This window comes from Balaenoptera ricei, chromosome 2 (assembly GCF_028023285.1).
Source record: "Balaenoptera ricei isolate mBalRic1 chromosome 2, mBalRic1.hap2, whole genome shotgun sequence".
Lineage (NCBI taxonomy): Eukaryota > Metazoa > Chordata > Mammalia > Artiodactyla > Balaenopteridae > Balaenoptera > Balaenoptera ricei.
In genome coordinates, this window is record NC_082640.1 from 81,063,527 (window position 1) to 82,216,959 (window position 1,153,433).

General features: G+C 36.8%; 4 protein-coding genes, 1 long non-coding RNA gene and 1 pseudogene across 14 annotated transcripts; 3 read left to right on the plus strand and 3 right to left on the minus strand.

Annotated features, from left to right (window-relative positions):
• Positions 1-109,796: 109,796 nt before the first annotated feature.
• UNC13C (unc-13 homolog C) lies at positions 109,797-706,605 on the minus strand. 2 transcript variants are annotated; one of them, XM_059915534.1, is made up of 32 exons: positions 703,614-706,605; positions 573,234-573,256; positions 572,589-572,653; positions 502,236-502,314; positions 501,197-501,202; positions 499,977-500,048; positions 486,485-486,704; positions 474,700-474,927; positions 473,599-473,740; positions 441,147-441,316; positions 438,274-438,389; positions 436,196-436,359; positions 404,958-405,114; positions 395,811-395,879; positions 394,039-394,128; positions 388,326-388,454; positions 334,974-335,107; positions 301,863-301,948; positions 234,225-234,351; positions 224,846-224,942; positions 224,050-224,193; positions 215,794-215,871; positions 210,848-210,925; positions 189,919-190,007; positions 180,552-180,701; positions 175,989-176,112; positions 173,453-173,509; positions 167,069-167,149; positions 158,778-158,925; positions 115,028-115,120; positions 113,339-113,498; positions 109,797-110,175 (listed from the first exon to the last, which is right to left on the minus strand). In XM_059915534.1, the coding sequence occupies exons 1-32, from the start codon at positions 706,600-706,602 to the stop codon at positions 109,890-109,892; spliced, it is 6,651 nt and encodes a 2,216-aa protein (XP_059771517.1). In that variant the 5' UTR covers positions 706,603-706,605; the 3' UTR covers positions 109,797-109,889. The 2 variants fall into 2 exon arrangements, with proteins under 2 accessions (XP_059771517.1, XP_059771516.1); XM_059915533.1 differs by lacking the exon at positions 501,197-501,202 and having other exon boundaries at positions 703,614-706,602.
• Positions 253,554-262,813, plus strand: LOC132360810 (protein phosphatase 1 regulatory subunit 14B-like). Its single transcript, XM_059915897.1, has 2 exons — positions 253,554-253,696; positions 262,287-262,813. Exons 1-2 carry the CDS (start codon positions 253,554-253,556, stop codon positions 262,783-262,785), a joined length of 642 nt encoding a protein of 213 aa, XP_059771880.1. The 3' UTR covers positions 262,786-262,813.
• A 129,559-nt stretch (positions 706,606-836,164) lies between the features above and the next one.
• LOC132360453 (tyrosine-protein phosphatase non-receptor type 12-like) lies at positions 836,165-839,309 on the minus strand. 2 transcript variants are annotated; one of them, XM_059915532.1, is made up of 2 exons: positions 839,180-839,309; positions 836,165-839,148 (listed from the first exon to the last, which is right to left on the minus strand). In XM_059915532.1, the coding sequence occupies exons 1-2, from the start codon at positions 839,276-839,278 to the stop codon at positions 836,890-836,892; spliced, it is 2,358 nt and encodes a 785-aa protein (XP_059771515.1). In that variant the 5' UTR covers positions 839,279-839,309; the 3' UTR covers positions 836,165-836,889. The 2 variants fall into 2 exon arrangements, with proteins under 2 accessions (XP_059771515.1, XP_059771514.1); XM_059915531.1 differs by having other exon boundaries at positions 836,165-839,288.
• A 10,729-nt stretch (positions 839,310-850,038) lies between these two features.
• Positions 850,039-878,384, plus strand: LOC132360811 (small ubiquitin-related modifier 2-like; annotated as a pseudogene).
• A 57,497-nt stretch (positions 878,385-935,881) lies between these two features.
• LOC132360455 (uncharacterized) lies at positions 935,882-942,098 on the minus strand. Its single transcript, XR_009501107.1, has 3 exons — positions 941,941-942,098; positions 937,058-937,087; positions 935,882-935,955 (listed from the first exon to the last, which is right to left on the minus strand). It is a non-coding gene; the product is annotated as an uncharacterized LOC132360455 (long non-coding RNA).
• A 282-nt stretch (positions 942,099-942,380) lies between these two features.
• On the plus strand, positions 942,381-1,146,463 carry WDR72 (WD repeat domain 72). 8 transcript variants are annotated; one of them, XM_059913261.1, is made up of 21 exons: positions 953,589-953,601; positions 954,104-954,146; positions 956,607-956,771; positions 962,334-962,440; positions 968,217-968,295; positions 969,416-969,590; positions 970,255-970,331; positions 971,369-971,488; positions 972,490-972,635; positions 973,016-973,112; positions 979,191-979,332; positions 979,961-980,206; positions 981,837-982,057; positions 984,556-984,751; positions 1,015,578-1,015,780; positions 1,058,513-1,059,330; positions 1,062,026-1,062,117; positions 1,065,980-1,066,059; positions 1,071,649-1,071,844; positions 1,138,752-1,138,856; positions 1,144,711-1,146,463. In XM_059913261.1, exons 2-21 carry the CDS (start codon positions 954,144-954,146, stop codon positions 1,144,764-1,144,766), a joined length of 3,324 nt encoding a protein of 1,107 aa, XP_059769244.1. In that variant the 5' UTR covers positions 953,589-953,601; positions 954,104-954,143; the 3' UTR covers positions 1,144,767-1,146,463. The 8 variants fall into 8 exon arrangements, with proteins under 8 accessions (XP_059769246.1, XP_059769251.1, XP_059769247.1 ...); XM_059913266.1 differs by having other exon boundaries at positions 979,961-980,188; XM_059913262.1 differs by having other exon boundaries at positions 970,258-970,331.
• The last annotated feature ends 6,970 nt before the right edge of the window (positions 1,146,464-1,153,433 follow it).

The following is a 1,153,433-nucleotide window of genomic DNA, read 5'->3' on the forward strand; positions in this document are numbered from 1 at the left end:
CAAGTTCAAGTGCCTCATTTTACAGATGAAATGGAAGCTCAGAGAAGGAAGGTGATTTACCCCCAAATATTGATCTATTTAGAAGCAAGCTGAAGCTGTAACTTTGGCTTTCTGCACCTTTCTACATGTGTCATTTTTGTTCCATTTGAGACTGGGGTGATTGTAATGATGAGGGATCACAGGATTGATTATACACCTTGTATAGCTGTCTATTAGAACTATAAACCTGAATATATGTTTCCTACAATACTTAACCATGTAATAGAAGGAGATAATGTGATTTCCTGTCTTGTAAATTATGAAAAAATACCTCCTGTATCTTCTTTTATTAATGTTTGGCATATTGTTAGTCTTAGAGATAAAAAAATTGCCACAGTGTAATTGGGCATAAATTCTGCCTGTTTGTTCCTCCCTTTTAGTAGATGCTGCCACAAAGCAATAAATAGTTACATTGCATTAGGAGAATAAAAATTTATAAGAATATAACTTGCCAATAAGTTTAATGATGGTGATTTTTTTTTCCTACTCAGTGGAAAACACTGTTTGGCTTTTGTGTCAAACAATTTTTAGTTTATTTTTCTTTTGTGGCTGGGTTTATTTTAGTCATGCAGCAACCAGGTGGTATGAGAACACAAAAAACTGCAGGAAATCAAAATTTAGCAGATAAATTTGAAAACCATGTTCACTTAGCAAACAAATGCCTTTCACAATTTCCCAACTTTTAATAAAAAAAGTAGTGCAATAAGGATACATATACCCTTTACCTATGCCCAGTAATTACTAACATTTTCTGTCATTTGCTTCTTTTTATCTTTTCCTCTCTCCACACACACACATGTTTTGGAGAGCTGCATTACTTGAAAGTAAGTTGCAGACATCAAGACACTTCACCCCGAAGTACTTCAGGTCTTTTTCCTAAGAACAAAGACATTTTCCTATGTAACTACAACAACAATCCCAGAAAAGACATTTGCCACTGATAATTGGTATTATGTAATGTACAGTCTAAAGTAAACGTCTCTGTTTGTTCCTAAATATTCTTTATATCAATTGGGGATCCCTTGTAGGACATTTGAACCTGTCCCAGACATCTGTTGGGACATTTGGTCCATGCCAAATAGTCCTTTGTATTTGGTCCTGTCCAAAATGTTCTCTATTATATCTGCTGATGGGGCTCAGGGCAGGCCACCCCCTAATATACCAAGGTGGCATATTGATTATTTTGAATTAAAGTTACTTGAGAAACAGCTGGCACAAGAACACTCATACCCTCCTTTGTTTCCCTGGAAGTGGAAAACAAAGCTTTCATGGGAAGGTATCCTTCCTGTGCCAGGAGGATGAAAGGCTGGAGATAGGGAGTTTGAGGCTGAGGAAACTATATAAACAAACGTTGTTACTCTTCATTAAGTTGCTACCCCAAGCAAAAACTCCTTTGTCGTGCCAAATCTTCACAAATAATTGATTTTGTCTAAAAGGGTAGGTGAACAGCATGCTTCAGTCACTTCTTAGGTCCCATAGCTAAGGGGCCTCTGTATGTACAAAATTAAATTTGATTTTCCCTTGTTTATCGATCTTGTGTCAATTTGATTATTAGGCCAAACAAAAGGACCTATAAGGGTAGAAGAAAATTTTTCCTCCGAAGAGTTAATGTAGAGATTTAATTCCCATACAAATGCAAGTACTTCATTCTATATGTATCTACATGTGGTTCTAGTCTTTTCATTGTTAATGTATAAATCAACGGTGTAGTGTAACCCAATACGACACTGTGGCCAGTAAGTAACTGAGTGAACTGTGTTGGTGCTGGCTTGAAGGTGCCATCCCTGAAAAATCTGTTTATGTCAATGTGTTCATTGCCTGTTTTACATAGAGGCTTGACCAAACTCCTCCTTTCAAACTCCACCCTTATTGAATGTCTCCCCCACATCCAACCAAATGCTCAGTCACACATTAATGCACCATGCCTCATGAGATTCCATCCTTCTCTAACTGTAGGACTCTTCCTTGGAAGGCTTAGTTAATATAAATTCCATTCTTTTGCAAGATTTGAAGCCTGACCCATCTACCTAACTCCATGTGCTAGTCTACTGAGGCAAGAAGGGTTACTTTGGCCTTAAAGCCACAACACAATGGGATATATTTGAACCCAGTGACATTTTCTAAGCATGGAAAATTTTGACAGGACCAAATATCAAGGGTCATTGGACATGGACCAAATATGCTCATGGACATTTTTGATAGGACCAAATTTCAAGGACCTTTTGGCGTAGAGCAAATGTCTAAATGGGCATTTTGGACAGGACCAAATGTCTGTAATCTCAGGGATCACATATTGGATTTTCTTGCCATGTGTCTAATCCCTTTAATCTAGAATATAGCTCATACTCTGCCTTTTTTTTTTCTTTGTCTTCTAAAACATTGACAGTTTTGATAATACTAGATCAACTGTCTGTATGGTGGAATGTTCTTCAAACTGGATTTGTCTAATCGTTTCCTTTGGATCAGGTTGTGGTTAAAATGTTTTGGAAAAATTTGCCATTTTTATATATTTGCCATTTTATCACACCAGGAACTTCATGTCAGTTTGTCCTAATAATGGTGAAGCTATTCGTTTTAATGTAGGTTTCTACTTTGTAATTAAATCTGATGAATAATAATTGGAGAATCTATGAGTATCCTTTTTTGTTGTTTTGTCTTTAGCAAACTTTAGCCTATGGTTTTAGGATTAATTTCTTTCCTGCATCTTGCATTACATTGATGGTTGCAAAATGGTGATTATTTAATTCAATCATTCTTCTAGATCAGAGGTGTATGCATTTTTTTTTCAGTAAAGAGCCATACAGTAAATATTTCAGGCTTTGTGGGTCACATATGTTCTCTGTGGCATATTATTTTTTTCTTTTTTTTAATGGAAAAAATATTCTTAGCTCATGGTCTGCACAAAAACAGCCTAGAGCAGGATATAGGCCATGGGAGGCAATTTGATGACCTCTGTTGTAGATGATGCTGAAGAGCTTTCCCTTCCCTTGTAGAATGTGTGTGTGTGTGTGTGTGTGTCATTGTAGCACATGGACTCTTTTTTTATTTAGTGTGAAATAATCCATTATGATAATTATTCCTTTTGATACTCAGATTGTCCTGATTTGTCCAATAGGAGCAACAGCTTCTGTGATTTTGACAGGTCTCCTTTAGTCTTTGACCACCTCCTTACTTTTTGGGTAATACTTTGTTCTTTTCTTTCTTTTCTCAGACCTGGAAAAAAAAATTTCTCCAAGGAGCCCACTTTTCTTTTAGTAATGAATGGTATTTAGAAAACCAGCTCTAGTAGCTACAAGTCCTCATTTGTGTCGAAGTATCTTTGCTTCTGCGTACTTTCAGTGAACAGAGCTAGGAAGTGTTTGTGTGTGTGTGTGTGTGTATACATAATTTCTCATCTTTGCTCATTTAATATTTTCTTCTTCCATATTGAAAATCTTGCTTCTCAGCATCAACATATTTGCTGTGTCCTAAAGTACATGCAAAATAGTTCCAAAATTATTATCTCCTGGGACAACAAAACTTACTAAGTAAAGTTCAAGATTTCTTTATAGCTCTTTTCTTATTAAATACCTTACTTAGATTGTACAATCAGAGTACTATGTTATTTGAACTATTTTTGTGTAGTTGTCAAACTAATATATAGCAAGCTTAAAGTTTTTTTCTGTTTCTATATCATTTTAGTGTTAGTTTTACTTCATTAGTTTTTACCTAATTTTATTTTTGATATGAAAACTACATAGCTCAAAATCAAAACAGTAAAAACAGTATACTCGGAGGTCTTATTCTTATTGCTTTCCCTTTTATTTATTTGTCCACTCTGTTGGTAACCATTTTCATTACATTTTTACTTATCATTCCTGTTTTTTTTTTTTGCAAAAATCACTAAAATGCATGCATGTGTATATGAATGCATGCATACCTACAGACATATATATTTTTATTTTCATTTTCCATGTATAATAGCATTATACATATGTATTTATATATGTACATGCTCCTTTACACCTTACATTTCCATTTAACCCTATATCTTAAAAATGACCCATATCAATTTTTAAAGATCTTCCTCCTCCTTTTTGATGGCTGTGTTATTCTCCATTATGTTAATATAGCAGAATATTCACACGGTCTTCTGTGGGTGGGCATTTAGGATTTTTAATATTTTGTTATTACAGATAAAAACATTATGTGTAACTATATGCAAATGTTTCATAATTGTGGAGCTAGATTTACAGGGTAAAATTCTTAGAAATGGAATCATGAGTCAATGGTAAGCATATAGATTTGTTAGGTTTGCCAAATATCCTCCATAGTGGATGGACCACTTTGAATGCCCATTAGAAATGTATAAGATTATCTCTTTTCCATGGTGTCATCAGTAAGTTGTTTACTGTCATTTATTTATTTTTGAACATATGATTGGTAAGAAGTTTATTTTGATGAAATTTTAATTTGCATTTCTTTTGTTATGAGTAAAGTTGAACATTTTTCCACTTTAAGAGGCATTCATACATTTTTTTTCTTGTGACTTGTCTATTCATAGCTTTTACCCTTTTTCTATTTTTTTGCTCAATTTCTAACAGGTCTTTATATATTAAAGGGATGAGTCTTTTGTCTCTGCATATTGCAAATACTTTCTCATAGTTTATTGCTTGTCTCTTTAATTTTTAATTTTTGTGGTCATAATAAAGATATTCTTTTTTTATTGAGGCATAATTGACATATAACATCATATTAGTTTCAGGTGTATAACATAATGGCTCTATATTTATATATAGAATGGACCCTTGAACAAAATCAGTTTGAACTGCATAGGTCCACTTATGTGGATTTTTTTCAATAAATACTACAGTTGTACACCATCTGAGATTGGTTGAATTCGAGGATGCAGTGTCATGGGTGTGGAGGCTCAACTCTAAAGTTGTACATGGATTTTCAATTGCACATGATGCGGGAAGGTGTTGGTTGGCCCCAGCAACAACAACAACCCATACGTTGTTCAAGGGTCAACTCTATTTTGAAATGATCACCACAGTAAATCTAGTTCACATCTGACACCATAGTCAAAACATTTTTTTTCTTGTGATGAGGATTTTTAAGATCTACTGTCTTAGAAACTTTCAAATAATGCAGCATCCATTAATAATAAAAGCTCTCAATAAACTGTGTACACAGGGAACACACCTCAGTATAATGCTGTATATGACAAGTCCACAGTTAACCTCATGCTCTATGGTGAAAGATTGAAAGCTTTTCCTTTAAGATCAGGAAGAAGACATGGGTGCTCACTCTTACAACTCTTATTCAGCATAGTCCTGGAAATCTTAGCTAGTACGATCAGGCAAGAAAAAGGAATAAAAGGCATCCAAATTAGAAAGAGGAAAGTAAAATTGTCTTTATTTGCAGACTATGTGATATTATGTGTAGAAAACACTAAAGACTAAACCAAAACACTGTTGGAACTAATCAATGAATTCAGTAAAGTTGCAGGGTATGAAATCAATTTACAGTAATTAGTTGCATTTTTATACACTAACAACAGAATATCTGGAAAAGAAAGGAAAGAATTCCATTCACAATAGCATCAAAAACAATAAAAATACTTAGGAATAAATTTAACCAAGGAGGTGAAAGTTCTGTACAATGAAAACTACAAGACTCTGATGAAAAAAATGAAGGCATAACTAAATGGAAAGAGATCCCATGTTCTTGAATAGGGAGAATGAATATTGTTAAAATACCCATACTACCCAAAGCAATGTAGAGATTCAGTGTTATCCCTATCAAAATTCCAATGTCATTTTTCACAGAAATAGAAAAAATAATCCTAAAATTTGTATGAAACCACAAAAGACCCCAGTTACCTCAAACAATCCTGAGAAAGAATAACAAAGCACTTCCTGATTCAAACTATACTCAGTGGGGAAAGAGTAGTCTCTTCAACAAATGGTAATGGGAAAACTGGGTATCCACAAGAAGAAGAATGCAATTGGACCCATTATTTTACACAACTCACTAAAATTAACTTAGAATGGATTAAAGACTTAAATATAAGATATGAAACAATAAAACTCCTGGAAGAAAACATAGGGAAAGAGCTTCTTGACATAAGTTTTGGCAACAAGTTTTTGGATATGACACCAAAAGTACAAGCAACAAAGACAAAAATAAGTGAGACAACATTGAACTTAAAAAGCTTCTGAACAGCAAAAGAAATCATCAACAAAATGAAAAGGTAACCTATTAAATGGGAGAAAATATTTGCAAACCACTTATAGGATAGGGGATTAATATCCAAGATATTTTAAGACCTCATACAAATCATTAACAAACAATTCAAATAATTAATGGGCAGAGGACCTGTATAGATATGTTTCCAAAGAAGAAATCAAAATAGCCTGCCGGTACATGAAAAGGTGCTCAACATCACTAATCATCAGGGAAATGCAACTCAAAACCACAATGAGGACCACTGGCTTCAAGATGGCGGAAAAGTAAGATGCGCAGATCACCCTCCTCTCCACAAGTACATCAGAAATACATCTACATGTGGAACAACTCCTATAGAACACCTACTGAACGCTGGCAGAAGACCTCAGACCTCCCAAAAGGCAAGAAACTCCCCACATACCTGGGTAGCACAAAAGAAAAAAGAAAAAACAGAGAGAAAAGAATAGGGACAGGACCTGCACCAGTGGGAGGGAGCTGTGAAGGAGGAAAGGTTTCCACACACTAGGAAGGCCCTTCGCAGGTGGAGACTGTGGGTGGCAGAAGGGGGAGCTTTGGAGCCATGGAGGAGAGCGCAGCAACGGGTGCAGAGGGCAAAGTGGAGAGATTCCTGCCCAGAGAATTGGTGCCGACCAGTACTCACCTCTCCCAGCAGCCTCAGGAGCAGCGGATTAAACCTCCACAATCAACTTGCTGTACCCTGCACCTGTGGAATACCTGAATAGACAGCGAATCATCCCAAATTGAGGAGGTGGACTTTGGGAGCAAAGATATATATTTTTTTCCCTTTTTCTTTTTTTGTGAGTGTGTATGTGTATGCTACTGTGTGTGATTTTGTCTGTATAGCTTTGCTTTTACCATTTGTCCTAGGGTTCTGTCTGTCCGTTTTTTCTTTTTTCTTTTTAATATTTTTCTTAATAATTATTTTTTATTTTAATAACTTTATTTTATTTTACTATATTTTATTTTATTTTATCTTCTTTTTTTCTTTCTATTTTTTCTCCCTTTTATTCTGAGCCATGTGGATGAAAGGCTCTTGGTGCTCCAGCCAGGTGTCAGGGCTGTGCCTCTGAGGTGGGAGAGTCAACTTCAGGACACTGGTCCACAAGAGACCTCCCAGCTCGACGTAATATCAAATTGCAAAAATCTCCCAGAGATCTCCATCTCAATGCCAAGACCCAGCTTCACTCAACAACCAGCAGGCTACAGTACTGGACACCCTATGCCAAACAACTAGCAAGACAGGAACACAAGCCCATCCATTAGCAAAGAGGCTGCCTAAAATCATAATAAGGCCACAGACACCCCCAAACACACCACCAGACGTGAACCTGCCCACCAGAAACACAAGATCCAGCCTTATCCACCAGAACACAGGCACTAGTCCCCTCCACCAGGAAGCCTACACAACCTTCTGAACCAACCTTAGCCACTGGGGACAGACACAGAAAACAACAGGAACTACGAACCTGCAACATTGGAAAAGGAGACCCCAAGCACAGTAAGATAAGCAAAATGAGAAGACAGAAAAACACACAGCAGATAAAGGAGCAAGGTAAAAATCCACCAGACCTAACAAATGAAGAGGAAATAGGCAGTCTACCTGAAAAAGAATTTAGAATAATGATAGTAAAGATGATCCAAAACCTTGGAAATAGAATGAAGAAAATATAAGAAACGTTTAACAAGGACCTAGAAGAACTAAAGAGCAAACAAACAATGATGAACACAATAAATGAAATTAAAAACTCTCTAGAAGGAATCAGTAGCAGAATAACTGAGGCAGAAGAACGGATAAGTGACCTGGAAGATAAAATAGTGGAAATAACTACTGCAGAGCAGAATAAAGAAAAAAGAATGAAAAGAACTGAGGACAGTCTCAGAGACATCTGGGACAACATTAAAGGCACCAACATTCGAATTGTAGGGGTCCCAGAAGAAGGAGAGAAAAAGAAAGGGACTGAGAAAATATTTGAAGAGATTATAGTTGAGAATTTCCCTAATATGGGAAAGGAAATATTTAATCAAGTCCAGGAAGAACAGAGAGTCCCATACAGGATAAATCCAAGGACAAATACACCAAGACACATATTAATCAAACTATCAAAAATTCAATACAAAGAACAAATATTAAAAGCAGCAAGGGAAAAACAACAAATAACACATAAGGGAATCCCCATAAGGTTAACAGCTGATCTTTCAGCAGAAACTGTGCAAGCCAGAAGGGAGTGGCAGGACATATTTAAAGTGATGAAGGAGAAAAACCTACAACCAAGATTACTCTACCCAGCAAGGATCTCATTCAGATTTGATGGAGAAATTAAAACCTTTATAGACAAGCAAAAGTTAAGAGATTTCAGCACCACTAAACCAGCTTTACAACAATGCTAAAGAAACTTCTCTAGGAAGGAAACACAAGAGAGGGAAAAGACCTACAAAAATAAACCCAAACAGTTAAGAAAATGGTAATAGGAACATACATATCAATAATTATCTTAAATGTAAACGGATTAAATGCTCCAACCAAAAGACATAGATTGGTTGAATGCATACAAAAACAAGACCTGTATATATGCTGTCTACAAGAGACCCACTTCAGACCTAGGGACACATACAGACTGAAAGTGAGGGGATGGAAAAAGATATTCCATGCAAATGGAAATCAAAAGAAAGCTGGAGTAGCAATTCTCATATCAGACAAAATAGACTTTAAAATAAAGACTATTACAAGAGACAAAGAAGGACACTATATAATAATCAAGGGATCGATCCAAGAAGAAGGTATAACAATTGTAAATATTTATGCACCCAAAATAGGAGCACCTCAATACATAAGGCAAATACTAACAGCCATAAAAGGGGAAGTCGACAGTAACACAATCATAGTAGGGGACTTTAACACCCCACTTTCACCAATGGACAGGTCATCCGAAATGAAAGTAAATAAGGAAACACAAGCTTTAAATGATACATTAAACAATATGGACTTAACTGATATTTATAGGACATTCCACCCAAAAACAACAAAATACACATTCTTCTCAAGTGCTCATGGAACATTCTCCAGGATAGATCATATCTTGGGTCACAAATCAAGCCTTGGTAAATTTAAGAAAAATTGAAATCATATCAAGTATATTTTCTGAACACAACGCTATGAGACCAGATATCAATTACAGGGAAAACTCTGTAAGAAATACAAACACATGGAGGCTAAACAATATGCTACTAAATAACCAAGAGATCACTGGAGAAATCAAAGAGGAAATCAAAAAATACCCAGAAACAAATGACAATGAAAACGCGACGACCAAAAACCTATGGGATGCAGCAAAAGCAGGTCTAAGAGGGAAGTTTATAGCAATACAATCCTACCTTAAGAAACAAGAAACATCTCAAACAACCTAAACATGCACCTAAAGCAATTAGAGAAAGAAGAACAAAAATCCCCCAAAGTGAGCAGAAGGAAAGAAATCATAAACATCAGATCAGAAATAAATGAAAAAGAAATGAAGGAAATGAAAGCAAAGATCAATAAAACTAAAAGCTGGTTCTTGGAGAAGATAAACAAAATTGATAAACCATTAGCCAGACTCATCAAAAAAAAAAGGGAGAAGACTCAAATCAATAGAATTAGAAATGAAAAAGGAGAAGTAACCACTGACACTGCAGAAATACAAAAGATCATGAGAGATTACTATAAGCAACTCTATGCCAATAAAATGGACAACCTGGAAGAAATGGACAGATTCTTAGAAATGCACAATGTGCTGAGACTGAACCAGGAAGAAATAGAAAATATGAACAGGCCAATGATAAGCACTGAAATTGAAACTGTGATTAAACATCTTCTAACAAACAAAAGCCCAGGACCAGATGGCTTCACAGGCGAATTCTATCAAACATTTAGAGAAGAGCTAACACCTATCCTTCTCAAACTCTTCAAAATATAGCAGAGGGAGGAACACTCCCAAAACTCATGCTACGAGACCACCATCACCCTGATACCAAAACCAGACAAAGATGTCACAAAGAAAGAAAACTACAGGCCAATATCACTGATGAACATAGATGCAAAAATCCTCAACAAAATTCTAGCAGACAGATCCAACAGCACATTAAAAGGATCATACACCATGATCAAGTGGGGTTTATCCCAGGAATGCAAGGATTCTTCAATATACGCAAATCAATCAATGTGATACACCATATTAACAAATTGAAGGAGAAAAACCATATGATCACCTCAATCGATGCAGAGAAAGCTTTTGACAAAATTCAGCACCGAGTTATGATAAAAACTCTCCAGAAAGTAGGCATAGAAGGAACTTTCCCAACATAATAAAGGCCATATATGACAAACCCACAGCCAACATTGTCCTCAGTGGTGAAAAACTGAAACCATTTCCACTAAGATCAGGAACAAGACAAGGTTGCCCACTCTCACCAATATTATTCAACATAGTTTTGGAATTTTTAGCCACAGCAATCAGAGAAGAAAAAGAAATAAAAGGAATCCAAATCGGAAAAGAAGTAAAGCTGTCACTGTTTACAGATGACATGATACTATACATAGAGAATCCTAAAGATGCTACCAGAAAACTACTAGAGCTAATCAATGAATTTGGTAAAGTAGCAGGATACAAAATTAACACACAGAAATCTCTAGCATTCCTATACACTAATGATGAAAAATCTGAAAGTGAAATTAAGAAAACACTCCCATTTACCATTGCAACAAAAAGAATAAAATATCTAGGAATAAACTTACCTAAGGAGACAAAAGATCTGTATGCAGAAAATTATAAGACACTGATGAAAGAAATTAAAAATGATACAAATAGATGGAGAGATATACCATGTTCTTGGATTGGAAGAATCAACATTGTGAAAATGACTCTACTACCCAAAGCAATCTACAGATTCAATGCAATCCTTATCAAACTACCACTGGCATTTTTCACAGAACTAGAACAAAAAATTTCACAATTCCTATGGAAACGCAAAGGACCCCAAATGGCCAAAGCAATCTTGAGAAAGAAAAACGGAGCTGGAGGAATCAGGCTCCCTGACTTCAGTCTATTCTACAAAGCTACAGTAATCAAAACAGTATGGTACTGGCACAAAAACAGAAATATAGATCAATGGAACAGGATAGAAAGCCCAGAGATAAACCCAAACACATATGGTCACCTTATCTTTGATAAAGGAGGCAAGAATATACCGTGGAGAAAAGACATCCTCTTCAATAAGTGGTGCTGGGAGAACAGGACAGGTACATATAAAAGTATGAAATTAGAACACTCCTGAACACCATACACAAAAATAAACTCAAAATGGATTAAAGACCTAAATGTAAGGCCAGACACTATCAAAGTCTTAGAGGAAAACATAGGCAGAACACTATGAGATAAATCACAGCAAGATCCTTTTTGACCCACCTCCTAGAGAAATGGAAATAAAAACAAAACTAAACAAATGGGACCTAATGAAACTTAAAGGCTTTTGCACAGCAAAGGAAACCATAAACAAGACCAAAAGACCGCCCTCAGAATGGGAGAAAGTATTTTCAAATGAAGCAACTGACAAAGGATTAATCTCCAAAATTTACAAGCAGCTCATGCAGCTCAATATCAAAAACACAAACAACCCAATCCAAAAATGGGCAGAAGACCTAAATAGACATTTCTCCAAAGAAGATATACAGATTGCCAAGAAACACATGAAAGAATGCTCAACATCATTAATCATTAGAGAAATGGAAATCAAAACTACAATGAGATATCATCTCACACCGGTCAGAACGGCCATCATCAAAAAATCTGCAAACAATAAATGCTGGAGAGGGTGTGGAGAAAAGGGAACACTCTTGCATTGTTGGTGGGTATGTAAATTGATACAGCTACTCTGGAGAACAGTATGGAGGTTTCCTAAAAAGCTAAAAGTAGAACTACCATATGACCCAGCAATCCCACTACTGGGCATATACCCTGAGAAAACCATAATTCAAAAAGAGAGTCATGTACCACAATGTTCATTGCACCTCTGTTTACAATAGTTAGAACATGGAAGCAACCTAAGTGTCCATTGACAGATGAGTAGATAAAGAAGATGTGGCACATATATACAATGGAATATTACTCATCCATAAGAAGAAACAAAATTGAGTTATTTGTAGTGAGGTGGATAGACCTAGAGTCTGTCATGCAGAGTGAAGTAAGTCAGAAAGAGAAAAACATATACCGTATGCTAACACATATATATGGAATCTAAAAAAAAAGAAAAGAAGATTCTGAAGAACCTAGGGGCAGGACAGGGATAAAGACACAGACGTAGAGAATGGACTTAAGGCCACAGGGAGGGGGAAGGGTAAGCTGGGACAAAGTGAGAGAGTGGCATGGACATATATACACTACCCAGTGTAAAATAGACAGCTAGTGGGAAGCAGCTGCATAGTACATGAAGATCAGCTCGGTGCTTTGTGACCACCTAGAGGGGTGGGATAGGGAGGTGGGAGGGAGATGCAAGAGCGAGGAGATATGGGGATATATGTATATGTATGGTTGATTCACTTTGTTATAAAGCAGAAACTAACACATCATTGTAGAGCAGTTATACTCTAATATTGATGTTAAAAATAAATAAATTAATTAATTAAATCAAAAAAAATTTCTTTTGTTTTATTGGCAAGTTTGAATTTTTGTTCTTGTTCCTTTATAGTAATCTTTTTAATTGTAGTTTTTGTACTCTTTTCCTTATTTGAACTTTGATTTCGGTTTGGATTCTTTAGTTTGTCAGCTTCAAAAGAATATATTTTGATTCCCACTTCATACCTATTGATGGGGGCGGGGGGGGAAAGCACAACTTAAAGGTGGTGAGTTATGTTTAATTCAGGACCTTACAGAGGACTGTACCTTGAGAGACCGCTTCTCAGGTAGGTCTGATGTACTGTTCTGAAGAGGCCAGGATACCCAAGAGTTTTTGCTGAAAAAACAAACAAACAAACATGTGGTCAAACATCAAAAAATTACTGCTATTCACAAGTCCCACCCCCCAACATCTCAAGTTAATGATTTTAGTACTTTTCTATGCATGGGAAGATGCAAGAGTCTGGACTCATTAAAATTAATCCTTAGATGTGCATCTTAACTATGGCCAGTATCCTGTTCTTCTCCATCCTGATTCCTTTCAGAGCACATTATCATGGGCGGCTTCAGCGGCTGATGGCTTAATAGTGGGCAATATTTGTTGTTTACTGGAAAAGCAGGAAACATTCTTTATTTACTGAAATGTCAGGTGACATTCTTTGCCCACATTCCAGTGGGCAGTCCTTGTGCTTATTCAACTTTCCTTGTTCTCTTTTCCCTCTCCTCTCCTGTTTTAGTGTTATTTACATGTGTTTTCCAGCCCTGTCTGTACCATTGTTTTAGATTAGATTTACTTTAAATGTATTGAACACAAACCCATCCTTTTGTCAGTCATCTCTTGATGGCATGAAGCTAGCTCTGCAGTAGATTTTACCAGGAGATTTTGTGAATACAGTATTCCATGAGGTCTTTGATATTTAAACTATTTTCTAAATCTTGATGCTTGATGGACAACTTGGTTAGATTGAAAAATCTTCAGTTTATACTTTCTTTCCCTGAGTTGCTTGAAAGTGCTGCTGCACCCTGGTCTTGCTCTCTGTTGTTATTGAGATATTTGATGCCAATTTTATTTTTTTTCCCTTTGTAAATCACCTAATCCTTTTGCCTGGAGGCCCAAAGGATCATATTTTTCATCTTTAAAGGTCCTTTTGGTATATAGATTTAGATTTTCTATTATTTCTGCAAAGTTTCTTGGATCATGTTTTTAAATATTCTGTTTCATTATGTTTTCTTCAGTGACTCCAATAATTTTTTAGAGCTTCGCTTACTTACCATATTTATCACCATCCCTATAATCTTTTTTTTTTAACTCCTCCCTTTACCTTATTTTCATTTTCTTGGATATTTTCATATTTCTTTTTAATTCTCCTTATTATATTTTAAGTTGTACTTATTGTCTTGCAAAAAGCTTAAATTTTGCCTTGATTTTAGAGATGAATTTTTTGTTTTTCTTCAATTTCCTGAGTTCAATTATCATTCCATAGCTTCCCTTTTTGTCCATTAACATTCAGAGATTTAAATATTTAATTCAAAACCTTTTAAAATATTTGCAAATGCTTCTTTAAAGATATTTAATTCAGCTTGGGATATTGCGTTTCAAACTTTTGGTGCTTTGTGTTTACATATTTGATGGAGATTTTTATCAGCTAAAATGTTTTCATTTATTTTTTTTTCTTAGAATAGCTTTGTATGGATGGTTTCTGCCATTTTTCATTTATTTTAAATGTCTTACATTTTCTGGGATTAGCAGTAACAGATGATTCTGCCTGTTACTCTGAACTTTTGGTGGTTTCCTACATGCCTTAGTTAAGAGTACCCTATTCTTTTGATGCTGTAAAATCTTTAGTAGATTTTTTCCAAGGGGAGGGGTGAGGAAAGAAGGGGATGATATGTCTTTTAATTTTGTGATTTTTTTCCCCATAGGAGCCATATTTCCACTGCTTACTTCTTCACAAGCCTTAAGAAATGAGTCCCACACAGTGGGGCTAGAACTCTGATCCTCAAAGTCTCAGACTTGTTCTTATGGTTTCCCTTATTCAATATGTGACTCCCTCTGGGGTTGGTTTTATCTGTATTCCACCAGGGCTAGGGTCTCACTGTCCTCTCCTCTATTCTGTACAGTCTCTACCTGACTGTCTACTCTTGAGTGGAGTTCAAAGCTGAGCGCTAGTTTCAGATATTTGCTTTACTTACATGTGTATTGAATTATACTGTATTCTTTGTCTCCCAGTTTGTGCTTTGACATAGTTTATGGGCAGTTTTATTTGTTTGTTTCTCTCTGTGGTAGTTGTATGATGGGTAAAGACATTAGATTTAGGAAGTTGCCATTATTCCATAGGAACCCTGTATTCTTTCAAATGAATATGTTCATTGCCTTTACTTAAAATACTGAGCACAAATCTGAGTGCTCACTTGAAGGGGGTGTAACCATTATGTTGTTAGGGAGAGGTTTGCAGACTTGAGCTGGGGTGAGAGAACTGGGTTGATATCTCAAACGTTAGATCATTTGAATAACTACCTTGTAAATGGTGTTTTTACACAATTTCAGTGCCTGCATTTGTATTTTAGTTTACAAATGCTCTGGTGTCAGGAGAAGATCAAATGACCTGGGAGCACAGTATTTGGAATGGAGAATTGTGTCAGTGAAGGAAATAATTCATCCATTAAGTACCCGCACTCAGGCAGTCAGGACAATATCTAAAAATGGTAAACATATGTCACCTTTATAAGTATTATCCTAAAACTGTTTGTTAGCTGTAAGCATAGTAAGTACACAATGAAGACATTTTCTTTAATTATTTTTGATATTGTATTTTTAAGTGCACTTGTGCAAAATTCAGTATTAAAAATAATGATTGGTAGTTAGAAATGAGTCTATCGTTAGAAAGGAAAAATGATAATGATGGCAACTTAAGTGACAGTCTTATGTTCAAAGTAAAAAAGATTTACAAAAATTAAACATATTACACAAAACTATATTACTTTACTATTAAATTTTTTATAAATGAATCGGTTTTAACAAGTATCACTTTTAAATACTGTTGATACTGGAATTTTTTTGATCTTATAGTTGTTGCTAATTTTAAAATTTTAGATGGTTTTCTAGTTATATAAGAGCTATAAGTATAGAGTTTATTCTCATTTTTATGTTTGTACATATTTAAATAAAATAATTTCAATATATGCTAGGAGTCCATGAGAATTGTTTCCCTTTAAATTGTGTCTGCATTACTCAAGTTTGAGAAACACTGTTATGGTATATTATAATTTACATGGTTATGGTGTGATATGACACATTAAATAGAACTGAATTCAGTTCACCACCCTGTCACTTATAAGCTTTCTAAGCTTCAAATTCCTTACATCTAAAATGTGGAAAATGATTTCAATATCATAAAGTTGTTTAAACGAAAAGAGATAATATATGTGCAGTGATAGTAGATGTTTACAATATTGTAGCAATTATTGTTATAGTTGTGATTTACAGGCAGTTAAGTACTGCTGTGAGAATCACTAACTGTTGAAATTCTACCATAATTTTGAAATGGGCTCTCTCTCTCTACTCTCCACATGAACTCTTTCATAGTGCCTCTTTCTCCTCAAACTCCTACTCTGAGTTACTGCTATATTTGCCTCAACTTCAGTGGGAACATAGGAGCCACTAGAAAAGAACTCTCTCTTTTATATCACATCTAGAATATACCAGTATCCACACTTAATTTTTAAATTTCTTCCCATTACAAGGATGATAAGTTCCTGCTCTTTTCAAAGACCATTCTCTCCAAATGTGTTCTATTCCACCCTGCCTTTTAAGGACTTCTCTTTCTTGAATATCTCTTCTTTCTCTTACATTATCAAACTTTTTTCCTATTGAATTACTCCTACCAGAATTCAGACAAGCTCCTTCCCTTGATTCTAGATTGCTATCTAGTGACATATTTCTCTGTTCCCCCTTTTCACTAAAACTCTCAAAGGACTTTATATCTTCACACCCTCTTGTCTCACTCACTCTTCAGTCCACTTCAGTCTGATTGCAGCCCTGCTACTCCCTTTAACCTGCTTTTGCCTTATTCACCAATGACTTCTATATTACCAAATGGATCTGGGTAAATCTTTTTTTGACAAATAACACTATATATATTTAAGGCACACAACTTGATGTGTTGATACATGTATAGTATACATTATGAAATCATCTCCACAACCATGCTAATTAACTTATCCATCACTTCATATAGTTACCTTTTTTTTTTTCCTCCTGGTGAGAACATTTAAGATCTACACTTTTAGCAAATTTCAAGTATATATTGATAGTACAGCATTGTTAAATATAGGCACATTGCTGTACATTAGATCTCCAGAACTTATTCTTTTTGCATAACTAACACTTTGCATCCCTTTCCCAATGTCTCTCAATTTTCTCCTACCCCAGCCCCTGGCAACCACCATTCTACTCTCTGCTTCTATGAGTTTGACTATTTTAGATAGTACTGATAAGAGAAATAGATATGAGAAATCATGCTGCATTGTCTTTCTGTGTCTGTCTTATTTCACTTAGCATACTGTCCTCCAGAAACCCTCCATTCAGAATTTCTTTCTTTGTTAAGGCTGAATAATAATATATTGTGTGTGCGTGTCTGTGTGTGTCTGTCTGTCTTTATCCATCATCCATTAACAACATTTAGGTTGTTTCCATGTCTTGGCTATTGTGAATAATGTTGCAATAAACATGGGAGTGCAGATATTTCTTTGAGATTCTGATTTCGTTTAATTTGAATATATACCCAGAAGCAGCATTACTAGCTTATAACGTGGTTCTGTTTTTAATTTTTTGAGAAGGATCTGCACTGTTTTCCATAATGGCTGTACCAAATTACATTCTCACCAACACTGTACTATGATTTCCTTTTTCTGTACATATTCACCAATACTTATCTTTGACTCTTTGATAGCAATTCTAACAGGTATTAGGTGATATCTGTTGTGATTTTCATTTCCCTGGTGATTAGTGATGTTGAGCACATTTTCATATATCTGTTGTCTTCTTTTGAGAAATGTGCATTCAAGCCCTTTAACCATTTTTGGATTTAGATTTCTGTTGGATTATTTGGGTTTTTGTTTGTTTTTGCTATTGAGTTGTATAGGTTCCTTATATATTTTGGATATTAACCCCTTAACAAATATATAGTTTGTAAATATTTTTTCCCATTGCATAGGTTACTGTTTCATCTTGTTGATGGCTTTCTTTGCTGTGCAGAAGCTTTTTAGTTTGCTGCAATCCCACTTTTCTATTTCTGCTTTCGTTGCTGGTGTTTTGGTGTCATATTTAAAAAAAAATTACTGTGCAGACCAATGTCAAGAATTTTCTGTTTTCTTCTTATAGTTTTCCAGTTTTACATCTTATGTTTAAGTCTTTGATCCAGTTTTTGTGTACCATGTGAGATAAGGGTCACAGTTTATTCTTCTTTATTTAAGTATCCAGTTTTCTCAGCACCATTTATTGAAGACATTATCCTTCCCCCATTTTGTGTTCTTGACACCTTGTCATAGATTAGTTGACTCTATCTGTGTGGGTTTATTTCTGGCCTCTCTGTTGTGTTTCGTTGGCAATATGCCTGGTTTTATGCCAGTGCTATACTGTTTTGATTATGTTACTTTTGTAATATATTTTTTAATCAAGATGTATGATGGCTCCAGGTTTATTCTTCTTTCTCAAGATGGCTTTGGCTGTTCGGGGTCTTTGTGGCTACCTAGGAATTTTAGGATTGCTTTTACTCTTTCTGTAAAGAATGCCATTGGATATTTTACAGGAATTGCATTGAATCTGTAGATCACTTTGGATAGGATGGACATTTTAACAACACTAATCCTTCCCATCCATGAATATTGTATGTCTTTATATTTATCTGTGTCTACTTTAATTTCCTTCATCAGTGTTTTATAACTTTTGATGTACAAGTCTTTCATCTCTTTGGTTAAGTTGATTCCTAAACTTATGCCTCCTTCAAATATACTGAATTAGTTTATTCTAACACATTTTTTTGTTGAATCTTTAGCATTTTTTACATATATAATGTCATCTGCAAACAGAGACAACTTTACTTTTTTTTTGGATGCTTTTTATTTTCTGAGTGGACATTATTGCTTTGTTGCTGATCTTAGAGGAAAAGGTTTCAGCTCTTTCCCATTGATCCTGATGTTATCTGTGGGCTTTTCATATATGGTCTGCATTGTGTTCAGTTCCTTCTTTACCTATTTTGTTGAGAGCTTTTATCATGAATGGTGGGTGAATTTTGTCAAATGCTTTTTATACATCTATTGAGATGATCATATGATTTTTTCTTTCATTTTCGTTAATGTGGTGTTTCATGTTGATTTGTATCAATATATGCCGAACCATCCTTGCATCCCAGGAATAAATTACACTTGGTAATGGTGTTTGATCCTTTTAATGTGCTGTTAGATTTGGTTATCTAGTATTGTATTGAGCATTTTAACATCTATGATCATCAGAGATATTGCCCTTAGTTTTCTTTTCTTGTGGTGTTCTTGTCTGGTTTTCATATCAGGGTGATGTTGGCCTCATAAAATGAGTCTGGAAATGTTCCCTCATCTATTTTTTGGAAGAATTTATGAAGGATTGGAGTTTATTGTTCTTTGAATGTTTGGTAGAATTCACCCATGAAGTCATTTGGTCATGGGATTGTCTGTTGGGAGGTTTTTGATTACAGATTAAATCTCCTTATTTGTTATTAGTCTCTTCAGGCTTTCTATTTCTTCTTGATTCAGTTTTGATAGGTTGTATGCTTCTAGGAATTTATCCATTTTTTTCTATGTTGTCTTATTTATTGCCATATAATTGTTTATAATACTCTCTTAAGATTTTTTAATTTCTGAGGTAACCGCTGCTATATCTCCTCTTTAATTTCTGATTTTGAGTCTTCTCTCTCTCGTTGAGCTAAAGATTTGCCAGTTTTGTGTATCTTTTCAAAAAACCAAGTATCAGTTTTATTAATTTTTTTCTATAGTTTTTCTGGCCTCCATTTTTGACTTATTTCTGCTCTAATCTTTATTATTTCCTTCCTTATGCTAACTTTCAACTTAGTTTGTTCTTTTTCTAGCTCCTTGAGATGTATAGTTACATTTATTTGAGATCTTTCTTATTTTTTAATGTAGGCATTTATCAGCAACATTCCCTCTTAGAACTGCTTTTGCTTCATCTTTTAAGTTTTAATACATTATATTTTCATTTTTGTTTGTTTCAAGATACTTTTAAAGTTCCCTTTTGATTTCCTCTTTCACTCAATTGTTCTTCAAGAGTCTGATGTTTATTTCTCACATATTTGTGAGTTTTCCCTTTTTATTATTGTTACAGATTTTTTGGTTCATTCCATTGTGGTTGGAAAAGATGCTTGAAATGATTTTGATATTTTTAAATTTGTAAGGACTTGTTTTGTGAACTAGCGTGATCTTATCTGGAGATGTTTTGCTAGTGCTTGAGAAGAATGTGTATTATTCTGTTGGGTGGAAAGTTCTGTATATGTCTGTTGAGGTCTATTTGTGCTATGTGTTGTTCAAGTCAGCCATTTTTTGGTTCGCCTTCTGTCTAGATTTGTATCCATTATTGAAAGTTGGTGTTGAAGTCCCTCCTATTATTGTATTGTTAGTATTGTCCTTCAGATCTATCAGTATTTGTTTTATATATTTAGGTGCTCTGATGTTGGGTGCCCATATATTAATAATTATTTTACCTTCCTGTTGAATTAAGCCCTTTATCATTATCTAATGATATTTTTTGTCTCTGAAGACAGTTTTTGACTTTAAGTCTATTTTGCCTGATGTAAATATAGCCATTCCAGCTTTCTTTTATTACTGTTTGCATGGAATATATTTTTTATCTTTTCACTTTCCACCTATGTGTTTTGAAAACTAAAATTAGACTCTTGTAGATAGTATGTTGCTGTTTTTTTCTTTAAATCTATTCAGCCACTCTATTCTTTTTGTTTGGGACATTTAATTCATTTACAATCAAAGTGATTATTGATAGGTGAGGACTTATCACAATTTTGTTAATGGTTCTCTGTTGTGCATTCCTTTTGTTTCTCTCTTCCTCTATTGCTGTCTTCCTTCATTATTTTATGACTTTTTAATGATTTACTTTGATTGTTTTCTTTTTTTTCCTTTGCTGTACTTATTACAGGCTTTTTCTTTCTGATTAGCTTGAGGTTTGCATAAAATATCTTTCAGTTATAACCGTATATTTAAGTTGATATCAGCCTAACTTCAACCACATACAAAATCTCTGCACTTTTACTCCCACTTTTTGTGCCAGCATTTTGTATTCTTCTTTTTATATTGTGTGTCCATTAACACATTATTATCTTTTAACTTTTATGATAGGGTTAAAAGTAATTTTTTGTCCTATTCTTTTCTTTGGGCTCTAGATTCTGCAGTTTACTGGTTTTCCTCTTACCTGTCAAAATATTTCTCAGCTTTTCCTGGTGGATCAGTACTGCACCTCATTGCTAGGCCCTATTTTCTTTTCTCTTTAACATTTCTGTCTGCCTTAGTTAACCTATGTCAGTGTCTTTAAATGCTATTTATATACTGTTCTGATCACCTTCTTTTCACCTTGTTGGTGAATGAGGGATCCAGTCCTAAATAGTGTAAGATGGCTGAACACGTGACGCCCCACACTTGGCAGAAGAGATTGGAAACAGTTTTTTAGATGCATATATTCACACCCTGGTAGGAGGACATGGAGACCATGTGAAGTACTGCAACATGGGGGTTGCACAAGGGAATAGAATGGACAAGCAAGGGCTGTAGGAAGCAGGCTTTGTAGTAACAGGATGGTGGTGTACCCCACCTGGGTGGATGTGGTTGGCTTGTTTGAATAATTCTGCAGGCTGTCAGGTGAAATTCTTAGGCTAAGGACTGGGTTAGGTAGAGCTGTTCCAGGTGATATGGGAACCAGCTGCCTGGGGAGAATTTCCTGCTGGGTGGAGGACCATATCTGGGGAGATCAGGAAAGGCCTCTGGGACCTTGTGAGCCTCAAAGACTCACAAATCTTAAGTCTTAATACTCAAGTGTTAAGGGAGCACTTGAAATTTGAGGTCCTACAATATACATACCAATGGTTCCTAAATGTATATTTCATTCCAAATCTTATGTCTGTGCTCTATACATTTTTTATCATACTGCCTCCTTACATTTTTCCACTGACATATCTCACAAGCAAGTTAAACCTAATATGTCTGCAGTGCCACCCTCCCCCCATCACCCCACCTTAGTTTGCCTGGTTCTCTGCAAGCTTTTAGTGATTTTCCCATGGATTCACTGACTTTCCCATTCTATCTCTGTTGGTTTTCTTTGATTAATGTCTTCTTTCAGTACAATAAATTTACTTATTAAACAACACTGCCCTTGCAACACGGGTTGTGCCACCTCACTGTTTCAAATTCGTTAAGAACTTCCAACTGCATATTGAATAAAATATAAAGTTCTTATCATGAATCTATGATGGCTTGTAAGACATAGCTTGTGCCTCAGTTTCCAATGTCTTCCTTTCCAGTCTCTCCTTTGCTTGTTATACACTAGCCCCCTGTCAATACTTCACTTCTCTGAGTTCCTCAAGCTCTTTCCTACCCTAAGATCTTAAAGACATTCTGTTTCCTCTGTCAGGTCTCCTTTTTCTCATTTATTTTATGGTGATTCCTCCTTATCCTTCTGTACAATCTTCCTAATCTATATTTCCCTCAATTCATTATTCTACCTAAAAGCATCCTATTCTTTTTCTTTAAAAGATATATCAAAGTTTACAATACATATGGACTATGTGTTGACTATTTATTGTTTTATACCTCCAATATGAGTAAGGACTATTCTTTTAGTCATCACTGTGTATCTATTTTTTGACACTGTTTTGCACACAGTAGGGCTCAAGAAATATTTATTGAATGAAGAATTTAAGAATGAATACATTAAGAACTTAATTGAAGCACAGGAATTTGTGGGTCAGGTTTTATTTTAGTTTAGCCCAGCAGTTCTCAAAATTTTGTTCTGAAGCTCCCTTTACACTCTTAAAAATTATTGAGGACCCCAAAGGGCTTATTAAAATGCCAGTTATATCTATTGCTATTTATTTTATTAAAATTAAATTAATACATTTTAGAAATGTTTATTACTTCATTTAGAAGCAATGAAAACATCATTATATGTTAACATAATTTCATGAAAATTTCAAAAGCAAAAACAATTTAGGTCAAATGGTTGACATTTTTTACATTTTTACAAATCTCTAGGGACAACTTAATAGAGGACGGCTGGATTTTCCTATCTGATTCTGCATTCAGTCTATTGCCACATCATACATCATATAGCCCCTGGAAAACTTCACTGTACACTCAGGAGTGGATGAAAGTGAAAAAGGCTAATAACATCCTAGTGTTTGACCTCATGGACCCACTGAAAGAGTGACCCTGAACTGTTTGAAAATTATGGTCTAGATCATCAACTATTTGTTGAGTGGGAGTGGCATGTACTCTTCCTAGACACATTCAGAAGTTTAGGTGAGAATTGGGCCAGAGTCAGAGAAGTAACAATCAACAGAACCGGTTTCTAAATCAGGTCTTAAACACAACACTGTAGCATTAGATATGCCTATTTGCTTAACTTCTATGGGGATTAGTTTCTTCCTCTATAAAATAGAGATAATTGTACCTTTGTTAATTCCTCTACAGTGATGATACATGTGATATGGCAGATATAAAGTGGCTAAAAGAAAAATTAGCAGAGGCAGACAAATGCACAAAGTTACTTGGTTTTCACCACCCTTGCTTTACAAAATGAATAATAGATGCAGGATTTTCTCTCCACGAGGCTTCTTTCCCGGTAGATTTAGTTTTTCATTGTGCCCTCAGGGCTAGAGGAAAAGTATTGGACTGATTAATGATTTTGTGATGGGTCTCTATTTTGAGTGGAAAGTGTGGAAATAGGTGAGAGAAATCTTGCTACGATTTTGTGAAAATCTATTGTCCATGAAATTCATTGATTTATGTAATGCAAAAAAGTCAGTTGTGATCTATTTCATGTTGATTCTCTATTCACTGAAAAAGAAGAGATTAAGTGGCTGTCTCAGCAGTTTAGCTGCCCTTAGCAACAGCTCTGTGGCAGCAAGAACATCTTTTCTAACAAGGTGTTTCCTATACAGAATCAGAGAAGAAAGTCATGACAGTTTTCTTGTCTTAAGCCCCACAACGTAACTGTCCTGTTTTGCAAAGTCTTGTTTCTGGTAAAATTCAGACTCATATGCAGTACATCTCTAAAAGTCATCAGATTTTGTAGTGCAAATGAGAATTTAATGTTTCAAAGAGTAAGTTACTGTTTCTTCATGTAGTTAATAGACTAGAAAATAAGGGCAACATTTGTGCTGTTGTTCAAATCCTCAAAATGGCCAAATTGTAAACTAGATGTGTTTCCAAATTGTTGGATTGTCACAACTTCAATAAATCCTGAAGTTAATGATAATCCTGAGGCTTTACAAGGGAGGGAGATTAGCTAGTACTACATTCCTACCCCACCTACTCAAACTCACCCAGTGAGACACACACACACACACACACACACACACAGAGTCATGTGAGACAGAATTTAAACAGCCTAAAATGACAGGTAGTTATCCTGTCCTTTATTATGCTCTTGATAATCTGATACTTCATTCCTATTTACTTTAGAACAGGGTTTCTCATACTTCCATGTGCATCAGAATCACCTGGAAGCCTTACTAAAATACAGATTCCTGGACACCACCCCCAGAATTTCTGATTCAGTAAGTTTGGGGTGGGGTTCTAGGATTTGCATTTCTTACAATTTGACAGGTCCAAGTTCTGCACTTTGAGAAATACTACAGAAGCCTGATAGAGATCTTGTTTTCAGATAGTGCTCTCAGCTCAGACACACCATCCTTCAAGTATTTACTCACTGTATGACCGAGGACAGTTTTGTTTTTCTATGCCTGAATTTCTTCCTCTGAAAAGTGGGCATAACACATCACAAGTCTGTTGCAAGTGTCATATGAGATAAAGAGTTTAAGTCTGGTACCTGGATAGGTGAGTGTTCTATAGTTCTTAATGTTTTTTTTAAGAATTAGCTTCAATTCAAAGTTGGATTCTCTGCATGTTTGCAGTGTGAATATTTTATGTTGATGATTGAAAACACATTTCTTGATATCAAGAAAGCCAAGTGAAAAAATATATTAAAGGAAAATAAAGTGATCAAGTGATCAAATAACACTGATAAATTAGGTAAAACAAAGACTAGGAATTGACCATTGGATCTAACAACATAGTACTAACTTTCAAGACTTCTGTAGAGCAGTAGACATAAGGTCTGATTCAAGTGAATTCAAACAAGAATGGAGAGGCTGCTCTTGCCTCTGAGATGGCCCACACTCTGTCTGTGGAGTGTGATTTTCTCTAAATAAATGCACTTCTTACCTATCAAAAACAAAAACAAAAACAAGAATGGGGAAAAGGAGACTATACATATTGAGACAGCAAGTACCAACCCACAGGTGGAGAGTACCTGTAGGTACCCAACCCACAGGTGGAGAGTCTAACAATGAAACAAAAATTGAGACTGGTTTATTTTCTCAATTCCAGGGAGGGAAAAATACCTTTTGTAATTTTTTATTTTTCAACCAAAATTTTAATTCTAGATTTTCCACAGACCCTACGATATTTTGGCCGAAACCGAACTGCATACATGCCTTAGCTCTTATTGGATAGGTCATAATTTTTCTGTATATGTGTTTTAGATGATCTCATCATATATGGTTTCTTCTCTAGCTTTCACACCATTATCTGTAGGAGTGAAGTGTGGATCCCAGGTCTTTAAATATTCTTGCTAAGAACCACCCCCCTTCCTCACCAACACTCACTGCCTCTCTGTTGAATCCTGCTCAAGGATCCAGAACTAATCAGATTGTGCCCTTCATTCTTCTATCAATTATTCTGTGAACCCCGATATTTCCAAGTCACCCCCCATCATCCATATTCATCCCTTACTCCAATAAGTCTCTACTTTTTATGAAATCTCTCTCCTTTCTTTCTCCCCAAACCTTCCAATGAATACTCTGGGACTATGTCTATTATTAACACAACCCTCTGAATTTTTAACCAATTTACCAAACATTTGTTCACCTCCTTGCTCTCTGACACTTAACCCTCTCTAAAGAAACTGTTTCCCATGAAACCTCTGAAGGAAGGGGTGTTTTTTCCCTCTGTTCTTTTCTGCCACTGGGCCTGGAGATAGTTAGATACTCTCTTGATACCTTTCAGACCATTCTCCTTAAAAATACTCAGATTTGAGGTTCAAGCTATCAGATTATGCTGTTCATTACTCCACCTTGCTACAAGCCTCCATAGACCTCCAGGTCTCTTTCTCTCCCACATTCCTTCAAACTTCTACTATCTGTCAAATTTATTCACATTCACTTTCTCTCTCTTTCTCTCCAGTGTGTATATATATACACACACACATACTGGAATGTATATGCGTGTGTAATTTTATTTATATATATATATATTTTATACATGTACAGAGAGAATGAATTTGCTATATACTAAATGGTTTAATTATCCACATATCTGCCATCTCAGTTCTTTGACTGTGATCCAGTGGTCACATCCTTAACCTTAACCCTATCTCAGGCATTCACTTCTATGTTCATAACATAGATGTTGCCATTACCAGTGATTGCACTCCTCCAAAATCTTCATTTTAAACATCATACTCTTCAAACACTATTCCTCTTTTTCCAACTCACTCTCTCTAGTGTCCAGACCCCCCAAATTCTTAAGCCCAACTAGGATCTACAATCCATTGATTTTAGTACTGTTGCAGTATTTCCACACATCACATGTCCTCACTTCCACTTTCTTATAGAGTTTATAATCTATTATCATAATCACCACTTTGCAAATGCCTTCATGGCCTCTTTCTTCCTATAATGTATGCTTCCAGAAAATTCTGAAAACTGGCTAAATCCTATTCTCTTCCTACTCCCCAGAACTGAAACAATGTTGACTGCTTTTGTATATGTATATGTTTTTTTTTTGTTATTGGTCAATTGTGTGTGCCTCTATTGAAGGTCAACCCTTTACATTTACTCTGGATCCCATCCCCTCTCAAAGGTATGACTCAAGTGGTTGTCCTGCCTGTCTCTTTTGCATCACCGATCTCCTCCTTTTACTGGTTTATTCAAATGGGCAATAATATTCTCAATTAAGAATAAAACTTGCTTAACCTCACATCCCTTCTCTGTCCTTGCTCTATTTCTCTAAGCTTCTTTCAGCAAAATACTCAAAATAGTAGCCTATACTTGCTGTCTCAATATGTATAGTCTCCTTTTCCCCGTTCTTGTTTTTATTTTTGTTTTTGTTTTTGATAGGTAAGAAGTGCATTTATTTAGAGAAAAACACACTCCACAGACAGAGTGTGGGCCATCTCAGAAGGCAAGAGCGGCCTCTCCATTCTTGTTTGAATTCGCTTAAATCAGACTTTATGTCTACTGCTCTACAGAAGTCTTGAAAGTTAGTACTATGTTGTTAGCTCCAATGGTCAATTCCTAGTCTTTGTTTTACCTAATTTATCAGTGTTATTTGATCACTTGATCACTTTATTTTCCTTTAATATCTTTTTTACTTTGCTTTCTTGATATCAACATCTGGTTTTCCTACTCCACTGGCACTTATTCTTCAGTTTGATTTTTCTCATTTTCAAAACCTCTGAATATTGGAATATTCCAATGTTCAGTTATCAGACCTCTACTATTTTGTTTTCATACTCCCTAATGAGGTGATCTCACCCAACTGTAAAGACTTTAAATCAGCTGTTGACTTCCAAATTTATATCTTTGCCTCTCCTAGAATACAGATTCATATATTTTACGACATGCTCAACATCACCCTGCAGATGTCTAATAGCTATTAAAATTTATCATTTCTAGAAATGAACGCAGCTACACCATGCCTTGTCTTTCACATCTCAGTTGATAATATTTTCATCCTTCTTTCTTGCCTAAGCCCAAAACTGTGAATTTATCTGTCATCTCCATGTTCCTTTTGTCAGCAAAAGCTGTCAGATCTATCTTCAGAAATAATTTAGGATCTGACCACATCTTGCCATTATTATGTCAACACTCCAATTCAAGCACCATCATTTCTTAGCTGGGCTATTGCAGTAGCCTCAAAGCTGGTCCCCTGGTTTTCTTCTGCCCCACACCCTGCCTTTTACTTTCAACATGGAAATCTGAGTAATCTTTTAACAGTGTAAGTCAGATCATGTCACTTACCCGATTAAAACTTCTCAGTGGCTTCCTATATTTCAGAGTAAAAATCCAAGTCTTTATAATAACCTCTAAGGCCCTAAACATTATAGCTGCACTCTTTCCATTCTAACCTCATTTAGAGCACATGTATTCTGGTTTACATGCTGTTCCCTGAATGTACCAGGCATGCTTCTACTTCAGGACTTTTGCAGTTGTTTTTTTCTCTGCCTTGAGTGCTCTTCCCTCAGATATCTGCATTGTTCACTTTCTCAATCCCTTCAGGTCTTTTTATAGTGTCACTCTATCATCTGGACAATAAAACAGCATCTCTCCTCACCCAGTCCTCTGAATTCCTTTTACCTTATTTTTCTCTGTAGCCTTGGTCATCATCTGATAAAATGTGTTTTGTATTTACCTTTGTGTTTATTCATTGCCTGTCTCTCTTAACAAGAATGTAAATTCCATGAGGGCTGAAACTTTGAGTTCAACACTGTATCCTCAGTACATCGAACTGTGCTTGGCACATAGTAGGTGCCTAACAAGTATTTGTTGAATGAATTGAATGAAACAAATTAACTTCATATTAGCACTTAAAGACAATAACTTGGGTGCTAAATTAAATGGACCATGTAAGCTACAATTAGCTTTTATTTTGTGTCTGATGATTTGTAAAATAGATTTTGCTTATAGAATCTTAATTGCCAGATTGTGGTTATGTATTTAAAATTCTCTGTATCGATGGTAATGATGAATGTAATTATGATAATGACTTAAGCAATGATAATGATAACACAATCTCTTCCCTTTTAAAGATTTTAATTCAGTTAAGTAGAGGGAAAAACATGAAAAAATTAAGCAAAACTTTTCTGTGTCCTTGATGATTTTTTTCTCTGTTTAAGTGAAAAAGTTAAAAAACCTTTGAATTATGAAACTGAAATTACTTTTGATTTTTTAAATTAATTTTTTTTTTTAAATTTTATTTATTTATTTATGGCTGTGTTGGGTCTTCGTTTCTGTGCGAGGGCATCCTCTAGTTGTGGCAAGCGGGGGCCACTCTTCATCGCGGTGCGCGGGCCTCTCACTGTCACGGCCTCTCTTGTTGCGGAGCACAGGCTCCAGACGCGCAGGCTCAGTAATTGTGGCTCACAGGCCTAGCTGCTCTGCGGCATGTGGGATCTTCCCAGACCAGGGCTCGAACCCGTGTCCCCTGCATTGGCAGGCAGATTCTCAACCACTGCGCCACCAGAGAAGCCCTAAATTAATTTTTATTGGAGTATGGTTGCTTTACAATGCTGTGTTAGCCTCCACTGCACAACAAAATGAATCAGCCATACACGTACAGATACCCCCTCCCTTTTGGACTTCCCTCCTATTTAGGTTACCACAGTGCATTAGGTAGAGTTCCCTGTGTTATAAAGTATGTTCCCATCAGTTGTCTATTTTATACACAGTATCAATATATAACATTTAAAGTAGAAAATGTGCATATTGCTAACTGGTTCTTATTCTTAGTACATTGTAGTGAAAAAGTTTCAGAATCTTACCTCTCACACTTCTTATGAGTAGTAGGTTCATAATCTGCTATTTTCTGTGGCATGCAAAGTAAATATTAAGAATTATTAGATTTATATATAACTACTCTTATAGATATTTGCTTTAGGGAGTAGAGGTTGGAGATTGCTTAGACATAGAGGTTGTTTGATAAATGTGGTCCTAGTGGGAACCAGAAATGATTTATTACTTTTCTGAGAAAAATTCAGCAAATGATAGAGAAGACATGGTGGAGATAAATCCAGAGAGGAAACAATATTAGTTTTAGGGCTTGACAAGGGATGGTCTCTGGCAAACATCCCAGACTCCTAGAATTTCAAAATGCTATATCATAGGAATAATAGTGAACCAGTAATAGTTCAGTCTTCACAAGACCGAAGCCTAGCTTTACATCCTTTCAATTTGTAATTGGATTAATATCATCTTGGATTATGATGTCTCTAACAAAAGTAAGTCCTCTCTGTAAGAAAACATTTTATACTATGTTGAGTCTTAGATTATCTTTCCTATATATCCTCATTTATAGTGTGTAAGACTCAATAAAGAATAATCAGATATAACAGAAGACAAGATATTTTTGAAACCCATAGGATATAATAGGTAACTGAAACAGACTCCATATAATGGAGTTTTAAGACACAAATTTGAATATGATTTTGATTAATATGTTCAAGAAATTAAAAGATTAAATTAAGAGTTTAGGAGGAGAATTTGTACAAAAATGAAATAAATGATGAAGACAAAATTCTAGAACTGAAAATATAACTGAAGCTAATAATTCTATGAATGGGTTATACTGTAGGTTAAATACAACTGAAGAGAGAATTAGTGAAATAAAAGATAAAATAAAAATAAATCCATAGATATTTCATGCAAATATACAAAATGCAAAAAATTATATGAGACATATATAATATAATTAAAAGGTATAATATATATAAAATTAAAGTATCAGAAAGAGAAAAGAAGAATAGCTCAGAAGTAATACATGAAGAAAAATAAGGTAGAATTAGGTAAACCTAGGTAAAGACATGAGACCACAGATTCAAGCCCCAAGTATATTAAATAAAAATAAAATATAGTTGTGGCATATTATAGTAATATCTCTTTTCTGAAAAAGATAAAATATCTCTAAAGTGGCTAGAGAAACAGAAAAAAATAACCAGAAAGGAGCAGCAATAAGAATGGTAGTAGATTTCTGAACAGATGGAAGCCATAGGAAAATGACATATCTTGAAATCATTGAGTGAGCATAACTGCCAACCTAGAGTTCCAATACAATTCAATGTTCATTTCATTTTAAAAAATGACAAGAAAGTAAATATTATTAGACAAAAACAGAGAAGTTTTAATAGAGCCACACTAAAATATATACAAATGAATGTTATTCAGGCAGAAGAAAAATGAGAAGAGATTAAAGTTCTAAGATACAAGAAATAATAAAGAGAAATGATAAAAAGTAAATATGCATGTTAATTTAATGGAAAGGTGACTAAAAATAATGAAAGAATTATATTAAATGCTTAAAAATATAGAGAATTAAAATACGTGACAATAATCACTAGTAACCCAGGGAGGAATAAATGGGGTTAAAGCGTACTTAAACCAAGGATATTATTTGTGAACCAAGATGTTCTTCAAAGAAACAAAACTACGGAAATTTGATTGTGCCAGAACTCAGGAAATACTGTGCACATGTGCCTTCCAGAAGAATATACTAGGGGCTTAGCTTCATCCAAACAGAAAAACTTTGGCAAAAAGACTGACAGTATTTCATATATTTAATTGTAGAGCTAAAGGTAGGGTTGCAGATTGAAGAATATTACATAAACATTGCATGTTATAGCATGAGAGAACAGAGAAAAATGAGGAAATAATAAGATCACTGAATGTCTTATAGATAACAGGTGGAGTCATATGATACCTTCTGTAACTGACATATCAGTTAGCAAAAAGGTAAGGAAAAATGTGCTAAATAAGGTAATAAGAATAATAAAAATAGAATCTTTTCTAAGTAACAAAGTAAGTTTTTAAAAAGCAGAGAGCACAACAAATAGAGACAAAATGCAGTAAACACTACACAATACAGTAATTACAGCATATGATAATATGATAGAACAGACACCAATTGTAAAAGTTAGAGTTAATGGGTTTAACTTGCCAATTAAAAATGAATTTTCAAATTTGTTCATTAGGAAAAACTTAACTCTATATCAGATATGAGATACACCTAAAGAGCAGTGATTCATAAAGGCCATTCAATTATATGAATGGACAAAGATTTACCAGGTAAATGGAAAAAATAAAAAAACTGGTCTTGCAATCCTGACCTGAGAAAAAGTGAAATACAAGCCAAAGCACTTAATATGACATACAAAAATAAAATTTAATAGCTATGAATATCTATGCATAAAATAATGCACAAAAACCTACACAAAACAGAACTACAAAAGATTCAGGGAGAAATATGGAGAAAAATATTAATAGTAGATACTAACATCACTTTGAGTAAAACAGGTCAAGTAGACAAATATGTAAGGCTATAAAACACCTCAGTAACATAAGATTTACTGGATATGGATTGAACCCAAATACTAGAAAATATTATTTCTTTTCTAACATATAGAACTTTCACAAAAATTGATCATACTGAGGCACAAAGAAATATTACTGGGTTACATAAAATAGAAATATGTATTAACTAGAAATATTACAAATAACAGTCTCAGTTCAAAATCCAGTGAAAGTAGAAATTAAATATAGACCTGTAAACAAAAAGGCCTTTTTATATAGAGATAAAAAATACATATCTTTTAAAACTGGAGGAGCAACAAACCGAAAATCTAAGAGAAAAATGGGTGAAAGATATGAATAGACAATTCATAGACAATTGTCTATGACAAAAAGAAATTGTCTATGACAATTGTCTATGTCATAGACAAAAAGAGAAAAATTGATCTCTAAGCATATAAAAAGATAGTCAATTTCACTTTCACTAAGAGAAATGATAAATCTAGGGAGACCTTTTGATGGGAGGCAGCATATTTGTTTACTCTTAAAGTGTCCCCCCACAAAGAATGCTTATTTGTCCCAAGAGAAAAGTAGTGATTATACCATGGTGAATTTGGCCAACCCCTTGATTAGGTGATCAAAAATTAATTATCACTAATAAAGGGCAGATGGACATACTGAGCCTCCAGTTGTAATACTTTGAGGATGCATCACCTATGTAGTGTTCTGAGTTTGAGTGCCTAATATGAATGTAATCATGGAGAAACATGAGCCAAACCAATAGTTAGGAAATTTCCGTTAAAAGAAAAAGGTACTGTATTATATTAAAACGTTAATATTGTAAAAGACAATACAACAGCAACAACAAAAGCTGTGGGAATATTTCAAATTAATGGAGGTTAACTGAGACAGGAAAACTAAATGCAATACCTGACCCTAGACTGCATCCTGTACTGGAGGGGAAAAAAGGAGTCAGTGGACAAAATTGGAATTTGAATGGTAAATTATCCTATCAATATTATATTTACTCGAGTTGATGACTGTGCTATGGCCATTTAATATCTCTATTCTTAGGAAATACATTTTAAACTATTTATGGGTACAAAAGCCATGATACATGTAGTTTACCACCAAGTGGTTCAGAAAAAAAATGCATACCTAGAGTGCTGAGCTCTAGGCAGTGGAGATACTGTAATGAAAAGAAGCAATATGGTCATTGTCCTATGGGAAAATGCATGGTGGGAAGCAGACATTAAACAAATAATAACGGTAAGAACTGTATACATCAAATGGGATAACTGCTATAAAGGATTAACAGATACACACTACTAAATATACAATAGGTAAACAACAAGGACCTACTGTATAGCACAGGGAACTATATTCCATGTCTTGTAGTAACCTATAATGGAAAAGAATCTGAAAAAGAATACACACACACACACACACACACACACACACGTATAACTTAATCATTTTACTGTATACCTGAAACTAACACAGCATTGTAAATTAACTATACTTCAATTTTTTAAAAGTGCAGGATGTTAAAAGAACATTCTTGAGTCACTCTTTAGTGATTTAACCTCTTGGTCATAACTGGTTGAATGGAAAGGAAGGAACCCAATCCAGGTAGATCACTTAGACTGTACGCTGGTCATTCTTATTTTGCCTCTCCCCAATCTCTTATCTCCTTATCTCCTGCAATTCTGTTCCTTTTTTAACCTTCTCTGCCCTGCTCCGTGCCCATGAGGTTGGCCACTATCAACTTACTGGGAGTCCCTTGCCCTCTGGCTTCCAGAGGGTCTGGAATATGGAGCATAGTGGACTGGATGTTACCTTGCTCTCTTTCTGCCTCATCACTATGGTTTTTACAGTGGATGCATCTGTCTTTTAACTACAGCTCTTTTGAGGATACCTCCTCCTCCAGTGCTCCTTCTTCTTGTTCCCTCAGACCTAATGGTGATAAAAACCTCCTTCTGTTGCTAGATCTTGGGTGCCTTAATCTCCATTATTGGTTCTTTAAATTTTTCCTCCGTTGCTGTAGATACGTTGCTTAATTAAATTCTGCTGAAAAACAACAGCCAAGTAAGCCTTCTGTTTTCTGTTGGGACTCTGATTAATACAGAGTGCTTCTCTTTTAATTTGCAATTAGAACTAAGATCTAAGCCTTAGTTCCAGATTTGGTTTCTTAAATAGAGGTTATGAGAAAAGTTCATTGTTATGGAGTCACCTTACACCATGTGAATGAACCTAGAAAGAGAAAAAGCTGGTGTTTAAAATAGAGAAATGAAGCAGATGTGCAGAGACTAGAGAGTGCAAGTGAAGACTACCTGGATTCTTACTACTTTCCAGCTGCTGATTCCATCCTGAGGGCCAGCGGCATTCCTGCATTTGTGTCCAATGAGACACCAGTATTATTTTTATAAATTACTCCATTATTTTCCAAGGACAGACCAAACTGGTTTTATCTTTGGCACTATGAAATTTTCTTTTGTGCTTGAATTTTTGCTTCCTCTTCAAAACCTGTCAAAACTGTGTTGATAGAGTTCTCAACATTTTCCTACTATAATAGAGAAGTAAAATCATGTAAAGTAACTTAAAAAAATACTCTGGGAGGATATATAACAAATTTTCACTTTTTTTTTTCTCTGTGTATAGGATTTATTTTTCTCTGTATTGTCTTTATTGATAAGAATCACATAGTAGCACATAGAATTAATATATTTTCACTTGAAAATTTATTCAGATAATCTATAAGTGTATGAAAAATACTTTCAAATTTGTTCTTGGATGATTGGGAAAGTGATATTAGGCATAATTTTACTTGATTCATTCAATTTACAGATGAGAAAAAATGAGCAGACTTGAGCATAAGTAATGAATATATTTTATATTTCAAAATGAATAAAACATGTACAGTGATCCATTATATTATGTTTTAATATGATATATAAAATACTATATTCCCTCTCACTTGAAACTCTCCCATGGATTCAGTATTGATGGGAATTTCTTATTGTTATTGATGTGCTTTAAAACATTTTCTACCTAACTGGTGAGCCCACAACAAGCCTCATGAATCATAACTTAAAACAGCCAGGGAGGAAGTTTCATCTATTGTAATTATGGAAAGAGACTCAAGCACATGTATTTCTAAAATTATGCACACTTATGGAAAATCTTAATGGGCTGTTATAAATCTGCAGATAAGTAGCTGTAAATACTTCCTAGAAGTGAGTGTGGTGAAGGGAGACACTGCACTAAAATCAGAGAACTGGCTTCTCTTTGTGCATTTGCTGTCGGCTTATGGCTTCAGTTTCTCCATCAATGTATTTGGGAATATAACTCCATTAATGACTCCCCTGCCTATTTCATCCAGTAATTTTGAGACTCTTTGCAGTTAGGTGACGTGTAAGTACATTAATGTGTAAAGTTTCCTGCAGCCAAGTTGTTGTAATTTTAATTGTTATGTTTAGATTACGATGCAAAAACAGTCAACCAGGGATGTTTAGTTTTATGTAGTGTATTAACATCTCAATTTACATGAGCTCTACATGCTCCAGGTGCTTTCATATACATGATTTTATTTGATTTTTGCAAAAGTTCTGGGAACTGGGTGCAGAAGGAATCATTTCCTCCCCTTTTTTTCAACATGGTGAAACTGAGGTTCAGGGGTTTTTATTACTATTGCAGTAATAATACAAATAGGTGGTGTTTTTGAGTACTTACCAAGTGCTGGGCATTGTAGTATGGTTAGATGATGTGCCAGCAGTCGTGCAGTCATCCAATGGTGATGAGTGGATGTGTAACAGGATCTTTTGACAATTCTCCTGTGTTTTCCACTATGCCATTGTAGATTTCAGATTTACACTCTGATAATTTGTTAGATTGATTTATCTGAGTACATTCAGATTCATACTTGAGTGTAATATGAGTTTCTTTCTTAAATGCTTTCAGTCTTTGAGAAAGACTGAAGAAAGAATTGAGAAAGAATGATGTCTGCTGTGGGTTTGTCATATATGGCCTTTGTTATGTTGAGGTAGGTTCCCTCTATGAGCATTTTCTGGAGAGTTTTTATCATAAATGGGTGTTGGATTTTGTCAAAAGCTTTTTCTGCATCTATTGAGATGATCATATGGTTTTTATTCTTCAATTTGTTAATATGGTGTATCACATTGATTGATTTGTGTATATTGAAGAATCCTTGCATCCCTGGGATAAATCCCACTTGATCATGGTGTACTATCGTTTTAATGTGTTGCTGGATTTTGTTTGCCAGTATTTTGTTGAGGATTTTTGAGTCTATGTTCATCAGTGATATTGGTCTATAATTGTCTTTTTTTGTGATATCTTTGTCTGTTTTTGGTATCAGGGTGATGGTGGCCTCGTAGAATGAATTTGGGAGTGTTCTTCCTTCTGCAATTTTCTGGAAGAGTTTGAGAAGGATAGGTTTAGCTCTTCTCTAAATGTTTGATAAGAATTAACCTGTGAAGCCATCTGGTCCTGGACTTTTGCTTGTTGGAAGATTTTTAATTACAATTTCAATTTCATTACTTATAATAGGTCTGTTTATATTTTCTAATTCTTCCTGGTTCAGTCTTGGAAAATTGTACCTTCTCAAGAATTTGTCCATTTCTTCGAGGTTGTCCATTTTTTTGGCATATAGTTGTTTGTAGTAGTCTCTTATAATCCTTTGTATTTCTGCGGTATCAGCTGTGATTTCTCCTTTTTCATTTCTAATTTTCTTGATTTGCCTCCTCTCTCTTTTTTTCTTGATGTGTCTGCCTAGAGGTTTATCAGTTTTGTTTATCTTCTCAAAGAACAAACTTTTAGTTGTATCGATCTTTGCTATTGTTTTCTTTGTTTCTACTTCATTTATTTCTGTTCTGATCTTTATGATTTCTTTCCTTCTACTGACTTTGGGTTCTCTTTCTTCTTCTTTCTCTAGTTGCTTAGGTGTAAGGTTAGATTGTTTATGTGAGATTTTTCTTCTTTTCTGAGGTGACATTTAATTGCTATAAACTTCCCTCTTTGAACTGCTTTTGCTACTTCCCATAAGTTTTGGGTCATCGTGTTTTCATTGTCATTTGTTCACATGTATTTTTTTTCCTCTTTGATTTCTTCAGTGATGTCTTGGTTATTTAGCGCACTGTTTAGCCTCCTTGTATTTGTGTTTTCTATAGTTTTTCTCCTCTAATTGATTTATAATCTCATAGCACTGTGGTTGGAAAAGATGCTTGATATGATTTCAATTTTCTTAAATTTTCTGAGGCTTGATTTGTGACTCAAGATGTGATCTATCCTGGAGAATGTTCCATGTGCACTTGAGAAGAAAGTGTATTCTGCCACTTTTGAGTGGAATGTACTATAAATATCATCAGTTAAATCTCTCTGGTCTGTTGTGTCATTTAAAGCTTGTGTTTCCTTATTTATTTTCTGTTTGGATGATCTGTCCATTGGTGTAAGTGGGGTCTTAAAGTCCCCCACTATTATTGCGTTACTGTTGATTTCCCCTTTCATGGTTGTTAGCATTTGCCTTATGTACTGAGGTGCTCCTTTGTTGGGTGCATAAGCATTTATAATTGTTATATCTTCTTCTTGGATTGATCCCTTGATCATTATGTAGTGTCCTTCCTTATCTCTTATAATAGTCTTTATTTTAAAGTCTATTTTATCTGATATGAGAATTGCTATTCCAGCTTTCTTTTGATTTCCATTTGCATGGAATATCTTTTTCCATCCCCTCACTTTCAGTCTGTATGTGTCCCTAGGTCTGAAGTGGGTCTATTGTAGACAGCATATATATGGGTCTTCTTTTTGTATCCATTCAGCCAGTCTGTGTCTTTTGGTTGGAGCATTTAATCCATTCACATTCAAGGTAATTATTGATATGTAAGTTCCTATTACCGTTTTCTTAATAGTTTTGGGTTTGTTTTTGTGGGTCTTTTTCTTCTCTTGTGTTTCCCGCCTAGAGAAGTTTCTTTAGCATTTGTTGTAAAGCTTGTTTGGTGGTGCTGAATTCTCTTAGCTTTTGCTTGTCTGTAAAGCTTTTGATTTCTCCATCAAATCTAAATTAGGTCCTTGCTGGGTAGACTCACCTTGGTTGTAGGTTTTTCTCTTTTATCCCTTTACATATATCCTGCCACTCCCTTCTGGCCTGCAGAGTTGCTGCTGAAAAATCAGCTGATAAGCTTATGGGGAATACCCTTGTAAGTTATTTTTTGCTTTTCCTTTGCTGCTTTTAATATATTTTCTTTGAATTTAATTTTTGTTAGTTTGATTAATATGTGTCTTGGTGTGTTTCTCCTAGTGTTTATCCTGTATGGGACTCTGTGCTTCCTGCACTTGAGTGGCTATCTCCTTTCCCATGTTAGGGAAGTTTTCGACTATAATCTCCTCAAATATTTTCTCAGACTTGTTCTTTTTCTCTTCTTCTTCTGAGATCCCTGTAACTCAAATGTTGTTGCATTTAGTGTTGTCCCAGAGGTTTCTGAGATTGTCTTTAATTCTTTTCATTCTTTTTTCTTTATTCTGCTCCTTGGCAGTTATTTCCACCACTCTGTCTTCCAGCTCTCTTACTCGTTCTTTTCCCTCAGTTATTCTGTTATTGATTCCTTCTAGTGTATTTTTCATTTCAGTTATTGTGTGTTCATCTCTGTTTGTTTGTTCTTTAGTTCTTCTAGGTCTTGCTAAACATTTCTTGTATGTTCTTGATCCGTGCCTCCATCCTACTTCCGAGATTCTGGATCATCTTTTCTATTATTACTCTGAATTCTTTTTCAGGTAGGTTGCCTATTTCCTATGCATTTATTTAGTCTAGTAGGTTTTTACCTTGCTCCTTCATCTGTAACATTGTTTTATCATCTCTCTTTTTTTGTTTGATGGGTTGGATTGTGTTCCTGTCTTACTGGTTGTTTAGCCTGAGGCTTCCTGCACTGGAGTTTGTAGGCTGTTGGGTAGAGCCGGGTCTTGGTAACGAGATGAGGACCTCACAGAGACCTCACTCCGATGAATATTCCCTGGGGTCTGAGGTTCTTTGTTAGTCCAGTGGTTCAGACGTAAAGTTCCCACCATAGGACCTCAGTCCAGACCCCTGGCTCATGAACCAAGATCCCGCAAGTCTCGCGGGGTGGAAAAAAAAAAGAAAAAGAGTATCAGAACAATAACAAAGAGTAACAAATAACATAAGATTAGAAAACTAATGGATATGTTAGAAAAAATAAAAATATAAACGAAACACCAACCAGAAGGTAAAACAGAACCACAATAGCAAAAAAGAGGAAAAAAGAGAAGGAAAGAAAAAAAAGCCGAAAAGGCCTTGGCTGTGGGTGGCGGGGCTCAGGCAGGGGTGGGGTTTAGGCAACGGGTGTTTCTAGGCTTAGGACCCATGCAGTTGGAAAAGGCCCTGGGAGGGCGGGGCTTAGGCTCACTGCAGCCGGAGGGGTCCAGGATTGCCTCTGGCCTGGGAGTGTGGAGCCCCACGTTCAGGACCCCAGCAGGCTCCCTGGGCCCGATTGGGTGGGGGAAATGCTAGGCATGTTCCCAGTGATCTTCTGATCACAGATCCCAGAGGGCCCCTCTTCATCTGCCTCTCCTCCTTTTCCCCCTTCCTCCCTCCCTCCTACGCCCCAAGGACCTATGCACCTGGAGGGGGCTCTGGAAGGCAGAGGACCTGGCTGGGAGCCCAGCAGGCTTCCCCGGGGCCCGATTGGGCAGGGGACACACTAGCCACGCTCTCCTGTGATTCTCCACGCCCGGGAGGGTCCCTCCAGGTGTGGGAACCCCTGCCCTCTCCCTGTCACCCCCCAGGGGCTTGAGTCTTATACAGCCTCCACTCTCATCACCCCCCACTCCCCCCCATGTCCTACCCAGTCAACTCAGGGGTTCCTCCCATCTCCTTGGATGTCGAGGACCCCCACCAGCATCTGGTAGGTGCCCTGGTTGTGGGGAGATGCGAACTCCGCATCCTCCAACTCCGCCATCTTGACTCCGCCCCCTAAGAATACATTTACTGTTGAGAATGTGTGCATGTGTGTAATCTTTTATTAGATGTTAGAAACATCTGTTCTTTCATCCAACAAACTCCCATACTTATGTAATTTATTCTAATACTTGTGTCTTCAGAATTTCAGCAATGTATCTATTCATTTTCTGAAAGCATTATCTGTCTGAAAGTCATTTTAATCACTCTACCATATTCAGTATGTAATTTCAGCCATGTTTAAGGCTTCAGGTAGATCAAGTGCTGGTCCCAAAGCCATGACCTTTTTTTGGCTTGCACTGTGAAATAAATCCCAAAAGAGGTTTTTTCATTTTTTAAATTATATTTTATGAAATATGTCATATCTGGGTTTAAGAATAACATGATTTGCTACAAAATTGTAGAGATTTGTCTTCAGATTCTAGATGACTAATTTTTCAGGGTGGTGATACATTGTTAGCTACTATCTCAAGTCACAGTGTATCCTTAGGATGAGGTTCTCTGGTAACAATAGTGCATTTAGATGTAGATCTATATTTAAAATAATCTTGACAAATCCAAGTTTTTGTAGCCTACTTCTTGTCAGACGTAATTAGACTGTCATATTTTTAATCTCAAAGCTGACAAAGGGCTTGTACTTAGAGTAGGAATAGCATTGGCTCTGCTTTTTTTTGTTGCCTGCTTCTGCTTTCCTATTAGTATTGTATCCAAACTGATTTTTTTTTTCAAACTGATTTTTTTTTTGCAGAAATTTTAAAGTGTGTGTGTGTTTTTTTAAAATGAGGGTTAATTTGGTCAAATACAGACAATACAAACTGAAAATCCATTTAATCAGTTGTGCATATAATGAAATATGTTGCAGTATATTAAAAGCAAGCATGTAAGAAGAGGTGCCACTGTCATCAACTCTGTGTGGGGAAACTTCCCCACCTACTTTAGGGTGGCGCAGTACTGGGAATGGAGCTGACACAGAAATAGAGTATTGATTCATATAGTAAATGAGATTGAGTTTTGTGTTCATTTCTATACATGTATAACTGTAAAATAAAAATTGGGATGTTTTCTTATCATGCTGCAGTGGATCATCTTGTCGAACCCCTAGGATATGAGATAGCCCACTTTTGGACATGCCTGGTCTAGGCAAGTTGGTGTGGGAAAAAACAGTGGCAAATGCTTTGAACTCCAATGAGTCTGGTTCTGAATCTTGACACTCCTAAGGCTGTTTGGTTTTTATTTTTTTAGGTAATAAAATTCTTTTTTTCCCTCAGTTTTACTGAGATATAATTGACATATAACCTATGTTATATAAGTTTAAGATGCACAGCATAATGCTATGATACATACATATATTGTGAAATGATCACCACAATAAGTTTAGTAAACATCCATCTGCTCACATATTTACACTTATTTTTTCCTTGTGATGAGAACTTTCAAGATTTATTTTCTTAGCAGCTTTCAAATATAAAATACAGCATTGTTAACTATAGTCAACACGTTGTACATTACACTCCCAGAATTTATTTATCTTATAGTTGTAAGTTTGTACATTTTGACCACCTTCACCCCATTCCCCCACTCCCCACCTTCTACACGTGGTAACTACCAATTCGTTCTCTGCTTCTATGGGTTCCTTTTTTTTTTTTTGATTCCACATATAAGTGATATCATGCAGTCTTATAATATACAGCTACATGTTCCTCAAGGCACAGAGACTCCAGAAGACAGATAATATACTTGTTACCAGTTATTAATATTCTCTGATGGGGTGGGGGGCGGATTTATGCTTTGTAGGAAATCCCTTGCCCCAAAATCTATCTTTCTGGCTTCAGTTTTATAGCAGATTCACTCTTTTGCATCAGCAGGAGGCATGTATCTTCAGTGCTATAGAATCATACTTTTACTCAAAAACAACCTTACTTTACTAACGTTATTCTGTTATTGATATTCATGTGTGGATATTTTCTATATTTTATGTTTCCTATGTCAGACCAGATAAAATATAAAAATGAAGCTGTCTATAACTAATATAAAACCATATACTTCCTGGTTGGGTCTGCTTAATCAGCATTAGATTGATTTTCTTTCAAAAAATTCTGGTAACCTCCAGAAAATAAAGCATCATAACCACTTCCTAAGCATAGTCATTTTTGGTACTTTCTGGTTTCTTAGCTTTAAGGGTGACTACTCTTCCATCACACTGATGCCCTTCAAAGGCAAAACTATCAAAGCCTGAAGTAGTTGCTTCTATCTGCCAGCCAAAGTTGTCTCTGCTCATGGTCCAGAGAGTTGATGTCTGAAATGAGGGCACTGAAACTGTACATTCTCATTGCAAAGGGCACTGTTACTGCAGCTCTTTCCACCTGTTGGTATCATCACTGAGGCTACAAAAGTTGGTGAAGACAGGCTGGTGAGATCTTCATGTGAAGTAGTTTTGTATTTCACTTTGCCTGAGGACTGTAGCAGCCCTGTGTTGAACTCAAGTAGGTGCTAATATAATAATATTTATTGAGGAAAGAAAAGAATCTTATGGCATGAAGTTACATATTACATTAATGACCCCATACTACCATTTGCAGAATTCATCAAAATTATAATTAATTGGATTTGTCTGTAATTGTTTATTTACCCCCTAGTTCTAAAACTATCCCCCTACCAAGTAAGCATCATGAATCTAGAGCCCAAATCATGTTTAATTGCATCATTCTGTTTGCTTCTTGGAAGATCATAGTTAAAGAGTAGGATAACCAGAATCTTTCTTCCCAACCTGGTATACTGTAGTTGATCAAACTTTTGTGCCTCAGCTTCTGATTCTTAGGATGGAATTTTCCCTATGATGCTGCTTTGTCCTTTAGGGATATAAACTCTTAAAAAGCTTCTCTCAAATCTCTCCGTACTTGCCTAGGCACCCTACATCCATGACCTGGATATGAACTACAAATGTGAAAGCACAGACTTCTATGTTTACTGATGAGGCAGTAGAAGAATATAGGAGACAATTTATCTTGTACCACTCTGAATATAGAAGAGTGAGACTTGCAAAGCCCCTTTCTAAGTGCTAGGTGACATGTGAGAGCTGGAAGGTTTGAGAAATTTTAGATTTAAACTTTTCCATAAATTGTTACTAGTAATGATGTTGTAATTTTTGTTACTCTTTGCATTTTCATATTTATTGATTTGAGTAGACCTAGGCAGTTCAATAAGAAGAAAAGGACAAGACAAATGTGCTTTGTGAGCAACAAAGTGACAAAACATTAGTGGCCAAAATGAGAATATATGGGAGAGCCAAGGGCAAAATTAATATAATGGAAAAATACAGAGTACTTGGGATTTGTGCTGATAATTTTATTCTCTGAAATTTGAATTGTGTGGTATAGCTTTCTAACTTATATGAATTACTGGCTTGTACCGGCCTATTAGAAGTATCTCCTGAAGTCATATGGATTGAATTTGACCAATGGGACCTTATTGCAAAATACAAAAGGTAGCGTAATAAATTCCAGTTGGATTGGGTAAGTGAAAAACTTAGTCATGAAGCAGCAGAGAAAGGCGTGATCAACAGAAACTGGGAATTTAGACAAGGAGAAAAACTAGCTTGCAAAAAATGTCCGTCACTCACTGCCTGAAAATTAAAGTAGCCTCACTTAGACTGAGTGATCCAAGGTACAATGAAATTTTAAAATGCCTTAGAATTGCCCCATACAAGAGCTGTGTTTTTCAGTGTATCAGTTTTTGTGTGTGCTTTGAGCGTATATTCAACAGATGGTGGAAACTTTTGGGCTTTTTGGGAGAAATGGCCAATCTCCCAGTAGAGGTATCTGGGGGCAGGATATCCTCTTTAGGCCCAGGAGAAAAGGACTGAGCTATTTTCTAAGCAGGCATAAGTCTATTTGGCAGTGATCGGCAGGAACTGAGGTACACTCTCATTGTAAGAGCTGTGTTTGCCACAATATCACTAATCAGAAGGGAGTTCCTCTAATTGATAAATAATATGTAGTTTCTTTGGGAAATCGTAGCATTATGCCATGACTGGTGCACTTAAACAAGCACTAAGAGAAGTAAAAGGTGGATACATAATAAGACATTGGTGATTCCCAGGACCTGAACTCAAAGAACCAGGGACAGGACCTGAAACTAAGAATTATGACTCAAAAGAGGATATATAATAGTTGAGGAACATTAAACTTTTTTTGTTTCTTTGTTTTTGTATTAGCCTATTGGGTTAATGTAGTTCCTTGAAGGTAAATCTAGGCTTACTTTCTTGCAAAATTTCAGTGAATGACTTTCACTCAGGCTACCAGGCTATCTAGAAGATGGATCAAGCCAGAAGACACATGGCCTTTTTGAAAGACCTGCTGCTTTCTTAAGACTATAAAATCTTTATCAAAAAGATTAACTTGCAAGTGAAAGCACCATTTTTTAAATGTGTTTTGTGTCTACTATGTGTCACTGTGGGCTGTAAGAAACAGAAAAATTTATTGGTACTGGTGGTAGGAGATTCAAGGGGACAGTTTTCATTCAGGGTCTGCCAGTGATCCAAAATGGATGGTCGATTTTTAGCTAATAAAAGCTAGAAAGAGATTTAAAAAAAAAAAAAAGGATAGGAGAATAGAAGAAGAAAGGAAAAAAAAAAAAAGAAAAAAGAAAGGAAGGAAGGAAAAGAAGAGAACACAGAAAAAAATGAAAATTAAAGTGAAAGGGGGTAGGACAGGAAAATATCATGTGTTCCCTTTGACCCTCATTTCCCTGCCTTGGTATTTTCCAGATGTATCAAAATTTTTAATTTATTTTTTTACTATGAAGGGCAATTTTTAGTGTTTCTCACTGTATAGGTCTGTGCTAAGAAAGTTTTTGTGTACTGAGTACAAACTATAATTTATGTGACACTATTTCTGTTACGCTTATTAAAATACTGACCATAGGTTTATTACCGTCGTTTCCACTCTCAGAAACTCTAGATTGGGACCATTACTCCTAACTTCTGTGTTAATTTAGGGAAATTAATCCTGTTAACTTTGGTACCAGAGTGTAGAATATAGAACTGCTCAAGAGTTCTCTAGATCTGCCAGAGTGGGCTGTTGGCCATTGGGCACTGCCTCACCCTGTTGCTCATACGCATTTGCTGATTTGTCTTGTGCCAATACCCTCTGGTCCCCTTCTACAAAGAGTTCTCAGGCTGCAATTTTTCCTTCTTTCTACTCTTTGATTCCCTGAGAGCCTAAATATACTCTCTCTGGCTCTTAGAAGTTCTTTTCTTAGCATTCAGCTTTGTGAAAGTAGAAATTAAACTATTTAAAATAAGTAGCTATATTATTATATTTTAAGTAATTAATTTTGGTAAGCCATCAAAGAAATATGGATATTTGACTCTTTTTAAAAAAATAAGTTTATTTATTTATTTTTGGCTGCATTGAGTCTTCATTGCTGCACACGGGCTTTCTCTAGTTGTGGCTCGTGGGCTCTAGAGCACAGGCTTAGTAGTTGTAGCACATGGGCTTAGTTGCTCCGTGGCATGTGGGATCTTCCCAGACCAGGGCTCAAACCCGTGTCCCCTGCATTGGCAGGTGGACTCCCAACCACTGCGCCACCAGGGAAATCCAGATATTTGACTCTTAAAACCATGTTCTGAAAATTTATAGTCTCTGGAAAACATGACCTCTTCTAATTTATATAGTCTTATCATTGTGTCTATGAAATTATTCAGCACACTGATAAGGTCCTGTGTGGGGTGTAAATTGGATGCTACTGCATTGTATCGTAGGTCCCATTAACTAAGAGGAAAATGGTCTGAAATAAATTTCTTCTGTAAATCCATGAACCCTCTTCTCACTTTCAACTTATTTGATTCTACTAATTTCTAAGAATGTATTCTTTTCTTCTAGGTTGCCCAATTTGTTGGCATGTAATTGCTCATAGTCGTATTTTATGAGCCTTTGTATTTCTGTGGTATCGGTTGGAACTTCTCTTTCATTTCTGATTTTTTTCTTGGTGAGTCTAGCTAAAGGATTGTCAATTTTGTTTATCTTTTCAAAGAACCAGCTCTTAGTTTTTTTAATCTTTTCAATTGTCTTTTTAGTCTTTATTACATTTATTTCTGCTCATCCTTATTATTTTTTTCCTTCTACTAACTTTGTGATTCATTTGTTCCTTTTCTAATTCTTTTAGGTCTAAAGTTAAATTGTTTATTTGAGATTTACCTTCTTTTTTCTTAGACTTTTACATCTTTAAAAATTTTTTTGTATTCTTCAAAATTTTTTTTTATTTTTAATACAACTTTTAAAGGTTACTTTCCTTTTGCAGTATTAAAAAATATTGGCTCTATTCCCCATGTTGTGCAATACATCCTTGAGCCTATCTTACACCCAGTAGTTTGTATCTCCCCACTCTGTCACGCCTATAATGCCTCTTCTGGCCTCACCCCACTGGTAACCATTAGCGTTTTCTCTGTATCTGTGCGTCTGCTTCTTTCTTGCTATATTCACTGGTTTGTTGTATTTTGTTTCTTGAGGTAAGCCTATATAGCTGTGAACCTCCCTCTTAGGACAGCTTTCGCGGTATTGCATTTTGGTATGTTGTATTTGTTTTCAGTTGTTTCTAGGTAGTTTTTGATTTCTCTTTTGACTTTTTCGATGTCTCAGTAGTTGTTCAGTAGTTGTTCAGTAACATGTTTATTTTCTTCTTGTGATTGATTTCTGGTTTCATACCATTGTGGTCAGAAAAGATGCCTGATATGATTTACATTTTCTGGAATTTATTAGAAATTATTTTGTGGCCTAACATATGATCTATCTTTGAGGAGGTTTCATGTGCACTTGAGAAGAATGTGTATTTTGCTGCTTTTTAGATGTTACTTTTCACTTTTAAAAATTTTATATATCTTTTAACTAATTACTGTAGCTTTAGTTAATTTTACTACTTCTGTCTTTTAACCTTCTTAGTAGCTTTATAAGTGATTACTTGACTATGTTTACTATTTATTTACCTTTTCCAGTGAGATTTTTACCTTTGTATGTTGTCTTGTTTTTAAATAGTGTCATTTCTTTTCAGCTTTCCTGTAATATTTCTTGTTAGACCTGTTTAGTAGTGATGAGCTATTTTAGCTTTTGCTTGTTTGAAAAACTCCTTATCTCTCCTTCAAATCTGAACGATAATGTTGCTGAATAGAGTATTATTGGTTGGAAGTGTTTTCCTTTTATCACTTTGCATATGTCATGTGACTCCCTTCTGTCCTACAAAGTTTCTGCTTAGAAATCTGCTGATGGCTTTATGGAGTTTCCTTGTATGTAGTAATTTGTTTTTCTCTTGCTGTTTTTAAGATTCTCTCTTTAAATTTTGATGTTTTAATTATAATGTGCCTTGGTGTGGATATCTTTGGGTTCAGCTTATTTGGAACTTTTTGGTCTTCCTGGACCTGGATCTCTGTTTTCGTCTCTAGGTTAGGGAAGTTTCCAGCCATTTTTTCCTTCCCTTCCCTTCCCTCCCCTCCCCCTCCCCCTCCCCCCTTCTCTCTCCTCCCCTCTCCTCTCCTGTCCTTTTTTGCCATTATTTCTTCAAATAAGATTTCTGCCCCTTCTCTCTCTCTCTCCTCCTTCTAGGACCCCAATAATGTGAATGTTATTATGCTTGATATTGTCTAAGAGGTTCCTTAAGTTATCTTCATGTGTTAAATTCTTTTTTCCTTTTTGCGGCTTTGTGCGGGTGAGTTCCATTGCTTTCTCTTCCAGCTTGCTGAAACATTCTTCTGCTTTATCTAGTCTGCTGTTGAACCCCTCTAGTGTATTTATCAGTTCAGTTATTGTATTACTCAGCTCTGTGACTTCTGATTGGTACTTTATGTTTTCTGTCTCTTTGTTGAAGTTCTCACTGTGTTCACCCATCCTTCTCCCTAGTTCAGTGAGCATCTTGATGATCTTTATTTCAAATTATTTATTAGGGCACTTACCTGTCTCTGTATCACTAAAGTCTTTTTCTGAGGTTTTGTTTTATTTTGTTTGGAACATATTTCTCTATTTCCTCATTTTGCTTGATTCTCTGTGTTTGTTTCTGTGTATTTGGTGAAACAGCTACCTCTCTCAGTCTTGAAGAAGTGACCTTGTGTACATGATAACTCTCCTTGTTTAACTTTGTCCTTGGTTGTCTCCAAACCATCGTGATGGTCTAAACTGCCTGATTTATTCTTAATAAATAAGAATACCCCCATTGTTGAGGGTGTCCCAAGATCTGTCAGTGTTTCAACTCGAAGTGTTTCAACTAGTTTCAGGCTGATTGGATGCCAAAATCTCAGGTAGCAGCTTTTTTTAAAAAAATTAATTAATTAATTAATTTTTGGTTGCATTGGGTCTTCGTTGCTGTGCGTGGGCTTTCTCTAGTTGCAGGGAGCAGGGGCTAATCTTCGTTGCTGTGCTCAGGCTTCTCATTGCGGTGGCTTCTCTTGCTGTGGAGCATGGGCTCTAGGCATGCGGGCTTCAGTAGTTGTGGCACGTGGGCTCAGTAGTTGTGGCTTGTGGTCTCTGGAGCACAGGCTCAGTAGTTGTGGCGCATGGGCTTGGTTGCTCTGCGGCATGTGAGATCTTCCCAGACCAGGGCTCAAACCCATGTCCCCTGCATTGGCAGGCAGATTCTCAACCACTGTGCCACGAGGGAAGCCCAGCAGCAGCTTTTAAAGTTTATAAAAATATGCAGTCCTGTGGGGCCACAATCCCTGCAGGTCTCCAGGCCAAAAGATCTGGAGATGACCCTGGGAGACAGTTGTGAAAATTGGGGCTCTAGAAGAGTGTATAAGCTCATTTCTGGGAAATTTCATTGAGCCATAACAAGGCCAAGGGGATATGCAAGGATGGTGCATATCACCGTCCTTGCATCTCCTTAGCCTCTAGATGGCTGGGAAACCGGAAGTCTGTGCCTCAGGCTGATGCTTTGGGTTATGTAAATAGCCCTTTTTCACAGGAAGAATGGGGTTGTGTTTCAGTCTGTTGTCTGCAGTGCCCAGGGAGTGGTGGCCTGGCAAGAACTGTCTTTCCAGTTGTTCTAATCCCATGGAACTCAGGAACATCAGCCCCCTTGACCACCAGGACCAAGTGATCAAGTCCTGTCCCTTGTGTGGATTGTGCAAGGCAGCTGGAGAGTAGAGGCAAGACATGCTTGCTGGCTTTAGAAAGGCAGTGGGGAAAATGTCTTGATTGTGCATGACTTAAGGTTTCAGTAATGCAAGGGAGAGTGCCTTGTCTGTGCACATGCACTGGCTTCAGACTGGGAGCTAGTGAATGCCAGATTGCTCCAGCCCCAGCTTGGGGCAGGGGAGTTCCACAACCACCTGTGGTTCACAGGCTTTAGCTAGGCGGCGGTATAATGCTGCAACCATTCCCATGTGCCCGCCCCAGCCAGAGAGTAAGAGAGTGCTGAAACTGCCTGCCGTCTCTGGCTTTAGCAGGGCAGTGGGATACTACCAGGACCGCTTTCCCCCATGTCTTAGAAAGGTGGTGGGAGGGTGCCATGGCTGAGCTCACCTGCCTGTTCCAACACATTAGGTTGAGGATGTTATGGCATCTGCCAGCACCTCTGTCTCTGGGGAGAATTTTGACTGTCTCCTGCCCCTCCAGACAACATTTTTAGTTAGCAAATGAATCTCCTTCATGTATAGCTTAGGCACTTTCCAAACCGATATTGTTTCATTGGGTTTCATGGTAAGCCCTTGAAAAGGGGAATCTCAGTTTCCTATAGCACTTTGGGTCCCTTGGACTTCAGCTCTGTTGGTTTTCTAAGCCAGACATTTTGGGAGCTTGTCTCTCCAGTGAAGATTCCAGGGGTTGGGGGTACCTAATGTGGGGCACCAACCCCTCACTTCTCCGAGAGAGGCACCTGTCTGGTGACATGCTTCCCTGTCGTGTGTTGCTACACTGGGGGGTGGGTATTTTTTATGTGTGACTGTGTCTCTGCCCCTTCTCCCTTCTCAATGTGGTCCTTTGATCCTTTGTTGTGGAAAACAGTTTATCTAGTTCCCAAATCTTTTTCAAAAGGAAATGATCCATATGGAGGTGTAGATTTGCTGTGTCCATGGGAGGAGGAGAGTTAAGAATCTTCCTGTGTTGTTGTCTTGGACTCCTCTTCAACTTACTTGATCTTGAAATGAATATACCTTGACCCTCTTTTCCACAGTACAAAATAGTTTGTTGTATTTAAAATGTCATTAGTGCTGATAATTGTCTTGAAGTAAGAGGCAGTTTTATCACCTTATTTTAATACCAAATTGTTTTCCTTGGTGAAATAGAGCTTACATTTGAGTAAAATACAAACCTTTTAGCTAAAATCCAGGTATTTCCAAGTATTTTGATGTTCATCTTATAGAAAAAAAGTCTGTGTCATATAAATGATTTTTAACCTTTCTTATAATACTACTTTTTCTATAACTATTTTGAAATCCAGAGGGATGCTAGTTCAGCCATAATGATGAAGTTTTAAAAAGAACTAAATATTCTGACACCAATCCTCTTTGGAATATTTTGCTTACAATATTTTCTAGCCTAGCAAGCCTTCTTGATGGCAACAACAAATGTTTTGTGTTAGTTTAATGTGTGATTTATATCAGTTTCATTAATCTTCCCACATGTAGTTCAAGAATAAAGCCAGATGATGCAGAAACATTTTGTTTAAAGTACAAAGAAAAGTTTTAACAGGTGAAAATCTTTAGTGGAGATTCAGGGGTATATTAGGTGGTGATTGGTTAATGACCATAGTTCTTTATATCATTTTATAAAGATTAAAATAAAAATTCACATCACAAAAATAACACAGAATAAGTAGAACTAGAACTCTGAGCATGAAAGATAGAAGCCAAATTAATACAGTTACTTATCATTTGATAAAATGAGTGTACGTGAACCCCAGATGCTTGCATAGATGTATTATTTTTTACTCGTTCATTCACAGATAGATGTCCTGTTTATGCTATATATCAACTCATGGTAGGAATAATAAAGATTTTATTTGATTTACAAAGAAAAATAAACTCCTTAATATTATACAAAGTCACAATTTAAGGATTCCCGTAGGATTGAAATTGTAGAGTTTTAGAATTTCAAGATACATTAGGGAGATTATTTGGCTTGGTCATTTTACATTTGAGGAAACCAGGATCCAGAAGCCTGATGTGACTCTTCTGATTATATTGCCATGGATCAAGGAGAATTTGGTTCTTATTCTCATGACAAACATCCCTTGCTTCAGGTATAGAGGACCATGTGCTCTACAGACAACAGCTCAACTTTCCCCCCATCTTCAAGTGTATGAGAACTACTATGAACACAAGCACAAATTTATAGTAATCATAGCTACCATTTATTGGGTGTCTTCTATATAGTATCCACTTGACAATATTATTTATTATTCTGACAACTTGTGAGCTGGTAATTAAGGTTTTTAAAAAATTAATGAATTCATTTATTTTTGGCTGCGTTGCATCTTCGTTGTTGCGAGCAGGCTTTCTCTAGTTGTGGCAAAAGGGGGCTGCTCTTTGTTGCGGTGCACGGGCTTCTCATTGTGGTGGCTTCTCTTTGTTGTGGAGCATGAGCTCTAGGCACGTGGGCTTCAGTAGTTGTGGCTCACAGGCTCTAGAGCACAGGCTCAGTAGTTGTGGCACATGGGCTTAGCTGCTCTGTGGCATGTGGGATCTTCCTGGACTGGGGCTCGAACCCGTCCCCTGCATTTGCAGGTGGATTCTTTTTTTTTTTTTAATTTTATAGCTACTTTATTTATTTATTTATTATTTATTTTTGGCTGTGTTGGGTCTTCGGTTCGTGCGAGGGCTTTCCCTAGTTGCGGCAAGCGGGGACCACTCTTCATCGCGGTGCGGGGACTGCTCTTCATCGCGGTGCGCGGGCCTTTCGCCATCGCGGCCCCTCCCGTTGTGGGGCACAGGCTCCAGACGCGCAGGCTCAGCAGCTGTGGCTCACGGGCCCAGCTGCTCCGCGGCATGTGGGATCTTCCCAGACCAGGGCTCGAACCCCTGTCCCCTGCATTAGCAGGCAGATTCTCAACCACTGCGCCACCAGGGAAGCCCTGCAGGTGGATTCTTAACTACTGCACCACCAGGGAAGCCCTTTCTTCTTTCTTTAAATATTTATTTATTATTTATTTATTTTAAATTTATTTTTGGCTGTGTTGGGTCTTAGTTGTGGCACGCAGGATACTTGTTGAGGCATGTGAACTCTTTCATTGCCATGCGTGGGCGTCTCCATGGGGGATCTAATTGAGACGTGCAAGTTCAGTAATAGTGGCACACATGCTCAATTGCTCCACGGCATGTGGGATCTTCCTGGACCAGGGATTGAACCTGCATCCCTTGCATTGGAAGACAGATTCTTTACCACTGGACCACCAGGGAAGTCTAAGTTTCTTATTATACTGATGAGGAACTAAAAACTCAGAAAGGCAAATTACCTTTTTCAAATCCATGTACAAAGTAAGTAGCTGAGCCAAGACCTGGTCTGACTGTTTCTAGCAGTTTCAGGAGAAGGAGTTGGGAGGAAGAGGAGATGTGAGTTTTTCCATAAGTGTATAAAATATTCCCAGGGTGAGTCCACATAATGGGAGACTTGGAGGGACTTGAACTTCTGGTGGTGACTAGATAATCAGCAATATTAGACATGAATGCTTTGGTTTTTAAGAGTTGGTTAAGTCTAAATTTAGGAGATGACATCTTTATAATTAAAGATATGTAAAAACTAAAGTATACATTTATAGCATTAGAATTTTCTGTTTGCCAAAGAAAATTTAAAAGTGATATGTATTACAGGTGTAGAATCTATTCACATTTCCAGCATTCCATTTTACTCTTTCTTCATAGGCTTTATCTCTTTGATGAGATTTCCCATTTGTTCATGCATATTACAATCCTTTCCACTAGATCATTCAATATATTAATCATAGATATTTTTAAGTCATTGTCTGAAAGTTCCAACACCTGGTCATCTCTGGGTCTAGTTCTATATATAGGCTGCTTTTTCACTTGACAATGGGTGGTTTTTATTTTAACCTTTTTATATGTCATATTTTTCAATTAAATACCAAGCATTGTATAGAAGAAGGGTAGAAACTGAGGTTAAATAATACTTGTGCCTGGAAATGGACCCACCTCTTCCTCTGTCAAATCAAGTCTGGGGAGTTGAGTGAACCAAGTCAGTAGTTGAGCTGGGTTTGAGTTTTGTTGCAGTAGTTGCATTCAGTGTACCATAACCTTTAAATACTTCTAGCAGTGGGCTGCTGCTACCTTGGGCTTGGGGTGCCACAAAGTCTTTCTCAATGTTCATATTCCACTTTCATAACCACTTTGCATATATGGGTCACAATGTGGATCTCTATCTGCACTCAGCAGCAGACAACTTTTGCTACTATCCTCCCTGGCCACTAGGGACAGTAGTATTTCCTAAACCTGGTGTATGGCTTAAGGATTTTGTTTCACATAATGGTTCAGAGAATGGACACATTTTGTGCCTGTGCACCACCAAAGGGGCTCATTTGGACATCCTGCTCTGATTCCATTCTTTCTTGTGAGCACCTGGTGGAGGCTTATGAAAAAGAGTTGATGAATGAATATAGATACCCCTTGTGTCTGTGCTTCCAGGGATTATAGACTGTCACGGTAATCCACAGTCAGCCTTTAAGGATTATTTATTTTTCTGATTTCTTCTTTTCCTTTCTTGGCAGGTTGCCTCTTTCTCTTTGTGTTTTGTCAAAAGTGAAACCGTTCTGGTGTCCCATCTTTCCTTTGGAACTCAGTTCACTTGATTTTTCTGAAACCTCAGCTCTTGGTAGGCTTAAGAAAATACATGATTCTGTAGATTTTCCACTTTTTTCTGGTTGTTAGGATGAGAGTTACATTTTTTTTTAAAAATTTATTTATTTTATTTATGGCTGTGTTGGGTCTTCGTTTCTGTGCGAGGGCTTTCTCCAGTTGTGGCAAGCGGGGGCCACTCTTCATAGCGGTGCGCGGGCCTCTCACTACCGCGGCCTCTCCTGTCGCGGAGCACAGGCTCCAGACGCGCAGGCTCAGTAGTTGTGGCTCACGGGCCCAGTTGCTCCGCGGCATGTGGGATCCTCCCAGACCAGGGCTCGAACCCGTGTCCCCTGCATTGGCAGGCAGACTCTCAACCACTGCGCCACCAGGGAAGCCCGAGAGTTACATTTTTTGTAGCTTTCCATTAATAGCAGTAGAACTCCCTTGGCAATTTATATTAAAAAGATGTGATTATAGCTATCTATCTTTTCTTATTCTTGACTCAACCTCAGTTTGGGTACTTTTTAGCATATTTCCTTGTCATATAAAAAATATGAGTCAGGGCTTGCAATGAGGCTGGGTGTTTCAGTGAACCTAGAAGCTTGTGCTTATAGCCAGACAATACTAGGTGGAAATCACTAAATGCCACTTTGAACAATAGCTTATTACTCTGTAACATAATAAAAAATGGCATCATTTTCATACTATTGTTGTGAAGATTAGAATATACTTGTTCATCCAACAAACCTTTTTTTGAGTATCTACATTATACCAGACACCACTGAAGGTGCTACAAACACAGGGATTACAAGAGAGAAGCAATACTTTGCCTTTACAAAGCTTGCATTCTACTGGGAAGAGACAGATTCTAAATGCAAAAAAATAAATATTCAGGTAGTAATAAGTGCCTTGAAGAAAAATCAAGCAGGGAGAGAAGAGAGAGTGAAGGGGTCAAGTGTTAGCTGTTGATTTGGGTGGTCAGCATATGTGAGTAGGTGACTTTTGACTAGAAAGTGAATGGAAGGAAAGAAAAATCAGCCCTGTGAAGGCAAAGAGAAGAGAAGATCACTCTAGGCACAGGAAACAGCAAGTGTGAGGCCCCAAGGTAGAATGAGCTTAGTGTACTTGAGCAACAGGAAAGTCATTTTTTTTTTTTTTTTTTTAGGAAAGTCATTTTGACCACTGCAGAGTGGGAGAGAGGACAAGTGGAACAGGGTAGTTTGGAAAGAGGCAGAAGCCAGATTATGTAGGGTTTATCAGGCCAGGTTAAAAAAATTGTATATATGCATGACTCTAACCCCCAAATTGACAAATAGTGGGTATTTAAGAAATGTTAATTCCTTTGTCATTTTTGGTTACTCATCTCCATGGATGAATCTATTTATCCCACCCTGAATGAATGAAGGGCATAAAAGGGATGGTGATACACTGCTCTGGAACCATGAATTTGGATAAATTAGTCTAACACTACTACATATAAAATAGATAAACAATAAGGACCTATTGTGTAGCAGAAGAAACTATATTCAATATCTTGTAATAACCTATAATGGAAAAGAATCTGAAAAAGAATATATATATATATATATACGTGTGTGTATATATATACAAGTGTATATATATATGTATATAAGTGAATCAGTTTGCTGTACACTAGAAACTAACACAGCATTGTAAATCAACTATACTTCAATTTAAAAAAAAAGATAAATAAATCTAAACTGAGAAGACTGTGTGGAATTTAGGAATCTAGGATTTTTGTCCTCCAAATTGGTCCTAATATCAATACTCAAATATGTGCTGGCTGCAACTAGAATTCTAGGCAAAATCTCAGAGTGGTCAGAGTTTGTGTTCTCACTCACTTAATTACTATTTTTCTTCAAATGCTCTTCTGCCCTATATATTGCAAATATCTTCATATCACCCCATGAAAGCTCTTATTCCTTAAGCCAGTATGTGAATTAGGAATTGAAATAAAACTTAGAGACCGATGACTAATAGGTTTGTTTTTTTTTTATTGGAATATAGTTGCTTTACAATGTTGTGTTGGTTTCTGCTGTACCATGAAGTGAATCAGCTATATGTATACATATATCCCCTCCCTCTTGGACCTCCCCTCCCACCGCCCGCCATCCCACCCATCTAGGTCATCACAGAGCACCGAGCTGAGCTCCCTCTGTTATATGGCAGGTTTCCACTAGCTATCTGTTTTACACATGGTAGTGTATATATGTCAAACCTATAAACTCCTAAACCCTGTCCATGTAAACACTCTCCTACAGGGATATATGCATTTCCGACAAAAGTTGCTGATAAACATGAGAAAAGGTATTTTTGAGCAAAGGCATCTTGTGTATTCAAACTTATTATCCTCAATCCATGTGACTCTGGAAACACAATACATTCAACACTGTTTATTAACGTGCAGACACCTTATCTACTCTTCCTTCGTTTTCTTTAAAAAGTCTTTTCATTAAAACAACAAGCAAACAGTTACTTTCATTTCATATCGAAATTGGCTCAGCATGCCACAGAGACAGGTTTCAAATCTACTTTCTCATATAATCCTTTTGTTTCCTATTTTAACAGAAAAGAGCGTACTTAGATTTAAGAATAGAAACTTAGAGCGAAGGCTGAAAGGCAGCGTAGAGGTGTCTTGTCCCACCACCCCCCAAAGCTTTTGCTCCTCTGTAGCCCTGCTGTAGCATCTCACTGGCTCACCAATGGTTGGACAAACTCCACTGGTCACTCTAGAGGACCCAGTGTCTCAAGAGGAGGCCCACTGAATCTTGGGTTATTTATTTTAAAGTTCTTTATGTTAGTAGATATACACACACACATCTCATCATTCTCTCATCCTAAACTATTCATAAACATTGCATGTTGGATTCTGAGAGACTCAATGTTCTCAAAATGCTGATGTTTTTTTCTTCAATTATTTTATCTTCCTCTTTTGGGTAATGTCTCTTACCCTCATGGTTGCTTCTCTGGTACCTTTTACATACTTATATCCTTCTGCATTTCTATTGTCAACTTGTCAACATTTTAATTTTTTTGGTAAAAGAGCATAACTTTTTATTACTAGCACTATCACAAGAAATGATAAGTTTGCTTGTTGATTCATTAAATAAATAGTTATTCAGAGCAAGGCATTCATCTAGGCCCTGAAGGTACACCAGTGAACAAAACGAAATTTTGTAAGTTAGATGTTGTAACACCTGACCACACGTGTTCATCTATTTACTTTTTTATCCCCCCAAACTTTACACAGGTCCTTTATATACATATACATGTATAATTCCCTTGGATGTCAAGAGTGAGAAATTGTGGAAATTCTCTAATTTATGGGATTTAAATTATTCTTATATCATAAATATCAGTGAGACTAAAGTAAGAACCTCGCCATAGGCCTTTTTTTTTTTTTAGAAATTCAACTCCCAAAAGTCAGGGTTTTTTTTGTTTTTTTGTGTCTTTTTTTAAAAAAATTTAATTAATTAATTTATTTTTGGCTGTGTTGGGTCTTCGTTTCTGTGCGAGGGCTTTCTCTAGTTGTGGCAAGTGGAGGCCACTCTTCATCGCGGTGCGCGGGCCTCTCACTGTTGTGGCTTCTCTTGTTGCGGAGCACAGGCTCCAGACGCGCAGGCTCGGTAGTTGTGGCTCACGGGCCTAGTTGCTCCGTGGCATGTGGGATCTTCCCAGACCAGGGCTCGAACCCGTGTCCCCTGCATTGGCAGGCAGATTCTCAACCACTGCGCCACCAGGGAAGCCCTCCATAGGCCTTTTATTATTGCTGAGAATTGGGTACTTCCCCCCCCTCCTGTAGTCTCAGTGGATTCATCCTTACTCTGGTGCCTTCAGAGCCTCAGTGCTTTGGGACTCTGCCTTCTCAGTGGAGTTCTCTTGACGGTGCTCTCTCTTCCTGTCTCTGAAACTCAGAACTTTGGTTTGAACTGGGCTTTTCAAAGCAGTATACTCCAGGTGACATTCCTGCTCTGAGCTACCTCTTAAATTTTCTTTAGTTCCTAAGAAAATTATAATAAATATCTATTTTATGAGTTGAAAGTCTCATATTGAAAACCTCCTTTGAGATTTCTTTGTATACTCTTTTGCTCTCTCTCTTTTTAAATCCTCAGGCTGTATTCTCAACCATGCCATTTTTTTCACTCTTGTGTGTTGCCTTGTGTTTATGTGAAAAATATTTCCGTTTTGGTGAAAAATCTTTCTACTAGCCTTTCAAAACTGGCAAGTACAATCTGGACTGAAATCTACGGTTGTTATCCTCTGTTGTTGTTTTTTTTCATGCAGAAACCCTGAACTCCTCTGCAGTGGTTTTGATCAGCCTGCCTTTTCTCTTGTTACAGATTCATGACCCACCTTTCAGTCAAGTGTTTTGCCACATAGCCTGTTTTTCCATAGGGCAATAAGGGACCCTGTTGGTAGGAGCTGTCCACAACTAGTGTACAAGAGAGAAAGGGGCACCAGAACCATATTATCCTTTTCTATCAGCCAGTAAATTCCCCACGAATATATTTCCCTTTTTACTTCTTCTTTTCCAATTTGTATTCCTTTTATTTCTTTTGTTTCTCTGATTGCCATGGCTAGGACTTCCAAAACTATGTTGAATAATAGTGGTGAGAGTGGACATCCTTGTCTTGTTCCTGATCTTCGTGGAAATGTTTTCAGTTTTTCATCATTGAGTATGATGTTTGTTGTGGGTTTGTCATATATGGCCTTTATTATGTTGACGTAGGTTCCGTCTCTGCCCATTTTCTGGAGCGTTTTTATCATAAATTGGTGTTGAATTTTGTCAAAAGATTTTCTGCATCTATTGAGATGATTATATGGTTTTTATTTCTTAATTTGTTAATATGGTGTATCACATTGATTTATTTGCATACATTGAAGAATCTTTGCATCCCTGAGATAAATGCACAATGCCACTTGATCATGGTGTATGATCCTTTTAATATGTTGCTGGATTCTGTTTGCTAGTATTATGTTCAGGTTTTTTACATCTATGTTCATCAGTGATATTGGTCTATAATTTTCTTTTTTGTGATGTCTTTTTCTGGTTTTGGTATCAGAGTGATGGTGGCTTTGTAGAATGAATTTGGGAGTGTTCCTCTCTCTGCAATTTTTGGAAGAGTTTGAGAAGGATTGATGTTAGTTCTTCTCTAAATGTTTGATAGAATTCGTTGGTGAAGCCATGTGGTCCTGGACTTTTTTTTGCTGGAATATTTTTAATTACAGTTTCAATTTCTTTCCTTGTGATAGGTATGTTTATATTTTCTAATTCTTCCTTGTTCAGTCGTGGAAAATTGTACCTTTCCAGGATTTGTCCATTTCTTCAAGGTTGTCCATTTTGTTGGCATATAGTTGTTTGTAGTAGTCTCTTATAATCCTTTTTATTTCTGCAGTGTCAGTTGTAATTTCTCCTTTTTCATTTCTAATTTCATTGATTTGCATCCTTTCCCTTTTTTTTTTTTTGATGAGTCTAGCTCAGGGTTTATCAATTTTGTTTATCTTCTCAAAGAACAAACTTTTAGTTGTATTGATCTTTGCTATTGTTTTCTTCGTTTCTATTTCAATTATTTCTACTCTGATCTTTATGATTTCTTTCCTTCTACTGACTTTCGGTTTTCTTTGTTCTTCTTTCTCTATTTGCTTTAGGTGTCGGGTTAGATTGTTTATTTGAGATTTTTCTTGTTTTTTGAGGTGAGATTGAATTGCTAGAAAGTTCTCTCTTAGATATGCTTTTGCTGCATCCCATAGGTTTTGGGTCGTTGTGTTTTCGTTGTCATTTGTTTCTACGTATATTTGAATTTCCTCTTTGATTTCTTCAGTGATCTCTTGGTTATTTAGAAGCACACTGTATAGCCTCCATGTATTTGACTTTTACTTTTTTTTCTAATTGATTTTGTAATTGATTTCCAATCTCATAGCGTTGTTGTCATAAAAGATGCTTGATACGATTTCAGTTTTCTTAAATTTTCAGAGGCTTGATTTGTGACCCATAATGTGATCTATATGGGAGAATTTTCCATGTGCACTTGAGAAGAAAGTGTATTCTGCCACTTTCAGGTGGAATGTTCTATAAATATCAATTAAATTATCTGGTCTGTTGTGTCATTTTAAGCTGTGTTTCCTTATTTACTTTCTATTTGGATGATCTATCCACTGGTGTAAGTGGGGTGTTAAAGTCCTCCACTATTATTGTGTTACTGTCGATTTCCCGTTTCATGGTTGTTAGCATTTGCCTTATGTATTGAGGTGCTCCTATGTTAGGTGTGTAAGCATTTATAATTGTTATATCTTCTTCTTGGATTGATCCCTTGATCATTATGTAGTGTCCATCCTTGTCTCTTGTAACATTCTTTATTTTAAAGTCTATTTTATCTGATATGAGTATTGCTACTCCAGCTTTCTTTTGATTTCCATTTGCATGGAATATCTTTTTCCATCCCCTCACTTTCAGTCTGTATGTGTCCCTAGGTCTGAAGTGGGTCTATTGTAGACAGCATATATATGGGTCTTCTTTTTGTATCCATTCAGCCAGTCTGTGTCTTTTGGTTGGAGCATTTAATCCATTCACATTAAAGGTAATTATTGATATGTAAGTTCCTATTACCGTTTTCTTAATAGTTTTGGGTTTGTTTTTGTGGTTCTTTTTCTTCTCTTGTGTTTCCGATCTAGAGAAGTTTCTTTAACATTTTTTGCAAAACTGGTTTGGTGGTGCTGAATTCTCTTAGCTTTTGCTTGTCTGAAAAGCTTTTAATTTCTCCATCGAATCTGAATGAGATCCTTGTTGGGTAGAGTAATCTTGGTTTTAGGTTTTTCTCTTTCATCATTTTAAGTATATCTTGCCACTCCCTTCTGGCCTGCAGGGTTTCCGCTGAAACATCAGCTGATACCCCTATGGGGATTCCTTTGTATGCTATTTTTTGTTTTTCCCTTGGTGCTTTTAATATTTTTTCTTTGAATTTAAGTTTTTTAGTTTGATTAGTATGTGTCTTGGTATTTTTCTCCTAGGGTTTATTCTTTATGGGACTCTCTGTGAATCCTGGACTTGAGTGGCTATTTCCTTCCCCATGTTAGGGAAGTTTTCCACTATAATCCCTTCAAATATTTTCTCAGACCCTTTCTTTTTCTCTTCTTCTTCTGTGACCCCTATAATTCAAATGGTGGTGCGTTTAGTGTTGTCCCAGAAGTCTCTGAGATTGTTCTCAATACTTTTTATTCTTTTTTCTTTATTCTGCTCCTCAGCAGTTATTTCCACCGTTTTGTCTTCCAGGTCACTTGTTTGTTCTTCTGCCTCACTTCTTCTGTTATTGATTCCTTCTAGTGTATTTTTCACTTCAGTTATTGTGTTGTTCATTTCTGTTTGTTTGTTCTTTAGTTCTTCTAGATCTTTGTTAAACATTTCTTGTATTTTCTTGATCCATGCCTCCATTTTATTTCTGAGATTCTGGATCATTTTTAGTATCATTACTCTGAATTCTTTTCCAGGTAAATTGCCTATTTCCTCTTCATTTATTTGGTCTTGTAGGTTTTTACCTTGCTCCTTCATCTGTGACATATTTTTTTTGCCATCTCATTTATTTTTTCCTTTTTTTTAATGAGTGGGATTTTGTTCCTGTTTTACTGTTTGTTTGGCCTGAGACTTCCAACACTGGAGTTTTAAGCTGTTGGTTAGAGCTGGGTCTTGGTGCTCACATGAGGACCTCCATGAGACCTCACTTCGATGGATATTCCCTGGGGTCTGAGGTTCTCTGTCGGTCCAGGGGTTTGGACTTGTAACTCCCACTGCAGGAGGTTTGGCCTGACCCCTGGCTCGTGAACCTAGATCCTGCAAGCTGCATGGGGTGGCAGAAAAGAAAGAAAAAAGAGAAGAATAACAAAGTGAAGAATAAAATTAGGAAACTAACAGATATTTTAGAAAAAATATAAAAATAAAAAGTAGATGAAATAACAACCAGAGGGTAAAACAGGACCACAAGAGTAAAAAAGAGGAGGAGAAAAAAAAAAAAAAAAGGTGGAAAAGGCCTTGGCTTTGGAGGGCAGGGCTTAAGCAGGGGCAAGGTTTGGGTGGTAGGTGCAGCCTATGCTTAGGGCTCATAGGGCTGGAAAGGCCCTGGGGGGTGTGGGGGGATGTGTTTTAGGCTCAACAGAACAGAAGGGGCCCAGGTGTGCCTCCTGCCTCTGGTCTCAGAGGGCGGGGGACCAGCCTGGGAGGTCAGCAGGCTCCCTGGGCCCGAGTGGGTGGGGCAGACACCCTCTGCTCCTCCCCTGCTCTTCCAGTCCCAGAAGACCCCCTCCCACCTGCCTCTCCTGTTCTCTCTTGGCATTCCTCTTACGTCCCTGGGACCAACCCAATCCGGAGGGGACCTCTGAGGGCATAGGACCTGGACCCAGCCTAAGAGCTGGGCAGACTTCCCCAGCTGATTGGGCAGGGGAAACGCTGGGCATGCTTCCCTCTGATCCGAGCCCCTGAGGGTCCCTCCAGGTGTGGGAACCCTTCCCCTCTCTCAGCCACCCCTCAGGGGTGCCGGTCCTGTCTGACCTCTGCTTCTCCTCCCCTCTCAGTCCCCCCACCCTGTCCTTCCAGTTTGCTTCGGGATTCTTCCCACCAGTGTCTGGCAGGCACCTTAGTTGTGGGGGGACATGAACTCCGTGTCCTCCCACACTGCCATCTTGACTCTGCCCCCAGAAGTTATTTTTAAGTCGGTTTTGTCACCATAGAGATGTCTACAGATTTCACTGCACACACACTACAAATTTGCAGTATCTTTAAAATTTTTTTGCCAGTTTATCCATTCACTGTTTTTGCTTTCTTTTGTTTTCCTTTCCTCCCAGTTCTTATTTTGTATTTCTTTGTGAAACAGCATGTAATTAAAATTTAATCCACAACTGGTTGTAACAGAAGATAACTAAACCAAGGAATCATTTCTGTCACTGTTTCTCAGGATTTCTCAGGGGGTACTAGCCTTGTTGCTATGTATTTTTTACAATAGAAACCTTTTTACTCAGAAAGGAATAAATTTTTGCATCCAGCTTGCCACCTGCTTGTAGGAGATTCCCAGCAGGCACACACACACCCTGGGTCAATGATTCTCATCTTATTTCATGTGTATAGTGAATTGCTGTTAGGTGTAATTTTGGGGTATGAGTGAATTTCAGCTGTCATCTCTAGGGCAGCTTACCTAGAATTAGATCCTGTCATTTCAAATGCTATTTGTCTTCATTAATCTTCATTCTTGCTCCATTTGTCCTGAACAGTTAACGTGACCTGAATAGCTTAATGGTGCCTGTTTGCTGGCAGGCTGGCTAAGACTGAAACACAGTCATATCCTCCAGACACTGTTACCTGTAAATCTAAGTAATATTAAATCTATTCTTTTTGTAGATTTGTTGTAATTGTTTTTCATTTAGCTTTTCTTTTTATTTTATTTATTTATTTATTTATTTATGGCTGTGTTGGGTCTTTGTTTCTGTGCTAGGGCTTTCTCTAGTTGTGGCAAGTGGGGGCCACTCTTCATCGCGGTGCTTGGGCCTCTCATTATCGCGGCCTCTCTTCTTGCAGAGCACAGGCTCCAGACGCGCAGGCTCAGTAATTGTGGCTCACAGGCCCAGCTGCTCTACAACATGTGGGATCTTCCCAGACCAGGGCTCGAACCCATGTCCCCTGCATTGGCAGGCAGATTCTCAACCACGACGCCACCAGGGAAGCCCAGCTTTTCTTTTAGTATTATCTTTTTGGTAATTTCGTATCAAGACTGCTGCTGTCCTCCTATTTTATTTTTATAGAACAAGAAGTATGTGTGATAAAGAACCACCAGACAGACTCTTGAAATCTAAACCAGTCTGAAAATTTCTGTTTAAGTCAACAAGGATTTAATGAGTTACAACTATATTCTGGGTAGTTGTTTTATTAGATTAAAAGTTCTTTAAGGTCAGGAGGGATGTCTTAATCTCCTTCATTCTTCACCTCTAACACAGTGATTAATATGTAGTAGGCCCTAGAGTAGGTAAAGTTTAATGATAAACTTATAACTGGAGAATACAAAAGAAGTACAGTAAAGGTTAATTGTCCTTAAGGACTATAACAATCTTTTTGCAGAGAAGATAACTCCCTGAACAGGAAGCTTTACATATGTCATATATTTTAATGCTCTTAACATCACTGTGAGGTAGGTGATATTATCTTCATCTAGAGATAGATAACAAGGCTCAGAGAGGTGAAGAAAGTTACACAGGTCACAGAATGTATTAGTGGAAGAAGTTTTTCAAATCTGAACTACAGTTCATACAGAAAGGCAGGGTCAACGTTTGATTCTTTCCTTTAACTTTCCAGCTTTTGGATTAATAGGTTGATGTCCTGGCAACCTCCAAAGGGCACTAATAGTTTTAGTTTTTAAAATAACACTATTAATTCATAAATTTTAACAAATATATTTGCTCTGTCAATCAATAGCAGTCATTATTCTTTTTGATGCTTATTTTTCTACTTTTAACCACTCTATTTCTTCAAGGTGGCCCCAGTATACTTTAGACACTAGCCTAGTAAATACTCTGACATTTTTCTTTCTTTCTTGCACAAAAGTATGCACCAGGTTCCTTTTGTAAATTTCCTTATCAAGATCTGGAATTAGCTATTTCTCCAAGGAACTTTGGCTCTAGTGAATTGGTTTTTAGAGACCATAATTTGGGCAATTGTGATATTCATTGCTACTAGGTTTTCATTACTTCTAGGCTATTTCCATGGACAGAGCTAGAAAATACATTTTTTAGAGAAAGAAATTATGAGTTAATATTGATATTTATAATTCAGGACTAAAAATGCAGGTTTTTAAAACTTAATTACGATATGTTTATATTTGTCTCTTTAAACTGAATATCTTAGTTCTGAATAATGTTAGCATAATTATTTATTTTCCTTATTCTACATTGTATATATAATTGCAAAATAACAATATTATTACTAACATAAGGCAGCCATTCTTACACCTTATTTTTCACTGATAAATATTCTGAAGATCAACTGTATATAGAGAGATTCCTCATTAGTTTTTTCATAATTTATTTTGAAATCTTTTCAAACTTACATTAAAGTTGTGATAACAGTAAAAGAAAAACAAAACAAAAAAACCTCCTATATTCCCATATTCCCTTCACACAAATGCCCCAATTGTTACTTTAGCACATATGCTTCATCAACCATAGCCTCTTTCTTCCTCCTAACCTCCTTCCCTCTCCCTCTCCTTCTCTTCCTCCCTCCCTTTCTTTCTCATAAATACATGGGAGAGAATAACTTAAAAAGAGGTGGATTAGAGCTCTGGTTTATATTACATCTTCAATCAAGGACAGTAAATTTATAGAGAAGTGAAAAGAAGAGAGAGAAAGAGGGAATAACCAGGGATGACACTTGAGATTTGGTGGCCAGGGAAGGCTCCAGTGAGTGGCATTTCAGTTAAGAGCCAAAAATCTGCTAGGGGATCTCTGAAACATGAGGATGACTGCAGGAGAGAAAGCAGTTGGGCACATGGAGAGGAGTCATTCCAACAGCCTGAACCCTGTAGCCTATGAACAGAATGTCATTTGTGGGTGCTCTGCTGGCCCATCACCTACCCCATGGTTAGTGATATGCTCAGCTTGGCACCAGATAAATTGGGAGGAAAAACAAAGTAGGAAACATGCTCTTCGACCTCAAGAAACTTACCACCTGGCTGGAGAGGTGAAAATAATCTGTGAAACAATCAGAGACTTTTAGAGAGTTGGGGGATTGAGGAAGAAGGAACTAGGGATGGAACTGGGTGTGGTTTGTTCAGTGGGTGGAGAAATGGTGAAGGCCTGATGGGCCAAGAATTGAGGTGGGTGGATCTGTTTTGGAGAGAGGCAGAGCACGGTCCTGGGGTCAGGAGCTATTCTGAATCCCGGCTCCTCCATGTACCAGCTGGGTGACATCGGAAAGTTTTTTTCTCTCCGACCCTCAGTTTCCTAATCTGGAAATCACATCTTATTTTTTTTTTTTTTTTTTTACCCTTTATGTTGTTGTGAATATAAATGAAGTAAGATATATTCAGGACTTTGGAGAGTGAAACGCCCATGCTTCACAGTCATGTAGGTAGACCCTCTCCCACTGGTAGCACTTGGCAAATTTCCAGTGTCTGCTGCAGCCACCAGCTCAGCCTCCTAGTTAATAACTGGGGGCCTTTGCTAGCAGTCCAAGTCTGTGCTCCCTAATTAACAGTCTTGACTAAATGATAGGTGGAGTTTGTGGAAACCACAATCTGGGTTTGTAAAGGAAAATCAATCTCTCTCCCCCACCCTCCCTCCCTTTCTTATTTCTTTCCTTTCTCTCTTTCTTTCTTATTGAAGTATAGTTACTGTACGATATTATATGTTTCAGGTGTATAGTAGAGTGATTCACAATTTTTAAAAGTTATACTCATTTATGGTTATTATAAAATAATGGCTATATTCCCAGTGTTGCACAATATATCCTTGTTGCTTAGTTTATACTTAATAGTTTGTACCTCCTACTCCCCTACCCATTTATTGCCCATCCTCCTTTCCCTCTCCCTACTGGTAACCAATAGTTTGTTCTCTATATCTGTGAGTCTGTTTCTTTTTTGTAAAGTTCACTAGTTTGTTGTTTTTTTTAAATTCTACTTATAAGTGATATCATACAGTATTTGTCTTTGTTTGACTTATTTCGCTTAGCATAATGCCCTCCAAGTCCATCCATGTTGCTGCAAGTGGCAAAATTTCCTTCTTTTTTATGGCTGAGAAGTATTCCATTGTGTGTGTGTGTATATATATATATATCACATCTTCTTTATCTGTTCATCGGTTGATGGACACATAGGTTGCTTTCATATCTTGGTAATTGTAAATAATGCTGCTGTGAACATTGGGGTGTGTGTGTTTATCTTTTTGAATTAGTGGGATTTGTTTGTTTGTTTGTTTGTTTTTGGGTATATAGCCAGGAGTGGAATTGCTGGGTCATATGTAGATCTATTTTTAGGTTTTGAGAAACCTCCATACTCTTTTCCACAGTGGCTGTATCAATTTACATTACCACCTATAGTGTACAAGTGTTCCCTTTTCTCCACATCCTCACCAACATTTGTTATTTGTGTTCTTTTTGATGATAGCAATTTGACAGGTGTGAGGTGATATCTCATTGTGGTTTTGATTTGCATTTCCCTGATGATTAGTGATGTTGAGCATCTTTTCATGGCCATCTGCATGTCCTCTTTGGAAAAATGTCTATTCAGTTCTTCTGCCCATTTTTAAATCTAGTTGTTTGTTTCTTTGATGTTGAGTTGTGTTAGCTATTTATATATGTTGGGTGTTAACCCCTTATCAGTCATATCGTTTGCAAATACTTTCTCCCATTCAATTGGTTGTCTTTTTGTTTTGTTGATGGTTTCCTTTGCTCTGCAAAAGCTTTTAAGTTTAATTAGGTCCCATTTGTTTATTTTTGCTTTTATTTCCTTTACTTCAGGGGACAAATCCAAAAAAATACTGCTGTGATTTATGTCAAAGAGTGTTCTGCCTATGTCTTCCTCTAGGAGTTTTATAGTATCCAGTCTTACATTTAGGTATTTAATACCTTTTGAGTTTATTTTTGTGTATGGTGTTAAAGCATGTTCTAGTATCATTCTTTTACACATAGTTGTCCAGTTTTCCCAGCACCACTTATTGAAGAGACTGTCTTTTCTCCATTGTATATTCTTGCCTCCTCTGTCATAGATTGATTGACCAGAAGTGTGTGTGTTTACAGAAATACGTTGTTTATATTGATCTTATATTGATAAACTTTCTAAGTTTTCTTACTATTTTGAATAATATTCTTATACATTCTGTTTTCTTCCCTTTGTTGGTAATCATATAATCTGTGAATAAATATGGTGTTATTTTCTGCCTTTTCTATCTTTATAACTTTCTAATTATTTGTACCTTCTTTTTTTTAGTGTTTCTTGTAGGGTTTACTATATATACATATGGTAGAGATATGTTGATATACACTTGTATATATGTTATGCGTACACATATATAATTGTATCACTATCACTAATTTTTCACAGTCTAACTTAAAATAATCTACCATTTCACATATGGTTTAAGAACCACAAAAGTACACTTCTATTTCTTTCTTCCTATCCTTTATGTTATTTTTCCCTTAATTTTACTTACACATATGTTGTACACCTGAGAATACACGTTTACTACATTTTGCTTTAGGCAGTTATATTTATTAACAAAATATTTTGAAATTTTAGACTTACAGAAAGTTGCAAGAGGAGTACAGAGATTTCCTTTATACCCTTTACATTATTTAAGGGTGGCATCTGTAAAAACACCTGGCTCAAAGACCAAAATCAGGAAATTAACATTGATTTAGTACTATTTATTCCTTTAAGACCTCAATCAAATTTTGTCAACTTTTTTGCTCATGTACTTTTTCTGGTCCAGGAAGTTATTCAGGATCCCACATATGATATAGCTGTCATGTTCCCTTAGTCACCTACAATCTGTGACAGTCCCTCAGTCTGTCTTGGTCTATCATGACATTGACACAATTGAGTTACTATGAATAGATGATTCTTGCTTGCCACAATCATTGCTGTGGTGGTTGCCTATTGGATTTTTTTTTTTTTTTTTTTTTTTTGGCTTCGTTGAGTCTTCGCTGCTGTGCGCGAGGTTTCTCTAGTTGTGGTGAGCGGGGGCTATTCTTCGTTGTGGTGCATGGGCTTCTCATTGTGGTGGCTTTTCTTGTTGCAGAGCAGAGTCTCTAGGTGCGTGGGCTTCAGTAGTTGTGGCATGTGTGTGCAGTAGTTGTGGTGAGCAGGTTCAGTAGTTGTGGTGCATGGGCTTAGTTGCTCCGCGGCATGTGGGAGCTTCCCAGACCAGGGCTTGAACCTGTGTCCCCTGCATTGGCAGGTGGATTCTTAACCACTGCACCACCAGGGAAGTCCACCTATTGGATATTTTCTATTTCCCTCATTATTTATACATTTATCATTTGAAATTCTACTATAAGGAAGAACAGTTTTTCTTTATCTACCTGTCTGTTTACTCAGTTATTTATATCAGAATGAATTTATGGATATTTATTCTATGGATTATAATTCATTACTGTCATCACTTATTTTGTTACTCAATTTGTCCCCACTTTGGCCATTTGAAGTCCTTCAAGGTCCATTTTTAATCCTTTTATTGCAAATTGTCTGGTCATGTCTTTTGTCCATTTTTCTATAAGATTTTTATTTCTGTCTCAATTTTTAGGAATTCTTTACATATTAGAGATATTAACCCTTTGTCTTTGGTATATGCTGTAAATATTTTCTTTCCTTTTATTAGTTGTTTTTGAGTTTCTGGGGGTTTTTTTCCTATGAAAACTTTAGAGATTTCTATGTGGTCATTTTTTTGAATTTTTTCTTTCATTTTTTTTTTCTGGATTTTTTTTTTTTTTTAATAAATAGGTATTTTTTATAGTGGGTAATGTGAAGACTTCAGATGAAATAGATTGAGAAACTGATTGGAAATTGAATGCAAACTAAGACCACTTGACTGTTACTGAAATGAATAGCCCAGTTTGCTTTTTTTTAAAGAAATTCACGTTCTTTTATTTATTTATTTATTTATTTATGACTGTGTTGAGTCTTCGTTTCTGTGCGAGGGCTTTCTCTAGTTGCGGCAAGTGGGGACCACTCTTCATTGCGGTGCACGGGCCTCTCACCATCACGGCCTCTCTTGTTGCGGAGCACAGGCTCCAGACGCGCAGGCTCAGTAATTGTGGCTCACGGGCCCAGTTGCTCCGTGGCATGTGGGATCTTCCCAGACCAGGCTTCGAACCCGTGTCCCTTGCATTGGCAGGCAGATTCTCAACCACTGCGCCACCAGGGAAGCCCTTTTCTGGATTTTTGAGTCATAGTTCAAAAGTCTTTCCTTACACAGAGGTGTTAGATAAATTAATCCATGTTTTCTTCTAGTACTTGTAAGGTTTATTTTTATATTGAAATCGCTGGTCCATTTGGAGTTTGTTCTTATATATGGTGTAAACTGTGAATCTAATCGTAGTTTTTCCCAATACTACCTAGTTGCCCCAGCTTCATTTATTAAAATTCCCACCTTTGCTCCAGTGGTTTGAGATGCCACCTTTATTATATTATTATAATATTTATAATATAAAATATAATAATATAAAATAATTATATAATTTTATCACATACTATTATGTATGAAAATCACATGTGTTTGTTGAAACTATATGAATTGTTACCTGGTCGGTCTTTTATATATTTCTTAGATGACTCAGAGGAAACTATATTCTCAAAGTTTTGAGTGCATGTTTCTATTTGGGCCCATGAGAGCTAATTTATTGATTGTGTTGCTAAAATTTTCTATTGCTTGACCTATCATTCACTAATAAATAGATGTTAAAATCACCCACTATGCTAGTATTTTCATATGTCCTTGTAATTCTGTCTCATTTTCTTTTAACTAGTAGTATTAAGGGAAAATAACTTTAGAATTATTAAATTTTTCTGGTTTGTTGAAGCTTTTTATTAGTATGTAAGGAACCTTTTTATTGCTAATAATGCCTTTTGCTTTAAATCATGTGTGGTGTGATATTAGTATAGATTTCTAAGCTTGTTTTCTTAGTATTTGGCTGGTGCACTTTTATTCATACTTTTATTTTCATTCTTTTATATACTTGTAATTTAGGTTTGTGGCTAAGTGGCTTTTTAAAATCCAGCCTGGTAATTATTGTCTTTTAAAGGAAAATTTTAAACCCATTTGTTTTTATTGTGATTACTAATACATTTGGATTCTTCCCTACCAAATGCCAAGGAATGCTATCAACTCAGGACTACCTTAAATTAAGTTCTCAAGAGTAAGAACATTTATAAGGTAGAAATATGATAGAATATTTTTGTTTTATTTTTGTTTTGTTTTACTGTGTAGGTGATAGACATTTGTCTAAACTTGTGTGAGGGTTTGCCTTTGGTAGCAAATATTCTTGGGAGTCTTTTTCTCTTCTCTACTCAGAGCCCAGACCTAGACAGACCATTTCTCTGGTATCTTCCTTTGTTGTAGAGTTTGTCCCCCTGTCTTCCCTACTACTGAGTGTATATCCCGTTTGGGATTCTGTATTTTTGTTTTTAATTTATTTTATTGAAGTATAATTGGTTTACAGTGTTGTGTTGGGATTTTGTATTTTTGAAAGGATCTCTATTCAAATGTTGGCAAGACCTAAGGCTTCTCTTTATCACCTGTGTAGTCAATAAAACTCAAGATCCTGTGTAATTGGCAGCATAAAAACTTGAGATGAGATTTTCTTCTGAACATCCCATTCACATAGTGAATTACCTAGTTATTGTTTCCCCTGGAATATTTCACAAATACATGAAATCAAATGTTTCTTTAACTGGACATTTGCTTTCCCTTCCACATTGGATCTTCCTCAGTCTTCCCAATCTCCATTCAGTCACTGACACCACTGTCTGTCCACTTATTCACACTGCAAACTGAGAATTAATCTTGCCTTCCTCCATTTCCATTTCTGTGTACAAACCATCAGCCAGGTGTATCTCAAATCTAATTCTCTGCATCAATCTAGACAAGAGTCGTCATGATTTCTGTAGCCTCCTAACTGGTCTTCTGCTCTAGAGCCCCTTTAGTCTATCTATGCCACGTACGCCACACACTGAGAGATATTTTAAAAAATATATTTGGGGCTTCCCTGGTGGCGCAGTGGTTGAGAATCTGCCTGCCAGTGCAGGAGACACGGGTTCGAGCCCTGGTCTGGGAAGATCCCACATGCCGCGGAGCAACTAGGCCCGTGAGCCACCATTACTGAGCCTGCGCGTCTGGAGCCTGTGCTCCGCAATGAGAGAGGCCGCGATAGTGAGAGGCCCGCGCACCGCGATGAAGAGTGGCCCCCGCTTGCCACAACTAGAGAAAGCCCTCACACAGAAACGAAGACCCAACACAGCCAAAAATAAATAAATAAATAAATAAATAATTAAAAAAAATATATATTTGATCATGTTACTCCTTTATAATGATTTATCATCATGCTTAAAATAAAATCTAATTTCTATATTATTTCCTACATAGCCCTATGTTATTAGGCTCCTCTATTTTTGTGCAACCTAAACTCCTTCTCCTACAAACTCTGACAAAACAGACTTTCCCCGGGGCTGTCCTGAGTGTTCTACTCCTTGCTCTTTTCATTAGAGAAAAATACTTCAAACAGCTGTGCTAAGAAGCTTATTTATTATTTGCATTTCCATTTACATGTCATAACTATAGAGATTTCTTCTCTGACCACCTTATCTAAATTATATCTAGGTCTCTCCTTCTGGTCTTGCTGTTCTTTTTCATTAAATACTGTTGGGGTTTTTTGTTTTGTTTTTTTGGTAGCACTTACCATAGTTTGAAGTTATATGTTGTTTGGGTGGTTTGTTTTTAATTTAAAAATTATTTTAAATTGTCTTATTCTTCATTAGGGTGTTAGAATGATGAGCATAGGGTTTGTGCATCTATGAACTCTTGTATTCCCAGCATCACACATAGTAGATGTTCACTAAATATTTCTTACTTTATTGGTCTTGGCTACAAAATTAATTTCCCTAAATATTACTAGATCTCTCTTTGGAAAGATATACCTTGTGAATTTGATTCAGAATCCAATGTTAAGGATTTGAGTTTTGTTTCTGCCACTGGCAGCATATCACTTCATTTCTCTGATTCCCAACTTCATCTGTAAATAATAGGTTTGTGTTCTCCATGTATTAGGATAATTCTCCCGTTAACCAACTACCCTAGGGTTTTGGGGTACCATAACATTGGGAAAAAAGTTAAAGTATCTGTGTTTTTTTTTTTTTTTTTCCCCCTACATGACTCCCACGATGTAGTGTGAATCAGACTGTCTTGGTCTAAGCTTGTCTTAGAAAGAAGAGAAAGCACATGATTGTTTATAAGTTCAGTAATATATTTGTTTCTCAATTGGGTCACTTTTCCATTTCCATTTTAACCCATATAGCAAAGGGTGGGAGAAGAAGATCCTGATGCCTGTTTTTCCTTACAGCTTTATCTCCTTTGATATTTCATGATTTATGACTTAACTAAATAGATCATGAAGAGACTATTGTGCATTTATGCCAAGAATCAAAAATCCCAACTTCTTTATATTTTACATATCATATAGGGCATTGTTCTATCTATATCTCTTTCACAGAGGGCTGTAATTGGCCCCAGGAAAGGCTGGGTCACCATGGTATTCTGTAGCAATTAACAGGCACTGCTGACAAACTTTCAGCAAATATATGCCCTTTCAACTCTATAATGCTCTGAGAATATAAAATCAGACACCAAGTGTAGAATAGGCTAAGGGTCAAATGCAAAGTTTTTCTGTTTGAGTGCAGTTCAATTTTATTTTAGTACTTGAATTCATAATTAATATTTGGACTTTGCAGTAAGAGGGTTTTGAAATTTTAAATTGCTGAAACATCTCTAACTTCTAAAGATGTGCCTTCAGACCTAATATTCTTTTATTTTACTGTAAAATATACCTATCAATTTTTTGATAAAGTTGAGTTTTTGTAATTCTTTAGAATATAAATTAGGCAATAAAATAATTTGTAATTATATGATGACATGCAGTTAAATTATTTAGAAACAAGTCAAATTAATGGCTTGTTAAGACATAGAACAATGCAAGGAATTGTGTTCTAGGTAAGAGTGAATCAATATATATTTATACTGTGTTTTTGTGGACAATAAGACAAACATACATTTGAATTCCATTTCTGTAATTTAATAATTAAGTGACCTTGAGATACCTAAGTGATACATTGCCTCCTGCAACCAAATTGCTAGAGATTTTCCTATTTTATTTTTTAGTGAAAATGATAAGTACCACTTTTAGTTCAGGATTAACAACCCTTATAGCCATATGCTTACGGGTTAATGAACAGGTTTGTGTCATTCCTTTTATTGTTTAAATGACTCTAAATACTTCTGTTAATTTGGAGGAATGGCTCCCAAATGTATATTGAATATATTAGATTTCCATTCATTTCCACAAATTGCCTTTCTTAAAAGTGTTAAGAATGGGAACAGGGATAGAAAACTCAAACTTATACTGAACACATGTGTTTTTAGTAAAACCTATAATGATTTGCTTTTACTTAGTGGAAGCAGCAGAGTATAATGCTTGATAGCTTAGACTTTGGAGTCAGACCGACTGGTGTGAATTCTAGCTCTGCCATTTGTTGGTTTACTTATTTGTTTAGGATGAGTGGCTTGACCCAATATGTGGGAAATGGGCTGAGAGAGGTTAAGTTCTTGTCTGAAATCACAGAGCTCTTACTGTAATTAGTCCAGGAGAGGATCTAAGCAGTCTGTCCCCCAGTCTATTCTTTAAAAAAAAAAAAAAAAAAAAAAAGTAATGTATTTACCTCTATATGACCTTAAATGTTAATCACAGAATCTCACTGAAGGCATTTTATGCATTATAATAATTCAGTACTGGTAACCGGATGCCGTTGCTGTCAGTCCTGTGTCCTGGGCCCTCTCTGATCCCTGTTTCTTGGTTATCATACACACAGACAGCCTTGTGTGGTGTCAAGGTCCATGTGAGGCATATTTTGCTCTAATGTTTGTCTTAAGGGAGACTTACTATTATTGGCATCTTTAGTGGCATCTGAGAGCTGGCCATAGAACATTCTTTTACGGGATTCTAACTTATTCAAGAAGTGTGTCACTGGCAGGGAAAATAGACATGGTATGAAGGATGCTTTCCTAAAGGAATTTCTGAAGCAGTAGAAATTAGTCTGGCTTTTCGAGTGTACCTTTTGTGCACTTTAACTGAAATGACGGATTTGCCATTCTCTCCTCTCTGCTACCTCTTGATCTAGTCAGCACTGGATCTGAGATGAACTCTAGAGCTTTCTAACACAGAGATTTCTGGAAAGCTTTTGGCTTCCAGGATATTTCTGTAACATTCAAATGTCACATAAGGTCCAGAATGACTTTTTATTATTTTAAACTGTTGTTCAGAAAATAATCCAATATTATATTCTTTTACCTATGTAGCATGATATCACTATACAGTCTATAAATTTACATGACCTCTATTGTCAGTGACTGTTATAGTAGTTTGCTCACATATTTGGTCCAGAGATCCCTGAGGATCCCCAGTGCTAATTAACAGTAGAGTTTCTCACTATCATTGTAAATAGCCTTGACCTTAAATTATTATTTCACTTTGACTCCATTTGGAACCTCCATGCTTGTTCTATAAGGTTTGGTCAGTCACCTAGAAGCCGACTTTTCTTATATGTCCCTATTTCTTCCTAAAAGGACATATTGAGAGAAACATGCTTTGGCATCGTCTCTCTGCACTGTTAACAGCCCCCTGCTGTCCTTTCCTAGGTAAGTGGCTGCCAAATGCTTTGGGACATCCATGGTGAGGATGCATTGTCCCCAGACTGGCCAAAGAAAACCCAAGTGATCCCTCAAAAACAGACATGAAAAATTCAAATCCCACTGTGAGCTCGCAACTCTTTTGGAATTCAAGAATCATGAAAAGTTAATTAAGGCTTTGTCATAAAGAGAGACTAGCAATACCTAATGTGTAACTGGTGGGTTACCATCTGCATACACAGTTACATTCCCTTTGCACAGCTAATCCGGTCCTGCCAGGCTAAGAAATAGGCGCTCTGCCAGATGTTTTGTTAGGTGGACAAATAACACAGCAGGTGGGAATATGGGTATCAGAATCAGACTAACTCATGTTCTCCTCCCATAAACCTCTCCCACTTACTGGGTGTGTGACCTTGGACAAGTTACATAATCTTGCTAAATCTTAGTCTCACCTGATGAAGGGTGATAATGCTATTTATTTCATGCATCTGTCATGAGAATTAATAATATAAAATACCTAAAAACTTAACACAGTTTCTGGCATATGGTATGTGCTTTTTAAACAGGAACAATTATTATTAAGGAAAGAAAACAACTCAGTTGTCTAAAAGGTTTCCCAGGTTCTGTGTTTCTAAGTAGCCTGCAAATTAATCACACACTATCTTTCCATCCCAGCAAATGATGCTGATAGCTATAAAGAAAATATTTTCTAAATTCCACATGTTTATTTTTTTCAAAAATTGCTAAAGCCAGTGGGAGTAGTAAAATGAAATTGTGCCATTTGCAGAGTTGTGGATGGACCTAGAGACTGTCACACAGAGTGAAGTAAATCAGAGAGAAAAACAAATATATAATGTCGCTTATATGTGGAATCCAGAAAAATGATACAAATGAACTTATTTGCAAAGCAGTAATAGAGACGTAGACATAGAGAACAAATGTATGGACAACAAGGTGGGTAGGGTGGGATGAATTGGGAGATTGGGATTGGCATATATACACTACTATGCATAAAATAGATAACTAATGAGAACCTACTGTATTGCACAGGGAACTCTACTTAGTGCTCCGTGGTGACCTAAAAAGGATGGAAATTCAAAAAGGAGGGGATATATGCATACGTATAGCTGATTCACTTTGCTGTAAAGCAGAAACTAACACAGCATTGTAAAATAACTATACTCCAATAAAAATTAATTAAAAAAATTTGAAAAGGGACTACCAAATATTTGAAAGAATATTTGAAAAGGGACTACCTCAAGATATAGGTGGATACTCCGGGTGGTCAATTAATACTTATCCATCTTAAACAAACAAACAAACAAAAAACAAGTTTGATCAACACCCGTTACTGGAAAAACTTGATTTATAGCAGTTACAAATAGACCTCGTCTAATTGCACAATTACCCAGTGTTCCTGGAAAAGAATGTAAATGGTGTAGTTGGATTGGATTAGACATAATACTAGACTAACCACTGGTCAGATGATCCGATTCTAAAGGAAGTGCCAGGACAGGCCACGGACAAGTTTGTGCTGGGTGTGCGCTGGCAGCTGCCTGATAACTCTAAATTTTAAACATTAAAAAAGCCATAGTAGGGCTTCCCTGGTGGCGCAGTGGTTGAGAATCTGCCTGCCAATGCAGGGGACACAGGTTCGAGCCCTGGTCTGGGAAGATCCCACATGCCGCAGAGCAACTGGGCCCGTGAGCCACAATTACTGAGCCTGCGTGTCTGGAGCCTGTGCTCCGCAACAAGAGAGGCCGCGATAGTGAGAGGCCCGCGCACCGCGATGAAGAGTGGCCCCCGCTTGCCACAACTAGAGAAAGCCCTCGCACAGAAACGAAGACCCAACACAGCCAAAGATAAATAAATAAGTTAATTAAAAAAAAAAAAAAAAAAAACATAGTAAAGGCCAAATGCCCACTGACATATTCAATCAAGGTTTCCTGACGTCCTGAAAAACACCTGGATATAGTTATCCAACTGTTTCTGGGAGTTTGGCTATCCTTGTCTGGCATTTTTTCTGTAGTGAGCACACAGTGAACAAATAGTCCCACAGACTGGCGCTAAGCAGCTTTTAAAGCAAGAGTAAATGTCACTTAGGATTACATTTCAGATCCCTGTGTCAATCAGCTGGGCTTAACAGGACCCTGAGAACAAAGTCAAGCGGGGGCGGAAAAATAGATGTCATTAGTGCTAGGGGAAACAAAATATCCTTTGTTCGTACATTTCATCTATGAGAGCAATCTCATGATCTCATTCTGTTCTTTCAGAGCTGGTGATTTCAGTAATAAAGGTTGCAACTTGATGTGTAGAAATTCATAGCATGCTGTATTTGCTGAATATTCTGAATCTGCCTCTCAGGCTTCACTCTCCAGCTTTCTCTTATCCTGTTTAGGTGGTTGACCTCCAGGGATGTTGTAAACCAGGCTCTTTTTCCTTTCAGCTATTGGTTGAGATGCCCAATGGGAGGACCCAAAAGGAGATTGGTGCACGGGAAGAAAAAGAGGCTGGAGTGTTTATTTCTTTAGTCCCCTCTCTGTGCCTCTCTGCTTGAGGTCACAACTCCTGTTGGATGGCCCTTTCTTGGAACTTTCAGTGATTGTCAGTAACCATTCTGGCTACTTGCTTCCTGTCGTTGCTTACCCCAGGATGCCTCATCATCCTTTGTGGTTTCCCTTAATTCCATCTTTTGTGAATAGTCCCTTTATTCAACTCTGTGCCTTCATCCTTTTGAGTGGGCTATTTCCTGTTGTGACATTGTTTCCAAAGGAGCCTAAAGGAGCTGAAGAAAGAGTGGCTCAGTGTGATCATGGATTTCTATCAGTTTTCCTTACATGCCTGTTAGGAATTAGAAAATTTAGTAACTTGGGTGTCTGTATATATTCCTGACTGTTAGCTCACAGCCTGAGGGGGAATTGAGCACTTGAGTACTTGGTGGTATGGTGAAGTGAGCACAATGTAGACTTGAGAAAAATAATACATATTTGGAAATTAATGTATTTTTAAATAACCCATGGGGCAATAAAGATTTCATGCGGGAAATTGGAAATATTTTGAGCTGAATTAAAATGAAAACAAAACATAAAAATTATGATGTTAACTTTTTTCAGGATGCATGCAATTCTAACATATTAAAAAATCAATTATATTTCTACAGTCCAGCAAAGAACAGTTAGAAAATAAAATTTAAAAAATTACCATTTAAAGTGGCTTTGGAGAACAAGAAATAATTAGGGATCGTTGGCTGGAAAAAAAATGCCCGACATGAGAGTTGTGAGTTAAGATTTAGTTGGGGCAAAATGAGGACTATAGCCCAGGAGACGGCATATCAGTTGGCTCTGAGAAACTGCTACAGAGAGGTCGAGGGAAGGTCAGTATATATGTGATTTTGGTGAAGGGGGAGTACATGCAGTCAAGCACATATTTTTTGCAGAAGGTTTCTGCTAGTCTTGAGAAGGTTACTGCTAGTCGCGAGGAGGAGACATCACCATAAAGGATTTTAGTGCTTTTCTAGATATGAGAAGATGCAAGGCTTGAGGTCATAAAATTGTCTCCTGAAAATATCTAACTATCTGAAGACCTGTTCTGCCAGTTTTTTCCAGAGCACAGAGTGCCTCATTTCTGATCTTCACGCTGAACTCCTTTCAGGGGATGTTGAAGGTCAGCAGCTGCAGTGGCTCATAATTTAATCATTGTAGAGGTAGTTGGCAAGTGCCATTTGTAGGTGATAGGATACATTTAACAAAATATGTGCTTGACCTATATCCTGAAAACTACAAAACATTGCTGAGAGAAATTAACATAAGTGTTCATGGGTCAGAAGATTCAATACTATTCAGATGTCAGTTCCCCTCAAAATGCTCTGCAGATTCACTGAAATGCCAGTTAGAACACTTGTAGTCTTTTTTTTTTTTTTTTTTGGTAGAAATTGAGCTGCTTCTAAAATTTACATGAAAATGTAAGAAAAAAGAGAAAATACAGGGGAATTAGAATATCCTAAATAATTTCTAAAAAGAAAAAGTTGGATGATAGACTGATTTAAAGGATTTCCATAGTTATAGCAATCAAGATAGTGTGGTATTAGTATAAGAAAAAAAATAGATCAACTAAATGCAACAAAAACAGAGTAGAAAGTCCAGAAATAGACATACATATTGTGTGTGTATGTGTACATAAGTTGAGAATATATGTATTTTATTTTTATTTTATTATAATTTTTTAAAAGTACTTGAAACTTTACCTTATGCTATACGCAAACATAAATTCAAAATGTATCAAAGACGTAAAAGTTAAAACTAAAAAACTTATCAAAGAAAGCATAGGATAAAAAGGGTAAAACTTCTTGACCTTGGTGTAGAAGATCTGTTAGGACACAAAAAACATGATTCACAAAGAAAAATGTTGATAATTGGACTAAACTGAAATTTAAACTTTCTCATAAAAAAATACCCTTGAGAAAATGAATAGGCATGAAGCAGAAGACTAAGATGAAATTGTATGTATGTGTGTATGTATGTGTGTGTGTATTCAACTTATTTATAAGACTAATTAAAAATGGGCGAAAGATTTAACAGATCTTTCACATATGGGGGTATGTAAATGGCTTATACCTACATGTGAATATGCTTTCTATCACTTACCATTAGGGAAATGAAAAGTAAATCTTCAGCAATATATGACTGCACACCCACTAGAATGACTGAAATTTAAAATGTTGATAATAATGTGTTGGCAAGGTTATAGAGCAACTGGAACTTTCCTATATTGTTTTAAAAATGCCAAATCATAACAACCACTTTGGGAAACATTGTGGAAATTTTTATACAATTAAATAAATATACATTTACCATAAACACCAGTAATTCTACTTTTAGGGATTAAGTCAAAAGAAAAGGAAACTTGTATCTATACATAGTGTAGACTCTAATATTTGTAGCAGCAAGACTTACAGTAGCCAAAACTGTGAACAACTTAAGTGTCTATCAGCAAGTATAAGGATAAATAAGTTCCATTCAGTGGAATGCTACTCAATAATAAAAATGAGCAATGTACTGATACATTCAACAATGTGCATTAGTTTCAAAAATATTAAGTTGAATAAAAGAAGTCAACACAAAAGTTATGTATTGTATATTACACTTATGTAAAATTCTAGAAAAGACAAATCTAATTTATAGTTACATAGAGCTTATAAATGGATTTGGAATTAGGAGCAGGAATGGCAGGATTGACTAAGGAAGGGGGGTCAAGGGAACTTTTTAGGGTGAGGCAAGTGCTTGTTGTCTTGATTGTGGTGTTGGTTACATGAGTGTATACATGGGTCCAAACTCATCAAACTGTACCCTTAAAATGGATGCATTTTATTGAATGTATATTATACCTTAATAAAGTTGATTAAAAATAAAATTAAGAATATACAAGTATTTCTATTGTTTATATTATGTTACCAAAGAGTAACAAAAGAAACATTGTAATGAGTTTATCAGTTTCAGAGAATAAGCCACACAGTGGTTGAAAAACACATTTTTCTTTTAAACTGAAAAACAATTTACTGTCCAAGAAAAATAAAAACTCCTTGCGATCATGATGGATTTTACTAATTAATTGAGTTTACCTTAAATTTTAGTTTTAGTGTAGTTTTTTATTCCCCAGGGGGGAGGTTACTGAAGAGAAATACAAGGGCATATGTTCATGATGTGAAGAGATACCAATAACTTGAAACTAGGTGGAATTCCTCCATAAGATTTCTATAGGCATTACAAACCAGTTATCTAGCTTTCTTTTTTCATATCTTCCTGATGTCTGAATTCTTTTTTTTTTTTTAAAGATTGATTGATTGATTGATTGATTGCTATGTTGTGTCTTCGTTTCTGTGCTAGGGCTTTCTCCAGTTGCGGCAAGCAGGGGCCACTCTTCATCGCGGTGCGCGGACCTCTCACTATCGTGGCCTCTCTTGTTGCGGAGCACGGGCTCCAGACGCGCAGGCTCAGTAGTTGTGGCTCACGGGCCCAGTTGCTCTGCGGCATGTGGGATCTTCCCAGACCAGGGCTCGAACCCGTGTCCCCTGCATTAGCAGGCAGATTCTCAACCACTGCACCACCAGGGAAGCCCCTGATGTCTGAATTCTTTTTGTTAGCATTTGTGCCTCTCACCTGTGATCCAAGACCTCCTCTATATTTAATTATCCGCGTCACTCAGAAATTACCCTCCTACTAAAGCATCATTTTCCTATGGAATCATTGTTTTTGCATCTACATTTTAAGAATTTCTCTTTGTAAAACCATTTTTTATCTGCTTTTATTATAAAAATGATGTGTGCTTATTATTACAATTAAAAATAAGAAAGCATATGAATTAAAAATGAGAGTTTTCCCCGTCCTCTTTTCATTGATGAAGTAAACACGGTTAAAGGTTTGCTGTGTATGCTTTTCTATGTCTATAGAAACATAAATATAGGTGTAAGTTGTATATATAGCAGGCTAATAGGTAATCATACTTTATATAGTATTCTGCAACTTGCTTTTTTATTTAACAGTATAAAGTGAACATCTTTCTAATGTGTGTGTGTATAATTGTTTCTCATGGCTGCAGAGTATTTTATAGCATGCATGAACCACAGTTTATTCAACCATTTGTCCATTAATAAACATTGGGTTTGTTTTGGTCTTTTCCTCTTTTCTATTATAAGCAGTGCTGCTCTAAACATTTCTCTACATATATCTCATATAGTTAGGTTTTTGTTTCTTTGCAATAGAAATCTAGACAGATCTGAGCAGGACCCTAAACACCTTCAGTTGTTTGCTCATAACTTTCAAAAATCTGTGTATAAGGAAATAGAGGTTCTTTTTAAAAAGTGCAAACTCTGGCTTACCTACCTCCTACCTCCAATGATTCTGAGATGGAACCCAAGACTTTCTACCTTTAAACAAACATCCTCAGTGTCTTTAAAACAGACATTCTTAGAGCCACATTTTAGGAAACACTTCAAATCTTAATTATCTTGGGCAAGTTGCATAGCGTTTTTGAGTTTCACTTTCCTCATTCTCCCACACTAGAATGTAAAATCCACCAAGGTGAGTAGTGTTTATCTGTTTAGTTAACTGATGTAGAGCCTAGAACCATGTCTGGCACATTGAAAACACATAAGTATTTGATAAGTAAAAGAATAAATAAACTAATGAATAAATCTGTGAAATGGAATTAATACCTACTGGTTAGGATTGCTTTTAGGTTTCAGTATAATAACGCATCTAACACCAAACTGTAAACAGTAAGTATTAACTCATTTTTTTCCCTTAAATTTTCAAAATGCCAGCTACAACTCAATGGATAGTGTTAAAACAACAAGTATAATAAAAGAAGGAAAATGAGCTGGCCAGTTCAATGACGCAAACATGATATGCTGTATTTTTTTAATGGAAGGGTTATATAGGTCATTCTATACCCTACCGTTTTTTTACCAAAAAATCCATCAAGATGGGAATATTAACTTATTTCAGTAGCTTTGTGGAATGTGAAAAATATGTCATAGAGCACTAATGTTGCTTGCTATCATAAATCAAGCTGAGTGTTTGTAGAAGCAGAGGGATATTTCTGAGGATAATGGGAGATCTATTTAGTTTTTAGAATTATCTTGACTAGTCAAAATTTAAGGACAAAACAGATTCTTCCAGATACAGTGAAATATATTATTTATCCAGATCCTAACTGACATTATTTTTGTCTGGGCTATTTCCCTTTCCATTGTTAACAAAGGAAATGCATTGGTCTAAGAGGTAGACAAAGCTTTGCAAAGTTTTAGGTTTACAAAGTTATGATGGAAAACTTCATCTTCTCATTCATATTAACTTATTGTTTAATTGGTCATTTAACTTCATACTCTGGGAGCTTCTGTGAAACAGTATAGTCATTCACGTAGTTGTAAATACAGTTGTATTGCTGGAAAATTACTGGAATGATGAGTTCCCAAAATAGAAAGTTAAGATTTAGCCTTAAGAGCTTTAGAGACAAGATAAACATAGAATTTCAGTACAACAAATAGGTAGTATTGTACTGGAACGAGTAAAAGAAACTCATAAGGCATTTTTTTTTGTGGGTGGAGGTCAAGTTAATTAGTATGCTTTATCATAAAAAAAATGAAAGCACTTTCAAAATATCAGCTATTTCTCATAAAAAATTAGACAAGGAAGACATTTTACAAGTGAACATAACGTTAAGATCATATCTTTTTTTTTCTTTTTTTTGAAATTTAGATCAATTTATTTTTGTGTATTTCACAAGTATAATTTTGGAAGGGCTATTTGACAAATTTCAGCATTAACTGCCAACTCTATAGACATGTTCAACAAAAAAAGCATTTACTCTTGGCCCTTTTAATACAGGCAAGTGTCCTACTGCATCACAAATAAAAGATGCAGTAACAGATTTGAGGGTGTATTAAAGAAATTAGATTTTTCTTTCAAATGCTGTTTAGTTGGTAAATAACAAAATACAAACATAATTAATGGCTGTCATGACCATCAGTGATTTCCAGAATAAAACCCATAGGCCTACCTACTTTAAAAGGCAGAAACTAGTAAAACAGTATTAAAATCAGTGTTTTTATCCTTAGATTAACAATCCCAGAATGAGACTTCTTTGATCCCAATTTTACAAGGTGTGGTGTGATGTCAGGGGGAGAAGGGATATGGGGGAACACTAGCACTGCATGCTGAATTGCAGAGTTGGGACGGTGGCTCAAACTTGTCATTATCCAGATGAAAACAGTGCTTTAGAAAATTTTAAATGGGTCCTTAATTGTGTTATACTGGGAAGGGTATTAAAGGATTGATCATTCATCAGTCCTAAATACCATTTAATAGATGCCATCAGGAGGCTTAAGAAATAAGCAGGGATGGGAGGGGGGAGAAATGAAGTAAAATGAGGTGAAAAAGGAAAATGAAAAATGGAAGAAATGTGTCTGAATGTTGGGGAATGTAAAAAGGCCACCACAGAAACTGCTTAAGTTGCCACTCAGACATGCTCTTCCTATTGGATACCTGCCCCTGGATCACCAAACACCAAGTTTAGAGCACAATTCAAGTAGAGATATTTCAGCCCTGATAAGATCATATCTTTATAGTGAGTTAAAGTGGAATATTATGGAACATCTAGATGAGGCAGACTAGTTTATTTTGTCAGTTATTCTGAGTAATTGAGGGAGGCTTGGGAAGTTAACATATAGGTAGATTCCATTATGACTTATGATTGGATGTGATTTCATAGAACTGATGTTTGTTAATATAACAATCTAAGAAAAAAAGGAAGGAGCAGTGTTTTTGCCCCAAAGGGGAATATTTCCTATTACCACATGTTTCATCTCAGAGGTGAAAGTAAAACTGATGCAGAGAGAAGGTAAATAACTTGCTCAAGGTATATAGCTACTAAGAAGCACAACCAGAACAAAAAATGTCATTGACATAATAAAGAAATAAAATCCTTGAAATTTCTGACTCATATTAGGTTTATAAATTAAACTGGTTGCCAAATAATCTTCTACCATTTCTTTGGTGGAGAATATTACATTAGTCAGCTGCATGTTGTTTCCTAGACACCTTTTCATGAGGAAGGTGGGCTTATCTGGACTTCATCTGACCCCATAGATGGTGATGGCTAGTTCATACAAGCAGGGCTGCCTTGTACATTTCTGGTATCCAGGTGCCCTAACCACATTGCCTCTTCTGAAACCTATTTTTATCAGGCTAAATATCTAGATTTGTATTTGTTTTAGACATTGAGTATTTTGCTCTTTGGCAGGAATTGTGACTGTTAGCAATTTCAAACTCTATGTTGTAGTTTCACCTACGTGAGAAAGAAAGTTTGGCTTCTTTGGTTGCTTAAGTGAATTCCCACATCCGTGATAGGCAAGCCTAGCTGTGTTCTTTGTGCAGACAGAATGTCCCCTGGGTCCTGTTGCAGATTCTCAGAATGTTCTAACTCCTGGTTACCACCACTATGGTATCTGTCTATTCAGTTTGAACGTGGCTGGAGCAGGTTGCGCCAAGTGGGCGGGAACTTGATCCAGGTAAATAAACAGGATTAGATGGTGTTACCAGCTGAGTCGGCACTTTGAACAAAGGCTCAGAGGTGGGACTAAGTGTCATATAAATCATGGGTGGTGGGAAGTGAGTGGGGAGTACAATGAGGAGATCAGCCTGGTTAAAGCAAACAGTAAATATACGGAAAGTGACTTATGCCCGGAGTGGTGCCAGATTTCTGCCTGTGTTGAATTCTAGGCAAGGAGTTGTAGGTAGTCCCTCAGGATGGATTCAAAATGAAACACATTATATGGAGAGCAGTGTAGAACTCTTATCATATTCCAGGCCAGAAGCAATGAGAATGTGACTTGAGAAGAAAAAACACATTTCAAAGCCATTATTAACAAAAATAACAAAGAATTAGTAGTTCATATATCACCAAACTCATAATCAATATTTACTATGTACCTCATTATATTCATTGGATCAAGTTTGCCCATCAGTAAGATAGTTATTATTGTGATTTGGAGATTAAAACCAACTTGATAAATAAGCTGTCACTAGGGAAGTAGCTAGTCTGTGGTGGATGTATTAGTATACCTAATGCAGAACAGACAGGACAGCCTACATGGAACTTTGAAAAAAAGAAAGGCAAGTGGGCAAGTTTTTCTTTCTCTTCCACCTCACCCCTTCACCCCAGCTGGACTTCAGATGCCAGAGGCCTCCTTAACTCTCAGACTTCTCTTCCTGGTGAGAGAGAGTCATTCTGAAGCACTATAGATCACACACACTTGGAATCAAAGTGTTACTTCATTGGCAGCTGGGGATCTGAATGACCTAGACTTGTCCAAAGAACCATGGAAATCATCAAGAGATACAACTCTTGAGACATATGACTCATATTAGAGTTTTATATTACTGGCTGCCAAATAGTGAGTCTTAGGACATCTCTGAGAAGACATTTGTCAGGTCACCTCTGGATATTATACTTAGATGTGGGAAGTGGGAATCTCTGGGGCTTTCTTAGTCTTGTCCTCTGTGCAGCTGCATCTAAGGGGAGATTCTGGCTTGTCCATTTGATATTTGTTTGCTGTACATTCAAGAAACTTTGAGCTTCCAAACACTCAGGATACAAAAATAAAGGTTTAATGATGGAAGTAGATAAGTAAACATGTGCATAGGATAGGAAAGGGACATCTGTGTGTGTATGTGTTGGGAAGGGATACTGAGGTTTCCTACAAAAATATGACTTCTGAACTTGAGTTAAAGACAGACTTCTAGGAGCTAACCAGATGAGAGAGGGTGAAGGCAAGGGCATTCTAGGCTGAGGGCAGAGTTTGAAGTCAACTCCTACTGGACATTTCGTTTTATCAGTTTAGAAAGATGTTTACAATATCATGAGGGCATTTGAAAGGCATTTATTCTCTGAAAGCTTTCTTTTTCCTTCATTCAAAAATAAGTGAGTTGTGTTTTGCATACAGGTTGACAGTGGCAGAAACTCTGAAGGAGAAGAACTCCTTGAAATACTCAATGTGACGGGTCATAGGACCATGCCCTCCAGGAAAATGGAGGAACTGGTGAATCTGTAGTGTCGATGGGTTCGTTTTAATAATGATGGGAGACTTTCTTGAAGGGGGTGGGGCTTAATCTGCCTTCTGTAGATTTCTGAAATCAGCCTGGTTTAACTGTTTCAAAGGAACCGGGGTTTATTTGGTAAGGAACTGTGGAATTCCTTATCCATCAGGGAGGCTTGAACGTGGATAAGGAGCTAGCTGTCCAGTGGGAAATACATACAATTTTATGGTTAAAATAATGTGTTCACTGAGCAACCATAGAGTCAGAAAAAATAATCTTTGATAAAAAAGACATCCATCTCCAGACTACAGATTCTCTTCCTTGCATAGTAGCAGATTTCAGTGCAACTTCTTCTCTAAATAATTAATACATATGAAAGATCCATCAGAGGCACACACTGACTGAATGCATTAGGAGCCATTAAAAAAAATCAACAAAAAGGACTTAATATTTCCAGTATGAGGAAATAGGTATGCTTGTATTTGTTCAATGAATAAGTTAATTAATTGTTAAAAGTTTGTTAGATGTTTGTTCATCATGTTTGTCCATGTTTCGACGGCAGTAAAAGACAGAGTAAAACTCCAGCAACTATCTTCATGATATAAATGAAAAGCTATCCTCAAAGTGCTGGGTGATATTTTTCTCTGTGATGACCTTTAGCAAGTGTCATGCTCTGTTCTCTAGAAGTTGTTAACTCTCATTACATACTTCACACACCCTCAACATCAAGCTTCCTACATTATTTGTGACACGTCTCCAATCACAGAATGTTCTGTAAATAATGCTCCCAACGTTTCAATCTTGCCATCTCTCATGAGAGTTTGGCCCAAGCAAACATTTTTTCATAAAACAACAAACAGAAATTTATTTAAATCTGTATTTAAAAAACCTCATAAAATCTTTTATTTAAATGCTATTCAGAATGTAATGCAGTTTTCTGAAAAAGGGGGAAGGGAGCTAGTATTCACTGAGTGCCTGCTTTGTGCCAGGGGCATGTCATGTTTTTTCCTAATCAATTCTCAAAACAAATTCAAGAGGTGCGTATTAGGCTCTATTTACAAAAGAGGAAATTGAAAGTCAGAGGTAAAAACGCTTGTTCAAGGTCACATAGTTAGCTAATACTGAGCAAAGATTTGAGCTTGAGTCTGCAAGACACCAAACCTCTTCCTCGTTCTCTTACACTCTTGTGAGTCAGAGGGAATTATCAAACTTTAGGGTGCCATGGACTCTACAGCTGCAAAGAGAAGTGTTAAAATATACTTATGTTCAGGAAACAACTAACTTAGTACCTAGCATCTCAAAACAACTGAAATCAAACAACAACACAAAACAAACAACACCACCAAAAACCCCAGCCTAATGAAAGTGTTCATATCTTCTGCCAGAGGAGATTTGAGATGTTTTGTCCAGACAGTTTTAAAATACCAACAAGAAGTGTTCAACTATCTAATTTCAGAAACAAAAATATAAATTCATTAAAATAAATAATGTTCACTCCCACACAATATCCAAAGAAAGGAGAGATTTATTTGAATCATTTAGTTTTCTCTGCCAGGATTCATGTAATTATTTAGCATTTTGATAACATTTTCAGTAACTTATATTCTGTTTAATAACAATCACACAGGCTGAAAATCCTCAAAGTAACTATGGACACATAAGAAAAGTAAGCACTCTTGTGGGATGTTTTTTTTTCTTAAATGGATGATAATTAAATATTGTGCTAATAAGTATGCGAAACGCGTTTACCGAGTACCTGAGTTAGATGCTTTTTATGTCAAGACCACACTGCAGTTAGTAAAAGGGACAAGGATTAGAACAGAAAAGCAAAGGTCAAAATCAGCAACAAAACTTTACCGCATAAGCCCCATATATGAAAAAAGAACAAGCTATTTGACATTAAATACAAAAGAAACAAACAAGTTCCCTGGGGAAGGGTTAATTAAAGGGGCATTTTAAACTGTGTGTATTCAGACAGGATCTCAATCTCACTAAGCAGTGTGTTGAAGATTTACATGGTTCTATTTCTGAAGGAGTCCATTTTCTCTTCTTTTTTCTTTTTATGATGATGGTAGATAAAGATGCACTTCCGGAACATGTGCAGATACTGGAGGTTTTGCTTGAGAGTAATTAGAATTCTCTATTTCCAGTTCAAGGCCAGGCTAACAGATGTTTATTTTCTCAGGAAAAATAAGTTTTTGTGGACTTTTCTGGGCACTCAGTTTTTCTATGTATGCTTTTAGCCTTTGCAAAGGCCACTGCTATCAAGAAATAAGAGATACTGTCATTGGTTCAATGAAGACTTTTACCTACCTGACAGAACTCAATTGTCTGTTTTTCAAGATTTAAAAAAAAAAGTATCTTTAAAAATTATTATTAATGCTATAGAGATTGAATTAATCAAATTCCTAGGTTAATGATGCACTGTTATTGGTACATTTAAAACTTTGCTCTTGTTCAACTTTACCCGTTCATTTCATCTGGCTACTTCCTTTCCTGTTCTTCCAAAAGTAACCAATTTAATTTGATCTATGCAAATGTGCATATGTGCATTTTTAGTACAAAGGGAATATTTCCTCAAACATAAATTTGGGTGGTATTTTTTGGAATGTGAAATATTTACTGCTGTTTTAAAATTTCTCCAAATTTGTAAATAAACTTATTTAATATAAAAAATAATAAAAATTACTCTTAATGCTAATTGTATGAAATATGAAACAGAGAGGAGTAAAATAAGGAAAATGTAATCCATGACCCTATCACTCATTATTAATATTTTAGGATATTTATATATTCATTCATTTATTATGTCCGTTTAATCTCTCTCCACATGTACACCTTTTTCAGTACCTATTTTGTGCCAAGTACTGCACAGGAATGCAATAATGAGCAAAATAGATACAATCCATGCTCTCAGAGCATCCAGTGTGTGTTTTGGGAGAGGGCACAGGTAAATATCAACCAAATAATCACACAAATATGTAAATTGCCACTGTGATTTAGTGCTATGAAGAGAAATATTATGACACAATGAAAGATATTAAGAGGGAATATCAGATAACTAGGAAGAAATAAACATATATGATAATGAGATATTGAGGAAAGTGTATCTTATCAGATAAGTTCCTCAATGAAGAAGATTTGAGACAAGATTAAGGCTGAGTGGAAAATAAGAAATAGAAAGTGTGGAGTAAAGAAAGAAGAGAGGAAAAGAACTTCCAGGCAAAGGGAACAACCTATGTCAAGACTCCAAAGGGAAATGCAGGAGGTGCATTTGATGAACATAAAGAAGGTCGGAGAACCTGGAGCACAGAATACAATGATGAAGAGTTACCAGACACCACACCATAGTTTTTCTTTTAGGTTGTTATCAATTTTGATCTTTATCGTAAAGGCAATGGAAAATCATTGTACTGTTTTAAGCAAAGGACTTGTATAATGAGATCGGCTTTTTAAAACGTCACGCTGCTTGCAAAGCTGCAGAGGAAATTGGAGGAGAGGCCAAAGTGGATTCAAGTAGAAAGAATGGTAGGTTTTGATAGTAGTACATAAGAGCTATGACAGTTGTGTAGATCCGGCTGCTAGTGGAGAGAAAGAAAATGTGGGCAAATTTGAGAGATACCTAGAAGCTTAGACAGATAATACTGGTCACGGATTCGGTGTGGGAGGTTAGGGAGATTGCCTTACATTGACCCCTAAGTTGTTGGCTGACCTAACTCAAAAGAAGATAAGTGCTGTGACAGGAAAGAGTTAAGGTAGATGGGTTTGAGGGAAGTTTCTGAATTTAGCTTTGGGCATGCTGAGTTTACTGCTTCAGACTTTTACGAGGTATCAGTAAGCAATTGCGTGTGGATGTTTAGGGTTCACGCAAGTGGTCTATGCTGCTAAGATGTATTTGGGGTTCCTGGGGCAAGATGGTAATTGAAGCTATAGGTATGGCTGGCTGTGCACAGCTGGGTTTTTTTTTTTTTTTTCCTTTTTCTTTTTAAGCCAATTCCTCACTTAAAGTGATAGTGCAAAACAGATAAAATCCATGCTCTCAGAGCATCCAGTGTGTGTTTTGGGAGAGGGCACAGGTAAATATCAACCAAATAATCACACCAAAGAATAATGTCTAATAAGCTTGTGATCAGATGTGACTTAATTTTTTCCCATAGGAAAAAGGAACTATAACTCTTCCTTATACACTAAAGTTTGGGTACAGGATGAAAACAATTAAGGTTGTTTTAAATATTTAAAAATATTTTCGTCCTGTTCTTACACTGAAATTTGATTACCTCATTTATACTGTAGAGGAAATAGCACATGCCAGCTAGCACATACAAGCTACAGCACATACTCTATATAATAGTGACTTGAGCACACAAGGAATTATTTTTCTTCATGTAAATGAAGTCTAGAAATTGCTCTCTGGGGTCAGTATATTGGCTCCACAGTCATCAGGGTTCTAGGTTTAGAACATGACTTAGGACCTTAAGGTTGCCTTATGATCCAAGGTGGTTGCTACACCTCCAGCCATCACACCTGCAATCCTGGAAGCAAATATAAAGCAGAAGAGAAAGGTACTGTCTACCCACAGCTACAAGGGAAGTTGAGAAATACCATCTTTTAAAAGGACACTTTGCCATCTGAAATAATGTCTATTCTCCTCTTCTGTTAGTGAGGAAGAGGGGGACAAGGAATATGGGTAGGCAAATAGATCTTTCTGTCACAGAACATGTGGAGATTGGGTTTAATTCCAGGTCCTGCTGTTAATGGGCTTTATTACCTTTAAAAAGCCCTCTGTGAAGAATAAATGGCATACTATATGTGAAAATGTTGTTTAGTAAATGATATACAATCTTAGCCATTGTTATTATTTCCAAAATGACTAGCTGTGTAGGCACTTGAAAAGTAGTTCAATTTTTGTTATAAATGTTGAAAGACTACTTGGATTTCAAAATTACTGCTCTAGAAATAAAAGTTATTCTTTTAAATGTATGACTATTGCTTTTCCATAGCTATAATAAATATAATTTTGTATCTTGCTTTCCTGTTTAATATTACATTCTAGGCATTGCCCATTTTCGCATAATGCCCATAGCCATCAATTTTAGTGGCTGTATAAAACAACAAAATCAGTATTTTGTAAATTTGCTGTTATATCAGTAATTTTCATGAGTGAACTGAAGAGCCCACTTCTTTTTTCTTTGATTCATGCATTACTGCATTCTTTTAATATTCCAGAAAAGAAACTTTTATGGAGTATAATCTATTAACATTTTGAATCACTATGTTGTACACTTGAAACTAATATAATATTGTAAATCAACTGTATCTCAATAAAACAATAAAAAGACAAACGAAAAAAATTTCAGAAAAGTATTAAATACTGTAGAAAGTAGGAAATTTTGTCTTTTTCCTCATTTTAAAGGAGTCATTTCTTGTGGTGAGAGTTATTGATTTACTCCTATTTTCTCTAAACTGTTATCTAGCATATTTGTTACATTTCACAGTTTGTAGCTTCTAATGAGAGAATCATTTAAATTTTATATATCAATGTGATATATTTTATTAATGGACTTCCTAATGTTAGATCTTTGTATTAGGAGAAATTTACTCTCATAGATAATTTTCTTGCAATGCTATTGAATAGTTAGAAATAATTTTAATTATTAAAAAAAATTAGTTTACTAGTCTATTAGTTACTTGTGGCATGTAATAATAATAGGAACATATGTTTTTTACCATGTGCCATTTATTATTTCAGCATTTTATGTAATTCATTTAATCCTCTCGATAATTCCAGCACTGGGAATATTGTTATCCCCACTTTGCCGATGAGGCAGCTGAGGCACTATTTCTATCACAGTGGAAATCAGTGTTAAATTAACTTCATAAAATACATTGTGTAGTTCCCTATTTTTTAGTACTCTGACATTTCATAGGGTATAGAGACGAGCTACTTCTTGAACATTTGAATGAACTCACCAGTAAGACCAAATTCCCCCACAACCTTTGGGGAGGAGATTCTTTTAAATTATTTCCATGTCTTTCATAGTTATAGCTCAGCCAAGTTTGCTGCTTCATCATGAGTCGCTATTGATATGGCAGAAAGTGGCTACGTGTTCGGTAACTCTGGGTTTCTCTCAGGGAACACGGGATGCCAGCTTTGTTCAGCCTCCCTTGCAGCCAGTGGCCTTCCAGTTAGGCCAGCGGAATGTGGATGGAAATGATGTATGCTACTTCCATGACAGCCTTAAAATGGTCCATGTGACTGACTTCCATGGTTATCTTCTCTCTTGTCTAGATGGCTGTAAGTGGAGGAAGGAAAGTCACTGCTTAAAGAAAAGCTGCCCAGGAGTCAACCAACTCACAGTTTGCCGTGAGTAAGAAATAAACCTTTATTGTTTTGAGCCACTGAGACACATTGCTTGTTACAGAAGCTAACGTTATTTACCCTAATATAGTTGGTAAATAAAAGTTTGCCAGGAAAGTGGACATTTTATCCATGCTTTCAAATTTATTAGCATGGGGTTACAAATTTCTTAAAATTTTAAGCCTTTGTGCTGTTATTTTTCTTTTTTAAAAAGTTATACTTTTCTCAATCCCAATTTTGTCTATCATTTTGCTTATATTTTCATCTTTTCACTTTTCGAAAGAAGAGTTAATTTTATAGTTTACTTTATTAGCTTTTAGTGTGAGGCTAGTATGGCCTGTATGCTTTCTCTCTTCTCCCTTCCTTCCTACATATTTAATGATATTTCCTTTGTGGCAGAATATTTGATTCATATTTTTTAGATATTCCATATAGGCTTGAGAGAATATGTGTATTGTTTATAATATTTGCAGATTTCAGGAGTGACTTAATTCTTTCTAATTTAAGTGTATTATTCAAATGTTATGTATTTTCCATTATATTTCAGCATGTCAGTATCTTTTAAAATTTCAACCAGTGTTTTAGTCCTTACTCCTGTGTCCTGGATTTACTAAATTTATTCTTTTATTTTTTAATTTTTTTAACATGTTTATTGGAGTATAATTGCTTTACAATGTTGTGTTAGTTTCTGCTGTATAACAAAGTGAATCAGCTATATGTATACATATATCCCCATATCCCCTCCCTCTTGCGTCTCCTTCCCACCCTCCCTATCCCACCTCTCTAGGTGGTCACAAAGCACAGAGCTGATCTCCCTGTGCGATGCAGCTGCTTCCCACTAGCTGTCTATTTTACATTTAGTAGTGTATATATGTCAGTGCTACTCTTTCACTTCCTCCCACCTTATCCTTACCCATCCCCTGTCCTCAAGTCCATTCTCTAGTAGGTCTGTGTCTTTATTCCTGTCCTGCTCCTAGGTTCATCAGAACCATTTTTTCTTTTTTTTTTTTTTTAGATTCCATATGGTATCTTCACACATACTTCACTCTGTATGACAGACTCTAGGTCCATCCACCTCACTACAAATAACTCAATTTCATTTCTTTTTATGGCTGAGTAATATTCCATTGTATATATGTGCCACATCTTCTTTATCCATTCATCTGATGATGGACACTTAGGTTGCTTCCATGTCCTGGCTATTGTAAATAGTGCTGCAGTGAACATTGTGGTACATGACTCTTTTTGAATTATGGTTTTCTCAGGGTATATGCCCAGGAGTGGGATTGCTGGGTCATATGGTAGTTCTTTTTTAGTTTATTAAGGAACCTCCATACTGTTCTCCATAGTGGCTGTATCAATTTACATTCCCACCAACAGTGCAAGAGACATATAACATTGTGTAAGTTTAAGGTATGCAAAATGTTGATTTGATACATTTATAATTTGCAGTATGATTGCAACTGTAGTGTTAGCTAGCACCTTTATCACATCACGTAATTATCATTTCTTTCTTGTGGTGGGAATAATTAAGATCTAGTCTCTTAACAAGTCTGAAGAGTATAACACAATATTGTTGTCTATAATCACTTCCCTATGCATTAGATCTTCTGGACTTACTTATCTACTAGCTGCAACTTTGTACCCTCCTATATCTCTCCTATTCCCCCACTGGGGAATCATTTTACTCTCTGGTAAACATCATTTTACTCTCGGTTTTTAATGAGTTTGGCATTTTTTAGATTCCACATATAGCAATATCATACAGTATTGGTCTTCCTATGTCTGACTTATCTCACTTAGCATAATGTCCTCAAGGTCCATCCATGTTGTTGCAAATGGCAAAGATTCCCTCCTTCTCATGGTTGAATAATATTTCATTGTGTGTGTGCATATCATATCTTCTTTATCCATTCAGCCTTTGAGGGACATGTAGGTTGTTTCTGTATCTCAGCTGTTGTGAATAATGTTGCAGTAAACATGGGAATGTATATCTTTCTTTGTTATCCTGTTTTCATTTCCTTTGGACATATACCCAGTAGTGGAATTGCTGGACCATATCGTAGTTCTAGTAATTTTTTTAGGAACCTTCATATTGTTTTCCATAGGGCTGTACCGATTTATATTTCCACCAACAGTACCCAAGTTTTTCCTTTTCTCTACATCCTTGTCAACATTTGTTATCTCTTCTTGATGATAGCCATTTTCACAGGTATGCCATGATATCTCATTGTGGTTTTGATTTGTGTTTTCCTGGTGGTTAGTGATATTGAGCACCTTTTTATGCAACTGCTGATAATTTGGATGTCTCATTCAGACAAATTTCTATTTAGTCCCTCTGCCAATTTTTTTTCCTATAGTATAGTTGATTTACAATATCATACTGCTTTTGGGTATACAACATAGTGATTCAATATTTTTATAGATTATACTCCATTTAAAGTTATTAAAAAAATAATGGCTGTATTTCCCTGTGCTGTACAATATATCCTTGATACTTACTATTTTATACATAGTAGTTTGTGTCTCTTAATCCCATACCCCTATCTTTCCCCTTTCCCCACTGGTAACCACTAGTTTGTTGTCTATATCTGTGAGTCTGTTTCTGTTTTGTTATATATATTTGTTTGTTTTATTTTTTAGGTTCTACATGGAAGTGATAACATACAGTATTTATTTTTCTCAGTATGACTTATTTCACTAAGCATAATACCCTCCAGGTCCATCCACATTGTTGCATATGGCAGAATTTCATTTTTTTAATGGCTGAGTAGTATTCCATTTTGTGTGTGTGTGTGTGTGTGTGTGTGTTTGTGTGTGTTTGTGTATAGCACATCTTCTTTATCAATTCATCTGTTGATAGGCACTTAGGTTGCTTCCATATCTTGGCTATTGTAGGTAATGCTGCTATGAACATTGGGTTGCATATATCTTTTTGAATTAGTGTTTTAGTTTTTTGAGGAACCTCCATACTGTTTTCCATAGTGGTTGAAACCAATTTACAATCCTGACAACAATGTACTAGGGTTTCCTTTTCTCTACATCCTTGCCAATATTTGTTATTTGTAGACTTTTTGATGATAACCATTTTGATGGGTGTGAGTGGATATCTCATTGTGGTTTTAATTTGCATTTCTCTGATGACTAGTGATGTTGAGCATCTTTTTCATGTGCCTGTTGGCCATCTATATGTCCTCTTTGGGAAAATGTCTATTCAGGACTTCTGCCCATTTTTAATCTGATTGGTTGTTTCTTTTGATGCTGAATTGTATGATCTGTTTATATGTTTTGAAATGTTAACCCCTTATCAGATAATGGTTTGCAAATATTTTCTTCCCTTCAGTAGGTTGCTTTTTCATTTTGTTGATTGTTTCTTTTGCAGTGGAGAAGTTTTTATGTTTGATGTAGTCTCATTTGTTGATTTTTTACTTTTGTTGTTTTGTGCTCTTGGTTTTATATCCAAAAAATCATCACTGAGACCAATATCAAAGAGCTGCTTCCCTATGTTTCATCTAGGAGTTTTAAGGTATCATGTTTTATGTTTAAGACTTTGATCCATTTCAAGTTAATTTTTGTGAGTCGTGTAAAATTGAGGTTCAATTTCATTTTTCTGCATGTGTTTATCTAGTGTCCTCAGTACCATTTGTTGAAGACACTATCCTTTTCCCATTGAGTATTCTTGGCTTCCTTTTCAGATATTAATTGTCCACATATGTGGAGCTTTAATTCTGGGCTCTCTGTTGTTCCATTGATTTGTGTGTTTATTTTTATATCAGTAGCATACTGTTTTAATTACTATAGCTTTGTAGTATAGTTTGAAAACAGTAAGAGTAGTGTCTCTAGCTTTCTACTTCTTTATTCTTATAGTTTCTTTGTCTAAGCCCAAAGTTGGCAGAAGGAATGAATTAAAGATCAGGGTGGAAATAGAGAACAGAAAAACAATAGAAAAGATCATAGAAATTAAGAGTTGATTTTCTCAAAAAGATAAACAAAATTGACAAACCTGTAGCTAGACTTTCTCAAAAAGATAAACAAAATTGACAAAACTGTAGCTAGACTAAGAGAAAAAGAGAGAAGACTCAAATAGATAAAATCAGATATGAAAGATAACACAACTAATAGTATAGACATATGTAGGATCATAAGAGACTACAGTGAACAATTGTATGCCAATAAATTAGATAATCTAGAAGAAATGGATAAATTCCTAGAAACATACAACCTGCCAAGACTGAATCAGGAAGAAATAGAAAATCTGAACACACCAATAATGAGTAACGAGATTGAATCAGTAATTAAAATACTTCCAACACAAAATAACACTAGGACCAGATAGCTTCACTCGTGAAATCTACCAAAAATTTAAAGAAGAGTTAATGCCAATCCTTCTCACACTCTTCCAAAAAATTGAAGAGGCGGGAACATGGGAACCCTTCCAAACTCACTCTATGAGGCTAGTATTACCCTAATATCACAGCAAGATAAGGAGACTACAAGAAAACTTAGACCCATATCCCTGATTAATATAGATGCAAAAATTTTCAACAAAGTATTAGCAAGCTGAATTCAGGAACACATTAAAAGGATTATACACCATGACCAAGTGGGCTTCATCCCTGGGGTGCAGGAATGATTCAATGTATTTAAAGCTCTATCCTTGTGCTGCATGTTCATGTAGTCTGTCTCACACATTTGGACCTGAGTGAGAGGTTCTTTGGGATATAAAGCCTTTAAGTGGAACTTGTAAGTATTGCCATATTGCTTTCCCAATTGGCTGTTCAAGTTTACACACTCACTAGCATTTTTGGAAGGTGAATTTCTTAATAAATTTTCCAATTAAAAAAAGCATTTTAGAGTTTATTTGAGGTTCTATACATGTTTTGGCCAGTTTTGGCATTTTATATTTTTCTACACATTTATCCACCTCATCTGTTTTATAAGTAGTTTTATTCATTATTCCCTTATTATTATTATATTTCTTTTGGGTCCATAGTTCCCCTTTTCATTCTGTATTTTATGCAGTAGTATCTTCTCTACTATTTTTCTTCACTAGTCTTGCCAAAGGTTTATCTATCTTATAAATCTTTTCAGGGAATTAGGTTTTGGTTTTGCTAAACTTGTACATGGATTTTCTTTTGTAAGGAATATCCAGGTGTCTGATTTGTTTTCTTAACCATAACTGTATACCTTTCTTCTTTGTTGTTTCTTTGGCCTGTTTTCTTGATTGTCTTCCAACTTCTTGAGTTGGATACTTCACTTATATTTTTAATAATTTCTTGTTTTTAAAACAAATATATTAAAGGCTATAGAATTACTTCTGTGTATTGCTTTCACATATAAATTTTGACATGTAGTGTTTTTTTTGTTTGTTTTTTTCCCAAACTTTACTTTATTTATTTATTTATTATTTATTTTTGGCTGTGTTGGGTCTTCGGTTCGTGCGAGGGCTTTCTCTAGTTGCGGCAAGCGGGGGCCACTCTTCATCGCGGTGCGGGGACCGCTCTTCATCGCGGTGCGCGGGCCTTTCACTATCGCGGCCCCTCCCATTGCGGGGCACAGGCTCCAGACGCGCAGGCTCAGTAGTTGTGGCTCACGGGCCCAGCTGCTCCGTGGCATGTGGGATCTTCCCAGACCAGGGCTCGAACCCGTGTCCCCTGCATTAACAGGCAGATTCTCAACCACTGTGCCACCAGGGAAGCCCAACATGTAGTGTTTTTATCACAAGTCAGCTTCAAGTATTTCTTTCTTCCTTCCTTCCTTTATTTATTTATTTCTTCCATAAGACAAAGAGTATTTGGTAAGATGCTAATTTTCAAACATATGTAATTTTTAGCTTTCATTTTGTTATTCATATTTTTCTTTTATAATACTGAGACATCATTTGCCTTTTTTTTTTTTTTAATTTTATTTATTTATTTATTTATTTATGGCTGTGTTGTGTCTTCGTTTCTGTGCGAGGGCTTTCTCTAGTTGTGGCAAGCGGGGGCCACTCTTCATTGCAATGCGCAGGTCTCTCACTATCGCGGCCTATCTTGTTGCAGAGCACAGGCTCCAGACACGCAGGCTCAGTAGTTGTGGCTCATGGGCCCAGTTTCTCCGTGGCATGTGGGATCTTCCCAGACCAGGGCTCGAACCCGTGTGCCCTGCATTGGCAGGCAGATTCTCAACCACTGCGCCACCAGGGAAGCCCCTAATTCATATTTTTATTGCATTTTGTCAGAACACATTCAATGTGTTCTTGATCCTTTGGAATGTTTTGAGTTTGCCTTTGTAGCCTACTAGCTATTTTTCTAACTGTTCTGCTGCTGCTCAAAAGCAAATCATATTCCTTGTTTGTAGGATATAGAATTCTCTGTATGTATTTCATACCTAAGATTTAGTAATTGTATTGTTGAGACCATTGATGTCTAAGACTATTTTAGAGGGCTTTATAAATTTTTGAGATGGGCATAATATTAAATTCTCCAAGTATATTTTCTGGTTTCATTCTTTTTAATCCTCTAGGTTTATAGGTTGTTGCTTAAATACATTTTGATATAGGCTGTATTGTTAAGTGAATGTTTGTTTATAATAGCTATATCATTGTCCCTCTTTTTTTTCCCCTTGAATTTAAAATTGGAATTAGACTATCCCAGTTTAGATCTTGATTTCCTTAACAGCTTCATGACATTAGGCAATCTACTTAACCATTCTAAGCCACAATTTTCTTATCTTTACAATGGTTATTATAATACCAACATCATAATGGTATTGTGAAGATTAAATACGTTGATACATCTAAAGCATTTAGAATAGTGACTGGCATATTCTAGTTCTTAGTTAATGGTAGTAATTAGTTATTAAGCATTAAGGCCGATAAAGCATAAAGGACAACTGAATAAAAGAACTAACCGCTCAAGGGAGAAATATTGATAAAGTAAATATAAGTAATTTATTAAAATATTACAATAACAAATATAAAATAAAAATATCTTTATGTTGAAAGTTTTCATATTTAAATGAGTTCACTTCAGGAAAAAAACAAACACACACACAACTGGAAGTCTAAGAAAGGCCAGGAAGCTGAAAAACAAAACAAAACAAAAAATCCCAAATCCCCAAGAAATAAGTGTGTTAAATTTCTTGACTGGTAAGTGTGAGATAAAAGTTATTATGTGTGTTTATGATAATAATGACTATAAATAACTATTTGTGAAAAAACTATAAATCATTAGTAGAATTTTAAATGGAGTATCTTTCTTGCAAATTACTGTAGAAGAAAAACTTAAACAAAACATAGTCAATTCCCCCCAATTTGTTGAAGAAGGGAGAGATGAGCCCCAGCATAGAGTCTTTGGCACTGCAGAGTCACTGTTACCAACTTCTATTTGGTGCTGCATCACTAGGAAACATCTAGTTGTCAGAGGTTTTTCTCTAAACTCTAAAAAAGAAGGAACACTGGAGGGACACTGTCTCCTTAGGTAGTAATTTTTTAGCCTTGGGAGTTTAGAAGGGAGAGCAACAGAGGAGAGGATCATCATGCAGCCAACCTGTTTACACCTGGTTTAACAGTGCTTTCATAGTGCTGGGTGGTTCATGCCCATTTCTAAGGTGAAGGCCATGATTACCTTGACCCAGGGTAGAGGCCAGCTATACTGCCAAACATCCTATAGTGCACAGGACAGCTCCCCACGACAAAGGATTATCTGCTCCAAATGTAATATTTTCTCTCATTATTTACTTCTCTATGCTCATTTTTAAAGCACTTTATTTTGGCTTTCATTCTTATAGTTCATAGACGCAATGTCTTCTTGGATCTTGTTAATGACATTGATGAGGGATTGTTCAAAATATTATGTTGATTCTTGAATCAACTTTTTCACGTTTCTGCTGATTTGAGTGAGATATATTTTGCATTTTTATTATTTCTATTGAGAATAAGCATCTCTAAATATATTTATTGTCATTGGTGTTTCTCTTTTGCGGATTGCTCATTGATTTTTCTATTGAATTTTTAAGTAATTTTTAAGAGTTTGTGCCACAGTGTAGTTGAGTTCATTATTAATTAAGCATATTAAAATATTTTTTGTTTGGCTGTTCATCTAACTTTGTTCCTTTTGTCACTGAAAAGTTTTAAATTTTAGTATGTGCAAATTTATCAATTTATTTCTCTCTTTTCTTTTATGCTTTAAAATTCCTGTTTAAAAAATTGTTCCTAATTTCTACATGGTGAAGATAAGTTTTTCTTCTAAAACATTACTGTTTGACTATTAATTATTAGGTGTGCAATTCATCTGGATTTCGTTTTATTTTTGTTTTGCATTGTGATCTAGTTTTATCTACTTCTATATAGATATAGAATATATATATTCATTAAATGTATATTAATGTATACATTTATTAAAAGTCTACCCTACCCAACATGATATCAAATTCTCACATATTCATAGATCTATTTCTAGGGAATCTATTGTATTTCATTGTCTATTTATGTATCTCTATGCAAAACCTACACTATTTACTACAGCATTATGACAAATCATGAAATCTGTTAGAGGTGTGCAGCTGGGGGGGGATACTTGATCATTCTTCAAAATTGCCTTGACTTTTCTTTTGCTTCCATATGAATTTTTAAATTAGCTTGTAATCTATTAGAAAAATATGTTGTTTTTTAAATTAAAATGTAATGAAACTTGTAGATTAATTTGGAAGCAATTACCGTCTTTATAATATCGAGTCTTGTCATTCATAAAGAGACCTATGTTTTCTTTTGTTTGTATTATCGTCTATGCCCTTTAATAGAGTTAGAATTTCCTTATACAAGTCTTTATGCATTGTTTGTTAGATTTCTTCCTAGGTACCTTAAAATTTCTGTTGCCATTGTGAATGGAATTTTTTTCTTTTTTCTTAATATATTTTATAATTGGTTATGAATGTGTCCATATATCTATATGAGCATAAATAAGTAAGAATGTGTATGAATCTCGCCAAGTCATTTAAACTCTTCAAGGTTTGGTTTCCTCATACATAAAATTGAGATTAAAAACATATTCACAGGATACGATTCATTAGAATTAAATCAATTCTTCTAGGTATACGAACAAAAAAGATGACTAGCGTTTGTTAATGTTTTTAACCTCCCTTTTCTATAATGCTACATTTTAAAGAAAGAATACTCAAGCATCTAATATCATCACTAAAAAATATGTGAGAATTAGCTGGCTAATTTAGATACCACTTTTGGGATAAAAATCACAACTTGGCCTAAATTTATCCCTTTGATTTCTGGAGGCAGCCCTAGAGGACTGATTTTAGAGTATTTAGAAGTGCCCCAGACAAGGTACTGGTGTGGGGGAGAGAAGATAGCTTTAGGAAAATTAGCTCATCTGGAGTCCAGTTTCCTATTATGCTATTAACTAGTTGATATTAGGCTAGATATTATATACCTCTGAGGCTTAGTTTCTTCTCTCGAGTGAAGAATTTTGATTATCTGTATGATTACTTTCAGCTCTTAAATTTTATAATTCTGTCATATCTTTTTCAAGAAGTACCAGTGTAGATGCTTACAACTTGGGCCTATATTAACTTTTCAAACTTGTGGCCTAAATGACTTTCTATAAAGAAGACAAAAGACCAATGTATTATGAGTCTTTTTATTTCAGCTATCTCAGATCAGAATTTTGGCAATTTAAAAAATCTAATTAATTAGCTTTGTAAAATGGTCAAAGTGTACAATGTAAATAAAGATTGTCAAGTTAGATTTAAAAAAAAAGACCCATATATGCCACATAGATGCTGTCTACAATTATCATACTTTAAATATAGTGATACAGATAGTTTAGAAGGAAAACAATGGGAAAAGGTACACAACTTAAACCCTAATTTAAAGAAAGCTACACTACTATCAGTTATTGCAGACTTTAGAACAAAGAAAATTATCAGGATGAAAGAGGAACATCACATAATTATAAGAGTTAACTCACTGAGAAGATAATCATAATCCTAAATGTATATGTACCTAACAACAGAGTTTCAAAATAAACAAAACAAACAGAAGAAATGGAAAGATAAATAGAAAGATTCATAATTATATTTGGCAATTTCAACACTCTTCTCAAAGTAGCTGGTAAAACAAAAAAGAAAATCAGTAAAATATTGATGATCAGAAGAACACTACCAATCAACTTGACTTTGATTGTTAGATTTCTTCATAGGTGCCTTAAAATTATAACTTCTAATGTAAAATTATAAAATTATAACAACAAAATAGACTCTTTTCTGGTGCATATGGGACATTTACCATGCATATCTTGGGTCATAAAACAAATCTTATAAAATTTAAAAGAATTGATATCATACAAAGTATACTCTCTAACTTGTAATGAAATGAAACTAGAAATAAGTAAGAGACAATATTTGGAAATTTAACAAGACACATAATTTGTAACTTATGGGTCAAAGAAGTCATAATGGAAACTGGAAAATATTTTTAACTGCACAAAGACAAAATACAGCATACCAAAATTTGTGGAACGAAGCTAAAGCAGTGTTTAGAAGATTTGTGGCATTAAGTGCTTATATTTTAGAAGACAAAAGGTACCAAATCAATAATCTAAGGCTCCACTTTAATAAATTGGAAGAGAAAATTAAACCTATGTCAAACAGATGGAAGAAAATAATAAAGATAAGAACTGAAGACATTGAAATTCAAAGCAGAAAAAAATAGAGAAAATGAAATCAAAGCTAGTTCTTTTTAAAAGATTAATAAAATAGATAAATAGAAATGGAGGAAACAGTTCCAAAATCTTTAGGAGGCCGTAAATACCCTGATAACAAGACACAAACATTATAAGAAAAGAAAAATATAGATCAATAGGATTCGTGAATATAGATATAAAAATACAACAAAATATTACCCAATTGAATTCAGCAATACACAAAAAGACAATACATCATGACCAACTGGGGTTCATCTCAGAAATGCAAGGCTGCTTCAACAATCAAAAAATCAGTCCATGTAGTTTACCACATTCACGGACTATAGAAGACAAATTACATGATTATCTGAATTGATGCAGAAAAAGCATTAGATAAAATTCAAAAGTCATTCTTGATAAAACTGTCAGCAAAGTAGGAGTAGGAGGGAACTTCTTTAAGCTGATAAAAGAAAACCTATAACTAACATCATATTTAATGGTGAAGGACTGAATGCTTTCTCCCTAAGACTGAGAACAAGCCAAGCTTACCACTCCTATTAAAGATTGTACTCAGTTGTAATATTGTATGCCATGAGAATAGGTTAAAATATGAAGTCAGTGTGTTAACAAATGGATAAAACTAATGTAAAAAATAAGAACTGTGCCTCTTCTTCCTGCTTTATATTATATACTGTGGTGTGAATACATTATGGAGGGAATTCAGCTACACTAAATAGTTTGAGACCACTGAAGCCAAATTCTTTCTAGGGTCATTTTCAGTGCTACAAGTTGTAGTTGTATATGATATGATTAAATCTACATAAAGAAAGAAAAGCGATAATATGCACACACATGAAAAGAAACAAAAATGCCTCTCTTTGACATGATTGTCAATGTAGAAAATCCCAAGGAATCCACAAAAAAGATCCTACAAATAATAAGGAAGATTAGCGAGGTCGTGGGGTACCATGCTAATATACAAGAATCAATTTTTATACTAAAATGAACAATTGAAATTTGAATTTTATTCTCAAATTACTGCTTACACTATCATACATGCACATACAGAAGAAATATTTGGTAGGATTTTTATGCTGAAAACTAACATTGATGAAAGAAATTAATGAAGACCTAAATAAACAGAGACAAGGTACTGTGTTCATAGATTGATGACTCAATATTGTTAAGATGTCAGTTGTCCCCAAAATGATTTGTAGATTCAATAAAATCCCAGTCAAAATTCCAGTAGTGTTTTAATTTTTTTAAGAATGCAAAATTACTAGAACAGCCCACAACAATCTTAAGAAAAAGAACAACATGGAAAACTCACACTGCCTAAGTTCAAGACAATACAAAGCTACAGTCATTAAGACAGTGCCACACTGGTGTTAAGGGATTTCAGAAATAGAGATTTTAAAAATAGACCCACACACATTTGGTCAATGGATTTATGACAAACGTGCAAAGGTAATTCATAGGAGAAAGTGTAGTCTTTTCAATAAATGGTGTGTGGTACTGGAACAATTTGACTTCCCCATGCAAATTAATTAGTAGATTAAAAATAATGAAATAAACAGACAGATAAACCTCAACCCAAACCTCACATCCTATAATTAAAATAAATAACCTCAAAATGGATCATGGATCACAGACCAAATAGTAAAATCTAAAACTATACAACTCCTTTAATAAAACATGGGAGAAAATCTTTATGACTCTGAGTGAGGCAAAGAATTTTTAAATATAACAGCAAAGCCATGATCCATAAAAGAAAAATATGATAAATTACTTTTTCAAAATTTAAAACTTTTGCTCTCTGAAAGACACTCTTATGAGAATGAAACGAGTAGCCACAGACTGGGATGAAATATCTGCAAATCTCATATCTGACAAAGGATTTCTATACCCAGTATGCAAAGATGTCTCCAAATGCAACAATAGTAAAACAAAAAACTAGTTGAATAAATGGACAAAAGATTTGCAGACACTTCACCGAAGATAATATATGGATGAGAAACAAGCAAATGTAGAGATAATCAACATCATCAATCATCAGGGGACTGCAAACTAAAATAGAAAACTAAAATAGAAGAAGGACTGACAATACCAAGTGCTTCAAGGATTTGGAGCAATTGGAACTCTTACCCATTGCTGCTGGGAATGTAAAATGATACAACACTTTGGTAAAAGTTTGACAGTTTTTTATAAAGTTAAATATATAATATGACCCAGAAATCCCACTAGTTTGTATTCACTTAAGAGAAATAAGCACTTATGGTGACACAAAATCCTGTACACAAATGTTTATAACAGCTTTGTTCATAATCTTACAAAAACCAACAACACCCAGATGTCTTTGAACTGCTGAATGAACAGATGCTCTTTTATATGCCCATACAATGGGATACTACTCAGCAATGAAAACAGTTGATACATGCCACAACATGGATGACTCTTAAATGAATAATGCCTAGTGAAAGAAGTTAGGTTCAGAAGGATACCTACTATCATGATTCCTTTCCATGGCATTCTGGAAAACATAAAACCAGGGGGACTGAAAATAGATCAGTGCTGCCAGGAGTTGAAAGTAGAGAGTTTGTTTACAAAGTAGTAGGGTAATGGAATTTTGGAGGATGATGGAACTGTCCTATATTTTGCTTGTTGTGCCTGATACATGATTCTATGAATTTGTCAAAACAGAAACGTTTACCAACAGAGTTAATTTTAGTATATGCAAATTAAAATATATGATTCTTTAAAAAGATACCTAACCATTACTTTCTTTCTCTACATTTGTTTCTAAGAAGTCATTCATTGCAAGATGAACCATTATTTACTACTAAAAAAGGAAAAAAAGCACCCATTAATCTATAGCTTGACAATAATTATAAAATGTATCCTGATTTCAAAATCATCATGTGAAAAAAGTATATTTTAAAATATGTATAATATGATATTTACAAATTGGAGCTTAGTCTCAGACTTCTATCCAGGGATATTTTCTGAGTCCTGCATAAATCTGATTATTTTTCATTATTTGAGTATGAAGATTGAAACTACTATGTTAGTCCATAAAAGTGCTAGTATAGTCATCTTTATATAAGAGAAATTAAAAGGAGAAAATAAACCTCACTTCAAACATTTTTTTTAAAAGGCCAAATGCAAAACATTAAGCTAGGATTGTCATTTATAAATGTACCTCATTTAAGGGAAATTCAATATATAAATTATCCTAGAAATAGATGAATTAGAGCAGGTTGTGATGAGGACATCTGATTACTTATCTTAAATAATAATTCATCAGAGCTCCTTTAAATAATAAGTGTTCCACTGTGGTTTTAAACACCTCATTTTAGCCAAATTTGATTTTCATGTGTTTCTTTGAGAACTTCTAATGTGAGTTTCATCTGTAGATGAAAAACAGAGCTTTGTCTTTGTGCATTTTATCTAAAATATGATAAATAAATTGCTTCACACTTTAATGGAGTCTATAGTTGACAGAGATTGCTGTGAACTTCAGAGTGGTTACTAATTTGGGTATGTAAACACAACAGGCTTTGTTCTGGAGACAACAAATACTTGTATCTTGGGAGAAACAACAAAGGCTGCAGAATTCATAATTATTTCAAAATTAGGACTGATACTTTATGATATTAATAAATAGACTCAATTCATACCATCACCATTAGTGTTTGATATATATTGTGCACACACACAAAGATGGAATGAATAGATCCAATTAAACAAATACTGGAAAAAATACTTAGCTCATAAGTTTTTAAGTGATCAATGCAAACGCAAACTGCCATTTATTCAAGGGTGTGCTGCTTTATGACATTAATGTGCTCCTAAAGAGCTCAAGTCAATGTTCTGTAAAATTGTTATAAATCTTGAATGAATCTTGCAATAAAATAATGAAACCTTTTGTCATGTAAGTTTTTATTTAACTGTGTTGCTTGTCTATATGTTGAATGTTGAATTTTCTTCATGGCTTAACAGTATTCAGAGACGTACAGACAGGTAGATACATCAGCTTTTTTCTTATTTGCAGGGTCATTATTCTGTAATATGTGGCTTTTTCCATGGATACAACTCCTGGAAAAATTTTTTTTCAAATTCTAATGAGATACTAGAACCAAACGTTGTGAAGAGTGTTCTATCCAGTAAAAAGAGCCTGGATTTTTTATTCTTAAATAGTGGAATGATGTTGCATACATGAAATAAAAAGGCAGAAGATACAATGAAGTATTGCATGTGCTCAATATACATCCATTTATTAATGCATATGCCAGAGGATTGCATTGTACTATGCATTTGGAGACGTCATTAACAAAGCACTTGCTTATCAATTTAACATGAATTAGTGGATCTTACCGTCTTTGATTTCTGTTCTTAACATATCAGACCAGCTTGTTCACAAAGCACAGTCACTCTAACAGGATCTTGTTCCTGCATGTGTATGTTGCCCACTAACAGTTATGACCATAAGTTACAACTACAAAGTACTCTTCTACAGCCAAGTACTTAGGTACAGATTCTAAAAAGTCAAACCATAAAAACAGAGAAAATGCAAATATTCATAAACTATTTCATATTCAAACTCTAACCTAGTTATATTTTTATCTACCGAGCTGTAATAAGTTGTTTTCCTATTGCGTTGTATGCATCTTGGGCTTATAAATAACATAAATTACAAAATTGTAAGCAATTTCTTCAGACTTCATTTTACATTTTTCACTAAAGAGTTGAAGACATGACTTTTTGCTCCAGTGCAATATATAGTAATGCTGCATTCAGTACAAATTGTTGAATATTTCTAAAAAGAGAAAAGCATTTAACTGATTATAGCACTCAGTAAATAAGGAGTTAGTCATAACTGTCAGAAGGAAAACACTAACAGTATAATTACTTATCGTAGGTAATTTAAGAAACAAACCTTCCATCATACTCCTAAACCATTAGTCATATGACTTTCTAAAGAATGAAATTTAGTAAAGCCAAGACATAATGCTAGATGGCAAATGCTTCAACTTACCTTTTTTTTTTTTTTTTTTTTTTTTACAAATGTGATGTGACCTTGGCAGTTTTAAAGAACAAAGTTCTGTTGATATATCAAACACTGTTAACAAACTATTTAGCATTACTTTTTATAAGTTTGCTTTAAGAGCATTTCTTCACAGTGATTTCAGAAAGGTTGGAAACTGGTTGGCATAAAATATTTCCCACATTTTCTATTTTAATATGTATGCAAAAATCATCACAATATATCTGCAACTATAAAATTACAAATGCTTTCTAGAAGTAACTGCATTTCTAGTCATGATAGAAAAGGGTATTTGTAAGACATCTATAATGAGGTAAGCCTAAATAAAATAGAATTTGAGTAACAAATGCTTTCATACCTACTGGCCATATACACCAATGTAACAAGGACAACTAATGGACCAACTTAAGAGGCTGTTTTTTAGTATGTTTAATGGATGAGAAAGTGGTAATGAAATAAACATTTTAAAAGATACTCTGGATATTTCACTTTACATCATAATTTTGGTACTTCATGGAACATTTATTTCTCAAAGACCAGAAATGGTATAAAAGTTTCACAGGTTTTCCACATACCTTGTAGACACTGTTCTTGAGTACTGGCAAACACTGAAACGTAGTGAAATAAACATTCCCGTGTATTTGCACATGCATGCAGTAGTCAAACAGTTACAGTTTATGAATTCTCAAAGATGCTATCTTGCAGTATTTGTTTCAAGCACTCTCTTCAGCAGATCTTGCTTCAGATTTAAGTCTTACAAATTCTTTAGCCACATCGTCACTGGTCCTCTGCGAGAGGATTCTAAGGATAGTCAAACCAGTTTCATCCATAGAGACGTTTTTCAATAGGGGATACCATGCCCCGTGGCTTCCCTTTTCTGCTATGTTCTGGAGCTGAATTACTGTCATTCCGATAATTCGATCTTCTCTGGCAAAGCAGTAATCTTTAACTGAAAGGTGAAGTTCATAGGCCCCTGGGCGGTTTTCTTTACTCAGAATGCTGTGTGGATTAAAAATACGGATTTTGAGCATTTTCAAATAGGGATCAATATGGTTCTAATAGACTGTTGAAAATTTTATACATTGCTCAGAATATTATATTGGCAAATAGAGTATCATTGTCTTTGAACTCTGATGCAAATATCCTTTAAATTTTACTTAGATTGTATTTACATAGCTATTACTCTGCAATCGAACTTAAAAACTCCTTCTTTCCCTAGATAGAAATAGGAAATCAATCTAAAAATGCTTTACTGCCCTGATGTTAAGGATATTAATAGAAACTGGAATTAAAATATTATGTTGTAATTAATCATTGGAGGCAAGGTCTCCCCAGTGATATAGGGGTAGGAGGCGTTACTAGGGGTCATGGAAGCTAGGCCAAGGGGGACGGGTACCTTTTGGAACAATTTCTGTGCCATTTCAACATCCGTTATTACAATTTCCTTTCTTTACCTCAGACTCCTGGATATGCTATTATATCTAGGAGCCTTTTCTCAGGGGAATACACTGGACAGATTGTCAAGCACTATTCACAAGATGCTAAATTGCATAGAAATCTCCAGAGTAAATCAGTTCCAGCAGAGTCTGGTGCTTCAATGCCAGCTCTTTCCTATGGCAACAGTTAGACCTGTCAAGATTGGGACTGAGGATGGCCTCTCCTAATAACAACCCAAGACAACTTAGTGCAGAACTGAACCTAATGAAGAAGGCTGAGTGGAGAAACTCTGAGGATAATCCTTCCCTGCCCCTTATTTTAATTCGTCCTCAGATAGTCCTGACTTTTTAATGAATGCACATCTATTCCTCAGCAGTACAAGCTTCCAAATTCCTTCCTTTTCTAAGTCATTTTTTCTGATCAAACATTTTGCCGAGTCAGACTTTTGTTTCCAGGTGACATTGACAACTAAACTGTGTACTTATTTTAAGAGACAATCTGAAATAACATACAAGAAGATGGAATCCTGGGGGGTAAGAATAGAATGGCAAAATATGATGGGATCTGGGTCTTCTTGTGAACTAAAATGAGTCAAAATGCCACCTTTTCCCAGAATTGTGGTCTTGGTAGCTCACAGCGTTGTATCTGAATTTTGCATTATCCAAGTAGTCCTAGAACCTTTTGGAAGACTTTTCAATTGGATCAAAGTTTTTGTGCAGTTTGGAGGAGCAGATAGGTGGAATCTTGTGAGCTGGTTTATTAGCAGGCATTATTAGTGGGATTAATCTGTTAGAACCCTTTTAATTGATGTGGTAGGATAGTTAGGTTTTAATGAGTGGTAAGAGAGTGAAATATTCAGAGAACGGAGTGCTGCAAGGTCTCTGGGAAATCGAGAATGCAAAATAACAATCGAGAATGCAAAATAACAAAGAATCAAACCAGTAAGGGACGGTTTGGTAAGTGTGCATGCGTGTGCGTGTGTATGAAAGCCCCTAGTGCTTGGTCCTGTGTCCCTGCTCTCTGTCTCTGGGTCAGCTCATGTAGATTTGTAGAATTAATTACATCTATATGCAGATAATTCTCAAGTTATATCTAACTATGTATTTAATATCTCCTCTTGGATGGACTGTAGGCATCTCCAAATTAATAGATTTAAAACAAAATCTTTGATCTCCTCATCGCCTGTCCCTATTTCCCCATCTCAGTAAATCAACATCTACCCAATTGCTTATGCCAAAAACTAGGAGTCATCCTTGATTTTATTCAGTGCCAGATAGCTTCCGTTTGCTCCAACTGGATCTATTCTCCACCCTTCTTCTTGTACTTTGCAATACAGTGCTGACCTGTAAGGACCACACACATTGAGTTTCTCCGTGCTCTGGCTTCCAGTTGGGTTTGGCCAAAAGGGAGCGTCATTAGAAAATCAGAAAAAATGATGAGAGTGAGGTCAGAGTTTATTTCTCTGGCTTCTTGCATGTGAGGTTCCCTCAAGTAGGCTGTTTCCCTCCATGGAAGGTCACTCTCCTAATAAGGTGAATGACTACAAATGAAGTTTCACAGTCCCGATTTTAGTAACTGCTCTTCCTCTCCCCTAGGCACAGAAGGGGTAATAACCTGGCTATTACTAGCCCCAGGTTACACCTCTATTGCTCATAGCCCCTCTATTCTCACATCTTTGTACATTCCTTTGTAAATATATGTCTTGAATTAATCTCAATTGAATGTTCTTGGGAGCCTAATTCATATACTCTTTCTTTCATATTCTATCTCCAATCCACTGTAAATTCTATAGGATCTCTTAGAATTCCAAAACATATCCAAAATATTTCCACTTTTTTACATCTCTTGACTACTTCCTTCCTCCCTAAGACTATCTGATCAGTCACTATTATCTCTTACCTAGACTACTGCAATAGCCTTCTAACTTATTTCTACATGTTTGGTCTTGCCTTCCCTATAGTTACTTCTCTATACAGCAAACACCATAATCATTAATGATGTAAATCAGATTGTTCAAACCCTCATATGAAAATCCTTCAACGTCTCCTATTGAACTTAGAATGTGACCCAGGCTCCTTTACCACTGACTTCAAAGCCCTGTGTGATGTAGTACCTGACCACCTCTTCAAATTCATTTTATCTCACTCCCTTGCCCACTATATACTGTTTCTTAAATATGCCAGGCATGCTCCTGCTTAGAATCCTTGCACTCGCAATTTTCCTTGTCCTAAAATGCTCTCAACTCTCTTCCCTACATGACTGGTTCTTTATTTTCTCAGGTTCCTATTTAAAAGGCACATGCTCAGACAGGCTTCCCTGAACACCCCGTCTAAGCAGCCAACCGATCACTCTATTACATCACCCTGTTTTAATGCTCTGCTTAGTACTATCATACGATAACTTTATTTATTTATGATGTTGTTTATCATACGTTCTTTATCTCTAGAGAGTAACTTCCACGAGAGCAAAGTCCTCCTTCTACATATATCCAATGCCTATACTATTGCCTGATACATGGTAGGCACTGGACAAATATTAAACAAATGGAAGAGAACTAAAAACTTCTTCATTTGCCTTGGATCAATGATGAACAGGAATCTTTAAACCCATAGGTTTTGCTTTCCTTAGCAAAGCCCAGTGCCATTCCTACCCTGTGAGTCACTCATAAGTGTAGCTCTACAATGCCTATTGCCTGGTTGAATAAAGGATTCAGGTCATAACTTACAACTGAAATGTTTCGTTATATTTTGGTGACCATGTGTTGCTTTTTGTCTTTGTGCCTTGTTTTCTCTTCTTGTCTCCGAGGTTGGGTCCCAGCATACAAACTTCCACAAAGGGGCGGAACATTGCAGTGGTCTGCCAGTGTAAGTCATTAATAGCAATCACTAAAAACCAAAAGGAAAGAGACAGGAATATAAAGTATTAACAAACCAATGTGTGGAATCCTAGACTCTCCCTTTGATCCTTAGAGTGAATTTTTATTTTTAAAAATGATGTATGAAGTTGTAACTTGCATTTGATAGCACCCTAACCCCACTGATGAGGAAAAACAATTTACTCTCTGGACTGCACGCTTGTTGGCGCTTTCAGCTCTAAGCCATGTGGCATTGGGATGGTAAATGTTAGCTGTAATTGAAATGACAATCATTAATACTGAAAAGTTATGATTCTTGTTTAGGTGAAAAAATGATGCTTTTCATATTTAAATTATATGTTCATCATGAAATATTTAGAAAATATACAGAAAATAGATTTTAAAAATCTATAATTTTATCACTCAGAAGAAATGACTGTTAATATTTTGGTATGATGTTTTCAATCTTTATATATAGAATGGGATCATAATGTATTGCAGTCTTATAAGTAGCTTTATTTTTTAAGCCCATCACGGGTAGCATTCTAATTTATTATATATTTTCCAACAGCAAATATTTCATTATATGTACATTTCATTCTATATTTACCCAGTCACTTGTTTTTGCATATTATGGCGGTTTCCTAATTTCAGGCATCATAAATAATACTTAAATGAACATTCTCATACAGGTTTGCTCATCCTTTGATGATGATATCCTTAAGGAATTGTCTTACAATTAAATTTGCTAATGCAAAAGGTTGATAAAACTTTTACCATTTGATATGCATTGTCAAAATATTTTTCAAATATATTTAGTGACACTGGAATATATAGTCATGCCCACTTTTCTGTATGATTACCAGTACTGTATATAATCTATTATAACCCATAGCAGTGTTACTTTTATAATACAAAGATACATTAGGTAATGCAATTTTAAAATGTTAGAAGGCCATGGTTTTGATTAAAGTAGATATTATTTAAAGTGACTAAGTCTATAATAATATAAAAATAGAACATGGTTCTATTGAGCAAAGTATTAATCATTAAATTACATCTTTGAAATGACCCCTATTTTCAGATTGTGCTTTTATAATATAAAACCAATGGATTCAACCACCCATTTAAAAAAAATCAAACAGTTGTTGGAAATCACATAGAAGAAGTAGGTAGATTATGTGGATAGTAAGAACATGCTGACTTAACATCTAAAATGTCATTGGCAAGTTGGAGCCAACCACAGCACCAATGTTCAATGTATATCATAGCCTCAACCATAGAGAACACGTTCAATGTATACAGTTTTGAAATGTAATCACCAATGTATTTAAACCATTTAGATATTTCAAGTAACATAGGTTAAATACCTGTGCCATTCATTTTTTTCAGTTTTAAATCAAAAGTTGTAGATTCGTGAAGAAATTCTGAGCATGCCCTGAAATCATTTAATATAGATTTTAAAAGAGAGATTCAAGAAAAAACAACATTTTTGATATACTTCTTTCCAGAGGTTTAAAGTCTCATAGGCTGTTTTATCTACCTGGACCCGAAATATACCTTTTATAGTGACTTTATGCTCTCCTGTTCCTGGGGTGGCGGTGATGTCCACATGAACAGATATCTGACCCACTGAATCTCTGGAGGAGGGACCTGCAAATCAGCAAAAGTTTACTGGCCTGACCTTTCAGACCACTTAATAACGGACATCGGCATTCTGTGCACAAGGGACTGTAAAGTGTGATCATAGAAATAAATGGTTCTTTTCGTTAACAGCACATAATACATTTTGATAAATGTTCACTAAATTAAATTTGCTATGCAGGTTTGAGGCTTGGGTATAACCATATTTAGTCCATTTAGCTAAACTTTCATATAGTACTCAGATACCTTAAGGCACACTCTTAGTATTACTATCGTTAAAAAAAAAAAAAAAAAGGCAGTTGCCTTACTAGGCACTTAATAAAGCTCTCCTCGTTGTTGCTTATGTACAAAGATGTATCATGCCTTTCATTCCTTTGTGAAGTGCTTTTCTTCAGTGTACCACACCAGAGCACCCGGGATACAAAGATGGCTCTACAGAGCACCTGCCCTCACGAGGCCCACACTAGACCAGGGGAGAGCAACATATATACATATTGCTGCATATAGTGTGATACATTCTAAGATAGCTACATTTACAAGGTCGACTGATGGTATAAAAAGGAGTAGTCAATTCTACCCTGATAAAGGATAGTCAAAGGTTAAGCATGTTGTATTGGAAAGTGCCTGTGATTTGGGGTCAGATAAGCTTGAATTCAAATCATAGTTATGCTGCAACTGGTTCTGTGATTGGAATTTGCTATGTTCTCAAGTCTTGCTTTTCTCATTTGTAAAACAGGGATAACTACATCAACCTCATACACACACACACACACTTATCTATTAACATATCACCTATAAGCACGTGTATTTTTTTCACAAATAAAAGCACATACTCTAATTATCATTTACCTTGCCTTTGTCTTTTCACCTAAAAATATATTAAGAAGATCATTCCATTTCAGTATACATAAAGCTATGCCCCATTCTTTAAGATAGTCTGTAATATCACTGCATTAACTACAAAGTCAGTGTTCCCTGAGTACTTGCTTAAAAATGAATCACTAATCTGCTTACCAAATAATGAAAACATTAAAATATTTAAAATAATGTTTAGCCTTTATTCCATTATATGAACATACCATTATTTATTTAACTACACTTTGGTTGTTTCTAATCTCTTGCTCTTATGAGCAAAATGTAACAAATAATTATTTTTCATATTTACAAGTTTATCTATAGTATAATTTCTAGAAATGGTATTTATTTGTCAAAGGTAGGTGGAATTCTAATTTTGTCCCATAGAGATTTTAACCATTTACAATATATATGAGAGTAATAAGAATCTTATTTTTGTAAAATAAATGGCTAATGACCAAGCTGAAAATGAAAGGTTTTAAGAGACTTCCAATTTCTAACTTCATAAAATCACTGGATTTCAGCCAGAACCTCTTAACAGGACCTGCTGAGAAGAGCTGGTTCACCACAAGCAGCCCTCTCACCCACACCCCACCCCAGCCATTTGATAATAAAAGAACTGAAAGATAGAAAGCGATCACTTTGGGCATTAGCCAAGGGACTGTTCATTGTTCTGTGGGAAGGGAAGAGCGGAAATGTTTCCTTTTCCTGAGGTGAAGGAAAGAAAACTCCAAGTAGAAGTCCTCCTAGACTCCAGAAGTGCCAGCAAGATGAGCATTTCATTTTTTAATTGGCTGCCTACTTAGCAGACCTGAGCATGGCCAGGTGAGGTACAGCAAGCCACAGAGTATGCCAGGACCTTCCCCTCTGCTTAAAGTCATGGTTGCTGAGAAATATGGGAGATGGCTCCTGAATGGGCTTGAAGTGCCAGAGTTGGGGACAAGAGGGAAAATGTGATTGTAGGCTCTTGTTTTATCAGGGATTGTCACAGATGTGGTAAAGAGGCAGGCCTCTCAAAGGAATGTGCTATGCCCAGGTGAGGTGCAGCAGGAAAAAGTGTCCAGGTCTTGAGTCTTGGAAGAGTTCGTCAATGCCCTGGGGAACTATTTGGAAATAAGTTTCACACCAGCCAGTTCTATCAATCAAGCTTGTACTTCCCCTAAGAGAAGGGGCTGGAAAAGCTCTACCACTAACTGAATAGACAATGACCTTTAAATAGATAATGACCACTAATGGCCACCATTGAAGTTTATTTTTTAATTTAATTTTATTTATTTATTTATTATTATTTTTGGCTGCATCGGGTCTTAGTTGCGGCATGCGGGATCTTTGCTGAGGCATGCGGGATCTTTCATTGCAGCATACAGGCTCTTTGCTGCGGCTCGTGGGCTTCTCTCTAGTTGTGGCCTGCATGTTTTCTCTCTCTGGTTGTGGCGTGTGGGCTCTCTAGTTGAGGTGCACGAGCTCAGTAGTTGTGGCGCATGGGCTTAGTGCCCCTGGGCATGTGGGATCTTAGTTCCCCGACCAGGGATCGAACCCGCGTCCCCTGGGTTGGAAGGTGAATTCTTTACCACTGGACCACCAGGGAAGTCCCCAACCGTTGAAGTTTTAAATAAAGAGTCATCTTTCTCTTTTCTCTCTTTCCTTCCTCCTCAGTATCAGGGAAACTACGTCCAGGAGAAAGAGGAAAGGTACACATTACAGAAGCCCTTGTCTTCCTCCACCTCCTGCTTCTACTACTAGAGTCACCATTTCCCCCTGCTTGTGTAGAAAGAAGGAGAGCTTTGAATCCAATAAGTGATTAAAACTTTAATGTGAGCAGAACAAGGTCTTAGAACCTGAATAACGTTCTAATAGTGCAAGTAATTAACATGGTATGTACCTGGGTGTTGATATCAGTGAGGGAGGTGTCCATGCAGTAGAAAGTAGGGCTCATAAGAGGAGGTGATAACACTTTTTGGAAAAATAAAATAGTTAGATATCATTCCTAAACTGGTGACATCCTTCTGGTATGAAGAATAGAATATATCTTCCCATTATTCAAGTCTCCTTTTGTGTATTTCAATTATGTTTTACATTTTTCTTTATGTGAATATTGAACATTTTAAAAGCTTATTCCTAGTTATGGTATCTCATCCTATTTTAAATGGGACCGTTTATTCCATTATATTGTATAACAGGAAGGCTAGTGACTTTTGTATATTTTTTTATTCAGCCAACTGAATTTTTAATGAAAGATTTACATTTACCCCTTTTGAGTGAATGAAATACAATCATATTATTTTCAGTGAATGACACTTCTCCTTTCCAGTTTTTATACCTCATATTGTTTGCCTTGGCTAATTTTATTAGCTTATGTTTCTAATACTAGATTCCATGACAGTGTTAGAAGTGGACATGCTTGTGATCTTCCATTTGGCTCTCCAAATTCATTTTCCACCCTTCTCCACTCTGCCCTTAGATGGACAATTCAATGGTCTCCTCTATACTGTACTGCCGCCGAGAAGTCCTGGCAAGGTAGGGGAAGGAGGGAGTAGAGTCGGGTCAGGTATTTATTTCTTTAGTCTCCTTCCTGTGGGGTCACCTTTTGCTGGCTGAATCCTGCAACCAAAAATCAAAATTCCCCTCACCAGCCCTCAATAGGCGACAGTCTCTTTCCTGGTTTTAGGAGCTTCTTCCTCCCTTGTTATTTTTGTTGCAGGGAGGTTAGTTTACTATTTTTTCTGGTCTCTTTATATCCAGCACGTACCTTTGTCCATAGTTTCTCCATTAAATCCTTCTCAAATAATCTTAATTGGGTGTGCCATCTGATTCCTACTGCAACCTTGGCTAATGGAGTTAACATCTTTGATTCGCTCATAACTTTAATGGAAATGCCTCTAGTATTTTCACAATATTCTTAGGTCTTGAGGAACATTGAGACAATTTTTTTTTTGTGGGGGAGACAGGACATAAAATATGGATCCTCACTACTTAACTGTTATCATGATGGATTTTACAGGGGAGACAATGCTTAAGGAGGCTCTTGAAGGTTGAGTTGAAATTCATTTGTTTTAGACAAAGGAGCAGGAAATAGCATGTGCCCACATGTGGATGCATAAAACAGAATGGTGTGTCCTGGAAATTGCAAGGAGTTCACTGTGGATGGAGCAAGCATAGATGTAGTAACAAGAGGAAATGTTAAAATGTTGGTCCTTTGAATGCCACTTAAAAGTTGTTAGACAAAAAAATAAAATAAATAAATAAATAAAAGTTGTTAGACACTATCTTGGAGATACAGAGAAGTCTTTTAAGGTTTTGGCCATGGGGGGCATAGTCAGACCTAGATTTTGAAAGAATTTGTCTCATCTGTGTAAAAGATAGATCATTTCTATCACCCTATTCCCTTCTGGAAAACCTCCCACTTGCATCTTATTATACCATGAATCAAATCCTAAAACCCAGCCCTTTGCAAGGATGCTTCTGATGACCTTTCCTTCATCTGTACTTCTGGTCCATGCTGTTGTCTTTGGCTTAATTCTTCAAAACTTTCTTCATGTTTTCATCAACTCAAACCACATGTTTGGAACATCTTCCCTCTATTATCTTATGAAGCTCTGTCCAAACACCTCTACTGTAAAATACTTTCATTTTTTATTATTCTATAAATAATCTGTAGTTATATTCCTGATTTCCTCAAATACTATAACATAGTATAAAAAAACTGGGCAATGAAATCAGATTTCCCTGATCATGAATCTGGTCTGTCACTCATTAACAGTTTAAAACTCTATAAACTTGCATTTCCTTATTGGTAAATTGGGGATAAACCCACCTACCTGGCAACATTATGGTGAGGCTAAAAAGGGAAAATTTTGAAAAATATGTAGGATATTATGTGCCTTGCACATAACAGCTATCTGGTAAATGGATCCAAGTTTATGATGATAATAATTCTTAATAAGAGTATTTCAAAGTTATTAAATACCTCAAAGATTCATAGAAAAATTATGGAGAAAAATCCATTGATGCTATAGTTATCTAAATCAAATACTGCAGTAAGACAACATGAGTGACTGGAGTTTTCCCGAACAACTTTGGAATTCTTACTTTCTTCAGTAAGATTTTCTGGGTTGAGTACACTAGAGAGGGAAGGTTTTTAAGAGCCCTCATGTTGAATGTCTATTAGGGAATATTGTTCCCACTATGATGTATCAGTAAAACCCTTGATTAATCAAGAATTCAGTGAAGTGAGTTTTCTTGATTACTAAAGGTTTTTTGTTTGTTTGTTTAACTATTGTTGAAATCAGAGTAAATGAGAGATGGTTTCTCAGCAACACTGAAAATGCATCCAGATTGTGTATTTGTCTCTGTTGTTACACCAAGGATCAGAGCCTGCTCAGTACCTGGGTTTGTGGTTAAGACTTTTATGTGTGGTCTTATATGTATTACTATAAGCAGCAATGTAGCAATGGCTGGTTTCTGCCCAGAGTAAACATCTAGAAATTATGGAAAGTTAATTGATTTAACAGATTTGTAAATGAGAAAAAGCCTTCCATCAGAGCACTCACCAGGATGTACCATTTCTTCATCTGAGTTTCTAACCGGAAACTTTTCCAAGGTAATTTAAAGCCTTTAACTGTGTTGTTACAGAATTTGACTTTTATTGGAGAATATATAAAACTTGAATTAGGAAAATATGTGAGTTTCTGTTTAGTGCTCTTATAGAAGAGGAATTTTATGCTGTTTGAAAACAACTAACAGCTAAAGAAATGTGCCTAAAGCTTTTTAAAAGGTACTCTAAATGCATAGATAGGTTTTTCCCTTTTCCAAACTGCTGCTCTCTAGTCCTCCACTTGTATATCCTAACTCTGTGCTTGTGTGTGTGTTTTCTAAAAAGATTTGGAGGGTTGCATTGGTGGGGAAAAGCATGTTAAAAATCAAACTTATGGGGCTTCCGTGGTGGTGCAGTGGTTGAGAATCTGCCTGCCAATGCAGGGGACACGGGTTCGAGCCCTGGTCTGGGAGGATCCCACATGCCGCGGAGCAGCTGGGCCCGTGAGCCACAATTACTGAGCCTGCGCGTCTGGAGCCTGTGCTCCGCAACAAGAGAGGCCACGATAGTGAGAGGCCCGCGTACCGCGATGAAGAGTGGCCCCCGCTTGCCGCAACTAGAGAAAGCCCTCGCACAGAAACGAAGACCCAACACAGCCAAAAATAAATAAATAAATTAATTAAAAAAAAAAAAAATCACACTTATGTACTCAGCAGTCCCTGAACAATTTTGTGGAACCTCTTGTGTGGAAACATAGACTAGAAAATACACATTTCCTTTTCTAACATAAAATGTGAAATTTACTGCTCAACCAAGTCAAACATAGTCTTGAGAGCTGCCTGCTTAATATGGTACAACCCTAAAAAAGTGGAATTAGGAATGTGACCGTCTTCTGACAATTTTGAGTAGATGCAACTAGTGTAAAAGGTTTTATCATTATTGCAATTATTGCTTAATAGTCATGCTATTCATAATTGTCTCCTGAGAACTCCAGGTTTGTGTTTCCATGGCACAGTGTTTATACCACTCCTAGCACCTATGTTATGCCTAGTATTGTAGTTACTTATGCAGATTTTTTCTTCCTAACTATATTCCATAATGGCAGGAAGCCTCTATTCATATGAATAATCCATACTTATCTCTAATTCATACAATAAACATAATATTCTTTTGATACATATTAAATGGCCAGTTTGTATTTACTCATTGATTAAACATGCGAGCAGTTCTCACTTTGTACGAGTTTTCATGTTCCATGATATGCCTGGATTTCAGTGCCCACAGTTTAGTTAAATAACACCCATTTCCCAATGACACATTCAAATTTCAGTTATCATGGCCTATTAAACGTGTATCATTGCCTAAAGTACAAACTTTGCTGCTAGTTTCTTAGTCCACAAATCATCATATAAGTAACAGATAGGTATTATCATCAGCAACCAATGAAATCACTTCTTTTAAAGTCTGTTGGTGATTGGTCACTGTGCCCCTGTTCAGTTCACACATAGCAAAGTGTGTAGTTGTGTTGCTGCCTTGTTTTCCAGTGATAAAAACATGGATAATCAAAAGAGGGAATGAGCCAGAAAAGAAGAAAGTGCAACTAAGGAACAAAGAGTGATAACACTGGAGTGAAATTTGTATAGAATGTAAATGGATTAATAGAAAAAAAGTACTGACCTTGTGAATGTTGACAGTACTGCCCTTGCAGGGCTCTAGAGAAGCAGACAAGGAACTTAATGAAAAGTGACCTTATTGACATAAATGAGAAAGAAGATGAAGATGTCCTAGTGGAGGTGACACTGGAGAAAAACTTCACATTAAAGGAACCCTGAGATACGTTACCGCATCGAAAGCAGGAAGGATAAACTGTTGGCGACTGATCCAAACTTTGGAATGACAATTCAACAAGGCACAGAAAAGATGCTTGCACCTTATAGTTATGTGATGAGAAGAAAAAGGCAAGTACTGTTCAAACTACACCCGCTAAGATTTTAAAAAGAATCGAAGTGCTTTAATTCTCCATGTTTCTAATGCTTCCAATTACAGCGTATTAAATAGATGTTTTCTCTTTTTTCATTTCCCTATACATTTATAGCTGACAGCAAAAGATTTTGTTTCTTTTGACAGAATGTTTTCAAAAGTCTTGGTAGAATTATAATTTTCCCCATTAATTAGCACGATTGCTTTGAACAGTTTCAGTTTGCACAGTCATTTTTATGATTGTACATATTTGAGTTGATTCATTTAATACCTTTGCAGTTGCTGAAACAATACTTTTGTAGTTGCTGAAACTATGGAAGCTGCTTAATTCAGTCAGATGTGATTTACATCTGTGTTGCACTGTGCAATAGAGTTTTCTTCCCATTTGGTGGGGTTGGTTTGCTATAACCTTGATCTGATCCATCTAACATCTGCATGGTGAAATCTGTTGATTGCCTATCCCTGAATAAAAATGGTATTGAATAGAAGCATCTTCATGTTGAAGAAGGTATATATCAATCAAGCATTTATTTTCCAAAAAGAGAAAAAAAGGTAACATATAAGAGATTTCCATTTGTGACGGAATGAAATATGAGAATAATCTAATATGGAGATTGTTGTTCATCTATTTAACAATTTTTATGAGCATTTAATGAAGATTTAATCAGAGGCTATGCCTGTTACATCATCTTGTCTATTCTAAATCCATAGAAATTAGGCTATTGTGCCTCAAATCAACTTCTGGGCCCCTAGAATGTGTCCTTTGTCACCAACATTATTGGATCATGAATACCAAACTCTCTATTCAGGAATGAGTAATGCTCATGTGAGTAAACATTGGCAAAGGGCAGGAGGATGAAAGAACTGATTGTTTTATTTGAAGTTCTCTTTAGAAGAGCAGCTTTTGATAAAAAGCTTTTTGATAATAGATCCTGATTACTATCAGATTATGATATAGCATTATATAAGCACCCCTAATAGAGTTAGTCTCTCACCCAACATAATTTGAGTACATTCTGTGAATGAATGAATAATTTAAAAAACATTTAGTAATGATTATTCATGTTATGTTTTAAATAATTACCTCCAAGTCTCAATTAGCATCCTGTAAAATACTAGATGAAAAATATCACAGCTGCTCAAGTCATTTGTACAAGTTTACCAAACTGCTTAAGCCCCTGACAAAGGGGTTTGAATCAGTCCTCATGGGACTTTGCTGGGCCCCTCAAAGGAAAGGTGTGGTGAATTCATGAGGGATGACCACTCTGGCAATGTCATAGTTCAGTAACAGCTGACCTAACCTACTTCTCCTCCCACCTTCAAGTCTAGGACTCCAGGTGGGAGTAACTTACCTCCATTCAGGTTTCTAGGTCATTAGACATCATCAGAGGTGCTAGGAGTAGAATAAACCGGGAAGTGGCTTGACTTAAGCCCCATTCCTTCTCTTATGCTTTTTGTGCTTTCCTCATGTTCCCTCCTTGTCCTTTGCTCATTATCTCCATGTTATTTAATATTTATATTTGAAGTAATTCATGGTAATGATAACAATCATGGGTACAATTTTTGACTACTTGTGTGTGCCAGGCATTGTGCTGAATGCTTTAAGGATAAGATCTTGCTCTGATATCAGATAAAGGTATTGTGTACATTTTACAGATGGTGCAATTGGGCATGGATGTTAGTTACCTGTCAAAGTCAGTAAATGGAAAACTGAAATTTGACCTCAGATCTCTGACATGCTGTGATGTTCATTGAATAGCTTCTCTTCTACTCTTTTCCCCTCCCCCTTCCTTTTTTCACATCAAAGAGGAGAAAGCAAACTGTCTTGGTGGTTTTATTTTTTTTTTTGTTAATGGCATTTAAAGTCTTGGTGAACTAAAAGGCAGAAGAAGATGTGAAATCTAAGACAAAGAACATACTGCATAGACAGAAAGCATCGATATATCTTAAGGTTATTTTTGTGTGTGTGATAATATTTAGTTTTCATTTGCAGCTTTTTATATTAAGCCCCATGGTAATCATTCAAATGTATATTTAAATTAATTTTGTGTTCTGGGATGCTTATGGTCTCATAGCTCTCTGTGTTTTATCCTTAAACCTACTATTGATTGAAACATCTTATATTGTTACTTTCTGTCAGTGAGTTTCCATGGCTATAGCATGCTTAAATGTGTTGCTGAAAAATTAATCAGTGATTACTAAGATTTGAAATGTGTCAAATCCTGGAAGTGAGTCACTATGCTAGTTGGGTATCCTTTTAGAATTGTTTTGGAAAGTTTAGTTATCCTAACCTGAAATATTTTAGTATTGAAAAATATATAGTTTTAATGTTAGAACTAGAGTGGGCCTTGGAAACTATTTGATTCGATATCTTTGTTTTAGAGGTAAGGAAGTTGAGGCTAAGTGTCTTGTACAAATTTCCATAGCTTGGCAGTATCAGTGGTGGGTCTTGTTATTTTCAGTGAAGGTCTCTTTCCACTGACAAACTAGCTTGCCTCTAAAAAGGTCTTCTGGAATTCACACAATGGGGCAGACTTTCAAAGAACAGTAGAATTTGGGAAGTAGGTAGGATGTGGATATAGACAGTCACTGCTGTTTTTTCCTACTGGAAACTCAGAAGTGGCAAAAATCAGAAAATTAAACTTTCAATTCTGACTAGTGCCTAAGAATTATATCTAATCATTATCTATTTCACCTGATCTGTTAGCATCTCTCTTTTAAGATCTTTTCATTAGCACCATGACTACTAGCAAACACTACTACCTGGAGGAGAATGAGATAAGAAAGATTACTCTCATAAGGCAGTATGTATTCACACCATGTAAATCATTGTTGGTAGGAGGAGACTAGAGTAGGATACGTTTTGAGGGATGAGAGCTTTAGGACATGTCTTTTCTTCTTGGTAGTCACTGACGATGTCAATAAATGTAGTAGTAGAAACTGAGCTAGTTTAGATAAGTGAAGTCAGGCTAGGGGCTATGCACCCCACAGCTTCAAATGGTTGGAACTATCAGTAACCAAGGATTTTTGAGATGTGGCTAAGGGTAATCCAGTTTACCTGAATGTATGATCTGAATAGATCTTCTTATTTGAGGATAAATATACATATAAAACTCAGGGGCTTCTGAAAAATAATTCTACGGCACAAGGAAAAGGTAACAATATCTCAAGGACTCAGGCAAAAGCTTATTGCTGGAAATGATGCTCCTGAAGAAACCATAATGAAAAATGGAGTCATAATCAAATGCATAAGAAAAGCAAATTTCTTGAGCTTAAAAAAAGCCCTCAACTTTTAAAGAATTCAATTTGTTTTAGAAAAATCAAAAAGCACAGACTATACCCATGTATATCCAGGTGAAAAGGAGAAGAAGAGAAGGAGAAGGAGGAGAAAAAGAAGAGGAGGAGGAAGAAAGGAGGAACAGGAGGAAGAAGACATGTATCCAAGAAGAAAAGGGAAAGCATTTCAGCTGGCCTATAGTTTTCCTCACAAAATAAAAATCAGAAGGAAATGAGCCATGCCTACAAAGTTATGAGGGAGAGAGTCTATGATCATAGAATTTTAAATCTAGGAAAGTTGTTTCTCATGTATGAATGAAACAAAATGTAATTCAAGAGCCAAGAAAATTTATTTTACACACACACACACACACACACACACACACACACACACACAGAGTTTCCCCAGAGACTATGACTTGGAGACATATTTCAGCCAAAAGAACCTCAGACTGGGGAAGTTGTGTTGTAGAAAGTATGTCAGTAAGCAATAGCATGATTTAGATAAACTATCAGGCGGATATCAAATGGATATACCTTCCTTATTAGATTTGAATTTATTAGGGCAAGCGTAGTCTTATTTAGTTTTATATTCCCAGTGTCTGTCTCTGTGCATGGCACAGTGAAGGAGCTCCATAAGAGGAGAATGAACAGAAATTTGGATGACGTGTGGATTGAACAGGAAGGCAAGTGTTAGGAAGGGATGAACTCTTTTTTAAAAATTTTTATTTGTTTATGGCTGTGTTGGGTCTTCGTTTCTGTGCGAGGGCTTTCTCTAGTTGCGGCGAGCGGGGGCCACTCTTCATCGCGGTGCGCGGGCCTCTCACTATCGCGGCCTCTCTTGTTGCGGAGCACAGGCTCCACACGCGCAGGCTCAGTAGTTGTGGCTCACGGGCCCAGTTGCTCCGCGGCATGTGGGATCTTCCCAGACCAGGGCTCGAACCCGTGTCCCCTGCATTGGCAGGCAGACTCCCAACCACTGCGCCACCAGGGAAGCCCAGGAAGGGATGAACTCTTTAATGGGAAAGTAACTTTGAAAAGTTTGTTCTCTTCGTTTTAGTGTTTTAGTGTTGTGTAAGTGAATCAGTGGTAAAATAATGAAATTATAGGCGTGCTTAAAGCAGATTTTCCTCGTCAAATAAATGGGTATTGATCTATGTCTGGCTTCCATCACACAGAAGTATTCTCTCTTTCAGTACAACAGCTACAGAGGCAAGTTACCATCTTTGCAGGAAAAATGTGCAAATAAAAACAATTCATGTGAATAGATGACTATGGAGTTTAAATTTGCTTTGTAGCAGCTTAGAGATGCTCATGGCAATCCCTTCATTATAGAGGTTCTGGGAGTTTGGGGTTGTGGGTATTAGCTATGGAGCAAGTCTTACCTTGAGTAAAATTTCAAATAATTTTAGAGATTTTATACATATTTTGCTAAATTTATTTGTAAGTATTCTTTTATTCCTATTTTAAATAGGATTCTTTTTTATTTCACATTCTAATTAGCTATTAGTTTTGTAAAGTTATGCTGTTGAGTTTGTATATTGATTGTGTAGTGAACGATTTCATGGAAAAGTCTTATTAGTTCCAATAGTTTCCCTATAGAATTGCTTATGCTTTCTATGTAAATAATTATGTTGTATGCTTATAAGGACTTTTTTTTTCTTTTTCAATTCTCTTGTTTTTGTGTAGAGAACAAGATGATAATCTCCCTAATTAATTTTATATATATATAACATTGAGACAAAAACTTAATATGGAGAATATAAAAAGAAGACCTAGCTAAACTAATTTATATATATATAACTACAAAAATTCAAAATAAAATATTGATAAAATGCAACCCTATCACCGAGTAGGGTTTATCTTAACAAGAAATGGTTGTTTTAAACTATTATCCTAATAAATATCACTAGAAACTTTTCTCATAAATTCTGAAAAAGCATTTGATAAATTTCAGTGCACATTCATGATAAAATCTCTTAGTTATTCAGGTTTGAAGGATGGTTCCTAACCGTGATAAAGAACGTTTCTTTTAAAACAACTGACATCATACCCACATGTGAATCATTAGAAATTCCCTTTCAAAATTGGGAACAAAATAAGACTATGCAAAATAAGAATAAATACAGGGTCTGAAAGTTTATGTGGAGCTAATGATTAAAAATGGAAAAGTCAGTATGGGTCCTGGAAATAGTGACATTATTTTTTTTGCAATAACTAAAACAACAATTGAAAAATTATTGAACAAGAGTGTTTCTTGAATTAATTTGATAAGAGATTAAAACATAATAAACAAATAGTTACATGATTCTGGATGACAGTATATCATTCTCAAAGCAGCCAGAAAAAAAAAACAACCCTGAAATAAAGTTAATTAAAAATGTGTTAAAACAATGAAATTTCATATAGGCATAAAATAATAATTACACGAAACATATCCCTAAACTTTACAGTTAAGGCAAAATGTCTTAAGGATGTCACTTATTTGCATATTTAGTTATAGATTTACTGCAATTTTAACCAGAATCCCAAAGACTTCAATATTTTTTTTTGTTTTTACAGAATCCAAAGCTCATTTGAAAAGCAGGGACAATAGAAACTAAGAACTTATTAAAAATAGAACTTATTAAAAGTAAGAATTTTTAAAAACACTAATTGAATAGTAACTAAGAACTTTCCTTAAAAAGAGAGAAATAAAAATATATTATTCTTATAAAATATTAAAATACTTTATTAAGCAACAATAATTAAATTAGTCCAATCTTGGGCTATAAATGGTCAGACAGAATAGGATAAAAGGTCCAGAAACAGAATTCCAATATATTTAAGGTATCAATGGCAAAGGTATAATCAGTGGGACAGGGCAGAATTATTCAATAATTCGTAGGAGAATAGGTTATTATTTGGAGAAAAACTTTATATCCTCACTGTATATCATATACCAAAAACAAATTCTGATATATTAAGTTAAAATTGAAAAATACAACTGAAAAAGGAAGAAAACATAGATGAATTTTATTTGATATTTGCATGTGGAAAGGCTCCTTGGGCTTAAAATTAAGGAAATAAATCACAAAGGCAAACATTTGAAAATATTTGTGTGTCAAAAGACATACTATGCAAGTAATCAACTGAGTGAGAAAATGTTTGCAACAAGTGTTATAGAGGGTTACTATCCTTAATGTATAAAGAAATCACACAAATTGATAAACTCAAAGGCACCATTAAAAAATGAATAAAGGTCATAGACAATTCACAAAAAGAAATATTCAACTAGTTAAAAAATATTGAAAATGTTTATTCTTTTGTAATCAAATTAATGTATATTACCTATTACATTAACAAATATTTTAAACAAATATAACCACCTAGAACTAGAGATTTTTGTGGAAAAATCTAATATTCTAATCAACTTTTGATTGGAACAAATTTATAGTTGGAAAGCTAATTGGGTATTACATGCCTTCTAGATATTCAGAACTTTGGATTCAGTAATTCCATTTATGGAATTCTATTCAAAACATAATTCTAAATACAGAAAAAATTTGCCTGGAAAATTTTTAGTAAATGTAATTTAAAATATTGAATGAAAATGAGAAATAAACTTAAGTATTTTGTAATTGGGGAATACATAAATTATGAATCATCTATGTGATTGGATTATAAGCATGACACATTGACAAGGAGTTTTAAAATACTTATGTTGGAATGCTGTATGAAAGGGATACATAATTTCCTGTAAAGCTTCTGAAGTATTTAAAACAAACATAAGATGAAATTGCAAGAAAATATATCAAAAGGTGAATAATTTGTGAATAACCTTTTCCTTTTTAATACTGTTCTGAATTTTCTATTTTCCAATATGTATATATTACCTTTATAATCAAAATACAAGAAACCTAGTTAAAACAATGTTTTAAAACTTGTGTCAAGAAACTTTGGGGCTTCCCTGGTGGTACAGTGGTTAAGAATCTGCCTGCCAATGCAGGGGATACGGGTTCCAGCCCTGGCCCGGGAAGATCCCACATGCCACGGAGCAACTAAGCCTGTGCGCCACAACTATTGAGCCTGCGCTCTAGAGCCCGCGAGCCACAACTACTGAGCCCGCATTGCCACAACTAGTGAAGCCCATGCGCCTAGAGCCCGTGCTAAGAGAAGCCAAGGCAATGAGAAGCCTGAGCACTGCAACAAAGAGGAGCCCCCGCTTGCCGCAACTAGAGAAAGCCCGCGCAGCAGCGAAGACCCAACGCAGCCAAAAATAAATAATAATAAATAAAATAAATATTTAAAAAATCTTTTCTATAAAAAAAGAAACTTCGATTTCATACTGGCTAAAACACAAAATTTATCAATAAATAGGAATTTTTAACTCCTGATTATAGAGTTTTGAAACAGCATATCCATATATTTTTGCAGAAGAGTTTGATAAGGAGATTAAAAATAGCTTAACCTTTCAGGATCCTACAAGTTCCCCCAGAGATTAATTCAGATATACTTTTTAAAAAACTCAACCAGCCTATGCATGGACCTTCTGACTTATTTAGATGTTATCTTATCCCTCATATTTAATCATCAAATTTCTTGAATGTACCTTCTACATTTGCTCACTTATGTCCAAGCAAGTTTTAAGTCACCTCTTGTGATCGTATAGCATAACTCTACTGGAAATTTTGAGAATCCCCAATGATCTCTTTTTAAACTATATAAAAATATATTTTTTCCAGTTCCTTGCTATTTTCCATGTCCTTGGCTTTGACATATTTGAATACCTCCTTGTAGTCTTATCCCTCTTGACTTCCTTCACTGTCTACTTTCTTGATTCACTGTTTACTTCTCTGGTTTACTCCTTTTCTGCCATCTTTGTAGCCACTTTCTTCTTTCAGCTTTTCATTATGTGCCATTCCCCGATATCAGTCCTCGGCTCTCTCCTCTCTTTTCTCAGTACTCCTTTCCATAGTGTTATAGTTTCAACTTTCATCTTTATTAAGTTAAAAAAATATATTTCTAGTCCTTATCCTCATCTTCCAAATGAACTCCATTTCTAATTGTCTAATAGATACCCTTGCTGGATGTTTTCCCTCTTAGTTTAATCTCATCAAGTCCAAAAATTGACCTATGGTGTTCCCAAACCTACTCCAGTTCTCAGCTTCCCCATTTCCAACCAGATGACACTATTCTTTCTGCTATCCAAGCTCAAATCACTGAAAACCTCATGGAACTTTTCCTTTCTGCTTTATTGCTGATCCTAACCAGTAAGTAAATCTTGCCCATTATTCTTTACAGAGTTTATTTGATTCAATCTCTACTTCAACATTCTACTCTCTTAGTTTGTGACCTCATCACCAAATCTGGATATCTCTGTCACCTTCCAAGAAGTCATTTTGCTTTCATACATTTCTATTATATTTTATATCACTTAGCAGGACTAAACTTTCCAAGATACAAATTTCTTCCTATTACTCTTCTTCTCCTAGAACCAAGGGTTCCTGTTGTTTTGAGGGGAAATTCCACATTCCCTAAGTAACTCTTGGCTTTAGAAATTCTGCCTCCATCAATTATGATCAAATTCATCCCTCACTACACTCAACAGTAGCCCTTTCTGCAAGCCTTCCTTCCATATATTTAAGTACTACCCCCATCTGAACTCTGCCATCTGTTTATGGCTTTCCAGTCACTCCAGCCTATATGGTTGACTGTCACTTGCATCCACTTCTCTGTTCTTATCCATACCACCCATTTTCGTACTTAATATTCTGCCTCATTGTGTACTCCTGTGTCTGTTCTACTGATTGAACTTTATAGCATCATGAAGTTACACCAAGATTAAAATTGTTTCAATGTTAAATTAAAAAAAACTGTAATTATCTAAATTTTAAAATAATATCCATTATTGGCAAAACTGGTGGGATAACTGATATAAAAAATTAATTGGAAAGCAAGTTTTGGAGGCAGTGTGCATAGCAAGTCTCTGGGCCATACGCCTTAGATTTGAATTCAGGCTTCACCACATATTAGCTGGGTAACCTTGGGTAAGTTGTTGAATCTCTTTATATTTCAATTCCCTCATCTGTGAAATAATAATAGTAGTACCTGCCTCCTTCAATTGTTGTAAAGATTAAATGTTATCACCTGTAAAGAACTTACAAAAGCACCTGGCATATAGAAAGTCCTCTGTATTATTGTTGTGGTTGTTTATTAGAATATTAAATCATTCCCTTTGACCTAGCAATTTCTTTCCTATGAACCTGTCATACAGAAATATTTGCATAAATACACAAAGAATTGTATGACTAAAGATTTCATGGCAACATTTTTATAATGACTAAAAAATTTAGATACAACCTATATGTTTATAAGTAGTAAAATAGTGAGTACATCATCATATATCTTATTATGAGATATTATGAACCCACTCTAAAGGGGGTAAATCCGTATATAAGACATGAAAAGGTGTGTATGAAAAATCAAATAGCACAATAGTATGCATTGTGCTACTATTAAATGAGAGATCATTTAATATCATAGACTTCATTGCAGGTCAAAAGGCTAAAGAACTAGAGGCTAGTGTTCTAATAGGAAAATGTAACTCTCCCCATCACTTTGAGGCAGTTACTCTGCAGGAGGTGGGCATACATACACAAATGAACTCCTCTGCAGAAACGCACCAGGGCTTGGTAATGTATTGCTCTGAACTTTTTATCAAGAATTGGTCTAATCTAATGTAATTCAGTGAAGACAGCATAACAAGACAGAAGGAATTGTAATGGACAGAATGAATAACATTTGTCAGAAAAGAAATAGAGAATAGATATGGTTCCACTTCCCAGCAGGTACAGTGAACATAGTTAGAGAACTTCATGCAAGAAACCCTCTATGTTTCCTTTTCTTCTTTCCTTTTCTTTACCTTCTTTAGTCTGTTTTGCTTACTGATCATTATACAGTACTGAATAAGACTTTGGAATCTGGATATATAAAAATTGAGTTACTGTACAGAGTTTAAAAATAAACGAATTAAACATGGTTTCTTCATTTGGTTACTAATATATTAAGCCTGCCACTTGGCTAGGTTTTGTGGGGGCAAAACCCCGTGAAATGAGTGCACTGCATTTCCTCCTTATACAGCAGTGGAATAAAATAGATACATAAATAACCCTACTTGAAGATTTTTGTAATTTTAAATGTGAATTTGTAATCTGAAAGATCTGGGTTTGAATCCTGGCTCCGTTGTTTATTAGCTTTGGCCTTGGGTGATTAGTTTAACATCTCTGACACTCGGTTTATCTGTGGAACTGAAATAATCACATCTTCATAAGATGAAAAGGACAAAATGAGGTAACATTGGCTGAACTCTCTGTCTAACATATATCAGGTGCTTATAAATGTTAATTCCTTTATGTTTTTTCACTTTAATTTGGAAAGATCTATTTTATTTTTGTTTAAAAAACACATTTTATATTTATAGCAAATACTAATATGCCTTGTTTTAAAGGAAAGTATCTTGAATATACTGATTAGATTTTAGCTTTGCTCTAGGCCTTAGATTTGATTAAGAAGAAAAATTTTAATATCTACTCTTCAGTAATGCTTATTTTCTTCAAAAAACCTTGAGCCTCTGAAAAAAATTTGAACCTCAGAAAAGTGAAGAGAAATTGGCTTTCTTTTTGCCCCTAGAGAATACATACTTTTTTTTTTTTTAATTGGGATATAGTTGCTTTATAGTGTTGTGTTAGTTTCTGCTGTACAGTGAAGTGAATCAGCTATATGTATACATACATCCCCTACCTCTTGGACTTCTCTCCCACTCCCCTCATCCCACCCCCCCATCCCACCCATCTAGGTCACCACAGAGCAACGAGCTGAGCTCCCTGCTCTATATGAAGTAAGTCAGAAAGAGAAAAACAAATATTGTATATTAACGCATATACGTGGAATCTAGAGAATACATACTTTTGAGGAGACTTTATGTTTTGAAGTAAACACACATAAAAATACAAAATCAACTATTTGTCTGAAGCCATCAGGAAAAAAGCCAAAGACCTTAGAAATAATTCCCAGTGATTGTGTTCTTTATAACTGCCATCACTCTAAAAACTTCATAAGTTCAAACAATGCTGAGGAACTCCATTGTAGGGTAGAGCATTACAAATTATTTTTGTTTTTAAAGAAAAGTTTGGATCTGACTCTGAAAAAGGTCAAACATGCATGGAGAAATACAGATAAGGACAGAGTTTTGAAGGAATTTAAATACTAGCTTCCAGTAATTTCCCTGGTCCAATACATCCCTGCAACCTCTGGCTCAGTTCTAACTTGAGAGTTGCTAGCATTTTTACAATTCATTTCCCTCTTTGTTTAAACTATTTAGAATTAGACCTCAGTCAGAGCCTACAACTGGTTGCATTCATGATGCAGAATGTGCCTTAGAACTGAGTATCACTGCCCTAAAATAAGAAGTCAATTTCAATGTATTATCTTTTCAAGTAAAAAATAAATAAATAAATACAGGATGTGAGGCTGAGGTCAAAGACCATTTCCTACAGGAAGCCCTCCTTGACCTCTCCACCAGAAAATAATCTCTCCTTTGATACAACTTCATTTATTATCTGTTTAAAGCTTTAGTATTTTCTACTTTGATTATAGTTATTTGTATACAAAATGCATATACTTCCAATTCAGTAAACTGTAAACTTCCTAAGGATGGGGGTTTTGATAGATTCCTCCATGTGACCACCATGCTTACCCCAGCACTACGAAGTCAAGATGGCCTCAGTAGTGGGGCACAGCAGAGGGCATGGGAACAGGCTCTGGAGGATCTAGTAATAACCTATAACAGAAAATAATCTGAAAAAATATATATATATACAAAACTGAATCACTTTGTTGTGCTCCTGAAACTAACACAATATTATAAACCAACTATACTTCAATAAAAAAAAAAAAAAAGATTTAGAACTAGAGCTTATTCTGGGGGAATCAGGGAGACAGAAGAAGGAGAACCCCTTATGGATAAAGACATCAGTGATCCCCCAAAACTTCTACCACCCCAGTCAAAACAAAGTGTCAACAGCAAATATCCACCTAAACTCAGAGATGTTGTAGCTGTTACTTTTTTCTGGTATAAGAGTACCTGCAATTTCAAATTCTTAGTTGTTTTCCTTAATTGAAAATAACCTACAAGAGTTAGATGCATGGTTCAGCACAGTTTAGGCATGGTAGGAAATTATGCATTATTTAAAACTCGTACTTTCCAAGATTTTTAAATGACATGTGAAGGTGTTATATAATATTGGGAAAAGCAGGCCATCTGATGCTATACAATGTGGTGTTTACAAGGTCAGGGCATGAATGAAAATGGGGCCAGCCAATCCAGTGTAGGACTAAGAAAAGGCCAGCTCCATGAAGAGATGGGCAGGGGTCCAGGTCTCAGACCAATAAACTGAGGGTTAATGCAGCAGAAGCAAATCAAAGGTCTGGAAATCTCGGTATCAGGCATCTGTGGCCTGAGGAGATCAAAGGACCTATGAATAAGTGGGAACAAACACTTGGAACTTGGTAATGAAGACTATGGAAACACTATATTTAGGAAGTCAGGTAAAAAAAATAAATCATGCTCAGGAGTGAGGTTTCAACAAGGTGTATTTGAACAGAGACGTTCCTTGTGTTTTTACTATTCGTGTGTGAAGGGGTTTGGGGTGAGAATGGTTATAGGTCTGGTTTGGAATATTAGCAAGAGAAGTGATTTTCTGAGTATGGCTAAGAAAGAGTTCAGTGCTACAAATAGGGTTCTGGTAGCAAATTAACTGTGGATTGATAAACAACCAGATAAGAATCTCTCAATATACAGAATAAGCAGGTTTTCCCAAAGTTGCCAGTAAACTGATTTTATGAATATCAAGTATTTTTCTCATTAAATATACAAGAATCTATTCCTTCAAAAATACATTCCATATGATAAAAAATCATACTAGAATTCTGAGAAGATGACTCAAGACAGCGTCAGCCTAATTTTTGGATCTTCCTAAATCCATAAAAAGACACACAGAGCAACTACTTGGTGAAACTACAAACCCGAGGGAAACATTTACCGTGTAACCGGTGCCAAGGGAGCCCATGAATCCCTAATCGTGAGAATGCAGGAGCCACCACCAACAGCCACTAGGCTTTTGTGTAACTGATGGCTATTTGGAAGAGAAGCATGGGGACATCTGACAGATTTGAGAACCAGAGCGCCCCAAAATAGCCAACAGGTACTCACCAGATGGTCCCGGGGGCCAATTTGAGATAGCAGCTGGAACTTGGAGGGGAATTGCCCAGTGCACGAACGGGAGAGGGCACAGAGAACAGAGTGAACACTGCAGGGGCAGGAACACCCCAGCTTCTATACACTCGCTACACTAATCCCACCTATTGCTTTACCTAAGGGATGGAACTTGAGTCTAGTCAAGCCTCTGGACCCAGTAGCTAATTCGTAGGAACACAGAAGGATATGCTGAATCACACTCTAAATCTTCAGTCAGGAAAATCCAGACTATGGGAGACTCATAAATCAAGCAACCCATGTTCTCCAAAAGGTAAATTGTAAAGAAAAAAGGTGGAGGAGGAACTTACAAATTAAAGGGACTTAACAGGTATCCAATAAAAAAGAGTGTGCAAGGTGAAACGCTCGAGTCTAAATAAACTCTCTTGGGTATAAAACTACGAAGAGATGCTAAGAATTGATTACTGTAAAAGTCAAGACAGTGGTTACGTTTGGAGGAAGGCTGAGGGTGTGATTGGGTCAGGGAACATGGAGACGCTTCTGGGGTGGTTGGCAAAGTTCTCTTCGTTGACCTCTGTGGTTCTTACATTTGTTTTATGTGGTTCTCTTTACTTATTTTACAATAAAAAAAAAAAAACCTTAAAAAATAAAACCTATTGATACTATAACCTCAAAGTAAAAATATTAAAATATGCTACCTACTTGATGGCGGAACGGTGGTGGCCACTTAAAGGATATTCCTGTGCCTCATTTCTATGAGGTTGGCTGTGGGTGGGAGGATTTTCTTCCTACTCTCAGCTTGCTTTAACCCTGTCTCCCTTTCAGCCCAGTGAATCTAATCTATTGTTCTCAGTGAAAGCTAGAAACAATCGTGTTTATTACTCCGAGTAGTGTGTTAAAGAGCTATTATGGTAGTTAAGGTGCTTCAGAAATAAAGTTATCCCCTCCAACTCCAGGCTGCACAGCTCCATGGAAACCACCAATGGCTTTGCTTCCTTTGGATGCTTTCTCGGTCCTCAGAGGCCAGTAAGGAGCTAATCTGTTCTCCATAGCTGTTAACTGATGGAGAAAGAATTGCCTGTTGAGTGTAAGCCAGGCTAAACCAGACAAGAAGAGGGCTAGTGAGGAGGGCAGGAGTAAGACCGGGGAGCTGGCTGTGGGATCACAGAAGAGAAGTAGGGCGAGGGTGTGAGTCAGCCCTCCCACTGATGGGGCAGTGTGTGGGGAGGACTGGAAATCACTACAATAGACTGCAAAGACCAGGCCCGCCTCATCCTCACTCTTTCCTCGCCTTTTCCTGCTTCCACGTCTCCATTTTGAGGGGGAACAGGACCTTAAATGGTTGGCAGTAGCCCTAGAATGACACCTGGATGATTTTATTATTGGCCAAAAAGTTTGTTCGGTTTAAAGTTAAAAAAAAAAAATTTCATTTTCACCAAGAACTTTATTGAACAACGTATTCATTAGCTGAACAAACTTTTCGGCCAACCCGGGATTTCCTTCTGCCTGCTGTTAAATTAATTGAACAGCTCTGACAGAACTCTTTTAAGGTGGGGCTAGGGAGGAAGGCAGATGTCTGGACCGTTCTTCCATACCCTCAAAATGAAAGAGCAAAGTGGTAATGATCAGGGAAGTCTGGTACTCTGTGATTACCAAAACTTTACTACTTTTTCCTGCTGACAGAGTCGGTGAAAGACAAGGTTAATTTTTATTAGCTGCCTATAGAAGGCAGTGATACAAATAAGGCTAGTGCTACACCACTCTGCCCAATGTTTATGTCTTTCTTTTATTCTCTGCTTGTTGATGACTATACAAATCCTACTCATCCTTCAATGTCAAGCTAGGTCTTTGTCTCTCCAGTGTCTCCTCAGCCCATTCCTGCCATCAAATGCTCTCTCCCTCCTCTAAACCCATAGCACTGCCCTGTAATGCTCTGATAGGCTTGCCTTGGATTATTAAGTAATTTTGTTTGTGGCCTATTCCCCCAGGAGGTTTTCTTCCCCTTGATATTAGAAACCCTATTACATTGTCCTCTGGATTCCCTGTAGCATCTAGCAGAATTCCTGGCATATAGATTATCAAAATATGTTTGTTGTTTATTTGATTTATTTTACTCATACCCATTGCATGACATGCCAACCATTCCCTGGAACTAAAGAATTAATTGCTAGGAAGAATGCAGTAGTTCACTCTAATCTAACCTAATCCATTAGACTGTAGATGACCTGAGAGTAGAGGCTGAAGTATTCGGTGTTGTGTCGCTAACATCTAGAATAGTGCGCGGTCCATGATAAACACTTAGCTAACATTAGTCCCGTGAATGAATAAATGATCAATCTATGGAGTTCTCTTAAGGTATAAAAGAGATGAGTGTTTTTCTTTTTTTCCCAAAGAGAGAGGAAAAAAAAAAAAACTTGTATAAGAAAAAAAAAACAAAACAAAAACTGATTAGGTGAGAAGGATGTTCCAAATTCAGAAATGTTGTTTATCAATAAAACGCCTAAAAAAATAAGGCACCAAAAAGTGAATTGTAGTGAGTATTCAGGTGTTACAGTTACTATGTATTCAGAAATATGAAAGTTCTATATGGACAAAGAAGTCTAAGAGGCACTTTATAATCTAATTTAATCTACCTGAGCTCATCCTGTTCTCAAACTAGACCTTCTGTTCCTGACCTTCTGGCCTGTGCCCCCCATATCCTGAACCCAGCCTAACTCTTTGCCTTTGATGATTTGATATTGTGTTCATAGAAAATCCTTGCTTCTCTAAAGCATATGCCTCTATCGAGATCCATCTCTAGACTTCTCTCTTTCACACAATGCTCCTTGGATAACAACTCTATCCTTCTGGGATTTATAGAGGCCTCGCTCTAATGAGATGAAGGAGCAGTCCACGCTAATAAGTGCTGCTTTGAAATGACCCTCTAACGGTCCCATGCTTACCTGTTAGCTCTGGTAAATTAGACCAAGACTTACTCTGGTAGGAATGGCATCCATTATTCTCCATGGCTCAAAGCATTTAATAGAATAAGAGGTTAATAAATGATTATATGTCTGCTATGTTACACCTATGAAACCTCTTCCTAAAAACAAACAGAAATAATCAAAACACTCAACCACTTTAAAAGCAAGAGAGGAAATTAATCGTTTCAAGGTCTCTAACTTAAATAGTATAGATAGTTAATGTGCTCTTCAAGTTTACTTGCAGTGGTTGGGGAGAGACAAGAGAGCAAGAAGAATGAGAGGTCCATTTTTTCTTTAGGGTATAAGTAATCTCAGGAAGAAAAGAAACAGATATCCTTCATTTCTATTCAGGACAGAAACATAGATAAAATAAGCTTAACACATACCCAGGGAAAATGTGTCTAAATGTGAGGAAGAATTTTTCACTGTACAAGGGATTGAAAACGAATTGGGCCACCTAAAGGAGATTCTTAAAAACAGTGTAGACCAAAAGTGTTTCGGTGGTTTAAGCATTTGATTACTGTAGGAACAATTGCTCTCTTGAGATTCTCCCAGGGCCCTGGATCCATAATGATCTAATATTACTGGAGAACCTTATTTTTCAAAACTTGGACAGTTTTACCAGAGTTAGAGAAAAAGTTCTTACCTGTTATACTGTTGTAGATAAAAACAGTAACAATGATTGCAAGGAGATACTGAAGAAATAGAAATTACATTGGAGATTTATAAAAGATACAATGTCAAAGTGAAAGCAGGAGGAGTCCAATGCAGAAGAAATTGCTTAGCTTTTCTCTTCTTGATCTGAACCTCTGAGGCTGGCATAAGTGCTCATGGGTAGTAAAGAATGTACTGGATGTGGAAACTCGAAGCAGGGATTTGTGTCTTAATCATTAGTGATGGGACTTTGCTTGAGTCTTTTCACCTCTCAGAGCCTCAATTTTTTCATTGATAAGATAGGAATGACAATATTTCTCTACCTATGTTTTTGTGAGGATCAAGTAAGATCATGAACACAGATATATTTAACAAACTCTAAAATCTGCTATTACTGTAAGGTCTGATTATTCTGAGAGGGGTTAAGCGGGAAGAAAGGATTTGGTGAGAAGAATAACAGAATGGACTGTTTTATTTTTTTTCGCACTAGCATGATTGCTGATTTTTCATTCAATAAATATTGAGCACCAGGCACCAGGGGTACAGCAATGAACAGAACAAATACCCTGCCGTCATTTTTGAAAGAAAACAAACTTTAAAAATTCATGAGTACGTGTGTATGCGTGTGTTTTAGTTTAATCAATATTTATACATGGCGTTATGAGTCATTTATACCAAATGAGCTTTGTAAATATAAGAGATGTCTATGAACAAATATATGTGGAAATATTGCACACTATGTCCTCTTCTCAATGCATATTAGCAAATTAAAAATGAGGGAAAACTCCTTAACTTTTAGTTTTAAGACAGAGGTCACAAAACTAATTTGACCGCATAACCTATTTTTTCTTGTTTCTGGATTTTTTTCCCCTCATATCTTCTATCATCATCCTAAGGAACAATTAGAAAACACTAAAGTATTCTTTATCTGGTAGCTCTTAAATAGAATAACTCAAGTGGCCATTTTTTTTTTAAGCCTAACAACCCAACGACCCATCCTCTCAAAGGCTAGCCTCACTGCAACACAGCAAACATCTACTGTGTGTCTGCTCGGTAATAAATTTCATGAATGACATATGCAAGCAGCCAAATCCTTCTAAAGATAGAAGGAAAAATTTAGGAAATTTAGTGGAAATTATAACACCAAATTGAATTTTACAATACTTGAGCTAAATCAGGATACATTTCCTAAGTTCTTTTAGGAAAACTTTAATAAACCTTTCCTAGTGCTGCTTCCTTTAGCTTGATTCCACAGAACTTCAGTCCACCCAAATCATACACAGAATGCACGGAAATGTCTCTGGAGAATATAAAACTGTAGGACTGTATTCAGATAGCTTTTTACTCTGAATTTCTAAAATCCTCAAGCAATCTTACAGAATCTTAGAATTAAAAAGGACCTTAGAGGTTAAAATCTTCCATTCATTGCAGCAGTCCTTTCTACAATATGCCTGGAAAGTCCTGACCAGTCTTAGCTTGGCTATTTTCTATCATGCAGAGATAACTACATAAGAAGGCATCCCATTCCTTTACTGGATAGTGCCAATGGTTAGTACATTTTTCCTAATATCAAGCCAAACTCTGCCTTGCAGGAATACATCTAATACCTCAACTTAAAAAAAATCATTATTTTGCTCCATGAAAATTAGATATAATTGAAAAATGGCTTATATTACTGGCTAGACATAATAGTATTTTTATACAGTCAGAATAAGAATTTTATATAATGTATCTGCTTTTCTAACGTTTAGAATCATCATTAATGTAAGCAGTTTCCTGTGATATTTCTGATGTAATGTATTAACACATCATTCTGTAATTTACGCAAATAACATGTGGAGTTCTTTTTATGTGTTAGGCAATAGATTGCCAGTTCATGAGAAGATCAAAATCCAATTCTTTTTTTAAAAAATTATTACCTTTCCCACAGCTTGGGCACTCTTGCCCCCTTCTGCAATGCCTCAGGATGTGACGATTCTCCATGCCTAGCAATTCTCCCTCTCCTTCCATACATCTTCCCCCAGACATATCTGTGGGGTTCATAAACAGAGAGCCCCAAACCCTGGGCTAAGATGAACCCCTTGTGTGTGGAGGGCCTGAAGCAACAGAAACTCTGGTCTGGAGGTGCTGTGGATGCCTTTCTACCAGAGGATGCTGGGTCTCAAACGGTTTGTCCTCCAGCCGTTGTCTCCTAGTGAACCTGGTAGGATTCCTCTGGCTCTTGCCTTTCTCTGGGCACCCAGTTCTGTGTAATGTCTCACACGTGATCTCACTACTTGTCCCTAGAGACCTTTCTTGCTTGGCCTCTTGAGTTGTTGTTGTGCTTGTGTCTGCACACGTGCATAGCAGAGGGTAGCTCCTCAGGGTCAGTCTGGACCTAAAGTCATTTGACATATTTTTATTTAAATTCCCATTCATAGATGAAAAAAAATCCACAAAACTAAAAACACTATAATTGGCTGGCCTCTGTAGTCAGCTTTCTATGGGGACAAATTATCTAAAATTCACAGGGAGGCATGTTTGGCATGTGTTACAGGAAAGATTCTTTTAAATGTAACATTTGTAGGAGAAAGAATGCCCACAGTTGTATTAACTATATTTATATGCCACGAAAAGGCAACATTTTGGTAAATATAATCTCTAAAATGGAACTTACACATATTTCTGGTTTGAACTTTCACACTAAGTAGCTCAACCCCAGTCCAATTCAGCGAGACTCAGTCATATTGGATGTTTGACCAAAACTGCCAGTTAGTTCAGTCAAAACACTAAAACACTCAATAGACAACTATAATTGCTACTGAAGATGCTTTTTTTCATTGAAAGTTCTTAAAGCCATTTTTATATTTAATATTTGTTATGCTGTGAGAAAATCTGTTAGCCACCTAATCATTTTTCAAGAGATGAAGTGAATAATAAAAGGAATAGAAGATTATCTTTCAATTATTTGGCTACATTTCTATACAATATCAAGTACAGATCATTCAAAAATTGAGTCTGTTCAAATGAGCCAAAGAATGAAACAAATAGAAGCTGTCCAAGAACTTTAAATTATTTCTGGAGAAAAATGTTATACACTTAAGTGATGTATTTGCATCACTAAAACCACTCTTAGCATAAGGGCTAGGAAATAGATTTCCATAGAGTTTTCTTGGCAAAATAAGAGACGAAAACACAATTGCCTTAATTTAAACAAAAAGAACAAAATATCACTAGTTCTGTAATTGAGAATCCAATTGTAAAGTACTTATTAAGTATTAGGCATTGTTTTAAGAGCTTTATATATATTAATTCATTTAATCTTCTCACCAACCACACTGGGGGTACTATTCTTATCCTCATTTTACAGATAATGGAATTGAGGCAAAGAGAAATGAATAACTTACCCAATGTTACATAGTTAATAAATGGCAGAGCCAAGTTTTGAAGAAATAGATAATATGACCATATGCGCAGAGGAAATTTCAATTTACTTGAGAAAATAAATTTAAAATATATTAGCATTTCCTTTGTATTTGAGCAGATAATGCTTTGGGTTCTAGGGCTAATTGCTGAACCATCTTATCTAGGGATTTCAAATCTCTACAACTTTGATTCTGCCTGATCCAAGAATTAGACAAAATCCATCTTCCTGAGACTACAGTGTTTCACCTATGGTCAGTGCCCAGGACCAATTTTATTATCTTTTGAAACTTGGTATAACAAATACCCTCCCTAGAAATTTGGCTGTCTGGGGAAGGGGGCAGAGTGACATATGCCTACTGGGATGAACCCCATCCTAACAGAAATGTCTATAAATTGAGAAGTAGGGGGAGGGTACAGAGGCCTTAAAACCAATGCCAAACTTCTTTGTTGTCAGTTATTTAAACACGGAAGTTATAAAACTACATAATCTTTTAAAATATTGCAAATCCACACTCTGTCCAAATTGCCTTTTACACCAGCCATTTTGAGTAAGTTGTATTAATTGCTTGCTGGTTGTTTTTAAGAACTGGGAAGGAGTGTAGAAAACTCTGTTTCCCACAGTAGACTCTGGGCACATAGGAAACTTCAGGCCATATAAATATTTCATGGGTTTTCTGAATGGCACTGGTAGAAGGAGATTCTGCCATCTGATATTCTGTCATGTCACTTCATAGGTATCGTATCAAATCAACATGACACAAAAGTCAGAAGCTGAAATCTAAGTTTGAATCCCAATCAATAGACTTACACAATTTACAATAGTAATAAATGATTGCTGGAAGGAAACAAATTATCTGGGTAGCGTCTAGCCATATGGTGTATAAAATGAATCTATGAATGGTTAAATGTTGAGTGAATGAACAAGGGAACTGATGAAAAGTGGCTGTGCTGCTGGTAAATTAATATTGACTGATGGCTTTCACAGTCTGTCCAACCTAATTATATCCCTCAGTAGGTGATTCTTCTGTACATTCACCTTTCTAGTTCCTGTCTTCTCAAAGATTGGGAGGAAAAACTATTTTTTAACTATACTTCCCAAACACTCCCCAGTGCCAGGGAAAAGATTTAGGCACTATATAAACGTCTGTTGAATTAATGTCTATAGTTACCCATCTCGGTTACTGTTGCATGCACACGAATAATAAGAGGTTCTATTAGACTTTATTACATCTTAATTCTGCTGCTCATATAGATTACTAATGGTAGGCTAATGACAAGGAGTAATGACTATGGGCCAAAATTGGTTTTACTCATATGTCCAGAGCATTACTCTAAATGTTAGAAAAATCAGCTTTCCGATAAAAGCTTTGGTTAGTGGGCTGGTTAGTGAAAAATGTCCTGTGTTTACAGTTTGAAAAATTTGGATTTGAGCCCAGTTCTACTACTTAATATTGATGTGACTCTTACAAGTCACCCAATCTCACCCTGAAGATCTGTCTTCTCATCGGAGAATGCGTATAGTCTCCTGTTCTTTATAGGATCACTGAGAGGATCAAGTAGGATACACAGGTATGCTTTGTATAATGGACATTTGGACCCTGTTTGTCTAGGATTCACTAGCCTTGCCATCTAAATAACTGTAACTTTTTACCTGCTAATTTCCAAACTGGCCTACTCCAAAGGAAAAGAAAAATTGACATTCTTCATTTGCATTTCCAGTACATCCGTCTGTTCATCTATTCTTTTGAGTTTCTTCATAGTGGCCTTCCTGCCTTTCAGCACCATTTTCTTTCCTTTCTTGAATGATGTAGGACATGATGCCTATAGTTTTGCTCTGCTTAGTTTGAGTCTACCTTGAGGGTTATTATTGCTAAGGGGGATGCTCTATCAAGTTACCTTGTCTTTTCAGTTAAAGAGAATTCAAGGTGTTTATAAACCAAGGGAATGAAATGACTTCCAGTGGAAAATGAAATGAGGCATAACCACACATAAGACAGCCATACAATTTAGAGCTAGAGGATCTAATGTATTCTAAACCAATCACAAAATTTTACATTATAAACACATACGTAAACGGCCAAGTTTTCCCATAGAAATTGGCCTTTCAATCACATCATATTGTTCATGAATAAAAACTGAACTGAAAATAATTGAAAATAACCCCTTTTGTATGGAATCACAGGCAGGAGTCAAGTTTCTAGGTTCTTCTACTATACTAAAAAGGCAATGTCATTTGAAGTGAAAGCTAAAATATGAGGAGAATGAGAGGAAAATATGCAGGCCTGAATGTCAACTTTGGCCAAGAAGAAAGTGCTTTTGTTTTCTTTCATAAAGACTTTTCTGTATTTTACCTTTTAGGATGTGTGTGTGTGTGTGTGTGTGGAGTCTACATGAGGCTCTTCCTTTGAGGCTGTAAAGCACATACTTTCATTTGGAAAAAAAACATTTTTATTGACTCCATACTTTCTTCTTATGCTTCTCCAGTGCTCTGATCTAGAGGTTTCAGCCTGGAAACACTAAAAAAAATTGCCTGAAATGATTGTTTGCAGCCAATGCCTTGAATGAGCTACAGGTGACGTCATTATAGGGCGTGCCTCTGTGTAAGGCTTAACAACAGTTCTCAAAGTGTGGTCCCCGGACCAGGAGCAACAGCAACTCCCGAGAACCTGTTACAAATGCAAATTCTCAGACCCAACGAGTCAGAAATTGTAAGAGTGAGGCCCAGTAGTCCGTGTTTTAACGAGCCCTGCAGGTGATTCTCATGTGCACTAAAGTTTGAGAACCACACATTTATTGTTACAGAAACCCAAAATGAAGTAATTAATGCATTTCTTAAGTACATATAAATGGTCAGCACCCTTAGGTCTTTCTGATGGTACTGAAGGCCATCACCCGGTTTAACAGTAGGCTAATAGCAATGATGCTCATAATTCCTATTTTTCCTAGTTGGCCCTTGTCACGAGCATGATGATTTACCCGCAGGACTCACAGGGAGCTATAAACTTGTCCCTTCTGAAGTGCTCAGACTCAGAGACCTTTTAAGGCGCTAGTAGCAAAAGTGCTTAAATGGCACTGATATTTACCCTGCCCTGATCTTCACCTTCTGTTTCCTGGCCACAGCTTTCCCTCTGAATGGTGGCTTGCTCCGTGATTTCGCTTATCCTCCCTTGCTCTGTGCCCTTCCTCAGAGCTTGCACCCTCTCCCCAGGATTCAGGAATCACCTCCTGAATGTAGTTGAAGAACCAACCACTCTCTCCACTCCCTTTCCCATCTGCCCAGTGGACATAGTCCCTTGTATGTCCTGCTATTAACACTGACGTAAATAAAATTGAATTTATCACTTGCATCAAAACAGCTCCCCCATCAACACTTCTACATTTTGCTCAGCGGTAGGTTTCACTGATCTACAGGTTACCTAAGTTTACCACTCTTTCTCCTTTGCTTGCTTTATTTTGTAATGACCTGTAGTTTCTTCCTTCATGATGTTTCTCATATTCATCCCTTCTTGTCTGTTCCTGCTATTACTACATTTAGACTGTAAATATTTAAACTGCAAAACTGTTTACCAAGAGGTTTCCTTCCCTTCCCTTCCCTTCCCTTCCCTATTCCTTCTCCCTTTCTCCCTCCTTCCCTTCCTCTCTCCATCCCTCCCTTCTTTTCTGCATTCTTTCCTTCCTTTCTTCCTTCCCTCCTATGCAAAAGTAGATGGCATAGCATGAGTCCTTTAGGTTAACCTGTTGACCTCCCCTTTCTTCTGGGCCTCACATTGACTGCAGGTCAATCTCTACACTCCTGGGCCTGACATTCAAAGCTCTCCAAGTTCTGATCATAACCTATTTCTTCCATCACCCCTCCATTCACTCCTCCCTACAGACCCTTTACTCCAGTGGTTCTCAAACTCAGTTACCTGGAGGGCTGGTGAAAACACAGACTTTTGGGCCTTAAACCTGGAGTCTCTAACTCAGCACTGGGGGTGAGGCTTAAGATTCTGCAATCCTAGCAAGTTCTCAGGTGTTAATGGACCAAATGCTTGTGTCCTTTCAAAATCCATATATTGAAGCTCTAACTTCTAATGTGACTGTATTTCAAGACAGGGCCTCTGAGAAAGTAATTAAGGTTAAAAGAGGTCATAAGAGTGGGGGGGCCCTGACGCAACAGGATTAGGGTCTCTATATGAAGAGACACCAAGAGAGTGTGCTCTCTCCACCATGTGAGGACACCAGGAGATGAGAGCTACCTCCAAGCCAGGAAGAGGGCTCTCACCAGAAACTGAATCTGCTGGTACCTTCAGCCTCCAGGACTATAAGAAAATACAATTCTTTGGTTTAAGCAACCCAGTCTGTGGCATTCTGTTACTGTGGTCTGAGCTGACTGACGCACCGGGAGACCCTGACACTGCTACTCCTGGGACTCCACTTTGAGAAGTACTTCTTCCTGTAGATGTGGACTCTGTGCCTTGCAGACGTGCCCTCCTTTTCTCCTCTTACCTGAACCTCAGACATTTGTCAAAGCCCACCTTGAGCCACACTTCTCTGAATCCTCCCAACTCTCCTGCCCACAGTCATTTCTCCCTCCTTGAAAGCCCTTAGTACTTGGTCTTTAGATTCACCTGGTATTTAGCGTAAGCTACCTTGTGTGATGCTTTTTCCCTTTCATGTAGTTGTTTTTAGCTTCATTGTAAGCTCCTTGGAGCAGAGAATTTTCCCCCTGTGTCTCCTACCAGCATAGCACTTTGTGCATATACCAAGTGTTCAAAAAATATACAATTATTTGACAACCACGGCGTGTATGGAGAAGAAGTTCATAGAAACTGCAGGTGTGAATCCTTCATGTGTCAGTGTGGTAGGTTTCTCAGTCACTCTGAGAGCCCCTTGGTAACGAGGTACAGCTCACAGAGGAGCATGTGATTGACTATCAGCTTCCTTGCTCAGAGAGCTGCATCCTAAGACAGTTCCTCTCTGTTCATGTTTGTAAAAGAAAGAGGTACTTTTTAGACAGTGTGCCCAATATCAGTGATGCACTAAAAATTAACATTTATTGAGAGATTGTTGTGCACTAAGCACTTCACATGTATTACCATTGTGATCCTCCCAGGACCCAGTGGACTTTGGAATTGCTATGTTATCCATTTTACAGATGGGAAAATTGAGGCTTAGAGAAGTTAAGTGACTTGTCTCAAGGTCAGATAGCCAAGCAGAGGTAGAGCAGATGCTTGGGCCATGACTGCATGGTTCCCCCATTTCCCTGTTTTAACCAACATACCAATTTCTTGCCCCTTCTTCTCCATAAATAAGCAGAGACCTTTATGCTAGAGGTTTATACAAGCTTGACTTTCAACCTTTAAAGATTGAGATTTACTATTTCCATTTTACTTAACACAGTTCTTATTTCTTTTTCTAAGATAAATTAAACACTGAATAGCAAGGGTTAACTTCTAGTGCCACGGGATAACCGAAGGAGAAAACAGTTATAAAGGGCACATGGAGGTTGTAAAGCAATAGTCTGCAATTTTCAATTAATGCTACTGAACCCACTGGTCACAGAAACCTGTTCTCAGTGAATAAAAACAGATGTTATGGCTCAGAGGATCCAGAGAAATTGTTTTGTGTTTTGCTTTCTTGACTCAGTGATTTGAAGAATGTTTTTCTGACATCTCAGTTTGTCAGCATTTCCATAAAATTCCCAACAACTGATTCTAACCTCTGTTTCACTTTCTAATCAGTCCTAAAACAAAAATAACAACAACAACAAAAACATTGAAGAATATCATAATTACCCATAATAAGAAAGTGTTAGATAATTTTAAGAATACCTGTTTTATCACTGATTTAGCATTTGCTTAATTTTAATCAATGCATTACACAATTACTCTGGTCATTTTCTTCATAAAATAAGATTTATAAATAATTAAATTACATATACACATATAGCATATATATGTTTGTAAGTATAACACGTATGTGTAGTTCATACTCTTAAATTCTCCTACCAACAGAGCAATTTTGACATCCTTTGAATCGTAAGGAGAAGGTTTAATTGGGCTGTTAATTTCATCCCACAGATTTAAATCCAAGGTCCTGAAAGACATTAAAACCTACCACCTTGAACTGATTATACCTTGGTATTCAATGAAACTAATTTACTTTGCAGATCAAAGTGTGTTCTCCACATATTTCTTTTAAAATTATGATTCAACAGAAATGCCTGGACTTTCTTTGATAATTTGAAAGTGCAGAAAATTATAAGCAGGCAGAAAAAAAAACATAATTTCACCACACAGAAGTAAATATTGCTTTATTTTAATACCCTATAAAAGAAATTTATTATCCTAAATTTCTATTAATTTGACAAGATTTATTTCACCAGCTCATGCCTATTAGAGTGCTGAACGACATCTTGAACCTGCTCGCATGTCTACATAGTTATTCGCACAGCCTAGCCTCCAACCTGGCTGCCTTCTTTTGTCTTGTCTCCCTTCAGTCTTTTTCTGCACACTGTACCCTTGCTCAAATCACTTCAATGGCAACTACAGCTCTTGGGTGAAATGACCATCTCAAAAGAGCACCCAGAGGCAGTGTGGAATATCAGACCAATAATCCAAAGACCTCTGTCTGACTTTGCAGGGCTGTTCTCAGACGCAGGTGAGAAAAAGGTATTTGAAGATGCCTATAAACTATAGTAAACTCCAAGTGTGAGTGGTTATTCATTAGATCTTTGAATGTAATGCCAATGTCAAGTGCTTTTTGTTGTTGTTTGTTTTGTTTTAGAAACAATAATTTTTATTTAATTTTTTGGTTTAATTTTAGAAAAATATGCACATTACTCATTATCAGAATTGTTTAAATCCAACTTAGCCTTTAAGATGCAACTAACAGAGAGTACTTTAAGTGAGAAAGCAGTGTTCTAATACCATGATATTCTGCATAGTCTTGGAATGAGATCTAGTTCTCACCCAATTGAGAAATGAAAAGATACCTTTCCCTTACACACAGTTGTATGGGTAGTGTTATGGAAAAATTAATCTTTCAACTATTTATGCTAAAAAAATGAATGAAGCAATAATGAAAGTACCCTTTTTCTGACCTAGAAATATGCATACTTAGATGAGCGCACGAAGAATGATAATTTCCCCATTACATGACATACAATAAACACCTGCTTAGTCTGTGCTATGAGGGCTCTTAAACTTTGCAAATTTCACCAGTGGCTCCCAGTTGTCTCAATCTGACTTCCAGTTTTCAGAGATGAAACTGAGCAAGATAAACTGCATTATGAGAAAGTGGGAGCTGGGATTTTGATGACTTGGCCAGAGTATAACAAATATTCTTGTGAGTGAAAAGCTAATATACTCTTCAGTTCATTCTGGGTAGCTCAGTCATCAAAATGCAATGTTTTTTGTTTCTCATTCCAAAGATAATTATTCTGATGCTTGATTTGTTTATTTTAAAATGTAATCTTTGATGACCTGAGTGAAAGAGTTGGCATGGAAGAAAAACCTAGCAAAGCCATGAAGATTTGCCTTTGTATGCGTCGGGGTATCATTAGCAAACAGATGGAAACTCAAATTAGGGTAATTTTGGATGGTTTAAGAAAGAGACTGTTTGTGAAGGTTTAGGTGGTGGGTTAGGGAAAACACGAGGGATAGTGGGGCTGTTAATATCCATAATCCCTAAAGCCTGAGGGGCGGAAGTCGCTACTGTGGTCCACAAGGAGAGTCTTCTAGGCAAGGCAACTTTGAGAGGCTTAGAGTCAAAGGACAAAGTCAGCTTGAATGAATGGATCATGCCCAGAGGGAGCGGACAGAATGAATACCTTACCTCACTCTTGCCTCCCCCACAGCTTTGCAGGGGCTCCCTACTGGCTGAACCCAATGGGAAACAAGGAGTAAGAGAGTCTATTGTTGTAATCAATACGCCCCAGCCCCAGGGAGAAAGTAGGGTGGATTCCAAGGGGCAAATGGAAGATATTCAGCACAGCCTTTCATTGTAGTTTTAACTAGCATCTAACACAAAGGCTGGCACATGGCAAATGCTCCTAAAAATGAGTCAAATGAAAGGGTATATGAATGTATCTGTGACCTAAACTGAACACAGTAGTGTATTTCATTTTTTCCTGGTTATGTTTAAGTTCATGTAACAGATTGAATAACACATGGTGATTTCAAGAGTTTAATACAAATGCGTGATCTTATTCTCTCCATCTAACTTTATATAGCCCTTTGTATTTCTCCAGTGGCACTTACTATCTTCTACCTTGTACAGAAACTACTGAACACTATCAGCCATCAAACTGTAAACTTCTCTCTCTCTCTCTCTCTCTTTCCCCCCTCTTCTCTCTCCCTCTCTTTTGGGCTGTAAATATACTTGCTTTCAATAAAGATTTGTAATGGCATCAATTCAAATACGAGGACTATGTCATATCACACAATTTAAAATTTTCTGCATTTAATTTCCCAGCATTTATTTTTTCTAAAATTCACTAACGCACCTACTTTGTATCCAGCATGATACTGAGCACTTAGATTAGAGGGATGAGTAAGCAAGGCCCTGTCTTCTAGGATTTACATTGGGAGAAGAGAGAAATGTAGATTAGCACTCATGATATGAGTCTATGTGCAAGGGGAGTGGTACAAAATGATCTTTCTGCTGGTGGGGGACAAGGGTGAGAAGAGTAGAAAAGAGAAGAAAGACCAAAGCAGCAATAGCCTACACACACACACACACACACACAGTAGACTCTAGAGGAGTGAAATCAGCCTATGTTAGAAAGGGTTTTTGGAAAGCAGGATGCATTTTTCTTATTCTCAACTTAGGTTCCTACAGTACAATTACTTCCAATTAACATTCAAAAGATGCCCTGGCCACTAAGTCTGCCCAGTAACTGGGCCCAGAATGAGAAGAAACTGGGAAGCAAGGAAGACATTCGGGGATAGAGAGTTTGTTGCTGATGTGAAAAAGATACCAACTGAAAGATTATCTCCTGAACAGAAGGGAGCTTTAGTCTTACCAAAATGAGAAGTAAGAAGTATGAAGTGTAACCCCAATTATTCACAACTATGGAGAAGAAAGCGCGGGGTGTAGGAAGTAATAATACATTCTGCTTTTTGCTGATTAAAATAAGTGTGAAATAGTGGGAAGGGTGTTGTCTCTGCCACTTATCTATATGAGTTTAGCAAGTTTCTTAATCTATTTGTGACTCACTTCTTAACCTGAACAAGCATGGATGGAGTTACTCACCTCGCAGGACTGGCTGGGAATACTGGCACAGTGGTGGACAACTTGCTTTCAGTGCCCAGTATTGCTCAGCATTACTGTAACCTTATCTAACACATCTCTACCTTGGGAAAGGATTCAGTGTGCTCAGGCCGTATCACATCACCACTCCTACTAAAGTTATTTGTGTACAGCTTTTTGACTGCACTGAAGAGCCTCACCCAGCGTTGAATGTCGTCAGACCAACTGCAAAATTTGAAGAGCCAAATCGCATAAATTCTCAATTTTTCCACTGCATAAGAAATGCTAACCTCTTGTCTTAGAAGGCAGTGCTAGCTAGTGGAATCCCACTGTCCCAGGGATAAGACAGGGGCATAGACGTGTTGGAGGGGATTCTGGTGATCTCTGAAAGGCTTATTAGCTAAAATGAGAGACCACTTCTGACTGTGCTTTCAAATCAGTATTAAGTTGAAGATGGCTAAATGAACTTTATTTAGCCTGAAGACATTCCTCAGCATTTTCTCCCATAGGTGGCATCAAGGTGAAGTTTCCGCTGTGGCCCTTGGCCTAAAGGCTAATCTCTTTATTTTGATGCCAGCTCTTCTGCCAACTAAATATTATTAATGTTAAGTTCTACATTTCTGATAAGAAGAGACCTTTTCTACAGTGAACCACTTCACAAAGGGTTTCTTTTCTTCTTATGGACATATCTTTTGTAATTTGAAGAACATAATTAGAGATAATTAATGCTTTATACATAATGAATGTATTGAAGCATATTCGTAGATTCAAAATGTGAGTCAGTAGCTATCTGATTTACATTTCAGATTAAAATATATTATACTCTACTTTAGCAGGAAACAAGTTATTATAATGGCCAAAACGATCTGATTTAAATTTTAAGAAATTTCAAATAAGCAAGGACTCAAAGATATTGCTCATAAAAAGTTAAAAAGAGGACAGATTATAGAATAAAGACATTTCACTTCATATATTTTAATATATACAGTCATTTTTTTTTTGTTTTTGCTTTATGAGCCATTTGTAACTTAGACATAAAAAATTCCCTTTGTCTTTAAAGCTTTTTAGATTTAGGTTCCTCAAGCTGTAATAAATGCTCAGGTAAGGAAACAGAATATGACACAGGATAGGTCAGCAATTAATCATTCTATGCCTCATTCCAAATTGTGTTATCCATTGAAAAGAATTCTACTTAATATGTTAAAGTTTTATACATTTTTCACTGTCTGCTACTGCATGAAATATTCAAAGAGCCCTTGGTATAATGAAATAGCTGTTACAGAAGCTTTTTTTAAAATGATGATGAATATTGTAATTAAGATTCAAGAAATGAATTTTGTACCAGCTTCTAAAACTGTAAGTAACACATTTTTGAGAAACCACAATAAAAAAGTATAAATTTTCAAGCTAACTACCCAATTTAAGCCATAGGGCCAACTCCAAGAGAAGAACATGGTAATTACTTTAAATACTAAAATAATTTCTACTAATGTTACACAAAATAGTTAACAGTGCAAGGAACTCTAAGGTACTTTTTAACCCTATCTATTAGTGGTGATATGGTGAATTTTGCTTTAAAAGCAAAATAAACACTTTTTCCTCATAAAAATATACTGTGGATATGCTTGACATGTTGGGATTTTAAAATTAAGAATGCAAGGATATTCTTTCCTGGACAGTTTCTGAATCCAGAATGCCTTCCTCTTTCTACCTCCTCATGACTCAGTTTTCCCACTGACTGTTCTGCCTTTCCGCTCTTCCCAAGGCAAATTTTTCCCTCTTCTAACATGACATGTTACATCACTTCTCATGTTGTTTCAGTCTAGTATTAGAGCAGGGTGTCCCAACCTCAGCACTACTGCCACCTGGAGACTTTAGGTAACTTCTTGTTGTGGACTGTCCTGTGCACCGTAAGACGTTTAACAGCCTCCCTGCTCTCCCCCCACTAGATACCAGTAACATGACCACCACTCCCAGATGAGACAAGCAGAGCTCTTCAGATATTTGTAAATTAATTGCCCTGGGGGGACAAATTCACGTCTGCTTGAGAACCACCATATTAGAGCACCTGGTGTACATAACACTATGTTCAGCTTTGAATATATGCCCCGTGGTGTGGGACTTTATTCAGAGGTGATGCTCAGTAAATATTTGTTAAGTGAATGCAGCATAATATGGTGTTTTCTTACTGCAGTACCTTGCTAGGCTAATAAACATGACACTCTTATGAATCGAACTCTCAGTTTCACTTGAGGACTTAAGAATACTTCTCTATCCATTTGGCATTTGTTTATTTTCCAATATTTGGAATAGAAAGAGGAGAGAAGACAGTGTTTTTTTCCAAACTGATGGATTTCATTTGAACTCTGGGCTCATAAATTTCGAATGAAACTCTATCCCTTTTTTTTTTTTTTTTTTTTTTTACTGGAGAAAGAGGACATCTAAATCTATTCTAAAAAGAGATCAAAGAAAGAGGAAAGGAAGGTGAAAATGGAGAGAATGGAGCAAGGGAAAAAAAGAGGAATAAAATAAAGAATAAGTGAGCAATATACAGCAAGTTTTTCTATACTCACACGCCCATTTGTGTAAAAACTGAATTAAAAATATTTTTAAAGAAAGTATGTCTTTCAGTTTGAAGACAGTGAAAAAATAATTCATTAATATTCATTGTTTTTTTTCCCCATATATTTAATGTTACAATTAATTTGCTAACACAGATCAGGAAAAAACAGAAAGGAGAAAGAGATGTGAAAGAACATTTTAACAAGAGAGAGGGAAAGAAGAAAACGGAGTAGGGGAAGATTTTATGAGAATACGAGAACAAAATATGGATGCTTTAAAAAGCACAGTTAAATTTCTAAAGGATTCCAAGTTCTTTTACACAACATGTTGATTAAGTAACACTTGAATGATGATTCATTAATACTTGTAGAGTATGAGTTAGAAATGAAGGAGACAAAAAATCAGTTTGTGTTTTGTCAGTCATAAAGTAAATGAAATATGTAAAATTTGTTTCCAAATGATGTTCACTACTTTATAAGTTGAGTTTCTCTAATTAGTTCTATATTCCTAACTTAAGAAATCATGAGAGAAAAAGCTCAAGTAATGGGGAAAAATTCATTCAGGGCATTTGGCCTTTATAATTTAATTAGCATCGAGAAGATGCAGGCATAATGGTTAAGAGCCCAGGATTTAGATCTAGAGGAGCTGACCTGGAATCTGGATCCTCACTTTCCAGCAGTGTGACCCTGGATTTGGGTTCCCCAGGGAGCAGAAAGTTGCGACAAGCATTCCATGGTAAATGGTCCATCTGGGAAGGCATCCTCCCTGAAGGGATGAAGCTTCATCTTACAGGGGAACTCTGCAGTTTGCGTAGAATTCATTTTAGAGTTGTCTGAACTGAGGAAGCTGACGTTTTGTCTGTTTTTTAATCTGCCAGCTTCCTATCTTTCACTGGTTGAGGGCTGCTTCCTGGGGATTAACTGTCTGACAGCCCAGCTTACCCTGAATGGGGCTCCTCAGGCAGAGGGTAGCAGGGGTTTGCAGTGTGCAGCACTAGCTCCCATTTCAAATTTTATATTTGAAAGATACCATAACACCAGTATGGTCTTTCTAAATTGTATTAACAAAATATAAATTAGATTAACAAAAATTAAACATAATAAATATTCGCGGGTATTTGGTACTGAGCCAAGTTCTAGAAAATTATTCGAATAATTGCAACAATATTTACACTGGAAACTGAGACTTCATTTGGTCATTTTGGACTCTTCCTGATACTAGGATAGCAGGTACAAAAAAGGGAGAGTTGATTCTACTATTAATTGTAAATGAGCATCTGCAGGGAGGATACCAAAGGAATCCAAGGGGTGGCACCCAAGTTCCTCTCTTTCAACACACCCCATGTCAAATGTTCATAGAAGAGTAGAGCAGCCCATGTAAATAAGACCCTCGAGAATTCAACTTTTCTATGTTTCTCTGTCAGTTAAAGAACCCTAGAAGCTGAGGTTCCTTAGAAGCCAAAGGAAATATGTGCTGGCCCCGGGCATTTGGAAGTCATATATACAACCCATGATAGGGACTGTTATAGAAATGGGGATTGCATCCTTTAATATGTTCTATTTTGGGGTATGTCATACAGAATTCTAACATTCAGTGAATTTTCCTCTATCTCTCCTTTCCCTATTTTATAAGGGATATGGTGCAGTTGCTAACTTTATTATTCAGTCTACGGTAATGAGTATTGCGATAGGATTGTGATAGAATTGGAAGAAAGGAACTGGATAAAAACTCAGAAACACTGCATCCATTAATTGATGAGACTTGGCTCGCCTCTGTTTTTGATTGAACAATGGTTATGTTCTATTAGGCAGCAGTGTTTCTCTCTTCCTCCTCCCCTTCCCCCAGTTTGAAAGTATAAGCAAGTATTTGAGCAGGTAGAAAGGAGAATTGTAGAGAGAGGGCAGGTGATTGATAGTGGAGAAGTCCCCATTATCACCAAAGACGTGGAAAGCATATATGAGCTGCGGTGGGCCCCACTGGAGGAAGCTGGGCGGCAACCTTCTGGCTGGGACCCCATTCCAGAGGGCTGGACACTAGGAGCAGACACTCAAGGAGCAGGAAGCCACAGTAGGTGCTGCAGGAGGCAAGAACTGAGGACTCCCTGAAGGGAGCTGAGCAGATAGGAGGATCCCTAGCACGGGGCCCTCAGGAAGCAGGTACTGGACGCAGCTGTACAGGGGGCATTAAAGACATCTCCCTCCTCCCCTTCAGTTTCTGCCCCCAAAACCCTGAAGCAGAGAGGGATCTAGAAGATGATGGGGACGGGGGAGCAAAGGGCACTTCAAGTCCCCTTCACACCTCAGGTCCTTTGGGCCTGATCATGCTGGGCTGGGGGGCAGTTGGAGGGATGACAAGGGAGTGAGGGAGGAGATGGAAATAGTTTCCTCTTGGCATGGTTGAAGGTAACTATCAGAGAAAAGGCAACCCATTTCATATCCATAGCCTACCAATTTCAATTATGCAAAAAAAAAAAAAAAAAAATTGTGTACTTAGAAAAAGCCAGAAAAGGGGAGTAAAAAAAGAAAAAAGAAAGACCAAGATGAAAATAAGTTATGTTGTCAGGGATTATTAGGATTATGAATCCTCTTATTCCCTGCCGCTATTTATTTTTGATGTTGCCAAACAATTCATACAAAAGAAAATCAACACGTGTGCCAAATTCCATACACCAAAACTGATATACATATGTAGGTTTTTTGGTGTAACATCTATGTTGAAACATGGGTTGTGTGTATATACACATAATGTATACCTATAAAAGCAGAGCTAAGTTTTTATACACTCACATTCTTTGGGAATAAAGCAACGACACTATTCTGATAAGATGTATTAGAATTGCATTCATATTTACACAGTTTAGAAAACCTTGAGGGATCATGGGTTCAAGGAGTAATGTATATCTTGACAAGGCTTTATGACTCAACTCTTTTCTCCTTTCTGGAACCATCCTAAAATGTAAGCTGGGTTTGAAGATCACATTAAGAGGAGTATTTATAGCATTTAGTCGGATACTATCAGAAAGCACAAAGTATGATGTTAAAGACAGGTCAAGCACCTACCTAGCACCTACCTACCTTGGCATTATCTTCCATGTAATTTGAAAAACGAAAATATCCATGATGAAACATAGACAAGTCTGGAGCATTTTCATCAGAGGAAAAAGATCCGTATGCTTCCTTTGAAGGAGCTCTCATGAATGAAGATAGTGTCCTCTTATTTCTTTTTATTATATCTGGGAGGCAATTTATTATGTTCTAGAGTTTGAGCCTGCATTTGGCTTTTTTTTTTTTTTGACTCAGAGGGACATTTTCAATAATCTCTCAGAAATGCCAGATCTTAAATACATGGAATTACCAAAATATAATAAATCACAAAGCAACTTGAAAGAAAGGTTAACAGTAATATCCTAGAAGCTTACGAGGTGGGAACTTTGCCACATGAAACAGATCTGAGTTTCCAATAAAATACTTGGCTCTTGGCTCATTTCAAAGTAAGTTAGAATTTTTCTCATATAAAATTAGGATTAAATGATGTTGCCCTCCTGAAAACCCGATAGCAGGAGATTTTTGCATTTGAAGGCAGGATTTGGGGAATTATGCTCTTACTTTGGAAGTTACCAAGACCAACAAACACTAACTCTTTTGTTCTAAATTGAGAATATCACAGTTATGGATATTCAAAACTAGGGTTTACTAAATTTTATGAAATTAGAATCAACAGCAAATGTCAACCACTCTATATAGTTTTAGTATTGAGCATATCCCAGTGTTATTGAAATTATAAAATAATTTGCTAAAGATTGGGCAATTTTCTATGAATAATAATTACCCATTCTTCTTGCTGCTTTAATTTATTATAGTCAAATTAGAGATATTATTTATAATGATTTCTATGTTGAAGTTTAGTTGTGTTCAGTTTACTTATTCTCACATCCAATGTGTTACTTACTCTGTGAGGTTTGAGTGTCTATGAATTTCTTTATCAAGGCATCAGTTGTTTGGGTATAAAGACTGAGAGCGTATCTCAGAGACTGAAGATCTGGGCTTTTCTCCAAGAAATTCTTTTTCAGGCCATTTCCTCCTGCATGAAAGTATTGCTAAAAAGAAAAAAATAATGTAAGCAGAGGCATTTAGAAAGAAGTATTAGATGAAGGATTTTATTGCCATAATCGTGAGGCTCAAATGGAATAATACAGTATGATCAACATGAGGTAGATACAAAGAAATAGCACCAGATGGCCATTGCCAAGTCATCACCATGTAGTTCAGGTTCCCTCAGTATCTCTGAAGTGTTGCTCTGCATCACAGACATCAGATCCTCGCAGCTTAAGACTTTTCCTCTCATTCAACACTTAAGTTAAAGAAATGGGATCATGAAGATGCAGTGGTCAACATGCTTACAGAATGCCAGGTTTAGATACTGTGTCAACTTGGTTGTTGACTTCTGTTTCCAGAACATGAGAAAAACATCTAAGGTTGTCAAATTTCATAAAGAAGGTATCTCCTGGTCATGTATTTTCCAGATACTAGTTTGCAATTCTAGGACAGGTGCCCACTGCTCTCATCTTCCCCATGATCTAATCACACAGTGGTGCACACATAGGCCAACCTGAGGATGCAGAGTGGTCCTTGGAAATCCAACATCTCCTTAACCTTGTGTCTGAGAAATGCAATGAAACACAGAGCTTCTTTCTTCTTCATTTTTTGCTCTTGTCATCCAGCAAACTCAAAGCATTGCAATGTTTATAGGTAAGATAATAGAGAACATATATATTTGACAATAAATGAGGTGATTGAGGGATATGAGCATTTCTAATGCTGCAGGTATTAAGCACAGACATCACTTTGGAGGGCTCACTAGAGATATGTGATAGGATTAAGGATGTTATTTCCCAACCGTTTATAGATGATAATGTGTTTATAGTATTCTAGTAATGTTAGATAAATGGTTCTCTCTCTCTCCCTGTACCAACAATGCTAAACTACACCCTCATTGCAACCTGCCTCATACAATCTAGGATTCTTACAGAATGGCATGTTTTGGAAAAGCTCAACAAATGATTCTGATACACTCTCCTAAATGGATATATGTTATCCCTCTATCCCACTTCTTAAAAATTTCTGAGGTGAAACATGTCAGTGAACTGAAAATTCATAATTGTCTTAGTTTTCTTCCCTAAGTAGAAACACATTTTGAGCATTTGTAGGCATCTGAGTGTAATTTCAGAGACCGTAATGTAGAGAAAACTAAGGGCACAGGCCTGAGGAAGTAGGCAATGGTGATATGATCTGAAGAAAGTTGGCTACAACTGCAGACACCCTCCTCCCAAAGAAAAACCCATGGCCACTTACATTTCCATTCCACTCCAGCTGGGTGCACTGTGAAAACACAAGCTGCACCTAAAGCTACCTATGGTTATGAAGAGGGGGCACAGCAAAATGGGAAGAGCCTTTTCTTATTTTTGAAGAGTCGACAAAGCTGTAATATTTAAACTTGTTCTGTACCTTGATCTTCTTATATAAATGTTAAAATATTTTCACATGTAGAAAGTATTTATTGAAGACTGAGAGTCTAGAATCGTTTCAGGTGCCTTGGTGGATGAAAAAAAAATATCAGAGTTCCTTTCTTTAGGAAAGGTGATATGATACTTAAAGTGGAAAAATATTAAATGAGTGTATTGAGAGTGGAAGGTTTCACTTGGATTTGTTTTTCCTGGAGGAGTGGTGGGGTGAGCTCTGGAGCTCTGTTTACGTAATGACCCAGGGAAGTATCATATGAAATAACATACCCTAACTGTAAAGAGTAGTGGGATAAACTGAACCAGGACTAGGTAGCATCTGTGGAGGGGAAGGCATTCTCCCTCTCAATGTTTCCCAGACAAACTTCAGTTTTATCAAACCTGAGCATAAGTGCTGGAGAATTAGTGAAGTACAGGAAGAATAACGAGCAGCAGCTACAATGATGTTTCACGATCTCTTGGCAACTGAGAGTTGTCAGAAATGCAAATTAATTATTTCTGGTGGGATGCAACTGATGACTGTTTTGTGGCTAGATCTGTTTTGCCTCTATCTGTAAATTTATTTCAGCTTTCCTCATTGCTTATCTTTATGTGTGGTTCTTGGAAATCTTCTTTGAGCCAGTTATAAGATCTTACTGGTTCCCTCATTAATTGATGAGTTAAATAATATTTTGGACAAGTTTTATAACTGCATGAATGTCACAGTTATACTCTAATTTTTTAAATTAATTTTTATTGGAGTATAGTTTATTTACAATGTTATGTTAGTTTCTGCTGTACAACAAAGTGAATCAGTTATACATATACATATATCTACTCTTTTTTTATATTCTATTCCAATATAGGTCATTACAGAGTACTGAGTGGAGTTCCCTGTGCTATACAGCAGGTTCTTATTAGTTAACTATTTTATATATAGCAGTGGGTATATGTCAATCCCGAACTCCCAATTTATCCCTCCCCCCCTTCCCCCTTAGTAACCATAAGTTTGTTTTCTACATCTGTGACTCTGTTTTGTAAATAGGTTCATTTGTACCATTTATTTTTAAAGATTTCACATACAAGCAATATCATATGATATTTGTCTTTCTCTGTCTTACTTCACTCAGTATGACAATCTCTAAGTCCATCCATGTTGCTGCAAATGGCACTATTTCATTCTTTTTTATGGCTGAGTAACATTCCATTGTATATATGTGCCACATCTTCTTTATCCATTCATCTGTCGATGGACGTTTAGGTTGTTCCCATGTCCTGGCTATTGTAAATAGTGCTGCAATGAACATTGGAATACATGTATCTTTTCGAATTATGGTTTTCTTTGGATATATGCCCAGGAGTGGGATTGCTGGATCATATGGTGGTTCTACTTTTAGTTTTTTAAGGAACCTCCATACTGTTCTCCATAGTGGCTGCATCAATTTACATTCCCACCAACAGTGTAGGAGGGTTCCCTTTTCTGTGTTTTTTAATCACAGTTTCAATTTCAGTACTTGTGATTGGTCTGTTCATATTTTCTAATTCTTCCTGGTTCAGTCTTAGAAGGTTGCATCTTTCTAAGAATTTGTCCATTACTTCTAGGTTGACTATTTTATTGGCATATAGCTGCTTATAGTAGTCTCTTATGATCCTTTGTATTTCTGTGGTGTCAGTTTTAACGTCTCCTTTTTCATTTCTAATTTTATTGATTTGAGTCCTCTCCGTCTTTTTCTTGATGAATCTGGCTAATGGTTTATCAATTTTGTCTTCTCAAAGAACCAGCTTTTAGTTTTACTGATCTTTGCTATTGTTTTCTTTGTTTCTATTTCATTTATTTCTGCTCTGATCTTTATGATTTCTTTCATTCTGCTAACTTTGGGTTTTGTTTGTTCTTCTTTCTCTAGTTCCTTTAGGTATAACGTTAGGTTGTTTATTTGAGATTTTTCTTGTTTCTTGAGGTAGGATTATATTGCTATGAATTCCCTCTTAGAACTGCTTTTGCTGCATCCCAGAGGTTTTGGATCATCGTGTTTTCATTGTCATTTGTCTCTAGGTATTTTTTAATTTCCTCTTTGATTTCTTCATTAATCTCTTGGTTATTTAGTAACATATTGTTTAGCCTCCATGTGTTTGGGTTTTTTATGTTTTTTTCCTTGTAATTGATTTCTAATCTCATGGTGTTGTGGTCGGAAAAGATGCTCGATGGGATTTCAATTTTCTTAAATTTACTGAGGCTTGATTTGTGACCCAAGGTGTGATCTATCCTGGAGAATGTTCCATGTGCACTTGAGAAGAAAGTGTAATCTGCTGTTTTTGGATGGAATGTCCTGTAAATATCAATTAAATCTATCTGGTCTATTGTGTCATTTAAAGCTTGTGTTTCCTTATTAATTTTCTGTCTGGATGATCTGTCCATTGGTGTAAGTGAGGTGTTAAAGTCCCCCATTATTATTGTGTTACTGTCGATTTCCTCTTTTATAACTGATAGCATTTGCCTTATGTATTGAGGAGCTCCTATGTTGGGTGCATATATATTTATAATTGTTATATCTTCTTGGATTGATCCCTTGATCATTATGTAGTCTCCTTCCTGGTTTCTTGTAACATTCTTTTAAAGTCTATTTTAGCTGATATGAGTATTGCTACTCCAGCTTTCTTTTGGTTTCCATTTTCATGGAATATTTTTTTCCATCCCCTCACTTTCAGTCTGTATGTGTCCCTAGGTCTGAAGTGGGTCTCTTGTAGACAGCATATATATGGGTCTTGCTTTTATAGCCATTCAGCTAGCCTGTGTCTTTTGGTTGGAGCATTTAATCCATTCACGTTTAAGGTAATTATTGATATGTATGCTCCTATTACCATTTTCTTAATTGTTATGGGTTTGTTTTTGTAGGTCCTTTTCTTCTCTTGTGTTTCCCACTTAAAGAAGTTCCTTTAGCATTTGTTGTAAAGCTGGTTTGATGGTGCTGAATTCTCTTAGCTTTTTCTTGTCTGTAAAGCTTTTGATTTCTCCATTGAATCTGAATGAGATCCTTGCCCGGTAGAGTAATCTTGGTTGTAGGTTCTTCCCTTTCATCACTTTAAGTATATCATGCCACTCCCTTCTGGCTTGTAGAGTTTCTGCTGAGAAATCAGCTGTTAACCTTATGGGAGTTCCCTTGTATGTTATTTGTCATTTTTCCCTTGCTGCTTTTAATAATTTTTCTTTGTCTTTAATTTTTGTCAATTTGATTACTATGTGTCTCAGCATGTTTCTCCTTGGGTTTATCTTGCCTGGGACTCTGTGCCTCCTGGACTTTGGTGGCTATTTCCTTTCCCATATTAGGAAAGTTTTTGACTATAATCTCTTCAAATATTTGCTTGGGTCCTTTATCTCTCTCTTCTCCTTCTTGGAACCCTATAATGTGAAAGTTGTTGCATTTAATGTTGTCCCAGAGGTCTCTTAGGCTGTCTTCATTTCTTTTCATTCTTCTTTCTTTATTCTGTTCCACAGCAGTGATTTCCAGCATTCTGTCTTCCAGGTCACTTATCCATTCTTCTGCCTCAGTTATTTTGCTACTGATTCCTTCTAGTGTATTCTTCATTTCAGTTACGTATTTTTCATTTCTGTTTGTTCTTTAATTCTTCTAGGTCTTTGTTAAACATTTCTTGCGTCTTCTCAATCTTTGCCTCCATTCTTTTTTCAAGGTCCTGGATCATCTTCACTATCAATCATTATTCTGAATTCTTTTTCTGGCAGGTTGCCTATCTCCACTTCATTTAGTTGTTTTTCTGGGGTTTTATCTTGTTCCTTCATCTGGTACATAGTCCTCTGCCTTTTCATTTTGTCTAAGTTTCTGAGAATATGTGTTTTGGTCCACAGGATGCAGGATTGTAGCTCTTCCTCAAAAGCTCAACTTTAAATAGGGTTTCTCCATTGGCCTCTGTAGCAGCTTGCACATACTGATTAAGCTGTTAGCTGTCTGTTTCAGAGCTGTTGCCTTTCTCCTTTTATTTTCAAATACTGTTGATTTGGCTTAGTGTTGGCAGGTAAATGTTATGTCTCTAAGGCCAACCACGCCAGCTGCGGCAGATCATTGTAATTCTGTTTCTTGTGCCATGTTCTATCCTTTTAACTTACAATTGAAACTACCTGCAACTGGTATGACTAATCCAGTCCAATTAGAATTTTAGTATTTAAGAAAGTTAATATTTTCATTGGTACTTGTGTAGAGGTTGAAGGATTTCACATTATTTTAAATATTTAAAAAATAAACTAAATAATTGAAATACAGTATTTTAATTTAAAAAGAACTAATCTCTCTGTAGGAATATTACCTGTTTTGGCTTGCTGCATTTTCCTACACCTTGTTAACATTTAGTGAAATAATGAAACATAGAAGCAAGGACACTGATTTTAGAGTTTGGAATCTTTTCTCAGCTCTGCCAATTACAAGCAACTCTGTGGCTTTAGGCAAACAAGTTAAACCTGCTTAGCCTCTGCTTTTTCATCTGTAAAATGTGAATGATCATTCTTGATGTACTTAACACCCAGGATGTTTACAAGGATCAGGAGAGATAATTTACGTATACGAAAGATGATTGAAATAATGCACAACACTATTTCAGTCTATAGTCTACAAATTCCATAGCATTCTCTTCCTTCAGTTCTCACTTTCTCATGTCCAGCTTATTGCTTAAATTCAGCTAAAGAGGAATTAAGGATCATGTCTTTGGCAGCCTGGGTAGCATCTACTGCTTCAGTATAAGAATATCTTTCTCATGAAGCCTCTGCCTTACAGTGTTCCCTTTGCTGGGCTCCCAGCAGATATTGAATCACTAGCTCTTGTGGCTACAATTCTTTTAAGTAGTACTCCTCTTTCTCCTGAATTCCTTTGCAGTCAACATTACAGTTAGTGCCTTGTAGTATAGTCAGGGCGAATCTCAGAATCAGAAAAGATAAAAGGGTCTCAAAGCAGGTAAAGCAGGTGTAGCATGGGGACCTCAGAGAAAAAGTTGGCATCACAGAAGTTGGGAAATAAGGAGACTGAAGACCTGACCTCAGACTCTGAGGTTCAGAAGGACCAGGGTCAGACTCTGGTCCTGGAGAACAAGATAATGACATGGATCCATTTGCTGGATCTTGGACACCAGGCAGTAGTTTTTTTCCTAAAGAGCAAGGCAAGTGTCTGGTGGCTGAGGCTGAACTAAAATATCATTGGATGACCTGGGAAGGAAGATGGGATAGTTGAGCTGTCAACATGTAGATCAGGGGGATCTGCTTGGGGATCAGGATTGTCCCAGAGTTTGGGCAGAACTAGTCCTGTGGGAGGTGGTCATTTGTCCCCACCAAGAAGAATTAGAGAAATGCTGGGGTTAGGAACAGGAGCCAGGTCTGTCAGTACATTGAATGCCATTCTCTATTTTCACAGAACATATTTTTCTTGTGCTCTCTCTCAGAGTCATCCATTGACCTTATAAAATCCATGAAGGGCTGAATTCTGATTTTAAAAATCTTACTTTTTTTTTTTTTTTTTTTTTACTGTTCATGGTGTGCCTCGGAGTTATTTTTTCTACTAGCACTTCCTTATTTGTAGCCATTAGTGCTGCTATAACTCCATAGGGTCAGTCATTTCTTATTCATATTTTTGAAAATTATTTTCAAAAAGAACAGGTTTTTTTATCTTTTCCTTTGTCTTCATGTTTACCATTTTAAAAAATGATTTTGCAAAATGTTTATACTTCCAGCCCATACTCTGGCTGCATCTTTAGAAACTCCATCACTGTCATCTCACTGCTGAAATTCACACTCGCCACTTTCCACCAGGTGTCACAAAATAGTCACCTCACAAATTTCATTTTGCAGTTTTTGACACTGAAGCAGCAAAAGATGTCCTCTTATTAAATGCTGAAACTACAAAAGTCATGGAGTAATAGTTTTTGAAGGTGTCCAATTGTTAAACAAATAGAACTCTGTTTTAATGACTACCATTGCAGTGTCTGTTTCCATCCAGTGAGATTATTCTGTGCTCGGAAAATGGCTCGTGGTAGCTCACAGTTCTTTGCTACACTATTCACACATCTTTGATAATAGATGCTTCCCCAAGTGAAGTATTGAGACATTGGACACAGTCCAAATTTAGGAGATGAATTAATTTTTCACTCTTTAATAAACTTTCACATATAAATATAAAATGTATGTATATAAATCTATAAAGAATCATATGAAAACAAAGAACTTCTAAGTTATGTTTTGAGATCTGCCTATATTTAGCCCACAATACAATAACTTTTGATCAACCTTTGGCTATGAAAAATTGATGCACACAATGCAATGCCTTTGCGTTTTCAGCAGAAAACTAAATTATTGTCCTTACTAAGAGAGAAGAGAAAATTGATCTTTCCAAAACCATTTCAGCAAACATAGAAAACACAAACGGAAATTCTGTTAATCCTAAATCCCCTGAAGTATCTATTTAACTGGGCTTTGGGGGTACATGTCTTTCTTTGAAAACACCTGTTAAACATAAATTTCATACACATTTTCTAAAGGTAGACAAAGGAAGCAACTCTAAGGGCAGAGCAATATGGATGTAATAATGACATAGTATGGCCTAAGTCTGCCACACTCCCAGAATGTATGTGTACAACTGTCTACTGTGTCTATGGATGGCACAGCTCTACAGACATGCATCTGGGGGTACCTTTCTCTGAGGGTACACAGAGAACTCTGGATCCATATCCAGGGACACTATAACCTTACCTTGATGGTAGCCAGGACCACCTCCATTATAGCACACTGTCTCCGTGTCAGACCCTTGGAATCCTCTCGAATCATGTGCTCCTGGAAAACAAACAAGTGAAAAACTGCTTATAAAATTACCAGTTCATTTATTTAACAACTGTTTTCAAACAAAATCTGTATATAATCCCTGTATGCAGATATTTCCCATTTGAGATATCTTTTTCATATGAACACATTTTAGAGGATGATTTTGTCAGATATTTAATAAGAATCCATTTTGCCAAAAGAAGAAATGCTTTTGAATGTTTTAATTTTAAAATGCTTTTAAATGTTTACTTAAAAAGCAGTGCTTTGATTCATAGGTGGCTTTATTTTTCACCTGCAAGCTAATGGTAGGGGAAAAAAAAAAGAGATAACCCTGGAAAATGTGTGTCCAAGCTATTCCACCTTAATTCCTACTTTCTGTTCTGTCACACAGAGGAAGGTCCATCATGTAAGGGATTTAGGAGGTAAATTTTAGCCTCATTCAATTATCACTGATAAAACCTACTTTAAGTATAATGCTCCCACTTTATTTTCTTTCTAGGATATCCTTAATACTTAGTCATTACCAGGAAAATTCCTAAAGAATTAACTGATTTCGGCTCTGGAGATTTTCTATATTTTAAAGTCATTTTTCAATATTTTGGAACTGATTTCCATATTAACAATGCATTTTCCTCATTGTTCACTATGAACTCTCTCTTTATTTAAAACTATTTTAGGGAAATGATGATAGAAAGTTGAAGACAACAATAAAGGAACTTTGTGTAAAAGAAAAATTTAGAAATTCCTGACCCCCATATTGATATAATCTCCCCAGGGCGTCCACTATTCTATGTCAACAACATTCAACAAATATTTATTGAGTGCTTATTATGTGCCAGCACTGTTCTAGGTGACAGATATATTGTTTCATAAAAGAAAGACTTTTGTCCTCCTGGAGCTTAAATTCTAACTTATGTAAGTGTCTCTTTGTGAATTAGAAGGAAAGCCGATGTAGCTCTGAGAATGCATGACTTGGTCAAGGGATCAGTGCTTTTGGTCAGTAATAAAAGGTGCTTCTTTTTCTACGGGGCACAGCTGCACATCAATACATGTGGCTTAGCAAGTGTTGCATGGGCCCTAACTCGGCCGTCATTCACTCCCTTAGTGGGACAGTTTTGTGCAATGTGCAAATTATACAGTCACAGCCAGTGGCTCATCCTTCTATTCTAGCCTTTGTCTTACTCTGTCATTTAGTAGATGCCATGACTTTCTGAAGATAATCTATATGTTTTACTCACTTCTGCAGACTTTCAGTGCCTATCTCTCTTGGCAATTATCACCTGCTAGGCCCTCAATATGTTTTTGGTAATTGAATTGTACTTCTTCAGCATATCCTAAATGATTCAATATGCTTGAATGGAATCACACTCCTCTGAATATTGTTGAAAACATGGTATAATGCTGGATCCATGATATACACTTCTGCATCTCACTGCCTCTTTCTCTGATACAGGGATTTCAACACAAACATGAGTCCATTTAATATTTTAAAAATATTAAAAAAACGGGTAGTTAGAATATTAACTACCCAGATACAGGGATTTCAACACAAACATGAGTCCATTTAATATTTTAAAAATATTAAAAAAACGGGTAGTTAGAATATTAACTACCCATTGAGACCCAAAAAAATGACGGAAAATTTTTGCCAAATTATAGAGAGAAATGCTTTACTTTATATTAAATAAATCTCTCTGACTTCATCAATCTTGACTGGCTTTTTGATGTGGTCAGATAATTTTTTAATAGATGCTAATACATAATATATGTTAATGCTATAGAAAAATACAATTCTTGCAAGAAATGATTTTCTGGGATTTAGCCATAGCTCATTGAAATAAGGTAGTCTCTGAAAAAGTCTTGTAATGAGTTACTCCTTGCTTGCAGTAAATTCATAGTCTCAGATGTATTTTTACTAACTGGTTTTGATATTGTATCACCTGTCCATAAAGATGTATTCATTTTTAAAAAAATGTTATGCCAAATAAATCTGATCCCATAAAATAGTGATAAGTTGGGCATACTTAATATTGCATACATGATAAAGTTCCAGAGGATGAAGTAATATAGAATATGTCAAAATCTGAATAAATGTTTGCTTAATGAATTAATCCTAAATCATAATCACATGCAGAAAAGCAATTAGTTTCTCTCATTGTTCTATTTTCCTTGTTTCTGTGTTCTTTTAAGTAAGGTAGTCATTTGTTAATATTTCTATATAGGATTTCTGAATTTACTCATCAATACAATTATTTCAAATGATGCTTTTCCTGTGGATCAAATCTGCTTTCAAATTAATACATGAAAATGAAAAGACCCATGATTTAAAATGAAAACAAAAACATTGAAAGTGACATTCTAGTAAAATATGGGAAAACAGCTTTATAAAATTTGCAGTTCTGCCTAGAAGAGAACATAGGCAAAACATTCTGACATAAATTGTACCAATGTTTTCTTAGGTCAGTCTTCCAAGGCCAGAAAAATAAAAGGAAAAACCAAGAAATGGGACCTAATCAAATGTACAAGCTTTTCAGCCAAATAGCACAGGGAGATCAGCTTGGTGCATTGTGACCACCTAGAGGGGTGGGATAGGGAGGATGGGATGGAGACGCAAGAGGGAGGAGATATGGGGATATATGTATACGTATAGCTGAGTCACTTTGTTATAAAGCACAAACTAACACACCATTGTAAAGCAATTATACTCCAATAAAGATGTTAAAAATAATAATAATTAATAAACAAACAAACAAAAAATGTACAACCTTTTGCACAGAAAAGGAAACCATAAACAAAATGAAAAGACAACCTATAGACTGGGAGAAAATATTTGCAAGTGATGTGACTGAGAAGGGTTAATTTCCAAAATATACAAACAGCTCATACAACTCAACAATAAAAAACCAAACAACCCAATCAAAAAATGGGCAGAAGAACTAAATAGACATTTCTCCAAAGAAGGCATACAGATGGCCACAGGCACATGAAAGGATGCTCAACATTACTAATTTTTAGAGGAATGCAAATCAAAATTACAATCAGGAATCACCTCACACGGATCAGAATGGCCATCATTAAAACTCTACAAATAACAAATGCTGGAGAGGGTGTGGAGAAAAGGAACCCTCCTACACTGTTGGTGGGAATGTAAGTTGGTGCAGCCACCATGGAAAACAATATGGAGGTTCCTCAAAAAACTAAAACTAGAGTTGCCATACAATCCAGCAATCCTACTCCTGGGCATATATCTGGACAAAACTACAATTCAAAAAGATACATGCACCCTTATGTTCATTGCAGCACTATTCACAATAGCCAAGACATGGAAACAACTTAAATGTCATTGACAGATGAATGCATAAAGAAGATGTGGTACATATATACAATGGAATACTACTCAGCCATAAAAAAGAATGAAATAATGCCACTTGCAGCAAAACATGGATGGAACTAGAGGTTATCATACTAAGTGAAGTAAGTCAGAATGAGAAAGACAAATACCATGATATCGCTTATATGTGAAATCTAAAATATGACACAAATGAAGCTATCTACAAAACAGAAACAGACTCACAGACATAGAGAACAGACTTGTTGCCAAGCGGGGGCTGGGGGAGGAATGGACTGGGAGTTTGGGGTTAGCAAATGCAAACCGCTATAATATATAGAATGGATAAACAACAAGGTCTTACTGTATAACACAGGGAACTATATCCAATCTCCTGTGGTAAACCACAATGGTAAAGAATTTGTATATATATGTATAACTGAATCACTTTACTGTATAGCAGAAATTAACACAACACACTAAATCAACTTCAGTTAAAAAATTTGCAATTCTGTGTTTTGGTTAGAGTTTTAATTTTTTAGATAACAATGTAGAAGGCTTATTGCTCTGTAATTCAAATAATAACAACTAAATGGACCAAAAATTTAAAAATCAAGGGACAATAATAGGAAAACATGATTTAAAACGAAGTTATTTTTCCATCACCTATGGATAACACGATTCTATTTTTAGTCCTTCAGATTATTTCAGTCTTAATGAATTAACTCTTTTAGGACATTTTATTCATAATTTGCTTTTAGTTCATTATAATCAAGAGAGAATTCACTGAATTGAGGGAATTTTGAGGCCACGAAGGGACCTAAAGTGTGATGTTTTCTGTGGACTCTGATTTTTCCCAGGTAGCGTGCATATGTCCACTGAGGATCCAGTCTCTCCCATTTAGTGTTCGTAAGATTTGAAGGGGGCTGCCTGTACCCCCAGCTCAGGGGTGGGTAAGTGAATTAAGCCAAATAGCAATATGCCATTCCCCAGGCCAGAGTGGTTGGCTTGGGAGTGGTGATAATATGCTATTAGAGTTGATGATGTGCCAGTGGACTTTGCTGGAATTCTTTGCACCAAGGGGGGGGGGGGTTTTGTTTGTTTGTTTGTTTTTTACAAGATTTCAAGTTCAAAAATGTTAGATATAAGCAGAGAACCATCTTACAAACAGGAAAGGAGGTTTGTTAAGGCAGTAAGTCAAACAAGGAAAGAGCAGAGTTGAGAGACAGTGAGTAACTGGGTTCTGTAACATTGTTTGACTTCCTAATCAGGCAGTGATGGAAACCAGAGTTATCCCAGGACTATAAAGTTTCATGGAGCAATGAATTCCTTCTTGCTTTTGTTAGTCTGGCTTTCCATCACTTGAAACTGAAATAGTTATAGCTGATATAACAAACATTCAGTTCAGAAAACTGAAGCTGGGGGAGATGGATTATGTTTCCCGATGTCACACAGAATGCTAGACACATAGCCAGGGCTATTTCTTTTGTAATAAGACACTGTGATGTTTCACTTTCACGGTTTCCTATGAGAAACTTCAACACTGTATAAATGCATTTTTCAAAGTAGGGACTAGAAATGTCAGGGAGGTAATAAGAGGGATCCAAGATCCAAAACGATAGCTTGACAGTGACATCTACCTTTTACTTTCCCTCTGAACCACCAACATCACTGAATACCTGTGAGAAACAATTTTATATCATGGTTATGTCTTCTAAATGGATTACTGGCTTTTCATTTTTTTCTGACAAAGGGGATAATGAAGGTGATATAATAAAGTACTGACGTTATAGGGCACCTATTTTATCTCAGTAAGTAATTATACAGTCAAATGGATTATCCTTCGCCTGTGTTGTACGCACAAAACAGTGCCAGTGATACCTAACCCTGAGCTGCCAGCTGGGGGAGGAAGCAAGATAACCTCTGTGAGTGGGAGATGGCATACTCTTGACAGTTACCATGCAAAGATAATGCATGCATTATCTCATTTATCCTCACAACAATTCTCTGAACCAAGTGTTAACATTGTCTGGATTTTACAAATGCCAAATCTGAAAATTAGAAAGGTTAAATACTTTGGGCACTGTCACATATTTGGAAGCAGCTGAGGTAGAATTTGAGCCAAGGTGGTCGGTATCTGGAACCCACCCCCATGCTATACTATATTCTAATAGGTAGTAATGGAACAGGAACAAATATTTCAACTACAGGCACAATGTTGGCCTGTATGTGGTCCACTGATACATGAATGGATAAAAAACGTGGTATATACTTACAATAGAATATTATTCAGCCTTTAAAAGGAAGGAAATCCTGCCACATACTACAACATGGAGGAACCTACAGGACATTATGCTAAGTGAAAAAAGCCTGTCACAGAACCGCAATATGTATTTTAACCAATCGAATTCCTATTCTACAGGGGAAAGAAACCTGAGGTTCCCTGCACAACTGCAAAGTCTTGTGAGTCTCCAGCGATAATAAAAGGTAAGGTTATTTATACAGCAAATCCTTGTTATAATGGGGTTGATTATGTCGACGAGTTCAATGTCTGCTTTGATGAGTTTATTTTCCCGCATTAGGTTTCTTGCGTTAAGAGTTCTCTAGACTTTGCTGGATTTCTATGAAGCATTCTTTGCCTTTATTCATACAAAGTCAGTTTACTATAGAGAAGAAAATATGCTCTCTAAGTTAGTCTAATTTAAAGCAGTAATGCTTCATGCTTCAACACAAAGTCAAAAATTCCCAGTTGCTCTACGAATTGGAAAATATGAGAAATATGGAGTGTGGGGAGAAGAAGACAGTACAACTCAGTCCCTAAAGTTTGATCTGATTCATCCTTAAAGCAGATTGTGAGATCCCAGATACACATCCTCCCTAGTCCTGCCATATTAAATACCATTACTAATAGGAGGTTGGTTTCTCACAGAGTTGTAGTCAGCTCATTACTTGTCATAGACAACTAGTAATTTCTTTATTCTTATTACCTTCAGTTTGGATAGTTGTCCCAGATCTTTAGCTGCAATGAAAATCATCTGGGGTCCCTAGAGACACACACATAGAAAAGGAGAGAAGAGGACTCAGTCATAATAACTTCAGTAACAGTCCAAGTAGAAATGTAGTCAATAGACAAGGTACTCTATTTTTCTTATTATATTTGTGACTTTAATGCCATAAGCCCTTAACTGGTCTATTTTACAACTTGGATCAAAGATATCTAGTACTGCTGGCAATACAAGTATTACTGCTAGTGTATCCAGTTTAGTGTAGTTTATGTATTACCTCAGTGAGCTTTACCTTTTATTTCTTTATTTGTAGCAGAGGCAACTACTTCACTCCACTCCCCACCCCCCAAAGTAAATCTATGCAAAATGTCAAGATCCAGAGCTGAAGAAGGCAGAGTGGTCCCCCTGACATGCCATTCAATCTATCAGAGCCCTGCCCTCGTAACTCCTCCCTCAGCCAGAGGTTTTCCCTAGCACCCCAAGGCCCTGGGGAGAGCTTGAAAAACATCAGAAGCACTACTAGAATACTCAACAGTAGCCTAGAATGTTTTCACAATAAGGAAAACCAGCTATTCTGAAGTAGTAGTCTCCATGTTTTTATTGGAGCCTGTATATTCATTGAGAAATCCATACTTGGAGATCTTGATGCTCGAGAAAATTGAGGTGATGGTTAGCTTTCCTAGGGAAGATCTTATATCAAAAAATGAAATGTCATATACAGCACTTCTGCTATTATAGCATGATAGGTGTAGTCTTGAAAAAAACTCATATTCTGTAAAATTGTGCATTAGAAATAGTAGGGCTTTTGGGGAAAATAGGAGGGGGCAGTGCAAAGTCCATGCAATTTTGTTACCAAAGAACTAGCAAAAACGATAAATGCCACTTTGGGAGACAGCATGAACAGCGCAAAGGGAGCTCAGTGAAGCTGGTGGCTACCTCGAGGGATATTAAAAATGTAAAAAAAAAAAAAACCCAAACAAACAGCAGCACAATAGAGTATAACGTGGGCTGAGACAATGCCTGTAGAAGTGGAGCTCTGAGCACAGGGACGGGGCAGCCTGCCGCGTGTGAGAGGCTAGGTGCACGTACCTGGATACAGACCCATGTGCAAGAATGCCCCCTTCCGCTTTTTTATCTTTTTAGAAACAGGATGAAAGGGCTCCTGCCTATGTAGCAGCCAAGCTGAGTGCTCCTTCCTTTTCTGCTGAAGTTTATAACTCTTCTGTTATATTCCCAAGCCTCTCACCTAGAAACATTTACTTATAAAGCAACCCCACTTGCAGATTGCACCGACATCATTCCTCTATTGGCAAATTAAGTGACAGGTAACTGGTGTTACAGAAATGCATTACGTGTTATAGCAGAATAAGGGGTGTGTGAGAATGTGGGGTGTGGGGTGTGTGTTTCTGTATGTGATTTGGCTACCCACGTTGTGTAGGCTATAATGATTATACCATACACTCATGGCATGAAGCAAAACTCAAAGTGATTTATATTTAACACTCACTGGCCGTAAATCAACACAAACATGAATCTTTGCACCTTGGAGCACTTTACAAGCAAACATTTTCTATATAATCTCACTGGATAAATATGGACTGAGTGTGCATGATTAATGGTGTCAATATATATTTTAGTTTAGTTTATAATTACTCATTATTTGCATCAACTTATCGTCCTCAGTCACAGAAAAAAAATTATTCCATAGCAGGTGCTTGTTAGGGTTCTTTCTTTCCTCGCTTGGCTCAGGATATGCTGAGTTAGCTGGACGGGGTATCCACTTGACCACTGTCTGACTTTTGCTGCCAACTGATCTTTCTGGTTCTTTTTGATTTCACTGTGTATGATACAATCACATACTTCAAATCCAGTAAAAGATGTCTCCTGTATTAATCACCAAGTGCGAAGGTGATAGATAAAAGCGAAAGGGAAAAGTAAAAAAAAATTCCAGATAGCAGTGTTGGCTTTATCTTCTTAAACTGTAAAATTGCAGAAAGAAACACAGCAGGCATATTCTATCAAAAATCTATTTCCCTGGGGTGGGGGGGGGTCATAATAAATAAAAATTACATGTGTAGACCAGATAACCCTACAAGTTGAGCTTTGATACATTTGTTTTTCAAGAGATAACGTTTGAAATGTCAAGCCAGTGTGAAGTATGACTGCTATTGCCACTATTTAAAATTGATTTGTGGTGGGGGTGCAGGAGGATTGCATTGGGAGTTTGGGATTAGCAGATGCAAACTATTATATATAGAATGGATAAACAACAAGATCGTGTTGTTTAACACTGGGAACTGTATTCAGTATCTTGTAATAAGCCATAATGGAAAAGAAAAAAATTGATTTGTATAAGGTGATGTCATTGGAATGATCATTGCTAAGACACCGTATACCACAACCTTTGTCCCCAAATGAATTTAATTACTATTTCATCTGGATCAAAACCATTCATTGAAACAAAAAACAATTAGGTGGGCTATTGAAAATATAATCAAATGTTAGTTTGAATACTTACTGTTTGATCTGTCAGAGGAGGGAGGACAATTTGTTTTTCTATTTTGTTGAGAACTAGCTTCCATAGTTCTTTCAATATTCGCTTCAGGACTGTTTTCTCACAGATTTTTGCTGAGAGACTTAATCTGAAACGAAATAAAACACACCATCACTTATAAGTCTCTTACTGAGGTATCATTTTATTGATCAGAAATTCACATTTTTCAGCACTGACATTCAAATACCTGAATAGGTCTTTATAATTTTCAAATGCTAAATTTCATTTACTGAAAAAAATACATAATATCAAAAATCTGTTTCATCATATTATACATTAGGTAATTCACTGTTCGGTAGAAAATGAATTCAGCGTATTTCCTTTCTTAAATTGCATCCTAAACTGACATCAAGGCTCCCAAAGTACACAATTTTTACCTGCATTCCAGACTTATATTTACTACATGCTCCATGTTCATGGTACAGGCCAAAAACACCAAAGAAGGACATTTTCATCACTATCTGGCACTGGACCAACATAACAACATGGCAAACATGCATATGATTTCACTCAAGAGCAAAACTTTACCAACTTTATTTTCCAGATTTATTGAGATACGATTGATATATAACATTGTGTACGTTTAGGGCGCACAAGATAATGGTTTGATCTGTGTACATACTGTGAAACAATCACCACCATAAATTTAGTTAACATTCATCACCTGACGTAGTCATTTTGTTTTGGCTTGTGATAAAAACTTTTAAGATTTACTCTTAGCAATTTTCAAATATATAATTTAGTATAGTTTCCTAGAGTTACTATACTATATATATGCTGTGCATTACATCCTCAGGACTTATTTATCTTATAACTGGAAGTTTGTACCCTTTGACTCCCTTTACCTATTTCCAGCCAGCACAAATGTGTTCTCTCTCTGAGTTCAGATTTTCTAGATTCCCAATTTACCAACTTTAATAGGCTTAAGGTATTTCTTACAAATTCTTCTCATGGTGAGATAATGATGGTAACATCATCTAGCATTTATATAACACTTTAGTTTAGAAAACTCTTCTGCAGATTTCTCACTTATTATATGAATATCTAGTATATCCATTTTAGAAATCAAAAACCAGCTCAGAGACGTTGGGGAACTTGTCTAAGGAAGTGAGGCTAGTAAGTGAGGGCCAGTACATTGACCAATGCCCCATGCTACCCTTGGTAAATGTACTTGTGTGTGAAGGCCCAGCAACACATGAAGACACAGTGCTGCATAAAGATTTACGGCATGTACCCTAATATGACACTGAACTCTTCGAGACTCCTTTAATAAGAGTTAGTCAAACCTGTTGCACAGAGGGCCAAAGGGGGGCATCATATATTTCAGGGTAGCCTCATGGACTTTCTATAGTGCTACTAAGTACTCTGTACTTTTGGACTCAGAAATTATAAACTGGGTTCTTCTGATAGAGACAGAATTGACTTTTAAATATTTAAATATATAATTAATATTTAAAGGCATGTGATGTGTGAGAGGCAAAGGGAGAGACTTCCCAAACACATTTTCATGTAGAAGTATTTCTCCTAACACTGCTGTGTGTAGATACCTAATATATAAAAATACATGAAAGTGACCTCCTCTGGTTTAAGAGGAGGGTTGGGGGCCCCTGAGGCATAGCTATGGAACTCTGTAGCCCCACTGGTTTGGAAACCATTGTTCAAAGGTGGTAGTTCTAGCTTGCTGGTAGATAGGTATTCACTATATGGACATAGGGTGGAAACCAGATGATATGTCATGGAAGAACAGCAGAACCTATCCTCAGAAAAATTCCTAGGATGATTTGAGACGCAACAAACCTGCCCATTTTACAGCAGGTGTGTCATTGCCATTTCCAAAAGGTCTGAGTTTAAAAATGGATCTTGTTTTTATGGTCAGCTGATGTACTTGGCATGCTAACTAACCCTGTTTAAACTGGAACTGAACCAATAGGAATAAAATTGTTGACATGTTTGCAGCTCTGCATGGGATTTCTGTTAGCTGGAAATGGCCCTTATACCTTGTTTTATAGAGTGGTGAGGTCTTGATGGAGAAAATGGAGCATAAAGAAATATGATGTTTTATATAAGGAGGCTGCACAAAGAGAGTCTATATATTTATAATATAAAAATTTTTAAGGGGATTGTCTCAAAACCACCTTGAAGACTTACTTTGGCCCTTAATCATTCATTTTAAATAACAAAAAACAGAGGGGAAATCTAGCAACTGCTTCCTTGATTTAGTCAGAGTTAACCAACTTGGTAATGCAAGCTGAACACATATATTTTGGAACCTGAGCTATCTATTTTGGCTGACCACAGAACCAATTAACCAGACAATTTTCAAATGCCATGTAGACTAGCTGCTAATATGATTTCCTGTCACACAGTTGATCATATTCCCATGAAAACATATCCAGCTGTTTTTCCTACCCCCTGGAACGCCCATCCCCTATTTCCATACATCTGAACCCTAACTGCTTTTAAAGAAGACCCAACCCCAGTGGAATTTCTACTGACCATCTGAACAGGAGATGATTACTTTACACTTTATTGCATTTATTCTACTTTTCTTATTTTTTCTTTCTAAACTCTTAGCTCCTTGAGAACAGAATTAATATCTAACTTTTAAAAAAGTCCTCTAACAAGTGGCTTTATGGCTGTACATTCTGTATTAGCCCAGAAAATTTCCACAACTCTCCATGCCTCATATAATATCTCTTTCCAAAATTTTAAAATCTTTTACAATATTTTAAAGCTAATTGATGTTTTTCTATTTTTATATACTGTCTCTTTTTACTAAGAATTAGAGGACATTACATACATGATGATATAATTAGAAAGAGAAAATGAGACTGAGGAAAATAAGAATCTAAATATCCTGAAAAGAAGAGCCAACCCACTTTATGTATTAGCTCTGTTTTATAGATGATGAAATGGATTCAAGGTCCCTCAACTAGTAGATAACAGTATTAGGATAACTTCAAACTTTTTGTATGTTCCACAACTTTGCTTATAACATATGCAAAAATAAATAGTTTTGTCAATGATAAATGATGTCTCTCCAAACTGCTGCCTGGAATTCCAAAAACAGAAGGCATTCCAGTAGGAGTTTTAAGAAGATCAGGATTGCTTTGTCCTGCCCTCCACTCACCATCACATTCACAACTAAATGGTAGTTTCTGTGATTCAATTAAGTCTTGTCCATAGAAAAGAGCCATATAAGATGACACAAATTTCAAGGGATTATATAGGAAATGAGGTGATAAAAGTGTCTATTAGGAAACTAAAGATATGAAGACACCTTTCTCTCTTTCTTCCTCTTCTCTCTCTTTTCTTCCTCCCTTTCTTCTACTTTTTTCTTCTACACCACTTGCCTACCTACTTCCTGCTAAGCTACCTAATTACCTATTCACCTATCTTCTAGATATTTCCCCATAGCAGACAGAAAATAAGACTTAATTTTTCTACCAAATACTAAAATTAAAGTGATAAGAACATTAGTTTTACTTATGCAGTAAGGTTATAAGCAAATGGAATGGAAATGGAATTAAAGTAGAAGTCATAAATATATAGAAGAGGTTCTCCTTACTAATTCCTTCTTTGTTGTCCTTATCTGTAAGGAAAGGTACTGTATTCCTCTTATTTATCTTGGTCTCTTTGGCATTAATTAATTTTCCACAACAATATTAAATGAGGTAATATATGTAAACTAGTAGGTATAATACCGGTCCCATGGTAGGCATTCAAAATTATTTTTTGCTTTTCTACCTTCAGTTCTGGTTTTAAGTATCACCATTTAAGAAATCATACCTCTTGTTGCTTTCAAGCAATGGTTCCCAATTGTGAACACATTTTAAAATGTAGGTGTCTGGACCCTACTCCAAACTTACAAAATTAGAACTTTGAAGAGGAGGGATGGAACAGAAGCAAAATAAACCAACCTTTTTGGTTCAGAACACGGTCTTAGTCGGTCATGAAGACCTTCATTCCCACCCACTCCCACCACTACTGGACTCGAATCTCCATGGAGTCAAGGACCTTGACTCTCCCTCATCACTGTCCAGTGCCTAGATTAGAGTTTGAAACAGGTGGACGCTCAGTAAATAGTTATTGAAGGTGGGGGTGAGGCAGCAATCTACTTGCCTCTGAGCTGAATTAACTGTAGTCACATTTGTGCTATTCTCTTCTTCAGCAGGTTTCTGACATGAAATCAGATATTCTGGAGTCAACTCAGTCTTTCTCCATGTCCAAGAAGTTGCAGAACAATATGTTATCTGAGAAGCATGAAATCCTACATCTCTCTATGCCTCAGAGCAGCAACCTCCTTAGTTACCCATACTTATTTCCTCTCCATTTTTCCTTTTCTGTACATAGTCATTCCCATCTAGTAATGAATTAAGAGTTTTTCTTTTTTAACGAATTGATCTATTTCTGTAGAAGCCCTTTTAAAGCTGTCCTACATAGAGGAAAATATATTTTTTTTCTCTCAAATCCATATCAGCCAAATTGAGGGCAGCGAATAAAAAGAAAACTGGGTAGAACACTTACATTTTGTCCAAGAAGTCCATGAGAGGTCTTAATACAACCTCTGCATCCATGGCTGTACTGTTCTTATTAGATGCGGTATTTCCAGTTGCTCTCATTTGATTTAGTTCAAAACTCATCTGTTTTACGCACTCTTCAATGATAAGCTGGAAACTGAAAATAAAGAATATAAATTCTGGAATAAGAGCAAACATTTATGCCTTCCTTTGCCTGTGTCTGTTAAATTCACCCCAAGAAGTTTGACCTGTTTGCAATGGTGTGATAGCCCTTGCTCATTAGTTTTCAAACTTATTGTTTAGCTGCAAAAAATTGTGTTGCAATGAAAGCTTACTTAGAACCCTTATATGTAAAGTAGGTAAGAATGATGCTTTTCAGGTCGAATTAACTTGAGTGAGAGATCATTCGGCCCCCGTCACTCACAGTAATAGCTGAGATGTCCCTCTGAGCATTTTTTTGAAAAATGACTGTGAATGACTCTTGGCATCTGGGTACACCTTCTTCACTTAGCCTCTGGGACTTCACACCCTCTTAGCTTTCCTCCAACCTCACTAGCTGCTCCTTCTCCATCGTCTGACCTCTAACTATTGTAATAAGGTAGCCAGACTTAGCATATTAAAACACAGAATGCCTAGGTAATTTTAATTTCAGATAGATAGTGAATAATTTTAGTGTAAGTATGCCCCATGTGATACTTGGGACATATTTACACTAAAGATTGTCCATTTTTATATGAAGTTCAAATTTAATTGGGCATATGCTGTATTTTATCTGGCAACCCTACATTGGCAATCCCGCCTCTAAGCTCAGTCCTTGGACCACACCATTTCTCCATCAAAAATCACTTCCGTGGGGCTCCCCTGGTGGCAAAGTGGTTAAGAATCTGCTTACCAATGCAGGGGACACGGGTTCGAGCCCTGGTCCGGGAGGATCCCACATGCCACGGAGCAACTAAGCCCGTGAGCCACAATTACTGAGCCTGCGCTCTAGAGCCTGCAAGCCACAACTACTGAGCCTGTGTGCCACACCTACTGAAGCCTACACGCCTAGAGACTGTGCTCCGCAACACGAGAAGCCACCACAATGAGAAGCCTGCGCACCGCAGTGAAGGGCAGCCCCCGCTCGCTGCAACTAGACAAAGCCCGTGTGCAGCAACGAAGACCCAATGCAGCCAAACATACATAAATAATAAAATAAAATAAATTTATTTAAAAAAATCACTTCCTTGGCAATCATATCTAGTCTCATGATTTTCTTACCGTCTGTATACTGGTGATTGCCAAATATACATCTATAGATATGACTTCTACTCTAAAATACAAACCATTATTAAACTGCCTATGTAGCCTTTTTACTTAGATAAAAGTCTAATGAATTTTTCTCATCCAATCTAATGAAATTTTCAACATCCAATTCGTCAGCAAATCTTTATAAAGTATATTAAATCTGAGGATCTATTATTACTTCCACAAAGCTACTGCAGACCAAGCCACCATTATCTTTCACCTGAAATTGTGTAATAATTTCCTACATTATCTCTCTGTTCAACCCTCTACAGGTATCTTTTAAAATAGAAACCAGATCATGTTCCTCTCTTGCTAAAAACCTTCAATGGCTTCCAGATCCACTGAAAAAAAAAAAAAGAAAAGCCTCGAATGTATTTCATGGAGTTAATTAAATCCCAACATATTCTGGCCCTGGAAACCTCCCTGATGTCATTTCTTGCCACTATTCCCTCTGCTTCGTTGCAGTCCCGCCACAGTAGTCTCCCTGGTGTCCTTAGAATTCTCTGAGGACACTTATCTCATGGCCACTGTTATGTTCCCTCCCCCATGCAACTTCTCATAGGTCTGTTAGTCCTTCACTTATTACAGGCATAAGCCAAATGTCACCTCCTCGGAAAAGTCTTTCATAAATACTCCACCTGAAATGAAATTCCTATCATTCTCCATTTCCTTACAGTTCTTTATTGCATTCTCCATTATTTGACACATTACATAGTTTTTATCTATTTGTCGTCTATTGCTCCAAATAGAACATAAGCTCCATGAGGGCAGGACCGTTTTTTTCAGTGTTATATACCCACACCGTGAGTTCCTCAAGAAATATTGGCTGAATGTATCAATGGACCATCCTCCTTCCACCCACCCCTATTAAATGTGTTGAACAGATAAATGACCCTCCCCCACTTAAACCCTATGCTCTACGTGCCTATAATACCCCACCAACCCCCCAAAACAAGACAGAAGTATATAAATACATAGAATTTAATTAATCTATCCAACAGCATGAACATCTCAGTGCTCAAAGTAAGATAGACCTAGAAAATAAACCCTAATCGTACCAATGAATAACTTAGATATATACCATTTATATAGACAGACATCTCCCTAGATCTATCAGCCATTTTCATTAAAATTTTAATACTAAATCTAACATAAATTATACAGGATAACTATATACATGTTACATCATTATATAAACACAACTTGTTAATGTAGCTTAAATTCTAAAGCAAGTCACTGAAAATGCCTAGATGAGTTTACTAACTCCATAGGTTTGTTCCCAGCCTTTCTATTAGTTTTTAATAAAATTACACATGCAAGCATCTGCACCCCAGTGAGAATGCTCTCTAAATCATTACTATTAAATGGAGCAGGTATCAAGCACACTAATAGTAGTAGCTCATAACACCTTGCTTAACCACACCCCCATGGGAAACAGCAGTGATAAAAATTAAGCCATAAATGAAAGTTCGACTAAGTTACATTATCTAGGGTTGGTAAACTTCGTGCCAGCCGCCTTGGTCATACGATTAATCCAAATTAATAGAAAACTGGCGTAAACCCTGTTAAAGAGTAATAAAAAATAAAGTTAAATTCTAACTAAACCCTAAAAAGCCATAGCTAAAATAAACTATGAAAGTGACCTTAATATTTCCTGATTACACGACAGCTAAGACCCAAACTGGGATTAGATACCCCACTATGCTTAGCCCTAAACCCTAATTATAATAACAAAATTATTCACCAGAGTACTACTGGCAGCAGCTTAAAACTCAAAGGACTTGGCGATGCTTCACACCCCTCTAGAGGAGCCTATTCTATAATCGATAAACCCCGATAAACCTCACCAAGCTTTGCTAATTCAGTCTATACACCGCCATCTTCAGCAAACCCTAAGAAGGAATAAAAGTAAGCATAAATATTATACATAAAAAGTTAGGTCAAGGTGTAACCTATGGGATAGGAAGAAATGGGCTACATTTTCTGTTTCGAGAATGTACTTCTCACACACGAAAGTTTTTATGAAAACTAAAAACCAAAGGAGGATTTAGTAGTAATTTAAGAATAGAGTGCTTAGTTGAACAAGGCCATGAAGCACACACACACCGCCCGTCACCATCCTCAAGTATTATAACAACTTTCTATAACCTATTAACAAACACCAACTATATGAGAGGAGACAAGTTGTAACAGGGTAAGCATACTGGAAAGTGTGCTTGGATCAATCAAAGCATAGCTTAAATAAAAGCACCTCGTTTACACCTAGGGGATTTCATAATCTATGAATACTTTGAACAACTCTAGCCGAAACCTCCACAAATTTTACTAACACAAGCAAATTAAATAAATCGTTCACTCAGCATTTAAAGTACAGGAGATAGAAATTTAAAACAACCTTTGGCGCTATAGAGAAAGCACCGTAAGGGAATGATGAAAGAAGCATTACAAGTAATAAAAAGCAAAGTTTACCCCTTTTACATTTTGCATAATGATTTAACTAGGAAACATTTAACAAAGAGAACTTAGCTAAATACCCCGAAACCAGATAAGCTACTTATGAAGAGTTTGTAGAACAAACTCATTTATGTAGCAAAATAGTGAGAAGGTTTATAAGCAGAGGTGACGAGCCTAATGAGCCTGGTGACAGCTGGTTGTCCAAGAAAAAAATCTAGTTTAAATAACTTTAAAAATTACCCCAAAATTAGAAATTTTACTGTATTTTTAAATGTTAATCTAAAAAGGTATAGCTTTTTAGAAATGGATACAACCTTATCTAGAGAGCAAATAAACAACACCATAGTTGGCTTAAAAGCTCCACCAATTAGGAAAGCATTCAAGCTCAACAATACCTTTATCTTAATATCAACAATAAGCAAATCAACCCCTAGTTTTACATTGGACCAATCTATTAACCAATAGAAGCAATAAGGTTAATATGAGTAATAAGAAATATTTCTCCTTGCATAAGCTTACATCAGTAACTGATATTATACTGACAGTTAACAGCAAATAAACACAATCCAACATTAAATTATTTATTAAGTACACTGTTAACCCAACACAGGCAAGCACTCAAGGAAAGATTAGAAAAAAGATTAACTAAGTCTGTGAAGAGTAAGCCTTAGAATTACTGTTTTCATTTTTTACATCCTCTACACCAATTTTGGTGGTTCCTACCTAAGCAGCAGCAAATAGTAAGAGATTTCAATAGTGGAGACCTTCAGCATATCCACCATTCCTCTATGTTGTCTGTTACTTTCATACCTCCAACAATAGGAGTAATTATAATACACATTCAGGCAGGCAAGAAAAAAGCCAGTTAGGATAATGGGGGTAAATAAAAGTCCCGGGAATGGTGATGAGAAGGAGGGAGTTGATTTTAGTATTGAAATCAAGTCAGTCCCATTCCTCTTTCTCCACACACAATGATTACACAGTTCATGTTATTTAAGAAGGATCCAAATGCATCAATTCCTCACATTTTATATAGAAGTTTAGGAAGTTTCACTATATAATGCTGTCATTATTCATTAAATAGAAAGAATATAAATATTTATTAATGTATGTATGCATTCTACAAATGTTTAATTAATACTTACTGTGTGCCAGTCTCAGTTACTAGGATACATCAATGAACAAAACAGATAAAATTCCTTATTCTTATGGCACATATTTGACCCTTTATTTTTGAATTTACATTATAAAAATATTATAGTTAGTCTGTTGTTAAATATTTCATTTTTCTAGTTTTTGGTTTTGCTACCTAATATGGGAAATCTTTGATGTATTTTAAATTATCACAACTTGGGCATTTTTCTTGCTCCTGATATAGCAGGTTTATAAATATTGGTCCATATTTTTGAGCATGTAGTCAAGGCCTGATTCTACTTCTACCATTGTGTTTTGGCTGTTTCCATCTTTGGCTCCTGACTTCTCTGTGACTTTCTTTACTAGTGACATCACCATTTTTGTTCCTCTGCATTTGGTTCTTTGATCCTTGGATCTCAGTTTGCCTCTGTGGATGTGGCTCATTTCTTGGCTCTCTGTGTATTTATCTCATTCAATGGAATATGCTGTTTCAGGTTTAGGTCCAAAGGAAGCTGAATGCCTGACCATTTGGCGTTTTTCTGGCTGGACCTGCCTTTGGACTTTTGTCAGGTAGTGGTTGTGGGGGAGGGTGGCATTGGGGGTAGTGAAGAAGGTGAGAAGGGGGTGATGGTGGTGGGTGTATTTAGTGAAGGGTAGTGGTGGTAGATACTTGGGCCAAGAGAAAGGAAAGGTAAATAATGTTGGAAAACTTGACCTAGTTGATTTACTACTGGGCATCAGTGATCCTGCTGACTGTAGTAATAATCACCTTTGAAATAGCTACTTTCTTTTGAACTTATTCTCAAATCAGTATACTGGGGTGGAGGATAGACTGAGCAGAAGGTATGATACTCATGATCCAAAAATGTACAGACAGGTTCCTACAACAGATCCATATGGTAAACACCCACCAGAAGCCAGCTCTGTGTAGGGGGATGAGGCAGATGGAGGGAGGATTACCAGAGAATAAAAGAGAATGGCATTCTACCTTAGCATGAATCCAGGGTGAATCAACACCTGCATTTGACCTGAAAATCTTTTGTCTCTATCAATTTTTGGTAAATTCACCTAAAGAGTCTTTTTTTTTTTTCTATCCATTTTATAGTTGAAAAGTTTTTATTAATCAGCAGTACCAGGTAATAATGACAGACTCTGTGAGCACTCAAGATGCCAAACACACAGAAGAAATCTTACGAAATATTCCTAAATTTTTAATCTACTTAATCCAGCCAGCCACTGGCATCAAAGATATCATTAAAAGAAATGTAATAAATCAAAAAACCAAGCTGCAAAATGTGTGTAAGCAGAAACCTAAGTGGCACAGGTTTTGAAAACATTAAGAACATCCTTAAGATATCATTGAAGTCCTATTGCTTAGTCTCAGTTCCCAGGCGGGAGCCCTGTGCATGTTATCAGGAACCTGGGGACCTGGGCTTCAGATGTTTGCTTTGGCTCTGTCCTGACTTTCCTGAAAAATCACCCTACCAGCTACATAGGGTAGAATAATTTAATTGTGGGTTTTAATAACAGCAGATGAAATGGATTTGGGGCAATTAATTATGCACTTAACTTTAAAACTCTAGACCACTAATTTAGACTGTAAGAAGGGTGGATTCAGTTTAACTTCACAGCATGAAGTCCAGCATGAAATTATCCAGTTTGACTTCACAGCATGATCACACTGATCATTATGGACTTCCCACCCACCCTGAGTGTGTGATGCAGACCTGGTTGGCAGTATTGGAAATAAATCTATGGCAACAAAGATATAATAATTATTCTTTTTATAAGGAAAGCATGACATGTAGGCTGTTTATTTCAATAATCCTAGCTCTCTTAGAGCTATATTTAAAAAATAATGAAGAAGTACAAACAGGGTAACAAAGAGTTTCAATATCTAGGTTAAAATAGCTGACTTCATATGACTAAAGTACTTCAAGTGCCCTCCTAAGGGCATCTCTCCTTATTTCATAACAGAAGTTTGCTAAGTTTTTCCAATCATAATACACATTACAGCCTTTGTAACCTGAATATTCCCCAATCTTAAACAAAACAGAATAAAAAGTACTTGTTCAGAGGATGATTTGGATACATTACAGAAAATAATTTGAATATCCTTTTTTTATTTAATTATAGTTTCTATTCTGTTTAGTCATCTTATTTCCCATAAGGTTCTGAACTCCTCTACCTATTCCTGACCCCTTTTTCTCCCCTTAACTTTGCTAAATAATCTCTATTTTTGCCTTTGTAGCTGAAGGCAACAGTCCTTCTGCTAATCACATATCAATTTACAACTAGAATAAAGAGAGGTAAGCCTCTAAGTGTCACCCCAAGTCAGAGCCAATGAGCCCCCAAATGTCTGGGACAATGTCTGCCTCTCCAACTCCTTGTAAGCAGAAACTTCAAATTGCTTATTAACATTTAGGCCAAGTATGCAGGATCATCCAGGTCAGCTATCAACACAAAGCAGAAGGCAGAGCTATGACCCTAAAAGCTCAATACATCAAGACTGCATCTGGCCCAGCACTTAAACTATGAGAGGGGGCTCCATGAAAATAATGAACACACCTCTGATACCGAAGAGAAGTCCAAGCATAGGATTTTTCTTTACTTTGCCTCATTTCTACATTTGAGAAAAAATATGATACTTTCAGTATCTTTTTTGTTTTAGTCTTTCGGATTTAAGAGTGGCAAAACTAATCAATGAATGTGTGTTAAGCATGTATCTTTCCAAAACACACTAATAAGTGATGACTGGGATTCAAAGAGATAACTAGCCCTCTCCATAAGAGTAAATTTCAGTCTTATTTGAGAACTGAAGACATAGCTTCAAATAATAAGTCAACATTTATTGAACTAATATCTAAAGCAAATTCTGTATGAAATTAATGAACCTCATCAAAAATGTGTTTGATTTACCACTGCATTAAAAACAAAAACAAAAAAACCCACATAGGAATAAACCTACCTAAGGAGGCAAAATTCCTATACTCCAAAAACTATAAGATGCTGAAAGAAATCAAAGACCACACAAACAGGTGGAAAGATACTGTGTTCTTGGATTGCAAGAATCAATATTGTTAAAATGACCATACTACCCAAGGCAATCTTCAGATTCAATGCAAACCCTATCAAATTACCAATGGCATTTTTCATACAACTGAAACAAAAAATTTAAAAATTTTTATGGAAACACAAAAGACTGTGAATAGCCAAAGCAATCTTGAGAAAGAGCAGAGCTGGAGGAATCATGCTCCCAGACTTCAGACTATGCTACAGACTATACTACAAAGCTACAGTAATTAGTACAGTATGGTACTGGCATGAAAACAGACACATAGATCAATGGAAAAGGACAGAAAGGCCAGAAATAAACCCATGCACTTATGGCCAATTAGTCTATGACAAAGGAGGCAAGAGTACACAATAGAGAAAAGAGAGTCTCTTCAATAAGTGGTGCTGGGAAAACTGGACAGCTACATGTAAAAGAATGAAATTAGAACATTCTCTAACACCATATACAAAAATAAACTCAAAATGGATTAAAGACCTAAATATAAGACTGGATACAATAAAACTCTTAGAGGAAAACATAGGCAGAACACTCTTTGACATAAATCACAGCAATATTTTTTGGATCTGTCTCCTGAAGTAAAGGAAATAAAAGCAAAAATAAACAAATGGGACCTCATTAAACTTAAAAACTTTTGCACAGCAGAGGAAACCATCAACAAAATGAAAAGACAACCTACTGAATGGGAGAAAATATTTGCAAATGATATGACCGATAAGGGATTAATTCTAATCTATTTTAACATTTGCTGATGAGATGATGGCTTTTTCCTATAGGTCCAAAATGAAGTTTATCTAGGATGAACTTCTCATTCTTTAGAACCACACCATAGGCAAGCAAAGTTAATTAAAAAAAAAAAAAAAGACAAAACATAGATATGTCAGTAGTTTCCCATGAACTAATTGCATTAACATTTCTAAAGCCTAAAACAAATCATCCTGACTTAATTCAGTTATGGGGTTAAGAGTTCAGTTCTTTGGAAGTGAAACCACACTGATATGTATGGCATGAACACAACTCATACTTGTTATACATGTGAGGATTTTCTCCCTGCCTTCCTTCCTCCCTCTATTCTTTCAACAGCCAATTGCTAAGCTCTAAACACTAGAATTGCAAATGAGAATGAGATGTTAAGAAACATACAATAAAGAGAGGGAAAGAGGAAAGTTAACCAGAACTTAGAGCATAGTGTTGTAAGTGCTACTCAACTGCAGGATACTGGGGAGCAGGAGTTCTGGGGAGCAAGCAGCAAGACATCACTATAAAATCGCAGGGTCATGGAAGATTTTCCAGAGGAGGTGATGCTTAGATTGAGTCTTGAAGTTAAACGGATTTAGACAGTCAGAGGAGAGAGACAGTGCTGAAGGCATGACTATCATTAAATGAAACCTAATACATTTGGATAGTAATTACTTAGGCCACTTACCTTTCACCATAAGTGACACTGAGCTCATCCAGAACCCCACTGAGTTTAACCTGAAGTTCTTTTAGAATAGTACTAGCTTCAGGATCTAGCTGCAAAGAGACCATAAACAATATTACTTTGGAGTTCTGGGAGAGCACACCTTTTATCTCTTAGAACATTTTGCTTATTACAAGGTAAACTTCAAACAATATAGCATACATATACTGTTTTCTTTCCTTTCCTTTTTTTAACCTTTGAAATCAAATGCAAAATTTAGATAATTCTAATGAAACCAGTAGAGTTTTTACATTTGAAAAAATTGATTGAAATGCATAGCGTGCATACAAAAAAGAGCTAGAGAGCAAAGCCTTTGTTGGTTACAGCAGTAGGATGCAAGGCATGACAAAATATCCTACAGAACTTGATAACTTCATAACTTAGAAAACTGGTTATACACTAGTTGAACATATGTGTTGCTTGAAAATATATTTTCATTTTTAATATCCCTGTAAATAAATAGGCCCATTGAAAACTTTAAAAATGGCTAAAAATTAATTTTTGCATGTTGTGTTGTGCCTTATTTTTCCAAGTATGGAATTAAAAGTAATAAACAATTATCCTATTGCTCCAGTGTGTTTCTCTGGAGGTGACAGGGCTAACTTTTCTTCCTGGATGCCAATTGGTAACTCAGAGTTCAAGATTCAAAGTTTCCCATTTTATTTATTTATTTTTAAATTTTTCTTTTGGGGGGGGGGGCAAAAGAAAAATAGTTAAATCAAGAGGACATTTTATGCTTACTCTTACAATGTAAAAGCCAATTATTCTTTTTAACTGATTTCAGTGCTAAAATAATATCAATCAATATTAGAAAATAACATACTATAAATGAACACAAACAAATAAAACATCAAACTATTAACGTGGCAGTATTTTTTTATAATTAAAGTAAAGGATGAACACAAACTTTACCAGCATTTAGAAAATTTTATCCTGTTTGTTAATTTAATTTTTGCAAACTAGTTGTCAAAATAGAATGACTTACAATAGATGTACTGTATCTAGCTGATAGAAATTCATGTAAAGGGAAACCTAGAATATTCTCTGAAATGTAAGCCAATCTTCCTTTGAGTCTTCAGAAATTCAATTTCCTACCATTAGTACCTATAGTTCTTGCCCAAGCTGAACTATTGTTGAAGAGAGGGGCATAGGATGAAGACAACTTTAGGGAGTAGAGAAAATTAAAGGAGGACTTGGTATAAACAAGAGAACCTAAGAACACCAAATACATATATGACCCAAATCAGTTTAAACTCCTGGGAGGCAACCCAGGACCAAAAAATGTCCCTAATAGAATACACTGGTCATAAATAGTATAATCCTCCAAGAACATTTTCTAATACTAAGAAACTATTAGGAAGAAGTATTATTTACACACCTCAGCATCTGTGTAGCTCTATGTTATGCTAACTTGATTAAAAACATTGGAGTAGAAACCAAAGATTGCATTTGACACCTGATACTTTACTGGTTATGTCAAACCAATCCTTAATGTCAATTTTCACTCAAATCTAGGTGATTTCAGGATTCGTTAGTTTCTGCCCCTTTATCAGAGCCAATGTGATTCTTCTGGACTAATTTTTTTCTGTCTCTGTCATAAGAGATTACCCACACATGCACAGGCCACCTTAACAGATGCAGACTTCTCTAGCAGTTGGAAACTTACAATATCCCTAAGTCTCATATTTTGAGAGTTCCGTTCAGCTATAACCAGTTGCAAGGCAGTGATTCAGAAAAAACAATTAGATATTACCTATTTTTAAATAGCCCTGACACTGATGTGCATTTAAACATAATTAGCCTAATAAAACATATCTCCTCAACCCTTAACCAAGAAAACATATGTGAACTGCCCACCCCAATCCTAGGGAACCTTGTAAGCCGAATGTTTTTTATCACATGTTCTTGCTATTATCCTAATACCAATTTTAGACCAACTTCACTTGGATAAAAATGTTTGGGAACAGAAAATGAGAGAAGACCTCCCATAGAATTTTCTTCATGCCCCACTCCGTGCTAAACCATGATAGGTGGTTGTTCCCCACCCACATATCTGCCACCTCCAAGGAATGGCTCTGACAGTAGGGTTTTCTTCAGGAAATTGGGTTGCTTCTTATTTAAAGTATGTATTTTGTTTCCATATTAGTTTGATACGCAGATTGAGTTTGTTCACCTGTTAAGACAATGACTTTAAAGTCATACAAAAATGGTTAGGTAGGTCAGTTGGATGAAATTATGCTCTTTTCTTATGAATCATTTTAGTCTGCCTTAGGTATTTTGTGAATGGAAATTTCCTATCAAATAATTGGTTATTACTTGAAAATCTGAAACTGTCAAAATACAGCGATTTAAATATTGGATGACAGTTTTCATTTCCTGAGAGAAGCATGAGTTTCTAAGCAGGTACAGACAGAATGCCTCTGTCATATAAACAGGAAAAAAAAAAAAAAAAAATACAACCCCAGAAAAGCTTTAGTTTCAGTTAGGTATTTGATATTTATCTGATCCAAATCATATGATTAAACCATTAAAATAGGAATAGTAATTTTGAGGCCAATATGTAAATTGCAGGTCTTTTGTAATAATGGGCATAAATAGCATACCCATCTAATTATAAAACAATCTCTTTGGCCAGCAAATTTACCAATTCTTGAGTTCTTCTGCGTTTCTTTATGTGTCCAAATTGAGAAAAATTTCCTTACTCCTACAGACTCCCTAAAGTTTGTAAGAAATAATAATTTGGCATTGAGAATTTATTGCCTAAATTACCAATAGCATATTTTACAAATTATTGGCTACCTTGGAAAGGTAAAAAGCTACCTAATTTTTTTCACAAATGTTTAAAACTTAGCTTAGTTCTGTAAGGAATATGACATCAAACATCAAGAGTAACTTGCGCCTTTTCTTGTATTTTAGACATTAAAAGGAAAAAGAGAAACAAAGAGAAAAAAGAAAAAAGATAATATTTCAAGCATCCAAAAGTCAAGGTTAATAAATTTATTTTAAATTAGAAACTGTATTAGCAAGTGTACCTGAACAACTTGGCTGGCAAAGTTATTTACACCACTGAGATATTTTACACTATTGAGCTGTGGTAATATGAATGACTTCTGGAAGAGATAGCTAGAAGGCAAAATATCTTTGCAGATTTTTGTCCTCAAGGCTCACTCCTACTTTTCCTTTAAAAGACAATTTACTTATCACCTCCTTTTACAAATCTGACCCCAGATGTCACTCACCCCAGGCAGTCAGTGGCTCTAGTTTCTGTACTAACTCTGCTGTACACTCTTACTGCCTATACAGCCCTCTCTTTTAACTGTTCTCCTATGAATCTATCTCTCCCACTAAACTCTATCTTACTTAACTTTCTCTCCTGAGTGTCTGTCCCTGCAAGCCTAGGCATTCACCAAATATTTGAGGAAGGAGGTGAGAGCAGCAAGAAGCATGAAATGCTTCCCTCAAAGGGAATCTTGAAATCCAGAGTGCTCCTTCTCCTTAGACTGATACTTTGCATTGACTATTAATAGAATACTTTTGCATTTGAAATCTTTCATTCCTTAGCAACCACATATTCTGGAACTACCAAGTTAGTCCTAATTTCAAGTTTTTGTGTCATTGCCAGACCATGTCGGATTATGTCCTGATATTTGTTTGGTTCTAAAAATATGGTTACCATACCCCCACTGAATTTTTTTTTTCCTAGCATAAATTCTTTCCCTAATGGACCTATAGAGAGTATATGTTTTTTCAACCTCTTATAACAGTCATTGTTAAACCAACTGTCAAGCTCTTGACAAAGATATAACTATTGAGTTGGAAAGTGGTACTTAAACATTTTAGATAGCACAATACAAACTACTGAAAAATAAAAACTTCCTATGGAAGAAGTTCAGGGCCTTTTGTGTGAATTGTATTCCTTTTCCACAGTCTTCATTACTATCTCATTTCCTTTCTCTTTTCTACAGGCTACTAGGCTGCCTTTCCTCATGTTCACCTCATCAGTGTTAGGGTTCTATTATTTGCTCATCTAAAGAAGTGTAGATTAGGAAGGTCTATCACTCCCCTGGCCCTTACCTTTACAGCATCCAAAATTTGGTCATTAGTCTGGTGGGTTTCACATCTTCTTCAAGATTTTTCCAGAAAATGCAAACTTCACCACTATTTCTATATATATAAAAAAAAGAAAGCCTTGTTTCCAAGTAAAATGTTCAACTTGAGCTCTTAGTTTCTTCTTTTGGATTTTGTTCCATCAAATATCCCTATCTTCATTCTTCCATTGTTATTTCTATTACCCCATCCTATAAATCATACTCAAATAGCATTTATGTTAACATAAAAAGTAAGCAAATAATAAAAGAAAAAGCCAACTTATTTGTAACTACCTTCTTATTGACATCTAGCTAATATTTTTTCTTCTCTTGACCTTTAAACTGCTCACAACGTAAGTGTAAAATTTGTTGCCTTCTTATCTCTTACATATTCACTAATCCTTTGTCATGTGGTTTCTTCTCTGAATACTCCACTTAATTGTTCACATATATGTCACCAATGATCTCTTAATTGCTAAGTCCAATGACTTTATCCTACTCAGACTGCTTTCATACTGTTGTTTACTCTCTTTCTCAAGCTCTTTATTTCCTTGCTTCTCTAGAGACTACCTTCTCTAGGTCTCCTATTTTTCTGCCTATGATTTGTCTATCTCTTTGGTTGACTTCCCTTCCTCTGTATACTCCTTAGACATTAATGCCCTGCAATTTTCCCTTTCTAGTCCTCTTTCTTTTTCACTCTATATTCCGTTCTTGAGCAATCACATTTATGTCTATGACTTCAGCTTCCACCTCTATGCTAATGACCTCTGAATCATCACCTACAGCTTTAACAGGATGCTTGAGCACCAGGTCTATATTCCCATTTGCCTATTATCCTTTTCCACTTTGACAACCTCAAGCTCAACCTATCAAAAAGTGACCTTGTTATCTGTCCATCCTTAGTTTATTTCTCTTCTTATTGTCTCTGATTTGATTGATAGCATGCAGTCGTTTAAGGCAGAACTATGAAAGTCATCTTTGACTCCTCTCTGCCTTCTTCCTTCCATATTCACTTGGATACCAAATATGATTGATAATATTTAGGAAATGTTTTCTCCATCTCTGCTATCCTCTTCATTTTCTGATGTGGAATTTTTCTCATCCAGACTATATTGCAATCTCCTGGTTGTGTTCTTCTTTGCTATTTTCCCACTTCTATTCCATCCTCCTAACTCTTCCTAGAGTGTTTTAATAAAGCCCAAATCTGATCATGGCATCTGCTGACCCCTCTAGCTGACTTTCAACCAGGGAAGTGCTTCAAGCAATTTCTTCTGGTCTCATCTGGGCTCTTGCTATTTCTTTTATTTTGAAAAGATCACTTCTCTCCAACCCTTCTATTTGACCAGAATTTATCCATCCTAAAGTACCTAGCTCAACTTACAATAGATGACTGAGAAATCAGTGAAAATTCCCTAGTGAATCCAGCAGGAAGTTACTCTCCTTGAAATGCCCTAAATCACTTTGTAGAGCTACAGCATTCAGCATGGATACTATGGTATGTTGTCAGAAATAGAAGAACACATGGTCCTCTCTACTGCAAACAATATGCCCCAGATCTACCAATGCAACTCTGTCTTTAGTTTCTTTATTTTTTATTCGTCTTATGAGAGAACCTCCCCAAGAACTTATAAGATCATTTTTGGAGATAGACTATGACATTTTTGTGCCATTAAGATGTGAATGAATTGTTATGCTAGAAGTAACAGTTATATAAATTCATGCTCCTAACTTCTTGGTTTCGAAAAGTGGAAGAACATCAGTAGCTGTCTCTCATCCTAATTAAACAGCGTATGCAGTAAATCCAGCTGTCATTGTACTTCAAATCAACTAAATGTCTTTGAGATATGTTAAGTTAGGTTCTTCAGACTAGACAACTGAAGGGAAAAAATGCCTCATCTTTTATAATTCACTCAATGTAGTTTTGAGTTAGTAAATATATGGCAAATTATGAATTTTTCTATTTCTATTTCTCTGAACTTTTGTAAAAAAGCCTTTAAGCCTTATATGAGTGACACATTCTTTGCTCTCAAACATTTTTTTTTCCTTTTCACCTACAATACATACATTAATCTTATACTCTATGGATTGATAACAAGGTTCTTGTCCTTACAACCACAGATTTTTAGACTAGACTGAACTTCAGAAATCCTATAGTTCATTTCTTTCTTTCTTTCTTACAGGTGGGGAAAATCAAGGCCTAGATGATGTGTCATGTCACATGACACACTGGGGAGGCCACATGAGAATTGAAAAGCAATGATCTAAGAAACTATATTCTTTTAAGAAATTCTCTTCTGAAAATGGTCATAAAAAATCAAGTTCAGTAACTTGACTGTGAAGGAATTTTGGGCTTATAGTCGGCTGACCAATTAAGAAACTGGACAGAGTAGGGATAACTCAGGAATAGAAGAAATGAGACACAAAGTTTATGTTCAGAATTTATTCTGTAAAAACTGCCTTTTTGCCCTGTCTCACTCTGTCTTTGTCTTTCAGCTGTTCACATTACTGAATCTCACCACTGCTCAGTACTGTGAATACACTCTGCTCAATCAACCGAATTGAGGACCTGTTAATCGTCAAGTGATGGGCACAGAATGCCTTCAGTGAGCCATCTGCATGAGGTGCCTGAAGGCCAGTCTGCCAAGTAGGAGAAAAGGGAGGCTTGGTTGGATTAAAGGAGTAAGTTTTACTACCTTCTGCATTGATCTATGGTTTGTTAAGGCAGGCATAAACAATTGTAGGGGGTTCACAACAAGACAATAAAATAGGTCTATTCTAGAAAATGCTTCTCTGCCCTCTGGCTGTAGCTCACATCCTCTCTCCTGAAGTTTTCTTAAGGTTCAGAGGAAGGTTAGTTTAAAAAGATGCTTGGAGAGACCTTCAAGATAGTGGAGCAGTAAGACGTGGAAATCACCTTCCTCCCCACAAATACATCAGAAATACATCCACATGTGGAACAACTCCTACAGAACACCTACTGAACACTGGCAGAAGACCTCAGACCGCCCAAAAGGCAAGAAGCTCCCCATATACCTGGGTAGGGCAAAAGAAAAAAGAAAAAGCAGAGACAAAAGAATAGGGACGGGACCTGCATCTCTGGGATGGCACTGTGAAGGAGGAAAAGTTTTCCCTTCACTGGTGGAGACGGTGGGGGTGGGGCGGCCGGGGGGGCACGGGGGGAAGCTTTGAAACCACAGAGGAGAGCGCAACAACAGGGGTGCAGAGGGCAAAGCGGAGAGATTCCTGCAAAGAGGATCGGTGCCGACCAGCACTCACCAGCCCGAGAGGCTTGTCTGCTCACCCGCCGGGGCGGGTGGGAGCTGGGAGCTGAGGCTCGGGCTTTGGAGGTCAGATCCCAGGGCTAGTGCACCACAGCTAGCCAGGAGGGAGTCCGGGGAAAAGTCTGGACCTCCCTAAGTGGCAAGAGACCATTGTTTCAGGGTGCACGAGCAGAGGGGATTAAGAGCGCCGCTTAAAGGAGCTCCAGAGATGGGCGTGAGCCGCGGCTATCAGCACGGACCCCAGAGACGGGCATGAGACGCTAAGGCTGCTGCTGCCGCCACCAAGAAGCCTGTGTGTGAGCACAGGTCACTCTCCACACCTCCCCTCCTGGGAGCCTGTGCAGCCCGCCACTGCCAGCGTCCCATGATCCAGGGACAACTTCCCCGGGAGAACACACGGCGTGTCTCAGGCTGTTGCAACGTCACGCCAGCCTCTGCCGCCGCAGGCTCGCCCCACATCCATACCCCTCCCTCCCCCCCGGCCTGAGCGAGCCAGAGCCTCCGAATCAGCTGTTCCTTTAACCCCGTCCTGTGTGAGCGAAGAACAGACAAGCTCAGGGGACCTACACACAGAGGCGGGGCCAAATCCAAAGCTGAACCCCGGGAGCTGTGCGAACAAAGAAGAAAAAGGGAAATCTCTCCCAGCAGCCTCAGGAGCAGTGGATTAAATCTCCACAATCAACTTGATGTACCCTGAATCTCTGGAATACCTGAATAGACAACAAATCATCCCAAAATTGAGGTGGTGTACATTGGGGTTTGCTGTACGCAACTGACTAGTTTCTGGTTTTATGTTTATCTTAGTTTAGTATTTAGAGTGTATTATCATTGGTAGATTTGTTTATTGATTTGGTTGCTCTCTTCCTTTTTTTTAAATATATAGATATATATATTTTTTCCTTTATCTCATTTTGTGAGTGTGTATGTGTATGCTTCTTTGTGTGATTTTGTCTGTATAGCTTTGCTTCTACCATTTGTCCCAGGGTTCTGTCTGTGCGGTTTTTTTTTCTTCTTGTTTTTAGTATAGTTTTTAGCACTTGTTATCATTGGTGGATTTGTTTTATGGTTTGGCTGCTCTCTTCTACCTTTCTTTCTTCTTTTTTTAAAATTACTTTTTAATTTTTAAATTTTTACTAATATTTTTATTTTTTATTTTAATAACTTTATTTCTTTTTATTTTCTTCCTTCCTTCCTTCCGTCCTTCCTCCCTCCCTCTCTTTCTTTTTCTTTCTCTCTCTCTTTCTCCCTTTCTCCCTTTTCTTCTGAGCCATGTGGCTGACAGGGTATTGGTGCTCCAGCTGGGTGTCAGGTCTGTGCCTCTGAGGTGCGACAGCCAAGTTCAGGACATTGGTCCAGCAGAGACCTCCAAGCTCCACGTAATATCAAATGGCAAAAGCGCTCCCAGAGACCTCGAACTCAAGCTAAGACCCAGCTCCACTCAATGACCAGCAAGCTACAGTGCTGGACACCCTATGCTAAACAACTAGCAAGACAGGAACACAAACCCACCCATTAGAAGAGAGGCGGCCTAAAATCATAATAAGGTCACAGACACCCCAAAACACACTACCGGACGCAGTCCTGCCCCCCAGAAAGACAAGATCCAGCCTCATCCACCAGAACACAGGCACTAGTACCCTCCACCAGGAAGCCTATACAACCCACTAAACCAACCTTAGCCACTGGGGGCAGACACAAAAAACAATGGGAACTACGAACCTGCAGCCTGCGAAAAGGAGACCCCAAACACAGTAAGTTAAGCAAAATGAGAAGACGGAGAAACACACAGCAGATAAAGGAGCAAGGTAAAAACCCACCAGAGCAGACAAATGAAGAGGAAATAGGCAGCCTACCTGAAAAAGAATTCACAGTAATGATAGTAAAGATGTTCCAAAATCTTGGAAATACAATGGAGAAAATGCAAGAAACGTTTAACAAGGAGCTAGAAGACCGAAAGAGCAAACAAACAATGATGGACTCAAGAAAATGAAATTAAAAATTCTCTAGAAGAAATCAATATCAGAATAACTGAGGCAGAAGAATGGATAAGAAACCTGGAAGAGAAAATAGTGGAAATAACTACTGTAGAGCAGAATAAAGAAAAAAGAATGAAAAGAATTGAGGACAGTCTCAGAGACCTCTGGGACAACATTAAACGCACCAACATTCTAATTATTGGGGTCCCAGAAGAAGAAGAGATAAAGAAAGGGACTGAGAAAATATTTGAAGAGATTATAGTTGACAACTTCCCTTATATGGGAAAGGAAGTAGTCAATCAAGTCCAGGAAGTACAGAGAGCCCCATGCAGGATAAAACCAAGGACAAACATGCCAAGACACATATTAATCAAACTATCAAAAATTATATACAAAGAAAAAATATTAAAAGCAGAAAGGGAAAAACAACAAATAACATACAAGGGAATCCCCATAAGGTTAACAGCTGATCTTTCAGCAGAAACTCTGCAAGCCAGAAGGGAGTGGCAGGACATATTTAAAGTGATGAAAGGGAAAAACCTACAACCAAGATTACTCTACCCAGCAAGGATCTCATTCAGATTTGATGGAGAAATTAAAACCTTTACAGACAGGCAAAAGCTGAGACAATTCAGCACCATCAAACCAGCTTTACAACAAATGCTAAAGGAACTTCTCTAGGCAGGAAACGCAAGAGAAGGAAAAGACGTACAATAACAAACCCCAAACAATTAAGAAAATGGTAATAGGAACATACATATCGATAATTACCTTAAATGTAAATGGATTAAATGCTTCCACCAAAGACATAGACCGGCGGAATGGATACAAAAACAAGACCCGTGGGGGCTTCCCTGGTGGCGCAGTGGTTGAGAATCTGCCTGCTGATGCAGGGGACACGGGTTCGAGCCCTGGTCTGGGAAGATCCCACATGCTGCGGAGCAACTAGGCCCGTGAGCCACAATTACTGAGCCTGCACGTCTGGAGCCTGTGCTCCGCAACAAGAGAGGCCACGATAATAAGAGGCCCGCGCACCGCGATGAAGAGTGGCCCCCACTTGCCGCAACTAGAGAAAGCCCTCGCACAGAAATGAAGACTCAGCACAGCCATAAATAAATAAATAAATAAACCCAAAGTTTAAAAAAAAAACAAGACCCGTATATATGCTGTCTACAAGAGACCCACTTCAGACCCAGGGACACATACAGACTGAAAGTGAGGGGATGGAAAAAGATATTCCATGCAAATGGAGATCAAAAGAAAGCAGGAGTAGCAATTCTCATATCAGACAAAATAGACTTTAAAATAAAGACGATTACAAGAGACAAAGAAGTATACTACATAATGATCAAGGGATCAATCCAAGAAGAAGATATAATAATTGTAAATATTTATGCACTCAAGATAGGAGCACCTCACTACATAAGGCAAATGCTAACAGCCATAAAAGGGGAAATCAACAGTAACACAATCATAGTAGGAGACTTTAACACCCCACTTTCACCAATGGACAGATCATGCAAAAGGAAAATAAATAAGGAAACACAAGCTTTAAATGATACATAAAACAAGATGGACTTAATTGATATTTATAGGACATTCCATCCAAAAACAACAGAATACACTTTCTCCTCAGGTGCTCATGGAACATTCTCCAGGATAGATCATATCCTGGGTGACAAATGAAGCCTTGGTAAATTTAAGAAAATTGAAGTGGTATCAAGTATCTTTTCCAAACACAATGTTATGAGACTAGATATCAATTACAGGAAAAAATCTGTAAAAAATACAAACACATGAGGCTAAATATTACACTACTTAATAACCAAGAGATCACTGAAGAAATCAAAGAGGAAATCAAAAAATACCAAGAAACAATTGACAATGAAAACATGATGACCCAAAACCTATGGGATGCAGCAAAAGCATTTCTAAGATGGAAGGTTATAGTAATACAATCCTACCTCAAGAAACAAGAAACATCTCAAAGAAACAACCTAACCTCACACCTAAAGCAATTAGAGAAAGAAGAACAACAACAACAACAACAAAAAAACCCCGAAGTTAGCAGAAGGAAAGAAATCATAAAGATCAGATCAGAAATAATTGAAAAAGAAATGAAGGAGACAATAGCAAAGATCAATAAAACTGAAAACTGGTTCTTTGAGAAGATAAACAAAATTGATAAACCATTAGCCAGACTCATCAGGAAAAAAAGGGAGAAGACTCAAATCAATAGAATTAGAAATAAAAAAGGAGAAGTAACAACTGACACTTCAGAAATACAAAGGATCATGAGAGATTACTACAAACAACTCTATGCCAATAAAATGGACAACCTGGAAGAAATGGACAAATTCTTAGAAATGCACAACCTTCTGAACCTGAACCAGGAAGAAACAGAAGATATAAAAGACCAATCACAAGCACTGAAATTGGGACTGTGATTAAAAATCTTCCAACAGACAAAAGCCCAGGAACAGATTGCTTCACAGGCGAATTCTATCAAACATTTAGAGAAGAGCTAACACCTATCCTTCTCAAACTCTTCCAAAGTACAGCAGAGGGAGGAACACTCCGAAACTCATTCTACGAGGCCACCGTCACCCTGATATCAAAACCAAAGATGTCACAAAGAAAGAAAACAAAAGGCCAATATCCCTGATGAACATAGATGCAATAATCGTCAACAAAATACTAGCAAACAAAATCGAACAGCACATTAAAAGGATCATACACCATGATCAAGTGGGGTTTATCCCAGGATTGTGAGGATTCTTCAATATACGCAAATCAATCAATGTGATACACCATATTAACAAATTAAAGGAGAAAACCCAAATGAGCATCTCAATAGATGCAGAAAAAGCTTTCGACAAAATTCAACACCTTTTTTATGATACAAACCCTGCAGAAAGTAGGCATAGATGGAACTTACCTCAAAATAATAAAGGCCATATATAACAAACCCACAGCCAACATCGTTCTCAATGGTGAAAAACTGAAAACATTTTCTCTGAGATCAGCAATAAGACAAGGTTGTCCACTCTCCCCACTATTATTCAACATAGTTTTGGAAGTTTTAGCCACAGCAATCAGAGAAGAAAAAGAAATAAAAGGAATCCAAGTTGGCAAAGAAGAAGTATCAGGATAGAAAATTAATGCACAGAAATCTATATTCCTATACACTAATGATGAAAAATCTGAAAGAGAAATTAAGGAAACACTTCCATTTACCACTGCAACAAAAAGATTAAATATCTAGGAATAAACCTACCTAAGGAGACAAAAGAACTGTGTGCAGGAAATTATAAGACACTGATGAAAGAAATTAAAGATGATACAAACAGATGGAGAGATATACCATGTTCTTGGATTGGAAGAATCAACATTGTGAAAATGACTATACTACCCAAAGCAATCTACAGATTCAATGCAATCCCTATCAAATGACCAATGACATTTTTCACAGAACTAGAACAAAAAATTTCACAATTTGTATGGAAACACAGAAGAGCCTGAATAGCAAAGCAATCTTGAGAAAGAAAAACGGAGCTGGAAGAATCAGGCTCCTGGACTTCAGACTATACTCCAAAGCTACAGTAATCAAAACAGTATAGTACTGGCAAAAAACCAGAAACATAGATCATTGGAACAGGATAGAAAGCCCAGAGATAAACCCACGCACATATGGTCACCTTATATTTGATACAGGAAGCAAGAATATACAGTGGAGAAAAGACAGCCTCTTCAATAAGTGGTGCTGGGAAAACTGGACAGCTGTATGTAAAAGAATGAAATTAGAACATTCTCTAACATCATACACAAAAATAAACTCAAAATGGATTAAAGACCTAAATGTAAGGACAGACAGTATTAAACTCTTACAGGAAAACATAGGCAGAACACTCTATGAGAAAAATCACAGCAAGATCCTTTTTGACTCACCTCCTAGAGAAATGGAAATAAAAACAAAAATAAACAAATGAGACCTAATGAAACTTAAAAACTTTTGCACAGCAAAGGAAACCATAAACAAGATGAAAAGACAACCCTCAGAATGGGAGATAATATTTGCAAATGAAGCAACTGACAAAGGATTGATCTCCAAAATTTATAAGCAGGTCATGCAGCTCAATATCAAAAAAAAAAAAACAAACAACCCAAGCAAAAAAAGGGCAGAAGCCCTAAACAGACATTTCTCCAAAGAAGACATACAGATTGCCAACAAACACATGAAAGGATGCTCAACATCCCTAATCTTTAGAGTAACGCAAATCAAAACTTAAATGAGGTATCACCTTACACCAGTCAGAATGGCCATCATCAAAAAATCTACAAATAATAAATGCTGGAGAGGGTGTGGAGAAAAGGGAACACTCTTGCACTGTTGGTGGGAATGTAAATTGATACAGCCACTATTGAGAACAGTATGGAGGTTTCTTAAAAAACTAAAAATAGAACTACCATACGACCCAGCAATCCCACTACTGGGCATATACCCTGAGAAAACTATAATTCAAAAAGAGTCAGGTACTACAGTGTTCATTGCAGCACTATTTACAATAGCCAGGACATGGAAGCAACCTAAGTGTCCAGTGACAGATGAATGGATAAAGAAGATGTGGCATATATATACAATGGAATATTACTCAGCCATAAAAAAAATGAAATTGAGTTATCTGTAGTGAGGTGGATGGACCTAGAGTCTGTCATACAGAGTGAAGTAAGTCAGAAAGAGAAAAACAAATACCATATGCTAACACATATATATGGAATCTAAAAAAAATGGTTCTGAAGAACCTAGGGGCAGGACAGGAATAAACACGCAGATGTAGAGAATGGACTTGAGGACATGGGGAGGGGGAAGGGTAAGCTAGGACGAAGTGAGAGAGTGGCATGGACTTATATATACTACCAAATATAAAACAGCTAGTGTGAAGCAGCCGCATAGCACAGGGAGATCAGCTCGGTGTTTTGTGACCACCTAGCTGGGTGGGAGGGAGACACAAGAAAAAGGAGATATGGGGATATATGTATATGTATAGCTGATTCACTTTGTTATAAACAGAGACTAGCACACCATTGTAAAGCAATTATACTCCAATAAAGATGTTAAAAAATAAATTAATTAATTAATTTTAAAAAAAGATGCTTGGTAGTATGGGAGTGACCCTATGATCTCTGGGGAATGCTCTGGGGAATGACGTTAACAAGCAGCACCTCCCTGGGTTTGAATTTCATTTTGACATGCATCAGCCGCCCAGAAACCTCTCAGCCTCCAAGGGAGCACCTTTTCTTAATATCACCATCTTAGCAGTTAGCTGAACTTTATGTGGTAGTAGTGCTAGATCCTTAATCATATTTATTAAATCGCCTCAATGCGATTTGCCCTTTTGGTCCTCATTATTCCCTTAATTTTTGATTAAGTCCAACTTATTAACTCTAGTTGCAGAGATGGTTAGGAGGAAAAAGAAATCAGGCAGTATCTTCATGCTGCCAAAATAGAGGGCCAGCACTTAAAATTTCAAGCATTCAGTCCTCTTTGTTATGTGCTGCCATGAAACTAGAAATAACTGCTTACTTTTACTGAGTTCAGCCAAATACATCTCACCTTTGGGCTTTATTTACACAATAAGAGGCTAGAGGTTTGAGCTGATTCTTTGAATTATTGCGGGATAAGATATAACAATTACAACTCTCATTTGAAAGGTATTGTGAAGTTTAGAAATTGTCATGGGGGGGATTGTCACAACAAACCTTACCTCTTTAATTGTTCTGACTTCCCTCATACATTCAAAGTTCTTTGAGGGTGGGGTCTGCATGCTAGTAATCATTGTAACTCTGGTGTCTAGTAAAATTTACAGCTCATCATAGGTGCTCAGCAAATCAATAATTTGTTGAATGAATTAAGGAAGGAGTAAATTCTGTCTTCATGTGCAGCAAGCTCTAGTCTCTGTTTTTCTTGGGGTAGTCAGCACCGAGGGCAAGAGGTGTGTAAAGTTGTCCAGGCAGGACAGGGAGCATTTGGCTTCTAAATATCTCTTTCACAGGGCCCAAAAGGGAACTCTGCTCTAACTGTTATTTTATAAGGCCTCCTTACTCCTTCTTATTAGCTCCTTGAGGACTAGAGCATTCATTAAAATTTTTTTCTATTCCCTGTATCAACACCTGCCCCCCAATAGAAAATATAAGTAGGCACCAGTAGACACTTCAATTAAATGGGAAGAATTTTGCAAATTGCTTTAGGAAATATTTTATAACTAAAAGGAAGACATACTATGACTAGTTAAAAGTCTACTATCTAATGACATCTAATACCTACTTTAATTATTTTATTTTGTAATTCATTTTGTATTTCTGAAAAAGAGATAGAAATCACAGATGGCTTCTCATTAATGTATTAACTAGTGAGTTATATCTCTATTTACATTGAGAAAAGTTGAGACAGATCAGAAACCTGAACATAAAGCTTTTAGCTTCTTTACAACTATTACACCTCTTTTAATAAGATTATAGATAAAAATGCAAGTATAAAATTCCAGAGTTTTAAAAATGCTGGATATTTGTATAAGACTGCAAATTAGCCACCTATATTTTGGGATTATTATATTCTTTAATCCAAATGCTTCCCTGTCTATTGCATGCTGTCTCAAGGTCCATTCAAACACATTAAATCCGATGTGCTCTCAAGATTCAAAACACATTAAGTAGGTGGATTAGGAGTCAAGCACAGGTAAGGCAAAGGGGTATTCTGGGCCATTTCCCAATTACCTGGTTGCTATCCTAAAAGCAAAGAACAATAATTCTCACAACATCATCTCCTGACCAGTAGCATCAGTACCACATGGGAATTTGTTAGAAACGCAACTCATGCGGCCCAACCTCAGACCTACTGAGCTGAATAGTCCAGGATGGAGTTCAGCAATGTGTGTCGTAATCAGCTCTCCAGGTGGTTCTCATACCTGCTAAAGTTCAGAAACTACCGGCATGAAGTATTAATACCCTTAAAGCAGGGATCTTCAACCCTTGTAGCCCAGAAATTATAATGTTGAAAGCGTATTGCTAAGTAAAATATGACAGAAGTTAATTTCTGTCCTCTCTGGTCAGAGGTTGCTTAGCTGAAGACCGAGCCTGTATGGCTAGTAAGTTTTACAGTGAATTTCAATCAGCTACATGCATGCACTTTTGGGCAGTCAGATTCAGTTTCTAATTGACACATCAAATTCATCATTAAAAAATAAAAAGCAATATACTATGCATCTCTGAAACAAAAGATAATTAAGTTGCTCATTAAAATATGTACATTTTTAGGATAGGTAGGGTTATGTTCCTGATTCCCGACCCTGTTCAGGAAAGTTTACAAGGTGCAATGAGTCAAGAGATTCAATCCTTCTGGGACATATCAATAAAAATAACGTTACTATTATACCTGCTTCGTCTGTTTTGTGGTCAGCAGAATGAGAAATTTTAGCTAAGAAAATATCCCCCCTTCCCATTTCCCCCAAATGTCTTAATAATGGCTAACCTCTAGAATTTGAAGCACAGTCAGTAGAATAGCGGGCCTATGGATAACTATAGATTCTACCATTCAAGATGATTTTACCATCCCAATATTGTGAAGGAGCAGTGCATCCTCTGCTTACACAGCACAGTCATAATTCTTCTAAATCAATCACTACAATGCAAGTTCATAACCAATATCTTATGACTTTCTGAAAAGAAAGTACATTTTGGATTATCTGATTTTCTTTTTCATGTACTTGTAAAAATTAGATTGCAGATCAAGCAACTACAACAAAGTCCCTTCTGTAGACTGTAGCAATGTTTTTATGAAAAAATGAATATAGACTAAGTATTTATTTACAGTTGATATGTGCTGAGTTATACTCATGAAATAATCAAGCTATTAAAATGATATAAACCAAAATATATCTGTTTTACTTTTGAGCTATTATAGGATGATAAAACAATCATTAACCAATACATGAAAATTATTACCTAGCATTCTGATGATTGTTTTGCTGTTACTATGTTACAGAGGGACAAGTAATACCATCTGGGAACTGTGGTATAAATAATTTAACTTCTAGCTCAAGTCAGTCCATAGCACAGTTTGGTTATTTTTTCTGTTTTACTATAGTGATTCCTAAAACTGTATGAACATAAAAAATCACCAGGATGCTCTTTAAAAAACAGACCCTGGACCTCATTCCTAAAGGCTACTTTTGCTTCATAGTTTGTGACTTTTTTTTAACTCTTATTTTCTAGAATAATCAGAGACTTAAGCTAAAACATGCTCTTAATTTGTACGCAGGGAAATGTGTTGGAAAGAGACTATAGGAGAAGAAATATAGTGGTTTGCTTTTCTCTTTTGATTCTTTTTTCTAAATAGGGCATTGGTAAAGAATGTGCCTACAGGGCCCACAGGCTACCGTGTGTGCATTTAACAGGGACTACTCAAGTGGCTGTTTTTGGAGCTACTGTCAACGGCATCACCCCCAAGGCTGTCACAGCATTAGGCAATGTTTCCATCTTGGACTCCACACAGAGAGTGAATAAAAAAAGGTTTTAAACACTTTTTCTGTTTCCAGAGGGAAAAGAGATTGATCCTGCAGAGAAAGAGCAGCTGCCCCAACAGTGGTTGGGTCAAAGCAGCAGAGAGCTGCAGCATCATGCAACCAGGCCTGCAAGCGGCCAGCACTTTGCAGATGGTCTGAGAGGCCAGCCACATTATTGTTATATTGTTAGAGGCCATCTAATGGACACATGGCAAAAAAAAGAAAAAATGATAAAGGAGTTAAAGAGAGGGAGAAATCACTACTATTTTGGAAAATCAGTAAGGTTTCCTAAAAGATGTAAAGAATAAATTTTAATTGATCAAAAAAAAAAAAAAGCTATTTTGAGCATATGCACAAGCAATCATTAGCTTTTTAGGTTTCTGTAGCAAGAAGTGCACATCCTAGCACTGATGGCGGGGCACAAACTAGTAAGAAACTACTAAAAGAAGGATCAAATCTAGTTTAGAAAATTTTCCTTAGCAATAGCAGTCAAGGTTTTATAACTAGTTCCACTGTGAGGAAACAACTGGGAATTGGTAATAGTACAAACACATTGTATTATCATTAAAGACCACTGAACATGTTCATACTAAGTTCTGTATATACTTTTCCTATCAACGAGTGAATTTGTCTTTCTCAGTAAAATCCTTTTTCATCTTTATGAAAGGCCCAAGTTAAGGAACCCATTTAAATACTGCCATATAGATAACTACAATGGATGGGCTTTGCCTATTATATTGAGATTCTGGAGGCTGAGTGTAGCAATCAGCAGCTCTAACATCATTCTGTATTAATAAAGATTATTTCTGTTTGGGAGGCTGCCTGTTACACTCAGACTTGGGTTTAAGTCAAGCTCCTTCCTGACATTTCTTCAATCCCTATGTAGTACTGACAGGGCCTGCCTAAAGCTTTTTCTTAGCTACAAAAGACAAGATGAAAATGGAAAAGAATAAGAGAAAAGAAACAGCATAGAAAGGGAGACAGGAGAACATAAAAAGAGGGTAAAGAGAGGGAGGGGAGGAAAAAAAATATTTAAATGTAGGAAAAGAAAGGAGCTAGGGTCAATGCTGTCCCTCTAACAAATTCCATCTTGAGAAGCTAGACATTCGTTTCATTTGTTTAATTGATTTTCCCTTGAAATTATGTATGAGGAGTTTAAATTAGCAATTGGCATGGAAAGAGTTATAAAGGGAGAAGGCATCCAGCTCAGCACATCTTCCATCATTTTCTCCAGTAAAGAAGAGTTCTGTGATGTAGCCATAGGTTTGCAGCTCAATTTATCATGAGAAAACCTGTACATTTCAAACTGGCAATTTTATCTGAAACAAGCAGTCAATTTTGGTTGGTGAACAAACCACCCCATAGCTTTTTTGGTTAGCAGGTGGCTTGGCCCACACAGTTTCCTTTAAATACAGGCATAATTTAGTTAACACTCAACTCAGCGATATATCACTCACATTAGAGTTCAACCACAAAATCATAATGACATAGTAGTAGCATTAGGAGACATTTCTGGAAATGTGGCATTTCAAATACAACTCTATCTTCAAATGGTTTGTGGTCTTTAAAGTTCACTAAAAGGAGATAGAATTTCCCACAAGAAATCAGTAATTTCTTCACTACTTTTCAAGACAGTAAGTGGCCTTAAAGTCTGAATATAAAACATCACTAAAATTAAAAAGGGAATCTCCAGTTATGATCTCCAATTGCTTGTGCTTACCTAATTCAGCAAAAGAATTCTAAAAATGAGATCGACGCCCTCAAACTGTGCAAAACCCATTAATGCAGTTTGGGGAATGAAGCCTTATTTCATACAAACTAGACGGAGACAGCAACAGCAGCACAGTTCAGAAAAGTTCATTTTTGAAGTTTTGCACCTTCACCCATGTATCCTGGTGCTTCTCATTTGTAGGATGCTAAATAGCAAGTTCATTTTTCAAAAGACTGAGACTTGAGAATAATAAAAACGACATCGGGGGGAAAATGTATAAATGTCTCTTGGGTTAAAAGAACCATCATGTGTGAAGAGGTCCCATCTTAAAAGAAGCGTTTTCAGCCTTCTCAGTTTAGAAATGAATGGGATCTTGGCTTTGAAATCGAACCTAGCTTTACATACGTCTTGCGTACTTACCACAATAATTAGGAACAGTGTAAATAAAACCTTAAACAGAAATATCCCTTCAGCCTAGCCACCCTTGGGATTGTTTTACGGAGGGGGTGGCGGTGGGAGAATGACAGCTGCATGACCTTCCCTTGCAGCACTGTCTCCAGTCCTCAATTCCCCAGATGCGCATGTCAGTTTGTGAAATACTGCGGCAGCTCAAGGCAGGTGCCCAGTTAGTATTTCACAGTCTTCCTGATCCAAACAAGCAAATGAGAACAAGTAGGAAGTGCAATCGTCTTTGAGTTTGGAGGGGAAACAGTCATAAGACGCTTACTATCACAAACCTCATAAAAGAATCTTTCTCTTTCCTTTTTCTGCTCATGAATTGCAGGTCAGAGATGTTAGACAAGGACACAACACATTACAGACACTACACAACACAGTTTTGACAGATTTTTGAGATGTGAAAAATAAACCAGCGATACATCAAGAACCAGTAGTGCCACAAAGCACACTGCAGAAGAAAATTGATATCAAGTCGACATTGTGCAGTATGGTAAAAGACATCTGCAACTGTGAAACTTTACATATCATTAGCATATACAAAAATATATGTAATAGTGTATATATGACTATATATACACATTACAAAAGGCTATTGACCATCTCCCTCCTCCTATTCACACTTCTGATGTATTTACTGAAGTATTCTGTTGCGGAGTAATGATCACCTTAGCTGTTAATGGTATTTTAGATTGTTAGCATTTCCTGTTCTTTAGCTAAGCCATGTAAAAACTTGATTATGTCACTCTCCATAGCAAAGAGATACGCTGCTAATGATCTCTGAGATATTTGGCAAATGCAGGCATAAAAACATACCCACCTCTTTTCCTCCCATGGACTCAAACATTTTTTCCAGCTGAACCCGCAATTGTTGAATATTGTTCATCAATATACAGGGCTTTAAATAAAGCAAACAAAACAAAAAATACATTAAATTATTGAGTGAGTTTACCTTCAGTGTGATAGTATACAACTATCACCTAAGTTCAATTCTATTTGGCAAATAGAATAATTATGCTATTTTAAGATTATACTTTTTAACAGTTAACAATAGAAGAGAGAAAATATGACCACTTTGGGGAATGAAATTTAATAATATACTTAGACAATAAACCGTTGGAGACCTATTACTAGAGTTTATTTTATTCTTAGCATTGTGGCATTTTGTACTTCAAAAATAACCAAATTCAGTTTAGTGTTTTAAAGATTTACTTTAAGAAAAACAAACTAGTTTAAACTATTCTATTATTTCACTGTTTCAAAAGCTAAAACACGATCTGAATTTCAGAAATGCAAAAAAAAAAAAAAAAAATACCCCAAAAAATGTTAATAAATTCTGGCTATCGATAAAGGCCACCCCTTGGTATTCAAGGCCCTTAGTTATACAGCTCCAAACCATGCTTTTCTTCTCCTCTCCCTCTGCTGTATTATGATGAACTCTCAACTCCAAGAGGCTTGCTTCCCACCTCCCCAACACCTGTGCTTTCCAGACTCTGTGGCTCGGCTGAGCATGTAGGCCCTTCACTTGAACTTCTTCACCTATTTCAGTCATATCCATCATTCAGGTTAGGGCCTTTGTTTTCCCAGATTGTATCTTTTTTGTCACTCACTTGACATTTGTTTTATTTAACTTCACGTTTGAGTTGCTTTTGACTGTCTTGCCAGCTGACCTTAAATGCACTGTATGTGCCTCTGTGTCTTTTTCTGCTTTTTCTTACAGAGTACTGCACAGAGCCTTACACATAATACATGCTTTAAAAATGTTCCTTGAGTTGTTTCCAAGGAGGCAGAAATATAACAATCACATAAAGATGTAAAGCTTTCTGACAGGACTAGATGTGTCCTCAGCATAGTAGAAATTAATTTATAATGGAATTGAGAATAGTTATGGAATAATTTAATATTTGCTACATACTGATTCTGAAAAGCCAGCACATCAAGGGAAGAAAAGAGTGAAAGAAAGGAAAATGGATATGCCTTCCAAGGTGCTGGGAAATGAGCCAATAATGAATCAGAGAGAGAGGCCTGCAAAGGACTTCCAGGACATCAGAGAGGTGTGAGTGCCCATCAGTGGAAAGATTTTATTATTATTTTAACCGCATTACTGACCTTTGAAAAACTTTCTATTTGACTCTTAAAGTGACCACATCCTAACTTCAATTTACAAAAACAATTTAGAACTTCTACTCTCTTAATTCCAGGCACTTAAATATTTTCTTTTTTTTAAACACAGAGATTTATCTCCTATAGATTCTGTTCAGTAAGCTGAACCACAATGTTCTACAAATGATTCAGATTGCCAGCTGTGATGGAGAACCACTGGATCCAGGCCCAATCCTTTCCGTGGCATGTATGACCAGATTTTCAGGGTTTCCGCATCTTGACCCAATGTCAACAAACTGAACCAACAGAGCTTTTTCCATGAGGGTATAGGGCCATTGGGGTTTTTTCTTTTTCATTGCAGAGGGAAAAGAACTAAGGAAGAGCATGACTCAATGAGAAGCAGGAAGACTACATGGGTAAAGGTGTTATCACCCTGCTTTTCATGGGTCTAAGTTAGCTGGGTAGTCTCTTTTATTTACGATTATTTGATATTAGCATTCAAGCTTATCTCTTTCGACACATGTAATAGTACTTTAGTTCCAGCTTTACAAATTAAACCAACCTCCAAGCCTTCTTAATATAATAATTTCCGATGGAAAAGAGCTACTAAGAAGCCAAAGGAACAAAGACACTTGGGCTCACTTGGCATGGATTGCCACTGACCTAGGTAAGGCTACATATAAAAAAAGAGATGCAGTTATCCAGAGGGAGATAAAAATAAATATGAGACTTTCCTCTTTGATTAAGCTTCCCCTGACCTTGACATGTTCAAATTTCAATTTTATTGAATCAATTTATCAAATCAGTACTGAGAATTGAATTACACAACTCTACCTTAAACCTTATCGGGGAACAGCTTTTACTTTAAAGACTTCAGTAGTAAATGAAAAACAAACAAGCAGAGACAACTAAAAATACCCACAGTAAAGGGAACATTAATCTAATTTAGAAGCATCATTTGTTGATGAGTTTAGTTAGATAAAAATAACCTATGTTTGAAGTTAATTTTTAATCTTTGTATATTTTGGCTTTTCCCCTAAATATGTCATAATGCATTGCATTTGCTCTAAACCTGGAACAAAGTTAGGAACCTAAAGTACAATGAATATAAAAGTTAGATTTGTTCAGCCTATGGCCATTTCTACATGACCCAAATATATTTTTTTTACCAAAGTATAGTTGATGGACAATATAAGTTACAGATGTACAGTATAGTGATTCCCAATTTTAAAAGGTTATTCTCTATTATAGTTATTATAAAATATTGGCTACATTCCCCATGTTGTACAATATATCCTGTAGCTTATTTTATACATAATAGTTTGTAACTCTTAATTCCCTACCCCTATATTGCCCCTTCTCCCTTCCCTCTCCCCACTCATAACCACTAGTTTGTTTTCTATATCTGTGAGTTGGCTTCGTTTTGGTTATATTCACTAGTTTGTTGTATTTTTTTAGATTCCACCAAATTATGTTTTTGAGTTGAAAAAGATTTAAAAAATAAATCAAGCATTTCTGATTTAGATAATGTTGCTTTGCTATAATGTGGAGTGTGGAAGAATGGATTGAAAACTTGTGACCTGGCTTCCCTGGTGGCGCAGTGGTTGAGAATCTGCCTGCCAACGCAGGGGACACGGGTTCGAGCCCTGGTCTGGGAAGATCCCACATGCCGCGGAGCAACTAGGCCTGTGAGCCACAACTACTGAGCCTGTGCATCTGGAGCCTGTGCTCTGCAGCAAGAGAGGCCGCGATAGTGAGAGGCCTGCGCACCGCGATGAAGAGTGGCCCCCGCTTGCCGCAACTAGAGAAAGCCCTTGCACAGAAACGAAGACCCAACACAGCCAAAAAAAAAAAAAAAAAAATTGTTTAAACAAAACAAAAAACAAACTTGTGACCCATTCCAAATTTAAAATGTCACAGAAGAAAAAAAAAATTCTGTCACAGATATTTTAACTGTCATCTATAATTCTGACCCTTGGGAAAGCAAGTGTTATGGTCGTCTCTTAGAAGATGTCTCTCTTTAAAAGTTTCTAGTGCAATTTGCAGATGAAATAGGAATATTGTCATATATATACAGAGAAAATAAAAAAACAATAATGTTTCAATGTTCTTGATATTTAAAGCAATCTGTAACAACAGTGATATGTACACACACAAATGTACAAAAGCACTTCTTCAATTTATCTCAGCTGAAAGCTTAAACTAGGCAGCTAACTGATATCCTTTCATGGAAAAGCTAAAATGATACTTGGCATTTGAATGAGAGTCTAAGACTGGTCAAGACATCAGTAATTAGGAAAGAAAAGCATTGAGAAAGGAAAAGTAAGTTCTTGTGCTATAATATTTCAATGACTTTTTTAAAATTTGATTTTGAAAAGTATAAAATATAAAGGAAAAATACAGAGAATAATACAATAAATGCTGATTTATAATTTTTCTCCTTTAAAAAATAAAATATACTATAAATGTTAAAACATAAAGTAGAAGTTTGCAGGGGCCTTTTAAGGCTACTTTTCCTTTCTGAATGACAGGAATTAGCCTTGATAATTCATAGCCACCTTTCAAAATCTTCAGTTTGGTTGTCCTAGTAAATCAGAATCTTTTCTGAAATTATCTGTCACTGTCTTGATTTTCAATATAATACTTTTCAAATGTATTATAAATTTAATTGTAGCTATATGCTTTCAATAAATAAATATTCTATCTTGCCTATTACAGTATTTATAATCAATGGCAATTAGAAATCACTGCTGAGATAACTGGGAGTTTCAGTAAAATTTCTGGGTAGCATTTTCCTTTAAGGAAAAGAAGCATCTTCTGGGACCCTCAAGAACCATTAGGACTGACTTATCTTAATGAGCTGTCAGCAAGAGGTCAAGGAGGTTTCAGCAAGAATTCTCTTTAAGACTTGCCTGATAGTGGGAACTGATTTTTTGAGGGAGAAAAAAACACCCTGATTTTTGTCTTGAAAAATCTAGTACTGACTTTTAAAATATTTTTTCAGTGCTTAAAAAAAAAATCCTATAATGTTACCGACAGATTTCTCCTAAAATTATATATGGTGAATAGAAAGATTTTACCCTCTACCATAAAATAACACTGATTATATTCTAAATTAGTTTATCTTACTTCTCTTTCTTCCTTTTGTTAAGCTGCAATACTGGCTTCGATTTTATCAATGTTTTCTCAATCATCCAAAAAATAAAAGGCTAAGTTAATAATTCAGAGTATAAATTAGCATCACTCCTTACACTAACCATCCTTTTCAATTTATTTGAAAACTGAAAGGCTAAATTATACTCATTTTGGTATTGGTGCCAAAACTACACTAGTTGGTATTAACAATAAACCACTTTTTAACTCCTAGGTCCCAGCTCCAGTGTTTACAATGATGAGGGTTTTCAGCTCTTTATATGAGTCTTATTCCTTATCATCATGGAAAACCACAAGCTGGCTGGCATTGAGATGCTCTCAACCTTCCTTTGAATTCTATTTTGTACCAGTTCAGGACTACTAGGAAATTTTCGAACAATTTCTTGAGATCCCTATTTCCTATCATCCTGTATGAAAACAGAAAGAAAACAACTTCCTTTGCTTACTTATTAGTTTGAAGAAGTGGTTCTCAACTGAGGAATACTTGAAAGTAGAGACATTTTTACTTACCACATTTTCCTTATCACAGTATGAACTGAAATCACTCAATACAATTGCAGCATACTGAAGCAAAACTTTATTGATGGTCTAGGAAAAAAAATTGTGAAATGTATCCAGGTAAGTAGAGACCTATATGTATGTATATACAGATATATGTATCTATCTACACACACACACACACACACACACAATCCAGGTTATGTTAACTGGGAAAACTTTTCAAATGTCATTTTCAGCTGAACAAAGGCCATAAGTAGTGATTAAATCTACACCCTTGCCAAAAGAAGGATCTCAATTAAACTATTATATTTAGATGACAATTTGTAATATTTCTGAGTACATTTGGAAGATATTTCACATGAATCCATTCCATTTTAATACAACCAGCTCAATCACAAAATTCTTTATTTCTAACTTATCTAAATACTCAGAAGGTATACTGTTTGGTGGTAACCTCCTCTATGCTTGGATACTTATTACCTAATGCCCCCTAATGATTTTTCTTTTCCTGAATGAATAACACTTCATGCTTTCATCATCTCTCATGGTTTCTAGTTCCCATCCTCTCCCCCTCCACCCCTAACACACACACACACACACACACACACACACACCCCTACCATGATAAAATTCCTTGTGGTGGTTATTTTTTCAACTTTCTGCAATGTTCTTAAATAACTCATTATGAGAGGGGGGTCAGAACATTCCCATATATGTCACTTAGCAATGAATATTTTCAGTAATTTTCTATGATAAGGAGCCTTACTAATAACAAAGACCACCTCTTAAGACCTAAACTTCAGCTTTTGTTGCATCACACTATCTCAATACATTTACCTTTAATTAGTAAGTTATTTATTGGTGCAATATTTGCTAAAAATATTGCCTAATCCTCCCCCTCTTTCTGTCTTTTTCATCTTAATTCCAAATTTTCCTTCTCCATCTAATAACTCTTTCTGAGCCTAAGGATGCCCTCTGCTTCCATTAACTATGCAAAATAAGGGAAAATGAACAAACGTTGTTACATTTTATTTCAACTACTTAAAGAGATATTGATGAGTTTGCACCCTACTGCTGTTACTTACAGAGCTTGAATTATCATAAGTCCAATGTGGACATGATTTTCTTAGAAGAGAGAACGCAACAAGAGCAGTAGATACAGACCATCTCTTTCCATAGAAAAGCAAAGACAAAAAAGATTTTCTTTTTTGTGTAACTTATTTGTCTGAAGTTTCTTTGTGGCTCAAAATCAACTTGGGGAGACAGTCCAAGGACTTAAGCTAAAGGAGAGATGTTTAATTTACAAAGCTGAATTCACCAAATGTGACTATGAACTCGTTTTATAGACTTTAAAAATCACAACGAAAACCTGAAACTGGAAATTAGGGATAACAGAAAATCCATAGTTTGTGGAAGTACAAGGTAAAGTGATAATATGCATCAATTTAAATGGAAGACTGGCCTTGGAAAATATAACATCTTATCAAGCAGCAGACCAATAAATCTAGGAAAATAGGTGGTGGATCAGCCTAAAGTATCTTCCAAATGCACCTGTTCAAAACTTATTTTAGATGTAATGTTGAAAATTACTTTGGGACTTACCTAATGAGTGCTGATTTACTCATACATGTGAACACTACTCTCAATTTACAGGTTCTTATGACAGTGTAAACTGCAGGAATCATTTCACTATATTGCAAGAACAAAAACCAACAGAAGCCTGACTTTAGGAGCTTGTTGTAACTCAGACTATCACTTGTTCAAGATTTAGTTTGGGCAGGGGAATCCAGACATCCATTTCTGATTATTCTTAAGGTCTTCCCATGGTCTAATTCTTGCCTCTACTTCATAGGAAAAACCTAGTCCCTTGAATTCCTGCTGGGAGGAAACTGATCCCACGATCTCGCATCCACTAGCCTACAAATGCCAGTGGTTAGCAAGTCAGGATAGGGTGCATTGAAGGAAAAGGGCTCAGCCATGTAGGATGTAGTTTAAGGCCTTCTGCCCATAAGAGTTGTGAGTACACTGGCTATAACAACATCCATTTCTTTGTGAGTTATACAAAGTACACCTGAATGAAAGTGTTCATGTACATTTCAGGGGCAACCTTGATTTCATTCTAATTTATTCAACAAAGTAAAATCACTACTAGATATTAGTTCTTTAATTAATACTAGTGAGTACAGTTGAACCTTGAACAAGCAAGGGGTTAGGGGCACTGACCTTCCGCACAGTGGAAAATCTACTTATAACTTATAGTCAGCCTTCCATATCTGTAGTTCTTTCATATCTCCGAATTCAACCAACCACAAATCATGTAGGACTGTAGTATTCACTATTTAAAAACTGTGGACCCCCATAGTTGAAACCCATGTTGTTCAAGGGTCATCTGTAGTTAGTTAAGACATGTCTACTTTAGGCATGTCTCCAACAGTATCATAACCATCACCTGGGAACTTGGCGGAAATCTAAATTCCCTGATCCAGTCCCAGATCTACTGAGGCAGCAATTCTGGGGTTGGGTCCCAGCAATTTATGTTTTAACAAGCCTCCAGGTGGTAGTGGTGCAAGCTGAAGTTTGAGAACCATTGTCCTACCTAATGTACAGCAGGGTGGAGATAACTCTTCAGAGAGAAACAGTTGATGGAAGGGGTACCTAGGAAGGCCTGGAAGGTAGGATTTCTGAGTGTGTGAACTTAGGTCATGATTTTCTTTTTGGTGGACTGTTGGGCTTCAGCAGTGGGGACAGTATAGAGAGAAAGAGAGAGGCAACAGATAGCCTAGTAGGGGAAGTTTGCATCATGTTCTATGGTAAAATACAGTTTTTATGAAGAGATAGTCATGAGATGTAGATAATACTTTTAAGAATACAGCAAAGGAACTACCATTGAAAAAGCCCCCAATTAAATAAGATGAAATTCTAATAGGATTGTGGCAGTGAAGCAAGGGATTCTGCTGTATTTAAAGAATCAGATAGGATGACTAAAGTATCTCCCAGCTTCAATCTGCTCTGATTTGACCTGCAGCTTCTGGTACTATTGAGCTGGGATGGCCATCAATTACTCAAACAAAGCCATTATGGTCTCCCTTAAGCTAATGCCACACTAGTAGAAGTAGGCTAAATATCCTGTCAGTACTACTGGTCGGTACATCTAGGGGTATTACTCTTACAATCAGGAAGACAAGAACCCTGGTCCAAATCCATCTTTGCAGTCACATTTTATGCATGGAGCTTTACAGTATTAGAGCAACACAGAGGACAAGAAGACTGCAGTATTTGTTAAGTGACATTAGTAATGTTACTTCAGTGCTTTATACGCTGTATTTTAACACATCCAACATAAGATAGAATCCCCTACAGATGCCTAGGTTTGGTCTAAAGAGTAAAAATAAATGGTGAGATTCTGCTCTCCAAGTTACTAATTGATTTCTGATGACACTGGAATGTGAAGGTAGTATAGCTTGGTGGTTGAAAGCATTCCATTCATACCATTTCTAGTCTTGTTTGAATTATATAAAGTTTCTGAGCTTGTTTTGTCATTTGAAAAATAAGGAAAAATAATTGTATCTATCTCTTAAGAGGTGAGATATGTATATATATCTTATATATATAAAATGATTAGCACATAGTGGTACTCAATGAATTATAATTATTATTTTTAAAAATTAGGATTATGTTCCCAGAGAACAAAGAGTATGTGGGTCTCATTCACCATAGTACGGCCAACTTGGAGCCAGAAGTCAATATTTGTTGATTTGTTTTTAAGTAGTACTGAAGATACCATTACTTCATATTTCTCGGTTTTAAATTAAACTACCCATACTTGTCAAGAGTAGCCATACAGCCATAGGAATTTTCACTGCTCATGTGCCCATTTTACCACTCATCACGGCTCCTAAATGTACCAGCTATGAAATTTGAAGCATTTGTTTGAGATCTTATTCAGTCTTACGTAGTAAGAGTGAATCATCTTACTTTAAGATCCATTAAAAAAAAAGTGAATCATCCCTTTAAGATCCATTTCACAATGCTAGCTAAAGTGTCCTCTAAAGTGCTGGCAGATGTCATTAATGTGTCTTCTCTCCAGGGGATGGTTTAAATCAGTCTAAGTCCCAGAAGGATAATATGATTTCAGTATCTTTTGATACAAGGATCCCAATCCTAAGAAGGATAGGGTTTTCAAGACTGATGGTCACATCTGATGAAATAAAACAAACTCCAGTAATCTAAAGTTACTGTGAAATAGCTAATTATATTAACTACAAAGGCCTATTTTTATTTTTATGATTTTCAATTCTAATAACATAGAATTTATTTTTCAATGAAGGTTGCCCATTTCTACTTTCTCAGAAAATGTTTTTCATTCCTTGTGATAATTCATCTCCTTGAGATAATACCTGATTAGTATTGAATGCCCATGGATTAAAAATGCTTTACTTCACTGAAGTTATTGTACTGTGCCAATAAAAGCTCACATTTCCTCAGTGACACATGGAACCTAATTATTTTCTTCTTGCTTCAGAGAGTCCCAGTTCGGCTTTCCTGCTACTCCTACTCAGTGCTTCCGTGTCTCCACCTTACATAACCTGCTACCTGACTACTCTGAGGGTGAATTCTAGTTACTTTTGCAATATGTGCAATTATGACAGTATGTTACTAAATATATTAACTCTGAGATTCTGAAATTCTCATCTGAATCTGCTTCTACTACAGAGTTCCAGGAATAGCATGTAACACAGTTTTAAAAACACTATCCCTAATGACCCTGTTTCATTCTTTTCTTGTCAGTCACCCAAAACACAGCTGCTAGTCAAGAAAAGACTTTGGGCATTTTTTAGAATAAGTCTGCAGAATTCACTGCAGATTTCCCCATTACAGGAAATTGGAATCAGCTGCTACCAAGAAAGTCTCAATAAATGATTTTTAGCTATTATTACCCTCTTTAAAAGTGCGAGGTTACTTTAGTCTTCCTAGTAAACAGATATAAAGACTGGAGTTCAAAATATCTCATGGCAGATAAATATTTTAATACAGTTTAGGCTGACAGCTTGTCTGCCTAAAAGCCTTCACTGGCTCCTCATTTTCTACTAAAGAAGTTCAGCCACTTTGCCAGTTCTTTACGACTCTTTACAATGCGGGTCTAACTTTCCAACTGCAGTTGCACAGCACTCTACGAATCCTATGCTCTTTCTTCAGTGGGACCTCTCAGGCTAGAACTCCTGAGTCACAGAATGGTGAAGGACAACAAAGATTCTCTCTTGACCAAACTCTACCCAGGTTCTTCCGAGTCCTCTCCCCTACTAGGCCTCAACCTTGGCCTATAAAGACTTGAACAAAACAGTAGCATAGTTTCTAACAGCTCAAGGCCACACCCCTGGGATGATTCTCAATGCCCTGAAAGTGCCTGCCTGAGAAAACGCAAGGCTGCCAAAAGATTTGCCACTTGTTCCAGCCAACACCCCTGTCTCCCAGCCTCTGGGGGAGGGTAGGAGGCTAACTTCGATAAGCACCAGTTAGCAAACCCAGATGGGCTTCCCATGGACCAACCCCCCTCTTCCTGCTTTTTGAGCCCCTGCTTGTGCCCTCCCTGTTCCTACACTCTGCCTCTAAAACAGCCAGTGACGCCTGTACAAATCAAAATTGACTCTCGTTCAGTCTGGACTCTTCCCCACTGCACTCACTTATTGCTAATTAAAATCTGTCCTTACAACTTTAACTAGTATCTGGCTTTGTTTATTTTTGACAAAGGCTCCCCCATAGGGTTGCCCAACCAGTATCTGATGTGGGATGAGCAGGAAGTAAATCTTTGTTGTGTTAAATCATACAGTTTCTTGGTTTCCTTGTTACCTCAGCAAAACTATCTTACTACAGTTAATAAAGATGCTGCCTCCTACGAGAAGCCCTTTCCTAATCCACCTGTCAGTGAACCAGGCTTAAACTTTTCTAAGAGCCAGAGCCAGTGACAGGGTCAGGCTCAAGCCTCCCATTCATAAAGGATCTCAAATTTAGACTTTTTGTGATAACGCAAATGAAGTAATCTACTCTTGTGTTGGTGTCTGTGGTTGAAAGCAGTGGCATGTTAAATGTATACATCCTTTAGGGGCTGAATTTTGTCCCTCAAAATTTATATGTTGAAACCCTAACTCCAAATATCTCAGAATATGACTGTATTTGGAGACAGGGCCTTTCAAAAAGTGAGTTAGTTAAAATAAGGCCATTAGTGAGAGCCCTAATCCAATATGACTGGTGTCTTTATAAGAAGAGAAAATTTAGACACACATAGAAACACTAGGGGTGTAGGTACACAGAGGAAAGACTGTGTGAGGACACAGTAAGAAGATACTCATCTGCAAGAAGCCCTGAGAGCCCTCAGAAGAAAACAAACCTGCTGACACCTTGATCTTGGATTTATAGTTTCCAGAACTGTGAGAAAATTAATTTTTACTGTTTAGGCCACCATTCTGTGGTATTTTATTTATGGCAGTCCTAGCAAATTAATACGTCTTAAATATTATACAATTTCACTGAGTTTTGGCATGTCTTTATTTTTTAACATGATCTATAACTATCTCTCTCTCTCTCTCTCTCTATCTATATAGATAGAAAGATATAGATATACACTAGGCATTTTTCAACCTCTGAGACACTCTGATTATAGCATTTGACTTTTTCATAGTTGTTTATAGGTTTGGCCATCTCATTATAGGTTTTTTGAGGTTGGAGATCGTGCTTATTCATGACTACATCTCTTAAAGTGGCTAGTAAATTGTGCAAGTGAGGCAAAGAGTAAGCCCTTGTCAAATAAACAGCCAGCTGAAACCTCTGCCATCATCTAACCCATGAAGCCAGGCTTATCCTTAGGGCCGTCAGGCATAGGAGTGTGTAGGTCATTGCCCTACAATCCCTACATTTGTCGTATCACTACCGTGATTCAAACTCTCCAAATATTCACTGTTTCTTAAATTGTTCAAAAGATTAAGTATAAACTTCTCAACCTGGGAAGCAGAGCTCTTCAAGATCTGGACCCATCCTCACTCTCCTAACATTCCCCACTACTTCTCCCAGAACAGATTTTCTTTTTCCTTTTCTTTTCCTTTTTGCTTCTTTTTTGCCAGAGGATTGTTTCTCCCTGCTCTTCACGTCACGCTCAGCTTTTACTTTCCCTTTGTTCCTGCTGTTCCCGTGGCTTAAAATACTTTTCTAACTTCACCTTTTTAGGCTGAATGAGCCCTGTTTTCCCAGGGAAACTGTATTTCAGCTCTCATTAGTTTTCCTTCCGCTCAACTTACTGTGCACTCTACTGTGCTTGAGATTGAATTGTGTCCCTCCTCATGCCATCTTCCAATTAGTTCATGCCATGTGGTCTTACTATATATATATATATATATATATATATATATATATATATATATATATATATATTTTTTTTTTTTTTTAAGATTTGAAGGGCAGAGACAGCATTTTTTATTTCTTATATTTCCCCAGAAACTTTTGCAAAGTAGTAAAGTAGTTTGCAAGCCTTCTTAGACAATAAGAGGAGGAAGAGGTCTTCAGAGGAATCTGGTTGCTCAAAATCAACTTGCCAACTAAGAAAACTAAACTCATAAAAATCAAGGGACTTTGCGACCTTGATTGTGACCACCTAGAGGGGTGGGATAGGGAGGGTGGGAGGGAGAAGCAAGAGGGAGAGGATATGGGGATATATGTATACGTATAGCTAATTTACTTTGTTATACAGCAGAAACTAACATAACATTGCAAAGCAATTATACTCCAATAAAGATGTTAAAAAAAAAAATCAAGGGAACTGCTCAGACTCACACTACAGTTATTGGCTGATTTGAAGTTAGAACTCAGTTTTCATTACTCCAAGTTCAAATACTTTTTATCGTACTCCTGATTAAAAAAAAATACTTGTGATTTGAATATGAAATTCCAAGATCTATTTTCAGCTACAAAGCTGAAATAGAAATTAATTTGGCCACCTACGGTAGTCTCATCAATTACAAATGACTGAGTCATTCATGTGAATAATAAATAGGTTTTTTAAGATGATAAATCCATACTTAGGAAACAGGAAGGGTAAAAAGAGAGTCAGATGACAAACCTGAAACAGCCTATTTTTACTGGAATTAGAAAATTAAATTGGGGTAGTAGTCAGACAAGACTAATGTTACAAAACAACAGCATTTTTCAAATTCTGTGCAGGAAAATAACAACATGCCATAGTCCCAGTGAAGAAAGGATTCATTCCATTTAACCTACCTTTGCAAATCTTCTCATTAAGTGAGATAATGCTTCAGGATTGGGGCATTCCAGTTTCTTAATAATCTCAAAGCTCTGATTAAGCTGAGCAAAGACATCAACCACAGAGGAAGAAAACAGCGCGTGATCAGATGTCTGCTGGAACTGAGGGGAGAGAAGGTGAAACCATCCTCATAAGCATACTTTAGAGGGACTGTGGAAGGAATCTTCATTATTTCACAAAAACAGCTCAATCTCCTATATCATGTACTTTCATTTCCCAGTAATAAAATGCTTGCTCATTTTAAAATCATCCATCTCCTTTTCTGGAAAGTGTAGTAAAACTAATATCATGGGGCAGGTTGCTATTAATTGGTTTCTCCATTACTGAATTGAGGGACTGGTTCTTTCAATTTCTCATTCCCCACAGGCATTAGGATGGTTTAGCAAGCCGATTGTGGCTCAAGACATTTGATTTGCTCCAGAGGGATTGGGAGGGTGTCTGTTCCTAATCCTGGAATCCTGGAAAGGTTCCAGAACAACAGGGGAGCTTTGTATAAGCCCACTGAACTTGTAGATTCAGACCAATTCAAGGAGTAAAGAATCTTGGGGCAAAAGCGTGATTGATTTTTTTTTAAAAGCGATTCCCTAGGGTTCTTATCAGCATTTAAAATTGTGTTTTAATTATATTTTGGTAATGAGAGGATTAAAATTAAACTTAATTGATAGCAATAAGCCTAACAATTTCCGTTAGCTTAAAAGTGAGCAGTGTAAATGCATCTTGACAATAAGCAACCTGAAAGTCATTTAAACTCACTCCATCTTTTTTGTCTCTTCCCAGGGCTCCATGAAGGAACTCCACTGACACGTCTTCATTTTCATCTAGCCACTGCATGACAAAAGGTTCAAACCACCTGAAAAAAAATCAGTAGTATTGCATACCATAAACGATGTCATTTGCACATGATTAACAGTGAATACTGCTCTTTTCTTATCTGAGAGTAATTCAGGACCAAAAATCTCTTTTCTTTCTCTTTTTCTAGTTCTGCTACCTTGAAGACCTTTAGTTTCACTTCTCAAACATATCCCCTTCCCAAAATTCCTTGGCAGTCCAGTGGTTAGGAGTCCAAGTGAGCTCCCACTACATGGGGTACAGGTTCATGGGTTCAATCCCTGATCGGGGAACTAAGGTCCTGCATGCTGTCCAGTGTACCATATACATGTGTGTGTGTGTATATATATATATACACACACACACACATATACACACACACACACATATATACACACACACACATATATACACACACACACATATATATGTGTATATATATATATGTTTGTGTGTATGTGTATATATATATATATATATATATATATATATATATATATATTATATATATCCCCTTCTCTTTTACCTTCAATCTCTACCTTTCTCTTGGCCCTTCCAATGCTGCCTCAAATATGCTTAGTTCCCAATTCCCACTCTACAATTCCCTTTACAATTCAAAATCCTGTAAAATGTAGATCTTGTGTGCTATGTCCCCCACTGTGCCATTCTCTCATTTCTTAGGGCTTTACCATCTGGCTTTCATCTACACCGACTCACCTCCTGTAACTGATCCTGGGTGCTCACCTTTAACTTTTAGTGATCTGCAATCCACCAGTAGGTGGGTTTTGTGAATGGTCTAAGTTTCAAAGTTCTTTTTTCCGTATGAATGTACACTTGTCTAGCACCATTTATTTAGAAGGTCATCCTTTCCCCCACTGCTTTGAGTTGGCATCTTTCATGCAAATCAGGTAACGGCAATGTGTGGATTTGTCTCTGGACTATTTTGTTTCATTGGTCTATTTGTCATACACAGCACCATACAATTAATAATTAACTTTTGAATAAGTCTTGATGACTGATAGTGCAGTTCTCCAACTTTTTTACTTCCTCTTCAAGATCGCTATGGCTAGTCTTAGCCCTTTGCATTTCTATGTATTACATATTTTTGGATGAACTTGTCAATCTGCACAAAAATAGCTGCGGGACTCCTTATGGGATTGCTTTGAATCCGTATGTCAATGTGGGGAGAACTACCTCCTTTACAAGAATGCATCTTTTTAGGAATATTGTATATTTTTATTTCGTTCATCTTAAGTAATCCTCTCAGTAATATTTTATAGTTGCCTGAATAGAGGGCACGCACATCTTTCATCACATGTGTTTATCACAGTTTTAATGCCATTCAAACGGTATTGTTTATATGTAATTTTCTAACTGTGGCTATCACACAGAAATACAATGAACTTACTACATTCACTTTTTAGATTCTATTAGTTTTCCTATACTTTCTTTTGAATTCTCTAGGTGTATAAATATGTCATATACACATATGGATAGCATCATTATATGCTTTTACAACCATTATACTTTTCTCTTTCTTGTCTTATTGTACTGTCTAGGACTTCTAGCACAATGTTAAATAAAAATGATGTTATCAGCTATCGGTCTCGTTCTTTTTTTAAAAATTTATTTTACTGAAGTATAGTTGATTTACAATGTTGTGTTAATTTCTACTGTATAGCAAAGTGATTCAGTTATACATATATATAATCAGTCATTCTTGATCTCAGGGGAAGTTTTCAAAATTTTATCCATGAGAAGGTTTGTACAGTTTTTTTCGAAGGGTGGGTCTTTTATTAGATTAAGAGAGTTCCCTTCTATTCCTAACTTGATAAGAGATTTTTATAACAAATTGATGTTCTATTTTATCTAATTATTGTTATATATTTAGTGTAATGATTGTAGCGATTTTCTCCTTCATAATTTAAATGTGGTGATTTACATTCATTGCTTTTAAAATGTTTAACTAATCTCATATTCCAGGAATAAATTCCCCATGGTCATGTGATATTACTGTTTTTATAGACCACTGAATTCTATTGGCTAATATTTCATTTATTTTTTTAAACTATGGTCAGAGAGAAATTGGCCTGTAATTACTCTTACTTGTCAGGTTCTCAATAGGTTTTAGTAGTGAGGATATGCTGACCTCAAAAAGGATTTGAGAAGTATTCCTGCCTTCTCTGGAACAGTTTGTGTAACATTGCTGATATTCTTTCTTAAACAGTTGGAAGAATTCCATTTGGAGCCATCTGGGCCTGCAGTTTTAATTGTGACATGATTTTTATTTAAGGATTCAAATTTTAAAATAGTTAGAGACCCGCTCAGATTTTATCTTTTTTCCTACGCTAGCTTGATAAGTGTTCTTTTTAAAGGAATTTGTACATTTTGTCTAACTTTTAAATGTGCTACCATAAATACTCTCTTAATAATTTCTTATCTTTGTAGCATCTTTAGGGACATCTTTTCCTGATAATGGTAATTTGTGACATATCTTTTTTCACTGGCCTTACTAAGGTTTTTTTGATTTTTAGAGTCTTCTCAAAAGCACACTTGGCTTTTTAATTTCTCCTTAAATTTTCTACTTTATTTTGATTCCAGGTCATGTTGATTATTTTTTCTACTTTCTCTTGACTTGACTGGCTTTTAACCATTTCTTCTGATAACTTATATTACTGATTTCATAGCCTTTTTTCCTTTCTCTTTATAGAACTAGAGCTATAAATCTTCCTCTGTTTACTGTTTTAGCTGTAATCCACAAGTTTTGACATGCCATATTTTATCACTTAGTTAAAAATATCATGTAATCTACACTGTGATTTGTTTTTTGACTTATGAATGATCTAGAGTATCTGCTTAATTTCCCTATCTGGTGACTTTCTAGTTATCTTCTTGGAGTAGATTTTTGGCTTAATTCCACAGTGGTCCAAGAACATACAGTATATGCTTCAATCTTTTAAAATTCATCATACTTGCTATCAGATAGTCTATTTTGGTAAATGCACCATGTACATCTGATAACAATGTGTATTTTCTCATTGGTGGTTATAATTGTAGATAGGTAGTGCGTGTGTGTGTGTGTGTATGTGTGTAAATAATATCTATGAAAATTTGTGGAAACTCTGGGTGACCAGAAATAGATGGACAGATATCATGTTGTTGAAATGTCTTTTTTCTTAATAACGTTTTTTGTCTGATTCTTCAATCAGTTTCTGAAAGATGTATAATTTCCAAATAGAATTGTAGATTTGATTTTTCATTTTACTTCTGACAATTTTTGCTTTATATATTTTGCTGACATGTCATTTGATACATACAAATTTAGAAATGAAATATATTTTTAAATTTTATTTTTGAAATATTTTAATTGAAGTATAGTTGATTTACAATGCTGTGTTAGTTCCTGGTGTATAGCAAAGTGAGTCAGTTATGTATGTTATGGTTTCATATATATATATATATATATATATATATATATATATATATATATATATATATATTCTATTTCATATTCTTTCCCATTATGGTTTGTTACAGGGTACTGAATATAGTTCCCTGTGCTACACAGTAGGACCTTGTTGTTTATCTATTTTATACATAGTAGTTTGTATCTACTAATCCCAGACTCCTAATTTATCCCTCCCTCCCCCTTCCCCTTTGGTAACCATAAGTTTGCTTTGTGTCTATGAGTGTTTGTTTTGTAAATAAGTTCATTTGTATCATATTTTAGATTCTACATATAAGTGACATCATATGATATTTTTCTTTCTCTGTCTGACTTCACTTAGTATGATAACCTCTAGGTCCATCCATGTTGCTGCAAATGGCAATATTTCATTCTTTTTATGGCTGAGTAGTATTCCACTGTATATATGTACCACATTTTCTTTATCCATTCATCTATCAATGGACATTTAGGCTTCTTCTATGACTTGCCTATTGTAAATAGTGTTGCTATGAACTTTGGGGTGCATGTATCTTTTCAAGTTAGAGTTTTCTCCGGATATATGCCCAGGAGTGGGATTGCTGGATCATATGGCAACTCTATTTTTAGCTTTATAAGGAACTCCCATATTGTTTTCCATAGTGGCTGCACCAATTTACATTCCCACCAACAGTGAAGGAGGGTTCCCTTTTCTCCACACCCTCTCCAGCATTTGTTATTTATAGAATTTTTGATGGTGGCCATTCTGACCAGTGTGAGGTGGTACCTCTTTGTCATTTTGGTTTGCATTTCTCTAATAATTAGCAATGTTGAGCATTTTTTCATGTGCCTGTTGGCCATCTGTATGTCTTCTTTGGGGAATTGTCTATTTAGGTCTTCTGCCTATTTATTTTTGAAGTTTGAACAAAAAGAAAAATGATATTTATTTATTTGTTCTGCCCATTTTTTGATTGGGTGGTTTGGTTTTTTTTACTGAGTTGTATAAACTGTTTTTATATTTTGGAATTTAACCCCTTGTTGGTCACATCATTTGCAAATATTTTCTTCCATCCCATAGGTTGTCTTTACATTTTGTTTATGGCTTCATTTGCTGTGCAAAAGCTTGTAAGTTTGAGTAGGTCCCATTTGTTTACTTTTGCTTTTATTTCTATTGCCTTGGGAGACTGACCTAAGAAAATGTTGCTATGATTTATGTCAGAGAATATTTTGCCTATGTTCTCCTCTAGGAGTGTTATGGTGTCATGTTTTATATTTAAGTCTTTAAGTCATTTTGAGTTTATTTTTGTGTATGGTGTGAGGGAGTGTTCTAACTTCATTGATTTACATGTAGCTGTCCAGCTTTCCCAACATCACTTCCTGAAGAGACTGTCTTTTCTCCATTGTATATATTCTTGCCTCCTTTGTCAAAGATTAATTGAGCGTAGATGTGTGGGTTTATTTCTGGACTCTCTATTCTGTTCCATTGATCCACATGTCTGTTTTTGTGCCAATACCATGATGTTTTGATTGCTGTAGATTTGTAGTATTGTCCGAAGTCTAGGAGGGTTATGCCTCCAGCTTTGTTCTTTTTCCTCAGGATTGCTTTGGCAATTCACGGGTCCTTCATGGTTCCATGTAAATTTTAGGGTAATAATTAGTTTTGTGAAAAATGTCATGGGTAATTTGATAGAGATCAAATTAAATCTGTAGGTTGCTTTGGGTAGTATGGCCATTTAACAATATTAATTCTTCCAATCCAAGAGCATGGGATATCTTTCCATTAGATATCTTTCCCATCTTTTTGTCGAATTGCTCCTTTAATCATCATGAAAAATTTCTCTCTCTCAAAGTATTTATCTTAAAATCTATTTTGTCTAATATTAGGATAGCTGTGTAATTTTCCTTTCAATTATTTTTTTCATCTTTTCACTTAACATTTCTAGACTCATGTTTTAGACGAATAAACTGTAAGCAAGATATTTTGGGTTTTGCTATTTTATCTAGTAGGACAATACTTGTTGGCTAGAGTATTAATATATTTGCATTTAATGATTACACTTAATTTTCTGATACATTAAATTTTAAATCTATCATCTTGCTTCCCCCACCCTCAATTTTCTACTTGCTCTTCCCTCTTTTCACTCTCGTTTCTTGATTTTTACATAATTTTGTTTTATCCTCCTCCCCTTCCCCATTATCTTATTGATGCATAGTATTATATTATACCTTAAGGGGTTACACTATAAATTATAATACACATCCACGACATAGTCAAAGCTTTTTAAAATGAGTATTTTACACTTTTCAAACAAGTCAAGGATCTTGTATTTACTCAGTGAATCACTCTTCTACCTTTTCATGCTATTGCTGTCTTCTATTTTAAATTTATTTGTTTATTTATTATTTATTTTTGGCTGCATTGGGTGTTCATTGCTGTGCGCGGGCTTTCTCTAGTGGTGGTGAGTGGGGGCTACTCTTCATTGTGGTGCATGGGCTTCTCATTGCGGTGGCTTCTCTTGTTACAGAGCACAGGCTCTAGGCGCACAGGCTTCAGTAGTGGCTCATGGGCTCTAGAGCAGAGGCTCAGTATTTGTGGCGCACGGGCTTAGTTGCTCCGCAGCACACAGGATCTTCCCAGACCAGGGATTGAACCTGTGTCGCCTGTATTGGCAGGCAGATTCTTAACCACTGCATCACCAGGGAAGTCCTAATCCTATGTATATTTTATTCTACAGATTTTTAAAATTTTATATAGTTAATGTGTTTATTTTTTAATTTTTATTTTTTTAATGTGTTTTAAATGTACTCATTTGTTCACCTTCTTTAATGATTTTAATTCTTTACTATATTACTGTATTTTTATCTTGAGTCATTTTCCTTGTCTGAAGGCTTAGAGTATATTTTTGGTGAGAGTCTGCTGGAAATAAGTTCTCTCAACTTCTCAGTTATATAAATGTTTTTATTTTCCTTTATTTTTGAAGGCTATGTTTGACACTTGTAGAATTCTAAATTGTTGTTTTCTTTCAGCACTTAAAAGGTATCATTGAATTGTATTCAGGTTTCAGTCACTTCTATTGAATAATCAGCCAACTGTTTTACTGCAGCTCTTTTGAAGGTAAAGTGTCTTCCCTTTCTTGACCCAGTACATTTAAAGATTTCTTCTTCTTTTTGATTTTAAGCAGTTTTCTATGATGTACCTACAGGTAGTTTTCCTTGCATTTACCCTTCTTAGGATTTATAGAAATTCTTGAACTGTGGCTTCATGTTTTTCATCAGTTTTGCAAAATCCACATCTAGTGACTCTTCACACACTGCTCTAGTACTGTTTCTCTCTTCTCCTTTTCTGGAACTCAGGTCTTTGTACATTAGACCTTTTTATAATTTGTCCCATATATCTCTGTTCTATTTTTTCTATATTTTGTATTTTTTGTTTCTATGTTTTTATATGAATATATTCTTCAAAAATATGTTCCAGTTATTTTAAACCCTCTTCTGCTATGTATATTCTGCCATTAGGTCCATCTATCACATTCCTAATTTCATCCTATTTCAGTTCTACAATGTCCATTTTATTCTTCTTATAGGTTCCATTTTTCTGTTGAAATTCTCCCATAAGTTGAAGTACACATCAAACTCTATGTCTGATAAGACTAATATCTCTTTTTCTCTTGGATTCTAGTCATTTGGTCCTGTTGCCTGGCAGTCTTTAATCTTTTGTTAAATATTGTGCATTGTCTATGAAAAATTATGGAACATTTGGTTGATCATTTCCTCCAAAGTGGATCTGAATTTCTTCTTGTAGACAGAATGTAGGGAGCTCACCACAATCTAGGAAAGACTGGGTTTTAGACTGGGCTACTTCCAGTTTGCCCTTATTTTTAGGACAGAGTCCTTCAGGGATCTCACCTGAAAACCTGGGATGTTTATAATGCGTCTTCTTTCTTAGGAAGCCTTGCTTTCTAATTTTTATCTCCCCAGCATTGTGAGACTGCTGAAGTCTCTGCTTGGTTTTTAATCTCTTAGTGCCTGCTTTCTACTTGTTTATTTCTGCCTTACTCTCCACACATGGGCAGATTAAGAATCAGAGAATACCTCAAGGAGAAACTGCATGCAACATGCTATACTTACTTCTCTGTAGTTCCCTTTATTCTAGGATGTTGGTCCCACAAGACAAAGCAGCCTTCAGAGTCTTGAACACCAATGTTTGTTTCTCTAGCCCAGGGAGATCACTATAAACTCGGGGTTACTGTTTTCTATTTGACCACCATGACTTATATGGCAAATTGGTAAATGCGTGTAGATGGAGAGGACTGGAGAGAAACTGCAGCAAATACAGGGTTCACCTCAATGCAATTCTTTTCTCAGGGACCATAGCTTCTCAATCCCTGGTTGCCTCAATTGCTGTCTGATACTGTTTAATTTTATTTTGCTTTTATACTTGGTCTTCAGTGAGCATGTTAGTCTGATTTAAGTTAGTGTAGTTTAGTTAGTCTACACAGAGCCAGAAGCAGAATTCTCTTGGCAAATAGCTCCCTTTTTCATTTCCCTATTCCCAGTCAATGATACTACCAACACTTAGGCACATGTACTCCATGTTTAACTCTTCCTTCTTTCTTTTATCCTCATGTGTCTTTAGTTGACAAATTCTGTAAATTCTATCTTTGAAATTTCTCTCCCATACATCTTCATCCTTTACATTTTTACTACAATCACTCTAGTATGTGTATAAAATTTTTACTTCTCCCAGTATACAATTCTATCTTATAAGCTTCTATGAGAAAAGTTAAGTAAATGGGCAGTTCTAATCTCATCACTACGTTACTCACTAACTTCTAAATCCCTTCCCTACCTCCCTCCATTCTCTACCTTTTCCAACCCCCACAATGCCTAATGAAAGTGGTAAAAGCTTCACAGTATTTATATAATCTAGTTCAAAACCACATTTCCTACATTACTTTCTACTAATTTTGTAAAGATACCCTGTACTCCACTGAAATGAAACTATTTCCCATGGACCATAGCCCATGTATTCCTTCCTCCATAATTATGCTCATAACTTTCCTTTCGTTTTCTTGCCATAGCCAGAACAACATTTCAAAGTCTGTATCAAATGCTACCCCATCCATAAATACTGTGTAGAGTCATTGAAATGGGGTAATATCTCTCTTCTGTGAGACCCCATTGCACTTTGCTCATATTACTTGAATTAGTAATTATCTCAATTTGCCTTGCTTTAGCAGGATTTTTGTTCTTACACTATCTCCTTGAGTATAAGCTCCTTTCAAGGTGAGGCCTTTATTTTATTCACTATTGTCCTACAATACTTGGCATAGTGCCTAGAATTTGGAAGCCCTCCCTCAACAGAATAAAACAGAATTCTGACAAATATAAAATGCAGAGTATTACAAATCTGTGTGATTACAGTTGTATCTGATAGATTCATGTTTCTGAAAATGTTACCTGTTTAATAATGACTTCTATTTTAGAAATATAAATATCTAAGACATTTTTAGGTTTGAAATAAAGAGTAATTTAGATTATATAGATCAATACACAAGCACCCCTCATTTTCCCAACAAAATTTGAGTTCAAGCACTTTTACAAGAAATAATTTCATCATGTGAGCCATTGTGTATTATGTATTATGTATTTCTTTCTCTTTGAGTTGAATATCCAAGTAAGTCATACTTGAAAAATGCAACACAATTCAATTAAATATGGTTCCCAAAAGTATGCAAATCATTTAATGTTAATTTTATGACAGAAATGTCAGCATTCAAATGAAGATTATGTGAAGAGATTTTACGGCTGCATAATTCAGGTTTAATTTTACAGGACTATGAATTGAGAATAAACTTGGAGGTGAAAATCACTACTTACAAGGAATATTCAGGAACGGCATCCTTGAAGGCAGGAAGTTCTCGCACATATTCATTATAAAACCATTTCACTTTGAAATGCAAATTCATATAATCTGTGCTCTTGCATAACCGCTGCTTTTCATGTTCTGTAACGGATAAAGTCAAATATTTAATAAAGTTTGGTTTGCCAACAATGCTGTGTTCCAATCTACTTTTATTATTCGTATTTCAAAAAGGAAAAAAATAACATATCTGAGGTTAAAGCAAATTGAATTGCTAAAGACAGACCTGAAAGTTTACAAAATGCAAAAATCATCTGTTAGGTCCTATGTAGAATAGCTCAGGCAGTAATGAGAAATGACTGAAATGCTCTAATATGCCTTCCTGAAAAAGGTGAGAATTCTGGTGAGTTAAAGAGTGATAATGTATCACCATTTTTCTATATATCTGCAAGCTTTCACATTTTGACTACTTTTAGCATGATGCAAAGTGCCAGAAAGAATGAAAACGTGTAAGCATGAATAAAACATGAATCAAACTAGGAGGCATAATCCCTGATTAATACTGGAGATGTGAATGAGTAGACTGCATTTTTGGCCTGGATATTTAATACTTAGAGAATTAAGGAGAAGAAATATATTTAACTTCTAAGCCAGCTGATTTCTTCTTCACCTTTTAAGTTCAGCAAAAATTATTTTGTACACTGTGACTTTTTGACATTTATTTAGCAAGATTTTCTTTTTTTTTAATTTTTATTGGAGTATAGTTGATTTACAATGTTGTGTTAGCTTCAGGTGTACAGCAAAATGAATCAGATATATATATATATATATATATATATATATATATATATATATATCCACTCTTTTAGATTCTTTTCCCATATAGCAGGATTTTCTAATATGTGACTTTTTCTCTCTCTCTTGCTCAAAAAGTATAGCTTAAAACTGTTACTTTGATCTGAACATATAGTACTGGGGAATAGAGACAAAAATAATGTTACTGAACACATTTATCTCTGCTCAATATTAATATGTTGGCCAATTCTGGCTCTAAGTATAGACACAACCAAACCCCAAATATCCCTAACTATATGTAGGTTGAAAGTGTCCTCTGAGAAGTTCTGGTTGAGGTCTGTGAATCTCCTTCAAGCTAAGGGCTTTAATTTATAATAGGAATGCCCTTTACTTAATATTCCAGGCTGAAAACACTAACTGAAGCAATTAGATTGTTATAAGGTAACTGAGGTCATCCCTGCTTTTCAAAACCTGACTATAAAGAGACTTAAATCCCAATAATAAACACAAGAGGTAACACAACCCCAAATCGAACATTTTCAAATTATCTAAGCAATGATTAATTCAAGACAATTTGTAGGACCAAGAAAGAGGCAGAGACAGAGAGAAAACACATCTATACACAGAAACAAGAGTAATATACTAGTACCTATAGACCAGACACCCAGACAAAATTATGAACTAGGTGACTGGCAGCCGCTGTGCAAGGATGGGCCTGGCAACCAACCGGACTGGGAGCCAGCCATGCCTACCAGACTGCCCCCAGTAGTCTACCCTCCACAACAGAAAGATCCACACACATAGGGGCACCCCTAGAGCATACAGCTCTGGTGACCAGTGGGGAGTGGGCTGCTGAGACCCATAGGACATCTCCTACAAAAGGCCACTTCTCCAAGGTCAGGAAACATAATCAACCTACCAGATACATAGAAATAAAAACAGCAAATTAGACAAAATGAGGTGACAGAGAAAGATGGTCCAAACAAAGGAACAAGATAAAACCCCGGAAAAAGAATTAAGTGAAATGGAGATAGGCAGTCTATCTGAGAAAGAGTTCAAGGTAATGATTGTAAAGATGATCAAAGAACTCAAGAGAAGAATGGAAGAACAGAGTTATTAGTATGTAAATATTATCATTATTACTATGATTTATGTCATAGAATGTTCTACCTATGTTTTCTTCTAGTTTTATGCTTTCCAGTCTTACATTTAGGTCTTTAATCCAGAAGTTAAAATAGTTTAACAGAGATGAAGAATACAATAACTAAATGAAAAATACACTGCTAGGACCCGATAGTAGGTTAAATGATACAGAGGAACGGATCAGTGAGTTGGAAGATAGAGCAGTGGAAATCACCAAAGCTGAACAGATAAAAGAAAAAAAGAAAAAAAAAAGAAATGAGGAAAGTTTAATAAATCTCTGGAATAACATCAAATATTCTAACACTCACATTACAGAGGTCCCAGAAGGAGAAGAGAGAGAAAGGGGCAGAGAACATATGTGAAGATATAATAGCTGAAAACTTCCCTAACCTAGAAAATGAAGCAGACCTCAAAGTGCAGGAAACACAGAGAGTCCCAAACAGTATCTACCCAAAGAGGACCACCCCAAGACACATTGTAATTAAAATGGCAAAAATTGAATATAAGAGAGGATATTAAAAGCAGCAAGGGAAAAGAAACCAGGGAACTCCCATAAGGCTATCAGCTGACTTTTAAGCAGAAACTAAAGTGATGACAGAGAAAAAACTACAACCAAGGATACTCTATCAGGCAAGGCTTTCATTTAGATTTGATGGAGAAGTCAAAAGTTTAACAGGCAAGCAAAAGCTAAAAGAGTTCAGCACCACCAAACCAGCTGTACAAGAAATGTTAAAGGAACTTCTATAAGTGAAAAAGAAAAGGCCACAACAAAAAACATGAAAATTACAGAAAGAAAAATCTCCTCGGTAAAGGCAAGTATCCAGTAAAGGTAGTAAATCAACCATGTACAAAGCTAGTAGGAAGGTTAAAAAACAAAAGTAGTAAAATCATCTATATCCACAATAATCAGTAAAGGGAAAACTAGACAGCTACATGTAAAAGAATGAAATTAGAACATTTTCTCACACTATATATAAAAATAAACTCAAAATGGATTAAAGACCTAAATGTAAGACTGGAAAGCATAAAACTAGAAGAAAACATAGGTAGAACATTCTATGACATAAATCATAGTAATAATTTTTTTGAATCTGTCTTGCAGCCAAAGGAAACAAAAGCAAAAATTTAAAAATGAGACCTGATTAAACTTAAAAGCTTTTGCACAGCAAAGGAAACCATCAACAAAAATGCTAAAACCTACTGAATGGGAGAAAATATTTGCAAATTGTATGACTGATAAGGGGTTAATATCCAAAATATATAAACAACTCATACAACTCAACATCAAAAAACCCCCAAACAATTTGATTTAAAAAATTGGGCAGAAGACGTGAATAGACAGTTTTCCAAAGAAGACAGACATGGCAACAGGCACAGGAAAAGATGCTCAACATCATTAATCATAAGATAAATGCAAATCAAAACCACAATGATGTATCACCTCACACCTGTCAAAAGGGCTATGTTCAAAAAGGTCATAAATAACAAATGTTGTCAAGGATGTGGAGTAAAGGGAAACCTAGTACATTGTTTGTGGTAATGTAAATTGGTGGAGCTACTGTGGAAACAGAATGGAGTTTCCTCAAAAAACTACAAATCAAACTACCATATGATCCAGCAATTCCACTCCTGGGTATACATTCAAAGAAAATGAAAACAGTAATTTGAAAAGATACATGCAGACCAGTGTTCACAACAGCATTATTTACAATTGCCAAGATATGCCAACAACCTAAGTGCTCATCAACAGACGAATGGATAATAAAGATGTGGTGTATACACACACACACACACACACACACACACATGCACAGTGGAATATTACTCAGCCATAAAAAGAATGAAATCTTGTCATTTGCAAGAACACGGACCTGGAACATATTACGCTTAGGGAAATAAGTCTGAAGGAGAAAGACAAATACCATATGTTATCACTTATAGGTGAAATTTAAACAATAAAACAAATGAATGAATACAACAAAGAAGCAACAGACTCACAGGAAGAGCAAACTAGTGGTTAAGATGGTGAGATGGAAGGTGGAGGGGCAAGATAGGGGTAGGGGATTAAGAAGTACAAACTACTATATATAAAATTAATAAGCCACAGGATGTATTATATAGCACAGGGAATATAGCCAATATTTTATAAAAACTATAAATGGAATATAATCTATACAAATTTTGAATCACTATGTTGTACACCTGAGACTAATATAATACTGTAAATCAACTATATCTCAATTTAAAAAAAAGAGTGCATATAAACTGAGATTGGATAGAAAACATGTAACCTCAGAGAAGAAAAAAAAGGCTGAAAAGAAATTTTTAAAAGTTCAAAGATATGCTTAAATATTTTAAAACAGGAAAAAATTAAAGACAACAGACATCATGTGGCTTTGGAAATGTATTATTTGGTGCCACTGTAAATAGAACACAAAATATGTGAAATATTTTATTATAATGGCATAATTAGTCATTTTGCTGAAATAAAGGTGAAAATATACATTTCTGAAAGAAAAATATAATTTATGACTTATTTGTATCTTCACTGGAAAACACAAACATTGCCTCTTAGGACACCAAAATATGCATATTGATAATTCAATTGCTATCTTTGATATTTTGCCAACTTTCAGCATATTAAAAAATAACTGGTCCAAATTTTTTTATTGTATCAATATAAAAGTAAGTTTATTTTTTTTCTTTTTAAAAAAAATTTTTTTAATTTTATTTTTGGCTGCGTTGGGTCTTCATTGCTGCATGCAGGCTTTCTCTAGTTGTGGCGAGTGGGGGCTACTCTTCATTGTGGTGCGCGGGCTTCTCATTGCAGTGGCTTCTCTTGTTGCAGGGCACGGCCTCTAGGCATGCAGACTCAGTAGTTGTGGCTCTCGGGTTCTAGAATGCAGGCTCAGTAGTTGTGGTGCACAGGCTTAGCTGCTCCGCGGCATGTGGGATCTTCCCAGAACAGGGCTCGAACCCATGTCCCCTACATTGGCAGGAGGATTCTTAACCACTGCACCACCAGGGAAGGCCAAAAGTAAGTTGACTTTTTGAGGTAAGACGATAGAACACATTTCATTTAAAAGTTTATTAGCTTGATTTAGAAATGATAAATATTTAGGTCTATGCTATGTGGACCTCCATTTATGCTCTTGTCTTTGCAAGTGTTAGAGGTGAGAGCCTGGAAATCTATTACCTCTCCTAAGAGTTTTTGCACATTATCAGAATCCTGAGGGAAGGGTAACCCAGTTCCATCTAATAACAAAAATGTTTACTGAGTGTGTAGCTTGTGCCAGGTCACATGGGAGGCCCTAGAGAGATAAAGATGAAGGACCCATATGCACAGAGCTTAGGGAAGAAGGGTGACATGTAACAGGGAATTTAATATAGTATGGCAAGTGCCGTGATTTGATATGTACAGGAGGATGTGGTCTCTTGGAGGAGATGAATTTAGCCCAATTTTACGTTTTAGGTGAACAATTAAATACAGAAATTATTTGCTGTTAGTGGTTCAGTGCACAAAGAGGAATTTGAGCCAGATGATACGTATTATATAAAACAAAACTTCATATAAGAAATGCTATTTAATATCGATGTGTCTCCTTTGCAAAATTTTATAACTATGGTTCCAATTAAGGTTTTGGGTTTTTTCCTCTTTCTACTCATGTTCTGGTAGCAAGTTTGGGTGAACCCTATGTTGTGTCATAAAAGGAAAAGGTTTGCCAATCTCTGCCCCTTACAATGAAGTCGCCTCTGTACTTTGGAGAGTAGGTAAAAGCAGCTGTGGGCAGTCCCCAGTCAGATTTCTAGACAAGACCTGCAGTTTATTTGCTTAACCATTTACACTTCACTTCTCCATAAATGCAGCAGTCTTGCCTTCTTCCCTATTTGGGCACTCTGCTCAGAGCTTACAGCCCTCCCCAAACCCACTCTCCTGGACTCTGCAAGGTCTCTGCCCTCCTACATTCCCCTCATTCCTGCTGTTCCCACATTTCCAGGAAAGGAACACTTCTATTTGTCTAATGTTCTGTAGCCACACTGTAGGTAGGCCCCCCAACTCTTCTTCCCCACCTACCACGTCCCTCCTACTGAGGATAAACACAAGAAAGGAGAAAAGAAGGAGACCAATTATCTTTTAAAAAGATGAAATCTTGTTTTGCTCTAGTCTGGAGACCATCTTTTCTAGTTCCTAAGAATGTATGTGATATGATAACTCAAATTATCAGGGTTTTAGTACCCCCCTCTGCTAAAAAACAAACAAACAAAAAACAAACCTTATAAGAATTACTAATAGTTTTCTCCTTAAAGAATTGCTTTCGAGGGGAAGACCTTCAAGATGGCGGAAGAGTAAGATGTGGAGATCACCTTCCTCCTGACAAATACATCAGAAATACATCTACATGTGGAACAACTCCTACAGAACACCTACTGAATGCTGGCCAAAGACGTCAGACTTCCCAAAAGGCAATGAAACTCCCCATGAACCTGGGTAGGGCAAAAGAAAAAAGAAAAAACAGAGACAAAAGAATACGGACAGGACCTGTATCTCTGGGAGGGAGCTGTGAAGGAGGAAAGGTTTCCAAACACTAGGAAGCCCCTTTGCGGGCGGAGACTGCGGGTGACAGAGGGCGGGAAGCTTCGGAGCCATGGAGGAGAGCGCAGCCACAGGGGTGCGGAGGGCAAAGCGGAGAGGCTCCCACACAGAGGATCGGTGCCGACCAGCACTCACCAGCCTGAGAGACTTCTCTGCTCACCCACCTGGGCGGGTGGGGGCTGGGAGCTGAGGCTCAGGCTTCTTCGGAGGTCAGATCCCAGGGAGAGGACTGGGGTTGGCTGCGTGAACACAGCCTGAAGGGGGCTAGTGCGCCACAGCTAGCCGGGAGGGAATCCGGGAAAAAGTCTGGACCTGCCTAAGAGGCAAGAGGCCATTGTTTCAGGGTGCACGAGGAGGGGGGATTCAGGGCACCCCCTAAACGAGCTCCAGAGACAGGTGTGAGCGGCAGCTATCAGCACAGACACCAGAGACGGGCATGAGACACTAAGGCTGCTGCTGCAGCCACCAAGAAGCCTGTGTGCAAGCACAGGTCACTCTCCACACCGCCCCTCCCAGGAGCCTGTGCAGCCTGCCACTGCCAGGGTCCCGTGATCCAAGGAAAACTTCCCCGGGGGGAACAGACAGCGTGCCTCAGGCGGTTGCAACTTCACACCAGCCTCTGTCGTGGCAGTCTCTCTCCGCATTCCATACCTCTCCCTCCCCCCGGCACTCCCCCACTACCCTGGCCTGAGTGAGCCAGCGCCCCCTAATCAGCTGCTACTTTAAATCTGTCCTGTCTGAGCAAAGCACAGATGCCCTCAGGCAACCTACACCCAGAGGCGGGGCCAAATCCAAAACAGAACCCCAGGAACAGTGCAAACAAAGAAGAGAAAGGGAAATTTCTCCCAGCAGCCTCAGGCACAGTGGATTAAATCTCCAAAATCAACTTGATATACCTTGCATCTTGGAATACCTGAATACACAACTAATCATCCCAAAATTGAGGTGGTGCACTTTGGAAGCAATGATATGTATATATATTTTTTCTTTTTCTCTTTTTGTGAGTGTGTATATGTATGCTTCTTTCTGTGATTTTGTCTGTATAGCTTTGCTTTTACCATTTGGCTTAGGGTTCTGTCGGTTTTTTTTTTTTTTTTTTTACTATAGTTTTTAGCACTTGTTATCATTGGTGGATTTGTTTTGTGGTTTGGTTGCTCTCTTCTGTCTTTCTTCCTTTTTTTTCTGTTTTTATTACTTTTTAATTTTTAATAATTATTTTTTATTTTAATAAATTTACTTTATTTTATTTTATTTTTTTCTTTCTTTTTTTCTCCCCTTTCATCTGAGCCGTGTGGCTGACAGGGTCTTGGAGCTCAGGCTGGGTGTCAGGACATGTGCCTCTGAGGTGGGAGAGGCAAGTTCAGGACACTGATCCACTAGAGACCTCCTGGCTCCATGTAATATCAAATGGTAAAAGCTCTCCCAGAGATCTCCATCTCAACGCTAAGACCCAGCTCCACTCAACGACCAGCAAGCTACAGTGTGGACACCATATGCAAAACAACTAGCAAGACAGGAACACAACCCCACCCATTAGCAGAGAGGCTGCCTAAAATCATAATAAGGTCACAGACACCCCAAGACAGACCACCGGACACAGACCTGCCCACCAGAAAGACAAGATCCAGCCTCATTCACCAGAACACAGGCACCAGTCCTCTCCATCAGGAAGCCTACACAACCCACTGAAACAACCTTAGATACTGGGGGCAGACACCAAAAAGAATGGGAACTACGTACCTGCAGCCTGTGAAAAGGAGACCCCAAACACAGTAAGTTAAGCAAAATGAGAAGACAGAGAAACCCACAGCAGATGAAGGAGCAAGGTAAAAACCCACCAGACCAAACAAATGAAGATGAAATAGGCAGTCTGTCTGAAAAAGAATTCAGAGCAATGATAGTAAACATGATCCAAATCTTGGAAATAGAATGGAGGAAATTCAAAAAACGTTTAACAAGAACTTAGGAGAACTAAAGAGCAAACAAAAAAAGATAAACAACACAATAAATGAAATGAAAAATTCTCTAGAAGGAATCAATAGCAGAATAACAGGCAGAAGAGCAGATAAGTGACCTGAAAGACAGAAGAGAGGAAATAACTACTGCAGAGCAGAATAAAGAAAAAAGAATGAAAAGAATTGAGGACAGTCTTAAAGACTTCCGGGACAACGTTAAACGCAGGAACATCAGAATTATAGGGGTCCCAGAGGAAGAAGAGAGAAAGGAAGGGACTGAGAAAATATTTGAAGAGATTATAGTTGAAAACTTCCCTAATATGGGAAAGGAAATAGTCAATCAAGTACAGGAAGTGCAGAGAGTCCCATAAAGGATAAATCCAAGGAGAAACACACCAAGACACATATTAAACAAACTATCAAAAATTAAGTAGAAAGAAAAAATATTAAAAGCAGCAAGGGAAAAACAACAAACAACATACAAGAGAATCTCCATAAGGTTAACAGCTGATCTTTCAGCAGAAACTCTGCAAGGCAGAAGGGAGTGGCAGGACATATTTAAAGTGATGAAAGGGAAAAACCTACAACCAAGATTACTCTACCCAGCAAGGATCTCATTCAGATTTGATGGAGAAATTAGAACCTTTACAGACAAGCAAATGCTAAGACAATTCAGCACCACCAAACCAGCTTTACAACAAATGCTAAAGGAACTTCTCTAGGCAGGAAATACAAGAGAAGGAAATGACCTACAATAACAAACCCAAAACAATTAAGGAAATAGAAATAGGAACATACATATTGATAATTACCTTAAATGTAAATGGATTAAATGCTAAAACCCAAAGACATAGACTGGCTGAATGGATACAAAAACAAGACCCATATATATGCAGTCTAAAGACACACACTTCAGACCTAGGGACACATACAGACTGAAAGTGAGGGGGTGGAAAAAGATATTCTATGCAAATGGAAATCAAAAGAAAGCTGGACTAGCAATTCTCATATCAGACAAAATAGACTTTAAAATAAAGACTATTAGAAGAGACAAAGAAGGACACTACATAATGATCAAGGGAGCAATCCAAGAAGAAGACATAACAATTGTAAATATTTATGCACACCACATAGGAGCACCTCAATACATAAGGCAAACGCTAACAGCCATAAAAGGGGAAATTGACATAACAGAATCACAGTAGGGGATTTTAACATCCCACTTTCACCAATGGACAGATAATGCAAAATGAAAATAAAAAAGGAAACACAAGCTTTAAATGATACATTAAACAAGATGGACTTAATTGATATTTATAAGACATTCCATCCAAAAACAACAGAGTATGGGCTTCCCTGGTGGCGCAGTGGTTAAGAATCCGCCTGCCAATGCAGGGGACATGGGTGCGAGCCCTGGTCCAGGAAGATCCAACATGCCATAGAGCAACTAAGCCTGTGCACCACAACTACTGAAGCCTGCATACTTAAAGTCTGTGCTCTGCAATAAGAGAAGCCACCACAATGAGAAGCCTGCACATCGCAATGAAGAGTAGCCCCCACTAGCCGCAACAAAAGAAAGCCTGTGCGCAGCAATGAAGACCCAACACAGCCAAAAACAAAAACAAAAACAAAAACAAAAAACAAACAAAACAACAGAACACACTTACTTCTCAAGTGCTCATGGAACATTCTCCAGGACAGAACATATCTTGGGTCACAAATCAAGCCTCGGTAAATTTAAGAAAACTGAAATCGTATCAAGTATCTTTTCTGGCCACAATGCTATGAGACTAGATATCAATTACAGGAAAAAATCTGTAAAAAATACAAACACATGGAGGCTAAACAATACACTACTGAATAACAAAGAGATCACTGAAGAAATGGAAGAGGAAGTCAAAAAATACCTAGAAACAAACGACAATGAAAATACGAAGACTGAAAGCCTATGGGATGTAGCAAAAGCAGTTCTAAGAGAGAAGTTTATAGCAATACAATCCTACCTCAAGAAACAAGAAACATCTCAAATAAACAACCTAATCTTACACCTAAAGCAAGCAGAGAAAGAAGAACAGAAAAACCACAAAGTTAGCAGAAGGAAAGAAATTACAAAGATCAGAGAAGAAATAAATGAGAAAGAAATAAAGGAAACAATAGCAAAGATCAATAAAACTAAAAGCTGGTTCTTTGAGATGGTAAACCATTAGCCAGACTCATCAAGAAAAAAATGGAGACGACTCAAATCAATAGAACTAGAAATGAAATAGGAGAGGTAACAACTGACACTTCAGAAATACAAAGGATCATGAGAGATTACTACAAGCAACTATATGCCAATAAAATGGACAACCTGGAAAAAATGGACAAATTCTTAGAAAAGCACAACCTTCTGAGACTGAACCAGGAAGAAATAGAAAATTTAAACAGGCCAATCACAAGCACTGAAATTGAGACTGTTATTAAAAATCTTCCAACAAACAAAAGCCCAGGACCAGATGGCTTCACAGGCGAATTCTATCAAACATTTAGAGAACAGCTAACACGTATCCTTCTCAAACTCTTCTAAAATATAGCAGATGGAGGAACACTCCCAAACTCATTCTATGAGGCCACCATCACCCTAATACCAAAACCAGAAAAATATGTCACACAGAAAGAAAACTGCCAGCCAATATCACTGATGAGTATAGATGCAAAAATCCTCAACAAAATACTAGCAAACAGAATCCAACAGCACATTAAAAGGATCATATACTGTGATCAAGTGGGGTTTATCCCAGGAATGCAAGGATTCTTCAATATACGCAAATCAGTCAATGTGATATACCATGTTAACAAACTGAAGGATAAAAACTGTATGATCATCTCAATATGTTCAGAAAAAGCTTTTGACAAAATTCAACACCCATTTATGATAAAAACCCTCCAGAAAGGAGGCATAGAGGGAACTTACCTCAACATAATAAAGGCTATATATGACAAACCCACAGCCAAGATCGTCCTCAAAGGTGAAAAATGGAAACCATTTCCACTAAGATCAGGAACAAGACAAGGTTGCCCACTCTCACCACTATTAGTCAACATAGTTCTGGAAGTTTTATTCACAGCAATCAGAGAAGAAAAAGAAATAAAAGGAATTCAAATTGGAAAAGAAGAGGTAAAACTGTCACTGTTTGCAGATGACATGATACTACACATAGAAAATACTAAAGACTCTACCAGAAAACTACTAGAGCTAATCAATGAATTTGGTAAAGCAGCAGGAAACAAAATTAATGCACACAAATCTCTTGCATTCCTATACACTAATGATGAAAAATCTGAAAGACAAATTAAGGAAACACTCCCCTTTACCATTGCAAGAAAAAGAATAAAATACCTAGGAATAAACCTACCCAAGGAGACAAAAGACCTGTATGTAGAAAACTATAAGACACTGATGAAAGAAATTAAAGATGATACAAACAGATGGAGAGATATACCATGTCCCTGGATTGGAAGGATCAACACTGCGAAAATGACTATACAACCCAAAGCCATTTACAGATTCAATGCAATACCATTCAAATTACCAATGGCATTTTTCACAGAACTAGACCAAAAAATTTTTACAGTTTGTATGGAAACACAAAAGACCCCGAATAGCCAAAGCAATCTTGAGAAAGAAAAACGGGGCTGGAAGAATCAGGCTCCCTCACTTCAGACTATACTACAAAGCTACAGTATTCAAGACAGTATGGTACTGGCAAAAAACAGAAATATAGATCAATGGAACAGGATAGAAAGCCCAGAGATAAGCCCATGCACATATGGTCAGCTTATCTTTGATAACGGAGGCAAGAATATACAATCGAGAAAAGACAGCCTCTTCAATAAGTGGTGCTGAAAAAACTGGAGAGCTACAATGTAAAAGAATGAAATTAGAACACTTCCTAACAGCGTACACGAAAATAAACTCAAAATGGATTAAAGACCTAAATGTAAGGCCAGAGAGTATAAAATTCTTAGAGGAAAACAGAGGCAGAACACTCTATGACATAAATCACAGCAAGATCCTTTTTGACCCACCTCCTAGAGAAATGGAAATAAAAACAAAAATAAACAAATAGGACCTAATGAAACTTAAAAGCTTTTGCACAGCAGAGGAAACCATAAACAAGACGAAAAGACAGCCCTCAGAATGGGAGAAAATATTTGCAAAACAGGAAACTGACAAAGGATTAATGTCCAAATTTACAAGCAGCTTATGCAGCTCAATATCAAAAAACAGACAACCGAATCCAAAAATGGGTAGAAGACTTAAATAGACATTTCTCCAGAGAAGATGTACAGATTGCCAACAAACAGATGAAAGGATGCTCAACATCACTAATCATTAGAGAAATGCAAATCAAAACTACAATGAGGTATCCTCTCACACCAGTCAGAATGGCCATCATCAAAAAATCTACAAAAAGTAAACGATGGAGAGGGTGTGGAGAAAAGGGAACACTCTTGCACTGTTGGTGGGAATGTAAATTGATACAGCCACTATGGAGATCAGTATGGAGGTTCCTTGAAAAACTAAAAATAGAACTACCATACAACCCAGCAATCCCACTACTGGGCATATACCCTGAGAAAACCATAATTCAAAAAGAGTCATGTACCACAATGTTCACTGCAGCTCTACTTACAATAGCCAGGACATGGAAGCACCCTAAGTGTCCATTGACAGAGGAATGGATAAAGAAGATGTGGCACATATATACAATAGAATATTACTCAGCCGTAAAAAGAAACGAAATTGAGTTATTTGTAGTGAGGTGGATGGACCTCAAATCTGTCATACAGAGTGAAGTAAGTCAGAAAGAGAAAAACAGATTCCGTATGCTAACACATACATATGGAATGTAAAAAAAAAAAAAAAAAGTCATGAAGAACCTAGGGGCAGGACAGGAATAAAGATGCAGATGTAGAGAATGGACCTGAGGACATGGGGAGGGGGAAGTGTAAGCTGGGACGAAGTGAGGGAGTTGCATGAGCTTATTTACAGTACCAAATGTAAAACAGATAGCTTGTGGGATGCAGCCGTATAGCACAGGGAGATCAGCTCAGTGTTTTGTGACCACCTAGAGGGGTGGGATAGGGAGGGTGGGAGAGAGACGCAAGAGGGAGGAGATATGGTGATATATGTATATGTATAGCTGATTCACTCTGTTATAAAGCAGAAACTAATACACCATTGTAAAGCAATTATACTCCAATAAAGATGTTTAAAAAAAAAAGAATTGCTTTCACACTCATAGGAATTAGTTTCTATTCTTTTACGTTGCATGTCTCTCGTGCACCATCAGCTAATATTTACAGCTCTGTGGACAGGAACGAGAGACCAGTACCAACTGTTGTCACATTTTGCCAGTTCAACCAGAGTAATTGACATCTTTGCATGCACTGTGCACTTCAGCTGACATAGCAAGAGGTTTTCAGCTTACTGAGTTAGTTTGTGAGGTAGGTTTGATCTGAAGAAAAATGCAATTGATAATGGAAATGGTACCCGCCTATATAATAAGGTGCACCTGTTTTGTCCTTAAGTAGAAAATATTAAGTAGAGTTTAACTTTTTTCAGCAGTGACTTGTGGTGATCATCAAGAACCCCAGTATCTGTGGCAAGTTTAACTAATTAGATGGTTATCGCACTAAGTCCTTTTCCTCCCAGGCATACAACCAGACTACATTTCCCAACCTTCCTTGCAATAGGTTGGCCTATGACTGACTTGTGGGCCAAAGTAATATATGCTATTTTCAGCCTTGCCCTAAAACAACTCCTGTGAAATCTGCTGTGCTTGCCTTTCCCTCATTTGTGGCCAGATGCAGAAGATCCAGCCAAGGATTCCAAGGTTCTAGGGGATCACAGAGCCGCTAGACGGTTGAAATCTGGGTCCTTGAGCCACTTTTCAGAGGAGAGCCACCCAATCAGAAATACCTTCTTTGACTTGTACAGGTTAAGAAATAAATAAGCTGGCACTGTGTTAAATCATTCGTTATGGAGTTTGGTTACGTGGGGTTATGTTCTGTTGCATCACACAAAGGTTTCTGAAAGGTTAAGATGCGCTTATTAATTAACCTCCAAACTATTTTGCTTTCTAATTTCCTGTTTCACACACACACACACCCACACACACGCCCTCCCACACACATATGTAGTCAGGCTGTCCCCTTGCTTTATGGAACTGTATCAATGTAAGAACCTTTAGCAGACCCCACTGTGAATTGATCCACCATCACGTAGGAAATCAGTGAATCAGACTTCTTAAGAACTTAAGAAGTTCCATGTTAAGAAAATAGTATATAGGCTCTGAGAGTGGAATTATCATAGAAGTAATACATTTTGCAGGGAGACTAATATTACAGTTAATCTTCCTGTCAGCCTCGTTTCATACTTGTAGTCTCTCAGCTATATGCTGAGTAGTTATCACCACTTGGATGATTTTATATAAAGTGAGCTGTTATTTTCCAAAATCTATATGCCTGTTTTCCTCATGTCTTCATGTATTCCTCCCATAATGTGTAATGATATATTATAAGGAGATATTTCAAATAAACTACAATTATATCTTAACTACCACATGCCAAATATTGATTTAAGATATTATAATATCAAATTCAAAGATATACTTCAAATTATCTTTAATTCTCCCAAAGTATTTTCTGCTTAGTTGTAGACCAGTCACAAAACTGCATTTATCTCATATGATGTGAACAACCAAATTTATTTAGCCATCAGTTCACCTACATCTTTAATTTTGGCAATAAATATTTAACTTGCTCATTACATTTACAAGATAAAACATTTAATTAATTTTCTGAACTGCGGTATAATAATTTTCTACAAAATTTAATATTTGGTGAAAGAAAACTCTCAGAATGGGAGAAAATATTTGCAAATGAATCCTGACAAAGGATTAATTTCTAAAATATACAAGCAGCTCATGCAGCTCAATATCAAAAAAACAAACAACCCAATCCAAAAATGGGCAGAAGACCTAAATAGACATCTCTCCAAAGAAGATATACAGATGGCCAACAAACACATGAAAGAATGCTCAACATCACTAATCATTAGAGAAATGCAAATCAATACTACAATGAGGTATCACCTCACACCAGTCAGAATTGCTATCATCAAAAAATCTACAAAAAATAAATGTTGGAGAGGGTGTGGAGAAAAGGTAACCCTTTTGCACTGTTGGTGGGAATGTAAATTGATACAGCTACTATGGAGATCAGTATGGCGGTTCCTTAAAAAACTAAAAATAGAATTACCATATGACCCAGCAATCCCACTACTGGGCATATACCCTGAGAAAACCATAATTCAAAAAGAGTCATGCACCACAATGTTCGTTGCAGCACTATTTACAATAGCCAGGACATGGAAGCAACCTAAATGTCCATCAACAGATGAATGGATAAAGAAGATGTGGCACATATATACGATGGAATATTACTCAGCCATAAAAAGGAACAAAACTGAGTTATTTGTAATGAGATGAATGGACCTAGAGACTGTCATACAGAGTGAAGTAAATCAGAAAGAGAAAAACAAATACCGTATGCTAACGTACATATATGGAATCTTAAAAAACGGTAATGATGAACCTAGTGGTAGGGCAGGAATAAAGATGCAGACATAGGGAACAGACTTGAACACACAGGTTGAAGGGGAAGCTGGGACGAAGTGATAGAGTATCATTGACATATATACACTACGAAATGTAAAACAGATGGCTAGTGGGAAGCTGCTGCATAGCATAGGGAGATCAGCTCAATGCTTTGTGATGACCTAGAGGGGTGGGATAGGGAGTGTAGGAGGGAGGCTCAAGAGGGAGGAGATATGGGGATATATGTATACATATAGCTGATTCACTTTGTTGTACAGCAGAAATTAATGCATCATTGTAAAGCAATTATACTCCAATAAAGATATTAAATAATTAATCTTTGAATTTCAATGAGAAGAATATTTTATTACCAGAATAAAAATCCTTCATTAAAATTGTACAAGGAAAAAGCTTGGCAACTTAGAAGACTATTCCTGTTTGCCTTTAGATGGTGTTTACCAGCATTTACTTTTAAATAATATATCTTCTTCTGAAAGTTAGTGTATGCATGGGATTTTATGGACAATTATGTATCGATTTACAGGATGGGGTGACATACACTCAATCCATTCTCATGCCAAAAGCAAATTTGCTGCCATCAATCATCACAGTGTCACTTTCCAGTTCTTAATCTATGACATCATTTTATTGCATAAACACTCTGTGTTGTCCTAGAGTTGGTGGTTCAATTCTGTAGGGCTCTCTTAAACATCCCTCTAAGTGTTTGACAGGCTGCTCTATCTCTAAGAGGTGATGATATGGAAGGTTTGGAAGGAACACCAAATAAAGAGTCAGCATTAGGGGGTCAATGCACATGATGGTTTGTAAGATAGTATGTGCTCACAAACCCCAAACCTTAGCACTCAGAAACTGTGATTGTAAAAATAAATATGTATCAGACTTTTACAGATAATACACACATATAAACATCTATCAAAGGTAAGCATAAATGCATATTAACAATATACAGATGGAGATCATGGGCTCTTTTTCATATACTGAGAATGCCAATCCATGTAACTAGAAGCAAAAAGAGAAAGGCAGAGAGAGAGGGGGAGGGGAGAAGAGAGAGAGAGGGAGAGAGAGAAAATAAGAATTACAATTTTCCATTTTAGAGCAGCTCTATAAAGGTTTTGTAATATCAGCACATCTTTGGAGGTGAGATATCATGTAAAATTCTGGCTGCCAAAGTAAGGTATTGTACTTACAAGGTAATAAAGCTTGGAGTAATAAAATAAAAATGAAAAAATAATGGACTATACATAATAATATGTTAGCAAAAAGTAATTTGGACCAATGTGAATCTTCCAGAGAAGGAAATCAGCAAACAAGAGAAAAGATTAGCCATAATAATCAATTATTGTAGTCAACTTTCTTAAGATTCAATGACAATGAAGGAAAAAATATCATTAACTTTTGTAGGGTAAGAAAGAAGATACAGAAGTGTCTTTCATGAAACATTTCTGGTAACTAAGCCTTAGCAAAACACTAGGAAAAAAAAGCCAAGCAAAATTAGTAAAATATTGCCTTACTCCATGACCACTGAAACTGATGCTAGAAGCAGCTTTATACTTATAGTTGGCAGTCCAACTCAAAATTAAAACAAGTATCTCAGCAGAATCCCAGAATGAAGCAAGGCTCCCTGGTAAACTAAACCAGAAGTGATGTGAGGTCAGACATACTTCACAGCCATACACTCTGATATATCTGCTTAGAATTCTGGTGTAGATCTACAACCCACAAATCTAGACTGGTGGGTTTCGCATAAGACTGGCTATTTCCACTGGAGCCAAAACCCCTTGAACCCCTTTCAGCATCATCCAAAACTTGAACTTCCTCTATTTCTGGATAAGAAACCTGTTCACAAATGAGCTGTGCAATTCAATCACCCTTTTGACTTCAAATGTTTCTTTGCCAAAATTAAACAGTACAACACCAACATTTCCTCTATAATCTTCATCTACGACACAGACTGCTACATCTGTGAAGTGTTTTACAGGCAAGCCAGGGTGTGAAGCTGCTCTTCCATAATACTCAGAAGGAAGAGCATACCATTTTATATTAGACTTGGAAGAATTCTGCATGATTTGTCTGAGTCATAGACCTTTAAAATTCAGGAAGTGGTATGAAGTCAGGACCACATAATCTGGTGCTAGGAAACTAGAGATGGATAGTTATAAGGAAAAAAATGGGATGAGATAGACTTCAGACTATACTACAAAGCTACAGTAATCAAGACAGTATGGTACTGGCACAAAAACAGAAATATAGATCAATGGAACAGGATAGAAAGCCCAGAGATAAACCCACGCATGTACGGTCACCTTATTTTTGATAAAGGAGGCAAGAATATACAATCGAGAAAAGACAGCCTCTTCAATAAGTGGTGCTGGGAAAACTGGACAGTTACATGTAAAAGAATGAAATTAGAACACTCCCTAACACCATACACAAAAATCAACTCAAAATGGATTAAAGACCTAAATGTAAGGCCAGACACTATCAAACTCTTAGAGGAAAATATAGGCAGAACACTCTATGACATAAATCACATCAAGATCCTTTTTGACCCACCTCCTAGAGAAATGGAAATAAAAACAAAAATAAACAAATGGGACCTAATGAAACTTAAAAGCTTTTCCACAGCAAAGGAAATTACACTCCAAAAACGATGTTTAAAAAATAATAATACAAAAATAACGGGATGAGATGTGAAATTATTTTTAAAAAGAGAGCTGGCCAACAGGCTGAAACGTAATGGTAAAATACAGGCACCCAAAGAAGCTATTGGCATTAATTGACAAGCCATGGAGCAAGGGTATAAAAAATAAACAAAAACAAGCTTCACTTACATTGTACTTTTATACATAGGCCTAGCAGTCCTAGCAATAGAGGTAGTACAGAGTATTTCCATGAAAGTTAGTACTTAGGACCAAAATGTGGATTTCATTCACTTGTGCAACGTATCTACTAATTATCTACTATGAACCAGGTACTATGCTGCATACTGAAAGTACAGCAAAGAAGAAAACAGAGCATTCCTGCAATTTTGGAATTTATAATATAATGAGGAGAGGCAGACAATAAAAACCACTCAATATAATGCGAAGTAGTGTAAGTGTTCTGGAAAAATAAAATGCAGGGTAAGGGAGCAGATGAGCTGAGCATACATTTTTTTTCAATAGGCCACTAAGGGAAGATCTCTAATGAGGCGACATGAAAGCAGAACTGAATGAAGTCAGAGAGCAAACCATGCAGCCTTCTTCTGGAAGAGCATTTCAGGTAGAAAACAGAGCAAGTGAAGTGGCCCTGGAGCCAAAGAGCGTCCTTGACAAGTTCAAGGAGATGCAAGGAAGCCAGTGTGGCTAAAGCAGAGTGAGTGATTGAAAGTGGTGCAAGCTGATTTCAGAGAGAAGCCAGGGTCAGGTCACAAAGGATCTTGAATCCTATGATAAGGACCTCTCCTCCTAAGAGTTATGGAATAATGCTGGAGGTTTTTGGTCTTATTTTACATTTGCAAAACATCACTTTGGCTGCTGTCTGGAGAACAGATTACAGGGATCTAAAAGTGGAAGCAGCAGTATATAGAGGAGCCACTGCAGTAGAATGAACAATGGACAGACTTGGCAGTTTGGACTTGGGTGGTAACAGTGATGACTGTGGTAGATGTGGTGCAGCATAAAGTCTAATCCTGGTTCTGTGTCTTTCCATCATATAACCTTGCCTCTTACCTCTTCTCTACCTAGATAAGCTTTCTAAGAACAGATAACACAACAGATAAGATAAGTGTTTGATTCCTCACACCACCTTGTCTGCTCAGACAAGGATAAGATAAATGGATAGATGGATGGATAAAAGAATGTAAAGGTTGTATCCAGTTCTTTCGCCATCTCTATTCCTTCATTTTCTCCTCAGTTTGGCTGAGAATAGACCGGGTCATCAATCAAACTGATAGAGGACATGTTTAACATTGGACATTGTCTAAAAGTTTGCTGGTGTACAGCTTCCCATGGGGAAAAGCCACTGCTGTGTCTTAAAAGACCTAATTTTCTGCATTAAAATAAAAAGCCCTGTGTAGATCAATAAATTTTTTATTAAGAATTGTCTATAAAATATAAACAATTTTATCCCATATACATAGCTCATAAAAAACACTCATAAATAATCAGTTTCATGTATTTCTCAGGTTATAACTTATATATTGCAAAATCATTGCTTATAGCTTTTTCTTAAAAGACTTAAATCTTTATGGGTTTCATTTCTTTTAGTTTCCTGTACATTTTCTCATTACTTATTTAAATGTAACCTGTAGTTGAGATTCTTCCCTTAGTGGCCTATTGAAAAAAATGTATGCTCAGCTCATCTGCTCCCTTACCCTGCATTTTATTTTTCCAGAACACTTACACTACTTCGCATTATATTGAGTGGTTTTTATTGTCTGCCTCTCCTCACTATATTATAAATTCCAAAATTGCAGGAATGTTCTGTTTTCTTCTTTGCTGTACTTTCAGTATGCAGCATAGTACCTGGTTCATAGTAGATAATCAGTAGATATGTTGCACAAGTGAATGAAATCCACATTTTGGTCCTAAGGGAAGATCTCTAATGAGGCGACATGAAAGCAGAACTGAATGAAGTCAGAGAGCAAACCATGCAGCCTTCTTCTGGAAGAGCATTTCAGGTAGAAAACATAGCAAGTGAAGTGGCACTGGAGCCAAAGAGTGTCCTTGACAAGTTCAAGGAGATGCAAGGAAGCCAGTGTGGCTAAAGCAGAGTGAGTGATTGAGAGTGGTGAGAGCTGATTTCAGAGAGAAGCCAGGGTCGGGTCACATAGGATCTTGATCTCTACGACTAGAGAGGAGAGATCCAACATAAGGAGAAAAAAAAAAAGTCAAACAAATGGAACAGAATCAATAATAAGATACATAATTAAAGAGAACAATTTTTAGTCAGAGAGAGAGGAAAGCAAGTATGAAGTTAAGAAATTCTCTACTAGTGAAGAGTTACTCACATCTAGGTACTAATGAATAGACACATCTGCCAAAATGTTTGAAAGACAAAATAAAGGAAAAAAATCTTTTAGGCTTATAAACAGAAAAGCAAGTATATAAAATTATTTAAAGCAGGCTGACCTGTGATCCTTCCATTCCCTAGAGGCTATGGGATAACTAAACAACATCTACAGAGTTGTGAGAGGAAAATTTGCAGTGGACCAAAGAAATTTATATACAGATTTGTTTTTGACATGAAGGCAAAGAACATACAGCTGAACTGGCTCTACTAATCAACATGCAAAGATATGGAGGGATTGGTTCCTTCTTTCATAAAGCATGTAGATAAACCATAAAAGTGATACATCTTATCATGAATCATTTTTCGTTACAGAAATAAATCTATTTACTGGACACAAGGAGTTCTTTTGTTCTAGCCTCTCTCCCCCTCAGGCCAGACTTGTACCAGATTCAGAAATCTAATTAAATAGGAAGTACAATTTTTATTAAAGGATAAAACAGCCACCATCTATGCCAAGAAAAATGACTGAATGAAAAGATCCAAAAGGTTATTATGGGTACCTCTGGATAACTCTTCTCCCCTATGTACTTGTATTTAAATAAGAATGATTTTTCATGTTTATTCTGGAAATGAAGATACATACTCACTGAAAAAAATTCAAACAATACAGAAAAGTTCAAAGAAAAATACCGATTACCATAAATCCCATGATTCACAGATATGTTGTTAAACTATGCCAGATTACCCTTCAGGATATCACTGTATGAATTTATGTATCTAAAATATATGTGTGCTTCAGGATATCACTGTATGAATTTATGTATCTAAAATATATGTGTGCATACAATTTGTATAAATGTTTTATGTTCTATAACCCACTCCTTTCACTCAACAGTTTTCCATGCCAATAAAATTAATGTCATCATTTAGTATGGTTTTTAAAAACTATGCTTTGTGTATTCTTGGGCATACACTTCTACATATTTCTGTTATATTCTCCAGATCTGTCTGAGCTTAGAGAATAAAAGATCTTTTTATTACATCATATGACTTCATCAAGGGGGTTGATACACAAAAAAATGAGTTTCAGATGGATTGTAGGTCTAAGATAGAAAGGTAAACAACAAAGCTTTTAGAAGAAAACATAAGAGATTATTTTCATAATCTTGGGTAGGCAAAGATTAATTAAAGAGGACAAAAACAGTACTACTAATAAAGGAGGTTATTGATAAATCGCACTGTTTAAATTTAGAACCTCTATTTTTCAAAAGAAATCATTAAATGGCATGTTAAAATGGCCATACTACCCAAAGCAATCTACAGGTTTAATACAATCCCTATCAAAATACCATGACATTTTCCACAGAACTAGAACAAATAATCCTAAATTCATATGAAAACACAAAAGACTCAGAATAGCCAAAGCAATCTTGAGAAAAAAAGAACAAAGCTGGACGTATCACACTTTCAGACTTCAGAAGATACTACAAAACTACAGTAATCTAAACAGCCTGGTACTGGCACAAAAACAGACACACAGATCAGTGGAACAGGATACAAAGCCCAGAAATAAGCCCACACACCTATGGTCAATTAATCTACAACAAAGGAGGCAAGAATATATTATGGAGAAAGGACAGTCTCTTTAACAAGTGGTGCTGGGAAAACTGGACAGCTACGTGTAAAACAGTGAGATTAGAACATTTCCTCACACCATAAAGAAAAATAAACTCAAAATGGATTTTAAAAATTAAAAAATAAAAACAAGCAAAAGGCAAACAAACAAAAATAAAGAAAATAAGTAGAATATTTCTATAAAAAGAAGACGAGAAACCATAAAGCTCCTAGAAGAGAACATAGGCAGAACACACTTTGACATAAATTGTAGCAATATTTTATTGGCTCTGTCTTCTAAGGCAAAAGAAATAAAAGCAAAGATACATAAATGGGACCTAAGTAAACTTAAAGCTTTTGCACAGCAAGGGGAACCACTGACAAAAATGAAAAAAATCTACTGAATGGGAGAAAATATTTGCTAATGATATGACTAACAAGGGGTTGATATACAAAATATATAAAAAGCTCATACAACTCAACATCAAAACAAAACAACAAAAAAACACCAAACAACACAATCAAAAAATGGGTAGAAGACCTGAATAGACATTTTTCAAAGGAGACATAACAACACAATCAAAAAATGGGTAGAAGACCTGAATAGACATTTTTCAAAGGAGACATACAGATAGCCAACAGGCACATGAAAACCTGCTCAACTATGCTAATTATTATAGAAATGCAAATAAAAACAAGGTACCACGTCACAGCTGTCAGAATGGCTATCATCAAAAAGTCTACAAATAAAAAATGTTGGTGAGGATGTCGAGAAAAGGGAACCCTTGTACATTGTTGGTGGGAATGTAAATTAGTGCAGCCACTATGGAAAACAGTATGAAGGTTCCTCAAAAAACTAAAAGTAGAACTACCATATGATCCAGCAATCCCACTCCTGGGCACATATTCAGAAAAGATGAAAACTCTAATTCAGAAAGATACATGCACCCCATGTTCTTAGCAGCATTTTTACAATAGCCAAGACATAGAAGCAACCCAAGTGTCCATCAAAAGACAAACAGATAAAGAAGATGTGGTATATATATACAATATAATATTTCTCAGCTATAAAAAGAATGGAATTCTGCTACTTGCAGCAACATAGATGAACCTAGAAAATACTATGCTTAGTAAAATAAGTCACATACACGTGGAATCTAAAAAAATAACACAAGTGAATGTATATGCAAAACAGAAAAAGACTCACAAATTTAGAAAACAAACTAGTGGTTACCCAAAGGAAGAGGGAAGGGGGGAGAGGCATATCAGAGGTATGGGATTAAGAGATACAAGCTACTATAAAATAGATAAGCAACAAGGATATATTGTATAGCACAGGGAATTATAGCCATTATCTTGTAATAACTTTTAATGAAGTATAATCCGTGAAAATACTGAATCACTAAGCTGTACACCTGAAACTAACATAATATTGTAAATCAACTATACATCAATAAAGAAAAGACATTATTAAGAGAGTAAAAAAGCAAGTCATAGACTGAGAAAATATTTGCAATACAAATATTCAACAAAAGGCTAATATCTACAATATATAAAGAGCTTAAGATTTTTAAGAAAATGTCAGAAAGCTCAATTTAAAAAATGGACAAAAGATTGAAAAGGTGGTTCACAAAAGAAATAGCCAAATGGCCAAAAACCTTATGAAAAAGTATTTCACTGTCTTAGTCATCGGGAAAGCAGAAATTAAACTACAATTTTAATTATCATTACACGCCTATCAAAATGGCTAGAATGAAAAAGACAGGCAATAGCAAGTTGGTAGAGATGTGGAGCAATTGGAACTTGTATACACTGTTGATGGGCGAGGTAACTGGTATAATCACTTTGGAAAACTAGTTTGTAATATCTACTAAACTGAACATATGCATCTCTATGACTTAGTAAGTCCACTCCTTGGGTATATCCATGACAGATATGTGTACATATATATCCACTGAAACGTGTATAAGAACATTCATAGCACCACTTTAATAGTCTAAAATTGGAAACTACCCAAATATACAATAGTAAAATGAATAAATGAATAGTGGCATATTTGTACATTGGAACATAATACTGTAATGAGAATGAACAGACCATGTGGGTAATATCTCAAAAAAATAATGTTCAATGAAAGAAACCCAGCACAAAATAGAATGTATTCTATGGTTTGATGTAAATGAAGCTCCACAACAGGCAAAAGTATTGTATCGTGTTAGAAGTCAAAATAGTGAGTAACTTTATCAGAGGGATTAGGTAGTGACTGGAAAGGAACATGATGGGGACTTCTGAGGTTCTGTTAACAGGTAAGTGCACTGTGTAAAAATCTATCCAGCTGGACACCTATTATTTGCACAATTTCTCTATGCATGCTATAGTTCAATAAAATGTGTATTCAGGAAAAATATACCTCATCCTTTAGGCAATGGTCATCGATTGAAGGTACTTCATGTACTAGAGGATTTATGAACATATAAATTACATGATGTCAACTGCACTATATCTAGGCCAACACTTTTCAGAATAGACAGAGTATGAAAAATACAGCATTGGTATTTTTCCCCCTCTTTATTGAACTTACCATCAATAAAATTCCCACCTGAAAGTTAAAAATACTAGTCAAATATTTTGTTTACATTTGCAATACTACCTTTATATAATCAATCGCTCATAGTCATTTACCTAAATTTTTCATTGCGTCAGCTAACAAATTTTACTCTTTATGTGAAAATTAAGACAAAGAGAATCAATATATGTAGGGAACTATTTAAGCACAGACTTATTCTTTTCTCTTTCCCTTTTTATTTATTCATACTACATTGTAACTTAACTCAATTCAACAAGTATTATTGATTGTTTGTGATGTGCAAGTTACATATTGTGCTATGGAAATACAAAAGAAGCCTAGGATATAATCCCCACATTTAAGCAAAAGTACAGAAAAACTCATGTCTTTGGGGTTAGATGGATGCAGTGGAGGAAAGATTTGAGACAGCAAGGGAAACAGAGACATGAATCTTTGTCTTGAATCCATCACTCACTGCCCTTGTCAACTTGGGCAAACCATTTTACTCCTAGAAGGCTCAGTTTCCTCTTGTGTAAAATGGGATTGTAACTCTATCCCCCTTTCAGGTTGTTTTGTGAAAAATCAGTGAGATAACACTGTATAAATGTGCCATCACTGAAATATACTTTATAAATGGCAGTAATTGTAACAATTAATTGTAGTTGTAACAAGAACTACCATATTAAAAGACTATTACAGTAACTTGGTTAAAAAGGATTAGACACAGAAAATGACATTGTTTAGCCAATTTTTCATCTCTATTATTCAGAAATAGTGAATTGTACAATATGTTATTTTGATATAATGTAAAAAATAACAGAAGGTGGGCTTCCCCGGTGGCGCGGTGGTTAAGAATCCGCCTGCCAATGCAGGAGACACAGGTTCGAGCCCTGGTCTGGGAAGATCCCACATGCCGTGGAGCGGCTAAGCCCGTGTGCCACAACTGCTGAGCCTGTGCTCTGGAGCCCGTGGGCCACAACTAATGAGCCTGCGTGCCTGGAGCCCGTGCTCTGCAGCAAGAGAAGCCACCGCAATAAGCCCACGCACCACAATGAAGAGTGGCCCCTGCTCGCCACAGCTAGAGAAACCCCACACACAGCAACGAAGACCCAATTCAGCCAAAAATACAAAACAAATAAATTTTTTAAATTACAGAAAGTTGCAAGACTAGTACAATGATCTCCCATATATTCTTTATGCAGACTCAACAATGGTCAATATTTTGCCAAATTTGCATTATGTCTCTATTTCATATAAATTTAATATATATACACATACATATCTAGATGTATAAAAATATATAATTATTTTTATGAAATATGGTAAGGAAATATCCATTGATTTCTATGTTCTTGAATGTTTATATGTATTGAATTTTGTCAAATGCTTTTTCAGCATCCATGGAGACTTATCATCTGCTTTTTCTTCTTATGCCTATTAATATGTTATATGATATTAGTGGATTTCCCAATAATAAACTAGCCTTTTGTCTTAGTCTGTTTGGGCTGCTATAACCAAATGCCATAGACTAGGTGGCTTATAAGCAACAAACATTTATTTCTCACAGTTGTACATCTAGGAAGTCCAAGGTCAAGCCTCCAGCATGGTCATGTTCTGGTGGAGGCCCTTTCGGTCTTGCAGAATGTGACTTCTTTTATCTTCACAGTGTGGAAGGGGCTTGGGAGTTTTCTGCGGCTTTTTAAAAAAAGGTCCTAATCACTTTATGACTAGAGACCCTGAAGATATCTCCGTTATCTTTAAGATCCAATAATTTTACCAGGATCTGTTTCAAAGTTGACAATTCCAAGTTGATTTTCTAGTATTAAGTCGGCCTTGTCAATTTGTACCTGGAAGTCTTTTATTTCTATAAAATTTTCTTTTATTACAGTTTTAAACATAAATTCTATTGCTTTCTTTTTTTTTTTTCCTTCTCCAGGGACTCTACTTCCACATACTAGATTTTCTTTACCTATCTTCCTTCCATTTCAACAACTGTCTCTGACTCTCTTTACTTCTTTGGAAACTCCAATGACACATATAAGAAGTTATCACTTGCTAGTATGAATCCATGCTGACCTCTCACTCAGCTCGGGAGTCATACTAATGATTCCTTGTATTTTCTTATTAACTCTTACTCTAATCAAGCTATAATGCTGAGACTCCCCCCTTTTTTTTATCATGTTAACCCTAGTGTTTATATCAGTGTTTGAAAAAAGTAGGAGCTCAAAAAACTTTGAATAAATGAATTGGAATTAATCATTCAAGGGCTAAAAGGATTGGCTAAATAACTATGGAGACCACTACATATAAATAATTATCTTCTGATGTATTCTTGGTGACTGAATATGTATATATATAGGATAATTTGAGGATGAGTGGAGTCAAGACATAGTACAGTTTATTTGAAATCTGGGAATTTACCCTGTTTTCTTCACTGTCTCATTAGTTATCATTCATTTTTTTGGTTCATTTATTGCTTCTTTCAAGCTGAAGTACCTCACAGACTTATTCCAAAAGCAGATAACAATAGCATCAATACATATTGCATGACACTGAATGCTGCTACCAGATAAGTATTATCAATTTAATATACAGAAAAATTCTAGGGATTGGCGGGGAGGGGGCGGGGTGTGGCCAGACCAGGTCTGGGGGCTCCACATGCTGCATCTGCCCCCAGGCGTGCCCGCCGCCGCTGCCCTTGCTGTGGAGCCATGAGGAGCCCTGTGGAGCCGAGCTCACGAGCTAACCCGAGCCAGTGGCTTGGAGCCAGCCAACAGGCATCCCAGAGGCAGCAGCGCAGGGAGGGGCCTGACACACATACTTGGCCCCGCAGGGGGTGCGGCGTTGGTGGCTCCGGCCCTTGGACGAGGGACTGGTGGCCCAGGACCCCGTGTCTACTTTCAGAGCCGCCCTGGGGCTGCAGGTGAGGGCCCAGGTGGCACAGACGATGAGGGACCAGTGAGGCGCCAAGGGAAGGTCACAGTCAAGTACAACCTCAAGGAGCTACAGAAGCGCCTCAACCTGGAGAAGTGGATCCTGGAGCAGCTCACTCACCTCTACAACTGCCAGGAAGAGGAGATCCTGGAGCTGGAGATTGATGTGGATGAACTCCTGGACATGGAGAGTGATGACACCCAAGCTGCCAGGGTCAAGGAGCTGCTGGTTGACTGTTACAAACCCACTGAGGCCTTCATCTCTGGCCTGCTGAGCAAGATCTGGGGCATGCAGAAGCTGAGCACACCCCAGAAGAAGTAAGGGTCCTCAACCCAGGTGAACGATGGCTCCCACAGGACAATTGCTGACCCCCAACCTTGTAGCAACAGCAATACCAGGGGAGCCCTGTGGCCAGGCCTGGTGCCATGAGCAGGGCTCCCCATGCCCCTGGCCCAGGGCTCTCTTCCTTGCTCCCTCAGTTTTCCATTTTGGGGGTTTTATTATTATTAAACTGATGGGACTTTTTGTGCTTTTATATTGACTGTGGTGAAGGCCCTTTAACAGAGCTAGGATATGCCTTTGGTGCAGTTAAAAAAAAATTCTACTGTATATATAGCAAATCAGCTTCCATTATCCTTGGAGTTAGACAATAAATGAAAATTTTAGTGAAGCATGTTATTAGAGAAGTTTTAAGATATAGAGAAAATCAATGTGTGAAGACCTCTGAAATTGTTTATCCTTTAAAAGCACTCCATTTGTGAGTTTTTAATACCTTTTCAACAGTCAGGAAAATAGTGAATAAAGTTGCATTTCTCTTAGTGTTACATTAATTTAACTCTCATTTTCTACCAAAAAATCCAACAAATTTATCTGAAGCAGTACTGCCTATGTATGTGTGGAGTTGCTGTTGAGAACCTAAGCTATTCAAATTAAGTCAAATAAAAGGTTTTTAAACTTAAGATCTGTCTTTTTCCTTGTACTAACTACAGCCACTATAAAGTTTAAAAAATATTTAACTCATATACAATACATTTTGGTCCTTTAGAAGAATCAATTAAATCCAAATAAACAATATATCAATCTGATGCTTTATCTACACAGTCAATTGATTACTAAATATATACTAATTGTAATGTTTATTTTTAAGAATGGGAAGATTTATTAATACTTCACTAAAATATCAATATAAAATAATTGGACCTGCCTCTGCAGCAGACCCTCCAACACTAACACAAGACAGGTCTTTGTTTCCCCTGGCTGCTTTCACTAAGGCATGACCCACAGGAGTCTCCTCTGAATGTCCAGAGATAGCCTCATCCACCAGAGGGCAGACAGCAGAAGCAAAAAGAACTACAATCCTGCAGCCTGTGGAAAGAAAACCACATTCACAGAAAGACAGACAAAATGAAAAGGCAGAGGACTATGTACCAGATGAAGGGACAAGATAAAACACCAGAAAAACAACTAAATGAAATGGAGATAGGTAACCTTCCAGAAAGAGAATTCAGAATAATGATAGTGAAGATGATCCAGGACCTTGGAAAAAAAAACGGAGGCAAAGATCAAGAAGATGCAAGAAATGTTTAACAAAGACCTAGAAGAATTAAAGAACAAACAAACAGAGATGAACAATAAAATAACTGAAATGGAAAATACACTAGAAGGAATCAATAGCAGAATAACTGAGGCAGAAGAACGGATAAGTGACCTGGAAGACAGAATGGTGGAAATCACTAGCAGAGAACAGAATAAAGAAAAAAGAATGAAAGAAATGAGGACACCCTAAGAGACCTCTGGGACAACATTAAACGAACCAACATTTGCATCATAGGGGTCCCAGAAGGAGAACAGGGAAAGGACCTGATAAAATATTTGAAGAGATTATAGTCGAAAACTTCCCTAACATGGGAAAGTAAACAGCCACCCAAGTCAAGGAAGGGCAGAGTCCCAGCCAGGATAAACCCAAGGAGAAACATGCCGAGACACACAGTAATCAAATTGACAAGAATTAAAGACAAAGTAAAATTATTAAAAGCGAAAAGCGAACAACAACAAACAAAATACAAGGGAACTCCCATAAGTTAACAGCTGATTTCTCAGCAGAAACTCTACAAGCCAGAAGGGAGTGGCATGATATACTTAAAGTGATGAAAGGGAAGAATCTACAACCAAGATTACTCTACCCAGCAAGGATCTCATTCAGATTCAATGGAGAAGTCAAAAGCTTTACAGACAAGCAAAGCTAAGAGATTTCAGCACCACCAAACCAGCTTTACAACAAATGCTAAAGGAACTTCTCTAAATGGGAAACACAAGAGAACAAAAGGACCTAAAAAAACAACCCAAAACAATTAAGAAAATGGTAATAGGAACATACATATTGATAATTAAATGTGAATGGACTAAATGCTCCAACCAAAAGACACAGGCTCACTGAATGGATACAAAAACAAGACCCATACATATGCTGTCTACAAGAGACCCACTTCAGACCTATGGGCACATACAGACTGAAAGTGAGGGGATGGAAAAAGATATTCCATGAAAACGGAAAGCAAAAGTAAGCTGGAGTAGCAATACTCATTATCAGATAAAATAGACCTTAAAATAAAGAATGTTACAAGAGACAAGGAAGAACACTCCATAATGATCAAGGGATTAATCCATAAAGAAGATACAATAATTATAAATATATATGCACCCAACATAGGAGCACCTCAATACATAAGGCAACTGCTAACAGCTATAAAAGAGGAAATCGACAGTAACACAATAATAGTGGGGGATTTTAACACCTCACTTACACCAATGGACAGATCATCCAGACAGAGAATTAATAAGGAAACACAAGCTTTAAATGACACAATAGACCAGATAGATTTAATTGATATTTATAGGACATTCCATCCGAAAACAGCAGATTACACTTTCTTCTCAAGTGAACACGGAACAGTCTCCAGGACAGATCACATATTGGGTCACAAATCAAGCCTCGGTAAATTTAAGAAAACTGAAATCATATCAAGCATCTTTTCTGACCACAACTCTATGAGATTAGAAATGTATTACAGGGAAAAGAAAACGTGAAAAACATAAACACATACAGGCTAAACAATATGTTACTAAATAACTAAGAGATCACTGACGAAATCACAGAGGAAATCAAAAAATACCTAGAAACAAATGACAATGAAAACATGATGATCCAAAACCTATGGGATGCAGCAAAAGCAGTTCTAAGAGGGAAGTTTATAGCAATACAATCCTACCTCAAGAAACAAGAAAAATCTCAAATAAGCAATCTAACCTTACACCTAAAGGAGCTAGAGAAAGAAGAACAAACAAAACGCAAAGTTAGAAGAAGGAAAGAAATCATAAAGATCAGAGCAGAAATAAATGAAATAGAAACAAAGAAAACAATAGCAAAGATCAATAAAATTAAAAGCTGCTTCTTTGAGAAGATAAACAAAATTGATAAACCTTTAGCCAGACTCATCAAGAAAAAGAGGCAGAGGACTCAAAGCAATAAAATTAGGAATGAAAAAGGAGAAGTTACAACGGACACTGCAGTAAAAAGCATCATAAGAGACTACTACAAGCAACTCTATGCCAATAAAATAGACAACCTGGAAGAAACGGAGAAATTCATAAAAAGGTACAACCTTCCAAGACTGAACCAAGAAGAAATAGAAAATATGAACAGATCAATCACAAGTAATGAAATAGAAACTGTGATTTAAAATCTTCCAACAAACAAAAGTCCAGGACCAGATGGCTTCACAGGTGAATTCTATCAAACATTTAGAGAAGAGCTAACACCCATCCTTCTCAAACTTTTCCAAAAAATTGCAGAGGAAGGAACACTCCCAAACTCATTCTATGAGGCCACCAGACACCAAAACCAGACAAAGATACTACAAAAAAAGAAAATTACAGACCACTATCACTGGTAAATATAGATGCAAAAATCCTCAACAAAATACTAGCAAACAGAATCTAACAAACATTAAAAGGATCATACACCATGATCAAGTGGGATTTATCCAAGGGATGCAAGGATTCTTCAGTATATGCAAATCAATCAATGTGATAATCCATATTAACAAACTGAAGAATAAATCCATATGATCATCTCAATAGATGCAGAAAAGACTTTTGACAAAATTCAACACCCATTTATGATGAAAACTCTCCAGAAAATGGGCATAGAGGGAAACTACTTAAAATAATAAAGTCCATATATGACAAACCCACAGCAAACATCATTCTCAATGGTTAAAAACTGAAGGCATTCCTCTAAGATCAGGAACAAGACAAGGATGTCCACTCTCACCACTATTACTCCACATAGTTTTGGAAGTCCTAGACACAGCAATCAGAGAAGAAATAGAAATAAAAGGAATACAAATTGTAAAAGAAGAGGTAAAACTGTCACTGCTTGCAGATGACATGACAGTATACATAGAGAATCCTAAAGACGCTACCAGAAAACTACTAGAGCTAATCAATGAATTTGGTAAAGTAGCAGGAAACAAAATTAATGCACAGAACTCTCCTGTATTCCTATACACTAATGATGAAAAATCTGAAAGAGAAATTAAGGAAACACTCCCATTTACCATTGCAACAAAAAGAATAAAATACCTAAGAATAAACCTACTAAGGAGACAAAAGACCTGTATGCAGAAAACTATAAGACACTGATGAAAGAAATTAAAGATGATACAAACACATGGAGAGATATACCATGTTCTTGGATTGGAAGACTCAACATTGTGAAAATGACTATAGTACCCAAAGCAATCTACAGATTCAATGCAATCCCTATCAAATGATCAATGACATTTTTTACGGAACTAGAACAAATTCATCTTAAAATTTGTATGGAGACACAAAAGAGCCCGAATAGCAAAAGCAATCTTGAGAAAGAAAAACAGAGCTGGAGGAATCAGGCTCCCTGACTTCGACTATACTACAAAGCTACAGTAATCAAGACAGTATGGTACTGGCACAAAAACAGAAATATAGATCAATGGAACAGCATAGAAAGCCCAGAGATAAACCCACGCATGTACGGTCACCTTATCTTTGATAAAGGAGGCAAGGATAAACAATGGAGAAAAGACTGCCTCTTCTATATGTGGTGCTGGGAAAACTGGACAGTTACATGTAAAAGAGTGAAATAGAACACTCCCTAATACCATACACAAAAATAGACTCAAAGTGGATTAAACACCTAAATGTAAGGCCAGACACTATAAAACTCTTAGAGGAAAACATAGGAAGAACACTCTTTGACATAAATCACAGCAAGATCTTTTTTGACCCACCTCCTAGAGAAATGGAAATAAAAACAAAATTAAACAAATGGGACCTAATGAAACTTAAAAGCTTTTGTACAGCAAAGGAAACTATAAACAAGACGAAAAGACAACCCTCAGAATGGGAGAAAATATTTGCAAATGAATCAACAGACAAAGGATTAATCTCCAAAATATATAAGCAGCTCATGCAGCTTAATATTAAAAAAACAAACAACCCAATCAAAAAATGGGCAGGAGACCTAAATGGACATTTCTCCTACGAAGACATACAAATGGCCAAGAGGCACATTAAATACAAGTCAAAACTACAATGAGGTATCACCTCACACCAGTTATAATTGGCCTGATTAGAAAATCTACAACAACAAATGCTGGAGAGGGCATGGAGAAAAGGGAACCCTCTTGCACTGTTGGTGGGAATGTAAATTGATACAGCCACTATGGAGAACAGTATGGAGGTTCCTTAAAAAACTAAAAATAGAACTACCATATGACCCAGCAATCCCACTGATGGGCATATACCCAGAGAAAACCATAATTCAAAAAGACACATTCACCCCAATGTTCATTCCAGCACTATTTACAATAGTCAGGTCATGGAAGCTACCTAAATGCTCATCGAGAGATGAATGGATAAAGATGTGGTAAAAATATACAATGGAATATTACTTAGCCATAAAAAGGAATGAAATTGGGTCATTTGTACAGATGTGGATGGACCTAGAGACTGTCATACAAAGTGAAGTCAGAGGGAGAAAAACAAATGTCCAAATATCGTGTATTAACGCATACATGTGGAATCTAGAAAAATGGTACAGATGAACCAGTTTGCAAGGCAGAAATAGAGACAGAGATGCAGAGAACAAACATATGGACAGCAAGGGGGGAAAGCCGGGGTCGGGGGGTGTAGTGGGATGAATTGGGAGATTGGGATTGACATATATACACTAATCTTTATAAAATAGATAACTAATAAAAAAAATATTTGGAAAGCACTTGCAAGGCAGTTTATATCTCAGAGGGAATTTCTCTATTCCAGGAAGATTTCTTTCAAGTAGCTAATAAAAGGTGAACACATCAGCAGAAAAATGGTCAAACTCGTGAATGGAAAAGGAAATACAAATGACTAGACAGGAAAAGATGATCAACTGTACTTGTTGTTAGAAAAGGAAAATCCAATCCCAAGATAATTTCACCCAGGAGATTGATAACAATTAAGCATATTGATAATACCTGGTATTGGCAAGATATGGAGAAGCAGACACTTTCAAAACCATTAACAGAAATCTTTAATGATACAACCTTACTGGAAATTACTATCAATACTGGATTTACATTTCTTAGCCCACTGCTTTTTTCTCTTCACAATCACTACTGTCTTCATTTTTTGTGACCTTGATAACTATGTAGATGACCTAGTTAGTGTCTTGGTTCTCAGCTCTGAGCTCCACTCTCCCTTGGGTTTGTCCTCCCTCCCACAACAGCCATCCCTTTCTATGGTCTGACCTTAGATCATGTCAGTACCAACAAGGGCACTCCCTCCAAATCTCAATTTTAAGCATTCTGCTCTTTGAAAGGCATCGTGCTCTTTGACTACTACCTTACCTCGCTCCCTCTTATATCCACTGAGACCTATATTTTCTCTCTAAATGACCTCATTCATAACTTTACTTTCTCTTTAACTACCTGAGAGTCTACGGTCCATGACTGTAATCTCTTTTTTTATATACACCCTCAAATACTTGGCCTGTCTCTTTGTCATGCTCTCCTGGCCAAGGACAAAACTGTGTAAATCCAATTCCTTATCTCTTCTGTGCCTGTATCCTAGTGTCTCAACAGGACTGGAAAAAACATCACCATGCTGGCTGTTGTTATCTAAAATAATGGCCACAAATGTCAAAAGGGCCCTCCATATGGACAGCCGTCTCCACAGTTCACTAAGCACTTGGTCCCTATGCTCTGAGAGTATTATTTTATATTCCTGTTCTTCTCTTTCCACAAACATCCAAGAACCCTTGTCCTCTCTCCACTCTTAGCGGATCACTGAGATTCCACTACCACATTTACCATTCTGCCTCCTAAAGCCATGTAATTTTCCTCTCCTCTTGCTACTATGACTGAACTACCTCTACTACTACCTAAAGCTAAGTAGTTCACTTGTGTACTGAATAATAACCAACTTCTCCCACTCAAAGACTTGGCTGTTGCAATCATGTACTATCTCTTCTGCATCATAAATTTTTCCTCTGTGCAACTGAATTATTCCCATAACCACAAAAACATATGACATATTTCTATTATAAAATGGATTTTTAACACTAAAATGAAGACCAAAGGTATCAAAGAATTAACATACATACAGAAATCAAATTAGAAACTAACAACATATTTTGCTGGATAACACTGAAACTAAAAGAAACCATAAAGATAGATCATATGATATAAAAACCCCTTATAACAAAAATAATGCAATTTAAATGGAAACCATCCTGAAAAAAATATATGCAGCAATAGTTTTAAAAATTAAAAGCTATACTGTATAAAGAAGCCATAGAGATTAAAAATTAAAATAGTATTCATTGAATTAAAGACCAATATTTAAAGGGCAGGGACATGAATAAAAAAATAACACAAGTAAAATTAGTCAACAAACATACGAAAAAATGTTCAATTCCTTAGTTATGAAAGAAATTCAAAGTATAAACACATAACGAGGTACCACTTTATTAAAACAGCAAGCTTAAAGTCTTTCCAATATTCTATTCTGTCGAAGGTGGGCTGAAACAAGCGTACCCATCCCCTGGCGACAGTGCACGCTGTTGAAAACTTCAGTACATGATTTGGTAACACATTTCAAGAAATATACACGGTATTAATCATAGTGTTGATATTCAATGATTCTACTGGAAATTTGCCCCAAGGATGTAAACAAAATGAGGAAAAAGCATAATACAAGAACATTTTCATTGTAGCATTATTCATTGTAATTTAAAGAATGCTATTAACCTGATTATCCAAAAATAGAGGGTTGGTTAAAAAGCTGAGGTTTACGGATGTGGTGAAATATTATGTAACTACTGAAAATATTCTGAAACTCTATCAATATGCCAAAATTCATAAAACATTAAAAAATACAGAAGTGCATTTATGCTATTATTACAATTATACAAAGTTCTGTGTGCATATGTAGCAGTAGAAAATGGAGAAGAAGGATCATGGCTAACTTAAAAATCTATTTCTGTTATGATTACTGAACAATAAAACATAAGTTAAATAAATTCAAAATTATCAACAAAGGAACCATTTTTCTTGCATCGTGAAGCAGAGAATTATTGTTTCTATTTTATATTTTAATTCAAGCTTTAGATTACCCAGTTTAATGAAAACTGGTAAAGGCACTGGCTTCTGACTGCTCCTTTTGGAATAGTAATATACGTACACATAAATGGCATTCATGAAGAATTGAGCAGCTATTCAATGCAAAGACATTGGACATAATATTGTTATTAATGGAATCTTACCAACATGTTTTATATTTAGAACAATTCCATGTAGAAGAGAGGGAGAGGGAGAGAGGAAGGATGAGAGAGGGAGGGAAGAAGAGACAGAGGGGGAGAGAGGGAGAGAGAATTTTAGAGAGACCTTATGCAGCAGGAGAGAGGCAATTTGAGAAGCTTGGCATCTAGGAAGGAATCCATAGGGAAAATGATCTTGTCTTGTACTAGTGAAGTTGTGAGTGGGTTTGAGAAGAAGGGAGAAAAGAGGAGGACACTTAAAAGTGAGAACTGTTGGAGCTCTGACCCTGCAGAGGAGGAGTAAGGAAGAGTGGAGCGCTTAGTCTGATCTGAGGATGTGAGTAGGGTTCCTGGGCTCAGAGTGAGGCTGTCAAGTACAGTAGAGGAAGAACAGTTTTGGAAAAACGATGAATTCTTGATTTGACTTTGGGATTCTAGAGATATTTCTCCACCACCAACCCTCTAGAGAGGCTAATTGTAAGTCACAGATGCATAGATCAAAACAGTTCAAAAGACAGAGAAATTGTACCTAAATACAATTGTGGATCGTGGATCCACGTGGATCGTGGATCCACGTGGATCATGTGCCTTTAAGGCAAGGGTATATGCATTAAGATATATTCTACTTAGCATTTTAGAATTGAGAAGATTCTGAGTATATGAATCCAGGAATTCACTCAGAAAGAGGATGCCTCATGTTGACTAGGGAAGAGGGGTGAGCCATACTTAAATCTACTTTTAAAAAATGTGCATGCTTATAATCGGTGAGCACAAAGCCTTGGAAAAAAGGAAACTGAAGGTTTAAAATACAACTCTTTTGTAGACACAGCATTTTCTACTAGAAGAAAAGCCAGCAGATGGGCATCTTTATATTGTGATCCCCTTTCCATCCATATTTTAGTAGAAAAATCAGGGGCATTAGGAGACACTCATAGGAAAATCAATTGAATTTGTAAGGATTTAATCACAAACTTGATGTAGCTTAGAATTTACTGTAGGATCATAGCTGCTGGTTCAGTAATCTGACCTGAAAATCTCACCTGGTCTGGGCCAAAAATGTGGCCCTTTTTCTTCTTTTTGCTGAGAAAACATATAGGCTTTCCTTACGTGTAAACCCCATCATATACTTTGTTTAGGGACTAAGCTGATGATTGCTTGGGATCTATTTACCTTATTTCTACTTATAAACACACTCACCCCTGCTAACTAGACAAATTTCTGAGTTTTAGATAGTCAAAGAACATAAAATAAAAGATGTAAGGACACAGGAGTAATTACTTTCATTGTATAGTCAAAGAACATAAGATAAAAGATGTAAGGACATAGGAGTAGTTACTTTCATTGTATACCCAAATTGTAGCAATACTTAAACGTAGTCAAAAACCATTTTTAATTTCATGGGTTTCAAGTGATGATTTTAATCATTATCCTATAAATGTATAGTACAAACTATACTGGACAGATTCTGGAGAAGGTGGTTTACACACCTCAGCTGTGTCCTAACCACCTGTGTGACCTTGAGCAATCATTTGATGTTCCTTGTTACCAGTGTTCTTGTTTACAACTGGACAGAGTTGGACTAACTGACCTCCCTCTGATAGGTCTTAAATTCCAACTCACCTGATTCTCTTCATAAAAGATTCCCTATCATTCAACTTCCTCCATGGCCTGACTTCTGGGAAAATGGCCCAACTCTGAAGACGTAACATATGGGAGCCCAGAAAATAAACAAACTATATGGATCTGGAGAAGGGAAGGGCTGTAACGTGAACAATCAAATCAATCATAAATGAGACTCAGATTTTTATGATAAAAATATCAAATGTTTGAGTATTAAAACTTTTATAAATTTTGGAGCATCTGTTGACTGAGTTTCTTTGCAGCTTATGTAATAGATGCAGCAACAATATTTAGCTGCTGTTGAATATGTATGTCAAGCTTGCCAGCTGGAAATTATTTCGTGACTAAAATATCACACATAGAATCAAAGAGCTAAAGATGGACATGCATTTCCTCTTTTGGAACCTTCTGGGGACTTGCCAACATAGAAAATAGTTGAGGCTCAGTGGTAACTATTGAGAGCAATTATTCAAAAAGAAACTCATCTTACCATGGGGAAGAAGCATGTTTGTTACCATACACACCAAACTGGTGAACACATCCACACATAAGCCAAATACTCTCACTGCAGGCAGCCAACAGAGAAATGTAAATTCTAAATTTCACAAGCTATAGACTTATAGGGTTAATAATGATATTTAAAATCAGTAGTTGAAAAGATTTTGCAATACATTTACTGGTTTTAAAATTTTTCATTATAACAGGCCTTTCCATCCCTTTTCAACTGGTTAACTCCTGCCTGTTCTTGAGATGTCAGCTGGAAAATAACTTCCTTAGGGAATACTTTTCTGAATTGCCTGACAAAATAAAATGTTCCTCTCAGCTGTTCTAATAGCACAATATACTTATCTTTTACAGCCGATACCACAGTTACTTTTACCTAAATAAGCATGAATATTTGATCAATACCTGTCTTCTTGACAAGACTCGCGCTCCATAAGGGCAGAGATTCTCTCTTTTTGGTCCCAAGTACCTACCAGAGTGCCTGACACAGAATAGACATTTAAATATTAGCTCACTAATAAGGATGTATTGTACAACACAAGGAATAGAGCCAGTATTATGTAGTAACTATTAATGGAATATAACCTTTAAAATTTGTGAATCACTATGTTGTATACCTGTAACTTGTATAATACTGTACATCAACTATACTTCAATTAAAAAATAAATTAATATTAGCTTATTTAGTGCTCAAATAAATGAGTAACTTTTTTTGTGGATGTAAGGAATGCATTTAAATAAAAATTATAGGTCAATTCACATCTTAAAAATATTTTTGCAGTAGCCTTCCTTTAATGATCTTACCAAATGACTATTTCATACTTCCTGGGATTATAGATATGGAGTCCACATAATCTGGATTCTCTAAGACTGTTCCAGTTTCAAATATGTTGTTCCACTTTATATGGAAATACTCTCTTACTTGTCAGACTACGTGTCCTGTTATTTTGTTAAGAAGAAATTGTAAATGTAACTACAGGATATTCTGAATTCCAGAAAATGCTACTTTACTAGAGAAAGTAATTTGCATAATATAAAACCAAGTCTTCAAAACTACTTTCTCAGCTGAAATCAATTCATATTATATAGATTGCAGCACATATTTTAAATAGATCTGTTTTACAGAATGTGGATCGTACAAGAATGGTGAGACAATAAAAATTCATTTCATCAAACTTTGAAGTTTAAATAAAAGAGTTTAAAATAAATAAAACCAGACGGATGTATATTAGTGGCACATCCTGACAAAATATGATAATGCATACTTGACACTCTATTAGATATTCTAAATATTCAAATATTATAGAAAGAGGAAGTAGTTCTAGGTAAATTCTGAGAACCCGTATAAAGAGAGAGGACAAATATTGGAAAAGTATTGTGATTCAGAGAAGTAAAATTGGTAGAGGTAGCCTTTCAATACAGTTATACAATATTCAAGGAGATCTGAAATTTTAAAATTTTAATTGTGTATTCTGGAAAATTTGCTCATGTTATAAAGCTGAATGGAATCAGCTTTACACATTACTTTTCTTGAATATGTGATTTAACGAAACCACACAGTCACCAAAATAAATCCCCAAATCTGATACTCTCTTTGCAATAATTACTCCTCCCTGAGTAGTGGGTTAAGAAATCACTTTGTTTGCAAGGGCAATGAGAAGCAAAAAAATATTGCTGTTATTGCTTTGGGTGTTATCATCTCCTGTCCAGATTTTCTCTAAAGAGAGTTTGCAGCATGCTTCATGCTATGTGAAACTCCCCATGGAAAGACCTGGATCACTAAGTAGGCAAAATCTGTCCAAACCCACGCACCAACTGTTCTCTCAGTTACACTAGCTATTGAATATAGCTGCCAAGTTCCAGAATCTCTCTGTGGAATAAGCAAATGAAAGACCTCCATTACCCTGCAGGCTCATTCTGCTTCTTGAAATTCCTGAGATAGTATTTAGTGTAGTTATCAATCTCACGGGCTCAGTCTTCCATGGAGTGCAAAGAAAATGTGATTTCAATTCCCATACAAACAGTTGTATTCAGTTAGTGCAAATTTAAGCAAGATAACCGCTTCAAAACGAATGGCATATGAAATATGACTTGACAAGTCATTTAACCTCTGTGTACCTCAATTTCTATTAGTATTTAACACTGATTTACCTCATAGTATACTGACAAGCTTAATAGGCTAATGATCAAGTAGCACATTTAAAAATGTTTAAACTTATACATGAAAGGCAGAATTCAATATGAAATGAGCATGCAAAGAGTAATAAATACAATTTTAAGATTTCTATATATTTTATCCCAACTCATCTAAAAACTTTGAAAGATTATTCCATTTGGGTTTGGCTACCAAGAACTAACCAAAATATTTAAGATATCATAATTTGAAGAGTTTAGAACTAAATGTAATAATTCTTTATCACCCTAAGTGGAATAAGAGTTGGTAAATCATAACTTTATAGGGTAGAGTGCACACAGGTTATTTTTCCTTATTCACAAAAAAAGTGAATATAGAATCTGAGACTACCACTCATCAAATATGTCAACTCACTATTAAAGACTGTTTTATGGTTAAATTAAAGATATGCTTGAGTATGAAGCTCTGAAAAAATGAAATGATAGTCAATTATACACTTGTTCATAGGTTGATACCCTCAAATTGCCTAATTATTTTTGGTAATAAAGTATTTTGGTGACAAGTGTGCATTTCAGTATATCATATGCCTTCGTTTAACTGTAAAAGATAAAATACCATTAAAATTCAATTTTTATTATCTAAATAAAATCTCTTACATTTTATCCACAACTATATTACTCTTCAGTTTCTGATACTTACTTTTAAGTGACATGACATATTTCTCCTTAGGCCAATAGAAGCAGATTAAAGGAATAGCAAAATGGCAATGCTACCATTACACTGACTTCAAAGTTTCAATATCAATTTCCCATACAGATAAAGAATAAGAATTAGTAGATGAGGGCTTCCCTGGTGGCGCAGTGGTTAAGAATCCGCCTGCCAACACAGGGGACACGGGTTTGTGCCCTGGTCCGGGAAGATCCCACATGCGGCCGAGCAACTAAGCCCGTGCACCACAACTACTGAGCCTGCGCTCTAGAGCCCATGAGCCACAGTTACTGAGCCCACGTGCCACAACTACTGAAGCCCGAATGCCTAGAGCCTGTGCTCCGCAACAAGAGAAGCCACCGCAGTGAGAAGCCTGCGCACTGCAACGAAGACCCAACGCAGCCAAAAATAAATAAATAAATAAAATAAATTTTAAAAATAATTAGTAGATGATAAAATCGGAAATTAGTGAACGTGCGTAGAATTCAACTAAGGGAAAAACTAATTAAAATTACAAGTACATAAATATTCATAAATCATATTGGTACCTATTCAGAATGGAAATTACCTGTCTGCGCATCTACATGAAAGAATTTGACAAAGACAAATGATGCAGATATCTCTAGTTACAGTTAATATATTAAGCCTACATGTAACTTTATGTTTCCATATTTACTTACATGAAACCATATTTTATGGTTCATGAGAAATAACTTATAATTTGAGAAAAATAATGGACAATGTGTTAAAGTTATAAACCTTTGCATTTTTTAAAAGGTAAAAAGATGGACCATATGGGAAGTTCATAAAAGAATAATCCTTTAACATGTTAGCCTCGAGGTGTCTCTAATTTTTTTTCAGCCTAAAAAAATGAAAACATCTATATGACATTCCTGCTTATAAATCACTTTTTAAAAGAACATTATTGAGATACAATTTACATAGCACAAAGTTCATCTGTTTAATGTATACAATTCAAAGAGGGTGGGCAGACAGGGTGGGCACCCCTGCTATGGGGTGCAAGTTTTCTTTTTGTGATTATGAAATGGTCTAAATTTAGATTATGATGATGGTTGCACAACCTTGTAAATATATCAAAGCACTTTGAGCACCATCTCATTTCATGCTTACAAAAGCCTTTAAGAGCCAAGACTCCAGGGAAGGATGGCATTCGTATGTAAGAAAGTTTAAGAAATTATATAAGACTTGGGAAACATGGGACACAGCAAAAGGAAGGAGGCATAGGAGGGAACAACCGGTAAACAGCAAGGCAGCAACCCACCAGGACTTGATTAACGACGGTTTTATAGTTGCTGGTGGTACTGCAGCCTACAAAACAGAAAGGCCTTGCTTTTATGGAGCTTATATTCTATAGGGGAAATGGACAAATAAGCATGCCTGTGGGTGATAGATTGGGGGTGGATCGATTTTCCTATTTTATAAGGTGGCAAGGCTTTCCTTCCTAGAGACCTGAAGTGGATACTACAAGCAGAGGGGATAGCACATGCAGAGAACCTGAGGGAGAGATGTGTTTGATATGATTAGCGAAGGGCAAGGAGGTCAGAGTGGTTGACTCGAAGTGAAGGGCTCAGAGTGCTGAGTTCAGAGAAAGCCACCAGCTACTGTGTAGGGCCTTGTGGTCCAGGGTAGGGACTCTGGATTTCATTCTGAGTGTGATGAGGGTTATGAGCAAAAGAGTGACATGATTTGATTTTTGTCAGTTCAAAGCAAAGAAACAATAAAGAGATGTTTTCAGAATTGGAGAAATATCTGAGTAAAGATGTTTTAAAGACCCATTGAGTACCAGGCAGAATTAACAATGGAAAAAAACCCTTCCACATATTTTCAACATTAGAAATTTCAAGTTAAAAATATCTAGTAAGCACCAGGCTGAAGCAAAACAGAACAGATTGTGTGCAAAGAAAAAAGTAAAAGTTATTCTGGTCTTATATTCCTTTGTTATAACCCTGAACACCACAAGGCAATAGAGAAATGTTAACAGAGTTCTGAAAGAAAACAAGTATGACCCACAAATTATATACTTAGCCACTTAGTCATTCAAGTGCAACAGAGAGATATTTTCAGACATGCAGGGGCTTAGAATATAAAACCATGTATACTTTCTAGTAAGACTTACAAATATATGCTAGAAAAAAACCCAAATCAAGATCGGGGATGACATTTAAAAAAAAATACAAGAACAAAGCAAAAGTAGGATAAAATGCAATACCATATTTTCACATAAAAAGTATTTTGGTTAATTATAATGTAAAAACTTAAAAGTATAAAAGTATTTGTATGTCAAATTTGAGAAAAACATTTATTCATTCATTCATTCATTCTTTTTTGTGCTTCTCTGTAACTTTCAAATTTCCCATAATTGATTTTTTCAATCATAAAAATAATATTACAAATTTTTAATAGACAAGAAACCATCCTGTCATATCCTCTGGTGTCTAATAAAATGTTATGTTCCACATTTTCTATATATTCTAAGAGGTAAAAAAAATAGAGTTTTTAGATCATAAAGTACATAGATCTTTAATTTAGATCTAACTAGTTCAATAGTTTTCAACTCATGTTTCAGCATTGAGTACTCCATTCAATGTTAATATTCATGGGGCACTTATTCATAGGTGCCAGGCAATCTTCTAACCATCTTGTTTGTAGCACCTCATTTAATCCTCACAATAATATAATTTATCAGACAATGAAATTGAGGCACAGAGTTGATACAAAAATTGCTGGATGTCACATGGATGGTAAGCAGTGGAGATGGATTTTGTACTCATCCTGTGTGATTAAAGCCAGCGTTCTCTGTTACTTAGCACTCTGTGGAAGATATCCTCTGAAATAATACCAACTGATCCCCGCCTTCAGGTATTCACACCCTTGAGTAATTCCCTCCGCTTGAGGGTACATTGGACCTAACGAATGACTTCTAATGCATAGAATACAACAGAAATTAGGAGATAACACTTTTGTGGTTGGGTTATAAGAGACTGTGAATTCCACTTGCTATAGACTCACTCACTATTGCTTTTTTGGCTTGAACACTTTGATTAAATAAGATGTCATGTTAGAGAGGTCCCCCTGGCAAGCAACTGCAAGGGAAGAAGTGAGGCCATCAATCTAACAGCTTTTGAGAAACTGAATTATGCCAACTACCACGTGAGAGAGCTTGGAAGAAGATGCTTCATCAGTCGAGCCTTCAGATGAGACCACAGTTTTGAATGACACCTTGATTTCAGCCTTGTAAAAGACCCTAAAACAGAGGTCACAGTTGAACCATGCCCAGACTACTGACTGTGGTAGGCAAAATAATGCACCCCTCAAAATGTTCATTTGGAATTAAGTTTGCTAATAAGATGACCTTAAGATAGGGAAACGATCTTGGATTTCTAGATAGGCGCAACACAATCACTAGGGTACTTAAAGGTAAAAGAGGGAGGCAGAAGGGTCAGTGTCAGAGTGATGTAGTGTAAGACAGACTTGAATAAATATTGCTGGCTTTGAAGATGGAAAGTGGCCACAAGCCAAGAAATGTGGGAAGCCTCTAGAAGCTATAAAAGTAAGGAAATGGATCCTACCCTAGAGCCTCCAGAAAGAAAGGCAGCCCAGTCAACACTTTGATTTATCCCAGAAAGACCCACATCACACTTGACCTACAGAATTGCCTGAAGTAATCATTGTTTGAAACACTAATTCTGGGAATATTTTGTTACAGAGCAACAGATATCTAATAAACACACTCTGTCACACAGAAGAAGAATCAGCTGCTTTGTAGTCTTTCTCTCTGAACACCCCATGTGCCACCAAAGTAGTCACTAAAGTTTTGACCTAGAGTGTTCCATAGAGCACAATAGCTAGAGCAAGTGAGCTAGACTAACTTCGCAGGAGATGGAGAAATTCCTCTGAACAGTATCACTATGAGGGACTACAAATACTGAGAAAAGAATAACCCAATATTATAGGCCTTGTTTGTCTTTGGGTCTCTTAATGTGATCTCTCATGCCAGGTAGTACTTGTAAGATTTTCTTATGTTGGGTAAGAGATGATTTTTTTTTGGAGAAGTCAAATTTTTTAAAAAATTGAAGTATAGTTGATTTACAATATTATATTAGTTTCATGTGGACAACATAGTGATTCAGTATTCTTATACTACATTTAAAGTTATTATAAAATATTGGCTATATTCCCTGTGCTGTACAATATATCTTTGTTGCTTATTTATTTTATACAGAGTAGTTTGTTAATCCCTTACCCTCATCTTGTCCCCCCTCCTCCTTCTCCCCAATGGTAACCACTAGTGTGTTTTATCTGTGAGTCTGTTTCTGTTTTGTTATATTCATTCTTTGTTTATTTTTTAGATTCCACATATAAGTGCTAACATACAGTATTTGTCTTTCTCTGTCTGACTTATTTCACTAAGCATAATACCCTCCAGGTCCACCCATGTTGTTGCAAATGCTAGAATTTCATTCTTTTTAATGTTTGAGTAATATTTCATGTGGTATATATACCACATCTTCTTATCCATTCATCTGTAGATGGACACTTGGGTTGCTTCCATATCTTGGTTATTGTAAATAATGCTACTATGAACACTGGAATGCATGTGTTTTTTCAAATTACTGTTTTCATTTTCTTTGGATATATATCCAGGAGTGGAATTGCTGGATCATATGATAGTTCTATTTTTAGTTTTCCGAGAAACCTCCATTCTGTTTTCCATAGAGCTACACCAATTTACATTCCTACAAACGATGTACTAGGGTTCCCTTTTCTCTACATCCTTGATAACATTTGTTATTTGTGTTCTTTTTGATGATAGCCACTTTGATAGGTGTGAGATGATATCTCATCGTGGTTTTGATTTGCATTTCTCTGATGATTAGCAATGATGAACATCTTTCCATGTGCCTGTTGGCCATCTGTACGTTTTCTTTATAAAGTGTCTATTCACGTCTTCTGCCCATTTTTTAATTCAGTTGTTTATTTTTTGATATTAAGTTGTATGAGCTGTTTATATATTTTGGATATTAACCCCTTGTTGGTAATATCATTTGCAAATATTGTCTCTCATTCCATAGGTTGTCCCTTTGTTTTATGGTTTCCTTTGCTGTGCAAAACTTTTAATTAGGTCCCGTTTGTTTATTTTTGCTTTTGTTTCCTTTGCCTTAGGAAACAGATCCAAAAAAAAGATTGCTACTATTTATGTCAAAGAGGGTTATGCCTATATTTTCTTCTAGGAGTTACAGAACTATATACAACTGTAAAGTTCCAGGTCTTACATTTAGGTCGTTAATCCATGTTGAGTTTATCTTTGTATATAATGTGAGGAAATCAAACCTCTGGTTTTATGGTTTCTTTAGGGGCATGCTTGTGTTCCTTTCTCCCTAGATTTTGTGTATTTAATGTAGGTTTATGATTTGTGATTACTATGGAGTTCATATATGTTGACCTATAACTATATCTACTTATTTTAAACTAGTCACTTAGGTTAAAACACATTCTAAAAGATCTATATTTTTTTACTCCCCTCTCCCAAGTTTTGTGTTTTTGATGTCATAATTTACGTCTTCATGTTTATCTCTTAAGTGTTTATTGTAATTATAGTTAATTTTATGATTTGTTTTTTTTTGTCTTTTCATGTTTGTACTAGCTTACTTAAGTGGTTAATCCACAGCCTTGACTATATATTTGCCTCTACTAGTGGGATTTTTCCCTTCTTATAAATTTTTGCTTTTGTTGTTTAATTTTCTTTTCCACTTAGAGAAGAACCTTTAACATTTCTTCTAGGATTGGTTTAATATTGATGAACTCTTTTACATTTTGCTTGTCTAAGATGTTCTTTATCCCTCCTTCAATTCTGAATGATAATCTTGCTGGGTAGAGTATCCTAGATTGCACATTTTTCCTTTTTAGCACTTTAAAAATATCATGCCACCCCCTTCTGGCTTGCAAAGTTTCTGCAGAAAAATCAGCAGATAATCTTACAGGGGTTCCCCTGTATGTGATCCTTTATTTTTCTCTTTCTCTTGCTGCCTTTAGAATTCTCTTTAACTTTTACATTTTAATTATATGTCTTGGTGTGGGTCTCTTTGGATTCATGTTGTTTGGGATTCTCTGTACATCCTGTACCTAGATTCCTTCTTCAGGCTTGGGAAGTTTTCTATCATAATTTCATCAAATACATTTTGGCCCTTCTTTCTCTCTCTCTTTTCCTTCTGGAATCCCTGTGATGTGAAAGTTATTACACTTGATGTTGTCTCAGAGGTCCCTTAAACTGTCCTATTTTTAATTTGTTTTCCTTTTGCTATTCTGACTGGGTGATTTCCATTATTCTATCTTCCAGATCACTTATGCGTTCTTCTGTACCACCTAGTCTGCTCTTAATTCCTTCTAGTGTGTTTTTCATTTCAATTATTGTATTCTTCAGCTCTGAATGGTTCTTTTTTTATATTTACTAGTTCTTTTTAAAAATTATCACTGTGTTCATCTATTCTTTTCCCTAGTTCAGTTAACATTATTACTATTTCTTTGAAACCCTTTATCTGGTAAATTATTTATCTGTTTCATTAGGTTTTTTTCAGGGTTTGTTTTTGTTGTTGTTGTTATTGCTGTTATTGTTCTTCCATTTAAAACAGATTCCTCTGTCTTCCCATTTTTCCTTGACTTTCTCTGTCTCTATGAAATTAGGTTAAGCAATTACCTATCCCAGTCTTGAAGGAGTGTCCTTGTGTAGGAGTGTTCCTTTGCAGTCTGTGTGTGCCCAGTGGCTTTGGTGGGAGAACTGGACCTGAAATGAGTATGAGTCACATCTTCCCCCAGGGTGTGCTAGCAGCTATCACCTTGGTGGGAGGTGGGGCTGGAGATGGAGGGGTTAGAGCTAGAGCCAGGTGTAAGTCAGGGCTTCTCCTATGCTCAGTGGCCAAAACAGCCTTATCAGGGGTATAGGCAGGTCCCAAGGTGCAGGAACAGAAGCCCTGAGGTTTGGGTTCAAGCTGGTTCTGTTCCCTGTAAGTGTGCTCTCCTCCCTCCCAGCATCAGCACCTTTGCCCCAGAAGGGAGCAACGCTGAAGCAAGAGGGGGCAGAGTAGGTTCTTGGCATGGGTTGGGACCCATGCTTTGGCAGTCCCTGCAGACCAGAGTTCAAGACTGCTTCCAATCTGCCACCTGCATGAGTGCCTTCACCCTGTTCAGATGCAGTGCTGGGTCAGAGCCAGCTCTATCCCCCATACTTGCACACTTTCCTTGGCAACAACAGTCTTTGCCCTAGTGGGGAGCTGCGCTCTGGAGCAATGGGGGCTGGAAAGGTCCTCAGCGTGGTCAAGGGTGCATGCTGGGGCAGGTTCCGGAAACTGGCCAGGGTCCCAGGCAGTCTCAATCTTCTTCCTCCACCATGCTTCGGGAGCAAGCAAGTGTGTGCATACTCTTCATGGGTGGAACCCAAGTTTCTCACAGCCCCCGTCCCCCCCCCCCGCCCCCACTGCCAATCTCACTGATCTTCAAAACCAGCCAAGAGGACTCATCTTCCCAGTGTCAGACCTCACAGCTGGGGTGCCCAGTAAGTGGTTCAAACTGCTCACTCCCCAGGGAGGATCTCCAAGCCTGTGTAATCATCCCCCTTCTTTGTCCCTTCCTAGCGGTGCAGGTCCTGACCTGATCACTTTTTTTCCCTTCCAACCTGACTCCGTGTGGATCTTTCTTTCCAGCGTTTGTTGTATAAGAGTCTTTCTGCCAGTCTCCAGTTTGTCTTCAGTGAGAACTGCTCCACATGTACGTGAATTTTTGATGTGTTCATGGTGGCGAGGTGAGCTCAGTGTCTTCCTACTCCTCCATCTTGATCTCTTCTGGGATGGTACTTCTTCAGCCTCATATGTGAGTGGTGACTCTCCTGTGCTTGTAGTTTTCCTGTTTGCAAATGACTTACCACTGGTTGCTTCTCTTTGCCTCTGAAGTATCTTCACACATACCTCCACCCCATAACCTTGTGCCCAGCTTTCATTCATTTTGCTTTCTGCCTTTGTGTTTCTCTAAGCCCAAGAAGTGGTTCTTGGTCATTATTTTGTGGCACCCTTCCATCTATGCAGTGATTTATGAGGTATGACGCAATGAAGATTTTATTCATCATAATGATGCTACTAAAGTTTATAGATAAGTTACTTCACTCTTTTAAAAGAAGAAACTATTATTTTAGGTCATGTATTATTATTATAATATTATAATAAATAGTATTTTATTTTAAAATATATTAAAATAATTTCACTCATACTCTCTTAATGCTAAAGTTGTTCCTACTGGGAGAGAAATGGCTGGAGTTTCCTGCAGCACATGCCATTTGTGTAGCTTGTCAGCCTTGGTTCTAGTTGGACCTATTTTGAAGTCAGGATTATCATTTTGGAGCACTCCAATGACAAGCAGTGTACAGTGCACTGAAGTCTCTTGGGGACTTGGAGAAGAGGGTTCCCAACACAGACCACAGCACAGTGGATTCACCTTCTCCAGTACACATCTCTGTTCTGTCTCCAAAGTGCCTCTCATACTCCAACCTGCTCTCTCCAGCATCAGACTGTCACCAGGTATAATCTCTGTCTTCCTCTCCCAATAAGCTTCTAGAAATGCCCTCTTCTTGCCCCTTTTCAGCTCTTTTGCCATCTTGAATAACCCATTGTTATGAGATTGATATAAGTCTGAGGTTACACCACCACAAGCCACTCACAGGTAGTTTCTTAATAGGGTGAAAACTATGTGCATCTTGTTTCTATTATGCTTTCAAGGTCTGCTCTAAAGCACAAAGCGACTTTAGACAGGGCCTTTTCCCTTCTTCTCAAGTTATAACCAGGCATCATATATAGTCTATAACTGGCAATCATCCCAAGAGAACCAACAGGAGGTCATTCGTTCAGAGCTTTCCCTGGAATGTCTCCAAATAAAAAAACATGGCAAGAGCATGGTTTCTGGGCTCCTTATCAGGAGAAAGTTTCTGGAAAGCTGGTTTATACCAATTGCCATCCCCTTCCTGGGTTTTCATTGTTGTCAAAACATTTTCACTTGCTGGGTATTGTGAATCTCCAAACAAAGACAAAGTTTCTTGATCAAAATATTAACCCAGAAGCTACAGATATTTGTATTCTTTGATTCCATCTGTATATCTGCAGGCACTGTTGCACCTGTGATTGATTTGATTTGATTTAATGAGAGTAAATTTACAAGTTCCACAAGTAAAGTCAAGTAGTTTAGATAATGTTCATGTGTTGCTAAATCATCTTGTCTTCTTTAATACCTACCAGGGGCTGCAAGGCAGCAATAAGGATCTTACGGCCAAGATATTTAAATATTTATATTTCCCTTTTAAATTGAGTTTTTCTAAACTAATTTTAACAATTACTTTCAATTTGTTATTACTAATTTTTTTTTTAACTAAAACTGCTAATAGGGAAGAAAACTCTAACTGAGGTTTTGTTAGTTTTTCTTTACTTTTCTTTTTATTTTCCCCCTATCTTTTCCCAGATGAGACGTGGCTAAAAGATTAATAGCAGGAAAACAATAGAGGGGAAAATGAAGAGTAAAACACATAGTTTTCATATAAGTGGTAATTTACTATGTTATGCTATTGACATATGCAAACCCATTTCTTTGCTTTCAGCAACTGCCAACTTTATTTTCTTAATTGCACTCTTACTACATTTTCCTCCTGGCAATTATGACCTACTATAGATTTCACATTCAAATGCTCCATTCAAATACCTTGCCCAAGGGATGTGATAATTGGCCAGGAATATCTTAATTAGTTTTAAGAGAAAAAATTGTTATGCTTAAATATAACATTCTCATTATAGGTATTTAAAAATAAAGAGTTAGGTACACAAAAACAGGATCAAAATTGTGTCAAATTCCCAATTATTATTGGGGAAATTATGTCTATACTCTATTGGTATTTGAAAATTCATGAATATGGAAATAAGTCTGGATGTTCTTCTGTGGGATTTAAGTCTTACTGCTGTGTAGTTTTAAATGATTCAAAATTTTTTATTTGATTACCTATCATGTTCTAGGAGTGAGGATTCAACTACAAATGGGATTATAAAGTTTCTGACTCCATGAAGCTTGTTTTTAAGTTTAAGAGCAGTGTTTTTAAACTGCTGGCCCAACTCAACAATGGGTCATAAAATCAATTTAGAGCACTATAACTAAAATTAAAAAAATATATATATATAATTTTAGTTAGTATATTTACATATATATATACACACATATAAATTGAAAAACAGAATAAGGAATAAAGTTTGAGGGCTTACATTACCTCTACACTTGTCAAGACTCCATGTGTCATGAAACTTTTGTTTTGGTTGTGTGTGTATCTGTGTGTGTATATATACTGTGTTATTGTAAAAATGTAGTTTTTGCTTTGGATTGTGACCCAAACGCTTACAAATAGTTCCATAAAAGAAAGAGAAAAAATTAGCAAATAAGTGAATAAATAACTAGGCTAAATAAAATGATTCAGATACAGTAAGTGTTTGAAAGAAAAAGGGGGGTGGATTTTGTGGGAGTGGAGTGAGGGATGGGATGGTCAGGGTAGGTTATGAAAAGGAATGAAATGTGAACTAAGACCTGCAGGGTGGGAAAGAGCCTGCTATACAGAGAGCAGGGAAGAGCTTTATAGGTGGAAGGAAGAGCCAGTGTGAATGCCCTGCTGTAGAAGCAAATCTGGCCCAGATGAGGAATAGGCATGAGGGCGGTGTGGTTACAGATAAACGAGAGGGAAAGGGAATGAGATGCACTTGGAGGGTGAATAGATTCAGTCTACACAGCATGTCATAAGCCATGGTTTTAAAAATAATGGGTTTTGGTTGACTGAAAGGGGAAGATTTTGGAAGCTTTTATATGCCAGAGAATGTCTTGATCTAATTTAAATTTGTGTGGGTTAGTCTGGATGTTATGAGCACAATGGATTAAAGGAAAGCAAGAGTGGAAATGTGCAAAATATTTAGGGGGCTATTACAGCTGTCAAAGCAAAGGAGGTCTGTGGCTAGAACTAGTTGGAGGTAGTGGAGATGAAGAGAAGGGTACAGAGCTAGGTATGTTTTGGAGGTAGAACAAGTATCGTTTGCTTATGGATATCTGTGTGTTATGTGTCTGTGGATGGTGGTAGACGGAGAGAAATAAAGGAATCAAAGATAATGGCTAAACACTATACAAATGGTGGCATCTTTTGCTGGAATGGCAAAGGCCAAGACAGGAATAGAATTTGGGTGGGGAGGTTTTAATTCTAGAGGTTCATTTTTAACAGGTAATTTTGAGATCTAATAGACACAGTTTTCGTCCACAGCACTGATTCAATTTTATAATTATACATTTATTCGTGTAATTATTTGCTCATTATAGAGTAAAAAGTTCCTCGAGGCAGGAGTCATGACTGTTTTGTTTATTTTGTGTGTTGTATTGATCCGTGCTTTCCCAGCATAGAGCAAGCATGCAGGGAATATCTACTGACCTAATGACATATAGGTGTTGTTATTAAAGAACACTTTTATGAACGTCAGTGATGGACTTTCCTTTGGTGATCATTTTTTTCCAAAGAAATCAAGTTTTAACAGAAGAAAAATTCTACCTGCCTAATGGTGAGGCAAGAACAATGAGATGTCTTTACAGAACCATGAAGCTAGGGTCGTTGACCAGTTAATCACTTGCTTCTACACACCAGCCTTCTAGAACAGTTGTTTCTCACACTTTAGCACACATGAGATTCATTTGGAAGTCTTGTTAAAATAGGGAACGCTGAACCTTAGGCTCAGAGTTTCTTATTCAGTAGGTCTGGGGTAGGGTCTGGGGATTTGCATTTCTAACCACTTCCCAGGGGATACTGGTGATGCTGGTCCGGGGGAAATCAGTGCTCTAGCAAGAAAAGGTTCTTAATCTGGGGTTCACAGATCCCTGAAAAAAGTCTGCAAAAGCACTGTGGGGGATTTACACACACATCCCTGAAAAGAGATATACACATTTTTCATGTATATGCTATGTGCATCTTTCTGGTGATAGACCCAGCATATTTCATGAGGTACTCAAAGGCCTTCAACACTTAATTAAGAGTAGTGCTACTCAATCTTGGATATATAACAGAACTCCCTGAAGTCTCGGCTCTTCTATTCAATTGCTGTGTGATTTTGGGCAAAATACTTAACCTCTCTGTGCCTCAAGTTCTTCATGTATAAAATGGAGCTAATATAACAGTACTTACCTTATGGGCTTGTTATGAAGTTCAAATAAGTTAATATTTGCATATCATTTAGAGAAGTACTTAATAAGTGCTAAATAGGTGATTGCTAAATAGGATTATAAACCTTAGAGTATTCTTTTTTTTAAAGTCTAGGATCCACGCCTGGTGATTCTAATGCACAGCCAAGGATGACAACCACTGCTCTGTAATGAAAAGAGAGCAAGAGATAGATGAGTGCCTTTCTTGAGAATGTGGTGTTAATTTCCTCTCAGCGTAGCAGACTTCCCTTCCCAGAGGAGCTTTGCTAGGAAACTAGAGAGGGCTAGCAAGAGCCCTAGCATCTTGGAAATGAATTTTCTTCTTAAAACCTCAAGAGCTGGTTCATGCTGACCTTTTTTCTTGTGGTAGGGGGAGGGGCTGAGGCAAAGCAGCAGAAGGAAGAAAATTGGTTTTATCCAAGCTATTTCTTTTGTTTAAAATCAACGCAAACAATAAAAGCCTGTCCTAATATAAGAAAATACTAACATTATAAAGAAATGATCAGAGAGGTAAATACTAACTGTGTGAGCAAACTAACCTTTGAAATGACACCAGCGACCCTTGCCTCCTGTAGTTCATGTCCTTGTGTGCTCCCTCCTACACTGAATGTAGCTGAACTGTGTGATTAATAAGATATCACAGAAGGGACAAAGTCTAACTTCCCAGGCTAGGTTGGAAAAGACATTGCAGGTTTCCCATCCTGTGTCTTGCGTTGTTCACTCTGGGAGAAGCTAGCTGTCACACAGAGAGAACAGTCAAGCAGTTTGTGGAGAGGGCCACAAAGAACTGAGGCCTCCCACCAACAGTCCATAGTGGCTTGACAGCCATGTGAGTGAGCTACGTGGGAGAGCCACGTGGGAAGTGACTCTTCCAGCCCATCAAGCTTTCAGCAACTGCAGCCCTGGTTCCTATCTTAACTGTAACCTCACAAGAGACCCCAACCCCAAACCTCCTATTCTGCAGAAACCATGAGAGATACTACATTACTGATTTATGTTTTAATTCACAAAGTTTTGGGATAATTTGTTACACAGTGATACATAACTGATGAACTAAACTTAAACTTTTATTTTTTAGATGCCTGAGCTGAGAGTTTCCCTTTGGCTATTTTGGTGCCACTGCAGGTGATCTGCTCATTTTATTTTTCCTAACCCTTTAAGCCCATGTAAGATACAAGGAAATGGTTAGCTAGTAAAATAGGCATACTCTACGGGGGAGAGAAAGAGAACTCAGTCTCCTGCTTTGTGTTTTCCTGAGGCCTCACATCCAGAGAGAAAAAAAGTAACAAGATTCTTGAGCTGTACCAAGCTCAACAGTTAGGGGTCAGCTATGCAGGACCCTGAATTGAGTCGACAAAGTCTAATACTATCTTAAAAGAAAAATGCAAGAAAGCTCAACGTTTCTTAGGAGCACAGATGGCCAGGTTGCCAATCTAAACCCCCCTGAACTGTTGGTGTCCAGTACTGTTCTTTATTTCAAAACCAAATAAACCAAAGAATAATGTGAGAAACGAGTAGATTTTTCCTGGTTAAGACTGAGTTTGGGCTGAGAGAAAATGACCATGAAGACCTTTAAGTGCTATTTATATACTGGTCATATAACAATTTGAAATAGCTGAATAGGTGACGCTCCATCACTTGGTTCTAATAAACCAGGTTACTTGGCTTTTGGAAAATAATTTCCGTTTACCTGAGATTTTGCTGAAGTTCATCACCGTGGGGAGACAGACTTAAAAACTGTGGCACTGAACCTGAGAACATACATGGGGTGTGTCTGACCAAAATATGTGCATATGCAGCCAGAGAGATCACACCCATAGCCTAAATTAACTTAGACCTGTTCTTGCTGTGTGATTACCTTCTGAGTTGGAGATGTGGGGACCCAGAAAAAGTGGTTGACCAGTTAATTACATCCTACTCTGATATGCTCATTTCTATCCAGGGAACACAATATAGTACTCAGATCAGCACATTTTAATTAATTTTTACCAAAATCAATTATAAGGCGAGTTGGTAGGTGATTACAGGGTGAGATTAATGACAGCATTACAAACACTCCTGAACACTTATTTTTTTCTTTCCTGTTATCTAGAAGCCAAATATTGTAGTCAGCATGTTCTAGATTCATTATACACACAGCTCATCCTCTCTGTCTATTCCAGAAATTCAAAACAAGTAGTTTCAACTTAATCATGGGGGGCAGGGAAGAGGAATTGCCAGAGAGGAAGCAACTGCGAAATGCATTTACTCTTAAGTGTGAGCAGGGCTCGGGGCTCCCCAGTTGAGGTCATTTGAATGAACACTGATGCTTTCCTTTAGAGTAAAGATGAAACGAGGCAAGAAAGCCCTAACTGTCTGAGAAATAACATGTTTAGAAGGTGAAAAGCAGAGTCAAATAAGCTTCATGTCTAGTTTCCATTTTATTTCCTTTTAAGTGTGTGCCCACTTCCAGCTCACCAGGGTAAGCAGGATTTAGTTTGCCATCCCCACTCCTCCCAGTTTTTAATTTTAATGCTTTTTCTCCTTATTCTGATTTCAGGTCTTTTGGAAGGGCTAAGCAAGATGTCCCAAACACCTCAGTGTGTTCAATCTGCTGGAAAGTCCTGAGTGCACCAGGTGTTCGAGAGGATAATAAAGAAGGGGTGAGGGACTGGTGGGGAGTAAGAGGAAAACATAAGACAAGTGGAGGAAGGCGGGGCTGAAACCTATCTGTCTACCTTGGTCTTGCCTTGGCTTTTTAACATTTACTTTCACTGATTTTTATTTCCCTATTAAATTCCAGGGGGGTTGGCATTTAAAGGTTTTAGACTTTAGATTATATAATTTGACAGCTAATTTTTATTAACCAGCCTGTGACATCTGTTTGATGGCTAAAATTTGGCTCTATCTCATAGAAGTAGAATTTTACCATATGTTTTGTATGCTGTGCTTGCTAATGTGAAATAGTTTGTCATATGTTGGGAAGCCTTTGGCTAAGGATTGAATCTCAAAGGCTTATGTGATGAAAGACATCTTGTTGAACTGAAGCTTTAATATGCTGTTTCCCAAATATCAATATGGACAATTCGAGTGATGAATAATGTACTTTAATATAGAATGTACTGGAAATATATAGAAAGTTTTAACAATGTGCATTCCTGGGCTCTAATATAGATGAAAATCACTCTGAATCATGTAGTTAACCTACACACACATTCATATACACACTGTTTTAATGCACCTTGGATTTTCATTGAATGATTATTTATTGAGCCCCTATATGTGCCAGGCATCTGTTAAGGACTGAATATGGTCAATGTGGTCCCTTCCCTCAAAGAGGTCAAAACTTCATATAATTGAGAATGTCACTAGTAAGAACCACCTATGCTACTTAATAAAAATTTTCTGTAAAATATATATGAAGCATGCTGGACAGTTAACTGTGGAAAATACTGTTATGCAAAGCCTTACCAATATCCCCAGTTAAAGTCACACTGAAAAGAAGAATAAAACATAAATAGATGGCAAAGCTAGTTATCTCCTTTCTATAACATTTAGCTTTTACAGCATTATGGTTCAAAAAAAGCATTAAATGTTTCAAAATACATTGAGTTTTGCTCTATTCAAAATAATAAAGATTTAAAGAAAGATGTAAACATTATAGGAAATTTATTTGCCTTTGTTGTAATTTGACTCCAAGACAAAAAAATGAAAAATTACTTGACATGAATGGTGTATGAGCTTCTGTTTTTCCTTTGAAAAGGAGATAAAACAAAATAAGCAACTTTTTCATTCTTTTCTAATGAAGGGTCACTTTCCTCTAAGTTACTGAATACACCATGGACTTTTCTTAACCTAAGAATTGTATGCCTACTTGGCTGAGTCATCAATATCTTTCTTGTCATTTTTCTCCCATTGAGTTTCATGCTAATGGACTTGGCCCAGTCCATTCCCTTCCTCCCTTTATTTTCTTGAAAATTACTTTTTAATTCTCTTCTCCTTTTAAAAATTATTATTTTAATTCTTCTTTTCTATTTACTTACAAACTTTTAAAAATTGATATTTACAAATGGGTCTGCTCCTTGAACTTGTTTTTCTTTCCTAATTTGTTCTTACATAGTTGATGCATCCATACCATTCCTCCACTTTAACTTTTCATTATAAGGGACATTTTTCTGACTTACTTAAATATCTTCAAAAATCATTGTGCATTCACTGGTCAGAATGGCCACCATGAAAAAGTCTACAAATAACAAATACTGGAGAGGGTGTGGAGAAAAGGGAGCCCTCCAACACTGTTGGTGGGAATGTAAATTGGTGCAGCCACCATGGAGAAGAGTATGGAGGTTCCTTCAAAAACTAAAAATAGAACTACCATACGACACAGCAATCCCACTACTGGGCATATACCCAGAAAAGATGAAAACTCTAATTTGAAAAGATACATGCACTCCAGTATTCATTGCAGCACTATTTACAATAGCCAAGACATGGAAGCAACCTAAGTGTCCATCAACAGATAAATGGATAAAGAAGATAGTGTGTGTGTATACACACACACACACACACACACACACACACACAATGGAATATTACTCAGCCATAAAAAAGAATGAAATAATTCCATTTGCAGCAACATGGATGAACCTAGAGATTATCATACTAAGTGAAGTAAGTCAGACAAAGACAAATATTATATGATATCACTTATATGTAGAATCTAAGAAAATGATGCAAATGAACTTACTCACAAGACAGAAACAGACTCACATAGATAACAAACTTGTGGATACCAAAAGGGAAAGAGAAGGGGGAGGGACAAACTAGGAGGTTGGGATTAGCAGATACACATTACTATATATAAAATAGATAAACAACAAGGACCTACTGTATAGCACAGGGAACTATATTCAATATCTTGTAATAACCTATATTGGAAAAGAATCTGAATATATACATTTAACTGAATCACTTTGCTGTATACCTGAAGCTAACACAACATTGTAAACCAACTATATTCTAATTAAAAAAAAAATCATGTGTGTTCAGCTCAACAATGGAAGAAGGCACTATGTTGATTATATATTCCCTAGATTACTAGTTCTTAAATCTTAGTATGCATCAGAATCACTTGGAGATCTTATTTAAAAAAAAAATCAAAAACAGATTGCTGGGCCTCAATCTGAAACAGTAGATGTGGGGGTGGGACCCAAGAATTTGCATTTCTAACATCTTCCCAGGTGATGCTGATGCTTGCTGGTCTGGGAACCACACTTTGAGAACTACTGGCCCAGTGAACCAGGAAAACTTAAGAAGTACCAGTGTACTGGTACAAATACACTTTGTTCTTTTTTTTATTTGGGGGTGTGGGGCAAATATAACACAGGATCCCTCAAATAAGCTGCCACATATGAACTGATACATCAATCCAGAAGTCATGTTTCGGTTCATGGTTTGACTCATGTGACCTGCAATTTAAATGAATAGAACTGGTCTTATAATGAACACTGAGAGTTAGTAACCATTTACTTTTGTTTTGTTTTCATTTTTTGCCCATTAATCTAGACTTGGAATTCTGTGTGAAGATATGTCAAAACAAATTCGTGGGTTGCTGTAGAAAAGCAGGTGGGGACTGATGAACAGAGTGTGACTGGAAGAGGTATTTCACAATTTGTTAAGAAAGCAAAGCATTATAATGCTACCGTCTTCTCTTACCACATACAAATGCATGAGCAACACACACACATACACACACACACACACAGTTTCTGTGGGTAAATCAAAGGTATTTAGGTGTTGTTTTTTTCCACATCTGTGATTATTAAAACCTTCCTAGAACTGCTACAACCACAACATGTGGTAAAAGTAATTATCGGGACTACATACTTAGAAAACATTTCTCCTTTATATGAATGATTGTAACTGGTTTGTGTGATTTGTGCCAAATTGTGACCGGAAATTTGAGTTTGGGAATGGAACGTATATCTTTGCTTTTGTCTGTTTGTAGACATAGGCTTATATTCATGCATGCATTCATTGATTCATAACATTTTTTATTAAGGGTCAGAGAAAGGGAGAGTAGGAAGATTCATACAAAGATGAATGAGAGCTCAGGGCACGGTGGATGTTGTATCTGTGAAGTATAACACAAGCATAAATGGTACAATAGGAAGTATTCAATATTAAGGGAGAATAGGGAAGAAGTAGGTATTTCTCAGGGAAAACTTGACAGAAGAAACATTTGAATTGGACTTTGAAGAACGCATGAGTCTTTGCTGGGGATGGCAAGTAGGAGAAAGCCTGGGCGGGGGTGAGGGACATCATGCACACCTCCTGGGGAATAAACTTGTATAAGGATTTCAGGGAAATTTTAAACAGGTGGACGTAGGTAGAGCATATAGTATGTGTATGGAGCAAAGTATTAAGCACTAGGGCTGAAATCAGGTACAGAAAGGAGAGGAGGGAGCTGGTGTAATCTAGGCTAAGGAATTTGGACCTTATCCAGTGGTCCAGGAGGTGTCTACAAAGGAAGAACCATATCAGTGAAGGTAGAAGCAGGAAAGATAATGTGTCTGAACAAGAACAGCAGTAAGAATCATAGAAAGGAAAGTTACTGAAGAGAATTTCATATATAGAGCTTTCAGTATAGATGTGCTAATAGGACGCAGAGAAGAGAAGAAGTCAACCATGATTTCCCAATTTTTAGTTGAAGCAACTGTACTGTTTATGATGCTATTTTATAATATCAGGAATGTAGAAGTGTCTTAAAGTTGTGTTGAACTGTCTCTGTGGCATTCTGGCAGCCATTGCCAAAGTACCTAAGTCTTAGCAAAAAAGCTTTCAGAACAGGAAAATGACTTATTAGTCATATGAAATATAGGATAGAATTTGTTCAGGTATAAGACATTATCCACTAAAAGCTAATATTTTATCAGTAAGTATTGTATTATTTCTTTGAGTCATTCAACAGTTGTTTCCGGACAAGAGTAATATTGAAGATTCTCAACAGGATGAGGGAAAGCCACCTGTCATCTCTCCTTGGTTGAGAAATACCAACATCTCTGTTATTTATGGGAATTTCTGTACCTCTGAGGAGTGTTGCAACAGGGAAGGACAAACAGGTTGAGAACCACTACTGTATGAAAAGGAGGCCAGAGAGACCCTTTACAAAGTGCTCCCAATCTTGGCTCCAACCACAGTCTTTGAAGAATACAGAGGCATAGCTTTAATCTCTGTCATTCCAATAAGGTTAAGAAAGATTGAGAAGAGGAAACAGGAGACGAAAGAAATCAGTTGTTTCCAGGGAGGTTTTACTGATTGCAGAAATTAGTCGGAAGCCAATCTTTTCTACCAAAATGTGAGGATCAAGATAAATTGACAACCAGTGATTTGTGAGAGTAAACTTAAAAATCAGCAGAAAATTACTGATAGGAAGACAAGAAAGGTGACAAGTATCAAATAATAGTTTGAGGTAGACCAGGTATGAGCTAGACCAGAAAGATGTTAAGGACAAGAATATTCTAAGGGAGGCTAGAGAAGTTCATGGGCCAATAGGTCAGTTCTTTCCGTATAGCCAAAGTGGTCAGCGAGATCAGGAGAGATGTGACCATGACTTTGTGTTCTCATTGTTTTTGTGCCTACAAGGTCAAGGGCAATGTTCTTAAATGCACAGAGTGGCCTGAGACCTGTATGTGGGTGAAGGGCAATAAAAAAATTATACTTCTTTGAGAGAAGGCCTCCAAAAATAAATGTAAGAGAATAAGATATTCTAAAGATATTCAATATGCAAATACTCAAATTCATACATCAAGAGAAGATAGTGCATGGAAACGGTGAGAGCAGAGTTAACGGCAACAGTTGTGCTTATTAGGATGATGAGATAGAGAAAGATTACAAAGGCAGTCTAACAATTTTCACCTATTGATGAGGACCAACATGATAACTAAGCAGCAGACCAGAAAGATTGGTGATGAAAAGATAGAATGTCCAGTGTTAAAGCCTTGCTGCTACTCAGTGTGTGGTGCACTAACCAGATGCCTGGGCATCATCTCAGATTTTGTTAGAAATGGGGAGAACCAACTACCCTGCCCCCAAAAAGGTCTACTCAACCAGAATCTGCATTTTAACAAGATTCCCGGGGACTATTGTGCACATTAAAGTTTGAGGAGCTCTGATCTGGGAGACTTTAAATAAGGCCAGGTGAAAGATGATTGTATTTTGCATATCATAATTAATTCCATCTCTGCCTAAGTTAATTAAGTAAAACAGTCATTTTTAACTCATCTATTTTCAATGATTTTTAATTATTTTTCTATTCAAAGATTCATCTGAGAATTTGGCAAATGCCTTAGATACTCTTCTCCCATCCCATCCATCCTTACAAGTGGATGCAATTTCAGAATATAACTTAAAGCCCAGCCACAAATTCCATTTTAAGAAGCAGTATTTAAAGAATCCCAAGCACTCTTCTACAGAATTATTAATTAGAAACCACCTGAATGCTTGTGGACCCAATCCACCAACTGGCTGCTATCTTGGGGCCTAGCAGGGTTTGCTTTTAATAGAGACTTTGAAGACACCCACATATGTTACACAATCAGGGCCCTGAACAGGACTGCCTTGATTGCCAGGCAACCAAGTTCTATGGATACCAAGATGACATATACAACGTGTGCAGTCAGCTGCAATTGCCAAGTAAAACTTTCAGTCAGTTACAGGCATCTAGACATTTGGGTGGTATTATAAATCATCTGCAAGTTTTTGTTTACTAAATTGTAATCCTCAAGATTGTGATAATGGCTAATGTTTGAGTATTTATTATGCAGTAGGAAACTATCTGCTCCTCACCCCCGTATCTATCTCTCTTTCTTCCTTTCTCCTTAAAATAACCTTGTAAAGTAGGTATTTTTGTCCCTAATTTTAAAATATGGAAACTGAGACTTACTTTAATAAACTGTCCCAAATCATAGCTAACAAGTAAATGGAAAGTAGCGGAGCCTGAACTCACACATAGATCTAACTTACTGCAAAACCTGTATTTTTACCAGCCAGGCTAAAGACTATAAAAGTCTTTAGAATAAGTGCTTTAGAAAAAATTCTGCAAAACCAACTCTATTTCACTATAAAATGAAATATTTCATCAGAGACTTTTTCTTCCTACACTACCTTTTCCACAGAAAGTACATCTTTTTTGTAAAATCTGTAAAATAATTTATTCTGGTTCATTCAGCAAGTTATCACCAAAGTTTGATACTGCTTATCAAAGTTGTAAGGTGATTATTGTCAAATATGAAAACAAAATAAGATGGCTCATATAGACTGAGTAAAGTTGGGGGAAAAGTTATTTTATTTTTAAATTAAATTATTCTTTTCATAGCAGCTGATGAGTTCATGAAGTAAAGCAAAAAGCTGCATCAAAAAGCCTTAAGTCCATAAATTCTAACTCCCTTCTCTGTTGACCTGACTTCATCAGAGGTTACTTACAACTTGGGCTCAGATGCTTTAATCATAAGACAAACTATGTAGCCCAAATTATATAACAACACAGAGTCTTTCTAGGCCAATAGCCTGAAGCAGTCCTCCACAGTCAATTAATTTTAACAACATTCTATAAGGCAAATAGGGAGAGTAAGAACATTACTATCACATGCAAAAGAGCCTGCCAGAAGAATGTTTTTAAGTATATGCCCTCTATTCTGTAAGGTAGTCCTGGTCCTCATTTTCTTTAACAATTATGATTCATCTCACATTTTAAAAAATGTCAGAGTATGAAGCCATATATTACATTGAAATGGTGAAAGGGAAGGAGGGAGAGATAGGGAACAAATGAACATGGATTTGTAAACACTCTCCTAGGAGTTTTAGACCTTAAATGATCCCTAAAGGAGACTGTTTTGAGACTTTCACAGATCTTTCTCCATTTATATAATAATAATGCTCTCCTCCCATTAGCACCGTGATTTCGAAGTACAGTATATTTGAGGTATCATGTAATCCTCACACCAACCTGTGAACTCTTATCACCTTTTTATTGAAAGGAAGACTAATGTTTGGAGACGTTATACATTAATTGCTCAAGCTGGTGCAGCTCATAAGTGAGAAAGCTTTCTGAAACTGGGTTTTTCCCAGACTCAGATCTCTTGCTGCCTCCCAACTAGCAATACTACAAATGTTTAGTTTGAACGTAAGTATCTGGCTTTGTCTGCGAGGCTCTTTGTATAAGGTTGTCCCATTTGTAACTTGATTCAAGTAAACTAACACATACTAAGCTTCTATTAAGGTTCAGTGAATACAGAAATGACAAATACAATCTTTACACTCAAAAGCCTTCTCAGCTGGTGTAGAAGAAGATACATAAACCAGGAACTGCAATCTAAATTACTCCCTTACTATACTCATCATGCCTTCCTGAAAATGGGTGTGAATGTGCAAACTAGTGAACTGGACACTTTAGGTGAATTGTATGGGATGTGAATTATATCTCAATACAGCTGCTATTAAAAAAATAAAATAATAAATTAAAAAAACATAAAAAAATTTGTGTTAAGGAAAGGATTCTTGTCTCCAGAAAACCTAAGATAATCACAAAATAATTACTTATCCTTGATCTTGGACCTGACTTTTAATAATACAATCTCAGCATTTTGGGATACTGCTTTTGTACAAAATTATTAACCTCTAATCAATAAACATCCAACCAAAGTTATGGTGCTTTACGTGTAGCATTTCTAATTTCATTGTTGTTTCAAACAAACATTATATTTTTTGAGATTTACGTGTCCTAACATAAATATTATACTTAGTTGTCTAAAATTACTACTTATTTTTTAAAGCAAAGGTAACATAAAATAAAACATCCAATAGTTGCACAAATGTTATATAAATAAAGATAGAGGCCCTGTCCAAACGAAATGTGCACTGGTGGGCAGTGCCACTGTGGAACGGTCCCAAAGAGTCAAGTTCCTCTGAAATACGGGCAGGAGCGGCTCCTTGCCCACTGCCCAGCCCTCTGAACCAGTGTGAACTTTTCATTTTACAGGTGAGGACAATGAAACACAAAGGTGTTGACCTCTTAAAATGTTCCCAAGATCACATAGAAAAAGATCACAAACAGAAGTCTCTACTGCTTTTTCTACTACTCCATTGAGTTGGGATTAACTGGTAAAGTCTTCACTGATGCAACACATAGATATTAAGTAGTTTCTATTTTCTAGGCTTCATTCTAGGCAATATAGATATGTTGATAAAAATCACAGGCAAAAAATTTACACTGTGGCAAGGAAGACAGATAAGAAGCCAGCCCGAGTAAACAAGTAAATAAAGGATAGTAATTAGTTGCTATGCAGAGGATTAAGATAAGGTTATTCATGGAGGTGACTTTAGCTCCTGAGCCCTACATGGCTGCTTGTGAAGAGTGGTGGGAAGAAAAATCCAGGCAGTAAACGAGCTGATGAAAAAGCCCGAAGGCAGGAATGTGCTTCAAGTGTGCTGAGGAAAGTAAAGGAATCCGCGATAATCCTATGTGTTTGATTTAAGTAACTGGTCGAATGCTGGTGCCAGTAATTGCAATAGAGATGTGGGGAAAAGAAGCAGGTTTTGACAGGGGAGATTAAGAATTCTATATTGATCCTAAAAAAGTTTGAGATGACTGATAGGCAGTCAAGGAGGGTAGGGGTGTGTCGGGGATAGGACTAGGGGAGTAAAATGCTATCTGAAGAAACTGGTTCCTGTCTGACTTATACATTCTGGATCCCAAAGACACAACTGAAGCAGAGTGGTATAAAAGGATGTGGTTGGTAGGAGGCAGAGGTAGAGAAAGCAGGATTGATCAGTACAATGGAGAAGGAACGCTTCACTGCAGAGTAAGGAGTTTGCATCTCTGAGCAAGTTCTGGTATAATTTTAAGGATAAATCCTAATTTATCTAATTAGGTGGTAGACCCAGACTTTACCAGAAAATCAGGTATTAAAATCTATTGTGTACCTTCTTTTTCAAATCAGGAAAAGTACTGTATGTTTCCTCTGTGTGCCCTAGCAACAAGCTTACATTTTAGCAACACTAAGAAAAAAACAGTGGCACAATGAGCACAAACTCTATCAGTCATCTTCCACTCTGCGGTCCCAATGCCTGTTCTAAGCTGCCAATCTGAATAGGACATGTCCCTCCTGAAATCCCGTTATGGTCTGTCGTTTCTCTTCGCAGAGAGTCAAACTCCTCATCATGGCCCACAAGGCAGCACATGCTGGTCCCCGTCAATTTCTCCAGCCTCATTTCCTGCTACCTCTTCCTCACAGGACCAGCTGAGTTCTCTTCTCAAATGAACCTTGGGCTCACTCTACTTGTTAATGCTTTGTCCTTGACCAGGACAAGACAGAGATGCTTCTTGCTCATCTCTTCCCAAAGTGAACTCCTACTTATACTTCAGGTCTTTGTCAAGATAACACTTCCTCAGAGGAAGCTCCTCTAGAAAACCTGCCTTGCCCCCTTGTCCTAAGTCTGACTTAGGAGCTTCACCTCCAGATATTCCATCATCTTTAGCACTGACCACCCCCACGTTGCGAGGGTCTACATATTTGCAGTTGTCCTGCATAATCTTGTTGAGGGCAGGGACCATAGCTGTCCTGTTCATTGTTGTATCTTCCATACTGAGTGCAGTCTGGGCATTTAGCATCTAGGGGCTTAAGATATAGTGAATAAGTGCAAAGAAAACTTTCTACTAGATTTTAAATTCCTAGAGAGCAGGAACCTTAGGCTGGTTAAACATACTACCTCCAACTCTAAACACAAGGTGAGAAAAATAAAATAAAATAAAATAAACACAAGGTGAGTGCTCAAAGAAATTTATAGTTTTTCAACTGAGAGCTGCATTTCCCATGCTTTACATTCTATGATTTGAGTATATTGAAAGTGGAGTTTCTGGTGAAGAGCTCTGCCATTGTCCTTGCACCAGCTTTGGCTATATTTTAACCTGCCCAGCCATTGGATACCATTTCTAAGTCTAGGTAGACAAATATCTGAACTAATATTACTCATCTACCCTCTCAATATGGTCTGATTTATGCCATAAGTATTTATGCCATAAAGTATTCCTGCATCTAAACTTTGTCCTACAAATGAAATACTCACTATTATCCTGCAACTTAGACCATTTGATTTAAAATGCATTTCTTCAGGGCTTTTAAATACTTTGCTATCTTTATCTTTCCACAATGTGGAAATAACTTTTAGAACTAAACTGATCACAGTGATCGATGTTTTGATGCAACAGTTCCTTACATTTAAAATCAAGAACACAGAATCAGAATTTAACTAAAACGTATACTCTTAATAAGTTTAAATATTTGTAATTACCTTCTAGTGCCTCTTTCATATCCTGAGCAAAAAGGGTCCACATAATTTCAGCACTTATTTTTCCCATGTTCAGTTCTTGAGGAAACCTAAAACCAAACACATATATTAGTAGATCAAAAAGAAAAATGTGCCTGAAAAAACAATACACTTCACATTCCATAGACACCACAGTAATTATTACATAGTTTATAAATACTATTACTTGTGAGATTTCTCTTTATAAATTTTCAGGGGTAGGGAAAAAAAGCTAAACACCAGAGTGTGGCGATAAAGACAATTATTGGGTGAAAGGAAAATAGACTTCATTACATCAGTGCCAATGTAATGGTGCCCAGGGCTCCTGATGGGTGTCTTATGCTGTGTGTTTGCTTGTGTCTAAAGAGTTCCTTTAGTTTTATCAAACACTTCGTCTTCATATGTCTCAACTTGAGGATAGGCCAGAGGAATCTGAGGAGCAGATGCCATATAACAGCAAAACCCACACCTCGCATTCATCTGTCAGCCATTTTTCTCGAAGCAAACTTGAGTGCTTCCCTTCTCTATTTGCTTAAAGCAAATTATTTCAAGAAAGATTCCTCATTCCTATGGTAAAATGGCCCATGGTGGACCCATTAATCAGGACTCCAGAACTACGAGGCAGGCTGTGTATTTTAGATCAAACAAGCTTAAGCCAAAGACAAGATTCCTACTGTTGCTGGATATGTATTCTGTTTGTATATGTTTTCAATCTCATGTAAGCCCAGTGAAAATAATTTCATTCATTTCATTTCACTGTAAACACTCAGCCCATGCCAACATGCAAAACTGAAAGTATTTTCTGTTCTAACAAATATATATTATATATTTTATGCATTGAATATATTATTTATAAAGTGCATGCATATAAATGTTTATATACATATATACAAGCTAACATATTAAGAAAAAATATATATATACATATACATGTAAAGTAACAAGAATAACTCTCACATTCATTTATTTTTTTTTTTTAAGATTTTTTTGAAGTGGACCATTTTTTTTTTTAAAGTCTTTATTGAAAGTTAAGACTGTCTTCCTATGCAGGGGGTGCGGGTTCAATCCCTGGTCGAGGAACTAAGATCCCACATACCTCACAGCCGAAAAACCAAAACATAAAACAGAAGCAATATTGTAACAAATTCAATAAGGACTTCACATTCATTTATATCTTTGAGTCCAAATCAAAAAAAGAGAAAAGAGTAATATAACCCTGAATGGGATAGAAAGGGTTACTTAAGTAAATATGACCTCAGTATAACCTCAACAAAGAAAAGACCACATATCCTGCATACTATTTCACCAAAGCACAGCGTGTTTCATCAAATGTCCCTTACCAATTTCCATCTATCAATTTACCTAATAATGTCAACTGATACTTTAAAACTTAAATGCGGATGCATTATTATTAAGTATTAAAACAGAACACTTCCTATGATCAAAAAATAAATATAACCTAGATATATACAAAATTAGTTTTCAACAATAAATTTTACCCCCTTTATATAAAAATAACCTTTGGCAAGTAATGTTTCATTTGTGGATAGCTACGGATATCCCATATATGTAGTATATTAATTTTTATGTAATAGATACACAGCAACAAAATTGTAAGTGATATAATTACAGTGATTTAAGCTTATAAAATGAGGAAATCTATTATTTTAATTTTTTGAATCCAGAATAAAGAATGTATTAATTCAGTTTATGGTGCCCTGATATAAAAAACAAAGACATTGGGAGACCTTCAAGATGGTGGAAGAATAAGACATAGAGATCACCTTCCCCCCCAACAAATACATCAGAAATACATCTACATGTGGAGCAGCTCCTATAGAACTCCTACTGAACGCTGGCAGAGGACCTCAGACATCCCAAAAGGAAAGAAACTTCCCACGTACCTGGGTAGGGCAAAAGAAAAAAACAAAAAACAGAGACAAAAGAATAGGGATGGGACCTGCACCTCTGGGAGGGAGCTGTGAAGGAGGAAAGGTTTCTAAACACTAGGAAGGCCCTTCGCGGGCAGAGATTGCGGGTGGCAGAGCGGGGAAGCTTCGGAGCCACGGAGGAGAGCGCAGCCACAGGGGTGCGGAGGGCAAAGCGGAGAGATTCCCACACAGAGGAGCGGTGCCGACCAGCACTCACCAGCCCGAGAGGCTTGTCTGCTCCCCCGCGGGGGCGGGCAGGGGCTGGGAGCTGAGGCTCGGGCTTTGGAGGTCGGATCGCAGGGAGAGGACTGGGGTTGGTGTGTGAACACAGCCTGGAGGGGGCTAGTGTGCCACGGCTAGCCGGGAGGGAGTCCGGGAAAAGGTCTGGAGCTGCCGAACAGGCAAGAGACTTTTTCTTGCCTCTTTGTTTCACGGCACGCGAGGAGCGGGGATTCAGAGCACCGCCTAAACGAGCTCCAGTGACGGGTGCAAGCTGCGACTATTAGCGCGGACCCCAGAGACAGGCATGAGATGCTAAGGCTGCTGCTGCAGCTGCCAAGAAGCCTGTGTGCGAGCACAGGTCACTCTCCACACCGCCCCTCCCGGGAGCCTGTGCAGCCCGCCACTGCCAGGCTCCCGTGATCCAGGGACAACTTCCCCGGGAGAACGCACGGCGAGCACCGCGAGCCTCAGGCTGGTGCAACGTCACACCGGCGTCTGCCACCGCCTGCCACCGCAGGCTCGCCCTGCATCCGTACCCCTCCCTCCCCTCGGCCTGAGTGAGCCAGAGCCCCCGAATCAGCTGCTCCTTTAACCTCGTCCTGTGTGAGCGAAGAACAGACGCCCTCAGGCCACCTACACGCAGAGGCGGGGCCAAATCCAAAGCTGAACCCCAGAAGCTGAGCGAACAAAGAAGAGAAAGGGAAATCTCTCCCAGCAGCCTAAGGAGCAGCGGATTAAATCTCCACAATCAACTTGATGTACCCTGTATCTGTGGAATACCTGAATAGATAATGAATCATCCCAAAATTGAAGCGGTAGAATTTGGGAGCAACGGTATATATATATTGTTCCTTTTTCTCTTAGTGAGTATGTATGTGTATGCTTCTTTGTGTGATTTTGTCTGCATAGCTTTGTTTTTACCATTTGTCCTAGGGCTCAGTCTGTCCTTTTTTTTTTTCTTTTTTCTTTTAGTATAGTTTTTAGCACTTCTTATCATTGGTGGATTTGTTTTTTGGTCTGGATGCCCACTTCTTTCTGTCATTCTTTATTTCTTTTTTCTTTTTTTTATTACTTTTGAATTTTTAAATTTTTAATAATTTATTTTTTATATCAATAACTTTATTTTATATTATTTTATTACTTTTCATAATTTCTTTCTTTTTTTTTTTTCTCCCTTTTCTTCTGAGCCGTGTGGCAGACAGGGTCTTGGTGCACCGGCCAGGTGTCAGGCCTCTGCCTCTGAGGTGAGAGAGCCAAGTTCAGGACACTGGTCCACCAGAGACCTCCCGGCTCCGTGTAATATCAAATGGTGAAAGCTCTCCCAGAGATCTCCATCTCAACGCGAAGACACAGCTCCACTCAACAACCAGCAAGCTACACTGCTGGACACCCTATGCCAAACAACCAGCAAGACAGGAACACAACCCCACCCATTAGCAGACAGGCTGCCTAAAATCATAATAAGGCCCCACACACCCCAAAACACACCACTGGACGTGGTCCTGCCCACCAGAAAGACAAGATCCAGCCTCGTCCACCAGAACACAGGCACAAGTCCCCTCCACCAGGAAGCCTACACAACCCACTGAACCAACCTTAGCCACTAGGGGCACAAATCAAAAACAACGGGAACTACGAACCTGCAGCCTGCGAAAAGAAGACCCCCAAAACAGTAAGTGAAGCAGAATGAGAAGACAGAGAAACACACAGCAGATGAAGGAGCAAGGTAAAAACCCACCACCAAACAAATGAAGAGAAAATAGGCAGTCTACCTGAAAAAGAATTCAGAGTAATGATAGTAAAGATGTTCCAAAATCTTGGAAATACAGTAGAGAAAATACAAGAAACGTTTAACAAGGACCTAGAATAATCAAAGAGCAAACAAACAGTGATGAACAACACAATAAATGAAATTAAAACTTCTCTAGAAGGAATCAATAGCAGAATAACTGAGGCAGAAGAATGGATAAGTGACCTGGAAGATAAAATAGTGGAAATAATTACTGCAGAGCTGAATAAAGAAAAAAAAGAATGAAAAGAATTGAGGACAGTCTCAGAGACCACTGGGACACATTAAACACACCAATATTCTAATTATAGGGGTCCCAGAAGAAGAAGAGTAAAAGAAAGGCACTGAGAAAATATTTCAAGAGATTATGGTTGAAAACTTCCCTAATATGGGAAAGGAAATAGTAAATCAAGTCGAGGAAGTGCAGAGAGTCCCATACAGGATAAATCCAAGGAGAAACACGCCAAGACATATATTAATCAAACTATCAAAAATTAAATACAAAGAACAAATATTAAAAGCAGCAAGGGAAAAAAAAAATAACATACAAGGGAATCCCCATAAGGTTAACAGCTGACCTTTTAGCAGAAACTCTGCAAGCCAAAAGGGAGTGGCAGGACATATTTAAAGTGATGAAAGGGAAAAACCTACAACCAAGATTACTCTACGCAGCAAGGATTTCATTCAGGTTTTAAGGAGAAATTAAAACCTTTACAGACAAGGAAAAGCTAAGAGAATTCAGCACCACCAAACCAGCTTTACAACAAATGCTAAAGAAACTTCTCTAGGCAGGAACCACAAGAGAAGAAAAAGACTTACAATAACAAACCCCAAACAATTAAGAAAATGGTAATAGGAACATACATATCAATAATTATCTTAAATGTAAATGGATTAAATGCTCCAACCAAAAGATATAGACTGGCTGAATGGATACAAAAACAAGACCCGTATATATGCTGTCTACAAGAGACCCACTTCAGACCTAGGGAAACATACAGACTGAAAGTGAGGGGATGGAAAAAGATATTCTATGCAAATGGAAATCAAAAGAAAGCTGGAGTAGCAATTCTCATATCAGAAAAAATAGAATTTAAAATAAAGACTATTACAAGAGACAAAGAAGCATACTACATAATGATCAAGGGATCGATCCAAGAAGAAGATATAACAATTGTAAATATTTATGCATCCAAAATAGGAGGACCTCAATACATAAGGCAAATGCTGACAGCCATAAAAGGGGAAATTGGCAGTAACAAAATCATAGTAGGGGACTTGAAGACCCCACTATCACCAATGGACAGATCATCCAAAATGAAAATAAAAAAGGAAACACAAGCTTTAAATGGTACATTAAACAAGATGGACTTAATTGATATTTATAGGACATTCAATCCAAAAACAACAGAATACACTTTCTTCTCAAGTGCTCATGGAACATTCTCCAGGATAGATCATATCTTGGGTCACAAATCAAGTCTTGGTAAATTTAAGAAAAGTGAAATTCTATCACGTATCCTTTCCGACCACAACACTATGAGACTAGATACCTACTGCAGGAAAAAATCTGTAAAAATTACAAACACATGGGGGCTAAACAATATACTAATTAATAACCAAGAGATCACTGAAGAAATCAAAGGGGAAATCAAAAAATACCTAGACACAAATGACAATGAAAACACAATGACCCAAAACTTATGGGATGCAGCAAAAGCAGTTGTAAGAGGGAACTTTATAGCAATAGAATCCTACCTCAAGAAACAAGAAACATGTCAAATGAACAACCTTACCTTACACCTAAAGCGATTAGAGAAAGAAGAACAAAAAAACCCCCAAAGTAAGCAGAAGGAAAAAAGCCATAAAGATCAGATCAGAAATAAATGAAAAGGAAATGAAGGAAACAACGCCAAATATCAAAAAAAACCTAAAAGCTGGTTCTTTGAGAAGATAAACAAAATGGACAAACCATTAGCCAGATTCATCAAGAAAAAAAGGGAGAAGACTCAAATCATTAGAATTAGAAATGAAAAAGAAGTAACAACTGACACTGCAGAAACACAAAGGATCATGAGAGATTACTACAAACAACAATATGCCAATAAAATGAACAACCTGGAAGAAAAGGACAAATTATTAGAAAAGCACAATCTTCTGAGACTGAATCAGGAAGAAACAGAAAATATAAACAGACCAATCGCAAGCACTGAAATTGAGACTGTGATTTAAAATCTTCCAACAAACAAAAGCCCAGGACCAGATGTCTTCCCAGGCAAATTCTATCATTTAGAGAAGAGCTAACACCTATCCTTCTCAAACTCTTCCAAAATATAGTAGAGGGAGGAACACTCCCCAACTCATTCTACGAGGCCACCATCACCCTGATAAGAAAACCACACAAAGATGTCACAAAGAAAGAAAACTACAGGCCAATATCAGTGATGAACACAGATGCAAAAATCCTCAACAAAATATTAGCAAAAACAGAATCCAACAGCACATTAAAAGGATCATACATCATGATCAAGTGGGGTTTATCCCAGGATTGCAAGGATTCTTCAATATATGCAAATCAATCAATGTGATACAGCCTATTAACAAAATGAAGGAGAAAAACCATATGATCATCTCAATAGATGCAGAAAAAGCTTTTGACACAATTCAACACCAATTTATGATAAAAAACCTCCAGAAAGGAGGCATAGAGGGAACTTCCCTCAACATAATAAAGGCCATATATGACAAACCCACAGCCAACATCGTTCTCAATGGTGAAAAACTGAAACCATTTCCACTCAGATCAGGAAGAAGACAAGGTTGCCCACTCTCACCACTATTACTCAACATAGTTTTGGAAGCTTTAGCCACATTAATCAGAGAAGAAAAAGCAATAAAAGGAATCCAAATCGGAAAAGAAGAAGTAAAGCTGTCTCTGTTTGCAAATGACATGATACTATACATAGAGAATCCTAAAGATGTCACCAGAAAACTACTAGAGCTAATCAATGAATTTGGTAAAGTAGCAGGAGACAAATTAATGCACAGAAATCTCTTGCAGTCCTATACACTAATGATGAAAAATCTGAAAGAGAAATTAAAGAAACACTCCCATTTACCATTGCAACAAAAAGAATAAAAAACCTAGGAATAAACTTACCTAAGGAGACAAAAGACCTGTATGCAGAAAACTATTAGACACTGATGAAAGAAATTAAAGATGATAAACAGATGGAGAGATATAGCATGTTCTTGGATTGGAAGAATCAACATTGTGAAAAAGACTATACTACCCAAAGCAATCCACAGAGTCAATGCAATCCCTATCAAACTACCAATGGCATTTTTCACAGAACTAGAACAAAAAATTTCACAATTCATATGGAAACACAAAAGACCCCGAATAGTCAAAGCAATCTTGAGAAAGAAAAATGGAGCTGAAGGAATCAGGCTCCTGGACTTCAGACTATAGTACAAAGCTACAGTAATCAAGACAGTATGGGACTGGCACAAAAACAGATATATAGATCAGTGGATCAGTATAGAAAGCGCAGAGATAAACCCACGCACATATGGTCACCTTATCCTTGATGAAGGAGGCAAGAATATACAATGGAGAAAAGACAGCCTCTTCAATAAGTGGTGGTGGGAAAACTGGACAGCTACATGTAAAAGAATGAAATTAGAACATTCCCTAACACCATACACAATAATAAACTCAAAATGGATTAAAGACCTAAATGTAAGGCCAGACATTATAAAACTCTTAGAGGAAAACCTAGGCAGACACTCTATGACATAAATCACAGCAAGATTCTTTTTGACCCACCTCCTAGAGAAATGAAATAAAAACAAAAATAAAAAATTGGTACCTATTGAAACTTAAAAGCTTTTGCACAGCAAAGGAAACCATAAACAAGACGAAAGACAACCCTCAGAATGGGAGAAAATATTTGCCAATGAAGCAACTGACAAAGGATTAATTTCTAAAATTTACAAGCAGCTCATGCAGCTCAATATCAAAAAAACAAACAACCGAATGCAAAAAAGGGCAGAGGACCTAAGCAGACATTTCTCCAAAGACGATATACAGATTATCAACAAACACATTAAAGAATGCTCAATATCACTAATCATTAGAGAAATGCAAATCAAAACTACAATGAGGTATCCCCTCACACCAGTCAGAATGGCCATCATCAAAAAATCTACAAACAATAAATTCTGGAGAGGGTGTGGAGAAAAGGGAACCCTCTTGTACTGTTGGTGGAAATGTAAATTGATACAGCCACTATGGGGAATATTATGGAGGTTCCTTAAAAAACTAAAAATAGAACTACCATACAACCCAGCAATCCCACTACTGGGCATATACCCTGAGAATATCATAATTCAAAAAAGTCATGTACCACAATGTTCATTGCAGCTCTATTTACAATAGCCAGGGCATGGAAGTAACGTAAGTGTCCATCAACAGATGAATGGATAAAGAAGATGTGGCATATATATATACAATGGACTATTACTCCACCATAAAGTGAAACGAAACTGAGTTATTTGTAGTGAGGTGGATGGAACTAGTGTCTGTCATACAGCGTGAAGTCAGTCAGAAAGAGAAAAACAAATACCGTATGCTAACACATATATATGGAATCTAAAAAAGAAAAAAAGAAAAAATGGTTCTGATGAACCTAGGGGCAGGACAGGAATAATGATGCAGACCTACTAGAGAATGGACTTGAGGACGGGGAGGGGGAAGGGTAAGATGGGATGAAGTGAGAGAGTGGCATGGACATGTATACACTACCAAATGTAAAATAGATAGCTAGTGGGAAGCAGCCACATAGCACAGGGAGATCAGCTTGGTGCTTTGTGTCCACATAGAGGGGTGGGATAGGGAGGGTGGGAGGGAGATGCAAGAGGGAGGAGATATGGGGATATATGTATATGTATAGCTGATTCACTTTGTTATAAAGCAGAAACTAACACAGCATTGTAAAGCAATTATACTCCAATAAAGGTGTTAAAAAATACATTATACAAAAAGTAAACTAAAGAGCATTATCTCTCATAAAATTGATGCAGAAGTCCTCAACAAAAAATGACAAATTCAATCCTTAAATATATACAAAGGATAATACATCATGACCAAGAGACTTATCCCAGAAATGCAGCATAGGTTCAACATTCAAAAATGAATCAATGTGATTCACCATATTTACAGACTAAGGAGAAAATTTTTATCATCTCAATAGATGCATAGAACGTATCTGACGAACTTCAACATTTGTTCATGCTAAAAAGAAAACAAAACAAATCAAAACCAAAAACAAATGTCCTAAAACTAGGAAATTAAAGGGAACAAGGGAACTTCCTTAACCTTATAAAGAGTATCTGCAAAAACCTACAGCTAACATCATACTAAGATAAGGATCAAGGTAATGGTATTTACTCTCACTATTCCTATTAAACACTGTACTGGAGTTCCTAAAGATTGTAAACAGGCAAGAAAAAGAGATAATGTCAGAGGCATATAGAAATAAAACTCTCTATTTGCAGACAACATGATCATCTACATAGAAGATCTCCAAAAAACTAAAAATAAGCTAGTAAATAAGTTCAGCAAGGTCACAGAATATGAAGTCAAGACACACAATCATTGTATTTCTATATTCTAGCAATTAACCATTGGAAACTGAAATTAAAACAGCAATATATTTATAATAGCAGCAAAAGATGAAATACTTAGGCATAAATGTAAGAATATATGTACAAGATTTATATGAGGAAACCTTCAAAGTACTGAGTAGAAACATGAAGTAAAGCTTAAATAAATGGAGAAATATGTTGTATTCATGAATTGGTATATTTAATGTCAGTAGAATGTTAATTTTTCCCAAATTGATTTACAGATTCAGTGCAATCTCACCCAGAATTCCAGCAGAACTTTTTTTGCACAAACTGACAAATTCATTCTAAAATTTACATGGTGAAGCAAAAGAACTAGAAGAGCAAAAATGGTATTTATTAAAATAGCTGAAGGATTTACAACACCTGTCTTCACAGCTTACTATGAAACTATAGTAATTAAACAGTGTATCTTCAAGGTAAATTAATTTTCAATAAGACGTTACATTAATTCAATGGAGAAAAGATACACTTTTCAATACGTCTGCTAGACTAGTTGGGTATCCACATGCAAAAAATTTTAAAAAAATCGTAAACCTGGACCCAAACTTCACAACATATAAAAAAAAACTCAAAATGATCACAGACCTAAACACAAAACCTAAACTATAAATCTTCTAAAAGAAAACATAGAAAATCTTATGATCTTGCATCACGCGATAGTTACTTAGATCTGTCACAAGAAGTGCAAACCATAAAATAAAATACTGATAAATTGGACATTATGAAAATTAAAATCTGCTTTTAAAAAGAAACTGTTTAGAAAATGAAAAGAAGAGCAATTGAGTAGGAGAAAACAATTTGCAGAATGCATATCTGATAAAGGACTTATATCTGGACTATCCAAAATACTCTCAAATCTCAATAATAAGAAAAAAATTGCCCACTAAAAAAATGGGCAATTGATCTGAATGACACTTTAGCAAAGAAAATAATTAGATAGAAAATAAGCACATGAAAATATGTATGGGTGGTGATGTGATGAATTGGGAGATTGGGATTGACATATATATACTAATATGTATAAAATGGATAACTAATAAGAACCTGCTGTATAAAAAAATAAATAAAATAAAATTCAAAAATTCAAAAAAAAAGAAAATATGTCAACATCATTAGTCATTAGGTACTTTCAAATAAAAATTATTGATATAATGTGATACCACTACATGTCTACTAAAATCGCTTCAAAACAAAACAAAACAAAACAAAACAAAATGACATCTGACAATACCAAGGGCTGGGAAACGTGTAAAGATACAGAGAAGCTGGAATTCTGATACATTGCTGCTGAGAATGCAAAATATGACAGTCACTTTGGAAAGTAGTTTGGCAATCAAGTTAAATATATTTAACTTGATTTAAATATTTATCAGCAGTCCCACTCCAGGTATTTATCCAAGAGAAATGAACCTTATATTTATACAAAAACTATGTATGTGGCTTAATTTTCAATCAGCAAAAATTGCAAATAGCCAATGTCTTTCAGCTGATGAATGGATAAATAAATTGAGATAGGTTCATAAAATGCAATCTACTAAGTAATAAAAAGGAATAAACAATTGATACATGTTAACAGTGTGGATGAGTATCAAATGAATTATGCTAAATGAAAGAAACTGGACTCAAAAAAACCTATATAAATGTATGATTCCATCTAAAGTATATTATTGAAAAGGCAAAAGTATAAGGACAGAAAACATATCAGTGGTTGGCAGCGGCCTGGGATAATATTTTTATCACCCTTTGTTGGGTGATAAAAATATTCTGTATCTTGGTTTTGATAGTAGTTATATGACCATATGTTTGTTTTCTATTTCATCGATTTCTGCTCTTCATTATTTTTTACCTTCTACACTTTGGGGGTTTAATATGTTGTTCCTTTACTATTTTCTTAAGAAAGATACTTAGATAATTAATTTTGGGGCTTTGTTCCTTTCTAACATGTATATTTAAGGTATAAATTTCTTGTAGGAGCTGCATTTAGCAGTATCTTCAATATTTTGCAATTTGTTGAGACGATTTACATCCAGCATATAGTTAATTTTCCTAAGTCTTTATTTTTCATCTACTGTCTCCTTGAACTTCCTTCTGGATATTTTCTTCTGGACTATCTTCATATTTACTAATTCTCTCTTCAGCTGTGTCTAACAACCAGTAAATCCATATGTTCAGTTATTAATTTCATTTGTTGTAGATTTCAGTTCTAGAATTTCCATTTGATCCTTTCATTAGTTTTAAATTCACTACTGTTTCTCCATTTTGTTACTTAATTTCTTAAATATATTAATTATAGTTACTATAACATCGTATTTCTAGATTCTATTACATTAATCTCTTAAAATGCCTACTTTTTTTTTTTTTTTTTTGGGCTGCACCACATGGCATGCAGAATCTTAGTTCCCTGACCAGGAATGGAACCCAAGCTCCCTGCAGTGGAAGCAGGGAGTCTTAACCACTGGACCATCAGGGAAGTTCAATGTCTACTTATTTCTGATTGAAAGAAGTGTGTGTGTGTGTGTGTGTGTGTAAATTTGAGTCTCTGGGTGATATTGGTATTCTTTCAGAAAGAATTTATTTTTCTTCTGGCAGTAGTGTTTTAAAGTTGGGAGAGATGACCTTAATCCAATTAGGTACTGAGCTTATTCAAAGCATGTCAATATTTTATTCATACTGTCTCCTAGGACATATCCCTTCATACCAGAACTGTATGCTTGGGGGGTTTCACCAGGACCCACTACTTTGTAGGGCCTTATTTCCTATTATTCTACTGATCCCATGCTCAGCTTTCTCAGTTTTTCAACTGGTACTTTCTCAGGCTCTCAGCCTCTGCCTCTAGGCAGATCAGTTGATGTCTCTAGGGGAGAGGGTCGGCATATACCTGACACACTTTTCTAGTAAATACATGCATATATCATGAAGATATAAAGAAATTTATGGGGATAAAAAGATCAAATCTATTCTAATAGGTTTGGGCAAGTAGTAAAGGGAATTGAATTCAGGGAGGCATATATACACATGTCTTCAATCCAATTTGCAATGTTTTGTTTATTTTAGAAAAAAACTAAAAAGTTTATAATTTTACAAGCAGTAAAATAAGAGGTAATATAATACAAATGAGTGCTAACACATTTAGCATTTAATAAGTAATATTTGTTAATAAGTCGCTATTAATTGAAGGCCTAGCATGTGCTATGCACTGTGCTAAGGGCTAAATAAAACACACACAGTCCTTGCCCCTCAGAAGTTTACAACCTAGTAGAAATGGCAGTAAAAAAAAAAAAAAAAAAAAAAAATATATATATATATATATATATATATATAACATATCATATGATATATATTTGATAAGTCTCACAAAGAAAGCTAGAGGGTGAAACAATAGAGCTGGCTGTGAAAACAGTGGTTTTAGAAAATCAAGGGTTTGGAGAAACAACTCCTCCTCTTTACTGGTTCTTAGGGGCTGTGACAGCAGCTTATTTTCAATGGAGGGTCACTCCTGTAGCCTGTACAGAGATGGGAAGCAGCAGCACGAACAAGTTTGGCAAGAGAAGATTCAGAACTTCTGGCATCAAGGACCAACAGTGACAGGAACCTTGGTGTATGCTGTAAATGATGGTGACTGCCATGATATCAAAGGGGAACAGGAGAAGAGCAACATGGGGAATGGGAACATGGATAATAAATAGAAAAGGAGACTGCAGAACATCAGCTGTAGGTGAGAAAATACAGAGGAGCTAGACCAAGGAGCAAGGGCAAAAAGAGCCAAAGATATCCTGAGTGGCTGCTGTTTTTCTATTCTTGGGTCTACACTTGAGTGATGTGACTTCAAGAAACATGGGTCACTACTATATATAAAATAGATAAACAAGGACCTACTGTATAACACAGGGAACTATATTCAATATCTTGTAATAACCTATAATGGAAAAGAATCTGAAAAAGAATAGATAAATGTATGTATAACCAAATCACTTTGCTGTACACCAGAAACTAACACAATATTATAAATTAATTATATTTCAATTAAAAAAAAGAAACATGCGTCATAATGGAAAGGGACATTTTAATTTGCACTAAGTACAAATTACTAAACACAATAAAGCTAAGAGTATATGATGCAGAAGAATATACTGGTGCAGTCATTCACAGAAGTTACTTGAAGAAAGTTAAGATGTGTATATACTTTTGGAGGAGGATAAAGATTAATTGGTGGAAGGGATAAGCTATGCACCCCAGTTAATGGTTGTAATTACCATAAGAAAAGCCTCTCAAAGTGACTTTTAAAATATTTTTCCTTTAATCTAGACTGTTCAAATAACTTCAAAACAGGGAATCTAAAAATAAGCTATTAGTGTCAGGATTTTCTCAGTTGCATAAGCAATGTCAAGTTTGATTTTCATTCTTGAAAAACTAAGGCTTAAGGGTTCTCATTATTACTGTTGAGGATTTAACAAAATCTTAAACCAAAACCAAACTACTATTTAAAATAAAAACAACACACAAGAAAAATAGACACTAGATATATAAAAGGCAAAGGGTTAATACTATTAATACAAGAAGAATTGTTACAAATCTGAGGAAAAAGAGGGATATTAGAAAAAAATGGCTGAGATGAATGGACAATCTAAAAATTAAACAACACAAAAACCTAGTAAATATAGAAAAGGGATGCTCACTTCTCTAATATTCAAAGAAATTTCAATTAAAATAATAGTAAAAATTTTTTACTAAGGACATTTCAGGCTAGAAAACAAGCAGAAAATATTAATGAAAATTCAGGACCTGTCTGAACCTGATTTCCAAAAGCTATTTAATGACTCTCTACAGGCTTTCAGTTTTTATGTTATTCCGATACCTGCATTATTTCCACTCCCTGCTCTCCTGTGTCCCAGGAGTCCCCTCCATGGACTGCATCATCATGGTGTTATATGAAACTAGAGAATAATATGCATCTATTAAAAAGAGCAAGATAGGTCTGCCTATATTGACATGAAAAGATGTCTGTGAAGCAGTTTTAAGTGAACAAAGCAAATTACAGATTAGTGTACATATCCTATATTTTGTAAAAAAAAAAAAGTAAAAATAAATACTATTGGGGCTTCCCTGGTGGCGCAGTGGTTGAGAATCTGCCTGCCAATGCAGAGCACACGGGTTCGAGCCCTGGTCTGGGAAGATCCCACATGCCGCGGAGCAGCTGGGCCCGTGAGCCACAACTACTGAGCCTGCGCGTCTGGAGCCTGTGCTCCGCAACAAGAGAGGCCGCGATAGTGAGAGGCCCGCGCACCGCGATGAAGAGTGGCCCCCGCTTGCCACAACTAGAGAAAGCCCTCGCACAGAAACGAAGACCCAACACAGCCATAAATAAATAAATAAATTTAAAAATAAATAAATAAATAAATAAATAAATAAATAAATATTATTAAATGAATTTCTATACTTATACGTGCACAAAATAATAGTTGGAAAAAATACACCCAACTACTGAAAATTTGTAAGGTGTGGGTAAAGGAGTCTTATTTTTGGTTTTTATTTATTTTCTTCATAAAAATGATACATAAACATTAGAACTTTCACTTTCTACTTCAAATAGGCCTATGAAGTTGAATATGAATATTTTAATAAACACAAAAGTTTAAATAAATTCTGAAATAAACATCAAAGGGCATTTTACTAAATACTATGTAATTATTTTAAAAAAGCTAAATAACATTCATTTATTTCTCACAAAATTCCCATTTGACTGCTGTCATTCTCATTTTTCAAATGAGGCATTGGTGGTCAGAATTAGAGCCTTGAGCTGTTTTTCCAAAGCTCATGATCTCTCCAATAAAGAAGCAGCAAATATTCAATTTTTTTGATACTTAGAAGAGACATAAAGATAACTTTGACTACACTCATTTTAGACTTAGGAACGTTAGAGATTTAGAAACATGTCCTAAAACATGAAACACGTCAGTGACAGAATCAGTAATAGAGCTTATGCTTCTTGACCATATTTCTTTTTCATTCTTTTTCTTATGACAATAACAGAAATTCCCAAGCATTGAAAATGTCTTCACAGCTAATTCTTTTGTTTTGTTTAAGCCTATTGATTTTGCCTTAAAATATTTACAGTTCAAATCATTAGCTTCATATTTTATGTAATAGTCTATCTTTAAATTTAAATCTCAAGATTTACTTCTTGCCAAGCTCTGCTTCCATACAGAAGATAATCTTTGGGGTCTGAGACATTATTCTGATATCTGTTTTACAAGTTTTGCTTATTGTGTATTATGACAGGCTAGCTTCAAATTTGGTTTTCTTACTATTACCTATGGAAATAATAGATATCCTTGTGCTAGAAAAAAATAACTCAAAGATCCTTTGTTTACCTAATCGTTACATAGGTTCTTCTGAAGTCTATATTTTTATTTTACTTTACTACTTCTCTGTGGTATTTTTGGTGCATTTGGAAGTACTTCTCTGGCTCTGTCCTACATAAATCCCAGTTAAATAAAAAACCTCACTAGTCAGCCCTGAATCCAGATAGCACACTTGGTCATCCACCTCTTCCACAATCCACAGAATCTTCTCCTTTCTGCTCTCCTGTGGATTCTTCCTTTGACATACCTGTAGAATTTGTCCCTGCCCTGCTCCTACCATCACATCTCCAGTTCAAGTCTTTACCCTCCCTTGCCTCAAGAGCTGAACTAACCTGTTAGTTTATCTATTTGCCTCCATTTCTTCCTCTTCAAATTCATCCTCTATACTACCACCTAATTTACCTTTTAAGAACATAGGCTGTAATATTTCAAACAACTATTTTAAAACCATCAATTGCTTGCCACACATTCATTAGCACAGAGAAGTTTCAACTCATTAAGATGACTTGCCTGGCCAATGACAGTCTGACCCCCACTTCAACTCTGTCTCTACTCTCCAACACTTTCCATGCTCTAGCCACCCAGACTACTTATAATTTCTTAACATATCTGATGTCCCATGTCTTCTGATCATTTTCCCCTAACTGTTCTCTCTCTTCCTCAATTTCCATTTGATCATAAATACTCTCTTTGTTCCTTCAAAGCATAGCTCCTCCCACTAAAGTCTTTTGTTGTAATGAAGGCAGAATTAGCAGTGATTAATTAGCTGTGAGGGAAAAGGGTAAAGGAAAGTTTACAGTGACTATAAACTGAATCATAGCACACTAAATATTAACAGTTAGTGATAGCATTGGTGCTTTGTACTGTGTAAATTCCATAATTTTACTGTTGCCACAAGATTTAGCTTATCTAGTCTAATTTTATTGACATTTGCTTTATAGTTCAGAACTGATGAAATAATATGAATTTTTTTTCTCTTTAATCAGTTTTGGCTAGCATTAGAAAACAATTCTCCATCTAGTATCTCTTCACTAACAAGTAATATTAATTGTGCTTATATAATCTTCTTAATGTATATACACATATATATATTTTTATATATGCATTTATTTATTTATTTATTTGTATGTATGTATGTATGTATGTATATTTCCTCTCCATGCAATTTAAACAGAAACCAGAATATAACCTGGTGACAACATCTGCAAAGCTAACAGTTTCCAAAACAACTTCTTTATTCCTACCTACTCAGTGAAAAAGGGGAGAAAAATTCACAACTATATACAACAAATAAGAGAAGGAAATCAGAGCTTGGAATGAGAGGAGAGACACCTAGTATTTCTCATAACAGATTTTTATCAAGTTCTGAGTAACTACTAGCTAGATTCTACGTTTCCATTTTTAAGGGGCAACAAAATAATCATATTCCCATAAGAGTGTATTTTTGCACTGTGCTCAAATTTCCTTTGTAGATATGCAAATATATAATCTCACTCTGGCATCAAATTTTATATGCTATGTCTATGTGGTCTCCTCAGTATCAAATAATGATTCAAATGACAGAGTTGTTTTCTTCCAACACATTCCACAGTTGAATATTTCTGCCTTTTCTTTGGGCTGGCTAAGAAGTCTACGCCATTTGCATATTTGCTAGAGGCTTATTTTCTGTAATTTAAGGCAGTTCTGGCTATTTCCTGTGCACAATTCACAGAAGTGTAATGTAGTGGTTAAGCCTCAATGTAATCCAAAAGACAGAGATTTGATTTCTCCTCTGCTACTTAACTAATTGACCCAGTGGAGCACTGAGTAATCTCTTTAAAACTCAATTTCCTCATCTGTCAAATGGGGATGATAATAATTGCAATTTGGGCCTTTCTAGGGCTGTTATGAGGATCAAATGAGATTTTACATGTAAATAACTTGTACAGCCACTGGCCCATAGTGAGCACTCAATAAATGCTTGCTGCTGATGATAATGAAATTTTAACTGTAAATAAGACATAAGACATACAAGAAAATATTATTTAGATTCCACTGATTTCTAATGTGAAAAAAATTATCACAGAATATGAATGGAAGTTTACATTTGTGTTGCTAGTTATTAGTCTCCAGAAAAAAAAATTGCTAATAAAATTAATAGCAATAAACTTGGTTGCAGAGGGAAATTATTATATACTAACAGGAGTAAACTGGTTTCATAAACTTCAGAAATCTCTAACCATATACTAACAATTTATATGCTAATTATAAATGAATTCTAAACTATGATACAAGCAGGACTAAAAGAGTTTTTAACTTTCCATGACCATTTCCTAACCTCGTAGGAATTAGTATATATATTTAAAAGTTAAAACAAGTACACATATAATATGGTACATTAAATACTCATATTTCATTATTCATATTTTAAAAACAAAATTGGTCCTCTTCATCCTGGTCCAAGTTAATGTACACAAATTGAATTCTAGAATGTATAGCTCCACCTCTTTTTCATTTTCCATGTAGTTATAGCTTAACTTAGTCTATCATTTATAAAAAGAGGTTTAATGAAATAACTGATCCATTCCAACATTATTTGAATGTCTCCTGTTTTTAATTTGCAGCAGTTAATACAAAGCATAAATGTTTTAAACCTTGACTCCTATGAGACACAACAATTTAATAACCCAATTTATTATCTTGAAAATGTCTCAGTGAAATAAGGAAAACACAATCTTCCACTGCCAAATTTGATAATACTGATTCATTAGTCACAACAGATAAAATTAGAATCCATTAAATGTGAAGTATTGTTTTCATATGCAAAGTTTGCCTTTGAAGATAAGTGTATTCATTGTTACAAGTGAGTAAGCAATGGCTCTGATATTATGTGTCATGTATGCAACTGAAGCTTCATTGTCACAGTCAGAAGTCAAGACATTTAGTTTGCTCTGCTCTTTTAACATTGTTATCTTTTTTTAAATCAGCTTTTGTTAACATGTTCTCCATTTAAGAGAACTAGACTTGCCTTAGTGCAATTAACTGCCATTACCATGGAGAGAGAGAACTGCCAAGAATGAACTTTATCAAGTAGGGTTACAAACTAGCCTTACAAGTTAAAGCTATATTAAAGGGCAACTAAAACATATCATAACATAGCAGCTCAGGGTGAAAGTTAGTTTAAGCATTTGGAGTGTGAACTCAACAACTGGACATTTCCTGTGGTGATCATCTTTCCTTTTGTACTTAAGTTCTCTTGTATTAAAAAGCAAGTAGGTCACTAATGCCATTTAAACCCAACTACCCTTTTATCTTTTTGTTTCTCTTTATTTACATCTACAACCTAAGGTATTATTTTAATAAACTTGGATCTTTAAATACATATTTAATTTAAATATGAAAAATAAAATTTGGGATGGATCTAGATTAACTACTGAAATCAGCATTTTGTAAGACAGTGAAGATGTCACCTGGCAGTGGCAAAGGAGGTGGAGATGGCAGAAACAGCTTTAAAAAATGTGGGTAATGTGCCTGGGGTGAAGAGTAAGTGGAATTTACTGATCTCAGGTCACGTTTCTCAAGCTACTCCAGTGCTTCCAGATTACAGACCTGGGGAAAGCAAGTCCTCATTTTCATGTTGGAGGCAGGGAGCTTGAGGCACTGAACGCCGAGAGATGGGAGTTAACATCTGATGAGCATCTAGTCAATGCCAAGCACTGGGATAGGTGCTTTTAAGCATTATCTCCTCGAATCCTCATAATGGTCCTCTGTGTTTTAACTCCCAAATTTTTCAGATTGAGCTCCCAATTTTTCCAGTTTTAACTCCCAATCTTTCACAGGTGGAAAACAGTCTGAAAAATGTTGCAAAACTTTTCTAAGGTCTCATGGCTCAGTCTCTCTCATGCAAAAATATTAGATCACTAAGCCACTCAAGCCACCTTGATCTTTGCGTACTTAAAACATAGTCCTCTTTCTTTCTTTATTTTTACTTATTACTGAAGTATTCATCTCATTAAAAAATACTAAGATGGCTTACAAAATATAATAAGATGAGATTTGTCTTCAAAGTAGAGACCTTAATGTCTGTTGGATGACTGACCAACAAACATCTTGCCTGCCCGAGCAGCAATGGAGGGAGACCCTTCCGTCTAAAAGTTGTTTCCCAAGTGTAATGTATAATTATGAATGGATCTCAAGGACACTGCATTGTTACAAAGATTGCTTAGAACTAGTTCCCTTAAATCCTTTCCCTATGGCCCGCATTCACTTTTATCTGTCTGCATTCATTGAAAAAGCACATGTAGTATCTGATTGTTCCTGTCTGGTGCCAATAAAATTAATCTCAAATTTCTGCTAAGAGTTTCCCACAGTAAGCTTTTAGCAGGCCATTTATGGTAAAGGGCTTGGATGTGATTTTACTAAACCAAAGTAACCATCTATTGGTCTGTCTCAATTACATGTTAGGAAGGGAGAAGGGAGTATCACTGAGAAAAATCTGTAACTGGCCTTAGACAAAGGCAGAGGCAGGATAAGTATGGAAGTGGCAAATTTTATACACTCAATAAACATGAGTTTGGGGCCCAGCAGAACCCTGCAGGCCCCCCCTCCGCCCACCCCCAAGTACTAGAGAGTTGTTTTACACATACTAAAACTGCCACCAGAGGTAAAAAAGCTAACTGCACGATGACCAGACTGTAGCCATGACATAAACTGCTCCAGCTTGAGCAGTATTGAATCTATGGCTAGCACAATTCCAAGAACTGGCCTCAAAAGAATGGGATTAACATTATTGCTCATAATAATCTATATCTTTGTGGGCATCAAAATAATTGTAGCTTGCCCTGCCCATATATGTAAGTGACAACTAAAATTGCCAACAAAGAGATGCTACAGACCCACGTTGACAATTTCCACTCTGAGAATACAGCATCCTATGTCAGCATGAAGAAGGTACAGAAGACAGACCTTCGCCCCTAATCCCACAGAAATGGAACGACGTTCTGACAAGTGAGAATCTGTCAGCAGCTCTTTGCAGGAAACCACCCTCAGCAGGAAGCCCCTGTTCCTGTCACTTTAGCAAAGCTATATTGTAACTAACTTTTAAACCAGGCGCCCCCATGCTCTACTTATCTCTGGCCCAAGTGCACCTTTCAAATCTTTTAATCAATACCTTGCCTAACTTGTCAGTTCTTTCCATTGATCAAAGAAGTAGAAATGAAGAATAAGCAATGAAATGTAGAAATGAAGATGACCAGATCTCTCCCCTAGCCTCCCCTTCAGTCATCTCCCGAACAAACTGTGTGACCAAACTGTGTGAATGAGATAACATCTAGAGGAAGATCACAAGAAGTCAACGAGCCTGCACGCAGTGGGGGGATGGTGACAACTGTGACCCCCCTATCTCAATGATTAACTGAGATTACTTCCCTCCTTTCCCTTAAAAGTTTCACGGTCAAGCAGAATCTTTGGAGGTGTTTTTTGGGGGATGTTGAGTCCATCATCTCCCCAGACTACGGACATTCTGATTAAAGGCGCCTGTCGTTTGCTGCCAACATTTGTGAGTGTGTAATTGATTTTGTAAGTGGGAGCAGCGGGACCCCCATTCGATAACAAGTGGAACATCATCTCTTCATCGGACACTATGCTAAGGTGGTAAAAATAAAAAGATGAAAAGACATGGTCTTTTCCTTCAAAAACTTTTTAGCATAGCAGAAGAAACAGATTTATATACATATACTCATAGTACCATACTATAAATGCAATGATAGAATGTAAATTCATGGATGAACCACAATGTGGTACCTATACATCCTGGATGCATTAGGGAAGACTAGCTGGAAGAGGTAATGCTTCAGTTAAGTCTTAAATCTTAAGGGTAAAGGAAAGTGTGGAGGGAACTTGGAGTTAGATAGTAGAAAGTCCATTAAGGGTTTTGTAAAACTACCTTTGCTGAAGAAAAAAAATAACTAGAAAAAAAACAACAACAAAAAAAAACCAACCAAACAAGAAACTTGACTAACCAAATTACTACTTCTCATTCTCTCTAACCTAAGGAAATACTGGCCACATACCAGGTGACAGCAACTGAAATATGGACATGAAAGCAAAGTGTTGCAGTCTGTTTGCCTTGCCGTCTATGGGAATGTGCAGCTCCATCCAATAAATAAAGGAGCCACTTTTATGGCATCAACTCTTCCTACTGTTTCTCCCACTGATTAAGCCCCAATCACATGGCCTTTCTTGCTGCTACTCCAACATGCCAGGCTTCAGCTCTGAAACTTTGTACTTGCTATTGATTCTCCTGTTTACAGTTACCAAAGCTTTGTTTATGTTTGCCTTCCTCTGATCCAGGCTTCAATTCAAATGTCACTTTCTCCAAGAGTCCTTTTGTAGCCATTGAAATTGACATATTAGCACTGATCTTCACTTCTGCCAAGTCACTGTTTTCAGTATTGTCTTGCTTTATCTTCTCCATAGCATTAGTCAATACCTGAAACATTGTATTATCTGTTTATTTTTAGGTACCTTGCTATCTAACTCCTCTCCCCTCCCAGGAAAAGTAATAAAGAACTTCTTTTGGCTTGTTTATTGCTGAATCTCCAGTTTGTAACATATTGTCCAGTAATCAACATAAGTTAAATGAATGAAACCTTCTAAACCAACGGTAGCCATCACTATCTCCAAATAACAGCTCTGCAACAGACCTAGAGAACAACCAGTTTAGAATCCAGCAGGAGGACACAGGGGGCCTCCAGGGAGAAAATATGTTTAAAAAAAAAAAAAGAGAGAAGAAAAATGAAGATATAAAAATAAAATGATATTAGACATAGAAATGTAGAAAGGTATGAAGTTAGATTCTATAGAGTTATTAAATGTGGGCCTCCTTGGTTCTGACATTTGTTGCACCTAATCCACAAGGGAAAACATCATTTTTGTGTATCGCAAATGCTTGGGAAGCAAAGTTTTTAACACAGAGAATTCTAGAAAAAAAAAATTCTTTCATGGTTTCTCTTGAGGGTGCCAGTGAGTACACACTACACATTTATATTTTTCTTACAGTAAATTACAAATTGTATGCATTTTGTCTATTGGTTTATATACAACTACAACTGGTGCCATCATATGGCATATCTTGCACTTTAAACTTTTGTAATTATTGTTTCAGGTTTATCATGACCAGATTCAGATTAATCATTGAGACATCAGAAATGTTTGGATGGAGCTAAAGGATTAATGCCCTTACTTATGGGATTTTTCCCTACAATTAATCATTTTGTTAATGCAGAGGGTTGCTTAGATTCTAATTCTGCCACTTACCAACTGTGCTTCAGTTTCATCGTCTGCACTTTGGGGATGTTAACAGCATTGATTCTATTACAATTACATTTAGGATTCAATTAAACATTAAACTGTAAAAAATGCTTAGTACAGTGTCTGGCTCCAATGAATTTCCCATGGTTCCCTATACGATGGTTGTAATATTTATATGGTTGTAATATTTATAACATAGATATCTAGTTGTACATAAATCATCTGGCAAGCATAATAAACTGAAAATCCAAGATGAACCTTTTGTTTTCTCTACGATGTGCAGTCAGGGAGGCAGAAAATTGAAATCTTCAGAAGTGACTGAATTAGTACAATTCTTAGTTAGCAATCTTACAACAGTACTCTTATGCTCTTATAAAAATATTCTTATTCTTTGCAGATAATATATTATTGTTTTGGGAATTTGCAGAGAAACACCTTATCTATTTTAAAATTTAAGTTGGCTGTAATTAACATTAGTAAAAGCTTTCAAAATGACTTCTTTTTTTTGTGTGTGTGCTTTTATTCAGGTAGTTTTAGCCCAGGTTTTCAGATTTTCTGGCTATCCATTCTCCCCAATGTAAACCCTAGCTCTGCAGAACTGTTTACTCATAGGAAATATATTGTTTGCTTATATCCCAGCAATCGAAATTGAAGCATTCCTTTACACTTCAACAGCAACCTAACTGCAGCTCTATATAGTGGAATACACATGTTGCTCCATGTAATATCATAATGGTTTAGTTATGCTACTTTGGCTATAAGGATCACAGACTCAAGGAACTGCAAATAACTAAAAGGTAATTTTGATAAGTATACTTTGCATAATGGAGAAACAAGACTAAACTGCCTTGCCACATTGTACTGGAACCCAAGGAAAGCTGAACTTGGTTTAACAGATGGAGCAAACACCAGTAGTCAGTCTCCTGGCACCAGGAACAAAAAGCTCCTTCCGAGGTGAAGGCATTAGGGGAGCGCAGTGAGCGACCACAGCCAGGATCCTCACTTAAGACGTCCACCAATACCAAGACTCTGCTATTCTCATCGTTTCTGATTTTCCTTGCAAGCATCCTTTCCCTTCTTTTACTGAAAACTGCCTTCTTCTCCTTCAACCATGTTTATCTCCTGGCTTCTATTTACACATCATTTTGATTTATTCTTAATTTTGGATCACTTACTATAGCCATCTCCAAACTCATAACCTTTCAATGTCTATTCTTGTCAACTATCTCAATCTCTGGATTTCTTAATCTAATTCCAAATCTAGTTTTTCTCATTAGGTTACCTTAACAAGGGACTAAGGTGAGGAATTTGATCTCAGAATGACTTGTGATTGTGGCAGGCACAGTTTAAGGTTCATGTTTGATTTTGTATACCTCTTTCCCGATTAAATCTTTGTGGCCCCAGCTTTGCATAGTACCTGGCAACTATCAAATATTCAATACATATTTATTTAAATGAGAATTTTAATGAAAAATAATAAAAGTAAATAGAGCAGAAAAAAAGAATGAAATAAAAATCTTTAAAAGAAAGAATTGAATATGTGCCCTATCTTTCCTATACTTGTTCTATTTCAGGGTAATGATACAAGAAATTTTCACATACTGCGATATGGGGAAGTCATTCTGGCTTATATATGAGTTAACTTGAATTTTATGTTAACTACAACAGCCTGTTTGTGGCCTATCAAACATAAATTGTGCTTGTGCTTTAATTATTAAAAAAACAGGGTGTACTGAGCAGAAGTAAAGAAAGACCATGTTAAAACTAAAGATTAGATGCCTCCCTTCCTGGGGCACCAATGCTGGTACTCCTTCGATGATAAGACTCCCTTCCCAGGTGCCAAGGCTAGACTGACTCACTGTGTACGTGCTGATTTGTTTTTTTTGAAACCTTGAAGGAATGTATCCCTGGCTTGTTTCATGTTCTTTGTTCTGACAAGATATAAAACTGTGCTTATAACCATGCTTCTACGGAGCAGTTCCTCGGAGTTTTCTGGGAGGCTGTTTTCTAGGCTAGAGTTCTCAGTTTGACTCAAATAAAATTCTTTTCTATTCCTAATATAGGTTGTGTATTGATTATTTTCATCAACAATAACCAGATAAGCAGCCCTAGTTGATGAAGGCAAGTCCTTCTTCACAGAAAAATTCTAACTAAATAAATGTTGAACAAATAACATTATAAAATCACAATTTTGCCATCCCTAATTGAATAACTTATTCTGAAATGATTATAAGTAAATGAAAGCATTAGAGGAGAGGTCAACAGAAACACTGAAATGGAAGGATCAGGCTGGCAGCACTGATCAATCTTGGCATGACCACAGGGGGAACAAGCAGACTTAATGTGACCGTGGATGTGATGGGAGTATGAAGTACACAGAGTCACCTGTGAGTTATTCGTGAAAAAAAAAAAAAAAGGATCTGAAAGATAGCCTTTAAGCTAATGCTCAGCTATGGGGAGTACAGAATATGGTGGAACAAATTAAATAAAAGAAAGGGACAAGCAGAATGATCCAGAAAGTAGAACATTCTAAAGGACAATGAACATGGCTTCTTTAAGAAAGCAGTGGTATGGATAAAAGAGAAGTTAAGGGAGAGGAATTATGATGAAAGAGACTTATGACACAAAATAACCAAAATGTAGTATGTGGACCTCATCTGAATCCTGACTAAAACAAAACAAATGTAAAAAGGGATTTTTAAAGAAACACAGCAGCATTTGATTATGGGAAGGGGTACACAAGACTAATGCATTACTGTTAGTGTTATTAGTCGTGAGAATGACATTGTCATATGTAAGAAAATAACCATAATTTTTAGGGATGAAATGATATATATCTGAGATTTGTTTAAAAGAATTCAGCAAAGGGGAAAAAAAGAATAATAAAGCTCAGTGTATAGGTGAAGAAAATATGACAAAATCTTAGTAATTGTTGAGTTTGAGTTATGGATATACAGCTCCATTGTATACTCTCTCTACTTTTTAGCATAATGAACAGTTTTGTAACAAAGTTTTAAATAGAAAAATAATTTAGGGAAGCCACAGTGCAAGCAAAGACATCAACAGCTTTAATACTTTGAAGAGCATTAGTTCCAAAACAGAAAGAAGATGTAAATCCTTGATCAAAGTAGCTGAAACCCAATTTTCTCACTGCAGCAAATGAAGTATACTATCTTTTAAAACATAAAATTTGAAAATAATGTTATGGCTCATTCCACAGCCTTGACAAAATGAAAGCAGCATACCTCATCTTCACAAATGAAACAGCAGATTTTTGAAAACTGTTCCATTTTCTATTCAACACATTGGAGCCTCTCTGATATACACTCTTAATGCAGAGAGAAAATAAATTGAGCCTTCACTGTATGTATACTTTGGAAAGATGCTAAAAGAAATTACAGACAATAATAAAATACATGCAAATACACAGGACCGTAGAATGGATGAAACATATTTTTGCTTACATTTTGGTCAGCATTACAAAAACAAAGTAATGTTAAGTCACAATAATTTAAATAATCGGAGAGTATAATTACATGAATATTTTAAAAGATATGAGATTTCTTACTTTCAAGCATATTTAGTGAACCTCCCCTACATTATACATTTAGTTGTTGTCAGTCTAAAGGAATTTCACAGCTAAGTATACAATTGCCTACTGCATATGATTCATGGAAGTCGTACAGATAGCCAAATCTCTATATATCCAAATATAACTCACTGTATACTTCTTTCTTTTAACTATGTACTTCCTTAAACTGAAACTTCCTCCTGAATTTATTATCTCAATTAATGGTGCTCCCATAAATACAGCGTGTTCATTGTCTCCATCTTCTTTCCTAACCTTCCACTCAATGTAGTTAGTCAAAAAGATCTCTTGATTTATCTCCTAAATATTTCTCAGATCTGATCCTACCTCTCCATCTTCTTATCCAAAGTCCTCATATTTTCTCACTGGATTACTGCTGGAGCCACTTAACAGTTATCTACACTTACAAAAGAAAAAACATAATAAGAAATAGAGAAGACACCAATTTACTTTAAAACCAAAAATAATATTGAGATTTAATGAAACCAAAATCTGTTTCTTTTTTTTTTTCCAGAAGACTAATAAAATTCATAAATGTCTAGCCAGTTAGACAGGAAAACAGAGAGAAGATACAAAATGTCAATATTAAGAATGAGAGAAGAGAAATGACTTAGGATTTTATAGACATTAAAGGCATAATAGAGAAATGTCATGAGCAACTATACAACAGCAAATTGCCACTTAGACTAAATAGAAAAATTCCTTGAAAGACAAATAACAAAAACACAGTCAAGAACAAGTAGTTTTGGGAGGAACCAAGATGGCAACATAGGAGTCTCCTGAACTTCCCTCCACCCACAGATGCAATGAATGTACAACTACACATGGAGAAATTCCCACTGAGAGAAATCCAGTGGCTCACAGGACTATGGCAAATAAAGAAGCATTTGTCAGTGGGTGCACATCACTCCCTGTGGCTGTCTCCTCAAGGCTCAGCCCAGAAAGAGCAGGCAAAAATGCCCATCTCCCAGTCTTGCCTTGGAGGGGTTTGACTGCATACTTTACAAGTTGATGCCTGAGGGTCTGGCTTCTAATTTAGCATGCATCTAGAGGCTGGCTGAGATCTTTCCTAGAGCCCAGAGGAGCTGGTGGGCACTTCCCCTGCATTCTCCCTCTTGCTTGATCCAACAATGAAACCAAACCACCAGTACTTCCCTGGAAGGAGCTTGTCCACATATTTAATGCATCAACTTTTATGGCTGCAAGCTGAGGGATGGGTTCCCAAATCACGTAGCTCTGATAGCCAGTGGGTCTTTCATTCACAAGTCCCACAGGACTACAGCAAACAAAACAAGCAGCTTTTCAACAGGTGCAGAAGCACCCCGCTTGTCCCTCCCCCACTGTCATGGCTATCCACCTGGGCTCAGTGCAGAGAAAGCAGGCAATAATGCCCATCTTCCAATTTCTCCTTCTAAGGGGCTTAACTATATCTTTCCCCATCTATTGCCTGAGGGTACAGCTTTTAGTGAGCCTGCATCTAGGTGCTGACTTTTATCCTTTTCCTTGAAACATTGACCGGTCTTGGCACACCCTCAATTAGGGAGCCGCTAAGAACAAAGATGGCAGCTTGGACAACCATAAAGGTTTGAGAGACAACCAGGAGCTTGGGCTGCGCTGATTGATGAGACAGTCTGTCCAGACTGGGAGAGGTGGTTGTCTAATCTAATGTGCAGAAACCAAAGTAGAGTCAAGGAAAATGAAAAAAAAAAATAATAAGGAAATATGCTCCAAACAAAAGAACAAGATAAATCACCTGTAACTGACCTTAATAAAATAGAGATAAGTGATTTACCCAATAGAGAGTTCAAAATAATGGTCATAAAGATGCTCACTGAGGTCAGAGAACAATGCATGAACAAAGTGAGGATTTCAGCAAAGAGAAAATATAAAAGACAAAGAGAGAATCCTAAAAGCAGCAAGATAAAAGAAGTTTGTTACATTGAAGGGGATCCCCATAAGACTATCAGTGAATTTTTCAGCAGAAACTTTGCAAGCCAGGAGGGAGTGGAATGATTTTTCAGAATGCTGAAAGAGAAAACCCGCCAACCAATAATATTCTACTTGGCAAAGTTGTCCTTCAGAATTGAAGGAGAGACAAAGAGTTTTCCAGACAAAAGCTGAAGTTAATCACTACTAGACCCATAGATATACGGATCAATAGAACAGAGAGTACGGAATTGGACTCACACATATAATTAATTGATTTTTGACAAAGTTACCAAAGCAATTAGATGGGGATAGGATAATTTTTCTAACAAATAGAGCTGAAAAGATTAAACATATGAAAAAAATCCCAAATAATCTTAAACTCTATATCATACCGTATACAAAAAATAACTGGAGATGAACTATAGATCTCAATGTAAGATATCTAGAAGAAAACTACAGTATTGCAACTTGACTGTGGGTGTTGCAACGATTTCTTAAATAGGACACAGAAAGCCCAAATGATAAAAGAAAATAATCAACAAATTGGACTACTCTATCAATTATTTTCTTAAAAACAGCTCTCCAAAAGAAACTAGTAATAAATGGAAAAGAAAGTCACAAACTAGGAGAAAATATTGCAACATTTACGTAACAGTAGACCTTTATTTAGTATAATTAAAGAGCCATTACAACTCATTAATAAGAAGATAAACATCCCAATTTGGAAATGGCAAAAAGATTTGAACAGACATTTCACCAAAGAAGATATATGTATTGCAAATAAGCAGATGAAAAGATGGTCAATATCAGTATTTAGGAAAGTGCAAATTAAAACCGCAAGGAGCTATCACTACACTTATTTGAATGGCTAAAAGTAAAAAGTCTAATTGTACTAAGTGTTGGAAATGTACAAATACTTTGGAAAGTGGTTTGGCAGTTTTAAGAAATATTAAACATGTACATATTACATGACCCAAGGAAAATAAAAGAATATGTCTACACAAAATCTTGCAAACAAATATTCACAGAAACCTAATCTTGAAAAAAAATCCAAATTTACCCCCTAACCTTAACCCTAATCCTAACAGATGAATGGATAAACATTTTGTGGTGTATCTATATAGTAGAATATTACTTAGAAATAAAAGGAGATGAAGTATTGATACCCACAACCACCTGGATGAATCTCAAAATAGTTGTAATTAGTGAAAGAAATTAGACAAAGAAATGTACATAATATACTATTCCTTTATACAAAAGGATAAAAATTTCTAACTAATTTGTAGTATTAGAAAGCAGACCATTGGTTGCCTGGGGTGGGTTACATAAGGCACACAGAAACTTATGGGGGTTATGGATATCTTTATTATCTTGATTGTGGTGATGGTTTCATGGTTAGATGCATATGTCAAAACTAATTAAATTTTTAACTGTATTCAGTTATACCTCAATACATCTATTTAAAAGGGAGAGAGAGAGAGATCCACATTGAAAGATCTGAAAATACTGTGCTTAACAGTTTTCAGTTTCAATGAAATAGAAACACCTGGAAAGCCACTTCATAAAATTAATCTTTAAAATGTGAAGACATATCACTCAAAGAAATACTCTAGTACATCAGTTAATCAATGGAGTAGGAACAGAGAGAACAGATACCAATTACACATATGGATTTACTTTAATGTATTCATTAATTCAACCAATATATATGCCTGGATACATACTAGTGTACAAAATAAAACAAATCCTTCCCCTCATGTTTACTTTCTGCATTTATTATAAATTGTTATCAAACTTGAATAAGCAAATGCTTGCAATATTTGTTTAGTCAAAATAACCATGAATACTTCATTCAATTATTTATATCAATAATCTTAGATATAAAAAATAAGAAAGATATAAAAATAAGACCTATATTTTTAAATCATCCGTTCTCTTGCCATTACCTTCAAAATAAAACCAAAATTTGTTTTATCTGGACATGTCCTTCACAAACTGACCTGTGCCTTCATACTCTGGTGTATAAAAACCACACAAGGGATACTTTATTAATAATGCAGACTTCTGTGCCAAATTCAGATTTTAACTCCGTAGATTTGGGATGGAGCTCAGAATCTGCATTTGCAACCATCAGCCTATTTGATCCTAATAGTCTAAATACCCAGTGAGATAATTAATGATGCCTAAATGTGATGACACATTGCACAAATAAAGAAACATGCATGAATGGAAATCTCATCAAATTACACAAATGCAACATTGGCCACTAAGAGCACACCTTGCTATCTAGGTGAGTTCACTTAAAATAGAGATTTAATTAAATGAGAAACAAAATGCAATGATCCTTAGTAAGCAAAAAATCTTTAGAACATCTTCAAAATCTGAGCAAATACAATCATAAAGCATAGATTCCCAACAGAGGGAAAGCATTCAGCTTTATTAGAACTAGGTTTTCATTGGAACAAAAGTGACTCCAAACTCTGACACTATAAACAAAAATAAAAAGCAAGACAAAGACATATCTCTTCTTTCCTGGTGTCCTTGCTCATTTTTATACTTAGTAGACTTAATTTAGCTCATAATTTAACATTTATTTTTGCCATAAGTAAATGCATTCCCTCCACTTCCTTTAACACAGTCACAAAAAAGTAACTAAAATCTTTGTATATCTTTCATGGTATATGATTAAGGATGATTCTGGGGAACTTTGATTCCATGATTTTATAATGTATCTTTTAATAGTCATATCCTGAATATTTGATAAATGTAAAGAATTCATTTGATTAAAAATAAAATCCTTTCAAATAACTTTTAATTAGCATTTCTCAGCAGATGTTTGTTTTCATTCCATTCTCATTAATCAACTGACCTACCCCAGCCCAAGAGCACAGTCTTAAAACAAGTTACTGATGTCCCTACCTTTAGGAAATCTACTGTATCTTCAAGAAAGATCCAAAGAATGAATGAGAAAACATATCTAACCCACAAAGCTGTCCAGGAGGAACTGAGGACATGCCATATATTAAAAGAGAGGATCTAGTCTTGAGCTATCAGAAGAGAATAAGAGAAAATCTCTACAGATGGTCATCATGATACACTCTAGCATCAGGCAGAAAAGGTGGATATAAGGAGAAAAGGAAGAAGAAAGTGTAAAGGTAAACCTAACGATGCTGTCATTGCCTATCAAAGAGAGGAATACTTTCTCCACATTTAGAAGAAATTCAGGGCAGGTGAAAATGGGTGGTGAAGAAACAGGAAAGGATAAAAATTGGAATACTTACATGTATTTCTTCTATAATTGGAATTTCAATTGTATTCCACACAAGCTTTTTGACCCTAACTGTCTTGACCAGTACAAAATATTAGAAATAATAAAACCAGTTCTCCATATTAAGCCTGAATGTACTTCATGGTTTGTCTATTTCTGCTATTCCTGCTGCCCACAGGTTTTCAGGTATGACCAATATGTCAGGATACTCTCTCCATTACCAGATTGCAAATGCCCTGCGGGCAGAGTCAGCTGTTATTTTGGTTATATAGCTCTCGACGTGTGGGTGTGAAATAAATCCTAAATGTGCAACATTAAAGGTGGACTGGATCTTGGAAATTATCTGGTAATATATCCTTATTTTATACATGAGGAAACTGAGACCCAGGGAAATTAGATAATTTGCCCAAGGTCTCATAGCTAGTGTTAAGTTGATAAGTTGATGATTTCAGAGTCTTCTAGAACAGCCATGAATTTTAATTCATATGCCTTGCCAACCTGCTCATAATTTATAAATTCTATGCATGGAGGCATAGGCTTAGGTTATTTGAGAAAATGGACTTGTTCTCTTAAATACTGCATTAAATTTGTTACATCTAGCATACACAACTATTTTGAAAGCAAGTTTTTTTGAAAAAGCCTTACTATTAATAAAGTCACAGTGGAATATGTTTAATACTAACTCTTTAACATTCTTTTTAGTTTTGGGGGATTGCATTTTTTTTTCTTTTAAGACAATGAAAGAAACCAGTGGAAAGAAGAAATTTTTCTACATCAAATAAAAATAAATTTGTGGGAAATATTTGTCTCCATATCCAAATAATCACTCTGTATGGGGCTGAAACTAAAAATCCATAATATCACTGAATTAATATTTACTGATAAAAGTAAAAATATACTGCTTTCTATAGCTTGATTTTGGAAAAGTTTGTCATTGTCATGAGAGTATAAGCCATACTTCAAATATTTTGTTTTCTTAACTTTAGTGGAATAAAATCCATTTATTGCCAAAACAGTGTACTTACTGATTCAGGACAGGAGTGTAGGCAGTTTTATCCTCATCAATAATCGTGACCATCAGTGTAATAAGTTGGGGCCAAAAATCCAAATTTTTGGTGGTTGGTCCCTGATCTTCCCGAGGAATGTCCCGTTTCTTACTCTGCTCACAAGGTCACGCACATGCAAAAGAAAAGGTTAAATGGTATGACTTTAGTTAGATGTCATTGTCAAACAGGAGGATCAGAGAAAAGGGGTAATGGAACAACTCTCAGATCATGCCAGCCAAAGCTATTAAATTCAGGTTTCCTCTCTTCATTGAATGCATCCTGTAGGGTAAAGTCACAATGGCCAGGCTTGAATTCCTAAGTACTTTGGTTCTGGAATGGAGGTTTCTCTTCCTCTATTGCAGTTCATGACCTTAGAAATTATTATTGTAGAAATTATCCCTTTAATGTGGCTTCTTCCAAGGCAAAAGGTTGAATTCTGTTTGTACAATGATGTGTGTGTGTGTGTTGTGTATAAAATTTGTCCTGCCTAAATATTTTGTCCATAGTCACACTGGTAGTAAAGTGGGCTGAACTCAAGCAAGGTTGCCTGGTTACAAAGCCAGTACTGTTAAATAGGACAGCATATACAAGTTGCATGAATGGTCTGGAACTCTCTCATTCCACTCACAAATGTATCTTGTTAACAAAAACTTCGTAAGTCTGTCTTTCTTTTTTGTGCATGTATGTGTATTTAAATCATATTGGAATCCTTCTTGATTTACCATACTGAATGAATTCTCCCCTCTCACCTCTAGAAAGAGTGTTGCCTCGATGATCTAAATTTACAGTGAGATTAACAGGGTATAATAACAATTTTGAATGTTTAACATATAAACTTCATACTCAACAAACACAATTCCTTTGAACACACAAATAAATTATTCTGGTCACTTTGTCTGGTGGGCATTCTTCTTATAACACTTCTTTCACATTTACTTTTTTAAATTAGGCAAAAAATATAAAGACGAGACAATTTTCCCTCAAGTATATGACTCAGTGGGAAGCATATCGTTTCCTTGACTGTTTTTGCTGAATTATTTATAACCTCATACATCCAGGATATCTGAAAACTCCAATGTGTAGCTCAGGAAATTTATGGGCTCTCATACAAAAGGAGGATTAGATTTTACTTGATCCAATCTTTTGCCCTATCCAACTACCATGTCTTTTCCAAAGAACATCCACCCTCTGCTGAATGGTTGTATGCCTATCGTCTAATGCTGCCCAAGACATGTAACCAGATTTGGATGAGTCATCACACTATTATTATTCTCACTTAAGTTAAAATATAAACCTGTATTAAATCCACTTACTGTTAGAGACCTCATACACAGACTATAATGCACCTTTAGGGACTTAAATTTTCCTAGGGTGCTTCCAAATGCTGTTGATTTACCTTTAAGCTCAAAATTTAACAGATACTAAAAGTTGAAGAGCTAAAATAGTCAAAAAATTAGTGGCTAGGACAAATTACTTCAAATTGCCAGAATGAACTATAAGCAGTCTCCAAAGGATCTTAAGAATCTTATATATCTGGTCCCTGAGAACCACTTGAAACTCTGGCAGCCTTCCTCTTTTAATTCCTTAGGTACACCAAGGCACATCAGAAGATCTTTAGTAAAAAAAAAGGCTTACAAATGTCTGACTTTGCCTATTATTAAGTTACATTTTCTATTGAAATTTATCTTTCTTTTATGAACAGGAATTTATTATGGTCACAATAACATAATTATTTATTCATTACATTAAGCTCAATAGATTTCCTTCTCTATGATGTAGTTAGAAAGCCAGAGAACCTGGTGAGTTGTGAAGATTGTAAGTAAAATTAGTTCTGATGACCACGGTGGACTATATGTGAATACTATCATTAATCATCATGATGTGTATATAGCCGAACTATATGCCTAACATTTCAAGTAATGTGATTAAATAAAAATAAATGACTACAGATGACATGTCTAACACCAGAGTCACTTATCATCATTCTGCAAAGAGTGATCTGGGAAAGGGGAGAGACCAAAGTAGTTGAATATACATTCATTCCAAAGTCCCTTAGCTGTCACAGATTACTTTTTTATGACATCAGAGGATTACAGTTGGTAATGTTTTTGCATAAAATTCTGTATGTTGCATCAGAATAAACCAAACTTGATGCTGAGTCATGAAGTTTTTACGTACCACATATCAGTATCATAAATCATGCTTTATGTATTTTACTAGTGCATTTGAATAAACTGCATGTTTGAAACATGTAGTACAACCATTATATAAGGATACTCACTTGACTGCTTAGGAACTCAGTTTTTCTAAGTAACACTTTATGAATACTTAAGAAGTCAACTGGGGCATTTGAAATTGTGGTTGGAAAAATTAAGATAATGGCAGTAGAAATTCTGAAAACTAGTAATAAGTGTATTAATATTTACTAAAACCCCTATGAATTAATATGTATCACAAGAAAAATTTAATAAAATATATTTATATTATATAAAAGTATAATATATAATATTAACCTCATTAATAATAAAATACAATAGGTTTATAAAGCTATGACTTAGTATGCCAATCTTAATATGGTCATTGGTATTATAGTGTCTAAAAATTATTTTGTTAATAGATAATTGAGGAAAGAGATATGAAAGAAAGACTGTGAAAGTATAATGGGGAGAGAATTTTTTAAAAGTAGAAAGTTACCAGGGTGTAGGATCAGCTGAAAAAACTTCTAGTCATCATATTTATAAAGGATATTTCAATACAAAAAGCTTGTACAGACAAGCTGATAAGATGTACATTATACTTTCACAATATCAAAGAAGAAGATATGAAGATACTCCATTAAGAAGAGATCAATATACAGAGAGAACCATTATATGCAAAAATGTGTTGAAATAGCAGATTATATCTTCATGGTAGTAGGACTTAGCAACACTTCTAAGGTTGCTACAACATATTTCTGTTCCATTCCATGTATTTGTTCAATAAGCATATAATTTTGAAATACCTCCTCTAAGGAGTTGGCCAGACAGGGGTTGGGGGGAGATATTTAGTAGAGTAAGACAGTGGGATGTTTAAATGCAAAAGCACATGATATTGATTGGGGAATTACTAGCAATGTGAGGCTTCAGGCTTTTGACAAGTTTCTCTAACATTAGTTCTACTGGATATTAGTGAGTATCACACACACACACACACACACGGTCCATGCTCAAATTGAGGAAATCTTGCTTAAACGAAGTTAAATAGGTTATTTCCAGCCTTCTTGTTGTAAGATGCTAATGTACATTGTGATTCTCTAACATGGTGGTTCTCAAACTTTAGCGTTTCTCAGCATCACTGGGCAGGCTTGCTGAAACACAGATCGGTAGGCTCTACCAACAGAGTTCCTGATTCAGTAGGTCTAGGGTGAAGCTTGAGAATTCGCATATATAATAAAGTCTCAAGTAATTCTGGTGCTGTTGGTCCCAGGGCCAATTTGAGAGTCTTCTACTCCCCTCCTATTCCCCACATCCCATCTTGTAAAACATTCCACAGAAAAAGTGTTCCTCTGAGTATACTTTGGGAAACAAGAGGCTAGAGAGATGCAGGGGTCAAATACTGAAGGACCTTTTGTGTTATATGAAGGGATTTGCATTTAAACTAAATTTGATGAGGACTATTGTATGATTTTAAACACGGGAATACTTAATTACAGTTGTGTTTTTAAAAAATGATTTGGCAGTAGCAGGAAGTTTAATAAATGAAAACTTATGAAATAGTCAATAAATAAAATTGATAGGTTTATGAAAATACTTATGAAGTAGTTAGGTAAAATTAATAGAACTCATTATGTAAATGGTGAGAAAGAAGAGAGAGAGGGAGAAGTCAATGGAACTATCCAGAAGGTAATTAGGTAAACCAGCCTGGAGTTCAGAAAGCACTCTGGACTACTGATATAGCTTGAAGAATTCCAGGATGTATGTGGTAGCTGAAATTACGGAGTAAACAAGTTTACTCAAAGAGAGAGAGAGAAGACTACAGGGCTAGAGGCAAAACCTTGGGGAGAAAGTCTAAAAGAGAATAACATTTTATGAAAGAGGGGCATAGATGGGGGAGTGAGGCCCCTGTTGAAATGGGAGAAAATGGGATCCAGAGTAAATGTGGGAGGATTAGCCTTGAATGTAAATGAAGAGCAAGGCTTCCTCTGAGTCAGGCAATAAAGAATCTTGCAGATAAGTCTTGTTGATGGTGAGAAAGGACAGCTAGAAGTTTCTATCCTGAGAGAAGAGGAAGAGTAAATAGTAAAAGTTTGAAACAACCTCTGCAAGGAATGAAAGTGGGCCTTGAGTTGGACCCAGAGTGGCCCTGCCAGGGAGCTGGGGAGCGCTGTTGAGGGTGGGTCCCTGCACTTACAAGGGTGCTACTCTGGACCATCGTGAGTTTCCTCCAGGACTGGATTCAGAAGTCAAGGAAACAGAGTGTTAGATTTACTACTGGAGGGCAATGAAGTAGGAAAAGGATTTATGTGTTTGACCAGAATGGTTGGAGTGCTGGAACAAATATATTTTATGGTCCAGAGGAAGGAAGAAGAGAAATGGGAGGGACGAGGGAGGAGTAGATCTAGAAAAAGGAGGGAGGAGAAAGGAAGGACAGCAGATTGTTGGAGGAGGATGTGTGTTTAGGCATTCAGACCACGGCGGGGCAGGAATAGAGATCAAGTAAAGGGCTCTAGGGTGGAGGTCGAGGAGAGCTGAGGAAAATGATACCTCAGGTAAGATAAGGAAGCTGTGGTAACTCTGAAAAGAGCTCACAGAATTTGTGTGCGTGTGAGCAGGTGACTGCTGCAGCGTACATAGAAAGATGGTCTTCTTTCAAGGTAAGTGATGGCTGAAAGTTTTGGCAACAAGGCTTATAGATGGTAGGAATTTGGAAAATCAGGACAGCGTGAATATAAAGACACAAAAGAAAATGAAATAGAGGTGAACCTGAGTATTAAAAAAGAAATAAGCTTTAAATTATAACAAAAAGGCTAGCAAAGTAAACTAATATTAAAATATGAACTAGATAGCTCTTTTATAATAAGTTTGCAACTTCCTCTGACTCTGAGTTGGCTGTATGTCTTCTCATACTTCGGAGATAAGGACATCTTAGCCCTAGCAGTTCACAGGTTAGAAAAATTGGAACTCTGTTACTGGTTTTGGAAGCAGAACATAAAGTTTCAAATGCTCAGGGGATTTGAGGTCTTTATGAAGAGCAACATGGACAGTTTATCAGCCAGGAGAAAGGAGGACATTTATACTGGCCTTCCCTTAGGCAGGATTAGAAACAGTTTCTCTAGGTACCCTTCCCTCAGCAGGTGGAACATTTCTTACATCAGTGGAGACACGCTTCTTGCTTCTCTCTCCAAAATATTATTGCCTTTCCTTTATCGTCTAATAATACTTCCACCATCTCCAAAAACACCAACAGAGGCATCTTTTTTTAAACTCATTCCATGGTCAGTTCTGACAACAAACTTGCAGCCTTGGAGACTGAATATACAAATGAACAATGGCCAGACCACATATGACAGAAATCTGACCCACAATCTCCAGAACAACCAGTTTGGGAAACCAACCCAAAATCTCTGCAACAGTCAGCCCAGATTGATCAGAACTTGGTCAATGGCTGCCAGTTTCCTTATATTTTACCCTGACTTCTAACTCAGGACCAAGCATTGAAAGCCAAATATGTCCCCCAAATCATGCACACAAGATGCCTTCTTCTAGCTAGGTGACCCCTCGTTTCCCCAGGCCAACGAGCTCTGATCATATTAGACCTGAAACCTTCCCTGCTGTTTTCACTACAAAGCTTTTCCACTTCCCTGTCTGCTGTTGAGTCTCGGCCAAATAAAAGTGATGTTGGCCGCCTTCCCTGTTTGAGCAAGATCTGAATAAATAGCCTCTGTCTGTTCTCATTTGGGTGGTCTTCACTGATTTTCAAATATCAAAGCCAAACATTAAAATCCTGATTTCAGAGATGAAGAAACTGAGGGTTACCTTATTTCTGACCGCTTCTTCTTCACTGAAAACAGAACACGTAGACCACATTAAAAAACGTATAGCTTTGGTTTTCTCTTTATATCCTCAACTCCAAGCCCTGGTTACATAGTTTGTAGACACAGGTGACAACCATGACCTCCCACTAATAATAATGGGCTGATTTTTATCCTGAGTTATATATCTTGAATGAGAAGGAATGCTTTCAGAAAATAAACTTATGGATGCTTATGTGAAATCCCTGCACAGGTCCTGCATTCTTGAGACTCTCACAACTGCTCAGCATTCATCTGCAGTTTGAGAGTTACAGGCACAAGGAGGGTTTGGTTCTAAGTTAATTGCCAGTTGTTCCCCCCCCCCCCCAGTTTTAGAGCTTTCTTTTTTTTTTCAACCATTTTTTGAAGTATATTTAATTTACAATGTTGTGTTAGTTTCAGGTGTACAACAAAGTGATTCGGTTATATGTATATATACGTGTAACTTTATAACTTGTAATAACCTATAAAGGAAACTTTAGTAAGAACTTTTGGGACATTGGATACTGATGAATGATGAAAGAGTATTAATTAACAAAGCTCCATAAATTAGGAGTTTGGGATTAACATTAAAAAATAGATATAGATATGGATATGGATATCTATGCTTTTTCACTTTTTTTTCCATTACAGTTTATTACAAGATATTGAATATAGCTCTCTGTGCTATACCGTAGGTCCTTGTTTATCTACGTTATATATAGCAGTGTGTATATATTAATTCCAAACTCCTAATTTATAGAGCTTTCTTAATTGATACTGCTTTATAATCAGTATCGAATGTCCCAAAAGTTCTTACTAAAGTTACTAGTTAATCCTTACAGTTTATACAGTGGCAGTCATTTTATCTGCTTCTCCCAATTAGTGTTGGTTTAATTCCATTCAACTTTGGGCAGGATGGGCAACCAGACATGGACATAATAGGAGACCCAGAGAGTGAAGTTCCAACACTTCATAGACTCCCACTCTACTTGCCCAAATATAGGAAACCATCAAAATGACACTATAGTGTCCAGAATGACTTCACTAAAATTGCTTATCTTGGTAATTCCAGACAGCTAAATCCTTGTTTGACTGACTACACTTAGGGAAAATGATGTGAGTCTCTGATCAAGGTGTGAAGGGGTAGATAGGAAATTTAAAAAGCAGGATGTGAAAATATTTCAGGGAGGCTTGTACCTAGAAGAGGAAGAAAATAAACGAGGAGAAAGATTGTTAAGATGTATTAACTGTATGTGAGAAACTTGGTCACCACACTGAAGAATTCTACAATTCTTTGTCAGCTCAGACAAAGGCAGTCAACTGGATTCCAGGGTCTTGCATTTGGAGTAAAATCAAGGAGACTGTCCACAGGCAAGATAAGAGAAGAAGAGATACAGAAGTTTAAATTGGTGAAGAAGTAAATGCAAATCTTTTTTGCTCACTTCTTAACAGCCAAGAACTCACAGACCTACACACACCGCTATACCTCTTCTGTTCTTCAGTCAGTGTAGTACTGAAAAGGCTACCGAAACATTTACTGCAATTTCTGCATTCTACAGATGAGGAAACAGCCTGACAGATGAGGAAACTGAGCCTGACACAAATTAGTCAGTTAAATGGCAGAAGACAGAGTTGGATTTTGTTTGTTAAGGCATAAAGAAGCAAATTAAGTTATTGATCAGCAGGTTCATGACCCCTCCCTCTAATTAAAAAGTTTGAAAATCACTGCTAAATGGAAGCATTAGTATTTGTAACTGATGACCTAAGTCTCCTTACACATCTTAAGAGCTAAGATAAATGGGGCATCCATTTTAAGGTGGTGCCAATATTTCCCATTACTTATTGAAAAAATTTTCTTTTTGCCTTTGGCAAAGTTTATTTCATCTCTTGCTTAGACCATTTGCAAGTTTATCAGCTTTTTATCTACCTAATACTTCAAAGGTTTTTCCACTATTAATCTTTAATGCCACTGTCAAAAATGCCTTCTTCACCACTGAATTTTACTGATATATAGTAAGTCACTTAAACTTGGTCATGAGTGGGAGAGACTCTGGGAAGTTATTCTGAATGAGGCTTAGTGCCTGGATTCTCTAATGAGCTGGATCGTGATCATACACATAATGAATAGCCCTGAGTATTCTGGTTATGTGTGAGTCAACCTGAGTCTACTTTCATCACAGACAAAGTTGTGCCATTTTTGCTTTCTGGGCTAACTGGGGCAGAGTCTAAATTCCAGTTGCCATAATTAATTGTATAACTAACTTTTTAAATCCATAGCAAAAATGCTTTGGGACAATGTGAATTGTAACTTTTGCAGAGAACTTAAAAGAAACATGCCAAGCAGTGAAATTTGAGACTATATGCAAAGCTGCCACTGCCCAGTGTTTTTCTAAGTCTGGTCCATGGATCATCTACATCAGAATCATCTGGGTTTCTTATTACAAATACATACACTTGATTTTAGAGTCCCTGTTGCAGACCTACTAAATTAAGATAACTAGAGTTATGCCTGGGAGTCTGGACTTAACACATACAGCTCTGCTCTTCGGAAATCCTCACATCCACAGGTAGAGTTCACTACTAAATTGTCAGTAAGTCAGTTAAAAATAGGCCTTTTTTTTTTTTTTTTTAAAGGAAGGGTGATACATCTCTTCCTGGATGCCAATGTCAGTCATAGGTTGCTAGATTTTGCATTCTGTGTGATAACAAAAGACTTCTCTTTTATCTTTATATATGACAAATTTCCAACATAGTTCTCTAATTTTAAGAGGAGGTGGAGTAACTTATTGGATATTTATATGGTGCCCATTCCAGGTGTTGATAGATTGCTATGCTAACCCCTTTGAAACACATTACTTTTTAAATTAAGAGTCACTAGGATATTACTGTTATACCCAAATAACTTAATTTACTGTTGCTAATTGAGAACAAAAAAATTGAGCACCTAGTGGTCTTAATAAGAGTAATTACTAAAAACCAAAAATATGTTAATATGGTTAGAAAAAAAACAAGGGATTTCCATATATTAGAATATTGTATTTGTATTACAGCAAAACAGAATCTTCACTGGGTCCTTTCAGCTTCAGTAAGTCTGAGATATCCTGACACTTAAATTGCCAAAACTGCATTTCAAAATTTGGACACTCCATGTGGTTTTAAAAATCTCTAAATGATTCCTTGAATTTCAATAGACTGTACATAGTTAATGATCTATACATACTATAAATTGTCATCACTTTGAATGTGGACTTTAAATATATCCATACAAATTAGTTAACAGCATGGAATAATAGAAAAAAATAATTGAACATGGAATCAGAAATTTATATTCTGTTCTAAGCTTACATTAATTTGTCCAAACTTGGGCAAGGAATTTATTTCTTCAAATTTGGATTCTTAATATTGAAATCAGAGTATACATACCTAATCCTATTTTTCTGGTAGTTCTAGCAAGTATATAAGTAGAACACCTTCAGTAAGAGACATTTATTACCGTAACAGGTGAATACTCACTTTTAATTAAATTTATGGTAAATGCTCTGCTAATTGACAAGGTTCTTGTTCAAATTCTGAGAGATGTATAAGACAGTTTCTTGAACATAAAATATTACTATTTTAATGGATAAACTAATAGTTTTCCCCTTTTCTCTTTACATAAATTAAACTTGCATTAAAAAGAAAAAAAATGTAATAGGTCACATCTAGAAGGCATTTATTTTCAATTTAAGATATTACATATTTAAGAGAACTAGTAGTACTGAGACCAAACTCAGGAGTACCACGACTGCTGACTTCAAATACATGATGGACTGTGGTATAGAAAGAGATTAGAAGAGAAATTGGATTTGTCTTGCATGGTCAAGAAAATAAAACTAGTACTTGTGAGTAAAACTTTCAGTAGAGAAGATTTTAGTACAACATAAGGAAAAAAATGTCTAAATATCAGATCTCTACAAATGTTATAAACCTCCAGCCATTTAAAGGTATACAAGAAATCCTTTGTCCATGTTGTACCTAAAAATTGACCACAATCTCTGAGTTTCTTTTTAATATACTTTCTATTATTATACTCCAGTAACTAAATTCACAGAGATGAACACATAAGTTTTGAGCACTTGATGGGATGCTGATCACAAATACATGTTACTTTTTTTTACAGCCTTATTGATGTGCAATTGATATACAAAAACTGCATTTATTAATGTACACAGTTTGATGAGTCTGAATATATGGATACATCCACGATAGAATCACTAAAAACAAGGTTATAAACCTAGCCATTGCCTCCAAAAGTTTCTTTGTGTCCCTTTCCTCCCACCCCTTTCCCCTGTAGTAAGAATACTTAACAGGAGTCCTACCCTCCCAACAAATTTTTAAATTCACAATATCATATTATTAACTATAGGCACTAGGTTGTATAGCAGATCTCTAGAACTTGTATAACTGTAACTTCATACCCATTGAATATATGACTACTATTTTAAAAGGGTAGAATACACTGTGGCAGAGAAAGGATAGCTGTTCACCAGATCTGTTTCCCCTTTTCCTTGGGTACACAGCTAGACTACTGTGGAGGATTTAAGATGCCTTTAAATTCTTTGATAATCCTTTCATTAAAGGTATGCCTATTTTCCTTCCCTTGAACATGGGTGACTTTGACCAAAAGAATATGGCAGAAGTGACCTATCTCTGTGTCGAGGCTGAGGTTTTAAGAAACTGGCAACTCCCAATTCCTATTTCTTGGACCACCTGCTCTTAAAATCCAGCCACTAAATTGTGAGGACACCCAAGTAGCCCCATGGAGAAGTCCATGTGGAGAAGAACCAACAGACCTGGTGCAGTTCCCAGCTGACAGCAAGAATATCTTGCTAGCCATATGAGTAAGCCTCTGGGAAGTAGATTCCCCAGCTCCAGTAAAGCCAGACCAGCTGAAGCCGCACAGAGCGGAGATGAGATTTTGACACCCAGACCTACCCACATGACAGATCTGTGAGCAAAATAAGCTACTGTTACAGTTTTAAACCACTACAATTTATGGTGGTTTGTTAACTAGAATAGAATGTAATGCTGGAAGTGGGGTGTTAATATTAAAAACCTAAAACCTGTGGCATTGATTTAGGATTGAATGGTAGGCAGAAGCTAGAAGGGCTGCAAGGACATCATTAGTGAAATCGGAAGACTTGCTGGTGAGAACCTGAAGGACAGTGAGGAAATTGTTATTTTAGGCCTCATAAAAGGTGACTCCTGTTACTTAGCAGGGAAAATTTGTCAACGTTGTCACCTGCAATAAATACAGAAAGTAGAAAATGTGAGCTGGTGGATTTGGCAGAATAATGAATCTGTCAAGTGTTTTCTCAAGGTCATGTAGAATAACATAAAGCTGGAAAGAGAGATGAGCTAAAAAACAAATGAATCATTTTCCAAGCAGAATTCCAAAGAAATATAAAGGAACTAGGACTTTCTGGGTTCAAAATGAAAACTTTCTCATCCTTAATCTCCCCAGAGGACAAGACTTTCAAAGCAAGAAAGAGTTTGAGGGAACGTATCAAACCCAGGGTACTTTACTAGTATGACTCTACAGTCGTGCAAAGATGTCTAGGTCCAAAGCAAGGTTCCTGAGAGGGTTATGAACATTTAAGGTGTATGCAGTACAGCAGAAGCAAGAAGAACTACAATCCTGCAGCCTGTGGAACAAAAACCACATTCACAGAAAGATAGACAAGATGAAAAGGCAGAGGGCTAGGTACCAGATGAAGGAACAAGATAAAACCCCAGAAAAACAGCTAAATGAAGTGGAGATAGGCAACCTTCCAGAAAAAGAATTCAGAATAATGATAGTGAAGATGATCCAGGACCTCAGAAAAAGAATGGAGGCAAAGATCGAGAAGGTGTGAGAAATGTTTTAAAAAGACCTACAAGAATTAAAGAACAAACAAACAGAGATGAATAATACAATAACTGAAATGAAAAATACCCTAGAAGGAATCAATAGCAGAATAACTAAGGCAGAAGAATGGATAAGTGACCTGGAAGACAGAATAGTAGAATTCACTGCTATGGAACAGAATAAAGGAGAAAGAATGAAAAGAAATGAAGACAGCCTAAGAGACCTCTGGGACAACATTAAACACAACAACATTCGCATTATAGGGGTCCCAGAAGGAGAAGAGAGAGAGAAAGGACCAGAGAAAATATTTGAAGAGATTTTAGTCAAAAACTTTCCTAACATGGGAAAGGAAATAGCCACCCAAGTCCAGGAAGCACAACGAGTCCCATACAGGATAAACCCAAGGAGAGACACGCCGAGAAACACAGTAATCAAATTGGCAAAAATTAAAGACAAAGAAAAATTACTGAAAGCAGCAAGGGAAAAATGACAAATTACATACAAGGGAACTCCCATAAGGTTAACAGCTGATTTCTCAGCAGAAACTCTACAAGCCAGAAGGGAGTGGCATGATCTACTTAAAGTGATAAAAGGGAAGAACCTACACCAAGATTACTCTACCCAGCAAGGATCTCATTCAGATTCAATGGAGAAATGAAAAGCTTTACAGACAAGCAAAAGCTAAGAGAATTCAGCACCACCAAACCAGCTCTACAACAAATGCTAAAGGAACTTCTCTAAGTGGGAAACACAAGAGAAGAAAAGGACCTACGAAAATAAACCCAAAACAATTAAGAAAATGGTCATAGGAACATACATATAGATAATTATCTTAAAAGTGAATGGATTAAATGTTCCAACCAAAAGACACAGGCTCACTGAATGGATACAAAAACAAGACCCATATATATGCTGTCTACAAGAGACCCATTTCAGACCTAGGGACACATACAGACTGAAAGTGAGGGGATGGAAAAAGATATTCCATGCAAATGGAAATCAAAAGAAAGCTGGAGTAGCAATACTCATATCAGATAAAATAGACTTTAAAATAAAGAATGTTACAAGAGACAAGGAAGGACACTACATAATGATCAAGGGATCAATCCAAGAAGAAGATATAACAATTATAAATATATATGCACCCAACATAGGAGCACCTCAATACATAAGGCAACTACTAACAGCTATAAAAGAGGAAATCGACAGTAACACAGTAATAGTGGGGGACTGTAACACCTCACTTACACCAATGGACAGATCACCCAAACAGAAAATTAATAAGGAAACACAAGCTTTAAATGACACAATAGACAGATAGATTTAATTGATATTTATAGGACATTCCATCCAAAAACAGCAGATTACACTTTCTTCTCAAGTGCACATGGAACATTCTCCAGAATAGATCACATCTTGGGTCACAAATCAAGCCTCAGTAAATTTAAGAAAACTGAAATCATATTAAGCATCTCTTCTGACCACAACGTTATGAGATTAGAAATCAATTACAGGGAAAAAAACGTAAAAAACACAAACACATGGAGGCTAAACAATATGTTACTAAATAACCAAGAGATCACTGAAGAAATCAAAGAGGAAATCAAAAAATAACTAGAGACAAATGACAATGAAAACATGACGATCCAAAACCTATGGGATGCAGCAAAAGCAATTCTAAGAGGGAAGTTTATAGCTATACAAGCCTACCTCAAGAAACAAGAAAAATCTCAAGTAAACAATCTAACATTACACCTAAAGGAACTAGAGAAAGAAGAACAAACAAAACCCAAAGTTAGCAGAAGGAAAGAAATCATAAAGATCAGAGCAGAAATAAATGAAATAGAAACAAAGAAACCAATAGCAAAGATCAATAAAACTAAAAGCTGGTTCTTTGAGAAGACAAACAAAATTGATAAACCATTAGCCAGACTCAAGAAAAAGATGGAGAGGACTCAAATCAATAAAATTAAAAATGAAAAAGGAGAAGTTACAACAGACACCACAGAAATACAAAGCATCCTAAGAGACTACTGCAAGCAACTCTATGCCAATAAAATGGACAACCTGGAAGAAATGGACAAATTCTTAGAAAGGTATAACCTTCCAACACTGAACCAGGAAGAAATAGAAAATATGAACAGACCAATCACAAGTAATGAAATAGAAACTGTGATTAAAAATCTTCCAACAAACAAAAGTCCAGGACCAGATGACTTCACAGGTGAATTCTATCAAACATTTAGAGAAGAGCTAACACCCATCCTTCTCAAACTCTTCCAAAAAATTTCAGAGGAAGGAACATTCCCAAACTCATCCTATGAGGCCACCAAAACCAGACAAAGATACTACAAAAAAAGAAAATTATAGACCAATATCACTGGTGAATATAGATGCCAAAATCCTCAACAAAATACTAGCAAACAGAATCCAACAGCACATTAAAAGGATCATACACCATGATCAAGTGGGATTTTTCCCAGAGATGCAAGAAGTGTTCAATATACACAAATCAATCAATGTGATACACCATATTAACAAATTGAAGAATAAAAAACATATGATCATCTCAATCGATGCAGAAAAAGCTTTTGACAAAATTCAACACCCATTTATGATAAAAATTCTCAGAAGGTGGGTATAGAGGGAATCTACCTCAACATAATAAAGGCCATACACGACAAACTCACAGCAAACATAATTCTCAATGGTGAAAAACTGAAAGCATTTCCTCTAAGATCAGGAATAAGACAAGGATGTCCACTCCCACCACTATTATTCAACATAGTTTTGGAAGTACTAGCCACAGCACTCAGAGAAGAAAAAGAAATAAAAGGAATACAAATTGGAAAAGAAGACGTAAAACTGTCACTGTTTTCAGGTGACATGGTACTATACATAGAGAATCCTAAAAATGCCACCAGAAAACTATTAGAGCTAATCAATTAATTTGGTAAAGTTGCAGGATACAAAATTAATGCACAGAAATCTCTTTTATTCCTATACACTAATGATGAAAAATCTGAAAGAGAGATTAAGGAAACACTACCATTTACCATTGCAACAAAAAGAATAAAATACCTAGGAATAAACCTACCTAGGGAGACAAAAGACCTGTATACAGAAAACTATAAGACACTGATGAAAGAAATTAAAGATGATACCAACAGATGGAGAGATATACCATGTTCTTGGATTGGAAGAATCAATATTGTGACAATGACTATACTACCCAAAGCAATCTACAGATTCAATACAATTCCTATCAAATTACCAATGGCATGTTTTACAGAACTAGAACAAAAAATCTTAAAATTTGTATGGAGACACAAAAGACCCCAAATAGCCAAAGCAGTCTTGAGGGATAAAAACAGAGCTGGAGGAATCAGACTTCCTGACTTCAGACTATACTACAAAGCTACAGTAATCAAGACACTATGGTACTGGCACAAAAACAGAAATATAGATCAATGGAACAAGACAGCCCAGAGATAAACCCACGCACCTATGGTCAAGTAATCTATGACAAAGGAGGCAAGGATATACAATGGAGAAAAGACAGTCTCTTCAATAAGTGATGCTGGGAAAACTGGACAGCTACATGTAAAAGAATGAAATTAGAATACTCCCTAACACTCTACACCAAAATAAACTCAAAATGGATTAGAGGCCTAAATGTAAGACCGGACACTATAAAACTCTTAAAGGAAAACATAGGAAGAACATTCTTTTACATAAATCACAGCAAGATATTTCTTGATCCACCTCCTAGAGTAATGGAAATAAAAAAACAACAATAAACAAATGGGACCTAATGAAACGTCAAAGCTTTTGTACAGCAAAGGAAACCATAAACAAGACGAAAAGACAACCCTCAGAATGGGAGAAAATATTTGCAAATGAATCATTGGACAAAGGATTAATCTCCAAAATATATAAACAGCTCATGCAGCTCAATATTAAAAAAACAAACAACCCAATCCAAAAATGGGCAGAAGACCTAAAGAGACATTTCTCCAAAGAAGACATACAGATGGCTAAGAAACACATGAAAAGCTGCTCAACATCACTAATTATTAGAGAAATGCAAATCAAAACTGCAATGAACCACTTAAACTAGTGCTGCTTGGAGCAGAGATGAGTCATCCCAGCTGGGCCCTCCCCAAGCTGCAGATGCAGATTCATGAGCAAAATAAATTACTGTTTTTTTCCAGCTGTTGAGATTGGTATTGGTTATTACAGAGCAATCAGATAACCAGAATAACTATATTTCCTAGCCTCCTTTGCAGTTAGTTGTGGAAATATGACTGAGTTCTTGCCAATAGAATGTGAGCAGAACTGCTTAAGCCTCTCAACCTTCCACTTACAACCCTCTATGCTCTTTTCCCTTCCACTTTTCTATGCAAAACCATAGCCACTTTACTACCATGTTTAAGATGGTAGAATCACAGGATAGAAGGGAGCGGGTTCTCTAAATTACTGCTTGGAGGAGTGAAGCAGCTGCTTGTGGACAATAGTGTCACATCTCTTAAGCCCACCACATTTCAGCGAAACTATGGTGAGTAATTCCATGTATGATGTCAGGGTCCCACATCAAGCACTTGCTGCAACCTTTCTCTGATTTGCTGCCTGGGGCTTTTTATAAAGTCGCAGAAGGCTCTTCTGTCACATTCAGGTGTGGCCCAGACGTGCAGAGGAGTCAACAGCTCAGACTGCCTGTATTAATTTCCTAGGGCTGCCGTAACAAATTACCACAGACTTGGTGGCTTAAAACAATAGACACTTACTCTCTCACAGCTCTGGAACCGAGAAATCCAAAATCAGATCCAATAGGCTTGTTTCTTTCTGCAGGCTGCCAGGAAGAATTCCTTCCATGCCTCTCTCCTAGCTTCTGATGACTGGGGGCAACCCTTGATGTTCTTTGGTTTGCAGATGCAGTAACTCCAATCTCTGCCTCTATATTCACATGGCCTTCTTCTGTGTATTGCTGTGTCTTCTTTTCTGTCTCTTATAAGAACACCTGTCACTGGATTTACTCTAATCTCTAGATGCTGACATTAGCTACATCTGCAAAGGTCCTTATTCTACATAAGCTCACATTCTGAGGTCCTGGGTGATACCATTCAACCCACCACACTCCCCATCATCCACTGGGACAGTTCTGAGGTACGTGCCATGTAATTTCCCAGTGGGCTTCCAAAGGAACAGACCTCAGCTGACCACAGAGATAACCAGCTCATGATGCACCCTTTATTGCTTTTCTGTATTCTTTATCTCATTTTCCCTATACACTCAACTTCTCTTTCCTGGGATCATGTCTCAAATAAACTACCTACAAGTTCTTCTTTTAAGTTCTACTTCCAGAGAACCCCAACCATGACAGGAACATCCATTTTTACAAACTGTACGTGAGTGAGAATAAAATGTATCACTCCCATTTGAATTTAAGTTTTTCTGTCTTACCATCTGCTTTGATCTGTAATAAGACAAGCCCTTTTTTTCTTTACAAAATTTAAACTCCCCACTGGTTTTTTTCTATGTTTCAGACGTCATCCACATTTTTCTTTTGTTTCTGTCATTGTTATCTTCTCAAAACCTTTCTGTCCCTAAAGGAATCAGAGAAAGCCTTATGTTTTCTCTTAGGCTTAGCCATTCTTAGATGTTTCAGGAAAGCAACTTTTAGATATCTTATTCTTGAAATTGACATAAATAATTTCCCTCCAACACTTAAGTTCCTATAGGTACTCATCCATGGAAAAGGAATACAATTTCTTTGAAAGGAAGCAGTTACTACTAGATACAATGCTGCAGCAATTTGAAGTATACTCAGTGCCTCTTTTCAATGGATTAAGAATTCTCTTAAAGATAGAAATAATAAAGTCTCTCACTCCAAATGCAAAAGACCCAAGGAAATCAAGGAAATCAAATAGTCACATGGAGGAAATAAAATTATGTGGTTGAAAAAAAGAGAAATTTTGCTGCTAAGCAGGTGTATTTATTTTCTACTGTCTTGTAACAAACTGCCACAAGTTTAGCAACTTTAAACAACACATTTATTGTCACACAGTTTCCATAGGTCAGGAGTCCAGGCATAGTATATCTGGGTGCTCTGTTCAGTGTCCCACAGAGCTGCAATCAAGGTGCTGGCCAGGGTTGGGATCTTATCTGAGGCTCAGAGTTCTCACGCAAGCCTGCATGGTGTGGTAAAATTAATTTCCTTATATATGTAGAGTCCATGGCAGCTTGATTTTCCAATGTCTCTGACCTCAGAAAAGGCCCAAGCTTCCTTTTAAAGGGCAAACCTGATTAGGCCAGGCCTACCCAGTGTAATACCTCTTTTCATTAATTCAAAGTCAAACTGATGAGGAACCTTAATTACATCTATAAAACCCTTCGCCTTTAACATACATCTAATCGTGGGTTTAGGTTTTTGTTTAGGTTTATGGTGTTTGGCATATTCTATTGGCTAAAAGCAAATCACAGATTCTGCCCACAGTTAAGGAAGAAACATTATATAAGAGCATGACTCATTGAGAGTTATCTTAGAATTCTGCTAACCTCTAAAGGGTAAAAGTTATTTTAATACTTTATTCAGGAGGAAAATGATATCAAAGACCCTAAGCTTGTCTTCTGAAAGGTAGAATAGATATTCTGAATAAACCTCTCAATTGCCAGAACTGGGATATTGAATGAAAGTCTGTAATTTGTAAAATATACCGCCATTTTGGAAAACAGCTTGGCATTTTCTAGTAAATTATGAACATATTCCAACTCTCTGTAATTTCACTTATAGGCATATATCCTAGAGAAACCCTTGCATTTATTCACCAGGAGACATATGAAGAAATGTTTAGAGAAACAGTATTTATAATAGCCACACTTCTCCAAACTGGAAATACTCCAACTCTCCATCATTTATAGAATATATAAATAAATTGTGATTTATTTATATAATGGAATCTCCATAGAGTACTGCAAATGAATGGCCAACTGAATAACGGATACTATGGTACTCTGGTCAGATTTCCTCTTTAGGGCCTGGCACCAACCCCCCTGCTACTGGTAATATTGGCTGCTGAAGGCTTATAGCTGTGCGCTTCAGTGGGAATTGCCCTCAGAGACAAGAAACTGATTCACCCAAGATTTCTCCTTCTTTCAGAAGGCACCACAGATGACTGGCTTATGCTCTGATACTCAAGTTCAGTTGCTTTGCCTCAACTTTGTCCCTCAAAGCAGGGACAGCTTTGAAGGGCCATCCCTGCTCCAGACCTTCCTGTAGGATTGGCTGAGCTCTTGCCATGTAACCACATGTCAAGTCAGCTTCTCCCTCTGCCCAATTCTGCCTTTACCACTTCCTTATAGGTATACTTCTCTAGAGTTGTGCTGTCCAGTACAGAAGCCCATTAGTTACATGTAGATATTTAAATTTACATCTAAATTAAATTAATTCAAGCACTCAAGTCACATGTAGCTTGTGGCCATGGCTACTACAGGAGGCCGTGTAGATATAGAGCATGGTCACCATTCTATATAGTTTTAATGGACAGCCCTGCTTTAGAGCACTCTTAGGTGAAACTTCTGCATGCAATTCCCCACCTCAGAATCTATTTCCAGGGAACCCAAGCTAAGCTGAACTGTTACACACCTCAGTACATATGAATCTCAAACATAAGGCTAAGGAAGAAGATCATGACAGAAGAACATATTCAATATAATCTCTTTTATATCAATTTAAAAGCGAGTAGTATTAGATATTAACTAATTTAGAGAAATGTTTGTATGCGGTGAAAGTATAAGGAAAAGCAAAGAGATCATTAACATAAGCTTCACCACAGTGGTTATTTCTGGGAACCACATGCTAACAGGGAAACCTTTTTCTAAATCTGGGCTACAAATACTTAAGTGTCCACCTCATTATTATTTTTTTAAAACATAACTGTTCACTATTTTTTTACTTAGGATATTTTTCAAAATAAAAAAAATTAAAAAATAATCTGAGCTCTTACGGAAAAGGAGATTGATTCTTTTTGTATTATTTTTAGTTCTATCAGTAAGATAGAACCCACTGATACAACATATTACCATTATTAAGGAGTCTTTTATTCTAAACAAAGCTGTAGTAAAGCCATAGATAGATCCTGTGAGTTCAATAATTACACATGCAAATAAGCTTAGAGACATCAAACAGAACGGTAAGATCTATAATTTAATTACATCTTTCTATAATAAGATGTCTTATCCACAATAGACTAGTGAAATAAGAACTGCTGATAAGTCTCAGACCAGTCAAAAAAGTTTTGAGATGAGTTGGGTAAGTTTATTCAATTTGGGAACTTAATAGGGTGCCACATTAATGGCAAGAATGGGCAATGAGTAGAACATATGTTGAATTAGACTTAAGAACTTCTATTCTATACATTTCCTTCAAATGCTTGATAATTATTCCAAATAGGAAAATTAATGATTAGTGAAAATTTACATTTTAACCAAGATTGATGTTTTAATTTTTAAGCTTATGTCAGTGGGATTTTTTTTTTAATTTAGTTTTTTATACCTGTGAGAAGTTTAGATGCTTATACCTTATCCAGATACCTAGGTGAGAGACTGTTACTAGAGGCCAAAAAGCTGTAGTCTTTGGAATGCTGGCTTATAAACTGAAATCTACAAATAAAATATGACAAGATGTCAGTTTAGAAATCAGAATGATTCAACTTGAAAACACCAAATTCCTGTTTTGTCAAAAGTAGGCTGAAAGTCAAGATGCAGGCAGGGGTAATTTGAGGAGAATTGGCATGGAGGAGGTATCTGCAGATGTTGTCATGATATAACAGTCAGATTGCTCAGAGAGAGTTTGAGAGTTGAAAGGAGGTTTAAAGATCTCAAGTTCTATTTTTCTCTAGGCTTAATGACAAGTAACCAAACTTTACCTGTATGTCCAAATGTCTGTGTTTCATTGTATGGTATTTATTGATTTTATGTATGCTTGAGGGTAATTCAGGGCTCCAAAATTTATGTTGAACTTAGCAAAAATAGACAGTTACTAGGGCTTTGCTTTTGTAAAACTGACTATTTCTCATTGTTTAACAGCCATGCTAAACGGGGTCACTAAACAGAGTAGGTATCAGTTCATTTCCATCACTTACTGAATAAGCAATGCAAGCCACCATACTGTTTTTCGTTTTGCGTTGTTTTAATCTGTGTGTAGAGAGATGGAAGTAGTTAACATGGAACCAAGCAAATACTAAGTGTTACAGAAATACCAAGTGCTAGCTCTACATAATATATCAGCGATAGTGACACAAGAACTCAACAACAGATACTAAGTAGAATCAATGAGCTCATATGAAACAAAAGTTGCCCATTATTTCTTACCACCCTGAAAAACACAAGGAGGGTATGTAGTTAACATAACTGAGGATCCCTGACTAACCAGAGTTTCTAATACAGTCAACTCTCATTTTTTTAAAAAATAGTAGAAAATGATAAGATGGGTAATTAGAAGAGCAAACAGGGCCTCATATATTTTTGTTCTCCTCCTTTAGCCATGTCAGCTGACTGATCTGAGTGGCACTTTTCTTCACTGTTTATCCACCCAATAGTGAAGTAAAAAATTAGGGAAATTGTCATAAACAAAAAATAGAAAAAGTGAATCTAAGGCTCTTTCAAACCAGATAACGCATCTGCAAATAACCAAAAGGAGACTGTGCTTTCTTCATACTATCTTTAATTTTACAGTTGATAGCACCCATCTAGAGTTTCCTGCTGCATTTTTCAATTCAGTGGGTAAACATAAAATTTGTGGTGCATATTTTTAAATTGTATGGCTTCTTATTAATGCCTGAATCATTACTTACGAGTTTAGTGTTGCATGGGGAACAGTGATCTAAAAGTCAATTAACAATTTAATTGTAAATGTGGCTGTTAGGCTGGATTGCAATAAGGAAGAAAGGAAAGGGCTTAAGTAAAGGGGGTACCTTTGTTGATGGAGGAAAATCTCCAAATTAACCCTACCCCAAATAACCTCAGTTCAATACTACCAGCATTAAAATAAAATAAGAATGTAACACCATACCATTCAACTGGTGAATACCAACATTCAAAATGTACTCCTCTTTGGCTAAAAATCCTTTAATCCACAAAGTCTATTTCTGTAATTTACTTGTGAATATCAAAACACAAAGATGTTCAATTTTATCAAGTGTGGTGGCTAGACAAAATTAATTATTTTTCTTCATTTGTGGCTCTGGGAGGTTTTTAATAAGGTATATTAGAATAAACCATTCCTTCATGGAGGAAATGATTCTGATTGTCTTCTTTTATCAACAATATAGTGAAATGAATCTATAGTTGTTTAACACAGTAATGCCATACTGATTCATTCATGTTCTGGATTTTATGAAATAGACTCCTCAGGCTTAATAATAATAGAAAGGATAATACTAAAAACCACTATTTAATAACTTCCTACTCTATTTCAGTTACTGAAACAGGAGCACTTCAGTCATGACAGAAACTATCACACTTAATTATTTAATTATTAACCTAAATCTATTCTGTGTAACAAAAGGCCAAATCTTCCATGCTGAATGAATGATCTGTATTTAGTGCAGATACCAGGCATATAGCAGACTCTCATTAAACAGTTAATAATAAAGATGAATTAGGTATTAGCATCACCATGTTTTGGGGGTGGGCAGAGGAAATGAAGCTTAGAAAAATTAAACAACTTGTTTAGGTTTTACTGATTTTCAACTGTTTAAACCCAGTTTTGTCAGGAGCAGTGAATATTCAAAGCACCAAGAGTCACTACACAGAGGAGACGACATTTAATTATAGAAAGAAGGTCTGATATTTGAGAAGCTACCAAGGGAAAAAGATGGGGTAAAAGGAAACATGTCTTGGTTCCCACAATAGCAGAAACAATACTTTGTAGATCTGTGAACAATCTATTCTATGGATGATTCTGTGTTGTTCTCAAATAGTCAGTAATGGCACCACAATGCCATCGGTGGTTTCAGAGGGGTGCAACAATATAAGACAAAGCATCAGTGGTGAGAAATTTCTGCTAAGAGTCATTGAAATGCAGGGCTGGGACTAGGGTGAGGCAAGTGAGGTGCCTTTAGTATAAAATTTAAGTGTTAACGCTACACTTGCACAACCCAGGGAGGCTTATCCTAGTGGACCCTGGTCCTGGTCCAGCTGGAGTGTTTTAGTACAGTGTGAATTTCCATAGTCTAAGTTCTAGAGCTATGCTTTCTAATTCAGCAGCCACTAGTCAAATGTGTTTATTTAAATTTAGATGAAACTTAAAAACAATTAAAATTTGGTTCCTCAGTTGCTGTAGTCACAGGAGCTATAATTTGTTGAATTATTTGCATTTTCCCTCTAGGAACTTTTAAGTATTTTTTTGAATTCATTCATTCTATCACTATTTGTTGAGCAGATAACACATGCAAGGCACAGTGTGTAGGCTGGGGAGGGGGAAGAAAGGGATTCTTAGAAATGAATCAAACTCAAATCCTCCTTCCAAAAGGCCTGTGGTGTAATAGGTGAGCTAAGACCTGAAAAAAATAACAATAATATAAGGGAAACAAATTCCCAAATAGGAGTTCAGAGTAGTGAGAAATTATTTACTGTTAGATCTATCAAAAGATCTTTATAGAAAAGGTGGTATTTAAATTGAGCTTTTAGGGATAGGTACAGTTGGGAAATGTGAATACGGCAGCAGGAAGACCTCTATAAAAAAAGAACAAAAAGGCAAAGCAGGAGGAAAACATGAGCCATGTATGGGAGGAACTGTTTGGTTTGCTTGGAGTATAAGGTGTGTGGGAGCTGACATACTTTCTTATGTTTTGTTGGTACCTTCTGTTCTAACTTCTAAGAAACAATTTTGATATAAACAGATGGTTAATATAGATTTGAACTAATACGTAATTTTTATTTCATTAATAGCTGATCTTATGCATAATTAAATTCTGTGAACTGTATGGCCACTTTTAGCTCCTGAAGTTTGATAACATACAGCCAGTTTTCCCATGAGGAGATAGCCATGTTAGAGCCCCAGAATTCCAGATCTAACTTGGTCTTACAGAATAGTGTCTTGCTCTGTTTTGTGAGGACATCAGGGCCCTGCAGCCCTTAGCTGACTGGGTGTATCATATGTATATAATTGAGGGCTGTCCAAAAATGTTTTAAATACAGGTTAGCTAGTTTTTAGAAAACTGAAGAAAACATCTTCTATGGATTTTCTGTAAACTCTGTGAGCTCTGAGGCATAGTGCCACATAAGATATCATCCATTTTCAAGATGATTTTTAATACAAATATCTCTGAGAGACCTTCTCTTCCCATCAGCGTGGCAGACTTCTTTCTTCTAGCAAATTGGAATTACAATTACTGCCAGTATTGTGGGTCAAACAGTTAATCATTTTCAAACCAATTAACTGATACTATTTACAATTTTAGTACACACATATTATAGAAACAAGATATCACAAACAAAACACTATAGGTACCACATATAGGTGTGTGTATGTGTGTGCACGTGCGCATGCGCGCGCTTGTATCTTGTGCACGTAAGTAAAATATAAAATGTTTTTATATTTTACTGGGGATCTGACTTTGGGATGGAAAATGAACCTCAGGGAAAATACAAAGCAGGATTAAAATCCACATCTGTAAAGCCATTAGGGAAATCTGGAAGGGCTAAACATAAGTACCCTAAGCTGATAGTTTCTTTATAACATTTTGCCATGTTATGGAACAAACTCTGTTGTACAGCAGGTAGAAAATGCATCAACAAAATTATATGCAGATAAAACATCAGTAATTAATTTTGAATCACAGAATAGTTATAATAAAGATGCTTTTAAAATAAAAATAAGGTCTTTGAGGGAGAGATGCTCGATTTTAAAAAAAGCCATTAACAAAAATAGGAAATAAAATAACACACATAAATAATGTCCCAAATTGCTTTGCTTGTATGGAACAACTGAACAAATTCTCCTAGAACACTTTACCTAAAGTGCTGCAAATGTCAGAAAAGTTAACATAATTCTAAATATCTTCGAAATGTGGAAATGAAACTAATATATTTTCCCTTCTTTATAAAAACTTATGATATTTTTCTAACAGAATAAGATGAGTTGTCCAAGTACTGAGCCTTCAGGAAGACAAATTCTAACTGAAGAAGTTCTGAAGAATGTTTCTACTATGTTCACAAGGATGAACTGCTGCTGGGGGTTCAAGTGCTGGGGGTGGGGATGAAGGGCAGGTGGGGATCCTCAAAAATTTTTCACATAAGGACTGACCCGAAAGGCTCGGACTCTTCTATCAGAAAACCTGGGTCTCCCAGCTTGCATAGCTGACGTGCATAAAATTGTAAAGCAATATGGACTTCTAGGCTAGCCCAAATTCCTAGGTAATACAAAGGATATCTTGCAGATATAAAACATAAATTTAGACAAATAAAAAGAAAATCGACTTCAATGCAGAGCCCATGGGCCATAACCAGAGACTCGCCCTTCCCCAAGACACTGTGAAGATGAGGGTGAGACTTCCAGTGGACGCAGTGAGCTTAGCCTCTGAAGATCAACCAACAAGATGGGGAAGGATGGTGCAGAGGAAAGGAGCTCAGGGCAGTCCCTGAATTCAGTGAGGTCAGGAATAAAGACAGGTAGGGACTCAGAGGACCATTAGGACAGCCCAAGGCTGTGGGTGGTTCTGCAGCTCTACAGATCTGACGGGGAACAGTTTAACTCTCTGGATGGGATTTCCTCTGCTGGACAAAGAGGAAAAGGCTGTCAAAATCAGAAGGATACTGGGGCTGCACCATCTCCATGGCTTGAGTCTTCGCAATTCAGTCAAAGCTACTGCTCCAGGCACAGCGCTGGAGTCAGCGACAACGTACGGAAATGCAGGACCCTGCATGGTGGTTATGACCCAGTTGGAGTGTTCTTATGTCCAGGCAAAAGTGGTTCACGTATGCTACTATTATTCATTCACCGTGTTCTAGTTCTCACAACTCTTGCTCAGTGAGAATCAATCACTAGATAAGTATGTTACCAGCACTTCCTAGACAAATTACATCGAATAAGGTCCATTAAGTCATTTAATGGGGAAAACAGTAAGTACAATCAGTGCCATATTACACTTCTAGCGCTCCGAGGTGAACATTAGATATGGTGCCTCTGTTTTCATTAAAGGTTTTAAACTTTTTATTTAGAGTCATATGAGTCTGTTTCCATAACAGAATGTTACTAAACTGAATTCATCCTGTCCCTCACTAAAAGTACAAACTGTCATCTGCTCAATCTGATTACAAAAGCACCCGCCACTCAGAGGATGAGAGGAAATGAATTTGACTGTGAACAAAATGGCATCAAACCCCACTAGGCTCCCTACACTGAAGACAAATGAACATTGAAACGGGGTCTGTTCAAATACTGAGAACACGGGGCTTTCATGGAAGTTGATGCTTTTCCTTCTCATAGTAGCTCTGAGTGTAATTATTTATAAATAAAATACGATTTTTAATCTCAAAAATTGAACTATTTTCAGGCAATTTAATTTTTCTTTTCATTTCAGGTCATTTTTCTGCCTAACTCTTGGCTAGTCCCCTAGTTCCCTTAGGTCCAGCTACCACATAATAGATAACATGCCACAGTTTGTAATCTTTAAATAGCAAGATACATGCATTTAGTTTCTCCCACGGATTCTATTTCTTTTTCTTTCCTACTGCATCAGTCAAGCAAAAAACTCATTTTCTCATGATTTTGTTCTCCAGGGATACACAAAGGTCAAGATGGAGTTTCTAATCAGCATTAAATGACCACAGAACCTATACTGAATTGACATAACTTCAGATGAAAAGGAAGGAAACATAAATTTTAATGTGCTTTCACGCAAATGTATGATTCTTATTGGACCTTTTAATACACTGAAAATAGCTTGTGATTCCCCCTTATTTTCTATTAACATCCACTGTGTCCTGGATCCCCAAATTAGAAGCCATTATTTAAGAGATAAGATTTTAATCTTTCGGTATGCATTATTACTCAACATAAGCCAAAGACCTAAGGCATATTTTGTAAATAAATTATTTTAGCAAGAACAAGTCAGATTCTATTAGAAAATTTAACTCAACCAGATTACCCTAATAGCCTAGTAGGTACTCTCCTTGCTTCCAGTCTCACCCCTCCAATTAATTCTCAATTCTGCAGCCAGAGCCATCTTCATAAAACTCAAATCTGATGCTCCTATTTAAAATTCCTAGTGGCTCCACACTTCCCGCAGGACAAATCCAAACTCCTTAACTTGGCTTACAAAGCATCTGCTTTCCTCTTCAGCCTTACTATCACCAAAACTACTTTCACTATTATTAGTATCAGTATCACTGTTATTAGTAGTTGTGACACTCCTGACCCTTGATTAAGCCTCATGATCAGCTCTACACCGTGGTTGGTCCAATTTGCTCGAGCCTTCACTCCTGGGAGGGAGCAAACCCTCACACAGCTCTGAGGTTTTGCATGTGTGGGACCCTCCTTTATTTGTAATACTCTCTCTTGCCTTCTGTCCCTCACCATGCCTTCCTTCTTTTACCTAACCCACCCTGCTTGCTCAACTCCTACTTATTCTTTCTGTTTTCTTAGACGTCACTTATTCCTGAAAGCCTTCCTTGATCCCCTCTTCCCCACCCACCCCAGCCCAGGGCCTTATTTGAGCTTCCTGCATGCTCACAGAACACCCTATCTTTCCTCCCTCGGCGTATTTTCCACATTGCATTGTAATTGCCCCCTTACTTGTCTGAGTTATGTGGATCAGAGATTCTCGAACAGGCATATGCATCAGAATCACCTGTGGGGCTTGTTAAAGCAGATTGCTGGACCCCACCCTCAGAGTTTCTGATTCAGTAACTCCTGGCGGGGGCCCATGGATATGTGTTTCTGACAAATTCTCAGGTAATGTTGCTGCTATGTGTCTATGACTACACTTTGTGAAACCTGCAGTAGAAAATAAACTTTGAAAGCAAAGCTCTGAGTTATTCACCCTGGCATAATTAGCATCTAGCCTAATGCTTTATATACAACAGGAAATGTACAAGTGTTTATCACATGGATTGGCAAGTTTAGGGCTTAAAATTAGCCTACATGTAGAGATACTGGTGAAGGCCTTAAAACTTTATCTTTGGCACTTCCCTAACTCAGTACTGACCGCATTTCCTGGTATTTCAATACCTACCACTACCATCACCACATTTTCACATGGTTAATTTTTCAACATTTAAATTGATGATGAGAATAATCTAGATTGCATATAGATTGAATACAGAATCCCCTCAATCTTTTAGTTATTTATTTTTAACCAAAAAGAGTTAGGTATCTTTGGGCAAGAACATAATTAGCATAGACAAGCCTACATGGCTTTTGGTGATTACTGAGGAAAGACTGACATTATATTAAAAAAAAAAAAGGAAAATGTGCTTTGTAAGAAAATGCTACTCCAAGAACAAAGTGAACTTATATGCAAACCAGAGAATAGTTTGTTTGTATTTTCCCCTGGCTTTTTCAGTGGTTACCTCCGCAGGTCACTTCCTCCTAAAGAGTTTACACTTCCCAATTTATCTGTTTTTATAACTTTGGGAGCTTGAAGTTTTCTTTTTTAATGCATGTGTTTGATGCAATCTCTTTTAGTTTCTGCTCTGTCTTTTAAAATATTTATCAGTGTACAAAGAGCTATATGAAAATATGTAGTATTAAAATTAGCTGGATTTTTTTTTTAGAATTTTAGGTAATGAGGTTAGAACAGAAAAAACGTCATCTTATTCTTAACGCTGAGCTTGACAACTACTTTCAAATTTAATATCTCATTAAAACAATTTACAGGATGACATGTTATAGATACTATAGGAAAACAAGAATCTTTTTACAGTACTCCAGGCTGTAATTTAGAATGAAACAGAATACAAAACAAAGATATCATTGGTTGATTTGATTCTGCACTATAATTCGTACTTAATTCATTTCCAAAGTTGCAGTAAAACATTAGTTTAAAACAAGATTTTCCATCACACCTCATTTCAAAATAAATTCCAGGTGAGTCACAAGTTTAAATATGAAGAAACTATAAAAATTCTGCATAAAATGATGGGATAAGATTTTTAACGTAATCTCAAATTAGGGAAAGTGCTGATATAAAAGACAGTTTGTGGCTGTTTAAGGAAAGTAGGATGTGTGTTTTTAGTAAAGAAGGTATGAGGAATGGAATTACTTTTTATTAAGGAAAAAGAAAGTCTGTCTGTCTTAGAGCTGGTTGTTTCTGGATGGAGACAGAATGTGATGGAAGGTTTGTGGGAAGTGGACCCAGAGAAAAGAGTTTTCTGCATGGTCAGGATTGACTAGGTTAGAATACATTTAATTGAGTAAATGAATTTTAAAAGTAAGCTGGTGCAAAACTTGAATTTGACTTTTCTCTCTGTTACAAGGACAAGTTTTCTTAAAATGCTGAACTGCCTTTGATAACAGATTTTAAGTTCCTTTGCCTTTTAAGTGATCAGTTCTGTATTTGCCTTTGAAATCTTTTATTGTCGCTATGGCTAAGAAGTGAATAACTATTGTTTCACAGTGACCTATGATCCTATATGACCAAGTACTTCAAATCCTTTTTGGTATTTTTTTTTTGACAAAACTTCCTAAATCAAATTCTAATGAAGTCCTTTTGACCACTAGCTAACTTTGGGATGCTTCAAAGGGCCCCTGAAATATCCCAAAGAGAGATATTAAACTAATTAGATTCATTTGATATGTTAAATTACATGCGAAGTATTGTCAAATGAGTAATAAATCTTCTTAGGTTAGATTGTATGGTAAATGTTATTAATATAGATATTCTAGAAATTATATGGAGTTCCTAAAAATCTGATATGTCCTGGTGAAATGTTATCAGTCATAATTCTAGTTATTATCTGAAAGTGTTATATGTCACAGCAGTAACCAAGTTTCTTTGTCAATTGCATTGTAATCAGATTTTAAACCTGCCTTCTTAAGTCATTTGTCATAGACAGTTATGGTTTTACTCTGATGTCTTTACAAAAATCTTTTCAAGAACATTTTCAGGAAGATTTATAGAAAGGACTTTTGGAAAATACAAGTTTCTGACTTTCAGACCATAATGCTGAACTGGGTAAGAAATTTAAAAATGTAATGGGAAAACTGATGCCTTCATAAAACTGTTAACAAAAAGGATTAGTTACATACGACTGAGTGAACTGGTGAATGTGGTTCTAATTGTATGGTTTCTATCTGAAAAAAAATTACCGGTTTAAATCTGTGTTTTCCAGATATAAGGAAACCCTTCCCCTCAAACTAATTATGATTTACAGTAATTTGGTAAATTATACCTTTGCAAGCAGAATTGAAACATTTATCTATTCTATCTGCTCTCTCCAGAGACTGGAAACTCTTAGGGTCCCAGCAGCTTTATCAGATAAATCAGGAAGGCTACCTCCTAACAGATACAGGCCCCTGAGAGGGCCTTTAAAACTTCAGGCTGAGACTCCTTATAAAAATTTCAGCAAAGACAATTAAAGAAAAAAAGCGTATATGATCAATTACAGTTATATACATCATCAAGCCATGTTTATTGAGACTTATTTTGTAAACAAATTAGTCTTAATTTGGCTATATTTGGTAGAAATTAGGGTAATTTTAAAGAGGAAAAGATTGTTTCAGTGAACATTAAATTCCAGTTTTGTTAACGGAGGTCTGTATTTACTAAGACTCGCTTCCCAGATAGTTCCTTGCTGTTAGGTTATATTAACATAGAATTTAATTGAATTATCAAAAGGACACTCTAGGTTTGTTTCTGAAGCTTATCTTAGTAATCTATCTTTGGATGAAAATCAGATGCCCCACGACATGCAACCAGTGGAATATGCATACTGGAAAAGACATATTTTAAAGGACCATCTCCAACCCAGATGGAAGGACCCTTATCATGTACTCTTAACTAGCTCATACACAGTGAAAGCAAAGGGAATTAATTGACTCTTGGATTAATTCCAACTTGCAAAGGGCCCCTGCACTGGACTGGTCTATAGAGAGGACTGCTGACCTCAATTTCATCTTAAAACAACACTCAAACAGAGGGAAACTACGCTCATACCAGGACAGGAAGAAGACAACATCAGAAGTAGACAGCTGGCCTAAGATCCTGGATCTGAATTGTATGATCATTTGCAGTGTTTTCTTGACTTCTTGGACCTTTACCTATGAATCAAATGTTTTACTATCATAGGCACAATCCTATGCTAGCTTTTTAAAAATAAATTTATTTATTTGTTTTTTTATTTTTGGCTGTGTTGAGTCTTTGTTGCTGTGCGTGGGCTTTTCTCTAGTTGCAGTGAGTGGGGGCTACTCTTCGTTGCGGTGCGCGGGCTTCTCATTGTCGTGGCTTCTCTTGTTGTGGAGCATGGGCTCTAGGCGTGTGGGCTTCAGTAGTTGTGGCTCATGGGCTCTAGAGCACAGGCTCAGTAGTTGTGGCACAGGAGCTTAGTTGCTCTGTGACGTGTGGGATCTTCCCAGGCCAGGGATTGAACCCGTGTCCCTTGCATTGGCAGGTGGATTCTCAACCACTGTGCCACCAGGGAAGCCCAATCCTATGCTAGTTGTAAAAATCAACTCAGTTGTTGGGTTTGTGCCCAATAACCTGTGTCTAGTACTTCTGGGTTACCTTGGTGGATTTCTCCACTTCGAGGCTCTAATTGGTTGGCCCTTAGGAAACTTATTCTAGAAGAAATAAATTATAGTCCTGTTCAGGCCACTGTGGATATTACTAGGTGGGATCCCCTCACCTAGCCAATTAGTAACACCTGCTCTGACCCTGGCCATGAATATGAATTTTCTTGCAAAGTTATTCAAGCTCAGTCAGAGCAACAAACAAAATTTCAGCCAAGGAATAAAACCTCCCACAATTATGGGATGGTTTTACGTGCTTAACACCAGGCTATGTTCATTTAAGTTTTAAGGTCCCCCTTAAAGCCTAGTAACATTAGGAAATTGGGCTTGGAGCCATATGGACAGTGCCAATATATCATTTCCCTGAAAAATAAGGATTGGTAGAGAAGAGACTAAGTCAGATGACCTGGGGATATACTGGGCCACATCTAATGGAAGTTCTTGGCTTAATTCTTACAACTTTACTAATACTACTAGCTATGTTATTTGTATTTTGCCTATTTTTACAAGATTGCTGTTTCTTGCATTACCAAATGTGTGACTGAGCCTCCAACAAAAATATATAGCTCTATATGAGATCATCGATTGTAATAGTGTAACTAGATGCAACAAGAGGGAATTTTTCCTGGACCATACAGACTAGTAAGACAGGTGCTCCAGAGACTTTTGGCTACTGTTAATAAGGCCTAGTCCAGTAACAGCACATTGAGTGGCCTATCAACAAAATCTTCACCAGACCTGGGAATGAGCATTCCTAGCACTGAGGGACAAAATGTCCATGAAATGCCTCCCAAACCATGGTCGAATGTATGAACATGAAGGGGCCCTGCCAACTACAAATTGGCACTTGCAATCTACCTCTACATGGATTAAATCATGAGCTGCTGTAGCTGCTGACCTTCAACACCCCCTGAAAGAAGCTCAGGGTGGAGATCAGGAATGAAGTACTCTGTGCTCTAGGAAAAACTGGCATAACAGTTCTTCAGATAGTTAGATAATTTCAGGAGATTTAACGAGCCCAGTTCCTGTATGTCCTCGTATCTAGAAAAGCACTAAAATCCTTCACGGTGACATCTGCTCCTCATCACTAGCAGTAACCTATTGCAAAAAATATGTGCCTCAAAAATAAACTCAAAATGGATTAAAGACCTAAATGTAAGGCCAGACACTATCAAACTCTTAGAGGAAAACATAGGCAGAACACTCTATGACATACATCACGGCAAGATTCTTTTTGACCCAGCTCCCAGAGAAATGGAAATAAGAACACAAATACACAAATGGGACCTAATGAAACTTAAAAGCTTTTGCACAGCAAAGGAAACCATAAACAAGACCAAAAGACAACCCTCAGAATGGGAGAAAATATTTGCAAATGAAGCAACTGACAAAGGATTAATCTCCAAGATTTACAAGCAGCTCATGCAGCTCAATAACAAAAAAACGAACAACCCAATCCAAAAATGGGCAGAAGACCTAAATAGACATTTCTCCAAAGAAGATATACAGATGGCCTACAGACACATGAAAGAATGCTCAACATCATTAATCATTAGAGAAATGCAAATCAAAACTACAATGAGATATCATCTCACACCGATCAGAATGGCCATCATCAAAAAATCTAGAAACAATAAATGCTGGAGAGGGTGTGGAGGAAAGGGAACACTCTTGCACTGTTGGTGGGAATGTAAATTGATACAGCCACTATGGAGAACAGTATGGAGGTTCCTTAAAAAACTACAAATAGAACTACCATACGACCCAGCAATCCCACTACTGGGCATATACCCTGAGAAAACCATAGTTCAAAAAGAGTCATGTACCAAAATGTTCATTGCAGCTCTATTTACAATAGCCAGGACATGGAAGCAACCTAAATGTCCATCGACAGATGAATGGATAAAGAAGATGTGGCACATATATACAATGGAATATTACTCAGCCATAAAAAGAAATGAAATGGAGGTATTTGTAATGAGGTGGATGGGGTTAGAGTCTGTCATACAGAGTGAAGTAAGTCAGAAAGAGAAAAACAAATACAGTATGCTAACACATATATACGGAATCTAAGGAAAAAAAAAAAAAAAAGCCATGAAGAACCTAGTGGCAAGACGGGAATAAAGACACAGACCTACTAGAGAATGGACTTGAGGATATGGGGAGAGGGTGGGGTGAGATGTGACAGGGTAAGAGAGTGTCATGGACATATATACACTACCAAATGTAAAATAGATAGCTAGTGGGAAGCAGCCACATAGCACAGGGAGATCAGCTCGGTGCTTTGTGACCACCTAGAGGGGTGGGATGGGGAGGGTGGGAGGGAGGGAGATGGAAGAGGGAAGAGATATGGGAACATATTATATGTGTATAACTGATTCACTTTGTTATAAAGCAGAAGCTAACACACCATTGTAAGGCAATTATACTTCAATAAAGATGTTTAAAAAAAAAAAAAAAATGTGCCTGATTGCATATACTCCTCCTTCACCAAAATCACACATATATTGACCTTCCCCCCCCACCTCTTTGGAGCAGTTTCTCAGAGCTATCTGAAATGCTGTCTCCTGGGCTATAGTCCTCATTTTGCCCCAAATAAACTTAACTCACAACTCTCATGTTGTGCTTTTTTTTTTTTAGTTGACAAAGGTATTTCTCAATATAACATAAACCTCAGAAGCTATAAACTCATACAGTTGACAATGTAAAAAAATCTTTACAAAACACATGGAAAAAATGGCATAGACAAAATAAAAAATAAAAAACGACAGGCCAGAAATTATGTTTGCAGCCCTTATCAAGACCAAGATCCTATTTCCTTAATAAAGAACAAAACAGTACAAATCACAATTCCACAAACCGATAAAAGAAATGAACCAAACTTTGATCAGACATTGAATTGGCTTTTTAAGATATGAAAATTGTTTAAACTCAGCAGTAATAAGAGAAATGTAAATTGAAACTCATTGATAGTTTCTTCTTTTACATTTATCAACTTAAGAAAAAAAATGAAAAAACAACTTTGGTCTAACAGTGTATTGAGGAGAAGTGGGAAAAAGGCACCATGGTAGATTGGTAGAGGGATTGAATTTAAATAAAACATCTTTGGAAGATAATTTAGTATTATCTAATAAAATTTACACATCTCATTTTAGAACAAATGTCCTTTGTTCTATCAACTATGCCTCTTGGAATTTTATCCAACAAATATACATTCACAAATTACAAAACAATACACATACTTTTTTTTTCCTTTTTGCAGCATTGTAATAACATAACATTAGAAACAACTTGAATTTCCATCAAAAGGGGCAGGTTAAATAAATTATGAAATATCCATTCAATGGAATAAAAAATGGAAATATTCTAGGTATTGATATGAATCCATCTCAAAGACACATAAGTGAAATGTGTAGTATACTATTTGTGTAAAAAAAAAAAAGGGGGGGTGATGCATGTATCTGTATATATGTGTGTCTATGTATATACATATCTATATATACATCTATATGTATATCTAGAAAGCACATATGCTTGTATATGAAGACAGTGTCTTTGAAAGGGTTTTGATGGAGTTTCAGTGCCAAGCTTAGCTACAGAGTGTGCTCCAGTGTTTCCTACCTGGAAGATGCTTTGTGAGCAGATGGAGAGAAATAGCATATACATTTCAGAGTAAGCCTGATGAGTCCAGCAAACTGTGTATTTTGTGTTATAATCTCCTCCTTCAGATACTTAGATAACTCAGGAGAAGATTTTATGAGCCCAATTCCTGCATCTCCTCGTATCTAGAAAAGCACTAAAATCCTTCACAGTGACATCTGCTCACGGTGAAGTCAGACTGAGCAAAAGAGGCAATGAACCAAAAGAGGCAATGAACCAAAAACTGTGTTTTAGTGCATGTTGCTATAGTGTAAACTCCTGCCTCCATCAGTAAATTTAGTACAAGAACAAGGAAGTATATTTGACCCTTGAACAATGCAGGAATTAGGGATACCTACCCCTTGCACAGTCAAAAAACCTCCTATAACTTTAAAGTCAGCCCCCCTAGCTGCAGTTTTGCATCCATGCATTAACCAACTGTGGATCCTATAGTACTGTAGTATGTATTTATTGAAAAAAATCTGTGTTTAAGAGGACCTATGCAGTTCAAACCCATGTTGTTCAAGGGTCAACTCTGCTGATAGAATTTTAAAAAAAGGAAGATCTAAGAGCTGTCCAAGTTGGTGATGTAGGAAGATCCTGAAATTTCTCATGGACACACGGAATCAACAAGCTACATATGAAACAATTTTCTCTGAAAAAGACCTGAAAACTACCAGAGCAGCTCCTTCACATCAGCAAAGGAGAAAAGGATCACACTGAGGCAGGTAGGAGAGGCTGGGGCACAATCTCACTGTAAATGCCACCCCCAGCTCAGTGACCCACAATCAGCAGGGAACTCAGAAACCCAGAGCTCCTCCCTGAGGAGTGAAGGATTCATACCCCACATGCGGCACCCCAACTTTAAGACCTGCACCTGAAAGATGAGGCCCCCAAACATCTGGTTTTGAAAACCGATAGAGCTTAGGTCCATGGGCTGAGCAAAGGGCTGTAGCAAACTGAGAAATGACTTTTCAAGGGTTTTTGCACAGACTCACTCACCTCAAGGCCCAGCACAGAGGCAGCTTTTGAAAAACATCCAGACTTTATGTGAAAGAGATTCATTTGCTAATCTCAGAGTGTTGGGGAACTGTTGGGATACCATCTGGGAATGGAGGTGCTGGTGGGTGCCACTTGCATACTCTCTCTTGCAAAGCTGGTAGGTGCTATTTTTTTTTCCAGTGGGTGCCATCTTTATCTTCCAAACAGTGGGGCACCATCTTTGTTCTCCCCCTCTGCCTTGCTAAGGCTAGTGGATGCCATCTTTATTTTATTACTCTAGACCTTTATTTTTTCTTACTTTTGCTGGTGCCGTCATCATGCTCTTCATCTACCATGCACCACAGTACCAATATCTCCTTAAGGTAACCTTTTATGCATGTCTGCTACCCTGGCTTTTAAGGCTTTAGCCCAGGGAATGTCCCTTGGTTACCTGGCTCTGGAGGTCAGTGGAAATGGCATTCCTGGGTCCCATGAGACTCTACCACTTGGAGAAACAGCTCTTGGCAACCTACCACCCTTGCACTGCACTGCACAGATACAAGACTGAAACACACCTTCATTCTCACATGACAAGAAAAGAAAATTACAGGCAAATATTCCTGAGGAACAAAAATAGATACAAAAATCCTCAACAAAATATTGGCAAACCAAATTCAACAATACATTAAAAGGATCATACACCACAAGCAAGTGGGATTTATCCCAGGGATGCTAGTATGGTTCAACATCTGCAAATCAATTAACATGATACACCACATTAAAAAATAAATGATAAAAATCATATGATCATCTCAACAGATTCACAAGATGGATTTGACAAAATTCAACATGCATTTATGATAAAAAGCATCAACAAATTGCACATAGAGGGAATGTATCTCAACATAATAAAGGCCATATATGACAAACCCAAAGCTAACATCATACTCAGTGGTGAAAAGCTGAAAACCTTTCCTCTAAGATCAGGAACAAGACAAGAATGCCCATTCTCACCACTTTTTATTCACCACAGTATTTGCAGTGCTAGCCAGAGCAACAAGGCAAGAAAAAGAAATAAAAGGCACCCAAACTTGAAAGGAAGAAGTAACTGCCACTATTTGCAGATGACATGATATTATATATAGAAAACTCTAAAGTCTGCACCAAAAAAAACAAAACAAAACAAAACTGTTAGAACTAATAAATGAACTCAGTAAAGCTGTAGGATAGGGCTTCCCTGGTGGCGCAGTGGGTGAGAATCCGCCTGCCAATGCAGGGGACACGGGTTCGAGCCCTGATCTGGGAAGATCCCACATGCCGCGGAGCAACTGGGCCTGTGAGCCACAACTACTGAGCCTGCGCTTCTGGAGCTTGTGCTCTGCAACAAGAGAGGCCGTGATAGTGAGAGGCCCACGCACCGCGATGATGAGTGGCCCCCACTTGCCACAACTAGAGAAAGCCCTTGCACAGAAACAAAGACCCAACACAGCCAAAATAAATAAATAAATAAATAAATAAATAAATAAATAAATAAATAAATAAATAAATAAATAAAAATAAAGGAATTCCTTTAAAAAAAAAAAAAAGCTGTAGGATACAAAATTAATATTAAAAAATCTGTGGCATTTTTATACACTAATAAAGAACAGTCAGAAAGATACATTTTTAAAAATCTCATTTACAATTGCATCAAGAAGAATAATATACTTCGAAATAAATTTAACCAAGAAAGTGAAAGACTTGTACAGTGAAGACTATAACACAGTGATGATAAAAGAAACTAAATAAGATACAAAGAAATAGAAATATATTCTGTGCTCATGGATTGGAAGAATCAATATTGTTAAAGTATCCATACTACCCAAAGCAATCTACAGATTCAATGCAATCCTTGTCAAAATTCCAATGGCATTTTTCACAGAAATAGAACAAACAATCTTAAAATTTGCATGGAGCCACAAACAACCCCAAACACACAAAGCAATCTTAATAAAGAAGAACAAAGCTGGAGGCATCATGTGCCCTGATTTCAAACTATATTACAAAGGTATATTAATCAAAACAGTATGGTATTGACATAAAAACAGACACATAGATCAACAGAACAGAATAGAGAGCCCAGAAAACAAACCCATATAAATATGGTCAGTTAATTTATGGCAAAAGAGCCAAGAATATACAATGGGGAAAAGACAGTCTTTTGAATGAATGGTGGTGGGAAAACTGAACAGCCATATGCAAAAGATGACTCTGGACCAGTATCTTACACGATACACAAAAATTAACTCAAATGAATTAAAGACTTGAATGTAAGACCTGAAACCATAAAACTCCTAGCAGAAAATATAAGAAGTAAGCTCCTTGACATTGGTCTTGGTGAGGATTTTTTGGGTTTGACACAAAAGGAAAGGCAACAAAAGCAAAAATAAACAAATGGGACTACATCAAACCAAAAAGCTTCTGCACAGCAAAGGAAGCCATCAGCAAATGAAAAGGTAATCTACTGAATGGGAGAAAATGTTTACAAATCATATATCTGATAAGGGGTTAAAATGCAAATACAGACATACCCTGTAGATATTGTGGGTTCAGTTCCAGACCACCACAATAAAGTGAATATTGCAATAAAGCAAGTCACACAAATTTTTTGGTTTCCTAGTGCATATAAAAGTTATGTTTATACTATACTGTAGTCTATTAAGTATGCAATAGCATTATGTCTAAAAAAACAACATATATACCTTAATTTAAAAATACTTTATTGCTAAAAAAATGCTAACCATAATCTGAGCCTTCAGAGAGTTGTAATCTTTTGGCTGGTAGAGGGTCTTGCCTCGAAAAAGTTTGTAATATTGCTAGAGTAACCAAAATGTGACAGAGAGAGGAAGTGAACAAATGCTGTTGGAATATGGTGGATAGACTTGCTTGACGCAGTGTTGACACAGACCTTCAATTTGAAAAAAAAAATGCAATATCTGTGAAGTACAATACAATGAGGCTTGCCTGTATATAAAGAACTCATACAACTCAATAGCCAAAAAAAATTCACTTAAAATAGAAAAGAGCAGAAGATATGAATAGATATTTTCCAAAGAATATATAGAGATGGCCAATAGGTACATGAAAAGATGTTCAATATTACTAAACATTAGGGAAATACAAATTAAAACCACAATGAGATATCACCTCACCCCAGTTAGTATGGCTATTATCAAAAAGACAAGATATAATAAGCATTGGTTAGGATGTGGAACAAAGGGAACCCTTGTATATTGTTGGTGGGAATGTAAATTGCTATAGTCACTATGGAAAACTGTATGGAGGTTCCTCAAAAAAATAAGACAGAAAACTACCATATAATTCAGCAATTTCACTTCTGGGTATTTATCACCAAAATCCACCAAAAACACTAATTTGAAAAGATATATGCAGCCCCATCTTTATTGCATCATTAGTTACAACTGCCAAGATTGGAAACAACCTAAACGTCCATCAATAGATAAATGGATAAAGAAGATATGAGATAAAGATATATAGATACACATACATCTACACATACATACATATAGATACATACGTACATATACGTGCATACACACACACACAATGTAAAACTATTCAGCCATGAAAAAGAATGGAATCTTGCCATTTAGAACAACATGAATGGACTTTGAGAGTGTTATGCTAAGTGAAATAAGTCAGAGAGATAAAGACAAATACTGTATGAGTTCACTCATATGTGGAATGCAAAAAGAAACACAAGCTCATAGATACAGAGAATAGATGGTTGGTTGCCAAGAGGTGGGGGGTGAGGGTGTGGATGAAATCGGTGACGGGGGTCAAAAGTTTCAAGTTTCCAACTATAAAATAAGTAAGTCATGGGGATATATTGTACCACATGGTTACTATAGTTAATAATTCTGTATTTCATATTTGAAAGCTGCTAAGAAATTAGATCTTAAAAGTCCTCATCACAAGAAAAAGCATTTTTGTAACTCTTTATGGTGACAGATGTTAACTGGACTTGCTGTGGTGATCATTTTGCAATATATACAAATATTGAATCAATATGTTATCAACTTAACGTCTATATGTATAATAATGTTATATGTCAATTATACCTCAATAAAAAAGGACTATAATAAAAAGAAAAAAGAAAAGGAAGACCTTCTGAATACCTATAAGTAAGGTTATTCACAAGCACTATCACATTTAATCCTCACAGCAATCCTATGAGGTAAGTGTTGTTATCCCCTTTTGCCAAATGAAGAAATTGAGGCTTAGAGGAATTAAATAACTTGCCCAAGACTCAATATCTTTCTAAGTTGATGGTGGGGACAAGGTTCTATTTGAATGCAGGTGCACGTGATTTCAAAACTTCATTTCTTCCTAAGACAAGCCCACTTACTGGCAAAACGGAACAAGATTCTTTGTTGACATGAGGCAGGCAGGCAGGACCATCTATATATCTGTAGGACTTATGGGAACTATTTCCAGAACTGAAGAAGAAGGGTCTACCTCCTTCATCCTGGAGCAGACACCAGCCCTTTTTTTCCAACAGGTTGATGTGATCCCAGGGTTTTTATGGGACTGCCTTGTGTTTGAAGCACTGGACTAAATCACAAAGTACAGCTAGAGTAAGTGCCAAGAACAGAGCCCTGGGCCTCCAACATTTAAAGGCCTGGTGAGGAGGGGATTTGTAAAATGTTCAAAATGGAGCAGCCACTGAGGGTGCAGGAAAACATATAAAGATGGTTGTTAAACACTTAGAAAATAGTATTTCAAGACAGATGGAGTAGTCAGCAGTAACAAATGTTACCGAGAGGTTGAGTAAAATGAGGCTAGAGAATTGACCACTGGTTTAGGTCAAGTCGAGGTACTTGGTGACCTAGTTAAGACAGTTTCAGTAGAAGCAGATAACTGAAGCCCAACAAAAATGGGTCTAATTTACCTTTTTTCTGAGATAAAAAAAAAAATAGAACACCTTACAGTATTCCAGATACTGCCTACCATACTGTCATTTTGAACAAAGGTTAAGAGAATGTTTTATTTATTTTTGTTTTGTAACACTTCCCTGCTGTATTTGGATACATAGTTCCAGAATTAATACCTCCATGGAAGGATCTGCCATGGCAGATTTCCAGAAATCATATTATTATAAGTTGTACTCTTTCCTACATCCAAGACTAGGATGGTTCTTTCTGTTATATATTCCAACAGCACATTGTATTTTCCCTTCCCAGCACCTGACATTATTTTAGTTAGTGGTGTCGTTATTTTTTAAATATCTCCCTCTCTGGCTTGACTGTGAGTCAAGGACTACTCATTGTCCTTTCCCTTATTCTTCTTACTGCTCTTTTCCTTATTCCAACAGTGCCTGGAACATAAGAACTCAACAAATCTTAGTTACTGTATATTTGTGAATGAATGTGTGACTTTTAAATCCTTTTCCCCATATGGGACAGAGAACTCAAAACCAATCTTCCATATGATTTGGAATGCTTCCCTTTGGCCACTTTTACCATTGCCAAAATAAGAAATTAACTAAAGTTAGAGTTTTTCACCAGATGAAAATTTAAAGGCAATAAAACCTGAATATTTAATAACATATTTTAAAGAATGGTGAGGAAGCTGAACTTCTCTGTGGAGAGCCACGTAGTACATTTGAGAAAAATAAAATGCAGCAAGGAAATGGAGAAAGGGACCAATTCACTTCTTTGTGAGACTCCATTATCCTTTAACTTGCTCTGAAGAGAGTGAGGGAAATTGGATTACCAGATTATAACAGTCTATTTTGCCTTTGCTGACCACGTATTAGAGAATATGTATAGACACCAAGTATGGGAGGTGGTTAAATTACATATGTATTACGGAAGTTAGTACAATAGATAGTTTGCCATATTTTTGGTTCATACTTTCCATTTGACACTGTTCTGAAGATTAGGAGCTTTAAAAGAAAACTGCTACTAAATATAAGGATCTTTTAATGGAGACTGTCTCATCATTACATTATATCCCATTTTTTTAATGTCATACCATTTTACTCATATGAGTTTATTGTTGCTGATGATGTTCCAAAACGATTAATATGATAAAAAGTATTAGGAGGGTATATTCTGCCTCTAAACACACACACACACACACACACACACACACACACACACACCCCTTATTTAAAAAGCATGTAGGGCTTCCCTGGTGGTGCAGTGGTTGAGAATGTGCCTGCCAATGCAGGGGACACGGGTTCGAGCCCTGGTCTGGGAGGATCCCACATGCTGTGGAGCAACTGGGCTCGTGAGCCACAATTACTGAGCCTGCGCGTCTGGAGCCTGTGTTCCGCAACAAGAGAGGCCGCGATAGTGAAAGGCCCGAGCACCGCGATGAAGAGTGGCTCCCGCTTGCCGCAACTAGAGAAAGCCCTCACACAGAAACGAAGACCCAACACAGCCAAAAATAAATAAATAAATAAACCCAAAGTTAAAAAAAAAAAGCATGTAAATAAAGTCAAAACAATGAGGACAACAGTACCGATGTCTACTGGGAGGCTGCATATATTGATTTTTTAAAATACATCAAACGTTACCATGTAAGGGCCCTTTTAGATGGCCAAGAGTTCCTGATCTCCTCCTTTAGAATTTCACATTTGCCCAAGGTCTGCATTTAAGTAAAAATCACAGAGTAAATAATGATATCTCAACTTGAATTCTATTTTTACTATATTTCTCTTTTAATTAATTTTGTTTCTGCATTGTTTTCTAATTTACCAGCTACTTTCAAACATATAACTTTCTGATTTTAAAGATTTAAAAGTCACTCATTCATTCACAAATATATAAAAATGAAAGTTTGTTGAGTTCTGTACTAGAGAGGAAAAGTATCATTATGCTTATTTTAGAGATAAGAAAATGGTTAATTAGTGATTGCTTTGCTAAGTCTAGTTAGTGAGTAGAAGAGCCACAAATTGAAAAAAAAAAAGTTTTAATTACATGTATTATAAATAAAAATCACAACAATTACACATTCAGTGTTTTTGGAATACCTATTATATGTGAATGCTATACCACACATGAAGAATTCACTGATGGGCAAAAGTGACATAATTCCTGCTCTGGTGGGGTTTACAGTCTGTACCACCATATTGTCTCTTCTATGATCTTAATTGCTATATTATTTTACTAATGATTCAGTAATATCACTAACATCTACTTAGTTTTTCTCTTAAAAGGGAATTACAGTAAGTCCCCTACATACGAATGAGTTCTGTTCCAAGAGTGTGTTCATTAAGTCTAACAAATTTAGCCTAGGTACCCAACTAACACAGTTGGCTATATAGTACTGTACTGTAATAGGTTTATAATACTTTTCACACAACTAACACATAAAAAACAAACACAAAAAATAAAGAAAACATTTTTAATCTTACAGTACAGTACCTTGAAAAGCTGGCACTTCTTAGCATTATCAACTACATCACCACTGCTTTTATGCTTGCTTCTGGACATCCTGGGCTTGAAATAAAGATACTGTACTACTGTACTCTATTCAGTACTGTAAAGTACACAAAAGCACAACCAGTTGTAGAGGATGCATACACGTGACAATGTACGCCAGACATGTGAACTAACTTATATGATTGGACATGCGAATGCACATTTGCATCTTTGAAAGTTCGCAACTTGAAGGTTCGTATGTAGGGGACTTACTGTATATTAAGAATTCTATAAATTCTGGGCAGCTGGGAAAGAGCAGTCTAAGCCATGAAAAATAATACAGACTATTAGGCAAAAATATTCCTTAAGCAGATTTCTTACATACTATAGCTCTTTGTGCAATTTAATTTGCAGTTGAAGTTTATTTTCTTTTTCTCTGGGATACTTATCAAAAAGAAAAAAATCTAAAGAAAAAAATCAGAAGTAGTGACAAATAAAATTTTATTTTATTTAATACTTGCTTAATGTCAAGTATCTCTTGAAGGACTTATTAAAATATGGATTCCTGGGATTCTTCTCATATACCCTACTTTATTGGTTCTGAGGTGGTCAAGTTCCCCAGGTGATTCTTAGGATCAGGGCAGTTTGGGAAATATTGAACTAGAATCAAGCAAATATAAGAAAATGTATGTTTCCTTCTTTATGTTTACTGCACTTTTCATGAATTTCAAGTAATCTGATTTACTAAATGCCCCATCTGAATCAACAAATGTGTTTTAAAAGTAACAGATTCAAGACCCATTGATTTTCCAGTTAACACAGTGTGAAAGAATAAATTGTAAGTGAGATGACTCGACTCCATGTATAACCTTCAATGAAACACCACATTCCAAACACCTTAATTAAAGACATTAAAAAAATACCAAGAAGCACATCATAGATTGATTTTTTTGCCTGTAATTATTTGTGAATTAAGTATACCTTTAAAGAATAAACATTTCTAAAGTGGGAACACATTAAAACAAAAATCACATAATGCAATATCGATTCTAATAGGGTAGCTTTATGGCTACAATATTATACAGTTTCAGGGGTCATCATTCCTATTATTGTGTATGACCACGTGAAGCAGGTAGTGTCAATAATAAATCTAACCCAGTTCTATACTTGTTGGATGCCAAATTCATATCAATTTAAAGGTTTTATGAAGATTAGGTACTAGATTCCAAATATATCACAAATACAGAATATTTTTCTCCAGAAATTTATACTACATGTATTCTTTTTTTTACTGGAGGTAGGAAAAACTTTGAAATCTCAAATACAGATATTTTGACCATGCACAATTCATATATCCATCTCTCTTGTATATCTATCCATCCATCCAACCATCCTTCCATCTACTCCTTTTTCATCCATTCCAAAATTCCATCTCCTCCTAATCTACATAAGATCATATACTACATTTGGTGTTTATCTATTTCTCTGATCTTGTAAAATGTTATTATTGTGGTGTGTGTTTACTTTAAATTTACTTAACTAGTATTATGCTATACAACACCTTCTGTTTCTTCTTCTTCTTTTTTTTTTTTTTTTCACTCAGCACTATGTTTTTAATTTCTTTCCATGTTACTAGGTAAACAACTAACTCATTTCTTCTAACTGCTCCATAATATTCTATGGGTAAATCCACATTTTATGTATCTATTCTCCTATGAACGACATATGGATTGCCTCCAACTTCTAAGTATCACAAACAATGCTAAAGTGAATATTCTATTAAATATCTTCTTAGGGATCTTTGTGCAAATATGTCTAATATATAGATCTAATACCAGGATTGCTGGTTCCTAGTTTCCATGCTAACCAAAGGTTCATGAGAGCACCAACGTCTCCATTTCCTCATGAAATGGAGACATTGGCATTATCTAGTTTATTAATTTTTGCCGACCTGCTAGATATAAGATTATAGCTCAGTGATGTTTTGACTATATTACTTTAATTAATAACGAGTTTAAGAAACTTCTCAAAGCTTATAAGCTTCTTGAGTAAGCATTTTTATAAATTGCCTGTTCATTTTTTGTGCCTATTGTTTAAATGGAATCTCTATCTTTTTTGGTTGCTATTTTGGAATTCCTTAGTCCTTTTCAGCTTTTGACACTGCAAAGATTTTTTGCAATCTTTCATCCTTCTTGCAGTGTACATTTATAATAAATTGTCAATTTTAAAATAATTAAATAGATCAATTTTTCTATTTAAAATTTGTGCTTTGGAGTTTTAAGAAGTCTTTCCTACCATGCATCAGAAAGGTATTATCCTATACTATCATTATTATTACATTAACACTTGTCTTTTTCATCTTCTTAAGTTCACATTGGATATGGTATTAGGCAAGAAACCAGCTCTTCCCACAAACCCCCAACCCCTAGCTCCATATGGTGAGACAATTTTCCTTACACTCTAAATGTCTGTTCCTTTCCCTAGTAATCTGTGTGCCACAATTTTTAGTGTAAAGAAATTCTATTGTTCTTGTATTTGTTGAATGAGATTTATTCTTTTTTTTTTTTTTTTAGATTTATTCTTATGTGAACCAATAGCTTTTTGTAGAATCTGTTAGTTTTCCTACACATATAGTCATATGACTCATAAATTATAACAGTTCTTTTCCTTTCTAATTTATATTCTCATTTCTTCAACTATTATGTTATACAGCAGTATTAATAGGATAATTATCTCTATTTCTTAAATGAATGTACCTAAATTTCATCTGCTAATGTTAGCCATAGTTTTTTTTAATGTAAACTTAAATAAAAGAAAATCTGTTCTATTCCTAATTTTTTGAGTTTCTTTTTTAATCATAACGAGGCATCAAATTTCACCATATGCTCATTCTACATATATTGCATAAATATATGATCTTCCCCCTTTAGATAACTACTATAGTGATTTATATTGATAAATTTTTTTCCTAATGTCAAACTATCCTTGAATTCCTGGGATAAGATTGTTTGATCTGGTTGTATTTTAAATATGCCATTTGATAATTTATTTAGAACTTTGAAATCAGTGTTCATTTACAAAATGTGTTTAAAATTTTCTTTTCAAATATTGTCATAATCCATTTTAGAATCAAGATTACACTAGTCTTACTGGCACAACTTACTCTGCATGTTGTTTATTCTTTCAGAATTTATTAAGGTTTCATTTGTGGCTTAATTTTTGACCTCACTTTGTTAGAAAAATTGAAATACACAATGATGGAAACATAACAGTCTAATAAATTTTGAGGCTTTGGATTTTCATGTTCCTGTCTTCTTCACCAATAAATAAGATACTACTCATTTTGAACATTTGATAAGAATTTATATATTGCTTATGAAGCTGGCACTTAAGAAGAAATGTCCTACTTATAAACTTTCTTCCACATATTTTATAATAAAATTTAAAGAAAAGTTAAGCTTAAAATGTGTTTGTATTTACTTAGTTCTAGTGTAATGACAATAATCACAGGAGGTAGTGAAAAAGTACCTTCTTTTCATAATGAACATCATTCCCTAAACTAATGCTACTGATTGCATAAGAAAGTCCATTGCAAGGGAAAAAAATCTAAGAAAAGTCAGGGACACTTTCTAGCTAGTTCCTTAAGGATTACTATTTAAATAATATCTCAAGAGTTATAGAATTGAAATTTTTCCACTTGTAAATTTCAAAGTCACATTTTATTTTAAACTTTCCTTTTATTACGGAATTATTTAGAATTGACTAGACCAAAAACAAAAGAAAAAACAAACAAAAATAGCTATGGCAACTTTTTTGGCTAAAATAACTGAAAAAGTACACATCTACAAATCAAGGAAAACTTTCTGAAACTTGACATGCATATGTTCATGTAAGTTGCCAATTTAAGATATTGTGGGAGGGTGTTTTCTTTTTTCTAAAAAAGTTTTCAGAAGATATCTTGGTCAAAATTTTTAAACGAATAGCAGTAACTTATACTGCATACATATAGATAGTTTTGCATAGAAGTTCTATTAAGTAAGCAGTTATTCGCTGATTTCTGCTACTGTATGTGAGGTACAGAGTTATGTACTACAAGTTCAATAATAAACAAAATAGTTTCTATTCTCATTAAACTCAGTGTTTCCTGTGGGAATCAGACAAGTTGAAGGACATTTTAAGATGGGAAAAAATAGAGGGTGTTTTGACCACATGGTACAATCATGTTTGCATTATATATTGTAGAAATGGAAAAGCAGAGGAAAGGAAGGCATTCTTCTGTTCTTTAAAAGCATTATGATATTCATTGTACTATTATTTGTAAAAGTGAAACACTGGAATTGATATGTAAATTGTGGTGTATTTATGTGATACGTAGCTGTAAAAAAAAAAAAAATCAATAAACTGTACCTAAATGTATCACAATACATAGTTCTCAAAAAGTAACACCAATCTTTAAAAATTACAACATCATTCCTACCAAATAACTAAACGTTTTTTAGTCTGGTACTGGAGTTAGTACATGTAACCATATCACTACACTGCTTGTTTGTACAATGTACTATATGAGAGAGACATACTCATATACTCAAATGGTTAATAGACACGAATAATAAATGTTCATAAAGATGAAGCAGAAAGCTAATATCAAATTAATAATAGAGATTGCCTCAGAGGTAAGAGGCAGGGAAATTTGTTTTGGGAGGGAAACAAAGGGACTCTAAAGGCACTCTAATATGCCAGGCACTAGTGTAGGTTCTGAGGACACCTCAAGGAAAAAACGACAGTTTCTTTAAGATAAAAAAAAAAAAAAAAAAGACCAAAGATTTCAAAGAGACTTGAAAATGTATTGGCTTGTCCTCTCCTGGAAGATCATCTATATGAAAAGAAAATCCATAATCTGAAGGTTGCTTTAGGAGCAACAGCAGGGGAACTAGTTGGACAATCCTAACGGTGATTACTACGAAGCTGGAACACATTCATTTTATTAAATTCCATGTAAGGAGATCCTCTGTTTGGGGGTGAGTGGGAAAGACTTTTTAATACTCCAAATTTTAAATAGAAAAATTGGTCGATTTGATTATATTAAAAATGAGAATTTCTTATAAATGTACACTGTGACAAAGATAAAGATGAAGGATTGTGAACATCTTTGCAGGGTCAAAAGCTGACAAAGAGCTAAGTAACTTTAGAATAGCAACCAGAAAAAGAGATTCTATTTTAAAAAATAAGCACAAGCTATAAATAGGTAATTTATAAAAATGGTTACTCAAAAAGCTAATAAGCTTATGAGAGATTCTTAAACTCATTATTAATTCAAAATATAATTAGAACATTGGGCTAGTTTATAGATTGATCCCTCATGTGTCTTTATGCAAGAGATCAATCACCTAAGTCCACACTGCCACACCTGAGTTCTTAGTTTTGCTAAACTGAAGGATAAACATGGGCGAGGTGACTCACCCAAGGTAAATGCTACTCCAGGAGTGTGCAACCAGCCTTTTTTAGCTATTTCTTCTACCTGCAACAATTTCACCTTATCTCTCAAGTTTGTTTTTCATTCTTATTCTGAGCACTATTTTTATATGGTTCTTCAAAACCCCTTTGGAGAAAGAAAGAGAGCTTCCACATTTAAATAATCAGAATTATACTGTGCCTAACAACCCTGAAACTCTTGTTTCTTGGTTTCAGGCATTACATTATCTAGAGAGAACTCAGATAAAAACAGAAGTGGCATGAATACTAAAAGTATGTCTTGGTGAAGAAACTGAGAGTTGAAGAGGCTGACTACCTCATCCAAGGCGACCAAACTAATAAGCAGTAGAGCCAGAATCTGAACTCAGGGGTTCAAACATCATATTCTTGACCACAGACTTTGAAGTGGAGTCAGTGAAGTAGAATATAAATAAGTAACAGAGTACTGTTTTTATAAAATTTCTTTCTTATTAATTATTTAATCAACTGTACTCTCTGTCAGGCATAGCGTTGAACACTGGGGCTACAAAGATGAAACTCACAGCCTAGTAGGGAAGACCGGCCAGACAAAAATTACATTGTATGCCTAATAAATGCACCACGGTAAGTGTGCTAGTGGTGACATGTCAGGGTATTATGAGGGCAGAGAGCGGCAACTCCGGCTTTCTGAAGAAAAGGTCAGTGAGCTCGAGTTAGCCATGAAGGGGTTTGGGGAGGTGAAGCAAATCCAGGTAGGTAAAAACAATGAGGATGGAGGCATCATGGAGTTTAGTGTCCTGAATCACAGAAAGCAAGGGGAAAATTACATTGAAATAAGGAAAGCTAGTCAGAGCTCACATCTTAGAGGGCCTCTGAATAATTGCAAAGTTTAGACTTAATCCCATGAGTGAATGGGGGTTACAGATAGGACAGTCATATATATTTTAAGTAGACAGTTTGGGTGGCAGGTTGGAAATGGATTTGAAGGTCTATTAGTCAAAATAAGCCAAGTTTGTTGTGGTAACAGATAAATCTCCTAATCTCAATAAGTTACTGCAGTAATGGGTTATTGCTGAAGCTGGCTGGATAGCCGTCCTCCACCTGGTAGCCATACCATGTGGAATGTGTGTCCTTCCAGGTTACTATAGCAGAAGAGAGAGAGCTGGAGGAAACTTCAGGATGTTATTAAGGGTTGGGACTAGATGTGGCTTTCATCAGTTCCTCCCATATCTTGTCCAGGACCCTGCAACACTACCCCGTACAACTGCAAGAGGCTTCAGGCAAGGACTGAGAGTCTCCTATGACAGAGCACCTCATTCAGTCTTGTTTATAAAGAGCCAAATAACCTGTAATTTCTTATCGTATCGTTTAAGAAAAGTAATTGTTTATTCATTCATTCAATTTATTCGACAAACACATTTCTGAGCACCTTCTATGATCTAGGCACTGTTGCAGGTACCAGGGATACAGCATTGTTCATGTTACTTTCCTCTCCACTCACGATGATGTATGTAAGGACAGAGTAACAGAGTGGGGCGGAAGGTGCAATATGGGCAGATCCTGGGTCTTACTGCCATTGAAAGGACTTTGAACATGACTGAAATGAAGGGACTTTAGAATATTATGTGCAAAAGAGTGACATAATCTGACTTACTTTTTAAAAGGATCATTCTTGCTGCTCTGTTGAACACAGGCAAAGGTTGTAGGGTAGAAGCACTGAGCTCTGTTAGTAAGTTATGTAGTAACCCAGGTGAGCAACAATGGTGACTCAGACCAGCTGGGAGCGTGAAGGTGGTGAAAAGTGGTTAGATTCTGGATGTACTGTGAAGATAAGGTGTTTGATTTTGAAGATAAAGTCATCAGAATTTGAGGAGAATTCAGATGTATAGTGTGAAGGAAAAAGGTCTTAACTTGAGCTCCTCGGAGAATGGGGTTACAGTCAACTGAGGGGAGATAAGCCTTAATTATTAAATTTTTTCCCAGATGGTTCCAGAAGGGCTCTAGGGAGTATTAATTTCCTAAATTGTTCAGGCCCAATGGGTGCTTTCTTTAGAATTTCAAATGATAACAATGTTTAAGGAAAAGTCTTTTTCTTAGATTTAAAGCTTAGCTCCAAACAGTCTCCACATGGATAAGATTTCATATAAAATCTATAAATCTATCCACATAAAACGAATACCAGTTAGTTAGAAAATCATACAAACATTGTTTTTGAAGCCAAATAAGCAAATATTAAGCTATATTAGACTCATTTTGATGTGACAATTTATTTGCTTTTTATTAGGGGTATGTTTGCTTTATGGGAACTGCACATATTTCTATATATCTTATATAAATAAAACTGTTATTTTACTATTATTAGTATTAATATATTAGAAAGACAGTAAATAAGGTATGACACTTAACCTTGATGATTTGATTCATCCACTGAGTGTGAATTAGTAGGAGAGGAGGTCATATTTAAGTTGGATTTTTTGAAGGCAGAGGATGGGGGAAGAACATTTTAGGCAGATAGAACAGGATAAACACATGAATGTAAAAGAAGATGGCCAGTCCATAGAAAATAATAGAATTTAGGGCTCATGAGAGGGGACCAGTTTGAGTTTGGAATTGCAAGGAGTAGGAAATTAAAGGTGGTAAAGCCCGGTAAGATTGATTATAAAGTTATGTATGGGTAACTTATATGGTATAATAAAAAGCTTAATTTTTATATTTTGGGTAGAATAAAGACGATGTTGAAAATGTAGTGGAAGAATTGAAAGAGCTTTGTGGGAGGAAGATAGAGAGTAGAGAATAGACAAAGGGAAGCCATTAGAAAGCCACCCAAGGGGATATTTGAAGTCAGAGACAATTTAATCCGTAGAAATCCCAGAGAACCAAGTTTCCAAACAAGAGCACACGTAGTGGGAATGTTAAGCTAAAGTTAAGAACAATTATGTGGTTTTATGTTGTTTTGCTTATACAATGACAGACTCCAGCTTTCATGTTTTCTCCTATTAGGCTAAGGAGTCAGTGACCCCAGAAAGGATGAATACTGTAAGAAACCCAGCCTGAAACCTAGCTTGAAAGAGTCCTATGTGCCTTCATCCAACATCGGCTTTCTAGAATCTGCCCCACTCAACTAAACAGGAAGTTCCATAGGTAACTGCACAGTTTTCAATATCTATTTGAGCAACTGCATTCTTCAGGGAAGTGGATAGACAATAGATACATGTTAAAGAGCCATCCCCAAACAATAGTTCTATAGAACTAATAGCGATATATATAAATCATAGTGTGCATTAAAAAACTTCAATGCAACAAAAAGACACATCACATATAAAGAGAGAAGTAATATATGAAATTACATAACCAACAAAGATTAGTATCCAAAATATATTTTAGAATTTTCTACAGATTAATAAGCAAAAGACAGGCAAGCCAAGAGAAAAATCAGCAAGGAATTAATAGGCGATATACAGAAAATAAAACTGAAGTGTTCATTGAGCATATTGGAAAAGATGTTCAAACTCACCAATATTAAAACAGTGTTCATTTCTGAAGGAAGAAGGGAGGAGAATGGAATTTGAAAGAACTACAAAGTGAAATGCCAATTTATGTCTAACATTTAATGGCTTTAAACAATAAAAATCAGAGCAAATATTGCTCAATGTTAACAGTTGGTCATCTACGTGGTAAGTATATGCATGTTTGATTTACTTTCTGTATTTTCTTTTTAGAAATATTTCTTAATAATAAATTTACATATGTGACAATTTTACCATCCTGTTCTATAAATATGTCCCCATCTATCAGTTTTATGAGAAAAAATGATAAGGGAGGCAGATGAATTAGGGGAAGGACATAGAAGTAGGAGTTGAAATCCTAAGTTCTAGTCCCAAATCTGCCACTTGCCCACTGTGTGACCTTGAGAAAAATCACTTAATTCTTTTGAAACTGACTCCTCACCAGAAAAACTTGAACAACAATATCCACCTTTAATACATGAAGTTACTTTAAGGAGTGAACTATTTCACTCTCATATATAAGGAAGTGATGTTCAAATGTGAGGAAAAGATATGGAAATTCTTAAAACCTGCAGTTAACATGAAGTTGAATGAACATACTTTCCCACTTACTGTCATTCTAAACTTATGGACGCAGACACTAGAACAGAAAGCAGACACACATCTTTCCTTACCGGGTCTATTAGCTGGGAATAGAGTTCATGGCAATTGTCAAAAATATACTTGTACGTAGAATCCAGGCAAGCCCTGACACAGTCTTTCACCACCATGCTGGCCTTTGGGGGGCTTTGCAGCTCCAGAACCTGGTAGACAAAATATTTTCTTAAATTCAAAAATAAAACATTGTATAAACTGTATAAATAAATCAAACCATATTGAATAAACACTTTTATTCAACTTTTAGTTGACCTTTCTGTATTCAGGAGAAATGTGGTCTTAGAAACGTTTTAAATGTATAAACACCCACCTTAACTTCCTAATATAACAACTCAGAGAAAACGAGCATAGTTGTAAATATTCAATAGAAATACTTAAAGTGACCAATCACAATATCATTCATTCATTCCATTCAACCACTCAACAAATATTTATCATCACCTACTATATATCAGACAATGGTGATAATGCAGTGAGCAAAAGAAACAAAAATCCCTTTCCTCTTTAAGTTAATTTTAGTAGATAATAAACAAAAGAAATCAGTAAAATATATTACATGATGTTGCATGCTGAAAAAAAAAATACACTGAAGAAGAGGGATAGAAAGTGTTTCAGTGGAATAGAATTTAATACAAAGGACTTCAATAGTAGATCAATTCAGAGAAGTAACAGGATGGGACCAGTGGAAAAATTGCAAGTAGACTACTCCAAGAACCTTAGCTTTGAGCAAGGTGGGAAGAAAGTAGACTATTTGAGCAGAAGAGGAAAGTGACCTATTTTTTTTTAAAAGGCTCCCTTATGCTGCCTTAAGGCCAGGTATGGACAAAGCAGAAAGACCAGTGATGAGAATAGTTCAATAATTCAGTCATGAGAAGACAGTGCTTGAACTATGGTAGAGCAAGGAGTTGTTAGAAGAAATTCTATTCTGGTTAATTTTGGAAGGAACGGGTAACAGGATTTGCTGACAGATTGGGTGACCAGTGTGAGAGAAAGACACACCAAGTGTATGATCAGGTCACCCAAGACGGCTGTCCTCTTGCTCTCTGTACATCTCCTGCTCCAGGAATGCCTACTTCAGCCACACCCTACTACCTGACTGACCTTCCTACATACTTGCCCCAGGCCCCAGCTAATGATTGCTCTAACTTTAGCCACGATGATAACCTATCAAAGGGGTGGTGAGGGACATGCCCCTCTGCTGGTTTCCCTGGTAACTGAGGTGCCAACGTGACATCAATTCCCCTATAACTGGTAACCTCCCCTTCCTCCCAGGAGTGAAGATTGCCTTCATGGCCGGCCGAGAGCTTGGGGCACACAGCGAGGTCTCACTCCAGGACCTTGCTTCAGACACATAAGATCCCCCATCCATTAAACCATTGACGTCTCTGTTGCTGATTCCAGATTCTTTCTTTGGTCTTGAAGATGGGCAAGTACAGGCCTCGTAGGCCTATGGGGGGTGGCCTAACACCAAGGTTTTAGCCCTAAATAACTGGTACACTGGAAGTGGTCTCAACCTAGATGAGCAAGACTATGCTTGGAAGATCAGGAGCTCAGTTTATGACAGGTTAAGATTGAGAGGCCTGTTATGCATACAAGTAGATTTCAAACAGCCATTTGGGTAAATGAGTCTGGAGTAGTAGAGATGCCTGAGCTAGTGATATAAATTTGAGAATTATTAGCTTAGAGAAGAATGTAAAGAAATGAGACTAGATGAGCATGGACAGAGAAGAGAAGGGGTCCAAAAAATAAACCCTGTGTAATTCTAGCCCTATGGCATTAGACAAATGAGAAAGAACAAAGCAATGGAGAAGAGAAAAAAGGCAGCCAATGAGATAGGAGAAAAAAGAAGCAAGAGGGGTGTCCTGGAACCTAGGGAAGAAAGGCTTTCCTGGAGGAGGGATTGATAAAATATATTAAGTGATACTGAACACTGTAGGATGAAGACTGATGACTGACCACTAGATTTAGCAAAGTGATGGTCACCGGTGATTTTGACAAGATCATTTTTGGTAAAGTGATGGGTTAAAGGTCTAATTGGAGTAGGTTCCAAAAATAAGGGTGGATTTGAAGATTTAACATTTAAAATTTTTTAGTTCTCTACAGATTGATCTATAGATTTAATGCAATCCTAACCAAAATCCCAATAAGAACTAATATAATCTATTAAACAATTCTGAAAAGTAGCAAAAAAGGTGGAGGACTAAAACTATCTAATTTTAAGATTTGATATAAGGCTTCAGTAATCAAGACAGCATAGTAATGGTAAAAGTATAGACATTTGGACAGCATAGAGAGTCCAGAAATAGACCCAAACAAATATGATCAATTGATTTTTTATAACGATGCGAATGAAATTCAATGAATAAGGGATGATCGCTTCAATAAATGGTGTGAAAACTACTGAACATCTATATACAAAAAAATGATCCTGACCCATACCTCACAACTTATTAAAAAAAAAAAAACTCTCAAAATGGAACCCAGGATTAAATGTAAAAGGTAAAATAAAACTTTTAGAAGAAACACGGAAAAATCTTTGTGACCCTAGTTTCGTCAGTAGCACTACCTGTAAATAGAAAGACTGATAAAGTAGACTTTATCAAAATTAAAAACTCTTGCTAGGCAAAAGATAATTTTAGAGAATGAAAAGACAAAACACTGACAGGGAGAAAACATCAGCAAATAAAGTACCTGACAAAAGACTTGTATCCAGAGTAAATAAAGAACTCAATACTCAACAATAAGAATGAAGAGTGGGCAAAACATTTCAACAGACTGTTCACAAAAGAAACTCAGATGGCAAATCAGCTCAAGAAAGCATGATCAACATTGTTAATTAATATAGAAATAAAATTAAGACCATAATAAGATATAACTTCATTCCTATTAGTGAAACTGAGCAGGACCCTGTGGGGCTCCTGGTCACGGAAGTCTTTCTCGCCCCCATTTCTTGTTTATAGGGAATAGACTCCAGCCTCCATGACCTTCCCTGAGTTCCAAAGGGCAGATTAGAACAGTTGCTAATCAGGGAAGGGAGGGGCTGCCGAGACAAGGGAGGAGCAGTCAAGAAACAATAGTGCAGCCTTGGGGCAGGGTCCTGGTTCCACCTCAAGGGATACACATAACAATATCTTTAAGCTCTTTATAGAACTAAAACCCCCAACAAATGGAAGATGCCAGCATTCTTCATTCCAGATTAAAGGAACCAGAGAAGCTCTTCAAGAAGACCACCAGATTAAAGGAACCACAGAAACTCATCAGATTACTTGAGGCCAGATTAAAGGAGTGCAGGCCCTGCACACACCCTAATCTTACCCGAAACCTCACCCTTGAACTGTTGCTATAAAACTCCTTGCTAAATCCTCCCAGGTAGGGACACATAGTTTTCGAGGGCAGGATCCCACTGTGTCCCCCTTTTGCCTGGAAAAGCAATAAAGCTATGCTTTTCTACTTCACCCAAAACTCTGTCTCTGAGATTCGATTTGACACTGGTGCACAGAGGCCGGCTGAGTTTTTGGCATCATTTGAACGGCTAAAAAAATAAAATAAAATCATGGAAAATGCCAAGAGCTTTACCAGAAGATGTAGGACAACTGCAATTGGCATTTCTTGTAAAGTGTTACATACATTTACCAAATGACCAAGGAATCTCCCTCCTTGTTATTTATCCAACGAAAGCGAAAATTTATGTTTACACAAAAATATATATATATATCAATATTTTTATACAGTTTTATTTGATATGACCCCAAACTGGAAATAACCCAAATGTCTGTAGATCATATATAACAGAGAATTACTACTCAGCAATAAAAAGGAATGAACTGTAGATACACTCAGGAAGAAGGCTGAATAGCCAATATGTTACACTACATAGATTATTATTTCATTTACACGATGTTCTGGAAAAGGTAAAACCATAGGGGGACAATAACAGATCAGGAGGTGGGAGAGAGGTTGACTATAAAGGACTAGCACAAGGGAATACTGGAGGCGAATAGGACTGTTCTATATCTTTATTGTAGTGTGGGTTATTACAACCACACATGTCAAAACTAATAGAGCTCTAGGACAAAAAGAGTGAATTTTACTGTCTATAATGAGGAGAAAAAGACAATAGAAGGAGAAAACTTGTTCAGAAGACAACTCGAGAAAATAAATTGGAAAGAAAAAGTAAAAGGGACTATTTTGAAGGGTTTTGGTATTAAAGGAAAAGAAGGATAAGGGTAGTAGCTGTAGAAGAAAATGGAGTCTAGCAATATTTTTAGGACTGGAAAAAATAGCATGTTGGGTGATGGGGAGTATCCAGTAGAGAGTGGAAGACTGATAATTCAGGTGAGTGAGGAAGATGGCTGGACCACTGTTTTAGTAACTCAGGAGGGGAAGAAATTAATTACATCAGTGGAAGATACAGCTTTTTTTTTTATTTAGGAGAACAAACAGCTAAGCAATCATAATAAAAAAAGAAGGAACAGAATATGGACACAGATGCAGGTAAGTAGGTAGATGGGTGGGTGGCGGGAGCATGTGGTCAGACCTCGAGGAAGGTCTCCAGTAGTTGCTCCTGTTTTTCCAGTGAAATCAGAAGCAAGGTCATCAGCTGGTAGTGAGGGTGGGGGAGGAGGACTTGCAAGTTTGAAATGATTTTGTTTCCTATACACTGCAAGGCTGGTGATTGAGGAAAGGCAGGTATTGAGCACTGTGCTGGCACTCCCCTCCCTCACTCTCATTTTCCTACCCCCCTCAATGTCAATGGCAGGCGTCACTTGTCAATGAGAGCCTGGATCAGTTCTCACTATCACCCTCTATGCACTGTTCCAGCAGCTACTGCCAGCAGATCAGAATTGATGTAAATTCTATTTATCCCAGTCACCTAATCTTACCATGACTTCAAACCAAATGAATTTTAATTGGACTTTAAAGGATGGATGGTTTATATAGCATAGTTTTGTTTTCTTTCTCTCTTATAAAATACCAATTTTATTGTTTTAGTGAAGATAATCATGGGCAACTGAAAAGAAGAAAAATAATTATTTCTATTTTTTTCTGTACAGGAATTTCCTGAATAAAAAATCATAAACTCTCTTTCAAAGGGCAAAAATGTTTAGCCCATAGCCTGACAAGTAGTTTTAAGAAAGGCTTTACATGAATTGTCTGGCTAGCCAAATTATAATTGCAGACAACTTGCTATTAAAGCAGAGAAGATATACCTAAAAAGAAATGTTTGCATAGGTTGGTAGATAACAATTAATTATACCAATGGATTAAACAATCACACATATTCATATACAGACATTCCCAGGGCAGGAAATGGAAGTTGCTACGATTAGGGTAAACTTAAAAGAGTTGGCTACTCTCTTGCAATGAAAAAGTCCGCAAGATATCTCAGTTAAAATTGAAATGCAAAGTGAACTCCATTTCCATTTAATGTTCTTAGGGATTTTTTTTTTTTTTTTTCGGTAAGTGTCACATCCACTCACTAGAGAGCTTTGTTTAAGATGAATTTAACTTAAAACTAAATTTGTGCCAAATGTATCAGAATATCTTAAGTGTCTAGGATAATCTCTTTTTCAACACACATTATGTTGGAAGATTCATTTAGCTCAGGCAAAGGCACCACATCTTAATCAATGGGGATGAACAGTACTGATCAAGAGAAGGGTAAAACCAGACTCTATCAGGGAGTAAATGTGTGTCACACGAAGACAGTGACAAAAATAAAAGATGTACCTTCATCCTAAAAAAGGTGATACTTGTTAGCAGGTCAACAGTTGATTTCAGGTCTTGCAATCTTTCAGCATTGCTGGCGGGAAAGTTTTCCTGGTTAATTAGGAAACAGAAAATGGGTAAATTATCAGCATTAAGCCTCCAGTGGCAAATAAACTACAACTAACTTTCTGTGAAAGAAAATGGTAAGTAAACTGTGTAAAATTTAAAAAGTATCACCACAGTATTCTCACAGTATTTTTACTGTAAAATATCACAGAAAATAAACAAGTTGGAAGTATTCTCATCTTAGTCTTAGAAAGCCATATTCTTCTATTTATTCCCACAATGTAACAAAAATGTACAAAATAATATCATTAATGCAATGTTATGAGGTTATTCATCCTTGTTTCACAAAATAGGTTTCCTGCTGAAAGAGGGAAGGTGAGCACATATTTGAAAATATTTTTTATAATTTTCTCAAGATGGGTTATTTTTTCCAAAATCCTTTTGGGAAACTTTACATGTCCTATATTTACTTTTAGTCACAAAGAAGCTAAAAGTTAAAAAAAGAAAATAAGACTGCACTTCATAGTCTCTCCTTGAAGTACTGCAGATTTAAACAAAAAGTTTTTGTTAGTGAAGTTTGGTGAAAAATGTGAGATAAAAATGCAGATGTTCAGAATTTTGAAGGAAAGGAAAGGAAAGGAATTATGAAAAAATTAAGGAAACAATTTCAGCATTGAGAAATTTCTCATATTAATGTGCTTTCAGATAGGCTTTTTAAAGAGCCATTAGGAAAACCACAGGTAACTTTTAGGTATTCATGAACTCAAGCAGAGTTGGGGTGTCAAAGTAATGGTGAATGAGGTGGCCTCAAGGTCCTTCTTGCCCCCAAATATCATTTTCACTGCCTGTCATAGCAGTTCCCTTCTCATAGTGTTGGCCCCAGTTCTGACATGTAAGGTAAGTTTGACAAAATTTGGTATTATAATTTCCGGAAATGCACAGTTAAGCGATTCATCAATAAGAGACTAAAAATTGAATGTAAGAAAGATACATATATACAGATATGGAAAGATATTTATTATAGAATAAATTGTTAAAGAATGCAATAATTGTTACTATAGATATTTTGGTAAATAAAATTTGTAACTAAATTTTTTTGTAACTGTATTTTCTAAATAAAATTATATCTGTGTCTTTACAAACACAGACACACACATGAATATATTTGTGTATGTGTGAGTTTGTGTGTGTTTCACCTGCAGGGGAAGTATAGAATTGTTGACAATGAACTCTGTACAGCTTCAAAAAACGCACATTGTATTGATCTAGGAGTGAATTAAGCAGTGAATCCCAGAAGGAATATCAAAAGCTGAGGAAATATCAGCTGGATATCTTAGTAAGAAGGGGTGAGCTTTTAAGATGAGGACTGGGCCACATGTCTACTTCATGAATTAGCTGAGGGCCACTCAATCTGATGGTTATTAAAAGAATTATAAAATTAAAGCTGTACATGTGTGTGCACGCACACACACACACACACACACACACACACATACACACACACACACAGAGTACTGCAGGCTGATGTGGAGCAAGGTACCTAAACAAGGGATGTCTACTTGATTCCTTAAGGGACCCGTCTAGTGTAACAGGACCCAAGATTCCAAGATCATTATCTTTACTTTTCCATTACATAGTGGATAACTTTTTTTTTTTTTACAATATGACAAGAAATCATCTGAGCCAAACACCATATTTTACCTTTAGGCAAATAATTTTGTACATACCCTATACTTTGATAGGTCAATCCTTAAAGAGTTATGCAACTGGTCCAGCAGTTTTATGAATTTTTCCCTCTGTGCAAACACAAAATAGGAGAATGGAAATCAATGATAATTCTAAATGTAGTCCTCACAACAAAATCTGTCTGAGTTAATGTCCCCATTTGATAGAAAAGAAGGTTCAAAGATGTCAGTGATTTCTCCAAGATCATAGAGCTGGTATGGGACATAGCAGTGATTCAAACTCAGGTCTCTGACACCAAAGCCACACTCTTTCCTGTAAGTCACACTGCCTCTCTGTGATGAATGAGACAGTATCCAAAGAGTTGAGTCATGAAGAAAGAGTCCAGACAACTGAATTGCCACTGTACTCCTTCACAGCAGTATGAGTCAACAAGAGAAAATATAACCCACCCCTCTTCCCACCTCCACACACCACACCACCTCCCCAAAATTAAACTATAGCTTTTTTAAACTTCTCCCACCTATGGAAGGGGGACTAGCTGCTCTTTGTGTCAAAAACAATTTCAAAAAGTATTTTCCTTTTGGTAACAGACTTCATAATCTGAAAGGATCGACTGCCTTTAAAGTATGTTTATGATTTAGTGCTAAAAAAGTATAAAATATCAGGTCAACAAAAATTACCAATGCCTCCCTCTGATGCTGTATCAGGGTTGGACTGACTTCTTCATAGAAGGTTTTGAAGATGATAAAGGATAAGAATTAAAACGTTTTGCTAATAAGCATAAGGATATAGTTGTGTGGATTAAATAAATTAAATAAATTAGATAAGGTAAAAAACCATCAAAGTCACACATGAAAACTTTACAATAGACAAAGCACCACTCTGAGTTTCCGATTCCTAAATAAAAATGAAAAAAAAATAGGGGGATGGTAGTAAATGACAGTAAAGTTTCCTCCCTAGATTAATATTCTGTAAACACAAAATTACACTTTGGAATATATTAGCAAAAGTAGAAATTTTTCCTAGTAGTTTCACGTACAAGTTGGATTTATGGGGTATATAACTGTTATCCCTTTAAGTCACTGATCTTGATGAAGTGAGTCGAATATTAACGGAAGTTGATAAATTGTTCCTAAGTTGAAACTTCAATTTTCTGAATAAACTGTCTTTTATCAGGTTTATATATCAGTGAACAAAGTTTGAGTCTTGCCTCTGTGTTAATAACCCTTGTGGAGGCAATGAAGGAGCCTAAGAAATGACCCTTCCAGAAGCTTGCTATCTTGTTAGGTAAGTAAGACTCTCCAGTAAAGCTGCTGGAAAATACAATGAATGTCTTAGAGTTTTCTTTCTTACTCTCTACCATACCTTCCTAGGGGAGGAGGTGACCTATGTTGCCCTTTATTAACCCCCATCCCCCATCAATGTGGGTCAGTGGATCTCAATCAAAATAGAAAAATAAAAGAGCCGCTACAATCATCGGTTTAGGCCATAGTAGTTAATCATTCAACGACTGTAAAAATCAAAGTGTTTGTGTCAGTCTCTGGATGCTTTATATGACCTCTGTGATTGGTATGAATCATTAAGACAGCTGATATGACCCTAGTCAACCACACTATGACCCAAATCACTGGCCCTGTTGTGTATACTGGGACCAACTGTTCTGGTTGTCTGCCCGATATCCCTTCTTCTTCTCTTCCTAATAGAACCTCAAGAGTCAAATATGTCCTTTATGAAACACCTACCTTCCCAGGCCTCTTTTAGTCTAGCAATGGCCAGGTAGCATGATTTTGGCCAATGAGATGTACACAGTTTATTAAAGGGAATGGAACCAGCCAGCATATTACCGATGAATTATTATTTAGAAAGATTCTAAAAGAATGCTCTGCAGAGTTTGTTGTATTAGTATTTGCTATATAATCCTTTGTTAGGCCTTTTTTTCCATTTGCCCTTTGTGTCTCTCTCCTTTTTCTCACCTTAAACTCAGACAAGATACTAGAAGGTCAAATAGTCATCTCGTGGCTATAAGATGAAAAGCTAAACAAATGGTAAGAATGATGAGGCAGGAAGCTAGGAGCCTCCACACGGCAGCCTAACTCTGTCTGCCCACCCTTTCAAAAAATTACAATCCTGAGCAGCTGTACTAGCCCTGAATTCCTTACTACCTTTGGACTTAGATTACATGGGAAAGAATATTGAGTTAGGTTTGTTGAATTTGTCTCATGCAGCTGAACAGAATTCTGACTGATACAGATCACACATTTAGTCTTCCAACCTAGGTCTTCAGTGCGCAGCTGGAAAATTTACATTCCAGAAAAATAGAAAACTGTGGAGAAAACTGCCAGGCTTGTTGTCGCTAAATCCCAAACAATATCAGGTGATGTGAAATTAAAAGTGTGCTCCTGATACAATTTTCACAGACATTTTTTAAACAGAAGGACAGCCTGAAATTTTATTTCATTTACCATATTTCTATTTAACTTGAGTGAGATTGCCTTTGTGAGAGCAGAGGAGGCCTATCACCTACATGGTGTGATTTGAGGTATAAGAAAAGACTGCAATTAAAAAACGTTTCTCGAGGGACATGCCACAATATCTGAAACTGTCACGTTACTCAGTTCTTTGCATTTGGTAAGGACTACATATGTCTGCTATTAGGTAGGGGCTAAATCTATAATATTAACATTAAGCATTATCTGTTATCAAGTATTTAGGTTTAATTATTTGACAAGAATAACTCTAGACCGGGGGTCAGCAAACTGTCTGTAAAGAGCCAGATCATAAATATTTTCAGCTCTGTGGTCTCTGTCACAACTATTAAACTCTGCCATTGTAGCACAAGAGCTTCTATAACCAATATATAAACAAACGAGCATGGTTGTTTTCCAATAAAATTTTGCTTATGGATACTGAAGTGTGCATTTCATATAATTTTCAGGTATCACAAATGACAATATTTTGATTTTTAAAAACCATTTAAAAATATAAAAGCCATTCTTAGCTCGTGAGCTGTACAAAACCAGTTGGTGAGCCAGTTTTGACCCATGAGAAGAGGGGAGATTTTGAGTAGGGGGAGGCAGTTGCTACCCCACAAGGACACTCTTAGCAAGTTTCCCTAGGACACTGGGAATCGTGGAAGGAAAAGCTCTTATAAAGAAGGTGTGTAAAAACCTCTGCATCATCCCCAGCTTCGCTCTCCCATTCCTTTGCTTCTCAGTATCTCACTCCAACAGCAGCAGTAGATTTCACCTGAAGCTAATGATGCTTAAGCTCTCGGGGTCCTCACTTGATTCAGCTTCCCTGGGAGGAGCCCTAGCTGCATGTGCAACCTGCTCTTACGTTTTCATAAATTTACAAGAATAGGATAAAATTATTCTGACCTGGACCAGCAAATTATAAAAAGTTTTTTCCAGATCATATCGAAAGCAGTCATTCTTTAAGCAGAACAGAAAGATTTCAAGTAGAATTAATGTGTAGGTGATTTTGATAAGTTTTTGATAATTTAATTAATGCTAATCATATGAACATACTGGAAATACATTTGCATTTCTTGTTGATTTGAGATTAATACTGATACCAACAGAGATACCATAAATTATAAAATGCCACTGAAACCATGCTATCAATGACACACTAATTAATAAATGACAAATTCAAAGAGTATATAAGAAGTCACTTAATAGGCAAACTTGAAAAGCACTGAGATATTATTGTTCACTGAGCATGAAAACCTAACGTTTCTCTCAGTCTGACTAAACTTTAGACAGGCTTCTTCTTGACACTAGGTCTTAACCTCCCTTTTTTATTTTTAGCGCATTTTCTTTTCTTTTCTTTTTTTTTTGCAAATTGTTTTAGACACCATGTTTTTGTTTTTTTTGCATTTTCTATGATTGTAAGCATTTCCTGTCACTCTATCAGAAAGTTCGGGTTTCCCAGGGATTTGGAAAAGGAACACATAAGTTGGGGCATGGCTGTGTGATCAGGGGGAAGTGCTGATTTTTTAAAATTATTATATAAGTTTCAGGCGAACAGTATTATAATTTGACATCTGTATACACTAGAAAGCGATCACCACCACAAATCTAGTTCCCATCCATCACCGTATAGTTGAATCGCTGTCTGATATGCATTCTATCTCTCCCCTCTGCAACATTTCCTCTACAGAGTGATCTTTCTAAATCAGAAATTCGATCAGATTCTACAGGATGCCTCAAGAATGAAGTCCAAACATCTGAGTGGGCATTAAAGGGCCTCAGCAATCTAATATCGATCCAGTAACACAATGTTCTCTTATATTTCCATCTTTTATTCTATCTGCCCTATTCACTAGGCAGGCTACCTTACACACACTTTGAACTTAGTTTTATACCTTCTCCTTGTCTTTACTTCGAAGACCTAAGGTAGTTTTCCTTCTACTTCTTAGACTTTGAAAAATACTACTCATTCCTAAAAGCACTGTTCCTTTTGGCAAGCTTCCATGAGCCTCTGAAGAGTATCCATCACTTTCTCCTCCTCAATCTCAAAGCAAATTTATAAGTATGAACTCCTTTGACACTTATCCCATTTGGGGACTGATTTATGGTTATTGTTACACATGATTAGGTGACTATCCCATTAGAGTATAAAACCCAGAGAACAGAGGTAAACATTTATCTTTCAGTCCCTCTACTACCTGCCATAGTGCCATATATGAGGTATCACATAAATATGTCTTGAATGAACAAGCAACCAAATAAAAGAATACCTGTAATGAAAAGGAAATATTTATTAGCATATTTGTTTTTGAAGGGCACTGGCTATGTCAGAGGGTATCTATGCTCAAGAAAAAATTGAGCTAGATAAACATCAATTTTACTAATAATTTGCTATTTGTGTCTTAAGATAACTAACCAAATAAGTTTCCTAAAGAGTTTTCTTCAAAGTTGAAAAACTGACCCCCACCTCATGGAGTTTTCTTCCTTTCCAACTTTTCCTCTACCCATGGTGTTTTCAACACCCATGGAGATGTTTTATCCAATCAAGTTCTTTGATAATCTTGACTCCCAGCAATCTTCGCATTCAAGGGTGTGCAACAAAACCATCTCTCCAAAAGAAAAAAGCCTTGATTTTTAGCATTTGCCAGTTTTCATGATGTAAATACTCTCAGTACTTCCAGTTTCAAGATGGCTGTATTCCACAACCAGCCTGCAATATTCCTAAAAATTCAGCAATCACTGCCTGTTAGCAGGTACAAACTAGCTCCAGTACACCACTGTTCTTACACTCAGTTTTCAACAACCTACTCCTAGAGATACATCTTGGACCTGAGGCTTCCCCCTTTGAAATCTTAACTACATGGATGATGTTCCTACCCAAATCCTTTATCTCTGTCTCTATCATGGTGCCACTTATCAAACCTAGATCCCATGGTGAATCACTTCAACTTTCTTTTGATAGTGTCACCTATACGCTAATTCCCTAACCCTTCCATCACCTCTATTTTTTGTGTGTGTGGGAAATTTCAACCTTCTGCTATATGTTACTACATCAGAATCTGAATGCTGAGAAATTCTGAGAAAAACTCACAGCCACATGAATTGTTGTAACAACAGATTCATGCTAGGAATTCCTCTTACGTGATCCTGAAGCATTTGTCTTTCTATTACCTTCAGGAGCTTATCCAAACCTTTTTCCAGCTTCCTCTACCTTGTGCCTCTCTATCATAGCCCTTGTCTTATATATAAGCATTTCTTGTCCTGTAGACAACCATAGAGAAGATTAGGGAAATATAGTATGATTCCATCAACTTTTCACTCCTATATCAGAAGCTTAGCATTCTCTGCAAGGACTCACACAACATTTCCTCAAATTTCAGAATAGTAACTTGTCCTTTCTTATTCCAAAGAATGTCCCTCCTTCCATCTTCTTGACTACATTTACTTCTTTCTCCTCTGGGATGTTATTATATCACTTATTCTCCCTCTGATAAATTTGCAACTTCATTCTTGCAGCTAGTTCCTGTCCTAACAATCTATAAATATGTTAAAATGTATCTTATTAAATAATAAAAACTCCTACCCAACCACACAGTAAAAGTAACATCTCTTTTTTCACTGTAAAACCTTCTCACTCTTGACCAGTCTCTCTCTTACCTTCTCATTCAAGTTGCTTAACAGGTTAGTCTCTATTTCATCACCCACTTTCCCTCTTTTAGTCATTATTATAAAATACAAATACAATATAGAAAAATGTACAACTTTAGTATAAAGATGAATACAAAACAAAAACAACAAAATATTAGCTTTAATCCCACCAAGTGGCTACACTATTGGCATTTTGGCACATTTTCTTTCAGGCTTGTTTCTAAACCAGTATATATATATATATATATATATATATATATATATATATATATATATATATATATATGTGTGTGTGTGTGTGTGTTCAATGTTGGCATTAGATTATATATAGATTTTTGTATGTATATATTTTCATTTGTCATTTTTTCATGGGCATGCTCAATTATATACACTTTTCTTTAAAAAGCTTGATTTTTTAATGACTGCATTATATTTTAGGGAATAAATGAACCCTAACTGACACAGCTATTCATACATGCCATTCACCGAAGATCTCTATGAAATTAGGCTTTAATCTCAACTGCTTCACTTAGCAATGACCTCCTAATTGCCAAAGCCAACAGGCTCATTCCTTTTGCCATCTTACTTGAACTTTTTGCAACAGCTGACAATGCAATATACTCCTCTTTTCTTAAAATATTTTTACCTTGTCTTTAATAACGTCAGATTTTTATCATTATTTTTACCCAATTTCTCTAACCATTTTCCTCAGCAAATTTTGCTTCTCTCTCATCTCCACACTCAATGGTTCTGTTCTTTTCACTTTGTTCTTGAACATTTTTCATCTAAACCATGACTTTAAATACACTTGCACACAAAAAGTTTGGATTGGAAAGAGTAATGATTTTCTTTTCTTAAATATTTGTTTGTTTTACAGTCCTCATAGGTAAGAAAGCTTTTCCACTGGTTTATTTTTTGAAATTCAAAAATGTCTGGATTACACCTTTGGGAAAGATAAAAAGGGGCCAATATAATAGTGTTCCTGCCGGATTCACAAGTGACAGTATCAGCTTCAGAAGTCAGGTAAATAAGAACTTCAGGCCAAGTGAAGGTGGGAAGCTTTATACTTATTATATTTGACTGAGCAAATAGCATTATTTTCAATAGGTAGAGAAAAATTTAGTCAAATTTACACTCAAATCACTAAGTTATCCAGATGTAGTTTGAAGAAAGATTTCTTTTTTGACCCTGTCCTACAATAAGTTATTTGATTTACAAAGTGAACTTTGTTATAACTATGTTGCTACTGAAACACTGCAAAGTAGTGAAATCAATTTGGCTTCTCTTCTTTGGGTCCGCATGAAGTAAAGGAGCATGCTATCTCATTTTCCTCCAGGTAGCTTTTATGGAAATTAGTCATATAAACACATCTTCTTTCTCAGAGGTAGAAAGGCTCAGTGTTCCACAAGGTTGGCTTATTCTCTACAGTATACCCAGGCAGAATATTAAAAGCAAAACAATTTCATGAGGTTTTTATAACAAAAACTATTCTATGATCTGGTGATGGTCATAATAGTATTTTGTTGAGCTGACTAGGGAATTTTCTTTGGTCCCAGCTCTTACAAGAGCCAATCTGTCTAACAAAAGTAGAGGATAGGCAGGAGAGATGAAATCCTCATACCTTATATTTATAGAGTACTTTCAACTCTTACAAACTAGCTTATCTTTTACTTCATTTGATTTTCATCTTAAATTTGAGAAACATGTCAGAGCAATAATTTCTACCCTCATTGAACATATTGAGATATTGAGGCTTGAATGACTGAACTGACTTGTTAAATTTGAAAACAAACTCAAACCCCATGACTCTTAACCCAGATAGTGTTCTCTTCTACCAGTATTTATTTTGATTGTCGTTAAATAACAATTACTTTTCTTTTAATTCATTCCAACCCATCTCACATACTTCACGTGCATTTTCTTTTAAATGAAAAGGACAAGAAAAGAGTAAACATAGCAGCACATTTTTTTCCCTATTGGCTTTACAACCTTTTATTACCTGGGTCTCATTTGTTTCTACTTTATGACACATACCTCAAATTTGATTTCTAACAACATGATCAATAACACAAATCTATTCAGTGAACCGATTTGGAAGTGCAGTGAAAAGAGTAACTATGGTGTCATGGAAATCACTTTCCTACAATGGATCTTAGTTTCCTCCACAAACAAATAAGTACAGAACTACCTGTCTCACAGGGTTATTGAACAGAGCTACCGCCTACCAACTACCCTGGTGAAAGCCTTGGGAATCTTTCCAGGCATCTTTCCCTTTCTCTCACTGTTCACATACCTAAAGACAGCAAGTGCTGTTGAGTCTATGCCCTGAAAAGCTCTGGAATTTGTCCTTCCTACCCCATCTCTACTAATTCTCAGTTTAGATCTTCGCGACTTTACTGGAATTACTGTTTATTTATATCCTATTTCTAGTCTTGTCAATTTCAATTTAATTATGCTTATGGAGAATGGGTTCCAGCACCAGTTACAACAGATAAATACTTGAGACTCCTTAGGATCCTGCATTTTTACTTTTCAGTGTGTTCTTGATGCATTTGACTGTCAGGTGGACAGTTTTAATTAGATACAGATAGTTTTCTTGGCTTCTTTATACACCTAACACTTTTTTTACTTAGATGATATGCCTTTATCCATCAGTACCGGTAGAAACCAATAGGAAGTGCAAATGGAGCCCAAAAGGCTCCAGAGAAGCCAACTGAGCTCACATTTACGAGGGAACGATATCTGCCATGGTTAATCCCAAATTTGCTTGCATGGAGGATTTTCTATAAATCTAGTACTTTATCACAAAACGTATGTTTTCCTCCATTGGAAAAGCCATTCCAGATATGAAGATTTAATCTAATGAAGATACCTATTGATGGTCAAATAAAGGTATTTCACTGAACATGTTTCAAATAAACTTTAAACTTTAGTCTATTACACTAAGAGATACTCCTTAAGATGTACACTCTGTGGTAAGATTCTAAGAATATCTGGAATCCAAAGCTCCTTGAAAATCTAAGTCCCATAAGTTACGAGGAATTTTCAAGTTCAAAAAATAATACTTACACCAAAGTTGGTAGCAGCAAATCGATCTGAGGCAGAAACCTGTACATTTGTTGAAACAGTTGTGTGAGCATAGAAAGCATTTATATTTGCCAGCAAGGTGCTCATTACAGCAGGGACACCGGGGCACATGTATTTAGAAGACAGACATGAAAAGTGCCTGCAAGACAAAAACATTAAGTGCTTTAAAAGCAGAATCTAATTAATTCACATAGCAGCGTATCCTCTAACATCAGAAATTAAATAATTCCTCTACTCTATCTATGAAAAGGAGAGAAAACATACAATTACTAATTGAAAGAGAAAGCAATTTCAGCCTTTTAAAAATTTCTCATTCACAAATGTGAAGTGGCTTAATTAGAATGTGATTTGCCACAAGGATATGTGCATAATTTCTTTCAACTGGGAGAGTGTTGTGTGTACACACAAAAAGTGCAATTTCCAGTGGAATCTAACACTGTCGAAAAGCAATAATCCAGGAGTCTCCCTTTCTCTGGCAACTCTGTCCCCAATTACTTCAGTTCCTGAAATGCTGAATTGCAACCAGAATGTTCTTTCACACTTGTATTCCTCTCACATTGATAAGGTAAACAAGAGGCCCTCCTTTCATTGCATGCTGATTGAACAAGTCAACTTAACATCTGACCTGAGTCCAGTTTGTGAGCTTTTGTTATTAAGGAGTATCTTCCACAAGCAGTTTTGTTTATTGAGGTTTTGCTAAAGCCAGGATGTAATTAAGCAAACAAATGAACAGTGAAGACAAACTGAATTATGCCAGCTTTATGCTTAAAGACCATTTCTTTTAAACCTCGAATAACAGTATCATTTACAGACATCAGAAGCATCAAGTGTTCAATTCCATTATTTCTCTCAGGAAAATTTGTTTCATTTGAACTCTAACAAAAGACTTAAAAATTGAAAACACAACTTGTGATAAAAGTGAAAAGATAAAATACCCATGGAAGAAAGAAATTTTCATTACCTAATCTGATCCTATTCTGCTCTCATATCTCAGTAATTTATCCAACACCAAGGCATCTCTGAATTTTGTATTATTGAACACAAACACAGAATGTACCCATATAAATAAATGCTCGAAGTGGCACCTCAAAAGAAATGGATGGAGGTCCTGGAAATGGTGCTTTTCTTAGATCTTAGCCAGGCCACTCGTCTAACTTCGATTAGCTAATAAATGTAGGCTACATTTTTAAACATGGATCTTTGAGGATCATGAACAACAAAGTATGCCATGAGAGTTACATGATCTGTGTAATTTAACCCTGGAATTAGATGACCACTACTTTACTGTTTTAGGTAAATGATGCATATTTTGACATTATCATACACTACTTATAATTTATATCTATTAAGAATACAAGTGATATAAATATATTAAAAATAGAAATTAAATAAAAATTAGCATATGGTATCACATTTCTTTCTTTTTTCAAAACTGTCAAATAATTAGATTTGTTAGACCCAAGTCAGAAGTCAAGAGATATGGAATATGCAATGCCTAAATGGAATGGTGTGGGAGATGGCAAAAGGGAAATATACATACCTAGGTGGGAACAAGAGACAGACAATCACCAACTGTCAAAATAAACTGGTGAGGAACTCAAAGACCAGAAGTTTATTTTCCTCAGCATGCATTATCTATTTAAAGAGATTCTGGAGGTCATGAGAATGAATAATCTTGCTCTTGGTTTTAAACCACAATTAGTATTCTCCTAATGCAGCTGTGTTACTTAGTCTGTACTGCTTGCAGCTGCCAATCTGTGATTTTTGGTGTCCAGTAAGAGCAGTAGCAACAGCTTAGCAGGTACTTTAAGTAGAACAATGGAGAAACATATGAATATTCTGCTTAAGGCGTTCACGGTGTGAATTTGATAAGTGAAATAGAAAGTTTTATTTTGAAGATGATGCAATTATAAGGTATCTTAGGGAAAAATGAGTGTCATATGGGAAGACCGGGGATATTAACAACCAAGCTTTGTCTATTTTATACTTTGACTTGATTCAGCCAATATCTTAATGATGAAAATGCCCTATGAAATTGTGGCTTTGCAATCCCAAAGCAATGTTTTATAATCAAAATGAGAGGTTTAACAAATAATTTGTTAGACATGAAAATTTATGGGTAATATAGGCAAAAAGCTATGTAAATGAATGTAATTTGGAGTTTCTTAGTTTAATGAAATATTTGCTATGTGTTTATAATTTAATGTTAATACATATTATTCATAAACAATTAGAAAGCAGGAAAATAAACTGCCATTCACACTGCTGTTCTTTAAAAAATAAATTCAATTTACAGGCAAATAGTATAATTATAATACTTTCTCTTATCAAAATTGATGAAAAATAGAATTAGAATTGATTCTATTGTTTTTCTACTCTTTAACCTTTCATTCTTTTTTTTTTTTTTTTTAATGTTAAAGGCATCTGGCCAAAGTATTCTCCCTTTAACGACTACACATTTACTATATGTCTGGGACTATTCTTCCTGATAGGAATCTTGAGTTGATTAAAACATGGTCCTGGTGTAAAAAATTAATGTATACCTTAATTGAGAGGCATGCACATTAAACCCTCATTTTGTCATACAAGAGAAAGTGCTGTTACAGAGGTATGTAAGGGTTTGAGTGGGCCATGGGATGGAGGAGTGAGGCCTGGAGATGGATGGCAAAGGTCCAAAGGTTGAGTTGAGACCACTAGTGGTGAACCTAGTAGAGGAGAAGTCAGAGGGAAACATCTGAGTCAAGGTCTAGAGGATGAGTGATTATGTAATGGCCATGGAAGAGTGGAGAGTTTAGTGTCCCTAGAACTTACTTTGATAGGTATTTACTGAACATGTCTGAAAGCCAGATACTGTATTAGATACTGGGTATACGGTAATGAGTTCACTTACAGATTAGTGGGAGAATCAGTGACACAAGAAGTGTAATACAATTTTGAGAAAGTTATGAAAAAGAAAAGCATAACAGTGCTATGAAACACCAAATTAGAGTGTGTGTATTGTACCCTGGTGGTGGGGGGGGGTGTCTAGGAAGATTTCTTGAAATGATGCTGGGCTAAGAGTTAATGTATGACTAAGAGATAGCCAGAGCGAGCACAGGGCTTGCTATTGTTGATAGATAAAGAATGTAAATATTCCAAAGGAATGGAATAATTAAAACCAAGACACAATGGAAAGAAACAAAATATTGTGTACAATGAACCCTAGCAATTTTAGGCTGGTGGAGCCCAAATTTCCAGGAGCACATTCTAGACCGTTATATGACCAGAGGCAAAGCGAGGGGTATGTACGATAGTCTTGTGCAATATGGTAGGCAAGTAGGACCTATTATATAGGTCAGAAGACTTTTTCAAACAAAACTCAAAACTCAAAATCTTACAGAGTCAATATAGGTGAAAAATTACCACCAACAATCTCTCGTTGTTTACATGGGGTAGGAAGTGACATCATCAGAGTTGAGTTTAAAATAGATTTGGTGGGAGGGGATTTTAGGAGGATGGTTTAAGGAAGCTAAGACTGAGAAAAGAGTCCAATTAGGAGGCTATAAAGGGAAGAGATGATGGGTGTCTGAACTAAGACAGTAGCTGTAGAGATAGGGAGGAGGGAATATATTTTAAAAATATTGAGAGGAAAACTGTCAGGACTCAGTGCTTGATAAAGAGTGAAAGAGGAGAAAGAGAAGTGATGAAGTTCCAAGGCTTCAGTCTGGACGACTGGGTGAGGGGTGCTTCTGCCCAGTGAGCTGGGAACTAAAAAGGAGAAAAAGGGGTTGTAAGGTCGGGTCATGTGTCCAGTCGAGTTTGAGCTTAAGGTGCTTGTAGGGTTTCCATAAGGGGATGTTCACCGGGTTACTGGAGACCTGGGCTGGACACTTAGGTCTGGGGATCACTTCAAAACCATGAAAATGGGTAAGATCATCCAGGGGAATTATACAGAATGAAGAACAGTGTCAGGAAATGAAACCTGGGAAACACCGATATATAAGGGACTAGTGGAAGACCAATAAGTAAATTCTATGACTGAGATCAAACTTGAAATGATAGGGACTTCCCTGGTGGTGCAGTGGTTAAGAATCTGACTGCCAATGCAGGGGACACAGGTTTGAGCCCTGGTCCGGGAAGATTCCACATGCTGGGGAACAACTAAGCCTGGGTGCCACAACTACTGAGCCCACGTGCCACAACTACCGAAGCTCACGCACCTAGAGCCCGCGCTCCACAACAAGAGAAGCCACCGCAATGAGAAGCCCGTGCACCGCAACAAAGAACAGCCCCCGCTCGCCGCAACCAGAGAAAGCCCGTACGCAGCAACGAAGACCCAATGCAGCCAAAAATAAATAAATAAATAGATTTTATTTTAAGTATGTCCTTAAAAAAATTTTAAAAAGATAGGTAAAAGGAAAGCCAGGGCAATGGAATTAGGGAAAACATGGGAATAGGAGGTTTGAAGGGTGAGGGATGATTGATGCTGACAGGTGCATTGAAAGAGTCTTATAAGAAGATAAAATAACTATTGGACTTGACAAATAAACATCATTGTGACAGCAACAACATCAGTGTTAGTGGAGTAACGGGAGGTTGCACCGAGATGGAACAGGATGAAAAGTGAGAAGTAGCAGAAGATGACCAAGGAAAAATGGATCAAGGACAGATTTTGTTGGTCTTTAGAGCTAAGGAGTTTTAACTTTCTCATGTGAACTACACAGAGTTAGCTGAAATCCCCACAGAGGGAAGTGATACTGTCAGATGAATTTGGAAAGATGATTCTGAACTGGTGTAAAGATGGATTGAAATGAGTAGGTATTGGAAGCAGAAAAACAATTTAGAAGATGTAGAAGCAAAAAATGACATTTCTGCCCCACTTCCAATATGACTAAGCCCTTCACATACCACAGTCATAAGGAACAAAATATTTTCCACCTTGAGATAATCTGAAAATCACAGAATCACATTATTTCTGGTCTCCAAAATATAAAACCTCTAATATTTCTCTAAAACCTGAACTTCCTAACAAAACAGTTTTGAACTGGAGTTTAGCCATGCTACAACTGAAAATGTATTAAATCTCATTATATGACCTCTGAAAGTACGAAAACCAGGTGGAAAGCTGCTGTTTCCACCAAGAACAGCATAAGAACACCATGTAAACTAGGTAGCCTTAGGAATGTTATGTTTTTCTTCTGTTTTGTCTTGTTTTGCCAGTGCTTCTAAAGTCTCATTCTCTCTCTGTACTTGTTGTAATTAAATATTTCTTTCCTTTTCTAATTTTTTTCTCCCTAAGGTCACACAGCAGTAAAATGATTAAGGATTAGAGTTCAGGCAATGTAAGCTCAGAAGCATCTTTCTTAACCACCAGGGTGATCTTCTCTTAATTTATCCTCCTCCCTCTCTAACGTTGTGTATTACTTGTGTATGTAGCTGTTTCTTCCAGACTGTGTTTAGTTCATGCTTAATTGTCATCTAATCCAGCCCACTTCTAGCATAGTGTTTTCTTGTACACAGGAGTTGGCCCATAAGTATTTAATGAAAACAAGTGAAAGCGATATGAGTTAACGGTATTTATGTAGCGTTAGTGTACAGGACACGCGCTTGCTTACTTTGAGTATGACAGTTTATCACAACATCCAATTGCTTTGTGAACACTGGGTTGAAATGCATAGCAGTTAATGCCATAATGATCACAACTTTGAAAGTGAACTGTATTCTGCTTATAATTGGTACACCGAGAGCAGTATTTTAAATTTTCCAGAGCATTAGGTATGCATTCATCTTAGAGACCGGACAGAAATATTGTACTTTCTGATTCAGATTTAACTGAGATGATTTCTGGGGTATGATGCGAGGTAGCCAGCTGTTCATGATCTACCCCTCTGAACCTCCCATGGAAATGGCAATGAAAACAAAAATAAATGATGTAAAGTCATAGCAGCACTGGAAATTAGGGGTACCAATCAAAGATTTCCCTATATCTGGGAGGGACTTTGCCTCAGTTTAGGGCAGCTGGAGAGACTGAGAGATATTCGGTGACTATCCAGTGTCTAAACTCCTAAAATATTCACCTGACTAGAGAAGACATGGGAGGATATTTCTGGGACCCATACATTTTACACCCCCATATCAGAAATGTGAGGCCTAGGCGGCTGGCCAGCAAGGCTGTTGATCACTTTCCTATTCCATGGTAATGGCTTCCAGACACAATAAAGCTGTCTCGTGTTTCCCACACCTTCTCACTTTATATCCATTAAAGATTACACAACTCCCAAGAGTGTAATACAGCCTGTGCAATAGGGAATGGGCAACAGGATTAGAAGCTAGTTAGAAGAAAGGGTTGGAAGAACACCAGGAATAGTATACCGTGGGGATTATCTATAACCTTTTATGTTCTGCTCTAGCAAGACAAGAATTCACAAGTTGTTTACATTATCCAGGAAAAGAAATCCAGCTCTCATACTTAAAAAGTCCACCAATAGGAGCAGGTAAACATCTTTGCCCAGTCTAAAAGCAAACTGCATCATGGCACAGAGGGAACATTTTTAGAGGCTCACCTGCCATTATAAGATCTGCAGGTGAGTACTGGTAACACGCTGGTGGTCTACAAATACTGATTCAAAGGACCCTGTAAGTTGCCAAACAAGCAGGATGCAAACATCTTTGTATATTATTATCTCAACATACATACAAGCGCTTGTGTGTGCATGCACACTCACGTGTGTGCACGCACACACACACACACACACTTATACAGAAAAAATAACCAAATAAAATGGTCACAGTGTTATCTCTGGGTGGAGCTACAAATTTTTGTTATTTAAAAAATATATCCTGTATTTTTAAAAGTAATTTCCCATTAGCATGTTTTATTACCCTAATCAGAAAAATATTTTAGTTACATATATATTTATAGTTTGTAAATGTTAATTCAACTTTTGCTCTATTGTTGATTTTACAAGTCTCCTTGTAACTTTTAGCACCAATAAGAAACAAAGTAATACCACTCTTTTTAAAATTTTTGTTTGACTAAAGTAAAAATTTCTTTATATTTTTCTTTTCTAAAAAAGCCACAAAACCTTTAAAGTATGTAATGTAAAAAGCCTATATTATTCTTTACAGTACCATTAAACAAGATTTTTGTGAAGTTAAACAAATCACCCATAAAATAATTTTTTCTTTCAACATTTATCATAGACCTAACTAATTTCTGATTAATGAGTAAAGGCAAAAAATGCCATAAAATTACTATGCAATAGATGCCAGTTTTAGTACACTAAATAAAATATATCAAGAATTAATTTTAAAGATATTAATGAAACGATCTTGGCTCATAACTTCCTAATGCAAAATATAGGGCTGAGAATGGTGAAGATATGAAAAACCAAAGGACAATGAGAAAAACCCAATATTTCACTTAATAATACTGTTCTTCCCATTAGATTTTTACATCAGTTTCAATATCAAATTATCATTACTATGGTGTTTTTCTTGTCAGATTAAAACTATAAACAACAAAAATTTTGCTGTTTGTTAAAAGGAAAATAGATCAAATTCATAAATATGGACCTCCTAAATTTGGTCAGAACTTAGTTGAACATGTCTCAATATACCTAAAGATTAAAGACACAATACTCGGGAAGTAGTTGTCACCTTTTAGAACTTACATTAAAATGTTCTTCGTAGAATTAGTGACTCAGGAGGTAAACAATCGGTTGGAATACCAAGATTAAAATTTTAAGCATTTGATATTAACTAAACAAATAAAACACAAGCTCAGAAACAAAATCTTCAGGTCACTATAGGAAGTGTAATCTTTTACCTGGTTGGTAAAAATTATCTGTCCTTTTTTAGAAACTGTGACCAGGAGCTGGGTAAGTTAAGGACAGTGGCTGTTGTTACCAAACCAATAATCTACATTGAACTTGCCTTTCCACGTTCACTTTTAACCCTAAATCGTAAATGATTAGGCAGCCAATATAATATAGGTAGTTGTGATACCAAGCAGGGCCCTGTAGGGCTCCTGGCCACAAAAGTCTTTCTATGTCCCCCCATTTCTTTGATTACAGGAAACAGGCTTCCTTCAGCCTCCATGACCTTCCCTGACTTCCAAGGGGCAGATTCAAGCAGCTGTTAATTAGGGAAGGGAGGGGATGCAAGGCAAGGGAGAAACCAACAGTCAAGAGAAACAATAGTGCAGCCTTGGGGCAGGGTCCCAGTTCCCCATCAAGAGATACACACAAAATATCTTTGAGCTGTTTTGTAGATACTGAAACCCCCACCAGGTGGGAGAAGTTATCTGTTAAGGATGGTGTGCTGCCCACAAGCACAGAGACCCCAGACCTGCTGGAACCAGAAGGTTGATGAGGCCGACTCCCACTTACCTCACCACCGACCCATCAGAAGAATGTCCACAAGCGGATCACACCCTCTTTGAACCATTACTATAAAACTCCTCACTACTCTCTCCAAGTTGGGACACACAGTTTTGAGGGCATTAGCCTGCTGTGGCCCCCTTTGCCTGGCAAAGCAATAAAGCTATTCTTTTCAGCTTCACCCAAAACTCTGTCTCCGAGATTTAATTTGGTGTCGGGGTCCAGAGGCCTGATTCACCTTCAGTAGTATGCATCAAAGTACACATTTCTTAGATGAGTGAAGGACAAAGAGAAAAAAGAGACAAATTTCAAAGAAGTAAAGATATTCATTAGGGTTAGTGGCTACATTTCCTAGAAATCTTGCAGAAGTAGTCAGTAAAAAGCGTTTTTTGGTATGTGGAGGGGAGTGGGGGTGGGTAGGGAGGGATTACTGGTGGTCAATTTAGAGTTATAGGTACCATGGCATAGAGACGATTCATTCTAGCCCTTGCCCTGTTCTGTGGCCTTAGAAAAGTAACTTTATCACTCTTAGATTCAGTTTCTCCATCTGTAAAATCAAAGAGCTATTACAGATTGTAAGGATTAGATCTTCTAACATGCTATGAATTTCTGAATACAGATAACACATCGGGCCTAGACATACACATTACTTTTCCCTACCAACAACATTTGGTTCGTTGGATCCAATGGTTAGTTGGGATGACCAGGAAGCAGGGGACAAGGGAATCCTCTTGAGGTATCCTTTGCTCTTTGAGAGTTTTCAGCTAACAGACTTCTACATGATCTTCAACTTGGCAGTATTTGCCTCTGAGTTTATGTGCGCCCATTCTTTATGCAAAGTTACTGTCAAGGCAAACTTAACTTGCTTCTAACCATCACCTTGAAAATCATTTCCTTTTAAGGCTGCAGTTCTAATACTACTTAAATTATTCCCAGGGGGAGAGGGGAGAGGGGAGAGGGGAACAGGATTAAAAGTACAATTAGCAATTTAAAATGACTGAGTATATCCCTGCAGCAAACCATTCCCTCAAAAAGCACACCTTCAAATAAAATAGGTCAGAAAGTACTACTGAATAATCTCTCAAAATGTGTAACATTTCCCGACAAAGACATGATTAAAAAACAGTGGATTAATAATGTTAAAAACATGTGACTTTCCTTTTGCCAGAAAATGGGGTTAGTGTTAACTCAATTTAACAAACGGAATTTCAATGCCATGGGAAAATTAGAGTCACAAACTCCAGAAAGATGCTTAAATTGCCAAAAATGAGATCGTTACTGGCATGTTTTCAGCTGAAGCAACTGCTACATTATCAACCATTCATTCTCAAAATACTACTGACAAAATATTAGGAAATTATTTGTATTTCAAATAACAAATCTGGATTCAGCTCACTTGCTATTGTCTTATTTTTTGTTTTCATCAAAACAATCATCTAACTCCTCTGCCTTTCCATGGACAATTCTGCCTAATCATACCCATCTTGTGGTTTCAAAGGATGGGAAACGCCTTTGATTCAAAAGATTTAAAAATCAGTTATTATGAAAATAGGAACAGAATGATTGGAAAGAAGCACTAAAATGCAAACAATGATTCTTAGATCCTTAGAAGAGATTTCAGAGGAACAATATAAGATGAAAGGAAAGACTATCTGTATTCCTAATGTTAGAAATACACTAAAATAATATTTATCACATTTGTTCTTGAAAATTCAGATTAGCATGCATGTCAGTGATTTTATTCATTGTCATCACTAAAGAGGGGCTCAAATATTTAAGGATCACTTCTCCTTTTGCCCAAAGCATCATAGCTTTTCACAGTTGCTCAAACTCAATTACGGAGGTTTTGAGTATCACGGCACTGGTGAGGGACAGGAAAGTAATGAAACAAGTAGGGTTTAGAGAAATGGTGGAAGTTGAAGAGCAAGTAAGGATGGGACCCTCAGGCTGCCTATCAGCTTTCTCTGAAATCTCTCCTCATCTGTGCCTGGATTGGTCCCTCCATGTCTATGCCCTTACAGCACCCATGCATGCCCCCATTATACTGTCTTCTTATTATGCAATTTATATGTTCGGCCACCAAAAAGATTCATTCGAGTTTTTCTGTAACATCTTACAGAAAAACCCGAATGAATTTTTTGGCCAACCCAATATTCTTCCTCTTCTCCCCAGATTAGGAGCTCACTGGGGACAAGAGCTTCTTTTATTGCCATATCCGCACTGCGCTGTGTAAGTCCTCGTACTTATATCCTCAGACAGTGTCTATCAAATAAATGAATTACATCTTCTGGAATGTGGGGTCCATAAGAGCCTGGACCTTAACTTCTTGCTTGCTGACGTACTCTCAGTGCCTTTAAAATTTCCTGGCATATGGTAGGCGCTCGAGAAATATTTCTTAAAGGAATCAATAATTCAATTAAGCAACACTCTCCTTAGAAAGCAGGCTCATAGGAGACCTTCAAGATGGCAGAGGACTAATACGTGGAGATCACCTTCCTCCCCACAAATACACCAAAACTATAGCTACATGTGAACAACTCCTACAGAACACCTACTGAACGCTGGCAGAAGACCTCAGACTTCCCAAAAGGCAAGAAACTCCCCACTTACCTGGGTAGGGCAAAGGAAAAAAGAAAAAACAGAGACAAAAGAATAGGGACAGGACCTGCACCAGTGGGAGGGAGCTGTGCAGGAGGAAAGGTTTCCACACACTAGGAAGCCCCTTCACGGGCAGAGACTGCGGGTGGCGGAGGGGGGAAGCTTCGGAGCCACGGAGGAGAGCCCAGCCACAGGGGTGTGGAGGGCAAAGCGGAGAGACTCCCGCACGGAGGGTCGGTGCCGACCATCACTCACCAGCCTGAGAGGCTTGTCTGCTCACCCGCCAGGGTGGGTGGGGGCTGGGAGCTGAGGCTCTGGCTTTGGAGGTCGGATCGCAGGGAGAGGACTGGGGTTGGCAGCGTGAACACAGCCTGAAGGGGTTAGCGCACCACAGCTAGCCGGGAGGGAGTCCGGGAAAAAGTCTGGACCTGCCGAAGAGGCAAGAGACTTTTTCTTCCCTCTTTGTTTCCTAGTGGGCGAGGAGAGGGGATTAACAGCGCTGCTTAAAGGAGCTCCAGAGACGGGCACGAGCCGCGGCTATCAGCGCGGACCCCAGAGACGGGCATGGGACACTAAGACTGCTGCTGCCGCCACCAAGAAGCCTGTGTGCGAGCACAGGTCACTCTCCACACCTCCCTTCCCAGGAGCCTGTGCAGCCCGCCACTGCCAGGCTCCCATGATCCAGGCACAACTTCCCCAGGAGAACGCACGGCATGCCTCAGGCTGGTGCAATGTCACGCCGGCCTCTGCCACCGCAGGCTCTCCCCGAACTCCATACCCTTCCCTCCCCCCGGCCTGAGTGAGCCAGAGCCCCCGAATCAGCTGCTCCTTTAACCTTGTCCTGTCTGAGCGAAGAAAAGATGCCCTCAGGCAAGCTACACACAGAGGTAGGGCCAAATCCAAAGTTGAACCCCGGGAGCTGTGCGAACAAAGAAGAGAAAGGGAAATTTCTCCCAGTAGCCTCAGGAGCAGCAGATTAAAGCTCCACAATCAACTTGATGTGCCTGCATCTGTGGAATACCTGAATAGACAACGAATCATCCCAAACTGAGGAGGTGAACTTTGGGAGCAAAGATATATTATTTTTTCCCCTTTTTCTCTTTTTGTGAGTGTGTATGTGTATGCTTCTGAGTGTAATTTTGTCTGTATAGCCTTGCCTTTACCATTTGTCCTAGGGTTCTGTCCATCAGTTTTTGTTTTTGCTTTTTTTTACTTTTTAAAATTTTTATCTTAATAATTATTTTTATTTTAATAACTTAATTTTATTCTATTTTACTTTATTTTATTTTATTTTATCTTCTTTCTTTCTTTCTATTTTTTTCTCCCTTTTATTCTGAGCCGTGTGGATGAAAGGCTCTTGGTGCTCCAGCCAGGCGTCAGGGCTGTGCCTCTGAGGTGGGAGAGCCAACAACAGGACACTGGTCCACAAGAGACCTCCCAGCTCCATGTAATATCAAACGGTGAAAATCTCCCAGAGATCTCCATCTCAAAGCCAAGACCCGCTTCACTCAATGACCAGAAAGCTAGAGTGCTGGACACCCTATGTCAAACAACTAGCAAAACAGGAACACAACCTCATCCACTAGCATAGAGGCTGCCTAAAATCATAATAAGGCCACAGACACCCCAAAACACACCACCAGAGGTGGACCTGCCCACCAGAAAGACAAGATACAGCCTCATCCACCAGAACACAGGCACTAGTCCCCTCCACCAAGAAGCCTACATAATGAAGGAGCAAGGTAAAAACCCACCATACCTAACAAATGAAGATTAAACAGGCAGTCTACCTGAAAAATAATTCAGAATAATGATAGTAAAGATGATCCAAAATCTTGGAAATAGAATAGAGAAAATACAAGAAACGTTTAACAAGGACCTAGAAGAACTAAAGAGCAAACAAACAATGATGAACACCACAATAAATGAAATTTAAAATTCTTTAGAAGGGATCAACAGCAGAATGACTGAGGCAGTAGAACGGATAAGTGACATGGAAGATAATATAGTGGAAATAACTACTGCAGAGCAGAATAAAGAAAAAAGAATGAAAAGAATTGAGGACAGTCTCAGGGACCTCTGGGACAACATTAAATGCACCAACATTCGAATTATAGGGGTCCCAGAAGAAGAAGAGAAAAAGAAAGGGACTGAGAAAATATTTGAAGAGATTATAGTTGAAAACTTCCCTAATATGGGAAAGGAAATAGTTAATCAAGACCAGGAAGCACAGAGAGTCCCAGACAGGATAAATCCAAGGAGAAACATGCCAAGACACATATTAAGCAAACTATCAAAAATTAAATACAAAGAACAAATATTAAAAGCAGCGAGGGAAAAACAACAAATAACACACAAGGGAATCCCCACAGGTTAACAGCTGATCTTTCAGCAGAAACTCTGCAAGCCAGAAGGGAGTGGCAGGACACATTTAAAGTGATGGAGGAGAAAAACCTACAACCAAGATTACTCTACCCAGCAAGGATCTCATTCAGATTTGATGTAGAAATTAAAACCTTTACAGACAAGCAAATGCTAAGAGAATTCAGCACCACCAAACCAGCTTTACAACAAATGCTAAAGGAACTTCTCTAGGCAGGAAACACAAGAGAAGGAAAAGACCTACAATAACAAACCCAAAACATTTAAGAAAATGGGAATAGGAACATATATATCGATAATTACCTTAAATGTAAATGGATTAAATGCTCCAACCAAAAGACATAGACTGGCTGAATGGATACAAAAACAAGACCCGTATATATATATCCTGTCTACAAGAGACACACTTCAGGCGTAGGGACACATACAGACTGAAAGTGAGGGGATGGAAAAAGATATTCCATGCAAATGGAAATCAAAAGAAAGCTGGAATAGCAATTTTCATATCAGACAAAATAGACTTTAAAATAGACTATTACAAGAGACAAAGAAGGACACTACATAATGATCAAGGGATTGATCCAAGAAGAAGATATAACAATTGTAAATATTTATGCACCCAACATAGAAGCACCTCAATACATAAGACAAATACTAACAGCCATAAAAGGGGAAATCGACAGCAACACAGTCATAGTAGGGGATTTTAACACCCCACTTTCACCAATGGAGAGATCATACATAATGAAAATAAATAAGGAAATACAAGCTTTAAATGATACATTAAACAAGATGGACTTAATTGATATTTATAGGACATTCCACCCAAAAACAACAGAATACATATTCTTCTCAAGTGCTCATGGAACATTCTCCAGAATAGACCATATCTTGGGTCACAAATCCAGCCTTGGTAAATTTAAGAAAACTGAAATCGTATCAAGCATCTTTTCCAACCAGAACGCTATGAGACTAGATATCAATTACAGGAAAAAATCTGTAAAAAATACAAGCACATGGAGGCTAAACAATACACTACTTAATTACCAAGAGATCACTGAAGAAATCAAAGAGGAAATAAAAAAATACCTAGAAACAAATGACAATGAAAACACGATGACCCAAAACCTATAGGATGCAGCAAAAGCAGTTCTAAGAGGGAAGTTGATAGCAATACAATCCTCTCTTAAGAAACAAGAAACATCTCAAATAAACAACCTAACCTTACACCTAAAGCAATTAGAGAAGGAAGAAAAAAAAAAAAAACCTCAAAGTTAGCAGAAGGAAACAAATCATAAAGATCAGATCAGAAATAAATGAAAAAGAAATGAAGGAAATTATAGCAAAGATCAATAAAACTAAAAGCTTGTTCTTCGAGAATATAAACAAAATTGATAAACCATTAGCCAGACTCATCAAGAAAAAAAAGAGAGAAGACACAATAGAATTAGAAATGAAAAAGGAGAAGTATCAACTGACACTGCAGAAATAAAAACGAAAATGAGAGATTAATACAAGCAACTCTATGCCAATAAAATGGACAACCTGGAAGAAAGGGACAAATTCTTAGAAATTCACAAACTTCCGAGACTGAACCAGGAAGAAATAGAAAATATGAACAGACCAATCACAAGCACTGAAATTGAAACTGTGATTAAAATCTTCCAACAAACAAAAGCCCAGGACCACATGGCTTCACGGGAGAATTCTATCAAACATTTAGAGAAGAGCTAACACCTATCCTTCTCAAACTCTTCCAAAATATACTAGAGGGAGGAACACTCCCAAACTCATTCTATGAGGCCACCATCACCCTGATACCAAAACCAGACAAAGATGTCACGAAGAAAGAAAACTACAGGCCTATATCACTGATGAACATAGATGCAAAAATCTTCAACAAAATACTAGCAAACAGAATCCAACAGCACATTGAAAGGATCACACACCATGATCAGGTGGGATTTATCCCAGGAATGCAAGGATTCTTCAATATATGCAAATCAATCAACGTGATACACCATATTAACAAATTGAAAGAGAGAAACCATATGATCATCTCAATAGATGCAGAGAAAGCTTTTGACAAAATTCAACTCCCATTTATGATAAAAAAACCCTGCAGAAAGTAGGCACAGAGGGAACTTTCCTCAACATAATAAAGGCCATATATGACAAACCCACAGCCAACATCGTCCTCAATGATGAAAAACGGAAACCATTTCCACTAAGATCAGGAACAAGACAAGGTTGCCCACTCTCACCACTATTATTCAACATAGTTTTGGAAGTTTTATTCACAGCAATCAGAGAAGAAAAAGAAATAAAATGAATCCAAATCGGAAAAGAAGTAAAGCTGTCACAGTTGGCAGATGACATGATACTATACATAGAGAATCCTAAAGATGCTACCAGAAAACTACTAGAGCTAATCAATGAATTTGGTAAAGTAGCAGGATACAAAATTAATGCACAGAAATTTCTAGCATTCCTATACACTAATGATGAAAAATCTGAAGGTGAAATTAAGAAAACACTCCCATTTACCACTGCAACAAAAAGAATAAAATATCTAGGAATAAACCTACCTAAGGAGACAAAAGACCTGTATGCAGAAAATTATAAGACACTGATGAAAGAAATTAAAGATGATACAAACAGATGGAGAGATATACCATGTTCTTGGATTGGAAGAATCAACATTGTGAAAATGACTCTACTACCCAAAGCAATCTACAGATTCAATGTAATCCTTATCAAACTACCACTGGCATTTTTCACAGAACTAGAACAAAAAATTTCACAATTTGTATGGAAATGCAAAAGATCCCAAATATCCAAAGCAATCTTGAGAAAGAAAAACGGAGCTGGAGGAATCAGGCTCCCTGACTTCAGACTATACTACAAAGCTACAGTAATCAAGACAGTATGGTACTGGCATTAAAAACAGAAATATAGATCAATGGAACAGGATAGAAAGCCCAGATATAAACCCACGCACATTTGGTCACCTTACCTTTGATAAAGGAGGCAAGAATATAGAGTGGAGAAAAGACAGCCTCTTCAATAAGTGGTGCTGGGGAAACTGGGCAGGTACATGTAAAAGTATGATATTAGAATACTCCTTAACACCATACACAAAAATAAACTCAAAATGGATCAAAGACCTAAATGTAAGACCAGACACTATAAATGTCTTAGAGGAAAACATAGGAAGAACACTCTTTGACATAAGTCACAGCAAGATCTTTTTTGACCCACCTCCTAGAGTAATGGAAATAAAAACAAAAATAAAGAAATGGGACCTAATGAAACTTCAAAGCTTTTGCACAGCAAAGGAAACCATAAACAAGACCAAAAGACAACCCTCAGAATGGGAGAAAATATTTGCAAATGAAGCAACTGACAAAGGATTAATCTCCAAAATTTACAAGCAGCTCATGCAACTCAATAACTAAAAAACAAACAACCCAATCCAAAAATGGGCAGAAGACCTAAATAGACATTTCTCCAAAGAAGATATACAGATTGCCAACAAACACATGAAAGAATGCTCAATATCATTAATCATTAGAGAAATGCAAATCAAAACTACAATGAGATATCATCTCACACTGGTCAGAAAGGCCATCATCAAAAAATCTACAAACAATAAATGCTGGAGAGGGTGTGGAGAAAAGGGAACCCTCTTGCACTGTTGATGGGGATGTAAATTGATACAGACACTATGGAGAACAGTATGGAGGTTCCTTAAAAAACTAAAAATACAACTATCATATGACCCAGCAATCCCACTACTGGGCGTGTACCCTGAGAAAACCATAATTCAAGAAGAGTCATGTACCAAAATGTTCACTGCAGCTCTATTTATAATAGCTAGGACATGGAAGCATCCTAAGTGTCCAACAACAGATGAATGGATAAAGAAGATGTGGCACATCTTCTATATACAATGGAATATTACTCAGCTATAAAATGGAACGAAATTGAGTTATTCGTAGTGAGGTGGTTGGACCTAGAGTCTGTCATACAGAGTGAAATAAGTCAGAAAGAGAAAAACAAATACCGTATGCTAACACATATATATGGAATGTAAGAAAAAATAAAAAAGGTCATGAAGAACCTAGGGGCAAGACAGGAATAAAGACACAGACCTACTAGAGAATGGACTTGAGGATATGTGGAGGGGGAAGGGTAAGGTGTGACAAAGTGTGAGAGTGGCATGGACATATATACACTACCAAACGTAAAATAGATAGCTAGTGGGAAGCAGCTGCATAGCTCAGGGAGATCAGCTTGGTGCTTTGTGACCACCTAGAGGGGTGGGATACGGAGGGTGGGGTGAGGGAGATGCAAGAGGTAAGAGATATGGTAACATATGTATATGTATAACTGATTCACTTTGTTATAAAGCAGAAACTAACACACAATTGTAAAGCAATTTTACTCCAATAAAGATGTTAAAAAAAAATGGATTAAAGACCTAAATGTAAGGCCAGACACTATGAAACTCTTCGAGGAAAACATAGGCAGAACACTCTATGACATAAATCAAAGCAAGATCCTTTATGATCCACCTCCTAGAGAAATGGAAATAAAAACAAAGAAAAACAAATGGGACCTAATGAAACTTAGAAGCTTTTGCACAGCAAATTAAAGGGGACAAGCTGACAACCCTCAGAATGGGAGAAAATGTTTGCAGATGAAGCAACTGACAAAGGATTAATCTCCAAAATTTACAAGCAGCTCATGCAGCTCAGTATCAAAAAAACAAACAACCCAATCAGGGGCTATTCAGAAAGAAGCTCTCACCATTTTATAGCATCATTTTTTTTTAGGCAGTAACACTGTCCTTGGCAAAAAAAAAAAAAAAGTCTTTTTCTTTTGTGTGTGTTTTTATTCCTTTCAGTGAGTGCATAACATTTACAAAAATACACACCAGCAGCAGTCATTACTAAGCGCTATTAATTCTGTACCGAAGCAAACACTCTGCCACCAATAAAGGCTAACTAATATGATGCAAATGACTGAACCAATACATACTGCTTAACATAAACTAGCTTATCCTTCAAATGAAGGGCAGAAGACCTGGATGGACCTTTCTCCAAAGAAGATATACAGATTGCCAACAAACACATGAAAGGATGCTCAACAGTGCTAATGGCTTGAGAGAGATGCAAATCGAGACTACAGTGAGGTATCACCTCACACCATTCAGAATGCCCATCATCAGAATATCTACAGACAATGAATCCTGGAGAGGGTGTGGAGAAAGGGGAAACCTCTTACACTGTTGGTGGGAATGTGAATTGGTACGGCCACTGTTGAGAGCAGTGTGGAGGTTCCTTGGAAAACTAGAGGTAGAGCTACCATGCAACCTAGCAGTCCCACTGCTGGGCATGTATCTTGAGAAAACCATAATTCAAAAAGAGTCTTGTATCACAATGTTCATTGCAGCTCTATTTACAATAGCCAGGACATGGAAGCAACCTAAGTGTCCATCAACAGATGAATGGATAAAGAAGATGTGGCACATATATACAATGGAATATTACTTAGCCATAAAAGGAAACGAAATTGAGTTATTTGTAGTGAGGTGGATGGACCTAGAGTCTGTTATACAGAGTGAAGTAAGTAGTCAGAAAGAGAAAAACAAATATCGTATGCTAACACATATATATGGAATCTAAAAAAAAAAAACAAAAAGTTCTGAAGAACCTAGGGGCAGAACAGGAATAAAGACGCAGACATAGATAATGGACTTGAGGACACAGGGAGGGGGAAGGTTAAGCTGGGAGGAAGTGAGAAAGTGGCATGGACATATATACACTACCAAATGTAAAATAGATAGCTAGTGGGAAGCAGCTGCCTAGCACAGGGAGATCAGCTCGGTGCTTTGTGTCCACCTAGATGGCTGGGATAGGGAGGGTGGGAGGGAGACGAAAGAGAGAGGAGATATGGGGGTATATGTATAGGTATAGCTGATTCACTTTGTTATAAAGCAGAAACTAACACACAACTGTAAAGCAATTATACTCCAATAAAGATGTTACAGAAAAAAAAAAAAAAGAAAGAAAGCAGGCTCATAGCTCTAAACAGGTACAATGACTAGTGGTTTTAAAGTAAAGTGTATCTCAACAGTTCTGGTTCAAATGTGAATTAGATAAAGATGACCAGTGCCAAAGTATATGGTTGTTTGTTAAGCATGCCAATGTAAAAAACAATGACCTAATGCTTTTCTCTTATTTGGTATTACAGAGGCATGACAATAGTCTAACAGAATCTCAAATTTTGTGAGACATCTTGGGCTTCATTTTAAAATAAATGAAAGACTTGTTAAACACTCAGTTAAAATGTATTTGCTTGACAGAAATCACCTCTAGAGGACGATTTAATCCTTAGTGCTTGACATGAAATTCCCTTGATTGTGTTCAGGGGTGAACAGGTGGTCTGTCAGAATATTAAGAACATATATATTTGCATAAACAGATGAAAAGCATCTAAATCTCTCAGAAGTCTCATGATGTAAACAGGTTTTTTGCCCGACCTCATGCTAAACATGTGGAAGAGCGTGCTCCTTTGAAAAAGGGGACAGACTCTCATTCTTACTGTCACAAATTGGAAAATTGCTTTTATGTTAGATGGATGGTTGAATTTACCATGTGGGAACAGATCCTCCAGGTCCGTGATCAATCACTTGTCCAAACAGGAAAATTGTAATCCCTTTCCTCCAAAATATGAACGCGCCAAAACAAAAGAGCGATTTTTATGGAACAAATAGGACTAATACATTGTGCCCTCATAGCAAATGTTCTCTGGTAAAAAGGAAAAAACATTTACAGTAAGCAGGAGGTACCTTGGAGTACTGGAAGGTTTGGTATTCATGTTCAGGTTATTTACCAGCAGAACAGATTCAGGCTCCTGCTTATGAGGAGAAATACACAAGAGGAAAATTTAATAATGTACATCCAGACTCTATGACTTAATACATACGTCCCCTTTATTTATTTGTGCTCCAAATCCATCTTCAAAGAAATGGGAGTATGCTTGAAAGAAACCAAGCAATCTCTAATAAAGGAGCAAGGTTATGAAGTTACCTGGGGATCTGGCTAAGCATCAAGGGACTTTAAATATCAAAAGAAACTGTGATTTGATTCCTTTTTCTGATCCAACGTTGTCTAGGGAAGTCCAAAGAATTAAAGTTTTGTCCTTTCCCAAACTTTTAAGTATCCTTACTATATAGAGAGGACATTTGTTTTTTCCTTGAAGCTGAGTTTCTTAATTTTGTGTTTTTAAAAATAAGAGGGGATACTTCTGAGACAGGCTTGATATATCTAGGTCTGTTTTATTGTTGTTTGGTTGGTTTTCTGGTTATGTTTCTTGATCCCCTCCAGCAAGGTTTCAAAACAACAGCAAATTACCGATTCAATAGGCAACGAGTTTAAATTCAAAGATAAGTTGGTTATTCATCAAGTCTTTTTTGTTGTGGCTGCATTATTCATTGGCCAACAATAGTTTAGGACTCAAGTTACAAACGTATCATGTGGAAAATGCTATCAAAATCATCTCTGAAAGTTATATTTCAAAACCTGACAAAAGAATGCCAGTACTGTGAAATTTCTCCAGATTACAAGAAATGAGCATTCAATACAGTACGCTCTAAAACACTTAAATGCAACATAAGTGGTAGAATAGATACCTACGCCAGCTTAATTAAACATTCAAGTTCCACTTTGCTTGTTTTTGGCAACTGCAAATTTCTGACATGAAGAGATATGCCAGGAGAGGTTAATAAATGTAATTCTGATCAACAATTTCTGCTTCTCATACATTCAATTACAAATATGTTCTGCTTTTCTATCATGCACCCAGAACTTCTTACAAAGCACTAATAAAAGATGTGTAACTCCTTGATTCAAGATTTCAATTTGTAAATCTTTGAATAGAATTCAAGTGCCCCTCTAAGGGACTCCAGTCTCTTTATCTCTCTTAAGCATGATTATATTGATATAGATACAATTATGATAGCTACATACTGATATAAAATGAGTACATATGTATTTTCCTATTAAAATAATTAATTTCAGCAACTAATGATCACTAATGAATAGTAAATGAAAAGATTATATCTATGTTGGTAACAAATTTTTTTAGGAGTTATCAGATTGTCAAACAATAGGATTTAAAAAAAAATATTCTGGTGAGATGATAATTTTTGTGCCATAAAAGCAAAATTGCACTGGACAAAATTAAATAGGAAAGCAACATTTTATTCAAGGCTATGCAATAGGGAAGAGAAACCAGAACTTAGTCTGAACTCAACTTCACTGAAATAAAAAATGAGAAAGTTTTTAAGAGCTGAGGTGGATTGATGGAGGGGAGAGTTTCTAAGAGCTGGAGTGGGGGGAATCCCAGTCATGTGTGTTTGCTAATTGGCCTTACCCAAAGCAACAGTAAACTTTCTCTCACCCTCATGACAGGAGGTAGCATTACAACTTGGAGTAAGGCAGCTACCCAAGTTAGGCTCCTATGGTCCCACAGAGACTGAGAAATAAGGACTATCTTCCTTGATGAGGACATTTGAAAGGGATGTCTCCCAGGTCCTTGAGAAAGCTGGTCCTGGGCTGAAAAACTGGCAAGAGGCTTTAAAAATTTTTATATCTCAAAAGGACAGAGAAAAAATATAGTAAGTTTTCTAAAATAAATGTTCTGAGGAAAGGGAAGGTAGGGCCCTCTGAGGTTAGACTTTCTGGATTCTCCAAGGGCCAAGGTGAGGGGGAGGCCTGGGGCCTAGAGGCAGAAAGAAGCCTGTCTAAAGTTTTGTCAAGCTGAGGGAAATGTCAAGGCCATCTTGATGAGTACTCAGTGCTAAAAGAAACATTTAATAAATAAAAATATCAATATCAAATCAAATGTGTAACCAGCAGTAGAGGTAATGTGCCACATTTTGTTACTGTCAAAGTGCAATTGTCAATTTATCCCACAAAAAGCAGACATTCTTTTTCCTTATGTTTATCTACCTTGCTCTCACTCTTTAGACAAGCAGTTGGCAATCTAAAGTCCACAGCCAAATTCAGCCCATGGATTTTGTTTTTAAAACAGAGTTTTATCAGAGCAAAGCCATGCTATTTTGTTTACTTAGTATCTACAGCTGCTTATGCACTAGGAATGTAGAATTGAGTGGCTGTGACAGACACCATAGGACCCACAAAGCTGAAAATACTTACTCTCTGGCCTTTACAAAAAAAAAAAAAAATGCCGACCTCTGCTTCAGACAATTTTCAGTGTGAGCAGGGGCTTTGTCCCACTGTCTTATAAGTATGATGGGATCTAAATTCACCTGCAGGTCACTGGATACCAAAAAAGTAACCAAAATTATTTTTTATTGTTATTGTTTACTTAAGTTGAAGGATCTATGATTCTTCTCTTTTAAACTACCATACATTTACCATTTTTTCTGTATTAACATGGTTGTGCTTCTCAGAATATCAGAAACATGGCGATGAAGAAATCTGACATCAGCTCACAGAGATATTTTGGAATAAATTTAACTTGATCCTTTCTTTTACTGGGATTCTTTCCAGAAGATTTTTTGGTTTTTGTGGGTTTTTTTAAACATACTTCCCTTGGCAGTACAGTTCATTTATTTTAAACTATTAAATCATAGTTACATTTTAATTGTAATCAAATTTTATACTAGTTGCTATGATGAGTTCTTACAGCCATTGACATGGGACAGAGCAGAGAGCAGTCACAGACTTCATCATGGCTGCCCAGTTTCAAAATAGGTTGCCTCAAAAGGAATGAGCTCCCAGAGATCAGATGAAGATGGTGGAGGAGTAGGATATGGAGCTCACCTTCTCCCACAAATACATCAAAAATACATCTACATGTGGAACCGTTCTCACAGAACATCTACTGAATGCTGGCAGAAGACCTCAGACGCCCAAAAGGGCAAGAAAAATCTCCACATAACTGGGTAGGACAAAAGAAAAAAGGAAAAAAAAAAAGAGAGAGAGAAAGGAATCAGGACGGGACCTGCACCCCAGAGAGCAAGCCGTGAAAGAGGGAAGGTTTGCGTACCCTGGGAAGTCCCCTCACTTGCAGGGCAATCAGCCAGGACGGAGGGGGAGCTTTGGAGCCTCAGAGGAGAGCACAGTAACTGGTTTATGGAGGGCAAAGCAGAGAGAGACATGCACAGATGGTAGGTGCCGCTGCCCTGCACTCCCCAGCCTGAGATGCTCATCTGCTGGGGCTGGCAGGGTCTGGGTGCTCAGGCTTGGGTTTTGGAGGTCAGGCCCCGTGAGAGGACTGGGGTTGGCTTTGTGGAGACAGCTTGAGGGGGCTAGGGTGTGGTGTGACACAACTGAGGGAGTATGGGAAGAAGTCTGGGCCTGCCAGAGAGGCAAGGCACCATTGTCTGGGGGCACATGAGGAGAGGGGTAGGACCAAAATAGGAGCTTCCTTCTCTGGGAGAGTGCTCTCAGGTGGCAGGGCACTGCCTACACAAGCTCCAGGGGCAAGCGTGAGACACGGCTGCCATTTCAGACTCCAGAAGTGGGCGCAGACCACAGCTGCTGCCGAGGATCCCATGACTGGGCACCAACCACTGCCCACACCTTCCCGGGAGTGCACACAGGCCATGCACCTGCACACCCCCTATCAAGGGGATAATGACCAGCACACACTGAGGAAAGAGATGGCAAGCATCCAAGCCAAAAACAGCCCCTATGCCAAAAAATATTAAATCCACACAAGCTATGCAGTGATGCTCCCACAGATAAATAGCCCTCCAAGACTACAGTAGATAATTGCTTCTCTTAAACTCACAGAGTAAGAGAAATATAAGCAAAATGAAGAAGCAGAGGAATGATTCCCAGTTAAAAGACCAAGAGAATTCCCCTGAAAGAGCAAACAATGAAACAGACTTCTTCAGTCTAACAGACACAGAGTTCAAAAAGGAAGTAATGAAAATACTGAAGGAATTAAGAAAGGCTATTGACAGAAATGCAGATTGCTGTAAAAAGGAACTAGAAACTATAAAGAGGAGCCAAGAAAAATTAGAAAATTCATTTGCCAAGATGAAAGCTGAGCTAAAAGCAATGAATAGCAGAATGAATAATGCAGAAGAAGAAATAAGTGATCTGGAAGATAAAGTAATGAAAATTAGCCAATCAAAACAGAAGATTGAAAACCAAATTTTAAAAAACTGAAAGCAATATAGGAGGCCTATGGGATAATATAAAGCATGCCAATCTATGCATAATAGGGATTCCAGAAGGAGAAGAAAGAGAAAAAGGGATTGAAAATGTATTTGAAGAAATTATGGCTGAAAACTTCCCAAACCTAAAGAAGGAAACAGATATCCAGATATAGTAAGCATAGAGTGTCCCAAACAAGATGAACCCAAACAGACCTATACCAAGACATATTATAATAAAAATGACAAAGTTAAAGATAAAGAGAGGATTCTAAAGGCAGCAAGATAAAAACAAAGTGTTAATTACAAGGGAACCCCCATAAGGCTATCAGCTGATCTCTCTACAGAAACTCTACAGGCTAGAAGGGAGTGGCAAAATATACTCAAAGTCTTGAAAGAGAAAAATCTGCAACCTAGAATACTATACCAAGCAAGATTATCATTTAAAATAGGAGAAATAAAGAATTTCTCAGACAAGCAAAAACTAAAAGAATACAGGAATATTAAACCTACCTTAAAAGAAATGTTGAAAGTTCTTCTCTAAATCAAAAAGAAACAAGCAGATATAGGAAGGAGGAAATCACAATTGGAAAGTAAATCACTTAAATTAGCCAGTATACAGATGATTAAAAAAAAAAAAAAAACTACTGTGAAAGCAATGATAAACACATGGAACAGCAAAAGGATAAACATGAAGATGTAAAAAAGAACATCAAAATCATAAAATGTGTGTAAGGAGAGTAATAAAATGGAAAATGTAGATTATGTTTTTTTTTAAGAATGTGCATGTAGATTCTTTTTTTTAGAATGTGTTTGAGCCTATATGACTATCAGTCTAAAGCAAGCAGATATAGAAAGGGGTTAACATACTTGAAAAACAGGGCAGCCACAAATCAAAAACATAAAATAGAGTCACAAAACCCCAAAAGAACACAAGCATAAAATAAAAGGAAATCAAACCACAGAAAGAAAAACAAAGGAACAAAGAAGAAACACAGAATCAACTGGAAAACAAGGTTTAAAATGGCAATAAATACATATGTATCAATAATTATATTAAATGTCAATGGGCTGAATGCTCCAATTAAAAGATATAGAGTGGCAGACTGGATAAAAAAACAAGAGCCTACAATATGCTGCCTACAAGAGACCCACCTTAGAGCAAAGGACACACATAGACTGAAAGTGAGGGGATGGAAAAAGATATTTCATGCAAATGGAAATGACAAGAAAGCAGGAGTTGCAATATTCATGTCAGACTTTAAAACAAAGGCCATAAAGAAAGATAAAGAAGGACACTATATAATGGTAAAAGGATCAATACAAGAAGAAGATTTTACACTCATCAATGTACATACACCTAATATAGGAGCACCAAGATACGTAAAACAAATACTAACAGACATACAGGGAGAAATTGATGGGAATACAACAATAGTAGGAGATGTTAACACCCCACTCACATCAATGGACAGATCTAGACAGAAAATCAATGAGGCAACAGGATCCTATGATACAATAGAACAGTTAGTCTTAATTGATATTTTCAGGACATTACACATTAAAAAAAAAAAGAATACATATTCTTTTCAAGGGCACATGGAACACTCTCTAGGATTAACCATGTACTAGGGCACAAAATTAACCTCAAAAAATTTAAGAGTATAGAAATTATTTCAAGCATCTTCCCTGACCACAATGGCCTGAAACTAGAAATCAACCACGGGAAAAGAAATGAGAAAAAAAACGATTACATGGAGACTAAACAACATGCTACTAAAAAACCAGTGGGTCAACTAGGAAATCAAAACGGAAATTTAGAAATACCTTGAGACAAATGACAATGAAAACACAACTATACAAATCTATGGGATGCAACAAAAGCAGTTTTTAGAGAGAAGTCCATAGTGATACATGTCTTCCTCAAAAAACAACAAAAATCTCAAATAAACAAGCCAACCTACCATCTAAAAGAATTAGAAAAAAAAAGAACAGACAAACCCTAATGTAATCAGAAGGAAGGAAACAATAAAAATCAGGGTAGAAATAGCTAAAATAGAGATTAAAAAAATAGGAAAAAAATCAACTAAACCAAGAGCTGGTTCTTTGAAATGGTAAAAAAATTGACAAACCTCTGGCCAGGATAATCAAGAAGACAAGAGAGAGAACCCAAATAAACAAAATAAGAAATGAAAAGGAGAAATCTCAACTGATACTGCAGAAATACAAAAAATCGTAAGAGAATACTATGATCAATTATATGCCAACAAATTTGACAACCTAGAAGAAATGGACAATTTCTTAGAAACATACAGCCCACCAAAACTGAATCAAGAAGAAATAGATAATCTGAACAAACCGATCACTAGAAGTAAATTAGAATCTGTAGTTAAAACAAAACAAAACAAAAAACAAAAAAAAACTCCCTACAAACAAAAGTCCAGGACCAGATGGCTTCACAAGAGAATTCTACCACACATACAGAGAACTTATTCCAATCCTCTTTAAACTCTTCCAAAAGACTGAAGAGGAGGGACCACTCTCAAAGACATTCTATGAGGCCACCATCACACTGATACCAAAACCAGACAAAGATACCACCAAAAAAGAAAATTACAGGCCAATATCTTTGATGACTATAGATGCAAAAATTCTCAACAAAATATTAGCAAATCAAGTCCAACAACACATAAAAAAGATCATACACCACGACCAAGTGGGATCCACCCCAAGTTCACAAGGATGGTTCAACATATGCAAATTAATCAATGTAATACACCACATTAGCAAAAGAAAAGTCAAAAACAACATGATCATCTCAATAGATGCAGAAAAAACATTTGACAAAATTCAATATCCATTCATGGTAAAAACTCTTACAAAAGTGGGTATAGAGGGAACATATCTCAACATAATAAAAACTATTTATGACAAACACAACCAATATAACACTCAATGGTGAAAAGCTGAAAGCCATCCTGCTAAAATCTGGGACAAGCCAAGGATGCCCACTCTCACCACTTCTATTCAATGTAGTATTGGAAGTCCTAGTCACAGCAGTCAGACAAGAAAAAGAAATAAAAGGTATCCAAATTGGAAGGGAAGAAGTAAAACGGTCACTATATGCAGATGACATGATACTATATATAGAAAACCCTAAGGACTCCACACAAAAACTACTAGATCTAATACATGAATTCAGCAAAGTGGCAGGATACAAGATTAACATTCAGAAATCAGTTGTATTTTTTTTACACTAACAATGAAATATCAGAAAGGGAATGTAAAAAAAAAATACCTTTTAAAATAGCACCAAAAAAATAAAATGCCTAGGAATAAATCCTGACCAAGGAGGTGAAAGACTTATACGCTGAGAATATTAAAACATTAATAAAGGAAATAAAAGAGGATTCAAAGAAATGGAAAGATATCCCATGCACTTGGATTGGAAGAATTAATATTGTTAAAATGGCAATACTATCCAAAGCAATCTACAGATTTAATGTGATCCCTATCAAAATACCCATGATATTTTTCACAGGAGTAGAAAAAATAATCCAAAAATTTATATGGAACTATAAAAGACCCAGAATTGCCAAAAGAAATCCTGAGGAAAAAAAAACAAAGCAGGAGGCATAACTCTCCCAGACTTCAGACAATACTACAAAGCTACAGTAATCAAAACAGTGTGGTATTGGTACAAAAACAGACATACGGATCAATGGGGGAAAAAAATGGAGAGCCCAGAAATAAACCCACACACCTATGACCAATTTGTCTTCAACAAAGGAGGCAAGAATATAAAATGGGAAAAAGACAGCCTCTTCAGCAATTGGTGCTGGGAAAGTTGGACAGATGCATGTAAATCAATGAGGTTAGAACACACTCTCACACCATGCTCAAAAATAAACTCAAAATGGCTTAAAGACTTATTTAACATAAGACATGACATGATAAACTCCTATAAGAGAGCACAGGCAAAACATTCTCTGACATAAATCATATCATGTTTTCTTAGGTCAGTCTCCCAAGGCAATAAAAATAAAACCAGAAATAAACAAATGGGACCTAATCAAACTTACAAGCTATGCAGCAAAGGAAACCATACAAAAAAACAAAAAGACAACCTATGGAATGGAAGAAAATATTTGCAAATGATGCAATCAACAAGGGCTTAATCTCCAAAATACACAACTCATATTGTATGCAGCTCATACAACACAACAACAAAAAAACAAACAACCCAATTGAAAAATGGGCAGAAGACCTTAATAGATATTTCTCCAAAGATGACATACAGATGGCCAATAGGCACATGAAAAGATGCTCAGCATTATTAGTTATTAGAGAAATGCAAATCAAAGCTACAATGAGGTACCACCTCACACCAGTCAGAATGGCCATCATTAAAAAGTTTACAAATAACAAATGCTGGAGAGAGTATGGAGAAAAGGGAACATTCCTACACTGTTTGTGGGAATGTAAGTTGGTGCAGCCACTATGGAAAACAGTATGGAGGTTCCTCAGAAAACTAAAATTAGAACTACCATATGATCCAGCAATCCCACTCCTGGGCATATACCCAGAAAAAACTACAATTCAAAAAGATACAAGCACCCTTATGTTCATAGCAGCACTGTTCACAATAGCCAAGACATGAAAACGACCTAAATGTCCACTGACAGATGAATGGATAAAGAAGATGTGGTATGTACACACAATGGAATACTAAAAAAGAATGAAATAATGCCATTTGCAGCAACATGGATATAACTAGAGATTATAATACTAAGTGAAGTCAGAAAGAGAAAGACAAATACCATATAATATCACTTATATGTGGAATCTAAAATATGGCACAAAAGAACCTACCTACAAAACAGAAACAGACTCACAGACATAGAGAACAGACTTGTGGTTGCCAAGGGGGAGTGGGAAAGGGAGAGGGGTCAACTGGGAGTTTGGGGTTAGTAGATGCCAACTATTACATTTAGAATGGATAAACAACAAGGTCCTACTGTATAGCACAGAGAACTACATCCAATCTCCTGGGATAAGCCATAACGGAAAAGAAGATAAAAAAGCATGGATATATGTGTATAACTGAGTCACTTTGCTATACAGCAGAAATTAGCACAACATTGTAAATCAACTATACTTCAATTAAAAGAAAAAGGAGTGGGCTTCCCTGGTGGCACAGTGGTTGAGAATCTGCCTGCCAATGCAGGGGACACGGGTTTGAGCCCTGGTCTGGGAAAATCCCACATGCCGTGGACCAGCTGGGCCCATGAGCCACAACTACTGAGCCTGCGCGTCTGGAGCCTGTGCTCCGCAACAAGAGAGGCCGCGATAATGAGAGGCCCGCGCACTGCGATGAAGAGTGGCCCCCACTTGCCACAACTAGAGAAAGCCCTCACACAGAAACGAAGACCCAACACAGCCATAAATAAATAAATTAATTAATTTTAAAAATATTTAAAAAAAAAAGAAAAAGGAGTGAGCTCCCTGTTACTGCAGGTGAGCAAACTAAAGGATGATAAAAACTAGTGAGGGATGCAAAAACAGGGTTTCCTGATTCAGAGGGAGGTTCAATTGGGTGACCTCTAAGTTCCTCTTCATACCTAAGAATCTATAAGCTTTTGTTATTTAGTATTAGGACATTCTGCAACCTGAAAAAGCACATACTATCAGAAAATTTTAAAAAATCATTCTTACATATGATGTTCTAGAAATATGACTGTTGATTAAATTCTCTGAGCAATAAACCTTGAAGATTTTGGTCCAGTATATATCCATCAAGTTGGCTGAAAATGATTGACTATCTGGGTCAGCATCTATTCTGTTCACATGAAAATATGATTTGATCTCTAATATGAAAGAATAGTCCTAATATATGTACACAGTTTACATATTATACACGGTTTATATCTGAACAGAATGCACTTATAAACTTAGACCAGGTTTCAAAAGATAAACTCTGGACAAGTAATATAACCCCATTCTAAATCCTTACTGAAACTCCTCAGTAAGGGGTGTGTTTCTGTATGGCTCACTTCTACAGGATCACATTTACTGTAGTGTTTGGGTTCTATGGGTGGTCAATAAATCTTGGTTTCGCCAAATTAGCAGCACTGAGATAAACATAGGAAGGAAGGATATAGTCTAAAGTTACGGTCAACACCGTAGGGACTCTAGATGTGTCTCTGATGCTAACAGGCTTTGTAACCTTGGACGACTCACTTTAATCATCAGGCTTTTGTTTCTCAGATATCAAGTAAGGCATTGGTTCTCTAACTTCAGAGTGTAAGAGACTCACGTGTTGGGCATATTAAAACAGATCGCTGGGCCTCACCTTTAGAGTTTCTGAGTCAATAGGTCTGAAGTAAGGTAGAAATTTTACATTTCTAAGTTCCTAGGTGCTGCTAATGCTGCTAGTCAAAGAACAGCACATGGGAATGGAATAAGAATTGGGAAGATGATGGTAGTGAGTTACCAAATCCTTAGTACTTTATAGCTGTAATAGAGAAAGTAGCCAGCATCCAATCAATTACATCCAAAATGTAACTGTCTTTTTAATCAAAATTTCATTTGATTTAGAAGAAGGGAAATGAACACTCTTTTTATTCCCCCTTTGGATTTCAACAGAGATTTTGAACATGTAAATGTTCTATAATACTTACGTCATAGCTTGATAAATGGATTCAATCCCGTAACGCATGGCAAATTCATCGACTATTTCTTGGGAGGCATCATCAAAGAAAACCTTCCAGGCTTCATCCCCTTTGACCTCTGGGATTTTCACTCCACCATTAGATTTCACTTCAGTCAAGTAATGGAACAAATTCTAAAAGTAAGTGGTTTTCAAATGTTCAGTTTTCTCAGACTAGGCCAGATATATTTAACTGTAACTTTCAGTAAATTATACTTATAATTGCATCTAATGTTTCATCAGCATCTATAAACAATAGAAACGTCTCAGATTTTCGTTCTAACGTACCTCATCTTTATGCAAGTTCTGACTTTATTTCTGTCTACGTTTATACAGAATCAATGATTTAAATGTTTCAGATATACCAAATCATTTTAGAAGGAAGTAAATGTTTTCTCATGTAAACATTTCTACATGCTGGAACATCTTTTGCATTCATGGGCTCTGAGTAAATTATAAAGCTCTGGATGAATAATGTGTTTTGGCTATGTTAATACAGAATCTAGGTATGCAAATAATACTAAAGGACTTCGGCTGCAAAACGGTATGAGCCATGACAATGAATTCAGGCTGAAAATAAATATTTTTAGAATTTTGTAATGAAAAAACATCACTACAAAGAATTCCTTTTCGCTTCGAAGAAGTTTAGGAACTGCTGCATGGATGCAGCCTGGGTCACTGAAGGACCCTTTCTTGGATTTCATTTCTTTTTGTGTCTTGGACCAACAGAAAAGACTCTGAAAAGCAAAGCATGATGCTGTTCCTGTGATCCTAAATCTCCGCCCACATTTTAAGGTCAGTGTTGGCTCCCCATCCTGCCAGTTCAAGGGATTTATTGGTACTGGTCTAAAAACTGAACCACCTTTCTTGATGGATTATCACTGGCTAGACTGTAGTCAGGAAATTAAGGCTTGGTTCTATATCTAATGACTGTATAATGTGTAAATGACTTAAATATTGTTCCTCATTTCCTTCTTTAGTAAAATGGAGGTGAAAATAATTACATATATACATTTTCATAGATATATTTAGGAAAAATAATGTACAAAGAGCAAAGATTCTCCCAGCTATCTTTTTCTTTCTTAGGAAGGTACTTCCTCTGTACCCTTTGAACATGGGAAAAGGCATATTCCTCAGCTTCACTTCATATTTTTTGATACATGGGATGTGTCATTTGCATAAGGGAAAAGCTCTGGCGACATGTCTAACTAAGCTCTCAGTTGCAAAGCATCCAATAATAAAAGCCCAAGATTATCTGTCTGTGCATTTACGCTGAGGCACAAACAGGAACTGATGAATCTGCCCTTTTGACTCAAATTGGGTGGTCTCTACCTCTCTCTAAGCCAACAGGCTCCTTCTTTTGGGTAGTATATTCCCTACTATCCGTGGATGGAAAGCTACATTCTGATACCTGCCACCCAGATGTGTTTGTGTAAAGGGTAGTTAAAATGGAGGAGGCTTCAGTATGTATAAAGCCCTCTGTTGTACTCAGAAAAAGACAGACAAAATTACTGCTAATTACATTGGCTCCCCAAAGCCATTGCTACAACGTCAGAATTTTTATATTTAATAGACAATACTCCTAATTAAATCTTCAACAAAATCTGAACACTTACTCAGAATTCTCAAAAACTATCATGATTTGGATCCTCTCCTCCATTACTAAAGTACTATATATTTAAAATGCTTCCAAAATATCATGACTTATTTCTTCAATAAATGCTTTCTAATATTCTTCTTCCTCCCTGGAAGAACGGTAATTTAATTTGGTCTACTTGTTCATTATCATCTTATTGCCTCATTTATTAAAACCTGCCTCATACGTTTGTTCTAAATCCATTCAAAGACAACGAACTCTCTCTTCACGGGGTAATACACAGGCTATGTGATACCCTAGCACATCACTTGCTATAGTATAGAGTAAGAACTTCAGGGACAATTTTACAAACCTAATTCAATTCTATTTTTAAAACAAATATTTTGTTGCATGATCCATAAACAATACAATCTTTCCTAGGCTTTGTTATTAATACAATTCAATTTACTTACCTCATGTAAACATGTATATTGTAAATGATACGGAGCAACCTTCTCCTCTCCTTTTATTTCCACGTTGATTTTCAATCGAATGGCCCCAGACACAGCTGATTTATCTGTCCGTTTCTCTAATAAAGCAAAAAGTAATTGGTCAGTCATTTTTGACATCATGTTTCTTATACAAGTTCTCGAAAGCTTTAAAAAAGGGCTTATATTGCTAAAAGCCATTTTTCTAGATCAGATTTGATTAACCATAATGATTCTGCTAAATACAATTTAAAATAATGCGCCTGATATGTCGCTGGGATTGGCAAACTGTGATATAAATATTTCAAATAGAAAAACTCAATCAGAAGACCCTACCATTCTGATATAAATTTCTGTGTACTAGATCAGTTTATACAATGAAATTAATTATTTGGGTAATTAAAAGCAAAATAACTAAAAGATAAAATTAATCAGGAAAGTATTTTATCCAAAAGCCCCACTCTTTCTTTCTGTCCTTGAAAAAATGAGTCAAAGCTCTAACAAAAACATTTGTTATTAGGTTTCTTTGTCAGTGATTCATGAAGACCTATAGTCTACAGCCTGTGTTTACTTATGTGTTAGATTCACTCTTTCTTTGAATGGAATCAGTATGTAGCCAATTCAGTCTAATAATGTGTGTGTAAGTGTATGCACGTGTGTCTAATATGAACTGAGTAGTAGCTGTGAGAGAAAGAAAAGCATAGTCACAAAATTCCTAGGGTGTGAATGTAGGTAACAGACCTATGTCTGATACCTAATTCCCCGATGAAACACATAAAGAAACAAGCTGACCCATCTCAAAAACAAAAGATAAAGAGATAGAGTGACACAAAGTCAGTGGTGAAGACTTCTTTAATTGCCCCTCTTTCTAAGCGTAATTGTATTTTTAGCCAAATAAGATACAGTTAAATCACATAGTCTACTTTCTTCTTGTGGAATGTCTGATGACTTTCATCGTTAATATTTAATAGTCATTGTGTTGCGAAGATTCTTCCCTTAGGACTGCCAGGATCTTGAGAGTTTCTCCTATTGGCTGGGAGATCACTGATTCTCAACAAATGCTGAAGTTCTCTGCTGAAGCCAAGAGAAAGTCAAGTCCTGAGACCTTTATGTCACAGACCTTTTCCTGGAATCACAGGGGAACATTTTAACTACCATCATCACAATGGATCCATGGGACACAGGCTCTGCTTAGATGCCTAGGACTCTTGGCCAAGTCCTCCTCTGCATGGTGGAATGAATTCTAAGTAATGAGGAAGGAGGAACATTGTACAGAGAATGAAAATATGGTACTAATGGGGATGGAACCCACTGTGGGAAGTCATACAAAGCTAAGACCTGTTCTCTCTCTTTCTAAAGGTTAAACATCAGCAATGACAGCACAAAAGTATGAATTGAGGCTGAGCAAGCAAAGGTGTCCATGTTATGTTGCATCATGTTTTTCTTTCCATAGACTGAAGGACAGTTTCTGCACAAGAGCTGGATGGCAGATTTTATTAAAAGCACATTCAAATTCTTTTGCAAACTAAATATACCCTTGTACATTTTGTCAAAAGAATAATTTGAGGAATTTCTGTTCCAAATTCTAACTCCCTCAATTCAAGAACATGTTAACTTATTGTAAAAAAAAAAACAAAAAAACAAACTCACGTAGGCAAGCCTCTTTAATTAAAACACAACTTGTGAGTATTGTGCAGAATTAATGCCCTGAAGTTTACCCTTGCCTAACACCTGTTTTCATATATAAAGTTATTTAATAGTATAAACAAGATACAGAAGGATTATCATTATAAGTGAAGCAAAAACTCTATGCCAATAATGGAGAAGCACCAATTTTCTTTAAAGATTTCCTCAAAATAAAATATTTTTTGATAACGAGCTTTTAGTCTAGCTTGAATCATCTGTGTTCAGATAAGTTATATATCTCTCCTTCTTTAAATTATTATGTAATTCAGATGTTCGTTAATTTTGTGGCCTTACCCCTTTACTTTGCCAAATATTACATTACTTGAAGTACGTAGGTTTTTAAAAAGTCAAAAGCACTCTTTAATTTGCTAAGATAAGTTGGTATCCTAAATGGAAACACTTCGTAATCCTGGGAGTATGTAAACCTTTCTTAGATTCACAACCAGACCTTAAAAATTTAATTAAAACATTTCAGATGATATGATAAAGCCAGTTTGGATCATGTCCTTTACAGAAAATGAGGTGATTCATATATTCTTACTATTATTAAGTCAGCACTGAAGATTCTAGCTTATTATTCAATTGTAGTAAAAGTCAAATGAAAACTTATCTTTATTCAATTCTTGGTTCCATAATAAAATTCCATTTTAAAATCATGCCAATTAAACATACTCTCAATATCTTCATCATCAGAATAAGCAGAAGTTCACATGTGTATCTGGCTTTGCCTGCTAAAGCCTACTCTTATATCATCTTTGAAAAATATCCAAAATACACTTTTCCTTTATTGCCAAAATTCATTAAGGGACTAAAAGGAAATAAGTCAGACATTATTAAGTCATAAGTTATTTATTTTCTATACATTTGGCAAAGTTTTTTGAAGCTATACTTTATGAATTAAAAATTCACAATGGGATATTTTTCTCCTAAAAGACACCCAGTTGATTCCTAGAAAGACTTTTCCCTTATCATCTCAAATTTACCAATATCTTTCAATAATACAGAGTTTGAATAATTATCACCTTAATTTCTAATGAAACTAAACTGCCTGAAATCCATGAGAATGTTCAAGAAAAGCACTGGTTATTTTTATCTATATGGGAATATAATACCTTCCACAGATATTCTGGAATTTTATTTAACATTTTTCAAGTAGATATAAAGACAGTCACCTAAATTGTACCAGACATCCATTTCTCCACTCAGGGTTCTCACTTCTACAATTGTTTGTCCCAGAAAATCATCTGACTCCTTTTTGAAATGTTGCTTCACTCTGGATTTAATGTCATCATCTTCATCCCACACTCTGACTTTGATTCGATCTGTGGAGTTATGGCACTCACTGAAAATAGATGTGGATAAGTTAACAACCATTGATAACTTCTCTAAATGGCATCTGATGTTAGCAACTTGTTTTAAATCTATCTAAGCCAGAAAGGCATAGTATATCACATAGTAAATAAGATTTCCCACAGACTATTCCACCCATGGGATGTTGCAGGTATCAGGGATATTGAAAAAGAGTTGTGATAGTTAACTAATGTTAATAAGGGAAAATCCTACCCCATTCCATTCTATTTCCTTTAACTGAACTGGACATAATCAAATATGGATCAGAAATCTTTGGGATATTTTGTCTAAGGTATATTTCCTATTTGCAATAGTTATCTATGACAACATGTCCATGCTCAGAAAATTCTGTACCATAAAGATAACTTAATTGCAATGGGTGTTGAGGAAGTGGACATCACAGAGTCCGACTGATCAGCTAAAAATCCCAGTAAGCATGTAAGATATTGTTAGATCAAATCATCACATATGGATGCCCAGCATCTGTAAACACTCTCCTTCCATTTTGGCTCCATTTCTCCTTATGTTCCTCGTCTTCTCAAGACAAGCTAGACCAAATACATTCTTAGATTCCTTTGTAGTTAAGGTCCAGATACTTGACCTGCATTCAAGCAAGATCTGAACTCAAATTGAGCAAAGCGAGCCAGTGACTGTATCGTGGGGTTTTGCTCTTTCGGCAACAATGGTGGTGGTCTCTTGTACTTTATTGTAGAGTCTCCAGTATTCAGTCCTGAGGGACAAAGAATTTTTTTTTTTTTTATAAATTTATTTATTTATTTTTGGCTGTGTTGGGTCTTCGTTTCTGTGCGAGGGCTTTCTCTAGTTGCGGCGAGCAGGGACCACTCTTCATCGCGGTGCGCGGGCCTCTCACTATCGTGGCCTCTCTTGTTGCGGAGCACAGGCTCCAGATGCGCAGGCTCAGTAGTTGTGGCTCACGGGCCTAGTTGCTCCGCGGCATGTGGGATCTTCCCAGACCAGAGCTCGAACCCGTGTCCCCTGCATTGGCAGGCAGATTCTCAACCACTGCGCCACCAGGGAAGCCCGGGACAAAGTATTGATCAATGGTGGCAATGGTGTTTTCTCCAAAGAAACCCCATGATATAATTGGACATTGTTTCTGCACAGTAGATTTAGAGGTGAGCATTTGGAACTCTCCAAAAATTCCTGAGTGACCTAAGAGTCTATGAAATAAAATTTTTTTCTGTATAAGCTAATTAGAGTAGACTCCGTTGTTTGCAACTAAGAATACTGATCAATGTAATAATTATTAAAGAATGAAGGGAGCTGCAATAATAGGACTTAAAATGTGGAATTGACTCTGTGAAGGAGATGATGAGGGCAAACAGTGAAGATTTAATTACCTCAGGCTCGAAAGCTAATGCATTTTGAAATGCAGTAGCGAAAGAGCTAGTCAAACTGTTGCTTGCTGTGCTTTGGAACTGTGACCACATGCCAACTGAAGCTTTTTTATTAGTGTGAATGGTAGGAATAAAATTCAGAATATTGGCATGTGCGTATTAAATCTTGCCGCTTTCAAAAGTGTACTGTGGTAGAGATGCACTCAAACTAGAGCTAGACAGTCTCTAAGCAGAGATGCAAGGGAGCACAGCTACCTTTACCTACAAGCAGAGGCTCACTGTGCTTGTGTCCTGCAATATAAATTGACTGAGAATATCATAATTTGGAACCTTGGAGGGTTGAGAACAGCCAGCTGCTTCTGTATACAAAATGTATGTATACAAGCAGAGGTTTCTGAGTGCAACTTCAAAAACGTATAAAACTGTTGCCCCAGGGTGTTTCAAACACTTTCCTTTAGGAAGTCTCTAAGTGACAATGAAGGGGAACTTAGTGGCAAAGATCAGATTAATGGTGTTGCACCCTGGCACGCAGTTTTGCAGGGGCTGAGGCGGCAGCCATTAGGTTAAGAGTGAGGAATTGGTCAGAACAAAGGAGTCAGTAGCAACAAGTTACATTTTCCAGGCTGATGTGGTTACTCATAAAATGGTCTTGAAACTCACCTCCTGGAAGCCTGGTAAAATTTCCAGAGCATGGTATTTCCAAATGTGCCTCAGGCTCCCTACAGCTGTATTTAAAGTAATTTCTGGGTCCTTGAACTCACAGCGAAAGGAAATGGACTCCAGGTTGAACCTCTTCCCAGCTAGGAAGACCATTTACCTGGATTTCCTGGGATGGTCCCAATTTATGGTTTTATAGATATGCAATGCCTTTTAATTCTTTTTGGAGCCCTCTTTCTTTTACTTTCATTTTAGTAGGCATTGGCACATTGGTCAAGGAAGGTCTCTCCAGATGTAGAACCAAGGACTTGGAGAAAAAAGATAAAAGAAATTCACCAAGAAACAAGTACCAGGGCCTCCAGATTGGCTAGCCAAGTAACTACTTCTGCTGCTAGCATCAGGAAGTCCTGAGTAACCCACCCAGCAGGACTCTATATTTGCTATGAACCACCGACAGTCATATATTTTCTACATTCCCTCTTACTGAATAAGACTTTTTAAATTGCTATTATCCTATTTTCTTCTCTCTCCACAGTAATACATTGGGAATGTTAGAAGAAGATGACTTGTCTTTAATTTATAGACCTAAGGATCACAAAGAACCAAACCTGGAGCTGATGGAGAGATTACCCAAAGATCCTAGACTTCAAGCTAAATACAGTAACTGGATATAATTTGGGGATTACCTGCCTTGGAAGGCAGAGGATGAATTCATTTTATTTAAAGTACAGAGAAAGATATAAATATTGTGTATAAATATAGAATGCTCAGAGAGGTGGAAGGTGACAGATACAGTAAGTTCATTCACTCAACAACCTTTTAAGCCCTCCTTCCCTTTCCTGCTTTTGTGAAATATCCCAGTCTCCCTTGCAAATAGAGATGACCACTTGACATAGTTCTGCCAATGAGATACAAGCAAAAATCTTCTGGCCCTGTCTATTTTGTTCTCTTCTTTTATTACTCTGGAACATGCATGTAGAACATCCTTCACTAAAGATGATAAAACAGGAAGATAGATTTAGCTTTTTTCTTCAATGGAATAATTGAGTTACCAAACTAGCCCTCAAATGCCTATACCTGGAATTCTTGTTGAATGAAAAAAATAAATCTCTTTTTGACTAAGACACAATCATGGCTTAATGTGAAGCTGAATAAAATTCTAATTGAATCAGTGGGAAAGTAATTAAAAATCTACCAAGTTCATTTTGTTTGATTATATATTAAATGATTTAAAATGTTTAATTTATTAACTCTTACTATTTTTGTACTTGCTGTTTCATTCCTTAACTATTTAACATGTGTTTCACAAACCTTGACTTTTATGAAAATATAAAGGTTTGCAGTTTAGATGGGAAACTGGAGGCTTATGTAGGAAAATTTGACAGAAAGAAATATTTTTACACACAAGGGAAAAGTCTATCACATAAAATAGAGAGAAAAAGCATACTCCCATTAAATCTTACTCCACTAGATCATTCCTCACCTGATTAATTAGCTAACAAAGACTCCTGGTTTAGTTCACCAGCTTGTGATTTGGCCTTTCTATAAGAAGAGCATAAGATATTTTACTGCATGAACTCTTGGTAAATAAAATAAGTATTGTTAAAGCCATTTGCTTTGTAGTTGTTTTTTTTTTTTAACTAAAAAACAATCTGCATCTTAAAGAGTATTTCATGTGTCTAATTTTGTGTTTTTTCATTGTTAAAGAGAGGAATGGTTTGGTTTCCATGGGAATAAGTTATTTTATTCTTTCCTAAATTAAAGCAAAGCATTTCCCCCTTCTGGACTCAGAATTATTGTGTGTGTTTGTGTTCTGTTTTTTCTTTATTTTTGTTTTCAATTCACAGTTACCCTAGCTCTGTACAGCCAATCACTACTTGACCAATTTTCTTTTGGCAGCCATCCAAAAGACTAATTTCCTTATAATTATTTATTCCAAATTTGCAAATGGTCTCACTGCAAACATTTTTAGATTTAGAGTTTCCTGGATATGGCCCAAATACATATCTCCTATAATTAAGGCAAAACAAAAAAAAAAGACAAAAAGCAAATTAAAAAAACAAATAAAAACAAACCCCAAACCCACTTCTTACCCAATTTATCAGAGTTCAACCTATTCTGAGAAGGACTGCTTTACCTAGAGAAATGCCCATTAGTTTCATAAAGCTAATAAAGCCTGATTTCAATGGAACAATGAGCTGTTGCTCAAGCAGTCATCCTCTGATGGGAAGTCATTACAAAACTAGTATATGAGCAAATGACCATTCAAAAATGAGAACTGTACCTATAGTCAAGCTAGTTCTAATGAAGCAACTAAAATACATCTCACACAGCAACTATATCAGAAAAAAAGCCAATAGTAAATGATGTTGCCATTAAAAATCATGTTCTTTAAGAGTTTATAAAATTCTAGCTATATATTTTAAGTATAACAAATGAAATTTCTATAATATTTTAATGCTATTATAACAGATTTTGTTAATAGACACATTAATAAGAGATATTAAATATATGTGTTTTTATATACATATATATCCATATGTGTATGTATATATATATGCATTGAAATAAGCTGTAAGGTTATATGTCAAAATATAGGTGGTAAAATTAGTGAAAAATTTTATTTTATTCTTTATATTTTCCTATTACAATCAACAAAATTGTATTTTAAAATATCTAGTAATTGTAAATAATCTCATTTCAACTCAAGCTGGAAGGCAGGGCATTGATTGAGAAAATCATCAGCCAGAAACCTGCAAGAGCCATCCTTAGGCAAAGCAGCAGCAGCCTTTCAAACAGTGATTGAATTCTCTAGTTACAGCTTAATTCCTTAAACTCTGATCCACCAAATGGAAATATGTGAGACACTTGATGTGCACATTTCCTCTCAGTGATTTATTACGAATTATGTAACCCACTTCCATCACAGTGTAGGTGTCTTGTTATTGAATCAAGAGCCCTAACCCTATTATCTTTTAATTGCATTATAGCAGAGAGACAAACTCTAAGTTCAAAACCCAGTGCCAGTGCACAGCGACTTTTCCCACTGCATTTATCAAGGACAATTTAATTATGGGAATTAGGATGGAAAAAAACCCACTGGTCCTCAATATTTTACTTTTGTTTAAGATTTTCTGAGGGTATTCTATGTAATAATTAGACGTTGTAGATCCATTCTATTAATCAATGGCATGGAAGACAAAAGAATGAGAATAAGAAATAAATTATATTATTAGAGGTACTTTTGTAAAAGAAAAGGAGCTGAAGAGGAATTCATATGCTGACATTTAAGGATTGGTTGAATGAAGTGCTAGTACTGTAATAGGTCAGAGAACCAAAGAACAAAGTATGATCTTATAAGATATACCAATTTTCCTGCCCCACCTTCTAGCCCCACAGTTAGACCATCAATACCTCAAAGTCCTGTATTCTATTTTTATATCTAATGTTTCCTTCCCAGGTACTAATGTTGCAGATAAATTTATTTTAATAGCTGTTTTGAGAATTATTCAATATTAAATATTACAAAATTTAATTATGTTAAAATAATAAAGGTAAGAAACTTGCTTGTTTAGAAAAATACTTTGTCCATTTTGCTGTGCAAAGAGAGAACACTTAGGGAGAGAGATCAGAAAACAGGAAGATCTATATTATATCACTTTTAGGTGGAATCTAAAAAACTGAACTAATACAAACAGAGAGCAAAATAATGGTTACCAGGGGCTGGAAGGTGGGGAAATAGGAGAGATGTTGTTTAGGAGTACAAAATAGTCGATAAATAAGTCCTAGAGATCTAATGCACAATATAGTGAATATAGACAACAATATTATATTAATCACCAAACTTGCTAAGAGACTAGATCTTAATTATTCCCACGACAAAAGAGGTAATGGTAATCATGTGATGTGATAGAGGAACTAGTTAATGCTACAATGGCAATCATACTATAATATACAAATGTAACAAATCAACATATTGTTCCTTAAATTTACACAGTGCTATATGCCAAATATAATTTAAAAAGAAACAACACGTAGAAAACAGGAGAATCAAATTACTCTTTCAAAAAATAGGAGAAATGTATATGCATGCGAGTGTTTGTGTGTGTGTGTGCGTTCAATAGGGATGGTTTCTACTCACCACCTCTTTGGTTCACCACATGTTTTTCCCAACTCAGACCCTTTGTTCATTGTGTTTCTTAGAGCAAGGATGTCTTTTCCCTACTCCTCCACCTAATGAACACTTACCTGTCTTTCAAAACCCAGATAAAATATCACCTCTGTGTGAAACTTCCCTAAGAAAAATTTTTCCAAACCCTACTACCTACAGCAAATAGATATGAAAAAACTGCTTACCAAAAACATAAGAGAAATATCATAGGTCACAGTAATCAACATGGAATCTTCTTTATTGTTGCTCATTAACTATTACAAATGTGCATATTCCAATTAGTGGTTAATTATGCAGCTGAAATCTAACCATTTGCTTTAAGTTGGAAATAAGATCCACTTTGGATATATGTTTGACATTTATTAGACATGTGATTAAAGGTATTATCTTTCCAAATCTGATTTTTCTTTAAGTGGTGACATGCATGTTTTTCTTAAACTAACTTGTCCATAGATAAAGAAGCTGCACAGCAAAAGATAATGTAACTGTAAGAAGCCAAGGACAGTGTATGTTGCCATTGGTCTGTGGTTGTCCTATTCTAGCTCTAATATTCCAAGGTCTATGATTCATAGAATAAGTTATGCCTTTTTCATTTTACTTTCAAGGCCAATGTGTATTAGGCATGATGGAGTAACAGAACAAACTTGGAAAAAGATCTGCCTGATTCAAATTCAAATTTGAGCCACTTACTAGCAATATGACTTTGGGCAAGTTATGCAATTGCACTGAGCCTCCATGCCCAATCTATAAAACTAGAACATCGATAATGATCTTCTAAACGTGATTAAATATATAAAAAAACACAGAACTATGCTGGGCACTTAGTAGGCTTTAATTAGATCTAGCTAACTAATGCAGCTAAGTACATCATTCAAACATATAAATATATTTTGCCTTTAACAGGCATGGACAAGTTACTGCAAATATATAAAACAGGGACATTTTTAAGTAGCCTAATTATCAGAACACTGAAAATTAAATAATTGACATATATTGATATAATAAAATTTTATTCAACTATTAAAAACACTGTTTTAGGTGAAGATTTATTTCAGGGGTCTCTATTCTGTTCCATTGATCTATATATGTCTGTCTTTATTATAGTACCACACTGTTTCTGTTACTGTAGATTTGTATTATTTTTCCCCATAACAAACTTTTAAGTGTACAGTACAGTATTGTTGGATACAGGTACATGGTTTATAGCAGATCCCAGAACTTCTCTTGCTTAATTAAGACTCCGTGCCTACTATTTACAATAGCCAGGACATGGAAGCAACCTACGTGTCCATCAACAGATGAATGGATAAAGAAGATGTGGCACATGTATACAATGGAATATAACTCAGCCATAAAAAGGAACGAAATTGAGTTATTTGTAGTGAGGTGGATGGACCTAGGGTCTGTCGTACAGAATGAAGTAAGTCATAAAGAGAAAATTAAATACCGTATGCTAACACATATATATGGAATCTAAAAAAAAAAAAAAATGGTTCTGAAGAACCTAGGGGCAGGACAGTAATAAAGACAAAGACATAGACATAGAGAATGGACTTGAGGACAGGGGGAGGGGGAAGGGTAAGCTGAGACGAAGTGAGAAAGTGGCATTGACATATATACACTACCAAATGTCAAATAAATAGCTAGAGGGAAGCTGCCGCATAGCACAGGGAGATCAGCTCAGTGTTCTGTGACCACCTAGAGGGGTGGGATAGGGAGGGTGGGAGGGAGACACAAGAGAGAGGGGATATAGGGATATATACATACATATAGCTGATTCACTATGTTATGCAGCAGCAACTGACACAATAATGTAAAGCAAGTATACTCCAATAAAGATGTTAAAAAAAAAAAGAAAACTCTGTGCCTATTGATTAGTAACTCCCCATTTCTCCCTCTCTCCAGCCCACAGAAACCACCATTCTAGTCTTTAATTCTGTGACTATGATGATTTTAGATACCTCATATAAGTGGAATAATGCAGTATTTGTCTTTCTGTAACTGGCTTAGCATAACATCCTCAAGGTTCATCCCTACTGTCACATATTGCAGAATTTCCTTCTTTTGTAAGGATGAATAATACCCCATTGCATGTATATAACACATTTTCTTTATTCATTCACCTGTCACTGGACATTTAGGTTGTTTCCACATCTTGGCTGTTGTGAATAATGCTGGGCTTGGAAGTGCTAATATCTCTTTGAGATTCTGATCTCAATTCTTTGGAATATATACCCAGAACTGAGATTGCTGGATCAATGGTAGTTCTATTTTCAAACGTTTGAGTAAACTCCATACTGGTTCCCATAGCAGATGTACCATTTTGCATGCCCACCAATAGTGTACAAAGGTTCACAAAATGGGAAAAGACAGATAGGAACTGGGACCACAGAGGAAGGTCCCATCCAACAGAAGCTTGAATCATGAAGGAAACCCACACATCACTGGTGATGCTGTCCAAGTCAGAGAGAGAAGGAAAAAAAAATACTCAGGCTTCTCCTATCCTCCCACCTTTGATCTTATTGCAGTGCTTCCTCATGGCCAAACCTAGTGGGCAGGGAAGTCTAGGAAAGGTAGCCTTTAGAGTTCAGTTCCCTGAGATAAAGAACACAACAAAGACATTTCAGGGAATAAATGGTATAGCAAACAGGTAAATGACCAGCACATATGCTAAACTCATGTAGAAAATGCCATAAAGAAACACGTAATACTATACACTTGGTTTGAAGTGTTTGTTTCTCTCTCTTACTCCTTTTAGCATTGCCGTGCCTTTCCCTAAGAGGTCTTAACATTTGCATCTTCATAGATAAAACCCTTTAATGCTGAAAGCATTTTTCTAGAGTGTATCATTTAACTTCCTTATTTCAGGAAAGGAAACTGATAAAAAGAGAATAATAAACATTTTTGCACTAGGTAACACAATGAGTGATTTGGAAAGAAAATTATGAGTATAAAAATGCTTTGAAAAAATAATAGTACTTTATAAATATAAACCATTTTATTATCATTAATGTTATATAGTCACTCTGTATAAGCATATGGATGCTTTAAAACTTTTTAAAAATACTGTTTTTCAGAAAGATGGAGCATCTCTCTTCCAATTTCCACTGCAATAAGCACAATTCACATTATCACATATTTGTATTCAGTGCCCTACTTTACTCAATGAATGTTATTGTCAATATTTTAACGGAAAGATATTGCTTAGTGTTAGTTTTTACCTTTAAAAGGTTTGATACTTGATCTATATAATTGTGTTTAATTTTAATTGAATTTTTATAAATGCAGGATTATACTCTACATACCATTTAGCATCTTCACTTTTTAAATTTAATATATCATGTCCATCCTGACATATACACATATACATCATTCTTTCTAATGATTATATGATATATTCCATTATATGGATGTTTCCTAATTGAATTCATCCCCTATAGATAGTAGATGGGTATTTAGGTGGTTTCCAATATCTTACTGTACTGCCATACAGAATGCTTTGTATGTATATCTTTATGAACTTATAAAAATATTCTAGTCTGACAAATCATTAAAAGTGGATTTTTTAGGTTGGAAGTCATGTCAGTTACATACACATCTGTATACAGATAGATACACACACACACACACACACAATTACTAAAATATCTTGCAGAAAGCATATATGTGCTTACACTACACCTGTTTCTCTATATTTTCATTAGTACTGAGTACTAATTACTTTTCAATCTTTGCTAATCAGAAAGCTGAAATATGCCTTCTCCTATTATATTGACTTTTAGGGAGTCCATCTGTTATACATTAAATTAAATATGAAAAAAAATGAAATATGTATGTACAACATTTGTGCAAAATTTTCCTCTTTCCCACACCAGTCCAAGTGAAAAGGAGAAAAAAAAAAAAAAAGAATGAAAAGTGCCCTCCCCCACCATATATCAAAGAGACCTCTAAAGAGCTTATGATTATTTCTTGCCAGAGAAAAAGGGTTAAAATAAATAGCCAGAATCTGTACCTGGCAAGAGAACAGAATCAGTCAGCATGCTTTTTTATAGGCACTTAAGTGGCCTTTCTCTGAGAGGTTCCCCTTCACTCTTTGCTAGAAAAGAACAGCTGCTATTCTCCTGAGAAACTCTGAAGCAATGATGGGAGTGTCAGTGGCAAGCTGCAGTTACATCAGTTGCCTGACCAGACCTTATCTGAACACCACACTTGAATCAGAAGCAGCGATGATAAAGGTAAATACTATTAACTAACACACCTCTCATTCCAAACATCAGCAACACAGCAACAGTGCACAGGCTAGTGGAAAACTTCTGCACTAATCACCAAGGAATTGCTAAAAAAGAGAAGGAACATTAGGAAATCCTACCATCCAATTAACTTTTCCACTTAAATCTAAGCTCAACCAATTATCAGGAATGGAGCAGTTATGCCTAAGAATTCATAAATAGTAATGTTGGGTATACTTCAGACCTCTCTGGACTCTTTTGCTAGATGTTATGGAAAATACAAAGAGATAGAATTCAAAAAGAAAAAAAAAAACAAGTTGCCACACAAACACACAAAAAACCACTTGACAGCACCTGTGTTATTTTGGCAATGGTGCTCATCAACAGTAGCTACCCTTCATCATTAAAATGTAAACTCAAGTGTCTTGAAAATTAGAGTTCGATCTACATAATTATGAACATTTAGCCAAAAATTTAGATGAAAAATACATCTATTTGAATGTTTTCAAACTTCCAAAAGAACACAACTTGATCAACTATAAACATAGCTTAAGTTAAAAAGGTACAAAAAACACTATCCTCCAGATGATATAAAGGTATGACTGATTATTCAGATAGAATTCATTTCAACAGAAGATATTACTTTAGGTTAAACCATATGAAATTGCCATTTTTGTAGGTCAAAAGAGTTGACCATCAGCAATTTCATATGGATTAGCCTAGGAATGACTAGTTCCATATAACAAAATCTTGTTTGTGTCCTAGTTGAACGTCCACTTTGTACTTGGCAAGTACAAGAAATTTTATGAAATTAAAAAACTAGTGCGTTCACAAAACCTAGTCTGATCATTAGTCAAGATACTGAAGAAATTAGTGGTGGTGGTGTGACAGGGAAAATAAAGAAAAGTACCAAATAACAAAGAGAGTCAAGATTTCCTAAATTGGATGTATTTGAGAATGGTACTGATCCTAGGGGGGCCACTTAAATACTACTGTGAAACATTTTTCAAGAAACTCAGTCACTCCTCAGGGGACTTCCTCATCCCTCCCCCACCAGACAATGGATTAATTTTGTCTATTCAAGGAAATCTCAAGATCTTAAGCCCATGTGAGAATATTATCCTGACCTTAAAGTAGGCAGCAGTCAAAACTTCTGGCTATTAAAGAATTTCTTGAGGTTCTAGAAAGATAAGATCCATATTCATCAGGGACAGTAGATAAATAAAGAGGATAAGATTTTACATAATAGGAGAAAAGATGTAGGGTGCCAGCATTTTAAAAAGGGCACAGTAGAAGCCAGGCAAGACTGTCAGAGGTCTAAGGTCAAGGACAGACGGCCATAGATGGTAAGGAAAGCTAGCCAGGTGTGTAGATAGCATTCACAGAAGAGCTACTCTTGAGTTGCACTGATCCTCTTTCCATAAATGTAAAATCTTCTAGGGAGACTGACTCTTTCTGCTTGCCCACTGGCTATTACCTGTACTAAAGCATGCCTCATTCTAGAGTAGTGCACAGCCTCTGAAATCTCCTGGAAAGGCAGTGCATAAAAGTATCAGCGACTTAACTTTCCCTACCATTCCCCAGAAATTTACCATTTCTCCACAACTTTACTCCTGTATTACGAAATAGTCTGGGTTCTAATCACTTAGTTTCATTTCAACCTTTGTGACTAAATATACAACTGAAAAATAAACTTAGACTAGTCATTTCAATTACTTGTAGGAACAAAGCAAGGTATAAACAATAGCTTAAAATCAAACATTTAATTAAGCATGCTTTAAATCATGTTAAATACAGCCCTTATATTATCAGTGTTGAAAAAACAGTGTCTCCTTCTTTGAAGGAATTTTCCCAATACATGAACTTAATTATTTGGCAATGGTAAAGTTTCATAAAGTAATATACCTATGATGTCAGAAAAGGTCTTAGATATCATCTTCAGATAAAAACACATGTTAAATGTCCCCTCAGAATTAGTGGTAGTTTTCCATCCTGTGCTTTCATAATTTTATCCATAGTTCTGTGAGGACAGATCGAAAAAGGATGACAAAAATCTAGTCTTAGTAAAAGCTCAAGAAGTTATTCTACTGCTTATTTCAGTGCTTTAAGTCAAAATGCATTGTGTCCCCTTTATTGTCCCTTCAATTCCAACTCTAATCAAAAGCATCATCAAAAGTAACATATCATGAAGACTAAAGGCATTGGTAAGGTTTCATCAGGCAGGAAAACATATACTGGTGATGCTAGTAAAAAAGTAAATGCTTGATCGTTGCAACGTCATGCCGGCCTCTGCTCCCGCAGGCTCGCCCTGCATTCTGTACTCCTCCCTCCCCACAGCCTGAGTGAGCCAGAGACCCCGAATCAGTTGCTACTTTACCCTGTCCTGTCTGGGCGGGGAACAGACGCCCTCAGGCGACCTACACGCAGAGGCAGGGCCAAATACAAAGCTGAACCCCAGGAGCTGGGCGAACGAAGAAGAGAAAGGGAAATTTCTCCATGCAGCCTCAGGAGCAGCGGATTAAATCTCCACAGTCAACTTGATGTACCCTGCATCTGTGGAATACCTGAATAGACAATGAAACATCCCAAAAGAGAGGCGGTGGACTTTGGGAGCAACTGTAGACTTGGAGTTCGCTTTCTGCATCTAATTTGTTTCTGGTTTTATGTTTATCTTAGTTTAGTGTTTAGAGCTTATTATCACTGGTAGACTTCTTTATTGATTTGGTTGCACTCTTCTTTTTTTATATATATATATATATTTTTCCTTTTTCTCTTTTTGTGAGTGTGTATGTGTATGCTTCTTTGTGTGATTATGTCTGTATAGCTTTGCTTTTGCCATTTGTCCTAGGGTTATTTCTGTCCTTTTTTTTTTTTTTTTAGTATAGTTTTTAGCTCTTGTTATCATTGGTGGATTTGTTTTTTGGTTTGGTTGCTCTCTTTCTTTCTTTTTTTAATTAATTTTTAATTTTTTAATTTTCAATAATTTTTAAAATTTTAATAACTTTATTTTTCTCTTTCTTTTCTTTATTTCTTTCCTTCCTTCCTTCCTTCCTTTCTCTCTCTCTCTTTCTTTCTTTCTCACCCTTTTCTTCTGAGCCGTGTGGCTGACAGGGTCTTGGTGCTCCAGCCAGGTGTCAGGCCTGAGACCCTGAGGTGGGAGAGCCAAGTTCAGGACATTGGTCCACCACAGACCTCCCAGCACCACGTAATATCAAATGGAGAAAGCTTTCCCAGAGACCTCCATCTCAACGTTAAGACCCAGCTCCACTCAACGACCAGCAATCTACAGTGCTGGACACCCTATGTCAAACAACTAGCAAGACAGGAACACAACCCCACCTGTTAGCAGAGAGGCAGCATAAAATCATGATAAGTTCACAGACACCCCAAAACAGACCACCGGACGTGGTCCTGCCCACCAGAAAGACAAGATCCAGACTCATCCACCAGAACACAGGCACCAGTCCCCTCCACCAGGAGGCCTACACAACCCAATGAACCAACCTTACCCACTGGGAGAAGACACGAAAAACAACAGGAACAACGAACCTGCAGCCTGCGAAAAGGAGACCCCAAACACAGTAAGTTAAGCAAAATGAGAAGACGGAGAAACACACAGCAGATAAAGGAGCAAGGTAAAAACCCACCAGAGCAAACAAATGAAGAGGAAATAGGCAGCCTACCTGAAAAAGAATTCACAGTAATGATAGTAAAGATGTTCCAAAATCTTGGAAATACAATGGAGAAAATGCAAGAAACGTTTAACAAGGAGCTAGAAGACCGAAAGAGCAAACAAACAATGATGGACTCAAAAAAATGAAATTAAAAATTCTCTAGAAGAAATCAATATCAGAATAACTGAGGCAGAAGAATGGATAAGAAACCTGGAAGAGAAAATAGTGGAAATAACTACTGTAGAGCAGAATAAAGAAAAAAGAATGAAAAGAATTGAGGACAGTCTCAGAGACCTCTGGGACAACATTAAATGCACCAACATTCTAATTATTGGGGTCCCAGAAGAAGAAGAGATAAAGAAAGGGACTGAGAAAATATTTGAAGAGATTATAGTTGACAACTTCCCTTATATGGGAAAGGAAGTAGTCAATCAAGTCCAGGAAGTACAGAGAGCCCCATGCAGGATAAAACCAAGGACAAACATGCCAAGACACATATTAATCAAACTATCAAAAATTATATACAAAGAAAAAATATTAAAAGCAGCAAGGGAAAAACAACAAATAACATACAAGGGAATCCCCATAAAGTTAACAGCTGATCTTTCAGCAGAAACTCTGCAAGCAAGAAGGGAGTGGCAGGACATATTTAAAGTGATGAAAGGGAAAAACCTACAATCAAGATTACTCTACTCAGCAAGGATCTCATTCAGATTCGATGGAGAAATCAAAAGCTTTACAGACAAGCAAAAGCTAAGAGAATTCAGCACCACCAAACCAGCTCTACAACAAATGCTAAAGGAACTTCTCTAGACAGGAAACACAAGAGAAGGAAAAGACTTACAATAACAAACCCAAAACAATTAAGAAAATGGTAATAGGAACACACATATTGATAACTACCTTAACAGTAAGTGGATTAAATGCTCCAACCCAAAAACACAGACTAGCTGAATGGAAACAAAAACAAGACCCATATATATGTTGTCTACAAGAGACCCACTTCAGACCTAGAGACACATACAGACTGAAAATTAGGTGATGGAAAAAGATATTCCATGCAAATGGAAATCAAAAGAAAGCTGGGGTAGCAATTCTCATATCAGACAAAATAGACTTTAAAATAAAGACTATTACAAGAGACAAAGAAGGACCTATGTAATGATCAAGGGATCAATCCAAGAAGAAGTTATAACAATTGTAAATATTTATGCACCCAACATAGGAGCACCTCAATACAAAAGGCAAATGCTAACAGCCATAAAAGGGGAAATTGACAGTAACACAATCTTAGTAGGGGATTTTAACACCCCACTTTCACCAATGGACAGATCATCCAAAATGAAAATAAATAAGGAAACACAAGCTTTAAATGTTGCATTAAACAAGATGGACTTAATTGATATTTATAGGGCATTCCAACCAAAAACAACAGATATACTTTCTTCTCAAGTGCTCATGGAACATTCTCCAGGATAGATCATATCTTGGGTCACAAATCAAGTCCTGGTAAATTTAAGAAAAGTGAAATTCTATCACGTATCTTTTCCAATCACAACACTATGAGACTAGATAGCAATTACAGGAAAAAAATCTGTGAAAAATACAAACACATGGAGGCTAAACAATACGCTAGTAAATAACCAAGAGATCACTGAAGAAATCAAAGAGGAAACCAAAAAACACCTACAAACAAATGACAATGAAAACACGACGATCCAAAACCTATGGGATGCAGCAAAAGCAGTTCTAAAAGGGAAGTTTATAGTAATACAATCCTACCTCAAGGAACAAGAAACATCTCAAAGAAACAACCTAACCTTATACCTAAAGCAATTAGAGAAAGAAGAACAAAAAACCCCAAAGTTAGGAGAATGAAAAAAATCATAAACATCTGATCAGAAATAAATGAAAAAGAAATGAAGGAAACGATAGCAAAGATCAACAAAACTAAAAGCTTGTTCTTTGAGACTATAAACAAACTTGATAAACCATTAGCCAGACTCATCAAGAAAAAAAGGGAGAAGACTCAAAGTAATAGAATTGAAATGAAGAAGTCACAACTGACACTTCAGAAATACAAAGGATCATGAGAGATTACTCAAGCAACTATATGCCAATAAAATGGACAATCCGGAAGAAATGGACAAATTCTTAGAAAAGCACAACCTTCCAAGACTGAACCAGGAAGAAATAGAAAATATAAACAGACCAATTACAAGCACTGAAATTGATAGTGTGATTAAAAATCTTCCAACGAACAAAAGCCCAGGAACAGATGCCTTCACAGGCAAATTCTATCAAACATTTAGACAAGAGCTAACACCTATCCTTCTCAAACTCTTCCAAAATATAGTAGAGGGAAGAACACTCCCAAACTCCTACAAGGTCACCATCACCCTGATACCAAAACCAGACAAAGATGTCACAAAGAATGAAAATGACCGGCCAATAATACTGATGAACATTGATGCAAAAATCCTCAACAAAATACTAGCAAACTAGCAAAAAAAATCCAACAGCACATTAAAAGGATCATACACCATGATCAAGTGGGGTTTATCCCAGGAATGCAGGGATTCTTCAATATATGCAAATTAATCAATGTGATACACCATATTAACAAATTGAAGGAGAAAAACTATATGATCATCTCAATAGATGCAGAAAAAGCTTTCAACAAAATTCAACACCCATTTCTGATAAAAACCCTCCAGAAAGTAGGCATAGAGGGAACTTACCTCAATATAATAAAGGCCATATATAACAAACCCATAGCCAACATCATTCTCAATGGTGAAAATCTGAAACCATTTCCACTAAGATCAATAACAAGACAAGGTTGCCCACTCTTACCACTATTATTCAACATAGTTTTGGAAGTTTTAGCCACAGCAATCAGAGAAGAAAAAGAAATAAAAGGAATCCAAATCAGAAAAGAAGAAGTAAAGCTGTCTCTGTTTGCAGATGACATGATACTATACATAGAGAATCCTAAAACTGCCACCAGAAAACTGCTAGAGCTAATTAATGAATATGGTAAAGTTGCAGGATACAAAATTAATGCACAGAAATCTCTTGCATTCCTATACACTAATGATGAAAAATCTGAAAGAGAAATTATGGAAACACTCCCATTTACCATTGCAACAAAAAGAATAAAATACCTAGGAATAAACCTACCTAGGGAGACAAAAGACCTGTATGCAGAAAACTATAAGACACTGATGAAAGAAATTAAAGATGATACCAACAGATGGAGAGATATACCATGTTCTTGGATTGGAAGAATCAACATTGTGAAAATGAGTATACTACCCAAAGCAATCTACAGATTCAATGCAATCCCTATCAAATTACCAATGGCATTTTTTACGGAGCTAGAACAAATCATCATAAAATTTGTATGGAGACACAAAAGACCCCGAATAGCCAAAGCAGTCTTTAGGCAAAAAAATGGAGCTGGAGGAATCAGACTCCCTGACTTCAGACTATACTACAAAGCTACAGTAATCAAGACAATATGGTACTGGCACAAAAAAAAAAAAAACATAGATCAATGGAACAAGATAGAAAGCCCAGAGATTAACCCATGCACCTATGGTCAACTAATCTATGACAAAGGAGGCAAAGATATACAACGGAGAAAAGACAGTCTCTTCAATAAGTGGTGCTGGGAAAACTGGACAGCTACATGTAAAAGAATGAAATTAGAATACTCCCTAACACCATACACAAACTCAAAATGGATTAGAGACCTAAATATAAGACTGGACACTATAAAACTCTTAGAGGAAAACATAGGAAGAACACTCTTTGACATAAATCACAGCAAGATCTTTTTGGATCCACCTCCTAGAGTAATGGAAATAAAAACAAAAATAAACAAGTGGGGCCTAATGAAACTTCAAAGCTTTTGCACAGCAAAGGAAACCATAAACAAGACGAAAAGACAACCCTCAGAATGGGAGAAAATATTTGCAAATGAATCAACGGACAAAGGATTAATCTCCAAAATATATAAACAGCTCATTCAGCTCAATATCAAAGAAACAAACACCCCAATCCAAAAATGGGCAGAAGACCTAAATAGACATTTCTCCAAAGAAGACATACAGACGGCCACGAAGCACATGAAAAGATGCTCAACATCACTAATTATTAGAGAAATGCAAATCAAAACTACAATGAGGTATCACCTCACTCCTGTTAGAATGGGCATCATCAGAAAATCTACAAACAACAAATGCTGGAGAGGGTGTGGAGAAAAGGGAAACCTCTTGCACTGTTGGTGGGAATGTAAATTGATACAGCCACTATGGAGAACAATATGGAGGTTCCTTAAAAAACTAAAAATAGAATTACCATATGACCCAGCAATCCCACTACTGGGCATATACCCAGAGAAAACCGTAATTCAAAAAGACACATGCACCCGAATGTTCATTGCAGCACTATTTACAATAGCCAGGTCATGGAAGCAACCTAAATGCCCATCAACAGACGAATGGATAAAGAAGGTGTGGTACATATATACAATGGAATATTACTCAGCCATAAAAAGGAACGAAATTGAGTTATTTGTTGAGACGTGGATGGATCTAGAGACTGTCATACAGAGTGAAGTAAGTCAGAAAGAGAAAAACAAATATCGTATATTAATGCATGTATGCGGAACCTAGAAAAATGGTACAGATGAGCCAGTTTGCAGGGCAGAAGTTGAGACACAGATGTAGAGAATGGACATATGGACACCAAGGGGGGAAAACTGCGGTGAGGTGGGGATGGTGGTGTGCTGAATTGGGCAATTGGGATTGACATGTATACACTGATGTGTATAAAACTGATGCCTAATAAGAACCTGCAGTATAAAAAAACAAACAAAACAACTAATAAAAAAAAAAAAAAAAAAGAAAAGAAGAAGTATAACCGTCACTGTTTGCAGATGACATGATACTATACATAGAGAATCCTAAAGATGCTACCAGAAAACTACTAGAGGTAATCAATGAATTTGGTAAAGTAGCAGGAGACAAAATTAATGCACAGAAATCCCTTGCATTCCTATACACTAATGATGAAATATCTGAAAGTGGAATTAAGGAAACACTCCCATTTACCATTGCAACAAAAAGAATAAAATACCTAGGAATAAACCTACATAAGGAGACAAAAGACCTGTATGCAGAAAACTATAAGACACTGATGAAAGAAATTAAAGATGATACAAACAGATGGAGAAATATACCATGTTCTTTGATTAGAAGAATCAACATTGTGAAAATGACTATACTACCCAAAGCAATGTACAGATTCAATGCAATCCCTATCAAACTACTGATGGCATTTTTCACAGAACTAGAACAAAAAATTTCACAATTTGTATGGAAACACAAAAGGCCCCAAATAGCCAAAGCAATCTTGACAGCAAACAACGGAGCTGGAGGAATCAGGCTCCCTGACTTCAGACTATACTACAAAGTTACAGTAATCAAGACAGTATGGTACTGGCACAGAAACAGAAATATAGAACAATGGAACAGGATAGAAAGCCCAGAGATAAACCCCCACATATATGGTCACTTTATCTTTGATAAAGGTGGCAAGAATATACAATGGAGAAAAGACAGCCTCTTCAATAAGTAGTGCTGGGAAAACTGGACAGCTACATGTAAAAGAATGAAATTAGAAACACTCCTTAACACCATACACAAAAATCAACTCAAAATGGATTAAAGACCTAAATGTAAGGCCAGACACTATAAAACTCTTAGAGGAAGACATAGGCATCTTGCTATTTTTTATTTTTCCCATTTTTATCCTATTTTCCCTTTTATCTGCTTTTTCAATTATTTTTTATAACTGAATTTTATCTACTTTGTTGTCATATTAGCTATTAATTCTTTTGTTTTGTCATTGAAGTTGTTACTTTAGTATGCATATTTAAGTTATCACAATCTACAAATGTTTTATACCCTTTAATATACAGTGTAAGAACCTTATAATGGTATATTTTCAGTTTTGTCCCCTAGACCTTTATGCAATCATTATCATATATTTTAGTTATTGCATTAACAACTCAGGAATAAATTATTATTTTTGTTTTAATACTGACCAATCTTTTAAATAAATCTAAATAAAATATAAGAGCCTAATATATATGTCAGTGAGGTTAGTATTTCCAGAGTTCATTCTTTTTCATGCCTTTATATAGATCCATATTTTCCTCTGGCATCACATTTCTTCTGCCTGAGAAACTTCTCTTAATATTTTTTGTAGTGCCAGTCAGAAGGAAAGGAATTCTTTTAGCTTTCGTATGTATGGAAAGCCTTTATTTTGACTTTGTATGTTTTAAACCACTTCGTTGCCTTTGTTTTTGAAGAGTGTTTTCTCTGTGTTTAGAACTCTAGTTTGACAGTTTTTGTTTCAATAATTAAAAGATGTTGCTCCATTGTACTACTGGTTACACCATTTCTGAGGCCATCTTTATTTTTCTTTCTCTGTGTACAGTGTGTCTTTTTTCTCTGAAAGCTTTCATGATTTCCTTTTCTTCACTGGTTTGGAGCAATTTGACTATGTTGTGTTGGTGTACTTTTTTCATGTATCTTATGCTTGAGATTCATTGAGCTTCTTGAGCCTTTGGGTTTATAATTTTGATCAACTTTGGGAAAAGAAAGTCCATTATTTCCTCGGATACTTTTTATACCCATCTTCCTTTCTTCTCCTTTAGGGGATTCCGATTAGATGATTTTTGGCTGCTTGAACCAGTCTCAACTGTTCTGTTTATTCTTTGTAATTTTCTATATGTTTCATCTCATGTTTTTTATTATTATGTCTTTAAGATAAATAATCTTTTCTTCTGCAATATTTAATCTGCTGTCATTCCTATTCAGTATACTTTCCATTGTACACAATGTACTTTTCATTTCTAGAAGTTCATTTTCAGTCTTTTGTAAAAAATATCTTCCATATCTTCACTTCTCTGTTTTCACATTGGGTTTTTTGTACTGGGTTTTCCCTGGCTCTCTTTGGGTGGTTGTTTTGAATGATTGGCACTAGTAAGGGAATGAGATAGTGTGGAAAGGGCATTTACTGTGGTAATAGAAGATGAGGATAAGAGTCTTGGTTCTTTTACTTTCCTTGTTTGGATGAATTCTTTAGCAACAATCTGTTTCCCTCCCTGAGTCTTAGCTTTCTTATTTATAAAATTACAATAACAACAACAACAACAGTAATGACAATGCTTCGTAAGGTAGTTGAGAAGTGTAATACATGTGGTAGCAGTTAAGATACAGTAAATGGTTACACAAATATCAGTGACTATAATTATGATGATACTTGCAGTGATTTGGGTTTTAGATTTTTCTTCCTAGCCATTATATCTCAATAAGGTGATTACTTATCTAGAATTTCTTTCATCCAATATTATCTTGTTTTACACACCCTTTACATAGAGATAAACGTTCTATTGTCAAGCTCAGCCAGGATGGCAGGACCAAGCAGAACTGTCCATTCTCCCCTAACTTCCTAGCATTGACTCTCTTCCTAGCTGATATGAGTCTCAGCACAGTCTCCCCGCCAATTAGAATGAGAACTCTGTAAGAGGAAGCAACTATTGTTCATATTTACCTCAATGTCTGTAGCATCTAGGAGAGTTCCTCACATGTAAATATTTGTTGAAAGAATTATTTTTCTAAAGAGGGTTGGAGCTGGTACTGACACACACAAAAAATGCCCAGGAAGTTGGACTTTACATTGTAGGGTTCTAAGTCAGTAGAGATCTGCACATTTCCAATTTGGCTAGGGATAGTACCAGCATGTGAGACTCCTTTCTCTGCCTTCAAAATGGTTGGTCCACATGTGGGGCACATCCCAGAGGTGGGGGGATGAACCAAATCGAGGTTGGCTGGCTATAGTGCTTGGGTCTTGAAAATGTTACATAAATCCAGATGACTGTAAGTACCTTTACTTACAGTCTCCATATATATTCTACTCAGGGGGAATTGGTTCAATCCATAAGCTCAAATTAGTCACGAGGAGACCACCCACAACTTGCATGGTTTGTTTCACAACGAGGAATTGGGCTAATTGCTTAAAAATGCAAAGAAACTTCCTGGAGGCAAACTGTGAGCAGGAGAGGTAGGAAACACATGACCTTAGTGCTAAGGCTATTACGAACCACATGGAAGCTAATTAATGAAAAGCTATTGATTAGAGATCAGGAATCAGACTGGAGTACAGAGCCGGGAGGAAAGAAGGGAGGGGAAGGGACAGAAGGAGGGACAGTGACAGATGAGAGGCAGACAGGGAGAGGGAGAGACAGAGAAAGAGAGGAGAAAAAATATGATGGAGGGGCAGAGATGGAGAAAAACAGGTAGAGATGGACAAACATCAGAGAAAAATAGAGAAAATAAACGGGCATAATAATTTCTGTCCTTTTGGAGTTCTACTGTTTGGCTTTTCCTGGATTCCTGCAAAGGCTTTCTGTAATACAATTTGTTTCCTCCTAATTCTTCTTCTATGGACCGGTTTAAATGTAGACCCTTTCTTCCCACCAAGAGGGATCTCTACAGAATAGACCCCATTGCCCCAAGAGTTTGCTGTTTGTAATTTAACTGCTCCCTAAAGATTTGGGGGATTTTGTTTGAATTCCAGTTGATCCTCAGTTTAAAACTAAGTAAAGTATATGGCCCTCTGTATCTCAGCCTATAGAATATCACAGCACTATCTCCAAGGATCTGTCCTGATCCAAAATTTTATGGTTTGCTGACTATAAATCAATTCTTTTTGGTGGCCCTAAGTTCATACTTCATTGAATTCTGTCCAGACCTCTTTCCATACACCTTCCTCTCCTTATTAACCCTTAAGTTCTGGTATGAATTATTCATGAAGTAGGTGCTAGTCTATTGGCTCTGCTGTATATGGATGAGTAATGGCTCAACCTCGTTTACTAAGTGAAAGGCAGTATTGGTTATTATATCCTCCTGTTGCCAGGCATATTCACAATGTAGACAATGATAAGTAAACAAATTTGTAAGCCCGTAAAGTGTGACTAAACTCCTTCTTGCTTTAGACAATCATGGGACTATCTTCTTGACAAATGACTTCCTGATGCATCATTGTAAGCTAGCTCAGATGACTGAGGAAATGCTCCCTTCCCACGTAGCCCAGGAAAGGCATCTGTTAGTAATCCAGGCAATAAATCAAATCCTTGATTACATTCAGGCTGTCATTTTAAAATATTAACCTGCCATGCTCTGAAGACATTTGTATTTAACTGTAGCATTTAAATGTTATCTCCTATGGAGCTTAGTTTATGCTTAATTCATACTCAGCCCTGGGCTGAGCAGCACATGGCACAGTGGAGAGCCTTGGGCCTGAGGCACTCAGCGTGCCACCCCATCTGGGTAGCTGTGAATGCAACATGGGTGGCATATGCTTCAAAGGGCCAAGGCAATCACACCTCTGTAAATAACAGCATTATGAATTTTGGGTGCTTATGTGTTAAAAGAGCTTTCGTGTACACTACCTCTTAACAATAACTTCACTGAGTCAAGGTGGGGAATACTTTTTGTGCACAATGCCCACTGTGAAACTGAGATTCAAAGAGGTTGAGGGGTTTCCTGGAGGTCAAGAAGCATGCTGGATCCAGAACAGTTCTGGAACTCAGGTTTATAAACTTGAAGGCCAGACAGCTTTTGGGTATAAGATGAAATTACTCAAGTCAGCACTTTCCATGGACCCAGTACAGTGCTTTGCATATAAAGGACACTCAGGAAATGCAGGTGGAATTTAACTGATACCCCACAAAGCAAGTGAAGCTGGTTGTTCAGTCAATACACGAGTAGAATGTTTAAACACCACTGCCATGCCTATTCAACACCACCATGAATAAATGAGGGCATGTCCACACTCCTACCACAGGCATTGTATTGACTAGACTCTCTGTTATTAAAATAACTCTTTACTCCAATGGTTAATATTGACACCAATCAAAAAAAGATAGCCAATACATACCTGCTACTGCCCCTCCAGGAGGGAATCAGCATATTTTGTTTTTATTTCCTATGTTAGCAAAAGTGAGGCACCAAGGATCAACTGTAGAGTTCTCTAGAAAGCATAGTATCAACACATATATAAAATTTAAGTCTTCTAACTACAAAATGTCTTATTCAAATGGGCAGACTATACTGCCATTTTCTCTCTAGAACCCACTGGGAGAGACTGACTCCTTTTCCTCCTGAGGGAATGGTTTATGCTAAGCATAACCATTTCTTTAATTGTAGCACAGGAAAATAAATTGGGTCATAATTAATTATGAAATGATCGAATTCATAACTTACTAGGATCCAAGAGCAAAGATAAGGAGCACGTTAGATTTACATAACACTATATCATTTTCAAAGTGCTTTCATATAGATTAGCGTAATTAATTCTCATGTGATATTTTTAAAATTACACATGTTTACAACCCCTCCTACCCCACATTTCTGCAAGGGCTTAATTGGTCATGTCTCTGTTCTCTGTAAACACTGTCCAGAGTGCCACATTCTAGAATCACACATCCACAGTCTTTTGAAGATTAAAATTTCAAACTTCTTTTTTTAACCCATGGCAAGAGAGGTAAAATTAAAATTGAAATTACTTAGCATTAATCTTTTGAGGGCATCGAAGTGCCATTAGTGGGGGAACAATTAGGCTTTCAAACAAAAAAAATTGAAAAATTACTTCATCTGCATTTTTGTCTTACCAGCTTTGTGACTGCCTGCCTGGTTCAGGTCAAGTGCACTTTTTCCAGAGGAAGAGTCTGAATGTGGGAAAAGACACACCTCTTTATTTCTACTTGCATCTTATTTTTGCCTTCACAATAGGGGGCTGCTTTGTAGTCTTGGCTCTACTATAACCTGTCTAAGCTTTGATTTTCTCATCAGTAAAATGAAGGAGTTGGATAAAACCATGTCTCAAGACTTCGCCCAGTTTCAGTTCTCTAAATGCTTCTTTAACCAATACTTCCTTCCTACAGCACCTTGTTCATCAGACTCCTCTTGGTCTCACTATCCAGGTTGGAACCTTTTCGGTATGAAAGTATTACTGCCATTTCTGCTCTAAGTCCTGAATCTTGGCACAAAGGATGTGATCATGTTATTAATGCTAATAATTGTAAAAATACAACTGCCATTTTGAATATGCTTAACAAGTGACAAAAACTCTATATACATTATCTCAACAAATATATCAGTCCTGGGAAGTACGTAGTATCCCATTTTCTCCATATTAGAAAAGCTAAAGCTCAGAATTGAAGCAAATTGCCCAAAATGCAAACTAAAGCCATACGATGAATAAGCTGTCCTATTTTCAGAATGTCAGGATACGTTTTTACACTCCGGTTCACGGGGCAGAACTGTCAGGGTAGTGGGAGGCCTGGGTGAGTTCATCTGTGACATGTACGCATTTTTCAAAATCTGCACATAAATTCACTATGAACTCATTTCCTCCGTCCTTATAAAGGAAGATAAGGTTGCAACTTTCACACTATTTTCATGGTCAAATGAAATCATGCACAGGTAGATTCAAAATAGTATTTCTAGAACCAGTGATATAGAACATCGATAATAAAAATGGAATCTTGGAGATCAGGTAACTGGCAACAAAATTAATTACTGTTGAAAATTTAGGCACTCATTTTTTGATATTCTAGAAGGAAAATATGGAAAATATTTGTGAGCATGATTTCACTTAAAGCTCATAAATATTTTGTCAGTAAAGTAAAAAATGTGAAAAATATGCTATATATATATATATATATATATATATATATATATATATATATTATATGTACAACCTGGTGCAATAAATTTAAATTTGAATTTCTTCTTCCTTGAAAAGGATGCTGTTTTAAAAATACATGTATTGTTGGTGCCTCCTATCAAAAGGAAAACAGTAAGGTATACAGAAAAGGTATACAGTAAATTACATGAAAAACTGTCATTTAGAATACTGATAACTCATGTTTTCACTATCCATTCCAGTATACTCATCCCATGAACCATGAATCTTTCTAGCCTGTCCAGTGGGAACAAACACTATTCCTGACGTGACTGAACACTGGGCACTGTCATATCTAGTTCTTTTGGGTGGACCTTACCTTGGTCTTGGGAAGTTTCCTCATATGCATGCACTTATCATTATTCAGCTGATTTGTCAAAGGGGGCCCTTTGCAGGATTATAAAACTAGAATATTTCTACTACTGCATTTCTTTAAATGGATGCTTTATTTCATAGATTGCTACTGAAAACCTATGGCTCACATACCTCCAGAGGTTGTACCTTGTTTGACACGTTCTGTGTTGGCTTTCATACTGTTTTATTTTGTTTTGCTTATCAATTAAATTCAAAGTTCCAGACTTTCTATTCTAGTCAAGAGGGAGTAATGGGGGACTAGAGATTCCCCCCACATGAAAAGTCAAAAAGTGAGCGAAATATGTGAAACTTTGTTTCTCAGTATACTGAAGATCTGTCAAAGAAGAACAGTGATTTCAAGGAGGTGAAAAGAATTAACAAGGTGAGCCTTACCATTACTTCAGCTTACTTCCCTGAGGGAGTTTCCAGGCCACTGTGCAAAGAGAGGAAACCCAAGTGGAGTCCAGTGGACTCTCTGAGTTGGAACCACAGAGTTGAAAATCTGAAAAAGCCAATGTAGCTAGAAGTCACAGGGCATACATACTATCAAAAAGAAGAGAACTGAACAGAAAGAAAGCAACAATCTGCTACAGGGTCATCTTGAACAATCAGCTGAGTAATAAGTGCACTCATGTGATGAAACTACCCAAAGCTAGGTTAAAAGCCACCCTTGAAAGGATTAGATGTCACAGTGCCCAACACTCACCAAGGCTAGAAATAGTGCTTGTGTCTACTGCACAGACAAGAAAACCTTATCATTCACGAGTCAGTAGGCGGAGGACATGGAAGAGTCTTGCTTCAGTACTGAGGAATAATTAGCCTGAAGTTGAGTGCTATTTCATTCCCACTTAACAAATTTTAAAAAGCAAGACCTACCTAAAGAACTATACGTTTCCATGTAACTTAACTATGTCTCAGAACAGAGCTCAAGAATATTTAGAGGATACCAAAAGTATCCAGCAACTAACCAAGTAATATTTGCAAAGTCTGTCATCCAATATAAAATTACCAGGCACATGAAGTAGCAGAAAAACACAACACAAAATAAGGGAAAAAAATTATCAATCAATATTGACCAAGAATGGACACAGATGTTAGAATTGTCAGTCAAGGGCATCAAAACAATTGTTTTAAGTATTGCATGTATCAGAAAGCTAAGTAGAGAAAGACAATGTCAGGGGAATGAGAAGACAAGCCACAGACATGGAGAAAGTATTTTCAAAAGGCACATGTGATGAAAGTCTATTATACAAAATATTCAAAGAAATCTTAAAACTCAATAATAATAAACAAAATGATTAAGAAATAGGCCAAAAAGCTTAACAGACACCTCACCAAAGATAATGAACAGGATTGCAAATAAGCAAATGAATAGATGTTCCACATAGATCGTCTCAAATGAAAATCAAATTAAAACGAGGTATCATACGCACCTACCAGATCAGCGGAAATTCAAAATACTGACGATGTCAAACGCTAGAGAGGATGTGGAACAAGAGGAACTGTTATTCACTGCTGGTGAGAACACAAAATGGTCCAGCCACTATGGAAGACAGTTCGGCAGTTTCTTACAAAACTAAACATACCCTTACCATAGAATCTAGCACTCATACTCCTTGGCATTTACCCTAAGGAGCTGAAAACTTATGTCCACATAAAAACCTGCATATGAATGTTTATAGCAGCTTTATTCATAATGGCTAAAACTTGGAAGTAATCAAGATGTTCTTCAGTAGGTGAATGAATAAAAACACTCTAGTACATCAAGGCAATTAAATATTATTCAGTGCTGAAAAAGAAATGAGCTATCAAGCCCTGAAAAAAAAACACAGAGGAACCTTCAATGCATATTACTAAATGAAAAAAAAAAAGTCAATCTGGAAATGCTACACACTGTATGACTCCAACTATATGACGTTTTAGAAAAGGCAAAACTTTGGAGACAGTAAAAAGATCAGTAGTTGCCAAGGATTTGGTGAGGGAGGAGGAATGAATGGATGAAGCACAGAGGATTTTTAAGGCAGTAAAAGTACTTTGGGGGCTTCCCTGGTGGCGCAGTGGTTCAGAATCTGCCTGCCAATGCAGGGGACACGGGTTCGAGCCCTGGTCTGGGAAGATCCCACATGCCACAGAGCAGCTGGGTCCGTGAGCCGCAACTACTGAGCCTGCGCGTCTGGAGCCTGTGCTCCGCAACAAGAGAGGCCGCGATAGTGAGAGGCCCGCGCACCGCGATGAAGAGTGGCCCCCGCTTGCCGCAACTAGAGAAAGCCCTCGCACAGAAACGAAGGCCCAACACAGCCAAAAAAAATAAATAATAAATAAATAAAATTTAAAGAAAGAAAGAAAAAGTACTTTGTATGATACCATAATGATGGATACATGTCATTATACATTTGCCCAAATGTATAAAATGTAAAACACTATGAGAAAGGTAATGTCTACTCTGAATTTTGAGTGATTATCTTGTGCCAATGTAGGTTTATCAATTGTAACAATATACCCACATGCTGGTGGGAGATGGTGATAATGGAGGGAGGCTGTGCATGCGTGGGGGTAGCGGGTACACGGGAAATCACTACACGTTCCCCTCAATTTTCCTATGAACCTCCCCCCCCCATAACATCTTAATTTTTAAAACAATTAAGTAGAGATATGGAAGATACAGAGACTCAATTTGAACTCCCTGACATGGAAAATAAATGTCTGAGATGAAAAACACAGTGGCTTGGATTAAGAGTAGATTAGACATTACAGAAGAAAAGGTCAGTGAATTTGAATGCCTAGCAATAGAAATAATTTAAAGTGAAACACAGAGAAAGAAAGGGGGGCAGAGAGAGAGGGAGAGAGAACATAAGAGCATCCGTGGCCTGTGGGACAACTTCAAGAGGCTTAATATATGTATAAGTGAAATCTCCAGAAGACAGGGGCAGAAAGAATATTTAAAGAAACAATGGCCAAAATTTCCCCAAATTTAAAGAAAACTGCAGACTCACAGGCCCAAGTAGCTCAATAAACCCTAAGCACCAGAAACACAAAGAAAATCACACCATGGCACACTGCAATCAAATTGTACAGGTGAGTAAAGAAAACAAAACCTTAAAAGCAATTATGGGGGGAAAAAGACATGTACAAGGTAACAAAGAAGACAACAGACTCATCATTGAAAATAAGGAAGCGAGGCAAACACAAAGACAATGGAACAATATCGGTCAAGTAAAGTTTTAAAAATGACATTTGGAATCATATGATTCTCTCAATAGATGCAGTAAAAGCATTAGACAAAATGCAACATTGATTTCTGATCAAAATTCTTAGCCTACTGGAAGTAGAAGATGGCTGTCTTAACTGGAAAAGTTGCATCTGCAATAAGCCCAAAGCTAATATCACAGTTAATCAAGAAAGGAACGTCTTCCATATAAGATCAGGAACAAGGCCAGGATGTCTGCTCTTATCACTTTTACTTGGCATTATACTGGAAATCTTAGCCAAGGCAATAAAGCAATCAAAACCGTATCAGGCTTTCCTTTGTGTGAAAAATGATAAGCCAATTAAAAAATTCACATGAAAATAATTCAAAGGTTCTAAAATAGATAAAATAACTTTGAAAAAAAGAAAAAGTTGGAGGGCTAGCACTATCTGATTTTAAGACTTTATTTATTATAATGTATAACTATAGTAATCAAGACCATGTGGTAGTGGCATATACATGGAGAAAAAGATCAGAATAAAAAATCCAGAAACAGAAATAATCTCCACACATATACAGAAAGCTGAATTTTATAAAAGGTGCAAAAGCAGTTTAGTACAGAAAGGATAGTGTTTTCAAAAAATGGTGCAGGAACCATTGGATTTCCATATGTGAAATAAAGAACTTGGGTCTATAACTTATACCACATTAAAAATAATCACATCAAAATGTATCATAGACCAACGTGTGAAACATAAAAATATAAAACTTATACAAATAAAAACACAAAAAAATAAAAGTGGGCAAAATACTTGGATAGTTAACTAATGAAGATACATGGATAGCATATAAACAGATTCTAGGATGCCTGAAATCATTAGTCATTAGATAAATACAAAATAAAAGCAGTATAAGATAACAAGACACATGTATTAGAATGGCTAAAATCCAAAAGACTGGCCTTACATTGGAAGGATTTGTATGACCTGGAATTCATGGTGGTGAAAATGTATATAGAATGTACAGGTGGTGAAAAGGTATATAGAATGTACAGGTGGTGAAAATGTATATAGAATGGTACAAGCACTTAGGAAGAGTCTTAAAAATCAAACATGCTCCTAATATATGTTCCAGCTATTCTAGTCTTAGGTATTTATTCAAGAGAAATGTAAACATATGTCCATACAAATATAAGTGCTCCTAACAACTTTATTTTTTAATAGCTAAAAACTAGAAACATACCAACTGGCCATTGAAGGTGACCGCATAAACAAACGGTTATATTTTAATACAATGAAATGCTACCTGGCAATAAAAAGAAATAAATTATTGCTAAACCCTACAACATGGATGGATCTCAAAACAGCTATGCTGAGTGAAAAGAACCACACAAAAGAAGGATGCATGCTGTAAGATCTATTCACATAAAAGTGTAGAAATGCAAAAAAAAAAAAAAAAAAAAAAATTCTATAGCACCATAAAGCCAGCCAGTGATTGCCTGGCATGGGGGGGGCAGTCAGGATGGATGGCTTCAATGGGACATAAAGAACCTTTTTGGGTTGATAGATATGCTCATTTTCTTGTCTGTGGTGATGGTTTCATGGGGTATACATATGTCAAAACTTAAATTGTACAGTTTGAAGATGTAGACTTTTTTTTTTTTTCAATTATACTTCAATAAAGTTCTTTTTAAATTTTCACATCTCCAGCTTCTCCTAAGAAACTGGAAACTCTAGCTGCACTGCAGCTGCGGGACTGGATGGCAGTGGAAACTGTCTCTTTCCCAAGTCACTTGCTCTCAAGTTTGCCACAGTCCTTGTCCCTCCCCTTTGTTGCCGTTATCCTACTTTATTCACTTACTTGACTGCCTTAGGAATAAGAATTTATGACTATCAATTGATTTCTTATCTTCTCTTAACAAACAAAGAGATATTAAAATGGTTTCTCCCAGCAGTCTGAAGTAGAAATCATAGAAAGCTCTTAACTTTTTCCATGGTACTCTCTGTTATTGGGTCCCAACTGATTTTCCACACCTTTTTCTTAACACTCCCTTCATCAGCCAATATACATGTGAAATTCTGTATTTTATATATACTCTTGTCCACATTCCCAAACAAGCTGTATGTGTTGAGTCTGCTTATTTAGCATGTTTATGAGATCCATGTTTAAACTATTAACAAAGAAAGAAGGAAAGAAAAAGAACAGTCTGCCTTTAAACTCACAGTTAGGGCTTTTCATTTCTACCAAATGGTAACTGGAAGTTACCTTATCTCTCTCCAAGAAGGGGTAATAGAAAGAAAAGAACCCTTGACAAAAAAATGATTTCTTGCTGTTTGGTACAGGATATAAGAGGTTTAAAAATAAATGACCTTATGGAAAATTAGAGGTTTTAAAAGTTATCATCAATAATTTCATCAGTACAGGCTGGTGTAGCTGTAATGGGCCAGGTGATGCCCAAAATCTTTCTATTGTCTTTAGTCATCAATCTTCAGATGTCAAGCTATTGCTGAATCAAGCTTGTAAATTCCTTACTATATTGGGTCATAATCTTTTTTTTTGTTCTCCTGCAAACTCACCCTAGCTGTGCCAACTTTTTTGTTTGTAATATTTTTTTTTAATTCACTTGCTTCCCAAGATGAAGAATAAATAATAAATATTATGAGGTTACTGAGTTCATAAAATTACTTTCACATTTTTTATAATTTATGCATAGATACAATTAAAATATGAGATAATTACTGCTTGCATATTTTGCATGCCTGTCTTAAATTTATCCTGAAATATTTTAATATTTGTAATAGTTTCATTATTTACTTACAAATAAAACTTCTCATCCCATACTGGATTCAAGTTTCCAAAAATGGTTTTAGTTCTTCTTTTGTTCTTTCCGACTTGAACTGTAACATATGGGTCACTTGACCCTGTTTTGTCTTTTGCCTGCAAGCCTTGTGCAGAAACCACTGAAATAAACCAAATTCAAACTTTTAATATAAAGATTTCCTCAGAAAAAAACAAAAATGATAATGAGGGAAACATTTTCTATTTCGTTGTCCCCTTGGTTTGCAATGCAACCCCATTGCTTTCATTTTCATGAGCAACAGGACTTAACAAAATGTTTAATAAAAGAATGAATCATGGAACATTAAAACCTTCCTCTGATGAATATTTGCTTTTGCCTGTAATGAACAGTAGTGGTATACATACATATGCATATTAGCTATATACTCATATATATCACTGCACCATGTATAGATAAATGAGAATGCACATACAATAAGCAAATTACCCAATGTAATTCAAAGGTCTGTGATTTAAAATGTATTTATTTATTTATGAATTTACTGTCAGTGTTGATCAACTCAACTCAGTAATAGAAGCTTCTTTATTTTACCTTTTGAATACAATATGAGTAAGTTAAAAGGCGTGGTAAATATCCACATGTAACATATGCAGTTGCTGTTACCTACAAGCAACTTCAGAAGTTCAAGTTATTAGACATCACTAAACTCAGACTGCCGAATCAAGGATCAAATGAATGAGGGATATCAATCCAGGAGTAAATAAAACAATATTTGTTTTCTCATTAAGAAAAACTGACTGAAGAGATTACTGGCTACTCTTGTCATCAGTAGCAGGCAGCAACAAAACTAGTCTCTTGTAAACTGCAGCGTATTGATGAGTATATTACAAAACAGAACTTTCTTCCTCTTGAAGAGCTTTTGATTAGAACAAGACATAGACTGAAATGATTTCAATTATCTAGTACACATTTCAGAAATTTGAAGTACCAATTCGACTTCAATATTGACAAGATTGAAAAATTCTATTTATCTTACCTATAACTATTAGTAGCAGTGATTTCTAAGACATATAAAAATCTCAATATGGAATGAAAATTTTAAAAAAGACTTATTTTTACCTGTAATGGTTATTTTTGCTGACCACTTAGACGTCCCGTCCAGTACACTCTGTTTGGCCGCCTTTGTGTACTGCACAAAATCTTCTTTAGAAATCTGAAACATTTCCTGAATTACTTCAAACACTTCTGGCCTGTTTGTCTCCCTGATCTTCATTCTTTCTTTCATGGCTGTTATAATGGTCTGAGTCTTGTCTTCCGCACCATGCTTAGAACTCTTTTCTGCTGCTCCTATAATAGAAAAATAAACGGTGATGTAAATATACATGAAGTTACTTTTTGAGGGACCAGGAGAGGGAGGAAAAAAAAAGGAAGAACATGAGAATGAATGAATGCTTTCATTGTGAGGAGTCAGGGTGGCTTTTTCAAAAAATATCAGGGGGACAAGCTCTATGTTGAGACTAGCCCTTGTGTTACTGGCAAGGAAATGGACCTCCACGATCCCAGTTTTTTCAGTTGTATTACTGAACTGAATCACAGTTGTGCAAATATTTGGTTTGAATTTTTAAAAACAAATTTCAAAACCAAAAGGAACGCACACAATCAAATCTGTTATATACCACACATATTTACTCACCGAGTAACCAAAACAAGATTGAGAAACAGACTGGATGCATACGGCAAATGTCACTTGAAAATCAATATTTCAAATACTTGTGTTCATCTAAAGTACCAAATTATTTTTAATTGATGAAATTTATCATAATGAAAAGCTTAAATTTTTCCCTGCAAAATAAATACCACCACTATTTGTTATATTGAAATATAGGGTAAAATTTTACTTGGAATGAAAGTAATTCTGCTATTTAAAAAGGATGTGGAAACCACTGGGCTGGACTACCTCTACCTCACGGACCACAGACTTGAACTCTCATTCTGTGATATGGCCATAGTTTTAAACAGGCTGAATTTTCACTTTCTACTCAAAACTCTGTTTTGTTTTCTAAGACATTGTTTTTTCATGATCGGTCTCAACTTTCTGGGCACTTTTGTTTATAACACAAATCCTGGCAATGAAGGATTTCCAAAAGCCAATTCTTGGGTCCCTCACCTTCTCCAACTACCAGCCGGATAGTCTTATGTGGCCTCTGCGTTGTTCAGTATTCCACAAGCAAATAGTGGACCCTGATTCCAGCTCTCATGTTTCCTTACTGAGTTTGAAGTAGGAAAGCAAAAGCCCATGTATCAGGGTCTATAGGAACTGTCGCTGCTGAAACCAAACACTTTTTGGTACAGAAGCAACTGAGATATAAGGAAAAGAAGAAGAAAATTGTGTCTATAGGTGGTAATCGTTCCAAATTTTATCTCCATGACTGTAAATACTGCCCAACTTGTATTATATTTTTTGAAATATTGTATTTCTGAAATAAGCATACTAATAGAGTTTAGAGACTGAATGTGATAATTTATCTGTACAATTCCTATCACAAAGGATAGCCTCAGTAATGTTCTTTGGGTCTACTTCTGTGAATGTTATGCTCAATTTAAGTACAGAAGCTAAGACAAAATACAAAAAGTCAACTCTGAACTTTCCTCGTAATAAATTCATCTAAAATTTAACGGCAGTATTTTACTGAACATCTTCATTTATTTGAAAATAAAACATTTATTTTCTAAAGTAGAAAAAATACATTCATAGTAATCAAAGTATAATTAGAGTACACTAAAAGAGATGAAAAATCTATTGGCAGAAAGGGCAGTTTCCTTGTCTTTATCTCTCTTTTTTTTTTTAACCTTTGAGAATTTATACCACATTTAAAAAAAATACTAAAAATTAATGTATTCCATTTAAGATATAATTTGAAAGGACATTCTAAATGCCCTAGTCGTCTGTTAAAGCATGCCCTCGAACAGCTACACATTTGTGAATTGTGCACCTTTAAGCAATTAAGCATTTTTGTAATTTGTCAGTAATGGTTTAGCTCCACAGAACATTAACTCTTACATGGTAAAATTAGCTTAGGCCACACTATATAGTTACAACTCCCCAAAAGGCATATTTTACTTCAAGTATTGGAATATTCATTAAAAAGAAAGAACAGCAGTGCCTTGAAAAAGTCACCTACAAGATTCAAAGTGCCTCAGAAGTTTGGTTTGTAAAGGTCATTCTAAGAATGCTCAAAGTGTCATAAAAATGTTGACTTCCCCCAGATTTCTAAACAACTATTACTGTTGTGACTATTATGCCCTCAAAGCTCTAGAAAAGTGTGTTAAAGTTCCCAAGAGTTAAATGTACTTTGGATTATTTTTCTAAATTCAGGAAAAGCCAGCTGACTGCCATCCACATAATAAATGTTCTTTCTAGTAATAACTACCAAATTCAAGGCTGGAATGTCAAGAGATTTTTCTTCCTAAGAAACCAAATCTCTGTACCTAACAACTGCCGCTTGAATTCTTTTAAGGAATTAATTAGGAAAGCTTGACAATTAGCTTTGAAATCATTCACCAATGCTTCTGATGTTGGAGTAGAATATCTACTCAATATGTACAGACAACATACAGACCCATAAGTTGTGAAATCGCCAATCTAGGAGAGCAAGTTAATAGAGACTTAGGTTTGAGCCTTTTAACTGTTATTTCTAGAAAAGATACATAGCTTTTTTTAAGTTCTACTTTTATATTTTTGATCTGAAGAAAACGATTCAAAGTAGATCTATTTAGTTCAGGGAAACAAGACAAATTCATAATTTTTGTAACTCATCTACAATGACTTTTCATTGCCCTGTTATTTATTGAACCTATATATCTCATCTTATTTTTCTAATGGTAGTACGTCAACCAGAGATCAACAATAAAGGAGATCAAGAGATATTACACAGTGAAAGCACTTGGTAGAGCAATACATACTTTACCAAGTGCTTTCACTGTGTAATATCTCTTTTGATCTCCTTTATTGTTGATCTCTGGTGACATATTACTGTATTTCAATGAAGCTGCTAGAATGCAGACAAAGAGAATGGACTTGAGGACACAGGGGTAGGGGAGGGTAGCTGGGACGAAGTGAGAGAGTAGCATTGGCATATATACACTACCAAATGTAAAGTAGATAGCTAGTTGGAAGCAGCTGCATAGCACAAGGAGATCAGCTAGGTGCTTTGTGACCCCCTAGAGGGGTGGGATAGGGAGGGTGGGAGGGAGGCTCAAGAGGGAGGGGATATGGGGATATATGTGTACATATAGCTGATTCACTTTGTTATACAGCAGAAACTAACACAACTTTGTAAAGCAATTATACTCCAATAAAGTTGTTAAAAAAAAAATCAGGCTCTGGATCATAAAAAAAAAGAAAAGAGTAATACATTATACAAATGGAATGCATCTTTGCTATTTTTAAAAAAACTTAGGGACTTCCCTAGTGGCACAGTGGTTAAGAATCTGCCTGGCTGCAGTGGTTAAGAATTTGCCTGCCAATGCAGGGGACGCGGGTTCGAGCCCTGGTCTGGGAAGATCCCACATGCTGCGGAGCAACTAGGCCCATGAGCCACAACTACCGAGCCTGTGTGTCTGGAGCCTGTGCTCCGCAACAAGAGAAGGCGCGATAGTGAGAGGCCCGCGCACCACGATGAAGAGTGGCCCCCGCTTGCCGCAACTAGAGAAAGCCCTCGCACAGAAACAAAGACCCAACACAACCAAAAATAAATAAATAAAATTAAAATATCCCCTAAAACTTAAAAAAAAAAAAAAAAAAAAAGAATCCGCTTGCCAATTCAGGGGTCACGGGTTCGAGCCCTGGTCGGGAAAGATTCCACATGCCGCAGAGCAACTAAGCCCGTGCGCCACAACTACTGAAGCCCGTGTGCCTAGAGCCTGTGCTCCTCAACCAGAGAAGCCACCGCAATGAGAAGCCCGCGCATCACAACGAAGAGTAGCCCCCACTTGCCGCAACTAGAGAAAGCCTGTGCACATTGACAAAGACCCGAAGCAACCAAAGATAAAAAAATAAATAAATTTAAAAATAAATAAATAAAAACACTTAATTGACAGATTAATACAATTATGCACAACAAAACTGCAAGAGATTTCAACCTTAGACAGAGGCAGACTTATCCCACATGGCTCCCTTCCACCTAATTTAATGGAACATCCAATTAACTAGAAACCTTCATTTTCTTTAATTTTTATTCATTACCCAAAGCATCTAAATTGCATATAAAAGTCAGTTTCACCACTTTTACATGGCAACTTACAATTTCAATTTTCCTTCCAAATAATTATCTATACGCATGTAACAAATATATGATTCCACCGTGGTCTCAGTCTCTTCTCTTTCCTATTTTTCCAAACAGCTGTTCTAAAACATTTCTACTCTTTTCAAGTCACCTACCGCAGCCATCACTCTCCATTCTCAGCATATGATCTTATCTCTTTCTTAACAGAAATGCAGGCTTTCTAAATTCAGTGGTCACGTTTTCTCCCCTCCCCCATGGAAAAAAGCTGAACAACAAAAGCCAAACTTGATTAATAGCATTAGCAGATTTCTGTGGTGTAAATACTCCTAGCATGGCTGATTTCAAGGAACTGCCTCACAGAATTCTTCAATATTTATCAACCAACACTGACACAACTACCTGAATATATATATATATATGTACACACTACTCTTCAAGGCCAACCACAAGTAAATGTGTATTCCAAGTATCTAACACATTGCTTGGAAAATAGGATACACTCAATAAATAGAGAAGATAAAATGTTTATTGGGGGAATCTAAAAAAGAAACAATATATTTGAGTATTTAGTTGGCTCTGGGTTTAATTTAATGTGCTATAAACTTCTTGCACACTGTGACCACAAGGTCAAAATCCTGGAAGAAACAAGAATGAATTCTATCTAAAATGATAAACATGCTGTGGAATATATATTATGAAGAGACAAAACACACCTGGCCCTCAGCTTCAGATTTGGGACTTTCAGAAAACAAATGGGTGCCCAGCATTATAAAGCAGAATTTGGTTGGCATATATACTTCATGAATTTAATAACGTAAAGCAAGGGCATAAATCCAATTATAAATGCAAAAAAATCAATCAAGACAATCACTTTTAAATAAGGCAAGAAAGCATGGTGCTCATGGTGCTCTGGATATAGCAGAACAGAGCCTTGTGTGTGAATCCTGATTTGCCACTTACTAACCATTTGAACTTGTGCTAGTTAATTCCTCTCTGTAAGCCTCAGTTTCTCCATCTGAGAAACACAAGGAAAGAATAGTAGTGTCTTCCTTTACAGGGTCATTGTAAGGATTAAATGAGATAATGCATATAGTTTCAATAATAACAATTGAATAAGTGTAGGGATTTCAGAATGTCTAAGAGGTGAAGTTATAAGCATTTGTTAAAGAATTTCACATTAACGAGGAATTTTAGGGTTCTGAGCTTCATAATTACTTGCCCTGTGAAGCAACTCCTTGAAAACTTTTCCCTGGACAGTGCCATGCTCAGTGTCTGCCACAGGCTAAATGCTTTGTAGCTATTTACTAGATGGGAGTCAATGAAGTGCTTGAAGATAAAAGACAACAGAGTTCAAAGAGACTGCAGAAGATACTACTAATAATAACAACAATGATAATAATAATTTATTATTAACATCCATTAACCCTTACCTGTGTCTGAGGCTGGTGAACCCAGAGGTAGCTGATGGTTAATAAACCTGGAAAGCGCACTCAGGGTCTGATATTGAGGCACGTGTCTCCCTAAGAGCGTCTAGTATGAGAAACTTTATTGCTTTTCTTTTTTTTTTTTTAACCAGGAAAACCATGTAGGTGGACCTGCTTTTAACAACTGCTTTTCTTTCCCATGAAATCATGTAGGTGGGCATGTAGTTGGCACTTGCTACCCTTTCCCTTTAGTTGCTTTACGACCAAGATGATCTTAACCCTCCTCTTTTAACATACCTTCAATCTTTCAAGGAACAGCCCCAGACTCCCCCGTCTTCAAGTCAGCCGCCTCCTTTTTCTTGTAAGATCAAAGCTGCACACTCCACACAATTTCTCACAAACAACAAAGGACTGATGCTTAACAGGAGGGTAACGGCAGGAGCACAGATCTAGCGGCGCGTCATCTCCCACCCCTGGAGGTGGGGAATGTGGGCAGGGAGCCTCCTTTTGAGGAACTGCCACCCTCTATAAAGTGACTTCACTGTCAGTAAGCCTACAGCCCCAAATAAAGAAAAGCAACCTTTCCTCTCCTCTGCTTCCGCTATATCAACCCCACCAGATTCGATCATTCCATTTTTAGTAAATGCAAACTTTTAGAACAAGTTTAGAAACGTGCCTGCCAAAACCCCCCCAACAAAATCAGGAATACACTCTCACAATTCTTTGTCAAAACTCCATCTCATGAGCGTTATCTACTTACTTTCTCAAGATTTCCCAGTCATTTCAGAGTCCAGAACTATCTATAAGCTATAAGGGAACAAATTAATTGTAAAAAAGGTGGGGGGGGGCAACTTCAAAAACATTTTTACTATGTAAAGAAAAAAGAAGGAAGCAAGGGAGAGATTGGAAGAGGAAAGATCTTTTTGGTCTCACCACTGTTAGTTACATAGATTTCTTCATATCCTTTTCAAAAAAAAGAAAGAAAGAAAAAAAAGAAAAAATTAAACATAGGATTTCTTTCTTTTTCTCTTTTTTTAAAATAGCCTCTGACACATGTAAATTCGGCTGACACATCTGGTTCACACTGTGGCTAGAAGCTGGCCTGGCGCTCACCACTAGGCAGTAATGCTTTCCAGCTGGGTATAAGGACTCTCATAGGACACCATCCTCACACATGGTCCCTCTTAAAGCAAGACAAACAAGGCCACTCTATAAGTTTTTCTAAGCACAGATGAAAACCAGGTCACCGTGTAACCACAAAATACCAAACATCCCTCTCCTAATATGAGTGACTACTGCTTCTTCACTAAGTACAGCTATTAGCCTCACTCTGCTTTCCTCGTAGATTTTTTTTTTTAATGTACACAACCACAGAATTGTCCTCACTTCAAGGCAAACCCGATCAAGAGAAATCCTCTGCTTTTTTAATGCCCTCTTACTGAGATGCCCTGGTGTGCATTCTCCATGAAGTGATGGGGAATAAACTGAACTTTTAAAACCATAGGTGTGTTCCTGGTGGTCTTTAGCTGGAGGGCATTGACAGGTATTATTATTTTCACATATATGGAAAATGGTGCTCAGAGAGGTTTTAAAAAACTCTACTAGTGACAGGATTAGAAGCCAGATCTTTCTCAAGTAGTTCAGGAGTATGAAAAAAATGTATATAGATAGATAGGTAGACTTTGCTTAGGTTACATAGAATACTTCTGTGACATTATGTAAGGCATACTCACCCTTTTTGTGCCCCATGTACCCTATCCCAAAACCTGAAAATGCTTCATTATAAGGTTATTCCTTTGGGTTAAGGAACTGACAATTGTTCTAAGCTAACTTAACTATTGATTCCACTTTTATCCAAATTAACTTATCAAATCATTTCCTCTTTAGTGTTGAAAAGTCAGTGTAGCGAGTGAGTTGTGATTGGAGACGGTGGACTGAGGGTATACCCCGAGCTTTGTGGGTTGGTCATAGAGGGAGGCCTTGAGGAGTCATCATGATGGGGAGCGCTGGGAAGCCAAGGTCTGGGCAGCACAGAATGTCTAAAAGACAGGGAGGGGGGAAAGCACTGGAGATAAAATTTAACAACTTTCCATTTTTCCCCCTAGGGTCCACTTTGCATATTTCTTTATAAATTAGGAGAGATCACTAGGCTGGGAGTTCAGAGACCTTAGTTGTAACCCTACCTACGTTACCATTTGATTCTTTTTGACAAGATACTGAACTGTCTGAACTAAGTAAAATCAGTAGATCGTGTTCTCCAATCCGCTGATCTCAAAGGCTCCCTTAATGATCTATGGTTCTATGGAAGGATGATCTTTAAATCATTTCATGCTATTTCTAATTGTGTTCACATGCCCTCATTTGTTACTTCCCCAACATTTATTATGCAGCTAGCTGTGCTTAAATGTGTGCTAAATTATGGGGAAACAAAGACCGGTCTCCACCCTATAGCAGTAGATACACAAAATCCTATTTCTAAGCTTCCTAAGTATATTCATAACATAAACGTACTTTGCATAATTGCTGTTGACAGAGTAGAATGTCAAAAGTTTCCAACATATGTGTTTACATCTATTCACCTGAGTTAAGTTTTAGAAAATATGTCTGAGTCCAGGGACAACACTGATTTCTTTCTTTCTAGATCTGAAAGCCCAGAATAACGCTCCCACCCATAGCTGTTCAACATATACAAATAACTAACCGTCTTAAGATAGTGTGGTTGCAAATGTGGTAGCAGAAATATGAAAAAAAATCAGTATCTAGTTTGCAGACAGGAGTGCACTAGCCAGATTTTGTGAATGTTACGAATTCGCAATGGCTAATAATTAGTGCATGTAAGCTTAACATAATGTCAGTGGGAAACACAGAACAAAATAGCACATCTCACAAGATGCTGCTTTCCTGAACTCTTGATGAAATACTTTCTCTCTTTATGCAGATACTTGAAATTTCCAGTTAGGAATTAAAACTAGGCAGAATATTTTTTCAGTGGGGCTCTGGAATTTCTTCTTTGGAGATGTCTAAGAAAGTGCTAGCCAGTTGGGTTGGGCTACATGGTTATTTGCATATTTTTCTGATTTTGAAGTTATCTCTTTTCTACTGTAAAAAGATAATCAAGGAAAATATTTTAGATATGATCTCTCTTTTTACATATGTCTCACTCTGCATACAACCTCAACCCAGCCAACATACACTTGTTTTCACTTTTTCCTAGTTTAAAACTGCCACCATAACTGTTTTGGCAAGGTCCTTATGGGTTACGTGAATATCATTCAGGGTCAGAAACTGCTCCTCCATTAGCTGCATCACCAAATGCCATTTCTTCCATCACCAAATGCCATTTCCAAAAAAAGAGTAAATGTATTTTCAAATAACAGGACAGAAATGAGTTAATTCAAGAAAAATAGGTGAACTCTATCCATCGCTACTGGCCTGGAACAGGGAGGGGTATGACAGATCAGTGCTCTTCTCTCAAGCATTGCTATGTTTTCCTTTGCTATCCTTTGCTCCTACCTTCCACTTCACATGGCTGTTAGCCTCAGGCCAGGAAGGCAGTGAAGTGTAGAAACCACCAAGTAGAATCAACTAGACAGGAGCTGAGATGATGCTGTTTGGGGAACCTATTTCCATGCATCTCTGCACCTGCACGGAGGTACTAGAACAGTGAGTGGGATATTATCACCTGGTCTAATTTCCCTTGACTGCAAGTATGTAAGTCACAGACCCAAGACTTGATGGGACTGAAATACCAAACTCAAATTAATTTGAAGTAACTTTAAATACCCTTTATTTTGTACAGGTCATTAGTCAGACCCAAATGCAGACTTATTTTTCCTTTTGATTTATTCTGAGTGTATGTGTGTATGCACGTTGACAGACTGCAATGTCTTCAGAAAAGAATTAGCAAAATAATGAGGGTTCTAGAAACCTAAAGAAGACTATTATCTTCAAGTATTTGAAAAACTATCATATATGATAGAAGTCAATTTATTAAATATTTTCTCCAAAGGTCAGATTTGGCTTAACGAAAAGAATTTGCTATAAGGCAAGAGTTGGTTCAAATTTTATTTTATAAGCTAGAATTTTCTAACATGAATTAAGCTGCCTGCCAAGGTGTTAAATTTTCTCTGTAGATGCTCAAACAGAAATTGAATGACCATTTGGAGAAGGAAATCAAAGAACTTCCTTGGGCTTACAAGTGGCAGTATTAGCTGTCTTTTCCAACTCTGATTTCTCTTAATTTTTTATTCTCTCCTTTTCTTTCAATTTTGGCACACATGGAAGTATTTCACACAAGGTGTCACATTGCAGATTTCTTGCTTAAAGCAATGAAAAGAGAAATTTCTTAAGGAAATGTCACTGATTTTGTAGGGACAACTTTAAATTTTATTGACAGTTATTGTGGCAAGTGATGAAGTTGAATTCATGTATTAGCAACACCTCTTTCCATTCAAGGTGAGAACACAGGTTTTAGGGAAAAATAAGGAGGGGTTATCAAGGAAAATATCCTTTTCCTGGGGCATACATGTCTACCCTCATTTTTTCTTCACTGTTTGTGATTCTTCCAATTTACATGTGCATTTTAATGAATAACTTCAGCGCAAAGCTCGCCTAGTGTATTTAACCAATACCAAATAATATCAAGAAATGGAAATAGACTATGAAAATGTTTCTAAAGTTTAATGAATGGGTGGCATCTCTCTTCTCTGAAAGACTTAAAGAAGAATGAACTCATTTCTTAGGTATTATCTGCATCATTTTTTTTTTTCTTTAAGGGACTCAAGCCATTTGTTTCTAGATGGCAATATTTTTCCTATCTGTTTTCTCAAAATGTCACTGCCCTAATGTGATTGTTTCTTAAGATGCCTGTTCACAATTCAGTTTTTAAACAGGTAGACTGAATTTTAATTGTATTATGAGATCTTGCAAGTAAATTGGCTGAGTAATATTGAGTCAATCTGCCTTCTTCTAAGCACTCATTCCTAAATATGCCTTTTATTTTTCAAAGAAGGGGTACTATTTTGTTTCAAAAAACACATTCATTACCATTAACAGTCTTAGGCTGACCTGACTCTGTAGGGAGAATACTGATCAGGTAGAGGAAAGCGTACAGTATGTGTGACTGTTACTGCAAGAGCCAGCTGTGCCAGCATTTCTGATTCAATCTTTATTTTGACATTTTCCTCTGTCCTCCCTCAATTTCAGGCAACCTATGTACCTTACAATGACTGCATTCCTATAAAGAATGAACAAAGGGGACAATATCTAGATGTGAAAAAGATCATTTGAAAATGAAAATCCATGTTTAAATAGATTTGTTCAGCCGTGCTTTTTTAGTTATATAAGGTCATCAGACAAATCCAGCAGTGAAAAGCCAATAATATGTATTTTAGAGTATGATGTTTTGGCATTTCAGGACCTAATCTAAAGTACCAGCATAAAGGATTTTTTTTTGGAAATGGAAAATTTAAGATAACCTGTCATGAAAGTCAAAGTGACATGTACCTATTCAGAAATGTAAAAGAATGGAGAGGTGATTAATATTCATTGAGCATCTACTATGTGCCAGACTCTTAGCAGCAACTATTTCATTTAGTTTTCGAAATAACCCACTGAGGTACATTTTATTATTCCTATTTATTTGGTAGAAGAAAATGAAGCCCTGAGAAGTTAGAAAAACTTGCCCAAGGTCACCTATCTGGTCAGTTAGATTTGTCTTTGACATCAAATACAGGACCTCCCAATTCAAAGGGCTGCACAGGGGCTGCAAAAGAGCATGGCTCTTGCCTGCAGAAGGCAGGTGTCAAGTAGGCTTGGAAAAGAATTCCAGTTGCTGTCATCGCAGGGGTGTGTCTTAACCCCTGTTTGAGGAATGTGACTTCACATGTTCCCACTGACCACGTGGGGCTATTATGAGATAAAAGTGAGAACAAAGATTGAAAGTCACTGTGAAGTTTTCTACTTGGTCCGAGTGCCATTGAACTCCAGGTAGTTATTCTGAGGAATCTGAAAGTGCCAAGGTCAACAGTGTAGGAAGACACAATCAGTTACATGACTTGGTGGGCAGTATGTATACCTTTGTGTGAATGAGTAGGCAGGAGGTGAGTAGGATTTGTTGAGAATTAGCAAGAGCTGAAAATGCATAGGGTAAGACCAGCTCTACACACCTGCTTCTTCACCTAACCGAATACTCACTCTGCAAACAGTCCGCGTTCAGGAGGTCCTGACACTTTTCGTGGCACTTCACTCCGCACTCTGAACACTTCATGCCTTGCCGGGCAATGCCCCACAGGAGTCCTTCACACTCGTAACAGTAGGTAGGTGTCGTAGCCGTCCAGACCTCAAAGTTGTGTGGGGTGGTGGAGGACATGGGGTAGATCAGTGCCTGCAAAGTCTTCTTGAAGACATGTATTTTCTGTGAAGATGAGACAAGTAACCAACACAAGACACATCAGTGGATCTGGAGAATTTCATCAAAAAACAAACCATTTTATCACTTTTTCCTGAAAACGCTATTTTGAGGGGACCCCTTGATTATTGATTTAAGTGAGGACAGTCATCAAAATAACTCTGCACACTTATTCTTCGTTCAGTGTCCTAGGGCCCAATCCAGTTCTTTGAACACAAAGAACTCCCTAATCTTCATATTGGACTGGGCTCCCTGCTGTGTAAGCTTCTTTCATGGCAGCACAGAGCTCTTGTTACTTGATAATGACTGTGTCCCTCTATCCTGTGAACTCCATGAGGGCAAGGATGATGACCATAGTTCTCACCGCTGGCTCTATCCTCAGAGCCTAACCTAGTCTCTGGCTTGAGATAGGTGTTCAGGAAACATCAATTCAAAAAAAAAGAAGGAATTTATATTACTATCCTTGGTCTAAATTGGTTCTTCTGGTTCTTGGTAAAATTATGAAGTAATGGAAAATATTCTCAATGCTGATTTTAACCCCCTAGAAACACTCCCACCCCTCTTTTATATTCTACCCAGGCCTCATCTCCCTGATTCTATACCCTCTCTAACACTACACCTCTCCCCAGTCCCAAAGTACACTTCTTTTATAGATCTTTCCACAGGGAACTGCTTTCATCACCTATTCCTTAGGAAGGAGCTCATCAACTAATTGATAAGAAAGCCCTAGTAGTAGATAAAGGTTAAATGTGGCACTCTCCCATGGTGCTTTATATTTTAAAGGGAGATATTTTTTAATAGCACATGGAAGCTGTTGGTAGAGTGAGCACTGAACGAGGAGCCAGGAGGCCCGAGTTCCCGAGCACAGGCCCCATCGTGTGACATATGAAATGGGCTTCAGAAGGCAGGAGCTCTCTTCCCTATTTCTCTAGTGCCTAAACAGTGCCTATCATTGTCCTTGGGCATAGTAAAGGTACAACACATTTTTTGTGTGTGAAATGAATGAATGTCTGTTACTTAAGAGTCTTGTGATCTAGGAAGAGACTTAAACTCTCTAATCCTCACTTTCCTGTACAACCTATCTACCGTATTATGTTGAAGATCAAACTGTGAGATGGTAACAAATATAGTCCATAGACTTCAAACACTAAGAAAATACTAAGTATTAGTGTTGATAGTGGAGACTTGTTTGGATGTGTCTGTCCAATTGATTGTCATATCCCACTGTGCAGGTGATGTCCTGGTAGAAAGACTAGCACTCTCTGAAGTTACAATTACAAATAACTTCCCACAACTACCTGATGCATAATGAATGGTTATTTACATAAATCCTGTAAGAGTCTAGCTGATAAGCAACGCTAAAAAGGAAGCACTTGTATTTTGCATTAATCATCCTTAAATCTCATTTCAGAATATCTTCCCACAGTGTTGAAATGGCTAACTTGTCATTATTTTTCAAATCCATAGTACGGTAACAGCATATTTCCCTTTATTAATACATTCCCCTCATTATGTATTTTCCCAGAATATGTTTGTTAATGGTGGAAGGAGGTTCCCTACCAGGGAGTTAAACATTACTAAAACATTTTTCTAGCCTTTGAACAGCAAGATCCTGCCTTGCTACTACATGAGGGGCTGATCAAAGCTCTTTATATTTCAAGTGAGTCTACAGAGCAACAGTATGTTCAAACTATGGGAATTTCTCAAATAGAAGACCCCTGTGTTAGGGTTTGTATAGACAGAACAAGTAGATCCATCACTTTTCAATAAAGATAGTCTGACCCAATAAATCTCTTGGCTTCATTCCATAATGAAGATGTCTTGTCTTGAAAAGAACTGTTAAGAGTTCTTTTAGAATTAGAAGTATGTATTATGCGTCTTTGTTTCCCATTTACTGCCTAGCAGAGTGATATCCAATATCATCAAAGTGACTCGAATGATTCTTGGCATAACAGATTTACAATCAGCTCTCCATAGACAATTTCATGTTCTAGCTGAGCTGAGGGGCTGGAGGAACGTGTAATGTGTATATGTGGTGTGTGTGTGTGTGTGTGTGTGTGTAATACAGAATTTTTGGTTGAGCTCAAAAAATAAGAATGGAGTCTAGGTATATTTGCGATTGCATAATTTGTTGTCTTAGTAGGGGAAAACAACAATTCTAACTCATTGGAACACTGGGCGGGAAGAGAACAGTCTGCTACTGAACGCAAGTGAGAAATACATATTAATTTAGAAAGCAGAGTTGGGCAAGGGGTTGATTTTGGACATGAATTTATCTGCATAATTTAAAATTGATGATGAACACACTTTAATTCCCTATGTCCATTTTCATTTTATTGAATTCAAGTGACATATATTCAGTGCTCTAAATCCTTAGGCTATAGTAGGAGTAATAAATATATGGACCACTTGCTAAAAAATTAAATAGGCTGAAGGAAAGCAAGTGAAAGACAGCTGAGAAGGTTTCATTGAAATGTTTGGTTTGGGTTGGTTTGGTTAAAGAGGGATGGTCCATTTCATGAAAAGAGGAAGTGAAGCTAATTTCAAAAAGAAGAAACATGGAAAATTTACTAGACAGCACATTGAAAATCAATTGAATGGGGCATTAGAATAAACCATAACATTTGAGAACTGTAGAAGCTGGAGAAAAACATTAGGTAATTCACTACAGGGTACATATCCCCAGTCTCAAAAAAACGATAATGAGTTTTTTCATTCTTGATTTTTGGGGATATGGGCACGTGTTTACCAAAGGTGAAAATTACTCTAAAATAAATGGCTAAAGAGAAATCAAGGAAACACTCCCATTTACCATTGCAACAAAAAGAATAAAATACCTAGGAATAAACCTATCAAAGGAGACAAAAAACCTGTATGCAGAAAACTGTAAGACACTGATGAAAGAAATTAAACATGATACAAACAAATGAAGAGATATACCATGTTCTTGGATTGGAAGAATCAACATTGTGAAAATGACTATACTACCCAAAGCAATCTACAGATTCAATGCAATCCCTATCAAACTACCACTGGCATTTTTCACAGAACTAGAACAAAAAATTTCACAATTTGTATGGAAACACAAAAGACCCCGAATAGCCAAAGCAATCTTAACAAAGAAAAATAGAGCTGAAGGAATCAGGCTCCTGGACTTCAGACTATACTACAAAGCTACAGTAATTAAGACAATATGGTACTGGCACAAAAACAGAAATATAGATCAATGGAACAGTATAGAAAGCCCATAGATAAACCCACGTCCATATGGTCACCTTATTTTTGATAAAGGAGACAAGAATATACAATGGAGAAAAGACAGCCTCTTCAATAAGTGGTGCTGGGAAAACTGGACAGCTACATGTAAAAGAATGAAATTAGAACACTCTCTAACACCATACACAAAAATCAACTCAAAATGGATTAAAGACCTAAATGTAAGGCCAGACACTATAAAACTCTTAGAGGAAAACAGAGGCAAAACACTCTATGATGTAAATCACAGCAAGATCCTTTTTGACCCATCTCCTAGAGAAATGGAAATAAAAACAAAAATAAACAAATGGGACCTAATGAAACTTAAAAGCTTTTGCACAGCAAAGGAAACCATAAACAAAATGAAAAGACAACCCTCAGAATGGGAGAAAATATTTGCAAATGAAGCAACTGACAAAGGATTAACCTCCAATATTTACAAGCAGCTCAGGCAGCTCAGTATCAGAAAAACAAACAACCCAATCCAAAAATGGGCAGGAGACCTAAATAGACATTTCTCCAAAGAAGACATACAGATTGCCAACAAACACATGAAAGAATGCTCAACATCACTAATCATTAGAGATATGCAAATTAAAACTACAATGAGGTATCGCCTCACACCAGTCAGAATGGCCATCATCAAAAAATCTACAAACAAAAATGCTGGAGAGGGTGTGGAGAAAAGGGAACCTTCTTGCACTGTTGGTGGGAATGTAAATTGATACAGCCACTATGGAGAACAGTATGGAGGTTCCTTAAAAAACTAAAAATAGAACTACCATATGACCCAGCAATCCCACTACTGGGCATATATCCTGAGAAAACCATAATTCAAAAAGATTCACATACCACAATGTTCATTGCAGGTCTATTTACATTAGCCAGGACATGGAAGCAACCTAAGTGTCCATCGACAGATGAATGGATAAAGAAGATGTGGCACGTATATACAATGGAATATTACTCAGCCATAAAAAGAAACGAAATTGAGTTATTTGTAGTGAGGTGGATAGACCTAGAGTCTGTCATACAGAGTGAAGTAAGTCAGAAAGGAAAAAACAAATACTGTATGCTAACACATATGTATGGAATCTAAAAAAAAAAAGGTTCTGAAGAACCTAGGGGCAGGACAGGAATAAAGACACAGATGTAGAGAATGGACTTGAGGACGCAGGGAGGGGGAAGGGTAAGCTGGGACGAAGTGAGAGAGTAGCATGGACATATATACACTACCAAATGTAAAATAGATAGCTAGTGGGAAGCAGCCACATAGCACAGGGAGATCAGCTTGGTGCTTTGTGACCACCTAGAGGGGTGGGATAGGGAGGGTGGGAGGGAGACACAAGAGGGAGGAGATATGCAGGTATATGTATATGTATAGCTGATTCAGTTTGTTATAAAGCAGAAACTAACACACTATTGTAAAACAATTATACTCCAATAAAGATGTTAAAAAAATAAATAAATAAAATAAAATAAAATAAAATAAATGGCTTATGAAAACATTTCTTATTCCAACAAAGACTAAGATGGAATGATGGTCACTTTAGAAACTGAGGAAATGAATGGCTAAGGAAAGCATGAAAAATACATCTGATAAGAAGGGACTCATATCTCAGGGGAATACTGCATACTGGGGGAAAGAGTGTATTTTTAGCAGCAAAATAAGACCAGATCAAACAAGATTATACGGACATAGAGTGTGGAGTTTTTGTGGAATAAGGCAAAAGATAGGATATCAGGCACTGAATAAAAACAAAGCAGAAGAAAACAAGGGGAAACAGTAAAATTAGCCATGGACAATGGGAAATGGAAGCCTGTAACTGACCTTTAAGAGTTGGATTAAAGGGAAGAGAAAATATATATACACACATACTTTCATACCTACACACATGTACTTAGAGTAGGTAGAAAGATAATAGGGTGTAGCTAATAGGATCCAAGCTGATGTGAAAGGATGGGAACTGGTTATGTTATCAAGAGAGGGTCTCTGGCCTAGGTAAACAAGGAACTAGACATATGGAGAAGGTGGTCTGAAGAACAAGCAGAGCTCAATTACTGGAATTAGGACGGAAGGACAGAGTGGATTCAGCAGTTTGGGAGACTTCCTGCTAATCTATTTTAAGTGTTTCTAAACTTTTCAAATCTTCTACAACAAACATATATTATTTGCTAAAATGTATGTATGTTCTGATAATAATAAAATGTATGCTCACTGCAAAAGTAATTTATAAACCCAAACAAGCATTAAAATGAAAAATAATTTAATTTTTCAAAGTTAGGTATGGTTTGATGCATGTTCTTCCAGTAATTTTTCTATTTATAGCCATGATATCAGGCTTTTGCAATGACGTGAAAAACAATAAACATTATTTTTATATTACTAGTGTGATTCCAGAAAGTAAGGCCATTTTTATTGTTTCAACACTGCTTTAATCTGTAGAAATGATTACTCTGCTTTCACTCAGGTAAGACTTAGTAGCCAAGTACAACCTTTGGACTACAAAGAGGAAGATGCTCATATTTTAGACATAGATTTTGTTAAAAATTCCTGCTCTGAGAAACTGGAATTTAAAGTGAGTTGCCCTAATATATCACTTTCTGAACAATTAGGACAGGGAATGAACTGCCTTTTCTATTGATAACTACATGGGGAAATTAAAATGAGTCCGAGAAACAAAGCAATCAAGCCTCCTGCAGAGAACAATTACCAGTGTTTTTGGACCACCAAAATTCCAATCTACAAACTGTTAACACTTATAACAGCAACAAAGCTTGACTGTCTCCATTTGCCACATACCTTTTCTCCTTTTCCCTCTCCTATGTTAACCAGCAACTTAACTAATGAAGTTCTATTTTTGTCTGCATCCTGTGGGCTTCCCTGATAGAACTATGTAAACCATCTCTTTCCTATACTTGAAAACAATCACATTTAGATAATTCCAGGAAAAAAAGTAAGCTTCTTGTTTTCAAGCATATTTCACATACTTGATGCATGATTTTAGAAATCTATTTACTGTCCTCTAAGTATCATTTTGCTATTTCTGGACAAAAGCATCAGAAAGATTTGCAGAGCAAAGATTAGGTACAATGTGACCTTTGAAATTGGTTATAAGCATGAGGACAGAACAATGGTAGAATAAGTTCCTGAGTATAAAAACAGACATAATTTCATGACTGATTTACTCATTAGACTAATCATTACATAAGAGTGACTGTAGAAGCTAAAATTACTCGGGTAAAATTTTTTGTAGCAGAAAGTGCTAACAGAGACTAAAAGTTATGTGCCTAAACATGGAAGACTGTAAGTAATTTGTTTTTACTTATATTGTTTTATAACAGGTACTAATTACCAGTGACCTAAGTAACTTATGGATTGAGTCCAAATAAAGAGGGTGGAACAGTGATAAAATAGATGGTTCAATAATTTAAGGAGAGGACAATATAGGATATACACTCTGAAGTACAATGTGGTTCCATGCCAATACATGACATGGATCTTGATCTGATAACAAATTAGGGTAAATTTGTCATGTACTATATAAGTATCACTTTTTCTCCAATTCAAACTTTGAATGAAAAAATATATATATACAAATAAAGAAGGTGGTATGAGATGAGTAACTTATTAAATATAAGTGGCCAAAAATAATTTGAATTTCTCCACTGAGAGAAACTTTAGGCATTTTAATCTGGAAAGTCTAATTCTTACCAGTTGGGGCAGAGACTGAGTTCTTATAAATCTTCTGACAGAGGCCATGAAAGAACAGGAAGAAGGGTTAGGATATTATAAAAGGAAGAGAGGGAAAGGGGTGACCCTCCCTCTTAAAGGGAACCCATTCTATTTTCTCTTGTAAAACCAAGAAAGTCAATCATGTAGCTATGGAAAGCTGTGTAGTGAAAGTAGACAATCATAAAAAAAATAATATTTATGCATCCAAAATGGTTGAAGTGCTGTCTATTTGTTATCTCATTTGATTCCCTTCCAAATCCTCTAGAAATATTAGTATATTCATTTTGTTTATTGGAAAACTGATCTGGCAACCTGGCAAATGAAGTTGATATAGCCCACTAGGTAAGTGTTGGAAAAAAACATTTTACTATGTAGAAGGGCTCCAAAGAAAGATTCCCCAGGCACCTAAATACATAAATAAATAAATAAATAAATGGAACTTAATGACAGAATTAAAAAAGCAGATTCTGTGGAAACCTAACAGGTATGTTTGGGATCCAGTTAAACTCCATGGGCTTGGATCTTTGGGTTTTCAGACCATTTTCAGATATGACATTTAGACTTGCCTTCTACCTAGTGTGGGCATTGAGGGTAGTAATCAGAGACTAAGCATTTTCAGACCTTTATATATTTTTTCAGGACAGAATTATTGATCAACTTTAAAATTTGAAAAGTATTTTAATTAAACATTTAAAAATAATAGAACTAAGCTCAAATTTATTATAATAAATGTAAACTGAATCCACCCATAAAAAGACAAATTCTGAGATTGAATTTTAAAACTAAGCTATCTGTTTTTATGAGATATGCATAAAACACATTAAGATTTAAAGAAAGGGCTAGAAAAGTTTCTATCAAGGAAGATATTAACCTAATTACTTCAGTGAGCTGTATTAATATCACAGAATATTTTTAAGGAAAAAACATTCAAGAAATTAATAGGTTTGCTACCAAAAGTTGAAAGAAACAATTTGATTGCTACCAAAAGTTGAAAGAAACAATTTATCAGGGATATAGAAGTCCCAAAATTTATGTACTGAAGAGAAAAAGCTCATATGGGATATCTACAGTGTTGATCATGTACTAAGCCATAAAGCAATCTTCAATTAAATACCAAAGACTGAAAATACAGTCCATGTCCTCTGAACATGATGCAGTAACAAAAATAAAGCCTTTATCTCTGGAAGAGTAATGAATATACTTTCTAAATAACTGATGAGTCAAAATATTAATCACTGGACAATTTATGAAATAATTCTATTTCAACAACAATAAAAGCACTATACATCAAAACTTGTATGATGCAGCTAAAGTGTGCTGAGAGGAAAATGAATAGTTTAAAATGCATTTGGTAGAAAAGACAAAAAGAAAATTAGGTTATACAAGTGTGGTAAAAATATAAACAACAGCAACAAAATGATAGATACGAAATCTTTGAAATGTAGAAGGAGGAAGAAAATGAGGAAGGAATATACAAGGGATGGAAATATTCTCTTTTTAAAGCTCTGAGTGCTGGATATAAGGTGTTTGTATTGTTATTTACTCCCTTCATTTATGTTGTAGATATTGTTTTCTGTGTATGCACTAGTTAATAGCAACAATAAAAATTAACAAACTACATATTCAACTTAATAAGTTAGAAAAATAGCTTCAGGGAAAATATAAAAAGTAGAAGATGAATAAGAGCAGAAATAAATGAAATATAAAACAAAGAAACAAAATATGGAGTCAACAAAACAAATGCCAGAGAATCTCTTGCAGTACTGATTCTATAAAAGAGAGAAAAAAATACAAATAAATAATAAGATGAAAACAGCACAAGCTTTTATAAATGATATAATTATATGGAACAATTTGACGGTATTAAATTTGCAAATTTAGAAAAAATGATAACTTTCTGGAAAAAATATAAATGATTAAAATTGACTCAAGAACAAATGTTTAAATAACATGGATAGAATTGTTATACTACATAAATTGATTTAGTAGTCATATAACCACCCTAAAAAAACAAAAACAAAAAAAGTACAAGACGGTTTTAGAGGCAAGTTTTGTCAGTCTTCAAAGGTTAGCAACACTTACTTTATGCAGATCACCCCAGAGAAGTGGAAAAGGAAATCTTCCCTACTTATTTTATAAAATTAGTTTATTCTTGATGCCACAATTGTTCAAAGACATGGTAAATCATAGGCCATTTTACTAATGAATATAGGTGCAAAAATCTTACATAATTAGCAAACATATGAGAAAATTGAGGCCAAGGAAATTTCAGTAACTTGCCCAAGTTCCCTCAGGTAGTAAATGGTGGACTTGGACCGACATTTTTCTCAAGCCAAGGACCATGATTTCCTTCTCTTGAAGAAGGAAAGAAGCAGGACCAATAGCAATACTACTTGTAAACAAGAGATAACCTGTACATTTGGTGTCATTGCTGATGACTCCCCTGTCAGTACTCCCTGCAATCTGCCCCTCAGTTGCAAAGGTGACAGGGAGGCACTGGGCTTAGCAGGTACTCTGGATACTTCATCCTAAGTCCCTGTCCCACTGCCCTGACTGCCACTGCTGTGCCTGGCAAGACATTTCTTTAATTCTCTCTCATTGTGAGATAAGTATTATTATTACATTAATTTAACGATGAGATAAACAAGTCTCAGGGAGACAAAGCATACTGATAAGAAATGAGTTCTCAAAGGCAATAAGAGGTGGAGCTGAGATTCAAATTCAGGCCATATCACTTCAATACTTGTTCACGTGGTATGGAAGGATTCCTGTTCCTGAGCGGGAGTCTGGAATCCCTGGGTGAACTGAGCCTGCAACTTCCAGATTGAACCCCAGGCACCAGACAGGTGTTCTGACCTGCTTCCTCCTTCCATGTATCTTTCTAGGTCATGCTAGGAATAGGACCCAGGTCTGATATCCTGTTTATCCCCACACCTAGTTCTTGCCAGTCCCTTTTCTTTGGCCTGAATCCTGTTATTGGAAGAAGGACCTCTATCCTCCTAGACAAATCAACCCTTTATGAGAATTGACACTCCCTATAAGCCTGCCCTTAGGCCAGCCTACTAAACATGGACATCAACCCAGATAGAACAAACAGTGTTCTAGAATCTCTTTTAGCCTTGGTGATTTTGATTCCTCACTCTACCTGAGTTTCTCATAACCATCATCTAAGCCTGTCTTAGTCTAAATACCCCTGCCTACTAAAAGCTTCCATCATGAACTATAGCAACAGTGGGTACAAAAGATAATATCTCAGCTCCTCTCTCACTATAAGCATCATGACAGCAGGGATTTTTAAATGAGTTGTTCTCTGCCTTATTTCCAAAATCTGAAACAATGCCTGAAACACAGAAGACAGTCAATTAATATTTGTTGAAACAGTGAACGGATTTACTTTGATTGTGCTACTCTTGGGTCTAAACCTAGGAAACTATCACTGAGAAAGCAAGCACAAAGCTGAGCAGTGTAGTGCCGGGCAGATTATTGTTGTGGTATATGGATACTAGATTGTTATCCTGTCTGGTGTTATTAAACCAGATGGGAATATTTCAAAGCTGTAGTACTTAAGGGCTGATTAGACTGAGATTCCCAATCAGTCCCAGTAGCTCCTTGTGGTGACTGGGAATTGGTGATGGATGGGGCACCTGGCAATACTTTGCCCACTGCCAACAGTGTGTCAGTAGACGTGATGCTGGCTGACCCACTGTCATCTTGCATCAGACTTTATAGCCCTATCCTTCCTTGGAAGAGATGACTGAGCTTTTTACCGCACATCTCTTTAATTCAAATAGAAGGGCTACCATTTTCCACATGGCCAAGCCTTTCTTCTTCATGTAATGGCAAATATTTCCTGCTTCACATTGAGGGTGCCTGGGACTCACGGAACTGGGAAGTGGAAAGTTATTTGTTCCAGCATTTGTGTTAGTTGCCCATGTAATGACTTAATGTGACAGCTTGTCAAGAGTGACATTTAATATGCCTGTTGTACAGAAGTCATATTTCATTTGCTTTTTGAGACATGGGCCCCAGGGATACGGGCTCTATGAGTTTTAGAGGGAGCTGATGAGTTTTAGAGGGAGCTGTTCATCCACTCAACACCCACACAGAAATATCTTCTACATAGGTCTTCTGAAACTAAAGAAGCAAAATGATATGTTTAAGTAAAGAAACAGTAGATCAATAGCTAATTTAACTATGAAGTGAGGGTGTGGTCTCTGTCAGAGCCTCGGAAAATGTAATAGCATTCCTCTAATTTCTGTCGCTTTCCTCTTCACTTTTCATAGGAATGAGTATTTGTGCGTTAAACCAAATAGCAAATTTTAAAATGTAAGAAAGGAACAGTCTAGGAGTCAATAAAAACCTTCCATCTTGATTATTTCCTTGATTATTTCCTCAAAAGCAAAAGACTGGATACTTTGAGATTCAGCAAGCAATATGAGGCTTTCTCATATACTAGAGAATGTTTACTTTCTCTCGTGTCCAAACTATAGTGAACATATTACATGGCATCATAAACCCAGTAGATAAGAATAAGCCCCTGAGAAAGCAGCCATATTTTAAAAATCCTACGGCACAATAAAAAACGTTCTGAACTTGCTGTAGCACCCAGATATTCAAAGGGACATGTACTATTGCTGATGTAGTACTTAAGGGCTGATTGGGTTGGGGAGCGCAGCTTGCTGATAGACACCTAGGAAAGGCTGGCTTTGGGTGGAAGACGACAATGACAGGAAGAAGAGAATGAAAAATATAACTATAAATAATGGTGTTTAAATGGCAAGTGCATAGAAATTTAAAACAAGTAATAATAGTGGCCACATTTTTATTCTCTAAGAATGACAAATTCTCTAAAATTGGGGGAGGTAGAGTACATAGTTGCAATAAAGGAGGGCACAGATAAACTGTCTTGGACAGAAGCCCCAGCAGAGGGACTTTCCTGGTGGTCCAGTGGTAAAGAATCCGCCTTGCAATGCAGGGGACGCAGGTTCGATCCCTGCTCAGGGAACTAAGATCCCACATGCCGCAGGGCAACTAAGCCGGCACGTGCCACAACTACAGAACCCGCACGCTCTGGAGCCTGCATGCCACAACTAGAGAAGAGAAAACCCGAGCACCACAACTAGAGAGAAGCCCGTGCACCACAACGAAAGATCCTGCATGCCTCAACGAAGATCCCAAGTGCCGCAACTAAGACCCGACGCAGCCATGAAAGTTAATTAATTAATTATTATTTTTTTTAAAAGCCCCAGCAGAGTGGCTGTGCAGGACGCAGTTACAGTGGCACAACACCCACTGCTCATTGGAATCACCTGGAAGTTTAAACAAAACAAAAAAAACCTCTTCTATCCAGGCTATACTTGAAGCCAATTAAATCAGAATCATGGGAGTGAGACTCAGACATAAGTATGTTTTAAAGCTCCCCCAGTTGATTCGAATGAACCAAATTCAAGAACCCCTGACCTCCTTGTACCTTCTAATCATGCTGGTTCTTTCATTCAACAAGAATTGACAAAGCATCTATCTTATGTCAGACAGTGTACTAAGCAATAGGGATGAAAATATTTAACAAGAACAACAAACACGATATAGTGCTACCTTCATGGAGTCTAAAAGGAAAGGCTTATGCAAAATAATCAAACTGTAGTAACAAAAATAATAAGAACACCAGCTTGTAATTATTGTTTACTGTACCCTAGGCTGTGTAAGCGTGTTAAATATTCATCCACTCCCTTAATCTTCTGTATTATTATCGTCTCACTATACACATGAAAGAACTGAGGCTCAGAGAAGTTACATAACTTACCAGACACAACAATGCTAATTTAGTGGCACAGATGGGACTCACCCCAAGCAGCCTTCACTCTTAACCATGCTATACCATACTATACTATGGAGGTCATGATTAAATGCTAGAAAAGCCCAGTGGAAGAAACTAATAATTGAGCCAGAAGGGGAGGAGGGTGTTTGGGAAAGCCTCCAAAAGGAAGCAAAACGTGAACTATGTAAAAACTCAGCAGGATTTTTAAGGTAGACAGTAACAAGCAAACTGAGTTAGGATGAAATAGCATTTGTAAAGATGGGAAGGTGCATGCATATTTGAGCAGCACAGGATAATGTGTATGATCGTGCAGCTGAGGCCCTGAGAAAGTTTGTTTAGGGTCAGACTTTCCCCATGTTCCCAATTATTCCTAGAACTGTGGAATGAACATAACAAACAAGCAGCCCAAGCAGAATGCTTTTCCCCAGACTATGATCAATGCATAGTTAGTAAGTGACTCTGCACCTACCAATTCCTCGTTATTTAGAGACGTCCTAATCACCATAGCCAGGGAGAGTCCAGATTTCCGGGCAGCCAGGGTCTTAAAAAAAAAAAAAACAAAAAAACACAGAATTATGAGGTGACTGCTATGTACCTATTACTCAGTAGAAGGTGAAAATGTAAAAGTATAGACTATCACTATTCACACTTGAGTCAATAGGGACCTACCATTTTCAGTAGTCAGCCAGTTCACCCAGAAGGTGGAATCGTAGAACATTAAAGCTGAAAAAGTCCCTTTAGATCCTCAAACCTAGGCTCTACATTTTACAGATGGTAAAACTGAGGCCCAGCAAGGCAGGCTTGCAGCCCAAGGTTTCTAGGCTAGCAAGAGGCTTCTAAGACATTGTTTTTCCCCAAGACGATCATAATCACATTCCTTCATAAAACATAACCACTGATACAGGGCCAGCTGATCTGTCTGATAGCCCTGAAGCACAACTGGTACTAGATGATTCTTGAGTTGTCCACAGTTCCCTGAAATATGCTTCCATATCTGGCCAGAAGATTTTCTTCCAAGTGTCCATTTTATCAACTGAGAATCATCGTTAGACTTGTTTTCTTCACTCAGTGTTGGTAACTTAGGTGATTTTAAATAAGAGTCACACCCTTTTAGTTTCCCCTGTAAAATAGAACCATTATGCTTCTCCCACCTGAAACATACACAATATAATATAGTCGGATGGTGCTATAGAGAACTCTGGAAATCAGGAGTTCTATATGGGAATATTAAATCTTCTCTCCCATTACGAACAAAGGGAAGTCAGAGTGGAATAATAGATCTGGTCAGAAATATATCTCCTTGGAGCTACAAAGCCGTTGTGCCCCGTTAGGTTCAGTACAGTCCTAAGTGAGGAGGTGACTCACTCCTTGCTTGTAAACTCCTACCATCTCCACTCCTACCATGTAAACTTACACAGGACTTAGCTCCAAAGATGATCTTCCATCTCTGACAACTGCTGTCCCTAAAATTATGTTTTTATTTTATTTTAGTCTGTATTTGGACCTGTTGTTTATTAAATTGGTCTTTCAGAATTGAACTAGATGTTAAATTCTTGGAGAACCCAAACTTCTTACTCTAATATGTCTCTTTTTATTTCCCCATCTTGCTCTCTTTGATCCCATGAATAAGAGCAGTGTACATTTGAGAAGATTGCCAAATATTAATTAAATAAAATGAAAGTCACTCACCATGGCCTGAAGTGTCCAAGTGACAGAGAAAACAAAATATAAATAGTTAGACATATGACAGGTGAGAAAAGAGTATAATAATGTTAAATAAGCCTAACACTTGAAAATAATGTCACGCTATAATGGCAGGAATCTGAGCTAATTGTACAGACATATCATGCTTTCCAGCATAAGATTTTTCCAGGCAAGATTTTGTCTTTCCTAATTTAAAACTAAAGTGATGACCTTCAGATGAAGGTTTTCATAGCAAAATTGAAGATTACCGGTATCAAGAAATTGTGCACGTTGTTGCTAAAAGGGAAACTTCAGTTTTTCTGAGGGAAAATATATTTTCATATAATAAACTATTAAGAATATGCCTCCAGAAAAACATGAAAACAATGTGAGTGATAGAAAACATTTCTTTTTCATGTTGATGGGCTATCTGTTTAGAATTTAATACAGACTATTATCAATTCTTTGCATCTCTAAGCAGTCCCCAGCATATTTCCTTATAGGAGAGTTTGTCATTCAGAGTTATGTTCAGGGCTAATAAAGGTTTTAATGACTTGGAAGCCATGGTTTTCTTTGGAGAGTGGAACAGCTTATTAATTTGGCTAGACTTGATCTTAATATATGAGAATAAAGAACTGATTAATATTATCTGCATGCTTCATAAAGTACTAAAGTTTACTGGGTTAAGATGAAGACTGTCAAATCTAGCCTTCAACTGCAAAGTAAACTTGTGGTCATCAAAGCCCAGTTGCAGCAGCCCACTTTGCATGCTGTGTGACTTCTTTCTGCTCAATTATAGGGCCATTTTAACTCAATTTGTAATTTCAACTAATATCAAAAGCTGTCAAAAGGTTACAGTTATTTCCTCCATCTAATAGATTTTAAAGAAATAATAAATATAACACTTGCTAGCATCCGGCTTCTTCTGTGTTTTATTCTATGATATATTTACAGGCTAGGCATTTAATGAGAAGGACAATATGACATCTAATAAAGATAAAGACAACGTATGCAGTCAAAATGAATTAAAACAGGAGTGACTCACCACATCTCGTACAATAGGCAGAGTTTTTTTCCTACGGAGATCTGGCATACTATCAATACCATAAAGTCCCCGCCCGGCTCTGAAAGAGGGGAAAAAGGAATGATTTTAATGGTTAACTGACTCTTTATAAGAAAAATTCCACTCTTTGTAGTAAAAAGGCTGTGAAAAAAGGTTAAAGGATTATCATGCTGGTTCAGACAGCAGCAAAGATCCAAGACTCAAGGACCTTGCCCAAAAATGAGACTACCACACACAGTGATCACTTGCCTTCTTGGACAGTTGCATACTTTGAAACTTTATACATGGCCTGCTTTGACACATTGTTTTACTGTACCACAGAGAGGACAATTGAAATTGTTACATATATGGAACTTTGCACCTCGAGGAAGAAACAGAACCAAACCAGTTTTGGTGAAAGTTTGGTCTGTCTGCAATGGTAAAAAAAAAATTACTTTTATTGTAAAAATACTATCTTTTGTGTATACTGCATCTTCACAGATTGAACTCCAAAGTGGCATCTCAAGGATTTATAGACACATCTAAAATATTAGTGATTATTCCAATACCAGAATTTCCACATATCTGAATTATCTAAAGATAAATGCACAAGATTATAATAATTTGTTATACAAGGATGTTCACTGCAACTTTTTTTTTTGTAGTAACAACAAAAGCTAGGTACCCTAAATATTCAACAACAGTATACTGATTGAATGAATTATAGTATATTATACAATGGGAAGGATGCAATTGTTAAAGTGAATACGGTAAATATATATGTGTATATATGAAAAAATACTTATAGTATGTTAAGAAAGCAAGTTTGTATATTATTATGTTTTGTATGGTCCCACATTTGTATGTGCGTTTATATATGCACAGAAAATTTCTAGAAATATATTCACCAAATTGGTAAACCGTAGTTACCTCTGTGGAGTGAGAGAAATTGGGTGATAGAAAAAGAGAAGACTCTCCCTATGTTATAAATCTGTTAATGTCCAATGTTTTTATAATAAGCATGTGCCATCTTTGCAATTTAAACTAATTTTAAAATATATTAATATTAATGCTTATTAAAATAAGTTTAATAGATTGAATTTGTTTTACTGCATTAAAGCTAGTCTTTTTATACAACCAAAAAGGTGCTAACGTCATTGATGATAGCTACTCCTTCCACTCACTTGAACTGCAAAACCCCTGCTAACCTCTAGCTGAGAGTCAGCTTTTGCACCAGAAACACCACAATTCATACTGCTGGGTTTAGGTGGGCAGCTCTGCCATTGGAATAGGCTACAACAGCCAATAATAGGTTATCAGCATTTTACTGTCTAGTTTTCACTGACTCAGAGATTGTTTCTTCATTTCTGCTGAATTTAACAAAGGGAAACCTTTGTCTTATTGGATCTCTCTTAGTAGCCACAGTCTTAATTCAAATACTTCCAGTTGTACCAATTTGGTGATCTTGGACAATTTACAAAAATGCACCATACAACTCATACAAAATATTAATAAAAGCAAAATATTAATAAAGATAAGATGGTAATAAATAGTAATAATGCCATAAACTACGTCTGAAAATGAGGACCAAATGCAGTAATAAATGTGAAATATTAAAACCACTGCACATGGGTCAGAAGGATGTCAGTGACGAACTGAATATACTTAAGGTCACACACTTGAAGTAAAAGTTACCTGTATATCATAGAACACAGGACAAGAGTAATTATGGGGCAGAGATCAAGGAAGAGGAAAGAAAGAAGAGGGGGAAGGAATAAAAGATGGGAGGGGAGACAGTGTGTGGTAAGGGGAGATGACACCTAAGTAGTCCACCACTGAACCTGTGAAAAAGGAGTTAATACACCTTCCATCGTTTTCTAGAATAATGCCAATTGACACTCTGTAGGTTAAGGGTTGTGATAGTCACAGTGACAGTCAGAGATCAAGAACTGCAATCACAAAAGAATCATTGGCAGCATCTTCTTATGAACTGCAAGAAACTGCAGAGTATATAGGAGGAGGAAAGGGCAGTGAATTTTTTTTTTCTTTGCAACACTCATCTTCAGAAAGACTACTACTCTCTCAGTGTGACGTCTTGCTTCCCTCCTATCCTATTTCCGTATTCTTGCCCTCTCCCTGCCTTGACCCTCCCACATCCCAAACATCAAATATATGGGAAAAGGATTATGTGAGTGGGTTCCTAAAAGGATTTTTCCAGTTTCATTTGCTCCAGTCTAAGGCTCTGATTCCAAGCAGTTTCTATTTTGTGAACAGAATAATAATGGCATAAATGTACATCAATAAATGTCTTTCCACCACATTACATAGCAATCATACTAACTGCCTCCAAATATTTTGAAATGTTTTGAAGTTACTTTAATAACTTTTTAAAGAAACACATTCAATTGTGATAATGGTTGAGAAAATGATTTATAAACTGCCAAGTGTTATATAAATGATGTGTTTTCTTCCTATCAATAACAAATTATTTATTTTCTTTATGTTTTCCTTCTTGTGGAACTTAAATTCCCAAGCCAGCCTAGAATTTTGAGCAACCTCATATTTTCACAAATTCAGGAATCAATTACACATATGTATGTTCTTGAACCTCACACTTCACCCTTATGCTTCTCTTATCAGAACAGAGATATCCAAGAACCCAGGCCAAACTTGAACCCAAGTTAGAAGATATGGATCCAAAATTCATCTCTGTCCCCTCTGAGCTTGTCATTTACTTTCATTAAACCTATATTTTTAAATTGCAATGCAATAAAAATGTTCTCTTAACGTTCACACATAGTCCCCAAAATGTTCTTTATCAGGTTGTGTTTCCTTATAATTTTACATTTTCATCATTACTGTAAGAAGTTTGTATAGACGTATACTTTAATGAGCTTATCCATCTAGTAATAATAAAACTTTTATTTCAAACCTGAATCTTAAAAAAAAAAACAAACCTGCCCTAATAGCCTCACCTCATGAATAGAGAAGTGCTTGGTGAATACTGTGAAGCTCTACACAAATATTTTTGTAATATTTACTGAGAGACTTTCTAACCAGGAGAGATCTGGGAGCGATTAGATAACAAGAAAATGGTGAAGCCTGGAAAGAACAGTAGGTAAGTAAATTATTGCCTTATAGGCAAAAGGTCAAGTTCATGGATATCCGTTAAAGAAATGAGCTAGGCTTGATGATCAGGAGGTCACAGGAAGTCATCAAAACAGGCAACAGCAGACAAGTAATTCTGAAGGGAAGCCTAATTCTAGGGAAGAAGCTGTCTGATTTCAACCCTTTCTGGTATCGCTGATTGGATTAAGCCATCTTTAACTGTAGCAAGCAAACTAGCTAATTCTAGCTAATATTTACGTGGCGCTTACCAGGAGCCAGAGAGAATGCTCTCCATCATAGCCAGTCTTTACAAGCATTACCTCATTTTATTCTCAAAAAATCCAATAAGGTATAACTACAATTATTTCTCTCATTTTATAAATGAGGAAATGGAAGCATAGAATAGTTCAGAATCATCCCAAAGGTCATTATCTAAGTCAGAGACAGCACTGCCAAGATTTGGCTTCCCATACTCTACTGCTTATATGATTACATTATTCCACATTTACAACAATAATATGAGTTGAGGTTTCCCATTAATCCCATTTTACCTTTAAAAATTGAGCAATTTCCCTAGGCCTAGAAATATCTGGCAGAGCTTGATTTCCATTGCAGGAGTGTCTTGCCTCAAACCTCATGTTCTTAATAACTAATATATGTTTTTTTTTTTTTGGTGGGAGGAAATCAGAGGCCTGTCCTAGCAAAGGTGCTGCTAGTATTTGAATTTAAAAAAATGTATTCTAAGGGTATTATCTTCGAATTAGAAACACTGTATTACTGTATAAGATAGTCCCAATCCTTCCCAAGTGGTTCCTCTCCAGCTATTCAAGTGTTCTCCCAAGGAAAAAGGAGACCTTTAGACTACAGGCGTTACAAATGAGATAAAAGTATCAGGAGATCTACAGAAATATCTGGAACGTCAATGATCACATATAATTGACAATGGATATAATTTTACAGGCTAAATTGAGATGTGTTCTAATCCAACATTTGTTCTATTAAAAAGTCTTCATATTTTTCATGGTTTCATTCCTTAGTTCTTTGCATAATCATACTAAAAGAAGTTTACTGAGTTTAATAACATCTGAGTATAAAAGTATATGGCTATATACCTTGACTTGGGTTCAGTTAATTATCTTGTTACAGAAAAAAACACATATCGTCTAAAAGATATATACAGTATGCTGTAATTTTTAAGAAATCTGATACACAGGTAGAAGAGGTAAAGCTGATTTTTACTAAGTACATAGTAATTATTTTTAATCCAAAATTGATTTGATAACATACGGAGTCTCTACGGATTGAAAAAGAACTCTGAGAAGGCACCAGGAGAGTACTGCATGAAAACAATTAAGCAGGTTTCCTGAAAGTATTACTTTCTGATTATGGGACAAAGATGGGCTATTTCCACATGTGGATGCTTGATGCTTAATTGGTAATATTCAGAGACTTGCTGATTTCCATTAGAAATCAGAAAATTGTTAGACTCTGTTTATATCCAAAGGAGTTGTTAAATTTATTGAAGACTACAGGCCTGAAAAAACAAATTATAGCGCTTCTGTTTATTTCTATGTTTCCAAGGCAATTATTGGGCAGGGCTATATAATTAATCTTTTTTAGCATTATGGAATATTAAGGCAATGTAAAGGTTAACAATAAATCATATTAACTCCCTCTCCTCTAATATAGCTGTACTCTCAGGCTTTTAAAAACAACTCTTTGTATTTATTTCATTACTTAATGATGATAAACATACAATGATCTATATTGCTTTTTTTGCTTAACATGATCTATTTTACATACATTTTAACACACTTTTCTTGATGATCATTATATACTTTAATTATTCCCCTGCAGCATATTAGGATATGTTATTCAGGATATTTTCTTTTCATTTTTTTTTTTTTCACCTTCTGGAAAAGATTTCCATTACTGTCAACACCGAATGAGTATTTATGTTTGTATAATTGATGACTCACTCCTCACAGCCAATTAATCACCAATTCCTAATGATTTTTTGATTCTTTATCTCATCAAAACTAAGGCACCATCTATCATAAGATAAAGCATTATTTTATATATCATTGTGAAAAAATCAAATTAATCTCTGACACCATGCTTTCTTAGCAATTAGAATTTAAATTTTATACTTATTGAAAGGGCACTCTTTAAGTGATTTTGTCTATGGCATAGATTTCTGTCGTATGTCATGTACATTTTTCTATATATGAAAAGGAAAATATAAGCAAAACAAATTGTTATTCCTTAAACTTCTCATTCAAAATTCAACCTTTCAGAATTACTCTGCAACCCAGAATTGTCACTGTCTGGGACTTTTTCCAAATTATTGCCCTTTAAGCCATCAAGAGCAATGGTTGATCGGGCATTACGGAAAACAGTGCTCCATTACTGTCTCTTGTATTCCCAGAAGCAGATAGTTCTGCTGCAGATTTCAGTGATGGTGGGCTCTCAACCTTACCAAAAGCATCAAAAGAGACAAACGAGACTCTCATCCTTCCTCCAATCATCACTGTTTTTCTAAACTGAAGCATTAAGAGATTGCAATTGTCCAGCCATACCACTAGCAATCACAATAAAATGATTACACTTTCCCAGGGCACTTTTAACTAAGTTTACAAGCGTGCAGGCTTGTAAACTCTTACAACTGCTGCTTGGCTACCAATGTTTTTAAGACACCATCGGTTATTAAGATGCATCTCCATTTGTTATAAAGTATAAAAATGTGCATTGTAGAATTGATAAAACGATTCAACCGTCTCCCTCTTGAACTCTCCCCTTGACAGTGCCCTAGTCCAGGCTTTCCTATCTTAACTAATGTCTTAGAATTTTTGCCAGCCCATTTTTTACACTGCCAACAGAGTGATTTTTCTAGAACACAAATTTGAAGATGTGTTTTTTTTATACTGAATATGCCTTAGCGCCTACAAGCGCCTACAAAGAACAAACCCCTTTACATCCCAGTAAGGTACGATTTCTCCTCCAGTCTCATCTCTTTCGACTTCTCGCTAGACTTCCTCGCTCCAGTCATCTTGAACTCCTTGCAGATCCCCGGAGGCATCACACTGTTCCCTACTTGTCTGCTTTCACTCTGCTCTTTCCTCTGTGGTACTGGCCTCCTTGCTGAGTGGCCTAAGCTAACACCTACTGACCTCTCAAATGAAACCTGAACAGAATGCTCATCCGTCCATAAGGTAGATGTCAATCCATCCTCCCCATCTCAGCCAACTCTACTTGACTGTGACCTCAACATCAGGATGCCCAGTGGAAGGGGCTGGGGAGTGAGGGGAGGAAAAAGGGGGAGGACCATGCCTCCCGCTTTTCAGTCGTGCTTCTCAGCAGCTGTGGGTTAAAAGTAAATATTTGTTACTGAGAGAAGGATATCCTGCTTTTTGGTTGAACTGGGGCAGAAAAACATTGGAGAACAGTTGTTCTAAGTCTTCTGCCATGACCCCTGTAAAACCGCATTCTGTTCGTTTACATGGAAGTCCCTGCTAGAATACAGGTTTCCAAAAAATGAGAAATAAATCTTATTCCTCTCTACTCCCCTAGAGCCAACTCTGGCATGTAGCAGGGAAGACTGAAACACGGAAGGTCAAGTGACTAGGCCTTGACACTGGAGAGATGAGACATTAAGCAAGCCATGGTTTTCATTATCTCCGCTTCATTATCTCTGAAATAACACCTAAAAAGAACAAGACAGAAGCCAGAGGACCAGGGAGAAAGGTAAGGACCACACACTGAAGTGGGGTAGCAGGCAAGGACTTAGTCATTGGAAGAAGATTAGAGCCTAGTTACTCCACCAGGAAATATTTTTTAACCTCTATGAACCTTGATTATCTCATATGGAAAATGCAAAATTTACCTTCACAGTGGCATTGTGGGGAGCACTGATTGAGGAGACATGTGTAAGTAGATTATGCATTATTGGTAGCAATTATTTTATTATAGACTTGTGTAAACAGGAACATGATTGAAGTTGATGGAATGTTTGCTGGCCCACTGCTGCCCTACGGCTAGTGACATTCCTCCAACTAAGGAAGAGATTAGTAACAGTCTCTGGCAGGCATGCACTTGTGGGTAGCTATCTACTTAAAGAATTAAAGAAAGAGAAGGGCAGAAAGCCAAATTTGTAATTGCATCCCATGCGGTATCCTGAGCATTATTAACTTCCTCTTCTGACTCAGCTTTGGTCTAGACTTCTTTCCTCTGCTGGTCTCGTTTTGGTGAGTGCCTCAGCCCTGATGAGCACGCATCTTGGCTGAGCTTATTCCTTGCCTAACCCTCATCTACAGTCCTGGTCCCAGTTATTTAACTTTATGTTGAACAAAGGTCTCACAGATGCTCCAACCAAGTCCATTTTTTCTGTTAGCTCTAATCTTGAAAAACACTGCTTTTATCCTCTCAAATAATTGTCTAAGCCCTGACTTAAAACAGAAATAAAATTCAAAGCATAAAGCTTCTCCCTAGTACTAATCATTCCAGACTCCTCTATCCTCTCTTCATTACTTCCTGGGTTCTCTGAACTGTGGCCATAAAGCAGGATATTTGTCTTTACTGAAAATCACATCTAGTGCTCTAAACTACCACTGATGATCTCTGTGGCGGGAACTACATTAGAGACCAACATGATGTCTCTCAGTAAAACTGGCACAGCCATATTTCCTTTTGCCTTGGAGTGATCACTAGTTGCTTGGGGGAGAGTGAGATGAGCCACTCCTGTGTATCTACCGGTTCCGCATTCCTAGGTTCAATCAACTGCAGATTGAAAACATTTGGAAAAACATAATCCAGAAAGTTCCCAAAAGCAAAAATTGAATTTTCTGTGTGCTGGCCACTATTTGCATAGAATTTACAACTATCTAAATAGCATTTACATTCTACTTGCTATTGCAAGTAATTTAGAGGTGATTAAAAGTATACAGGAGGATGTACATAGGTTATATACAAATACTACACCATTTTATACAAGGAACTTAAGCATCTTCAAATTTTGGTAACTGTGAGAGCCCGGGAACCAATCTCCCACAGACAGCAAGGGGTGAGTGTAATCGGCTTGAGTTTAGAGGCCATGGTTGTAAAAAAAATATAGAAAATTATGTGCATGGGGACAATGCTGCTCCCATTTGCGAGGCCAAAGGGAAATGAAACTTTGTCAGGTTCAGCATATTCTTATCCTCCAACTCTTGCTCATTCTGGGCAAATGTTAATAAAATAGTGAACTGCCATGTTGGATTGCCATCATTTTTTTTTCTTTTAACATCTTTATTGGAGTATAATTGTTTTACAATGTTGTGTTAGTTTCTGCTGTATAACAAGGTAAATCAGCTATATATATACATTTATCTCCATATCTCCTCCCTCTTGTGTCTGCCTCCCACCCTCCCTATCCCACCCCTCTAGGTGGTCACAAAGCACGGAGCTGATCTCCCTCTGCTATGCGGCTGCTTCCCACTAGCTATCTATTTTACATTTGGTAGCATATGTATGTCAATGCCACTCTCTCACTTTGTCCCAGCTTACCCTTCTCCCTACCCGTGTCTTCAAGTCCATTCTCTACGTCTGCGTCTTTATTCCTGTCCTGCCCCTAGGTTCTTCAGAACCATTTTTTTTAGATTCCACATATATGTGTTAGCATATGGTATTTGTTTTTCTCTTTCTGACTTACTTCACTCTGTATGACAGACTCTAGATCCATCCACCTCACTACAAATAACTCAATTTCGTTTCCTTTTATGGCTGAGTAATATTCCATTGTATATATGTACCACATCTTCTTTATCCATTCCTCTGTCGATGGACACTTAGGTTGCTTCCATGTCCTGGCTGTTGTAAATAGAGCTGCAATGAACATTGTGGTACACGACTCTTTTTGAATTATGGTTTTCTCAGGGTATATGCCCAGTAGTGGGATTGCTGGGTCATATGGTAGTTCTATTTTTAGTTTTTTAAGGAACCTCCATACTGTTCCCCATAATGGCTGTATCAATTTACATTCCCACCAACAGTGCCAGAGGGTCCCCTTTTCTCCACACCCTCTCCAGCATTTATTGTTTGTAGATTTTTTGATGATTGCCATTCTGACTGGTGTGAGGTGATACCTCATTGTAGTTTTGATTTGCATTTCTCTAATGATTAGTGATGCCATCATTTTTAAATGGTTTCCTTTCTCTTTCTTGCTTTCATTCTCTTACTCTTTCTCTAGTTCATACAGTAAATTTGTATATGACTTGACTTCATTGTAGTAGGCAAGGAGCATGGTTGTTTTGCTGAGTGCCTGGAGCACAGTGGATATCAATAAATAGTTTTTAAGTGTTCTTGAATATTTCCACAAACCTGTCAGCACTTTCAAGTAAAGACATCCATTTTAGAACCAATTATCTTTCCTGCAAATGATTTTGGATGTCTCCTTTTGATTGCTCGGATTTTTATACTGTCACCATTTGTCCAGTTGCAGAGGCTTAAACTCCTTAATAACAGCTAATCCAAGTCGAAAAACTTAAGCAACCTAAGAAAGTATATATTCTAAGTCTTGTATTTTAGGCATACAGAAACTCAGCTGCAAAAAACTTGCTTGTTCAAGACACCCAGCTTACAGCAGCTAGCTAGAAATTCTCAGGACTCCAGAACATCACTAATGCCCTTCCCTCTCCTTTGCTTCTAATATCCAAGAGGTAACAAGCCTTGTCCATTTCCATTCATCACAGTTTCTTTTCCTTCCTCACATTGTCTCTCATTTGTATCTTTCTTTATATTTGGATCACCACAATTTTTGTTGTGAATTTTATCCTATTATACCTGGAATTCTTTCTGTTGACTTTCTAGTTACTAACTTCCTTATCTGCAGTTCATCTTGAACAGAACTGCCATGTCCATCTTGCTATGAGTACGTAGCCATGAGGCTAACATGATGAAAGCAATGTTTTAAGAAGACTGGTCTGGCAGTGCTGTTCATGATGGATTAGAGGACAGATAAAGGAGACAGAGAGATGGTCTAAAAGATTGTTGAAGTAATTCTGGATTCTTTAATGAGGGTCTTGACTGAGGTGGTTTCACCACTTTCTTTTTCAACCCCTTCATTCCACTTTATGAACTCTGGTAAAATTTCCAATTCAAACTACTATAATATTTTAAAGAGTAAATGGCCTCGTTGCCAAGGAGAGCCTTTGTATTCCACTAAATTACTTTCTCCTTTCCTAGGCATTGACCTCTTACCACTCTGTAATGCTCCTTAGTACTTTAAGCAGGCTTTTCCTTTCAAATCCTTGTTCTTTTGAAACATTGTTTCAGAAATGCTGACTACCTCATTATTCATTTTTACATTATTTTTCAAAAGCTAATGTCATTTTTAAGTTTTTAAAGACATAAAGGGGATGTAAAACATTCACCATTCTGTTAGGGGGGATTGCAGACTATATTTCTAATTATTAAAAATATTTTTCATAGCAAAACAACAAAATGGTCCTAGGTTTTAGCACACAATGAGTTGCAGAAGTGAAAACCTATAATGCAGCTGTTAAACACTCCCCTGAAAATTTCTCAGTGTTAGTCTTATGGGGACAGTGTCAGGTGTCAGGGATTAACTTCTAACAACTCAATTATTATATGTACTTTCTAGGGCTCATTTCCTTAACAGATTGTTTATCAAATAGACAATATAGCATTTTCTAAGGCTTGCAATTCCCTGCACAGAAAACTTTTCTTACCCCTCCCATAACATTATCTGCACCTAGATTAAACTCATAACATCACATACTACACAAAAGAAAACAAATAAAATATGCAGCCCCCAAATTTTCTTGTGACTAAGTAATTGTTATTATTTGGAAAAAAATGTCCCTTTAATTAAAATTCTTGCCACATAGGGTCTTGATTTAGGGTGTTAGTTTTTAAACTCCTAAACTAGGCTTCTGTGGCACAAAGCTACAGTAAATACGAAATTGTGTGTATTAATGTTCCTTGGTTTAAAGCTAATTTTCTTAGTAATCTCTCTCTGGAAAAACTCAGCATTCGTTTAAATATAGTTTATAAAATATAATCATTCGTAAATTAATGAAATACCAGCTTCTTAATATGCTTTACTTAGAGGCCATTAAATACAATCAAATATACAATAGCAAAGAAATTACATTTCTCAAAGCTGAAACCTCAGATTCCTTTTAATCATAATATTCTTTAGAAATATGCTGTCTTGAAATATTTAATCCCCTGAAATTTTAAACACTCCGTCTCCTATCAATAATGAAAATTAGTTTCTTAACAATCCCTCTCCAATCACTAATGAAAACTGGTAGTACCTAAAGGCAGAGACTAAGCCATTAGGTGGCTGCCAGACTTTCACAGCCCAAGCGGCCTCTTATTCTCAATGTTTTTTGAATCCTTTCTATAATTTGCTCTATGCTAAAGAGAAACACTAAACATGGCCCAGAATTTAGCTCAGAATAAAGACACACCCTACCCAGTGGTCTACCTTTGATAGGTAGTACCAAGAAAGATCCTGAAGCCCTGCTCACCACAAAGGAAAAAGAATAAAGAGTGAAGAAAACTTAAGCTCTGTGTATCTCAGGAAGTACCCCGTTCACAGATAACATAACCGACTCAAGTCCTGATGATAGGTTATCCCATGGCTGTCTCATTATTTTAAGGGATATTACAGAATTCTTGCAGTAGAATTAAAATATACTTTTAGAAAAACAATAAATATATACCAAGTACTGGTTTAGTGAATTGCCAACCAGGGAGTGGGTGTTGGAGGGATTCCAACTGAAACAAATATGCAGGGACAGAATATTATAATATTAATTATTTATTTTAAAAAATGTTTCTCTGGCCACTGATTCCAAGTCTGTTACTTCTCTCCCTCAATAGCTTCAGTCTGTGCTCTGGCTCCCTGGATCTCACGTCCTATGGCTGGAAAACTTCTGGAACCACTGGACTCAGCGACATTCTCATACCTATGAAAGCTTCAAGCATAACCACCTATTATGCTTAGCAAGCTAAGAAGTGGCTTCCCTAACCTATCCATCTGCTGAAAAATCATTCCTCTGCGACTCATGCAGGTACTCAGAGGAGTGACTGCCCAGGGTTGTACAAGGGATCAGAGGCTACGAAGTTAACAAAATTCAACTGCGTGATCTTAACTTTATTTAACAGCCAAGGACCAATTTGACCATGCTACCACTATACTTAATTTACTCCTTCTATAATGATAATTATTTGCTCATATCTGATTTTAACTCAGATTATGGACTCCTCAAAAACAGGGACTATATACAACTTACTTTTCATCTCTAGTATTGAGTATAGGATTTGACATATGTTAGTATTAGTACACATACTACTTAGTAAATAACAGTAAAATTAATGATTGGAAGAATTCTTTTCAGTTATTTTTTAGACATTCCTTTTTAAGGCAAATAAACGTGTACATGTAGAATCTCAAGTAATTAGAAATCAAAACACTGTCCCAGTTCTCTTGCCTGCCTCAGGATCTGGAACAAAGATTATTATTCCAGAAGGTATGCTTCTCTGAAAATTGAAAAACAAATCAAGTCATGATTTCTCTAATCCAAAATGTTGTTCTTACTGTTCTTAGCTTTACTTAGCCAATGCAATCAGGGGTTAAATAGAGAATAAGTACTGTTTGTTCCTGATGGATATGCCTTGCATTTTCAGGTACAGTTACTGGAATTGAAATGGAGCTTTAAAAAGCACATACCCAGCCAAAAGGTAATTACAGTTATTTAAACAAAGGCAAATCCGTCTATGTTTAACCTAATGTGTCATCAACTCTGCTAGCACTGTCAAACTAGTATTCTAGAAACACTTTTTAAAGCCAGTATTTCAAACAAACAAACAAACATAGATGTAATTAGAATGGAAGAGAGACGGACGAAACCAAACCCTGTAGACTTGGGGGGTTTGACTGTGCTGACTGGAGAAGCAGAAAATGGGAAAACCTTGTTTATTCTGCTTGGCGCCTATGAGGAAAACCTTATCATGTTCATGATCAGCAATGTTCGCTCCGTATATGTTGATATTGGAGCTGGTTTTCAATGACTGTATATGAGTCTCTGGATTTGGGCAAGAATCATCTGGCCCGTGGTGTTTAAGTATAGTTACTTGAGAATGGGCATGTTTCTCAATATGGTCATTAACACAAAAATGATACAAAGATCTACCTGAATCTTTCCCTTAGCTGCATGCCTGGCTGTCCATGTATCCATCACAGGGATCTCTCCTCAGACGTTTGGTACAAGAACTCAGCAACTTCCATGCTCGCAATACACGTCAAGTTTGTTTGTAAAGTGCGAGCAATATGATAATGGAACGAAGGTAGCATCCTTAACCAGTAGGCAAGTGCTGGCCACAGGATATCTTAGCTCCTGGAATCACAACTTGGTCATTTTTCCTCCCGATGCAAGATAAATCATTTGAGCCAATAACAATTAGGGTCCCATAAAAAATGCATAGGTCTTAAGAGTGAGTGAATAAGCCAGTGAGAAGTAGTCTACTATAAGCCCTTGCCTTATAACCTGGGGGCAACATATAAGGGAAAAATAGACTTTTGCACCCATCAAAATACTGCTGTAGGGGATGGAAGCTGAGGTTGCAACCTGATCTGAGTCCTGCTCACAGGCTAGGCAGCTCTCATGCAGACTTAATCCTTTTGATTTTCTCTAGAAAAAGCAACTAAGACTAGATTTATCAAATATGGTATCCCTACCTAGAAGTCTCACTAGCATTGCATTCATTACACTTTTTATCTTGAGAGAGAACACTGAGACAAAAAATGAGAGTTGGGGGAAAGGACATTTGGTACTATTACTTCCATTTTATCCAATGCAACCAGTGGTGTACTGGAGCTGGTCTCATGGCTCTGGAGAGCAGACTGTATACATCTTTCCCCAACTCCACATTCAGTGATGTCACTTTGATAGCTTGAAATTGGCTATGGTAGGATTACTCAGACCAGGAAAATAGGCAAGCAACACAAATTAGGGCCTTATTCTTTAGTGGAGAGCCGGCTGTAAAACACCAGCAGACCACTAATCACGACGCTCGCTAATAGTCCCAGGAAGGAACTCCTACAATTTGACACTTCACTAACTGAACTAACTCCTTCGTTCCCATTCATCTCTATCTTTGACTGATGTGGGTCCTTACTATCTTTTGACATCATCTTTGTATGAATATTTGAGTTCTTAGTGTCTTCCTCAGAAACTCAATTGAAAGGGAAATCAGCACAAAGGGCACAAAGATAGTCATGTTATTTTCAGCAATGACTTCCTGATTCTCTGGTCAAATTCATTCATTTCAACACTTACTGATTTCCTACCGTGTACCTAGACTACTAAACTGCTGTGGAGTGCTGGAGACAATTTCTTATGGGTCTCTTGCATTTCTGTACACCTTGTGAGTGGAGACCGACTTTGTTCTGGATTAGCCTTTCACAGATGTTCGTGGCATGCATATAGAGATACCGTACTCTTCTGGAGTAGAAGATAGATTTGTGTGCTGACCAGTAGAGTAAATACAGTGTCTCCTTCTGGGGCAAAATTTGGCTTGTTCGCTTTCAAAAGATTGGGGTTTCCTAAGCTCAAAAACTGACACAAATCCACTGTGTTCCTTGCATCCACCTAGGTCTGTCACCACATTGCCCCTGTGGGGCTTCAGGGACAAGAGAAACTGTTGCAAACATGAAGCTCATGCTATCTGCTGTGCCATGAGTAATGAAGTTCTTTGTCTCTGATCCAGGTGCCTCGTGTCTTCTGCCAGCATCTATGAAATTACGGTAGGGTAACTTGTCAGCTAGTCTGTAGGGTAAAATATCAGGCCCTTCATAGTTCCTGACATGGATAATATAAAATAAGGTTATTCATGGTCTTAAAGAGACATATAAACTTGTTGAGATGTGATTATGTATAAATACATGTAATTATAAAGCACTGACTTGCATACAACCAAAATACATAAAGCTACATCAAGTAGTACAAAGGGGGAAAGATCTGTATCATAAGTACTTGAATCTGTCATCATGAAAAAAATTATGGTATGGCACTGAATTTCATTAAAAAGTAAATTATGCCACACAACCCTCATTCATGATCATGCTTGTAGATGGAGCATTAATCATCTAATTAGTAACACAGCAACTAATTTAAAGAACCAAGATAGAAAAGACATTCAACAATATCACTGATTAGAAAAATTAACACTTGTTTGGCTAGACAAAAAATTTTAGTCTAGTAAGTTGTTTATATAATAAATGATATTAAACATTTCTTCAATTTGTTGAACACCAACAATAGGGCAGGTAGTGCAATAGAGTCTTTACAAGTAGTCTTTGTAATACAGTAGCTTTTCAAGTAGGAATTATTATTTCTATTTTATAGGAGAGGAAATTGTGTTCAGAGAAGAAGAAGAACCTGCTTCTCTCTTGGAGACTCTGAATTACCCAAAGCAAGACTCCTTGCTCCATTTCTGTTTGACCACATAGACAAACACTGATAAGCATAAATATATGGGGGCCAAAATAATACACAGGTAGAGAACCAAAAAGCAATTTTATTATCTTTTCAAAGAGACAAACTTACCACTATTGAATACTGCAACATGCAAACTGCCTCTACTCCCCTGCCAAAATCCACCCCCACCTCAGCACTACCAATCCCCTTTATCCAGCTTTACTTTTTTCTATTTTCATAGCTCTTATGACTATCTTACACGTTACATAATTTACTTATGTTTATTTTTTATTATCACCCCTACAAGAATTCAAGCTGCATAAGGAGCAGGATCTTTGTTTTGTATCCAAGTGCCTTGAATAAACACATAGTTGCTCAATAAATATTATGGGATGAATGAATGAATAAACAACCATTAACTGTTCAAAAATAATAATTATTTATTGGGCTCTTGCTATGTGTCAAGTACTGTTATAGCTTCTTTACACACATTAACTCATTTAATGCATACAATATATCTATGAGATAGAATTACTGTTATCCTTATAAGTTAGCATACTACAGTACAAAGATGTTAAGTATCTTGCTCCAAAATCACACAACTACTAACTACAGAGCTGAGTTTTGAACCTGGGAGTCTGGTTTCAGAGTCAATCCTCCTAACCACTGCATCAGTGATGGATATTCATAATGATAACCTGAGCCATTTCAAGAAAAGACAAATATTATGTATTAATTATTTTAAGAAGGCAGAGATGTATGTAGTACTTTTAGAAAGATACTTAACCTAAATTATTAGAATAAAATATTAATTATTTAGGTATCTTTAACTGGCACTTCGGTTTTCTAGATAATTAACTTACATGGATTATCCCATTCCCTCAAATACCTGGTTAATTGTAGAATTCCAGTGGGCATATTGTTTCCATAATTTCTTCTGTCCTATCCTTCCCCTAATCCTTCTCCCTTTTCTGTTCCACTCCTGTTCTTCCTCTTTTCTAATTCTTGATGATCACCATCATCATCACCATTATCAACAAAGTGGTGCTGGGAAAACTGGACAGCTACATGTAAAAGAATGAAATTATAATACTTCTTAACACCATACACAAAAGTAAACTCAAAATGGATTAAAGACCTAAATGTAAGGCCAGACACTATCAAACTCTTAGAGGAAAACATAGGCAGAACACTCTATGACATAAATCACGGCAAGATCCCTTTTATCCCACCTCTTAGAGTAATGGAAATAAAAACAAAAATAAACAAATGGGACCTAATGAAACTTAAAAGCTTTTCCACAGAAAAGGAAACCATAAACAAGACGAAAAGACAACCCTTAGAATGGAAGAAAATATTTTCAAACGAAGCAACTGACAAAGGATTAATCTCCAAAATATACAAGCAGCTCATGCAGCTCAATATCAAAAAAACAAACAACCCAATCCAAAATTGGGCAGAAGACCTAAACAGACATTTCTCCAAAGAAGATATACAGATTGCCAACAGACACATGAAAGAATGATCAACATCAATAATCATTAGAGAAACGCAAATCAAAACTACAATGAGGTATCACCTCACACCAGTCAGAATGGCAATCATCAAAAAATCTACAAACAATAAATGCTGGAGAGGGTGTGGAGAAAAGGGAACCCTCTTGCACTGTTGGTGGGAATGTAAATTGATACAGCCACTATGGGGAACAGTATGGAGGTTCCTTAAAAAACTAAAAATAGGGGCTTCCCTGGTGGCGCAGTGGTTGAGAATCTGCCTGCCAATGCAGGGAACACGGGTTCGAGCCCTGGTCTGGGAAGATCCCACATGCCACGGAGCAACTGGGCCCGTGAGCCACAACTACTGAGCCTGCGCGTCTGGAGCTTGTGCTCCGCAACAAGAGAGGCTGCGACAGTGAGAGGCCCGCGCACCGTGATGAAGAGCGGCCCCCACTCGCCCCAACTAGAGAAAGCCCACGCACAGAAACTAAGACCCAACACAGCCAAAAATAAATAAATAAAAAACTAAAAATAGAACTACCATATGACCCAGCAATCCCACTACTGGGCATATATCCTGAGAAAACCATAATTCAAAAAGAGTCGTGTACCACAATGTTCATTGCAGCTCTATTTACAATAGCCAGGACATGGAAGCAACCTAAGTGTCCATCGACAGAGGAATGGATAAAGAAGATGTGGCACATATATACAATGGAATATTACTCAGCCATAAAAAGAAACGAAATTGAGTTATTTGTAGTGAGGTGGATGGACCTAGAGTCTGTCATACAGAGTGAAGTAAGTAAGAAAGAGAAAAACAAATACTGCATGCTAACACATATATATTGTATCTATAAAAAAAATGGTTCTGATGAACCTAGGGCCGGGACAGGAATAAAGACACAGACGTAGAGAAATGACTTGAGGACACAGGGGTGGGGGGTAAGCGTAAGCTGGGACGAAGTAAGAGAGTAGCATTGACATATATACACTACCAAATGTAAAATAGATAGCTAGTGGGAAGCAGCTGCATAGCACAGGGAGATCAGCTCAGTACTTTGTGACCACCTAGAGGGGTGGGATAGGGAGGGTGGCAAGGAGACGCAAGAAGGAGGGGATATGGGGATATATGTATACGTGTAGCTGATTCACTTTGTTATACAGCAGAAACTGACACAACACTGTAAAGCAATTATACTCCAATAAAGATGTAAAAAAAAAATAAAATAAAATAAAGGGAATTCTAATGCAAAAAGAAATTTTTAGATTAAGTAGCGCATCACCTAGATTTACTTAAGAAGCACAAGATTTATTTTTTAGTGTAAGTGGTCTTCAAAACGTGCTGCAACTAAAGGCTTACTCTGCAAAACTCCAATAAAAGAAACTAATTATGCAAAAACAAACAAAAAACTAAGGTGTCCCTGTTACTTTAAATTGGCTCATTGTATTGTATGAGAATGAGAATTCTCATATTGTGAGACCCAAAACTTTAATGATAACTTCTATTTAGGACTCAAGCTATTGTTATTTCAGATACCTTGGATTTTATTTTCCATTAGAAATGCGTTATATTTTAACAACACCAGCACAATGCTTTATATTGCAAGTTATAAACATAACTGTAGGTCACCACATCGTAGACTTCTGACATTCATGAATTTTGCTCTTGCCAGAGCAATTTCATAAGTCAAGAGCCCTTGCCTTGCAGTTTCATTTTGCTGTAATTTTCCAGATTGTTTCTTTGACCACACTAACAGTTGACTCCTTATATTCGCTGTATGTATTAGAAGCACTGTGAGACTCCCATTTTTATATTACACTTGCTGACAAGTGCCACAAATAACTTTAACGCAATTTACTGTCTGGTCTAGACAGAATCATATCTGACAGGCATTTCCTTCACCTGATCCTGGTTTACTGCCCAACTATGAGGATGATATGCTCTGTTTTGGAAGCAGAAGAAAAGTAATAGAGTCCTTAAATATTGTGAGTATTGATTCATGGTCCAAGCCCTAATAAGCAGCAACATTTAAATGTCTAAACAGTGACAATTTAATATTGCAATTCATTAACCATTTTCTGAGAGGGATGCTAGCCTACACTGAACTGCTTCAAGAAGGTAGAGGTGAGTTCAGAATAATCACAATGGGGAAAAAAAAGCAAACCTTTGCTGTTATGGAAAATAACTTCTATTTATGTAAATGAGAACTTAAGCTCATTGGAGGATGAGGGGTAAGAGCCTTATGAAGATCAATTTAGGCACAACAAGTGGGTGGTAAATGAATAGCACAAAGAGAAGGAGAGATACTATTACAGAACAAAAAAACCCCAGAAAAATCATTATCGATACTATTTTTAGCAAGGTAATTTTGGAGTTTTTGTATAGAGCCTAACATTAGGAATATTGGTACTCCTAGAAAATTGAGTATTTACTATAAATCCAATCTGCTAGGCATTAATACTTTAATATCATTGATTTTTTAGTCTGTTATCTTAGATGACAGTAAATGCTTGATAGAAAATTAAATTATACCCTGATCCCTGAAAGTAAGAGCTTAATAGTTCAGCTAGAGAAATCTGTCCTTAGATATGCCTAGTTTAATCCTATACCACTCATACATTCTCAGAAACACAGCTCTAATTTAAACTGATTTAATTACTTTCTTGTCATCTCACTGGTAAGGGAATTTTAAAGGAATACTACAATGTACTCTCTCCCTGTGTTGTTGTGCCCTATAACACACTCAGAGAAAAGGGCTTGGAAAGGTGAGGGGTCCGCTTGCCAAATCATATTCTGAATAGTTGTAAGTAAGGAGTCTGGCTCCTAGTTAAAAACCTATGTGGAAGAGATATGGGAACATATGTATATGTATAACTGATTCACTTTGTTATAAAGCAGAAACTAACACACCATTGTAAAGCAATTATACTCCAATAAAGATGTTAAAAAAAACACAAAAAAAACAAAAACCTGTGTGTGATTTTTCAGGCCTCACCACAGGCAGTTATGAAGCTCTAAGTATCAGCCCTCGCGGGGTAAAGCTGCCCTCCCCAAACCAGACTGGGTGCATGGCCAATGCACTGCTACTTCTGGAGAGAGGTGCGGTCAAGGACTCAGTCCCCTGGTTGGTCACTGCCTTTCACATATTTAGATTCCTAGCCCTGGGGACTTCATTCCTAGGTCTCTCTGAGGCCTTGGACAGAGGTCTTCTTTAGATGCTTCTCAAGTTCTCCTTATAGGGAGAGGGAAACCTTAAAGATACATTTTCCCCTACTCTGATTCAGTACTCAGTACTTTTCCACCTTTAACCCTTTCCCCTTTTCCTCTCTGTTAAACACACATCTCAGGGTCAATGAAACTGCTGGAGTCCTCTGTACTGGGCTCTCTCAACAGTGAGGACTCCCAGGTCTGCACTGATCCCCATGGCCCTCGATCAGTGTTCCATGGGGGAAATGGAACAGGGAGAATCAGCACTTTCTCTGGTTTTCAGCTCCTGCTTATACCATCACAGTAAGTGATTAAAGTCTGAACTCTCATTTTTGGCTTGTTGCTTGAAGCAGCTATTCTGGAGACCTGGCAGCTCAGCTCTCACCTACCCCCACTCCAGCTCACCTGAGTTCCTGACAGTAAAAAGTACAGATATTTTGCAAAAGGTAGAGAAAATTCAAAGGTGATATGACAAGGCTCTTTAAATGTTTAAAGAACAAGTTCTATGACAGAGAAAAGAGACCTGTTCTTTGCTGCTCTAGAAAGCAGAACTAGGACAAATTGGTGGAAATGACAGCAAGTTAGAAATTCAATCATCACCAATCACTATAATTACAATAAATGTGGGAAAGAGCCAATATTTATAGAGCCTTTACTGTGTGCTAGGCATGAGGCATGATGCTAAGATATGTACAAAAAGCATCTCATTTTTTTTTCTCCATGTTAACACTTTTGAAAAATGAGAATCTAATGTTAGTGGAAGGACTGCTTAATGAGCTCCTTCCCAATGGAAATAGACAAGGTGAGGTATATTGACTATCTATTATGATAGTGCAGAAAAAAACATCTTACACTGTGGGAGAGGATGAACTAAAAAGCCAAAGTTGCCCTGAACTGGCTAATCATCAAAATCACCTAGAGAATTAAAATAAATGGAAGATAGAATGTATTTGGTTTTTAAAACAGAGGACTATACTACCAATCATCACTTCTTTTACTATATTCCCCTGACCCAAGAGGTAATTTAGCAGGATTCTGATTAAAGAGATCTAGAGAGAGTCATGACATATATATTTTAAAAGATCCTTCAGTACTCTGATTATGAATCAGGATTAGGAAACATTACTTCTAATATCTCCCAATTCAAGAAGTCTGAGAGCAAATATTAAAATATTATTATTAAAAGAATAAGGCTTATTTTAGGATTATTTTCACATGTCATTTAAGCTGTGCTATTATGAAATAATTTATATGTAACAATGTAGGTGACTATATATGATATAAATAAACACTCTTGTATTTACTACTTAGTTCAAAAAATGTTTCCAATATTATTTGCCTCTCTTCAACCTTATCCTTCTCCTCCAGAAGTAACTATCCTGAATTTTCTGATAATAATTCACTTGTTTTCCCCAACACTACTCTGTTTTAATTACTAGAGTTTTAAACTAAGTTATTTGACTGGTAGGATAAGTGCCTCTACCTTCTTCATTTTCTTAAGGACTGTGTTAGCTTATTTTCCTTTCTGTCTTCTGTAAAATTTTTAGATCACCTTTTCAATTAAATTTTAAAACCTGTTGAGGTGTTAATTATATTAACTACCTATCAATTTACAGAGAATTGGTATCTCCCATTGGATCATCTATGCACTGAGCATGATCTCTCTATTTATACCCTTTTTAAGTGCTTTCAGTTAAGTTTTGTGTTTTTCTGTAAATGGCACAAATATTATCCACTAGGTTGTTCCTATGGTCCTTATACTCTTATTAGCATTGTCAATTCTTCCTTTTTACTGAATTGCATTTCTAACTCATTATTGCCAATAAATAGAAATGCAATTGACTTTTGTATATTAAGCCTATCCAGTATTCTTTCCAAGCAGGCTTATTAAAATAATTTGTTTCAAACTTGATTTTTATATGTAGACCACTGTATAATCTGCAAATAATGGTAGCTTTGTTTCCTATGTCAAAATGTTATAGCTTTTCTTTTTCTTTTATCATGGTGCTGTTTAGAATCTCCAAAACAATGCTGAATAGAGGTGGTGCTATCACAGACTTATTTCCTCATTACTGGTCTAAAGTAAATTTTTTTAACATTAAGCATGACATTTCCTATAGGTTTTTGTTATATAAATTCATCAGGTTAAGAAATTTTTCTTTCTAATTCAATAGGATTTTTTTCAAAAACCACTAATGGGTTATCAATGCTATTGAATGATTATTCATCATCTATTGAAATGGTCATACAATTTTTCTCCTTTAATCACCTTATAGGTTAGATTATCTACTGTTAAACTTGCACCCCTGGGATAAACCTAACTTGATCATGATTTATTATCTTTTTATACAAAATACTGGATGCTATATAATACTGTAGTTATTAATTTTCTATATACATACATGAGTGAGCACAGCCTATAACTTTCCTGCTTCTTATTTTCCTGGTATGATTTGACCAACATGATTATACTAGTTTTATAAAATAAGTTGGAGAATGTATCTTCTTTTTCTATTATCTGCAAAAATGAGTGTAAGATGAATCCTTCTAGGGTCTGCTTTTTGTATGGATCTCCACTACAAAGTCTCACTTACAGAGGTCCCAGGTCCTTTTCTCATATGGCCTGCTTACCGCCAAAGCTAAAGATGTAGGCTTCCAAGATTAGCAGATACCCCTGGGGCAGGTGATACTTTATGTTCGCTTGTCTCTCTGGATTTGCAGTTCCACTTGAAATTTATGAGGGTTTTCCTTACTTTCTTGCAAGCTCAGCAATACATTTAAGAGGATGATTTTTATATTTTATTTAGAAATGAGTGTGTGCCATACATTGAGTGGGGAGAAAGATAAACCTCATCTTTAATTCATAGGAGAGCTTTCCCACCATAATGTAACATCATCTGCTTGAGTGACTAGAGGGGAGTATTCCTAGAGTTGGTGAATATGGGATGAAACAAAGATGGCCAAGACTATGCACTACTACAAGAAAGGGTTGAGAACATATGCATTTGCAAAGAGGCAGCAATGAGACAAAATAAGATGCAGCTGCAGTACAACAAGCTCTGTAGCTTATTTTACATTAATTCAGCTTCAGTGTACTCTAAAGCAACAGGTTAATTTGAGCAGTTTTAAGCAACTGCAACAAAATGCCCTCTCTGCAGTCCTTAACACTCTCTCCTTTGGCTTCACTTTCCTAAAACCTTCTCATACTCTGCCACTCAAAACAAAATGACATTATAAACATCCCTGAAAAGAAAGTACAAATAGAATGGCAATGAGATTGATTTGCTAACAGTATGAAGACTGAAGAGCAAGTAGTAGAGGATTTTGAATATTCAGAGGAGGAGTTCGGATTATGTAACGTTTGACTCACTTTGTGCCTGGGAAGCTTCATGATATTAATGGTGTACTTATTGATCCATCTGTGGTACACAAGGGGCTACTCTGTCCTCCTCCCATTACTCTACATATCTGATCAAAAAGTGCAAAATTGGCCACTCAATATTAACTGAATGAATAAAGAAAGGGCTGGTATACATGGCTTTCTTCAAAACCATTGTATTTATTATACACTGGTTCAATATCAAAGCTACAATGGAACAGTAGCTTGGAATGGTGGTGTCTGCATTGTTGAATGATCAAATGACATTCACACCTGCACTTTGTCTGCCAGACAGGCTTCTACTTAGACAGTGAGGTAGAATATAAACATCCCTCCTATTGTGGGCATATGCTTTTTCCTTTTCCAGCAGAGTTGTTTATGGAGTAGTTAACAATTGGAGAATAATCAAGATTGAAATTCTACCCTCCTTATATGAGCAATATCAAAGATTTGGGGGGAAGAACCAAAAAATCATAAACACATACACACAAAACACTCTTATCCTGAAAGGCTAACTGAACTCAATGCATGGAAGACCAGTAGTGAAACATAATTTTTGATGAAGGAAGACATTACATAGAGAGGAACTTTAAATTATGGAATCAATCATAATTTCCTATTTGTCTTTTATTGAAGATTTTTGTTTGAGAGTTTCTTTTAACCTTTTTCTCAATAAATGTGTTCAGTGTTTTAAAAATATATTTAGGTTTGTAATTTTTTTAGACAGTATCCTGCTCTATTTCAACCCCTCACCCCACACCTGACACCCAATACAGTAGTAAATGCACTTCATGGCATTTTACCCAGAGTTCACACTGAAATTTCACCAACTAGCTCTGAAGCAATTTGAGTTCAAGGGAGAGTTTTGCATCATTTTGTTTTAATTTATAGAATCAAGCAAACTTATCAAATTCTCACATGGCAGTCAATGTAGAAAAGTACCTTAAAGCTGCATTCTTCATTATGTGTTTATCTAAGAGCTTCAGCTTTAAAACTTCTGTTTTTTATTTAACACTAAAAACATCTTACGATTAAATTATGGATCAATATTGTTCTTGCTACAGAAAAGGTCAAAGAACATTGAAAATAAAAAATATTTGACAAATGGAAGATGATTTATTACCGTTGAGTGAGAAATCACCCTTTCACAAAGAATGAAGATTAAGAGTATGTGTCAGGGAAAACAAGAAGTGAGCTTGATAAAGCAGGCTTTGGCTAATGACCTTAAAAGGACCTTCAAAATGTGATCACCTACATCCATCACTGCTCTAATCTAAACCATCATCCCCTCTAGACTGGATTATTGCATAGTCTCCTAACACAGAGCTTCCAGAGTGATCACTACACATGTAAGTTAGATTCCCTAATTAAAATCCCCTCAGTGCTTCCCACTACCCTTAGAATATAGTCCATGCCTATATTTGGACCACATTAGCCTTCTTTCTGTTCTCCTATTGGGCTAGGCTCATCTCCTCCTCTGATCGCTTTGCTAGGCCAGATCTCAATATCCAGGTATTAAATCGTGTTATCTTGAAAAACAATCCGAAATGTTACCTGGCACTCTCTAGCACATTATCTTGTTTTCCATAGCACTTAACATTATCTGATACTCCTAATTTACTTGTTTGTTTCTCTCTATACATTAAAATTTAAGTTCCAGGACAGTGAGACCTTGTCCTGTGACAGTTACACCAGTGCCTGAAACACTGTAGGAGGTTAATAACCATGTGATGAATGGATGACTAAAGAATATTCTCCAATATTCAGTAGAGAACTACTGTAACTTCTGAGCAAGGGAGTGACATGATAAATTGTTCACACGCACGTAGCCCTTGTGTGAAAATACGACTAGATTTAGAAGAGGGTGCAGATAGGATGGTCAGCAGAAATCCATGGTGAACTGTATTATTAAAGTGAATTTAAATGAAGAAAGACCACTCAGAGAATTTATACTGTCTGGGAGCAAATATTGAAGAGTTTACCAGTATTAGCACAGTCTTAATACTTAAGGAAACAGGGTAAGCAGGATTATAACTGCTAGAGAAAGAGTAAAACTGTTTATATATATATATATATATATTTTTTTTTCTGTATGAAAATAGTGTGAAGAATAAAAATTAATGTATTTTTAAATATTTCATTTTCATTTGTATAAAATACTCATTTTTAATTTATTAATAATAAAGGAGACCTGGGTGAGAATCAGAAATCAAGTCCAGATATGCACATTTAGGAATCATTACTATACAAGTAAAAGAGAAATCTTCACAGAAAGATGAATTTCCCTCAAGACAAGGCCTTATACTGAGAGAAGGGTAGGCTACTTTACCTCTTACTTGCCTCAGTTCCCTTATCATTAAAATGGAGATAATGGTAGACACCAGTAGATTATCTAGTTCTTCAGCTGGTTTATTTGTAAAGGGTAAAACAAAAATGGCAGAGCAGATTGAATAGCCAGAGGATGTGAGTGTAGGGTTTTTTGGTAGGTGGGCAAGAGGAAACGTTGAAAAGCAGTAGGGCTGACAGGTGACTCAACACAGATGGAAGCTTCTAGCATAGAAGTGGATGAGGGGAAGAGAAAAAGGATAAGAAAGTGACCAGCTATAGGGAAAAGGTAAATAGGGGAAGCCTTTGAAACAAAGAAGTTATTTCCTCAATGGGGAGGTGTCAATGTGTATCAAGTAATGGTAGGAAAACTGTGCCTTACATACTCAGACTTTGTAGAGAAGGGAGTCATGAAGTGTGGATATCATGGCAAGCACATCATGTGGTCATTACTAACAAATGGTGAGTGAGGCTGAATTTCTGATTCTTGAGATATGTGAAAACTCTGATCAGAACTTTTACAAGAACAATTGTTCCTAAAAGACCAAAACATTTTTTTTCATTTGTCACATATTAAATATCACCTCACTTAGTACTTCCCAAAGCAGAAGAATAAAATTTTATAAATACCTGGAGCCCCAATTGTAATGATCATGAAGCTAAGATGGTAAGTTATCTAGAAAAATACTAGCGAGGCATTGATAATGTAATGTAATACTGTTAGCAGAGTAATTTAGAGTATGAGCTTCAAGTTGCTTAGGTTTCTATTTTGAAAATAGATAAAAATAAATAGCACTGCCTCCTTTCCCTTTTCATTTGAAATTAATGAGAGAAAGAGAGAGAAGCAAATTTGATTTTAGGTAAAACCAGGAGATATTTCTAATTCAAACCACAGCATATGAGAAAGGGCTGCCAAATGCAGTGAAGGTTGAATAAGGTACAAAATGAAACAGAGAGCAGCCCTATAGCTACAGCTCTCAGATGAAACTAATAGGACACAATGTTCAAAATTAGATAAACCTCTTTGGGTAATAAAGCCAATAATCCTTTGTAATGGTGAAAAGATGTGCCGTGGACACTGCATGGTGGTAAAGTAAACCAAGGAAGAACCGACAGGAAGAGGAATTATCCAGATATAATAATTTGAAGAATAAAATGTTGGAGAAGAAAGGGTGCATTGTGAGCAGTCTGGCAGGTGCTAGTCTCAGTTGTCGGGAGAGAAGTAAAAGGTAAAAGAATTCACATAGTGATTCCCTGGTGGCACAGTGGTTAAGAATCAGCCTGCCAATGCAGGGGACATGGATTCGAGCCCTGATCCAGGAAGATCCCACATGCCGCGAGCAACTAAGCCTGTGTGCCACAACTATTGAGCCTGTGCTCTAGAGCCTGTGACCCACAACTACTGAGCCCGTGTGCCACAACTACTGAAGCCCATGCACCTAGAGCCCGTGCTCTGCAACAAGAGAAGCCCCTGCAATGAGAAGCCCATGCACAGCAACAAAGAGTAGCCCCCACTCGCCGCAACTAGAGAAAGCCCGTGCACAGCAACAAAGACCAGTGCAGCCAAAAATTAATTAATTAACTAAAAATTCACATATACACAACTCTGTCATCAGGTACAGCTTGTAAGTCAAGGAGAATATATTCTTGCCTGGGACACTCCTCTACTGGTAGATGCCCCAAGATGGACTCATGTCTTTTTGAAAATGACTGAATACTACTAATAATGGAACACTAACACAAGATTGACAGAAAGACACGACAAAAATAAAGGTGAAAAGGAACAGGAAAAACAAATGACAATAAGAATGCTACCAAGATATAAAAAGTTTCCCCTAAAGAAATGAAAACTGTGACAAGCACACTGTCTTGCATTTAAGAAATAAAGTGATTTCCTTTGCTGTGCAAAAGCTTTTAAGTTTCATTAGGTCCCATTTGTTTATTTTTGTTTTTATTTCCATTTCTCTAGGAGGTGGTTCAAAAAGGATCTTGCTATGATTTATGTCATAGAGTGTTCTGCCTATGTTTTCCTCTAAGAGTTTTATAGTGTCTGGCCTTACATTTAGGTTTATAAATCCATTTTGAGTGTATTTTTATGTATGGTGTTAGGGAGTATTCTAATTTCATTCTTTTACATGTAGCTGTCCAGTTTTCACAGCACCACTTATTGAAGAGGCTGCCTTTTCTCCATTGTATATTCTTGCCTCCTTTATCAAAAATAAGGTGACCGTATGTGCATAGGTTTATCTCTGGGCTTTCTATCCTGTTCCATTGATCTATATTTCTGTTTTTGTGCCAGTACCATACTGTCTTGATTACTGTAGCTTTGTAGTATAAACAAGATGAAAAGACAACCGTCAGAATGGGAGAAAATATTTGCAAATGAAGCAACTGACAAAGATTAACCTCCAAAATTTACAAGCAGCTCATGCAACTCAATATCAAAAAAACAAACAACCCAATCCAAAGATGGGCCAAAGACCTAAATAGACATTTCTCCAGAGAAGATATACAGATTGCCAACAAACACATGAAAGGATGTTCAGCATCACTAATCATTAGAGAAATGCAAATCAAAACTACAATGAGGTATCACCTCACACCAGTCAGAATGGCAATCATCAAAAAATCTACAAACCATAAATGCTGGAGAGGGTGTGAAGAAAAGGGAACCCTCTTGCACTGTTGGTGGGAATGTAAATTGATACAGCCACTATGGAGAACAGTATGGAGGTTCCTTAAAAAACTAAAAATAGAACTACCATATGACCCAGCAATCCCACTACTGGGCATATACCCTGAGAAAACCGTAATTCAAAAAGAGTCATGTACCACAATGTTCATTGCAGCTCTATTTACAATAGCCAGGACATGGAAACAACCTAAGTGTCCATCAACAGATGAATGGATAAAGAAGATGTGGCACATATATACAATGGAATATTACTCAGCCATAAAAAGAAATGAAATTGAGTTATTTGTAGTGAGGTGGATGGACCCAGAGTCTGTCATACAGAGTGAAGTAAGTCAGAAAGAGAAAAACAAATACTGTATGCTAACACATATATATGGAATCTAAAAAAAAAACAAAATTAAAATGGCTCTGAAGAACCAGGGGCAGGACAGGAATAAAGACGCAGACGTAGAGAATGGACTTGAGGACACGGGGAGGAGGAAGGGTAAGTTGGGACGAAGTGAGAGAGTGGCATGGACATATATACAATACCAAATGTAAAACAGCTAGTGGGAAGCAGACGCATAGCACAGGGAGATCAGCTCGGTGCTTTGTGACCATCTAGAGGGGTGTGATAGGAAGGGTGGGGGGGAGACGCAAGAGGGAGGAGATATGGGGATATATGTATATGTATAGCTGATTCACTTTGTTATACAGCAGAAACTAACACAACACTGTAAAACAAATATACTCCAATAAAGATGTTAAAATAAATAATGTGCAACAATTGCCTTTATAAAATAAGACTTTATCGGAAATATACACAAGCTCAGAGAAACTACAATTAGATAGCAGTTAGAGATAAATCATTGGAAGTAGTGGTAAAGAAGGTAGGAATCAGAGAAGAAAAAATGATTATAGAAATGACTAGAAGAAAAGGAGAACAGGCACTGCTGAAAATACAGAAAGAGTCAAGGAGGATAAGATTGAGAGGAGTGAGCAAACTGCAGTGGAAATAATTTCATCATATAAAACACTTTTAAATAATAAGGTAGATAGGAAGACCAACAAAAAGAGATCCCATCCAGTCATATTCAATACTTCAAAGGTAAATGACTAGAAAACTAATAATCCAGTAGTCTCTCTTTATCCATGGGGGATACATTCCAAGACCCTCAGTGGATACCTGAAGCTGTGGATAGTACCAAACACTATATATACTGTTTTTTTCCTGTGATAAAGTTTAATTTATAAATTATGCATGGTAATAACTAATAATAAAATAGAACAGTTCTAACAATAGACTGTAATAAAAGTTATGTGAATGTAGTCTCTCTCTCAAAATACCTTACTGTACTGTACTCACCCTCTTCTTCTTGTGTTGATCTGAGGTGATAAAATGCCCATTTGATGCGATGAAGTGAGGTGAATGACACAGTCTTAGGCTACTACTGACCTTCTGATGATATATCAGAAGGAGTACCATCTGCTTCAGGTGATCCTTGGGCTATGATAATGTCCATTGTTGGGTGTCAGGAGCAGACATTATCCACAATTGGGGATCCCAGGTAGGATGGAGTGGGAAGGCACAAGATTTCATCATGCTACTCAGAATGGTGCCCAATTTAAAGCTTTTAAATTGGTTATTTCTGGAATTTTCCATTTAATATTTTTGGACCATGGTTGACCACTGGTAACTGAAACTATGGAAAGCAAAACCACAGATGAGGATCTACTGTAGTAATAATTATAATGTATTGTAAAATACAATATTCCATAAGTAAATAGACATTTCAAAACATGTTGAAGATACATTATGTTCCAGACTAACGGAGACTCAGAATAATATCAAGGTATATCTTATTAAAATTACTGAACCGTAAAGATAAAAAATACTTGGAGTGAGTAGGCAAAGATATTAAGTTACCAATAAATATGGGGGGAAAGGAGTAATCCTTAGATTCCTTCACAATAACATTCAGAATATAGAATTGCTTTTAAGTTCCTCAAGAAAAGAAAAACACACATATTATTTTAACCCAGATAATGGATACTATGAGTTGGTTAATTTGATCTCCAGACTATCTTCCATTTAGTATGTATTCCAGGACTGCAGATAAGGGAAGGTAAAAACTCCACTCCCCAGACTCCCATGCAGATATGGCTATTATTTCAAATTAGGATCCACCAATTACATGGACTCAAGTGAGATTTAGAAAGCAGAATTGCTGCAAAGTCCATTTTCTGCCTCTTTTTAGTAAGCATAACAGGTTTTTCTGCAGCAACATTTCATTTTTCATTCTTCAGGTTTCTAAGTTCAAAGGCAGGTATGATGGTTTCAGCAGCAGTGACAGCTTCTTAATTCTGGCTTCCTAAACTCTAAATTGCAGCTATACTTTTATGGATTTAATTCAGCATTTGCAGTGGTTGCCTCAGATGTAATAACTCTGCCGTTGGGTAAGTTCTGTGTTATTCTGCAAGACATTTCTGAAGGCTACTTAAAGTACTTAAAATGGCTTTTGTTTCCTGCACTGTATTCTGATTAATAAACCAGTTAAATTATCGTTCAATGGTAAAGGCAATAAACAAACTTTTCTTAAACGTTGAGAATTTAGAGAATACAGTTACATGAGCCCTTCATAAAAACAGTAGAAGAAGATGAATTTCAACTAAGGTGAATGGAGAAACTCTGGCAAAAGGAATAGGGGGAAACATTGAGTCATTTTACCTGTTATACAAAGACAATAACAATGAGTATTAATGTCATAATTGCAGAAAGGTATGTAAATATAAGCCCTCATGAGGCAAAAATGATGTAACTGACAAAAACTAGGAGGAGAAGGGAAAAGGAGGTGAGAAGTAGTTCAAGCTGGCTGAAATCATTATTTTTAGAATCATGGGCCAGGCTATCATTTAAATCTAAGTTCAGAACATATCTAAAAGAAATAAGTAATAAAATCACACTTGGGTGGTGAGGAAAAAATTAAAGGGCTAAACTAATGTGTACTAAACTAATTCTATCCTTGTTTATCATGAGAAATACTTCAATATTGTCTCAAATTCTAGAAGACTAATTATAGATTAGAAAGATAAACTCTACAGATTACTAGAGAAATATTACAGACTACAAACAGAAGTCATGGCTTATAAAGAGAGAAAATATAAAATGGAAAAAGATGATAGCACTAAGCCAGTTTATCAATAAATGTAAACGGTTTAAATATTGTACCATTAGGTCAAAAAGCAGAATTCAACTCTACTATATGAAGAAAGAGACACCTAAAACAGAATGACTAAATGGCATATATAAAAATAATAGTCTTTGCAGCACTGTTAGTAATAAAATAAGACTGGAAACAACCTAAATGTCCCTCATGGATATTATGATACAGTGTAAAATGGAATACTGCATAGCTTCTAGAATATATAAGGTAGCTATATATCTGTTAGTATGGAAGAAACTCTGCTACATAAAGTTAAAAAAATGCAGGATAGCATATATGACATTCTACCATATGTTTTTTACACACATAATGACATACATAAAAATGCTTGTAGAGCAAAGAATATCACTGGAAGGAAACATAAGTAAATGGATGACAGTGGTTGTCTCTAAGGAAAAGTAACGGGTGACTAGAAGTATAGGTATGGGAGATTTTTCTTATCACAATGTATTTTTGGTGCTGTTCCAAAAGTTGTGTATACGTATTGCCTTCTTTTTAAGTTAACCTTTTTTTGAAAGCAACAACTTTCAAGTTAGTAGGTCTTGGATCAGAGTCTTGGCTCTGCCACTTACTCGTTGTGCAGCAGTTGATCATTGCAGTAGCCCACTTAGTGGGTGTGGGCTACTATAATACTATACCACAGACTGGGTGGCTTATAAACCACAGAAATTTATTTCTCACAGTTCTTCTGGAGGCTGGGAAGTCCAAGATAAGGAAGCTGGCAGATTTTGAATTCATAGACAGCTGTTTTTTCTGCTGTAACCTCACATGGTGAGGGCTCTTTTTGGGTCCCTTTTATAAAGACAATTATCTGCCCTCATGACCTAATCCCTTCCCAAAGACCCCACCTCCCAATGTGCTCACATTGGGGCTAAGCGTCTCAACATACGAATTTGGGGGGGACATAGACATTGCCTTTTTTTTTTAATTGGAGTAAATTTGCTTTACAATATTGTGTTAGTTTCTGCTGTACAGTGAAGTGAATCAGCTATATGTATATATGTATACTTATATCCCCTCCTTCTTGGACCTCCCTCCCACCCCCCGCCCATCCCACCCATCTAGGTTGTCACAGAGCACCGAGCTGAGCTCCCTGTGCTATACAGCAAGTTCCCACTCGCTATCTGTTTTACCCATGGTAGTGTATTTATGTCAAACCTAATCTCCCAATTCATCCTACCCTTCCCTTCCCCCACTGTGTCCACATGTCCGTTCTCTAAATCTGCATCTCTATTCCTGCCCTGGAAATAGGTTCATCTGTACTATTTTTCTAGATTTCACATATATGTGTTAATATACAATATTTGTTTTTCTCTTTCTGGCTTACTTCACTCTCTATGGCAGACTCTAGGTCCATCCACAGCTCTACAAATGACCCAATTTCATTCCTTTTTATGGCTGAGTAATATTCCATTGTTAGCAGGGGGTAAAATTATTAATCAATTCATATGGTTAATGTACCTCGCTTTCTACAGTTATATAGATATAAATATATATTCATAAATGTAGTTGTTTTAACCACCTGCAGGGACCACAAAACTAGAAACTTTGACCTTATTGAACTTACGTATTACCCTATAACCCTAAGGAGTAAGGCATTGCCACACTGAACATTATCATGAAATTTTGCAGAATCAGTTCTGGCCCCTAAGCCTTCTTACAAATGCAAAAACATTAGCTAAAAAGACCATTTATCTGAAATGTTACATCATATTTTTATGATTTTTCCCCAAATTATCTAAATCAGTTCTATCTTTGCAGTAGAATCCTTTCCAAAACAGGATTTTTTAAACTGAAATATGTATCTAGTGGCATCAAAAAAATAAAGATGTCACAACAAAGTAGCTGTGGGTGACAATGAAAACTTCATCTGTACATGGTCTGATGGACTTTGCTGCAACTAATATTGACTCATGACCAGACAAACTCTTGAATCAAATAATTCAATTTTTTCTCTTAATCATCTTGTTTCTATTTGCCCAAAATATCTAGAAAACTGCCTCAAGTGCCGCCTTCATTCTGCCTCTGTTGACATAGCTCCACACCCTAATATACTCTTGAAATTGCCTAATAACTTCTACTGAAGTAGTTATTACTTCTGGAGCTCATTTTCCTAATAGTTATAAAAGGTTCAGTAGGCAACTGGTGCTATGAAGGTGCTGTTTTTCTTGAAGGAGCAATTAAAATAAATTGAATTTTTAAAAATGGTAACATCAAAGAGCTCGCTTTGTAAGAAAAGAAATTCTAAATAGAATATGAACAGGCAAGCTGAACACCCACATCCTCCAACTCATTTCTCCCTTGTGTGCTGAGGCGATGTTTATTTTCTGGGTGAGGAGAAGAAAAAATGTCCTAAGCCACTTTTATGCATTCTACCCTGATTCCCGGCACTGATCTGCAGGACAAAGAAAATGAGCTTCTCACATGTAGAGAACAGATGGCCAGTACTCACGATAACCAATGGGATGTCCCTGATATTTTATTTATTTATTTTGGGGTGCAGATATCTCTAAGTTTTCTAGTGATAAATTTTTAATATAATTTAGCCAAAACCAACTTTCAAATCAGTAACAGGCCTGATCTTTAATGTAATTTTATCAAAAGAGTATTATATAAATATATGCCTTGTTGCTAGAGAATTTGAAAACTGCAACAACAGGAGAGCGAACCTGCACTGCTTCCTGATTAAAAAACTCCTGTTTGGAAAAGACAATAATATTTAAGCATTAGTGATTTCCCCTATTTGTGATAATCAGTTTCAAATTTCTAATACGTGTGATTACTCAAAGAGGGTATCTAATAAACAGGGATAATAATACAAACCTACCCAGCAATGAGGCTCAAGAGAGATCATGTACATAAAGCTCGTAGCAGAGTGCCTGGCACATAACAGATGCTTAGCAAATGATGGCTAATATACACAAAATTGCCACAGCAAAGCAGTATTTTAATAAACAGCTTAGGCTCTGGAGTCAGGTAACCTGATTTTGAATCCCATTCACATTTGCACTTAGGAGAAGTAAATAACTGATATTTGAAAATTGTTTAGCAAGTTACCACTCACAAAAAAATTCAAAACAAATATAGTTTACTGTATTCCATCATCATCGCAAAATTTTTAAAATCAAATTCTATTATAATTACATAGATTTTTAGAATGATGAATAAAATCTCTTCTTATATAATTACTATTTGCCTATTTCTATTACATGGGTGAGATGAAAGTTCAGCAAGTATTTTGTTTGCTTTTATATGCATCACAACTGGAAAATACTTAAATTGGGGGTTTATCCAAAACGAGGTCAGATTATGTCTTCTTATGTTATTGAAATTAACTTCTGTTGTAATGACTTTTTACTTAGTTTAAATGATGTAAGAAATTTAAACAATTGTTTATTGAGTCCTACTATGTACCAGGCATACTCTGCTGGATACTGGGGAACCACTGGTAAGTAAAAACATACAATCTACTTCCTGGTGGCCCTCACCATCTAGTGGAGAGAGAAGAGATTGATCAAATCATTATACTGATAAAGGTATAAATATAGCTAGCTGGCTGAGTGATGTAAAACAGACATACATGGTGCCATGATAACTTATTATAGAAGAAAATCATATCATCACAGAGGTCAGAAAAGGCTTTCCTTGAGAACATGCTGACTGAGATATGATGGATGAACAGGAGTTACCTAGGTAGAGAAAAATAGGCAGACTGCTCTGAGCAGAGAGGGCATCAAAGACAAAAGACCAGTGGTAAAGAGAGCTAGACACACTTTAGAAACTGACTATTCAGTGTGACTGAAATGCAAAAAGCAGGACTATAGCGTTATGGAGAAGTGTCAGGCCATTTTATGGATGGTTTTGATCTCTAAGAGCAACGGAAAGTCGTTAAGGAATGTTAAACAATTCACAATGCATTCTGAAATAGCCCATGATATGGAGAACACCTTGATGTGGGGCAAGAATGGATGTAAGGATGGACAACACATGAGAGACTATGGTAGATGTCCAGGTCGGAGTAAGAAGTAGTGATGGAGAGAAAAAGAAAAATTTCAGAGATTTTACTTTAATTTAAAAAATACTCTCAGAAATGGCTATGTATCCATTTGCACACCTACTTTATACATATAAACACCGTACCAACACTATACATGTAAAAATGATACCAAGCCTGTTTTTAGTGTGTGCTATAGATCATAGTAGTTTGTGATTAAGGGCAATGTGCATTAAGTAACTTTAAAGTCAAAGATGCTCTTTTTCAACAAAATAATAGAGATTTTCTCCAAAAATCTAAAAGATATTAAATTGTTCTTATATGGAGATTGAGCCATCCTTAATCCCAATCCATAATTAATTTTCCCACAGTGGGTGTGGGTTTATTCTCAGTTATAATATATCATAATATAAATTATTCTGCTTGAGAAAAGTTATATTCTGTGGTATAAAGAGATAAATTTGCTTTTTAGAATCCTGAAATATGCTGTATAATTGAGGAGAAAGTATTTTAATATTGCTGTACTTGATTGATTTCCACACAGTTATTCTGCGTAAGACATAAGTTTTCAAATGTCAACTATATACCAGAATTTATTTTATTTTCTCCATCTACTTTGAGTGAAATAAATTTAAACTAGAGAGCAAATGGATAATGAATCAAACAGAGAATAGGAAAATACCTTGATTTGCTTGCTTGTTAACTTTATTTATTAGCATCTGTTACTTCAGAAACAAAACAAAAGAAATAAACTAAATCAGATGTAATACTTCATGTGATGAAAATGCATGGTCAGTATTTCATAGACTATTATACTAAAAAAATTGTCATACATTTTAAGATTATACTTTTTCCAAGTTATGAATCTACTTGCAATTTTTTTTCAAATATTCATTCCTCAACTAGATCATTTATTTAACATTTAAGACACAGCTAATGTGTCTTGTCCTTCATGAAGACTTCCAAGTCTCACTCAAACAAAACCAACCATTCCTCCCTTTGTGGCCCTGCTCAATGTAGAATTTACCTTTACTCTAATACTTACCACTATCTGCAATGATAGTTCTCTAGTAATAGACTGAAATGCTTTTTCGTCTCACTATATCTGGGGCCAAGCACAAAGACTAGCATATATTATGTGCTCAATAAATATTAATAGCGTGAATAACTGAATTTCAAAACATGTTTCATTACTCATATTCTCTACAATGTTGTTTCAATAATTCACATCTCTCAACTTTATAAATTCTCTAAAGATGGATAAATTTCTTCTTGATTTTTAGCACAAACCAGCAATATACTGGCCATTAAAAACCTTGTCATTCCATATGTAAATATTCAGGCAAGGCAAATAATGATAACCATTTCTTCAGAAAGAAATTATTGAAAAATCATATATGTATTAAACAACATTTCTTAAAAATAATGTTTTGTTTTGTAAAGACAAGTTGCTCTTCCCTGATTTACACAGATAATTAATAGCATAGTCAATACTGGATCCAGTTTACTTAAATTCAGAAAAGTGTTGATATTCATTGCCACATCTCTTTTTTCCCCTTTATTCTATCTTCCTTGCCTCCTTTTGGGTCAATTTTTAAATTTTGTTATGCCATTTTTCTTCTCTATTAGCTTCTTTGTATTATATGTTATTTTATTACAGTGGTAATTCTACATATTAAAACTGTAACCTTGCTTATTAAAGTCAACCTCAAATTAGTACTTATATCACTTCCTTAATGATGAATGAAACATAATACTTTAACTCCATTTATACCATATCATTGGCATTTATTTTATTGCTATATATGTTACGGACCACACATGGTATTATTTTATTTACATTTAAACAGTCAATATTCTTTCATAACTATGTATACATTTTCCTTTTCTGGTGCTCTTTGGTCTTTCCTAAGGTTTCATGCTTCTATTTGGAATTATTTTCCTTCAATCTAAAGAACTTCTTTTAGCATTCCTTGCAATAAATGTATGCTGCTGAATTCCTTCAGTTTTTGTTAAAGGATATTTTCTCTGATTGTACAGTTTTACAGGATAGAGTTCTAGGTGGACTCAGGGTTTTTTTTTAGCACTTAAAGATGTCATTTTATTTTCTTCTAGCATCCATAGTTTCTTTTGAAAAATCAGCTGTATATCACATTCTCTTTTTTAAGAGTTTATACATGTGATGCTTAAATAAAAATTTATTTTGGAGTTAATTTATCAGGAAACAGACCCATAGAAGAGAGTACACACTAGAGTAAAAGTAGAAAAATAAGGTTCTTCTTGTTTCTGCTTTTCCTCTGAATTAGTTTAGGGCCTCTCTTTGACCTCTAAATGAGAGAGACTGGTGAATCATGCCATAACAACAATATGGTTATTTCTGTATTTATTTATTTATTATATATATGCTTATATTAATATAAATAGCAGTATGTAGTCCTTTCCCAGAGGATGGAAAGTTGCCTTAGCCCATGTGTGTGTGTGTAGGTGCTTATGAAATCCTGAATTGTAAAAATCCTCTTTGGGTATCCAGGTAGAACCCAATGGACTGATGTAGTCATTATCCCAGGCAACACATACAGTACCTCTGGTAACTATTACCATCACCATCATTTTTTTATTACTATTGGTAGTTGGGCTAGTGGTGGCAGTATTTTATAAAACAGTACCTGTATAGGATCAATTCTCTTTAGCTATGTTAACCCTTACACAAGTGCATAGTATAATCCTAAAATATTTGCCCACACTGTTAGATAGATACAGATGGCTTTGCAGATCTTCCTTCAGAATGTCTTTGAAACATTTTAGGTTTCCAGATTCCTAGGCTATAATCAGAGAAAAGTATTCACTTGAGATGTTAGAGTTAAGCAATCCAATTACATATCCAGCTTGCCAGTTTAAAGATAGTTTAGTAATATCAGTCAGTACTCCTGCTATTCATTTGATAAAATCTATTAAACTCTCTTCACCTTAACTTGGTGATTCTTCATGGGTAGCATCCGTGCTTCTTTTATAACACTGCAAAACACCTCCAATAAAACTTTCATCTTCTTGCTCCATAGAATAAGGTGGAAATCATGACTGCATGGTGAACCAAAAATTTAATTCTAGATATGATGTCATAGTCCTCAAATATTAAATCCATACCATTTTGGTGGTTTAAGGTACTATTTGATCATATTAAATCTATTCTTCAATATCAAACTTTCATGAAAGATAGCTCTATAGACCTAAATTTTTTTTTCATTCTCTCTGGTCTTACTGTGAATATAAATTATTAGAATTATAATTTTCTCCTTAAGAACTTTTTGAAAGGGCTACATCTTTCAGCAATAGTTCCAACAATGTTTTTATATATAATGTCTGCAGAAATATTATAAAATGTGAATAAGAGTTAAAGAAGATATCATAAAAGGTGATTGCAGGTTACAGGGTCAATGTAAGCCAGATCCCAAGACTCAAAAAGATTGAAGCAGAAAGCCAGAACAGACAACCCAAGTCAGAAGGCATATAGTTTCTTTGATAGAAGGTAATAATCCCAGTACCTTCACTAGAATTGGCTCTTATCTTCCAGAAGCCGGCAGCTACAGTGAGATTCAGAGATGCTACCAAAAAGTGGGAAATAGTTTCTTATACATCATTGGAAACAACTACTATAAAGTTTAATAGAGACAAAAAATCTACAGTTTGAAGACTGTGGCTGAAAAATGTTAGACTGTCTTCCCCTTAAGATTCTTTTCAGAAAGTTAAAATCTGTGATTCTATGAGGTTAAAATAAAGGATATTATAAAGACATAAATGAAGTAAAGGATAAACATCCACACTGAGTAAAGAGGAGACAGTTTGCCTAAGGGGTGGGAGAAGAGAAACCCTATATATGGCAGACTTTATTTTTGGCACTAAAAATATATTCTGCAGTAGTACTTCTCAAGCAAACTATGGTGAAAGGCAAGATTTAGTTTTTAAAGATCCTATTCATAATAAACCACTATGTGGTATTACTGCCCATAACTAGTATGCAGTTTATACCACATGCTTCATACTCCTATTTAATCAGATGAGCCCACTGATCATGGATCTGAATGTTAGAGCAATGTCAAATCACTTTAATGTTTTTCTAAACCCTTACTCTCAGCTTCCGTATATCTCCTTGTGGAATGGTAAGAGTTCTTGGACCACAACAGGGTTTGGCAGGGACAACGTGCCTCTTTTCTTCTGACAGCTTCTCTGTTCAAATACATCCTTATTTCTTGACAAGAGGAAATCTTATTCTAATTGGTCAAGTTCCAAATGTCAGGTCAGCTATAACAGTCTAGAATCATTTTGCATTAAAATATGACTTCCATGTCCTGGTTATACATTAAGGTAATGATCTTACTCTTTCTCTTCTCTGCCTTCCACTCTCCCCAAAATTTCTACTCCTTGAAATCTGGTAGTTCGGGAGACCCAATCCTACACAGCTGGTGCTATCACCCTCTCTTCAATTGAACACCCAAGTCGACTGTCTGCTAAAGGCAATAAAATAACGGTATGATTCCAATATTTATATTCAGACTTTACAGGGAGGTTGAGATTCACTTCGGTCTCTGGCCTAAACTATGTGCTCTATATCAGATTTACCAGAGAATCCTACATTATTAAGGTATCAAACAGTGGTCTAGATATTAAGAAAGAAATATTTTGTTTTCATCGGCAACTTGGAATTCCACATAAAAAAAAGCTGATGGAGAGATGGATTTCAAAGGTTACTGGTCATTATGCCACCGAATATAATTTTAAAACAACATAAAGGAGCTTAGCTGATGAACTAGCACGTGAGAGGTAAAGTGTCTTATTGGGAGAAGCAGGCTCTAGGTAACGTCTGACTACAACTGATATTAGACGCACAGCAAAGAAGATTCTTTTGGCATCAGGAGATACTCATCTCAGAAGCACAGATCTTTGGTTTACTGTTTATACGGGTACTATCAGGGCAAATAAGGTATTGCTACTAATGCTAAGTTGTCCACCATGGAGTCTGTTCCTCTTGCGCTTGTCTTGAAACATTTTTTGCTCTTTAGTCTGTTTCTCATCCACCGCTAATCAATAGTTTCTTTTTCCGTGGTAAGTTACTTTCTGTTGCAGCAAGAAAATAAGTGGCGCAAAGGAAATATTTTGGCCCCATTGGAGTAGTGAAGGTTAGCCAAGGCCTGGGAACCTAGGTGCTGAGCAAAAAGAAAGGTACGCATCAGCCTGCTTCTCGCCGCCACTGGGATCCCAAGTTTGGGAAGGGCAAGCAGAAGCATGTGGGGTCAGTAGGCTGGAGCCTGACAAAAGGATTCTGCAACATTTGGAAAAAGCAAAATTTAATCTCATGTGAGGTTTCCTATAAATCAATTGAAAATCGAAGTTTGTGAACTGTGGCCAGTTGGCATCTTAGAGAAACTGAAATCAAGACCACTATCTCTATTCTCACTTGCTTTATCTATGTGTACAAAAAAAATTGTTCATGACTAGAAAAATCAAGAGGAGACTCTACTTTTGATAAAGAAATTATCAAAAGTTACTTCATGGGCTTCCCTGGTGGTGCAGTGGTTGAGAATCTGCCTGCCAGTGCAGGGGACACGGGTTTGAGCCCTGGTCTGGGAGGATACCACATGCCGCGGAGCAACTGGGCCCGTGAGCCACAACTACTGAGCCTGCACGTCTGGAGCCTGTGCTCCACAGCAAGAGAGGCCGCGATAATGAGAGGCCCACGCACCATGATGAAGAGTGGCCCCCGCTTGCCGCAACTGGAGAAAGCCCTCGCACAGAAACGAAGACCCAACACAGCCAAATATAAATAAATAAATAAATAAATTAATTAATTAATTAATAAACTTCTTTAAAAAAAAAAAGTTACTTCAGAGGAAATAATGGGTTCTGAATTGTGTGGCTCTGGGGCTGATGCTATGATTTTCTCATGTGCCCTGTTGGCTCTTTAGTGCTTTGGATAAGTGGAACTTGGGAAAGACTGAGTCCTGGATTAATTGAACGCTGGAGATGTTAAAGGAGCTAACCCGATCCAGGGAACTATGACCTGGGCTACTGATCCTGAAGAGAGAAACCAGATTCTGGAGTCAGACTTCCTGGATTCAAATCTCTGTTTCTGACACATATTACCTGGTAAGCCTGGACAACGTATTTAACCTCCTTGTGCCTCATTTTGTTCACCTGTAAAATGAGGACTTTCATAGTACTTCTCTTACAGGGTTACCGTGAGGATTAAACAAATGATCTGATACATTTAAACTCTTAGAATAGCCCTTTTATAAATGTTAATCTTCATTGTTGTTATAATCCCACTTTGGGATCAAAACATTTTGGCAATGCTCCCTAATTGAGCTTTTAACTAAAAGTTCTGCATTGGGGGTTACTGGGTACTAGCCAGTTCTTTCTAAAATAAAATTTAATTCTTAATTGTTTTAATATGTAGGTAGAGGAGGAAGCAAAGAGGGATGATTGGCAAGGCAGGATTATAACATTTCTATACCCCCAGAAATCAATCAAATTTCACCATACCTTGGCAGAGCAGAGATATCACCAGGCTTTAACATAAGGTAATGACCTTGTCTCTAGACTTCAGCATTGTCCAAGAGAAAGATAATATAGTAGCTATATTAAATAAAGTAAAATATATTTTATTAAACCCAGTATATCCAAACTATTATTTTACATGTAATCAATATAAAAATTAAGCCATTTTGTATTTTATATCATATAAATTATTTAAAATCCAATATGTACTTTATACTTACAGCACATCTCAATTTAGACTAGCTATATTTCAAGTGCTTGATACTTATTTGTAGCTAGTGGTTAAGGTACTAGACAGCAAGGTCTAGACGACCCACCTCACTTTGCTCTAATTTCGTACTTTACAATTTACCTTTCAATTATTACCTCTGCTTTATATCCCACAATGCGAGAAAGTAGATGTCCTTAGTAGTTTAATAAAAAGTGTACACTCCAATGTTTTAGTATAAATCGGTTTCAAGTGAATTTGGATACAGTGATCCAGTTATCATAGGTACTGAGCTTCCCTGTCTAAGCTCACCTTAAAAGATAAAAACTTACAGAGCAGGGAGAACAATTCTGCATCACTGAAATCCCTCAAAATCACAGTAGTATCTGATGTCCAGCCCCACACAGCCAAACTTCTTCTAAATTAACACTTGTTGGAGTTAAATGATTGAAAGTAAAAGTAATTTAAGTTTCATCCTAAAGTCTAAGGAGATTATCAACTTTGCATCCATTTAATAATTTATTTGCACCACAGCAGGAAGTTCATAGGCAATGAGGTATAAGATTGCAGAAAAATACATTAAATCTTAAATTTTGAGGAATAGACTGACTTTACTAAAAATCCAAATCTAAAGAAATCTGTGTTAAATCTCTGGCTACAATTCACATTATTGAAAAATAATTGGCAACCAAATTTCTAAGTCTTGGAAGTTTTTTAAGATAACTATAAAATATAACACTTAAATGGGAAACTCTTCAGAAAGTGAATGGGGCATGCTATTAATAACAATGTATAAATTATATTAGTTAATAATGTCCCTCACAACTGATACACAACTGACACATGTGACCACCTTGTAAATCATGATATACATCATTCTGTTGCACAAATGTTTTTTTATCAAGATAAGCTTTAAGGATAAAGGTTTATATCACTGGCTTCTTAACAAAATTCTAGATCCAATTTGGGGTGATGGATTATACTCAAAGAAAGTATTGGAGGACAGAATCAGAAATCAAAAAATTTCAAAGCATCCTTTCACCCTAACATTATAAGCCCAGAACAGTTGTTATCTTCTCCTCCACTCAATTCTGATAACACTTTCTCTCTTTTTAAATCCTGTAAATTACATGGATTTCAGCAGACTTGGGTTCTAATTTTAGTTCTGCTACTTAGTGACTCTGGATAGTAATCTCTCTGAGAAGCTCCTTTTAGACATGAGTGATGATATTTATCTCACAGGACATGTTAGTGACAGGGGATTACACATCCCACAGACACTGTAAAGTGAGGTACAAACTGACATCTGCAGATGCCTAGCTGCCTTCACCATTATAAAGATATTTATATTTAAATCCTGACTTTTATCCACTATCTCTGAGTGATGTACTGAGTTCCAGGGTATTTGATTGTGATTTTAGTGGCTGATAGCCTTCCTAACATGTTAATTGTTCTCTTCCTTTCTGCATCCACATTTACACGGAACATAAACCTAGGTTTGCCCCTCCCCCCTTTCAATGCCATGTGCCTCCAACATACTTAATTAGTCCCAAGTCTTTTAAGTTTCACCACCTAAATAAAGAATCTATGCTCTCCTCTTTATTCCCACTGCTACTTGCTTTTTTAGTGCCTTGGTTTCTTTTCTTCCCGATTTTTACAACAGTTTTCTAACTGGCCTCCCTCTCTTCATTCTCACAAATTAACAATTCATTTTCTGCAGTATACTAGGTTGATTTTCCTAAAAGCTAGATCTACTTTGTCAGTTCTACTGACTGAAATCCCACAGGAGTTTTCAGAAACTTCCTGTAAAAGACCATGCTCCTCAGCATAGTGTGGGGGCCCTTCATGCTGTGGACTTTGTCTACATCTGTCTTCGTGCAAATTCCACCTTACCTTGATCTTCTCCATATTGAAATTCTTGTGGTTTCCCAGATTTCTTGTGTTTGTCTAAACCTCATTTCTTTTGAGAACACTGTGTTTCTGGCAATGAAAACGTCCACATCTAGTCTGTGTGGAAATCCCTATTCGTTCCTCTAGACTTAGCTCAAGAGGCCACATCGTTGTTACCACTTTCTTGATATAGCCTTCTTCTCCCCTTTTTCTTTAATCCATTTACCACTAAAATTCTTGTTGATTATTGTAATTATTTTTCTCTCCATGTCCCTTAATTGTCTACTAACTCCTTGACAGCAGTCAAAAAATGATTATGGAATTAATGTATGATCCAGGCTTCATTTTACTTTAAGAATTTGAGATTAAAATATAATCATATGCTATTCATATTTTTTGAAGTTATTTTGTTTTAAGTGCAAGTTGGCTTTAATCCTAGCATTTAATTTTATTTCTTGATGTTATACTACATTGTAGTCAAGAATACAATTTATATCACACCTGAACCAAACCAAATTCATTGCTGAATTTTGATATGAATTAAAATAGCAAAGGTATGATTAAAAATTAAAAGAAAGATTTTCTATGAATAATCTCTCCACAAATAAGTGAGAGTTGATTATGTAAATGAACCTGCTCACTAGTTGTAGAAACACTTTTATTCCTGGAGAAGCTGTAATTTGTGTAAAAGCAAATTGTTTTGTTTTGCAATCATTTATTTTCTACTCTATCATTTATTTTTTAAATATGATAATCTAAATATCTAAAATAAAGTCACAGAAATAGAGAAGGTGTTTCACCATTCTCTATGTAACAATTTCACCTTACGTTATCTCTAGAAACTAGGGTGAAGTTCTGGTAAATGTTGCTGTACTGCTCTTATTAGTAACTTTAGTAACATTTGGAATAAGTGTGGAAGAGACTATTAAGAAGTATCAAGATCCGTGTGACATGACATTAAGAACATGAAATCATAGGAACCAATAAGAAGTGACAACATTTAAAAATATATGTACATTGACTCAGCCAATTTGTATAAATTGACCCTTCAAAGACACTTCACTCAGTGTCACTGAATCCATGTTTCTCTTTCTGACACATAACATTTGACACTGTGGTGAGGTACTGCTTCTCAAAGAGCAGCAAGAATGAATGTTTACTCACCTTATTTTACTGCGGGACTTCAGAAGAGGCATTTGACAAAATTCAACATACATTCAGTGATTAAAAACTCTCAGGAATAGGAAGTAACTTAATAATAAAGGGCAACTACGAGAAACCTACTGCTCACTAGGGTAATGGTGAAAGCCAGAATCCCTCTCCTCAAGGCTGGGAACAAAGTGAGGCTGTGCATTCTATCACTGCTACCTAGCATTGTACTGCACATCCTCGTGTGCATTAAGGCAGGAAAAAGAAATAAAATCCATTTGTAGGAAGGAAGTAATAAAACTGTATATGCAGATAACAGAGTTGGATACACAGAAAATCCTAAGCAAGCTGCAAAAATGAAACCTAATTAGTGATTTTGGCAAGGTTGCAGAATACAAGATTAGTATTACAAAACTAAATTCCGCCTCTAATTCTGAGAAACAAAAAATTGGAAAGTAAAATTTTAAAAGTACAATTTACCACAGCATTCAAAACCATGAAACAGTGGTCATCCATTTACAATGCTTGGTGTCAGTCTATTTATCTCTTGTAAAAATAAAATACAGTGTGTGTGTGTGTGTGTGTGTGTGTGTGTGTGTGTGGAAAAAAAAAAAAAACCATGAAATACTTGAGATGAATTTAGCAAATACTTGCAAAAACTGTACACAAACAAGTATCAAGATAAATTGAAGAAAACCTAAATAAATGGAGAGACATTTTATGTTCTTTGATCAGAACGTTCATTATTTTCAAGATGATAACCAACCAGCAATTGGCCAAGAGATTTAATGTGTTATCAATCATAATATTGGCAAACTTTTTTGGTAGAACTTGTAAAAATTTATATGGAAATTTGAAGGAATTATAATAGCTGAAAAAAATCTTGAAAAAGAGAGCAGTATTGGAGAAATAACACTACTGGTTTTCAAGGCTTACCAGATAGCTGAAGAAATCATGATGGTATGATATTGGCATTAAACCATACAAATAAATCAGTGATCAGGATAGAGGGTCCAGAAATTGACTCATCCATAAAGATCAACTCATTCTCAACAAAAGTACCAAGGTAATTCCATGGGTATATTATTTTCAATAAATGATGTTGGAACAATTGTATATCCATATGGACAAAAGTAAATTGTATCCCTTACAATAGGTACAAAAATGAACTATAAATGGTTCACAGGTATCAGTATAAAAGCTAAAGCTATAAAATTTCTAAATGACACTGTAGAATAAAATCTTCATAATCTTGAGGTGGTAAAATATTTCTTAGAGAGGACATAAAATGCCCTACACAGAAAATTAAAAATATATATAAAATGATTTGGCAAAAATTAAAACTTGTTCAAGAATGCTTATAGAGATGTTATAAAAATAGCAAAAAAACAGCTCCAAAACCTCAAAACATTCTAGGTGTGTTTCAGTCAAGGACCAATAATCTGTGGCATATTCATACAGTAGAACATTACTCAGCCATATACAAATGACTACTAATACAATCAACAATTTATGAGCTAAAGAATCTGGAGTCAACGTGAGATAAGAGATTACACTGAATAATATTCAGTTTCTAAAATGTCCTGCTTATTTGCACAAATAAAAAGAACGACCCTGTATCTGTGATACTTAAAAAAAAAAAAAAGTACTTACTGTATTACTCCACTTATATTAAATTCAAGAACATGTATAGTTAATCTATAGTGACTGAAAGTTGCTCAGTGATTGCCCATAGCCTAGGGTTAGAGACTGATTATAAAGGGAGAAGAGAAAACATTTTGCAATGATGGAGATATCCTGAATTTTTGTTTGCTGTTTATACAAGTGTGTGTCCATTTGACAAAACTCATTGAATTATACACTTAAAATGGGTTTGTTTTAATGTATGTATATTCCCATCCTTGCGGTTTTCCGCTACCCACACTTTGTATATCATCCCTCTGTAAGCAAATTCTCCTGTTTTGCAATGCCATCTGCTTCCTGTTCAGACCCTAACTGAATCTGATATACCTTATGTACCTCTAGACATTCAAGTATCGTCTATCATACAAGGCTAGGCCAATTTACTCATTATGTGTTTGTGAAAGAATGGGGATTCCTGAAAAGAAGTGTCTTTGTTGTCAAAAAATACCTAGTGCACAGGGGTCACCTGAGGAGTATTCACTGCAGAACTCTCTCTAGCAGGGTACTGTGCCTTCCAAGCACCATCACTAATCTAACACCCCAAGAGCTTCAAGAATAGGATACACATTATCACAGATAAAATCCTGTAACTTGTTCAAATGAAATGGCTGTCTCTTTCTAAGAAAAATAAGCCATTTTAGGGGGGGAAAAAGGCAATTAAAAACTCTTACCAATGTTTTTAATCTTAAAAAAGTCTCACAGTACCACATATAATGATAATAACATTTGTTTGAAATGCACTAGACTATCTAGATAATTTCCTTTTCTATATTTATACTCCCTCCATACTATCTATATTTTAGGAGCTCGTGTTTTTTTGCCAAATGTGTAAGTTGAAATTGATAGTCACCTGTGCAGCTATGAGCTTAATGATTGTTTTTCTCATTTTTTTCTCCTCTTAGCACCATATAGTTTTATTTCTGAGAATCCTATCGTTAGACAAACTCTCTATTCCATTAACATGTATGCTTCTCAAATATAAATGCCTCTCAAGTGGAAATCTATTTAGTCACTATCAGACATGAATATCATAACAGAGACAAGCTTTTCTTACTTCCTTCTGAACAGACAGGTGAGAGCAAGGTCTTATCTGAAATAAACAGGAACTCATTTTGATAGCATTCTATTTTTTAAGAAGTATTTATGGAGCTCCTACTATACAATACGCTCCGTGCTAGGTGTAGAGGTACAGTGATTGACAAAAAAAGATATCCTCCTTGCTGATGTGAAGCATACCACCTTGTGGGAGAGGAGACATCAAACACATCATCACAAAGATACAGATTCACAAACTATGAAATGCTCCCTGAAGGAAAAGCACTGGCCATTATGGGAGAGAACAGGGGTACCTAGTAAAAACTCTAGGGCCAGGGAAATCATCTTGGAAGAAGGGTCCCATACACAGAAATCTAAGGTATGGACAGGAGTCAGTGAGGAGAAGTGAAAAGTGCACAAAGAGCACTCCTGGCAACGTGAATAGCAAGTTTAAAGCCCTCAGGCTGGAAAGTGGACTTGTCATATTTGAGGAAACAAAACAGGCCATAATGGTGAGCAGTAGGGTGAAGTAAGGAAGGTGGGGCATGAGATGAGTCTGGGGAGGCAACCTAGGCCTCTTTCAGGTTGTGTTAAATGTATTGAGTTTTAATTCTAAGTGCAATGGGATGCCATTATTTACAGAGAATGCCCCTGGAAACACCAGAAGTCAAATGAATAACTATTGGAATTGATAAGAGAGCTTAGTAAGATGGGCAGTAATGTGCAAAATGCTATAAAAAAAATCAATAGTTTTTCTACATAGAGAAAATCCCATACTTAGGAAGAGGCTGGGTTCTGAAAAGTTGTTCAAAATTCCATTAGTGTGTAAAATCAAAATGACCAAGAGAAATTAAGCTTAGCCGTCAGATGCATTTCAACCAATAGGCTTCTGAATTAGTCCACCAGATACAGTTGGTCCTTGAACAAGAGGGGAGTTAACCTGCCTACAATTTATGATTGGCCCTCCACATCCAGGGTTCCTTCACATCTGTGGATTCAACCAACTACAGTCCCTATAGTACTGCAGTATTTACTACTGAAAAAATATCTGTGTATAAGTGGGCCCGAACAGTTCAAACTTGTGTCGTTCAAGGATCAACTGTTTACCTTACCCAGATAAACATTCTCTCAGGTCAGGCTGTTTTAAAAGGACAATTTTTATCTATATGGAAAAAAAAAGTAAGCAAATGCCTACACTCTTTGATGGTCTCTGTCAGGTTCTACCTCTTTAATAGATAGGTTACCTGGAAAAGTTTCCTTGCCGTTTGTTTGATGTTGTTCCTATCTAGGTGGGCCTTCAGCCTATCCAACCTGTTTCAGCAGCAGGACTCATCAGGCTTACCCTTCTGAATTAGCATTAGGTTAAAAAGTGACCTGAAGGCTAACGATGTTGCACATTTTTCCATATGCGTATTGGCTATTCCTATATGTTCTTTTGTTAAGTGTTTGTTGAAATCTTTTGCTCATTTTTATTGGGGTAAATTACTATTATTGAGTTGTAGGATTTCTTTCTATCACCTGCATGCCAGTCCTTTGTCAGATGTGTGTTGTGTTAATATTTCCTCCTTACACATGGCTTATCTATTCATTTTCTTAATGGTGTCATTTCTTGAGCAGAATTTCACTGAAGTCTAATGTACTATTGTTTTGTGTGTGTGGTGTGAGTTCGAGGTTGAGGTTCCATTTTCCCCCCATATGGATATTTGATTATTCCAGCACCATTTGTTGAAAAGACTTTCTTTTCCTATTGAACTGCTTTGTCACCTTTGTCAAAAATCAGACAAGCATATTTACGTGGGTGTATTTCTGGACCCTATGCATTCCATTGATATATTTTCATTTTTATGCCAGTTCCCACTGGCATATATAGTATAGTATAGTTTTATACTATATCTTGAAGTCAAGTACCATATATCCTCAAACTTGTTCTTTAAGATTGCTTTGAATATCAACTACATTTACCTGTACATTTTAAAATCAGTTTGTCAATTTCTATTTAAAAAAAAAAAAAAAAGACTCCTGGGATTATGACTGGGTTTGAATCAGAATCAGATTGGAGAAAACTGACATTTTTACATTTTGCATTTTCCAATCCAGGAACACAGCATATTAATTTATTAAACTTCTCTCAACCATGTTTGAATTTTTTTAGCCGCAAATTTGGCACATGATTTAAATTTTATTCCTGTATCTGTTATTTGTTTTGATGCAATTTGATGACATTTTAAAATTTTCACGTTTTAATAGTTTGCTTATAGCATAGAAAAATAAAATTGACTATGGTTATATTAATCCTTAATCTCTACTGCCTTGATTATTTCACTATTAGTTCCAGTAATCATTTTGTAGACTCCTTAGGCTTTTCTACATAATCATTCCCTCTACAAATACAGACAGTTTTAGTTCTTCATTTCCAATCTTTAACCCACTTTTTTCTTGCATAATTTCCTATACTTAATTTGAAAAGCTGAGGAATTAGCCCTAAAACTGATAGAAAATGGAAAGTCTAGAAATAATCAAAGTGATTTGGGTACAAGTACATATGATTCGGCATAAATACTTAAATTTCAAATATCTGGGAAAATAAGGTGTTCTTCAATAAATGTTATAATTAGATAAATAGTTGGGAAAAAAATTATTTTGATCTCATACCATACATTCAAATAAATTAATATAGACTAAGGATACAAATGTTTGCTTAAGAAGACTGGAAGAAAATCACATTAATCTTGGTATGGGGAATAGTTTTATAATTATTATCTGGAGACGGTAACCAGGAGAATGTTAATAAACAAAATTAAAATTTCTTCAAAATGACACTATACATACTATTTAAAATACTATAAGCTGGAAAATATTATGATATACAGCCAAAAATACTCTTAATACATGAATAATTCCTACAAACCTTAATTGAAAAGATAGTTTACCCCAAAAGATAAATGGGAAGAAAACAGCAGAACAATCACAAAATAAAAAGTGCAAATGGCAAGAAACAAGAAAATGTTTGACTTCACTGGTAATAAAAAAATGTTTAAATAAGATGTGTTTTTGACCTTTCAGATTGACAAGGGAGAAAATTATAGTATAAATAATATATAACAGTACAGGAAGTAAGAAAATAATAAAATCCTCATTGAGGGCAATTTAGTAATCCAGTAATTATAGTTCCAGTAACTTATCTTAGTGAAATAATTTTGAAAGCACATTATTTATAATAATGAGAAAGAAATAACCTAAATATTTAATGATAAAGTTCACTTAAATTATGTATCATTATATTTGAATTATATGTGATATTATGTAAAAGATGATAAACCTTTATTGGATGAGAAAATGTCTACAATACCTAAGTTCTGAAATAAGACAGGACTGGGATTAGGATACAGTTCTGCCGTTTACTCATTGTGTGCCTTGGATTTAATGTCTACCCCTCAATTTCCCCATCTGTAAAATGACAATAATGGGAATTACCTAATATAGTTGCGAGAATTAAATGAGACATTTAATTAAAAATAGCAGTACTCGGCACATAGTTAGTGCTTATTACAGTTTTTTATGCACAGCCTTCCAGAAATATTATAAATATATGCATATAATTATGTATTGTTGCTAACACGTTTAAGCGAACATTCCATTTTTGTTTTATATATAGAAGGGGGAGGAGAGTGAGAGGAGGGAGGGAGAAAATGAATTTCTAGAAGAATACACAATAAATTGTAAACAATGGCTAATCCTGGGAAGTGGGAAAGGAGATACTAAGAGAGAAGGGATGTGGATTTGGACTTTTTATTAATTTCACTTTTGGAGTTCATGGAAATTTTGAAATGAGTATGGATTATTTAAAAGTACACACACAAACACACACACAATATTAACTCTATCTCTGGATTGCAGGATCTTGAAAGTAATTTTGATGTATTCTTTTCTGTATTTTCCATTTTTAAATAAATTATTTTAACAATATTCTGTGACGTACAAAAACCTAAAGGTAAACAAACTGCTACCACATTAATTAAAACACCAACTTATAAAATATCACGATGATATCATTCTAAACTAGAACTACCTGAATTTTTTGCTGCTTGAAAATCAGAGTTCTCATTGTTTCTAGTCCTTCAGTGCCAGTTGGATTGGTTGCTAAGAAAAATCAAATCCAAGTAGTGTACAACAATTCAGAGCACTTAACACTGTATTTCAAATTCAACAACGCACATACATAACATAATTGTTAGTGAAAGCGGCCCCTCAAGAGGGTGATGGTTCTGGAAACCCTGTTGAATTGAACAAAGGCTGTTTCTACTTTTAAAACCTGTTCTTATTTAGGAGATGTTAGCTCCATGTTTCCTTCCTTTTCAGTTTTAACACTGTTTACCTGGCATTTTAAGGAAGCAAATAACTTTATGAATAATAACTTCCAAAATAAATGGGTATTATAATTTACATTGGAGAACATAATACTCCAGCTAGGAAAAGAAATTCTTTTTCTATGCTAGCTAATGAACTAGGTAATAATTGATTTTTCAGGTTGCAAGTAACTTCCCTCTCCAAGTTTATTACTCAACACATGATTACAAAAGAGATTGTAACCTGTTAGAGAAAAGGATACATTAAAACAATATCTAGCACAGCACTGAGCACCTAGCCTATATTGGATAAATAATTTCTGTTAGATTGATGACAGAAGCAATCTCAATTCTCAAGTAGCCATAGTAGTAAATGTGCACAAGAGGCTCTGGTTATAAAATAAAGCAACCTGTATAAGATAGAAGACAAGAAACTGAAAAGAAGGACGGTAGATGTTCCAGAAGATGCAAAGTATGCTGGCGGTAAAGTTTAAGAATGATTTAGACCCATTTAAAAAAAAAAAAAATAGAGGGATAGGGTACTAGTTTCCTATATGCTGCTATAACAAAGTATCGCAAATTTAGTGGCTTAAAAATAACAAAAATGTCTTATTTTATAGTTCTGGTCAGAAATCCTAAAATCAAGGGATCAGCAGGGCTGTGATCCTACTGTTTGCTTTTGGGGAGAATCAATTACCTTGCCTTTTCCAGCTTCTAGAGGCTGAAGCTGCCTTAGCTTGTGGCCCCTTCCTTATATCACTCTGACCTCTGCTTCCCTTCTTTACATCACATCTCATTTTTTGACTCTAATGCTTCTGTCTCCCTTAAAAGGACCCTTATAATTACATTGGTTCCACCCAGATAATTCAGGATAATCTCCTCATTTCAAGATCCTAAATTCAGTCACATCTACAAAGTTCCTTTTGCCAAGTAAGTCAATATATTCACAGGTTTCAGGGTTTAGAATGTATACATTTTTGCGGGGCCATTATTCTGTCTACCTTGGAGAGGGACAGAGAAAGAAAGAGAAGAAAATCCCAAAATATGGCATAACTTTATCTAGATGTCTCATCTCTTACCTGTTCAGGTAACATAGGTTGAAAAGTTAAAATTAAACACAGTGACTTGAATTGTTCAACGTCTGTTTTCTCTAGATATCCCCTTCATGCTTAATCTAGTTGAATTTGAATAAGGGATCATTTAGGAAACTATTTTAAATTCAGAGTAGTTTAAGAACACAGCTCTGTAAGGGACTAGAGAGCTAATGAATTAAGTGGAAACTAAAAAGCACATTAACTAGAATGTAACTAGTTTGCATTAGATGCAGGAAGGAGGTGGGAGATGATTTCTGAGTCTAGAGACCCCAGGAGACCTTTTGCACTAATATCCAGGAACTGTCTATGTTCTGGAACTGGCCTAAATATCCTTGCCAGGAGATCTTCTGGCATGAGGCCACAGTAGTTCAAATGTCTCTCTCTTACTACAAAGACTGGCCCAGGCAGTCTCTCTGAATGTCTTTTGGTTTGTCCATTCATGATTTCATAAAGGCACAAGCCAAGGGAATTTGGTCTTAGATTCTGCAATCACAGGGGATGAGCCCTGGAGGGAACCAAACAGGAAAATGGACAAGTCTCTACCTTTCTAATGAAATTACCAAGAATTGTATTTGAATCTCATGTCTGGCCTCACCTTAACCCTGTGAGTTATAGATTGGTATCGGGTATATGGAAAAAATCTTAAACATCAATTTGTCATACACACACACAGATTTACACACAGATTTACAAATAACAACAATATGACTCTACAATATGTAATTTCTTAATAGCTAGAGAACATAGAACAGAGAATTTTGGATAAACAACATAAAATTTATGCTTCAGCAAAACCACAAATCCCTCTACGGCAGAGACATGGAAGTGTGTGAAAACAAACTTCTAATGATAATTGACAAAAGGCCTACTGTATCCAATAAAAAATAAAACATAAAAATACCAAAAAACAGGAAAACTACTCAACCTATAAAAGTATTATGTTTATTCCCATTGTAAGAGAAATTGTGACAGTATTATTAATTCTATTTCATTGAAACATTTAATAAATATTTAAACTTAGGCCAGCTGCAGTTTCCCTGGATAAAATCATTAGCTTCAGGAAGTCTTACGCCACTGTCAAACTAGGCACATATGCCAGGCAGCAGGTCATGGCTTTATGACTAATGCTAGCCTAAGACCTCATTCTCTGTGCCCAAATTCACCAGCTTATTTGTTCTTATTATTCAATTTACAGAATGACCCTAAAATTAAATATAGATCCAAAGAGTTATTTATAATAACCCATCAAGTGTGGACCAGCAAAGCACTCAATTTTGGGGCTGTCGTGCTACCCACATTGGCTTTTCTTAGCACATTTTAAACTGACATATAGTAGTTCAATATGAATGTGATGTTACAAAGGGTATTCACTGATGTGAGCACTTAAGTTCTCATTAAAGTAATTTGATCTTTAAAATCTAAAGTATCAAGAAGCTATGAGAGATACAGATTTTAAAGCATATTTGAAATCATGGAACAATTATTAACGATCAGCATGTAACGACCATTTGTTTTTTATATGCTATATATTGTAAAACAGTAGTGTAAAACAGTTACATATGCTGATTCATTTAATACTCATAGCACTGAAATGAGGTGGAAATTGCAATTATTCACTTATACAGATGAAGAAACTAATTTTAGAGAAATTAAGAAACCTGCCATAGATGTACTGATAAATAGCTATTTAGCTAGAATTCCAGACATCAGAATCTTACACCAGAATTAAAGTACATGAATTCCATTTCTAAATTTAAAAAGAGAATGAATGACTCTAGATCTTCATAAATTAGTCTCAGAACACATCAGTCAAGGATATCCTGGAGTGAACAACCACTTATCACAGTTTCTATGACACAAGCATATGCTGTAACATTCTGCTACTTGATACAAGGAAGAAAGTAGTATACACTGTCATGAGGATTTAACAACATTCTTCTTTCTTAGTCATTCTGCGTAGGTTTCTATACCCTATCTGTGCCATTTCCATTTAGCTATCAACTTCTGCAGAATTCAATCTCTAATCTCTACACCAATCCCAAACTTTCACCCATGATCTAGTCCCTCGTCCCTAGAAGACTACCCAACATTTATATTTGACTATCCACTTCATATTTCCCCCAGTTGAAGATGCTTAAAGTCATCATTTGTTCTGATAAAGTAGTCGTTATGCTTTTTGTCCATAATATTTCAAGTCTTCCAATTATCTGGTTTCTAGTATATATAATACACAACTTCCACTTCAATCTTCATACAAATTTTTTTTTTTAAATTGTTGTTCAAGTGTCCTCCCTGGCTTCTGATTGTCTAAAGCCGGTGCTTTCCTCAACGACAGGCTATGCAGGTGATACAACATCCAAGAGAAGAGGAAGGTGCACATGGCACTTCCCCTGATTCTGGTGAGCCAACATATCCTTTGGGTATTTGGAGTTAGAAAATCAGTTTAGAAAACACAAAAAACCCGTGCTTCATAGTTGATGTTCAAGGTCCTTCCCAATCTGGTACCAGCTGATTTTCAAAATCCTTATGTCCCAATAATACCCCTCATGAACACCCTATTCATCTACCAAAATGGATCACTAATCCACATGTCCAAGTCACTGTTAAGTAGGGTCTTAAATACTAAGAGATCATTCATGTATATTTTGGCCACAAGGCCACCTGGTTTTTCTTTCCTGTTTCCTATGGTCCCTTATAATTCACACGCCAGTCTTATCCCCTCAACTATCTTCTCAGCTTAATGCAACATGCACAAGGAGAGAGATGGCCTTATGTTTTGCACCCTCTAATCAAAAAAGATCCTTAGAATAAAGAGTGCTTTTGCTCTTGGTGTACTCTTAATAAATGTATTGACTTATCTCCAAAATTTTACAGTCCTCCTTCTGTCTTTCCTCTCAACTGAATCCATTGATATTTATATTATATCAGATTTTTACTGTGTTTATGCTGTCTGGTCCAATGGTCTCAATAGAATTTGGATACTAGAGAAACTTGGAAATTATTGTATCAGAATGTTTATTAGTTCTATTGTAGCCTGCTCAGTAGTGAGTATGAGACAGCTAAAGTATAATAATAAGGCACATTGCCATCAGGGAGATGTTTAATGGTGTGATGCAGGGAGTGTCCAGTTTCTAAGCAGTGGTCAGATCTGTTTTCAGCTCTGACTCCAAGAGGTTCACCCTTTCTGCCAGAGATAGTGAAATAAAAGCCTGCCCATGCCCCAGCTTGCAATAGCAGGAAAGAAGAAGCTTATCTCATTTGAGATGATAAGGCTAATATCTAGTGAATAAAAGCAGAGAACTAGACTGTAATACACACTAAAAGGGGGGAAGTTTGTCAGTATCTGCCACATCTTCAGTCAAACATCAAAGATTTTTAGAAAAGAGAGGTAGCCCTGCTGAGTTCTACTTACGGTAGCTTCTTCAAAGGGTCAAGAGAACAGATTGTATGCTACCCGTTTCTCCTTTTCACTCTCAATTCAGATCAGAAATGGACTCTCCATTCTCTCTCGTAAGGCCCCTCTCTTCCCTGTTCCTTTGTCTTTGAGATATGACCCTTGTATTTTCGAGGGGCAAACAATCATGTCTAATGAAATATGCCGAGCAGGAAACTGAAGTAGGAAACTACTTCTCCAAGCTTGAATCCATGCATTTTTTCAGGCAGAAGCCCAGAGAAGTAGAGTTGCATAGAAAGAAGTATATTGCCTAATTTAATTCCCTTAACAAGAGTTTCTAGTGAGCTACACATGTGTTACAGGTATGCTGATCTTAGAGAAACCACCTTAGTGGCCATTTGGGGCAGCCAGAGTCCCTTGGCTCCTCTAGGATGGCCACTTCAACCCAATTTGCTCAGGGCTTTCCTGGGTTTACCTGTGTCCTGCAAAACTCTTTGGTCCCAGGAGACCCTATCTCTGGCCACCATGAGCAAAGCTTTTACTTTTCTGGTAATGTATCATAAAAATATTACATTTGTATGTGCTGGGTGAAAAAGCTGAGATGCATTAAATGATCCTGTGAGCTAACTGTTATGGTTATAAACCACATTTTTCAAATGAGGCATCATGACTTACAGATTAAATGACTTGCCCAAGCTCACCCCGCTAATCAATGGTGGAGTCAAGATTGAAAAAGAGGACTTCTAATTCCAACGCCTGTATATTCACTGATATACCACATTTGCCTTTTGCTCAGGGATGATGCAGGATATTCCCCTCCTCAGGTCCCATTGGCTGAATGAAAGAACTGAAAATATGATTAGCCCTTACTTAGTGTTCTGTCTCTAGTGTGTACCCTTTGTTTGTACTCAGCTGGGGAGGGCAGGGGGATTCAGCAGTTTTGCCCGGATCCCAAAAGAACAGCTCAAAAGACATTACATGAAAAAAAAAAAAAAAAAAAGAACAGCTCAAAGTCACATATACCCTTTTTTCTCCTTACAAGTTACTTATACAACTTTTTAAGGCTGGATAAGGATAGCTTAAAACACACACACACACACACACACACACACACACACACACACACAACTCCTTCTCCCTCCTATTCAGGTCTTAGTCTGAATTGCCATGTCAGGCTACTTTTGTTCCTTTTGATTAGACATTTCACAGGAATCCCCCTGTCCTTCCCTGAATTCTGCTGCAAATCACTTTCATTACTGCTAAGCCAGCTTTACCACCAAATATGTCTAAGTCTGAACCCCAATTATGAGTACTGCTCACGTACTCTCTTCAAACTCTGTATAAATCAACGAAGGCAAATACATACCTTGGCAAGAGCTTTCACAGATCTCACCACATTGATCAAATGAGTCTCAACTCTGACCCAGACAGGATACTCTGTTGCATATAATCTGTGGTTTCATTCACTCCTGTGCTATAGCTTTGGTACTTTCTATACTTTTATTTTAAATGTAGAATTAATACACATTTATTATAGAAAAGTCAAAAATATATAGAAGATCTAGAGAAAAGCAAATATGTAAATAAACAACAAAAAATATTCCAAATCCCAAAACCCAGCAAAAGATAGCTACAGCAAATACTGTCAGCCCACTTCTTTTTTTTTTTTTTTTAACTCCTTCTAAGCACTTACATTTCCAGTGAGACAAACTCATATACCAACTAACATATTTCATCACTTCTGACATTTCTGCTTTGTACCTATGTGAAGTTTATAAGGGACACTGTATTTCTCTCATGGTATACTTGGATTAATTTGCATTTCCAGAAGAAATTTTATGTCTCCATTTTTTTTTTTTTTTTTACTTCCTATACTTGATACAATTGTATAAATGCATCTTATTAAACTTGGGGATTCTTCTGAAACTTGAGATTTTGTAGTTGTCACCGTAGTTGTCACCTGGAACAATTATTTCAGGTATTGTTTCCTGAAGGAATCTTTATATGCAAAGATTATGAGGCAGATGGTGTCACCCTGTGTGAAAAGATTTATACTCAGATCATTCTGAGCAGCAATGGCTTCTACCAGTCTCTGCTTTGGCCTTTCCTCCCTGGAACCTTAGAGTCTAAGCATCAAGATAATGAGCAGGAGTTGCAGTGATGTTTTTCACGGTTGACAGAGTTACGTAAAAGTACTCCAGACAAAAGACGTGTCTGCTACGCCTGAGCACACTTGCCTCTGAAGACTAATGTGTATCTAAAAATTGTCTCTTGTACTTTTGGCAGATGAGTCTATTCTGTTAAAGAAAACCATACAATCTTGTGAATATAAATTCATAGCTTCTTCCCTTCATTATCATCATCTAGTAGTTATTGTTCAACCATTATGTTCCCAGAACAACTGAGTCATTTTCACAAGATGCAGGAATTCAAAGTTATAGATACATTATTCAAAAGATTAATATATTTAATATCTATAGTCATGTATTCAAAGTTTCCACTTGCCTGTCCAAACCCATCTTCCACTTTTCTCCTGCATGAATTCTGACACATTATTGTCCAATACATTTTCTTGCCCATGATGCTATTTAAGTTTTTGTACTGCTTCCTGCTCTGACTTTTCTATATCCAATTATCAAAATCCTACACAAACGTCAAAGCCCAATTCAGTGCCATCTTCTCCATCAAGTCTTCCCTGATAACTCCGAATCAGAAATATCTTCCTTTTATAAATTTTCAGAGCACTTTATCCACTGGAAAGTAAGTCACACTTTACCTTGTATTGCAGCTAAGTGGTTAAATACCAAAAATGAGATTCTGGCATTTTCATAGTAATTCCTACTTTTTAATTATTCCAAGTACGGAGACTATCATATTGTAAGTAAAGGTAAATACATGGAATAACATTCTATTTTCTTCAAATTATAAGAAATATGTTATTTTTGAATAATATTTAATTATAGGTATACATAATTATGGTAGATCATTAAAAAAAAAATGGCCTCAGTTCATGTCTCCCATAAAGAGTCAGGGTCTATTTCCATGTTCCTTGGATCTGAGCTGAATTTATTACTTTTTTTGGACAACAGAATGTAGCAAAAGAGCTGGTTGTCAATTCCAGCCTTGGCTTAAAGTAGTCTTGCTGCTTCCACTAGTTTTCTTAGAATCCCGTCACTGCCATATGAATAAGCTTGATCTGGCTGGCTGGACAATGAGTGACATAAAGCCAACTGTCCTCTGTTGCCCAGATAATAGCCATATACCCACAGACATGTGACAACCAGGCCCTGTCCAGCGGACCATACATGCCTAAGTGAATGCAGACAACACTAGTAGATTCATTGTTTTAAGCTACTGAATTTTAGGGTGGTTTACTACACAGCAACATCTGTCTGATAGAGTGATTATATTAGGATAGGATGTAATATTAGGATAGGATGTAATAGAATCTTAAGTTTAGAAGAGGCTTTAAAGAATCAAACATCTGATATTTAAATTTCCTTTGCAGCATTTCTAACAAGTGATCACCCAAACTATTTAAATCTCTCTGGAAATGGAGAATTTAGTTTTTACAAAATCTCTTCCTGTTGGAAATTTCTTCTCACATTGAGAAGTCTGCCTACTCATAATTTCACCGGTAAGCCATGGTTTTCCCTCTGTGAAGCTCAGGACAATGTAATCCCTTTTTCCACACCTAATCCTTTAAATATCTGAAGACCTTGAGCACATTCTCACCACAACTTTCTCTTTTCCAGATTCAGTGTCCCTGGTTCATTGGTGGTTTTTCCTATGGTATGATTTGAGACCCCTTTTCAACCTGTTTGTTTGATCTGCAAGCCTTCTCTTTTGTCTACACCCTGTTCAGGTGTTGGTCCCTGAACTGAGCACACAGTCCTAGAAGCAGGGGAGCTCGACAAGTGCCAGGCTTTCTGTCCCGTTCCAACCCTGCACTTCCCTCCATGTGCTCTACGGGGGCTTTCCCTGCAGGCCCCCTGCATTAGCACCACAACCTTACTTAATGTGTCACTAGATTCAATGAACACTTGGAAATTTTTCATACACTGATGTTAAACTGTATTTGCTCTCTTCTATAGAGTCTGAGTTCAAAGCCCACATTTATCCCTAGTTGTGATAATTAGGGCTGTTGAGAAACATTCCAGGTCTTTCGTCCTTTCAGACACATGATAGGACTGCACCTCAACCCTCCCTTTAAAGTAGTTATTCTATGTGATTTGCTTTGTCCATTGTAATATGAACAGAAGGGAGGCATGCCACATCTAACTGGAAGTTTTAAGAGTTAAGAGTCCAGTGTGCCACATCCTAATTTCCCTACAGTGAAAACATGAAAGTGTGTGTTGAGACAAACCTTTGCCAGCCTGGTTCCCTGGGCAACTATCAAGTACATCCTCCTCACTTGTTTTATATGCATTGAAAACGTAGTGTGGGTGAGAAATAAACCTTTATTTGATTAATACACTAAAATGAGGTAGTATGGTGGGTTATTGCATAGTAACTTAGTTTATCCTGACTGATATACTATTGATACTTCATCTTGTTATATTCAGTTGTAGTATGCTAAAAATCTTTTACATATTAACTCCATTATCTAATAACACTAGTTATTTTGCCCAACCATGTTACCCTCAAATCCTACAATCAGATCTTTCATATTTCCATTTAGTTCAACTAAAAATAATCTGTCTAATACTCTGGGATCAGTCATTCAATCCATCACTAATTCACCTCAGTGATATTATGAAATATTATATATTTCTAGGGGTAATACAAAAACCCTTAGCAAATACTTTCCTGGAATCTAGATAGAAATATATGTACAACATTTATTCGATATCCATATTTAGAAACCTTGTCAGACTAATACATAATGAAATATCAAGTTCAAAGTATAATATATAATTACAAAGAACTGAGGTAGACTCAAGCATCATCTATTTGCAAATTACATCAGTTTGGCATAATAGTAGAGCAGTCAAGCCCTGGAATATGGTAGACCTAGTTCAAACCTCAGCTCTAATAATCACTATTTCACCTTGACCATATTTAATACCTCTAAGCCTCAGTAACCTCATTTGAAAAATAAAATAATTGTAACATCTACCTCAAAAAGTTGTGATGAGGATTAAAGACGATAATGCATAAATAATGCGTAGATATGGGCCTGTTATACTGTAACACCAGAAAAAAATATTATTATAATAATTATGAATTTAAAACATCATCCCCATTTTTAAAATATCTAAAATGCTTCCTTATATTCCCCCTATAATATTTCATACTGTTTCTAAATGCTAAGAAAGACTAAAAACAAAGAACTACCTACTGGACATCAAGGTAGAATTGGTCATATCTGAGAATTATGGTTCGAACATCAAGCTGTTAAATATTTAAGAACACACCGTGGATTAAGCAAACCTGTTACTTCAAATAAGGAGTAATTCCGAGGTATGGAGGCAAACTATTTTGTTAGCAGTGACGATTACTGTTTTTCTGCTCTACTCTATCGTCTGCCTATAAGAGGAAATCTCTGTTATCTGCCTTCATGGAATATGGTATTCATTTATTAAAAGATACTTAAAACCCCATTCAACATATGCTTTACCGGGATATACAATGATCAAGCTCATTTTTTTCCCCCTAAGATAGTTCATGTATGTTCGATGTACTCAACAGCCATATCAATTAAGTTTTGGAAAGAATCCTCTGGTTTAGGAAGCAAGGTAGTCATAACTGCCATCTTACCTAGAGGCGTTATTTTCAATGTTTTTTGACCAATAGCTGGTAATTTTCTAACACTTCCTGTTGGGTGTGTTTTTGCCTGGCAGTCACCTAACGATAAAAGGAAAAGCAGGCTGTTTCTGAGGAGCCAACGAGTGCTGTAGGCAACAATTCTGGAAGGCTCCAGGGCGAGGAACTGGCTAAAGGAAAGCTGTCAGCACTGGTGATGGCTGGTGGTGGCTGTGGTTTCCTTCCCTGGAATGAAGGCATTATGTGCATCCAGGGCTGATATGGATGAAGAGTCACACACATCTTCTCGATCAAAAATGTAAACCTATCTTCCTCAAAAACAAGAGAGTGGCTTTTGTGTGATGAGTAAAATCCTGCAACCCAGGATGATCCTGAAGTTGCATATTCTTATGAACAATTTAATAACAGAAGTACAAATGTACTCTGGGTGAGGAATTCTCCATGGACTGCTTTCTTGGCACAGAAAATGGTCTCATTTAGAGTAGACATCAGGTCTCTTGTGGATGGCAGAATCTTTTCACTAGTATCATTACCAGAAGATTGGAGAGCCTTATACAGTATCCCTGGATTGACAGTGGCTCATAATCAAGTGTCCTTCTGCATTTATAGTCAGAAAAAAATGTTAAGCTACAAACTCAGGCAAGGTGTCAATCTCTAACTTTGTGAACTATAAGCTAGTAGTAATGAGGTAACAGCTCCATTTTCTTAATCCTTTGAATGAGTTCTGTGAATTCTTTGCCAATATCTATGTAGGAAAAAAATATGCCTGAAAGAAATGATTTATAATCCATTCCAAGAAAACTATGGCATCTATAAGCCCGGTTTAGACTGTAACACTAGACACTAACAGGGTCTAATAATGTGGTCCTGGTGTTTTGTAGGTTCATACATTGAAGGAGTCAGTCTAGTGGCTGGTCTTTGTGGCTAACGTAAAAATGTACTCTCTAATGACCAAGATTTTCTCAATAGAGGTATTGAGTGCTCTCTGAGTAAGTTACAAGAGTCTAATGAAGCATTTCAGCTCACCATGAACTAGGAAACTGATGGCTGGTGGTAGGCCAAAATTAGATAGCCAGGGTTTTTTGGTTTTGTTTTTGTTTTGGCCATGGGAAGCTAATGGCTTAGCAATCAGGATTTGATACATGGGTTTTAGAAAGTTGATGGCCTTATTGATGTCAGTTTTCCTAGTTAAGAGGCTCTCTGTCTAGGCCAAATCTTGGTGTATAGAATATAACATTTCTGCTTGGCAGGAGGACTGCAGGCGGAGTGCCGAGCACTAGCGGACCTGGTATAATCCAGAGTCTGTAGTAGGGTTGGGACTGCCTCAGCCTCATATGAGATTCTTTTCTAGCTTATATAACTACCCACTGTCATGATTATGTCTGACATTAGCTATGAGATGCCAGGTTTCATTCTTTCTGTAATAGATTAAGCAAGACAACTCCCTTTATTACTTTTATAAAGGACAAGGTAAAAAAGTTTGTTCAATTATTAATCACCAAAGTTCTCCTTTCTCAAGTAGTAAGAATGGATTTTATTACAGGAAATCTCTAATACAGTGTGAATTTATATCTAGAGTTTTCTAAAGTGGTAAGGTTTTCTGATAGGAGAATGAAAGGATAAAATTTATCTTAGCATAATTAGAGTAATATTTTTTATAAATTTTCTCAGTAGAATCTTCAAAAGTTTCTCCAAAATGGAGAAAAGGAGATTCACAATCCAAAGCAAAGTGGCCTCCTGGTCAGCTAGGGTTACATCTACTGTGAGAAAAATCCCCTGATGATTTTTTTTCCTGTAAGGGCTTAGTAACACTGAGTTTCAGGGGTGGGTTAAGCTGCTTTTAAAACTCAGAGTACTTCTCATGTGTGTCTGATCCTCAAACCACAATTATTTCAGGAAAAAATTTTTCTTAAAATGTGGTAGACCTGAATCTCTTAAAAAGTAATTCTTAACCAACTGATCAAAGAGACTGCCATTCTAAAACAAAATTAACTTATGAATGAGGTCCTGAATGGGCAAAACACTATCATAAACTTTATAGAAGGAAACCTAAGTAATAAAAGACCAACTCTATGCCTTTAGAGAGCTTAAAATCAAGTCATCAAGGATATGAATCTTGTTAAGGTTATGCAATTTAAGAAATTAATATGTGCCATAGGAATGACACAAACAAGAACACAGATAAGGTAGATAATATTTCTCTTTTGTACAAAGAGAGAAATAGAAATCAAGAAGTATATTCAAAGCCATGCACAAAAAGCCATACTTTACATTGCAGAAATGAGGAGTCATTAGACACATTTAAGTAGAAAAGGACTGTGCTTTAAGGAGATTAACCTTTAACAGTGTATAGATTGGACTTAACGTGGAGGAATAAATTGATGCAGGAAGATCAGGTAGAAGATAAGCTTGCAACTGCCTAGGTAAAAGGTATTGAGGATTAAAACTAGACTGATGGCCATCTGAATAAGTTGAAAAAAGTACAGTAATGGTGATTGAATTGCTGTACAATTATGAATTGTGAAAGTAGATCCTGTTTGCATCTGATAACCCTTATAACAATTAACAGTCCTAATCCTAACTCACTTCTCTCTAAATCTATAGTGAACTCCTCTACCAAAGCCCCTGGCGAGAAAAGGAGTTCTTCCATGAAAACACTAATCAGAAAGTCAAAGAAAAAGCTTCCATTTTTCTCCAAAGAGTGACCTGCTACTGTGAGTGAAGCAAACTTACACCGGGGCTGTCATTTTCTTGTTACTTGGCAAACCTGGTTCAGAGAATATAAGAATGTTTAATGTACAATGAACCATTGACCCAGGGAAAGGTTTATAGCTCTGGAAAGAGCCATGATCTAGGCTTCGGAGAATTTCTGGCCCTTTCCTTTAGAAGTAAGGAAATTACCTGAGGGGACAGGGAAAATTTTAATTTATGGGCTAGATAGGAACAAACAAAAAGTTTTCAGCTACCAGAGAAAAGACTGCTGCTATGAGAAAAGATGGGTTAAGAGCCCCTTAAGAGTAAGAACAATCTTAGCTTCCATGTTAAGTGACTGATTTCATGCCCTGACAAAACATGGAGATCAAGACTAGCAGCGGTCCCATTTGTTTATTTTTGTTTTTATTTCCATTTCTCTAGGAGGTGGGTCAAAAAGGATCTTGCTGTGATTTACGTCATGGAGTGTTCTGCCTATCCGTCACACAGAGTGAAGTCAGAAAGAGAAAAACAAATACCGTATGCTAACACATATATATGGAATCTAAAAAAAAAAAAAAAAAAAAGGTTATGAAGAACCTAGGGGCAAGATGGGAATAAAGATAAAGATGCAGACCTACTAGAGAATGGACTTGAGGACACGGGGAGGGGGAAGGGTAAGCTGGGACGAAGTGAGAGAGTGGCATGGACATATATACACTACCAAATGTAAAACAGATAGCTAGTGGGAAGCAGCCGCAAAGCACAGGGAGATCAGCTCGGTGCTTTGTGACCACCTAGAGGGGTGGGATAGGGAGGGTGGGAGGGAGGGAGATACAAGAGGGAAGAGATATGGGAATATAAGTATATGTATAACTGATTCACTTTGTTATAAAGCAGAAACTAACACACCATTGTAAAGCAATTATACTCCAATAAAGATGTTAAAAAAATAAAAATAAAAATGGGCAAAAAAAAAAAAAAAAGACTAGCAGCAGGGAAGGTGGCGTGAAGACAGAATATGACATCCTAAAGTTTATAGCGACTATAAAAGCAATGTCAGAACTATGACAAATATCAAGAGTATATTAAACCTGCTGTATCCATATACTGTACCACCTAACTCATGTCAGGTGTAACAACTACAACAAAAACCATGATTTTAATCAAGGTAAACTTTAAAACAAAGGAATTGTTCAGAACTTTGGCTAATGATTGACTTATTCACATTCACAAAGTTATTTGTTCATGGCAATCATTGAACAACCTTGGACATCTCAGCACTTATTTCATGTATTTTTTTTTTCTTTTGCTATTTTACCTATTTGAAAGGGAGGTCAAAACAGAAGCTTTTCTTTTGCTATTTGTCAATCTCTGTGTCATCAAACTGACATTTAAAGACATCAAAATGTCAGAGGCTGGGTAGCCACGGGCATGTATCACTCAGGTATTCCTCAGAGAAAATCTAGGAACAGTTGGATGTCAGCCCTCAGTAACCACACCTCCAGAATCAACTGCAGCATTCACTTGAGGCCAGACTCTGCCCAAGCTGCTGCCAGCGTTCAGTGAGTGAACGTGGTGAGGGTAAGGAGCTGCCCCTGTATGCTCAAGGTGGGACTCCTCTAACAGAGAGCCTCACCTCTAGCGCTCCCCATTGGTCCGACTGACACTTTATTGCAGTCTCATGGCAGTTTCATTGCAGTCAGTTTAAGGCTTTTCATACCTAGCCCTCCTTCTTTCTCCTCCCCCTTTCCCCAGGTATCAGACCTATATCATGGTCCAAGGCACTTCTTGCCTACTCCTGTTGTCTGTCTCTCCACTTTATCTGAGCTGTTTCTCCCCCAAAAGCTCTTGTACATCTGTCATCTTGGTATGACTCTCAGCTTACGTATGTGACAAAAGTTACCAAACTCTTATCAAAGCACTGAGATGTTAAACGTTAAATGTAATGATTTCACTGAAACAAGCATCCTTCCAGCCTTCTCTTTTTCTGTGCATCTTTTCTCTCTTCCTCTCAGTTCTTTTCCAAGAAGCTGTCTGAATTTTTATTGTAACAGATAGGAAAAATAAAGTTTGGCATGTATTTTCCAGCAATACTTACAGGACATGTACAGAGAATGAGCAGAAATCAGCAGCACTGTTAATTCCATTGTCTGGTTTCAGTGTGTATAGATTGTGCTTTTATTGACACTTGAGAAGTGAGAGGGAAGGATGGATGTGGTTTGGCTCTGAACTCATTAGGGATGCTGAAGGTAGAGAGGTGAAGGATATAGTAGCCTTGCCCTGAAGCAGCAATGACTCCCTATTTTCAAAGTCTGCTCCAGTGTCAGTTTCCCAGGACAACAGAAATTTTAATATTGAGGATTACAGCAATATTTTACTCTACTAAAATATATATATTTAAATATTGATAGGGAAAGTAAAATAAACAAATATTTCTGGAATAGGCTGTGACTGAAAGCTTGCATTTAAAGGTACTCTTCAGGTTCTTCAAGAGGAACTTGCCTTCAGATAACAGCAAATTCTCTTGAAGACTAAAAATTATCACCCCTTTCCCATACCATCATAATTCCAAAATCCCTTGCTAAGTCCTTGAAATAGGAAATTTCTGGAAAAATAATGTGGAAAGGATCTAAAGAATTGAAATGAAAAGATGACCTATTGTAGCTAGACATTTACACAGCATACACTTAACAAAAACATGGATGTAGATTAACTCTATTGTTCTGACAATAATAAAAGTCCATATTCAGACATGAGTTAAGAAAGCAAGTTGTTTTCAAGTGATGGATGCCACAGGAAGTTAGGAATTGAAAGAACTGTAAGCTCATAAACTCAGATAAGCCTCTAAGACTATGGCATACAAATTGTTTTAAAATTTAAATTGGAATTCAACTTATTTTCTAAAATAAACATTTTATTAGTTTTGTCACAGTATCATTTTTGTGTAAACTTAAAGACAGTATATGTGGGGTAGTGGGGAGAGAGTAATCCATTTATTACTTGAATTTTCTATAGATAATCCATAGTGAACTTTTGCCACAGTTCGTTTTTATAACATATTTAAATTATTGTGACATTACAAATGTGAATATAATTCTTCACATATTTAAAGGACACTGAAATGTTTGTATACATAAATAATATCTTAGTTACTTATTTGAAAAATCTCAGTAAAAATGATGTTATTATTCAGGACCCTTAAATTTGAAACAAAAATGTTCATATGTTTAATTTAAAGAAAATAGCATGAGGATGTTATTTAACAAAATTCATTTGAAGAGGATGAGAATATTATAAAACATAACCGTGAGAGTATTTCTTTGCCCCTCCAAAAAACCCTAAACCATATATCTAAATTTTGCTTCTATTTCTATTGTACACAAGTGTGTTCAAATTTCAACACTTATATAACAATTTAACTATCTATCCTGTGCATAAGCTTTGGTCCACACATTACACTTCAAAAATTGATTATATGTTTGTTCTAGTATCATTTACAATAATGACACAGAAATATTCTGGAAAATTCATTAATAGAAGAATGAACAAACATTACATAAATGTTTTGAAATATTTACATCACTTACGAATAATGAAGTGGAAAGTTTTCCAAGGTATGTTGTCAAATAGTAAAAAAGAAAAGGTAAGGAAAAAGAAACCCACAAGCTGCAGATGAAATATAGCATAGTAATTAAGATCACAGACTCTGGAACAAGACTAACTTTGAATACTGACTTTGCTACTTACTAGCTGTATGAAGAGAAAGGTTTGGTTTTGGTTGCTTTTCTTTCTTTCTTTATTTTTAACTACTTTATACATCAGTTTCCTCATGTGTAAAATGGAGGTCAAAACAGTACTTACCTCACAGGGCTACTGTAAGGAACAAATGAGTCATTATATATGAAACAACTATAATGATATCTGCTATTATGTCAGCACTAAATTAGTGCTTCTTTATTTACATATAGAATGGCCTAATTTATGTTCAACACACAGAGACAAACAAAACTACTATTCTATATGAACTTATAGAACATATATGTTTGCAAGCACACAGAAAAAGGCCTAACAACACACATGCCAAACTGATACCAATGTGTCATTAGGGGCATTAAAGGAGATCCTTTGCTGTTTGAGTATCTTACATAGAAAATATAATTAACACATTATTTTGTGATTACATCTTAAATACTTTATACACTCATTAAATGGAACTATAAAAAATAATGGTGAAGATTACATTCATTCACTTATTGACATAAAAAAAATGTTCATGCACATATCGTAAAGTGCAAGCAAGCAAATCAAAACACTATTAATTTTATTAACATGAACTCAGTAATGTAAAATTATACGGTTATGTTTTGTGTATGGAATGATCGTGTTAATGTTTATTCTGGCTAGGTGATTTCAACTTTGTTCTTTATATATAGATACATGTATATATAATTAAACATAAATATACACAAATCTATATATTACTTTTTTAAAAACACTATAAAAGCTATTTTACTGTGAAAAGAAAGCAACAGCAAGGCAAGCTAGTTATATCATCATGCAACATTCTGCACTCAAAATATATATGTTGAGACCACCACTGAGAACCACTGATGAATGGAATGAATTAGAAAGGTTATGAATGTACTTACCCACCAAACGCCTGTAGTGCAGAGAATTTGGAAGCATCCAAACCATTGCCACTTACTATTCGAGCCTTAAACGAAAATGGAGGAAAACAAAACAAAAGAAAGAGGTTTTTAGCATCCTATAGCTGTGTATACATGAATTTGGAACACGCATCAACTGCACTAGACATGTAACACCTAGTATGACAGATGCTAAGCAGGGTCAGCTTCAAGTCAAAGCTACTGTGTTTTTGTGAGTGGAGGTTTTGAAATTAGCTGTCAGCATTCAGACAAAAGCACTGGCAGAGTCGAGGAAAATATCATATTCCAAATACTATTTGCCCTTAAAACTTGGTATGTGCAGTGAAGATCATGAATCAGTCAGAGAGATCATGATTCGCCAGACTTAAAAACAGATGCTGAGTTTGACCGTAGCAGACCCCTAGGTTGGCAAGTGTAAGCTAAAGTAAGCGAAGCTGGCAAGGTGTAACCTCTTCATAAATGCAACAGATTGGGGCACACTTAAAGGACAACCAAAGAATGGAAAGCTGGGATAACATGCACAGTTGACAACTAAAACAGAAGAACCAAAACAGGTCTAATATGTCACAAACAAACATGTACAAAAGACAAAATCCCTCAGGAGGGAAGAAAAAGTATGATTTAAACCTTTTCATCCACAGAACTGCTATCTGAAAGAGAATCAGGAAAAGAAGGGATAAATGTTAGATGGAGTACTTTTCAAGAAATCATTTAAACATATACATGAACAAAGTGTTAGTGTTATATAGTTTAAAAATCATAAATGAACCCCAAGGGAAGAAGGATAGTTGGTCCTCACAATTTAAAGAACCGGAAAATGTGCCAGAATGCTTGAAAAGTATAAAAGGGTGATTACAGGACTTAATGAAAGACAGTGTGTCATAAAAAGAAAAGAACAGTTGAAGTATCAGAATGCCTAGGCTCCAGCTGGGGCTGCCATTTACTAAGCACACTGGGCAAATTACCAAATTCTCTGGAGTCTGGAGTCTAGACCTAACTCTGAAATCAAGTCACTAATACTTTGCTTTTTGCCTCCAAACGTTGTGGAGAGGATCAATTAAGATCAATACATATGAAAGTAAACCCCAGGTGACTATATAAACTAAAGATGTTTTATTGAGGGATTATTTATGGCTTCTCATAGAACTTCAGAACTAAAAGATTAATTAAGTATATTTCATCTTGCAAATAAGAAAACTTGCCTCAAGGGGTTAAATGACTTAGGATCCCCAAACTAGTAAATGACAGAGTGGGACACAAACCCAGGGCTTCTGATCCCCCACCTGTTGCCCTTTGGATCCAATGTTTCTGGTGAATTGAACAAAACAGTGAGGGGTGGTTGATCCACAGTTCTCCAGTGCAACTTAAGACAAATCACAAGGTCAACATTTATCACTTTCAACTGCTCATGGGCCCAAGTAGATGAACAATGGACTAGTGCTTTTTTTTTTTTTTCTTTTTGAAACTCAAGTCTAAATCTGTAAGGGTCATCATAGCATGGTCCATTTCTACCTTACATAGTGTTACTGCTTTTTAGCATAAAGCTAGAGAGATTTCTCTATGAATACAAGTTTGCAGAAAGCTAGAGCTGGCATGACTTTGCAGTTCATGCAGTCCAATCCCCTTATTTTTATAGATGAGCCCCAGAGACAGAAAGATTTCCCTGAAGTCATGTAACTCAATGATGACCTTTATTGATAAAAATCTGAAATATATTTGTTTTCTTGACTCATTAAGTATGAACTGGTTAACATAACTAAATATTTTTGTGCAATATTTAAGATTTTACAATATCCCAGGGTTCTATCTTTGAATATAAAACAGGGTAAGGCACAATATAGAGTAAAAAAGCAAATCTTATTTATGGCCATAAATACTTTTAAATACTTCACAAAATACAGAAAATAAAATTCAGCACAGTATCAAAAGAATAATATATCATAGCCATGAAGATTTTTTTCATAAGCATGATTTAAAATCACTGACAAATTTAACATGACATATTAACTGGTCATAAAATACATATCTGCATTTCAACAGGAACACACAAGTTATCAGATAAAATTTCAAAATCTTCCAAATAATTTTTAACCTATTTAAAATAGGATTGGAATAAGTCTTAAGTTTAAAATGCTAAAAACATCTTTCAGATGTTTCAGACAGGCTGCTTGTTGATTTTTTCAGAATCAACTTAAGTGTAAAATATTAGGGCATCCCTGTTATTAAAAGCAAAACAAAAATGTTCACTACCATATTCTAACTTAATTCCAGAAATTCTGACCAATATATTAAAACAGAAATAAACAACACAAATGTTGAAACGTAAAATACAGAGTTACTATTTTTCAGGAATTACAGTATTATACCCTGAAAACAAGCCAAACCAAACCACCTGGAAAACTATTAGGATAATAAAATAGGTGGCAAAGTGAATATATAACCAACACATCAAATAACAACATTAAGTTATTTCCTACTAACTAGCAATAACTAGTTTGGAATACAATGACATTAGATCTCATTTCAAATATCCAGTACTGTGACATAGTCTTCCATTCTAACTGGCTTTTATAGCAACCACTTGACTATATAAAGGTAATCTTACCAAAGTTGTTATTTTTCAGCTGCTAAATGTGGTAATACATTAACTTTTCATTCATTGATTCATTCAATGTTCATTCATTCTTTCATTGAATACATATTTTTATTAATTATCAGTGAACCTTTGTTATTCACTTTGACTCCTTTCTTGTCCCCATTTGAAACATTTCTGAAATACAAATATGATGTCACTTCCCTTTTTAAAACCCACCAATGTCACCCAATGCCCATTTGAGAAAATTAGATCTATATATACTGGAAATTCATGGCTCACCAGTCCTCATTCACATCCTACACTTTGGCCACAATTAAATTCTTGCCATTTAGTTTCCATGACATGTCTTTTAAATGTGTGCCTTTGCATTTTCAGTTTCCTCCCCCTAAAACAAGTTATCGCTTTCTTCATCCAGCTAACTGCCTGTCAGCCTCCAAAACTCAGCTGAAGCATAACCCCCTCTCCTGGAATCTTGTCACTTTTCAGTGATTCATGGTCTTTATACATGAGCACTGCACACTGTGTATTCCTCTTGGATAACCCTCAAAATTTTCCAATTTCCTTATCTGAAATCCTTCTAAAAAAGTGTCTCAATGATAGTTTATTTAATCTTTTTGTCAACTTCCATTATATTCCTGAAATACCAGGAGATGACTAATAAATGTTTGCTAAGCAGTGAATGTACAACCTTACATGAGCTATGCAACTTTATTGAAGTATTTAAAAATCCATATAAAGAAAACTATTATTTCATCTTTCTGTATAGGGAGGATGAATTACTTTCTAACAGATTTATAGATTTAACAGTTAAAATCCTAATGGCAAGTTGTTGTAACTTGAAATTATTCTAAGTATAACTAGGTCAACAAACAAGTAAAAACATGTAATATTGTTTTAAAGGAGATTAATGAGGACAGATTACACAAATATTAAAAGTCTATAATAGCTAAAATATTATGGTTGTGGCAAAATAATAGAAGATCAGTGAAACATAAAATATACCAAAGTAATATACCCTTATACTTAAGAACTTAGTGAATAAGAAAGGACATATTATTATCAAAGAAAATGAGAAACATTAGTTAATAAATGATGCTTATGGGGGCAGAGACAAGATGGCAGAGTAGAAGGACTTGAGCTCACCCCCTCTCACCAAAACACCAAAATCACAACTGACTGCTGAACAACCATTGACAAGAAAACACTGGAAACTACCAATAAAGATATCCAAAGACAAAGAAGACGCCAAATGAGACACTAGGAGAAGCACAATCATGATAAAATCAAATCACATACCTGCCAGGTGGGTGACCCACAAACTGGAAAACAATTATATGACAGAAGTTATCCCAGAGGAGTGAAAGTTCTGATCCCCACATCAGGCACCCCATCATGAGAGTCTTGCATCAGGAGGAGTCCCCAGAGCATCTGGCTTTGAAGGTCAGTGGGGTTCTGATCACAGGAATTCCACGGGAATGGGAGAAACAGAAACTCCACTCTTGGATGTTGCACACATGGTCTTGTGCACACCCGGACGCAGGGGAAAAAGCAATGACCTCATAAGAGCCTGGGCCAGACCTACTCGCTGGTATTGGAGGGTCTCCTGCAGAGGCAGGGGGAAGCTGTGGCTCACTTCAGGGGAAAAGATAATGGAGGCTGTAGTTCTAGAGAACACTCATTGGCAAGAGCCCTCCTGTAGGTCACCATTTTCCCACAAGACCTGGCCCCACCCAATGGCCTGTACGATCCAGTGCTGAAACACCTCAGGCCAAACAACCAACAGGGTGGGAACACAGCCCCACCCATCTGCAGACAGGCTGCCTAAAGTCATCCTGAGCCCACAGCTTCCCAATAAACACACCACTTCACATGGCCCTGCTCACCAGAGGGATAAGACCAAGCTCTAGTAACCAGTGGGCAAGAACCAGTCCCTCCCACCAGGAAGCTGGCATAAGCCCCTTACACCAGCATTATCCATCAGGGGACAGACAGCAGAAGCAAGAAGAACTAAAACCCTGCCTCCTGAGCAACAGAAACGGCAAACACAGAAAGTTAGACAAAATGAGACAGCAGAGGAATGTGCCCCAGATGAACGAACAAGATAAAACCCCAGAAGAACTACTAAGTGAACTGGAGATAGGTAATCTACCTGAAAAAGAATTCAGAGTAATGATAGTAAAGATGATCTAAAATCTTGGAAAAAGAATGGAGGTACAGACAGAGAAGGTACAAGAAATGTTTAAAAAAGAGCAAGAAGATCTACAGAACAAACAGAGATGAACAGTACAATAACTGGAATAAAAATACACCAGAAGGAATCAATATCAGAATACATGAATCACAAGAATGGATAAGCGAACTGGAAGACAGAATGGTGGAGATTACTGCTGCAGAACAGAATAAAGAAAAAAGAATGAAAAGAAATGAGGACAGTCTAAGAGACCTCTGGGACAACATTAAATACACCAACATTCTCAGTATGGAGGTCCTAGAAGGAGAAGACAGAGAGAAAGGATCTGAGAAAATATATGAAGAGTTAATAGCTGAAAACTCCCCTATCGTGGGAAACGAAGCAGTCATCCAAGTCCAGGAAGTGCAGAGAGTCCCAAGCAGGAAAAACCCAAGGAGGAACATGCCAAGAGACATAGTAATCAAGTTGACAAAAATTAAAGACAAAGAAAATATTAATAGCAACAAGGGAAAAGCAAAAATAACATACAGGGAATTCCCATAAGGTTACCAGCTGAATTTTCAGCAGAAACTCTACAGGCCAGAAGGGAGTGGCACAATATATGTAAAGTGATGAAAGGGAAGAACCTACAACCAAGAATACTCTACCAAGTAATGTTCTCATTCAGATGTGATGGAGAACTCAAAAGCTTTACAGACAAGAAAAAGCTAAAAGAATTCAGCACCACCAGAACAGCTTTGCAACAAATCCTAAAGGAACTTCTCTAGGTGAAAAAGAAAAAGCCACAACTAGAAACAAGAAAATAATGAATGGAAAAGCTCACCAGTAAAGGCAAACATAGAGTAAAGGTAGGAAGTCATCCACACACAAATATGAAGTCAAAACCAGCAACTGTGAGAGGAGGAGAGTACAAACGCAGGACATTGGAAATGCATTTGAAATTAAGGGACCAGCAACTTAAAACAATCTTGTTTGTATACAGACTGCTATATCAAAACCTCATGGTAACCACAAAGAGAAAATCTACAATAGATACACAAAAAATAAAAAGGAATCCAAACACAACACTAATGTTAGTCATCAAATCACAACAGAAGAGAACAAAAGAGGAGGGGAAGGAAAAAGACCTACAAAAACAAAACCAAAACTATTAACAAAAGGGCAATAAGAACATACATATCGATAATTACCTTAAACATAAATGGATTAAATGTTCCAACCAAAAGACACAGACTGGCTGAATGTATACAAAAATAAGACCCATATATGTGCTGTCTACAAGAGACCCACTTCAGATCTAGGGACACATACCAACTGAAAGTGAAGGGATGGAATAAGGTATTCTATGTAAATGGAAATCAAAAGGAAGCTGGACTAGCAATACTCATATCATACAAAACAGACTTTAAAATAAAGACTGTTACAAGAGACAAGGAAGGACACTTCACAATGATCAAGGGAACAATCCAAGAAGAAGATATAATAATTGTAAATATATATGTACCCAACATAGGAGCACCACAATATATAAGGCAAAAACTAACAGCCATAAAAGGAGAAATCTACAATAACACATTAATAGTGGGAGACTTTAACACCCCACTTTCATCAATAGACAGATTATACAGGGAGAAAGTCAAAAAGGAAACAAAGGCCTTAAATGACACATTAGACCAGATAGACTTAACTGATATTTACAGAGCATTCCATCCAAAAGCAGCAGAATACACATTCTCCCTACTGCACATGGAACATTCTCCAGACCTGACCACATGCTGAGTGACAAAATCAAGCCTAGGTAAATTTAATAAAATTGAAATCATATCAAGCATCTATTCTGACCACAATGCAATGAGATTAGAAATCATCTACAAGAAAAAAACTGGAAAAAAACACAAACACATGGAGGCTAAACAATATGCTACCAAACAACAAATGGATCATTGAAGAAATCAAAAAAGAAATCAAAAAATACCTGGAGAAAAACGAAAATGAAAGCATGACAATCCAAAACCTTTGGGGCTCAGCAAAAGTAGCTCTAAGAGAGAAGTCCATAGCAATTCAAGCTCACCTCAAGAAACAAGAAAAACCTCAAATAAATAACCTAAACTTACACCTAAAGCAACTAGAAAAGGAACAACAAAATACAAAGCTAGTAGAAGAAAAGAAATAATAAAGATCACAGCAGAAAAAATTGAAATAGTGAAGAACAATAGAAAAGATCAATAAAACTAAAACCTGGTTCTCTGAAAAGATAAACAACATTGATAAACCTTTAGTCAGGCTCATCAAGAAAAAAAATGGATAAAGAAGGCTCAAATCCAAAAAATTAGAAATGAAAAAGGAGAAGTTACAACGGACACAAAGGATGATAAGAGAATACTACAAGCAACTATATGCCAATGAAAGGAACAACCTGGAAGAAGTGGACAAATTCTTGGAAAGATACAGACGCCCAAGACTGAACCAGGGAGACAGAGAAAATATGAATATGCCAATCACAAGTATTGAAATTGAAACTGTGATGAAAAAACTCACAACAAACAAAAGTCCAGGACCAGATGGTTTCACAGGCAAATTCTATCAGACATTTAGAGAAGAGTTAATGCCTATCCTTCTCAAACTATTCCAAAAAATTGCAGAGGAAAGAATATTCCCAACTCATTCTATGAGGCCACCATCCCCCTGATACCAAAACCAGACAAAGATACCACAAAAAAGACAATTACAGGCCAATATTACTGATGAACATAGATGCAAAAATCCTCAACAAAATACCAGTAAACCAAATGCAACAATACATTAAAAGGATCACACACTACGAATAAGTGGGATTTTTCCCAGGGATGCAAGGATTTTTTTAATATCCATAAATGAATCAGTATGATACACCACATTAACAAATTAAAGAATAAAAATCATATGATCATCTCAATAGATGCAGAAAAAGCTTTTGACAAAATTCAACACTCATTTATGATGAAAACTCTCCAGAAACTAGATATAGAGGGAACATACCTCAACATAATAAAGCCCATATATGACAAACCTACAGCTAACATCATACTCAATGGTGAAAAGCTGAAAGCATTTCCTCTAAGATCAGGAACAAGACAGTGATATCCACTCTTGCCACCTTTATTCAACATAGTTTTGGAAGTACTAGCCATGCCAATCAGAGAAGAAAAAGAAATAAAAGGAATCCAAATTGGAAAAGAAGTAAAACTGTCACTGTTTGCAGATGATATGATACTATGAAGATGACATGATACTATACATATATAATCCTAAAGATGCCACCAGGAAACTACTAGAGCCAATCAATGAATTTGGTAAAGTTGCAGGATATAAAATTAATACACAGAAATCTGTTGCATTGCTATACACTAACAATGAAAGATCAGAAAGAGAAATTAAAGAAACAACCCCATTCACCATTGCATTAAAAAGAATAAAATACCTAGGAATAAACCTACCTAAGGAGGGAAAAGACCTGTACTCCGAAAACTATAAGATGCTGATGAAAAAAATCAAAGATGACACAAACAAATGGAAAGATGTACCATGACCGTGGATTGAAAGAATCAATATTGTCAAAATGACTATACTACCCAAGGCAACCTACAGATTCAATGCAATCTCTATCAAATTACCAATGGCACTTTTCACAGAACTAGAACAAAAAATCTTAAAATTTGCATAGAGACACAAAAGACCCCGAATAGCAAAAGCAATCTTGAAAAAGAAAAATGGAGCTGGAGGAATCAGGCACCCTGACTTCATACTATACTACAAAGCTACAGTCATCAAAACAGTATGGTACTGGCACAAAAAAACAGAAATATAGTTCAATGGAACAGGATAGAAAGCCCAGAAATTAAACCATGCACTTATGGTCAATTAATCTACAACAAAGGAGGCAAGACTATACAATGGAGAAAAGACAGTCTCTTCAATAAATTGTGCTGTGAAAACTGGATAGCTACATTTAAAAAAATGAAATTAGAATATTCTCTAACTGCATACATGAAAATAAACTCAAAATGGATTAAAGACCTAAGTGTAAGACTGGATACTATAAAACTCTTAGAAGAAAACATAGGCAGAACACTCTTTGACATAAATTGCAGCAAGATCTTTTTTGATCTGTCTCCTAGAGTAATGAAAATCAAAACAAAAATAAACAAATGGAACCTAATTAAACTTAAAAGCTTTTGTACAGGAAAGGAAACCATAAACAAAATGAAAAGACAACCCACAGAATGGGAGAAAATATTTGCAAACAATGAGAGGGACAAGGTATTAATCTCCAAAAGTTACAAACAGCTCATGTAGCTCATTACCAAAAGAAAGAAAAGTAAAGAAAAATCCAATCAACAAACGGGCAGAGGACCTAATCAGACATTTCTCCAAAGAAGACTGCAGATGGTCAATAGGCACATGAAAAGATGCTCAACGTTGCTAATTATTAGAGAAATGAACATCAAAATTACAATGAGATACATAACATCTCACACCAGTCAGCGTGGCCATCATCAAAAACTCTACAAACAATAAATGCTGAAGAGCATGTGGAGAAAAGGGAACCCTCCTACACTGTTGGTGGGAATGTAAATTGGTGCACCCACTATGGAGAACGGTATGGAGGTTCCTTAAAAGACTAAAAATAGACTTACTACATAATCCAGCAATCCCACTCCTGGGCATGTATCCAGAGAAAAACATGGTTCAAAAGGATACATGCACCCCAATGTTCACTGCAACGTTTTTTTACAATAGCCAAGACATGGAAACAACCTAAATGTCCATCAACAGATGAATGGATAAAGATGTGGTACTTATATACAATGGACTATTACTCAGCCATTAAAAAGTGTGAAATAATACCATTTGCAGCAATATGGATGGACCTGGAGATTATCATACTAACTGAACTAAGACAGAGAAAGACAAATATCATATGATATTTCTTATATAAAGAAAATTAAAAAATAATACAACTGAACTTACTTACAAAACAGAAACAGACTCACAGACTTAGAAAACAAACTTATGGTTACCAAAGGGGAAAGGTGGGGGTAGGGATAAATTGGGAGTTTGGGATTCACAAATACACACTACTATATTTAAAATAGATAACCAACAAGGACCTGGTTTATAGCAGAGGGATCTCTGCTCATTATTCTGTAATAACCTAAATGGAAAAAGAATTTGAAAAAGAATAGATACATGTATATGTACAACTGAATCACTTTGCTGTACACCTGAAACTAACACAACATTGAAATCAAATATATTCCAATATGAAATAAAAATTATAAATAAATAAATGCTACTTATTGGGAAAATATTTCTAATACTCATTTGTATCTCATACATATATCATGAAGTTCCAGATGTATTATTAAATTTAAAGTAATTCAAATTCAAGTAAGAAAAAGTAAAAATAAAAATGTATATTTATTAAGCCTATGGAATAAGAAGATATGCTCAAACTTAGAAGTAAAAGAATACACCAAAGAGAAACGTTTGATAAATTTATATTCATTTACTATTTTTGTATATAAAAACAAGAAAATAAAAATATTTTTTGCTGAAAACATGTATATTAATCTGTTCAATGTATAAATAACTCTCACATGTCTGTAAAAAGTGACACTAATACCCCAATAGATACATGGTCAAGAATGTGACTAGATAATTCACAAATTAGAATGCAATGGTCAATAAGCATAAAAAATTAACCAGTTTATTAAAACTATGCCTAACCATGATTATAAAATTAGCAAAGTCTAGAATAATGATATTAATTTTAATGATATTGAAAATAATTACCAAGGTCTTTGAGGATATCATGAATCAGGCACTCTGATATAGGGTTGGTAACAGTGAAGATTATATTTGTCAGAAACCTTTTAGTGATGTCTAGCAATAAACTTTGTTCTGATGGGTAAATTCCTTTTTCGGAAGTTGATGCTAAGGCAATTAATTTTGTTATGGACTGAATTGTGTCCCCATTAATCCATATGCCAAAGTCTTAACTTCCAGTACCTCAGAATATAGCCTTGTTTGGGAGTAGAGTTCTTGCAGATATAATTAAATGAGGTCATACTGGAGTAGGGTGATCCACAATCCAGTATGACTGATGTCCTTATAAGAAGGAGAAATTTGGAGACAGATAAACACACACAAGAAAAACATCACATAAAAATGAGAGTTATACTGCAAAGCCTAGGACCTACCTACCAAAAGTCATGAGAGAAGCCTGACAGATCCATCCCTAGAGCCTTCAGAGGGAGCACTGCCTTGTCAATACACCTGGATCTAGCCTCCAGAACTATGAGACAATTTCTTTTGTTCTCAGTCACTCAGTTCATGGTGCTTTGTTACAACAGCCCTAGCAAACTAAAATAATTTTAAATACTGAAAACAATCTATGTGTGAGGATCTGCATTGTTTCATTATTTACAACAACAACAAAAAAACTGGACAAACATACACAGCCAAGTATAGAAGTGTGGGTTGAAAATTATGTTCTATGACCTAGATGCAATAATTTGCTACCATTAAAATAAATGCATTTAAAGACTATATAAAGATGTAGGAAATATTAATGGTGTATGTATATTATATATATGTATAAATTTATATTATACATGTTACATATGTATGTAATCAATATACACATTCTCACGATGGCTTTGTTCCTTGATGAATTGCCTTTTACTCTACATGTAGCTATTTTGCTTAGTTGAATTCTGGTTAAAATTCGAATTACATGCTGGATACTCCCCATAATGCTTCTCCTAATGCTGCTTGTCTTAGAAGCCCTACCATCTCACATCAAGGTCATTTTGCAGTTCAGTGACTTGATATCTTTAATATAGACCCATGGTGCCTCCATCTACTTATAGTGAAACCTCCTCTATAAATGGGATTATAGTGAATTTCTGTGACTATATGTTTCTTAATGTCTCAAAATAACATAGTTAATTTTTGTAAACATAATATTTATCAGGTGAACATCACTATTCTAATCAACCGTGCTGCATGGGAACCTAGTAAACGAAAATCTTTAGCATGTAGGAGTACACATGATGTAAGTTTAATAAGCCCATCAGAAGTTCTTGTGTGAGCATCCCTGAGAAGGAAATCTGAATGTGATTTAGGCAACATGTGACCACCTTTGCCCTCAGTTTTCCCTCATATAAGTGAACTAAGGTTTGACTAGCATGTATCTGAAGCCTCTAACTCTAAATTTCATGCTTTTGTTTTCGTATGTATAATAAAACTTCACTATAACAAAGTGTATTTACTCACAAGCTACCACAAAAATATTTAAAATTAGTATCTAATGTTTAAATGAGTTATAATCATTTCACATTCTCCTAAGATAAAAGTAAAAATTGTTTCTGCTCTTGATAATTTACCCCATAACACAACACCTTTGGAAGGAAATTTGGTAGAAAAGACCTCTAAGTTTGTAAAGAATGTGAGTTCTAGAGTCATACCTGGCTTAGGAGTTTCGTTAAACTTCTTTGCTCTAAGATTCTTCAGTGATAATATATAGCTTCCACTGGTAGTAATATTTCAGTATCTGCTTTAGAAATATGTTTGCTTTACTTACCAGCACATCAAAATATCTATCACTTTTACAACATGTATAATATATGTCTGAGAATCATGAAATGGGAGCTGAAGACAATTCAGAGAAAATGCTATAATGTTATCATAGGACTGTTGAGTTGCCATTAACTTGTACAGAGTACCTACTATGTGCTACATAATCTGCAAAGCACATTATCTACACTTTTATTGAATGCTGTGAACTGTCTTATAATGTATCAATATTCCTTAGATGCTGCCAGGGCAAAGGAAATGCTGTGAGCATGGCTCACATTTCAGTTCTAATTCTGGATGCAATAGGGTGGGTGCTAAGTGAAAGATTAATGCTTATTAACTCATCTTACACCTTTGTTCAAGGAGGTGACCTGAAAAATTGAGTCAAAAATATGAAAGATATGATATGGGAGCACAGAGAAGAAATCTCTCTCTCTAGCCAGAGAGGATAAGGGGTTTAGAAAGAATTAACAGGAGATTATTTATGAGTGGGTCTTTGTCAGATGAAGACATTCTTGGCAGAGGGAAAATAATTTTAAAAGGCACTGAAGCTTGAAAGAGTATAGAGTGTTAGGAACTAAAACATGGGAATGTGAGAGTAAATACTAAGAAATAAAAGGTAGATAAATGGAGTTCAGAGTATGAAAGTCTTCACGTATCTTATTAAGGACTTTATACCCTAACTGCAATTTGAAATCACAAATAGTCTTCCAAGCAAGACAGTGACATATAACATGAACAGAATTTTATTTTCTGTTTTAAAAAATCCAAACCAGTCCTCTGGACAAGGCAGAACAAGATGATATGGAATGGTCTGCTAATTGATCCACATATACCACAATTTTACAAACATACACAAATGGTAAGTAAAGTAATTTTTAAAACTTTAAAGCATATCTAAACTCAAAAAGAAGAACAATCTCCCAATACGTACAAATGAAGTAGAAATTCAGCACTAACTATGAATGAAATAAACCCCAAAATTACTTACAGGGGTATTATAACCATTCATTCATTCATTCAGCAAATATTGATCAAGTGCCCCCTAAGTGCTAAGCACTGTGCTAGGGACTAAGGATACCAAACTTGAAAATAAAGATAAAATTACATAAGCAGTCGTGATATTTAACGTTAAGTCCACATCACGGAATCTGCACAAGCAAAGCTAAAATTTTTTTTGAAGCTACCTGGGTAAATCAGGAAGTCAATACAGTATAAATACACTCATGCAATAAAAACGAATGAGGTAAAAATTATCTATGGCAATGGAGAAACAAGGAAGTTTTCCATCCACTTAAAGACATAAACAAAAAAAATTTACAAATGAAAAACTGAATCTCAGGCCTGTACCAAATGTGGTTTCACAATTCATATCAAAATTAAATACATTTATTCTTTTCACATAAAGTACTAATAAAAATTGACAATGCACCTTGACACAAAAGAAACCTCAACATATTCCATGAGAGTGTTATCCTAAAGACCAATTACATAAGAAATCAACAATAGGTTAGTGATTTAAAAAAACAAAAAAACCTCCATTTGGAAACTCATCAATATTTCCCCTTAAGATTTACAGAGAATAAAAAAAATGGTATAAATCATGAAATGTGAATAACTACACTAAAATTAAGCATATACAAAGACACACATATATATATATATTTGTGGGATAACTCTGGTATGACAGAGTTGCAGACTTAAATGTTTTCAGCAAATAAAAAAATTAAAACAGACAAAGTAAAAATGCAACTCAAGAAGCTAAAAAGAATTATAGCATAACCCAAAGAAAGTAAAAAATCAGAACAGTAAAGACTGGAAATAATGATGTAAAATTATTTTCTGAAAAAACAGGTATGAAAAAAGATGTTTTAAAAAACTTTAATAAAAGTATAGACAATCTTGCAGCTTGTGGAATGAAAATCACATTCACAGAAAGGCAGACAAAATGAAAAAGCAGAGGACTACGTACCAGATGAAGGAACAAGATAAAATCCCAGAAAAACAATTACATGAAGTGGAGATAGGAAACCTGCCCGAAAAAGATTTCAGAATAATGATAGTGAAGATGATCCAGGACCTCGGAAAAAGAATGGAAGCAAAGATCGAGAAGATGCAAGAAATGTTTAACAAAGACCTAGAAGAATTAAAGAACAAACAAACAGAGAGGAACAATACAATAATTTAAATGAAAAATACACTAGAAGGAATTAATAGCAGAATAACTGAGGCAGAAGAACGGATAAGTGACCTGGAAGACAGAATGGTGGAAATCACTGCTGCAGAACAGAAAAAAGAAAACAAAAAGAAAAGAAATGAAGACAGTCTAAGAGACCTCTGGGACAACATTAAACACACCAACATTCACATTATAGGGGTCCCAGAAGGAGAAGAGAGAGAGAAAGAACTTGAGAAGATATTTGAAGAGATTATAGTCGAAAACTTCCCTAACATTGGAAAGGAAATAGACACCCAAGTCCAGGAAGCACAGAGTTCCAGACAGGATAAACCCAAGGACAAACATGCCAAAACACATAGTAATCAAATTGACAAGAATTAAAGACAAAGAAAAATTATTAAAAGCAACAAGGGAAAAATGACATATAACATACAAGGGAACTCCCATAAGGTTAACAGCTGATTTCTCAGCAGAAACTCTACAGGCCAGAGGGAGTGGCATGATATATCTAAAGAGATGAAAGGGAAGAACCTAAAAGCAAGATTACCCAGCAAGGATCGCATTCAGATTCGACGGAGAAATCCAAAGCTTTACATACAAGCAAAAGCTAAGAGAATTCAGCATCACCAAACCAGCACTACAACAAAGGCTAAAGGAACTTCTCTAAGGGGGAAACACAAGAGAAGAAAAGGACCTACAAAAACAAACCCAAAACAATTAAGAAAATGGTAATAGGAACATACATATTGATAATTACCTTAAATGTGAATGGAATAAATACTCCAACCAAAAGACACAGGTTTGCTGAATGGATGCAAGAACAAGACCCATATATATGCTGTCTACAAGAGACCCACTTCAGACCTAGGGACACATACAGACTGAAGGTGAGGGGATGGAAAAAGATATTCCATGCAAAGGGAAATCAAAAGAAAGTTGGAGTAGCAATACTCACATAAGATAAAATAGACTTTAAAATAAAGAATGGTACAAGAGACAAGGAAGGACACCACATAATGATTAAGGGATAAATCCAAGAGGAAGATATAACAATTATAAATATACATGTACCCAACATAGAAGCACTTCAATACATAAGGCAAATTGCTAACAGCTATACAAGAGGAAATCAACAGTAACACAATAATAGTGGGAGACTTTTACACCTCACTTACAACGATGGACAGATCATCCAGAAAGAAAAGTAATAAGGAAACACAAGCTTTAAATGACACAATAGACCATATAGACTTAATTGATATATATAGGACATTCCATCTGAAAACAGCAGATTACACTTTCTGCTCAAGTACACATGGAAAACTCTCCAGGATAGATCACATCTTGGATCACAAGTCAAGCCTGAGTAAATTTAAGAAAACTGAAATGATCTCAAGCATCTTTTCTGACCACAACACTATGAGATTAGAAATTAATTATAGGGGAAAAAAACGTAAAAAAACACAAACACATGGAGGCTAAACAATATGTTACTAAATAACCAAGAGATCACTGAAGAAATCAAAGAGGAAATCAGAAAATACCTAGAGACAAATGACAATGAAAACATGATGATCCAAAACCTATGGGATGCAGCAAAAGAAGTTCTAAGGGGGAAATTTATAGCAATACAATCCTATCTCAGGAAACAAGAAAAATCTCAAACAATCTAATATTACACCTAAAGGAAATAAGAATAACAAACAAAACCTAAAGTTAGTAGAAGGAAAGAAATCATAAAGCTCAGAGCAGAAATAAATGAAATAGAAACAAAGAAAATAAAAGCAAATATCAATAAAACTAAAAGCTGGTTCTTTGAGAAGATAAACAAAATTGATGAACCTTTAGCGAGACACATGAAGAAAAAGAGGGAAATTGATACAGCCCCTATGGAGAACAGTATGGAGGTTCCTTAAAAAACTAAAAATAGAACTACCATACGACCGAGCAATCCCACTCCTGGGCATATACCCCGAGAAAACCATAATTCAAAAGGAGTCACGTACCACAATGTTCATTGAAGCTCTATTTACAAAAGCCAGGACATGGAAGCAACCTAAGTGCCCATTCACAGATGAATGGATAAAGAAGATGTGGCACATATATACAATGGAATATTACTCAGCCATAAACATAAACGAAATTGAGTTATCTGTAGTGAGGTGGATGGACCTAGAGTCTGTCCTACAGAGTGAAGTAAGTCAGAAAGAGAAAAACAAATACTGTATGCTAACACATATATATGGACTTAAAAAAGAAAAATGGTCATGAAGAACCTGGAGGCAGTATGGGAATACAGATGCAGACCTACTAGAGAATGGACCTGAGGACATGAGGAGGGGGAAGAGTAAGCTGGGGCAAAGTGAGAGAGTGGCATGGACATATATACACTACCAAATGTAAAACTGATAGCTAGTGGGAAGCAGCCGCATAGCACAGGGAGATCAGCTTGGTGCTTTATGATCACCTAGAGGGGTGGTATAGGGAGGGTGGGAGGGAGGGTGATGCAGGAGGAAAGATATATGGGGATATATGTTTATGTATAGCTGATCCACTTTGTTATACAGCAGAAGGTAACACACCATTGTGAAGCAATTATACTCCAAAAAAGATGTTAAAAAAAAAAAAAGGCCATATTCACCACAAAAAAAAAAAAAAGGAAAAAGACGGAGAGTACTCAAAACAATAAAATTAGAAATGAAAAAAGGAGAAGTTACAATGGATACCACAGAAATATAAAGCATCATAAGAGACTACTATAAGCAACTCTATGCCAATAAAATGGACAACATGGAAGAAATGGACAAAGTATAAGAAAGGTTTAACCTTCCAAGACTGAACCAAGAAGAAATAGAAAATATGCACTGACCAATCACAAGTAATGAAACTGAAACTGTGATTAAAATTCTTCCAACAAACAAAAGTCCAGGACCAGATGGCTTCACAAGTGAATTTTATCAAACATTTAGAGAAGTGCTAATACCCATCTTTCTCAAACTCTTCCAAAAAATTGCAGAGGAACACTCCCAAACTCATTCTATGAGGCCACCATCACCCTGATACCAAAACCAGACAAAGACTACAAAAAAAGAAAATTACTGACCGGTACCACTGACGAACACAGATGCAAAAATCCTCAACAAAATACTAGCAAACACAATCCAGCAACACATTAAAATGATCATAAAACATGATCAAGGGGGATTTATCCCAGGGATGCAAGGATTCTTGAGTATATGCAAATCAATCAAGGTGATACACCATATTCAAAAATTGAAGAATAAAAACCATATGATCATCTCAATAGATGCAGAAAAAGCTTTTGACAAAATTCAAAACACATTTATGATAAAAACTCTCCAGAAAGTGGGCATAGCGGGAACCTCCATCTAATAATAAAGGCCATGTACAACAAACCCACAGCAAACATCATCCTCAACAGTGAAAAACTGATAGCATTTCCTCTAAGATCAAGAACACAACAAGGATGTCCACTCTCGCCACTATTATATTGAACATAGTTTTCTAAGTCCTAGCCATGGCAATCAGAGAAGAAAAGGAAATAAAAGAAATACAAAATTGGAAAAGAAGTAGTAAAACTGTCACTGTTTGCAGATGACATTATACGATACATAGATAATCCTAAAGATGTCACCAGAAAACTACTAGAGCTACTCAATGAATTTGGTAAAGTTGCAGGATACAAAATTAATGCACAGAAATCTTTTGCGTTCCTATACACTAACAACGAAAGATCAGAAAGAGAAATTAAGGTATCAGTCACATTCACCATTGCAACAAAAATAAAATACCTTGGAATAAACCTACCTAAGGAGGTAAAAGACCTGTACTCAGAAAACTATAAGACAATGATGAAAGAAATCAGAGATGACAAAAGCAGATGCAGAGATATACCATATTCTTGGACTGGAAGAATCAATATTGTGAAAATGACTATACTACCTAAAGCAATCTACAGATTCAGTGCAATCCCTATCAAATTACCAATGGCATTTTTCTTTACAAAACGAGAAGAAAAAATCTTAAAGTTTGTATGGAAACATAAAAGACCCCAAAAACCAAAGCAATTTGAGGAAAAAAAACAGAGCTGGAGGAATCAGACCCTGTGACTTCAGATTACACTGCAAAGCTACAGTATTCAAGACAATATGGTACTGGCACAAAAACAGAATATAGATCATTAGAACAGGACAGAAAGCCCAGAGGTAAACCCACGCACCTATGGTCAACTAATCTATGACAAAGGAGGCAAGTATATACAATGGAGAAAAGACAGTCTCTTCAATAAGTGGTGCTGGGAAAACTGGACAGCTACATGTAAAAGAATGAAATTAGAACACTCCCTAACACCATACACAAAAATAAACTCAAAATGGATTCGAGACCTAAATATAAGACTGGACACTATAAAACTCTTAGAGGAAAACATAGGAAGAACACTCTTTGACATAAATCACAGCAAGATCTTTTTTGACCCCCCTCCTAGAGTCATGGAAATAAAAACAAAAATAAACAAATGGGACCTAATGAAACTTTAAAACTTTTGCAAAGCAAAGGAAACTACAAACAAGACAAAAAGACAACCCTCAGAATGGGAAAAAATATTTGCAAATGAATCATCGGACAAAGGATTAATCTCCAAAATATATAAACAGCTCATGCAGCCCAATATTAAAAAAACAAACAACCCAATCCAAAAATGGGCAAAAGACCTAAATAGATTTTTCTCCAAAGAAGACATACAGATGGCCAAGAAGCACATGAAAAGCTGCTCAAGATCACTAATTATTAGAGAAATGCAAATCAAGACTGCAATGAGGTATCACCTCACACCAGTTAGAATGGGTATCACCAGAAAATCTACAAACTACAAATGCTAGAGAGGGTGTGGAGAAAAGGGAACCATCTTGCACTGTTGGTAGGAATGTAAATTGATACAGCCATGTCCTCAATATGGAGAACAGGATGGAGGTTCCTTAAAAAACTAAATATAGAATTACCATACGACCCACCAATCCCAGTACAAGGCATATACCCAGAGAAAACCATAATTCAAAAAGACACATACACCCCAATGTTCACTGCAGCACTATTTACAATAGCCAGGTCATGGAAGCAACCTAACTTCCCATTGACAGACAAATAGATAAAGAAGATGTGGTACATGTATACAATGGAATATTACTCAGCCATAAAACGGAATGATATTGGGTCATTTGTAGAGATGAGGATGGACCTAGAGACTATCATAAAGAGTGAAGTAAGTCAGAAAGTGAAAAAAAAAAATCGTATATTAACACATATACGTGGATTCTAGAAAAATGGTACAGATGAACTGGTTTGCAAGGCAGAAATAGAGACAGAGATGTAGAGAACAAACGTATGGACACCAAGGGGGGAAAGTGGGGTGGGGGGGCGGTGGTGGGATGAATTTGGAGATTGGGATTGACATATATACACTGTGTATAAAATGGATAACTGATAAGAACCTGCGGTATAAAAAAATAAAAAATAAAAAAATGAAAACTTTTTAATAAGAGTATAAATCTTAAGCAAGGCTGAGTAAGAAAAAGTAATGCACATTTGAACAATATTATGGAAAAGAGATATAACCAAAGATGAAGTGGAGATTTAAAAAGTTTAAGAGTGTGCTAAAAACATCCTTATGTCAATCAATGTTAAAACTTCAAGAAATGGGTAATCTTCTAAAAACACTGTTACCAAAGTATGAATTTTCTAAGACAACCTACCACAATTTATACAAAACACAAAAAGTAAACAAACCAATAATTACTAAAAAATGCTGAATCAGTAGGAAAATCTCCAAAAAAGAATATCAAATTTTATAAAGTTTGTATAAAACAGATAATACAAATATACTGATAATATAAACCTAACTACAGAAGTTTATATTATGCACTTCCAGAGTCACATAGAAACACAGCATGGAAACAGAAGGAAAGGTATCCAATTAATTTTCTGAAGCTACAATAAGCTTGATATTGCCATCAGAAAAGATGCTCAACATCACTAATTATTAGAGAAATGCAAATCAAAACTGCAGTGAGGTATCACCTTACAACAGTCAGAATGCCATTATCAAAAAATCTATAAAAAATAAATGCTGGAAAGGGTGTGGAGAAAAGGGAACCCTCATACACTGCTGGTGGGAATGCAAATTGGTACAGCCACTATGGTGAACAGTATGGAGGTTCCTTAAAAAACTAAAAATAGTACTACCATATGACACAGCGATCCCACTCCTGGGCATATACCCAGAGAAAACCATAATTTGAAAAGATACATGCGCCCCAATGTTCATTGCAGCTCTATTCACAATAGCCAGGACATGGAAGCAACCTAAATGTCCATTGACAGAGGAATGGATAAAGAAGATGTTGTACATATATACAATGGAATATTGCATATATAAAAAATAACAAAATAATGCCATTTGCAGCAACATGGATGGACGTAGAGATTGTCACACTGAGTGAAGTAAGTCAGACACAGAAAGACAAATATCATATAATGTCGCTTATATGTGGAATCTAAAAAGAAGGGTACAAATGAACTTATTTACAAAACAGAAGTAGAGTCACAGATGTAGAAAACAAACTTATGGTCACCAGGGCGGGGGGGAAATTAAATTGGGAGGTTGGGAGTGCCATATACATACTACTATATATAAAATAGATAACTAATAAGAACCTCCTGTATAGCACAGGGAACTCTGCTCAATACTCTGTAATGGTCTAAAAAAAATTAATTAATTAATTAATTTTTTAAAAAGTGAAAGCAAAAACTACAGATTGAGAAAAATATATATGAAAATCATTTCTATCATTCATATATGTGTATGCAAGCATATATGTATGTATATATGTACATATGTAGGTATACATATTTAAATATATACATATATTTGTGAATTTATATCTAAAATACTAAGACAATACAATTTATAATTGGACAAAATATTTGAACAGACACTTCACAAAAGAAAATATATGAATGACCAAAAGGCACACAACAATACGATCATCATTAATCACTGGGGAAATCAAATTTAAAACCATAATGAGATACTATGACCCATCCTGTAGATTGACTAAAATTAAAAAGACTGACAACAAGTGTTGACAAGTATGTGAAACAACTCAAACTTGCTTACACTGCAGGTGAGAATGTAAAATGCTACAAATCACACTGGAAAACACGTTGGTTACTTCTCAAAAATTTAAACATACACTTACCATATGACCCAGGCATTCTACTATTTGAAAGAAAAGTGAAAACGTATGGCCATACAAAGACTTAAAGACAAAAATTCACAGCAGCTTTATTAATAGCTAAACACTAGAAACAACACAAATAGCAAGCAACAGAACAATAAGTAAACAAATTTTGCTACATCACAAAACAAGCAATACATTGCTGTTACAGACAAGCACATAGATAGATCTCAATAATACTAGGCTGAGTGAAAGAAACCAGTCACACAAATATGTACACTGCATTATTCCACTCCTCTCTAGTTCAAGACCAAGCAAGACTAATTTATAGTAATTAGGATCAGATAAGCAGTTGCCTAATATAGCAGGCTGGGGGTATTGACTGCAAAGGGCATGAGGGAACTTTCTGTGTTGCTGGACATTTTGTCTGTCTTGATCGTGAAGTGGGTTACATGGGTGTAAACAGTCAAAACAGATCAAATTACACAATTAAAATGGGTATATTTTATATAGGGAGCTTATAACTCAATAAAGTTGATGTAAAAAAGCCCATCAGTACAATTCACCACATTAAAGTATTGAAGGAAAAAGAAAAATCTCATTATATACAGCAAAATAATAAAATTAAACATTCATTAATTGCCAGAATCAGAAGAAAGCAAAACCATATTAAATTAAGAGTCTTCAGCAATTTCCTTACCTTAATAAAGATGTTTATTAAAAATATAACATAACATACATAAATGATGAAACTTTAGGTCAGGAGTCAGGTACATATGCCTGCCATCATTTCTACAATTTAACACAGTATTCCAAAGACCTCGCTAAAGCAAGCAAGGAAAAAAAAAAATTTTGTTTACAGACACTACTACTAGCTACGTAAAAGTCCAAAAGAACCTATAGATAAACTATTAAAACTAGTAAGAATGTTCATTCTGGTCACTCCCTATAAAAATCAACATACAAAATGAAATACCACGTTTATATTTTAATGAGAACCAACTAGGAAATATATACCAAAAAAAATTTTTATTCACAACAGTATAAGAATAACATTATATCTATAAGAGCATCATCTAACAAAATAAGTTCAAGATCTTTACAAAGGAAATTAAAAAAACATTTTTGAAAGAGATAAAAGACATAGATAAATAGAAAACTATATAATTTTATGGGTAAGAAAACTCAGTACCTAAAGATATAATCTCCTAAAATTAATATGTAAAGACTGTGCACATGTAATCAATACTACAATAAGACGTTTTCATAGACTTCTATAAAACACATCTAAAATTTAGGTCAAAAAATAAAATTTAAGAGTAGCCAAAACAACACTGTGAAAAGGAGTATAAAACATTGCCCTACACATATTAAGGGTAATTAAAAAGCTATGAAAATTGGTACAGTGTAATACTGTCACAAAACATATTTTAAAAACATTGGAATCAGAGAGCTCCAAAATACACAAACACACATACACATGCAGACTTATATATAAAAGAAATAGCAGTGCAAAACCATGAGGAATTATTGAAGTTGCTGTAAGTGGTTTTCCACAAAGAGGAATCACATTCCTTGACTTCAGACTATACTACAAAGCTACAGTAAGCAAAACATCATGGTACTGGCACAAAAACAGACACATAAATCAACCGAACAGGATAGAGAGCTGAGAAATAAACACATGCACTTATGGTCACTTAATCTATGACAAAGGAAGCAAGAATATACAATGGAGAAAAGACAGTCTCTTTAAGTGGTACTGGGAAAATTGGAAAGCTACATGTAAAAGAATGAAATTAGAAAATTCTCTAACCCCACATACAAAAATAAACTCAAAATGTATTAAAGACCTAAATGTAAGACTGGATACTACAAAACCCCTAGAGGAAAACATAGGCAGAACACTCTGACATAAACTGTGGCAGTATCTTTTTGGATCCATCTCCTAAAGTAAATAAAAGCAAAAAATAAACAAATGGGACCTAAGTAAACTTGAAAGCTTTTGCACTGAAAAGGAAACCATCAACAAAACGCAAAGAACATACTGAATGGGAGAAAATATTTGCAAATGATATGACCAGTAAGGGATTAATATCCAACATATATAAAAAACTCATACAACTCAACATCAAAAAACCAAACAACCTGATTAAAAAATGGGCAGAAGAACTGAAAAGACGTTTCTCCAAAGAAGACATACAGATGGCCAACAGGCACATGAAAAGATGCTCAACGTTGCTCATCATCAGGGAAATGCTAATCAAAACCACAGTGAGATATCACCTCACCTGTCAGGATGGCTATCATCAAAAAGACTTCAAATAACAAATGTTGGAGAGGATGTGGAGAAAGGGAACCCTTGTGTACTGTTGGTGGGAATGTAAATTGGTGCACTCACTATGGAAAACAGTATGGAGGTTTCTCAAGAAACTAAAAATAGAACTACCACATAATCCAACAATTCCACTCCTGGGTATATATCTGGAAAAAAATTAAAACACTAATTAAAAGAGATAGAGGCAGGCCAATGTTCATAGCAGCACTATTTACAATAACTAAGATATGGAAGCAACCCAAGTGACCATCTACAGATGATTGGATTAAGAAAATGTGGTATATATACACACAATGGAACATTACTCAGAAATATTGCTATTTGCAGCAACGTGGATGGACCTAGAGAATATTATGTTGAGTGAAATACGTCAGAGAAAGAAATTGTTTATGACATTACTTATACATGAAATCTAAAAAATACAAACAAATATATATAGCAAAACAGAAACAAACTCACAGATATAGAAAACAAACCTGAGGTTACCAAAGGGGAGAAGGAAGGGTGTGTGGACAAGTTAGGGGTATGGGATTAAGAGATACAAAATACTATGTATAAAATAAGTAAGTAACAAGGATATACTGTATAGTACAGGGAATTATAGCCATTATCTTCTAATAACCTAGAATGGAGTATAATCTGCAAAAATACTGAATAATTATCCTGTATACCTGAAACTTACATAATATTGTAAATCAACTATACTTCAGTTAAGATAAAGAGAAAAAAAAGAGAGGAAAAAAATAGAGAAAAAAGAAAAAGAAAAAGAAAAAAAAAAAAAGATAAAGAGAAAAATCATTTTTTTCCAAGACAGTTAGCAATCTAACACAGCCATTTTAAAGGACATTTTTGTAAATTTCAAAATAAAAATAGATTGTAAAATTGTACTTTAGAAAAACAAGATGTGGTGTGTATGTGTATATATACACACACACACACACACACACACGCATATATATTTTTTCACATACATACACACAGGATTACTCAGCCATAGAAAAGAAAGAAATTCTGCCATTTGCAGCAACACAGATTGACCTAGAGAGTATTATGCTTAGTGAAATATGTCAGAGAAAGACAAATACTGTATGATATCACTTACATATGGAATCTAAAAAATAAAATAACATGAATGTATATAGTAAAACAAAAACAAACTAATGATACAGAAAAAAACAAAAAAACCCAAAAAACTACTGGCAACCAGTGGGGAGATGGAAGCAAGTGGCAAGATAGAGGTATGAGATTAAGAGCTACAACTATTACGTACAAAATAGATAAACAACAAGGATACATTGTATAGCACAGGGAATTATAGCCATTATTTTGTAGTAAATTTTAATGAAATATATAAAAATACTAAATCACTATGCTGTACACCTGAAACTAATACTACTTTAAATCAGCTATACTTCCATTAAAAACAATATTAGATTCATTTCTCCAAACATATGTGTGAACACATTTTTGGTTCATTGAAACCTAAATGTGAACAAAACCTCTTTAAAATACAGAATATATTTTATATAGTCTCATGAGAAAAAGTTTTAGATAAGACACAGAAAGCATAAATCATAAAGGATAAGAATAGTGAATTTATCACCTCAAAAGTAAAAGAGAGACAACAAAAACATCATGAAAGAGCTGGAGAAGATATTTGCAATACATAGAGGATCAGCTTAGCATCCTGAATAAAAGAACTTGAACAACAACCCAGTAGAAAAATAGAAAGTACATTTCAACATGCAATTCATTAAGAGGAAATCTGAATTAACAATAAACACAGGAAAAGATGCTCAAAGTCTTCAACTATGAAGATTGTGCAAGTTAATATGGCAGTGATATATTATTTCCCAACGACTGAAATGGAAAAAAATAGCCTCCAAGACTGCTATGTTGTTATGGATGGACACTTTCATCCACGAGGTGAAATCTGGTAGTGCTGTTGGTAGTAAAAATTTACATGATCACTCTGGAGAACAAAATCTCAGTAAGGGTGACATTTGCTTACCCTTTTGCTCAACAATTCTGATTCTAGGTATGTGAAATGAAGAAACTCTTGCACATATGTACCAGATTACATGTAGGAAGACTTTTATTACAAAATTATTTATGACAGCAAAAAATGATATAGCATAAATACCTATTAATATGAAATGGATACATTTTTATATATTATTGATAATATGATAAATACATTAAAATAAATGACTTATACATTAAATGACTTAGATCAATAGACATCAATATGAATAATTTTCAAGAATATAACATTGAGTTAAAAAAGCAAGTTGCAGGATTATCTAGTATGACATCATTTGTATTAAAATGTTTAAATCACAAAGCTCCACTTTGATAGTATTTATGCATAGTAAAATTATGACAACGCAGCCTGGAAGAACACACATGATATTTTTTATGGTGACTATCCCTAGGGAAGGAAGGGTATGAGTCTAGAGAGCCAAATGACCTTTAAGGAAGAGCAATACCTCCTCTCATGACTCACTATTTACCACCAAAGGTAACACTTCTCTCTGCTTCCCAGGACTGGCTCCCACTTACCCTCAAATTATTCTTTGGCTTTCCATCTGCTGATATCATACCGTCTTTTGATGACAGGGACCTTTCCCATCAATTACTGGTATAGCAGAGTATAGAGCAAATAACATGGAAACAGTAATTACTTCTTAGAAACCTATTATCTCAGAACGAAAGGGCTTTTAGAGATCATATTGCCTACTGGTTTTCAAATTGTGTTCCCAGAAGCCTTTGGGTTCCCAAGAGGCTCCAGGGGATGAGAAAGGGGCTTAGAAGCTAGGACTCCACACCCACGACCCCTGATTCAAGTACAGCATTTCTGATATTATCTGCTTTGTAATTGGGGTTCCAGGTAAGGCTTTGTCCACAAAAACAGTTCTTTTCAACAGGAGGATGAAAATCACTGGGTTTAGGATTATTATTTTTTTTATAAGGAAATAAGAACTGAAGTTAAAGTCATTTTCCAGCAAGGTTACATAGTTCTATGTTTAACTGATTTGATGCCTACAGAATTCTCAGCACAATGGAAAGCTGTTAAGAAGATCCATGAGAGCCTTTGGTTTCTATGTCCATCTCAGTATACCATACAGACAGCAGGATGTTCTGCCAAGTAAGTGTCAAATCAGAGGTGAAATTATCTTTAATTTGCCAACACAGAAATTCTGGTACATATTCAGGGAAGAAAGAAGGTAGAATGTGCTCTCTCAAATTTGGGGGTGTGCATCATGCCCTGCTCCAACAGTTGGAAGACAAAGAGTCATCACCCACTGGACTGGGCATGAACTTTTGGAATCACTTAACCTAGCAACCTAGTGATAACCTTGTAAATAAGCATTATGCATTAAAGAAAGTGCAATGGTGTGTGAGTTTTTGGAAAGCAACCATTTATTTTTGTCTGAAGTTGCAGGACTTCAGGACTAAATCAAGTTTCCATTCCTGCCTGTTAGCTTAGTAATCTCTAATGGAAGTCATTCCTGAGGCTAACCAGTTCTCTTCAAGGAAATCACTAAAGAAGGGGGATAATTAAGTTAGGCACCAAAGCTCATGAGGAAGAAAATTCACAAAAACCAACTTTGATCTTTACTCCAGGCTTCGCTTAATGGTGTGGAAAACTAATAATCATTAATTTTCACAAAAAGATGTCATATGGCTATAGCTATAATGTTCAAATAACATTCAATTATATTTTCCCTGATGAATGGAAGTCTCTTTTAATCATCTTGAAACCAACTACCACAAAATGCTTTTTTTTTTTTTAAATTCCTGTAGTATCTTCACCCTAAATGCTCAAAACACAGAAAGCAATGTCACCTCCCAGGCTATACACTAAAGACACAGAAGTTGATTTTGCAATTCAGACCTCATTCAACCTAACAAACCAAATAATGGCAACATTTTCTTCTATTGTTCCTGGTATAAAATCTTTGAAAATTACTGTTTGTCTTTTGTAATATTATCCAGCTTAGGAATTGTCTGTTAATATTTCTACTTTAAACAGAAGGTTCTGCAACCATGCTTAGAGATGTTTAGGATAGTCCTTTTCTTCCCTGCTAATGCCCAGGGAAGATGGTGTAGCCACCAAGCAAAGTGACTGACAGGGAATGAACTGTAATCACTTGTCTTAACTGATTTTGCAGGGGGGAGGGGGAATAGTCAACAGTAATACCACAATCTCCACCTGTGCAGCTCAGAAACCACACTATTTCATAATGATTCCACATCTTACCAAGAAGCATGTACACATAGGGCTTAAGAGGTGTGGATTATTCTAAAGATTATTAAGTACAAAATTATTTGTATTAGCCAGAAGAAAATAGTTTGTAAAACGTTTACCTCTGCTAGCAGGGAAGTTGCTATGTCTAGCTTTTGGTTTTGTAAAGCATGAGTTGGAGGCTGAGACAGGCACAGGTGAGAAACATTTTTATCCTAAGTAGGAAACATCTGTCAGGGCAAGGGATGCAGAAGATAAAGGTGGGTAGAGTACCCCCATGTGGAGGTGGAAATTACAGTAACCTCACTCTAAATGAAGGAACTGAAGGCTTATACCCACATTCCACATTCTGGATCTCACCCTATCTATCAGAATCCCTCCCAGCTGAATGTATAAAAGCAAACCATCCCAAGATGGAACAGCGACATGGAATTCTTCCTCCTTTGGGTTTGCTGAGTGCCTCTGTCTAAAAGATTGTTTGAATCTGTGGTATCCCCCACAGGAGACTCCCCTTCTTGTAATCACTAAATCAACCAATGGAGAGAAATTCAGTTGACTGTAGGAATTTACCTCTTTTTAATCTATAGTCCCTATTTTTCAGACATAATAGAAATGGAGAGAAAACATCAAGTTACAGCTTAAAGAAAGACAAGCTTGTTCCTTTGACCATTGATAATTCTTATCCACCTTTGGAGGTGAAACTATATGCTATGGGGAAACAATTTTAAGGGAACTTGGTATAAATTGAGACTTGAAAACAAATCTACTATAATACTATGACTGTTATGCCAGATAATTTTTTCTTGACCTACCTTGTTTGAGATTTTTAAATAAAAGGATTACTTAGTAAAAGGCATTTTGTTGAAATACCAAAAAAACACAGTTGTCAAATCATTACCTCCAAAACTTTGCTACAGAACCAAAAAGAAAACAGTCATTCCTACACAGCAGGAAAAAAAAAAAACTACATAAAACTTGTATTTGTTACACACTTAAAAACGTTCCTCTGACATATGTTTTTTCCTGTTTTACAATAAGTAGTATCAAAGTCCCAGATACCATCGTTCTCTCATCTTCACTCATACCAACTGTCAGTAACTTTTAGCATAAAACATCCACATTTCTATCCTCTCAAGACTCAACTCAAGGGGCGCCATCAAGATGGCGGAGGAGTAAGATGTGCAGATCACCTTCCTCCCCACAAATACACCAGAACTACATCTACATGTGAACAACTCCTACAGAACACCTACTGAACGCTGGCAGAAGACCTCAGATTTCCCAAAAGGCAAGAAACACCCCACGTACCTGGGTAGGGCAAAAGAAAAAAGAAAAAACAGAGACAGAAGAATAGGGATGGGACCTGCACTAGTGGGAGGGAGCTGTGAAGGAGGAAAAGTTTCCACACACTAGGAAGCCCATTCATAGGTGGAGATGGTGGGAGGCTGGGGGGGAAGCTTCAGAGCCATGGAGGAGAGCACAGAAACAGGGGTGCGGAGGGCAAAGCAGAGAGATTCCCACACAAAGGATTGGTGCCAGCCAGCACTCACCAGCCTGAGAGGCATGTCTGCTCACCCGCAGGGGCAGGTGGGGGCTGGGAGCTGAGGCTCAGGCTTTGGAGTTCAGATCCCAGGGAGAGGACTGGGGTTGGTTGTGTGAACACAGCCTGAAGGGGGCTAGTGCGCCACAGCTAGCCGAGAGGGAGTCCGAGAAAAAGTCTGGACCTGCCTAAGAGGCAAGAGACCTTTGTTTCGGAGTGCGTGAGGAGAAGGAATTCAGAGCAGCACCTAAAGGAGCTCCAGAAACAGGCACGAGCCATGGCTATCAGTGCGGACATCAGACTGGCCTGAAATGCTAAGGCTGCTGCTGCAGCCATCAAGAAGACTGTGTGCAAGCAGAGGTCACTATCCACACCTCCTGTCCTGGGAGCCTGTGCAGCCTGCCACAGCCAGGGTCCCGTGATCCAGGGACAACTTCCCCGGGAGAATACATATCATGCCTCAGACTGTCACAACATCATGCTGGCCTCTGCTGCCACAGGCTCACCCCACATTCGGTATCCCACCCTCTCCCCAGCCTGATTGAGCCAGAGCCCCCTAATCAGCTGCTCAATTTACTCCGTCCTGGCTGTGTGGGGAACAGACATCTTCAGGCAACATACACAGGGAGGCAGTGCCAAATCCAAAGCTGAACCCCAGGAGCTGTATGAACAAAGAAGAGAAAGGGAAATTTCTCCCAGCAGCCTCAGGAGCAGCAGACTAAATCTCCACAATCAACTTCATGTACCCTGCATCTGTGGAATACCTGAATGGACAACGAATCATCCCAAAATTGAGGCAGTGGACTTTGGGAGCAACAGTAGACTTGGGATTTGCTTTCTGCATCTAATTTGTTTCTGGTGTTATGTTTATCTTAGTGTTTAGAGCTTATTATCATTGGTAGATTTGTTTATAGATTTGGTTGCTGTCTTCGTTTCTTTATTTTATATATATATATATTTTTTTTTTCCTTTTTCTCTTTTTGTGAGTGTGTATATGTATGCTTCTTTGTGTGATTTTGTATGTATAGCTTTAATTTTGCCATTTGTCCTAGGGTTCTGACTGTCCATTATTTATTTTTAGTATAGTTTTTAGCACTTGTTATCACTGGTGGATTTGTTTTTTGGTTTGGTTGCTCTCTTTCTTTTTTTATTAATTTTTAATTTTTAATATTTTTTTTACTTTTAATAACTTTATTTATTTTTTCTTTCTATCTTTGTTTCTTTTTCTGCCTTTTCATCTGAGCTGTGTGGCTGACAGGGGCTTGGTGCTCTGGCCACGTCTCAGGCCTCAGCCTCTGAGGTGGGACAGCTGAGTTCAGGACACTGGTCCAGCAGAAACCTCCCAGCCCCGCATAATATCAAATGGCAAAAGCACTCCCAGAGATCTCCATCTCAACGCAAAGGCCCAGCTCCACTCAATGACCAGCAAGATACAGTGCTGAACACCCTATGTCAAACAACTAGCAAGACAGGAACACAAAGCCACCTATTAGCAGAGAGGTTGCCAAAAATCCTGGCAAGGTCACGGACACCCCAAAACTCAACACCGGATGTGGTCCTGCCCACCAGAAAGACCAGATCCAGCCCCATCCACCAGAACACAGGTACCAGTCCCCTCCACCAGGAAGCCTACACAACCCACTGACACAACCTCACCCACCAGGGGGCAGACACCAAAAACAACGGGAACTATGAACCTGCGGGCTGTGAAACGGAGATACCAAACACAGTAACTTAAGCAAAATGAGAAGGCAGAGAAATACACAGCAGATGAAGGAATAAGGTAACAACCCACCAGACCAAACAAATGAAGAGGAAATAGGCAGTCTACCTGAAAAAGAATTCAGAGTAATGATGGTAAAGATGATCCACAATCTTGGAAATAGAATGGAGAAAATACAAGAACGTTTAACAAGGACCTAGAAGAACTAAAGAGCAAACAAACAATGATAAACAACACAAGAAGTGAAATTTAAAATTTTCTAGAAGGAATCAATAGCAGAATAACTGAGGAAGAAGAACAGATAAGTGACCTGGAAGATAAAATAGTGTAAATAACAACCGCAGAGCAGAATAAAGAAAAAAGAATGAAAAGAATTGAGGACAATCTCAGAGACCTCTGGGACAACATTAAATGCACCAACATTCGAATTACAGGGGTCCCAGAAGAGGAGGAAGAAAAAAGGGACTGAGAAAATATTTGAAGAGATTATAGTTGAAAACTTCCTTAATATGGGTAAGGAAATAGTCAATCAAGTCCAAGAAGCACAGAGAGTCCCATATAGGATAAATCCACGGAAAAACATTCCAGGACACATATTAATCAAACTATCAAAAATAAATACAAAGAAAAAAAATTTAAAGCTGCAAGGGAAAAGCAACAATTAACATACAAGAGAATCCTTATAAGGTTACAGCTAATCTTTCAGCAGAAACTCTGCAAGCCAGAAGGGAGTGGCAGGACATATTTAAAGTGATGAAAGGGAAAAACATACAACCAAGATTACTCTACCCAGCAAGGATCTCATTCAGATGTGACAGAGAAATTAAAACCTTTACAGACAAGCAAAAGCTAAGAGAATTCAGCACCACCACACCAGCTTTACAACAAATGCTAAAGGAACATCTCTAGGCAGCAAACACACATGAAGTAAAAGACTTATAATAACAAACCCAAAACAATTAAGAAAATGATAATAGGAACATACATATCGATAACTACCTTAAATGCAAATGGATTAAATGTTCCAACCAAAAGACATAGACTGGCTGAATGGATACAAAAACAAAACCCATACATATGCTGTCTACAAGAGACCCACTTCAGACCTAGGGACACATACAGACTGAAAGTGAAGGGGTGGAAAAAGATATTCCATGCAAATGGAAATTAAAAGAAAGCTGGAGTAGCAATTCTCATATCAGAAAAAATAGATTTTAAAATAAAGCCTATTACAAGAGACAAAGAAGGACACTACTTAATGATCAAGGGATCAATCCAAGAAGAAGATATAGCAATTGTAAATATTTATGCACCCAACATAGGAGCACCTCAATACATAAGGCAAATGCTAACAGCCATAATGGGGAATTAGACAGTAACACAATCAGAGTAGGTGACTTTAACACTCTACTTACACCAATGGACACAGCATCCAAAATGAAAATAAATAAGGAAACACAAGCTTTAAATGATACATTAAACAAGATGGACATAATTGATATTTATAGGACATTCCATCCAAAAACAGCAGATTACACTTTCTTCTCAAATGCTCATGGAATATTCTCCAGGATACATCTTATCTTGGGTCACAAATGAAGCCTTGGTAAATTTAAGAAAATTGATATCGTATCAAGTATCTTTCCTGATCACAATGCTATGTGACTAGATATCAATTACAGGAAAAAAACTGTAAAAAATACAAACATATGGAGGCTAAACAATACACTACTAAATAACCAAGAGATCACTGAAGAAATCAAAGAGGAAATCAAAAAATACCTAGAAACAAATGACGATGAAAACATGGCAACCCAAAACCAATGGGATGCAGCAAAAGCAGTTCTAAGGGGGAAGTTTTCTGCAATACAATCCTATCTCAAGAAACAAGAAATATCTCAAACAAACAACTTAGCCTTACACCTAAAGCAATTAGAGAAAGCATAACAAAAAAACCCCCAAAGTTAGCAGAAGGAAAGAAATCATAAAGATCAGATCAGAAATAAATGAAAAATAAATGAAGGAAACAATCACAAAGATCAATAAAACTAAAAGCTGGTTCTTTAAGATAAACAAAATTGATAAACCATTAGCCAGACTCATCAAGAAAAAAAGGGAGAAGACTCAAATCAATAGAATTAGAAATGAAAAAGAAGAAGTAACAACTGATACTTCAGAAATACAAAGGATCATGAGAGATTACTACAAGCAACTCTATGCCAATAAAATGGACAACCTGGAAGAAATGGACAAATTCTTAGAAAAGCACAACCCTCCAAGACTGAACCAGGAAGAAATAGAAAGTATAAACAGACCAATCAGAAGCACTGAAACTGAAACTGTGATTAAAAATCTTCCAACAAACAAAAGCCCAGGACTAGATGGCTTCACAGGCAAATTCCAGCAAACATTTAGAGAAGAGCTAACACCAATCCTTCTTAAACTCTTCCAAAATATAGCAGAGGGAGGAACACTCCCAACCCCATTCTACAAGGCCACCACCACCCTGATACCAAAACTAGACAAAGACGCCACAAAAAAGAAAACTACAGGCCAATAACACTGAAGAACATAGATGCCAAAATCCTCAACAAAACACTAGCAAACAGAATCCAACAGCACATTAAAAGGATCATACACTACGACCAAATGGGGTTTATCCCAGAAATGCAAGGATTCTTCAATATAAGCAACTCAATCAATGTGATAAACCATATTAACAAATTGAAGGAGAAAAACCATATGATCATCTCAATAGATGCAGAAAAAGCTTTTGACAAAATTCAACACCAATTTATGATAAAAACTCTCCAGAAAGTAGGCGCAGAAGGAACTTACCTCAACATAATAAAGGCCATATATGACAAACCCACAGCCAACATCGTTCTCAATGCTGAAAAACTGAAACCATTACCACTAAGATCAGGAACAAGACAAGGTTGCCCACTCTCACCACCATTATTCAACATAGTTTTGGAAGTTTTAGCCACAGCAATCAGAGAAGAAAAAGAAATAAAAGGAATCCAAATCAGAAAAAAAGAAGTAAAGCTGTCTCTGTTTGCAGATGACATGATACTGTAGATGAAGAATCCTAAAGATGTTACCAGAAAACTACTAGAGCTAATCAATGAATTTGGTAAAGTAGCAGGAGACGAAATTAATGCACAGAAATCTCTTGCATTCTTATACACTAATGATGAAAAAGCTGACAGAGAAATTAAGGAAACACTCATTTACCATTGCAACAAAAAGAATAAAATACCTAGGATAAAGCTACCTAAGGAGACAAAAGACCTATATCCAGATAACTATAATACACTGATGAAAGAAATTAAAGATGATACAAAGAGATGGAGAGATATACCATGCCCTTGGACTGGAAAAATCAACATTGTGAAAATGACTCTACTACCCAAAGCATTTTACAGATTCAATGCAATCCCTATCAAACTACCATTGGCATTTTTCACAGAACTAGAACAAAAAATTTCACAATTTGTATGGAAACACAAAAGACCTCGAACAGCCAAAACAATCTTTAAAAAGAAAAAGGGAGCTGGAGGAATCAGCCTCCCTGACTTCAGACTATACTACAAAGCTGCAGTAATCAAGACAATAGGGTACTGGCCCAAAAACAGAAATATAGATCAATGGAACAGGATAGAAAGCCCAGAGATAAACCCACACACATATGGTCATCTTATCTTTGATAAAGGAGACAATAATATACAATGGAGAAAAGACAGCCTCTTCAATAAGTGGTGCTGGGAAAACTGGACAGCTACATGTGAAAGAATGATATTAGAGCATTCCCTAACACTATACACAAAAATCAACTCAAAATGGATTAAAGACCTAAATGTAAGGGCAGACACTATAAGACTCTTAGATGAAAACACAGGCAGAACACTACATGACATAAATCACAGCAAGATCCTTTTTGACCCACCTCCTAGAGAAATGGAAATAAAAGCAAAAATAAACAAATGGGACCTAATGAAACTTAAAAGCTTTTGCACAGCAAAGGAAACCATAAACAAGACCAGAAGACAACCCTCAGAATGGGAGAAAATATTTGCAAATGAAACAACTGACAAAGGATTAATCTCTAAAATATACAAGCAGCTCATGCAGCTCAATATCAAAAAAACAAACAACCCAATCCAAAAATGGGCAGAAGACCTAAATAGACATTTCTCCAAAGAAGATATACAGATTGCCAACAAACACATGAAAGGATGCTCACCATCACTAATAGTTAGAGAAATGCAAATCAAAACTACAATGAGGTATCACCTCACACCAGTGAGAATGGTCATCATCAAAAAATCTACAAACAATAAATGCTGGAGAGGGTGTGGAGAAAAGGGAATCTTCTCGCACTGTTGGTGGGAATGTAAATTGATACAGCCACTATGGCGAACATTATGGAGGTTCCTCAAAAAACTAAAAATAGAATTACCATACGACCCAGCAATCCCACTACTGGGCATATACCCCGAGAAAACTGTAATTCAAAAAAGGTCATATACCACAATGTTCATTGCAGCTCTATTTACAATAGCCAGGACATGGAAGCAAACTAAGTGTCCATTGACAGATGAATGGATAAAGAAGATGTGGCACATATATACAATGGAATATTACTCAGCCACAAAAATAAATGAAATTAAGTTATTTATAGTGAAGTGGATGGACCTAGAGTCTGTCATACAGAGTGAAGTCAGAAAGAGAAAAACAAATACCGTATGCTAAGACATATATGTGGAATCTAAAAAAAAAAAAAAAAAGGTTCTGAAGAACGTAGGGACAGGGCAGGAATAAAGACACAGACATAGAGAATGGACTTGAGGTCACGGGAAGGGGGAAGGGTAAGCTGGGACGAAGTGAGAGAGTGGCATGGACATATATACACTACCAAATGTAAAATAGATAGCTAGTGGGAAGCAGCCACAAAGCACAGGGAGATCAGCTCAGTGCTTTGTGAACACCTAGAGGGGTGGGATAGGGAGGGTGGGAGCGAGACGCAAGAGGGAGGATATATGGGGATATATGTATATGTATAGCTGATTCACTTTGTTATACAGCAGAAACTACCACACCATTGTAAAGCAATTATACTCCAATAAAGAGGTTAAAAAATGAAATAAAATACAAATTAAGAAAAACTCAAGTGTTTTTTAATGGGAAGTTTCACTTCCAAGGATGCTTCTGCCCTGTTTATGTAATCCTAGAATGAAAATAAGGAGACCTGAAGAGATGATCTAATCTATTCTCATGTTTCCTTAAAAGAGAACAAAACCATGGCAGAGTAATGGGAATTATTCTCTTGAATATAAAGCCCTGAGAGAAGACTCTACTTCCCTTAAGTGTTGTATATCACATTAATTCCCTTTCAACTGATAGCTGCATTCTCATTCTGTAAGAAAGCAGCAGTACCATTGGAAAGCCAATTCTGCTCCTGTTCTCAGCTGGGTTCCAAGTTTGAATTAATATCATAAATTTTAAGGACTGCCTTCTTCTACTGCAGATTGTGAACTCCTTCAAAAATGGGAAACAGGTGGTCACATTTATAAGGGACTCCACATTCCATCTCTGTGCCTGGCACATACTTGCATACATCAGGCAATACATGAAAGTACTACAAGTGCATGAGAAACTATATTAAACTGGCTTGAAAATGTTCATATTGATATCTGAGTGATTATCATTTAAGATACAAAGATAAATCCTTTTTTGTTACAGCCTTTTCTCCCCCTTGTGCCTAGGAAGCCCTTATTTTCAGCCTTATTCTATTCAACTATTGGTGTATTAAACCTTAGAAATTCAGGCAATGGCTCAGGCATATAATTGCAATAAGGGGTTATGATTTGAAGTGAAGAAAATGGTCCACAATATTAGCCACAATTTCTTTTCATATCAATGCAAATAGGTGTTGCAATGCAATGTGTTAATTTTCTGATATTTTTCTACACAAGAATGTATTTGGTGTCAGTATGGTCAGATGAGGCTGCTGCATAGGAACCTACAAAACAAACTAATTTGGAGAATTTGCATTTCTAGGAATGTGGCTTCACTCTAAAAATAGTTTTCATTACACACAGCAGGGGAACATAAAAGAGCAAGAGTACCCCCTGATCCACTACTCTGCTATGTGGAGCAGAGTCTGAAAACTCAAAAAACAAGGCAAGTGTTATTTCCATCCTGCCTGCCTGCCAAGTGCCAGTGCACCCTCAATCAACTTTCACTATTGTCCAATTGCCTTTATTTTTTTTTTTAATTTAACTACAGTTGATTTACAATATTGTGTTAGTTTCAGGTGTACAGCTTCAGATTCTTCTCCACTACAGATTATTACAAGATACTGAATATAGTGCCCTGTTGCTATACAGTAAATCCTCGTTGTTTACATATTTTATATGTAGTGGTGTGTATCTGTTAATCCCATACTCCTCATTTATCCCTCCCCACCTCCTTTTCCCTTTGGTAACCGTAAGTTTGTTTTCTATGTCTGTGAGCTTGTTTATGTAAATAAGTTGATTTGTATTATTTTCTTTATATTCCACATAAGTGATATTACAGGATATTTGTCTTCTTCTATCTAACATTTCATTTAGTATGATAATCTCTAGGTCCATCCATGTTTCTACTTTTGACATTTTGGCCAGTTTAAGTCTGAGTCATATGGTAGGTACCTATTAAATGTCTTTTCAGAGAAGGAATGGAAAAAAAGAATGACTGCAGAAAGAAATTCAGTGGGTAAGATGAGATGATGAGATAGCACATGGAACATAAAATAAAGGAATAACTTGATTTGAAGGAGGATGACTTTTCTGCTGGAACAAGAGAGAAAAATAAAGAACAAGAATGTATGTGAAATGATGATTATATGCTACTTTTATTCTGAGCAAGTCCATCACAAGTCATTCTGTGTAAACTGTCAGCTCAGAGTCACTTTTTAACAGCACACCTGAAAATATCCGCACTTGATGTGTTTTTTTTAAGATTTAGAGGAGTTTAGGTGGTCATTGGGGTATTTCAAGTTCTTGTCTTAATATTTATTCTCTTCAAGATGGCTTTAGGATCAGTAATAATTCACTTTTATAAGGAAATTTATCCACTCTGACAAACCCAAACTTTAGCCTTCAAATTCTGCTTTAAATATCATTTCCTATTTCTCTAAACATGAGTCTCAGAGGTCTTAAAATTCTTTCCCATTTCAAACAAAGGCAGATGCTTCTGAAATGGAATCACTGTATTACTTATATTTGCTCAAAGAGTCAAGGGATCAAGAAACATTGCTTTACCAACAAACAGAATTATTAGAGCTCATTACAAGTACATCATTGAGAATGGCACTAGCACACATTGCAATCACTGCCTCTCAAACTTTAAGAACATAATATCTACCTAGCGACCAACTCTGCTTGGGTGAACCCCAGGCATCTCTAATTTAGTAAATCTAAAATAGATCTGACCTATTCCTCTGCCAATCTCCCTCCTTCATTCTCTTTGTTTAAAAGAAGATAATGGTTTCCACCCAGTCATCAAGCCAAAAGCCTTAAAGTCATCCTAGACTTTTTATTCTTTTCATTACATTCACCCCCATATTCAATCGGTCACTCAGTCTGGTTGAAATCATCTCCTAAATCCCTCTCACATTCACATTCTTCTGCTGAGTCCTATCAGTGTCATATTCAGATTTTCATGATTTCTCCAATAGTCAGTATGGTTTTCCTGCCTCTGGATTTTTAATTACAAACTAGTAGAAAGTTTTTTGGTCATTTGTAGTAGACGGTGTTGTTTTATTTAAACCTTTCTATTCCTTACTCACCTGAGGGCTTTAAAATATAACATGGAACTTGTGTTTAAACTTGATGAATTGGCCCAAAATATGTACCTCTTCTCCCTTTTGTAATTTCACTAAGGTGATAAACTAAAATACAGAAAGGCCCTCAGAATGAAAGAAGCAATAGGAAAGATACTTAAGTGAGTAGTTACTACAAGAGAGAAACTTATTCTAATCACAAAAACCTCTGACATATCCCAGACTATGAGGCACCAGGTAACAAGGAGTGCACACCAGAAGAAGGAGGATGAAAGCAAGAGAATGACTGACCATCTGAATACAGTATTTGGACCCCTGGGTTGTGTTCACCATCATGCACAGTCAAGTTGTCACACCTCAGGAAGGAGAGCCAAGGTTTGTTCTCATGATAAATTGAATCTGGGAGTCTATGGATTCAAAAAATCCAGGCAAATGCTGGGAATGAGATAAGGACAGCAAAGTTAAATGAAATCGTATATATGAACCATTGAACTTTAGGAACTCTTTCCACATCTGCTCCCAGAACCACAGATGACCTGTAGTTAAGAGAAGTAGAGGCTCCTCCTCTAGACAAAGTGAAGAGTCTCAGAGACAAGATTCCCAGAAAGTGACATCTGCAGCACTTTCGGACACAAACCAATGAAAATTCAAGCTTGCCACCAGATTACCTTACAGCTTTTCAAAAATGTTTCTATAGACAAAGACATTTCCAACCATGAATATGCTCCAAAAAGGAAGATAAGAAGTGAGCATCATATGGATTCTTTGTCAGAAATGTTCTCACTTCCATGATAACAGAGTCAACTTCGAAAAGAGATATAGCATCCAGGTATCTTATGAGGACAATGAAGGGAATTCCAAGAATGGTTGCCAACAGAAGTCCCAGGAAGAACAATGAAGCAGGGATCCAGAGCAAAGAACAAAATAAGACTTAACAAAGTACCTTAAAAGCTTTATATGTTTAGGAAATAATACTTAACAGTTGTCTGATAGGTATGATGGTACACGTAGAAAAAAAATGATGGTGTCATAGAAAACTAAGCAAATGAACAAAGCAGTCAATAATTCTAGAGAAAACACAAGATGTTCAACTAAGTAAGTTTAATGGTAGAATTCTGTTGACTTTGAAGTCAAAAGTATATCATCATACTAAACAAAGAACTATTTCAATAAATAATGAGAAATATAGAGCAATGAGAAGGGTGAGTAGAAAAGAAAGATGCTAACGAGTTTAATATATATCTACTATGTAAGTTTAATAAAGGATGATTAATATTGAGAACCAATAACGATATAAGCACATTATTTGGACAAAGGGAGAAAAACCTTTTGAGGGGTTGCTGTGAGGCAAAGTTCTGAGAAGGGGAGACAGAGGTACTGTCTACTCAAATTTCATTCAGTCTTTTAGGTTACTGATTAAAAGCAATACATTATTTTAACATTTAAATAATTTTAATAATAATTTCATTAAGCAGGCTTTGTTGAATGATATATTGTTCTACCCAGCTTCTTACTTTTCCTAATAGGTGAGCAGAGACAATATCTTACATGTAGTTCACATTTGTAGTTTTCTTCACTCTTTGTCTGGATTTATGTTTCTATCTGGTATGATTTTCCTGCTTCCTGAAATACTACCTTTAACATTTCTTGGCGTGTGAGTCTGCTGGTATCTTTTACCCTCTGGCTGCTCTAAAATTTTTTTTGTTTTAAGTAAGTAGAAAAAACAATCCTAAAGTTTATATGGAGCTACGAAAGACACTGGATAGCCAAAGCAATGCTGAAAAAAGAAGAACAAAGCAGGAGGCATCACGCTTCCTGATTTCAAGCTATATTCTAATGCTATAGCAATCCAAACAGTATTGTACTGGCATTAAAAACAGACACAAAGACCAATGGAACAGAATCAAGAGCTGAGAAATAAAGCCACGCACATACAGTCAACTCATATCTGACAAGGGAGCAAAGAATACTCATGGAGAAAAAACATTGTCTTCAATAAATGGTACCAGGAAATTTGGATACTCATACAAAAAGAATGAAACAATACCCCTATCTTACATCATTCACAAAAATTAACTCGAAATGGATTAAAAATTTAAATGTAAGACTGGAAACCATAAAACCCCTAGAAGAAAACAGGAAAAAAGTTCCCTGACATGGGCCTCCAGCATAAGTTTTTTGGATATGACATGAACAAGATAAAAAATAAACAGTAGGACTACATTGAACTAAAAGCTTCTGCACAGCAAAAGAAATAAAGAAAATGAAAAGACAACCTACAGAATGGGAGAATATATTTGCCAATCATATATCAAACAAGGAATTAATATCCAAAATATAAAAAGAAATCATACAACTCAATAGCAAAAAACAAATAATCCAATTGAAAAATAGGTAAAGGACCTAATAGACATTTTCCCAAAGAAGGTATATGCAAACGGCTAACAGGTACATTAAAAGGTGCTAAACATCACTAATCATTAGAAAAAAGTAAATCAAAACCACAATGAGACATCTCCTCACACCTGTCAGAATAGCTATTATCAAATGGACAAGCGATAACAAATGCTGGCAAGGCTGTGGAGAAAAGGGAATACTTGTGCATAGTTAGGGTGACTGTAAGTTGGTACAGCCACTATGGAAAACAGCATGGAGATTGCTCAAAAAATTAAAAATAGAACTATCGTATGATACAGCAATTCCACTTCTGGGAATACATCTGACGGAAACAAAAGCACTATGTCAGAGAGACATCTGTATCACCATGTTCTTAACCACATTATTTACAGTAGCTAAGACATGGAAATGGCTTAAGTGTCAATCAACCCATGAGTGGATAAAGAAAGTGTGGTATATACACAATGGAATATTATGCAGTCATAAAAAGAAGGAACTTCTGCCATTTACAACAACATGGATGCATGTTGAAGGCATTATGCTAAGTGAAATACATCAGAGAAAAACATATAATGTATGATCTCATACGTGGAAGCCAACACAAAAGTAAAACAAAAAAACCCATAGAAAAAGTGTGGTATGTATGAAAGTGAAGAGTAAATCCTAAGAGTTCTCACCACAAGGAAGAAAATCTTTTCTTCTTTTGTATCTGTATGAAATGATGGATGTTAACTAAACTTACTGTGGTATTTCACATTATATGTAAGTCAAAACATTATGCTGTACAGGTGTAAACTTATATAGTGCTGTATGTCAATTATATCTCAAGAAAACTGAACAATTTTAAAATAAAAAATAAAAAAAAATTAACTTAGGGAAAATGCAATCTTTATAATGTTCAGTCATCCTGTGCAAGAATACGAGGTATCTTTCCACTTGTTCAAGAGCACTTGTGTCTGTCAGGAGTGTCAAGCTACATTTAAAAATTGCTTTCCAATAAATTTAGGAGGTAAACTGAGTTTTTAGAAATGTGATAACATGCAAAATGAATATGTCATATTCTATGCAGTAAAAATAACCAGTATCTTATAGCCACTATGGAGAACAGTATGGAGTTTCCTTAAAAAACTAAAGACAGAACTACCATATGACCCAGCAATCCCACTACTGGGCATATACCCTGAGAAAACCATAATTCAAAAGGAATCATGTACCACAATGCTCACTGCAGTTCTATTTACAATAGCCAGGACATGGAAGCACCCTAAATGTCCATCCACAGATGAATGGATAAAGAAGATGTGGCACATATATACAACGGAATATTACTCAGCCATAAAAAGAAATGAAATTGAGTTATTTGTAGTGAGGTGGATGGACCTAGAGTCTGTCATACAGAGTGAAGTAAGTCAGAAAGAGAAAACAAATACCGTATGCTAACACATATATCTGGAATCTAAAAAAAAAAAAAAAAAAAAAAAAAATTGTTCTGAAGAACCTAGGGGCAGGACAGGAATAAAGACACAGACGTAGAGAATGGACTTGAGGACATGGGGAGGGGGAAGGGTAAGCTGGGATGAAGTGAGAGAGTGGCATGGACATATATACACTACCAAATGTAAAATAGATAGCTAGTGGGAAGCAGCCGCATAGCACAGGGAGATCAGCTCAGTGCTTTGTGACCAACTAGAGGGGTGGGATAGGGAGGGTGGGAGGGAGATGCAAGAGGGAGGGGATATGGGAATATATGTATACGTATAGTTGATTCACTTTGTTATAAAGCAGAAACTAACACACTGTTGTAAAGCAATTATACTCCAATAAAGACGTTAAAAAAATAAATTAAATAACCAGTATCTTAAATGCTAATATGACTCACATTATAAATGATGTTTTAAAAACCTGTAGCCTTTGAAAAAATTTTATCCATGTCAGCTGTAGAGAGATGCTCTGGGTGGCCAGGAAATGCCAGAAATACAGGGTTATTTTCTTTCCTGGATCCTCCTCTCAGGGCTCTGCGGGGAGCCAGATCTTCCCCACCTAAACCATAATATCTCTTCAAAGGTAAATAGCTTCTCCCTCTTGGAGAGGCAGAGAAGGAGGCTGATTTAACTAACAGAGTCAATGATCTGAGACAAAAACTTTCCAAATAGAGTGGAGGAGAGAAAGAAAGTGTGTAACGATTTGTAGCCAGGACAGCAAAGCCCTCTTAATAGAATAATCAGGCACTGGATATACTGCAGAGAATTTACACATATCCATTCACCCTTTCTACCCTCACGCACAAACATACCCACAGAGGACAGAGAATGACAGAAGAATTGATCAAGACACAGAACAAAGATCTGAGAGGGACAGAACTGAGACCCTGGCTCTGCCACCGTAGCCAGTGAATTGTTAGCAAACCCCCTCTGTGAGAGAAGTGTCCTGTTCTAAGCCCAAAGCACCTTGATACATTAGATTTCTAATCAGTGGTAATGTTTTACTATTTAGAAAATTTTGCCCAAGGCTGACACTTGTTATTTTGAGAATACTGTTCACTACAAGTCCCACTTTAAGAACCTGATAAGGTTCTCTGAAAAAAAGGCAAAGCTCTCCCTGCCTATTAGGCCCTGACTCAGGGACAGACAGCCTGCATTTGGTTTCTCCACCCCCATCCTATCTGGAGGGAGGAGGGTGCCGGCTGGATGACTGACAGGCCCTCCACAGCTCACCTGATGCTCAGGCCTAGTGAGATTCAGGTGAGCTCATTAGTCCTGGATACAAGGGCCTGAAGTTGTGCGAGGCCTGGGTCAGGAGACCACCCAATGCGGCCGACCTCACTGCACAGATCCAGGTCTGCTCCTAATTTACTCTGTGACCAAAGCAAACCCTTGCTGTGTCTTGTTTCATCTTTCTGATCTGTCAAGTGAGAATAATGACACGTGCCCTACCTACTTTACTGGCACCGAATAGAAGGAGACAATGAATGTGAAGATACACTAAAGAGAATGAAAAGTGCCGTCTGAAAGGAAGGGACTCCCTAGAGCGTTTCAGTGTCCTAATTAGGAAGTGAGGGGACAATAAGATAACTTCCAAACACGTTTGTCATGGATTAAAAAAAATACCCACTCACTTAGTGGCCGAGTCACTATTCTAACCACGGTTGTATGTATGTTAGATCATTTGAAAAGGGGTGAGTAATCTGCGTTCCACAGCTGAAAAGACTTCCAAGCTCCCATAACCTGGCAAACAGACTTCGGAATGAGGCCATCCCCTCATTGCTGGCAGGGGACGCCGAGAAGATGGAGGAGGAGGTTGAGTCAGAGGGAAAAAGTTATTGTCACTCTGGAAAAGAGTCTGTAGACACCTGGAGAAGGAGTATCTGTTATGTTTAACTAGGAACCAATATAATCAAAGAAAGCCCCACATTTATGTCTGTCCCCTTTGGTGTGAGCATATTTGTTCTCTAGGTTCACGCCCATGAATCGTAAGCATCTTTTCAGCAACTCAATACTTGGAAGTGTTCTGCGGTGTAGAGATTTGTGAAACGCTTCTCCTACACAAAAGTCCCGAGCGCGATCTCAGGCAGAGGAAATAATTCAAGCCGTGGCCCTGCTGCGGCTGACGACGCGGCGGCCCACCCGGGGACCCCGCCCGGGCCGCTTCTCCCGGACTCAGATCCATTTCAGGTCAACAGCCCAGAAGGACACGGCCAGACTGTGAATATCGGCCTCTTCGGACCCCAGCCTCCCGTTTCAGGGCTTTTCCACCCCAAGCGAGGTGTCCCTTTTCCTAACCTCTATCACTACTGAACAGGCCTTACCTTAGTCACTTATACTTTACTGCGAACACATTTGGGTTCAGGAAACATTTGTCCTTTGTATTATAATTCAATCTTTTAAGCATGGAAGTGAAAGGTCTTAGGTGCTATTAAATAATTTCAGCCGTCGGCAAATAGGTGCGGGGAGGCTGGGGGAGGCACATCCAATTGCCCTGGAATCTCACCCCTCCCGCAGGGGAGGCCAGTCCCGAGAGGGAACTGAATGTACGCATTTGGGGCGCTTCGGGGTCACTTGCGTCATGGGGCACAAGGGTAGAGGGGAGGGCTTTCTCCCTCCCTTCAGGGCCGCCGTCTTACCTGCTCTCCGTCCTGGAGCTGCCATGGCCTCTGCAGGTCGCCGCTGTGACCCCACGGCCCGCTCACGGGTCCCTCCCGCTCCTCGGGCGCTCCGTCCTCTCCCCCCCGACACCTCCCGCGTGTCCGGGAGCCCGTGCTCACTGCGGCGCCCTCCTCAGGCCCGCCCGGCCTGTTTCAGCTTCTCTCCCGCCCACGCTTCCCCCGGGGGCGTCCCAGGTTGTTCCCATCAGCGATGATACCCGCAGGTGCCGGGGCTCCAGGGACGAGGACTGGGCGGGGCCTCGGGTGGAAGCGGGCGAAGTGAAATGGGGCCTGGCTCGGGGGACAATTGGGAGCCCAGGTCATCAACCGGCGTCAGGCTCAGGTGCCCGCATGTGCGCGGAGGTGGGGAAGGTCTGCACCAAGTGGAGAAAACTGTTGGCATTAGTTACAGGTCCTGGAATACCTAATAAAGAGCAAAGAAAAACCTAAAAGCTTGGTTTTGGCTGGAAATACACTACCAATTGTATTGTTTATAATCGTCCCCCAATCACCACTTATTCTATTAAATACAAAATATAAAATTAACTTAATAAAAAAAGGTTTTGTTCTTTATTACCTTTTTTTGAGCAATTTGCTTATGATGTGCCTTGATGTGGTTTTCTTCATGTTTCTTGTGTTTTGCCAAAAGGGGAAAACCCATGGCAGGTTTCTAAAATTTTAAATCCCTTTGCTTTTTTTATGGAAGACATTATGAAAAAGTGTCCATGCCCCTTTCTTGAATTTCCTTTGATGGTGTTTTGTCAATCAGAATTCTCCAACTTAACACTCAGGGGATCCAGGAGTTCTTCTTTGTTTTCTGCTGTTGGAATCCTACAGTTGAAAGTGTTTTATCAATGACATACTTGCTAATCTTCACAGGTGTCCTGATGGGATTCTGGTTTGGCAACTAATATATATCTGATAACAATAATTGAGATAAACAAACATCATTTTTCCATTATTCCATTTATCCTAAGTGCACCTAGTGAGTGGTGACTCTGTGAAAGTTACCAGAAAAAATTTTCAGGTATTAGGGCTCAATTTATTAAAGAGTGAAAAATGAGTTATTTTTTATTGATATACAACTCAGTGAGATTGTTCTCAAGCAGGTAGAACAATCTAGACGTTCTTCCTTCAGTTATGTCAAGATACTTGAAAGCTCAGTTCTATAAAATGGTAAAAAAAAAATAGCAGCTACTAATTATGAAGCACTTACCCTACAGCAGGCAGTGCAGTGGGAAGTTTGAATCTACTATCTCTCATTTTTATAAAGACCTTAAAGAAATTATCTCCATATCACCAATACGAAAACCAACTTCTCCAGATCACATAGCTAGTAAAGAGTAAAGCCAGGAGTCTCAGAAAGGAACATCTTTTTCCAAAGCCTGTCTTATTTCACTTAAAATTTTTTCATGATATAAAAGAAATCATTCTTTGGCCATTAAAAATTAATTGAGCCACTACTGCCCTTACTTCAACAAGTAGTTAAATCACCTGCAAACAATGTTTCTCCTTGCTACTCAGCAAAAATTTCAGTTACTTAACTGAAACCAGTTCCTCTTAAGAGGTAGAAAATTAATGTTTTCTTATACAGCTATGACATAGCAGATAGTATGCTATATTATTTCACAATTATTATCTCATGTATTTTTACCAAAACCTTGAAAGCTACATATTATTATCTTCATTTACAGACGAGGAAACACAAATTCAAGTAAGTGATTCCCCATCAGCCAGTAAGTTGAAAAGCCTGGGTCTGAAGTACAGTGATTGTAAAGTCTTTCAACTGTATCCCACTACGTGTTATTGTAGCAAAGAGCCTGAATGATGCTAAGAGATCAATAGTCCTTAAGGTATTACTTTCCAGCAAAGTCTCCTATCCATTATTTTACTATCCATTGAAGTAAAATAATGTCCTTGATTTTTAGTTAATTCTAAAGTGCTGAGGGCAGTCACCATTTTTAGTTACTTCATATCCATGCTCTTTACCATAGGGTAGTTATCAGTGCCCTTACCACTTACTGAGTACATTAAAAAAAAACATAAATCCAGATCCAAAATGGACCTCCTTGAAGTGACCAAAATCATATAGTCATAAACGGAGAAAAAAATAGATAAAAAGAATGAAGTTTTATTGTACAAAAAGGGCGATTTAGAAAGTGGAAATATGACAAAATGTCCATCAAGTTTTTCATCGAATTTGAGCAGATCCTTAAATTGCTATGAAAGAACAAATAGCTGAAAATATCCAACAAAGCAATAAAAATTATAATAAATACTACTTCGTGTAATACTTAATATAAAGTAATTAAATTGAGGATTTGGTTTAGAAACAAATATACCAATGGAACAGAAGCTAAAGCCTCCAACAGACCCTGCATATATCTATCTATATAAATATATATAGATATTTATATGTATTTTATATACACTAGGTACAAGACAGAGGTAGCATCACAGATTAATGGGGGAAAAATGGAAGACTGAGTAAATTATGGTGGGATAATTATACACACATATGAAAAAATAAAATTGATTTCTATTTCATGTTATTCCTTTAAAATGTCCAAATTAAAGAACTATCTATAAAGATTAAAATGCTAGAACTTTTAGAAGAAAATTTAAGAGGATATATGACTTCAGAGTAGGGAAAAATCTTTTCAACAAAATCCCCAAAGACACATCTCATAAAGAAGGAACATATTAAATGTTACTGCACTAAATGTAAAACCTATCAAAAGTTACCCTAAAAGAGTGAAAAAAAGGTCACAAGCTGTGATAAGGTATAATTAGCTGAATTAAATGACAAGGGATTATGAATAATTTCTACAACTGAGAGATAAAAGGACAAACAGTCTACTAGAAAAAGGACAAAACCTCTGAATTGACAATTCCTTTAGATAAGCAGAAATTCGTAAATTATTTAAAAAGTTGGCAGGGATATGGCATCTCCTTATGCATTTTCATAAGCTGCCAGTAGGAATGTAACTGGCTACAGCGACTTCTGGAAGCAATTTGGCAATATCAAGTTGGGTTAAAGATATGCGTTTCCATGACTGGGCAATTCAATAATTCTATATATTCCTTAGAGGCTCTCTTCCATGGAAAACATGTATAAGAATGTTTATAGCAGCAGTATTTTTAAAAAGTACTTTAAAAATCCTAATATGATTGTAATAAAATGTGGCCTACTAGAAAGTAGGAGAAATGAATAAGCTCAGACTACATATATCAAGATGGATGAATCTCAAGAACATATAGTTCAGTGAAAAAAAGAAATTGCAAAAAAAAAGAGCATTGTAAAACTTAAAAAAATCTCACTATATGTCAAGCATTATTGTTTTTTTAGATACTAAATCACTTATGCTCTCGACAACCTAATAAAGTAATTATGATTATTTTTCCCATTTTATAAATGACAAAACTGAGACAACAAAAAGTAATAAAACTTGTAAGAAGATGCACTAGACATTGTTTAAAAATACATACATATGTAGTAAAAGTTTAAAGAAATGTGAGAAAATGATAAACAACAGATAGAGAATAGTAGTTATTTACTAGGAAGAGAGAGAGAAAGGGGGATATAGAGATACACACAGGGTTCACTTCTCTTTGCAATATTTTGTTTTCTGAAACTGGGTGGTTGGTGCATGGGTATGTTGTTTTTTGACATTTTTATGTCTGAATAATTTTTATGTCAGAATAATTTGTATCATTTTTTAAATAACGCACCCTAAATTGAGGGGATATAAGAGACAGAGAGAGTGAGAGGTTTGTATGTAAAAGCAGTGTGTCCTTGGTCATGTCCCTTAATGTCCCTGAGCTTTGTTTTCTTTTTAATTTCTAAAAGTAAAATGCTATTGTGTTTTCAAATAAGATAATTAATTTCCACACACTGTGTAAACTATAAAATGTCCTATACATACCACCAGGTATGACTTTTACTTGGAAGAAATAGTGTCCACCTTGTGTCAGGAAATAGAGTGGGCTTTGTGTCTAAGAAGGGAGGGTTTCCACTCTCAAAGCCTCAGGATGAAGGTGATGAAGGTGGGCTGTGCCCAGTCACCCTGGTGCGCCCCTCAGGAAAAGTGTAAGTGTAGGTGTGTGTGTGTGTGTGTGTGTGTGTGTGTGTGTGTGTGTCTGCACAAGTGCATGTGCGTGCCTCTGGGTATGTGAGTGTATGGGTAGATGTGTTAGGAGAGTGTGTGTCTAGGTGTGTGTGTCAGCGAGTCACCAAATAGCCATAATTGACAGACCCCAGGCCTGTGATGGGCATGCAACACCACGGCTGAACAAAGCACTGTGGAAAGGTCTTTCTGTCTCAGATTTGCACCCTGAGAAACTGTCCAACTATGAACTTCAGTCACAGAGGACACAATCTGCCTTCCTTCCAGAACAAAAGGAGTATTGATCTGCTAATGCCATCAACAGGTTTCCAGCAAGAGACAGGTACTGCATCCGGCCAAGGGATCACTTATTTTCAACGTGACACCAGTGCTATGGCAACCACAGAGGCAGAGAATGCTGCTCTCCAGGAGAACTCATCAGATTTGCTTCTTCGTTTTTATCCCATGAAACAAGAGCCACCAGGGCTAAGTGAACACACTCAGGGTTCCTATTTTTAGAATACGAGGACAGTAGGGGTAAAGAAAGATGCAGAGTAGGAAAGACAGATGCCTTCTCAACAGTAGAAATGGGCACTCAGAATCATTTAATTTAAATATGTAAAAGACTGTGGCTTTTTAAAAATACTCCAAGCTGAGAAAGTAAAAAATACTAGATATATACAGAAAAGGTTTTTATTGTAATTTTTAAATATTTGTTTTGCTCTTGCACTCCCCAGAAGGAGGCGAGAATCTTTCTCCATGGACAGCATATTCACAGTTGTACAGACATGCTTTAGAATTAAGGGGATGAGTAATGGGTCTGGGAATCATAACACAGATGTACAGGAGCAAGTTCCACAAGAGCAATGAAGTTTTCAACCTGAAAATTCTTCAGCCAGATCACGAGGCTCTCAAGGTACTTCTGGATGCCCTATGACATTTTCTTTGAAAGTTGGAAAACTGAATTTTAACAAAAATACTATACAATAGCACAGACATTCTCAGGTTAGACTGGACCTCCAGTTCCTAGGTAATTATATTAAGAAGGATCTGGTAAAAGTTTATATGCATTGTCCCTAAATGTGGAAAAATGAATACTGGACTCCAAGACATAATATTTTAGTGTCACTGTGTTCATTTCTTTATTTTTATGATTTGCAGAAGTTTGCTTAGCCCGAGTCCTGGTTTTCTCACTTGTAATATGGGTATATTAAAATCCATGCCTCAGATACCTTACACAGGATGACACGGGCATTAAATGTGATAATATATGTCCCAAAACTCTGTAATGCAAAAAGCACTAAACAAAGGTAGCTGGCTTAGTAATTTGAACAGATTCACCCTACCAGTGTTTTCAAAATTCTGTTCTTTGGTTCTCTAGGTCTCCAAGGGGGTCTGAACAGTGGAAAGAGAATGAGGAGGACAAATGGTATGACCTCCATGTCCCACAGCCTTTTATCTGCAAAAGTTCCACTTATCTCGTCTACATATTGGAATTACGAATGCAATTTTATTTAGTAAAAAATGTATGTTTTTCAGCTTTAAAAATATTTGTAAAGAACAGCTATAATCAACAGGGGAAAGAGTGGGAACTCTCACAGACCAAAGGGACAAATTTCCATTCTAATACAACAACATGGCAAAGAGAGGCTATAAAAATAATCACAGGTTGTGAATCAGGAAACACATTTTGCTGTCTCCCTGTGCTATAAGTCAAGTAAATGACTTTAAGCAAGTCATTTAACCTGCACAAACCTGAGCTTCCTTACATGTAACATGAAGGTAGTGCTCTCTAGTTACAAAATTATAAAATTTAGTCCTGGAAACATTTGATCTAAGGACTTGCAATACATCTATAAATTTCTCTTTGAATAATGATTAACTGCTAATAAAAAGGGCTAGGAGAAAGGGGGAGAATTTTAGAAAAATGATGCAGGCTCTGTGGCAGGTACTAGAAACAGAAATAACACACAATTAAGTCCTATATGCTTCCGCCAAATTAACCAGGGGCTGGGAGGAATCCCAGTCAGTGCATCAAAATACAAATTCTGCTTTTCACGTGGCAAAGCACCCACAAGAGAGAAAATTATTGCCGTCCTGGACTGGGAATCAAAAGACCCTAGTTTTGTATTCAGTTCTGTCACTCTCTGCTATATGCCTTTTGGCAGATTGTTTGCAGTACTTTAGGTCATGGTGTGGAGTTTGTATCTTATACTACTTGCAATAGACAGTTGTTGGAGAGTTTGAACCAAAGGAGTGATGTGATTTGATTTTTGCATTTAAAGCAGAGGAGAGTTTCATTTCTGCCTATGGCAGAGTAGCTAATATCAAACTAACTCCCACACCAGGAAGAAATATAAACTCTGGTTTTTGAAAAAAATAAAGAACTCTATGAAGGCATTTGACAATTATCAAAATACTGGTATTTGAGGTGACAAGATTACAGACATAAGGAAAAAAATTACATGAAGCCTAAAATTCTGTAGGCAATTTCCCCTAGAAGCATCTGCTAATCCCTAAATTGCACAAATGTGAGTGAGACACCAAGGAACCAACAGAAAGCAGTTGCTAAGAGACTAAAATGCTAAGCAGATACTTCAGCATTTCTCTGGTTCTGGGTAGATCAAAATTAAAATTCAGGAGCCTTCAAGGGAAGAGAACACTACTGTTATGGACTGAATACTTGTGTCCCTCAAAATTCATATGTTAAATCCCTACCTACAAATGTGATGGTGTCAGGAGGTGGGGTCTTTGGAAGGTAATTAGGATTAGGTGAGGTCATAAGGGTGCAGCCATCATGAATGGGATTAGTGTCCTTACAACGGTCAAGAAATAGCTTTCTTCTGCCTTCTACTCTCCCCCGTTTTAGGACATAGCAAAAAGATGGCCATCTGTGAACCAGGAAATGCACACCCCTGCAACACACCAAATCTGCTAGCATCATTATCTTGGATTTCCACCCTCCAGAACTGCGAGAGGTAAATTTTTTTGTTTTTTTTTTGTTTTTTTTTTTTTTGTTTAATCACCAGTCCATGGTAGTTTGTTATAGCAGCCTGACAAACTAAGACAACTGCTAAAGGCCTCAAGATTTCTATTGAAATCCCTGAAGAAATCTACTCTAGGAAATATAGGATAAAATTGGAAACAGACCAGTCTCTAATGCAGCAAAGCAACCTGAACTTATTCTGACTGTATTCTGGAAAATAAATGAACTCTTAGTAGACAAAGATAAGGTCATTTTAAAACTATACAATTTTTTACACATAGTAATGATGATTCAATTTAAAAAAAAAAGCTACCAAGCATGTCAGGAGATAGTAGCAAATAACTAAAAATCAAGAGAACAAAAGGACAATGAAAAAAAATTAACACAGGTTATCCAGATATTGGAGTTATCAAAGACAGATTAAAAAAATTATATATATATATGGAAATACATACGATGGAGGATTTTACCATAAAACAGAAACATATACAAATCAAATGAAATTCTAGACTTAAAAATTACAAAAAACTGAAACAGATTTAAGAACAAATACTGGTCTTTGGAGTGCTAATAACGTCCTAGTTTTTATCTGGATGCTAATTATTTGGCTGTACACTTAATATTTATGCATTTTACTATACGTGTATTATACGTTATACCCTCAATAAATACATTTTTTAATTAATTCCTCCTGCTGTGTGGAAAAAGGGCTGGGGGGAAGGTGTTAACAAGAGGGATGGACAAAAGTGAAAGCAGGGAGACCAGTTTAAAAGCTATGTAGTTAGTTCCCAAAAGAGATAATGGTGTGGATTATGCAGTACTGATAGAGAAAGTGATACATTTCAAATAATGGTAATTGGATTTCTAATAAGTCTTTGAATATTGAGAGTTCTTTTTTTTTACATGTTAATTTTGAGATGTCTGTGAAACATCTGCCGTATAGGTAACTGGATGCATAGTTACTATTTCAATTACTATCAAAATCAAATATGATTTGAAAACAGAAAATGGGGAGCTTCCAGCTTTATTTTTCTTGCTCAAGATACTTTGGCTCTTCAGAATCTTTTGTGGTTCTATAGGAATTTTTAGGATTGTTTTTTCTATTTCTGTGAAAAATGCCACTGGAATTTTGATAGGGATTGCATTGACTATGTAGATCACTTTGGGTAGTATGAACATTTTAATAATACGAATTCTTCTAGCTCATCAGCATGGGATATCTTTCCATTTATTTGTGTCTCCTTCAATTTCTTTCATTAATGTTTTATAGTTTTCAGTATACAGATCTTTCACTTTCTTGGTTAAGTTTAATTATTCCTAAGTATTTTATTCTTTTTCATGCTATTGTAAAAGGAATTGCTTTCTTAATTTCTTTTTCAGAGAGTTTGTTGTTAGTGTCTAGAAATGCAATTGATTTTGTATGTTGATTTTGTATCCTACAACTTTACTTATTTCATTTATTAGTTCTAATAGATTTTTGGTGGAGTCTTTAGGGTTTTCAATATATAAGATCACGTCATCTGCAAACAAACACAATTTTACTTCTTCTTTTCTGATTTAGCTGCATTTTATTTCTAATTGCTCTAGATAGCGCTTCCAGTATTATGGGGAATAAAAGTGGTGAGAGTGGGCATCCTTGTCTTGTTCCTATCTTAAAGAAAAGAAAAGCTTTCAGATTTTCACTGTTCAATATAATGTTAGCTGTGAGCTTGTCATGTATAACCTTTATTATATTGAGGTACCTTTCTTAACTAAAAATGGAACTACTGTATGATTCATCAATCCTACTTCTGGATATTTATCCAAAGGAATTGAAATCAAAATTGGGATTAGTGCCCTTACAACGGTCAAGAAATAGCTTTCTTCTGCCTTCTCTCGAAAAGGATACATGTACCCCCATGTTTATTGAAGCATTATTCATAATAGCCAAGAGGTGAAAGAAACCTAAATGTCCATTGACAAATGAATGGATTTAAAAAAACATGGCATATATATACATATATACACACACACAACAAAATATTATTCAGCCTTAAAAAAGAAGGAAACCCTGGCATTTGCAACAACATGGATAGACTTGGGGAACACTATGCTAAGTAAAACAAGCCAGACATGGAAAAACAAACACTGTATGATATCATTTAAATGTGGAGTATAAAACAGTCAAACTCATAGAAGAAGAGATTAGAATGGTGGTTGCCAGGGGCAAGGGGAAGGGGAAAAAGGGAGGCAATGGTCAAAGGGCACAAAATTTCAGTTGTGCAAGATAAACAAGTTCTAGAGACCTACTATATAGAATAGTACTTACAGCCAACAGTACCGTGTTTTATACGTAACATTTGCTAAGAAGGTAGATCTTATGTTAAGTGTTTTACCACACACAGAAAATAATGATAAAGGAGTGGGGGGGGGAGACTTTGAGAAGTGATGGATATGTTTATGGCCTTGATCAAGGCAGTGATGGTTTCATGAGCGTATACTTATCTCCAAACTGACTGAGTTGTATCCATTCAACACATACAGATTTTTACATGTCAATTATACCTCAATAAAATAGTATAATTTTTACAATAATTATTTAATTAATTAGTTAATTTAGAAAAGAGAACACTGAAAAGGAGTGTCAGTGGGGCAGGAGAAAAGCTGGTGAATGTGTTGCCAAGGAAGTCAAGATTGGAGAAGCTGTTAATAAAGAAAGAGTGGTCCATCATATTAAACTATACTGAGAAACTAAGTAAGAAACAGGCTAATATTTGACTGAGTGGAGTTCATTGTTGACTTTGGTGAAACTGTTTCCTTGGGTAGTGGTAGCAAAAACCTGAAAGAAGTGAGTCAAAAAGAGAATAAAAGGTGAGAAAGTAGACATAACAGATAGAGACAACCCTTTCAGTATGTGAAAGGGAGAAAAGAAATTGAGTGGTAGTTGGAGGAGTGTAAGAAGAATGTTTTGTTTTAAATATGGGATATATTAAAGCATGCTTCCACTTTAGAGGAACAAACTGTTTGAAAAAAAATCAGAGTGAATGGGTGAAGACTGCAAGTAAAGGGGAAAGGAGGGCTCTTCTTCCATTTTAATCAGAAGGGAAATCACTGGGTGCAGATACACATACGTTTAGAAGTTCAATGATGGAAAGATGGGTTTTCTCATGAAAGTTTGAAAATGTTCATCATTGTGGAGACAAATATTGGAAGTTTAAAGAAAGTGTAGAACTATGAAAAGGTCATCTTGGAGAATTAGGAAGCAAAATTATTGAGGAAATGAAGCAGAGAGGCTGGAAAGGGCTCCTTTGAGATGCACGGCCATATATTTACAGTGATACCACTTATCAGGTCTGCTTTCTTTTCATGAAAAATTCACCAGCACAGGTGTAGAATACAGTGTAGGAGCAGGAGGAATGTTAGATTTAACCACGGCTTAGATTTTTTCATAGGAAGCATGTGAAAGAAAAGGGGCATCCTATCCTTTTTGGACGCTATAGCCTTTTACACTGAAATACCCCAGAAAGTTCTGTCATCAAATTGCAAAGAAGTTGGGGGTGAGAAATTTGGATTTGCTGTCACTTATTGTTGTTCTACTCAGACAAAATTGCTCTTTTCCAACTAAAAACTTCTACCAGTTCATCAAGTGCTATCAAATTCTTTGGACATCTTTGGTTAAAGCAGAGACTGCTGAGCTTTGGTAAGTCTTCTCAGAATGATTCAGGTCAGTAAAACACATAAGGCACTCACAAATTGCAAAGTAACGGAAATAACGATCCATTCTCTAGCTCCAAGTTAAAGAGGCAACTGTAGTCATACCTAAATCTTCAACTATTTCAAGCTCTGATGATTCTCTTTAGCAGTGTATTGCAGAATAAAAATGTCCTTCAGGGCTTCCCTGGTGGCGCAGTGGTTGAGAATCTGCCTGCTAATGCAGGGGACACGGGTTCGAGCCCTGGTCTGGGAAGATCCCACATGCCACGGAGCAACTAGGCCCGTGAGCCACAACTACTGAGCCTGCGCGTCTGGAGCCTGTGCTCTGCAACAAGAGAGGCCACGATAGTGAGAGGCCCGTGCACTGCGATGAAGAGTGGCCCCCGCTTGCCACAACTAGAGAAAGCCCTAGCACAGAAACGAAGACCTAACATAGTAATCAATCAATCAATCAATCAATAAATCTTTAAAAAAAAAAAAAAAAAAAAAAAAAAAAATGTCCTTCAGGGATTCACTGATGTTTGATGAAAAAGATGGAAATCTCTATTAGCAAGATCATTATTTGCAAATTATCAAAAAGAAAACCTTAAATTGCTTGCTTAAAAATGTTTCCTGGTAAGATGTTTTTAAAATGTGCCTATGGAAAGGTTAAACACTTGCCTGTATGATTTTCCAATATGAATTGGAAAAGTGTAATTCTTCATGACGTATCAATCTATCTTTTGCTGGTGTGCATTCCTTTCTTTATAACCTATTGAAAGAAACCCATGTAAAGTATCAATAAAAACATAAAATCTCTATCCTTGCCAAAAAATGGGATGTTCACATGAATCAAGATTGGGGATCTGATGATTGTTGCAGTTCCAGGAACATGAAGGAAAGGAAGTTATAGAAGGAATCACCAGACCCAGCTATCCCAGAAGGACCATCCCAGGCTACTATGCTTGACTAAGACCACTGAATCTGCCATGAATTGTTCCTGATCTCTGTACTGGTAAAAACACACTCTATTCTTCTGTAACAGGTAGTGCAATTTAAACCAATATGGCAGAGAAACTTTCATAGTCATTAGCATACATGGCTCTACAGGAGGGAGACTTAGTTTTGTTTTGTTTTTTAATCCGAGTGTCCCTACATACAAATGAGTGTTGTAGCCTTTACAACACTCATCTTGCAAACAAGTTATTCCAACAATGATGTCAATGTTATTTTGATGAATTTCTCTTAGAGATGGCATATCAGTCATTTAAGAATAGAAGTCTCATTACTAGACACAACTGATCATTTCAAATCATAGATGAGTTACAGATAGACTTGAGGCCATAGCTCCTTATGAGTCTATTCCTAGAATTTGCTACGAAGACGAGTGAGTTATTGGAACTTCGGGTCCTCTGACATTTTCTACCTAGAAAACAATCCATTACTCTGGGCCCCTGATACCTTTACAAGTTAAAGAAAGAAAAAGTGTCTGAAAATCATTAAACTACACACAATACCAGGCATAGTAACTAATCAGCATTTCACAATCTTCTTACAAAGATTTGTCCCAAGTTCCCCATTAAAACAACCAATTTTCTTACATATTGGTAAGAATGAGGTAACTCTATATCTCCTGTCATAGGAAAATCTGTGAGATGTACAGTTAAAGTGAAAAAAAAAGCAAACTAACAAATAGTACACGTGATGAATAGGTAATTTTAAGAGAAATGGACACCATAACAATTAGACAAAGTGAACTCCTTTAGGGAAGGGGTGGTGACTACCTTAGCAAACTACATTTTTGGGGTCCTCAATAAATATTTTATAATACACGCAATGCTAGAATAGATCTATAACCAAACTACTGTGATAACACAGAAGAGAAAGGGTCTAATTTTCTCTATTTAAGACATTTGGAGAAGGGAAATGCTGTTTCTTAACTAAGTCTTTTTAAAAATCTGACTTAAAAATTTGCCAGGTGATACACGAATTTATTTTTAAGGTGGTGTGAAAAAATAGAAAATATGTATATTGGTATCGGCCCCTGGTTCCTGGCACAGAGCTCCTGAAACTCTTATAATTTCCTGGGTGATGTGAGTGTCTTTTGTTCTAATGAGCTGACTTTTGGTGGGCTCTTCAGGATGGCGGAAAGTCACCAGAACGATCAAGCCATGATTAGAAGCTTGGAACTTTCAGCTCTAGAAAGGGGAAAGAGGCTGGAGATTGAGTTAATGATCAATCATGCCTAAGTGATGAAACCTCCATAAAAATCCCAATAGTAGAGGGTTCAAGAGAGCTTCCAGGTCGGTGACCATAGCTACATGTCAGGAGGGTGGCAAAGCCCAACTCCACCAAGATAGGAAGACAGAAGATCCTACACATAGGACCCTTCTGGACTTGCCCTATATGTCTCTTCACCTGACTCTTCATTCATATCCTTTATAATAAGCCAGGAAACATGTTTCCCTGAGTTATGTGAGCCATTCTAGCAAATTATTGAACCCGATGAGGGGAGTGTGGAAATCCCAATTTAAAGTCGGTCTGTCAGAAGTGCAGATGACAACCTGGAACTTGCAATTGGGGTCTGAAGTGGGGACAGAGACTTCACTTGTGAGATCTGATGCTAACTCCATGTAGTTCGTGTCAGAATTGAATTGAATTACATGACACCCAGCAGGTGTCACGGAGAATTGCTTAATGTGTGGGAAAACACCCCACACATTTGGTGACCAAATGTGAAATGTGGTAGAGTGATAATAAAGAAGAAACACAGGAGTGTGTTTTTCTTATATAGGTAGAAATTGGATTCAAACATTACAGATAAAAGAGATAAGAAGATTTTTCCTCTCAATCCAAAACTCCCCCCCACCAAAAACATATAACCATAATCATTAATTTATCATATATCCTTCTAGATAGTTAAAAATATATTTACATACATATATGTACATAAAGAAATATATAGGATTTTCCTTTTCTTTTAGCCTAGATCTCTCTTACTGTGGGTTTCATTCTACCTCTGTCCCGGAAGACTGGAGGAGAGTGAATGAGGGCTGGAAGAGCATGAGATCAGGTTGAAGAGGAAGGCAGGAGCCAGACCGTGCTAAATTTTAGGCAAGGTAAGGAACTGGTGTTTAGTCTATGTTATTTTTAAATGCTTAAAGCAGGAAATTGTCATAATCAGACTATGTCTAAAGACCACTCTGGCAGTTGAGTGGAGACTGTATCAGAATGGGGCTTGATCCATATATTTTTTGAAAATAACAATTTCTTTAATATCATAAGATAAAAATTTCCAGTTGTCTCAAATGTCATAACTTTAAAAAAATTATTTTAAAAATAACTAAAAAATTATTTTAAAAATAACTAAAAAATTATTTTAGTTTGTTTGAATCAGGATTCAAATTAAGTCCACACATTGTGACTGGCTTGTTGTCTCTTTCAACCTATTGGTTTTGCCTCTCTCTCTCTCTCTCTCTCTCACTTTGCTTGCAATTATTTATTTAAAAAAGATGATGGGGAGAGGATTTGTTCTATAGTTATAGCGTTTCCCACAGTCTGGATTTTGCTGATTATATTCCTGTGGTGTTGTTTTCCATGAAACTCTATTTCACTGTATTTTCAGTAAATTGGTATTTGGGTTTAGATCCTTGATCAGGTTCAGGGACAATTTATTTGGTGAGATTACCTCATGGGTGATGATAAGGTCTCCCATTAGAAGGAATATAATGTCTGGCTGTCTCTCTTTTTGTGATGTTAGTGGCCCTGAAAAGGGGCTTGATCCACATTGAAGAGAGAATGAGAGTGAAACACTGGGAGATGATAGTCAATATTAACAACTAGGGAAGTTTTCCTGTGAAGGGGAGCAGAAAATTGGCACTTCTCCAAAGCAGGCTCCCAAACACCATACCCAGCATGTCCCCCTTTTAAAATTCCCCTGGGAGTAGTTGAGGCCACAGTTCTTGGTCTATCACAGATTATTTTTTTCAAATAGACAAATGAGCAGTATCAAAGATCATGGGACCAACCCTGGGACCGCTGACCTAGCACAGTCCAACCCACCTCTCCAGATTATATTCCTCTCCGGCCAGATAGCTTCAGAAGCTTATTAAAGTCTCAAGCTACTCCTCTAACACACTAGTAGTTGCTGAAGCACAAAAGCTAAGGAGAATCATTTCCTATATCACCAGAGGAACTCCTTCACTTCATTTCTAAATGAAGTATAAACTCTGACTCAACATTGAAGGCCCTGATGTATCTTCCTTATTGTTGCCTCCAGTACAGCCTCCAATGTGGCCTCCACTTACCCTCTCTTCCAGTCAAATAGAGCTGCTCTCTGTACCTGTGCCTACTAATGGCCCCCTCTGTGCCTTTATTTACTCTAATCCTTCCATATCAAAAGACCAATTCCTCAGTTACACATGGCCAGGTGATATGTGTCTTTCAAAGCTCAATTCAAATCATTTTCTTTCTGAATCTCCAGCCAAAACATAATCTTTCCTCCTCTAAAATCCTACAGAACTGTATTATCTCTTAGCATTTTAATTTTATTCTTTGCATTTTGTTTATGTATGAGCTTGTTCAAGCTCCCCTCCAAGACCACAATTCAGCCTTTTGAATATGTCTTGTACCTAATAGTAGTCAATAAATATTTACTGAATAAATAGTAACTATAGTTGTAATAGAATATTAAAATAGGATACTTCTTACCTGTTTCAGCTGAGTACTCTAGGCTAGGCTTTCTCGAAAGTTACTGTGAATACAAATCACCTGGGGACCAGGTTAAAATGCAGATTCTGATTCAGTAGGTCTGGGATGGGACCGGAAACTCAGTATTTATGCAAAGTCCCAGGTGAGGATGCTGCTGGTATTTGTACTATCCTTTGAATATCAATCTATTGAATAGGTGCCAACTATTGCCACATTCCACAGTAGGACCACAAAACCAGGAAAGTTTGCCTACACTGCAAAGAAGCTTGCTTAATACTAGTTTAGTGACATGGAGAATAAAATGCACCTCTAGCTTGTGAGAAAGATTAGAGGGGTCAAGAGGGGGGCTCAGAATTTAGATGAATTCTGGAGAGAATATTGCATACTGAGGATGTTTCACACCCTGCCATACCGTAACCTATGGGAAATATAGAGGAGATTCTTTCATCTCTCAAGCCTTGGGAAAAGGTCTTGAATGGGACTAACATAGAGTTTGATTTGTATCCCTCAGAGTTTAAGAGACACAATGCCTGAGAAATCTAAAGGAAAAGAGACTATGGCCGTCTATCTGCTGAAGTGGACAGCGTTCTTCAGTGAGCCTGCTATATGTTGGGGCACCAGCACGCCCAGAGTTTGTTGGACAAAGGATGTGTGAGTGTTTCCCATGGAGCAGATGTGGACACACCTGTGAAAGAGTCAATGTGGGGTTGGCTCAGATGTTCAAGAAAGCCATCAGAATGTGTTTACGACCTCCCCACAAAGATGCTTGAGCTGTCTGGATAGATCCCCCAGAGAGGAAGGATAATTTAAGCAAATATCTAGGAGTTTTGATTTTGGGCATATCAAGAAACAAGAGTGAGAGGCCCCCAGTAATGAAGGGTTTCCCAAACAACCAAGAGAAAAGGACTCAGTTTTAAAACTTGCCAAAACTCAGCGATGACTCCATAGACCTAAACTGAAGGGGAGGAAAAACTTTAATAAAACTTTAATAGACCTTTTGATTATTACATGGAAGTGGGTACTTCAATTGATGAACTGAGATGCTTTGGTAAACTAAAATGTTCAAAAAACTTTTTTATTATCTAAGAATAACATAAAAGTTAATGATATCTACTGAAGTTTTCATCTAAGAGCGTCGGAAGAGAATGTTCCCCCAAACAAGTTTGAAGGAACAGTAGGAGACAAAAACAAAGTGATTTTTAAAGTTTTACCTGTGAGTCCAGCTTATTTAAAGACATAATTACACAGTCACCTCAAAGCTTGATATAAAATACACAACTTCATGAGTTCCAGTTGGTCTTAAACCTAAGCTAGTAATACTGTCTTAGCTTGAAAGGTGAAGGTGTTAACCAATTCTGCCAAGAAGCAGATGTCCAGATGGGAATGGTTAGATGCACAAATATTTATTGAGGGTGACGTTTGTTAAGGAAAATAAAGAGGGAGATGGAACAGGCTGAGAGAGCTGTCAAGCAGAGATGCAGAACTGATCTTGGCCGTGGGAGAAAGAGAGAGAAGGAAGGTTGGGTGGAAGTGTCTTAGACAGCAGTGTGGTTCTAAGACAGACTGGCAAAGCCTTTGGAGAATCCTTACATCAAAGTCACCTGTCAGAGGAGCCCCATGTCGCCCAGTAAGCAGGTCTGCTTTTGCGTCTCTGCCCTGCTCAGTCATTGGCTGGTGTAGCCCATAGGAAGCCTGGCCTAAGTGGAAACACAGTAATGGATCTCAGAGCCCAGCAGCTGGGACTGTAGGTCAGTTATGCTCCTCACAGTCAGAGATTTGACAGGTGTATTCTCATAACTTCTACAGTGCTTCTGCATATTTCTTATTTATTTACTTACTTATTTTTGCCATAAGACCTTGAACTAAGAAAACAGCATTTTGAGGATGAGCCATGGCTGGTTTTTTTCAGAAGATGTTACTTACTAAATTACTCTTGGACAATGCCAATGTATTTAAAAGCTGAATGTGACTACTTCCCTTCATAAGAATCGAAAAGGTGGTACTAATATGAGCATACACTCAACAGCAGCAAGAGGCAGTCACATCAAGTCCAGAATATACCTAAATTATAGCAGGGAGAATCTGAGTAAAGCTTTCCAAGGACTCTCAGATCATGCTAAGTCAGACCATTGCAGCACCCTCTATAGCAGTTGGTAATTATTCACCAATATGAACAAGATCGTAAAATAAAAACTCATTTAAAAATAAAAGCTGTTCTCATTAAGCTGTTCATTTCAAGAGAGCATCATTAATATCCAGCTTGACAAAGGTTATAACCCATGCTCTTTATTAACTGCTGATCATCAAATTGCACCTTTACATAAAAGCAAAGGACAATTTAAAGAGTAAGACTAATGCAAAGCAAACACAACTAGTTTAACTCTTTAGCCATATCTACATAAATAGATATAAAACTAAAGAGCCCTGGGGAAAGTGACAAATTAATTCAGTCATTTTATCTATGCAATAAGAAATAAATATGTTAAACATGTTTGAATGACTCGACTATTTGGAAACAGCCTTTGACTGTATTGTCAAAATAGCCAAGATTGACATATTTTTTAAAAACACTTTATTCATAGTTTTTAGTATTCTATAAATATAGCCCTAGGGATGAATAGTAGCAGCACAAATATAAGTTGGAGTAGGACTGGTAATCAAGAATTGATGCCAAATAAGGATAAGACCCTAAGGAACCTAGCTAGCATCATCGGGCATAAATGAAGGGAGACTAAAGGGAACTGGGATACTTAAATCTTAGAAGCTAGGAGATTCTTCCAAGATCATTTCACCTTTCCCTGAGAGAAAGATACTGTCAGATACTCTCTAAGCAAAGAGAACTTTTTCCTATCTTTGTCATAGAATAACTGGAAATTTAAAAAACATTTTCTACTGAGGTCTCCAATGCAGTAATGTCAAAATCCATACTAAAAAACAAATCTGCAGTGACATCATAGGTAACTATGTCCCCTATAATCCCATTACACCTTGTATATCTTTTCATTTACAGTATACTTCAGCTTACATATTATATATTAATTATCAAATGTCTATCTCCCCCAATATCTACTAAATGTATTGAAGGTATGGAGCACTTCTTTTCAACTTTTACATCACTTGCAACTAGCAACGTTCTTGATGATTAAGAGGAGGGATTTTCCAGGTTTAAAACTTGGCTCCAACACTAAATGTGACACAGTTTAAAAGAGGGATTATAACACTCCCTGTGCTGGTGTGAGCATAAATGGAATAATGTATGTAAAGATTTAGACTGTACAAGATATAGGTATTATAAAACATTGATAGAGTTTATTTACTATCATTACTTTTTAAAATTTTAGCAGATACTCTGTAAATATTTGTTGAATGAATGTGTTGTGTGACCTTACCAGCCCAATAGTAGCCCCTATTGTTTTGGCACTTAATTCAAAATTTACTAATTCTTGAACTCCTTTCAGCCATTGATGTCATTCCTTTCTTTTTTTTCTGCCCATCTTATTGAGATATAATCGACATACAACACTGTATGAGTTTAAGGTGTGCAGCATCATGATTTGACTTACATACATCATGAAAAGGTTACCACAATAAGTTTAGTGAATACCCATCACCTCAGATACAAAAGAAAAGAAAAAGAAAAACATATTTTTTCCTTGCGATGAGAACTCTTAGGATTTACTCTCTTAACCACTTTCATGTATAACACAGAGCAGTACTCATTATATTCATCATGTGTAAATGACATCCCTAGTACTTATTTATCCTACAACTGGAAGTTTGTACCTTTCACCCATCTTTATCGAATTCCCCCTCCCCGAACTCTTGCCTCTGGTAACCACAAATCTGCTCTCTTTATCTATGAGTTTATTTGTCTGTTTGTTTTGAAGTACAACTGACCTACAACACATGTTAGTTCCTGGTACATAACACAGTGATTTGATATTTCTATACATTACAAAATGATCACCATGACAAGTCTAGCTATCACCTGTTGCCATACAAAGGTATTACATATTTTATTGATTATATTCCCCATGCTGTAAATTTAATCCCCATGACTCATTTATTTTGTAACTGGAAGTTTGTATCTCTTAATTTCCTTCATTAATTTTGCTTATCCCCCCACCCCTATATAGCCCCTAATTTTTGAAGATTATGGAGGTTCACAGTAAAAATAAGTCATGTTAAATACTTGACTTCATGATACCATACACTGTTATCCTTAAATTGTTTGTTCAGGTAGCATCCTAAACTACACAGCTTCAGGGAAGGGGCTTTCTGGGATCTCAGGCCCTGTCAGTAAGGTGGGCAAATCATAGTCAAGGCTTCGAAGGGTGGCAATGTGGTAAGAAGAAATTAATAAGACATCATAACCCTCTTTCTGGCTTCTAGGAGAGAGGTTTTACATCCAAATTCCCAAATCTAAGAACTGTAGTAAATTTGATTTTAATTCAAACCAATATTGATATAAAATTTCTGATATTTAAGGAAAGAAACATGGGTGGATATATAATAAGCAAAGCTTGCCTGTAATGAGAACACTAAAAATTAAGGAATAAATCTCAACAGGAAAATGCCAGTAGCAGAAACCAAGCCAAATGGAAAATTTTAAGACTTGTGCAAAAAAGTGATGTCTCCTGAAAAGCCAATCAACTAAAAAACGTTAAAATCCAATAAAGTTTCCAGAAAGAGGACAAGTTACAAAATAAGTGTCTAGACATTGATAGCTTTTCTATATATTGTACTAGCAGAATCCGGAAAAGATACTGAAAACATTCCCCATTCAAAGGAGCAATAAAAATACAAAACCTATAGAAATAAGCATATTAATAAACATAAAAAACTACATTCAAAACCTACAAAAATTTACAGAGAGATCAAAAATAACCCTCAAATAAACGTAAAAATACAGAATAGTGAAGATGGGAGGATTCACCATTGCAAAAATATCGTCTTCCCTAATTAATCCACAAGTTTAAAGCAACTCCAATATAAGTTTCAACAGATGATTTAGAGCCTATGAACAAACTCTAAAATCCATCTGGAAGAATAAATGGGAAAAATAGCCAAGAAAAAATGCTATTGAGGCTCTACAAGGACAGAACTGGGGAGAAGATGTTACCTGAGACAGTACAAGGTAAGAAGGACTGGAGGGACATATCAAGGGAGGGTCTTATAAGGAAAGAGGAAATTCTAAGTGCAGGAGGGACAAGTGCAAATGCTAAATTAAAAACAAGAGGCAGGATCAAACCAGCGCCACAAAGCCAGAGTTCAGAGAGAGCCAGAGAAAGTCAGAGGAGACCCAGGTAGAAGGGCTGTGGGAGGTTGCCAGGCAACCCCTAATGGCCTTGGTGGAAGGTGTGTGATTCTTGGTCCTCTCGGGGATGAACTTTAGAATTTACAGAACCAAGAGACTTCTCTGGAGGTCTAGTGGTTAAGACTCCATGCTTCCATTGCAGGTTCGATCCCTGGTCGGGGAACTACGATCCCGCATATTGCATGGAGTGGCCAAAAAAAAAAAAAAAGAAGGCTCCTAATTATCCTTAGTGCTCCTCGGCCCATCATCATCAGGTCCCTACCGACATGTGCCAGTTGCATCACACACATGCCATCTTGGAGGAACAGAATCAAGCTGGTTCCTCCCAGAGCTGGAGCACTTACCTAAACTTCAGGCAGCTTAGCACAGTGATAGGAGTCTCCAGTCTGAGAGCCCTTCCACAAGGAGCTATCAAATGTCCTGTTATCCACCATCTCTACAGAATATCAACATCCAGATGGAAAAGGGGGGAGGGTAACTCCTATCCTTCAGAATTTTCAAACATTTCAATGTTGGGCAGTGTGCAGAATAAACTTCTTGATAAATAATTGGTAAGAGCATGAATTTGAGCCAGGGAGTATGAGCTTGAATCCTGACTCTGCCACTTTCAAAATGTGGATGGTCACATAATTTCTCTAGGACTCTCTTGGGTAAACCAGGGTTAATAGCTTGAAAGCAGATATAAAAAGCATTTAGAAATATGGTCATATGGTATTATAATCGCATTTGCTCTTATTATCTTAAATAGGACACTCAGTATCCAGTAGACAGAGCTTCTTGCCCCATCATTCTTAAGCCTTTTTATCAATGCTTTGTTTTTTTTTTTAACAGTATCTAAAGAAATCCTCTAGAATGGCCTACAAGGCCCCAAGAGGAGGCCCATATAGAATGTATTCTCCCCCTGCAATCCTGAAGTGGTTCCATTTTTAGTGAGCTGCATTACTTTGGGTAACATCAAATTATCGCTTGACATTTGCGGGTGATACATATATCCTCAGAAAAAGAACTTTAACCAGTGTCAGAGTTCTTCTGTACATCAGCAAAGGAAACACACGTGCACATCAGGCTCTCTGTGTCAGGGCCAAAGTCCTTCCCAGTAATACGGGTCAGAGCTCTGCTGCCTTCCTCTCTCTCAGACATTCCACTCAGGATTGAAACATCACATTTGGAAGTCCCTTTGCCTGTCGTGACCCTATTCCCACAGGACCAGGAGGAGGTGGGAAGGCAGACATTTTAATGACACATAGGAGAATGGTCAAGGGCATTGAGGTATAGTATAGGATGGGACCATAATATTGCCAATTCCAGCATCAAGTTTCTGGAACTTTCATGATGTTTTTCTTCCCAATTATCTGGCCCCAAAGCCAGGTGGGGTCAATCCCAATTTTTCTTCTGTCTCACTGGTGTGAAACTAGTTCCTTATTTTCCTCCTCACAGGCATTGAAAGAAGGAAGAGTAATTTACTTATGAAAAAGCAGAAAATGTTTAAGTCCTCATTTATTGTTTGCAATATTAGTGATGAGTCACTACACATGACATTGTCTCCACTCTCTCTATGCTTAGAAATTTAAAATTAAAAGACAAAGGGTATTCATTCTCTTTTTAACCAACAATCCTAACTCCCATGTCAAAATGTAAACTTAAGAGAATATTTTGGAGAAAGGAAGTACCATGCAATGGTAAGAACTACAGTCTAAGAGTAGGTAAACCTGTTTGTACCTGAGCTCTGATTAAACAACAGTGTTAACAACATATAACAACAATAACAATATTAATGTTTTGTGAGAAAAAAATTAATGTTTCTATGAATCAGCATATAAAAGCATTTACTGTTTGGAACTACACTGACAATCACATTTTGACCAATGCTGCCTAAGAATGCTGCTCTCTCTCCACAGTCAGAATAGCATGTTCTCCCTCTGCCCATCTTTTCTTAAGAGTGAAAAAGTGACCTCAAACTGAGGGCCAGTGATACAGGCAAAGATGTGTGTGTGTGTGTGTGTGTGTGTGTGTGTGTGTGTATGATCCCTGGGAACTGAATCTGAAGAATTAGGGCTGTGAATGGAGATGATTTTGGAGACTGAATAAAGAAGAGAAAGAAAAAGAAGGAGCTCACAGGTGCTTCTACATCTATGCCTAATGTGTTTTTAAAAAATGGCAATTCACTCGATAAAAACACTATGGGAGCCCATTTTAAGGCCATTTTAAAATCAAAGGATGTATGTAATTTTCTGGATTCCTAAGCTACATGGGGTTTCATTTGTACACATTTCAATAGTCAAATGGATGTGTTCTTAAATACTGGATGCAAATTTAAGTAAATGAAATCACATTCTTTCCATTTGGTCTACATTTTGATTAGTTTTGTTTTAAACAATATTGGAAATTATCTCTAAGCTTTCTCGCTCCCAATATATAAGTTAACCAGAATTGATTATAGTTGGAAATTATTTGATAATTTTCCCAGTCAAGGAAATTTCTAGTGGAGATAAAAGCTTTGGTCAGTAGAGAAAGTGAGTTTGAAGAACATGAAACAGAAAGTTGTTTTTAATTCAGCCTCTTTGGTGTCAGGGCTAATCTGTAGTAATTCTCTTTTGTGCTGAGACAAGACTCCGCCTAAAGCAACTGCTCTATAGGTATCTCTCAGTGGTAACTGAGGCACAGGAAATCCACCTGTGGTGGTAACATGCATCAAACTAATTTAAGTCTGTAATCTGCACATTTGCGGACTTTAGGGACTCTTCGACACTACACACTAGTTCACAGATGTTCATTAATGAGAAAAAAAGGAAATAGAAATGATCACAAATATAATAAGGAAAGAACAAAGGGGGTAAGAATGAATGCAAAATTCATGGTTGCATATTTCAACCTAATACAGATGATAACTTTCTCATAAATGGAGCTTTGCAAAAATGCAGAGATAGTTTCACAGATAATGAGCTCCCAGATACCAGTAGTATTCAAGGACAGGCTAGAAATCCATCTGTCACATTTGATGAACTTGAGGATTTCCATGGGCTCCCTAAAATTTAAGATGCTTTGATTCTACAAAAAAAAAAAAAAAAAAATTGGTTTCTTGCTCTTTCCCCAAAGCAAAGCACATGCTAAGACAAATGATTCGCCTCCCGAAGTTAGAATTAACATTACAATATTTAACACAGAGACAATCAGACTTTAAGCCTGTTCCACTGTCTGGAGAATTTATAAAAATAGTGCTTGACATGGGAACAATGAAAAAAATACGTGAGAGGAGGCAAATGACACTTGTCTGAATCAGGTAAGTTCAATTTACGTTGCTAGGAGAAAAGGAAACAGTGCTTCCAGCAGCTGACAAGCACTGAGCTAGAAAATCAGCAGCACCTATAGTACATGTGAAGTCAGTGGTAATGTTTCAAACCTACCAAAAACAATACAATTTCCGTGGCAGCACAGTGCTGCATTTCAACAGATTTATGATTCCTTTCTTCATCACCCCAACTTTACCTCCTTTAAATTCTCATTTTAGGGAGATTACAAAACAAACACAAGAGCTGAGCAGAGATTTATGTTCTTCCTTTGATGGGGAGTATCAAACCCATCTAATCTCCAGTCCTTTGCTAGCATTTTATTTTGAGTGGCCTAGCCGCCTTGATTTTATCATTTTGTTGATAAAGTTTTGGTTATGCCATGTGACCCTTAAGGGGATAGAAGACATCATTACTGAGAATCTCAGAAACAGATCTCCTTAAAAAGATCTTTTTGGATGTTCCATACTACCAACATGTCTTTCTTCATGCAGATTCTATTAAAACATGTCATCCTATTAGGGACGAAAATAAAAAGGAGCAGCCAAACAACTCTCCAGAGTTCTCTACCAATAGTTTTATAATTATTTTTAAATTTTACTTTGTTTTTAAGCATTTTTAACTGTGCAGACAGAAACTGCACTACACAAAACACAAAGATCATTATACTGTGAATGGCCACATAACCCCCACAAAGGTCAAGATATAGAATATTTCCTGTACCCTTGAAACTCATCTTGTGCCTCTTCCAAATTACTATCTCCTCCTGCTCCCCTAAACACTACGATCCTGACTTCTAAGTTAATCACTTCCTTGCTTTTCTTTTTTAGTTTTACTATATGAGCTGGAATCCCTAACTCCTATAATTCAGATTGTTTGGTTTTTGAACTTAGAAAAATGGAATCATACAGTGATGTATTCTTCCGAGATTGGATTTTTTTGCCTCAAAACTTGGTTTGTGAGGTTTTTCCAAGTTGTTTGTGCAGTTGCTCTTCATTCACTTTTATTACCATAGAACAAGTTTTCTCAACCTTGACACCATTGACATTTTAGGCCAGATAATTCTCTGTTAAAGGGGGTTATCCTACGCACTGTAGGATGTTTAACATCATTCCTGGCCTCCACCCCTCGATGCCAGTAGCACCTCACCCACCTGCCCACTTAACTGTGACAACCAAAACAGTCTCCAGACATTGCCAAATACCCTCTGTGGGTCCAGACTGCCCACTGTCGAGAACCACTGCTGCAGAGTATTTCACTGTATGACTGTTCCATAATTTATCCCTTCTACTGTTGGTGGACATTGGGTTGTTTCCACTTTCAGGCTGTTACAAATACTACTACTCCTAATGTTCTTACTCATGGCTATGTCTTATGAATGTTCTCATGTATATCTAGGAGCAGAACTATCGATATGAAGTCACAGAGTATGGGTCTCTTTAACTTTGAGAGATAAATCTAAATTTTTTTCTAAAGTGGTTGAACCTACTAACACTCTTATCAACAGTCCATAAATATTCCTACTGCTGCACACCATCGCCGACATTTGCTATTGTGATCATTTACATTTTTAAGTCTCCTGGTGGCATACAAATGTATTTAGTTTGTAGTTTTAATTAGTATAGTACTGATCGCTAATGAAGATGAGTGCCTTTATTTGTATGTCTACTGGTGAATTGACTGTTGTTTTTGTGCAGTGCCTTTTCATCTCTCCTGCTCATTTTTCTACTGGGTGGCCTAATTTGCAGAAACCCATTATATATTTTGAACACAAGCTCTTTGTCAAACATATGCTCTATCAGTCTGCTAGGGCTGCCATAACAGAATACCACAGACTGGCTGACCTAAACAACAGAAACTTATTCTCTTACAGTTCTGGGAGATGAAAGTCCAAGATCAAGATGCTGGTTGGGTTGGTTTCTGGTGAGACTGCTTTTCCTGACTTGCACACAGACGCTTACTTACTGCGTCCTCACATGGTCTCTCTCTGTGTTCATACTCCTAGTATCCCTTCTTCTTACAAGAACACCAGCCCTATTGGATTAAGGCCCATCTTTATGACCTCGTTAACTTTAAGTACCTCCTTAGAGGTCCTATCTCCAAATACAGTCACACTGGGGGGGTAAGGGCTTCAACATACAGCTTTGGGGGGAACACAATTCAGTCCACAACATATGCTTAGCAAATATTTTCTGTCACTTTGTGCCTTCCTTTTTTACCCTCTTAATGCTATCTTTTTTGTTTATTTGTTTTCCTCACAGATTTATTTATTTATTTTAATTTAATTTTTATTTTACATTGGGATATAGTTGATTTACAGTCATGCCATCTTTTGATAAATACAATGTTTTCACTTTAGCGGTAGTCCCATTTATCAGTCTTTTTTCTTTATAATTAGTGCTTCTTTGTATTTTAAGAGATCTTTTCATAACCAAAAGTCATAAAGATAATTTTCTGTATAATCTTTTAGAGCTTTACTGTTTTGCCTAATAATTTATTTTTGTGTGTGATATGAGGATGGGATGGAATTGAGATTTATTTTTCCCATGTAGATATCCAATTTAACCAGCAGCATTTATTGAAAATACCATCCTTTCCCCACTGCTCTGTGGGATGTACTTTGTTGTTAATCAAGTGTCTATAATACATTGGTCAACTTCTGTGTTCTTCAGTCCCGCCCTTTAGTCTATATTTTTATCCTAGGATCAATACCACTCTGACTTTATTATTATAACTTTGTTATATATATTAATATTCAAAAAGTGAATCCTCTCACTTTGTTCTTCTTTATAAAGAATTTCTTAGAAATCTTTATCTATTTAGGGGTACAAACTAGTGTTTGAAAGTGAAATTATCTGGTATCTGGAAATTGCTTTAAAATATATCAGCTAAATGATAGGGGGACTAGATGGAATAAAATTGACAAAGTGTTAAAAAAATTTAATCTACAAAATAGGTGTATAGGGTTTTCACAAATTTTTTTACTTTTATAAATTTTTGAAAAAATTTTAATAAAAAATTAAAATTAAAAACTCTATCCTATATATCACCGAAAGAATATATTGAATAATCTTTGTCCTTGCATTTAAAAAAGCTTGTTAACTAAAGTTAATTGAATTGTACACATTAAATAGGTGAATTGTATGGTATATTTTGTATTTTTTACTTATCAACTATATCTCCTACAGATGATAACAGAATTCTTTTATTTATTTATTTATTTATGCCTTACTTCAATGGCCAGGATCTTCAAAACAATATCTAGTTGGAGAAGCAATATCAGGTGTCCTTGTCTTGTTTCTCATCTAGGGGAATTTTCAACATTTCACCCCTACATATGACTGATGTATTGTACCATTTCATAGATACTCTTCAGATTGAGGCAGTTAATTTTCACCAGTTCACTGGAGATTAGTCAAAAATAGATGTTGGTATTTATCTAATACTTTTAAAATTTTATCTCATGAGGTAATCATATGATTTTTTCCTTCATTCTGATAGTTGAATGCTATGACTTCCTATTTGAATATTATTAAATCTGTGTTATTAGAAGAAATTCAGCTGGTTTATGTTATCCTTCATATATATTGTTAGATTTGGTTTGCTAATATCTATTTAGAATATGTGTATTTATATTCATGAACGCTATTATTCTGTATTTTTTTCTCATAATGCCCTTGTCAGGTTTTAGTATCAAAGACATGCTGCCCTAATGAAACTAGCTGGAGTGTTCCCTTTTTTTCAAGACTTGGGAGAAGTTTGTGAAAATTGGCATTATTTGTTCTTTGAAAGTTAGGTATACTTTTCCAGTGATGCTATCTGGGTGTGAGGTTTTACTTGTGAGGAGATTCTACATTATATATTTAGTCACTTTCATTGTTACTGGACTATTCAGACTTCCTATTTCTTATTGTGCCAGTTATAGTAATTGCATTTTTCTAAGCATTTGTCTATTTCGTTTAAATTTTCAAGTTGATTGTTCTAAGATTCATAATATCTTGCTATGATCTTTTAAATGTCTGAAAAGCTTGTGGCAATTCCTCTTTTAATTCCTCACTTTGATCGTTTCTTTCTCTCTTTGTTCTTGATCAGTTTCACACAGTGTTTAGCAGTTTTGTTAATCTTTCCAAAGAACAAACTTTTGGCTTTGTTAATTCTAATTTTATATTTGTTCTCTTGCCCTTAATTTCTACCCTTATCTTTCTTCTTTTTTATTTTTTTGTGGGGATTTTTGTTAATAGTTTCTTGAAATGAATGCTTACTTCGGTGATTTTCAGCCAGTCTTCTTTTCTACTATATTCATTAAAGATTAGAAACTGCTCTCAAAATCTGGCTTTACTACATTCCAGGTGTTTTGTTTTGTTTTTTTAAAAATTAATTAATTAATTAATTTATTTTTGGCTGCGTTGGGTCTTCGTTGCTGCGTGCAGGCTTTCTCTAGTTGCGGCGAGCGAGCACTACTCTTTGTTGCGGTGGCTTCTCTTGTTGCAGAGCACAGGCTCTAGGCACGCGGGCCTTATTAGTTGCAGCACGTAGGCTCAGTAGTTGTGGCACGCAGGCCCTAGAGCGTGCGGGCTTCAGCAGTTGTGGCTCGCGGGCTCTAGAGCACAGGCTAAGTGCTTGTGGCACACGGGCTAAGTTGGTCCAGGGCACGTGGGATCTTCCTGGATCAGGGCTCGCACTGGTGTCCCCTGCATTGGCAGGCAGATTCTTAACCACTGTGCCACCAGGGAAGCCCCATTCCACAGTTTTTATATAGCATTTTAAATTATCATTGTGTTTAACATATTTGCTAATTTTCATTGGAATTTCTTCTTTGATTCAGGGGTTATTTCTAAATGCATTCTTTTTTTAATTTTTAATTATGGAAAAATTTAAAACATATATAAAGATTGAGATAATAGTTTAATGAATCCACCTAGGGCTCATAATCCAGACTCAATAATTATCAACTCATGTGCATTTTGTTTTCATCTTTATTCCCCTCTACTCCTCCCCTCTCAGGACTATTTTGAAGCAAATCATTGGTAAATATGTCACTTGTAAATAGCTTAAAAATATAAGGACTGTTTTTCAAAACATAACCACATTATTCCTTAATATAACCTCAACGTTGAATCGATTTCAATTTTCCCAATTCTCATAACCTAATTTTTACAGTTTATTAACCAAATAAGCCATAATACCTGTATTTCACAATTGATGGATATATCAGAAGTGTATTTCTTAACTTCCAAACATGCGTGGATTTTTAAGGGTCTTTACACTGTTTATTTCTTGCTGAATTTCATGTGGTCTAAGAACATATTTTAATTTTATTTCTTTGGAATTTGATGAGACTTTCCTATATTTGGTCAAATTTTGGGAACATTCTATGGGTACTTGAAAAGAATTTGTATATGTATTCTGCATTTTGGGGATTAGGTGCTATAAATATATCCATCAGATCTAGTGTGTTGATGGGCTTTTCAAATCTTTAATGTCTTTACTAATTATTTTCTGCCAGTTCTATCAGTTACTGAAAGAGATGTAGTCAACAGCTACCATTCTAATAGTAGCTTTACCTATTTCTTCTTCTATTCCTACTGATTTTTGCTTGTATATTTTAAAACTAAGTTATTAGGTACATATAAATTTAAGATTATTTACCTGGTGAATGGAACTTTTGTCATTATGAAGTATCTCTCTTCATCTTTAATAATCCTTTTAGCCTGTCTTCTTTATCTTGAGATTACTATAGCCACAATAGCTTTCTTTTGTATAGCATTTGTATGATGCGTGTTTTTCCATCCCTTTATTTCCAAGCTTTCTGAATCATCATGTTTTAGATGTGTCTCTTTACATGCCTAAAAAATGGCAATGGCAGTAGAGAGGACAGGTTCAGACCCTGGGCCCCCTGAATTTAGAAAAATAGGTGGAAATAATCCAGACATGAGGCTGGAAATTTGCAAAGCCACAAATCAATAGTTTAAATAAAACATATGATTTAGGAAGAAAAGAAGATGGGTATGCCTCCACGTTCATTGCTCCTGAGTTATAAAGACAATACATAAGCCCATAAAATGTAATTGCAAAAAGGGATCTTTGAGAAAATCAAACCCTCCCCTCATTTTCTGTTATAAATGAGGAACTTAGACCCAACTGATCAAAAGGAATAGACTAATAGAATAGAAAGAGTACAGAACCAAAGAAAAAAGGTGATGAGGAAATAAAATTACATAGGCTTATTTGTTTAGGTAGTAATGTCTTATTTAGCAAGTTGGGTTGTAATTATTGTTATTAAATTTAATTAGATATTATGGGACCAACAAAACAGCTACTATTTGTGCCAATTACTAAATTAGTATTTTAAGAATGAGTATTGCTGAAGAAATACAATTTGCAAATAAGAAGATGCATTAAAAATGCACCATGAGAAAGAAAATGTTTAATAATCTGTATTAAGAATGGTACAGATGAACCTATTTGTAGGGCAGGAATACAGACGTAGACATAGAGAACAGACATGTGGACACAGTGGGGGAAGAGGAGGGTGGGACAAATGGGAGATTAGGTTTGACATAAATATACTACCATGTGTAAACTAGATAGCTAGTGGGAACCTGCTGTATAGCACAGGGAGCTCAGCTCGGTGCTCTGTGATGACCTAGATGGTGGGGTGGCAAAGGGGTGGAGGGAGGTCCAAGAGGGAGGGGAGAGAGGTATATATATAATATATATATAGCTGATTCACTTCATTGTACAGCAGAAACTAACACAACAGTGTAAAGCAATTTTACTCCACTTAAAAAAAAAAAAGCATATTTAGCATTTTCTAAAAAAAGATATTCAGTGAGAAAGAGCCTACTCATGCTGGGCATTCCTGCCTCTTTTTTCTTTCCCTTTACCTCCAAGGCTCTTTGGGGCCCATGGATATAGGGGTAAAAAACTCAGGGTATTGGGGCTTCCCTGGTGGCACAGTGGTTGAGAATCTGCCTGCCAATGCAGGGGACACGGGTTCGAGCCCTGGTCTGGGAAGATCCCACATGCCGCGGAGCAACTAGGCCCGTGAGCCACAACTACTGAGCCTGCGTGTCTGGAGCCTGTGCTCCACAACAAGAGAGGCCGCGACAGTGAGAGGCCCGCGTACCGCGATGGAAAGTGGCCCCCGCTTGCCACAACTAGAGAAAGCCCTAGCACAGAAACGAAGACCCAACACAGCCAAAAATAAATAAATAAATAAATAAAGTAAAAACTCATGGTCTTTTCAGAAGAACCCTGTACTTGTTGCCTGAAAACTAAAATTTGAAACCCAGTTTAGCCATTGACTAGCCATGCACCCTTGATAAATCACTCATCTCTCAGATGCTATTTTCTTATCATAAATATGGGGATAAAATGTCTATTCTATAGATGAGAAAAAAATATATTGAAACAAAGATGACTATACAAAATGAGCTTTTATAATCATTTATCTAGATCACTCTGTAATGTTAAATTCAACTTTCATGGAAAGAAAGCAGGTAGAAATATCTGTTCAGCTACATCCATCTCTTTCCCCTTCATCCCTCCTCCACAGCCAAGAATATTATCACAAGGATTTGACCTAAAACAGAACGTGGTAGTGAAGTTAAAGATGAGTGTGCATTTGTGTGTTGGAGGGAGATGCTAATGACAACAATTCCAATTCCTAGTTTTCTTACATTGAAACAAACTCATTATGAAGTCAAAGTAGAGACTTTCTCTCCTTTGCTGGCAGCCTCCTGGACACCTGGTAGAAAACTGAACTACTTCTATTTCACTACCCAATAAATGTGGTGTCTTCCAGGGAATTGTAAGCATTTTAAAAATAATTTTCCTAAATACTTTCTACATTTACAGAGGACACTTAAATACAAGAATCTGAGTGAGGAAAGGCAATTAAATACAACTAAAGGCAATTAAATGCAAGAATCTGAATGAGGAAATGGAAAGAGGTGGCCTAGAACTGTAGGAGACCCTATTCATGGACTCTGCCATGAACTAGCTGTGTGACTTCAAGAAAATTACTAAGCACCCTCGTCTATACTACGAAGCCAATTAACTAGATGGTCTCTAAGATCCTAAGATTCAGTTTTCAGATTAAAAAATCATCATGATTTGCATTTTTATGTATCTAATGTTTGAAAATTAATCTCTGGCACTATTTTATCTCTGGAGATAGTAGTTTTACAGAGAGTGCTTTTAAATATGTGCACACATTGATTTTTTTTAAATTGATCTAAATTACACATGAATTCTTTGAATTAATAAATTGCAGTACAATTGGCCAGATTGATATTCTATTGACAGTGGCTGCTCAATGCTTCCAATAGTACTAACAACCATCATATATGAAAAGCTCCTATATAAGCCTGAGTGGCAGGTGAAACACTTTATGTATACTCTCTTCCTTAATCCTTTCATTACTCTGTGAGTAATATTAGGACATTTTCCATCATATGCTATCACTTATATGTGGAATCTAACACAAATGATACAAATGAACTTATTTACAAAATAGAAATAGACTCACAGACATAGAAAACAAACTGATGGTTACCAAAGGGTAGAGCAGGAGGAGGGAGGAAGATAAATTTAGGAGTTTGGGATTGACAGACACACACTACTATATATAAAATAGGTAAACAACAAGGACCTATTGCATAGCACACGGAATTATACTCAATATCTTGTAATAATGTATAATGGAAAAGAACCTGAAAAAGAATATATTATATATATATGTATATGTATAACCGAATCACTTTGCTGTACACCTGACACTAACACAACAATGTAAATTAACTATACTTTGATTAAAAAAAAATTAAATTAAAACAAAGACATTTACTGATGAGGAAATCGAGGGTCAGGTCACAAGCAAATGCTGGAGCACAGGTCTGCCTGGCTCCCAACTGCACAATATAGATGATACTAAAAACCTGCATCACCAATAAGATAGTCCTTCAGGGTGATCGATTCTTAAAAGAACTGTGAATAGGAAGAGGCTGTGGATCTACGGCAGTTTAAATTGTTGGCAAGCTCTTAAGAATTGGTTAGTAAATTCATTATCCAGTTACATAATTACACCTACAAGTAGTAAAATGTTCTTTTATACAGATCAACCTAAAAGACTCGAAACTGCACATTACCCAAGAGAAATGCGAACAAAGCTCTCTTGTTACGAGTTCCTAGATCATTCAAATCCCTTTCTCAATTTCTCCACCTACCCCAGGCTGAACTTTCCATTCAAATCACCTCAGTATGAAACAGAATATGTAGTGGCTTGAAAGAAAGGGGGAATAAAAAGGCCTTGTGTTGTCTATGCAAATCAAGCCCCATGTAAGAGTGACATGGCAAACTCCCAAACTGTTTGGGGGATGTGCACAATTTTCCCCTTCTCATGCCCTATTGCTTCCATTTAGGTAAGAAGTGGGTGTAAAGTACAGCCTCAACAGTTATCAAGGCTTTTTCTGGACACCCTGATGGAGAATTCAGGTTGCCCTAGATTTTTATCACCAATTTTATCTACGGATAAACTTGGGGGCAAAATACGTATAGTGTGGAAAGTACAGATTTTCAAAAAAGAATCTAGCAGGCTTATTTTGGGCTAGGGTTTTGGCAGCTCAGACATGTTTGAAACAACAACTGAAATTGCAGACTACATTGTGCTAGAGCAAATGCACCCCTGCTCCTTACCCTCTACTTCCACAGATCTATCACAGATGAGCCATAGATCAGGCTCCTGGTTTCCACTCCTGCAACTGGGAAAACAGGGGCATATAAAGTCCATGGTAGAAACGATAATGGAAGAAAGAATAAGGTCAAGTTCTGCAACAGAGAAGGGAGATACCCTCAACCACAATAGAAGCAAATCCAAGGTCATCTTAGGAAACCAGGTAGAGTGAAATGGGTTTGCTTCACAAGGCAAGACAGGGAAGGACACCAAAGTTTGAATTTTATATAATTTTCACATTACAAAATATTGTTCTTCTTTTGACTTTTGTTTTTATCCATTTTAAAATGTAAAAAAAACATTCTTGGGCCAAAGGCCCTGCAAACAGGCAGCAGGCCACATGTGGCCCATAGGTCATTGCTTCCTGCCCCCTGGGTCAGGGCAAGCCATGCAGAACTGATTGTACAGAGTGCCTCTATATGCTTAAAAGTGGACATTTAGGAGGTAGTTGCAGAAAATCAAATGGAGAATCTGACTTAGGAAATCAATATTTTAGACAAAAATACTAATAAAAGGAAATAATAGCAATAATCATTACTTATATAGATCTTACTATGTTCTCGCCACTGTTCTTTACATCCATTAAAGCTTTGATGAAGTAGGAACTATTATTATTTCCATTTTATACATAAGAAAACTGAGACAACAAACACAAGAGTGTTAAGGTAGGTATAGCTATCCATAAGCCTTTACCTGCAATTCTGAAATTCCCAAAGTTTAGAAACAGAACAAATTTATTGCAAGACCGGACCTGATTTGATAGCAAATCCTGACTGAATTGACATGTGGTTATGCATAATTTTTTAGTTCTCTCACTTAGGGTTAACATTCATACATTTCATGGTAGAAATATTAATTTGTTTAATTGCGGATACTGCCCCGACCCTGTTGGACTTGTTCCATAATAGTTGACAGGTTAATAGCATTACCTTCCTAAGGTTTAAAAAATCTGACTTTCCAAACATATCTGGTTCCACGGATGCTAGATAATTAATTGTGTACCTGTTTTAAGTCCATATTCTCTACTAAAGGATGAATTGATTCTCATGAATGATAAGTGTGGTCTAGTAAAAAGAAAACTAGATTAATATAGTTGGGAGTTTTGGGGTATAATTCATCCTACTACTAATTAGTTGGATCCTTAGAAATTTGTTCCACCCTCTCTGGGTCTCATTTTTCTCGTCTTGATCAGGGGTTATAAACTCAAATACCTATCAGGCCAGGCAAGACATGTACATGGGAAAAGCAGAGCATCTGTAGCTCCTGGGAAGGCAGAGGCCACAGAAAACTGGAAAACACAGGCTCTGACTTTTGCCATGTGAACATGTATGGCCCAACTCTTCTGAAAATTTCTTTTAAGAAAAACCCAAAGCCAGATTTGTGTGTGAATTGACCAAAATTAAAAACAAAACAAAATAAAACAAAAAACTATGCAGGTCTGTAGGATAAATGTGATGTCCACACTGCAACCCTCACCTGGCTGATGGCTGTAATAATGTCTTACACCACATTCAGACTCGTGTTCCTTTCCTTGGGGGTTTCTCCTGCAGCTGGAAGTGACTTACCCTTCTCCAACCCCTGCAACACTTACATATTCCACTTAGTCAGCTCTTGGTATGGGCTGCCTTTCATTTTCAGTTATCTTTTCATATTGTCATGTCTTTTATCCTTAACTAGATACTAAGATCCTTGAGGGTCCTTGAGGATGGCAATGTATCTCTGAATTTCCATAACAATTGGCACAGTGCCTTGAACACAGCAAGGGCTTAATGAAAACATTTGGATTGATGTCAAAACAGGCTATAAATAGCTGTGGCTAAATCAGAGCAGCCCTAAGTCTGAGTTACTTGGGTTCCTCATTCCTGCTGGGAGATACTGTGGTAAAACCATTCAACAGGGGCTTTAGAACCCAGCAGACCTAATGCCAGCTCCTTTGCTTCCAGCTGTATGATTCCCTGCGTCTCAGTTTCGTCATTTGTAAATTGGAAGGTGAACAATAGCTAACTCATTCTGCAGATTAAATGAAATAATGTATAAAGTATGTGGCATGAAACAGATGTCAGTAACTGCTGATTTTCTTCCTTGCTTAGGTGGCTGAGGAAAGGGAAAGTTTCTTACAGAACACTGAAGACGTCCTCCTACTACTTGTATGACTCTTCATCATCTACAGAAAATCAGGTCCAACTGCTACAGGATCCCCAGGGGTCCGGTACACCTCACGAGAACTCAAAATATGATCGAACTTTGTGGTGTATCTTGCGTGATTTCAAATCATCTATGATTTTCTGAATTGCCTTGAAAAAAATCATTCTTTTCTTTCAAAGCAACTGAAATACCTCTGTGAGCACAAGACTTGTGGCAAGAAGATATCTGTAGTTTCAGAAAACCGTTTGAGGCAAACTTGGCAAAGCATCAAACCATGTGTGCTTTTCAACATAAGCATCAGAGAATTTAGTCAAGAATGTGATGCCCAGGATTATTTTGTGCAGAAAGTAATACATTTGTAAAATAAACAGTCTCATTAGGAAATACGTACAGCCTTTCAGTATGCATGGACACGCTTGCGATGCTATTAATGTCTATCCACATGGGCTGCACCAAAAGGAGATTGCCAATGACCGCAATCTAAAGAAGAATGTAAGCAGGACTCCTAAAATGCCATAGGCTATTAATCATAGAATCTCAGTCTAGAAAGAGATTCTGACAGCCACCTTGTCCAGCTCTTATCTCTACACCTTCCTGACGGTCATCCTGCATCTGCTTAAACACTTTCAACCTGATTGAGAACTTGCTCTTTCCCATGATAACGTTTGTCATATTGAGAAATAAAACTGAAACAAGGCCAGCTTCCTTACAGCTGCTTCCTATTCTCCCTTAGTCCGGTCTCTGCAGATATACAGGCTATTCTAAAGTGTAAGCATCCATATGTGTATGCATACATATATATAGTATATCTCATTATGCTCCTAGGATCATTTAAGATGTGATAGGTAATAGAGAATAAGTCTAGTGCCCTTTTTTACATGTTGTCATCTTGATGGCAAAACCCATGCATTGTGCCTTAGCTTAGAATGCCTAAAACAGACATAATGCCCTGTGCACAAAGACCTCTCAAAAAATATTATTCACTAATCATGTAATTGCCCTCATTAAGGGATCAAAAATGTAAAGGGAAAATAATTCCTTTCTGACAATTCTAGCGCACCTTACTGAAATGCAGTGACTACTACAGTTATAGTAATCTGTTCGCTCTTGGTATGTGCAGCTTATGTTTTGTCATTTTTGAAAAGGAAATTATACATTTAGTATGGTCTGCCTGCGGTAATTAGAAGAACAGACCCACTTGTCTCCTTGTAACCATGAGGTGAAGACAACACTTTCTCCTTCAGCAGAGATCAAGACTGTTTTTATAAAGAGCCAGAGAATAAATATCAGGTTTTGCTGGCCATACAGTCACTGACGCAACTACTCAACTCTGCCATTGTAGAGTGAAAGCAGCCATAGACAATCTGTAAACAAATGGTCCTGGTCATCGTCGAGCTCCAAATAAAACTTTATTTACAAAAGCAGGTGGTTGCCTGGATTTAGCCCATAGGCACAGCATGGCGGAGGGGAAAGAACAGTGGCCCGGGCGTCAGGGGAACGGAGTTCTAGCTGTGGTTCTTCCTCTAGCTACCTGTAGGATGGCAAGCAATCCATTCCCAACTTTGGGCTTGAGTCTTCATCTCTAAACAGAGCAAATTAGAAGGTTTTTAACTGCACTGCAATTTCAAAATATCTATGAGCTATTTCTCAAAATCGCTCAAATAGTTGAGGCTACTGAATTATCCATGTTGCATTGCAGCTACATTCAGAATGGTTTATCAAGGCTTTCCTTAATACTGATTAAACAGGTTCCTAAAGGGCCCTCCAGAAATTCAGTCAGTAATGTAGGTGGCAGGAAGAGACAGGGAATTTCTCTTTCCTTTGGAAAGTGATAGAAACTACCCTTTGCAGCTTCTCAATAACCCCAATCTAGAGTTAGTAGATTTAGGAAGTATAAATTACTAGTTGTTTATCTGAAATGTACATTTAACTGGACATCCTGCATTTCATCTGGCAACAGTACTCCAGTTCCTTAACTTGAGAAAGAAGTCAGACTGTAGGCACTGTTACAATTGTATCCTCACATGTATCCATCTCATATGATTCACAGTACTCCACCTGTAGGGCAGAGGGACGCTTATCCTCATTCTAATCCAGGGAAAGCTGAGGCCCAAGGACTTGAGAATTATCCAAAATCAGAGGGTTAGTGACACATAAGTCTAAATATCCTCTACTAACTCTAACAGACACAAAGTTAATTCATTATGGAGTTACTGTCTACTTCATACAGTAGACACTCATAAAGATTCACCTGTCAGTAGTATAAACCTTCTGTTTCCCTGTTGTTTTATCTACACAGTGCCAACATTTACAGCTATTTCCTAAAACAGTATTCAAATGAGGCATCATTGGGACAAACTTTACCTGTTGCAGCATGACATTGGCTGAAACAAAGAATTCCCCTTCTCTGGGAGAAAGGGCATTTTTAAAAATCAATTGAAGAAAGTCAAATATTTTAACAATTTTATAACACATTATAAGACTTAATTAACTCTGAAAATAGAGGATCCAAAATTAGGTGTGGTATGTGTTACCCTAAAAGACAATCTAGTAGACACACTTGTTCTCTCAGAAGTTAAGTAAATGATTAAAAGGCAATTTTAAATATGGCATTGATCTAAATATTCAATAATGTTATGTAGATAATCCAGTTTTCCTTGAGGCAAAAGTAATTACTTGAGACAACATCAGTTTCAGGAATACTCAACCATGATTAAGAAAATAGTCAGTCATCAAATTAAACCAAACAGGAGTATGGAGAAGAATTACTGTCTTAATAATCTTAGAAAGTCATTTACCTTGAGAACTATCGGCACCAGCCAGGGCTATAAGCTAAAAGACAGTCAAAGCAAGCAAGCATGAGATGGAGTGAGTACGGTAATACCTTGAATTAACACGGCAAAATCTATTCTGCCTACATTTTACACAACCAAATGCAAATTTCTGTATTCCCTTTAAACATTAATGCCTAGATTCCAGTGATCAGATGGGCCTTTCTGTGAGAGAATCTCTGTCTTTCAGAATACTGTGCTGGACAAAATTTGGCGGACATCCCGACCCTAACATGCCTAGGACTTCTTTTTTCCCATTCCTCAATTTTGAGTGCTGAAGTCCCCCAGTTGGCCCAATTTCTGGTTTCTGCTTCTCAGAGGAAAGAAATGCTCTGTCGATTTAGTCATTAACTTCCTGGAAATGGTCATCTGTAGGTACACAGTGTGATCTCTCAGCATCACAAAACCTCACTCTACAGGTCTCAGTTTACACAAGCGGGGAGGGCTCTGGGGAACTCCTCTGGCCACCTTGGGGTGGGGCTGAGGGCTGGAGGCTGAATGAAATCTTTGGCTCATAGCACCTCTCTGTGTGTCTATTTAACATAATAAATGTGCAGACACACTGAATTTAAACATGAACTTCTAAACCTAGAAAAGAAAGTTTGAAAACAGTGGGGACAAGATGAACTTGCTCCAAACAAACATAAGCCCCAACTCTACTAGGAAAGGATTTTAAAAGCCTATCCCATGTTCACTGGAGAAATCAGCCATCAGCAAAGGGAAAAAGAAATTAACCTTTATCCAGTACCTCTTTTATACTAGGCTGTTGATATGTACACGAAAAGCCTTAGACCTAGCCTTAATAAATCTACAACTACTTACCTATTAAATTAGACAATACATGATTATTTTTTGTTGACATTAACCATAAAAGTGAAATAAATTATTCCCAGAAGCTGCTCTGGCTTTACTTTGGTGACTGGTTTAAGGACTTTTTTTTTTTTTTTGGCCTTTTTTTCCTATTTGCTTAAGACTGGCTCAAATATCATTAAAGTCATAATTAGAGATAAAGTAATTCAGATCTGCAAAACTTTACCTGGACGTTCATGCAAATAGACAGTAAAAATGTGTGGGTATAGTTAATTAATCACGCAGGAAAAAATAAATTCAAACTGTGCTTGCTTTTTCCCCTAAGCCAGTATTATAGTCACTTAATATATACCTCCCTTAATAGTAGTTAATAAGTCATTCAGTGACAGGCACGGTAGAGAGGGACTAGATATTCACCAATAGCATTTCCTCTTTCTATTTGCAGAGGAAGAGTACATTTCCCAGGTCACTTGCACTTAGACTGGGGCCTGGGACCAGCTCTGGCCAATGGAATAGCCTGGCCCCTAAAAGTTCCTGTGACGTCCTGGACTTTCTCCCATTAACTGGAAGTAAAGGACTCCATGATCATGAAGCCACCCTAAAGAAAGTGTCCAGATGCCTGGGTCCCCGTGTATTGGAAGGTAGCCTCCTAATACACATTAAGCTGTCCTGTGAACAAGGGATGAATCATGCATTAAGCCATGAGATTTCGTGGTTGCTTGACACAGCAGCTTACCAGAATTACCCCGACATCCAGGAGGGGGCTCACATTCTGAGTCCTCCTAGCACAATCATCATGAAGGAAAAATAGTCTCAGGTGCAAAAGTGAGCAGCGAGGAAATGGTGAACAGTGAGGGTTGGCACCAGAGACCATGGCATGCAGAAAAAACAGAAGAGTGGATTTGGGGACCTAGGGAAGCTGAGACTGTTGGCAAATCAAAGGCAGAGATAGCAGAGGTCGATACAGATCTGGAGAACATGTCTTGGAGCTGGATCCCTTGTGAGGACTGGGAAGGCAGGCCACCAACAGGGAGGAGAGCCCCTGAGGGCTTCCCTGACTGCACCTGCTGTTTATCTCTCTGATCCAGGCTAGAAGGTGACCTCCTGTACAGCCAGACCAGTTGTCATGCATACTGCAGTCCAGAGCCTGGAGAAAGACACTGTGGTTTACGTATCTAATCTGGAGGCCTAGATACTAGTTCAGAATTCCAAGGATACCATGAAATTGGAATGAATGAATATTAAACCCAGCCAGTTTTCTATAATAAAACTATTATTAGTCAGCTAGAAATCCCTGCAGAATGAATTTGTTTATTTACATATTCCATTTCTCAAATACTCTCAGACCTCTCCAATTTTGAGAAGTAAATACAAGGCTTTCTTCAATGAATGCTTTCTCACCTGGTGATGGTCAACAACAGCAAATTAAAACCTTTAAGCTTTTGGCAGTCACATCCAAAGAGATGGGAACTCTCAAACTAAAGCCTGTTTCCTGAAGATAAATTAAACAGTACCTCTAGTGGTCCCTACTTAACTGCTCTTAACAAGATTTTTACATGGTGGTTCCTGCTGACGGATTGAGTGCAGAGGAGCGAGAAGCACAGGGAATGGGGGAGGGAAGTGACGGATGTGAGTAAATATGTATTGGGAAGATTTCCATTTAATTCTTCTGAATGAGCTTCTGGCTTATGTTAGCATCATCTCTTGGGAAATCAGCCACTTTGCATTTGTTTCACTGCTCCTGCCTGCATATTGAATGTAACAGTGCAGACTCAATACGAATTTATTCTCTGCTGATCCTAATGAAGGGGAGCACAATGGAAATTTGAGGCATTGACCTGCCAGCCCCCTACTGTAAATGCTAAAGTGAGGAGGGACCTCCCCATGCTCTCTTCTATTTTCTCAAGCTTCAAGGATGTGATCATTGCTTCATAATCTTTTTAGCAACAAATTGACCACATTTATGTAGAGCCTGTAGGTCTATGGATAGGCAGAAATAACCATGACGAAAAATCTGAAAGTGAAATTAAGAAAACACTCCCGTTTACCATTGCAACAAAAAGAATAAAATATCTAGGAATAAACCTACCTAAGGAGACAAAAGACCTGTATACAGAAAATTATACGACACAGATGAAAGAAATTAAAGATGATACAGATAGATGGAGAGATATGCCATGTTCCTGGATTGGAAGAATCAACATTGTGAAAATGACTCTACTACCCAAAGCAATCTACAGATTCAATGCAACCCCTATCAAACTACCACTGGCATTTTTCACAGAACTAGAACAAAAAATTTCACAATTTGTATGGAAACACAAAAGACCCCGAATAGCCAAAGCAATCTTGAGAACAAAAAATGGAGCTGGGGGAATCAGGCTCCCTGACTTCAGACTATATTACAAAGCTTCAGTAATCAAGACAGTTTGGTACTGGCACAAAAACAGAAATATAGATCCATGGAACAGGATAGAAAGCCCAGAGATAAACCCACACACATATGGTCACCTTATCTTTGATAAAGGAGGCAACCATATACAGTGGAGAAAAGACAGCCTCTTCAATAAGTGGTGCTGGGAAAATTGGACAGCTACATGTAAAAGTATGAAATTAGAACACCCCCTGACACCATGCACAAAAATAAACTCAAAATGGATTAAAGACCTAAGTGTAAGGCCAGACACTATCAAACTCTTAGAGGAAAACATAGGCAGAACACTCTATGACATACATCACAGCAAGATTCTTTTTGACCCAGCTCCCAGAGAAATGGAAATAAGAACACAAATAAACAAATGGGACCTAATGAAACTTAAAAGCTTTTGCACAGCAAAGGAAACCATAAACAAGACCAAAAGACAACCATCAGAATGGGAGAAAATATTTGCAAATGAAGCAACTGACAAAGGATTAATCTCCAAGATATACAAGCAGCTCATGCAGCTCAATAACAAAAAAACGAACAACCCAATCCAAAAATGGGCAGAAGACCTAAATAGACATTTCTCCAAAGAAGATATACAGATGGCCTACAGACACATGAAAGAATGCTCAACATCATTAATCATTAGAGAAATGCAAATCAAAACTACAATGAGATATCATCTCACACCGGTCAGAATGGCCATCATCAAAAAATCTAGAAACAATAAATGCTGGAGAGGGTGTGGAGGAAAGGGAACTCTCTTGCACTGTTGGTGGGAATGTAAATTGATACAGCCACTATGGAGAACAGTATGGAGGTTCCTTAAAAAACTACAAATAGAACTACCATACGATCCAGCAATCCCACTACTGGGCATATACCCTGAGAAAACCATAGGTCAAAAAGAGTCATGTACCAAAATGTTCATTGCAGCTCTATTTACAATAGCCAGGACATGGAAGCAACCTAAATGTCCATCGACAGATGAATGGATAAAGAAGATGTGGCACATATATACAATGGAATATTACTCAGCCATAAAAAGAAATGAAATGGAGGTATTTGTAATGAGGTGGATGGAGTTAGAGTCTGTCATACAGAGTGAAGTAAGTCAGAAAGAGAAAAACAAATACAGTATGCTAACACATATATACGGAATCTAAGGAAAAAAAAAAAAAAAAAAAAGGCCATGAAGAACCTAGTGGCAAGACAGGAATAAAGACACAGACCTACCAGAGAATGGACTTGAGGATATGGGGAGGGGGTGGGGTGAGATGTGACAGGGTAAGAGAGTGTCATGGACATATATACACTACCAAATGTAAAACAGATAGCTAGTGGGAAGCAGCCGCATAGCACAGGGAGATCAGCTTGGTGCTTTGTGACCACCTAGAGGGGTGGGATGGGGAGGGTGGGATGGGGAGGGTGGGAGGGAGGGAGATGCAAGAGGGAAGAGAAATGGGAACATATTGTATATGTATAACTGATTCACTTTGTTATAAAGCAGAAGCTAACACACCATTGTAAGGCAATTATACTTCAATCAAGATGTTTAAAAAATATATATATATATATATATATTTAGAAAAAAAAAAAAAAAAAAGAAATAACCAAAATGAAATCATGGCAAGATCGTGGAGCCATGGATCTCTATGTCACCATGAACTAGCCCTACGAACTTGAGGCAGTATTTCTAAATAATTCTTTGTCCCTTACCTTTGTAGGCAAAGCTTCTTTTGTGAGAACAATTTTACCAAAAGCTGGACACAAAAAGCCATTTACCTTAAGAATCTAAAGGAAGGAAAGAAAACTAAAGAAGGAAGATGGTGAGAAGTTAGACATAAGAGAAGCAATTGAGTCTTCTCCATCCAGCAACTTTTGCACCTGGCTGTGGGTCAGATCTCAGAAACTCATGGGTGGCAACACACGGTGATTGTTCTCTCCATAAAACTCCTATTGTCCTTTGTTCCCCACAAAATACCTTACTTCCAGGTTGTAGTACAGTTATTTGCACACTGCCCCTTTCCCCTCCTTAATGACAGCCTCTTTAGGGCAGCCTTTGTGTCTCTCATCTTCGTATCCCCTGTGTTATCTGTGGTTGATCCCATTATCACTTTTCTGCTCACACACACAAAATGTTTGTGGATTTAATGGAAGCACAGCATTTCTTCCACACACTTAATACAAAGAGTGGTCGTTTTTTTAAAGGTCAAGTTATTTTTGTAGCATTTCCGGTGTACCTAGAATTCCTTCACGAGAGAATCCCCTTTAAAGTATTTTTTCTAATATCCAGGAAATGGAAAATGAGCGAGGGAGAAGTAAGTAGGAATGTTTAAAAAAAAAAAAATTGGAAACAAACAAACAAAAAAGCACGATAGCTATCCTTGACTGATTACCAATAGCTTCTATGAGGAATCTAAAATAAAAGTGAGAAACAGACAGTACTGCTTTGGCTTATACCTTCAGCACCTCTTTCCTCCTCCTTGGTGCCCTATGAAAGCTCACTAAGCCCTCTTTCTGCCTAAATCTTTCCCCATCACCCACCCCTCCCCATTATGAAGTCCCACACCTCCTATTCAACCTCATGTATGTCTGGCTTTGGAATTACCCTTCCCCTAAATCAAAATTCTCATTTTCTTTAGGCATCTCAGCCAGGTTAGAATGAACGTTAATTAAGCTAATTCACATTAAGTTTATGACTAATCATCTTCCCACATACTCTTTAACCTACTCAGGAATGTTTTCTTATTAACTCGAACTGATGAAATTTCAGTCAGTGTGGAAGAGAGATTTTGGAATAGGAAAACATCCTCTCTCTCTTGCAGGAGGAAGAAAATCAAAAACCACAGATTTTCTCTTAATCCATCCCTACCAAGATTCCCAGGGCCGATCCCTGATAGGAATGCATGGGCCTTTCTCTCACCTCTCAACAACTTCCCGAGCCTTCAAAACCAATGAGCCTTCCTAATTACAATTTTTCCTATTGGTGAAAGGAGCTGGGATAGAACAACTGGGATGTCAGCCTTATCCCAAGCTAGAGCAGGACCTCCTTGTCTCAGTTCCCAGTATTTGCAACCAATCATTATAGAAGTACTATAGTGTGCAAAAGTTATGGTGGATCGGAATCACCTGAAGGGCTTATTAAACTAGACTGCCAGGCTCCACCTGGTTTCCAAAGTTTCTAATTCAGTATTTTTGGGTGGGGCCAAAATTTTGCATTTCCAACAAGCTCCCTGTCAACGCTGATGCTGCTGCCGCAAGGAAACATGTTAAGAACCACCATATTTATACAAAACTTCCCTTCCATATGGAAGAGAAAGAACACTCCAAAAGGAGGAAGGGCATACTCAACAGCATAGAGGTATGAAAAGCGTTCCACATGTGATAACAATGGCATTTTTCTTTCCCTGGAGATTGAATTTTGTGGAAAGTAGGGGAAGGAGAATGGAGTTGAGGAAGTTTGGGGCTGGAGTGAAGAACCCTATCAGTTTAGAATGTGGTGCTGGGATCACCTTCTATGGGAAACTGTAACCTCTGAGTTGTTAGGAGAATAACACCTAGAATGGGAATTGTTAAAAGATGTATGGAGTCACCTTGAGTCATTCCCCATCTTGGCATAAACTAAGAATCAAGTTGCTGGTGTATAATAGAGGAGGCCTAAATTTTGAGATGTATTTTTAATTTTATAAACATCAATGACCCTGATTTAACTGACATCCCTGTGGTAAGTGGGAAGGGTGAGAGGGTCTCTGCCTCATCCATTTCCCATTCCCTTCCCCTTTCTTCTTCCTTGATGCTTCCTGCCTCCAAAGCATTCTAGAACCTTAATGGGGCTGTATTTATAGTAGATGATAGAATAAATATACTTTTCCCTATTCTATACTCAAAGAATATACTCCCTATTCTATGCCACTGTGCATGAAAAGGTTTTGTGGAATGAGATTTTTCTCTTCAAGTTCTCTTGTCCCCATATTGGGGCACTCATACCCGATTCTCTTCACTATCTTGCTCCCTTTGTTCTACCCCACTTAGGCATGCCCAAGGGCTTCCTGTACCATTTTCCTAACAAGAGAGGTAAGATTCCAAGGCTTGGCCTTGGACATAAGGGTATATACTTCCTCAGAGGCCTTTAGGCTGGTCTTTGTGCTCCAACCCAACTTTAACAAGAGAAATCTGATATTAAAAGAAATGAGAAGTGGTCCAATTAATTAGTGAAAAAAATTCCTGATCAAGGGCAAAAGGTAGGCAAGCTTCCAAAAGCAAAAAGAAAGTATTTCTTACTTCTTTTTGTACAACCAAAGTGTACTGCATAGAGTCTATATTTCTTCCAGGAACCTGAGTTCTAAGGAAGCACAGTCATCGATCACCAACTTAGATTGGGTTCTCCCAGAATCAGACCCTAAAGGGGATGTAAGTGCAAGTAGTTTACTTTGGGAGGCAGTGCTAACAAGCAATGGCAGAGAATTGGGAAGTGAGAAAGGGCAAGGAAGAAAGCCAACACAGAAAAGTTATCCCCAAAGGGAACTGGGGCTTATTCCTGCTGGGCATTCTAGAAAGTGATATAGAACACAACTCAGAGTTGTCCCATGTAAGAGCAAGTAAGCTGGGGGCTATATCTACCAACTCCCTCTAGTTGTTCATTAACAGCTGCTCCCAAGATGTGAACACCCTGTCCCCAGATGGTTCATGCATGCTCCTGCAGTCAAAGAAATCAGAGACTCACAGATACTAATGGAGGATATCCAATGAATGTGGGGAGAGCACCCACAACTCTCCTATAGTGATTTGGGGGATTTCTCCTCTTTCATCATTCAGTTGTCCTAAAATTCCTTGTTGTAAAGCAGGAGGCATAACCCTCCCAGACTTCAGACAATACTACAAAGTTACAGTAATCAAAACAGTGTGGTATTGGCACAAAAACAGATATGTGGATCAATGGAACAGATTAGAGAGCCCAGAAATAAGCCCACACACCTACAGTCAATTAATCTTCAACAAAAGAGGCAAGAATATACAATGGGAAAAAGACAGTCTCTTCAGCAAGTGGTGTTGGGAAAATTGGACAGCTGCTTGTATATAAATGAAGTTACAACACAGCCTCACACCATATACAAAAATAAACTCAAAATGGCTTAAAGACTTAAACATAAGGTATGACACCATAAAACTCCTAGAAGAGAACATAGGCAAAACATTCTCTGACATAAATCGTACCAATGTTTTCTTAGGTCAGTCTCCCAAAGCAATAGAAATAAAAACAAAAATGTATAAGTGGGACCTAATGAAAGTTACAAGCTTTTGCACAGCAAAAGAAACCATAAACAAAACGAAAAGACAACCTATGGAATGGGAGAAAATACTTGCAAACAAAGCAACTGACAAGGGATTAATTTCCAAAATATACGAACAGCTCATACAACTCAGTAACAAAAAAAGACAGCCCAATCAAAAAGTGGGCAGAGGAACTAAATAGACATTTTCTCCAAAGAAGACATACAGATGGCCATCAGGCACATGAAAAGATGCTCAACATCGCTAATTATTAGAGAAATGCAAATCAAAACTACAGTGAGGTACCACCTCACACTGGTCAAAATGACCATCATTAAAAAGTCTACAGGGACTTCCCTGGTGGTCCAGTGGTGTGGGTTCAACCCCTGGTCAGGGGGCTAAGATCCCACATGCCTCGTGGCCAAGAAACCAAAAAACATAAAAGAGAAGCAATATTGTAACAAATTCAATAAAGACTTTAGAAATGGTCAACATCAAAAAAATCTTTGAAAAAAAAAAGTCTACAAATAACAAATGCTGGAGAGAGTGTGAAGAAAAGGGACCCTCCTACACTGTTGGTGGGAATGTAAGTTGGTACAGCCACTATGGAAAACAGTATGGAGTTTCCTCAGAAAACTAAAAATAGAACTACCATATGATTCAGCAATCCCACTCCTGGGCATATACCTGGACAAACTACAATTCAAAAAGAAACATGCACCCCCTATGTTCATGGCAGCACTATTCATAAGAGCCAAGACGTGGAAACAACCTAAATGTCCATCGACAGATAAATGGATAAAGAAGATGTGGTACACATATACAATGGAATACTACTCAGACACAAAAAGAATGAAAGAATGCCATTTGCAGCATCATGGATGGAACTAGAGATTATCATATTAAGTGAAGTAAGTCAGAAAGAGAAAGACAAATGCCACATGATATCACTTATATGTGGAATCGAAAATATGACACAAATGAATTTATCTACGAAACAGAAACAGACGCACAAACATAGAGAACACTTGTGGTTGCCAAGGGGGAGAGGGGGACAGGGAAGGATGGAGTGGAAGTTTGGGGTTAGTAGATGCAAACAATTATTTTATTTTATTCTGTACTATTATATACAGGATGGATAAACAACAAGGTCTCACTATATAGCACAGGGAACTACATTCATTATCCTGTGATGAACCATAATGGAAAAGAATACAAAAAAGAATGTAAATATATGCATAACTGAATCACCTGGCTGTACGACAGAAATTAACACAACATTGTAAATCAACTATACTTCAATTAAAAAATAAAATAAAATAAAATTCCTTGTTGTCACATAAATTGTACCCACTGGAAGCAAAACAGATATTTGAGTTTCATGATTCAGTTTGTATTAGTATCACTGTAACTCTGTTCCATCCCATTATTTGATTGACTATTAACATTTTCCTAGAAAATGTATATAGGAATAAATTTATCCCCCAAAATCAAATACCACCTATGCAAAGATATCATAAAGCCATGAAAATTAGTTCTATAAAACAACTCAGAGAAGTATGTTCAACACTTTCCAAATGCATACTGACAGTAGAAAAAAAAAAATCAAATACCCATATTTGCATTTTGTCTAGACATGGTTACAGACTAAAATCTTCAGTTGATCAGTTGAAGTACCAAGCAAATCTTTGTCATCAATACAACAATAGTACTTGCTTATGTGTTTTGTATTGGTGCATATCAAAAGAAGAAATTTAAAAAATAGAATCTTAAGAAATGCAGTTCCCCAATGTAAACACTAACCAAAGTATAACCAAAAAGTTAGTTTGGTATAACTTTACTAGAGAAATTACAGAAAGAAGATAGGACAAAATACAACAATAAAATTGGCAAGGGCCAACTCCTAGACAGCTAATTTAGTGTTCAAGGAAACTGAAATATACATAAGTGCGATTTGTATTTTGTTTATATACTACCAATGAGTTGTTTTAACCAATTTACAAGTGAGGTAGGAGTATTCTGCTATAATGAATTGATTACATGATATCATGTTTTAATGAATATAATCAAATCAGTTTGCCTTTGTGGACAAAGAGTGACTTTTGTAATGTAACATGTAGCATGACCAAGTTTAACTCCTACAATAATGCCTGTTTATCTGTAGACTATAATTATAAAACAAGAAAATAAATAAAACTATCTAGCAACCTTGATCAAACAATGCAGGCCACACTTGGTTCAGATATTGTGATAGATTATCCAACTTGTTGGGTAGCAGACTTCAAGGGCATTAAATAAAAATAAAAATCAACTATGCAAAGTCAATTGAGTTTATGACTAGCCTTCATCAAGAACCAACAAGACAAAATAATAACCAAAAACAAATCTTGGTGAAAATCTCATTTGGGCTCTCATCTAGATGGCAAGGTATAGAAGGAAAATACATATTTCAGGTAAAAAAACTGCTATTGTGATATGCTTTTATGTTTAAAAACAGTTGACTTATTATATTGTAGAAATGACAGAGAGAAAATGGAAAGTTATTAAGGAGCGAAGAAAGTGTCAAATTTGGTTCACATGTCAAATTTAAATTATAAACAATGAGGGATGCTTAACATCCAGTTTAATGATCCCAGCTTCTTGATTCTGCAAAAGTATAAGAACTTTTAAAATACAAAGTCTTAGATTCATCACTTTTAAATTTATTCACAGAATTATATTTGAACCAAATTATGCAATTAATATTTAACAGGGTGCAGCCCTAAAGTAGGCATTATAATAGAAAAATGCAAAGACACATCAGTCACGGTCATTGATATCAGTAGCTTACAGCCTAAGAGGGAGAGATTGACAAGAGCAAAAGAGTGGATGGATATTCTGATGGAAGTGTCTTTTGGGTATGTGGGTCTGGAGAATAGAGCTGTCAAATCATGGGTGGGCAGGGAAGCATATGCCCCAGAAAGCTTTATAAAAAGTGTGACACTTGAGCTAACTGTTCATTGTGGTGTTTATATTTGCCTTTTTGTACCAATCAGTCCAACATTCCTAGAACACAGCCCAGGTTAAGGATGACAGAGTTTAAGAGTCAACTGGATTTCTATATTTCTTTTTCTGTATCCTTTTATTTGGACAGTACCACTTCACTGAGCATCCTATTTCTATCATTAGATAACTACAAAATCAAATAAACAATTATGTTGAAGACATTGCCCTAGATGGTAAATGAAAGCAAATCAAAAAGGAAAAAACAAGGGCAGAGACAGTGGTGAAGCACAGCCTGTGCAATCCAAGAAGGGAAAGGACCCACAAAATGAACTTTGACATATAAAGAGTTAAATACGAAAATTTAAGATAGTGCTTGACACATAGAAAGGCATCCTTCCTTCTTGGATAATACATATCAACACCATAAGCATGTCATTTGTCATTTATCATTCAATTTATATTGTAGTGCATATGTATATAGAGGTATATATTTTATAATATATATATAGTATATATATCATATAGCTCTATCTATCTATATATATATTACAATCTTTATGAAAATATCAACAAGATTTTTGAGGTCAACAAGCTGAATTTAAATTTCAGGTGAAAATAACAAAACAGAAAGCCAAAAAAGAAAAACCATGAAATACGCAGCTATATGGTCATCAGCAGGCCTATCCAGATACTGAAATAAATACCAAAGCCTCTGTCACTGAAAGACTGTGGTATAGCACATGAATAGAGAGACAAAGCAGTAGAAAAAAAATAGAAAGTTCAGGAGAAAAAGCGCAAATACATGTAAAATTTAAGTACAGATCTTTCTCAACTTATGATGGGAATATTGATCCTGACAACTCCATGGTAAGTTGAAAATATCTTAAGTCACGTATGCATTTAATACACCTCGCCTACTGAACATCACGGCTTCGCCTAGCTACATCAAACTTGCTCTGAACATTTACATTAGCCAACAGTTGAGCAAAATCATTTAACACAAAACCTCTTTTGTAATAAAGTGTTGAATGTCTCATGTAATTTATTGTATACTGTACTGAAAGTGAATAACAGAATGGTTGTGTGGGTACGGAACGGTGGTAAGTATACTGGTTGTTCACCCTCATGATTACGTGGTTGACTGGGAGCTGCAGCTCGCTACCACTGCCCAGAATCATGAGAGAATACAGCACATTGCTAGCCCAGGAAAAGATCAAAATTCAAAATTGGCAGTACTGTTTCTACTGAATGTGTACCACTTTTGAATCATCATAAAGTCAAAAAATCTTAAGTTGAACCATCATAAATCAGGGAACCTTTGTATAGTATACAGGCATACCTCATTTTACAGTGCTTTGCTTTATTGCATTTCACAGATATTGCATTTTTTACAAATTGGAGCTTTGTGGCAACACTGAGTTGAACAAGTCTATCAGTGCCATTTTTTTTTCCAACAGCATTTGCTCTCTTCATGTCTCTGTGTCACATTTTGGTAAATTTCAAAATATTTCAAAGTTTTTCATTATTATTGCCTTTGTTATGGTGATCTGTGATCAGTAACTTTTGGTGTTACTATCATAATGGTTTTGAGGCACCATGAATTATGCCCGTGTAAGGTGGTAAACTTAATAGATAAATGCTGTGTGTGTTCTGACTGCTCCACTGCCCAACGTTTCTTCCATCTCTACCTCTCCCCGGGCCTCCCTATTCCCTAAGACACAACAATCTTGAAATTAGGCCAATTAACAATACTACAATGGCCACTAAGTGTTCAGGTGAAAGGAAGAGTCGCATGTCTCTCATTTTAAATCAAAAGTTAGAAATGATTAAGCTTAGTGAAGGAGGCACGTCTAAAGCCAAGACAGGCCAAAAGCTAGGCCTCTTGCATGGAACAGTTAACCATGTCATGAATGCAAAGGAAAAGTTCTTAAAGGAAATTGAAAGTACTACTTCAGTGAACACACAAATGATAAGAAAGTAAAACAGCCTTATTGCTTATATGGAGAAAGTTTTAGTGGTCTGGATAGAAGATCAAACCAGCTACAATATTCCCTTAAGCCAAAGACTAATCCAGAGCAAAGCCCTGACTCTCTTCAATTCTATGAAGGCTGAGAAAGATGAGAAAACTGCAGAAGAAAAGTTTGAAGCTAATAGAGGTTGGTTCATGAGGTTTAAGGAAAGAAGCTGTCTCCACAACACCAAAGTGCAAGGTGAAGCAGCAAGTGCTGATGTAGAAACTGCAGCAAGTTATCCAGAAGATCTAGCTAAGATAATGAAGGTGGCTGCACTAAACAACAGATTTTCAATGTAGATGAAACAGAACAGCCTTATGTTGGAAGAAGATGCCCTCTAGGACTTTCACAGCTGTAGCGGAGAAGTCAATGCCTGGCTTCAAAGATTCAAAGGACAGGCTGACTCTCTTATTAGGGGCTTATGCAGGTGGTGACTTGAAACTGAAGCCAATGCTCATTTACCATTCCAAAAATCCTAGGGCTCTTAGGAATTATGCTAAATCTGTTCGGCTTGTGCTCTATAAATGGAACAACAAAGCCTGGCTGACAGCCTATCCGTTTACAGCACGGTTTACTGAATATTTTAAGTTGACTGTGAGACCTAGTGCTCATAAAAAAAGACTCCTTTCAAAATACTACTGCTCATTGACAATGTATCTGGTCACCCAAGAGCTCCGATAGAGATGTGTAATGAGATTAATGTTGTTTTCATGCCTGCTAACATAGCATCCATTCTGCAGCCCCTGGATCAAGGAATAATTTTGACTTTCAAGTCTTACTCTTTAAAACTACACTTTGTAAGGCTACAGCTGCCATAAATAGTGATTCCTCTAATGAATATCAGCAAAGTGAATTGAAAACCTTTTGGAAAGAATTCATCATTCTAGATGCCATTAAGATCATGCGTAATACATGGGAAGAGGTCAAAATGTCTACGTGAAAAGGAGTTTGGAAGAAGTTGATTCCAGCCCTCATGGATGACTTCAGGGGTTCAAAACTTCGGAGGAAATAACTGCAGATGTGGTAGAAAGAGCAAGAGAACCAGAATTAGAAGTGGAGCCTGAAGATGTGACTGAATTGCTGCAATCTCACGAGAAAACTGGAACAGATAAGGAGTGACTTCTTATGGATGAGCAAAGAAAGTGGTTCTTGAGATGGAATCTACTCCTGATGAAGATACTGAGAAAACTGTTGAAATGACAACAAAGGATTTAGGATATTACATAAACTTAGTTGATAAAGCAGTCACAGGGTTTTAGAGGACTGACTCCAATTTTGAAAGAAGTTCTGCTGTGGGTAAAATGCTATCAAACAGCACTACATGCTGCAGAGAAGTCATTCATGAAAGAAAGAGTCAACTGATGTGGCAAACTTCATTGTTGTCTCATTTTAAGAAATGTCCACAGGCACCCCAGCCTTCAGCAACCATGACCCTGATCAGTCAGCAGTCAACAACCAGTCAAACCTTCCACCAGCAAAAAGATTACCACTTTCTGAAAGCTCAGATGACAATTAGCATGGTTTAGCAATGAAGTATTTTTTTAATTAAGGTATGTACATTTTTTAGACATGATGCTATTGCACACTTAATAGCCTGCATTATAATGTAAATATAACTTTTATATGCACTAGGAGACAAAAAAAACTGTGTGACTTGCTCTATTGCAATATTCACTTTATTGCAGTAGTCTGGAACCAAACCCACAATATCTCCATGGTATGCCTGTATTAAAAAGGTGTCGGGGGGCTTCCCTGGTGGCGCAGTGTTTGAGAATCCGCCTGTCAATGCAGGGGACACGGGTTCGAGCCCTGGTCTGGGAAGATCCCACGTGCCGTGGAGCAACTGGGCCCGTGAGCCACAACTACTGAGCCTGCGCGTCTGGAGCCTGTGCTCCGCAACAAGAGAGGCCATGACAGTGAGAGGCCCGCGCACCGCGATGAAGAGTGGCCCCCACTCGCCGCAACTAGAGAAAGCCCTCGCACAGAAATGAAGACCCAACACAACCATAAATAAATAAATAAATTTAAAAAAAAAAAAGGTGTCAGGCTTCCCTGGTGGCGCAGTGGTTAAGAATCCGCCTGCCAATGCAGGGGACACGGGTTCGAGCCCTGGTCTGGGAAGATCCCACATGCCGCGGAGCAACTAGGCCCGTGAGCCACAACTACTGAGCCTGTGCGTCTGGAGCCTGTGCTCCGCAACAAGAGAGGCCGCGATGGTGAGAGGCCCACGCACCACGATGAAGAGTGGCCCCCGCTTGCCGCAACTAGAGGAAGCCATCGCACAGAAACGAAGACCCAACACAGCCAAAAATAAATAAATAAATAAATTAATTGATTAATTAATTAATTAAAAATAAATAGATAAATAAAAGGTGTCAACTCAATCCACTAGGTAAAAAAATAGACCTTTAAATAATTAGTACTGGGACACTGGATAGTGATTTGGAAAAATAATGAAATTGAATTTATTCCTTATACCATACACCAGAATGAACTCCAAATGTATCAAGGATACAAATAGAATACATGAAACCGTAAAACTGATAGAAGAAACTGGCCAATTCCCTTAGAACCTGGGTATGAGGAAAAGCTTTCTAAGTATGACTGAAATGCAGATGTAATAAAAGATTGATAAATATGACTATATAAGTATAAAATTTTAATACAACAAATATTCACAATAAGCAAAATAAAGACAAATGCAAAACTAGGAGAAAATGTTTGCAACATAATCATAGCTAAAGGGTAACAATCAATACAAAAACTACTTTAAATGTTGAAGGAAAAAGCCATTAGAAAAATGAACAAAAATTATAATAATAGAGGCAGTTTACAGAAACATATATAAATAACCCTGTGGAAAAAAAGATGCTTGATTTCATTCGCAGCAAGAGAAAAACAATTTAAAATTGCATTGAAATAGTTCATAACTATTGATTGGCAAAAATATAAGTCTGACAGCACACATTGTTGGTGAGGTTCTGAAAAAACAGGCATCGCATACGTTACTGGTTAAAAAAAAATCACCATTAAAGTTATAACTACAACCTTGCATTTTCAATGATAAGGTCACATTTATCAATGGTAAGTTCCAACATACTTTTATTTGACTATGTGAAAAATGAAACATAGAAAATAAGAAAAAATTTTCTGGCAATCAATTTGGATCTAAGAGTTCCAACACCCAACACTGTAGTATTGTGACTTCTTATAACGCCAAGCCCCAACTCCATCATGCTAAACTGAGAAGTAAAAGACCAGGTTTTGAAATATTACAGTCTTCATAAATCTTACCACATAATCCTCTACACCACTGAGGGCGCTGTACTCCCAGGACAGACAGGCTTCAGTTAGGATGAAGTACTAGAAATGTTCCATTACCCAGAACTGGGCCCGGCAACAGCCTCTTTTGACAGATGACGTCAAATTATTCATATAAACCCAGATGTTCTGTGTGCATTTGAGAACACTTATTCCATAGCCGCTCAGAATCTTCCCCCAGGTTAAAACTCTCTGGGCATGACTGTCTCAACTGAACTATGAAAGGGTTAGAGTTAATGCCCCCGCCAATTAGAAATGGCATGGGAGAATTTACACCACAGCTCTGAGGAGTGTCGTGGGGCTGTGAAAATGTTGAAAAAGAGCTCTCCCATGAAAGTCTGTCACCACAGCTTCTGGTGCCTGAGTAAGAGAATCTGTCCAATTTCTTCTCTGTTCTTATTCAATTTTCCTCAAAAACGGCAGGCTGATTTAAATGGTAGGAAATAAAAGCCAAGTTAGAACTTAGCTCCTAAAATACACTAAAATGCATTTTAGAGAGGTAAAAGCCTCAAAAAGTAAACTGATAACAATAACAACAAAATCTAAAGTATAGGTGCATCTCTCTCTGATTTCTGAATGAGAAAAATCTTCTAAACTTAAAAAATGAAGACATGATATAGGAAAATATTATTAATATACTATCATATACACAATTTATGGATATCAAAGATAAACGATTAAAGAGCAAATATTTATTTAGAAAAATATTCACCCCAAATATAAGAGATCAATATCCTTACTATGTAAACCAATAAGAAAACATTAAGAGAACATAAAATTCTCAAAAGTGAAAACATAAGTGCCAAATATAAACTTCCTCAAGATGCAACTTCAAAATGCATATAAAGCATAATAAGCAATGCGCCTATTATTCACTTATCAACTTGAAAAAGTCTCAGTATATTAATAGATAACAGTTACACAGTGCTTATCATGTCCAAGTCACTCATCTAAGTGCTTTACCTATATTAAGTAATTTAATCTTCACAACAACGCTGTTAGGGAAGGAACATTATTTTCAACATTCCCATTTAACGGATAAAGAAAGTGAGGCACAGGTAAGTGAAATAACTTGTCCAAAGTCACACAATTCATAAGTCAGAGAACTGGTATTCAATCCAATCCAGTTTGTCTCCAGATACCTGCTCTTAACCACTGTGCTGTCCCACCTCAGGTTGATGGAAAGGATGTGGTGATTCAGGCATATTCATTCATTATTGAGTAGAGGCATATGGGGACAAAATTTCTGAAAGACAACTTTATATGTATATATCAAGAGTCTTGAAGGTAATTTTTAGCTTTTGTGTAATATTTTGACTTCTAGGAATCCATTCTAAAGAAATTATATTTAAAATGAAACAGATTTATGCACACAGAAGCTCATGCCAGCGTTATTTATAATTGCCAAAAGAAAATAGCAAACACATGCCAAATATTACAAGAATGTTTAACTATAGTTTATAGAAACAATGGAATATTTGGCAGCCAATAAAAATGACATTTATTATGAGCTTTCATAATATGGGAAATATTTATGACATACAATGCTAAGCAAAATGGAGGATACAAAATTTTATGTATACTACTATTTATATTTAAAAACACAGAAATTTATTTATTCAAATAAGTAAGCAAAACAAAGTTTCCTGCTGTGATAGAGTTAACTTTCCCATGGAACAGGTAAACAATGAACTTAATAAGTAAATGAATTATGCAGTGAATTAGAATAAGTACAGTTGAAAAAAGGGAAGAGCACGATGATGGGAATTGGGAATTCTGGGTTCATGCATGCAGGTTGCCAGATTAAATAGAGGAAAGCCTCACTGAGACAGTAAAATTTGAGCAAAGATGTAGAGGAGGTGGAGGATTTAGCCATGTGAATACCTGAGGGAAGAGCATTTCAGGTTGAGAGAATAGGTAGAGTGAAGGCTTGGTAGCAGATGCTGTTGGTACCCTACCCATATTCTGGGTGTGGACCTCTGCACACCTAGAGACATTTTACTGCAAACACCTGTGACTCACTTCCTACAGGTCCCTATTTTCAGGCCTTGGAGCATGCTCAGTCAGGATGTGACACAATCTGGAAATTAATGGTCCTGAAATCAGGACTCAACCAATGACAGCTAAGGAACTGATGAAAAACTCCCCCCAGGTCCCCTGCCCTTGGGTGGGCTAACTCAGAGACATGTTGCACATTATCCCCTAGAGCAGTGTTTCTCAATCATCAATTAGGACATATGAACCACCTGAAGTCCTTGTTAAAATGCAGATTCTGATTCGGGTGGGGTATGAGATTCTCATTCTAACAAACTCCCAGGTGATGCCAGAGCTGCTGGATCACAGACCATACCTAAAGCAGCGAGGTCCTAGAGTTATCCAGTGGGTCTGGGCCCACTAGATCACAGCAGTAATACACCCTCTATTGGCTTCTTTCCCACCCCTGATCCATTTCTTCTCTCCCACATAGTGTTAACCTGGCATCACCTTTAGAATAAACTAGTTGCATTCACCTGTCTTAGGGTCTGCTAAGACAAGCCTATACCATACCTTGAGGCAGAGTGCCCTGGTGAACTAGAGGACACAAAGAATCCAGTGTGGCCGGAGCAGAGTGAGGGGCTCAGTAGCAGGAAAAGGAAAAGAGTTTGTAATGGTAATGGAAGAAGATGATATTGGACCAAGGTAAGGGTTCTGGCTCTGACTCAGAGTAAAATGATGGGCCATTAGTACAGTTTTAAGCAGAGGATGATATGATAACATGCTTTACCATTAACAGCCTCACCCAGGCTACTGGCAAGGGTCAAGGGCAGATGCAGGTACAATAGGTTAATTTGTAGGCCACCGCAGTAACCCACGGCAGAGATAACAGAGGTACATGGTAGAGGCAAGGACACAGGAGCTGGCAGACATATGAGGGGAAGTATAAAGTCGTCAAGTAAACAGCTGGATCACAATGCTCTAGAGTTTGGGAAAGAGGTCTGTGGTAGGAGATATAAAAGTGGCTGTCGTCAGCATATACATGGCTTTTAAAATCACAGACTGAATGAGATCACTTAGAAACCAAGTGCAAGTAGAAAAAAGAGAGTCCAAGAACTGAGCCCTGGAACACTTTAACCTTGGGAGTACTGGAAGTCCTCACGCTCAAAGTCAACAGTAGCTGTGTCTGTGTGGAGGGCTTCTGGGTGGTGGTGATTTTTCTTACTGTCACTAGCCTGACTTCAGTGTAATGTCTGTGGAACCAGAGATCTGAAGGACATACAGCATCCAATGCTATGTCATTCTATCTCACTGTGGCTCTGCCAGTCAGGAACAACATGAAAAGAATATAGAATTTCAACAACACAAATCAGGCAATAAAGTTAAATGAGATTTCAAAAGTATTACATATGTGTGTGAATTATCTGATGGCATAGAAAGAGAATATGTTTTGAGCCAGATGGGAAAACATTAAAATGCATTAACACAATCAAATAACTGCAAAGCCTAAGCAAGTCATGAAGACAATTACAGTCTCAATAGGAGTGGACAGAAATGTTACATAATGATAGTCTGAACCCAGGAGACGACAACGTCCTCTAAGGACAGAAAGTTCCTGTTGTTATAGCAACTATAAAAAGCAGGTCAATTTGTAGGTATGTGACACAGGGAGAATCAAATACTGCATCTAGGCCCAAAACTGCTCACTGATGTGTAACCTTAACTGGCCTTAAACAGAAATGTTTAGAATTTAGCACAAATTGTAAGTTCAGGAAACTGGTTTTTGTAAAAATGGAAACAATCTATCTGTATTTAGTAAAGTATTAGAAATACAGTATTTAAGACAATTTAACTTGTTAAGCTAACTTAGAAGCCAGAAGGTTCTAAATTTAAACATAATTAACTGATTTTGGAATCATGATCTTAATCACTCAAAGATAATCTAGTCAAGTTTCTAAACCGTGTTGGGATGTTTAAGAGAACTTGATATCTATATTATTTGTAACTTTAATTTATTATATCATAAGAATCACTTAGTCACTTGGGAAGTTTCTGTTTATCAAAGTGCTCAGAATGCAAACCAAATATTTTAATGTATAAATGCAATTTTAAAAGTTTAAAATTGTTTAGCTAACTTCATTTGTAAATGGAATGTAACATTAATTCAAAGCCATCTTGATTTTAACAAGTGATTTTTAAAATGTTACTGCATCTATAAATAGAATAAGATATACAAGTTGCACTTAAAAGCATAAGGAAAAGCTATATTTTAAAAAATTGTAACTGTAATAAATGAATATTAATTTTAAAACAATATATATAACTAGAATTTTCTTGCTCAAAAGTTGTTCTCAAAGGCACCAAAAAAGTTTTACTTTTATACTTCCCACTTTTTGGTAAAAGAATGCAGATTCTCTTGCATTTGTCAAATTTCACCCAGTAAGTGAGTTTTATTTGGAAAGAAATTTAATAGGATACATACAAAAAAATATGAGTTTAGCAAAATGTTGAATGTACTCCCCTTAAATACTTTAACAAGTGACAATTTGAGGTGTTGGAAGACCAGATCAGAATGAAGAACTTCCAAAGTTGTTGTTTTACCTCTGAATTTCTATGACTGTGAACTTGGAAAACCACCAATGACTCAGTTGGAAGGTCCTGGATATGGTAAGAAGAATCACTAAGCTAATGTACCTTCCATGCTTACTTTACTTAGTTCACCTGAAGCAAGTCACTCTGCCTACATGAAGGGAAGAGCTGCCAAGAAACAGAGCCTCTTGTGAAGACTAAATGTGATTTATTTTATATTGTTTGGGCTATGGTAGGACCTAGCATTGGGAGGCGACGTGTCCCGGGGGGTACTTTCTGCACTTTCCAGTTACAACAGTATTTCTAAGTCTGGAAGTCTTCTTGAAAGAAAAATGGCTGCCTCTAGTTTAGCAGTCACTGCTTCCAACTACTTTGAGTCCTAGCTCCCCTTTTCAGCACTCACATGATTTGCAAGTTTCTCACTTCACTAGTAGTTGCACTTTCAGGCACCACAGTGAAATGGTTAAACGAAAGTGCTTTCTAGTCAGAAAGACCTAGGTATTCCACTCTGAGTTTCTCTATAACGTGCCTCGGGCAAGTAGTTTAAACTCTCTATTCCCGGCCTTCCTCAGTTATAAACTTGGGATAATAATAGTATTTTCCTCATTTAGTCATTGTGCAGAAATAAAAATATATAAAAAGCTTAGCACGATGCTTGTCATTGGGTGAGCAATCAGAAAATGTCCATAATTATTTTGCTATTTTAGTATCTATTGAGTACAGCAAAAGCAGCTTTTACTTCATTTGTACATTGAGATGAGTATATAATTTATTAATTATACAAGCATCTATACACATTTGAAATATAGTAGCAAATTATCTATTTGTTAGAGTAACAACTAACCTGATTTCTAACACTAGAGCTTAGTTTGGCCTGTTTTGGGATGCAGTGTTCTCTTTAAAAAAAAAATTGTCCAATTTATATGAGATATTCCCATGACCTCTTCTACAAGTATTCTAACACTATTCATGTAGCATTTGGAGACAAAATGGTTAGGTTTCTAAGTTTCTTTGGGAATGAATACAAGACCGAAGGTAGGTAGAGACAAGTGTCCCTGGAAAGAAAAGAGCTATGGTCTGGAGACAAACATCTCACCTTGGCTTGCAAGTCCCTAGCACGACAATAATTCTCTGTAACCTCAAGTCCCAGATGGCCAGCCTACAAAATTGCTCAAATATTACTACCTGACCTGCCTTTTAAGACAGAGGAATTTATGACCACATCTTCATCTTTTCTATCTCTTTCTGGCAGCCGATGACTTTATCTAAGAATGTAAACCCTGCTCTTTGATTTAACACCTTCTTTCTGTGTGAAACCTCTTTGTGAGTTGCTCGGACTTTTGGAATCTCGTTCTGAACTGACTCTGCTTCCCAGCATCATGCACTCATTCGTTCCCTTTTGCATTGCTGACATCTTAGAGATGAAACCCTTCTCATCACCCATAGAAATCAGCTTCCACAGTCCCCTCAGAGTGATGGTGCACACAGGCATTTCTCTGCAAATAAGGTCAGAGCTTGACACCTCCCTGGTAACAGAGGTGCACACACCCCCAGCAATGGGCTTTAAAGTGGTTGGAATAAGCACAATGGAATTTGAAGGGAGCTCCCCATATACGTGTGTCTCGCAAATGGCAATGAAGAGTTCCTAGGAAGTCAATATATGAATTAGCAGGAAGCGTTTGCTGGGTGACTCTATAGTTCTCACCACCATCACCAGGGAATTATGGCTTATTTGTTTTTATTATATAAATAATATATGTTTATGATTTAAAAAAGAAAGAAGGATTAACCAAGATGGCGGAGTAGAAGGACGTGCTCTCACTCCCTCTTGTGACAGCACCAGAATCACAACTGTCTGCTGGACAATCATTGACAGGAAGACCCTGGACTTCACCAAGGAGGATACCCCACGTCCAAGGACAGAGGAGAAGCCACAGTGAGACGGTAGGAGGGGCGCAATCAGAGTAAAATCTAATCCCATAACTGCTGGGTGGGTGACTCACAGACTGGCGAACACTTATACCACAGAAGTCCACCCACTGGAGTGAAGGTTCTGAGCCCCACGTCAGGCTTCCCAACCTGGGGGTTCGGCAACGGGAGGAAGAATTCCTAGAGAATCAGACTTTGAAGCCTAGTGGGAATTGATTGCAGGACTTCGACAGGACTGGGGGAAACAGAGACCCCACTCTTGGAGGGCACACACAAAGTAGTGTGCACATCAGGACCCAGGGGAAGGAGCAGTGACCCTGGGGGAGACTGAACCAGACCTACCTGCTGGTGTTGGGGGGTCTCCTGCAGAGGCGGGGGGTGGTTCTGTTTCACTGTGGGGACAAGGACTCTGGCAGTGGAGGTTCTGGGAAGTGCTCCTTGGCGTGAGCCCTCCCAGAGTCTGCCATTAACCCCACCAAAGAGCCCAGGTAGGCTCCAGTGTTGGGTTGCCTCAGGCCAAACAACCAACAGGGAGGGAACCCAGCCCCACCCATCAACAGTCAAGTGGATTAAAGTTTTACTGAGCTCTGACCACCACAGCAACAGTCAGCTCTACCCACCACCAGAGCCTCCCATCAAGCCTCTTAGATAGCCTCAACCACCAGAGGGCAGACAGCAGAAGCAAGAAAAACTACAATCCTGCAGCCTGTGGACCAAAAACCACAGTTACAGAAAGACAGACAAGATGAAAAGGCAGAGGGCTATGTACCAGATGAAGGAACAAGAAAAAACCCCAGAAAAACAACTAAATGAAGTGGAGATAGGCAACCTTCCAGAAAAAGAATTCAGAATAATGATAGTCAAGATGATCCAGGACCTCGGAATAAGAATGGAGGCAAAGATTGAGAAGATGCAAGAAATGATTAACAAAGACCTAGAAGAATTAAAGAACAAATAAACAGAGATGACCAATACAATAACTGAAATGAAAACTACACTAGAAGGAATCAATAGCAGAATAACTGAGGCAGAAGAACAGATAACTGACCTGGAAGACAGAATGGTGGAATTCACTGCTGCGGAACAGACTAAAGAAAAAAGAATGAAAAGAAATGAAGACAGCCTAAGAGACCTCTGGGACAACATTAAATGCAACAACATTCGCATTATAGGGGTCCCAGAAGGTGAAGAGAGAGAGAAAGGACCAGAGAAAATATTTGAAGAGATTATAGTCGAAAACTTCCCTAACATGGGAAAGGAAATAGCCACCCAAGTCCAGGAAGCGCAGAGAGTCCCATACAGGATAAACCCAAGGAGAAACACGCTGAGACACATAGTAATCAAAGTGGCAAAAATTAAAGACAAAGAAAAATTATTGAAAGCAGCAAGGGAAAAACGACAAATAACATACAAGGGAACTCCCATAAGGTTAACAGCTGATTTCTCAGCAGAAACTCTGCAAGCCAGAAGGGAGTGGCATGATATACTTAAAGTGATGAAAGGGAAGAACCTACAACCAAGATTACTCTACCCGGCAAGGATCTCATTTAGATTTGATGGAGAAATCAAAAGCTTTACAGACAAGCAAAAGCTAAGAGAATTCAGCACCACCAAACCAGCTCTACAACAAATGCTAAAGGAACTTCTCTAAGTGGGAAACACAAGAGAAGAAAAGGACCTACAAAAACAAACCCAAAACAATTAAGAAAATGGTCATAGGAACATACATATCAATTATTACCTTAAACGTGAATGGATTAAATGCCCCAACCAAAAGACATAGACTGGCTGAATGGATACAAAAACAAGACCCATATATATGCTGTCTACAAGAGACCCACTTTAGACCTAGGGACACATACAGACTGAAAGTGAGGGGATGGAAAATGATATTCCATGCAAATGGAAATGAAAAGAAAGCTGGAGTAGCTATATCATATCAGATAAAATAGACTTTAAAATAAAGAATGTTACAAGAGACAAGGAAGGACACTACATAATGATCAAGGGATCAATCCAAGAAGAAGATATAACAATTATAAATATATATGCACCCAACATAGGAGCACCTCAATACATAAGGCAACTGCTAACAGCTATAAAAGAGGAAATTGACAGTAACACAATCATAGTGGGGGACTTTAACACCTCACTTACACCAATGGACAGATCATCCAAAATGAAAATAAATAAGGAAACAGAAGCTTTAAATGACACAATAGACCAGATAGATTTAATTGATATATATAGGACATTCCATCCAAAAACAGCAGATTACACGTTCTTCTCAAGTGCGCACGGAACATTCTCCAGGATAGATCACATCTTGGGTCACAAATCAAGCCTCAGTAAATTTAAGAAAATTGAAATCATATCAAGCATCTTTTCTGACCACAATGCTATGAGATTAGAAATGAATTACAGGGAAAAAAACGTAAAAAAGACAAACACATGGAGGCTAAACAATACGTTACTAAATAACCAAGAGATCAGTGAAGAAATCAAAGAGGAAATAAAAAAATATGTAGAGACAAATGACAATGAAAACACAACGACCCAAAACCTATGGGATGCAGCGAAAGCAGTTCTAAGAGGGAAGTTTATAGCTATACAAGCCTACCTAAAGAAACAAGAAAAATCTCAAATAAACAATCTAACCTTACACCTAAAGAAACTAGAGAAAGAACAAACAAAACCCAAAGTTAGCAGAAGGAAAGAAATCATAAAGATCAGAGCAGAAATAAATGAAATAGAAACAAAGAAAACAATAGCAAAGATCAACAAAACTACAAGTTGGTTCTTTGAGAAGATAAACAAAATTGATAAGCCATTACCCAGACTCATCAAGAAAAAGAGGGAGAGGACTCAAATCAATAAAATCAGAAATGAAAAAGGAGAAGTTACAACAGACACTGCAGAAATACAAAGCATCTTAAGAGACTACTACAAGCAACTTTATGCCAATAAAATGGACAACCTGGAAGAAATGGACAAATTTTTAGAAAGGTATAACCTTCCAAGACTGAACCAGGAAGAAACAGAAAATATGAACAGACCAATCACAAGTAATGAAATTGAAACTGTGATTAAAAATCTTCCAACAAACAAAAGTCCAGGACCAGATGGCTTCACAGGTGAATTCTATCAAACATTTAGAGAAGAGTTAACACCTATCCTTCTCAAACTCTTCCAAAAAATTGCAGAGGAAGGAACACTCCCAAACTCATTCTATGAGGCCACCATCACCCTGATACCAAAACCAGACAAAGACAGTACAAAAAAAGAAAATTACAGACCAATATCACTGATGAATATAGATGCAAAAATCCTCAACAAAATACTAGCAAACAGAATCCAACAACACATTAAAAGGATCATACACCACGATCAAGTGGGATTTATCCCAGGGATGCAAGGATTCTTCAATATATGCAAATCAATCAATGTGATACACCATATTAACAAATTGAAGAATAAAAACCATATGATCATCTCAATAGATGCAGAAAAAGCTTTTGACGAAATTCAACACCCATTTATGATAAAAACTCTCCAGAAAGTGGGCATAGAGGGAACCTACCTCAACATAATAAAGGCCATATATGACAAACCCACAGCAAACATCATTCTCAATGGTGAAAAATTGAAAGCATTTCCTCTAAGATCAGGAACGAGACAAGGATGTCCACTCTCACCACTATTATTCAACATAGTTCTGGAAGTCCTAGCCACGGCAATCAGAGAAGAAAAAGAAATAAAAGGAATACAAATTGGAAAAGAAGAAGTAAAACTGTCACTGTTTTCAGGTGACATGGTACTATACATAGAGAATCCTAAAAATGCCACCAGAAAACTATTAGAGCTAATCAATTAATTTGGTAAAGTTGCAGGATACAAAATTAATGCACAGAAATCTCTTTTATTCCTATACACTAATGATGAAAAATCTGAAAATATTTGCAAACGAATCAACGGACAAAGGATTAATCTCCAAAATATATAAACAGCTCACGCAGCTCAATATTAAAGAAACAAACACCCCAATCCAAAAATGGGCAGAAGACCTAAATAGACATTTCTCCAAAGAAGATATACAGATTGCCAACAAACACATGAAAGAATGTTCAACATCATTAATCACTAGAGAAATGCAAATCAAAACTACAATGAGATATCATCTCACACCAGTCAGAATGGCCATCATCAAAAAATCTAGAAACAATAAATGCTGGAGAGGGTGTGGAGAAAAGGGAACCCTCTTGCACTGTTGGTGGGAATGTAAATTGATACAGCCACTATGGAGAACAGTATGGAGGTTCCTTAAAAAACTAAAACTAGAACTACCATATGACCCAGCAATCCCACTGCTGGGCACGTACCCTGAGAAAACCATAATTCAAAAAGGGTCATGTACCAAAATGTTCATTGCAGCTCTATTTACAACAGCCAGGACATGGAAGCAACCTAAGTGTCCATCGACAGATGAATAGATAAAGAAGATGTGGCACATATATACAATGGAATATTACTCAGCCATAAAAAGGAACGAAATTGAGCCATTTGTTGAGAAGTGGATGGATCTAGAGACTGTCATACAGAGTGAAGTAAGTCAGAAAGAGAAAAACAAATATCGTATATTAATGCATGTATGTGGAACCTAGAAAAATGGTACAGATGAGCCAGTTTGCAGGGCAGAAGTTGAGACACAGATGTAGAGAATGGACATATGGACAGCAAGGGGGAAAACTGCGGTGGGGTGGGGATGGTGGTGTGCTGAATTGGGCGATTGGGATTGACATGTATACACTGATGTGTATAAAATTGATGCCTAAAAAGAACCTGAAGTATAAAACAACAAACAAAACAACTAATACTAAACTTTCATTGGGTTATTTGTATGGAAATATGTTAATATAAATGTTTCAGACATTACATGAAATTTCTAAAAATCTTATATTTGTATTTGTATGGAAATATGTATGGAAATATGTTAATATAAAGGTTTCAGACATTATATGAAATTTCTAAAAATATTATATTTGTATTTGTATGGAAATATGTATGGAAATATGTTAATATAAATGTTTCAGACATTACATGAAATTTCTAAAAATCTTATATGTTCTGGTATAATGTTATAAGTAATAATCCTAGTTATTACTTTAAAATGTATATCTCAGAAATAACTAATTTTCTTGTCAACTGCATTATTATGAACTTTCATCAAATCTTTAACAGTGGTCATTTTTAAGTCTTTTGTCATTTACAGACAGTTCTGGGTGTACTCTGATGCTTTTGCAAATATGTTCCTATAGAAGGCTTTCATCTTCAAGAAATTCATGGAAAAGACTCTGACAAGTACAGGTTTCTGGTAACTGACTGTACTGCTGAACTGAATGAATAAGCATTTTCAGAACTCTAATGAAAAACTGATGAACTCATAAAAGTGCTAACAAAAGATCAAGATGAAAAAAAAGAAAAAAAAAATTAATTACATGGGACTGAGTGAACTGATGAGGATGAGTATAATTTTTGTGACTTTCTGTCTGAATTAAAAAAAAAAATCCCACAAGGACTCAGAGGCAAAGAATATACAAATCAATTTTCACTGCAAAGTAAAGGAGCTGTTACAGTGGAGGATTACTGGACTGAATGTCAATATTATGACATAGTATGAGTGTGTTTCATGTTTGGTAATTGCAATCATTGTTGCTTTTGTTGTGGTCATCCATGTACAATGCTTGGTGTCAGTCTACTTATCTCTTGTAAAAATAAAATACAGTGTGTGTGTGTGAAAAAAAAAAAAGAAAGAAAAACATAGGGAAATATCTCACAAATAGGGTCATATAACATATGCTGTTCTACATTTTGTATTTTTTTCAGCTTAAAATATCTCAAGCATCTAAATATACCTCATTCTCTATAATGACAGCAGAGTAATCCATTGTCTGGAAACATTATACATTTTTAGCAACTCTCCTTTGACGAATGTTTAAGTTATATACTGCATTTCATATGACAATGGATGTTTAGGTTGTGTATTGTGTTACATACGCTCTGGTGAAAAGCCTTACACACGTGTATCTGAAACATCATTCAGAAGAGAAGAAATGATGAAAGAAAGGGTATGTTTATTTAAAATGCTGGTAGATAATGCTAAATTGTCCTGAAAGTGGTTGCTCCAATTTATATTATCGTTGGGGGCGGGGTGGATTTTGAAGTGTTTGTTTCAGACTTCTGGGATACCTTAAGTTACAGGTTATGGGAATGAGATAAATTCTTTCTAGCCTGTCTTTCTCACTCTATGGTCTCCCTCCCAACTTTAACATTTTTATGATATACACAGTGAAGTTGCACTTAAACATGGAAGGAGGTTCTGAAGTCAGTTTCTAAGGAGGAAATCCTATGTAGTCAAAATTGCCTTTGAAAACATCTTAAATAGCTCACAAAGTACAGTCTGTATAGTTTTGTGTCAACAAATTTGCATACTAATATGTATTCAAAAATGATAAAATGTATAGTAATGTGCAATGCAAATCAAGCAAATATGCAAAAATAGAATTTCACATCATTGTATTCTTAAAGATAAATCCATTTTAGTTCAAGGAGATACTGATACTTCAAAGAAACTCAAGAATTAAGAATTACTGAGGGAAACAATTAATCCTCTTTCCCAACTTATATTAATCTAGCTACCCGTAGAAAACAGAATTAATGCCAGTGGTTCAAATGAATGTCTTTAAGAAAGGGACAGATGACAGAGTTGTGAGCTGAGTTAAGGAAGCAAAAAAGGGATGGTAAGGTGTCCAGAGACTAGATACAGTGGGAAATGGTTACTGTGCTGGGGGCTTAAGGGCAAAGGGAGGGTAATAGTGTATCCAGTGCCCAGTATCCAGTGCAAGCTGCTATGGTGTCTGACAGAAGCTGTGAACTGAAGAGATACAACTACAACCAGAACTGAGACACTGAAACAGAAAGGGAGAAGAGATACCCTGACCTCCTTTCCCTTTGCCAGCTGACCTTCTGCAAACTTGACCAGACCCTCCTGGAAAAGGAGATTGAATACAATAGGCAGGGATCAGCCTCCTGGAGCAGAGAGTAAGCCAGAGAAGTCAATTCAGGGGCAAAAGATCATTGAATGAATTGGCAGGAGGAACCACTAGCAGTATTTAAATTCCTCTCTCTCTCCATCTCTGTCTCTGTTTCTCAAATCTCTCTCTGTCCATGGAGTTGAACTAGTTCAATGACACTATGATGACATTCCACTGTATATAATATGGGGTTTTAATAGTGAGGTCATTCCCGTTTGATGCTTTTCTAGCCCACAAAAATGAACACCGAAAGGACATATAGGTTACATACACCCAAGAAGCTCAAAAAAGAAAAGAAAAGGAGAAAAAATTTTAATTACCTAGGTATTACATAGTATCTGTATCTCAGCTTTTCTCATCTGTGAAACAAGGGGACTGGATTAGAATGGGAGTTCTCCATTCTGGCTGGTCTTCAGAAACATAGGAAATCCTATTGACCATACACATTCCCAGATCCTTCTCCAGACCCAATGAATCAGAATCCTCAAGAGTGAGACCCCAGAACCTTTGTATATAAAATTCCCCCAGGTGATGCTGGCATGTATCTAGGCTTGTAAACAACTGTACTCAAGAGCTACAAGACTCCCAGATCCAAAATTCCATGACAATAATATAAAGTTAGAAAGGTGATCAAAAGAATCATTTTTCTTATCACCCAATAGAGAATATTAGAAGTTAAGATATATGTATAATATATATAACATATATATAATATGCATATACATATACATTTTTCTTATCACCCAATAGAGAATATTAGAAATTAAGATATATATAACATATATATAAATGATGTTTCTCTAACCTATTCAAAATTTTTAACATTTTCTTTTTTTATATTTTATATTTTAAGATTTTCATTCTTATGTTGGCAAATAGAAGTTCACTGAGTATTTTTCATTTGTGTTTCTTCCTATAATTTAGGCATTGGTCTCTGATGCAGTCTTGTATTAATTGCATCTATGCTATCATGAAGGTAGTAGCTATTTTAATAGTGGCATCCTTTTACTGCAATTCAGCATGTAGTTTCACAACTGACTATATGAGGAGAACCAGTTTCTAGTAAGTTCTTCAGCACAATTACTGTGTGATCTTGGACAAAACATCTAACCTCCAGGCCCTCATTTTCCTCCACTGTTAAATGACAGAATCGGTCTAAGTCATTTAGAATGTTCCTTATAGCCTAAAACACATTAGTCTGAGAAATGTCACATTAAATCTACATGTCTTCCTTTGTTTTCTGCTGCTTCATTTTAAAAGAGAGTCTGGATACAAATAAATGTAAAGATATTCCATGTTCATGGATTGGAAGAATTAATATTGTTAAAAATGTCCATACTACCCAAAGCAATCTACAGATTTAATGCAATCCCTATCAAACTACCCATGACATTTTTCACAGAATTAGAACAAGTAACCCTAAAATTTGTATAAAACCATAAAAGACTTTGAATAGCTAAAGAAATCCTGAGAAATAAAATAAAGCTGGAGGCATCATACTTACTGATTGCAAGCTATAAAATAGACACATAGGTCAATGGAACAAAATAGAGACCCCAGGAATAAACCCACACATATAGTGTCAATTAATCATTCTTTGACATAGATCTTAGTAATATTTTTTTTGATCTGTCTCCTCAAGCAAGGGAAATGAGCAAAAATAAACAAATTGGACCTCATTAAACTTAAAAGTTTTTGCACAGCAAAGGAAACCATTAACAAAATGAAAAGGCAACCTACTATGTGTTCCCACTTATATGTGGAATCTAAAAAATAAAACGAATGAATATAACAAAACATAAACAGACTCACAGATACAGAGAACAAACTAGTGGGTTACTGGTGGAGAAAGGGGTGAGGGGAGGGGCAAGATAGGTGAAGGGTATTAAGAGGTACAAACTACTAGGTATAAAATAAGTAAGACACAAGGATGTAATGTACAGCACAGGGAATATAGCCAATATTTTATAATACCTTTATATGGAGTATAATCTATAACAATATTGAACCACTGTGATGTTTACCTGAAAATAATATAATATTGTAAGTCAACTATATTTCAATAAAAATAAATAAGACAGTCTGGGTTTTCAAAAAATTGGATACCTTGTGCTAAAGGGAGTGTGATAAATAAACAATTGTCTACTAGTTATTTACACTTCAAACCTGAGTTACCATTTTCCCAATGCAATAGGGAAGCCCAAGAGGTTGGACAAAGTTTCCAAGCGTCACTCATGTTTATTCAATCTTATAATCAGAGGAGTGTTTTCTTATCAACCTGATTTGATTTACCTTGACATGGAAATGACTTCCTTCCCCACAACTGCTCTTCTTTCTAAATAATTTATACTCACACTGAACAATGCCAGAGAAATCAAAGTCACCAACAGAATCAAATTACAGTAATAAATGGATACACTGATAACTAATAATACTACTCAGCACTTCTATAATATTTCTCAGTCTGGAAGACATATAGAGTCATGTCTTTTACGTAAGAAAAGGAAATCCTTGTAATACTCCACTGACTATTAAAGTTTTGAGCAGAAAAGTGAGTTACCTAAGCAACGGACCATAAGAATCAAAGACCCATGTAACAATTCAGGGTGGTAACAAGCAAAATGTATGACAAAGTTCATCAGTGATATACAAAAATTGCTTTTGCTTAATAATTGGTTTTAATGATAATCTACCCATGTTATTTGATAACATACTTGACTGTGACTATGGTTAAATTAATGGAGCCAGATCAAAGCTTTACTGTATTTGGTTTTTATTTCTGTAGTGTCTATAAAAGGCATCAATGAAAATCATTTGCTACCTGCCCAGTTAGGTCATTACGCATGTATGCACATTCACTCAGGCAAACACACACTTGTATTTCTTCCAAAATATCTGCACAGAAATAATGCTCTGATTCTTTACATGTCTGTCAGTCCTGCTAACTCCACCTCAAAGATGTAGAAACTTCAAATTGTTTAAAGATGGTTTCATTCAAGCCTAACCTTATGTGAGCTTGGTTACTAAAATGGTGTGATTTCAGGATATGTGGACAGGTTCTGCTATCCAAAAACTAGATATCCCACCTGTTTGCCAAAGCCTAGAATGACTTTACCAGCAGGAAAACCTGTCACTGTATAACAGAAGAGAAAAGGCAAAAATGGAAATATCCTCAAGAGATACAGCTTATTAACTGAAAATCAATTACAATAAATATCGGAGTCATTCTACAAATCAATGTTGGGAAGGGCAGGGGATGATGAAGGAGAGAGTGGTGACTACAGGGCACTTAATAATCAGAAGACATAGCACTGCCAGCCCAGAAGACTGCGGGTGAGGGGCTGGGGTGGGGGCTAAGAAGATGATGATGGAAGCCCCATTCACTTCGACACAATTTTGCCCAGATATTTTTCAACATGCACAGAAGTGTGTTTGCTCACTCACTGCTGTCACTAACAATAATTTCTAACCCAATTCACCTCACTGCCTGAGATCATTTATAAGGTCTCTCAAACCCAGGCATTCTGATTGCAAATACCTTCATATTGTTCACAAGAGGCTGTATAGTAATTAAGAGCAACTATCTGCACACTGGCTCTGATGAAGGTGACTCAGCTACGTAAATGACTGCTAAACTTAATGGCCTAAGTAAGTCTCTATTACCTCCTCGGTAAAACGAGGGCATTAATAGTCATGACCGCAGGCCTTAGTTTGGGTTTCCCCAGAGGTAGAGATTGGGACAAGAACATGAGGGTAAGTAGTTTCTTTGGGAGGCGGTCCCTGGAAGCAGGAAGGAGAAGCAGTGAGAATGAGGCCGAGAGGGAGGACAAGCCAATCTAAGGGTGCATCACTGGGGCTGCTGCAGACAACAGCAGGCCCTCCAGAGCTGTGGTCTCCTAAAGGGTAGAAGGCTGCAGCATTTATCTAGTAACCACCCAACACCCCTGCTTGAGGGTTGCTGATGGGAATCCCTGAACACCAGGGAGACTCCAAAGCAGAAATTCAAAAGAATGAAGGCACCTGCCTGAGGTGGGAGGCTGTCAGTGAAAGATAAGGCTGAGCGCCCATGCTGTGGGACATGACGGCTGCAGCTGAAATCAGAGGAGGGCTCAGGTGAGTGACCTGGAGTTCCAGAGACACCTGCTGCACTCCCATTGGTTTGTGGAGACTTAAGTTGAAAAACACATGCAAAGTACTCACTTCTGTTATATAGTTTGAAATGAATAAATGTTACTTGTTATCTTTAATGTGATGACTCCTTTTCATCTTCAGCTTATTAGTAGTAATAATTAACAGCTACAAGTTAAATACTAATTAATTAACAATTAAAAAGTAATTGTCATTAGTCATCCAGTGATTTAATTATATTTTCTGTCTTCACTTCTAATTATAATTACAATGTCCTTCACAGTATACATTCAGGTAAATGCTAATAAATATTTTTATAATAAACAATTTAATAATATTTGACTATAAGCCACAATGCCTCTTACTACAGTTAGCTCAAGAAATAATTTGGTTGTTTTTTTAACTGATGTAGAGTTGATTTACCTTGTGTTACTTTCTGCTGTACACAAAGTGATGCAGTTATACATATGCATGTATTCTTTTTTATATTCTTTTCCAGAATGCTTTATCACAGGATATTGAATATAGTTCCCTGTGCAAAACAGTAGGACCTTGTCGTTTATCCATTCTAAATATACTAGCTTGCATCTGCTAACCCCAAAAGAAATAATTTTGAATTGACCTGAATTCGACGGTAACCCTTATCAAGGAGAGAATCCAGTTCTTTGCGTCTTAGGTTTTCTCCCTTCCTATGGCCCTAATCCTGAGCTCATCACACTTCTAGCACTCAATAAATGCTGTTGGACTTACTTGGCTCTCTTTGTTGAAACTGCCCTGAGGCAAAGCAGTTAACAAGTTAGAGTTCAGGCAGTTGCTTGTTTTTGTGTTCCACTGAAACATCGATAACTGTAGTCATTAATACTGTGTCCAGTGCCTTGTGCCAAGCTGCCTATGCCCAGTCTTCCAAGCATTCAAACCACAAAAATAATCACATAACTGGTCACTTCCCAAAATGCATTCTAGATGGTTTAGTTCAGTTAAGAAACATATGGGGAAGTAATTGTAGCATTGGACTTCTGGCTCGAATTTCTCAGAAATAGTTTAAGATCAAAGGAAGAAGTCTTTACGCTTTTTAGGTAGGTTGGCTCCCTACTGATTACTTACTGGTTTGGTGGAAAACCTATCTTTTTCTTTTAATTTAATTTTTTATTTATTAATTTTTTTAAATAGGTGACCAACTGTGGAATCAGGTAATGATATATTTTCTTTCTTTTTTTCATTTTTTTTTGGCTGCGTTGGGTCTTCTTGCTGCGTGCGGGCTTTCTCTAGTTGCAGTGAGCAGGGGCTACTCTTCATTGTGGTGCACGGGCTTCTCATTGTGATAGCTTCTCTTATTGTGGAGCACGGGCTCTAGGCATGCAGGCTTCAGTAGTTGTGGCTCACAGGCTCAGTAGTTGTGGCTCATGGGCTCTAGAGCGCAGGCTCAGTAGTTGTGGCACACGGGCTTAGCTGCTCTGTGGTATGTGGCATCTTCCTGGACCAGGGATCGAACCCGTGTCCCCTGCATTGGCAAGGGGATTCTTAACCACTGCACCACCAGGGAAGTCCCTTTAATTTTATTTTTATCACATGGAGATACTATTATTATTTACATTTTGTCAGTGAGGAAACTCAGCCACAGAGAAATTAAACAACTTGCCTAAGATTGAACAACTTGTAGGCTGACTCAGAGCCCATGCTTTTAACCACTCTGTTAGGCCGCCTCATTGCTGGTCACTGATGGATACTGCGACAGATGCCAGGGCACACAGCACAGCCTCTGAAACCCAGGAGCTCACCACCTATGAGGGGGGCGGCAAGCAAACAGGCACTTCAGCACAATGAGCCCACTGGTTGTCTGGACCTTGTCCTAAAAGTACGACAAAGATGTTTTTTTTTTAATAGATTTGCAGGTTTGTATGTATCTCTGGATACACAGAGGTGACAGATTGTGAGGGCAACAGGGAGAACCAGAGCAAAGAGACAGGAAGACTAGTTAGGAAATTCTAGCAATAGTCCAGGCAAGAGATGATGGCTGCTAGAATTAGGGGAGACACAAGGAGATTGAGACAATGTGCTGTGGTTGAGAGACAATTAGAAGGTAAAATGGTCAGGGCTTGTTAAATGACTGAATTCAAATTCGAAACCTTTGGCAGAAGCTTCCAGTGAGCCAAGTCTTATGTCCTGTGCTCAAGCCAGGGCTGCCAGGGGAAGGGAGAAGGAACTTCCAGCCACCTGCAGCATCTGCAGCAGGACACAGGGCACTACTTCCCTCCAAGGGCTCACACACTCAGGAACATCAATAAGAAAGGAATTCAGATGGTTGGCAGCCCAAAATGAGACAAATGTCCATAAAGTGTGACAAGGAAGCATCCAAGAAGGATGACTTTCTGACCTGAGCAAACAGGGAGATGTGGTGCCATTTACTGAGATAGGAAATCCAGGAGGAGAAACAGGATTAGGAGACAGAGGAAGAAAAGAGTTTGATGCTAGGCATGATGAGTTTGAGATCTACAGAATATTCCATTCGAATGAAGTCCTACAATTCATTATGGCCAATCCCTTTCTATGGCTTTCCATGGTAATTAGGGGAAAAAGTCCCAACTGCTCCACAAGACTCAGAAAAATCTGGCCTCTGGATATTGCACCAGATTTGTTTCATACCATTCTCTGCCTTGCCTGATGAACTCCAGCCACACCAGGCTTTCTTTAAGTTTCTCAAATATTTCATACCACTTTCTGCCTTAAGATCCTGGTCCAATCCACTTCCTCTGCCTGGAATGTTTTTTTCTTTCCCTTAGCCTAGTTCAAGGTATTCATTCTTCAGACTTCAGATCAAATGTCATTTCCTCAGGGAAGTCTTTTCTAAACTTCAAATGATAATATGCCCGCTTAACACTTTGTACTTACTTCTCCAGCAGTTAGCCAAGTTTAAAATGATGGATTTGTGTATTTTTGAAATTTAAGTTCATCACAATCACTTAACAAAGACGAAGACCAAATAAGATTTGTCAGTACTATATCCCAGATGCCCAGCCAGGCAATTATATACTTACTGAGGGATGAGTGAACTAGTCGGTGAATTAATGACTGAAAGAATAAATGTATGATATACATTTGGGGAAGGGAGAGTTAGCCCAAAGACACTGATTTGGGACCATCAACACAAAAAATGATAACAAGCCAGTGGAGCGTATGAAATCATTCAAGAAAGAGTGAAAGGAGAAAAGCACTTAGTATCTATTATTAACTATTAACTGTTAAGCATTTCTTAATGTGATCCATGAATCATACTGCATTGAAATTAACTAAAGATTTGATCAAGGAATTTATATTTTAGTCCAAGTGCTCCCAAGTGATCCTCATGCATTCTAAAACCTGAGAACCACTAACTTTAAGAATCAGCAGAGAAATACCCTTGACATAGCCCCAGAAGTTTGTGTTACAGACCAGGTGTTCTAAAGTCCAGAAGGAAGGAGCATAAATGTACACAAGTAGCTAAGAGCATGCTGTTGTGCACAGAGCACCAGAGTAGGATTCAGAAGTCCTGGAGTTGATACCTGGTCCCATCGCTTGCCAGTTTTACAACCTACATAACTACTAGTAATTACCTTAAGGTAACAGAGACTTGAAGAGGTTGGCTCTCTCACTGGTGTTTTATGAGAATTAAATACATGTGATAGTTAATTCTAAGAAACATGAAAATTGCTTTATGTGTTTAGAAAATGCAAAGGGAATGTTGATCAACTTGGGAATTTTCCTACTGATTTTCCTCACATAGTAAAATACCACCCTGTTAACACTGAGTGAATTCACATCTGTCTCTGTGCATGCCCACGTGAGTGTGTGTGTCTTCAACTGTAATCACTAAAGAACAAAATAGAAAATGAAAGCCATGGGCTTTCCACAAGACATCATTAAGCATCAGAAAAGGTGTTAAAGAAAGAGGGAAAAAAAAAAAAAAAAAGAAAGAGGAAGCTTAACCTACATTTCTGGGAAATAATATCATATTCAGTCTGTCATTTCTTGTTGCCACTATTACATGCAGCCAACAATTTCATTTATCACAAGTTTCACAGAAATGGTACCTGGATAATCACGTTGCCTGTAATAATATCATGTAAAATGGAAGACGGGTCTGATAGCTTGAGTGCTGGCTTATGATTTGGGAGAACAGCTTGTAACTGTAGCTCTGCTTACAAATCTGTGCTGTCAGGTAAATCAAGATTCCGCCACCTCAGGTTTCCATCTTATAAATTGAATAGCAATACTTAATTTCTAAAATCCCAAACTAGGCAGCAGTGAGTAAGCACATAGAATCTGGAAAATAAATGCCTAATTCTAAATCCTGGTTCTGCTACTTCTTAGTTTTTTTTTTCTCCTCTTAGAAGAAATATAGTGTCTCTGTTTCTCATCTATAAAATGGAGATGATAATAATAGTACCTAGCTCATAGGATTATTGTGAGGATTATATAACTTAATATAGTATAAAATATTTAGAATAGTGTCTGGCACATAAAAAAGCACTCAATAAGTGTTACTTGTTATTAAGCTACCTATCTTATGGGGTTCCTAAGAAAATAAATGTGTGTGCTTGTGTGTGCCAATGCTACATTAAAAAATATCCACACACACATCAAGTTTCATACTTAGAAATTAGTACTATCCTTTTTAAAGTAGTAACCATGGTTGAACTGGAGAAGAAGTAAGGGATAAGTTGGAAGTGAAGATGATTGGAGGGAGTAGAGAGAGATACATTTATTCTAAATAAGGTGACACTGCTCAAAGTATCTTTGGGATCTTTGGGGACTGCCTACAGAGTCATATCACAGTCGCTGGAATCTGCTGAATATTAGTCATTTTTATCCTCTAAGGGTTTCTTTTACTTTTGGAAGTAGCTGAGACCCAGCATGAACCAAGTTTGATGAAAGAGGTAGTTGACAAGATTCCATAACATACTTTCCTTTTCAAATGAAGAAGAAGAAAATGCACACCATAGGTTGGAATAAACCATGGTGAAGAAGTCCGTTAATGCATTTAGTTCCTTCTGGTCTTGTAGTCTATGGAGGCAACCTAAGCTAATACCTTATCATGGGGAACAGTTCTGTTTGCAGTCACGGCTTCCCGGCAATCTTTGACTCAGCATCAAGTCATTCTCCCTGCAAATTGGGCTCAGTCCTTGGATGCCAGTGGAACAATCAAACTTTTTTTTTTTTTTTTTTTTTTTACCTATATTAGAGACTCATTCCTGACCATGGACCTCAGTTCAGGCAACTAGGTCGCTCTCTGGATGACCTATTTAGTATATCAATCCCACTGGGATTTGCTTTCCTCTTAATAGTTCCCATTCTGGGATGTTCAGATCCTTTCCTAGTCCCTAACCAGGTAACCAATGCCCAATCAAAAAAGAAGCCTTCCAGGAGAAAATTCTTGCCCACCTCATGTCCCCAGTTCTCTTTGTTCCTGGTTGTTCTGTACCTCCCCAGCTGATAAGCAGAGTTAAACTCTCGATGCCTTAGTAGCCATCTGTAGCCTGAGGTATACTTTCCAAGTAGCAGATTTTCTTCTGCTGCACTGGACTTTCTCTCCTCACTTCCTCCTGGAATTTATCCCAGAGTCTGAATCACCCCCGTGGGTATATCTATTTCAGGTCCCATCTCCTCCAATTCTAATCTAATCAATAACAATTGATTAGGCTATGCTTTGCTGTGTCTTACACCAGGCTACAGAGTCTCTTTATTTTATTCCACACCACATAGAAAATTCTCACATGATTCACAATTTCTATAGAATATATCTCTCTATTTGAACTTGCAGAAAGTGTATGAACAATGACATTAGCCAAAACAAACAAACAAAAACCTATCCACCTGAGATTTTGACATAATACCTTTTCTTGAATCTCTGGAATTTGGAAATCGCACTGCAGGCTTTGAAGTGATACTCTTAGTACAATCTGGAAATCACCATCTTTCATCGTCAGTTAATACTTCCCCTGAAAAATGTGTTTTTAGTTTCCCTACAAAGACAAGTGTTCCAGGTATATAGCTGGGAGCCATTAATAATTATAATAAACAAAATCTTTGAACCCTGCATTTTCATTGTTCCTGTTAATAGCCGGCTTTCGTGTATCCTTGTGAATTTCTTCCCTACCTCCTGTAAAATGCTTTCATTTCTCAAAAACTACTATTATCGGCACTTCCTCACTCTTAATAAAGTCTTTTAATGTGACAAGTGTCACCCTCCAGATTTTGTAAACTTCTTAAAAATGTGATAATATCTCATCCCAAATTATTACTCACTTTGTGTTAACAGAGATCAATACTTACTCCAGAAGCTAACACAAAACTGGCTGATCTTAAAAGCACAACTTATTTGTATGCTTAAAAATATGAGCTATGCCTTTTCATGACAACACTTGCCCACACCTGCAATGGGATGTCATGGAAAGAGCATCAGATGCTGAATTCTATCATACGTACATGAATTTCCATCAATATTCTTATTAGCTGTATAGACTTTGACCTGCTTTTGCCTCATTAAGACTCAGTCATCTCATTTACAAAGTGGGGCTAATACTACCCAACAAGGATTAAATATGTACTTAAAATTTCTAGAGGTGAATAGGATAGGAAGGTGTTAAATATGTGTTGGTTCTGTCCCTATCTGTTAGCTCCATCTCACACCAGCATATACTCTAAGACCTTTGGGTCCTCTTGGAACATACCACCATTACCTCTCTCCCCACACAACTGATTTATAAACACATTTGTATTCTGAGTCCCAGTCCTGTCTCCTAGAAGAATTACTCCCTTGGGTATTTTGGGCTTTCTGTCTAGCAAGAAGTAGAGATGCCAGCTGTGTCTAATGCCTGTAAGGGCCCTTGGCCACTTCACTCTTCACAGGTCTCCTTTCTAGATCATAATCTATTTCAAAAACCAAGACAATCACTTTATATTACAGGTAATTCTAGAGTATTTAGAAGCAAACAATACTAAACCAAAAGTGTATTGCTATGCACAGCGTTTTAATAGAACATTTTACAAATGCTTTGCCTTCTGCTATTACCAGTACTGCTATACTTGCCTTGAAGGAGGATGTTTCAATTTCAAGGAATACATAAATTGTTCTCTATATTTTAATGTGTATAAATTACCAAAACCTTTTCATAAGTGTAATAAACTACTGCTCTGGAGAATTAGAAAATCATTCTTCATTTTAAGAAAATTATTCACACGTTTTCTTAGACTGATTCTATCTCTTCTAATTTGAAAAGAAGAGATGAAACAACACTATGCGGGAAGGTATAATATTTGCTGTACAGTGCGTAGCAGCACTCTTCAATTGTGCTATGATGCTCATCTGCATCAGGCAGCATGTTAAAAAGGCAGACCCCATCGCTCCTGACCTAGACTCTCCGCAGGGGAGGCCCAGAGGCACTCAAAAATTTAAGAAGCACCTCGTGATAGACAAACTTGGGCCAACAAACCTCCAAAACTTAGTTGAACTATTTATTCTTCAACATTAAACCTGGAATTTAAGTAAATTCAGCTAAGTTTTTAGAGATGTATAAGTTACATCATCATAGAAAGAAAGATGTGATTAACGGAGCCAAAGGAGTGAAAAGTCCTGTTTGCACTCTCCATCACATTTTCCCTATTGTACTATATTAAAATATATCTAGTAAAATTGTCTTTTGGATGGAAAGAAAGAAAACTAAAGTTTATTTGAATTCTAAGAGTTCTCCACTTTGTATGGAACTAGATAGCCAAGCAACTTAGAAAGGAGTCTAGCATTTAGACTAGACGAGATAAATAAATATGTGTGGGCTAGATAAATTTGCCAGATACTGGGGCAGGCTCTGGCATTACAGTAGCAACGGCAGGAACAGTTCACTCATGGACTTTATAATCTGTCTAGGAGCAGCCTCTTTCAGAACCTACAGACAGCCTGGAAATGGCATTTCAAAACAAAACAAAATTTTTGTTCTTTGCTAGAAAAATTTACTGCAAACTGACTTTAGAATCAGGTAAAGTGTACTCAGACTTCAAAACAGCATCCTTCAAGCAGCTGCTGTACACTATTTATTGGGCTCTACAAGCCTTGATTTATAAGATGAACCATGGATTTGAAGCAGAAAAACTGGGAATGAACTATTTCATAACAAAACCCTAGTGCCTTTCCTATTAGTCCTGTTTTCTCATGAAAATCCTTTAGCTGGAATAAGGCTCATGGCTCATGCCTCCTCCATTTTCATCATGTTTCTCCACCTTCAAACATGAACAAAACAACCTTTGAGGTGAGTAAGCATATGGCTGCTCTAAATAAACAAATTAGCCATCTATTTAATTCTGGATTCACCCCCTTAGTAACTGTATGACACTGAACAAGTTATGGAAGTTTTCAACATCTCAGTTTCCTCACCTGTAAAATGAGATAATAATGGAATCAAATTCATAGTGATGTTGTAGGAAGCAAAGGGATAAAAAAGTAGATAAACTGCCTGGAAAGTGCCTGGTATATAGTAGTGCTCAATAATAAGTTTTTATCTCTAATCATACTTCTGAACTCTCAGGAGATAAAGTCATAGTCTTAGCAATTAAAGGTCACAGTTTGGATTTGGATTTGACTTCAAAGCTTGTGCTTTTTATTTAGTATCCTGCTTCCCTTGATTCAGGCATTCATCCAAGGTATTAATTCAGTGCCATCTCTGTATAAAGCACTGGTCTAGGCACAGTGCAGACGAAGGGATGAAAAGACAAGACCTCTGGCCTTCAAATTACAGTTTAGAAGAGAACATGAGGAATGCACATAAATTGTCATTACATAAGGTGGAAGCCAGAGCCATAAGAGATAGGTATAGGGAAATTCAGAGGAGATAATAATTAATTCCAGTTGATGGGTGGTGAAGGGCTAGAGGTAGGGGATCAGATGTTCACTGCCATGGTGTGGGTTTCAGGCCAGCTACACAAGCAGGCTCCAGCAACAAGAGAAGAATATGGCCTCATGGGGGTTCTGGCTACACACAGTCTAAAATCTCTTTCCCCACTGGCCTGCTGTTCAAGGTGAAGATTCTCAGAAACACTAGTACCAAACATCCATGTACATTGGGGTCTTTAAAAAATCCCTCTTTACCAGGACCCTGAAGACAAAAGTTGAAATAAGTGATTCAAATTTATGAGCTAACATTTCCATCAAGCAATGACAGGAGAACCGCATCCCACATCGTTTACAGCAAGAGCTCTAAGGTCCAATATTGCCAGGTTAGTAATGGAGAAAAGACAGCACTGCTACCTAATGGTGACTGGGTGGTCATGGAGAGAAAAATCTGTTGGCATCTACCCAAAGCCCGGTAAGCAGATGGTCATGGACATGAAACCCATCATGACGACCGGCAGCTCATTGGGATGCTCTGAGCCGGGAAGGGGCCTGAAAAATGCCCTTCTTTGGCTGCCCTTCCTCATGAGGCATATTGGCGGCACAGGAAGGGGACAATTGCCTGACTGCTGCCAAAGGGAGAAGAGATGGCCTTTAAAATCTAGGCTACTGCAACCTCCTGGGTAGTCAATCTGGTGCCTTTCAAGCAACCAGAGAGCATCTTAAAGACGTGTGTATGATTTCCTCTAGGATAAATGATATCCAACAGATTCCATTCAAAGCTGGCTCATAGGATAACAAGCCAAGCTCCAAGACGTAGAGGGGTCTGAGTCCTCTGTTGTCAGGCCTGGTGTGTCAGGTATGTGATACCGATTGTTTTACCTTCTTAGGATTCTGAAGTGGGTGATGTGTGGATAACCAAGTGTATTTATGTCTTCTGAGGATAAGTGCCATTGAATGACTAGGATTGTTAGCTATGTAAATGGTCATTATCAGTAAAAATCTACCTTGCAGAAGTTTGCTAATTTGGGGTATTTTTTAAGTTAATGAAGAGCCACTTTTTTTCTGAAACATATAGTTTCACTGTATTTATAATATTGCCTAACATTTCAGATACCTTAACCAGTTAGCATTAAAACGTTCATGTATTGCATCACAACAAACAGACACACACAAACATATACACACACACTGCTTATTCTTAATATGCCTTTAAGTAGACCTCTCTGAATCCATAGTAAGTAAAATACACTGTCAAAAAGCTGACCTGCATTTCAAGAAACTATGAACTGAGTTTCAGTAATAAGAATATCTAATATTAAAAGTCACTCTGAAATAAGATAGACATTATTCCAATATGAATTACATTTACATAAAAATTTTGACTACTTGGCCCTTTCAAATCAATTTTAAAGAGAGTTGAGAACTTTTCCCTGAAAACAATAACAACCAAAAAACACAGCCAATGTACCCAAGATGCCCTTGACTTATATTGTTCTTTAAATAAATTACATAAGATATGTTGTTTTATATGGACAGAATTTTAGAGCAGAGAACCCTAATAGTTATTTCACTTGTTTTAGGGCCTGAAACAGTTTAACCATAAAGGTATCTGATTATTCAACGATCCACCCATGTCAACCAGAAAATGGCCAGTTTGGAGTAGTATCTGATCACAATTTTGCTTAAGAAAAAGAAGCCATAATCAGCTACTGGCTGAAGAAATTATTATATTATTTCATAATAGCAAGTAACACTTGATCATATAAATATATACCTTTATGGAGTATTATGTACAGTATTTTAAAGATGACAATGCCATAATCAAGGAAACCATTAACAACAGGTAATTCATTAAAACTGAGATTATCTCAAACTATCCCAAAGATATAAAGAGATAAGCATGCAAATAACATAAATGGTAAGGGACTGAGGTAAGTGCAGATGAAGTTTGGTTGATAAATAAAAAGTCAAAAAATATTTTATTTACATGCAGCTAGTTTTCCAAAGTATATGATCCAAAATTGTTCCCCCAGGAGGTCAAGTAAAATTATTAGGTAAGGTGCTGCTTTCATTTCCATAATGGGCAAGAGACTTCTACTCCACTCTTTAGGAGGAAGCTACTCAACTCTATCTCCTTTATCCTCTAAAAGAGTGACTTGTGACCACTCAGGTACAGCCTAGGGTTTTGGCTCTAATACCCTCCCTCAGCTGCATCGGTAGGTAGTGAGGGAGGTTGTGGTCCTCCATGGTATGGGCTGGGGTTGGCTGTGCAGAACTAGCTCTTCCTGCTGGCAGGCTCCAAAGTATAGATTTGATGGGAAAAGGAGTGGGAAATCTGGGACTCCATCTTTCCTAATTCTTTAAGATTAATTTTATCTTTCTCCCAATCCCTGTAAAACCTAACAGGACCAAAAAGTAGACCCCAGGCTGCTCTTTGATTTCACTCATCCTTCCTTTGATAACTGATGCAATAAAGTTGGAAATATGAAATGGGGTTTTTGCTTAATCCTAGCACAGAAATCTTGAGCCACAGAGTATAGGGCTTATTTTACTATGACCTATTTGAAAACACTTTGATTTTAAATCATCAAGCCCAACTTGTTGGGGGAGTTGAGTAAAATAAAATCCTTCTCAGAATAAACATGCAAATTCCTTGAAAGTAAATTCCTTCCCCCAAGAGTAAACATAGAACATGCTCTAAAGAACACCACCCAATGGTAAAACACAATGAGCTCATAATGTAGCATTTAAACATAAATACCTCCAGCCAGGATCTTCGCTTCCAATTCTGCCATTTGCTTCTTATAGGCTTTCAAAGCTGCTTCTTTGAAAGAGGGACGAATCTGCTTTGGCTTTATGATTTCCAGGGGCTTTTCAGGGATGTTTTGGTTTTCATCTTCTTTTATTTTCATTTCAGCTGATGTTTCCTTTAAGGGTTCCAATCCCCCTTCACTAACCACATCATCTGCCTGCCCATCATAACCCTCATCTTGTGGGGTTTCATAAGGTGTTTCATATGAAGGGTGATCATACTCCTGAATTTGTTCATCTGTTTCAGTAATACTAGTCCTGTTTTCTAGCTTAGCAAGGACTTGTTCCATCACTTCAACATAATCTGTTTCATTATCAGCCACTGGTTCACTATAGTCCCCCTCATCCTCTGCTTTGTAGTAATAAGGCTCTGTGTAGACATCAGAGTCAAGCGTGGTACTTGATTCATTTGCAGTTGATTGGGATAATGTTCGAAATCTCCCAATTAAGGAAGAGCCGCTGTCCTCATACCCACTGAGACTCTGTGTGCTTTTGTTCCATACCACTTCCAAGGCTGATTTAGCCCTCTGTAGTGTGGATCCAAATTTTGGGAAGCTGAAAGCCTTATCAGTAAGGTCAATGCTTAATCGGCTATGCCAAGATTTGGGTGGGACATCCCCTGAATCATCACTTTGCAATTCACTTTGACTTCGATACATTATGGACAACTGGTTTTGGTTTTGGTACAGCTCATTAGAATTAGCTTCCTGATAAGAATTATACTGGCCAACCCACTGTCCTTGTGGTTCATTATCCAACCCAGGGCATGGAGATGAGTTGTCATCTTGGGTTAAATCATAGCTCTCAGAGTCATCCTGAAGGACACTGTGGCACTTTCCCAAGTCTTCTAGGTCTTTATGGTAAACATCTAGCTGTTGATCAGATAGACTGTTTGTGTCATAGTCAAAAACTTCCTGGGTGGATGAATCTAAACCTAAATCAGCTCCTTGCTCTACTTGATTCCATTCCTTCCAAGGAGAAAGATCTTCATGTAAAGAGAGCTGAGAATCACTGTAGTGACTCTGGTCTCCAGATGCACACACCATGCTATTACTCACTCCACTGTCCACAGTTTCTGTGTTCTCAATTTCACCCTGTACTTGGACACCCTGAGAAGCCCCATTCAAACATTGATCCTGAGGGCTGTCATACAAGGTAGGTGTGCCCTCCTGTTTCCTCTGCCAAAGTTCCCGGTCTGAAGACGACAGGAGGGAGCTTCCATTAGTTCTAGTGAAAAACTGATTTTCTGAAAAATCCTCCGAATAAGATTGACACAATTTGGAAAAGTCTGATTCAGAATGACTAAGTTTAGTGGTGAAAAAGTCGCTCTGTGAGTGCCAGAGAGGTGTTGCATCTGCATAATAGGTTGTGGTTTGCTTTGCCAAGTTATCCGAGTCTGGCAAATGCAAGGAAATTTTATCATATTCTGATTTATTTGCAATTCTGCTGCTACTAGAAGTTTTATTCTTGGCTCTAGCATTGTGTGATTTTGAACTTGACTTGGAAGTACTTCCTTTTGTTGGAAACTCTGACTTGGAAAGCACAGCATAACTGTTTCTGTTTAGGTCAGATTCCAGCTCTCTATCACTGTCATCAGGTGACTGCCAACTGTTCTTCTTGCTTTTGGGCTCTGGAGTAGACAGCTTTATATCCATGCTCTCATATGTCTGGGAGGATGGTATCCCTCTCTCTTTTCTTTCTCTGATGTCATGAGTAAGAATATCTGTCGAGATTCCGATGCCTGTTCCTTTGAGTTTATATGATTTTTTTAAGACGGAATCCCTTTGCTGAGGGGTTTCAAAATACACAAGGATAGGTCGAGGCTTTGCATTGGGGCAATCCCTTTGGTGTCCTATCCTCTGAGCAAATTCAATTTTAATAGCATTTGGTGCATCTGAAAAACCCATTTTATCTATTAGAATTTGGTACACCACACTTTCAATGTATTCAAATCTTTCTTCGGGCACATTTAAGAATCTCAGGCTTGCCTTGTTACCCATATGACCTAAGTGTTTAATATAATCATGGATGTCTCTGGTTTCCCTCCGAGACTGGACAAACCCTGTACGGAGCTGCTCAATTTCACTTTGTACAACCTCCACGCTGCTGGACATCTCATCAATGGAATGCTTGAGAGCATTGACATGCCCTCGGAGTTCAGAAAGTTCTGTTTCAATCTGACTTATTCCCTGAAGTTCCTTAAAGATCATTTCCATGACATCCTGTGTTTGGCTAATGCAGCCAGAGGAACTGAATCCGGCCTCCAGGGCACTGGTCTTTGGGTTTCGGGCAGTTCTGTCCAAAGATTTGCTTCTGATTCCCCAGGTTTTCTTCATTGTGCTCAACTCTGAATCCGAGGAGACACACTCTTGACTCTTTTTCCATTTCCTCAGTTTGCGTAAAGCTCCTAGTTTTAAGCTATGCAGAGTGCGTTCCCCATCAGAGCTCCCCTCTGAGGGTGCCAGGCTGCTTGAACTCTTCCTGTTGCGTCTAACTGGCATCGTGCGTGTTGACTGTGCCTGGTTTTCTGTACTGCTCCTTAGTTCACTGAGTGATTCTGAGTAGGAGCTCTCAATGGAAGATAACTCCTGAAGGAGATCCTCATTATCACCATTGGTTATATGAATATTTTTCTGGAGGCCATTTGCAATAGCTACTCGGTAACTGAACGTGGGGGAGAGGGAAAATTCTTTGTTAGCCTCGTCTTCTTCAGTGGATAAGTTGCGAGCAGATGAACACTTTGCAATCTTCTTTACAGTGCTTTTCAAGGTATTAGAAAATTTAGGGGGTTTGGTCTGGCCAGCAGTAAGAACGTCTTGATCCTTTTTCAGCTGACGATTCTTTTTTTTGGTTGTATTTCCCAATTTCTTTGCAAACATTCCTTTGCAAAGCTTATGGATGTAAGGTAAAATCAGGCTCTTGAAAAGATTAGCCACCATGGAGAGCAATTAGTGCAAGCTTTTCTGCCCCAAAGAAGTAAATAAGGTATCAGGATGGAAATCTGTAAATCCAAGGCCAGCATCACTGTTCAGATGTTCTGTGAATCACTGAAAATAGCAGGAAGGGCCGCTGTGGCTCTGCCACAATGTCAGTGTCCTGGGAAAACCAGAAGCCAAGCTCCATTTATGAAAGACATTCATTCACTCTTGGAGGAGGGGTTTCGTGAATCGCTTTCATTTCCACATAACTTAATGCAGTACCTAAAAGAAAGGAACGTTAAAATGAACATCAGAATTCAATCCTAGATTTATCCCATTTCCAACATTTTTCAAAGCTATTCAAGATACACAGCGTGTGAAAAATTGCAGAGGGGACAGGGCAATATCTGAATTTCAACACAGTTACTTTTAAAACAACTAGTTAAAGCAAATCAGAACCAATAACTATGTTTAAATTATAATTTTCTTTTCCTAAATCACTTATGGGTGGACACAATTAAAATATGAGTAAAGGTAATAATAAGTATTTAGAAAATGTTGTGTAAGGTGACAGGCAAATTTAAAAAGCTATATTACCTGCATGGTCTTATCATTTCCACTTTATATCTTTTCCTACAATTACATTTACTTATACAAACATAAACATTTCAGTCTAAATGTATTCCCCCCACCTCAAACATTTAAAATTCATCAAATTAATATTACCCATGTAGGTAAGATTTTTTTTATTCAAATAATCTTGTTATTCTAGGTATTCAATGATTGATAATTTCTTAAATAATGACTAAAGTAATTCAAGTAAGAAAACATTTCATGTGATGACATAAATACCAAGAGAAAATACATCTTGTATAGGCATCAAATTTGTCAATGGAGTATCATGAATTGAAAAAAATAGTTATATCAAATTTAGGCATTGTAATAACAATAAAAACACAATAGGAGAATATATTTGAAAATGAGGATAACACATCTCAGTTCTGAGAGGATGTGGCTTGAGAAAGCAAAGCCACCTTAGGCAACCAGTGCAGCCTTGTGGTAGGTGGCAGGAAACCCATCCCCAGGGTTAGGACCATGACTGAAGATAGAACACCAAATCACAAAAACAAAATTGTACCACAAATGAAACATGTCTAAAGATAATCAAACATTGGTTGAATATAATTCATCCTATGATTTGGTATTTTATAATGCAAATGACCACACAAGTAAATCATATTTGTGATAGCTAGTTTTTTGAATTACATGAAGAAGAAGAAGAAGACAGTTTACATTAATTTTGCTGCTTTACCAGCACTGTGCCCTGTATGTGGTAGGTGTTCACACACAATTTTGTTGAATTGAACTTACTATTTTATCACTGAAATATATCACAGAATAATAGTAATGACCAAAAGCCTTTGTTGCTATCAAACTATGGATTTGGGTACATAAATAATCTATTTAATTCTTTAAAGAATACATCACAAACTGCACATTGTTTTAGGAGCCTGATGGCTCTTTATCAGCTCCCTCTACTTGGAAATCTGCCAATTTCACTTTACTAGGGTCCTGCAGGGACTTGGGGAATACATTCTCTGGCCAGGAGCCAAGCTTCACAAGAGACAGGGCACTGCAATGAGAAAGGGAAGAAAAAAAGATGGAGGAGAGAAACAGACAGACTCTAAACCCATGTCTCCCGGGTTTCATAAGCTGTTAGAGTCTAATTCTGCTTGTCTGAAACAATTTGGTATTCATTCAGAATTACATGCCATGTTTTCTACTAATAAAAATTGCAAGAAATTAATTCCTGAATTAAATTCAAAAAATATTTATTGTATTCCTATGTGACCTCTCCTTGTGGAGAGAAAAAAAAAAGACTTTAGAAAGTTAAGTAATGGGGATATATGTATACATAGAGCTGATTCACTTTGTTGTACAGCAGAAACTAACACAACATTGTAAAGCAATTATACTCCAATAAAGATGTTAAAAAAAAGAAAAAGAAAAGAAAGTTAAGTAGCAGTAGGGTAGATAAATTATTTTAAAACCAACTTTGATAAAATAAATTGTTCCGCTAATCACTCAATCTAAGATCCTGGGTCTCTCAAACCTGGAAACAAATACCTGCTTTTTATTTAAATGAACGCAGCAATTTTGTCAATGCCTCTAAAGTTTTCATGAAATTGTGTCTAGACTTCTTGACCTGCATTACTAGTTCAGAGCTATTGTTCTAGACTATAACGGTTGGAAAATTTTTGAACAGGAAAATTCAATCTACGTTGAAGCCCTGCTTCAAAACGCAAGCCTGCGGACATGTGGGCATAGCTGCACAGACGAACTCACTTGCTCTGTATTCCAACCATACAGAACAGCTTGTTATTCACTATAGGCTCTACGCTCTTTCACACCTCAGTAACTCTTCTATTCTCTCCACCTAGAATATCATTCATGTCTAGCTCTTCTTATCTGTAAAAATTGTGTTTCAACTTCAAAATCATTTGTCCAGTGAAGACTCCACTGACCACCCACACTGAGCTTTTCCCTCTCTTTGCCACACTCTCCCACAACCCAGTGCATAAGCAGTTCGAATTCTTCTGTATTATAACCTCATTTCTGTCTCCATCCACTGGACTATGTCCTCTTTAAGGGTAAGCCTATGACTTGTCCAATTTTAAACATCCTGAACCCAGCAGACATAATAAACATTCAATAAATGGTTATTGAAGAATTGGTCCAAAAGGTACAATGTTTCAGTTATGCAAGATGAATAAGCCCTGGAGGTCTACTGTACATTGCAGTGCTGTTAGTTAATAATACTGTATACTTAAAATTTTGCTAAAAGGGTAGATCTTACGTTGTGTTCATATCACAAAATAATAATAATTATAAAGAAGGAAAGGCAGGAGGAAACTTTGGGTGATGATGGATATGTTCATAGCATAAATCTTGGTGATGATTTCACAGATGCATATGTACCTCCAAATTAACCCACATTTCAGCTACCTATTAATGTCCTCACCTGGTTGTCTAAAATTAAACTTCATACAACACCTAGTCATTTTCCCAAATTATTGATCTCAACTAATGTCATATCATCATAGTTATTAATTTACCCAAGACATATACCCAGGAATCATTCTAGATTCAATATGATCCATCCCATATTCATACTTGATGTATGTCCCCTTATCCCAGTAGTGATGCCTTAGTTCTGAACTCCACAATTTCTCATCTGGACCACTACAGTTGTATCCTATATGGTATTCTTAGCTCTAATTTGGCCCTTCTCTCAAATCCTCCTCTCTAAAATTAATATATTTAAAAGATATAATTCCTTCTACTTAAGACACTACCTTTCTCAGCAGTTTCATTTCCTGTCACTCCCCCAAGCACATCTGCCCAAGGCACTGAAGTAGTAACTGTTCCCTGATTACCGTATTGTTGCCTCACCGATGTGTCCATGCTGTTCCTTCTGCCGCCATCCTTTCCCCTTCCCTCTATCCCCACATGCCTCACTCATGAATATCTCTGTATATTCATCTATGTATCTTAGATCCAGCAGGGGCCAGCATCATCTTGTTTGACCTCTTCAGAGTCCAGCACTTCCTCCTCTGTGCTCCCACCATACCTTGAATGTACCTTTGTTATGGTAAATGACAGTACAGTAATTATTTGTGTGAAATATTTTATTTATATGTCTATCTCTCAAATCTGACTGTGATTTGAAGGGCAGGGGCTATGTCCTATTTAACTTTAAATATCTATGTTACTTGATATGTAATAGACTCATAATGTTTGCTGGACAAATGAATAAATATATGAACAAATGAATGAATGGACAAACAACAAGCCCATGAATTACGAGATAAACGATAAAGATACAAAGAAGCCTGAACTAGCTGAACTGGGCCTTAAATGATCCAGAGAAAGAAAATCAGTTTAAGCAGAAGGGAAGCATCACAAACATTCATGTCATGTCCAAAGATGGAGAAGCACCCACCTTGGAGAGAGATGGGAACTAAAGGGAGATGGGTCTGGGTGGGCAAAACCTAAACAGAATGTGGAAAGGTTTGAAACTTAGGCTTAGGAGTGCTATTTGATGAAGAGGCACTAACGGTTATTGGCTTTCAGCACGGCCTCTGGATTCAGATCACCTGCATTGGAATTCCAGTCCTGAGGCATATTACAATAGTTGGATGAGCTTGAGAAAGTCACTTCTATACTGCCTTCACTTGTACATTTATTAAACTGGGACAGAAATAGTACCTCCTCATGGGATATTTGTGATGAGTTAACACATGTGAAGTTCCAGAGCAAAGCCCAGTACATATTAGTTGTCATGAGAACTAAGAAGGCTGTTGAAAAGATGCAAGAAGTAATGACAGAAGATTCATAGTGTGGTATCTCTTGTGAAAATTAAGGTAGATAGAAGTAGGAGGAAACTTAGGAATCCTGCTAGGTTGGAGGATGAGATGAAAAAATATAGCGTATATTTTAAAGAAGAAACTGGAGGGGAAATGGAGAATGCTTTATACCTCTATGGTCCAGCGGCAATTTTCCAATATTGAAATCTCACCTTCCTAGTCATTGGGTTCTCTCTCTCTCTATCTCTGTCTCCATCTCTCTCTCTCTGTTACAAAGCCACAGCTGCCTTACTAAGGTTACTGAGTCTCAGATATCAGCTGTGGTACTTCCTTCAGACAAATGGCCAGGGTAGAGAAGGACGCTAACATTTAATGAACACCTGTTATGTTCCAGAAGCTTAAACTACCCCAATTAATCCTCACAGAAACCTGTTGAAGAAGACATTATTATATGTCCATTTTACAGATGAAGAAACAAGAGGTTCAAAGAGATTAAAAGATACAGCTAAAGTTATACAGCTAGTAAATGGCACCACGTTACCCTCCCTCCCAAGAGCTTCCACCAGAGCTTTATGAAAGATAACTAAAGCAAAAAGATATCTTGGGATTTCCCTGGTGGCACAGTGGTTAAGAATCCACCTGCCAGTGCAGGGGAGGTGGGTTCGAGCTCTGGTCTGGGAAGATCCCACATGCCGTGGATCAACTAAGCCAGTGCACCACAACTATTGAGTCTGCACTCTAGAGCCCACGAGCCACGAATACTGAACCCCGTGCACCTAAAGCCCATGCTCCACAACAGAGAGAAGCCACCGCAATGAGAAGCCCACGCACCACAATGAAGAGTAGCCCCCGCTCGCCACAACTAGAGAAAGCCCGCACTCAGCAACAAAGACCCAATGCAGCCAAAAATAAATAAATAAATAAAATCTACGTTAAAAAAAAAAAAAGATATCTTGGTCCTTAGTCCTGGGGTCTATGAAGCTATCAGTTGCAGGTAAAGTGAATGTTGCCAGTGGTAATTGACACAAGTCCTCACACCCACATACAAATCCACATACCTACTCTCCTCTCTAAAGTTCTTTTTTTTAAAAATGGGGAGCAGCCCAGATCAGGACAAAATCAGCATCAGTATGAGGTATGTGGGAGGGGAAGGGATTGAGGAGGGATGGGGAGACCAACGTATCATCACATGATTCTTTACTTGAATTCAAAATCTCATATTTACCCTCCAGTTGTATTACCTTTAATTATACAGCCACACATTCTTTTCAGTAATGAAGTTTGGGAGTAAGATTTAAAGTTTTGGGAAGGAGGATTTTGAAAAAGATTAAAACACTAGACTATTATGAGATGCCTTAGTAATAATATTTAATTATTACTTACCATGTGCCAAGCACTGTATATGTAATTTTCTGAAATTTACCTCATTTCACTTCATTCCCATGATAATTGTGTGAAATTAGTAGTATTATTTTCCAGAAAAGGAAGCTGAGGTTTAGCGTTTTGAGGAAACTTGCCTTAATATATGCAGTTAACAAGCAACACAGCCTTGACTCCAGGCCCCAGATTTGGACTGCAAGTGTATCAACTCCAAACCGCATATTAGGGTTCAGTGGGGAGTAAAATATTTTTTGCCTGTATGTTAACAAATCCATTTTGTAAAAGAGCTATTTAGTATGACTATAACGGTAGGCATCCTTGTGGGCTAAAAGAGCTAATGAACATTTGAACAGTCAGCAATTTATTGCTAAATCATTACCAAAACTAAGTTAAAGTATTTTCAGATAAATAAACAATTTTAAGTTCCTTATCAAATACAGTAAAATAGGTGAACTGGGTATCTAGATGTTAACTTGCAAGGGAGAGAGAAGACCAAGAGGCATGATGTGCTACAGCCCTACTAGGTCGCCTCCCCAAGTCCTGCCCTCTCTACTTCAGCATGATGCTTCCCTCACACTCCCTGACTCTGACCTGAATTCCCGCCTTTGGTGTAGGAACCTCAGGCTTGCCACGTGCGTTTCTGACCTTCTATTTATTACTATCTGCTTAATCCCTGCTACCAGCCCAGTAGGGAAATCTCACTCTTAACTGCTCCTTTGTTGGCACTGACTTTGTGTTAAGCATCCAGGACCCTGTTAGGAGGATAACTGATCCCCCACCAGAAGAGAGCAAGAAAGCCTCTGTTTCTCATTACAGCACCTCAGCAGCAAATACCCTGTACTCTCTGACTGCTGGTTTAAGAGACATTTTTCCAAAGATAAATTAGAGAAATATATGAACATGGTTCACCAAATATCTGTTCAACAGGAAATTCTTGGTGCTTTGGAAAACAGCTGACCGGAAGAAACTTCCCTTCAGATGGGAATGAAGAGGTGCTGTTGCAGAGACAGAGCAAACCTAACCACGCACGGGGGCAGCTCATTGGAGCCAGAAGGCCCAAGGGAAAACAGCACTGGCCAGTGTGCTGACCGCAAAACTCCACGAGCAGGATCCTTAAAGCACAACAAGGTAACAAACCTGGGGAGCTGGAAATTGAAGGGAAAGCTAGTCACACCAATAGCCACAAGGAGCTGATGAGAGGGACCAGTAGAGTAGCTGGGACAAGGCAGGAGATAAGAAAATAAAAAGATCAGGTTTTAAAAAGCATCTCCTAGAATGTCTTTATTGGATCAATGCAGATTTATCACTGTTTTATATATCTTTTTATATGAAGGAGTAAAAGAATTATATATCTAATGTAACTGATGGTCACAGGGATAACTATGACAATGAAAATTGCTGAAACACGATAACACCTGAAATGATGTCCTTGTGAACTCTTCATTTTTTGCCTTATGTTAAGGCACAAACAATAAACCAATACATGTGAAAATATTTTCAACAAAAATGAGCAAACTTAAGAGCTTTATCCTAAGCTAATAAATCATTTTTTTAATAAATAGAAAGACCCATTTCCCCAAGAATGAAGGCCAAATGATTCATGCCCTCTTTTTTCTAGCTAATAAGATATTTCCTGAATTTTTTCATCAAACAACAGCCCATCTACATTTTTACTCACCTCCATTGATGCTACTTTGGTTTACGAGTGCACAATGACATCTAGTACTAATAATTCTGTAATTCTCTAATTCTCTAATTATTCCAATTCTTTGGAACCTACAAAGTACTTTTGTATGTATCAACTCCTGATCTTCTTGGTAACCTTATGAGGATATTATCCAGTTTTTGTTTAGGGGTGGTGAGTCTCATAGATGCTAAGGTAGTTGCCTGGGTCTCCTGACTCCAAAATTTGGTTTCTTCACTATAATAATGTACCTTCTCCTTACTCTAGATATTTAATATTGCAATAGCTTACTAGCCTCCTAAAGTAATACCCTCTGCCACTGCAAACCATCCCATGAACTGATTTCCATCTAATCTTCCTTAAATATAGTTTTCCTGTTATTCTCCTGCTACAGACTATTGTATACCCTCTATTCTAGGCCTCTTCATGGTTCCGTGGATACACTAAGCTTATTCCTCCATTCTCACCTTTATTCTTGTTCTTCACCCTGCCTAGAATGTCCTCCAGCTAATCTGGCCTCAATCATTTAAAAGACAGATCAAGACTAATCTTTTCTGCAATAGTCTCTTTAACTACTTAGTCATCTTTTCTTCTTCATATATCCCATATAGTCTAAACCATGATATTTAGTCTTTCATCATTCTTCTAAACTATCTACCAAATAGCTCTTGTACATCTTTTTCCATTTGTTTAATGCTTATTATATGCTGTACTCTGTCTTGAGTCCTTTGCAGAGATTACTACATTAATGTTTGTTTAAAATATCTGCAGTAGGTATTGTTGTTGATCCCCACTTTGCAGATGAAGAAACTGAGAACCCGAGTAGTTGGCCCAAAGACACACAGCTACGAAGTGATGCAGCTAGAAATGCAACCCAAACTGACTGGCTTCAGAGTCCTTTCTCATAAACACCATGCTCTACTGCTATGCCCACAAGAGCCAACCTTAGAGAAAAAAGTGGTCACCTATGTAACATGCTTGAAGAAGAACACCTGCCTCAAGAAGAAGCTATAATTAGAGCTTTATCACTTTTGTTTAAGATTTGGTCTTTGTTGACATGCAAATCTCACCAAGGGGCTCCAAGGTTTTAAGGCATGTATCACTTTGTATCTTGGTATAAAAGGTTTATGAGAACATTCCTCAAGAGCAGGAGGGAGAGCAGAGAACACAGAAGAGCATGGGGTCGGGGAGAGTCTCCCACCAAAGGAGACAAGTAGTAGGATGGGCCAGATATGAGAGACTGAGGAGCCTTTAAGTCTTGCCCACTTACTGTCTTGGCCATGGCCTGGCCCTATTCCAGCTAGAGAACACACTTCTGGAGAATAAGAACTAGGTCTTTTTCAGTCTTTGCAACTTCTGCCCACTGACATGTACAGAGAGCAGAGCACAGGTACACTGGCTACAGATGAGCAACTTAGAATGATGTCATTTCAGAGACAAGTTGTTCTAGTTTACTTGGTTTTTATCCTCACAACTCACCACTACCCCTTCTTTTTCCCCCCAACTAAAGCAGATGTAGAAACTCAATGAATATAACTGATCAAAGCAGAGCCCCTTTGGTTGAATTAAAGAAGCAGCGCTGGAGTCTTACTTTACCTGCTGCTTCCACACTAGCTACAGCCCATACAGACCCTCTACAGGTTCCTAGGGCTTGGAGAGTATAGTTCAAACAGCACTAATCCTCAAATTGTGCACAACGTGAAATGAAAACCCAGAAAGGTCAAAACACTTGCCTGAGTTCCAACAGCAGAGCCGGAACAAAAATGCAGGTCTCCGGCCCCAACTTCACTGTTTTTCTCCCTGTGCTGTGTTGCCTTCCTCTAAAACAATCACATCCATAGGGCTGGCATCTTCCTACCATGGCAACATTCTGTGATGTAGTAATCTAACTCTATCCTTAAATGATTTGACTTTGACCTTGATTCTCTATAGTCAACGTCTGTAATTTTCTGGAGCTAGGAAGTCTTTTGACATTAAAAGAGGTTTCTGTAAGAAAATCTTATGAGCAATTTTGACATGTATTGGAATTCTTACTTGGCACTTAAGCTGTATAAAGGAAGTCCATTGAGGAAAAACACCATTCTGGAGCAAAAGTTGCCACTAATTCTAATGTTTCCCATGTCTCTGTCCCACCAGGTTGATTGGACACATTACCAGCCTAGCATCCTGTGCCAAGGCAGGGTCTCAGATCCCTGTGAGAGCAAATTACACACCCCCGTCTAAGCTTCCCAAGCACTTTTGCTATCTTCATCACTCTGTCTTCAATATTTTTAAATGATTAATCCTTTAAAAAATCCTCACAAGGTAAAATATTATCCTCATTCTAAAAAACAAGAAAACTGAGACTCAAAGACCCTGATGACTTACTCAAGACTTACTCAAGTGATGGGGCTAGAATTTGAACAATATAGGTGTGGTTCCCAAACCATATACAGCACACTGTTCAAGTAAGATGACATCAGTTCTATCAGGGAGCACTTCTGTCCTTGGTGAATAGAAGGCATATTCCATTTGGTGCCCAGCTGAGCTCCAACATACACTATTCATTATGTTAGGGGTGGGGCATGGGATGGAGGCTTAAGCCAGACCGCCTACGGTGAATCCTGGCTATGCTTCACGCTAGCTGTACGCAGTGAGCAAATTGTTTAACCTCTCTGTTCCTCAGTGTCCTCATCTGACAAATGAGAAAATAACAGTACCAACTCCCTCATGTTGCTGTAAGAATTAAGTAAGAGAGAATTAGAGGAGTGCCTAGAACCACAGAAGTACTCAGAAATGTTAGTTATTGTTTGTTTTTATAAATAACAATAAGATCCCAATCTGAGCAGACCTTTCCTCTACCCCCATTCCCTTCCTGACTGTAGAACAGCAAAGGAAGGCACATTGTAACAAGCCCCTCTTTTAGAGTGTTCATTTAGAGTGCACATTGCCCAATGTTTTTTCAAGGTAGAGTAAGAATCATACTAATTCTGAAGGTCTGTGAGGAAGATAAAAATGTGTACTGTTATATACAGTTAAAAGTTATTTCTTTTAAAATGTTACATACTCTACAGGAGTGGATGAGAAATTTGTAACAATGATTTTATTGTATTTTATTGATTCTAAGACATGCATATTTTCACATTTTAACATTTCTCAAACTGGGATTGAGACCACAGATATTTCATATTCCTCACATATAAACCAGGAATTATATTATCTATGTCCTAGGGGTGTTTGCAAGATGTATAAGATTATGTGATAATGAAAGTGAACATATCTGTCACATTTCTTGGTGAGGCATCGTGTTTGGTTTCATTAATATCCACTTTCTTCTTTATCACTCTCTCCCTTACTTCAACAAAATGTTATTTAAGCCAAAACTCATGAAGGCAGCCAGAGTGTTTTCAATTCCTTACTTGGCAAGTTGGATTCTAGGTCCAGGTCAATACCATCCTGCAGAAGTCCTCTGATGGCCCAGGCAGGAGTTAATGTGTCCCTCTGTCTGTATCATGAGCCCACTTGGACACCATAGATATATTCTCTGAACCACACACGCACCTATACTACACTGCACTACATGTATTATAGCAACAGCATGAGGTAATATAATCTCTCATTTTTGCATCTGTCTTCCCTAATAGAATGTATCAGGGTGGCTGATATTTAATAGTCGTTTAATTAATTTTCATTGGAAAAAAAAAAGCAATGAAAAATGTACCAATATTTTATGAACTATCACTAATCTGTTCAACCATAAACAGAACTCGACCTAAATGTTAGTAGGGTGTCAGGGGAGAGGATTTATCCTGTTCTTAATACAAATTTAATACCCTCTTGGATGAAGTAATTATCGTACATTCTGAAAAAGTAAGGTTCAAATTTATAAGATATTATTGAATTTCTACAAGAGTTGCCTATACCATAAAATATTTCAGCCAAAAATATGCCTTATGCTAAAATTACACTGAATATATCTCTAACAAGAAATTATGATTATTGCTGGCAAATTGGTACACTGATCAGATGTCCACATACCTAATTAATGAAATCTAAAGAGCTCTGCGCCTTGGGTGTATCAATAAAAATCTGTTCACAAAGTATTCTTCATAAATGATTAGGCACTGCTAGTTTATTTTGCTCCTTTTTATGGCTTTTGATCTGTCTAAAAAATTCACTGTAATAGCGAGAGCATATTCTTAAAAGCAATACAATGGGTTAGTAGTCAGTGACAATTTCAGACTGATTTCTAACTAACCAGTAGGTGCATGGAAATGTATTCTATAGCATTAATTATCAGGAAATGCAAATTAAAAACCAAAATGACATACCATTTCATACAGATGAAAATGGATAAAATTTTAAAAGCCTGGTTATATACCACATTCTGGAGAGTACATAGAGCAACTAGAATTTTTATGCATTAAACAGGACGATGTTAAAGAATATAATCACTTTAAAAACTTTAGCAGTTTTCTTATAGAATTAAACCTACACTTACACTATGGCCCAGCAACTGCATTCCTATGTATTTACCCAAGAGAAATTAAGACATATTTTCTCAAACAAACTTTTATAAGAATTTCTATGCAGCCTTATTAATAAGAGCCAAAAGGTGGGAAAATATCCATTAGGAGGATAAAGGATACACAAATTACAGTATTTTAAAATAGTGGGACTTCCCTGGTCGTGCAGTGGTTAAGAATCTGCCTGCCAATGCAGGGGCATGGGTTCGAGCCCTGGTCCGGGAAGATGCCACACACCACGGAGCAACTAAGCCCATGCGTCACAACTACTGAGCCTGCGCTCTAGAGTCTACGAGCCACAACTACTGAGCCCGCGTGCCACAACTACTAAAGCCCACGTGCCTAGAGCCCGTGCTCCACAACAAGAGAAGCCACCGCAATGAGAAGCCCATGCACCGCAACGAAGAGTAGCCCCTGCTCGCCGCAACTAGAGAAAGCCCCCGCACAGCGACGAAGACCCAACGTAGCCAATAAATAAATAAACAAACAAACAAACAAATAAATAAATAAATAAAATTTAAAAAAAATAAAACAGTGGAGCACTAATCAGCAATAAAAACAGAATGAAACACTATTACACGTGAATCTCAAAACGTGTTGAGCAAAGAAGCCAGACAGAAAAGAGTAAATACTCTCCGATTCCATTTATATTAAGGTCAGAGCAAGACTAATCTATGACAACAGAAATTGAAAAGTTGTTGCCTATGAAGGGTGGGGATTGACTTCAAAGAAACATGAGAAAACTTTTGGGGGTGATACAAACGCTCTCTATCTTAATTGGGATAGTAGGTATGTTCATTTTTAAAAATTCTCCACATTATAAACTTGAAATCTATGTATTTTACTGTTTATAAATCTCATTCCAGTAAAAAATTATATAAATAAATAAATATAAATAAAAATATAGCATGTGCTTTGATAATGGAAGTAGCACTTGAGAATCAATTTCCTGGAAAGGTGGAAACTGATTTAATTGAATTTGGTATGAAAATTAGGACTTTTTTTGGTTGCCCCAGTTAGACCATGCAGTACTGAAAAATCAGTTGGGCTGTGCACTTAAAGACATAAAAGTCTAAACAAAAACACATCCTGTTTAGGGAATAAAAGGTTCTTTTGACATCCAGTCTCATCACAAAGGCCAGACCTCAGTTCTCATACCTGCTTGGAAATCTAGCTGACACAGAAATGCCTCCATGACTAAGAACAGATCGAAGTTATCCAGAGGTTTAACGTCACCCAGTTGGAACAACCACGATAAGTATTCAGAGAGAGATTTATTTCAGCGCTGAATGTTCACTGAACATCCTATGATACAAGGATGTCTTCTTTCCAAAGGTCATATCTCCTCCTGTGATCTTGATTGAATCATCTCTCACCACCTCTAGAATCATGCTCCAGCAACTCTCTCTTCCCTTGCTTGTATCTTAAATCTCTTTCTCTCTACTGGGTCTATCCAACCTAAGCAATAAGCATGTTTATATTCTACCCTATTATAAATAGAAAACGTAAGACAGGCTTCAGCTTTCCTTCAATGTTGTTACCTCCTCAGGCTACTGTACCTTTCATCTACCTCAGAGGAGTCCTGCTGTTTACTTCCTCATGAGTCAGTCATCTTCAACCTCTTGCTGTCCAGTTCCGGCCCCAGAACTCTATTAAAATTTCTCTTTAATTGGGCATATTGGTACAAAACCTTAACCTTCCCTAACCTCTCTGCTGCATCTGAAACCAGTAACCACTCAGCCTTTCTTTACATCATTGTATATACCTCCACGACAACACAGCCTCTCTCTGGATACAGTTATTTTGACCAGAGTGGTTACATGATGGAAACTGGGCCAATTAGCTTTTCTATCTTGGGAACTGGGAGTTGGAACATGGAGATTTTGTCAGATCTTTTCAGGCATTTCAACAAGAAAGTAATATAACGTTGTGACCTGACAAATCAACCTTTGATCTTTGGAAAAACTGAGCAATGAAAACATATTTTCAGAACAACAACAAAAAAAAGCATGCAGACAGGTCATCAAAAGCAGAAATAAGAGACCACAGGGCCACAGAAGGAGCAGATCCTGTGTTTCTGATTGCTCTTTAGGCCTGTGTCTGGGGCCATTATGAGTTTTGTGTAAGGGATGGTGAGACACTAGCATAAATAAGTGTGTGTTCTTCTTTACAAAGAGGCCCTAACAAGGTCCTTCACTGGTCTCTCTTCCTCTTTTCAGACTTCTTTTATTCCCCTCTCTTCTAAGTATCAAATTCGTATGTCTGCATCTAGCTTCTCTTCTTTGCATTAATTCCTGTTTGTTGGTTGATCAGTTTGGTCTGAATGACTATTAACATCTCAAATTCAATATTTGAATTCAATAGTCAACATATTCAAATTCATCTTCATCCATAAACTACAAAGTTCTCTAAATTTCTTGTACAGTACTAATTAGCAAAACCAACATTCTCTTAGGTATACAGACTAGAACTCCAGGTTTACCTTTGCTTCCTCTATTTATTTGCCCCAAACTTCTAACTGGTTCTAAATCTTCTGGTCCTAAACTTGACTATTTCTCTCATTCTCCACACCTCCTTTCGATTCCAGGAGCTACTGCCTGGGTTCAGGCCCTCATCCATGTTCATTTGAGGTCTTTACCTTTTTTTAGAAAATAAAAATCCACAAAAAATTAAACATTTTTATGGAGGTACTAAAATTTCCCCTCACTGTACTCTAAAGAATACTATACTCTAAAGAATATATTAAAGAAGGGTAAGCTGTGACAAAGTGAGAGAGTGGCATGGACTTATATACACTACCAAATGTAAAATAGATAGCTAGTGGGAAGCAGCCGCATAGCACAGGGAGATCAGCTCGGTGCTTTGTGACCACCTAGAGGGGTGGGATAGGGAGGGTGGGAGGGAGATGCAAGAGGGAGGAGATATGGGGATATATGTATATGTATAGCTGATTCACTTTGTTATACAGCAGAAACTAACACACCATTGTAAAGCAATTATACTCCAATAAAGATGTTTAAAAAAAAAAAAAAGAATATATTAAAGAACATATATTCACTTAATCCTTACCACAGACTTTTACACTTAACTACTGATGTGACTTCCTAGCTGTTCTTCTCACTTCGCTGATTGTACATAACTCTAGATGTGTCCTTATTCTGTAGTAAAAGTGAGAATTTTAAATTCTAGTGAATGTCGTACAGCCTGCCAACAGAGCAAAACTTAGATGCTTACATAATTAGCATCCTCCCTCCCTTCCCCTTTGAGAGTATTAGATTCAGTGCAATTCTCCTCATTCAATGGAACTTCATTTGATTCTAACTTTTGGGTGAAAGTCAATTTCTTATGCTTTAGAGCATGCAAGCAGAATGGGTGTGGCAATTATAAGCAAAATTAAAATTAGTGTTTCATTAAATAGAGGGGCAATTTCATCCTTTTCCTATATCACAGGGTATATTTGAAGTAAATCTATAAATAAATTATTTCAAACTGCCTAATAGCAAGACATCTTTTAACTTTTCCAGCAAAAATAGAGCACATTCTATATAATGATAAGCAATACATGCCCCCAATAAAGCATTCAACATAACAAGTTCACTTCTTTAAAAATTACTTATATTTTTTACGATGGAATACTAAATTATACATGGAAAGTCTCTTCAGTTTAAAACTAAAACATGCTTAGCATTGGCCAGCTCTTACTTCAAACAGCATCTGGGAATAAGTAATCACCAGAGAAGCAGTTGTTAACTTGATCTATGACAAGTCTAGGTGCTGGTATAATTGAAATAAGAAAATAGGAAGAAATTAAGAAGGCAATACAAAAATTTTTATATCTCAAATAACCACAGACATACAATATACAATGTCTATAGAAATTCAAGTTTTCAAAAACCCCTGTTCACAAATGAAGGTAAGCCCTTCCTCCCTCTCATAAAATTACACTAAGATTCAGTCTCTGGTTGTACTTGTGTTTACCTGGCCCCCTGACTCAGCCCAGACCCTTTCCTTAGGACTTGATGACAGCTAGAAAGCAAAGACTCAGAGCAATGATGTAGGAAATTAGAGAGTTGATCTCTGACAACAAGGAACCACAATCTGCTAATTTTTAATACATTTAAAAATATAATCTAAAAATAATTTTTAAAAAATTAGTAGTGAGAAAGCCTTCTGAGTCAACTGCTGTGTCGTAGAAAAAAGAAGAACACAGAAGGGGTTTCCCAGAGCACATACACTTTCTGCATGTCCTTGATAGTAAAATCAAAGTAATCTCGACTATAATATTTGCATTCCAACCTCCCCTCAGGATTAAAGGAAAGGTATGGTATAGCTGTGGTATGCCACACAAACACCCCTCCAGGACAAAGTCACTCATTCACCCAAATGCCAAAGGCACGTAGCTGAGTCACTCTCCGAGAATAGCAGAGGCCAAGGGGTTATTGCCCCTCCTCTGGGTCAGCCCACATGCAATGACTAATTGACATGGGCACCCAAATGCCTAGCCCTCTTGCTTTAACGCAGAGGCCATCCTAGGATCAGCAGCTCCTGTAGGGTTGGCTGAGGCCTCTGATGCAAATGCACTGTGGCTCAGCTTCTCCCAAAAGAAGCTCTGCACATGTATCTCTGTTTCATAGTCTGTTTCCCAGGAAACCTGACTTTAAAAAGTTGGTATGAAGGGAGTACTGAGGAAGTAGCTCTAAAATGAGATATTTTACCTGAATCCTCTCTGTTGGACTGGAAATGAGGGCCCAGTCACTGATGCCAGGTAGAGAACTGATAGCCAATGGTGTACTGTGCAGCAGGCCAGTTGTTAAAATATTCACTAGTGGTAGACTAGGGTGTGATACCAGTGGAAGGAGATGAACTTGTATGTACAACATCTTAAAGCATTTTAGAGGTTGAGGAGAGGAAGTGATTAGCACTGTGCAATAGAATAGCTGTTGCTGGGGCCTCTTAATGCAGTAGAGAAAGACATTGAAAGGCTTAGAGTGATAAGTCAACAATTTAAGGCTAAATGTAAAGACAGCAGACATCCATGTCACCAGATAAAGAAATTCTCACCTCTTGCAGCAGATGCAGAAAAAAGCTGAGCATCAGACCCAGGAATTAATCATAAGAGTGGCAGAGATCCAGAGAAGGTTTAATTCTCAATTTAGGCAAGTTGGCTGTGCCAAGGTTTGGGCCTTAATTGGGAAAAAATGGGACTATGAGTCATTTGCTGGGGACATCTGGGTTGATTCACTTGAAACTTTTTAATCCTCAGATTCCCCTGGATCCTCTGAGACTGCAAAAGTGGCCTCTTCCCCTTGTTAGTAGCTAGTGTTCCAGCCTTGCTTAAAGACTTGCAAGAAAATCTGTGCACCCTCCATCAAGATCTACCAAAAACACTCCCATGGACCTCCAGACCGACAACTAGGGAAAAGTCATAACATAATCCAGCTGAATAAAACTGGACTCTGTTAAGGGAGCAAAAAGACATTATGTTGAAGAAATTGAAGGACCTCACCAACATATACACACCAATAGGAACATATAGGAACTGACAGAGTACTTATGAACTGGATTCTGTGATTACTAGATCCATGCGGAAGTATATAAAGCTAGATAGGGAAGAATTTACTGCCATTGAAGCAATCTTCTATGATATTGAATTTAACACCTGGCAAAGATCATGGGAGACAGTATTAACACAACTTTACCGTGATTCTTGGAGGCTTGGAAAATGTTATGGTCTATACCAAGTAGAAATAGTATAGCACACAGTAGGAAAAGAGTTTGTAAGTCTCAAAGAAGTGGGTGTACTAGAGTAGATATACTATATAAAGCCAAGGAACTGACCAGCCAAAAACTTTTCCACGGGCAAACACATCATTTATCAATGAGATAAGTAATGCAGTGGTGAGTTTCCCAATGGCATCATTGAGTATCTCAGTGATGACTATCTTCTATAGGCCAGAGACGTTACAGAACTAGGCTCAAATAACAATAGCAATAATAGGATCCCCAAACAATTGAGGTGAGGTAGTAGCATTGAACTATCAAAAACAAAGTGGGTGAAACTATCATAATAAGCTGCAATGGTGGGGTGGCAGCCATGAGGCAACTCAGAGAGAGCTATTGAGATGATTAAGAGAATGCAGTTCCTAGAGGCAAGATAGATGCACACCTCTCCACAGATACTGTTTAATTTACATAAGAAAAAAATTATGGATATGTGATCAGAGAATTGAGGACAGCTTCCCCAGTAAGAAGATAAATCTCTTACCTAGTTTCTGGACCAGAGCCAGTACTCAAATCCAGAACCCAGTGACTGAAGGAGAGGCCAGGTTTCCATGAGGTGTGGACCCCACTACTATGACAAATGAATATGGTAATGATTCCCATAGACCTTCAACAAAGGGCCTTACCTGTATAACCATACACTGGGGAAAAGAGAATATCCAGACATTTTGAGGACTGTGAGATACAGTCTGAGTTGGCATCGATACTAAGTGAACTGAACCCTCTTTCAGAGTAGGAGCATATGAGAGCAGGTACTAAATGTACTTAGCTCAGCTATGAATCTCAGTGTGTCCACTGGATCCCTGGACTCACCCAGTGATAATCCCTTCAGTCTTAATGCATAACTGGAATGAACACATATGGTAGCTGGCAGAACCTCCGCATTGATTCCTGGGCTTGTGGGATTAGAGCTATCATAGTGGGGAAGGTGAGTAAATAAAAAACATTATCACATCTTGGGGAATGCAAAGTTTAGTATTACCCTTAAAGATTTAAGTGATGGCTGTCTCCATCATATCCATATTCAACTCATCTCATTTAGTTCACTAGATTTGCCCCTACAAAACCCAGATAGATCCTAGTGGATGACAGTGAACTACCACAAATTCAAAAAGTAGTCATCCCAGTTGCAGCTGGTGTGCAGATGTGGTATCCTTGCTAGAGTAGATTAACATAGCCTCTGATACATGGTATATGGTCACTGAACCAGCAAATTTATTCTTTTCTATCCTTAAAAGGAAAATGGTTCAGATGCAGTTCAAATTCAGGTGGGACAGACAAGCATGTACAATCTCGTCCCTGGGCTGTGTTTTCCCATCATGAACCACCATGTACCGCCATTTTCTCACCATGTACCAGGACCTAGACCATCTGCGTATTCTGAACATCACATTGGTCCACTACATTGATGATATCCTGTTAACTGGATCTAGCGAACAAAAAGTAACAAGAAGTTGAACAAGAAGGCCTTGATAAAACACATGAGTTCCAAAGATAGATTAACCTTATCATGGTTCAGAGGCTCAAACCAGTGTAGTTTTCAGAAGTAGTCTAGAGGATACCCTGCTATTCCTTCCAAAGGAAAAAATAAATCAATGCCTCTCACATCCAAAGTGTGGTAGTCTCTTCAGGTTCTGGAAGTAATATAACCCATACTTGAGAATACTACTCTGACTCATATGCTATATGAAAGACTGACATAGTTCAGACCCTATGAAAAGAGACATCCATGGTGAAAAACTTACCTTGTGGAATTTATGATGAACCCCAACATGATAATGTTGACCCCTGGATTCTAGAGAAAGGTCATGACATCTGCAGAGGAGACCTACATACTATTTTTTAAAAATTCTCCATCTGCAACTGGGTCCAAATATGTATGGAGCCCTTGAGCATGTGGCATCACTTGACCATGCTGCCAGAACTACCTATCATGAGCTGAGTTCTGTCTCACTCACCAAATCATAAGATTGGGTGAACCCAATAGCAATCCACTGAAAAATGGAAATGGTATATCTGGGATTATCAGACAGGACCAGGGTCACAGGGCACAAGTAAGCTGCATGACATAGACTTTGGACATTCACTACTATTCACCAGTGTCTCTCCCTCAGTGTGTGGGTATATGTATGTGTGAGTGTGCGAGTGTGTTTACTTCCCTGTTGGGAGATATCCCTTGTTAGTGGCTAAGGGAAGAAGAAAAAAATATCTGAACTTAGTGCATGGACAAGTTGTCTAGTATGTGGGTATCTCAATATGTTGATAGTCCACAAAAATGGACTACTGCTACACTATCCCACTCAACATGGCACTGAAAGACAGCAGTGAGGGAAAATCCTCCCAACAGGTAGAATTTGGGGTAGGTTACCTGATCATCCACTTTGTGTGGAAAGAGAAGTGGCCCATGGTAAGAATATACGTGGACTCATGAGCAGTGGTGAATTGCTTGCCTGATTTCACAGGAGCCTGCAAGAAGAAAAATTGGAAGATCAGGTTCAAAGAAACCTACAGAAGAGGCATGTGGGTGGATTTGAGGGAAAGAGCTCAAAGTGTGAAATTTTTTGAGTTGCATGTTATGGCCACCAGAGAGCATTCACCATGGAAGTAGCAATAAATAAGCAAGTAAACAATGATTTGACCAAATGTGGTTGAGATAGAGATTATGCATGGACTCAACAGCATGGGCTCCTACTCACCAAGGTTGAGCTTGGTACTACTGCTGATGAATGCCCAACCCTCCAGCAAGAGAGATCAATGCTGAGTACCTGATAAAACGTCTTTCAGGAATATCGATTAGTCACTTGGTAGCGATTGAGTACATTGAACTTCTACTCTGGAAAGGGCAGGTCTGCACTTACTGGAATCAACACAATTCCAGATATAAATTTTCCCTTCTCACCCACATAATTTCATCTTCGACCAAGGGGACTACTTTACAGTAGTGGTTGTGTAGCAGTGTGCTCCTTACCACGGACTCCACTAGTTCCATGACATACCACATCAAAACCCAGAAACTTCCAGCCTAACAATTGTAATAATAATAGCCTTTGAAAACACATTTGAAGTGCCAGCTTAAAAATGAGACCCTGATGGAGTGGGGTACCATACTTCAGAATGCAGTATATATTCTAAATCCATGACCATCACACGGTATTGTGCCCCCAGTAGATAGAATACATGGGTCTGGAAACAAAGAAGTGGCCCTGCTTATTATCACTCTCAATGTCCCAGGTGGAATATTTGTACTTCCCATCCCTACAACTTAGTTTTCTCTGATTATAGAGCATCTGACTCCAAGAGTGGGACTGCTTCTATTAGGACACACAGTGAAAGAACTATGAAGTTTTAAAATATGGTTTCCATTTGTTCTCTTTAAACTTATGGCAGGAGGAATTGACTCTGATCATTAGGAGAATGTAGGGCCAAAATTACATTATGCAAACAAGGAGGGACACATCTGGCACCCAGATAAGCCACTGAGGAAACTCTTCACAATCACCTGCCAGATTTGATGGTAAATGGATAAGAATGGCAAGATGACTGAGGTCTCACATCATTCAGGGATGATAATCTGGGTCACCCCAGGAGGTAAGCCAGCTAGACCAGCAGAAGTATTAGCCATTGGTAGGAGACATCTAAAATGCGAGGTGTAGGAGGAAGATGATGGGTTGTGGTCTTGAGGGCAGTTGCGATTACTAGGGCTCTAGCTCATTCCAATAACTTTGTTCATGCAAGTTTCCCCAGGATAATAGACCAGCAAGCTATCCCAGATGGTTAACTTGAGATATGAAGCAAGAGTGTCTGAGAGGCACACAGGGCAGACTATAATGGATGCTAGAGCATGATACCTTCAGGACCAAGGTACACATCCCCTGAGTCAACCCCTGGAATGGCCCTCAGCTGAAGGGAGTCTTGGTTCCTGGATTGGCACAGACACCAGTTCACGGGTTTCCACGTTGTCCCTAAATATGCCCTAGTTTTGATCTTCAGGTTATGTGACTCCAGGTCTGCAAAATATATTTTCTTTATTGTCACAATATATCATAAGTAGCAGAGACAGCTAATGGGTAACAAATATTAATAACAGTAGTTGCCATTTAATATTTGCTTGCTCTGTTCCAGGCACTACACTGAGTATTTTAAAAGTTATCTCATTAAATCATGGAAACAATCTTCTAAAAAATGCACTATACTATTCCTGCTATAGAGAGGAGGAAACCGTGGCCTGGCATAATTCAGTACCTTGCCTAACACCACAATTCTAGAAAGTGGTAGTGTCTACATCTGAATACAGAATATGAAATTCCAAAGCCTTCACATTATATAACTTTTTTATATAGATAATTGGCAAAATATAAAAAGTAATACTTATGTCAGGGAGAACATAATTTGAGTTTAAACTGGCTGATTATCCACTTAAATATACTACTGAATATACTAAATATAGATGTAGTAAATATTCTACTGAAAAGGCATTGTATTGATATATTGTACAGAAGTTAAGAAATTAATTCTTGATGGATCTTTATTAGAAATTGCATCTCTAAGATAGATTCTTCATGTCCTAGCTGTGTCCAAATATGGAACACTATTCTAAATGAAAGGTTTCCTAGCATCAGATAGAGCTCTCAGACAGATGGTCTGAGCCTTGGAACTGAGGGGCCCAGAAATGCCTAGCCCTAAATATACAAAGTTGTGAAGTGTACATTTTTTGTTCCCAACAACTTGGCCTCATCTTTGTTCACCTTTTCTGCCCCACTCTCTCGAGGCCTCAAGTAGGCAGTTACTCAGGTCTTAGCTGATCTACCACAACTTTCAGGAAAGAATCTGATGACTATAGATGTTACTAACAGAGGCAACCTAACTTATGTACTTTTCTTGGATGTTTGGAAGAATTTTAGACGCACAATTAAAGCATCAGTACTCTGGGGGTAGAAGGATAAGGATTGTATTGTTTTTTGTTTCCATTTTTCCAAACAAAAGAACTTCATGGCCCTGAAATCTTACCAAATAAATAAAAAGTCCTTTGTTACTTCTAACACACCTAGTTTATTTTTCTTTAAACTATTTTTTTTCATTGTCTACATGCTCAACTTAAATCATTTACACAATAAAAAGAAAACTACAAAGAAAACTTACAATTTTTGCAAGAGGGTATGAGGTAAGAAAGATATGTACATATATCATTACTGAAAAGTTTTAAAAATAAAAGACTCTAAAATTTTATAACACTTGGGTATGACTCCAATAAACCCCTTATAAACAACTATGAATATTCCAATTGAAGCTAGAGTTCTGTCACCAATTTCATGGCCAGCAGAGGGAAAAGCAGTCCCCTGTCCTCCTGCTCTGCAATTAAACTTCCTAATCTTTTGTTGGGTTCTCCTGAAAGCTCTATCATTCTTTATTTATTCTTTATTCATGGTCTCGCTTTCATAGATGATTCTGTGGATACATGAAATAATTATCTACATGTTTAGAATAATTTAAAACATTCCAAATAACTAAGGAAATGAGACACAAAACAGGCATGTTTTAATAGAGAGATGGACAAAAAAAAATTTAGAAAAAGAAAAGAATGGAAGGAAGAAGGAAGGGAGGAAGGAAGGAGGAAAGGAAGGAGAATTGGGTTAAGGTGAGGAGGCAGAGATACTCAGAGTTGTCATGGCTTGTTTACCTTTTGGACAAGCTGTTCTGTTCTCCCTTTACGTGTTCTTCCCCAATTAAGTAATCCCTACGTCATTACCCTGCTTAGGGATAGTGCTCAGAATCAGAAAGACTCGTGAATATGGTCTTAGACATTTTAGCCCAATTCTTCCCCTGATTTCCATATCATGACAGTTCCAGAGACCTCCACCAAACTGGAGATGCAGGGGTATTACAGTGTTACACGTCTGTACCTAGGACAGCTCCTTTTAAAAACAGAGAACAGAGTGACCATGCTGTCACTGTTTTCAAAAAAAGGTCCAGTTATGCATCAATATAAGCAAGTTAATACTTAAAAAGCAAGTAAATCAATGGATTGATACTTGCTTTACAAACATATTTAGCACGATTTTCCAGAAAACAAAAAGCTAGTTCTCTAGAGAATTTAACATTGATATTAGCTTGCAGATACTTTGAAAACCTATATGGTGCATAAATTAAGGAATATCTGAACACAGAGTCAGAAATAATCCTCCCTCTAGTTTGTATTTGGGTTGTGTTTGTATTCAACAGTTTAAAAAAAAAAAGAAAGAAAAAAAAAGAAAAAGAAAACAGGTTTTATATTGCATAATAAACAAAGCACAAACCCTGTTTGCCAAAGAAGAAATCTATAAATTTAATGGCAAAATAGGTGAAGCATGAGGAATTACAGTTTTAATTTAAGACTACTGCCCTCCCTGTTATCTTTAGGAACTGTTTGGACTAATGATTAATTAATTATTTACTTTTGTATCTCTATACTTGAATTTCTTACCAGGCTATTATTTCAGGCAGGAACCAGAAAGATTACCTAATATTTTTTAACAATTAAGCAGTACTTGTTAATCAGAATTTGTTGACAGTTTTCCAAGACTGTAATTGAGGTTGCATAACCTTGCCTTCATTGATAAATGCAAATTGAACCATAGTGTTCAGGTGAGAAATATCTGATCACAATTTGGAGGGAAGGTACTTATTCAACAGATTCCAAAATATTGAACAATATGCTGACATTAGAGAAACAGCTCAATTTATCCTCTAATGTTCTACTCACACCAAGCATGGTACCTGCCTATGTCTTCTCTCCATAATAAGGCTCCAAGCCTCTTTTTTGAAGGACAATTCTTTTTAACCCCAGTACTTGCATGGTGTTTTACACAGAATAGGCTACTAGTGAAGATGGAAAAGTAAAAGATATATTCAAGAGGAATCTACTGAGAAATTTCGATTTGAAGTCAAAATTTTTAAAAATACTAACAATGTGAAGATATCAGCCCTTTATTCATTCACCCAACAAATATTTATCGAACACTAGCTATGTGTTGTGACCTGTACTAAGTTGGGTTGCACAATGGTAGGCAAAACACAAACAGTCCCTGACCTCTGTAAGATCAGAATAAACAGGGAGAATTAATTAAGCAAGCAATAAACAATAGTATTTTCTTTCCAACCCACTTCCACCAAAAAGTGACTCCCTGATACCTACTCCATGAAATTCAGACCTCCCCACAGCCCCACTCCTCACCATATATTCTCTGCCAACATATCTCTTTACCTTTTGCTTGAATAGAATGTACTTTCATTTCCTCCTCATCAGACCATTACTGTTGCAATGGGGAGTCTTATCATTCATTCCTTCCATTTGTAATTCATACTTAGCCCACATTCACATTCACGACTTTGGCAGCCTACCCCTAATTCGCTCTTTGTATAATAATTTGTATTTAAGTTTCCCTCTCCCAATAGATGTAAGAGCTTTTGATGGCAGGTCCTCTACTTATCATTTTCACATTCCCTCTGTAGAGCCTACCAAACTGCCCAAAGCCTTCTTAAGTAGCAGCAAAACCAGCTTGCTGTCCTCCTCTCATGACTTTGTTATTTCCTCTTGAACCACAACATTCACTCTGCCTGGAATGTTCTCTCTGATCAATAATCATAATCTATATCATCCCCTCTTTTTGAGAGGAGTTACCAAGAAAAACTCTTTTAGCCATTATCTTTTATTGTTAATAATCTCAAACACAGGAAATTGCTGTATTGTATCACATCAGAACCATTTTCATTTACTAGTTCTTTCTTTCCTCTGCAAATAATATATGTAAGCATTCTACCAGTTTTGCAGTGAGGATAAAAATGGCACAAGCCTTGCACTCAAGGAGCTCACAGTCTTGTGAAGAATAGCAGAGAAAAGCACTTGAAATTCAGACCTGACTAGACGGTGAGGGAGAGAGGGTTCAGAAAAGCCAAGTCGTCTGTCCTCTGCACAGGTCACTACACATTAAAACCCCACAGACACATCTTGTCTGAAACTCACCTTGCTTCATTTCTGCAAAAGCTGCTCACAGCTCTGTAATTAACCCAGAAGGAATCCCCTAGACTACAAATGTTGTATAGCTTGTCTAATTAGGACAAAGGCAGCTGCTCAAGAGGCAGGATATACATCTCTCAATCAGGAAGGTACAAGAGCTGTCCCTCAGGCAGCCTAAGGCATATAGCAAGAAGAGAGAATGTAAACACAGTCACCTTGGTGTGCTGGGATCTCTGAAATGTGCATTTTGTGGACATGTTTCGAACCCAAGCTTGACTTTCTCCTGTTGACTGTGACACTCCTGCCCCACCTTTTTCCAGAGCCACCTGCTGAGGCCTCAGGACACACAGACTAATTTCAGTAGTGATTTAAGTAAAGTGTAATTAAGATAAACCTGCTGGTACTCAGAAATATGAAAAGTGTACTGTCTTTCAGGCATGGAGTTAATGTTCTAGTTTCCCTTCAGGAGGATGCTGGTTTTGAATTGCTTTTCTGGGAAAAGAGATGGATTTTGCATAACAATAATTTCTTTTCTATCTCTCTTTATGACCAATTTTTTCCTCACAAAGATAATGTGTTGAGATCTAGGTCTCTGATCTTGGGACACAATATTTCCCTCGGTGTTAATAATCCATCTACAAAGGGGTTAACTTATATTCCAAAGGTCATTTCTACTACCTCCCAAACCAAATAACTAGGATCCTAATTATACAGACAGCCATCTCTCGTCACTGGCATTGTGCTATTTAACTAAATAGAAAATGACAATTCATCCAACATTTCTACTTATCAATTTCAAATAATTAAAAAGTATTAAATAAAGACCAATTATGATAAGCATAAATTAACATTTTATAATATAGAAAGTGCTAAGGGGAAATCTTGAGAATCTTCCATGCCATCTCAATGAATATATATCATTTTGTACAATATTGCAAACATAAGATATCTTAATGTTTAAATAGTATTATCACCTATAAATATCTATTATATCTATCCTGGTTCTAAAGATACTGCAACAAATTAGTTAATTGTTTGCTAGTGTTTGAATTCTCGATGAAAAGGAGGTCACAGTATCTCTCCATTAGATTACCGATTGCTTGGTTTTATCACTCACTAATATTCACATAACACATCTTTTGCAAGAAAGTATGAACAGGCTTTATTTTTTGGTCCATTTTCGTCTGATATTAAGCACTACAGTAAATCATCTGTCCTCGAGGCAGTTTAGATAACTGAACTAAGAGCTGGAGTTCACAATGAAAAGGGAGACAATATGTAGATTAACTGAGAAACAAGTTAAAAATAGGCATCCAGAAATTGTAAGTACTTTGACAAGTACTCTCTTGGTACTCCTATAGCTTTTTTAAAACCACATCTAGAGTCTTATAATTCTAATTACATTTGACATTTGAAATTTGTGTCACATCTTGTAGACTTTTAAAAATTTCTGCTTTCTAAGAGACAACTTTTCCATTTTCACGGAAGAAAGCTTTATATTCCAAACACAAAAATCAGTAAATAATAGCTTGTGGGTAGGGCCGGAAGGGCAGACAACTGGAACTGACTATGAGAGAAATTAATTCAGGCTTATAGTGTCAAGGGTCTTAAGAGGAAGGTAATATAAAAGCCAGTAACTCTCAGGGAAAACTTACAAAGCCAGGGTCAAGTTTTCTCTCCATAGATTCTAGAGTTGGCCACACTTTGCCCTCTTAATTGACATTCTTTCCTGTCACTATCATTATTGAGAAATTTAGAGATTTCGAGGTCAATCAAAGAATTCAGTGCAGGTTTTACTCAGACTCTTCATTCACTCTTTTGGGGGAAATTTTTCTCCAGTATGAAATGTTACAAGTAAAAACAGCTGTCTATAATCAGCCATACTGCCTCCCATCTTGGGATAAACAGATACTCTAAGAATTCCTTCTAGAAAACTGAAAAAGACCACTGGCAATTCCCTGGACTTTTTAATATAATTGTGGCTATTGCTGAATCCATCGGGAGCTGGATGCCATAAAGCAGAAGCCAGGATGGTAAAGACCAATACTGTGGGCACAAGTTGGGTGTACCGCAGGACTAAACAGGAGAGAGGTAGACCGCATCCTAGATTATTAGCTGAAGTTAAAAGGGGAAGATTAAGATCAAAGGAAATGAAGGGGGATATGGGGCATAGAGCCAATGAGGAAAGTACTGTTACTAGAAACACCAAACTGAAAAAGTAGTACTTAGTCTCTGAATCCCTGATCAAAAACAGGAAGACACAACACAGGGAGTTGACCTGGACTTATACTGTGACATGGTTCTGACCTAGATAAAGTCAGGCAGGCAACTCCCCTGTTTTTAACTGTTTGTATTCCACCTCTCTTGAAGCTACACTTCTTCTGCCTTTCACTATTTATGCTCATGAGCTGCACGGGCACTAGATCCTGACATTCACCTTAGAGTTACTGAGTGCCTCCTAAACTCAGACCTCTAAACAATGAGAATAAATCAGTGTCACTGGTCATAGGCTAATCTCTCTTCTTGTTCTCAGGAATATTTTACAGTGGTAGACTCTTCATGAAACCCATACCTTCTGTAATATAGAAAATAACTAGTATTTGCTGCCTCTTGATACCATGGAAAACACTCATAAGAATGTGAGAATCTCAGGGCCTTTGATTTCAAAGAAAATTTGGGTGTCCAAAGCTATTCCAATTTGTTCTAAATGTAATTGCTGAGGAAATTACTATCTTAAGTCACAGTAGAGGTTTGATTTTTTCCTTCTGACTTTACTTTTTTGCTGTTATTTCCTACTTTGTATACCAGCCTCTCTCCTTCCCTTACTAGTCTTTTTCTCTAATAACTGATATTACAGAATTCAAATTAAATATAAAAGCAAACAAATTTACTGAGCACTCACCTTTTATATACAAGTTAGTGAGCAAGATGAACATAATTACAATTAAGAGTAGCCAGTATTCCTTGGACATTTAATCTATATTATCTCATTTAATCTTCATGAAAACTCTATGAAGCGATACTCTTTATGGTGCCATTATTTTCTAGTTGAAAAGTTAAGATGCAGAAATTTTAAGTTACTTGCCAAAGTTTACACAGATACTTAATGTGTTTATAGTCTTGCTAGGAATTTTTTTTTTCAAGTTACATGCAACGAAATAGGTTTAAACTATAGGTCAAGACCAAAGGTGAAATCTCATGAGAAAGTATATGATGCATTAGTAAATGAATGATGCAAATAATTTAGTACTATGGAATTGTATAAAATTTCAGTATTTGGAAACTCTGAGTAATCTGTTTAATTGGGGCAGAGACTGGGTCAGGAACCAGAAGGTAAAGCTGAAAAAGGCAATCTGGGATGTGCTTGGGAAACGTTTCTTTTTTCCACACTAAGTAGTCGAGGCTTCATTTCATATACAATGTGGTGTCCTTGAAAGTTTCTGAGCAGGGAGTGAGTGACATGTGCCATGGTCAAGGCATTTTTTAGGACAATAAATCTGGCAGTAGTATGCAGAACAGATGCTCAGAGGAGAGGCTTATCACAGACAGAACTGGAAGATTAGAGCAGTATTCTGGTCGCAAAGGGATAAGAACTTGAAGGTGGTGACAATAGGGGAAGGAACGAATACATGGCTAGAAATGATTTAGAGAAGAGAAAAGATTTGATGAGTAATTGAATATGAGTCATGAGGAAGTATAAGGCAGTGACAATGACTTGAGATTTGAGCCTGAGAGACTGAGGAAAAATCAGGCAAAGGAGCTGTTTGGGGGAAACCAGAGGAGGTGAATCTCTTGACTTTGGTGGGACACCTTAGTGTAATTCCTCTCAATGAGGTAGTACAGGTCACTAAATAAATTCAGCTCACTGAGACAGAGAGTAGACAGAGAGGATCAAGAGAACACTCCAACTCAAGGCTAAGTGGAGGAAGACAGCTATTGATGTATGTGTTTATTGTAACCTGTTGTATTTATTCATCAAGCTTAATATGTCTCATTATTTACTATTTGAAAAAAATGTTCTTCACCTACTGTCCAGCAATATTGTGACACTTGATTAGGCATTTACCATGGTCTTCTAATCCTATGGATTGCTTTCTAAGAAGTAACTAGAATTGAATTTTAATTTTTACATATATGAAATTAATTTACATATTTTGCCACCTGCCAATCAACCTTTTTGGAAATTAGGAAGGAAATATAAATTCTCCTATGTTTTCCCTTCAGCCATGAGGGAGCCCCACAATCCCCTTCTTTCTAGCATGTTCTCATGAGTATGCCCATCCAGAAGGGAAGACAGCTGGAAAGAGAGAGAGTAAGTCTATTCAAATGACTAAGTAGAGTATGTACACTCACTTTACTTTTAAAACCTCTCAATAAAACTGTTCTATGAACAACTCAAAGTCGTTCTAAGTACCCAAATACCATTTGCTTCTTGTACAAAATGGCAGCATTTCAACGTCTATCAAAGCTGCAGCAAATATTTTATGACTCACAAATACAGGGCCTTATACAAAATATGCAGTTACATGGAATATGAATAAGACAATACTTATCATTGCCTAATTGTTTGAAGGAAAACAAGCTGTTGGATTTCTTAAAAGTCCTAAAAGGATTCGTACCACTTTTTCAGCTTATCAAGCAGGTAGATGATATTTATAAGCCTCTAGCCTCAGGAGAAGCAAATTAGAATCAAGTAATTCTGTAGCTACATTTCAAACGGAGTCAAACCTACAGAGTTTGCATTACATAGATTCTGTAGAATTTCTGAGTCTGAGAACTGAGTCTTCCGGAGCATCAAATAAGTCTTCCATTACAGATGAGGAAACCAAAGCTAGGAAATGACAGCCCGAGTTTACCCAGCCAGCTGGAGGCTGAAATTGGATTTGACCAATACCAGTATTTTCTCCTAGATAGCAAAAAGCAATGGACTCTCATTAGAATGTGTGCATTAATTCTCTATCTTTATCTGATTAGCAATTTTTACTAAGTAGTTCTGGTAAACAAAGCAGTTGTTTAGGTTTTCTCAGTTATGTGTCACTTCACAATGACATGATGCAAATCACGTTTGCTCTTCTCCCAGTTTTTCTAGGATCAGGTCAATGGTGTCCTGTCTCAGAAACATGCCTCAGTGATAGTGCCTAAGTCATCGATTCTTCCCACCTGTCAGTACGATAGAAATAGTCATCCCTTTCTGACAGCTTTTCTTTTTCTTTTCTTTTTTTTCCCCTTAGGTATAATAAGCCTGGAAAAGATACTTCTAGAGTAGGTTATTTCAAACTTCTATAATACATAAAACAAAATATTTCCATGCAAAACACTTTTTGTCTACCAACAAGACATGTTGCATCCAGATTTTCAAGAGCCAGAATGCTCAGGAAAAAAAAAAAAAAAAAAAAAGGTGTTTTATGTAGGAATTGGGCCAATGGAGATTGTCTATTGGGAATAGAGACAGACCAAAGATGAGCTTATAAAAGTCTAAGGGAAACAAAAAACTATTTTAGAGAGAAACCCATCTTCTCTGATTACTTTTTTTTAATACTTTGAGAATCCTGACAATTTTGACAAAAAAATTGTTGACAAAAAACTCAACAATTTTTAATGTTGAGTTTATTTCTTACTAACCAGCATTTATATCCACCAAATACTTTTTTTTTTTTTTTTTTTTTAAATTTATTATTTATTTATTTATTTATTTTTGGCTGTGTTGGGTCTTCGCTTCTGTGCAAGGGCTTTCTCTAGCTGCGGCGAGCGGGGACCACTCTTCATCGCGGTGCGCGGGCCTCTCACTGTGTCGCGGCCTCTCTTGTTGCGGAGCACAGGCTCCAGACGCGCAGGCTCAGTAGTTGTGGCGCACGGGCTTAGTTGCTCCGTGGCATGTGGGATCCCCCCAGACCAGGGCGCGAACCCGTGTCCCCTGCATTGGCAGGCAGATTCTTAACCACTGCGCCACCAGGGAAGCCCTCCACCAAATACTTTAATTCTCTATATAGAAAAAATAATACAAAACATTCTCCCAAATCAAGATTACAATAATTTGTATATGCTGAGGCTAAACTATACAATATAACTAGGATATGCAAAAGATAGGAAACATATATACCTCTTGGATCATTTTCACAAGAGAAAGAGAAATGATTGTGTGTCTTCACTTCTACTTCTCCTCTGGAGGACTTTTGGTCTCGAGGCTAGAATACCACCTGTCCTCCTAACTCTGCCTTAAAAGACAAGTTGAGCAAGCACTGCTGTGGCATCATTATCTCCATAGAGATTATGGAACTGGGAGCTCAGTCTTCTGCCTGCTCAAAAGCTACAGACTGAGAAGGCTATTAATAAACCCGCCCCCCTTTTTTTAAGCTAGAAGGGAATCGGAGCTTAGCCATCCAAGCACAGAAAATTTAACATCCAGAAGGATTTGTAACAACAGCAATAACAACAACATATACAAATGCCTTGATTTTACAATTATTGTCTGAATGATGTTTTAAATGTATGGTATCAAACAAGTTGATATTAGGTATAAACGATAATAACATTAGAAAGTGACTTTCTATCTGTAAGAGTGTGTTTTAGAAATAAATTTGGCATGTATTTTTCAATCCTCAAAATTTCTGGCTGAAAATTTTTTTCTGCTGGGAAGATGATTCTCACGTTTCAAAGATTCTGGAGAAAGTTTTTCCATAGCAAAGAGAATGAGTTGGAAAGAAGGAATAACAGGCGATGGTATTAAAAGTGGAAGACAATGTACAGGTGGCAGAATGCCTCAGAAAACTCACAGTAGGTGTACGAATGGCATTAACCGAGTAGGTCAATAGAAATGAAAGTGCACGGAGTACAGGGAAAAAGATATTTTCATACCAAAAATGTACTGACATTCAAAATCACAGATTTGCCCTAAATCAGCTAAGACGCAAAGGCTACTCTCTTCTCAACTGACCCTTACACACACACACACACACACACACACACACTCACTTCATATAATCTGTCTTTGAAAAGGGAATCACCACAGTTGTCATCTGTTTACAATGTTCCATGGGCTTTGAAGTAAGTAGGTCCGTGCATCACACACTTACGTTATTGCTTCAAAGACTAGCAACCACAGAAAGGGGTTAGATGGCCTAGAAAGGGAAACACTTTACTTTGTTAATAATAGGCACATGGAAAGTGGATTCTCTAGGCTTATCTAACATGTTTACCTCATATTTCATGGGGGCATGGATTTACTGAATCACTTGCTAATGACAATTTCTGGAAGAAGTTACCAAGTCTCTAGAGTCTAACAACAAAAAATCAGATGCTAGGAAATAAACCATACCTGCTTATCCTCTTTCAAATCCAAGTCCACAATTCTATTAAAATTACTTTCTCAACAGAGTTCCATTGTAGTATGAAAAGGTAACTTTGTAAAGGAAAAGTTCAAATATTCTTTTAAATTATCTTAGTTTATTCATTAGTTTGAAAAATAATCATTTAATGGACTCAGTAAAATTACTGTTGTATTGTTGCTATAGTGTTTCATCTACAGATATTATAATGCTCCCCATATTACAAGATGTCAACACAGAAGAAATACACAATTTTCTCCACACCTTACTAATGAACATAAATTCAACTCTTTGTCCATCTTCCAGATCACTCTTCTGGCCCAGGAATTGCCGGTAGTTGCTGACCATGTTTTGATATTGTTATTAGAGTAACGTGTGGAGTTTCGAAACAACTGATTTCCTCATTTTGCTATATGGCCCAAGTCAGTGCTCCAGACAGTTACGATTTGGCAAAAATGAGATTTTAGTTTTAAAAGAGCAGGGTGGTGATTTACTTTACAATATGCATACATTATAATTTAAATCCCATTTATTTCTATTCCATTTGTACTTTTAAATCATAGTAAAGTAGCACCAATAATTAAAAATCAGTGTCCTAGAGCTTTGGCAGGAACCCTCTGTACCAACAAAACACTTCAAAATCTATAAAATACTTTGATATATAAAAAAAGTAGCAAACTTGATCATTCTCTTGTTTCTCTCTTCTAGTAAAGCTCATTGAATTTAAATACACATATGTATAATGTACTACCAATTTCACCTACTTCTTTGAAAATACTGTATTGAAGTGTAAGAGATGTCAAGATTATTTTTAAAGCACTACATTTATTATTAATTCAAAATGAGATAAACTTACATTCTTAGTTTTTTAAAGAAATGCAGAGTATTTTCAAAAACTCATTTTATGTGTGGTACCCACCCACCTCTTTCCTTTTTTCCTTGAAAATCCTAATGAGGAAAAGTGACTTTTGAGCTTTGTCATCTCAGCCTAGGTACTAAAGGCAGCCAACATTACTACTGTTGCCATATCTGTCTTTCTCTTTATTATACAAGTATATCAATGATGTAATTGCAGAAGTTAGGGTTTACTCAAGCTACTGGAGCAAGGGATTTTTTTTAGATTGCCTCCTTCAGCAGGATAGAACAATTGTAAAACAGAACCAAGTACACAATTTAAGCAGTTCATCTCTGGAAAGCAAATCTGCAGGATCTTCATCTTGAAGGACTAATCAACAGCTCGAAATGCAAAACCATTGGTCAAGCTCAATTTGCTCCAGACTGGATGGTGAGCTGGAAAAACACCTGGGTGACAACAATGCTAGCCTATGACATCTTGGCTTTTAACCCCTTCCAAGAAGCCCTCAACTTTTCTATTTAGCCCTAATTTTTTCCCCAAAATCCCAAGGGATTAGAAAATGTCCCAGCCTTTTATTGCAGCCTTGTTTTTTTCCTAAGCAGATCTTCCCCCGAAAGTTGAGCAGAAACTAAGCAATCATTTATCATTCTGCATTTAAAATAAAAAAATACCTGAGAAGTCTATGATCCTCAGCAGAACCAACCATATTATAAACACAGGAGAGCTGAGCGTTTAAAAATCCGTCGACTACACTAGAACCCCCCTGGTTGTGATTCAAAGTGCAGACAAAAAGAATCGACCAGAAAAGACAGACACAAAAATCACATGCAGATGAGGCAGCGCACACCGGGAGAAGAGAACATACCTGAGGGATTCTCCTTTAAAAAAAAAAATGCACACACCAGCTGGGCTGTTCCTCCCCTCCTGCTGGAGCGTCTGTGTTTTCCTTTCAGGAACACCACTTGCGATCCCGTTTCTAGTCTCCTTTCCTTTTTTTCGGCCACAAAGAGTTGAAGCGGAGGCTGCGTCCTAGCGATCTGACTCAAGCGCAGTCAGGCATGCCTGTGGTCTGCAACGATGTCTGTTCTTGTCAGTTCTCTCGCGCTCCCCGGGCAGCCTGCAAAGCAATTTTACAACTTAGCTGCTGGCGCCAAACTGCCTTTCAGTCTCCTCACTGCCAAATTCCTTCAGCAGCTCGTTTCTCATCTCTGTCTCTAGGAAAGCCAGAGGGGTTGTCTCCCGTGCGCTGACGAGCGCCCAGGTTCATCAACAATTGGGGGTGAGGGGCAGCGCGGCTGAGTGCGTGCTGGGAACTTCCCAAGCGCTGCCGCGGCCGCTGCTTTGGGGAACGCAGCACAGCCACCGTGCTGCCCCAGCCTCCTCTACCCGGAGCGCCTCGGCTGCCTCTGCCGCCGCCGCTGCCGCTGCCGCTGCACAGAGCAGCTCCCCTCCGGGCTGAGCCACAGCCCTTGCTCGCAGGAGATGCGCTGTGGCCGCTGCCAGGTGTGGCCGTCACCACCGCACTGATACCTAACTGTGTGGGGCGCAGCTTCATATCTGGGGAAGACGCCTGGAATGCTGGCGCTTCCTCAGCCTAATTTTCCCTGTATCGCTGAGTGATGACCTAGGAGACGATCGTAGGGCCAGTTGCTGCTAGCCTCGTTTGCAGCCTCTTTGATAACAGAGATAATGTAATAATTACTGGTTTGGCTGTGCTCGGAATCATGAAAAGTACAGTGCGCGGAGTGTAATTCCCAATTAGCCACCAAGGGACAACTTAACAGAACACCCTATTTAGAGAGAGGAGATGCTGAGATCTCATCTCAGGTGGTTTTCTTCTTTTTAATGTGTGGAAAACCATTTGAATTAAATCCTCAAAAATCTGAATTAGGGCTTCCCTGGTGGCGCAGTGGTTGAGAATCTGCCTGCTAATGCAGGGGACACGGGTTCGAGCCCTGGTCTGGGAAGATCCCACATGCCACGGAGCAGCTGGGCCCGTGAGCCACAACTACTGAGCCTGCGCATCTGGAGCCTGTGCCCCGCAACGGGAGGGGCCGCGATAGTGAAAGGCCCGCGCACCGCGATGAAGAGCGGTCCCCGCACCGCGATGAAGAGTGGCCCCCGCTTGCCGCAACTAGAGAAAGCCCTCGCACGAACTGAAGACCCAACACAGCCAAAAATAAATAAATAAATAAAGTAGCTATAAAATTAAAAAAAAAAAAAAAAATCTGAATTAAAGACACATACGCAAATCAAAGTGGGAAATGGTAGATAACTTAGAATGATACAAAGGTTTTGTTTCTCACTTAGAAATACTGTCTTCCCATTTGATATGAGCATTTTACAGATCTGGCTAGGAATTGAATGGCCTTGCTTTCTTTTTTAGTTTTGCAGAGCAGACGAGGTAGGGGGAGTAATAGCTCCCACTTTCCATTAATAAAGCATTTTCTATCCTCTAACCCTCCTGTTGAAACAAACACAAAAAAGTACTGGATCTTAAAATAGAGCCTTAGAGAAGCTCAAGTCCTGAAATAATCTGTAGGTTTTAAGCTGCATCTGGTCTGCTGGCTTACTTCTATTTACTTTTCTCAGCTTTATAGAAAATAGGAGGATGTTTCCAGGATGAAAGAACAGTCGACTACCAGCCGAGATCAACCAGTATAAGAAGCATAGACAGATTTGTGTGTCATTTTTCAATACATTTAAGGATGGATATTCCTTGACCAACTTTACATTTGACTCTACTTTGCCGAAATCTTTACTATACCATAGCTGCCAGCAAAATGGACAGTTAAGCTTGATATCACATTTTTGGCTAAACTTGTGGCAAAACACATTCCATCGACTATATATGACAACCAAATGATATCTCTATGACTGTTTTTAAAAATTGTCCCCAAATTTAACACAATATATGTATCAGGTGCTGGGAGCCAAGGCTTTCCCACTCCCAGCTGTCAGCCCCACCTTTAGCTCATAGCAGCACAGCTTCCTCTACCTGCTGCTTAAGTGACTATTAATAGACTTGAGCAGCTGCTCAAGGTCTAATGAGCTGCATCGGGGGGCAAACACTGGGGCAGTGTGATCCCCACCTTCAGCAGCCACCAGAGTGGCTGCCAGGACAAAACTCAGCCGCCCTGGGGTTTTAAGCACTCAACAGTAGCAAAGGAAAACTCTTAGACCTGAAAGTAGATTGTAGGGCAAACCATGACTTTTTTATACAGAAAAATTCAGGCTAGCCAAGACACAGTTTTGAAGAGTGCCCTTCAATACACAGAGGAAAGAAACGCCTATTCAGAGTCTTCTTTTCTTCTTTTCCTGGTGTGCGATACCCGGAACAAAGTGCTGAGGCTATGCCCAGCTGAGAGCCCCCAGTACCCAGCATAGCGCAATATATATAAGTCCTCAGTAAATTGGGATATAATGTCAGGGTTTTCAACGTTTAAACCTACAGAAGGAAATACGAGAGGATCCTAACCCTGAGTGGTCTCCAGAATGTGTTATGCAGTGTAAAGAAAAGAGGTATGAAAAATATTGCTCTAATTCAAATACGCTCATAGAGGACGTAACAACAGCGTTAGTGATCATCAGTCTGTTTTTAAGAAGAATGCTCCAAAGCCAGTGTGTGTGTTCTGATAAATGTACTGCTTAACTCTAATCATCAGCATTCTGGTTATATATTTCAAAATGGAAATTGTTTACATCTCTGAAAGTGGCAGGAATCATGTGTCTGAGGGATACCAGCTGCTAATAAAATAGGTCACTACTGGAAAGAGTGACAGACCTTGATGACTTCATTGACCTGCAAGGACACCACAGTTCCTAACAGAATTTCCTGGGTGCTTGTTGGGTAGTTTTCACCTGCTGAGTATATGATTTGAATAATGTGTAATCACAGTGATATAGATGCAGCATTGAGTTAAGAATTCTGCACATGCTTATCAATAAAACACATTCATTTCTGCAAAGAGCTTTTCAAATTCTTGGATTAGTGACATTAAACAACACAGGAGAGTAAATGATTGATTTCCATATGTATACTTACAACTCCACATATACACGCCCCAAAACTTATTCACAGATTGATTAAGACAATAAGATCATTTTTTCCTCTAAGTCTTCCAGCTGTAATTTCAGGAGGAATAAAACCTCGAGGGTACTATTCACCTCCCACGTCCCAGGACATAAGCTGGGCCAGATCATTTGCCTCATTTACGTCTCAGGTGGGAGAAAAGCAAGCTGTCGGGATCACTGGTCATTTTTTATTGATAGTAAAGCTTGACTAAACCAAAAGGATCAAGTAAAAGGGCCATTCTTGTATAATTTTGTCATTGCCAGTGCATTTGGCTTTAAGCAACAAAGGAATTCTTGAAAGAGCATAAATCAACCTTGTGTGCATTGAATTGTGTTTTCAGCTTTTTAGAAAACCTTGCTCTTTATTTCAGGGAACTGGGAACCAATCACTAGACCTCACTATTTTTAAAAAACTGTGACCAGTCGTTGGCTCTCTGTATCCATTCAAATGAATTGGTAAAACTGATTAACTGTCAAGATGATTGAGGACAAAAACATGATTACATCTAAAATAGTAAGCTGTTGTTTCTAGCTCTGTGTAACTGAATAATATATAGGGGAACAAATATTTTGGAATAAGCCATGCAGTGCAATTTGGAAATATTTGCAAAATGTTGATTTCATGATAGCAAAGCACACACTAAGTTCTGCTTTTAATGCTTTCCATTTAATTATGGATCACTTAAAAATTGTACCTTAGAGCAGGAGTAACAGTGCGTAACTTCAGAGACTAGGTCACACAAGGTACTGCAGATTTCCTTTGCCCACTCTTTCTTGCTCACTCTGGGAGAAGCTAGCTGCATGTCATGAGGACACTCAAGCAGCCTAGGAGAAAGCCAACATGGTCAGGAACTAAGGTCTCCTGCCAACAGCCAGATAGGAACTGAGACTTCCAGCCGACTGTCACGTGCACGAGCTATTATGAAAGCTGAACTTCTATAGCCACATTCAAGCTCTGACCTGACTACAGCCCCTGCTGACATGCTGAATGAAACGACCAAAGGAACCCCTAAGGCAGAAATACCCAGCAGCTAAGTTATTCCTGAAATTCTGACCCACAGAAACTGTAATATAATAAATATTCATTGTTTAGAAGAAAGAAGGAAAGGAAGGAAGGAAGGAAGGGAGGGAGGGAGGGGGGGAGGGAGGAAGGGAGGAAGGAAGGAAAGGAAAAAGAAAGAAAGAAACAAAGAGAAAGAAAGAAGGAAAGAAAGAAAGAAGGAAAAAGAAAGAAAGAAAGAAAGAAAGAAAGAAAGAAAGAAAAGAAAGAAAGAAAGAAAGAAAGAAAGAAGGAAAGGAAGGAAGGAAGGAAGGGAAGGAGGGAGGGAGGAAGAGAGGAAGGAAGGAAGGAAGGAAGGGGGAGGGAGGAAGGAAGAAAGAGAAAGAAAAAAAAAATGTACCTTTGAAATTCCCAAATGAGGAAATTATTTGACATGTAGATTTAAGTACACTTAAGTGTTTTAAGGTATAAAAATTTTAGGTTCAACAAATTCAATAACAAGATGAGCATATACCATACTTTCCTAGTCAGTATTGGTAGTTTTCTTCTCTGGGCCTTCTTAGCACTTTTATAAACCTCTATTATAGCATTAATTGATTATAAAGTAGTTAACTATTAATTTACTCATCTGTTTGCTGTTCCATGCTAGAAGGTTCCCTGAGGACAGAGATCATGGTCACTTATGTTTCTATCATCAATGCCCAGACGAAGGCCAGGCTCATGAAAAGTAGTCTGAGTGAGTAACACTGTGCTTAGTTAGTAGAGCACAGTTAATGAGGCTAAGGACATGAGTTGCGTCCCTGTGTAGCCAATTAGCTTTGTTCTATTTCTTGGTCCAAGTGGCACCCTTAGTTCACACCAGCTGTCTCATATATATGTGCCAGATCAAACCTTCTAACTGCATAGTTCAACAGTGGGGAGTCCATAACACAATAATAATATCTAAGGTTTAAAGCCCTTACAAAGTGTTTTTCCATACATTTTCTCATTTGATACTTATCTTTAAAAACCTGCAAGACATATTAGTCCTGTTATTGGCCCCATACTCACATGATGAAACAGAGACTCAGAAAGGCTACATGACTTACTTGATTGCACAGAACTAGTAAGTGATGGACACTAGATAACAAATCAGCCATTCAACTCCTATTTTAAGACTAGTTCCAAGGCAAGGAGCTGACAGGTATCTATTTAAACTAACATCATAATAGACGGCAAATGTTGTAAGTTTTTTTTTCCTCTTAATAAATAAAGTGAGTGAAATTATTCACGCAGATGATCTTTTAGAATATTTCTGCTTGGATAATTATCATTAGACCTTGGGTAATGATCATTCTCTACTGGATGCTATTTGGCGTGATAGCATCTATACAGTCATTCTGATGTGCTGGTTTTTATTTTCCTTATGTAAAATTAGTTGTCAACACTGCACTCAAGCAAATCACCAGATAAAGGTATCTTTGAAGGGGTTCTAATTTGCTGAAAAAACACAGCATATGGATGAATAGAAAGTTTTCCATTTCCTTATTCCTTTGATTTTAGTTGATTCAGGGAACTATGATTTAGTGATGCAGCACAACATCTAAAAGTTCTGACTCTGGAATCACAGTGCCTGGTTTCTAATCTTAGCCCTAACATGTACTTACCTTTCTGACTTTGGTCAAGTTTCTTAACTTCTCTAAGCTTTAGTTACTTCATCTTTAAAATTGTATAAAAATAATCCCTATTCATTCTCTTGCTGATGAATCAAGTGCGATCGTCCTTGTAAAGCAGTTTGGTACATACATGACTTGTAGTCATGATTCAATAAATATTAGCTAGTAATAATTAATACGTCATCAAACGTCTTACCAGATATCACTGTCCTCATTTTCTGCAGTTACTAGTCTGCCTTACGTTCATCATGGTGAAATTTTCAAAGAAGTAAATTATTTTTAAATTATAATAAGAATTTTTTTAAAAATCACAGTTTTAGAATAACAAAGGGCCTATTTTTGATTCATAGCTCTGCTGCTTTCTTCCTGTATGGTCTTATACTAGTATTGTAACCTCCCTGAGCTTCAGTTTCCTGTGTTTGTATGTACTATGTGTTCAGTATGTGTATTCCCTTTTTCTTTTTCAACTTTTTTTAAATCCGACTTTTCTGGGACTAATGAATCAGGTGGTTAGAACCATAAACTCAGAGAAAGTTAAAACGGAGAGGAACGTAGCAGTTAATTAGTACTTTTCCCTTCTCATTTTATTAATATATACGAGAACAATAGGCATACTTAACTTTCCCAAGAAAGAATGAATAAATACTGCCTAATCAGCTACATACATATTTCATAGATAAGCACAAGATAATGTCACACTACCTTTTCTATTCTTTATTGATTTCCATATGCAAATTTTAACTTGGTTTGACAAAAATAAAAATTATCATTTTAATGGTTTATATTTGCTTGCTAAACATTTTATGTCCACTAGACATTTTTACATGCTTGATAATAAAGTTCATATATAAATTGAGCTATCTTGTTCAATATTAGAGGGAACAAATGTCTCAGATAAAATATTTATGTATATAGTGATAAATAAATGATTCTTGGCTTTTCTTTTCTTATCTTTCCCTCTCGTGCAAAGGTTAAGGAGTACAATTTTAAATCATATTACTTGCCAGTATTTCAGGAGTTATTCAACATATGCTGATGACTCCAAGGACAGTGGAAATGACCTCAGTAGAAGCTTCATATGACTGGATGAGAATCATTACCAACCAAAAACTGCATAGATTCAAAATTTGTGAAGATATATCCTTTTTCTAACCGAGTTTGGTACTAAAACATATTTGGTATTAAAGATATTTTATTTGCCCAGTTTCTGGTTATAAGCAATGGTTCATGGCTTACATTAAAAGTCCTTTCCACCTAGCTTAAACAACTGTGTATGACATATACAAACCATGAGGCAGTACAAGAACATATTTCTTTGAAATGGTCTAAAATACTTTTATCAAAAATAGATATATTTCTGGGCTTCCCTGGTGGCGCAGGGGTTGAGAATCTGCCTGCCAATGCAGGGGACACGGGTTCGAGCCCTGGTCTGGGAAGATCCCACATGCCGCAGAGCAACTAGGCCCGTGAGCCACAACTACTGAGCCTGCGCGTCTGGAGCCTGTGCTCCGCAACAAGAGAGGCCGCAATAGTGAGAGGCCCGTGCACCGTGATGAAGAGTGGCCCCCGCTTGCCGCAACTAGAGAAAGCCCTAGCACAGAAACGAAGACTCAACATAGCAATCAATCAATCAATCAATAAATCTTAAAAAAAAAAAAGATATACTTCAAATATTTTATTTAATAAAATTAGACATCATAGCCCTCCTCTTCATGCCATTTCATATTCTGCTCAGTTTCCTTGTTGTTATCTCCAGAGAGCACATTCATATACTCAGCAAAGCCTGGAAGGAAAACAGCAAAAACAAAACCCTGCTTGCTGGTTTGGAGATAGGCTGCCAGGGAGAAAGGCTCTCTTATCAGAAGGTCTGACTCTATGTCAACTGTGAACTTCATGAAGCTTGGAATCAGAGCTTTTCACTTTCCCTGTCTTTGTTCTTTTTTGTTTCTCCTTCAGCATCTCTTTGTTTTACTTTGGCAGTGTTACTGAGAAAAGGCTCTCTAACCAATGCCATGTTCGAAATTAATAAAGTATATCACTTGGGGGGAACAAGAAGTTAAGACAATGAACCCACAGTCTTTCAAGAATAATTCTGATGTCATAGCACTTAAGTACAATTGGTAATTTTAGTGTTTAGGACATCTACAAAATGAGGGGAAATAAAGAGCAGCTACCCATTCATGTGTTTGTTGTGAGAGTTAAATGCATGAAAAATGTAAAAAGCTTGATAGCATATCAGCCATTGTTGTTACCAATATAATCATTGTCTTTCTTATGGGTTCTGGAGAAGGAGAAGTTACACCTCTGGAAGTGGTAGGAGGAAGCAATACCTTGTAGTATCAGAGAAGGATTAGATGGGAGATACTAACAGTCTTCCTCATGTAGATGGATTTTTTCCACTTTCCAAATATATACCCTGAGAAAAAGGTATTTTTAAAGAAGACCAGAAAGATATTCTGCTAAAAATGTCGCCCTATTACAATACGTGAAATCCCAGCAGCTAGTGGAGAATTTTTTAGATTGATAGGTGATCTTATATTAAGTTAAAAATAGTGTTACCTGCAAATACTTTCTCCCATTTTTTTAACATCTTTATTAGAGTATGATTGCTTTATAATGTTGTGTTAGTTTCTGCTGTATGACAAACTGAATCAGCCATATGTATACATACATCACCATATCCGCTCCCTCTTACATCTCCCTCCCACCCTCCCCGTTCCACCCCTCTAGGTGGACACAAAGCACCAAGCTGATCTCACTGTGCTATGCAACTGCTCCCCAGTAGCTATCTATTTTACATTTGGTAGTGTACATATGTCAATGTAACTCTCACTTCGTCCCAGTCCCAGGTTACCCTTCCCCCTTCCAGTGTCCACAAGTTGATTCTCTACAACTGCGTCTTTATTCCTGTCCTGCCCCTAGGTTCTTCAGAACTTTTTTTTTTTTTTTTTAGATTCCATATATATGTGTTAGCATATGGTATTTGTTTTTCTCTTTCTGACTTAATTCACTCTGTATGATAGTCTCTAGCTCCATCCACCTCACTACAAATAACTCAATTTCATTTCTTTTTATGGCTGAGTAATATTCCATTGTATATTTGTGCCACATCTCCTTTATCCATTCATCTGTCGATGGACACTTAGGTTGCTTCCATGCCCTAGCTATTCTAAATAGAGCTGCAATGAACATCGTGGTACATGACTTTTCTGGAACTATGGTTTTCTCAGGGTATATGTCCAGTAGTGGGATTGCTGGGTCATATGGTAGTTCTATTTATAGATTTTTTTTAACATCTTTATTGGAGTATAATTGCTTTAAAATGGTGTGTTAGTTTCTGCCTTATAACATAGTGAATCAGCTATACATTTACATATATCCCCATATCTCTTTCCTCTTGCATCTCCTTCCCACCCTCCCTATCCCAGCTTTCTAGGTGGTCACAAAGCACTGAGCTAATCTCCCTCTGCTATGTGGCTTCTTCCCATTAGCTATTTTAAATTTGGTAGTATATATAAGTCCATGCCACTCTCTCACTTCCTCCCAGCTTACCCTTCCCCCTCCCCATGTCCTCAAGTCCATTTTCTACGTCTGCGTCTTTATTCCTGCCCTGCCCCTAGGTTCTTCAGAACAATTTTTTGTTTTTGTTTTTTTTTAGATTCCACATATATGTGTTAGCATACGGTATTTGTTTTTCTCTTTCTGACTTACTTCACTCTGTATGACAAACTCTAGGTCCATCCACCTCACTACAAAAATTTCAATTTCATTTCTTTATATGGCTGAGTAATATTCCATTGTATATATGTGCCACATCTTCTTTATCCATTCATCTGTTGATGGACACTTAGGTTGCTTCCATATCCTGGCTATAGTAAACAGACCGGCAAAGAATATTGTGGTACATGACACTTTTTGAATTATGGTTTTCTCAGGGTATATGCCCAGTAGTGGGATTGCTAGGTCATATGGTAGTTTTCTTTTTAGTTTTTTTAAGGAAACTCCATACTGTTCTCCATAGTGGCTGTATCAATTTACATTCCCACCAACAGTGCAAGAGGGTTCCCTTTTCTCCACATCCCCTCCAGCATTTATTGTCTGTAGATTTTTTGATGCTGGCCATTCTTACCAGTGTGAGATGATATCTCATTGTAATTTTGACTTGCATTTCTCTAATGATTAGTGATGTTGAGCATCCTTTCATGTGTTTGTTGGCAATCTGTATATGTTCTTTGGAGAACATATACAGATTGTTTAGGTCTTCTGCCCATTTTTGGATTGGGTTGTTTGTTTTTTTAATATTGAGCTGCATGAGCTGCTTGTAAATTTTGGAGATTAATCCTTTGTCAGTTGCTTCATTTGCAAATATTTTCTCCCATTCTGAGGGTTGTCTTTCCGGCTTGTTTATGGTTTCCTTTGCTGTGCAAGAGCTTTTAAGTTTCATTAGGTCCCATTTGTTTATTTTTGTTTTTACTGCCATTTCTCTAGGAGGTGGGTCAAAAAGGATCTTGCTGTGATTTATGTCATAGAGTGTTCTGCCTATGTTTTCCTCTAAGAGTTTTATAGTGTCTGCCCTTACATTTAGGTCTTGAATCCATTTTGAGTTTATTTTTGTGTATGGTGTTAGGGAGTGTTCTAATTCCATTCTTTTACATGTAGCTGTCCAGTTTTCCCAGCACCACTTATAGAAAAGGCTGTCTTTTCTCCATTGTATATTCTTGCCACCTTTATCAAAAATAAGGTGACCATAGGTGTGTGGGTTTATCTCTGGGCTTTCTGTCCTGTTCCATTGATCTATATTTCTGTTTTTGTGCCAGTACCATGATGTCTTGATTACTGTAGCTTTGTAGTATAGTCTGAAGTCAGGGAGCCTGATTCCTCCAGTTCCATTTTTCTTTCTCAAGTTGCTTTGGCTATTCGGGGTCTTCTGTGTTTCCATACAAATTGTGAAATTTTTTGTTCTAGTTCTGTGAAAAATGCCATTGGTAGTTTGATAGGGATTTCATTGAATCTGTATATTGCTTTGGGTAGTATAGTCATTTTCACAATGTTGGTTCTTCCAATCCAAGAACATGGTATATCCCTCCAGCTGTCTGTATAATCTTTAATTTCTTTCATCAGTGTCTTACAGTTTTCTGCATACAGGACTTTTGTCTCCTTAGGTAGGTTTATTCCTAGATATTTCATTATTTTTGTTGCAGTGGGAAATAGGAGTGTTTCCTTAATTTCACTTTCAGATTTTTCACCATTAGTGTATAGGAATACCAGAGATTTTTGTTCATTAATTTTGTATCCTGCTACTTTGCCAAATTCATTGATTAGCTCTCGTAGTTTTCTGGTAGCATCTTTAGGAGTCTCTATGTATAGTATCATGTCCTCTGCAAACAGTGACAGTTATACTATTTCTTTTCCAATTTGGATTCCTTTAATTTCTTTTTCTTCTCTGATTGCTGTGGCTAAAACTTCCAAAACTATATTGAATAACAGTGGTGAGAGTGGGCAACCTTGTCTTGTTCCTGATCTTAGTGGAAATGTTTTCTGTTTTTCACCATTGAAAACAATGTTGGCTGTCGGTTTGTCATATATGGCCTTTATTATGTTGAGCTAAGTTCCCTCTATGCCTACTTTCTGGAGGGGTTTTATCATAAATGGGTGTTGAATTGTGTTGAAAACTTTTTCTGCAGCTATTGAGAAGATCATATAGCTTTTATTCTTCAATTTGTGAATATGGTGTATCACATTGATTGATTTGCATATAGTGAAGAATCCTTGCATTCCTGGGATAAACCTCACTTGATCATGGGGTATGATCCTTTTAATGTGCTCTTGGATTCTGTTTGCTAGTATTTTGTTGAAGATTTTTGCAGCTATCTTCATCAGTGATATTGGCCTATAGTTTTCTTTCTTTGTGACATCTTTGTCTGGTTTTGGTATCAGGGTGATGGTGGCCTCGTAGAATGAGTTTGGGAGTGTTCCTCCCTCTGCTATATTTTGGAAGAGTTTGAGAAGGATAAGTGTTAGCTCTTCTCTAAGTGTTCTATAGATTTCGCCTGTGAAGCCATCTGGTCCTGGGCTTTTGTTTGTTGGAAGATTTTTAATCACAGTTTCAATTTCAGTGCTTGTGATTGGTCTGTTTATATTTTCCATTTCTTCCTGGTTCAGTCTCAGAAAGTTGTGCTTTTCAAGAATTTGTCCATTTCTTCCAAGTTGTCCATTTTATTGGCATATAGTTGCTTTTAGTAATCTCTCATAAGCCTATGTATTTCCGAAGTGTCAGTTGTTACTTCTCCTTTTTCACTTTTAATTCTATTGATTTGAGTCTTCTCCCTGTTTTTCTTGATGAGTCTGGCTAATGGTTTATCAATTTTGTTTATCTTCGCAAAGAACCAGCTTTTAGTTTTATTGATCTTTGCTATTGTTTCCTTCATTTCTTTTTCATTTATTTGTGATCTGATCTTTATGAGTTCTTTCTTTTGCTAATTTTGGGGTTTCTTTGTTCTTCTTTCTCTAATTGCTTTAGGTGTAAGGTTAGGTTGTTTATTTGAAATGCTTCTTGTTTCTTGAGGTATGATTGTATTGCTATAAACTTCCCTCTTAGAACTGCTTTTGCTGCATCCCATAGGTTTTGGGTTGTCGTGCTTTCATTGTCATTTGTCTCTAGGTATTTTTTAATTTCCTCTTGATTTTTTCAGTGATCTCTTGGTTATTAAGTAGTGTATTGTTTAGTCTCCATGTGTTTGTATTTTTTACAGATTTTTTCTGTAATTGATATCTAGTCTCACAGTGTTGTGGTCAGAAAAGATACATGATACAATTTCAATTTCCTTAAATTTTTCAAGGCTTGATTTGTGACCCAAGATATGATCTATCCTGGAGAATGTTCCATGAGCACTTGAGAAGAAAGTGTATTCTGTGTTTTGTTTTTTGGACGGAATGTCCTATAAATGTCAGTTAAGTACATCTTGTTTAATGTATCATTTAAAGCTTGTGTTTCCTTATTTATTTTACATTTTGGATGATCTGTCCATCGGTGAACGTGGGGTGTTAAAGTACCCTGCTATTATTGTGTTACTGTCGATTTCCTCTTTTATGGCTGTTACCATTTGCCTAATATATTGAATTGCTCCTATGTTGGGTGCATAAATATTTACAATTGTTATATCTTCTTCTTGGATTGATCCCTTGATCATTATGTAGTGTCCTTCTTTGTCTCTTGTAAGAGTATTTTAAAGTCTACCTTGTCTGATATGAAAATTGATACTCCAGCTTTCTTTTGATTTCCATTGCATGGAATACCTTTTTCTATCCCCTCACTTTCAGGCTGTATGTGTCCCTAAGCCTGATGTGGGTCTCTGGCAGACAGCATATATATGGGTGTTTTTGTATCCATTCAGCCAGTCTATGTCTGTTTGTTGGAGCATTTAATCCATTCACATTTAAGGTAATTATCGATGTGTATGTTCCTATTACCATTTTCTTAATTGTTTTGGGTTTGTTTTTGTAGGTGTTTTCCTTCTCTTGTGTTTCCTGCCTAGAGAAGTTCGTTTAGCATTTGTTGTAAAGATGGTTTGTTGGTGCTCAATTCTCTTAACTTTTGCTTGTCTGTAAAGGTTTTAATTTCTCCGTCAAATCTGAATGAGATCCTTGATGGGTACAGTAATCTTGGTTGTAGATTTTTCCCTTTCATCACTTTAAATATGTCCTGCCACACTCTTCTGGCTTGCAGAGTTTCTCTGAAAGATCAGCTGTTAACCTTATAGGGATTCCTTTGTATGTTATTTGTTGCTTTTCCCTTGTTACTTTTAATATTTGTTCTTTGTATTTGATTTTTGATAGTTTGATTAATATGTGTCTTGGCGTGTTTCTCCTTGGATTTATCCTGTATGGGATTCTCTGTGCTTCCTGGACTTGATTGACTATTTCCTTTCCCTTATTAGGGAAGTTTTCAACTATAATCTCTTCAAATATTTTCTCAGTCCCTTTCTTTTTCTCTTCTTCTTCTGTGACCTCTATAATTCGAATGTTGGTGCATTTAATGTTGTCCCAGAGGTCTCTGAGGCTGTCCTCAATTCTTTTCATTCTTTTTTCTTTATTCTGCCCTGTGGTAGTTATTTCCACTATTTTATCTTCCAGGTCACTTAACCGTTCTTCTGCCTCAGTTATTCTTCTATTGATTCCTTCTAGAGAATTTTTAATTTCATTTATTGTGTTGTTCATCATTGTTTGTTTGCTCTTTAGTTCTTCTAGGTCCTTGTTAAACGTTTCTTGTATTTTCTCCATTCTATTTTCAAGATTTTGGATCATCTTTACTATCATTACCCTGAATTCTTTTTTAGGTAGACTGCCTATTTCCTCTTCATTTGTTTGCTCCAGTGGGTTTTTACCTTGCTCCTTCATCTGCTGTGTATTTCTCTGTCTTCTCATTTTGCTTAGCTTACTGTGTTTGGGGTCTCCATTTTGCAGGCTGCAGGTTTGTAGTTCCCTTTTTTTTTGGTGTCTGCCCCCAGTAGCTAAGGTTGGGTCAGTGGGGTGTGTAGGCTTCCTCGTGGAGGGGACTGGTGCCTGTGTTCTGGTGGATGAGGCTGGATCTTGTATTTCTGGTGGGCAGGACCACATCTGGTGGTCTGTTTTGGGGTGTCTGTGAACTTATTATGATTTTAGGCAGCTTCTCTGCTAGTGGGTGGTGGTGTTTTCTTGTCTTGCTAGTTGTTTGGCATGGGGTGTCCAGCACTGGATCTTGCTGGTCGTTGAGTGGAGCTGGGTTTTAGCATTGAGACAGAGATCTCTGGGAGAGCTCTCACCGATTGATATTACGTGGGACCGGGAGGTCTCTGGTGGACCAATATCCTGAACTTGGCTCTCCCACCTCAGAGGCTCAGGCCTGACACCTGGCCAGATCACCAAGACCCTGTCAGCCACACAGCTCAGAAGAAAAGGGAGAAAAAAAATAAAATAAAATAAAATAAAGTTGTTAAATAAAAAATTAAAAATATTATTAAAATAAAAAAATTAAGAAGTTAAAAACAAAAAAGCAAAGAAGACAGCAACCAAACCAATAAACAAATTCACCAATGATAACAAGCGCTAAAAACTATACTAAAGAAAAAAAAATAAAAACGGACAGAAAGAATCCTAGGACACATGGTAAAATCAAACCTATACAGACAAAATCACACAAAGAAGCATATACATACACACTCACAAAAAGAGAAAAAGGTAAAAAAAAAAATATACATATATATATATATAAAAAGGAAGAGAGCAACCAAATCAATAAACAAATCTACCAGTGATAATAAGTTCTAAATACCAAACTAAGATAAACATAAAACCAGAAACAAATTAGATGCAGAAAGCAAACCCCAAGTCTACAGTTGCTCCCACAGTCCATCGCCTCAATTTTGGGATGATTCGTTGTCTATTCAGGTATTCCACAGATGCAGGGTACATCAAGTTCATTGTGGAAATTTAATCCGCTGCTCCTGAGGTTGCTGGGAGAGATTTCCCTTTCTCTTCTTTGTTCGCACAGCTCCCGGGGTTCAGCTTTGGATTTGACCCCACCTCTGCATGTAGGTCACACTCTGGCATCTGTTCCCCGCCCAGAGAGGACGGGGTTAAAGTAGCTGCTGATTAGGGGGCTCTGGCTCACTCAGGCCGGGGGGAGGGAGGGGTATGGAATGAGGGGTGAGCCTGCAGTGGCAGAGACAAGCATGACGTTCCACCAGCCTGAGGCTCACCATGTGTTCTCCCGGGGAAGTTGTCCCTGGGTCACAGGGCCTTGGCAGTGGCGGGCTGCACAGGCTCCCAGGAGGGGAGGTGTGGAGAGTGACCTGTGCTTGCACACAGGCTTCTTGGTGGCTGCAGCAGCAGCCTTAGCATCTCATGCCCGGCTCTGGTGTCCGTGCTGATAGCCGCAGCTCACACCTATCTCTGGATCTCATTTAGGCAGTGCTCTGAAGCCCCTCTCCTCACACACCCCAAAACAATGGTCTCTTGCCTCTTAGGCAGTTCCAGACTTTTTTCTGGACTCCCTTCTGGCTAGCTGTGGCACACTAGCCCCCTTCAGGCTGTGTGAACACAGCCAACCCCAGTCCTCTCCCTGGGATCTGACCTCCGAAGCAGGAGCCTCAGCTCCCAGCCCCCACACACCCCGTCAGGTGAGCAGACAAGCCCCTCAGGCTGGTGAGTGCTGGTTGGCACCAGTCCTCTGTGTGGGAATCTCTCTGCTTTGCCCTCTGCACCCCTGTTGCTCTACACCACTGTTGCTGCGCTCTCCTCTGTGGCTCCGAAGCTTCCCCTCACCCACCCCCCATCTCTATCAGTGAAGGGGCTTCCTAGTGTGTGGAAACTTTTCCTCCTTCACAGCTCCCTCCCAGAGATGCAGGTCCCGTCCCTATTCTTTTGTCTCTGTTTTTTCTTTTTTCTTTTGCCCTACACAGGTACGTGGGGAGTTTCTTGACTTTTGGGAAGTCTGAGGTCTTCTACCAGTGTTCAGTAGGTGTTCGGTAGGAGTTGTTCCACATGTAGATGTATTTTTGTTGTATTTGTGGGGAGGAAGGTGATCTCCACGTCTTACTCCTCTGCCATCTTGAAGGTCTACTCTCCCATTTTGTATGTTGACTTTTCACTCTGTTGACTGTTTCCTTTGATATGCAGAAGTTTTTTAAGTTTGATTTAGTCTCACTGTCTATTTTTGGTTTTGTTGACTGTGCTTATACTGTCATATCCAAGAAATCATTGACAAATTCAAAGTCTTGAAGCTTTCCCCTATATTTTCTTCTAGAATTTATATAATTTTAGTTCTCATGTTTAGGTCTTTAATCAATTTTGAGTTAAAATTTGTATAAAGTGTAAGGTTAGGTCCAGCTTCATTCTTTTGCATGTGGATATCTAGTTGTCCCAATACCATTTGTTGAAGAGACTATAGTTTCTCCATTGTGTGGTTTTGGCATTGTTGTCAAAGATTATTAGACCATATATGGAAGAATTTATTTCTCGGCTCTCTTCTATTCCATCAGCCTGTATGTCTTTCTCTGATAAGGGTTTAATATCCAGAATATACAAAGAACTCCTACAACTCAGCAACAACAAAAATTAACCCAATTAAAAAATGGGCAAATGACTTGAATAGACACTTCTCCAGAGAAGATATACAAATGGCCAACAAGCATATGAAAATATGCTCAATATCACTAATTATTAGAGAAATCAAAATAAAACCACAAGGAGATATCACTTCACACCCATTAGGATGGACACAATCAAAAAACAAAACAAAACACCCCACAGTGTTTATGAGGATGTGGAGAAATTATAACTCTTGTGCACTGTTGGTGGGAAAATAAAATGGTACAGTCGCTATGAAAAACAGTATGGAGGTTCCTCAAAAAATTAAAATTATCATGTAATCCAGCAATCCCACTTCTGTGTATATAGCCAAAATAATTGAAAGTAGGATATCAAAGAGAAATTCACACACCTATGTTCATTGCAGCATTATTTCAATAGCTAAGAGGTGGAAGTAACCCAAATGTCCATCAGCGGATAAATGGATAAAGAAAATGTAGTACAGGTGATCCTTAAAAAATGTGGAGATTAAGGGCACCAACCCCCAGCAGTCAAAAATCCTCATACAACTTTACAGTCTCCTGGGTGTATCTGGGGTTCTGCATACTCAGGTTAAACTAACCTAGGATCGTGTAGTATTGTAGTAAATATTTACTGAAAAATATTCACGTATGAGTGGACTCACACAGTTGATGTTGTTCAAGGGTTGACTGTATACACATACAACAGAATATCATTCAATCTTAAAAAGGAAGGAAATCCTGTCACTTACTACAACATGGATGAACCTGGAGGACATTATGCTAAGTGAAATAAGCCAGTCTCAAAAAGACAAATACTGTATGATTCCACTTGTATGAGGCATCTAAAGTAGTCAAACTTACAGAAACAGAAAGTAGAATGGTGGTTACCAGTGACAAGGGGAGTGGGAAATGGAGAGTTGGTGTTCAATGGGTATAGAGTTTCAGTTTTGCAAGATAAAATGTTCTAAAGATCTGTTGCACTACGATATGCATAGTCTTAGCACTACTGAATGGTACGCCTAAAAATGTTTAACGTTATAAATTTTATGTTATGTGTTATTAACCAAATTTTTTTAAGTACTGCTATTTGAAGGGGGTATTATGTTAAACTGCATATTAACATATAAAAAATAGTTTATCAAGTTCCTCCTGGAGATGGAGGATAGAATGCTGGAACTGCCTCCATCTTGAGCTCCTAAGAGCATGACCAGGGGTTGCCCTGAGGTGCGTCATATTTCTCAAGTGCTCTCCCTTCCATGCTCTTGCCTTTTATAGGCTTAGTTCCAGTGATCAGCTATCCTGCTCTGACTCTTCTTCATTTCTTCTTGATCAATTAGCAATCATTGTCCCTTAGCTTCCATATAATTCATGGGTCTGAGATCTCTGGCCCTCCAAAGTTTCTGGTTGGTAAACTCTTTCCCTGTAGAGCAGAGGTGGCAAACACAAATAATTCCAATGGTCAGGAAGGTCATGTTGATGGTTTACATTATTTGAGTGTGATAAAATTCAGAGAAATGGGGACTGTAAGAAACTGCAGTGTACAAGCCCTATAAAAGGGATAATGAGAGGCACACTGGACGGTAAGGTCTGCTTGTTCTTTTAAATAGGCCAGAAATCTGGAACTTTATATGAAAACTTGCAATTTTAAGACAATTCCCATGCAGAAACGAAATAAAACAAAACAGAACTGTGGGTTCTTTGCAGTTTACTGGCCATCAGCTTCTGATTATTGCTATAAAACTCAAAGAGATAAGAAATGTGGATATTCTCCCAATCTCAAATTACATACAAAAAGAGGACTGAGTCCTCTTTTCTCATGGAGAGACCCAGATATGAGACCTTTTGAAACCTTATGAAACCCTAGGACTTAGGCTCTTTCCTTAGCCCAACATCCTTCTTGGTGCTTCTTCTCCTTGGTATCAATGGCTTCCACAGGCTATTGTTAGTTGATAGGCTTTGATTCCAAAAGCTCCTCCCATAGAGTTTCAGTGATTTTACACACCCTCTTGCCTTTGTTAGTCATTGTCCTGGGTGTATCTGCTTCCCCAACCATCTTCCTTGGGTTCTTCTTCATCTGAGAAGTGTTTGATATCTTTCATGTTTCCACTGTTCTTACTGGTGTCATACTCTCATTGATAGAAGGCTTCCAATGTCAAGGGCCCCTGCCAAATTCACTGAAGGCAACTGTGAGCTGAACTTTTAAAATTACTTAGGAACAAGATCTCACAGAAACAATCAGAACCTACTCAGGTTGCCTAGAGAAATGAGTGTCTAGAACGCAGCATAATTCAGTCTCTTATGTCCTCTCTAAATTATCCTCTGGTATGCCATGATTTGGGCCACATTCCCCTCTGGCCCAGAGTGCAAGGACATTTTTCCTCTTAGTATCTAGATGCAAGTCTCCAAAGCCATGAGGACAATCCCATTTTACCATCAGAAACATTCCCATTGTGCATAGGGTGCATAAACTAATCAAAATCCAGATATAATGATCAATTCTCAGTAGTTTTTCCAAATTAAATATGCAAAATATTTTGAGATATAGAAGCCATAGGAAAATAAATGAAGCTACCTATTTAAGAACAAGACTTTATAGGGCCTACAGATTGATTTTCTTGAAACAACCCATCACAATTGATACTGTTCCATATTATCACCGTCTCCATGAAACCACTAAAGCAATCTCAACATATTGGTTTGTGTCAAATATAGTTTATGTCAAGAAAAGCAAATACTTCATTAAAGCAAAAGAATTTAATGTAATGTATTCTTCTCCTTCCTTCCTGTCTCCACCTTAATCTGCATGATGAGCTCCTCTTTAAGTTTAATTCAAGGGAACACCATTTAAATTTAGACAGAGTAACTAGGATAGCAAAACCAAAAACTCACAGACATAAACAAAAATAGTTGACAAGATGCCCTCATTCTAAAATATAAATGGCTATAAGACCCTTCTGGTATCATCTTGTGTATGGAAAGAAATAGAAAGAAGCCACAAGGAATGTGAAAAACTTGAGAACAGGAGAACCCCAAAATAAACAAAGGCATTCAGGTGAAAGCACAGCAGGTAATTTGAAAACAGCAGCTGCATACTTCAACTCAGGATGAATTTTTAAAAATATGTTCTTGAAAACCAATTTTGTGAAAAAGTGAAGAACAGAAAAGGAACACATTCAAACCCCATACACAATGTGTATATGAAGCAGAATAATATCCCTCCAGAAATAAAAACATGACATAAGGACAAGCCCACAAAACAGATTTTAAAAAGAAGTAAACTAATATTTCAAAAAAACTAAAATAAATTTAAGAAAGTGATATAAGATATGAAAGAATAATATAAATTAGAATTAGGAAAATCACAGTATGTTTATAAAACTCAGAAAAGAATTAGAACTATATTTTCTCAAATTATTTCTTAAAAGTAAAAGCAAATTTCAAAAATGAAAAAAAACAGACTTTAGATACACAATTCATCACCTTAAGAGAAATATAAGTAAAAGGAATAAATTTTTAAATAAAAATTATGGAAAATAGCAAAAAGAATTCAAGATAAAATGGAAGTTATAAAAACTAGGCAAAGAAAATTGAACAGACATATAATAGGACGACCTGAAGAAGAAAAAGAAATAGTAAAATCTTTAAGGAAAGTTTCCTGAAATTTAAAACAAACAAAAAAATGAAATCTGTTGTTATGAGAGCTCATACTGCCTGCCTGGGAAAATCAAACCATAAAGATCAATATCAGCACATATTCTAGCAAATTATTTGGATATTCAGACAAAAAGACCAAGTTATTTATATGGGAAAAAGTCAGATTGTTTTCAGACTTTTTGACAACATTTTATACCAAAACAGCAATGGAGTAACAAAATTAAAATACCTCAGGAAGGAAAATATGAGCCATAAATTGGACATCTAGACAAATTGACTTTCAAGGATAAAAAAAACCAAACTGTTTTAAACATAAAAAATTCAAGGAATATTATTTTCGTAATTTCTTCCAGACAAATATCCTGTAAAAAGAGTTTCAGATAACCAAAGTAAGTGGGTGCATTTTGGCATAGAAAAACTGGTGGCAATTTGTATGGAAACACAAAAGACCTCGCATAGCCAAAGCAATCTTGAGAACGAAAAATGGAGATGGAGGAATCAGGTTCCATGACTTCAGACTATACTACAAAGCTACAGTAATCAAGACAGTATGGTACTGGCACAGAAACAGAAATATAGATCCATGGAACAGGACAGAAAGCCCAGAGATAAACCCACGCACCTATGGTCACCTTATTTTTGATAAAGGAGGCAAGAATATACAGTGGAGAAAAGACAGCCTCGTCAATAAGTGGTGCTGGGAAAACTGGACAGCTACATGTAAAAGAATGAAATTAGAACACTCCTTAACACCATACACAAAAATAAACTCAAAATGGATTCAAGACCTAAATGTAAGGGCAGACACTATAAAACTCTTAGAGGAAAACATAGGCAGAACACTCTATGACATAAACACAGCAAGATCCTTTTTGACCCACCTCCTAGAGAAATGGCAATAAAAACAAAAATAAACAAATGGGACGTAATGAAACTTCAAAGCTTTTGCACAGCAAAGGAAACCATAAACAAGACCAAAAGACAACCCTCAGAATGGGAGAAAATATTTGCCAATGAAGCAACTGACAAAGGATTAATCTCTAAAATTTACAAGCAGCTCATGCAGCTCAATATCAAAAAAACAAAAAACCCAATCCAAAAATGGGCAGAAAACCTAAATAGACATTTCTCCGAAGAAGATATACAGATTGCCAACAAACACATGAAAGAATGCTCAACATCACTAATCATTAGAGAAATGCAAATCAAAACTACAAGGAGGTATCACCTCACACCAGTCAGAATGGCCATCATAAAAAATCTACAAACAATAAATGCTGGAGAGGGTATGGAGAAAAGGGAACCCTCTTGCACTGTTGGTGGGAATGTAAATTGATACATTGAGAACAGTATGGAGGTTCCTTAAAAAACTAAAAAGAGAACTACCATACAACCCAGCAATCCCCTTATGGGCATATACCCTGAGAAAACCATAATTCAAAAAGAGTCATGTACCACAATGTTCATTGCAGTTCTGTTTACAATAGCCAGGACATGGAATCAACCTAAGTGTCCATCGACAGATGAATGGATAAAGAAGATGTGGCATATATATACAGTGGAATATTACTCAGCCATAAAAAGAAACAAAATTGAGTTATTTGTAGTGAGGTGGATGGACCTAGAGTCTGTCATACAGAGTGAAGTAAGTCAGAAAGAGAAAAACAAATACCATATGCTAACACATATATACAGAATCTAAGGAAAAAAAAAATGGTTCTGAAGAACCTAGGGGCAGGGCAGGAATAAAGATGCAGACATAGAGAATGGACTTGAGGACATGGGGAGGGGGGAGGGTAAGCTGGGACGAAGTGAGAGAGTGGCATGGACATATATACACCACCAAATATAAAATAGCTAGCTAGTGGGAAGCAGCTGCATAACACAGGGAGATTAGCTGAGTGCTCTGTGACCACCTAGAGGGGTGGGATAGGGAGGGTGGGAAGAAGACGTAAGAGGGAGGGCATATGGGGATATATGTATAGGTATAGCTGATTCACTTCGTTATAATGCAGAAACTAACACACCATTGTAAAGCAATTATACTCCAATAAAGATGTTAAAAAAGAAACTGGTGGCATTGTGCTTCAATAGTTACCCTCACAAAAAGAGAGACAATCGCATAGCATGTGTCTTCTTATGAAAAAGTAGATACAACCACCTATGAAATAGTCCTACCAAAGATGATTGAACCTGCGTCTAATAGAGCCACTGGATTTAACTACTGATATTTAGGAAATATAAATTTTAGATTGTGTTAACTTATGCCAGAGGGATCTGATCAACAAAATCCAGGATGTGGGAAATCTATAAACAAGTAACCCTAATATTTTCTTCAACAAATAAATTTCAGAAAAAGAAGAAAATAAGAGAACCTATAGATTAAAGTGCACTTAAAAGATATAACAAATAAATTCAATGTTTAGGTATTATTTGGATTCCGATTAAAAAGAAGGGAAAGAGGAAGAGGAGAGGGGAAAGAAAATCTTTGTGAAATAACTGGAGATTTAAACATTCAAATGGATATTCAGTGATATTAGAGAATCATTGCTAATTTATGAAGCAATGGTATGAAAGATTGTGTTACAAAGAGTTCAAATACTTTTAAAGTGTATACTGAAATATTTAAGGGTGAAATGATATAATATCTGAGATTTGCTTCAAATTAGACAGGCTGAGAAGGAGTGGATAGGGGTAGAGCTGAAAGATCAGTCATTGGTTGATAGTCATTGAAGCCAGTTGACAGGCACATGGGAGTTCATTATAATAATCTGCCTATATTGCATGTTTAATATTTTATATAATAAAACACAATTCAAGTCATCTTATGCCTAGTGATCACATTGTAAAAGAACCAGTTTATTTGGGGCTGTATGGCCTGTGTGAGTGTAATGAACCAAATATTTCTATACCTTCATGAATAAAAATTATTTGGGCTTTATTAGCATCATCAGAGAGAAAACATAGGTCATTAGCCTCATTTTCTTGCTTAAAAGACATGCATCTGGGGGCAGAACATAGCCAAAACTATCCCAATCTTTAGACCAGAAACCTTTTTTTTTTTTCCTAAACGGGAATTTATTTGTTAAAGATATTGACCTTCAACAACATAACATCACAGATTTCTGATGAAACCTGTCATTAAAATATCAAATTATGTTAATCACAACATTTCGGTACACCAGGTGTGATTTGAACAGTTTAATATTGCAGCAATGAGTACCAGTATGTTAATGAGAATTGAAAGTTATGATGATTAGAGTTGCCTTTAGGGTGACCATGAAGGTATAAACCATTTTTAAATGCTATGAGACTTGAGTTTAGAGGGTCCTGATGCGATATTTAACAAGCTTCACAGAGAAAAATCTTAATGACAACTGTGTTAGGACAACAGTACTGTGAATGTCAAATGCATCTCCACCACTGAGGGGGGGGTGGGGGGAGTCTTTTCCAAGCTTTGTCTCCACAGAAAGTGTGGAAATCCAGAAATCATCTTAGTTTGTAATACACGTGTGTGATTGTAGCTGACAACATGGCTTTGAGCTGTGCTACCATCTTCCCCCCAGTGACACTGGCTCCTGTCAGAGCCTCTGAGGTGCCCAAGGGTTGTAAGTTTGTTTGTTGCTTGTCAAATCTTCATCTGGTGCTGACTCGAGATAAGATGCTATTTCTAAAACACTACTCGGAGTTTTAGAAAAGTATGGCATTTCATACTTTTAATAATGAAAGTGAAGTCCTGGTTTAATGTGATAGATTTCTGGTTCGCCTAAGCACTCAGGCATGTTTTATTAAGTTGTGTATTTAAATACCTCAGAAGAACACCTTAGCATCACCTCAGGATTCATTTTGCCTGATTGAGATGCCTTACATGTCCTCAGAGCATAGAGAAATATGGGGATACTCAGTAATTATTTGAAGAAAGAACATTTTTGTCTACTTTTCTTAGATACCCAAAGGGACAACTCTGTACAAATAGCTGTTAAAAATAGTGTTTGTACTAAATAAAATTCTTAGATGTAAAATACTACTTCCACAGAGAGTTCAGGATTTAGGGGTACAGATCAACCATACCGACTCTTTTCAGCAAGTAGATGAACATCCCTGCAAAATTGTTTATTTGCTTCCAAACCCTTTTTATCAAGCTGTTTGATTTAGTGGTCCCCTGAATACCCAGTTCAGGATGAGGAGGTAGATAGTCTTTCCCCTGAGAATTCTCAAGGCACATTCTACTCCATAAATATTTTGGTCCTGCCTGATTTTATTTCCTGCAATTGTAACCCAATTTTGCTCCCCCAAGCTCACATCTTTCATCTGTCAAACCTCCAAACTGTAAAAGCACAATGGGTAAAGACTATTTCCTTCCAGAACAGATGGGCCTGCTTGTGATTTGCCAAACTCCAAGAGATATGTTCTTCCCCAAATCCTGCCAGAAAGAACTTGGGTGCTAAAATAGATGCAGAAAATCTCTCTGTCTTGACACAATTGCTTGACTGTAAATTATGTTTCTGGATATAAAACCATCCAGCCTGTTTTATTTCCATTTCCATGTGTAACACTCAATTCCCCTGACAATTTCTTAGTCATTTTAGGTTTGTGAACTGTGAACTTCAGTCATTGGCTCCGTATTCCTGTAGATCCACCTTTGCTAACTGAAATATGCATCAGACTTGCTTGAACATGTCATTTGCCCTTCAGTTCTGCAGACTCATCCTGTCATAAGCCTTCCCAAATCCACTCTTATTAGGGCTTCTTTAATAGGTATTATTACTATTTTTCTGTGTGTGTCTTCTCTTTCCCGGGGTCTGTACTCATTGTGAGTGAAGGATAATATTTACCAGGATTTTACCATGTGGCTTATAGAGTTAAACTCTCTACATATATCATCTCATACAGACATCTCAACAACACAGTCAGGTAGGTACCCTTCTCATCCCTATTTCACCAAGGAAGAAACTGAAGCTCAGGGAGGTCACAAAATTTGCTTCAGGTCACACAGCTCTTAGGGGTTCAAATTTAGGCAGGCTCCATTTAATTCAAAACTTAATGTATTCTGTTATGCCAGCTATTTACCCCCAAACTAGAGCATTATTACAACAAAAGTCTTCAGTATAATTTTGGTAAAGTATGAAGACACAGGTCTTCATATAACACAATAATTTAAAATTTGAAAACTTAAAAATAAGGTTTCATGTAAGGGAGAGTGTGAGTGTGAACATTTGCCCCTATGAAAGATAAAGCTAATCTGAGCCTTTCTCGCAGCTGATGTTCGCCCCCTGCTGGCATATTTAATTTGTGTTTCAAAAGCATTCTCTGCAAAGCCAGAACCCTTCTGTAGGGTCATTAAAACATAACCTACCTTCTGTCAGTTTAGAATGAGGACAATAAAATCAGCCTTCTGACCTTAGTAAGCCAATATGGAAAATCAAGCAATGGAAAGAACTACATGAATAAGCTCTATTACGATTCTTTGCAGGTGGAGATAACCTGCTACCTTTCACTTCTAAGCAGTCTCAATTTTGTCAGGTGCAAAAGACAGCAGAAGAACTCTTATTGGTTATTCCCTTCAGGTGGTTCTGATGAGGGCAGCAGAGAAGAAAAGGCTGATATTCTAACCAAGGGAAGAATTAATTAAAGCAGAAGCTCACCTCTGTGATTCCATTTTATGCCTGAAGAGAAAAAGACACTAAAAACCTTGGCATTTGCTCCAATCTATTCCTCTCTTCTCTTTAATAATGTAGGATTCTTTTTTGCAGCCAGCAGTTGATGAACACTGCAACACTGAAATGGAACAGTCAGCAACTTGTAAGTTTGTCTGCTTCTTGAGACAAATGACTGTCACTCAGTTTGCTAAGGTCCCCTTTAGAGCTAAGGGAATTAGACATGTGCTCTGCAAGAAACTGGGGTCGTTCCAGAGTGTAACAAACTCATACCTAAACAATACACATATATGAAAATAAAATTTAAAATATTAAATCATATACTTGAAAGAAATCATAAATTTATAATGAGACAGTGAATATATAAAAATATTAACTTGCTCAAATAGCATCAGTATGCTAAAAGGTCAATACCGAAAAATAATTAGCAAATTAGTAGCTTTCAATCTATGCTTCCTGTTCTATTTTTCATGTAATGATCCTTACATTTATTTGTCTGATTTCCTCATTAAAGTTGTTAGTGTGGAAAGTGATATGCCTTAATCCAGAAAAATGCTTAGCACTGTGAGATGTTAGCCAGATACTAGAGTTTAGACAAAATATAATCAGGGATCTAAGATTACTCCTAAAGCTTGATAATATAAACAGAGCCAAGAAATAAGGAAAGGCATTAAAAATAAGGAAGAGGAATAGATGAAGAAAGAGTAGCAAACAGGTTTGTAATTTCTATGAATTCTTACTTTCTCCCAAATTCTTGACGCTGTGAGGTTGGTTTGTAGATTCCTCAGGCTGATGCAGCATCCAAAATACAGTTTATTCTGCTACAGTACATATTTGTATGAGGAGCATTATCTCATATATTTGTGGTAAATAGGACGCTAGTTACAAGGTTTTCAGGAATGTTTGTTATAGCAGTAAACTACCCAAAGATAAAAAGTGTTTTATGCTAGGCACTCACATACATTAACCAATTTAATACTCTCAATAACCTCATTTTTTTCTCTGTTTTACTATTAGGGAAATGAAGGCTTAGTGATGTCACACAGTAACAAAATCAGGATCCAAATGCAGTTTGTAAACCTGCTCTTAACAACTGTGTGCCATTTCTTCGAGGTCCCAGGGATAAAAGCACACCCCTGTCCACTTATTAATTCACCTTCAACATGAAGAAGTTAAGGGCAGTGTTTTTCGGACAAAATAGCTAGGACTGTGGCAACTCTTTACAAACAGGTCCAGTTTTTAGGAGGTCAGACAATTTGGAGAGGAAGACTGTCAGAGCCCATTCCTGTGGGAGAGGAAGGATACCACCAAGGCCTCAACGATTCACAGCCAGGACCTGGCAGGAACAGGTATTCCTTCCACAGGGCCACACTCCATTGTCAGGGGTGCCTCAGAGAGATCCAGGGAATTGCTCACTGACCATTGGCTGCAACAAAACCCCAGGGATTAAGGACAGGTTGAGGGCAGGAGACATGGGGGCCACCAGAAAGTAGGAAGTCACTCAAGAGGTGAATTTTGCTTATCTATATGTTTTAGGCAAAGTAATACATACACAAACAGAGAGAGACTTTTGAACTTTTAAAAATAATTTTGTGATTTATCCACCACAAAGGATAATTTAAAATAGCTACATCATATTCTTTGCCTGTTATACAATATATAACATATATATTAAGGAATCTCACTTATATGTGGAAACTAAAAAAAGCTGAATTCATTGAAATAGAGAATACAGTGGTGGTTGCCAGGGGATCGGGGTGGGGGAAATAGGGGGATATTGGTCAAAGGGTACAGAGTTTCAGTTGTGTAAGAGGAATAAGTTCTGGAGATACAATGTACAACATGGTAAGTATAGTTAGCAGTGCTGTATTACACACTTGAAAGTTGTTGAGAGAGTAGATCTTAAATGTTATCACCACACACACACACAAAATGGTAATTATGTGAGGGGATGGAGGTGTTAACTAACCTTACTGTGGTAATATTTTTGCAACACATACGTGTTTCAAATCATCATGTTGTATACCTTAAACTTACATATGTCATGTGTCAATAAGATCTTAATAGAGCTGCGGGTAAAAAGCAGCAAGAGAAAAAAAGCACTAGGGAAGACGTGGGAGTGAGAAGTTGGCTGCAGAGACGGTGAATGCATCTGTGGCAGGTAACTCAATGGACAAGCTTGATTTGATGTCAGCATTCATTTACGTGAATACGAAAGAACTGACTATTAAAGTGATAAAACTGGACAAATTATGCCCCACCTTCTAAAAACAATCTACTTCAGGACCGAAATTGTTATGGGTGGTTAGTTACTATTAAACTTGCAAGCTGAGTCATTTCCAGATCGCATCCTTTCTTCACATTGTACTGATACATGTTTATAATCATCTTAACTGTATTTTCATCACAGTTTGTGTGTGCATTCCAGTGTATAGTTCCTGGGCCTCTTATTTAGAAAGTCTTCCCTTAAGTGGTACACTAATGACCTAACAGGTTTAATTAAACTTTGAGCACAACAGAGTACAAAATAATTTTTTAAAGAATAAGGAACACTGGTTTCATTCCTGTGATCCTTTGGAAGCCAAGCTACCATTTAGAGGAGAGAGATTCAATGGTGTGGGTTCAATACTTAGAAGCCTACTATAGGATCCTAAACAGTTCTCACTGCAGCCCTCTAAGGTAGTTGTCACTTTATTACACAGATAAAGACAGAGTTTATTATCTGTCTGAAGTGACAACTGCAGCATGGGGATCCCTACCTAGATCTCATTCTATTCAGATGCAAATGGCCCTTTGGTAACTGTGTAGAATTGGTGAAAATGGTACACTACTTAGAGACAGTACATCACCTTAGAGCCTGCAGTTAGCCAGGGTAAAAGTGTGATCTCAGTGGTCTCTTTGAGTATAAACTATTTTTTTAATGGGAAAAATAATGTTTATCCAGGGAGTTTTAAATGCTGCCTTCTAACTACTTCACCACATTTATTAAAATGTCCTAATTTTTTCTCTTCTAAAATGTAATCTCTAAAGATTTGCATCTTCGATTTAATTTTATTGCCGTGATACACAGCTCAGGTTTTGTAATGAAGTCCATGGAAAAATGTAAATGGAAATTCACTTTATGAAAAACTTGGCTGTAAGATTTATTCTGATCAACACGGATCATTTGTATCATATTGAGTTTCTACTTTAATATTGCAGCTTGGATCTGTTTTCTGTTGTCAGACTTTAATACACAAAACGCTGTAAAATCTCTCAAGTAACACTACGTACCATTATTTGTCAAACTGGGTTAGAAAGCCTTTGTTTGAGCCCTGAAACCCAAAGAGAGCACCTTCAGCCGTATACAACTGTGGGGAAGCTTCTAGGTGTGGGTGGAAAATCAATAGTGAGGGTTAACTGAAGAGGCTGCCAGCATGAGGAGAAGCAAGAGTGAGAGAGAAGACAGGAGGGAGGGCAGCAGGAGGAACCCGGGATGGGGATCAAATAGCTCGAGTCTTACCAGAACGTGTCAAAAGACCAGGCAAGCCAAGAACTCTGTTTCCTCATCAATAAGTTGAGGTATATGCATTAGAGGCGTTCTAATTTCCCTCAGAATATGAGCCCTGTCCCTGAAAGGCAGCCCAAAGCCTTCAAGACCAGGTAAAAAGTCAACAACAGTGAACACAGGCATTCCGACCTTGACAATGAATGAAACAAGGAGACAAAGAATTTTGTAAATTAGGCAGTCATGCTGAACCATGAGGCTGAATTCATTTGAAATTTAGAGTTAACTTTTCTTTTAATTTAAGTATAGTTGATTTACAATATTGCGTTAGTTTTAGATATACAGCAAAGTGATTCAGTTATACATACATATGTATATATCTATATTCTTTTCTCAATTCTTTTCCATAATAGTTGATTACAAGATACTGAATATAATTCCCTGTGCTATACAGTAAATCCTTGTTGTTTATCTATTTTATATATGGTAGTGTGCATCTGTAAATTCCATACTCCCAATTTATCCCTCCCACACTTTGGTAACCATAAGTTTGTTTTCTATGTCTCTGAATATGTTTCTGTTTTATAAATAAGTTCATTTGTACGATTTTTAAGATTCCACATATAAGTGATATGATGTAATATTTGTCTTTCTCTGGCTGACTTAACTTCACTTAGTATGATAATCTCTAGGTCCAGTAACATAGGCAAAACATTCTCTGGGGCTTCCCTGGTGGCGCAGTGGTTGAGAATCTGCCTGCCAATGCAGGGGACGCGGGTTCGAGCCCTGGTCTGGGAAGATCCCACATGCCGCGGAGCAACTCGGCCCGTGAGCCACAATTACTGAGCCTGCGCGTCTGGAGCCTGTGCTCGGCAACGAGAGGCTGCGATGGTGAGAGGCCCGCGCACCGCGATGAAGAGTGGCCCCCGCTTGCCACAACTAGAGAAAGCCCTCTCACAGAAACGAAGACCCAACACAGCCATACATACATACATACATACATACATAAAAAGAATGTAAGCAGACAAGAATAGCATTAAAAAAAAAATAAATAAATAAGAAACATATATTTAAAAAAAAAAAAAAAAAAAAAAAAAAAAAACATTCTCTGACATAAATTGTAGCAGTGTTTTCTTAGGTCAGTCTCCCAAGACAGTAGAAATAAAAGCAAAAATAAACAAATGGAACCTAATCAAACTTACAAGCTTTTACACAGCAAAGGAATACATAAACAAAATGAAAAGACAACCTACGAACTGGGAGAAAATATTTGCAAACAATGCAACTGACAAAGGATTTATTTCCAAAATAGACAAACAACTCATACAACTGAATATCAAAAAAACAAACAACCCAACCAAAAAATGGGCAGATCTAAATAGACATTTCTCCAAAGAAGGCATACAGATGGCCAACAGGCATATGAAAGATGCTCAACATTGCTAATTATTAGAGAAATGCAAATCAAAACTACAGTGAGATATCACCTCACATCGATCAGAATGGCCATCATCAAAAAGTCTATGAATAATAAATGCTAGAGAGGGTATGGAGAAAAGAGAACCCTCCTACACTGTTGGTAGGAATGTAAATTGGCGCAGCCACTATGGAAAACAGTATGGAGGTTCCTTAAAAAACTAAAAATAGAGCTGCCATATGATCCTGCAATCCTACTCTTGGACATCTATCCAGAAAAGATGAAAGCTCTAATTTGAAAAGATACATGCACCCCAATGTTCACAGGGGAACTGTTTACAATAGCCAAGACATGGAAGCAACCTAAGTGTCCATCAACTGATGAATGGATAAAGAAAATGTGGTATTTTATATATATATATATACACACACACACACACACACAATGGAATATTATTCAGCCATAAAAATGAAATAATGCCATTTGTAGAGTTAACTTTTGAGGGGAAAGATCATTATATGTTTCTAGAGCTATCCAAGTTTGAGGTGGTTCTGATTCTAGAAACTTAACCCCAACCCTTTAAACAGTGTGTAACAAGAAGAACAAACCTGACTCCATATTGGATCAATTCCTTTAGCTCTAACCCTTGTGCTCTGTTGCCTGTGCTTAGTCATGCTGGCTCTGCACCTTTCTCTAAAACAATGTTGCCTATAGCCTGAAATATACATGGAAGCCCTTTCTCAAGGCTCTGCCTCCCAGGCTTGACCTTTAAAGCCGTAACACTTTTCTTTCATATGGAGATAAAAAGTTGCAGAACAGAAAATAACATTTGTCTTGTTGGTGGTTTTTAGACACATCATGACCTGACCTACAGGGACAGCTGCACCAAGAAGTCTGCAACAGTCACACCCGCTCCCCTTTTAATATAAAAGAAGCCTGAATTCTAACTCAGGTAAGGTGGTTCTTTGGGACACTAGTCCTCCATCTCCTCAGTCTGCTGGCTTTCCAAATAAAGTCACTATTCCTTGCCCCAACACCTCATCTCTCTCAATTAATTGATTTATTGGCTTGTCATGTGGCGAGCAATACGAGCTCGGACTCTTTAAAAATTGTTGAAGCTAGCTTGATAAAAGGAAACTGAACGCTAAACCTTGTCTGAAACTCTCGCAGTTTATCTCCTTAAGCAGTAGCTGTATAAATTTTCAGGCTTCTACTAAATTATATGGGAAACATAACTTAAGCACTGTTTGACTACCTCTTCAAAAATTCTCTGAAAATAAGGAACAAGATCAACCTCAGTCTCTGCCTTTTCCACCCACCAAAACAAACTGTTTAAGCCCACACTGTAATATTTAACCATAGTTTGCTGTCTAAGAGATCTGTTTATTGATGCCTCTTTCTTTCCCACTAGACTACGAGCTCCTAGGGGTCAGGGATTGTTTGGTGTTTGCTGCTGCCTTCTACACAAGGCTTAGCACTGTTTCTGGCACCTGCTAAGGAAGAGCAATAAATGTGTGCTGACTTGAACCAAATTTAAAATAAGGCGAAATTCCTCTATTTCCTTTATTCATTTAATATGTCGCTATAATTGAATGTTAAACAAGAACCAGAAAAAGGAGTTGGTGTTTATATCATGCTAGTCAGAATTTCTGAGGTATCAAACAAAATGATTTGCTTGGAGTGGGGGAGAATTTTCTATTGTAGTACAATCCGCATAACATAAAATTAACTACATTTAGTGCGTTCACAATGTTATGAGCATTTTTAAAATTAAAGTCTAATAAAGAAAATATTTACAAAGGAAGAAGCCACCACCTTTAAAAACACTACTTGAGCACATTTCCATTTCTGTAAATTCTCACTTTGCTTATGTTAGAATTTCAGAGAAAGGATGTCATAATTAGTATACATTTAGTAATAGCATAATAGCATATATTCTTTGGCATTTATTTTAGTGATAAAATATTCCTATGAAGGCAATGCCAGAGTGTTTTGAGCCTTCTGGGTAGTGCTCTGAGCTCCTCGAGTATTTTATAAGCCTGAAGTGCAGGGCATTCATGTTTACACACACCTGCCCACAAGCACACTCTGCAGCCCCATGAACAACCCAGCCAACAAGTCTGCCTCTCAGTTCCACGACCTCCTCAACTTTGATGATCTTGTCCTCCTTTCTACTTCCACCATCCATTCCCTGGGCCATCTCATGACACTGTCATCACCTATAATTCTTCCCACTACACAAACATTCTCTGCTCAGTTTCCATTAGTTTTTTGGTTCAACTGCTCCCAGTATGACCAGTCTGCAAACTCAATGAGCTACCCATCCCTTTGAGTTCCTAGGTTTGTCCCAATCCTTAAGCTTCTTTTTTTTCACTTGTCAACTTACACAGGTTAAGACCTGTCATTTCAATAATACCCTTGCCAGTCCCGTAAACTTCCTCGCCCCTCTGTTTTGTTTTACAGCCAAACCCCATCTAAGACAGGTTCACATGACAGGTAAGGACAGAAGTCTGGAGCAAGATGGTGTATGTCTGTTTTTGATCATTCTGAGCACCCTGCATAGTGCCTCTGTGTTGTAGGCAGTAAAGATATATTTGCTGTGTGAACACTCCATCTCTTCTGATTAAAATGACAAGGTTTAGGAGGTAGCAGGATGGGAAAGATAGGCAATTGTAGTATTACCAGACCACCCAGCTGATTGTGTGTGTATAAAGCCTCAGGATTTTCAGTACCAACTGCTTCTCGTTCTCTCTGTGCCCTCCACCTTCCCCGTATTCTTGAGCTGCTGCCACCATCCACTTACACCCCACCACATCATGACTGCCCCCAAATTTCTGTAGAGAATACTCTAACGGTATTTAAATGTTTTGGAGATGGAATTTCAACAGCCCTGTCGCTTTGATTGTGTTTCAGCCAAATGGAGATTGCTCTAATTACCCACATCACTTTGGCTGGAGCAGTTTCAACTTTTCTCATTTCCAATTTCCTCTCACTCTAATAAAATAACAGGACTATAGCAACTGAAAAATCATGTCTCTTACTAAACCTGTCTCTTATAATTTTGTATTCCTTAATTCAGCATGTTCAATACTGAAGATGATTCCTAGGTTGCTCTTTTCCCATTATGACTTTTTTCCTAGTTAGATTCAATATATATAACTCTTTGGGGAAAAATAATAACTTTGATTCCATCATATAAAAAGAGGCAGAAATCTTCACAGAGAAGTCCAGCATCTCTTGTCTACACAGGTGAAATACTATAGATAATCGAAGATATTATCTACATAATTCCTGCTCAAAATATATACTTCACCTGAAATTGCCTCACACATAATAGCACTGATATTTTGGTGCGTCTGTGGATGAACATATATATTCCAATTCTCTTCTTATATTTTCCAAAATATCAAAAGTAGAACCAAGGGGCTTCCCTGGTGGCGCAGTGGTTGAGAATCTGCCTGCCAATGCAGGGGACACGGGTTCGAGCCCTGGTCTGGGAAGATCCCACATGCCGCGGAGCAAATGGGCCCGTGCGCCACAACTACTGAGCCTGCGCGTCTGGAGCCTGTGCTCTGCAACAAGAGAGGCCGCGATAATGAGAGGCCCGCGCACCGCAATGAAGAGTGGCCCCCACTTGCCACAACTAGAGAAAGCCCTCACACAGAAACGAAGACCCAACACAGCCAAAAATAAATAAATAAATAAATAAATTTAAAGTACGTGCCGAAAAAACCAAGAATTTGCAATCTGTATCAAAAAGTAGAACCAAGAAGTTGAATTTCAGATGTGCTAGCTGGCTCACCTTAGTATTATAACTGGACTGTGAAAATATGCTGATTTCTTGATCATTTTGACCTTCGATATGGACCTTTTGTTTTGACTTTGATATCACCATAAATTATGAAAGCCTTAAAGTAACAAGATAACAGTACCCTAACAGCCCAAGCAAGGCCAAGAAACACATCATTTATTTATCATAATTTTTGAAATATAAACTTGGTCATAGCATTTTACAATTCATATACATTTTCTCCCTTAGGCTTGAGAGAGTGAGAACTACCTATCCCTAAACATATACCAAATCACTGAGGAGAAATCTTACTATTCTTTCCTAAGCTTGTCCTGGGAGCCATCTAAATGTTTTTTGTTCTGTAACAAATTTTGTAACAAATTTGTTTTGTAACAAATCTAGCTCACAACTTCCATTTGAAGTGTACAGTTAGAAGACAAAACCTGGAAATTTCGTTCAAGAGCAAGTTGTAAAAATGTATGGCAACATCCAATTTTGGATTACATCTTCATCAGAAGAGGCTGTCTGATAGCAGGAAAAGCCCTGAGACCTGAAGTGAGAACTTTGGCACCTGAATCCCAGGTTAATCAATTTAAAACTGTGTAATAATCAATAATTACCAATAAATAATCAACTTATACCTTGTGAAAACACTTTTAAACTTCCATTAATACTGCCTTTGTTCACACCAGTTAGAATGGGCATCATCAGAAAATCTACAAACAACAAATGTTGGAGAGGTTGTGGAGAAAAGGGAACCCTCTTGCACTGTTGGTGGGAATGTAAATTGATACAGCCACTATGGAGAACAGTATGGAGGTTCCTTAAAAAACTAAAAATAGAATTACCATATGACCTAGCAATCCCACTACTGGGCATGTACCCAGAGAAAACCATAATTCAAAAAGACACATGCACCCCAATGTTCACTGCAGCACTATTTATAATAGCCAGGTCATGGAAGCAACCTAAATGCCAATTGACAGATGAATGGATAAAGAAGTTGTGGTACATATATACAATGGAATATTACTCAGCCATAAAAAGGAATGAAATTGGGTCATTTGTAGAGACGTGGATGGACCTAGAGACTGTCATACAGAGTGAAGTAAGCCAGAAAGAGAAAAACAAATATCATATATTAATGCATATATGTGGAATCCAGAAAAGTGGTACAGATGAACCGGTTTGCAGGGCAGAAATAGAGACACAGATGTAGACACCAAGGTGGGAAAGCGGCGGGGTGGGGGGGTGGTGGTGGTGGGATGAATTGGGAGATTGGGATTGACATGTATACACTGATGTGTATCAAATGGATAACTAATAAGAACCTGCTGTATAAAAAAAAATACTGCCTTTGCAACTATCAGGCACTAATTTAAAATAGACCTATACCTATCCAAACCCCTATTATGTGAAATTACTATGCTAAGTAGCAATAGTTCAAAGAGAAACATTGCCTCTACCCTCAAGAAGCACACAGTTTAGTGAGACAAAGAGACAAAACACTGTATCAGTATAGATTTAGACATGAAGCATGCTTTGAGAATGGGCAGAGAAACACCTGACCCGGTCTTTGGCTGATGGTAATAGCTCCTGACAGGTGATTTAGATAAATGAGATGGCATATGTAAAACTGACAGGCACATAGTAGTTATTCCTCCTACAACCCATCACTATGAGAAATCCAGGCTCTTTAAAGGATGGGTAGGAAATGATGAATGAGAAAGGAGACGATGGTAAGGGATGAGAAGAGTTGGGCTGCCCTGCTTCTCCTTCCATTCAAAGCTCAGAGCCAGAGGCGTGCGTACTGACCTGGCTGTGGTGCACCTCTCCAGAGTCCTGGCACGTGTCTGTTTCCCAGCTCACTGACAAGAAACTCCGGATTCTGTTCTGACATTGCTTCTAGGGGATATAAGAGCGAGGGGAGATTTGTGACGAGGTAAACCTATCAGCACTAGATGTCTTAGAGGTCAAGTAGCAGGAAACCAGAAAGCACAAGCAAAATGAAAATCTAATGTGTTGGCAAGTGTTAACAATTGTTATGGGACAGGTAGATCATATCTAAATATCTACTCTGCCTCTGAGTCATTGCCACCAGTCCCTGACACAGGGCAACTGCCCCCAATTTGTAATGCATCCATTTTTAGAGCAAATTTGTTCAAGCTTTAGCCTAGTCCAAAAAGGAGAATCTTTATTCTGCTTGTCCTGTAATATTCTTGGGCAACACCACAATTTTGCTATTCCAGAAATATCCCTGAGTCTAAAGTTTCCTTAGGGTTGAGTTGGACAGAAGCAGGAGACTCATTGCTAATGTGACTTGACTTTTGGGGCCCTCCTAAGGGGAAACCCCTACAGTATCACACAGCAGCCGCCTGTGGCGCAGCCTAACTCCCCGCCTACCTGCCATGCTCTTAGAAAGAAAGCCATCAATTTCTCATTTCCCTCGGGATTCAAGACTGCCTGCTTTGCATCACATTAATGGAGATTTTCCACATAGAAATAAAACGTGATCTCTGATCACCTAACCGTGTGAATCTGAGGGAAAAAAGAATTCTCAAAGAGCATTTCAAAATCCTCTCATCACATCAAAGTCTGAACCACGATATAAAAGGAAGCCTAAATTACCCACTGAGAGCAGCTGTTGTGAGGTGCTAATTCAGTAACAGTTTATTCACATCTACTATTTTACTTAATGTTTTGAACATAGAAGTGACATATATTTCACATTTTGCACTTCACATAAATACAAGGCACTCCAGCAATCTTATTTTCGTTTTGCTATGTTCTTTACCAAACCTCTCCCAAAAAATCGGACATTTTAAGAGACTGTAAAATTTTGCAATGTTTTATTATGCATGCCCTGAAAGCTACGAACAGCATGGGTCCCTGTGCTTTAATGGTTTTTCTGTAAACTTGGAGTAAGAAGGAGAGGCTTTGAATCCCCTATTTTATCGCAGTGCTTTAGGTCATCTTTAATTCCTAGACGCTAACTAAGTGCCTAGCACAGTGGATTCCTAATTTGGTTACACATTAGAATCATCTGGGAAGCTTTTAAAAATCCTGATGCCCAGGTCACAGCCCAGCAACTAAATCAGAATGTCTAGGTTGGCAGCCAGGAAGGAATCAGTATTTTTCAAAGATCCCAAGGTGCTTCAAAAAGGCATCAATATTTGGAACCCCTGTCCTAGCATAAAGTTGGCACTCAGTACATTTTTTCTGATAACTGATAATATAAATTAGTTGATGAGTGGGAGGGAGAATCATGAGGGAAGAGAGAACGAATGGGAGAATGATTTAGAGTTAGAAGTCCTGAGTTTAAGATCTAGCTTATTAATTTCTGTATAACTTTGGGAAAGCAAGTCATTAGTTGTATGAATCTATTCCCTTTTTTCATACAATCGAGATAATATTGTCCTAAGCAGTAACACCACCATCATCTTAACGACCATTACCACCTTTACTTCTTAACTATCTCATGAAATTCCCACTTCAATTCACATCTATACAACTTTAGGGCAATGACCATGCTTCTCCAGGCCATGTGTCCAAGGTCTTCAGAATCAATACTTTTTAGAAAAGATTCCTCTTCTCTTCTCAGGACAATGACAGCTCAAGGAATGATTTACTGTATCATTTGCCTTCAGAATATTATCTTAGCCCACCACTACAAGGCTCAACGTTGCCTAAGCTCCCACACTGTCCTATAGCAGATGTGTGAACCAAAGGGGCATATCATCCTGTGCAACCTCTATCCTTTGTCCTTTGCAGCCAAAGTGTTACCTTTACAGAGGCCTAAGGATAAATAAACCTTGAACAAAGATAAAATCCTTGTGACCAGCTGGTCTGTAGCTCTGCTGGGACACAGCCAAAGGAATCACTTGAACTTGCAACAAGATGGATTGGAGTTTAACATTAGGAAAAATGTCCTAGGTGTAAAGGTTATTTATATTTATAAAAATAAAGGACGTGATACCCTTTTCTGTCTTACATTTTAAGTAATTTTTCCTAGCATTTAGTGGGAAAAGGTGTCCTTAAAGTGTAGTGGTTAAGAACATTAGTTTTGGCATCAGACAGAACTGAATTTTCATCCTGGCTCCATCGCTCACTAGCTTAACCTCTCAAAACCAGGTACCATGGCCTGACCTGTGAGATTAGGAGAGTAACACATACTGTACTTCACAAAGTTGTTGTGAGGAATAGGGTGACCATATAATTTGCCACTCAGATCAAGATACTTTTTTGAGAGTGAAAAGGGGTCACCTCATTAATTAGTGGGTTTTAATTAATCTGTAATAGAGTTAATATCTGTTCCTGGCAAACCTGAACACATGGTCAACCCACATAGTGGGCATCCCCAAAATGGTTTGGTTATTCACATTACTGTGTTAAATATCCCGGAAAGCCTTTATAGAGAAGACAGATGTGAAATTAGGGTAAAATGTTGAAATGAGTCAAGATGGAATTTAGTCCTTCCAATTCAGCTTGTATATCGACTCTCTGGAGGCATTTCTTATGCCAAGTCACCCATCAATGCAGGTTCACTGAATTGAATTGGGTTTAAGAAAAAAGGTAGAGATTTTCACACTTGTTAAAAACATATATAAATAATAATTAAAGAAAATTTGACAAAAGGGACCATGGATATTATCCAGTCTACTGCTCATATCTTACAGTTTAGGAAACAAATACAAAGAAAAGGCATTGTCTTCCCATATTCTCCTCACAGTGAGAATCAGAGAATGGAGAAAACTCCAGGGTTCTTTCTATCAGATTATTATATTAAATTTCTCTTTGCAATATACCAAAAACTGTTGCTACATAAAGACACAAAACTTTGGGGAATATGTTTATGAAGGAAATGCAGTTGCCTTAGCTGCTTTCCTAAAAGCCTCTTGGAACACAAACATGTCTTTCGTAAGCATAACAAAGTGTTGTAGCCCTAAGCCACCCCTGAGCTGCTGTCTCCTCTGAGAGAAAAATGCCTGATCGCTGGCTGCCACTCGCTGCTTCTGTGTCTTAAGTCCCGAATCCAGAATCAGACGTGACTTTCTCAAATCGGTTTCCTGTCTAAAAGAAGCATCTTGCAGGAACACTCCATGTTTTACAATACAGACAGATGTTAGAAGTGGACCTACTGAGTGAGTCCACAATTAAATATCAAAAACCTGGAGTGTCCGTTGAAGTCTTTGATTCCCCAATTATTATCGTTTGTTGTCAAAGATGAGAAATTACTACAAAATTAGGGTACTGCAGAATTCTATCAGAAAAGGTTAGCATCAAAGTAGCTACTAAACATCAGATCCTACAGAGGCAAAAATCTTTGTTAGTTTCTGTCTTTGTTGTTGATGATACTTCTTTAAACAAGCAAAGGAATTTTAAGAAAGGGGGGAAATGATAACTTATTTAACAAAAAGGGAAAAAAAGAGAGACCTTCTCTGGACAAATTACTTGACCTCTCAAGGTCTCAATTTCTGGTCTGTAAAATGGGAATAAATGTGTCTACTTTACATAGCTGTTGTGAAACACAAATTCATAAGTATAAGGTGTGTTCCACATGGTGGGCTCTCAATACCTAATCATCTTTATTCCACCCCTTCTTTATATTTTAGGTTTAGAAGTTACCATACAGATAACTTTCAGTTCCCTGACTGGGGTTAATATGGATTTTTTTCCTCCTATGTGTACTGATAGAATACACTGAGGTAAGAACATCACAGATGTTTTTCCTAGATACACTTCTGTGTATTGACATTTATGTCTTCTTATTGCTTGTGTTTCTGATGTTGAGGATATGGGTGCCAAAAATATGAAAAGAACAAAAACAGATGGTGGAGATTTTTAAGGTCAAATATAATTTTAGTTAAACTTGAATTTGTTATAGGATACCTTCTCCGCTCAAAAAGAATAAGTTCTTGAGTATCAGTTCAACAACCAACATTTTATTGTCTTAAGTGCTTCTCAGACTTTAGTGTATGTAAGAATCTTTTGAGAATGGTATTTAAAATGCAAATTCTGAAAGCCTCCTAATAAAATCTGATGCAGTACGTCTGGAGCAGGTCTCCAGGAATCTGTATTTTTGCAAGCCCATGGGTGGTCCTTGCATGATGCTTTGAGAAAATTCTCTCTTTGACATTCCAGGTCCTCTGCTTAGGACTCTGGAGAGCTCATGGTCCTCCAGTCCTGAGATGTTTAATCAGAGGACTACAGTCCCCCAGGAAATACGAATGGAGGTCTACACAGGGTGCTACAGGGAAATAGAAGGGAAAATGAAGAAGTACTCCAGATTCTAACTAAACAAACCCTTAAGAAATTATTCTAGGACTTCCCTGGTGGCACAGTGGTTAAGAATCCGCCTGCCAATGCAGGAGACACGGGTTCAAGCCCTGGTCCGGGAAGATCCCACGTGCCGCGGAGCAACTAAGTGCATGCGCCCCAACTACTGAAACCCGCGTGCTTAGAGCCTGAGCTCCGCAACAAGAGAAGCCACCTCAGTGAGAAGGCCACGCACCACAATGAAGAGTAGCCCCCACTCACTGCAACTAGAGAAAGCCCACGTGCAGCAATGAAGACCCAATGCAGCCAAAAATAAATTAATTAATTAATTTAAAAAAAAAGAAATTATTCTACACAAATTACTTTTGATAACTTGCAGCTTTCTTTCTCATTTCTCTCTTAGACAAAACCAGAAGACACTTGTATGGATCTCCTGGGTTACCTCAATGAATAATTCTTAGTCAGGTGCTAATTTTTTAAAACACCTGCCAATCTCCCTTTCAACAAGTAGGAAGTGGCCTAGGATTTAGGACTATCAAGTATCTGCTATGTAGCAGCAGGTATTTTACCTTATTTGAGTAAGCATCTCACATTGCCAGCCTGTAGCCATCCCCAAACTACACCAAGTGTGAGCAATCTAAAATATCCATAACTCCATTAAAAGGGCTAAACTTCCCCAATGCAGACAAAGATAATGTATTCATTATATTTTAATTGCCTATCCATTTCTTTGTACCCCTCACCAGAGTCTAAGTTCCTGGAGGGAAGACACTGTCTTGCCCTCTGCTATATCCCCAATGCCAAGAACAGCTCCTAGCACAAAAAATAGTGATGACCCGATTAATGGGTAATACCTTTAATGGTTTAATAAAGAATCAATTCCAAGATCTTTAAGCACAACATCTAAGGCTCTGAATTCATCTGGCTAGCCTCATTCCTAATCATTCCCCTGCCTTTGACTTCAGCCTAAGGTGTCTCTAAATATCATACTCTGTATCAGCTATGTGGCTTTACTCTCCCTATTTCCTCGCCTTGAAAGGCTATTTCTTCACCTGCCTAATTCCTATATATCCTTCTAGAATCATTTCAGTCCTCCCCCTTCTTTTTTTTTAAATTTAAGACCCCAGAAAATAAAAGGACTGTGGCCCTAGATTGCTAGAGCATAATAAATCTACTTCTGTTGGTCTTTAGTACATATCATGGCTCTTTCTTTGGTAAAGGTTTCTCAATTGGCCACTTTCTTCTGAAAGCAGTATCATTTTTTTTTTTCTGTCTTTAAATGAGAACTTCAGAAAATAACATTCAGGAAACTGGTAATTTAAAAAGTTAAAAATATAGTAAGAACCTGCTGTATATATAAAAATAAATAAATAAATAAATAAATAAAAAGTTAAAAATAAAAAGAGTAAGCAAATAAGACTTATTATGTTAGAAAGTCTAGGTAGATCTTACCTGGGTAGTTTTTGGGAGGGAAAATGTTTTTAAGTCAAGATTTTGGTTTTGGTCTGAACCCTCAGCCTACTCCTTTTGTTACTTTTAGTTCTTCTTATTTAGCTTTAGAATATATTCAGGTACTTTCACTACTGAATTTACATAGCAAAAAAATCCCACTGACAAAGTTAAAACTACAGCTAATTTTTTATTCAGAAGATACTGGCTGTCACTTTCCAAAATTTATGTCATGATATAATTCTGAAGACAAAGTCACTGTGATACTAAACACGAGCTTTGATTCCAGATAATTTTCTGCCCATCTGTTCTTTGCAGTGAAACCTGAAGGGTCATCTTCTAACCCTGACAATCCTTCATCATCATCACAGAACAAGTCCCAGACAATGGCAACAACCACGTCATGTGGTCCCGATTTTCTGCAGTAGGCATTCAACGAGAATCTCTGAGGCATACAAAACACTGTATCAAGGGCTGTGGTGACAAGATCAAAGAGACACAGATGCCCTTTTTAGAAAATAAAGAAAGCTGCAAGATCATAATAAGGCATGTGAATAAATATCTCCAACAAGAAGTAGAAAGTGATCAGTGGAATTACAAGGAACTGTAAGATTTCAGGAAAGGGAGAGACTATCTACTTCCAGCAGGGAGAAGATTTGGAAAATATTGTGAAGGAGTTGGTCTTTGAAATATGCCTTGGAGGCTGGGGATTGGGTATAGACAAAAGATGCAAGAAAGGATATTCTAACAACTGAGGACTGTTACTGAGCTGAGAGTTAATAAATCAGTTCTCTACATTTTTTCATTCACTCATTTGACAAATATTAATCAAATGTCTTTTATGGGCTACACAATGCTATGCTTTAAGTATAAAGTGGTGAAAAAAAAAGACACAGCCCTTGCCTTAATGGAGCTTAGAGTCTAAAATCCTCTAACTACCTCCTTTCCTCATTTTCACTTTGCAAGTCTGGGGCAATGTACTGTCCTGGAACTAATTACAGCGTAGATTAAAGAGTCCAGAGCAGGACATATGGATAGTTGTTGATTGACTGCACAGAAGTGATCACTATAAGCTTGAGACCAAGTTTTATACCTACATTTATAAAGATAAGAAACAAAAAGGAGTGCCTTTTCCATACGTTTGCTCATAATCTAAGTATAACTAGCTAGAACTTTCATTACAACCTACGAGGTTCTGTGCTCATGATTTTTTAAAAATCGAGCCAAACAAATTAAATCATCCAAATAATAAAATAACAAATTTATTTTTTCTTCTAAGAGCTTTAAGAAACACAACAATTAGAAAGACTGAAGTTATCTTACGATAAGCCATTTATATTAAATATAAAAAAATTAAATATAAATCATCTAAATATACCAATTAAAAGACACATATTGACAGAGTGGGTTAAAAAATATGACCTCATTATATGCTGTCATGAGAAACTCACTTCAAATATAACAACATAGGCAGGTTGAAAGTAAAAAGATAGATAAAAATAACTAAACATTCATCAAAAGAAAGTAGAAGTGGCTATATTAATATCACATAGGACTGTAAACTTCTGAGCAAATAAAATTATCAGACACTGAGGCATTACATAAAGATAAAAGGGTCAATCCACCAAGAAGATATAGCAATCCTAAACATATGCATACCAAATACAGTTCTGCAAAATATTTCATGTAAAAATTGATAGAATTGAAAGTGGAAATAGACAAACTCATTTTTAGCTGTAGACCTTAATCCACCCTCCACCAACAACAGATAAAGCAACTAGACAAAAAAATTAGCAAATATATAGAATTCAACAACAGCATCAACTAACAGAGCCTAATTGATGTTTGTGGAACAATCCCCCCAGTAACAGAAGAAAATACAGTCTTTTCAAGTATCCATAGAACATACACCAAAATTGGCTATATTATGGCTGTAGAGTAAATCTCAACAAATTTAAAAGAACTAAAGTCATACACATGTATTTTCCATCTACAATAAAATCAAACTTGAAATCAATAACAGAAAGATAACAGGAAAATCTGCAAACACTTAGAGACTAAACAACACAATTTAGTCAATGTGTCAAAGAAGAAGTCTCAAAGGAAATTTTAAAAGTACACTGAACTGAGTAAAAGGGAAAATATAAAATATCAAAATTTGCAGGAAACAGCTAAAGCAGCATTGAGAAAAATTTAAAGCATTAAATGCATGCAATCAAAAAGAAGTCTCAAATCAATAATCTAAGCTCCCACCACATGAACCTAGAATAAGAAGAGCAAAGTAAACCCAAAGTCAGCAGAAAGACTGGAGTAATAAAGATTAGAGCAAAAATCAATAAAATTGAAAAAAGAAAAACAATGGAGAAAATCAATGAAATGAAGTGCTTGGTCTTTGGAAATATCAACAAAACTTACAAACCTCTAGCAAGACAGAAAAAGAAAAAAGGAAGACACAAATTACCAACATCAAGAATGAAACAGAGGATATTACTACAGACTCTACAGACATTAAAAGAATAATTAGGGTATACTCTGAAAAACTTTTCACCATAAATTTGACAGCTTTGATATAATATACCAATTCCTCAAAAAACACAAACTACCACAACTCTTTGAATATGAAATAAACTATTTTAACACCCCTGTACTATTAAAAGAAATTAAATTTAATTCTTAAATTAAATTAAATTAATGAGAAACTTATAAAAAAAAGTTAATTTTCCCAAAAACTTAATATGGTTTCACTGGAGAATTTTGCCACACCTTTAAAGAAGAATTGGCACCAATTCTACATAATTTCTACCAGTAAATCCTTCTCAAATCACTTTACAAAGCTAAGATTACCTTGATACCAAAATTAGATAAAGAGAGTACCAAAAAAGAAGACTAGAAACCAATATTCCCCAGGAATTTAGATGTAAAAGTAACAAAATATAGACAAACAGAATTCAGCAGTATGTAAAAATAATTATATGCATTGACCAACTAGTATTTATTTCAGGGGTGCAAGGCTGTTTCAGAATTTGAAAATTAACCAATGTGATCCACTATATTAACAGCCTAAGGAAAAAAATCACATTATCATATCAATAGATGCAAAAAAAAGCATTTGACAAAATTTAACATTCATTCATAATAAAAATTCAGAAAAGCAGAAATACAGGGGAACTTCCTCACCCTGATAAAGACCATCTAAAAACATTTACAGCAAACAATATACTTAATGGTGAAAGACTGGCTGCTCTTCCCTTATGATTGGGAACTAGGCAAAAATATTTGCTTTCACTATTCTTATTCAACATGGTGCTAGAACTTGTAACCAGTGGAATAAGACCAAAAAAAAAAAAAAAAAAAAAAAAAAAGTGATTCAAAGATGTACAGATTTACAGGAAAAAAATAAACTGTCCTTATTCACAAATTATATGATCATCTATGTAGAAAATCTCAAGGGCTCCACCAAAAAAAGCACCTAATAGAACTAATAAGTGAATTAAACAAGGCTGCAGAATACACAAAAATCAGTTTTCTATAAAAAACAATGTTTCTATATACTAGTAATGTATAGAGGATATCAAATTTTAAAATATAATACCATTTATAGTTGCTCAAAAACTTTAATACTTAGGTGTAAATCCAAAAAACATGTATTAAACTTTATGGTGAAGACTACAAAACACTGATATAACAAATCAATGGACATCTAAATAAATGGAGTGATATGCAATGTTCACAGATTAGAAGATGCAGCACAGTAGAGATGCCAATTCCCCCCAAATTGATGCTCAGTTTTAATACAATTGCTATCAAAATTCCAGCAAGAATTTTTATAGATATAGATCAGATTATTCTAAAATGTATATAGAAGAAGAGCACAGGAGCTAGAATAGCTAAAACAATTTTGAAAAAGAAGAATAAAGTTGGAGGCATCAATCAACCCAATTTCAAAACTTATTATATATAATAACTTTAGTCAAGACATTTCTGCAAGGAATGCTGCCCTTAAAGGAACCAAAAGTAGTCAAACCTCTGTCATTGTCCATGGGATATTTCCCCAAATGATAACTTAGAAAAACTGGCTAGGGAAGCCCAACAATTAGCTTCAGAAAATGAAGAACAAGACTGGAAATTCAACAGTTGTTTTGATAAAAAGTGAAAGCTCTGGTTTGGACCAACTAACAACCCAGTCTTACTGGAGACTCTAACATTCCCACTCCTAATCACTGTACATGCATTAAACAATTGGTTTATTGATAAAACGATAGCATTCATTAATCAATATTGATGGGAAAACAAACATTAACAAGGCCAGAAAACATGCCTACCTCACTTGTCCCACTTACTCGAAACACAATCCAGGGAACCCTGCTCCCAGACATTTAAAACTGTCTAATGGACCATTCAAGTTCTGGCAAATGGATTTCATACAATTTTCTCCATCTCATGAATATAAATATGTTTTAGTCACGATCTGTATGTTTTCTCACTGGACAGAAGCCTTCCCTGGCAGACAGGATACTGCCTCCTCTGTGGAAAAGAGTACCTCTACTTGGGAAATTCCTCCCAAACATCATAGTGATCAAGGACCCCATTTTACTGGTCAGGTACTTTGACAAGTCTGCATTCTCTGGCTGGTTTTAAAATACTTTCACTGTGCTTACCACCCTCAATCCTCTGGTTTGGTCAAACACACTAATGGCATTATTAAGGCTCAATTGGCAGAATTTGTAGAAGCCCTCAAATTACCTTAGCCAAAAGCATTGCCATTGATCTCTCTGAATCTCAGATCTACCCCTTTTGGAACTCATAAACTCTCACCCTTTGAAATAGTTACAGGACACCCTATGTACTTGGCCCCTGCCTCTTTTGACCCCCAACTAATAAAAAAAGAGATAGTTCAATATTGCAAAGGCCTAATTACCTTTACTTAAAACAACCATGCTTTGGTAGAGCAATCTTCTCAAAGTGTGTTCCTGAGAGATGTAGACCTTGAGCATCGCACTTTGCAAACTGGAGACTTTGTTGAAAAAGACACCTCCAGAAAGATTCTCTTCAGCGTCACTGGAAAGGTTCCTATCTGGTACTGCTAACCAACCCTCGTGCCGCCAAACTCCAGGAATAGAGCCTTGGATTCATGTGACACAGCTAAAGAAAGAACCCTGACTGGACCTGTATGTCATTCAGTGACCTGAAAGTGAAGATTTCCCAGAATTGAAGCAGATGACATCTGATCAGACAGCTTTCCCAAGATATCCAGACCAGGCCTATTGGAAGTTTATTGCCAAACCTTTGATGGTGACATAATGTTTCAAATGATCTCCAGTGTCTATAATCTTGTTAACATATGGACTTTAGATAAAAAATGCCTAAGAGTTCTCCCCCCTACCCCTCCTTGTTACTCAAATGTGACCTCAATAGGTTTCAACCTGTACACTTTCCCTTGAATGTGGGACATTATGCCCAGGAAAGTTCCTTCTGGCATTGAAGGACAAAAAGTCATTGAAACCAGAAAACCTAACTCTTGATCAGAGATGCTTTCAGAGAAAGATCTTGATCAAAAGTGGGAATTGTAAAAATTAATAATCAGAAACCTCAATTAAAATAGTCAGGAGGCTAGAAGGGCATGGGCTCTCATGTCCTTAAACAATAGCAGAGTCCAACAGGAAGAAGAAAGATTTGCTCCTCTTGCTTGGCAAGGGCTCCACCAATGAGAGACTGCCACAACCTAGCCAATGAAAAGCTACTATACTTTGAACTCTCAATTCCTCCAATCGACTCTTTGTTTCCTCTAGCCCTCCCAACTTCCTTTCCCCTTCTGAAAAGAGTTCTCTTCTCCTTGCTGTGTAGGGACTTGTACGTAGCTCACCATCACTGCAGACCCTGGATTGCAATTCTTTGTTGAGCCCAAACAAACCCATTTTTGCTAGAGAAATAACTGGCAGTCTATTTGTTTTAGGTCAACAGGTAAAAGAGCTCTGTTATAAGAGAGTGTAAGGTCATGTATCAGTAGACAATTATAGATACAAGCAAGTGCAGTGAGATTGTGTAGATCTTCTTGCAGAAGTTCTGTACAGAATATTGTTCGGTAAAATTGCAGGAGAGACTTCAATGATGAAAAGATTCAGGATATATGCCATGAACGTTCAATAAATGGCCACCAAGTAGACAAGGCTGGGAAAGTTACTCCAAGCTGGAATAGCAGATGGAGCAAAGGCACAGAGGCATGCAATGGCATGGTGCTGTCAGGGAGATGCAGGGGTTCAGCATGACTAATGCACAGTGCACCGAGTGTGTTAAGGCAAATGGCTGGAGGAGCAGAGAGAAACCAGACCATGTAAGACTTACTACAGACTTTGGAATTTACTTCACTTAGCATGATAATCTCTAGGTCCATCCATGTTGTTGCAAATGGCATTATTTCATTCTTTTTGAAGTAAGCCAAACAGAAAAGACAAATATCATATGATACTGCTTATATGTGGGATCTAAAAACAAATGATACAAATGAATTTATTTACAAAACAGAAGTAGACCCAGAGACATAGAAAGCAAACTTATTGTTACCAAAGTGGAAAGGCGGGGGAGGGATAAATTAGGAGTTTGGGATTAAAAGATACACTCTACTATATATAAAATAGATAAACAAGGACCTTCTGTATAGCACAGGGAACTATACTCAATTTCTTGTAATAATCTATAAGGGAAAAGAATCTGAAAAAGAATTGTGCTATACACAATATATAGTTATATATAGTTATATATATATATAGTTATATAGTTATATATATATATAGTTATATATATAGCACAACTATGCACAATATATATACACAATACACAATGTGAAATCTGAAAAAGAATTGTGCTATACACAATATATAGTTATATATATATATAGTTATATAGTTATGTATATATATATATATATATATATATATAGTTATATATATAGCACAACTGTGCTATACACCTGAAACTAACACAATGTTGTAAATCGACTATACTTCAATAAAGAAATTTTAAAAAAAATTTTTGGAACTATCCAATAGCTCAGAAGTGTACTTGTGGGATGTATCCACCACCAGTGCTATTATATGCAGTGCTGGAGCATGGGAAGTAAAATTAGAAGGTGTGTTTATTTTAATCTCATGCTTAACTTCTATTTGTGTATATGTTTTATAATGAAATATATTTGTGTAGTAATACATGGTGGTATTTTATAAGTGAATAAATATATATATGTTAGGAACATATGTTTAAGTTTTTTCTTTACTGATGAGGTACATTATCTACAATGTTTTGAGACAATAGCTATTAACGTATTAAGCAGGGAGGGCCATAAAGTAATGAGATTTTTGCACTATAAAATCTTCATGGTAGGGGAGTATGGAACAGTGTGGACTATAGATTCGAGGCAAGGAGAAGAATTAGGATGTTATTATAATTGTCCAGGCTGAGACGATGAGGATCTGAACTGTGGCAGTAGCTTTAGAGTTGGTGAGGAAGGAAGGGACTGCTATTGGAGAATTTTACAGAAAAATTATTAACAGGGTTCAGTCACTTATGAGATAGAAGAGATGAGGAACGGGGCATATCTGGAATGATTCCCATGGGTGTCATTGGATTTGGATGACTAAGTGAATGACAGCACCAGTCATGTGCATTAGGTCATGGGAACAGAGAAGGTTTGGTGGGAAAGCTAATGAGTGTGAACTTTTGACATGTTTAATTGTGAGACTCTTCTCTAACAATTGGATGGAAGTGTTTAGGATACAGTTGGATATCTGGGTTTTAAAGTTCTGAAAAGGGATCTAACCTGATGATAAATATACATGGGAGTTACCAGCTTATCCTCAGAAGAGTACCCACAGAGTGAAATCAAAAAAAGAAAAAAGAAAAGAAAAGAAGTTGAAGGACAGAAGCTAAGGGAACTCCAATATTTAAAGGAAAGTGATAGGAAGAAAAGACAGAAAAAGCCACCCAGAAGAAAAGCTTAGATTGCTAGGAACAGTATGAGCAGAGATAGGGGTCATGGCAGTCCAGGTGAGGAAGAGTCTCATGAAGACAAGTGATCTAATTGTCTTGGGTAAACAACACTCCCTTGTTCATCCTCCTATTAACATTGTCAAGTCTTTACTGAGCACCTGCAGTTAGACATATTGCATTAATTTTAACATCACACAATTATAGACACAGACTACAATGTAGAACAGAGTATCCATGAATTGTATTCTCAACATGAAGCAATTTTGTCTGTCATTTAACTGAGGTCAGCATTGTTAATTCAGCACTTAGTATATGGTAAATTAAGAGCATCATGAGGTGTATGCTGTGGATGGTTAAAAACACTGATACTGATGTTGGGCCAGATGTTAACAAATGATCAAGTTAATCATCTCCATTTTAGTAAATGACCTTATTCTACTACATGAATCAATGACAACATCATAATGCCAGGGACCTGACTCTACTTGTAGGGTACATGCCAGACGTGACATTAGGCATACTTCCTATTAGCAAAATAGGAAATAGTTTTTATCAAAACACAACTCAGTTGATTTCATCCTTCCTAGGAGAAGAATCTCAAAATCTTCCACAAAACTCACCCACGTGTATACCTTGGTTTATTTGTCTTAACAATGTGTTTTAAAGCTTAGACTAGACACATAAGCCAGAAGTTGAGTGCCCTGTAAATCAACCCTTCACCTTGAGTCACACAGGAAAGCGTATATGATTAAGAACAAGGCATCAAAGACAATTTACACACCCACATGCATATACTTTGCAATATATGGGTTATCATTAATATACAAAAGACAAAAAATAACTTCTTGCCTGACATGGAAAGTTCATCTCACTTAAGCAGAAGTCACTGTCATCAAATGGCATTAGACAGTTGTCACCTGCTGGCCCTTTCCCCAGGAAACCTCTTGATTAAGTGCCCTTTCCAATTAGGCACATTCAATTCAGGAAAAACCCATTAAACAATAACTAGATAGTATTTTTCATTCACCATGACAAAGTGTTCTCTGCAGAGGTTGACAATAATTTTATTTGGGTTTAAATCTTACTTTCAGTTCATTGCTTGAGAAATCTTAACACGGAAAAAGTATCTTAAGATCTCAGAAGTAAAATGCACAAGGGCAGCAGCTGTGTTTGCATTGTTCATGTGTTTCCCAGCACTGACCTAACATTCAGCATTTCCTCAGTAACTGTCAAATGAAGAAATTAGAGTACAATTTAAAATCTATACATTATATCTGTTCTGTCAGGTAATAAATATAGTGTTTGAGTTCAGAAGGCAAAGATACAGATAAAATCCAAACAAAGTCTACAGAGAAGCAATTTTTCCCAGTACAGATGAACCAATACAGTTCTTTTTTAGTATCAGTATTCTAGACATTTAGTTCACCACTGCCCTGGAAGGAACCGCAGTGGCCCACTTCCCAGAAAATGTATTTTTAATGATGTGGTTGATTGTCTCCAGAAATGGCCGCCAACAATTCCACCCATCCTTCTAGCAGCAGGCTACTCCTCCCATCAAGAGGTGGAGGTTATTTCCCCTCCCTCTGAATTTGGGCTGACCTTGCGATTTACTTTGACCGATAGAATGCAATGGCAGGGACATGTGTGAGTTCAGAGCATAGCCATTAAGATGACTGATAGCATCCACTTTTGCTCTCTTGGGACTCAACTGCCATGTTATAAGGAAGCCCATACTCTCCTGCTGGGAAGAGTGTTCATGTGGAGAAACCTTGGATGATAAGACACTATGTGGAAAAAGAGGCCACATAAAACCCTGGAGAGCAGACGTAGCCCAGCTGACAGTCACCTTCAAGGCCCCAGACATGTGAGAGAGGTTGTCTTGGATATCCTAGCCCAGCCCATTTGACAGCTGAATGCAGCCAATGGAGGGACCCTAGCTGGAGCAAAAGGATCACCAGCCAACCCGCAGAATGGTAAGAAATATTGATAAAACTATTAATGTTTTAAGCCTCTATATCTTGGGTGGCTTGTTATATAGTAATAGATAACTAAAACAAATGACATTACACTCCTCCCCTTCTATGGCATCATTAGCCTCTCTTTTCTTTTTTTTTTTTTTTGATACTTTTCTCATAGAAATTCTACCCTGTTTCCTTTAGCTGTAGTGTTGAAACCAGTTTTTAGAATGAAGAGCTACAGTTGGAAAATGCTGGTTTCTAAAACTTTCCAATGGGTATGATGTCAGATAACATAACTGTTATTATAATGGAGACTGTCTGTCTCTAAATTGTTTACAATCAAATGTACTGTACTTGACACACTCAAATGCATAGAACTTTTACTCTTAAAATTCTTGTAATTCTTAAGTAGTCAGTACAAGGAGAGAAAAGCCCCCATTGAATGTAGTCGGTCCCCACTACATGCACCTGAAAGAATCATTTGGGTTGAAGCTGATCCATTACACAGTTAACTATATATCTAAATATTTAAATGTTTCTAATCAGAAATGGTTTCTTCCTCTGTCATTCTAAAGGTCAATATTAGATGTTTTAATATTACTTAGGGCAGGTACACTCATCCAGAGAGTCTCTGGCAACATCATTTTACTCAGTGGCATTTCAAAATAATGTGGCACAATGTTGTAAGCGCTCAATAAAACCTCCTGGTAAACATGGAGTGTGATCTTTCCCTTTAACGACTCCTGCCATGAAGTAATCCTCATCCTTTTCATCTAGGCTGAGTTTCAGTGTGGACTCCTCCCGAACAGAACATAAAGGGCATGACCTATTCCTGAAATCCACTGACATAAAAAATCTTTCTTACGTTAAGATTACTTATACAGTGGATAAAACGGTTAAGTTCCACTTCCCAGTACTCTGTGAAAGCAGCAGTGCCTCCGGTAATGTACCCCAGCCTGCCTCGAGAAACCTATTGACTGTAAACCACACTATATTATAAATCCCAACGGCAAGCGCCTACAGTGACACGCTCTCATAACAGAGCTAAAAGCAGATATAATCCAGTGTCTTCCCAGGGGAGTCTAAAGACAACTTTCCTTGTGAATAGTCAGACATTTTATCGCTGTGCTAAAATGCTCAGCAAGCAGACATGATTTATCCCTTCCTTTTTATGAACTATTATTTCTGCAGTTGTTAAACTCTAATTGAGCAGTTACGTATGCCTAATTTCAACTAACTGCCGGCAGAATACGCTGATAGGATTTTTGCTCATTCTATTATTCTTGAAGATAACCACGACAGCTGGCTCTCCCTAGCGTTCTATTCCAAACCCTTTGCTCTTCTCACTTCATGCCAAAAGAGGCGAACTCAAACATCTCCATCTCTAGGCTGGCTCAGATCAGTAGGGATCCATTTAAACTTTCCCTGGGCATTCACATATATATTCACAGCTTCTGTGATGACTCCCAAATCTAAATTTCAGACTTAGACCTTGCCTTTGAATTCCAGCCCCTATAACCATCTGTGTTCCGTACCTGGCCACCTGCATATTCCACAGCTGCTTCAAAATTCACACGGTCAGTTATATTTCTCCTCCCATTCTTAGTCTAGGTTCTTCCTATCTTGTTAACGTTATCATCACTTACCCCGAAACTTGAGATTCTTAACTCTCTCTCCCTTACACTCCATAATCAGCCACACCAATTACTATCAGTTCTACCACCAAACACATCCTTTGAACCCATCCATTCCCTCTGTCTTACCTCACTGATGCAACATTTCTTGTCTTGACTTTTACATCTCTATCCCCACTGGTCTCCCTGCCTATAGCCTCACCTCCTCCTCAATCCATCCCCTGCCCAGGACCAAGGGTGATCTTTCTAAAACAGGGAACTAATCCTGAGTGGCAGCGTACTGGAGTGCTTAAGTCTGTGGAAGTCAGAAGCTGGGTTGAATCCTGGTTCCATCACTTACAAGCCGTGTCATCTTGGGAATGTAACTTATCCTGTCTTTGCCTCACTCTCCTCAGAAGTTAAATGGGAATAAAAATAATATCTACTTCAGTTGATTGTGATGAAGATGAAATAAACATGTATAAAGCTCTTAGAACAATGCCTAGCACACAGAAAATGCAATACAAATAGTAGCTTAAATAAATGGATGCCACTTACCTGCTTAAAGCCCTTCTCTAGAGGAAAGGGCTTCCTGAGGGAAAGTGACCCTCCATAATCTGCCACCTGCTTCCCTGTCTGGCCTCAGCTCACTCTGTTTACCCCACATAGAAGCAGAGCTCCAGGCATAGCAGATCCTGAACCTGACCTGCTCTTTCATTCCGCCAACGCCCATCTCTCTGGAATACCCTCATCCCCACGGGAGGTAGGAGGAAACTCCTACTAATCCTTCAAGCTTCAAAGGATTAAGTGTCCGTTTCCTTTGAAAGTCCTTCTAGACTCACTCAAACCTAACTACTCAGTTCATTTTTGGTTCCGTTCTGGGATCTAGTAGCTATCTCTATTATTCTATCTACCACACTGCCTTGCACTTAGATTTTTACAAGGCAATTTCCCCTACCAGGCATCCTCGTTCAGGTCAAGGACTGTATCATATGTCCTTATATTCTTAATGGATAGCATAATATCTATTATGGAACACGGGGTACAACAAATGTTTATATTTTTTTCCTCTCCATTCTTTCCTTCTTCTCCCAATAGTTTTAGTAGTAATAATAATAATAGCAATATCTTACTGCTTTAATATTCATAAAACACTTTGAAATATATCATGTCATTTTATTTTGATCCATAGAATAAAATACAAAAAAATTATTCCCACTTTATCACTGAGAAAACTGAAGTCTCAGGAGTAATGTGGTTTCTCTGGGATCATACAGTCATGTAGCCATTATTCAAATCCAAGGCTTGCTATTCCAAATCTTATGTTTTTGCTTTTGGTGTTTTTTTTTTTTTTTTTTCTCACAATCAAAGACCCTCCCTTCAACATGATCATTTTGTCCAAAATTAATTATATGGCCACCTCCTTCAAAAATACCTCTGCTTTAATGTCTGTAAGATTCATAACTCCCCATCAAAAAAAAAAAAGAATAAAAACAACTAAACCATCTTGTTTGAATCAACAATAGTATTGTTCCTGGTCAAATGCATTTGTTTCTTACAAATATGTCTTACAAGATCCCAAACAGGTGTCATCTTAAAATACTTTGTGTTGCCATAGGTGTGACCCCAATGTCTGTGGGTCCTAGCCAAGGGCACCAAGTCCTTGGATTCAGATAAGGAAGCCTGGTCTGTGATATCATTTCATATTTTACAGACTCAGTCAGGAATGTTCACAAACACAAAGCATCTGGTCAGGCATGGAGATATTTCATCAGATCTAAACAAGGAAGATCTTTCTTGAAAAATATATTTTTTGGAGACACCTGAAGATTAGGCTCAGAGCCAGCATCACTGGTAAATAACAGTCTGGTGTTTATGTTTTCACTGGGGATTGTTTCCCCTGACACCACAAATAAAATGAGGCAGCCAGACTCTCAGAGCTTGTAATTTTACCAGGCGGGCTATATGTTTAAAATCTAAACAAAAGAGCTAGTCTGCCTTTACAGAGAATTTAAGAAAAGCCAGAATTTAGAATGCAAAAACACTCTGCCCTGTTCCACTAAGGGGCTTTGTACCAAAGCTCTAAAATGAGTTTTTTCTCCTCCCTCAGGAGTCCTTCCAGTTTCACGTGTGTGGCAAATGCTAAAAGCCACAGAGAAAACAAGCCTTTCCCTTGGGAAGGAGAGGCTGTATTGCTAAACACAGACCCTTTGGGGTTTGAAATCTTGACAGGCCCCAAACAAACGTGTCTTGTTTTTGCCTCTTCTTTATAGACTGCAGTGTTTAACTTTTGTAAAATGAAAAGATATAATATGATGTGATTTATTTTATCATTATTTTTGGAAAATTTCTACCCTATGAGAGACTATCTGAAATAAGAATCTAATGTAGTTGCTATAAAAGTCCATGAATATCTAATCAAATCACTGGGTGACATTTATCCCCTCCATTGAAAAAGCAGAATAATGCAAACAAATTCCATTTGTTCTGGGATATTACCCATGAAACTAAGTGCTACTTTCTCTTTATAAAAACCATTGACTGAAATAATACTCTGATTCAATATTTGGCCCAGAACAGCTGTGGAAGCACAATTTTCTACTGAAAGGTTAATTCTCATCTCACCTTGGGATTCTTAGTTATAAGCAGGCTCCCAAACACATATAGCCATACACCCTTAACACGCAGTTTATAAATAACATTCCATCTTCAAGACTGAATTAATTAAAACCATTAATTTGTTTTAAAATCAGAGTCTATTTACTTGTGTTTAAAGAAGTCATATTTTGATTGTTATAATATTCAGATGATTCAGTGTTCAAAAGTCTATGATTTAGTCAAGTTAAACATAGGCTTTCTTTGGGATTAGGAAAGGATATCTCTTGCTTTTAAATGTTCTGTATGTATGGCACATCATTTTCTAAATTTGCAGTGAAAGTTAAATAATTATCTAGGTTAAACTAAGCACAAGATCACAAACCAGTGTTTTGCCCAAATTATCCCAACTAAAATTTGCCTCAACCATAAGCTCAAAATATAGTACCGTTTGTCATGATTTTCTTCATCCGTGAAAGTAAGATATAAGTGGAGGAAGTAAATAATAACATCTTACATTTTCAAAACACTTATCTACTTTCTAAATTGAACCTCACCAGCAATTCCATAAAAGAGAAGGGAAGGGATCATTACTTGCATTTAATAAATGACGAGCTGAGTCTCAAAATGGTGACGTGGCTTCTGCAAGTTCACCCAGCTGGTAAATGACAGAACTGGAAAAAAAATGTAGTCTATTGTCACTGAATTATGCCATGCTGCCTCTCTTGAATAAACTTTACGAGTAACCTATAATAATCCACTTAGCTCCAAAACTGCTATTGGTTACCAATCTGCTGTAAATTAACTCTAGCAAAAGTTCTACAAATCTGTTCTCTGGTCAGCATGAGGGGAGAGTTCCTGAGAAGCAGCTATGGAGGACTTATAAACCAAGAGAAGATTCTCTGTGTGATTGTTCCACTCCAAGGAAGAACCACACTGTCCCTCCATATGCCTTGGGCTCTGTGGGCTCATCTCTTTCAACAAAATCCTACTCTCTGCAGTTCTACATTTTAATAGTTTCCACCAGAAGACAAATAAACAATGTGAGTTACATGAGCGACAGCTAACACTGAACGGAAATGCAATGCGTGGGGGTTGCACAGTCATTTTTTTAAGGTCAATCAAAGGTCACGGGGCAATTTCCCACAAGTCATCGAGGCTGGTGGTTACTCAGGTTGTCACAAGCCTCTTCATTATTGTTTCCACCATAAACATCACATAGAGTCAAATATGCAATGAAGCCAATCTTAGAATAATCTGAAAATTGTTCTGTTTTAGCACATTCAGTGACAGACACATGGAGGCTTACTAAATTATTCTAGTCTTCTTCCATTCAGCAAATAATTATTGAGGATCTATTTTGTGCCAGGCTCTAAATTAGATCCTGAGGATACATCAGTCTTGTATAGGAGACAGACACATAAATAACCACACTGATTCCTGGTGGATGGTATAACTAAATACTTTGGGTGTGACTGTTTCCACTTGGGTGAGTGGGAAAGTATCACAGAAATGATGTTATTTGATTTGGTTCTTATAGGTTAAACAGTAGTTCAGTAAAGGAGTAGAAAGGGTAGTATTTTATTCCTGCTGCAATTCACAAATGTATACATACAAATGAATAATCAATTCCCATGGGAAGTTCCAACCTATCTACTGTTGAAATATTTTTATAAAAAAAGAAAATCTCCAGAACAATGTATACAATGGCTTAGTAAATCACAACTACATAAATGCACCTCATGCATTTCACTGTTGTTAATTGCTTCTGGTGAGTAATGAACACTTTATTACATCATGTATAGATTCTCAAAATATTAAGGGTAGAAAAGTTCTTAGCTCTATCCCAGTCCAATGTCATCTTTTTCAATAAGGCATAGAAAGGTTAAGTGTCTTATTTAAAATCATACAGTTAATCACTGAAATTAAGAGACTAAAACTTAGATTCCCTGATGTCCAATTTAGTTTTTTTCCCCCTGCAGTACTGCATGCTCTATTATTGTAAGTTGATAGTTTATGGTTAGGGATGTCTTTTGTAAGACATAAGAGTGGTAGTTTGAGGTCAGAGGGTCATGTTAGTAAAACTCATGGATGTTGTTATTTATTTTCTGTTTAATATGAAAAGGAATAAATCCCTAAAGAAGAGAACATACGCAGGCAAAGAAATTCCAAAGGAGAAGGATAGGAATGGAGATAAATATGAAAGACTAAGAGTCAGGAGACCTGTATTTTAAGTTGTCTTGAACAAGCTGCTTTCCCCCATTCTCTTCCATCCCATCACCTGTAAACTCAAGCCAGTATGGGTGGGAACCATTTACTTGCATGTTTTCCTGTCTTAGTTTGTGTGTGAACAAGTGTTGCATTTCTAATTGATATAGATTTAACATCTCCTGGGAACCTTTTTCATATGTGCCCTCAATTATTACTCAAGCCACCTCACACATTTGGTACTAGATAGCCTCCATGTAGAAATGGGGAGACTGTGTTACAGACAGTTTATGTGACTTGCCCAAAGCCACTTCCCTAGTACATTACAGAGCTTTAATTTGAACATAGTTGTCCAAGCTTATTGCTTTTTCTGTTAAAAACACCTTTAGACTAAATAACCATTAAAGTCTGCTCTGGTTCTAAAACTGGACTCAATGCAATAAAAAATATGGAAATGCTTTAGAAAATTTTAAGTGCCATGAAAATATGAGGTGACCATAACACCCCCATTAATCATATATATCCATCTGTATGGACCCAAAGCACTACAAATCCACCCATTGCCTACATGCCAGAGTGACAGGGCAGGCGTTTTGAGTCCTTTATAGCCCAGAGAAGATTAAGTCATCAATAGCTATAATTTGTCCTGACCTTTAGAAAGTTGATATCCCACTGAAGAACTTATTAGATTGGAGAGCTCTGAGATAATAGATGTTTAAGCATGTTGACTTCCTTTCCTATAAAATATATAATCTCTACAAAGATTTGGCCAACTTTAATGTCAACCAGGATATTTATATTTGCTTTGCTTGTCTCAGAGTCATCTGGAAAATGAAATGCCTTTTATTGACATAAAGTCATGGATGTAAATTTACTCTCTTCAAAAGAGCTATGTAAATAATATGGCAATTCCTTTACTTTTTGACTAGAAATGGAATATTGTTTCTAAGAAGCATATAGAGATCACCAAGCAACTCTGAAAGCTATTACCAATATTAGAACCAGTTTTTACTGTAGCAATGAGAAGTCTGCAGAATGAAAAGAAAGAAAAGCATCAACCCTATTCTCCCATTCACATCCAGAGTAACTATTCCAGAGCAATGTGCCTCTTGTCCCAGAAAGCAGATGTCTCAATATCTGTGCTCCAGCTACCCTTGCATGACTTTCTAACCCCCAATGAGTCTTTCCCCTCCTGCCATAGGGTCAGTTCAAATGTTCTTCTCCCTACTTAGAAAACACCTCAGCTTCCTAATTTACATTTTATTCACCCTTCACAACTAAGCTAAATAATACTTCCTTAGAAAATTAACCTGAGCCTTTTCCCTTAGTCACTCCCCATAGCTAAGCCTCACAGCATAACACATTTTACTGTTGTACAATATTGTGAGTTGTTATTTATTTGTGCAATTATTTGATTAGAAGCGATTCCTTCACTAGATTCAGTCTCTAAGAGGACAGGGGCTATGTCGTTTTGCTCATCATCACATCCTCAGGGCCTAGCAGAGTACCTGGAACATGCAAAATACTCAGTTAATTTTTTCTTTGAGAGACTAAGTCATTCTCTCCTGGAGAAGACTCCATCCACTCTTGGTCATCATGTTTCAAATCCTACTCCAAACTCTATGTCTCGGGTCTATTCTTAAAGAACCTTACATACCAAGGAGCTAATGCTTTGTAAGAATAAGACAATCCAGTTCATAATTATGAATGTAATATTACTTTTCAAATTGATGCTTAGGAAAGAATCCAAGAGAAGGGGAAAGAGGCTATGCACAAAGTAACGGGCTGTAGTGTCATCTTAACAGTAATATGAAAATAACCTTAGCATCCAATGAGAAGGAAACAGTAAAACACAATACATCTATGCAGTAGAAAGCTAGCTATACATTAAAATGAATAATTATGAGGATTATGGTATTTCAAAAAATGCTTGAGTAAATAAGGCTAAGTGAATTAGAACAAAACAGAGAAGTATATATTACCTTCTAATGTACAAAGCATATGTTTATGTATAAAGACTGATTGAAAAAGAATATGGAAAAGAAAAGCTACTTGATATGATAGTGTCATATAATCTTACAACCTTATAATAAAATTATAAATATGGTAAGACTATAATGAATAATTTTATTGTGTTGTAATATTATCTATAGCAAGACAATCGCTTAAAAGTACATATAAAGTAATACTTAAAGGCTGACTGCAGGATATTTTCCACCCAAACTTTAGGTACTTACCTTGAGTATACCATATCATGTTATATGTGTCATATATTCCAGTGTAAAGAACAACTGAGTTATACCTTTGAATGAAGGCTGAGTACCAATAGGCATCTAGCTTTACTCTTAGAAACTCTGTGATTTACAACTACTGAGTATACTTGGCTAGAATCTAAAATTAACATTGTTCCAACAAAAGATTGTGTCAGCTTCTTGGGATATTACATTCTGCTCCATCACATGATGGTATTGGAGATGGACATGTACTGGCCTAGAATGTAGATGATTTTTCATTCTGTTTTCTTTTTTTTTTTTTTTCATGCCAAACTGCATTCTGTTTTCAGTTGCATTCTGATTACAAATCAGCACCCAAGAGCTACAAGGATTCATCCTCCGAGAATCCCTCTCTGATTCCAATCAGGGAGTTAATTCATTATCCAACCAGGGAAGCTCTACCCTAAGAGCACTGGTTCACTGAGGCATGCATGGTCTCCTATGAAAACAAGCAGGTCCTTCTGATGTTCGTACCAAGGGCTAATATGTTTGTTTATGATGCGCCAGACCCGCCTCTGAGCAGGCCAACCATGCTACTCCATTCATCCTCACACAACTCCACAGATGAGGCATTCGTATTAAACCCCACTTTTCAACGGAAGGAAGTGAGGCACCATAATAGTTACACAACCTGCCCAAGGTCACAAAGCCAGTAAGTGTCCAAGTCAAGAACAGAACCTAGAGCCCACACCTTTAAAGATCATACTGTGCTACCATGAAAATGTGAGATTTGTAAAACTCTAGCAAAAAAAAAAATGGCAAGTTAGAAAATACCTGCTTCAACCCTGTAATGTAAAATTCACATGAATGATAGAACTTTTTATATTCCCACATGTGCTAAGAAACAAAGACTGTAGAGGAAAAGAAATCCCATTTCACTTCTCCCTCCTGCGGAGTCAGGGAAGTACATATGTTACGACTGTAGAAATGACCCTTGTGTCACCATCTTTCTAAAGGTACGCTAAAGCACTATGCAATGCCCCCAAAGAATTCACAAGCCCGTGACTTATACTACCAGATAAATTCCATGGTGTGTGGGGTGGAGGCTCTCTGATGACAGGCACTTGCAGGAAAAAGCATCTGGCTTTGCCATCTTTGCTTTACCACTAGTCTTTGTCTTGGGAAAGAGCCACTTTCTGAGTCCCTGTGGGTTCAGCAGTTACCAGGTAATGGGAGTGTTCAGTCTCCAGGAACCCCAGGCAGTGTGCAATATCAGCTACAAGGGCTGGGACAATCCCTGTGCTCAGCATTGACTGGCTGTCAGAGCAGGGAAAGGACATAAACAAGACTCTCTATCCAGGGACACAAATATCCATGCCATGGACTGATGCTTCTCTGAGGGCAAGGGAGAATAATATACACCATATGAAAGGTTGAAGGTTGAGATACTACTTTTCACCTCTGTCACAACCAAAAAGACTGTTAACAAGCTGTTAATAAGTGTGACTTGTGACAAGAGGGTGAGAAAATAAAAAGAATCTTACTAGGGAAATAAAAATTTGTTGACAACAGGAGGAAGCAACTGGGCCTGAGGCCAAATACCTTTTCATCTCCCTGGAGCTGCAGTTTACCTGTGTTGAGAGTAACACAAGCAAGGCCTCAATACAGCGCTGATTTGAGTCCCTGCTGCTTCTGCAATTGAGTGGCTTTCACAAGCAAACAAAAACAAACACAAAAACAAAAACCCCCAATAATTCACGGTTGAAAAGGAATAATCACTCATCCTAATTAAAACAGAATTTTAGAAACCCTTGCTGGAAGCAGGGGGAGAATTTATTGTAATAATACTCACTTTTTTTTTTTTTTTTTTTTCCCCTAGAGTCTCACTTTTCCTTCTGGGTTCTTTTCTTTTGATCCTACTGCTAGCACCAGGCCCAGCCCCAGGAATGTCTTACTCTCTTTAGAACGTGCTAAATACTGAACAAAAATCCTTCCACTCTTCCTCTTCTCTCAGTTAAGACAGGTGACTATGTTTTTGTTTTTGTTTTTTTTAATTTATTTTATTTTATTTTATTTATTTTATTTTTGGCTGTGTTGGGTCTTCCTTGCTGTGCACGGGCTTTTCTCTGGTTGCAGCGAGCGGGGGCTACTCTTCGTTGCGGTGCACAGGCTTCTCATTGCTGTGGCCTCTCTTGTTGCAGAGCATGGGCTCTAGGCATGCAAGTTTCAGTAGTTGTGGCACGGGGGCTCAGTAGTTGTGGCTTGCGGGCTCTAGAGCGCAGGCTCAGTAGCTCAGTAATTGTGGCACACAGGCTTAGTTGCTCTGCGGCATGTGGGACCTTCACAGACCAGGGCTTGAACCCGTGTCCCCTGCACTGGCAGGCAGATTCCCAACCACTGGACACCGGGGAAGCCCTGGTGACTGTGTTTTAAGCTAGTAAAAATTTAGAAAGGACAAAAAAGGAAATAGCAGCCAAATTAAAAAAAAAACAAAAAACTCTCAAAATCAATGAAAATAAAAACAAATAATTAAAAAATACAATTTCACAAACAAAATTAGTGAAAGTAGCCAAGAATCTTACATAGCCCCAAATGCTTTTTTCCTAAGCCTAAAAAGCTGGTTCCACTTTATATATATTGCCTGTCCTATTTTCGTATCTGCTAGAGAAAAGTATGTGTGTATGTGTGTGTGTGTGTGTGTGTGTGTGTGTGTGTGTGTGTGGTGAGGAGTGGAGTGGGGGAAGAGGGCAGGATATGAAGAAGAGGCCCTTCCTATCCTACGTGTGATATTTCTGTCCACAGTCTGAATTATCACTGAGTTACATTTCCTTAAATGCAAAATTTTTCCCATGAGAATTTTGGATGCTCATTGCCCTGGATCTCCACCGATGTCCAGCCTGCGTTCAGACAAATGACAATTAATGACCACTTGTAATCTAAGAACTGATATACTTACTGGTATAAGTTCCATCCTGGGGCCTGTAAGAGAACTCAACTTCCTTTTTTCTTTTTTCTTTTCTTTCTTCTTTGTATTTTCTTTATTGACATCTCTAGTCGTCAATGCCTTCTCACTTTGTTCTGATTTCCATCTCAAAGGCATAGCCAGCTGGAAGGAGGGTGTTTGACACCATGAGGCTAGCTGCTTTTGACTCAGGCATAACTGCAGACACCTGTTAAAGAATTTCAGGAGGCTTAATTGGATGAAATCACTTTGCACTCAAGAAGTTCACAAGTCACTTCTTTGCATGTTTACAACCTACCTGATAACCAGTAATGATGGTGTGGAGATAAGAAAGAAAAAGATTCTCTCACAAAATTCTCATATTATATTTAAAGATTAAACAGATTCACCAGCACTAGAGTATCATGTAAGTAAATAAATAAACAAATAAATAAGGAATTAGGATGTCATTCTGGTACTGTACTTAATACCTAATAATAGGTCATCTGATTCTTTGTTTTCCTGACAATTTTTAACTTTATTCAAAGAACCTATAACATTATTTCCCTAAGTGCAATTTGTGAACCACCTCTTTTAAAGCCCAGAGGTGCTTGCTAAAAATGCAGATACCTTGACAGCACCCCAGCTGCAGTGCATCAGAATCTCCAGTCATGGAATCCAGGAATACATCCTTTCTTTGCAAGCTTCCTGGTGATTCTTAAGCATGCTGATGTTTGATGGTTCTCAAACTTTAAAGTGCATGAGAATCACTTTGAGACGATGCACAAAATGCCTACCCTCACAGACTGGGATTCAGTACTTCTTAATTAAGCTCAGCAATCTGCATTTTCAGAAAGCAACTCAGGTAATTCTGAAATAGGAGCACACTTTTCACAACACTGCACAGTTTCTGAGCATTCGACCAGGCAGGCAGCTCTACTTCCTGATTCTTTGACTACTGATAGGTCTCAGTTTTCTTTATCTTGCAAGTCCTGGCCTTTTCCATTCTCTCTCTGGTTCCTTCTGAGACAGGAGGGAAGCTGGCAGGGCACAACTTTTAAAAGACTGACATAGCCCTTGAGGATATGACATAAACTGGTTAGAACCTACAAGACCCAAGATGGCAGAAGATTCAGCTTGCAGTAGACCTTGAGCCTCATTATACACTCATTGTAATATCAATATACTAGCTAAATGACACACCCACAGGTGCCATGACAGTTCTGAGGCTGACCATAAAAGGCCAAAAAGTGGGCGATGGCCCAATTCCTGGAAATCTCTGCCACTTCCCGAAAATAGTTGGAATAATCTTCCTGCTCCTTAGCCTATGCAATTACCCAGCCCATAAAAAACTAACCATCCCATTTTCGGGCCACTCTTACCTTCTGAAATGGACTGCATTCTACCTATGGAATGTGAATCTCTAAATAAACTTGCTTTCACTTTACTATGGCTCTCTCTTAAATTCTCTCCTGCACAAAGCCAAGGACCTCACCTGGTGAGCCTGTCCCTGGGACTTGTCAGAGACCTGGGACATGACCCTCCTCTTATGCCCCATTCTGCAATACTTCTCCACTGCTACTTTCCCCCCATCCTTAGCATTTCAGGCCAGCTGACTCTTTAGATTCAAAGGCAACAAGGCCCTGACCTGGGTTATTTTCTTAGGGATGGCTCCTCTAAGACCACTCTCCAAGCTTAATGACTTAAGCTGTACTGGAGGTCCCTGCCCTGGGCTGCCAGCTCATTTACTCCCATTTCCTGAAACGTAACTAGTCCTGACCTCAGACTACCCTGTTATACTGCCCCTTTCTTACATCCATTTTACAAGCTGTTTATTCTGCAGCCCTTATTTTATAGATTTTTATTTCAACAGTATAATACCACAACAGAAATTTAGGGGAAAAGGGAAACTTGGAAAAAGAATTTAAATAAAAAGAAGGAATATTAAAAGTAATGCATTCCTTTTTCTCCATTTTACAGATAAGGAAACAGATAAAGAGCAATGAACATTGTTCCATCAGTATTTTTCATAGATATACTTTTACTCATATGCATAGATGTCAATCATAGTATTAAAGAATTTGTATCTTGTATCTCCTCTAATATTCATCAGTCTACTTCTTCATTTATTTATTCATTCAAAAAATATTTAATAAACTACAGTGTGAAACTATTGGTGTATATTATTTTAAAATTTTTGCTGATGTAATAAGAAAAATATGATTCAACCTTGCTGTTTAACTTGTATTACTTTGCTTGCTAGTGAAATTTAACATGGTTTTCAAATATTTGGTTTTTAATTGTATTCCCTCATTTATGAAATATCCACTTAATTACTTTGTCCATTTGTTTTTTGAGTTCTTTGTGACTTTTTTTTTATATGAACACTTTATATTTAAGAAATATTAAAACTTTGTTGCTCATAGTTGCTACAATAATTTTCCAGTCTTTAGCCTGTATTTTTACTTTGGTTGTTTGAATATTTTTATATATGTCAGTGAAAACTCTTTTAAATCATGTTAAGTAGTTTCATTTGTAAATGTTTACAATTATCATGTGCTTTTTGTTACTTGAAATAAAATAATGGAGGAGCTTCAAGATGGCAGAAGAGTAAGACGTGGCGGTCACCTTCCTCCCCACAAATACATCAGAAATACATCTACATGTGGAACAACTCCTACAGAACACCTACTGAACGCTGGCAGAAGACCTCAGACCTCCCAAAAGGCAAGAAACTCCCCACGTACCTGGGTAGGGCAAAAGAAAAAAGAAAAAACAGAGACAAAGAATAGGGATGGGACCTGCACCAGTGGGAGCGAGCTGTGAAGGAGGAAAGGTTTCCACGCACTAGGAAGGCCCTTCGCGGGCGGAGACTGAGGGTGGCGGAGTGGGAAAGCTTCGGAGCCACCGAGGAGGGCGCAGCAACAGGGGTGCGGAGGGCAAAGCGGAGAGATTCCCGCACAGAAGATGGGTGCCGACCAGCACTCACCAGCCCGAGAGGCTTGTCTGCTCACCCGCCAGGGCGGGCGGGGGCTGGGAGCTGAGGTTCGGGCTTTGGTCGGATCGCAGGGAGAGGACTGGGGTTGGCAGCGTGAACACAACCTGAAGGGGGCTAGTGCGCCACAGCTAGCTGGGAGGGAGTCCGGGGAAAAGTCTGGAGCTGCTGAAGAGGCAAGAGACTTTTTCTTGCCTCTTTGTTTCCTGGTGCGTGAGGAGAGGGGATTAAGAGCACCTCTTAAAGGAGCTCCAGAGACAGGCTCGAGCCGCAGCTATGAGTGTGGACAACAGAGACGGGCATGAGATGCTAAGGCTGCTGCTGCCGCCACCAAGAAGCCTGTGAGAGAGCACAGGTCACTCTCCACACCTCCCCTCCCGGGAGCCTGTGCAGCCCGCCACTGCCAGGGTCCCGTGATCTGGGGACAACTTCCCCGGAAGAACGCACGGCGCGCCTCAGGCTGGTGCAATGTCACGCCGGCCTCTGCTGCTGCAGGCTCGCCCTGCATCCGTACCCCTCCCTCCCCCCGGCCTGAGTGAGCCAGAGCCCCCAATCAGCTGCTCCTTTAACCCTGTCCTGTCTGAGTGAAGAACAGACGCCCTCAGGCGACCTACATGCAGAGGCAGGGCCAAATCCAAAGCTGAACCCCAGGAGCTGTGTGAACAAAGAAGAGAAAGGGAAATCTCTCCCAGCAGCCTCAGGAGCAGCAGATTAAATCTCCACAATCAACTTGATGTACCCTGCATCTGTGGAATACCTGAAGAGACAACGAATCATCCCATATTGAGGAGGTGGACTTTGGGAGCAACAATATATATATATTTTTTTCCCTTTTTCTTTTTTTGTGAGTGTGTACATGTATGCATCTATGTGTGATTTTGTCTTTATAGCTTTGCTTTTACCATTTGTCCTAGGGTTCTATCTGTCCATTTTTTTCTCTTTCTTCTTTTTAGTATAGTTTTTAGCACTTCTTATCATTGGTGGATTTGTTTTTTGGTTTGGTTGCTCTATTCTTTCTTTCCTTTTTTTTTTATTACTTTAAAAAAAATATTTTAATAATTATTTTTTATTTTAATAACTTTATTTTATTTTATCTCCTTCCTTCTTTACTTCTTCTTTTTTTCCCTTTTATTCTGAGCCGTGTGGATGACAGGTTCTTTGTGCTCCAACCAGGCATCAGGGCTGTGCCTCTGAGGTGGGAGAGCCAAGTTCAGGACACTGGTCCACCAAAGACCTCCCAGCTCCATGTAATATCAAATGGCAAAAATCTCCCAGAGATCTCCATCTCAATGCCAAGACCCAGCTCCAGCTCCACCAGCAAGCTACAGTGCTGGACACCCTATGACAAACAACTAGCAAGACAGGAACACAACCCCACCCATTAGCAGAGAGGCTGCCTAAAATCATAATAAGGCCACAGACACCCCAAAACACACTACCAAACATGGGCCTGCCCACCAGAAAGACAAGATACAGCCTCATCCACCAGAGCACAGGCACTAGTCCCCTCCACCAGGAAGCCTACACAACCCACTGAACCAACATTAGCCACTGGGGGCAGACACCAAAAACAATGGGAACTACGAACCTGAAGCCTGCAAAAAGGAGACCCCAAACACAGTAAGCTAAGCAAAATGAGAAGACGGAGAAACACGCAGCAGATGAAGGAGCAAGGTAAAAACCCACCAGACCTAACAAATGAAGAGGAAATAGGCTGTCTACCTGAAAAAGAATTCAGAATAATGATAGTAAAGATGATCCAAAATCTTGGAAATAGAATGGAGAAAATACAAGAAACGTTTAACAGAGACCTAGAAAAACTAAAGAGCAAACAAACAGTGATGAACAACACAATAAATGAAATCAAAAATTCTCTAGAAGGGATCAATAGCAGAATAACGGAGGCAGAAGAACGGATAAGTGACCTGAAAGATAAAATAGTGGAAAGAATTACTGCAGAGCAGAATAAAGAAAAAAAGAAAAGAATTGAGGACAGTCTCAGAGACCTGTGGGACAACATTAAACGCACAAACATTCGAATTATAGGGATCCCAGAAAAAGAAGAGAAAAAGAAAGGGACTGAGAAAATATTTGAAGAGATTATAGTTGAAACTTCGCTAATATGGGAAAGGAAATAGTTAATCAAGTTCAGGAAGAACAGAGAGTCCCATACAGGATAAAACCAAGGAGAAACACGTCAAGATACATATTAATCAAATTATCAAAAATTAAATACAAAGAAAAAATATTAAAAGCAGCAAGGGAAATAAAACAAGTAACATACAAGGGAATCTCCAGAAGGTTAACAGCTGACATTTCAGCAGAAACTCTCCAAGCCAGAAGGGAGTGGCAGGACATATTTAAAGTGATGAAGGGGAAAAACCTACAACCAAGATTGCTCTACCCAGCAAGGATCTCATTCAGATTTGATGGAGAAATTAAAAACTTTACAGACAAGCAAAAGCTAAGAGAATTCAGCACCACCAAACCAGCTTTACAACAAATGCTAAAGGAACTTCTCTAGGCAGGAAACACAAGGGAAGGAAAAGACCTACAATAACAAACCCAAACCATTTAAGAAAATGGTAATAGGAACATACATATCGATAATTACGTTAAATGTAAATGGATTAAATGCTCCAACCAAAAGACATAGACTGGCTGAATGGATACAAAAACAAGACCCATATATATGCTGTCTACAAGAGACCCACATCAGACCTAGGGACACATACAGACTGAACATAAGGGGATGGAAAAACATATTCCATGCAAGTGGAAATCAAAAGAAAGCTGGAGTAGCAATTCTCATATCAGACAAAACAGACTTTAAAATAAAGACTATTACAAGAGACAAAGAAGGACACTACATAATGATAAAGGGATCAATCCAAGAAGAAGATATAACAGTTGTAAATATTTATGCACCCAACATAGGAGCACCTCAATACATAAAGCAAATACTAACAGCCATAAAAGGGGAAATCGACAGTAACACAATCATAGTAGGGGACTTTAGCAGCCCACTTTCACCAATGGACAGATCATCCAAAATGTAAAATAAATAAGGAAACACAAGGTTTAAATGATACATTAAACAAGATGGACTCAATTGATATTTATAGGACATTCCATCCAAAAACAACAGAATACACATTCTTCTCAAGTGCTCATGGAACATTCTCCAGGATAGATCATATCTTGGGTCACAAATCAAGCCTTGGTAAATTTTAAAAAATTGAAATTGTATCACGTAACTTTTCCGGCCACAACGCTATGAGACTAGATATCAATTACAGGAAAAAATCTGTAAAAAATACAAACACATGGAGGCTAAACAATACACTCCTTAATAACCAAGGGATCACTGAGGAAATCAAAGAGGAAATCAAAAAATACCTAGAAACAAATGACAATGAAAACACGACGACCCAAAACCTATGGGACGCAGCAAAAGCAGTTCTAAGAGGGAAGTTTATAGCAATACAATCCTACCTTAAGAACAAGAAACATCTCAAATAAACAACCTAACCTTACACCTAAAGGAATTAGAGAAAGAAGAACAAAAAACCCCAAAAGTTAGCAGAAGGAAAGAAATCATAAAGATCAGATCAGAAATAAATGAAAAAGAAATGAAGGAAATGATAGCAAAGATCAATAAAACTAAAAGCTAGTTCTTTGATAAGATAAATAAAATTGATAAACCATTAGCCAAACTCATCAAGAAAAAAAGGGAGAAGACTCAAATCAATAGAATTAGAAATGAAAAAGGAGAAGTAACAACTGACACTGCAGAAATACAAAGGATCATGAGATATTACTAAAAGCAACTATAGACCAATAAAATGGACAACCTGGAAGAAATGGACAGATTCTTAGAAATGCACAACCTTCCGAGACTGAACCAGGAAGAAATAGAAAATATAAACAGACCAATCACAAGAAATGAAATTGAAACTGTGATTAAAAATCTTCCAACAAACAAAAGTCCAGGACCAGATGGCTTCACAGGCAAATTCTATAAAACACTTAGAGAAGAGCTAACACCTATCCTTCTCAAACTCTTCCAAAATATACCAGAGGGAGGAACACTCCCAAATTCATTCTACGAGGCCACCATCACCCTGATATCAAAACCAGACAAAGATGTCACAAAGAAAGAAAACTACAGGCCAATATCACTGATGAACATAGATGCAAAAATCCTCAACAAAATACTGGCAAACAGAATCCAACAGCACATTAAAAGGATCATACACCATGATCAAGTGAGGTTTATTCCAGGAATGCAAGGATCCTTTAATATATGCAAATCAATCAATGTGATACACCATATTAACAAATTGAAGGAGAAAAACCATATGATTATCTCAATAGATGCAGAGAGAGCTTTCGACAAAATTCAACACCCATTTATGATAAAAACCCTCCAGAAAGTAGGCACAGAGGGAACTTTCCTCAACATAATAAAGGTCATATATGACAAACCCACAGCCAACATCGTCCTCAATGGTGAAAAACTGAAACCATTTTCACTAAGATCAGGAACAAGACAGGGTTGCCCACTCTCACCACTATTATTCAACATAGTTTTGGAAGTTTTAGCCACAGCAATCAGAGTAGAAAAAGAAATAAAAAGAATCCAAATCGGAAAAGAAGAAGTAAAGCTGTCACTGTTTGCAGATGACATGACACTAAACATAGAGAATCATAAAGATGCTACCAGAAAACTACTAGAGCTAATCCATGAATTTGGTAAAGTAGCAGGATACAAAATTAATGCACAGAAATCTGTGACATTCCTATACACTAATGATGAAAAATCTGAAAGTGAAATTAGGAAAACACTTCCATTTACCATTGCAACAAAAAGAGTAAAATATCTAGGAATAAACCTACCTAAGGAGACAAAAGATCTGTATGCAGAAAATTATAAGACACTGATGAAAGAAATTAAAGATGATATACAAGAATATACAGCAAGGATATACAGTGGAGAAAAGACAGCCTCTTCAATAAGTGGTGCTGGGAAAACTGGACAGCTACATGTAAAAGAATGAAATTAGAACACTCCCTGACACCATACACAAAAATAAACTCAAAATGGATTGAAGACCTAAATGTAAGGCCAGACACTATCAAACTCTTAGAGGAAAACACAGGCAGAACACTCTATGACATAAATCACAGCAAGATCCTTTTTGACCCAGCTCCTAGAAAAATGGCAATAAAAACAAAAAGAAACAAATGGGACCTAATGAAACTTAAAAGCTTTTGCACAGCAAAGGAAACCATAAACAAGATGAAAAGACAACCCTCAGAATGGGAGAAAATATTTGCCAATGAAGCAACTGACAAAGGATTAATCTCCAAAATTTACAAGCAGCTTATGCAGCTCAATATCAAAAAAAAAAAAACAACCGAATCCAAAAATTGGCAGAAGACCTAAATAGACATTTCCCCAAAGAAGATATACAGATTGCCAACAAACACATGAAAGAATGCTCAACATCATTAATCATTAGAGAAATGCAAATCAAAACTACAATGAGATATCACCTCACTCCAGTCAGAATGGCCATCATCAAAAAATCTACAAACAATAAATGCTGGAGAGGGTATGAAGATAAGGGAACCCTCTTGCACTGTTGGGGGGAATGTAAATTGATACAGCCACTATGGAGAACAGTATGGAGGTTCCTTAAAAATCTAAAAAGAGAACTACCATATGACCCAGCAATCCCACTACTGGGCATATACCCTGAGAAAACCATAATTCAAAAAGACTCATGTACCAAAATGTTCACTGCAGCTCTATTTGCAATAGCCAGGACATGGAAGCAACCTAAGTGTCCATCGACACATGAATGGATAAAGAAGATGTGGCACATATATACAATGGAATATTACTCAGCCATAAAAAGAAACGAAATTGAGTTATTTGTAGTGAGGTGGTTGGACCTAGAATCTGTCATACAGAGTGAAGTAAGTCAGAAGGAGAAATCAAATACCATATGCTAACACATATATATGGAATCTAAGAAAAAAAAAAAAAAAAGGTCATGAAGAACCTAGGGGCAAGTCAGGAATAAAGATGCAGACCTAGTAGAGAATGGACTTGAGGATATGGGGAGGGGGAAGGGTAAGTTGGGACAATGTGAGAGAGTGGCATGGACATATATACACTACCAAATGTAAAACAGATAGCTGGTGGGAAGCAGCCACATAGCACAGGGAGATCAGCTCGGTGCTTTGTGACCACCTAGAGGGGCGGGATAGGGAGGGTGGGAGGGAGGGAGACGCAAGAGGGAAGAGATATGGGGACATATGTATATGTATAACTGATTCATTTTGTTATAAAGCAGAGACTAACACACCATTGTAAAGCAATTATACTCCAGTAAAGATGTTAAAAAAATAAAATAAAATAGAATAAATTTGTATTTTTTGAATAGAAATTTGAATAAAAATGTATTTTTTCTCCAGATGTTTAATAAATATACCATTCTATTGTATCTTCCTCTAATGTTCACTTAATCTCCTAGACTTTGGGATAAGGCTCACATTTGCCTCAGAGTTTCTCTTTAGGCCTCTATAACCCCTGAGACATTTTCTTCTCTACAGCATGGTTATTGCATTCTTCTTTTAAAACCCAGTAGACATAAGAAATAAAGGGTGTTCTCTCTGTATTATATGTAATTATAAACGGGTTGAAATCCTTGCTTGAGTGTGAGCTCCTGGGGGTAGAAACTATACAATATTAATCATTCACCCTGCCCAACCACCCTGCCTACTCTAATCCCAGCACAGAGACTTATACCAAGTATGTCATCAAAACTATATTTATGTGGCTTCCCTTGTGGAGCAGTGGTTGAGAATCTGCCTGCCAATGCAGGGGACACGGGTTCGAGCCCTGGTCCGGGAAGATCCCACATGCCGCGGAGCAACTGGGCCCGTGAGCCACAGCTACTGAGCCTGTGCGTCTGGAGCCTGTGCTCCGCAACAAGAGAGGCCGCGATAGTGAGAGGCCCGCGCAGCGTGATGAAGAGTGGCCCCCGCTCACCGCAACTAGAGAAAGCCCTTGCACAGAAACGAAGACCCAACACAGCCAAAAATGAAATATAAATAAATAAATAAATAAATAAATAAATAAATAAATAAATAAATAAATAACAAAAAACAAAAAACTATATTTATGGAATGAATTCAAAGGCAGGATCCATTGGCTTTGTCAGATATTTTCAAAATGTTAAATCCTAACTGTAAAAAACTGTAGCACTCTATTGGAAAGATGGTATACTCTAAATACACAATTATATGTAAATTTAAATGGTGTTTTGCTAAAGATACCAAGAAAAGTTCACACAGAGAAGTGTGGTTATTTTGTCGGAAGCAGTTAGATGGTTAGTTAATTCTATAGATAGAATTTACGACATGATCTAGAATTTATGACACAAATCGTGGGTGAGGTGATTTGGCCCAGAGGAAGTAAGGTGTTAAAAATATACATATATAGAAAGTTATTGTCTCCTCAGTGTGTTTGATAAATCAATATGCCCACGGATTTTTTAGTTTGTAAAATATTTTGCCTAATTAGGTAGAATGGTTCTGTGAAAAGTGCCCCAGGAACTCGAATTGGTGCACTGGGCTGACCTGGGCCCCAGGGCTCAGGCTCAGAACTGAACAGCCCTCAGTGGAATTGGCCTGGGCTCATCGGGGCTCAGTCACGCTGTGGGGCTAGAGAAGGGGGAGGAGGAATCCCTCTCCTTTCTGCTGGCAGACAGAAAGCCAGTAATTGCAGCAGCATCTAATTTCCAAGGCCTCCAGGTGTCTGCTCAAGGTTTTTATCAGTAACTGAGTCAGAAATACAAGCTGCTTCAGACAAAACTTTTAGCAAAGGGCTTCTAAACATTTCTCAATTGAATAGAGTGACTGGCTCAACATAATTACCACTTTTGTAACTTTTTTCTCCTCCTTTCAATATTTTACTCATCTGCCTGCCCCCCCAGAAGGAAATCTTCTAGGATTTCTGTGAATTTAGCCCCTAGGGTATTATGCAAAGTTACAGGATTAAGAATCAGACTCCCTGCTCTGTCACTGTCTCATTTTCATATTATCTCCTTGACAAGGATGTATGCATGTTCCTGCACAGGCTGTGGATAATGAGTGCATACCTATGGTCAAGAACCTATTCTCATTTTTACACTTATGATAAGAAATGCTAACAGGTAGAAGAATATTCAACTACTTAGAGGAAATATATCCTCCTACTTCTCTTTCAAACATCTTAGTTTAATTGAAGTAAATCCTAAAACTTCAAGATACATGCATTTTAAAAAATGTTATCTATGAAAATTAGGAATTTCTTAATTCTGCCTAAACAGAACAAAATCAGAAACAAATTGAATGATAAGGGTGATATAATCTCTAATGGTTCTGTTTACCATTTTGCTTTTATTTTACTCATTTATTCAACAAATATTTATTGAGCACCATTTATATAAGCATTATGCTTAAAACTAGAGATAGAGGGGTAAAGGAGATAGGTAAATCTCTGCTCTTTGGTAAAGGAGAAAGACCTGAATACATAATTAGATAATAATAAATGATAATTACAGAATTCTAACCGTGAGCAAAGTTCTGTGCCACTTTCATTTGCATCATCTCAGTCGATAATTATGGTAATTATCTGCCAGAGGTATTATTATCCCCACATTACAGATGAGGAAACTGGCTCAGAGAAAGAGATTAAGTGACTTGATCAAGATCCCCAACAAGAAACAAACAGAGAAATACTCAAGTTCTGAGGAAAATTTGAAGTAGAACTATTCCTACATGGCTTTCTCCCCATTTTAGGCATCATCTACTATCACTAATATTTATTACAAAAATTAAATATGTTCTTTCTTTTGAAAGCATTATTATATTATCAATTCACTATTCATAGCAACTATCAGGAAATAGGCAAAATCATGTAGTATTCATGCTAGTAAGTAGATACTACCTGATCTTAGGAGTTCTTTTATTGCATAAAACAGAAATACACCTTAAGCTAAAAATAGTGACATTAATGGAAGATGTTGATTATTTCATATACTTGATAAAAAAGTTCAGGAACAGTCTTTGAATAAAGGAGAAAGCAGAAGTGTTCTGGGGTTCTTGGTTGAAAAAAAGAAAAGAAAAACAAACAGACAAAAAACCAGTCTCTCCTGGGTTCCAGGTACTGCCATCTGTAGGAATCAGCAATAAGTAACTTAAGTCCTTGAATCAGTTGATTCACGATTCAATATCCTGGAGTGAAAGTTTAATTGTCCTGACTAATCCCCCAACCAAAGGTGTTCTTGTTGAGTCTTCAAGATTTAAAATCATAATTATCAGGCTTGCATTTGGTCAAATAAACCAATCAATCAGCCAGCCAATCAATTAAGAATTATTAGGTATGTGGATATTCATGTTAAAGAAAGACCCACTAAGGTTCCAGTTTTTTAACCTTTTATATCCCTGCACAATGTCATCTCTATTTCACAGGATCTTTCTTTTTATATGTGTTGCCAAGGTCTAAATACTAAGCACTCCCTATCTCAAATGGAAACTTCATTATCTCCCTTTTCTTTCACAATTCCACAACCACCAAAGCAGCTCTCTGAGAGGTCTTCGGTCACTCAATACCTTCTCATTCACAGCCAGTTAGGCTGCACATATGATTTTCTACCTGACCTAGACGTGAACACAGCCCCTCCACTTCCAGTTTTTCAATATCAGATCATGCCTACTACCTGCTTTCCTTTGCTTGCTCTCAGCCTACAGAACATCGCTAGGGAAAGTCATTGGACAACAGTATACCTGGTCTGATCATGGTGGATAGATTGGAGATTGATAAGAATTGCCATTCTATTGATTTGGCTGACGGCAATGGAATTGAAGAAAGGCAAAATTATCTGGTCAGCCTTGTGGTCATCCAGTTTCACATGGAGCTATCATCACAATCTTGTATTAATGAGAAGAACTCTGATCGAATTTGTCTTGCTCTGGCTGGATTTCAAATTCTGGAAACTTAATTAGAATGGAAATTATTTTCTCTTGAGAGATTATACTCTGAAGTATTTCAAGTGACATTTGATGGATGTGCTTCTGATGTATTTCAATAGGCACCATGAAAAAATCTTGTAATGTAGAACAATATGTCTGGGCCCTTTTATTTACACTAGGAAATTCTAATGTGTTACATCTGTTGAGGTCAAGGCAATCTTGAAATCTGAGTTGATCTGATGTCATGCAGTTTGCATTAGCTTTAGAGTTCCAAAATAGAGACTAACGTCTATGTATCAACATAACTTATTTGAATTTTTATGAAGACTTTATCCGCTGCGTTAGAGAATACTTTTTAACCAATTTATTGCATCAGCATTATCTTGTATTTATTTCAAACACAATAAAACTTCAGATTGACTATATGATTTCACTGGCATCTTCCAAAGATACTCTTATTAGGACCCGTGTCTCACCATTCCAGCCTCATCCCTGCCACTTTGAAGCTTCTACTGCTTTTGAATTTCCCTTCTATCTCTCCTAGAATCCCTCTTATACCATTATTTCCTCCCTTCATACCTGTATTATTCCAAAATGAGTTTCAGTTGCCTCCTCTTGTGCTGTTGATACTGGGATGCACTTAGGCTACAGTCACCATGCATCCTTGTCCCCCTAAATTCCCTGAAGACCCCTGACCAATCTGTTTCTGTACTAGCTTCTATAACTATAAATTTCTTGCTTCTGCCATTAGTGACAATGAATTATCTACCCCTTGAGACACTATATTGCCTGTGCTTAGCATGAAGGAAGTGTTTAATAGGAGTTAAATAAATAAATGAATGAATAAATAAATCAGACTTGTTAGTCTCAGCTATTTTCTGGTCCTCATCTGTCATTGCATTTGGTTTCTTCTATCCCTAATTATTCTTCCTGCTACTGTGTTAGGTTTCTGCGGCCCCAAACTACTCATGATAGGTCCTCATGTTCCACAAACACCAGCTGATAACATTAGTCCTTTCATCAGTGTACTTTCTGACCATAATAGTCTTTTTTTCTCTTCCATTACTGACAATTCTTGGCCACAACTGATAACCCTATTGAGGTAGAAAGTTGGCTGCAACTTCCTCCAATCTTTCTGTCTCCTATTTCTAGAAAAGTACACATAGATGGGACTAGGGTAAGGGAGTATTAAAGGATCATATAGGAAAAGTAAAATGAGTTGTAAAAAGAGACCATTGGATTTACACATAGTAGATCACTAGTGATCTGAGCAAAACTTGTTCCAGAGAAATAATGCCATTGGTGCCCAGAAGAAGGCTGGAAGTGGAGAAAGTTAAGGTGGGGTGTTAAGACCACTCTTTCAAAGAGATTGGCTGTAAAAGGAAGAAGAGAAATAAGAGTATAACTAGAAGGGAAAACTAGGATGAAAGATTTTTAATGAAACAAAATTGAGAATTGTTATAAGCCATGAAGAAAGAACCAAAAGAGAGATATTGAAGATACTGATATAGTTTCTTCAAGATATTGAAAATACTAAAGACAGGGTAATGGCTAAGAGAGCATGATCTTGGAGGATACAGAAAGAGATGAGAGATAAAGTGCAAGTGGAGGTATTGACCCAAATCAAAAAGTTAATTTCTTTTACTGAGGCAAGTGGGAAGGAATAAGAATGAGTGTGGCTATGGGCAATTTTGTAGATAGAGGGACAGGAATCCTCAATTTTCACTTTAAAAAAGGAGTGAAGGTCGTATTTAGAGATAAGTCAGTGACAGAAGAGAAGACTTGAGGGGAGGAGAGAGACATGGAATTACCAATTACCATAAAATATTTTTTAATGAGAATATCCAAACGTTCTGGATGCAGTAAAATATACACTCTCAAGTTCCTGGCAGCATTATAAATTGGCAAAGTGTTTTTAGAAATCAACTTGGCTTCAAAAATATTTATATATTTGAATCTATTGACTTCATTTCTAAGAAAATAATTCAAAATATAGAGAGAAGTTTATGTACAAAAATGTTCACTGCAACATTATTCATTATGGGGGAAACACTGCAAACAACCTAATTATCCAATGATAGAGAAGTGGCTAAATAAATTATGATGAATCCAAGCAATAGAAATTTATGTAGACATTAGAATAATGTTTACCAAGAATTTTTAATTTCATGGAGAATTTCTTTTATTGAAAAATAAACCCCCCCAAAAAAAAAATAAAAAAAAAATAAAATAAACCCAATGACTTTATTATGTTAACTAAATATGTCATAGGCTAAAATAGAAAGAAAATAAATAAAAATAATAGCAATGCATAGAATTATTCTTACATTCTTATGTAAACAAAACTTTCAGTATTTTCCAAATTTTCTACGAGGGTATATATTACTTTTGTCATCAGAAAGCACATACTAAATGTTAAAAAAAAAAAAAAAAAAAACTTTGGTAAATTATGAAGACTAGTGTTGGAAAGGAGAAAAAAGAGATATTTGAAATATTTGTGAAAATGAAGAGAAATTGAGGGAATGAAGTGCAGATTCCTGGAACTCAGTTAATTAACAATATAGAAAATTTTTTGAGTCAGCATTGCGAAAGTACAAAATAAAGTTTGCAGATTTGAGCCTAAGATGTGTTGAACTTTTAAAAATTGGGTGATTTATTATATATATCTACATGTCTTTAATCAGTTGACTTTTCTGTGTCTTTAACACATGTTTTTCCTCTTCTCTAATTTTCTGCTTTTAATCTGTGAACTAGAAAAATCATATCTATAATTAACAGAATTCTATTTGAAGTTGGAATAAGTAGTCAATGGGTGATATTTAAAATCACAGAGCTTTTGACCTCTATATTTTTGCTTCCTTGAGCTCTTTAATAAAACACTGGAAGAAAAAAAGTAAAAAATCGGGTGATTTAGCATAAAAGATATGCACTTCTGGTTTTCCTCAGTGGGAAAAAAAACACAAAATAAAAACAAAAAAAAAACAGGGTCAATGAACAGTGGGTCTCTGTTGTTATACAGTAATAATTCCCTGGACATGTGCTGTGGCCGCCCTCCTTAGATGAGTTATGTGACTGCAGTTATCCATAATGCTCACCACCATACCCTATTGTTTTTCTAACAATGAGATCAAATATCAGTAGCTTTTTGTCATCACCCTTGCTTTTTTATATTTATTATGATAAATAGGTGTTTACAGTAAATAAATGTTTTTCTGTCACCATGTCTATTGAAATTGGAATTAAATAGATATACTTTCTGTGGAACATTATGCTAGGAGATTGAGGAGGCATTTAATATTCAAATTCGTTCTTTCCTTTGGGGGGATAACCTACACATAAATAAAGTAGTATAAGGATCTGTTACACCAATCTGATGACAATATAAACAATAAGAGATATATAGAAGGAAAGAAAAAGCTGTCTATAGGCTGGAGTAGTGCTTGGTAGGAGAGGGGAAATTGAACCATGTGGAATTGGGTGAAAATTTATAGTTGGAGGAATATAGCAAAGATGAGAGACTGGAAAGAGACTTTCTCAGGGAGAGGGAACTCAGTCTTCCAGCCCAGAGTTCATTTAGGGGAAAAAGTTTAAAAGTTTGGGGGTTAAAAAGTTTGGGTTAAGAAAATTAGCATCTTGAAATTCAGGAAGAGGAGTTTGGAAATTTATTCTCTATGGAAGCTATTATGTGCTCTTGAACATAAGAAGTTAATGCCTTAAGAACTTTAATTGGGAAGGAAAGTGATTTGAAGGAAGAGATTAGAGACAAAGATGACAATGAAGTATTTTTAAGGATACATATTTATTCAGACAGTCAACAAGTTCTTACAGAGCACTTGTTATGAGAGGCTCTTTCTTAGGTACAGTAATCAAATTCCTTGACCTCAAGGGTATATGCCAGTGGACATAGACAGATAACAAATATGTACAGAAATAAGTATAGCAATGCAACAGAATAGAGTGACTTGTGTGCACAAGATCCTACTGGTGTTAATGTGTTCAGAGAAGACCTGAGAAGTGACATTGACCTGAGTCTTCAGTGATGAAAATGAGATTGTTACATGGAAACACATCAGAAGAGTATTTTAAGCAGAGGAAATAACAAGTGCAAAGGCCCCAAGACAAAATGAGCACGGTGTATTTAAGGGAACAGAAAGGAAAGAGGCCAAGGTTGCAGAAATGTAGTAAGCAACAGGAAGAATGATAGGAAATACAATCAGAGAAACATGTAGGGACTTGCAAGCCATGAGAGGGACTTGGACATTCTTCTCACTGACCTGTGAAGCCACTGAAGAGTCTTAGGCAAGAGAGTGGTATAATGGCATTAACACTTAGAGAGATTACTTTGGCTGCATGGAGAGTGGACCATGGGAGGACAAAAATGGACCCAGGAGGAACCATAAAAAGGCTGTCATTAATAGTCCAGAAGAGACATAACAAAAGTGGCTTAGATTAGGCTTTATCAGTACAGATGATTTTAGGTTGTCAGATTTGAACACATTTTGGAGGAAGTATTGATAGGACTCATTAATGGATTGGATATAGACTAGAAGGAGAAAAAGGAAATCAAAATTTTGATTGGTGAGGGTCCTGAGCAACTGGGTTTGGCCCTTCCTGAAATGGTGAAAATTAGGGGAAAGAGTGGTGAAGCAGACCATAGAAATTAAGATTTCTGTTTAGAAAATCTTAAACTAGACATGCCTATTAGATTTCCAAAGAGAGGTGTATCTGTGAGGAGGCACTTGGATAAGTAAGTCTGGAGCTCAGCAGATGCTTAGAGATGTGTATTTAAGAGTAATCAGGTGATGTTTAAATGCATGGTTCTGGGAAAGAACAAAGAAAAGCCAAGAGTAGAACCTTGAGATAACTCAGCATTTTATTCTGGGAGAGTACTAGATTAAAACTCAGATGTGTCAGAGCCTTTTAACAATATTCTGAAAAATTAATCTATGTATATTCTGGCCTAACTGCTCATCTAAAGATCAACAATAGTCTTTGTCAAGTCATTATTGGCCTACAAAACAAATGCTACTGCGTTCTCTTAAGACACATGGACTATCTATTCTTGAAACCTGTTAACTTTAGAATAGCCCAGTCAACAGTATGCTCCTTCAGTAAGCTAATGCTTTTTGATTCTTTTCCCCTTCACTAGGGAATCAGAAGAGGCCATGGTGACCTCCCTCTTTAGTCTGCCATAGAGCAAGCCAATTTAGGAAAATGCTAATTTGAAAAAATACATATGGCTATTAGGGGAAAAAAAAGTGAGTGTGTGTGTGTGTGTGTGTGTGTGTGTGTGAGTATCTGTGTCCGTGGGCAAGAATCATTTAAAATAATTTTATTAGAGCCATGTTTAAAAGATAAACGTGACTAGTTTAAAAATAATACCACAGTTGTAACTTTAATGTTAGAAGAAGATGGTGATGATGATGATGATGATAGCCATCAACTTTGCGTAAAAGGAGAATAGGCTGCATTTTTAGGACGGTAAGAGCCATCAGGAGGAAGTGCTCTAGAAATTCTCACATTGAACTGACCAGCATGAATCGCACAGCTGGAAAAGTTAGCCCAAAAAGAGAATACTTGTAGAGAGTAGGGTTTTCATCATCAGACACCAATGCTCATCAAGGCTTTTATCATAAGAAACTGAAGAACATAAAATACCCAACTTGAACTACAGTGATCAAGACTCACAGTTTTTCAAAGTACAGCATTAATTCCTTGGGACTTTAGTAGTGGTTAGCCAAAGAAAGAAGATAGACAGGATATTCAGATAGAAAATAAATTTGGAAAGTATTAAGGTAAAGTTAAATCAATTTTTTAATTATAGTGCATATAAGAATCTTTAATATTCTAAGGTGTTTTGTGATTTTCCAAGAAAGGCATCATGTATAGAGCCCTTTAAGGGAGAGCTTCTAGTCATGGCAATTCAGGAACGGTGGCAAAAATGGTATTATAGGAGGGACAAGTCTGAAGAGGTGATGCTATAAGAGTTTGATGACATTGTGAGTAGATTCAATTGGATTGCAATGTGTTTCTGTTAAATGTGTATATAGAATTATCATTGCTACCCAAGGACTTAAAAGAGCACCCAAAGCAGTAGTGTAATGAAGGATTACTGAGCTGGTTATCAGGCAAATGGATTTTAATCCCTATTACACATTTTCTTAATGTAGTCATTGGATCCCTGTGAGAGCTCACTGATTCGTACATTTATTCAATGAACACTGAGTATGTCTGCTGTGTGAGACACAGTCCTAAGTGCTAGGAATGTAGCAATGGACAAGAAAGATCTAGTCCTTAACCCTGGGGAACTTACATTCTAGTGTGGAAGACAGACAGTAAATAAATACACAATTTTAGCTGATTTTGGGCACCATGAAGAAGAATCAAGTTAGATAAGGTGTTATAAAGTGAAGAAGGAAAGTAAGGTTCAGTTACTTGTACAAGTTGAGGAGGCTGGACTCCATCAGGAATTTTCACAGTTTTTAAGTAATTACATGTAAGAAAAACCTAAACAAATTAACTATGGCTTTCCCAAATAAAAGTTTATTTTCTGATTTAACAAGAAAGTAGGAGGTAGGCAGTCTAGGACTGGTAGAGTAGTTTCATGATGTCACTGGTATCCTGGCTGCCTTCAGTGTTTCTACTCACTGTCTTTAGGGTGTGGTTTTTATGCTTATGGCCATCCTGCAAGATAGCTGTCTCACATTAACACTGCAAGCATGGAAAAGAAAGAAGTGTCAAGGAACACAGAATAGTGTCGGCATTAGGAAAGCCATACTTCCCTAGAAATTCCCAGCAGACATCCCTTGCACCTTTAGGGAGGCTGGAAACATGAGTATTTTTCAAATGATTGAGGGTCTTCACTGAAAAATATTCAGTTGCCCTGAACCTGGTTCACTTAAGAAAGAAGGATAAGAGTAGAAATTCAGTAAGCAATTAGTCTGCCATAATGCTCAGGGGTACAAATGTATGTCTACTTCAGCACCCAAAGTATTACTGCAATAATAATATTCATCCTGGTAGCCAGCATTAGGAAGAAAATACTGATTCATATACAAGTATCTATAAGTGATACTTTTGAAAAAACAAGCCATCCATGAAAGCTCAGAGAAATCTACTAAACTGAGCCAGAAGGGCAAAATAGCACCCAACATAAGAGTAAGTGCTAAAACTACAATGAAAGATTGACACAATTCACTATTAGATCTAGACTTACTGTCACTTAATTGGATTTGGCATATGTGTACTCTAGTAGCTCATTGCTCACATTTATCACAAGTGAAAAATCTAACACCAAATGAAAAAACAATAGTTATGTGCTCTTCCATCAACAACATTTTTATAAGATACTCAAGAGAAGTGTCTTTCTTAGGACTCCACAAAAGTATATTACATTGGCAACTCAAATGAACTTGATGATAGTCACTAATGTGTCATATTTGACATTAGCAAATTTAGGTTCATACGTTGCTTTTTCTCACTATAATTTTAATTTGTTTCAGAAGTCTTTTTAAGTAAAAATCAAATAAAATATTTGCAGAGCTCTGAAGACCCTCAAAGAAACACTAAAAGTTGAAAAACACTGGACTAACTAGCTTCAGCTTCACCTTCAGACTCAGACTTTCTTAAGATTTTTGCATCTTACTAGAACCCTATCTTTGTTAAGGACATACATTAAGCAATAGATTGATTAGCAGTCTTAGTTGTTGCTTTCAATGCTCATCAAAGAGCAGTGATTTCTCAAACCTTTGAAGAATTTGTAGGAGACATTATAAAACTGGTGGAAATATTAATGATATAATGAATTCAGAGATGGGTTAATCCTTCTCATCTATAATTCTTAAGAAACACAAAAAGTAGTATTCATTCTTTAGCTATCTGCACACATTCTAATCTCACAGACAGCTAGAAAGTACAAAACTCATCTACAAGGGATATGTATTATTAGTTAGATATGCAGCTTACTTAGGCTGGGATATATTTTAATTATGTTTATAGAAGCATTCTAAAATATATTTTACAAAAATTGTTTTTATTTTGTCAATATATGAACATTTAATGATATCAACTAAGATTTAAACAATATCAGATCATGCCTGAATCTTCTACATTCATCTTTCAAAAGACAAAGACCAAAAAAAAAAAAAAAAAAAAACCTATTGACCTGATAATTTCATTTCTAGGGAAATACCTTTAAGAAATAATCCTAACAACAACAACAAAAAGCAGCTTTATACATGAAAATGTTCACTGGGTAATTACACATAACTGAATTTGGAAGCATTATAATTATCAATATAATACTGTACAGAGCAGAGTGAAAAATAAACATACTAAATAAGAAAGGATTATAAAGATGTAGACGATAGTGGCCATTTTTAATGTAGTCAAGTTTTTAAATAAACTTTATCTTTTAAGATAGGTTTATATTTACAAAACTGAGAAGGTAGTACAGAGAATTCCCACATTGCAATTTTTCTGATGTTTTCTCATGATCAGACTAGAGTTATGGATTTAGGGAAGGAAAATCATAGGTAAAGTGTCAATTTCATCACATCATACCACGGGTATATGCTATCAAACTGATTTATGACTGGTGATATTGACCTTGACCTTGATCATATGACGCAAATAGTGTTTATCATTTTTCTCCAATGTAAAGTTAACCACCTCTCTTTTAAATACTGTATTCTCTGGAAGAAAGTCACTAAGTGAAACCATACTTAAGGAATGGAGAATTATACTCCCCCTCTTTTATGGGGGAGTACACTCATCAATTATTTATAAAACTTCTGCATGAGAAATTTGTCCCCCCACACACACACTTATTAATTTATTCAATTATTCCCTTACATCAGTATGAACTCATAGATATTTGCTTTATACTTTGGGTTATAATCAAATGTTACTTTATTTTCTTGCTCAAATTTTCATAGCTTTGGCGATTTGGCTCTTTCAGTTGATTCCTGTGTCCCTTTGAAATAACTGAAGCTTATCTTAGCCCCTCACAGAATTGCTTTCACTAAATTGTGCCTTTGCCTTTTGCTTAAATAAAGACACACCGTGAGTGAGGATGTGGAGAAAAGGGAACACTTGTGCACTGTTGGTAGGAATATAAATTGGTGCAGCCACTATGGAGAACAGTATGAAAGTTCCTCAAAAATTTAAAAATAGAACTACCGTCTGATCCAGCAATTCCACTTCTGGGTTCCTAACCAAAGAAAACAAAAACACTAATTTAAAAAGATATGTGCTCCCCAATATTCATTGCAGCATTATTTACAAATGCTGGAAATATGGAAACAAGCTAAGTGTCCATTGGTAGATAAATGGAAAAAGAAGATGTGGTATACATATACAATGTAATATTACTCAGCCATAAAAAAGAAAAAAAAGTCTTGCCATTTATACATAGATGGACCTTGAGGATATTATGCTAAATGAAATAAGTCCAGTAGGAGTGGTTGGAAGGGAGCAAATAGGTGAAGGGGATCTAGAGGTACAGACTTCCAGTTATAAAATAGCTGTCATGGGGATGTAGTGTACAGCATGAAGAATTCAGTCAATAATATTGTATTAACTTTGTATGGTGGCTGGTGGTAACTATATTTATTGGGGTGATCATTTCACAATGTATACAAATGTCAAATCACTATGTTGTACACAATAAACTAATAAAATATTATAAGTTAGATATACTTCAATTAAGAAAAATAAATCTTACTCAAGCCTCATAGAGATCGTATTGAAAAAAACCTTTTAGGCTATAAATGCTTAAATTCTTAATCAAAAATTGAATGTTCACCTTAATTGCAAGATACACTAATGATTAAAACATAGCTGTTATGAACAAATTACTGGTTAACAATATAAACCTTTTAAATGCAATCTGTTTCTGTATATTACTCACATTGTCCCCTAGGAAACATGAATTTCATAAATTAAGAAAGTTAGGGGCTTCCCTGTTGGCACAGTGGTTAAGAATCTGCCTGAGAAGGCAGGGGACACGGGTTCAAGCCCTGGTCCGGGAAGATCCCACATGCTGTGGAGCAACTAAGCCCATGCGCCACAACTACTGAAGCCTGTGCGCTTAGAGCCCGTGCTCCACAACAAGAGAAGCCACCGCAATGAGAAGCCCGCGCACTGCAACGAAGAGTAAGTCCCGCTCACCACAACTAGAGAAAGCCCACACACAGCAACGAAGACCCAACGCAGCAAAAAATAAATTAAAAAAATAAAATAAAATCTACCTTGAGAAAAAAAGAACGTTATTGTCCTAAATGAAGTACTTCAAGCATAAGCAAAAATAAACATAGATTCTTATATTGGTCATCAAAGAAGCCAAGATAATGTTGTGCTCTATAATCCTTTTTGAAAAATTACTTGCTATTGCTATGAAATGTCATTCAGATAACATGGTAAACCTTCCACAAACTCTTGTAGATGGTGTTCTAATTTATTTATCAGTGCTAAAAATAAAGGTCTTAACATTCAGGCTACTTGCCAATATTACCATGTTTATGAATGAATTACAAAAATCAAAACTTGTAGCTATGCATTTATCTAATAATCTATCTTTTAAATTTAAAATTAGGCAGGTGGTATCCTGGAGATAACTGTAAATAAATCCATTCTTGTAAATCTCTAATTTGATCATGAACAATTACTCCAAATCATTTTATAGAATTGAGAAAGTCTTCCTACATTGGTCAATTCTCCAAACAACATGCTTGTCTGTAATCCTAGTAATTAAGATACTTATGCTGTTTCAAATCTTATTTATTTTTCAAAACATATCATAGAAGTCCTCCCAAGTCCACATTACCAACTGGAAAAAAAAAAAAACACATTTGAAAGAGGGAAGGAACTTGTGTATCTATAGATGCTATGAGATAACAATTCAAGCAAAAGAAGCCTGGTATTCCCAAGTCCTAAATCTTATCATAATAGCTACCAGTTGAAACTAACTTCAATTTGATTTAATTCAATAAATATTAATTGAGCACCTGCTTCTATGTGGAGAACTTTTTTGCATTTTGCCCTCAGTGGAAGAGTGCCTGTCATGTTCAAGTGATGGCAAGAAGGTTGAGTGTCTGAAACAAAATGAAAAAAGAGAAGAAGTCAGAGAGGGCTGTAGCAGGAGGAGGTAGATCATTGATCATCACTCTGAGTGAAATGCAGAGCTATTATAAGGTTTTGAGCAAAAGAGTAACGTGATCTGACTCATGTTTTTAAAGCATTGTTTTGACTTCATTTTGAGAACAGATAATACGTGAACGAGAATATTAGCAAGGAGATTTTATTGGAGGCCACTGCAGTAATGAGATGAGAAATAATGGTGGACTGAGCCAGGGTGGGAGAAGTAGAAGTTAAGGTTGAGTCAAAGGGGAATTTCTGATTGATGGGATGTAGAATGTGAATAAAAGAGGATCCAGTAATGACTCCATGCTGTTTAGCCTGGTCAATTGGAAAAAATGAAGTTGCCATTAGTTGAGATAAGGAAGGTTTTGGGGAGGAGCAGATCAGTGGTTCAGTTTTTGATATGTGAACCTTAAGATTGCTAAAAGAGATTGCATGTCAAACTGGATAGGCACAAAACCCCAATATCTGTACATTTTTTTCCAAAACAAATCTCCATTGTAGGCAAAGGTGAAAAAACATAACTGAATGGCAACAAATCCATTCCTTCCATAGACCCTAAACAATTTTTTTAAAACGAATAAAAACAAAAACAAAATAAAGATCACTGATTTTGAAGCTCTTCAGAAAAGGAAAATGTTTCTATTCACATAATATTCCATATGCTTTTGAAATTTTTGAGGACAAATTAACTTCATCACTGTAAAGAGATAGAGCTTATTTGGAAAAAAATCAAAAGGAAAAAATGTAGAGTATTCAGGTACAATGGTTTGAATGCTCACAAACTAGATGCTGTACTATAAAAAACTTCTTGGAATCTGAAAAATTAATAGTTGCTATCTGAGTGTCCAAAGTTATGCAAATGCCTATAAAACATTGAAAAAAAGAAATTTGAATAGTAATGTAAGTTGAATTATATGAAATTGTCAATATTTTCAACTTTTGTCAATTTTTGAACTGCAAAAGTAGCAATAGAATATGGTTCAGTCTAATATAGTATGAAATTGAAAAGAAACAATCACACATTAGACAAAGGGCATGCTTTGGTCATTATTTTCTGAACAATATTGACTTTCCATTGCTAACACAGTGGTACCAAACACTAACTCAATAATTCCTTTCAGCCAATGTTTCTTAAATAGCCACTGTCTGCAACATCCCTGATAGCTACTGCCAGATAAACAAAGATGAGGGAGTAGAGTGCTTGAAAAACTTATAATATAATGAAGATGAATAGGATAACTACCAAGGCAATTGCACCAGAAGTTAGAATAAGATGAGTGGGATTCCAAAATGGGAATTTCCAAGTTTGAATGGATACTTCAAGAATGCTTTCATACAGGAAGGGACATTGAACTGGAGGTGGGGAGACACTGTAACACTGCCAATGAGACATAAAGAAATCTGAGGGACAGAAACCCTGAGCTTTAAAACTGTATTTACGGGTCTTTTAGGAGAGAAGGAAAAGAGGTCTTATAAAAGAAGAGCTTCTAGGATGTGCTTTGGCCGAAAATGGCCATGCAAACAATTAAGAGTGGATAATCTATTAGGGCTGATAGATGCTTGCTTAGCTATGCTAAAGAATTCCCAATGCTTTATTTATTTGTTTCATCTTATTCATTTATTACTCTCTGTTTCTGGAATCACTGTGGGATCTAGAAGGCAGAAGTCAACAATTCCACTCTACTGCTTTTAGAAACGTACCAATACAGGAGGATAATCACATATAATACACAACAAAACTAAATAAATTAATAAGTATCTCATTAAAACTCAGGGAAGTAAAATCCTAAATTGGGTTTCTTTGAGCAAGGAATGGCATGTTACCCATTACTACTAATTTAAGATATGTGAACTACTATTGACTTTCTTTTTACTTAATATGCTGCCTTTACTGTACTATTCTAATGAGCATAAAATATATTAATATGTTCATAATTCATATGTAATCTCAATCATCCAACCCTATTTTTGTTAGATCTTACCAAATTCCTTAAACAAAAAAATGGAGGTTTTTAGAATTCTAATCCTCATGACTAAGACACAGATACTCTTGAAAACAATGTATAAGATATAAAACCAAGTAGATAAGTATATTATTCCTCCCTTTTGGAAGCCTAAGCTATATAAGTAACATGTAATATATACATTTTCTCATCAAGATTCTTATTAATATATAAAAAAGCTTATTTTTTAAATTATATTTTTGGATATTGAGAAAAATACAAAAGGGGAGAAGGATTCATAAAAGTACTCTAGGCTTTTCTTTCTATAAAATTTTCTCCTTGGTGAGGTTGTATTCCTAGAATGGAAACAGTAACCATCACAGGCTTGCACATGGTTGCACTAAACAAATATTTGTTTAATTGAATATGGTCTGGTGAAATCTGTAACAAGTTTGGAACAGCCTGAGTCAGGGAGTTGGGGGGAAGTTTGGGCAGAAGCTTCTGCCCCGTCAGCAAAGAGAACTAGTGGGTGACTGAAAAGCAAATAAGGGGACTGTAGAGAGAATGGGGTGTCCAGGAAGACGAAGTGGAAAGGAGGATCTGCACCGATACAAACTGAGAGAAATGGCAACAAATCCCCGCCTCACACCAGTGGACAGAGGTGGGACCCTGTGGTGAGGCCACTGCTGAAATTTTATGCAGGGTAAAGAATAAAATTTGCTCCTTAAAGTTCAATTTTTTAACCAGTTTGAGATACATACTGAATCCTGTATTATTTTCAGTTTAACCTTCTTGTTTTTCAGAAAAAGAAATTCAAGCTTACCAAGGTGGGCTAAATTATTAAAAAAAAAAAAAAAAATTATCATCAGCTTCTTAGAAAGGAATGTCTTTTAAAAAGAAGCCTGGGGGCTTCCCTGGTGGCACAGTGGTTGAGAATCTGCCTGCCAGTGCAGGGGACACGGGTTCGAGCGCTGGTCTGGGAGGATCCCACATGCCGCGGAGCAACTGGGCCCGTGAGTCACAACTACTGAGCCTGCGCGTCTGGAGCCTGTGCTCCCGCAACAAGAGAGGCCGTGACAGTGAGAGGCCCGCGCACCGCGATGAAGAGTGGCCCCCGCTTGCTCAACTAGAGAAAGCACTCGCACAGAAACGAAGACCCAACACAGCCAAAAATAAATAAATTAATTAATTAAAAAAAAAAAAAAAAAAAAAAGCCTGGGTGCATACTGGCCACGTGTGCTTAAGATATTGGGTAGAGTTGGCCACAGAGGATAAAAGCAGGAGGGTGTAGGGAGGGGAAGAGAGAAAGAGGGGCTGAGAGCACAATGATTTGAATGGAATTCTCTTTCAAGTCAGGTTTGGAGCTGTCAACTCAGAGAATTAGCTGGCTACTCTAGTCAGCTGGATTTTTTTCCCTTGGGACTCAATACATAGACAAAACAGGTGTTACCTTGGTTTTTCATCAGACCATCAGGTGGAAGAATATACTGGCTTTTTGCCAAAGTAGAAAAAGGGTCAGCCTCCCCCACCTAGCAGGGGCACCCTGCAACATGAAGCAGAGTCTTCACCAGAACACCACCCAGCCCCGGGGGGGTGGGGGCGGTGGGGGGCGAGGGAAACTATAGGGGGCTACAGGTTTCTCATTTAGTCTCTGTGTAGCAATGTAAATCACCACTCTTTGTTAAATGGAGATAAAATTTTCAAAGCTTAGTGAAGATTCTGATTAGAATTTCTGAAGCCAGAATTCTGTCTAAGCCTCACAGGGTGAGAATAATGATGGATAAAATGACGGAGGCCTGGGCCCCAGGACTCTGGAGCATTCAGAGGCAGCCTGGTAATATACAAAGAGTCAGTCTCACCTAGATTCAAATGCCAACCGTACCCATTTCCAATTGTGTGATCTCCAATAAGTGATTTTAACATCTCTCTGAAATGAGAATAAAATACCATACTTCATACAATTATTGTGGGAATCAATTGAGGTTATATATGTGAAAATTTTTAGCATATTTCTCTGCACATAATAAACACTCAATGACTATTGTTTTCCTCCTTTTCCATTCTTGCAGTGAAGTATCCTATCAGAAAATAGATAATGTAAGGCTGTCGCACGAGAGCCTTCTAAGTATCTTTATATCTAAGGAGGGGCCAACAAGGTAGAGCAAAAAGAAGGTAGATGCAACTCGCTACAGCTAGCAAGACAGCAGATGTCCTTCGGCAGCCGTTGGAACAAAAGCTACCTGACCCCTTCTGACCGTGATAGTGACTGTGAAATAATTTAAAAGGGAATTTATTTGTCCCTTGAGCTGCAGAAGTGGGAGTAGGGAAGAAGACAGAAATATTCAACAGTGTTACATCAAACATTCAGTAGTGTTACATCAAACGAATCAGGGCATCCTATGATCTTGCCATTTGGAGGGTCTGTTTTCAGCTGGAGTTTCAATCAGGAAGTTAGTGTTTCAGCCAAACGGAGTAACTGTTTCAGCCAACAGAGCGACATTTAACCATTCCCATTCCCACATCCGGAACACATAACAGGGCAGAATACTGAACACAGAGTCCCAAGAGTATAAAGCAGGGTGGTCCTAGTATCAGACAAGCCCGAAGAGGGAAGCCTCATGCATTAACACATAATCAAAGATAATTTACAGGGCTTCCCTGGTGGCGCAGTGGTTGAGAATCTGCCTGCCAACGCAGGGGACACGGGTTCGAGCCCTGGTCTGGGAAGATCCCACATGCCGTAGAGCAAATAGGCCCGTGAGCCACAATTACTGAGCCTGCGCGTCTGGAGCCTGTGGTCCACAACGAGAGAGGCCGCGATAGTGAGAGGCCCGCGCACCGCGATGAAGAGTGGCCCCCACTTGCCGCAATTAGAGAAAGCCCTCGCACAGAAACGAAGACCCAACACAGCCATAAATAAATAAATAAAATTTAAAAAAAAAAAAAAAAAAAAAAGATAATTTACAGAGTAGATTAATGGGAACTAGAGTGCCCTAAGCAGTGTAATTTGCAATGATTTGTCACTAAAATCTGAGCTTTAAGCAGTTCAGACTGGGACTGAAAGGTGTCATGGAAAGAGAATGGAACTTGGATATTCCTGGGTTTTAACCTCAGCTTACACTTAGCGTTGTGAGATGATGGAGACATGATTTAACCTCTCTGAGCTTTGATTTCTTCAACTGCAGGGCAGGAAAATACTCAGCTTAAAGAGCTGTTGTGTGGAGTACGTGAGCTTGCTTTTAGAAAGTGCTAAGTACAGCGCCTGGCAGAAAGTAGTAACTGGATAAACTGTGGTGGTGGTGAGAGCAGGATGGCAGCTGCTGTAGTGGTAAAGGCCAGCAGGTGGAGAGGGAGTCCTCAAGGCCATCGGCAAATAAAACCTCTGGAAGGGTATGTCCGAGTCAAAACCACTCAGAGGATGCCAAGACTCGAGGTGGGGAGATCCCACTCAATCAGGATAACCAAACAGCAGGATTGAGGCAAAAAGAGTAGCCTGGTCAAGATCAGGGGCCAGTGGAGGAAGTGGAATGGAAACAAGTCAAGGATGAAGTGAAAAGGATCCTGGGAAATTACTGAGAAAACGGCTGAATGGGAAGTCAGTCTGCCTGGATCACAGCTCTGACACTAGCTGATCGTATGACCTTGACAGGTCCCTTCACCTCCCTGCACCTCAGTTTCCCATTTGAAAAATGACAGGATTCTACAGTTGATTTGGACCATCCATTCCAGCCTTAAGCACTTATGAAGCTCTTTCACTAACAGCAACGATGGTCTCAGCTGGCCTCTTGGATCCTAGCCCAGATGTGCTCAGGACCTGGAGCATTTCCCCTGACCTCTGCATCGAGGCAACTTGGAAAACTGGAAATAACAAAGAGAAAATGGAAGAAATCTATCCTCAGACTTTCCCTAGGATGCTTTTGCCCAGAATTATGAAAAAAAGAGATAAATACCAATACCCTTAAATATTTTATATGCTTATTCCAAATATTATAATGCTTTAATGAAAGTCTGAAGCTTTCAAAGTCAAAACAAAACCTATTTTGAAAGAAAAAAAATTTGCTCTTCAGGTTTATGTACTTTTTTTAAAATAAATTTATTTATTTTATTTTATTTTTGGCTGCATTGGGTCTTCATTGCTGCACACGGGCTTTTCTCTGGTTGCAGTGAGCGGGGGCTGCTCTTCCTTGTGGTGTGCAGGCTTCTCATTGCGGTGGCTTCTCTTGTTGGGAGCAGGGGCTCTAGGCACACGGGCTTTATTAGTTGTGGCGTGTGGGCTTCAGTAGTTGTGGCTCACGGGCTCTAGAGCGCAGTCTCAGTAGTTGTGGCGCACGGGCTTAGTTGTTCCGTGGCATGTGGGATCTTCCCGGACCAGGGCTCGAACCCAAGTCTCCTGCATTGGCAGGAGGATTCTTTTTTTTTGTTTTTGTTTTTGTTTTTGTTTTTGTTTGTTTGTTTTTTTGTTTTTGTCTTTTTAATGGCAGGCCAAATATCCTGAAACATACATATATTCTGATAGCCTTCTAATCCCAGTTGAGTTCAAATATTAAAGTAACACACACGAGCTAAGAGAATTCAATATTGTTCCAAGGCACTTACTGAATCTCCATAACTAGATGAAAACAAGGACAATTAGGATGGACAATTAGACAGTATATAATATAAAAATAACTTTTTGCTTACAATTTACAAAATGTATTATTATTACAATCTTTGATCTCTGATAACCTGTAATGCTGGCTGCATGAATCCAGCAATTTTAAAATTCAGAAACTATTTTCTAAAACTTCAGGGCAAATAATTTACAAATAAGGTACACAAAGATTTAGACCATGCAGAAATTTCTTACATCTTCTGTTAATAATATTTTATGACTGTAACTTTATCAAATTATATACCTACTTGCCCTGTACATATACAAAATAATGCATACATGATAAAACATTAGCAAAAGAGTAGTCCTTAAACTCAATTTATCATAAAAGTATTACTATATTAACATGTCTACAAGCAGCGTGTAACAGGGTTAAGAGACATTAAGGCAATAATACTTGAAGTTACAAAATAAACCGTATGTAATACTTTTTCCTAAGTGTAATATAAGGCAGGTAGATGGTCCCAGCAAAAAACACTAAGGTAACAATCTACACTGCTGTTAGTCCCACATTTTTAAGATGGAATACTATAAATCTGGCTTTCAGTGGCACTTGAATTTTCCAGTATAATTTAAAGTGTCTTTTAATTCCCTGAATCATGTCCATTCTGAAGGTGGATCTCTTGGTCCTTTGGGTTTTCCACAGCGATTACCAAAACCAATCTCTGTGGCTTCTGTTGGACTTTCTGATATTTGATCTTTCTTGTTACTGAAAGTAGGTGGACATTCTGTACAAGTCTCTGTATGAATACCTCGTGCTGGATGGTCACATGTTTCACTTCCAGAGGTTATCAAGCCTTCAGGTTTTCTTTGTTCACACTGTTCCTGATTTTGAAGTTCACTCCACTCAGATCTTACAGGTGTATTATGTTCACTGGCCAATACAAAAGACTCAGGAGTTCTTTCAGGTAGGGGAGGAGGCGAATCTTCACTAACATCAACATCTTTTTCAGCACCTGAATGTATTGTTCCTGCTATATCATGTCTAGCAATGGACATTGATAATACTTTCCTTGTAGAAATGCTTTCAGTACTAGCGGCAGCAGAAACAGTGGCACTTGCTGTTGAAATACTGGTTTTATTCTTGGTCACAGCACCATCAGAGTTCCTTTCATCAGAGTCCGAGTCATCAGACTGAAGAGGATTAGTAAAACTGAGGGGTGCTCTGAATAGAGGGGAACTGTTGTGATGATCTGTGAGATCATGGGTTGCAAGTTGTGTCATGGGGCTTGGTGTTGAACTCCCAGTTTTCATTGTTTGACAGTGGGTATCTGAGGATTTGCCTTCAGAGGAATCAGGCATGGGTAGAGTATTCTCAGGTCCATGAAATGACCACGGTGCATGTCCTTTCTCATCAAGAGGTAAGCGGTCTGGCCTTGGAGGTGTGTCTGAATTCTTCTGTGATTCTTCTGGTAGGATAACTGGAGCTTTATTTGACTGTGTTGCATTGCAGTCCACACAGGAATTCTGGGAAATATCATCAATTTTTAGATCTCTTGAATTCAATTCCTGTGATTTAAAGATTTTATCAATTGTACATGGTGAAGCCGAAGCTGATTTAATTTTAATTGCATGTCCCCTATTCAAGAGTGTGTTCCCTTCAAAACTTTTTGGTCCTTCTTGAAGAGGGACCTTCTTAATCTCAAAACTTAAATTTCGCTCCAATTTTTTATCTATTTGTTCAACAGTTGATTCATTTTTCCCTGTAAGTTCTGTTGATTTATTATCGTTTCTGTTGAGGTCTGTTGAATGTTGTTCTGATGAAACCACGTGCAACACTGGCTTTGGATGGTATCTGTCATTGTCCTGCCACACAGTAGTGACTGTTGGAAAAGCTGAAGGGGGAGAAGGTGTCAAGATGGGTGGCACTGGGTGAGGTTCTGGTGGCTGCAGTATTTCTTCCTTAGCATCCCCTTCTACAAGGCAACTGCGGGTCCTTGGTGGTTTTGGAGGGGGAGAATCTTGTTTGTCAGGATCTATGGAGCTGACCATATTTTCAGTGTTAATTTCATTCACTCCATCAGCAATTTTCTGGGCTCCATGAATTTCATATAGTTGTAGCTGTTTTTCAAACAGTTGGGCGATAGCTCTGTGAACAAGCTCATACTGCTCCTTAGTTTGTACTGCAGAATGCCTCTGTGTTCTCATTTCTTGTATTAAGTTGAAAACATTAAATTCCTCTGGTATTTTCCCAGCTTTTAGTAAATTCCACGTATAATCTATGGCACAAATGGCACCTGTTCTTCCACAGCCTGCACTGCAATGAATACAAATAGGCACATCTTCATGTTCTTGGTATTTCCTCATTAAGCTTATCATGTCCAGAATAGAATCAAATGATGAGGGAACATCATGGTCTGGCCAGTTCACATAATGAAACTGATATAGCCTACGAGATTCATTTTGAAATTCAAGTAAGAGTGTCCTAATGAAGTAGTCTGTTCTTGCTTGTTCAGCTTCACAAGAAATTTTAAATGGTGCAAATGTTATAGGGTCTTCTCCATACAAAGGCCAATAGCGCTCACATTTTTTCCTTCCCATCTCAAATTCACGACAGGCCATTACAATGATTACAACACTGTACTCCCATATCATCCTCCAAAAATCTATTACTGTATTTGCTAAAGGTCCTTGGGTTGCCACATATGCTTTTGGCCCATAAACACCCTTAATAAAATTTGCATTGATATAGTCTGAATCTTGAGAAGGTGTCTTTAAAGTCAACTTAACTCGGCTGTGATCAAATGGCAGTATGTCCTTATATCTGTTCTTTTTAACATTTTCTTCTTTTTCTCCAGTGGCTGTGGGATAAATCTTTTCTGTTCTATACTTGGTTGACAATCTTCTTAGTCGTTTCTCAGCTTGCTGACATACTGGATCTGGACACCATGAAGTCCCGGGCGAAGTTGTCCTCCCCATTGTGGTCCGGACTCTTCATGGCCTGGACCCTCTGTATGAATTTCCTCAGGATCTCCACTTGCTCCATCCTCCCGCGTCCCCCCGGCTGCGGTCTCTGGCCCCCCCGCCGCCCTCCCGCCCGGCGCAGAGCCCGCTCAGTCTTCCCCAGCTCGCTCCCCCTACCCGACCCCTCTCTCCCGACCCCCGCCGCTCCCTGCTCCTCCCCACCGCCCAAGGCGGTGGCAGCGGCGGCACCAGCCCGGCTTCCGATCCTACAACTTCCAGGAGCAGCCGCCGCTCTCCCACAGTACGGGGCGAGCCACTGCGGCTAGCGCCAACCCCAACCCCAGCTTGCTCCATCCTCCTTCCCCGCCCTCCTCCTGCTCTGCCGGAGACGCCGCCACCGCCTTAGGAACACGGCTCTCCGACCGCCCTGCCCCCCCCCCAACCCCTTCCCGGTTCCTCCTTCCCTCCCTCCCTCCCGGCTAGCAGCCGCAGCCGCCTCTCCCCACGGGCGCGCCCCCGCCGCCACCCAAACGCTCGGCTCCGCGCAGCAGCTCCCGGCAGGCGGATTCTTAACCACTGTGCCACCAGGGAAGGGAAGCCCTTTGGTTTATGCACTTCTTAAAAGTAAAATGCTGCCTGGGAATTTTTCCTCTGAGATCTCTGCAACAGCCGAAACCAAATATATCTTCTCTGACAAATAACAGTTTTGTATTATGACTAAAAATATATATATATATAATCTGGGGAAAACACATACTCTGTCTGCATAAAATAGCAATAATGGGACCAGTATCTACCACTTCTGTCATTTGTGCTTTTAACTGCTTTACCAACAACTCTATGAGAAGACATGTGATAGACCTGAATCGGCATTTTCCTCTTTCTTTTTGGGTTAAGAAAATTAAAGTAAGTCTTGAATCTGATGCAACAAAGACAGTTATCTTTTAAGAGTTATCTTTTTCTCGTGACTCCACCCAAAAACCTGAGAAATGTGCTCTACTTGTCTGCCCTTGTATTATCCCTACCTTCTATGATGTTTGTTTCTGGTCTTTCTTTTCCTTCAAAACTAAGCTGTGCTGACTTTTGAATCAAAACTCCAAAAGGTTGCTGACTAGATAATCAAGATAATTAGTGTTAAAGTGATCACAGGGGTTAGAGGCTGGATGTACAGTTCTTCTGGATAATATTTGTATTTTAACAGGATCCTTTATGGTTTTATGTAGTGAATAATCCATTCTAATTATCATTATTACTATTATTTTATTATTATTCTAATGTAGAAATAATTCACTTACTGGAAGCCATTGAAAGATTTTTGAGAATGTAAGCCCTCTAAATACTCCCTAAATGGATAAATGTATTGGTCAGGACTTTTTTTTTTTTTTTTTTTTTTTTTTTAAATTTTATTTATTTATTTATTTATGGCTGTGTTGGATCTTCGTTTCTGTGCAAGGACTTTCTCTAGTTGTGGCAAGCGGGGGCCACTCTTCATCGCGGTGCGCGGGCCTCTCACTATCGTGGCCCCTCTTGTTGCGGAGCACAGGCTCCAGAAGCGCAGGCTCAGTAGTTGTGGCTCACGGGCCCATTTGCTCCGCGGCATGTGGGATCCTCCCAGACCAGGGCCCGAACCCGTGTCCCCTGCATTGGCAGGCAGACTCTCAACCACTGCGCCACCAGGGAAGCCCTTGGTCAGGACTTTGATTGCAAGTGACAAAATCAACTTTCAAACCTCACAATTTCCATAACAAGAGAAAAATGACTAAAAGACCTCCTAATCAGGTGGTTAAAAGTTCTGATTGGCGGTTTAAGTCAGACACCCACTGCTGGATAATTAAACTGTGACCAGGGAAGGGGATCTAGAGGTTGACAGCCTCTATTCATTCTCTAAAGGATATTCTTTACATTATTTCTCATTCATGTTAATCTGGTTTAAAGTAGCTGAAAGTGGCTGAGCAAAACTTCATTAAAAATTACATGAATTTGACCTCCAATGTCTTCAAATCAGAAGTTATGGTCCCAATACAAGACAAAGCTTTTTAACTTTAAGGTATTTAAAATGACCATTTTCACAATGGGATAGTGTATGTATCCACAGACTTAGACACAGTGTTCAACCCTAGCACCCTAGCATTCCCTAACCACGGAAACTTGAGTAAGCAGCTACCTCTCCAACCAGCAGGGCAACTTTGAGGCTCAAAAGAACTTAGACATTTAAATAAGTTCCATTTCTCCTTCACAGAGCAAAACAAAGAGAACTAAATAGATTTAAATTTACACCTACACAAACACCACCACACACACACACACACACACACACTCAACTTCTCCAGCTGACTTAGAGGAGTCAATGCAGCCCGTAATGGATGGGCTTATTCCTTGCTGTAGCCCAGACACCGCTGAAACTTGACTCAAGCTGTGATGCATTTGACAAGGCCAACATTACTTGGGGTGATACAGAAGAAGGACTGATTATTTTCTATTCCACTTCCAGTTCAGCCCCAAGTTGCTTTTCTCTCTTGATATGTTTCTTTATTGCCTTCCAAATTCCAATGCTTACTCACAGGCTCCTTCTTTTGTTCATGAACATTAAAACCAAACCATTGTTATCCTAAAACTCACTTGGGTGTTCTCTAAAAGGGAGTGAGAAGCAATGGTGTTGGGAGGGGGCTGTGAGCAATCACCCACATCTTATTTTATCCATTATCTGCTGCAATGTCTTAAGCAGAACCACTCCCTCTCAAGCCCTTCTTTTGTGATGGTTTCCGTAAAGGATGACAGGGCAGCTTGCTTTAAAAAAGAGGAAAAAGAGGCCCTGGTTAATTCCTGTTAGAAATCTCATTTCAAGTTATCCTGATCATAGATGGGGATTTGGTCCCAGGAGAGCCCTCCGCTGACCTCACAGAAGCTTCTTGAAGCTAAAGGCCTTTCGAGCTGTCGCTGAAATGCTGATGCACGGTCGTACTCTAAAACACTGCACACAATCCTCTCTGAAAACCAAACCTGCAGTTCGAACATTATAGGGCGATTTCTTCAGCTCTTCAGAAAACAATTGCAAAGCTGCCGCAACAAAAATTAACTTCTTTGAAATTTAAGTAATTGGTCAATAAAGTTTATTCTGGATGAATATTGATTTGCCATCTAGTTTTTTCAGTTTTTATAATACAGCCAGCTTTTTCAGCCAGCTTTCTAGTTCTCAGATCTGAGTAAAATTACTGTTCATCCAGAGCTCTCATCATGCCCTTTGCAGACCCTTTCTGTTCTTGGTTTTGTGCCTGGTCCTCCCCTTGGGTGGCTATGCCAAAAACTGAAAAAGGTAAGCAAAAAAAAAAAAAAAAAAAGCGTATAGGGGAGAGCGCTGAAAAATCTCTCAGAGGGGCTGAATTTTCATTTTAGCCTCACCTCTTTCTAGCCACTTAATATTGCAGGATCAGCATTCCATATCTGTAAAATGGGCACAGTATTTGCCCATTTGACTTCAGTAGAGTAGCCACAGGATGTAAACAAAAATACCAGTCATCCTTGGTAAAATGTGTTGCCTGAAAACAGAGAAAAATAACACGTGTGCACGCACATATGCAGCACAATAAATTTATTTAAAATTTTAGGGAACTTTATATTTTATATTACATGGCCCTTATATATTTTTTTATTTAAAAAGGGAATCAGGATTTACTTTCTAAAAAGTCACAGAAAGACCTAAGAGAGCTACAAGCCCAAAGCTCATTATTTACTGACAGAGTGTATAAATAACCATTAACACAAATGCTATGTCCACACATACATTTGACAAAAATTGAACTTATTTAGAATCATGGAGGAAACTTCTCCTTGCTAAAATATTTTTCTTTTATTTTTCAATATGCTTCTTTTACCAAGGCAATCAAAATGTACAAGGCATGTCTTCTTTACGAAGAGAGTTTGGAGGCAAATCTTTTCCTGGGGAAACATGACCAGATTTGACTTAATTGTTCAAAAACAAAAATAGTGGACTTCCCTGGTGGCACAGTGGTTAAGAATCTGCCTGCCAATTCAGGGGTCACAGGTTTGAGCCCTGGTCCAGGAAGATCCCACATGCTGTGGAGCAGCTAAGTCCGTGCACCACAACTACTGAGCCTGTGCTCTAGAGCCCACGTGCCACAACTATAGAAGCCCGTGCTCCTAGAGCCCATGCTCCACAACAAGAGAAGCCACTGCAATGAGAAGCCTGCGCACCGCAACAAAGAGTAGCCCCCTCTCACTCCAACTAGAGAAAGCCCGGGTGCAGCAATGAAGACCCAATGCAGCCAAAAATAAATAAATAAATATATAAATTTAAAAAAAAGCAAAAATAGTTTTAAAATGAAAGTTAAAGATCTTTTAACATAATATAGTAAATTTTCTAGAGGTCATCCTTCTCCAGATACCATGCAGTTTGTATTAGCACATTCATTGTTCGAGAGGTTCATTTGTTGGCTGTTTCCATGACATGATACTAAGTAGTCCTTCAGTAATGCAAAAGGACACTTATACAAAACTTTTTTGTTTCCTTAAGTGATTTCAGAACTAAATTGAATGGAAAATACCTTAAAGCAGCTAGATCTTTCATTTACTTTTTAGAACAGGTTTTAAATATTCCTTACTTTTATTAATTTTTAAATTAATTTTTTATTGAAGTATACTTGATTTACAATTTTTTTTTAAGAAACAGCTCACACAATTCAATATCAAAAACACAGACAACCCAATTAAAAATGGGCAGAAGACCTGAATAGATATTTTTCCAAATAAGACATCCAGATGGCCAATAGACACATGAGAAGATGCTCAGCATGACTAATTATTAGAAAGGCACAAATCAAAACCACCTCACACCTGTCAGAATGGCTAACATCAAAAAGTCTACAAATAACAAATGGTGAGGATGTAGAGAAAAGTGAGCCCTTGTACACTGTTGTTGGGAATGTAAATTGATGCAGCCACTATGGAAAACATTATGGAGATTCCTCAAAAAAACTAAAAGTAGAACTACCATATGATCCAGCAATTCCACTCCTGGGCATATATCTGAAAAAAATTAAAACGCTAACTCAAAAAGATACATGCATACCAATGTTCATAGTAGCATTATTTACAATTGCCAAGAAACGGAAGCAACCCAAGTCTCCATCAATAGATGAATGGATAAAGAAGATATGGTATATATATATATATATATATATATATATATATATATGATGGAATGTTATATAACCATAAAAAAGAATGAAAGTCTGCCATTTGCAACAATATTGATGGATCTAGAGGGCATTATGCTTAGTGAAATAAGTCAGACAGAGAAATTCCTTGCTTTTAAAAAGCAATGTGTAAAAGACCAACCAACGGTGAACAAAGAGCAGCACAGACAAGAACTACATGTTTATAAACAGGCACACTGAGCAGGGCAGTAGAGTTGGCTGCATTGAAACCCTAACCAGGTCTTATGGACACACAGAGAATCAGTAATTCTTATTACAGTCCCAGAGAAATTCGATGGAGTAACACATCACAAAATTAGAATTTGGGGGGAAGGGAACAGAAAGTCCATGAACCTGACTCTCCATTTCAAAATCTGATACCTAGAAACTATCAATGTTGATCAAGGTGAAAGAAAATGCTGTGTATGGAGATGCTTTATAAACTGTAGAATCATGTGTAAATGTGAAATACCACTGTCAAGTAGATTTGGGCACTTCAGAGGACATTACCTTTGGTTAAAATTTGGTAGTAAGGAGATGATAATAATCGGCACAGATGAAATTTCCAAGTATTCAGTTATTATTCGTTTCCAAATGATCTGGTCCCTCATCATGTGGCACATGTATGCTCAGTTCAAATATTGAAATTGCAGTAATCAGAACACAAAATGAAAAACCAAATATCACATAAGAAAACAGGAAGACAATTTTCATGGGTAAACAAATGTGGTATAGTCATAAAGTAGAATCATACCCAGCAGCACTATGGATGAATCTCACAAACTTTATATGAAACAAAAGAAGCCAGATACAAAAGAGAACATACTGTATGATTCCATTTGTATGAAGCTCAAGAACAGTCAAAACTAATCTACAGTGACAGAAATCACCATATTTGTATGGAGGGTGGAACAGATTTCACTGGAGGTTGAGTAAAGAGACTCTCTGAGGTGAAGGAAAAGTTCTATATCTTTATTGGGAATTATTTATACAGGTACACATGTGCTAACCCTCATCTGATTCTCCAATTAAGTTCTATACATTACCCCACACACATTTTTAACCTCAATATATTTTTAAAAGGTGAGCACTCCTCTCCTCTCTCCTTTTCTCTTCCAGTTTCTTCTCCTTCATCTGTCCCTCTCCCTTTCCTTCCTATCCCCTCCTGCTCTTGGCTTCTCCCCCCCCTTCCACCCTCTCCCTTCCTTCTTCCTTTTCTTCCTCTTCTCCTCTCTCCTCTCCCTCCCCCCCCCACAAAACACACTACCCTTTCTGTTTAACCTCATCTCTCTCAATCACCTGTCCTAGTCCCTGAGGAAGTAAGTCCTTTCTCTTTAATTTCTATGAATATTGACATAGGTTTTAAGCTGGATTAAGCATAAGCAATCCTCTGACACTCAGAGCAGAAACCTCCCTGAACTACTTTCTGTCTTCTCTGAACCTGGGATCCTAAGAGCTTCTGCTCACCCTGAGGGAGGGAACATGGCAATGAAGGGATTGATGGGGCAGGAGACATTGGAGAGTGTTAGGTCAAAGAGAGCAGGAGTTTTTCTAGCTCTTCTATAAACTACATGTGAAACACAGAAACATGTTTGCACGATTCATCTAACCAAATTCAATAATTATCTTAAAAGGACTTATTTCACCTGGACTTCTTGGCATGTTACTATATTATCCCATAGGGAACTTATCTTGACAACTTCCTAAATTATCCAGGGAAGCACTTCCAGAATCTTTAGGACCCAGTAAGTTACCCACAAGCTTAACTCAACCACTGATTTAAATTATTGCACAGAACGGTTTAACAGCCTGAGATCTATACTTTAGTGAGTGAGCAGTCTTATAATCACCACAGAGTTAAGAGACATCCCCCACTGAAGTTGTTGGATCTTAAACCAAGATAAAATCCAAACATGAAATAAATTGCCTCAATGGTTCCTGAAGAGTAAATATGCCATAGTTGGACTTACAGAAATACCATTGTTTCCTCTTCTGTTCAAACCACCAAAAATCCCATTTATCTGTTGTCTATCTATCTATTTACCTACCTATCTATCTACCTACCTATCTACCTAGCTACCTATTCCATTAGACAGCAAATGGTGAAACAGTTAACAGTGGTTATCTCTTCCTAATCACAGGAAGCCTTCTTTATCTCACTCACCTCTGAATTTGTTGTTTTGCTTTTACAATTAGTATATTGTTTTTGTAATCACAAAAAAAGACTGAAGGTGTAATAAAAAGTATTTCTAGGATGAAACAGAGATGAATGAGTAATAATAACAGTCTATACTCACTTTGTTGCCCATACTTTATAAAAACGTAAACCTGGCCATGCCTACCATTTGGAACAAAAAGCCACATGAGCCAGGAAGCCCTGACATTGACAGCAGTCTCTGCTCCGGTCATTTGATTTCCAAGAAAACATGTTGTGTGAACACTATGAGACATGAGGCTTTTTTATAGAAGAAATCAATCCATATCTATAGCATTTTTTTAATATCTAAACATTCTGGTTTTATAATGCGGTAGATAACGCGGGGCAGCTGAATTGCCAGGCCCGTTCACTATTCCTACAAAGATTAACATACCACTGAGTCAATCCTTCAAGCCTTCATTTTCAACATAATATTGAAATTAAAAGTTTCAGTTTGAGAAGGGCTCAATTAAGAAGGTACCTCCTTGAAACTCAGTGGAAGTTTTAGTACTTGAACTTAAAGGTTTTAACTTTCCATTGAACAGGAAAACAGACTCCAATGTATTAATGAGTGACTTTAGCACCACTTTATGCCAAGATGTCTATGCATATTGAACTTCAAAATGCAACATAAGCAAAAGCTGAAAACACTCATGAGTAATTCAGATCACATCATGTGTGTTAGAGTAGAGAAAAGAAAGATATTTTATCTTGAACGGAAAACATTATTTAGCATAAAAGGTCATTATGTGGGACTAGAGCCAAACAAAAGCATTAGAACACATGTCCTGTGCTCAGATACCTGAAAGAACTTCTTTAATAATTTAAATTGACGTGGCACGTGAATTAATGTCCCTTCCTCACCCCTTCTTGTTCCAGAGAAGTAACACTGAGTCTCCAGTAAAACAACTGTCCATGGACTGCCTGCATGTGTCAGACACACAAATGATAAAAGGCATGACCCCAGATCTCTAGAGCTTGAGTAAAGAATGCTACAACAGAAAAAAATTGGAGAACACAGGACAGTGCTAAATTGTGTAGTGCAGACCACAAGAATTATTGGAGATGTATAACTACCTGGGCCTGCAAGGAAACAAAAGGAACATTGATTTCTTGATTCTCACTTCTTTCTGCTTCAGTCTTACTGACAGATCCATCGTCCCAAAGTGAGGCTCCAATCGCATCACTCTTTCCCTCAAAAACTTGAGTGTCTCCCCCATGACTTGTTTGTTTGAAAATCTTTCCACTGACCTACCACTGGCCTCCAAGCTACCTTACCAGCATCCTCCTGCTATACCCATCACTCAGAAGCCTTCAGGGTCTAGGGAGGCAAGGAGAAATGTATAGCAGCCTGTTAGAAAACTAAGGGAAAATGAAATCTAGACAAGACCCACCTAAAAGCATTCATATTATAATTGGAAAAAATAATCTTATGCTGGTCAAACAAAATAAAACTGTGATCTACAGTCAACCTGCTGGGTCACACACTGCATCCCAGGGAGGCCATAGTAAGTCCTTTACCTGAGTGCTATTTGCCTTTCTCTTTGCTTTTTCTTGCTTTTTCCCCTTGACCTTCAATGCTCATAATTCCACATCTTCACCTTCAGGGCTGATCTTAAGTCTGCTTCCTCTAAGAAGCCTCCCAAATCCCCTCAAATCAATGCAATCTGTCCTTTTAAGTTTCATAGCTATAGCATTTCTATAACTTGTTCTCGTAACAATAAAATTTGTACACTTACGTGATGTTCTTTACTAAGTAGAAAGAAGGTTTCTTGAGATTAGGGATTTTCTTACTCATCTCTAGGTACATTGTGTTAGGTGCTCAACACATTTTTTTAAACTTCTTTTTATTTTTCTTTTCAAGTACACAACACTCGTTTAGAAAAGCAAGCACAAAGATCGGCCCTGTTTGTGCTGCCACCATGGCTGCAGAGGGGAATGTCAGGCAGTTTTGTGTTTCAGTCACTGTATGGCAGCAGCTACACATGGAGTATTTTTAGGCCAGCTTTTTAAAACTCTGAGTTAGGGTAAACGAAACAAGGAATTGTATCACCTTCATCAAGACTCCATCGGCATATCTAAGCACCTGTTCCCAAAAGGGCCACCAATAGATAATAGACAAACTGAATTAAAATTACAACATGAGGGAATATTTTTTAACGTAATGCTCATGTTACTGACAATCTATGTGAGGGAGGAAGTCATGAGCACATGAAATGATTTTTTAAATTAGTTACATGGCAACTAAGGAAATGCCAAGACAGTCTACGTGGGCGTGTCATGTGCATGGTACCAGCAGAAAGTGGCATAAGTTTCAGACGAATGTGAGACCACTGAGGACTGGGCTGGACAGGGAAGTCTTTGGGAGGTGGGATAGGGTGGAATCTGAGGTAGGTGTTGAAGGCTATGTAGGGTTTGGATATAGAGGAGAGTAAAGAAGGCATTTGAGGAAAGTTCTGATGTGTGGCCTTGACAAATTTGCCTGCCCTCTCTAGGGGAAGGTTCTCCTCTGTATGATGGAAATATCTTACTGAATACTCTCTCAAGTCCAATGTCAACAACAGGAGTAAAGCCATAGTGCATGGTGTGTCTGGAGTCAATATGTCATACAGGTTCAGGTCACACGGACCTGGGCTCCTGTCCTGCTACTGCCACTTTCCACACATGTGACCTGAGAAGAACTGTGTAACTGATTTAAGCCTCAGTTGCTTTCATCTATAAAACGAATATAATACTAACAATGCGTACTCCATTGGGTTGTCAGAGGACTAAATGAGATAATGCATTGAAGTGGTTTGTACGGTACGTAGGATCTTAGATGCTCATTAAATTTAGCTATTATTTTTATTAGGAGAAATATGCCTATCTGAGAACTTGTAAGAAAACAGTCAGACTTTTCCTGTTTTCTCCAGAATTGGGACTACAACTTAAAGCTAGGGACTGACAGCTGACAAGAACATTCTGAAAACTCTTGAAAGAGCAGACACCTCTTTAAGGCTTTTTAGAGGTAACTCATAAGCCATCTCATCTCCCCTCCAGCCAGCACCTCATGACAACTGTCCCATCCAATCCACACAAGCAGAGGAATGTGCAATGGAGGGGGTGGGGCAATGGAGGAAATGTCAGAATGTAAGTCATCTGCCAGGGCAAGAGTTTTATATTATTTGTCCCCTCAGTTCCCCATGAAGGGGGAACAAGGAGATCAATCCTCCCTTAAAGCCAAGTGAGAGGGCCTTCAAGAGATTCAGTCAGTATATAAGGGTAAATGGTATTCATCCCATGATCAGAAGTAGGTTTATACATACGGTGACCTGAGGAAAAAGACAGAGAGGGTGGGGAAGGGGGAAGGGATGCAGCCATGGAGCAGCTCAGATGCTCACAATTTGACAAGGAAAAGCTGCTGCATGGTTTCCTGTGTGTCAGATGGACGTCATGGAAAAGGAGCCAAGTGAAGCCATCCTGCAGGCAACAGAGGAGTGTTACTCCAGCACCAAAGGCTGCAGGGATACTGCTTTGTCAGAGACTGAGACAAAGTAAGATCTGAGAAAAGGAAGATCCAGAATGGACCTTCTCCAAGAACCCCAGCCTCCACAGGGAAGCCCAGACACTCATAGCTCCCTCTCCCCGGAGCTAACACCGGGAGGCCTGAAACACAGACAGCGTTGATGTTGAGTCAGTGTTAAGAGTAACAGGGACAGCCCCAGAGGGAAGACCACACCAACGGCCACACAAGGAAAAGGGACTCATCCCTGACCCTCTCCCTACTCCTTAACACCAGAGGATCTAGAATCAGGGGAGAAAAGAAAAGAAGAGGGCAAGAGCAGACAATATCCTACCATCCTGAAGATCTCCTGGGACACAGATGGAGCCTGTGTTAAGTGGAAGGGAGGAGATAAGACTAGAGTTTAAATTTGTACTAGACGGGACTTTTTGAGAACGAGAGTGACCAAGATGCCATGGAAACTGATGGAGCTACCATTTAAAGAGCTTTAGCTGGCTGAAGAAAGTGAATGGAGAAAAAATTAGGATTTCACACGTGTGTGTGCCCCCAACAAGGTCAGTTACAAGTATAGTCAACCTAGAGGAATAATGAGAAAGGATATCAGAAAGATAAACTGCATCCAGATTGTGAGAATCTTGATTTATTTGCACTTGAAATTTATCCTGATAGTAACAGGGAACATTCAGTGCTTTGGACCAGGTCAATACAGCCCTTATGAGGGTTGAATGAGCTGTGGTGTGTAGGGTAGTTTAAAAAATGCTGCACCTAGAGACGTGGAGGCTGGAGAGGACATTGCTACAATAATTCTGATGACTCTGAGTCACTGGGGCCTACACCAGTGATGCCTGTTAAAATGGAATATAAGAGACAGACAGCAATGGTGTTTTACGTGCAGAATTTAAAGATCTTGGCAACCATCTAAATCTAGGGAGTAAGAATAAAGGATAACTAACTTGATTTGAAGTTCTTGAACCTAGATCATGATTACCATTGGCCACTACTCTCTCACCCCACACTTTGCTGGAAAGAAAGAAAAAGCTATGAATGGTGGTCACTTTAAGAGAAAATATGAAGAGCTCAATGTGGCCTAGAGTTGTTTCTCCTTTCCAACTCATCAAAAACTTCTTCACTCCTTATCCCACAACTTCCTCCCAAAGCTGCTGTTCCTATCACCGCGAGTCCTCCCCTCCTCTGAGAACGGAGCTGGTGCAGCATGGCTGGACTTACTGAATGTTGGGGCAGACGCATGGCTCCCTAAGAGATTTGGCTGTGAGTCTAGAAACAAAAACAATAACCCAGATTTCCTGACTCTTCGAACAGAGGTCACTGTAGCACATCACAAAACTTGTTCTGTGTGTTCACCCTAAAAGTGGGAGGTTTGAGGCTTCATCTACCCCATACACCCAGTGCATGAACACTCCCAACACCACCAGCTGCAGAAACCAGCAGCAGAGAAATTGTTTTCCTTCACCATTTGGGGTTGGGGGGGAGAAAGGGATGCATAATTACAAGTTGAAGAGTTAAAACACAAGCACTCACCACCTTAATAATCACTGTCTAACCCTAATGCCTTCCACTGGTAACAGGCTTGATGTATCATCTTGCTTCAACTGAGATACTTAGGTGAGCATGTAGAAGGCACCAGTTATATTTCCAATGCCTGGAGTTCAAAATTTCAGACCTAAACCAAGGCCACAGGCTCAGCCCTAGAGAGTCTCATGAACATCTGCTGACCCCTCCCAATTTCATCCACTTATTCAGTCATTCAAAATATATTTATTAAAGGCCTACTCTGTGCCAGGCACTAAGCAAAATAGACCTGATCTCAAGGAGCTCACAGCCTTGTCAGGAATGCATCAAAGACGTAAAAGCAGAATGTTATACCTGATATAAATGAGCAGAGGTTGCTATGGAATTGATCAGCCAGCAAAGACTTGGAGAGTCAGGGCATGCTTCCCAAAATTCAGGCATAAGCTGAAGGTGAAGAAGAAGAAGTCAACCAGGGAGAATCAAGAGGTAAGAGTCCCAGCAGTACAAAAGCTCCAAGGCAAGAATAAATATAGCTGAACATGCGATGGGCATGGAAGGTCAATTAAGTATCATTGGAACCTAGAGAATGGAGGGAAGGGAAGGGGTTGGCAGCAGTAGTGGGGCAAAAATGAATAATACAAATGAATGCATATGCAAAACAGAAACAGATTCACAGACATAGAAAACAAACTACTGGTTACCAGTGGGGATAGGAAATGGGAGAGGGGCAAGTTAAGGATAAGGGATAAGAGATACAAACTACTATGTATAAAATAGATAAGCAACAAAGATATATTGTATAGCACAGAGAATTATAGCCATTATCTTGTAATAACTTTTAATGGAGTATAATCTGTAAAAGTACTGAATCACTATACTGTACACCTGAAACTAATATTATAAGTCAACTATACTTCAATTAAAAATAAGTAAATAACTGATTATAAAACAAAATTATACTTTACAACTGCAAAAAAGAAAAAAAAAAGACATTCCAGGAGCCATATCATATATGAAAGCTTTTGTAAAATAATTCAACAAGGAATTCAAAGGCAACACACAGCAGTCAAATTTATTTGGGGGGCAGGTAACTTTGTAGGCTAAATGAGAATGAATCAGGAATAGAGAAGAATATGACTGGTAACTGGGAAAACAATTAGGGGAAATAAGGATGGTTGGTGGTAGTAGGGCTGGAGAGAAAGGAAGGGAATAGATTATGAAACTATCATCAAGAGGGATTGTCAAACCCTGGTCTTAATTATACATGAGGAATGAAAGAAGGGATGGATCCATCCTTGAGTAGATGTATGGCATGCTGGTTCAGAGCAGAGGCTCTAGTTCTCTCACTCATTAGCTGCGTGACCTTGGCCAAACTTCGTAATCCTCTGCCCCTAGGTTTACTCATTTGTAAAATGGAAATAAGGACAAGACCCACCTTACAGAGTGATTATGCAAATTAAATGTGATAATGCACTTTAATAAAGTACTCAGCTATTAGCTGGCACATATAGATGCTCGTATTAGTCAGGACGTAGGCTCACCTGCTATAACCGAATCCCCAAATTACAGTGTCTTAAATAAGATAGGGTATATTTTCTTTTAAATATCCAGATTTAAGTAGTCCAAGGAAAGTTAGCTAGATGGACGAGGACTCTTTAATCTTGTTGCTCTGCCATCGTTAAGATGATTCGCTTACTTACATGGTCCAGGCCACCTCCATCCAGCTAGCGGGGAAAAGAAGAGAGGTGAAAAGGATGTACAGCTAAAATTCAGGAGTTGTGTCATTATAGATAAGGAGAGGATGCATATCAGGAGACAGCAGCTAGCAATATTCAATGTTAACATAATATAGAGATAGAAATCAACTGCTTGAATGAGAGGAGAAAAGTAGGAAAAAAGAATTTCTGGTAGGTGAGGCTTGGTAAACTTAAGATATAAAATATTTCCAATGTTCCGTTGAAGGAGGAGGACTTAGATGAAACACTATTATATAAGGATAATGAGGAACCCAAAGGATTTGATCTCCATGTAATAGGGATATTGAGAGAATTAAAGTATTTGGAACAAAGCTACAGGAACCACCAAATATTATTAATGAACTGTTTTTAAGGAGAGGGGAAATATATTCTACTATTGAGAGAAAAATGAGTAAGCTCACAACGGAATTTCTAAGTATTCCCTTTTTTATGGAGCAATGCGTGATATCGTGGAGAGAAATATTAATGATTTTCTACTTATGAGATGTCTTCTAAAGAAAACAAAGTCATGAATATTTACACCAGTGTATGAACACTTGCTTTTAGGTAGCTCATGAGACACGTGATATCTCATCCGAGAGTCACAGGACCTTGAAAGCAAGTGGCGCTTGCCACTTCACGATGGCAAAGGTTTGCCACCCCCATGTGGCAGTCCTGTGTGACTGCAGGGGTTGCTGATCCTAGACTGCCCTAAACTTCATGCCTTCAAATCCCACACCCTGATATCTCTGTCCATCCATCTCGCATCCAAAATGGTGGACTATCAGTTAGCTTTCTGTCTTTATGATTATTCTTGTTTTTAAATCTGGCCCTCAGTGAAGTCTCTAGAGAAAACCTCAAAGAGCATTTCTGCCCCCCTGAGTAATGGAATGGAGTCTCTAGAATTTATTTTCATCCCTCCACACCAGTCATTTTTAAGCTCTTTATGGTTTGGCCAAAAGCAAAATCAACAATGCTAACTTCCTGTGGTTTAAACAGGAGGAAATATATGACTTTTTGTGGACAGGGCACTATCCCAAGTAAGAATATGTTGTATTGTACGTTGAGCCAGAGATAAAGACCCTGCTGGAGCAGGGTGCACAGGTGATTCTGACCCCTGCAGTACAGTTAACACAGCCTCCAGATCTAAGGAAGATAACCCAGGGGCTGATTTTCAGATGGATTCTTGTACCTACTTTCTTGGTTTAACTTAGTCCTTTTATTATTAAAGGACCATAGACTACCAGTTCGAGTGGACTCTGGCTGCAGTTTTCTGTTGATCAGTTCAAGCATATAATGCAATTGCTTTTCCAGTGGCTCCTGAGGTGGGAGTGAATTGAAATGTCCTCCACCCCATTCTGCCTGCCTGCAAATCCAGTAAGGTGGTCAATGGAAACTTCTGGGTATCAGAGAGCAGCAACTTGGTCATTTTCTATTCACAGACAGATACATGTGGTAAAGATTTGTAGTTTAACCTTGAACAAGGAGGGAAAGAGTGCACCTTTGCAAAATAATGTAAGGGTTTTTATTCTACAGGAAATAAGATACACATCATGTTAATGGGAAGGAAGGAAGGAAATCAATCTTCACAGTGGCAAGCTGTGTTTATTCTTAGATACTTCAGGAAAAAACCACCACCATCCACAGGACCAGAGCTCTCCTCCTACCCCACCCCTCTCTCAATTACTCAGACCCATCTGCAGAGTTTTGTCCAGAAGAGAAATCCACTGACTTTTAGAGGATGACTTGAGGCTTTGGGATTAGTAAAGACCTAGTTATAAAGTAATTTTGCAGTAATCCAGAGAGAAGTGGGAGCACAAACAGAGAGAGGGCAGGATGTGGTCACCTCTGAAGGTGTAAGAAGGGCGTGGGTAATGGGAACAATTTCATCAAAATCCAACACTATTCGTGTTTTATCCAATATAAAAATTTTGTATTTTATAGAAGTTTTAGTTTTCATTCCTGTTACTATGACCAACAAGAGCATGTTTTCTCATGCTATTGTTCATTGATAATTTGCATTTCTTCTTCTGTAACTGCCCACTTACATCCTTTGATCTCCAGTCTGATGTTAAATAATAGTAATGAGAGTGGATATCGTCGTCTTTTTCCTAAATTTACTGGGAATTCCTCTAGTATTTCTCTATGAGTATGATTTCTACTGTTAAGTGCTGATTTTTTTAAAAAAAACCTTTCAAATTAAGCAAAATTTTAAAATTTCCAAGTTACTAAAGTTGTTCCCCAGAAATGGATGTTGAACTTCATCAAATGGCCTTTCTAGCATCTGTAATATACTTTCTCTCCATAATTACTGATGCAGTGAATAACTTCAATAGATTTCTGAACATTGAACCGTCTCTGCATTTGTGAAATATGGCATAACATTATTTTAATATTCTTCTAGAATAGATGGCTCCTTTTAATATTTTTGCTTCTATGTTCATTTATCAAATAAGTTTGAGAATTTCTTTTTTTGTGTACCGCTTTCAGAGCATGAATTGCTTATTTGTATATCTTTATCTATGCTTTGCAATAGCTTAAAAATCTCAATTTCTTGTGCTTTGAAGTTGGATTGGATTTATTGTCCAAACATTTGAATCTTGTGCCTATGAGCCAGGGGTGAGATGGAGGAGAAAGCTCTTTGACTATCTTTCTTTATAGTTTCTACCAGTTCTTGAATCCAAATTGCTATCTTTTTTTCAGGAAGGTTATTCATATCTTTTATATTTTCAAATTCATTGGTATAAACGTATAGTTAATATTCATTTAAAATGATTAAATTATTCATTATCTGAGTAAATACCTCCTCATTACTGAGGTTGCATATATGTGTCTTATACCGTCTTTTCAAAGAAATAGCTCTGACAACAATATTTTAATTTCCATTTCATTAATTTCTGCTCTTCATTAATTTCTTTATTTTATTTCTTTAGTATTGCAATTTATCTGCCTTCTGAGACTGAATGTACAGCCCATGTATTTTGATTTTTCTTTTGAAAAAGAATATAAAGGTTTAAAATGCCATTTATTAATGAATATTAATCTATTATTACAACTGTGATATAATAACATCATAATTTCAGAGCACTGAAGAATAACAATTGAAAAGGTTTTTTTTTTTTTTTTTTTTACTACCCTTGTGTACCACATAGTTTTTTACTTGCCTTTTTTTTTTTTTTTTTTGGTTGCATTGGGTCTTCCTTGCTGCACGTGGGCTTTCTCTAGTTGTGGCGAGCGGGGGCTACTCTTCGTTGCGGTGCACGGGCTTCTCATTGCGGTGGCTTCTCTTGTTGTGGAGCATCGGCTCTAGGCGTGCGGGCTTCAGTAGTTGCGGCATGCGGGCTCAGTAGTTGTGGCTCACGGGCTCTAGAGTGCAGGCTCAGTAGTTGTGGCGCATGGACTTAGCTGCTCCGCAGCATGTGGGATCTTCCCGGACCAGGGCTCGAATCCACGTCCCCTGCATTAGCAGGCGGATTCTTAACCACTGCACCACCAGGAAAGTCTTACTTGCCTTTTTAACCTGAGTTTTTAGAAGAGTTTCTTTTTAAAAATGATTTCTTTGTGGTTATTTTACTGTATGCCTTTGCTTTGCTTGTTTTGTTTTTACCATCTTTTAGTCATTGATTTTTTTCACCCTGTTGCTTTTTAGGTTCGGGATTTATACTTTGGGGAATTTATTGACATTTTTCTTTTCCCCTAATATGTAAACAATTTTTTGTGTGTGAATGTTCCATAGTCAACCGACTTTTAAGTGGAGCCAATTTTTAGCCAATTTCTATATTTACAATTAAAAAGAAAATAAACAGATAAATAGAAATATAATTTTAGATATATTTTTCTTGATATAGCTTTGAAAATATGTAAGCTAAGATTCAACATAGATTTTGATGGATCATTAAATTATGGAGTTCAGTGGTTCTCAAAACCTGAGCCCTTATCATTCTTCTACCTTCCTACCTAAGTCACTGGTACGGATTGAATTGTGTCCCTCCAAAATTCATAAGTTGAAATACTAAGCCCCAGTACTTCAGAATGCAACCCTATTTGGAAATAAGATCTTTCAAGAGGTGATTAAGTTAGAATGAGTTGATTAGGGTGGGGTCCAATTCAATAGGGCTGGTGTTATTGCAAGAGGAAGAGACACCAGGGACCTGTGCACAGAGAAACAATGAGAAGGTGGTCATCTGCAAGACAAGGAGAGAGACCTCAGGACTGGGAGAAAATAGTTCCTGTTGTTTAAGACAACCAGTCTGTGACATTTTAGTATGGCAGCCCTAGCAAACGAGTACAATCACCCATGGACCACAGTTCCCATCACACCTTTGTAACTGAGGCTGAGTGCATTTACTACTCATCAGTCACACCTCCACCACTGCTTTTCTTGGGGTAGAGACATTGTTCTCAATACCCATGTCTTTATTAAATGTAGAAAAACAAATAACAGTCCAAGTTTGATCACTCATGTAACTTGTCTGTTCCCAGTAGACATGAACTCATTCCTTTAATTTACTCATCCTTTTCTCTCTGCTTGAAGTTCACCACACCCACATCTGAATGAACAGGTCAGTAGCTGGTCCAAGCCTATGAAATCAGGTCTCCTGATTCTTGGTTCAATGTCCTTCCCTACTCCCTACACAACTCATTTTATAGACTCAATGATTTGTCTAGAGAATTTACTTTTTTCTCCATCTCTACAAATATAACTGCATGGAACTACATAAACAACTGCCCTTCAAGCTTTTGTGAAAATTACCATTTCTGAAGTTCATCATAAGGTCTGATACCTTTTTATCTAGAAGGAATCAGAATTACTTCATGATAAATAATATAACATAGGAAGAAGATATTCTTCATGGATCTCTATACCTAAAATTCTGCAGGTTAATCCTCTTTTGGTGAAAAAGAGGATTTCTCAGCTCTAAAATATTTAAAGATGTAGTCAAGGCAGAGAGAATATTGAAAGTTTAAAATTGAAATTCACTTGCTGCAGGAACTGCCTGTATTACCTTTAATATTCCTTTGACTGAAAACCATTATATAATTATACAATAAGTCTTTGAACTATGAACCAATGAAACTCATATTAAGTAGCTTTCCTTTGAAGGGACTGAAATGAGAATGGGATTGTGAAAGAGAGAACAGGTGATAAAGTATTTGTTAATTTTTCCTCTTTAAAATAACTTTATTCTTAAAAGTTATTTTAAAACTTCATTAAAGATAATACAAATAAGTAAAAAGAAAATACCCACCTATAATCTCACCATCTCCAGTAATAACCAATATTGCCAATTCAGTCTAATTCAATCTATGTATTTTCAGTCAGTGTTATATAGACATATTATTTTCTATTGAAATTCTGTTTGAATTTGTGTTTTAGGTTGGATTTCCCTAGCAGAAGACCTTCAGACAAATATTCGAGTGGTAGTAGTTCATTTTAGTGATGATGTCAGGAAACCTAGGTAGGAGAGTAGAAAAGTGAGACAGAAAAGGGGAAGCAGCCAATGAAGCAGATGGTACCCAGGAAGTGACCACTGTGGACAACAGGAGCTGATCCCAAGGAGGAACTCTGGCTCCCACAGTCAGTATAAGACATGGGCCTCAAAGTTATCTCAACAAAGGGGTGTTGACCTGGGCTACTTATACATGAATTCCGTCAATTACTAGGTCAGTGCTCATCCAGGGGCATAATTTTTCAGCACTTCTGGCCTGATAAGCACATGGATGAAAAAAACTCAAGCAAAGAGAAGTAGGTGCTGGCAACTGGAGGGACAGCAAGCATACACCAAAATAGTGAGGGTGAAGGTATACAGCTGTGGTACCCATAGCATCTACCATAATTGGAATATTGTTTGGTAACCTGCTTTATTCATTTATTTTACCGTGAATCTTTTTCATGGTATTAAATGGTCTGAGTACGATACTGTCACTCCTTTTGGTTGCATTCTAGTCTATTGAATGAATACATCAATCTCTGGTTGCTGGCATTTGGGGTTTCCTCTTTTCATTATAACTGTGATAGACATTCTTGTGTTGAAATATTTTGTCCAACTATAGAAGTATCATTATTATAAATAGCCAGCATTTGAATTACTGCCATCAAAGGATATGCAAAGTTGTATAGCTTTTGATTTGCATTGCAAAGCTGCTCTTCTGAAAGATTGCACTGATTTACACAATTAGCACTGTGTGTTATTTCTATTGTTTCCGGCCCAATTTTGAGCCAAAGGGTCAAGGCTGCCCCAAGAGCCATGGGGGTGATGCTGCCACTCCCAGTGGACTTGGAGGGCAGAGCATCAAACCACAGAGAATTATTCTTGAGACTTAAAATCTAAAGGAGGGCTTCCCGGATGGCGCAGTGGTTAAGAATCCGCCTGCCAATGCAGGGGACACGAGTTCGAGCCCTGGTCCGGGAAGATCACACGTGCCGCAGAGCAACTAAGCCCGTGTGCTACAAGCTCTAGAGCCCATGAGCCACAACTACTGAAACCAGTGCACCTAGAGCCCGTGCTCCCCAACAGGAGAGGCCACGGCAATGAGAAGCCCATACACTGCAACGAAGAGTAGCCCCTGCTCGCCACAACTAGAGAAAGCCCATGCACATCAATGAAGACCCAACGTAGCCAAAAATAAAAATTACTTAATTAATTTTTAAAAAAATCTAGCTCCATTTTTCGTTCTCAAGATTGCTTTGGCTATTCAGGGTCTTTTGTGTTTCCACACAAATTGTGAAATTTTTTGTTCTAGTTCTGTGAAAACTCCCTAACACCATACACAAAAATAAACTCAAAATGGATTCAAGACCTAAATGTAAGGCCAGACACTATAAAACTCTTAGAGGAAAACATAGGCAGAACACTCTATGACATCAATCACAGCAAGATCCTTTTTGACCCACCTCCTAGAGAAATGGAAATAAAAACAAAAATAAACAAATGGGACCTAATGAAACTTAAAAGCTTTTGCACAGCAAAGGAAACCATAAACAAGACCAAAAGACAACCCTCAGAATGGGAGAAAATATTTGCAAATGAAGCAACTGACAAAGGATTAATCTCCAAAATTTACAAGCAGCTCATGCAGTTCAATAACAAAAAAACGAACAACCCAATCCAAAAATGGGCAGAAGACCTAAATAGACATTTCTCCAAAGAAGATATACAGATTGCCAACAAACACATGAAAGAATGCTGAACATCATTAATCATTAGAGAAATGCAAATCAAAACTACAATGAGATATCATCTCACACCGGTCAGAATGGCCATCACCAAAAAATCTAGAAACAATAAATGCTGGAGAGGGTGTGGAGAAAAGGGAACACTCTTGCACTGTTGGTGGGAATGTAAATTGATACAGCCACTATGGAGAACAGTATGGAGGTTCCTTAAAAAACTACAAATAGAACTACCATATGACCCAGCAATCCCACTGCTGGGCACGTACCCTGAGAAAACCATAACTCAAAAAGAGTCATGTACCAAAATGTTCATTGCAGCTCTATTTACAATAGCCAGGACATGGAAGCAACCTAAGTGTCCATCATCAGATGAATGGATAAAGAAGATGTGGCACATATATACAATGGAATATTACTCAGCCATAAAAAGAAACGAAATTGAGTTATTTGTAGTGAGGTGGATGGAGTTAGAGTCAGTCATACAGAGTGAAGTAAGTCAGGAAGAGAAAAACAAATACAGTATGCTAACACATATATATGGAATCTAAGGAAAAAAAAAAAAAAAAGTCATGAAGAACCTAGTGGCAAGACGGGAATAAAGACACAGACCTACTAGAGAATGGACTTGAGGATATGGGGAGGGGGAAGGGTAAGATGTGACAAAGTGAGAGAGTGGCATGGACATATATACACTACCAAACGTAAAATAGATAGCTAGTGGGAAGCAACCACATAGCACAGGGAGAACAGCTCCGTGCTTTGTGACCACCTAGAGGGGTGGGATAGGGAGGGTGGGAGGGAGGGAGATGCAAGAGGGAAGAGATATGGGAACATATGTATACATATAACTGATTCACTTTGTTATAAAGCAGAAACTAACACACCATTGTAAAGCAATTATACTCCAATAAAGATGTTAAAAAAAAAAAATCTAATGTAATTTGCCTTGCTAGGTTTGGGACTTGGTTGGAAGCTGTCACCCCATTCTTTCTTCCAATTTCTCCCTTTTTGGGTGAGAATATTTATCCTATTCCCGTCCACCATTTTATTTTGGAGGCACATAACTTGCCTGGTTTCACAAGTTCATAGTTGGAGAATTTTGCCTCAGGATGTACTGTATATTGATTCTCACCCATTTCTGATTTAGATGATATTTAGATGAGACTCTGGACTTTAGACTAAATTTAGAGTTGATGCTAGAACAAGTTAAAAGTTTTGGGGACACTGGGATGGAATGAATGTGTTTTGCATGAGAGAAGAACATGAACTTGGGTGGTGGGCAGGTGTGGATTGCTTAAACTGAATTGTGTTCCCCAAAATTCATATGCTGAAGCCTTAAGCCCCAAAGTGATGATAACCAGAGATGGGGCCTTTGAGAGGTAATTAGGTACAGATGAGGTCATGAAGGTGGCCCTCATGATGGGATTATTGCCCTTAACAGAAGAGACACCAGAGAGCTAGCTCTCACACTGTCTCTCGCGCGCTCTCTCTCTCTCTCTCTGCCAGGTGAAGACACAACAAGAAGGCAGCTGTCTGCAATCCAAAAAAGAGAGCTCTCACCAGAACCCAACCATGCTGGCACCCTGACCTTGGACTGCTCAACCTCCAGAACTGTGGAAATAAATTTCTGTTCTTTAAGCCAGTCTACGGTATTTTGTTACAGCAACCTGAGCTGACTAATACACCCGGTTTAATTCCAAGTTTGAGATTTGATGCCAGCTAATCATGTACCTACTAGTGCAGATATGTCAGGTGAGGGACAAGATAGCTGAACTGGGGGAATGTGGGGAGTTAGTGTGGGTGAACCTTAACAAATGCAAAGCGGGAGAGCACAGAGCTAGGCAGATGCATTTCTCCCTTTTAACTCTCTTCCACAGACTACTCTGAGGTGTGATTCCCTTTTACAATCCTCCAGGAAGTGCTGAATGCCAAGTAAACATGCCCATTGAGCAACCTACTGGGTCTGTTTCCAGCTCACTCTGTTTCATGTCTTTCTTTGCCTCTCTTCTCTTTTTGCCTCTATCTTACCACACACATTTCCACCTCATTAGGCAGCAACATTTTGTTGCCTCAGGCTCTGCTTTCTAGAGAACCCAGAATAAAAACATTTTTGATAAAGACATTATATTTTAATTATAACAGAAAAAAAGTCCAATGAACTTATAGAAAACAAAAATAACATATGCAAAAATTATTGAATTGGGTCATTTTACATTTGAGATGGCTATTCGGACACCATTATCTTTTAGACTACAAGCAATAAAGTTTCCAATTATACCCTTGTATAAAAGCATGGTCTGAATAATAAAATATACTTAATTGGATTCATGACTTTTAGACAACTACCCAAATAATATGAATTAATGACAGCGTAAACTTGATGGGAGGTCTAAAATATAGTCCTTGAACAGATTCATGTTAATGTTTATCATTGACACAGATTTGAAAATCTAAGCTGAATGTGTAAATAATAGGAAATGGAGAGAAATATATATTATTATAAATTATAAAATTAATATTCAAAATATTCTCAGTCTATAATGTGAAGCATCTCCATCTTACAGTGAATGCTAAATATATTGTCAAGGTCAATTTTAACAAAGATAAATCTAAAGCCCCAAATTTTGGTTCAGAAATTCAAATGTATAAGAACTGGTTAGAAAGAACCTATTTCAGCAGCAAAGATTAAATCTAGGGATTTTAGTTGGTAAAAAAACTCATGTGAACACCTTAAAGAATCTAATCCAGTCTTATATCCTATTATTAGGAGTACTTTGTCCAGATGATACAAAAGAAATAGTCTACCATTCTATGTTTTATAAGACTGTTTTGTCAGAAATACTTTGTCCAGCTTTTGGAGTCAAGGAGAATTGGAACGTTGTCAGAACAGTCAACATATATAGGAAAATTAAGTCTGAAAGATTAAAGATCTGAAAAATATGTCATATGAAAAGTAAATGAAAAGGTTGAAGGGACTAGGAATATTTAATCTAGAGAAGCAAAGACTCCTGGAAGATTTAACAACTATCTTGAAATCATCAAAGGGCTATTATTAGAAAAAGATATAGGCTTACAGACTTCAGGTCATTCTAGACAAATTTCCAATGATGATGCCCAATCTCACAAGGTGATGACCTCCTCATCATTAGAAGTATCCAAATAGAGGTTGGCTGGCCATTTAATTCAGATGTTTTCACTATGCAGTGTGAGTAGAATAGTGGAACAATGGCCTCTAAGGCTCCCTTTAACTCTAAGCTACCTGCTAGAGGATCCTCAAAATACCATCCTTTAATTTTGAAACTTTGTGAATCATTATCATGTGAGGCTCACCTCAGTAAATTATTTTTTAAGTAATGAAAAAAGTCCCACACATTTTCAAAACTTAAAGACAACTAGTGAAGTATTTCATACAATTGAACAAAATATGTATATTTTTAAATGTCATGGGCAACAAGAAAGCATTAATATTCAGGAAGAGAATATGCACAGTGCTGATATAACTAGCAGAACTGAAATTTGGTTCAGGTGGGGAAAAACATGTCTGAATTTTAATTAAAGTTGGGGCTATCACAACTAGGGTGGGGATTTCAAGGGGCAAGAGGGTAGCACAGGGATTTCTTGCCCTAAATACCAGAGAATGATAAAGCCAAGGGCATGTGTATAACCCAAAAACCTAGGTCACAAATCCAGGCGTGGAATCAGAAGCATTATGCAATAGAAAGCCATCACAAACAGCTATCAGAAATGAAGTATGACGCCAAGACTCTGACCAGGGAGATAAAAACAGGGTCTGGGTAGCAGCCAAGAATTGTATTCCCTGGATGCCCATTTAGAAGTTTTCTGAACATGAGATTGGAAGTTCATAGCATGAAAAATGAAAAATCAATGAGAGTGAAGAAGATAATTTGTTTTATAAACTGTTTTTCTCAAGTATATGAGATTATAACCTTCCTTTTTTCTTTTTTTTGGGGGGGGTGTGGGGTATTTATGTATCCTCTTCTTTTATAAAATAATGATAGTTGCAAATTTTGTTTTGTTCTGTCTAATGCTCTCACTGGCAACAGGAAGTACTAACAAACCTGGGCCAACCTCTTCATTTGTTTTCCTTTTAATTTCACCAGTCTGTGAAATTTAAAAATCGGGAAACAACTGGCTCAGAACATCAATTTGTGTTTGCAGTTTGATTTTGTGAGGCAGTCAGGGTGATATGTTTGGACTAAAAAAGAAGTTTGAAAAGAGTCAATTCATCTGGTAAGTGCAACCAATAACTGTACAAATTATTTCCTACATGTCACACAGCTTTATTAATTTTCAAATATTCAGATTTTTTAAAAACAAAAATATTATAAATACTACATAGGGTTCTTTTTCATTCCATTTTGTTTTACTGTGTTCATTAACTGCTTTGATGAATGCATGGTAGCTGGCTTTATTGTTCTGTGAGTAGCACATGCTCATTTACAGCACTTAGGTGAGGACAAAAATTAAAGTTAATAATTTTCAGTACTTAAATTTAGCAAACTATTAAACATCATTACCCGCATATATATATTTTTTTATATATAAACCTATTTATTTGTTTTTATTTTTGGCTGTATCAGGTCTTCGTTGCTGTGCGCGGGCTTTCTCTAGTTGTGGTGAGCAGGGGTTACTCTTCGTTGTGGTGCGTGGGCTTCTCATTGTCATGGCTTCTCTTGTTGCAGAGCATGGGCTCTAGGCGCACGGGCTTCAGTAGTTGTGGCACATGGGCTCAGTAGTTGTGGCTCGCGGGCTCTAGAGCGCAGGCTCGTAGTTATGGCGCACGGGCTTAGTTGCTCCATGGCATGTGGGATCTTCCCAGGCCAGGGCTCGAATCCATGTCCCCTGCATTGGCAGGCAGATTCTTAACCACTGTGCCACCAGGGAAGTCCCCACATATATTTCTAAATGCAAAGGAACTGCTTAATATTTGAATCTCAAATAAAATGTATCTATGGCATAAAATTATAGTTTAAATCATGCAACTGTGACTGAATCCTGCTGGGTACTTATTCCAACCACCGTATCAATTCTCTTGAAGATTAAAATAAATCATTAACATGAAATCTACATATACTTAACATTTGTAAAATTTAAGAGGCAGTATGTTAGCCATTAGGCCACAGATAAGCATTATTTTTCTGAGCCTGTTTCCAAATCTCATTATGAGGAAAAAAATAAGATAATGTATGATACACAACAGTGAGTTATTTTTATCATTGAAAATTATAAATTTTCATGCCATGTCACAATGCTAAAATAAAATCAAGTACAATTTAACTTATAATACTCCCAAGAAAATAATTCAAAATGTATACCGAAGTCTTACAGTGTTTTACATTGTTATCTTCAGTTCTCACTGTGTGTAAGTATGCTATAAAACAGAGTTCCAATTGATAGAATACTAGATAATATATTGCCCACTCTTATTTCCATCTAACCACCAATATTAGATGTACATATCAAAAATAAAAAAATTAAAATATGACATAACATTCATATGAGCATAAAAATACCATTTCTGCAAGAGCTAAATTAGAAGCCCTAAAATAATATGTGTCATTTTCTTATACTAACATGTTCCAAATTAAGAAAACAGCATGTTAAGTATAAATCTTAATTTATGAACTGCCTTTGGGAATGAAATAAATTCTGGGTGACTAAGTTTCTTTAAAAATAACTTTGCATTTATTATTTTAAGCAGTATTGAAGAAAACCTTCACACCAGCTCACCACCATACTTTCAGTCTGATAATGCAAGTGTCACCCAAAAAAAGCTAGTTTATCATATAACATTTATATTAAATCCTTTCATTTTTCACATAATTTTCCCCCTAATCCTCTGCCAACATACGAGGAAGAAATATAATCTTTTCTCTGCATAATTTTCCCCCAGCAGACTGCCGTTGCCAGCAGCAGTAGATTAATAACAGATGCTCAGTGACTCTTGGAGTCTTACTGGTGTTAGGCAGCACAGAGCCTAGGGTTAACACAAAGGTCACTTAGGGACCTTCCGCTCAAAAGACCTACAATAATATTTTGCTAGATCTCCCTTCCATGAAACTTAAAATATTTAATGTCTTCTCTCAGATTTATGAAAATTCCCAGGAGTGTATGGTCACAAATCTGACTCCAAGCTTCTTTTCCCAATACTAACTCAGTTTAGAGAAGAATTTCCATTTCATGCATGTTATTTTTGTTCTGCCTGGTGCCAATCCAAATGTAGAAACCAATAGTCTTCCTTAATTTCTACAAAATTTCTACAAAACAAATGGTCTTTAATTTCTACAAAATTCTACAGAATTCATTCACTCAGTTTTTTATGTGTCTAGCAAATTCTACCAAAGATGTGGGGTATTAGAAATATTTACATCACAGAAACATGAACAACATTTATTATTAGGCGGTCTCTTTTCTCAAATACCTTCTCTTTCCTTAGTCTTCTTGTCTCCCCCTTCCTTCTCCTCCTTATTACTAATTCCCAACCTTAAAAAATATATAACTGTGGCTCTCGCCTCCTACCCTACTAGTTTTCCTCCATTCTAGCTTCCGTTTTTCCTCTTCTATGCTATTTCCCCTATGCTATTTCTTCTTTGCCCCTCAAGGGAGTAAAATAGAAATAACTCATTTTTTAATGCTAATTAGTTCAAATTCCTCTTAACAATACTGCCTATTACAGTGTCTATAAAAGCAACATCAAAGTAATTCATTTAGAAGTCAAAAGTGTTTCTTAGTTTAAAGGTTCCCATCTAGAATTCAAAATTACTTGGAATAATAAAACCTTGAGTCGCTATGATTCAAATATCCCCTGCTAAATGACCTTGATAGGGAATAAATTCTCTGTAGATAACTTCAGGCAAGTAATTCCTACCAAAAATTACACATATCTCAGAGAGTTAGAGGCATAAGCCAGTTAGAGGCACAGCATATAGGCAGAAGTCAAGGTTCATGAGCCCTGGATGTGCTTATATCTGTGTTCATCTGAATCAGATATTCTTACTTTTCCTTTATATGTGCAAACAGTGGGTTGCAGGGAAAATTAGTTATTAAGATTGTCCTTTAAAGTTCCAATGAGTTCTTCAGCAATTTACTCAGATATATAAGAACTCTTTTGTCTATTGCACTACTAGCAACCAAAAAAAAAAAAAAAAAAAGCAGGCAAGTTGATTACCACTTTCAAGCATGAAGGAGTATCATGATTCAGAATTAACCTTTCTGGTTGTCATAAACAACCAGAAAACTAGAAAAATATATGAAAAAAAAAACCCTATTTTCAGATATTGGACTGCAGGTAGTATAGGACTGTGATGCCAGAGAGAAGTAAAACAAATGAGGTAAACCTTATAATTTCCCATACTTTCTGCCTTGATGTAACTTCCAGACAGCAGAATAGAAAGGAATGACCTGAAAAGTCTAGAGAAAGAGCTCCGATTTCAGGAAGGTAGAAGTGGCTAAAATTCCCAAGGCAGAATACCTGAGAGGAAAAAGCTATGCACAGAAAGAGTTCTATAAATTTATTTTGGGGTCACTTTAAGTCTGTGGCTGAATAGCAATCCATGCAAATGGGTGGGGAAATCCCATGGGGCCAAACTAGGAAAAACTTCTAGAGAAAGAACAATTTCAGAAAGCTGTAAGATGAGAAATTTCCAGAGCTCACATAGGGCCTGGAATTATTCAAGTTGGCAACAGCAAGAGTAAATGGCCCCAGTGAACACAAAGTGTATTCATTAGAAACTACATAGAGGCCAGACATTAGAATTGGGGCTAAAGTAAAGGCTATTCTATCTGTACTCACACTAAAGGGACTTTAAAACGAGCTTCAAAATGATCAAACTGATATATGAGTTAATCTTATTATCTGCCAGAACAAATTCCAGCACTCTTTACAGGAAAACAACAAAATCTCAGAAAAATAATAGAGAAAATCAATCCAAAAGATGAATATAAACCTCTAGATAGACTGATCAAGAAAAAGGAATGAGGGACTTCCCTGGCAGTCCAGTGGTTAAGACTCCGTACTTCCACTGCAGGGGGCATGGGTTTGATCCCTGGTTGGGGATCTAAGATCCCACATGCATGCGGCCAAAAAGAAAAAAAGAAAAAGGAATGAAAGAGAGAACTTAAATTACCCCATGTCAGTGATAGAATGAGAGGATAGCACTAGAGACCCTACAGATACTAAAAGTGTGGTAAGTTATGAACAACTTCATGACCATTAATATGAGAATTTAGATGAAATGTCATGTGCCCATCCTCAACCCATCACTTTAAGGTTAGAGAGTGGTTTGATTGGCCCAATTTTGGTTGCATGTTTACCTCTCTCTTTGAGAGTTCAAATTCACTCAAACCACATGGATTATGAGTTTAAGAGAGGTACTGACAATGTTTTCTTAGGCCAGTCTCCCAAGACAATAGAAATTAAAAAATAAACAAATTGGACCTAATCAAACTTATAAGTTTTGCACAGCAAAGGAAACCATAAAAAACAAACAAACAAAAAAAAACCAAAAAGACAACCTATGGAATGGGAGAAAATATTTGCAAATGATGCGACAGACAAGGGCTTAATCTCCAAAATATACAAACAGCTCATACTACTCAACAACAACAAAATAACCCAATCGAAAAATGGCAGAAGACCTTAATAGACATTTCTCCAAGGAAGACATACAGATGGCCAATAGGCACATGAAAAGATGCTCAACATCATTAATTATTAGAGAAATGCAAATCAAAACTACAATGAGGTACCACCTTACACCAGTCAGAATGGCCATTATTAAAAAGTCTACAAATAAATGCTGGAGAGAGTGTGGAGAAAAGGGATCCCTCCTACACTGTTGGTGGGAATGTAAGTTGGTACAGCCACTATGGAAAACAGTATGGAGGGTCCTCAGAAAACTAAAAATAGAATTACCATATGATCCACCAATCCCACTCCTAGGAGTATACCCGAACAAGACTATAATTCAAAAAGATACATGCACCCCTACATTCATAGCAGCACTGTTCACAATAGCCAAAACATGGAAACAACCTAAATGTCCATCAACAGATGAATGGATAAAGAAGATGTGGTACATATATACAATGGAATACTGCTCAGCCATAACAAAGAATGAAAGAATGCCACTTACAGCAACATGGATGCAACTAGAGATTATCATACTAAGTGAAGTAAGTCAGAAAGAGAAAGACAAATATCATATGATATCACTTATATGTGGTATCTAAAATATGGTACAAATGAACCTGTCTACAAAACAGAAACAGAATCAAGACATAGAGAACAGACTTGTGGTTACCAAGGGGTGGGGAGGGGAGGGAGAGGGATGGACTGGGAGTCTGGGGTTGGTAGATGCAAACTATTACATTTAGAATGGATAAACAACAAGGCCTGAATGTACAGCACAGGGAACTATATTGAATATACTGTGATAAACCATAATGGAAAAGAACATAGAAAAAGAATGTATATATGGGTATAACTGAGTCACTTTGCTGTATAGCAGAGATTGGCACAACATTGTAAATTAACCATACTTCAATAAAAATTTTTTTTAAAAAGAGAGAGGTACTGAGTAGGCAAAGAAAACATACGTCTACTCTACAACAATTGTCCATGCTTAACCTTACCATTTCATCTTCTGCATTTGTATCATTGGATAGTCACTGTTTTGAAGTGAATTTCTCTATGTCTAAAGACCACATCCTTCCTACTTAGGAAGAATGTAGGAAATTAGCCAATGAAATGCCTTGCCTAGTTCATGCTCCATAATCTTTCCAGGGGCCTTTGACATCTTCCACAGTTCTTGACACAAATTGATAACTGGTGAAAGTTAAAAACCTGCAAGTCCAGCTCCATCCAAAATCTAGGATCAATCTTGAATTTGGTCAATGGAAAATTAAGAAATTTAAAAATTTTAGCATAAGTCTCTACAGCTAATTGTTGTTTTTTGACCTTGGGTCCATGTACATCTTTCATGTGCATTTTCTTTGTTCTTGACATTGTGGCCCAACACTGCACTCAAGTCCCTATAGTCTAGGAAATGGCTCTACCTAGGTCTTTCTAGTGCTACTATTCTAAACCTTCAGCTTTATAGTTGGGCCCTACCCCATGAGACTTGACTCCTCTGAGAACAGCTCATGTTCTCATAGTCAGTGAGCCTTGCTCTCCTACTGAGACATTCTGGGATGTATCTGACTGTTCCTCACAGTCTAGATTTTATATATTACCAAGATATAACTAAAGGCTCTTCCTCAAAAAGCTTAGGATTATTAAATGACCTACCTTCTCAGAAATTTTATTTCTGAAAATAAATTGAATTAGCATGTAAGAGTATGAAACATTTGTACAATTGACACAATTTTTTTTTAATTTGCCATTCTTTAAAACTACCTAGGGGACTTCCCTGGTGGTGCAGTGGTTAAGAATCTGCCTGCCATTGCAGGGGACACGGGTTCGATCCCTGGTCTGGGAAGATCCCACATGCCGCGGAGCACCTAAGCCCGTGCACCACAACAATGGAGCCTGTGCTCTAGAGCCCGGGAGCCACAACTACTGAGCCTGTGTGCCACAACTACTGAAGCCTGCAGGCCTAGAGCCCGTGCTCTGCAACAAGAGAGGCCACCGCAATGAGAAGCTCGCACACCGCAACCAAGAGTAGCCCCCGCTCGCCGCGAGAGAAAGCGCACACGCAGCAATGAAGACCCAATGCAGCCAAAAATAAATAAATAAATAAATAAATAAATAAATAAATTTATTAAAAAAAAAAAAAACTACCTAAAATGTCTTAAAGAAAATAACTATCTCTATATTAATGCATGAATATTCCCGGCTTTGGCTACGAGGGCAGCCTAAAACACAATTTCATTTAATCTCCATGCCACTCTGCAAGGTAAATACTAAAACTCTCTTTTTATATATGTGTAAATTAAGTAACTTGACCAAGTTCATAGATTACTGAAATTCAAACTAAGTTTGTAACACCACTAATTTCATGGATTCGTTATTATAAAAATTATTAAATAAGATACATGCAAACAAACCAAAAAAGAGACTACCATAAAATTTTAATTCTATTTAAACAAATGAAGAGCATCACTAAATGCTATGGACTGAATGTTTGTACCCTCAAAATTTCATATGTTGAAATCCTAACCCCCAAGGTGGTGGTGTTAGGAGGTGGGGCCTTTGAGATGTGATTAGGTCTTGAGGGAAGAGCCGTCACAAACGGGATTAGTGCCCTTATAAAAGGGACCCCAGAGAGATTCCTTGTTCTTCTGCCAGGTGAGGACACAATGAAAAGATGGCTGTGTATGAACCAGAAAGCCAGCCATCATCAGACACTGAGTAAGCCAACACTTTGGTATTGGACTCCCCAGCCTCCAGAACTGTGAGAAATAAATTTCTATTGTTTATAAGCCACAGAGTCAATGGTATTTTGTTATAGCAGCCCAAACAGACTAAAACAACTGATCTCATGCATTCATTAGTTATGGCTTCTAAACCTCATCAAAAAGCAAAGATCGGATGAAATCATTTCAGTATAAGGATTCTGGCCAGTAAAGGAATGATGGTGCTGACTGCAAATAAATGTCAGTTGGATCTGCTACAATTCAAATATGTCTCATTAACAGGACCTAAAAGATCTCTTTGAATTCAGGACATTATGGGAAATAAAAATATTTATTAATAGAACTTCACCACCTCATGGACTGAATCACATACAGTTTACTGACACTTATAGTAAGCATAAATATATAAATACACAATTAATATAGTTGCAACTACTTATATTGAGCTTTTCATCCTCAGAACAGTGTTTGGCATACCGTAGGCATTTAATAAATCTCATGAATGATTAAAACACTAAATGCATGATGAAATAACATGCTCTGCTATTAAAAACCAACTCTGTGTTACAAGACTTTGTTGAAGGCTGTAGGTAAAGTGTGACTTCTAGCTCTGCTCCATAATCCCTTCCTTCTATGACTCTAGTTGTGTAGTTGAGTACTTTTTACCTATTTGTCTGTTCCATATTGCTCTAAACTAAACATTCTGTCATCAGTGTTTATATGATCAGTTTAGAGAGCTTTCTCTGAGATTGCTTAAACTTGTCTATATATCAGTCTTGCTGCTTCATCACCTTCATACACCTGAATCATGTAAGTCAATATGACCTTGAGAAAGTCAAACACCCAGAGAGTGGTGACAAGCACTCTCTTCAAGGCTTCTGTCAACTCAAGGCCATGTCCCTAGGTTAATGCGTCCAGATCCTTTAAAATGCCTGCTTGAGAAAGCTCACTGCTACCAAAAGAATTTGCTGATTGTTTCAATCAAAAACTCACCATGAGCTTCTTATCTCCTTTTTCTAAGAGAATTTACTTTAGAAAATTCACAATTGTAAATCTTTTCTCTATACCTTTGAGACTGATCTTCTACAACCCAGGAATGTCTTTCTCAAGGACCTGGAAGCCATCCCTTTGAAATGTGATCATCAAGAAAGATAGGGCCCCTGGCTTCCAATCTCAGTGCAGGGTAGGAGCCTGACTTCCTTAGGTGCCAGTTAGCAAATAGAGCTAGCCTAATCACATAGATCAACACCCCCCCACCCCCGCAACATTCCTTTAGCACACTGTAGCATTTTAAAAGCCTTTCACCTTTTGTTTCAGCAAAGATGAGCTCAGTTTACACTGAAGTCTCTCCGATAATGCAGTAGCCTGAATAAAATCTGTCTTGCCACCTTTAACAAATGTCCAGCTCTGTTTCTCTTTTGTCACGGCCAAATGTCCTTGTCTCATATACAAACTTGCCTCCTACTTCACTCAGGAAATTTATATTATCAGTGGTAGTCACCCCCAGCTTTCTGATTCCCGATCAACATACTTGTGCACACTAAGACACAATTTTGGCCTTCTTTCTTCTGATTTCAGAGGTGGCATCTTTCCAGTTCAAGGCTGACACATTTACATAGCAATGGCATTTACTTATCTTTCTCTCAGCTGGGGCCTAACTTTATCAAGTCCTCCCTTTTATATATTACTTCTCCTTTAAACTGGTTTATTCTTCTTCTTCGACTATCAATATACATAGGGCCTTCCATTCTGAAAAGATTTTAAACTCTCCCTGATCCTATGGTCTCCTATTTTCATCACATTTCTTCTCTTTTTAGCCATGATTTTTCATTGAGTTATCTCCACTTTTCAACTCGCATTTTTTAATAACCACCCATTTATCATTTCACTGAAATAGAGCCTCTCAACAAATATCATGGAATTGCTCTCACTAATTACTAAAAGCCTCCTAAATGCTGATCTCAAGGGAAAGTTTACAGGCCCTATTTATTGGGTCTCTGTGTTGCATTTATTTATTTATTTATTTTATAAATTTTTTTTTTTTGGCTGTGTTGGGTCTTCGTTGCTGTGTACAGGCTTCCTCTAGTTGCAGTGAGTGGGGGTTACTCTTCATTGTGGTGCACAGGCTCCTCATTGCAGTGGCTTCTCTCATTGCAGAGCATGGGCTTTAGGCTCATGGGCTTCAGTAGTTGTGGCACACAGGCTCTAGAGCTCAGGCTCAGTAGTTGTGGTGCACGGAATTAGTTGCTCCACAGCATGTGGGATCTTCCCGGACCAGGGATCCAACCCATGTCCCCTGCACTGGCAGGCAGATTCTTAACCACTGCGCCACAGGGAAGTCCCTGTGTTGCATTTAAATATGCAGAACATTAACACATTCATGAAATGTTTCACTTAGTCCCTTGACTCTGTGAAGCAATACACTTTGCCTTCATTTTCATTCTCTTTGAAGGACTCTTCTTTCTCCACATACATATAACAAATACCCTTCAAACTTCTAACCATGGTCCAATTCTCATCCATTGATCCCTCTGTGAACAATATGACTAGTCTCATAGTTTTGTTACTTACTGTAAAAAATTAATTAATTAAATGTAAGCAAATAAACCAAAAAAAAAAAAAACTTAGAGAGAATCCACCTTAAAAGGTTAATTATTTACCAAATAACTGACCTCAATACATTGTTGAGAAATAGAAATATTAAAATGGCAACAAAAAATTCAACTGAGAAACGTCTAAAGGGCATGTGACATCAAAGTCAGAGATGGCTGATTTTTGACCATTCTAGTTATGAGAAAAATTCTAGTTATTTAGCAAGTTTTAATTTAAAATAACCTGTGTATATATGAGTATACTGATGATTCTGGTATTCAGAATTTTTTTCAGTTTCAAATGATAGAAACCCAACTGAAATTGGTTTAAGCAATAAATCAGCTCACTTAATTTTTGAAAAGTTAAGGAGCAGATGTTTCTGAGTTCAAGCTCTCAAAGCATGCCATGTCTCTTTCTCAGATCAGTTTCTCTATGTGATAGGGACAGAGTAAAGGGTCAAAGTAGGTAATTAAATAGTTAACCCCACTAGGAGATTGTAAGTAAAGAAGAAAAGTATGGGAGACCCCTGTAAGTTAATGATCACTCAAGAAAGCAGGCTTGCCTAGCAACAATCCATGTAACACAAGCATGAGACATGCCCCAAAACAATAAAACATTGGTGGCATGAGATCCACATCCTGCCAAGTGAGCTCAGTAAGTTATTGACCCCTAGGACATGCTCTCTGCACACATAAAAAACAATAATTTATGGAAAGGTGACATTTCAAAGTGAAAGATCCTCATTGTACTGAGACCTGAAATAATTTTTCCATAGTGCCATGACACTCCTGGCTTGACCATGTAGGGACAAGAAAACTCCCCCATCTGACATAGAGGAGGAACTAAGGATGGAAGCATGGTGTCTACTCAAGAATGAGGAAGAAGGTGGTCTTCCCCCCCCACCCCCACGTTTCTTCTGATTATAAAACTGTAGGCTACTAAGTTCTCAGGACATGGCACCCTTTCGCCTGCCCTCTTGTAAGCCTCACGAGCATACTATTGTAATAAATTACTTCTTATATATCACTTTGCCTCTCGCTGAATTCTTTCTGCACTGAGACATAAAGAACCGGAGCTCCTCAGAGCGCCCTGAAATGCCATCCAGCAGTTTCATATGTATCAACTTCATTTTCACGCTGAATATCCTCAACTGGTAATCAAAGTATGGTTAACTCAGGCTTATATCTTATCAGCTAAGCACCTATGCCTGAAAGAGAGTATAGTTCTTTCAATATATTCAACAGAAGTCTCAAGAAGGGTTCTCAACAGCCTGATCTGTGTCATGAATCCATCCAGGATCATTTTCTATGACCAGGGGGTCACAAGTTCTGAGTCACAATCTCAGTCAAGGTTTGAGAAAATTGTTAGCCTGGATTAAGGATAGTGGAGAATAGTTTCCTCAAAGGTAGATCAGGGTGCTGTGTTGTCAAAAAATTAACCTATAGTGATACCTGGAAAGTCTTTTTTTATCTTCTCAACAACAGAAATTATTCACATCTTATGAAGGATAAACCAACATTCAGAGGGATTAAATTCAGTCACATAGTAAAAAGCAGGATTGGACTTTAATTTCTATTTTCCACTCTAAAGTCAATATTCTTTCCACTAGTCAATGCTTCCGATTCTCCTGCTCAATGGGAATAAGAGACCCCACATTTTTCAGAGTGAAAGAAAAGCACTTTACTGAAAGCTTCAATTTAAGCAAATGCAAGTATATAGTTCTCAATTCTCATGTTCTCACTTATCAGATTATTACAATGTACATCAAACTAGAAAGAGGTACTAAGACAGTCACAGAGTCAATATTTTAATGAACAGCTTTATGCCCTTACCCTGGCTTTAATATACATAAAAATCTTCCTTAAATGGTCCAGAAATTCTTCCTATCTTGATCATGCCATAGTCTACAGGTAAGAAGCAGCATCCTCTGTGCAAAGCTTAATGTCATTAACATCACCATAGCAACACTATCCCTGCAATGTAGAGATGCAAATGTTTTCCTGAAAATTAATCAGCTGCAGTGACAATCTTATTTACTATCTCTGGCAAGTAGAGCAGATCCACCTAAGACCACTAACAATCTTCTAGTGCTTGTTTCCACTAAATAAGACCATAAGATTTTATTAAGAAAATAATTTTTCCCAAACAAAAATCTGAAACCTTCTATTCCTAGAGCATCTCATGGGATGTACACATTTATCACATGTACTCTAAACTTTTTTTAAACTGCGTTCAGAATGTTATATTTCCACGTATTGGTTCCCAGATAACTTTTTTAACTGACTCCTTGAAAGGCTATTGGTTGCTGAAAGATTTATGCTTAATAAAAATGTCTCGAGAAAGAGGATATGAAATGAGTAAGAAATAAGAAAATCCATCCAAATTATATTTTAAAGAAGTAAAAACGCATATTTTTCAGCCAAACCTATGGTTGGAGCTCTCAGGACTCATTTAAAAGGAACAAGAGTTCATTTTATTGAGAGATGTAAAAGTGTAGTGGAAAAAGCACAACTCTGGAGTGAAATAAACTGCTATTTAAATCCTAGAGATGTTAGAATGGTTTAATATATAAAATCAATAGGTATAATTTTCCAATGAAGTTTGAAGAAGAAAATGATATAACCATGTCAGATAAGTTAAAGCATTCAATAAAATCTAACATCTACTCCATAAAAATAAAGTCTAGAAAAGAACTTACTCAAACCTGATAAAAACATAACTACGAAAACCTACACTAAACATTATAACTAATGATAATAAAAATTATTTACAATCAAGAACGAGACAAGTATGCTGGCAAATTTGCTGGTTTGAAAATAAGTCTTCCAAGAAAATAATAAATGAATGAATGAGTAAATGGCATAATGTGTGATAATTTTATGGAAAAATTATAAAACTTTAGTGAAGTATTAAAGAAGACAAATAATGGGTAAACATATTCTGCTTATAGAAAGGAAGGCAATATTTACAGATATTGATCCTTCCCAAATTGATCTATAAATTTATGTAATTCTGATCAAAATCCTAACAAGAAATTTTATAGAAAATAAGCTAATTTAAAAAATTTTATAGAACAGCAAGAAACAAAAAAAAAGAAAAATATTCCAAAAACTGATGATTAAAGAAGGGGAACATTACCCAACAAAATAGCAAGATTTATTAAGCCAAATTAGAGTTGGTAGTAATTCATTCGTTTAAATGTTATACATTGATTTAAAAAAAAAAAATAAAGCAGACCAATAGAACACCATCTAGAACTCAGAATCTGACCAACACTCCTGAAGAAATGTGATCTCTAACAAAGACGGCATTGCAAATCAGTGGGGAAAGGGTAAACTATTCAGTAAATGGTGCTGGGGGAAAATTCCGTCTAAAAAAGTGAATCTGGATCCCTACATCACACTATACATAAAAACCAATTCCAGTTATATTAAACATGTAAATACAAAAGTAAAACATGCTAACTTTCAGAAGAGACTGTCATCTCCCTCTCCTGCTGTCTCTGAAAGCCATCTGTGTGCTAGTTTGGTGCTGCCTGCCACCTCTTTTGTAAAACGGCAGCTAAAACTACTCCAGCACTCACGTTGGCCAATAAAAAGCCCATGTGTGGAGTCAAGACGGAGAACAAGGATCAAGTTAATTTGAAGCGGCAAGGCAGACACTGCAGCGCAGTTTAAAATTAAAATGTTTTACACCACTTAGTAGACTAATGAAAACATATTGTGAACAACAGGGCTTTTCAATAAGGCAGATCAGCTCCTGATTTGGTGGGCAGCCAATCAATAAAGCAGACACCCCTGCAGAGCTAGAAACGGAGAATGAAGACATCGTCAGTGTGTTCCAGCAGCAGACAGAGGGTGTCTAGTAAGCTGAGAAAGTTCTTGCTACTTTTCTCTAGACCTGTGCTCCCAAGTAAGGCAATGTATTCTAAATTTAAAAACCACGATTTGGTTTCAGCACACTCTGACTGCTATGGTAGGTTTTCTTTAGTCTTTTATTTTCCCCTTCTTGATTCATTTTCATTGTATATAAATAAGTAATATATGCAAACAGGTACACTGCATTTTATTTTCCAAATAGACAATGAAATGCAAAGCTGGGAATAAAAAGTGTTACTCAGCTCTTATAAATTCTGTTATAACCTTTACTCCTTTAAGCTTTTGTAATTAGTCCCTTGCAAATAAACCCTCTTCAAATTATCCTAATTTGAGCGAGACATCTGTTTTCTCAGTCTCTGATTCATACACCTATTTTTCCCAGGCTTGGTACCAAATCAGAATGTCTGGTGGCAAAATCTGTATGATTGTCCGCTGGTTGGTGTAATCTGTTCTGGCTGAGGTCTGGGATTCTGAATCCTCAGAGAAGAGACCAGAATTAGATATAAGGCCCTAAGTGAGTTTCTAGCAATTAGGAAGAGAGGTAATGAAGTGAGTTTGGGGGAACCACAGTTCTACACATAGGAATATATTCACATAAAACCTACATGTAATCTATAGGTAACCGAATAGAAACAAGCATATTATAAACACCTATTTATTCTGGCAACAAATTTCTTACTTTCTTGCATAAACTTGAAATTTTATACAAATAAACTTTCTGTTTGTGTATGAAGACATTTGTTAATAATAAGAAATTTATTTGTGAAGCATAAAATCTTATTGTTTATACATTTTAACATAAAAATATGAAAACTATCCAAAAATTTTAAAAAATAAGATGCTATATTTCTCTGGTCTAAAGGTCCCTTTAACTTCAGGAATTGAAGATGATATTAGCTCTGTGGTTGCAAGGTCAGAAGCAAGGATATCAGACCCAGGAAGTTTTAGTTCCTGAATGGCTTGTGCAGTTCAAGGCCCTTAAGCATGCTGATCACATCTAGGAGGATTTGTTTTGCTGTGTTATTTTTCTTTGCTGTCAGATCATTAGCTGTATTTAAATTGTATTTCTTAAGCACTCTGCTCTTCTCCAGCCTGTGTTTTTTAAAATTTGTTTCTCATATAAATGACAGAAGACATTTCACAACCCAGCTCCAACTACTTTCCCAGTGTCATCTCCTGTTTATCCACCTAACATCCCTTCCCCAGCCTCTCCCTGCTCCTGGTACAGCCAAACCTCAATACTTCTATTGCAGGCCATGTCACTCATCTTTCTTACCTGTGTAGTACATCATGTCTCCTTGTCTGGAAAGCTCTCCCTCTCTTTTTCACTAAATCCTTTCCTAGCAGCTGCCCCTTGATATTTTCCTTCTACTCCTTTTCACGTGGAATTGTCCTAGGGTTCCCATATATGAAGGAACCAGAAACTCCTTCCTTCTTCTCTATATCCTGTCCTGGGCAGGTGTTGTCTGCTCTGCCCTGATATATCATATTGGCTTTTAAGTCAACATGCCACGCATGTTGTGAGAACCAACTGTACGCCAGGTACCCTGCTGAGCTCTGGCAATATAAAGATTGCCAGGGTGGCAGAGTAGAGAAGGTGGGAAACAACAGGCACCCGGCAAAGAAGCACATTACAACGGTCCATCCTGGAGGCATATGCGAAAGGCTACAAGTACACAGATGCCGTCAACAAGCAAGATGATCAAAGGCCATGCCCAGTGGGCAGGAAGGAGTTAAAGACATTTCCTGCTGGTCCCAGTCTGCAGTCTACCATTGCAAAGTCACATTCATACAGTTTCTGTTCATTTGGGAGAGAAGACAAAAAAGTATCTTAGAGCAAGTAGTGTTTTCTGGTGGATACCAATCTCCTTGCAGCCCTTTTCAGAACACACAAGAGCCCCCTCTGTGGCTACATCAAATCCCCTATGACAGGGCTCATTGCACTAGGTCTCTCTCCTTCCTAGCACGTGATATAAATGCAATTTTGAATTTTTTAAAACTTGATTGCTTGATGATTTTCTATAATGCTGAACTGAACAGCCACAAGGTCAGGTCTGTGCTTTAGTTTTCCCATCTTTGTATCTTCAGCACCTAACGCAATGTCTGCCCTGTTAAAACGCTCAATAAACATGTCTCAAAGAAGAGCCAATAAATAATAATACTATTATCAGCTAAATAGCTACATACATTTAGATACACTGTCTCATGTAACCCTTTCAGTAACCCTATTTTAAATATTAGGTAACTCAGCCTTTGAGAGCTGGGAAATGGCAGGTTTAATATTTAAATTCGGGTTTGTCTTGCCTTGCTGAAACCACACTCTTAGCTCTACCATCATAGGATAAGATCCATGTCCTTAGTGAAGAAAGGGGAGATGGTCGATACAGCAAGTCTCCAGAAACAGCAGGAGCCGGAAACAACAGACAGAATGAAGGGTCATTTTTAGCAAGTCCATCTGATACCAAATACAGAAATGCTGAATTCCTGCCACCTCCTATTCTACAATGACAAATTGGAAACCACTTAAATATGCAAAATAAGAAAATTGTTAAATCAATTATGACACATCTGTGTGATAGAATACTATTTCATCATTAAAAGTCATAAGAATACAGAAAATGCTCAAGATAAACCATTAGGTAGAAAAGGCAGATTATAAAACAGCCTGTACACTATAATTCAATTTTGTTAAAGTACATATTGCATATGTTTTAACACACACACACACACTCACATTTTAGAACAATATACACCAAAATGTCAATAGTGTTATGGGTGGTAGAATTAGATTATTTTAATTTTCTTTCTATTTTTGATTTTTCCATATTTTCTATAATTATCACATCCTACTTTAAAATTCTTGCAAGTATAATTTATGGTAAACATATAGGTGTAAAAAAAGAAACTAAGCCAAAATGTTAATAGTGATTTTTCTCTGTGTGGTAAAATAATGATTTTATTTATTAATAATCTTCCTGTATTTAAAAAATTAAAGCAACAAAAGAGGTTTATAAGACTGAAACAAATTAAATTCCCCCTCAATATGCTTTGATAATACTCAAGTTGCAAATAGAAGTACTCTCTGTTCCCTCCCACTCCTTCCTATGTAATTCTGCTACCCAAATTGATGTTCTTAGCAACTTCTATAACATATGTTCACAGTTGTTTTAACTTTGGAGTTCCAGTCATTTGTCTAACATATTTATATATCTCAATAATGTGGACCCTAAAATAAACAAATTGTTTGCCTCCATAACATTTCTAACACCCTAGAGTCCCTGAGGAAGTGCTAGGTTTATTTTCACAGCCAGTTTTTGCCTTTGGCTGCCCTGGGTCCTGGCTTCATTCCCAGATTAGGTCTTGGCTCCTGCTAGGAGTCAACCAACTACTGAAAATGCAGAGACTTAGAAGCCAAAAGACTGGAAAAGAAGAGCTTGAAGAGTCAGCCAGCCTGTCAGCTAGCCAACAGGCTGTATCTGGGAGGGGGTGGGGTAGGCAGAACAGGAGCTCCCGCCAACCATCAAAGGGATTCCAGGGTGGACCCCAGAACATCTGGGACAAGCTGCAGGAAGGTCACGGGTGGAACTGTTCTGAACCTGAACCCGGCCTATAACCTAACAACAATTCTTATTTGATTATGTTCCACAAGGGTCTTAGCTTTTACCTCCTCCGTCCATCACTCTTTCTCCTTTTTCACAGGCTTCAGTAATAACTTCTGCCATTAGCAGGTAATAAAAGTCCTTTCTGCCTTGTTAACTGCCCCAGTAGAAGATGAGTTGGCCTAGTTGCCCTAGTTGTATTCAGGGTAGAGTGTATGCCTGAGATGTTTATAAGTTCCTAATAAGATAGCAGGCTGGCCCTCAACCCTCCTAGAAACTCTGGAAATCAGGCCTCCTAGGAAGTCCAAGAGCTTTACTAAAATATGAGGGTTGCCTCAGTCAGCTTTCCTGTGTTCACAGATGCAGAGTATTAAGCAATAAAGAACAAGAGGAGTGTTGAGCAAACAACATATAGATGTGGGGTTCTGAGCAATAAAGAACAGAGAACCAGCCTATCCCAGGAATCAGAGACAGCAGTTTCAAGTACAGCCTTCCCACAATCACCATCTCTAAGTGCAGGTGGGAGGAAAACCTCTCCCAGTGGAATCACTGGGTTAATACAAGCATTTTGTTTCAGGAAGAGTTTTTTCCCTTTCAGATGTGTCCTTCATTCTGATGTATTATTTTACTCTAAATTTAGCCTAGGCCAAACATTTAATTTTAATACTACTCCCCCTCATTTTCTGGTACGTTCTATATATCTACATCTTTAAAAGTAATAAGTCCACAACGAATCCCTGTGGTATTAGAACTGCTTAGTGTCTTGACTGTGGTAGCAAATACATGAACTTACACAGCTGATAAAATGTATAGAACTTGGGCTTCCCTGGTGGCACAGTGGTTAAGAATCCACCTACCAATGCAGGGGACATGGGTTTGAGCCCTGGTCTGGGAAGATCCCACATGCGGCGGAGCAACTAACCCGTGTGCCACAACCACTGAGCCTGCGCTCTACAGCCCGCAAACCACAACTACTGAGCCTGCAAGCCACAACTACTGAAGCCCGCCCACCTAGAGCCCATGCTCCACAATAAGAGAAGCCACCGCAACGAAGAGCAGCTCCCACTCGCCGCAACTAGAGAAAGCCCGCGTGCAGCAACAAGGACGAAACACAGCCAAAAAAAAAAAAAAAAAGTACAGAACTTAATTCACACATATTACATAGCAATGATTGCAAGTAAAACTGGGGAAATCAGAGTATGATCTTAGGATTGTATATACGTCAATATCTTGGTAGCGATATTATGCTACAGTTTTGCAAAATGTTACCATTGGGAGAAACTAGGCAAAATGTACAAAAGATCCTTTTACATTATTTCTTACAACTGCATTTGAAACTGCAATCATCTCACATTACAAATAATCTTTAAAAAATAACAGTAAATCAAGCAAACAATCTGCTAAATAAAATATATTCTATCCCCCCAACCTTGTTGTACGTCATAACCACCTGGAATTCTGGCTTCAAATTTCAAGTTCTCTCATTCCTTGGAGTTTCACACAGGAGTGTGGCTACCCCAGGATACCTACGGATCCCCAGAGTACCCATTCCAGGTGCACCCCTCTTCTCTTCCTACCTCAGGCTCCACCTGCACTGTGCAAGATGCCTGAAATGCATATTTGTGGCCAGGAACACACAAGCTCTGTTTACACCCCTCGCATCCCTCAAGCAGAGCCCCCATGGCCACCGCAGGCAGGCTCCGAAAGCAGGCTCAGAGTCCTATGCACGTGAAATTCTGGGGTCCTACGTGTTTGGAGCTAGTCTTTGGGGTGGAGCTGGAGTGCGGCAGGCGCTAGATGGGCACATCCCCTCGGCCCTGCTAACTCTTCACATCTTGCCAAGCAGCATAGTCAGAAAGGGCCGGGAGCTGTGTCCAGGGCACCGGCCTCTCCCGTCAAAGACTACGGTGATGTCAATCATTACTACCATTTTATAAATAAGAAAATTGCGACTTACAGAAATTATGCCTCTCGCAGCTGATAACTGGTAGCAGCAGGTTTCCCGCTAGATCTGTCGGAGTCCAGAGACCTGTTGAAATCTGTGTAAGTCCATTTTACCCTCTTTAAGGAGTCGACGAAGAGCCTTCCTATCCCCTCACAGCTATTGTAGTCATGAGCCAGATATATAAGTTGCCTTTCTCAGGACTCGTGCAATTCATTTAATGGAACAGATTATCATTGAAATTGAATTCAGCTGGCATTCATTGAGACCATACACCAGTCCTTCAGAGGCTGCTCATTACTTGCAGGGCCAGCTCATTAATCTTGATTAATTCAGGTGCCAAGGCTGCAACGTAAAAAATAGATGCTAAACTGAAATAAATGTTATGCAGTCACCAATATAAAGAGTAATACTTTAGCAGGCATTTGTAAGACACGTCTAAGCATTTTCCTCTATTTTTTCATTATTTCCAGAAATTCATCTCTAGTTCTTAAAGAATAGATTAATTAAATAGGATGATACACAAAGCATGCCCTCCCTTGCCCAGGCAGGGAAATAGAAAAGGGACAAAGATAAAGGTAGCCGTGGAAAGAAAGAGAAGTGGAGAATAACAGAAACCTTAAGAGTTTTAAATGCCTTCTAATTTGTCAACTATAGACATTCCAGGGCCTCTCACTTCTAAACTTTAAAAAATGTCAGATACGCTTGCTGCTTCCCGTCAGAACGTCCCAGTCTGTTCCTTCAGGTGTCCTCAATATTTCCTACTGATAAGGTGGTTTTCACATTGTGGGACTGACTTCACCCCACACCAAACTGAGTGAGCTGAGTGGTCCATCCTATCAACTGGAGAAAGACAAATTCTTCAAGCTCAGAGGTAAGATAACTGAGATCCCCAGAAACAAGAAAGAAGGGAAACTCCCTGCCACAGAGCACCATGTGTGACTGAGGAAGACCCTGAGGAGCCTTCCTGGGACAGACCACCCCCGCCACAGCTCCCCATGGCCTCCACCTGCCTCTTGTTTGCAGAGAAACTTTAGCCTCCTAAGCCTTCCCTGAGTTCCAAAGAATAAATTTAATCAGGCAAGGGAGAAAATGCAGCAACAAAGGAAAACAGTCAAGCAAGACAAAATAATAATAGTTTAGCCATTAAACAAAGTCAAGGACTTTGAGTTCCTCCTCAAGGGCTTGCAGATAATATTCTGAGTCATATCCTTTGAGCTGTTTTGCAGATACTAAAACCCCACCAGATGGAAGAAGTTAACTGTATGCTGACCATAAGCACGTAGACCCAGACCGGTTGGAACCAGAAGATTGATGATGTTGACACCCGATTACCTCACCACCAACCAATCAGAAGAGTGTGCATGAGCTGATCACATAACCGTAACAGTCTCCCTCACCCTGTCTTTAAAAACTTTACCCTGAAAACCATAGGGAAGTTCAGGTCTGTTGAGCAGTAGCCACTCAGAATCCTTGTCTGGTGCCTTACAATAAACACTGCACTTTCCTTCACCACAATCCAGTGTCAGTAGATAGGCTTTACTGTGTATGGGCAAGGGGACCCAAGTTTGATTCAGTGACATATGGACGTTTATCATGTAGCTCTTCTAATGGTCGTTTGTGGAGATGAGGCTGTAAGAGGAAAACATGCGGACTTTAGGGCATGAATTGCAGCTCCTTTTCTGGCAGCCTAGAGGCGTTTTTTGTTGTTGTTGTTGTTGTTTTCTGAATTCTCTCTGCATTCCATTTACATGAGGCTATGGAGTCAGAATCTCCAGGTAAGAAAAGTGTTACTTTAGTAAGGTAGAATCATACACATTTAGGAGATTATTCTCAGAATAACTTATTGAGTTGGCAGAATCCAGGAATGTTAAATTATTTGAAAGATGTGAAGAGAGGTCACCTGCCATGTTTTTCCAGGTATAAAATAGCCTGGAATGAAATCAGTCAATGACAGGAGCTGGATCACAAAAGATTAATAAGTAGAGAGGGGAGTGGTACAATGTCAAGGAAGAGATCAGAGCAAAGGTCAGGAAGCAGAAATGTGGGTGATACATAACAGCGAGGCAGAGAGGAGTCTTCCGGACTGGATGGGTGACTGCTAGAGCCAACAGTGCCTCCTGTCTCCACACCTGCCTGCTACCTGCTACTCTCAACAGAGCCACCAAGCTCCCTCAAAGGGCTTCTTCCTACCTACTTGAAAGGGTTACCAAGTCCAAGCTTGCTCTGCTCGCCCGCTGGACAGGCCAATAAATCGGAGATGAGGTGCTGAGGCAAGGAATATGACTTTATTCAGAAAGACGGCAGACCCTGAAGATGTCAGACTAATGTCTCAAAAAAAAAAAACCATCTTATGGGGGTCTGGATGCCAGCTTCTTTCTAGAACAGAGAGGGGGAGGAAGGGAGGAAGTAAAGTAAAAAGGCCATAAGATGTGCAAATGTTTGCAGGAATGGCCAGCCTCGAGGAGGGGATGTGTTCATTTCTTCCTTCTTGCAGCCAGGCACAGGTGGACAGGGTCAGGATGTTTCGCTGAACAAAGGCACTTTGGTTTAACATTCAGGCAGAAGGGCAGGGCTTCCTGAGGCAGGCCATTGTGTATAGACAGTATCCTTTTGGTGAACAAAAGCAACGGGAAGCAAAGTAAAAGAAACAGATCCAACATGTAGTCAGATCTGGCTCTTCCCTGTTACAATTCCCCACTGTCAATGTCCGTTCCACAATCTTGTGGAAAAAGGGGTGATGACTGTTCTAATTGCTTTGTCAGATGGATCTTTCTGGGAGTGATCGTCATTGGTACCAGTGTTCCAAATGTTGTGTCTTTTGTTCCTCTCTGGAAAGTGTCTCCTTTACACCTCTAGACTTAAAAAAATATTCACAACCTAAAAGTTGAGAGTTATGATTTATTTGGAGGAAATTTTGAGGGCTTCAGGCCCGGGAGACAGCATCTCAATTTAAGGAATTTAGTGCTTTTCTATGTATGGGAAGATGCAAGAGTCTGGGCTCACTGAAATCATTCCCTTGATATGCACCTCAGCTATCTGGGGCCTGTATCCTGTATTTTCATATCCTGAGTTTCCTCAGGGCTCACCGGCTCACGCTGGAGGGCTGCAATCGCTAATGACTGACGTGGCAGGAAATATTCCATTTCTCAGATCCTCTCCTCTTGGTCAGGAATTTGACCAATATTTGGGAGACATTTCATGATCAACTTTTGTCCCACGGTGCTGGGAGGCTTATCCCAGATCAGACGAAAATTCTTGATATGCCACTCTAGGTGCTAGTTTTCGGATTAGGCCCTACTGATAATTAAAGATTCTCTGGATCCTCTATCTAATTATGATCCAGGAGACATTTTCCCTTGTTGCTTCTTCCCATACCTAGAATCACACTATTACAATTATTTTATGTTATAAATGTGTCCTATTTCCTGAAGATGTTTAGCCGTAGAAGTTTTGTTGGAGGCCTGGTTACACATTAGGTACTATAAGAGACAACATCTTATAAAATAGACGGGATATATGTAATGTAGCTAGTAACATTGACAAAGACATAATACAGCAGGGAGACACGAAGCACAAACAATTTGGAAACAAAGAACAAATTAAAACAATGATTAGTATAACTAGTTATAATCCAGTTGCAATAACAAGCGACCAATTTAACTGATCGGTCTGATTTAATAAGCCATCCGCAGTTTTACTGTACTGGCGGTGCATACTTAGACATGCATGGCCTAATCTTCCAGACAAGCATATGCTACTGGCAGGATCAACTAGGAAGAGAGAAAAAAATAAATGTTTCAATGCTGCTTACAAAGGTATAATTTACCAAATTACTGTAAGTCAGAATTAGTTTAAGGGGAAGGTTTTCCTTACACCTGGAAAACACAGATTTAAACCAGTCATTTTTCAGATAGAAACCATAAAAATTATAACCATATTCACCAGTTCACTTAGTCCTATGTAACTAATCCTTTTTGTTAATAGCTTTATGAAGCCATCAGTTTTCCCATTAGAATTTTTCAATTTCTTACCCACTTCAGCATTATTAAGTTTCTAAAAGCCAGAAACTTGTATTTATCCAAAGGTCCTTTCTATAAATCTTCTTGAAGAGGAAGCATTTTTGCAAAGGCATCAGAGTGAAACCATAACTGTCTATAATGACAAAAGACTTAAGAAGGCACGTTTAAATCTGATTACAATGCAATTAACAAAGTAACTTGGTTACTGCTATGACATACAACACTTTCAGATAATAACTAGAATTATGACTGATAACATTTTACCAGGACATACCAAAATTTTAGGAACTCTATATACTCTCTAGAATACCTGTATCATTTGCCATACAATATAACCTAAGAAGATTAATTATGTATTTGACGACACTTCCCGTGTAATTCAACATACCAAGTGAACCTAATTAGTTAATTACTATCTTACTTTAGAGTGTTTTAGGGCCCCTTTGAAGCATCCCAAAGTTAGCTAGAGGTCAAAGGAACTTCATTATAATTTGATTTGGGAAGTTTTGTCAAAAAAAAAAATATCAAAAGGGTTTAAAAAACTTAGATAGGATAACAGGTCACTGTGAAACAATAGCTATTCACTAAGCCAAAGTAACAATAAAAGATTTCAAAGTCAAATACAGAACAGATCACTTAAAAGGTAAAGAAACTTAAAATCTGTTATCAAAGGCAGTTCAACATCTTAAGAAACCTTGTCTTCCTAACACAGAGAAAAGCCAAATTCAAGTTTGTATCAGCTTACTTTTAAAGTTCATTTACTCAATTAAACTTATTTTAAACTTAGTCAATCCTGACCATGTACAAAACTCTTTTCTCAGGGTCCACTTTCCAAAGAACCTTCCATCACTTAACTTATTTAACACAATTCTAACTTTCAAGTTATCGATTATCTGGAGAGACTAATTTTAGATAGACATTCCTAAAATATAATTATTTTTTAAATTTACCTAAAGCTCTTATCTCATTTGCATTTTCTTTCCTTAAAAGTTTCTTCACATCAAGTTACTTTCCTTGCTGACAAATTTGCAACAGATATAACAAGATTTTATTTAGCTTATATTAAACCTAGGCACAATAGAAGTATTATACTTAATGTTGATGATTTTAAAGACATGTCTATATTAATTAGATCAACAAACAAACATTAATATCAGGTATTAATTTAATACTGAATATTTCCCAGTTCACGTGAACCAGAAACTCATTTAGCTCAATTTCTCTTGTATTTAGAATGGCTTGGTTTGTAAGCGCTTACTTTTCTTTAGGCCAATTAAACAGAGCTCATCCACAAATTAATCTCAGCAATGTTATCCAAAGACAAAGACACATACAAGGACACAAACAGAGGGACATCATAGTTCTCATTTCAAAATTTCAGGCCTAAGTCAGGTACAGCAATGTAAAACCCATCAGTTTACAAAAAGAGGTGGGATTAAAACTAGGTTTCTGGCAGATAGAACAAATCAAGCTCACGTGTCTAGATGACTGAATTTTTTACAGAAAAGACACTTCGGTTTTTTATTTATCCTCGACAACTCAATTTCTAAACTATTTTACCCTCTTTTCAAAGTTTGCATTTTAAAAAGATGGCAGCGATGAGGGTTCCTGAGAAGACCATCTCATCTCAAAGACACAGGCGAGTTTTTCCTAGGATGACTTTGTTTCCCCTTTGTTTAAAATTTACAAGCCTCTTAAGATAAATAGGGAAGGTTTCAGGAGTGGTATCCATTAGAAAGTCAATCAACTTCTTCCCCACTGTCAAAGTTGCCCAGGGCTCCTGTGGGGAAATTAGAATGAGACGCCTCAAGTCTAAGGGAGTCCCCTGGCCTCTTACAGGATGTTGGCACAAGGGAAATTGCCCTGCTGCAGAAGTGGCTCCCGGTCCAAATTTGGTACCCTGTTGGGTCTTAGATGGTGATACTAAACCAGGCTCCTGTGCTCTGGGGGTAAACATAGAAACTTCTATTTGATCCCCATGGGTATGGGAAACAGGGAGCGGTGAATATGATGGCGGCATGGGGAGGGGGGCAGTTGGAACAACTTCTTGTGCAGCCTGCTCTTGTGCAAAACACTTCTAACTGCAAGATCCTATAATAATTGAGCGAGCCATTCAGGGGCTATCGCTCTTCTGATCCTATGTATTGGGTCCACACCCTATTAAAATAGTATATCATGTCTTTCTTAGTCAAAGGCTCACGGCTATGTTTTGCCCATTTATCTAATATACGCCCCAAAGGGCTCTCCTTCGGGATAGATGGAGTATTTCCCATTTTCATAAGTTTGATAACACCAAAACACAAAAAGGAGCAAACAAATTCCAACACAAAAGGCCCAAACAAATTCTAGCATTGATGCACACAAAACCAAAACAAGACCAAGACCAAAACCAACAAACTGGTTCCCGAATCAGGTAGACTTACCCTACAAAATCAATGAACTAGCTCCCAACGAACCGGTTCCAAATCAGGTAGAGTCCAACAACAATTCCCCCTCCAACAGGGTACTCCAATCAAACAAATTGGCTTATCCTGTAAAGGAAAAGCCCAAATTGAGAGGGAAATATGTTCCCAGTATGCACGCCGACTTACCCTACAAAGTCTGTTGACTCGCAACACAAAAGGATACACAAAACCAAGGCTAAAACCAACGAACCTGTTCCCAAATCGGGTAGACTTACCCTACAAAATCGAGTCCATCGACTCGCAGAAGTTGGTCGGTTCCATGCTTCAACTGCCAAGCGCTGGGGTAGCTGGTGCCGCTTCAGGGAATTTTGAAGGGAAGATCCTCAGGACAAGTGGTCCTGGCAGCTGCTAAGGCCTTGCTGCAACGTTCCCTGAGAAGGGCCAGCTAGCCGTGAGCAGCAAGGCTCCTTGCTGGCTAAGCCATATTTGTTACCAAGTCCAAGCTTGTTCTGCTCGCCGCACGGTAGGCCAATAAATCGGAGATGAGGGGCTGAGGCAAGGAATATGACCTTATTCAGAAAGCCAGCGGACCAAGAAGATGGCAGACTAGTGTTTCCAAAAAATCCATCTTATCGGGGTTTGGATGCCAGTTTCTCCTATAGAACAGAGAGGGGGAGGAGGTGAGGAAGTAAAGTAAAATGGCCATAAGATTTGCAAATGTTCCCTGGAATGGCCAGCCTCGAGGAGGGGATGTGTTCATTTCTTCCTTCTTGCAGCCAGGCACAGGTGGACAGGGTCAGGATGTTTCCCTGAACAAAGGCACTTTGGTTTAACATTCAGGCAGAGGGGCAGGGCTCCCTGAGGCAGGCCATTGTGTATAGACAGTATCCTTTTGGTGAACAAAAGCAACGGGAAGCAAAGTAAAAGAAATAGATCTGGGGCTTCCCTGGTGGCACAGTGGTTGAGAGTCTGCCTGCCAATGCAGGGGACACGGGTTCGAGCCCTGGTCTGGGAAGATCCCACATGCCGCGGAGCAACTAGACCCGTGAGCCACAATTGCTGAGCCTGCGCGTCTGGAGCCTGTGCTCCGCAACAAGAGAGGCCGCGATGGTGAGAGGCCCGCGCACCACGATGAAGAGTGGCCCCCGCTTACCGCAGCTGGAGAAAGCCCTCGCACAGAAACGAAGACCCAACACAGCCAAAAATAAATAAATAAAATTTTTTTAAAATGCATTTTCCTTAAAAAAAAAAAAAAGAAATAGATCCAACATGCAGTCAGATTTGGCTCTTCCCTGTTACAAAAGGAAACTCAAAGATATCATGCCCTACAGCCTTGTATGATCTGAAGTCTGGCTCTCTCTTCAATTACATTTCCCACCATTTTTTCCTTAGTTTATTCCACTCATCCACTTTGGTCTGCTTGCTGTTCCACAAATACTTCAAGCATGCTGCCACTTCAAGAACTCTGCACTCACTCTACCCCCTGCCTGGAATGCCCTTTCCCTAAATAGGTACACAACTCCCTCCCTCAGTTATTCAAGTCCCTATTCAGATACCCACCTTGTCCAAAAAAAACTTCCTTAACCACTCTATCCTAAATGGCACATATATTCATCTAAATTGCTCTCTCTCCTCCTACCCTTATTATTTCTCCTCAGTAAGGGTTACTAATGACACCATGTTATTCTGTTTGTTTATTGTCTGAGCCCCATACTGGCTTTAAAATCTACGAAAGCAGGGACTATTTAGGTTGCCTGTGTACCCACAATGCCTACAACACAACCACGACACCCAATAGCATGTGGTATGTTGAAGCCCTTCATATGTTGATGTCTTAACCTCAATTTAATTATATCTGGAGATATGGTCTTTAGGAGGTAATGAAGGTTAAATGAGACCATAAGGGTGGAGCCCTAATCCAATAGGAATGTGGTCTTATAAGAAGAGAAAGATCTCTCTTTCTCTATCTCGCTCCCTTCCCCTCTCCCTCTCCCCTTCTCCCCCCTCTCCCCTTCTCTTTCCCTCTCTGTCCCTATCCCTCTCTCCCTCTCTCCTCTGCTCCTCACCCTCAGCCCTTACCCTCTTCCCTCTTCCCTTCTCTCCATTTCCTCTTTTCTCTTTACCTTGTGAGGACACAGCAAGGTGGCCATTTTCCAGCCAGGAAGAGAGCTCTCACCAGAAACTGAATTGGCCAGCACCTTGATCTTGGATTTCCCAGCCACCAAAACTGTAAGAAATAAATGTCTGTTGCTTAAGCCACCCAGCCTGTAGTATTTTGTTACGGCAATGACTAAGAAAGTAGCCTCCTGATATTTCTGTTCCACAAAATGTTAGAGCTTCTTTCCTGCTCCAAGAGTCTTTGAGAATACTATCTTGGGTGAAACAAAAGAGCAACTGGTGGTGGGTGGTAAATAGGACTGTTTCCCTTAGAGACACTGACTGCAAGTCACATATCTATCACTGAGGCAGCCGGCATAAGGACCCCTCTGAAGACACATTATGGGGAGGGAGGTGTAATTTCCCTTGGGACAAACATCCAATTTTCAGAGTTACATTGTGCATTCTCACAGATGAGGAGGGCCACCCTCTGCTGTTTATACCAGTGTACTAAGACACTCCAGGAAAAGCATTTTAAATGGCTTCCATGATCAGAACATCATTTTGAGCCAACATGTTATCTGCATTTTTTTACTATAAGATTATATAACAATTTTGTAGTCATAAAATATTAATAATTTTAAAACAAAAGCAGGATATATACACATTCACATATTATAATAACAAATGTTAAAAATACACGCAATAAAATCATAATAGCAAATCATCAACAATGGTTGCCTTGCATGAGGTTAGCTAATTATTACTGAATACTTCCTGGAGCCAGATGGTTTATCTGGGTGACTCATTTCATCTCACAGCAACCCTATGGTATAGTCACTATTAACATCATCTCCATTTTACAACTGAAGAAACAGAAGCACAGACAAGTAAAGTCACATTCCCAAGGTCATACAGTTAGTTGGTGGCACAGTTGAGATTTGAAGCTAGTCAAGTAGACCCTAAATCTGTGCTCCAAACCATACACATTCTGCCAAATATATGGCATTTTATTCTGTCCAGTTCCTCAGTTTTTATATGATAAGCATGCTTTACTCTTACTATGAAAAAAAACTTAAGATTCTCCACATTTCTTGTTTGTTGTATAGAAAAATACAATAGTATTAAAGGATCAATATACCAAATTCAAGGTGATATACAAAGTATATCCTAAAATTATAACCTGTTTTATTGATTTCTGCCTTGCATGAATAAAATTCCATTGCCCATTTCTTGCTGAGACTGTTTACTGAGAACAGGCAACTGCATATGCCCTGGGGGATTGACCCATATCTTGGAAAGAGAGCCTGCTGCGACTGCATGTGCAATCCGAATCATGATTTTCAAAAGAATTAAACTAGAAAAAGAAAACTACAATGGCATGGTATGTGATTTAAAAAAAAAACAACAACTGTTGAAACACTTTTAGCTTTTCAAAGTCACTATCCAATTCTATTTAAATTTTTCTGGGAAAAAATACATCATTTAAAAAGTATAGATTTTTAATTGTTAAATTTTTCTGCAAGAGATACTGACTTTTAAGTAAGAAAAATTAAACAAGATGTCATGGTATCAACTGAAAATAACTAGAAGCCCTTTTAAAAAGAAATCTGTAGAGAAAGGAGTAAATTGAAATCTGTATATGAGGTATACTCAAAGAATCAGTGACTGTAAGTTCCATTTTACAGAATACCCAGTTTGGATAAGGATCTAAGGAGGGCCATATTTTGCGTAAGTTCTGGTAATACAGCCAAAGTGATATTATGCACAGGTACTGCCATGAGGTAGTCTGTGTCTTCATAGCACGCTTTGCATGATCTTAAGGAGAAGACCAAAGTTTTAAGTTTACTTCTTATCAACATTACTTCATAAAGAAAAACATACATATATTGGAGACAAGACAGAAGTTTTAAAAATTCTTAAATATTTATTCAGAGTTGGAAAAGACACATCTCATGAACAGTTGCTGAAAGATCACTGAGTATGGTAAAGCCATACTTATTATTTTACTTGAAGAAAAGCCTCCTGCTAATTGTTACCCAGCCACTTATCCACTATTTTATATATTTTCATGATTCATCTATTAGATTTAAATTAACAGGACTATATTATAGATTCTCCTATAAATAGTATACCCTTTATAAGTACATACTGTACTTAATGACTAATAATTTCTTTTTTTGCTGTTAATTTCTACAAAGTTGATTAAATTGCATTCTTAGTATCCACTTAATTATGGGTGTAGAATAAAATGCTCCCAAATTACATGTTCTGAACTGTAGAAAATCAACTTCGGTCAATTAGGATGGATTCCTCCCTCTCAGATGTTGATAGAATATGCTTGTTCCTTCAAATGCATAATGATAAATTAATACTTTTAATCATGAAATGAAGTTACAAATGTAACCATACATGATAATTCTTAAGGTTTCTTCTCACCATCACACTTATTAAGGCATATATGAACAACCTGTTGAAATTTGGCTATGCAAAAAAAAAAAATCCTAATGTGCACATTAGGTATGGAACTAATGCTGAACATTGACCCTTGTCTTATTCTAGCTATAAAAAATGTTAATCTACAGAAACATGATCTAATTGGAGAAAAATGTCCTATGCATCTCACTAAGAGATGATTTTAAAAAATAATTTTGCTTGTTACATTTAATAATTAGTTGAATATATTCAGTAGAATTATGTAATCTTTTTATTTTAAAATACTGATATTTTAAAATGAAGGGAATTTTTCTGCAAAATTTACTCTCAGTTGTCCATTTAAAAATATCTAAGGACATTTGAACAAAAAGTATGAAGACCATTCCAATAAAGATTTTTAATTTAGTTCTAAGTGCAATGGAAAATTCATAAAGGTTTATCATGAGATTATCAAAGTAATAAGATTCACATTCTTAAAAGATTATGGTGGTTGATATACGGGGGAAGAGGTTAAAGAGTGAAAGCAAAGGGACTGGTTGAAAGGCAGTATCTCATCCTTTCCTGAGAAAGGATGGTGCTATGGACCGGGATGGTGACTATAAGAATTGAGAGAGGAACTGGATATAAAATATATTTTAGAAGTAAAATCAACAGAAATTGCTAATGGGTTTGATGTGAAACATGTCAGTGGAATGAGTCCTAGGTTTTTATTTTCTTTTGTGTTTTGATTGGACAATTGAATGCACAATGGTCTGGTTAAATTAAGAAGCCTGGAAAGAGGGTAGAACTGGGCGACATCAAGAATTCTATTTCTACATATTAAGTGTGAGTTGCTCATCAGTTGTTTAGCTGAGCTTTCAAGGAAGTTATTGGATATAAAATGTGGAAATGCTAGAGATCAGAGCTGAGGATATAAATTTAGATTCACCAATATCAGATGGTATTAAATCCATGGAACTAGAAAAAACCATCTATGGAGTGATAGTGAATAAAGAGAGAACTTTTAACTCCATCAAGATGCTCTCCTTCATGTAGGAGTCAGGCAGAGGAGGAAGAGCATGTAAGGAGACCAAGCAGTGGTAGCCAGTGAAGAAGGAGGAAAACCAGGAGAGTACGGCATCACAGGAGGCAAGCGAAGAAAGCCTTTCCAGACATCTTCACTAACGTGACTATCTGAACCATACCTCCTCTTGGCCCATACCTGAAATGAGCTCTGTATAGCAAAAGAGTTTTAAATAAAACCTATAACAGAATAACTTTGTAAAGGGAGAATCAAAAGAGAACTAATTTGGGTAATGATGAAAGGGGCATTGTATCCCTTTATTAACCTGGTATTTATTAACCAGAGGTTAATTTAGGGCTTGTAAGCCTGAGACCCAGGAGGAGGAAGTTGAGAAAGCTGTTTCCAGATCTCTCAGCACACCAGGATCCTGAAGAAGAGAATCTTCTTCACTTGCAGAGGGGTCGTCACTTCAGGTTATGGCTTGGCCAACAAGTGCCAAGTTGAACATTCAGAAACTTGAGAAAAAGGCAAACTGAGGGGGAAAAAAGGCAGGGCTGTGAGATGGGAGTAGGGGTGCTCCCTCTCTCTTCACCCCCCCACTCAATTACCATAAACATCTGCATGAAGTAACCAGACTGTAGACGCTGTTAAGGACAAACAGAAATTAAAAATAAGAGGCTTGGGCTTCCCTGGCGGTGCAGTGGTTAAGAATCCTCCTGCCAATGCAGGGAACACGGGTTCCAGCCCTGGTCCGGGAAGATCCCACATGCCGTGGAGCAACTAAGCCTGTGTGCCACAACTACTGAGCCTGAGCTCTAGAGCCTAGTAGCCACAACTACTGAGCCTATGTGCCACAACTACTGAAGCCCGTGCACCTAGAGCCCATACTCCGCAACAAGGGAAGCCACTACAATGAGAAGCCCACACAATGCGATGAAGTGTAGCCCCCGCTTACCACAACTAGAGAAAGCCCACGCACAACAATGAAGACCCAACGCAGCCAAAATAAATAAATTAATTAATTTTTAAAAAATAAATAAATAAAATTATATATAATTATTCCTTTATCTGTGATACATTTGGCAAATATTTTGTCCCAGTGTGTCATTTGCCACTTAACTTTGCCTATGATTTCTTTTTGACATGCAAAACATATTTTGGAATCACACATATCTACGTTTTATTTCATCTGAATGTTTAATCATAGGGAAGAATTCATAGTTAAAAGTTATTTAAAAGTTTAAAGGGAATCACCCAAGTTTTCTTCTAATTATATGACATTTTTTCATTGATAACTTTTGATCCATTGGCGTTTATTCTTGTGCATGAGATAAGGTGTAATCCAATGACCATCAAGTTGTCACAATGTCATTTATTTAAAAGCCCATCTTTTCCCTCAGAGGTTTGAGTGGTCACATATATAATATACTTCTGTACATATTTTGGTCTTTTTCTAGATTTGATATTTGATATTCTCTCCATTAGTCTATGTACTAGTCACAGTACCATGATGTTTTAATCATAAAGGCTTTTGAGTATGTTTTAATATCTGGTAGGGTTAGGCCCCATCATTGTTCTTTCCTTTAAAAAAAAACAGGACTTTCATAGTTATTCTTACAAGTTTAGTTTTTCATATGAACCTCAGAATTAATTTGTCTTGCTCCAGAAATACTTGCAGTATTCCAATTGGGATAGCATTAAAAGTATGAAAAAAAAAAAAAAAAAAAGTATGTGTTGACATCTACATGTCACTGATACCTCCTATCCAAAAAGAAGGGATGTCTTTTAATGTGCTAATGTGTATTGCTGTGTCTTTCAAGACTGTTGTAAAGTTTCCCTCATATGCATTTTGCATATTTTTGTTAGGTTTACTCCTAAGGATGTTGTTTTTTCTATTGTTATTCTAAAAAAATTTATCTTTTTTTAATAAATCTGTCAGAAATAACCCTACTTTAAATATCAAAAGACATTTATTACATTTCTCTTGGTAGTAAAATAATTGTAATATTTTCCCAGGCAGATGGATAGCAAAGGGCTGAGTGGATACAAAATTCACATACCGTACTGGAGAAGGCAAAATAGACCATCTTTCTACAAAGTTAGCTCACTTATTTTCTAAGGGTCTTTTTAGATAATTTCTGTGTCAGATTGACACCTAGTGGCCCACTCTGGTATAGTAATTGAAAGAGAGAGGTAATCAATTCTATTAGAGAATTAGGGACTCCACAGTTACTTTGCACATGTTTGAATGTTAAATCATTTTATATGTAATTAAGTTACATAGTCTATGGTAAGAATAATAACCTCAATTAATGGATATCAATATAAGAATCACTGCTCTAAACAATACAAGTTTTCCCTCTGATATAAAGGTTTATAAATTTTCACCATTTCAGATATTTTGCTAAATCACAATAAATCAAAGTCTATTCAACTTTAGTTCCCTGCCCACCGTATGTAGCTGGCAAATATTTCAGAAAGAAAAGTGAATATAAAAAAAGCTCTGGTTTTGGAGGCAGACAAACTTGAAGTTCCTGCTCCATCACTGTGTCCTAAGCAAATTACTTAAACTTTCTGAATCTTTGTTGGATTGGGTTTTCTATCAATCTTAAGCAAATCTCAAAAAACTCAAGAGAATTTAACCAACATCTAAATCACACATCTGAATTATCTGATACAGCAGATGCTATAGAAATTGTGTTTCTCTAGTCCTATTTACCTCCTTTTTTCTTAATGAATGAACTGTAATAAACAAATGAATTACTTGTTATCTTTGGTATCATTTGCCTTGAAAAGCCACAAAATTCATGTAAAAAAATTAAATATCAAAGTACAAATTTTGGAAGGTGGTGAAAACCTCTGTTGAGGAAGCCAATCCTGTTTCTCATTATACAGGATACACATAAATCCATACACACATACCTGTTAAAGATTACAACAGATGACTCCTTGAGAAGAGGAAATTGGAGCATAATGAAAGGTTAATTTTTGGCAATAGTAAATATTGTCAATAAGAACAGAGTCTAATAAATGCAAAGTAACTATTGTTTTATTTGTGAGATGACCCAGTATTGGGATTTGATTGTGAAATTCTGTCTATAATTGTTAAACAAAAATGTGTTAAAGTCTTATTCTGACACTTGTTAGAATGGTAAGGAAGACTTCATTCAGGACTATTGCAAGAGCTGTCAAGATTATCACAATAGCGGAGAGAGACTGGGCTTAACTCCAAATATACCAGAGACAGCTGGAAATTTATAGCCAAGGAGCAGAGTGAGGGGGTCAGTGGGTGGAAAATTAACCAAGAGACATCAAGTGTAGGGGAACTCTTGCAAAAACCAACTTAATAGGATTCTTGCTGAAGGCAAGTTAGGGTGATCAGATATCAAGGGTGGGGAATTCTTGCTAAACTGAGTTAGCAGGATTCTTGCTATAGCTGGACTAAGTAGGCCAAAGATAAGCCCCAAGGACAAGGCCTAGTTTACTCCTCTAGTCAGACTAGAGGAGTGTGACTAAAATTTGATCAAGGAGAGAGTCTTTGTCTCAATCAATGACTGTCACCATGGATGTCTGAAGGGATGCTGCTCTAGAATTATGAGGACTCTTACATGATCCAGAATATGACCATATATTTTAGGCTTATTTGTGAATGACTGTATTTTAATTTAAAAAATACTTTTTAAAAAGGAATATCTTAACTCTAGGAGAGAGAAAAATTCACAATGTTACGTGGGAAAGTGCCTTAAGCAGGAACGTGGACAAACATAAAGTCCTGAGTTTTGTCTCCAATCCTGCCTGCCTCGGCCCCTATATTAAGACATAAAATGTCAATAGTTTATATATCCACTACCAAAAACAAACTACTTATAAAAGAAAGACTAACTCTTCTTTTCTTTGGATCCTAAGATGTCAGGGTGACACCTGGTGGACAGACAGTCCTAATATGTCCAGCAAGAGAGTAAAAATTTCTACCTAACTCTCACTTCTTTAAAAGTTGTGAAAGAGTTGATAATTTAAAAAAGAGGTTGTGCCTCAACTGGGAAGAAAACACAATGCTTAACCCCAAACACAAACTGTTCATAGTGGATCCTCATAATTGAATGATTGGATCTAGAGATACCACACATACTGTCAATGCCCATTTCTAAGAAGCAACATGGCTCTGAATGAAAAATATATGCATTTCGTCTTGCCAAAAGGCAGTTTTTAAAAGGGGGTATAATCGTGACTCTCATATAGGTATAAAATGATACTGTATCAAAGATTTTACTTAACTCAATTTTTTTAAATTTTAAAATTGAGGTAGACTTGATGTACAATGTTATATACATAAGTTTCAGGTGTACAACATAGTGATTCACAATTTTTAAAGGTTATACTCCATTATAGTTATTATAAAATATTGGCTCTATTCCCTGGGCTGTACCATATATCCTTGTAACTTATTTATTTTACATGTAGTAATTCTCTATCCCTATCTTGCCCCTCCCCTCTTCCCCGTCCCCACTGGTAGCCACTAGTTTGTTTTCTTTATCTGTGAGTCTGTTTCTGTTTTGTTATATTCATTCCTTTGTTCTACTTTTTAGATTCCACATATAAGTGCTAACATACAGTACTTGTCTTTCTCTGTCTGACTTATTTCACTCAGCATAATACCCTCCAAGTGCATTCATGTTGTTGCAAATGGCAAAATTTCATTATTTTTTTGTGGCTGAAGAGTATTCCAATTAATGTGGGAACCAGTATGTTTTCATAACCTGTTCAAAGAAGAATTCAAAGAACACATGTATAAAATCAGATAAGGAATGCTGAAATGGAATGGATCAATAATCAATTACATTCCACCAGACACAACTAATTTGCATTTCTATGGACAAAATCATTTGTATTATCATTAATTTTCTAAAACTAATTGAGTTGTAAAGTTGCCAAAAATGTTGAAAGGCAGAGATAACCTGCCCATTTCCAAATATTTCATTGTCTTTCATTAATTTTTCTGACACTCTTCAATCAATCAATAATTACTTATTAAACACCTACTATACACAAACAGATGGGAAAAGGAAAGAATATTACATACACTTAAGGAACTTAAAATATATTTGATAAAATGACGGTAGTGCCTAAAACAGATCTTTTGTAATTTCAACAGATTCTTTGTAATTCCTGTCTTCCTTATTTCCTTCCATAAATATTTATGGGGCACCTACTACTAACATATGCTAAACACTTTCTAGGGACTTGGTATTCCATGTGAAAGACAGACAAGTTCGTTTTCTCCTATGGTGTTTTCTTTCTAGTGGGGGAACGTAGACAATTAACAGGTAATACAAAAATCCAGATTAGTATTTCTTTTAACACCTTGACATTACAATTCCTCAAATTTTTCAAAATTAATGACCTTTTCTTTTATGTCACTGAAGTTCTCCACCTACAGTATACTCCAAAGTAGTATAACATGCAGGTTCTGGTGTTAGTTTGAATGTATTCAAGTTTTGGCTCCACCTTTGGCAGGCCAGATAAATTTAAGCAAGTTACTTAACCACACTCTGCCCTTGCCTCAGCTTTCTTTTCTGTTTAATGGCTATGGTAGTAGCTACCTCATAGCATTGTGGTGAGGACTAAAGGGATATTACAAAGTATCTTATGGCAAGAGTGTCTGATACCTAGTCAGTGCTAAATACAGGCTAGCTATTGTTACTAATTGTATCAGTAATAATAGTACTATTGTTATTAGTATTATTATAACCTTGAATGTCATCACCTCTTGGATATGCTTCAGTTTTGCAATTTCTTTCTCTTTTTCTCTTGATTCAGTCTCAGAGAACATGTGAACATGCAGTGTTCATTCACTTATTCAATGAATATTTATTAAATACTTTTCATATGCACATTGTAATTGGCATTGTGGATCTAAAGATAAGGAAGATATTTAAATGCATGAAAATAAAATTCATGATTAGTTTGTGAAACTGCCAACAGTTAAAAGTGACTAGAGCATAAGGCGCAAGATGAGAAGGCTGAATGAAAGGTTCAGGATGACTGAAGTCAGCTCATGAAAACATCTTCCAAATCAACACTGGAGATGGGATACTTTTCCAGAGAAAATGGGGAGCCATTGAGATTTTTAAGCAGAGTGACATAATCTAACTTGTGCCACAGAAAATCAGTCTGGCACTCATTGGAACTTGGAGAAAGGAGACCAGATCCAGGTTAAGAAGCTGGCCCAGTAGCGCGGGTGAGAAATGAAGGCAGCAGCGGCATGCGGAGGAGAGAGAAGGAGACAAATATGAGCAGCATCTGGGAAGATGGATATGTCCAAGCCTCACAAGCCTGTGAGGGCAGATTGAGTCACACCCACTCATATTCTAATCTTGCTAGCTCCAAGCCTCCCCTACTCAACAGGACTTCCCTTTCTCTGTATAATGTCTCCAAAATATTTCTGCACATGCTTTTCTGTGTCTTCAGGTCGCAGTCTGGGGCAGAGCCTCAGTCCTGCACCCACACTCCAGCTGGAGGGGAGGTAGGGAAACCAGCATTTCTACCTCTACGGTGAAGGAGGTTCACAAATTAGGCAGCTAAAAGGAATGAAAAATATTTACAGCAGTGACGTTTTTCTCCTCCTTTATGCTTTTCCATATAGCCTACAATTTTCTTTTTTTACAATGAATAGTATTACATAATAAAAATTTGTTTAAATAAACTTTTTACACTGGAGTTTCTTTTTCAGGTCTTTTAACCATGACTCTCTGGTATCACTTCACCCTCTAAGGGAGACAAAGAGGAAGCACACAGGTGGATGAGACTATTGTCTTCTGATCTTTCTGGAGTACACTGTTAAATGTAATACCACTTCACTTCATAGATGAGTAAACTAGGGCTGAGAGATAAGAAGCATGATACACCAAAGCCATGTGTAAAATTATTCAGGATATCTTTATATAGTCTTCTCTTTTAGTTACTCCCATAGACTATAAAGAACAGCATTATGGCATGATTTGAGGGACATTCAGAATCCCTGCATCAACCCTTAGCTTTTTGGTAGTAGAAGAAGAATGGGCTAAATAGTGAGCTGGATTCAGCATTTAGCCTATTAGCTGGCTATGTGAACTTCGGCAAGTAACTTAACCTCTCTTTACTGCAGTAGTTTTTCTGTTGGCAAAAGGGAGTAATAATAGCAGTTCCCATAGAGGCTGTTTCTAAGGAATGAATGAGTCAGCATTCACAAAGAACTTAGAAAAGTTCATGGCACTTCATAAGCACTAAATGAATATTTATGGAATAAAATGAGCAAGAAATAGGGCAGAGTTCTCATTTTAAACTGGGTCAAACTTTGCTGACCCACCAAAAAGAGTTCAGCTGATAATGGTAAAATACCTTGAATAGACCAAACTACCCACAGATTAAAGTTTTAAATTTTGAACAGAATTATTTAAGAAGAAAGCCCTTTTGGAGACACTGGAGAACAACCAAAGGCAGGAAGAAACTAGAAGGACATCTACTCTGTAAAAACAGGAATTGCACCTGGTGAGATTGAGGAATCTGGGGCTTCTTGCCTGAGGACAACCCCAATCTGCACAGCACCTCAGGCCAGCAGAAGGCCAGTGCCTTAGTGCTCTGAAGCATAAGAGGCCAGTGTCCAGGGTTTGCAGAGCAAAGAGAAAACTACAGAGAAGAGTGCGGAAGAGAAGAGCCACATAGGGCATGAGTCCTATGCAACCAATATTGCCCTGAAATTTGGCTGACCACTAAATTAATATTCACAGGGGAGGATCACAGAGGAACTAGTTGGAAAAAAAAAAAAAAAAAGCTGGAAACTACAGATCTGAAGGAAAATTCAGCTACTGACTGACTGCAGAGGGACAGAGTACGGAGTTTGAGTTCAGCCAAGTTAACCTCCTGACTAAAAGTCAGTCTTCCATGTGTCTACTATGTATTATTTATAATGTCAGGTACCCATAGAAACTCAGTACATGTGCAAAGAAACAGAAACATGTGACCTATACTCAATAACAAAAGAAGTCAAAATAAATCCAAATTCACATGACCCAAATGGGCTGTGCAATAGTGACTTTCTTCCAAAGAGTACAGTATGGAAAGGAGGAAGAAGGTGTAACTTTACAAACAGTACTTCAGCCAGGTGATTAGGGTCAACACTCATAATTCATGTCAACACTATGCACCTTTGATATGATATAATGAATATGGCACTTTACCTTTGTTATATTTCACCTCAAAAACCATAACTCCTGCCTAATCATCATGAAAATATCAGACAACTTTTAATAGAGGGGCATCCTATAACATACTTGACCAGTATTCCTCAAAATCATCAAAGATTATCAAAACACAAGTCTGAGAAACTTACAGCCAAGAGGAACAATTTTTACTTAGTGTTTTCTTTTATTTACATGTGCTACTTAAAAAAAAAAAAACAAACCCAACTCTCTGCTTATTTGGGTCATGTCAATATCACATATAAGTGATATCATATAATGTTTTTCTTTCTCTGACTTGCTTAACTATAATATTCTCTAGGTCCATCCATATTGCTGCAAATGGTAATATTTCATTCTTTTTTATGGCTGAGTAATATTCCATCTTCTTAAGCCAATTGTCTGTGGATGGACACTTGGGTTGTTTCCATGTCTTGGCTATTTGTAAATAGTTCTGCTATGAACATTGGCGTGCATGAATCTTTTGAAATTAGAGTTTTCATCTTTTCCGAATATATATCCAGGAGTAGGATTGCTGGATCATATGGTAGCTTTACTTTTAGTTTTTTTAAGGAAGCTCCACACTGTTTTCCATATTGGCTGCACCAATTTACATTCTCACAGTTTTGGTGATTATTAATACAGCTGCTAAAAACATGTACATGCAGGTTTTTGCATGAAAAAACATTTTCAACTCAATTGGGTAAAAACCTAGGACCTAGGATTAAAATTGTTGAATCTTGTGTTAAGACCGTTAAGCTTTATAGCAAACTGCCAAACTATTTCCAAAGTGACTGTGCCTTTTTTGCGCTGCCACCAACAATGAATGAGAGTTCTCCTTGATCCATATCCTCATCAACATTTGATGCTGTTAAGGTGTTGGATTTTAGTCATTCTAATAGGTGTGTGTGGTATCTCAATTTTACTTTAACTTGCAATTCCCTAATGATACATATGCTGAACATCTTTTCATATGCTTATTTGCCATCTATATATCTTCTTTGGTAAAGTATTCAGATATTTTGCCTATTTTTTAAAATGTATTTTATTTTTTTATGACTTTTTTTTTAGAGTAGTTTTAGTTACATAACAAAATTGAAAGGAAAGTATAGTATAATGTCAATTACATGCAGTTGATTGATGGTGCTATTTAGTTCAACTATATCCTTACTGATTTTCTGCCTGTTAGATCTATCAATTACTAAAAAAGGGATGTTGAAGTTTTCAACCATAATTATGGATTTGTCTATATTTCCTTGGTGTTCTATCAGTTTTTGCCTTATATATTTTGATGCTTTGTTGTTAGATTCAAACATGTTAAGTATTGTTATATCTCCTTAGAGAATTGACTGATTTATCATTATGTAACGCCCTCTTAATTCCTGGTAAATTTCATTGTTCTTAAGTCTGCTTTTTCTGAAATCAACATAATACTCCATCTTTCCTTTGATTAGTGTTATCATGGTATGTCTTTTCACATCCTTTATTTGTAACCTATCTGTGTCTTTATTTAATATGTGTTTCTTAGAGACAACATATAGTTGGGTCTTGTGTTTTTATCTACCATGACAATCTCTTGTCATTTAATTGGTGTACATAGATTATTCACATGTAAAGTGACTATTGATATAGTTGAATTAATATATACCATGTTTTTAACTGTTTTCTCTTCATTGCATTTGTTGTTTGTTCCTTTTAAAAATCTTCTTTTTCTCCCTTCTCTGGTTTTAATTGAATATTTTACATGATTCCATTTTCTCTCCTTTCTTAGCAAATCAATTACATTTCTTTTTCTCCTTTTTTAGTTGTTGCCCTAGAGTTTGCAATATAACTTACAACTAATCTAAGTTTACTTTTCAAATAACACCATCTCACTTCACAGGTAGTACAGGTATCTTACAAGAGTATTCCCAATTCCTTCCTGTCTTCTCTTTTAACATTGCTGTCTTTCATTTTATTGATACTTATCCATATGCCTTCATCACAAAATATTGTTACAATTACTACTTTGATCAGTTGACTATTAGATCAATTAAGAATAAGAAAAATAAAATATTTTACTTTTATTTAGTCCTCTGATACTCTCTTTCTTTATGTAGATCTGAGTTTCTGACCTGTATACTTTTCCTTTCGTCTGAAGAATTTCTTTAACAGCTCCTGCAGGGCAGGTCTACTGGTGATAAATTTCCACAGTATTAATTTTTCTGAGAAAGTATTTCTCCTTCACTTTTGAAGGATAAGTTTGCTGAATACAGAATTTTAGGTTGGTGTTTTTTTATCCAATCTATACTTTAAATATTTTACTCTACTCTCTTCTTGTTTGCATGGTTTCTGGCAAGAATTTCACTGTAATTCTTATTGTTTCTTTAATGGTAAGGTGTTTTGTCCTCTGACTTCTTTCAAAAACTTCTCTTTGTCTTTGACTTTATGCCATATGTTTTTTGTTTTGGGTTTTTTTTTTTAACCTGCTTAGTGTTCTCTAAATTTCCTGGATGTGTGGTGGTTTGTTTTCTGTCATTAATTTTGGAAAATTCTCAACCATTTTATGTTCCTTTCTCTCTTTCCCTTCTAGTATTCCAATTATGCATATGTTACATCTTTTGCAACCGTCTTATAGTTCTGGATTTTTTTTTTTTAATTATTCTTCTTTTCTTTGAATTTCAGTTTGGGAAATTTTACTGATATATCTTCAAGCTCACTGATTTTTTTCCTTGGCCATGTCCAGTCTGATGAGCCCATAAAAGATATTCTTCATTTCTGTTACAGTGACTTGGATTTCTAACATTCCCTTTTGATTTTTACTTAAGAGTTTCCGTATCTCTAACTTACATTACCCATCTTTTCTTTCGTGTTGTCTTCTTTTTCCACTGGAGCTCTTCACATATTAATCAATTAATCATAGTTATTTGAAATTCTCTATATGATCATTCTAAAATCTGTGGCACATCTGAGCACGGTTCTGATGCTTGCTATGTTTCTTCAGACTGTTCTTTTTCTTGTTTTTTAAGCATGCCTTGCAATTTCTTATTGAAAGCAGGACATGATATAATATATCAAGTAATGGGAACTGAAATAAACAGGCCTGTAGTGTGAGGTTTTATGTTGATCTAGCAAGGAGTTGGGCTGTGTTTAAAGTCTGCTGTAGCATAGCCATCAATGCCAAGGAGTTTGGTTTCCTCTAGTGTCCTTGTTTTTATTTTTTTTTCCTTCTCTTGTTTTTAGGTTTCAAAAATTGAGTCTGTATCTTGCACCTCTCAATTGCCACCCACTGTTATCATACTGAAGCCCTGTCGATGCAGTGGTAAGGCGTGGGAGGGGGTAGTGTACTGTAATCTTATAATTTTACAGTGGGCCTACAACCCTGGGTGTGACCTTCACAAAAGTATATTAGCCTTTTTTTTCTCCTTTTAGGTGAGACAGAAAAGCTACAGGGACTATAGTTGGCTTATCACCCTGCCCCTGAGTCAGATAAGGTTCTGATAAAGGATTTTCCCTTGCTTAAATTAAGGATTTTCCCTTGCCTTTGCCTTTGTCATGGAGTCTATTCTGTGGGTATTTCAGACGGTCACTTTTCCCTCTCCCTGACCAAAATGGAATTTTTCTCAGACCTATACCTTGAAAACCTCTTAGGCTTCTGGAGAACCCCCCCAACACACACACACCACCAAATGGGGAACCTCTAAGCCTGGGACTCCAGTAGTTTCTTACTCTCAAGCTAGTCAACACTCAGGCTCCAGGAATTCATCAATAAAACAGACAACCTGGAAGAAATGGACAAATTCTTAGAAAGGTATAACTTTCCAAGACTGAACCAGGAAGAAATAGAAAATATGAACAGACCAATCACAAGCAATGAAATTGAAACTGTGATTAAAAATCTTCCAAAAAACAAAAGTCCAGGACCAGATGGCTTCACAGGTGAATTCTATCAAATAGTTAGAGAAGAGCTAACAGCAATCCTTCTCAAACTCTTCCAAAAAATTGCAGAGGAAGGAACACTCCCAAACTCATTCTATGAGGCCACCATCACCCTGATACCAAAACCAGACAAAGACACTACAAAAAAAGAAAATTACAGACCGATATCACTGATGAATATAGATGCAAAAATCCTCAACAAAATACTAGCAAACAGAATCCAACAACACATTAAAAGGATCATACACCATGATCAAGTGGGATTTAGCCCAGGGATGCAAGGATTCTTCAATATATGCAAATCAATCAGTGTGATATACCACATTAACAAATTAAGGAATAAAAACCATATGATCATCTCAATAGATGCAGAAAAAGCTTTTGACAAAATTCAACACCCATTTATGATAAAAACTCTCCAGAAAGTGGGCATAGAGGGAACCTACCTCAACATAATAAAGACCATATACGACAAACCCACAGCAAACATCATTCTCAATGGTGAAAAACTGAAAGCATTTCCTCTAAGATCAGGAACGAGACAAGGACGTCCACTCTCACCACTATTATTCAACATAGTTTTGGAAGTCCTAGCCACGGCAAATTAAAAAAAAAAAAAAATCCCACAAGGACTCAGAGGCAAAAAAATATACAAATCAATTTTCACTGCAAAGTAAAGGAGCTGTTACAGTGGAAAAGAAAAAAGTGATTTCTGATTCTTGAATGGTTTGGCTTTAAGTAAAACATTGGCACACACGTAATATATCACAATGATATTTTCTGTTATTTTATATAGCCATTAAAAATGTTGGCATGGATCGGAAAACAAAAATTGCCAATTAATTGTTTTTAATCTGTTTAAAGCTCCAGTTGTTTCTGCTCATGTAAGCTGATCTCAGCTGAGATTCTCTCTGAATTATTCACCCACCTCTCCAGATTTTGGAGCAGCAGTTGCCTTCTGACCTAGGTCCCTAATGAGTCTTTTTTCAGCATTTTTTCTTGTTGTAAGAATTAGAGTGATGATTTCCTAGCCCTCTACAAGTCAAACTGAAACCCAAAGTCTCTTACATATCTTTTAATCTATAACTTTTCTCTCACTGTCTTTCTTCCCTCACAATTTATTTGTTGAAGAAATTGGATTCCCACATTCTAAACTTTGCTGATTGCCTCCCTATGAGGACTTTTCACACATTCTTTTGGCTCCTATATTTTATGGAAAGCTAAAGTCTTGATCAGGTTCAGCCCAGGTTTATAGCATGACTATTTTATAGGAGTGTAGTGTAATTCCATTAGGAGAAACATAATGTCTAGTTCTTTCTCTTTTTTGTGACATTAAGACTGGGCAGTAGGCTTGCTGTTGTCAGCCTGATCCACCATTATAAAGCTCCCCATCAGCAATTCACCTAATGGTTTTAAGATCCATTAATGATCATGGCCTAAATCCATTATTTCATTAGGAGTTCAATGGTGATATTCTAATTCTACCATTGCTTCCACATTTATTTGCTGAAATTCTTTTAAAAAGTCTTTCCCAAATTAACTAATTGGCACCCTTAAATACTATTTGTACAAAAAAATTTAATATAAATGCTTGATTGTTTTACTCCATTTACCAGTTTTCAGCATAAAGTTTTGGTTTCATAGCATCTTACAAAGATGACTAATGAGAGTTTTTGTGTATGAGTATCATTAAGAACTAATGGATTTTAACATATGTGATGTATCTCAATCCATTATCATTATTATTCTTTTTTGGTTCTAATATTACCCCATCTTTGGCAAGTGCAACCCCTTCAAATTGGCTCTGGTGTCCATTTAACATGAACCCTGTCATCTTTAATAGTTTCCTTGTCTTTCACATAGGACAAGATATTCCAGACACATTTTGTGCATTTCCTGGCGCAGAATTGGTATCAGCCACCTCTCCAAGGAGCCCAACTCTCTCTAAGCCCTATATGCTTAATACAAACCACACATATAAGACAGTATGAAATATCAGTGATAATGGGTTGCAATTTGCTAATATTTGATACCAATCTGTTGGCTGTCTGCCCTTAACTATATATAAGATGTTTATCAAAATAGCAAATGTGGGAATTCCCTGGTGGTCCAATGGTTAAGACTCCACACTTTCACTGCTGAGGGCCCAGGTTCAATCCCTGGTAGGGGAACTAAGATCCCATAAGCTGTGCAGAAAAAAAAAAAAAAAAAAAGCAAATGTCTTTACTGCAGATATTTCTGTAAAACAAAGTGAATGTCTCAGTCAAAAATCTACTTGCTTTGGGTAACATTCCATACAATTCCATTGTACCAAAATAATATTTATCTATTTCTGAAAACCAACTTGGTATTTTCCCTTTCTAGCTATTGTTTATTTGGATACCCTGTTCATACCTCTGCAATATCAGCTCTCCAGCCTTATTCCAACCTTCATCTTCCAATTGCACCCATCCTCTCCCCAACCCATTTAGATCTTATTTTCATTTCAATTCTACCTAGGTACCCAACACCCATCCTAGACATCCTGGTCAATGAATGTGTGGAATTCCCAACCTCAGATGAACTTTACTATTTAGTCATTTTCTTATCCCACTCATATTCTGTTATTGTCCCATAAAGGAGGACACATGGCCTGCTCTAAGTGTATACACAGCAATTTGTCCCTCCTCACTACCTGACAATTCTTTTTCACCTCTTCAGCAGTGCTTTTCTGCAGAGGAATCCTGTGAGCTTGTTAAGATATCATTCTGATTCAGTAGGTCTGAGGTAGAGACCAAGTTCTGCATTTCTAACAAGCTCTCAGTGGTAGAGGCCACTGGTCCTACAGCACACTTCAAGAAGCAAGGCTCTACTGTGCTGCCGCTATACGCTGCTATAAGGAGATATTTCAAACACATACCTTTCTCCTTAATCTCACCCTCTGTTCTTCTCTAATCTTATGTTTGATGGTCTCCCCATTACTTCATCTAAAAGAAAAGGTTGACAACATCAGGTGGGAGCTTGAGCAATTGATACACTACTACTTTTTTGACAATGAAAAACCTGTTACATCATGTGGTAGTTTTAAAACATGTTACGGATTATTTTTCATTTCCTCTATTCAAAAAGGGAAGTCTAATTCCCCTCCCCCTGGAACACAGACCAGCCTTAGAGACATGCTTCTAAAGAATTGCAGAGGAAATGAGGCTGAGTGACTTCCAAGGCTAGGTCATAAAAGGAACACAGCTTCTACTTGCCTCTCTTTGAACCATGTACCTTTGGAACTACCCTGAAGCTGCCTTCCTAGAGAGGCCAGGTAGAGACAGAGATGCCTGCAGAGCCCCAGGTGTTCCAGCCCAGCTGTTTGAGTCTTCTCAGCCCAGGCACCAGATAAGTGAAGGAGCTGGTCTTCAGATGATTCAAGCCCTAGCCACTGACTAAAACAACTGCATGAGACACCAAAAGCCAGAACCTCCCTGCTGAACTACAGGCAACTCACAGAACCATGAGCTAATAATAAGCAACGGTTAATGTTCTAAGTCACTGTTTTGAGGTGGTTTGTTACACAGCAAGAGATAATTAGAAACATATCATATTTCCCCTTTGCCCCGACTGCCAAAAACTTCAGAGCCAAATTTGACACTGGATCACTCCTATGATATTAGCTCTCATGGTTACAATATTTGCTTCTTACTTCTAAGTCCTTATTTTTCCTGTTTACTAACTTTATTATCCCTCTGTCTTTTGTTTTTTTGTAAACTGGCTCAAATTATTTTAGAAAATAGAGGAGGTACAAATAAACAATAATTTCCTGTTTCTCTCCCATTTACCTTTACATTCTCATGTCTCAATTTATTTTCTTTCATTCTTTCATGTTATCGCAGAAAAAAAAAATCCTATTTGTTTTCACTTCTCCAGTATCTTTAATCTTTTGCTACCTGTCTCCATTCCCTGTGATTTTAAATAAGTACAAAGTTCTATCTTGAGAACATGTTTACTCTTTGACTACTGCCACTTTTATTACTTTTTTTTTTTAATTCTTTTATTTTTTAAAACATCTTTATTGGAGTATAATTGCTTTACAATGGTGTGTTAGTTTCTGCTTTATAACAAAGTGAATCAGCTATACATATACATAATATGCCCATATCTCTTCCCTCTTGCATCTCCCTCCCTCCCACCCTCCCTATCCCTCCCCTCTAGGTGGTCACAAAGCACGGAGCTGATCTCCCTGTGCTGTGCGGCTGCTTCGCACTAGCTATTTTACGTTTGGCAGTGTATATATGTACATGCCACTCTCTCACTTTGTCCCAGCTTATCCTTCCCCCTCCCCGTGTCCTCAAGTCCATTCTCTAGTAGGTCTGCGTCATTATTCCTGTCCTGCCCCTAGGTTCTTCATGACCATTTTTTTTGTTTGTTTATTACTTTTTTATTTTCATAGTCAATCTTCTGAAGAATGTTTCACTGCTATTTTACTGAAGCTCAAACTGAGTCTTCACTGATATATCAGTATGTGAAATACAACAGCTTCTCCAAAATAAGCATGTGAGTATGGCTGGTGCTTTAATTTAACACAGAAAAACCTCAATAAAGTGTTACTTTTGTTACACACAAAACATTCCTCAGTAGGCACTCAAAAACACCTCCTTAATTATTGCATGTATCTCCAGTGGACACTTTTTGCCCATCTATCCTTTCGCAATTTGTGAAAGCACGTTTGTTTGCAAAACGTTGCTAATTACATCTCCAACATTCACTCCGCAGTAGCACTGTATATCTTTCACCATTTGGTCCAGTGGATTATCTTTGCAAAACAAAAGCCTGGTAATGACAGGAAAAGTGACATTTTTCATTAATATTTAATTGCGTTGTGTGTGTGGTAATGCAATAAATCCCCCCTCTTTGTCACTGTCATCCTGAACTCTGAACTAATGTCTCCTCATTCTTTACTATGACAACATCTGTCCCCAGCACTGATGAGCACTAATTAGAAGAATTGATTGGGGAGAGGGGCTTGTCACTGAGTACAGAAGGGAGGAGAGGCTCTGGGCCAAGATTGGTCCGGGATCAGAAACATGTTTGCAGCATCGCTGGGAGTGGATGTGATGAATTTCAATAAGAATGTCAGACCATATTCTCTGCATCTAATGAGTGTTGTTCTATGAAGTTCTAATTTTTAGAAGCTGATTATTTATTCAAATTTCTACTTTTGGAATTACCAATTCTCTTCTTAAAACCATTCCATGGTTCCCACACTTCTTGGCCTGGCTTATAAGATCTGCCCCATCCAGTCTCATCCTTGCCTCTTTATCCCTTCCCTTCCATTTCCATTTCACAACTGACAGAAAAGCTTATCTGTGTTTCCACCAAACTACACTATTTGCTTTACCACAGTTGTGACACATTGTCTTGTTTAACCCAAGATCTGCAGATGCTGTTCTCTTTGACTAGATTTGTCTCCCATTCTTCTTGCCCCAAACCCCACCTTACCATTTGTCTGATTATCACCTGCTACTCCTCAAATCTCAAATGGAATATCAACCCCCCAGAAGGTCTAACTACCCACAATGGGATTAACTGCCCTTTCTTGACATTCATACAGATCCTATCATATCACTACAAACACTATATTGAACTCACCTTCTCATGTGTCTGAGGGTGGATGGGGGGGATCATTTTTTTCTTTTAACATTGTATCTCCTGTACCCACAGAACTTAACACAACACCGGGCACATTATACACTTGCAAGGAATGTTATATGTTGAATGAGAACTGCACCTTCATTCCTTTCAATGCTTAAAAACAGCACATTTTATACATTTGGAGGTAGGTTTGGATTTTTAAAATAGTCAAAAGTTATTTGGATTAAGTAGGGAAATAAAACAAAGATCAAATTTAATAAAATATTTTTGAGGGGATAAAAAATATAACTACTACCTCTCCCCTCCAAAAAAAACTTACAATTGCAGAATAATGAGGCTGATTTTGAAATGTCACTGAAAACCACACCAAAGAGGGATTTAGAGTATGAGAAATAACATCTGAAGAGAATGAAAATATCACACCTTAAAGAAATTCTTTTCAATGAGACAGTTTTCCTTCAGCTGTATAAGGAGGAATTATGCAGAAAAGTGGTTCCAGTGGAAAAAATCCTGCAGTGGAGTTCCAAGTGAGACAGGCTGGGACCTGGGACACTTTACCAGAGTGCTTGCACCTGGACAAATGCTTCCTTGAGCAACAGAATACAAAGAAACTATAAGGGACTAAAAATAACTGCACACACAAGCAGTTATGAACAATAGGATACACAAAGGCCACAAACCAACTGCCACTTCTGAGATGCAGGGAGCAAAAGCAGGGTCCTGCACAGGATCCCTGCACACAGCACCACCAAGGGCCTGAGCAGACCTCCGAAGCCACGCCTCCTGCCCAACCTATCTACCCACCCCTGTTGTTACCCCTTTTAAGGACCCAAGCAGCTCCTCTCTGGAGCGAGCAAGGGCACCTGTTACTTGTCTTTGCTCCCTTGTGCTGCAGCAGGAGTCCCAATAAAGCCTTGCCTGAGTTCTCATCTGGCCTCCTATCAATTTCTATTGATTAAAGAGTCCAAGGGACTCCCCTGGTGGCACAGTGGTTAAGAATCCACCTGCCAATGCAGGGGACACGGGTTCGAGCCCTGGTCCGGAAAGATCCCACATGCCGCAGAGCAACGAAGCCCGTGCGCCACAACTACTGAGCCTGCGCTCTAGAGCCTAGGAGCCACAACTACTGAGCCTATGTGCCACCACTACTGAAGCCTGCACGCCTAGAGCCAATGCTCCCCTAAAGAGAAGCCACCACAATGAGAAGCCCACACACTGCAACGAAGAGTAGCCCCCGCTCGCCGCAACTAGAGAAAGCAGGCATGCAGCAACGAAGACCCAACGCAGCCAAAAATATATAAAATAAATAAATGTATTAAAAAAATACAGAGTCCAAGGACCCAGGTCAGTAAAACAAATTCTGTCTTTAGCTCTGGCATTGTCTGGGCATATGACCTTGGGGGAAAGATTCCACCATGTGTTTCCTTCTCCTTGGCAAAAGAATGGACTAACAGTGCTGCTTGGGCTTCCCTGGTGGCGCAGTAGTTGAGAATCCGCCTGCCAATGCAGGGGACACGGGTTCGAGCCCTGGTCTGGGAAGATCCCACATGCCGCGGAGCAGCTGGGCCCGTGAGCCACAATTACTGAGCCTGCGCATCTGGAGCCTGTGCTCCGCAACAAGAGAGGCCGCAATAGTGAGAGGCCCGTGCGCCGTGATGAAGAGTGGCCCCCGCTTGCCGCAACTAGAGAAAGCCCTCGCACAGAAACGAAGACCCAACACAGCCAAAAAAATATAAATAAATAAATTAATTAATTAAAAAAAAAAAAAGAAGGAGCACCTGGTATTGCTCATGCTCAGGATGTAATTAGTTTAAAAAAAAAAAATAGTGCTGCTTATCAGGACACTGCTACACTGTGAGCATTCTGGGGCCCTGACACTAAATGCCATGAGCAACTCCAGGAAACTGTCACAAGCATGTACTGCCCTTTGGGGAGGACTACTGCCTGATGATCTTTCCAGTCCTTTACTGTTCTATTTTTGGGCTGCACCCCACAGGCCTGCAAGTCTTGAAGTTGCCCAGAGACAGCAACAGAGACATCAATGATCTATTGGACAAGGAGATCTTACACAAAGGGTCCTGGAGCAACACCCCACTGTGTACAGCTCAGGGTGAGCAGGAAGAACATGGCGTTAACCTTAGCTACCCAGGGGAGAAGGAGGCTACCATTTATAGGGCGCAATTGACATCAAGTGGGCTCATCAGTTACGAGCTACTAATTAAGCCCTATAATTAAGAGGACTGGATAGTCATCTGAGTGAAGCAGGGCCTGGTGGAGCAGGGGAGTACAGAGGGCAAGAGAAGAGCCATCTTGAATGGCTTGATCATACATCTATCATCCTACAAAAGAAGCAGGGAATTATTAACTTGACTAGTTGTTTACAATCATCACTTATTTGTTTCCAGGAGCGGTCTTAGGAGGTTCAGTCAATTGGATTGCTTTTCTGATGTGAATCTTTTTCATTATTTGGGCCCTGTTTGGATATCTGAAATTTCATCATAAGATTCTTAATCTGGGTTAAAACAGTGACATTTTGGGACTCTTGCACATGTACTAGATCCCTGAAAGCTCAAATTAAGGACTTAAGTGAGGTTTACTTGTTATCTGGAAATAAGTAGAGAAGAAAGAACTAATCAGCTAGCCTAAAATTAGGAAGACCTTGATACAGTTTTAGGAATTATAATATTTCTCTCTAGGGAAGAGAGATAAAGGTAATAGCACAGTGATCAATTAGTACACCAGCTAAAAATACCTTAATCCACTGCTAAGGGATACAGAAAACTTGAATACTTCTGGCCTTTCCTATGACACACTGGGGAATAAATAATAAAAATTAAAAGAGAGGGAGAGAAAACACAAGTACTAGGGGGGAATACTAAAGAAGCACCAGAACCAAGAGGCTGATTGGATAGAAATTCTTCCTAGACTTTCACACTATCAGTCTGAAACAATGTAAGTATCTTAGTCTGTAAGATACCACTAAGGTCTTATAGATTGTTTTTTGCTTTTTCTCCAGCACCTAAAATATAATAGATATTCACTGAATATTTGTTGAGTGAATAATAAGAGCCTAAATATTTCTTGATTGTTGTATTTGAATGCACAACAGAATGGGATAACTCATCAGCCCCATTAGCCTACCAGCATGGGTTAATGAGATAAATTGGGTCACAATGCCCTCTCTGATGAAATGGGATTTAGGAGGGGGAAAGTTAGAAACAAGTGTGCTCTCAGGGAGATAAATTGAAGGGAGAACCAGAACAAAATAAACTGGCGGAAAGATTCCAAAGGGTAAGGCTATATACCAGCTTCTTCCACTTGACAAGTTTGTCAACAGCTAGACCTGTTAATAAACCATTTCTGGCAATGTCACTCTGTAGTATCAAGGAGATTTGAACTTCTCATTAATGTTATCTCAGGAGTCCTAAATCTACCACAGCAATATACTTTAATAGAAGTGAAAGCCTGTAAATCAATGAACTAAGCATAGACTTTGTAGTTGGGTAGATGTAGGTTTAAATCCCAGAGGAGGGTGCACATCACCATGTTCCCTTCCCCCATATTAAATCCATCCACCCTCCCCCCATTTTGGGAGCAGAGGCATTGCATTGGAAGGAGCTAATCAGATAGACTAGGTAAAACCCTCCAGGATATAAGAAGACTTAGAATTTGTCCTTAGTTTTTATCCTGATGAAAAATATATAATATTTATAGTCATCTCAAAAAACAAATAGAACTTCACTCATGTTTTACTGTAGATTCAAGTATATATATGCAAGTACCATCATGATTTATTATCACATCTTCAGTAGAGTTGTTCTCCCTTTGTGATATTAACTGGTGATGTCGTGCTCCATACTATAACCCGGGGAATGTGTGATCATTCCACTCATCATCAACTGAAGCTACACAACTACCACAAAATTGTAGTTGTGTGGCCTCGAGCAAGTTACTTAACCTTGGCAAGCCTCCTTATTTTTAAAAGGGGAATTACAATAACATATAGAGTTTAGTCTGTGTTAGGTCCTACTCTGAACACTTTACACTGCATTATCTAATCCTTATAACCTTCCCAGGAGGTAAGTACTATTATCATCACCATTTTATAGAAGAGTAAACCTGGAGCCCAGACAGATTAAATACCTTGTCTGAGGTTACATAGTTTTTAAGTGGTGTAGCTTGGATTCAACTCCAGACTGTCTTGCTCTGGGGTTAAAGTTCATAGTCACTGTACTATAGGTACTTCCTTTGCTCACCTTGAAAATATTCTACACAGCAATCATTACAATCAGATCTTATTGTTACTCTGCTTTAAAATCTTACAATGGCTCCATGCTACTCTGAGGGAAATAACCAAGTTTCTATTAGGAACTAAAGGCCCTGAATGATCTGGTACCTGCATGATCTACAGATTATAACATATATCATGTATATCCTATACATGATACATATTTCATATATATGAAGAATTTTAAGATTATATATGCATATATCATAGTATAATATATTTTTGTTATATATCATATAATATTTTAATAAAAATGGGTCATACCAAACACATCATTATGTTACCTGCTTTTTTTACTATGAAATGGTATGAACATCTTTTCAAGCCCATAAATACAATTTTGCAACATCATTTTTGCTACACAACTTAATTCATCGCCGAGTCGGATAATCATAAACAAATTTTTATTATAATAAAAAATACTGCATTGAGATAATCGTTATGGCTAAAACTTTGTGTAATTCTTAATTATTCTCTCAGGAAAGTTTTCTAAATTTAAATTGTTGGGTTAAAGGGCATATGTGTTTTTGAGGCATTTAGTGCATATTGCTAACTGCCCTCCAAAAACGTTTTACAGATGTCCACTCACACTGGCAAATATAAGAGTGCATGCCTTCTAGTATCATTCTATTTTATTTTGGTCAGTTTGATAGGTAAAACAAATACCCAACCAGGATACTGTTTTACTTTGCATTTCTTTAAATATTATTGAGACTAAGCATGTTTTTATATACCTATCGGACTTTTGTGTTCTAGGTGAAATGTCCATTTACTTTTAGCCCATTTTTAAATTGGGGTCTTTGTTTTACTTGTTTATAAGACCTCATTTGTTTATTCAGCAGATATTTATTTAGCATCCATATCATTTTCTGAACACTGTGTTGGGAATACAATTCAGTTTATGATCAAACAAACGTTTACAACCTTCCTGAGGTCCTTCCAGCTTTGGCTCCTAATCCAGTCCAAAGTCAATGCCACATATTTTAGGTTTTTCATTGCAGCAGCACATTTAGCTACTGCTATAGACAATGTTTGTGTCCCCCCCCCAAAATTCCTACTTTGAAACCTAATGCCCAAATTGATGGCCTTTGGGAGATGATTAGGTCATAAAGGCGGAACACTCATGAATGGGATTAGTGTTCTTGTAAAAAAGATTCCACAGAGCTCCCTAACCCTTCCCACCATTTGAAGTTACAGCTAGAAGGCACGGTTTATGGACGAGGAAGTGGGCCCTCACCTGACAGCAAATCTGCTGCACCATAATCTTGTACCTCCCAGTCTCCAGAACCGTGGCTTGCTGTTTATAACCCACCCAGTCTGTAGTATTTTTCTATAGGAGCGCAAATGGACTAAGACAACTACCTAATTTCATTTTAGTTAATTGCTGCCTTAAATGTCAATTATTTGATTACGTCCCGTGGCTCTGGGACTGATTAGGCTCAGCAAGATAATTCTCTAGCTGGTTTTGTTTGGGATCCCTCTCCTTTATAAAGTCTGGAATGGGGCACTCAAATGCCTCGTCCTCTCTCCCTTTCCATGTCAAGTCTCAGGGCCTCTCCTTTCCACATGGCTTCTCCATGTGGTCTCTTCACATACTCTTTCCAGAGAAGTAGTTAGACTTCTTGCATAGAAGCTCACTACTCCCCAAAGCCCACAAGTGGAACTCATCGGGCCTTTTTAAGGCTTAGGTCCAAACTAGCACAGTTATTTCTGCCACCTTCTTTTAGTTAAGCAATCACAGAGCCGGCCCAGATGCAAGAGGGTGGGAAATAAACTCTCTTTCTCAATGGAAGAGTGACAAAGAATATGCTGCCATCTTTAATCCATCATAAATCATAATGGTTTCAACATGATTTGAAAGTATTTTTCCATGTTTGTCATTTGCCTTTTAACTTTGTTTATAATAGAATTGATGTGTAGGTGATTTTAAATTATACACATAAAATTTATTAGTATTTTCCTAGATAATTCCAGCTCTGGCACACATACAAAATGCTTATTTTCAAAGGAAAACTGAACAAAAAGGTCATCTTGGTTTGTCTGGGAGGGAAAAGTGAATGGGTATATGGAATATTAATGGACTTTCATTTTCTTAATAGTCTTTTTGTATTTTTTAAACAGATGTGTATGATTTTTATATTTTCATTCTAACAACAGAACAAAAAGAAGGAAGAGGAGTAGAAAGAGAGGGAGGAAAAAATTAAATGTCAGAAGAGGTGGAGGAGGAAAAAATAGGGCAAAGAAAAGCCACACCAAAGTTTTACCACACCAAGGTTTTAAAACATTTACTAATATCTAACTCAGAAAATTTTTTAGCCTCCCTTTTTTTTAAACTTCTAAATCTTTAATTCATTTGGATTTTTTGTAAGATATGAGTTAGGATCTAACCTTAATTTTTTTTTTACAAGTGTTTAACTGGTAATATAAGTTTAGTTATTCATTTTATTATTCAACACATTTTATTAAGAACCTTCTATATGCTAAGCACTTTGGTGATAAATGACTGTATAGTGGTGAAAGAAATTGAGTAACTACCACTATGGAACTTATAATAGTGCAGTGGGGGAAACAAGAAGCAAATGGATGTATAATCACAATTTTGACGTGTGCAACAATGGGAGAAAATGGGGGCTGTGACAAAGCAGGGAGGTAAATAATGGGAGTAGAAACTTAGAACAAAATAGGACATCGGTGGGAGCAGAGTGGACTGAAGAACTAGGAAGTGTGAAAGGATGGATCAACAGATAAGAATGAGCAAAAAGGAAATAATCTGGATTATTTCTGAGGATGGAAAATTGAAAATGAAGGGGAGTTAATATTATCTATGGAATGAACTGGGTTCAATTAAAGGGACTAATTCATAAAAGATAATCCAAAGGAAACAACTTCTTAGGACAACAACAAGGGTTCACCTCAAAATGACATCACGCAGAATTGCCAAAAGCAATGCAAAGTCAAAAGCAAATGATTTCTATGTCATGTCCTTCCTCTGCTGTTTGTGTATTTCATTTCTGCTATATTGTCCTTTAATTGTATCAGTTAAATATTTGTAGAGACGTGGCTGGACCTAGAGTCTGTCATACAGAGTAAAGTAAGTCAGAAAGAGAAAAACAAATATCGTATATTAACACATATATGTGGAATCTAGAAAAATGGTACAGATGAACCTATTTGCAGGGCAGGAATAGAGACGCAGACATAGAGAACAGACGTGTGGACACGGGGCAGGGGAAGGGGGGGTGGGGTGAACTGGGAGATTGGGATTGACATACGCACTACCATGTGTAAAATAGATAGCTAGTGGGAACCTGCTGTATAATGCAGGGAGCTCAGCTCAGTGCTCTGTGGTGACCTAGATGGGTGGGAAGCAGGGGCGGGGGGAGGGAGGTCCAAGAGGGAGGGGATATATGTATACATATAGCTGAGTCACTTTGTTGTACAGTAGAAGCTAACACAACATTGTAAAGCAACTATACCCCAATTAAAAATAATAATAATAATATGTATGAAAGTTTACTGAAGAAGTACCATCCAAATGTAAGTCATTGTTGCTATTATAAATTGGAGTTCAGTCCTTGTTTGTGAACTGATTCTCCCAGAATAACATATATAGTACTAGGATACTAACTATAGACTACTCTGTTCCTTGACCCTTTCTGGGATATTAATATAATTAAGTTCTGGGAATTAAACTTCCCTTCATGTCAGAGTGTGCTAAAATCTGTGGGACAGTTTTTCTTCTGGAAGCTTCCAATTGCTGATGATTAAGTACACAATGTTGCAATCATTTATACAGACAGTTGAGCAGAATTCACAAGGAGACTGCAAAACCAAAGTGCCTCTGGGTCATTCATTCTATGACATTGTCTCAGGTAATTATTCTGCTTTTTTATGAAGCCTTTAGAGCATGGAAAATAACTAGGTTTGGTTACTGTTGTAGTAACAACTTCAAATTGCTTCAATACCTACCTTTTTTAAGACCCAGAATGCTATCATAAAAAATAAAATACATTTACTTGTCTTTTCTCATTTTGCTTTCAATGTAGGCACTTCCAAAACAGGAAGAAGAAATATATTTGACCTTGAAATCAAGTGCTAGAAAAATAACCTGTCTAAATGTTACTTTTCACCTAAAATATTATATCATAGCATTGCTCAATGGCACCACTATAATCAAGAATCTGCCATCATTTTTTTAAGCTCCTTGTTTCACAGGCTTATAACTTCTTTAAAAGTCACCCAAGGATCTTCAATCTCACTGCCACTTCAGGAAAGAATACACACACACACACACACACACACACACACACACACATACACATACACTTCCATTTTCCTAGTTAAAATGTCATGTTGCATTTGACAATGTTAAAAAGTCTATAATTTTTATAGTTAGGGCCTTAGTTGAATAGCATAAAAAATTATAAGTCCCTGACTTCTCCCCCCCAATGACTGGTCAGAAGGACACAGTCTTTGCCATTGCCAGGTACTTTCATAGTTCTCATATTACACCATCTTGGTTTAGGGGATTATAACCTAGTGAAAGAATGCATGTGAAATGTCAACAGGAAATGCTAAATTCTTATTATCCATTGTTGGGTTTAGTTGTAAATGACAGATATCCATTCCAGAGACTTCACAGAAAATTAATTTATTAAAGTATATTGTGGGCACTGCCAAGGACAACAACTAACATTGTTCTGTGAAGATGTGACTGCTGTCACTATTGGGCACAGGCAGCAGAATTATCACCATTGCTTTGGGCCCTGGATCCTATCAATAGAGCGACTACCATTGAATCTGGAAGAGGAGGTCTCTGCCACCTAGGTAGCTGAATTCTGCAAGGCACCTACTCTGTCACATCTGTGTTAATCTATGTCTCTGATGGGTGCATCTGATTGGTGAGCTTAGATCACATACCCGCTCCCTGGCTACAAGGTAAGCTGGGCAAGAAAGTTTTGCCTTCTCTCTTGGGAAGGTAGAAATTGGTAGAGTGGGGAATTTCCCACTCTACCAAATAGAAAGAGTGTTCTAAGAGCCTGGGAAGCCCAAAAGGAGAACAAATGTCCATTATAATCTTCTTCTAGCAAATTTTAAGTAAAGGGAATTTTATTTACAATTTTTATTCACACATAAATGTTAGCTGTTATCATTGTAAATGCTCTTTCTTCTTTTTATTTCAAATAATGTTAATTGTAGTACTTACTTTGTGTTTGCTTAATTTTTAGTCCCTTTTTTGACCTCTAGAGCTCAAGCAGACCCAACAAATAAATGTCTGTCAATTATTTTTTAAATGCTCATCCATATCAAGTAATCCATCTATTTCACTTTTTCTCTCCTCTAAAGGCTCTTTCTTTATTTCCCACTCCAGTATGGACTGGCTCTTTCTGGGTTTTGGGCATGTGTCTCATGCTGAGTTTTCCCTTCAGTTCTTTTCATGTTGACTCCTCTATTCATTTTAATCCTAGGTATCATGTTTTTCTCTTTCTTGGTTAATGTCTTCATTTTCCTGAACATATAGTTCACAGCTTCCTAAAAAGTGTACATGGGAGGTTTATCATTTTGTTCTTACATATATGAAAATGTCTTATGATTGATAACTTGGCTGGATATAGAATTCTAATTTGAAAATCATTTCTTCTAAAAAAATTTGAAGACTTTGATACACTGTTTTCTAACATCCTACATTGCTGCAGAAAAGTCTAAGACAATTATTCTTCTTCATTTGCAAGCGACCTTTATTTTTTTCTCTGGAAGATTTTAGAATCTGCTTATCATCCTTGGTATTGGGTAACTTCATAATAATGTAATTTGAAACATTTTTATTTTTGCTTTGATAAAGATTTTTTAATTTGTTTTATTTTTAAGGGCATTACTTGGCAAAATAAAAATTGGCAACCCATGTTTATTCTCATTTTCTTTGAAATTTTACTAACCTGTGAAATCTTCAAGTTTGGGAACTGCTTAGAGCAAGGATCCCTAACAAGCCTTTTGAGATCAGGTGGTCCCCATGGTCTCAATGGTATAGGAGAGCCCTTTGTTAGTGAAAATTCATATACAACATCATGGTCTTACAGTCTTACAAATAAAATGAAGAGACCCTGCCTTAAAGAACAAGGTACCTTTCGTTAGGCATTATGTCTGCAGTTCTAGTGTTAGCCAGCAGAAGGATGGTGTGTCACCTGGTCATCTAGAAGCAACCCAGAATGAGAAAGGAGGATGGGGGGGACAGGAGAGAGGCTTCATATCTGTACCTACTACTGCAGGGACAGAATTATTTTAATAATTCTCACGTCTAACACGTGCTTATCACTTACAGTTTACAGAGGACTTTCTCTCACTGATAAAAATAATTATCTTTCTGAAAATTGTGCGATTTGTCTGTAGTCACATAACTAGTTACAGGCCCAGAATTCACAAATCACAAATTTCTGGCTCTTGAATTTCACGTAATTTTAGCTTTTAAGAAAAGGAAGGCTTTGAGAGGGCAAACAGCAGAAGCAAGAAGAATTACAATTCTGCAGCTTGTGGAAGGAAAACCACATTCACAGAAAGATAGACAAAATGAAAAGGCAGAGGACTTTGTACCAGATGAAGGAACAAGATAAAACCTCAGAAAAACAACTAAATGAAGTGGAGATAGGCAAACTTCCAGAAAAAGAATTCAGAATAATGATAGTGAAGATGATACAGGACCTCGGAAAAAGAATGGAGGCAAAGATTGAGAAGATGCAAGAAATGTTTAACAAAGACCTAGAAGAATTAAAGAACAAACACCTAGAAGAATTAAAGAACAAACAAACAGAGATGAACAATACAATAACTGAAATGAAAAATACACTAGAAGGAATCAATAGCAGAATAACTGAGGCAGAAGAATGGATAAGTGACCTGGAAAACAGAATGGTGGAATTCACTGCTGCAGAACAGAATAAAGAAAAAAGAATGAAAAGAAATGAAGAGAGCCTAAGAGACCTCGGGGACAACATTAAACGCAACAACATTCACATTATGGGGTCCCAGAAGGAGAAGAGAGAGAGAAAGGACGTGAGAAAATATTTGAAGAGATTATAGTTGAAAACTTCCCTAACATGGGAAAGGGAATAGCCACCCAAGTCCAGGAAGCACAGAGAGTCCCAGGCAGGATAAACCCAAGGAGAAATGTGCTGAGACACATAGTAATCAAACTGACAAAAATAAAAGTCAAAGAAAAATGACTGAAAGCAACAAGGGAAAAATGACAACATACGAGGGAACTCCCATAAGGTTAACAGCTGATTTCTCAGCAGAAACTCTACAAGCCAGAAGGGAGTGGCATAATATATTTAAAGTGATGAAAGGGAAGAACCTACAACCAAGATTACTCTACCTGGCAAGGACCTCATTCAGATTCGACAGAGAAATCAAAAGCTTTACAGACAAGCAAAAGCTAAGAGAATTCAGCACCACCAAACCAGCTCTACAACAAATGCTAAAGGAACTTCTCTAAGTGGGAAATACAAGAGAAGAAAAGGACCCACAAAAACAAACCCATAGCAATTAAGAAAATGGTAATGGGAGCATTCATATCAATAATTACTTTAAATGTGAATGATTAAATTTTCCAACCAAAAGACACAGGCTCACTGAATGGATACAAAAACAAGACCTATATATATGCTGTCTACAAGAGACCCCCTTCAGACCTAGGGACACATACAGACTGAAAGTGAGGGGATGGAAAAAGATATTCCATGCAAATGGAAATCAAAAGAAAGTTGGAGTAGCAACACTCATATCAGATAAAATACACTTTAAAATAAAGAAGGTTACAAGAGACAAGGAAGGACACTATATAATGATCAAGGGATCAATCCAAGAAGAAGATATAACAATTATAAATATATATGCACCCAACATAGGAGCACCTCAACACATAAGGCAACTGCTAACAGCTATAAAAGAGGAAATCAACAGTAACACAATAATAGTGGGGGACTTTAACACCTTACTTACACCAATGGACAGATCATCCAGACAGAAAATTAATAAGGAAACACAGCTTTAAATGACACAATAGACCAGATAGATTTAATTGATATTTATAGGACATTCCATCCGAAAACAACAGACTACAATTTCTTCTCAAGTGCACACTGAATATTCTCCAGGATACATCACATCTTGGGTCACAAATCAAGCACTGGTAAATTTAAGAAAATTGAAATCATATCAAGCATCTTTTCCGACCACAATGCTATGAGATTAGAAATCAATTACAGGGGGAAAAAAACATAAAAAATACAAACAATGGAGGCTAAACAATATGTTACTAAATAACCAAGAGATCACTGAGGAAATCACAAGATACCTAGAGACAAATTACAATGAAAACACGATGATCCAAAACCTATGGGATGCAGCAAAAGCAGTTCTAAGAGGGAAGTTTATAGCTATACAAGCCTACCTCAAGAAACAAGAAAAATCTCAAATAAACAATCTAACCTTACACCTAAAGGAACTAGAGAAAGAAGAACAAACAAAACCCAAAGTTTGTAGAAGGAAAGAAATCATAAAGATCAGAGCAGAAATAAATGAAATAGAAAAAAAGAAAACAATACCAAAGATCAATAAAACTAAAAGCTGATTCTTTGGGAAGATAAACAAAATTGATAAACCTTTAGCTAGATTCATCACGAAAAAGAGGGAGAGGACTCAACTTAATAAAATTAGAAATGAAAAAGGAGAAGATACAATGGACACGCAGAAATACAAACCATCCTAAGAGGCTACTACAAGCAACTCTATGCCAATAAAATGGACAACCTGGAAGAAATGGACAAATTCTTAGAAAGGTATAACTTTCCAAGGCTGAACCAGGAAGAAATAGAAAATATGAACAGACCAATCACAAGTAATGAAATTGAAACTGTGATTAAATATCTTCCAACAAATCGAAGTCCAGGACCAGATGGCTTCACAGGTGAACTCTATCAAACATTAGAGAAGAACTAACACCCATCCTTCTCAAGCTCTTCCAAAAAACTGCAGAGGAAAGAACACTCCCAAACTCATTGTATGAGGTCATCATCACCCTGATACCAAAACCAGACAACGATACTACAAAAAAAGAAATTACAGACCAATATCACTGATGAATATAGATGCAAAAATCCTCAACAAAATACTAGCAAACAGAATCCATCAACACATTAAAAGGATCATACACCATGATCAAGTGGGATTTATCCCAGAGATGCAAGGATTCTTCAAAATATGCAAATCAATCAATGTGATACACCATAGTAACAAATTGAAGAATAAAAACCATATGATCATCTCAAGAGATGCAGAGAAAGCTTTTGACAAAATTCAACATGTATTTATGGTAAAAACTCTCCAGAAAGTGGGCATAGAGGGAACCTACCTCAATATAATGAAGGCCATATATGACAAACCCACAGCAAACATCATTCTCAATGGTGAAAAACTGATAGCATTTCCTCAAAGATTAGGAACAAGACAAGGATGTTGACTCTCACCACTATTATTCAACATAGTTTTGGAAGTCCCAGCCACGGCAATCAGAGTGGAAAAAGAAATAAAAGGAATACAAATTGGAAAAGAAGAGGTAAAACTGTCACTGTTTGCAGATGATATGATACTATACATAGAGAATTGTAAAGACGCCACCACAAAACTACTAGAGCTAATCAATGAATCTGGTAAAGTTGCAGGATACAAAATTAATGCACAGAAATCTCTTGCATTCCTATATACTAACAACAAAAGATCAGAGAGAGAAATTAAGGAAACAATCCCATTCACCATTGCAACAAAAAGAATAAAATACCTAGGAATAAACCTACCTAAGGAGGTAAAAGACCTGTACTCAGAAAACTATAAGACACTGATGCAAGAAATCTAAGACGACACAAACAGATGGAGAGAAATACTATGTTTTTGGATTGGAAGAATCAATATTGTGAAAATGACTATACTACCCAAAGCATTCTACAGATTCAATGCAATCCCTATCAAATTACCAATGGCATTTTTTACAGAACTACAACAAAAAAAAATCTTAAAATTTTTATGGAGACACAAAAGACCCCGAATAGCCAAAGCAATCCAGAGGGAAAAAAAACCGAGCTGGAGGAATCAGACTCCCTGATTTCAGACTATACTACAAAGCTACAGTAATCAAGACAATATGTTACTGGCACAAAAACAGAAATATAGATCAATGGAACAGGATAGAAAGCCCAGAGATAACCCCACGCACCTATGGTCAACTAATCTATGACAAAGGAGGCAAAGATATACAATGGAGAGAAGACAGTCTCTTCAATAAGGGGTGCTGGGAAAACTGGACAGCTACATGTAAAAGGATGGAATTAGAACACTCCCTAACACCATACACAAAAATAAACTCAAAATGGAGCAAAGACCTAAATGTAAGACCGGACACTATAAAACTCTTAGAGGAAAACATAGGAAGAACACTCTTTGACATAAATCACAGCAAGATCTTTTATGACCCACCTCCTAGAATCATGGAAATAAAAACAAAAGTAAACAAATGGGACCTAATGAAACTTAAAAGCTTTTGCACAGCAAAGGAAACTATAAACAAGACGAAAAGACAACTTTCAGAATGGGAGAAAATATTTGCAAATGAATCATTGGACAAAGGATTAATCTCCAAAATATATAAGCAGCTCATGCAGCTCAATATTAAAAAAACAAACAACCCAATCCAAAAGTGGGCAGAAGACCTAAATAGACATTTCTCCAAAGAAGACATACAGATGGCCAAGAAGCACATGAAAAGCTGCTCAACATCACTAATTATTAGAGAAACGCAAATCAAAACTGCAATGAGGTATCACCTCACACCAGTTAGAATGGGCATCATCAGAAAATATACAAACAACAAATGCTGGAGAGGGTGTGGAGGAAAGGGAACCCTCTCACACTGTTGGTGGGAATGTAAATTGATACAGCCGCTATGGAGAACAGTATGGAGGTTCCTTAAAAAACTAAAAAATAGAATCACCATATGACCCAGCAATCCCACTACTGGGCATATACCCAGAGAAAACCATAATTCAAAAAGAGTCATGCACCCCAATGTTCATTGCAGCACTATTTACAATAGCCAGGTCATGGAAACGACCTAAATGCCCACCAACAGACGAATGGATAAAGAAGTTGTGGTACATATATACAATGGAATATTACTCAGCCATAAAACGGAATGATATTGGGTCATTTGTAGAGACGTGGATGGATCTAGAGACTGTCATACAGAGTGAAGTAAGTCAGAAAGAGGAAAACAAATATCATATATAAACACATATATGGGGAACCTAGAAAAATGGTACAGATGAACCGATTTGCAGGGCAGAAATAGAGACACAGATGTAGAGAACAAATGTATGGACACCAAGGGGGGAAAGTGGCAGGGGAGGGGCTGGTGGTGGGATGAATTGGGAGATTGGGATTGACATTTGTACACTAATATGTATAAAATAGATAACTAATAAGAACCTGCTGTATAAATAAATAAATAAAACAAAATGCAAACATTCAAAAATAAAGAAGAGGAAGGCTTTGCTGTAGAGAAGTTGCAGAGATTATCTGCTGAGGTACAAAAAATGCAAATAATTTTGAACAAATATTGTAAAGATTGCACAAATGAGGCATCTGGCCCTATATTTTTTTCTATTTGTGAAATATCATGTTGTTATGATATTCCTTACTATTATCCTTGACCTACCCCAGCACTGAAGTGTTTGCATTGTTTTGATAAGTTGTTATTACACAGGTGATAAACATATTCTAGTCTCTCTCTTTAGTTCTACATGATTAAATGAATGAATTTTTAGTTCCTTTTTTTTTTTAATTTACACGCAGTAAAATTCACACTTTTTATAGTACAGTTCTGTAAAAAATGGCATACAGATGCAAAACAGTCACATAACCACCAACACATTTAAGATATAGAACAGTTCCATTACATGCCCCTGGCAACCATTAATATATTTTCTGTCCCTCTTGTTTTGCCTTTTTTCAGAATGTCTGATTTGTTTCGTTTAGCATAGTGCACTTGAAATTCATCCACATTTTCAAGTGTATCAGTATTTCATTTCTTTTTATTGCTGAGACGTATACCAACATATGGGTATACCAGAGTTTGTATATTCACCAGCTGAAGGACATATGAGTCGTTACCCATTATGAATAAAGCTGTGGCAAGCATTTGTATACAGGACTTTGCATAAGCATAAGTTTTCATTTGTCTTGGGTAAAAACAAGGAGTAGGGTTGTTAGATCATAAAGTCAGTATATGTTTCACTTTGTAAAAAAACCGCTTACCATTTTCCAAAGTGTACCATTTTCCAATCCTGCATTGTATGGGAATTTCAGATTCTCTTTACCTTCACCGGCATTTGTCAATGTCAGTTTCTTTTTTTAATTTTAGCTATTCTAACAGGGGTTTTCTGATATCCCATGGTGGTTTTTCATTTCTTTAATAACTAATTGATGCTGAACATGTTTCAAGTGTTCATTTTCTATCTGTAGTGGGTTTTTTTGGTGAAGTGGCCAAATCTTTTGGCATTTTTTAATTCAGTTGTTATTTTAGTTGTTACTGAGTTAGGAGAGCTTATTTTATATTCTGGATACAAGTCCTTAATCAGATATAAAATTGAAAATAATTTCTCCCAGTCTCTGACTTTACTTTCTCTTAATAGTGTTTTCCATAGTTCTTAATTTTAGTTTTTTTTATTTTTTAAATATTTATTAATTTATTTGGCTTTGCCAGTTCTTATTTGTGGCACACGGGATCTTTGTTGCCACGTGCAGGATCTTCATTGTGGCATGCAGGGCTCTTTAGCTGTGGCATTCTAACTCTTAGTTGCAGCATGTGGGATCTAGTTCCCTGGTCAGGGATCAAACCTAGGCCCTCTGCATTGGGAGCTTGGAGTCTTAGCCACTGGACCACCAGGGAAGTCCCCATAGTTTTTAATTTTAATGATGTCCAATTTTTCCATTTTTTTCTCTTTTATGGATCATGTCTAGAAACCTTTGCTAGTCCAAAATCACAAAGATTTTTCCCCTATGTTTTCTTCAAGGAGATTTATAGTTGTATGTTTTACATTTAGATCTATGATCTATTTTGAGTTAATTTTCGTATAAGATGCAAGGCATAGATTGAAGTTCATTCACTCATCCATCCATTCCCTCACTCACTCATTCATTAATTTATTCATTTAACATATGGATGACAGTTCCAGGACCATTTGTTGAAAATACTATCCTTTCTCCATTCAACTGACTTTGCTTTTTAAAAAAAATCAACTGACCATGTATGTGCAGGTCTGTGTCTGGACTCTCTATTTTGTTTCACTGATCTATATGTCTTTCCTTTCACCACTACCACTGTAGTGTGGTGTTACTGTAGTTTGATAATGTTTTGCGATAGAGAATGTGAGTTCACCAAATTTGTACTTCTTTTTCAAAATTGTTGACTATTCTAGTTCTTTTGCCTTTTCAGATAATTTTAGAATCAGTTTGTCAATTTGTATGAATATTTCTGATGGAATTTTATTGGGATTACATCAATATTATATTTTGGAGAGAATTTTTACAATATTGAGTCTTTCCCTTGGTGTACGTAAGGATATATCAGAGTTTGTATATTCACCAGTTGAAGGACATTTGAGTTGTTTCTAGTTATGACTAAAGTTGCAATAGACATTGGCCTACAAGATTTTATCTTTATTTCTCTGGGTGCTCAAGTAGGCTCTTTCTAGCTAGAAATGTATGTCCTTTATTTCTATTAGATTTTCTTCCATTATTTCTTTGATTGGTCATTCCCACTCTACCTTTCTCTCTGTTCTCTCTCCTTGGAATGATTGGTAAGGTTTTGGAATTCCTGAATTAATCTTCTAGTTGTCTTCTCTTTCTCACTGGCAATCTATTGTTTTTATTTACTTTCAGAAAGGTTGCCTTCACTTTATTATTCAACCTTTCTATTAAAGTGTATATTTTTAGCATTGTTTGAATTCAAAAGAACTTTTTCATTCTTTGTTTCTTTTTACAAATATATTGCATCAGTCTTGTCTAATGTATTCAGCTTCTCCTTTCCCAGGGAATATTTTATTTGAAATTTTATTCTGTTCTTGAACTGTCTCTGTTTCTTCCTTTTCCCTTTTCAAGTTGAGATGTTTTAATCTCCTTCATATTGGAGGTTTCTACATAATTCTGGTAATCCTTTGGCTTTTTATTAAAATGTAAAAGTAAGGTAATAAAATCCAAGGGGACACTCTTTGTGTAAGAGTTGGACTTGTCAAGTAGTGACCTTCTCAGTCAGATGGATACCCACTTATTTACTTGAGAACTTACAAATGTCATTTTCTTAAAGACATTTCTAGAATCATTCAATTTTATTTGTGAAAACATCCCCAGTGTCTTACATGGGATTATATACCTAGTTGTCAGCATTCTTACAGCTGATGGCATTAAAGCACTAGGGCTCCCTGTTCAATAAGTAGACTTTGTTTTAAGCCCCTATTTTTTCAAGACTCCCTCCATTGGTTGGGCAGAGTCTGGAGTCCTTCTATTTCTTTTGTTGGGATTTGTTGGGGTTGTTCACACAGATAAACAAGCTTAGTAAACATTTTATCATGGATAGAAACAGAACCCTGAGAGGGCATGAGGAGTGGATGAGAATAATTACTTCTTCCTGAGGGCTCCGAAAAGGCTGCAAAGAGGAATCATCACTAAATCTGGGTTTTGAAGTAAGAAGAGGCAAATTGATTAAAATGTGTGGGAGGCAGGGATGAACAGAGAAAAGCATTTGCAGGAAGAAGTATCTATACAATATCAAGGAAGTCTGGAAGAGCACAGTCCATTTCTGAAGCAATAAGGGGTCCAATGCCATAATGTTGGCTCAATATGTGGGTCAGGGTAGAGAAACAGCATTTCATCTGGTTTAAAGAAAAACATAATTAATTTGTTTCTTTTTAAGTAGATAAGCCTTTTATCTTTTAAACACTAAATTTAATTATCTGTTTGCTTAGCCCAATCTGGACTAATCAACGTGTCCCAATTCTATCACTTGCTACTTGTATCTAGCAAGACATCACTTAACAACTTTGGTCCTCAATGTCCTCATCTGTACAATGGATATAGTAGCTGCTTGTATCAGTCAGGATTTTTAGTTATGTGCAAGAGAAAACATTACTTGCTATTCTAAGCAGAAAATGATTTTATAAAAGGATATCGAATCTTAGAAAGTGGAAAATTAAGTTTGGGTGTTATGCAATCATGACAAAGTCCAAAATCATACTGTGGCACTGGTACCGTGGAGGCATCACTGCCACCAGCGCTGGGCACAGACAATGATATCTCTGCTGCTGTGCATTGGATGCATCTGCTAGAAGCACTGCACTGCTGCCTCTGGGAACTAGATGTGGCTCTGGTGCTGCCACCTCTGACACCAGGATGTATTTTGTCTGGGGCTGTGAATCTGACTGGTACAATTGAGAACATGTGTCCCTGACCTGCGTGTAATGGAGTACCAAAGAGTAAGCGAAGGCACTGTTTATTTTGTGTTTTAATTTATTTATTTTTCACTGTGTTGGGTCTTCATTGCTGCACGCAGGCTTTCTCTAGTTGTGGCGAGCGGGGGCTACTCTTTCTTGTGGTGTGCGGGCTTCTCATTGTGGTGGCTTCTCTTGTTGCGGAGCACGGGCTGTAGGCACCTGGGCTTAGTTGCTCCACAGCATGTGGAATCTTCCCGGACCAGGGCTCGAACCCGTGTCCCCTACATTGGCAGGCAGATTCTTAACCACTGCACCACCAGGGAAGCCCCGAACAAAGGCACTGTTTTACAGCTTCTCCATGAAGTCATAAGCTCTGCCTCACAAGGAGGGTGAGTGTTCTCCGAACATAGGGAACAGGGGCAAATACTTGGCTAGTTAAGAATGATAGGACTTCCCTGGTGGTGCAGTGGTTAAGAATCTGCCTGCCAATGCAGGGGACACGGGTTTGAGCCCTGGTCTGGGAAGGTCCCACATACCGTGGAGCAACCAAGGCCGTGCACCACAACTACTGAGCCTGGGCTCTAGAACCCACGAACCACAACTACTGAACCAACATGCCACAACTACTGAAGCCCGCGCACCTAGAGGCCATGCTCCACAACAACAGAAGCCACCACAATGAGAAGCCAGTGCACTGCAACGAAGAGCCAACACAGCCATGAATAAATAAATAAATAATTTTTTTTAAAAAAAAGAAGAATGATAAATGTCCACATAGTTCAGCTTATTAAAGGGGTTTTGGAAGATATATAAGCCATTATAAAATAAGCAGAAAATTCTAAAAATGCTTGATATTATTAGTATTATCATCTGTAGCACATCAATGTCAGGGAAGGTTCTTGAATCAGTTCTGTATTAGTTTTCTATTGCTATATAACAAGTCACCACAAAACACTGGCTTAAAAACAACAAACATTACTGCAGAGTATGTGTGGATCAGCAATTTAGGGGTGGCTGAACTCTGTGGGTCTGGTGCAGGGTATCTCATGAGGTTGCAGTCAAGATGTCAGCTGGGACTGGAGGATCCATGTCTAAGATGGCATCCTCATATGAAGCGGCCTCAGCTTCTTGATGGCTATTGGCAGGAGACCTCAGTTCTTAACCACATGGACCTCTCTATAAAGTTCCTTGAATGTCCTAACAACATGTTAAGGGGCTTTCTCCAGAGAGAGATCCAAGAGAGAGGGAAAACGAGGTGGAAGTTACAATGTCATTTTATGATGTACCTTTGCTAGTTATTCTCCATCATTCCTACCACATTCTATTTGTTAGAAGCCAGTCACTAAATATAGCCCACACTGAAGGGGAGGGGAATCAGGCTCCACCAAAGGAAGGAGTATTATAGAAGTTTTAGACATGTATTAAAACCATCACAAGTTATTTTTGATTATTTCACAGAATTGGCCAAACTAATATTTCCTTATGTATTATTTCTATTCATTTTTTTGTATTATAGTATGTTAGAGAATCTATTCTGATTTAAAGTTAAATTACCACATACCCTCCAGGGATAAGTATTTTATCTCGTAAAATTCTTTCAGTGCCTAAAAAGGAAAGATGGTTGCACTGGCTAGTATCTTGTCACCAAAGAAACACATTTCAACTATAAATGAAATATTCGTCCTTTCATTCAAACACTTGAATTCTACAGTATAGAGATTAGCAGACATCATTGCTTGCCTATCCATATTGATGTGGTGGAGGAAAGGGAGGAGATATTTTTGTAATTCAAGGCCCTTTTCTGAGAGCACGAAAGCAGTCTAGGGACGCAAACTTAAATTCCTTCAATGACCAAAGAGGTAACATAAATGTTGAAAACTACAGAGATTGGTGAGGAGTGTGACATTCAAATTCAATTTAAAAAATAACAGCAACAACAATACCAGGCTAGCCAAACAAATCACCTCCAGTGCCCACTGTGGTTCTCAATTGCCAGCTTGCTTTTTCTGCTGAGGTCTATAAGGTCTGACTTGCTTTTCTTTGGAAATTCAGCTTCTGAATTCTTTAGTTTTGGGGCCAAAAAAGATTTTGTTCTATGTAATCTAACTTCTCCATTTTATAGCCGGGAATCTGAGACAGTGCACTTTTGCTTTTGAGGGCCCTTTCCTCATAAACAATGCAGGCACACCTCATTTTATTATGCTTCGCTTTACTGTGCTTCACAGATACAGTGTTTTTAACAAATTGAAGGTTTGTGGCATGCCGGCATCAAGCAAGTCTATGGGCACCATTTTCCAAGAGTATTATTTTTTAAATAAAGTATGTACATTTTTTTTTTAGACATAATACTATTGCACACTTAACAGACTACAGTATGATGTGAACATAAATTTTATACTCACTGGGAAACCGAAATATGTGTGACTCGCTCTACTTCAGTGGTCTGGAACTGAACCCGCAATATTTCTGAGGTATGCCTGTATTAAAAAATATATTTTACAAGGTCAAAAAAAAACAAGGTAAGGGGAGACTTTATTCAAAAGAATTTTCTAAGTGATTACTGCAATTGGGGTAGGGGGACTATTGCAATAGGGGAAAAGCTTTGATCCTTAGATCCTCAAGCCTTTGGAAGGTTAGGTGGAAAAGGTCTTTTCTTTTCTAGGGAGAAATAAACAATGCTGTAAGGAACAGGATGTGGGGAAGTGGGATGAGCTAGAGTGGCATGATCTTACAGTAGAGAAGAGAAAGTTGTACCTGGAGGTTAGCTTATTTTCAGGGGGCTGTTAAGAGTGGTTGTACTACCTTACCAGTATTTAACTAGTACTTGCTTTCTTTAATTGAATCTGAAAATGTTCCTTTGCCAACAGAGATGTTCATTGTTTGAGAAGAGCTTTTTTAAAAATGTATCTTGTAACTTAGAAATCTTTCAAAAAATCATCAAATTAGATGTGGCTTCACCTATTAAATAATCATTCAATATTTCAAAATAGTCAAATTTATTTTTCCTTGAGTGATGAAATCAAATGTTAAGCTTCAGTTTTAATGCTGACAATTTAATGCTGACAATTAGCTACATTTAAAAGTAGGTGACTCTGTGAATGTGAGTTGGATTTATCTAGATTATTAATATTAGGAGCAAAATATGCAAGCTCCATAAACAATGTATAGAGTTGAACGGCTAACATTTAAAATGCCATTTGAAATTCTCATATCATAAACTTTCATAGAAACATACAACAGATTCCAGTACAAAAAAAAAACAATGAAAGGACTCCAACTAGGATTACAAGTAACTTTAAACAAAATAAAATTAAAATCCTCTGCCCCAAAACTTAAATAAAAATACACTTAGTAATGATATTTTATGACAATATTTTCCAGCAACTTTCTTAACTGGTGTTATTTTTCTATGAAACATATAATGATAGCTTACACATAATAAAAGTTTCATAGTTTTTCTCTCATGCTGTTTTCAGATTCTCAATACAAATATCAACACAGTTTTGACACCTTACTTGACAGAATATTTTTTAAATGTCAGACACTTAAGAAGGTTGTTTCTTTTTTTTTCATACTCACTTTTTGTTAATCTTCTTTTAAAATAAACACCTGAAAAATGAAGAGAGCAGCTATATTAGAAACCTCTTCCACCTGCTGTGTGAAGATTTCAAATATTCTTAGCCTTTAAATTAATGTCTCAAGTGTTTTGGATTCATATTTTTGAGTTCTTTTCTATACTCTTTTTAGGATATTGTACTAATTGTATTTTCACAGATTTTTTTGTGCTTTTAACATGTTTATTGCAATGTCAATAACACTGCCTTGATAAAGTATTCTCTGAGACTTACGAGCTTCTTCGTAAGTGTCAGGTGGCACCTTGCTTTTAACAATATTGTATGTGCATTTTTACAGTCAGATTTTAATTCTGTTTGCCTAAAATATTTGATAATATTGCGTTAATGCTGAAAGAAGCTGAGCGTCTTCTTTCAAAACATATTTAGTTGTGTTTTGAATGATTTGGAATTTAACCACTATTTATTAAAATTTTATTACAGAAAAAAAAAAAAAAAGAGTGGTTGTATGCTGGCTCAGGCTGAGGGCTGGTCAAAGTTCAGGGCCAGGGAGAAAGAGAGAACCTAAGTAAAGTTTGGTCAAGTCAAGGTAGCAGGTATTTTGTTCAGATTGGTTAGCGAGCACAAACAGTTCAGCTAATCATTTATGATGCAAAGAATGGGAATTTGGAGGGTCTGTGTCATACATAAACAAGGTAAGTCTTATCAGTAAGTCTTCATTTAAAAATTTTTTTTTTAAATTTACCTTCATTTATTCTATTTTCAGTGCTTTTTATTTTCCTTAAAAAATTATTTTATTAATTTCTTTATTTTTATAGAGCATGTTCTTATTAGTTATCTATTTTATACATATTAGTGTATATATGTCAATCCTAATCTCCCAGTTCATCCCCTCCCCCCACTTCCGCCCTTGGTGTCCATACGTTTGTTCTCTACACCTGTGTCTCTATTTCTGCCTGGCAAACTGGTTCTTCTGTACCATTTTTCTAGATTCCACATATATGTGATAATATATGATATTTGTTTTTCTCTTTCTGACTTACTTCACTCTCTGTATGAGAGTCTCTCGAGCCATCCACGTCTCTACAAATGACCCACTTTCACTCCTTTTTATGGCTGAGTAATATTCCATTGTATATATGTACTGCATCTTCTTTATCCATTTGTCTGTCAGTGGGTATTTAGGTTGCTTCCATGACCTGGCTATTGTAAATAGTGCTGCAGTGAACATTGGGGTGCATGTGTCTTTTTGAATTATGGTTTTCTCTGGGTATATGCCCAGTAGTGGGATTGCTGGGTCATATGGTAATTCTATTTTTAGTTTTTTAAGGAGCCTCCATACTGTTCTCCATAGCGGTTGTATCAATTTACATTCCCACCAACAGTGCGAGAGGGTTCCCTTTTCTCCACACCTTCTCCAGCATTTGTTGTTTGTAGATTTTCTGATGATGCCCATTCTAACCGGTATGAGGTGATACCTCATTGTAGTTTTGATTTGCATTTCTCCAATAATTAATGATGTTGAGCAGCTTTTCATGTTCCTCTTGGCCATCTGTATGTCTTCTTTGGAGAAATGTCTATTTAGGTCTTCTGCCCATTTTCGGATTGGGTTGTTTGTTTTTTTAATATTGAGCTGCATGAGCTGTTTATATATTTTGGAGATTAATCCTTTGTCCGTTGACTCGTTTGCAAATATTTTCTCCCATTCTGAAAGTTGTCTTTTCGCCTTGTTTATAGTTTCCTTGGCTGTGCAAAAGCTTTGAAGTTTCATTAGGTGCCATTTGTTTATTTTTGTTTTTATTTCTATGACTCTAGGACGTGGGTCAGAAAAGATCTTGCTGTGATTTATGTCAAGGAGCATTCTACCTATGTTTTCTTCTAAGAGTTTTATAGTGCTCGGTCTTACATCTAGGTCTTTAATCCATTTTGAGTTTATTTTTGTGTATGGTGTTAGGGAGTGTTCTAATTTCATTCTTTTACATGTAGCTGTCCAGTTTTCCCAGCACCACTTATTGAAGAGACTGTCTTTTCTCCATTGTATATCCTTGCCTCTTTTGTCATAGATTAGTTAACCATAGGTGCATGGCCTTATCTCTGGGCTTTCTATCCTGTTCCATTGATCTATATTTATGTTTTTGTGCCAATACCATATTGCCTTGATTACTGTAGCTTTGTAGTATAGTCTGAATTTAGGGAGTCTGATTCCTCCAGCTCCATTTTTTCCCCTCAAGATTGCTTTGGCTATTCGGGGTCTTTTGTGTCTCCATACAAATTTTAAGATTTTTTGTTGTAGTTCTGTAAAAAATGCCATTGGTAATTTGATAGGGATTGTACTGAATCTGTAGATTGCTTTGGGTAGTATAGTCATTTTCACAATATTGATTCTTCCAATCCAAGAACATGGTATATCTCTCCATCTGTTTGTGTCATCTTTGATCTCTTTCATCAGTGTCTTATAGTTTTCTGAGTACAGGTCTTTTACCTCCTTATGTAGGTTTATTCCTAGGTATATTATTCTTTTTGATGCCATGGTAAATGGTATTGCTTCCTTAATTTCTCTTTCAGATCTTTCATCGTTAGTGCATAGGAATGCAAGAGATTTCTGTGCATTAATTTTGTATCCTGAAACTTTACCAAATTCATTGATTAGCTCTAGTAGTTTTCTGGTGGCATCTTTAGGATTCTCTATATATAGTATCATGTCATCTGCAAACAGTTACAGTTTTACTTCTTCTTTTCCAATTTTCTTTCCCAATTCCTTTTATTTCTTTTTCTTCTCTGATTGCCCTGGCTGGGACTTCCAAAACTATGTCAAATAATAGTGGTGAGAGTGGACATCCTTGTCTTGTTCCTGATCTTAGAGGAAATGCTTTCAGTTTTTCACCATTGAGAATGATGTTTGCTGTGGGTTTGTCGTATATGGTCTTTATTATGTTGAGGTAGGTTCCCTCTATGCCCACTTTCTGGAGAGTTTTTATCATAAATGGGTGTTGAATTTTGTCAAAAGTTTTTTCTGCATCTATTGAGATGATCATATTCTTTAGCTTGTTAATATGGTGTGTCACATTGATTGATTTGCATATATTGAAGAATCCTTGCATCCCTGGGATAAATCCCACTTGATCATGGTGTATGATCCTTTTAATGTGTTGCTAGATTCTGTTTGCTAGTATTTTGTTGAGTATTTTTGCATCTATATTCATTAATGATATTGGTCTGTAATTTTCTTTTTTTGCAGTATCTCTGTCTGGTATTGGTATCAGGGTGATGATGGCCTAATAGAATGAGTTTGGGAGTGTTCCTTCCTCTTATGAGTAAGTCTTATTTAAGTCATTTGGGGAAGGATGATTCCTTGCAATAAACCAGTTCCTATTTCTGGAACAGGAAGGAGTGGGAAGATTTCTTCAACTCTTATTGTTTTCCACCATTATAGGGCTTAGAAAGTTCAACAATGTCAACTGCACTGGCAATAAAGACCATTAAATTAATATTATATATTATTAACACTTTTTTCAACCTAAAAGTTCTATTTTAAAAAATTTTTCCTTTCCCCCCCATTTTCATGTGCCCTAAAACTATCAAAGGCTCTGATCTGAGACCCAGAACGGTTGAGGGCCTTTAACACACCTGAGCTAGTTGTGGCAGAGCTCAAACAAGAGGAACCAAGTCTAGGGCTCTTTCAATATCTGAATCTTTATGAAGACTGAAGGAGAAGGCTCTGCTCAAGGGGTCGGATGAATACTTGGCAATGGCAATGGGGGTGGGAATGTCAACTTTGAAATAAAATCCTGAGACTCAGAAGTTAAGGATAGGTGAGGGAAGTTCTTTAAAGAACTGGGGCCTGTGGTCACCTTAACAGGTGACTGTTAGATGCATGTCATGAGTCAACAATATTTATTATGTATCAATATCTACTACATGCTTGGTGTCCCTGTCTTCACAGACCTTACAGTCAAGCAGGGGAGGCCAATGCAACAAGTAACTGCAGTAGGTCATGACAAGTGTTATGGCAGAGGAAGTGACACATCTTGGGAGTGAATAGCAGGAACACCTAACCTGCATGGGGTAAGTGAGGTTCCAGATGAACCAAGAATAGGAACTAACCCAGCTCAGAGGATGAAGATGAGAGGAGTGTCCTCCTTGGAGGGATTTCACACAGGAAAATCCAGGGTATGTGAAGTTTGACCTCAGAGGAGACCTAGAACTTGTGCTGACTTGGGCCTGGACAACTATCCTTAGTATTTGGGAAGCCAGATAGGTATCAGTGAAAAGGGAGTGGTTAAAAATCTGTCCCCCAGAGTGAGAGAGTGGCATGGACTTACATATACTACCAAATGTGAAACAGATAGCTAGTGGGAAGCAGCTGCATAGCACGCGGAGATCAGTTTTGTGACCACCTAGAGGGGTGGGATAGGGAAGGTGGGAGGGAGATGCAAGAGGGAGGAGGTATGGGGATATATGTATACGTATAGCTGATTCACTTTGTTATACAGCAGAAACCAACACAACACTGTAAAGCAATTATACTCCAATAAAGATGTTTAAAAAAACAATCTGTCCCCACCTGCTTCCAGGAGTCTTAGAATTCAGGACTAAGTTGCCCACAGGGTGTGGAGGATTAAATAAAATAACTGAGAAACCTGAGAAAAGCAAACTGTCCCTCCCATTTTTCTAAACTACCCGGTCAGTTGTGATACTGGGCACACTCAGAGCAGGTCAGGACGCTGGTTTCAGCGGTGAATTTTCCACCCTTTCTAGCTCCCTGAACGCTCACTCTCCCCTTCTGGGAGGATGCGGAGGGAGGTGAACTTCTTCCCTTCCTTTCTCAAAGGTCCTGAGGCTCCCAGTCCCCGTCAGTGCCGGGGTGAGGGTCCTTGTCACCTGGCCTACCTTGATTTTCCTCGCCTCAACTCCAACTCTCTCCAGCCCTGGAAGGACAGAGCACGTCCACGCCCGAGGACCGGCCTGTTCCAGTCGCCACCGCCAGTGAGAGCGGGAGGGAGCCGCGGGACCGCAGGGGAGAATCGGAGCTCCGGCCGGAGTGAGGGTGGGGCGCCAGGCGTGGCGTCCGCGGTTGGGAGAGCGTAGTGTCGGGGTGGGGCGTGGTGCCGGGGTGGGGGCGTGGTGTCGGGGTGGGGCGTGGTGTCGGGGTGGGGGCGTGGTGTCGGGGTGGGGCGTGGTGCCGGGGTGGGGGCGTGGTGTCGGGGTGGGGCGTGGTGCCGGGGTGGGGCGTGGTGCCGGGGTGGGGGCGTGGTGCCGGGGTGGGGGCGTGGTGTCGGGGTGGGGCGTGGTGTCGGGGTGGGGGCGTGGTGTCGGGGCGTGGCCGGTCCAAAAAGGCCGTCCCGCTGGCCTGCTGCCGAGCTGCCAGGCTGCTGGGCCGCTGCTGCTTCGCGGCACCCAGGCTCGGGTAAGGCGGCCTCCCACCGGCTCGGCTCGGGTTCGTCTGTCCCAAGCGGTGGGCCTCTGACGGCCTCAGGCTCGTGCAGCCCTCGGCTTCCCGCCTTCAGGCCGAGGGTTTGGATACTGAGGGGCTGGGAAGGAAGGTGAGCGCGTGTAGCAGTTGCTATAATCTCTTCTTTTGCTCCAAGTTCTTGCACGTGGAAAATTCCCTCTTCTACTCTCTCGTCCAGATGTCGCATCAGTAGTGACCGAAGACACGCACCTATCAAACTGGTCCTTTCGAGTATGGGGCGGGGGGTTGGGTGGCGGAGGGTAGGGGAGGGCCTTAGTATTCCTGCCTGTAGTCTGCCAGATACTTTTAGAGACCCGCCATTCACTACTGAGAGAGTTGCTTGGGTCTCGGAAATCGGACTTCTCTGGGACTGGAGTCCGTTGAATTCATTAAGTTGAGTCCGGTAGCTGGGGAAATCATCCGGTGGACGCCGGCTGGCGAGGGTGTGACAGCTTGAGACCTGTCGCGTCAGTGGATCTGGTGAAAACTTTCCTTGATGTGCACCTGCCGCTGAGCCAGCAATAAAGGTTACGGACACAACACTTTTGTCACTTGAAAAGTTGGACGAGGGACAGGAAAATCAAGGGGGTGATGTCTGTATTGACGAAAATCTGGCAAAGGTGAAGCGCTAGTAATACTCCCTTGCGGACGGGTGCTTCCTTATTCCGCCCTCCTCATCGATTAGAGCATTTTTGTGTTCATTTCTAAACTGTTTCTAAGATGCAAACAGAACGTTGCTGTATAGCAACGTTAACTTTGTCTTCCTCCCCCTCGCACTTTTAATGCTAAATGAGTTCAAGGTCACCTTTGGAGACTAGGTCACATGTTGGGAATTTTCTACCTGAAGAAAGGGGTTTAGAAATTTTTGTTTCTTTCATCCCCATTCCTACCCCAACCCTCGCTTCTCCCGCCCTGCAACACACAGTGGGTTAGTCTCCACTCTCCTGAATTCTCACCAGTTAAAGATCAGGGGAGAAGAAAGCAGCCTCTTTTGTCATGCATTACTTGTGGTTAATTCGGTCTTGTGACTTTTGTTCCTTAGCCCTCTTTTAGCTCCTTCAATATTAAAATGCACCAACAGTGTTTTCTGTAAAGAATGCAAAGGGCTGGAGGAGAAAGGGAAACTCTGTCCATGCTACCATCTAGTAAAGTGATTATTATTTTTTTAAAAACCGCAAAAATTGGGACTCTCTTGAGTTCCAATATTCTCACTACTTTTCGGGAAGATGTTTTAAAATTATTAATATAATTATTTTATCAATAAAATATCAACTGTTAAGACTCTCTGTGTGTGAAATATTGCATTAACAGTCTCTATCCAATGAAGTGACTGCTTTAGAAACCTAAGGTTCTAGTTTATAGAGGCCAACTGGAATAGAAGTATATATAAGTTATTAAATAACTCTGTGGAACCTTGAAAATAATGGTATTAGGAATATTTCAAAGTTTCAAGATTGCTTCATTCAGATTTATTTGTGGCTTGACAGTTCACTTATTTTTTCTGTTATTTAATAGTGCTACAGTATGCAGCGTCTCTTATTAAGAATTCTGTCTGTGCATTATAAAAGACATTTCTCTGGAGCTCTGTTCTGAATGTATACTTATTTTTTCCCCAGTCATAACATTTTTAGATTAAATTCTGCTCTAAACTAAGTTGGAGGCAGGGAGATGAGGTAGGGATAAAGACTAAAAGAATATGTCTAAGTTCTCATACCAGACCATCTCTGAAGTCCTGGCAAGTCCCCAGATTAACTCTGAGGTACCAGCAAGTCCTTTAACTTATGTGTGTCATTTTTGTCTTCAAAATAAGAAAATTCTGTTTGGTCTTAAAGGACATTTGGGTCTCTTTGAATTCTTCTATAAAAAGCAACTCCTCACTTCTAGAGCTAGGTATCACTGCTCTAGAGCAATATCTCGTCTAGAGTTTGCTCTCATTTCCAAAGGGCTTCCGAACATGTTGGGCAATGCCCCTGCCCCACCTAAGCAAGGTAGTGCAGTGGTTAAGGGCGTGAGATTTGGAGACTCCTGAATCTGTCTTGGATTTCTACCTCTTATCTTGGGCAAGCTATTTATATTCTCCAAGCCTCATTTTCCTCATGTTTAGAATAAAGATAATAATTATGCTTAGGGTCATTATGAAGATCAAATGAAGTGATGCACATAATGTAAATAGCAGTGTCTACAACTTAATAGTCGATAAATGGTAGAAAAATTTTTCCCAACACTGACCTCCTTCCTTCTTTACTTTTAACAAGACAAAATTTCACCTGGAAAAATTAAAGTCCTATATATGAATGTTTAAAGAATAAGCAAGTACAGGATGAGGGAGTTGTAATTAATTGAACCAGTCAATCTCATGGTAAATTGAATGTGTGTTTCCTCTGAGTCAGTGGTGAGTTTTAAGGGCCCAGAAAGCTGATAAGATTTTAGGCTGCTTCAATAGGAATAGAATGCATCTTGACAGCCAAGGATATTTTTCTACATCTGCCTTTTCTTCCTTGTGCAGACAGAGTTACAGTCAAGCTGATTTGTCTGGGAGAAGAAGAAAAAAAGAGGCAACTCTTGAAGCCATATCACATTCACTTGTAACAAATACATTAATTTTTGACTTCCCCCTCAACATTTTTTTACTTCTTGCTATATGTAAAACTACCTGCCAGCAAAATGCAAAGGAAAAAGAAACAGTTTCCTGCCTTCCAAGCATTCATAGTATAGTCCAGGTAACAGGAAGAATTGGATCAAAGTGATCAGAGCTCTGGTAAAGGTAGAAAAGGGAAGGCTGGGAGTAGAGGAGTGCTATGTATCAACCAGGGGAGGCTCAAAGGAGTTAAAGGAGTTAAAATTTAGTTCCCATTTTGAAGGTTCCATTTTTATAGGAGTTTGCCAGGAAGAAATGCTGAGGAAGAGCATTCTGGGCCAAGGGAGACTTCTGTGTCTTCAACGGTATAGGGTGAGAGAGTATGACAAATGCAAATCATCACACAGTATCCCTATGCTGTGTCATCCTTTCCTGCTACAGGATGTTGGCAATTATTTTGGTTCTCTGAGCTTTAGTTTCCTCAAACGTAAAATGAAGGTTGTATATTATTTTACACTGTTAGGTCCTTATTTAATTTTCAAGTCTCTCCCATAAGAATGTCAACCTCACAACTTTGTTGGAAGACTTCGTTGCCTACAAAACACGAGGCTGTCTGACACACAGGTGACAATCAACCAGTGTGGTTCCCTCCACCCGTCTTAGTCTCTTGATGAGAGAAAATACAACAGGAATCCAGCCTTGAGTATAGATGGGATTTAGCAATTTCAAGCATATTATAAAAAACAGACCAAGAGGTGTTGTAACTATTCTTGTTGTTTAGAATGAAGTATGAAGCTCTTTATACTTTCACCTTCATTACCCCTATTTCCCAACCACTAAAGGCTTACTTTCAACTCCAGCTATGTTTTTTAGCCTATATTGCCAGACCAGGCTCTGTAAAAGGAGTTCCACCACACCGAGCGTTCTTTGATAGACAAAGGTTAACATTCCTGTGTTTACATGATAAGATCTCAGACCATTTTAGGCCCTGCTTCCTGCTCTAGTCCTTGTTTTCAGTCTGAGCAACTGAAGTGAGGCTTAGAAAAAAATTTTGTGGGGAGGAGATCTGGATAATGTGTCGTTAGCTCTTTTGGAGTACCAAATTGCAAATTGAACATTTTGGGAGGAATTTGTTAGAGGATTTTACCCTCTTGTGATTTTTCTCTGGTATTGTTAGCTCTTAAAATTCTTTTAAATTTGGAAGACTCTGCCTCAACATTCTAACTTGATCATCTTGAATGATCCCTTCTTGTAAACAATGTACACATTTGCTCAACGATTGAATACCTAGAGTTTTCCTGTTTAGGCCCTTTCTCCAAGTGGATTTCAAAGGAAAGACCTCAGGTAGTTTTCTCGCAAAGTCCTACAGAACATGGAAGATTTCTTTACATGTTTCGTTTAGACAGCAGTAGATAGAAAAAGAATTTAACTACTTTAAGCTTTAGTCATTGCAGAGAATTTAACTACTTTAAGCTTTAGTCATTGTAGGTTGGGGGCCAGACAAGGCCTGTTTGCTGTGGAAGGCCCAGATTAGGCCCGCCAGGTATTGACATTCTCACTTGGTCATGCAGACCAGACCCTGAGTAAGAACTTTTTGAGGGAATTATTCTTTTTGGGCACTCATTCAGTGAATATTGCTTTAATTTTATCAATTGATTTTTATATTTCATTAATTGTGTGGTGCATGGGGGATGATGAGATTAAGTTCTTCGCCTCAAATGTAAGAATGTCTTTGTAGAGCAGGTTAAAATTCAGATTTCCAGCCTCCAGTTGAGATCATCTGAACGTCAAATGGTGACCAGAGTCAGGCACACAGTAGGTACTTCATAAATATTTGTTAAGTGAACTGACTGCCACTTTCAAAATCACTGTTAAAGCAGAATTCATTTTCTGTAGCACATTTGATGATTTTCTCCTCTTTTTTTAAGTGTGAAAAACTTGATACTAATCCTGTGTTTCCTTTTGAGAAATAAAATGTATTCAATTGCAATCATTATTTAGAAATTGAAAATCAGAAAATTTTTAATAGCATCATAATTTTTTTTTAGTTAAGAGAAACAGTGACTGTGATTCTTAATAGCCCAATATGCCACACAGGCACAGACACTTACTTTTGCTCCTCCTGAATCACTGGGAGGTGAGAATTTGAAGCATCTTCTTTATGTGCATTTCGATTTCCTGTTGAACAAAATATACAAACAGAAAGAGCTTCTTTTTTGATTAATTTCAGTGAGAGCACAGAGATAAACTAAGTCAGAGCAACTCCCTTGAAGAGCTAATGTCTGTTGCCTGGAGAAAGAGAAAATTATTTTCTGCCCTCCATGTCGATGTGTACAGAACATGTGTTCTGCGTAGCTGCTATTTTCACTGCCTCTTTTTCCAGTTGAAGTGCAACATAAACTATTTTAATTAATATTGTGTCACCAAAAGGGATTGAAATAGCCAATTGAATTCTACCAAGATAGAGTCTTTTGATGAAAACATATCTTTATTGATTGTGGATGAAGAAAATCATTCTTAAAATGAAATCCAGAGAAAAATCATATCCCTCAGAGAAAATTTCTGAGTGGCAGGCCGAGATTAACATCATAAAATTGAATTTGTGCTGCAAGCCTTTGATGTAATCAGCAGCTGGGAGATGGTGTTGCCCTTACTGTGCTCCCTCTGATTGTGGTGAATTATTGTGTGGAATGAAATAAGTGTTTCTTGTGTCCCTCGTCCAAGAAATACAAACAAGGTATTACTAGGTAGTTTCTTGCTAGTTAAAATGGGTTGGATCGATTCCAGGCCTCTCAGACTCTCATACTCCCATGAACTATAGGAGCTGGGCATTTATTTATGCCCCAAGGACAGAATTTCTTGATATCACTGGACAGGGACTTGTTCAGTCAGTAGAAACCCAACAGAGAAGTGACAAGAGGGATCCCCCCTGCCAGGGATATTTTTTTTTAGAATAAGCAGAAGCCAGGATATGTTAGAAAAGTGCTACATTTGCCTGGTTTCTATTGGCCTGTAGCCAGCCAAGCCCTTCCCTGTCTCCCTCAGCTACCGCTTGTGATATACACTGCCTTGAAGTCACTACAGTGTGGAAATCTCACTTTATACTAGGAATCTTGTTCCATGATACCAGTATTACAGTGGGCTTTTTGTTGTTGTTTCTGTATGAAGTCCTGATGCTTGGAAAACATTCTTGCCCATGCAGGTACTTTCACACATGTAATGATGTAATGAATAGGTTTTGTAGATTAAGTAGAGAGAATCTATTTATACATTTACCCACAGATTAAAGAGTGATGTGGCACCTCAATCACCCCTGTGGTTGGACCTAAGTTGTTTTTGATTTTTTTTTGTTTCTAAATGAATAAGTGGACTGGCTCATCTATAAACAAGGTAGTGGAGTCATCAGTGTGTACTCTCACTCTCAAGTTGTTTGAGAAGTGGGATGATCCTTGAAGTCAGACGGATCTGGGATATAATTCTATTCAAGGGATTTAGATTTATTTACCAAGCCTCCTTTTCGTAATAAGACTAATGGTGGGTGTGTCGACTAAATGAGATAATGTATGGGAAAGCCCCCAGCACAGCACCACGTCTAGAGTGTCTTTTAGTGAACACGAATTGAAAATACTTTGTCTTAAGACTGGGAAAGGATAATTAAGGCAGAAGGTGGGGATGTGATCTGGAATAAGGGAAAGTAGGGGGTGCCAAGACAAGGAAAATGATGAAAAGAGGTGAGGAAGAGGAATATAAAAAAAGAGGTAGGATTTGTCTGCTCCTGACAGAAAATCCACAGAGGTGAGAAGAATGGTTGTAAATGGCTCACCTCTTGTGTCTTGAATTAATGCTGAAATGGGCTGGAAGTCCCAGAAAATATCTTTTTAAAGAATTGAATATTCCAGTAAGGCTAAGTTTCCTTTGGATTATGACCCTCAAAGTCCTGTCCCTCCTCTACCACTCCCTCTAAACCACCATGGAATTCTGCACCCATAAGGCTTCTTGATGTAAGTCTGTTTTGGCCACATTTCTGCTCAGATCCTGGAATGTCAGAGGGTGGTCTTAAAGACTTCCTTGGCAGAAGCATCCGTGTTTTGTAGGCAGAGTCAGTAAACACTGGAATCCTGGGTATTAGAGAGCCTTCTCCAAACAGGAGTTGTCTACCTAGGTTCATACTCCTGCCTGTGGGAGTGCCTTCTATCTATTTATTCAGCGAGAAAAGGATTATCATAATGGCAGTGGACTGACTTCAACGTCAGCGTGTGCTAAAGATGGGAAAAGGGAAATAGATTCAGGGCTAGGGAAAGAGACAACTGGTCCATGGGAAAATGCAGAATTTTTCTAAGAGAAATGCCTAGGTATAAGGGATGCACCATCCACAACCATGGGAGCAAAGTGCTCCATGCTCTTGTACCTCAGGAAAACTCATCACAGTCTACTTTGCATCAGTTATTACTTACCTATGGCTTGACTTGTAGCTTGTGAATTCCTAGAGATCAGGAGCCTGTGTTTTTTCATTTTCATTTAGTAGAGCTTTTAATAAATACCTGTTGAGTTAATAAATGAATATATTCTTTCCTCAGGGAACCTATAATGTGGATGGAAAGAAGATTTATTACACAAAAGAAGTAGAGAACAGAATTTGGTATATGACCAATTGTGTGATTCAGAGTCAAGTTTAAGTATCTGTCTCCAGAATTGAGATACGCATTATTAAGATTTATGTTCTTACTTGGAAGAAACAAAATCTCTCAGATGGTATATTAGCTTGCTAGGGCTGCCATAACAAAGTACCGCTAACTGAGTGGCTTAAATGGCAGAAATGTATTGTCTTACAGTTCCAGAGGTTAGAAGTCTGAAATCAAGGTGTCAGCAGTGTTGGTTCCTTCTGTGGGCTGTGAGGAAGAATCTGTTCCATGCCTCTGTCCTAACTTCTGGTGGTTTGCTGACAATCTTTGGCATTCCTTCTCTTGTAGAAATATCACCCCATCTCTGCCTTCGTCTTCACATGGCTCTCTCCTTGTGTGCATCTTTCTCCAAATTTCCCTGTTTTATAAGGATGCCAGTCATATTGGATTAGCCCTAACCCAGTATGACCTCACCTTCACTTAATTAATTACACCTGCAATGACCCTATTTCCAAATAAGGTCATATTCTGAGGTATTGGGAGTTAGGACTTCAATATATGAATTTTGGGGTGAGTTCAGTTTAACTCCTGACACATGAAAAGATGGTAGATTTTGTTCTACTTTGCCAATTTGGTACCTTTGACATTTTATTTTAGTCTCCCCTGCTTAATTCACTGAATACCTGGGATCTATTGTAAATTGTGATAAACTGAAGGATTATACATGACAAGGATTACACTTATTGTTCTACTATTTACTTAACAGGATTTATACACAAATTTTGAGATTAAAAAAGCCTTCTGATAAGAGTGGCTAACATTTATTGAATGTTTACTATCTAATGATTTCCATGGATTAGACCACTTAACTTTCACATTTACCCTATTAGATAGATATTATTATTTATCTACATTTTATTGATGGGAATCCAATACACAGTTGTAAAGTAATGCACCCGAGGACATACAGTAGTAGCGTTGACATTGGAATCCAAGCGGACTAACTCTAGGGCCTCACCACTGGGTACATGCTGTCTCCTTAGTCTTATTACAGCCAGGTTAGGTAAATATTATTACCATTTTATGGATAAGGAAAACAAAGTTTAAAGTAACTAGGGACTTTCTTGGGTCACAAAACCAGCACATATATAATATTGATAAGTGTATAATATTTGGGATTTGAGTTTAGATATTAACTTCCATGGGGAAATCCTTTCTACCTTTGATTTCAAGCTCCACTTGTGTTTTCTCCCCAAACATTCTTGCATTTACCTTACAAGGCACTCATCACATTGTTGGTGACTCAGGATGTGCTTGTCTCCTTAGAAACCCATGAGCTCCTTGAGGTTCGGAGATTCTTATCTACATTCCTAGAATCTTGCATAGTCTCTAGCACAAAATAGATAATAAATGTTTTTAAACAAAATGCATGTAAGTAAAGGTAAAGGAGCCAAAGAAAAGGGAGACCAGTTGAAAACACAAGAAATAAAGGTCAATAAAAGGAGTAACTGAGGTGACAGAAGATGAAATTTGGGATAATGATAAAAATGTTATCGTAGGAGATTAGTATGAATATCTTAGAAAAATAAGCTAAAAATAAGGAAAAGATATGATATGTTGAAGTGATGAGAGGAAGCTCTTGTGTAAGTGGCTTGTTTTTCTTGGTTAATTGGAAGGAAGGGTCATCAGCTAAGAGTATCGGGGTGTAAGGAGTTGCCTGGGTTGCAGGGAGGTTTATGAGGCAGTAGAGGAAAAGATTTGACTGCGGGACTGGATTAGAGACATGTTTCCCAGTGTGATTTTAGGTAGTACACAACAAACATTTATGTTAATAGACAAGTTTTTATTTTAATGTATATTTTGAAAAAAAATCTAACCAGCATGTCAAGTCCCATGATTTTATATGGTTATTAATGATTAAGATAATTCTAAAGAGATAGTTATATAACAATTTATTCTTAATTGAATACTTAAAATAAAAATAAAATGAGTTAATTTAAAGAAATAGGCAAATTGTTTTACAGATTGTATTTGGATATGACAAAGAAAAATATGACTCAAGACTGGAAATACACTTACAGAGTTCATACACGTCAAAACAATTGCCTAATAGTGGGAATACTTAGTTAAAACTAATAAAATTACTTTGTCGTATATACTTTGAGGTCAGGGGTTGTGTTTGTCTGTTCTTTGTGTTCTCTGCAGCTCAACCCACCACCTTGAAAACATTTGGTTCTCATTAACTATTCATTGAATTTATTTAAGAATGGACTAGAACAGTGAGACTTTTTGTTCATGTTAAATATCTCTAGGTTAAGGAAAAAAAAATGACTTGGACTGTAAATATTCAGAGTTAAATGTAGCATAAATTAAAAAGAAAAAAATCCACTTCTTAAAGCCTAAAACTAAGGTTTTAGACAAGAGGATTTGAGTTCCATGAAGTTGTTCATTGACTAAATATAAATAAAAGTGAAGGAGCTCTATTTCCAGAGAAAACCATAATTCGAAAAGATGCATGCACCCCAAAGTTCATTGCAGCACTATTTACAGTAGCCAGGACATGGAAGCAACCTAAATGTCCATCAACAGAGGAATGGATAAAGAAGATGTAGTACATGTATACAATGGAATACTACTCAGTCATAAAAATGAATGAAATAATGCCATTTACAGCAACATAGATAGACCTAGAGATGAACATACTAAATAAAGTAAGTCAGAGAGAGAAAGACAAATATCATATGATATCACTTATATGTGGAATCTAAAAAAATGATACAAATGAACTTATTTACAAAACAGAAATACACTCACAGACATTGAAAACAAATTTATGGTTACCAAAGGGGAAAGGCTGAGGGGGAGGGATAAATTAGGAATTTGGGAGTAATATACACACACTACTATATATAAAATAGATAAACAACAAGGACCTACTGTATAGCACAGGGAAGTGTACTCAATATTTTATAATAACCTGTATGGGAAAATAATCTGAAAAAGAATATATATATATAACTGAATCACTTTGCTGTGCACCTGAAACTAACACAACATTGTAAATCAACTATACTTCAATAAAAACTAAAATTTTTTAAAAAGTGAAGGAGCCACCCAGAAAGAAATGAGTTGTCTTTCTCCTGTTTCTTTTTCTGGCCAAATGCTCATCCGTTCGACATTGTCTGTAAATGGAACACACTTGGCATTAATGGGGCTATTTTAAATCTGTTGCTCTACAGCTTAATAAGCAAGGAGATGAAATTTGAAGGTAATGCTTTGTAATCTTTTACTCACAAGACTGGCAGAGTTGCAAGCTGTGATGGAAACCTCATCCGTGTAGTGATAGGGGTGTGATTTCTTGGCTGTTTGGTTTTATACTTGTTCCAGATCATGCGTGTGTGGAGTTCAGAGATTATTTTGTGTATCTGTCTAATTCATCCCTTGATCTCTGGGTTATTTTACCACTGACTTTACCTACCATGGTATTCCCTACCTAAAACACATTACTTTCTAGCATTTCTTAAGTAGCAGTTAATCACTAAATAATAACATTTTTGGAGGAGCTTGGCTTTGATGTTGGTTAGGGGTTAATTCTGAAATTGTCACGCTCCACTGGGTAAACCAGGTGGATTTTTATATGTTATTCAAATATGCCTTGGGCAGCTTATGACTTTATAGAAACAATTTTTTACCTTTCCTAAGGAATGATCTGATTACAATCTGTTGATAAAATAAGACCTTTTGCTTTGGGAGCATCTGCAAACAAACAGGTTTTGGGGGATAGGACTTCTGCTGAGACCAGCTGAGCACAAACCCTTAGGTCCCATGGATTCCTGAAGCTCCTTGCTTCATTTCCCAGTTTTAAAGTAGCTCTCATGCTGGCCTACCCTGATACCCAGGTACGTTTCTCTTCAGCTTACATCTATTCTTTGTTGCTTCATAAAGCCCCATTTTGTCCTCTCCCAATTTATTGCCACTGACTAGCTAGCTGACATCCAACAAACTGCTTTATTCTAATTTCCAATCTATTTGTTTTTTTCAGCTTCATTAAGGAATAGTTTACATACAATAAGGTACACTCATTTAAAGTGTACAATTTGATGCATGTTAAAACCCCAAGCTTTTTTAACCTAAACTTAAAACTGGGTAACGAAACTTCCTCTGGGCTCAAGATGACCATGTTATCTTCTTTGAAGGAGAGAATCATGAGGCAATTTATTTGTGTCTCTCACAGTACCTAAGTATGAGTTTTGAAGAAAGTAAGTAGGATTCCTTTCCACTTAAGAGATGGGATTCAGAGGCCACATAACTGTAAGAGGCAGATATGAGATTCAAACCTAGATCTGTTTTACTCCAAAGCTTGTATTACGAACTGCTATACTGTTTTTACTTTCCTCACAGATGTTTACTTTGGTCAGGAGGTTGTTGTCAGAATTCATGGATGGTAAGTGCGGAGTATGTCCTTTGTATTTTTTGACTGTCCTCAGTAAAGGGGTTTGACATTTGTCTTTGTGTTTGAGGCTGGCAAGGCAGACTCAGTGTCAGGGCATGTCCCTGAAGAGAGCTATTTATGACAAGCTAAACAATTCCAGTGTCCAGTAGACACCAGCCATAAAACCCCATTTGCCTCATATTTATTTTTCTGCTAGCCTCAGATCAGACAAGTCAGAGAGATAAAAGCAACTTGTTACAGGGAAGAAGACGAAGGTGAGAAGGAAGATGGGGGCTGTAACGGTGTGTTGTCTTCTCTAGTGCTTTCTCGTAATTATGGAGAAAGGACCAGGAAGCATTAGCGCAGCTTTTAGAGACGATGTAGGCCACACTGGTGCCTGAATGGATAAGAGGTTTTATTGTTGTTGTTTTACTTGACTATTTGCTTTTTGTTATTTATTTTTGTTTTTTTTATTTTTAAAGAAATACCGACATAAAGAATTTTGCTTAGCCTGTCACAAAGACTCTCTGGTGGGGAAGCCTGGGTTGTCTTTGTCATGGTGTGCAGGAGGAGAGTTCTAGGTGGAGTCTTAAGAGACCAGGTTCCAGTTCTTACTCAGCCACTCTCTACTTGGGTTACTTTGGCCAAGTAAACAATTTTCCTGAGCTTTCATTCTCCTGTCTGTAGAAGGAGGGAAGGGGATGATAGTGATCTTCAAGGCTCCCTTTTGGCTGCAACTTAGGGTCGCCAGTGGCCCTAAGGTGCCTATAGGATACCCAGTTCAGTTTGGATTTCAGATAAAAAATAAATAATTTTTATAAGCATGTCCCAAATCTTGTCTAGGACATACTTACACTAAAAACATTATTTGTTGTTTACCTGAAATTCAAATTTAACTGGACAGCTTGTATTTTTATTCGCTAAATCTGAGGACCCTAATATTACCTGAAGTTGTTGATTAAAAGATCATCATAGATGTTAGAAGTAATAATAGCATGTACATTTTTAAAAATTAATTAATTAATTAATTTTTGGCTGCGTTGGGTCTTTGTTGCTGCTCGTGGGCTTTCTCTAGTTGCGGCAAGCAGGATCTACTCTTCGTTGCAGCGCGCGGGCTTCTCATTTCAGTGGCTTCTCTCGTTGCGGAGCATGGGCTCTAGGCACGCGGGCTTCAGTAGTTGTGGCACACGGGCTTAGTTGCTCTGGGGCATGTGAGATCTTCCCAGACCAGGGCTCGAACCCATTTCCCCTGCATTGGCAAGAGGATTCTTAACCACTGCGCCACCAGGGAAGCCCCTAAGGTTTATTTTTGATTAGACATTTCTGGGGAATTGTACAGGGTCTCAGAAAACATGGATTTACTCTCTCTCCTGTTGATAGCAAGGCACCAAGTTTCTGGGGCTAATTTAAAAATTTTTCTGCCGAAAAAAAAAAAAGAGAGCGGGAGAAAGTCTGAAAAAAGTGATGTGCAAACTTCTGAGATGTGCAACCTTTTAATCTGTTACTTATTCTCACTGTACTCGCTTAGTCTCTCAGAATCTCAGAATTAGAACTGATCCTAAGAGTTATCTATTTCTCATTGTTAGTTTTCTTGTAAGTGAGGGGGATCAGATTAATGATCCCCAAAGCCATTTCTTGCCTGAAATTCTAGATTATAGTTTATGAGTAGTATAATGATAGCATAGTACGTATAATTATACCTACATGCTTTTATTTGCATCACTGGATTTATTGCCCATAAGAATACTGAGATGTAGGCAATGTAGGTGACAGTATCCTCATTTTACTGCATATAACCATTATAATATGGAAATAAAGGTAATAAATAAGTGGTAAAGCAGCCCTATATCTAGGTCTCTGAATACCAGGTCTGTTTTTACTACATTTAGCAATCTGGACTGTTCAGGATGAACTCTGGTTGAGATCTGATTTCTTGTGGTTTGACCTTTGTGCTTTTTGTTTTCTTATTTGGATGTGTTAGGAATCTTATGACTATTAAGGCTTTTAATACACTTACAAAAATATTTACTTTTTAATAGCAAAGTTCAGATATTTGTTACTTAGATGAGGTGACATTTCTGGGGAAAGGGAGTCTGCAAAGTTGTCTTCAAATTATAGTGTGTAGACAACTCTATTTTTCTTGAAAGGCTTAGCTGGACTTTGGTGTGGGTAAGGTCACCCATAGTCAGAGCTGGGTGTGGGGTGGGTAGACTATTCCTATCCTTCTCTCGGTTAGCATCAATCATCAAGAATTGGAATAAAAATCATTCTTCTTTGACTGATTAACAATGGGCATGGTAATTTCAATGTCTGACTACATTCTTCTCTATTTGATGGGGACACACCTTTCTCCACAGCTCTGAGAGAACACATTTTTCAAGTCTGTGTCATCATAAACATTTATGAGATGATCAATTTTCAAAATTTAGAAATGATAACTGTGTACACGTCTTCCCATCTCTGTGTGCCCAGGATTCCTTTACCATGAGGCCCTCCCTACAGGCTGTGGCACTCTGGGGAAGGAAGGCACCTCCTCACAGCATCACTGCCATCATGATCACTGATGACCAGCAAATGATTGTGACGGGAAGTCAAGAGGGTCAACTCTGCCTCTGGAATCTCTCATCTGAACTAAAGGTGAGTGAAAACTATTACTATTGAAGCAGGTAGAGCTCATAAAATAAACACAGCTTGCTGCTTCTGCCCGCAATGACAGTGGAAGTTTTGCATGGTTGTTAAAAAGGTACTTACCAAAGTAATAAATGGGTTTTACTTCTGAATTTGGAAAAATGAAGTATTATATGATGGATCAAGATCATATTTGAAAATTATATTGTGAATATCACCAATCCTAGCTACCAGTTAAGTGTTATCATGCTTTAAGCTATGCTGAGTTTTACTATTTTATATCCTGAATTATATGTTTAAGTAACTGAACTACGGACATGTAAGTATAATTCTAAAAATTATGGCTCATTAATCTAAACAAAGGGCACCCTTGAAAACCACTATTAACTAAATGAGTAATATTTTAATTATCTGTGTGTTTCTGCCAGTTTGGCCTTCTTGCCATTCTTTTAGTCTCTGCTTGCCTGTGATTTTTACAGGTCACATCGAAAAGCTCTAAATCCAATTTACTATTGTCAGTCCTCCTATTTCAGACCCTGACCTCACCTAGGATTTGGCCCATTGATTAGCAATTAATTGTCCTTGTTCCAACTCATAAACATTTAACATATTGGAATAGATATTTGCTTAGCTCTAGGAGCCTCTAGACCCAATTTGAACACTTAAACTAATGATGTACTTAAAGTATACTGCCCTCATTAGAAAGCCTTTTAAAGATCAAAGACTATTTTTAGCCTTTAAAGTTTGTCACTTTAAAACCTAAATTAACAATTAATTGTAATTCTATTTTATAGTGTAATTAATTAACATCTGCCATCACTGAGCAGTTACACTACAGGACTGCCAAAAACTGCAAGCAGACCAGCTCAGCTCAATGTTTATGAACATTCCTGAAAGAAGGACTGGGTATTATTGCAACAGCTGAGCTTTGAAATTGGCCCTTGCCTTTATTATCTCTTACAGTCTAAACTTAAAATCCTAAATGGCTTAAACTATCTTGCTACTTTTTCTAATATTGGAGTGTAGTGTTTCCTGGCTGAAGTAGTTGTCTTGTAATATGTAGGTTGCTATAAGCTTAAGAAATTTGGAATCCTAGCATCTATATCTTTTTACATATGTTCCTGGTATTTATTCAACATGCATTTATTGGGTGCCTTTTATAAGTTAGGCAGTACGGTGGGTACCTGAGTTCAAACGTGAATGAGAAGACCTGGTACTGGCTGCCCAACTGGTTGCAGTGTCGTAGAGGAAGGACATAGGCTAGTAATTGCCAGTGCAGTTATGTTATAATACAGCGTGCTCCTTGTGGGGGTCAGTTTGTACTTCATCTTCAGTGGGAATAGTTATTTCATGCTTTTCTTAGGAGCAAGTCTTCTGCTTGGGGTTAGAGCAATGGGAAGGGCGACACTCTTGGCATCTAGTGGGCAGAGGCCAGGGATGCTGTAAACATTCCGTAGTGCACATGACAGCCCCTCACAGCAAAAAAATTATTCCACCCCAAATTCTAATAGTTGCTGATATTGAGAAATCACGGTTAGAAATATGAGGTGGGAATGGGAATCAGATTGGCAGGGGTGTAAGGAACAAGAAGAATCATTGAGAAGACTTAAGAAGGAGATTGGATGAGTTTTATGTTTTGGAAATTCACTGTGATGACATTGTGAAAAAGTTAGTAACACAAGTAAGATATTGATTAGTATGAGTGTGAGATTTTCCACATAAGAGTTTTCCTTAAGATTTTCTATGGCTAAACATAGGACCAGAAAGAATGAACATCTTCTCTTATTTTTCCTTTGAATCTTGCCCCTACATGACAATGGGTCAACTGTTAGCAGGGAAGATTCTAGGCTTTTCAAAAAATCAGGGCATTTTTGAGTTCTCAACAAATCCTCTTGGTATCTGTAAGATAGTCAAGTGGGTGTTCCATCACTGATATTTTAATGCTTAGTAGTTTAATTTGATTTTTATTTTAAAATATAGAGATAAAGGAATAATTCAGCCAGAGGAAGAAGAACAGAGGCCTTGAAGACAAGGGAGATTTTAAGAGAGGTTATGACCACGTGGTTGATTGAGTGGCTGTAGGGCAGCTAGAGGCCGATGGGCATAGCAGGGGAAGACAGTAGGAAGGGGAGAAGAACACTGCAGGGAGGTGGGGTGTAAAATGAACTGGGAGCTCTTTATTTCTTCCTTGTACTAAATGTGGAAAGCTTCTTCCCCTCTCCAAAAGGGTTTAGGTAAGAGAATAATCACGCTCTGTGGTCTTAAATGCTCACTCACCACCAAATAAAGTGGAAAAACAAACCTAAGGACACTCACTTATGCAGTCATTAGACGAACTACACAGATGCCTTTTGTCACAGGTATAGATTCCTCCTTCAGGTTTCTCAGAGTCTAATAGAGGAGACAGACATGTAATTAGGAAGCTGTAAAGTGGTGGGATACACACTGTCTCTATGAATTTGACCTTACTATGTATCTTCTATAAGTAGAATCATACAGTATTTATCCTTTTGCAACTGGCTTATTTCATGAAACACAATGTCCTCATACATGTTGTAGGATATGTCAGAATATCCTTCCCTTTTAAGGCTCAATAACATTCCGTTGTATTTATATACCACATTTTGTTTATCCATTCCTCAGTGGACATTTGGATTGCTTCCACCTTTTGACCATTGTGAACGATGCTGCCATGAACCTGGGTGTATAAACGTATGTTTGAGTCCCTGCTTTCACTTTTTTGGGCTGTACTCAGAAGTAGAACTGATGGATTATATGGTAGTTCTATTTTAAAATTTTTGAGGAACTTCTAAACTGTTTTCTACAGTGGCTGCACCATTTTGTATTCCCACTAGCAGTGTGCAAGTGTTCCCATTTTCTCAATATCTTCACCAACACTTGTTATTTTCTATTGCTGTTGTTGTTTTTTTAATAGCCATCCTAATCAGTAAGAAGTGTGCTTTTCAAGAGAAAGGCTTTCTGAGGGTGATGCCTGAGCTGAATTCTAAAGGATGTATCAGACTTGAACAGGAAAAGCAGGTGGGAGGAGATTGCAGACAGAATGATAAGTGTGTGTGTGGAAGGCAGGACTATTTTGCCTTCAGGGAACTGGTGAAAGCAGTGGAGCAGACCTGGAACATAAAGGGCAAATTAGAGGTGACAGGCACATCTGGAAAGGACAGAGCGGACTCAATGTGGAATCTGACATGCTGAGGAGATTAGATTTTTTTTTTTTTTTTTAACTAGCAATCGCTAACACTACGTGCTAATTAAAAGCAGTGGTAATATTAAGGGATTTTGAGGAGATGACATAATACTATTTTATTATATTTGTAATTTAGAATATCACTTGGTATTAAGGGCACATTGAAGGGAGAAGGAGATGAGGTAAGGGACAGGGACTTTGGGCAGGAGGCTTCTACAGTAATGTAGTCAGGAAAGTTCTTGACTATGAACCAAATCAGTGGCAATGGGAATGAAGAGGAGATGAAACCTGGAATGATGTTAAGAGGAGAGAATGGACAGAACTGAGAAACCAGTTGGATGTGGGCTAAAGGAGCAGGAACAGGCAAAGATACCTTCCAGATTTGGGGTTTGGGAGATGGGTAGGACTGGTAGAATGAGAGTATCATGTTTCTGTATAAGAAATAGAGACGATTAGAGAATAGGAATAGGGAGGGAAAGAAGCTGATTTAAGGTCTGTATATGGAGTATCCAAGCATTCATTAGGGGATTGAGTACACATCTCAGACTTTCCCTGTCCATGGGTGGTGGGATGGCAGGGTGCAGGGGAGCTGGAGAATAAATGTCTCCCTGTCCTGGCTGCTCATCACGTATCTAGGTTAAGCATTCTGCTTCCAGGCTCAGGGTCTGACTCTCAAAGCCCTGTGCTTTCCCCAAAACTTTGTGAGGTCTGCCAATGGGGAGCTTCTTCAAGTCCCATCCTAGGAACTTCCTCTCTTGGGCCTTTTGGTCTTGATTGCTGGCATTCATCATACCTGTGAGCATAGAAAAAGTTGAACTCTGAACATTCTCTCAGGTATATTCTCTTAGTATCAGTATGTTCTATTTTTCTTCCCGTTTTATACTCAGAAGGAAACACGACAGTGACAAAATGAAGAACAGCAATGTTGAGTAGAGAAAAAGAATAGAGGTCTTGGTCAAAATCTAGGTCTGTTATTTACCAACTCTGTAGTGTTGGGCAAATGACTTCTATTCTTCGAGCCCTAATTTCCTCAGCTGTGAAATGGGGATTAAACCCTGTTCATAGTTGCATGAGTGCCTGGAATATGGTATATGCTCATCAAGTTGTGTGTTCTTTTCCCTTTTCTATTTGTACTATGGTGGGAGTGAGGGGGACCAATGCTTCATAAAGGTGGAGCCCACGAATAGAAGTAAAGGTTTCCTGGATTTCATCATGGCAATGACTAGGTGTGATTGTAGAGGTTTTTGTTATTCTTCACAGCAGAATGTGTGATAAAATGAGGAGATTAGAGTGAATTGTCACAGCTTATTCAACTACATGTGAAGATTTAGTAGCAGAATGAAGACTTCATATGAAAGTCAATGGTGTTCTCTTCTGACATTTTGTCCCTAGTGGATTTTCTCTGGAGGAGGAGTATCTTTGATTTGCCCTGATTCATTGCTTAATTTGGTCTGTAATGTATAGGACAAGGGTTAAATTCATAGAGGTACGCTTTCCCAAGTGTGATGATAGGGAAAGATAGTATGTTGTTTTCTGAGATGGAACCTGTATTTCCCAGGAGGAAGGTAGAGAACTTGGATTGTAAGTGATTAGAACCAACTGCAAAATGCTCTTTGTAGCACTAGAAATTTATTCTGATAACAGATCTTTTAAAGAAATATTTCTCATTAATATAGAAATAAGAGGAAGGCAGAGAACAATTATGTTATGAAATAATTTGTTCTTATTGTTATGGTTGGATTATGAGGAACAGACTTCTTTCACACATGAGATAATGGAAGAATTAGTCCTTGGTGTCATTTTTAAAATTCACACATAGGAGAAAAAGTTGGCATTTTGAAATGGCATTTTAACTAAGTTGGCTTAGTTAAAATTTTATTTCTAATGTTGACAAGTTAATTTTTACTATTTCTGAGGCAGGAATTCAAATAAGGCATTATAATGGTTACAAAAAGGGTAATATTTTCTCTGCATTATTTTGTAAACTCGTTTCTGAATTCTGAAATCTGCACATAAATATGCTACTATTGTTTGAGGCAGATTTTGTGCATAATAAACGTCAACACTGATTTATTTGTATTCAAAACCTAGATGTTGTAAAACAGGTCCAGCAGTCATCTAGGTTTCATGACAGTTGCAAAACCAAAAACAAAAAAAAATGTGTGTAACACAGTTCCTTTACCTAGAAGTTTATTATTCTGGGGATTTTGATATGCCATATATCAGTTTTCCTGAAACTTATGTACAGCAAAAACATAATATAACAGCATTCCTAATTAGAATTATGAATAATTATATAATGTCATGTTATATTCTTCTACTAAAAAGTTTACAGCTATTTAAACACTTACCCTCATCATTTTCAGATTTCGGCCAAAGAACTTCTTTTTGGTCACTCAGCTTCAGTGACGTGTTTGTCGAGAGCGAGAGACTTCTCTAAACAGCCCTTCATAGTTAGTGCTGCTGAAAATGGGTAGGTAAGATGTGTGGAACTGTGCACCCTTTTCTGTTCCTTCTCCCTTTTTAAAAACTCTGATGGGATACAGAATTCTAGGGCTGAAGGAAACGTTAGTGATTAACATATTCCTTTTACATATAGGAAAAGTTAGATCTTGAATGGTTGAATAACTTGTGTGACAGTCCCAAGGAAAGTAATCAGTACTATGACTCTCAATCTTTAAACATCCCAACGTGTATCAGGCCTTGTGGTTGCCTCATTGTGTAAAGGATGTTGGCAAATGCCGGCTACTATAGAACTGAAAATGGAAAAGTCTGGGCACTTGTCTTTTTTCATGTAGTAACTCACTTTGAGCTATTAAGCAAATCCATGCAAGCCTTCATAGTTTTGTGAAACAATTCAGCAGTTATGATCTTTATGTTGTACACTTGTCTGATATCATTTTAAAACAGAGGAGAGGACTCACTTACAATTGGGACGTGGGAGTGAGAAGGAGAAGGAACATAGTGATCTGGGTGCAGTTTCTTGGAAGGAGGTTTGTTCCAATGAAACAGGACTTAGCTGTAGGAAAAAGCCCCACTGATGGAAGAGCTACTGTGAACTACTCTGCTGATGAGATGTTTGCCAAACTACACTCAGGAATGTGGAATCCATTCAGCATGTGTTTGCGAATGAGGGATTGGGTTGCTGGTTGAAACAAGAGAATCTCCTCCTTTTTTGTTTTTAACCCAAGGAGAAATTATATGGCTTAGAATTCTGAGACCCAAAAGAAGAATGAGGAATCAAGTGTCCAACTTTTAAAAATGGAATAGTTTAACAAAATGGCTAGTGGTACAGACGTCAAAGAGATACCTATTCTCATAGCTTATAGCAAAGACATAATTGTTATACTTAGAGAGATTGAACTTTGGAGGAAGCAAAAATGAAATGTCCTAGTACATTCTTTTTAAACAACTGCTTAGCTTTCGTACACTAGGGCTGCCTCGAAGCCTGCTACATAGGCTGAGATATTTATTCCCAATCTAGAGAATTTGGGGGATGGTTAGTTCTTCTGAGACTACTTGCACCGTTGATAAAATTAATAGCTGAGTGAGAAATAGATCTGAAAAGTATAACTGAGTTCTACCTTGAGGTTTTTGTCCGTAGTGGTCTAGCTCCAAAAAAGAAACTAGGGGTTAATGGACATATTCTTGATGATAGATGAATTCAGCTGTATAAGTCCTATAAATATGATTGTTAAAGAGCCAAGGAGTCTGATTGGTCTTCCTTTTCCAAGATGATTTGAACTTTCTTTGGGGTCTGACACCTTGCATCTATGAGATTCTCCTTAGGCAGTACCTACACTTTAGCTACTGCATACTTAGCAAATCCTAATTCAATCTGCTGAAACTTGTTAAAATTACTAGGCTCGACCTATTACTTCCTAAGTAACAATGATATATATATATATTTTTTAGCTTTTAAAAGTCCCAGGAAGTGACCGTTGGCTTAGCATTTCTGCTTCCAACGTTATCAGAGTCATGCTGATCATGACTTGCTTCCTGATTTAGTTTTTCATTTTTTTCACTTAGTATTACTTCATCTATAGGCAAAAATCCTAATATTCAGGAACCCAGTGAATTCCAGGATAAATGAAAGGAAATAAACACCTGGAACCTGATGTTGAAATGATGGAATGCCGAAGAAAAAGAGAAGAGCCTGAAAGTAGGCGATGAGAAAAAGCAGATTACTTTTAAAGGAAAGTTAATTAAACTGAGAGCTGACTTCTTAACAGTAAAATGAGAATTAGATAGCAGTGAAATATCTTTTAAAAGTTGAGAGAAAATATCTATCAACTTAGAGTTATAGCTCTAGCAAAACATCTTCAAAAAATTAGGGCAAAACAGTAACATTTAAGACAAATACTGAGAGTGTTCACTGCCAACAGACCCTCTATAAATAATGAAATTCGAAATTATGTTTTTCAGTAAGAATAATGATTTCAGAAGGAAGATCTGCTGGAAGAAGGAATATTGAACAATACCCAGCAAAGTTTTAGAAAATTTAAATAAGCACAGATTATATTACAATATTGTTTATATGTCGCTCCCATCCACCTCCCCCCCACATACACAAAATCCTAATCAACAACTGCATATCATAAGTGTAGCGAACAGACTCCGCGTGTTCTGGTGTTCTAGAGGTGGGTAAAGATGGTGATTAACCTTAGAATTTAAGCTAGATATACATGCTGACATTTCCAGGGTAGCTGCTAAGAGAACAGACAAAAGAAATAAAAATGAAAGAAACAGAATATATAACTTCCAATTTAAAAAAAGAAAAAGAATGTTGTTTAATCCAAAGGGGACAACAATAAATGAGACAAATAGCACGAAATAAGGTAATTGAAATAAATCTGGATAAACCAGTAATCTCAATTAAGTAAAGGGACTAAGTCCATCAGATAAATTACAAAGATTGTCAGACAATTTAAAAAACAAAAACAGCATAAGGATATATAAAAATTAAAAGTAAATGGATGGAAAGAGATTTATCGGGCAAATACTAATGAAATTAATGTTAATATAGCCATTTTAGTATTATATTAATAAATATATATAGTTAATCAAACCTTAAGGCAAAAAAGGCTTGACATTGATAAAGAGAGTTATTACTATTAATAAAATTTCCAACTACCAGCAAGAGATGATACTAGAGAGATAGGCAGGCAGGCACCCAGCCTTACAGTCTTCTAGGATAGTGTTCACCAAACCTAAGCCTGCATCAGGACCACTTTCAGAGCTTGTTTAAATACAGATTTCTCGGCCCCATTCCCGGAGATACAGGTTTAGTAGGTCTGGGCTGAGGTTCAAGAACTTGCATTTCTATCATGTTCCTGGAGAGTGCTATGCTGCTGGTTTAGAGGAAGATATTTGAAATAGTGGGTACCCCACATTTGCGGCAGTGAGAGAATGTGTGAGTTCAAGAATGACTTGGGAAACTCATTGGTGATGATACCATTCATTGAGAATGAGAACAAAGGAGGGAAGGCGTTATGCCTCATTTTAAGTACGAGGAGTGTGAAGTCCTGCAAGTCATCGAGGTGGAAACATCTAATTACTAGTTGTATGTGGAAATCTAGAGTCCAGTGAATAGGTCTGGACTTCCAACATCATATAGTTGGTGCCTGCAGTCATGGGAGTAGATGACTCATCAAGAGAGAGTGTGAAATATGAGAATGTAAGAAAGCCTAAGATACTAAGGAAAACCAACATTTAAGAAATAGGCATAAGAAGATGGGAGCTTGAGAATGCCAAAGAAAACCCAAAAGTGTAACTGAAGACAAAAGTGAGTTTGAAGAATGTAATGTACTTGTAATTCAAGATGGCAAACCAAGCATTCATATGTATCTCCTTTCCCTCTAGATGCTTCATTAAAATTTGAGCAAAACGATAACAGTGTTATAAGCACACAAATATGAGAATAAGAATAGGGCCAAGAGAAAACAGTGTACTTTTGAGAGATAGAAAGTGGATGAAAGAGTAGTGACTGATTTATGTATCCATTGAATGAATTTTTATTGAAGCGCTCAAGTGGGGATGTAGAGTTGAATAAGAAAGAAAGGCTCTTTCTCAAGGAGTTTTTAGTGGGACTATAATAATCTAATTTTATATGTTATGGATTTTTTCCTGTGTGATTTTCTTTTCATTGAAATTTAAAAATTAAGAATTTAAAAAATTGTGGAAATTGATAAATTAATTTTTTATAATTGAAGGTGATTTAATCTATGTACAAAGTTGGGGAACAGTATTTGAAAAGAAAAAGAAGAATGTTCATTTTAATAGTTAATTTTCATGTCTTCCTATTAGATACATAACTGAGCAGTTCCAGCTAAAATGCCAATGCTACTTTTGATATACAACGAATTTGCTTTTCTTTCTTTAATAGAATTGATTGGCAAGGAGTCAGTTTTTACTATGTGATATTTTTGTATTTTTTTCCAGTTTAAGGTAGAAAATAAGATGATAAGCAAACAAACAGGGAAGGCATTAGAATCCAAGAGAGTTTAGAAACATTAGTATCACTGGGGGAGCTTTTATTGATGCCCAGGCTCCAACCTTAGAAACTGTGATTTAATTAGTCTGGCTTGATGTCTGGGTTGGGTCCCAGACATCAGTATTTTTAAAAACCTCCCTGATAAATCTAACGTAGAGCAAGAGTTTTAGAACCACTGGTTTAGAGATAGAGTTATCTAGAAACAGGTTAACTGACCAGGAGCTTTGCAAAACACCACATGTCAGGACCCCAACACAGAGCCATGAAATTAGAATCTCTGAGGAGAAATTTTTATATATTCACAGGTGATTCTTGATGCACAGCTAGAGTTGAGAACCACACTGATAAACTCAGATTTTTTTGTAGAGCTAAAATTTTATATTGATGGCTGCTTAAAGTTCCTTTTCTTTACATATATATATACACACACACACACATCCTTTGAGATATATTATTTCAATTTCTACCTTTTTCCCAGTCTTATTTTTCACACACACACACACACACACACACACACACTTTCCCCCTGTTTTACTAAGTTGCATGTCTTTTCAGATTACCTCAAATCCTTTTTGGCATACAGTTGGATATAAACAGAGAGAAATAAAATCACTATGAATATTTAGTTCTGTATCTAGGACATGGTTTTTCGACCTAAGCACTAATGACATTGTGGACCACGGAAGAATTCTTTGTTGTGGGGGACCATCCTGTGCGTTGTAGGATGTTTAACAGCATCCCTGGCCTTTCCCCACTACATGCCAGTATCGTGTTCCTAGTTGTGACAACTAAAAATGTCTCTAAACATTGTCAAATGTCCTTTGTGGGGCAAAATCAGCCTAGGTTGAGAACCATTGATTTAAAGATTGATTTCCAGTGTTTGGCTAAAAATAAACCCCAAAGCCTGCAAACACCAAATGCGTATAGCGTTTACCGTTATTGGTCCGTGTCTTTTGCTTCTTAATAGCAGCTCTCCCTTAAAGCCAATAAAGCTTTCATTTTTCTTCCTTGGAAAATTTTGCTTATGTGTTGAAACTGTCAAAACTGAAGAATATTATCAAACAACTCTGAAACAACCATTCTGGTTTTTGTGAACTGAAATCATACAGATTTAAACTGCCCTATACTGGATGTATTTGTAACTGTATTTCATAACTGTATCTATATCTTTGTAACATATATGTAACCAAGTCAGAGTTTTCTAAACAATGAGAATTTTCTAACAATTTAGTGGCAAGAATGGTTTCAGGATTTCAGGAGAAGCAAAGAAATAAAGCGTATCAATGACAGACCAAATGTGGCCTCTTGGTGGCACTGTTTATTTTTACAAAAATGATACCTGAGCTCCAGAAGATGCAACACTTGATGTATTATGCTTTTCAGAATATGTAGTTTAAGTTCAATAAAATAAATCATTTTCAAGAAGATGCAGTTTCCATAGAAAGATTGTTGTACTGTCACTCTCCCAGGCTGTGATAGCTGCATCCCCACAATTTGTTGTAGGTCAGGTTGGCACTCAAGTAAGGTTTGTAGGCTGGTGGCAGGGTGTAATTACCAAAACAAAAAGACATAGATACAGCATGTCATCCCTGCTAATGACCACAACATTTTCTTGCCCAGTAATCTGTAACAAAAAGCCACATAAACGATCAGCCTGCATTTAAGTGCAGCACTAAAGAAAAACTTGGTGGCACAAAAATTATTCCAGCCAATTGAGTGGAAATGACAGAGAATAATACAAAGTTATCTCTGCTAGGGAGATGTGTGTTTGGAATGTCACCAATGGACAGTGCGTGGAGAAGGCCACACTTCCTTACAGGCACACTGCAATCTGTGTAAGTATGTTCACTTCCTTGAGAACATCTCCAGATTCTACAGCTCCTTCAGAGCATTTGCTAAGCACACATTTAAAGACATGTCTTTAGAGGGATTATTTTCTTGAATTTTTTTTTTTTTTTGTCATTAGAATAGAATACTGTCAGTTATCATCTGTTATTTTTGGCATTTTTCCTTCCCCAAAGTAACTATTCAACCAATTTTTTTCCTTATTCTTTCTCTTATTTCTGTATCTTTCTAACATAGACAAATTTGAAAAACAATTTCCTTATTTTTCCTTAGTTACACTCACAAAACACATGCACACAGTGACACACACGTGAAACGATTCCATTTTATTGACATACAGTTTTATAAAGCAAAAACGTTTTTTGTTTTTTGTTTTTTTTTTGCTTCCAGTTTAAACCTTTTTTGGATGGATAGGTTCTGAATTTCTTATTTATGAAAACAGAGCAAGAGGCACAGCCTTAATCTTTATCATAACTTCCCAATATTTAAAAGAGATTCTGGCTTTTGGTATGTGGACTCCAAGCATATGTAAGGTATGAGTCCATGGTACTGACACTGCTTTTTATATTGTGTGCATTGCTTTTAGCATTGATGACTTGCATTGAAACATTCATGAACTCCTTTCTGGGATCAAAACCTGAATAGCGAGAGAGCTTGTCAAGGGTAGATTATATTACTCAAACTTTCATAAAAGCCATTCTGAAAATTCATTTGGCACAAAAATTCCTCAAATGCTTTTCAAACACTTTTATTTCTTCTTAAGATGTAGCAGTGTTGCTAGGGTAAGAAGCCTGGCTTTTGTTGTTTAGTTCTACATAGCATTCCAGAATTAATATAATTGTGAGCTTTCCATGACTTGGAATAAGATTAGTTCTTCCCAAAACAGCCCCCTTCTCCAGAAAAATGACGAAATGCAAGTCAGATAAACGGCAAAATTAACACTTCAGAAGTGTAGAATAATTGAACTAAAAGAAATTTTAGTTGTTATTTAGCCTAATACCTTAGTTGAATAGATGATAAAATTAAAAGCCAGAGAAGTCTTCACCGCAGCCAAAATTACGTTAATTGCTAGTGATAATTAAACTTTTGCTTTGAATTCAATTTGCATAGTATTACCACTGCTCATTCCGGATGATAGGAGAAGGCTGGCTTCTGTGTTGTGGAGAATATCAAGATGTTCTTATAATTGATGCCAAAAGTTTGGTTATTATTCACACTTTCATATCATCTCAGTCTCCGGATTGGATCAACTGCATGTGCATTGTTCACTCCATGAGAATTCAAGGTAAGAGTTAGGTATTATCTAACACTAGGGATTGCGTATAAAAATATCACCTTTGAATTATTTGTTAAATTACTGGGCAAGAGTTCAGAATGCTTCTTTATGTTTACCTACTGGTAGGGATAGCTCTCTAAGCCAGATCAAGAAAAACTGAGAACATCCATCCCAGTGGTTCAAATCACTGGAAAGTCAGCAAGAGGTCATAAGGAAGTGGAAAGAGGAGACACTGTGTTTCCATGACCCAGTTCTGCTTTGATACATTTTAAGAGTGACAAGCAGGCGTTTGTTGTGGATTAACAGGAGTCTTGGATTTGCCCTGCTGTATCTTCTGGATGTAGTGATGAAGAGAATTCAGTTCCTGTAATGAGGGAAGGCTGGCTCCTTACTTATTTCTGAAATAGGACGGTGTAATTAGTATTGCCAGCGTGATGGTTTGCAATGTGGTTCTCCTTTTAGTGGTGCTCTCCTTTTACATGGGAGTCACTTTGAAATTGCAAAACAAATTTAGAATGTGATCTAAAATGTTTACTTTTTTAATTAAAAAAACCAGCTGAGTATTTTCTACCTACATGCCCTGCATAATCCTTAAATGACTATGAAATGATCTTTAGAGCAACCACAGTTATAACAGTGGTCAGCTTATATATGACCTTTGTTGTTTTTACAGAAGATTCTCTCTTGGTAGTGTCAGTAGCTGGTGAGCTCAAAGTATGGGATCTCTCTTCATCTATCAACAGCATTCAGGTTGGCTTGTGTAACTATCCTTTATTCTCCAATTTCAAGCATATGTATTGACATTTTTTAAATTATAAGAGTGTTACATTCTCATTGTTAAAAGTCCAAATAATGTATAAGTATATAAGTTTTACGTCCATGTACTTTTTCCTTATCTCTGTTCCAAGTAGTGAGCATTGGTAACAATTGCATGGTATCTTTCCAACCTTTTCTCTCTATGTATACAAATGTTTTTATCTACACGCACATGCGCGCGCGCACACACACACAAACATTGATTATATTTTAATTTAAAAAATCCATCGTGGAATATTTCCCTGTCCCTTACAGCAGAAGACCCCATTTCTTCTGGCTCTTTGTGAGCTGTGGCAATGGGGGTAACATACACTGGGAGTCCAGTATGTTCACCTGCTGCCTGGCATCAGGCTACAAGTCGAAGTGATGGACAAAAAAACAGTCATAGAATTTGTGTGGTTGACAGAACTGTTTCAACTGCCCCATACTCTGGACTATCCTTCAGAATTTCTTGGTTGGGAAAACCTGGGAATTGTGTTGGCATACTGAGCCCAAAAAACACACACCCAGCGTTATCAGAAACTTATTGAGAACATAGTATTCCAGGTGTTCTGTGCTGGCTACGCTTCTGTCTTTTCAAAACATTTTGTTTGTTTTTCTATTTTAGCAATTAAGATACTGCAAGGGTTTTTTAAAAGATTATTTTACTTTTTTTTATTTTATCTTTCTGCCATATCTGAAAGTCAGTAACTTGTTCATATCTTTATATTCTCAGTATCCTGCAGCAAATTTCCTGACAGAATGTTTGTTGAATGATTGTATATAATGAATTCTTGAATTCAAGTGGGTTTCCTTTTCATGGTTTCTTTTGCAAAGTAACTTCCTTAGTTCAGAAAACTCAAAAGGAAAATTGGGTGCTTTTTTATAGTAACAGTGTGATCTACTTCAGGCTTAGAGGGGAGGAGTCTTCTCATACAGTTTTATATAAATTAACTAGAACTAGTACTAAAATGTTTTTATTCCTTTTGAAGGAAAAGCAAGATGTTTATGAAAAGGAATCCAAATTTCTTAATTCCCTGAACTGCCGGACAATACGATTTTGCACGTATACAGAGAGACTTCTACTGGTGGTATTTTCTAAATGTTGGAAGGTATTATAAAATAACATAATAAGTACCAGTGATACACAAATGTAATTTGATTTTTATCTTGTTCAGTGCAACAATTGTAAGAATATGTTTTAAATATGATACAAACTTTTTATAATATTATTACCGCAGCAGGAAATTACTTGTCTTTTATGACTGACTTTTATCAGTTTTCCTCTCACTACACTGGGTAATTTTGCTTCCCAGGATATTGTATATATAAAGTATACCCTAATTTTATTAATAACAAACTATTATAATAGTGAGCATTTGTCTCAGATTATTTTAAAGAGTTGATGCCTGCACTTTATAGTTAAAAAGAAAACTAATACTTTTTACCTACATACATTGGTCTTATTTTTATACTTTTTTTCTTTTTCTGCTTTGTCACTACATTTGTTTTTAGGGACTATATACATTCTTTTCTTGTGAATATATTCACTGACATCTCCAAGAAGAAAGGAAAGCTAAGTTACTATCATTTGATAGCATCCTTTTTTTCTCTGATATTTCATATACTTGGCTCAGTTAACAAAACTATATTGTCTTACTTAAAGGCTTATAATATATTTTTGAACTAAAATGTAAAGTAGATGGTTCAACATGTACTTTAGAATTTCTACTGTATCAACTTCTTTTGTGTGTAATAAATTTTTCAAATGTTCAGGTATGACTCTCCATATGGAAAGAATAAAATTGCATAGAAAATTTGGGATTTTTGGTCTCTGTGCTTAATGGGCACATTCTGGAATGATACTGTCAGATAGTTTGTCCACTGAAACCTACCTAGGATAAATGTGAAAAAATAAGTACTAGTGAAATATTATCTTGGTCCATGAGTATAGTGTGGCCTGTTATGATACTTAATACTTCATATTAATAATTAATATGTTGTTGCATTAACACTGTTATCTAAATAGTCTTGATAAGCATAATTTATCTTTCTCCTTGGTAGATTAGATTGGAAGCTTCTGTTAATGGGCATCATTCCTTCTGTGTTTTAGGTTTACGATTATTGTGATTTTTCTCTTCTTTGGACTGAAGTTAGCGGGAGCGGGCGGTTCTTTGCTGGTGGAGAGGTGCTTGCTGCTCACAGAATCATCATCTGGACAGAAGATGGTCACAGTTATATCTATCAGCTGCTGAACAGGTGGGCTCAGATGGGAGCGGCACACAAAACATTCAGGTAGAAAATGAACTTTGGGAGGTTTATTATGGAAAAATCCCCACAAGCTGCCCATGATCAAAAACCAGAACAAAACAACTTTGGCACTAGAAGATTTACTCTGGGCTTGGTAGGCTTCAGCCTTTGTATAAAACAGCAGGGGACGAAGGAATGAGATTAACCATGTATAACTTGTACAGCTGGTGCTGGGTTTTCAAAAAGTCACTTGTAATTATTAACCCAACAATTTCTAACTAGAGTTTAGAAACTTGAATGGTACCATCCGGCTTTTGAAAGTGGGAGGGGAAAACACGAATAAAGAACCCCAAAGTTCTAAACTTTGCTTTTTATTTTTCACTATGCAGTGGGCTTTCAAAAAGCATATACCCTGCTGATGGAAGAGTGCTTAAAGAGACCATTTATCCTCATTTACTGTGCTCTACTTCTGTGCAGGAAAATAAGGTAATGCAAGAAAAGAATGACTGCCTCAAAGCTGGTTTCACTCCACTTCTCAGATAAGTGTTGCTTTGTCTGTAACAGAGTCTGGCTTGAAAAAATTGAATTGAAGAATCACATCAAGTTGTTAACGAGAAAATTAAATCTAATTGTTAATGGCTACTGAAGAAAACTTGGCCTTTAGAAAAGCTATTTTTTAAGTCTGCTTAACTAAACAATACATATTTATTATGGAATAATTATAAATGATAAAAAAGGGAGAATTAAAATTTCTAATTTTACCGCCATAAATATTCACTATGAATATTTTTATTTTTCGTATTTACTTATTTTAATTGGAAAATGTTCAAATATTTGAAAGGTTGTAAGAATAGTACAATGACCAGTCATATACCCTTTACCTAGATTCACCAATTGTCAACATTCGCCGTATTTATTTCCTCTCCCTCTCTCATTCTCTCTTTCTCTCTTCTCTCTCTCCCCCACCATATATATATATACATACACATTTTTTCCACTGACCTTTCTAATAGGTAGTTTGATACAAAGTTATTAACATTTTGATGTATCTACTTCAATTTTTAAACTTTATCAAATGGCTTATATCCTGCTTTTTTTTATTCTTAAGGAAGTTGTATATTGAGATCATTTTCACATGCATTTAGCTATTCTTCTGAATAAATGTTCTTGTTAAAACAAATATAATTATGATTCCTGGCAGAGAGTTGAGGATGTAATTGTGGGTTTTCACTTGACTGAGTTATATCTTTGACACTCTATGAAGCCTGAAAATTTAAGCAGTTAGTTTACTTTAGTGTCAATGAAAGTGGTTTTTTTTTTTTTACCTATTGGACTTAGTCATCAGTTAATTATCCAGAAAGGTATTTCATGGAGAATGGAGGAGTTTTGAATTATTGATGTGTCAAACAACGAAGCATGTTACTTTTTACAGTGATGGTTTGCTTAATTAGGCAGCATAGCTGCTGCAAATCATATGGTTCAGTATCATCTCTTTAACATATCTGTGAGGTTTTGTTGCAAAAACTTGATTAAGACTGTCAGCCAAAAATTGGAACTTCAAGTGCCACTAGGGCATAGGCAAACTTTAGAGTTATGGTGTGGAACACTATTTCTAAAGTCATTCGTGGGTTGCAATAGAGCCTTGTTTCACTGTTGATCACAAAAGCTTTCTTGTGGCTTACTCAGAAAGGCATTTTAAGTTATTTTTTAAAGGACTTTCCCTTTTTTTCCTTTTTAGCTCCCAAATGCATTTTTACAAAGCACAGTTTGCCCTAAAAGCTAGATATAAGAAATATCCTTTAGGATCTTCTAGTCTACTGCAAATATCAACGCTATACATAACTATGAGGAAAAAGAACAGCGATTACAAATTAACTTAAAAAAATACTAATCTTATGGGAAGCCACCTTGCTTTGTGTCTCAAAAGGTGAAAGCATAGATTTGTGAGTCTTCTGTCGATGTATAATTCTTGTTTAGACAACCACAGTTGTTTCTGTATCTTAAAAGTGGGAAGTACTTGGAAACCAGTGAAAATGAATAGAATAATCTGAAACAAGAAGAAGCTGGTCAACTCATCTGTAGACCTTTGCTTGCCCTTTATCCGGCCAAGAAACTAAATTCAGACGTTGTTCTCCCTATTCAAAACATCACCAATATTCACTAAATATAAGACTTCTTATTGTTTCGTGCAGTTACAAGGTAATGAAAGCATTTTCATGGCGTAGGGAGGTGAGTTTGATAGATACAATGACCTTAGAGAAGCATGCTCTGTAAACATGTTTTTTGGAGTGATGCCATAGAATTAAATCCCGGTGTGTGACAGTAACATGTTCTCATGTGATGCTAGGAACTTACCTGCTGATGGAGTTGTAGTAGCAAAAATGGGGGCTCCTCCTTCATTCCAACAGCTTTAGGAAAGTCTCCCTAGCTTGAAGTCATGGCTGATGATCATTGAAACTTGTGGTAGGGGTCCTGGCTGCTGAGGCGAGGAACTGGGCTTCCCAGGGTCTTAGCTGTGGAGTAAGATTGCAGTGTTGAGGTGGGAATAGATGGCATAGAAACAGCCTGAGGATTGCAGATAAGGAATTTGGATGCATGAACTAAGAGTAACGACAATGACGATGATGATGGGTAACTTTTTTTTTTCAGTCCTTATTATTGTTAAACATACGCACTGCCTTATTTACATGAGTTTCCACCATGACCCCATTTTGAAACTGATGTTCAGGAAGGTTAATTCCCAGGATTTGAACCTAGGCAGTTTGGCCCCAGAGTCTAGGAATGGACTTTGGAGTGAATTTCTCATTTGTTTTGAGAATGGATAATAAGAATCGTTACTGCTTATTGAGTATGTTCCAAATGCCTGGCACCATACTAAGCACCTTACCTTTATCAACTCATTAATCCTGACAGTAATCCCATATAGTAGGTGCTTTTATTTATTAGCCTTCTTTCACAGTTAGAGAAAATGAGATATAGAGAGGTTAAGTAAATTGCCTAAATCAAGTAATTGGCTCTTTTAATAGAGTTAGTATGTGCTAAAACCAGGATTTGAATCCAGGCAGTTAGCACAAGATAATTCACTGTTTTGTTTTCTTTTTTTAGAGTCTTTTTTTTTTAACATCTTTATTAGAGTATAATTGCTTTACAATGTTGTGTTAGTTTCTGCTGTATAACAAAGTGAATCAGCTATATGTATACGTATATCCCCATATCCCCTCCCTCTTGCATCTCCCTCCCACCCTCCCTATCCCACCCCTCTAGGTGGTCACAAAGCACCAAGCTGATCTCCCTGTGCTATGCAGCTGTCTCCCACTAACTATCTATTTTACATTTGGTAGTGTATATATGTCAATGCTACTCTCTCACTTCGTCCCAGCTTATCCTTCCCCCTCCCTGTGTCCTCAAGTCCATTCTCTACGTCTGTGTCTTTATTCCTGTCCTGCCCCTAGGTTCATCAGAACCATTTTTTTTTTTTTTTTTGGTTTAGATTTCTTATATATGTGTTAGCATACGGTATTTTTCTCTTTCTGACTTACTTCACTCTGTATGACAGACTCTAGGTCCATCCACCTCACTATAAATAACTCAATTTCGTTTCTTTTTATGGATGAGTAATATTCCATTGTATATATGTGCCACATCTTCTTTATCCATTCATCTGTCAATGGATGCTGAGGTTGCTTTCATGTCCTGGCTATTGTAACTAGTGCTATGAACATTGGGGTGCATGTGTCTTTTTGAATTACAGTTTTCTCAGGGTATTTGCCCAGTAGTAGGATTGCTGGGTCATATGGTAGTTCTATTTTTAGTTTTTTAAGGAAACTCCATACTGTTCTCCATAGTTGCTGTACCAATTTACATTCCCACCAACGGAGCAAGAGGGTTCCCTTTTCTCCACACCTCCTCCAGCATTTATTGTTTGTAGATTTTTTGATGATGGCCATTCTGACTGGTGTGAGGTGATACCTCATTGTAGTTTTGATTTGCATTTCTTTAATGATTAGTGATGTTGAGTATCCTTTCATGTGTTTGTTGGCCATCTGTATATCTTCTTTGGAGAAATGTCTGTGTAGGTCTTCTGCCCATTTTTGGATTGGGTTTTTTGTTTTTTTTGATATTGAGCTGTATGTGCTGCTTATATATTTTGGAGATTAATCCTTTGTCAGTTTCTTCATTTGCAAATATTCTCTCCCATTCTGAGGGTTGTCTTTTCATCTTGTTGATGGTTTCCTTTGCTGTGCAAAAGCTTTTAAGTTTCATTAGGTCTTGAGAAAGAAAAACAGAGCTGGAGGAATCAGGCTCCCTGACTTCAGACTGTACTACAAAGTTACAGTAATCAAGACAGCATGGTACTGGCACAAAAACAGAAATATAGATCAATGGAACAGGATAGAAAGCCCAGAGATAAACCCACGCACATATGGTCACCTTATCTTTGATAAAGGAGGCAAGAATATACAGTGGAGAAAAGACAGTCTCTTCAATAAGTGGTGCTGGGAAAACTGGACAGCTACATGTAAAAGAGTAAAATTGGAACACTCCCTAACACCATACACAAAAATAAACCTAAAATGGATTAAAGACTTAAATGTAAGACCAGACACTATAAAACTCTTAGAGGAAAACATAGGCAGAACACTCTTTGACATAAATCACAGCAAGATCCTTTTTGACCCACGCCCTAGAGAAATGGAAATAAAAACAAAAATAAACAAATGGGACCTAATGAAACTTAATTCACTGTTAATGACTATTTTAATACCTCTTGGAAGATGGGTACTTCTTGTGATGGGTACTGGGTACTGTGACGAAAAATCAGAATCACATGATAAGGGGCTTTGAGGGAGTTTTCATGTGAACTAGAGAGGAAACTACTGGAAAGGAGGAGGATTGAGGTGTCAAGGAGTGGGTGTGAGCAAGTGAGGAATGGTAGTACAGAATTGAGGGAGTAACAGCGTCTGGGGAGCATTGGCTGTAGGGGCAGCACATTTTGCTGGGAGGGAGGAGATGTGCTGCGACCAACTTCAGTAACCACCCAGCCTCTCTGGAGCGTCATTCTCATATCAAAATCATGAGAGAGTTGGGCTACTCAATTTTAAGGTTCCCAAAGGTTGAGAGAGTTTGAGAAGCCAATCTAACCAAGTTTTATTGTACCATTTCTAACACCTACAAAAATGGTGGCCTTGAGAAGTATAAGACCCCAAAGTGCCTTCTGAATCTTTAAAAAAAAAATTATTCAGAGAACTCACTTCACTGGAACTGTTTTTCTTCAATGCTCTCATTTCTTGGGACTATAGAGGATTACATATCTTGGTCTTGAATTAGTTTCTTCTTCTCCTCTCGTCTTAGTTTCCTTCTCTCTATAACAGAAATAATAATAATGTTTATTTACTATGTAGTTTTGTTGTAAGGATTAAATGTAGCAATATTTGGGCCCTTAATATTCTCTAGAGATACATTATAGAATTTTTCCACTAAAATAACTAAGTCTGGACCTTCAAACATGTGTTTTCTGACTAGAAACTATCACTTCCTTAGACTTCTTTAATTCTAGCACCAGCAGTTGGCTTTCTTTTCAGGGTGCCTTTTATTTGTACATCAAAAGAGGTTTTGTTTTTGTTTTTCTAATCACTTAATCATTTTGATCCCTTGTGTGTAATCTCTATATACAGGTCTGCCCAAAGAACCTCTACACTGCACTGAGGTACTAGGGAGATTCTGGACCCATTCACTAGAGAAAGTGTATCTTTAAGAGCTCTGGTACCCAATATTCATACTGTGCCTCAACAAAACTATATCTTTATATATATAAATATATTTATGTTAATTATAACTTATGCATTTATTTTTACTAGTATATATCTATCTATATAAGTTATGAATTCATTTTTCTTTGTGTCCTTTTGGGAAGTTTGAAATCAAGTATGTTAAATCTGAAAAATGGTCAAAGGAAAGTAGAAAGCATAATAATACCACAAAATTACCACACAAATATTAGTTGTTGCTATTTTAACTGACAATTGGAACTGAAGGGATCATAAAGACATCAGACCTCCTCAGTGGACAGTAGAGCACTGTCATCAAGACGTGGGCTCTTGAGTCAGAATTACTGGACTAAAAAGCCCACTGCCATCTATATCACCTTAGATAAATTAACCTCTTCCCTCTCAGATTATTCATCTGTAAAATGAAGACAACGATAATACCAACTTCACAGGATTATTGTGAGGACTACTTAACTGAATACATGCAACAACCCTAACAGTATATGTAATACATACACTGAACATGTTCAATAAATGTTAGCCATTCTTATTAACTCTCTGAAATCTAGCTGATGACTTTGCTTCTTATTTCATAAAAACTTTTTTGTTTTGAGTAAGAGGACTATTTCACTTAATTTACTTGAAATATTTTAAACAGTGGCAAATAAATGGAAATAATTTAGTTCATCTATGAAGTCTTGTTCCTTCATTTAAAAACAGTGGCTGCCATTATATATATAGATTATTTTTAAAGAGATTTTTTCTACATAAATGCTAACTTTTTTATTTGGACCAGAGCCTTCCCTTTGTTATGGGCTACATGAATGAAAGGAAAGAGCCTTTTTATAAGGTACTTTTCTCTGGAGAGGTCTCAGGAAGAATTACTTTGTGGCACATCCCTGATGTTCCTGTATCCAAGTTTGATGGTTCTCCTAAAGGTAAGACAATTTCTATTTCTAATCACATGTATTCTGAGAACTACTTTATAATTAACTCAGTGTTTTTTCTTTTAAGTTGAATAATATGAGTCAATAAACAAGAAAAAGTTCTCATGTACCACTATGCATTAGATGCTAACATAAAAGTAGGTATAAACATGATGCTTATAGATCTTATACAACAATGCAACAAGTATAATTCAAATTAACATCAACTTAACATGAATGATGTTTTATTGACTTGAAATGAATGTTGGCGATATGAATATAGGATAGACTGATAGACCATATTCATATTTTTGAATTCGTCATGTACATATCCTATACCCCTTTTCAACCAATTTCTCTATTCGAAAGAGTTTCTCCGTTCTTTTCAGTTGACTTAAGTCTAAAATGAATGCACTAATACACATCTATTCTTCCGAGGCTCCTTGAGGGAGAAAGAATCAATAAAATAGCATTTGGAGTGAAAGCAATGGATGGCAGAAGAACTTTTCTGCCTATAGCATACTGTTAGGATGGCAAAAGATTCTCTATGTTCCCCAAGGTATGGTGCCTTGATAATATTTTCTATATCTATGATGAATTTATAAACCAAATTTTCCCTTTTTGTGTGTTTTCCTTTTAGAGATACCAATAACTACCACCTGGACCCTTCAAGATAATTTTGATAAGCATCATACCATGTCACAAAGTATTATTGACTACTTCTTTGAGTTTAGAGATGAGAATGGAATTGCGGTTGTCACTTCATCAGAGTATGTTCCAAGTCTTGATAAACTAATATGTGGCTGTGAAGATGGGACAATTTTCATTACACAGGCTTTGAATGCTGCCAAAGCAGGACTTCTAGAAGGTGGTTCTTTACTAAAAGGTCATTGAATTTTATTTGACCCTATTTATTTAATTTACCTAAGCTTCAACTTTAATAAGCTATACTAAGAAGATTTCTGAAGCTTAAGAAAATTGCAGGCATTTGCTAATAAATTTGTGCATGTTTTAATGTTAAAGTAAAACCCACATATAGGTTTTTTTTTAAGTCAAACAGAAGGTTATACAATGAGAAATACATTTCTCTCCTTCTTTGATCTTCCAAGAAGATCACCAAAGTCAAGTACTAGTAAGTTTCTTTATACACTTTTTGAAATTTCCTATGCATATATAAGCATATAACAAAAGAGCAGTATACATTCTTTTAATTATATTATAAAAATAGAACCACATTCTACACACTTTACTAAAATGTCCTTAAATCTTAATAAAATATTTTGGAGCACATTCTTTATGACTTCATTTTAAATGATTAATAATGATTGAATTCTAATTTTAAAAATCTCCTATGATGGGTATTCAAGTTTTTTCTCATCTTTGGCTACTATAGACAACGCAGAATTAACTATCTTTGCACATATATGTAGGTATATGTATAGTATTAATTTTCCGGAGTAGAATTACTAGAGCAACCTTTATGTGTATTTTTAATTTTGAAAATATATCTTAAAATGTTCTCCAAAGTATATCAATATACATGTGTGTCCACTAACACAGATGTATGAGAATGCCTTTTCCCCCCAGCCTTAGTCAACTTACTGTGCTATTCAATTTTTTAATATTTGCCAATCAGGAGAAAATGGTACCTTCCTGTTTTAATTTTTAATTTTTTTGGTAATGAAATGTATATGTGTTCTTATATATCTTTGTGCATTGCAACAGCAAAAATCTCTTAAATAAAGACCATTATGCAGTAAGTTGTCTTATGTAAAGCAAAGAAATATAGGAGGTGATTGAGATTTGGGGCTGTGTAGGTAAATTTGTATACCACTTTTCATTGTATGGACCCTATTAGACTACAAGGTCCTGACAGACCAAATATCAATTAAAAAAAAAAAAAACAAAACTTGTTACATTGCCTATTGCTGTTCTCAGCTTACTTTGGCTACTTACTAAATGTTCTAACTTTTCAGCGATTCAGTGATTGGCTGAAATAGAGGAGTGAGTAGCAATAAAGCGAGGAGAGGTAATATACCACTTTACATCTCAATGGCTGCTGTTAAAAGTTAGTAAAAAAGCTTAAGACCTTAGCATATTTTATCTAGGCTGATTTATCTTATCCTGAAAACAAGCAGAAACCTACATTTGATTTTTAGCATCTGAATTAATATTAATTAATATTTTGTAGAGACACAATGTATAAATTGTTTACTCTTTTAGAACAGAGTTTGCTATTTCATGGCACTGGAATTGGTAACTTGCTAACATCCTTAAAGAATTAATAGACTTTGAACAACCAGATTTAGTGCTCCATCAAAAGCATGACCTGGCTTATAATGAGGCACTTGCTTTTTGAGAGAATCCAAGGGTTGTTCATTAATTTTCTTAGTCAACTGCCTACCTTTAATTATATGTAGTTTCCTTATATTAAAAATTTATAAAAGAAAATCTCAGGACTATTTCTTGAACAAAAATAACTCTTTTTTATTATTTGGTGTTTGGTTGTTTTCCAGGTGCCCTTCCTCAGAAAGTTCTCAAAGGCCATCACCACAGTGTTACTTCCTTGCTTTATCCACATGGTCTCTCTTCAAAATTAGACCAAAGTTGGCTGGTATCTGGGGACCAGGACTCATGGGTCATCTTGTGGGATATCTTTACTGAAGAAATTTTGCATAAATTCTTTTTGCAAGCTGGTTTAGTAACGAGTCTTTTGATGTCACCAGAGAATTTCAAAGTAAGTTAAGATAAAGAGTGAAACATAACACATAAATTTAAGTTATACATATAACATTTCAGAATGTTTAAAAAACATAAGGAAAAATAACCCATATTTCCACAGAAAAGAAAAAAAAAACATAATACAACTGGGTGATTTTTATGAATTCCTTTCTTATGTTTTATGCATTTTATTATTTTTACAGCTTATAGAGATAATTTGGTTCTAAAGCAAAGGTCTCATCAATTACAAAAGTCAGTTAATTCTCTTTAAGTACTTATACGTTTGTTGTCTTTTTTTTCCTAGTTCTACATCTTAATTTTTAATGGAATTTTCTTTTTAAATAAAAGTAATGGACACTCAATGGAAAAATAAATACGTAGGAACTGTAAATTAAAATTAACTTTTGCCTTCAACAATTTAATAATAATAATGATAGTTACACTTTCTTTTTCTTAAATAGATTTTTGTTTACTCTTTCATTTATTTAACAAATGATGAGCTTTAACAAATTTACGAGCATCTACCTTGTGCTGAGCAAAGGAAATACTTTCAGGTATAATTTTCTCATGCAATGTCAGCTTAAATTCAGCTTTCATAAAACTGGTATCTTTGATAAAATATGAACAGCCAAATTTTGAGTTTTCTGAGTTTATAAGTTAGTTGATTGACTTGTAAAAATTATTTCTCCATAGTAATGTTATGAAAAATCAGTTCCAAAGTAACATCAGAGGAAACTTGTACTGTATTTTTGTAGTAAGAAAAAATGAAAGCAGTATTTCAGGAACAGAAATGATTAACCAAAACAGTAAAACAAAGTTAAGCGACCCCTCCCCCCGAAAAAAATAAAAAACCTATGTGGTGATTTGGGATACATCTTTTATTCCTGAAGTTCTCCCTTTTTCAAAAAAAAAAATTTTTTTCTCTCGGCCCCAGGACCGTAGTCCAAGTCAGTTCCACTCCTGACCCCTCTTACTTCTGCCTCAGTCATAGATGATTTGACTCCAAGGATCAGGACACATTCAAAGTCAGATAAAAAGGGAGTTTATTGAAAGGGCACAAGGGGCAATCCCTAGGCATCCAAGACAAAGCACTAGAGCAAGCGCCTACAGTGGAACTTAAATTCAGAAACCAAGGTTACTCTTTGAATCCACTGCCCCCAAATGGTCTGCTTTTCTGTGACTGCTCCATTCTCTTGCCTCTTCCTATGACTTCTTTTAGCTTTACAATTTCAAACGCCTAGAAAAGAGAATCTGATTGGCCAAGTGTGGGTCTCTAGTATATGTCTACTCCTGGCCATAGGATCTGTGTTCACGTGTTATGTGTGTTTTCTTGTGCTGTAGGTGTGTGTGAGTTTCCTGAAGTACACTGGGCTGTCTGTTCTAGAAACTGGGGGTCAGGCAGGTTCTCCAAGAGGTAATAGTTGGGGGGCAATGCCATCCGTGCCCCATTCTACAAGTCCAGGCTCCCCATATATCACACCTGCCATTTTGTGATTCCCACCCCCCTGCTCAGAATTTCTGTAGTCTCCTTTAAAAGTATTAGGAAAAATAACAAGTCCCCCAATGCCCCACAGAGAGAGGTCAGTGATGGGCACTGGGAGATTCTTCAGGAACCCTAGCTGATGCTTTTAACATAGCAGACGAAAGTCTGGCTAGGTGCCTTAGTGAAAGTAGGAGCATCGACAAAGCAAAATGGTTAGAAAAGAAAAAAGTAGCAGAGGAACTACCCACTGCCCCTTCTCACCACACCCCAGCCATACCCACTGATGGGCTGATCAATGCATGGCCCTCGTGGTGAGGCACAAAGCTGCCCTGTAAACCTCTCCTAGATGAGCCTCAGCAGCACCCAGCAAGAATAGTCTTTGTCCTAAACTATGCTGAAGGTAACCACATGCTGACGTTCTTGAAAGTATCTTAAGAATCTTTGTCCTGTGAGACTATTTTTGGTCCCCGTGTCTTTGAAGCTGTACATTCAGTTGGAACTATCTAATGCTTACCTCTTTTAGACTGTGTCTACACTGAGTTTCCTGTTTGGATTAGAATCTGTATAGTTCTGGGAACAGCACCAAATCACATTTTGAGGCTCTAAGTGGAAGATATCAGCTCATGATACCCTTGGGCCTAAGCTTGTGTCTACAAATAGCTTCTTTTTGTGGCAACAAATTAGTTCTGGGGTTTATTTTATTCTGCATTATTTCCGATGTCTGCCTCACTGCCTGAATCTGCTGAGTGATGATCAAGTCCTTCATTTATCTTATAAGTAGATCTGGCCTGGAATTCTCCTCTTTACTTGTGTCTTTTGACCTTCCTAATAGGTCTTTGTATTTAAAATCTACTTGGTTTGTAAAGCTCCCCTGTGCAGTGTTATGTGGAGAGGTGCTAGAGAAAGGAGAACTGTCATCTTGTAAATGGGATTTTAACAAAAACTTACATTACTAGGGAGGAAAATCTGATTTAATTTTAAAGAAAGCATTTGACTATTAGCTTACAAAGAATGCCATTTTTTTTTCATAGCTACGAAGTCATCAGGTAATTTGCTGTGTGTGCAGTGACCATTCCGTGGCTCTCCTTCACCTTGAGGAGAGGAGGTGCCTCCTGAGCGCCCGAAAGCACATTTTCCCTGTGAGGATGATAAAATGGCATCCCGTCGAGAACTTTCTAATTGTTGGATGTGCAGATGACTCTGTTTACATCTGGGAAATTGAGACAGGTAAATTGAAATTTTACCCCTTTTCATCCTTTATATCTTTATGCATCAAAGCATTTGGCTGGGTGGAGAGTTCCAGAAAAGACACGGTGATGCCCTCACTTGCTTTTACCTTTGGTTGGGCTGCATTTAATGGCTTTGTTTGAAGGTGTGTATGGAAAATAAACACAACGGCCCAAGTCAGATCCTAACCCACTTACGATTAGCTGACAGAGCAGTGCGCAGGAACGAGCCGGATATTTCTGGAAGCTATAAATAAAAACATAAGTTATCCACTTTAATTATTAACAAGAGAGAAATTTAGTGTCCTACTACTAGTCTCAGTCATTGAATTCTGCTTTCTTCAGCATACTTACCATCTCAGCAACATTTTGAGCTAATTGTTGATCAGTAATAATGGAATATAATTAATTACAAAACTCTAAAATGTTGAGTCAGGGAAACTGAAAACTGAGTGGTTCCATTGAACTTTTGATGTCAGAGCATAGAGAATGTATAGTTTGAACTTTTAAGTTTTTAAAAAAGTTTTACTATATAACTTAAGATTGAGAGTAACACATTTTAGGCCAATGCTGGGAACAAATCAAATAAAGCGAGGTAATTAATGAATGTGAGTCAAGGGAGTGCCCTGGAGAGTACATTTTACTGAAATCATTGCATGATTTGTATTGATTAATCAGTGGTGGGTTTATGCTGGGTGTTATGAACAGACTGGATAGTTTATAATATTATAGTTTAGAGCCATACTTCACCAAAATAATTGCTATTTTCTTTACATTTGACTTTCATGTATTAATGACGATGGTACACGGAGGATGCAAGATAATACCACCTTATATTTGTGCTTTGCTTTACAGCTTTGATGGGCTTTCATGCTCATTTTCCATTAGATTATCACAACTTCTAGGGTAGGTAGAAGAGGTATTATACCCCATTGCATGCATGAGGAATTTGTTGCTCTGATTTGTAAGTGTGCTAGGTTACACACTAGTAAGTGGTGAACCAATATAAGACCCCCCTCCCCGTTGTTCTCTGCACATATTCACAAGATTAGGAGAGTTTAGAATTCTTAGGTAATCTATCAACCTGAGTGATGGTTGAGTATAATGGATCAAATAGGTTCTAATGCCTGGACTTTCCTCCAGGACCTGCAAGCAAAAACTGTATGATCTTGGACAAATAACTTGGCTTCACTGCATGTCAATTTACTCACCTATGAAATAGGAGTAATAATACTTGTCTTCCTATTAGGATTAAATTAACAAATACCTACAATTCTTGTAAACAGAGCCTGTAGATGCCAAGTCTTTAGTAAGAGTTAACTATTATTAATATTATTTAAAAATGCAGCAAAATCTTGATTTGTGCTAGTGAAATATGAATCTGTAAAACACATACACTTATAAATGTGTGCAACTGCATTTTTTTTAATGGTTATGATAGCATGTATTTATTTATTTATTTTAACTTTTTATTTTATATTGGCATATAGTTGATTAACAACATTGTGTTAGTTTCAGGTGTACAACAAAGTGATTCAGTTATACATATACATGTATCTATTCTTTTTCAAATTCTTTTCCCAATTGGATTGTTACAGAATATTGAGCAGAGTTCCCTGTGCTACACAATACATCCCTGTTGGTTATCCATTTTAAATATAGTGCAACTGCATTGTTTTTAATTGTGAAATTGTAAATACTTGTTAATCAAACATATTTTTTCCTAGAAACTGGAGTCTAGCAAGAATTAAAAAATCTGGGCTCTCATAAGTGTTTATGGTTCCGTTGCCCCACCAGGACACCTTTCAGGCTATGCAATTTTTAATTTATCTGTTCTTGATGGCGTGGGCAGTAAAGAAGGGAAGCCAAACCACTAGTACTTCTTGAAACCATATTTATTCCCACATCGTATTTTAATTGTATTATTTCTTTTTATGCTCCCAAGATATATAATCAAATGTAGAACAGTTGAAAAATACAGAGAAACATAAAAAAAAACCCAAATAATCCTATCCCACTGCCTAAAGATAGCTGCTATTTATATTTTGATCTACTTTCTGTCAGACATTTTTCTATGTCGATAAATAGATGTCTATATTATATTTCAGTCACAGTCCTGGCCAGAAATTGAAGTCAACCCAGGTGGGTTAGATGAAGAGACTTTAAGGAAAGGACTCTTTATAGGGGTGTGGATAGGGATTAAGGAACAGACAAGGAGTGGATAGTGAGGCCATCACCCAGACAGTAGCAGTATCAGGAAGCTCTTACCACCTCTAGGGCTGAAGTGAAAGACAAGAAAATAGTGGTACTGGAACCCAGTTAAGCTGAAGCCAAAGAGGAGTGGATACTCCTTGGGATCATGGAAGAGAAACAGCTTCCACCAGAAATGCAATACTGAGACAAAGAGAGAGTTGGAAGAAATTCTCTTCTCTCTCCTTCTGCAGTCACTGTCTTCATTAGTTTAATCCAACTGGAAGTCAGAAGGACATTCAGTTCTAGGCATCAGCCAGGGGCACAGAACAGGACACAGAAGGGTATTGGAAGGATGGAGTGGGTTGTCAAATGGACAATAATTGACATATTGGCCATTATGGACACACCATACTTTAACTCAGGAATCTCCGATAGTTGGTTATGCATATTGTTTCCTATTAAAAAAAAGCTTGTTTTAAAATGGCCATATAAAATGATATGCACATGTTTAGTGCCCAGTTAACTTATAGGATATTTATTTCAAATGAAACTATGAGGCTGTTTTATCTCTTGGTGATCTACAGTAATAGTTTATAAACAACCATAACTCAACTTAAGCTTATAATTGGTGAAAATGTTACCAATAATTGTATCATTGCCTTCACATGTGTGATGTGCCTCTTCACATTTTCAAAGCATCCTCCCCTTGATAATCTCATTTGAGCCCCACGACACTCTGGAGATGGCTGACAACTGAACTCCTTACCACACACATTCCTTTTGAATAAGTCTGTGTTGTTCCTTTTAGTCTGTGTCTGGTATTGGACACAGACTTTGTTTTGAGTTGCCTTTAACCTCAGCAATTCCAATTTTGTTTAAAATTTAATGAACTACTTTTTCTTTCTCAAGCTGTATTTCATCTGGCTAAGATACTTCCATTATGTTTGCTGTATTTGATATCTATTTTATCCTTTTTCTGTAAAGGTGGGAAAATCCAGGATCAGGAAGACTTTCCATTTATAGTTTCATAAAGTTAGGAGAAAAAATGCCAGCTAAGACCAAAACAATTAGGCTGAAAAGAGGTCTATGAGGGTATAGAATATGCTTGTTCACTGACATGCCTGGCACATGAATAAATGAACCAACCCAAGTTTTCTTGGACTTCAGTAGACTGAGTACAAATGAGTTCATCTTACCATTGGCTGGTTGCAGTGGCTCTTAGAATGTAGCTGCCCAACTGTAGATAGACCCTTAGCTTTCTCTTCCAAGTCTCCCTTAGGGTTTCTGGAATTCACAGGCGCATACCTCACTTCCTTGTGTAGAAGTCTGTGTATTTTCTACGCCAGCCAATTTTTCTTCTTTTTTTCCTTTTAGCTTTGCTAAAAGGTTCAAACTTGGTTCCATGTCTGAACAGACCTATTCTCTGCTCCATTTTTCCAGCTCTCTGCCTCCTCTAAATACATGGAGGAGAATAAACTGACACTCAGGCATTTATCAGATCTTTCAGCACTAGAGCAATTCCAGAGCTCCTAGAGAGAGAAATAGGAGGTGTCAGCGGGATAAGGATTTGGGGGCAAGAGACCTAGAAATAAAAGGCAGGGGGAAGGGGATTAAAGCCAAAGGTAATTAATTCTCAACTGCACCAAAAGCCCACCTTGGCAGAAGGTTGGGGGGTGGGGTATAGGTCAGACCCTGTGCCACCTTCCTCCAGGTGTGGAGGACGGGATATGAGACTTTAGTTTTTCACAAACACTTTACAACAACCTATTCTCACTTTATTCATGAGATGTATTTATTCATTTATTTATTCTCTTTGGTAGAATGCATAAGCATATTCTAGAGCCACGTACCCCCATGCCTATCTTATCTTGAAATTGTCTGAGGTGTATCTTTTCAGTGACAGGTGGCATAGCCAGATATGTACCAGGGTAAAGTTTGGGATCATAGGTGGGAATGCTCATCTCATGGGAGAAGCAAACAATCAAAGCAGAGGAGTATTTATGCAGCAGTGGGGGCCCTTGTCTTCTGGCTAAAAGTGCAGTGCTGCCAGGTTGGGAGTGATGAGGGCATCTAGTTTTGCTTATTGATTTACCAGATGTCCCATGATGTTTAGGCCTGATTAGGAAGGGAAAAAATTGGAGATGTCATTTTGATTAATATTTGAGCTCCCACAGTATATTTGACACTGACAACTCTGGGCAGTTTTGTCACCCTCATTGCTATGAGACACAATAGGGATAATGTAATACTGATTTTTTCCCCTAAAATACATACCAGAAATAAATCTCTGCTGTGAGTTCATTTTTCTTTTAAGAATTGAATTTAAATTAATTCTGAGGACTTTTCTGTTCACAGCAATGGATTTACATAGCAGAAAACTTGTGTAATGAATTTCTTGTGTGTTATTAAATATAAATGTTATTATTATTGAAGGTCTTCTGTTAAGCTTATGGCCTGTGTTGTGAAATATGCTATATTAAACAACTGAATTTTTTTGTGGGAAAAATGAAGCCTTATTTGCTTGAAAATAAAACATTTATTGATAAGATAGGTCAAAAAAACTTTTTCTGTAAAGGGTTGGAGAGTAAATATTTTCGGCTTTGTGGTCCATATGATCTCTATTGCAGCTACTGAACTCTGCCCTTGTATGTAGCACAGAAGACATTGACAATACATAAAGGAGTGGGTGAGGCTTTGTTCCAATAAAACTTTATTTACAAAAGCAGACAACAGGCTGGATTTGCCTTGCAGCAGTAGTTTATAGACCCCTAAGAATGATGGTAGTTTTTTTTTCTCTTTATTTATTTTATTTATTTTATTTTTGGCTGTGTTGGGTCTTCGTTGCTGCACGCGGGCTTTCTCTAGTTGTGGCAAGCGGGGGATACTCTTCGTTGAGGTGTGCGGGCTTCTCATTGCAGTGGCTTCTCTTTGTTGTGGAGCATGGGCTCTAGGCACGTGGGCTTCAGTAGTTGTGGCATGTGGGCTCAGTAGGTGTGGCTTGTGGGCTCTAGAGCACAGGCTTAGTAGTTGTGGTGCATGGGCTTAGTTGCTCCGTGGCATGTGGCATCTTCCCGGACCAGGGATTGAACCTGTGTCCCCTGCATTGGCAGGTGGATTCTTTTTTTTTTTTTTTTTTTTGCACTCTTTTGAGAGCTTTGCTTTACCTGTTTCTTTTTAATTTTTTTAAAAATTATTTATTTATTTATTTTTTATTTTATGGCTGCGTTGGGCCTTCATTTCTGTGCGAGGGCTTTCTCTAGTTGCGGCAAGTGGGGGCCACTCTTCATCGCGGTGCGCGGGCCTCTCACTATCGTGGCCTCTCTTGTTGCGGAGCACAGGATCCAGACGCGCAGGCTCAGTAATTGTGGCTCACGGGCCTAGTTGCTCCGCGGCATGTGGGATCTTCCCAGACCAGGGCTCGAACCCATGTCCCCTGCATTGGCAGGCAGATTCTCAACCACTGCGCCACCAGGGAAGCCCGGCAGGCGGATTCTTAACCACTGCGCCACCAGGGAAGCCTGATGGTCATTCTTTTTAAAGATCACTATTTTGACACCTCATTCTAAAGCAGTTTGTAATTTTAATTCATTATACTTCACTGACTCTCTATGGTTATACCCATTTTGCAAAGGAGGAAATGGAGCACAGAGATTTTTTGAATCCGAAGGTCCCCAGGCTGAGTGTTGGGCACTTGCACTGGAACGTGTGTCTCTCTTTCGTTCTGGTGTGTTCTTCACTGTACCGTACAACAGGAGCACCTTCTGCAGATGGAGGTCAGCTTTTTGAGACTGTCAAGCAGGGAATTACATAAGAAAAGCTCTGAGAAGAAAAGAAATGGCTACCAGGACCCCCCCCCCCCCCCATTGCTCCCCTGAAGGAGAGGGTCTCTGGCTATCTCTCGGCACCTGGCTCTCAATTTACATGGAGTTCTAACAGCCCTAGTCATCGGATTTCTCAGATGACAGATTAGATACAGCAAATTGCAAGTGGGGAGACTGTTAGTGGCAGGCACTCTGGTAGCAGAAGCAACAGCTGACGGGAAGGGAGGATAGGCAAAACTATGTGTCACTGCTCAGGGCAGTCTTTCCTGTACTCAGGGGAAGACGGTCACCCAGAAAAAGAAAATGCTGAGATTGTTTCCCTTGTTCAGGAAGCTCTTAGATATGCTTGCACAGGTTATGGGCAGCTGCCAGTCGCCTTCCTGTGGCTCCTGCTGGGGAGCTGGGCCTTCTCCTTCCCAGCACTAGCTTCAGGAAGAATATTTAAAGGTATTATATACAAGGAGGATTCTAGACCTAAGAAAATCTCAGAAGCGACTTGGGGCCTGGAGTTCAAGGCCAACGAGTGGGTAGAACTGAGAGTCCATGTGAATCTATTTTTGTTCATGTCTTCTTGTGTCTGCTCAGGTAATGTGAGCTGTGTGACCTTGGGCAGGAAGCTTTACTGCTGCAGTGTGGCCTGAGGATCCAGCCTCTGGTTATGACATGGTTTCTGTGGGAAAACACATTCTGAGTTTTAAAACAACCATCTTATAAACAGACCATTGGAACAAAGCCTATGAATATGAAATTAAGGAAGTAAGGAAGAAGATAATACATTTTGGAGTTATTTTCACCACAGGTGTTTAAATTTCCTCTCTCTTAATTTCTTTTTCTTAGTGAAATTAGTAGCAGTTAGCTATAAAATTATTCAATCTACTATGATGCCATGTAAATGAAGCATTTGTTCTTCCGTGGTTTCAAAGTACAAGAAAAAAAGAAAATTTAAAAACTAAAACTACTAAGAGAGATAAGATGAGGTTTGTCAACTAATAGTTTATAGGCCATATTTTTAGAAAACATCCAGTGTTTAATCTACTGTAGATCTGAGTTTGCTTTAATTGTTTAGGGTGAGGTCTATATAGATATATGCAAGGCACAGTTTCCCAGATATATGTAGTCATATTTTCCCTAAGAGAATAGAATCATGTGTCTAAATTCCTACTTTGCCACGCCAAAATATCACACAAGGTCACTACTTGGAGGAGTAATTTTCCAGTCCACAAATTTTAGTTGGTTTTCTTATTTTGCAGTATATGTTGGGTTGGCCAAAAAGTTAGTTCTGATTTTTCCGTAAGGTGTAACAGAAAAACCTGAATGAACACTTTGGCCAACCCAATAGTATATTTAGTATATAGTGTATAAAATAAAAATTTAAAATTCCACTAGTTACCAACTATACCATTCTGAGGGGCAGATTTGCTTGGTTTTCTCATCAAGGTCACCCCTTTGTAGATATAGGGGTAAAGTTATGCTGTGTCGACTGCCTTGTCAGCACAAACCGAGTATGACTTTCATTATATGCGTTTTAAAGGTAGGTTTTGGGTATGCAGCATCTGACAGGCAGTAGTCTCTCCAGTGTGTCATTTTCTCAAAGCCAAGTTATTTTGTTGTGGTAGATTATAGATGGAACTCTCTTGGGATGATTGTTTTTAGAAAAGAAAAATAGGATGCATTAAAGCACAGGGTAGGCTTTTTTCCTATATCACCTTTTCTTCTTTATTATAATAATTACTGATGTTATTGCTCAACGTGTATTTTTAGTTTTACTGCCTATTTTTTGAATCTTTATTTTTTTGTCCTTGGTCCTAGTTATCACAGCTACACTATAATTTGAGATTTTGATTCACGTAGTATTGTGTGCACGGGCATGCAAGTGTTTATGTACGTACTTGTGCATATGAGCTTTGTCTGCAGTTTAGCTACTGAATAGTTGCACAGTTGTCAAAGTTCAATGTCTTGCGTAGAAATTAGCATCCAGAGGGGTTATGACCATGAGCCCTGAGATTCGTACTGCTGGGTTTGAATCTTGTTCTACTCTTTCCAATCTTTATTATCCCCAGTCAACTTTTAACTCCTCAAAGACTCACCATCTCTTAATGGCAGTTAGCACTGAATAAACATTAACTATTACTTATATAAGTCCTTCATATATTACCATACCAGTTTATACTGAAAGTTTCACTGTTTCTCCCTCTTTACCTCCTGTCCCCACTCTAGTTGAGCTCAACAGTTATTTCTTATTCTGATGAAAGGCATACCACTCTGAGGTACACTAGAATTATCACATATGGCCTTCCAATAAAATCATGGAAAGTTTATCCCTTTGAAACAATTTGAAAAAATATAGGGCAACATATAAGAATGTGGTATATGAATTATGCTAAAGTGCCCAAATGTACTGACAAGTATTCTAAGCTCTTAGCTGAAGGCAGGGATGAGGGCAAGTTAGTGTAGTGGAGAGTTTTGTTACTTGTTCCCATAGCACAATGTACTTATAATTTCATACTTAAAATTTCATACTTCAGTAGCCTAAAACACCATAAGGGCAAGAACTGTGTCTGCCATGTTCACTGTTCTATTCCCAGAAGCCAGCATAACACCTAACACATGGGAAGAAATTAACAAATATTTGTTGAATTTAATTAAAAATTTTAAAAATATTTAGCTTTTGTAAATAATATGCTACTAAACAACCAATAAATCACTGAAGAAATCAGAGAGGAAGTAAAAAATACCTAGAGACAAACGAAAATGAAAACATGTTGATCCAAAACCTATAAGATGCAGCAAAAGCAGTTGTAAGAGGGTAGTATAGCCATACAAGCTTACCTCAGGAAACAAGAAAAATCTCAAATAAACAACTTAAACTTACACCTAAAGGAAGTAGAGAAAGAACAAACAAAACTCAAAGTTAGTAGAAGGAAAGAAATCATAGAGATCAGAGCAGAAATAAATAAAATAGAGACTAAAAAAAAAGAAAAGATGAATGAAACTAAAAGCTGATTCCCTGAAAAGATAAACAAAATTGATAAACGTTTTGCAAGAATCATTAAGAAAAAAGAGAAAGGGCCAAAATCAATAAAATCAGAAATTAAAAAGGAGAAGTTACAACCAACACCACAGAAATACAAAAGATTATAAGAGACTACTAAGAAAAACTGTATGCCAATAAAATGGACAACCTAGAAGAAATGGACAAATTCTTAGAAAGGTACAATCTCCCAGGACTGAACCAAGAAGAAATGGAAAATTTGAACAGACCAATTACAAGTAATGAAATTTAATCAGTAATTTAAAAAATACCACCAAACAAAAGTCCAGGACCAGCTTCATAGGTGAATTCTACCAAACATTTAAAGAATTGTTAACACCTATCCTTCTGAAAATATTCCAAAAAATTGCAGAGGAAGGAACACCCCCAAACTCATTCTATGAGGCCAGCATCACCCTGATACCAAAACCAGACAAAGATATCTCAAAAAAGGAAAATTATGTATTACTGATGAACATAGATGCAAAAATCCTCAACAAAATGTTAGCAAAGCCAATCCAACGATACATTAAAAGGATCATACACCATGATCAAGTGGGATTTATCCCAGGGATGCAAGGATTTTTCAATATCTACAAATCAATCAATTTGATATACCACATTAACAAATAAAAGACTAAAAACCATATGATCATCTCAATAGATGGAGAAAAAGCTTTTGACAAAATTCAACACCTACTTATGATAAAAACTCTCCAGAAAGTTGGCATAGAGGGAACATACCTCAACATAATAAAGGCCATATATGACAAACTCACAGCTAACATCATACTCAACAGTGAAAAGCTGAAAGAATTCCCTCTAAGATCAGGAGCAAGGCAAGGATGTCCACTCTCACCACTTTTATTCAGCATAGTATTGGAAGTCCTAACCATAACAATCAGAGAAGAAAAAGAAATAAAAGGAATCCTAATTGGAAAGGAAGACATAAAATTGTCACTATTTGCAGGTGACATGATACTATACATATAAAATCCTAATGCCACCAGAAAACTACTAGAGCTCATCAATGAATTCAGTAAAGTTGCAGGATTCAAAATTAATGTACAGAAATCTGTTGCATTCTATACACTAACAATGAACTGCCAGAAAGAGAAATTAAGGAAACAATCCCACTTACCATCACATCAAAAAGAATAAGATACCTAGGAATAAACCTACCTAGGGAGGTAAAAGACCTGTACTTGGAAAACGATAAGACACTGATGAAAGAAATTAAAGGTGACACAAACAGATGGGAAGATATACCTCATTTTTGGATTGGAAGAATTGATATTGTTAAAATGGCCATACTACCCAAGACAATCTACAGATTCAGTGCAATCCCTATCAAAACACCAATGGCATTTTTGACAGAACTAGAACAAATAATCTTAAAATTTGTATGGAAACACAAAAGATCCCAAGTAGCCAAAACAATCTTGAGAAAGAACAGAGCTGGAGGAATCATGCTCCCTGACTTCAGACTATACTACAAAGCTACAGTAATCAAAACAGTATGGTATTAGCACAAAAAACAGAAATATAGATCAATGGAACCGGATAGGAAGCCCAGAGATAAACCCACACATTTATGGTCAATTAATCTATGACAAGGAGGCAAGAATATACAGTGGAGAAAAGAGTCTCTTCGATAAGTGGCACTGGGGAAACTGGACAGCTACATGTAAAAGAATGAAATTAGGAAATTCTCTAGCATCATATACAAAAATAAACTCAAAATGGATTAATGACCTAAATGTAAGACTGGAAACCATAAAATGCTAGAAGAAAACATAGGCAGAACTCTCTTTGACATAATTCATAAAAATATTTTTTGGATCTGTCTCCTAAAGCAAAGGAAATAAAAGCAAAAATAAACAAATGGAACCTAATTAAACTTAAAAGCTTTTACAGCAAAGGAAACCATCAACAAAACAAAAAGACAGCATACTGAATGGGAAAAAATATTTGCAAATTATATGACTGAAAAGGGGGTTAACGTCCAACATATACAAACAGCTCATACAACTCAACATCAAAAAAACAACCTGATTAAAAAATAAACATTTTTCCAAAGAGGACGTGCAAATGGCCAATAAGCACATGAAAAGATGCTCAACATTGCTATTCATCAGGGAAAATGCAAATCAAAACCACAATGAGATATCGCCTGCCAGATTGGCTATCATCAAAAAGAACACAAATAGGGCTTCCCTGGTGGTACTAGTGGTTGAGAGTCCGCCTGCCAATGTAGGGGACACGGGTTCGAGCCCTGGTCTGGGAAGATCGCACATGCCGTGGAGCAGCTAGGCCCGTGAGCCACAACTACTGAGCCTGCACGTCTGGAGCCTGTGCTCCGTAACAAAAGAGGCCATGATAGTGAGAGACCTGCACACTGCGATGAAGAGTGGCCCCCACTTGCCTCAACTAGAGAAAGCCCTCACACAGAAATGAAGACCCAACACAGCCAAAAATAAATAAATAAATAATTAAAAAAAAAAAAAAGAACACAAATAACAAATGTTGGTGAAGATGTGGAGAAAAGGCAACCCTCGTCCACTGTTGGTGGGAATGTAAATTGCTACAGCCACTGTGGAAAACAGTAAGGAGGTTTCTCAAAAGACTAAAAATATAACTACTGTGTGACCCAGCCATTCCAATCCTGGGTATATATCTGAAAACACAAAAACACTAATTCGAAAGGATACATGCACCCCAAAGTTTATTATATATGCTATTATATAGCAGCATTATTTACAGTTGCCATGCAACCTAAGTGTCCATCAACAGTTGAATGGATAAAGAAGATGTGGTATATATCAATATGTGCAAAATGGAATACTACTCAGCTATAAAAAAGAATAAAATTTTGCCATTTGCAAAAACATGGATTTAGAGGACATTATGCTAAGTGAAATAAGTTAGAGAAAGAGAAATATTGTATGATACCACTTATATGTTGAATCTAAAAAATACAACAAACTAGTGAATATAACAATAAAGAAACAGACTCACAGATATAACAAACAAACTAGTGGTTACCAGTGGGGAGAGAGAAGGGGAGAGGGGCAACATAGGGGTTGAGGATTATGAGGTAAAAACTATTATATGCAAAATAAGCTAAACGATTTATTGTTCAACACAGGGACTACAGCCAACATTTTATAATAACTATAAATGAAGTATAACCTTTAAAAATTGTGAGTCACTATACTGTACACCTGTAACTTATATAATATTGTACATCAACTATACTTCAATAAAAATGAAAAAAAATTTAATCTATGGCTACTAAAAAGGAATTTGGAAAAAGTTTGGATAAGACATAAAACCTCTTCTGGGAAAAAAATTTAAAAATATTTAGCTTCGGTAAGCATAAATCATTCCATATGACTCATTATTCACTCCTGATGTATCAAACTAATGTTACTGCCCAATATTTAGAGACAGAAGATTCTGCCACTGTTAATTTGTGCACTTTTTGGCAAATCACTAAATTGATCAAAGCCTTAGTTTCCTCATGGTGATGATGATGATACTTAACACAATGCTGCAGAAGAGATGTGAGAAGTTAGTATGTGTGAGAATGCTGGCTTTATTTTTATTAATTAACCACATATATGTGTGTGTATATTACACACACATATATTTATATACATACATATCTATATATCTATTTCTATCTATCTATCCACATACATATATATACAAATATATATATACATATATATATATATATGTATATATATATATATATCACATGGTTGTGCTAATAAAAAAGAAACCAGAGCAACAAAAGAAAAATAAATGGGACTCCATAAAAATTAACAACTTTTGCCCATCAAAGGACATTATGAAGAATGTGAAAAGACAGCGTACAGAATGGAAAAACTTATTTGCAAATTATATATCTCATAAATGTTTAATATCCAGAATGTATAAAGAACCCTTACAACACAACAAAAAGACAACCCAATTTTTAAAAGGACAAAGACTTGAATAGATATTCCTTCAAATAAGATATGCAAATGGCCAACAAGCACTTGAAAAGATTATCAACATGTTAGCCATCAGAGAAATGGAAATCAAAATCACAATGAAATACCACATCACATTCACATTTATAATAAAAAAATGGAAAATAACAAATTTGCCAAGGATGCAGAGACATAGGAACCCTTATAGATTGCCAGTGGGAATATGAAGTGGTGCAGCCACTGTAGGAAACAGTTTGGCAATTCCTCAGAATTTAACCAGAAATACCATATGAACCCACAATTTCACTTCTAGGTGTAGACCCAGAGAAATAAGAACATATATCTACACAGAAACTTGTACGTGAATGTTTGTACCAGCACTGTTTATAATAGCCCAAGGGTGGAAACAACCCAAATGTTCATCAGTGGATGAAGGGATAAACAAATTATGGTGTATACAATGAAATTATCATTCCATCCAAATGAGGAACTGATACAAGCTACAACTTGGATGCACCTCAGAAACATTATGCTAAGTGAAAGAAGCCAGTCACAAAAGATCTTATATTTTGTGATTCTTTTTATATGATATATCAAGAATAAGCAAATCCACAGAGGTAGAAAGTAGATTAGTGGTTATCAGGAGATGGGGAATGATTGCTTAATGGGTATGGGGTTGTCCTTCAGGGGTGATGAAAAAAATGTGTAACTAGAGAGAGTTGGTGGTTGCACAACATTGTAAATGCACTAAATGCCACTGAATTGTACACTTTGAAATGGTTCATTTTATGTTATGTCAGTTTCACCTCAATAAAAATAAGAAAACGCAGAAACACAGATAGTATAAAGGAAACATTTTTAAAAGCAGTAGACTTCTAAAATTTGTTGATAATCATTAATGGTTAGCATATTATAATTTTAATGTTTTTTCCTTTTACATATTAATCTATACAGAGACATGCTTTTATTTATTTTGGTTTGTGAAAGTCTTTCATAAGGCATTATCCAATTATTAGTTCATTATTTTCATTATTGATATAACAACCTGGGAGGTATAATGGGGGACTTTAGAGGGTTTTTTAAACCCTAAATGAAATGAAGTATTTCTTTCCATTTTGGATGCAGGGAACATTTCACAGCAGTATTAGCAATACCTGTGACTTTCTCAACAATAGACATCACAGATAATTTTCATATCACATTACAATTGTTGCCAGTATCTCAAAGTATCATTTATGTTTATCAGTGTCGTAAACTTTTAGGCCCACCACTAGTTCTTGCTATTTAATACATTAACAAAGAAGCATATAAATTTTTTAAAAATGATTTTGATGATTATATTTCAACATAATCGATATCCTTTATTATCCTGTGTATTTTATTTCCAACATTTTAAAATATTAATTGTGAGAAAGGGTTCATTGGCATTCCCACTGCTAAAGGGGTTCATGGCACAAAAATGGTTAAGAATTCCCTGTTGGTCTAAATGATTTGTAATGTGGGATGTATCAGAATTACTCAATGGTAGCAGTACAGTTGGGGAGTATAAATCGATATCTGCCTTTTTAAAAAATATCAGAGCAAAATTACAATAATAATAAAGAATTTAACCTTATTTTTCAACCAAATTAAATCCAACAATTAACAGTGCATCACTGAAGAGAGGCATATGAGTCTCATTGTATATTTTCTTTTACTTCCATATTAAGCCTCGGTAGACTCCTTTTACATGCATGTGAATACACACACACAACACACACACACACACACACACACACACACACGTGTGTGAATGTATTGTCCACCCCCCCGACAGGAATCTTCTGTAATTCCATGTAGTGAACATGAACCTCTACTTTGGTGAAATTATATAAATCTTCATTTGATTTTATAATTTTACAAGCTTTCAACGTAAAGGAATTCCAAGGATGTAGACAAATTCAAGAAAGAAATTATCTTCACGGGGTAGTTTCTGCTGTGCTCTTTAAAAATCTAGATATCACATTGAAAAGCTATTAACAAAAGAAGCCCAAATAATTTTCTTTTCCCAAATTTGGATTTGCTTCTTTCTCAATCCTCATTTGTTATAAACATTTGAACAATTTTCTGCATTTTATTGAAAAATTATACTTTATGTGAATATGGCTCCATATTGTTTTTAGATACCCCAGATGGACTTTTAAAATTCTACAGTATATGATATTTTTATCTGATAACACACATACAGGAATATGTGTGTGTGTGTATACATTTTAATTAATGTATTATTCAACTCCATCATTTTTTAATCTCCTGGCATCTTAATATGTATTAGTCATCTCATTGTGGTATTTGTAGGTTGTCTTTGGAGCATTTTGTATGGTCAGAAAAAAATATGAACATCAATACAGTCTCATTCTAATCATAAAAATAAATACTTTTTGCTCTTAAAATTACTTTCACCAGTTAAGTGCCATGCTTCACTGCTTTTATTATTTCCCTTGTCAGTTGCTATCTTTCTGGGTTTTATTTTAGTAAAGAAAATACTTGCAATAATCAGTTTTAGCTTATTCCTGCAGTGTGATTAAATTTTGAATCAAGTGCTGGCTGGATATGTTAGTTACAAATCTGCATTTAATGTTCTCAGGAGCTTCTTCTATAGCAACAAAAAGAGGAACACATCAGGAAGGCTCTGTGGCTCTTCCTTAACTTGGCCCCTTTTGCGAGCATTTTATATGAACACTTGGAACATTAGTGGGTTTCACAGCTGCCACGTTTGGTGAAATAAAACCACAGGAGCCATCTGCCCCTCCCCATGCTGCCTCCTTTCAATTCCCTAACAACTTCACAGTAGCCAGCTGCCACAGAAACGATTGGAAAAGCAGGACTCAGTGGACTGTAATGATTGTTATTCTCTGGGAAAGTGGGTTCTCTGATTTGGCTGAGAGATAAAGGATATTGAACGCACTTGATTCATCTGAGGGTATCAATAATATCCAACTTCCACCATTAACTTACTTGTTAGGATTTGACAGGAAAGGTCTTTTGTGTTTCCAGGGTTGAATCAGGTGAAAACAAATCCAAAGGTCAAGTCCTTGGCTTGGGTGGTGAGCAGGGAATTTGACTACGGGAATGTTGTCAGATTTTATTTTGTGCCATACAAAAAACGCTGGTTGCTAATCTCAGCCTTGTCAAAAGTCCTGGGCCTGGATTGGCCTACTATTTTTCCCTTTCACATTCAAATGCAGGTGGATTCCATCCACTCTAGGCCAAAGAAGACAACAGACTTGTTTCAGCCACTTGGAAGAGTCAGAGTAACAGAAGCTCCACTGAGGGACACAGGATGTCATCTTATAGTTTGTTCATTGTTTGAGGGGATAGCAAGTCGTTTTTGTAACTTCAGTTAAATGAATTGTACTTTATGCTGATAGGTCAAAATTGAGAACCAGGAAAATAACTGGCATAAGAAGATTTGATAAGATAGTTTACTTTTAACCCAAGATTTGCACTGGAGGTTAACCTTCTTTCGTCATCACATTTTTCTTACTTCCAGAAGCGTCAATTTTAAGTCTAGTTAGGATTATCACATTTTACATGTTTCTTATTTTATGTCTATCATTTTTAAAACATGTTCTTATCTTCATTTTTCACATCCATGACTGCCTTCTCAAGTTTGGTCTGTTAATGAAACTATCCCTCATCAATGATTTTTATAAAGCAAGTTTTGCTTTCTTTAAATACTAGATTTAAAAGAATCTTTAATACATTATAATCTAATAATATATAAATAAAACAATCAGCAAAACTGGGAGTTTAGAATTAGATGACTTAGCTTATCTGAATAGATACAAGGAGAGGTCAAATGCATGATCCAATATCCTATACTATAGAAAACTGAGCACCCTACCAAGTTATTTCAGAAAATATCTTTTTCGTTAGTTCTGGCCTCCTGGCTATCAATTATTGTGAATAAAGGTCCACGTTCTTCTAGCCGCAATTTAAAATTTAAAAGCTGTGAAAACAAAAGTTTTTTTGTTTTTTTTTTGATTCGTTTGTGGTGAGGCAACAAAACCAAACCTTAATTCACACGAGGTTATTTATTCCACGCAGTGTGAGTATTCTTTTTTGCTGTAGATATATGACACGTTTGAGTACTGTCTGCTCTTCCAGGCTCTGCTATAATTGTTTTACAATATGCATTTGTGCATTATCTTTTTTCTGCAAAATCTGAAAAATCCTGAATTCTAAAACACTATGGTCCCAAATGTTTGTTTTTAAATAAATTTATTTATTTATTTTTTATTTTGGCTGCATTGTGTCTTGTTGCTGTGCGCGGGCTTTCTCTAGTTGAGGCGAGCGGCAGCTACTCTTCGTTGCAGTGTGTGGGCTTCTCATTGCGGTGGCTTCTCTTGTTGAGGAGCACGGGCTATAGGTGCGTGGGCTTCATTAGTTGTGGCACGCAGGCTCAGTAGTTGTGCCTCACGGGCTCTAGAGCACAGGCTCAGTAGTTGGGGCACACCAGTTTCATTGCTCTGTGGTATGTGGGATCTTCCCGGACCAGGACCAGGGCTTGAACCCATGTCCCCTGCATTGGCAGGCAGATTCTTTTTTTTTTTTTTTGGCAGGCAGATTCTTAACCACTGTGCCACCAGGGAAATCCCTCAAATGTTTTGAATAAGGAATTATGGGCTTCTGTTATCTTTCTCTGCTTTCTCCCCAAAGTAATTGATAGCTTTCTACAAAGTGCCATGTATCTCTGTGTCTTTGTTTTCTTGCCTCCCATTTATTTAACACATTTTAATCTGGCTTCTGCCTCCACTATTCTAATGGAACTGTTCTTGAGGTCACCTCGTTGCCAAGTCCAGTTGTCATTCTCTGGATGGCAAGTACTTGACTTGTCTGCAGTCACTCTGTCATCAGTGTCCTTCTCTTCTCTCTCCACCCTCAGGCTCACATGATACTGCCTTCTCCTGATGGCCAATAGCCCCTCTTTCCAGGTTGTCCTACTTCTGTATACTCTTGCTCTATTGTTTCCTGAGTCTGTTCTCAGTGTCCTTCTCCTTTTGTTTGTATTTTCCTTGGGCTATTTTACCAACACAGATGCTTTTTTTGTATGGTAAGATATACATAACAGAAATTTTACCATTTTAACTATTTCTCAGTGCATAGTTCTGGGGAATTAAACACATTTACATTGTCGTGCAACCATCCTCACCATCTTGGGAACATTTTCATCTTCCCAAAATGAAACTTTGTACCTATTTTTAAAAAGTCTTCATTCCTCCCTCCCCTCAGCCCTTTGCAAACACCAGTCTACTTTCTGTCTCTATGAATTTGAATCTGACTACTCTAGGTACCTCATATAAATGGAATCAGTACAGTATTTGTCCTTTTGTGACTGGCTTATCTCACTTAGCACAATGTCACCAAGGTTCATCCATGTTGTAGCATGTGTCAGAATATCCTCTCTTTTTAAGGCTGAATAATGCTTCATTAATGTTTTCTAATTCAGAACTGGGTAGGACAATGGTTGATGCCATATGTAACTACATACAAATCACTTAGAGGAAGTGGCAGTGGATTATAAACTATAGAAACAGTGATGGTGGTGAGAAGAATAGGATAAAATGCTCTGGTTAAAGAATAAGAAAAAGGAAATGGTTCTATAGAGTTAAGAACACACCAAAGACCACTGGCTATATAAGTAAACTAAATAGCCATTCCATGAAAGTCCTGATCAGTAATTCCAAAGGGCATTACTGCTTCTTAACCTCAATATTGTCAACAGTGTCTAGTGGTGCACTTGGATCACTTGAAAGATAAGCTATGTTCTACATTTATTTTGTAAGCCTCCAGTAAAACATGGAATTATATAGTATACTTCAGAAGTACCAAAAACATTTAAAAATATACGTTAGGGCCAGATGGATTGGAAACTTTATCATCTTTTACATGACCTGTTGAAAATGTTCCTGACTACCTTGCCAGTCAAACACTTTCTTTAGTTCTCTTCTCCTTATTGCCAACCAAACATGATTTACTTTAAACTTAGCCCTGAAGATGCCAATCCTCAAGGTCTGTGGTGGAAATGTACCCTAGTGCACAGCATTCTTCTTGCCTTTTCCTAGCTTTCAGTCAAAATACCTTCCCTAACCACTTCCTCAACCGCAGTACACACAAATACCCTGAAACTTATCCTTTCTGAACCTCTGTTTTTTTTGTACCTTCCTGCAGTAAGAATTAAATAAGATGTGTATTAAGTGCTAAGCAAAGATTAACATGTAGTTAATTAATGGTAGCTAATAGCAGTTTTGATGATGATGATGATGATGTTAAAAAGGAGGAGAAAAAAACATATCTTACATATAATTCGTTCTGACATAATTCAGAGCTTTAAAAGCCATTTTTTTGATGTGGTATATTATTGCTCAATCCCAGCTATTTAGTGAATCTCCTCATGGTTTCTAATACTCAGAGTGTGAACGTAGGAGAAGGGGATTATGAAAAAGTATGGAATGTCTAGCCAGCCTTCACGTTTATTTGTTTTTATGACTATGCATGTATGTATTTAGTTATTTATTTTGCTTAAGAAGCAGGACTTTCACATGTAAAATAGTGAAAACAACAACAACAACAAAACTTGAGGTCTAAATCTGTGGTCCAAAGTAAAAGTACTGCCACAAGTCCTACCTGCATTAGTTTCCTATTGCTGCGTAACAGATCACCACAAATTTAGCAACTTAAAACGATAACCATTTATTAACTCACAGTTCTGTAAGTCAGTCCAGGTGAGCTCAACTAGGTTCTCTGCTTAGGGTTTCACAAGGTCGAATTCAAGGTTCAGCTAACTGGGCTCTGAACTGGAGGCTTTGAGAAAGAATTCAGTTCCAAGCTCATTCAGTCCTGGGCAGAATTTAGTTCTTTATGGTTGTAGGTCTGAGGTCCTTGCTGGCTGTTGGTGCTGTCACTCTCAGCTCCTCCAGGCCACTCCCTGATTCTTCTTTGTGGCTTCCTCTATCTTCAAAGCCAGCAATGGCACCTTGCATCCTTCTTATGCTTTAAATCTCTCTGAGGTCCCCCTCTTCCACCAGCTGGAGAAAACTCTTGCTAATTTGGCCTGGCCCACCTGAATAATCTCCGTATTTTAAGGTCAGCAAATTAGAAACCTTAATTATATCTGCAGTGTTACTTTTTGCCATGTAACGACATAATCACTGAAGTGCTATCATCATATTCACAGGGGAAGGAATCACATAAAGCTGAGGGTTATTGGGGGTTATTCGTAGAATTCTACCTATCATATTGGTGTTCAGGTAGGTTAGTGTCTCGAAGTCCCCATGGGTAAATGAACCCATGGAATGGAAGAATGAAGAAATAGGAGAAGCTTTTTGGGTAACTGGGTACAGAAACATGGCATGAAATTGTACAAGTGGCACTGGGGTGCCAGGATTATAGTGAAGGTACACTGAGAATTGGTGCTGACATGCCTGCTGGAGCTTTGGTCACCCATTCTTTGCCTAAAGGAAACCACTGCCATGTACCAAGGGGAAATTGGTTGCAATCAAAAGGGTTTTGTCCTCCCATGACCATCATATCCCTCCAGCAAAAAAGTGACTTTCCATATGACTTCACCCCTCACCCAGCCAGCATCTTTATTCAGGAGACTGTTCCCTGATTTTTCCTTGTCCAGTAGTCTTCCTTTTTCCAGGAAAAATTCTAGACAACTCAGCAAGTTATTTACCTAATTAAATTAACTGACAACAGAAGTGAATAAATGATAGAGTCAAATCTCTAGGGATATTGTATCGCCTAAGTAACTTAACCTTCAACCAAGAAAATGAGGGAAAAAAGTCTATTTTTGAAATATTCTAAAAGTAAAAAATAAGCATGTCTGGTGTAAAAGAATCAAAAATACAGAGTGAATGGCATTTTACAATACTTAGAGGCAGTACAATTTTAATGTTTTGTATATAATAGGTAATTATAAACTTAAGTAAATATATTTTTTGTATCATAATATAGAAATACTTTTCCATAAACATTCACTTCTTAAATTTGTTTTAAAATTATATGAAGTCTTAGAATGAGGTTAAAAATTGAAATTTATTCATAGTAGCTTCTATGGTGTTAGCACATGTTTAAAAAGAAGGAATATTTAATAAGTAAATACCTTATCCAAAAAACTCTACTTTCAAATTTGTTTAAAATTAATGCATTATTTGTAATCCTTATACCTCAACAACTTTAGACCTCGATGTATTTTGGTCCTTTTTTTTCTTTCACCCCACCCCATCCCCACTCCTTTATTCAGTTTTTCTGGAGTTCAGTGATCAGAATTAGATGTGAGTGTTGGGGTGGCCCAGCTGATAAATCCCAGTGTTTCTTTGAATGCGCCAGAGGCAGTGGCAGAGCTGGGGTTAAGGTCGTGGTGGTCAGAGACTTTGTGAAAATGTATTCTACATACCCTTAAGGTACAGAAGGTTGACATGAAGCCAATAGTGAGTTTATCATATTAGGACTTTTATATAGAGCAAAATGAGCTGCCTCCTTGGCAATCTATTTTACAGCTGAATTTATTATATTCAAATACATTTAGGAGTGAAGGTACATGTCTTTATGCCTCGTTTAATGTTTTCAGATCCATCACCTATCCCCATCTTTCCCTTATTTTCTAGTTAGCTAAGTTTGATACCTCCAGGGTCCCCTATCCCTGGTCAGAACCCCCATCAGTTATACATTTTCTGGAGTAAGATGCAGTAACTGTGAAATGGTTTTGTTAGGAAGGGGGCACCAGGTCGATCTCCATACACTTCTGCGAGCAAGGCAATGAACTTCATGTGTAACTGAAGATAAATGGTAAACCTTAAAACAGACCCAGTGGTCAGATTCCTTGATATGTGGAATTTGATTACAGCTGTCAGTCAGCTGTTTTGTTGAAAGGTGATTTTATTAATCTGACTACAAAATTTGGTAGCGAGGCCATTATTTTGGCCTATTCTCTTATAGAGAGAGTCACTTTGAAATATAACTGTCCTCTTAATTACTGCCCAATATTGTGGTGGATTCAGTTAGAAAATGCCTACCTGATGTAGAAAAAAGACTAACTGTATGATGTGTCCACTCACATGTTCTTAATGTTAAGCTTTAGTCATATAAGTACAATTTATATTAATTACTAATCACATAATAGGAATTATTTACCAAATTCTGATTTTTTCACAATCCCATAATAAGCACAATATTTACTTGAAAAAAAATTTTTGGTTAAACAAATTGTTTAAAATTTGTTGGTTTATAATATATGTGATTTTACTGTGCTGGGAGGATTTTATGTTTCTGTAGTAATGCTATTTCTACAGTGTTCTTCTGAGGAAAAACACCATGAGTTATAATAAATCAATTACTGTCTCAAATTTATTTACATATAATTTTTAAGTAAATAAATGTTTCTGTACAATGTGATAAAAAGTTGACCCATCTGCATATTGTTTTTGAATCTTAATTTACTCATTATTTGCAGATGTATTCACCAAGTGATTATGTTTTCTTTATTAACCATTTCTGTCCATTATGAGATTATAGCTATTGCTTTTCCTACAGACTTAGTTGATCTAGATGTTAAGTTGTAGAGCAAAGTTTACCTGGCTGGGGCTTTTAAATATGTAATTTAAAGCTATTCATTAATTGGTAGCAGGCTGTGATAATTCTGTTGATTTTGGAAAGCACATATTAGTGGGAGTTGAAAAAATGTTTAGATAGAAGATAGCAAGTATTTAAAATATGGGAAGATTATAAGAGAAATAAAATCAAGGGAGCAACTTCTGATCATGTGGAAGGGAATCAAAGTGTAGAATATTACTACTCCTTCTTCCTTTTCTTTATGTAGATATTCAAGTCTATGACATATCAGGGATATTTTATCATCTAAATGCATTCTCTTTACCCTCTGCCTTGTTCTTCTGTCACAATTGAAGGCAGCATCCTTCCTAGTACATGTCTTGTTTTAAAATATCTTGATACTTCAAAATCAGATTTCATTACAGGCACATTACAAAGTGATGATTTGCCCTATTTAAAAACAAAACAAAAAAGCTATAGATGCCTTACAAATATTGACAATCCCAATGCACTTAAAATATGGCTGTATTTTAGCAACATACTGATTTACAACAGTTTCTGAATTTTCCTTCTTTCCTTTCCTCTCTATGTGCAGAAACTGCTAAAGGTTTTCGGCTGGTCTCCTGACAAATCTCCCTCCAAACTCTCTTGAAAATGACATTCTTTCATTGGGATTTAATCCTCTATCATCTGCTGATAATGCTTCAGCCTTTGTCTCTCTGCTCTGATTGCTGTCTGGAACTGTACTTGTTAACTTTTCATGTCTGTTCGGATGGAAACAGAAACATCTCCTCTGTGCCCTCTTTATTAAGAACGTTTAGGTCGCTAGCAAGCGGCTACTCCACAGGTCAAATTAAAATATGTCATTCAGAGACTTACTTGTGTTTCCAGTTCCAGATTCTTGGGACATCAGGAAGGACCTGGCCACACTGCTGAGACCTGGGACAGGCGTCAGGCATGTGAATGCTGCTTTTCCCAGTGTTGGCTCCTCCTGGGCTCTAGGGTTGAAGTTTATAATGGGTATAATCTGGTGTTTTCTTCTGAGACCTTGGCATGCTCTGGTGCTTTCATAGCCACCTCCTTCCACGGCTACAAGAAAAGGGTAAAATTTGGTTTATTCATTCAGTGAGCACATATTGAGCTCTGCTTTGTACCAAGCTCACAGAATACATACTTGCCAAAAACAATTTAGCATCTAGTAGAGAGACAGCTCTGCATTTAAGTAAGCAAATAAAATACAGCAATTACAAATGTGTTAAGTTCTGCAAAGTAAAGAAGCTGAGATAGAAAACAATGCATCAGAGGATAATTTACTTTAGAAAAGCCTCTCTGAGGAGGTGAGGTTTTAAGCTAATTCTTAAGGAGAAAGATGGAGCTAGCAGGAGAGAATTTATTTTCAAAGATGTTTTTTCAAAAAAAAATAAAATCTTATTTGTGAACAAGGGGGGGATGACATGGGAGGAAGCAGGGGTGAGAATATGACTTGTGGGTCAAGGAGTTTGGATTTAATCCCAAGTGTAGCCACCATGAAAAATCATTAGCCAGGTTGCTGATGTCATATAATCCATTAAGAAGTATTTATCTAGCCTTTAATTTAGGCCAGACTCCAGCCTGGTTTACTGAGGAGGATTAAAAAGTAAGGCAAATGTATAATCCTACTCTGATTTTGATTATAACCTATGCTGAGAGGCAAGGAGGAGTTTCGAGTCTCAGGTAGGAGGCAGGGGGACCACACTGATCTTATGCTTAGTGAGCTCTGGCCTGGTGTCAGGCAGATCCCAGAGCCACGGAGCTAAACTGCTCACGAGGGGCTGAGAACCCACTGACGTCAGAGGAGGACTGTCATATGGCCCAGCACCCACTGTGTGCCAGAACCTATTCTACGACGTTTTACATATCTACTCAATCTAATTCTCATAGTAACCCTGTGAGGTAAGAAGGATTAATATCACCATTGCACAGATGAGGAAACTGAGGCACAGAAATCAAATGACTTGCCCAAGACCACACAACAGGTAAGGGTAAAACCAAGATTCAAGTGCAAGGCAGGCTGGTGCTGAGTCTGCTCTTACCCACCATGCAGTGATGTCTCAGGGCTGTCAGCCTTGGTGGTAGAGAGGACCACAGCTAGGCACACGGTTCCAAAGGGGGCCATAGAGAAAGTTCTGGTGTAAAAAAAGAAAATGTGATTAGGGATGCTGTGGGGTGCTTGAATTAGTGATGAAAGCAGGATATACAAATGGAAATATTGTCAATATGGACCTAGGCTCTGCAAAGAGGATCTTGGCTGCTTCTTATGTTTCTGTGCACTGGCTTTTTGAGGAATACGTAATTTTGGATCCGTGAAACTGCTTGGAATACTTGCCAGTGCCATCTTTCCTTCATTTTCCCATAGCAAGTTAATTGTTCTAAGCTCTCTTATGGTTGTTTCCATTCTCTAATGTACTATTGTATAGTTAGGATTAAAACAAATTGTATAAAACCTCATATAAAAAATGCAAGATATTTATGATTTTTTTATGATATTTTATACAATGAATATTTTACTTGGGGTAGATTTTATGGTATTGTTTGCACAACATCTACTATGAGGGAGGAAATGATATTGTCACTTTCAATAATATTTAACTCACATATGTCTCTGCATATTTCCTTATCATGTTCAGATTGATCCAAATGAAGAGTAGGTGTGAGTTCAATCATATTCTTGATGTAGTACAGTGCAAAAGAAAAAAAAAACAAACCTAATTATCACTGAGTTCACTTTGGAAAGGAAAAGATCCCCTGAAATTAGAAGTTGAATTAAGCAGTTTTGTAAGCCTTCAGTTTCTGATATTTCTTTAATATCAGGCAGTAGTGACTATTCTGCCTCTTGCCAAAGGCAGCTTATTAGAGTTGAAAAAGGCATCCTGTGTTGGACCTCCTTGGGGTCTGCCCTGCCGCCTAGGTTACTATTTACATTAGGAATACTGTTCTTGCTATTGACCCTCTCTAACAATTTAAGTATATCTCTGAAGTTATGTAAATTCCATAATTTCAGGAATGATATTTAAAGGAACATTCTGCATCAGAAGTGATTTATTGTGACACATTAATATTAATCAGGATATAATCAAGAGAGAGAAATGACATAGTAATTTGAACAGAGATCATTTAAAATTAAAAAAATTAGTAACCACCATAAAGAATTTCAGTGGGAGGGACAGGCTAATAAGAACTAAAGAAAACTAAAGAGTATAGGAGTAGCAGATTTAAGAAGCAGCCATTACCCTATAGCTGAGAGAGCTGCCCAAGGAAGAGCCCTCCCCAACCCCAGGGCTAAGATCCTGACCTTGCTGGAGAGGTTAGAGCTGTGGTCACTGGATGGTAGTGGAGCTGCTGTGGTGTGGTATAACTTGCCAGAAGTATGCCCTCTAGGCGACTAGGGAAAGCAGTTCACAGGGAGATGCCTTACTGGAGGCACTCTGTTACAAAACCATCCAGAGAGTGTGCCAAGGGAAGCTGCCATCTGCTGGGTGCTGCTAGCTTACTTGCACTGCAGGAGCCTGGTGCTGGGGAAGACACCAGATCTGAGAAGAAAAACCCTTTCTTCTACTAGGTCCTTCCAGCACCTTTTATCCACAAAGGTTAACATTGCACCAGCTGTTAAAGGAAAAATATTTTAAAAGCCCATATCCGTTTTCAGAGCAGGCAGTAAAAGGTGAATTTGGAGCTAAGATACAATAAATTGATAACTGGCATACATGGGAATCCCTATCTATCCATTGTCAGGGTTTTCACAAAAGCTGTTGTGCTGAACTTATTAGAAAATCAACTTATTATTTTCAAAATGCAATTTATGGTTTCTGGTCTTACATTTAGGTCTTTAATCCATTTTGAGTATATTTTTGTATATGGTGTTAGAGAATGTTCCAATTTCATTCTTTTACATGTAGCTGTCCAGTTTTCCCAGCACTGCTTATTGAAGAGACTGTCTTTTCTCCATTGTATATTCTTGCCTCCTTTGTCATAGATTAATTGACTATAAATGCATGGGTATATTTCTGGGTTCTCTATTCCATTCCATTGATCTACGTGTCTATTTTTATGCCAGTTTTGATGACTTTAATTTTTTAGTATAGTCTGAAGTCAGGGGACATGATTGCTCCAGCTCTATTCCTGTTTCTCAAGATTGTTTTGGCTATTTTGGATCTTTTGTGTTTCCATACAAATTTTAAAATTATTTGTTCTAGTTCTGTGAAAAATGCCATTGGTATTTTGATAGGGATTGCATTGAATCTGTAGATTGCCTTGGGGAGTATGGTCATTTTAACAATATTCTTCCAATCCAAGAATAAGGTATATCTTTCCATATGTTTGTGTCATCTTCAATTTCTTTCATCAGTGTCATAGTTTTCTGAATACAGGTCTTTTACCTCCTTAGTTAGGTTTATTCCTGGGTATCTTATTCTTTTTGACGTGATGATAAATGGGATTGTTTCCTTAATTTCTCTTTCTGATAGTTCATTGTTAGTGTATAGAAATGCAAGATTTCTGTATATTAATTTTGTATCCTACAACTTTACTAAATTCATTGATGAGCTTTAGTAGTTTTCTGGTGGCATCTTTAGGATTTTCTATGTATAGTACCATGTCACCTGTAAATAGTGACAGTTTTACTTCTTCCTTTCTAATTAGGATTCCTTTTATTTCTTTTTCTTCTCTGATTGTTGTGGCTAGGACTCTTTGACCTAAATCATAGCAATATTTTTTTGGATCTGTCTCCTAACGCAATGGAAATAAAAGCAAGAATAAACAAATACAACCTAATTAAACTTAAAAGCTTTTACAGCAAAGGAAACCATCAACACAACAAAAAGAAAACCTACTGAATGGGAGAAAATATTTACAAATAATATGACTGAAAAGGGGTTAACATCCAACATATATAAATAGCTCATGCAACTCAACATCAAAAAAAACACAACTGGATTAGAAAATGGGCAGAAGAACTGAATAGACATTTTTCCAAAGAGGACATGCAGATGGCTATGCACGTTAAAGGACGCTCAATATCGCTAATCATCAGAGAAATGCAAATCAAAACCACAATGAGATATCACCTCACACCTGTCAGAATGCCTATCATCAAAAAGAACACAAATAAGAAATGTTGGCAAGGATGTGGAGGAAAGGGAACCCTCCTGCACTGTTGGTGGGAATGTAACTTGGTGCAGCCACTGTGGAAAATAGTATGGAGGTTCCTCAAAAACTAAAAACAGAACTACCATATGATCCAACAATTCCACTCCTGGGTATATATCTGAGAAAAACAAAAACAATAATTCGAAGAGACACATGCTCCCCTGTGTCCATAGCAGCATTATTTACAACTGCCAATATATGGAAGCAACCTAAGTGTCCATTGACAGATGAATGGACAAAGAAGGTATGGTATATACATACAATGAAATACTACTCAGCCATAAAAAAGAATGAAATTTTGCCATTTGCCACAACATAGATGGACTTGGAGGGTATTATGCTAAGTGAAATAAGTCAGACAAAGACAAATACTGGGGCTTCCCTGGTGGCGCAGTGGTTGAGAATCTGCCTGCCAATGCAGGGGACACGGGTTCGAGCCCTGGTCTGGGAAGATCCCACATGCCGCGGAGCAACTAGGCCTGTGAGCCACAACTACCAAGCCTGCGCGTCTGGAGCCTGTGCTCCGCAACAAGAGAGGCTGCGGTAGTGAGAGGCCTGCGCATCGCGATGAAGAGTGGCCCCCGCTTGCCGCAACTAGAGAAAGCCCTTGCACAGAAACGAAGACCTAACACAGCCAAAAATAAATAATAAATAAATAATAAATAAAAATTTTAAAAAAAGACAAATACTGTATGATATCACTTATATGTGGAATCTAAAAAATACAACAAACTAGTGAATATAACAAAAAAGAAGCAAACTCACAGATACAGAGAACAAACTAGTGGTTACCAGTGAGGAGAGGTAAGGAGGAGGAGGCAGTATAGGAGTAGGGGATTAAGAGGTACAAACTATTAGGTATAAAATAAGCTACAGATATTTATTGTACAACCCAGGGATTATAGCCAATATTTCATAATAAGTATAAATTGAGTATAATCTTTAAAAATTGTGAATCACTATATTGTACACCTGTAACTTACATAATATTGTACATCAACTATACTTCAATAAAAAAGGAAAAAAGAGAGTAGATATGCCTTGAAGAATGTCATTATAATTAAGCAAATAAAATTTTTGCAGCCATTTGGAGAAAAAAATGCAATTTACTTATTTGTCTATGGTAACTTTTAAAGAAACTGACTCACTGTAACCACTCCCCCTTATCACATTTGTGCTTCAACTAGTTCTTTGAAACAAAATGATCTAATTATTTTAAGTATTTAATAATTAGTCAATATGGGAACTACTGCTTACAAAAACAAGTGCTCAATATTTGTGAGAATGGGAGGTTTTTAGTTTGGAGTGGAAATAACTTATGTGTTACCTTAAATATTATAACAAATTACTTTTCAGATGTCTGTTGCCTCTGCATTACCATTAGATTTTAAGTCGCTCCAGGGGGACCAGGCTCGAGTCATTCTTGTTTACTCTGTATTACAGTTTGAGTAGCCACAGAAAACCTATGAGAAGAAAATACCCATTGTGACACCGTATTCATAGAGACTCCTCACAAAGACAGTGAATTTTAGATGTTGCAGACACAAGTTCTGGAATACAATTATTTTCAGGAAGAAGTAATAACTGTAGTAATTACTGTTATCTTTGGTTTGAGAAGCTCTTCTATTGTCGTCCTTAAGAGAGAGGATTTTCTTGATGTTGTTGCCCAGTTTACTTGTTGAAGATATATCAATCTTGATGGAAAAGGAAAGCTTAGAGAAGTAGCATTTATAAGATTTATATGTTAAAGATGTTAATTTATGAATGTAGATATGTTATCATGAAAAGATGTCACTGTTAAGAGACCAGAGACTAAGTTTCTCCCCAATATTTTAGCATAGTAGCTATTAGTGATTCAGTATCCAAAGCATCGACTAAAGGTAGCTTATTGCTGAAAAGGAAAGATATGGAAGAGAGAAGGAGAAATGAGTAAGGATTGCATAGTCATAATCTTCAAATCTATCTAAAGACATAGGGGTATAGAAGCATTCTTTCTATTTTCTTATTATAATTACTTTAAATAGTTTTTTTCTTAATACTGTCAGTAAGAATGATCTTTTTCCTTCTTAACAAATAGTACAACTGCTTCTTTTTTCATTGGCAGGAAAGGAATAATAAGAAATAAAATTCTGTGTTTAGATTCTATGTCAAGTTAATTTTCCTTAGCTGTTTTATTTAGTAGGATATAGAGTATATATTTAATACAGTATGAATAATACAAATGAACTCATAACTGAGATGAGACAGTGGTCATGTTTAATTGATATTTATCAAGATTTCACTGAGTGTCATAACATTGTATTTTATAAAAACACTCTCTGTGAGTTGTTTTCTGATACTTTTGCTCTATTTTATACTTGTTCCTTTTAACTGTAAATTGAACTTGTCAGTACTTTGAAATTCTGAAACTGCAAGAATGGCAGAGAAGAGGGCAAAATAATTTTTTTCTCTCCGAATAAAATAAAAGCCAAAATATATAACAGCAACAATATCAGCAATACCACCACCAGCAACAAAACCCTAGAGTGCCCTGCATTCCTGAAGCTGAGGGTACTTGGGTATCTCTGTTCTTATTTCCCCTATTCACGTAAATGCTGTATTACCAATAGAAACATTTTAAGGTTGGGAACCCAAGCAAAGCACTGTGGATTCTCTGTTGTTTGTGAGTTGGAACACTAGGGGACAGCACTAAAATATTCCATAGTTGTTTGTTATTGATCACTTGCATACTGTATAATAAGTATGAGATTTTCCTGTTAACGACTATTGAAGGCCCTGTTGATTTCAGTGGATGAAAAAGCACAGAGAGGAAGATGAGCTTTTCAAGTCTATAATTTCAGCCTTTGTAAAATGATGATTTGAATAATTTAGAGGAAGCTCCAGGCTGTTTTTTGGTTGCAAGGAGATAGTAAGGCATGATAACTTAAAGAATTGTGATTTTGTGTTACAAGTGGTTTCTTCTTTTCATTCTGTGGGGGTAAATATTTTGCACAAATTTTTATTTCTAATCTTGTTTTCCAGGCACTTTGGAAAGACATGAAACAGGAGAAAGAGCAAGGATTATTCTTAATTGTTGTGATGATTCACAGCTTCTAAAGCCTGAATCTGTACTTCCAGTTGCCTCAGAGACACATAAGCACAAAAGTGTAGAACAGAGGTCCTCCAGCTCCTACCAGTTTGGGCCAATACCTTGCCCTGGTCTGCAGGTGGAGTCTTCATGTAAGGTAAGTTCAAATCAAGCTGCTGCTCACGAAGAACATTATCAACCCTGAGTAAGAAGTAATGTGCTTTCATAAATATGTGGCCATTAAATATCAGCACAAATATAAGAACTCGGAGATGATCGAATCTACCAGACGTACCTACCAAGCGATCTTTGCTGAATCGGGATAACTTTTTGAGTGATTATTATTTTTGAATGACTATAGCATTCTTTTTTTGATAAGACAGGTCCTGGCTTATCAAGACTGAACAAGTTTTATATTAATCCTTGAATTCTAGATGGTTTTCAATGAAAAGGGGGGAAAATTATATTCTGTGGTCTGGATCGATTTTTTTTTCACGTGGGTATTTGACCTCTTTTTAAAATGCTGATTACAAGTAAACCAAAAAACATCAGAAAAACTGGATCGTTGTTTGGGCAATTCTTTTGGTATACTCAGCATCTCTAGGATCACTAGCTCTTTAGGATTCCAGGCCTCAGATAACACACAGTGATGGAGTTTACATTCATTTTCTCAAGCCACGTTAACCAGCGTCACAGAAATTTGCATGAGTTTGATTATTTTTCAGTTCTAAACATGACAGAGCAATTTAATCTGCTTTCTTTAAGGGATTCTTCCATTCTTCTGTCATCTACACCTCCAAGTTATCCCCTCCTCAGGTTGCAACTGTGGCATTTATATGCGTATATATAATGTAGTATTTTTTTATGTAAACATATTTTCATAATAATGTCTATTTCTTTTTAATGGCTGCATCATGCTCTATACTGTGTATATACTATACTGATATGAATTATTTTCCTATGGCTTAATATATGGATTGTTTTTTATGCTTCAGTTTAGGACTAACACAACTAATGAACCTAAAGTTTTTTTTTTTTTTAATATTTAGTGTTATTTAATGGGATATATTTCCAGGAGTGGGGTTTCTAATTCAAATTTTAGCTGATTTCTATTTATATGTTGTTAACATTTTCCGTTATTTTAATGATATTATGAAGACTTAAAGTAACATTAATAAGGACTTTAAATAAGACTTTATTTTATCTCATGTGTATGTATGTAGTTAGAGGCAAAAGGATGTGTCATTTTTTAAGAAAGGCCAATTGGCTGCTAAGCTTTGCCTCAGAGCTGCAGGGGTGGAGGTGGGGGGACCAGCATATGAGCCTCAGCTTTTTAGGTTTAAAGACTAGATTTCAATTTTATCAGTGAGGCCAGAGTTTGTCAACCTTTTGAGAACTGAGTCATACTAACAAAACACCCAAGAAATGAATATTTAAATTAGAATGACAATTCTTTAATTTATAATGATAAATATGATGGCAGTTCATTGCTCAGCAGTCTCACAGTAGCAAAGCTACAGGGCATGAGGGAGAACCGGGAGGTGGAATTTTAGCAGAGGATTCCTTGATGGGCATGGAGTCAGAGCCCCAGGGTATTCATTCATTGAGCTCTAAGAAGCTAATGCAGTTCCTGCTTTCAGCCCATCGAGGTACTATCTCCCTTGGTCAAGGCTGATATACATTGAAAAATTTCTAAATTTTGGATTTCTCTCTTTAGGCCAGCTACTTTTGTTTATGCTTTCTCCTGCAGATGTTAAAACCAGTGATTAGGCTGCAGCTTTTTTTCCCCCTTTCTTTCCTTTTCTTATTTAGTCTAATTGTTTTTAGATTTTTTCAAATCTGTTTTTCACGTTCTTAACTTGAAAGAAGTCATGGTTTTTTTTCTTTTGGCTACGCCGTGTGGCATGTGGGACCTTAGATTCCAATCTGTGCCCCCTGCAGTGGAAGCTCGGAGTCCTAACCACTGGACCACCAGGGAATTCTCAGGAAGTCATGTTTTATAAGGACAATTATATCAATATGATGAATTTTTTTTAACATTCACAACTGAAGTTGAAAGTGATAGGGTCTTAGTCTCCTAAAGTGGGAGACAGAACCACACTTCTATTACGTATTTTAAGGTTGGGGTAAATAAAGCCCAGTGAGTGAGCCAGCTGACTGCCAAGCATTCCCATCTTAATGTGGCTTTGTTGCTTTTCTTTCACAATAGAATTTGTATTTTACAGTGGAAATTATATGCTAGAATAGTGGATGAGAACTTGGATATGTCTTTTGACTCGTGCATGTCATATGCCTAAGGTCTGCAGGAGCAAATCTCATTCATCAAGTGCCTATTTTACTAGTTTAATTCCCAGAAGGTAAACTGACTGCTGTTTCTTGCAGGACCTCAGAGCTACCCTTTAGGTAGTGATAATAGTATATATAGATTTCATTTTCTTTATGTAATTTTGTTTCTTTCTTGACTCCAGAAGGCAATAAAATGCCGGGGTCTTGTTTTCCTACTCTTAGGCTGATCCCAACTTCATTTCCTAGCTGCTGCCCTTTACCTTAGATGACTGCAATTTCCAACTTTTACTCTCTACAGAGTTGGAGAACTGAATTAGACAGGATTATCACCTCCTTTGTTCTATGTACTTTACGTCTCTTATTATTGAGCTTACTGTTGAGTAGAGCTATTTTTATTTGTGCTTCTCCTAAGTTATATCTTCTCCAATTATGTACTGCATATCTTCTTCTCATCGTCTTAGATTTAAGCCTTTAAGATTGTTTTATCTTGATCTTTTATTTATGAATTTGATAAGCATAAAATTTCAAGAATGCTTATAAATTCTCCATTCTCCTTTTTGTTAATATAGTAAAATGCTTCATTAGTTTTCATAAGATTAAAAAAAAGCGGATTTAAAGAAGAGGAATTGAATCACACTTATTTCAGAGCTGGGAAAAATGAGGGACAATAAGCCTGTAAAATTTGGAACTATGTAGGGTTACTCTGTGTTTCAGAATTTTTTGGTATGGACTTCAGTGAGAGACAAGTCAAGTATTTTCTAATGGTAGCATGAACTGTTTAAGTGGAAGAATAGCATGTAATATCTGTGTGGTGAGCTCTTTGTATTTGGCAATATTTTGCATTTATTAGGATGCTGTGTCCACTTTTCCTTCTTGCATTTGAAGAGTGCATATAGATTTAGGAGAAGGTTTTAAAGAGAACAACAAATACAATAAAACATTTAAAAAATGGGTCCAATTAGAAAGGCCAAAGGAGTTGAATTTGTGCAGCTAGGCAAAGAAAAACCTTTGGGGTAGGAGAGGACCAGAGTCTTAAAGGATTTAAAGGAATACAATATCATATTAGTGATGGGGAACTGCTTTTCTCAGATTCTGCTGAGGATAAAACAAGATAAAAACTGTTTAAATTGCAGTGGGACGAATTTAGCTTCAGAGTAGAAAATAAACAACCTTACTAAAATCATCTTTACATGGCAGAACTCTTCGTTACCTCATCAGATTTTAACGAGGGAAGGTCTTTTTTGTCTTTTATTCTGTTGGTTGGTTTTAAATTCTTTTTCCACACTTCTTGTCTGTAAAATGAGTAAAAAAAATAAACAGGATTATTTTAACTGCCACAATTTAGACCCATTGTAATGTCCTGGAAATGCCTTTTAAAAAAACAACCTGATTTTCGGTAGAATGGGTCCCCAACAGCTCCCCCTGGTTGCTTTTTTAGAGTTACATGTTTAATATGGCAGCCATTTACCATACATGGCTATGGAGCACTTGAAATTTGGCTAACACCACATGTTAAAATGATGTTTTGGATATACAGGCTTAAATAAAATATATTATTAAAACCAATTGTACCTGTTTCTTTTTATGTTTTTCAATATGGCTACTAGGTAGTTTAAAATTACACATGCAGTTTGCATTTTATTTCTGTTGGACAAATGTTGAACTAGACCAGGGATAAGCAAACTTTTTTGTAAAGGACCAGATGGTAAATATTTTAGGCTTTGCAGGCTGTATTTTTGCTGTTGTAACTATTCAGCTCTGCTGTTAGAGCACAGAAGCCACCACAGACCATTCTTAAACAAATGAGTGTGGTTGTGTTTTGATAAAATTTTATTTACAAAAACAAGCAGTGGACCACATTTGATACTCGCTGGCCATTATTTGCCAATTTCTGCTCTAGTCAGTCCTCTCTAGACTTGGAAATCATGAGGTACTTGGAGGAACTAGCAAAATAGCCAATACCTACCCTCTCCCTAGATATCTAAATTTTTAATAAAGCAGCTTATCCCAACTTCTTCTGCACTATGAGGAATGTAATCCAAAAGCCCTTGTATCAAGTCTGTTCCCTGACAGCATTCATGAAATTGATGTGTTTGAAAATCTGCCCTTTGTGGAAAACAAATGTGCACATTATGCTTCCTAATCCAAGCAAGATTTTTTAAAATGAAATTTCCTTTAAATAAAGCACTTATACATGCATCATTATCTAAATATATAAAATTGATTATAAATAATGCATTTACATTTATTTACGTTCCAGTTGAGCTTTCTAGAAATATGTTTGTATTTTTTTAACCTTTAGTTGACCTTAGAGTGATGCCTGTTTGGTGCCATTTGCTGAAAAATCTTATTAGAGCTTTATCCTGCTACCTCTTGTAAAACACAGATGGTGTACTGGTAGGCCACCAATAGAAAATCGGATCCCAGTACTACATATTACTTTACTGGAATGCAACATTAGTTCTTTTACATTTTATGAAACAAAAACATAACCAAAATGGAACTAGAGTAGTTTCTTAATTGTGCAATTTGAAAATTTCACCTGCGAATTTACATGTATCAATATGAAATAATAATTCACTGTGGCAATATTGCATGTTGCAGATTAACTCAGTTTTCATTAAACTATCTATATTTTATTATCAAAATTGCATTATTACAAAAAGCACAAATAATATTTATTTGAAAACAATTGTGTTATATAGGGATAAATCCTGAATATAGAATGATAATTTTCACATTTTTGATTAGTAGTTAATTTTCAGTATTCTTTTTAATGTAATAAACAGCATATGCCTATTGTTTCTAATGTAGACAATATTTTGCATCAATTTTATATAATTTTAAAAGAAAACAGATTTTTATTATTAGACATGCCAGCCCTTCATGAAAATATAGGAATTTCTCTCTGTTAACATTGGATTAAGATTTTTGTTTTAAGTATTTTGATTTAGTGAATCCCAACTCAAAACTTAGTGCCTAAATGATATCACCTGTCCTAGTGAGATAGAGAAATATACAGTAGCAGAGAAATATAGAAGTCAATTTGCTTTTTGAACACATGTGAGGTGGTGCAAGTTTTTGACAGTGTAACCATTTCTCTAAGCATTTTATATGGTAATTTTAACTACTGTAAGTCAAAAAAATTTCTGTAATATGCAATGTTTTGTAGCTGTTTTATGAAGGATATCCCTTTTCTTACTTTGTGGCATGAGTTTAAGCATTTTTGATACAAAGTTCCCTCAGTGTTGAGGAAACCTCTGAAAAGCATATCACAGCTTTGTTCCAAAACTAATTCAGGAGGTCTCAGAGTCACTGTGAAAAGTAGGAACCCCACACCATTAAATGACTCCAGCTGTCCGCCTCGCACACAGAAGCAACCCTGAATTTCCTTACAGGACTTCAAAGCCTTGCTTGTATCTAAACATTCGTTGGCCATGTAAATCAGAGACACAAAAGGAGAATGCTCCTATTTCATGGTGCACGGCTGGTCTGAGTCCGGCTTTGTGCTGCACGTGCCGGTGGGGAGTGCCAGAAACAGAAGGGCACTGTTCTGATGCGTGTGACAAATGTAGTTAACACCAGATCCATATTAATGTTGTCAAGTTCCCTTGATGTATTTAAACAGATTTTAATTATTTTCAGCGTCCGTCCAAAGGCCTGAAATATATAGCCTAATAGTTCTTCAAAGAAAGCTTACTTAATGTGTGAATGTAAAACCTCTCATAAAAATGAAACTTTTATATTAGGCTTAGTCATTGACATAGGTTATTCATCAAGTCAGCAATTTGTGTGGCAAAGTGCCATTTGAATAGCGTATTGTTAGGCTACTTATGGTCCACTTGACAAGGGCTCTTTCTGTAAATAGTGCAATTTGACTCCAGCTGTTAAAGAGTGGCTTTGACAGCAACCAAATAGAATGGAGATGCCTTACTGCACTGCCGAAAAATCAATATTGGGTTCTTGTTCATGGTAACCTGTTCTTTTCTCTTCTGTAGATTTATAAACAACTATCAAGGGTTTATAAGTGGAAGTTTAAGTATTATTTTAAATGTAATTCACTTTGAGTCTCAAATTAAGACTTGTGATAAATGGTACAAGTGCAGAGTTTTAGGATATTATTTCCACCCCCTGGTTCATGTTTAGTCACGATTACAGTTAAGTTGAATTTGGATTCTCCAGCTACAATAGAAAAGAATTAGTGTAAAACATGGACTCAAAAGTGTGTGCCTATTGTATATTGCCAGTGCAATTATTTCTTCTTTTTGATTCTCTTATCAGTTTATCTTCTGTGTCCTCCCATCTTCTCTGTGTGTATACCTTTCTGTACAGATGGCAGGGTTCTTTGTGGTTGTGCCCATGGCAACACCCACAGATGTTGACAGCCAGTAATGTCCCCCGTGTTGTTGAAGATTTCCCTAAAGCAGAGTCTTGCTGGTTTTGAAGATTTTTCTAGCGTTTTCAGCAATACAGGGTTGCTATGATACCTGACTGGCGGTAATAGATATTGAATCTTTTAATTACAGTAACCACACACAAGGACTTTTTTCACTGGCTTTCTCTGCTGTTGCTAGCTGCTATATTTAAGATACAGAAGAGGAAGTGAAATTATATACTCAAGATGAGAAAAAAATTTCCAGAGTTTACTTCGAATTCCAATATTTAATTTTAAAAAATTCCTGGTGTAAAAACCTTTTAGCAGACTGATGGAAATATAGTTTATTTAAATTACAGATATAATTTATTAAATTATTTCTAGTTTTGACTGAACTTGATTTTGAATTTTTATTGTTTACCTGAGATGTCGTTAAGCCTTCGTCTAAGGTGTGCTAAGCAGGATTTGAAAAAGCTGTCATTTTTAACATGGGAAAAGCTGGTGGAATGTGTACTTTCTCAAATGCCTCTTTCAGTGAAAGCTGTTAAAGTAGCCATCTTCCTATTACTGACCAACTCTGCATTTATTGAGCTTGTGGCTGAGATAGCAACTGAAAATTCATAAAGCTGATAATTGTGTACAAAGACCTGTAAGGCTGATTCAAGGTCAGTGTTATTGTTTTTATAATTGCTGAGAGGCAGTTCTCATTTCTTCAAGAAGAAGGGTTTGTTCTGCTTTGATTTTAGTTGGTTTCAAAAAATGTTATCCCTTCTGTTAATTCTAAAGTAAATCTTTTCACTGAATAAATGTTTATGTTGTTCTTTAGCGCTAGATTTAGCTAGATTTACCTCAGTACTTTTCCCCACCCCCACAATATTAATCAATCCTGTAAGAAACATGGGAATCTAGGATTATAACTTTTCTCTTGAATTAAATATTCTGATTATAGTCATCAATTGACTTGTGGGTGAGGATTCTAGCTTAGAAAGATGAAGAAAAGTTAAACATATCAGGCAGTTTTATTTTGTATTTAGATTAATCTAGGGACAGAGTAGCATAATTTATTAAAGCATGTCTTTAAATTTGCCTCCATTTGCACAATAATTTTATAGGGATATTTTAGAAAGTATATATTATGTAATAATGTACCTACCATATTACCCACCATAACCATTTAGAGACTTTTTGTTTCTCCCTCATTTTTTTCTTTCCTACATTTTTTTTTCCTCAGTTGTAATTAAAAGCAAAACAAAAACAAAAACCCTGTGACTTTTCAAATTTGTTAAGGCCAGCTTCTTGTAGGACCTAAAGATGGACTATTCAACTTACTGAAAGAGGTCTAAATCTTCTGGGATACAAATTCACTCCAGTGGATTTAGATGTTCTGTTATTGAGCAAATTGCTGGTTCTGATTAGAAGATGATGGTAAATGTTACTCCTTACAGAAACTTGGAGTTTTCTTGGTAACCAAGTCATTGTCTGACATCAGGAATATTTTCTGCTTCTATCCTATTTTTGATGACTACCACAATGGATGGTATTTTGAGGAGTAAAAAATGAAGTTTATAGAAATTCAGATGTTGAGTTAACTAAAAGGGTTAGTGGCTTATAACAGGAAAGAAATGAAAGAGAATAAAATCTTTCTTTTTGAAAGCTGGTAATGTCACTTATAGACTGAGAGTACCATCTGGACCCATTTAAAGGAATCCCAACAGGAGCACTCCTTCTGTACCAATGACTTGTGTTGAAACTGGCCCTAAGAGAGCAGCAAATGCAAAAATGTAACAGGAAGCAATTCTCAGAAAAGAAAGCATCTCTTCTCATGGACTATTTCCCCTATGTTGATAAAAACAAAATGTATGAAGACCTTAGCTTTGAATCTGTAGATTGCTTTGGGTAGTATATTCATTTTCACAATGTTGATTCTTCCAGTCCAAGAACATGGTATATCTCTCCACCTCTTTGTATTGTCTCTAATTTCTTTCACCTGTGTCTTATAGTTTTCTGCATACAGGTCTTTTGTCTCCTTAGGAAGGTTTATTCCTAGGTATTTTATTCTTTTTGTTGCAGTGGTAAGTGGGATTGTTTCCTTAATTTCTCTTTCAGATTTTTCGTCGTTAGTGTATAGGAATGCAAGAGATTTCAGTGCATTAATTTTGTATCCTGCTACTTTACCAAATTCATTGATTAGCTCTAGTAGCTTTCTGGTAGCATCTTTAGGATTCTCTATGTATAGTATCATGTCATCTGCAAACAGTGACAGCTTTATTTCTTCTTTTGCGATTTGGATTTCTTTTATTTCTTTTTCTTCTCTGATTGCTGTGGCTAAAACTTCCAAAACTATGTTGAATAATAGCGGTGAGAGTGGACATCCTTGTCTTGTTCCTGATCTTAACAGAAATGGTTTCAGTTTTTCACCATTGAGAACGATGTTGGCTGTGGGTTTGTCATATATGGTTGAGGTAGGTTCCCTCTATGCCCACTTTCTGGAGAGTTTTTATTATAAATCGGTGTTGAATTTTGTAGAAAGCTTTTTCTACATCTATTAAGATTATCATATGGTTTTTATCCTTCAGTTTGTGAATATGGTGTATCACATCGATTGATTTGCATATATTGAAGAATCCTTGCATTCCTGGGATAAAACCCACTTGATTGTGGTGTGTGATCCTTTTAATGTGCTCTTGGATTCTGTTTGCTAGTATTTTGTTGAGGATTTTTACATCTATGTTCATCAGTGATATTGTAGTTTTCTTTTTTGTGACATCTTTGTCTGGTTTTGGTATCAGGGTGATGGTGGCCTTGTAGAATGAGTTTGGGAGTGTTCCTTCCTCTGCTATATTTTGGAAGAGTTTGAGAAGAATGGGTGTTAGCTCTTCTCTAAATGTTTGATAGAATTCACCTGTGAAGCCATCTGGTCTTGGGCTTTTGTTTGTTGGAAGATTTTTAATCACAGTTTCAATTTCTGTGCTTGTGATTGGTCTGTTCATATTTTCTATTTCTTCCTGGTTCAGTCTTGGAAGTTTGTACTTTTCTAAGAATTTTTCCATTTCTTCCAGGTTGTCCATAAGGGGGAAGGGTAAGCTGGGACGAAGTGAGAGAGTGGCATTGACATATATACACTACCAAATGTAAAATAGCTAGTGGGAAGCAGCCACATAGCACAGGGAGATCAGCTCGGTGCTTTGTGACCACCTAGAGGTGTGGGACAGGGAGGGTAGGAGGGAGATGCAAGAGGGAGGAGATATGGATATACATGTATATGTATAGCTGATTCACTTTGTTATACAGCAGAAACTAACACACCATTGTAAAGCAATTATACTCCAATAAAGATGGTAACAACAACAACAACAACAACAACAAACTTTAGCTTTATTCATTGCAACTAAGAGCATGAACTTACTGAAAAATATATCCAGCTAATATTCTCATCCATTTTTCTGAATTGGGTTTTAATAGTGACATCCTGAAGGCACAACCAGTTCTCTGCATCCCCAAATGGCATTCATGCCATTAAATACAAATAATGACATAAATTACATTTTTTGTAATTTTCTACATACAATGAAGCTCATATTAGTCTGGAAACAGTTTTTTATCCTAAATGGAAATATCCTGCATAAGCTTTTGGTCCAGATATGATTATTCCTATCAGATATTTTAAAAAATGGTCATAAGAGGCCGCTGTGAGCAGCAGAGCCTTTCTTATACACGTGTTTAACTTCATGCACATCCAAATATAACTGAAAATTTTAGGTTTTATTTTTTGGTCTTCACATGTTGTCTGAGACTTACTGGTTTTTAGAAAGCTATTATGAAAGCTTACAAAATATGAAATTGTACTCACCTTTACTACTTTCTTCCCAGCTCCCACTAGAGGTCTCATTATACAAAACTTGGCCCTCTACATGTATTCTCTGGTAGCAAATATCTTACTTCCTTTTTTGCTCTTTGAACTAAAATAATAATCTGTATACATAAAAAGTAGTAATGGAGGGAGACAGGTTCATCAGACCCTTTATTCCTAGTTTTAGCATTGTAGCCTGTTAGAACCAGAAGTGGTCAAATTATCTGTTCTCTCCTTTCTTAGGAGAATTTTGGAGCCCAGTCTTGATTGAATAACACAGTAAATTGGGTTTAGAGCTGGAACTGAGACTTTCTGGTTCCTGGATCTGCTCTCTCAGTGTCAGTATAGCTGAATCCACTGGTGGATGGATCCTGTAGCCAGACTTTGACCTGCCAGATTTCTCTCATGGCTGGGTTCCTGTGTTGTCCTCTCTTCACTTCCCCATCCCATCTTCTTGAAGATTCTTTGCCAACTGAGCTTGGGATCTGGTGTACTAAAACTTGGTTTTGGATATTTTTATAGTCCCAGAATTTCAGAATTCCCTGGCTTTTCTGTGATTAGTTGATAGGATTTAGCTTTTGCTTGGAGCTCTGATTTTTCTTCTCTCTGTCTGATCACCCTCCTTAGTATACATCTGCCTTCCAGGTTGTCTCTTTAGGAACCAGTGGTCTCACTAATGACCACTCTGACTTCTTCTACCTGAACCCTTTGAGATGATGGTGTTTTAGTTTTCTGTTGCTATGTAGCAAATTGCCACAAATGTAAGGGCTTAGAACAAATTTCACTTATCATATCACCATTTCTTCTGTGCCAGGAATCTGGCATGACATTGGGTTCTTTGCTCAGGGTCTCATGTGACTGAAATCCAGGTGTGGGATGCAGTTGCTGTATCATCTGAGGGTGGGGTCCTCTTCCAAGCTTATTCAGGTTATTGCCAGAATTCATTTCCTTCTGGTTGTAGGACTGGAATCCCTGTTTCCTTGCTGGCTGTTGACCAGGGGGGCCACACATTCCTTGACATACAGTCTTTTCATCTTCAAGCCAGCAGTGGAGAACTTCTTATGTAGGGAGTCCCTCTAGTACTCTGAATCTCTGACTTCCCCCTCAGCCATCAGCCATAAAAAACTCTCTGCTTTCAAAAACTCAATGTGATTAAGTCAGGACAACTCAGATAATCTTCCTATCTTAAAGTCAACTGATTTGGAACCTTAATTACATCAGCACAATCCCTTCATGGCAGACCTAGATTACTGTTTGGTTGGATAACTGGAAGAAGATATGCTTTGCCAGGTTTTGAGAACACTGGGGGCAATCTTACAATTCTGCTAATAGATGGGAATCATTCTAACTCAGGGTGACTGCTGTCTTAGGACTATTACTCTCTTCTTCTGGTTCTGTAACATTCAACATCTGCTTAAGTGCCCTGATTAGCTATCCTGGTACTAATCGTTTCTGAAGTTTGAATCAAACTCTTGTTTCTCTTTGGGACCTTTTCACCCTGTCTGTTCCTTCAGGGAGTTCCACATGCTGGACACCTGGAAGCATAGTCAAAACCTAGAAAATATCTCCTTTAATATTTCAGGATGTTAATAAATTTCAAATTGTTAATCAGTATTATTTTTATGTAATTTTTATTGTAGCTCCTAAGCTGGGGACAATATCTACTCTTAGCATACCTTCTGAGTTTTAAATTTGATTTTGATGCTTATCTTTGGGTGGAGATTGAACATATTCTTCAGCTGTGTGACTTTCCAATATGTTGAACACACAGTACAGTTTATGAATTAGTCTTTCAACCACCAGCATGACCTGGATGGAAAGAAAAGAGCCTCAGAAATGGATATTCAACTATTATTCATCTGAGTTGTAGTCATCCTCAGATAAAATCCAAAATTATAAAGAAAAAGATATTGAAAAGGTCAACTGTAGATTTGGGGCCATAACCTCCAGCTACATATTTAATCTCCAGCTACTTGGCCTCATTAAAGTAACTCATATTCTCCCTACTGCTTGTCTGCTATCAGAATATTTCCCCTCTGATTCTTCACCTTGAAGTCTAAGCTTCAATGTCATTTTCCATAAAGTATGTAGCAGCCCACCTCCCCTATTCTCTGTCTCAGCATCCTTTTTATTTCATTTTTTATTTTCCCCACCTTCCACAACAGTATAATCTCAAAACAGGCAGTGATATGCTGTCAGTTTATCATGGTATCCTCATCACCTGCATATGTTGAACACAAGGCAGATTTTCAGAAAATATTTGTTGAATAAACACATGGACTAAAAATTACTAAAGTTGAAACATGAAAAATACACGGTAAGAAAGTGAAGAATATGTCCTTTTTTGAATTGTAACAGAAACAATGAAAATGTATGCCCCCCCCCCACCAGGGTATTTACTTTGTCAGTCAATTGCTTAAAGTCCAAATTGGGTTTTTATGTGTGACTTGATCTTACAGAGGGGAGTGATCTAGCAAAAAAATAGTCAATAATAGCAAAGAGGTTGTTGAAACACAACTGCTACCCCACTGATATTTAGACACAAATTTCAATCAATTCAAAAGTTTGAAAGGCATATCGATATTTATACCAGTCCAAACCAGTACCAAAGTTTATAAGAAAAAGTTTATTAAAACTGGTAATGAAATTTAGGATATTTAGCACATTAGGGAGGAATGATTCACTACAGGTAAGATAGGAACAATGGTGAGCTGATATAGACTCAGAAAGGAAGATTAAAAGGCAGTGTAGTTAAATGGTTTCTTACACCAGCAAAGTTTGTTATTGCCCTATTCACTTGCCTTAAATTTCAGACTATTTTTTTTAGTAACAAAGTTTTCTAAAATAAGCACTCAAAAATAGCCTGAGGATTGTACTATATATCATGAGCCCTCTGCTTCCCTCAAATAATTACTTTACTAAGCCCTCCCCTTGACACAAAGCCCCTGAAGCCAGCAAGAGTCTAATCACAGGTTTGTAATAACTTTTAGAAATGTAAGTATAATAAATATGAAGAGGCCTGATTTATGTTTCATTTCCCAGATGCAGAGTCTCTGGTACAATCCTCCATCCCTCAAGTGGCCGACATCACCTCCTACTTTCATAGATCATTTGAAAATTGCTGAACCTCTCATCAGAGGTTGGTGAAGAGAGGGCTGATTCTACTCCTTGATATGTATGACAGTAAATGCTTTAGGTAACTCCTTATTGTGAGAACATAGGGTAGTGTGCTGGGTTAACAGCCCGAGGAGACACCAATCCTCATGGGATTTGCTCTTCTTCCTTGTAAGATTTGCTCCTCCTCCAGGGAGAAGGTGTCTAGGTAACGGCGGGCAGGTCAGTGCCCCTCCACACGGTTGCCCTACCGATTCCACTCTGCACATATCTCTTCTTGCCTAATCTCATGTACAGGAGGTGCTCTTCTCTCCACCTAGTCAAATCCTACCGATACTACAATATTTGCATGCTACTTAACATGCACTAGTTAAACACTTGTAAGTTAACTATGGATTGCCTAGTTATTTTACAAGTATATATATGTCTTATATTCTCAACTAGACCTTAAGCTACTTGAAAGAATTGCTATGCCTATACATTATGTCAGTTTTGTAGTGTGGAATGCAGAACAGAATCTTTTATTCATTCAGCAAATATCCACTGAACACCTACTGTGTGCCAGACAGTCTTCTTGATACTAAGAATTTCAACAAAGTCTTGGCACTCATGACACTTACATTTCTAGTAAGAGGAGATAGACTATAATTTTTTAAAAGAAGATTAAATTTATAAGCTTTTGCACAGCAAAGGAAACCATAAATAAGATGAAGAGACAACCCTCAGAATGGGAAAAAATATTCACAAATGAAACAACTGACAAAGGATTAATCTCCAAATATACAAGCAGCTCATGCAGCTCAATATCAAAAAAACAAACAACCCAATCCAAAAATGGGTGGAAGACCTAAATAGACATTTCTCCAAAGAAGACCTAGAGATGGGCAACAAACACATGAAAAGGTGCTCAACATCACTAATTATTAGAGAAATGCAAATCAAAACTGCAATGAGGTATCACCTCACACCGGTCAGAATGGCCATGATCAAAAATTCTGCAAACAATAAATGCTGGAGAAGGTGTGGAGAAAAGGGAACCCTCATACACTGTTGGTGGGAATGTAAATTGGTACAGCCACTATGGAGAACAGTATGGAGGTTCCTTAAAAAACTAAAAATAGAACTACCATACGACCCAGCAATCCCACTACTGGGCATATACCCTGAGAAAACCGTAATTCAAAAAGACACATGTACCCCAATGTTCATAGCAGTATTTACAATAGCCAGGACATGGAAGCAACCTAAATGTCCATCAACAGAGGAATGGATAAAGAAGATGTGGTACCTATATACAATGGAATGTTAGCCATAAAATGGAACAAAATTGGGTCATTTGTAGAGATGTAGATGGACCTAGAGAGCATCATAAAGAGTGAAGTAAGTTAGAAAGAGAAAAACAAATATTGTATATTAACGCATATATGTGGAATCTAGAAAAATGGTATAGATGACCTTATTTGCAAAGCAGAAGTAGAGACACAGACGTAGAGAACAAATGTATGGATATCAAGGGGGAAAGGGATGGGGTGGGAGGAATTGCGAGATTGGAACTGACACATATACACTATTGATACTATGTATAAAACAGACAACTGATGGGAACATACTGTATAGCACAGGGAGCTCTACTTAATGCACTGTGGTGACCTAAATTGGAGGGAAATCCAAAAGGGAGGGGATATATGTATATGTATGGCTGATTCATTTTGCTGTGCAGTAGAAGCTAACACAACATTGTAAAGCAACTATACTCCAATAAAAATTAATTTTAAAAAAAAGAAAAAATGTCAGATAGTGATGAAGGCTTTGCAGTGAATTAACATCAGACAATGTGACAGAGAGGGCCTGGGGATTTACTTTAGGCAGAGTAGTTAGAGAAGGTCAGAGGAGAAGGTAGCATTTGTACTGTCTGAATGGCTAGATGTGGCCAGCCATGTGGCTAGCAGAGGGGAGAATTTTCTAGGCAAAGCAAACAGCTACTGCAAAAGACCTATTAAGGAATTGGATTAGAGGAAAGGGAGTGTCAGGAAGAAGAAGCTATTGCATAGTTGCAGCAAGAAAAGGAAATTATTAGTTGGGGCTAAGCTTTTTAACATCAGATTGGTAAAAGCCATTATACAATACATGTGCTCTAACAGACCTACATCCCAAAGTACTACTAGAGAACCCTGTAGATGGTGAGACCCACGCTGTTCGCAGAGTGCAGAAATTCATGCTGGGTCTAAATCTTGATGCAGGAATAATTTTGCTGTGGGGAACAGCAGGTCCAAAAGCCCATAATACAAAGATGAGTGGTGAGGAGGGGATTGATGGGAAGTTGATATGCCTGGAGATTAAATATATAGTGGGAACAGTGGAAGCTGACTGTCTTATTGTCCGGCAGGAAAATAAAAAGAAGGCTTTGGACCTGGCCTTGGACTTCTGAGAGCAACTTATATTTATAGTGGAAAATCACATTAGGTGGCAAAAAAACATCCAATACAACCTTAAGATAGAGTCCTTTTTTAGAATATAACTTACCTGAATCAAGGGGATTTAACACCTTAAATTGCCTGCTTTATATTTATATCGTGGTTTTGTCTAAAAAAAATTTTTTGTGCACATTTAAAATTCCTGTTCATTTAAAATAGGCCAGGGATTGTCAGACTTTTTCTGTCAAGGGTCACATAGTAAATATTTTTAGATTTGTGGGCCATGCAGTTTCTGTCACAACTACTCAACTCTGCTTTTGTAATGCTAAAAACACCCATTAGCTATACATAAACAAATGAGCATTTCTGTGTTTCAGGGATATTTTATTTACAAAATAGATGTGGTAGGCAGTATTTGGTCTGCTGGCCATGGTTTTCTAACCCCTGCGGTCAGCAAAGCTGTGATTAGATTCTGTTATAATTGAGTGTAATAGGCCACAAGAAGAGAAGTAGAAGCTTTCCACTGGAAAGTACTGTTTTTGGTTGTCATTGACATATAATCTTGTAATGCTCCCTCTTTGCTAAAATTTAAAACTGTCTGCACTCAATTTTGGAGCCCTGGCTTGTGAAATCTATTTTGGTATTTTGGACATTTTTTGTCTTTTTTCTCCCACTTCTTACTTCTCGAAGGTAGTCTACAAACTTGATCTTGTCAATTACTAGCTATGTGGTAATTTATTGTGTGTGTAGTCATTTGAAAGAATGCATGTCCTCACTTTTAACTTTAGTTTATATTATACACTTTTTTTTGTGAGAGTATTCTGTAGGTATTGGTTTCAATTTAATAGGTATGTGTTAAATCGAATTGACTAAAATGTTTGGTGGTCACACAGAGACATACATCCAAAATAAGTGTTTGGCTGGTTATTCTTTATATAAATACACATAAGAAGCATTACAAAAAAAAAAAGGACTTTTTTTTTTTTGTCCTTTGATCTACTTAGTGGTAAACCAATTCTAAGTTATTGTCCTTCAGCTGACATCCTTTCTAACCTTTTGGCCAATTATAAGCTTATTAGTATGATGTTTGGAAAGCATCAGCATGATACCACTGACTTAAAAGTCATAGTTGGGAAGCAAAGGTGTTTGGAGTAAGTCAAATTAGTATATCTACAGCACATCTCTTTTTTTTTTTTTTTTAGCATCTTTTTTGGAGTATAATTGCTTTACAATGGTGTGTTAGTTTCTGCTTTATAACAAAGTGAATCAGTTATACATATACATATGTCCCCATATCTCTTCCCTCTTGCATCTCCCTCCCACCCTCCCTATCCCACCCCTCTAGGTGGTCACAAAGCAGGGAGCTGATCTCCTTGTGCTATGCGGCTGCTTCCCACTAGCTATCTATTTTACATTTGGTAGTGTATATATGTCCATGCCACTCTCTCACTTTGTCACAGCTTACCTTCCCCCTCCCCATATCCTCAAGTCCATTCTCTAGTAGGTTTGTGTCTTTATTCCCGTCTTGCCCCTAGGTTCTTCATGACCTTTTTTTTTTTTTCTTAGATTCCATATATATGTGTTAGCATACGGTATTTGTTTTTCTCTTCCTGACTTACTTCACTCTGTATGACAGACTCTAGGTCCATCCACCTCACTACAAATAACTCCATTTCGTTTCTTTTTATGGCTGAGTAATATTCCATTGTATATATGTGCCACATCTTCTTTATCCATTCATCTGTCGATGGACATTTAGGTTGCTTCCATGTCCTGGCTATTGTAAATAGAGCTGCAATGAACATTTTGGTACATGACTCTTTTTGACCTATGGTTTTCTCAGGGTATATGCCCAGTAGTGGGATTGCTGGGTCGTATGGTAGTTCTATTTGTAGTTTTTTAAGGAACCTCCATACTGTTCTCCATAGTGGCTGTATCAATTTACATTCCCACCAACAGCAGCACATCTCTTTTAATTAGTTTTCATCTCTTGGGGGTGTGATTGCAGAGTAATTTAGCAACATAAAGTTGTTATCTTAGTTGATAATTATATACAGAGAGAGATACAAAAATTTAAGGAAACAGTTGCTATTTAAAGAGAGCATGTAGGACTTTATCTTCTGTGCTACATATAATTTAGCTTTTAAATGAAATTGCTTTTGAATTTGATATGACTACTTTTTTCTATTAGTTTAATTGAATTTTTTATAGGACGCTGAGTAGACCACATATTAAAGGCAAAAACAATATAGCAAAATCTATTTTTGTAAAGTTAAGCATAACTTTCAAACGACTCTTGTTTTTCTTACTAATTTTTTTTAAAAAAATCTCTAAATGTATATCAATATCTTTAGTCTCCTCTGTAATTCAGAATTTGGTGTCTGAGTTAACATTTCATATTCTGTGTTATCATGATTTTTACAATAGTGAAACATTTCTTTTCCTGAGATCTAGCCAGATTTGCCCAGCATTCTGATGGCATCCTTACCATAGCTTTGTACCAAGATAAGATAATCTTTTCCATATTTTCTCTAGTACTGGTAATACCGTACATCTTAGAGGAATGTTTTGGCTTCAGTAGAAAGTTAGATAAGTTTATCAGCAATTATTTAATTATTCCTAGATTTAATAAAAACATCTTAGCTTGGACTATTATAGCAAAATATCATAGATGGTATGGCTTATAAACAACAGAAATTTATTTCTCACTGCTCTGGGGGCTGGGAAGATTAAGGTGCTGCCGAGTTGGTGTTTGGTGAAGGCTCTCTTCCTGGCTGCATATGGCTGTTTTTTTCATTGTACCTTCATATTGGGGAAGGAAAGTGAGCTAGCTCCCTGGACTCTTCTTCTAAGGGCATTAATCCCACCCTCATAGCCATATCACCTCCTGAAGTCCCTATCTCCAAATACCATCACACGGAGATTATAATTTCAACCTATGAATTATGGTGGGGGAGTCCCAACACACAAACCTTCAGTCCATAGCATTTGGTTATGTGAATTATTTTCCACAATTCCTATTTGGCCGTACCTCAACTTGCCATGTTTTTCCTTAACTTTCTCAGAGCCTTTCCCTGAAGTCGATCTCTGTCACGCGGTATTTCATTGCCTAGAAAGAAGATTGTATTGCACATTTGTTCTCAGAATTACTTATAAAACCCTAAAACTTTAAAGCTGGTATTGATTTTTGTCCCTTTTCAGAAATTGAGGACACACCCGTGGTTGTGGTTCTTTTTTGTTGGGAAGGATGCATCTGCCCGTAACCTTTGTCCTAGTATGTTAGCCAATTTCCAGTCCAGGATGCCCTGAAATGTTCCTTCTGACCCCTTGGTAATTTTGTTTACCATCTTATTTCCTTTTCTGTATCTCTCCTTTTCTCACTAAACTAGTTAGTTGTCCCAAAGTGGTGAGTGGTTTGTTTAACTCTAAATCAGTTATGTCTCTTGTTTTGGTCTTGCCTGCAACCAAATCTGTTTGCCTTATGGAAATGTAGTTGATTGCTGAGAGATTATTTTGGATATATCATAATAGGATTCTAGTAGCATGGACTTTATAAGCACAAAATATAGAAATTTAGTCTCGAGAAAATTAGTAGTATTCTTATAATTGAGACTTTGGTTATTTTTTGTTTGTTTGTTTACTACAAATCAGAAGTTTTCAAGAATTGGAACTAAATAAATTGAACCTGAAAGTTAAAAAAAATGTATCTTCTTTTTAGTCATTTAAAAAAATAGACTTACAGAATTATAATTGTGATTTACAGAACAATAGTCACACTTCAAGAGTAATACAGAAATACAGATTTTTTAAAAAAAGAAGTATACTTGTTGCCACATTCCTTTAAGATTAGGTGACCATACATCTAGGATCACTGGAACAATCCTGGTATATGCCTATTGTTCCAGTGTAATTATTAATAGTGCACTATTTCACTCTCAAAAGTTGCCTGGTTTGAACAATAAATTATATGGTCACTTAGAGGAGACGAGCCTTAATTCAAGTGAAGAAAAATATATACATCTTCTACTTTAGGTTAAAATTTTCAAAATATTCAGATAAACATGATGATATACTAACACAAACAGGTTAATAAAATAAAAAACTGACGCTTAATCATTTTCCTTTCATATCCAGATATGTAAAAATACTATACTCTCCTTCTAGTAAGTGAATGACATAGTTTAAGAGAAAAATTTAAGTCTAAGGACAATTAAAATCTTTATTTTTACTTCATCCAATACATAATCTTGTTTTTCAGTGTATGTTATAACTTTCTTGATGCATCATTAATTTTTAAAAAATTCAATAATATCATTGCACAGTAATGAAAAGTAAACCCTGCATTTTTAAGTGACTTATTGTTATAGTAATCAACATGTAACCAAGTAACCCTTAGTTATGCTTTACAAAATTCTATTCCTCAGACTTATAAAACAAAACCTACCATTAAAAAAGAAGTAAGCAATCTTGTCCATTAGCCAGAGTTAGAGTATGCTCTTTAAAACTGGATATTTTGTTGGATACACTAACAATATTTTATACTCATAAACCAGTTTGAAGCCTGAAACACAATTTCATTTATCTTTACATTCTAAGCTTTATAGTGTCGCAGAAAGTGTCCATCTGTTCAGCTGAGATTGCTTCAAATAGTGAGTGGTCAGAAAGACTTAGATGATAAAGGTCAAAAGAGCCTCTTGACCCTGTGATACTTGCCAAAGCAACTGGAGCATCGGGACTGATATACCGTTAGATACAGTTCACTAAATCAGCCTCTACTTTAATTGGTAATGATAGCAAAAATACACAGTAAAGTCATTGCTGAAAGAAAACAAAAAGTATCCAATATAGTAATTTATTACCAGTCAGTGGGTTTCCCGCACTCGGTTGTTCTACCCCTGCAGTGGTGAGAAAAAGCAAAAAGGTACTCTTAACACTTAGCTGAAAATGGATGCCCCGCTGGTACCCGGGATGCATGGTGGCCCCATGATTGCCTATGCCATTAGCTTGGTAATGTCATCTCTATTGTAAACTCAGCTCCCCATGTTCTTCTTGTGCATCAGCTGCAGATTGAAGCTTTCTCCTTTGTCTTCTATTTGTGCTGCCAATCATGCTGCTCTCCACAGACCCTTTGGAGGGAGACAGTTTTTACTACCAACAACTATGTCCAGCTGCCTAGAGCTCAACGGATCTAAAAATGAATGGCTGACACTTTCATTTACACCTTGTTTGATTTATGCATTGTTGGGCTATTTGTTCATTCCTATCCTTCCACCAATGGTTTTTCATATCTTTGTAAGATATGTTTTTTGTAACTAGTATATCCCTACCTGTTTATAGTTTTCTATGAAATTAAGTTATTTGTTATAAATGTTGAAATGTATTTGGTACAATATGAGCAAAGCCCTTGTAGATCTTTTTCATTTAGTCAATCAATAAAAAAATCCTTTTAAAAATAGTTACTGGTTTCTGTCAATGAAGGAAAAATTCCCATGGAGAAGTATAAATGAGCTCTTTGAACATCAGGGCTTTTATCCATAAAAATATCTTAAGCTCAACAATATAGCACTGAGTAAAGACAGATTAAAGAGGAGATTTTGCTAATCGCAAGCACAGAGATGGTAAAATAAATTTTAATTCACATTTCTAATTGTATATGGGAGGTGCAGTTTGTGTTTTTGATTTCTGTTTGTGTCTGCTTTAAAATAGCTCAACCTTTATAGAATGAGTAAGAATCAGTAAGCATATGGATTCTCTTACCTTCCTCAAATACTTGAGTTACTTCAAGGTTTGCTTCACTTTATAACTGACAGATACCCCATTTTCCTCAAATCATAATAGAAATTTATTCCAGAAATAATTATAAAGAAAGCAATATTAATGTAGCATTTACAGTTAAACACAAAACATAAACCTGATTTTGTTTTTATAATTAAGGATCTGGGTAGTGTATTAAAAGTTTGTTACTGTGTACATTTTTAATGGATAAAGTAGTCCTTCATACATTTAGTTTTATATATCAAAGTAAATGACATGTTATAATTCTCCATGGAAATTTTTTTTTCAATTAAAATCTAAACATTTTAGGTTTGGTTATGGAAATTCGTAAATTGTTGAAAAGGGTGTAATTTTCTCTTTCTACCAAGACACATGTTTCAGCTTTTAATTTAACAAACATTCTCTAGGATTATTCTGGACTCTAAAACTAGATATGTGAGGAACTAGAAAGCTCCAAACCAGAATCAGCCTCTACTCCACTAGTGCTTTTATTTTGACCAGGTTTTCAGCACTGTATCTGATTACTGCGAAGGCAGTTTGGTGGGAAGCATGTCCCAAGCCAGCTCCCATCTATTTCAGAAACTGCAGTGCTCTGTGCTTCAAAACAACTATGGAGTTTATTATCTTTTCAAGGACAAATAGAGAAAGGCATTTCAGAAAGAAAAAATGTTCCTAATAATGCATTTCTGCACTGCGAGGGATTGTTTGACTTGCAGAATAAAAGTCTTCTACTCTACAGTGGAGAAAAGACAGCCTCTTCAATAAGTGGTGCTGGGAAAATTGGACAGATACATGTAAAAGTATGAAATTAGAACACTCCCTGACACCATGCACAAAAATAAAAATAAACTCAAAATGGATTAAAGACCTAAGTGTAAGGCCAGACACTATCAAACTCTTAGAGGAAAACATAGGCAGAACACTCTATGACATACATCACAGCAAGATTCTTTTTGACCCAGCTCCCAGAGAAATGGAAATAAGAACACAAATAAACAAATGGGACCTAATGAAACTTAAAAGCTTTTGCACAGCAAAGGAAACCATAAACAAGACCAAGAGACAACCCTCAGAATGGGAGAAAATATTTGCAAATGAAGCAACTGACAAAGGATTAATCTCCAAGATTTATAAGCAGCTCATGCAGCTCAATAACAAAAAAACGAACAACCCAATCCAAAAATGGGCAGAAGACCTAAATAGACATTTCTCCAAAGAAGATATACAGATTGCCAACAGACACATGAAAGAATGCTCAACATCATTAATCATTAGAGAAATGCAAATCAAAACTACAATGAGATATCATCTCACACCGATCAGAATGGCCATCATCAAAAAATCTAGAAACAGTAAATGCTGGAGAGGGTGTGGAGGAAAGGGAACACTCTTGCACTGTTGGTGGGAATGTAAATTGATACAGCCACTATGGAGAACAGTATGGAGGTTCCTTAAAAAACTACAAATAGAACTACCATACGACCCAGCAATCCCACTACTGGGCATATACCCTGAGAAAACCATAGTTCAAAAAGAGTCATGTACCAAAATGTTCATTGCAGCTCTATTTACAATAGCCAGGACATGGAAGCAACCTAAATGTCCATCGACTGATGAATGGATAAAGAAGATGTGGCACATATATACAATGGAATATTACTCAGCCATAAAAAGAAACGAAATTGAGTTATTTGTAGTGAGGTGGATGGAGTTAGAGTCAGTCATACAGAGTGAAGTAAGTCAGAAAGAGAAAAACAAATACAGTATGCTAACACATATATACGGAATCTAAGGAAAAAAAAAAAAAAAAAAAAGGCCATGAAGAACCTAGTGGCAAGATGGGAATAAAGACACAGACCTACTAGAGAATGGACTTGAGGATATGGGGAGGGGGTGGGGTGAGATGTGACAGGGTAAGAGAGTGTCATGGACATATATACACTACCAAATGTAAAATAGATAGCTAGTGGGAAGCAGCCACATAGCACAGGGAGATCAGCTCGGTGCTTTGTGACCACCTAGAGGGGTGGGATGCGGAGGGTGGGAGGGAGGGAGATGCAAGAGGGAAGAGATATGGGAACATATTGTATGTGTATAACTGATTCACTTTGTTATAAAGCAGAAGCTAACACACCATTGTAAAGCAATTATACTTCAATAAAGATGTTTAAAAAAAAAAAAGTCTTCTACTCAATTAATTTGAGTTATTATTACAATTAATTGGTTAATTAATTTGTTTCTGGTGTAGAGACCAGGCAACTCATTATACCCCATGTCATAAATATTCATAAACCAAAGAATCCGTAAGTCAGTATCTGGCTTAGCTCTTAGTCTATTTTTTATACCAAATAATCTAAAATGAAAATTGTGTGAAAGCTTTTTAGCACTGAATAAACGTTAATTTACTGTTACCTTTATTAACAATCCTTTCACTTTTCTTTCTCACTGTATTTTCTACCTTAGAAACATCCAAATGGCAAGGTGGCAGGCAGAGGAGGAGCTCATTCACCAGGAGTTTGTGTCTTGTTAGGAAAATGACTAGTGTCTTAGGAAAAGAGGGTAAACCAACTTGGGACTCTCCATCAGCTAATGGAAACGTGTAGTTTAAGGAAGGTAGCACAGTTCCCAGAATAAGCTGAATCTCAATGGTAAACAGCCTTCAGAGACAAGAACGTAGATAGGTAAAACAGCATCTTAGTTGTACTTTCCATGAAATTTTTATGTGGTTATGTGTATTAAATCAGTTAAAGTAGATGACATGTCTTGATGTGTTTGAGGGGGAAAATATAAAAGCATTTTCTTTTCCTGGATATCATATCAGTAATATATACAGTAACTTGACTTTTCAGATACGGTTTATGTTGTAATTTAAGACTTTTCAAAATACAATGTAGCAGTATTGGTTTTCATGTATCACTAATGGATCGAGGGTGAATTTTAGGAAATGAGTGCTTGACAGTACAGGGAGGACCCTGACATTTATGAATAGTAAAGAAACCTCTCTCACTCTTCAAACCACAGCCCTGTGTTAGCCTCTGTTATTATGATACTTTTGATGTGTTCCTTTCTAGACCATAAAATAAAAACATGTGTGTAGGTCTGTGTGAATGTGTGTAAATTTCGTTTTCACATAGAAATGAGATTATATTATAGATTCTGTTCTACAAATTAAGTCAAAAATATTTGGTGGATATTCTTCTATATCAGTACATACACATCTACCCTGGTTAGATTTTTAACCAAGCATCCAATAAATACTATTTTAGTTTTCTCTTTCAGAAAATCTTTGATGGGGGAAGCTATTTAGGACTATATGTTAATATGCAATTGTTACTAGTTTATGTTGTTAAAATGAACCCAGTATTATTTTGTTTACTTGAAATTACTGCATAAATCAAATTTAAATGACAGGATTAAAGAGGGATGGTTATTCATATAAATGGACCTAGGAAAACCACTTCAATTTATCCAATATTAAGAAAATGTATGAATCAAATAATTTTTTAAATAAAAAAAGCAATAATGATGCCAATTTAATTTATAATAATCTACCATCCCTACTATTATTTAACTTTTTTTCTGGCAGTTTTAGCAAATGCCAAATCATAAGAAAAAGAAATAAAAAGGATAAAAATAGAACAAATTACTTTTATTCAAATATAGTAATAGTGGATACTCTACATTTGAAAAAATGAATAGAACAGAAAACCTAATAAAACAAAAAATAAAGTTAAGCATAGTAGTGCCGAAAACAAAACTCATATACTAACACAAAAAACTCTAGTTAGAAAATACAATGAATATAAAAAATTCCATTTAATGAATATAGAGAATAAATAGGGATAAATTTAATAATAAATATGCAAGATCCATATGAAAACACATTCTAAAAATTACTAAAAGTCATGAAAAATATCTTGATTTAGTAACATAATGTAATCCCAGATGGAAAGTACAGTATTTTAAAGATTTCCATAGTCACAAATCTGTGTCACAAATTTCCATAGTCACAATAACTTCCAAAATCTCCCTGGTGGGTTTTTGGGAACCTGGTGAGTTAATTGTAAAATTCGCCTGGAAAAATAAATGTATAAAATGAGCTAAGGAAAGTTAAAAAATGAAGAAGAATGGACATGGGGCTTTTTCTCAGATGTCAAACGTTATCATCTCTCCATCCATCTATCTGCAGTAGAGTTCATTAGTGGTTCAAGAACAGACAGATAAATGGAAAAGAAAAAAAGAGTTCAGGAATGAGGATGTATATAAATCATAATTTGCTCTTTGGAAAAGATGGCACTTAAAATCATAGAGGAAAGTAAATAAGTGGCTTTTGTATAATTGAGAGTAATTTCTGGGAAAAATACAAAATTATATCCTACTCTCTACCTTTAACAAAAATAAACTTAAGATGAATAAAAGTTTTAAACATAGAAACATAGATTACTAGACGAAAATACATAATAATATTTTTAGTAATTGTGAAGGGCCTAAGAGTGGGAAAATTCTCTAAATATACGTGAAAAAAATAATAGTTTTACTATTTAAATTTGAAAAATCATATTGCAAAAACCCCAAAGATCTATAAATTTACAGTCTAATGATACTTGAAAAATATTTGTAATATATTCAACAGATGATCAATATCTTTACATACAGAGGGGCTCTTACCATTTGATAAGGAAAAGATAAATAGTAAAATAGGAAATGGGGCAAATATTAACACTTAAATTACAGAAAAATCTACAAATAGTCATTACATTTTTCTCACTAAAAAATATCAATGCATATTTTTATAATCAAATTAGTAATTTCTTAAAAAGTGATGAACTCTTTAATGACATGATGAAATAATTTATACTTACTCATTTTTGATTCAAGTGTGTTTTGAAACAACCTTGCTGGAGCATAGTCTAACAATTTAACCACCATTTTAAAGGCACATATTTTTTCACCCTGAAATTCCATTTCAAAGAATTTTTTAAAGAACCTGAAATGTGTTCTATGATTTTAGGCACAGGTATGTTCAAAGAACGCATAGGAAACAGCGGTTTTCATTTGTAATCTATGGAGAAATGGCTTACTTGGGGAACACTTTGTCCTCTTCCAAACAACCCCAAAGTCTGCATCAATAAGATTTTGAGGAGTCATAGTTCAAAGTCAGGGCAATGACATCCAAGTATGCCAAGACCCAAGAGTAGGGGCACCCTAACTGAAGCTCTGGGTAGACAGAAACCCACTGACTGGAGGCAATCTGTTAGGAAGCAAGTTGACTCTTGACTGATCCTGTAATTAGGTGCTTAAATGGGCTAGTGTTGTGAGGCACTTATTTTTCACTTAGGCGACAGTTTCTTAAATGAATTCCTCTGGTCACAAAGATGGGCTTATGGAAATGTGCAGGACTAACACCTGAGGGCTGAATTCCAAGTTACCAGAAACAAAGGCATACTTAATAATTATTTTTAAACTGTGCTGGCTTTTATTTGTTATTTTTCAAAAAGACCTGGAATAACATCTTAATCATTATGTTTTGGTATTAAATAGTTACTAGAGGGAGGATGCCTTGAAATAAGTATGCTTGCCCTCAGTGTTTACATGACTTGGCTGACCTGCACTTTTAGACTCAATGAAGTCTTCTGTAAAAGATCTCATGTTTTATGAACTCTTAACAGAACAAATTCCTGTTGGTATAATGCACTGAGGTTGAGGCACGCTCAGCTATTTAGAGATTGGAGTGGGTGACAATAATGGTATTGATACTTATACATATGATGATGACGAAAGGTAAATGTTGAAAAAGAAATAAAAATGTCATAAAAGAAATCCAAGGAAGGCAAGATTACAGCTGGAAGAGGATATTAGAAAAAGTTTGTGTAGAGAAATCTCTTGGGGAAATGAGCTTTCGTTAGGGATAGAATTTCTGTAGATGGGTGTTAGGGCGTTCCCAGCATAAGAAGAGGCACAGAGGCAAAGAAATCAAAAAAGCTAAAAGGCCAAAACTAGCTACTAACAGCAGAAGAATCAGGCAGCAGTGCCAAGCACAGTTTGCAAATAGGAGAGAAGGTTGGGGGAGAATTTGAGTGAGATGAACTAGACTGCGAGTTGCATGCTTCAGGGACCATTGGTCTTGCTCACCACTGTGTCTTCCACATATGGCACAGTGCCTGGCACGTAGTAGATGCTTAGTAAACATCTGATAGATGAATGAATGAATCATTAATGAAAAGTGAAGGAGGGAACATGGTATGAGAGGCATTGAAGGAGGACTTCAGAGAAGGAAAAGATGATATCCAGATTTAAGCCTGGTTCACTGGAAGAATGTTGCTGCCAGGGATGTCAGGAGATGAAGTGGACTATCTTAGTGAGGAGACTAGTACTGCAGTACAGATCCAATTAGGAGAATCTGTTCCTCCAGATTTAATTTAATTTAATGTTTTAAAAGTTTTAATGTAGTTAGTTTGGATATTCTATTTAAATATATAATTACTTAATTTAAAAGATTTTCTTGTGTTTGCTATTACAATCACTTATATTGTAATTAATTGTGTTTTGGTATGGTAGATCAGGTTATGATTGAATTTTACAAACATTTTCAACTTAATTTCTATAACTCCATGCTGACAGTGAAATAGCTTTAACTGAGATGTTGACATAGAAAACTTTCACCTTTATTGACAAAAAGTATGATTAAAAATTGAATGACTTGCCACTTCACTCAAGACTTTAATAAAAGTTTTATACAGAATAAGTAATAATAAAGTATAACTTAAAGCCAGGCTACTGATGTGGCCATATACTTATTAACAGTAGTTTTCTAATATACCTCTACTGCATTTTAAATACAATTACCATACTTTCCTAATATTTCTAATAAATGCTTTCTCATTTATTCATTTTCTTTTTCCTTTTTTTCTTTCATAGCTCCTTATTCATTTTTGTGAATGTTATTCCTTCAATTTCTCTTTGATGATTTTTTTTTTCAGTCCATTCTAAAGCATTGACTTCATCTGGAGTAAGTATATATCTCAGCTTTTATTTTTTAGCTATTAGATTTTCAGTGTTTTGGAATTTTGGTTTATAGACTCATTTCTAGAGCAATTTTCTTATGTTTTTTTCATTTTGGTGTATTTTATTTTCCTCTCTCTCCCTCTATACTCAGCTGATATTCTCTGTTGGTTTTACTGTTGCCTCTGTCTACCTTTTCAAGATCCTCAGTCCAGAATAAGGCCTGGACTATACTGATACTAATGTCTAATTAGGGAGCTTGTGGGTTGATTTAGTTACAAGTTAAAATTGTTCTAGGTCAGCTACCCTCCATAGTGACGTTAACCTCAGGGGCTAAACTCTAAAGCCTGGCACCTGCTTAAAGGCCTGTGACTTCACTTCCACACACAGCACTTTGTGTTTCTGTCCCATTTTGGTCCTCGAAGATGTCTATTTTGTTTTTGAGCTTGTCTAAACCTTTTAAAATTTCTTTTAAAAAATATTTCATCCATCATTGGTATCCAGTTGGAAGAAATAATTTGCTCCAAAGTCTAAACTTTGCCATCTTGACTAGAAGTCAACTGATATTTTCAAAACCTCTAGGATTTGTTAGTTTGTCATAAAACAAAAGTAGTTAATTAAACTTAAAAGCTTTTGCACAGCAAAGGAAACCATAAACAAAATGAAAAGACAACCCTCAGAATGGGAGAAAATATTTGCAAATGAAGCAACTGACAAGCGATTAATCTCCAAAATATACAAGCAGCTCATGCAGCTCAATATCAAAAAAACAAACAACCCTATCCAAAAAATGCGCGGAAGACCTAAATAGACATTTCTCCAAAGAAGACATACAGATGGCCAACAAACACATGAAAAGATGCTCAACATCACTAATTATTAGAGAAATGCAAATCAAAACTACAAAGAGGTATCACCTCACACCGGTCAGAATGGCCATCATCAAAAATTCTACAAACAATAAATGCTGGAGAAGGTGTGGAGAAAAGGGAACCCTCCTACACTGTTGGTGGGAATGTAAATTGATACAGACACTATGGAGAACAGTATGGAGATTCCTTTAAAAAGTAAAAATGGAGCTACCATATGACCCAGCAATCCCACTCCTAGACTTATACCTGGAGAAAACCATAATTTGAAAGGATGCATGCACCCTGATGTTCATTGCAGCACTATTTACAATAGCCAGGACATGGAAGCAACCTAAATGTCCATCAACAGAGGAATGGATACAGAAGATGTGGTACATATATACAATGGAATATTACTCAGCCATAAAAAGGAATGAAATAATGACATTCCTTAGACATGGATCAACCTAGCAACTGTCATACAGAGTTAAGTAAGTCAGAAAGAGAAAAACAAATAGGGTATAATATCACTTATATATGGAATCTAAAAAAATGGTAGAGATGAACTTATTTGCAAAGCAAAAATAGAGTCACAGACATAAAGAACAAACTTATGGTTACCAAAGGGGGAAGGGGGGGATGAATTGGGAGATTGGGACTGACATATATACACTACTATGTATAAAATAGATAACTAATGAGAATCTACTGTATGGCACAGGGAACTCTGCGCAATGCTCCGTGGTGACCTAAATGGGAAGGAAATCTAAAAAAGAGGGGATATATGTATACGTATGACTGATTCACTTTGCTGTACAGCAAGACACTAACACAACATTGTAAAGCAACTATACTCCAATAAAAATTAATTTTTAAAAAAGTAGCTATCTGAAGTTTTTAGTAGCAAAGATGTAGGCAGCTACTGTAATTTCCCTTTGTATCCATGTACCGTATTCTCTGCTTTCTGTGGCATGAGTTTTAAAGATAACTTCTTATATAATATATTCAGTATATTAGGTCATAAATTCATCTACATTGCAGAGTTGTTTCTCAGAAAATTTTCTACTTCAAGAAATTGTGTTACCTTTTCTGTAAATTTAACATGTTTGTTAATCATCATATAATTTCTCAGTGGTAGTGTTCAATACACAGATACCATATTCCCCCCCCCCCCCCATCATCTGTGCCATCCTTACTTGAAAAACTCCCATTGTCACAAATCTTTTGATGTGGATACTTTCCCTTGAGTGTAGATACATTTTCTAGAATTCCTAATCTTTTTTTCTGGCATGAACTACACTTGCAATGCATCAACTGTGACTTCCAGTTTTTGTTTATTTAAAGAATAGGAAGAATTTAGAAAATTACAGAGTAACCAGAGTGCTGAATCTTTGTATATTTTTATGATTATTTTCTGATCATAATTATGGATGATTATTTTCATCCATACCTAGTTAGACTGAAGTTGTTAGAGTGACTCATCACCGTAGAGTCATTCAGATGTCAGGAAAGAAGAAAACTTTCCTGTACCCTTCTAGGTTCTTCTGGCTGGTCTAAGAGTTAAATTGACATGAGACAGATTAACAATAGAAAATCAAATTTAATTTTGTACTTATGGGAATCCCACATACATGAGAGGGTTAGAGACAGAAAGGTAAAATGAGGTATATATGACATCCTGAGCTAAGGAAGGGGATAGGAGTCTGGGGCTTTCAAGGACAGGAGGGTCATTCACAGGATGATAAGCAGAAGAGCACATGTATGGGTAATTAGACGTTTGCCTTGACATATAGATGGGGCCACATAGATAAAATCTGTCTCTGGTTATAACTCTTTTCTGGGAAAAATCCCCAACTTAAATTCTTCTAGCTCGTTAAGGGAGGGGCAGTAGTTTCTCTTGAACCCTCAGGGTCTGGATTACCTTTAGCTCAAAATAATCCTCATGCAAAAGTGATACATTTTGGGGAGGCTCATTCTGAACCTCTATACAGATTACTAAACTTTGTTTTCTCAGGGGCTATATTTTACATGCAGAATTCCCCAATTTTTATATAACTTATTAAATTACGCAATTAAAGTTATAAGCCTGGGAAAGAATATTGAGAACAAAAAGGTGAAAGTACCAACAAGCAAACATCATAGTTCCTGTGATTAGAAGGCAGAAAGTAGAACATAGCCTACCAGTGGTCAGGAGGATTGTAAAGCACGGGTTAATCTGTTGAGTTAGCTGTTAAAAAGGTCCAAAAAAAATTTTTATTTTAAACTAAAAATAAAGTTAAAATTATTAAAATGTAATTTATATTATATTTAACAAAATTTAGGTTATGATTATAATTATATACTACTTCTTTAGAACAAATCATGTGTTTTGTTTTGTGTATTTTTTTTAAATTAAACTGTATGGTACATAATATGTTACCTTTTACTTCATGTTTGAATTTCATATTGAATAATACAGAGTTATTTTAGAAAAGCATTTAAAAGATAATCAAGTGAAAACAAAAAAACAAAAACAAAAACAAAACAAAACAAAAAGAAAGATAATCAAGTGTTTCACAGGCCTCTCATATATATGTTACAAGTTTGTCATTTGAAGCATCTGAATTAATTTTCTCTTCTTCAGTTGTTAACTGGTCTTCTCTGCTGGATTCTTATTAGTCAATGACAATGGGTCTGACTCAGTTCCAACATCCCTGTCTGGATTTAGTGTAATCCTGCATTTTTAACAGTATTTGCTATTTACTTTGCAATTGGATTGCATTATTTGATAATCAGTCAGAACCTGACTGATGGTTGTTAGAAAGGGAGGAGTGTTTGGGTACTAATTTTATAAATGATCAGCTCATTAGTAAATATTTTCATATAATGATGACTTTTTCTTCCTTATACATCTCAGTGAATATGGTGTTTCATAAAAGGAATGCTTAGCTAATGAGGACCCTCGGTATATCTTAGAAACAATAAATAAAAAACATTATTCCATTCTTTGAAAAATCTAAGTTGATAATATCATCTGAAGAATAGATAGAAAAAAACAGACTTGAGAATCCTGACTTGGCTATTTACCAAACGGGTAACTTTGAACAAATCACTTTACTTCTCTGTCCCTCATTTTCCCTTGTGTAAGGGGAAGGGGTCAGATTAAATCATTTCTAAATTCTTCTTGCTCTAACAAAACTAAATATCTAAAATATTTGCCAGTTATCATCTATATGTTTTCTCACTTAGGATTTAAATGTTTGTACTAGGTATTATTGCACAAAATCACAAGAGTGAGCAGAGGAGTGCAATTTTAAGCATCAGTTTTACCAGATGCATTTTGTATTTGTGGTAGGTTGGGCAGGTCAGATTCTTTCAAAACAAACTCGGTGGGGGATTCAATTTGTTTTCAGGAAGAAGTTTTATCAGAACATGTTGTTAGACAGTGTATTTCCACCTTCAAAGACAGAAGGTAAAAACAGTCTTTTTTAACCATTTTGTCTTTCTGAATCAGATAGGAAAAGAAGAGGCACAGCTGAACACAGCAAGATGAAGAAAAAAATAAGTGAATAGACTTTTTTTTATAAAGATGTTAGACCCTCACACCTTTTACATTGTTTTCCTCCGAACGTTTGGGTCTTTTTTGGTTTTCTTTTTTACATGTATACTGGGTTGTTGAGAGTTTGAATTTTGTGTTGTTAACTTTAGTTTTACTTGTCATTTATTCTGTGTTCTTGCTGATAGTAGAAGAATAATTTCTGCCTGCTGGCCATCTGGGATTCTACTTGTAGACTTTCTGACTCAGTAGCTTTTCCCCAAATCTATGTACTTCAGACAAAGAGCTCAGCTCTGTGTGCCTCTTTCTACTCCCCACCTGCTGTTTAGAGCATTCACATGTAGATACATCAGTACCATTTTACTCCCCAGCCTCACAAATTTCAGAGGTTGGAATGGACCATTGTTCTTTAGTGCCACCCTCTTGCTGTCCTGATTGTAAACCATACCTCCACTCTTGCCTCAACCTGAATGTCAGAGAGTAAGACTAAACGTGATGTGAAGTTGGGGAAAAAACCAGCACCTTCTGATGTATGCAAAACCTGGACAGTACATTTTGGGGAAGTATCTGCCAAGCAATCAGAGAGCATTCTATAAACAACATGTAAACTAATAACTTAAAATTTATATTTAGCCCTCATATTTTTGCAGTGACATAGATTGAATGAAATACTCTTGTATTTAATTATTTATTCTAGACTTCTTTTTATTGTAACCAGATTGGTGAATGTTTCTAAAACACTCCTGTTATAATGATGGTTTACATATACTTTATCATTCTAAAAGTAATATAATTACATTTATATTTTTACACAACATCATTCAGTCATGATTTAGCAGGTGGCTGTTAATAGAATTCTTGTCTGAGTAATATATTGTATATAGGTAACATATAAATATAAATAAGTTTAAGAATTACCGTAACTTTTGCTACACATTACTAAAAGTTATGTGTTGCCCAATTCATGATATGTTAAAACCCAGGAATTACTATTATAGGTATTTATTTTCTTTCTATGTTACTTATGTCTAAAACAATGGGAAATATTGTTTTTCAAATCCTTTGGTGACGTGACTTTAAAAATATACTATTTCTTGGGCTTCCCTGGTGGTGCAGTGGTTGAGAGTCTGCCTGCCAATGCAGGGGACACGGGTTCGAGCCCTGGTCTGGGAAGATCCCACATGCCGCGGAACAGCTAGGCCCGTGAGCCACAACTACTGAGCCTGCGCGTCTGGAGCCTGTGCTCCGCAACAAAAGAGGCCGCGACAGTGAGAGGCCCGCGCACCGCGATGAAGAGTGGCCCCCGCTTGCCGCGGCTGGAGAGGGCCCTCGCACAGAGGCGAAGACCCAACACAGCCAAAAATAAATAAATAAGTAAATAAATTTATTAAAAAAAAAAAAAAATATATATATATATATATATATATATATATACTATTTCTTAAAAGATTTTAAAATGCTCAATGATGACTGGCTAGCATTATAACATTTAATCATTTGAGTACATTCAAATATAACAATGGTTTATACATATCGCCCAATGGACTTATTTCCAAATGGAAGCCAACTGTGTTGTATGTTTAATAAATTTGGAATAACATTTATGATTTGAAAATATTGTAAAACATCCAGTTGCTCCTGAGGCTTAAGGTGATCACATTTAGGGACAGAAATTTAGGATTTTTGTTTACAGCAGTACAATGGGCCTATTGTGGTGGTGTGGATCTCAAAAGAAGAAGATGAGACCAGACCAGGGAATGTGTATATTGCTAGAATCATTGCTGTGATTTTTGAGTGGCCCATTAATTGAGGAGGTCTAGCTGTTGTGTCCAGAGAATATTATAGCTTGGGGAAGTGGAAGTTCACAGGAGGGTGAAACCCTGTCTTCAGCCTGCTTCATTAACCCCTAATTCAAAAGAAACCATGGCTATAGTTTGTGAATAGGTGACTTCCTTGCTTAATACCCTTCAAAGGTCATAACTGCTCTTTGAGTAAGTTTGAAACTCAACAGTTTGCAGGGCTTCAGTGTAATCTGGCTCCTGTCCTGTCTGTCTCATTCTGTAATACATTCCCGTATTCTACTCTGTAGACAAACTAAGACTGTCACAGTGCATGATCCCTACATACCTTCTCACTCCTCTTCCAGCCATCACTCTAGGGGGCTTCCCATTCTCTTCCCTTTGCCTGGAATACTTGGCCTCCCACTTTTCTTCAGTTCATTTCTCCTTTATCTTTCAGATCTCAGTTTGGTGTCACTTCTGCTTAGCCTCCTACTTGTATCTTTCAGGCTGAGATGCCTTCTTCAGATCTTTCTAGTTTCCTATATTTTTCCTTATACTGCCCTCATCTAATCTATGTGGTTATTGCTTGGCACATCTGTCTCTCCCCTCTGACTGTAAAGAATGTGAGCTGCATCCATGCAGATGTTGGGTCTTGTTCTGTATTGGGTGGATAGCTTCTCACACCATGTTCTACTTAGTAGATACTCAGCAAGGACCTCTTGAATGACAGCTGAATGAAAGAAAACCAGGCATAAACCCAAAGGATGGACTGGGAATGGTAACCTTCAAGAACATGAAGTAGCATCTCAATTAGGGAAGATGATACTCAATATTTTTAAGACTCTTGATACATATTATCACAATATTTTTGAAAAATGTTAAGGACATCTAGATCTTATCAGAGTTCACCTTGAAATGAGCACTCAACAGTTTGGGATACTCTACTTTTTGTTTGTTACAAATTTGTGAAAATTTTAGCTAATTTAAGGGATCAAAACTGGTATAGTATATAAAATTTTATACTTGTTTGGTTTAAAATGGTTTAAAAATTATTACCCTCTGTGATATTTTTTAATCTCCTTTTCTCATTTTTTCTCTTGAGTATATGGCTAATTAATTTTTGTGAGTTCTTTAAATATCTAAAATATTAGCCTTTGGTCATTTATGCTGTAATTGTTTTTCTTACACTTTTAAGTTTAATCTGATTAATGCACTTCTTTTTTTAGAGGTACCTGTTAAAAACATTTAGGTAGCCATATCTATTATTAACATTTTCTCTGTCAATTTGTATTACTTTTTTAAAACAGCTTTTGTTTAGTATGGTGAAATATAAATTTTTGTAGGAGTTTTAAAAATAGATATAATCAAAAGGAGTCATAAGAAATCTCTGCAATTTTGTAAAAGATCAAACTTTACTTTTCAAATCTAGATATTTTCTATCGACAATATATGGGAAGCTCTTGCTGTGACATTATGTATTTTATAAAGGACTCTTTTTAATATCTACTTAATATTTTAATGTGTGCATATACCATAATGTTTTAGCCAAATCTCTACTATGGAACATTTACTTTCAGCTTATTGATATAGAAAATTCTACAATGAACATTCTTTTTCATATAATTTTGTGCATCTTTGTAATTTTACCCCAGGATAAATTATTTTTAAAAGAATTTCTGCATCCAAGGGTATATAATAGTTTAAGGTTATTGATACATTTTGCTAATTGCCTTCCATGAAAGAGATACCAGCTTACACCCATCATGCAGTATGTGAGAGTGTCCATTTTCTTGCTCCGTTATCAAAACTGAGTATTTTAATTTTTAGTGTTCTTTACAAACCCAATTTCTGTCTCTTTGTAGGCTAATAGTCTGAACAACAGCACTGATTAATTCTCTAAAAATAGTGAATAAGGTATTTTAAAATTCATCCTTAAAAATAATACATATGTTAGTTTAAATGAAATTTAAGGCAACTCTGAGAGGTAAAAAACAAAATGAAAACACAAATCCAAACAGGTAGAGAGAAAGCTGAAAGACCATTTGCTAATCTCTGGGTTCTCTCAGCTTTGGTTTTAACTGTGACACAGGTAATTAGAGGTAATTAGAGGGAATGTCCAGGCTCAGCGTATTGATGGGAAGTTAGGTTGGAGACAATTGCACAAATCCGTTGTTCTCTAAGAGCTGTATATGCAGTGAAAAAGTGAACCAAGGTGAGGGATATATTCCACAAATGGAGATAATAAAGATTTTTCTATTGGTTTTAGCCCAAGATGGATGGGGGAAAGTAGGTTTGCCTGAAAATTGATAACCATAACCTAACTTCACACAGGTTGAGGGTTAGGATTCACATTACTTGCAAGGAATGAAAAACTCTTAAGGTAAAATTTTTATTTAAATAGGGACCTGCTGGTGGTACCCCTGAGTACCTGGCAGTCAAAAACACAAATACTCTCTTGAAGAATGCATCTTTAACCCATGTCTCAAAGGATTCTCACCGATAATGTTTCACACATACACACACACACTTACAAAACATATAAAGAAACAAGAAAGCATCAGCAAAATAAAAAAGAGTCATATTCACAAGGATTTCAAAAATTGGAATTATAGATACAGAATGCAAAATAAGTATGCTTAAAAAAATAAAAGAAGGCTTGAAAAATGTAAGTAAGAAGTAACTGAGTAAAATATGACCAATTTGTCAAATAAAACTTCTAGAAATGAAAAATGTAAAAGTTGAAATTAGAAAATCCATGGATAAGTTAAATGACACAATAGAGACAGGGGGAAAGAAAACTGGCAAATTAGAAGAAATTCTGAAGTGATTGCCCAGCATGTGACACAGAGAGACAAAGAGATGAAAAACATGAAAGGGGATAGAGTGACAAATAGCTAATCAGAGTTCCATAAGGGGATAATAGGCTAGAGAGAGAAGATATTCAAAAAGACAAGTCTGAGAACTTCACAAAATTAACGAAGGATAGGAATACTCAGATACAACATAAGAAAGATTGGGGGAAAACATACACACCTAGAAGAATCACAGTGATTCTATGATTCTACGCAGAATATTAAAGACAAGATCTAAAAAGCAGCAGAGAGAAAGGCCAGATGGAGTGACAGACTATCAGCTCTCTGTGTGACCACAGAGATCTCAACCACATCAAAGGAAACCAGAAGACTGCAGAATAATGCCTTAAAATTGCTGTGAGAGAATAAGTTAAAATAGTATACTCAGCAAAAGTATCTCCTAAGAAAAACATGATTCCGTTGAGAGGATGAACAAAGTCAAAGTTGATTCTTTGAAAAGAAAAGAAAAACTGACAAACTTCTGGCAAGAAAGAAACAAAAGCAACAAAAATAATATCAGAAATGAAAAAGGACCCATAGTTATAGGTGTTACAGAAAGTTTAAAAATTATAGGCAAATAATATAAACATCATTTTGAACAATTATAAAACTATCAAAAGAAATTAAGCACTGTCTAAATAAGTGGGAGATATAATCTGGAATTTGATAAACATCCTCAAATTTATATAAAAGAGTAAAAGAACAGGATAGGAGAAACTACCCAACCACCTCTTAAAGTCTTTTCATGAAGCTGTTATACAATGGAGTATTGTGCAGTCATAGATAAATTGATTAATGTCCCAGGGAACAGAGATCAGTGAGAAAAGGACAAATTCACAAATAACGTTGGAATAATTGAATGTCAAAATTTAAAAAAACATGAAAATTATTCCCAATTGCGAACCAAACACAAATATGAAAGAGAAAAGTATGAAAGAATTAAAAAGTTGTGTGGAACTTTAAATTTTGGGAAAAAAATAGGTAAATAATTTTATATCCTCTGGATACCTATAATTTTTAAAGTAAATATTTTGTAAATTTGATAGCATTAAAATAGGAATTCAGTGTTCATCATAAAACACTATTAAAAATAGAGAAATGACAGGCCACAAATAGAAGTATTTGGACCACATAACCAACAAAAGATTACCTCTAGAATGAATGTATAACCCTAAAAATCAATAAGGAAAAGACAAAAGAAAGTTTATAGAAGCCATAGGTAGACACTTTACAGAACAAATGTGAAAAGCTAATGAAATATTGCAGCGATAATTTATGGTAATAATTTAAAAAATGAAAATTAAAACTACAAGGGATACCATCTTATATCCCCATATTGACAAAAATGAGATCCTGTATTAATAAGGATGTGGAGCATGGAAACTCTTTATACAGTGCTACTGAGACTTATAAATTGATACAATTATTTGGGAAAATCTAACAGAGTTGAAGTTGTGCGTATCCTATGAATTATCAATGTCACTCTAGAAAGTTTTGCAGATGTGCACCAGAAGAAAGTCTTCACCAGAAGAATATCCACTGTGCCTTTTTTTCTTTTTGTAATACTAAATCTTGAAGATAATTTAAATATCCATTTAAATGAATAAACTGTAGTTTTCATATAGTATAATACTTTATAGTGGTAAAAATGAACTACAGATGTAATCATCAACAAATATGAATCTCACAATCGCAAAATTCAGCATAAATAAAGCAAATCATGGAAAATTATAAACAGCATAATCATATTTTTATGAAAAGTGAGAACATGCAGAATCAAATAGATTAATTAGGAATAGATATTTAAGATTAGGACATTAAATGAAAGCAAAGAGATCATAAACATGGAATTCAAGATAGTATTTAACCTCTGACAGTAGGCAGGGGTATCAAATCAGAGCAGGTTCTATTTTTTTAACCAAGATGGTGACACATTGTTGATATTTCTTTAACATTTAAGTTACATTATTTGTTTACAATGAAATGTATAACACATATAGAAAAAATAAAGAGAACACAGGACAAAAATGTACAGCTCAATAAACTGCCACAAAGCACACACCTGCATGATCTCTACATAAAGTAATAAAATATTCAGCACCCCAGAAATTATGTCCTCCCTGCCCTCCAAACGTAATCACTATCCTTATAGATTTATTATCTATGAATGCTTCCTTAAACCCTATTGGTTTCTTTGCTCCTGTTTTTTGTTTGTTTGTTTGTTTTTGTTTTTTATTTAACAGTTAATTATTTTGTGTCTGGCATCTTTGGTCAACATTACATGGGTGGATTCATACATTTTATACATGTTGTTAAATGTCTATAGCTCTTTCATTTTCATTGTATATTTTTCCATGGCATGAATACATCACAGTGTCTCTATCCATTCCACTGTTGATGGACATGTAGGTTGTTTCTAGTTTGGGTCAATTATGAATAATGATGCTCTATAGTTTTGTCCATGTTTCTTAGTATACAACATGATGATCCTAAAAAGACTAAATGTATGGTTTATATAATATTTGTGTGTATTAAACATTACAAAATAAAATAAAATAAGAAACTCCTTTTGCAAAATTAATAGGTAGTGAATGGTATTTTTATCTTAATTTCACTTTTTGATCACCACTGGTGGTAAACATGTTTTATATTTTACTTTGAATGTTATTATTTGTGAATTGCTATTGATGCTATTTGCCCATTTTTCAATCTATATAGTACTTTTTTTGATTTGCAAGTATAGCTGATTCACTTTGTTATAAAGCAGAAACTAACACACCATTGTAAATCAATTATACTCCAATAAAGATGTTTTAAAAAAATAAAATAATTGTACTATCCCTTATCTTTTTTAAATTTTTTTTATACAGCAGGTCCTTATTAGTTATCTATTTTATACACATCAGTGTATACATGTCAATCCCAATCTCCCAATTCATCCCACCACCACCACCCCCCCCCCCCCCCCACCGCCACTTGCTCCCCTTGGTGTCCATACATTTGTTCTCTACATCTGTGTCTCTATTTCTGCCTTGCAATCCCTTATCTTATTGGTGAAAAAAAATGTGCTTTTTAAGGTTGCCGCCATTTTGCTTTTTTACTTTAAAATTTTTTAATGGTTTTTAAATTTTTTAAATATTTTAAAATATATCATCACTGAAAAATTTCAAAAAACTAAATCAAAAAAACAAAACAGGGCTTCCCTGGTGGCGCAGTGGTTGAGAATCTGCCTGCCAATGCAGGGAACACGGGTTCGAGCCCTGGTCTGGGAAGATCCCACATGCCGCGGAGCAACTGGGCCCGTGAGCCACAATTACTGAGCCTGCGCGTCTGGAGCCTGTGCTCCGCAACAAGGGAGGCCACGATAGTGAGAGGCCCGCGCACCGCGATGAAGAGTTGCCCCCAACTTGCCGCAACTAGAGAAAGCCCTCGCACAGAAACGAAGACCCAACACAGCCATAAATTAAAAAAAAAAAAAAAAAAAAACCCAAAGTATAAATAACATCATTTTAATCCCCTCTTCCCAATTAACTGTTGTCAATATTCTGGTATCTGTCCCTTGTGACTAAATACACATATATATTTATATTACTATTATAGTGAACATATATAATACATAATATATGTTATATATTATTATATACATATATTTTTATATGTACATATGTATGTATTATATCAACCTTTAAAAATATCTACATATCCATACGTACATAGTTTGGTTTTTTTTTATTTATTTTTTGGCTGCGTTGGGTCTTCGTTGCTGCGTGCGGGCTTTCTCGAGTTGTGGCGAGCAGGGTCTACTGTTTGTTGCAGTGCGCAGGCTTCTCATTGCGGTGGCTTCTCTTATTGCGGAGCACAGGCTTTAGGTGCACGGGCTTCAGCAGTCGTGGCACGTGGAATCAGTAGTTGTGGCTCACAGGCTCTAGAGCGCAGCCTCAGTAGTTGTGGCGCACGGGCTTAGTTGCTCCACGGCTTAGAAGATCTGTGGGATCTTCCCGGACCAGGGCTCGAACCCATGTCCCCTGCACTGGCAGGCGGATTCTTAACCACTGTGCCACCAGGGAAGTCCCACACACGTAGTTTTACAAAAAGGATTTTTCCTGCCTAATAGAACACATTTCCCCCCCAAAATATAGTTGTACACCATCATTTAAAGATATTTGGATGATATTCCTTTGTATATATATACTAATTGTTCATTCAACAAATATTTATAATACTGTATAGTAATAATAATACCGTATAGTAGCATTATTTTATAGGCATTGGGAATAAAGGGATGCACAAAACACCAGCGGTGGAGTTTGAATGATACTGGGGAAAATAGACAGTAAACAAATAAATATTTCATATAATATAAGGTAATAATTAGTACTATGAAGAACAAAAAGCAAGGAAGAGGATAGAGAGTAATAGGTTGGCATGAGAGTATATGGTACTCAAGTAAGGCACCCTAAATGAGCAGGAATATAACTGAATTGTGGGAGCCCACCATGCCAGTATCCAGGGCAAAATCATCTTAGACAGAGAAAGAACAAATGCAAGTCCACAAGGCGAGCCTTTAAAATAAAAAAAAAGCAATTTGATACTGGTTCACATTTAGGTTACTTCCAATTATTAAAATTTTTAAACAAATTTGGAGAGACCATTTTTGTTAAAAGACTTCTTAAATTATTGCAGGTGTTCTAAATGTTCTTCTCAATTTTCATACCCACTTTTGCCCTATTGTATGTTTTCATGGCTATATTGATAAGAAGATATGAAAGTGTATCTGGAAGGAAGTTAATCTGATGCCATCTTACTCTATAGGCCTAATTCATATTTTTTAGAGGAAAAAATGAAAGTTTTAGAAAGGAAAAGTTTTTCAAAAAAATCAGAATATAGAATGTTGAATTTAGAGGGGAATTTTTATAGCTAAGGCAAAAAATTAAAATGCCTTGGGCTGTACTGCTACTTAATTTCTTTTTGTGCCATTTTAATATCATGGAACCTTTAGTAAAATCACTTAAAAATAAGAACTTTGACACATAAATTTTTAAAATCTCCCTTAGGTCGCTGATGCCAAGTCTTTCTCAGGACCTTTTAATGTCTTGCCTGTGAAGACAAAATGGAGTAACATTGGTTTTCATATCCTTCTATTTGATCTGGAAAACCTTGTTGAACTTTTGCTGCCAACTCCAATCTGTGACGTTGACCCTTCCAATTCATTCTATGGCAGTGAGATCCTGAGAAGAGCCAAAAGCACAGTAGAGAAGAAAACACTGACACTGAAAAGAAATAAAACTGCCTGTGGCCCTCTCTCAGTGGAGGCACAAGCCAAGCCTGTTAGTGAAAGCCCAGCCCAAGGAGAAAATACCATGAAGTTATCAGAAGAAAATGATGGCATTAAAAGGCAGAAGAAAATAAAGAGCTCCAAAAAGATGCACCTTAAGCAATCTAGAAAAGTCAATGCCAACCTCACAATAGACACAGCTAAATTGCTCCTATCTTGCCTTTTGCCATGGGGAGTGGATAAAGAATTAGACAATCTTTGCATTAAGCATCTCAATATTTTAAAGCTTCAAGGTCCCGTTTCTTTAGGACTTGCTTCAAATGAAGATCACTTCTCACTGATGCTGCCAGGTTGGGATTTATGCAATGCCGAAATGAAAAAAGACTATTCAAAAGTAAATTTATTTTCCAGAAAAGTTTTGGACTTGTCAAATAAATACACTTCCACTCTTCCAAATCAGGCTGGGATGCCAAGCAGACCGGAAAATAATTCTGATTCTTTGCAAGAGCCAAACACTATAGTTTACTTATTGAGCAAACTATTTTTAGTTAATAAGGTAGTTAACATGCCTTTAGAACTGGCATGTGGAATTGACAGGTAAGACATGCTTAGAGATTTTTGACTATTCTTATTTATGACATTAAAAAAATTATCATTATTTGTTATATTTAGCTCTCTAGCCTCCCTCCTCCCCCCTCCCTCCCTCCTTTCCTTCCTTCCTTCCTTCCTTCCTTCCTACCTTCCTTCCTTCCTTTAGATGAAGAGTAAATATGCAACATCTCCTTTAGCTCAAAACAATTTTAAGAAAATCTTCCTTTTAATTCTTTGAGATTGGAGACTACTTTGGGCAATAAATCTATATGTTTTAAAATTTATTCGTCCAAAAAATATCCATTGCTCTCATAATATGTGCCAGGAAATTCACAGTACTGGATGCTGAATGATTCAATAGATAGATAGATCAGTAGATAGATTCACACACACCTTGAAATCCATTATACTTGTTGTGAACTAAGTATGAACAAAAAACATTTAAATAAATGCCTATGATGATATACTTCGTATATCATTAGGAAAGGAAAAATTTGAAAATTTCATACCTCAAATCCCACTGTTTAATTCATACTTTGGCATATTAAAATAGAAGAGGTTATCATTAATTCATTTATAGAAAGTACAGTTTAGTAATAATAGGCATTGTTTTTTGAGTGTTTAATATCTACTAGTCACCATGTAAGCCCTTTACATACATGATTTCACTTCATGTGCACAGCAAAGCTGGGGTATAGGTACGATTATTTTGTTTATTGTATAGATAAGGATATTGAGGCTTATGGAGAGAAAGTATCAACCCCAATATTAATTCAGAGCCTTACAAGCTGATTCAAGGCTGGGCATCTGTCTAACTCCAGAGCCTGATTGCTAACCTTGACTCTGTGTTTACCTTCTCCCACTGCTAAAATTCAATATACTTTTTCATAGTCTGATGTTAGAAGATTGGATTCAATTCATCAAGTGCTTACTGAATATGTCCTTAGCACTAGCTCATAGAGGAAATATAAATAAATTTCTCATTTGGGTAGGAACTAATTGAAATGATGAAGATAATGCACATGAAGTAAGTAGAAAACACTGAAGGAACAAGGAGAAACATTTGTAGTATAGGTAAGTATTATAGGTGGTCAGAGTAAAGAGAATACTTAGTGTGAGATGAAACCATCAGAAAGCCTTTATAGAAGATGTGCTCATGAACTGCTCAGTACATGGTGGTAAATAGTCCTTGACATTTCTGTTCTTTGGTAAGAGCTCAGTTCAACAAATATCTGTGTCAGGTACTAGATAATAGAGTTCCTGCCTTCAGTGAACCTACAGTCTGGTAGCAAATCCATATGGATTATGTAGATTCAGTGTTAAGCTCCCTATCATTACAATGCTTCTATGCTATAGGGTTTTCCATTTTCTGTTTGGTGGCCCTAATAATGAGAAAACAGAGACTGGTGAATTTCCATGATTCATATACTTAATTCTCCTCTATTTTCTTCTGCTCATTACAATATATATATATATATATATATACATATATAATATATAACTTCATATTTATAATTTATATATATAATATATATGTATTTTAATTTCAGTTAGGCACTTTTCTTTCTATTACTAAGAAAATTAAATAACACCTAAAGTATGATTAAAAAAAAATTGTAGTCAGCCAAGCCTGAAAACCTGAGAATGAACCCTGGTTTTGTTGTTAAACTAGTCATGTGGCTTTGGACTAGTCACTTAGCCCCTCTGGGCCTTGCTTTCCTCATTTACAAAATGAGATGAATAGAATAGGTGATCATCAAGATTTTTTCAAATTCTTGAAAACAACTTATATTTGCTAGCATAATCATGATCCCGCAGAGCAGATGAGGGACTCAGTTATTGTCGCCAGAGGTTTTCATTCTGAGTTTGTTCCAGATACTGAATACAAGATGTGAAGGATATATCTGGTGCCCTTTAGGGGAGATTAAGGGCTTTCAGCATGATTTCCATTAAATGGCCTTAAAATCATTGCCACACATTAGTTAATTCTTTACAAAATTCTTCATTAAAACAAATTATTGAATGGAGGTGTCAGGATTAGAGACTGCTTCCCTAAATAAGCCATTTCAGATTTGATCTGCTATTGGAGACTGCATGTTATAGTTAAGGAAATCAAAATAATGTGTATTGGATTTGTCACTCCAAATCCTTCCAATAAATTTGGCCATTTTGCTAACATTTCACTGTGGTTGTAAAGGTGGAGAAATCTTTGTATGCTTAACAACTGAGTGTGTGACGAAACTGAATTTTAAGGAAAGAGCTATCTGCCTATGAGAATATCCCTGGATAGTATCTGAATTTCCTCTCATTGAATCACTGGACTAGGGTAAAGCCTGTCTTCATCAAGTCCTGATGGTACCTGGGGATAATTCTTTGGCAGCTATGAACATATTAGGATTCAAAAATGTATTACATTAGCCACAAATCACATGACCTAAAGTCGCAAGGCCCCTCCAGTAAAAGTGGATCACAAGATAATTCTGGTAAACTAAGATTCACAATTCATTTGGGGTTAGGGTTTTAGGTAAGTTAAAGTGGGGAAATAAGATTCACCGAAGAGAATAATGTCAAAGATATTGCTAAAAATAATGTGTTCAATTCCCAAATGTGTTAAAGTGGTCATGCAGTCATATCGTCAATTTATTTCTCAAAATGTTTTTTATACATCTTTAATAATATCCTTTGAATCTTATTTCAACAGTTCTTTCACAATGGAGTCTGTGCATAACAAGATGAAAAGTCCTGGGAATGATATTTTAAATGTTTCAAGCTTCTACGGTTATTTACGAAATGGTAAAGAAGTTACAGATATAGTCTAATAATTTTTTTCTTCTATGAAATAAAAGTGCTATAACGATAGCACCCTGCAGTTTAGAATAAGAAGTGTGTATGTTTATTGTTTGATTCAGTCTGTATTTTACATGGTTATAGTTTTGTATTCTGTCTATATTTGAAATATACATGAAATTTTGTTATTAAAGTAAATATCTTATAAGACATGTAATATGATAGATTTCATCAAATGATCTTTGAAATACCTAAAAGTCTGAAACTTTTCAACAAAGGAAACATTTGAATATTAAATTAAGGTCATATGTGATTTATGGGGAATTTACTGTATCAATATCTTTATTACCAAATAAGTAATTATTATATTAGAGAGTTTTACAGTTATTTCAGAAGATTATATAATGGTCCTTGAATTCTTCTGAGTAACAGTCTTGGTGTTTGGATTTTCTTTTGATGCCAAATGGCTAATTCATCTCTAAAACCTGCTTCTCCAAATTTTTGACATCTCATTAAATGGCAATCCAATCTTTCCAGTTATTTAGGCCAAGAACTTTAATGTCATATTGACTTTCCCCTTTTTTCTTGTACCCCACATCCAATGTTTTAGTAATCATGTTGGTTCCACCTCCAGAATATATCCCAGATTCTGACTGGTTCTCTCCACCTACATGGCCAGCCCCCTGGTGTGAGCCTTCATCCCCTCTTGCCTGGATACAGAAGCCTCCTAACTACCCTCTGCTCCTATTCTTGGTTCCTACACTCTATTCCCAACCAAACACCCAGAGTCATCTACTTGAAACTAAGTCAGAACCCCATGCTACTGCTTAAAACCTTTCAGTGGCTTATGTTTCACTCTGAATAAAAGCTACAGTCCTTAGGATAGCTCACAAGGCCCTGTATAACCTGGCTGCTCTACTTATGTCATCAGACACACCCCCCCATCTGACCTGATCTCTTTGTACTCATCCCCTGCTTCACGCCTTCCAGCTTTGCTGGGCTTTTTAACTCGTACCCAAACATGGCAGGCAGGGTTTAGGGTCTTTGCACTGATTGTTCTCTCTGTCTAGAATGTCCTTTCTCCAGATTCCACATGAATCAACCTGCTGCTTCCCACCTCCACCCTCCATCCTTCAATTCCTCCTCAAATACCATCTTACCAATGAAGGTGCCCTCCCTTCTCCCCCACACACCCTACCCCTTTCCCTGTTTTATCATAATCCTTTTCACTATCTGACATGCTGTATAGCATTTTTTCGTTTGCCACCTACTTCCTGCTACTCAAATGTAAGCTCCAGGGAGGTTATTGTTTTTTATGACAGTTTTATTCACTGCTGTGTCCCCAGTTCCTAGAACAATGCCTGCAAGGAATTAAGCAAGTACTTTTGGATTAATGGATGAATAGAAAATAGAACAATGGTTTTGGAGATAAACCACTAAGGTTCAAGATCAAGTTCTGCCACTTACTACTTAACTTTGGGTGTATCTTTTACTCCTTTCAAAGCCGAATTTACTGCATTTATAAAATGGGAATAAGATTCCAGAATTGACGTGCATTTTGCTTCCAAAGTTGTGCAGTATATGATCAATACATTGGGGTGGCCTGAACAACACTGCACAGTGGCCCTCTCAGGGCTATTGAAAAGAATATTCATTTGGGATATTTTAAAGTGAGAGTTTATTAATAGCTTCCAATTATTAAGCTCCTAGTATGTCCAAAGAATTATGCCAATGACTTTACATATATTACCTCAAATAATATATAAACAGCAGTGCACAGTAGGAGGATCTATCTGTGTTTTACCCTTGGGAAAATTGGGACTCAGAGAAGTTAGATGACACGCATAGTCAACCAGCCGACAAGCTGAAGGGCTAGGATTCCAGTCCAACTCCATCTAATTCCATACCCCTGTTCTTCCCACTATGTCAGGCCACTTCTCATATTTATGATTACAAGTCATGATTCCTCTATATGATCCCGTCTGGATTTCCAGCCTTCTCCTTAGATAGTAGCCCTTTTTAGGGTCATTTGCTCTAATTTTCTTTTTTTATATAACACTGGGAAAGAGACTAGAATTTAAGGTGCAGTGTAAGTAGTTTCTGCAGAGACCTAGGGATTTGCTAACCAGAGCCAAGGAGGCCCCAACTTTTCCTATGACTGTCCCAACCAAAGCAGCCTGAGCAACTAGTGTTATTACTGAACCATCTCCCTGATGTTGAGAGGTGGCATTTACAGCATTTAAAATTCAGTTAGGTACTAAGGAAACATAGTTTTATGTTTTATAGTCGCCAGATGGGAGGTGAAGGGAAAGGAGGGATTCACTTCATGCTATTAATTCTATAAAGTCCAAGCCTGAGGAAACCTGGAATGTTTTCTTTTTATCTTTCCCCCTGAAGTTATAATTAATTCTTTAACTCACTGTTATTGCCAAGAAAAGTTGGCTCTCATTTCCATCTCATATTAAAATTTTAACATCACATTAAAGTGTGCTGTGAAGTACCCCGTGATGCCAGTAAGTAGTTATGGTTGAGACCGATACTTAGCTTTGATGGTGGAATCACAAGGTCAACAAAGTGAGAGAGGGAGAAAGGAAAGCGATCAAAAGAAAATGCTGTTACCTGCTGTGTTCATGAAGAAATGGAAAATACGACTTCAAACTCATAGTGTTGTATCATATCACATCTTTTATGTACTGTTCTTGGGCATTTCAAATTCACATCATAAGTTCCATCAGGAGAAAATGATGATATTAATGAGAAGTTTCTTATATATTTCTTTCATATTCTCAGTTTACATTATATCAATACCTTCTATTACATTTCCCTTGACCACTAATGTGAGATATATATACACACACACACACATATCTATTAATATATAAAATGGTAATTCAATGAAAAGCATCTTGGACTAATACTAATTTGAATAGTTGATCCAGGATTTCAAACATACATTAATACATTAATTTAAATAGACAATTATAGCAATTTTCCCTCCAGCTCAAGCCTGCATCACTCTTCCTTATCTCACTCCTGGATCTGGCACCTAGATAATATACTTTAGCCATCAGAAAGCCTTAATTCATTGATTTTTTTCATTTGGATGATAATATGTTCATTTTCAATTAATGAAAAGGCACTTATTAAGTGCTTTTCTGTGTAGGGAACTGTCGGACACTCTATGGATCAATTTAAATAAACCAAGCCATAGCTCACTCTTAAAATTTCACACTGAACATTAGGGCAAATAGATAGAAAGGACATTTAAAAGGGCAAACTTAAAAAGAAACAATACATAACAAAATGAGTCAAATTAAAACATAAGTGCTATACCTATTGATCAGAGTAGTATAGCTCGGTAAGGACGAATCAAAGGAAGTCTTTTATAGGATTTTCTGTGTGACAGATACTGATTCATGGCAAGGTAGAATTTCAGGAATTATTTGTATGAGGAAGGAGTTGTAAAATTCAGCGATCTGTTTTGGGGGGAATGTTGGTCATTGCATTTTGTTGGCAGAAAGGTACAGAAATGGGTTTAAGGTATAAAGATGAATTTGATTTGATGTGAATGTGTATTAGTATAATTGTTAGAAATATATATATATATATATAAGTTAATTAATGTTTCTTGACTCTGGCTATATAAGAAAATCATCTGAGATACTTTTAAAAAGTATTAATGCCGGCCCCACCCTCACCCAGGGACCTATTAAACCAGAATCACTGGAAGACTGAACCTGGGCGTCGGTGTTTGTGGGGGAAAAAAAGGCTCCCTAGGTGATTCTAATGTGCAGCCAGGGTTGAAGATCATTGGGCTGCATCCATGTTTAATACTCTGAAGATATAAATGTGTTCCATATATTTCTAGGTAAGAGTGAATCCCATCTACCTGAAGCTGACGTTTCACTTTTGAAGCTAATTTCCTGTTGGAAAGACCAGTCTGTCCAGGTATGATACGGTTCATGTTCTTGAAGTTATTGGAAGAGTTCCTTGCTGCTGTGGTTCATTCATACTCCCCTTTACCTGAGAGTATACGTGAGTAGGTACTCTTGTCCTCACATATTTTCTTCCAGAGTATTTCATTTAATAGGACTAACACAGAGACTAATAATGAGGGAAAAGTGGAAAATAACATGCAAGGATGCACCAAGTTAAGGGGCATGAATAAAGGGGGCCGAGGAAGGGATATTTATCTTGTTACAGGTAACTTATTGCCCACTGAGGTTTCAGGTGGTGGCAGAAATGTCTATTATTTGATTTCAAAATTAGATATAAATGTCCCTAGGCTTGAGAATTTGGTAGGTATAATTAGAAATCATTTTTCTATCCTTTTCATCTGTGAGCTGATATAGAGAGCTGGTTTCCTCAAAGTCCAATTTAAGTCTTTCTTCTTCTTTTCAAGGATTTTTTTGTGGATAGCTTTGAACATTGTACAATAAATATCTGTGCATTGATTAGATGAATATTTATTGGAACTTTATTCTTCATGGGCTTAATAAATGTCAAATTTGCAAGACAAGAAGAGCAATAACTCCAATTACAAATGGTTATTTTTGGTTACAGGAAAACAAAGAAAGTCAACTCAGAACAAATTATGGGGGCTGACACCATAAAACCAAATAAACACAGTTGGGATGGTTATTAAAGCCATGGCCTACATGATTTGCCCCTCGCCTAACCTCTTTCTTCATCATTCTCCCCCATTCTCACTAGCCACGTTGATCTGCTTGTAATTTCCAGAACATACAAAGCTCACTTCCACCTCAGGACCTTACTATTCTCTCAGGCTGGAATTCTCATTTTTTCCATTCATCATTTGGGTCTTTGCTCAAAGCCAACTCCTCAGAGAAGTCTTCCCTGATCACTCCATCTAATATTGTCACCATACCTTGCTGCCCCATGCTCCAGTTACCATCACATTATCCAGTTTTATTTTCTTTGTTGTGTTTGCTTTTAGTGGAGATTATACCATTTGCTTTTTTTGCTTGCTTACCTTCTGTCTTCTCACTGTAACAGAAGCTTGCTGAGAGCAGGGACTTTGCCTGTCTCACTCACACCTTTCAACAGTGGCAGTAGCCAGTCAATATATATTTAATGAATGACTGAATAGCTATGCAAAAAGCATATGTGATAATCAAATAAATATTAGTATATGTTGACTTTACCAGCATATTTACAGTCACCCTAAAAGAGCTTCTATTAAAGGTGGGATTTTTTTTTTTCCCCAGTAGCCAAAGAATTTCTCAACAGGGAAAACAATTCTTAAGGAAAAAAGAATTCGATAAAACATTTATCCTGAGTTTCTCTAATTAAAGATCTTTTGTAGTTGTTCATTTGACCTTAAAATAAATTTTAATGTGGTTTGGATATGTTTGGACTAATGGAACTTAAGGTTCTATGATTCTATGACCCTGTGTAAAATGCTGGCAGCAGGACAAATATTACTAGAGCATTTATTACTCACTCTGTATGAAGTTTAAGCTTCAAAATTCTCCTCTCATTTCTGCCACTAACCTGATGAATGACTCTGGAAGATAGGTTTAACTTGTTGATTATTTATTTTACTCATGTGTAAAGTGAGAATGAGAATTCCTGGGGCCCTCAGGAAAAACAGAGGCTCTTGCAAGTATCCATATAAATGCTTCATTAACCAATCCTCAAATTCCTTATAAAGCTGTTCATTTAAGCAGTTAGTCAAATCATGTTAACTTGAATCTGCTTTTTAATGTATTTTAGGAACACTAGGTGGTAATGGAATGATTTTGTAAAAAAGAGCATAATCCTACTTCAGAAATTGAAGGGGGCGTACCTTTAAGGGAATGGGTAAGGATGAGTTAATTTTGCAGATGAATGAGTTTGTCTGGAGATTGTTTTTTGTTTCTCACACATGAAATATACACAACATAGAAATAAATGCTGGAGAAGCAACAGCAGGTTTTGGGGTTCCTAACTTGCATGTTTCTGAAGCAGCACTAACGTTCTTTGGATTTTATAATCTAACACCAGTGGGTGAAATCATGACATCCAGGCCTCCTGAGAGAAGTATTGCTTTTCCAGGAGATGATGCAAGACATGAAAGGCTCGTGTGAGCCTGAGTGTTGGGAAAATGCTTTTATGCCAGAAAATCTGGACACTGAAACCACAAGCAGGCCACGGGGGCCCTTAAGAGTCTTTATAATGCTCTGTACTATTTTACAATACTTTGCTGTTTCAAGGTGTTGGTAGAAAACCATTAACATTTTTAGCTTGCTATGGCATAGTAATACTTCTAGTAAAAAGTATATGGCCCAGATGTGGCTCTCTTTTCCCAACCAATGGATTTTTAAACCTTATTTTAAATCTGCACATTCCTTCATAAGCGTGTAATGCTTTGCATATCTGTCTTTTCAGGAAAACTGTATATGCATTTGGAAGACAGCTTTATAGCCATAGTGCTTTCAATTTTAGCTCAGTATTAACATCACAAAGTTATATAAAATAATGTCTACAGATTTTATATTTTGTTGGGAAAAATTCTATGCCTACTACCTATCTACAAAATTTATCTACTCTGTTTATATGCTAGAGACACTTAAGTATTGACCGTCAGAAACTATCATTAAATTTTACTTTCCATAGTATATATTTTTAAAGTATACAATATCTATTTCAATTCCATTAGCATGGTTTTAGTGCTCACTGTATACCAGATACTGTAACATTATTATATGCTTATATAAGTTGTACCATTTCTCTGTGTATTGACTTCACACTGAACACAAAGCGTGTATTTTGAGTTTGTTTCCAGTTGGGTACGTGCCATTCTGTATTCACTTTTAAGTTTTGTGGCTTTGAGTATCCTGCTCATTGTGGTTAATATGTTTTATTCTGCTGTTTCTGCTTCATCTTGTTTTTTAATGATACTCATATTGATTATTCCTGCAATATGCATTTGTAGTGACAAATATGTCAAAAAGTTTCAAAATTTAACAGGTAAAAAAAATATGGTCATGATATATAAATCTAATAATTAGAGATGTTAATTGAAGCTGCATAAATCCCTGTATTTTTTTAAGAAAGAATATGGATCCAAGTTGTTAGAGAATATTATATCTAGTGGATAGAGGACTTTCTAAATCACAGTTGTGAGAGGGCATCCATAATCCCATGGGAGCATATGGCCAAACTGCCCATTCTGAGGGATAGACCATAGTCTGGATGTACTACAGTTCTGAGGATATCCTCTAATATCTTCCTGATTTTTATAGGTATGAACAGAAGCAAGTTCCATACAGCTTTCTGTGATTGAAAGCTCTCATCCTAGCCTCTCTCAGCATCACAGACTGTTTTATAAGTATGGACATGAAGTCCCAGAGAAGTACGTGACTTGTCAAAAGTTACATTTGTAGTAACTGTCATAGTCAGATCAGGAACTTGGACCTTCTCATGTCACATTGAGAGCTCTGTATACCACACCATTCATGTCTTGGAAGCAGTGCTATCAAATAAATGTGTGGCAAAATTAAAATGACGTAAATTCGGTGTTGTAAAATTGTCCATGAATAATTAATACAGGTTGTCCCATCATAATATCTACATGATAAGCATGATTCACTTATTGTGATATAGAATAGTATATGTTAATAGATATCATAGCTAATAGTTAATATACAACGGATCTCAGCATATGGTAGATATTAATAAGCATGACTCATCAGTATCATGATGTGTAGAATTATATGTTGTGTTCACGGTATGCAACAGCTTTCACAGTGTTGAGTATCTCCTCACATGATGTAAGCATTATGTACCTGCATTGTGACAGGCAGTACTACAATGTTAATAGATTTGGTATGCAATAGTAAAATCATATCATTCATTAGCCTTTTTTCACGACCCAACCCAGCATTTGACTGGACAAGAACAGGGGGATGATCAGTGATCAAGCAGCTCCTCTGATACTTTCAGGAAGCTCCCTATATTTAAAACTCCAGAATAGAGTTTAGAACCCAGTTCCTTCTACGCCTGTAGTTCACCTAGCATCTGCCATCAGCAAAAACTCTCAAGTGTCCCTGGAACCTAAAGGTCTCACATGCTACCAGGACACATAAAAGGGACTAAATAAATATTTAAATGAATACCTACTCTGTTTTGGGCATTAGCATCTCTCGATCACCAGTCTCAGTGGTGTTGTCCCAAAGCCCTAGCTCTAGGCATCCTATGAGTATACTGGGAATAAGGCAGAGGGGACGATGGTAATTATGGAACATGAGTCATCTTGACAGAGGACAGGCTTTTGAAGGGAAAAGAGTAGGCATTGGGATGTGGCTATGTTAAAGGTTTAACTATCAGCCAGGGGAGGATATTGGCAAGGTGTCCTAAGTTCATCTAGATCAGCAGTGCCCTTCCTTTTCTCTCACCAATTCAGGTCTTGGCTTTCCTTGAACTCTACCTAACTTCTGGACCTTACCTCATCTCTTACCAGGAAGGGGCTAAGGTACTGTCACTGGCTTTTTACTGAGATGTAAGGGTATAGAACCTTGAGAGGACATATACTACTAAGGACATAGAATCAGGGGTTAGAAGGCCTGTCCACCAGGTCTGTGTGGAACTTGGGATGTCACATCCCAGGTTCTTCATTTTAAAAATGAACATATTGGATTAGGTGCCCTGTGCTAAATATCTCCCTTCCCCTTCCCTCAACCACAGGTCCTTGACTGGGTAGGTACAATAATCGGAAGGCAGGCTTTGCAGTATTTTAAGCCATGTAAAACCATATACACATACACACAGTTTAGTGAGATTTACTATTAAAGTCTTGTCTTTAACTTTCTGTATTAAACCTAGTTTAAATCAAGGGTTTTTAGCTAAATCGTGTTTTAGAGCTAGACATTGAGGAACTAAACCTGTCTTTCAGAGCAATGTGATATATTAAAATTTTCTTTATCTTCTGGTATAAATGAAAATATTTTATGAGAAAGAATTGAGAACTCCCTTTAAACTTTCCTTTTACATTCTCTTGAGTTTTTTTTTTTACTTTTTAAATTTTTTTAAAAAAATTTATTATTATTTATTTTTGGCTGTGTTGGGTCTTCGTTTCTGTGTGAGGGCTTTCTCTAGTTGCGGCAAGTGGGGGCCACTCTTCATCGCGATGCGCAGGCCTCTCACTATCGCGGCCTCCCTTGTTGCGGAGCACAGGCTCCAGACGCACAGGCTCAGTAGTTGTGGCTCACGGGCCTAATTGCTCCGCGGCATGTGGGATCTTCCCAGACCAGGGCTCGAACCCGTGTTCCCTGCATTGGCAGGCAGATTCCCAACTACTGTGCCACCAGGGAAGCCCTCTTGAGGTTTTTTTAAAAGAAGAGTATGATGATTTGGGTGCCAGTTTTCAGTAACTGCATTTCAATTGTTTCAGATGGTAATTTTAGTGGAATGGAGCATTCCAATTTATGTGAGACTTATTCAAATCAAAATTCTAGACTTTGGGTTTTACATAAGACTCCACGCATTTGTGATAACACTAAAAATAATTCATTAAAAATAAAAAAAACTTTACAGGTAACTGAAGCAATACAAGCTGTTCTTTTGGCGGAAGTTCAACAGCACATGAAAACCTTTAGAAAGACACCAGTCAACAGTGAACCAGTGTCGGTGGCAGAGAATGGTGACTATGAGATGACGCAGATCCTTCCAAAGATGGAATGGGCCAAGGAGCCAGAGTTACAGTGTATTACAGACACTTTGTCTTTGCAAAGTAAGTGCAACATTTATTGGTATGCTCTTTCATCAGAACTTTTTCTACTACTCAGAACATTTTGAGAATGAGTTCACAATGTATCATTTCTGCAAAAACCAAGCCAAGTGCCCTGTTTCTGACCTTTTCTGCTATCAATTTCCTCATAATTGTCAAGTTTCTAATTCTAAATTCTATTATAATTAATAAATTCTTTACAGAACAAAATTTATGTAATTTATTAAAATGTTTTAAAGTTAAGTCAGTAAAAATGAAAACAGAACTAACAGCAATAGCTTAATGGGACATACATTATAAGGATACCCTGATAATAATGGGTCCTAAATTTGTTTTCATTTGATACCATGGTAATAGCCATGTGCCATTTTTTTTTTCTTTTCTGAGAGTAAGAAATGTACTACAAACTAAAATTGCACTGCTTTACAGTTGGACCACTTGATTCTTTCTATAACAAATTTTATCATTGTAACTTTATAATCATAGTGTTTATGGTTTTTTTTTTTTTTTTTTTTTTTTTTAATTTTTATTTATTTATTTATTTATTTATGGCTGTGTTGGGTCTTCATTTCTGTGCAAGGGCTTTCTCTAGTTGCGGCAAGTGGGGACCACTCTTCATCGCGGTGCGCGGGCCTCTCACTGTCGCGGCCTCTCTTGTTGTGGAGCACAGGCTCCAGACGCGCAGGCTCAGTAGTTGTGGCTCACGGGCCCAGTCGCTCCGTGGCATGTGGGATCTTCCCAGACCAGGGCTCGAACCCGTGTCCCCTGCATTGGCAGGCAGATTCTCAGCCACTGCGCCACCAGGGAAGCCCAGTGTTTATGGTTTTGACTAGCAAGTGAATCTAAATTTCTGCTGTAAAATGTCATCTGATTTTTCAGCCTGTTAGTTGTGACTTAAAAATGAAAATTAAAAAACAGTAAAAAAAAAATAAGCAAAAATTTGATTTTCAACTTCATTAGTAAGGTTTTGATGAACAAATGAATTTATAATATGATTAAATATATATATTTGTCAGGAAAACATGTTACAAATTTACATATTTCAGGTTGAAAGAGATTTTTATTTGGGACTCAGAGAAATGTTGCTGTATTTAAAATGTTAACTCATAAAACGGGTGTCATTCTTAAAAATGCATTATATTTATTTCTTATTATTTTTATAAGATTACTGACTAGAGAGCATTATGTAGTGAGAGAGTATATGCAGCAGGAAAAGGCTTTTTCAGTAAAGGCCAAAGATCAAAATAGATAGAATATTTCCTAATGCCAACACAGTCAGCAAGGCTGGTAAATTCAATAAGTAATTTGTTAAAACTCAATGGCAATTTCAAGTCATTTGTTTACTTGTTGTCAAGAAATTAGCTTTAATTATCTGGCAAATTCACCCACTTTAAGACACTTCTTTTTGATCATATCACAAAATTGTAGTGGTATTACACCTTTCAAGCAAGAAGTAGAAAAATTCCTTTTTAAATTAATATTCAATGACTATATTTGTGTTCTTTATTCATTTGGAGAGGCACCTGTAGTGTCATTTAGTAGGTTTCTTCCAACTCTCCAAAGACAGCTAGTGTGCTCATCATGTGTTAACTCTCATTAGGTGGTATTTCTGTGCCTTATCCATAAACTTTATTTATTTATTTTTAACATCTTTATTGGAGTATAATTGCTTTACAATGGTTTGTTAGTTTCTGATTTATAACAAAGTGAATCAGTTATACATATACATATGTCCCCATATCTCTTCCCTCTTGTGTCTACCTCCCTCCCACCCTCCCTATCCCACCCCTCTAGGTGGTCACAAAGCACAGAGCTGATCTCCCTGTGCTATGTGGCTGCTTCCCACTAGCTATCTATTTTACGTTTGGTAGTGTATATATGTCCATGTCACTCTCTCACTTTGTCCCAGCTTACCCTTCCCCCTCCCTGTATCCTCAAGTCCATTCTCTAGTAGGTCTGCATCTTTATTCCCATCTTGCCCCTAGGTTCTTCATGACCACTTTTTTTTTAGATTCCATATATATGTGTTAGCATACGGTATTTGTTTTTCTCTTTCTGACTTACTTCACTCTGTATGACAGTCTCTACATCCATCCACCTCACTACAAATAACTCAATTTCATTTCTTTTTATGGCTGAGTAATATTCCATTGTATATATGTGCCACATCTTCTTTATCCATTCATCTATCGCTGGACACTTAGGTTGCTTCCATGTCCTGGCTATTGTAAATAGAGCTGCAGTGAACATTTTGGTACATGACTCTTTTTGAATTATGGTTTTCTCAGGGTATATGCCCAGTAGTGGGATTGCTGGGTCGTATGGTAGTTCTATTTTTAGTTTTTTAAGGAACCTCCATATTGTTCTCCATAGTGTCTGTATCAATTTACATTCCCACCAACAGTGCAAGAGGGTTCCCTTTTCTCCACACCCTCTCCAGCATTTATTGTTTGTACATTTTTTGATGATGGCCATTCTGACCGGTGTGAGATGATATCTCACTGTAGTTCTGATTTGCATTTCTCTAATGATTAATGCTGTTGAGCATTCTTTCATGTGTTTGTTGGCAATCTGTATATCTTCTTTGGAGAAATGTCTGTTTAGGTCTTCTGCCCATTTTTGGATTGGGTTGTTTTTTTTTTTTGATATTGAGCTGCATGAGCTGCATAAACTTTAGTGTCTAACTTATCCATTGGCCCATGGTCCTCATTTCTGGGTGAGAAATTCATGGTAGGCTATCAAGGTGAAAATTTTTATGAGCTTTGCTATCACATGACTTACCCATTATTTGAAGTTTCACCAGATTGGGCCCTGTTCTGTCCCCAGTTAGTTCTCGGATATAAGAATTATTAACTCTATGGAACTGAGTCTTACTATGACTAAAAAATCTGGATCTTAATAAATATTATCTATCTTTTGATCATTATTGAGTGGTCCTTTGCCAATGTTAAAAGAAAATTTAGGGTTAGCTTGTGATAAGAATTGAAACACAAAAGTATTAAAGCTACTTTATATGTTGGTGGATGAAATTTAGAGTATTTTATTTAAAATAAATATAACATATTTACAAAATAATGAGCATATATTTTCCTGGGAAATATTCCCTGTAGGAAAATATTAATTACAATTGCAATTAAATAGGAAGCAGATAAGCATTAAAGAGGAAAATTTCCAAGCAATATTATATTGGATATTAACATTGCCATTTTTTCCCCTTTTGGAAAAAACTATTTTTTAAACTATTCAGAGGAACTAAGTAAAATTATAAGAAAAGTTTTAGACCTTTATTAGTGGTATATACTGCATTACTTCATGGAATTTTTAAAAATAAATAAGCAAAAAGCTATTTTATTTACTTCAAATGTCCTGATTTAAAGGTTAAGAAGATGGTGTATGTGCTATTCACCAGATATGATTATTCTTCAAATGTTATCGGGAGATTTACTTAACCCCAATGTCACTGCAACATACATCATTTTATCAAATATTCTTATGATAAATGGTTTATGTTGTTTGATTTTATCAGGTCCTTGTTCATTTTTCCTCTGTGAGCTCCCCATTCCCCCATCTTTTTTTTCTAATTTCTTTTATTCTTTCTTGATGCATCTTATTTGTAAATCATTTGGAAAGTAATAGATGATTTTTTTTTTTGTACAGATACTCATAAACTTCTTTTATGCCAGGGTAGATTATGTTTGGTTTATTAGCATTATGGTAATATGACAGTACTAGTCATAAGGAAAAAATAATATTAACAACAAAAGTTATTACGTTCTTAATATGCTCTAACAGTAGGCTAAGTAATTTAGGAATGCTAGCTCACTTTTTCCTTTTATTTTCACATGATCCACATGAACCCTAAGGCTCTGTTTCCAATATTTGAGTTGTCTGTGTAAACAGTTTTACAGTTTTTAAAAAAAATGTCCATGTTCATGGAATTGAAGTCACAAAGTACAGCTGAAAAGAACTACTCTCTGAGAAAGAGAGATTCCCATGGTGCTAGCTAGGCTTTTCCTGACATAAGTCTCTGTATATGTTTAGGTTGACATACTAATTATGTATCTTTCTCATACACATAAAAATAAATAATATTTCAAAAAAAGTTCATCACCGTACTAGCTATCTTGTAAGCCACTGGTTTTGCACATCTTACACTTTGAGACATGCTTCCTATTATTATTCCATTTTTTAAATGAATAAACTGGACTTACCAGGAGGTATGTGCCTTGTCTACAGTCACAAAATTACTAAAAACAAGGAAACAAGCCCAGATATTCTTTTAAACACTGCGTTCTTATCCAATAAGCTACATTTCCCATACTGGCAGCATGAAGGAAATTTGCTCTAAATCAGCTTGATCTGAAAATTGAATAATTTATCGAGTGGTTTTCTTAGATTTTTATTCCTTTCTCATAAATCATACTTTCTATTAACAAAGAAAATGCAGAGTGTTCAATCATTGCCATCTCAGCCCTTTTAATAAGGAAAATCACCAGGTTTCTTGAACTGTTTGTACATGAGGTGGAAATCAGTAAAGTGAGAACTGAAGCATAATATATGTTTGAACTTTATAATTTTGTATCTTATTTTTCAGTGTTTTCACTTGTTACATTTTACAGCATGTATTTTATTTGAGGTCTTAATATTTGTGAATCAGTATTTTATGGGAGAGTGGTGGATTTTATCTGAGTTTACATTTTTATAACGATTGCATTGCTATCTTCCTTGAATCTCTTTAATATGAAATTGTGTAATTAACACTCACATTTAGGGCTAAGATTCATTGCTTTAAAAAACAGCAGTGGTTTCTATTATTAAAATGCATTTGAAAGTTATTTCCTTTAACTTTTTTTTTAATGTTATTTGGATCAGTTTAAACAAGTATTCTAAGTTGTTCCATTAAACAAATTGCTTGAAATACAAATGGAGGCTTTGTAGATAAAACTGTCACCTTAGAATTACTGGCTGAATTTAAATTCGCGTTAAACTGTGTGGTTGTGAAGATGATGCATCAGATATGGGTATCGAAAATAATCTTTATTATGTGCACAATTTTCAAAGTCTTATCTGCAAAATTAAATAATAAAAATGTCTTCTTTAAGTAAAACCATTATTTCGTAGTAAATAAACATATATTCAACAGAAAAGTTTTGTGGTCCTGGTGGCCATCAGTAGAAGGACTGGCTTGGGACAGTCTTTATCTGCCTGCTGAATTTCTCAGAAGGAAATCTGTCTAGTTGTAGAAAGGCTTTGAAACATAGTGTCTGACTACCTCACAGGGAAACTCTTTCTTGACCATCTTTAGTTATGGTAAATGCATCTTCCACCTCCACCTTAGTCTTAAGGCTAAGTGAGAAGGCCAATGCATTCTTCTTTACAGCCACAGAAGTCATTTAGGAAAGATCTGTGTAAGGCGAGTGAGCAAGGAGTAGAGAAGTAATGAGGGATCGTCATAGAATGCCTTGTGTATCAGAGTGAGGTCCTAGGCTTTCTCTCTGAGTGAGATGGGAAAATATTTGAGCAGACAAAGGGCACATATTTTAATGGGATCTCATTGCCTGAAGTTCAGGGCCCTGGACAGAAGCTGGAAAACCAGTTGGGAGGCCATATAATGCTAATGCAGATGATGGCGGCTTGGAACAAATATGGTGGCTTGGATGGAGAAGATGAGAAGTGATCAGATTTTGAATGCGTTTGAAGGTATAGCTGACAGTGTTTGCTGACGAATTGGATATGGAGGAGTGAGATAATGAAAATCTATACTTGCATTTTTTCAAACAAAAATATCCTTGATACAAAGATTGACCCTGGTATCCTGATTTGAAACCTATGTTGGTTAGTGTAGTGTCGCATAGGACATTCCAGGTAGGCTGAAGGAGAGTAGAAGACTCACTTCAGAGAAGGCTGCCTCTGCTATGTTCAGTTTCAAGTGTCCCTGCTTAGATGATCTACAGATTTTATTTTCTAGTATTAACTAAACTAACTCTCAGAAAATGAGCAAAATTTCCTGCCAAGAAACTACAGATTGAAGATAATTCTAATAATGCAAGCCTAAGCAAATAAGATGTAAATGGCATTGTCGTGTGTCTGTGTGTGTGTGTGTGTGTGTGTGTGTGTGTGTGCATTAATGTCCTCCTTTTGAAATTTTAATTTTTGTGTACATTTTAGAGTGGACTTAATGTGGATATACTAATAGCATGTATATTATTTATAAACAAACATACATATATTGGTGATGCGTGCATCAAATTCTTCCTTGCTATTTTCTGCAAGAAAGTATCCCAACCACAGCCTTGGGTGGAATCAGAAGGCAGATATGATAAGCTTTTGGGTATGCAGGGTTGGTAACTTGATATACTATGTTACACATTGTGCTGTTTCCAAAACATTGAATACATCTTTATGCATCACTCCACTGTGCCTCTGTGTACTGATCCAAGAGTTGGTGGTACACAGAGAACTAATTGAAAATCCCCAGTCGAAGACCATAAACTAGCATCAAGATAACCATATGTGTGTCAGAAGCCACGGAATAGTCTGCAGGAGCTCATCACAGAGGTACTTAATCCAGACTTTGAGGTCAAGAAAACTTCTTAGAAGAACAGTTGCCTAATGCAAGACGTGAAAGATGAACATGATCTAGCCAAGCAAAAATAGTTTGAGTAGGAGAAGACAGCTGTTTGCTAAGACCACTAAAGCCACGTAATCCCTTTTCTTCCTCGCAAGAATTATCTGCTCCATACATGCGTAAATGAGGAACCTGAATATTAGAGAGAAACCCATATGTCCTTAACTTCTTCTCTGGCGAATATCTGTGTCCTCTTTGAATCTCATTGTGCCAACGCCTTCCTCTCCTAACCCTCAGCCTTCCAGAATAACAATGATAGTGATAGTGATGATAATAACAGCTAACACGGATATGGCTTAGTATGTTCTAAATGCCTCACATACCTTAAATCATTTGATCCAGGCAACAATTCTGTGGGGATAGGTAGTATTGTTATACCCATTTTATTGATGAGAAAACAGATACAAAGAAGTTAAGTAACTTTCCCAAGGTCTTATTACCAACAAACAACAGAACCAAGAGTCAAACCCAGGCAGTCTGACATCAAAATCTGGGTTCTTCATTACTATCTGGCATTGCCTTCCAAGTAACCACTATTTTCCTTCACTATTTCTTAATTCAGCAAATATTTACCAAGTGGCTCCTATATGACAGTTACAGAGATAGGTATAACCTGTGTTGGGGATCACAAGGCAGCAAAACCCCAGATATTTGGCAGAGCAATGGAGGAAAATACTCTCTTGAATCAAGTAATCAGCAAATATCAAATACCTAATTTCTACTAAACTTTGGATGAGACACCGTAAGCTATTTCACTAAAGATGTACTTAATACTAAGACTTTTGTTTGGAATATAAATTTATATGAATATAAGTTTTAGTGTTAAAAATTAAAAGGTTTTATGCCTGGGAACTGGCAATGACAACTGGTAAATGTTAGAAATGAAAAAGATTCAGCATATACATATCAGTCAAAAAGGGGAAGGGTTAGCAGTATATGAGGAAGAGAAGAGGAAAGTGAAATTTTCATTTTTATAGATTAATTTGAATCATGTAATAGGCTTAACTGACTTAAAAAGCAAGATATTCATGTTAGATGATGATGATTTTACATATGACAAGCAAATAATTTACCACCTAGAGTACACTACATACCTTTCAAAAAACACTGTTGCCATTTGGGTTTAATATATGTTCTGTCTTATTTTTAGCTTCTTGTAAAATAGGTGGAGAAATTTTATAATTTCCCTTTTCCCCATATAAATTCTTCTGAACTTCTCCACTGCCTCTGCCCTCTCCATATCATCTTAAAGATTGCATCACCTTAGAAAGACTGATAGAGTTCACTACTCTTTTTACCAAAGAGTTTCATCTTTCACAGAGATTGAGATTGATGACTTTCATCTTGGCATATGAAGAACTAGAGTATTGCATCGTCTTTTTTCCTCATGAGCAATCAGAATGCCAACCTGGCCCAGCTGGGCAGAGAGGGTAGCATCAAGGAATTGAGTTAAATAGTTCCTTGGTAACGGTTGTGCAGGCACCACTTTATTGATTATTGTCTGCATACCCATTTAAAGTTATTGACAAAGGAAAAGTGATCTAGATTCTGTTGCTGCAATCAATGTGTTCTGCACTATTGTTCTCCAAACTGAGACTGGCTTCCCAACACTGACCTCTCAAGGACGGGGTTGGGTCTATTTATCTTTTTCCCTCCCATCACCTGGGATGGTCCTTCACCTAGTAGCTGGTAATAAGTGATTATTGAGTGGATGGATGAATAGATGGACCACGGGGTAGCTTGTACTAAAGATCCAGCCAACTCCTAATTAGTAAAAGAAAAAGTCAAGGAAAATCAACTGATTGCTTTTCCTTAGCAGCCAGATATAGTCTTGAATATACACACGAAAATTGTTTTCTAAACATCATCATCCCAGGATCATGTGTATGCACATAGGCTGACAAAAAAATTAAAAATAGACACATGAATGAATCTAGCTTGTAACCATTCAGAAAACATCTTGCCTGATGGTTGATTATTTGGCACTTCACTACTCATTTTGTCATGATCTGGTTTCAATCTGATGTTTTTGGAGAGCCCGGAGACTTGCCTGAAACTCATCTTCTTATTCTTCATTCAGCTACAGCTTCTCCAGGGAAGTGTTTAAAGAGCTGCTGTGTCAAACACTACTTCCTCAGTATTTGGATTCACATCCTGGGTTCTGACTCATCTGCCTCTCTTTGGATTTCTGGCTCACTCGTGATCTCTTGTAGCCAACAGCCCTTAACACTGCTAACCTGGAGTTCTGCTTACAGCCTGGCTCACTTGCGTCAGCCTCCTCCTTATTGACTCCATTCCTACTTCCGAGCCTGGCACTTTGTGTGATATTAGTTCCTCCATCAAATGCAATTCCATTAGCCAATATAGATATGCATTCCTAGTTCTGGAAATAATTTTGATATAACTAAATTCCTTGAGAGAAAAAGCAGGGATTTAGTCAGCTTTGGATTCTCAGCAGATAGAACAGTGTCTGGCAAATGGCAAGGCAATTGCTAGAGAAATGGGGGTTGATGGAAAAAATATCCATATGTTCTCAGGTCGTTGGAATACCCCCATTCCATCAGAATTTCATTCACCTTGCTGGCACGACCCTTATTTTTCCATTTTAACTTGCCAATATATCTGCCCAACTTTCACCCTTGGAACAACGTGAATAACTTCAAAACATCTCTTATTAAGCACTATGTCGAAAGTTCAATGTAAGGTACTGAAATTTTTTATTACATCATTTTATGCATTTCTTGTATATTCTTCTAAATTGTCTAGCACTCTAATTGTTTATTTATTTGCCTTTCTTTCCCACCTCTCTGAACTCCTTGAGGGCAAAAGTTGGAACTTATTAATCTTGTGCTCCTAGCAGCTAATGCACCACGTGGCTCATGATGGGTGCTCATTAAATGTTTGTTGCCTGTGTGAGTGGAGGAATGATAAATGACAGTGACAGACATGTATCAAAGAACTCTGGTCTAAGGCAAAATGGAAGAAATGCTAAATAATATGTTAATCGTCTGTAGGTAGGAAGAGAATGGAAAAGATCATTATAGGGATGATGGCTTTCTTCTAAAATGTTAATCCAGAAGCATTTCTTCAAATTTATTTATTTAGTTCAGGGGCAATTTATCTGTCTATAGAGCTATCAGGAAAAATTAATGCCGACAGATGCTTGAAGGCAAAAAACAAGGCAACCCCAGAGAACAAGCTACAAGAAATGAAGACAGCTGTTTCAAAGAAGAGTTGTTCCTTTTTTTTTTTTCTTTTACCTGATGCAGATGAACATGGGCCCTTTATCTGTGCAGGAACGCCTGTCCTCCAGCCAGGCAGCCCTGCTAATTTGGGGCAATGTAAAAGCGCCCCGTAGTAGCTGAATATACATAAGAATACGGTAACTGTGGACAATCTTTCAGCCTCTTAGGTTTCTTCTCATCAGAATGAAGTTGGTCTTGAAATTTTAGAAAATTTAAGTGTGGTGTTTCTCAACCCTTTCAGTCCTAGAATGGACTGAAATATTGCTAATGTTGTGTAATGTTCCCTTTCTAATTCTAAAATGAAGTTCATAAGTAATATAACCTATCTATACAAATAATTTTTATACAATTTACAGGATAAAAAACAAAGAGTAAGAAATTTATAATAAAAATATGTTAGTAGGTAAAAGCTTGGGCATAACTATACTAAAAGATATAATAAAATGCTGACCAGGAAACATTTCACTGCTGAGAATATGACAGCTGCCAATGCAGTCCCTGCACACGCATGGTGGTGCTGTCAGTGACATGGGTGTCCAGATGGATTTTTCTTGGTAAGGTTCTGGACAACATCAGTGAAATGTAGCCATTCTTTGACATACAAGGTTAGTGTCCTTCCTAGAAAATTGGAGGTATAATCAAAACCTTGAAAGATCCCTGTGTGTAAAATTAAGTTAGATTCTGGACTCAAGAAATTATAAGCAGGGCTTTCCCTTCCAGGAACGTCTAGTGGAAAATTTGGAAGCCATGTGAAATATCAGGATAATTTTTTCATTGCGAAGGACCGTCCTGAACACTGCAGGACATCTGGCATTTCTGGTCCCTGCCCACTGAATGCCAGTGAGTGTCTCCACAATCATTGGGGAAACCAAAGGTCTCTTGCCTCAGCAGTTTCCAAAGCCTTCCTCTAGGGGGCAGTACCAAACCTGCTGACAACCAAAGCCTTCAGAAAGGGATTCTATACATTCTGATGACTTTCTTTGTTTCTATCCTTCTCCCCTTTTGAAAATGCACAGGGAGGTGACGGAATTAGGAACCCCTAACTAACTCAAGAAGTTCCTTCTTTAGCTCCCCCTTGTTTGCTCCTTCCTTTGTACTCCACCCACGTTGTTTCTGCACTGGCCATAGTACTTCCAAGGATGTGTAGTAAATCATCTGATTGCAGTTCTGTCTCCTCCATTAGAAAAAAGAACTTCTTGTCCTATCCTTTCACTTTCATCTTTGTGTCCTCGAAGGCTGGCTCTGGGCCTGGCATAGAGTCAATGTTGTTTTGTGTTTCTAACACCATCTTAACATCTGCTTCTGGGAGGACCCAACTGACACCAGTGGGAAAGAACTTGATGCAAAAAGGGTATTTCAGGCAAAAGGAATAACATGAGGACAGACACAGAGGAATACAGTGTGGTGTGGGCAGGGTATAGGAGATGAGGATGCTCCAGTCTGGATCCAGAAGGTGAGACACCTAGAATGTAAAGGATCTGGCAATGGGCTTTTTCTTGAAAGATAAAGGGAGCCACTACAAATTATTTTAAGAGGAGAAGTGAGGCATTTCCAGTGCAAAGTAGACAGTGAATAGAGCAGGAGCTGCAAAGAATCCTTGTTTCCAAATTTTGTCAGAATACCTCTCTGGTATTTATTTGTAAAGCAATACTTATTTTCCTTAAAATTTTTATCAGCTCTTCACGAAATTAGGTTATTTAGACAGAATATTAGTGCTTTATCTCACATAAAGAAAGAAAGTATGTTCACATTACATAGAGGAGAGAAATTTTGTCTCCTTGCTTTTAGACCAAATGACACCAAATGTTCTTCAGGATCATCAGAATCCAGGTCATGTTAGTAACACCTTCAGAGTTGCTGTGGTTCTTGGTGCTAATTTGAAGTTATTTCTCTTTCTTTATATTTGGTCACTATCTCAATCTCCCATCCATCTGAGTCAGTTCTTAAATTTTTCCCAACTCATATTTGTACAATACTTGGTCTGATCTCTCAGCTGTTTTGGATGCATTTGGATCACTTACCATATATTGACAAGTTTGGGTTTCACCATTCATTTTATTTTTCTTTTTTCTGTGTATGCATTTATGTAGACATTATTGACCTCCTTTTCTATCAACATCCTTTACTGAAACATTAAGTAAGACCAGGCTTATTAAGTCTTTGCTATTAGACATTTTCCAGGAATAGGATATATTATTTCTCTTTACCACTTAAAAAAAAAAAAAAAACTTGATTTAATGAACAGAATTTTAGCAAAGCAAGGTAACTTTGAAATGTGCTTTTTCATGTGTTTATATTAATAACCAATGAATAATTTCAAAGGTTAAACTTCATGATCCATCTCTTCAAGTCATCTACTTAAGTCTAGAGTCATTACATCACCTGCTTCCCTTATGCCATTGATTTAGTTTCTTTCAAACTGCTGAGATTGGGCAGTATCATTTATTTTTTATATGACAGACTCTGTACTATGAAACAGAGTTTCAGAAGGTAATGGCACAAATACCTGTAATACAGTATAGAATGGCCTACTCACCTGTGTGAATCAGTAAGTTATCCACTAAAACTTGTCTGAGGTTCTCATAATGCTGAAAGAAAATGAAAGGTTTTAATCAGTCTTTTTTTGTAGCAAATAAGTCAGGAGAATTTAGTAGTACTCAGATACCATAATGTGTCTGTGTTTAATGCTGAGGAATGCAAAGGAGTTTTTAGAATTTTCTTAGGTTTCTCCTGTTTCAAGCTTTCCAAATTATCTAGAGTCTGTTCATAATGTACTGTGCAGAAATGTTCATTTCATTTCAGGACTGCCAAAATATCTATTTTACCATTATTTTCAGAAACTAAAAAAAAATAAATAAGTGGATTATTTTCAAATAAAGTAAGGCTTTGCCCATTTCAATGAAAGGAAAACTAGGGCATGGAAGACTTAAGTACCTTTGCTATGTTGATATGACTTGTTGGAAAATGGTCTTAGACTAAACTGCATGCTCCTATTTACTAATCTCAGATTCTTTTCTGTAAATCATAGTCATGGGGCATCATGTACAGGATGGAATTTATAAAAGAGCAAGCTCATTTATTTATTCAAATTTATGTGTTTCCCTCTAGCTAAATCCCTAGGAGGATATTGCCATTTTTATGTTTCCAATGTCTCATTTTAAAGGAAAATATGTTACACATTTTAAAAAATGAGTTAAACTATTTCTACTGTTAATGGCAATCCATGTTATGATATTCATATTATAAAAACCAACTCTTAGTCAAAAATATAGTTTGATGAATATAGCATGTTTATAAATTGAAGATAGTGTTTTCATTTCTTCCATGGTAAAGTTGCTTTAAATATTGGTTTATTATACATATTCACATGTATTACAAATATTTCCAGTAAGCAAACACAAATCATTTTTATATTTAGCATTTAAAATGTATCTTAACTTGAACATTAAATCATCTATTAAATATTCAATTAAAGTGGGTTTTGATCCATTTTTAAAAATTAGTGGTCAGGTATTCGGGGAAACAAGCTTGCAAGATATTTCTAAAACACAATTCACTTCATTTCTTGTTCTGTATATTTTGTCAGAGAATGCCTTAATGTAACAGAAATCAGATTTGGTGTGTATTTTTACACCAAATCAAATTGTGCAGGCGCCACCCTCAGCTTTCTCCAAAACATTATAAAGGATAAGATTCCACCATGATATAGCTTAAGAAACGAGTACGGCCCTGGAAGAAGTCCATGCATGGAAAGTGAAGCTACAGGAGAGTATGTTTTACCGGAAAAACCACGTGTCTTATAACAAACATCGTTACAGAACTGGATTTAAAAAATAAGTTTACTTAGCTGAGTTCTTTTTCTGGAATCTGTATGTAAGGCATATATGCTGTTTCGAGTTATTCTGCAGGCATAAATCATACGTATAAAAGGTACTGAAAAAATGTAAGAATGAAACTGCAGTATAGGGGTGACTAATGGTATAAAGCACTTAGATGCTCCAGTTATAACAACTATATGAAGAGGGTGAAGGCATCATAAGTCTTTTTATTTATTACAATCGGCAGCTTTCCCTTCCAAGTTGTATTGAATATAGTCTCACTTTCCCTGTCTTCTCCTTGCCTCAATCCTCAATTTCCCAAATTCACAAGCCACAGTTATAAATTTTAATTATTCTTAATCTGTACTTTTAATGTGTAGCAGTAATCCAAAATTATTCATTCCTTTTATCAAATCAGCAGTGGAAAAAGTCAAGTAAACCTGCATAGGCTTTTTTAGAACAGAAGTTCTAAAATTTTCCATTTCCAATTCCCAGAAAAAAGAGCTGTGATCTGTCACTATATACATAATTGCTTAAATATCAGAAAGTTACTACAAAATAATTACAACCTAGCTCATGAAGTGAGCTAGGTTGTTTTCACCTTCATATGGGATCGTCTACATAACCATAACTGAGAAGTTGCAAAATATTAGAAAAATAAAGCCAAGCTTCACCAATAACTTCCATCTCATGTGTAAAGCATAAACATTTCTAAAGATTTTTACCAATGACTAGCTCCTTTTTGCTATTTAAGAAATGATCTAAATTGGCGTTTTAAAACTTTCATAAGTAACTCAATCTTTTGTAAAACTGAAACAATCTATCAAATTCTATGAATTATGAGATATGAAATTAAGACGGATGATGGTCATATAACTTTTGGTCTCAACAACTAATTCACTTTAGTATATTGCTTTGGATATACTAGACAGAAAAAATTATGATTCATCCTAGTAAGCAGAATAGCACTTCAATAGCACTTGTCTGTATAATTTTACATGAGTGAAACTGCCTACTACTAACAGTAAAACACAATCATGCAACCTCTTTAATAGATGATACATTTATAAATTTAAATATAAACCAGAGATTAATCTTAGATCTGCATAGAAACAGCTATTTGGTAGCATAAATCAATGTTTATTTTTTCCAAGATTATTAAAAATTCATACAATAATTTGCCTTTTAAAATCATGGTTCTTTAACAATAACTGTGATATATATTTTAAAGAGAAAATTTGAATCAGTTATGAATTCCCTCTGGGAAATGCTGAAGTTCCATGGAATGCAAGTTAGAAACGTCTGGACAGTATCATGCATGAGGAAAGAACTGTATCATTTCTTCTGTCCACCCCTGAGCCTAGTACAAAACTGCAACAGTGCAACAAATACTTGCCTAATTACCTCAATTTCATTTTTTTCAGTGGCCCTTTTAGTTGTATGCTTTATTTTTAAAAAGGAGACTGATCTCATAATTTGAATAATGTGACCTGTTGTCTGGCTACCTCCTTTTAAGACTCAAGTTATAAAAGTGCAAACCATGTCACCTAGGAATGCACCTTACATTTCCCACTGCCTCAGTTTAGTGCCAGCTGGTGCCAAGCAAGCTGCTGACTTGCACAGAGAGGAATTCCAGGAAGTCGTCAGAGAGGGCCATTTTCCAATAATGCTCCCTGGCATGGACTCAGTTCAGAGCTCTTTTACAAATGGCTATTACACTGATATCATGATGAGATTTCCTAGAAGTACACGCAATGCCTTTCACTGAAATTTCCTAATTCAAAACTTTTTGTAAAAACAGAGATTTTCTTCTGAATTCTTAGTGTAACATAACCATATGTCAGTACATTTGAGTGGCCCTTTAAGATATGCAAGTGCTTAGATCTCTTAGAGACAGGCTTTTTAAAATTAAATTATTATTATTTTCACTTCACATCATTTTGTTTTAGATATTCACCTTAAATTATATTGGATTTTTATGTCTTTTTTCAAGATGGTTGAAGACCACAGGAGTACTAAATTATTAATGATCTCTATTAATTCTGCCAACCATCAGCGGTCACTGAGAGTTTATGGTGGGCAAATGTTGCAGTAAGTACTCTAGACCTGTGGGCGTCTGTCTTGAGTGATCTCAGACTAGATTTGCCTATCAGAGCCTACCATAGCACCTGCCACTTGAAGAATCTAAAGCACATAATAAAGTTCTTCAGGGGTAGATGTGATCAGCATATTCACAGGGTGAAATTTGGATGAAGAGAAATAATGGAGTCCTCAGTTCTACCTTGGATAAGGACTGACTCCAGCTATTGGCTCCCATTCCTTGATGTTTCTGTTATAGGCATTTGGTATTTACTTGATCTTGAATATCCTTATGGTCGGTGAAGAGAGGGATTTTAGAGATTAGTATAGTACTTGGCATATGAGTGGTACTCGGAAAATAGGACTCATAGGACCTTTGAGTCAAGATCATTTGGAGGTCATTGAGTCTAAGCCCTTTGTTTTTCTGCCTAAGAACCTGAAGCTGAGAGAGGCCCAGATATAGCTAGTTAAGGAGTGAGACAGTATTCAAAACTAACCCTTTCCAATATTTGCTGATTTTTAAAAAATGGCCTGGTTATATAAATGGCCATTTAGTATTTCTCCCTTTTTCTCTGGTTGTTCTTATTTGCCAATAAACTGAACGTTTTCTCCTGTACGTGGCAGATGAACCATCTACAAAAAGATACGAAAACCAGTTTACATGCCTATTAAGTCCCACTTGATGGGGTTAGAGCCACTTAAAAGCAGGGTGCTTTTCTCCCTTTTACCCCTTGTAGGCTTCCATCTTATTCCAGCAAAACTATTAACTAACTCAGTTTAAGATATTATTAGAGTAACCTGTCCTAGAGGCAACTGCCTTCCATAGCTAAAGTGATTTATAAAAACACATTTGTTCAAATCAACTCTCCTATTAAGACCTTTCAATGGTGCAATGCTCCCCAGAGGTTTTTCTTTAGGATCAGCTAAACAATTAGACTCACAAGATGACCACACACTGCACCTGGCGCCTGTCTACTCAGAAGGACAGAGCCTGGGAACCATAGCTGGCCTACTGGACATTCCTCATCGGAATCCAGCCGTCCAGCAGTTCAGCAGTTCAGCTCTGGAAGTCATCCTGCTAAACAGCCTTGTATCTCCTGCAGCAATTCCATAGGCATTGGCTTGCCAGGTCCACTGTCAAGGACACCCAAAGCTACAATAATGGACTTTTATGGTTCATTTACAGCTCTTCCTAGTCCAGACACAATTTACCAATGAGAGGTCATTTTCACTATCAGTAATGTCTCCTTGAGCTGTTGACATTCTACCTTTATCAAGTCACCAAGAGAATCCAACTAGAGTTAGCCAAAGATCAAGTTCTTATGGAGAAAAGGCAAAAAGGTTTTTTTTGTTTGTTTTTCCTTGTTTGTTTGTTTTCTTTAAGCACACATGGCTTCCCTTTTCTCTTAGGATAAAGTACATATTAGTTGAATGATTCACAAGAATCATTTTCAACTGGCCGCTGGATGCCTCTCTAGTCTCATCTTGCCCCCTCTTACCCACCTTGAACCCTACAATTCAGCCAAACAAAACTCTTTCAGTTCCTCCAAAGGACCTATCCCCACTTGGCTCTCAACCTTCACACATGCTATTCCATCACCCATTTACTTATTTAAAGTTTTTGAATGCCTGCAGTGAGCAAAGCCCTGAGGATACAACAATGAAAAGGACAGCCTTGCAGTATCTACAGCCCCTACCTGAAAAACTTACCCCTCTCCCACCATTGCCTGAGACCTTCATGTCCCAAATTGAATATTACATCCTCTAGGATGCCCTTTCCATTTCCCCCAAATTAGTTAGGTGTCCTACTCTATACTTCTTCTGTCACAATACTGACCACCCTGTATTGTCATTGCCTGGTTTCTTGTCTACTCCCCAGTGAGACTGTGAGCTCCATGATGGGAAAGGAATATGTCTAACTTGCTCACTATTATATCTTCAATGCTTAGGTCAGTGCCAGCCCCTGAAGATTCTCAATAAATATTTTTTAAGCAAAGAGATAGGTAACAATTCTAGGAATTCCAAGAATTCTAGAAAACCACAAATAATGTACTTCTAAAGTTAAATTTTCAGGCCCTGTTATAGGTAATGAAGAAGATATTTGGGAGTAGATGACCACCGGAATCTATGATAGAAATAGAATTCTGTTTATTTTTTTTAAATTGTATTTATAAATAAAAGAGCAAAGCAATAATATTATAAAAATGGAGTAAATGAATTTTAAAATATTGATGATCAAGAATCAAATCACTTGAATAAAAACAAACTGTTATAACTGGGTTATTCCCAGTTACCTAAAACCTAAAATCAGTGCTAACATTAGTGGACAAGTAAATGGGGGTGGGGGAAAGAGTCAGTAAGGGCTTCAAAAACTCAGAAACAAATCTAGGATTCTTATTCTCACTTAATGTAGTTTTTGAAGTTTGGCCTGGCAACTAAAGAAATATTTTCCCATTAAGATATCATATATAGATGCATCTGTGAAGATAAACATCCTTTCCTGGAACCATTTTTCTTGTAATTTATCACATGAGTTCCAATATAAAGCAGTATTAAGTCACACAGTAGAATATACCTCCAACCAGTGTTCCAAACGGTACAAAAAAATGCTCTTAAATATGATACTTTTTAATATTATCCATCTATAAAATCAAAGGACATGATATTGGGCCATACCTCAGAAGACATGTCTTTGATTGACTGAGATAATGTGGTCTAAGACACTATTTTCTGATGGTCTAAGAGTGCAGGGGTAGAATTTGGAATAGTGTAGGTAAATGGATAGTTAACATACCCATATAGGCTTTTTCTCTCAAATATCAAATATCTTAAATGAGCTTTGGGAAGGTGGTGGACCACATTCAATATGCAATCAAATTCCCTTAATAAGATTTTACAGTGCAGAAATTCTTCCTTGCTGATTAAAATGAAAGTCATAATTTTGAGTCAGGTACTGACCAGACTTCTTACATAAGGAGAGACTGCACAGTGGAAACCAGCCATGAACAGCCTGGGCACTTACAATTAGCATCCTAGTCTATTTGAAGGAGCAGGGGATCTTTTCAAGCTCAGATGCGTAGTAGTAATGTCTAGAGACGTCCAAGTCTTAGAGCTCTACAGCACAGGTGCACAGTGGTCCCCTGTGTGTGTTTTCTGTTTGATTTACACAGTGCTTCATGGGAAATAAAACTTAATTGCCAACATTTATAAACCAGGAGATTTCACAAAATATTCTGGATTTCTGGCTTCTCATGAAAAATAGGAAGAGATTTTTCTCAGAGTGACAACACATTGAGTTGTCATTTTAGTGCAACAACAGTAGGCTGGAGCTGAGTAGTGGGTGGTTGTGTCAGACAACCTTTTCAGAGTGAGTATGTGCTCTCCAGGTCATTGCAGTGCCCACCAAACCTGCTTTATTCAATTATCACTAGGTTCTTACAGGAACTAAGGTTTTTGTAGGCTTTAGGGAGGAAGGGAAGAGGACAGGAATTATCATTTAACAGACATCAAAAATTTACCTAATAAGTAATAAGCACTGTACGTGTTACCATATATACAAAAAGGAATAAGACACAAGGTGTCTTAAGGTGTGTCCTTTGCTTAGGGCCATGGTAGTGGCTGCCCTTAACCTACCTGCTTATGGAGAGCTAAGAGAAGCTGAAGAGCTGGAAGCACTATACCTTACTTCTCTTTTCTAAACAGTCTTAAAATTTAATTTCAAAATGTTCATCTTACTAATATCTCAAGGAATCTGTGAAAGAAAAACATCTGCTAACAATAGGATTTCTTTCAAGTGTGATTATTTTGGGAAACGTGGAGAGGCATGCACTGGTTGATTTGCCCCCAACCAAACTCTTGTTCTTTGAGGTACAGCCCTTGGTACACAATCTAGAGAGGGTTAGACGCCTGGTGAACTAATAATAACAAAAGTCAGTAAGGCAATAACAATGTCGTAAGGGCTACTTTAGGAGTGTGAGTGCAACAGGTTCAAAGTTGGGGTGAGGCCAGTTTGTGAACTGTTTTATGTGCCATACTGTAGGTGCTAGGAAGTCAGGTTTATAATTTAGATATTTCTCACTATAGTAGATGGATCAAAGATCAAAGGGGCTAAAGTAGGGACACTAGTTGTCTCAGTGGGCTCCAGAGATATCTTCTGAAATCTTGCAGAATTGTTGGCTGTCAGTTCTTTCCTCTGAGATAGCTGAATGAGCTAAATGATTACATAGGCTTAACATCAGCAATTAAATATCTCTGTGTTATGGGTGTTGATGTCAGTTACTGAAATGCACAGGTTAACACCAATCCACTTATGGGCACTAATAATCAAATTCAAATTTTTATCATTCTGCAATTTTAGTAGCAGCCCAAAAATTCTGTGTGCTTTGCGCACATATCTAATTTGATTTTGGTAACAATTTTGTGAGCTACGACTATTATCTCCATTTTACTGAGGAGAAAACTGAGTTCAGACTCCCTTCTAAGATATATGACCTGTTTGCATTAAAAAAAAAAAATGCATGGGCACAGATTGTTCCTTTCAAATATCAACGTTTTAAGACTTTTAAACCCTAGGTTGATTTTTATACCCGGTAATAAAGTTGTGTTAAGAGATATACAGGGTTACTACATTTCAAAATGAGGATGTGTGTGTTAGTAATTAAAACTTTATTTGCAGAACAATCATGGTTTTATTTCAGTGACAGAGCATGCAGCAAATAGTATTGATTATAGACTAATACATAAAGTGTCAGTACCCAGCTTTAAAGCATCTCCTTGGTATATTGTAGAAACTTGCCATGAATCACTTCCCATGAACATCAAAGATTATGTCCACATTTACACATAAAAGTACATGCTTACTTGGCAGTTTTCAAATACAATTAGCAGTGATTCTCCTTTTGAATTTGGCACATATGATATGTTAGCACTCACTTGAAAAAAATCCACTACTGACTTCCCTGTATTGCTTTTTGAAATATGTGTGTATCAAAGCATAACATATATAAATTATATACACACATATAAATATTAAAAAAATATATATGTATTGTGTCTGTTGGAAGTTTTCCTGGCTTTGAAGTGAGGGCTTGATGTGTGAATTGTTTTAATTCTACCCAGCTCCACCATCATGAATATATCTATATATACTCCTTCCCCCCTCCCCATATATAATTTTCCATGTCTGAGGTCAGAGAAAATAAATGGAATGTATCCTATGGAAATTCCGTGTTCATTTCTTTTATAGAAGAAAAAAAAGGAAGAAGAGAAAGTCTGGGTTTTACATCATTTGTAACATGAAACTGCAATATTTTGCATTAGAAATTATATAATGAAAGAAACATCTTTTCAAGGAAAATATGTGAATACTAAAGCAGTCTCTTTGGGAGATGTTTTAATAAAATTAAATGCGCTAAAAACAGTCAAATTAGAATATCTGAAAGACCTTAAAGGTACATCATTTTTTCCTCTATTCTGAGATACATATTTTATGTACTTCTCTACATTATCATTTCTGAAATACGGTGCCTCTTATAATTGAAGAACATAAGCTTAATGCGAGTAAAGATTTTATCTGTATTACTCACCCTATTTCCTTAGTACCTAGGTCAATGCTCACCAATATTAGACTGTAAGTAAATATTTATTGAATTAATGCATGAGTCTAAGTTACAGTTGTCAGTCACACAAATAATGAGTGTCATTGCATATGCATGAACTTAGCCACGTGTAGAAGGCATCTCTTCATTCAGTTTTCACCTTCGTTGAATTATTTGCAGCAGTAGCATTGCTTGCAGCTAAATATTAAGTTTGGATTTTTAATTGTGACTTAAAATATCTTCAGAAGCATTACACTGTGATATAGAACTGAAACAAATACTGCCTTGTATGCAGAAGACTGCCTGTCACATCAAGAGATATTTGAACATATGATTAAAGACAGTGGAAATGGGTAATCTTTCATAAGAGATCATCAAATTCTCAATCTGGGGATATCCTTAAAACTGACTCATGGCTTATAAAGGACTAAGAGGTTTCCAGCTGATGTTCAAGGGGATCTGCTAAATATTCTGGAATATATCATTCATTTAAAGAAATAAAAACAAATATGAAACTAAGATATTAGCAAATAGAAAATGCAAATGAAACAGTTGATGTTAAAATTAATAAAGGAGTTAAAATTACAAGAATCATGAAAAGTAGTTCGTCAAATGACATTGTTCAGAAAGGCAATGGCCAAAGCAAATCAGAAAAATCCTAACCTCTGAATACACATAGGATTACACTCCAACATCAGTAGGATATTGGAAAAGAAAGGGGCATGTGTTGTATGAATAAGTGTACAGTATATAATTGTGAATTGATACAAAATGTGGACAATTAATGTGGAATTTCCTTTGTCCTAAAGATATAAAATTGATAATACATTTAGAATCGATGGTGTCTTGGAATGAAGGAAATACATACACACACACACACACACACACACACACACACACACATACACATTTTGGAGGGTGTAGTTGGACCAAATGAGGTACTTAGCAAGAGAGGAACAAAGTTAATTCAATTGATATTTGAATGCCATGGGAAAAAGATAAAGTGTTTCTTAACACAACACGTGCTCTCAGATTTGGTTGGCACTGTTTGGAATCTATGACCATTGGAGAGTCTCGCCAGTGTGAGAGAAAATGTGCCACCTCCACCTCCTCCCAGCCCCAACTCTAAAGGTGCTTTCCTTTAGTTGGATTTCCAATTCATGAAAAACCCAATCACTGTGGAAAATTTGTATTTGTGGTGAAATGATAGAAAATATGGTTTTCTGAAAGGGAGAGCCATAATTGCTGCTGATGCTGATGAGGGTCAGGAGTTTTTCCAGAGGAGCAATACCTGGAGCATAACTTGGATAGTGACAAAAGACCTGGGTTTGTTTTTTTTACCCTAATGTCGGTCCGCCATTGTCTGCAGCCCACCTCAGTGGGGTAAGCAACTTCCCAGGCATCTCTAGTCATGTTGGCTTCTTCAAGGGCAGTTCCCAGAGAAAGGTCAAGAGTTTCTTGCAGGAGTGCCCGCATTCTCTCTCAGAGGAAAAAAATCATTTAATTTTGATGAAGTCCAGTTTATCAATTTTTTTCTTTTACGGGTTGTGCTTTTGGAGTCAAGTCTAACAATTCTTTGTCTAGCTCTAGATCCTGAAAATTTTCTATTTTTTATATTAATAAGATTTGTTTTAATTTAAGCTTTCAGTGTGAGAGAAAGAGATCATAAGAAGAAAGAGAAAATGAGAGAGAGTATGTACCTACCAAAGAATATTGTCCTTGGCAAAAGACCAGCTCACCTACTGAGTTGTTGAGTGTGAATCACCTTTACAGACCTTTCACTGGAGACCACAAAGACGTCTACTTTAAATGTTAATTGTTTTTATAGTTCATTTTTTCATAATTCACCAATAATGCAAAGATAAACAAACAGAAACAAAAAGTAAAAAACATATGAAACAATGCAAATTATATTCCCTCACTGACATAATGACATCCTAGGGGGACATGATGAATGAGGTCATTACTCTTGTGAGAGCAAACCTGAGTACTATGAGAGGAGAGGCTTAATTAAAGCTACAGCAACTATACCTATTTAAAGACGTCCAGGTGGCTCATGTCTTGTGGTACTCGCATTCTACATTTGGTCTTGTGGATGCAAATAAATGCTTCATAAACTGATGCACAGATATCAGATGGAATTCCTGATATACAGAATTCTTATGACTTGAATGGGTGATTCAGAGTGAGACTATTCTATGATGATATCAGTCTAGCTCTATATTTAATATGTGTTTTAGCCAATAGACACATGCTTCAATAGTATTACAGTAGACAACTCTCAGGGTGCCTGTCTGGCTGATGCTTCCTACTCTCACAGCCTCATTCATGACCTTTCAGAGAACCTGTACATATAGTGCAGATGCATGTAACTCTGTGACCCCGGTCATCTCTAACTGGACGAGTAGTCGGTAGAGACCTGGGACAAGATGAGATTTCTATCCCAGAAATTGGAAACTGGGAATACTGGGAATGTAGAGGCCAGTTTCTGTTTGATGTAAATCAGAATGACCACATAAAGACAGAGATGGGCTGGCTACAGTAATTCAAAGCATAGAAAGCTCATCTGCAGAGAGAGACAAAGAAGGATGATCACATGTGCAGAAAGGAACAGACCAGAAGTCCTGTAAAGAGGGAAGAAAACCTTGGACTTGTATGTTTCAATAAACTCCTACTTTGCTTAAATACTCTGAATTCTTCCAATTTTCTTAATTATCCTAAGACAAATTGATAAATATTATCTTACAATTTAAGTATATCATAATTAAAAATTTCCCCTACTCTTTGTGCTAAACTCTAAAAGACAATGGAACTTTGCATGTGCCAACAGTATGTTTTGAATTATAAAAACATTATACTGCTTATAATATAGGTTGCATTGATAGAAGCTAGGTGCCCAACTCCTGGGAAATAATAACCCTCACGTGGAATTTGTGATGTTTGAGTGAGATAGTGTTTAGTCCCTGCTAGAGACGATCAGTAGTGCTCTTAGAGCAGGAATTGATGAGGGCCTTTAAAAAACACGAAGTTGGAAGAGTGACTAGAGAAAATTTTTTGCCTCAAAAAATAAAATCTTAGCATGGGAGCTATGATTAGTGACCACCCTAGTGAAAAGGGGGAAGACTGTTGGGATTGTTCCAGAAGCCAGGGCAAAGACTACTGCTAGATATATAGGGAGATTTGTGTACAGTATTTAAGGAAAAATATTCGAACTCTTAAATCTGTTGAATGATGGAACAGGCTGCCCAATCAGGTAGTGAGCTCTCTCTTGTTGTTCAAATAGTGGCGATCAAGAGGTCAGAGTCACTGTTTTGGGTATGAGATTGTTTGGAAAATTTCTATTTTCCATCCCGTAGAAATTGATTTCACTATTCTGAACATCTTAAGGATCTATAAAAACAAAAGCTACATGCTTAAGAGGAACTGCTCTTTAAAGGTGCTGCTGTTTGTTCCAGGATTTCAGCACCAAAATGAATGAATAAATGAATGAATAAATAAATAAATAAGCTACTGTTTCTACATGCATACACATATGCGTGATTCACAAATTAAATGGTAAAGCATTATTTTGCATTTGATATAAATAACCCCATCTATTTATAAAAATTAGACATCTGTTGACTAATATTTAGAAATTAAGTGGAGTTTATTTAAAGAAAATAAACTTAGGAGAAAAAAATGCCTAAAATCAAAGCTTGATTTCGAACAGCCTAGCTAATCAATAAGTTTTCTTTTTTTTATTTAAGACGACTGTGTTTGTTATGTTCAGGATAATGAGCAATTGATGTTGAAGATAAAACTTGATAGAATGGAGGAATATTGAATTAAAATTTCTTCCAGTAAAGCTTATAAATAATTGTTTCAGTGTTTTTTCTATTAATAAAGTATAAAATCTGGCCTAATAACTAAAAGATATTTATTAAAAATTTAGCTATTAGTTTGACTTAAATATTAATAGTATATATTAGACATTTAATTGTTTTTTCAGAATATTTTAATAATATTACAATTTTATTTACATAATTTTCAGGGCTTCTGTTCCTATAAAGGTCAGCTTAAACACCTAAACATGTGTTTAGATTCTATATTTCAGTCCAATTATAAATTTTCATCTTTGGTGAATTCAGAAGTGGAATGTGATTTGCTAACATAGGAGATAGTGTTTGTAATTTACAAAATGGGTTTTATAAACTGTTAAACAAGAAAAGCAGTTCCATCTCTCCAGGTCATGCCACACACTAGTTATGCTACAGAGATTGTTCAGGCACTTTCAGAGAACGTACCGTCTTTGAAAAGAGCTCTTTTATTTTTTTTCTTATTAGGGAGTTGGGGAGAGTGGGCAGGCTGGAACTTCTTGAGACAAAATCCATCAATAGACTGACAGTGCCTACATATTCTTCCCCTCAAATATATCGTATGAACTGCATATTACACAATCCAGGCAATCTCAGAAAATCTATACTCATTTCTCGATTCCAAATGTGAAGGTCCCCCTTAAACCTAGAGGACTCCTGGAAGGATTTACAGGCAAACTATAACGAGACTGATTTTCTAACACGTGTTGGACACACAGATCACATAAACCTTTGGGTAGCCCTCCATAGATTTATACGAGGTGGTGCAGGAAAATTCTCTTAGCCATTGAGTGTGACTTCCCTGCTTCTGAGTTATGTCAGGTACATAGGAATCACTCCCAGACACTCTCCCAGGACTACAGCCTTTGGCTTTAAATCCTCAATTTGACACTTTTCTGCATGGTTATTAGAGCTTTAAAGAAATGTATCAGGACTCTCAGCCAGCTTAGGGAAAGCAATTTTCCCCTGGACTATCACCTCCACAAGACGGTATTGGTGGGGTGTGTTAGTAACCTATTCCTCCCTTGTATTTGGGAAATATTTCATGAACGTTACTTTCATAATATATGCGAGAGGTTAGAAATAAGAGGGGAAAAGTGTATCAATAACTTATTTGTAAAATAATTCCAAGTGGTTTTGATTTAGTTTTTTTTTTTTTTTTAATTTAATTTGGCTTCGGGCTAACATTTTCTTTTGGTTGTCCTTTCCTTCCTTTCTTCTTATCTCCTGGTTCATTCTTAGTCTCTTTCAAGTTCTCCTTATCTTTGGCCTGTTCCTTAATGTTGCTCCCTGGGTGAGCTCATCCTTTCTGGTGACTTCCCAGCACAGTGGCTATATGCTGATGATGTCCCCATCTGCATCTCCAGACCAAACCAATCTCCTGCTTCTAAGATGGTAGAGACGTCCTTGACTTGACCTCCCACTGGCACCTCAAGATGAAAATCAAATTTACTCCTACCCCATCCCTTGCTTTCCAATTTTAAGTGTTTTTGAGTTCCCAGTCTTTGCAGACAATGTTGATCTGTTCCTTTTCTTTATGTTCTGCATACAATCAGTTGCCAAATTCTGTCAATTCTACCTCTTTGATAAATCCCAAATGCGTCACATTTTCTACATCCCAAAGAGGATATTGTAGTTGTTAAAAGCACTTGCTTTGAATTAATACTTGCCTGGATTTGAATCCCAGTTTTGTTATGTACTGCCTGCATAAACATGGATAACTAATTAACTTATGAGCTTCAGCTTTGTTTTATTTTTGTGTGTGTGTGTCTGAAATCCGAAATAACAATAGCTATCCATCAGTGTTGTTGTAAGTAATAAATCAGATAATGCAGACTACATGCTCAGCACAGAGTCTGGCATATAATATACGCTCAATAAAACATCTTTGTCTTTCCACATGATAGATACTGGGTTATCTGTTCTTGGCTAACTGCTGCAAAGATTGCTAACCACTCTTCTTGCTTCCGGTCTTACCTACTCCAATCCATTCATTTTCCACATTGCAGTGGGGGTGTATCTTTCTAAAATGTAAGCCTAATCAGGTCACTCCTTTTAAGCCCCTTGATTTACTTCACAGTGTTCTTAAGATAAAGGTCAAATTTCTTTTTGAAGAGAAGGAAAACAGTCCTCTCTTACCTTGCAAATGGGATTGCAAATTAGTATAGCCCCAAGGAGAACAATCTGGCAAAATCTGCCAACATGTTAAATATGAATTCCCCTTGACTCCAAAATATGTTTCTTGGAATTTAGCATAGATGAATGTGTTTGAAATTACTTAGGTACGAGTTTATTCTTTACAGCATTGCTTATAAGATAAAAGGTTAGAAACAAGCTAATTGTTAATCACCAGGTGGATGGTAAAACAAATCATGGTGTATGTATATAATGGAATACTATATACAGTATTTACAATGAATAAGATGTGACCAAATCTCCAATATATGTTATGTCAAAAAGCAAGGTGCTGGGCGTAGTATACCCTTATTCTTTAATTTATTGGGACAGGGTGTTAGGAATACATACTAATACAATATTGCATACGTATTCAATACCTATGGAAAGACACACAGAAACTGTTAATGGATTTTTCTTTCCAGTAAGAGAAATGAGTAGCCGGGGAAAAGAAGGAAGGGAAACTTTTCATTGTATATCCTTTTTACACATTTTGACCCATGCACATGTGTTCAAAAAATAAATTATTAAAACTAGAAACATATGTCCTTTGTGATAGGCTCCTTCAAACTTCTTCAAATGCATCCCTTGTCTTGGCCTCGAGTTTTCTAAAGAAAGCTGCCTAAGGTCCCCACGTGCTCTCTTTCTCATGCAGTTCCCTTGCTGGGAACATGTTCCCCTCTCCTCCCTCCACTGTGCCTAGATTATGCCTGTGAAGTTTCAATTTCTCTACCTCATTTCCCAAAACCTTTTCTGTGCTGTTAAGATTGACTCAGATGTTTTTCCTATATACCTCCAAAGTACCCAGCACTTACTCTGTGCACTTGGAAAATTCTTTTGTAGACCATTGACTGAGTACATGTTAAAAACGTATGTACCTGAGCCCACCTCTAGATCTGTTGACACAGAATTTTCATTTTTCGTAAGTACCTGCTTGGTTTTTCTGCACAATGTTTTCTATCGCACTTGCCTGTTTTCTAGTCTCCTTCTACTAGGCTGTCAGCAGGACTTGTGTCTTCATCATTTTATGCACCTAGGAGATGGGTTGGAAAATAGGGGTGTTCAGTAAATGCTGAAGGAATGAATGCCATTCTCCTGAATAGATCTTTGGCTAGACCAGCAAATATCATTTTTAGAATACCAAATATAGATACTGATGGTAAGAGCAGCTTATCTAAGGCACACTTAGACACAGAACCTGGAGTCAAAGCCAGGCCTCCTATTTCCTTTGCCTGTCTTCTTTTGGGCTGTATAGTTGACCTGGGAATAATTTCTTTAAAGTTAAATTTTAAGTTCTAGTTCTTTTAATCTTAGGAAAGAATGTGAAATAAATACATAATATATAGCATGTCTGTCAGGTAATTTGCTTGATATCTTTAGACAGTTCTGAGATATGAGAGCATAGCATACAACTAGAAATTTTAGATAGACATTTGCACAGATTTAATTTTTTAATGTAAAAATTTGTTATGAGGAAGTTGACATTTCAGGTTTATATTCATTATAGCATATAACTACTCCTCTGTGTGAATTTTACTTTCCCCAAAATAATTATCGTGTTAGACAATTCTAGCCATGCCAAGATGATAGCCATTAGACACCTGGTTTATTAAATTCTGTTGCAGATAAAGGTGCCAGAAATAAATTGACTGTTATAATGGCTGGGCTTTCTTGCTTACAAGAAAAATACCTTGACATATTTTTTGACTCTGTGATTGGTCTACACTTCAAGGGTATAAATTAATCTTTAGAAGATCCTAAAGAATATCTTCCCTGGACACTTCACTTATACATCAAGCTGGCCATGTTAGCAATCTAATCACAAACCTGTAATTCAGTGGACAACAATTTCTTATTGTGAACAGCATAGCGGCTTTTACTATCATTTAGGTCAGCCCAAGATTGCTGATACACCGTATGTTTCAGGCCAGGGATGATGGATGGTTAGCTGGGATGCCCATCCCTTAAGTGATTGGGAAGATTGAAGACACACAGTTCACTTAAGCTTGCTTACTATTATATCAAGTAATCAGTGTGATAGGCAAGCCTGTGCTCTTTATGTCATCCAACCAACTTTCTGCAGGAACAGTATTTCACATTTAAAAAAAAAAAATCTTAAGAATTGTGTTCCAGGTGACATTCCCATTACTAGATCAAAGAGCTCCACCTCACACCTGGGTGTTAATGAATATTTTAAAAATACTTTGTTAAAACAGGCAGATCTTGCTTTTCTTTATTTTAATAGCTGAAATAAAGTACATGTGTCACTGAAGTTTTACGTAAAATATGCCGATTTGTTTCCTTTAAACTTTACTCAGGTCAGAAAAAAAGAGGCTGTTAAAATAATTTCATATTTTCTATGCCTAATTTCCAATTTGATAAATTAGTCTGCTTGTTAATTTTAAATCATAAAGTTCTGAAGATTTGTCTTTGCCGAAATGAATCCATGTAAATACAGTTTTTTGAATTTCATCTGACCAATATCCAACACAAATAATTAGGGACATCTTCCTAGCTACTATTCTGTGGTGTGGAAAAGTTTTTTTTGTAAGTGATGAAGAAAAACCAAGTATATATCTTAAAATGTCAATTTTGCAATAAGAGCATAAATCACTGAGATAAACTCAATAATATTCCCTTGCTTTTTATTGTTTCAGACACTATAATTTATAACTTCAAGCAAAATATCTCATGGAAAAATTAAATGTATCTTGATATGATTTAAGTAACTTAGAGAACACAAAGCATAGTAGACCTTGAAACTGTTCATAATTGCTCATTTTTCTTTCTAAACAATGTCATAATGTAAGTTTCTTTGACTTTTAGAATAGTTGCATTGCCTCCCATCACACACCAAGTCTAATTTTAACTTCGTAGAGAAAAGAATGCTGAAGTCCATTTATCTCTTGGGAAGGGTTTGCAACAGGGGTTAAGAAATCACTTCTTACTTGAAGTTTTATTTTATTATCAATTCTAATTAACATAGTTTATATATCATCATCCCTTTGTCCTTTCTTACCTATTTTTATTTATACGTACCCTTTTCTATTTACATAAATGATTTGAGGAAGCTCATAATGAAGACAGGTAACCTAAGATTCATTACAATTAATGCAGCCTAGTGATGTTTAAAGCATGGTCCAGCAGTATCAGCGTCACCTGGGATTTCCTTAGAAATACAAATTCCTGGTGCCCCCACCCGAAGCTTACAGAATCAGCAGCCTGTGTTTTAATAATCTCCCCAAATGATTCTAACTCACGCTAAAGTTTGAGGCTCACTCATCATTCTAGGGTCTAAGCCAAAGCTAGGAATCAAAAAATTGTAAGACGTATGTGTGTGTGTGTGTGTGTGTGTGTATGTGTGTGTGTGTGTGTGTGTGTCTCAGGAAGAGAGACGGCAGTTAAGAGAAAACTATTTTACAGCTTGAGAAAAGCTGCAAGAATCAAATACACAAATAGGTTTAAGCGTGTAAGCTCCATAGTCAGACACAGGTGTTTTGATTCCTGGATGTGCTGCTACCAATGAGCTATCTGACAATGATCAATTTATTCAACCCCCTCGTACTCTCAGTTTGCTTATATGTAAAATGGGAAAAATAGCATTGCTTTGAGAGCTAAGTGAAAAAAATGTATAAGAAAAAGCTTAGTGTAGCGACTAGCATAAGATATATGTATATTACTTTTTAACTAACTGCTCTTAATATAAAATGATGATAAATACTATATATGCCTCATTCATGACAACATGGATGAACCTTGAGGGTATTAAGCCAATTGAAATAAGACAAACAGAGAAAGACAAATACCGCTTAATATCGCTTCTATGTGGAAACTTAAAAGAAAGTCAAACTCTTAGAGTAGAAGAGTGGTTGTCAGGGACTGAGGTGTGTGGGAGGGGGGACAGGGAGAAGTTGGTAAAAGGGTATAAACCTTCAGTTATAAGATGAATAAGGTCTGAAGAGCTAATGTAGAATATGGTGGCTATAGTTGATAACACTGTATTGTACAATTGAAATTTGCTAAGAAAGTAGAACTTAAATGTTCTCACCAAAAAAAAAAGAAAGAAAGCAAAAGAAAAAAAATAAATATGTGAGGTGATGGATGAGTTAATTAATTAGATGGTGGGAATCCTTTCACAATGGATAGGAATATCGACTCACCACAATGTACCACAATTGAATATCTTTCAATTTTCTCAATTATATCTCAGTAAGGCTGAAATTAAAAGAAAATATATTATAATTTAACTAAGAAGATTCATGTGACTACTTGAGCTGCCTAGTAGCTGCTGAAAAAGACAAACACAACAGGCTATATAGCTTTTGACTGGAATGGTGGCGCTTTTAAAAAATAGTGGTGCTTAGACCCTCCTGTCAGAAATGTTGATTTAATTGGTTTATAGAGGAAGTCCGGTATCTCTATTTTTTAAGAGATCCTCAGGTGAACCTAAAATGCAGACAGGATTGAGAATTACTGTATTAAAGCAGGGCTTTTCAAGCGTGATTGCGCATACAAATCACCCTGGGGAACTTGTTAAAATGCATAGTTCTTACTTTTGTGGGGTGAAGGCTGAGATAGTCTAAGAATTCAGTAGGTGACAGGTACTCTGATTAACAAGGAATTCAGGTATTGGGAAATATGCAGATTCCTAGGAAGAACCAAACCATTTTTTCCCATTTGGCTATAAGAAGAAATACTAGAGCCAGAATGCAGCAAAGCATGTACTTGTTTTATGTGGAATACTCTCATTGCTGACAGTTTTACACAAAGTAAAACTAGGTTATACTTTGATTATGTTTTGTACTTACTTTGCTTTATATTTTTATATTTGGGATATGAATTTTGTTCTGGACAGATTAATAGCTTTCAATATCTTCGTTTTCTTTCTCAGGCAATTTAAAGATAGGGTACAATTTTTTTTTTTTTACAATTTTTACAAAATTCCTAGTTTTCTGGAGGAGAAGACGTCTAATTTAGGTTTTGGTTACACATTTAAGTTTTAGAAATGAATATATCCTTATCAGAATTAATTTCAGATGAAGTCCTTTTTGTTTAATGTGCTATATCAGTCTATTCATTAAAGATAGAAATCCAAGTGTTCTAAATAATGCCATTTATGATACTCAAAGTTAATACAAAATACAATACAACTCTAAAATGCCAATAAAGAAATAGAACTTGAAGATTTTTAATGTTCTAATCTCATATAAAGGAATATGGTAATAATATCTTTAGAGAGTGAACTCTATTTGAGAATGATGTATAAAGAAAGTGTAGAAGAATATATAGCCTTTTAAAATGATTCTAGAGCAAGTCTCTTTCTCCTCTCTCACTCAATCTCTCTCTCTCTAGAGGACACATAAATAAGAATAACTCTAAAAGAATGGAGAATGATTATTTTGACATTAATAAGTTTAGTTGACAAGAATCAAGCTAGGGATGAAGATCAGAGCATTTTACTATTTCCTGTTAAACCCCTTAACAAAACAAATTTCAGTCATTGAAACCTACTAAAAAGCAATTGCAAAGTTGATGGCCTTTTCTTAAGACTACCAAGAGTGTCCTTGCCCTATCTAAAATCCATTCCCTATTTTAAAGCACAGTGAAAATAAGAATAAATGCAGCATCTTGATTCTTGGGGAAAAATATCAGCTTGTTAATTGGGGTCATTGTACTGAGCTTCCTTGCTTACGACTCTCCGGAATTACAACATATGCATGAAGAAAGCAGTGGGTCAGCATGGGAAGCCTACCTTAACATTCTTCCTTTATATCACTGTGGTTAAAAGAGTTGCTGGTAAGGACAAGTAAAGAATCGGAGCTTTTAACCAGTTCAGTCTTCTGTACTTTATAGTAAACCTTTTTAAAAAAAAAGCGAAGATGGCAGACTGTATGTTAAACACGATGGCTGGTTGGTCAAGTCAACCATGTGCATCAGAAAGTGGCAGACTATGGAGCAAGGTGCAACCTCAGTCTGAGCCGTAATAAAGTAGCTGTTCATCTGTGGTCAGAGAGCACCATGAAAGACCTTGAGTTCCTTCACTTTATTTTGCAGAAAGCCATCGGACAGCTTTGCATCATCTAGCTCTATCAATCAAGGGCCTCAACTGCTGCTTGCTGCTGAAAGCTTTCCTGTTTGGCTCTGCTTTTTCACAGACAGCTCAATAACTTGTCTGTGGAGCTGTGATAAATGTGCCATGAGCTTCTAAACTGTCTCTTTAACACTGGACTGCATTTCAACTTGTAATGCTTGTGACTAATTGCTTGTATCAAAGGCTTTTTATTTATTTGTAATGATTATCCAATAGGCTTATCATTTATGTTTCTCACTTTTCTTCATGAAGTGGTTTTATTTTAAAGTTGCACATAGCTGACTGTCAGCTAACTTCTAATGTAGCAGCTCTTGCTCAATGAATACGCTGTCAAGTTAAGAGAACATAATTGGCAAAACCTAGTATATAACCAGAACAAGTGCAAACTCCTAATGAATTTTCTTCTCTTTTGGTAACCGCTGCACATCAGCCATAGTTTTAAACACCAACGTTATGGCTGCCTACTGTGTCTATCAGAACAGAAATTTCCCAGTGGTTTTGTCCTCTCGTGTAAGAACAGTAGTCAGGATCATAAAACCTTCTTATTTGGGCACAATTACCAGTTTCTGCTAAGGAGGCCCAGAATAGAGCTATTATGGTAAATGAATAACTTCTCATTTCGAAAGAAGGTAGTTCTTTCAGATCAGGTTGGAGGTCAATGACAGGGCAAGGAAAGGAAGCTCATATTGCAGCTGTCTGCAAATGAGCTTTTCCTACAGCTACTGTAAGGAAAAAATAAGAGTCTATTAGAGAGGCTGATCTTCACCTAATCTTTAAAAACGTATTTTAAAAAGAAAGGAAAACCTGTATGCTTTTTCTTAAACTTTCATTGTACTTAAAAAAATACATGCATTTGTCATCATTAAAGGTTGTTCATATTGGGAATGAAAAGTATTTCTTTTTTCTAGCCCTTGGCTAAAAGAAAAAGGAAATACCATGACAGTAGTCCATGTCTTTCAACCTTAAAAAAAAGTGCTAACATTCAAGAAGAAAAAATACACTAACAAGTTATAAGTAAGTACCCATTTAAGGTTGCTATTGCCTTTTGGTTATATTTCTGTTGACTAAATTCTTGGTTTGATTCAGACATCGATAAACCGAAGTGATAACTGCTTATCTGCATGCCTGAGACTCTAACTCTTCAAGAAAGTGGATTTAATAAAAATCAGACATATTTTAAGTATGCAAATAGAGGAAGTAAAAAGTAGAATGTCCTATTTCTTGAAAGGCAAGAAAAAAGTCTCATTACGAAACTTTTATTCTGAAGCCATTTTCTTGCTTCACAGTAAAAAAAAAAATCCCGTCACAGAAATGAAATCAAAAGACAGGTGCCATTTACTACTGTGAATCAGAATAAGCTAGCTTTACTCATTGGCTCAATTGGAGGAAGAAGTTGCACATAAAATCAGGAAAGCATCTACGTAAGGTTTTGGAATGTATTACAAGCTCTTCTCTTATACAGCAATGTAGTGGGTAGACTTTAACTTTTCTGAATTTATAAATTAGGAAATCAATTCAACATTCCATTAAACATATTTTAATGGAATGTTGAATTGCTAAATCATCATTTTGAGAGGTAATCAAATAATCCTGTTCTTCCTTCACTCCACCCCTAAGTCATTTCCCTAAAGATCAGAGATAGAGAGTAGTATCTATGGAATAATATTTAATTAGGTTTCAATTGTCTAATGAAATTTGATACATAGAATTATTTTATAGCCATTCATTTTTTCAGAATTTGTTTTTGCTTTTTTCTTTAAATTCAGGGCTACCTTATTCTATTCATCTAACTTGGTTTAGCTTCAATAGTTGGTATCTGCTGGAGAAATTGCAAAAAACTGCTAGATGATAGGAAGAGGTAATCTGGAATCAAATATGTCATGGATAATGTTCAAAATGTGGAAAATTAAGGACATAACATTATAGGATAATTGTTTGCTACTAACATTGGATAAAACATTACAATTAATATTGATGTCTATAATAGATTTCTAATAGAGACTGCGTGATAGATTCCAGAACACATCTGTGGTAGAAGTGGAGCTGTGTCAGTCAGTGACTGTGGAAAGACAATAGATTGGGCTCTTAACCTGAGCTCTACCCACTTCTTCATAGTTCCACCATTGCTACTATTTCATCATCAACAGGGAAGACGTCATTTTTACCCACTATTCCATATAATCCTACAATAGGGAAGATTCTGGAAGCATTTTCTTTTTCAAGTTTATACACCAAGGATGTCTATTTGTTCAAGTCAGTCTCAACAAAGGTAATAAACTCCTTCCTCTAATGCTTTTCATTGACAGCATTATAGTTCAGCTCATTTGTTTTCATGACCCACAAAGCAGACAACAGGATCTCAAGGAGGAAAGCATCTTCTGCTTCACCTTGTCTTCTGAGCTTCAAGGTTTGGCTGTGGCTCATTGTTGGAGAAGGTCAGGAGATTGGTCCCTCTTAAGTGAGAGACCTATCAACTGGTAGTGGCTCCAGCAGTTACGTGTTGAAGAGTCTCACACTGTGTCTGGGCTCAGCAAGAAAGGCTGCCATCATATACCCAGAGAAAACCATAATTCAAAAAGAGTCATGTACTACAATGTTTGTTGCAGCACTATTTACAATAGCCAGGATGTGGAAGCAACCTAAGTGTCCATCAACAGATGAATGGATAAAGAAGATGTGGCACATATATACAACGGAATATTACTCAGCCATAAAAAGAAATGAAATTGAGTTATATGTAGTGAGGTGGATGGACCTAGAGTCTGTCATACAGAGTGAAGTAAGTCAGAAAGAGAAAAACAAATACTATATGCTAACACGTACATATGGAATCTAAAAAAGAATGGTTCTGATGAACCTAGGAGCAGTACAGGAATAAAGACACAGATGTAGAGAATAGACTTGAGGACACAGGGAGGGGGAAGGGTAAACTGGGACGAAGTGAGAGAGTGGCATTGACATATATACACTACCAAATGTAAAATAGCTAGTGGGAAGCAGCTGTATAGCACAGGGAGATCAGCTCAGTGCTCTGTGACCACCTAGAGGGGTGGGATAGGGAGGGTGGGAGGGAGACGCAAGAGGGCAGGGATATGGGGATATGTGTATACGTATAGCTGATTCACTTTTTTATACAGCAGAAACTAACACAACATTGTAAAGCAATTATACTCCAATAAAGATGTTAAAAAAAAAAGAAAGGCTGCCATGATAGATTAGTGCTCCGTCCTGTGGGCAAGGGATGGGATCCCCTAGGGGGAGGAATCAGGAGATTAGCACTGGACAATCTGGCGGGTGTGAGGTAGGAAATATTGTTGTCATGTCCGTGGAAATGTATATTTGTATATGTATGAGGCAGCATGTTAATTAGATGAAAACTAATGCTTGAGTCCCTGTACCACTATTTGTGTTACCTTGGTTAGCCTCCTTGAGCTTTAGTTTCTTTGTCTAGAAACTAATAATAATGATACAAGAAATTAATATTTATATAACATTTTTTTGAATTGTAATATTGCTATACAAATATTAGGTGTTAGTAAATTATCCCAGGACTAGTAGCAACCCCTTCATTTAAAGGTAAGGAAACTGAGCCTCAGGATGGTCAATGGCCATTTTCCCAGGTTCACAGTGCTGTGTACCCCCTCACCCCAGCCCAGATCTCATTAGATGAGATCACAGAAGGTGCCACGTGACCTTCCTCTTCTTCATTCCTAGTTTACAGCAGACGTTGCTCATTGATCAAGGCATTGTTTCTTGTTGGGTCTAGATACAGCATTAGAAATCTTCTGGACATATCCTTCTAGCTGTCACTGTAATGTTGTTGGATGTGGCATGTGGGATGGAACTCTTAGCCATCTTAATGTCTAATTGACCCTGAAGCTGATGCAAAATAAGTTTACATATAGTGCTTCCTACTTGAGATGCTCTTATTATTGTACTAAAGGCACCAGGAAATTTGTTTCCCCAAGATTAGCTGACAGTTCAGAAAAATTGAATGAATGCTGAACACAGCACGGCTCCTTCCGTGGAGCCATGGAAAACAGGAAAGAACTCCCTAACGTTAGAAAACTAAGTATAATGACACTATAATTGTTCATTTTGCTCTCACTGCTGTGGCATTCCCTCATGGCATCTAAACTCCCTGGATAGCCTGATATACTAAAAGTTAGTAAAGTAAATTACCTTTTAAACTGTAGTTTCTTTTTCTGGCCTAGGCAACCTTGGCAATATCCACTGTTTAATTGTTGAAGTCAGATTCCTACTGTCAACAGATCTTTCATTCTTCTTTTCTTTTTGACCTGTTGAGAGGGAAACTCCTTTTCCTTGTTTCTCTAATAACCTTGATTTCTTCATTCAGGTTATTGTGTGTGTTTAGTATATGTATACATTTTTATTGTGTTGTATGGGTGATATATATTATATGATGTTAGTAACTTTTCTACGTGTTCAGCATATTTTATGCCAATAATTTATTTTTTTCCAAAGACCTGATTTATGCTATGTTTTGAACCATGTTGTAGAATATCCATTATAGCAATCTGTATTTTTTTGTCTTATTATAGATGGCTTGTTTGGCCTGCTGTTGTGAATTGAATCCAGTCAAGATATTGCATTTTGAATCATCAGAAAGTATTCTCCATGATTTCCCAATGCAATTATATTTATTCTTTGAACTTTTATCAGTCTAGGCAGTTTACTGGGCTGGGTTCATCAGATAATTGCCAGCTAGGTGCCAAGTCAGCCTTCTTCACATGGATGATTTGGGTGATATAGGTGACAGTTGATAAGTCAGTTCCATCCATCCATGTACAGGAACACTGCTGAATGTCACCCTTGCTGATTTCCAGACCCTAATGCCTCCAGAAACACATGTGAATTCTGTGAAGTACCAGATTAGGAAAAAAAGTGACTTCTTTGCAATAAAAATAATAAATAACAAAACCTAAAATGAAGATGGGAACCTAAACCCTTAGTTCTAAAAATAGTACTCTATCTTAAAGTTTTTTCCTATGCTGAAAAGTTTAAATGGTTTCATCATCATAACCCATATCCTCACACTAATGTTAATTTACTCACACTAATATTAATTTACTCACACTAATGTTAATTTACTCACTGTCATTATTTAACTACTAGTAAAATGTTTTCTTCAAGAGATGGATATTGTATGAGCCTCACTTATACATTGTCTCTTCATTATGCCTTTGTTAAACATTTACACTGGCAAGTAGAGGAGAGAATTATCATTTGTTTTCTCCATAGAGAAATGATAGAATATATTCTGACCCATTTATCTTTAAAGAAAATGTGTTTAAATATTTACTGTATATTTTGATTTTGAAACAGTGTATTATAGTGAAAGATATCATAGGATAATAATAGAGAAACACAGATTCAAGGCTCAGTTCATTTTGCTATATGGTAAAGAAAATTACCTCATTTCTTTTGCCTTCCCTTAATTTGTAAATTAAAAATAATAGCCCTTTTTTTCTGAAGGAGTACTATAAGACTTTTAGGTAATGGCTGTAAAACCACTTGTCTTCTTTGCAAAGTAATACTATCACGAAGGGATGGAAAACATTTCTTTTAACATCTTTATTGGAGTATAATTGCTTTACAATGCTGTGTTAGTTTCTGCTCTATGAAAAAGTGAATCAGCTATACATATACATATATACCCTTATCTCCTCCCTCTTGCATCTCCCTCCCACCCTCCCTATCCCACTTCTAGGTGGACACAAAGCACCGAGCTGATCTCCCTATGCTATGTGGCTGCTTCTCACTAGCTATCTATTTTACATTTGGTAGTGTAATATATCCATGCCACTCTCTCACTTCGTCCCAGCTTACCCTTCCCCCTCCCCATGTCCTCAAGTCCATTCTCTATGTCTGCATCATTATTCCTGTCCTGCCCCTAGGTTCTTCAGAACCATTTTTCTTTTTTTTTTTAGATTCCATATATATGTGTTAGCATATGGTATTTGTTTTTCTCTTTCTGACTTACTTCACCCTGTATGACAGTCTCTACGTCCATCCACCTCACTACAAATAACTCAGTTTTGTTTTTTTTTATGGCTGAGTAATATTCCATTGTATATATGTGCCACATCTTCTTTATCCATTCATCTGTCAATGGACACTTAGGTTGCTTCCATGTCCTGGCTATGGTAAATAGAGCTGCAATGAACATTGTGGTACATGACTCTTTTTGAATTATGGTTTTCTCAGGGTATATGCCCAGTAGTGGGATTGCTGGGTCATATGGTAGTTCTATTTTTAGTTTTTTAAGGAACCTCCATACTGTTCTCCATAGTGGCTGTATCATTTACATTCCCACCAACAGTGCAAGCGTGTTCTCTTTTCTCCACATCTGCTCCAGCATTTATCGTTTGTAGATTTTTTGATGATGGCCATCCTGACCAGTGTGAGGTGATACCTCATTGTGGTTTTGATTTGCATTTCTCTAATGATTAGTGATGTTGAGCATTCTTTCATGTGTTTGTTGGCAATCTGTATATCTTCTTTGGAGAAATGTCTATTTAGGTCTTCTGCACAGTTTTGGATTGAGCTGTTTGTTTTTTTGATATTGAGCTACATCAGCTGCTTGTATATTTTGGAGATGAATCCATTGTCAGTTGCTTCGTTGGCAAATATTTTCTCCCGTTCTGAGGGTTGTCTTTTCGTCTTGTTTATGGTTTCCTCTGCTGTGCAAAAGCTTTTAAGTTTCATTAGGTCCCATTTGTTTCTTTTTGTTTTTATTTCCATTTCTCTAGGAGGTGGGTCAAAAAGGATCTTGCTGTGATTTATGTCATAGAGTGTTCTGCCTCTGTTTTCCTCTAAGAGTTTTATAGTGTCTGGCCTTGCATTTAGGTTTATAAATCCATTTTGAGTCTATTTTTGTGGATGGTGTTAGGGAGTGTTCTAATTTCATTCTTTTACATGTAGCTATCCAGTTTTCCCAGCACCACTTATTGAAGAGGCTGTCTTTTCTCCATTGTATATTCTTGCCTCCTTTATCAAAGATAAGGTGACCATATGTGTGTGGGTTTATCTCTGGGCTTTCTATCCTGTTCCATTGATCTATATTTCTGTTTTTGTGCCAGTACCACACTGTCTTGATTACTTTAGCTTTGTAGTATAGTCTGAAGTCAGGGAGCCTGATTCCTCCAGCTCTGTTTTTCTTTCTCAAGATTGCTTTGGCTATTCGGAGTCTTTTGTGTTTCCATACAAACTGTGAAATTTTTTGAAAACATTTTTTTTAAATTGCATGTTATGGATCCAGCAAAATAATTGAATAAGTGGTTTGAATGTAAAACAAACTAAACCTCATTTTAACTTATTAGCTTTGTGTGATAGGGTGGAAGTCTGGGAGAGTTGAGAGGAATATGAAATATTAGATGGTTTGTAGTTATATTAACATGGATTAGAAAACTACAGAGAATACCACAAATGAGAAATATATTTAATAAAGTATGAATTAGAGGAAGAATAAAAGTGGGAAAATGGCAAATGAGCCAAAAGGGAAAAACTAATATACACCCAAAAAGAGAGAGGTGAAAATGTTATGGAATGATAGCCCCTACTTGTGATATTTTATATATTATAGCCAAAAACCTTCAACTATACCTGGCCTTTTACTAATTACAGGAACAAATCAGGATATTATCTTTAATCTGCCTTATTGCCTAGATAAAATTAAGTCAATTGCCAGAGGTTCCTCAGCCCTGCTCTTGATATTTAATGTGGAATCCTTTTCACTGTTCTTCAAAATCTAAACAAAGCTCCGTTTAGTAGTTTAAAATCTACTAAACAAAGCCATTTTGGGACCAGATATGTTTTACACTTCTGCCAGATGAAAAGAAATTTAATTATTGTTCTGTTAAACTGGTTTTATTTTGCTTTGCTTTTGAGTAAGTGGATTGGACCATTTGCCTCCTTCCTGCCCTACACCCCTACCCTAAATTGCTCATTTGGTATACAACCTCAGATGACTATTTCTCTGCTTCTCTCCCCCTACCTTTCCCATCTTTCCCCAGCTCTCTCTACTGTTCTCTCCTCTGTGTCTGTATCTTTATCTCACATGTTTCTTTTCTTTGTGTCTGTATCTGCACTGAGGCCTCTGTGTCAGTATGCAGTTTCCTTACCCTTCTGGCACTTTTCTTTCTTTTTTGTCATAACTGGCTTCACAGTATGGAAAAAGGAGAAGAACTCAGAATCTGGTAGTAAAAGTCATCTAGTATCAACCCTGTTGTTTTTTTTACCTCTCCATCTCAAATCAATCCCTTAATATCTTCACATCAGTTTTCTAAACTCCAAAACGAAAATGCTAATATCTGTCCTATATCCAGTGGTGTGATGGAGCCAGCTACCACCAGCTCATGAGAGCCAACTGTTTGCATCTCTTCCTGGCTCCATGATTAGTGACATCACTTGGTTCCTTGAAGCTAGTTATGGTGGGAGTATTCACACCATTAAAATGAGCAAATGGGGGCTTCCCTGGTGGCGCAGTGGTTGAGAATCTGCCCGCTAATGCAGGGGACACGGGTTCGAGCCCTGGTCTGGGAAGATCCCACATGCCACGGAGCAGCTGGGCCCGTGAGCCACAACTACTGAGCCTGCGCGTCTGGAGACTGTGCCCCGCAACGGGAGGGGCCGCGATAGTGAAAGGCCCGCGCACCGCGATGAAGAGCGGTCCCCGCACCGTGATGAAGAGTGGCCCCCGCTTGCCGCAACTAGAGAAAGCCCTCGCACGAACCGAAGACCCAACACAGCCAAAAATAAATAAATAAATAAATAAATAAAGTAGCTATAAAACAGAACAGTTGCTACAACCAATAAAACTGGCTATTAAAAAAAATAAAATAAAATAAAATTTTAAAAAATGAGCAAATGGTACAAATGAGGGTTTTGGTTGTTTGTTTTTTAGAGCAGATTGTTAAACATTTATCAGCACACAACTGCAAATATCACATGAGGTTGTAGCGAGGCTAAAATGAAAATAAATGTGAAGTGCTTTAATGGGACGAAGAAGTGCTTCACAATACTCACCAGGTGTCATTTTATTCTCCTCAATCCTGTCAACTCATCCCCTTTCCTTCCTGTGCATGCCTATATAGCAGTAGTATTTTATATTATTAATTAGAATATGTCCTCACCATAAATCTAGGTCATGTGCTTTTACTGTGGAAAGTTCGTGACTTTGTAGAAAAGTTCAATATGCACAAAAGAAAATGTTTTCACGTAACACAAGGAGGCTTTGTGAAGACCCTGCACATCAAAAGTGTTCAATATGTATTCAGTTGAATCAAGTTGAATAAGCTTGAAACCAATTGAATAACAACTAGCTTTGGCTGCCACTTTGCCTTTCTATTTTTGGCAGATATGGGGAATTGCGATGAATTTGTGGTGAGGTCGTCTCCAAATCCTCCATTGTTAAGGGTTTTTTTTTCCCACTTTATAGTAAATAACAAAAAAATTGGCTCAAAACACTTCCTACTCACCTGTGTTATATTACTACAAGGGGAGATAATATTATTTTACTAAGTGGCCCTTCTGCAATTCACAAATTGGCAAGAGTTTAATATGAAGAGTGAAGAAGAATATCATTTTCAGTTGAAAGCTGAAAGGGAACCTAGCAAGATAAATGTAATTAGCTAAACTGGAACTTGGCCAGACTCCTGACATTTTTTTATTTAAAAGAATACCAAGTAAACACAAATTAAATGCACTGTGCGTGTTCTTAAGGATGTCAAAACAAGACATATTAAAGGATATTTATTAAAATAATGCAAGCATTTACCAAGCTGACTTTATGAGAACTGATTTTTCCCAAAAGCAATGCTGAAAATTTTAAACATTAAAGTCATAAGGATGAATAGTTTAGTTTGAAGCCAAATTTCTGTTTTTATTTTTGTTGAATTTTTTAAATTTCTAGATTAGATCACTGTGTCATCCAAATAAGCTTAAACATTTTAACTAATAACTATATCAGCTTAATACTGTGTATATCTCAATCCCTTATCTAAATACGAGGACTATTTGCAGCAAAACGAAGGGCAAAGGTCACATCTTTAGCGATAAGTAGGCTCATTCCTATATTCAGAAAATTCTTTTGAAATCACCTTACTGATAATACAAATAAAATAAATATAGCAAAAGAACTTTTTTTCTAGTGCTAAAATAATAAAGGAAATCAGAATTAGAAGGAAAAATTGGCCAATACTTAGGTTTCTACTAAATTTTACAACTAAATAGAAGCCTTAAAAACCAGGAAAGGAGCCTTCTTAAAAGCAACAATAGAAATATTTCTATAAATATCTCTTTACATAACACAACAGCTTTAAAAACCTATTCTCTCTTTCATGCTACATAACATGAAAATACTGCAGCACCTACAGGCTGGGTTGAGGCAGCTCATTAGCTGAGCTGGCTCTGTGTGTGTGTCTGCCATCAGCATCTGGTGAAAGGGGAAACACTGACCCTGCCAGATTTGGGTCATGAGGTCAACAGGTCTCATTTATTATTCAAAATTGCTTTCTGACCTTTTATCTGCTAGGTCAAAGGATGTTGTATTCTAGTTGGCTGAATTTTTTAATGATGAAGCCACTATCCTGCCAGATAATAAAATTACTTCTCCCTTCTACTGGGCTATGATATTCTCTTCACCTATCTAAAGATGTTATATTCTGAATCATTGGCTGTGGAAAATCCTCAAAAGAAAGCCGTTAGTTTCAATTTTTCTTTTTTTCATATCTAAAGATTTAAATGATACTGACTGTTGACAGTGGTTGAAGTCATTTTCTTGGCTGTGATTTGAACCTCTCAGCCCATATTTGGAATTCCACCACTTCCTGTGGGGCTTCTGTACTCCACAGAAACTAGTACACACCATGCTGACTCTCTCTGAGTTTGGATAATCATATTATATATTTCCAAAGCAAAAGAGGGTGAAATCAAATGGTGTTAGATTTTTACTGGTTAATATTTGTTTCAGGAAGAAAAATTAGGTGACAGACAGATATGTAGCATGTCTTCCAACTCAGAGGATGTTTGGGAGCATTCTGTATTACACAGGTTTTTCATCATCCAAGAAAAAGAGTCTTCTAAACCACTTTGTTATTTTCTATGTCTCATCTCATAAAGCATAAGGAAAGAGCAGCAGTTTAAAATCCACTCAAATAGAGAATAGATTTGAAATTATCTGAGCATCTAGCACTACACTATAAAAGTAACTATAAACATTTAACAAGCTATTTTGCAGATAATTGAGACTCCTTTAATAGCAGATTGTGTAGTTGTGCAAATAGACAATGTTCCTAAGGAATGATTTTATCTTTTATAAAACAGAAAGTGAAAGGTCACATTGGTGCTGCCCTTGGAGCAGACATATGAGACGTGACCATGTGCTTGGTGACACAGCGTATGATGAATAATGCTGACAAGCTAGTAAACAAATAGTGGAGAATATGTGGCATTCATGAGCCCAGTGAGGCATTAACATACTATACATAAAGTTACAACTCTAGTCTTGGATATATAGCTTTGTCATCATTATGAAATTACCTGCTATTGACTCTGTGTCTTTGAGTATTTATACATAATAGTGTATACACACACAAACACAGAGATAGATGTAGAACAATTCATTTGGGGATAGTCTAAAAATGTCAGGTGACACTTATGGGACATTCCAAACAACCACACTCTGTCCTTTCTCTCAATATGCTCAGCAGCAGATGGCCAGGTGGTCACTTCACTTCCTCCCTTCCCTACCCTGACCTCACAGGACTGTGATATTAAATGGAGAGCAACTGCCAGACAGGTCAGAAGCTTCCTGCCCAGCAGATTATGTGTGTGCATGTCTGTGTGTGTGTGTGTGTGTGTGTATGTGTGTGTGTGTCTATTCTAAGTCTTCTTCCATATCTGAATTTCTTCCATATCTGAATTATCACCCTGCATCTATTTTTTACCACTCCCTTCATTGGTGCCTTTCATTAGCAGAATCCTCTTCAAGGGAATTTCCACCTCTGGTTTCCTTTCTTTGTCCAGACATCTACTGTTTGAATCTTAAAGTAATTGTTTTTCTATGGTGACTCTATGATTCATAAATGGGATCCTGATTTTTTTAGTTTGATTTGTATATAGCATTATAATTACGTGTTTGTACAGGGAAACAAATTTATGGTAAAAAAAATTATGACCATTTATACCCTAGGAAGGGAGATACGACTTTCTCCCTGTACTCATCTCTGTACTCTGTACATAGTTGCTTAAAGGAACTTTCCCCAGAGAAGGTGCTGGAAAGAGGAAGGTGGAGCGTGGGTTTGATCAGATCTCCCCTCTAGCTATTTTTTACACAGCAGTCAGAATGATCTTTTCAAAATGTAAATCTAATCCTGCCACTCTCTGCATAAATTATTTTGATGTCTTCTCATTGCAGTTAGGATATGACACAAAATCCTTAATGAGTTCTATTAGGCTTATGGTTTGATCCCTATGTCTCTCTAGCTTCAGTCCTTGCCAGTCCAGTTGCTTTCCCATTTTCTGTGTTTCAAGCATGCCGGCCTTCTGCCAATTCCCAGACTGGGCCAAGCTGCTTCCTGCCTCAGGACTTTTAAAAACTTTTGCAGGGCGCTCATTCAACCTGTGATCTTTCCCATCACCCATTCTTCACCTAATTTCTACCCTTTCTTCAGGTCTTACTTTACAGGTTGCTTCCTTAAACAGGCCTTCTCTGGCCTCCAAGCTTCCTTATATTTACTTCATTATCCATTTTCATAGTACCCTGTGATTTTCTTTCAGATCACTTATTTTCATGTGTAATTAGTAATTACTTTCACATGTAATTAGTAATTATTTATACTTTTTTATGTTTATATAGCTATTATGAGGTGTGTGAGTAGAGTCTGCTACTTTCAGTACCTTAAGTTTAAATTTCCTTCTTGATAAATGGAGAAATCTGTACCTACTTGGCAGGGTTGATTTAAGGATTAAAGGACATGATAAATATAAAAAATATACATATACGTGGCAAAAACCAAACCTTCTGAGAATTGACTTAATAATTTTTTTGACTTCTTAATTTTTAAAGAGTCTATCTGCTGCATTCTAGTTCTCTTAAGAAACAAAATGGTCTTGCCATTCCCCTTGTTACATGTTCCAAAACCATTCTGTACTCACACAGCGTGACCTTTATCACATGTGATGGTAATTCCTTGTTCAGTCTCTTCCCTGTTAAACTGTAAGATCTATGAGGACATCAACCATGGCTATCCTTTTATTGTTTTCTCCTCCCAGCACCTTGGATAGTATCTGATTTACTAAGGTCTCCCAAATATGTAAATTGTTGAATGAATAAAATATTGAATAAATACAATGTTGAATGAAATAAAATCTCTAAGAATAAATAATGTCATACATACCTAACTTCCATGTAAACTGTTCTTACCTAGATGTGTATGTGCTCTGTATGCTCAGGGCTCAGCTGTTGGTTCTCTTTCTTCCCGAAGTTTCCCCAGATTCTTTCTAGAGCTTCTTGTCTGTCATTCCCAGCCTTCTCTGTGTTGGTATTAAGAAGATGAACACACAAATGTAAGAACTATTTGCATTGCTCTCCTTATGCTAATATCTCTATGTTGATTTTGAATCCTAAAAATGTCCTCTGTAACTACCTATGACGTACAAATCCCTTCCAGCAAACGGCTCTTCCATTTTTAAGTACCCAGAACTGGCTTTTTTTGAATCTTATAATCAGTTATAAACTACCGAATAATATGTAATGTTTTACAATCAAGCTGTACATGTTTCCCCAAAAAAGCACAGTTCATGACGTGGTCAGAAAATGATTAACATTCACTACAGATGGTTCCCTCAGCGCTTAGCTTTTCACCTCACCCCAATTCCCATTGCCTTTATAGATTAGTAAATGGAGCTTATCAAAGATTAATGCCTTGCTTTCTCTTTTTGGTGACTAACTCTCTCTCCTCAAAATCACTTTCTTTGAAGTCAGCCGAAATTCTGCACATGGTCCAGATGCACATCAGGAATTCCAAACCTGGTGTATGATGGAAACTAAGCACACTGCACCACCGAGTTCCAGTCCTCACATAAGGCCTTTTCCGCTTATTCCACAGGAGGAAGGTGGCACTGGCCATTTCTCTTCTATTTGGGAAGTCTAACATATGAGAGATACCCTACCACAGGTACATTTGGAAGGAAGGTCAGGGATATAGTGTGATGCTAACATATTCTATTTTATTTAGGTAGGAGATGATCAGCACATCGTTCTAAACTACTATAGGGAGTGAGCAGAATTGATGAATGCCCTATGATCAATTTTATACTTGTCATTTTTCACTGCGTAAGGTGGCCTCAGATTCAGTATAGATGCATACAGCAGACAAATCCAAATGGTCAATTACAAAGAAGTCATACAGCTTATCAACCTTGGGAAATCAGTGACATTTGTTGTTTTTTTTGCTGCCCAACATTCATTGCTGCCATGAAAGCACCCCATTTTGTTCTGTGCATTTTTGCAAAGATAATAAATTCATTTGTCCTCCCGCTTCAGATGCCATAGGCATGCCTGGAGCATCTACCACTGGATCAATTCCTCTATCATTACCACAGAATGGCCAAAGAGTGGGCAAGCGCCATTCACTCAACCAATCAATTAATCTTCTGGGGCTCAGAACTTTAAGCTGAATGGGGCAAGGGCAGAAGAAGTGGGTGAAATCCATTCAGTCCAGGCACGGCATTCAGTAGAGACTAATGCAGTTCTTGATGCAAAGAAATTTTGGACATTCTTTGTTCTGTCTGCTCTGGGTCTGGGTTTTCAGCCTGCCATTTTACACTATAGTGAGTATCCTAGTAAACGATCAATGTTTAGTGCTTAGAACCACTGAAACCTAAGTACAGAGATTACCGCTGAAACGCAGAGACTGATCACCACTGTACACCCAGCACCTTGTATAGGACTTGGCATTCAGTCAGCACTCATTCTATATGGAATGAATGGTATTATAATAGTAATGCTTCAATTATTCTGCAGTATTACAGCATGAACTATTCAGGTAACTCAATTCTAGCAGAAATCATTTGTAGACATTTTAATGAAAATACCCACTCTTTCAATTTTATGCTTAAAAGCTGTATATATATATTTTTAATTTTCTATTTTCTCATGTGATAATTATAATCCTTGGGAGGCTGAAGGTATAGTGAACACCAACTCATAAGTTCAGATCTAAGGCCATGTTCTCCCTCTAAAAAGGAATCTCTGTGACTTAACATCCCTAAACTATTTTTATTAATATCATTATGTCATAGGACTAGATTCAGAGAGTTAAATAATTCAATTACTTATTCAAAGTTTTTCCTTACAAGAATAAAGTACATCTTGCCGTTTGTCCAAATCTACCTTTGTATCTTTTAAGAGTGCTATAGAGTTTTCCTCATATAAATTTTGGATATTTCTTATTTTTTAAATTATTGTAAATAAAGCCTTCTTTTTCATTATATCTTCTAACTGGTTTTGTTTGTATTTTTTAAGACGATTTATATATATATGCCATACTACTTTACTAAATTATCTTTTTGCTTGAAATTATTTTTCAATAGATTATTTGAGTTTTCCAGATATGTAATTGTATTTTCCATTAAAAAAAAAAAAAGATTTTCCTTCTTCCTTTCCAGTTGATGTGTCTATAATTGTTTTCATTTGGCTAACTGCATTGATGAATACTTCCAACACAATGTTAGATAGTAGTTGAAAATAGTGTTGTTTTCCTTGCTTTGATGAGAAAGTCACTGGTGCTTCTACACTAAGTAGGATACTGACTTTGAGGCTGAGGCGTATCATATTAAATAAATATCCAACAACCCTATTTTACTAAGTGTGTTTACATAAATGGGTGTTAGATTTTGTCAAATGAGTTTTCTTTCCCTATTTCTGCTATGGTAACTGTCCATTTACCCTCTTGATCACTACCAATTTTTCCATAAAATTACTGATTTAATTTAGATTTTCAGATTAATTTGTTTACAGTTGAGCACCATCATCTCTTATGACTTTAACAAATTTCCTGTCTATTGATAGCTATTTCTCCTCTTTCATTTTGATTTTGTATGTTCATGAATTTTTCCTTCTTGAACAGATTTGTTAGTGGTTTGTTGGTTTTATTGATTAGTTTTTTAAAAATAGTTTTTCGATTTCTTTCTTGGTTCTGTTTCACCGGTTTCTCGCTCATTACCTTTATTAATTCTTTCCTCTGGATTTCTTTTGGTTTACTTTATTGTTCTTTATCTACCTTTTGAGGTGAATATTTAATCCATTTTCACTTTTATTAATTAGATTTTAAAGTTATAAAACGTCCTTTCATAGTTGGATTAATTATGCATTCATTTCATGGATTCTGTTATGTTTTCATTATTGTAATTTTGAAAAAGTTCTGCAATTCTGTACCATATTCCCTTTTAAACCAAGAGTTATTTAGTAATATGTTTTGAAATTTCCAGGTGGAAAGATCTTTTTGTTTTTTTGATATTCTTATTAATTTCTAGTTTTATTGTATAGTGATCAGAGAATATGGTCTGTGCTAATTCTATTCCTTGGACTATTGTAGGATTTATTTTGGAGTTTAAAATGGGGGCAATTTTCATGAATGTTTCATGTGCACTTAGAAACAAGGTATGCTATTATTGGCATTCAGAGTTTGATTTTTAGATCCACCTTATTGACTTAGTTGTGTCAGTTTGTCTCTATCATCTATCTTCAATTGCGAGAGGTGTGTTAAAGTTGTCTATTATTAGTTTATGTTTCTCTTTGCACTTCCTGTAGTCTCTGCTTTATTAAAATGGCTGTGTTATTATGTGCCTATATACATAGTTGAAATAACTTTATTGTGAATTGTAGCTTTTAGCATCATAAAAATACTCTTCTTTGAGTTCTTATTTAACATTCTTTGATTTGCATTTTACTATATTCAGTAATACTGTGACCGCTGCTTTCTTTTTACATATTTATATCCTGTCCACCCTTTTATTTTGAATCCTTCTTAATCTCTGTTCTCAGTGTATCTCTCTTGTACAACACAGTGTTAGATTTGACTTTGTTAGCTAATCTGATTATCTTTTCTTCTAATAAGTTAAGGCCATTAATATTTACTGATACTGTTGGTAAATTTGTGCGTACACACAAATATATGAAATTGTACATATGCTTTCACTATGTGGTTTGTTTTATTTGATTTTCTTCAAAATCTCTCTTCTTCTCTCTCTGCCTTATTTTGGTGGGGAGGAGTCGGGGAGTATTTGGGAATGTTTATTTTTTTGTTCCAATGCTTACCTTTATGCTAATACTTTTATATAATACATTTTTTTTGCCATTGTCGATTGGCTCTCAGCTATGAGAAATATTGAAATAACTTTGCTATTAACATTTCAGCTTCCTCTCTCCCAGCATCTAATTTAAAATAATATTCTTTAATCCCAAGTAATACTTATAATGTAATCAGTGAGCTCATCTTGCTTTTTATGCAGTCTCCATATCCTTCCAATCCCCTCTATTTTTCATAGTTCTATCCGTGCATTTTCAGAGCATATAGTCATATTTCCATAACCATCACTTAGCCTCAGTCCTACATGAAAATGTACACTTAGTGCTTACCTCCTGTTCTTATGCAGATGTCTCTTCAATTATGCTGGTTATCTAAAGTGTTCTCTGGTAGATTCCTTAGGAAAATTTTATGGGAATGATAGCTGGAATAATATTCCTTAAGTTATTGCATGCCCATATCAGCTTGAAGCCTTTACAGTTAAAGAGAGCTTTGCTGGATAGAAATGCTGAGCTCAAATTTTTCTTTCCCTGAATTCTAAAAACATCTTTCTCCTACATTTTGTGGGGTGAAGTGTTGTCATCAAAATCTTACTACAATCTGATTTTCTTTCCCTTGTGTGTAACTTGACCCACTTCTTATTTGATTCCTATTTTGAACTTTGCTCAAATTTGTAATATTGCTAATGTCACTAAGTTCATATTAATACCTAAAAGTACTTGCTAAGATCTTGACAATCACAAAGTCTCTGATCCAGTTATTTCAACTACTTTTACAGAGGAATCAACCATGTAGAGATCTGATCAACTTTGTGATCTACTGTATGTATAGGGGCAGGGAGAGCAGCAGTAAAAATATCTGGCTCGAATTAGATAAGTTTTTAGCTATGGCCAAAGTTGAATATAAAATAATCTTAATTTATCCTATCTTGCATTTAAAAATAAAATTTTATGATTTATGTTTATGGAACCTAATAATGAACTGAAATATATACTTTTTTTCAACTTTGTGATTAAGATGGATATGCTTTTTTTCATGGTTTAACCTAATTTTCAAGGGAAAGAGTGTTTTATTGTTATTATTATTTGATATGGTATTTTATGGTGCTATCTACCCTAGAAATGAGAGAGAAGGAGAGGGTCAGTAGCAAGTAAACCACTATTTCAATGTTTTAGTTTTGTACTCCATCAAATGACCACCGTCCAGTAATATTTTTGTCTTAGGTGGAACTGAGCTAGATTAGACTTTTAATTTCAATACTGGCACATTCTTAAAACATATGTGAATGGGAACCAGTAAAAAGCCTGGCAATCAAGGATTATGCATAAGTAATGCTGAAAGATCTGTGAATGGTTTCCCTGAGTTATGAGAAACCAGTTTTACTTCTTTCCTCAGAAGTACAGATGACTTTGTGTGGGATTTTTTTGGTTATAGATATCATCAAATTTATACAAACCCACATGTCCCCTTAAACTATTTTTTTAAATGGGTCACTAACATTAACTTCTAGAGTTCTACAATTTTAAGTGAAGTTCAAGATTATATAATTATTTAAAATATTTCTTTTATTAGGTCTGAGAAATCTTAAATATTACTATATTGATAGTAAAATTAAGTACCTTGATCTGAAGGCTAAGCATCTTATTGCCATTTATACACATTTCTAGGCAAGGACATATATAATAATAGTAATAATATCGGATTTATTTACCTATTGCTTTCTAACCACTAGTCTACAGTCTACACTTTGCATGTTTTAGCTTGTTTAATTGTAACAACAATCCATGCATTCAGTAGAATTATTACTATTAATCATTATTACTGTTATTACTATTTTGTAGATGAGGAAACTGAGACACAGAAAGATTAAGTAACTTGACTACAGTTACCCAGTTTGTGGATGAGCCACAATTTTATTTGAATTGGCTATTTTAATAGCATATGGATAAATTCCTGTAACAATAAGCTACGTGTCTTTCAGTTGTGAAAGCTTTTTTTTTTTTTAGCAGAGTCCTAAAACTAAATAGTGATTTTAAACAATGTTGAAGGAAATACTTATAAGAAACTAGCCAATTACAAAAGAAAAGCAACATATGTAATTCTCTCAACATCTAATCATACTATATCTTTCAATTAAATCATCACTCTTAATAGAATCCCTGTATTGCCAAGTACAATCCTTGCCAAATAACCAGACACAATCATGGGCTTTAAGGATTACAAGTGACATAATAAAGGATAATGACCTAAAATTAAGCACAGCAATATAGAAAGCTACGACTGCCATGCTCTGTATAAGTCAGCAATCTATTAGATTTAATGTGAGATTAAGGAGCTGTGTAACCTGCAATTATGCTGTTTTTCATTAAGAAAAAATGTGATGATGGTGCTCTGTAAAATTCTTCCTTCTATTTACCTCTGTTTAATTGGATTGGGGACTGCTTAAACATCGTTGAGTTGGAGCTTATTAGTAGATGATCCCAGCTGTTTTTCAAAGCTTAAGGCAGCAGCCGGACAACATGATCATGTCAAGGCTCATGCAAAAGCCTTAATCCTACTTTTTTCCATCAACAAGCCACTGCAGCCCAGTGTTTAACCTTCTAAGTACTAAATATGCTTTGTCACTGCTTTGGTAGATTTGCCACTGAATTGTTATTGTTTAATGCTGTTAACTTCCCTTCTTATTTCCCTCTGCCTTTGGATACTGACCATGTTACCATTAGGACTCTCAGCATGCAGTTGATATAAATGCAGCTGATATTAAACAAGCATAGAAATTTTGAATCATATTCAAAATATCAACTATATGTATATACACACACATAGATATCTTTACATATATGCTTTTAAAAACCCCTCTGTTTGATTCATTAAAAGAAAAATGGCAGAGTCTGAATTCTGATGCCATAACCCACACCATTAGCCACTCTACATCCTGCTTGTAATAAAAATACACACACACACGCACACACACACACACGTAGTTGAGAATAGTGACTTGTTCGTTCATACATTTATCCAGTCACTTTATTCATTTGACAAATATTGAGCCCTTTTGTGTCTTTCCCCAAGCTCTACAGTAGATATGGGAGAGCAAGCATCAAGATGGTAACCAATTAGCCCCACAATCATAACATCACAGCCAGTCTGTGGACCTCATTGTTGAAAGTAAATAAAATAATTTGGAGTCTCTTTTTTTTTTTCTAGCTACATTTTGCCTCATCCAAATATCCAGCATCTTAACCTCAGAAGTATCAGCTGTAGTTTTACTTAGATCAGCAATATCATAGTATTTAAAGAGTAAAGGTTAAATGGTCAAATTAGCTTCCCCTACAGCTACACATGCTACTTGGATGGTGATGCACTTTCTTTTCTCTTTTCCTTTGAAGGGTGAGTTGTAAAGGAAAGAGGGAGTGGCTCTCTGATTTGTCCCAGTGGCAGTCAGCAGCCAGCAGAAAAGCAGACACAGTTAATGCTCAGCTGCTCAGACCAGTCAAGCAAACTACCAAGTCCCAGCTGTGCCTCTTGATGTTTTCTGATTGCACCTACTCCTCAATCTGTGAACTGTTTTCTGGACTCAGATTCATCAAGCGCTGCTGCTTTAAAAACACATGCAGGCAGGCATCCTAGGATATGCCATTATAAGCTGCTGCCAGGGGTTCTTCTAGGAGATAAATGGAATCAGTGTGAAGTAAATTAGTGTGAACCAGTCAATCTGAGTGTCAGCCTTGAGCCACTTCCATGGATAACTAGCTGGCTGAGTGCAGGCCAGGGTCTTCTGCCATATGTGGGCTGGAATCTCTGGGACTCTGTTCCACAGGATGGGGGAACATTGGGGGGGGGCTGTTTATTCTTGGAAGGAGGCCAATTTGATCTATGTTTTAGATTTGTCAATGAAAAGGACTGGTAAAGTATTTTTGTTTACCTCCCTACTCTGGCTGTACTGAATGTCTCTAAGTTGGACAACTCCTTTCCTGTAGGAAATATGAGAGAAATGCCCTGGAAAGAATTGCTTCCTCCCTGCTTGAGCTGCCGTTTTTCAAACTCCAACTGTGCTATACTTGGTCTGAGCCTCCTAAAATCTTTAGGGTTTTAAAACAAAGTAATAACCATAATTTGGCAAAATGAGTTTAATACAAATCTCTTCTCCCTATTTGTTTTTTGAGGAATAAATCTGTGTGATCTTTAATTCATGAAGAAAGGGAGATTCTATGCAAAGCCTGATGATTGTGGTTCCCTGTAGATACCCAGCATGGAAAATCAAATTTTGGCCATCAGAGGAAGTGGGGGAGCCCCTCAATAGCCAATAGAATGAGAAAACCTTTTAAATAACTTAAATGCTCCATGGAAAGAATTTAGAGAAGAAAAAGCATATGAACGAATAGAGCAGTAAGAATTATTTAATATGATTAACTGGTAAGTGAAAATGGTTCTATTATGTAAAAATCATGTTTCCATAATTCAGTATTCCTTTAGAGATCATAGTCTGTTCTTACATTAAGATCACAAGAATTCACTTTATCTAGTTAAATTATGACAAATCTTTATTTCTTTTTCCCTTTATTACATTAATAAAAAAATTTTATCACCTCCTTCTCTGTAGAATGAAATATCAATGAGATGGTTAAACATGAAATAAAAATGTGTAAAATAGAATGAGAATAATTTTAGACCTCATATTTAGGGGAAATTTTTAACAGCATTTACACCCCCACCTCGAGGGAAGCATTTTGTCTTTCATAAGAGGAAAAAAAAATCTATCTTGGAATAGAAACTTGGGCAAAACAATAACTGCTTAAATATTCAAAAAATAAGTTTATTTTCTATTTCTGGTCACCTTTTCTAAACTCATGAGTCTGGAAGGTAGCTTTTGCGTGCTTTATGTGAAGGTATCACTATTATGGAGTCCGTGGAGACACATTTTATATATAAGAAACATTTCGGTATATAGAGTGTATATAGTCTGTGGATATATAGTCTGTGGATGCTAGATGGCATGAATCATAGCAAAGATCAAACCAAATTCTTTAAAAATTGAGTGACCCTTTCCTTGAACTAATGAAACAAAAATGGGATGTCCAGTGAGAACAAAATTTGTTTTATGCCTGTATGTTGAGTTCAGAGAAGTGAAGTCCCTAGGGGAAATTTAACTTTATGATTTATGAGGGTAAGGAAAAGAAAGTGGAAATCAGTGCATTTTCTGTTGTCCGGGTAGGTATAGTATTTTGCAATGTATAACTCTTATTTTACGAAGTTCTTTGAGAGGAATGGAAGTGGGTGTTGTATAAATGATGCTATGGCCTAGAGATCTTGCTCAACATGGTCCACCAACATCTATATGACCTCATCAATGCTGAGAAGGTTGACTTCCTAACCATGGCCATCCATAAGTAAGCTGCCCCATGAGCATTAGATTCACCATGTTTGAGGAACACGCATACTATCTATGAATTTCCAACTATATGAGACAAGTTAAGAATGACAGAAATGGACACACAGGGTCAGCCCTATGCTTCTTCTAGCCCAGTCTTCTGATTGCAGCACTAGAGGTTCCATTGTGGAGAAGTAAAGTTGTCCTCATGACATCAGCCTCAAAATTTCAAGATGTGTCTGAAATATCTTGCTTCCCTATGAATGTAGCCCAGCGAGGTAGTCAGAATGGGATAAGAAGAATAACACAGGCCAAAAAAATGCTAGGAAACACAGAAGAAGGGGCAAAATCTATGTTAACTGTGGGCTGTTGAAGACTAAATGGAAAAGATGGCATTTGAGCTGAATTTTTAATAAGGGAGAGTTTTGGGCAAGCAGAGAACTAGAGATTGGGGTGAGAGAGGATATCTCAAGATGGGGATTTTCACAAAGGTACCAATGTAGAAAATAAATGGCACATCCCGGGGACAATGGGTAGTCTTGTCCAGCTGTAGTGTATGGTATCAGAGTCTAAAACTCTCACACCATTGAGAAGCCTCTAAACGTGAGTTGAGACTGTATCCTGAAAGGCCTTGAAATCCATGGCTCCAGAATCCCCCATTGCTGACTGAATAGAGGTGATTGCAGAATTTTCTACACAGAAACTACATGATTAGACCTTGGTTTTAGGGCTATGACTTTTCTCAGTTTAAAGAATTACTGCAGGGAGAGATACTTTTATCAGGCCATAAAGACAGAGGTGTGATGGAGAGTAGGGTGACAGTACAATCTTCTTGAAGGGTTGGAGGAACTAGAGGTGAGAAAACTGTGGTCATAGATAGATAGAGCTTCTTGGCAATTTTACAAATATCAGTCACTTTCTTCTTCACTTTTACTTCCATGCTGGAGTCTGGGTCTTCCTAATTTCTTTTTGAGATATTCTGATATTATATGAATTCGCCTCCCCTCAACTTGCCCCCAGACCTTTGGTTGGCCTCTTAAATTCCATTGTGTCCTGTATTGGCTATAGTCCCTGGAGACATATGCAGGGTTTCAGGTGCAGAGGCAGGGTTTACTTGTTGGTTTTCTTGTTGTTGGTTTATTGTGTTGATCTTTCCCTTCCTAAAATGCCAGGCTTCTGTTAACCATTTGCTTACATTTTTATATTGGCCTAATGCCCTTAGTCATAGCAAACTATAGCTCAGTCATGTTCTTGTTACATATACTTTGGATCATGTTTTCTTTCAATGTTTCCCAGAATTTACTATTCTGAAATGTGTACACAGCATGTATTCCCACTGATTCAGCCTTACAATTGTTTTCTATAGTTAATCTAATCAACTGAATTTCTAATTCAGTTCCTGAACGTGAAATAGTTAACATTTCACATTCAGGAACCCTTCGTTTCGTCTATAGTCCTGGAGATTCTACCACGTATTCTTCCAAATAATTTGAAACAATTTATTAAGAGAAGTATTATACACTAATCCAGGACATTGTTTTATACTGTCTTATCTAGAAATATCTGCTTGTTTCTCACCTTTTGTTTCCTATATCTTAGTTCTCTAATTATAACATCTCTTTTGTATTGAACCTAGTTTTCCGAAAGTCTCATTAGATTATGGTTGCTGGTTTCCCTTTATCCACTGCATGTTTGCTCTTTAAAACTTTATTTTCTTTAGGTGTGTTTCCTTCATCCTTTATTTATAGATGGTAATGGCTTGTCTAGTATCAAAATGAGACTCTCTACTACTTATCAAGTTTATTTCTATATTTTGGGGAACCATCTCTTAGAGATACTAGTACAAATACTGTGTTACGCAGTGACACAGCCTGAGGATTTGAAAAGGCAACTTTCCATTATTTATCCCCCAGAAAAATTAATATTTTTAAATGAATGACTACAATTTATATGCATGACCATAAGAGGCAATCAATGCCAACAGATCACCTATGCTTTCTATGGCTGGTGTGAGTGCATGTGTGAGAGAGTGATGCTTGCTACTGATTACATTATAAATACAGTGGTAAAGCACATTATTATCATCCAAGCATGACTTCCATTCAATTTCAATAATTTCTCAAGATATCAATTTCAATAATTTCTCAAGATATCACTAAGATGCCATTTTGATGTCATTCAAATAAAAATAAATCACATTCAGAGTACCCAAGCCTAATGATACAAAATATGGTAACGTAGACCTTTTCTTCCTTGCATCCTTCTTAAGGTTGACAAAGAATTAGAAAATGAAGGCATAGTCTAGATAATTTGATTTCCTTATTTTCCATTTCCTACCTAGGAGATGAAAGAGCTCTGACACTTGACTAACCATCTGAGACAAGCATTTTCCCCTGAGATAGAGATGGCTATCAGCTGGGGATTTGAGACTGCCTGCCAAGCATTCTCCCCACACTGATGGTGTCATTTTAGGTTCGGCCTATGGAAAGGTTGCTACTCTTACAAATTCCAGTGGTAGTGCCATTTGACGGTTTCTTCTTCCACTGATTCTAGAGGAAAATGTTTTTGCTATTTTTCCTTATGGATAACTGTAGACTTTGCTCTGGTTTAAATTGCCCTATGCTGTGAATCCTTATCTTAAGCTCACATATAAAGCATGTTTATCTCTAGTCTTAAATGCTAGCATGATGCTCTATTGATTGAAGGGTCTCTTTTGTTTTCCTCAACTTCTTCTAAATTTTCAAATGGAAGCTGGGAAGTTTACTACAAATTCCTCTTAGAATTCTCCCTTTACTGACTGTTCTTCAGTTTATCAATACGTGGGAGTCTATTTGTTTTCTTCTTTGGAATCTATTCCTGCTTTCAACTTCTTGAACTTCTGAACAGTAAAATTAATTCATTTCTGTGTTTACCATAGATTCGGTCCTTATGAGAAAAGTCATATGAGTTTTACAAAATCTAAACTGCCTGAAGAGTGTGAGAGTTAATTTCTATACTTTCTTAGAACTCATTCATCACCTATACTTCCTTTCAGTGATGAAGGTGTCCTTTCAGATAAGACGTTCCTGAGTCCCCCTGTCCTGAATAATTATCTCTATGGTTTAATGTGAAAAGCTGGAATTGAGCTTGCTGATCTGACCAGCTTATTTCTTGCATCTAGAAAATCTCTTCTTTACCAAAATATAGACAAATACAAAAATAATAATAAGGAATATTTCCCTGGATTACTTCCACTCTGAATTTACTCAATATTGACCAGGGACCAAAGCTGTGGAAATTATTTTGATTTGATGATTAAAAAATAAAAATAAAAAAAGGTGCTTGCTCATCTGCTTACCACTTCTCTCCTTGGAACGCTGCTTGCCAAGGAGCTGGTACTCTAAAGGAGCACATAAAGAAATCCAGGCAAACCTCTCATAGGTAACTCTGAGAATTGCCTTTTGGGGAGGGTGGAGGAAGAAATGCAGCAGAAAAAAAGGAAAGTTGCTTTTCCCTGTTATTTCCTTTTCTACTTCTCAGATTACACATTTCCTTTTTCATATTCTCCCCATCCTCCATCCAATATGTCTCTACAGTCTGTTTCAGTCTGAGAGTTTAAATAATTTGATTAGAGTTGGTTTTCATGCCAGGCTTGAGTAAGACAAAGTACTTCATGGGCTTCAGTTTTACATATAAAAGGAATAGAAAGAGTTGGGGTTCTACTGATTCTTCCTGTAAGAGATTTGACACGAGGAAAATACTATTCCATAGGAATACCACATCTCTCTATAACACTGTCCATTCCTTCAGCAAACAATAATTGAGAACCTCTTAATGTCTGGGGTCCTGAAACCAAGATGGGGACAGTCTTCAGAGGAGTCTAATGCCAATTCAGCCCAACCCAACCCAGATCTAACTTCCAGGCCATGGCTTGTCCACTGCAGGTTTGCTTCTTGCAATTACTTCATGGACCCAATTAATTTAGTTTAGGGTGATTCATCTTGTACTGAAGTTCATATTTGCCAAATTGATCAATGAAGAGAGGGATTGTTTAAAGAAATTAATAGCATAAATATGATTCTAAGAAGGGTAAGGTATAACTTATTTTTTTTTAATTTGGTTTTAAAGATTTTTTTACACCATTGGTAAATATCTGATGGATGTTTCTATTTTTTTTTTAATTTGGTTTTAAAGAATTTTTTACACCATTGGTAAATATCTGATGGATGTTTCTATGCCAAGGGGTCACTTTGTTTGTTCTCAGGAGTAGCCATACTGCAGCCTCAGTCCTTTCTTGGTCATCTTTAGATAGGCCTGCCTCACCCTGGCATTGCAACTACCAAAGAAGCTCTCTGAAGCTGCCCTGATTTCCTCTGTCCCTCAGTCAGATGGAGATTACTACTTGTAGGAAAATATCAATCTTAATTGACAAAGGGCCTCAAAAGCCTTCATTATTTCCAAGGTTACTGTAGTAGCCACTTATCCTCTTAGTATCCTGTTCAGTGATATACTCAGTGGTTGGTTGGTCTTGGATTCTTAACTGGCAGGAAGATGTCAAGGAAGTTGTCCAGTCCAATTCTCTCATTTTATTAATAAAAGCACCTGAGTCCAGGAAAGTGAAGTGACATGCTCAAGGTCACACTATTAGGAACAGAAGTGGAATTAAAAAACAGATCTTCTATTAACTGAGCTTTTTTCTAGTACAACATGCCTCCCCCACCCCCACCCCTGGGGAACTAAGAAGTTCATCTCTCTAATGAAGTTGTTGGTATTCACCTTTGTTTCAATTAATACATATATTTGGGTAATAAAAAATGAGGAATTTTATCTTCCCCAAAATAAGGCAGATAGGATCTCCTTCTTTATGTAGTCTGCCTGTTGGCATTAGTAATAGATTGTGGAGGTGTTTGGGTATATGTAAGCTATAAACCCTATGCCTGACCTTAAGATTTCTCCCTTAAACTTCAAGTGAAATTAATCATTGGTTTTTTTAATTCTTAGAAATTCTTGTTAGCCGCTTTACTCAGTCATTTCATAAATAGTCCAAGTATCTGCCTTGTGTCTTACATTAGGCTAGAGATGTATTTGCTTCTTTACCAGTCTTACCAAAGCAGCCCATTGCTCAAACATCCTGGATAACAGGAATATTTTTATATCTTAGAGGAATAAAACATTATTTAAAAAGATGCAGTAACCAATTAATACTTCTTTCTCATTCACATTTATCTTCCCCCAGATTAGACATTTAGCTGTTTGTGCCACTGTAGAAGTTAGCTACAAATTTTTTTCCCTTAGATAGTAAAGAATTTGATCCTCTGCATAAGTATATTATATATCACAAAATATTTAAATAAAATAATAATTCCAATTCTATATATCTAGTTAGGATACCAAAATAATAGTTACTCTTCACAACATTTGGAAAATTTATTTCTTTACCAACTGAAAAAACCTCATGCTTAAAGCAATTCACACTAGAAAATGTCAGCCAGAAAATAATATTCTGTGTCAGATTACAATTTCAGAAAGATAGTAAAACACATGTCTAATCTTAACTCATCTTGCTGAACTTGTCCATAAAACAGTTATTTCTTAGTTATAAAGCAGCATTAGATATTTTATTTAATTCTAGGCATTCCTATGTGATATTTTTTTCCAGTTTCCAGTCCACACTGAACACAAAGTAAGCCTGAAGTCTGATGCAGGATGTAGCTATTGCTATTCAAATGTAATCAGGAGGTCCCATCACTTGATTATCTCAGTAGATACTCTTTAAGTAGGGGTAATATGTACATAGCTCTTTAGCTGGATATGTTTTTCTGATAAGACATCTGTCCAGAGAGAACCACTTTGTAAACTGAATTTGTGGTCTGTTCAAATGGCATCCTCTTTGTTTACAACCTTAGTATTATCACTTAAAGTCTTTTCCCTGATTATGCCTCCTCCTAATTTAAAACATATTGCAGTTTTTCGTGATCTGTCAGGATTGCGTTAGTATTTAATTCTATTGTACTTGAACTTACTGTAGTTTTTCTTCCTTCTAAACCTGTAGAAAGATTTTTTTCATTGATTCATAGTGATGCCTTATTGAGAAGAGACCTAAATTATCAGCCAAAGAAGTGATCAACTCTTGTCCACCATATTGAGCTAGTAGATTTGAACTCAGGTCTTTGATTTCTTTTCCACTGCTCATTCCTCAAATCTGAGTGGACTTTTAATCTTTCATGACCTCTGTAACATGCACATTATTTTTATGCCTTTGAATAAGATGCAATTAAGATTTTTGTCTGAGTTTTATCTGCTAATACAGTGGTTTATTCTATTCAATTGACCAGCATGTCAAACTGTTATACATTTTTATGCATGATTTTCCTATCAATATCTCCAGTGCTTCCTAAAACTCCATACATATGCTGGATGGGATCTATTTTTTAATCATTTATAAGTCATCATATTGAAAACATTGTTTGGGCTGCAAATTTTATTCACACTGAGAATGATATGGATTTTTAAACAAGGGCTCTATATATACTACAATACTGGCTTAGCTTGGTAGAATCAGCTGCTGTTTGTGGAGATGGATGGAGATTTTTCCCAGTGGTCATTCTCTCACTGGGAGTGGGGAGGATGTTTCTTAAAGTTGTTTGTTGCCTTGGCCTAGCCACCTTCAAAATTTACTGAAAATTTGCATTTCCACAAATGATGAGAAAAGGCAGGAAGGAGTTTTTAGACATTAACTGAAAACAAAATAGAGAATAGAGAGAGGTAAAGGAGCATAACCACTCCTGACCCTGTCACCACATTTTTTTTTCAGTAAATTCTTCTATAGGGTCTTTGTCAATTTTCTGTGCTTCCTCATTATATGTTCTTAAGTGTAATTTAAAAACTGATTTTGTATTGTCTACAGTTGAACCATTTATTTCTTTAGGAATTTCTTTAACACTAATTAAGCACACCGTAGTCAAAAACATCTTTACAAAGTACGTGGACTTCTCCCTCTATCTAGCTTCCAAAGATATTACAAAGATATTTAGAACACTGGCCTTCTAGTTGTCAATATTTTGAGGTATGTGATGAATAAATGGAACAGCCTTACATCTTTCAGTGGTAGAACTGTCAAGAAGTGTTCGTCTCTTTTGCCCCTCGCCCCCCAAATGCAGACTATTTCAGAATGCATTACAGAGGAAATAAACAGTTGATTTTAAGTTAAGGATGAGCCTAGCAACCATTTGCCCTGTATTGACGTCAAAAGTACCTCTCTGCCAAGCTCTAAAATGCATCTTCAAAAACTACTGAAAATATCCAAGAACTTTAGTGATGAGCTACAAATGGACTTTAGTATTGATAAATAAAAGTCAATATGTATAGTGAAAGGACAGCTTACTGTGATAAATGGGCCCAACATCAGTAAAGATCAAATTATTGACTATCTACGGCAAGGAAAAACCTGTCTATAGCTAACTTCTACAGGTGAGAAGAATTAGCCACAACAGCAATTCAAGAAAAGCTCAAAGAGACATGTAAGGAGAATTCATTAAAAATACATACAAAAGTAGGCAGTAACAGTCTGTTAAACATATCTGTGACCCCAGGCTAATGTATTTCTTTGGCCAGGCCTGGGTTCACACCTTTTTCTTTTGCCTTGAATGAGCTCACTTTGGGCTACCCATATTCCCTCTCAAGGTGATTTAATTTAAATTTCACTTCCCAACAAACCCTATTGCAGGGGAATTACATCTGCATTCCTAAAAACCATGTCACTCTTAGAATATTGTCTCTAATGCTCCTACTAGTTACTTTTTATTATACCTCAACTAGATCACAAGTTGTATGCGGGCACGTTAAAAGTGCTTCGATTTTTTTGTCCCTCACATGGTCTAGCACAGAGCTCTACCCATAATAATGACTAGATCAATATTTGTTGATTTCATCAGTTTTGAAATGATTCATTTACAGAAGCCTAGGCCACACATTATGTCAGAGTTTACTGATGAAACATCACAAGAAACACCCAAAAGAATAATTGCAAAGATTGGCCTATCAAAAAAAAAAAAAAAAAAAAAGTGGAATGGCAGTAATTAACCTCTCCAATGTCTGTTGTTCCCATTTGACAGAATGTAGGAATTTCTTCCACAGTAGATTTAATTGGATACTCTATAAACTACCCAGGAAAAAAATGGCAAATCTTGTACCATCTCAGATTTGGAAGCTAAAGTGTAATTAAGCAAAATATCTGAAGAACAACCCTTTCTACTCTCCTACCCCCACACAAAGCACACCCTCCAAAATCAGAGGTGGAGACAAAAATAGCTGCATGGTACCTTATACTGTGAGTTTAATAAAGATCATGCAGTTAAAACTATATCTATCTTTCCAGTTTTCTTGAAAGATTTGGTATGTCAGTTTATCCTGGGACCACTTTATTGCCAGTAAAAATGGTTGCAAGCGTTGACTTTGTTGTTCTAATACCATGCTCTCTTCAGCTCTTTGAGGCCCCTGTGTCTAGAAGAGCCTTTTGGAGGAATGAATAGATAAATGAATAGATGCAAGTTTTAGATGAAAGAATAGTGTATGGGATCACAAGTGTGATGCAGTTGCCCAAGTAAACACAGATGCTACTTCATTCGTTGTTAGTAATAGATTTAGTTGTATGGTTAATTCCCTATTATAAATACCAATGTAAGTATCTCAGAAAATTAACAAGATATATAGAGAAAAAAAAAACATTAAAGCAGGCCAGAACATTTTGACCAATGTAATAGTACTCTGCAACTTTGATGCATTTAATTATTCCACTTAAACCGTTCACAAAAATCTATGGATTCAAAAATAATCTGTAAGTATGATCTAAACTGAGGAAAACTAAATTAAAGGCAGTGACACCAAAATAACTACTTAGGCCATACATACTACTTAGGTGTCTCCTCCCAAGTCATGGACTAACCCACACCACCATTTTGTAAATATGCATCTTTTATCTCAAGTGGGCCTAAATAAGAAACCAAGCAGATCAGGTTGAAGATAACTCAAAGCACATATCTTCTTGGTTCAGGAGGACATCCAGCATGGCACTTCTGCTTCATTCATTTGTTCATCCATTCACCCATTGCACAGATCCTTCAAGAATACTTTCCATAGCCCAGGGCATACAGAGGTAAATAAAACAGACATGGTACCTAATTCCATGTTTTTTTTTCAGAAAACTCAAATGCATAGAATAAAACATTTGGTATATTTATTCAAAATCAGAATTTTGTATATTTTTTCTCATATTTTGTTCCCATACAAAAAGTTTTAGAAAAGCAGTGAATTCAAACGCTATGCTTGCCCTTCCACAGAAAAGAGCAGCATTATCTGTGTTCTGAGAGGGTGGGTGAAACTGGCAAGAATATTTGGACCAGAATCATGTTACAAGTCACCTTTAAATATGTATATGTGGGCCTCAGGTTATGGTCACCACTGTTATGCACAGTCCATGAAAACAAGACAAGGAGTCTGGGAGGTGTGAGCTCTCCTAAGACTGCTTTTGGACCTCAGGCGGCCCTCCTTTGTATCACTTATCGAATGTGTGAAGCAACACAAGCTTTAGCCTCTGTATTTGCTCCCTTATCTCCTAAGGGAGGCTTATGAACAGCGGCCAGGCCCACTCCCCTGGGCCAACAAACACATTATTTCTTATAAATATCTATGTTAAATATATATATAAACATATTATGACTTATAAATCTATATTTTCTCTATTGCATTTATGGCTTATAAATAATATGTTGTGTGTGTTATCAAGACCTGAGAAGACAGTGGTACTTTCCACCAAAGCAATTTGTGATAGACAAAATTCCATTTTGTTTGGTTTCAGACAAGTAAGTATGACATAATTTATATTATTGAAAGCTTGCTTTGTTTTGTTATTCAGAGTGTCTTCATGAAGACCATGTCTACTTTTCCTGACAAATGATTCCTTGAACAAATACAATAGGGAAATATGTTACTTGTGGAGAGAATTTAGACAAAGTAGTACAACTCGTGGAAAAATGTGGAAACTTAAGTCTGTGTTTCTCTAACAGAGCTAGTAGTTGTAATGTGTTTATAGGAAATTTTAGATTCCTACGCTGGCTTCTGTTTCTGTTCATAATTCCTACTCAGAAAATATATCATGACAGTTGTGTGAAGACCTACCATTCAAAACACCAGCCCTCCTTATTATCATTTGCAACGTATTCAACCTATCTTTTTAAATTTATTTTTATTGGGCTTTTTATTTGTGTTTGGAACAATAGTTTTTAATTTGATGAAAGAGAACCAAAATGCATAAAAAGTGTTCATCCACTGTGATTTGTGTGACAAAAGGAACCATTGCAACAGCATAGAGCTGGTCTAATTGAACAGCCTGATGTTCTTCCTTCTGTGTCCTGTTGCTGTTAATTGACTGTATTGTTTTAGATTTATGCATTAAAAATACGATTTCTACTTCGAAGGGATCACTTTGTTACTTTGTAGCTTTTAAGCTGATGCCATGAACTTATTTTTCTTCTAAGATAAAGTCTCATCTATAGATTTTTCAACTAATTACATGTCTGCCAATACATACTTAGAGGATACATTTTATTTCAATTTATTATTTGTGTTTACATAGTGTGTCCCTGGAAATATCTGTGGAAATAAAAGGAAATGTTTAATGGTGTTTATTACTACTTTTTCATGGCTCTCTTTCTCTTTCTTTGCTCTCTCTTTTTTTAATAGCTCCAGTCAGTCTGGTCAAGCATGACAGCAACTCAAACTCGGCAAACTTCCAAGACACCGAGGACATGCCTGACAGATGTGTCTTGGAAGAGTCTGAGAATCCAGGTGAAAGCCATTTAAAAATAGTCAAGTATAAATGATAAATTTGACACAGCTTTGGGGTCCTTGGAAGAGAGTGGGGGGAGAGGACATTGTAATGCTGTTTTCTCTTAGCAGCTGCACTGTCAAATTAATGGTCACCTCCAGGGGTCACAGTGTGGAGCTGTTATCTTTTCCTCTTTCATCAAGAATTCAGCTGGAGGAAGTACAAAGGCTTTATGACTGAGAAGGGAAGCTGACACTATTAGTTCATTATCATCAATTTTAGGCTAAACTGGTTAATAGGGCCAGAGATTGGAAACTGGAAAAATGGCAACATTTTAAATATTTCAAATAATGGGATCAAGTGGAAATGGAGAATTAGGGAGAAAAGAGAAACAAATCGTCATCATTACTATCTGTTTACCTCTCTAAATACAAACAGAACTCTAACCGGGTTGAGAGGATTTTAGCATAACAATAATGAACGAATGGACAGTGTCAACTGTTTAGAACAAAACAAAATAGTAACCCTTCCTCACTCAATAAAATTTACCCTATGTCCAAGTTACTAATGTTTGTATTCTCTTTGTGGGAAGAACAGACAGAAATGTGCTGGAAGGATATGTCCAGGAACGCTTAAGCATGAATTTTTGTTTTTGTTTTGTTTTGAAGCAAGTCTCGTCTTAACAACTAATTAATTAAGAGAAAAAGAAATCTTGTGAGAGTTGAATGACAATTCCTGGTTCACTACAAAGCCATAAGGTGCTAGAAGATGCCTTATTACCATGAGCGAAAGAGTTAACTATCTTCCCCCACTGAACGTTTTTTTCTTTCCTGTTTTCTCTGGCCGCTGTGTACTCTCTACCCTCTCGCATCTTTGTGTGCTGATCCTTGTATCAGATTTTTGATTCATCCTTTCTGTGGCCTGTCAGCTTAGTTAAGAGATTTCCAAATCTTGTAGCCTTCGCTGACAGGGGGCAGCTGCAAACAGTCCCCTGATCCTTCCCCGAGGAGAGCTACTGAGATTTAATTTTCAGTGAAAGGTGCAGCCTGCAATCTATGTCAGGTCCCCTAAGTCATCTCGGAACCCCGATAGGCCCAGTGGCAATGGCTTGTATTTCAGTCCCCTCCACTACACCAAGATTCCTCAAAAGATGATCTGCTGCTGGGTGTCTGTTCTCAACCACACTTCTGCTTCAGCATCCATGGAACTGAGCAATGGCATCTTTAGCAATGACAGAAATTTTTCATTAGCACATTAGCCCCACCCCCTGCCATAATATCCAAACGACAAATGTAGATGTGTCCCACGTGAAAAGGGAGCGGGTAGTGGTAGCATCAGATTTCTATTAAAATTATTTTTAAATTACATTTAGTTCTGACTAAAATTTTGTCTAATTTTTACTAGGTTTTTAAACTGTTTCAAAAACAGTTTAAAAACCTAGTTTTTAAACTAGGTTTCTATCAATCATTTAACAGGCAGTTAAATCCACGAGGCAAGTTTTTAACCGAAGTGTTCATTGCTTTTGGCAAAAATAGATCAGCTTTATACTGTTTCAAAAGTAGAATAAATTTCAGTCATCCCTCAATATGAGTGGAATTGTAGTGAGATTCAAACATAGCATAGTCTATCTGATTGATATAAACAAAAGGATATATCAAAAAAGAAAGATCAATTAGAAAATATAGGTGCTGATAAAGAATCTTAACTTAAAAAGTGAGTACCATTCTATACATTGGACATCATTAAACTGGTAATAAAGAATGAATTACTCTGGCTTTTTCCTCTGTCCATTCCTGCATTTTAAGACATCTTGCCTTATAGGCCTAGAAACCTCTGGAGAGTTCACTACTGGTCTCACTGCCTTCCACTGAGAATTTGTGGCTTGGTTGTCATGGAGACATCGTATTTCTCCAAGAATTGCTCATATTGATCCGTGGCCAGGCGTAAATGGCCAAGCGAGTGTGAGGAATAAAGGGGGCTGGGCAGTCCTATAAAATGACCAGGGCTTGTGGGTTGGAAATAAGCTCATAGCAAACACTTAGGTAAAAAGAAAGAAGCAGTTTTATTTTGTTTCAAGATTTCTTTCTGCACTTTGGGCCATTGTCTTCCTTCTCTATGAACTGAAAGAAACTTGTTAGTCACTTGTCATGTCAGATCTTTGGTGCTTGTCCTGACACAGCTGTCAGCCTTCCAGCTCTGTGCAGTTCAGGGACACACAACAAAGAGGCAGTGACATGAATTATTTATTGCTCCTTGTGTGGATAAAATTCTGTGATAAGAAATTAAGACACTTCTGACAGAGGTGCTTGTTTAGTAAGAAAGATTTTGATGAGAGAGAGCAGTTCCTTGAAGTCTGAGCATTTGAGAGGCAAAATTCTTAACACTGAGCATGAAGGAAGATTTGTGAAATTGGTGGCATGGTGGGACTTCCTTGTACTGTGAAAATATGACTGTCCACTTCTCAGCGTCCAAAAATTAACTTCAAAATATCAAGTCATTCAAATGTAGGGGCTCCAAAACTATAAACATAACTTTGGTTGTTTAGTTACCTCTATTTACCATGTACAGGTGGTGTTTCTCTGGAAAGCATGTTTAACTGCCTTTGTTAGAAGAAAAAAACGAAATTTGGGATTTTTAAATGGTAAACTTTGAGATGTTCTCAAACCAATAGAGCTGCTTCATTAGCTAAGCTTTTAATTTCATTAGTATAGTCATTATTTCTTGTATGGAAAGGAGTGTATTTAAATCTGAATGAATTATTCTTACCATTTTCACCTGGAATATTATCACTCATTTAAAATTCTTTTTAATGTTTTCATGTACATGCAAAATCCCCTAGTTACAAAGTTGAATGTGGTCAGTCTTTTGGCTTTAATGGATATTGACCTTACATGGTTTTATCTATGCAATTCTAAATGACTAATATATTTATTACATCATTTTAAATGAATAGCCCAGTTGTTCAAACAGCATCTGGAAAATGAAAACAAAAAAATCATTTTCCTATTCAAGCACAGTTCAAGAATATTGCCTCACATATTCTTCTCTCCACGGAAAGATTTCTTGGCAAATTCTCTAAACATCATATTACTTTAGCTCATATAGCTTTATATTGCTCATATCAACTAACTTGCATTTGCGAAGAGTAAGAAAACTTGAAGTGCAGAAAAACTAAAACAATTTTTTAAAAGATGAAGTTGAAATTTTTAAAATGTTGATAGAGCATTTAAAAATATCAGTAATAAAATCAAACTTTTAGAATTTCTATAAAACAGTAAGGTTGGGCTTCCCTGGTGGCGCAGTGGTTGAGAATCTGCCTGCCAATGCAGGGGACACGGGTTCGAGCTCTGGTCTGGGAAGATCCCACATGCCGTGGGGCAACTAGGCCCGTGAGCCACAACTACTGAGCCTGCGCGTCTGGAGCCTGTGCTCCGCAACAAAAGAGGCCGCGACAGTGAGAGGCCCGCGCACCGCGATGAAGAGTGGCCCCCACTTGCCGCAACTAGAGAAAGCCCTCGCACAGAAACGAAGACCCAACACAGTCATAAATAAATAAATAAGTAAATAAATAATTAAAAAAAAAAAACCAAAAACAGTAAGGTTGACTTTGCAAATTGACTGTCTTTGAATAAAATGGGTTTTGAACTCAGTATGTAGATTGTTTATTTTTTCATTGACATCACTGCTTCTCCAGCACTGAATTGACTAGGATGACCCATTTGTAAATGGCCTGGAGTGTGCATATAGCTCACAATTTAGATACCTGGTGGAGTGGTCATTCACCCAGTCTCTAAAGCGCTCTACCTTATTCATCATGCCATTGTGATCTCTTTATTGGTTCAAGCTGTATACCCAGGTGAGTGCCTGCAGTCCATTAAGGTTGGCAAAGCACCTTTAGACCAGAGCATTCTTGTTACTCTTGAGCCAGCTAGTGAACCTGGAGGTCTTGTCTGATCGGTTAAGGCCTTCCTCAGCAGTGTCTTTTCTTTGGAATAATTCATTAGCAAAGAGTTTTGACTCACAGGTGAATCCCAGATTGAAGTTTCTGGCTTAGACTCTGTGAAGTCTACTGGCTTCTTCACCAGCATTTATACATTCCCGGAACCTGTGGGAATAACTTCAACGTCTAGTAATAGAAGCACTGAGACAACATGTGAACTTGCAGCTCCCTTTTTTGAGTTTTTAGGGCCATTAGGCTTTCTTTGTTTGGCTCTTTAAGGCCTGGTTGCTTTTGAATCTGAAAGATGTTATCACAAAAATAGTTCAGTTTAGTCTTTCGATGGTTAACTTCTTATTAACTGTTTCATGCACAGTGATTATAGCTCAATCCCCAATCTCCAGAATATTAAAAAAGTGTTCCTTGCCCCTCATCCTTGTACTCATGATGATAAAAAATTTAGTGTGACATTCACAAATTTTATCCAAGTGTTAATGAGAAACCTTGAGCTTTTATCACCTTATTGGCTTGGAAAATTAAGAATTTTACTTCCTAGTGCACGAGGGATAGTGCACTTAAATATAGCTTCAGCTGAAAATAGTAGTGACAAGAGAGAGCTTGGAAGTACAAAAAAAAAAAAAGGATTCAGATAAGCATTTTTATGTCATTCTGAAGTAGTTTATAATCAGTACGCATCTGCCATTAACAGAACACTTTAGTGGTTTTTATATAGCACGTTATGTGTGTAGATCCACATACATCATTGTTAAATCAATATTGCATTTGCATGAATCTGACGAACAAAACTAGATTTCTTACAGTTTCCTAGGGGATACTACATTGTGAAAAGCCAAGGTTTTTTTTTGTTTTTGTTTTTTTTTTTGTACTATTCTGGCTCATGAATCACCAGCAAAAATCAGGTAACAGAAAGTAGGACAGATTCAGGAGTGCAGTGTTGGAGATGGCCGATGATGATGCGTGAAGCAGGAAAAACGTAGAATGTGCGAGCAGCACATCAATCATAGCCATCGAGAACACACTTCTTATGGTGAGTGGTAAAAAAAAACGTTCCAGAAGAAGTAAGAACAATTTCAGTAGTAAAAACATGTAAGCTCCGTCTTCTAGTTGTGTTTAACAATATCAGTATTGTAAATAATTTACCCAAAGGGAAAATTTTAAGCATTAATCTAATGACCTTTAAAGGACATACAATTCTAGGCATATATATATGTAATACATATATAATACAATTCTGAATATTGGTTAGCTAATGTAAATAATCAGCTTTTTGAGTTTTTGCCAGTAGGAGTGGGAGTTACTATGATTGATCACATCATTAATATAAATGTGTTTAGAAGTAGTTTACTGAGGCACAAAGCTCCAATTATTCAAATTAATTTAATCAAGTGATCTTTTAGCCTGGAATAATCATCCAAGTAGTCTGAGAAGTACATGCGTTTTTTTTTTAATTCCATAGCTCAAACCATATTTCAGCTGACACTTATAACATTTGGTCCTAAAACTGCAGTTGTGAGTTTCTCTAAGAACAATTCAGCTGCTTGAAATTTATGGAAATTTACTAATTTCAAACTCGATTCATCTTGTTGACAACTTTTTACCTTTCTCGGTGATTAAAAAAGACCTATACCAATAAGATGTGCAATTAAAATACATTTACCTGAGGCCTGGTTTATAAGAATTTCTTTATTGTCTTAACATTTTATTTCATATAGAAAAAGAAATGTAGAAATTATAGGTAATTCCTTTCTTTCTTTCTTCCTTCTTCCATTTCTTCCCTTATTTCTTTCCTCCTTTCCTCCCTCCTTTCATCCTCCCCTCTCTCCCACCCTTCCTCTCTCCTTCCTTCCTCCTTCCCTTTCTTCTCTCTTATTTCTTTATTTCACCATATAACCCAAGATAATCTGTTTTCTTTCCAGGTGAACGAAGGCATCATTTATGGATAGCAAAGGTGTGCTCCTGCAAGCTGTGCTAAATGGAATCTCATCTGTAGAACTGGATTTGGACAAATTAAGAAACCCCAAACATGCCAGTTGTTTATCATTGTGTATAAGCTATGTTGTTATTAGTCTAGTTATTAGTTTGTAGTATATTTGCTGATACTTTGGCCAGAGTCATTACTGATGGAAAATATTCAAATTCATCTAATTTTAGAAAATCATTGTCTAAATCATTCGATGCCTCTTACTTTTGTTTGACTATTTCCAACAAGGAGTGCCAGCCCACAGACACAAATTTAATACCATTTTAGATTTTCTTCCATTTTTCAGTTCCTGAATTATATAACCCTATTGCTTTTAAACAATGTAACAAACAATGCTTTTAAATTTAATGTTGCTTAAATGTATTTGATCTAAAACTTTACCAAATTTGTTTGATTTGTTAGGTTAGGACATTTTGTCTTAGTAGATGCTTTAATTCAGATCAATCACTCTATGGTAAATCTCATCCTTAAGCATGAAATGTCAACAAATAGCCAATTCCATTTAGTCATCAATTAGCCCAAATAAGTGATACACAGTATAATAGGGACCAATCTTGTGCAGTCAAGTTAATTTAGACTTCTAATGACATAGAGGCTAATGTCTTTAGCTAAAGGTTGATCTTGTTGGCCATATACATGTAAACTAGGGGAAGGGAATCTACTGATAGCACATCACAATTGATCCTTAATAAGTATAAACTCTTGTAGTTCTATTCCCAGAAAGAAGCTTGACTAGCAGGAATTCTCAAACTAAAATATGGGAAGCAATATCAATAAGAACAGACATAAAGTGCTCATCTATTAAGGCCTTTAGTGATCCGATTTATTTGCTGTGATTTGTATTGTATAATTCCTGAATTTATAGAAAATCATCAAGAAGATTATTAGTGTGCATATGAATACAAATATTGACTAATCCATAGAAAAATGGAAATAAAGTGTTAAATATATGATATATATCTTTATATATCTATCTAATAGGGAAGTTGTAGTCACTTCAATTCAACAAACATTTTTTGGGGCACCAGCATCAGGTTCTGTACAAGGGAGGATGCAGTGGGCAAGGGAGAGGGGGAGATTAGAGAATAGAGCTATAAAATTGAAATAGAATGGTTTCTACCCTTACAGAGCTTATAATTAATGATTGGCGTAAATGAATATACCAGAACTAGAGAAGTGAGTGTGACTGTTTTAAAATAGACAAAAATGTGTGTTCTTTTTTTTCCTAAAAGATGATATTATTTGAAATTACTTTTGAGTTGTATGTCAGTAACAATAACATATTGTTAATATGAATAATGATGGAAAATTACCATCCTTTGAAAAAAAATATATATATGTGTGTGTGTGCTTCCCTCACCCCTCTGAAAATTGTCAAAAGCCACTTGGAACAAATTTCAAAATATGGGAAGGTAGCAAGCTAGGCAATGGAACACATTTTCTTGCATGCTGTGTTCTGGCTCTGAAAACCATTACAAGGAGGACTCCCAAAAATATTATTAATGATAACAATATCAAATAAGGATATATCCTCTCACAAGGGCAATTTTAATAGTTGAAACTAATTCGGATGCTCAAGTTCTGGTATGTTTATTAAAAATAAACTTCTTTGTTTTTATAGCTATGTCCTATTATTCTTTTTTCAAAGAAGGATAAAAATAAGTTTAAATAGTTGCCATATTTAGCATTTTTTCAGGTCCAAGGAAACCAATACTGAATTCTTGATAAATGTTTTATTATATCACTAGCTATAGGAAATTAGAAGTAGCATAACCCTGACATTACTAAATGAAATTTTTAAGATTTTTTTGGTAACACATTTTATAGTTACTAAAATTTAAAAATTCCTATCGAATGACTAATTAAAATCTTTCACCAATATGAATTCTGGAGACCAATACCATTAATTCTCAAAACTTTTAATTCCTAAAAATGAGAGTTTTAGAGACAGACATTTAAATAATGTTCCCTGATATCCATGTGCAAGTGTATTTATGACACAGATCCACTAGTCTGCTTAAAAATAATGATATTGACTTACTTTCAACATGTTTCAGGAATTTCTGTTGTGAGGAGGATTTGAAATAGTACATTGCCACACAATTAAATGGATCACTCATACGGTACCTAGAAACTCAAAACTGACTGCCTCTTAATTAGGTGTTTGTCCCTTTGTATGTACAGTCTTAGGTGACAGTGGAGTAATTGTATTAGCATACAGCTGTGTTTGTATCCAGAGTCTTCCTTGTCATTGTAATAAGTAAATCATTTAAAAATTACATTGGGTTTCTTTTTTGGTAATAATCTTGGTGATGTTTATGATTATATATTTTCCTCCAAGGAATATCATATTTTCAAATTTGCAAGCCTGGGTTCTGTTATTCATTGTGGAGTTACACACTGGCAATATTGCATAAGGGAAGAATCTAGGTTTAAGGGCCAAGACTTCACTGCCATGTGTCTAGGCAGCATGTCCTTGCTGTGCATCTCAGAGCCTCGCTTCCCCATCCATGTAGAGAGCTCCCTCAAAGGGCTCGTCCAGAGTACCTCTACGAGATGGTTTATGGAAAGCAATCTGAACACTGTAAAACACTTCAAATATAAGGTAAAATTTATAGCATTATAAACATGGAACGGTGCCCTCAGGCCTGAAATATTCTGTTGCTATTTTAGAAACTAAGTTAAGGCTACTTTAAACGTGTCACTATTAGAAAAACGATAGGAAATATTTTACTAAGTATTAACATTCTATCTCAAGATGGTAGTATTGGGGTATTTTTTGTTTCCTTTCTTGTACACTTCCCTCCAATGTTCTGTATTTAAAAGCCTTTTATAATTATTCATATGAAAATTTTAGAAAAGGTATTCTTTCTCTTCAGTCTTTAGAGGGCACATTATAATAATTGAATTTTTAAAATTTAAGTTTTATGCCAGATGTTTAAAAAGAAGGCTCAGACTATATTAATTCCAATTGACTTTAAAGTCATTTTTACAGAATGGACTCTTTCATGTAATTTTAAAATTTCTATTGCATACATTTTGATTACACAGTTATTTAAAAGTAGTGCTATATATTCTTTGGTTCTCCACAAAATGTTATTTTACATGTAAAGTGCTCAAAGTTGTGTCTAATCTCATATGGAAGTCATTACTTTGTAAACATGTACGTAGTTAGCAATGTAAAATACTTTCAAAATGAACTGTGACCAAAAAAGTTGCAAAGTTAAAACTTTCTTGAGTAGATATCTTTCTGATGAAGCTACATGGCTTTCTGTACAATGGTCCCCAGACGACTTTGCACTGTGATTTCATCAACAAGGACCCTACAGATAGCATGTATGAGAAAAATGTAAACTGGAAATTAACAGATCTTCCAGTAAGAGCATGCCACTGGAAACTCCCACCCAATTCTGACCCCTGAAGACAGCATGCGTCACTTCATGTCATTGGCAGGGCAGGGACTGGGGTGAGGTCTGTCCTGGTACCACTCACTCACTCCTCTCACCCTCATCAGACCTTATCAGATTCCATCTTTATTTAAGATTTCAATGTCATGGATTTTTTTGCATTAATTTGATTTTTATAAATATTGTGTTAAAATATATTTATCTTGATTACTGAATTTTTTGCCACCGTCTAGCCTTAGGCTCTATTCATTAAGTCTAGGACAAATTCACTTTTATCCCAGAAAGCATAGTGCAGGTATGTGACAGGTATGTGACTGTGACAACTTCATCATTATGAGCATGATTATAATGATACAAATGGTAAGAAATAGTTGTTTTAATACCATGTGAAAACCGAAGCCATAGACCATTGAAAATGTTTTAAATGGCTTATTTCTAGTGGTATACAGGGTGAAATGTTGAGCACATATACTGCTCCCTTTTGACATTGTTTTTCCAAATGCCCTTTTTTCATTGCACAGATAAGGTTTTCCCATCATTGTTTTTAGGGATCCTTCTGTCTTCAACTTGTTACTAATTGGAAAGGTAGCAGTGATTTTTTAATTCAAGGATACAAGGTTTTTAACATCAAAGATGACTAGTACATGTTTAGTACAACACTGTGCCTAAATCTGGAAAGTGCCAAATGCCAGCAAAATGCCAATATTCATAACATGATGCAATAGCAGTAATTGCTTTGTACTTGCTTATAAAACCTATCATTTATTCACTTAGTAATTATTTTAATTGCAATTATCTGTAAAGTCATCAATCGGCTTTTCGATCTTGCATGTGTATCTTCTAGGGAGAATGTGTTTCACACAGCCTCAGTCACCAAGCATCATGGCCCTCAGATGATGCCATCCAAGATAAAAGGAAGATCTATGACATGTTCTTGACATATCACAAGTTTCCTTTAGACTTTTAAAGAGATTTCCTATTAGTTCTGCAGTGGCAACTGCATTTCCTGTCAGAAATAACCACGCTTATCTATATCAAAAGAATTCTTACATTCATGTTATCTCCATTTGCATCAACTTACAGTTATAATCAACTGAGGAAACATTGTATTTATTTCTTCCTCTTGTATTTTAAAGCCTGCAGGCTTGGGGTGGTGGTGGTGGGGAAACTATAGGACAGTAAGATTGAGAGCCTTCATCCTGTCCCTGAGACACTCATTGTCACAGGGATCAAGTTGCACTTAGGATTGTTTTGATGATAAGGAAGACTTCCTTGGATCAGCCCCTATTTCATACAAGTCAGTGTATTCCCACCAATCTAAACAAAACTTCTCCAATTTCTGCAAGAATTTGAGACAAGAAGTGAGGTGAAAACAGTGAACACTATCACTTCAGTTGTGACTGGGATAGTCAATTAAAGGAACAAATATGGAGATTTCTAAAGTATGTTTTCATAGAAAGTATACTGCAGCTGATGCTTGTCTGGAAAGGGGTTGGGTTTTGTTTGTAGTCTTCCCGTCATGTAGGTGGCAGCAACACTCAAGGCTAGCAATTTTCTTTCACAGTCTCTGAGCTCTAGTCCATAGCATATACTTACTAAAAATCCTTGTGGAAGAGAAAAGGTTTAAAGTATAGTGACAAATACCTCTATGTCTTCACATATCGCTAATGTGCTATTTTTAGGGTGTGCTAAAGCTGTTCTCATAATGTGAAAACATTCAACATTTTTCTTAATACAGAAGTCATATTCTACCCTCATACATGTTTGCAGTATTAGGTTTCTGTTTATTTACTAGGATCTTACTTCTTTACCTTCTCTCAGGCTAAAGACTTTCGCTGAAGAAAAAGGAAGAAAACTCTGCTTTATTTCACTACCCCCTAAGCTTTCCTGGGAAATGGTGAAAGTATGTCCCTTTATTCTTTGTAAGCATCTAAGAAGCCAGGGTATTTAGTAAATGTGGAGAGATTTTCCTTTAGTCATCCAAATAAAGCCATTTTCTCTTATTGTCCTAACTGGAGGTGACTGCATTCAAGTTAGTTCTGTGTGCAAATCAAATGAAGGTTCTGTCTGAGCTGAGAGGCCCAGGGCACCTGAAAGTGAGGCCAGAAAACAAACAGAAGGTACTGAGCCATTGCATTGATGGGGGTCACTGCCTTGAGGAAGCTGGTGGCTCCTGCACCCAGCCAGAAGTGAAACCAGGATGCCTACCTTTATGTAAATAAGTGTGCCCTTCCTTAGTATTGGAAACTAATGAGCAGTGAGATTTTCTTTAATTCCTGGCATTTGGCTAGAACTAGGATATGTGATAGCAAGCATAGGTAGCTTTGGTGAAGGAATCTTCAGTGTTCTTTTTATACAGGGTTGGTCAACGTGTCCAAAATAGCAAGCAAATATACACCATTCCAGGCACAGGTGAAGCATAAGGTGAGGAGAGGGTTCTATATCTAATATCTTTTAATCTGGTTTTCACTGTTCCTCACTTCTTTTGTTCTTTACGTCCTTGATCACTTTCCCCACATATCTATGTAGTTTAATGCAGGTATTTTGTGTTGCAGCAGGCATTGCACATGCAGTCTTCAGTACTGTCATTGCATCTCACACCTTCACTTTCTTACTAGCTATTCGACATTACAAAAGTAGTTTCATATACAATCCTGAACCTCAATTTTCTCATCTATGCATAGGGACTAATAATTCCAATCTCTCAATTACCATATGCATGTACAGTATTACTGATATAATAGTACAAATAATTGAAATTACTACACATACCAAAAATGCCTGGTTTTGGAATCTTAATTATAGCCAACTATCATGGCACTCCAGTGCTTGAATAAGTGCTTTAACTCAGATTAGGGAGAGCACTTTGGCATAAACAATCTAAATAGTCTGTTTTAATAAAAGTCTTTTCTTTTAAAATGTTTCATGTTAACTTAGCACTCCCAGGATCAAGAACTAGTTTAGAAGTTTTCAACAGTTTATTTAAAGGTCAAGGCTGGAGGCAACTTCAAGATGGTGGAGGAGTAAGACGTGGAGATCACCTTCCTCCCCACAAATACATCAAAACTCCATGTACATGCGGAACAACTCCTACAGAACACCTACTGAACAGTGGCAGAGGACCTCAGACTTCCCAAAAGGCAAGAAACTCCCCACGTACTGGGGTAGGGCAAAAGAAAAAAGGAAAAACAGAGACAAAAGAATAGGGACAGGAACTGCACCAGTGGGAGGGAGCTGTGACGGAGGAAAGTTTCCACACACTAGGAAGGCCCTTCGCAGGCGGAGACTGTGGGTGGCGCAGGGGGGAATCTTCGGAGCCATGGAGGAGAGCGCAGCCACAGGGGTGCGGAGGGCAAAGCGGAGAGATTCCTGCACAGAGGATCGGTGCCAACCAGCACTCACCAGCCTAAGAGGCTTGTCTGCTCCCCCACCAGGGCGGGTGGGGGCTGGGAGCTGAGGCTCAGGATTCGGAGGTCAGATCCCAGGGAGAGGACTGGGGTTGGCTGCGTGAACACAGCCTGAAGGGGGCTAGTGTGCCACAGCTAGCTGGGAGGGAGTCTGGGAAAAAGTCTGGACCTGCCTAAGAGGCAAGAGACCATTGTTTCAGGGTGCACAAGAAGAGGGGATTCAGAGCACCGCCTAAACAAGCTCCAGAGACAGGCGCAAGCCGTAGCTATCAGTGCGGACAGCAGAGACGGGCGTGAAATGCTAAGGCTGCTTCTGTAGACACCAAGAAGCCTATGTGCAAGCACAGGTCACTATCCATACCTCTCCTCCTGGGAACCTGTGCAGCCTGCCACTGCCAGGGTCCCGTGATCCAGGGACAACTTCCCTGGGAGAACACATGGCACGCCTCAGGCTGTTGCAACGTCACACTGGCCTCTGCCACCGCACGCTTGCCCCACATTCCATACCCCTCCCTCCCCTCGGCCTGAGGAGCCAGAGCCCCCTAATCAGCTGCTACTTTAACCCCATCCTGTCTGGGCGGGGAACAGATGCCCTCAGGTGACCTACACGCAGAGGCAGGGTCAAATCCAAAGCTGAACCCCAGGAGCTGTGCGAACAAAGAAAAGAAAGGGAAATTTCTCCGTGCAGCCTCAGGAGCAGCGGATTAAATCTCCACAATCAACTTGATGTACTCTGCATCTGTGGAATACCTAGACAACGAATCATCCCAAAATTGAGGCGGTGGACTTTGCGAGCAACTGTAGACTTGGGGTTTACTTTCTGCATCTAATTTGTTTCTGGTTTTATGTTTATCTTAGTTTGGTATTTAGAGCTTATTATCTTTGGTAGATTTCTTTATTGATTTGGTTGCTTTCTTCCTTTTTTTTAATATATATCTATATTTTTTTTCCCTTTTTCTCTTTTTGTGAGTGCGTGTGTACGTGTGTATTTCTTTGTGTGATTTTCTCTGTATAGCTTTACTTTTGCTACTTTTCCTAGGGTTCTGTCTGTCCGTTTTTTTTTTTCTTTTTTTTAATATAGTTTTTAGTACTTGTTATCATTGGTGGATTTATATTTTGGTTTGGTGGCTCTCTTTCTTTCTTTCTTTTTAAAATTATTTTAATATTTTTATTTTTAATAATTTTTTAATTTAATAACTTTATTTTACTTTTCTTTCTTTCTTTCTTTTTTTAAAAATTAATTAATTAATTAATTAATTTATGTCTGTGTTGGGTCTTCGTTTCTGTGAGAGGGCTTTCTCTAGTTGTGGCAAGTGGGGGCCACTCTTCATCGCGGTGCGCGGGCCTCTCATTATCGCGGCCTCTCTTGTTGTGGAGCACAGGCTTCAGACGCGCAGGCTTGGTAGTTGTGGCTCACGGGCCTAGTTGCTCCGCGGCATGTGGGATCTTCCCAGACCAGGGCTCGAACCTGTGTCCCCTGCATTGGCAGGCAGATGCTCAACGACTGCGCCACCAGGGAAGCCCTCTTTCTTTCTTTTTGTCCCTTTTCTTCTGAGCCATGTGGCTGACAGGGTCTTTATGCTCTTACCGGGTGTCAGAACTGAGCCTCTAAGGTGGGAGAGCTGAGTTCAGGCCATTGGTCCACCAGAGACCTCCTGGCCCCACGTAATATCAAACGGCAAAAGCTCTCCCAGAGATCTACATCTCAATGCTAAGACACAGCTCCACTCAACGACCAGAAGCTACAGTGCTGGACACCCTATGTCAAACAACTAGCAAGACAGGAACACAACCCCACCCATTAGCAGAGAGGCAGCCTAAAATCGTAATAAGTTCACAAATAC

What these genes read in the sequence shown, in the direction of transcription:
- LOC132360810 (XM_059915897.1), top strand. Translation starts at nt 253,554, where the DNA reads ATGAAAGCAGAACTGAATGAAGTCAGAGAGCAAACCATGCAGCCTTCT. An exon ending in AAGGAGATGCAAGGAAGCCA is followed by an intron (nt 253,697 to 262,286) that starts GTGTGGCTAAAG and finishes AACCCGAGCCAG; the next exon opens with TGGCTTGGAGCCAGCCAACA.
- UNC13C (XM_059915534.1), bottom strand. Translation starts at nt 706,602, where the DNA reads ATGGTGGCTAATCTTTTCAAGAGCCTGATTTTACCTTACATCCATAAG. An exon ending in GCAGTTCTGTGGATGAAAAG is followed by an intron (nt 572,654 to 573,233) that starts GTTTAAATCATA and finishes TTTTCGTTTAAG; the next exon opens with GCTCGAATAGTAAGTGGCAA. An exon ending in AGTGTCACTTATGGTGAAAG is followed by an intron (nt 180,702 to 189,918) that starts GTAAGTGGCCTA and finishes CTTTATTTTCAG; the next exon opens with TTTCCAGCTTATCATTGAAG.
- LOC132360453 (XM_059915532.1), bottom strand. Translation starts at nt 839,278, where the DNA reads ATGGAGCAAGTGGAGATCCTGAGGAAATTCATACAGAGGGTCCAGGCC. An exon ending in ACTTCGCCCGGGACTTCATG is followed by an intron (nt 839,149 to 839,179) that starts GTGTCCAGATCC and finishes CAGCAAGCTGAG; the next exon opens with AAACGACTAAGAAGATTGTC.
- WDR72 (XM_059913261.1), top strand. An exon ending in ATCTCTCATCTGAACTAAAG is followed by an intron (nt 956,772 to 962,333) that starts GTGAGTGAAAAC and finishes CATCATTTTCAG; the next exon opens with ATTTCGGCCAAAGAACTTCT. An exon ending in GTTTGATGGTTCTCCTAAAG is followed by an intron (nt 979,333 to 979,960) that starts GTAAGACAATTT and finishes TTTTCCTTTTAG; the next exon opens with AGATACCAATAACTACCACC.